Source organism: Carettochelys insculpta, chromosome 10 (assembly GCF_033958435.1).
Source record: "Carettochelys insculpta isolate YL-2023 chromosome 10, ASM3395843v1, whole genome shotgun sequence".
NCBI lineage: Eukaryota > Metazoa > Chordata > Testudines > Carettochelyidae > Carettochelys > Carettochelys insculpta.
This window is the reverse complement of record NC_134146.1, coordinates 10,165,886-11,285,928: the sequence shown is the minus strand read 5'-3', so window position 1 is coordinate 11,285,928 and position 1,120,043 is coordinate 10,165,886. Positions and strand designations below refer to the sequence as shown.

Here is a 1,120,043-nt window from a genome sequence, read left to right as displayed (position 1 = left end):
GGCACTGTTGAGGCCACATCTGGAATATTGTGTTTCACCTGCAAGCTGATGCAGTTGCCCGGGGGATGGCATTGCTGTAATGCACAACATCTGCTAGGAGCCAACAGTGAGAGTTGAGTGGTGGGTGAGGACCAATGCTTCCGTCCACCTGAAAAGGTGCAGCTGCCGGAGAGTCAAAGGTACTACCTCTACCACAGACACCCCATTCCCACCCATGTTAGCACTATCCTATCCAAGGACAGCACAGGAGCCCAGCAGTACTACCCTCTCCAAGGGCAGCCCAGGCATCCAGCAACACTACCCTTTACCATTTAGGTGGTGGTTGGTTAGGTATATTGGGCAGAATGATCCCTTATTTGAGATACTAAAAAGGCATCCTGACTTATTTTAGAAAAGGCACTAATTGTCCCATATTTAGGCCCTTATGAGCTTCCTCTGTCCCTTTCCAAGGATAGTGTGGGAGTCCAGACAAACTGTCAGCTTCACTCACACTTCTTATGTGCTGGGGAGAAACCGCCCTTGCTTTCAGCAGCTGTTCAGTAGAGCTGACAGTGCTGGTGCGGCTGTGGTTCTGTTCCAGACTTCACTCACTCACAATCGTGCGCTTGGACTCGCCACCAGTCAATCAGCAACAGCCTAATACCTTATTCAGCTGTACCCAACATTTTAAATCCCGCTCAAGCACCCCGGAGAAAGCTTAGACACAAAAGATGACTCTTTCCACCAGCCAGTTCAGCCAGTGACAAGAACAGGGAGGCGGACTGGAGGATTTTAAATGGATTCCTTACCCTTCAGATGCGTGCTGTGGCCCGATCCCCTTCCCCGTCGTCAGCCTCTCCAGCTGGAGTTCCAAGCAATCCTGTTCATGACGCCAGTTGTTGGGGAACCCTGTTCCCCGGAGTTCCCCGGAGTACAGTGTCCTCCAAAGGTCTGAGGCTGGAGCTCAAAGCAGTGAGGCAAGAGAGATCTAAAAGGAACATTATTATGCATACATGCAGGCTGCCAGCTTCCAAAGAAGTGGGAGCCCTGAGAACCAATTCCAAGCACTCTTTATACAGTTTGTTTAGACAGTTTAGTCATTAATTGTCTTCTGAAAGTCTCAGCAGAATTGCCCTGAGATGTGTCTGTAAGCACCACATGTGCTTGAGGCCAGTTTACACTACAAAGGTACATGATAACCTAGACAGAGGAGCCTACAGGATAAATCGTCTCTAGGCGACAAGGTAGCAACTTCAAAGAAGTGCAGTTGACCCCCTAGTATCCCCTTACAGAGTGAGACCTAGTTATTGTGAAAAACTCTTTTAACCCTTAAAGCAGTTTTTCCCCCACAGCTGGGACGGAGGGTGTAGGAGCAGGATGGGCTGTGGGTGTGTGGGCTGTGGCTGAGAGTGAGGTTGTAGGAGCTGGCTGGGGTTGGGTGTTTGCACTCTGGATGGAAGGGAGGGCATAAGAGCGGTGTGAGGGTGCGGGGGTGGGCTCTGGCTTCGAGGCAGTGTGTAGGAGCAGGCTGACGTAGGTGTGTGGGCTGTGGCTGGGAAGGACAGAGTAGGAGTGGGCTGGTTGTGCGAGTGTGGGCTCTGGCTGGGAGAGAGGGTGCAGGAGTGGGCTGGTCATGGGTGTGTGGGCTCTGGCTGGGAGGGAGGGCGTACGAGCGGGCTGGGGGGTGTTTGTGTGGGGTCTAGCTTGAAGGGAGGGCACAGGAGTGGGCAGGATTGGGTGTGTGGGCTCTGGCTGGGAGGGAGGGTGTCAGAGTGGGCTGGGGATGGGTGTCTGGGCTCTGGCTTGGAAGGAGGGCATAGCAATGTTGTGTGGGTGGGTGTTTGGGCTTGGGATGGAAGGGAGAGTGTAGGAGTGGGCTTGAGCTGGGTGTGTGGGCTCTGCCTGGGAGGGAGGCTGTAGGAGTGGTCTGTGGGTGTGTGTGTGGGCTCTAACTGTTAGGGAGGGTGTAGGATCAGCGTGGGCTAGGTGTGTGGGCTCTGGCTGGGAGGGAGGGTGTTGGAGTGGGCTGGGGTGGGTGTGTGGGCTCTGGCTGGGAGTGAGTGCATAGGAACGGGCTGGGTGTGTGTGTGGGCTCTGACTGGGTTGGAGGGTGTAGGTTGGGGGTTGGATGTGTGGGCTGTGGTTGGGAGGGAGGGTGTAGGAACGGGCTGAGGGTGGTTGTGTGGGCTCTGGCTGGGAGGGAAGGTTTAGTAGTAATCTGGAGGTGGGTGTGCATAGCCAGACAGAATCCCCCTGCTCTATTCCATCTTGCCCCATTAGGTGCCTCAGAGCACAAAGGACAAAAGCGAACAGCCCAGTTGTTGGTGCCTGGGAGCACAGATGTGCAAATCTCAAGCAGTCTTTGATGCCTGGGAGCACAGATGTGCTGCCTCATCATGACCCTGGACAATGGAAGAACACATATAAGAGGGCTAACAGGCCAGCCGATGACAAAAGGATCTCAAACTGCCCTTGGCTGGTACTGATAATTGATACGCCTACACATCATGCCAGGACAGGAATCTCGCGCCCATATGAAAACAATGTCCTGTCTTAATGATTTAGTTATCTCTGTCTTACAAGCGCAAATTAAGTTGCAACTCCCTTGTAAGAACTGGCGTCACAAAGGCGAACCAGTACAATTGGCATCTTTAGATTAGGAGGAGCGTACGTCACCCAAGGGGTATAAAGAAGGGTCCGGCAGCCCACTCTAACTGTGCTCCAATTACCTATATCTGCCAGTCGGGTAAGGTCATTGCCTCCCGAGGACCCAGGGACCACCCTCCTCCTACTCTTCTTCCTGAGGGATTGAGTGAACGACGCTGGCTATGCCAGAGTCGGAGGATGCAGGGGTGAGAATTATACCTGCAATGTACTTTTGTGCACATTTAATAGTAAGAGCTCTGTAAGCTAAGGTGTTTTGTCATTTAATGTGTAATTTTCATTTGTAATCTAATTGGTATGCCATAAGTATCATCCTACTCATAGTTAAGATAGAGCAATAACCTTGTAACCACTAAGATTCTTGTTTGTGCTTTTAATAAATAGTAATCATTTAAGCTTCAGCTTGACTCCTTCCAGTTACTGTAACTAGGCCGAACACAAAGAAAGAACCCTAGCCGGTTTGGCTATATTAGCATGGTCAGCTGTAAGGTGCAGTGAGTGCTGAGCTGTGTTGCCTCCACGGGACAAACTCCTGGGGCACCCATCAGCCTCCCTGGCTGCCCACTGCAAAGGGACAGATGGGCCTTGCAGTTAAAGACTCATATGTAATAAGGCTCACACACCACTCATTATCCGGCCATTGGCTAACAGTGTGTGGGCTATGGCTGGGAGGGAGGGCTCAGGAGCGGACAGGGGGTGGAGGTGTGGGCTATGGCTGGGAGGGGGGGTGCAGGAGCGGGCTGGTGGTGGGGGGGTGTGCTCTGGCTGGAAGGGAGGGTGTAGGAGAGGGCTGGGGGTGTTTGTGTGGGCTCTAACTTGAAGGGAGGGAATAGGAGTGGTTGGGGGTGGGTGTGTGGGCTCTGGCTGGGAGGGAGGGCATAGGAGAGGGCAGAGATGGGTGTGTGTGCTCTAGCTGTAAGGTGGGGTGTAGGAGTGTATGGGGGGTGGGATCTGGATTGGAGGGAGGGCATAGGAGTGTGCTGGAGGTGGGTGTGTGGGCTCTGGTTGGGGGGGGAGGGTGTAGGAGCAGGCTGGGGGTGTGGGGGTGTGGGATGTGGCTGGGAGGGCGCAGGAGCAGGCTAGTGGTGGGGGTGTGGGCAGTGGTTGGGAGGAAGGATGTAGGAGCAGGCAGGGGGTGGGAGTAGTTGGGCTCTGGCTGGGTGGGAAGGTATAGAAGTGGGCTGGGGTTGTTTGTGTGGGGTCTAGCTTGAAGGGAGGTCCTAGGAGTGGGCGGGATTGGGGGTGTGGGCTCTGGCTGGAAGGGAGGGTGTAGGAGTGGGCTGGGGGTGGGTGTGTGGGCTCTGGCTGGGAGGGAGCAGGAAGGAGTGGGTGGGGGTGGGTGTTTCTGCTTTGGCTGGGTGGGAGGGTGTAGGAGTGGAGCCAGGTAAAGTGGGAGATTGCTGTATGACTCGGGGTGAGCCACCTACGAGCTGGTCGTGTACTCTGGATTCGTGTCCTCTGAGAGCTCACTGTGTGTAAAGTACCACTAACAACCCTCCTCTCTCACACTGTTCTTTCTTCTCCATTATCAACCTTTGGGCACTGAAGGATTAGCACAGCCTGCAGTTGTGGGTCAGATCCCAGTGTATACTGAGGTCCTGGGAGTGTGGCTGGACCCTTGGGGGGCTCAGGCGAATCCAGTTGGTTTTGGTGAAATGGGTTTGAACAACCGCTCACCTGAGTAAAGGGGGTTGCTGGCTCTGGGTATTAGGAGCAGCTGGAGAATCTGTGGGTTTCTTGTTTGGCTTCTGGCTGGCCAGTGGGGCTGGCAGAGGTTCCTCTGTGGCTGCTTCTCCCAGGACTGGGTTTCTCAGCTGTGCGCAGAACTCCTGTCACATTACACAGGGGAAAGGGGCCCACTTAGGCGGGCAGGAAAACGGGCGGGGGATGATACAATGTGTCGAGTTGGGTGGGAGAGACTGTGCCCCATGGACTAGATGGTAACCCCTGTATATGGCACCATTGGCTGCAGCCAGGTCTGTGCAGGGACAGCCCCGTACAACGCACCTGGGTAGGAGCATCCCACCTCGTGCCCGGTCTCCCAGTCCTGCAGCGCTGAGTGTAGAGCGGCTCCCGCCCGCTGTAGCTGCAGCTGCAGTCAGCGACCCAGGCCCAGCGATAGCTCCGCACTCCCCTGCCGACAAGCCATTGGAGTCCTCAGGCTCCACTGGCCCGGGACACAGGACCCCACACACACCGCCCACCACGGGCACAGTGCTTTTTAAAATATTATTCTGGAAAGGTATGAAGGTAGGATTTGTTTTCAGCCTGACTTTCTGCTTATGTTTGAAAATACCTTTTATGGTCTTTTTCTAAAGTCGTCCTTCGTATTCTTTGAATGTGATTTTTGAACATAGCTCTGTTTTCAGCCTGTGCTGGAATATCCTTGTCTGTCTAGATTGTAATGTAATCCACCCTCTAGGTTTGATTATAGCTAAATTTTCCCCCAGGTTCCAGTGGTTGTTGGTTTCAAGCTACCTTTTAGTTTAACTTTTATTACTAGTTTCGAATATACCTCAGTTTTCAGCTTAGCTTCTGGTCTATGTTTGAAACTACTTAGTCAAGATTTTAGTCTGTCTGCTTTTTTCTCTTTAAATCGTAAAAGGACATGTGATTTTAAAAGCAAGCTTTCTAGTTATGTTTGACCTTCCTTCTCAATCTATCTGTCTTCAACTGTAGTCCTCTGGAAGGCTGTGTGTTCAGCTTTCTGTGTAGCTTAGTGTTCAGCCTAGCTTCCCATTTATATTTAGATATAATTCTCAGTCAAACTTTTAAAGCAAATTGCACAGTTCCTTTTTTTTTTCAGCTACTTCTGAATCTTTCATGACATTTCCCTGCTATATTTGAACCTAGATTTGGGAAGAAAACTCTTTTCTCAGCTCAGCTTCCTGCCTACGTTTGAATCTACTTCTCAGTCTAGTTGTTAATTTAATATGCTCACCAGCTCTACTTTGCAGTGGAATAGAGCTCAGTTTTCCCCTTAGTTTACAATATATCTTTTAAACCAATGCTGAGTCTAGCTTTTAATGTAGTTCTTTCCCTAGCTTTCAATGTAGCTTTGAATAAACTCTGTTCTAAATATAAGTTTTTACTCTATGTTTGAAGCTACTTATCAGGCTCTCTTTTAATGTAGACCCTTTGCAAGCTTTGCATATTGTTTTAAATCTACTTCACTTTTCAGCCTAGCTTTCTTCCCATGTTTGAAACTCCTTCTTCCTCTTGCTTTTAATGTAGTCCTCTTGGTAGCTTTGAATTTAGTTTTGAATATAGATCTCTTCTCTGTGTTGCTTCCGACCCATGTTGGACTCTCCTGCTCAGTCTAGCTTTTTAAAGTAATCTGCTCGATAGGATTGAACACAGCTCAGTTTTCAATTTAGTCTCCAGCTTCTGTTTCAGGCCTCTTTTCAGTTTAGCTTAGTTTCTAGTGTCTATTTGAAGCTATTTTTCAGTTTAGCATTTACTGTCATTCCCTTTGAATGTAGCACAGTTTTCAGCCTAGCTTTTTGCCTGTATTTTAACTTACTCCTCATTCTATCTTTTAATGAAGAATGCTGGCAAGATTTAAATGCAGCTTTGAAAGTACTTCAGTTTTCACCAGAGCTTCCTGAGGTTGAACACAGCTTCTTCTCACTTTTAATGTAGTTGTATCGTAAATTTTGAATGTGGCTTTGACTGTATCTCAGTGTTCATCTGTTGAGATTTGAATTTTTTTTCACACTCTTCTCTTGCCCTGTTGTCCTGTGGCAAGCTTTGACTCACCTTTCCGTGTAGTTCAGGTTCAGCCTAATTTCTTGGCTATATTTAAATGTAATTCTCATTCTAGGTTTTAATGTAGGCCACTGACTCACTTTGAATATAGCTCAGTTTTCACCACAGTTTCCATCGTTTGTGGACTTCTTAGTCTGGCTTCTAATTAAATATTCTTGCTGGCTTTGAATGGTGGTTTGAAAGTAGCTCTGTTTTGCAGCGTACATTTAAAGCTACTTTTCATTTGAGATTTTACTGTAGTCCTTGTTTTATCTTTGAATGTCACTAAGCTTTCAGCCTAGCTTCAGGCCCATGTTTGAAAAATCATCTTAGTCTAGGTTGTGATGTGTTTCTCTGACTAGCTTTGAATATAGCTCTGTTTTCAGCTTAGCTTCTTGCCTAGGGTTGAAACTGCTTCTTATACTAGCTTTTGCAGTAGTTCTCTGGCCAGCTTTTAATGCATCTTTCTATGTCGCTTAATGTTCAGCCTATCTTTCTGTCTATATTTTAAGCTAATTCTCATTCTAGCTTCTAATGTAATGTGCTGCCCAGCCTTTAATGTAGCTAGGCTTTCACCTTAGTTTACAGCGTATGTTTAAAGCTCCTTTTCAGTCTATCATTTAACGTAGTCCTCATGCTAAGCATTGAATGTGGTTTGGAAAGTAGCTCAGTTTTCTACCTAGGTGCCTGCCGAAATCAGAAACTATTCCTCTGTCTAGCCTTAAATTTCTGCTTCATTTGAATGTAGCTTAGTTTCTGCCTACATTCCTGCTGAAGTTTTAAATTCTCAGTCTATTTTTAAAGTACTGTTTTGAATATAGGGTTTTCAGCTTAGCTCCTGCCCACATTAGAATCTTCCTTTTAGTCCAGCTTTCATGTTGTCTTCTTGCCAGTTTTTAATGTAGATTGGAATGTAGCTCAGTTTCCACTCAGTCTTCCTGCCTATTTTTGAAACTGTTCTTAGTATAGCTTTTAATGTAGTCATCTCACTACCTTTGAGTGCATCCTAGCATGTAGTTCTGTTCTGAGCGTAGATTTCTACCTACATTTGAAGCTACTCCTCAGCCTATCTTTTAACAAAGTCCTCTGGAAAGCTTTGAATGCAGGTTTCCATGTAAAAGTTTTCAGCCTGGCTTCCGATCTATATTTTAAGCTCATTTCAAGTCTAGCTTTCCATGGCAACCACTCACTTGCTTTGCGTATAGCTAGAGTGAGAAGTAGCCTCAAAGTCATGCAGGAAGCCAGTGTGAAAATTGGACTACATTCATACTATTTTCAACGATTGCTAGAGGCCTATGTTTGATTCTAGACAGAGAAGCAGGTTCAAACATAGGCGGGAACCTATGTGGAAGATTGAGCTACATTCAAAGCTAAGAGAGAGGACTACACTAAAAGACTGAGACATAGCATAAAGTCTAAGCTACTTTGAGAGCTCGCAAGCATTCTCCTTTAAAACCCAGACTGCAAAGTATTTTCAAACATAGGCAGAAAGCTTTGGAGAAAACTGAGCTTCCATCAAAGCTACACTACAAGCTAGAGAGAACAGTACACTAAATGCTAGACAGAGATGTAGCTGCATATTTCACAGGAGTATTGCATTAAAAGCTTGACAACGTGGAAGCATGAGGCATAAGATTCAAGCTATCCTGAAAAGACAGCTACGTATAAAGGTGGCAGGAGGACTATATGAAAGTTAGAAGAAGTAGTTTCAAACATAGCTGGGTAGCGAGGCTGAAAAATGAGCTATATTCAAAGCTAAGAAGGACTACATTAAAAGACAGATTAAGAAGTAGTTTTAAACATACGCTGGAAACGAAGGTTAACATTGAGATACATTCCTAGCCATGTTCAAAGCTCACAAGCTTTCTACTTTAAATGCTAGAATAACAAGTAAAAATTTTTCTGTTCTGTCAACCTTAAAAACAATTTTTGGACCTCTGTGCTTCATGTAGTGAGTCTGTTCTGGTATGATCTGAAGAAGTGAGTCTGTTCCACGAAAGCTCATCATCTAATAAATTCTTTTCTGATTCTTTAAAGTGCTACTTGACTGCTTGTTTTTTTTTGCTACACTACATGGCGATCTCGCTATCTAAGCTACACTGAATGCTGCATACCATTGGTGGCAAGAGGACTACATTAAAAGGTAGAGTGAGAAGTAACTTCAAAGTAATGCGGAAATTTAGGCTTACATTCCAAGATTGCAAAAGAACTACATTACTAGCTTGAGGGAGCAGTAACTTCATCCTAGGCAGGAAGGTACATTCAAACGTACTGAGCACTCCACTTTTAAAAGATAGACCGAGAAGAATTTTCAACCCTAGGGACACAACTGAATTACATTCAAAGAAACTGAGAGGAGTATATTAAATGACAGACAGAAAATTAGCTTGGGTGAAAGTCCAGCTACATCCAAAGATGCATTCAAAGTTCCTGAGAAAATTGCATTCAAAGCTAGACTGAAAAGTAGACTCAAACATAGGCAGGAAGCTAGGCTCAGACGAGAGCTATATTCAAAGCTAGCAAGAGGACTACATTAAAACATAGACTAAGAAGTTTCAAACGTAGCCAGGAAGCTAGGCTGAAAACTGAGATACATTCAAAGCTGTGATAGGACTACATTAAAACAAAACTGAGAAGTAGCTTGCCAAAAACGTCATAAAGATCCTGTGAGAACTGAGCTTTTCTGAAAGTAAGCTATATTATAAGCTTACCAGAGGACTGCATAAATAAGTAGACTGAGGCAGGAAAGCTAGGCTGAATACATCTCTACATTCAAAGCGGCATTCAAATTAACGGAGATAATTAAATTAAAATTTAGAGAAAGAAGTAATTTCATATGTAGCAGGAAGCTTGGGTGAAAACTGCAGTTCATTCAAAGCTGTATTCAAGGATGGAGAGTGTTTTACTTTAAAATTTAGATTCAGAAATATTTCAAATATAGGCAGAAAGTTAAAGAGAAAAGTGAGCTGTGTTCAAAGCTACATTCCAAGCTAGAGAGCCGACAACATTAAAAGCTAGACTGAAGATTAGCTTTAAACACAGGCAGGAAGCTAGGGTGTAAATTGAGGTACAGTCAGAAATACAATGAAAACTAGCAAGTGGCTTACATTAAAAGCTAGATTGCGATGTAGCTTCATACACAGGCAGGAAGGCAGGCTGAAAACTGACCTACATTGAAAGCTTCTTTCAAAGCGAGTATGTGGAAAACATCAAATGTACACTGAGAAGTAGTATAAAACAAAGATAAGAAGGTAGGGTGAAATCTGAGTTGCATCGTAGCTCTAATCAAGAGCGAGAACTACATGAAAAGCTAGGTCAAGCAGTATTTCCAAGCAAGAATAGGCAGGCTGCAACGGTGAAAAACGGAGATACAGTCAAACCTACAGTCAATGCCAGCGAGAACACAAAATGTAAAGTTTGACTGAGACGCTCCTTCAAACATAGGCCATAAATAAGTTAGAAAAGTAAACTGCATTGTAAGTTAGTGAAAGCACTAAGTAAAAAGTCAGACTGAAAAGCAGATTCAAACACAGGGAGGAAGCGAAAGTGAAAAAAGTGACATTCAAAAATACATACAAAACTAGCAAGAGGACTGCTTTCAAACCTCAGGTGGAACTTAGCTGCATAAAAGGCAGGATGCTAAGTTGAAAACTGAACAACATTCAAACCTTGGAGCACATCAAAATTTAAACCAAGAAGTAATTTAAACCAGAGAGAGAAATGGATTGTGAAATCTGAATTGCATCATAGCTACTTCAAGCAGTATCTTCAAAAACAGGCAGGCAGCTTGAGAGAAAAAGGGAGCTACATTCAAAGCTTCACTCAAGGCTAGAGAGCAGATAAAATACAGTGAGCCTGAGAATTAACTTCAGACGTAGACAATACGCATTGGCCGTGCTTACACTAGCCAAAAACTTCGAAATGGCCATGCAAATGGCCATTTCGAAGTTAACTAATGAAGCGCTGAAATACATATTCAGCGCCTCATTAGCATGCGGGTGGCTGCGGCACTTCGAAATTGATGCGGCTGGCCGCCGCGTGGCTTGTCCAGACAGGGTTCCTTCTTGAAAGGACCCCGGCTACTTCGAAGTCCCCTTATTCCGATGAGCAGATGGGAATAAGGGGACTTCGAAGTAGCTGGGGTCCTTTTGAAAAGGAGCCCCATCGGGACGAGCCGCGTGGCGGCGAGCCGCGTCAATTTTGAAGTGCCGTGGCCGCCCACATGTTAATGAGGAGCTGAATATGTATTTCAGCGCTTCATTAGTAAACTTCAAAATGACCATTTGCATGGCAATTTCAAAGTTTTTGGCTAGTGTAAACGTAGCCATTCAAAAGGATGTGAGGTCTACATAAAAAGTTAGACTGAAAATGTAGCTTTCCACATATGCAGAAAAATGAAGTTAAAACTGAGCTACATTCAAAAGTGATGTATGGCAATCATTTTCGCACATGAATCTCCTTTTTATGCTTGGATATTCTATATATCTCCTTGTACTTGTTTTTGCCACTTGCTTCTTACTATTATGTTACCTTCAAAGAGCTAACTGCCGCTAGAGATGATGAAGTTCAGAAATATTTAGGAATATTAATATTAAATTCAGAAATGTACTTTTTCCTTTCTATAGCTATGTCTACACTGGGACGCTACATCGAAAGAACTTATTTCGATGTAGCGAAATCGAGATAAGCTATTTCGACGAACAGCGTCCACACATCCTCCAGGGCTGGTGCCGTCGATGTTCAACGTCGACGTAGGACAGCACTACCTCGAAATAGGCGCCGCAGGGGAGCGTCTACACACAAAAGTGGCCCAAATCGAAATAAGGGTGCCAGAAAAAGCTGCAGACAGGGTCACAGGGCAGACTAGCACTTCTGGGGTAACAGCAAGCTGCTCCCTTAATGGGCCCCTCCCAGACACACTCAGCCTGCACAAGCACGCACTCCCCGTGTAAGCAACATGGACCCCCAGCAGCAGCAGCCAGAGGCCCACAAACCCGCCCCTGGAGCAGTGTCCGCCCTGCTCAGTGCCATGGAGGAGGCAGCTCAGCATCTTCTATTCGATGAAGATGAGCTGTCCTAGGGAGATGAAGAAGCAGCCCCAGACCATGCTGCCCTCCCAGCCTCCCCCCGCCGGACATGCCGCCAGCTATGGAGGTACCCCACTAGCACAGACTGATGGGAGCAGCTGGTGCTTGGCGAGTGGGACAATGACCGCTGGCTCCGGAATTTCCAGATGAGCAGGCAGACATTCCTCGAGCTCTGCCAGTGGCTCACCCCGCCTTACGGCACCAGGACACTCCCATGCGACGTGCCTTCACCGTTGAGAAACGGGTTAGCATCGAGGTTTGGAAGCTGGCCACTCCAGACAGCTACCGATCCGTAGGACAGCAGTTCGGTGTGGGCAAGGCCACCGTCGGGGTTGTCGTCATGGAGGTAAGGGGACCCCAGGGGGAGGGGGGAGCCCGGGGGACAGGGTGCCTGGGGAGGGAGCCCGGGGGGGAGGGGGAGCCCGGGGAGAGGGACAGACACACCCTGCACACCCCTCACAGGTGCTCTCATGTCCTTCCCCTGCAGGTGGTCCGCGCAATCAATGCCCTGCTCCTCCACAGGCTCGTGCGGCTTGGGGACCTGGGTGCGGCCATCGCGGAGTTTGCTAGCCTGGGCTTCCCTAATTGCTTCGGAGCTCTGGATGGGATCCATATCCCCAACCGTGCCCCGGAGCATGGCAGAGGACGCTTCCTGAATAGGAAGGGCTACCATTTGTGGTCCTCCAGGCCTTGGTGGACAGCCAGGGCCGCTTCTTGGACATTAATGTTGGCTGGCCTGGCAGCACCCACGATGCCCGGGTGTTCAAAAATTCGGGCCTGTGCCACCAGCTGGAGGTGGAGACCTACATCGCCCAGTGGGAGATCCCGTTGGGGGACACCACCATGCCCCTCTGCCTCGTCGCAGACGCGGCGTACCCCTCCGGCCCTGGCTCATGAGCCCCTACACGGGCCATGTCAATGCCACCCAGGAGTGGTTCAACACCCGCTTGAACCACGCACGCCAGGTGGTCGAGCAGACTTTCGGCCGCCTCAAAGGGTGCTGGAGGTGTCTCCTCACCCGCCTGGACGCAGGGCTCCCCAACATCCCCGAGGTTGTGGGCGCGTGCTGCGCACTCCACAACCTGGTGGAGAGCAAGGGAGAGGCATTTGTCCAGGGCTGGGCTGTGGAGGCTGGCAGGGCCTATGCGCAGCCACCCACTGCCCCCAGTTGCCAGGTTGACCCTGAGGGGATCCGGGTCCGGGAGGCCCTGCGGGCCCATTTTGAGCAGGCTGCGGGGTGAACGTTGGCAGGGCCAGCTGCTGGTAAGCCACCCACCGCCCCGCCACACTCCCCACAACACTACCTGCCCCCACGCCCACACCACTGAGCACCAGAGACCACACACCCATGTGTTTCTTTTTTGTAAATAAGCCAAAACCTTGTTGAAATCAAACAATGAACTCTTGCATTAATGGGGGAACTATGTTCATGGAGGGGGACAGCTACTGAAGGGGGTTGGGAAAAGTCAACTATTTACAATTAATGGGGGGGAGAATATGTACAAAGCAGAGGGCCTGGGGGCCTCAGTCCTTGGCCTCCTTCGCCCCCACTGTCCAGTGCCTGGCATGGGGGTGCGAGACCCACGTCTGGGCCGGAGGCCCCGTCAAGGCTGGGTGGGGGCCAGGAGAACCTGCCACCCATCCCCAGGCTTAACCCCCCTCTCAGCCCCACATATGCCCCCGCATCCTCAAAGTTTACCCCCTACCTCACAAACCTGCCCCCCCCATCCCCAGACTTAATCCCTGTTAGCTCCAAACCAGCCCCCATCCCCAGGATTAACCCACCTCAGCGGATGAGCTCCTCCAGCTGTGTGGGGACGGCTCCTCGTCCTGTGTAAAGCGTGATGCTCATTTTCTGGTGCACGCGCTCACGCTCAGCCAGCACGAAGCAGTACCACTTGGTCAGTTCCATGGCACTGCTGCTGCTCCTCTGCAGCCGCCGCCTCCCTCCACCTCCCTCCTCCTCTGTTTTGTCAGGGCTGCACTGCTCCATCTGGGCAGAAACAGCCACCCCTCCCCGCCCGGCTCTCCTACAGGCTTAGCACGTCTCCCTGCTACCGCTGAAATAATGGAACTAAATTTAATTGGTTTAATGGCCGGATCCCTCCCATTGTTCTGTCGGCTGCTAAACCAGGTAAATTTAGTTCTCCTCCTTCAGCGGTGGCAGGGCAGGGAGCTGTAAGAGGAGTCAGCAGCTGCAGCATCCGGAGCCTCAAATGACTCCTTAAAGAGCTGCAGGTTGCCGCTCCCTGTACTGGGAGAAGACTGACTCCCACCAGTGTGTGCAGAAGTTGTTACATAGTGTCCCAATAAGCCCTGTTGATCTGGAATTGTTGGTAAATACAGTAATAACTGTGATTCAAATTCCTTCTTCTGTTCACTGAAGATGCAACTTTGTGGTCTGAATTGCCACTCTATTTGCAGCATCCCAAAATTCCCTTTGATTTCTGTAAGTGAGTAGTACAGCAGAGGTGTGAGGGGATATTTCCTACATCTCTCCTGAATTATTCCTGCTCTCAAGCTTTTGAAAGCTCACAAATGGATGCGAGGGGTGGAAGGGTGTGGGAGAAATGAAATAATATTTAACATCCCAATGTTAAGTTTGTTTAAGAATAACACAGAGACTTTCTGTTTTAAAAAAAAGACAAACTTTATTGCAAGTTGTACATCTTTGGATCCTTCAGGGTTATTTTAAAAGGTCAGTGTTCAGATAACTAAAAATGCTGAGTTGGGTACTTCTACTTAAAATTTAAAACATTGTTACATAATTAATGAAAACAGTTGGATGATTTCACTCCGTAACACAATGGAAATCGGTAATGAGTCACAGATGGGAACTCACTCCTATCCAGACAAAGCTTTTGCAGAAATATATGGCAATATTTAAATGTCAGATCAGTTATTTTGATCTCTTATTGACAGGTGCAAATCTGGAGGGATTCAATTGTCTTCGTGGTAGCTCCTCTAGACTCACACCGGTTTACAGAGATCAGAATCTCTGCCAATGTCTTTGCAAGAATATATTAAAAACAATGGTAATTATCATCTCATGGGTTCCATGATGCAAATTTTCTCAATAGCAATTTATTCAGATAAATCCTGATGCCACAGTGGGAGCTACACACTCCAAATACAGTCAGCTGGTCTCCACACAGGGAGAAATGTTCCCCTGAAGATCCAGATATAGGATGGCCAAGCTCTCCCTGGAATCCAGTTGGGTCATTCAAATTTAACCAAATGCAGAATTTAACCCAATGGGGTTCTTCACAAGTGGGACAAATTTCAAGGCTGTGCAGCTATTTTGCCCCCACAGGGATGTATATATGGACTGCAAAACTAGCATCCACTTTTGCAACTAAAACCAACTAAAATCCAATAGTACTCAACACCAGGTATAGGGCATAACCCATTGAAAGTTACTCTGTCATAGATATAGGCAGGAGCAGGAATCCGCATATCAAGCATTTGCGCTTCCTGTCAGGTGTTCTGGCCTTGGTAACACAGGTGCAATGCCTCGAACCTGAGGAGGGTCATACCAGTGCATGCAACAGGAGAGTGTAACCCGGCGACTTCAGCTAGGAGGCTAAGAGCCTGTAAATCTGGAAGAGGAGAAAATGATAGTAGCTCTGGAACAGGTGACCAGAGGGAAGAAAGACAACAAAGGTGTGTCCTCTGCCCAGCCCAAAGAAAAATGGTAATCCCTGTGATTGGGGGAAATCAGAAAGATTATTGCTTTCAGGAAATGTGGGGAGAAAAATCACATCAAGGAGCAGGAAGGAGTCAAAACTCTGCCTGCTTCTTTACACCAGCTTCCAGATCACAGCAGCTGGGAAGGGGGAGCTGCACTACTTCAAGAGATGGTGCATTTGGGAAGGGTGTGTGTGTGTGTGAGAAAGAGAGAGAGAGTGTGTCTATCTAACCTATGTCGGCTTGGACAGCTGATAGAACCTAAGAGAAGTGACTTGTTGTTGGCTAAGGGTTCAACAGCTTAGTCAGTTGCCAGTGACTGTGTAACAGTATTGTCCTGAATCACTAATAGGGAGACTTTCACAGGGCACAAATGGGCATCAACCTCCATTATGGTTTCACATGCCATTTGTGCCTTTTAAAAGTCTTCCAGACAGTGTCTTGGAAATAAAACAGCCTGTGTTCCTACCAGCACACAACACCGAACAAGCCATTTAAATTCATCTTAGCAATTCATTGAAAATTGTAATTTTTAAAAAGGTAGAAATTTCAAATCAACATTGAACAACTTCTCTTTGATTTGGCACAATCGCCATCACAGTTCCAGAGAATAAAGGACTTGAGGTTGTCAGGTCCCTGCTGCAAATAATAAACTTTAACTTGCTGAACTAAGGCTATTTTAGCTTGCAACTTTGAAAGTGGGTTCAAAAATCGTAGGGTCTGACATTAAGGATTCTAGAACTAAGGGATTATTTTAAGGCATTCTTTTTTTTTAAAAAATGGACCAAGTTTTCTACTGGTATCGTTCCACTGAGTTCAACAGAGCGATATGAGCAGTACAGTGCACCAGACACTTGACACTGGTTTCCGTTGCGCAGAAACAACTCAAGAAGCGTCCAACAGGATTTGAAGGTATTCAGCCCCTCAGAGGATCAGATCCACTAACCCGATTCCAAGTTCACACAATATATATTGGGTAACTGCGGTGGAAGATGTGTAATGCTCACTACTGTGGTACAAACTGGAGAAGTTACACCACACAAATGCCAAAGGCGTATTATGGAAGGACTGTCAAGGCACAGCAATGTTTAGGCCTAACAATCTTAACAGTATCCTTCTAAAAGTGCTTTTCAAAAAATCAACAGACGTGTGCACAGCAGAAGTTGGGTTGTTAACAGCGCACCTGTCTGAAGCCAGGCAAAGTCACTTTCCCATAGGTATAAATGGACTCATCCGTGCCTTGGTTAATGTGCTTCACCAAGTTTTTTTCAAACAGCAGTGGATGGTAAGCACCCATGGTGCAGGCACGGTCGCGGAACCTCTGGTAATAGTGGCAGACGTCTGTCTGTCGTTTGGAAGGGATGAATTCATAAACATTCACTTCATCACAGAGGGTCATCATAATCACAATGCCTGACAGGAGAGAGGAAGCACCAGTTAGTTAACCCGAGGTCAAAGAGCTCATGAAACCAACAATTTTCTAGCTTAAATGGGAAACGGAGTAGTTTAGATTAAATAACCCCTCTGTCTCCCAAAATGGGTTCCCTGCAGGAAGAAGTCTTCTTAAAGTTCAGACAATGTAGGCAGCGAGAAAAGGCTGGGACTGGAGAAGGCTATTTTTGAAGCCCCTGGAAGTATGCAGGACTATTGAGTTGCTCCCTCTGGCACACACAAATCAGTTCCAGCTCCAGAATTACAGATGCTGTGACTAGCAGCTGCATCCTGTCAGACATAGCAGAACATGTCCCATAAAGACTTGTGATGATACTGTGTGACAGAAATATATCATGAGTTATACCATCAGCATTTGAAAATGCTACTATTTCTTGATAGCTGGATGAACACTTGCCGAGTAATCAAGCATGCAGTGTATTTGACTTGGCCAAACTGGCCACTCTCAAGTCTAGGCGAGGATTTTGTGTTGTGATGGAGCACACAGCTACAAGAGAGGGCTTGTCTGCAGTTCAGTCTGGCTGAACAGCACACAACTCTTCAAGCTCCAAGTCATTTCTCTAGATGGAGCAGCGTTATCCTCATGTCTTACGTGAAGTGCACAAGCAATTCCAGAATGTAGTTAATAATGCTGATGATCAAACAGATTCCATGGTATGTTCTGAGCAAAACAACTAGTAGAGAGGTAACCATTAATCCAGGTTTAAAAGTTGCTTTACATAGCTAAAACAATGTAAAGTACTCTGGGCATACCAGGGAATTTGAATCAATATTTATTTTCAAGTATTTCACTGAATTATGCCAAGTTTCAGATCTGAATAGAGTTGTGACATCTGGAAGGATGACTAGGGAATCTGCTAACGTTACACAACAAATTCTCTTTGACTCTGTGAACTTGTCAAATTGTATTTCCCATTTTTAAAAGTAATTTGATCAGACTTTGCCATAAGGAATTATTTCCACTTACATGGGACATTCCAAAGGTTGCCAAAGTATACAGAACAATTTACAATTCACAACAGTGGAATATGCAGAGCTGTAGCTGTGTTGATCACAGAATATTAGAGAACTAGGTGGGGGAGGTAAACAGAGATGAATTACTGCAACTAGAGTCTCTCTGAGATGGACAGTTCCTATTGGTATTCCACAGACAGGTACACACACGTGCCATGTGCCTGAGTCCAGAAATTCTTCATAGCAGACTCCGTTGACCTGAATATGCACAGCAAAGCTCCTCATGGTCCCAAGTGAGAATGTAAGAGGAGTGTGGGTCAACACTACTCTAATTCCCACTTGTGGTCTGAGGAAAAGTTTCTGTTTAATCTGTCTGCCAAGGAATTTGGGACACCAGGGAGGTATGCAGCCCATATGGTGATCTACATCCGTTCCAAAGTCTTACTGCTTCTAGGCAGAGGGAATCAGATCTTGTCCTCCCTATTTTTTGTATAGACTACTGTAGTGATATCGTCTGACGTTATTTGTATACAGCGCGAGTGTATGAGCAGCAAGGCCTGGCACGCTAGATGGATCAACTCTCAGCCCCAGTAAGCTACTATTTAGTGACGTGGCAGTCCAAGTGAATGTCATGTTCTGTAAGGGCAAGTATCCCGAAGGCTGAAGGGAGTTTCCACCATGACTTTGTTTGGGTTGGACTCCCAAAACAAGGGAGGCGAGAACTCTAGAGGAAATAGTGACTTTGGACTTGATGTGATTTCTGTCTGGTCAGTAGGTCAAGTGCCACTAAGCTTGTATACCCCACGTGTGATGCATGCCCATTTGTGACCTTGAAGCAATGCAGTGTAGTTTGAGGCCTGCAATCGGTGTGAGATGTTAAGTTGCTCATCTTGTAAAAGCCTATTTGGAGCGCTCTGGACTTCAGGCTACACCCTTCCCCCACTTGCTGTAAGGGCAAACTCGTCCCTTTCTTCCGCCAAAAGCCTCTCGGGTTGAACATCATGTGCCAGCCCCTCTTTTCATATATGCCCAAGAACTTCCTGCTGCAGGTCGTCCCACAGCAGCACTGGCCAAACCCCCTGGTCTCTACTCTTCTTTCATCAGGCACCATGACATTTCAAATCAAGCCGGATAGGTGCCCTGAGCTGTCATGTCGAGCACACGGAGCTGGTGGACTATCTCTTGGCACCTCTTTGATCTGATCCCACTCTGTCTGCCTTCTCCAATCCAGTTCATTCATTCAGACTCTCCTCAATTTTGTTGGTCTCCTCTGTGGTCCTCTCCATCTGGTAAGGCTCCTGCAGGTCACAGTACTGAGGATCTGAGTAAAAATGGGCTGGGCTGCTGATTTACTCCAGTGTAGCCCTGGGTCCCCATCATTGCCCTGTCCATCCCCCATGTGTGTCATCTCCTACTGGTTTTCTTTCCCTTACAGCAGCCTGGTCCATCTTCCATGTACAGACCCCCCAGACAGTTCCTTCTTTGCCCCTACCTGCAACAGGAAGTTTCCCTTGAGTTCTGGGGCTTGACTCCCCCATTTCTACTTCCCTGCCTACTGGGTGATTGACTCTGCTGATAGGTTGAAACATGCATGGCATAATTCTGTTACAGTAGCAGACTTTGGATGGACAAAGTGGTACCGACAATGAATACTGTCGGAACCAGCAGATCTCTCTTTCTCCCTGCCTTACTCTCCAGCCTGGGATTCTTTTGGGGAGCCGATTTAATTAATACATTCCATGTGTGACACTGCACCTGACCTAGATCAGCTCAGGAGGAAAGGCATTTTTTCTGGACAGTGCACGGTGGGTATCTGTCCTTATGCGCATGAAAGTGCCCCTCACTCTAATGGGGAGTGCTATGTGAAGAGTCCTTGGGCTTTGACGTGAAGGGCTCTGCTCCAAGGCTTGTGCTTGAAGGGCACTTCTGGTCAACTGAGGCCAACGTACGAGGAGGGTCTCTTAGGCCCAGGGCAGAATGGGGCTTCAAAGCATCTTCCAAAAGGACCTCTTTCCGTCAGAGCTCTCAGCCCTTCCTAGTTCTGGACAAGAAGGATTTACAAATACTGCAATTCACAGCGACATGGTACAGGCACCAGTGATCCTCGATGGTGCTGGAGACAGGAGGAGATGCAGTTGTTGAATCCCTGGGCCCTAGTCTGGGGTTAATCAAGGCACGGCCTAGGGACTGGGGATGATTTCCCCTATCTGGAGAATTATGTTCAAATTAGAATACCTAGGTTATGAGATGAACTATTTATAACTCTATTTTACAGGCTGTACAGGAGCAGAGGACTTGACTCTGACCTAGGTCATGTGGGAGTAAGAAGAAACTGGAGAAGTTTTTATCTGCATTGCCCCAACTCAGTTGAGCACATGGGGAGTATTACTGCACATGTCTGGATCAGCAGACACTATGCTGAAGAAACTCTGTACTCAAGCACATGGCATACATGTGTACCCACTGCACCACTGTTGTAAACCTGATCACAGGCAGAGTGGTTATGAGGAACACTGTCCATGGGGTTGGTCAGTGGGACCATGATGGGTATGATGGTACCTGTGTGTATTCCATACAGAGGAAGAATGTCTTTCATGGGACCAGCACCAGCTGGTGAGAGAAATGGGCTTTCAAGCTATACGCAGGTCTTCTGTAGAAGTCACATGAAGAAAAATTCTGTGTAACTTCAAAAGCTTCTCTCTCTCTCTCGTTGGGAGACACGGGGAAACTGAGGCATGAGTGTCAAGAGACTGAACTATGCGTAGTCCTGCCTTCTCAACCCCTTGGTCTAACTACTAATCATGTACATTGTGTTTTCCTTCTAAAAATCAGCTGCTTTCCCCCTTACACATTAGTGCTGAACGTGAGTCAGCAATGATTTAATAGCTTGGAAGGCAGAAACCTGAGTTTGTAGGAAAAAGACACCGAGAAATCTGACCACAAGAAATATAATCAGCTAAGATAACTTTACTAAGGTCGACTTCTGCATATACCTGCATTTCCCTGAGGGAATATCTTACAGTATGAGCACCCTTTTGTAAGTAGTAGGAAGGTAACCCAAAGCAGAACAATTTGACCACTTACAAAGTAAACAAGAGGACTTCTCTACTTTCCGGGGTTTTCTTAAAAATTGCTTCTTAGCAACTGGGTCCTTTTCATTTTGCTTCTGATTAAGTAAGGCTGAGAAGAGGAGAAATCCTGCATGCAATAGAATTTCTGACTGGGAGGAAAATGAACCTCTTTTGTTAATTTTTGAGAGCTGCACAGGGTAATGAAACAAATGTGCTTTAGAACTAGTGATAAGGCTGGCTGGGTAGGAATTATTTACTATTTTTACAGCTATTCCTGAGTTCTGGTAACTTTTTTCCCTTATCAGATCTTTCTTTTTGCATTGTGCTTATCCCATAATAGGTAATGGTGACTCAATGTGAAAAATAAAACTATTTGTTGACTGTAACGGAGAATAAGTAGGTTTGTTTGCATGTTAAAATACAAAGCAACGAAAAAGAATAGCAGGGAAAGCTCTGATGGACTTCACTGTGCTTCAGATGAGACCAGATATGATTTGTTCTTCTCTCATTGGCTACAAATGCTCGTGACCGATATGATTGACATTGGTGCGCCTCATATTCTAGCCTGCATCTGTATTTAGCCTGAGTATAGCTGTTTCTGAGGTCAGCACTATACAGAAGAGTTGGAGAGTTGCTGCTGGGAAATGCTGATTTTTAACACAAGTCAGCTGCTGTTCAGAGATGGGAAATGTTTATATTTTACAGAAGCTGGACATTGCTAGAAAGCACGAAAAGATTGTTCTGAACCTGATCAACAGAAATCACTATGCTTATCAGCTCTCCAATGAACTGCAGGGCCCCATCCAAAATCAGAGTCAAGTATTTACTGGGCAGTTACATTACCAAGCATTCCAGAAGAAGGTGGATTGGGCTGAATGTCCTCCAACGAGTTCTCCTGAATTACATCCCAAAGCGCCCACTGCATTCTTGGGTTCAGAATATAAAAGGGCTGGTCAGGATGTCTCTTACGATAGGTCTTGTAGTTTTCAAAGAAACTGTAGTCTGGTCTTCTGTACCACTAAAACAGAAACAGAAACAGAACCACTAAACAGAAAGGACAGGATCTCTCATAAAACAGGTAACCTAAGTAATCCATTATTGCTCTACACTGCTGTAGAAACCACTAACTTACATTTCAGGGAGGAGGCTGCCTTTCAATATTTCACCTAGAGGCTAATTCTAAGAGCAAGGTGCTGCTGGCAGAGATATCATGCCCCAGACAGGTGGGTACATGGCACACACAATGGAACACAAAAGTCTACAATACCCACCATGTAACCTTAAAGATCCCATGAAAGACATTTTTTTAGAAGTGGAATGAGTGGCAGCGCAAATTCACAGAACACTGCAGACCGACAGCACACTGTATTCCTTTCTTGCAGTATCTATTATAATCTCAGAGAGGTAGTTGTGTTACTCTGTGTCTTCACAAAATGAAGAAACCAGTCCTGTAGTACCTTAAAGACTAACAATATTATTTATTAGGTGATGAGCTTCCATGGGAAAGACCCACGAACAATACTGCTGGTCTTTTAGGTGCTACAGGACTGTCTTCTCTTGTTATAAGACAGTCACATACTGGAGACTGATGGAGAACTCTCTTATCCCTAAGCAGACTATTACGGAGACTCATATTTCTTAAACTCTAGGACCATCTATAGGAGAGGAATCTTGGCTAGGCAATGAGCATGAGCCTAGCTCATTAAAGGCTCTTAAGCACACTACATATATCCCTTGTTTCTTTGGAGTGTAGGGCTAAGCAAAGACTTGTAAAATGCCACCTGAATGTCCAAGCAATGATGCTTCTCTAGAAAGTCAGGTGTGATTTAAGACTAAGAGAGCAGATGGAGCTGAGGACTGCAGATTACACTCCAAAGGATCAGTAACCCTCCACAGATAATACTCGTGTGTGTGTGCTAGTAACAGCACCCTGTGTTACCAAAGCTGCAAGAATGTTACAAATTCAATTTACTTTTCACTGAGGGTTGATTCCCTTTTACATTGCTCTCAGCTTTAACAATAAACTTATCAGTTTCACTAGCTAAAAACTAATTTCCAGATGACTTCACTTAGATTCTAATGCCTCAGCACAAAGCTGGGTTTCGGAACCTTGCAAGAACTCTTCATTTAATCACATCTGTATTCATTTAAAGTGAAGAACACATGGAAATCCTCAGCTTTCTGAATGTTAAAAACAATGGTAAATGAGAACCAATCTCATAGACAACAGACAGCCTCTGAGCTCACCTTCTGCATCAGGCTCTGCACATGAGATAGGCATTTGCTCACCAATCTCCTCCAGGTTAGGGGATCACTCCAGTACTTATGCAGGAGACAAATGTCCAGAAACCTAGAGCGCTGAGGTAGTGTGTATGCTTGGAGGCAGAAATACAGTCTTGAGAGAATTTTTTCCACTGACAGTGTAGGCACTGAGTTTATGCTCCTAGCATTTGGCAGAAGTTTTGTGGATGGAATTGTAGACTTAAAATAGGATTTAGAATCCAGACCTCAGTGACATGTTCCAGGTCACATGTATCAGTCTGTATGTGCAAAAACAACAAGAAGTCCTGTGGCACCTTACAGACTAACAGAATTTTTGGAGCGTGAGCTTTTGTGGGCAAAGACCCACTTCACTAGATGCATGTAGTGGAGAATCACCAACCACCTTTCCCATATCCTCCCAGCCTGGACCTGCATCACCTCAGATGCACTACATACATCTGACAAAAGTGGATCTTTGCTCCCAAAACTTATGCTCAAAAAATCTATTAGTCTATAAGGTGGCACAGGACTTCTCGTTGTTTTTGCAGGTCACATGGGAAGTCTGGGGCAGAGCAGGGAACCAATTGTTCAGATACGGATGCATGATCATGCCCCTGCCTCTCAGGGAATGGCATTTTTACCCTCAGTGCTTTTGCCAGCCAAACGGGAAGGACCACAAACTGGCAATGATCATGTCCAACTGTAACCTGAGCAAATACTTGTGTCCAGAGAAGACTCCATGGTGAAAGTATGCATCCTGCAAGTTGAGAGTGGCATACAAGTTACCCAAATCCAGGGAGGGACAGATGGAAGGCAGGGAGACCATGTGAAACTTCTTTTGTAGATAGCTATTGAGGTTGCCCAGGTCCAGGATAGGCTGTAGCCTGTCTATGGGCTAAAGAATAAAGCCCTCTGTTCTGAAATTGTGGCGAGACCTTGTCCATTGCTCCCCAGTCCCAACAGCCCTTGTACCAGCAGCTATGATGGGAGATTTGTGAGAAGGGTCCCTGAGGAGTGGGGAAGGGAAATGGGGAGAGGGACTGGTAGAAACAAATTCCAGGGTGTAGCCCTGCTCTACTGTCAGGAGGACCCACTTGTCTGAGGTGATGCAGGACCAGACTGGGAGGATGTGGGAAAGGTGGCTGGAAAACCGGGTAAACTGGATCCTAGGAGTAGTCCAGTAGCTCTCAAAAGGGGCTCTCTGTTCACTGTGGGATGAGCCTATCTGAGCAGAAGGGTGAGGAAGGTGGCTCAGATGCCTCTTGTAGCCCCTGACCTTTCTAGAAGGTGGTGCTTTTCTGCGAATGGCTCCTTTTACTAGGGGGCTGAGACAGTATGAACCACTTGCACATCAGAGCAGGGACATAGAGCCCGACAAGTCTTGAAGATTGTATGGGAGTCTTTCAGGCCAGGCAGCTTACTGTGTTCTGTTAGCTGCACTTTCCCATGGAAGAGGAGGTCCTGCAGTGACTGCTGAGCCGCTGAGGACAGGACAGAGAGGAGCCTGGACACTCACCACACTGAGATGGTGGAAGACGTTATGTGGGCCGCTGAATCAGCCATGTTTGAAGCCACCTGGAGAGCTACTCTAGCCACAGTGTTACCTTCATTCAGCATGCCATGGAACTCCTTCTGCAATGGGTCTGGGAGCAGCCCTTCAAACTGTCCACAGTCTGCCCCCATACTGTAGTCATATGGGCCAAGGACAGCCTGGGGGTTTGCCTTCAGTTTAGGTTGACAGCTTTGACAACCAGGGAGTCAGGGATAGGGTGGCTGTAAAGGTGTTCGAAACCTCTAGCTAGGATGAAGTACTTTCACTCAGCTCTCTCAGGCCAGGTCTACACTAGGAGGTAAAACTGATTTTAGATATGCAAATCCAGCTACCAGAATTGCATTGCATGAGTCAATTTATCTGGAACAGATTTTTGCCGCTATCCACACAGTGGGAAATCAACGGGAGAAACTCTCCGCCGGACTTCCCTTACTCCATACGACAGCCAGGAATACCGGTGTTAACAGTGGTGCATTGTCAGTTTGATTTAGACGTCCCCACTAGGCATGCTCATTTGAGCTCTGGAAAACTGACTGCCAGCGTGTTGACCTTCCCATAAATGTAGATGTACCCTAAGATATTGCTGCCAGGGAGGAGGGTGTCTGCCACAAGGCTGTGGTAATCTTCAGAACTCCTTCTTAAGTGGGAGCTCTTCCTTCACGGGTGCTAAGGAACAGAGAACATTAAATAGAGAGTCTGGGGGCTCCTTGAACATCTCTGCTTTCAGCGTTAGATTTGCTGCTGCCTACTGTTCCAGCTCTTGATGGGCTTTTGGATCCTCTGGCGGTAGTGGGTGTGGAAGTGCAATTGCTTTATTCAGGGATGAAGAGGACAAAATCTGCACTGGGAGTGGCTCCACTTTACCCGGGTGGCTTAGTGGTGCTATGCTCTGCAGCTTCCTGAGCTCATGACGTGGTCTTCCCCCGACAAAGGATGACTGTGATGCGGCTGCCAGCCCTTATGACGCCCCCACCAAAGACCAAATGGGCTAGGGTGGTTGTGAGAACACCTACCAAGCCAGTGGTAACAGGCTGGAGTCGGTTGGCCCTCAGGCCATGCGTGGGCCTGCAGTGTATGACACCAATAGTGCCATGTAGGACAGAAACTGGAAATCACTGTTCCAAGCCTGACACAGACGGAGACCAGGCAGCTTCTGGGGAGCAGGAGCCAGGTGGGTAATGTCTCTGGGTTAATCCAACTTCGACTCCATCTGGATACCACAAAGCCATTTAGTCCCAAAACTGAATGGTTTACAAGTGTGACAACTGCCACTAATGTGTTTTTCATGCAGACACCAAAAGCAGCTGCTGTGTGGGTAAAATAGCCACTGTGGTCAGACTGTCCAGCCTAACTTCTGGATTGTTGCTGATTGCTTTGCTGTGACTGAGAGCACACGAAGACAGAGGTGTCTCTAGTGTGTGCGGCTCGTGATCAGCGTTAAGAAGTGGAGCAGTGATGGGAACCCAACAATCTATGACCCCAGATGTGTGAACAGGGCCATGAGCTGGACTGTAAGTATCCCCAATGTCCCAGTGGCTGCCCCATTTGGGAGGACTGCCTCGAAGACTGATAGCCACAAGAGATGGAGCAGTGGCCTCAGTTCCCAGAATAATTCCACGATGGGCTTGGCAGCTTTTGACCCTGGTGGTAGGCATGTGCCTCCACAAATCTATGCCTCAAAATCAGCAACACAAGCTCTGCCCCATGATGGCAGGAACCCAGGCTCAATGTGGGCTCGTGTGGGCCAGTTTCCCTAAGTGTGAGGGAGTGGCAGCTCTGCAGGGGTGAGCGGTGGCAGGATGCTCCCCTGGACTTGGCATGGTGCCCAAAGGATGGCAGTCTAGGCGTAGGTCTCAAAGCAGGTTTCCCTTTTAGCAGGGAACTGCTGTAGCTGCAGTGGGTGGTACTGGAACAGTCAGGATATCCTGTGCATCTTTCATGGCCTCCAGTGTGGACGGTACTCAATGTAGCCAACGCCCACTCTGCTGTCCAGTGTTGCAGGAGTGGCTAGACCGCTCAGCTTGAGTCAATGCTCATGATCACAACAGAGGAGTCAAGTTGCCCCATCAGGGTTATAAGTAACAGAGAGGGAGCCGTGTTAGTCTGTAGCTTCGAGAACAACAACAAGTCTTGTGGCACCTTATAGACTAATGGATATTTTGGAGCATAAGCTTTCATGGGCAAAGACCTGCTTCATCACATGCATGAGTGGGCAGAGGGTGGTGGTGGTGGTGGTTTCAGAGGGGTATTTAAAGAGTGGGGTCCCAGTAAAAGAGAGGGCCAGAGCTGACAAGGTCTATTCAGCAAGGTGGAAATGGCCCAGTATCAACAGTACTTATCAAAAGACGAAAAAACAAGTCAGATCAGACAGGGGGATGTGAGCCTTTCTCAGAGTCTAATGGGGAGCTATTAACACTTAGAGCAGAGAAACTGACTTTGTAAGCTGCGAGCCACTTCCAGTCTCTGTTTAATCCATGGTTAATGGAATCAAATTTGCAAATAAATTGCAGATCAGAGATTTCTCTCTCCATATCATTTTTTAAATGTTTTTGTTTCAGGACTGCCACCTTTAAATCTTCCACTGAGTGTCCAGGGAGACTGAAGTGATCCCCCACAGGCTTCCGTACATTACCATTCCTGCTGTCTGATTTATGTCCATTTATTCTTTTACAGAGAGAGACTGTCCAGTTTGGCCAATGTAAATTGCAGTGGGGCATTGCTGGCACATGATGACGTATATTATATTAGTAGATGTGCAGGTAAAGGAGCCCCTGATGGTGTGGTTGATGTTAGGTCCTGTGATGATGTCACTGGTGTAGATATGTGAGCAGAGTTGGCAGCGAGGACTGTTGCAGGGGCTGGTTCCAGGCCTAGAGTCACGGGTTTGTGATCTGTAGTGGCTGGTGAGGATTTGTTTAAGGTTGGCAGGCTGTCTGTAGGTGAGGACAGGCCTGCCTCCCAAGGTGTGTGAGAGTGTTAGTCTATAAGGTGCCACAAGACTTCTTGATGTTCATCAGGGTTATGATCCTCCTCTGACCCTTCCATTTCTCTTGCTGGATGAGGGAGATCTGCCCCTCATGATTTTCTTAGCTTTCTTGGGTGAGGCTGGTGAGAGGGACCAGTGCTAGCTGGATGATAGTGCCAAGGGGGCACTCCGTACTGATGCCCTGATGCTAAGGGTTCAGGGCCAACGTCGACTCTATCGGATACCACAAAGCCATTTAGTCCTGGAATTGAATGGTTTACAAGTGTGACAACTGACACTAATGTGTTCTTCATGCAGACACCACAAGCAGCTGCTGTGTGGGTGAAATAGCCACTGTGGTCAGACTGTCCAGCCTAACTTCTGGATTCTTGAAACAGTGAAGATTATCATGCTACAGCAAGTGTGAGAATGTTATGTACAGCACTGTGCACCTTCATAAGAGCTCTGCCACTGAGAAACACACTGTGGCAATAAAAGACAGATGGCTCAGGGACTATCACACATGCCTGGAAAAGGCACAGATTTCCTAGCAGTAGGACTGTAATTTTCTCAATGAAATACATACATTTCACAACAGAAGTGGGTGACAGATCATTGTTCAGGATGGGTTGCAGACCACTGGTGATGCACTGGAGAGGCCTTAGCTGGGGGCTGTATGTGATGGTCAGTGGTGTTCTCTTGTTTTCCTTGCGAGGCCTGTCTTGTAGCAGGTGGCTTCTGGGAACCCGTCTGGCTCTATCAATCTGTTTCCTCACTTCCTTAGGTGGGTATTGTAGTTTGAAGAAAGCTTGGTAAAGATCTTATAGATGTTTGTCTCTGTCTGATGGATCAGGGCAAATACCGTTGTGCCTTAGTGCCTGGCTGTAAACAATGGATCCTGTAGTATGCCCTTGATGGAAGCTGGAGGCATGTAGATAAGCATAGTGGTCCGTGGGTTTTTGGTAGAGGGTGGTATTTATGTGACCGTCACTTATCTGCACAGTAGTGTCCAGGAAGTAAATTTCTTGTGTGGACTGGTCCAGGCTAAGGTTGATGGTGGGGTGGAAACTGTCGAAATCACGGTGGAACTCTTCAAGAGCTTCCTTCCTTTGGGTCCAGATGATGAAGATGTCATCAATGTAGTGCAGGCAGAGGAGGGTCACCTGCTACAAGACAGTCCTTGCAGGGAAAACAAGAGATTTCCTTGTTCACCGAGTCAAAAATTACAGCCCTGTGCATGAGCTGATCGCAAGCTAGGATGGCAAAAGGCACTTGTGAATACATAGATTTCTACATCCCACCCACCAAAGGAAGAAACAACTTCAGAAGGAATGTCCCTCAACATGCAGGTATGTATGGCAAGAAAGAGGACACAGCTACCATGTAAAGCTCATTTACTGTCCTGTTTTTACTTACCTCATATATTTCTGAGTGATAGGGTGCTGGATCCCAGACAATTAAGATTCCAGTATTGTACAAAGTTTCTGTAAGGAACTTCTGCTCCTCAACAGCTACAACCTTGAATGAGAAAAATAAAGATGTGTCTCTGCATCTGTGAAAGACCAGGCATCAATAAGCACTGCTATATCGATGGTGGCAGAGCTCTGGCTTTGCCTTTGGGGTTTCCTGTGCTCTTAGGTGGTTGGGGGTTGCCGCAGAGGCTCCCACAACCCTCAGTGTAGCCTCTTCCACTCTTTGGAGGAAAGTTCACAGCCTACTGAGCCACCTTCATCACAGGCCAGCCAATGGGTTTGGTGTGAAAACCCTCCTTTGTCCCCATCTTTCCTCTCAGGGAATGCCTCTGTGGTGGTGCAGAGAGGGTTGGAGGGACTGGGCCCACCCTCTGCTCCGGGTTCCACCCAGGGACACCAACAGTAGCAGTGATAGGTAGTCTTTCCTCCACTACCAGAGCTTCCCTGGGACACTTCCAGAAAAAACAGCTGCTCCCAACACCTTTCTCCAGGTACTTGACTGCGCTCATTCTCCCAGCTCTTCCACAGCACACCACCTTATTCCCTGACCTAGCACACCACCTCCCTGAAGGGGAGACTTTTAAATTAGTTACAGAAGGTTCTTAATGGCAGGAGTTGTTCTAAGTAGCTGGTCTCTTAATTGCTTCTAGTAGGTTCTTAACTGCCTCCAAGTATCTTAGGGTGTCTGCCTGACTTGTCTGGTTCTAGAACATTCCAGATTGCTCTGGAGCAGTCCCTGTCCTGGACACTCAGGGACTTGAAAATTATTCCTCCAGTGGCCAGTATATTTAACTCTACCAGACTACTGCAGCCAACTGGTCTGGTCATGCCATCAACTACTGAAGAAAAGAAGTTCAAAAAGTACTCTATTATCCTTGGGTCACGTGTGCTAAAGAATTCTGTGTCTCCCCTGAATCCAGTAAGTCAGGATATAGTGGAGCATTGAAAGAGCAATGGCTCAATATCTGAGTGTTAAATCTCCCTTTCTACCTTGACTTTAAGCAGAAAGGAGCAAATATGGGCCACAGTCACAAAAATTAATCACTCATATTAGTTGGAGGTAGAGTAACAGTGGTAACAGATACATCTAAGTCTATTTCTCCAACCCTTTGACCATCACAGATAGTGCCCAAAAGTAAAAAATATGCAGCGGGCAACAGGGGGCTTGGATCACATTTAATTGGAAAACAAAATATAACCTGCATGGGCCGAATTTTAACAATCACACTTAACAGTCATGCTAAATACGACCCGATGAAGTCACATTCAGAATAACAGTCCAAGGCTACATCTACATTAGCCAAAATCTTTGAAATGGCCACACAAATGGCCAATTCAAAGATTACTAATGAACTGCTGGAATACATATTCAGTGCCTCATTAGCATGCGGGCGGCCGTGGCACTTCGAAATCACCGTGGCTCGCTGTTGCGCGGCTCATCCAGACAGGGCTCCTTTTCTAAAGGAACCCGGGAACTCGAAATCCCCTTATCTGCTGATAGGAATAAGAGGATTTCAAAGTTCCTGGGTTCCTTTCGAAAAAGACCTGTCTGGACGAGCCACGCGGTGGCGAGCCACGGCAATTTCAAAGTGCCACAGCCGCCCGCATGCTAATGAGGCTCTGAATATGTATTTTTCAGCGGTTCATTAGTAAGCTTCGAATTGACCATTTGCATGGCCATTTCAAAGTTCTGGGCTAGTGTAGACGTAGCCTGGGACTGTTACTCTGAATGTAACTTCATCGGTTCGTTCTTAGCATGACCGTTAAGTGTGATTGTTAAAATTCGGCCCATGCAGGTTATATTTTGTTTTTCAATTAAATGTGATCTAAGCCCCCTGTTGCCCACTGCATATTTTGCCCAAGTGTCAATCTTCCCAAACAGTCACTGGTGCTAAATTACAGTCAAAGGACAGTTTTACCCTTTTCATGATCTAACACCTGCCACAGGGCAGCTGGAAGAGCTGAACTTGGGAAGCACAATTTGGAGCACTGCTTGCAGGAGAAATGGAGTTGAGTGAGATGAGCAGGTGCTTGGCCTTTCATGCAGGAGCACAATCCAAACAGATGCTGCTCGTTAACATCTGCTTAGGAAGAGCACAGTCATAAAAATATGCCAGACACAGCCTCTCAGAAATGTTAGCCAAATGGGAGCTACTTCAGAATGAGTCGACTCATCTTTTTAAATATGCTGTTTCCGCCCCATCCACCACTAGCAATCAACTGCTGTTCTGGCTCTCCTGTTACCAACACATTCCAACCACGTCTGCATGGCCATTGCAGACTCCTATTATTCTACAACTGAAATGCAATTTGCTTGTGTGTGGTCTTAATTTAAAATGAGGGAGAGACAGAGAGATAGAATTAGGGCTGTGCCCAGAGGCCGGCCATGTGTTTTGTGTGGCTTTCTCAGTTGATACCACTGAAAACATTTAGGTCATTTTTAAACACTTGGCTGCCAAATTTGAGAATGCAGCATGGCGCTCACAGTCCTTTGCAGGTCCCTCTGATAGAATCAGAGTTTCTAACTCACAGACTTGGGGGCTCCAAAAGTATTTGGCAAGGATGTGAGAGCAGGGAAAGGTAGGGAAGAGTGGTAAAGAGCAGCAGTGGGGGGTGCCAGAGTAGAGTGAAAGATGGAAGGAAAGGAGGGACAAAGATGACCAGAAGGAAAAGGGATTCTTACTCTAGATTTTATGAAACAAGCAGGTCCCTGTTAGGACCATCATGGACAGAGAACAAGCTGGGCTCAGAACAGGGTGACCATCTGTCCTGTATTGGGTGGGACGGTCCCGTATTTGGGACGCCAAAAAGGCATCCTGACATTTTTTAAAAGGGACGAATTGTCCTGTATTTAGGCCCTGGGGGACTGGGAGTTGGGGCAGGAGCACCCACGAGCACTGCTCCCCCAGGCGGGGAGCACCTGAGGCTGCTGCATCCCCAGGACTCCAGGGCTACGTCTACACGTGCAGCCAACATCGAAATAGCTTATTTCGATGTTGCGACATCGAAATAGTCTATTTCGATGAATAACGTCTACACGTCCTCCAGGGCCGGCAACGTCGATGTTCAACTTCGACGTTGCTCAGCCCAACATCGAAATAGGCGCAGCGAGGGAACGTCTACACGTCAAAGTAGCACACATCGAAATAGGGATGCCAGGCACAGCTGCAGACAGGGTCACAGGGCGGACTCAACAGCAAGCCGCTCCCTTAAAGGGCCCCTCCCAGACACAGTTGCACTAAACAACACAAGATACACAGAGCTGACAACTGGTTGCAGACCCTGTGCCTGCAGCATAGATCCCCAGCTGCCGCAGAAGCAGCCGGAAGCCCTGGGCTAAGGGCTGCTGCCCACGGTGACCATAGAGCCCCGCAGGGGCTGGAGAGAGAGCATCTCTCAACCCCCCAGCTGATGGCCGCCATGGAGGGCCCAGCAATTTCGACGTTGCGGGACGCGGATCGTCTACACGGTCCCTACTTCGACGTTCAACGTCGAAGTAGGGCGCTATTCCTATCTCCTCATGAGGTTAGCGACTTCGACGTCTCGCCGCCTAACGTCGAAGTTGGTGCCGCTACTTCGAAGTAGCGTGCACGTGTAGACGCAGCTCAGGTGGGGCAAGCACCAGCTCCCCAGGGCTTGGTGCAGCCAAGAGGAACTGCCCCTCCCCCCAAATCTCCCTGTCCCAAATACGTATGGTCGCCCTAGCTGACACGATGCAGCCTCGTAGCGATGCTCTAAGCCAACGAAAGAGTGCCCTCTCGCCAGCTTCATAGCCCCACCGCCCCGAGACGTGGTAACTATGTCAGTGGGAGAAGCTCTCCCACCAACACAGTGCTGTATACGCCAGTCCTTACGTCAATACAACTACATTGCTCAGGGGTGTGGATTATTCATATCCCTAAGCAAAGCTGTTACTCCAGACTGATCGGTAGTGTAGATCAGGGCTCAGAGATGTGAGGAGAAAGGAAGTGGCCAATAGAAGAATGTGACTCCAGCAGTCATGGACCTCCCTCTAGAATTATCCAGTAGGATGAAAGCACAGAGACATAGCACATGTGGGAAGATCGTTTCAACACTGGAACAGGAGGGCTGTTGACATCTTTCCAGCCCCCATTTTTAAGCAGGGCAGGTACCAAGAACAACTGGAAGCAACAATGTAGGCACCAAACTTCTACTGCAGTCTCACTGCCCGCTACTTCTGTGACCAAGTCCCTGCACCCTCAAAGGATCATAGAGTCCTAGGACTGGAAGGGACCTCAGAAGGTCATAGAGTCCAGCCCTTAACCTCACTCACACCTGCTCTATGTGATTAATTTGTTGACTGTCAGTCCTCAGTATATCTCATTTAATCTATGCACCTAACTGACCTCCCCACTTACTGCCTTACTGTTCAGCTCAATCAACTGATTGATTCTTTCCATTCAACCATCATTTAACTGCTACCACACATGCTGGTCTTATGCAGCTGTTTTGCTCCTAATTAACAGCCTGAGGCACTGATTATTTCCTATTTGTTCTGCTCTTATTTAGCTGATTTCATTGTTTCTGGACTGCCTTCCAAATTCACCATACAACTTGCTTGTACATTCACCATCTACATAATCTCTCTCGGATTAATTTGTTTAATTATACCCTTTGATACCACATTTGGGCTACGTCTACACGTGAAGCCTACATCGAAGTAGCCTATTTCGATGTTGCGACATCGAAATAGGCTATTTCGATGAATAGCATCTACACGTCCTCCAGGGCCGGCAATGTCGATGTTCAACTTCGACGTTGCTCAGCCCAACATCGAAATAGGTGCAGCGAGGGAACGTCTACACGCCAAAGTAGCACACATCGAAATAGGGATGCCAGGCACAGCTGCAGACAGGGTCAATGGGCGGACTAGCGCTTCCGGGGCAACAGCTAGCCGCTCCCTTAAAGGGCCCCTCCCAGACACACTCAGCCTGCACAGCACGCGGTCTGAGGAGCCATAGGCACACAGACCCCGGGCGCTGCAGTCATGGACCCCCAGCAGCAGCAGCAGCAGCAGCAGCTAGAGGTCCACCCAGCCCTCCCGGCAGGAGCAGGGCTTGCCCTGACCCATGCCATGTGGGAGGCAGCTGAGCACCTCCTTGCCCCAGGGGAGGAGATGCCCCCAGGGCAGCAGGGCTCAACCCCTACCCCTGCAGCACCCCGCTCCACCCCCCGCCTCACACGCCAGCGGCTGTGGAGCTACCCCACCAGCACCGACTGGTGGGAGCGGCTGGTGCTTGGGGAGTGGGACGACGACCACTGGCTCAGGAACTTCAGGATGACCCGGCAGACATTCCTGGAGCTGTGCCAATGGCTCACTCCCGCACTCAGGCACCAGGACACTGCCATGCGGCGTGCCCTCACAGTGCAGAAACGGGTCGGCATCGCTGTCTGGAAGCTGGCCACTCCGGACAGCTACCGATCCGTGGGACAGCAGTTTGGTGTCGGAAAGGCCACCGTCGGGGCTGTCTTCATGGAGGTAAGTAAACCCACGGGGGGAGGCCAGGGCAGGGGGGCCAGAGCAGGGCAGGGGGCCCAGGGCAGGGCAGGGCAGGGCCACGGCAGGGGGGCCAGAGCAGGGCAAAGGGGGCAGGGCAGGGGGGCCAGAGCAGGGGGGCCAGAGCAGGGCAGGGGGGCCACAGCAGGAGGGCCAGAGCAGGGCGGGGGGGCCAGGGCAGGGCAGGGGGGCCAGAGCAGGGGGGCCAGAGCAGGGCAGGGGGGCCACGGCAGGGGGGCCAGAGCCGGGCAGGGGGGCCAGAGCAGGGCAGGCCACGGCAGGGGGGCCCGGGCAGGGCAGGGCAGGGCCACGCAGACCCTGCTGACCCCTCATTGGTGCCGTCCCATGTGCTTTCTCTGCAGGTCGTGCGTGCCATCAACGCCATGCTCCTGCACAGGCTCGTGAGGCTGGGGGACCCAGATGCCACCATCGCGGCCTTTGCCACCCTGGGCTTCCCCAGCTGCTTCGGGGCTCTGGATGGGACTCACATCCCCATCCGCGCCCCGCATCACAGTGGCGGACGATACCTCAATCGCAACGGCTACCATTCTGTCGTCCTGCAGGTCTTGGTGGACAGCCGGGGACGTTTCCAGGACATTTACGTGGGCTGGCCTGGCAGCACCCACGACGCCTGGGTTTTCCGGAACTCGGGCCTGTGCCGCCGGCTGGAGGCGGGGACCTACATCCCCCAGCGGGAGATCCCTCTGGGGGACACCACCATGCCCTTCTGCATCATCACAGATGCGGCCTACCCCCTCCGGCCGTGGCTCATGCACCCCTACACGGGCCATCTCTCCGCTAGCCAGGAGCGCTTCAACGAGCGCCTGAACCGTGCGCGCCAGGTGGTGGAGCGCTCATTTGGCCGCCTCAAGGGACGCTGGAGATGTCTCCTGACCCGCCTGGATGCGGGCCCCAACAACATCCCCCAGATTGTGGGTGCCTGCTGCGCCCTGCACAACCTCGTGGAGAGCAAGGGGGAGACCTTTCTGCAGGGCTGGGCTGCGGAGGCCGACAGGGCACACGTCCAGCCACCTGCTGGCCCCAGTCGGCAGGTGGACCCTGAGGGGACCCGGGTCCGGGAAGCCCTGCGGGCCCACTTCAACGACCAGGCCGCGGGGTGAACTCTGCCCAGGCCCCCTACTGCCCGCCCCCTCCTCCCCCACACTCCTGCCCCAACGCCCACACCATGGAGCACCCCACCGCCCCCCCTCCCACTTGTCCTGGACAAATGACAGCACGCACTTGTGGCTGAACGTAAACTTTTTTTGGGTCTTTCAGAAACTTTTTTTTGGGGGATGTAAAAAGAAATATGTCAACCACAAACAGAAAACAGAGACAAACGTCCAATCAAAGCAATATGTAGAACAATAAAACAATGCAAATAAACAACAGTGTGCAATAAATAATAAAAAGGAAACCAGGGAGGATAAAGGGGAGAACTATTTACATGAGGGGGACGGGGCAAACGGGGGGGCCAAACAAACAGGGTGCAACTATATACAAAGGGGGGGGCCACGTCCCGGGCCCCTCGCCCCTATAGCCCGGCACTGGGCGTCGCTGGCCGGGAGCCCCGCCGCGCCTGCAGCCTGGTCTGCAGCTGGGTGGGAGCGGGCTGGACCGGAAGGTATCGGGGCCGGCGAGTGTCAGGTGGCTCCAGGGGTCCCTCGGCGCTCTGGCCCTCGTGGGTGGGTGGCGGGGCGACGGCAGACGGGCCGGCGACGGGCGGAGCAGCTGGTGGTGGGGCTGCAGGAGCGGGCAGGGTGGGCGATCTTTCGGCCGGCGCGGCATGGGGGGCCAGGTAGTCCACAAGCCGGTTAAATGTCTGCGTGTAGGCCCCCCATGCCTCCTGGCGCCAGGCCAGCGCCCGCTCCTGCAGGTGGAGGTGCTGCTCCGCGACCTCCAGCCGCCGACGGAGGATGGCCAGCAGCTGGGGGTCCGTCGCCGGCGGCGGTTGGTGGCGCGGGGTCCGCCGTCTAGCCCTCCGCGGGGCCGGTCGGTCCTCGGCCGAGGGGCTGCCCTGGAGCGAGGGTCCCGGAGGGCTGTCCGGGACGACTGACGCCTCACCGGCGCTCTCTTCCGGTCCTTCTGATGGTGCAGGTGCAGGACACAGGAGAGGAGGGGGGGAAGAAGAATGGAGACAGGCGTTAGTGTGGGCCCCGAGCCGTGGCCTTTGTCCCCCCAGCCCTGTGCTGCAGGTTCCCCATCCCCGTCCCCGTGAGATGCTGCTGTGATGGATGGGGTTCAGGGGTCCCCCGGCCCTGCACCCCATCCCCTGGTGGGAGCGACTCTCACTTCACCCTGCAGGGTCTGACAGCAGGAGAGGTTTCTTAGGCCACAGATGGCCACTTTCTGCCAGGAGTGACAGCACCAGCTGTCGGAAGAGACAGTCCTTCCAACCCGTCGTGGGGAGAAGACCCCAAGGGGGGCCCCTCTGGGATGCAGCTTTCCCCCTCCTCAGGCTGGCTGCCTACCAGCTCTCCCTTCCCCTAGCCTCTACCTGTGGCCCCCGCCCTCACCCCCCAATTCCAAGCCAGCTCGGCTCCTCCCTCCTGTTGGTTCAGGGCAGAGGTGTCACCTGCCAGCTGTAGCGCCAGGATCCTCCTTTGGCCCTGGGAGCTCTTCGGCTCTTGTGGCTCATATGTAGCCTGAGTCTCCCTTTTGCACTCCCCCGACTCCATCACATGCTGCTGCTGCGGGGTGTCCCACCCCCTCCTCCCGGGGGCCCCTCGAGGTTCCGCTGCCCCCTGGCCCGGGGATGGGGCATGGCACTGTCATGCCGGGGGCGGGGGAAGGGGCTGATGGCTGCAGTGCTGTGAGGGCCATGGCCCTGGTGTCCTTGGGGCCATGGCCATGTGAGCATGTGGGGGGCCCAGGACACATATCTCACCCCTGCCCCTCAAGCCCCGGGGTGTCCACCAGAGAGGGGTACCTACCTGTGGGTCCGCTCCCACGGTCCGGAGATCCCCGGGGGTCGGAGGCCCTGCTGCTGCTCCGGGATGGCAGGAGGATCTGCAGGCTGGATTCTGCAGAGGAGGAGCCCCCCCCATCCTCCTCCTCCTCCTCCTGCCGCGATGTCCCGGGGGTGGCCTCTGGGGGGGCCCCCGGGGTGCGGGGCTTGCCTCCGGGGCGGACTCCGGCTGCAGGGCCTGCTGGGGCTCGTCAGCCAAGGTGTCAAGGGTGGCCGGAGGGGAGGAGGTGTGCCGGGAGCCCAGGATGTCCCTGAGCTCCCTGTAAAAGGGGCAAGTGATGGGGGCGGCCCCAGATCGGCTGGCCGCATCCCGGGCCCGGGAGTAACCCTGCCACAGCTCCTTCACCTTACTCCTGACGTGGTCAGGAGTGCGGGCAGGGTGACCCCGGGCAGCCAGGCCGTCGGCCAGCTGAGCGAACGCATCCGCGTTCCACCTCTTGCTCCCCATTACCTGGAGCACCTCCTCCTCGCTCCAGAGCCCCAGCAGGTCCCGCAGCTCGGCCTCCGTCCAGGAGGGGCCCCGCTGCCGCTTCCCAGACTGGCTGGCCCTCTGGCTGGGCTGGCTGCCCTGGCTCCCCTTGGGGGGGGTCCCCTGGGGACGCTGGGGGGGCTGTCGGCTAGCCATCGCCGCTGGGTGGGTGGCTGAGGGTGCTGCAAGCTGCCCGCGTGTGCAGGCTGCAGCCTGCATGTTGCCTCAGCTTCCTGCAGAGGCAGGGAGGGGGAGGGGACCTTTAAGGGGCCGCTCCACGCGGCCACCAGTGAGCTGAGGGGCTGGAGAAAGCGTCTCTCAACCCCCCAGCTGATGGCCGCCATGGAGGACCCGGCAATTTCGATGTTGCGGGACGCGGATCGTCTACACGGTCCCTACTTCGACGTTGAACATCGAAGTAGGGCGCTATTCCGATCCCCTCATGAGGTTAGCGACTTCGACGTCTCGCCGCCTAACGTCGAAGTTAACTTCGAAATAGCGTGCACGTGTAGACACAGCTTTGCTGACCTAGCCCCTAAACCAGGGGTGTGCAAAGTGGGGGTAAGGCCTCCTTGGCGGGGCATGACATTTGTAAGGCGGGCACAGCATAATCAGCTGCTGGGACTCAGGCTCATCCATGTTGTTAAAAATGCTGATACATGTCACTACTTTAATGTCTGCGTATTTACATGTATATACTGATTAAGAATATTTTAGAACATAAGAACATAAGAACATAAGAATGGCCATACTGGGTCAGACCAAAGGTCCATCCAGCCCAGCATCCCATCTGCCGACGGTGGCCAATGCCAGGTGCCCCAGAGAAGGAGAACAGAAGACAATGATCAAGTGATTTATCTCCTGCCATCCATCTCCTGCCTTTGTTCTGAAGGCTAGGGCACCATACTTTATCCCTGGCTAATAGCCATTTATGGACCTAACCTGCAAAAATTTATCAAGCTCTTTTTTAAACCCTAATAGAGTCCTGGCCTTCACAGCCTCCTCGGGCAAGGAGTTCCACAGGTTGACTGTGCGCTGTGTGAAGAAAAATGTCCTTTTATTAGTTTTGAACCTACTACCCATCAATTTCATTTGGTGTCCCCTAGTTCTTGTATTATGGGAAAAGGTAAATAATTTTTCTATATTCACTTTCTCCACACCATTCATGATTTTATATACCTCTATCATATCGCCCCTCAATCGCCTCTTTTCCAAACTGAAAAGCCCCAGTCTCTCTAGCCTCTCCCCATATGGGACCCGTTCCAAGCCCTAATCATCTTAGTCACCCTTTTCTGAACCTTTTCTAATGCCAATATATCTTTTTTGAGGTGAGGAGACCACATCTGCACGCAGTACTCAAGATGTGGGCGTACCATAGTTTTATATAGGGGAAGTATGATATCTTTTGTCTTATTATCGATCCCTTTTTTAATAATTCCTAACTTCCTATTTGCCTTACTAACTGCCGCTGCACACTGCGTGGATGTCTTCAGAGAACTATCCACTATAACTCCAAGATCCCTTTCCTGATCTGTCGTAGCTAAATTTGACCCCATCATGTAGTACGTGTAATTTGGGTTATTTTTTCCAACATGCATTACCTTACACTTACCCACATTAAATTTCATTTGCCATTTTGCTGCCCAATCACTCAGTTTGCTGAGATCTTTTTGTAGTTCTTCACAATCCCTTTTGCTTTTGACTGTCCTGAACAACTTGGTGTCATCTGCAAACTTTGCCACCTCACTGCTTACCTCATTTTCTAGATCATTGATGAACAAGTTGAACAGGATCGGTCCCAGGACTGACCCCTGGGGAACACCACTAGTTACCCTCCTCCATTGTGAAAATTTACCATTTATTCCCACCCTTTGTTTTCTGTCTTTTAACCAATTCCCGATCCATGAAAGGATCTTTCCTCCTATCCCATGACCACCTAATTTACATAAAAGCCTTTGGTGTGGGACCGTGTTACATCCTTTTTTTTTCTTACACGTGTGAAAAAGTTTTCTTTTTTTCATATGACCATAACCCTAATTCCCATTATTTGGATCACATTAGACAGGCTGGGGGGACTGCTAATTGGAGGGACAAAAAGTGGAGCCCAACTTAAAAAGTTTGTTCACTCCTGCGCTAAGCATCCTCTCTCTCTCTCACACACACACAAGCTGCGTCTACTCGTGCACGCTACTTCGAAGTAGCGGCACCAACTTCAAAATAGCGCCCGTCGCGGCTACACGCGTCGGGCGCTATTTCGAAGTTAACTTCGACGTTAGGCGGCGAGACGTCGAAGTCGCTAACCTCATGAGGAGATAGGAATAGCGCCCTACTTCGACGTTGAACGTCGAAGTAGGGACCGTGTAGACGATCCGCGTCCCGCAACGTCGAAATTGCTGGGCCCTCCATGGCGGCCATCAGCTGGGGGGTTGAGAGATGCTCTCTCTCCAGCCCCTGCGGGGCTCTATGGTCACCGTGGGCAGCAGCCCTTAGCCCAGGGCTTCTGGCTGCTTCTGCGGCAGCTGGGGATCTATGCTGCAGGCACAGGGTCTGCAACCAGTTGTCAGCTCTGTGTATCTTGTGTTGTTTAGTGCAACTGTGTCTGGGAGGGGCCCTTTAAGGGAGCGGCTTGCTGTTGAGTCCGCCCTGTGACCCTGTCTGCAGCTGTGCCTGGCATCCCTATTTCGATGTGTGCTACTTTGACGTGTAGACGTTCCCTTGCTGCGCCTATTTCGATGTTGGGCTGAGCAACGTCAACGTTGAACATCGACGTTGCCAGCCCTGGAGGACGTGTAGACGTTATTCATCGAAATAGACTATTTCGATGTCGCAACATCGAAATAAGCTATTTCGATGTCGGCTGCACGTGTAGACGTAACCACAATCTTCTACCTACTTTTTTTGCTGTGTCATTGTTGTCTCTCTACTTCTACCACTTCCTTTTAACATTTATTATCCCAGAATTTGCGAGTCCCCAAGGGAGTTGTTTGGTATAATGACATCTGCATAATTATATGGGTAAGTTTCTCCATATAGAACAAGCCCAAAGTCACAGAAACAGGACAAATGCTTTTTCTGGCACCGTTTGCACATCGTAGCTCGGCTGGCATTGAATGTATGTGGTCCAGGAGATAGCTTCCAAAGTGGACAACATTGTGGAGACCCATTAACACAAATACATAAAGACATAAATTCCTTCCAGTCTGAAAACTGATCTTTCCATAACAGATGTTCAGCAAAAGACAAACTCCAATTTTTAACGTAGGTTGCATCTGCTAGTCAGGAAGCAGAGACCACTGTGACACAGCAGGAAGGAAGACAACAGAAATCATGGGAGAGGAAAATTCTGCTGAGGAAGATTTATGAGAAACAAAACTTCATGTAAAGGAAGAGGAACAAACACAGATTAGAGAATTTAGTTGCATTTCTAAGGCAATACCGGTGATTTAGCCATGAATGTTAACAGAATACATGTGCTTAAACCTTCTGAATTTCTTTGAAAAAAGTCAACCCTTATTCCGAAGCAGCAAACAGGAAGACTCATCCTCTTTGAACAGATAAAAAATGGTTACTCAGTTTTGTTTTACTCTAGCTGCTATCCCTTTGCTTAGCTGTGGAGCCCTCTGGCATGGCTCTGGTGCAACGACCCAGGCAATCTGTTTACCTCAGTTCCTTCTTGCTTTCTACTCTGACAGAGGGAAGGAGATTGGGTATGGAACGGCTATGAGCAACACATCTCAAAGAACAACAGGTACAAAGGTGAATACCCATTTTTTCTTCTTTGAGTGCTTACTCATATCTATTCTAAGTAGATGAGTCACAAACCTTCCCCAGGAGGAGGGGTTGGAATCAATACATGGTTGACTGCCATGAAGAGCTGTGAAGACTTATGTGAGTGCCCATCTAACACGCAAGCTCCGGTGAGGTTTAGGGTAGAAGATGGGAAAGAAAATGTGCTGATCAGCAATCAGCCAAAGATCACTTGCAGGAGGAAAGTCAGGTGTGGGTGGAGCTGGACCTTGTCCTTGTGAAAGATGGTGTATGGTGATTCTGACGTAAGGGTGTGGAGCTTCAACACCCATCTGGCAGAGGGGATGGCAACCAGGAAAGACACCTTCCATGAAAGGTAGAGCAGAGAACAGAAGGCAAAGGGCTCAAAGGTGAGACCCATGAGTGCCTTGAGGAACAGGTTGAGGCCCCCAAGCCAGTACAGGGTGCCAGGCCGGCAGGGAGAGTTTATCCATCCCCTTGAGGAAGTGCCCAAACATGAAGCGACCATCTTCCCCAGAGTGAAAAGGTGAAACAGTCTCCAGATGAACTCTGAGCAAAGACGTTGCTAGACCCGCCCCCCCCACCACTTCAGGTAGACCAGGTATTGAAACACAACAAAAGAAACGCTTCCACTTAGCCAGCTACATGGGCCTGGTGGAAGGCGTCTGACTATCGAGAACATGCTGGACCTGCGTGGCGTAGGCCTGCTTACCAGCGCTCAGCCATGGAGCCACCGTGCCATGAGATGAAGGGAGGAGAGCTCCATGTGGTGGAGGTGATTGTGATCCTGTGTAATGAGGTCTGGGAACAGTGGAAGTGGAATGGACAGCTGTACTGACAGCTCCAACAAGGTGGGATATCAGTGCTGGTGGTCCCCAAGCTGGGGCTATCAGGAAAACATCCACCCAGTCACTGGACAGCTTAAGAAGCACTTGTGAACCAGCAACAATGGGGGGAAAGACATACAATAGGCCCGAACTCCAAGGACCAAAAACCATCACAAGGAAATTGTTTTTTCAGATACAAACTAACACAGCTACCCCTTCAATACTTACTTGTTCAATATATTTCCCATCAATCCCCTATTTATGCAATCTCTGTCTTTGATTAAAAACAATTACTTTAGCTTTGGTGTAATTTATCAATATAAATCACACAAGCTTAATGAATTCTTCAGTCCCACTGAAGTTACAGATTATAGAATCACATTGTCTGCATATAATAAGACAGACAAAGGGTAACCCATGATTTATGGAGAAAATACCCATGCCTGTTAATGCTAAAATATCATCAGTAATATAAAAGTTTAAAAAGCTGACAGCCCCGTCAACCCTCCTTTGTTATGAGGATAAAATCAATTAATTGCTCTTGCAGGCCTAGCCCAACCTTGGCCTCCTTTTGTCTCTTTGTCAACAGCATTTAAAGTCCTTTTAAATCAACAAAAGTTGCATACAATTTCCCCCCTCCCCATTTAGATGGACAAAAATTTGTAGGTCAAATAAGAAAGAATAAAACCATAACCTGTAGCGGAGCAGCTGTTCTGAAAACCAGCTCAAACTTTGGCAAATTAATTTCCATTTTCTGCCCAACCGTGTTCCCCAAAATATATCTAGTTTGCATTTTAAGACAACAGTCAACAAGGTGACTGGGTGATAATTCCCTGGTTCTTACCTATTTATTTTTTATACAGTAGAACCCTGAGTTATGGGTAGGTTGCACTCCTGGGCAACCACGCATAAGTCAAATTTTGTTAAAGTCAAGACCGGGGGTGGGGGTTGGGGGCTGCCACCTTTGGGTCCCCGGTGCTGGCTGTGCCTGGCTCTCTGCTCCTGTGAGTAGCAGGGAGCCCAGAGCCATGCGCAGCAGTGCTGGACAATTTCCTCGTTCCTGGGAGTCCCATGGAGCTGGGAACCAGGTGGCAGTCTGGCTCCCGGCTCCCCTCTGCGTGTGGGAGCCTGGAAACTGACCCATGCTGTAACAGGACAGGACCTTTGTGCTATAGTACGCACAGAGGAGGGACCCCCCAGAAAACCTGGAAGCAGTAGGAGGCAGAAGGCCTTCATACTAAGGAAGCAGGGCATGGTTCCCAAGGGGAGATCAGAATTCCTTTTGTATGAGCCTACATCCTGGCAGTGGAGCCAATGGACTTGTTTGTTCCTTGTTGGAAGATATGGAACTGATGAGGAAGGGGGAAATTTAAAGTGTCCATGCCCAGGATAAGGGTAAGATCCTAAATATTGAGCGAGCACTCAAACTCCTTACAGATAAAGGTTGAAAGGGCAATTTAAGGTTAGAAAGAGCTGTACTGATTAACGAAATGTATCAGCTCTGGTTAAAACCCAACAGCAAGTTCATTAATCTTGGCTCGGCAGCGCCTTTGCCTCTCCCAGCTGCCCCCTCCCTCCCCATCTAAAATTACAGACTTAAACCCCCCTTTCTAGTGAAGAAGATAGATTTCTAGGGGCTAGACATTATCATCAAAGGAAATGGAAGTGGGTGACTGCCTGCCTCTGGTCGGAGGCCTAAGAGACTCTGTTCCAAGTCTGATATAAATACTGATGTGGAAACTGCTCTGCAGGAATCAAAGCTAGGTCAGTTCTCCCAGGGCAACGACCTGGATGGATTTCTGAACTCTCCTCTGAAAATACCCTGAGATTGTCAGACCTTTTAACAGTATCTGCAGAATCACATATAAACTCTTCTACAGATTTTTCATCAGACGCTGCCCCCCCACCCCAGTTATGAACAATGTATAAGGCTTGGAAAGCCTATTGGCATAATATATGCAGACATTCCTGAAATCAGAAAATCAGGTCACACTATGGGAGCCTATGGCACACAGGGCCAGAGTTTAAACACTAAAAAAATATTGTCTTTAATGCTACAAAAACAAATAATGGACTTGATCCCTGTTGTAGCCATAATCGGTATGTTGTTTCTGAAGCAGGAGTTTCTTACTAAAAGAACCGCAACTGGCTTTCCCCCATAAGTCACTTTATTCCTGCATCTCCTCCTACTATATTCGCTTCCACATGTTCCATAAGCCTGCACGTAATGGGTCTAAATATTCATTTCTGCAATGATCAAAGTCTTAGTACTCTTGCAGCTGATAACTCTAAGCATGAGCGGGAAGTGGCTTTGACTTGACAGGAAGTGTAGAGGCTCCCGCTGTTTCATGCCACCTCATTTATACATTACTTCAGTGTGAAGTATTTGGATCTCTACCCACAGATCAGACTGTGAATATTAAACAACTCTTCAACCTCTGTCTACAAAAACGTTTGTTGGGAGCATTTAAAAACTGGTGGGTACTTAAGAAAATCTGGGGTATGGAGTACCAAATGTTGGAGGATACAGGATCAACCAAGTTACAACGAACCAGTTTGGGAACAGTCAGCTCAAGGTTAAGTGATAAAATAAAGGGGTAAGAACTCTCCAAATCTTCTGCTGGCCTTTATTCTGTGACACAGGAGCCGTGTCTACACGTGCACGCTACTTCGAAGTAGCAGCACTAACTTCGAAATAGCGCCCGTCGCGGCTACACGCGTCGGGCGCTATTTCGAAGTTAACTTCGACGTTAGGCAGCGAGACGTCGAAGTCGCTAACCTCATGAGGGGATCGGAATAGTGCCCTACTTCGACGTTCAACGTCGAAGTAGGGACCGTGTAGACGATCCGCGTCCCGCAACGTCGAAATTGCTGGGTCCTCCATGGCGGCCATCAGCTGCGGGGTTGAGAGATGCTCTCTCTTCAGCCCCTGTGGGGCTCTATGGTCACCGTGGGCAGCAGCCCTTACCTCAGGGCTTCTGGCTGCTGCTGCGGCAGCTGGGGATCCATGTTGTTTAGTGCAACTGTGTCTGGGAGGGGCCCTTTAAGGGAGCGGCTTGCTGTTGAGTCCGCCCTGTGACCCTGTCTGCAGCTGTGCCTGGCACCCTTATTTCGATGTGTGCTACTTTGGCGTGTAGACGTACCCTTGCAGCGTCTATTTCGATCTGGTGCCGCGCAACGTCGAAGTTGAACATCGACGTTGCCAGCCCTGGAGGACGTGTAGACGTTATTCATCGAAATAGCCTATTTCGATGTTGCTACATCGAAATAAGCTATTTCGATGTTGGCTTCACGTGTAGACGTAGCCAGGGAGATCCAATTCGGTTGGCTCTGATTTTAATATAGGAGCTGCCAAGTAATCAAGTGGCCGAAGAATCAGGAGCTATAACCATAAACATAAACTTAATGGTGTGATCTGCTCGGATAACTTACTAATTGAGAGAGCTGACCAGGAACTGATTTGATTAAAGGATGCCCTCCAGACCTATTATGGAGCTTTTATTACGATAGCATCACAGGACACCTTTGGTCTCAGAAGTAAAGCCCATGGTCTGGAATTATTTTAGAAGGTAAATCACCAATAACACACATTAAGCACAGACCCATAAGTACAACTACTTTGTTTCATCAGTCCTATGTATTTATTAACATTATACATTTTTAAACAATTACTGTAATATACAAACAAAAAACTTATTTTCAAGTTTTTAAGCTAATTGTCATGAAACTATCTTTCTACAAAATAGTGCACTACCATGTTGTGGGCACTTCTTGACGCATGTGCAGATGATGATGTAGCAGGGCAGCAGATTTGCTTGAATTCAGTTAGCCGCTAACTGTCAGCACATTGGTTACAGTTTACTTCCACAGCAAAACTCCGCAACATCTCTGGGTAGTACTTGTGTATTTTTTATGCCTACTGTGCTATAATCTGTGGTGAGTAATAACATGAAACTATTTTACATATATGCAATGTGCATTTAAAAGTGTATAGGCCCCCATCTCCATTTTTGATAAGGGATGTGAGACCATATTTGATTTTTGATAAGGGGTGCAAGAGCATATTTTGAGAACTGCGGGAGTGCAGGCTGCAGTAAATGTTAAGGACCACTGCTCTAAAGCCATTGATGCTAGCCCTGGTCAGACAAGATACTGGATTAGGCAGATTTTGGCTTTGATCCGGTTCCTATTTCTCGACAGAAGATGACTATAATTACATAAAAGCTAATTAAAGTAAATGATTAAATATCTGGAGGATATGACTGTGTATTTTATTATAACTGGACTTGTTTAAAGGCTCTGTCTGTTCTCTCCCATTTGAAATATGCTGTGGTGGTGCCACCCAAAGTCTCCAAGAGTGTGAGGTAGAGATGGCATGTTCATGGCCAGAGAAGTGGTTTGATTCTTCCAGAAATGTCATAAGAAATGCTGCCACTCACCGCCGACCTCTATGCTGTTGGTGCTACTCGTACCTCAACCCATGCAGCGAAGGAGGGACTGCACAATAAGAGAGCTGAATAGGGCCTTTGCTCAAGAGACTTTCATTCTCTGTGGTGTAGCCCACAAGCCAGGCAGACTTACCTGGGAGTTAACAAGGCGGATTGTTGTCTTTTCCCCTACATCATCCTGGAACCCTCGGGTAGGAGCCTCATTAAATCTCAAAACTGCATCATGGGAGTCTGAAAGTAACAAAGAGGGAAAAATGATTAAAAGTTAACCTACAATGGTTATGTGTGAATGGTGAAAGGCATCTAGCTTAGGTATGTAAAACTATGGCAACTATCAATTCAGAACCTTCCTCAAGACAACTATTGGAGATACTGAGCTGAATTATCAGATGGGTTAAAAAGGTGCATACTTTTCATGATTGCCAGGTGTGCTGTTTTCCCTGTCTCCTAATTTGGTTTAAATGAGACTAATCATTTCCAGGTGTATGTATTTTTATTTTAAAAATGCAGCACGCACAGAGAGAGCCCAAGCTGCCATTCAAGAAAAATCGTCACCACAGATCTCCAAAACACAACTGGGCAATAATTCTCCTTGTGCTTTGCCACAAATAAGTGACTGGGAAATAATGAAGAGGGATGTCAGAATTACAGCAGGGCTGGGCTACATCCGCGATCTGCTATTACAAGCAAAGATGAACGAAATAATAAATAACACAACTAACAATAATTACCACCTAACTCTTCTATGGTAATTCCTCCCTTAACATCCCAGTTAGGACATAAGAACGGTCATACTGGGTCAGCCCAAAGGTCCATCTAGCCTAGCATCCTGTCTTCCAACAGTGGCCAATGCCAGATGCCCCAGAGGGACTGAACAGGCCTTCTCCTGTCATCCATTTCCAGATTTGGACAACCAGAGATGAGGGATACCATTCCTGACCATCCTGGCTCATAGCCATTGGTGGACCTAACCTCCATGAATTTCGTTCTTCTTTGAACCCTCTTCAAGTCCTTGTCTTCACCATGCTGTTTTACTGTTATGTCCCCGAACTATTGGAAAGTACATCTGTTTGAAGTTACACATTTGCTTATACCAACATTGCTTGGCTGCCTGTTGGCAGGCAGGAACTTGGAAGTAGGGTGGGCCAGCAGCCCCCTTATTAGCTCCTCTTCAGCATCACCCCCATTACCTCCTGTCTGTGGGCAGGCCCCAGAGATCTGCAACTTTACCCTCCCTCCTGTTCCTCCCATCCACAACAATCAGCTATCTGGAGACATTCAGGAAGCTGGGGGAGAGGAGGAAGGAGCCAGAATGCACTCAGGGAAGGGAGTGAAATGGGGGGGGGCATGGGACAGAGATGGGAGTTGAGCCTCCCCCACCCTTGGGAAGGTCAGCACCTGTACAGCAAGATATTCCCTGGGAAATATCCTACCTGTTACCAATATGGTTACTTTAGAAGATCCGGGAACTAATGAGCCGGTCCCCAGACAATGTTCTGATTAGAACTTGTTTAAAACTTGCAATACTTTTCATCTGGTTAAAAAAAAAATCCTTGGAACTTAACCCTCTGCTTACATCTAAAGGCACTTTAAAAAGGAAAAGTTTTTATGTTGCTACTCCCATTTTACAGATGGGTAAAATAAGGCACAAATGTGCCAAAAATCATCAGAATGCCAATGGCAGAGTGACAGGTGATTGAGCTATGCACTAGGAAACACTGTTTGCTCCCCTTGTTCTTCCTTCTCCAGAGCCAAAGGGCTTGTCTACATGTAGAAATTTTATCAATTATACTGGTATAGTTCTATCGCTACAGTTAAACTGATCCAATAATACCAGTCATTATTATTATTATAATAATACCAGTGTACCTCTTCCATGTGGACACTCATGCTCATTTCGGAGGAGTCCTCCCACCCTTCACCCTGGGCCAGTTTAGGTTAAATCCGTTCCAAAGTGGCATATATTGAACCAAAGGAACTCCAATAGGAAGCTGAGAGTTCAACTGAGGAATTATACCAGCTCCAGTGTTTTAAATTCACACCCTACTGTATACCTGTATAGTTTCCCTGTGTAGATGAGCCATAACTCACTTACTTGGGCCACAAGGACAAGACCCTGCAAGCTGCTAAGTGCCCTCAGCTCACACTGGGCCTGACTGTCCTCAGCATTGTGCAGGACTGGGCCCCAAAATCTTTCAACTAACCTTATTTGCCCATCTAGCATGAAGCCTGGGAGCCAACAGAACTGTCAGGGTGTGGTTTTGCACTCCTGGAAGGAGCGAGCTGGGGGCAGCTTGCCCTTAGAGCTGCCGAGACTGTGTTGCATACCCCCACCCCAACTCTCAGGGGCTCTATGAGATGCTGGTGCTGATTTAAAGGGCTCAGGCCACCGCTGGTGCTGCAATTGCGTCCAGTTCTGGGCCCCACCGTATCAAAAGGTTTTGGACACATTGGAGATGGTTCAGCAGAGGGCAACAAAAACTTTTAGGGGGCTGGAGCACATGACCTATGAGGAGAAGCTGGGGGATCTGGGCTTATTTAGTTTGCAGAAGAGAAGACTGAGGGGGGATTTGATAGCAGTCTTCAACTTCCTGAAGGGAGGCTCTAAAGAGGATGGAGAGAGGTTATTCTTAATGGTGACAGGTGGCAGAACAAGGGGCAACGGTCTTAAGTTATAGAGGCAGAGGTGTAGGTTGGAGAGCAGGAAAAACTATTTCATCAGGAGGGTGGTGAAGCACTGGAATGTGTTACCCAGAGCTGGTGGAATCTCCATCCCTTGAGGTTTTTACATCCCAGCTTGACATAGTCCTGGTTGGGATGATTTAGCTGGGGCAGATCCTGCTTTGGTCAGGGAGCTGGACTAGATGACCTCCTGAGGTCCCTTCCATCCCAGAATTCTATGATTCTATGAATAGCCAGGAGCTCCAGGACCTTCTGAATGGGTTGGGATGAGACTGTATCAAATGCCTTACCAAATTCTAGATATAACCCAAGGACAGCCCCTGGGTTGGTTCTTTACAAATCCGTGCTGACTGTTCCCTATCACCTTATCTTCTAATGGCTTGCAGATGGACTCTCCTTAATTATTTGTTACATTATCTTTCTGGTACCGAAGCTGAGATGATTACACTGTAACATTATTCTCTTCGCAAAATCCCGTGTACATGTGCTGCTATGCCAGAGTTAAAACTTATAAGCTTGACGTAGATTTCTACAAACTCAACTCAAAGTTGGGGTGGGGGGGGACAGCATCAAAAGGTGAGGTACCCAAAATCTGCATGTCTTTGAAAACCCGGAGAAAGAGCTCTCACGCCCGAGTCTGATACTTACCACAAGACCATCCTGGATCAGTGTTATTAAAAATAGTATTTCTCATCTGATAAGCATCTCTCCTCCTATGAGTGCCTAAAGCACTTCGGAGACTGGGCAATACTGCAGGCAAGCTGGCATCTCCGCCATGCATAGCACTCAACAGAGGAGAAGGGAAATATCGAGCTATACCAGCAACAGTTCTGAAAAAATCTCATCCAGGAAGTCCAAGGGTAACACTTTGTACTACTTTCTGTTATCTGCACCAGCCAGCCAGCACGGCTGGGGGGTGAGGGCATGATCAGCAACGCCTGTGCTTTACATTTGCGAGTAATGCCCCAAAGGCACTACTCCCAGGCATTCAGTTTAGCAGGTGCTAAAGGGGGTTGCTGGACGGGGGCCTGGTAAACTAGACCTTCAAGCACAATTATGCCATTTATATGCTGCCCATAGAGTAAGCCGTGAACAAGACAAGCCACTGTTATTTTAAATGTGTGGTTGTCATAACCATGAAATTGGAGAGTTACGGGCCCAACTATGCACTTCCACCAGCTGCTGCTTTCTTAGAGGGAGCTTTGGTACTGACAGAAGATGATTGTGTGGTACAGCAGGTGATCAGCTATAGCCAAAAGAGTGAAAGCTGTACAGTGATCCCTCTAGTTATGTGAGGGCTCTGTTCCTACGCACCCTCCTGTCACTCGAATTTCGCATAAGTCGGGGCGGCTTTTTCCCTGGCAGAAAGCACGTTCTGCAGCCGGGGAAGCAGCAGGAGCACCTGGAGCTCCTTTTGAAAGGTAAGTCCTGGGGTTGGGGGTGGGCAACTGTGGAGGGTTAAGCCTGGCAGTGGGCTGGGGACAGGGGGGTTCAGCCTGGGGAGGGTTAGGGCTGCAGGGGGTGGAGTTGAGCTGGGGCTGTGTGGAGCTGTGGGGGGTTGAGCCAGGGCCGGGGGAAGTAGGATTTTGAGTTGTGCATTTTGAGGGATTACTGCATTTGTACATGTTAAGCGCAGGAGCTGTGCCGTCAGACTAACACAGTGCCGAAGCATGGAGCACACCTACGTTTTGCCAATCAGTCTGTCCAGCTGAACGATGAAAGCGTTCAGCTCTAGGGAGCTGTCTTGCCCACATTCCCTTAAAGACAGTGAAGGGAGGCTTGTTTTGGCAATTTAACGTGTTTGTTACTCTGTGGCTGCTGACTGGGTGAAGCCTGGGCCCACACGGGGGGTACAGGATGTGTGTGTCAATGACATCATTCTTAGCAACCTGGATGGGAAAACAGTATCAAGTACTGGTTTCTGAATGGGATGTACATTTCTATCATAGCAACTGTACTGTGATCTTAAAATGGGCCAAGAAGATCCTGCACAGTTGCCTTGTCACACCACAAACAGCTACTGAGCCTGATCCTCAGGCAGCACAAATCACCAAAGCTCCATGTACATCCCCAGGACTACACTGACTGGCATGAGTGGAGGATCCAGCCCACTCTTTAACAATGCAGGCTGGGTTTGGCTTCTGGCACACAGCTGCTCAGTAGATCACTTTGGGTGTAACATGCAAATGCTTTCAGCACTTCACTGACACACACCCAGGAGCCCCATATAAACAGAACCTTTCACTAAAATAACTTTCCTTCCTACATTCTCCCATTCTCTCACTGTCCCAGTCTTCCTGGCTCTTGTCTGAAGCAAGTGAGATCATTGAACATCACCCCAGCTCTTCCCACACCCATGCAGATATAAACACGCTGCAGGCCAAAGGGAATCTCGGCTCCTTATTTTCCAGTGAAGAAGAGAAACATAAAGCTAGAAACAACGGGCCGATGGATGCAGTCCAAACTGTGCCGCCCTGAATTTACACATTCCAGTGGGGGCTCACTGCAAGGAAGGTCTGGGAGTGCTGCTTTCTGCTGTCCTGCTGGCAGAGGGCAGCGTTCGGATGTAGCCAGCAGTTAGGTTACAGCCTCTGGGTAGAGGCTGCTCAAGAGATGCATTCAATCAGTATCAGCGCTTACTGCGGCTCCCATGGCCATGCCCTGTCCCCATTCTGCCTTACGCTCCGTCTTTAGGGGACTCCGGCTCTCCAGCAGTCTTAGAGTGGAGGCCGCAGCTGCTTATTATTGCTGCAACCCTTACTTTGCAGTGGAAATTTTACCACTGGCTGCAAGTGTACGGCAGGGGGTCAGCAACCTTTCCGAGCAACCTTTCCATGGTGAAGTGCCCCATATTTGACCAGCCCACAAGCCAGTGATAGTTTTCAAAGTCACTAATAGTCCTACTTACAACAGCTTCATTAACAAATAAATGCAGATGCAGAGCTTTCCCATTTGGTGGTGGTTGGCAGCCTTAGCTGGTCTTTCGTTAATCCACAGGTGGCCTGGCTTTGAGCAAGCTCCCGGCTGCATGGGAGAGGAGAGTTCCCACCTCATGTGCTGATGAAAATTGACTCGTACCACTCTTGGCACCTGTGCCAGGGGTTGCTGACTCCTGGTGTACGGATCCTGAGCTGAATACAGCTGCGTTTTCAACACTAATTTTGAATGTGGGTCATGGAAACTGTGGGTGCCTGCTCATTATTTCTGTTCCCCAATGTACACACCTACAACGAGTAAGAATCTTAACCGAGTATTTCAAGCTGCTACAAGCATCTTTGTGAATTTGCAGATTAATTCTAAATTCAGAGAGTCCTATGAGTAACTGTGCCCCAGCGGCAGTGGTAGACTATTCTAGTCTCAGAGCCCAAACCCCAGATTCTATAGTTTTGCCCTAGCAAAGTAATACCAACCTATCTCTGGTCCCAGGTGTGAGAACTTCAGAGATCCTGCGGAGGTCACGACAGCACATCGACCCAAGTGGCCGACTACCTGGCTGAAGTTTTTCTGTGGTAGACGGTTCTGCCATTGAGAGGTATTAAATGGATTGTCTGACCAATGGATCATCGTCACTTTCACTCTATCCTGGAGCTGGCACAGTAGTTTTTCTGGACTGGGTTTGGCAGAATTCTTTTGCCCTTTGTAAGTGACATTGTACTTGTTCATGGTCAGGTAATTCTTCCTGACCTTTTGCAGTCGAGGTATGAGATTCTTTGATGAACTGTTCTCATTCCAGACATTCACTTTGCCCTGTGATTTCTTGGACTTTAGCCCTGAGTTGTCTCCTGGAGGTCTTGGAGAAATGCAGTCCTTTTCTTTATCCAGTTTGACCTGAAAAGCAGCAGTAGCGGCAGCCTGGACATTGTCATTCACAGCCTTGTTGGAAAGGACTCTGGATGTGAGTATGTCCCATCTTCCCAGTGTCCTGCCAAAGGGAAAACTTTTGCTTTGTTTTGTGACGGGAACATAGTAGCCTTTTCTTGTTTGTCTCCACACACAAATAGTCAGAAGTCCAAGCAATACCAATAGTACATACGCTGTTTTTTTCAATATATTGATGTGAACCATAGTGGATGGTGCATCAGAACGAGATGGTCAACACAGTGCTGGATGCTGGGCCTAAAAAAGAAGGCAAGAAACAACTAGTCAAAAGAGGTGGTGTGTGTGTGTGGCGGGGGGGTGGAAAGGGTAATTAGGAAATTTTTTCTACAGGCCTAATCTAAAGTCATTAACATCAATGGAAAGACTTGGTTTGGTTTAGATCTTAAACTTGAATATTAATGTAGTTACATGTTCCTTGAGTTATGTGAGTGACCTCCCGCAGCCCAGTTCCATACTTTTCTTTCTCTGATGGCAGATGGTAAAAACAGAAACTTTCATGCCAGTTTAGAGGAAAATCTCCACTTTTCTTTTTTTCCCCCTTCAATAGCTATTTAAAGTCCAGATGACCTCCCCAGTAAATTCAGGGGCAAGGCTTCCTTTCTGACCTTGGATCTTGCCTATGGTTAGAAACAAGTGCTTCAGTAACAAAGCTTGTCTAATGAGCACAGTGGAAAAATGAATTTTGTAAACATCATGTGAGTTTCAAGACAGCAGCACTGAAACCTTAGTGAGCTCAAAGGAAACATTAGCAAATTTGGAAGTGACAGACTGCACTCCCCAAACACAGCGCTACTAAACGGCTGACTGGAGCCTCAGAGTCGACATTAGGAGTGATTGTAGGTTTTATGTTAGTGTTTTGCCTTTGAAAATGTTTTGTTCTCACAGCTCTCGTGGTTTGCTATGAAGGTAAGACATAACACAGAATGTCTGAGAAAAGAGAGGACGCTTCCTGCAGCAGTGAACTCCAAGCCAGGCAGAACACCCACCTTCAGCAGGAAAGGGTGAACACGGTTAGCATCTGCATGGAAGCAGAGAGCTTGGCCTAGTTAGGGGAAGGACCTTCTGTTGCTAGAGTGTCATGATGCAGATGCAGCAGATCAAAGAACAGTAGAACTGGAAGGGACTTTGAGAGGCTGTCAAGTTCAGTCACCTGCCCTCACAGCAGGACCAAGTACCGTGTAGTCTAAACCATCCTTGATAGAGGTCTATCTAACCTGCTCTTAAATACCTCCAGTGATGGAGATTCCACAACCTCCTGAGGCAATTTATTCCAGCGTTTAACCACCCTGACAGTTAGGAAGATCTTCCTAATGTCCAACGTAAACCTCCCGTTCTGCAGTTTAAGCCCATTGCTTCTTGTCCTAGCCTCAGAGGACAAGAAGAACAATTTTCTCCCTCCTCCTTGTAACACCCTTTTAGATACTTGTAAACCACTCTCAGTCTTCTCTTTTCTAGATTAAACAAGCCCAATGTTTTCAGTCTTTCCTCATAGCTAATGTTCTCCAGGCCTTTAACCAACAGCACAATGAGACAGTGTAAAAGAAGATAGGCTGGCAGTCTAAAAGTATCCAGGTCATTTACAGCAGCACATGGTACCTGGAGGTGTGTGAGCACTGAAAGTGACCAGAACAAGGCGGCCAGCTCTGTACATGCCAAGGCCCTCAGATGTGTTGCTCAAGCTATATTTCTACTTAGCTGTAGCACTGGAGCTCTTCAGGGTAGCCACTCACTACTGCAATGGGAGGGGCTTGCCTAGCACATTAATTCAACCACCTCCCCGAGAGAAGTAGATGGAGAATGTATCTGACAGCTTATAGCTGCGCATATGGTTTAGGTCAGCTTAACTATGTTGCTCAAAGTGCATATTTTCACAACCCTGCGTGACATGAATCGGTCAAATTAAAATGCTTTGTGTTGACCTGCCCCTAAAAATACGACAACATGAAAAAGAGGGCAAAGGCTCAAGTGGTGTGATGGGGGCCAACAACAAGGCTTTGGAACTGCGGCGACGAGAAACTGGGCAGTGGCTCTCCACACACGTCTGTTTCTGACTGTATGACGGGGCATCCGGGATTCCCAGGTTTAAGGATCTTGGGTAGTAGAAAAGAATAAACCTGGTTGGAGTTCTAGGGGTGTGTCTGTGTAGATTTGTTCCTGTGTTTTTGTAGGGAGGGTCTTGAGCAGATTCCCAGATGCCCCATCATCTAATGCACTGGCACTCTGGATATGTGGAATCTCTACTTTGACCCTATGCTACCAGCGCTACCAGCTTTCTTTGAGACACCACCGACTTCCTTAGGAAACCACAATTCACTGGTGAGCTTCCTGAAAATACCATCCTGGCGACCAGGGATGTAGAGGGCCTTTACACCAATATCCCACATGAAGATGGACTTCAAGCTGTTAGGAACATTACCCCTGATGAGACCGAGGCACAAATGGTGGTGGAGCTTTGCGACTTTGTCTTCACCTACAACTATTTCACATTTGAGGACAATTTATACCCTCAGATCAGCGGTGCTGCTATGGGCACCCACATGGCCCCACAGTATGCCAACATTTTTATGGGTTACCTGGAACAACGCTTCCTCAGCTCTTGTTCCCTACCACCTTTCCTCTGCTTGTGCTACATGGATGTCATTGTCATCATCTGGACCCATGGGAAAGAGGCTCTTGAAGAGTTTCACTGTGATTTCAATAGTTTCCACCTCACCATCAACCTCAGCCTGGAGCAGTCCACACAATCCAATGTGTCAATGTGATGGGCAGATTTCTAAAACAGATCACAAGCCACCTGCAAAGAAGAACTTTATTTGGGAAATACCAAAGGGCACCAAGGAGGATTTGCTTAGGTACGTATTGGTGGCTTGCAGAGAGAATTATGATAGCCAGACGTGGCTAGCTCTGGAAGCAAAAAAAGGAAAGTACAGTAACCCCTTGATTTACGTGGAGGTTGCATCCTGTGCAACTTCTGCATAAATCAAATTTTGCATAAGTAGGGATGTGGGGAGTCCCCTGGAACTCCCCTGGCTGGGGGAGCAGGCAGCTGTCTCTACAGAGCTCTGCTGCGCCCCGGTTTCCCCTATCTGGGAGAAAGTGCACTGCAAGTGCCTGTGTGCCTCTTGGGCTCTCCCAGCAGGGGGAGCTGGGGGCTGGAGAGGGGGGCAGTTTTGATGTGCACCTAATTCGCGTTAATGCAAGTTAAGCACAAATCAAAATCGCACTTCTTGAGGATTTACTGTAAAATGCTTCTGAGGGCTCAACTGTCCATTGAAGTGAGCAGGAATTCCTTAAATGTCACCTATCTCAAAGCAAAATATCTTCTCAGTTACAGAATATCTACAGTCTCATAATAAAACTTAAAGCCACATATCAGTTTGCATGTTTCCTCTGCAGCCTGGCTAGCAAGGACATTACATTGCACTCTGGTGTTATTTTAATCCCCTGGAGAGCAGTGTGTTCTTGGTACACTGAAAATAAATACATGATTATATTTTTAGAATCCTCTAGTTAAACAGTGTCCTTGAGAGTTTTCCCTGAGCCTTAGATTCTCTGTCTGCCACTTTTTGCTGAGCAAATATCTTGCAAATATTTCTGCAAAAATAGTGTTCTTTTTGTCTTATTTTTGCAGCACAAAAACAATTCCACCAGCAAACATGAGGAATTTTATCTGCTGTCAGTCTTAGCATTGCGTTTCACAAATAGCACGATTTCCTATTTACTTCTCATCTATGGGCCTATTAGACACAGGCCTCATGGTACTGAATGCTGTGGAAACAGAAGCCCAAAACTGATTACCTCCCGTTTTCAGAGAGAATGTGGAGGAAGGAAACCACATACTAGGCACATGATGGAAGGAGACACAGTGAAAGAGATGAGGCAGACTTTACAAACTATTATGAACCAGCAAAAAAATTACACACGTTTAGCCTTACGGTGAAACGGAAGTCAATAGAGCTATACAGCTGACTTACATCCACATGTAACTGTTTGTTGGGTTAGGGCCTACATTATTGAAACTTTTGAGAGTTAGTAGTCAGATAAAACTCAAAAAACCTGAAAATGTGTAAATTTGCAAACCACATGTGTTCAGCTCACAGAATCAAACGTGTCCCCGCTTTCATTAAGGAATTTTTAATTGAGCGATTTTTATAATATGCTTCAATACGATACAAATGGTATTTGCATTTATTGACAGTCACACATTAAGAAATCTTTGTAAAAAAAACAGTCGCTTGGAAGAGTTAAACAAAATTGTGAACACAAATACTTCTCTTCAGTCAGTTTTTTTGGCTTTGATTTTAAACCTGCTATTGTTTCAAGTAACATAAAAGTAAAACAGATTGGAGGGAGAAATATCACCTTTACCTGTTTACTTTGTGTGCCTGACATCACCTTGCATGGATGCTGGAATGAGAGCTTCTTCTGCACCCCGCAGCTTAATGTAGTAATAAAAAATCGCAAATAAATTTCCATCATTAGCACCCTCACTACATGACTACACTCTGTCCCACAAAGAGTTAATCGGCAAAAGAACTGAGACAAACAGCGAGCGGGGCAGTTCCTTCAAGGTCCTATACCTGGGCATCTGTCCAGAAAACTATTTCTCACAGCTCTGTTTGCTGAACTTATTTAACTTATCTCCTATATTTATAACACAGTCACAACTCCTTTCTCTCCTCGTGTCTGTCCAGACCACAACAGCAAACTGAATCTTAGTTAAACCCATTACAGGGATCTTCCCTTCATTATTATACATGCTGGCTGGAAAGCCTTAGCTTGAATTTCCTTCTTCACATACTCAGTCTTTTTTTTTTTTTATGCACATCCTTTTTTTTACATTTCCAAATCAGCTTGCAGCTGTGTGGTTTATGCCTCCTCACACTGCCTTTCTGCAGCATACATGAGTACAACCGCTGCTGCCAAACTATCCTTTTGCCTTGGTCACTATCTCTGTGAAATCCCTGATTAGCTGTGCCGTCTTCCCCAACATTCCTTCTTCTCCTCGTCTGTGTTTGTACTCTAAAGAATCTCGTGGGTCAGCTCCCATTGACCTGCTAGATGTCATGACTTCTGCATCAAAAAATCTGAACTGACCTTTTGAATTTTTCTTGGGAGCCCTCAGACTCCTTACCTGGGATTCATTTAAGCACTTGGATATTTCCTCATACCACCAGAAAAAACTGTTCCCACTGGCCAGCTGGCATTTTACCCCTTTCGACTCTAGAGCTTCCCTAAGATACACCACCCTGTCCAGATGAAATGTTCCCATTAAAGGAAAATGCTTTGCTGGATCATCCCTGGTATACCAATTCCATTCATCCAGATACTTGCAAGTCTCAGGACCATAATGTACGTACATTTAATAAGCAGGCGTCCCCTGGGGAGGGACAGATCCCTTTCCACCCATCCCCTAAACCAGACTCAATTGTTCCTATACATTCACACATCCATCGGGGTTGTGGTTTTGAGCTGAGAGGGTTCAGAATGAGCCAGGAGACAGGGTGGAAAGAGAGCACTTCTGTTGAGTTACATTACTCGCCCGACCCCGCCACTTGCATTCAAGACATCCTAGTCATCAGGCTTCTCCTCACAGGAATCTTGGGGCAGCTGGAGCCAAGATGAGCACAGACCTGGCCAACAGCTTACGTAGCTATATAGGATAGCTTGGTCCTACATCCTCTCGCTCTACTCCCATTGGCCCATATGATGGATCATTGCACTGAGGTACGAGGTTCAGGATTTCTTCCCAGTCCCAGCCCTGGTCAGCGCCATACACACAGGGAAACTTATGAGGGAGACAGAAGGGACTCAGTGGAGGCTCAATGCCCAGGAATATTGGCGACGGCAATGCCAAACCCTTTTCCGCCTGCATGTGAGTTCAAAACTCACCCAGAACCAGAGACAAGGGCAGAAAAGAAACACACACAAACTACCACCATCACACACTCAAAATCACCTGTGGGTTTCCACAGGACATGTCCAGTCAAATGACTGGACCCAGACTCACTCACACAGGGAAATACATGCACTGATGCCGCCTAAGCCAGAACCAGAATAAATCAGAATTACCTGAAAATTCTTGGAGAGTGAGTCTGGCAAAACTGCGTCAGTAACAAGACTTCGTGGTTGTGTCAGCTGGGATGAGGGTCACCAGCAGTCGAACCGAAGCAGTGTCAGGAGTCCTAGTTGGAGAATTCAAAGGTCTCCTAATTTCAGGTGCTGAGGACCCCGATGCCAGCCGGCCTGCTGCAGAGACCCTCCCCCGTGTTGTGATCTGAGTCATGGCACCAAATTGTGGAAGAAAACATGGTCTTCGCACTGTGTTTATCTCAGATTTGCCAGAGTCACCTTTATTGAAGACAAGCAGCTGCTGAGAGGAGTCTTCAGTAACCGAAACAGACAGACTGCGCAGTCGGGAGAGGCCCCCCTCAGCAAGAGAGTTACAAGGTTTTGATAACCTTCACACAGCACAGATCTCAGTCCCAAATAAGGAGGCAGTTACCAAGTTTGGGTAGCCAGGCTGTTAAAATAAAGGAAGAGCGGTACCTTCTGCAACAACCAGATCGCTCCACTGTGTCAGAATGGAAGAGTAGATAATTCCTTATCAGTTACACAGCTACAACCAAAAGATAAAGACACGCCTACTTGGCAGTCCCCCGCCCAACAGTTACATCTTTTAGAAGCCTTCTAGCTGACTCCTAACCCCTCCCTTTGCATCAGCATTTACGTTAGCTTGATTAAAGTTTGAGGCCTACTCATTTGCTTCTGCAGTGAGAACTAAGCCACTAAGTAAGAACTAAGATGGGGGAGGAATCATGCATCCAAAAATAATCAAATTACACCTGTGCCTATTCTCCTAAAAAGTCAGAGCTCCTTTGCAGAGGTGCAAGCAACGCACTGGCAAATGCCCAGATCCACTTTAAATAAACCATGCCCATGTCACCCTTTTGGATTTGAAATTAAACTGTCTGATAAGGACAGAAGGGAACATGGGAACACATTTGCCAATGCATATGAGCTGTCACTCGGAAAGAGGAAGAGTCATGAACAGAGCTACTTGATGAGGATCCTAGTTGCAGTAGATCCTGTTAAGCCTAGTAGAGAAAACAGACCTCTATTTCAAGTTCTCAGATTTGAACCTTGAAAATGCATAAACAAGTCGCATCAGTTGCTCTGCTAGAGTTACATAGCCTTCAAAATGCTCAGTGTCGCATGAAACAAATAGCTGTTAACAGCACCTTTAGGTAGGTGTTTCTAATATTATCAAACAGACTCAAAACCAGAAGGAGGGTAGAGCAGAGAAAGGGGACCCTTCAGTTTACATGAAGAGAATGGCTTAATTTAACACAAGATGTGGGAGACTGACAGACCACAGCACACCTGCTTATCTATTTTGCTTTAACGAAAATAAATTGTTCCATTAGCTTTGCATAAGTTGAAAACCAGGTGCTAAGAGAGATATGACAAAGAGTCCCAGCTGAAAAACAATGATCAGAGGACAGAAAGGAAAGACAGCTCCGCCACTAGAAAACAACTGTCTCAAACTCTAGGGAAGATAATGATACCAGCTGAGGCCCTCCTCTCTGGTTGGGCCAACTCTTCCTTACCTCTTTTACTGTTTATATTAGCTTGGTGGTGGGTGCTTTGGAGACGAGCTTTGCATTCAGTATACCAACATCGCCAACTCAAACTTTAAAAGAACTATTTTTGATTTTTAAAGCATTCTATGAACACGGGCAAATAAGCTTTTCCACCTTAATGCCAAAAAGTGCCACCAACATCATATGTATGAAATGATCTACAGTGCAGCTGATTTCCTGTGTATGTCCTAGATCCTCAGCTCCAGTGAATCAGGACAGTTGCATTGAAGACAGACAGCACACGCCATCAGAAAAATGTATATGTCCTGCACTGTTAAGTAAGCTTAAGCTTTAATTTTAAACATTCTGATTCCAGTCAGTTTGTCTTAGTGCTTAGTGTTTCATCCAGTATCCATTCCAAGACATTGAACAAGTTCAATTAATAGCTATGGTACATGCTAACGGCATTTACTGGGAGAAAATAAAAGATTATTTGTCCAATAACACTGGCCTATTTCTCAGTAATAGACACAGATTGAGTGGATGTGTCTGGCCTGATGGACCACTTGTAGCTAAGAAACAATCAGCTGTGACTGTCTGCCAGGTTGTTCTGCAGGCTCAGGAGATATTCAGCCTTGAGGTGAATAGAGTGGCCAATGCAGAAGTCCAAGAGACACAGGCTTCCTGATACAATGTGAATGACCTTACCCCTCCCTGCTTTGAGTTCTTCGATGTTGATGTTGATATGAAGTCTGAACTCTGAACCCAGAATGCCTGGGTTCTGAGGTTCCTCAGATGTGCCCCCCAATCCCATTCCAATGTGTGTCACCAGTACCTGTCTGACAATACCGCTATCAACAACAGGTCCCACTTTGGGTGGTAGGCAGAGGCCAGCCAGGGTTATAGTGGTCTGAGGCATAACCTTTTGAGGGTTATCAAATAAGAGCAAGACACCATCTGCCCTACTAGGTGAAACATACCCTTGCAGTTGTGGCTGGGTACTGCATGTGGGAGATGATGGCCTCAGACATGGATTGAAATCTGGAGTCTGGGAAGATGGCTTTCACTTGCACTGAGTCAAGGATTGCTTGAAGGTACTATATTCTTTGTGTGGGTATTAATATGACTGGAAAGTGTCCAGAGCCAGGCATAAGTGGGCTTGGACTTGCTCCTGGGAGTTACCCCTCAGCAACCAATCATCCAGGGACAGGTATACCTGCAATCCTCTTTTGTGTAGGAAGGCTGCTACCACTGACATGACTTTGGTAAAAATATGTTGGTCTGTGGATAGTCTGAAGGGAAGAACCATGAATGGTAATAATTGTGCTGACTACGAATATCAGGAAACACTTATGCGCTGCGAGAACGATGATGTGAAAAAAGGTGTCGTCCATGTTGAGGGGGCATACCCGTCGACTGGAGCCAGAGAAGGAATGATGGCAGCCAGGGATACCACAAGGAACCTCTACCTCCTCGTGTATTGCTTAAGCTGCTGCCACAGGTCCAGGATGGGATGTCAGCCTCCCTTGGCTTTGAGAATCAGGAACTAGTGGAAGTAGAATCCCCTGCCTCTTACATCCTGAGGGACCTCTCGAACTGCTCCTATGATAAGAAGTAATTGCACCTCCTCTATAAGGAGTTGCTCATGAGAAGAGTCCCTGAAAAGCAATGGGGAGTGGGGTTGGGGGGAAGGGGAAGAGGAGAAATTAAGGGAGTACTGCACTTCCACCACGTGAAGAACCACTGGTCTAACCTGATATGGGACAATGCACAACAGAAGTGGGATAGCCAATTCAGGGAACATGGTTATAGATCTGGATCTAGGACTCGTATGCTGTCCTCAGGTACACCTTCAAAACCCCTGTTTGGGACCTGAATTGGACTTGGAGGAGCCATCACCCCAAACCTGCTCACTGGTTAGAGGGCCAGTGTCTATTGTTTCTGTTCGTATGTTGGAACTGTTCCTGCCTGGGCCTTGCAGAGTAATTTCTATGCTTCTGAGGCTGAGACCTAAATGGCTTCCTTGGTATGCCAGCATGTGGCTGTAAAGGGACTTCAACACAACCCTAGAGTACTTGAGTAAATGCAATCTGGACTCTATTTGCTTGGAAAAGAGACCATTGCCTTTGAAAGGAAAGTCTTGCACATTCTGATGAACTTTGGATGGTAAGCCAAATGCCTGGAGCCAAAAGTCTCACGACCACTCCTGAAGACGCATCCTTGCTGCTGAATCAGCAGAGTCAAGCGTGACCTGGAGCGATGTTCTCACTACAGTCTTTCCCTTGTCAACGAGAGCTGAAAATGCTTGCTTTGAATCAGCTGGGAGGAGTTCCGAAAATTTGGACATAGCATCCCATGACTTGAATGAGTATCTAGTGCGAATAGCTTATGAGGGGGCTGAGGATAGGGTTTGCCACAGAGTGCTGTTGTTAATCTGGATAGTCTTCATGATTGGTGAACCCTGGGGCTAGAATGTCCACCACTGGGTCCTCCATTTTTGCCACCTCCTCTACCAGGAAGTTCATATTGGGAGTCACGCATTAGGGTAGCAATTGATAAACCCTCTGGTCAAATGGCGAGGGACTTGCTATGGCTATGCCTACTTCAGATTCATCTGGAGACAACGACAAAGATGCTAGCAGTGGCAGGGGGTCAATGGGATTGGTCCGGGCTGGAATATAGTTTCTGAGTGGCTTGGTCTTGCTTGGCTTGTTCAGGGGCTTTAGCTGTTTCAGGATCTGTCCTCTGTGGGCCTTGAGGTCATGGCCTCTAGTAGCTGAGACATTGAGGAGCTCTGTGGGGATCCTGAGTGGTGGTGGCAGAATGCCACTGACCTTGAGTTTCTAGACATGTCACCTGGGGCCTGGAAATAGGCCCATGAAGTTCACAAGGGCCACTGACTGGGTGTGGGCCACTGGGGGGCGCCAGGGCATCAGTTGTTGGTTTCTATGCCTGCTGGTGTGGCTCCTGCTGGAATACTGTGAAGCCATGACTTAATCTGAGCCTGATGGGGAACAACAACATAGGGGTGCTGATGATGCCGGTGCTTGGGGCCTGTAGGGAGGCAAAGGTGGTACTGGGGATTGGTACTGGGATGATAATCGGTGATGGCTTATCTGGGAATATACATGGTACATTCTGTTGGTACTGAGATCTAGGGAGCACCAGGTCCTGGTGCCATGCTCCATCTGGGGTCTTAGGTCTGTCCCTCGGTTCTGGTGATGGGAAAGTGTCCTTACAGCTCCTTGGCGCCACAGACGGCAAGTACGTAGGTGAAGACCTATGTTGGTGCCATACCGGTGATAGGGGACACCTCTGCATAGCTGGTTTGCCCCCAGATTATAGTGCCCTTGAAGGCGTTAGGTGCTTCTCTCACATTGGAGATGGTCCGACCTGGGAGAACTCTATCAGGTTCCTTGCTGCCTCATAGATATCTGGAGTGGATGGGGAGTTCAGGACCTCCACAGGACTCTGATCTCCGCACGGGGCACTGTGTGCATGGCTTGATGGTGCCTGTGCTCGAGTCAATGGCTGCTGCTGCAAAGCTTTATACACCAATGGTTTCTTGCGCTGGGAAGTCTCATGAGCAGGCTGTGATTTGCATGGGGAGTGTCCTCTGTCCTCCTTATGGTCTCCTTGCAACATTGGGAAGGTGGAACATTGCCACGGTGCAGGCACACCCACTGGCACCAGAGGACTTCAGTGCCGAGAGTCCTAAGACCACAGCCCTTTCTTGGCACCGTTTCCCAAATCGAAGCCAGGGTGCTATGGATGGAGCATTCACCCAGTGCCTGGCAATCTGATGTTGCAGATCTAAGAGCAGCTTCCATCAGAAGTTGTCTTAGTTGAAACTGCTGCTCTTTCCTAAAATGGGGCCTTCAACCTCCTAGAAATCTTGCACCTTTTCAACTGGTGCTCATCTCCCAAACAGTGTAAACATACATCATGGGGATCACTGTTTGGCGTAAATCTCTTGCAGCTGGAGCAGGATTTAAACCTGTGGGCTTTCAGCATGCACACCTGGTCGGAATCAATGTGAACAAGCAATTGAAAAAGTATCCTAGTTTATACTTAAAATTTATAATGGACCAGCTATGCCACTCAGTGTTGTGAAAATTTTACACTCCTAGCATGCTGAAGTTAAGCCGTCTTAACATCTGGTGTAGCTGCTGGAAGAATTCTACTAGGGCTCAGGGAGGTGGATTATCTGGAACATGGGAAAAACCCCTTCGGTTGATGTAAATGCTCTGTCACCATACTGCCTGTGATACAAACATATCCCAGATCAGTGTTTCTGAAACTACGTTCAAGGGAACTCTGGTGTTCTGTGAACAACTTGCAGGTGTGCTGCGAACATCTGACACTTCTTTAATATCATACACTTATGGTGTATATTTTCTGTTACTCAACCCAGATACAATGTTATGTCTTCATTGCTGTAATACCTGATTAAATTAATTCATTTTGGTTTTGCTGCATACGTTGTGTGGGTTTCTTTTTCTTTTTGGTCTAATAAAATTTTCCTTGGTGTTCCACATAAAAAACGTTATTGTTTCGTGCTCCGTGATCTCAAAAAGTTTAAGAAACACTGCCCTAGATGAACTTCCAGTATGGCAGTCAGTTTTCTTAGTGAGCTTTGGTATGGGCGGACATGGTTAGTGCCAGGCAGGGACAGATCATTTGTAGAGCTGGGTGCCAGGCTGGGAGCAACTCAGAGGAGCAAACTCACATGGGACAGAACTCTGATGCCTTTGTATGCCTCAGGCATCCTAGGGTATTTAGTGGATTAATAGAGCAACTGCTGAAAGTTTTGGAGGGTTCTGAGTAAAGCATGGAGCTCCTGGCCCCACAGAAGTCATTTTGGTGGGAGTGGCAGGTACCTGAATGGCTGCAGCTCCTTATTATTTTACCTCCCAGTGCCCACATCATGAATTAATTATGGTGCATGCACTTGGCAGGGGACATGGGGAGGATGAAGCTGCTAGAGGAACTCTGGCCAACTCTGCCTGAGCTCCTCCAGAGGCCTGGGGCTGTGTTTGACAAAGTGGCAGCTCTGCCATCATTCGAAGGGCTGCAGCAAGCACTTCCCCTCCATACTGGGTCTGCAGCATCTACTGCTGTGGAGGAAAGGAGGGACCAGGAAGCGATCCCCACCTCATTCCTCCTTTCAGGAGGCTAATGTTTACGCCTATGTTCCCCAATTGTTTTTTGCTGGCAAGGCCCCTGTTCAAGGGTCCAAGGATTGAGGCAAAGCTCTTTATCCACCTGCTTTCAGGTAGGGCACGCTACAATCTACTCTTTATTTCAGACAAACTAGGCACAAGAATACTAGAAAGTGTGCTACACACAAAGTACAGCTCTCAGTTTCACATGCACTTCTTTGCGTGGAGGATTATCATGCCTACAGATTTCACATTATAACGCTAACACAGTTATAAACCTTCCCCCGGCGCTGACTGGCACAGCTTTCTACAATGCAGCTTTGTGATATGAAGAGAATGAAGCATGTGGAATATTACTACTGATGATACATGGGAAGCTATGAGCCTCAGCTTGATTCCCAGAGCCCAGCATGTGTTTGGAAAGCTGGTACTTAGGAACGACTTCAGATTAGTTGCAAGTTCAATGCAGAGTCCGTGAGCTGACAGGTATGTACCCCATGCTTTCATATTTACAACCAGTTCTCAGAGTGGCTTTGGATTTAAACTACACACTTCCACTCTTGGTCAAGAGAACCAAGGAAATGCTTTCGTTTGTGGACTGAAAAGGAAATGGTTGTGTTCTCTTTTAAAAAAACTCAGCTAAAAACTTACTTTTGCTAGCTGAATTCTAGTGCAGCTGAATATGGTGGGTTTTTTTCCCCCTCTTTTTCTCCTGGATTCAGTAAATTTCAAATTGCCAGTAAATGCAAAATCGTTCAATTATTTTACTAAATCTTTTTCAGTGCAGTAAACATTTTATTGATCATTTTGCTTAGTAATGTTTCCAACCTTTCTTATATTTAGCAGTTTCAAGCTCAGATGGAAGGAATGACTTGTTCATGTGATGCATAAACATGACGTGGAAAAAGGTCACTAATTACCACATTTCACTGTCCAGACTTCTACAAATCATTTATGTGATGCCTTTCCACATTCTCAGGGTTGATTTCAGAGTTGTTGTTTTTGGCTCATACTAATTGGAAGAAAATCTAATTCCACATGTTTCAGACAAAATAATGAAAGGGAACAATGGAAACCAATACAAAACTTGACTTGATGAACACTGCCTTGAAGCCAGACTTGGGAAATTTGCACCAGATTATGTGTTTTGATGCAAGCACTTACATGACTCCTAATGAAGGAAACAGAAACTTGAAATATAGGATGAAATCCTGGTCCTATGGGAGCTAATTGCAACATTCCCACCAATTTTAACGGACCTAGGATTTTCCTGGGGTCTAATTCAAATGTTACCAAAATAAATAGGAGAGTTGACGTCAATGGGCCCACGTACCCGAAAGACGAATATGACCACTTCCATGAAGGGGGGAAAAAAATCTCTGCCTTTTCTATGAAAAGCATGTAATCTAGCATATGTAACAGCTCGCTATTAACGGACACATTTGAAAAACGAAACACATGGGAAAAAATGAACCCATCGGAAAATGTCATTGTGAGGCAGTTTTATTATAAAAGAAGAAGGGTTGTCAAAGATACCTCCTAGTCATGAGAAGGACTTGTTGACAAGACACTGAAGCTAGTGTTAAACAATTATCAGACTAAAATATCAGCAACTGAACCATACCTAATCTGACCTATCTTATCTACACAGAAAGTCAGTCACTGCAGAGAAGAAAAAAGAAAACATAAATGACTATTACATGTTATCCTTATCAATAGGAAAAGGGAGAAAAAATAAAGTACAATAATATGAGAACTGTTGAGCTGTCTTCCAAGCACTAGGATGTTAGAACATAATCTATACCACATCTGGGGAGCAACATAACGTATGATCTAGACTGTAAGAAGGAAATAGCGACTAGAAGAGAGAAAGCAAGAGCGAGTTTGAAAGCGATGGATAAGATCTGGAAAAGCAAAGCAATTAGCTTAAGAATGCAGCTGGGCGTCTTAAAAATGTGTATTCAGCAGCTTGTTGCACAGATGTGAGACGGGTGATAACGAAAGATTCGGGCTACGTCTACACTAGCCCCAAACTTCGAAATGGCCACGCAAATGGCCATTTCGAAGTTTACTAATGAAGCACTGAAATACATATTCAGCGCTTCATTAGCATGCAGGCGGCCGCGGCACTTCAAAATTGACGCGCCTCGCTGCTGCGTGGCTCGTCCTGACGGGGCTCCTTTTCGAAAGGACCTCGCCTACTTCGAAGTCCCCTTACTCCCATCAGCTCATGGGAATAAGGGGACTTCGAAGTAGGCGGGGTCCTTTAGAAAAGGAGCCCCGTTGGGACGAGCCGCGCGGCGGCAAGCCGCGTCAATTTCGAAGCGCCGCTGCCGCCCGCATGCTAATGAAGCGCTGAATATGCATTTCAGCACTTCATTAGTAAACTTCGAAATGGCCATTTGCGTGGCCGTTTCGAAGTTTGGGGCACGTGTAGACACGGCCTAAGTGAAAAATCAAACAAAATACTGATATGCTTGGATAGTTTAGAGAGTTTGTTTGTCTATTTGATCAAGAACTTCTCCTGAATAGTAAGAGCTTCCAAAAATTGGTATGCAGCTTCCTCTTATCATAATTTTAAACAATTTAAGGAAACCAGAATGTGCCTGCAATGGGATTACTTCTCATAAAACAAAAGCAAAAAGAGATCCAGACTATGGTTGCACTACAGTGATCTGTCGACAGAAGTCACTGTCAGAAAAGATTTCCCAACAAAACTTCTGTCCACAGAGAGCAGCCAAGCACAAAAGCCAATCCGAAGAGTGCTCTGCTCTGCCAACAGAGCGTCCAAACTGCCCAGCCGCTCCCTCAACAAAATAGGCAGCAGGAAGCACAGCAGAGCTGCCCACTGTTCTGGAAACATTGTCTGTTGAGATAAGGCCCTCCCAGAGTGTCCACACAGCTTTTTTGTCAGCAGCAGTGTTACATCTCATGGCTTTGAGGTAGAACGCTGCCAGTGAAAGTGATGAGTTCTGCTGACAAAACTTCACTGGTTGCGTAGGCAAAACTCACTAGTGTAACCCTAGCCTAAACTACCAAATTAAGTACAATCCTAACAATTGACATAACTGAGTGAATGTTGAAAGAGGCTCAACCAAGATGAACCAGAAAAAATAAGATAAACCTGGAGCAGGATTGCTTCTCAATAATCCTCACAGAACAGAAAGAAAATGGAGACATTTGAAGTAGTGCTCTGTTGTGGCACAGGCAAGGTTATGCTTACAGTCTGCAAACCAGAAGAAAACGTTATTGGAAACCACACTTTGCGTAGCCCACTTTTATGAAAATGTAAACGAATGATAAGAGCGTACAGGGATGAAATAAAAAAGACTAATGATGGAATACCCATTTAAAATATTCTAGCAAAATTAAATGGAGAAATTTTAACAATCCTTTTTTAAGAAATGTGAAATAAAAATTAACTTAATAAAAATAACATTGTATTTTTAGAAAAATAGCATCATTTCAAAAAAGTGCGTATATTTTCATTTTATTTTCCAAAAAATACCAATTAATTGAGTTAAGAACCTGAGCAACGTCATCTAAATCTGCTAGTATCATATAAAGCCATAAGAGGAGCGCTAGTCAATGAACAGGTTGGATAAAAGTTTATTTTTTTAATTCACCAATAATATTTTAATTTTAAGTTATTATTTTAGCTTTCAAAATAAACCCATTTAAAATGAAATCTCAATTGAACACAAAATAAATTAAGGCTTAAATGTATCATAGTCTCTGTAAATATTTAAATAAAAATACGCTGTAGGGGTATTAAAAATGCAAGTTAAAGGCTGCTTTTCTATACAAAGGAAGAATTGGGGGACTTTTTTAATTTTGAAGTCAAGCTTTAAATATGGACAAACACAAGGGATTGATCCTGGGAATAATCACTGTACTCCTGGGGACAAGAGACTGGCAAAGTCATCACAGGTAGCAGGATCCAGCCCCTGATTTCAGGCGTTAACACTGCACATCTCATCAGAATCATCTGCTGAGACTGCCCGGCAGTTTTCATTCTCATTTTACAGCTTCCTTCTGCCTGAGCTTTGATTCGCTCAGTTCTCAAATTATGAATATTTATGACTTTATCCACCATGGAAACTAACATTCTGGATCATGTAAGTTAAAAAAAAAAACCACTGGCCTTCCCACTAATTACTGGCCTGTGCTTCTGGATGGTTCTGGGCATGTCAAACAAACGGCCTTACTCGCAGTTCTTCCTTGTGTACACAGAGGCCGTGTCTACACTAGCCAAAAACTTCGAAATGGCCATGCAAATGGCCATTTTGAAGTTTACTAATGAAGCGCTGAAATACATATTCAGTGCCTCATTAGCATGTGGACAGGTGCAGCACTTCGAAATTGACACAGCTCGTCCAGACAGGGCTCCTTTTCTAAAAGGAGCTCATAGGAAAAAGGGAACTTCAAAGTAGCCAGGGTCCTTTTGAAAAGGAGCCCCATCTGGACGAGCCGCACAGCAGCCAGCCGCGTCAATTTCGAAGTGCCGCGGCTGCCCGCATGCTAATGAGGCACTGAATATGTATTTCAGCACTTCATTAGTAAACTTTGAAATGGCCATTTGCATGGCCATTTCAAAGTTTTTGGCTAGTGTAGACATGGCCATATAGATTTACAAAGAGAAATCCATTACTTTCTCAACCGCCTTCCTCGCTGTTCCTAAACAAATAAAATATTGCTAAGCAAAATGCATGTGGGTTATAGCAGATCTTGTCAGTTCTTTTATTGCAGGGAGCTGAATAACAATGGAGAAGAAGCAAAGTGTGCAACCAGAAAGAAGGAACACTGGTGACAAAGCAAGAGGACAAAAGGGGAAGAGGGAAAACCAGTCTTTAGGCTGAAGCACTCCAGTGTCAATCTCAACATCTGGGAACAGAAGAAAACAAACATTATGGCTACAGGTCATAAAAACTATAATTGCGAGCCCTGGCAAGAAATGCCTGTAAAAAATGAACATGTGCCAAGTGTAAATAGGGATTCACTGGTTAGCAAAGTTACTTTTGCACCATTTTTATGGATTGCCTCCTATGTTTTACTATATCAGTAAATGACCACTTAAATTATTGCTACAAATTTAAATTTTTGTTAAATTGATTACTTAGAAATTTCAAAATGTTTGTATCAACAACAAGAAGTCCTGTCGCACCTTATAGATTAACAGATTTTTCTGGAGCAGAAACTTTAATGGGCAAAGACCCGCTTTGTTAGATTCATGTAGTGGAGATTCCAGAGCTAGCTCTTAAATATACAGGCTTATGGAAAGAAGGGAGTACCATCAAGAAAAAGGCCAGAGTTGATGTAGTCAATTCAGTCAGGGAGGATATGGCCTTCTTCCAGCAGCTGATGTGGAGGCGTAAACACGAAGAGAGGAGAAACTGCTTTTGTATTTTGTAAATGTTTGTATTCAAATATATAATTGATATGTAAATTTGTTGTGGGAATGAATTACATTTTTATTATTACTGCTGAACTTTTGATATGATTGCCAAGATACAAACATCCTAGGTGAAGATTTCCAGTTTAAAAGTCAAGTTTCAAAAGGTGTTTATGAAGTTTAATGTTTTATTATTTCACACAGCTCAGCATGTTGCCTATAAACTGGGTTTAGAATGAATTATATTATTTAAACTGCAGTAAGAGGAGTCTTTCATTTATAATCTCATCTTTTCTAAAAGAGTGCATTAAGTAATATTCAGTAAGAATGATTTCTTACATCAGTTTTGTTTCAGCATCTAATTAAGACAAAAGAAGTATGAACAACCATCACCTGCAATATCTACAACCTCATCCATCCGTTGGTGTAGCCAGACAAAACACACACCCCCTTTTCAGCTCTACTCCATCTTGCCTCCCTTAGGTGCTTCAGAGCACAAAAGGGTTAAAAGGAACAGCCCAGTCTTGGAATGCCCAAGAACGTAGATGTGTTTATCTCAAGCACAGTCTTTGATGCTCCAGAGCACAAAGCCAGACTGACCCTGAATGGACTGAAACCAGACAGCAAAGGCAAATGAGCTAGCAGATCACCAGGGCCTCAGGCTGCCCTTGACTAGTACCGGTGATTGACATGCCCACACATGGTCCCAGACAGAGGAATCTCCTGCCCATAAAGAAAGAATGCCCTAAATTATTTCCACCTCGCAGGTGTGAACTAAGCCCTTGAATTCCCTGTGAGAACTAACGTCACGAGACGATCCAATTCAATTGGCACCCTTAAAGATAAGGAAGAGTGTGTGTGACCCAAGACGTATAAAGAAGGGCCTGGCAAACCCCCTAACTGAGCTCCAATTACCTCTACCTGCCTGTCAGGAAGGTCTTTGCCTCCCAAGGTCCCAGGGGACACCCTTCTCGTATTACTTCTTCCCAATGAATTGAATGACAAGACGCTGGCCACGCCACATTGGGTAACACAGGGGTGAGAATAAGACCTACTATGTGCTTTGCTTTTGTGAGCATTTAATAATAGATCTATGAATTAAAGTACCTTTTGTTATGTGCTGTTTGTAATCAAATATAAGCCTTATAAAGAAACAAAGTATAAACCTTGTAACTTTGTAACCATAAGAGTTAAGTTTTCTAGTTAAAATAAACAGTAACTGTTTAAGTTGCAATCTGACTCTTCCTGTTACTGTGCAAACCCAACACAAAAATAAAGAACCCAGCTGGTTTTCAGCTGCATTAGCCTGGTCACTGGTAAGGCGTACTGAGAGCTAAGCGCTGAGTTGTGCTGCCTCCACGGAGCAGACCCTTGGGGCACCAGTCAGCCTCCCTGGCTGCCTGCTGCGAAGGGACTGTCTGTCCTAGCAGCTATAGACTCGGATGAAGTGAGGGCACACGTGGTATCTCACCAGACCTTCGGCTAACAGTTGGTACCACTGGCAGTATTGAAACTAAACATATGTCAACCAGTAAATTACCTGTATCAACCCCCATCCTCGCCCCCCACCCCCCACCCTGAAAAAAGCTTTCTTTATCCAGTAAACTCATGAATGAGGTCACAATCAGGATTAGCAAATTCCATCAAGAAGCCTCGATTAAAAATTTACTTGGTTCATTTATGCAACAATTTCTCCCTGTTGTCTTGTTCAGAATGAACATTTCATTGACATGATTCAGTCATTATGAGTACCTTGCACTCCATCTAGCAGAGAAGATATTGTTGGAAGGTTGCTGGATGTAATAATGTAAGAAGAAAACTGAACAGTGTGCAAAATACACTCATCCCTCATTTAACTAGTACTTGACTTTCGAGTACTCACTAAAATGAGGGACTTACATACGTACCTTTGTTCACTAAAACAGTGAACTTCCCCTGCTTGTATGAGCCAGCTGCGGGGTCCCAGCCAGGGCACGGGGAGATCTGCAGCCTCGCAGCTGAAGCAGAGCCAGCCGTGGGGTCCCTGGTCAGGGCATGGGGAAACCTGCAGCTCTGCCTGGCCCGCTCCCAACACACCTGGCCCGCAACTCCCTGCACACACCCCAGCCCTGCCTGTTCCCAACATCCACCCAGGTCCAGTCCTGAACCCCCAGCCCACTGCACCCCCCACAGGTACTGCACCTTTTCCAACACCTCCCCCCCACAACCAAGGTTCACTTACTTCTCAAGCTGCATGCTGCCACTCCTCCCACCAATTAGGAGCACGAGGAACCAATCAGAGACTTTTACATGTATTTTAATGGCAATTTAGTTTCCCTCTTGCAAGTTTTCCCCTACAGGCAAAAAGTTGGGAACCAATTGTGCTCGTATAGCGAGGGATGAGTGTGTATTTACAGGAAATTAGTTAATATGAGACCTGATGATAGAGCAACATATGCAATGACCAAGCCATACATACTTGTGTGACAACAAAAAAGTGCATCCCATAAAGCGGGCTTTGCCCACGAAAGCTTATGCTCCAAAATATGTTAGTCTACAAGGTGCCACAGGACTTCTTGTTGTTCTTGAGGATACAGACTAACATGACTCCCTCTCTGAAACAAAAAAATAGGTTATCTGTCTCACAGAAACAAGAGATACACCAGAACCTGCCTGTACAGCACAATACTTAAAAGAAGCAGCAGCAAAAGCCTTAAAAACTGTGAACAAAACTTCAGTGTCACATGAGCAGCTTTGTCAGAGACAATTCATCCAAGATGAGAAGAAATGTAGCAGAAAACAATGAAAGGAATCTGATGCTTGTAATACATGGGTGCATTGCTCACCTGACGTTATCTTTAGCCAACCACTAAATACATTAATGCAAGATAAGCGCAGCTCAAAATCCTGCTCCCCCGGCCCTGGCTCAACCCATCCCAGCCCCGCACGGCCCCAGTTCAATCCCCCACCAAGCCCCGCTCACCACCCATTTGTGGGTCTGCCTTAACACCTCCCCTGGCCTCCCCTCCCTACACCCAGACTCCCCACCAGCACCCTGCTTCTGCTTTCTCAACCCACCCTGACGCTTCTCTTCTCACCCAGACCCTACACCCAGTGCCTGTACCCCATCCTAACCAGACCACTCGCCCACACCCTCCCTACCTTCTTGATCCCCTAATTCTCAGCCTGCTCCTCCACCCCTCCTTCCGCCCAGACCCCACAGCTTCTCACTTTTGTGGCATGACTGATCAGTGGCCTCAGCTGACAAAGGCTCCCCACCCTGTTCTAGATTCAGAGCCAACTGAAAACGATTACACCGACACTACAGTTGAATTTTTAAAATCTGAACAACAGATGTGGATTTAACTTTTGTGTCCCTTCAACATCAGAAACTGGTCATGTCTAGACATTGGAGATCTTCAAATTGTATTAGTGTCTTGCAATTTTTGGACAAGGTCACATAAATCATAATGCCTCTAATTTCAAACACTTGCAAAGCCGACTTCACCTGCTTCCCACTGGTACAGTATAAATGGAAGTTCAAAAAAACATGCCACCCCATGAGATTGCAAAATAGAAAGAAAATCAGATTTCATAGTCATGAGGAAATGCTTCTCTTGTAAATTACAGCTTCTGGGAAGTGTAAAGTGCCATGCTAGCTACTATGAATTTAAACTTCAGTGTACTTTAAACAAAGCTGAATTTTGCTTTGGTACAAATTTGGAGTGAAAGTTAAGGTCATTTTATTTAATTCAAACCGATCTGGTCATTATTTCACTGGTCTATCCTGTTAAAGTACAACTCCAATACCACTTAGCTATTTGTATTGCTACATGAAAGAGAGAGAAGGTGGATAAGGTAATATCTTTCATTGGACCTATTTCTCTTGGTGAGAGAGAGATACAAGCTCAAGCTGTTCTCCAGGTCTGACAAAGTTATTCCAGCGTCAGTTATATACAAGATGGAACAGAATGTTGATCACGAGTAGCTGGCACATATTCTAGGAATTCAATGGCTCATTCAAGGAGAAATGGTCTGTTAACCCTCTGCAGCTGTAGGACAAGACTGGACAGCAGGGAGGGGGCATGTGCTAGTGAGCTAGTGATGGTTGTAATAAGCCACACAAGCTGTGTCTACACTACAGAGTTCTGTCGATTTTCCTGACAGAAACTCTGTCTACAGAACATGCCCACACCTAACAGGGGCTCCTCCTGTCAATGCCCTCTGTCAACAGGGTGGCCAGACTGCCCAGCCTTCTGTCAACAGAACAGCCAACAGGAAGCCCTGTAAACAGGGCAGCCTGGTGAACCAGGAGCCCTCTCTGTTAACAGAGGGGCTCCCCTGGAGTGGCTACACTATTTTTTGTCGACAGAATCTGCTGACAGAGGCGCTATGCCTTGGACAGTCAAAACTGAACTCTACCAGGAAAACCGCTGTGTTCTCTCGACAGATTCTTGACGGAAAGCATTTGTAGTGTGAATGCACCCTAGTTTTGTTGACAGAAGGCCTCTTCTGTCTACAGACCTCTGCTGTGTAGACCCAGCTACAGAGTTTCTGTTCAGTTCATCACTGATAGCGTCTGATGGAGTTATGCATTTATGCTCGCAGTTCCTCTTTAGAAAGGGATGTGCAGCTTTCTTTGGGGATGAGAACTGACGTATGCCACCTTGTGACACATACGTGCAGAACTCACAGATTTAAACAGGTGTGTGCTAGAGGGTGATTATCATTGTAGCAGTGGGGAGATGCCTGCTGGTTTTGCATCTCTTGTTCTGGCTTAATCCTATGCTGTTTTGAGTTGTCCTGCCTTGGTACACAGGGAGCTTGCTCCTGAGGATGAGCTTGGGGGTTGTCTGAAGGCTTGAGGTGAGGGCCCAGGAAAGATTTCTGACTTTGGGTTGTAGTGATTTGATGATACTTTGTATGGGTTCCGGTGCGAAGTGACCCTGACTCTGCTTGGCCCCACACACTGTGCACACCCCTCTGAGGCCAATTCACACCTATGGGGATTGCACTATAGCTGTTGGAAAGCCCATCAGCAGTCTGCCACAGACAACACAGCTCCAGCTAGATGGGAATAAGGCACAGTCAGCTCTCCATTCAGCTGACTCCATCCACCTTTGACTACTTCCTGGAGAAGTCAGAAAGCAACTGAACTCTCCCTGCGTGGGTGTGCAGTCAGGGGGTGGGGGGAGGAGGAATTTAATTCTGTATTAAAGCAGGTTCTCTCAGGGTGGTCTGCTCATGATGTCATCTACTTCCCTGGTTGAGTGTTCTAGTTTGGTGAAGGTTCTTCTCAGAAAGCATGCGGTGGTACCTGAGTGTCTGGTTGTAGCCCAGACTTCCTGCTACATTTGGGAACTTACTGGCTCTGTGAAGGTGTGGATTTTTCTGCATGGCACGCAGACCAACTCATGGAACTTTATGCAGTGACTCAGATCTGACTGTGATTCTGTCTTTCTCCACCATGGCCCCCAGCCATTTCTTTCTGGAAACCCCTTAACACTCTGCTCTCAATCCACAAAACAATGTGCAGATACAAAATTTGTATCTACGGTCACATCTGTATCTGCAAAAATGAACCACAGATATCCATGCTGGCATCTGTGGATGCGGATACTCATGGATAGACTACTAGAAAACACTGCTCTGCCTTGAAAGAAAGCAGCAAGCAATTAATTTAAAGAGTATTTTGTTCAGACAGGGATCCTGGAGTAGGAAGGAATTCCTAATGAGTCTCTCAGTCAAAGCCTCTGCTGAGGAAGCTTGGCTGTTTGCAAATACAGCCACCCACAGCTGTAACCCCATCTAGAGCTGCATTACACTGCTAAAACAAAACCAAAAACCAGTAACTCCTGCAGCTGCAGCAAGCTTGTGCAGCTCACCAGGTTCAGATCATTGCGTGAGAGAAGAGACTCCGTGAGCACGCGCGGTATATTTCAGGGCAAGGTGCAGAGCTTAAATGCATCAGAGTCCTGTAAAAACCCATGTCAGAGTTCTGCCACCGAACTATCTGAATTTACCAGCAAATTTGCACACCAGGGAAATATGTTTATTTCCTCTTATTGTCTCAAAGAATCACAGAAGATTAGACCTCAGGATTCACCTCGTCTAATCCTCTGCTCAAAGCAGCACCAACCCCAATTAAATTAGTTCAGCCATTCCAATCACTTTGAAGAGAGATACTCATCTTCAAAAATCACACTTCAGCTGGGAGCTTGTAGCACAGCAAGGTTACAGCAAGTTTAAATCTAAGTCAATGGCTGAGCAAGAAGGTTTTATTTTGTTAACAGAGCTCAACCTTCATCAGCTCCTGGACAGGTACTGGGAGTATTTAAAAGTCTGGCTTCTTTATTTTGGTGCTCAATTAGGAGCCAGGGCCATTAGCTGGCTAATCTGATGCATACAAAACAGAAGGCACCAGACTGACTAATCATGCACTCACAGTCAGGCACATGCTTAAGTATTTTGTTGAATTGGGGCCTCAGATCTTTGCAAATCTGGTCCCAATTATGACTGATGGGATTTATGAAAATCTGCCCCTACATGGGCCAGAATTATCAGTCAACATAACTACTACAGCAGGGCAGACATCAGAAGAGTTCTCTATAGTCTGTATTTTCATTTTGCTTACTGTGAGCATTTGGTGGCTCTCCTTATAATCTGTCTCACTTTGCCCCTGTGAAATCATTTAAGGTCTGATCTAAAGCCACTGAAATCAATTCCATTCAATTCAGTGGGCTACGGTTCAGTCTCTTGCCCACTTTTCTCTTCTGCTTGTGTGGGAACTTCACCCAAAAACAAGAGAGAGAGAACCTTTCGTCAAAAGACAGTTGTAAAACCACAAAAAACAACAAATCTGCAGGCCTAACACGCACAGCACCTGACTCTGCTCTGCAAACACTTATTTTTAGATTGCCTCAGTTCCAAATTGACTACGTAACTTACCATTTCCTCCTTTCATTTCCAATGGACACGTCTGTGTGACCGATCTTGCAAAACTAAAGGTAACTGAAAAAGAGAGAAATTGTCATTTCCAACTTCTGGGCTACGTCTACATTAGCCCAAAAGTAGCCCAACATGCAAACAGCCATTCTGAAGTTTACTAATGAAGCGCTGAAATACATATTCAGTGCCTCATTAGAATGCCAGCAGCCACAGCACTTTGAAATATCTGCTGTTAGGAATAAGGGGATTTTGAAGCAGCCGGGGTCCTTTCGAAAAGGACCCTCATCTGAATGAGCTGCGTGGCGGCGAGCCACGTCAATTTCGAAGTGCCGTGGCTGTTGGCATTCTATTGACGCGCTGAATATGTATTTCAGCGCTTCATTAGTAAACTTCGAAATGGCCATTTGCATGGCCATTTCAAAGTTTTGGGCTAGTGTGGACATAGCCCTGATGTATAAAGGTTTCCAGAAAGACATTTAATATGGTGATGCTGGTTGGGGTGGGGTTTGCTTGTGTTTTATATTAAATATTCAGATTTTCTCTATACTGGTTAAAACTGTTTGTGAACACATTCACTCTTTAGCAAACCAGGAAAAAACACTGACATTCTTGGTATTCCTGTGATAGAAAAACCTCTTTAAAGTAAATACGCACAACAAGGACTTTTCACATATTTTTTGTGCAAGAAACAAGACAGAACAAAACCAAATGTTCCTTTATTTGCTCCTGCTTTTCAAGTTACCTTTAAATTTCTATTATATTTTCCCCTTGGGTGCATGATGGTATAACATACTAAGACCTTAAACCTGAAAAGTTAGCTTTAAACTCTGGCAAGCTGTTCTAATGGCTTCAAACTACAGTAAACCCCCAAAATGTGTGATTTTGAGTTGTGCTTAATTTGCGTTAACTCAGGTTAAGTGCAACTCAAAGCCATTCTGCAGCTGTCTGCCTGTCCAGCTTCCCCAGCTGGGGGAAGCCAAGCAGACAAGTAGCTGCGCCGCAGGTTCCCCCCAGATGGGAGAAGCCAGGTAGGTTGCCGCAGTGGTGCTGAAGGAAGCGAGGGAGAAGCCACGTCTGACTCCCACTGGCCACCAGCGGGAGCCAAGAAACTGGCCAGAGACATGCTGGTCAGTTTCATGGTTCCTTCCCTCACTGTGGGAACCAGGAAACTGACCAGCACTGACTGAGGTACACAAAGTTAAGTTATTAAGTCATGTTCTGCAGCATTGGAACCATAATCTAGGACCCTACCGTGAGGTCTACGAAGATGAAGAGTTCTGGCTATGTGATGCGTACTGTAGGGCTGGGGCCTTTGTAACTTTACACACATTATTCAGCAGCCCCAGCAGAACCGCTCTTAAGTAACTTCACTCATTTCAGTGTTTGCAGAATCAGGGCCTAAAGTAAGGAACTCAAAGCAGGCGAAACACTGAACTCTTTGTGCATGTCCTTTGAATAACTAAGCAGCCTGATCACATAGTTTGTAAGATTAGAAATACAAGCCCACAAAGGAGGTTCTGTACAGAAGAAAGACCAGCCAGTAATCAACCACACAAAAAGCTCTCAGACTAATTTCAGCAGTGTTGTCATGTGCCTGGGTTTAGAAAGCTGCCCATTACAATCAATTCCAGGCCACCAGTGGCTGATATATTTACAAATATTTCATGGGTGGCCCATTTCCTACTTCAGAACCCGAGTTCCTGCAAATGTTGAGTATAGAGTGACTGAAATTTAAAATAATTGGCTCTTCAATATTTAATCGCTTTCAAAATTCACACGTGTAGAGGAGTCTGGTGTCCACAATAATAATGTCTGCCATGATTCCCCCGTGCAGCATAAAGATCTGTGATTGAATTAAAAACCTGGTCCATTTCCAAGGCTGGTGCTCAGCTCACTGGCTAAGGCCAGGGCGGAAGCAGGGAAGAAATGATCAAAGGCCGGAAGATTTCTGCGATTATATATCTTCCCTAAGATTCGAGGGGAGTAGCCTGGTATATTCCAAGCAGCCCCAGCGGGAAGTTCTCTTGTACCATCATTTATCTCCCCTACAGAACAATTCGACTTGCTGGGATGAGGGGTAACTGGTCCCAGAATGGTTCATTTTTCAATGAGCAGAAACTTTCAGATGCAGCCAAAGAACTGACAATTAATTACAACAGTTTTGCAATATTCTAATGGGTAAGTTGTATCAGAATAGAGATCTTACTTAATCAGTAGCTGATTGGTAGATGTTACTACAGTGACCAAGTCGAGTATAAATAGAGGTTAAAAAGAAATAACCAACACAAAGGGCTTGCACAAGGTAATCTCACTGCTGTATTCACTGTACAGGAATGCCTCAATTTACATGAGGGTTCCGTTCCCATGCAACCTTGCGTAACTACAATTTCTCATAAGTCAGGGGCAACTTTTTTTCCCCCCTGTGGAATGCAAGTTCTGTAGCCAGGGAAGCAGCAGGGGCATGTGGAGCTGCTTTTGAAAAGTAAGTCCTGGGTTGAGGGGGCAATTGGGGAGGGTTTCACCTGGCAGTGGGTTGGGGCCATGGGAGGGGGGCAGGAGGGTTCAGCCTGGGGTGGGTTAGGGCTGCTGCGGGGCAGCAACAGAGCTGAGCCAGAGCCGCACACGGGGGGGTGTTGAACTGGGGTGGAGGGGGGCATTGAGCTACAGCCACTCACAGGGGTGGTGAGATGGAGCCATGCTCGGGTGGTAAGCTGGGCTGTGAGGGGTTTGAACTGGGGCCGGAGGGGTGGGGGGTTGAACCAGGGCCATGGGCAGCGGGGTTGCACTGGAGCTGCACATGGGGATGGTGAGCCAGAGCCTCATGCTGGGGGAGGCGTGGGGGCGTGTTAGCTAGAGCCATGCACAGAGGTGGTGAGCCAGAGGTGGGCTGTGGGGGGTCTGACCTGGAGCTGGGGAATGTTGAACTGGACCCGTGTGTGAGGGGTAGTGAGCCAGAGCCAGGCATGGGAGTGTGGCGGTGAGCTGGAGCTGTGCGCGGGTGGAGTGGTGCTGGGCAGGGGTTGAACTGAGGCTGCATAGGGCCTGGGGAGGTTGAGCCAGGGCTGGGGGGAATGAGATTTTAAGTTGTGCTTAACTTGCGTTAGTGCAGCTTGAACTCGCGCATTTTGAGTGTTTACTGTAAATAGAAGTTGCAACTTGCTCTTACCAGTGAATACATTGTGGATGCCCCTGAGAGTGGGAAAGGAAGGAGGCCACGATCTTCCATCTAACAATTGTACATTTGCTAATGTAGAACTGTGTACAATTCGTAAAAATCAGTTATAAGTTTACTTGTGTAAACTCGGGGTGTGGTTGACTGTCCCATGTAGTGGTACCTAGACCACTTCACAGAGAAAGAATAAGTGTTTTCTAGAGCCTAAGCTGAGAGCCAGCTGGCCTTTAGCTCACACTGTAGAGACACCTACACGGCACTCTAGAGGCCTCACCTTTGAGTCTGCACGGGGGCAGTTACACTCACAGCAAACCTGGGTATGGTATATGGTTCCGATATGCACATTTATATTGCTAAAATAGACTATCTTCTGTATTATTCAGTATGTGGGCAACACCGTATCATCGTCACTTATTCTGTGTATTTATTTGCCTGTACTGTTCTGCATATCAAGAAAAGCTCAAATAAAGCTTATCCCTGGTGTCTACTGGCTTCTATTGAATCTAAAGCCAGGCACACTCGACAACACACACATGCTTGGGGCCTCTGGGAGATAACAGAGCATTACAAAATGGAGCTCTTGCACTTGTTTAGCCTAACAAACCTTTGCAAAATTGTTGGCAAAACCAATACAATTCCTCAAGAAATTTTGGTTTTGACAAATCAGGACTCTTCCAGCCAGGTTTTGTCACGTAGGCTGTATCTACACCAGCTAACTACTTCAATGTAGTAGGGACAATGCTGAAGTTGTGCGCATCTACACATGCTGTGCGCTACTTCGACATTAAAATCGACGTTAGGCGGCGAGATGTTGAAATCGCTATTCCTATCAGAAGATGGGACTAGCGCCCTACTTGGACGTCCAACGTAGGGCGTGTATAGACGAGCCGCATCCTGCTACTTCAAAATTGCAGGTACCTCCACGGCAGAAATCAGCTGGGAGGCTGAGAGGGGCTGGCCAGCCCCTGCAGCGCTCTATGATCGCTGTGTGCAGCGGCCCTTAAAGCTCCACAGACCCAGATATCCTGTGGCAGGAAGCTGAGAGCCCGCAGGCACCGGCAGCAACACGCGATCGCCCTTCACGCACTCAGAGAGCCCCGATGCTCATTGCCCCTATGATGGCATCCAGCCAGCCCCCTGAGCATCCCCACCCCCAGGGGACACAGGACTCCCAGGCATCCAGGCGGGGTAGTAAGAAGAGGCGGGGCCCCTCCTGGACCGACGCCGAGCTCCAAGCCCTGCTGGGCCTCTCGGGGGAGGAGGAGATGGTCCACATAAAGGGGAGCAAGCAGTGGAACGCAGATGCGTTCGCCCGGCTCGCTGGGGGCCTGGCCACCCAGGGTCACCCTGGCTACGTCTACACGTGCACCCAACTTCGAAATAGCTTATTTCGATGTTGCGACATCGAAATAGGCTATTTCGATGAATAACGTCTACACGTCCTCCAGGGCTGGCAACGTCGATGTTCAACTTCGACGTTGCTCAGCCCAACATCGAAATAGGCACAGCGAGGGAACGGCTACACGCCAAAGTAGCACACATCGAAATAAGGGAGCCAGGCACAGCTGCAGACAGGGTCACGGGGCGGACTCAACAGCAAGTCGCTCCCTTAAAGGGCCCCTCTCAGACACACTTTCATTAAACAGTGCAAGATACACAGAGCCAACAACTAGTTGCAGACCCTGTATATGCAGCACGGACCCCCAGCTGCAGCAGCAGCAGCCAGAAGCCCTGGGCTAAGGGCTGCTGCCCACGGTGACCACAGAGCCCCGCAAGGGCTGGAGAGAGAGTATCTCTCAACCCCCCAGCTGATGGCCGCCATGGAGGACCCCGCTATTTCGATGTTGCGGGACGCGGATCGTCTACACTGTCCCTACTTCGACGTTGAACGTCGAAGTAGGGCGCTATTCCCATCCGCTCATGGGGTTAGCGACTTCGACGTCTCGCCGCCTAACGTCGATTTCAACTTCGAAATAGCGCCCAACACGTGTAGACGTGACGGGCGCTATTTCGAAGTTACTGCCGCTACTTCGAAGTAGCGTGCACGTGTAGACGCAGCCCCTGTGCACAGTCCAGCCATGGCTGGAGTAAAGTGAAAGAGCTGTGGCAGGGTTATGCCCGGGCCTGGGACTCAGCCAGACACTCTGGGGCTGCCCCCCCACTGCTTGCCACTGTTATAGGGAGCTCAGGAGCATCCTGGGCCCCAGGGGACATGTCCTCCCCACCCGGCCACCCTTGACACCTCGACTGATGAGCCCCAGCAGGTCTCTGAGCTGGAGTCCAGCCCCGCACCTCAAGGGTCCCCAGAGAAGCCAGTCCCCAGGACCGCCCAGGAGGGGTCCAGAGCAGAAGGGGAGCTCCTCACACACCTGCCCTCCCGAAGCTCCAGAGGGGTGTTTGCCCACCAGGTGTCCCCCGACTGCTGAGTGGACTATCGTGTATGTACCCCACAAGGGTGCACACCCGCGGATCACAGGATGGGGGCACCCAGACATGACCAGGGCCCCCTACACTCCCAGCAGACCCTGGGCCATCATGACCCAGCCACAGCATGGCCTTGGGATGGTGGCACAGTCATCAGTGCCTGTCAGCACTCAGCCCCACGGACAGTGCCGCGGCCCGTCCTTGGGGGAGAGGGGCTGTGTAGCCAGAGAGAACCCCCCGCTTTTGCTCTACTTCATCTTGCCTTCCCTAGGTGCTTCAGAGCACAAAAGGGTTAAAAGAAATAGCCCAGCCCTGAAATGCCCCAGAGTGCAGATCCAAGGTCTTTGAAGCCCCAGAGCAAAGCTAATAAGAACAATGGGCTACTTAACAGCCCGGCCTGGGACTGCCCTTGGCTGATCACCATCAGTTGATTCACCTGCACTGCTTGGTCCCAGACAGGAGGAAAATCTCCGGCCCATTAAGAAACAAATGCCCTCAATTGTCTACCTCACAGGTGTGAACTACGCCCTTGAACTCCCTGTGAGAACCAGCATCAGACAGTTTAATTCAATTAAAACAAGGAAAAAGACTACTTGACCCCATGGGTATAAAAGAGGGGTCTGGCAGACCCCCTATTTAAGCTCCAATCATCTTTCCTGCCAGACAGGAGGGTGGGGGGTCTCCCCAGGTCCCCAGGGACGCCTGACTCCTGGAGAAAAAGGGAGAAAGGACTTCTTCCTAAGGGATTGACAGAAACTGGCCAAGCCACGCTGGTAACGCAGGGGTGAGAATAAGACCTGCTAGGTATTTTATCTTTTTCTTTTGCGCACATTTAACAAGTATAGATCTATGAATTAGAGTGTATGCTAGCTATTTGTAATCAAAGTATAAACCTTGTAACAATTGTAACCACAAGAGCTTAACTCGCTAGGTAAACAAACAAAGCAACACTGTCACCGTAAGAGATTAATTGTTAGATAAATAAACAAAATAATTAATTAAGTCATAACCTAACTCCTCCTGTTACTGTGCAAACCAAACACAAAACAAAGAACCAGCTGCTTTCAGCTGCTCTCAGCCTGGTCACTGGTGGGCTCTGCCATAGCAGTTGAAATCTCGTATTAATACAAGGGCATAAGTGGCATCTCACCTGACCATCGGCTAACAGGCTGGGGGGGAGAACAGTGGAGGAGGGCCACCCACAGGGACACTGTGCCCAAGGCTGGGTGACAGGGGATGGGGACCCAGTGCCCGCAGCGGGGAGGAAGCGAGGGCCATGGGGTGGGGCCCAGTACTAGCCACTGTCCTCTCTCTTCCCCCTATGCACAGTCACACCATTCGATAGCCACAACAGCACTGCCGTCTCCATGCTCCTGGAGAGTCTGTCAGGGCCCTCCCACTGCTGCAGCCAGCCGGGATGGGGAGCACCACTGGGACTGAGCCACCACCGCCGGAGCCCTCCGCAATCCACTGCTGAATCCCCAGGTCCTCAGGACCTTACAGCACCAGGTCGGGTGGTAGAGTGCCACCTCAGTTTCGCGGTGCGTGCTTTGGCCTCGTGCCAGGAGGCCTGGGGGTCCTTCATGGAGACCTTTCAGTGGACCACGGTCACCATGGACTGGATCATGGACCAGCTGCCCCCCCCCAACCGTGCCACATGCGATCTCTCCCACCAGCCCACCTGCTCTGGGGCAGAGGACTGTGGGGCAGCAGGCCCATCCCAGCCTGGTTGTATTTACCCACCCTCCTGACACCCACCCAGCTGCAGTGGGAACCCCAGATGAGGAGAGGGCTGGTGACCCAGACCCGGTAGGAGTCACGCCCCTCCACACCAGACGTGCCAGAGTGAGGGGCCAAGGACTAGGCCACTGTAGCCAGACATGAAGCCCCCATTTGGCCTTTTCTTCTTCTCCCCCTCCCCCGAGAGAGACAGAGAGAGAGACAGAGAGGGAGACAGGCAGCCTTTGATGCCCTGGGAACGCAGGTGTGCTGTCTCACCCAGACTCTCTACCATACACAAAAAACAGACAGTGAATGGGCTAGCTAATGGCCGCCCTTCTGGCTGATATCGGTGATTGATACACCTGATTACTGCCCCAGGAAGAATGGGGAACCTCCACCCATCACCTCCAAAGGTGCCCAATTGTCCACAATTCACAGGTGCAAATTGAGCCTTGCACCTTCCCTGGAAAACCTGGGGTTCAAACACATTCCTCCCCAGTTGGCCACTTGAGACAAGGAAAAAGCCTATGTGACCAAAGGGGGTATAAAGAGGGGTTTGGCAGCCCACCCCCTTTGAGCTCCAATCACCTACACCTGCTGGCCAGGTCTGGTATTGACTCCCGAGACTGGGAATGCCTGGTTCATATCTACTTCTTCCCAAGGGATTGAGAGAAAGATTCTGGGTCACACTGGATCTATAAGGCAGGGGTAAAAATTACACCTGTATTACACTTCTTTCCTATAGGAATTGAGGGAAAGACTCTGGTTCCACCAGGTCTAAGAGGCAGTGGTGAAAATCACACCTGCAATGTGCTTTTCTTGTGTACACACTACTTGTATTAGTTTGAGCTAGCTAGTTTGTCTAAAACTTTTCTTAAGTTAAATTGTGTTGTTTCCCCTTTAAAAACTGCGGGTACTAACTGTTTTTGGCTATAAACTGCTAAAAACCATTAGCCTCTCAATCAAGCCAAGGGAAGCCTTCATCTTATCTTTAAAATGCGTTTACCCTTTAGATCTATCAGAAAACTGCGATTGGCCACTATCTTTTACACAGAACTGTAGAAAATCATTATCTTGCCTATCAAACCACAGGGGGTCCCTACCTTAATTGGCAAGCTGCGGTCAGCAATTACCTTCTGTAAACGTTAATAACCACAAAAAAACATTATCCTGTCACTCACTCGGTGGCCATCTTGGTTTCATTCATAAATTTGGGCGGTCAGTTTAAAACCCCTTTTTACACGCGGCAGCTGCTTCTGTTGTAAAATCGCTGCCAGCGGTTTCCTATTAACTGCCGCTAAAGTTATAAATAAACATTCACAATTGTTGTACTCTAATCATTTGTCTTAGTTAAATTGTTTCTGTCTTTGTATAAATAAAAAGTAATTGTTAAAGCCTCTAATAAGTGTAATTTTCCTCCTGCTGCTGTACCCAAACTAAACGCAAACCAAAGAACCCAGCCTGCCCTGGCTGCTTAGCGTAGCTGCTGGTGCAGCATCACCCCCTTTGCCCCACCGGACCTTTAGCTGGCAACTGGGCATCGGCTCACAGCCACCCAGGCCCCACTCCCCTGTATATAGTTTCCAGCTCCCACACCTCCTGGAAATAGTTATTACCCACCTTTAGTATCGTGTTCCTGCCCCCTGTAGATAGTTCCAAAGAGAGTTGGACTTAAAGATTTATTTATAACAAAAGTTTTGATTGTTAAAACAATATATATAACACACTTCTGTTTTCACAACGCCCATGTGGTGTGTGCTCTTTAGCAGGGCAGTGTGCAGGTGGCCTGCCAGGGATGGCCAAGGCAGAGCTCACTCCACCCTCTGGTCAAACAAGGCCTGCAGGGCCTCCCTGACCCATATCCCCTCGTCGTGGGCATGGTGGATGGGGGTGGTGGCTGGCTGGGGGTAGGCTGTGTCAGCCTTGGGCGCCCACCCCTGCATGAAGGGCGCCAACCCTCCTCATCTGGGGTCCCCTACTCCTTGCTCTCCACCAGGTTGTGGAGCATGCAGCACACGCCCACCACTTGGGGAAGGTTGGGGAGGCCCATGTCCAGGTGGGCTAGAGGGCAGGGCCGGTGGCCTTTGAGGTGGCCAAACGCCCTCTCTACCACCTGGCCGTTGACCCTCTCCTGGCTGGCGTTGAGGTGGCCAGTGTACGGGCACATAAGCCAGGGCTGGAGGGGGTAGGTCGCATCGCCCATGAGGCAGGGGGGCACTGTGGGGTCCCCCACAAGGGGATCTCCCTCTGGGGGATGTAGGTCCCTGCCTCCAGCTGCCAGCACAGGCCCGAATTGCGAAAAATGCGGGTGTCATGGGTGCAGCCGGGCTAGCCCACACAGATGTCATGAAAGTGTCCCTGGCTGTCTATCATGGCCTGCAGAACCATGGAATGGTAGCCCTTCCTGTTTATATATCATCCCCCACTGTGGTCCCGGGTGCAGATGGGGGTGTGGGTCCCATCCAGGGCCTCAAAGCAGTTGGGGAACCCCATGGCTGCGAATGCTGCAATGGCCACGTCCAGGTCCACGAGCTTCACGAGCCGGTGCAGGAGCAGCATGTTCAGTGCCCCGACCACCTGTGGGGAGGAGACACAGGCACCTGTAAGGGTGTGCTGGGTACGCCAACCCCCCCGTCCCCGGGCACTCTCCCTCCCTGGGCCCCCCTTCCCTGGCCCCGCACTCCCCAGTAGATCCCTGCCTGGGCCTCCTTACCTCTATCAGCACAGCCCCAACTGTGGCCTTGCTCATGCCAAACTGGTAGCCCACCGACTGGTAGCTGTCTGGAGTGGCCAGCTTCCAGACAGCGATGGCTACCCTCTTCTCCATAGTCAGGGCTCTCCGCATCCGGGTGTTGTCATGCCTGTGGGCGGGGGTGAGCCACTGGTAGAGCTCCATGAAGGTCTGCTGGCACATGCAGAAATTCCGCAGCCAGTGGTCATCATCCCACTCCCCCACGACCAGCTGATCTCACCACTCCGAGCTAGTGGGGTAACTCCAGGTGTGGTGGAACACCCAGTGGGGGCAGGAACAGGAGGGCCCGGGAGTGAGAGGCATCCCCCTTGTGCCCTGGGGAGGCCTCCCATTGCAGGAGGTGCTCAGGGGCCTCCTGAGGTGCGCCGAGCAGGGCGTCTGCTGCCTCAGCGACAGCGTCAAGGGCCACCGGCGGCTACTGCTCCTGCTGCTGCTGGGGGTCCATGGCTGCTGGGACTTGGTCTGCGAGAGCGTGGACGTGCTCTGCAGATCTCGTGCCCGTTAGAGGAGCGGCTTGCTGTTGCCCCGGCAGGGCTAGTCCAGCCTGTGACCCCATCTGCAGGGCTTCCTGGCCCCTTGTTTTGAAAAGAGACGCTTTTGTGTGCAGATGCTTGCCGGTGGGGCGGGGGGAGGCCATTTCGATGTTACCCATCCCAATGTTGACTTTAAACACTGACAGCACCAGCTCCAAAGGATATGTACATGCTACACGTCTAAGTAGCTTATTTTGATGTCTCTGTGTTGAAATAAGCTACTTCAATGTAGCGTTCTAGTGTAGATGTAGCCATAACATTATGTAACAGAAGTTGGCTTTAACCTCCTCAGCAAGGTCCATTCAAGTTTAACCAATGCTCCAGAAAAACCTGTTATGCTCTCTTATTTGCTGCTGAGAGAGCAATGCAGAATGCATTGAGAATGCAGAATATGGAAACCAAGAGTCTTACCACAAAAACTCATTACCTAATAATAAAATTTCTAGTCTTTAAGGAGCTACATACATGGCTGCTTGTTTTTGTTGACTATCACAGCTATCCCTCTAACTACTAGCACATGTGCATTTAAAAGAAAACCTTTTCTTTCCAGCTGGGTTTATTTTATTTCTGTTTAATTTCATTTTTCTTTTCTTCTGTAACTGGTGAGCCCTGAACAACAGGCACATTTAAAGGGAAATGAAACATTGCTCAAAAAGTACTAATTATTCTTTCATTTTTTAAAACACAACTTTATTATTTTTTGCATTAACTCAAGTAAGTAACTTGGTTTTATTTTTTGTAAAAAGTCTCAGTGGTATAGCCATGGAATTTCACAAATAACAAGCAGCCCTGTGGCACCTTACAGACTAAAATGTATTATGTCATTTCACCCATGAAAGCTCTTGATCTAGCAAATGTGTTAGTCTCTAAGGTACTACAGTAAAGATGTAATTTAGACATAAGTAGGCATATGGCCTACTTGATACCATGAAGTTTAGTTTTTTGTTACTGGTATTACAATAAATTAGCCATCTGTGGATCAATGCTTTAAAACATGTGGCCCTCAAACAATATTTGATCATTACTTAACCAAATATTTTTGAACTGGTCAAATGTCCAACCCCAAGAGGGGACTTAAAGGTGGGATTTTTGTTTTTTTCATTACAGACAAGAGGATGGGAGTTGGGAATGGAAGAGGAAGGCCCTTCATACTCCAGCAACATCCTGTCAGCTCCAAGTACACCCAGTGGGGGTGAAAGGGGAGGAAATGGGAGTTAAAAAGGGGGTGGGGTAGATGTTATGATGGTCTTTCACAGTGCCTCCGGGTTCTCTGGTAAAATCACCACTCCAAAGAACTCAGACAAAGAACTAAAATACTGACGAATACAACCATTCTTCAGACAGCCAGTCACATCATGCAAGACAGATGGCCCTGAGACTGGAAAGCTACTCCAGTGCTCAAGCGCTGAAACCTTTGCTCCTCAGAAATGGCAAGGGAGGAGCTCAAATGTAATCACAAGACAGCCACACAGTGCATGATAAAGATCTGCTCATGACTCTATTCACAGATGAATTTATGACCCCCGTTGCCAGGAAAAACTCCTTCATGTGATCTGAACTGGGGGGAGGGGGGAGGGAGAAAGAGGAAGGAAGGAAGAGTGAAGAAGCACATGTAAAAGGAATCTAATGTGTATCAGCTGCATTCAGCATAAATTAGTTAACCAAGCCTAAGAGACAGACTAGTGACTGGTAGTACAAGCTGGAAAACAAAAGGAGAGGTTCGAGCAACGCTTTACTCCACATATGACATTCCACATCTGGTCCCTCTTACACACATGACCGCCCTTTACACGTGATACCAAAGCCAAGTAAGAAAGGTCTTCACCAAAAACTCTCGTATCACAAGCTCTACATTTGAAGGAACAGTCAGATCTCAGTCCGATATGCAACTGAAACAGGAAACACTCTGACTTTGAGACAAACTCTGAGAATTACAGCCACTTAAAATGGTTCTCTGAAAGAAACAGGAGGGTGGCATATTTAATTTTTAAGGTAGTTCACCAGGAGACACAATGACTAAAGCAGAAAAAGTGTATCAAAGTCACTGCAGCGCAAGAACCTAATTTCAGTGCGTTTCCCACAAACACAGTGTCAAATGCCTGCACGCATCGTGAAACACAGCCCCCGCCACCCTCTGAATGACAGAAGCTTTATTGCTCAACTGCCAGAATCTTTACCGCAGCACATCTCATCCTGAAAGAAATGATTTCATCTCCTTCTGAGGTGCACCCCGGGATGGAATGGGGCAGATATTCAGAGCTGGTAACAGGTTCTTGCACTACAGTGACTAACACACTTTTCCTGCTTTAATCAAATTCTCATCCCAAAATTAAAAATCGAAGTTAGTATTCCCTCTAATTCTTCCATCCCTGAGTAGAAAGAATTTTCTTATGTGCATTAAGGTAGAGGGGGTGAGCACAAAAATTCATGTGGTAGAAGTGAGGTCCAGGGATTCCAAGCACGGAAGGGGGCTCAGAGCTGGGGAACAGAAGCGTGGAAGCTGTGGCAGGAGGTGCCACACAGAGAGGGGCTGTGGGCCTGAGGGCTGGGACAAAGGGTTGAGGCACAAGGGATGCAGACTCTGGGGTGGCCCTGGGGATGAGGGGTTTGGAGCAGGGCTCATGTCCAGGAGTTGGCGTGCAGGAAGGGGGACAGGCTCTGGTGTGGGTATTGGGCTGCGGTCTGGGATGAGGACTTTGGGATGCAGGAGTGAGCTCGTGGCAGGGCACAAGGTGAGAGATTGGGGCTTGGGATTATCTGGGTGGGGAGCGGCCCATTTTCGCTGGCCATAGAAGCTAGGTGCTGGGCTTGTGGGGAGGGGCTCTACCCGCTCACAGCTCCATGCTGGGGCCGGCAAAGAGAGGTTCCCCTCCACAGCTGTAACTGTTCAGTGCTGGACCCACAGGGAGGGGCTCCCCAACACCCTTCCGAGCAGCTCCATGCTGCAGCTGGCAGGGAGAAGCCCCTCCCTGCTGGCCCTTGCCCGCCTCAAGCACTGGGCACAGCCCTCGCTCCACACTGCAACCCTGTGCCCATGTGTTAGGCTTAATGGGAAACTGCAGGGCCACTTAGCAGGAACAACCCTACACCTAAGCAGCAAAGCCAGCAGGTTAGATTAATTATTGCTCAAAAGAAAAGCATTAAACCATTACTAGAAAAGCTGCCCCCAGTTCGAAAAGGCCCCAGGCCAGTAACCAGCAGAGTTACTCAGGCATCTCTTTTCTGCCAGTGGAAGGCCCCACTAAAACTATTAATGTAAATGGGAAAGCAACTTGAAGGTAAACATTTGACACTCTCCCAGAATGAAAGAAAACCAGCTGCTAGTGATTAAACTAGAACCTGGACCACATAATCCCAAGGGTGTAGCTATGAAATCTGAATGATTATGGGTGCTACAAAGCAGACACGTTTCACATAGCCGGTTAATTTATTACAAAACCGAACCAAACCAAGCCTACAGGCTTCCTAAGGAAACTATTACTGTAGCAAGCCAATCAGCCTACACGCTTGTTTACAGAGGCTTATAGTGCACACTCCAGACCTTTGGTAAGAGTCCATCCACGTTAAATGGGAGGGGATCCTTCCAGTGACTCATATGCAGGGCTCACAAGCCCAATGATATGAAGAAATGTTCTAGTGAGAAACCACCAAACTGGGCTAGTACCACTGCAACAAGAAGTGGAGAGAGCCGATATCTCTGCCAGCAACTGACCCACAAACAACTGATCAAAATTAGCTGAGGGCAATGACTAAAATCCCACGTGAAGCCTGCAAGGGAAAAGTGGAAGCCATTGGGAAGGGGACCAGCATGAGTAAAGACGTTTCTCTTGAAACCCCAGTGGAAGCAGTGCCACCAGCTGCCACAGGCCTGGGGGGCAAGATGGGAGAAAGGGCCCAGCTCCCCACCCCCCGAAGGGGTAGGGGCAAGGCTGGAAAGGACAGGGCTTAAGGCAGTCAGCCCTGGCTTCCCCCCACCCAGGGAGTAGTGACACTGTTCTGTGGTATTTCAAAGGGGCCCAGAGCTCTGGCTGCTGCCACTGCTACTGTGGTGGCAGCTGGAGCTCTGGGCCCCTTTGAAATGACAGGCCCGGAGGCAACTGGCTTCTTTGTCCCCCTCTGTCCCATGCTGGGTGCAGGCTTGCCCAATGAACAAAGGTAGGAAGAATCTCACAACTTCAGGAAAATCTTCTGTGAAGCAGCCCCACCCAGTCTTTATGCTGTCCACCTGACCAGAGGGTTGCAAGGACTGGGACTAATCTTTAGACCAGTAGAGTTTAATTTCTCCTCTGTATTTCCAAGTTCTCTCCTAAGGGAGGGGTGAAGCCTGGGGTTACCCCAAAGGGGTAATCCCAAATGTGTCTTCCTGGGTTTCAAAGTGGGTTTCTACCTCCCAGGGTCAGGGAATCTGAGACCGTGGGGAGATTTTTAAGCAGAGCCCTATGGAGGCAAGGTATTTTTAAGGTCTTTTGCAGGCCCCCACGTTCTGTACTTGGAGTGTCAGAGTAGGGATCAGCCCTGACACACACTTCTGTGATGGAAGTGGGAACTTCCTCCGGGTCTCCCAAATCTCCAAGCTACTGTGCTGACTGGACTCAACGTAAATTAGAGAAAGATGAGCCTCCGAAGCACTGGACGTGCTCCAGAGCACTGGACTGAAAAGTGGCCTGTGTGTTTCTCTAGATCAAGGTTTTCTTCAGGGACAGAAAAATCAGAATCAGAGCAAGTCATGGTGTTTCTGTGCTTCCAATTCTGATCCTGGCTAGGGTCAAAGCTTAAAAACTCCCCAAAATGACTGATCTTCCTCTAATACTCACCCTGATGAATGAAGTCCACAATAAAGCATGAATTCACTTAAACTAGCTCATTTGACATTTGGCTGGAAGGGGCATATTGCTGAGGTTCATAAGTACAACTCTTTTCAGTTCATTACTTGAAGCCAAATACCAATCTACGTCTTTCAGACAACCTGATCAATAGCTGTGCTACTCATCCCACCAGTGTTCAAATGGGATGCAGGAGGGAAACAGACAAAACAAAAATCATCCTACTTTTATACAGCATGAAGTTTCGGAATTTCACCCCTGTGGTTACGCTTACCCTAGCGAGTTTTGCCAACAAACCCTGGTTTGGTCAACAAAACTGGTGGAACATCCAAACACAAAATGCGTTTCGTTGACAGTTTGCTGACAAAACTCAGCACTTTTGTTGGCACCATTCTGCCTCTCCATCATGAGGCATAGCACTGCTGTCGACAGATTTAGTGGAAGAGAAAGGTATGTGGATGCTCTGACCAGAACAATGGGCAGCCCTGTCTGCTGTACTTCTGGGTGTCTGTACTGTCGAGAGCACAGCCAGGCAGTCCAGCCACTCTATTTACAGAGTTGAGTGCTCTCCTGATTGGCTTTTGCGTGTGCCTACACTCTGTCGACAGAAGTTTTGTGAGGAAATCTCTTCTGACAGTGACTTCTGTTGGCAGATCGCTGTACTGTAACAGTAGTCTGTGAGTCAGGAAATCTCAAAGTGGCGGTATCCCCAGGAAACATCTCATCTGCAGCAGCATACTGTCTCTGAGAAGTATTTGCAGGCAGTTCTCACTCACCCATGCATCACTCTTGAGGTGTTCTGTGAACACAGTTCATTTTCCTCCACTGAGTGGCCACTCCTCATCTCTCACTACTGCTCTGCCTTTCTCACATTTCACAGCCAAAAAAGAGGAGGCTGCCGTTCACTCAAATTATCTCTGTAAATCATTTCTTTGGTTTTAGTACGATAAACTTGGCTTCCTGCTCTCCTGCTCCATCGTAGCAACTAGGGCAAAAAATAAACAAAAAAATAACAATGCTACACTCCACCCTTTCCCACCACAAGGGTGAGCAGACCAAGAGGAGAGAGAGAATATTGCATGGTGCCTACTGAAAAAAGGCCCTTCAAGGGAAAATTCTGCCAATAGCCATGAGTTATTAGGAGGTCACTTGGCCTCCTGGCTGTGGGCACATTCTGGAGAGCATTATATTATTTCTACATGTATACCTTAATTCTCAGAGTCTCAGAGGTGACTGTTTAAGGTGGCAATATTTCTTTAAGCAACTTGCCCATGATCACAAAGGAAGTCTGTACCAGAACCAGAAAGAGAATACCACATCTCCCAAGTCCCATCCTAGTCTAGTGCCTGGACCAGGAGTTTTGCCTTTCAGCTAGGAAATCTCGCACCAGATCCAACCAATGGTTTGTGGTATTCAGGCTGCTCTTCACTAATGCTTAGTAAGACACAGCAAAATGATCAGCAATGAAGAACAGGATCACTAATTTAAAAAAAAAAATCAGATGCAAAGGTTACCAAACATTTCAACCCATCCGGTGCTATTTACACCAGTTCTGAGTTTCAAGGTTTAAAGCAGAGCTCCTAAAATGAATCCAACATAAGTATGCACAATCCATCAAACACCAAGCAGATATCCTGCTGGGAAAACTAACAGCAGAAGGAGCCCAGCACAGTGCAGGCATTATGCAGGTTTCTCCAGCCAGCTCAGCTTCTTCAGTGCACCTCCCTTCTGATCTGCAGAACCCTTTGATGTCTATGTATTCCTGAATCTACTGGGGAAAAAAAACTGCAGGCAGGCAAATACAAAACACACCTCTAATTCTGCCAACTCTGTCCCTGAAGCATCCCCCTTGCACAAAGACAGCCCCACTGATTGCAGTAAAACTCCTTGCAGGCATGAGGAGTATACCCACATTTCTTAGTTACAGAATAAGGTGTAAAAAGAGTAAAACATTAAACGCATCAACTGCCCATGTGAGGAATAAAATAACACCTCTTAAAATTATATGGCACTCCACTTCCATCCTTCTCAAAGAGGGTAAGAGGATAACCGGAGAATGATCCCTTCTGTGAAACCACAGAAAGAAGCAGCCATAAAACCTTCATCCACTGCAGTGGATAACAGAAAGCACAATCACAGGAGAGCTTTCCATTCAGAATGGAAATCCGAAGAGTAAGGGGCTACCCATTCACTCCTTCTGGATGATATATTTCAGAACGCAGCAACTGAAAGTGAATCTGAAACGTGCAGTGCATTTCTCAAGAATTAATGCTTTGTATGCTGCCCAATCCCACTGCTGGGAATTACCTTTGTACTCCATTCAGGATAGATTAATATACTGGCATAGTCACAAAAGGTAAACATGTCAGTCTTTAAAGTGCCACATTCCTGCTGCCTTGTTTTATTAAAATATAGTGCCACATATTAACCTTTTATTCACTGCTGCCTGCTTTTTTTATTCTTCTGTAACGTTTCAGCTTATCATTGGGAAATAAAGTCTGCTTCACTGATTAGGTGGGAGGGAATTTACAACGTTCAGTGTTAACTTGAGTTAATACCATGAAAGGTTCCGACTAAAGATTAGATAGACATACACAGATCCAGTGCTTACTTCACACTCAGTACTTTAGCCAATGAACTATTTACACCCTCCCACCCCCCCGGCCCGATCTTCTCTGCCCCATCGAGTGGTACAGAATGTGACGGAATGAATACAGACTCAGTCACTCCCAGAAGATTACAGGAAAGACTGATGTCACCAATGCATCCACTCAGCTGTGAAATCCTTAGCTCAGATTCTGGGTTCCTGGTGAGAAAAAAAGTTGAATTATAAAAGAGAAGCGGAGTTTCCCATTGTCCGTTCTTGGCACTACATACTTGTGGGTTGGGGTAGATTTCAAAATAGCTCTGGATACTTTGGGAAAAGGGAGGACAATGGAGCAGCAACTGCTTGCCCTTGTAACCAAGTCTCTCTCATACAGCAGTGCCTTGATACCACTGGCTGGAACAGAAGGGTTGCTCTCCCCAGCCCACTCTGTGAAGTCTTTCACTACTACAGTTATGGACAGACTTTTTCTAAACCTGCTCCAAAGCCAGGAGAAATCTTGCCATTGGGTCAGCCCTGCCAGGGCGTGAAGAGCACAAAGAATAGGACTCTGGTTGGCACCTATGGAAGTGGGCAAGGCCATCTGTCCTCCTGTTCATCAGGGCAATGCCAGCTGCAATTTACCAATAAACCAGCACCTACAAATCTTCTTATACCCATGATATAGAGCAGTGGTTCTCAGCCAGGGGTCCATGAACCCTTTTAAGGGGATCACAGGGTTCCATAGCTGAAAGACACAGATTGATCCTTGGAGCCCCCACCATGGGGCTGAAGCTGGGAAGTGCAAGGCTGGCCCAAATCACTGTGTTCCCCCTTGAAGGGCTGAACTTCGTATTCTTGGAACCCTCGCAAAGTGCTGAAGCTGGGAGGCACAGGACTGAAGTGCTGATCCACAGCATCCCCAGGAGGCCAGCAGCTGGGAGGGTTGGGGCCAAATCACAGAGCCCCTGGGCAGAGATGGAAAGCCAGAGCTGGGCAATGCACAGAAGCTGCTGTTCTGGCTGGTGCAATGGCACAGGTGCCCCCTGGTGAAGTGGCTTCTCAGCAATCAGCTTCCTTTGCTCCCATGGAGGCAGCTGGTAAGAGCTGCGGAGGCAGGGAGACCTGGACCAATGGCTGGCAGACCACTCTACGAACAGGGACCCTAGGGAATCCCTCCCCCACACACCACCCCATATCCTTCTCCCTGAGCTACCCCCTTCCTGTACCCTGAGCTTCTCCCAGGCCCACTCGCAGCCCCAGCTACCCGCTCTCTGTAGCGTGAGCAGTTTTCAGTCCTCCTCAGCCCAGCTCTCCAGCTCCTGAGTTGTAAGTGTTGGTTGCACTGCTCCCCCACAACCCAGAGTGGCAGGTGGCCTGTGGAGGCGACTCAAAGGGCAGAGTGGCACTCTCTCCTGGACTCTGCTGTGCAGAGCTGGCTTGAGCCCCATTTGCTTCGCCCTCCCCCTCCAGTAGAAGTCAACAACACTTATGACCAAGGCTCCTGTCTCCACCCCATCCCTGCTAGGCCCTGGAGTTTTTAATAGCATGACGAGGGGGGGCCTCTGAGAGAAAAAGGTCAAGAACCCTTCATCCAAAGTGTATTTTCACAGATAACTGCATTCAAATCACAAGAACCATTATCTTTATGGGGGTCACAAAGAGGATCAATATTCTCTGTAACCTTTTCCATCCATGTGTGGAATAAATGTTATGCCCACCGAGGCATGTGCAAATGCGCACCACCAGGAGAGAAACAAACCCAGCAGCTGGGCAGCATTGGAATCTCTCCTGAGAGGCCACACACACGCACAGCTAACAGGGAACACTGGAAAGGATAGTTTTTAAAAGCCCTGTGGAGGTAACGTCAGCCCTATCATTCGATTTATGTTCTGTGGTTCTCACAGTAGCATACAAGCATATTTTAGTTAGTGACTATTTGGCAGCTGCAGGTTTCCAAAAAAGAAAATAAACGTTGCCAGCATGATTTTGGCAGAGCAGAACATGGAGCAAGCTATATCTGTATTTGCATATTTCCACTGTACCGAGACAAGTTCTCATTGCTAGTGAAGGAGAGGAAGAGAAGTTATGTCTCCCTGCCCACACACTGCCTCAGAAGGGGGGAGATGAGATAACATCCAGCACCGCCAGTTTCTCTTAGATAAAAAGCTCAGAAAAATTAAATAAATGTTTCAAAAGCCAGAGTGCAAGATGAGTAAACAAAGTACCATCTTGCCTGAAACCCTCACTGATTTCTGTGCAGATGTTGCTAACGAAAGACAAAAGGATGAAGGGCAGTAGAAAATTAAATGTAAAACTTGGTAAACTAGCTGATCAGTTATAAACTTAGGAGACATCCAGGCCTCAGCAGCAGCTTACCAGGTAAGTTGGGAATATTGGACATGTGTTAGAAAACCTTACGAGAGAAAATAAGCAATTTAGAAGCTACAAAGAATAGAACCACAGGTCACTGAATGACAAAGAAAATGATTCAACAAGCCCAGTTGTTTCTGTTGAGAATGGACTGCTCAGATATCACAAGGCCAAATTATATTTAATGCCTGATATCTGCAGCCTTAAATGCACACATTTGCACACCTACATGTGCAAGGACCCCAAATGCACACATATATCAAAAGTACCCATTTGCACACACAAACGTACAAGTTGTGGCTGCAACTGTTGTAAGTATACACCTGTCTCAGAGCACAAAACATCTTTTTTTTCCCCAAAAGGCTGATGTCAGAGAGTGAGAGGAAGGCTGGGTGAGGCAGGAGTTAAACAGGGCCTGTTTGCCCAATTAGCCCCACACCAGTTCACCTACAGCCAGTGTCAGGCTTAGAGACAGTATGAAAGAGGAGAAGCCAGCCCAGTTTGGGGCTGACCAGCCAAGGGGCAGGAGCTGGCTTTAGTGCATGCAGGCCCTGAGTCAGAGCTGCCATCAGGTCAGCTGTTGGACGAAGGAGCTTCCAAACCTTTCCCCCCCCAAAAAGGGGGCAGAACACCAGAAGAATGTACCGCCCCCTCCCCAGAAAAGGGGAAGCTAGACTCTTGGGGCCACACTCCAAACTAAGACCACAGCAGTTAGGGGTGGGCTGCAGACCTATACCTTAGGCCTCTAGGCTCTGGAAGTGGTCTAGCCACTAGGCACCCTGGAATCAGGGGGAACTGCTTGCAGCTGACCTTTACACAAGAGGTGGAAAGTATCCCTGTATCACAGATATGGAGCAGAGCTTTCGAATGCCACGGTGAATTCTGAGGGTGTCTGATGGCATTGTTAACAACAATAAAAACCAAGGGCGTATCTGCCGTCTGAAAACAACACACTGATATAGTCTCACAGGTCACATGGCACTTTACACAAAAAAGATATAGCACCCATGGAGAGGGTGACCATCTGTTCTGTATTGGGTGGGACAGGCCTGTATTTCAGGCCCCAAGAAGTTGCCCTGACTAACTTCAAAAAAGGGAATAACTGCCATGTATTTAGCCCCCCACTAGCAGATCTTTTCCCTCACAAGCTGTGCAGGCACAGCTGCTGGCCAGAGAACACGTACGATACACAAAAATATGGCCGTGATTATCTCCTTCACTTCTATAAGGGGAGAAAAGTCAGAGTGGACAGATCTAGCTTGGGAGGCAAAAAATGGGGAAGCACTATCTCTGTGACACTGTCCCTCCTTCTGCGGCCCCCGAATAAGCCTCTCTGACTGAGCAATTCTTGGTCAGTCCACTCCAGGTTTTCAGCTCCTCAGAGTGCTGAGGCCAGGGAACTGCCATTCTCTGCCACATGCTAGCCTCCACAGGACAAGGATACGTTCATGCCAGCACTTTGGGAGTGCTACTTCATTAAAAGTAGGTTACAGTATTTAACTCAGGTTCAGCACCTGTCTCTCTCCCAGAGCAACAGCTTTTGATGAGCCACAACTGTGTTGCCAAGGAGAAGGAGAACAACAGAGGTCAGTTCTTCCAAAACTGAAGCGGCCCTTCTCTGCGTTTTCCCACACAGCAGGGTAAGGAGTCAAAGCCCTCTAAACCCTCCTCCTTCTGAGGGGAACAGGAAGTTCGTCTCTTAAGTATTCCCTGGGCCTGTCTCTCAACTATTTCCTTGGGAGCATAGAACATGCCCCCTTCTATAAGAATTCCTGACCCCTGTTATTGAAGATCTTGGTAATAATTCCTGAGAAAAATGAACTCCTGTAGCGTTAAGTATGGACTACAACAGATGATTCCCCTCCACTAGGACCCAGTACCAGTTACAGGAATTAAGTTCCCAAGCATTTAAGGCACATCTACACATACAGCCCTCAGCACATCCAGTGGAAACGCTCTACCCCGGTGGGAGAGAGCTCTCCCACTGGTATGACAAAACCACCTCCAAGTGCAGCAGAAGCCATGCGGATGAGAACAGCTCTCTCTGAGACAGCACTGCTCACACTGGTGCTTATGTTAGCGTAACGGGTGTTACCCAAAAGGGTGGTTTATTCACAACCCTGAGCAGTGTAATTTCTGCTGAGGTAAACTGGACAGTAAAACCCCCACTTACGAGATTCTGACTTTGTGCGTTCCTTGGATTAACGTGAGTTGAAACCGTGAGTGGTAGGGAGCTGGGAACCAGGCAGCACCCTGGCTCCCCTCCACTTGCAGGAGCTGGGAAACTGACCAATGCTGCTGAGTCAGTCAGTTTCCTGGCTCCCAGGAGTGGTGGGGAGCCGGGAACCAGGCGGCAGCTTGGCTCCAGCTCCCCCGTGTTTGTGGGAGCCGGGGGGTGTCTGGCTGCAGTGGGTTGGGGCTGTGGGACTGGCAGGGGGTGTGTATCAGACTACAGGGGATCGGTGCCACGGGGAGGGAGTTACACTCACATCAGTGGGGGAAATTCACTCGTCGAGTGAACTACAGGAGATGTATGTGTCCCTCATTAAAGCAAGTACTCATAAATAAAGTACTTGTTTCAGGAGGGATGAGTGTACATTTTAGCTATTCAAACTCATTTTCTGTTATGTGCCCCTTCTGCCTTTGAGTAATGCCAATAAACTCCATGGCTAATTTTTGACACGATGACACAGTGCTGAATTATTTATACAACCAAAGCTAAGCTGCTGCTTAAATCTTATATCAACAGGCAGGAAGACTTTTCATAACATTTAACAATAAGGTCTTTTGAAATCCTCTTTTTCACCCAGAGCTCAGAAATAATCTTTCTTTCATTATCTTCAGCACTCAGGTGATTTGTCTGACACTTGTCTCTATCAGATGTTGTCTTTTTAATGTTAGCACTGATATCAGTTTACAGTAAACAGTGATGTGAGACCATAAAAACAACTCCATCTAATGAAACCACGGTTCCCTTTAGTTTACCTTTATTTCCCCAATTTGTATTCACTGTGATTTTTCTTGAAACAAACATGTGAGGAAAGGTAACTGGATTTACTTCCTTCCCCAAAAAGTGATAGAGAATGGTGAAGATTTAAAAAACCCAGAAACTGGGAAATGGCTAAATAAATAATTCTCTTACCTCTATTCTGATTTTTAAAATAAATATACATATATGTCACTAAGCTAGGGGGAGAGGTAGATACGTTGGAGGGTAGAGATAGGATCCAGAGTGACCTGGATAAATTGGAGGACTGGGCCAAAAGAAATCTGATGCGGTTCAACAAGGAGAAGTGCAGAATCCTGCACTTGGCATAGAAAAAATCCCAAGCATTGTTATAGTCTGGGGCCTGACTGGCTAAGCAGCAGTACAGCGGAAAGGGACCTAGGAGTTTGGGTGGCTGAAAGGCTGGATATGAGTAAACAGTGTGCCCTCGTAGCCAAGAAGGCTAACGGCATATTAGGGTGCACTAGGAGGAGCATTTCAAGCAGATCTAGAGAAGTGGTTATTCCCCTCTATTTGGCACTAGTGAAGCCACATCTGGAATATTCAAGAACAGCAAGAAGTCTTGTGGCATCTTACAGAATAACAGATATTTTAAAGCATAAGCTTTCGTGGGCAAAGACCCGCTTCATCAGATGCATGAGTGGGCAGGGGGGTGGTTTCAGACGGGTATTTAAAGAGTGGGGTCCCAGTAAGAGGAGGGCCAGAGCTGACAAGGTCTATTCGGCAAGGTGGAAATGGCCCAGTATCAACAGTACTTATCAAAAGAGGAAAAAACAAGTCAGATCAGACAGGGGATGTGAGTCTTTCTCAGAGTTTGATGGGGAGCTATTAGCACCCAGAGCAAAGAAACTGCCCTTGTAAGCTGCGAGCCACTTCCAGTCTCTGTTTGATCCATAGTTAAAGGAGTCAAATTTGCAAATAAATTGCAGCTCAGAGATTTCTCTCTCCACTTGATTTTTGAAATTTTTTTGTTTCAGGACTGTCACCCTTAAATCTGCCACTGAGTGTCCAGGGAGACTGAAGTGTTCGCCCACAGGCTTCCGTACATCACCGTTCCTGATGTCTGATAAATGGACATAAATCAGACATCAGAAATGGTAATGTACAAAAGCCTGTGCGAGAACACTTCAGTCTCCCTGGACACTCAGTGGCAGATTTAAGGGTGGCAGTTCTCAAACAAAAAAAATTCAAAAATCAAATGGAGAGAGAAATCTCTGAGCTGCAATTTATTTGCAAATTTGACTCCATTAACCATGGATCAAACAAACAGAGACCCGGAGTGGCTCAGAACTTACAAGGGCAGTTTCTCTGCTCTGGGTGCTATCATCTCCCCATCAGACTCTGAGAAAGGCTCACAACCCTGTCTGATCTGACTTGTTTTTTCCTCTTTTGATAAGTACTGTTGATACTGGGCCATTTCCACCTTGCTGAGTAGACCTTGTCAGCTCTGGCCCTCCCTCTTACTGGGACCCCTCTCGTTAAATACCCTTCTGAAACCACCCCCCCACTCATGCATCTGATGAAGCGGGTCTTTGCCCACGGAAGCTTATGCTCCAAAATATCTGTTAGTCTATAAGGTACCACAAGAGTTCTTGTTATTCTCAAAACTACAGACTAACACGGCTACCTCTCTGATATCTGGAATAGTGCATCCAGTTTTGGGCCCCCAGTATAAAAAGGATGTGGATGTGCTGGAACAGGTTCAGTGGAGGGCAACAAAAATGATTAAAGGGCTGGAGCACATGACTTATGAGGAGAGGCTGAGGGATTTGGGCTTGTTTAGTTTACAGAAGAGAAGACTGAGGGGTGATTTAACAGTAGCCTTCAACTTCCTGAAGAGGAGCTCTAAAGAAGATAGAAACTGTTTTCAGTGGTGACAGACAGCAGAACAAGGAACAATGGTCTGAAGTTACAGAAGGAGAGAAGTAGGCTGGATATTAGGAAAAACTACTTCACCAGGAGGGTGGTGAAGCACTGGAATGTGTTTCCTAGAGAGGTGGCAGATTCTCCATTCCTAGAGGTTTTTAAGTCCCAGCTTGACAAGGTCCTGGCTGGGATGACTTAGTTGGGGATGATCTTGCTTGAAGCAGGCAGGTGGACTAGATGACCTCCTGAGGTCCCTTCCAGCCCTAGGATTCTATAGAAAAACCTAATAATCACTGTAAATGCTGACCAAGTATCAACAGGCTACTGCAAAATGAAGATAACAATGGTGATATTGGGTCAGCCCAAAGGTCCATCTAGCCTAGCATCCTGTCTTCCGACAGCGGCCAATAATAGATAAGTAACTTTTCCTTATTCACTTTTTCTGTACCTGTCATTATTTTACAGGCCTCTGTCATATCACCCCTTAGTCTCTTTTCTAAGATGAAAAGTCCCAATTTTTTAAATCTTTGCCGCTTGTCCACTTGCTTATTGACCCTCTCAAAGAACTCTAGGGCCGTGTCTACACTAGCCAAAAACTTTGAAATGGCCATGCAAACAGCCATTTCGAAGTTTACTAATGAAGCACTGAAATACATATTCAGCGCCTCATTAGCATGCGGGAGGCCATGGCACTTGATGAAATTGACGTGGCTCACCACCGCGTGGCTTGTCCAGACGGGGCTCCTTTTCGAAAGGACCCCGCCTACTTCGAAGTCCCCTTATTCCTATGAGCAGATAGGAATAAGGGGACTTCGAAGTAGCCGGGGTCCTTTCGAAAAGGAGCCCCATCTGGATGAGCCGCAGGGCTGTAAGCCACGTCAATTTCAAAGTGCCACGGCCGCCTGCATGCTAATGAGGCGCTGAATATGTATTTCAGCGCTTCATTAGTAAATTTCGAAATGGCCATTTGCATGGCCATTTCGAAGTTTTTGGCTAACGCAGACGTAGCCTAGTAGATTAGTAAGCCATGATTCCCATTTACAGAAATCATGTTCAGGTTTCCCCCCAAGAAATTATGTTTAGCTATGTGTCTGACAAATTTTATTCTTTACTATAGCTTCAAATAATTTGCCCATTACAGATGTTACACTTACCAGTCTGTAATTGCCAGGATCATTGGCATCATATTAGCCCATTTTGAATATTGGCATCATATTTACAATCTTCCAGTCATTAGGTACAAAAGCTGATATAAGAATAAGTTACAAACCACAGTTGTAGTTCCACAAGTACACATTTAATTTTTTCAGAACTCTTGGATGAATGCCATTTGGTCCTCATGACTTATTACTATTAATTTTATCAATTTGTTCCAAAACCTCCTCTAATGATACTTCAATCTGGGATAAAATTCCTCAGATCAGTCAGCTAAAAAGAATAGCTTAGGCTTAGGAATCTCCCTAACATCCTTAGCCATAAAGAGTGAAGCAAAGAATTCATTTAATTTCTCTGCAATGATTTTATTTTCTCTGAGTACTCCCTTAGCATCTCAATCATCCAATGGCCCGACTGGTTGTTTTGCAGGCTTCCTGCTTCTGATATACTTAAAGAAACATTTTGCTATTACTTTTTGAGTTTTTTGCTAGCTATTCTTCAAACTCCTATTTGGCTTTTCAGTGAATGTTTTTACACTTAAATTGAGAGAGATTATGCTCCTTTCTATTTTCCTCATTGGGATTTAACTTCCCCTTTTTAAACCATGCCTGTTTCTCTTTCACGGCTTCTTTTACTTAGTGTTAAACCATGATGGCACTTTTATGGTACTCTTGCTATGTTTTTTTAAATTTGGGATATACATTTAAGTCGGGACTCCACTATGATGTCTTTGAAATGTTTCCATGTAGCTTGCAGGGATTTTACTTTTGGCACTGTACCTTTTAATTTCTGTTTAACTAACCTCCTCGTTGTTATGTAGTTTCCCTTTCTGAAATTAAATGTCACTGCTGAGGTGTTTTTCCCATCCCAGGGACATTAACTTTTATTACACTGTGGTCCAAGATGTCCAATTGTTACTTTTTGGAACAGATCCTGAACCCCACTTCGGACTAAATGAAGACCTGCCTCTCCCCTTAAGGGTTCCAGAATCAGCTGCTCCAAAAAGAAATAATTTAAGGTATCAAGAAATTTTCTCTCTGCATCCCATCCTGAGGTGTCATATACCCAGTCAATATGGGGATGGTTGAAATCTCCCATAATTATTGATTTTTTTTTATTATTATTATTTTGATAGCCTCTCTAACCTCCATTAGCATTTCACAGTCACCATCACTATCCTAGACAGGTGGTTGGTGATATATCCCTACTGCTGTATTCTTGTTATAGAGGACAGAATTACTCTCCATGGAGATTCTATGAAATGTTTTGGTTCACTTAAGATTTTTACTTAATTTGATTTTATATTTTCTTTCAAGTGTAGTGCCACTTATCAAACTATGCTAACAATTGAAGTATGCTAAGAATTTAATAACCAAATAATTCAAGTGAGTGGCTTCATCTGAAAATAAAACACACCCCTAGAAAGATCAACACAAAAAAGCAGTCAAGTAGCACTTTAAAGACTAACAAAATAATTTATTAGTTGATGAGCTTTTGTGGGACAGACCCCTTCTTCAGACCATAGCCATACCAGAACAGACTCAATATTTAAGGCATAGAGAACCAAAAACAGTAATCAAGGTTGACAAATCAGAAAGAAATGATCAAGGTGAGCAAAACAGAGAGTAGAGGGGCGGGGGGAGGTCAAAAATTAGATTAAGCCAAGTATGCAAACAGGCCCCTATAGTGACTCAGAAAATACCCATCCTGGTTCAAACCACATGTTAATGTGCAGAATTTGTCCCTACGAAGATGCGGACAAGAACAAAGAACTAAATACACATCCAGGAATCAAAGGCTTTTAGGCTCATCATTTGACATTTTTCATTCTACTATAGTTCTGGAGAGTGGAGAAACCCTAGATTACAATGTTGTTTATGCACTCCTTTTCTAAATGCAATGTTTAAGTATCACAGGGATAAGTCTCTCTTATAATGGTTTTGTAGCACTTTACAATCCTATTTCCAAAGTAGAATTGACATCACTGGATGAGGCCTGTGTGCAAACACGTTTTAGCAGGTTTGGGCTATTGCCACTATGGGCTGCATTCAATGTCAGGAGAAAACAGATTCAACATTCCTCCCTTCTATTGCTCCCCCCAAAATTATACAAAAAGAAAAGAAAAAAGGCAGTGTTAGATGCTGTGGTAGTGATGTGAAAGATGAAACACTACAAATGGGCACATATCAAAGGGTTGCTCGATTACAGCCTGATGTTCTGCCCCTTCCTATTCATGCTTTTAACATATAAAATTAACTGAAAATATTGTTTTCTGAAACTGAGAGAAAACCCTTCAAGCTCAGACCACCCTCTCCATCTCGTGCAAAGGAAAAGGAAAGGAAAAGGAGTTCTTCTGGTGATTTTTCCCATCAGAACAGCATCTTCTCCCTCACACTTTATTACACAGTTTAACCCAACTGTTTTTGTTTGTTTGTTTTGCTTTTTCTTCCCATTAACCATCAGGCATTAATTTTAAAGAGGGCTTAATCTATGTTCCTCACTAGAGCAGAAAGCCCACAACCACAGCAGAATTTGGCCTCAGAGATGAATACTTGCAAAAATCAGCACCATACTTAAATCCAGACCGCCATCTTCAAATTCAACAAATTTTAACATTCAGTTGGTCCTCTGAACATCAAATATTCAGTCTCTTAATTTGAAAACAAAACATCTGGATTATACTTCTGCAGTGAAGTACTCGTAAATAGTACCTTATCAGTATGACTTCTACAAACGCCAAATCTTTTATGTACAAGTGTCACAGCTGAGACCTGCCAGCAATGCATGCAATCTGGAAATTGGAAATCCCTATTCATCTGCTTTAACATGAGTAACACACAGCATATGTTTGAAAGGAAATCACTCCAGTATTAACAGCAGTATGTATTCTGCAAAAGTGTTCTGCCATGAAAATAGATACAGTGCATTTATATCCAAAAGGAGGAAATTACCTTAGTCTAACACAGTGGATTGTGAAACATTAACTCTGTAAATTGATATTTTTACATATTGAACTGATGATTAACATTTATCAACTTATCCAGCACATCAAAATTCGTAAGAGTTTTTACAACAGGAGCAGGAGTCAGCATATAAGGAGAGACCCAACTAAATTCATACCAAACCCCTTTATTTAGAACGAGTTTTGGGCAAAGTTTAAAGATTCAAAATCAAAGGCGCCTGTTTGGGAAATCCCAGCCCTCCTCCGCAAAAAATGACAAGAAATCAATTTCCTTTCCATATGCAAGCTGACCCGTCTGGCTAAACTGCTTAGCATTATCTACAGTCAGCCCTTCATTAGTTTCTAAGGGGAAACCTGCAACTAGCCAGCCAAGGACGCCTTCGTGTTGAATAGTAACAAAGAGGAAGCCGTGCTAGTCTATACACTATCAAAACAAAAAGCAGTCAAGTAGCACTTTAAAGACTAGCAAAATGGTTTATTAGCTGCGCTTTCGTGGGACAGACCCACTGCTTCACACCAGACTGCTCTGGTCTGGCTATGGTCTGAAGCAGTGGGTCTGTCCCACGAAAGCGCAGCTAATAAACCATTTTGCTAGTCTTTAAAGTGCTACTTGACTGCTTATTGTTCTGAAGGACGCCCTCAGTTTCCTTTGTTTTCCTTTGATCATCTGTAAGAAACAACCTAAGCGCGTGATCGTTTAAGGCAAGGACCGCGCGTGTCACTGAAGGCGACACAGACCAGCTGCCCGGCTCTTGGAGAAGCAGCAGCTGACTGAGGGTTTCCTCTTGGAAACGCTGCCTCGCAGCCGAGCGGCCGCACGAAGCGGCTCGTTCCGCGCAGCGACTCGGGACCACGGCGGGTTTTTCTGCCGGGCGCCGGGAGAGCAGCGCGGCCGGAGCCGAGCGGCGAGTCAGCTCCGCGCCGCGAAGAGCATCGCCGGGGCGCCCCGGGCCGCTGTGCCCAGGGACCGCCGCCCGCCCCCGCCCCTGCTACTCACGGGCGGCGGCTGCCTCGCGGGTCCCTTTGTCAGCGCCCTACGCCGCGCTCGCCAGCCGCCGGGGCCGCGCCCGCATCGGCTGCGCTCAGCTCCCCGCGGCGCGGAGACGCCCCGTGCCCGGCCGGCGCCCCGACCCTCGGCAGCGGCTGCGCCGGGCTGCGGCCCCGCCCCGCGAGCCCACGTGCGCCAGAGCGCGGGGCCGAGAGCGGCGGCAGCGCGCGGCCCCGGCGGGGGTCGGCAGGGCTCGCGGCGCGGCCAGGGGGCCGAGCCCAGGGCGCGGGAGGCGGGAGGGAGCAGGTCTCCCGCCCGCCCTCAGCGCAGGCCGCGGTCCGGCCTCTCGCCCCACGGGGCTTTTCCCTCAGGGAGCGAGACGCGCCCGCGGCTGCCCGGCGCCTGTCCGCCCCGCGGGGTTGGGAGAACGACCCGGGGGCCTCATTCAAACCGGTGACTCCCGCCGCCCGCCCTTCCCCGGGTCAGTTCCCGGAGGGACTCGGCGTGGGCTGCCCGGAGCCAGCCGCTGCCTCTCCCGCAGCCGGAGCCCCGGCCCGGCCCGCGCGCCCGTCTTTCTCGCGTGGGGCAGGCTGGGCCGCGCGGCTCTGGAAGGTGGAGCTCAGTCCCCAGGTGCTCTGGCAGTGGGAACCCGCCTTTGGGTGGAACCTCGGCGTCGGCTGCTTCTGAAGAGCCCTGCAAGATGCTCCAAGCCGGATACGCTTGTTCGGTCTTTGAGGTGCTAGCGGCCTGCTTGTTTGTGAAGCTCCAGACAACCAAGGCTCCCTCTCCGGCTGTGGCCACACACGCACCCCCCTTTGGAAGGGGGTATGCTAATGAGTCACTTTGGTATATGCTAATAAGGTGCTTTCATGCATATTCAGTGCCTCATTAGCATAATGGCAGCCACGTGCATTTCGAAATGCAGGCTGCCGGTGTAGAGGGGGGCTTTTGAAAGGACTTCCCCCGATTTTGAAAGCCCCTTCTTCCCAAAACCAAATGGGAAGAAGGGGCTTTTGAAGTCCAGGGGTCCTTTCGAAAGGCCCCCCGTCTGCACCCGCGGCGTGCATTCCGAAAGTGGCACTTTCAAAACGTGTGTGGCTGCCATTATGCGAATGAGGCACTGCATATGCATGATGGAGCCTCATTAGCATCTGCCAAAGTGGCTCATTAGCATACCCCTCTCAAAAGGGGTTGCTGGTGTAGCCATGGCCTCTGAGGGTGGGAGAATATTTTTTTAAATTAGCTCATTTGCTCCGGCTCACTATGGTCCTTCAGTCCTTCCTATTGCTATTGATACAGAAAAGGTACAGCAACCTCATTGTTTGCTTCCTGGCATCTTCCAGTGGTTGGAAGGCAGCTAATATAACACCAATATTTAAAAAGGGTGCTAAAGGAGACCCTAGCAGTTATAGGCCGGTAAGTCTAATGTCAGTACCAGGCAAATTAGTAGAAACAATAGTAAAGAATAAAATTGTCAGACACGTAGAGGAACATGATTTGTTAAGCAAAAGTCAACATGGTTTCTGTAAAGGGAAGTTGTGTCTTACTAATCTATTAGAGTTTTTGAAGGGGTTAACAAGCATGTGGACGGGGGAATCCAGTAGACATAGTATACTTAGATTTCCAGAAAGCCTTTGATGCGGTCCCTCACCAAAGGCTCTTATGTAAATTAGGTGGTCATGGGATAGGAGGAAAGATCCTTTCATGGATTGGGAACTGGTTAAAAGGCAGGAAACAAAGGGTAGGAATAAATGGTAAATTTTCACAACAGAAGGGGGTAACTAGTGGCGTTCCCCAAGGGTCAGTCCTGGGACCAATCTTGTTCAACTTATTCGTCAATGATCTAGAGAAAGGGGTAAGCAGTGAGGTGGCAAAGTTTGCAGATGACACCAAACTGTTCAGGATAGTCAAAACCAAAGCAGACTGTGAAGAACTTCAAAAAGATCTCAGCAAACTGAGTGATTGGGCAGCAAAATGGCAAATGAAATTTAATGTGGGTAAGTGTAAGGTAATGCACATTGGGAAAAATAACCCCAATTATACATCCAATATGATGGGGGCAAATTTAGCTACAACGGCTCAGGAAAGGATCTTGGAATTATAGTGGATAATTCTCTGAAAACATCCACGCAGTGAGCAGCGGCAGTCGGTAAAGCAAATAGGATGTTAGGAAAAATTAAAAAAGGGATAGAAAAGAAGACAAAGAATATCTTACTTCCCCTATATAAAACTATGGTACACCCACATCTTGAGTACTGTGTGCAGATGTGGTCTCCTCACCTGAAAAAAGATATATCGGCATTAGAGAAAGTTCACAAAAGGGGAACTAAAATGATTAGGGCTTTGGAACAGGTCCCATGTGAGCAGAGGCTAGAGAGACCGGGACTTTTCAGTCTAGAAAAGAGAAAACTGAGGGGCGATATGATAGAGGTGTATAAAATCATGAATGTTGTGGAGAAAGTGAATACAGAAAAGTTATTTACTTGTTCCCATAATATAAGAACTAGAGGACACCAAATGAAATTAATGGGTAGCAGGTTCAAAACTAATTAAAGAAAGTTTTTCTTCACACAGCGCGCAGTCAACCTGTGGAAACTCCTTACCAGAGGAGCCTGTGAAGGCCAGGACTCTAACAGAGTTTAAAAAAGAGCTCGATAAATGTTTGGAGGTTAGGTCCATAGATGGCTATTAGCAAGGGGTAAGGTATGGTGCCGAGCCTTTTAAGGCAGGAGATGGATGGCAGGAGACAAATCGCTTGATCATTGTATTCGGTTCACCTCCTCTGGGGCACCAGGCATTGGCTACTGTCGGCAGACAGGATACTGGGCTAGATGGACCTTTGGTCTGACCCAGTATGGCCGTTCTTATGACTGTACTATGAACTGTATTGTTACTGATGATGAAAGCTCTGGTCTACACTGCAGTTAGTTTGTCACTCAGTAGTTTTTATTGACACATGTTGGTCATCATTTCCAGAGTATAGAATGGTAAATAGTAAATATTACTGCCTGTATGAATATATTTTGTAAACTATCTATCCATTGGCCTCAAAAGTAAGACCAACTTGTCACAAAAGCTTGAACTCTGCCACAGAGGAGATCTTTGACACAGGACTAAAGTAATGCCTTCACTGAGATTGCTGCAATTCTTTTGAAATCTGCCTTTTGCTGGAGGGGCAGAATTTCTTTTGCTCTAAAGCACGGGTGACTTTAGCAAAGTGCTAGTAAAAAGGAACACGGAGACGTGTAGTGCTTGTCAGTGTGGTGGTGGTGATGATTATCGTGATTTGTCATGAATTTTCCTAACAGCTGCACGAGTCAAGTAGGTATACTAGGAAAAACTGTTTCACCAGGAGAGAGGGGAAGCACTGGAATGCATCACATAGGCCATGTCTACACTTGCCCCAAACTTCATGAAGCGCTGAAATACATATTCAGCACCTCATTAGCATGCGGGCAGCCTCAGCACTTCAAAATTGACACGGTTCGCCGCCGCGCAGCTCATCCCGACGGGGCTCCTTTTCGAAAGAACCCCGCCTACTTCGAAGTCCCCTTATTCCTATGAGCAGATGGGAATAAGGGGATTTCAAAGTAGGCGGGGTCCTTTCGAAAAGGAGCCCCGTCGGGATGAGCGGCGCGGCAGCGAGCAGCCTCAATTTCAAAGTGCTGCGGCTGTCCACATGCTAATGAGGCGCTGAATATGTATTTCAGCGCTTCATTAGTAAACTTCGAAATGTCCATTTGTATGGCCATTTCGAAGTTTTTGACTAGTGTAGACATAGCCATAGAGAGGTGGTGGAATCTCCATCCCTAGAGGGTTTTAAGTCCCAACTTGACAAAGATCTGACTGGAATGATTCAGTTGGGGTTGGTCCTGCTTTAGACAGGGGGCTGGAGTCAATGAGCTGCAGAGGTCCCTTCCAGCCCTAGGTTTCAATGATTCTATGATTTCAAACTTTTTTTCAAAGAAAATGTAAGTTTTAGCCTTCATGGCAATAGAGAAAACATCTAAGACAGGAGAGAAAGTGCACCCTACAGGCTGAAAAAGCATTTGGCAATTAAAAAGAACACCAAATGTACAATTTTTAAATAATCCTGTTTTAATCCCAAACTCATGATTTTTGAAGAACCTGTTTTATACATTTTGAACAGATGGAGCTGCCAATGCTGGCTGTATTTGCTGTTCTTGCATTTATTTGATCTTGATTTTCACCTGCGGTTTCAGCTGAATCCTCAGTCATCCACATCAACCGGAGACACCATCTTTAACAGTAGAGCTGTGCTTAACAATAGATGCATTCATGCCAGTGCTCCAGGAGCCTCTGACACAAAGGTCACACTCCTCCCTACCTTCTTTCTCCTACTGCACTAGAAAGTCATATGACCTGTTTCTGCTGCACTAGCCAAGATGCTCACTGTAAGGCTGTGTTTACACTAGCAAGCTGTCACACTGTAAACTTGCTCAAGCCTAGGTTCTGTGCTGATAGGAGATAATAAAGCCACAAAACGAATGGTGGTTTTATTATCATGCTATATTATTAGCAGGAGAGCCTTTCCTCCAGATGTAGTGCCGTGCACACAGGCATTTATAACATTTATATTGCTCAGGATGTATTTTTCACACTCCCGAGTGGCACAAGTTTTGCAGACACATGGGGCAGCGTAGACATGGCCTGCAGACATGAATAGTAGAACTGGAATTTAAATATGAAGAACCAGGCCATTCTCACTGCTCCAACAATAAATTTAATTATTCCCTGGCAAGTTAGGGCATTTGGGGTGTCTATTGTTGTACCAAACTTTCCCATTTCGTAGCAGCCTCTTGGATCAATCTGTTAAGCCCCTACCCCTGTCCACCCACAAGACGACTTTTTGAAAAGGAATTTGCATCTTTTCCACCAGTGAAAGAAATGACCTTATCTATTTAAATAAAAAGGAACAGAACCTATGGCCGCCTATTGCCAAAAGTGCAGTGGATGAGTTAGCTAATTGGCACTGTAAAAATGGGGTGATTGAAAGGTTGGGTTTGTGCAATTCTTCTGGCAGAAGTGATTTTGTTTCTTCCTAGCTGTAGTGTGCACCTGTTGTGAAAGGATGAAGGTCAGGGTGAGACACTTAATGGAGTATTTTTCCTGACTGTTTTGTGCTTAAATATTTGAGTTAATATATGCTTCCTTCCTGCTATGAAGAGAAATGAGATATACCCCAGAGTTAATAAATGGGCCTGCGCAGTTTCCCTGTTCTTTAATTCTAGTCTCTCCTGTGACACCACATAAACAATAGACAAGGGAAATGGGACCTCAGGTTTTGCATCCCTCTTCCCTGCCTCCAGGGAATGGCACCACTGCTGCTCCTCCAGTCCCAGGTCCTGGCATCTAGGCATCCCCCACAGCATCCTGTTGGTTCCATGCATTTTGCTGTGCCCACCCCCCAGGGTCCTGCCATCTGCATAGGCTTTGCCAGTCCCCCAGGATCCTGCCAGCCCCACAGGCTCTGCCAGCCTTTGGGGTCCTTCCACCTCTGTCCCCAGGTTCTACCGGTTCTTGGGGTCCCACTGCTTGCTGACCCTGCAGCAGGCTCCACAGCCCACCAGCCTAGGGTTCTGCAGCCAGCTTGGAGCTCTGCAGCTGCCCCAGCTGTGGCCCCAACTCTCCCAGACTGGACGCCATTAGCAGTCCAGTCCATCCAATGTGGGAGAGTTGGCAACCTGATCTGAGTCAGCTCAGCACCCCCAAAAATAGTTCTAGCGCCACTGACACTCACCAGGCTCCACCAATGGCACCAGCCTCAATAATGCAGTTTCCTGCTTCTTCCACGCTTACTCCAGGCAGTCACACTTGCCCCTACATGGAATGCAGTCCTGGTACCAGCCCACCTTTACCTTTTCAGCTTTCAAGTTCCACAAGAGTTATGAGCTTTAAAAAAGTCTTGAACTGCTCAGAGGTTTGTAAGCCAAATTGAGGCAACAAAAGATCACATGACAGGTTACAGCAATGCACTTGTAATTATTGTTCACTGTCGTGCTACATCACTGCTGTGGGCATTTTGGGAAAATAGGTACCACTATGGTATATACTTTGGCAGCACCCTTAGGTGCTTACACGTCCCCCTGCGTTCAGAGCACATCTACTTCTAACAGGAGAAATTTATGCACAGGGGTTGTGGATGGGTCACAGTAAAAGCTTTTGCAGGGTTAAGGCTCATCTCCATTACATGGTGGCTCAATACCACAGATATCAATCCACCAGCCATCGATTTATCACATCTGCTTAGACATGTGAAATCGAACTCCGAGAGCTCTCCTGTGGACTCCAGTGCTCCATTAGGATGAGAAGAGTAATCTGAGTCGATGGGATAGCAGGGCCCTCCTCCCATGACCGTACTTCATGGAAGATGCTGGGTGAGTATGTCGCCTTCAGCTATGCTATTTGCTCAACAGAAGTTGCATAGGGTAGCTCTATGTGGGAGGCAGGGTGTCGTGTAGAAAAGGATTCAGTGTGTGTGCATTTTGTTGGCAAAAGGGGAAAGAACCAATCTTTGAACTGGGATCTTGTCTTTTAATAGGTGACGTGATATCGTGCAAAACTATGTAAAAGCACAATTCATTATGTAGTTGTATTTCCTGTTAGCAATTAAAAATAAGAAATGTTGCAGATTCCAGTAGCAGTAACTGAAAGGAAGTAAGCTGTTGTTACTTTCATGCTGAATTGTTCACATCCTTCTAGGAGGACTATACTGTCTAGAGTAGACTCTGGCTGCAGTTACAGATAACGACTGGAAGAGGAAGCAGGAGGAAGCCAGCTATTTACAAAATCTGTGCCAGTGAGTTGCAGCCTACAGGAGAAGTGTAACAGTTTCCCTGGGAGCACTATGAAAAGGACCCTTAAGAAGTAGAAAGAAACAGGCTACAGAGGACAGAGTTATCTGGAGTTCAATGAAAAGAATATAACAGAGAGCCCCCAGACTTCTGGTCTTTAATGAAATGGGAGCTTTACCTTGGTGAGGACTGCAGGACTAGTCCACGTCAAACTACAATGAAAGCCAAACTCAGCCAAAGAGGTCACACTAGAGGGGATTAGATACACCATGATCTGTCTTCTCACTTCTGGGATGCATTCACCCTAGCAAGTGTCTTGTCATCTTTCAGCAATGCAACTGTGCTACCACTGGGGTGTAGTATACTGTCTGCAGGTATTTGTTTGTGCGTGTCCTCTAATCCACTGAAAGCCCAGTCTACACTTTTCACACATGCTGTCAGTAGCACTTGTGCAGCTCTGTTGTTGCTGATGAAAAAACATCTGTGACATATTCTAGAATAAACAGAACCCAGCAGTCCTATCACCTTAGGCTTTGAGAACTTTCACATCACCTCTTGCCCCTTATTACTCAGAGCAAAGGATTAGCACTGTGGTAAAGTGGGATACATGAGGATTTTATTCCCCTGGTTGGGTTGCATGTGTTTCCTACTGCCTTTTAGTAACCCAAGGTGGATACCTCAGTTTCCCGAGGCACAGCATCGCTGCATAGTGGATGGGAGTTTCAGTGTGATGACTTTTCACATGTACTCAATGGCTCTCATGCCCTTTGTAGGGTAAACAACCAGATGTCACCAATCTTCTGTGGGAAACAGGACAAAGGAGGGAGGAGGGGCCTCGCTGGTTAGAATTGGAACTGGGCTGTTAAGTAGGACAGTCTCATCTGGCTGGAGAAGGAGGAAGGAAGGCCAGTGCCCTCACTCGGGGCCCTCCTGGGCCCTTGTTCCCCAAAATGGATAGTATTGACTGCTTCTGTTTTCTGTGCTGACAAGTCAGTTCTATACTGTGTCCCTGTTGACCAATAAACTTTCTGTTCTCCCTGCTGAATAAGATTCACATCTGCCTGCAGATGGGGTGCAGGGCCTGGGGACCCCCACACTCCAGGACAAGCACAGAAGGAATGCTGCAAATCAGGATTGTGGTGTGCGCTAACGTGAGTATCGGGAATTTTGCATAACTACTGTTTTTGTTCAGCCAAAAATATTAATTCCCTGCCTTTAGACACCACACTCACCTATGTTTTTAACAGAGAGCTGGATTTTGGTCAAATTACTAGATATAGCTGATATGGGCTACGTCTACACATGAAGCCTACATCGAAGTAGCTTATTTCGATGTAGCGATATCGAAATAGGCTATTTTGATGAATAACGTCTACACATCCTCCAGGGCTGGCAACGTCGACGTTCAACGTCGACGTTGCGCAGCACCACATCGAAATAGGCGCTGTGAGGGAACGTCTACACGCCAAAGTAGCACACATCAAAATAAGGGTGCCAGGCACAGCTGCAGACAGGATCACAGGGCGGACTCAACAGCAAGCCGCTCCCTTAAAGGGCCCCTCCCAGACACAGTTGCACTAAACAACACAAGATCCACAGAGCCGACAACTGGTTGCAGACCCTGTGCATGCAGCATGGATCCCCAGCTGCAGCAGCAGCAGCCAGAAGCCCTGGGCTAAAGGCTGCTGCACACGGTGACCATAGAGCCCCGCAGGGGCTGGAGAGAGAGCGTCTCTCAACCCCTCAGCTGATGGCCTCCATGGCGGACCCCGCTATTTCGATGTTGCGGGACACGGATCGTCTACACATGCCCTACTTCGATGTTCAACTTCGAAGTAGGGCGCTATTCCCATCCCCTCATGGGGTTAGCGGCTTCGACGTCTCGCCGCCTAACGTCGATGTTAACATCGAAATAGCGCCCAACACGTGTAGCCGTGACGGGTGCTATTTCGAAGTTAGTGCCGCTACTTCGAAGTAGTGTGCACGTGTAGACACGGCTATGGTCTCTACCAGCAGGGTAAGAGCTCTGTGGTATATAACAGTGGTTCTCAACCTTTTCAGTAGCATGGCACATTTCAAGGAGACAAACAATTCCATGGCACACCCACTTTTTCTGGCTGAATCTTTTGATCATAAATGTCACATTGACTTGTTTACTATGGTTACAGTGTTACTAGAGAGGCTTGTGATTTCCCCTTACTCCAGCCTTTGCAGGGAGTGGGGAAAATGACCAGCAATGCAGCTGGGGGTTAAAGCAGCAAGGCAAGCTCAGAATCATCAATTCCCCTCCCACAGCCACTTTGCAAAGCCTCTGTGAGGGGAAATTGACCAACCCCGCACTAGCTGGGAATCAGGCAGCCTTGCTGCTTGAGCCCCCAGCTGCCCAGGGTTGGTCAGTTTCCTCTCCCCATGGCTATTTGCAGCATGTGTGGGGTGGGGTGGAGTGGGGAAACTGATGACCCCACACCAGCTGGGGACTCAAGTGGCAAGGCTGCCTGATCCTCAGCTAGTATGGGGTTGGTCAGTTTCCCTCAGAGGCTTTGCAAAGTGGCTGTGGGAGGCGAATGGACAACCCTGTGTTTGCTGGGACTCAGGCAGCCTTGCTGCTTGAGCCCCCATCTGGCATGGGGTCACCTATGTTTGCCGTGAAATTTCGTCAATTCCTACCCCTGCTCCCCTTGCTCTAAAGAGCTGGGGGGAGGGGAAATTGGTGAAATTTCCATGGCACACTTAGACAGTTCTTGTGCCACACTGGTAAATAGTTCTTAAAGCTGATCTTCCCAGTCACATGCAAGTACCTGAGCTCATAAAATAGAGGAGAGATGTGTTTCCTGTGCAATGTACTTTTAGTTCAATGAAGATTAGTGCTCATGATATAGTTTAGATGAGGCATGACCCAATATATTTCAGAGCTTAACAAAGCCTTGGCCTAGTGGATGCTTCTCCATTGTTTCCCAAACCTAAAACATTCGCATACCCTTTTCAGGGTTTTGACCTTATCAGCATACCCCTCTCCCAGTGCTTATCTCCTAATTTTTAGTAATTTATTCTCTGCCATATACCCCTTGAAATCCTTGTGTACCACCACTAGCACATGTACGACACTTTGCGAAAAACTGCCCAAGATGTTTTGCAATTTCTTTCCTCAAGCACCTGGTTCTGAGCTAGAAGGCTTGGAATAGCTTTATACTGATCTTTATTCTTGCCCCCACAACCAGAATGAGATGAGGCCTGTTTTGGTTTTTTTTCTTTATTTTAAATCAGAAAGTCAACACAATCACGAACCAGAAGTGCTTTCAAAAGCTCTCATTTTAAGGATCCAGAATGCACAATCAAACAATCCCAGGCAGTGAAAACATTCTGAAGAGCAAATACAACAGTAAACCAAGTAGGAAGCCATGTTATTCTATTCTAAAGGGCTAAATGTAGTGCTTTGCATGGTGAATAATCAGAGATGTAGCTGTGTTAGTTAGCCGTGGTAGACTAACACAGCTCCCTCTCTGTGACTATTCACCCTGCAAGGCACTGCATTTAGCTGGCTGGCATAAATTATTTTGTTAATCTTTAAAGTGGTACAGGAGTGCATTTTTGTTTTGTGAACAGTAAACCAACTTTGTTTCCCCTGAGAAAGTATGGTCAGAGCACCACATGCACCTGGGTTTTGAGCCTAAGCAAAAAAAGAGATAAGCTTTATGTACACAAGAAAATGGCATAATTGAGTTAAAACAGTGATTTCCTCCTATCTGAGAAAAGTGGAACAAAGTCGTAGAAGGTTTGCTGAACCTTGGAAAAGGTTTACCCTGGCCTATAGTTAAAGTGAAATAGTCCCAAAATAATTTCAGCAGGGGGATTCCTAGGCCCACTCTTTGAAGCTAACGAGCGCATTAACGGCAAAAGTACAACTCCAGGGTGCATCTTTTGGCCACCACAACACATTCATGAACACCTACACCAGAAGAACAGATAGGATGCATAAAGCCAAAGTCTTCTGGAGATCCAGCCTACCTCAATACAGGGACGTTATACTTTTGTCCCCACCCACCCTGCACCTATCTCAATATGGGGAAGTTGGTATACTGTCTTCCCCTCCCCCACACTCCTCCACCTTATGGTTAGAAGAGGGTTGGCCTCCACTGATTTCTCCACTGAGAAAGCCTTTTATGATTTACACTAGCAGGACAAGAGCAAGCTCAGGTGCACACTGAGGAAGTGGTGGGACCTCTCACTAGCTGACTGAAGCAAGATGGCACTGCTTACACACTAGTTTCATTCCACACGTGATAGGGCACGTTGTGTGCTTCCCAATATGTATGAGGAGAAAGGGAGAATACTTTGGGGATGGAAAAGCTTGACAACAATGATGCTTTGGGATCTGCCTACAGACAATCACCAAACATAACTCTTGCTGCACAGGATCTGTTACAGCATTGGCCAGGAAGCACATACTTATGATCACATCCTCAACTGCACAGGAGTACACTGATTAATGGATGTGCCTGGCACGCTATAGCTGGTGCCTAGAGATAAAATATGTTTATGCATGCATTAAAGAGACAAACGTTACTTTCCCTTTAAATTTTATTGAAGCTAAATATGGGAAGCCAGCTGGCCTAACATGGGTCAAAAATCATAGGCAATATATTTCCTGTATTTTCCTTTAAGTCTGTAATTTATCGGGCCAGATCATTAGCTGGTGCAAAGCAGTATAGCTCCATTGCAATCATTCAGTTGTTGCTACTTAAAGAAATCACACTGGTTGTGGCCTCACTAGGTAATGTGGCACTTCAGGATAAGCTAATGAGGCACTGTCATGAATGCAGCACCTCATTAGCATAATGGCAGCCACATGCGCTTCAAAACTGCTGGTTTTGAAACGCATCCACCCGTGTAGCCAGGGGCCTTTCGAAATGGACCCCTGATTTCGAAAATCCCTATTACTATCGGCCCCAATGTTTTAGGTATATGCCAAAATGTCCAGACATGCCAAAAGTAAACAGGGCTGTAGGAACTTTATATTTTATTTTCTTACTTTAAAATACCTGTACGAGCTAAGCTTTAGTTTAAAAATAGCCATCGGTTGAATAATATTGTGGAATAGCATATTAGAAAATGCAGAAGTATCCCAAGACAGTAGTGCTACGTCTACACTAGCAAGTTTTTCCAAAAAAGGTGGGCTCTTTCAAAAAGTCCCATGGTGCTTCTACACACAAAATGCACTCTTTCAATCTTAAATCAGAAGAATGCAGCACTTTTTCCCATGGTTCTCTTCCTCTCCCAGACGAGAAAGAACACCTTTTTCTGAAAGATTCCTTCAGGAAAGAAAAAAAAGTGTGTAGATGTCCCTGGAGCACTTTATTCTTTGAAGGGGGCATGTAAATGAGCCCGAGCAGTGACTAGCAATGAGGTACTGCGCTGCATATGCAGCACCTCATTAGCATAATTCTCACCACATGAACTTAGAAGTTGCAGACTTCAAAGCACTGGCAAGCTGTATAGCCATAGGCACTTCAAAGTACCTGCACAACTTCAAAGTGCCCTTACTTCCAAATTTTTTTTTCTTCGAAGTTTGCAACTTCAAAGTTGCCACAGTGAGAATTAGCCTAATGAGGTGTCGCATACGCATTGCAGCACCTCATTGCTATTGCGGGCTTGGGCTGATTACTATGCCCCCTTCAAAGAAGGGGGCCAGTATAGACACAGCCTAAATGAAAAGAAAAATCCTACCCTTAACATTCAGCGTTTCCAAGGAAACAGTTTAAGAAGCTCAGATTCCTGTTTTCCTAAGGTCTAATTAGAACTCAGACCTCAAGTTCTTTACATTTGTTGTAATTCTGGAACCTTCAATTTGAAAGGATTCTAAATTTAGGCAAGTAAATTCTTCTGTCTTTGTTGGAGATGTTATTATTGGCACACAGAGTAAATCCAGTAGGAAGTGGACACTGATGTTGATCTGTCAGTCTCTGACTGAAGTTCTTCCACTTTAAGTAGTTGAACAAAAAATATGAATTGGGCCAGAGACAATGGGAGTAATTATGTAAGCTAATCATAGAATCATAGAATCATAGAACACTAGGACCGGAAGGGGCCTCGAGAGGCCATCGAGTCCAGTCCCCTGCCCCGACGGCAGGACTGACCACTATCTACACCATCCCTGATAGACATCTATCTAATCTGTTCTTAAATATCTCCAGCGAGGGAGATTCCACAACCTCCCTTGGCAACTTATTCCAGTACTTGACCACCCTGACAGTTAGGAACTTTTTCCTAATGTCCAACCTAAACTTCCCTTGCTGCAGTTTAAGTCCATTGCCTCTTGTTCTCTCCTCAGAGGCCAAGAAGAACAAGTTTTCTCCCTCCTCCTTATGACACCCTTTAAGATACCTGAAAACCGCTATCATGTCCCCCCTCAATCTTCTTTTTTCCAAGCTAAACAAGCCCAATTCTTTCAGCCTTTCTTCATAAGTCATGTTCTCCAGACCTTTTATCATTCTAGTTGCTCTTCTCTGGACCTTCTCCAATTTCTCCACATCTTTCTTGAATTGGGGTGCCCAGAACTGGACACAATATTCCAGCTGAGGTCTAACCAGCGCAGAGTAGAGCGGTAGAATGATTTCTCGTGTCTTGTTCACAACACACCTGCTAATGCATCCCAGAATCATGTTTGCTTTTTTTGTAACAGCATCACACTGTTGACTCATATTTAACTTGTGATCTACTAGAACCCATAGGTCCCTTTCTGCTGTACTCCTTCCTAGACAGTCTTTTCCCATTCTGTATGTGTGAAACAGATTATTCCCTCCTAAGTGCAGCACCTTACATTTATCTTTATTAAACTTCACCCTGTTTACTTCAGACCATTTCTTTAATTTATCTAGATCATTCTGAATTATGACCCTATCCTCCAAGGTAGTTGCAACCCCTCCCAGCTTGGTATCATCTGCAAACTTAATAAGCGTACTTTCTATGCCAATATCCAAATCATTAATGAAGATATTGAACAGAACTGGTCCCAAAACAGACCCCTGCGGAACCCCACTTGTTATGCTTTTCTGGCTGGATTGAGCACCATTCACAACTACTCTCTGGGTGCGATTAGCCAGCCAGTTATGCACCCACCTTATTGCAGCGCGATTTAAGTTGGACTTGCCTAGTTTGTCGATAAGAATATTATGCGAGACCGTATCAAATGCTTTACTAAAGTCTAGGTATACCACATCCACTGCTTCTCCCTGATCTACGAGTCTCGTTATCGTGTCAAAAAAAACTATCAGGTTGGTTTGACATGATTTGTTTTTTACAAAACCATGCTGGCTGTTCCCTATCACTTTACTACCTTCCAAGTGCTTGCAGATGACTTCCTTAACTACCTGCTCCATTATCTTTCCTGGCACAGAAGTTAAGCTTACTGGCCTGTAATTTCCTGGGTTGTTCTTATTCCCCTTTTTGTAGATGGGCACTATATTTGCCCTCTTCCAGTCTTCTGGAATCTCTCCTGTCTCCCATGACTTTCCAAAAATGAGAGCTAACGGTTCAGCTACCTCTTCTATCAGCTCCTTGAGGATTCTAGGATGCATTTCATCAGGCCCTGGTGACTTGCAGACATCTAATTTTTCCAAATGGTTTTTAACTTGTTCTTTTTTTATTTCAAAAACTAACTCTACCCCTTTTCCACCAGCATTCTCTATGTCAGGCATTCCTTCAGACTTCTCTGTGAAGACCGAAACAAAGAAGTCATTAAGCATCTCTGCCATTTCCAAGTTCCCCATTACTGTTTCTCCCTTGTCACTGACCAATGGCCCTACCCTCTCCTTGGTCTTCCTCTTGTTACCAACGTATTTGTAAAAAGCCTTCTTGTTTCACTTTATGCTTGTAGCTAGTTGGAGCTCATTTTGTGCCTTAGCCTTTCTAATCTTGCTCCTGCATGCTCGTGTTGTTTGCCTATATTCGTCCTTTGTAATTTGTCCTAGTTTCCATTTCTTATACGATTCCTTTTTTATTTTGAGATCATGCAAGATCTCCTGGTTAAGCCAAGGCAGTCTTTTGCCATGTTTTCTATCTTTCCTACGCAGCGGGATAGCTTGCTTTTGGGCCCTTAATAATGTCCCTTTGAAAAACGGCCAACTCTCCTCAGCCGTTTTTCCCCTCAGTTTAGCTTCCCATGGGACCTTACCTACCAGCTGTCTGAGTTTACCAAAATCTGCCTTCCTGAAATCCATCATCTCTATTTTGCTATTTTCTCTCCTACCAGTCCTTAGAATTGTGAATTCTATGATTTCATGATCACTTTCACCCAAGCAGCCTCCCACCTTCAAATTCTCGACCAAGTCCTCCTTATTTGTCAAAATCAAATCCAGAACAGTTTCTCCCCTGGTGGCTTTTTCAACTTTTTGGAATAAAAAATTGTCTCCAATGCAGTCTAAGAACTTATTGGATAGTCTGTGCCCCGCTGTATTAGTGTCCCAGCATATATCTGGATACTTAAAGTCCCCCATCACCACCGAATCCTGGGCTCTGGATGATTTTGTTAGTTGCTTTAAAAAAGCATCACCCACCTCTTCCACCTGGTTAGGTGGCCTGTAGTAGACTCCTAACAGGATATCACCCTTGTTTTTTACCCCTCTTAAACTAACCCACAGACTCTCAACACGTCCATCTCCTATGTCCATCTCCACCTCAGTCCAAGTGTGTAAATTTTTTATATATAAGGCAACACCTCCCCCCTTTTTTCCCTGTCTATCTTTCCTAACCAGGCTGTAGCCTTCAATACCAACATTCCAATCATGTGTATTATCCCACCAAGTTTCTGTGATGCCAATGATATCATAGTTGTATTTATTTATTAGCACTTCCAGTTCTTCCTGCTTATTACCCATACTTCTTGCATTGGTATATAGGCATCTCAGATATTGATTTGAACTTGCCCCCCAGTTTTTTCCTGGCCCTCTTTTTACTCTGACATTGTTGCCCATGCTCCCTCCTACTTCCGACCCATCTTCCAAGTTTCCATGTTCTCCACTTACCTGCGGGCTTTGCTCCCCTGTCCCCAGCAAACCTAGTTTAAAGCCCTCCTCACCAGGTTAGCAAGTCTGTGTCCGAATATAGTCTTTCCCCTCCTCAAAAGGTGAATGCCATCTCTGCCTAGCAGTCCTTCCTGAAATAGCATCCCGTGGTCGAAGAAACCGAAGCCTTCCCGGCGACACCATCCACACAGCCAGGCATTCACCTCTAGGATGCACCTGTCTCTGCCCGGGCCCCTACCCACAACAGGGAGGATTGAAGAGAATACCACCTGCGCCCCAAACCCCTTCACCCGTGCCCCCAGAGCCCTGTAGTCACTCTTGACCTGCTCAAGAGTCCCCTAATGGTTAGGGGACTTACCTCAGAGATGGCTGATCCCTGTTTACATCCTTTCTCCCCCTCAGGAAGGGGGCTTGAACCAGAGATCTCCAGTATCCTAAGTTAGTATCTTACCTACTAGGATAAAGGTTAAGGGAGGACTAGCTGCCAGCCTGTTTTGTTTTGAGACCCACTTTATTTTGAGGTAGGTGGTTGACTGCCTACCTTCCTAACCACATCAGGGACTCACACCTGCATGTCCACTAATGTAATATATACCATTGTGTGCCAGCAATATACTTCTGCCACATACATTGGACAAACCAGACAGTCTCTGTGCCAAGGGAAGAATGGATAGCAGGAATTGGATCTGACAGCAGGAAATGGAATATATGTAAACCAACAGGGGAACTCTAACCTTCCTGGACATTCAATAATGGATTTAAAAGTAGCCATTCTTTTACAGAAAAAATTTACCACTAGATTGCAGAGGGAGATATCTGAATTGGAATTCATTTACAAATTTAACACACTTAGGCTATGTCTACACGTGCCCCAAACTTCGAAATGGCCATGCAAATGGCCATTTCGAAGTTTACTAATGAAGCGCTGAAATGCATATTCAGCGCTTCATTAGCATGCGGGCGGCAGCAGCGCTTCGAAATTGACGCGCCTTGCCGCCACGCGGTGCGTCCAGACGGGGCTCCTTTTCAAAAGGGCCCCGCCTATTTCGAAGTCCCCTTATTCCCATGAGCCCATAAGGGGACTTCGAAGTAGGTGGCTTCCTTTCGAAAAGGAGCCCCGTCTGGATGCGCCGCGCGGCGGCAAGGCGCGTCAATTTCGAAGCGCTGCTGCCGCCCGCATGCTAATGAAGCGCTGAATATGCATTTCAGCGCTTCATTAGTAAACTTCGAAATGGTCATTTGCATGGCCATTTCGAAGTTTGGGGCACGTGTAGACACGGCCTTAATGTGGGCCTGAACAGAGATCTTAACTATCTTATGCACTTCAAGGGCAATTTCCACAGCTTTGATGTTTGCAGGAAAGGTACTACATATCCTACTTAATTTGCTTCATTAACTGGTCCAACTTGTGACAGGTAACCCCTTTTCCTCTCCCCTGCTATATAAACCCTGGATTTTGTTTTTCCACTCCATTCATCAGAGGAAGTGGGTCTTACCCACGAAAGCTCATAACCTAATACATTTGTTAGTTTCTAAGTTGCCACAGGACTACTTGTTACTGTTCCCAAGTTCTTGAATTGCTAACTGACCTAGGCACTTCCCTGCACCCAAGATCCATCTCTGTGAGACAGGCATGACTTAGTACAGTTTTTCCTCAACCTTGTTTTTAAATAAAGTACCCCTGGACTTCTCTTGCATACCCCTTAGTGGTCCTAAAGTACATCTGAGGTTTGAAACAAATGCCATTCAACTTCTCCAGGTTACTGTACTCTTTTCAGGAGCCAGATTTGTTTTGCATGCCACCAAGGTACACCTCATTTAAAAACAACTTAGCACTGAAAACTTGCTGACTTTCTACCATTTTGTCAAATATATAAATGAATTGGAATGGAAATATTGTACTTACATTTCAGTGTTAGTCTGTATCCACAAAACAATGAGAGGTCTTGTGGCACCTTATAGACTAACAGATATTTTGGAGCATGAACTTTCATAGGCAAAAGCAGGTCTTTCCCCACAAAAGTTTATGCTCCAAAATATTTATAAGTCTATAAGGTGCCACAAGTCCTCTTGTTATTTTGGCATAAAGCGTATGTAGCAGTAGAAACAAATCACTGTCTGAATGAACTTTTAGATTGTACTGATTTACTAGCATTTTTATGTAGCCTATTGTAAAAGTAGGCAAGTATCTGGAGGAGTTGATGTACCCCCTGGAAGACCTCAGTGTACCCCTAAGGGTACACCTACCTCTGGTTGAGAAACATTAAGTACAGCTCTCTGGTCACCATCTCCCATTGACTAGCTTTGGGAACTAAATTTTAAGATTCCTGTCTCTTCCCATTCACTCTGAAAGAGCCTTTATATCTAATTTAGGATTTATGGATTGCGCTGTTGTTTCTATGATCTTGTAGGCATCTAAAAGATTAGCATCTAATGCAATACCTTTGTGGACATTTTAGCTTCCACTAAGAGCTAGAGAATGAGCAAAGTTGTGTGGCCCAATTCCAAGTCCATACGAACATTGAAAATTCAACAGGAAACGTGAATCACTGAACACTAAAACTGGAAGGGACCTTGAGAGGTCATCGAGTCCAGTCCCCTACCCTCATGGCAGGACCAAACACAATCTAGACCATCCCTGATGTCTATCTAACCTGCTCTTAAATATCTCTAGTGATGGAGATTCCACAACCTCTCTAGGCAATTTATTCCAATGTTTAAGCAATGTTTGAGTATTATTGGGCCTGTCTTCTACCCATGAGGCTTGTCTTCTACCATTCTTCCCACTATGGGCAGCAGGTGGGAGCAGAGAAGGTCTCTAACCACATCCAGCAGACTGAGCAACACTGCATTAATGAGCTTCTCTCCTGCTGCAAGATTATACCTCCTACTGTAAATGCATCTTAAAAATGCTCTTATGTCACGCTGATAAAAACATGCATCTTTTCAAAAATCCATTTTCAAGATGGATATTATAGAATTGCAGAAGGAACCTTGCCATCCTCATGCATCTGTAATAGGGGGTTCACTCCTTAAGCAACAGCTACATGTTGTGATTTACAGAATTGCTTTGCTTTTTGGGAGGAAGTATTTGTAAAAAGTTGGAACCAGGATATTAGGTTTCCACCTTCCTGTGAATGAACTAATCTGCCTCTATTACTGCCTTGGAAGTACATGCTGCTTTGACCTGTTAGATAGGGGATTTCCTTTTGATGCAGCTGATGTATGGTTGTTTTCTAATCCAACAAATGCAAAATTGAATGCAGTCAAAGTACAAACCAGAACCATTTGTATTACTCTTCTGCCCTGCCAGCTGGCCCTAATGGAAGAATTTGTCAAGTAATATTGATTAGTGTATGAAAGTAAAGTATGCTCTGAACACTGAGCACCAGGAGCATTCATTATAAAACGTTGCATTACTACAGGTAATATAGCTGCTTTTGAAACAAAGAGGTATTGGAAAAGCATACAGCTGAGGCAAAAGATAAGATAGTTTGTTAAAGGAAAAGGATTTTTGTTCTGGGATAACAGATAAACAAACACATGAAGTCAATTAAAAATTAACAAACATTTTTAGGAATTTTGAGGCCAGATTTGATACTATTATATGGACATCAGTGGAAGTTCACATGACCAACAATTGGCTCAGGATTTGGGCCTATGTAAGCATATGGGGTTATACAAGGTCTCAGCTATTATGGTTCAGTTCCACTGGGATTTCTTGTTCTCCATATGGATTGTGCCTGGGCTCTGCTGTGCCTGTCTCCAACACTCTGAACCCCCAGCTACTTTCACCATCTGGGAAATCTGCCAAATCCAGTAACCAACAAGACTACTTCTAGCAAATCTCACACTGAATCTTCTAGCAAATTGCACCAAGAGGCAATTTCATTGGGAGGAGTGCCTAAAGAACCCCAGACAAAGATTCTTTCAGGAGCAAAGAATCTAAGAGACATTCTTCAAAGACTCGAATACTGCTTTTCTCGAGTTGCAGTCACTCAGTGTGCATGGACAAGCTCTAGTACCATTATTCCTGTACCATTGCACCAGGCCCAATGCCATCTCAGCTGAGCATTCACCAAGCTCTCCAGATCCCCACCTATAAGCCTGGAGATCTTCCATTCAAATTCCTGTCTCATGAGAAGCTCCAAGTTATGAGGGAGCCAGAATCTCCTTTCCTGAGAGGTACAAGATCTTCACCATTGGAATCAACTCCATAGCCAGTCTCTCCTAAGCCTCCAATAATGAGATGACCCCCTGTATTGATGACTGGAGCTCCTATATTGAATACAGGAGAAGGTATTTTCTCTGATTCAGATGTTTCTGTCCAGGACTCTACCTCTTTCCCATACCCTCCCTCCTTTGCTGGAGATACTTCCTGAGTAGATCATCCCAAAATCAAGCAAATATCCATCATGCTGGGCAGGGACACCTCCAAGGGCTTTTCCTTATGCACCACTCAAGTGAGTTTTCTTGAGTCTGAGGACTTCTTGCAGTGAACAATATTGTAGTATTCCATAGGAGGCCCATAAGGATCAGCAGCCACTGGTACTACAACAGGAACCTCCTCCTCAAACAGAAATCCCAGAGGGCAAAGAGCTAACAGTTGCAGAGAAGACACTTCCACTCATTAATGCTCATCCCCCCCTTGATGAAGCTCTACTTATTGTCCTACACTGAGTATTTCAAGACTTCTCTGTACTTTATGAAAAGAATAGCAGCATCTTTTCAGATCCCCTTGGAGAAAGTCAAGGAAACTCAGTCCTTGGTGGAAATTCTTCATTCCACCCCCAGGGCAGAGTTGCCTTACTATTAAGGAGGCTTTATTGTCCCTAGCATGTGTGTTGGGCCAGATGCCTGCCAACCTTCTGCCCACCTGCAAGAGGGCCAACAAAAGTGTTTTGTAACAGCCAAGGAATTGGATTCCTTTTTCTCCTGTGCATCCCTCCACTTCCTATTAGTGGATGCAGTCTCTGAGAAAAGGGGCTAAAATGCCTGAACCTGCTGGGCTGAGATAATATCAACTGCTATCCAGGGCTACCATGCAACTTCTTGGAGCTATACATTTTTAGTAAAGAGATGATTTATCAAGTCACAGTTGGCTCAGTCTGCTAATCCAGGACAATTCCACACCTACATGAGACCTGCAGAACCCTCCCAGAAAGAGGTTCAGACCTTCCAAAAAAGTCCTTTCCTTGATGGTAACCTCACAGTCCACACCTTCTTCCAAATGGCCATTTTGACAGATTGGTTGAGGGTCAGGAACCGTCTCCGCTTTAGATGTCATGCAGCAGGAAACCTCTCTCCACGTGGGTGCTTGCTCCCCCATTTCTACCAGCTTGGGAGCTCATCACAGCAAACACTTGGATCCTACAGGTGATTTCAATGGCATAAGCCATCTAATTCTGTTTTATTCACCCCCTCCCAACTTGCCTCCCTATCCCTTTTCAAGGCAATTTTTTATAGAGATCTCCTAAATCAAGAAGCTCAATCTCGCCTGTTCCTGGGGGCAACCAAGCCAGCCCCTTCACCAGATTACTGGAAGGTTGTACTTCCTAGTTCCCCAGAGGAGGAGGGAATAGGGGCTGATCCTGGACTTCATATCTTTATCTTTCACAGAATTTCCATAGGGCAATAATTCCATCCTTAGTTCCTGAGGACTGGCTCATTGCCATTCATGAGGTATACTTTCCTACAGCTAAGCACCCATCCCACAGATGCTGCCTACCTTTCATCAGCAGCACAAAGCAGTACCAGCACTCTACTTTGTCTTTTCATCTTTCCTGCAGCTCACCTATATCAAGTGGGAAATAACTGTCTTCCCCTGTCTGGACAATTGGCTTCTCAAGGGTTATTTGTTCCTCCAGGGAATGTCGGCATCCAGAAAGGCATCTTTCACTCCCTGGATCTTCATATCAACCTCCAGACATCTTTGACAACACTGCTACAGCCTATGGACTTCATTGGAGCTACTCCAGACTCCTCAGCCTAGCTGTGGACAGACTTACCACAAAGGCCAGTATCACATCCATGTTACAGCAGAACCCACAATCCTCAGCTGGGGCTTGCCTTCAGCTAATAGGTCACATGTCAACCAGCACATTTGTAACACCACATGCAAGACTACGTCTTTGATGTCTTCAGCCTGCCTGCCTCAGGTCTGTTTACACCCCAAGCCAACACATTCTTTCTGAATGAGTGACCATACCTCAGAGTTCTTGAATCTCTCAACTGGTGGAAAGATCTTCACCAGGTCTATTTGGAAGCCTCCATTTTGCATCCACTGCCATCAAAGGTCATCACCATGGACCCCTCCTCTGAGGTCAAGGTGCCCGTTTCCAAGACTCCACAGGGCAAACAGATTCCAATGCATTTCTCCACATCAACATTCTGGAATGTAGGGCTGTGTGCTACAGGTACCCGTACTTCCTTCACAACATCAAGGGCTGCACAACAACAGGGCAACAAAGTACTATGTAAGTGGTCGAGAGAGAGAAAAATTCCAATCCCTTACATGCAGAATCACTAAGGTTGTAGAATTGGTATATTCTGTGCTGCAGAGACATCTTGGTGGCCTGCTTTCCAAGTCTGCAGAATATACTGGAATATTCTGTGAGCTTGATCTTTCAGAATATTTGTCTGTCATGGAGGTCTTCTGGAGGTAGACCTCTTTACAGTGCCATCCACTGCTAAGTGCCACTGTTTCCACTCAAGCCGAGAGTCTGGTTGCAACTTTGTGGGGAATGCCTGTTTATCACCAGGCTTGTACCCCCTGAACAAACTTAAACGAGCAAGAGCCAGCTATTCCACTAGCATCAACCTGGCCCAGACTAGGACAGTTCTCTGTCTTCCGCTCACAGCGGATCTCCTGACACAGGTACTATAATTCTTCACAACCTCTCACTTCTGCATTTCCAGGGCTGGCTATTCAATGGTTCTCTGATTTAGAATTGGACTGCTCTCCCAAAAATCAAATCCTTTCTCCTGAGCAGTAGAAAATCTGCCACAGGTTTATCTGCAAAAAGGGTAAATATTTCCAGACCTTGTGTACCCAAAGATCCACATCACTCAGTCCTTCCTCACAGATGTATTTGACTACCTCTTCCTGAATTTAAAGATGCAAGGGCTGTCAGTCAGCTCAGTTAGGATTCCCTGCAGAATTCATCCGCCCATGGAAGAGTTTTTTGTTTTCACTCATTGCACACTGGCTCAGACCCTTATGGTGTTGCCTACTTGTTTCCTCAAATTAAAGAATCTAGCCCATTTTGGAAACTTAAGCTGGCTCTTTGCCACTTAAGGAATCCTTCATTTGAACCTGTGGGTAGAGCTACTCATGCCTCCCTCTGTCCATCCAGACATTGTTCCCTGTAGCTACATATTTAGCCAGAAAGGTAGGAGAGCTAGAGGGTGTGTATGGCTGACCCTGTGCACACTTTGGCTGCGTCTACACGTGCACGCTACTTCGAAGTAGCGGCACTAACTTCGAAATAGCGCCCGTCACGTCTACACGTGTTGGGCGCTATTTCGAAGTTGAAATCGACGTTAGGCGGCGAGACGTCGAAGTCGCTAACCCCATGAGCGGATGGGAATAGCGCCCTACTTCGACGTTCAACATCGAAGTAGGGACGTGTAGACGATCCGCGTCCCGCAACATCGAAATAGCGGGGTCCTCCATGGCGGCCATCAGCTGGGGGGTTGAGAGATACTCTCTCTCCAGCCCTTGCGGGGCTCTGTGGTCACCGTGGGCAGCAGCCCTTAGCCCAGGGCTTCTGGCTGCTGCTGCTGCAGCTGGGGGTCCGTGCTGCATATACAGGGTCTGCAACTAGTTGTTGGCTCTGTGTATCTTGCACTGTTTAATGAAAGTGTGTCTGGGAGGGGCCCTTTAAGGGAGCGACTTGCTGTTGAGTCCGCCCCGTGACCCTGTCTGCAGCTGTGCCTGGCTCCCTTATTTCGATGTGTGCTACTTTGGCGTGTAGACGTTCCCTCGCTGTGCCTATTTCGATGTTGGGCTGAGCAACGTCGAAGTTGAACATCGACGTTGCCAGCCCTGGAGGACGTGTAGACGTTATTCGTCGGAATAGACTATTTCGATGTCGCAACATCGAAATAAGCTATTTCGAAGTTGGGTGCACGTGTAGACGTAGCCTTTATGATTTTCCATGGTAAGGTGAATTTACACCCTAATACTCCTTTCCTGCATCTGGTCTCCTTGGAATTCCATCTCAATTTGAAACTTGACTGCCAGTATTTTTTCCCAAAGAGCATTCCTCAAGGGAAGAGGCTAGCCTCCATACCCTTGAATATAAGAATGGTGCCTACCACCTCAATGGAATTATTCTAGGAGTTCTCAGACCTCACTGTGGCACCTTACAGACTAACACATTGCGGCTACGTCTACACGTGAAGCCTACATCGAAGTAGCCTATTTCGATGTGGCGACATCGAAATAGGCTATTTCAATGAATAACATCTACACGTCCTCCAGGGCTGGCAACGTCGATGTTCAGCGATGTCTGGGCCCCTCCCAGACACACTTGCACTAAACAGCACAAGAGCCACAGAGCCAACAACTGGTTGCAGACCCTGTGCATGCAGCATGGATCCCCAGCTGCTGCAGCAGCAGCCAGAAGCCCTGGGGTAAGGGCTGCTGCCCACGGTGACCATAGAGCCCCGCAGGGGCTGGAGAGAGAGCATCTCTCAACCCCCCAACTGATGGCCGCCATGGAGGACCCGGCAATTTTGACGTTGCGGGACGCGGATCGTCTACAAGGTCCCTACTTCGACGCTGAATGTCGAAGTAGGGCACTATTCCGATCCCCTCATGAGGTTAGCGACTTCGACGTCTCACCGCCTAACGTCGAAGTTAACTTTGAAATAGCGCCCGACGCGTGTAGCCGCGACGGGCGCTATTTCGAAGTTAGTGCCGCTACTTCGAAGTAGCGTGCACGTGTAGACACAGCTTGCATGTGATAAAGTGGGTCTTTACCCACAAAAGCTTATGCTCCAAAAAATCTGTTAGTCTCTAAGGTGCTACAGGACTTCTTGTTTTTGTGGATACAGACTAACACAGCTACCCTCTGATATTCAAACTTTATTGTACTGTGACCACTACATGACCTCAGGGGCGGAAATTGAAGCCTGAGCACATCTGCCTCAGGTGGCGAGGAGGGAGTGAAGGCCCGAGGTCTACTGCTCCAGAAGGGGTGAAGCCAAACCTGAGGCACAAGAGTTTCAGTCCCAAGCAGGGGCCTGTAATCTGAGCCCTGCTGCCAAAGCCTGAAACTCTGGGTGGTGGGATCAGGCTTCAGCCCTGGGCCCCAGCAAGTCTAAGCCAGGTCTGGTGACCCCATTAAAACGTGGTCTCAACCCACATTTTCAGAACCACTGAACTAGACCTTTCAGACCTTCCGCAGACTCCATTGCTTTGACTCACAGAATGAAGGACCAGCTGATCTCAACTTAAAGACACTCTGCCTGTTACAAAGCTCCTGCCGTATATCCTCCTCCAACAGCAACTGTCCATTTCACCGGGGTTAGTCCACTTCAATAGCCCTTTTTAAAAGCACGTGCATCATAGATATCTGCAGGTCCTCTCTTCACATGTTCTCCAAGGACTTTGTCAAGCTGGGACTTAAAAAACCTCTAGGGATGGAGATTCCACCACCTCTCTAGGTAACACATTCCAGTACTTCACCACTCTCCTGGTGAAACAGTTTTTCCTAATATCCAACCTACATCTCCCCCTCTGTAACATGAGACCATTGCTCCTTGTTCTGCCATCCCTCACTACTGTGAGAACTGCCTCTCTGCATCCACTTTAGAGCACCCTTTCAGGAAGTTAAAGGCTGCTACCAGATCACCCCCTCTCTTTTCTGCAAACTAAATAAGCCCAGCTCCCTCAGCCTCTCCTCATAGGTCATGTGCTTCAGTCTCCTTATCATTTTTGTTGCCTTCCACTGGACCCTTTCCAATGTGTCCACATCCATTCTGTACTGGGGTGGCCCAGAACTGGACACAATGCTCCAGATGTGGCATCACCAGTGCCAAAGAAAGGGGAATAACTACTCAAGATCTGCAGGAAATGCTCCTCCTAATGCACCCCAATATGCTGCTAGCCTTCTTGGAGGTTTTTATTTTGTTTTGTTTTTTTACTTTGTAATTATAGCATCAGGAGCCACAAAGAAATCCTTAGAGAGCTGCATGCAGTTCCAGGGCAGTGGCAAGTCCACCCCTCCCGTCATACCCTCAATTGTGAGGCTCTGTAGAATGCAGGTGTGGCCACCGATGATGAAAATCTCCAATTCAAAGTGCATGGTTGCGCACACACTCTTCTGAGGTGGCACCCATAAGGACAAAGCACGTTGAACTACAGTTGCTGTATATATATGCAACCTCTCCTTTTGTGGCTGCAACTCAAATTCCAAGGGAATAGCCCAGGGGTCTGCCACCTGGTTGCTGCAGGAATTCAGCTGGTATTATTGCTGATTCCTGATTAGAAGACTGAAAAAGGGACAATAGTTGTGAATAATGAACTATGCACTCCCAGGGTGGTGTTCCAAGATCTGAGGACATTTTACTGCACTCCCAGGAGTGGTCAGGAAGGGACTGGGGCTGCCTGGGCACACAGCTGAGTAGGAGTAAGCACATAAGGAAGCGGTTTGGCATGTGGTTTGGGCAGAAAGGATGACGAGGCATAAAAGGCAAAAGTTAGAGGAATAACTGGAAGCTAGTATGAACAGAGCCTTGTGTCACAAGGAGTACAAAATGGATTTGGAAGACAAGCTAAGCAAAGAAGCCCATGTAGGGATTCAAAGAGGGAGTAGAGATGGCTGAAGTGGCGAGACAGAGAGGTGATTTGCATGGCATTGTGCACAGACTGAAGAGTGGGTAGGCAGACAGCTGTTCAGAGGAGGTGGACAAACCTCTTCAGTGACTTCAGTGCCAGGGACTCTCACCCATACCAGATAGGACTAGGGGCATGTCACTGCTCACATTGCACTGCTGTGGTGTCTGAGCTTCCTGATGCCAATTGAGAGCTCAGTAGTGACACTGGAGCAGATCCTCTCTGTAGTCCTGGCCTCTTTTCACCTACATGAGAGTGTTGTTCTACTTATGTTCGGGGAAGGACGGGGTGGCATAGAACTAGCTCTTGTGGCATTCCCCTCCCAGCTCTGATGGATAAGATGTCAGAAGAGTGGCTGTGGCCAGACTGCTGTGCTAACTGGCATTATGGTTCAGTGAGTAGAGACAGTTCGCTCCGTGTGGTTTTGATCCTTTAGGACCTGATGCTACAGGCGACATAAGTGCTTTGATGAGAACATACCTGCTTTGCTAGATAGGGGACAAGGAACACAGTACTTTGCAGGTGCAAGCCAAAGATGTGCAGGTGAGCAAGTGTCATGAAGGAATGAAGGGAAAGGGTTAACCCTAACAGAGGGCTATCAGCAGGGACTGGTCAGGTAAGCCAATGGGAGGAAGAGAAAGTTTTTTGAAGTCAGAACAATTGCAGTCTGAGGGGTCTTTGTTTGGCTGCAGAGGAGAATAGAGGGAGACGGTTACTCCCGAGCAGCTGGAATGAATCCAGTAAATATCCAGGCTGTCTCATAATCAGCCATAGATATGTAAGTAGAATGGAAACATGTAGTTAGATGCAATCAGGTTATGGCTATTTTGAAGTTGTTGTGGACTGTTTTTTAGTGGCACTGGTTAATGACCTGATTCTTAACCCTGTATTCTGTAACTTCTAAACTGAATCATAAAATCATAGAATTCTAGGGCTAGAAGGGACCTTAGGAAGTCATCTAGTCTAGCCCCCCCAACTGAAGCAGGATTAACCCCAACTAAATCATACCAGCCAGGACTTTGTCAAGCCGGGACTTAAAAACCTCTAGGGATGGAGGTTCCACCACCTTTCAGTTCTCCACCACCCTCTTAGTGAAATAGTTTTTCTTAATATCCAGCCTACACCTACTGATATTCATATCAGTGCCTCATTAGCATTTTCAACCCACTTCATTTACATGTCCCCTCTGAAAGGTGGGGGGCATGTGCAGATGCAGCCAATCTGTATTTCTGACTCCTTCACAATCTCACTGTACTCTGAAAAAGGGTTTTTAATTAAACGCTAAAGACTAGACCTTGCAAACACTAAACAGGCCTAGGTTCTTATCCAGTCTCTCTGGGAATATGTGAAAGGACTTTTATTGACTTTACTGAGCTTTGCATGAAGCTCAGAGTGCTTGCTCCATCAAGATTGTCTGCAGGGATTCACCGGGGGGTCATTTGACTGATTTTCTAGTGAAAAGTAACAGTGACTCATTTGTGAGTTCCAAAGTGAAAAAAAAATACAATTTTCATCATTGGGGTACCTCTCCCTTAGCTGCACACCTTGTGCCTAAGGCTACTTCAGTTAGCCTCTTGTGTTTGAAAGCTCTCTAAAAAATCACCTATGGAGCTTGCAGTTGTATCTGTTGTGTTTGAAGAGGCCCTTGTTTCTGGATGAGTGTGCACAGACGTTGGTGCAGTCATCCCATCTGCATATGACTGACAAATCCATAAATGTCACAAGTGGAGTTGGGAATATCTTTTGAAAGTATGCACCTATGGGCAGGTTAAGGGACTAGACAGGGTTTCACCTTTTTAAAAAAATAGAGACAAATCGTTCTTGCCAGGTTTTGATCACTACACAGTGCAGGGGCAGAATACTGCATAGATAAATGCAAAGTCAACAGGGATTAGCAGAACTGCTGCCCTGGGGCCCCCAACTCTTAATGAGCACACTATTCTATGGTCACTGAGTTGTTCCAGACAAGTGGCATGGGATGGCTACAGTGAGGCATGTAGAGCTAAGGACCTTATTTGCTGTCTCCTCAGACAGACCAGTGCCCTAGCCCATGGTTTAGGTTTTTTAAACCTGAGGCTACTCAGAGTAAAGGAATGGTAGTGGATGGAGCTTGAGCCTTCTGACCATTTAGTGAAGATTGCACTGCCCAGTTCATTTTGTGGCACCCACCAAAACCTGCTCTCAGGGTTGCCTCCCCACTCTGACACTCTGAGGGGTTGTCTACACTAGCTCCCTATTTTGAAGTGGTAAGTAGGGTGTTGGGAGTTTATTAATGAAGTGCCATGCTGCATATGCAGCACTTGATTCAGCAAATTCCCCCCCACGGCAACTTCAAAGTGTTAAACTTCGAAGTGCTGGCTCGTGTCTAGCCATGGCTCACCTGCCAGTACTTTGAAGTGCCCGGGGTACTTTTAAGTCACTTTACTCCTGAAAAAAATTAGAAAGAGGGTTGCTTTTGAAAGCAGGGCTTCCTTTTGAAGGAACCCCGTCTACATGGCTAGTTTGCATTTTGAAAGCAGCACTGTTGATGCGGCAAGTGGCTGTTGTTATGCAAATGAGGCACTGAATATGCATATCAGTGCGTCATTAGCACTGTCGAAAACTGCTGCATGTACATGCCCCTTCTTAAAGGGAGGGGCAGTGTAGATGTGTCCCATGGCTATCTGCTATTAGAAAGCAGCACTTTTGATGCTCCGGGTGGCTGCCATTATGCACATGAGGTGCTGAATAGTCATATCAGCACCTCATTAACATTTTCAACCTGCTTCATTTACATTCCCCGTCCGAAAGGGAGGGGCATGTCCAGACATAACTATGATGTCTATCTGCCCTGCTGAGAGACTGAAAAGGCTGCTTTCAAAAATTAGCCCAAGGTGCACCGTTAGCTTCTGTGAGACTGGTAGTCTGTTGGGTTTCCTTGTAAATAATTCTGTAACACATGCTCAGTAAAGGTTAGTTGAACTCCAGAGCCAAAACCTTTGTGGGTAAAACCAGTTACACTTTAATTTAAATGCCTAATTAACAAAACCCAAGTGATGAAAAAAACAAAGAAAGAAATATTTAGGGGTACCATAAACTTTGCACCACCACTATAATTGCCATAAGCAGTCTTACGAAGCACAAGAAATGTTTACCAAAGAGGTTGTGTTCACATTTTGAAATTCCTGAAGAAATGATACTGCATTTGTTTAGAATCAAAGCTATAGCACTTTCACCAGGAAATACATATTCCTTATTCTTGATAAGAATTAGTATGGCAGTGTAAAATTTATGATGCCTCTAGCTATCCATTTCCTTGTTGTAGCATCTAGTTTTCTAAGTGATATTAGCACATCATTGCACTATAAAGAAACCAATAGTACTGTGCAACCTAATAGTGACTCCTGCAGATCCCTGACAAGATACACATGTCCACATAGCTAAGGTATGCACCCATGCCCACATATCACACTACACAGAGGGTAAAAAGTTATTCAGAACCTTGGGAAATTAAGTGTCAGGCCCAAACAAAAATATGCAAGGCTTAATTTTACAGCCAATGCCCAGCCCAGCACTGCTTCTCCACAATTAAGTTGCCAAAGAGTTCCATCCTGTGACAATAGCACTGAAATACCACAGCATATCACAGGCCAGGCTTTAATACCTTACGCATACTTCCTGAGGTTTTTATTTTGAAACCGTGTAAGAGAATTTCATAAAGCTGAAGTGAAATCTGAACCAAACAGAGTAAAATTGTTTTGACTTTTTTGGAATTTTGGATTTTGTGACGCAAACAATTTGACACATTTGCTACCAAGGATTATGTCACACAGGAATGGATGGACTGCAGCCTTCCAGGAACCTCACAGAAAACTGTTTCCTAGTGCTGGGTGAATTGATTTTTTCAGTTCAGTCCTCCTCATCACGTCCTATATGTTTTGTTACACCACATTCTGGTCCTGGCTCCTCCTTTTCTCTCTCAGGGTCTCCTTACACAGCAAAGAACAAACTGACATGTGGGAGGGTCTCAGAGCTTGGGCTACAGTCCCAACCTAGAAGTTTACACAGCAATGGAACTCCCCCACAGGCCTGAGCCCCAAGAGTCCAAGAGTTGACTGGTATGGACCAGCCACGGGTGTCTAGTTGCTGTGTAGGCGACTTCAACCACTTTGGCTCTGTGTTCCCTCTACTCTCACATCTTCAGCTAGTATTTCCAGATCTACTTCCCAACCCAGACTTCTTCTTTCCTTGGTCTCTTGTCTCCAGCTGCCAATCTGATAGCTGAAGAAAAACATTTTCACTTCAAAATTTTCATTATTTTGTCCAAGACTATTTACAAAATTTGGCTGAAATTCAAAAATAGTTTCAGTTGAGCCAAAACTGCCTTTCTCATTAAGCTATTTGTGCAAAATGTTTGCCCAGCTCTGCTGTGGAGCTACAGGACTCTCTGCTCTTTACGCACCTGACTGCAGCCTGATGTGATGCAGATTCTACTGGATGCCAACTGCAGCGAGTGGAAAGGACGGAAGGGCAAGGGAGAAGGGGACCACCTCATCTCTGAGGGGAAGGGTTCTTTCTTCACTTCCAATGTTGGAACAGGAGTAGGTTAAGCTGACAGAAAAAAAAAGGAAAGCGAGCTGCTGAGGCTCAGAGAAGGACTGAGGGCACAGGAAATGCCTCAGCCAGAAGAAGAGGAAGGAAGGAAATCTGTATTAAGAGGAACCAGACAGAGAAAGAGATGCAAGTCCAAAGCGAGCAGCTGTAGTGACAAGACCCAGATGTCAGAGGAAAAGGGAGTTCAGACAGCTTGAACTCTGAAGGGAGGACTCGGGGGGCTACAGGATATCCAACTGACCCATACTGGTAAAAGGAGAACGGCCTTCCATGAGGAGAACAAAAAAATAATAAGACAGACATACGTGGAGCTACCACTTTGATCTGCCAGCTTTAAGCCCACTCCATCCACTAGAAGATGAAGATCTTGATAAACAGCCCTCCAGAGACATTGCCACTGGCACGGGCTCAAACCCCCAAAATCAACAGCTTTGAGTCATATGGGAGAATTCTGATCTGTGGACATAAAGCCACTCGCAGGCAGAGAACTTGACTTCAGGCATGCTGAAGGACCTAAACACATCCTGGAGATGAGGTACATTACTGCAAAGCTCCCTGAAAAAATACCTGAAACAATTGGCAAATTGAAGCCATCAGCTCACCACCAAACCTCACATCCAACGAATCCCTCTAGAGACACAGTGTATATATGTATCTCATAGAGCTGGAAGGAACCTTGGGAGGTCATCAAGTCCAGTCCCCTGTACTTACATCAGGCCCTATATCACCATCCCTAACCATTTAAAAAACCAAAACCAAAACCAAAACCAACCTGCTACAGAGCCTTGAAAGGCCCCCTGAAGGCTAGAGCTCACAATCCTCAGTATAAAAGGCCATGCACACAACACTGACCTATTCCTATCCCTATTAAACCTCCCCCAGACCCTTGAAAGGGCCCTCACAAGAACTGCATTCAGGTCCCTGGGTTTACAAGGCCAATGCTCTAAGCACTGAGAGCTATTGAACATGCAAGCAGCTGGAAAACCCAGTCCCCAAAACCCTATTTAATAATTTTCTAATCAAACACTACAGATATGCAAGTGACATGAGCATTACCATCAAAGACTAGAAAAGCAGTAAAACTATCTGTAAGCACACAATGAGCAAAACAGGACGGCATCTCAGAGAGAGAAAAGTGGTAATAAATAATCCAATACTGTCTGCCATACACAGACTAAGGGAAAAGTGAGTGAACTCAGTTTATAACAGAGACATTACATTAATCTACGCAGATTTATGGACTCACTAAGATCTACAGATCCCTGCTCCAGAAGAGGGTTTCAGAGCACAAACTAAAGATGCAAGACACCAATTCCTGCTGCAAAACTGGAAAAAATTTACATCAAATAGGAATAAAACCAAGCAACGCAGAATGGCAACATCTGAACAGAATTCACCCACAAAGTAATCCAATCTGGGAGCCTGGTACAAGCAAACAGGAAAAACACTATTAAAACCCATCAACTCATTTTTACCACTGCAGCTAAGGGAAAGTCGTCAGACATGCAAAACTCAGGAACTCATATGGCTCAGACATTATACTGAATATGCAGGTGAAACCCAGAGCATATCAAGGAAGCCCAACAAAAGCTTTTTAACCTAACTGTCTGGACTGGACACTTCCCTGAGTCATTGGCAGGTTAACAAAGTAATCCAACACATGTCATTAGCCCAGTACACTGGAGGCATCGGCGTGAACAGCAACATCAAACAATTCTGTGGCTTCCTGAAGGGAAGAACACAAAATTTCATCAGCTCCAATGGAATCTGTGAAAGTCAAACTAGTTTCTGTCAGAGTTCAGGTTAAATACACCAGTATTTCCCCTTATCATCACCCAGGAGCATCCACTCTTGGTTCCTGGCTCATCAGACATCAGCTGTGGTAGGGTAGAGACCCACATCTCTCTCCCTCCTGTTCTGACTGGGGATCTGAATATTACCATGTTGTGTTTCACACACTTCTGTAAGGAATGTGGCAGCAGGAATGCAGTGCTGCTGAAGGCTGGGAGGAATGTGTCTCCCAGAGATAATTTGCATGAGAATGCAAAGGTGTGCATATGTGATACCTTGCAGGCAAACCCTGATGGGTAGCAAGCAAGCAACGAGATTTTGTCTATTGTAAACACGTTGTCAAACCACAGTTTATGCTGACACTCAGTGTGGGAGTTGTGGGATCTCACCAATGCTCTTGGTTGTTGTGGGGGACAGGGCAGTCGCCATAGCTGCATAAGACATTGATTACACAGGGCTCCCTGGTTTAGAGCATTGTAAAGGTGGAAGGTAGGGGGTCTTAGTTGAGTCAGCATGTAGAGTGTCTTGATTCTGCCTATGCCTTGCTCCTACAGTTATAAGCCTGGTTTGACTAGCCCTTCCTGCCTGTTGAGTAGTAAGAGCTGGGTACTCAGGTTTTCTTGAAAGTCCACATGGGAGATATTAAGAGCTGCAATCACAAAGTGGCAGCTGAGGCCATGCAGAGCTGAACTCACAGGTTTCTGCCTCAGGGTAATCCCCCAGCGGGCAGAGGGGGGCAGATGGCATGACAGGCAGGCAGCTGGTAGGAGTAGCAGCGAGCAGGTGGCAGTCAGTGGGATACTGCAGACAAGTGGACAGCTAGTACTGCCCTTGTGATGTATCTGTGGGCTGTGGGTCTGGGACTGCACAGTGAGAGGTACATCCTGTAACTGTGTGTGGGGGAAAGGCCAAGAGCCCCAGCCAGAGACTTGGTTCTATAGCGTATGGGGATGGCATCGTGTTAAAGGGGTTTGTCTCTCCTTTGCTTAGCTATACTGCATCTGTCGCTGTAAACTTGGGGTAGGTTATTGGTATTAAATAAGCTGTTTCTATCTTAGACTCTGTGTTTGCGAGGTGGGGGTGGGGGGTGAACTGCCTTACAGGCACCCAGCAAGTGGGATGAGATTGTCCCAGGCCACTGGGTGGGGGCTTGAGCCAGTTGGTTGTATCCTTGACAGAAAACCCCTAGGAGCTGAACCCAGGCCTTCTGGCAGGCACCTGGCATTAATAGAAAGGTTACACTTCTTAGGCTATACAGTTTGTGGTCCACATCGTGCTAGTCCCAGCAAGCCAGACTGTTTCAGCATACCAGCATTAGTTCTTTGCTTTCTCTTCATGGGCTATGATCGGAGTAAAGGTGTAAAGGTAACACCCATCTCTTTCTAAGCAAGCCTATTTATTCTTAAGGTGAAAGCATTACTAACAAAATGGGCGGTGAAGCACTGGAATGCATTGCCTGGAGAGGTGGTGGATTCTCCATCCCTTGAGGTTTTTAAGTCCTGGCTGGACAAGGTCCTGGCTGGGATGACTTAGTAGGGATTGATCCTGCTTGAAGCAGGGGGCTGGACTAGACGTCCTCCTGAGGTCCCTTCCAGCCCTATGATTCTGTGATTCTGTGAAAACACTACTAGTAGTAGTAGTGGTAGCATCCTTCAGTCTATGTAGACTATGGATCGTGCCCTTCGTAGTTCCATTTGGGATCATCATTTGCAGCGTCGACTGTGACTGTGAAGGCCCACATGAGAGTGACAGTCCTTGCTGCATCTGTTGCATGTGTAGAACAAAACACTAAAAACAATAAAACCCTACACACATTCTAAAAAGCTTATCAGACATCATCCTCGCTGCAGTCTTGGGCTCTGGTAGGTGTCACTCCTTCAAAACACATGCAGGGGTTTTCCCTGTGGTTACAAGTTCACAACTGCATCATATTCAGAACCAAAACCCATACTAGGCAGGTCAGTATGTTTCTTTATACACTTTGGGCCTTTGGTTGCCAACTTCTGGGACCAGGTAATCAGCAATTATCCTCTCCTCTGTGTGTAGCTTCAAAAGGGTGACTTCTTTGTAACAAGAAGTGGGAAATTTGTATTAACCTCGCCCTTTCCAGCAGGCATCAGAAACCAGGGGCTATGGAAAGAGCCAGAGACACCAGTCAAAATCCAGAGCCAAGCGTCAAGCTGGATGTCAGGAACCGGGTACCAGAGCCAAGAAAGGCAAAGGAAGGAACCAGAGACAGGAGCAGAGGGCCAGAGGCTAAATCACCAGGATAACAGAGAAGGTGGGGTATCAGGGAGGAACTGGTCTGAGGCCGGGGGAGGGGTCGTTTCAAGGCAGAGGCAGAAGAAATAAGGAGACACCGCTGTAGTCAGAGTGGTGGGATTGAGGCCTGAGCAGCCGGCAAGCCACTGCTCCTGGCTTGAGAGCCGATCTGCTCTCCCTCCCATTCACTCTGGCAGCCTGCTGCGGGCCAGCTCTGTGTGTTAGTAGGCCAGCAGACTAGCTCTGCAGCAGGCCCTGGCTCCTGACAGACAGCCTGCCATGCTCCCTGCATCTTTTCTCCAAGATCTTCTTCAATTTCCTTGTTTTATGACCTCTCAACTGCCTTCTTCCTTGCTGCTTCTCCTACTCACATGACCCGAGTGCCCTTTGGAGAGCTAGTTAGAGGCAGATAAGTCCTAGGTGCACTGGATCTGCCACCTCTTACAAAGGGACACTTTGCCCTCTGAATATCCCTCAGAGAACATTCCCCAGGATGAATCTCTGACTAGTAAAACTGAAGACCAGAAGATGCTGTGCTGCTGAACTTCCAGTGGAATATGGGACTCTGTGAGAAAGCTATGATGGAGCCCCACTAAGTCTGTAAGAAGAGAAGGCAGCACTGATGATATTTGAGGGGTTAGTGGCATATTCTGTGCCTTATGGACTTCATGTCTAGTTGAATCATTGCCTAGACAAGGCATCCAGCAAGACAGCATCAGGAGCTAGACTGAACTAATGGGACCCTAGGAAAATGATGTGTCAGAGGCCCCTGCTTTCATCTGGGAATGTTCATTAAGAGCACAAGTTTAATCACTGATGGCTTGCTGTAGCCAGACAGAATCCCCCTGCTCTACTCCATCTTACCCCTCTTAGGTTCCTCAGAGCACAAAGGACAGAAGGAAACAGCACAGTCTTTGATGCCTGGGAGCACAGATGTGCTGCCTCGTCACGACACTGGACAACAGAAGAACACAGATAAGAGGGCTAACAGGCCAGCCGATGACCAAAGGGCCTCAAACTGCCCTTGGCTGGTACTGATAATTGATACACCTACACATCGTCCCAGGGCAGGAATCTTGCGCCCATATGAAAAGAATGTCCTGTCTTAATCATTTAGTTATCTCTGTCTTACACGTGTAAATTAAGTCGCAACTCCCTTGTAAGAACTGGTGTTACAAAGGCAAACCAGTACAATTGGTATCTTTAGATAAGGAAGAGTGTAGGTGACCCAAGGGGTATAAAGAAGGGTCCGGCAGCCCACTCTAACTGAGCTCCAATTACCTATACCTGCTGGTCGGGTAAGGTCATTGCCTCCCGAGGACCCAGGGGATGCCCTCCTCCTACTCTTCTTCCCAAGGGATTGAGTGAACGACGCTGGCTACGCCGGAGTCAGAGGATTCAGGGGTGAGAATTATACCTGCAACGTATTTTTGTGCACATTTAATAGTAAGAGCTCTGTAAGCTAAGGCGTTTTGTCCTTTAATGTGTAATTTATAATCTAATCGGCATGCTATATGTATCATCCTACTAGTAGTTAAGAAGATAGAGCAAAAACTTGTAACCGCTAAGATTCTTATTTCTGTCTTTTAATAAATAGGAACCATTTAAGCTTCAGCCTGACTCCTTCCAGTTACTGTAACTAGGCTGAACACAAAAAAAGAACCCTAGCCAGTTTGGCTATATTAGCATGGTCAGCAGTAAGGTGCAGTGAGAGCTGAGCGCTGAGTCATGTCGCCTCCACAGGACAGACTCCTGGGGCACCCGTCAGCCACCCTGGCTGCCCACTGCGAAGGGACAGTCTGTCCTAGCAGTTAAAGACTCGAGTGGAATAAGCTCTCTGCACCAACCTTTGGGGGCATCCGTCAGCCACCCTGGCTGCCCGCTGCGAAGGGATTGCCGGTCCTAGCAGTTAAAGACTCGGATGTAATAAGGCTCACAGACTGCTCATTACCCAGCCATCGGCTAACACTCATCTATTTAGGTCACGTAGTTTCCTGAATGGACTGTAGCTGGCCTCTCATCCAAGTGCCAAGACTGAGAACTGCTGCTACCCCCCTGGAGGTGGGGAGAACAGAGTGATGGGAACTGCCAGAGGGTAGTGTCCCAAAGAGGACAGACACCACAGTCTATGGAGCCACATGAGCCAGCTGGTGAAGACAGAGTGGAGAGCAACGACAGGCAAGACACTGGCCAGAAGGTGGTTCACTTCATAAACAAAGCTAATTTCCAGAGTAACCAGCAGGAAGTGCCACAGCAGTGAGTTGGCCCCACTACAAGATCTGAATGAAATCTAAATATAAAATCATTATGTATACATCCAAACTACAGAACTGACCTCCAGGGCTGCAGGAACAGTAACAACTTAGATTAGCTTTGCTAACTTCTAAACGTTCCCCTTTGCCTGAGTTGACTCATTTGTTTTAACTGGCAACTCATACTACATTTCTCAGAGTGATCATTAGCACTGGATGAGCGGATTTTGTGCCAGGGTTGAAACACTTCCAGGCCCATCACACGAGCGCTCCTCTGATTTCTGAAACAGGAAGTTGTAGAGTGCTGTGACACTTCACAAATGGCTGTTTTTGGAAAAAAAAGCAGTCATGGGTCGGGCAAGTCACTCAATTCCGACCAAGAAAACTGACTAGTCAGTGTCAACAGAAATAATGCGGAGAAGTGAACTTCATTGACCTACCTTCCCAACCTCATGCACCTAATCTACATGCACCACCAGTAGAAACAAAACACCTCACCGTGGGGGCTCTGCTAATCAGATGTGCAGCATTTGAAAGTCTCCTGAGCAGCCACACAAGTGCACAGGTTACAGGGAACACTGGGTTAACTGAAGCACTGACCAGTACCAAGCAGGGCTGGGGTCCTCCTCTCAGCTGATATTAAAAATTTATTTAAAACACCAGAAACCCCCCTGGCTGCAGGGACATCCAAGTTTAATAAATGCTACAATTCATTTGGCAGATTCCTTTCGTGTCATCCCTGTAATTAAATTAAATTATTGGAGGATTTGATCAGCAGTGGCCATGAAGGGACTGATCCAAAGCCCAGGGGAACTACGAAATTCCTATCAACTTCAAGAAAAGAAGCTGCATGTGGATCTCAGCGTTCATGCTAAAAATATGATTTACCAGTGGTATTCTCTTTGTAACTGGAAGACTGATAATCTCACAATGGGAACCACACGCTTGAAAAGTGCTGTTACACAATCCAGATTGTAGACAATCTTTCCCTGCTGTTCCCCATTTGTTCTCGGTGCAGTCAGTGAGAAAGGGCTTAGCTAAAACCTAACTGTTCATTCTCACTGTAGCATTGCCTGTTGGTTGCTAGCTGACTAGCACTGTGAAGGCTCCAGAGATTTTACAATCGCAGCTGTCCTTTAGGGTTCTCAGAGCTGCACCTTAAGTCATGTGCATAAGTAGGTCCTGCACTGCTGGAAAATGAGGGCACAAACAGGGGCAAAAGACAGATAGTGGGAAAAATAAAGTTGCAGATAAGATCTGAGGACCCTTCATGATGCAATTCACATTAAGCAGGGCTCATGCTGCAGGCAAGTCTCCTAGGAGAGGCAGCACCCTGATACTAACTGAAGGGTAGGGTGATCACCTGCTCCTGCCTTTCGTAGGGAAGGGGCTCCAGAGTCCCTCACACACTCCCACAGGCACAACTGGGGCTCACCCCATGCCCATGCTGAGCCTCTACACAGCCTGTGATCCATTCCCTGTTGCCTATTCCCAGCTTCTGACAGAGGCTGGGGACACCATCTCTGACAATCCTGGCTAATAGCCATTGATGGACCAACCCATGAATTAACCTATCTGTTTTTTAATCCTGTTATTGTCTTGTCCTTCAAATTGTCTTCTGGCAAGGAGTTCCACAGGTTGACTATGCACTGTGTGAAGAAGTACTTCCTTTTGCTTGTTTAAACCTGCTACTTATTAATTTCATTTGGTGACCTGTAGTTCTCGTGTTCTGCGATGGAGTAAATAGCTCTTCTTTATTCACTTTCTCCTCACCTGTCATGATTTTGCAGACCTATATCATATTCCCCCTTCCTCTCTTTTCTAATAGAAAAGTTCCTGTCTTATTAATCTTTCCTCATATGGCAGCTATTCCACGCCCTTAATCAGTTCTGTTGTTCCCTTCTGAACTTTTTCCAGTGCCAAGATATCTTTTCTGAGATGAGGCAACCACATCTACATACAGTATTTAAGATGTGGGCATACCATGGATTCATATAGAGGCTATAAGATATTTTCCATCTTATTCTCTATCCCTTTCTTAATTATTCCTGATATTCTGTTAGCTTTTTTTGACTGCCACTGCACAGAGAGTAAATGTTTTCAGAGAACTATCCCCAATGACTTCAGGATCTCTCTCCTGAGTGGGTTTAAAGAATAGAAGTCAAGTTGCTCCAGTGATGTTCACTGCAAGAATTTCCAAACCAGAGCCTCAACTGCTATAAATCAGCATGAATCCATTCGCTTCAAGACAGCTATGTTGATTTACACACACTCAAATGACATATACTATTTTGTAAAGTGTTTGACACAGTACAATACATGTGATCCAGAATGACACAGTGAGGAGAGATTTCCAAGTGTTAAGGTCACATAGGCTATGTGTACACTTAGGAAAAACTTCAAAATGGCCATGCTAATGGTCAAATCGAAGAATACTAGTGAGGTGCTGAAATGAATATTCACAGCACTTCGAAAGTGCCGCATTTCACTCGTGTGCGGCTCGTCCTTTTCGAAAGGACCCTGCAAACATCAAAATGCCCTTCCTCCTGATTGGGGAAGGAATAAGGGGATTTCAGTGTTTGCAGGGTCCTGTCGAAAAGGGTCCCCATGTGAGCGAAATGCAGCACTTTCGAAGTGCCACAGCCAGCAGCATGCTGATGAGGTGCTGAATGTTCATTTCAGCACTTCACTAGTATTCTTCGACTTGGCCATTAGCATGGCCATTCTGAAGTTTTTCCTAAGTGTAGACACGGCCATAGTGATATAAGACAGGGCAGGTCTGCACTAGCCCTTAAAGTTGATCTTAGATAAGTAATGCATAGCTGGAATCAACTTACGTAAGCTTGAGTTATCAGGTCACCCTCACAGAGGGAGGTCAACAGGAGAAACTCTCCTATGAACCTCGCTTACTCCTCATGAGAATGAGAGACAGAGGTGGGAAAAGTACCCCAAAAGTTACTTGAGTGAAGTGCAGCTGCTTTCCCTGCTGGATACTTGAATATAATCTAGCTGTGACGTGTGTGCGTGCATGTGTACTTTCATTCAAGTAGTTTTCCAGAGGGACACGGGTGACTTGTATTTAATTATATCCCCCACAAAGCAGCTGTAGTTTTACTCAAGTAACTTTTGGGGTAATTTTCCCATGTCTGATGAGGAGTACCAAGGTTGAATGTTAAGCCCTGATGGTTCGATTTAGCGCGGCCCCACTAGGCATGCTAAATCAAGCTCCAGAAGATTGACCCTGACCAGGTCAATAGTAAGTATAAAAGTACCCACAGTGTGAATAAAAGTCTAATTAAAGCAGACATTCTAACTGAACTTCCTTCCTGGTTATGTTCCACTAGCACTCACAGAGTCACAACAGCAGATAAATTTGACCTTTGTCATGCAAATTAACCTGGAATGATACAATTAAATGGAATAAGACAGAGTAACACAGCTCTGATTCACTGCTCCCCCAAATGATCCCACTATTTTCAAGTTCTCAATCCTTCCTCTTACCTGTCTGAGAAGGATCTCAGCCACATGCCAAATTTATCAGTGGGACTCAGAAGACTGTGAGGCTCTGAAGACAATTTCACCTTGCATTAAAACTGAAAACAATTTGAGCTCAGAGGTCAGGTTTCCCATAAAGTCCTCTCTCTTTTGGCAGATTTGTAATTCTCCAGGCACAACCTTTTGGGCCTATAGGAATGGATAAAAAACAATCAGGGAAGCAATATCTGGGGACTTTGTAGATAAGCTTTCTACTAGCTTGTAATTTGCGACAGCCATTCTTACAGCATCCACATGGTGGCAGCAATAGACTCCTCATCTGGTCCCCACCTGGCAGAGAAGCAAGAAACAAGGAGTGCTTTCTCCAGCCAGTCTCTCGGTGATCGTATGATAGCACTGCATCCCAAAGAAAAGAGCTGAGCACACACCATCAGCCCATTGGTAGGTTACATGAGTCCAAACTGAACAAGTAAGTGCTCTTTTAAAAAGCAGGTGCTGGATGGGTTGCTTGTCACTTGGTGCAAAATTCCACCATGGAAACATAAACTCTAGCCGTAGCTAGAGCCACACAGATGAAAACTACACTAAAGAGAGGAGCCACCTTCTTCTGTGAAGACAGAGGCAGATCATGGTTTTATGGGCCCTGGCCCAGAGCAAGTAGGGGGCCCCACTCCACTTTGTCTGTCTGCAGCTTCCTGTTCCCTGCCCCATACCACTCCTTACAGAGAAATGCAATTGGGGCAGTATTGCCTGATTTTAGAAAAATAGCTTTAATTTGGACAGTAGGGGTTCTAGGCTCACCAGTCAATCTGTTCAGAAGATAATAAGGTTCTTATCCTAGAATCAGGCTGCACAGAGTTTGCAAAGAGGTGCTCTCTCTGGGACAAAAATAGCTTACAAACTGCCATTGAGGTAAATGGAATTATAATCAGTTGTGAAAATAATCAGTTACAAATGCTGTATTATTATTTTAAGGCTACATATGATATTATATACTGCAACACTTTTGATTATTATACTCCCACCCACCCTTGATAACTACGAGACAAAGGAGCAGCCTAGTCTCTGGAATGCCAAGAATGTTCAAGTCTGGATTCTTCAGTTCTTGAGTGGGAGATCCACTGCTTAGGAGAAGCTAGGGCTAAGGGTTATGGAAGCTAACTTAGCATTTTACTTAACTAATTGACGTAGTTAATAACTCACAGACTAAAAAACTAATAAGCAAAGAATGAAGAAGTTTGGAGCATAGAAAATTAAAAAAAAACAGAACACAGAAGCTTCATTGGTTTCTGATGGTGGGTCACTGCTTGTGTACAGATTGAGCACCCAGGCCTGCCTTCAATGTCCAAATTTGGCTTCCAAAATGTTGGTGTATACTTACTCCCGAGGCTGTTCCCTTTGTACATGGTGATGACAGATACATACATATTTATGACAGATCATTCTCATATTTGATATTTTTATCCATCTGGTTATTGTGGTTCCTGCTTATAGAGGGTATGACCACTGGGAAGACTCATAAGCCAACCTGCTTCAATGCAGCACCCTATATCTATTTGTGTTAAAGTTTGCAGCCATAAGTGGCTTATGCCTTGGTTCATTATCATAATCTAGCTGAAAGGTCCCAGACGTGTGTTAAGTTTGCTATCTGTCTGAAAGATCCCAGACATACATATACTAACTTTGCTATCTGGGTATAAGGTTTCAGACACATTTATGCTAACTTTTCTGTCTGGCTGAAAGGTCCCAGACATATGTTTGCTAACTTTGCCTTAGCTCAATGTGTAAGATGAGGCCCTGAAGTCCATTCTGCCAAACTACTTTTATATAAACCTATTGCAACCAAGCTAAATAAGCAAGCCCATTAGAAATTGTCATCTATAAGAAAAGATACATTGGCAAGCAAGCAGACAAGCTCTATTGGCCCTGGTGCACAGGCTTGCTCCTCCCCGTCCCACTGCCCACACCCAGTGCTTCTGCCAGAGAGTGGGCTGTCCCCTTTAACCTAGTAGGAGTGCCGAGCAAGTGGTGTAGGTCAGGCCATGGCATGCTCATTTTCCAGGGCCTCCCATCTGTCTGGGGCCTTTGGCATGAGCCCCGTCTGCTTAGTGTGCCACTCGATAAAGGCACTGAACTCTATCCTTGTTTCCTATCTTAAATATCCAGTGAGAGGAAGCCTGACTAAGAGAGTCTTCTTCTTCTTCTTCTTCTTCTTCTTAGGAGTGAATTGACATCCAGCCCCCATCACAGGCAACACTAGAGCAGGAGGTGCCCAGAGCTCCATATTGTGCACATGCTCTACATGGTTTTACTAACTAATTTCATGAATACAGTTCTCTCGGATGCTTCCTAGTGAGTTTCCATAAAGAAACAAATACCACGCTCCGGCTCTGCTTGGAAGCATTTCATAGAATAGACCAATAAAAGGAGGAATATTCTCTGTGGATAGATCGGGAAATCTCTATTCCATGGCCAGGTGGGGAGGAAGGATCCAGCGTCTCTGTTTCCTGGAGATTTTTAAAAGTCACGTGTCGCCTGAATCTGCCAGAACAGCTGCTAATGCTTCTAGCCCACTGTTCGCTTGCCCACCTCCAGTCACACACTGACCAGAGCTAACTGACTGCTTGTGTCTTTCAGAGAGCGACTAAGGCAACGAGGGAGGGACCATGTTGCTTCACAGTGACGCTGGACCCGGTGACACCTTGTAGCCAGACAAAGTCTCCCCCTTACAAGCCAGCTTGCTCGCTGCCCGCCCCCCCACTGAGGAGCACACAGGGCACGAAAAACGGCTGGTGACAGCACAGTCTTTGATGCCCCTCATTGAGGCCCAGATGTGCTAGCTCATCGTGACCCTGAGAAACAGAAAGTACAGATAGAAGGCTAACAGGCCAAACTGTCAACAAGTGAGGGGGGAACCTCAGGAAATTACCCCAGCTGGCATTGATGAATATGATGCGCACACACATACCATCCCAGAAGAGGAAGTCTCCGCCCACACAAAAAGAATGTCCTGTACTCCCAAATTGCTTATCTCCTGTCTTACAAGTGCAAATTAAGTAAGAAATGCCCTTGTAACAAACTGACACAAAAGACAGACCAGTACGATCTGGCACCTTAGATAAGAAAGAGAATACATAACCTAAAAAGGGGTATAAAAGGTGGGCCCAGCAGAACTCTAACTTTGAGTGCATTCCACCAACTACCTGCTGGTCGGGTCAGGTGATTGCCTCCTGAGGTCCGCAACTGGAGACGCCCAACCTCGTATTCGTCTTTCCGCGGAATTGAGTGACCAATCCGGCTTGGCTACGCTGGTATCGAGAGAGGCAGAGAGGGTAAGATATACCCATGCTAGGTCTCCTTTCTTTTTGTGCACAGCTAAAGAATTAGAGCTCTGTAACTAGATGTCGTTGTATCAAGATATCATTGTGTTAGATGGTAGCAGATATCTTTGTATTGGATTGTAATGTAACTTGTTAACACCTGTACTTTGCTAGCATATAAGAAGTAAACAATAGCATTTGTAACCACACGCTTATAACTGTAGCTTAATAAACTTGTAACCAGTTAAGATCTAAGCCTGACTGTATTATCTTTTGTCACTACAACACAGCCGGCACAACAAAAAGAACTTTAACCGTTTGGTTACCACAGCCTGGTCATAGGTGAGAGTGCTAGGAGCTCCCTGCTCTAACCGTTAAAAACTGTGTTGTTTAGGACCCAGGGGAATACCTCACCGTACATTACCCGGCCACCGGCTAACACACCTCTCTTGGGAAATGCACCAACGGGCTTTTAATGAGACCCTTGAATACAGGGCTACTGGGGAAGGGTGGCATTCCATTTGAGAGGGTGCCCTAAGCTGTGGAACAATACAGATTGCTGAAGTAAACATAGCTACTGTGCACAAATCCAAAAAGACATAGGTCATAGAGCTGGGGGAAGGAGACGCTTTTTGGCCCAGCCATATTGGAGTAATTCACAATGGCTACGTCTACACTAGCCCAAATCCTATCAAAATCCTGTCAGCAGATAGGAATAGGGGGATTTTGAAGTTGGTGGGGCTCTTTTGAAAAGGAGCCCTATCAGGACGAGCTGCGCGGCAGTGAAAAGCGGCAATTTCAAAGAGCCGTGGCTGGAGGCATGCTAATTAGGCACTGAATATGCATTTCAGCACCTCATTAGTAATCTTCGAAATGGCAATTTGCACAGCCATTTCGAAGATTTGGGCTAGCGTAGACATGGCTGATGTGCCTGGTACATGGGTTCATAATGCCACTGAGGAGGACAGGATCACGCAGTCAAGCCAAATGTGTGCAAGTTTCACTGCAACCTGACTCAGAAAGTCACAGTCTTGCTGGAGGTAGAGCAGCCCTCACCTCCTGTGTACCAGGCCCTCACATGCTGACTGACAAAACCAGAGTGGCTCCTCTCTTCATTGATAATTGCTGGGAAGGAGGGTGGATCTATTACCCAAGAGCACAGCTTGCTGGGAGGAAAGGGAGGCAGAGGCTCCTATGAAGAGATGGTGGGAGGTGTGATGCAGTGAGGGTTTTATTCATCTTGTTACATTGCATGTTCATCTTCTTAATGTTGCCCTATAGTAATGCTGTGATCCTGCCTCAGTTTTCCTGAGCGCTGCACCGGTACCTAGATGGTGATGGGAATTTTGTGTGCAATTCCCACAGATGGAGACAGCCTCAGCTGCTGGCACATACACAATGGCCAAAGCCCTTTGTAACCTGAGCCCAGGAAGTGATGTGACCAGGTGACACCTTTTGCCCCAGAAGCAGGACAACAGCCTGAGAAGGAGCCCGGCTGAGGGGACTGGAACCAGGCAGTGGTGAATGGGTGAGTGTCATCTGGCTTGGGGTGCAGGGAAAGAACTGGGCCCCTAGCTCTTGGGTCCCCTCTCCCAAAGATGGATTTTACTGCATGTTCTATCTTCTGTTCTATGCTGTGTCCCTTTCAACCTTCTGTTCTATCTTCTGAATGAGAGTCACATCGGACTGTGGATGGGAGGTGCAGAGCCCTCTGGCTTCTCCACACTTTGGGGATAGGAGGCTCCCCTGAAGGCAGAGAATTGTGGGAATGGATGGGTATGGGGTTTACGGACAGAAAGAGAGGTCAGGCTCTTGGTGTGGGGGTAGGGGGTAGGCAGGGGGCAGCGTGGCTGATGGGGTAACAATATGGCCAACTGGAGCTTCATGACCTTGAAATAAAATAAAATGCAGGAAAATGAGGAAAGCGCATATTACTCATGTCTTTATTAAACTAAGTAAATTCTAAACTCCCCTCTGCCTCGGTGCTTGGGAATAATCATTGCAACTTGGATTTTACTAAGGGCCGGTTCCAGATCCAGACCTGCAGGAGAGTGTGTCCATAAGCTCCAATGGGCTTTGGCTCAGGCCATGTGAGCTGCATAACTGTCAAAGCAGCAGACTCCAGGAGGAGACAAGATCCAGCAGGCCAAATGGAGCTAGCAGCTCTACTGCTTAGAACTGGGTGAGGGCTCCACAGGCAACAGCCAAGAACAGATTTAGGAGCAGATAGGGGAGCTGTAGAGTCCCTGCTGAGGAGGTCAGAGAAAAGACCAGCTCTGACTTGAAGAACTGCATCTGAGATAAGAACAAGGGAGAGAAATATGCTTTGTAACTACTTCTTTTAGTAAATTAGGCTTTGCTGGAGTGGGGCCTTTTTATCTGAGTAACTCACTTTGATCTGGTTGTTTTCACATACAATCCTGTTTTTATACTTCATAAAAACACTTGTGTATTATCAGATCCAGTGTAAATAATTGTTACGGGGGTGGGGAAACAGCTATACCTCTGATAAAGGGGGTGAGCGGTGTCTGTGCAAAGCTTTTATGCAGAGGAAGATGGATTCATTTGCAGTTTTGGCCCTATTTGGGCCTGCGTGCCTGGAACCTGACAAGCTCTGTAGCTGAGCCCTTCTAGAGCTGAGCTCTTACCAGTACCTGTGTTACTCTGCTGGAGGACTGCTACCCCAAATCTGTGCCATTGCTGGGGGAGATGGAAACCTGTGGCCCAGCAGGGCCGGGTGGGAGACAGCAGGTGGACAGACATGGAGGTACGATCAGCACATCAGGTGACAATTCATGGGAACTTCTGCGATCCAACCTGCCACACAGCTCACTTGTAGTAAAGAAGATTTGTTATTGTTATGTTGGGAGCCATGCTTCCAAGGGTAAAATTTAGTCATGCAAGTTTGATTCTACCTTGAACTTAGCATAGAAATCCTCCACCTAGCAGTAATAATAATAATTAACACAAATCCATCTGGACATTACTGAATTCTAGGAGTGGAATCCATGCTAGATCTGCTTCCCAAGTCCTTTCATGTAGCTAAATTAGAGAGCCACGCAGGGTTCCCTGCTGTCGGTATAGGGAGTAGTGCGGGAATCTGAAAAAGCCTTTATTTATACCCCAAGGAGCTCTAGAGCAGGGAGAAGCAAACTTTTTACATGAAGCCCCAGTTTTCATCCCTGCAATTAGCAGCCCCCACATCTAATGTAATCCAAACTGATGGAAATTTCGCTTGTCATAGGAAAAAACCCTCTTTTGGCATGTGTAAAAAAATAAGTCTGTAGAATGTAAAAGCTTTATGAATTGGTCTATAAATGTGAATAAACAGACACAAAAACAGTAACATATTTCAAAATTTGTAATGAGATGGATGAACCTGAAACCGAGCCGCTGATTTTGCTGTACCCCCGCCTTATGAAATTTCATGCCCCCACAAGGGTGCCCGCCCTCCAGTATGTACACCCACAGGCTAGAGTTTGCCCACTGCAGAAATACTCAGGCTGTGAACAAATGTGCCTGGCTTCATTACTTGTTACTTCTTTGAAGTCTATGTCTGACTGTCCGAATAGGCATTTGACCTCTGGAAATTGGGCATCACTGCAAACCTAGCCAAAAGGAACTTATGGGAGTCTCTGCCCCTTTGTCACCATCTTCACAATCCAGTTTATTGCAGCACAGAATAGTCACAACCTCTTGTTTGCTAGGGAGAGCCAGCACTGGCCAGGTTGTGGGTAGGGTTAGTCATCCAGGAGGCCTGACCTGAGTGGCCAGGGTTGCATGGATTCAGCAAATCCTCTTAGTAGCTTCAGCGGGTTCCTGTAGAGATTTTAAATCTGCCCCACATGACAGAAATCCCAAGGAAGTGGTGGTCTGGGTAACTGAATCCTGCGTTGTTCACTGGGACCAGACCAGCATGGAAAAGTGTAGCATAAAGTGGCTCCCTCCAGAGGCAGCAGCCCTAGAAAGTTTTGCCAGTAACAATATATCTCTGACACACAGACATTAAAAAATCATGGGCCACGTCCGCCTTTCCCTGATGTCAGTGGAATTACACTGGTGATGATTTTGGCCTCAGACTACAGATGACATAACAAATTCCTCTTTCAGAATGGTCCAATCCAAACCCTACTGAAGTCAATGGGCAGCTTTCTATCATCTCCACTGGGCTTGGGATCAGGGACTAAGAGAAACCAGTGTTAGATCCATACTGGGACCCCTAGCTCTCCTACTGCAATGGGACCACACTCCTGTTCTGCCAATGTGCTACATACAGTAAAAGCTGAAAGTGCATTGAAGGAATACTGTTGGCTCATGGGCTCCAACATTATCTCTGCACTGAAAAGTCACAGCAACCTGAGCCAGACCAGCTGCCTCTGAATAGAATCTCAAAACTTGACACCACTGTTTTAGTTCTAATTTGGTGGAGAGTTTTTTTGCTTGTCCCCAGGCAGAATGCAGAGCATTGCAAGTGCTTTTGCATCACGGAGCCAAATATAGTTTACTGAACTGTATGCCACTTCACCCAGCTGGTGAAAACAAAGGCTGGCTACGTTGAGACCTCGCAAATTAAGTGTATATGAACCATAAGTAATAGCAAATATCAAAGGCTGCAGGAGGGTCGACCTGTTGATTGTTTCTCCAGACGCAAAGCAGTCATGTTGCTTTCTGCACATCTGCAAGTTGGTGATAACATCCTGCAAGCCACTAAGAGTGTTTGGTTGTCACCATTACATTTTGCAAAGAGCAAAATCCAAATTCCACTCCTTAAAGGACACAGCAGCAATTAAATATGCTGGGCCCATTTTTCCGGTACAGGCACTGTCACAAGAGCAGTGTCTATGCTCGCCCCTTCCTTTCAAAAGGCGCATGGTAATGCACGAGGTCAGAAGATGCTAATGAGATGCTGCCAAGAACATGAACTCCTGCACCTAACCCCATCCCATCCCCAACCTCACTTGGACATGTACAAGCTGACAGACATTCCATTGCACAGGATAGGCAAGGTCACAGCTTACTCATGCATACATGGACTACACTGTGGCAGTGCACCCCAGGGATGTATCTATGCAATGGTCTTGGTGGTGATGTCGAGGTGTACCAGGCACAAGGAAGAGACTCTGCCATTGTGCAGAAGTGGACTGCAGAAGTGACCCTGGAAGATCTGAGCCTGGTTCTTTGTTCTGAGAAGTTGTATGGGGTTAGTGAGATCAGAGCCTCTTTCCAGGCTGTAGAGCACCTGCTCAGCAATGCCATGGCTGCTACTGCAAACAACACAGTTATGCATCACTGTTGATCTGGGCAGGTGAGCGGTATGGCTGTGCATGAGGACTGCAAGAGTGAGTGAAAAACCTGTATCTATGGCTCAGTAATCTGCGTGTTCTGCCAAGTGTCCAGCACCTGCTTCAGGAAAGTAAAGTCAATGCTGTGGTTTCCCAAAACTGCTGTTGTAGTTTAGCATCACTAAACTGTTACAATAAGATGTAACTCATGGGTCAATTCAGATCTGCTATAAGCAGCTGGACTGGATTGGCTTCAGGTCTGAATTTGCTCCAGATTTTATCTGTGATTAGAAAAAAGAGCAGATGCATACATAGCTGCAGTTTTTGCCTATAAGATGACATTGTTCAGTGGCATCTACAATGACATTGACCTTGATGTTGTTCAATGACAATGGTTAAGAGCCACAGAAGAAGCATTGCTGTGTTGCTCAAGCTTGTGCCCCTCTGCTTCACTGGAAAGCTACTGCCTGGAATCCTCTCCAGCTTTCCACATCCCGTTTTAAACAAAAAAATACCCATATGTACTGGATACATATTCCCTCCTGTATTCCATATGTATTCCCTCCTGCCTCTTCCCTTTTCTATGTGTGTGTATGTATGTATATGTATGGCCCCTTTCTGTCTTGAGAGACGGGGGTTAGCAGTGGCGGTGAAGATCTGTGGGCAGTGTTTGAGTCTGCAGCTTCTCCCATGGCTTATCTGTCCAATATTGGATTTGCATGGTCGATTGCAATAACCGCATATCAGTCTATTTCCGCATTCTGGAGTCTAAGAGTTTTTCCTTCTAAGATGAATTTCTTTTGCATGGCTTGCACATGTACTATCGAAGGATGATGTGCCCTGTCTTAGCAAACATTGTCAGGTATTACGATCTGATGATGTAGATTCCCAGGATTTTGGATCACTGTTGAATTTTTTTCATGGTGTTTTTGCACGTATCCTTGACTCTTAGTTTTGGTCTTCCTCTTGTTCTCAACCCACATGACAGTTCACCGAAGAGGATTTCTTTGGGAAGACGTGCCTCACCCATTCTTCTCACATGACCAAGCCATCATAGTCTTCTGCTGTTGAGGATCACTCTGAGGCTGGGTATGCCAGATCTTGAGAGGACATCTGCATTTGAAACTTTATCTTGCCGGTTGATATTCATAATTTTGAGGAGGCGGCGAAGATGGAAACTGTTCAGTTTTTCCTCCGGGTTAGAGCAGGTGATCCATGCCTTAGAACCATACAGCAGGATACTCAATACACGTGCCTGGTAGATTAGTATCTTTGTTTTCACTGTCAGCCTAGGATTGTTCCATGCTCATTTCATAAGTCTGCCAAAAACCGTAGCTGCCTTCCTGATTCTGATGTTCAGTTCTTTGTCCATGGATAGGTTGTGGTGAATGTAGATCCAAGGTAACAGAATTGTTGATCCAGACAAATCATCATCTCAGAGTGCCTCATTCCTGGTCTTGAGTTTGTCCAGTTCATTCACTTGAAAGATCACATCCTGTCCAACAGTCCCTCCATTAACATTGTGACACCAGTTGCTATGATTGCACAGAAATTCCTCTGCATGTGAAAGTGGTTTCAAGTCAGAAGCTATCCAGCAGCAGAGTGGGGGCTATCCTGTTTATTGTGTCGAGTGCAATATGTATGACTACCTACCCTGTGGGCGGGTGGCGTATGTGTGCACTCGATGCAAGGAGCTCCTGGCCCTCAGAGACCGAGTGCATGCTTTGGAGGCCATGGTGGCTGAACTGGAGGAGCTAAGGAAGGCAGAGGTGCTTGTTGATGAGACTTTCCGGGACATAGTAGGGCTGTCCCACCTCCCATCTGACAGTCCTGATGCTGTTACGGAGGATGAAAGGCTCAGGGAAGCAGAGCAGTCAATGGGAGCAGAGGGAAACCATCCCATAGTTGGGACCCTCCTTCCAGAGGGTTCTATTGTATCCTCTTGCGCCGAGGATACTTCTCTGGGGGAGGGAGCGCCAGCTGTTAGGAAGACGCAGGTTTTAGTAGTGGGGGATTCGATCATTAGAAATATAGGTAGTTGGGTTTGTGATGACCGGGAGAACCGTATGGTGACTTGCCTGCCTGGTGCGAAGGTTGTGGATCTCTCAAGGCATCTAGACAGACTTATGGGCAGTGCTGGGGAGGAGCCGGTGGTCGTGGTACATGTCGGTACCAATGACATAGGGAAAAGTAGAAGAGATGTTCTGGAGGCCAAATTTAGGTTACTAGGAAAGAGACTGAAATCCAGAACATCTATGGTGGCATTCTCTGAAATGCTTCCAGTTCCACGCACCGGGCCAGATAGACAGGCAGAACTTCAGAGTCTCAATGCGTGGATGAGACGATGGTGTAGGGAATAGGCGTTTAGATTTATTAGGAACTGGGGACACTTTTGGGGTAGGGGGAGCCTATACAGGAATGATGGGCTCCACCTAAATCAAGGTGGATCCAGACTGCTGGCATTAAACATTAAAAAGTTAGTAGAGCAGTTTTTAAACTAAGAGATGGGGGAAGCCGATTGGTGCAGGAGAGCACCTGGATCGGACGGAGACTTCTCTTACACGAGGCTCCATAGATAGGTATTCCCTAGAAGTTAGTCAGATAGGGAATGTGGGAAATAATATATAGGCAAGATCAGATGTGAAACAATCGCATATAAAAAAATCCAACGCGTCTGTGAAAGGCGGACATATAAATAGTGGTAGTTTTTTAAAGTGCTTTTACACTAATGCTAGGAGTCTGTCTAGTAAGATGGGTGAACTGGAGTACCTCATATCAAAGGAGGAAGTTGACATAATAGGCATCACAGAATCATGGTGGAATGAGGACAATCAGTGGGACACTATCATAGCGGGGTATAAATTATATCGGAAAGACAGAACAGGTCGTGCGGGTGGCGGAGTGGTACTATATGTGAAGGATAATATAGAATCAAATGAAGCAAAAATCCTAAAGGAATCAAAATGTTCCATAGAATCATTATGGATAACAATTCATTCCTCTAATATGAATATGCCATCAGGAATATATTACCGACCACCTAACCAGGACAGTTATAGTGATGCTGAAATGTTAAGGGAGATTAAAGAGGCTATCAAAATAAAAAACACAGTAATAATAGGAGATTTCAATTATCCCCATATTGATTGGGTACATGTCACCTCAGGACAGGATTCAGAGATTAAATTTCATGATGCCTTAAATGACTGCTTCTTGGAGCAGCTAGTACAGGAACCCACAAGGGGAGAGTCAATTCTCGATCTAGTCCTGACTGGAATGCAGGATCTGGTCCAAGAGGTAACTGTTACTGGACCACTTGGAAATAGTGACCACAATATAATAACTTTTAATATTCCTGTGTTGGGAAGAACACCGCAGCGGTCAAACACTCCGGCATTTAATTTCAAAAAGGGGAATTACACTAAAATGAGGAAGCTAGTTAAACAGAAACTAAAAGGAAGAGTAACTAAACTAAAATCCCTGGAAGGTGCATGGAAACTGTTTAAAGACACCATACTAGAGGCCCAACTTAAATGTATACCCCAAATAAAAAAACACAGTAAGAGACCTAACAAAGAACCACCATGGCTAAACAGCCATGTTAAAAAGGCAGTGAGAGAGAAAAGGGCAGTTTTTAAAAAGTGGAAGTCAAATCCTAGTGAGGAAAATAGAAAGGAACACAAACACTCCCAAATTAAGTGTCATAATGTAGTAAGAAAAGCCAAAAAAGAGTTTGAGGAACAGCTAGCCAAAAATTCAAAAAATGATAGTAAAATGTTTTTTAAATACATTAGAAGCAGGAAGCCCGCTAAAAAAGCAGTGGGGCCCTTGGACGATAAAGATATAAAAGGAGCGATCAAGGAAGACAGTGCCATTGCGGAGTGATTGAATGATTTCTTTGCTTCAGTCTTCACGGCTGAGGATGTTACAGAGGTTCCTAAATCTGAGCCAGCCTTTTTAGGTGACAAATCTGAGGAACTCTCCCAGATTGAAGTGACATTAGAGGAGGTTTTGGAGTTAATTGATAAGCTGAATAGTTACAAGTCTCCAGGACCAGGCAGTATTCACCCAAGGGTTCTGAAAGAACTCAAATGTGAAATTGAGGAGTTATTAACAGTGGTTTGTAACCTATCCTTTAAATCTGCTTCGGTACCCAATGACTGGAAGACAGCCAATATAACGCCAATATTTAAAAAAGGCTCTAGAGGAGACCCTGGCAATTATAGACCGATAAGTCTAACATCAGTACCAGGCAAATTAGTAGAAACAATAGTAAAGAATAAAATTGCAAGGCACGTAGAAGAGCACGAATTGTTGGGCAAAAGTCAGCATGGTTTCTGCAGAGGGAAGTCATGTCTAACTAATCTATTAGAATTCTTTGAAGGGGTTAATAAACATGCAGACAAGGGGCACCCAGTGGACATAATATACCTAGATTTCCAGAAAGCCTTTGACACGGTCCCACACCAAAGGCTTTTATGTAAATTAGGCGTTCATGGGATAGGAGGAAAGATCCTTTCCTGGATCGGGAATTGGTTAAAAGACAGAAAACAAAGGGTTGGAATAAATGGTAAATTTTCACAATGGAGGGGGGTAACTAGTGGTGTTTCCCAGGGGTCAGTCCTGGGACCGATCCTGTTCAACTTGTTCATCAATGATCTAGAAAATAAGGTAAGCAGTGAGGTGGCAAAGTTTGCAGATGACACCAAGTTGTTCAGGACAGTCAAAACCAAAAGGGATTGTGCAGAACTACAAAAAGATCTCAGCAAACTGAGTGATTGGGCAGCAAAATGGCAAATGAAATTTAATGTGGGTAAGTGTAAAGTAATGCACATTGGAAAAAATAACCCAAATTACACGTACAACATGATGGGGTCAAATTTAGCTATGACAGATCAGGAAAGGGATCTTGGAGTTATAGTGGATAGTTCTCTGAAGACATCCACGCAGTGTGCAGCAGCAGTTAGTAAAGCAAATAGGATGTTAGGAATTATTAAAAAAGGGATAGATAATAAGACAAAAGATATCATACTTCCCGTATATAAAACTATGGTACTCCCACATCTTGAGTACTGTGTGCAGATGTGGTCTCCTCACCTCAAAAAAGATATATTGGCATTAGAAAAGGTTCAGAAAAGGGAGACTAAGATGATTAGGGGTTTGGAACGGGTCCCATATGGGGAGAGGCTAGAGAGACTGGGACTTTTCAGTCTGGAAAAGAGGCGATTGAGGGGCGATATGATAGAGGTATATAAAATCATGAATGGTGTGGAGAAAGTGAATATAGAAAAATTATTTACCTTTTCCCATAATAAAAGAACTAGGGGACACCAAATGAAATTGATGGGTTGTAGGTTCAAAACTAATAAAAGGAAATTTTTCTTCACACAGTGCACAGTCAACCTGTGGAACTCCTTGCCCGAGGAGGCTGTGAAGGCCAGGACTCTATTAGGGTTTAAAAAAGAGCTTGATAAATTTTTGCAGGTTAGGTCCATAAATGGCTATTAGCCAGGGATAAAGTATGGTGCCCTAGCCTTCAGAACAAGGGCAGGAGATGGATGGCAGGAGACAAATCACTTGATCATTGTCTTCTGTTCTCCTTCTCTGGGGCACCTGGCATTGGCCACTGTCGGCAGATGGGATACTGAGCTGGATGGACCTTTGGTCTGACCCAGTATGGCCATTCTTATGTTCTTATGTTCTTCTATACTGAATACCTTCATCAGCAGCAGCCATGCAGGATTCCAGGATCAGAACCTCAGAGATAGTTGTCTAACTCCCATAGTTTTTGGATGCCTAAGGGGCTTTGTAGTGGGTCAGTATGGCCTCCTGCGGACCCAGAGGCTGGGGAAGCTATGCCAAGGCCCTGGTGGGCGGGGCCGGAGTCAGGAGACCAGAGGCCCGCCCCTCAGAGGGCGGGGCCAAGGGCTAGAAGAGCCAAAGGCGGGACTCGGGCACCATTCAGTGCTGGGCCTCCGGGCAAGGAGGACGTGCCTGCACGAGCTCCCCGGGGCCAAAGGGTGAGGGCCTGCAGCCGCCCAGCCAGGCGGGAGGAGCAGGCCCCCAGAGGCTCCACGCAACTCCGCATCCGTATGCCCCAAGGAGACTACCCGGACTTCCCGGACCTACCAGGACCTTCCCGCCGGTGGAGACCCCCTGCCGTGGAAGAGGCCCCGGGAGCAGGCTGCCTCAGAGCCCCGGCGGATCCCTATAACATTCGGACCCAGGACCGCCCTGCATCTCCTGTATTGCCACCGCCTGACTACCCTAACGACGTGGTCATGGACGATTGGCCAGGGCCCCCACAGGTGGATGACCCGGAGGAGACTGACCTAGGAGGACCCCTCGACCAGATGGACTGGGACCTGCCGCCAACAGAGGGTGAGGTAGGAAGTGGCCCGGGGAACGTCGCTCACGAACCAATGGCAGTGTGTTGTGGCCTGGATCCCCACTGCCGGGGTTGCATGTGAGCGACCCCCAGGGCCCCGGGCCAGGTCGCAGTGGAGCGGGAGGGCCTGCGACCCCCTACCCCCCTCCCTGACAGGGCCAGCCCCCGCTGAGCCTGTCTATAGTCCCTTGTGTTGCTGCCCTGCCCCACACTGAGGGTTGGGCCGGTGCGTATCCTTGTGTTGCTGCCCCGCCCCAAACTGAGGGCTGGGCTGGTGTTTTTCCTTTGTGTTGCTGCCCCGCCCCAAACTGAGGGTTGGGCCGGTGCTTATCCTTGTGTTGCTGCCCCGCCCCAAACTGAGGGCTGGGCAGGTGCTTGACTCTTGTGAACTGCTGCCCCGCCCTGGACTGAGGGCTGGGCCCAGAACTATATAACTCTTGTGAACTGCTGCCCCGCCCTGGACTGAGGGCTGGGCCCAGAACTATATAACTCGGGTGAACTGCCGCCCGCCCTAGACCAAGGGGCTGGGCGTCACGGGACGTGTTACACGTGGTGGAGAATGTGGGTATTCGATCCCCACCCCTGACGTAAGGGGTGAGGAAGTGGGCGCAGACCCACGGAGGGGAAGGTCCCTGGACAGTGAGGGCAACTGTCCGCTATCTTTTTTTGTTTTTCTCTCTCTCTCCTCTTTCCCTCTGGTGCTTGTTTTGTGGGTTCTTGTATTGCTGCTAACTCTGCTTCCCCAATGGAGGGGGACAGGTTACTGCAGTATTTGGCAGAGAGCCAGCAAAAACAGCAAGCTGCCCAACTACAGCAGCAGCAGCAATTACTCCAGCAGCTGGGAGCCCAGCAGCAGCAGCTCCTGACAGAACTGATGGCACAGAGCCAGGAGCACCAGCAACGGTGCCTGCAGCAGCTGGCAGCCCTGGTGCCGCTACCCGCCGAGCCACAGCAGGAAGCTCCAGGGGAGGGCCCAGCGTCGGCCCCACCGGTACGCCTGACGAAGATGGGCCCCGCGGATGACCCGGAGGCCTTCCTGGTCACCTTCGAGCGGGTGGCAGTGGTGGCCAGGTGGCCCCGGAGCCAGTGGGCCACATTACTGGCCCCTTATTTGACCGGGGGGGCCCAGAGAGCCTATTGGGCTTTGTCGGTGGAAGACGCCCGAGATTATGACCGGGTAAAGGCAGCCGTCCTAGACGCATTGGACGTCAGCCCGGAGACCTTTCGCCAGCACTTCCGGTCCCTGACCTACCCTCCGGGAGCCCGGCCACGGTGTGTGGCACAAGAGTTGAGGGACGCGTGCCGGCGGTGGCTGCAGCCGGAGGTGAGAACCTCCGCAGAGGTCGTGGAGCAGGTTGTGCTTGAGCAGCTCCTCTGCATCCTCCCACCTCGAGGACGGGCTTGGGTGCGGCGCCACCGCCCTGCCACCACGCAAGTTGCTGTGGGTCTTATGGAAGACTTCCTAGCGGCGGAAGAGCCAGAGGCGCCCACGGGCCTGGTACCATCGTCCTGGCCCCTGCGTCGGGGAGCTGGGAAGCCAGAGGAGCCCTGCTCCAAATCATCCGGCCAGCTGCGGGACCCACCCAAGCCATGTTGGACGACGCCCCTGAAGCAGGACCCCGGTAAACCCCAGGGGCGGATGGAGGGGGCTACTAGCACGCGACCACCAGATCCTAAGGGGCGCCAAACCCGGGGGCGGGCCCAGCCCGCGGTAGGACCCTGCTTCAGTTGCGGTCAATGGGGGCACCTCCAACGAGACTGCCCAGAGGGCATCTGTAGCTTTGGCCGAGTGTGGGCGGCTGAAAAGAGGGCACGACCCCCTCAGGCACCCACAATTACAGTCCCAGTCCTCGTGGGAAATAAAGCCGTGATTGCTTTAGTGGACTCGGGGTGCAGCCAGACTCTAATACGACAACGTGCCGGCCTGGAGGCTGACCCCGCTCTAGGGACTATCAGGCTCCAATGTATCCATGGCGATGTGCGCCCTTACCCAGCGCACGAGTGCCCCTGACGGTGGCAGGGGTGACCCATTATCTGGTCGTCGGCCTAGCCCCCCAACTAGCGTACCCTGTGGTGTTGGGTCGGGACTGGCCAGGCTTCACAGACATCTTCCGGCCGGCCATGGGACCCAACGAAGAGGCGGCCCCTGTTCTAGAAGGGGACACGCCCAGGGACCCACCCGAGGAGAGTGTGGAGCCGAGCCTGGAGTCCCCAGAGGAAAGACCTGCTGAAGGCCCAAAAGGGACCAGCCCCGACGACGGGGCAACCTTGGACTTTTGTCGCGATCAAAAAGACGACCCCACACTAAGTTGGGCCTATTCTCAGGTGGCGGCCATCGACGGTGTGGCGACAAACCCCCAGCTCATGACGCAATGGCCCCACTTTGAGCTACGCCAGGATCGCCTCTACCGGGTGAATCGGGACCCCCAGACCCAGGGCCAATGGGCACAGCTTTTGGTGCCGAAGTGCCACCGACGGGCCGTGATGAAGCTGGCCCATGACATCCCTGCTGCAGGCCATCTGGGCCAAGAGAAAACCGTGGCCCGAATACTATCCCGATTCTTCTGGCCCGGGGTCTACCAAGATGTGAAGGACTATTGTAGTTCCTGCCCCGCGTGCCAGCTTGCTGCGCCCCCGCGGGTCCCTAGGGCCCCCTTGGTTCCAATGCCAGTGGTGGGGACCCCGTTCGAGCGGGTGGCTATGGACCTAGTGGGCCCGCTCCCTAAGAGCGTAGCTGGCTATAAGTAGTTGTTAGTCCTCGTGGACTATGCCACTCGCTTCCCGGAGGCAATCCCACTGCGCAATATCACGGCCCGCACCATCGCAGGGGAATTAATGAAGATCTTTGCCCGGGTAGGATTACCACGGGAACTGCTTACGGACCGGGGAACTAACTTCACATCACGCCTGATGAAACAGGTCTGTGCCCTCCTTGGGATCAAACAGTTACACACCTCCGTGTACCACCCTCAGACAGATGGCCTGGTCGAGCGATTCAACCGCACGCTAAAAGAAATGATGCGCAAATTCCCCCCAGAAGACCTGCGACGGTGGGATCAGTTGTTGCCCCCCTTGCTTTTGGCCATCCGCGAGGTTCCCCAGTCCTCGACGCGGTTTTCGCCATTTGAACTGTTATACGGACGGCGTCCCCGGGGAGTCCTTGACCTGGTGCGAGAGGTCTGGGAACAAACCGCGTCCCCCTCAAAAGGACTGCTGCAATACGTTCTCCAGCTCCAGAAGCACCTGGAACGGGTAGGGGCTCTCGCAGAAGAAAATTTGAGAACTGCGCAGGTGTCCCAGGCTCGATCGTACAATCAGGAGGCACGGAGCCGCAGCTTCGAGCCAGGTGACCGGGTCCTGGTCCTACTGCCGTCCAGCGAATCGAAGCTGTTGGCTAGGTGGCAGGGACCCTACGAGGTTGTTCGAGCCGTAGGGCCGGTCACCTACGAAGTCCGCCAACCCGACTGCCGCAAGAAGACACAGCGGTACCACGTTAACCTTTTAAAACTATGGCGGGACCGGGAGGGCTTCATGATAAACCCCTGCCCCCCGGAACCCGAACTAGGACCCCAGGTGCCTCATGGGGAGGAACCTGTACAACCGGCCCTTGGGGCAACGCTAACGGGGGAGCAGCAGAAACAGGCCCAGTGCCTCCTCCAGGCGTTCCAAGAGAACTTCACGGCCCTCCCAGGACACACCTCCCTGGTCTGCCACGTCATCTGTACAGAGCCAGGGAAGGTGGTTCGCGATGCCACACGTCCACTACGCTTTCGAATGCGTGAGGTAGTAGAGGAGGAGGTACGGGCGATGCTGGCTCTGGGAGTCATAGAGCCATCCCAAAGCGAGTGGCGCAGCCCCGTGGTGCTCGTCCCAAAGCCCGACGGCACCCAGCGGTTCTGCATCGATTTCAGGCGGGTGAATGCAGTCTCCAAATTCGATGCGTACCCGATGCCCCGCGTCGATGAGCTGCTGGGACGTCTGGGGGCCGCCCGCTACTTTAGTACCCTGGATCTCAGCAAGGGGTACTGGCAGATCCCCCTGACACCTTCCTCACGAGAGAAGACCGCCTTCGCGACCCCATCGGGCCTGTATCAGTTCACCCGGATGCCTTTTGGTCTCCATGGTGCCCCGGCGACTTTCCAGAGGCTTATGGACCGTCTCCTTCAGCCCCACAGGGACTATGCCGCGGCCTACCTTGATGACATCGTTATATATAGTCGTCACTGGGAGGAACATCTAGACCGGGTGGCCGCGGTCCTTAGGTCTCTGAGGGCCGCGGGCCTAACAATGAACCCAAAGAAGTGCCGGATTGGTTGGCAGGAGACGACCTACCTGGGGTATACCATAGGAGGGGGCCGGGTAAAGCCCCTCGTGGGCAAGGTACAGGCCTTAGCGGCCTGCCCTCCCCCCAGTACCAAGCGACAGGTACGACAGTTCTTGGGACTGGAAGAATATTACCGGCGCTTCATCCCTGAATTCGCCTCAGTTGCAGCCCCCCTGACGCAGCTGCTAACGAAAACCCAGCCACAAAGGGTGGTGTGGACTGCGGCTGCCGACAAGGCATTCCGGGCACTAAAACAATGCCTAATACGGGAACCAGTCCTCTACAGCCCCGACTTCACCCGTCCGTTCATCCTGCAGACAGATGCCTCCGGTGTAGGCCTGGGAGCTGTCCTGTCCCAGGAAGTGGACGGAGAGGACCACCCCGTAGTTTACATCAGCCGGAAGCTCTTCCCCAGGGAACAGCGCTATGCCGTGATAGAAAAGGAGGCTTTGGCGGTGAAGTGGGCCTGCGACGCCCTGAGGTACTACCTGCTGGGTGCCCCCTTCACCCTAGTTACAGACCATGCACCCTTACAGTGGCTGGCGCGGATGAGGGATACAAATGCCCGTATTATGCGGTGGTACTTGGCACTGCAACCGTATGCCTTCGACATACGTCATCGGGCAGGTAAGGACCACATAAATGCAGACTTCCTGTCCCGCCTGGGGGAAATGGAAGAGCCCGCCCCCATGGCATGGGAGACGGACTTGAGGGGGGGGGAATGTAGTGGGTCAGTATGGCCTCCTGCGGACCCAGAGGCCGGGGAAGCTATGCCAAGGCCCTGGTGGGCGGGGCCGGAGTCAGGAGACCAGAGGCCCGCCCCTCAGAGGGCGGGGCCAAGGGCTAGAAGAACCAAAGGCGGGACTCGGGCACCATTCAGTGCTGGGCCTCCGGGCAAGGAGGACGTGCCTGCACGAGCTCCCCGGGGCCAAAGGGTGAGGGCCTGCAGCCGCCCAGCCAGGCGGGAGGAGCAGGCCCCCAGAGGCTCCACGCAACTCCGCATCCGTATGCCCCAAGGAGACTACCCGGACTTCCCGGACCTACCAGGACCTTCCCGCCGGTGGAGACCCCCTGCCGTGGAAGAGGCCCCGGGAGCAGGCTGCCTCAGAGCCCCGGCGGATCCCTATAACATTCGGACCCAGGACCGCCCTGCATCTCCTGTATTGCCACCGCCTGACTACCCTAACGACGTGGTCATGGACGATTGGCCAGGGCCCCCACAGGTGGATGACCCGGAGGAGACCGACCTAGGAGGACCCCTCGACCAGATGGACTGGGACCTGCCGCCAACAGAGGGTGAGGTAGGAAGTGGCCCGGGGAACGTCGCTCACGAACCAATGGCAGTGTGTTGCGGCCTGGATCCCCACTGCCGGGGTTGCATGTGAGCGACCCCCAGGGCCCCGGGCCGGGTCGCAGTGGAGCGGGAGGGCCTGCGACCCCCTACCCCCCTCCCTGACAGGGCCAGCCCCCGCTGAGCCTGTCTATAGTCCCTTGTGTTGCTGCCCTGCCCCAAACTGAGGGTTGGGCCGGTGCGTATCCTTGTGTTGCTGCCCCGCCCCAAACTGAGGGCTGGGCTGGTGTTTTTCCTTTGTGTTGCTGCCCCGCCCCAAACTGAGGGTTGGGCCGGTGCTTATCCTTGTGTTGCTGCCCCGCCCCAAACTGAGGGCTGGGCAGGTGCTTGACTCTTGTGAACTGCTGCCCCGCCCTGGACTGAGGGCTGGGCCCAGAACTATATAACTCTTGTGAACTGCTGCCCCGCCCTGGACTGAGGGCTGGGCCCAGAACTATATAACTCTTGTGAACTGCTGCCCCGCCCTGGACTGAGGGCTGGGCCCAGAACTATATAACTCGGGTGAACTGCCGCCCGCCCTAGACCAAGGGGCTGGGCGTCACGGGACGTGTTACAGGCTTCCACTGGAGGTTAGATGCCCAAAAACCTTTGAAGTCCTGGACTTCAGTGTGCTGCTACATCCAGTTCCAACACCAGAGCCATGTCTACACTAGCCGGCTATTTCAAAATAGACAGCCCAACTTTGAAATAGCGCCTCATCAGAAGATGGGACTAGTGCCCTATTTCAATGTCCAACGTCGAAGTAGGGCATGTGTAGATGATCCGCATCCTGCTACGTCGAAATATCAGGGTCCTCCATGGTGGCCATCAGCTGAGGGGTTGAGAGATGTACTGTCCAGCCCCTGGGCTCTATGGTTGTTGCGTGCAGCAGCCCCTTAAAGCTCCATGCCCCCTGATTTCCTGTGGCAGGGAGCTAAGAGTGTGCAGGCAGCAGCACAGACACGTGCATAGCCTGCACGCCCTCCAGACACTCTGATATCCCACCCAGCCCTCATGGCAGCCAGCCAGCTCCCTGAGCGCCCCCAGGGCAGCCCCCCAAGGGGACCAAGGGCTCCCAGCCATCCAGCTGTGGGGGAAGAGGTGGTAGGGCCCCTCCTGGTTGGATGCCAAGATCCAGGACCTGCTGGGGCTTTGGAGAGAGGAGGAAGTGCTCCAGGTAATGGGGAGCAAGCGGCGGAACACAGATGCATTCACCTGACTGGCCAAGGGCCTGGTTGCCTGGAGTCACTCTGTCCACATTCCTGACCATGTCAGGAGTAAGGTCAAGGAGCTGTGGCAGGGTTACGCTCAGGCCCGGGACATGGCCATGTCTGGGGATGCCCCCGCTGCTTGCCCCTTTTACAGGGTGCTCAGGGAGATCCTGGGCCCCTGGTACACCTCCTCCCACACCCCAGCCACCCTTAACACCTCGGCCGACAAGCCCCAGCAGGCCCTGGAGCTGGAGTCCAGCCGGGAGGCCAGCCCTGAACCCCAGGGGCACCCAGATGAGCCCACCCCTGGAACAGCAGAGGAGGAGGAGGAGGGCTCCAGTGACAGGGGGTTCCTGATTGACCTCCCCTCCTGCAGCTCCAGCAGGGCGTCCACCTTCCGGGTGTCCCCCGACCGTGGGAGCGGACCATCAGGTATGTAACCCAGGTGCACACCCCCGGGTTAAGGGGCGGGTGGACACTACCAGGGCCCTCCACTCACCCAGCTGACCCCAGCCCACCATGGTCCAGCCAGACCACGGCCCCAGGACAGCAGTGGCATGACCCTCAGAGCCTGTCAGCACCTGCCCCACCCAGGACAGCGCCACGCCCCATCCCTGGATATGGGGGGGACACCACACCCATCATCATCCTGGGGGACAGGGGATGGTGGACCCAGTAGTGGAGGGGTGGGGGGCGTGGGCCATGGGTCAGGGCCCAGACTAACGGCTGTCTTTGCTCTTCCCCGTGCTAGTCCACAGCCGCACCATCTGAGGGTCACGACAGCATGGGCACCGCATCCATCGTGTCGGACAGCCCAGCAGGGATGTCGCACCATGGCAGCCAGGCGGTGGAGCAGGGACTGGCCCCGGGATGAGCCCGCCACCACCGGAGCCAGCCGTGGGCAGCTGCTGACCCTCAGCTCCTCACCACCCTCCAGTGTCAGGTGGAGGTGTCAGAACGCCACCTGCAAGTGGAGGAGCGCCAGCCCCAGTTGCAGGAGAGAGCGTTGGCCTGGCGCCAGGAGGCTTGGGGGTCCTTCATGAGGATGTTCGAGTGCATCAGCGAGCAGATAGCACCCCCCGCCGCTCTGGCCGCTGTTCCTCCCAGCTGCCTTCCACCTGCCCTGGAGCCTGCCGAGGAGGAGGACTGCAGGGCTCAGGGGCCAAAACAGCCATACCTTCCAGTCCTCCTGGCTGCCACCCAGCCTCAACGGGGCCTCCGGACCAGACAGGGGTCGCACCCCGCCCCCACACCAGGCGCTGGACAGTAGTGGGGAAGGAGGCCAAGGACTGGGTCACCCAGGCCCCCACTTTGTACATAGTCCCCCCCATTTTGTAAATAGTTGCCTTGTCCCACCCCCCTCTTTAATAGCTGCCCCCACCACAATGTACATAGTTCCCTAGTCATGTTTAGAAAGTTCATCATTTTTGTTGTTTCAAAAATGTTCGGTTTATTTAAAACAAAGCAAATGTGTGTTGTGCACTCTCAGGGCGCATAGTGTGGGCATGGGGGCAGTGTAGTGTGTTGTGGATAGTGGGAGGGGCAGTGGGTGGCCCACCAGGCTGGCCCAGCCGGCATTCACCCTGCAGCCTGGTCAAAATGGGCCCACAGGGCATCCCGGACCTGGATCCCCTCGTGGATGGCTTGGTGGCTTGGGGCAGTGGCTGGCTGGGGGTAGGCTGTGCCAGCCTCCATAGCCCAGCCCTGTACGAATGCCTCTCCCTTGCTTTCCATCAGGTTGTGGAGTGCGCAGCATGCACCCACAACTTGGGGGATGTTGGGGTGACCCGCATCCAGGCGGGTAAGGAGGCACCTCCAGCGGCCTTTGAGGTGGGGGGTAGTCCGCTCAACCACCTGGTGTGCATGGTTCAGGCAGGTGTTGAACCACTCCTGGCTGGCGCTGAGGTGACCCATGTAGGGGCACATGAGCCAGGGCTGGAGGGGGTAGGCCACATCTACCACAAGGCAGAGGGACACGGTGGTGTCCCCCAGAGAATCTCCCTCTGGGGTGATGAAGGCCCTGCCTCCAGCTGGTGGCACAGGCCCGAGTTCCTAAAAACCTGGGGTTTGTGCGTGCTGCCAGACCAGCCAACATATATGTCCAGGAAGTGGCCCCGGCTGTCCACCATGGCCTGGAGGACCACTGAGTGGTAGCCCTTCCTGTTTAAGAAGTGTCCTCCGCTGTGCTCTGGGGCACAGATGGGGATGTGGGTCCCATCCAGAGCCCCGAAGCAGTTGGGGAACCCCATGCTAGCAGACACCGAGATGGCCACACCCAGGTCCCCGAGCCGCACGAGCCTGTGGAGCAGCAGAACATTCAGCACACGGACCACCTGTGGGGGGAGGACATGAGCACCTGTGAGGGGTGTGCAGGGTGTGCCTGGCCCTCTCCTGGGGTCCTCCCAGACTCCCCTCTTCCCCCCTGGGGTAACCCCCTCCCCCCGGGCTCTCCCCTCCCTCTGGGGTCCCCTTACCTCCATGATGACAGCCCTGATGGTGGCCTTGCCCAAACTGAACTGCTGTCCAATGGATCGGTAGCTGTCTGGAGTGGCCAGCTTCCAAACAGCGATGCCGACCCGTCTCTCGACGATGAGGGCACACTGCATGGGGGTGTCCTGGTGCTGCAGGGCAAGGGTGAGCCACTGGCAGAGCTTGAAGAAAGTCTATCGGCTCATCTAGAAATTCCGGAGCCAGCGGTCATTCTCCCACTCCTCATGCACCAGCCGCTCCCACCACTCTATGCTGGTGGGGTACTTCCACAGCCATCAGTGAGCCCGGCAGTGGGAAGCCAGGAGGGCTACGTGGTGGTCTGCGGTGGCTCCTTCATCCCCCGAGGAAGACAGCTCATCTTCCAGGAGGTGCTGGGTGGCCTCCTCCATGGCGCCGAGCAGGGCGACCACTTCCTCGGAGGTGGTCGTGTGGGCTTCTGGCTGCTGCTGCTGCTGCTGGGGGTCCATGCTGCGTGCATGGGGTCTGCAAGTGGTTGTCAGCTCTGCGGACCTGTGCTGTGCAGGCTGAGTGTGCCTGGGAGGGGCCTTTAAGGGAGCAGCTTGCTGTTGCCCCAGAAGGGCTAGTCTGCCCTGTGACCCTGTCCACAGGCTTTCCTAGCCCCCTTATTCTGATTTGGGCTACTTTTGTGTGTAGATGCTCCCTGTGGGGCCCATTTCAATTTAGTGCTTTCCTACTTTGATGTTGAACGTCGATGGCACCAGCCCTTGAGGACGTGTGGATGCTACGTGTTGAAATAGCTTTTTACCAGTCTCCTAAATAACAATTAGAGAAGTGTTGGGCTGCATTCTGATGATGACAGGAGAAAGCTTAAGACCTCTTAGTTTTGACATCTCTGAGCTTCCCACCCTTTAAAGAAGTCTACATGGAACAAAGACTTATTTGTACCTCTAAGGCTAGCAATAAGTTTTCTGAGGTATTGATATGCTAAGCTGTAATTACTCTATTGACTGATGATGGGCTCGGTTGCCCTATAACTCAGAAGACCAAAACAAAAATAGGTTATTTTTTTGTCAAATTCTCATCACAACCTGTACGTCTCCCTTCCTCCCTTTAATGTGGGTAAGTGTAAGGTAATGCATGTTGGAAAAAATAACCCAAATTACACGTACTACATGATGGGGTCAAATTTAGCTACGACAGATCAGGAAAGGGATCTTGGAGTTATAGTGGATAGTTCTCTGAAGACATCCACGCAGTGTGCAGCGGCAGTTAGTAAGGCGAATAGGATGTTAGGAATTATTAAAAAAGGGATAGATAATAAGACAAAAGATATCATACTTCCCCTATATAAAACTATGGTACGCCCACATCTTGAGTACTGCATGCAGATGTGGTCTCCTCACCTCAAAAAAGATATATTGGCATTAGAAAAGGTTCAGAAAAGGGCAACTAAGATGATTAGGGGCTTGGAACGGGTCCCATATGGGGAGAGGCTAGAGAGACTGGGACTTTTCAGTTTGGAAAAGAGGCGATTGAGGGGCGATATGATAGAGGTATATAAAATCATGAATGGTGTGGAGAAAGTGAATATAGAAAAATTATTTACCTTTTCCCATAATACAAGAACTAGGGGACACCAAATGAAATTGATGGGTAGTAGGTTCAAAACTAATAAAAGGAAATTTTTCTTCACACAGCGCACAGTCAACCTGTGGAACTCCTTGCCCGAGGAGGCTGTGAAGGCCAGGACTCTATTAGGGTTTAAAAAAGAGCTTGATAAATTTTTGCAGGTTAGGTCCATAAATGGCTATTAGCCAGGGGTAAAGTATGGTGCCCTAGCCTTCAGAACAAGGGCAGGAGATGGATGGCAGGAGATAAATCACTTGATCATTGTCTTCTGTTCTCCTTCTCTGGGGCACCTGGCATTGGCCACTGTCGGCAGATGGGATGCTGGGCTGGATGGACCTTTGGTCTGACCCAGTATGGCCATTCTTATGTTCTTATGTTCTTATGTTCATCTGTCCTTTCGTGGAGTGGCAGTGGGCATTGCAAATCATATCTTAGATGTCCCAGTGTATGTATTCTTGAAGATTTGAATGGGTTTTCTGTTAAAAAGCAAACTAAACAAATTTTACACAGCCATTTATGAAGTAATACTAGTGAAAACTACAATGTGTTTTAATAGATGTATTAGAATCTATATATGTATATGTAGAATATGTATCTGTATATTTTCTCCATAGACTACTAACAATATATCCTACTTTGCATTATGCTGCAGATATTAAAGTAGATTTTGAAAGCCAAGTCTCTGAGAGCTGGAAAATTATAAATTATTCTACCAATGAATTACTCAATATAAATTACAGTTGGCTTGAAATTTCTAAATATCAGCTGATTTTGTTCTGTAATCATAGAATCATAGAATACTAGGACTGGAAGGGACCTCGAGAAGTCATCGAGTCCTGCCTCCTGCCCTCATGGCAGGACCAAGTACTATCTAGACCATCCCTGATAATTTATCTAACCTGTTCTTAAATATCTCCAGAGATGGAGATTCCACAGCCTCCCTAGGCAATTTATTCCAGTGTTCGACCACCCTGACGGTTAGGAACTTTTTCCTAATGTCCAGCTGAAAGCTCCTTTGCTGCAGTTTAATCCCATTGCTTCTTGTTCTATCCTCAGAGGCCAAGAAGAACAAGTTTTCTCCCTCTTCCTTATGACACCCTTTTAGATACTCGAAAACTGCTATCATGTCCCCCCTCAATCTTCTAATTTCCAAACTAAACAAGCACAATTCTTTAAGAACATCAAGAAGTCCTGTGGCAGCTTATAGACTAACAGGTATCTTGGAGCATAAGCTTTCGTGGGCAAAGACCCACTTCAGATGTTAGTCTATAAGTTGCCACAGGACTTCGTGTTGTTGTCGAAGCTACAGACGAACATGGCTACCTCTCTGATGCTTGTCACAATTCTTTAAGCCTTCCTTCATAGGTCATGTTCTCTAGACCTTTGATCATTCTTGTTGCTCGTTTTTGGACTCTCTCCAATTTCTCCACATCTTTCTTGAAATATGGGGCCCAGAACTGGACACAATACTCCAATTGAGGCCTAACCAGTGCAGAGTAGAGAAGAAGAATGACTTCTTGTGTCTTGCTCACAACATACCTGTTAATGCATCACAGAATCATGTTTGCTTTTTTGGCAACAGCATCACACTCTTGACTCATATTTAGCTTCTGATCCACTATAACCTCTAGATCGCTTCTGTGCCATACTCCTTCCTAGACAGTCGCTTCCCATTCTGTATGTGTGAAACTGATTGTTCCTTCATAAGTGGAGCACTTTGCATTTGTCTTTATTAAACTTCATCCTATTTACCTCAGACCACTTCTCCAATTTGTCCAGATCATTTTGAATTATGACCCTATCCTCCAAAGCAGTTGCAACCCCTCCTAGCTTGGTATCATCTGCAAACTTAATAAGTGTACTTTCTATGCCAATATCAAAATCACTGATGAAGATACTGAAGAGAACCAGTCCCAAAACAGACCCCTGCAGAAACCTACTTGTTATACCTTTCCAGCAGGACTGAGAACCATTAATAACTATTCTCTGAGTATGGTTATCCAGCCAGTTTTCCACTCACCTTATAGTAGCCCCATTTAAGTTGTATTTGCCTACTTTATTGATAAGAATATCATACCACGTCCACCACTTGTCCCTTATCCACAAGGCTTGTTATCCTGTCAAAGAAAGCTATCAGATTGGTTTGACATGATTTGTTCTTTAATAAAGTTTATCACTTTGGGATCAGAATTTAGAAGAGTGGCCCCAAATTGAGCTGCAGACAGAAAACCTGATGAGCTGCAGACAGGAAAATGTACCAAACTTTAAATCAGCATGCCCAATAGCAAACAGAAAGAGCATCTTAACTGACAGTTCCACATGCCCCCTGGAGATAATGACTTGGTGGCACAACTGTTCTCTCCACTGTATTTCTAAAGGAACGGCAACAAACCCACCAGGACTATAAAGCTGCTGGTAAGACTCGTTTTTTGTTACAGCTCTTTTTTTATTTTTCTTTTGGACTGAATTATTCATACATATGTTCATGTTCTAAGGAAACTCCATTTATTGCTAAGGTTAGGTATTGTAAACCAAGTAACTATCTGATAACCAGAATAACACATCTCTTTTAGGCAGTCAGTGGTCTTTGCTTTCAAAAGCACCTCTTTGAGTTAGCAATCAAAAAACTAATTCTAAGTAGATCTGGAACAACAAAGAAAACAATGGTTTATTTACAGCAATGGCTACATTTAGATTTCACTCCTTTTTCTTAGAAGAATCATGGAAAGCTTGATTTTGCCCCAGTGATCTGTAAATTATATGCAGTTTGCACACCAACTTTCCACACAGAAATATAAAGATTTATGTAGCATGAGTCTGAATTGTAAGGATCTTGTTGCAGTCACTGCAAATGTACTTGCATCTTGTACAGCACTCAGCAAACTGCGTTTAGTCAAAATAAATAATAATAATACCTACATCATTGGTGTCCTCTGAAAGAAAATGTTTGACACTGATATTTTAACATGACATTATTTCTAGAGTTTATGCAACAAGGCTTTTTGATACAGCTTTAGCAAAGTGTTTGAAAATAATTATTTACCATGCAATAATGGCATTGTTCATATTAATGGGACTGACGCCAATAAATAATTGCACTTTATAAAATGTACTTTAATCTAAATTTTCTTTTGAAAGCTACTGAGAGCCACTAAAATTAGCATATCCATTCGTTATGAACACTTACCAGCTAAGCCTTTCAAACCGAACCACCAAGAACTGTTATGCACTTTGCATGGCTCTATATTATGCTGATAAATACTAGGATCAATGAGAAACCTGTAGATCGTGTGAATGAGTTAAACCTTCTTCATGACTGGTTCCAAATGTGCAACATATACGGGAAGCAGGGGACACAGGATTAGAAGGCACCTCCTGCGTATCGAATCCAGTCCGTGCTGCTGCAGGCAACTCCGTCACATAATGTCAGTCCTAAATTTATTTAACTCCACTTTCAACCTACTTAGGTTATGTGCCCCCCAGAACTCCAACTGGGGGGCAGTTACAGAATTTCTGATACTTAGAAGGGGGCTTCTAAGTTCCAGCTGACATTTATTCATGGCCACGTTATGCCCATTTATTTTTGTGCCAATGTGGTCCGTTAGCAACATATTAATGGCTGACACATGGGTGTCTTTGAAAAGTAATGTACAAGGGATTTGGGGCTAGAGTCAGTCACAGAATAGCTTTGCATTTGGTTGCCATAAATCCACACTAAGCCACTAGGACAGTGTTGCTTTTTATCTCCTAGAGGAGAAAAAAATAATATAAATGTAGCTATCAAAAATAGTTGAAAATATTATTGACTCTCCATGCTGACCACCCAGTGCATATGTAAGGCTCTCATCTGTCCATTTTGTTTTTATATACCTGGCCTTCTGTCCAATGCTAAGCTTTTATGTGACTCAATAATGATGTCATCTGCATTGTGATTTTGGTGTAATTTCAGCAAAAGAGGCCAGTTAATACAAGTCAGTGATGCTCCATTGAAGTCAAATGGCAACAGCTGAGGAACTGGATGAAGTACCATATAATTTGGCCAGTTTGTTAATATCACACAGTAACTTCAGACCCATGGGGCACGTGTGATACCAGAATATGGCCCCAATAAGATCATCAAAACACACTGCTTAAAATATTTAATTTTTAATGACCTCCCTGTATTGAATTTTATTACATTTAGCAATACAACTGCAAAATACAAATGCCACTAAAGCCCTTAGAGATAGCTTGGATAGAGTATTGAGTTGGCACACTGAGGATGCATGTGTTTAAGCATAGCTGGATCCCAAGTATTCCTGAAATGGCAATCATACCAACCCTCCTTTGCTCATCTGAGTCGTCCAGGGTACAGTGAAGAGGTGTTGACAGACCATGCCCAGATATGTACCCCACTGTTTGCCAAGTATTCTCAGAGATGCCTTCCCTCTGGAGATAATTTTTCTGGCATTCAAATGCATCAATTTCACTTGTTCCCTCCTGCTCAGAAAACCGCTTTTTCATCCTTTGTTCCAGTGGAGCAGCAGATTTCTCTGAGCAAGGGGTAAAGACATGTCTAACACATGTTTAATTGATTCCAATTCCTATAGAACTGTCTTGTCAATGAGGGTCAACTTGAAGGCTGCATCTACACAGGAGGCTTTTCCCAGCAAAACTGGGCTTCTTGTCAGGAGAAACCACAGAGTGTCTACACGCAAAATGTACTTCGTCAACAGTTTATCAACAAAACCTGGCACATCCATCAGCCGTATTATACCTTTTCCCATTCAGGTATAACAACTGTCTCAACAGTGTTCTGTCAACAAAACAGCCAGATCTACACAGACCTGGGCCACCACACTGCTGTCAGCAGCGTGATGCAAATGAGGGCTCTTGAAAATGCAAATGACTGTCATTTGCATATTTGTGCAGCTAATTTGCATAGTCCCATGAGAGCACTCTTCTGGCAGAGGCTGCTGCTGGCAGAAAACAAGCTGTGCAGACATGGTTCTGGCAGCGAAAAGCCCCTTTGTAGGCACCCCAATTCCTGTTTTTTTCCACGGATTAGGGGCTGCCAACAAAGGGGTTTTACCAACAGCACCATTTCTACACTGCTTGTTTTCAGCTGGCAGCAGCCTCTGCTGGCGGGGGCTGGAATCTTGTGGGGCTAAGCAAATTACCTGCACAAATATGCATATGAGCAGCCATTTGCATTTTTGAGAGTCCTCACTCGCATCATGTTGCCAGCAGCAGTGCGGCAGCAGGGCTCCATGTAGACATGGCGTAGACATTCTAGGAACCTTTTGTCAACAGACATGGCTTCTGGTTCACCAGGCAGCCCTGTTTGCAGAGCTTCCAGTCAGCTGTTCTGTTGCAACAGGGCTGGGCATTCTGGCTGCTCTCCCCCGACAGAGTGGATTGCTCTTTGATTCTGCTTTTATGTGTAGACACACTCTGTCAACAGATGTTTTGCCAGGAAATCCCTTCCAGCAGTGGCTTCTGTTGACTGAGTCTTCTCATGTAGATGTGGCCATGTTATCTACTACCTTACTCCTCAAACACGTGCATAGAGAGCAGTGAGATTGCTGGTGGAGTAAAATACCATTATTGTACTACTTTTGCTATTGCAAGATAGTTAGGATCTGGCTTTAAGAAATCAATGCTTTTGAGCGTGCTAATCTTGGTCCTTACAAGCTTTCAATATTTTATTACATAAAATTCAATGTTTGTTTAAATCCTGCAATTCGTACAGACACTGCATTATACATGGCTTCTTTTATTATTCCCCCTTTATCCCAAGTAAACATATTTGTGCCATAACTGAACAGGTCATTCAAAATGTGACTTTTAATTAGCTTTTATAAGAAAATCCATCAAGAAACATGGAAGCAACCTTTATTTTTGCAAGGACAAAAATTAGGCAGTTTATTGTAATGACCTTCCATGTCCTAAAATTTATCATCTGCCATGCCTCCTGTGAGCATCAGACCAAGGATTACTTTTTGTTTTATTGTACTGTATAATCCAGTGTTCCTCTGCATAGGGGACATTTGACCCTCGAGTAGCTGAATTTAGCATTTTATTCTGTAAACTGGATCTTAAATACCACCCCAATAGCTAATCTGGGCAGTTATACCCATTGTTTCTAATATAAAAACAACCAGCTTGAAAGGGCAACAATTTGGTAATACAACTCTCTTTGCGTATCATATTCCTTTTCCCCATTGGCAGATATAAATGAAAAACAAAAAAAGCATTAAAATCCGATAGGCTCACCTATAGGTGGTTGGAAAGCTGAATGTAATACTTGCTGCCAGTAGATGCCCCAACGTTAGTGTACTGTATCTGTAACAATATACTACACATTCAGCACAGCGGCATTTGAAATTTTGATCCAAGTTCTGCCAGACTACATTTTGCATTAGCTGTTCATGCAACCAAATCGGAAGTTGGATTGTGTCATCAGCTAATTGACTGGAACCTTGAAAAAGAGGCAAGCAGACAGCACATTGTGCCATAACCCTATTCAACATCCTAACGTAAGAAGAGTATGTGATGAAGTGGGATGTGTAAGGATTTTATTCCTCTGTGGTGCCTCATTTTCCCTGGGCATAGCATCCAGGCATGGTGGAGAAGGGAGTTTAGATGTGATGACCTGTCACACGTATGCAATGGTCTTTCAGGGTCTTTGTAACCTAGGCAACCAGGTGTTACCTTTCTTCCCCCTGTAAATGGCACAAAGGAGGGAGGAGGGGCCTGGCTGATTTGAATTGCAACTGGGCAGTTAAGTGGGACAGTCTCCTCTGGCTGAGAAGAAGGGACGAAGGAGGGCCAGGGCCCCAGCTTGTGGACCCCCTCTGGGCTCCATCTACCCAAAATGGGTTGTACTGATGGCTTCTGGCTTCTGTGCTGACAAGTCAGTTCTATGCTGTGTTCCTGGCAACTAACAAACCTTCTGCTCTCCCTGCTGAATGACAGTCACAGCTGATTGCAGATGGGGTGCAGGGCCCGGTGACTGCCCCCGCCGCCCACTCCATGACACAGTGTGAAGAGTGGGACCTCAGCTGCTCTGGTGTTAATCCAGAAAAACATCATTAATGGGAATGGAGTTACTGGGTGCTGGTGATTTCAATGACACTACTCTGTATTTACACCAATAGTAAGCTCAGAATCTGTTCTGCAGGGTTTGGTTTTGGATTTCACAGTAGTTTTGCAGCACAAAAATTCCTCTCTCTAATCTGAATAGGTTAAGGGGTGAGAATTAGGACTGTTTCTGATCAGTCACTGCTTTCACGCACTTGGTAAGTGGTAGAAGACAAGAGAGATTTTCTCTGCTGTTCAGGAAGTAACCAATGTTGGCAGGGCTGTTTAGGGTGGATAAAAATTGATGGTTTAAAATAAAAATTGGATTTTTTTAAATTTAAATAAGATTTTTTGATTTTCTTTTTAAAAATCATTAATAAAATATTAAATTTATCATTTGAAAATGGCAGTTACAATTAAATTTCATCACAGATGTGCTACACATACTGATAAAGTCTCATGAAAATGGGTTAGTGGCTCTAGTCTGTCCACGCTAACTACCATGGGCTTGTCTATACTGAACGGAAGATTGACATGGTTATGATATCACAAGTAAGGGAGGTCAACAAGAGTTTCTCCTGTTGACCTCCCTCTGTGAAGACACCCAGGCAAATCAGTTGCAGATAAGTCGATTCGAACTACACAATTGCTGTAGCTACAATTGCGTGTCTACAGGTGACTTACCTGCAAGCTGTAGACTTGCCCTTGCTCTGGCTTCTTCAAGTTTTAGGCTTTGTATTTTTGTTTCTTAGCAGACTAAAGAGTGACATGTGCAAAGAGAGGGACACAAGCTGGACGGCACAGATTTTGTTCTGTACTTATATGGTGGTGGAACTTGGCCAAGTATGGCAGAGTAGTTAATTAAGCCATTGTCTTAAGAGAGAGAGATAATATATAGGAAAGGAGGGAGGCAGCATAGAAAGGAACAGTGAATGCACTAGAAGGAAAAAGGGAACACATTATTCAACATACAGTTGTCTATATCCCCCCACACGTTAGCCACAGAAAAACTAATAGCTTCTGGACATAAGAATATTTTGAAGAATTTTGTTTCCTGAGTACAGAATGAAAGCATAAGCAGCACTAGAAAGAGCTGCAGTGCATAGTTGCAAGAATGAAACATCATGAAGAAAACTGCTTACTGGAAGAAAATGATGTGTGTATGGTGGAGTGGATCAACTGGTTAGTAACTTGTCATGCATCATTCTTCAAGACTCTCACTATGCCTTTTAGAGTAACTGTGATTTGACAAGTAAATTCCAAAGCTGTTGGCTGTGTTGGATGTTGCACAGAAAAAAACTAGACAGTGGTGGGGAATTTACTTCAAAGGTCTGATCCTGGGATTTCAAGGGGAGCTGAGACTGCCCATCTCTAACTTGAGAAGAGGCATTTCAAGGAATAGAATTATACCTTGTGGCTATACCTACACTAGAGGTTTTGTTGACAAAACAGGAATGTTCACACTAAAAATGCATTCTGTTGACATAATGTTGACAGAACTGTGCACTTCTGTCAACAGCCTTCTGCCTCTCCCCCACGAGGCAGAATACCTTCCTCAACAGACTTTGTCGACCAAAAAACCTTGTGGAGGTTTCAAAGGGCCCTCTGTTGACAGACAAGGCTTGTGGGTCACTGGGCAGCCCCGTCTGCTGTGCTTCCAGTTGGCAATTCTGTTGAGAGAGTGGCCGGGCCATCTAGCTGCTCTCTGTTGACAGAGTCGATCAACAGAATTATACATTTTCATGTGTGGCTGCAATCTATCAATGGAAGTTTTGTCGGAAGATATCTTCCCATAGTAACATCTGCCGACAGATCACTTTAAGTGTAGATGTAGCCTGTGAATATGTCAGTCTCAAAATGAATGGAATTTCCCCAGGGAAGGATTATGCATTCAGCTCTTTGTCCTCTATGTCTCTGTTGGCCCAACAATCATCACAACTTTATCATTCAGGTTCCTTGGACTTAAATGCTAATAGGGTCCTTGTCCATTTCAGAGTTCACAATGAAGCTGGTGCTAAACCTCCTCATTTGCTTGCTGCTGCTGGTAAAACTGTATCACGCTGAAAGAACAGATGATGAAGAACCACAGCCACCTAAAGGGCCTTGTGCAAACTGGATGGGAGGAGCTCCAGGCTACCCTGGTCACAACGGTCTCCCAGGCAGAGATGGAAAAGATGGGAAGGATGGACAAAAGGGGGAGATTGGAGAGCCAGGTCAGTGTGAGCCTGTAATATTCTAGATCATTTCAATCTGCAGGAAAGAAACCTCAGAAGGGATAGGATTCAAAATTCCTGGAGGTCAATTGAAAAGACTTCCATGGGTATTGGATCAGGTTTAAAGCTCTCTGAGCTGTTTGGACGTAAATAATGTGTCATCACATATTTAGTAAATGAGAACACAAGGCACAGAATATGTATCTAGAACAGAGGACAAATATATTCTTTGTCTGGGAAGTTATCAAATATTAGAAGCGAGTTCAGAGGAAAGAATTCCCTCCTTCCTTTCAATAAAAAAACACTGATTCTGTGTCTATGTAATTACCTCCTCCTGTTGGCATCAGAGTGCTAAATTAATTTTTAAGGATCTGGTGATTGTTTTTATTTCAGTGCAGTGTAGAGGGTTTTTCTTTTTTTGCAATACAGAGAAAGCTAGTCAAATTTACCAATATATGTTGTATTTGACATACAATATATATTGTATTTGAAGTCACTGTATATTATTGAGTGGCATAGGATGTAATACTACCAGCATTTCCATTTTAAACAACTCTTTAATGAGTCATATATAAAATGTAGCTCTCACCTGAAATTTGGTTTAGAAGATCTTTTCCCAAAAATCTGAGATAATTTTTGGGTTATCATTGATTATGTTTTCAGTTAGCTTTGCGTTTTGAGCTGAAAAATTGCTGTTTATGCCTTTGAGTATTATAGACATAAAACAAAAAATGACAATTATTTCATTTTCTGTGCATGTGTATTAACATATATAATAGCTATCACTATCTCAATATTTACTATCAAGATGTGCTTACAAAATACACTTGGAAAAATCTGAGTTATTGGAAATCTCCTGGTTGGCACCTGATGGGGCTTTCTCTAAATGCAATTTCCATAGGCAAACTCAAGCAAGTGAGTACCTAGGTACAAAAAGTACCAAGAAATATTAATAAACTAGTGAAAATAAATTTAGACTCTGTATTCTCCCTTGGGATCTGACTGGTGCTGAACCAGAGAATTTGCCGGACCACAAAAGGTCAGTATTATCTAACAGCATTACCAACACTTCCACTGCTTATTGGGCTCTTAGAAGACAATTAGGGGTATATTATAGCTGAGAACACTGAGGCTGTGGCCACACTGGGCCAAAACTTCGAAATGGCCATGCAAATGGCTATTTCGAAGATTCCTAATGAGGCGCTGAATTGAGTATTCAGCGCCTCGCTAGCATTAGGACTCTTCCAGCCACAGTGCTTTGAAAGCACTGCTTTTGAAAGCTTGCAGCTCGGTGCAGCTACACGGGGGTCCTTTTCGAAAGGACCCTGCACATTTTGAAATCCCCTTATTCCCCTCCGCTGAGAGGAATAAGGGGATTTCGAAATGTGTGGGGTCCTTTCGAAAAGGACCCCGTGTAGCCGCACCGAGCCGCGAGTGTTCGAAAGCAGCGCTTTCGAAGCGCAGTGGTCAGAACCGTCCTAATGCTAGTGAGGTGCTGAATATTCAATTCAGCGCCTCATTAGTAATCTTCGAAATGGCCATTTGCGTGGCCATTTTGAAGTTTTGGCCCAGTGTGGCCACAGGCTGAGAGTCAGGAGTGGTGTCTGTAAACAGTCTTCATGGGACCACAGGAAACTTGGTCACACCCTTAATAAGTAGTCATCCGGCTAATTAAAATCCTGCCAGTTTACGGATGTTGCCAGACGAGAGAGTTCCAGATTAGAGAGGTTCAACCTGTATTAGGCTTTTAGCATGAAAATGAACAAAAATGGCAAATAATATTCAGTGCTCATTAAATGCAAAGTAATGCACAGTGAAATATAGCCTCTGATCTATCCATACAAAATGATGGTGTCTAAATTTGCTGTTGTAACACAAGAAAGAGATCATCAGAGTTAGTTTTTTGAAAACATTTGCTTAATGTGTAAGTGCCAGTTAAAAATGTAGTAGAATGTTTGGAACCATTAGGAAAAGGATAGATAAAACAGAACATTTCGTAATGTTAATGTATAAATCCATTGTACACCCACACCTTGCATACTCTGTGCAGCTCTGGTCACCCCATCTCAGAAAAGATATATGAGAATAGGGAAAAGTACAAAGAGGGGCAACAAAAATGATAAGAAGTATGGAACAGTTTATAGACTGGGACTGTTCAGCATCCAAAAGATATGTCTGAAAGGTGTTACAATAGAGATTTACACAATCATGACTGGTGTAGAGAAAGTGAATAAGGAAATCTTATTTTAACATTCATACCTGGGGCACCCAATGAAATTAATAAGCAGCAGATTAAAACAAAAGGAAGTACTTTATATAGTGCACAGTCAACCTACTGAGCCCACAACTAGGGGATGTTGCAAAGGCCAGAAGTATAAAAGAATTAGAAAAGCTCATGAAAGATAAGGATATCAGTAGCTATTAGCCAGGACGGTGAAGGACACAACGTCATAATCTGGGGGTCCCCAAACCACTGACTAAACAGAAGCTGGGACTGGCTGATAGGGGATGGAATCACTCGATAAGAGGCCTTATTCTGTTATTTTCCCTTGGAACATCTGGCATGAGTCACCATCAGAAAACAGGATACTAGGCTAGATGGACCAAGTGGCTGAGTATGTCCATTCTTATCATCTTATTAGCTGCATCTACACCGGCAAGATTTTTCAGAAAAGCTGGGGCTCGTTCAAAAAAAACCCCGGAGTGTCTACACACAACATGAAGTCTTTTGATATTAATTGGAAGACCATGGCACTTTTTCTGGCGGTCCTCTTCTGCTCCCAGATGACAAATAGTGCTTTTTTCTGAAAGAATCTTTCAGAAAAAAACGTGTGTGGATGCCCCAGGGGCCCTTTTTAGAGACGTCCCCCATGGCACCAGATTTTTTGATCCTTGACATGTCCTGGCCCATTCTTTCGAAAGAGCGGCTGAAGTACAGCAACTCTCTATCAAAAGAGCGGATCAGTTTTTTCGATCCACTTTTTGCGGTTGGTCATGATCTTTTGAAAGAAGTTTTTCAGAAGACATCTTCCAAAAGAATGTCTTGGGAAGGACCGTTGGATTATAGTCCTCGCCATTGTGTCACAGATGTCAAAATGGTTCAGCATGGTACTCGCATGGGTGGAAACCAAGCAGGTATGAATGCATCCAATTCCCCTGCAGGTCTTCTCTTATTGTCTGATTGAAAAAAATTAGGTGCCTGCAGCAGTGACTGTGTGAAGGGTCAGGGCTAGCCTAGCTAAGAGATTTCAATCTGACATAATGCAAAAGCACCTACCTGGGACAACCTAGACATGCAAATCGGATACAACCCTATAACTCAGTAGTACTAGCTGAGGAAGGGCATTATATGGATTTCTGAATTAGCACTTTGTCCCTTTTCTAAAACTAAAGCAAACTTATGACCTGCCAACCTCAGTGGAGCAGGAGTGCTTTTGACTCAGACATTTGCTAACATTTCAATACAATAACAACAAGAAGTCCTGTGGCACCTTATAGACTAACAGATATTTTGGAGCATAAGATTTCATGGGCAAAGACCCGCTTTGAAATTTCTTTGTTTTAGGACTGCTACTTTTAAATCTGTTACTGAGTGTCCAGGGAGATTGAAGTTCTCCTGCACAGGTTTCTGTACATTACTGTTCCTGATGTCTGATTTATATCCGTTTATTCTTTTACATAGAGACTGTCCAGTTTGGCCAATGTAAATTGCAGTGGGGCATTGACAGAGCCAGATGGGTACCCAGAAGCCACCTGCTGCAAGACAGGCCTTGCAAGGAAAACAAGAGAACACCACTGACCATCACATACAGTCCCCACCTAAGGCCTCTCCAACGCACCATCATCACAGGACCTAACATTAACCATATTATCAGGGGCTCCTTTACTTGCACATGTACTAATATAACATATGCCATCATGTGCCAGGAATGCCCCACTGCAATGCCAATGATGATATCACTGGTGTAGATATGTGAGCAGAGTTGGCAGCGAGGTTTGTTGCAGGGACTGGTTCTAGGTTTAGAGTGACTGTGTTGTGATCTATAGTGGCTGGTGAGGATTTGTTTAAGGTTGGCAGGCTGTCTGTAGGCGAGGACAGGCCTGCCTCCCAAGGTCTGTGAGAGTGAAGGATCATTGTTTAGGATGGGTTGCAGATCACTGATGACACTCAGTGACAGATCTAAGGGCGACAGTCCTAAATTTCAAGAAATCAAATGGAGAGAGAAATCTCTGAGCTGCAATTTATTTGCAAATTTGACTCCATCAGCCAAGGATTAAACAGAGACTGGGAGTGGCTGGCACCTTACAAAAGCAGCTCCTTTGCCCTGGGTGTTAACATATCCACATTAGACTCTGACAATGGGCCACATCCCCCTGTCTGATCTGACTTGTTTTTGCCTCTTTTGATACATACTTGATAATGGGACATTTCCACCCTGACTGAATAGACCTTGTCAGCTCTGGCCCTCCCTTTTACTGGGACCCCACTCCTTAAATACCCCTCTGAAATCTACCCCCCGCCCCCACTCATGCATCTGATGAAGCAGGTCTTGGCCCGTGAAATATGTTTGTGAGTACTCTGTGCATACCTAATGGGACTGTCCAACAGTCATGCAGCTGTGAAAAGAAGCAAAACAAGAGGTAAAATAATGGCCAGTGTTGTCAGCCAAATTTCAGCCAAAAATGATATCCTAGACTATTTATCTCCATAGTTGGGTTTAACTCTATCACAAAGACTTGTGTTTTGAGGGTACCAGTGATCACCAAGGGTACAGCTATACTCACCAGAAGATTGATCTGGTCAGGATCTATCTTTTGGGGTTCAATTAAGCATGCCTAGTGGGGGATGTGCTAAATCAAACTATCAGGGTTCAACAGTCAGCCTGGTATTCCTCATTCTCGTGCGGAGTAAGGAAAGTTGATGGGAGAGTTTCTCCCATTGACCTCCCTTTGTGAGGACAGCCTGATAAATCCATCTGAAATAGGTCTATTCCAGCTATGCAATTATCATAGCTGAATTGCACATCTAAGATTGACTTTCAGGTTTAGGGTAGACCTGTCCCAAGTATGTGATTTACAAAAATAGAAGGCTAGGCATGTGACAAACACGGAGCAGTGCTGTTTGGAGCTGTCTGTCAAAGAAAGATGTAACTCTCCCCCCTCACCCTCTCAGGTGTTCGGTTCAACTCTAGGATTCCACAGAGTTCCAAGTTCAGAGTCCAATCCACAAGTATCCTTTATTGAGGTACAAAATTACAGCTCGAGCTGGGTGCCTCCAGAGAGGGACCCTGCCTCCCAGAAATCTCTGGCAATTATACCCTTTACAGTTTGTAACACCGCCCATACCCCTGTCCAAAGTCCAATCACCTAATTTGAGTAGGGGTCTTTACTCTACCCCATTGGATGGTTCCATTGCTAAGAGGACAGTCTGTTGCTGGGTGTTTGATCTTCTTCAGGAGGCAGTTATCTCAGCTCCTTACATTCTTCTTTTATCTCATTTTGCAAACTTCCAATTAGCACGATATCAGGCAATTTTCACCGGTTCTGCAGCTGTTGTTTTCAGCATTTCTCTCAGGACAGCTTGACCTGGGCCTAAGGCGTCAGCTACTTTAGCTACTAGTGCTAAGCTAAGAGAATAAACTCTTTAAAACATGCATATAAAATGACATATAAATGATTTTCCCATAACGCTGTCTGAGTTTGCAGCCAAAGAAAGAATAGCTTATAGCTGTAGAATGCACTTACATAAGTTTGAAAAAACATGGGCCCTCCCTTTTTCGTATAAAAATGTTGAAATTACTTAAAGAATGGCAGACTACTTTCCACCTAAACCATCCTCTTCTGTGTGCCCTGCCCTTGGCCGATCCCTTTCATCCCTCTCCTTATTTATATATGTCTCTGCCTATTTTACTACTGTACTCTCCACCCCAGGTAATGTTGATTACCCAACATTATGTCTATGTAGTATTATGTGGTCAGGTCTTGAAGCCTTGACAGTTTGTAAAATGGTGTAATTCCGCATTCTACTGGAGACTCTCTGAAGCATGCACTATTTGGAAACACACTAGCTGTAAATCGTTCCCTTTTTTGTCCTTTTTTATTATCTCTTTCTTTATGCAAATAAAAAAAAATTATAACAGCAAAAATTTCAAAGTAAATTTTATGATGGGGCTGAAAATATCCACACTAGATGCAAAGGAGCGAAGAGCTCCGAGAGACCATTGCAGCATTATCTGCTGTGATCAGAGGAGACAGCTTAATGATGCAAAGCGTTAATTTTAAAGTATCTGCTGTGCCTTGAAGTCTGGGCATAAATTCCAGCAAGAGTGAATCAGTCTTTTGCCTTTCTGAGATAAATTAAAATCCAGGCTTTTTGTATGGAAGTCTTTTGAATAAGGATTTCAAATCGCATGGCCCTGTTTGTTTTCTATCAACATTCATGAGCCTATAGAAAATCACTCAAATGGTCAGTGCCCAACATCTCCCACTGTTCTCAATGGGGAACTGTGCTCTTACCAGTGACAAGAAAACTACCATATCTGCACATATGCTGCAGAGAGTCTGATTTGTTTACTGCTGGAAATTCCTAACATGATCACTAACCAAAATTATTTTCCCTTGCAGGTGAGCCAGGCCCCAAAGGAGATATTGGAGAGGGAGGAGCTCCTGGCTCTGAAGGCCCAAGAGGATTTCCAGGAGTCCCAGGAGTGAAAGGGGAGAAGGGAGAAGGTGCATATGTTTACCGCTCTGCCTTCAGTGTGGGGCTCACAAGCAGAGCCCCCCAGCCCAACGTTCCTATCAGATTCACAAAGATTTTCTACAATGAACAGAATCACTATGATGAAACCACAGGAAAGTTCCGCTGCAGCATCCCAGGCCTGTACTATTTTGCGTATCACCTCACTGTGTATATAACAGATGTGAAAGTCACTCTGTATAAGAAGGACAAGGCAGTGCTGTTCACCTATGATCAGTTCCAGAAGAATAATGTCGACCAAGCTTCTGGGTCTGTTTTGCTTCACCTGAATGCTGGAGAAGAAATCTGGCTTCAAGTGTATGAAGAGGAAAACAATGGAGTCTATGCAGATAATGTCAATGATTCTACTTTCATGGGTTTCCTCCTTTATCCAGACTTGGATCTTTATTAAAGGGTGAGGCAGTACGTGGGGAGGAAAGGAAGGATTAGTCAAAGATTTGGTTTGTGAACACTCCAGGTTTTCCCAAGCACCATTTCCACACTGAGGTTACCAGCAAACACAGTGTTTCATAGGGCTTTAGACTGGATATTACAATCTCTAAGGGTGAAATCCTTGCCCCACTGCAATTAATGGGAGTTTTTCCACTGACTTCAGCGGGCCCATAATTTCATCCCATCTTGCCACTTCTGCCCTCTTTCCAAACTCTGAGCCTGAATATCAGTATCGTCACTAAAGAAATACCATAGGGCCTCCTGCACTGGGGTTCTGTTCCATGATGGGCTCCTGAGTGCTCTAATAATTCAAATACTTTTAAAATTCACAGTTTTGACAAAAATTATCAAAATGTTGAATACCAATTACAAAATTCTCAATTTAAAGCTGTCTATATTTTTTTTTAAAATTCAAAATTTTGGTGAAATTTTCAGTTAAAACATCAATGTTTTAATAAAATGAGGAAGCGAGTATTAATGAAAATTACATGAAATTTGATCCTGTTTTCCAACCGGATCCAATAAATACACCTTAGTGCCATTGTAATCCTTCAATTTACTCAGACCTTCTGACACCATTCGTTGTTTAGTAGTTTGCCTAGTAATGCTATGTCTAACTTAGATGGCAAGTTCTTTAGGACAGGTGCCGTGTCTTTTTATTTATCTGTAAAGCATTACATAAATTTACCAGGATACATAAATAAACATGACAACAGCTCATGGTTACAACCATCTTGAATTGTAGATTTTTCCAGAAGCTTTACTTCTATGGAAACCATACTTCTGTGGCTGTTCTAAAATCATGGCATCTCCCTGCACACAACATACTAGCTGCTTGGAGAATACAAGGCACTGACAGACAGGTGGTAAGGTATTTAATATAAGTGGTTTGACAGCATTGTGCAGCTTTACTGTCAGCTGGAGGTCAGGATTGAATGGCTAATTCACCAAGACTGTCTACATACAGCGTTATGAAATAATCCATTTCAGAATAGCTATTCTGAAATAGACTCTTTTGAAATAAGACAGCTACAAACAAGGGCTCTGGTGACACTGCATTCCACTTTTGGAAGCGGAATGCAAATGAGTGAGATAGGAAATGCAAATGAGCTGCAGATTTACATCTCTCACCCTTATTTGCATATTCTCACATGATCACACTTCCAGAAGAGCCTTTACTGGAAGCAAAAACAGCCATGTAGATGGGTTTCCTTTGAAAACAAACCCTGTTTTGGAAAGAACCCTTCTTCGTGAAACAAAATAGGAAGAAGGGTTCTTTGAAAAATGGGGCTTGATTTTGAAGGAACCCCATCTACATGGCTGCTTTTGCTTCCAGAAAAGGCTCTTCTGGAAGAAAGATCACGTGAGAATATGCAAATGAGACATGATATGTAAATCTGTGCCTCATTTGCATTTCCAATCTTGCTCATTTTTATTCTGCTTCCAAAAGTGGAATGCAGTATAGCCACAGCCAAGACTGCATTTAGAAACAGCACCCAGCTATTTCAAAATAGCATGACATGCCTGCTACGTTGAATTTATTTTGGAATACCCTGTGCATAGGGTAGATGCTCACAAAGTTATTTTGAAATACTGTTATTTTGAAATAACTTTGCTGTGTAGATGTAGCTTTAGCGTCTTTTGTGCCATCTCCTCTATAAAAAGCCTAGTATAGCTTTCCTTACTATAAGTGTACATCCAGTAGTGCTTAGAACATCTATGGGGGCGATTCTTACCTGGTGTAAATGAGCACAGCTCAATTACACAATAGGACAACCCTAGTTCACACCAACAGGGAAATGGCTCACTTATCTGCAAGGCTAGTTCTATGTTGGTATGATTAGTGATCTTAGTAAAATTCCCACCCCAAGTTTATCTTCATTGTAGTTTCTTGTTTGATTTTATATAAAAGAAAATTAGCTTCTCAGATAGATTGGAGGATAGGTAATTTGGTCGTGCTTTGATAGGTTGGTTGGTTTGCTTGGTTCCTAAACTGTCACATTACTATTAGCACATTTAAGATTACCATTAGCACTAATAATAGTTTTCATAGCAGTATTTTCTACATGCCAATGAAAATTAACTTCTTATAATTAAACACATTTGACTCTCTCACTAAAATCTCTCTGTGGCTTGTTTGTTTGTTTTACTTATCATGTTGTTGGTATTTTGGCAGATGTTGACAAGGGATATTTTTTTCCTAACATAAATAAGGAGCCCAAAAGTGAGGTGCTGAGTCATTTTAAAAAAAATGAGGAGGAAAACTGAAACATCCTTCAACTATTTAAAATAACAAAAAGAAGGTCCTCAGTCCTTTTTTCATTCACACCTGTGGCCAATACTTTCCCTAGGAATTGAAATTAGGGACAGGGTTAAATTTTCCAGGGAGGTGAGGGCCAATATGGGGCGCCAATGAAGCTGAGCAGCACGGCACAAGCATAAAACTGAAAAGGGATCACAACTTTTTTATTAGCTTTGACTCGTGTTTTAAAATGATCACACAAATAAAAGTTAGCTAGTGAAGCCTACTATGGAGCACAACATATATGTCCCTTTCTGTAATTTTGCACAACTCTGTGGATGAAAGTTTCAACTGCAGTGCATCCATTGTTGGTGACTTCTCATGTGTCTAGTACATCCAGTCCTTCTGTTAATATGCTCATTAATTCATGCCCATGATCATGCAGAAGATGACTTCTTTCAGAACCCAAAATTCTATTCAATGATGATGAAAAACATTCAACTGTAGGGCTATGTCTACACTAGAACACTATATCAAAGTGACAGAGAGAAAGCCGTGCTAGTCTATATACTATCAAAACAAAAAAGCAGTAAAGTAGCACTTTAAGGACTAACAAAATAATTTATTAGGTGATGAGCTTTCTTGGGACAGACCCACTTCTTCAGACCATAGCCAGACCAGAACAGACTCAATATTTAAGGCACAGAGAACCAAAAATAGTAATCAAGGTTGACAAATCGGGAAAAAATTATCAAGGTGAGCAAATCAGAGAGCAGAGGGGTGGGGTCAGGGGAGGGGAGAAAAGAATTAGATGAAACCAAGTATGCAAAAGAACCCCTATAGTGTCCCAGAAAGTTTGCATCCTGGTTCAAACCACATGTTAATGTGTCAAATTTGAATATGAATAAGAGTTCAGCAGTCTCTCTTTCCAAAACAGAGTGAAAATTCTTCTTCAATAAGATGCAAGCTCTTAAGTCATTAACAGAATGGCCCACTCCATTAAAATGTAGACTAACTGGTTTGTGGATCAGGAGTGTTTTGAGGTCTGTTTTGTGCCGATTAACCCTTTGTCTGAGAGAGTTTGAAGTCTGTCCAAACTGACTGAACTGCTGCTATATCCCACCCCACCTCAGTCTTCTCGTCTTCAGACTAAACAATCACAGCTCTTTCAATCTCTTCTAACAGGAGTTGTTTTCTTGATCTTAAATAGTTTTTATTCCTTTACTATGGACTTTCTGCAATGTGTTCACCTCTTTCCTGAAATGTGGCATCCAGAACTGGACACAAAACTCCAGCTGAGGCCTACTCAGTGCTAAGAAGAGCAGAAGAATTACTTTTTGTGTATGGCTTACAGCACTCATGCTAGTGCATCCCAGAATGATATTTTTTTTTGTTTGTTTTTGTTTGTCGGCACTCATCATCATCATCATCATCAATAACTGTGGGCTCAGCGCCCGTTGGTATCTGATGCCTCTCTCACTATTTCTTTCCATCTTTCCCTATCCAGTACAGAGTGGCTTAGTCTCTGTAGACTAGCTCCACACCAATCTACTACATCATCTGTCCATTCTCTGTGGGGTCTGCCTCTCCTATTCGAACCATCCATTATGCCGAATACTAGGGTCTTGATTTTTCATTTGGCGTTCATTCTGCAAATATGTCCAAATAGTTGGAGCTTCTGTTTTATAACCTTCTGCAGCAGGTTCTCTTTCGGCGTATCTTTCTATATAATTCCTCACTGGTGACTTTCTGCATCCATCCTATTCTCAGAATCTTTCTATAACAACTCCTTTCGAACGCCAATATTATTCTTTTCGAGTCTTTTATCACCCATGTCTCACATCCATACAACATGCGGCTGAATACACACGTTTTCAAGACGCCCAGCTACGTTCTTCAGCTAATTGCTTTGCTTTTTCAGATCTTAGCTATCGCCTTCAAACTCTCTCTTGCTTTTGCTATTCTAGTCGCTATTTCTTTCTTACAGTCTAGATCATATGTTATGTTGCTCCCCAGATATGTGAACTTCTCTACATTTTCTAGTTCAATACCATCGACACTGATCTTTCTTCCTATTTCCTTATCTCCAAATACCATTGTTTTTGTTTTATTGATGTTCAATCAGTCCATACTGCTTCCCATCTTTAACACCTGCACAGTTTTTGCTAGCTTCTCCTCATCTTCCTCAATGATAACTATATTATCCGCGAACCTCAAGTTGTTAATTCTTTTCCCGTGCACAGATACCCCTTCTACCTCTTCCTTGATCTTGTCCAATGCTCTCTCCAGATGTGCAATGAAGATATTTGGCAATATTGGATCTCCTCGTCTTGTACCTCTACTTGTTTTAAGCCAACTTCCCAACTCTCTGCGTGTTCTCACTGCTGCCTCTGCATTATCATTGATATCTTTCAACAACCGTATTAGTCTGCGTATCACTCCGTATGACTTCAACACCGCCCAAGTCACTTTCTGAGCTATACTGTCAAATGCCTTTTGAAAATCAACAAAGCAAGTGTATACATTTTTGTTCTTTAGTCGAGCTTTCTCCACTATCAGTCTTAGTGCCAATATCTGCTGTATGGTACTTCTATCTTTTCTGAACCCTGATTGCTCGTCTGATATATGTTCTTCTATCCGCGATCTTAATCTCTCAGTCAGTATCATCATCAGCATCTTGCCTAGATGACTCGTTAGGGCAATTATTCTGTAGTTCTTGCACTCCATTGTACTTCCTTTCTTGGGTATTGTCACTAGCACAGATCTTGTCCATTCCTTAGGTGCCTTCCCTTCTTTCCATGCTATATTACGTAGTCGGTGTATTTCCCCAATCATGCTTTCTCCACCATATTTGATCATCTTTCCCATGATCTTATCATTTCCATGGCTCTTGTTGTTCTTTAGTCGTTTCACTGCTTTTTCTATTTCCTCCTTTGAAATATCCTCCTCGCTCTAGATGCTTGGGGAGATGTTTCTTTCAGTTCTTCAATCAGTCTTTCTGAGAGACTCGGATCCAACTGTGCTTTGTATAGATCAGTGCAATATCTCGTTCATCGCTGCACAGTCTTCTCCCTGTTTGTGAGCACATCTTCGTTCTCATCTTTGATCGCCATCTGCTTTGGTTGCCATTTCCTATTAATATTCCTAATTGTCTTATACACGTCCCTGGTCTTACATTCGCTGTAATACCTCTCAATATCTTCACATTGCTCCTCTAACCATTTCTCCTTATCCTTTCTGGCTGCTTTCCTTACCTCATTGCATTTCATCCTATATTGCTGTTCTGCCATCTCAGAAACATCTCTTCTGATCTTCAAAGCCCTTTTCTCTTGAACCAACTTCAGTGTCTTCTGGGTAATCCACTTCTTATTGATCTTTTCTTCTTCTGGAACAGTCTGCTCAATTGCCTCTTCTATAGCGATGGCTATCCTTGCGACTCTCTTATCTAGGTCTTTCTCTGTGGTGATATTCTTAATCTTCTCTTTGAGCGCTGTTCTGTATCCATTCCCTGTTTCTTCCTCACATAGCCCCGCCACATCTCGTCTTTTCTTAAACTGTGTCTTATATTTTCTTTTGAGTTTTATCTTGATGTTTGCGATCACTAGACTGTGGTCTGAGTCTATATCCGCTCCTTGGAAAGTTCGGCACTGCTGTACTGATGTTATCCGTCTTCTTCTTACCAAAATCGTATCTATCATGTTCTTGGACTTCCCGTCATTTGATCGCCATGTCTACTTTCTACAGTTCTTTTGTTGGAATCTCGTGTTGCAAATCACCATCTCATGTTCTGTAGCAAACTCTAACAGTTTCTCGCCTCATTTGTTTCTTTCTCCATATCCAAACCTTCCCATGACTCTCTCCCAACCAACACATATTTCTTCAGTATCTCCTCCACCGTCTTTGTCAAGTCTTTATAAAATAGCTCAGTCTCTTCCTCCGTACTGTCAGACATGGGTGCATACACCTGAATGACTGAGATGTTGAACGGTTTTGCTTTGAATCACGCGACCATCATTCTTGCACTCACCGGTTTGTATCCTAATAATGCTCTTCCAGCTGTTTTACTAAGAAGGAATCCAACTCCTGCTTCATGCTTTGTTTCGTTTCCTGACCAAATGACTTCGCAGCCGCATATCTCTTCTGATTCTGTCCAATGCATCTCTGCCAGTCCAAGTATATCACTTTGATATCTCTCCATTTCCTTCTGAAGCAGCTCTAATTTTCCAGTTGCCCACAGTGTTCGGACGTTCCATGTTCCAATAGATAGCATATGTGTTAGGTGTAATTTTCTTTCGGTAGCCAACTTATCGACCCAACAGCACTGTTGACTCATATTTAGCTTGTGGTCCACAATGACCCCCGGATCTCTTTCTGCCATACTCTTTCCAAAGCAGTCATGTCCTATTTTATAAGTGTGCAATTGATTCATTCTTCCTAAATGGAGTGCTTTGCTTTTGTCCTTACTGGATTTCATCCTTTTTACTTCAGATCCCCTCTCCAATTTATCCTGATTATTTTGAATTTTAATCTTAACCTCTAAAACACTTGTATTCACTCCCAGCTCAGTGTTACCTGAAAACTTTACTTCATGCTAGCATTTGAATTATTTACGAAGAAACTGAACAGAACTAGACACGGGCTTATGCCCACCCACTTCCCAGTCTCCAACAGAATCACTCTCCTATGGCTGTCTGGCCTCGCCCTATCACTTCTTCTAAGGTGTGGGTTTTCATAGATGCAGCCAATGTGCCTTCTATAATCTGAACATCTAGACATGTATCTGTTGCCTATTGCTTAGAATTTACAGTGCCATACATTAGTAATTCATTATCTTCTTGTGGTAAGAAAATAAAATGAAGGTGAGACTCATCCTAGGAAAGAAAATGGTCCTGCAATAGACTGGACAATGTGCTGCAGGAGGCCAAGAGAGTATCTCTGTGAGGTGATGGCTGCTTTATGATAAACTACTGTGAAAGCTGTTAAGTTGTGTCCATGGGACATTGCTCTTGCCTCCTGCAAGACAGGATTATTCTCATCACAACCAAAGGAGATTTATCTATCCATACACTCCCTTCAGCCCAGCCCTCTATTCAGGTTTTTATATCACCCACCATTATAGTCTCTGCACACATTACCACATTTCTTCTTCTCATATGAGACAATCATACCTCATCGAACTAGAAGATACCTCAAGAAGTCATTAAGTCCAGTCCCCTGGGCTCACAGCAGGACCTATCACCATCCCTTACAGATAGGTATATTTTTTAAAATCTAACTTGCTCCAGACCCTTGAAAGGCCCCCTCAAGGACTGAGCTCAGAACCTTGGGTTTATAAGGCCAATGTGCTAACCACTGAGATAGCTTTAGTAAAACTCTGATTTGTTGTCCTAGGATTACAGAATTCTTCCTACACTTCACATGTATTTCCCCTTTATATGGCATATCCAAAAATGTTTGGCTCTGTCTCTCTGTCCTGCCGAACACAGAGACCTCTGGGTCAACCTGCTTGATGGACTTTCTGTAAGATAACCAGAACAGCTTGTGGAAAGATTTATTTCTAGATTGTTTGCCCAAAACTAATGGTGTGTTTAAATCCATTGTGACTGGCTTTCCTAAAAGGCATGCCCTAAGGGCCATGAGATTAAAAGAGGGAAATGTCAATGATGGATTTAGTGTGACCCAAGCTGATGATAGATCTGATCATGTTTAATGTAGTCAGCTTGAGAGGGCTTGTTTTCCCTCCCCTCCCATTGGCCAGGCATATTAATATAGGGAGTATGGAGAAACAAACTAATCTGTAAGCAAGAAAGGACACAGAAATGCAGTGACTGGGATATCTAATGGTAAAAGAGGTTTAAGCTAAATGTACCTACATTAGAGCATTATTTCAGATTAGTGTTTCTGAGACCACAGAACACCAAATAATACAATTTTTATGCAGAACACTTACCAAAATTTTCTTCAAAAATGAGAAACCAAAAAAAAAAAAATCAAAAAACCAAAAAAACCCCAAACCAAACCAGAAAATCTGCCAAACCCTAAACAAATGGCAACGACAAAATGAAGTAATTTAATCAGGTGTCATTGTAATGAAGAAGTAAAATTGTATCTGGTTTTAATAGTAGAAAATATACAGCATCAATGTAGTAGTAGTAGTAGTAGTAGCATCCTTCAGTCTACGTAGACTATGGATCGCATCCTTCTTAGTTCCGTTTGGCATCCTCATTTGCAGCGTCAGCTGTGACTGTGAAGACCCACACGAGAGTGACAGTCCTTGCTGCATCTGTTGCATATGTAATGGGTGTCTGGCAGGTCCTTGCTGTGCTTTCTGTGGGCTCCCTTCTCCTTTGCTAGCCGTCTGATCCTCATCTCACCCTTCTGAAGGCCCTTGTATAGTTCCTGCCTCCATCTGCTGTGATCGTCTGCCAGCTCCTCCCAGCTGTCTGGCTTGATGTCTACTTCCCTGAGGTCTCTCTTGCAAACATCTTTGTAGCATCAATGTATGCTATCAAAAAAGCATCAGACCAAAAAGACATAAAAAGCAAAGATAAATCAGCATGTTACACACACACATTGAGTGACGTCAAATAGCTGATTGACATTGTAGCCACCACACTGGTATAATGCATGCACCACAGGTTGTTGCTAGTTGCTACACTGCCGTACAGATAGGAGAACATTAGAGAGGGGAGGCTGGCACAGTGTTAGTCAACCTTGGTGAGTTGTCAGACTACTACCACTCTTGTGAGACGTAGATGTAAAATTACATTTCAGTATTTTCCATTACAGTTATTATTGTAAAATGCTTAGTTATTGTAAAAATATGAATTATTTTTCCAAGGGCTCATGGCACACCTGTGAGTTGCTGGAACATAGTTTAAGAAACACTGTGTTACATCATTTATTAAATTTTGAGGAGCTAAAACTTCTGAAAAGCATGAAAGTAAAAATGAATACAGTGCTTACAGATAACTGGACTAAGCCCTGGGAGTAAAACTGAATTTAAACAATAGTAAGCTGGTTTCCTAGAGAAAAACTAATGTCAATAAACCTTTTCAGGGTTGTCAGCATAGCAGATAGAAATGGTGACAAGCATCAGAGGGATAGTCTGTATCCTCAAAACCAAGACGTTCTGTTGCATGTCATGATGACAAAGTGGGTCTCTGCTCATGAAAGCTTCTGCTCCAAAACATCTGCTAGTCTAGAATGTGCCACAGGACTTCTCGTTGTTTTAGCAGGTAGAAATGTGCCTCTAGTGTTGTCCCATATACCAGGAATGGACAGCGTGCTCTTTGAAGAAAGGAGCTAAAAGGGTTCTGCAGCTCAGGCAGTAGACTAGGACTCGGGAGACCTGGGTCAAGTTCTTGACAGAGCTACAGGTTAGTTCTTAGCATATTTTAACGTTGTGTGCTTAAAATTTGGGAAACAAAATTCCCAACTCCCAGCTGCTCTATAGGTTCTTTGTGAATGTCAATTGCACATTCTCAGTTTGTTCCATTTGCAGTACAGAGCTTCCACTGATTCTAATGGCAATTTATACCCAAAACTACAACAGGGCACACAATGAATTAATGTTGCAGTGCAGCTCTAAGGATAGTTTTTGCCACTAATCAAAGACTTATGCAAAAGCCTGATCCTCCCCATCAGCTGCTGTTGCAGTCTTTCATCTCTAAATCGTCACCAGTCTGCAAGAATTTACATCACTACCCACTTATAAACTATAGGGAACAGGACAGATTTGGGAGTTAGGAGACACCAGTTTTAATATTTACTCAGCCACCAACTCATTGGGCAGCCTTTCTATTTCCTTATGTGTGTGAATAATTACACATACTCATGTGCACTTCATAGGAGTATTGTTTGGGTTGATCAGTTTGTTCCCTGCAGTGTTCTGAACATGTCAAGCACTGTCAGCATGCCATATATTAAATACAATCTTTACATGTCACTGTATGTTATCACTTCTTTATTTTGTATGTCACGTGTCCATACTTTGAGTTGCTGTACCAAATATGTAAAGCAGAAGACTTTATTTTGCCTCATTATAAATCGTTTGAAGAAACTCAGGGCAGGTCTGCAACAGGGGATAAAGTTGACCTGAGATACGCAACTCCAGCTACAAGAATAGTATAACTGGAGTCAAGGCACCTTAGGTTGTTTTTCCCTGCCTTCCCCACAGAGGGCGTTTGATGGGAAAAACCCACACATTTACTTCTGTTACTCTTCACAACTAAGACTGAGGAGTACCGGGGTTGATGGGAACACCCTGAACATTTGATTTAGCCTGTCCCTATACTAGGCACGCCAAACCAAGGGTCAGCAACCCATGGCACATGAGCTGATTTTCATCGACCTGTGAGGTGGGAGCTCAGCCCTGCCCCTTCTCCCTCATGCAGCTGGGAACTTACTCAAAGCCATGCTGCCTGTGGATTAACAAGAGACCAGCTAGTGCTACCAATGACCACCTAAACGGTAAAGTTCTGCATCTTAGTTTATTTTCTAATGAATCTCTTGTAAGTTGGACTATTAGGGCTTGTCTACACTAGCCCCCAACTTCAAAGGGGGGCACGCTAACCAGGGTGATGGAGACTACTAATGAAGTGCTGCGGTGTATATGTAACACCTCATTAGGCTAATTCTCCCCCATGGCAACTTCAAAGCATTAAACTTCAAAGTGTCGGCATGCGTGTAGGAGTAAAGGGACTTTGAAGTAGCATGAGCTTTCAAGTTGCTGCAGGGGAGAATTAGCCTAATGAACTGCTGAGTATTCACTGCAGCACTTCATTAGCAATCTCCCATCACCCTAATTAAGATGTCCCCATCGAAGCTGGGGACAAGTGTAGACCCAGCCTTAGTGACTTTAAAAAGTATCACTGGCACTTGGACCATACACAGAGGTGAAAAGGTCAAATTTCGACCCTCCATCCCAGAAAGGTTGCTGATCCCTGTGCTAAACTGAACCGCTGGAGATCAATTTCTGGAGTGTCGATCTTCCTGTAAGCATAGATGTGGCCTTAGTAATGACAAGAACTATCATTTGGATCAAAAGGAACATGACAAAACCACAGGCAGCCGCCACTAAGCATAGACTCCACTCCTGAGCTCTTTGGAATTTGTTGGATCTACAAAGGGAACTGACAGGCAGAATCATTTGTTTCAAAGATGTGAGGAGATTCCAGACAGAGCAATGAATTTGAGACAAAATCTCATCAATTCCCGAAAAACTTGGAAATCAAGCTGCAAAAGAGAGACAAATGCCAAAAAGTGATTTCCCTCTAGATGGCAGTGCTGCTACACTGGAACTATATGATGGACAGGAATCACCAAGACTTTGAGAAGGATCGGAGGGGTAGCTGTGTTAGTCTGGATCTGTAACAGCAACGAAGGGTCCTGTGGCACCTTATAGACTAACAGAAAAGTTTTGAGCATGAGCTTTCGTGAGCACAGACTCACTTCATCAGATGCTGGTCTTGGAAATCTGCAGGGCCAGGTATAAATAAGCCAGAGCACGAGTGGGGATAACAAGGTTAGCTCAGCCATACAATTGTAATTGCCTAAACCCCCATTTTCTGTAAGTTGCAATTCAGTCACTGAATATTTTTTAACTTTTGATCTTGGGCCTGGAGTATTAGAGACATCTGATACTCTAATTGCTACATCTAATACATCTAATTAGTGTTAGAGACATCTCAGTTTTGTAACCTAATGCAGGGCCTATCACCTGCATCCACAACTGCAGACTGCCCCATTAGATAGTGCAGGTTACCTCTGCCTATAGTTAAGGCTGACTGACACTTGAAAAAACAAATATTTTGTTGCTTGTAACTTTGCCAGACTTTAACTGTTTGGGCAGAAATCTTAATCATTTGCATAATGAAAACTGTGAATAGAAAAAATATATTTTTCTATTAAAATAGAAAAATGTGAAAAATGTAACTCCATTTAAAAGCATTCCACAAGTATTCATTGGCTTTGCCTGCAACAAAATCTACAAATTTATTCAAGTTAGAATAATACAATTATCTAATGGTTGGATCTCTCTTGTCTGGCACTCTCTCATCCAGCAACATCCGTAATCCAGCATGGTTTTAGCTAGCTGGACAACCACTTACCATGGGTGTGGTCAAGTTTCCCATGGTTCCATAAAGTTTGTTTACAGCAACAAGTCCTGGCTGTCAGTGGTCTGTGCTGTTATTTAGCTGTGATTTACCCCTAAATGTCTTCAAAGAGCCCAGTAAGCAGTGGGAATGTTGATAATGCTGCTGGACAATACCGAGCTTCCATGCTTGAGCAAATTCTCTTATTCAGCACCAGTCAACTCCTGAGGGTGCTGGATTAGAGAAGTTCAGCCTGTAGGTTTGATTTGTTCCATATTCCCATTTTCCAATAGACATACTAGATTTACACATTTTCATGACTTACTGGACAATGTTTTCAATTTGCTCTGCGATTCTTCACTATAGTCTTATTTATCCAAGGCACTCTGGCAAATAGTGTTACATGGCACTTAAAATAAAATCAGAGCAAGTAATGGTACTAAAAATATACTACATCACGGCTGTGGCCATATTTGGCCAATATTTTGAAATGGGCATGCAAGTGGCCAAATCGGAGAATATTAATGAGGCGCGGAAGTGAATATTCAATGCCTTATTAGCATGCTGCTGGCTGCGGCTCTTCGAAAGTGCCGCATTTCACTCGTGCATGGCTCATCTACACGGGGGGTCCTTTTCAAAAGGACCCTGCAAACATCGAAATCCCCTCAGCTGATAGGAATAAAGGGATTCTGATGTTTGCAGGGGCCATTTGAAAAAGATGTCTGTGTAGACAAGCTGCATGTGAGCAAAAAGTGGCACTTGCAAAGTGCCACAGCCAACAGCATGCTAATGAGGCATTGAATATTAATTTCAGTGCCTCATTAGCATTCTCCAATTTGGCCATTAGCATGGCCATTTCCAAATTTTGGCCAAGTGTGGCCACAGCCCCAATGAAAACACTTTTCCCAGAAATCTAATGCAGGTGGGAAGATGCAGTTTGAAAGATACAGAGGATGCTCTATAGGACAATTGCTGTATTAAAATGAAATTCACCCTATGAAAAGGTTTAAGTATAAGGGTACAGCTATACTATGCTGAAGATCAAACCGCTCGGGGGTCAATCTTCTGGAGTTTGATTTCACGTGCCCAGTAGAGACACACAAAACTGAACTATCTGTAGTCAGCAGTTGACCCCTGGACTCCTCAATATTGCGAGAAGTAAAGGAGGTTGATGGCAGATATTTTCCCATCAACCTCCCTCTATGAAAATAGCCAGTTAAGTCAAATGCAGATAAGTCGATTCTAGCTATGCAATTGCTGTACCTAGAATTCCACGTCTACAGTTGACTTACCTGCCTAGGGTAATTGTGCCATCAGTGCCCCATACATTAGTTTGGAGTGCAATGACCAGTAAGACCCGTAGATAGTGCAAAAAAGTTCATCATTAGAGGGCTTGATCCCATTTAAGCACCAAAAAGTGGATGTAAGTGTAACCCACCAATGTGTGCTTCAGTGTCCCAGGAAGTGGCACCTAGACCACTTCACAGAGAAGAATGAGTGTCCTGTACAGCCTAAGCTGAGAGCTAGCTGGCTCTTGGCTCAGACTGTAGAGGTGCTTGCACTCAGAGATCCCAGGTTCAAGTCTACCTGGGAATTCATGGGTGCTATGGAGCTCCTTTGGAAATCTGACTCATACAGTGCCAGGCTTGAGTTTTGGGAGAAACGGTGAAGAGGAGGTGTTCTTTTCCGAATGAATCAAGATACTTCCATCCTCACTAAATCTCTGCTGCTGGTCCCAAATTACCAGAGCTGTGTCTACACGTGCACGCTACTTCGAAGTAGCGGCACTAACTTCGAAATAGCGCCCGTCGCGGCTACACGCGTCGGGCGCTATTTCGAAGTTAACTTCGACGTTAGGCGGCGAGACGTCAAAGTCGCTAACCTCATGAGGGGATCGGAATAGTGCCCTACTTCGACGTTCAACGTCGAAGTAGGGACCGTGTAGATGATCCGCGTTCCGCAACGTCGAAATTGCTGGGTCCTCCATGGCGGCCATCAGCTGGGGGGTTGAGACATGCTCTCTCTCCAGCCCCTGCGGGGCTCTATGGTCACCGTGGGCAGCAGCCCTTAGCCCAGGGCTTCTGGCTGCTGCTGCGGCAGCTGGGGATCCATCCTGCAGGCACAGGGTCTGCAACCAGTTGTCAGCTCTGTGTATCTTGTGTTGTTTAGTGCAACTGTGTCTGGGAGGGGCCCTTTAAGGGAGCAGCTTGCTGTTGAGTCCGCCCTGTGACCCTGTCTGCAGCTGTGCCTGGCACCCTTATTTCGATGTGTGCTACTTTGGTGTGTAGACGTACCCTTGCAGCGCCTATTTCGATGTGGTGCCGTGCAACGTCAAAGTTGAACATCGACGTTGCCAGCCCTGGAGGACGTGTAGACTTTATTCATTGAAATAGCCTATTTCGATGTTGCTACATCGAAATAAGCTATTTCAATGTTGGCTTCACGTGTAGACATAGCCCAGGAGTGTTATATTTGACACTGCAGATTAGACAGGCTGGATAGTAAATATTTCAGGTTTGTACAAGAACAGGCCATTGGTACCAATAATGCTCTTCCTTTATGTTCCTTTTCACCCAGGGGCTTTGGGAACATTGTACCCAATCCATTGTTGCCCCAGGGCTAATTTGTACAGGCTTTTCTGTCACAAAGGGGCTGCAGGGCAGACATAAGACCCTCTGAGGAATAAAAAGGTCTCAGGAGCCTTTTCTACTAAAAAAGTCACTGGCGCAGGGGCCCAATAGGTAATTTCTGGCTGAGTCAGAGGTTGGCAAGTCGTGAACAGAAGGCTGGAGATGTAGGGAAGGCCTAGCAGAGAATAAGATGACAGTTGATCTGAGGCATCTCCTGCTCTAGGCCAGGGTTGAAACAGCTGTAGTATATTTCCAAAGCAGCACAGGTCCTATTTCCATGCCAAATAAGAGTCAGTGGCTGAGGCTGCCTGATGGACATCACTGATCACTGAAAAAAGAGCTGCCTTGACAAGGGCCCCACCACTCTCCGGCGGTTTCCCCACTGGAATGAAGGAGCTATTGGTGGCCCTTTCTTTCTCTGCATGACCCCCATGACCTTGCAGCTTTTCAGTGGTTGCCATTGCAGCAGCTTTACTGTTGCTCTGGCATGTTTTCTCACAAGAATTTTCTAATTGTTGCCTTGATCCCTATGCGCTGCGGGTGTTGTACTCTTAATAAACAGGAATAGCTCCCAGACGCTAAGGGTGCTCCTCATGACAGCTGCCCCGCAGCGCAACACAATGGTGACTGCTGAGCAGTCAATGGGAGGACTCGATGACCTCCTGGGGTTTCTTCCATCCCTATGATGCTATGAAGCTAAAGGGGAGATGCCACTTTTTTCCAGGCAACCCATGCATCCATGTTAAATCTGACATATCTAGCACTAGAGAAAAATGGGAGGGATTTATTTTGAATTGGCATCCATTGCGAAACAGTTGGCCACACATACATTCTGGTACTACCTGGGCAGCAAACAGTTACAGGTTCTTCCTCTCAGTACACAAACACCAGTCACAGACTAATGCTTGGTTCTGATAAGAACCGGATCAACATGTACTAGTTAACCCTGCCTGTACTGCCCCGTAGAGGAGATTAAGCCTATTTACAGCTATCAGAAAGGTAGCCATGTTAGCCTTCATCTGCAAAAACAACTAGAAGTTCTGAGGCACCTTACAGAATGACAGAGCTTTTGTAGCATTCACTTTTGCAGGCACAGACCTGCTTCATCAGATGTATATTTACAGATAGGAAAACGGAGACATTAAAAAGTCCCTAAATCACCATGCACTCGCTCTCACAGGTCCTTGGACAGATTGTGGCCTCCTGCAGGAGCCTTTGTGGTAAAAGAACAAGGAGGGCAGATGGCCCAGATCTGCAGAGGTGCCTGACTCCCACAGAAATCATTGGGAAATCACTTAAATATCTTTGATCATTTGGCCCAAAATTTCTGAGATTCAACTCAGAGTTTTCTGAATTCATCCACTTGGAGGTTGTCCCCAGCCGTGTGGAAGGAAGCAGAGGTTGGCCTCAATCTATGCCACTCCTTCAAGTCACTTCTGATCCACGGGCTTCACTGGTAGTACAGCACTAGTTTCAAGGAGGTTGTGTGCTTCCATACAGGATACAGGGCCCCATGCAGTTTTCTCCAGCTCCCAGAGAGTGCAGTTTCCATGAGGCCAGATTACTATGGCTCTTCCAGCTGCTGCAGCAGTTTTAATAAACTGGTTCATGTTACGTAGGCTCCTACACCGCCCCCTCCCTGTAGCCTGTTTTAGGAGCATAGCTGGGGGAATTGAGTGTGGCCAGGGATTCCCTGTGCTGAACAATTCATGTGTGGATCCCATGGACCAAGGTACAGCTGGCTCAGAAGGTGGCTTAAAAGAGAAGTGACCGGAAGTTTTCTAAATTGGAAAATCAGTGCTTTAAAAAGGAACACATTTTTCACAAAGGGGCTGCTTGCCAACCTGCTGGTCTAAAACCTGCTTGAAAACACTGTCCCAGTGCACCCAAGTCAGGCTCTGCCCTCCTTGTCCATAGCTGGGGCCCAGGGCTACAGCAGTGCTTTGGAAATTTTCATGATGCTGCTTGGCGAAGGCGAGAAATTATACAAACTGGAATTCTGGTATATGACAAATAGAAAGATAATTTGTGCAAACCCTCCCATGCTTCGAGAACTTCAGTCTGAATTGCACCCATTTCTACAAGGACAGCCCTCGTTTTGCACGATTGTCAAAGAATAGTGCTACTTTGTGTGTTGTGAATTGAATAAATGCACACTTAGAATGTGTGAAAAGGAAATGACCAGCTTCTTCATAGACTGAAGAAGATGGATTAATTCAGTTGATACGTTTAAGCTTAAGAGGGTTAGATTTTCATCTGTAAACATCGGTAAAACACTGATTTCACTGTACTCACATCAACTGGCGACAAATATTTGAATCAATAATAATCAAAATACACAATGAAAAACTGAGGATTCACTTTTAAGTTATGCTTGTTACAAACGGTTTAGTGACTGAATAGGAATAGCAGCTATAATCTACTGATTTAAGGATATTTATACATATGCACATGTGATGTTCCTAATTTGTGTTAACAGTTTGCAAAGCTTGTAGCTTTTTTTGAATATCAGTGTCCGTTGCCGTTCAGTCATTGGCTGGGGTCCCTCGCCCCAACCCATAATTTCACACACCTTTAAATATTTAAATCAATAAAAAATTAAAACAAATCAGAAGTAAACACTGATATTATACATCAAAATTATAAAAAAAAATTGTCAAGCCCCAACATATTGATCCAGATCAATTCTTTCTTCATTTATAGCAGAGTCTTTACTTTTCAATTCCATAAATATCAATTTTGACACAAATGAGCCAACCCCACCAACAAGAATAACCTACAAGCCATGCCAGATCTGAAAGAGATCTTGTTTATTAATCCTGAGTGCTTGTCCACAGCCCTGGAACTTTAGGTTCCCCAGCTAAGCTGGTAGTTAGTACAGAAGAGAAACTGCTGAAATGCTGTGCATTGAGTAGTACAAACTCTTTTGTAGCCTTGTAACTGTGGCTTCCACATAGCTCTTCACGGTTATTTGACAAGATCTTAATTGCCTCATTTTTAATAGAAACTGAATTGTAACATGTGAATGTGAACACTATACAAATTTATAAATATGGTGAATTTTCTCTAACACCTCATAAGTGAAGTGAGGATCCAGATTCCTGGGAAGGGGCACATGACAGGAAAAGCTGGATTTAGTGCTTTGACATTATTTGTTTTTATCTCCGCACTACACTATCCTGCTATAGAGCATTATCAATTTGGATCCAGTCTAGCCTAGACTTACGTACATGCTGAACATGTCTTGTGTGGAGCTCCACTGAAGTCAATGGGTTAATTCACAGTGCATAAAGTTTAGCAAAACCCTAAGTCTTTTGAGGAGCGGACCTATTATTTGGACATTGAGGGGACAATCCTCAAAAGTTTGAAGACACTTACCTAGAAAGGTGGTAGAATCTGCATCCCTGGAGGTTTTTAAATCCTGGCTTGACAACGTCCTAGCCGAGATGATTTAGTTGGGTTGATCCTGCTTTGGGCAGGGGCTGGACTTGATGAGGTCTCTTCCACCCCTAGGATTCTAGGAATGCTGAGTGAAATTGGTCTCTCTGAGGATCTGGGCATGAAAGCTTAACTCTCCACAGCCCTGCAGCTTGTAAAGTCAAAAGTCTGGCGCAAAATGAGTAAAATGCTATCAAATCAGATTAACCCTTTTGTTCAGAGAAATTCTATTTATACAACAGCAAATAACTTCACAAGATGCAGGACAGAGACTCAAGCTTTGGGTAATGAAATGGTTGATGCTGACACCTCTGTTGGACAGGTGTGGACTACGTAGTTACTTCATGACAACAAGAAATTGGCTGCAGACTAGTTAGATTAAAAAGAGCCTGACCATGGGCTCATTTAGAGACAATACACTCATCCCTTGTTAAACGAGTACTTTATTTACGAGTATTTGCTTAAATAAGGGACACATATATCTCCCTTAGTTAACAATGAGTGAACTCCCCCCAGCTAATACGAGCTTAACCCCCTCCCCCCAGTTCCAACCCACCGTAGTCTGACACTGTGAGCCAATGCCCAGGTGCCAGCTAAGGGTCTGGTGGGGCAAAGGGGGTGATGCCACACGAGCAGCTACGCTAAGCAGCTAGGGCAGGCTGGGTTCTTTGGTTTGTGTTTAGTTCGGGTACAGCAGCAAGAGGAAAATTACACTTAGAGAGGCTTTAACAGTTACTTTTTATTTATACAAAGATGGAAACAATGTAACTAAGACAAGTGATTAAAGTACAAGTTAGTACTCGTGGTTTTTAAAGGGGAAACAACACAATTTAAGAAAAGTTTTAGACAAACTAGCTAGCTTAAACTAATACAATTAATGTGTACACAAGAAAGGCAAGTTGCAGGTGTGATTTTAACCCCTGCCTCTTAGACCTGGTGGAACCAGAGTCTTTCCCTCAATTCCTATAGGAAAGAAGTGTAATACAGGTGTAATTCTTACCCCTGCCTCCTGGATCCAGTGTGACCCAGAATCTTTCTCTCAATCCTTCAGGAAGAAGTAGATACGAACCAGGCGTCCCCAGTCTCGGGAGTTAATTCCAGACCTGGCCAGCAGGTGTAGGTGATTGAAACTCAAAGGGGGGGGGGTGGTCTGCCAAGCCCCTTTATACCCCTTTTGTCACGTACGCTTCTTCCTGGTCTTAAGTGGCCAATTGGGAGGAATATGTTTTGAACCCCAGGTTTCCCAGGGAAGATGCAAGGCTCAATTCGCACCTGTGAATTGTGGACAATTGGGCACCTTTGGAGGTGATGGGCAGCATTCCCCGTTCTTCCTGGGGAAGTGATCAAGGCGTGTCAATTACCGAGATCAGCCAGAAGGGCGGCCATTAGCTAGTCCATTCACTGTCTGGTTTTGTGTATAGTAGAGAGGCTGGGCGAGACAGCACACCTGCGTTCCTAGGACATCAAAGGCTGCCTGTCTCCCCTGCTTGTTTCTCTCTCTGTCTCTCCCAGTGGGGGCGAGAAGAAGAAAAGGCCAAATGGGGGTTCATGTCTGGCTGCAGACACCCACCCCCCTGCTGGCCCCAAACACCCCAAACCCCCTCACCCTGACCCTCACCCCTGCAGGCCCAACCTGCTGCAGCCAGACCTCCCTGCCATCCCCAAACCACAAGACCAGACCCCGTTGCTGTCCCCACATCCCCATATTGTGCGGCAGCCTGACTGGCCCCGCGTTCCCAAACCACGGCAGCACGACTGGCCCCGCCGCACCATACTGCGGCAGCCTGACCCTCCCGCTGGCCCCAAACCATGGCAGCCAGACCCCATTGCTGGCCCCGTGGCCCCAAACCTCGGCAGCCTGAACCTTCCCATCCGTCCCCCCTTCCCCAAAGGACCCAACCTGTCACCAGATTCAAACTCTCCCTCCTGCTCTTGGCCCCAAACTGCTCCCAGCCTTTAACCGTCCCCAACCCAATGTTCACTTACCTTTCAAAAGCAGCACCACCTGCCACCACTCCGAGCACTAGGAACCAATCAGAGACTTTTACATGTATTTTAATGGTAATTTAGTGCCCTTCCTACGAGTTTTTGCCTCGGAGCAGAAAGATGGGAATCAACTGTGCTTGTATAGCGAGGGATGAGTGTATGAGGATCAAGACACTCAAATTCTTAATCAATTTTTTTAATATTATCCCAAAATGAATCCAAACAATAGGGTTGTTATAGCTCCTGATGAGAAGTTTCGCTGAAGAGTCTGAACCCCTTTTTAACCACAGACGCTGTACTCTGTTCTCGCCCTAATAGGGGAGAGAAATTTTCACTCTGAAGTCAGCTTAGAAGAGAGCCCATGAACCAGATACTGATTTTCCTTCTCCTAGCACAAATCCAGAGTAACTTTGCTGAGCCAGCTGAGCTTCTTAGGATTTCCACGGTGCTATGCCTTTCCCATTAGTCCTCTTATTGGCTTTGTATTGTTCAGGTGGCCCTGGATATTAGGGTAGGTTTTTGCCCCCATTCCCAATTTGCAGTGACTGGGTAGCATTGTGTATTAGAGATGAACAGCAGTAGGCTCACAATATCTGCAACTAGAGCAGGATTAGCTAGAAAATGGCACATACGTTTTCAAGACAGTTCATGGACATTGACAGTATTCCTTCAAGGGGGCCTTAACTAACATGTTTTTACAGACACAGTAGCATTAATTCAACACACTTTTCAGCCGCATTCTGTGCTGTTTTTATGTTTGTCTAGAAAAATTAAGGTTTTTCAGGAGGGGGAACAGGGCTGTCAGACAGAGAAACGGAGAGTCATTCATATACAGGGGCACCAATTACTTTGCAATAATCTCCTTAGCAGCTTCAGAGCTTGAACCAAGGTCATGACTTGTGCCCATCCACCTTTGTATCTGATTCTGTTTTTGCACCCTTCTGTGTGACATAAGAACAAACAGTTTGGCTGGAATTAAAAAGGCAGAGGTAACATATGTTTCCCACCTGCAGGGGTTTACACAAGCTCTTGATTTTAATCTTTGAGCATCTTCCACAGAGGAGGAGCTGGAAAGGATAGTACACCATTCACATGATTTGAATTATTGGTGTGTTGAGATGGTGGGATGCCCAGATTTTGGACAGCAGCTGTATACAAATATGATCATGCCTACACATGCCATGGTCTTTGCTGGTACAAGAAAAACAGAAAGTAACCTCAGGAACGTCCATGTGAGAAATCAGGAAAAGTTTCACAACTGAAGGTGGTGCCAACAGTTTCTTAGGTGGAGTGAGTGTTAAAATAGCTGACTCAATTCCAATACACACACACAATTAGAATCTCATTATTTGTCACCTCCTTACAACCCAGTATCTATTTACTTTTAGCATCTTCCAATCAAATTTGGGATTAGTTACATTCTGTAAACTGAAACTTGGGCAATCATCGGTACAGTTGTAACACCTACAGCTACTGAAGTCTATGAGGGTAGGCCTACACTGGACACCAAGCCTGGGCTCTCACTCAGGTTTAAGCCAAATTCCTCTTCTGTTCAAACACAAATCACATCCTGTCTGGGGTCATCAAATATTCAAGTTCTAGGACCTTGCTAAAAGGAGAAGGTCAGACCCCAGGTCCTGCTGGGCCTCCAGGTCAAGCCCTGTCATTTTGCAGCTCAAGCCACAGCACTGAGTCAAGTCTTTGAAGTGCAGGATGGACATAGTAGCATGGTTGCAAGAAGCAATTCCAGCAATTGTAAGCTCAAGTTTACAATATAGTGTTGATGCTCAAGGGCAGACTTTGTAGCACTGAATTCACAGTAGTGTGCAGGGTAGGTATACCCTGAGAGATCTGCTGTCATCTTCAGTATGGACAGGAGTTGACCTACCATCCTTAACCAGCATGTGCAGTGAAGAAGAGAATACTCATTGTTAGCAACACTGCGAGTTAAGAGAGACCACAGTCACAGTCTGCAGAACATTCCTCTCATGCAGGACAAGGCAATAGCCCAAAGGAACCTATGTTTGTGGGAGTATGACCGAACTGAGCCGGGAACAGCAGAAATGTCTCCCCCATTTTCATCATGCGAGTCATGTCTGAGGATGAGCTTTATTTCACAGGAGCTGTCTCTGCACCAGGGACAGGCAAATGCATCCCACGGGTTGGGCCCACACCACCTTCCTGGAGCCCAGAGTGGGCCCCAGACAGGCTCCCTAGCTGCCACCTCTGCACACTGCTCAAAGTGGCCAGCAGCAGGGGCCATGCGCCTCTCCAGACTTCACATGCTGTCCCTGCCCCAGCACAATCTTGCAACTCCCATGGGCTGTAAACTGGCTAATGGGAGCTGCCTGGGCCATATTTACAGTACAGGCAGCCTGCAGTGTGCAGAGACACACATGGCTTCGAGTGGCATGGGGGTGGGGGTGGGGGGGCAGCCAGGGAGCTGGCCTGTGGGTCCTGCTTGCCAGGAGCCTCCTAAAGTAAGTGCCTCCTATGATAAGTGCCTCCTGGCCAGAGCCTGCACTTGTCACCCTGCCCCCACACTCCAATCCTTTGTCCACCCTCCTCCGCCCATAGCTGCTCCCAGACCCTGCATCCCAATCCTTTGCCTCAGGTCACAATGCCCTCCTACACTACAGCCCTGCCCCAGGGCCCAAGCCCCCTCCTACACTCTTTCTCCAGATCAGTACCCTCTTCCTGGATCTTGCATCCCCTTCTGCCCCCCAGTCCGCTGTCCCAGGTTACAAGCCCTCCTTCACCCAAACTTCCTCGCACATTCCACATCCCCTCCAGCACCCCAGGCCCTTATTCTGAGCTCCCATCTGCACCCAACCTCCATCCCAGACCCCACACCTCCTCCATTAATATCATGGAAGAGTGCAGCCCTTGACCACTTACCAAATTCTTGGCATCCCCCTCCCCCCAAAAAAAATTATTGACCTCCCTGACTCTACATGTATGCTAAGGAAAGGAAAGGGAGAGAGACATAGAATACCATGCACAGAATAACATGTAAAGGGATAGAATGACAGAGTTGAATAAACTGTAGCTTTATCTTACAGTGTGGTAGCGCTTCTCAGAGGTATGAGTAAAATTTGGAAGTAAGAGGCCTTCAGGAGGCACATGTGAAAAGGAAATGAAGATCAATAGTTGCGTAGGGCCCAAAGGAGCAGCTACAAAAGCCTGATAGGAAATTCCAGTTGACACTCATAAGGCTGTAAATTCAGAATAGAGAGTATACAAGAAGAGAGGCCAAAAGGAGAATCTGAACTTACTGATGGCTTAAACAAACAACTGGAGCCAAGGAAGGCAAAGTCACCAGGCCTTCACTTTTTGAAAAGTGAAGACAGAATGCTCTGGGTGAGTGTTGCTCAAGTAAGGGCAAAATCTCACTCTGATGAAATGGTACTTTCCTAGTCAGAGTGTGGGAATGTGAACCACAATTAGCGTAAAAATCATGGTTACAGTTAGGTCATGGGTAGTTATAACAGAGCAGGCTAAAAATGATTTAATAAACAGTAAGGGCCAGAGTTAAAGGTTAGTTTTTCTGATGAGAAATTATGGGATACAGTCACACCTAAGATTCAGCTGGGTAGCATTTCTGAATATGAAAACATATATACCAGTTAGAAACCTCCATTGTACTTTTAATGTAAAGCTCAGATTCTGAACAATAGAAGGAGCAGGCCTTTCTTAACTATAACTTGCACTAAGGTACAGGCAAGACAATTTTTGCATGCTTTAGAATATTTTACACTCTTCCACATAGTTCTGAGTACATCAAGTGCTTCAAGAGAAACAAAACACCATCCTGGCACATCAGAAAAGGAGGAATTTATTTTCAAACATGAAAATAGATCTGTGTATTTTAAATCAACATTCTGATAGTCTGATCTAGGATCACAAAACCAAAGCTTCATCTTAATATTTTAATGCCGCACAAGAGAAACAAATCTTATCGAGCAGATGGTAAAGCCTGCAATTTGTCTTTGTCTAATAAAGAAAAATAATGATGAACCATGTCTTATCAGTGAATTTCAGTGAATGACAACATCTATTAAATTGCACATACATCCTGGGGAGAGATTTTTTCACACTTTATTCAACAAGCATATTAGCAAGTAAAACTCAGCAAATCTACACATAACCTCTTAATGATAACAGCGGTAGTCAATAGTTGTGTAGAGTCCAAGGGATAACAGAGCAATAACACCTTTCTTCCATCATCTTTTGCAATCTTCTACTTTCCAATGGCTCTTCAGAGATAACATACAGATCCACCCTGGGCTTTTTTTTTTTTTTGATCAAACAAAAGAGACAATCCTACAGGAGGAACCTTAACATTGTATAGCTGGAAGATTAAATTTCACTGGATGTCATCATCATCAAAAAGATCTTCATAATCTATTCAGAAAAACAACAAAGAAAATTACTAGAGTGACTATGCATATGCTATTTACATATAGTTTACAGTTTTTCATCACTCTGGACTGAAGGCACATACCTCTTCAATAAACAAAATGTATCCAAAGTATAAAATTACAGCATTTAACCACTTGTGTGTCTGTGTGTGCTGTGTTTTTTTTCCCTTGAATTGGGGCATTAGTTGATAGTATACTACTATTCAAGCTGAACTTGACACATTTACTTAAGACCTTTGCAGATTAAGGACTTTGGGTTTCAGATCATCTGCTACTCTCGTGTTTCTTTGTCTAAGAAAATACTGTACTCCCACCACAACACACTTCTGACGAACTCCCAAGCACCATTTGTGCCATTAAGTAACTTTGGGAGTGGTGGGCTTTTTTTTTTTTTTGGTTTTGTGTTTTTATCATGTGCATTGAAATCTGGGGTTTGAGGTTTGTCAAGGTTTCAGGTGCAGATGAGCCTTAACATCTTTGTTGGACACTTGTTTACATGAGAACACTGTCACTCAATATTACTCACAGTTCCTGTTTAGACCCTTGAATGATAAGATCCCCTTGCTATTCCAAAGTCTTAATTTAAATGTACTTGTGGAACTTTAGAGAGATGCCTGGTTGGCACTTATCCCTGGCTTTGCCCTATACAGACACTCCACTTTAAGACATGCACTAAAATCTGGGTCATTCTGAATAAAACCACTTTAATTTATGGGCGTGGACTAGCCAGATGTAAAAACTTAAAACCAAACCTTCAGCACTTTGAACTCCTAGACAGAAACCCTGAATAGTAACAAAGGATTTCTGAGGTTAAACAGTCTTAACAGTTTGTGACAATGACACCTCAACAATAGCAAATTTTAGTATTACTGTGGCTTCATGATAGTTCTTCGCTGGACAGCTGTCAAGCCTGTATTACTTACCATACATAGATAATATGTACTGCCCAGGCACATGTTGCATTTCCTATCCAAAATGGGCCGAATAAGAAATTATCTTATCCCCAAATTATGCAACTGGCTATTCCTGAAACTATTCTACCATGTAAACTAAGGATTGCAATACTGATGTATGAGACAATCTCTTGTAAACAATAACGTGGTTCACAATTTCAATATACCCGATTATTTGGTACTTTATCAACCAGAAAGCTCTATTAAATGGCATTTCTGATGTCTCCCAATACAAATCTTCAATCTAGTAACTGGGACTAATATACTGGCCAGGAGGTTAGGTACTCTACTTTTATGCAAAAGACAAGTAATCAAGCTCACATATCAGCGATGTAGTGAAAGTAGCTGCTTCCATGGTGTCTCAAAAGGTTATTATAGATTCAACACAATCTCTTACACCATAAACATCTACAATGATAACTGATATTGATAATGATAACCCTGATGCACTGCAAGATCCTGAAATTCCTTTTGAACCATTAAGAACTATGACATTGTGTTCAGTAACAGAAGGGTAGCTGTGTTAGTCTGTACCCACCACAACAAGGAGTCGGTGGCACATTACAGACTAACAGATCTTCTCGTGGGCAAAGACCCCTTCATCAGATGCAAAAGAAGCCCACAAAAGCTTATGCACAAAAAAAATCTGTTAGTCTATAAGGTGCCACAGGACTTTTGTTGACTCTGTTCGATATAGTTTTATTGTACTCCTAAGTGGTTCAAAAAATCAACCCGTGTACACTATTTTATGCTTTATTTATTTTATTGTATTCTCATTCTTGAAAAATGGGTATTCTTTTGCTAAGTATAACTTCGTTAATGAGAAATTTTTGATTAATCAGAACCCTCTATTAATCCAACATTCTAGATGACAAAAGCTTTTATTGCATTATTAACAAAAGTTAACTAGCAAGTCAGCCATTCAGCTATGACTGGGCAATTTTATTATGAATGGGCAAATCTGAGAAATAAGAAAATTTGTGATGGTGGAGGCAGGCAAGTAGTGTTTGCATACTTCCCAGGTTTATACTTAATATGATTTAATTATTACAAACAATACAAAGTGCAAATTGTAATATCACCAAAAGTAATTTTTCCTTTCAAAAACTGAAGTTCAAGCCATTTAAGGAACACAATAAACCAAAAGCAGGTTTATCTCGACTACGGCAGATGCTGTCAAGCTACACAGCTCACGATAATATCTAAGCGAGGTTTGTCTTGACTATTTTTGCTTCCCAAACTAAGTGATTCTGGTTGTTAATTTCTAGCACTAAATACTGCAAACCTACTATACTATTAATAACTAAAAATAGAATAACTAAAATATAAAAATTAAGTGGCACTGAAACTGAAGTATGTTGAATTGCCTTACCGTTGAAGAAATCTGCATGAACTGCCTTTTCATTAGCTGCTAAGTCCATCAATAAACCTGTACTTCCTCCTGCCTAAGAAAGAACAGTGTTTTGTCACCTACTTGCTTAAATTTAGCAGCAACCTGTAACAATATTCACTATTTAAAGCTTTATATACCTTTATATATTTTATCATTCACTCAAATGTTTATATACCCAGCAAAATGACACTTGAGGTACAATAAACTGCTCCACCTTCCCATTTCTGCTGTCATTTGTACACTCATTTGAGTGGAGTGACTGTGGCTACATCTACACTACCATACAGATTAGAATTAAGGCAGGTAGTTTGATTGTACCAAGTGACTGTCTTCACTGTAAATATCATTAGCTCGATTTAGGGAGCACTAATATTGATATAATAATTTCATCGAAACTGGCTGGGTGCATCGCCAAGTTAAAAGTTTGACTGAAAGCTGGCGTGGAAGTGCCATGCCTTTCAATCAAATTCATTAGTCTCCAGAGGCTGAGTGGTGCTGCTGCAGCTGGCTCCCTGCTGCACCTGGTTCCCGGCGCTGGTGAGCCAGGCAGAGCAGCACTGATCAGTTTCCCCGCTCCCCCAAGCTGAGGGGACCTGGGAACCAGGCAGCAAGGTGAGCACTGCCAGCGGTGGGGGTGCACCAGGGTGCCCTGGGGAAGGGCACAGAATGAGGGGCTGAGGGAACTGTGGGATAGGTTACCACAACACACTGCTACAATAATTGCTCTCTCACCACTCTAGTGTGGCAGCACTAACTTGACTTTGTGTGGAAGTGAGGATACTCAAGATCGAATTTATATAGCCCAGCAGTAAAAATCAAATTTATCTGGTAGTGTAGACTAGCCTGGCTCTCCTCCTTCTGGATAGTTCACATTTGGCTTGTTTTATCAACAATAACCTTCACTTTCTACCAACCTGTAATGTACTAAATTTCTCAGGCTACGACTACACTACTGCAATTTGTAGACACGTATCTTTAGACAAAAACTTCTCTTGACAGATTGCATCCAAATTACAAAGTGGATGGCAAGAACCCTCTGCTCTGTTGACTTCTCAGGTGCTCTCTCAACACAATGGCCAGCTGGAAGTACAACAGACAGGAGTGCCTGGTGTTCCCTGAAGCCCTGTCTGTTGATAGAAAGTCACCTGGAAGGTCCAGACCATCTCTCTTTTCTAAAATGAATAATCCCAATCTTTTTACCTTCTCCTCATTAAGAAGCCATTCCATACCCCTTACAATTTTTATTAGCTTTCTAGTTTCTCCAGCTTCATAAATGCTCAGAATATTCAAGGCATTTTGAATTGATATCAGAGTATACTGTCTTCTCTACTTCTAGCCTAATAGTTCCAACCCTTTTTTGATTTGCTCAGTGTGCAGAGGCAATGTTTTGAGAAAGTTATCCAGGATGACTCCTATACCTCTTTCTGGAGTACTAACAGGTATTTTAGATCCCCTCTCATATGTATAACTCTTTCCCACAGTTCCTTATTTTGCACCTATCAACACTACATTTTAACTGCTATTGCAGCCAACACAAAAAACAAGGGGTCCTACACATCTTGAAAAGCAACAATTGAGATTAGTGTTGCTAAGTCGGGCAGCTTTGGGAGACTCCTCTTTTCAATTCTTTGCTGCCAAATTTAGATTTCATTGTCTTGACTAACTCGTTATCAGCTGCCAACTCCCCCGCCCCCGCTGCCTGCCCCTATTTCCAGACGACTTAGGAAGGCAGAACAGGGCTGGTGCCAGACCCGCGGGGAAGGCCACAATCCAGCCGACTGCACATCAGGCGCAGGGCCCCTGCACTGACCGTGCACAGAGCGGGCGAGCGGCCCCGGGAGACGCACGGCTGGCGTGCAGGGCTCCCAGGACGGTCGCTAGCCGCGCGGCACAAGCGGACCGAAGGGGGAACTGTAGGAGTCACGAACCAGCCAATGGGGACTGAGAGGACTACCCCGCCGCCCCTCCAGGCCGCATCCCTAGCGGAGGGAGCAGGGAGCCGCGTCATCACCTCGTCCAAGTCCACGTAGGGCCCCGCGCCCTCGGGGAACATCTCGTCCACTGCCGGTTTCATCGCCTCGTCGGGCACCCCGCTCGCCAACGGTCCCGGCCTACGGCGCCTTCCACCGGGGGAACCACTTCCGGTCTGAGAGCCGGGCGGCAGCTTCCGGCGTCGGGAGCGTCCGCCGGGCTCCGCACTCGGGGCTGCTCTGCAACGGCGGAGGACCGGTGGCTCTATGGTTTGCCTTTCATGACCCGGCGCCCGCAAAGTGGCATGTCAGGGCTCTGCCGGCCCGGGCTCGGCTGTGAGCCCCGCCTCGGCACGGCCGGAGCCCTACTCAGCCCGGCCTCGTGGTCCTCGCTCCCCTGTGGAAAGTCCCGGGTGCCTCTGCAGAGGCAGGGAGCTCCCGTGCGGCGCGCTTGGCCTGGGGCTAGAGGGAGCTTTTGTCGACAAAACCGGTGGAAAGGCAAGAACATGCGTTTCAGCCCTGAGGCACCGCTATTGTGGACAGGCTCTGGGCACAATCGAGCGGGGTGGCCCCTCTGGAGTTCGCTCCACATTCCAGGGTTCTGCCCACAGGTATTTGCCGATAGAGTCTCTGTCGAGGGAGCCCGGTGGGCCTTCTGTCGACAGAGCAACCAACTGAAAGCTCTGCAAGCAGGGCAGCCTGGTGAACCAGAAGCCCTCTCTGTCCTCGTTGGTTGCCCAGAGCCGCTGCACTATTCTTCTGTTGACGGTGGCAGAGAGATAGCCGTGTTAGTCTGTATTCTATCAAAACAAAAAAGCAGTCATGTAGCACTTTAAAGACTTACAAAATAATTTATTAGGTGATGAGTTTTCCTGGGACAGACCCACTTCTTTAGACCATAGCTGGTACGGCTATGATCTGAAGAAGTGGGTCTGTCCCACGAAAGCTCATAACCTAATAAATTATTTCGTTAGTCTTTAAAGTGCAACTTGACTGCTCCTCCCACGGCACCAGGAGAGCACCCCTCCCCCCAGCCAGTGGATCCTAAGGGGGGTGGGGTTTTGTTCCACATCCAGCAGCTTTTCCTGGGAGGGAGAATCTGGGGCTGCACGCTTATTGGGTGGGAGCTGGGGCTCTGCAGGCTGGCCCTGCATTCAGCTGTCCCGCACCCCAGGCCTGCACTTCTCCAGGGAGTCTTTGTTTGGTGTAGTGGCTGCCTCATCTTCCAGCTTGTTGGGAGTAGGACCTAGTCTCCCCTGCCCTACACTAGTCGGGGGGAGGGACAGTGCTTTGAGGGCTACCCCCAATCTCCAGCCTGCTTGGTGGGGTGCTCCAAGGGCCGGCCAGGTGTTGGGAGTTATCCCCACCTCCAGTGCCCTCTGTGGTCTACCAGCTGTCTGGGGGGACCAGGATCTGGGGGCTGTCCCTCCCTCCTCCCCATGACCTGTAGGCTGTTTAAGTGGAAGCAAGGCTCTTGGGGCTGCCCACCTCCAACTGCTCCCCTGTAGACTGTCTTGGGGAGGGGGTAGACAGGCTGCAGGGACTGCTCCCCTCCAGCCACCACCCATGCAGGCTCTTGGAGGGTTCTAGGCGCCACAGGGGCTGCTCCCTATTTTCCTGACCTCTCCCTCCCTGTTCTACAGGCTGTCTGGGCAGGAGTAGGATCCAGAGGTATCTAAAAGGGAGTCATAAGGAAGAAGGAGAAAACTTGTTCTTCTTGGCCTCTGAGGATAGAGCAAGAGGCAATGGGCTTAAACTGCAGGAAGGGAGGTTTAGGTTGGACATTAGGAAAAAGATCCTAACTGTCAGGGCGGTCAAACAGTGGAATAAATTGCCAAGGGAGGTTGTGGAATCTCCATTGCTGGAGATATTTAAGAACAGGTTAGATAGATGTCTATCAGGGATGGTTTAGATAGTACTTGGTCCTGCCATTGGGGCAGGGGGCTGGACTCAATGGCCTCTCAAGGTCCCTTCCAGTCCTAGTATTCTATGATTCTATAATTCTCCTTCAGAAACCCTCAACCCTGGGCTGCAGTGACCTTGAGATCGTAGGTTTCAGGATCCAGACAAAAGGAAGAAAGGTGAGCAGTAACATACAGACCCTTGATTTCAGGAGAGCAGATTTTGACTCCCTGAGAGAACGGATGAAGAGGATCTCTTGGGAAACGAAGGTGAAGGCGAAAATAATTGAAGGCAACTGGCAGTATTTTAAAGACGTTTTACTGAAGTCACGGGAACAAACCATCCCCCTGCATAGTAAGAAATGCAAACATGGTAGGCAACCAGCTGGGCTTAACGGGGAAATCCTTAGTCAGCTTAAATTAAAAAAGGATGCTTACAAGAAATGGAAACGTGGACAGTTGACTAAGGAGGAGTATAAACATATGGCTGGATAATGCCGGGCAGTAATCAGGAAAGCGAAAGCACAATTGGAACTGCAGCTGGCAAGGGATGTGAAGAGTAACAAGAAGGGTTTCTACAGGCATGTTAACAATAAACAGGTTATCACAGAAGGCATGGGGCCTTACTGGGTGAGGGAGGTAACCTAGTGACAGATGATGCAGGAGAAGCTGAAGTACTCAATGCTTTTTTTGCCTCAGTCTTCACAGACAAAGTCAACTTCCACGTGATGGTCCTAGACGATGAAGTGTGGGAACGTGGAGGGCAGCCATCAGTAGGGAAGGAACAAGTTCTGAGCTATCTAGAAAAACTAGATATGCACAAGTCCATGGGTCTGGATTTAATGCACCCAAGGGCACTAAGGGAATTGGCAGAGGTCATTGCTGAAACTTTGGCCATTATCCTTGAAGACTCTTGGCGATCGGGAGAGATCCCAGATGACTGGAAAAAGGCAAACGTAGTGCCCATCTTTAAAAAAGGAAAGAAGGACAATCCAGGGAACTGCAGACCGGTCAGCCTTACCTCAATCCCTGGCAAAATAATGGAGGAAATCCTCAAGGAATTCATTTTGGAGCACTTGGAAGAGGGGAAGGTGATTAAAAGTAGCCAACATGGATTCACCAGGGGCAAGTGCTGCCTGACCAATCTGATTATCTTCTATGACGAGGTAACAAGCTCTGTGGACATGGGGAAGTCAGTGGATGTGATATACCTTGACTTCAGCAAGGCTTTTGATATGGTCTCCCACAACATTCTTGTCTGTAAGTAAAGGAGATATGGATTGGATCCTTGGACTGTAAGATGGATAGAAAGCTGGCTTGATGGTTGGGCCCAATGGGTAGTGGTCAATGGCTCAATATCCGGATGGTGGCCGGTTTCAAGCGGAGTGCCGCAAGGCTCGGTTCTGGGGCCAGTGTTATTCAACATCTTTTTTAATGACCTGGATGAGGGACTGGATTGTGCCCTCAGCAAGTTTGCAGATGACACAAAACTAGGGGGAGAGATAGATATGTTGGAGAGTAGAGGGAGAATCCAGAGTGACCTGGATAAATTGGAGGACTGGGCCAAAAGAAATCTGATGTGGTTCAACAAGGAAAAGTGTAGAGTCCTGCACCTGGGACGGAAGAATCCCAGGCATTGTTACAGGCTGGGGACTGACTGGCTCAGCAGCAGTACGATGGAAAGGGACCTAGGGGTTTTGGTGGATGAAAGGCTGGATATGAGTAAACAGTGTGCCTTTGTAGCCAAGAAGGCTAACGGCATACTGGGGTGCATTAGGAGGAGCATTTCGAGCAGATCTAGAGAAGTAGTTATTCCTCTTTATTCGGCGCTGATGAGGCCACATCTGGAATATTGTGTCCAGTTTTGGGCCCCCCAGTATAAAAAAGGATGTGGATGTGCTGGAGCGGGTTCAGTGGAGGGCAACAAAAATGATTAAGGGTCTGAAGCACAAGACCTATGAGGTTAGGCTGAGGGATTTGGGCTTGTTTAGTTTACAGAAGAGAAGACTTAGAGGTGATTTAATAGCAGCCTTCAACTTCCTGAAGGGACGCTCTAACGAGGAGGGTGAGAAACTGTTCTCAGTGGTGTCAGATGGCAGAACAAGGAGTAATGGTCTGAAGTTGAAGAGGGAGAGGTGTAGGTTAGATATTAGGAAAAACTGTTTCACCAGGAGAGTGGTGAAGCATTGGAATACGTTGCCTTGAGAGTTGGATTCTCCATCCCTTGAGGTTTTTAAGTCCGGGCTGGCCAACATCCTGGCTGGGATGACTTAGTGGGGATTGATCCTGCTTGAAGCAGGGGCTGGACTAGATGACCTCCTGAGGTCCCTTCCAGCCCTAGGATTCTGTGATTCTGTGACCCCATGGTCTGTGGGCTGCTGGGGTGGGCCTGTAGGTTTCAGTGGGACATCCCTTGCTGCTGCTCCCCTCCAGCTGACCTGTGGCCTGCTGGCTGCCTGGAGGGGCCAGGCTCAGGGGTCTGCCCCCTCTTCAACTGTCCTCCCCAGCAGCCTCCCCACTGCCTGCAGGCTGTCTGGATAAGGCCATGTTCCAGGGACTGCCTCCAGTGCCCCTTCTGGTAGTGTGCAGGCTGTCTGGGGGCTGCCTAATTTCCAGCAGGCCCCCTGTGGTTTGCAGGCTGTGTGGGGGCCTGTGTTCCCTCTAATTTTTTAATCCATGGGTGGAATAAATTTCATTATGTGCATGAAGGCATGTGTGGATGTGTGCCACCAATAGAAACACACGCTGCCCACTGAAGCTGGCTGTGAGCGCTCTGCTAATCAGCCGGGAGGCATCTGAGTCTCTCCTGGGTGACTGCCCAAGTGCTCAGCATACAGGGAACACTGCCCACAACTGTTAATAGTCTTATTCTGCTGAAGCAACTGAGCTTCTGCCTGTGGAAATAAACAACAGACTGCTCCCTTGGGTTAACGGGTATTCCCCCCGAGATACAATCTATCTATTTATAAAGCGCCTATCATCAGAGTACCTGAGTGTTTTAAAGTTCCAAAGTAATCTGTTTTGTCCCCACAGTGTCCCCATGAGGTATGGGAGCACCATTATCCCATTTTATAGACAAGAACAGGAGGCTAAGGCCCAGCTTCTCAAAGGCATTTTTCAGGGGGTGATTTATTCAGGGCCCCCCCTTGCTACAGGGCTGCTTATGCTAGAGGCCTGAGTGAGTACAAGAACGGCCTCTACAGGGCAGCGTGGCCTAGCACCCAGAGTTAATATGGCAAGCCCCTCTTGTAGGGTGGTGTGGCCTAGTGACCAAGGGTTATATTGCAAGCCCCCTTTTGCAGGGCAGTGTTGCCTAGTGGACAGAGTCAATATAATGAGGCCTCTCTAGAAGGGTAAACCCCAAGGCTACGTCTACACGTGAAGCCTACATCGAAGTAGCCTATTTCGATGTGGCGACATCAAAATAGGCTATTTCGATGAATAACGTCTACACGTCCTCCAGGGCTGGCAATGTCGATGTTCAACATCGACGTTGCGCAGCACCACATCGAAGTAGGCGCTGCGAGGGAACGTCTACACGCCACAGTAGCACACATCGAAATAAGGGTGCCAGGCACAGCTGCAGACAGGGTCACAGGGCGGACTCAACAGCTAGCCGCTCCCTTAAAGGGCCCCTCCCAGACACACTTGCACTAAACAGCACAAGATACACAGAGCCGACAACGAGTTGCAGACCCTGTGCATGCAGCATGAATCCCCCGCTGCAGCAGCAGCAGCAGCAGCCAGAAGCCCTGGGCTAAGGGCTGCTGCCCACGGTGACCATAGAGCCCTGCAGGGGCTGGAAAGACAGCGTCTCTCAACCCCCCAGCTGATGGCTGCCATGGAGGACCCCACAATTTCGACGTTGCGGGACGCGGATCATCTACACGGTCCCTACTTCGACGTTGAACGTCGAAGTAGGGTGCTATTCCGATCCCCTCATGAGGTTAGCGACTTCGACATCTCGCTGCCTAACGTCGAAGTTAACTTCGAAATAGCGCCCGACGCGTGTAGCCGTGACGGGCGCTATTTCGAAGTTAGTGCCGCTACTTCGAAGTAGCGTGCACGTGTAGACACAGCTCAAGGGTCCTGGCTTGGGAAGAGGGTGAGAGGCCTGGGCCCTCTCTGCTCCAAGGGCCCCAACCCAGGGCCCTAGGAGCGGTGGGATGGCCCACCACTGACTTGGTGGGTATTCCAATCGAAACATGCTAAGTTACTGGGGAGTGTTCACCTCCCTAAGCTGCTTTCTACCTGCTTTCCCACCATCCTCTGTGGCTTCAGGTCTTCACTGATTGTCTCCAGCTGGTTAGCCTCTGTGGTCTGGTCTGTGGGTAGTTTCTCTCTGGAGCTTCCCTGGTGGTGGCCAGTCCCAAAGGGCTAGCTCCACCGGCCTTTATACCAGGCCTGGAGCAGGAACATGCCCAGCAAGGTTGTTGGTGCAAGGTCTCCTCCTTGGCTAGGTGAGCCAGAGTAGCCTGCTCTGACTCAGTGATGGGTTGAGCCTATTGGGATCTAAATAGTAGTTGGGCACAAGTCCACTCACAGCTGAAAGATTACAGAGGGGAACCACTGGGCTGAGGAACCAAAATAAACAAGGGGGACAACTGAAAAGGAAACAGGGACAGGCACAGAGGTTATAGGGTTAAAACAAGGGAGCCTGTAGGGATCACTGAGCAGAGAGCCCTGGACAATGCCCACTTCTCCCCAAAGGCATTGAGGGAGCCATTGGACGCTGCCCAGGTGTGTGAACACAGAGAGGAGCAAAATTAGGCCTCACAGTCACAGTCTCCCCCCGCCTCCCCCCCACCGCCAGCCTCCCCTCCCTGGTCTCACAAATGGCCGTCTTGGCCATTCCAGGAGAAAGTTGATAAGGAGATCTGGGCATTTTGTGGAGCCATGAAGGGGTATGCTAAGTTCGGTAGATGTGGGGAGAAGTGCAGCCAGAATGTCAACAAGGGGTTCTGGAGGAGCTGGAAGAGGGCCGGTAACCTGGCGCATTCAAGATAGATAATTAGTAGAACCCAAATCCATTGATCAACAGGAGTAACATAAGGAGATGTGATCGGTCATGCTGGGTCAGACCAAAGGTCCATCCAGCCCAGCATCCTGTCTTCTGACAGTGGTCAATGCCAGATGCCCCGGAGGGAATGAACAGAGCAGATAGCTATCGAGTGATCCCTCTCCTGTCATGCATTTCCAACCTCTGACAAACACAAGCTAGGGACACCATTTCAAGACTAAGGCTAATCTCTTTTCTTCTCAATATGTTTTTGATGTTATTCTTTATGTATGAGCCAATGTCCACAGAGTACCCAAGGGGCACATTTATACATTTTAAAATATAAACAACCAAATGATCTTTGCAATAAATGAGTTCTTTAATTTTGCACAGAAGAATACATGATATTAAAAGGAAAAGCTGAGCTGCAAAGATGGAAATGGCGTTCAATATAAGGGTGCTTGAATGTTTAAAAATATTAAAGTAACTCAACAGACTGAATGGACCTTCAGGTGTGTTTACTGACAGCAGTATATGCCTTCAAACATTTCAGCAGGAGCATTAGCAAAATGAGCCAAATCATTAGTGCTCATGATAGGGAACATCATAACCCAAGTTATTTCCAAAAGGGTATTGAGCAAAGAGGGTTCTAGCCATTTCATTAATTCTGTTATAAGCTCCCAGGGTCCGGAAGTACTCAACATATGACCAAAAATCACTGGACCAAAAAGGCCAATATGGAATGGCTGCAGGGTCTTCATATGGGTCTACGAGAAAAATTGCAGAATTAGATCAAAATACAGTAAAATTCCTTTAATCTAGCCTCTGATGATTAGGAAATCTTGATGGTCCGGCATCTGGCAAAAATAGTCCCATTTACAGAGATAATCCAGCAACATTTGATGGTCTGGCATACAGTAGTCCCCTGAGAAATGTGAGAGTTGCATTCCATGCAAGCTGTGCATACCTCGAAGTTCGCGTAAATTGGGGAGCCTGGGTGGTGGGTTGGGGCCATGGTAAGGGGTCAAGGGGATTAAGCCTGGGGTCAGTTAGGGCTTTAGGGAGGTTGGGGGGTGGAGTTGTCTTGGAGCATGTGGGAGTGGTGAAGCTGGAGATGTGTGGGGGTGGTGAAGTGGGAGAAGTGCTGGGTGGTGAAAAAGCTGCAGGAGTGCGGAGGTGAAGAAGCTGGGGATGCTTGAAGGTGGTGAAGAAGTGGGGGACACACGGGGGCGAAGAAGCTGAGAAGCATGGGGGTGAAGAAGCTGCAGGAGCGTGGAGGTGAAAAGGCTGGGGACGCACAGGGGTGGTGAAGCTGCAGGAGCACAGGGTGGTGAAGTGGGAGGGGCGTGAGGTGGTGAAGAAGCTGCAGGAGCGTGGAGGTGAAAAGGCTGGGGACGCACGGGGGTGGTGAAGCTGCAGGAGCATGGGGTGGTGAAGAAATGGGAAGAAGGAGGGTGGTGATGTCCAATAGTCCAGAAAATTTGGTAATCTGGCACTGTCTGGTCCTGGACATGCCAGATAAAAGGAATTTTACTTCAATACAAAATATGTTCATTAGATCATTAGACTGGGAGCCAAGATTCCTGAGTTCTAGTCTGAGGTCTCACTGTAGAGCAGGTCACCTACCTTCAATTGAGGCTCTGATTCTTTCTAGGTCTATTGGCTCTTATGCCACCTAGTGGCTTCTGCCTGGCATAGAGTTACTGTTAACATTCTACACTGCCCCCTCTTTTGCCCCTTGTGACTGACATAGCAGGGAGGGCGGGAGTGGGAGAGGGCATGCCCAAAGCACACTGTGGTGTAGTATAATAGCCGCAGAGGACTTTGAGAAGCTGGCACAATTTAGAACAGTTGTGGGGGCTGTTCTCTTTGTGCTGTGGGCTGACTGGTGACTAGGCCTAACGGGAACCCTTTCCACGTAAACTTGAATAGCAGACAACTTTTCTATGCTTTTAATACTAGTAAGATTTATTTGGCTTCAGCTTCCTACATGGTACGGGCCACATCCTGAGATTTCTTATACACAGCGAGACCTACTCTGAGACCTGACTGGGCAAGTGGATGCACTTAGATTGTCCTTTGTATCCATAGGGCTTTGCTGGAGGAAAGGCCTAAAATATCTGTATTAGGGACCAAGGTGCCTTGTGGAAGTTTGAGGCCTCAGAATTATGTCTGTTCTCTGTAGGTAGCAGAAACAAAAGGCTAAAGAGATGGAGAGAGCCAAGTAGTAAGTCTCTAGGGGCTACAGACACTTCCCACTTCGTAGACAGCCAGGTTTTGGCTTTGTTTTAGGAGGGGATGGCTTGGGTTGCCAATTCAGTGAGCTAAGGGTCTGATGCTGCCAGATTGTGAGCAGCCTCAGGCCTTGATCCAGTAATTTACTTCACTTAGCTGACGAATTACCAACAAGTGCAAAGTTACACATATACTTCAGGGCTTTGCTGGATGAAGACCTGTGCTCCCCTAATGTTTTGACTATGTCCAAACCTCACTGAAGTCAGAGAGAATGTTTCTATTGACTTTAATGAGCTCCAGATCAGATCTTTTAGAGGGAACTAGTGGTTCTCTGGAGTCCTGGGATGAAGCCATAATTTCATAAGCAAGAATTTGCAGTGCACAGCCACATATAGTAACAGAACAAAATCAAATGAATCAGTTACTGTTTTCTGTGGAACTGAGTTCACTGCTTGCACTAGCTGACCTCCAAGTTCATGCTGCAGTCTGCTCCATGGCACCCATTCGCTGATGTGCACTGTACAATATTACCTTGGTGAGGTTTTTACATTGTAAAATACACACTACAAAGAGATATGTGTTTATTTAATTGGGAACTGGGTTTACAAATATTTTCTGTGTTCAGATAAAATATTGCACTCTCTCTATTATATCTTACATTTCTTAAGGTGCAGAAAAATTATCTACAGTTGAGTTGTGAGGTATAATTCAAGCAAGCCAATGAGACTTGTTGCATGGAATTAAAAAGAAAAAGGTTGTTTTCAACAATATTCTTTCCAAGCCATGCTCCCCTTGTCCACGCAGGTTCATGTGTTGATGATAGGTACTACTGTTTCCAGTGAAATGTTACAATATTGGAGATCAGCATATCCAAAACAGTCTGGTTTTATGGCAATAAACATCTCAATTAATGTGATGTGGTGTTTGTGCTCAGCATTTTTCTAGGAGTCACAGAAAAATTGTCTAGCATTGCTGCTCTTGGCTCTCAATAATAATTTAAGCACTTATATGGTCAACAAAAGTTCCCTGTGTTGTCCAAAAAAAAACCTAGCTAAACTCTAAACCACCAAAATTCGATCAATCAATAAGACAATGTAAATGTTGTTAGCATGACTTTTTTAAAGTACGGGCAAATATTGCATACTGTGGCCCAGATCCTCAGCTGATGTAAATCTGCATAGCTCTACAAATCTATACTGAGATTTTCCAGCTGAGGATACACCCCTATTTTCCTTTTTAATTGGCTTTCCCATAATTTGTAGATTTCACGATTTTTGTCCTGGAAGTTAGGATTTCTTGCCAATGAGTAAGCATAGAATCCTTGGGCTTGAAGGGATCTCAGGAGGTCATCGAATCCAGCCCTCTGCCTAAAGCCGGATTAACCCTCACTAAATCATCCCAGCCAGGACTTTGTCAACCTGGGACTTAAAAACCTCTAGGGATGAATATTCCACCACCTCTCTAGGTAACAAATTCCAGTGCTTCACCACTCTCCTGGTGAAATTGTTTTTCCTAATATCTAACCTACACCTCCCTCCTGTAACTTTAGACCAGAGCTCCTTGTTCTGCCACCCATCACTACTGAGAACAGCCTCTCTCCATCCTCTTTAGAGCCCTACTTCAGGAAGCTTAAGGCTGCTATCAAATTGCCACTCGCTCTACTCTTCTGCAAACTAACTAAGCCCAGACCCCCTCAGCGTCTCCTTGTAGGCCATGTGCTCCAGCCCCCTAATGATTTTTGTTGCCCTCCACTGGACCCGTTCCAGTGCATCTACATCCTTCCTATACTCGGGGGGGGGGGGGGGGGGGGCACAAAACTGGATGTAATACTCCAGATGTGTCCTCAGCAGTGTCAAAGAGAGGGAAATAATAACTTCTAGCTCTGCTAGAAATGCTCCTCCTAATGCACCCCTATATGCTGTTAGCCTTCTTGGCTATGAGGGGACACTTTTGATTCACATCCAGCCTCTCATTCACTGTAACCGTCAGGTCCTTTTCTACTGTACTACTACTTAACCAGTCAGTCCCCAGGCTGTAACAATGCTTGGGATTCATCCATTCCAAGTTCAGGACTCTGCACTTGTCCTTGTCGAACTTCATCAGATTACTTTTGGCCCAATCCTCCAATTTATCTAGGTCACTCTGGATCCTATCCCTAACCTCCAACATATTACCTGTACCCCTGACTTAGTTTCATCTGCAAATTGTTGAGGGTGCAATCCATCCCCTCAGGGTACAATCCATCTCCTCAAACAGGCATCCAGAAGTTTCTGCACGTCCAATACATGTAGAAGTCTGGTGTTTCTTAACTTATGCCAGTGTTGTGAAAACAAAGTTTGGTGATCATTTGAGGACTTGCCTGAGATATCAGTTGTTCTGTTTTTATTTTAACTTTGCTGACACTTCTTCTCTCTTTATAATATACAAAATAGTTTATTATATTTTAATCAGTGTCTAGTGGCACTTCATATATTTGTTTATTTGCCTCTTATTTCACAGTCTATTGACGACAGATGAAAACATTCTATCAGACCCTGGTCCAAAGCTAATTGAGTCAATGGGAGTCTTCCCACTGACTATAATTCACTTTGGATTGGGCCCACCAGTTACAAGTTGCTCTTCAAATTTTTAGGAATATAGAGGTGAGAAAAGTCTGAAAAGCATTACCGTCTTCATTCTGTATTGGCTGGGCATCTGTAAATAAATAAGAAAAAATTATCAGCAGATCTCAAATGGAGGTATACAGAGAGGCTCTCTGTATCCCAGAAGCTCTGCAGTGCATTGATAGGAACCTACTGACAGCTAAACTTCTGTGTTTGAAACAGCTGAATAAAGAATGCTCTGTTTTCAGTCATTCAGTGATACAATCTGAATACTGTTTGCTAATACTGAAGGCAAATATGGCTAGTGTGAAAATAACCTTTGATATCACATGTGAGTTTGACAGATCTTGATTAAAATGCTTAAGGCAGATGGAAAAAAATAAACAAGGATAAACATAAAAGTTAACTTACCTGTTAATGAATTCATCAGCATGCAGAGGAAAATTAAGCTAATAAAGATGACCCTCATGATCTGTTCAAGTTATTATTCCTGTTTCTGAAATATCTATAAAATGATATAGAGCAAATATATCAAAATATATATTTCTTCTATACAAAAACGGCTGAAATCATCCATTTTTCACTAAAGTGACAATAAGATTTTTATAACCTATCCAGGTGTCTCTAATCCTCCAATTGCTAGATTCAACAGGTACTAATCACTGTCAAAGAAAGAATACTGGGACAGAGGAACAATTGTTTTGACCCAGTGTGGCTGTTCTTACAAAATTGTTAATTGCAACAACAACAAAAAAACATTCAATATATTAAAAGAATGGTAGTGCTGAGGCTTGGTGTCATTCTCGATTTATGCTTTTTTAAAAATTAATAGACATTCACCTTCATTGAAATTAAATGTCCTGGAAATACTTTGTTTTGTAGCTACTTTAGTTTTACTTTAGAAATTATCTTTTTCCTCACCTTTGTCTTAAAGGAGTAGAAGCCTGTAGCTCTGAGTCAGCTGCAAATATCTGAATGGGCTTCTATTGCTGTAAAATATCACCAGTTTAGAGAAGGGTGGGGAATAAGGAAAGAGCGTCACTTGTTTGATACACCAAGCTGATTTTTTCAGCCTCATCTAAAAATGTGTAGCTGCCGCACGTCTATAATATATTGCATAGCCGTCCTGCGTCAGAAATGCCTAGATAAACTTTGTGAATAAAATTCCTTTATTATAAAACCAGAGATAAAAATTCGGTAGGTAATTCAGTAATTGCTGCTTGTGCTCTCTAATTTTTATGTTTATCTCTATGGGAAAATGCAGTCTCAGAATTATGTTTGGCATTTGTTGTAAATTTTGAGGTAATAATGTGGAGGAGAGGAAGGTCTGCCTATAGCTATAAAAACAGCAAGCAAATAAAATCTGTAGCACTGATTTAGTAATAAATGTAACACTATGGGAACTGCCACTTTCACAAGAATAGGTTGCTTGCTTAGCTCATGTTATTACTTGAGGCAGGTTGACTTCAGTTTTCTGAGTGGGAAACAAACAAACAAAAAAAAAGAGTAACCAACAATTTGGAAGGTGCGCTATTATTTGTGGTTCCCAAGTAACTGTCCTAATTGACTGTGTAATGTGATTCTCAGACAAGGCTCAGTGGGACCCATTAAAGTGCATTCAAATGTCTATATTTATTTCTGAAAGGGGAAAGGCTGGTTTTCCATGGGCAAATGGATACTGTGGATTCACTTCTATGCAGCCTACTGAGCAATATGCCCTAGGAAGAGATAGGTCATTCACATTGGTGATTTAATGTGTACAGCACTTTCTCTTTTTTGTATACATAAAACTCATGCTGATCTGTGGGATAAATTCTATCAACAAGGAGTCTTCTGATTAAGGGTCCCAGAGGATTCACGTGATTCTACCGCACCTGGCCAATTCAGATCATGCTGCCAAAGCTAGTCGCAGAGGCTTCTAACTTCCCCTCATGCCCGGATCAAGTTGAAATGGCAGGATGATGCTCATTGGAGTGATTTTAGAGTTACCTGCCCCTGCTCCCCATTTAACAGGGAGCTTCTATCCACTGCTCCTCTCGCTGTCTGCAGAAAAGCACACTCACCAGTTCTGGACATACTTGCTGTCACTTCCCTTATCCCTGCATATGTGGGACTGGTCCATAACCTCACTCTGAACCTGCTGGGGTAGACCAGGAGCACATTCTGGGAAAATCGGTGGGTGCAGAAGACTGCACACTTATTCTTGGGCCTAACGTGTCTGGGGGCAGTCAAAGGTGCCTGTGCTGTGCTCAGATGGGTCTTCCTTGTGGAAATCACCCTGTCTCCATATAGCTTTAAGTTATTCCTGCTAGCAGTGATTCTCTTGCCGCTGCAACAAGGTGGCTTGCCCTGTAAGTAAGGGAAGGCCTGGGCCTAGCCAAAGCAGGTCAGTGAAAGAGGCACAGCTGAGAGGATCAGGTGATTTCCCCTCTCAAAGGCAGCTGGAAGCAGCAGTGAAAAGGAATTTTCACTGCAGCATGGAGTACAAGACTCTTAAGTCACAAGCAAGACACAATGCTCAGTGCATGGCAGTCATAGGCATCCATCTGCTATGAGAAGAAGAAGAAGAAGTCAGGACTGAGATGCCAGTCATATACCTCAGAGAGTCCAGATAACAATAGAAAAGGCCCCCGGCAGGGAAGAGGAAGATGAATGTTGCTTGGACTTTAATGTGGGACTGAGTTCTATCTGGAGTATGTCGTCTATGAATAAACCCAAGTCCTAAGGAGACACACTTTGACCACTGGCAAAGTGTTTGGAGTCTGTGTAAGGGACCCTGAATAGTGAGCAAACAGGCAGTGTGCTGCAAAGTGACTCCTGGCCACCAGGGAGTGTGTGGGGGATGCCTGACCTTGTCCCACTTGTCACAAAAGGTACCTCAGCAGGCAGCATCTTTGTGGCTTTAGAGCATACCAGGCATTGCCAAAAACTGTGCATCTTGAAAAGCAACCATGAGGTAGCAGGCCTACCACAAACACCATAAATACATTAATCCTCTTTTTCAGTGGGTTCAAACCCAACAGATCCAGGCACAAAGTGATGTCTTCCTCATAGCCGCATCCTCAGGTGGCTGGGAGCTTCTGGAGTGTCTTCTATGTCTCTCACTCTCTCCCTGTTGCCAGCACAGAGCGCATGACTGGGGGAAAAGGAGTGTAGCTAAAGCATTCTGGTACTTTGTGATCCCTGATTCGCCTCATGACACCTTGAGTACAACAGTGCCCTTCCCCGTGTGTTCAGCTCTGCAGATGTGGGTCCATAAATGCAACACTTCCATAAACCCACAGATGATGATGCCACCTAGACAGTGCATTGCGCTAGCAGAAGCTGCCAGGAGCTCTGATGTATATGAATGCACCTTTGAATTCAATAAGGGTTGAAATTTGGCCTGGGTCTCCAGGGGTTAGGACGGGCTTCCTAGCAAGTAAAAGAGGAACTGGCAACGTAGACAGGGCAGTTGCTGGCAGTGCCTGAGAGAGCAAAACCCTGAAATGAGGATGAACTAGGTGCTGGCGTTGTGGGGAAGTGGCCCAGGAAAATACGCTGAACAGTTGGAAGGGAGGCAGCATAAGGCTGCCCTTAGAGATCCCTTGTTCAGTACTTGAAGTAATGGGCAGGGCCAAGTCCTTCTTCCTCTTACCCACTGAGGGAAATGGCTGGGTAAACAAGCTGCAATGTACTGACCCCCCAGAAAGAAGAAAACCAGATAGTGACATTACTGAAAGGCCAAGTCATGAGGAGGGTGTGGTGGTTCCTGGAGAACTGCTGGCAGAGACAGAGTGATGGGGTGCAAACTGTGGCTTGGGGCGGGAATAATCTTTGAGCTAATCCCCAGAGTGACCAGGAGGACATGCTAGTCCAGTGGTGAGCATTGTGCCTTGTGAAAATGCCAACATATATCTTTATTCTGGAACACAATAGTAGGGTCTAGGTTAGGTGGAATACCTAGAGAGGTGGTGGAATCTCCATCCCTAGAGGTTTTTAAATCCTGGCTTAACCATGTCCTGGCTGGGATGATTTTATTAGGATTCATCCTGGTTTGGGCAGCAGGCTGGACTCAGTGACCTCCCAAGGTCTCTTCCAGCTCTAAGATTCTGTGATTAGGTAATAAAACATTGACTGGCCTTTACTTTGGGACTGGGATGATGGCAAAGAAGGATAAAGGAATAGCTGAAGTAGCCACAGACCTTAACTGTTCCTTTCCTGACTCTCCCTTCTGAGTTCTGTCTATTTCTGAGATAGAAGACGGAGTATATGAAAATTGGTAGTACATTTTCTGTCCTGTATGTAAACACCACAGTTACTATGGAACTCCTTACCACATGATGTTTGGGTTAAGATATTGGCAAGACTGAAAAAAAAGGAATCGGGCACTTATATTGGTACAAGAATAGCCAGAGTTATGCGTTAATGCTAAAAAGATGGGGACTGGATTGGTGATAAAACCACATTTCAGGTTTTAAACTAATCTCTAACTGTTAGGGATTAGGATGAGACCTCCCTTGGTGATGGACTATCCTTCTTCTACCCACTGTGGGGTTTCTCATACCTTCTTCTGAGGCATCTAATGCCCCCACGATACCTGCTATCAATCTTCACGATCTCATCCAGCTTTTCTGTTTACTAACTGGAATAAACAAGTATTTTATCTTTTATTTATTTGCAAATATTTGTGCTTCTTTATCAAGGAGGACCATTAATACAGACAGCAAGGCACAGCTCTTCAGAATCTATGTTCCAAAATTTGCTAAAGAGTTTTTGCAGTTAAGGGTTGCTAAGGACATTCATTCTGTAGCACTAAATGGAACCTGGGCAATTATAAACAGAGGATTAAAAGGAAACATAAAACAACTGTTTTGGCTGTAGAGAAAAATGAGCAAGTGTTCTGAGTTGCTATAATGAGTGTCCCTGCTGTGCCTTCCTCAACGTAAAAATGACTTTGGAATACAGAGAGAGTTTGATTTTACTTTTTAATTCCGAAGCTGTTGAGCATGAGAGGGCTAGGCAGATTGCTTCCTTGCTTGAATAGAATAAATTGTGTTCTTAGCACTTCGTGCCAAGCCAAACTGCACATTTTTTGGAAGCTGCCCAAAACATACACAGTAGATGGTCATCATTTTTAATATGCTGCACACATTTGCTTTTGATTATCCTATCTTTGTCCAAGTTCATTTGTGACAATACTGTGGAAGCAATAGCATACTGTGCTCAGTACAAATGCCTATACAGATCAATTAGCAGCACATGTTATTAATGGTCACTGACTTGCATTTTTCAACACTACTGAGCAGTAATTGAAAATTCCATCATGCCCACAAATGCAAATTTGGTACAGCAGTGACTACTCTTCCCTGCTGATACTATAGCATTTAACAGCACAGAGTCTGCTGAAAGAGCTCACTATTTTCCCTTCTACTCCTCTGGAATAAACAAGTATTTTATTTTTAATTTATTTGCAAATATTTGTGCTTCTTTTTCAGGGAGGCCTATTAATCCAGAGAGCTCATATGATGCAAAGAGCAAGGCACAGCCCTTTAGAATCTACATTCCAAAGTTTACTAAAGAGTTTTTGCAGTAAACCAGTTTTTGTGAATTAACAGCCTTTTTATTAATTGTAGAAGGTGCATGTGCTAGAGAGTACATTCCGCTAATCTTTCCTGAGACTGTCCAACCGCTAAGTACTTTTTATACATACCTCCCTGGGAAGCAAAAGGATGCACGTCAGTCAACTCTGTCAGAGACCAGAATCAGAGGCAGAATTTTCAAATTCCCCTTGGGAATAGGACAACACTGTTTGGACAGCATACTTGTTGATGCGACTTGCTCCCTGAGGGGGAACAGTTCTGAAGCTAACAGGGAGTGGTGTCTGTCCCCACAGTGGTCCCATTTCTAATGGTCAAGCAATCAATTGGTCTGTGCGATGTAACTAACCATGTAACTAACCATGTCTCTTCCTATTACTGACGAGAAATACAAATGAACATGTGGATGTTTTTGCCTTAACAATAGCATATTTGGATGTTGTTAGAATGCAAAACAGAAAAAAATGGGTTGGTCCCCTAGGGCAATGCAATAAACTGTGCAGTTTGTTTCTGAGAGAATGTTTCTCATTTAATCAACAAAGAACTCTTCCCCCCTCACAGTCTTGTAATATAGTCTCAGAAGAGAAGCCATGTTCATTTGTAGCTTCACAAAAAACAAGCAGTCCTGTAGCACCTTAAAGACTTAATATTTTATTTATTAGATAATGAGCTTTCATGGGTAAACTCCATTTCTTCATATTTGGAGCAAAAATAAGAATCCAGGGTTCAGATAGTTGGGTGTGATGGGTGGAGGATGAAGTAGGGGGGAAGAAGGAAAGAAAAGATGGGGCGTGTCACCTTTAATTAATAGTACCCATGGAAGAAGTAAATTAAGTGGGATGGATACCATTCCTGTTAATGTCAAAGGTGGGGAAATTGTCCTTGTCCTGGTCATGCATAAGGTAACTGAGCTGTTTGTTAAGCCCCAGGTTAAAAGTGTCAAACTTGCAAATGAATTCCAATTCAGATGCGTCCTTTTGTAATGTTGTGGTAAAATCCTTTTGTAAGAGGATGGTCACTTTAAGGTCTATTATTCTATGTCCTGGGAGGTTAAAGTGTTCCCCTCCAGGTTATGTGTAGTCTAATTCATAATTTCTGATTTATATCCATTCATCTTTGTCCCAGAAACTGTTCATCTTTTCCAAAGTACATGGCAGAGGGGCATTGCTGGTACATAGCAGCATGTATCACATCAGTGGATGCGCAGGTGTATGAGCCCTGATGGTGTGCTGGCTTATTACCTAATAAATAAAATAGTTAGTTGTGTAATACATTGACTGAAAAATAAATTTGTACATGTACCAGAAAATCTAATTTAAAACTTCGGGCCCTTTTCGACAATTTGGGAAATATGCCTATTTACACTTTATAAATTCCACTTTATTATAAACTGTCTGCATCCTGTGGCTGTTTTCTACTGCATTCCCACCCTCCTCTCCTTGTGCTAAGGTATAGGGGAATGGCACCCATTTGTTAAAGAATAAAGTGGTGGGTTTTACCCATGATAGCTCATGAGCTAATAAATTTGTTAGTCTCTAAGGTGCCACAGGACTGCTTGCTGTTGTTGCATCTGAGCAGATCTTGGTAAGACAGAACAGCAAAATAAATGCATCCTAGATAAACCCAGTTTTCTTCAATTTCACTGCAAACGCCTCGGAACTGAAGGAATGGAATTTTCCCAGAGAACAAAGGACATGGAATGTTAGTGCTGGCATTGAAAAGCACAGAGACTGACTGAGAGAAGAATAAATGTGCACACACGCATTTAGGGGAAAACATTTTTGACTGGTGGACCAACTAAGGAGGGAGGTACTTGGCTGCGGAGGCTTGAAAGTGAGTCTGTGAAACAGAGGAGAAACCATGTTCAGGAAAGGTAGAAGCTGGGACTTCTTAGACACTGAGCCAAATCTCCAAAAATGCTCAAAACTGATAAAGAGACTGAAGCAGGGAATGGGGTTCAGTTGTTTGTAACTTTTTTTTGGATCTGTAATTCTCTTGTGCTTAGTAATTGTTTAAAGAACCCCTATGCAAACCCTGGGTCTGTTTGCATCCAGTATCACATGTCCCTGAAATGGTAAATTGAAAACCATAGAGCCTACAAGGTTGGAGCTCTAAGGATGGCTGTGCTGCAGAGTCTGAGGGGTGAGCTGACACTGTTTTCAGGCTTTGGCAATGGCATGGGGGGAATGTGGTCTCAGATCTTGGAAAGGAATGCTAGATGGAGAATATTCCTGGAAACAGAGAAGCGCTGCCTGGCGTTGGCTCAGACTCAGGAAAGTTTGAAGGCACACTGGCCCAATGCTGAGATCCTGACTCAGCAACCTGATTAGCATCCAGCAGGTGAGATTGACCAGGGGTGTGACAAACTTTGGCTTAAACAGACAAACCATCCTCCACAGAGATGTAATTTAGGGGAGAGAGCCAGCTTCTGTGGGCCCCAGTGCAAGGTGTGGGGAGGCCTGGCTCTATAGCTGGGAAGGGGCAGGGCCTTGGGATGAAGGTTCAGGACCAGGGTACCTAGCACTTAGCACCACCCAGACCACAGTGCACCCACCTCAGCCCTTGGTGCTGCCCAGAGTGTGGCATCATACTGCAGCAGTGGTTTAAAGGTCCCAGGGCTCCAGTTGCTCCCACTGCAGCAGTAGCAGCAGTGGCAGCTGGAAGTTGAAGTTCCAGGGCAATTGGCAATTAACCCCTTTGCTGCCTCTGCCCCAATGGTGGGCCTGGCTGTAATATGTTTTTGCAAATGAAAAACACACATCAACACTGCTCTACAGAACTGCAAGAGAAAGCCTGAATATGGGAATGCCCCCACCAGGAATACAGCCCAAATGCTACTGATGTAAAGGGCACTGTGGCAGGCTACCCTGTGTCTTGTCAGGACCCTACACCTCTCCCTTCTAGCTGGAGGCACTAGGCTGTACCCACCTCTGCCAGTCTGGGCCAGCCCTTTCCCCCTTTGCCACCATCAGAGCTTCAGTCTTGCTGGGAGAAGGGAAGCACTTTCCCATTTGTTCAGCTACTCCCTTTCCCCCCTGTCTTTTGGAAATGTTGCTTGAGCTCCATTCTCCTCCTATCTCAATCTCCTTCTGTAACTACCCACAGGCAGTCTCAAACCTGGGACCTTAGTGCAGGCCCCTCTACAGCTTGAGTTAAAAGCCAGCTAGCTGTCAGCTTAAGCTGTAGAGAACACTTATTCATGCTCTGTGACATGGTCTAGGTACCACTACATGGGACAGTTAACCACACATAGGTGTGTGGGTTACTCTTCCACCTTCTTATCTTGTCCACCTCTTCTCTCACTCCCCCACCCCTCAACTGGGATGGCTGTCAGTAAGATCAGCTGGCCCTTGATTAACTGCAGCCACTTCCTGATTGCCTCCACCTGGCAGGTTGACTAGCTCTGTCTCTTTTTCCCCTTCCCAGGCTGCAGACTTCCAGCTGCGGTCTGCTGGCCTGAACTTGTTACAGGCCCCCAAGGAAATGGAGTTGTACCTACATTTACAAGCTTTGAATTTGGCCACAAAGAACTGCATATAAACAGATATTTATTTTTCAGTAGTTTCACAACCACATTTTCCTTGTGTAAGGAATGTGCCAGCAGGAGCTCAATACTGCTGAAGGATTTGGGGAATGTGTCCTTTAGAGATCATTTGCATGAAAATGCAAAGGTGTGCATATGTAATACTTTGTAAACAAAGCCTGATGGGAGCAGGTGAAGCACTGAGATTTCGTCTATTGTAAAGAATATGTTATTGTAAAGTCATAATTTATGCTATCACCCAGTGTAAGAATTGTGGAGTCTCACCAATGCTTGAACCTGTTGAGGGCACAGGACAGCCATCACTGCTGTGTAAGATGTGGATTGCACAGGGTTACCTCCATCTAAGCATGTAAGGTAAAAGGGGAGGGGGTACTGGCCGAACCAGCTGGCTGGAAGCCTTTTTAGCTGTGTAGTTGTAAAACTGGTTTGACTAGTTCTCTCTCCCCTGCCCTGCCACAAAGGTAGATCTAAAGATGAGTCTATAGCTATTGTGTGAGAATCCACCTTGGAGGATACCGAGATGCTGTGGCTAGGCCCAGAGCTGAATGCCACGATGAGCTGAAATCACTTGTAGCTGAAGCCACAGAGAGTGGGAATCACAGGGTTTTGCCTACAGCAAAACCCACAAGACAGCAGACAGGTGGTTGGTGAGAGAAGTGGATGGCAGGTGCATCTGGAGGGCGGCTGGCAGGAGCGACTGATGGGTGGCCTGTAGGAGAAGCAGTGGGTGGCTGGCAGCAGGACCGGTGGGGCAGCTGACAGAGGCAAGTGGAACACCAGAGCAGCACAAAGGTGTTATTGCCTCAGGTTCAATGAGGGAATGTATCAGGGTGATGTGTCAGGGCCTGCATGGACTGGACAGAGTTGTAAGTGGGGCATTTGAAGTGGGGTATGGAGTAAGTTTGGGTGTGTGATTTGGCTCTTTACAGTATTGGACTGGTGAGCCTGAGAGGCAGAGGACACTGCTCAATTCATTTGAGCTGGGACAGTTACTTGAGGGTTGATTATGAATTCTAGGTGTGATATTTTCCCAAGCTTACGCCATATGACTTTTCTGCCTCTTTCACTAAAATTTTTTCTTTTCTGCACTCAGACTCTGTGCTTGCTAGTGGGGAAGCATTGCCTTTCTGAGGTGCACACAGGTGTGTGAATTTCCCAGGCTACTGGGTGGGGGCTCAAGCTAGTCTTATGTGATATGGATGAAAAGGAACCCCTAGATGTTGAACCGACCCTGGTTGCTGACACCTCCTTCCGGCAGATGGGTTACATTGCTTTGGTGTTTTTCTTTCTTTTCATGAAAACGGGGGACCTTTCCAGTTCACTTTAAATTGAGATGACCTCTTTGCTGCTGGAAAAGTGGCTACTATATTACACATTTTCAAGCCATCACAGAGAAGAATTTTTACAGCCAGAGTGGACAGATTTGCCAACTGAAGCCAGGTCTACACTAGGCATTAAAGTTGATCATAGATATGCAATTCCAGCTATGGCAACTGCGTATCTAGAATCAACTTATCTACAATTGACTTACCTGGCTATCCTCTGAGAGGGAGCTCAACGTGTGAAAAACTCCCATCAACCTCCCTTACTCCTCACGAGGTTGAGGCATACAGGGATTGGCTGCTGACCCCAGGTAGTTCAATTTCATGTGTCCCCACTACAGGTGTGAAATCACACCCCAGCCAGTTAGGGTCGATCTTTCACGTGGTGAAGACATACCCTTAATCTTAACAATAGCACAGCTAGTGCTCTGCTATATAATATGCAAGACAGGCGCCAGATTCTGATATCCTTTTTCATATTAAGTAGCTCCACTGAAGTGACTGGAGCTTCTGTTCAGTGTGATCAAGGGCATCAGATTGTGGCCAGTATGTTTCTGTGCTCCCTGTTGGCATACAACATGCAGAGAATGAAAACTATGGAAAATGCTCTAATGGGGTTATGTAGAAGGGTAGGATGGAGACTCAGACTGTGGCCCCTAACTTTATGTATGAGTGGTCAATGGAGTGTGTACACGTACAGAGCTTGGCACTTTCTACCTAATATACTTGTTGGCATTATTTTTATTTAGGTAAGTATTTAATCCTTATCGAATCTATTTGCCTCATTGAGTTCCGTAGGCTGGGTATATGTTCAATAATAAGTTTATTTTAATCTATTGAAAACATATATCCTTCAATTCCTGGATTGGGCCGATAGTTTGATGATAAATTAGTTAAACTGGCCACACTTTATCTTAGTTTCACAGGCAAGTAGCTTGCAAAGAATTAACAAATGGACACTCAGTTATTACAGATTGTTGTATAGGCCAGCAGATCAAGAGATGATGCTTACATGGCTTACTACCATCCATAACACCACTTGCTTATGTACTTATAACAAAGCTACAATACATATAATAATGCAACTACATCTTGAGAATATGAATTAATCCTTTTATGGATCTAATCTAAACTATTTATCATAGGTAATGCTCACTGTAAATCCTATTAACCTTTTGGCTAAACTATTTAATCAAACCCCAAACAATATATCATGATATGTTTTGGTCTTGCTTGCAATAGCCGCTTTCCTTGTTACATCAAGTTGAAAACCTAAGTTACACCAGCATGTATTTTAAATACTGATCAGGGTGCTCTCAGCACAACAATGGTCCAGATAGCATATGGCTGCTGAAGAATTTGTCCTACAACCATGTGAATAATGAGCTTTTAGTGCTTTCACTTTTGCTCTGGTTTTGGTTTGGTTAGCTGGATGAGGGCTTTGCAGGAAATGGAACTTTCCTAGCTGAATATGTTGCCGCCAAAATGCTATTTTTCAGCAATTGTACAGTCAATCACCTGTTCAGTCACCTCAGTCAGTCAGTTTGTCTTCATGGAAAGGGAACTAGCTCCCTCTTCTGTCTGTGTCTGGCACATACTCTTACACACTCTGCTTTCCCAGCAGTCAAGATAACGTTCTCACCACAACTAGTAGAGGCTTAAGAAAGAATCCAGAAACAAGCCAAGGACTGACCTGCAATTCAATCTCAATAAGAAGTGATGACGCTATTGGAAGTAGGCAGGGGGCCATCTTGAAATTTTTGAGGTACTTTTTCCTTTAAAACTGACACTTCTGTTTGGCCAGAGGGAGCAAAAGTCTTGATGCTCAAAGTTTTATTATGCCATAGCTCCATGAACATACCCTCATGGTCATATGGGATGCTGCAGACCAGAATTCAGAACAGTTTTTTCCTCCTGAGATACAGCGTATCTTTGTTTTTGTCTCAACTGCAAAGTTTACTCAAGTTATCTAAACTGAGTTAACTCCTCTTGAATTGACCTAGTTCAAGTGAGAACAATCACAGTGAACAATAACATTTAGTCTGCAAAGCATGATCATCTCTGCATCACTGGACTTGTCTTCACTGCTAAAAACAGGTGTGTGCATTCGTGCCCATGTGTGACCTTGGGTGACTGATGCTTGTGAGCTAGCATAAGGAAAACAGAGTGAAGACAGGCACTGTAGTTTTGCCACAAGATACATATGCTGAGAACAGCCTCAGGCAGGGGTATAGTGTGCTTATCTTGGCACATTTACCTCATGGAAAAACTACGGTGCCTTGTCTTCATGGGTTTTTAACCTCAGGATACTTCCCCTGAGGTAAAAAACCTTACGTTTTTACTAGTGAAGACAATGTCTCAGGTCATGTTGGCAGCAGACCAGCTGCCCTAACTTAAGCGTTGGCCTGTATTCCCTGTCTGGGCAGCCAGCTTGAGCTAAAAACTCAAGTGAAGGGTTTGTGTGTATGGACAGAGCTCAGGTTACGAGCGACAGTTAAGTTCTAACTTCAGTTAACTCTGAAGAGGAGACAAAGCTTTAGTCATACTGTGCCCATTACATGTGATTCACACCTGTATTCCCTGGAACTGATCGTGCACCACTGAAGTTACCAGGAGTCTTTGCCTCTGATTTTGGTTTTAGAAGACTCAAACCTGCGGGGTAGGAAGATAGAGGTGTGCAGATTTTAATGTCTTAAACAGGCTGCAGGTGAGAGAAAGAGCTCTGCAGTCCTTCTTTTGTTCAGAGTAGTGAGTACAGCACAGTCACAGAGGAGGCCCAAGAGATAGTTGGCTTTGAGATCTTCTCCTGAGCGAGGATGTCTGGCAAGAAGCTAAGAGCCATCTGGAACAGCTCATTGGAGAGAGCATGCCTAGTGAGTGAGCCATGATAAAAGGGATTTGGACTGCTGGGGAGTGTACCCTGAAGCTGGAACCACACGTGCCCCTTCCATTTGAAAGGGGCATGTTAATGAACAGGTTCGAAATACGCTAATGAGGCGCTGCAATGAATATGCAGTGCCTCATTAGCATAATGGCAGCTGCGGCAATTCGAAAGTGCAGCTTTTCGAATCGCGCACCACCTGTGGAGCTGGGACCTTCCGAAAGGACCCCTTCCCAGTTTTTGAAAACCCTTCTTCCTATCTGTGATCGGAGGAAGGGCTTTTGAAAGCTGGGGGGGGTCCTTTTGGAAGGTCCCATCTCCACGGGCGGTGCACGATTCGAAAAGCCGCACTTTCGAATTGCCTCGGCTGCCATTATGCTAATGAGGCACTACATATTCATTGCAGCGCCTCAGTAGCGTATTTTGAACCTGCTCATTAACATGCCCCTTTTGAAAGCAAGGGGCACATGTAGACCCAGCCTGAGGGTGTGTCAACGCTTGCATTCCTCTTTCAAAAGAGGTATGCAAATGAGGCAAATTGAAAATGCAAATAGGGTATAAATTTGCATATTTGGCACCTCATTTGCATATTCTAATTTTGAAAGCGCGTCTTTCGAAAGAAGAAAGCCAGTGTAGACGCTGCTCTTTTGAAAGAAATCCCCATCTTTGAAAGAATCCTTCTTCCCTTTATTTAATGGGAAGAAGGATTCTTTCGAAGATGGGTTTACTTTCGAAAGAGCAGCGTCTACACTGGCTTTCTTCTTTCGAAAGACGCGCTTTCAAAATTAGAATATGCAAATGAGGTGCCAAATATGCTCATTCGCATTTTTGATTTACCTCATTTGCATACCTCTTTTGAAAGAGGAATGCAAGTGTAGACGCTCCCTGGGGGTGCGTCTACGCTAGCACTCTATTTCTCAATTAATTTTGAAAGTGGCCCCAATTTTGAAAGAGGCTGTGGAGCATCTACATGCTCAACAGCCTCTTTTGAAATTGGTTTCGGCGAAAACGGGTCCGAATTTTGAAATCGCTCTTCCCATCCGGGATTGGGAAGATCAGCCCGTTTCGAAATAAAATTTTGAAATAGTGCCTGTGTCAACGCTTTGCAATTTCAAAATTGTGGGTCCGCCATGGCGGCGGCTCCAGGGAGTGCTGGAGATGTGCTAGCAAGCTTCGGCGGGGCTCTATGGTCCCTGGGCCAGCCCCTTAAAGCCGCGAGGCTCCGGAAACCCTGTGCAGGAAGCTGAGAGTGTGCCTAGGGCTGGAGAAGCACGAGCTCAGCCCTATACATGCTCCAGTAGCCAGATGGCCGTGCCACCCAGCCCATGAGTGGGATGGCAAGTCCCCCGCATTCTGGGGCACCCCAGGAGGCCCCCTCTTCCCCACCCAAGGGGTCACTGGAGGAGAGCCAGGGCCAGAGAAGGAGGGGCCCCTCCTGGATGGAGGCCGAGGTAAAAGACCTCCTTGGGCTCTGGACGGAGGAGGAGGTGCTGCTACTCAGCACTGGGAGGCCCTGCAACGCAGCTGCCTTTGAGCAGTTGTCCCTGGGGCTGCGGCAGTGGGGACACCCCGAGTGCACAGCTGCTCGGGTCCGCTCCAAAGTTAAGGAGCTCAGGCAGGCCTATAGCTGGGCCAAGGATGCCTGCAGCCGATTGGGGGCTGGGGACAGCCCGAGGTGCCCACACTACCAGGCACTGCAACAGCTCCTCGGCCTGAAGGACGTCCCAGAGCTGTCAGTGCTGGTGGACACAGGTGGCCCAGACCTTGACTGGGAGATAGACCCGCTGGAGCAGCTGGGACCTTCCAGCCAGACCACACCTGCAGGGGCCAGGAGCTACTCAGAGGATGGGGGCCCATTACTCACCATAGTCAGCTCCGGGACCTCCAGCCAGGTGCCCTCGAGGCTGGTGTCCCTGGACTTGTTCTCCAGAGGTCCAGGTATGTGACAGGTGGATCGGGTGGCCTGGGTGGGGGAGCCTATCCCACGGTATCCTGCCCCATCCCAGATCCAAGTACAGCGCCATCCAGCACCTGCACCCATGGACAGCACCCTAGCCTGCCCGACTGGGGAGGGATGCGGGGGCCAGGCTGCAGCCAGCAATTGCCCCACAGATGAGGTCCCGGCAGGCACAAGGGAGCCCCAAGGAGGGTCAGCAGGGGAGGCACCACCTCAGGGGATGGCCTCCTCCCCATTGCCCTGGGTGCCGCCTGCCCAGACCCGGATGGCCCAACGCGGGCGGCGCTATGACCCCCAGGAGGCAGCGGAGGCTGACACCTCAGCCATCTGGGAGCAGACTGCCGTGCTCCAGGAGTGGCTGCTCATGGAGCGGGAGGACAGGGCCTGGGGGAGGGAGGACAGGGCCTGGCGAAGGGAGGTCTGGTCCTAGGCGGTTGCCCCCAGCCGGCACCCCCACCCGCCCCTTTCCTGCCCCTGAACCTGCCGCCCCCCGCTGCCCCTGGACCCACTCCCACTGCTACCCCTGAACACATTGCCCTCATCCCACCCACCCTCAGCCCATCCGCCCGTCTTGCCCTGGCCAACTGCCTGGTCGCCAGTGCCAGCCAGGAGGGGGATCCCCTGCCCGGCCCACCCCAGCCCCCGCCCCTGCCCCGCCTCACCCAGCCCACCCTGTTCTTCAGCCCCTGAACGACCCTACCTCCCCGTCCTTCCAGCCCCCTCCTGGCCCCGACAGGGCCCCCGCATCAGGGGTGGCAGGGGCACCCGCACCCACCAGGGATCTCGCCCCCTCCACCCCTGTGGTGAAATAGACCTGCCCATGCCTGTGGCCCCAGCCATGGGGGCATGCCCCTGCCCCATCGTATATAGTTCTCCCCCTGTTCCCCCCGTATTTAGCCCCAAAAGGAAGAACCCATGCCATTGTTTAACAGACTTTTATTTACATAGGTAGTCCCCAGTTAATAAACCTTTTTGTGTACCCCAGTGTCCCCTGTGTGTGGGGGGGGGCCGTGCTGCAGGGTGGGTGTGAGCCATGTGCCAGGTGGAGATCAGCATAGCTGCTGCTTGAAGGCCTCCTGGAGGGCTTCCTGGACCCTAACCCCTTCACGCTGTGGGTGGCTGCTCATAGCCAGGGCCACTGTCCGCAGCCCGCCCAGGCATGTAGCGCTCCTGCTTGCTGTCCACCACATTGTGCAGTGCGCAACAGACCATGACCACCCCAGGGACGTTGCTCAGGCTCACGTCCAGCCACGCGTTGAGGCATCAGAAATGCCCCTTGAGGCATCTGAAGGCCCGCTCAACAGTGTTGCGGGCCTAGTTCAAGCAGGCATTAAAAACATCCTGGCTGGCGGTGTTGTGCCCATTGTAGGGGCGCATCAGCCACGGCTTTAATGGGTACGCCCCATCGGCCACTGTACAGGGTGGCATTATTGTGTCCCCCACCGGGAGCTCCTGGGCAGGGATGTAGGTGCCCTTCTCCATGCGCCACCCCAGCCAGCAGTTACGGAATCCCCGCGCATCATGGGCTCGACCGGACCAGCCGACGCAGATGTCAGTAAACCAGCCCTGGGCATCTATGAGCGCTTGGAGCACCACCGAGTAGTACCCCTTGCGGTTTATATAGCATCCTGCACTATGGTCTGGGGTGCGGATAGCAATGTACGTGCCATCGAGCGCACCAAAGCAGTTCTGGAATCCAAGAGCTGCGAATCCCGCCATGGTGTCATCCAAGTTGCCAAGGCGGACGACCCTCTGCAGGAGGAGGTGGTTGATGGCCTGGACCACCTGTAGGGAGGCAGCGACATGTGGGCCTGCACACTGGGGGGGCCCCCTGCCCCTGCAGGCCTCTCACCCGGGGGCCCCCTTTCCCCTGCCCCTGCAGGCCTCTCACCCAGGGGTCCCCTGCCCCTTCCTGGGGGGGGCGTGGGGCCCTTATCTGACTTACCGCCAGGAGGATGGATCTCACGGTGGCCTTGCCCACCCTGAATTGGTGCCCCACTGACCGATGGCTGTCCGGGGTGGCCAGCTTCCACAGGGCAATCGCCACACGCTTCTCGACTGGGAGCGCGGGCTGCATGCAGGTGTCCATGTGCTGCAGGGCGGGTGAGAGCCACTGACACAGCTCCACGAATGTGTGCCTCGTCATTCTAAAGTTGGCGAGCCCCCTTTCGTCGTCCCACTGGCCCAGGACCAGCCTCTCCCACCAGTCCCCCTGCTGGGGTGGCTCCAGAGGCGCCGTGGGGGACGGGGGATGGGGAGTGGTGGTTGCCCCTTGTCAGGGCCTGCAGGACACGTGGGTGGGAAGGTGGGCTCCAGGACATCCACCACGCCCAGGATGGCGATGACCGCCTGGGTCCCGCTGACGGTGCCAGCATCGGACTCTGGCAGCTGCTGCTGCTCCATTCTCCTTTTGGTTCTGGGTGCACAGTCCACGCAGTGCTGTGTACTGCTCTGCTGGGCTCTGCGTGTGCAGGGTGGATGTGTTTGGGACGGGCCTGTTAAGGGCGCTGCTGGCTGTGTGACCTGGAAGGGCTTGTCAGCCATGTGACCCCGTGCGTGATGTTACCTGGCTGCTGATTTCAAAATAGCCAGTTTTCCTGTGTGGATGCGCCCTTTTGAAAAATGGAGGGTGTTCTTTCGAAATAGCGGATCGGTACAGAGATCCGTTTTGTGTGTGTAGCTGCGCTATTTCGAAATCCCTTATTCGATTTTCTTTTTTGATGTTCCCCCTTTTGAAATTTCTTTGCAGTGTAGACACAGCCTGAGAGATGTTGAATGGAGGAATGGAGCACAGTAAATTTAGGAAGGGCAGAAGTCAGTTTAAGTTTGTATTTTTCTTTTGGGATTTTGCTGAGGGATTTTAGCAAGAGCTGAAGGAAAAGAAGAATTGGGCTGTGGGCAGAGAGCCTGAAAGAACAGCTGTGGTCAGGAAAAATCTAAGGAGGCAGTGTCAAGGAACTAGAAAGAGACGGCCTTGGATGCTGCTTATTGGGTCGCTGGAGTGGAACCTTGTGTTTGTGACGTTTTCAAGCCCTCCAATGGGGGGGTGGGGCATGTAGCCAGGCCTTCCTCCCACTTTGCCCCAGAGCCTGCAGTGACAGTCAGCCCCACTGGACACAGGATTCCCCTACTAGCCGTTGGGAAGGTGGCATGAAGCCTCCAGGAATAAGAGGATGAGAACATAAGAACAGCCACACTGGGTCAGACCAAAAGTCCATCTGGCCCAGGATCCTGTCTTCTGACAGTGGCCAATGCCGGATTCCCCAGAGGGGGAGAACAGAACAGGTCATCATCAAAGTGGTCCCTCTCCTGTCATCCATTTCCAGCCTCTGATAAACAAAGGCCACGGATGCCATTCCTACCCATCCCAATCAGAGGGATTGATAGACCTAATCTCCATGAATTTATCTGGCTCTCTTCTGAGCCCCGATAAAGCCCTAGTCTTCACAACACCCTTTGACAAGGCATTTCACAGGTAGACTCTGCTCTGTGTGAAGAAAAAACTTGCTTTTGTTTGTTTTAAACCTGCTGCCCATGAATTTCATTTGCTGACCCTAGTTCTTATGTTATGGGGACAAGTGAACAACTTTTCCTTATTCACTTTCTCCACACCTGTCAGGATTTTATAGCCCTCTATCATACGCCCCCCATCTCCCCTTTTCTAAGATGAAAAGTCCATGTCTTTTAAATCTCTCTGCGTGTGGCTCCTGTTCCAAACCCCTAATCATTTTTGTTGCCCTTTTCTGAACCTTTTCCAATGCCAATATGTCTTTTTTGAGATGAGGTGACCATACCATATACAGTATTCAAGATGTGAGCATACTATGGTTATATATAGTGGCAATAACATATTCTATGTCTTATTCTCTATCCCTCTCAATTATTCCTAACATCCTGTAAGCTTTTTTGACTGCTGCTGCACATTGAGTGGTTATTTTCAGAGAACTATCCACAGTGATTCCAAGATCTCTCTTGTGAGTTGTTACAGCTAAATTAGTCCCCATCATTTGTATGTTGCAGCTGGGATTATTTTTTCAAATGCATTACTTGGCATTTATCAAGATTAAAATTCGTTTGTCATTTTGTTGCCCAATCACCTAGTTTGTGAGGTCCTTTTGAAGCTCTTCAGTCTTCTTTGTTCTTTACTATCTTGAGCAGTTCAGTATCATAAGGAAGATTTAAAGCTCTGAGAAAAAGGGTGTAAGGACCTTGAGTCTGGAATTTGAGGAAGAAGAGCACGTGTTGGGTCTCTGGACTTCATTACCCAAAATAGATGGAACTGGATGTGTCTGGCTGGAGGATCAAGTTAGGAGAAGACACCACCTCAAGCAAGAGTGACGCTTTACAAGGACTGCTGGAGAGAAAAGAGCTGCTACCTCATCCATAGGAACACTAGCAGTGAGTCCCGTTATCCAAATGGAGTTAAGTTCCTGTGAGTTGACTTACCTCAAGCGAGAACAATCACAGTGAAAAATAACACACAATCTGCAGAGCATGACTGTATCAACAGCACAGAGCTTGTCAGCGGTTAAAAAAAAGACCTGCTATCCATTAGCCTTTCCCCACAGTGCACGTACCAGAGAAATATGGGCAGCCCATTGAAAATGTTTTAAAAGAGTTTCTATTAAATGTGCTCACCGCAGAAAACCTTTAATACACAAGTAATGTAAACTTTTAAAACATTTTCAATGCACTGCCCATATTTCTGTGATATGTACCCTATAGGGAAAGGCTAATGGATAGCAGGTCTTAAATGTGAGTGGGAACAGGTCCAGAGGACTAGCTCAGAGCAGATGCAATGTTAAGAAAAAGGAAACTATTTATGGAGAGGAAGGATGATCAGGTGATTAGGGTTCAAGTCTCTGTTCTAGCACAGACTTCTTGTGTGATGCTGGATGATGCATTAATTCTCCATGTGTAAAATAGGGATAATCTTTCCGTATCTCACAAGGATATTGTGATGTGTGCAACTACTACAGTAAAGAGAGTCCTATAAATATCTGCTACAGGTAAACATACACACTTACCTTGCTGTTATGAAGAAAAACACAGGACCAGGCTTTGTAATCTGAGCAAACACATACATGGCACACTGTTTTAAAGACTGGATCCTGAAGCAAACAGCCAAACTCTGAATGGTGTCCCTTTAGTCTGTATTCAGAGGTTTTCCTGGTCAGTTAAGAATATGATTGTGTATCTGTGGGCAGACAACACTTTTATACCAGAATACTTTTTCCTGTACAACTTAACTTCAGTTGAGAAGTTGGGATGAGCTATACCAACAAATGCAGTGTTTGCAGGTATAAGCTGCATCTGCACGAGGAAGGCTTGCAAGTACATCTATGCAGAACCAGAACATTTTTTCTAGCATAGGACTTGTTTTCAACAGAAGCAGGAGTAGTTTCTATTGTGTGTAATTTGCATACGAACATAGGCAAGTTCTGTGGGATGGTGGTGCCCAGGGACCCAAATATTCCTGGCCTAGGGCCGAGCTCCACCAAAGTTTGGGGTCAGAGCTCTCCCCTGGCCCCACCTAATGCCTCTGCATGCTCCTCCCAACCCCATTGAGTCCCAAGTCTGTTCTGCTACCTTCAGGTGATTTAGCACAGTCTGGAGGCCCGAGCTGCCACTCCTGGCAGTGCATCTCTGGGGCTACAGCCGCTTCTTGTTGCTAGCTCCACAAACAGTTGCTGGAATGTCCCCGGCGTGTGTATAGCCACATGCTGCCCCTGCCCAGAGCACCCCTGCAGCCAATGGGAGGCTGTGGGAATGGTGCCTGAGGAGAGCAACAGGTGGAGTCCCTTGCTCCGTATCCCCTGCCTAGATGCCCCTTGTATGCATGGCACGTCCCATCCTCACCCCCCACAACCCTTCCCACACCTCACTCCCTGCCAGAGCCTGCACCCTACCCAGCCCCCAAACTCCCTTTTAGAGTGTGCACTCCTCACCCCTTTTCACACCTCCACCACTGCCCTTGTCCCGAGACTGCACCCTGATCCCCGTCTGTACCCAGACTCTACACCCCAGCTCCCTGCCCCAGCCTGGAGACTGCACCCATCATGCAAACTCCCTCTAGAGCCTTCATCTCTCCCCCACTACCAAATTCCCTCCCCAGTGCCTTATCTCACCAGGGAGGACCTGGGGTAGCAGAAGGGTTTGAGCTCTGCGAGTTCTCAGCACCACCAAAAGTTCTGCGAACCTGCTGTTCCTGTGTGCAAAATCTACTTCCTAATTAAAATTGAATGTCAAAAATGAGTGGCGAATGGTATTCATCAACTGCTTTCACGTGCCTGGTGGGCTGGGGTCCTTGAAATGGCTGGAATGAGAAATCCTTGATGAGTAGAATCACAGGCTTAGAATTTGAGCTAAGCTTGGAATTCCCAGGTTACCTACCATGTAGGCTGCAAGGCTATCCTGCTTGCTTGCCTATAGATAGCTAGATGTATTACTTCCTTGTTGTTTTGATTATATGTTTAATACAATGAGTTACAGTAGGATTATTCTAGCAGTTTGTCTGTAACACAAGAGACTTACAGGCCACATCCTGTATGTGGAGCTAAGGTGCAGCTACCATGCATGTGCCTGGGACCTTTCACTCAGACAGGAAAGTCAATGTGCATATATTCAGGGCCTTTCACCTAGATAAATCAACTGTCAGTGGCATATGGGCTTCCAAGAATCCCCTCAAACGTAATGGGTACATCATTACTTAGAAAACCCCCACACGATTGGTTAATAAGTAGGTAGAATGGAAATAACAAATATGGTAGACAACCTCAAAAGAACAATGGTAACAAATTGATATATATGATAAGAAGTCGAGATCCATGATATTCTGACCTATAGAAAAAACAAACACTTCACCGTTAATAAGGTGAGGAAATACAAATAAGAAAAGGAAACTTCCCCTACTGAATAGGTATCAAACATATCAATGTCAGCATAACCTATTATAAATGTAATGTCCCAGACGCCATAATGATGGCCACTGGTAATGATGGGGAATGCGAAGGTGATCACTAACACCTCAGGCTGTTCTAGAAAGCATGGTGTGAGACTAGGGTATGAAAATACAGATGCACATTCCCAATCTAGCTTATGAAATTGGAGTGTTTGTGACTGTGCTAAATGTATTAGTAAATTCTATTTGTAAATATACAAGTGTTCCTATAGTGCGAATGTTACAATGGTGCACCTCAGCGTTCCCAATCATGGAATAATTAAATATTGGGCATGATCCTGGGACAAAGACCCTGTCAGCCTTAAAGGTGGTAACTCAAAATTCATAAGTAATCTAAGACCGGGCAACAACCAAGGCATGCTTTACACAACAACATTGTTTAAAAGATGTGTTTCTATCACAGGGAAAGGATGATAAGCAACATTCCTCTTGCTCACCAGCTAAGGGGTGTGGAGATGCTCTGAGGCAAGGTCATGAACATGTTTGAAGATGCATGCTCTTGAGGCTACTGCCATACATTAGTACTTGCAAACATGGATTCAGTTCCTGCCTCTGTCATAATTTTTTTTGTGTGAGCTGAGGAAAGTTCACAGGGCCCTGCAGCACATTTGCAGGGCCTCAAGTCTTATTGATTATGATGAGACTTCAGCACATCCATAATTTCTTGGCTGAATCAGTAACAGAGAGGTGGCTGTGTTAGCCTATATCTTCACAAAACAAACCAGTAGTCATGTAACACTTTTAAGACTAACAAAATAATTCATTAGGTGATGAGCTTTTGTGGGGCAGACCCACTTCTTCAGATCTGGAAGAGTGTTCTGCTGGAAATAGTGCTCACAGAGAAATGGCAGGATGATCATACAACAGAGAGATACAACCCAAATAGATTGAAATGAAAACTGACAAATCAGGTCCATAGCACAGAAGGGGGCTGAAGGAGGGAGAGAAAATTACTTACTGCATGAGATCACTTAGAATATCAAAGATGGGGAAGCTGTCTTTGTAATGCATAAGGGACTTGCTATCTCTGTCAGAGCCAGATCTCCATTTCTGAATCAGAGCCAATATCACTGGGACTTGTTCATGAGAATGATAGCAAAATGTACCCACCAAGGCAGGCTCAGAGTATGAGGAGTATTTCCCATGCTGTTCAATAACATCCATGTTTCCTGTTGTAAGCTTACATAGATAACCACCTAGTCTACGAAAGCACACAGCTATAAAGTGAGCATAGATATCAGTGTAAAGTACAAATACTACTGCAATCTCTCGTCCAAAGCCCACCAAAGATGGTGGGAATCTTTCCATTAACTTCAATGGTCTTGGAATCAGATTTTTTAGATAACTACATGCAGTGCCTTTTTGCTTTTCCATCTGCTGATCGGAATTCTAGGGAAGGCTCCTGGTGATCCTCATTGCTGAGAGACAGTCAGCTTCCCTCTCTTGTTGCTTTCTTACTTATTCTTTGGCTTAACTTAACAAGGGGAAAGAGTCTGTGAGCTACTTTGCCCTGTGATTTCCCACTGCAACTGTCTGATGCTTTTTCACTCTACACCGGGCAGCTGTAGCCAGCGAAACTTTTGTCTCCTATTTCCCTTGGCATTGAATATTTAACAAATAAGGGATTTCAAATTCTTGGACCTGAAGAATGATTTGGTGCTGACAACAGGTTGAATTCACTCCTGCATCTTCAAAGGCAGCAGTGTTGAAGGAGGTACTACCAGACCAGGTACTACAGATGGCCTCCCCTGTAGACTCTGCCAGGGAGGACAGTTTACAGTTCCTAGATACACACAGGAGATGCATTGGCCTCATTTTCTGTCCACCTAGCCCCATAATTTTCTGCCTTGGGAGCCTTCTTCCCACAATCATTCAGCGAAGCCACGTCCTTCTTCTAGTAGTGGCTGCATCACTTGTGAAATTGTGGCCATGACATCCCTTTTGAGCTGCACTGGCTCCTTCAATTCAGGCAGTAGGGGGTTGTGCTTAGGGATTCAAAGCTCTCTCATTCAAGCCCACCTGCCAATGACCCATCAAGGAGTACAGCACTACATAATCAGTTGTTCAGATGCTCCCCTACTCTGAGCAGATTTTGCACTGCTGGTGCACCACCTGAGTTCCACCAGCCCAACTTCTTCATTGGCAAGCAGCAGTCGCCTTTGGATTCGCTGGTTGGCATCCTGCACCACAACCTGTTCATCTTCCTGAGCCAACTTCTGTGATTTTCTTTGACGTCACTGTGACTGCACAAAGGATGAGAGTGTGGAACCTGACCCTGTCAGCTGTTTATACATCTGTCACAGCGGAGCAGTCAGCGTCAACCAGGAAGCAAGCACAAGAATTACATCAGAATGGGTATGTCTAGACAGCAAGTGGCTGTGCATTACAGTATCTCGTCTTCCTGGGGCTGCACCTACACTAGCCCCCTCCTCTTGGAAGGGACATGGTAATGAGGGATTTTGGCAGATGCTAATGAGGCACTGACATGAATATGCAGTGCCTCATTAGCATAATGGCAGCCATGTGCGATTTGAAAGTGCCGCTTTTGAAACGCATGCTGCCCATGTAGATGGGGGGGAGGCTTTCGAAAGGACCCCCCTGATTTTGAAAGCCCCTTCTTCCCATTTGGTTTTGGGCCCTTTTTTGAAAGAGCAGTCCTCGTGGTGCTGGATTTTCCAATCTGTGGCCCGTTCTTTTGAAAGAGCAAGGGCTGTGTGGCTGCAATCTACCAAAAGAGCGGCTTGATCCTTCAGTCCACTTTTTTGTGTGTGGACGCGCTCTTTGGAATGAAGATTTTTCGGAACAGTTCTTCCCAAAGAACTTGTTTTGAAAGATAGCTGTAGTGTAGACACAGACATAGACCTTTACCATGCTGTCTATGAGCATCATCTGCTATTAACTGCAGTGAATGCAGTAAACTAATACCTGTAGAAAACATGACTATACATTTTAGTTATGTTCTCTCTGCAAAATAGCCCATTTTGTGCGTTCTCTTGTTTTATCACACCTTCTCCAGCAGATACCACTCAACCACAAACTCCCTTTTCTCTAAGATTTGCCTTCAAAATGAAACACAAATTCTATAATTAAATAGAGATCGTATGCATTGTTCTTTTGTTGCATTGCTTAATCCTGTTTCAACTGTACTGCTATGTAAAGAATACTGCTCCCTAGCAAAAAAAAAAAAATCTCCTTTCCCTGGTACAAATTCCCCTATGGTTCTGTCACCATTACACATCTCTTGCATTTAAGGATCAGTGGACGGGGATGTCCTGCTAAAGTAGCAATCTCCAAATGTACTTATCTGTTATGGAGCTACACATCACATAGAACTGGAAGGGACCTCATCAAGTTCAGTTGCCTGATCTCTTAGCAGGAACAAGTACCATCCTTGCCAGATTTTTTTATTTATTTTTCCCAGGCTCCTAAATGACCTCCTCAAGGATTGAATTCACCACCCTGAGTTTAGCACACCAGTGTTCAAACCCCTGAGTCATCTGTTGGTGAGTACTTGAGAGATGCCTCATCACCAAACCATTCTTAGTGTTGGCTAATACAGTTTTAATCATACACTGGAAAGTAAGAAGGGGCTCCCCCATACCTTCTGCCCCTCTACACCCTGATTTGCTCACCTTGATAATTTTTTCTGATTTGTCCACCTTGATTCCTGTTTTTGGTTCTCTGTGCCTTAAATATTGAGTCTGTTCTGGTATGGCTATGGTCTGAAGAAGTGGGTCTGTCCTACAAAAGCTCACCTAATAAATTATTTTGTTAGTCTTTAAAGTGCTACTTGACTGCTTTTTGGTTGGAAAGTAAGAGAATATGAGAACCTTGCACTGCATCTACAACCAACGTGGAAAGGAACAACTTCTGAGTAAGGCCTCTCTCTTACATTCCTTTATTCATCACTGGTGAGTCCACATCTGGAGTATTGTGTCCAGGTCTGGGTCCCCCAATAAAGAGAGAATGTTGATGCATTGGAAAGGGTCCCATAGAGGGAAACAAAAATGATTAGTGGGTTGGAGCACATGACCTACCAGGAGAGGTTGAGGGATTTGGGCTTGCGTAAAAGAAGAGTGAGGGCTGATTTGATAGCTGCCTTTGGGTGGGGCTCAATAGAGGAAAGAGGGAGGCTGTTCTCAATAACAAAGGATGGCAGAACAAGGAGCAATGCTCTCAAGTTACAGAGGGAGAAGTCTAGTTTGGATATTAGGAAAAACTATTTCACTAGGAGGGTGATGAAGCAGTGGAATGCATTAACCAGACAGGTGGTGGAATCTCCATCCCTAGAAGTTTTTAAGTCCTGGCCTGACAAAGTTCCAGCTGATCTGATTTAGTTGAGGTTGATCCTGTGTTGGGAAGATGGCTACACTCGATGACCTCCTGAGGTCTCCTCCAGACTGAGGAGTCTATGATTCTGTGACGCTGGGGCAGTCCCTCCAGGAGACTTGTCTTATGCTCTTGATTAGCCACAAAATCTGTTGCTCTTAAGGTTCTTTTGTGAATAAGAATTCTTTCCCACCTGGACATTGCATGGATGTTCCTCAGAAGAGGTGCAGCTGAAGATGCTGGAATTTAAACTGCTGGAACTAATGCCGAAGATACTGTGGACCAAATTCTCTGCTGCTGTTACTTGGCACATCTCCTTGAACTTGACCAACTTCTGCCAGCAGAAAATTTTGATCTCAGGTTTTTCAAACTTTCTATTTAGATTATTAAATCCTTTTTTTGGGGTTTAATTCCAATGTGTAATTGCAAATGATAGTTTACACCTCCCTCTGAACAATGCATCAGAAAATTCCTCACCCTTATCAAAAACGTACCCATTTATCCCAGTCTATTACCTTGGCTCAGGCCTAGAGGAAAAGATCCAGGATTTCCCTTTCAGTTCTTTCGGTGTCCATCCTTTCCTCGTTTTATGTGAATTGCATATAGAGGAGATAACACAAGGCCCACAACACATTCTAAAAGCCTAAAACAGCAAAATTTCTAATCACTTTGAAACTGACATAGAAACATAAGCCTGACAAGCATAATCAACTACAGGCCCAATTGAAACACTCCAAACGTGATTTATTATTCCTATCAAGCACCTCTATCCCATGCTCACTTGTAGCCAGCAATATTTCTTAACAAAGGACTCCCTTTCTGTAACATAGCCACTATCTCTTTAATGGGAGCCTTCTCACATTAGTATTTCTCCTCTAATCCCTTCCTCTTTTGCCCTCCCCTTATCTCTTGCATACTTCCAACTGTCCCTGCAGCAATGAGAAATTTGTATGGCTGTTAGTATATGCCCAGATAAATATGTGCTAAAATGCTTTTGCCGGATTGTCATTACAGGTGGGGTGGGGGTCAGAGAGAGTCTCCCATTACTTTGAATGGATTTTGGACCTTTATTGAGGACCTTGTTCACCAATGCATTTAAGTGTGTGCTTAATTACAAGCATAGGAGCAATCTTCCTGCCTAATAAGAAAGCACTTAAAGTCATGTCTAACTTATTTTATACACTGCTATAATGGTTCTCAATCATTTCACTAGTGCAACCCCCAATAACTCCCCCAAACTGTTCGCAGACCCCCCAGTCATCTTCCCAAACTATTTGCAGACCCCCATCAAAGCCAATTTTAGCTGCTCTGTGCACTTCATTAAATGAAAATGGAAACCACAACCTGGATATTTGGACAGCAATTAATAACATTATTAGAAGATATTTAATTTTAAAATAATTGATTGTAACTTCGCAATTTATTTAAAACTTTTTTTTATGATCATTGGAGTTTTTTCACAGACCCCCCACAATACCCTTGTAGACCCCCAGGAGTCTGCAGACCTCCAAGTTGGGGACCACTGCTCACGGATAAGATCATTTCCCACTTTATGCTGGAAGTAGCCAGCACCACACTTATTTGATGCAGAGGGCTTGTGCTCTCAGCATTGCTATAGATGATGCTGTTGCCATCAGTTACCACTGGTTTACTTCCATTTGAGCAGCCATCAAAACCCAAGAAAAGAAGATAATACCACTGGTCTGCTGGGTGACCTTGGGCAAATCTTGTCATTTCCCTGTGCTCTCATCTATAAAAATGGGGATAATGGCCCTGATCACCTTTTATAAAGTGCAAAAAATATGTAAGAGGTAAGACATTATTGTTATTATTATTATTAATGACAAACATACACAGAATCATAAAGTCCTAGGGCTGGAAGGGACCTTAGGAGGTCATCGAGTCCAGACACCTGGCTAAAGCAGGATCAATCCTAAAATGGGTGCAGAGGAAGAGGTGAACTGGGAGGAGGTATCCAGACTATGCTAGTCCATGCAGACCTTGTGGGATTGGTATGCTTAGGACACAAAACTGTTGAACTACTGAGAGAAACTCCTCAGGAGTTATGCAAGGGCATGGAAAGCAAACACTTATGTGAGAAAGGGCCGTGGCAGGCTCAGCCTAAGTCCAAGAACCTTGTTGGCTTTAAATGGCAGCTCGTTTATTTAAAAATAAGTCTGTTTCCTTGTAACCACAATATGCAGGAAGTTTGTTTTTATAAGTAGAAAATAGAACCCTGCCTTAATGAAGAACACTTGCCTCGGTGAAAGATCTTGTCAGTGATAATTCTTTTGAACTCCTCAGAGCCTGAGACATCCCAAAATAACTACCATGTAAGGAACTGAATGGAAAACTTCATAAAAATCATGCAAGGAATTTACTGGAGAGGATTCTAAGAGCAGGAAATTGAAAAAAATGAAAGTACAGCAAAGAGAAATTTATCAAATGCTGCTAAGATACAGCAGGAAAAGAAGTGGATTGATTCTGATATCAATTACTTAGGAAAGACTTGGAAAATTTGCACACTGGGGAGCCATATGTTTTCTATTATTTGGCTCAGCCACTGGATGGCTGGAATGCCACCATGATTGCCTCTCTGTGCTGATGTGAGCCTATTTGGGAAGGGATGTGAAATAATTTGAATGTGTAGCAAGCATTCAAATGGAAAAAAACCCGGTAGTATGCTTCTCATTATGGCTGTGGGACAGAAAGATCAAGTTTCCTTGACAGGTTCAGGATTTGATTATGGGTCTTTATCCTAGAACCTTTGTGCGCCACAGGCTGTCACTGAGGGCAAATGGGAATTTGGGGTGCACAACAAATGCAAGGCTGAAAACTTGATCTGTAATGCAATCACAGCTCTCTCTAGATACTTACACCATTCAATCTCTGTATTATCTGAGCAGCCCATCATCATTCATGGCTGTATCTCCACAACATCCCAGGGCGGGTGGGAAGCCATATCACTCCCATTTTACAGATGGGGTTAAGTGAGTCGCCTGAGGTCACAGCTGAAGGGTGTAGCAGAACCAGGAGTTGAACTTGGCGTTCCCAAGCCAGCCAAAGTAACTCATACAAAAGTTCTGCTTTGTGTTTCAGCAGAGCTGCTACACAAATACACAGCCAGACCACTTGGAAAAGAGAGTTTTCATCCTATCTAGTCAGTTTCTTATTTTGTTCTTCACTTATTCTCTGTGCACCTCAGCATGGCACATCCCAGCTCCAGCTGGTGCTTCCGCTCGTCACAGATAGGCCTTTAGACCACCTGCCTGTGTTGGCAAATACTGTCCCCTGCCTCACAGCAGGGCATTGCTGTGGTACTTGCTGTCTGTGCTTCACGCTCAGAGGCAAGTGCTGTAGGCACTCCAGGCTCTAGGCCCCTCAGGTTCCAGCTCTCGGGGGTTCCTCGAAACATTCCCAAACTTCATATGTGACAGAGGAGTCCTTTGCCAGGGCTGCCAGAACACACTGGGTATGTCCAGACAGCAAAGTAATTTTGAAAGAACTTTGTTAGCATCTACACAATGCAACTGTTGTTTTGAAAAAAAAAATGAAATGGGGGAGGTGCTTATTTTGAAACAGGCAAACCTCATTGTACGAGGAATAGGGCCTATATCGAAACTGGTATTTCTAAATAGGGGCTATTTCAAAATACACCATATTGTGTCCAATGGCTCTCTTTTGAATTAAGCTCTATGGTGTGTGGACACTACTTTGAAATAGCTGAGTACTATTTTGAAATGCATTGTGTGTGTAGCTGCACTATTCCAAAATAAGGTATTCCAGAAAAATCTCTTCTGGAATACCTCATTTGGAAATAACACTGCTGTGTAGACATAGCCAAAATCTGTAAGCACAATGAACATTTCTAACTGAAACCTGAACCCAGCCCTTTGGGGCAGTGCAGACTAGAGACAAAATAGGTAACAACATTCCAGCGTAACCCTTCTGCATCATCCTTCTGCCTTAAAATTACAGACCTGTATCTTCCGTCTGTAGGTGCTGCTGGCCCCTCTCAGTAACATGGTGCATCTCATCCCCACTCTCAAGCCTGCCATCAGACCTTCCTTCTACAGTCATTTCACAGGATGCTGTCTCCTGCCTATTGCTCCAGCACCTTTGTCAGTTAGGTGCCCTCTGAGTTCTAACAGTAAAATCCATTCCTGCGCCAGAGAGTTATGGAGGTTCTGCTGGCTGCATCTTGCACTGAAGGTTAATCATCAAGTCCAGTAAGCAGCTAATGAGTTCTTTAATTTTGCACCTGTATTGCACCTACACTGTGGTCTTTTCTGTGCAAAGGTAAGTTACAGGTGAAGTCACTTCCTCATAAGCCTATGGATGTTTGGAGGCCCTCCTAGATAGCATGATACCCTGAATGTGTCCCATGGCCATCATGCATCACTTGCCTCCCCTCGTGGCTGCCTAGTTCTTAGTCTACAACAACTGCTCCAAGGAAAAACCCTCTCAAGGTGGCTGCAGCTGTGGAGAGGTGGTTACTGTGGACTCAAACAGTAGGAACTTTGGGATAGATTTCTCCCTGAGGTGAGAATATTGTGGGGTGGAACAGCTCCTTGGCCCTCTGCTATTCTCCACAGTGTGGTGCCTCTGCAGTGTGTAGGGGGAAGGAAGTGGAATACAGTACAGATGTTGCTCTGCTCCCTCCACTGCTTTGGTCTCTCTCTCGTTATCATTCACTGCGCAGCAGAGTGGTAGCTATAACTCATCTTCATAACCATCTCCAGTCAGGGATTTTCTTTCTCTCAAGTTGACCTGAAAGAGGTTTGAGGAAACACAAGTGCTGAATGACCCCATCAATGGCTCTGAAACGCTCAAATGTCAGTGTAAAGTTAGCAGATTTTACTGAATCAGTTTTTAAGTTCTCTCCTGTATTGATTTCAGAAGAGCAGACTTTGACTACCTAAGAGACCGGATGAGCAGGATCCCTTGGGAAACGAAGATGGAGGGGAAAAGAGTTGAAGAGAACTGGAAGTATTTTAAAGAAGTCTTACTGAAGGCACAGGTACAAACAATCCCCCTGCGTAGTGAGAAATGCAAACATGGTAGGCAACCAGCTTGGCTTAACAGGGAAATCCTTAGTCAGCTTAAATTCAGAAAGGATGCATACAAGAAATGGAAACGTGGACAGTTGACTAAGGAGGAGTATAAACATATGGCTGGATAATGCCAGGCAGTAATCAGGAAAGCGAAAGCACAATTGGAACTGCAGCTGGCAAGGGATGTGAAGAGTAACAAGAAGGGCTTCTACAGGCATGTTAACAATAAACAGGTTATCACAGAAGGCATGGGGCCTTACTGGGTGAGGGAGGTAACCTAGTGACAGAAGATGCAGGAAAAGCTGAAGTACTCAGTTTGTTTTTTGCCTCAGTCTTCACGGACAAAGTCAACTTCCCAATGACGGTCCTAGATGATGCAGTACAGGAAGGTGGAGGGCAGCCATGTGTGGGGAAGGAACAAGTTCTGAGCTATCTAGAGAAACTAGATGTGCCAAGTCCATGGGTCTGGATTTAATGCACCCCAGGGTACTGAGGGAATTGGCAGAGGTCATTGCTGAACCTTTGGCCATTATCCTTGAAGACTCTTGGAGATCGGGGGAGATACCAGATGACTGGAAGAAGGCAAACATAGTGCCCATCTTTTAAAAAAGGAAAGAAGGACAATCCAGGGAACTATAGACCCGTCAGCCTTATCTCAATCCCTGGGAAAATAATGGAGGGAATACTCAAGGAATCCATTTTGAAGCACTTGGAAGAGGGGAAAGTGATCAAAAGTAGCCAACATGGATTCACCAGGGGCAAGTCCTGCCTGACCAATCTTATTAGCTTCTATGACAAGGTAACAAGCTCTGTGGACATGAGGAAGTCAGTGGATGTGATATACCTTGACTTCAGCAAGGCTTTTGATACCGTCTCCCACAACATTCTTGTCCATAAGTTAAGGAAATATGGATTGGATCCTTGGACTATAACATGGGTAGAAAGCTGGCTTGATGGTCCGGTGAACGGGTAGTGGTCAATGGCTCAATATCTGGATGGTGGTCTGTTTCAAGCAGAGTGCCGCAAGGCTCGGTTCTGGGGCTGCTGTTATTCAACATCTTTATTAATGACCTGGATGAGGGACTGGGTTGCACCCTCAGCAAGTTTGCAGATGACACAAAACTAGGGGGAGAGGTAGATATGTTGGAGGGTAGAGAGAGAATCCAGAGGGAGCTGGATAAATTGGAGGACTGGGCCAAAAGAAATCTGATGCGGTTCGATAAGGAAAAGTGTAGAGTCCTGCACCTGGGGCGGAAGAATCCCAAACATTGTTACAGGCTGGGGACCGACTGGCTCAGCAGCAGTACAATGGAAAGGGACCTAAGGGTTATAGTGGATGAAAAGCTGGATATGAGTAAACAGTGTGCCCTTGTAGCCAAGAAAGCTAACGGCATACTGGGGTGCATTAAGAGGAGCATTTCGAGCAGATCTAGAGAAGTAGTTATTCCTCTTTATTCGGCGCTGGTGAGGCCACATCTGGAATATTGTGTCCAGTTTTGGGCCCCCCAGTATAAAAAGGATGTGGATTTGCTAGAGCAGGTTCAGCAAAGGGCAACAAAAATGATTAAGGGTCTGGAGCACAAAACCTATGAGGATAGGCTGAGGGATTTGGGCTTGTTTAGTTTACAGAACAGAAGACTTAGAGGTGATTTAATAGCAGCCTTCAACTTCCTGAAGGGGAGCTCTAAAGCGGAGGGTGAGAAACTGTTCTCAGTGGTGTCAGATGGCAGAACAAGGAGTAATGGTCAGAAGTTGAAGAGGGAAAGGTGTAGGTTAGATATTAGGGAAAACTCTTCACCAGGCAGGTGGTGAAGCATTGGAATGTGTTGCCTAGAAAGGTGGTGGATTCTCCATCCCTTGAGGTTTTTAAGTCCCGGCTGGACAAGGTCCCGGCTGGGATGACTTAGTAGGGGTTGATCCTGCTTGAAGCAGGGAGCTGGACTAGATGACCTCCTGATGTCCCTTGCAGCCCTATGATTCTGTGATTCTGTGATTTAAGGCCAGTGACATGGGGCTGATGAAAAATTGGTTTGGCTAACTTATCAGATGGCATCTGGTTCTGCAAAGGGGCCGGACCCAATAGCTCAGCACATCATACTAAAAGCAACCAGATGGAAAGTGCTTCAAACTTGGAAAATTCTTCATGGGTTCATGTAGCTCCAAATGAGCTACATGAACCCGTAGGACTGCAAGGGTAAGAAACTAGCACCCCATCATTTTTCCCCGACTAGTTTTAGAGCTAACACAACTGAGTCCAGCACTAAAGTGTATTTGGAATGGCAGAAGAACTAGAGGAATTGGGGGCTGGGAGGAAGGAGGATTTAATGGCCAAAGAATGAATTTTATGATCCTTATTTGTGTGTTGCTTACTGGGTTCCTGCAGATACCAAATATACTCTGCTGAGCGAAGAGAAAAGAAATAGAAAAAACAAAAACAAACCCATACTCTTATTTTTCAAAAGTACTGAGCACCCTCAGCCCCTGCTAATTTCAGCTGGAGAGCTGAGCACTCACTCTGGGGAAAAACAGGCTTCATATTTAAAAACCAATCTGGTTTCAGTGTTTTCAGTGTCTGAGGCCATGATACCACAAATGTATCCGCATGAGCAGAGCCCTGGGCCCATAAGGAGCCCCACTGACATCAGCAAATCGTGGATTAGGCCCTTAGAATTTTAGAACTACAGAGTGTCCAAGATGGCATGTACATTCGCCCCTGGGATTGCTGCTCCCAACTGGCTTGCTGCCTTTGCAGGCAGTGCACACAGTTAGTCTCTACCAAAGCCCCCACCCAGTGGTGCTGTCTCCTCCTGCCTCGGTTTCTCCCTCGCTATGTTTTGTCTCAGTAACTGGTCAGCTATGTGGACCAGGGATTGCCATTTACGAGGGGTGACATGCTGGCCATATTTACAGGAGTGGGAATTTTGCCAGGATTTTAATCTGTATGTTTATACAGTGCTGGACGCAATGTTCCCCTCACCTGATTAAGGCCTGCAACAAGTCCCTGGGCAGCCTCTCTTGAGGTCCTGCACTTCCTAGCAGATTCTAGTGTGCCTCAGAGACTTATGGTGGCCTCTTTGCTGCCTTGGGTCATTCCAAAGGCAAGTGTCTCCACTTACCAAACCGTTCTCATCTCAGGCAAGTCCCAAGCTGGGTGGGAAGCAAGACCCTTTTAGCAGGTCTGAATGCTCTTCTCCTCCCAGTAGGGCAGCTCTGCAGGGGAAGGGTGGGAGGAGCCCAGGCCCACCCACAACTCTAGGCTCTGGCCCAGGACCCTAAATGAGAGGCAGCCAATGGGGCTTCACCCCTGCCCCAAACAAGCTAGACCATTGCTCGCCACCACTTCCCTCTTGGCAGCTTGCTGTGGTACCTTGCTGCACCACCTTCCTCTTCTGAACCTCTGGTCTCTCATCCTTGTGCACCTCTCAAATCCTTCCTCCTTCTGCCTGGGGTGGGGGATGGGGAAAGCCTTTCACGGAGAGCCAGGAGCCTGATTAGCCCCTGTTGCAGGCTGACTGCTAATGACCCCCAACAGTATGCCGGGGCTGCAGGGCTGCATACTCTGCAAGCCTAGGTGGAGAACTAAAAAGTGTTTATCCCACTCCCAAAGTACTTGCCCTCCATCAGGCTCTTGCTGCAGTGAGCACAGGCGTGTACTTGGCATGGTTCACCCCAGCCCGGATACCTGCCGCTTCTGTGGCATGAGGGAGACCCTGGCATACATCTGCCTTGAGTGCTCCAGGTTGCAGCCCCTCTTCCAGCTCCTCCAGAACCTCTTGCTGAGGTTCTGGCTCCACTTTTCTCTGCACCTTCTGATCCATGGCCCCACAAAGTTGCGGGACCTTCTTGTCAGCCTCCTCCTGGCCATGGCCAAGGTGTCCATCTTTAAGACAAGGAAGAGGAGGCTGGCTGAAGGAGGGAGAATGCGACTGTGAGGTCTGCTTCTGTTCTGCCGCCCGCTTACGAATCCAGGCAGAGTTCCTCTGGGCAGTGTCTGCTGGCTCCCTTGACACCTTCGGGGAGCAGTGGGCATTGTCCAGGGCTCTCTGCTCAGTATCCGCCTCTGGCTCCTTTTTTAGCCCTTTGACCCCCACGCCCATTCCTGTTTTATCTTTAGTTGTCCCCCATAATCATTTGGGGACTGTGTTATTCTAAGGGGGAAATTTTAGTTGTGGGTGGGCTGTGCCCGCTCACTCCCTTGGTTATCCCAATAAGATCAGGATCTTGCTGCATGCGGTCTGCCACAGGCCGCTATGCGCTATGTTAGCTACTTTGTCTATATTTACATGAATTCATTACATAAGTGGTGTAAATTAGCTACATGCACTAACGAGGGGGCAGCTCAGTGGTTTTAAAGTTTTCAGTAACTGTGACTTGCCTCAACTATAGTGATGACAAAAGCCCCCACCATGGTAGGACATGGCTTGGAATGATAATAAAACTTCAATTCCCTCTGTGTCACAGTGGAACAGCTTCATTATTATTTCATAACTTACTCTGCTGCAATGTCAATCAGTTTAGGTAAACAAACACATGAAAATCAATCTGTCTGCCTCTCAGATTCCTATGCTGCGAAACATTTTAAAATGTAAATAGCAAAGGGTGGGAAAACCTCCCAAGGTTCTGACCTTTACTTTCAGGACCTGGGATCTGGCTAGGTCTGGTTAGAGTGGGAGAAATGAGAAGCATTTTCAAATATACATCTCTTTCTGCTACAAACTAGATCAGAAGAAAAGTAAACCTAAGCTGCAAAAGTCATAGTAGAATAAAAACTGTCTCAAAGTTTGGGAGGGATAGGGACCAAGATCTTGGGTTAGAACAAACAGTATAATATAGTAAATGTGTTTCTAGTGTCACTTGTCCCCAAATCTTAGTAGTGGTTCATACTTAAGACTTCTGCACACAAATAACTTTATGCAGGAATTTAAACTGTCTTCATCCCATCACTCTCTCTCCTTACATCATCATGAATCTCTCTCCTATTTGACCCTAAGCAAGGGGAGTGGGTGTCAGATCTTGAATAAATCAGGTTTGAATCAGTTTGAACAAGGCAGCATAAGAAGCAGCTTGTGGGAACCATCTCTGAATGCACAGACTCCAGATTTGCTGCATGTTTCCATATACCAAGGCCTCCTGCAACAATGTGCCAGGGCCATGCAACAATGACACACTCCGAATATTCCCCAGGACAATATTTGTTGTTTTCTGGGGGGCCTGATTAATGCGTGTGGATATTGCAAACATTAAACTCGGTCATAGGGCACTGTGAACAATAGCAGAATGCATTGAACAACCTCAACTGCCTCTGATAGCAGCAGATATCGAAACCTTAGCATCTTTCCAGAGGCACTTAGCACTTGGCAGGGTTGGACCCCTGGTGATTGCTAATGTGGAAGGCATTATACTTTGTCCTTTATATCAAATAATGTGCAGTATGTTTTGTGGATCTTTGCTTTTCCCACAATTCTTACTACAAAAGCGAGCAGCAAATGGCTCCCAGTGAGTAATCATGAGAGAGGGATAAATGTTTGAGTCAACCACTCTTCAGAATGATCATCTTGTCAGAAAGAGAACCCAGCATTACAGCAGGAGTCCATAAAACTGACAAGTCATCAAGTTGATTGTCCAGTCGTTAGGGTTGGGACAGCATCAAAGGCCCTCATTAGCACATTTAAAACTGGAAACAGACTTGCATTCCATATTTCTAACTTCACATAGGAGATTGATGTGTGCACAAAAACATGATATACAGATTCAGCGGATTATAACATGAAAATGATAGGTTACAAGAGGTGTTTTGTGCAAAGCGTCTCTGAATTATGAATTTGTATATTCATAGTCCATTTTCCATAAAGTATGGGGGCATCACACTCAGGTTTTGTCATGAAACCAGCCGGTAATGTAAAGAATCTTCCAGATGGTAAAGGCTATTCACTGAAGAAGCCAGATTGCATATTAATGTCTATCTATATGCCTCTCTAGTTTTCAAATCTGTCATCTATTGAACTCATACAGGATGAACTAGAGAGAAAAAAAGGGAGCTCTGTGGCAGTATAATGCTGACCAGCTGTGATCAGAGTCTGTAATTACTCGCCCATGTTCAGCAAATGGTCAGTCCCAGTCTCTCACTGAAGCAATTTTTCCTTAGTGAGGATTATTTTATGGATGACTACTTTCCAGAACAAATTTGGTTGATCGTGGATAATTGCCAGGTGTAGTCTTTGTTTTCAGTTCATATGTGCTCCAAGTTACAATGGGCTTCCAATAAGGTAAGTGGCTGAAAGTGCTTTCTCTTTTTCATACTGTTCCAAAAGTTCTCAGCTCTGTCACTTTAACTATGTTATTACATTACAGTCCATATATTCAACATATTGTACACAGGAGTTGGAGGTCTGAGGCCTGCTTCTGTTCCACGTATTGTGTTGTTCCATAAAAGTGTTACTCCTGTGGATTGATTAAGTGGGCTGCAGCACATTCTTGTTTTTCTGTGCAGGTCAGGGAGCCTCTATGCTTTTCCTGAGACCTAGAAAGGAACTACAGAACGCTCCTCTAATGGAGAATAGGGAGCAATGTGGCACAGCTATTTTGCGGGCTCCCAGAATACTACCAATGTTCTTATTTGTGAGTGAAACTGGACTAGTTTCACTGCTGTCTGGACCTCTTGCAATCAGAGAATTTTCCCAATCACGTAAAGATCAAGATCTCCAAAGGTACTTCGGTACCTGATTCCCATTGGTTTCAGTGGGAATTAGGCACCTGAATACCTCTCATGATGTGGGCCAAAGATTGTTGATGTATGAGCCTCTATGGGTTAGAAAACAATGAGCCAAAGCAGAACATTAGTCAGAAAAATGTAAAATTAGGGTATTAAAGGCATTAATTATCTCTTTAAGGTCTCAACTGCAGCTTACTGAAATAAGTGCCTGGTTTCCACGGTATGTTAGGCTACAAGTCTCGCTCCTGTGAGTAGCACTATGAGATCTTATGAAGGCCCCGAGCTTTAGACTCCTAACTCTCCCAGACCCCTTTGAAAATCTCCTCCTGACTATCCTTATTTAGAAAGGACTGTTATGTCCACGTCCGAATACTCCCTTTCATCATGACTGTCCTTCAGCTTCAAACAGCTGTGATCCCATGTGTTGCTCACTGTAGGATTGATGATCTCCGTGTGCTCCCTATTTCAGCATTAACATTGCTTTGCTTACGAGACAAGACCCATTAGATTAGTGCTGACCTATGAAAGCAGTAAGAAATAACTTTTAATAAGAATTTATTGAAAATATTAATCTGTTTTACTAGTGCAGTAAAAAGCATCTATCGTTTTATTGCACTTTGAAATCAGGTTAATTTAAAAACATGAAGCTATTAAAAGTTCTTATTAAGATATATATTTAGAAATCAGAGATGTTGTTTATTGAAGGTACTTGCAAAGGTTGGGCCCATTCCCAGGCCCAATGGATTTCGATGAGACTTTTGCCCAAGTAAAAACTGCAGGATGAAGTTCTTTCAATGGACGCTCTCGTGTTTAAAAATCACATTTAAAAACCAGACCAAACCAAACCAAACCAACAACAGATTTTTTCAGTGAAATGACTTACAAGCAGACAGGTAAGCCAACATGTAAGTCTTCACAGGACTGGGACTTTGACCTGTAAGACTGCATCTACACTGGTAAGTTCTTTCCAAAAAACAGGCCTTTTCCGAAAGAGCCCGGGGAGCTTCAAACACACAATGTGCTCTTTTGAACTGAAATTGAAAGAACACAGCACTTTTTCCAGTGTCCCTCTTCCTCTCCCAGATGAGGAAGAGAACCATTTTCCAAAAGGTTCTTTTAGAAAAAAACAGGGTCCTGGGGGCCCTTTTTACAAAAGAGCAGTCCTCATGGAGCTGGATTTTTTGATCCCTGGCCCATTCTTTTGAAAGAGCGGGGGCTGTGTGGATAGTTTCTATCGAAAGAGTGGATCAATTTTTTGATTAATTTTTTGGTGTGTGGGCGCGGTCTTTTGAAATAAGATTTTTTGGAAGAGATCTTCTGGAAGATCTTATTTCGAAAGCTTGCTGTAGCGTAGACGTAGCCTAAGGTTTCTAGAGCATGGGTTGGACCTCAGTGGGATTACTCAAGGTGTACAGTGAAGACACTGCAAAAGTTTTTGTGGGCTCTGGGACTGCATAGATAAAAGGGAGAAAACAAAGTAGTATTGTGTCCATTCATACTTGTATCAGGGAGGTAGCCATGTTAGTCTGTATCGTCGAGAACAACCAGAAGTCCTGTGGCACCTTATAGACTAACAGGTATTTTGGAGCATGAAAGCTTATGCTCCAAAATATCTGTCAGTTTATAAGGTGCCACAGGACTTCTTGTTGCAATCATACATGGGCAACTGGCACCCAGGGGTCAACCAGGAACTGTATGGTAAAAGATGAGAATTGTGCTCAAATCCTACCAGTCTCAGCTCCATTGCCTTGACCACAACAGGCAAGATAGGCTAGTGAAGCTGGAAGTAGCCAAGCACTTAAGAGACTTAGATTCATGTCCTTGCTCTGACGAAGACTTCCTGTATGGCCTTGCATTGATCATCTTTGTGCCTCAGTTCCTATCACCGAAATGGTAGCATTTATGTGCTGTGCTGGTGTGTTGTATGGGTAAATACATTACAGGCAGTGGGGCACTAAGATATGGTCAACATAGGCTACGTCTACACGTGAAGCCTACATCGAAATAGCTTATTTCGATATAGCAACATCGAAATACGATGAATAACGTCTACACGTCCTCCAGGGCTGGCAACGTCGACGTTCGACATCGACGTTGTGCAGCACCACATCGAAATAGGCACTGCGAGGGAACGTCTACACGCCACAGTAGCACACATCGAAATAGGGATGCCAGGCACAGCTGCAGACCGTGTCACAGGGCGGACTAGTGCTTCCGGGGCAACAGCTAGCTGCTCTCTTAAAGGGCCCCTCCCAGACACACTCAGCCTGCACAGCACGCAGTCTGAGGAGCCATAGGCACACAGACCCCGGGCGACGCAGGCATGGACCCCCAGCAGCAGCAGCAGCAGCAGCCAGAGGTCCACCCAGCCCTCCCGGCAGGAGCAGGGCTCGCCCTGATCCATGCCATGCGGGAGGCAGCTGAGCACCTCCTTGGTACACCGGAGGAGGAGCTGCCCCCAGGGCATCAGGGCTCAACCCCCAACCCTGCAGCACCCCGCCCCCTCCCCTGCCTCACACGCCGCCGCCTGTGGAGCTACCGCACCAGCACCGACTGATGGGAGTGGCTGGTGCTTGGGGAGTGGGACGACGACCGCTGGCTCAGGAACTTCAGGATGAGCCAGCAGACATTTATGGAGCTGTGCCAGTGGCTCACCCCCGCACTCAGGCACCAGGACACTGCCATGCGGCGTGCCCTCCCTGTGGAGAAACGGGTCGGCATCGCTGTCTGGAAGCTGGCCACTCCAGACAGCTACCGATCCGTGGGACAGCAGTTTGGTGTCGGCAAGGCCACCATCGGGGCTGTCCTCATGGAGGTAAGAGGACCCACGGGGGGAGGGCAGGGCAGGGGAAGGGGGCCCGGGCAGAGGAGGGCAGGGCAGAGGAGGGCAGAGGAGGGGAGGGCAGGGCAGGGCGGGGGAGGACAGGGCAGGGCAGAGGAGGGCAGGGCAGAGGAGGGCAGAGGACGGCAGAGGAGGGGAGGGCAGGGCAGGGCAGGGCAGGGCAGGGCAGGGCAGGGCCACGCACACCCTGCTCACCCCTCACTGGTGCTCTCCCATGTGCTTTCCCTGCAGGTTGTGCATGCCATCAACGCCATGCTCCTGCACAGGCTCGTGAGGCTGGGGAACCCAGATGCCACCATCGTGGGCTTTGCCACCCTGGGCTTCCCCAATTGCTTCGGGGCTCTGGATGGGACTCACATCCCCATCCGCGCCCTGCATCACAGTGGAGGATGCTACATCAATCGCAAGGGCTACCATTCTGTGGATCTCCAGGCCTTGGTGGGCAGCCGGGGCCGTTTCCAGGACATTTATGTAGGCTGGCCTGGCAGCACCCACAACGCCTGGGTTTTCCGGAACTCGGGCCTGTGCCGCCGGCTGGAGGCGGGGACCTACATCCCCCAGCGGGAGATCCCTGTGGGGGACACCACCATGCCCCTCTGCGTCATCGCAGATGCAGCATACCCCCTCCGGCCCTGGGTCATGCACCCGTACATGGGCCATCACTCCGCTAGCCAGGAGCGCTTCAACCAGCGCCTGAACCACGCGCGCCAGGTGGTGGAGCGCTCATTTGGCCGCCTGAAAGGATGCTGGAGATGTCTCCTGACCCGCCTGGATACGGGCCCCAACAACATCCCCCTGATTGTGGGTGCCTGCTGGGCCCTGCACAATTTGGTGGAGAGCAAGGGGGAGGCCTTTTTCCAGGGCTGGGCTGTGGAGGCCGGCAGGGCCGATGTGCAGCCACCCGCTGCCCCCAGTCTCCAGGTGGACCCCGAAGGGACCCAGGTCTGGAAGGCCCTGCGGGCCCACTTCGATGATGAGGCCGCGGGGTGAACTCTGCCAGGCCCCCCACTGCCCACCCCTTCCTCCACAACACTCCCTACCCCAACGCCCACACCGTGGAGCACCCAACCGCACCCCCCACACACACACTTTTCCTGGACAAATGACAGCACGCACTTGTGGCTGAACTTAAACTGGTTTTCCTTTGAGAACTTTGTTTTTTTGGAACTAGAATTAAAACAAGAACAAACTATATACAAGATGTGTGTAACAAAAGTAATGTGTACAAAGAAAACAATAGTAATAAAAAAGTTTGTTCACTAAAAAGAAAACCAGGGATGATAAAGGGGAGAACTATTTACATGGAGGGGGATGGGGCAAAGTGGGGCACAAAAAAAGAGAACTACAACTGTCCAGCGTCCTTTTTTAAAAATCAACTATATACAAGGGGTGGGGGGGGGCACGTCCCGGGCCCCACACCCCTAAAGTCCGGCACTGGGGTGGGCGGCCGGGAGCCCCGCCGCGGCCGCAGCCCTGTCCGGGGCTGGCTGGGGGCGGGGCGGACCGGAAGATATGCCCGGCGAGTCTCAGCTGGATCCAGGGGTCCCTCGGCGGTCCGGCCCTCGCTGGTGGATGGCGGGGCGACGGCAGACGGGACGGCGACAAGCGGAGCAGCAGGTGGTGCGGCAGGTGGAGCAGTCAGGGCGGGCGCTGCGGCGGCCGGTGCGGCATGGGGGGGCCAGGTAGTCAACAAGGCGGTTGCAAGTGTCCATGTAGGCCCCCCGTGCCTCTTGGCGCCAGGCCAGCGCCCACTCCTGCAGGTCCAGGCAGCGTTGCTCCACCCACAGGCGCTGCTCCGCCACCTCCAGCTGCCGACAGTGGATGGCCAGCAGCTAGGGGTCCGTCGCTGTCGGCTGCTGGTGGTGCGGGGTCCGCCGTCTAGCCCGCCGTGGGGCCGGTCGGTCCTCGGCCGAGGGGCTTGCCTGGAGCGGTGGCCCTGGAGGGGTCTCCGGGACCACTGATGCCTCGCCGGCGCTCTCTTCCGGTCCTTCCGATGGTGCAGGTGTGGGACACAGGAGAGGAGGGAGGGAAGAAGAATGGAGACAGGCGTTAGTGTAGGCCCCGAGCCGTGGCCTTTGTCCCCCCAGGGACCCCCTGTGCTGCAGGTTCCCCATCCCCGTCCCCAGGAAGTGCTGCTGTGATGGATGGGGTTCAGGGGGTCCCCCTGCACTGCACCCCGTCCCCTGGTGGGAGCGACTCTCACTTCACTCCGCAGGGTCTGACAGGAAAGGTTTTTTAGGCCACAGATGCCCAGTTTCTCCCAGGAGTGACAGCACCAGCTGTCAGAAGAGACAGTCCTTCCAACCCGTCGTGGGGAGAAGACCCCAAGGGGGGCCCCTCTGGGATGCAGCTTTCCCCCTCCTCAGGCTGGCTGCCTTCCTGCTTTCCCTTCCCCTAGCCTCTACCTGCGGCCCCCGCACCCCCCCAATTCAAAGCCCGCTCGGCTGCTCCCTCCTCTTTGTCCAGAGCAGAGGTGTCACCTGCCAGCTGTAGCCCCAGGATCATCCTTTGCCCCTGGGAGCTATTCGGCTCTTGTTGCTCATATCTAGCCCGAGTCTACCTTTTGCACTCCCCCCACTCCATCACATGCTGCTGCTGCTGCTGCGGGGTGTCCCACCCCCTCCTCCCGGGGGCCCCTCAAGGTTCCGCTCCCCCCTGCCCCGGGGATGGGGCATGGCACTGTCGTGTGGGGTGGGGGGGGGGCAGGGGCTGATGCACTGCTGTGAGGGCCATGGCCCTGCTGTCCTTGGGGCCATGGCCATGTGAGCATGTGGGGGGGCCCTGGACCCATATCTATTATCCCCACCCCTCAAGCCCAGGGGTGTACACCAGAGGGGGGGTACATAACTGTCGCTCCACTCCCACGGTCCGGAGATCCCCGGGGGGGCGGAGGCCCGGCTGCTGCTCCGGGATGACAGGAGGAGGATCTGCAGCCTGGATTCTGCAGAGGAGGAGCCCCCCCCACCTCCTCCTCCTCCTCCTGCCGCGATGTCCCGGGGGTGGTCTCCGGGGGGGGCTCCCGGGGTTCGGGGCTTACCTCTGGGCCGGACTCCGGCTGCAGGGCCTGCTGGGGCTCGTCGGCTGAAGTATCAAGGGTGGCCGGAGGGGAGGAGGTGTGCCGGGGGCCCAGGATGTCCCTGAGCTCCCTGTAAAAGGGGCAAGTGATGGGGGCGGCCCCAGATTGGCCGGCTGCATCCCGGGCCCAGGCATAACCCTGCCACAGCTCCTTCACCTTACTCCTGACATGGTCAAGAGTGCGGGCAGGGTGACCCCGGGCGGCCAGGCCCGCGGACAGCCGAGCGAACGCATCCGCGTTCCGCCTCTTGCTCCCCATTACCTGGAGCACCTCCTCCTCGCTCCAGAGCCCCAGCAGGTCCCTCAGCTTGGCCTCCGTCCAGGAGGGGCCCCGCTGCCGCTTCCCAGCCTGGCTGCTGGGCTGGCTGGCCTGGCTGGCCTGGCTGCTTTGGCTCCCCTGGGGGGGGCTCCCCTGGGGGCGCTGGGGGGCAGCCATGGCAGGTGCTGGCCCTGTTCTGGGTGGCTGAGGGACGTGCAGGCTGGCCGCATGTCTAGGCTGCCGCCTGCACGTTCCCCCAGCTTCCTGCACAGGAAGGGAGCGGGAGGGGACCTTTAAGGGGCTGCTCCACGTGGCCACCATTGAACTGAGGGACTGGAGAGAGCGTCTCTCAACCCCTCAGCTGATGGCCGCCATGGAGGACCCCGCAATTTTGACGTTGCGGGACGCGCAACGACTACACAGTCCATACTTCGACGTTGAACGTCGAAGTAGGGCGCTATTCCTATCTCCTGATGAGGATAGCGGCTTCGACGTCTCGCCGCCTAACGTCGAAGTTAACTTCGAAATAGCGCCCGACACGTGTAGCCGTGATGGGCGCTATTTCGATGTTCGTGCCGCTACTTCGAAGTAGTGTGCACGTGTAGACACGGCTATAGAGAGACAAAATCATGCTTACTTACATTCATTTTCTTTTTTATGATCTCTGTTGGCTTTTTGCCTAAGGCCCACTTTTCCAACCGGGCATGCAGCTAAGTACTCCGACTTTCAAGTCTTTTTGGGCCCAGTGCTAACAGGACAACTCAGTATCTTAAAACTAAGCTCTTGCCTAAGTGTTTGCAGGTTCAGAGTTGTCATTCAGCAAGAAAGGGAGGAAGAACATAGATCACAGCAAAGTCTGCCATATATAAATAGTATATTTTTAGTTTCAAACTATGAATACATAAATTCAGGAAATTTCAGTTCAGGGCAAACTTATCCCTTCGAAGGAGTTCCAACCTATAGAGGAGGCCTGAGGCCTGCTGGAGGGGCTGGAGAACAGGTTTAATGTCTTGAAAATGGTTTCCAACAGGCAGATGAACCCTCATGTCTCTGCAGATCCCTGCTAAGGTCAAGAGGTGCCCATGCACAAGGAACAATTGGCAAGCTCAGGGCTTGATTTACAGCATCTTGACATCATCTGCCTTTGATTTCAGCCAACCAGTTCTCTCCATGCTGCCTTTATCATCTCTCTTTTCTTTTTGTTTTCCTTTATAGCATGTGTTTTTGGTTTTAACCATTAAAGCAATCTGCCACTTTACCCCTTTCGGGCCAGTAGAGAAGAAAGAGGCCACCAATGCCAGACCCCTCCCTGCTGTGTCTAAACAAACAGAAGGCAGACAAATCAGATTCTTGCTGTTACCCCCTACCCCTCACTCAACGCAAGAAGAAGCTGTAATGTTGCAGCTCTCCATTGTATGCTGTTTTGTGATGCTATAAATGTAGGACTTCCATCATGCAAGTGATCCCAAACATGGCATATCTCAGTAAGTGCCAAGGGATTTTCTTGAGCCACTAGAAGCCAAACCACACAGGTGACAGAATCCAGTCATCAGAGCATCAGAACTCTGCAATGTGAAATGCTTTCTATTCTCTTTCCATTGGGTTTTCTACGTTACAGGGCAGGAGGTTAATATAATTAAGGTTACCTATCAATGTTAATCATTTTAATGGCTCTCCTCTGTTCGCTTTCTCATTATGTTTGTTGGATTGATGATACAACACACACGGCCTGTTTTTTGGATGGGTTTATTCATTTATTTATTTATGTGGCAGTCTCTGTCAAAACTGGTGGCAAACAGGAAATGGTAGACCTAATTACCGGTGCTTATCTGTGCCCTGCTACAGCTCTTTCCCTTGATGCTGTTAGTTGTCTTACCTCACAGGCATGTCACTGTGAAGGAACTGCTTATTTCCCAACCCTGCTCCATGTGTGTATTTGTATGTACCCAAGCAGAGCTGGTTCAATGTCTCACTGCTTTTACAGTCTGTACTTCATAGGCCACAGCAATCATTAGGTTGCTAGAATTGTTATATGAAACTTCAACATCCTCATCCTGTCTTTATCATGTACATATGAGATATTTTACTTTTTCATATGTTTTTCTGCTCCAAAGTGGAGGTACATTGAAGTAACTAAGTTTAATTTCAACAGAAGAACAGAAGAATGGCCATAGTGGGTCAGACCAAAGATCCTTCTAGCTTGGTATTCTGTCTTCTGACAGTGGCCAATACCATGTGCCCCAGAGCGAATGAACAGAACAGGTTATCATCAAGTGGTCCATCCCCCATTCTCAACTTCTGGCAAAGAGAGGCGAATGACACCATCCCTGCCCATCCTGCATATTAGTCATTGATAGATCTGTTCTTCATGAACTTATCTAGTTCCTTTTTAACTCTCCTACAGTCTTGGCCTTCCAACATCCTCTTGGAAAGAGTTCCACAGGGTGACTTTTCATTGACCAAACAAATACTTCCTTTTGTTTTTTTAAAGCCTGCTGCCTATTAATTGTATGTGGTGACCCTTGGTTTTATGTTTGAGGAGTAAATAACACTTGCTTATTTACTTTTGCTATACCATTTATGATCATATAGAAATCAATCATATCCCCCCCAGCAGTCTCTTTTTCAAGGTGAAAAGTCCCAGTCTTATTAATCTCACCTCATATGGCCACCACGCCATATCCCTAAACATATTTGTTGCTCTTGTTTGAACCTTTTCCAATTCTGATATATCTTTTTTGAGGTGGGCCAAGTACATATGCATGCAGCATTAAAGATACTCCTTATTATTTGTCCCTTTTTGAATGATTCCCAGGATTCTGTTAGCTTTTTTTGACTGCCAATGCACATTGAGTGTATGTTTTTGAGAATTATCCACAATAACTCAAATATCTCTCTTTTGTGTAGCAACAGCTAATTTGGACACCATAATTTTGTAATTATAGTTGGAATTGTCCAATGCACATTGCTTTACATTTATTAATATAGAATGTCATATGCCATTTTGTTGCCCAGCCATCTAATTTTATGAGATCCCTTTGTAGCTCGTCAGAGTCTGCTTTGGACTTAGGTACCATGAGTAGTTTTGTATCATGTACAAATGTTGCCACCTCACTCTTTATCCCTTTCTCCGGATCATTTGTCACTGGTTCCAAGACAGACCCTTGAAGAACCCCACTAATTTACCTTTCTCCATTCTGCAAACGCCCCATGTATTCCTATCCTATGTCTTCTAAGCTTACATTATTTTTTACTGAGTTGCCAATCCATGGGAGGACCATTCCTCTGTTCCCATGACATCTTACTTTGCTTAAGAGCCTTCTTTCTGAAAACCTAAGTACGCTGTATCCACTGGCTTACCCTTGCCCACATGCTTGTTGACCCCCTAAAGAATTCTAGCAGATTGGTGATTTCCCTTTTAAAAACAAACTAACAAACAAACAAATGAAAAAAAACACACCACCAGATTGATTCTTCCACGACAAACTTTGTACATTTGTGTCTGACAGTTCTGTTCTGATCCGTAGTTTCAATCATTTTGCCTGGTAATGAAGTTAGGTTTTCCAGCCTGTAATTGCCAGTACCACCCCTGGGACCCTTTAAAAATTGACATCACATTAGCTGTTTTCCAATCATTTAGTACAGAAGCTCATTACCATAGTTAGCAGTTCTGCAATTTTTCATTTGAGTTCCTTCAGAATTCTTGGGTAGATACCATCCAGTCCTGGTGACTTATTATTGTTTAGTTTATTAATTTGTTCCAAAACCTTCTCTACTGATACCTCAGTCAGGGTCAGTCCTTCAGGTTGCCACCTCAAAAGGTTTGGGATCTCCTCAGCCATGAAAACTGTTACAAAGAGTTCATTTAGTTTCTCCACGATGGCTTCATTATCCTTGAGTGCTACTTTAGCATCCTGATCATCCAGTGCCCTACTTGTTGTTTAATGGACTTCTGTTCTGGTGTACTTTTATTTTTTTTTGCTATTACTTTTTTGAAATTTTGGCTTTTTTTTGGGTGGGGGGATGTTCCCTAAGGTATTTTTACACTTTATTTGAGAACCAAGAGAAGAGAGAAATAAAAAGAACCAAAAGTTCTCTTCAAACCAAATGACAGTGCACTTATGAGGATTGATTAAGCACTCGTAATGATGTGAAGGGCGCTGCATGACTAACAGCACCTGAAAGAAATATTAGGGAAGTCATTGAGGTTCTCATCTCCTAAATACTTCCTTTACATCCATGAAACTTCAGCTGAGCACATTTAATATTGGTCTTAAAAAACAGAAGCGGAGGAAGAAATAACTGAACAGCAAAAGGATCTAAACCCTTTAATTTTCATTCCTTTGTTTTCCACTGTGGAATCAGTCCTCCTATTTATTACAAAATCAACAATGTCCACTCCCAGAAAGCAGCAGCTCTCCAATTTTTATGCTGTGATTCCCTGGGAAACCCTGCCCTTTAAGTCAATTGAAATGTAATGCTACAGTCTCATTTTAAATCTTCCTAGTATGACTGTAATTGTCTCCAGTCTCAATGTCCAGTGAAAGCAGCATATAACAAGGAATTTTCCCATTATCTGGGTGTCTCTCTGTTAGTGAGAACTTGAGGGTATGATTTAATTTTCAGCATTTTTAACCATAACTAAGCAGTATTTTCCTTTTTGTTTACATTGGTTTTACATGAATGAAACTTTACTTTGTTGGAATTACTCTTGATCAGGTCCCTATTATGCAAGTAGCAACAGCTAGATCAAACTATTGCTAATATTGCTGTGACCCTAAATGTTTGCTCCGTAACGTGACTTTAAAAAAAAAGTCAGCGTGCAGATTATTGTTAATTAACATATGAGCCAGAATATATCTTTAAAGAGGAGATGGGATTACTTTCACTGAAGTTGAATATAATAGTAGAACAGCCAGTTTTCTTTGCCTGCTGAGCTCTATGCTGTGTTACAAGAATTGAGCAGACAGGCTGATCAGAGAGAAAACATAACATATGTTGGAAGAAACCCAGCATGTTGGGTAAGATGTTGGAAAACCACTCCTCAGTGCAGTTAGTGGAACTGGTTGAAATTTTTCAAAAGAATTTTCTTCTTGATTTGTTTTTCCAAAACCAAAAAATTTCCCTCCAATATTCACTTTTTCATATTTTTAGATTTGTTGCTGATCTCTGCTTCAAGGAATATTTCCACCTTGCCGATTAACAGCTCACTAACCCACAGGAACTATTCTACCAATGCCACAAGAAGAAAGATTCTGTCTGGACTGCTCCTGACTGTTGAAACAACAGACTGGACTTCTACAGAGAGGCTTCTGCCAAAGTGTATAGTCTCAAATCATGGACAAGCAGCATCGTTTGTCCCATAACCTCAGCCATGCAGAACTCAATGCCATCCACAGTCTCAGAAACAACTCTGACATGATAATCAAAGAGACTGACAAAGGAGGTTCTGTAGTCATCACAAACACATCAGATTACAAATGAGAGACCGCTCCCACACTCTCCAAAACTGCATTCTACAGGCTGCTGTCCTCTAATCTTACTGAGTAGCAAAAGATACTACACCATTTGCTCAAGAAACTTCCTGAAGAAGCACAGGAACAAATGTACACAGACACATCACAGAATCACAGAATCCTAGGGCTGGAAGGGACCTCAGGAGGTCATCTAGTCCATCTTCCTGCTTCAAGCAGGATCAACCCCCACTAAGTCATCCCAGCCAGGACCTTGTCCAGCCAGGACTTAAAAACCTCGAGAGATGGAGAATCCACCAGCTTTCTAGGCAATGCATTCCAATGCTTCACCACCTTTCCGGTGAAGTAGTTTTCCCTAATATCCAACCTACACCTTTCCCTCTTCAACTTCTGACCATTACTCCTTGTTCTGTCATCTGACACCACTGAGAACAGTTTCTCACTCTCCTCTTTAGAGCTCCCATTCAGGAAACTGAAGGCTGCTATTAAATCACCCCTCAGTCTTCTCTTCTGTAAACTGAACAAACCCAGATCCCTCAGCCTATCCCCGTAGGTCTTGTGCTCTAGTCCCTTAATCATTTTTGTTGCCCTCCACTGAACCTGCTCCAGCAAATCCACATCCTTTTTATACTGGACACAATATTCAAGATGTGGCCTCACCAGTGCCGAATAGAGGGCAACAACTACTTCTCTAGACCTGCTTGAAATGTTCCTCCTAATGCCCCCTCGTATGCTGTTAACCTTCTTGGCTACAAGGGCACACTGTTTACTCATATCCAGCCTTTCATCCACCATAACCCCTAGGTCCCTTTCCATCGCACTGCTGCTGAGCCAGCTGGTCCCCAGCCTATAATAATGCTTGGGATTCTTGTGCCCCAGGTACAGGACTCTACACTTCTTGTTGAAACGCATCAGATTTTTTTGCCCCAGTCCTCCAATTTATCCAGGTCACTCTGGATTCTCTCTCTACCCTCCAATGTATCTACCTCTCCCCCTAGTTTTGTGTCATCCCTAGGACGCTGATCTGGGATGTTCAATCTGCTACCCAAGATCCATAAATTTGAGAATCCTGTATGCCCCATCATCTCAGGCATTGGCATTCTTACAGCACGATTGTCTGGCTAGGAGAATTCTCTCTGCTGGCCCTCCTCTACCAGTGCTCTTAGTTGTCTGGGATACCATTGTCGTTTACTCAGGAAGTCAATCTGTTGGTGATCTTCTATAAAACACCATCCTGGCTTCTATGGATGTAGGAGTTCTCTGCATCAACATTCCACACAAAGATGGACTAAAGCTGTCAGAAACAGTATCCCCAATGATGTCAGAAGACAATGGTGGATAAGCTTTGTGACTTTGTCCTCAGCCACAACCATTTCACATCTTGGGACAATTTATTCCTATAAGTCAGCAGCACTGCTATGGGTACCTGCATAGACCAAGAATATGCCAAAATTGTTATGTTCCTCAGCTCTCATTCCTCAAGTACTCCTCCTTTACTTGCACTACATTGATGACATCTTTATCATCTAGACTACAGGATGAAGGCCCTTGAAGAATTCCACCCAAGAGTCTACCATCAACTTCAGCCTGGACCTGTCTACACAAAAGATCCTCTTCCTGGACACTAAAGTGCAAATAAATGATGGTCACATAAACACCAGACTAAGTGGAAATCTATTGACCACTATATTTACCTATATACCTCCAACTTTCATCCAGAACACATCACACAATCCATTCTCTGCCATCAAGCTCTAAGATACAACCACATTTGCTCCAATTCCTCAGAGACAAACACTTAAAGGATCTCTATCAAGCATTCTTAAAACTATAGTACTCACCTGAGGATGAGAAGAAACAGACTGAGAGAGCCAAAGGGGAGCTCAGAAATCACTTACTACAAGATGGGCCCAACAAGAAACGTAACAGAACACCACTAACCATCACCTACAGCTCCAGCAAAAGCCTCTCCAGCACATCATCAACAATCTACAATCTATCCAGGAAGATGATCCTTCATGCTTACAGACAGCCTCCCAACCTGAAGCAAACACTCACCAACAGAACAGAAACACTAACCCAGGAACCAATCCCTGTAACAAGCCCTGTTGCCAACTCTGCATATCTACTCAAATAATACCATCACAGGACCTAACTACATCAGCCACACCATCAGGGGCTCAGTCACCTGCACATTAGGTGCCAGCAGTGCCCCTCAGCCATGTAGATTGGACAAACTGGACAGTCTTTTATCAAAAGAATAAAAAATGAACACAAATCAAATATCCAGATTTTCAGCATTCAAAACCCATCACCTACAGTCCCCACACCCCATGGCTACCCTTCTGAATCTTGGCCTTCACAACATCCACTGGCAAAGAGTTCCAAAAATTGATGTGTGAAGGCATACTTACTTTTGGTTGTTTGTTTTCAATCTGCTGCCTGGTAACTACATTCGGTAACCCCTAATTCTTGTTTTATGAGAAGGAATAATTATCTTCTTTCTCCATATCTCTCCTAGTTTTGTAGACCTCTGTCATATCTCCCCTTAGTCACCTCTTTTCGAAGCTCAAAAGTCCCAGTCCTATTAATCTCCCCTCACATGGATGTTGTTAAAGACAGTGAATCATTTTGTTGCCCTTTTCCCTAACCTTAACCTGCCATAATTCAAGTATATTTTTGAGATGTGGTAACCATATCTGCGTGCAATATTCAAGATACAGGCATTCCATGGATTTAGATACAAGCAAAACAATATCTTTTGTCTTTTTGTCTATTCCCTTCACAATAACTCCCAATATTCTGTTCAATTTTGTGACTGCCACTGCTCACTGAGTGGATGTTTTCAGAGAACTATTACTAATAACTGCAACATCTCTCTCTGATTGGTAACAGCTAATTTAGACCCTAACATTTTGCATGTATAATTAGGATTATATTTTCCACTGTGCGTTCCTTTGCATTTATTAATGTTGAATTTCATCTGCCATTTTATTGGCCAGTCACCCAATGTTGTGACTTTGTAACTCTCATGTGAAGATAGAGTACATTAATGTTTCTCAATAGTCAGGTGGGTGGAGCAGGTTAGTCAGCAGGAGAATGGGAGTTATAGGTGAATTCTTCCTTAAAATATTTCTTTTTGTTTTGTGCTTGAGGGGAGATGTTAGGTAGGAGCAAACTCAGATTTCTAATCCCCACCAGGAGTTTGGATATAGTGAAGGGATGAGATTCTAAGTCTCCTTACTCCAAGAGTGCATATACTCTTGCATTCCTCTTTTGAAAGAGGTATGCAAATAAGGTAAATCAAAAATGCAAATGAGGTATACATTTGTACATTTAGAACCTCATTTGCATATTCTAATTTCGAAAGAGCTTCTTTCGAAAGAAGAAAGCCAGTGTAGATGCTACTCTTTCGAAAGTAAACCATCTTCGAAAGAATCCTTCTTCCATTTATTTAATGGGAAGGAGGATTCTTTCGAAGATGGGGTGTACTTTCGAAAGACCAGCGTCTACGCTACGAAATTAGAATATCCAAATGAGGTGCCAATATGCAAATTTATACCTCATTTGCATTTTCAATTTACCTCATTTGCATACCTATTTTGAAAGAGGAATGCAAGTAGACGCACCATTATAATATAAACCATCCAAACTGGCATTGACTTTAAATGGAAATGATGTTCACATGGGCCTTGTCTACATTAATAGCATCTGTCGACAGAAGTTACGGTCGACAGGGAAATCTCGACAGAATCTCTGTCAGCAGATTGCGTTTTCACTCTTCTTCTGTTGACAGAGAACTGCCAGACTGCACTGCCCTCTGGCACCAGAAGGCGGAATGTCAGCTCTGCAAAGAGGGCTGGCCAGCAACCAGAAGTCCTCTCTGTCGACAGACATGTCTACACTGCACTTTTGTGGACAGTAATTTGTCCAGAGATTGACTCAAATTTTTGAGAGATAATACTGTTGAAGAAAATGCAGAGTTTTGTCAATATTTTGTCGACAGAATGCTTTAAGCGTGTAGATGCTCCCTGAGTTATGTCGACAGAAGGCCCCTTCAGTAGACAAAACTCTGTACTGTAGACCAAGCCATGAAGTTTTGGCCACAGGACAGGTGTCTGAGTGGCAGATATCTTTGAGAGAAGAGGGGAACCAGGAACCAATGAAAACAGAAACAAGAGAGAGAACTTCCATTCAAAATGAATACACTCCATACATGAGATATGTGTTTTGTCTTCAAGAGCCTTAACTGAAGGCTGAAGGCCCTTTAGTCCTGGCTGAAAAAACCCCACATGATCTCTGTCACACAGGAAGTCTGTAGCTTTGTCAGGATTTGAACCCAAAGTTCCACCCAATCCTCTTTCCTTTAGGAAAAGCACCAGTCTTTAGCTGTGCCAGTCTATGCAAACTCTAAAGAGGCAGAGTTAACAAAGAGAGACATTTGACCCAAACCCAATATTGTTAAAAGTAGAGGTTGAACCTCTCTAATCCTGGACTCTGATCTAGCAACATCCATAATCCACCATGATTATAGTTAGCTGGATGACCACTTATCATGGGTGTGGCCAAATTTCCTGTGGTCCCATAAAGTTTGTTTTCAGCCACCAGCCCTGGCTCTCAGTGTTCTGTTCTGTTGTTTAGATGTAATTTACATCTAAATGGCTATGTCTACACTAGCCCCAAACTTCGAAATGGCCATGTAAATGGCCATTTTGAAATTTACTAATGAAGTGCTGAAATACATATTCAGCGCCTCATTAACATGCGGGCGGCCGCGGCACTTCGAAATTGATGTGGCTCGCTGCCGTGCAGCTTGTCCCGACAGGGCGCCTTTTCGAAAGGACCCCACCTACTTCGAAGTCCCCTTATTCCTGTGAGCAGATGGGAATATGGGGACTTCGAAGTAGGCGGGGTCTTTCCAAAAGGAGCCCCATTGGGACGAGCCACACGGTGGCGAGCCACATCAACTTCAAAGTGCCACGGCTGCCCGCATGCTAATGAGGTGCTGAATATGTATTTCAGAGCTTCATTAGTAAACTTCGAAATGGCCATTTACATGGCCATTTCGAAGTTTGGGGCTAGTGTAGACACGGCCAATGTCTTCCAAGGGCCCACTAAGCAGTGGAAGTGTTGATAATGCTACAAGACAATATTGACCTCCCATCATCTAGCAAATTCTGTCTTCTGGAAGCAGTCAGGTCCCAAGGTTATCAGTTTAGGGAGGTTCAACCTGTACTTCATTAGGGCTCAATTCTTCTCCCACTAATAGAAAAAACCCCACAACTAACAAGATGTATATCAATGCCCCAAAACAGTGTTTTTTCAACCTGTGATCGACAGACCTCTGGGGATCTGCAGAAGGTCTGAGATTTCCAAAGAGGTCTGCAATGCCATTCAATTTTTTTGTTTAGGGCTGTGCAAATGGAAAAGGGTTGAAAAGCACTTCCCCAAAGCCTAGTCTTCTGTGTAGTATCCATTTCCTTTCAACATTTGTCTTTGTCACTATGACCTATAAACTCATGGGGGAAGGGCACCAGTTGTCTTCCTGTGCATCTCTACTGTGTTTTGCATAAGCTGCGCTCTACTGTGGTGTTATTAGGAACAGGACTGGACATGCAAGTAGAGGATAGGTGGATGAGAAAGAAAAATACTGTTCCAAACAACTCTGCAAGGGGTAGATTAAAAGACAGGATGGTAACAGATCTTTTCCATTACCATTTTTTGTGAAATAGAGGATCAAATAGGAAGAAAATAACACCTGCTTTGCTTCTGTGTTTGTACAGCTTCTGGAGTAGTGGATCCCTGGCCTAGCATTAGGGCTCTTAGATGCTAATTCAATGTAAATAAGTTATAGCCTATTCGCTTAAGAAAAACATGAACTTGATTTCCCCAGGCTTTGGCATATTGGATCAGACCTGAGGTCTGTCTATGCCAGTATTCTGTCTTTGATAGTAGCCACCACCAGATATTCAGAGGATGAATCCATGCACTAGGCAGGCTTACAATAATCCATGCAAAAAAGGGAAAGTTTCCTCTTAAGCCTATGTAGGTAGAAGTTGGCTTGTGCCTTGAAGCAGGAAGGTTTATCTCCCTTCCATAACCTTACTGATGTTCTTAATAGCTACTATTATAACTGAATATTTTTGTTATGCTTAAATGTACGAGAACCCTTTCTGAGTCCTGGCAGGCTTTTGGTCTCATTGATATCTTATGGCAGTGCGTTCCACTGGCTAACTGTAGTTTTGTCTAAAAAATATTTTTTTATTAGTTTTGAATTTGTCTCCTTTCAGTTTCACAGAAAGGCCTCTTGTTCAGCCATAAAATATTTTAAAGAAAGTCAACATAGAGTGATGATTTAGAAAATTAGAATAGTTTCTGTAACACTTTAACATGAGTAATATTTAATGTTGAATTGCAGTGAATACTATGATGGCCACATTAATTATACTTGTGGCATTCACTGAAGCAGGGCACTCTGAATTAATTGGCAATGAATGTTTGTACGGCTCATCTCAAAATGACTAATGATGATTAAAGCAGTTGTTTTACAGTGCTGCCAATGTTTTTTTTCTAAATGAGTTATTTTAAAATGAACAGAGATGTAACTATTTTTAAATGACCTGTGCTTTATAATCAGTAGTTGGTCACCCCAGGCAAAGTGGAATACAGGTTATATCGGATTCCCTACCTTGCCTTCCAAGATGTTGCCAATATGTAGTACAGCATTGTACCAACCGTTTCTTAATTTTGTATTATGGTACTGCAAGACTTCACACTGGAAAATGAAGCTGTGTGTGCACATGGGGGCCCAAGTCCCTCCCCGCTAGGATTTTGTTTAACATAATTTAGTGGGGAGTGAATCTTTGGGGCTTGGTTTAGACATCTTGATTGAGTGATTGTAAACACACATTTTGAAGATGAGACAAATAGTATTACAATATTAGTACCACTAGAGGACACCAAACATCAGTAACAACAGCAAAGCTGAGACATTGTTCTTTATTGCATAAAATATTTTTTCCTCTCATAATAACCTCTCAAATTGTGGCATCCAACCTATTCGAAGAAGTAGCCAATGCAGTGGTGACTGCCATAGCAAACTAGCTGCATTCTGAAAAGATATTTGTTGTTCAACCAACTAGCCACGTTCAACCAACAAGCCACATTCAACAGGCCAAATTGCCACGTGTTGGACACCAGGGCTCTAAAAGGAAAAGAATCAACCTTATTATTGCAACATAACTTGGCAGAGAACAAACTGTGGAATCTGCACTCAGAAGGCTTCTCTTGTCCTGATACATTATATTTGAGCGATGGATTGTGGGAACAGTATTCACATATTAAGAGGCAATAGATGCACCATAGAAGTTGAGGCTGGAATTTTCAGAAGCATGTAAGATAGTTAAGAGCTCAACTCCTTGGGAAATTCAATGGGAGTCGAGTGCCTAATTCCTGTAGGCTCCTTTGGCAATACACAGGTACTATACTAAGTGATAGCATAATATACAGGCAGCATTAAAATGACTTTTGGGCAGATGCCTATATACTGCTTACATGATGCTGTCAACTTCTGTTCATGGTACAGTTTCACCCACTTGTGAGTTGAAACAATGAGAAACAACCTGCCATGCATGAGACCAAGGAGTAGTTTTCCAAGGGCAAATGGGGGAGTTCCGTTACTTGGGCCAGTTCAAACTTGACTGGACAATGCTAGAATATTCACCTTAAAGAATGTTCCACAGTGGCAAAATGGAAGAGAATGAATTTTTTTTTGGTACCTCTTGTTTGTGTGATAATTTTGGTTTTTAAAAACATTTTACAGCCCAGAAGTGACCCTACTTTCTACAGTTTTCTCATTCAGTCTCAGGCCATACACTAGACCTGAAAGTTGATCCCAGACAGGGAATTCCAACTATGAAAATTGTATAGCTGGAATCAACTTATCTAAAATCGACTTACCTGGCTGTCCTCAGTGAAGGAGGTTGACAGGAGAAACTCTCCCATCGACTTCCCTTAATCCTCACAATAATGAGGAGCACCTGGGTTGACAGTTGAGCCCTGATAGTTCAATTTCACATGTTCCCACTAGGCACATGAAATCAAACCCTGGAAGTTTGACCATGACTGGGTCGGTCTCCCAGTACCTTTAGATAGACGCTCAGTGAGGTGCAGAACCTACAAGTGGTTCTATGCACAATGACCTCATAGTAGCCCAGCTCACATCATAGTTTGAGGGGAAGAATGATCCTGGGTACAGGTCATGGGGGACCCAAAAGATTTCCACTAGCTTGGTGAACTTTTTGCATATTCCAGTCAGGGTCTTTTTGGACAGGACAAAACGGATCTTAGAAATTTAACAATTAAGCCTTGTAATTCTGGATGGTGTTGTATTAATGGAGAGGGAGAGTGAATCCCCTTAGACCCGTATGCCATAATTAACCTTTTATTATTTCATCTTATAAAGATATATCTCATATCACCCTGATGTTTTACTTCCTAGGCATTGTGAACTGAAGGCTACTACTAAGAAAACTTACTAGGCTGCAGTGACTGACACAGAGTTTACCACACCCTCTATGTTTGTTTTTAATCCCCATCACTGAACTACTAAACAGAGCATTCGGTGCTCTGTCAGCTGCCTCCCTGGTTCAGAGGGGTTTAGTAGCTAAGCGCAGTGGGGTCTTGTGTTGCAATAATGTTTCTTTCCATTTGTATAGAGTTTAGACCTGTGAGTTTTCAAATGGTTAAATTCTCATTACTATCATTGAAAATCTCAGCAGGCCACAAGATTTGACCCACAGTTAATCGTTTATGAACTAAAATTAGCATTTACATCTTTAAAGCAGGTTCCTCTCTTCCCCAATATATGGTTGTGTCCAAGGTCCTGATCCTGTAATGGCTTCTGCACAGGAATAAAGATCTGCTTGCCCTGAATCAGGAGCAGGCTGGAAGTTCCAGCCTGAACATCCAAGTTCAAAAACTGCTCCCAGGAATATTTTGCACTTAATCAGAAGTTTTGCTCCACATATCTCCGAGCATTGTCAGCTGCCAGGTTGCTAGTCTGAAGATCTAGCTCAGTGGTTTCCAAATTTTTTGGCATCACACCCCCGCTTTTGCTTTTTGAGAAACCCTCATGACCCCCCACCATCATCCAACCCCCTTTTAATAAAAAATTCAATTAATAATTTGAAATAAACACAAAAGCATGATATAAAATGTTATTTAAAATCATAAATAAACACAAATTAATTTTCTTGGCCCCTTTTGGTTGCCCAGTGCAGCCCCAGCTTCCCAGCTACCTGAGCCCCAAGCCAGCCTCCAGAACTGCCCACCCCACCCTGCCACCCGCCCAAGACCTGCACTGCCAGAGCTGCCCAGCCGAGCCTCGCATTGCTGGGGCCAGCCACCTGCTTGCCCGCCAGCTGCCCAAGCCCCATGCTGCCGGGAGCAGCTGCCTGCCCAGCAGACACCCACCCCAGCCGCAGGCCAGCCGACCGAGCTCTCCACCCAAGCCTCAAGCTGCCAGGGCCAGCCACCCACCCACCATCCCGAGCTGCCCAAGCGCCATGCTGCTGGGGCCAGCTGCCCAAGCCCTGCTCTGCTGGGACTAGTCGCCTGAGCCCCATGTATCCTGCAAGCTGGCTGGCCACTCAAGCCCTGCAAGTCCTGCGAGCTGCCCAGCTGAGCCCTTCCTCTGCCCTCCCACAAAGCCAGGCACCCCCATCCCTGCATCTAACCCCATCCTCCTCCTTCTCCTCCCTGCCAACCCACACACACTCTCATTTGCAGAAGGCAGTCAGTGGGTCTTTGCTGGCTGTCTGCTTTCTACGGCAGCTGCGCCAGGGCACCCATGTAAAATGGGAGGTGCTGAAAGCTGGAAGCAAAGGCCAGATCTTTCTTCAGGTGCGGGGTATGATGGGGGGCTGGGTTGCCTCATGCCCCCTCTGGAAATTCTTCACCCCCCCCCGGGGGCATGCCCCCCAGTTTGGGAAACCATGATCTAGCTTCTTGCTGCCTATGGGTTGAACAAGTCAAAAAAACCTGAAGATGTTCAGTCTTTAACAAATATTTTGAAGTCTCTTTGCTGCCCTTGCTAATAGGCTCAGGTACAATGCACATTTCAGTGGCTTCATTCACTTGTGCTTCTGGGCTGGGTCTTTGCAGCCAACAGTCTCAAAGTGCTCTTCACTATGTCTCTTTGGGGCAGGCTGTTCCTGTTGTTGACCCATATTTGCTATAGTTGGGCCCAAATCAAGCCCCTCCACATGCGTCCTGCAAGATCTTAACACGCTAAGCAGCACATTAGAAATATTTCCACTGAACTCAGGAATGGAAAATAGCCTTGTCACAGGATTATACCTGAGTGTAAAATAAGCAGGTGTGTAATTGGCTGCGGCAAATCAGACTCCAAGAATCCCACAGCTGTGAGGGAAGCAGGGGTCCAGATCTGAGCTGTGCGCTTTGAGCCCATCATTTACTTTGCCAGCTGGTCAGGCAGCAGGAGCAAGTCTCCTGTTGCCATAGAATCCTAAATTCTCTCTTTCCCATCTGTCTTAGAGAAGCCATGGTTCTTTGTGGCTGTTGTATCTTTAAGTGGAGACATGACTTTTGGTCAATGTGTTAAATGTATTTGTGTCTGCTGTAATTAAAAGCCGGCATCTTCTCTGTCTTCTATAGAAATGAAACTCTGACTCAGTGCAGATGGCTGTTATCGCTGGCCACTGAAACTATCCTGTTCTCCAGTGGTAAATATCTAGCCCCTTCCCCTGTTCCTCTTAACATCTGGGCAATTGTAAGGAGGCCTCCAACCTACCTCCACACATCTGGTTCTCCATCTCTCCAGCCCCATGATCACAAAGTTCTGGGGCCAGCTTTTACATCCTGCCTCAGCTCTACAACAAAAGATCAGTACCCTGATCTTAAGTGAGAACTCTACCTCCACTCACCTTCTGACACTAAAATAAAGGGGCAGACCTGTTCCTATCCCCGCTCCCTCGTATGAGCTGGAATTTATCATGTGGCTTGATCTAACCTCAGTAGGATAGATCAAGCGACATGATAATAAGAAATAACAACATTAGTCACGGATCCACTAGTCTGCAATTTAAAAAAATATTCTTGGCTACAAGTTGCATTAAAATACTATGGAGCGGCAGCTGAAGGAATTAAACAAACCCACTGTCAATGCATTGTCTAACTGATAATATGGACTGTGCCACTGCTATATGAATTACTCACCCTCATTCGTGGATTTACCCCCACAACCTCTCTGTAAGGTAGACGAATGCAATCTCCATTATACAGATGAGGAGCTGATACAGGAGATAGAGGGTTGGTGTACTTTACTCAACATGAGTATTGTCATGGATCCTACCATATCTCTGCAGAAGCGTCTGCACTTTCCTTTTTGCCCTTAAAAGGTAAATGGCTTCTGCCATTGGTTTAAAATATCCTTTTATCAAAAAAGAGGGTTGCTCTTGCTGTTTGCTGGGGGCAGGAAAGTCAATTAAGCCATAACAAAATAAACCTGAAAGATGTTGTTTGAGCTGCCGAGTCTGCAACAAGAGCCTCTGCTGACATGCGCAGCAGAACTGCACTAACAATGTTAACAATGTGTGGCACTACAGGCACCAGCTATTGGGGAGGGCAGGGCAAGATAATGGGGTGTCAAAGTCCAGGGCTTTAGTATCAGAGGCAGATCCTAGGAGTGACACGACAGACTGCTTTGCACTTCCCTGCCCTGACAGCCATCCTGCAGCTTGCACTCAGCCTGTCTGCCTTCTCTTGGGAAGAATATTTTAAGTATGTTGCCCTTGGTATTAGTTTCATGGATAATTTTAGAAAGCATGTGTCTGGGTCTTTAATTTCCACACGATTGCTGCTGTTCCATGTGTCAGACAGCATCTGACTCCTTCCCAGCAAAACCTTCTCATCATCATTACTGACACGCAACGCTTTTGTTCCAAGGTTACTACATTTAGTTGACAGGAAAGTTACAGTCGTCTGTATTATGCCAATGATTCCGCTATGTGCTTAGTATCTGACATGACAGTTCAAGAGGATGTATTTCTTGTGATGTTCCTCACTTTCCTTGCCATTTCTACCCAAAGAGAACTAGGTTCACACCTCAGAAGATAATAGCTGTGGGTTTTGGGGGGTTTCAAAAACCGAACCCAGATTTGGATCCAAATTTTGCAAAAGGTCCTTAGATACATAATGGGCAAAACCAACACTTGAGTGCTCAATGCTACTGAACCTTCAAGCTGTTCCTAATCCACATCCAGATGGTACAGTTTGAGCCTGTCTCTAATTTTCAGTAATAATGAATCAAGCTATTTGTTTGAACTGGGGGGCTCTTCTTTGCAAACCCTTCTTGCTGCTGCCTTTCATCCTACATTAAAGTCCAAATGTTGACATCATAATCACTTCCATAGTAACAAACTGTGGTGTTGTAAACAAAGGCTAATGACTTCCCCATTAAGCTGAGCCAAAGGAGAAAACCCTTTGCTCATAATCCTCTCTGATAAGACAGGGAACAGCCAGAAGAGTGAAAGCCATTTGCTTTTAGTTACTCTTTCCCAGTGTGATGGATGTTCCAGAGGCTGCATACAAATCCCTTTTCTGCTGAATTATAGCTGGAACTACCATTGCAGCCTATGGCTAAACTTGTGTAAGCTTCCAAAACATATACAACTTTGGAAGGGGAGGATACCTCAGTGGTTATAACATTGACCTTGTTAAACCCAGGGTAGTGAGCTCAATCCTTGAGAGTGGCTGTTCAGGGTTAAAAAAAAAAAATCTGTCAGGGTGGTGATAGGTCTTGCTGTGAGTCCACGGGGGTGGACTCAATGACCTCTCAAGGTCTCTTCCAGCTCTATGAAATATGTAAATTTCCATGTTTTCAGACACTTATGTCTTTCAGACTTGACCTTTTGCGTGTGGGGGGGAGCGGTAGGCTAAATTTTCCATGACAGGTGTCTGCCTCTAGCTAAAAAAAATTAGCCAATTCCTGGCCCAAGACTGGAGAAAATACATTGTTTTTTACCATGAACAAAATAATCTTACAAACTTCCCTTGGGGGTGGGTTCTTGCACCTCACGGCATTGGAACAAGGGGCTTCCGGTTCAGCAAGGCTTGCTGTTCGACGTGCATCGTGCATCTTTCTTTCCCATGAAAAGCCACCCACATTCTGCCAGGTTATAATCCCTTGCAAATTTGTAGGCTTGTGCACACTCAATAGAGAGTTGTTTGGTAGTAGAGTTGTCTGGTTGTTCAACTTTCCAGCTGATCCCTCTGCGCAGGGCATACTGCAGGCTAGGGATAAGCAGAACTTCCCCTGGAACTGTTGCTCCTGTTTGCAGTGAGCAGGGGTGATGCCAGGCAGAGAAAATGAGAGAAAGGAGAAACTCTCACCTGTGTTCCCTCTGCTCTTGTTCAGACAGCGCAAAGGAGGAGGCGGCTGCATGACTGAAATGCAGTGGGGGAAAAGGCAAGGACCAGAGGCTGGGGAGGAAACAGAGTGAAGCAACGAGTCTGAGGGTAAATTGAGACTAAAGCCGTGTCTACATGTGCATGCTACTTCGAAGTAGCGGCACTAACTTCGAAATAGCGCCCGTCACGGCTACACGCGCCGGGCGCTATTTCGAAGTTAACTTCAACGTTAGGCGGCGAGACGTCGAAGTCGCTAACCCCATGAGGGGATAGGAATAGCGCCCTACTTCGACGTTCAACGTCGAAGTAGGGACCGTGTAGTCGTTGCACGTCCCGCAACTTCGAAATAGCGGGGTCCGCCATAGCGGCCATCAGCTGAGGGGTTGAGAGATGCTCTCTCTCCAGCCCCTGCGGGGCTCTATGGTAACTGTGGGCAGCAGCCCTTAGCCCAGGGCTTCTGGCTGCTGCTGCGGCAGCTGGGGATCCATGCTGCAGGCACAGGGTCTGCAACCAGTTGTAGGCTCTGTGTATCTTGTGTTGTTTAGTGCAACTGTGTCTGGGAGGGGCCCTTTAAGGGAGCGGCTTGCTGTTGAGTCTGCCCTGTGACCCTGTCTGCAGCTGTGCCTGGCACCCTTATTTCGATGTGTGCTACTTTGGCGTGTAGACGTTCCCTCGCTGCGCCTATTTCGATGTGGTGCTGCGCAACGTCGAAGTTGAACATTGACGTTGCCAGCCCTGGAGGACGTGTAGACGTTACTCATCGAAATAGCCTATTTCGATGTTGGCTTCACGTGTAGACGTAGCCTAAGTGTCAGGGAGGTGAGACACTTGAACTAGCACTGGACCCAGGAGGAAGGAGACTGGACTGGGGGACACAGGCAGGGCGTGCAGAACTTGAGGCAGACAGATCTGTGATTACTAGACACTCCTCCAGCTTTTGTAACACCATGCTGATTAACAAGAACAATATATAGTCCCTTTTACACTGGGACAGAAGGTGGTCAGAACAAGATAGCTAAGTTGGAACATAGTGAGGGGTTATTGAAAACCAGATTCACCATATGTGAGGTACCCTGTCTCACAGGGATATTTTCACAAAGGTTCTTGTGAAACACCTCCCTACCCTCCAGATTTCTTTTTCTATGTGTTTGTGGGTATCTTTCAGGCTTTGTGGTTCTTGAGCCTGGGTTTGTGGGAGTCCTGGGAGTCATCACTGACCATGCACAAAACTCTGCTGGGGCACAAGCTCTGCCCCATTCACTGATGGGGAGAGATGTAAGGTTCGTTTTGGGCTACAGTCAAAAGGAAGAAACCTTTTGGCAGTCTGCTAAAACTCTACTGACCTGAGTTGCACCCTGATGGGCGGGTGTTTACCTGCCTTCTAATTCTGACTGGCTGTTACGGCCTGACCCTTGACAACCCCTCATTCTGGTCCTCCAGTTTGTCTGATTCTGCTTTCCTGGTATTCCAACCTGGCACAAATCCTGGTAATGTGCTCCAGGACCTGGCCTGTGCCCAACAGAAGCCAGTAGTCCATGCTGCCCATGCCCCAGCCCTGAGAGTGCCCTAATTCAAGTCAATGCTATGGGATGATTTTAAACACAAAGACCTACACTGACACAGCAGAAGGTCAGGCAGAAAGCTGCTCACACTTCCCTTCAAGCCCCCTGTTGTGGTTCCAAGGACAACTCTTACTGCCAGCCTGCCTGACCTCCACTTGGGTGACAGAAACTGTACACGATTCCACTGCCTGTGAACCATGGCAAAGCTGCCCTTCCCTTACCTCTCTCACTTGCCAATAACTTGTGCAGCAAACTCTGAGAAATGGCAAACCTCAAAATGACCCTCCCTGAAGCTTTCAGGATTCCACTTCATCTGGTCCTCAGCTAGTCTTTATGGCTACGTCTACATGAGAAGCCTCTGTCACAGACGTCACTGTTGGAAGGGATTTTCCAGCAAAGCTTCTGTTGACAGATCACGTCTACATGTAAAAGAAGATCAAAAGATCAATCAGGTCTGTCGACAGAGCAGCCAGACTTCCTGGCCCTCTCTCGACAGGACGGCTGACCGAAAGGTCTGCCAACAGGGCTGCCTGGTGAACCAGAGGCCTTGTCTGTTGACTGGGGACCCCCAGAGTGTCTACAAAGTTTGATCAACAGAATATTGTCAAGAGATGCATTATACCTGAATGGGGAGAGGTATAACCCTGCCAGCAGATGCTCTAGGTTTTGTCAACAAAGCACATTTTGTGTGTAGACACTCAGTGGTTTTTCCCAACAAAAGATCAATTTTGCTGGGAAAAGCCTTTCCTGTAGACAGGGCCCAGGTGTATGAAAATGCCCAGAGAAAAGGGAAGAAAACAGGGCAGCTTATCTCAGTAACTGCTAACTTAATGGGTATTTCACTGCTAATTTGGGTTTCATACAAATAAAAGCCCAAAATGAAGGAGGTTTTGCAATACCAGCCACTTTTAGAAATTGGGGTTGCATACATGTGTGCAGATACACAATTAAAGCACTTCATGAAATTAAAAAATACCCTAAAATGAGAATTTTTAAGAAATGACACCAGCTGCTGCCTCCATCTTAATGACAGAAAACCAATCATTTCTATGGTTCCATCCAGTCCCTTTGGTGAAATTGTATCTAATGTGGCAATGTAATGCCATTTTCATTGTAATTGTGTCTTTCAACTGTCTGCCTCTCTTGAGAGGGCTCCATTCTTCTTCCAGAGCTATAAATCTCAATGAAGCTGTTGAGCCATAATTAGCCTTTCTATAATGTTTGGTGAAGTGGATCAGTCATATCTTCTACTTTTTTGGCTCAATGGTACAATTTATAAGTGGTCTGCTACTCTGCTCATGAGACTAGGAATCAGTAGATCTTGCAGTTTAGTTCTGTCTATAGACTGGCAGATGGACTTCAGTCAGATCACCCCCTTCATTTGTACCTGCTTATGATGTCACTTCCTGTGGTGTAAGGTGGGAGAAATTCTCTTATGAAGCAGTGGAGTACAACTGCTCTCAGGAGAGCAGAATCAGTCTGTTCCCTTTCTAGTCACTTACAGCAATGTAAAGAGGGTATGAGATGCTACCCAGTGAGAACTTTGCCTCTGTTTCGCTCAAATGTAAATGTCTCCATAAGGTGCATGGCAGGGGAGAGTCAAACCATCCATGTTTCATTTCCCATCTGTAAAGAGGGCCAAGTTAATCTTACTTGAAGTCAATGAGAGTTTTGTACATATATCTGGAGTAGGACACAGCAGTGATCATAGGCTTGAGTTTCTTCCTCAGTTTTTACATAGTTTTAACTTAGGCAAACTCATTCACTTGAATGGGTAGTCACCTCACACCAACCCTGAAACGGTTTAAATGATGTGACTAGGACCAATTAACCCTATAGCCACAACTGGAGAAGAGTCTGGCTTGACTGAAGAGGACTGATGCCTGATAAAGCCTCGTTAGGGAAGCTAAAGCCAGGAAGTCTGGAGCTGAAAGGGCTTAGAGAGGGGAAAAGGAGAGTGGTCAGGGAGAAACCTGGCAATCCTGGGACTGAGGGAAAAGATTTGCCAGGAAGGGTGGAGGAGAAAGGCTGCAGGAGGTGGAGGAGGATGCAGCCCACAGAAATAGCAGGAAGGTCAGATTTGTCTGATTGTGGGATTCCTGGGCTATAGCCTGGGCGAGTAAGTGAGCCTGTTTTCCGCTACCAACCACTGGGAAGTGGTACAGGTTGTACCTCTCAAATCCATCACTCTAATCTGAAGAAGAGAAGTGTGGCTGGGTTGGGTTCTCCAGGGAATCTCCATCTTTTAAGGCAAGGCTTGGGAAGACTTCCCACTGGGTGGGAAGATTTATTTGGGGTTGGTCCTGCTTTAAGCAGGGGATTGGTCTAGATGAACTCCTGAGTTCTCTTCTAGCCCTAATCTTCCGATTCTGTGATATACCTCGAGAGCCAGAGATGGGCTTGATCCAAACCACTCCAGATTTAATCCAGGCATTAGTCTGGATCTGAATCTTGCAGCTGTGCCCTACCTTTATAACATCCAAACAGCAACCTACATCACAGTAGCCGTGTCTACACGTGCACGCTACTTCGAAGTAGCGGCACTAACTTCGAAATAGCGCCCGTCACGGCTACACGCGCCGGGCGCTATTTCGAAGTTAACTTCGACGTTAGGCAGCGAGACGTCGAAGTCGCTAACCCCATGAGGGGATAGGAATAGCACCCTACTTCGACGTTCAACATCGAAGTAGGGACCGTGTAGTCATTGCACGTCCCGCAACTTCGAAATAGCGGGGTCCGCCACGGTGACCATCAGCTGAGGGGTTGAGAGACGCTCTCTCTCGAGCCCCTGTGGGGCTCTATGGTCACCGTGGGCAGCAGCCCTTAGGCCAGGGCTTCTGGCTGCTGCTGTGGCAGCTGGGGATCCATGCTGCAGGCACAGGGTCTGCAACCAGTTGTCAGCTCTGTGTATTTTGTGTTGTTTAGTGCAACTGTGTCTAGGAGGGGCCCTTTAAGGGAGCAGCTTGCTGTTGAGTCTGCCCTGTGACCCTGTCTGCAGCTGTGTCTGGCACCCTTATTTCGATGTGTGCTACTTTGGCATGTAGACGTTCCCTTGCAGCGCCTATTTCGATGTGGTGCCGCGCAACGTCGAAGTTGAACATCGACGTTGCCAGCCCTGGAGGACGTGTAGACGTTACTCATCGAAATAAGCTATTTCGATGTAGGCTTCACGTGTAGACGTAGCCAGTGTCCCTCAAAACATAAGTGGGTTTTGAAAGCCAGGTCTGATTCTGAAGCTTGAGACAATGTCTTGTGTCTGGAGAACACACTTGTGGGGCCTGATTCTCTTTTTACATGGGTGTGACATTTATGAAAGGGGGAGGAGAATTAAACACAGGCTACCATGCTTGCCCCTAGTCTGCCTTCTTTCCACAGAAGGACTGAAGCAGTGTAAAGGGACTCTAAAGCCATGTATTTAGCTAAGTCAGGGCTCTTCCAGAGCAGGCACTGCAGAGGCAGCCCTAAGACTGCCCTCTGAAAACTCTTCACCAGCACTGCTGTTGAAGATAGGGCCAGTGCTTTGCAGTTGCTAGGCAATGCTGTGGCCCATGGCTCAGTCTGGCAGGGCAGCTCCAGTTTAAGCCACCAAAGCAATCTGTCATGCTGAGGGCTGTTGTAGGCTGGCTGGATTTTTAAGGCAAGCGGGGCTTTGGTAGCTGCTGTCTATCAGCTCATCCTGATAGGGTGGCCTTGCCCTAAGAAATCTTAGTTGCAAAGGTCCAGGGAGGACATGGGGAAACGGGTGAGCTCAGTGAAGCAGACGGGAACAAGGATTGTTTCCAGTGAAGACAGAATGTAGAGAGCCACAGGGAGCAGGTTAGTTCTTGTTGAATGCACAGAGACAGGGCCTGTTGGGAGCAGGGATGTCCCTGGGGGAAGCCACCAGAGATCCTGTAGTGGGAAGGCAACAAGGAATCTTGTGAGGAAAAATGGCCTCCGGGGAAGCAAGCTCAGCTAAGGGAGCAAGGAAGGGACTCTGCAGTTGTTGAGGTCAGTGATGAGCAGGGCACTTCAGCACAGCCTGAGAGGGGACAGAGGAGAATTTAGTCAGGTTTTTTAGTTACAGGTTTGTGATGTGGGAAGTGGGCTGAAGTGTGCCTTGGGCTAAGGACTGGGGCACGGATGATGTAAAGAGAGGCAGGATATTGTGGGGCCAAAGAACTGGCCGTCATAGGGCAGTAGAGATGAGAACCCTGTGTACTACCAGTACCTGATCCCAGGGAGCATTAGATCAACATGTGGAACCACTTTTGTAGCCAGTACCAGGAAAACAAAAATGTGGCTTAAAGCCATCAGAGCTCTCTTTTCCCTATGCTGGGGCTTCTGTATTCCACCAGAGTGCGAGCCTGGATCCTCACCTGGGAAATCCAAAATGAGAACAAATCATGTTGGTTGCATCTACACTCGCATTCCTCTTTCAAAAGAGGCATGCAAATCAGGGAAATTGAAAATGCAAATGAGGTGCATATTTACATATCTGGCATCTCATTTACATATTCTTTCAAAAGAAATCTGTGTAACTTGTGAAGATGGAGTTTACTTTAGAAAGAGCTGCAGCTACACTGCTTTACTTCTTGGCCGTGGCTACACTTGGGAAAAACTTCGAAACGGCCATGCTAATTGCCAAATCAAAGAATACTAATGAGGTGCTGAAATGAATATTCAGTGCCTCATTAGCATGATGCTGGCCATGGCACTTTGAAAGTGCTGCGTTTCGCTCACATGCGGCTCAGCGACATGGTGGGTCCTTTTCAAAAGGACCATGCAGACTTCGAAATCCACTTACTCCTATCAACTGATGTGCCCACTGATAGGAATAAGGGGATTTCAAAATCTCCATGGTCCTTTTGAAAAGGACCCCTGTGTAGCTGAGCCATGTGTGAGTGAAACACGGCACTTGCATGCTAATGAGTGCTGAATATTCATTTTAGTGCCTGATTAGTATTCTCTGATTTGGCCATTAGCATGGCCCTTTTGAAATTTTGGCCAAGTGTGGCCACACCGAGGGTGAAATGTAGCCAGTGAAATGTCACCAGTCGAAATAGATATGGGGGAAGCAAAGAAGGGTGCAAATAGCCAGATTTTTCTTTACTTTTTATGGTTTTAGACCACATTCTGTGGCCACAAGCATTTCATTATATTAACTTTGGGCCAGCCTGGATCATGCTTCTAAAACACTGAGAAGGAAATGTTATTTTTGAAGACAAACTTCACAAGTCCAGTAGCTAAAAGAACTTCAGTGATTTATTGAGCTTTATTGGTGTACTGCCTCAAGAGAGACTTCCTGTCTCAAGGGCCTCACAATCTAAATCAGACATGCACTATTCAGTTCAGAAAGAGAACATTTAGCATTTATAGAAACAACGAGAAATCCTGTGCCACGTTATAGGCTAGCATATTGTGGAGCATAAGCTTTTGTAGGCAAAGACCCTCTTTATCAGATGCATGTGTGAACTGGAGTTCACGCTCAAATTTGATTCACTAACGCTTGGTCTCAATAGAGAGAGAAATTATCTCACCCATTACAAGGACTGTTTCCCTTCCTTTGGTATTCGTAATGATCTCAGGCAAGCCATTAACTGCTGCAACATTACCCTTCTCCCATCAGAGGTGCCATGGCAGTGAGGCAATTCAAAGCTCATCGGTTGTGGACTTGCATGTGGCTGCAGAGTCCAAGCTTTGAACGGCATGGGCATTCACAGTGGGGGCAAGGGAATTGTCCTGGCTCTGTTGGTGTGGCTGCTGCTGTTGCTTTCTTCCCCTCACGAGCATCAGAGGCATATGCGTCACTCCTCTTCAAAGTTGTCATATGTGTGTCGTACAAGAGCACACCAGCTTGTTCAGTCTTTTGCATGCTGCTCTAGCTGATCTGGTTTTAAACCAGCATGAGCAATGTTGGCCTTCACTCAGTCTTTATATCTCTTGCCAGGCCTACCTTGATTCCTTTTGCCCTGGGAGAGTTCACTGTAGAGGAGTTGCTTAGGGATTCTCGACTCCTCCATTCATATGATGTGCCCTGTCCAGTGAAGCTGGGCTTTCATAATCATGGCTTCGATGCTCGTGGTTCCTGCTCTGTCCAGGACTTCCAGGTTTGTAACTCTGTCCTGCCACTGAATGTGCAGTTTTGACCTCAGGCTGTGTGTGTGGAAGCGCTCCAGCAGTTTTATATGTTTTCTGTACAAGGTCCAGGTTTCACAGCCATACAAGAGACTGGTCAGGACTACAGCCTTGTACACTTTCAATTTAGTGGACTGTCGGATATTGTGCTGATTCAACACTCACACTTTCAGATGTCCTAGTGTCCAGCTGGCCTGGCAGATTCTGGCATTGATTTCTTTGTCAAGGGAGCCATCATTGGCTATCACACTGCCAAGGTACTTGAATTCCTCTACTGTTTTTAACTCTGTTCCTTCGATAAAGATTGAAGTGGGGAGAACAGCAGATCCTGGGGCAGGCTGAAACAGTGCCTCAGTCTTTCCTAGGCTGATGGTGAAAGGAAAGAGGCGAGTGGCATCAGCAACCTTGTTGACGACGAAATGGAGATCAGATTCCTTGTGTGCCATAAGTGCACAGACATCAGCAAAAAGGACTTCAAGGATGAGCCTCTCAAACGTCTTGGTTTCAGCATTTAGACAACAAAGGTGACCCAGCAAGTCTGTATTTTACATAGACTCCATGGTCTAGGTCCCTAACTGCGTGGCTGAGGACGCACGTGAAAAAGAGGTTGAATAACACTGGGGCCAGCATGCACCCCTGCTTCACACCATTGAATATCTCAGATGGATCTCAGGACTCACCATTTGAAGGAACAAAGCCAGCCATGTCATCGTGGAACTGTGGAACACCATGGAACATTCACAGAACTAGACTGGAGTAAGGGAATGTCAAAGTGGGGCATTTATTTCAAAGCTGCCCCCATCTTTAATGTGAATCTGTAAATTCAAAATTTGTTTGCGCAGCTGCCATTATGCTAATGATGCACTGACTTTGCACGTTAGCGCCTCATTAGCCTGCTTCAAATTGCCTCATTACCATGGCACCTCTGATGGAGAATGGTAGTGTAGCACTAGCCTTAGTATTGTTACCTCTGACCCCCATCACCCTGCTTCAGTTCCATGTATCTGATCTGTCAGTTTTTATTTCATTATTTTTTGGACTTTTTTGCTACATAACTGTCAGTCTGAGAAATAATAATAATAATAATGATAATAATAATAATAACAACAACATTTATCTGAGAAAGTGGGTCTGCCATACGAAAGCTCATCACCTAATAAATTATTTTGTTAGTCTTCAAAGTGCTACATGACTGCTGGTTTGTTTCTCTTTTTTTTTTTCCACCCAACAAAAGTGTTAGTCTATAAGGTGTCATAGGACTTCTCATTGTTTTTGTGGATACAGACTAACATGGAAACCCCCCTTGGTATTTAGCATTTATGGTACTTATGAGACAGCCAGATTGGTGCCTGTGGTGGGGTGTCCTGCCCCACCTTGCTCCCAAGGGTCCCAGAATCACCCCCAGGGCTCCACGGCCCAGTCAGGCCTCTGTGGCCCAGTCACAGTTCATGGGCTTCCCAACCCAGTCAGGCCTCAGTGGCCAAAGCTCTCCCTGCCTCAGGTTCACAGGGGGTTGGGGAGCTTGGGCCCTCCCACTCCACTAAGCTCCAGCCCAGGGCTCTGTTGGTGGTGAGTATGTGGCCCCAGCTACCAGCTCAGCAGGGATCCTCACTACAACACACTGAGCACAACAGAAACCCTCCTGGTCTCCCAGCCTGGGCTCCTTCCTACCTGCTCCTGCTGCAGATGGCTACTGTGTCAGTGGCTGCCACCCCTCTGGCTGCCACTCCCTGGGTAGCTCCTGCTGCAGCTCAGGTGATTGCCGCCGCTGCCGCCACCATTTTTGCTTGGGTGGTTGCTGTACCCGCCGCCGCCGCCGCCGCCGCCGCCGCCGCCGCCGCCACCACCATCACCTTCTCCTCCTCCTCCTCCTCGGGGGCTGTATCACCCAGGCTCCAGGGAGAGCTCCTCCCCCAACTCACTGGCCAGCCCCAACTGCCAGGCTTCCCCAGGCTTTATACCTGTGCTGCAGCCGGAGCATGCCCAGCAGGGTCTCGGGGGCGGGGCCTTTTCCACCTAATAGGCCTCGCTTCCACCCCCTTGCTCAGTGCAGGGTTGGTACACCCCGTCACAGTGCCCCTTTGTGCTAAGTGCTATCCAGGCATATATAAAATGACAATCCCTGTCCCACTGAGCCTGACATCTACAGAACAGGTGGGAGTGATTAGTTAGAAAAATAACGGGCTGGTTACTAATTGCACACAATAGGGGAGAAATTGCAATATATATTTTGAAAGGCCACCCTGAAAATGATGCAAACTTATTTGGTATTCTAAAAGTAAAGAAAAGTAGCCCAGATGCTGATCTCACAACAGTGTAGTTAAGATTTCCTCCAGGTTCAAATTCATCATCCAAGGTCAGAATTTGGCCTAATGGATTCTCATTGTTCTACATCAGTACTAATGCTATATGAATCCAGCCTTTTATTGTCAAGGATTGGGTTATTGCTTCAAGACCGCCCATTTTAATGAAGAGGATGGGCTGATCTGGCACGCAAGTCGCAGGGCAAAGGTGAATGCTATCAGCATTTGAAAAAGAATGTGTTTGCTGAGAAAAATAGCAACTTACAAGTTTAATGGTCCAATTAGTGCTGCTTTACAATGGAAAGCACTTACAAGAGCTGGCATTGGCATTATTACCAATTAAGTCTATCAAGATTAATGATATTGCACTAGATACTCAAGGAATTTAATATTAAGAGTCCAAGAAGCAACTAGCTCCTCTTTGTATATGCAAAACATGCCTCCTCTGGCATGTGACCAGGATTCATCACCAAAATTTGGTCCACTGGTTAGATCACTAGCTTCCATGCCCCAGGTTGTGTATTGAATGGGAGCATGACACGAACACTGATCCATGTTCTCCAGCAATTAGTTTAGATCAGTGGTCAGTGTCTGTGAATATTTTTTGCATTCTCAGACTCTGATTTATCAGAGTAAGAGATTTCATAACCTCAGTCAGATCACTCTGCAGGTACATACATTATTCATTTTTTTAACAATAAGCTTCTGATGCAGCAAAGGGAAAAAAGTCAGCTCAACATTTGACCATTGCTGCTGATAGAGGCCAACAAGAGTGGGTGACAAGCATCAGGTGTTCTACAATCACAAGGGGAAATCAAAACTGCTGTTGTTTAATGGAACCAGGGTTTCACCCACAGAAGCTACATTGTGAGGAAACAAAAGAGAACCCAAGGAAGAATACCAGAAAACACTTATTTTTAAGAGACTTCAGCCCCCTGTGTTTTATTTGTAGTTTGAAGTCATGTTTATATCACAGCATACAACCCTCCTCGTGATTGTTTCCAAACAACTGAACAGGATTTTCTATGCAGGCGTATAAAGAGCCATAGCCCATCAGCCCTGAGCTAGAGGCATGCCTGAAAATAAGTGATGAGGAGGTACCTGGTGTTCAGTTTTTGGATAACTTTCTTAATCTATACCTTCTTTTGCATTTTGTAGGGGTTTCATGTTTTAGAAATTTGCAAGTTACAGAGGGGGAGGTGGAGGTTGGATATTAGGAAAAACTATTTCACTAGGATGGTGTCTACGCTAGCGTCTCATCTACATGGGGTTCTTTCCTTTCCTATACCAAAAAGGAATAATGGGATTTCAACATCTGCGGGGTCCTTTTGAAAAGGACTCTGTGTAGAAGAGCTGCGCGAGATTGAAAGCAGCACTTTCGAAGTGCCACAGCCACCATTATGCTAATGAGGTGCTGCATATTCATTGCAGCACCTCATTAGCATACCCCAAAGTGTCTCATTGGCATCCCCCTTTCAAAAGCGGGGTCCTAGTGTAGATGTAGCTTAAGAGAGTGGTGAAGCACTGGAATGCGTTATCTAGACAGGTGGTGGAATCTCCATCCCTAGAGGTTTTTAAGTCCTGGCTGGGATGATTTAGTTAGAGTTGATCCTGCTTTGGGCTGGGAGCTGGTCTCGATGACCTCCTGAGGTATCTTCCAGCCCTAGGATTCTCTGACATAACTCCTGTGTAATCAATGGAGGTAGGTTGCTATGTACTAGCTGAGGCTACAGCCGAGACTGTTGACATCTACAAAAACTGATTACTTATTAGTAAATGATGCTGAAGTTTCTTCCCCAGTTTACTGTCGAACCAGACAACCTCTTTGACACATCAAAACTCCCTGGAGAAAAAGAAATTGCAATTAATTTATCTGAGAGGCATGAACTCCAGGAAGGCAGGGACTGGACTTGATGACCTCTCGAAGTCCCTTCCAGTTCTAGTGTTCTATGAAAGGGCAGCATTAACTTCTTGATGTTTCCTCCACCACACTACTCACCCTTCCTGTGCTATTTGTGGTGTCCCTTGTAATTGGAGTGGGGAAATACCACAAACCCCACTGTAAGTGTAATGACTTCCAGAGATAGATGTCAAGATTTGAATGGCACTGACTGTAAGGAAATGTAAATCCATCCAAACTGTAGCATTTTGCAAGTAGGGATTTCTGTTAAAGGACAACACTGGAACGTCTGCTGTTCCACCTGTCTGGTGCATAGCCCCCAGCTATTTAGCCTCCATAAGAATAGTACAGAAATTATCATTCATCTGATATTTAAGGAAGAGGCCAGGACTACGTCTGCTTAAAACTTCAGTGAGGCTGTTAGCTGGAGAGAGGGGGTTTGGATGAAGATGATATGCTGGACCATAAGGAAAAAGTGGTAGAAACTGGATAATGTTCAGTCTTGGCTTAGCATCATTCAGGACCACTGCTGTTCAAGGTTTCTGTCATGGAAGTGAGCCTTACTTGCATATATGTGGTTAGGGCAGGAAAAAAGATGTGGATGGTTGCAGAAAATCATGTTTTTATAAGACTCCCTTTCAAATATTTCCTTTCCAGGAGTTAAATTACTCCAGACAAGAGTTCAGAAACCTGAATATTCCTTCCAGTTACTTGACAGACATGCACTAATGGCTTCAGATGGACTCAGGGTCTGAGGGTTTCTTCAGCTCACTATGCTAAAGCAGGAAGTATGATCATTGCCATTGTTCGGAGCATAAACTCAATAAATAGTGAGCTACATTCTTCTCCTGGCTACACCCGTCTAGTCCTATTGAAACAAATGGGGGTACACTTGTGTGGCAGAGCAGAATTCACCTCACACGTCTCTTTGTACAACACATCCCAGGTAATAGTTTCGGAAACAGGAATCTAAGACACCAAATGTTGCTATGCTCATTTGCATACCCATACCCATAATGCTTCTCTAACTTATTCAGCTGTGTGATAATTATCCTGGTATTGTATTCTTGAAACAAACTAGTTACACCTAGTTGGGGCAGATTCTTCCTCAACAAATGGTCAAAACTCATATATTTTCACTGCGCTGCTTCAACTTTCCCACTACAGCACAGAGCAGTAAGTAAAATGTGCCATCCTTAATATAGCACAGCATGAAATATTTTCCGAAGTTTCATTCTCTTAAAATTCTATTTGGAATAAAAATGTTCTGCAGAATCCCCTTTTACTCCTTTTTTCCCATTGAGTGCACAGTCCTTGCTATTTACATCCAGCTGGCTTTCAGCTGCTATTAAAGGAAGAGAAAGAAACTGACAGACATTCACAATGGCTACATGTATGCTATGAGATAAATTTAAATTTAAGGCAGTTAGCTCAATTGTACCAGGTGACTGTCTTCATTGTAAATGCCATTAGCTTGATTTAGGGAGCACTAATATGGATAGCATAATATCATAGCTGGGTGAGTGTAGCATCAAGTTTGAATTTAATTGTTTGAATGAAGGCTCTTGTGGAAGTGCCATATTTTTGAATCAAATTAATTAGCCTCCAGAGGCTGACTGGAGCTGCTGTACCTGGCTTCTGGCTTCCTGCTGCTCCTGGGAGCTGGGAAACTGATGAGTACAGCAGCCCTGGTCAGTTTCTCGGCTCCTGAAAGTGGCGGGAAGCTCAGAAACTTACTGCACTGCTGCACCTGGCTCCTGGCTCCCACAAGCCAGACACAGAACCACTAGTCAGTTTCCCGGCTCCCCCAAGATGTGGGGAACTGGGAACCAAGCAGCAGGGCAAGTGTTGCCAGCAGATGGGGTGCAGCAGGGCTTGGGGGGAGGGTGCAGAATGCAGGGCTGAGCGAACTGTGGGATAGGTTCCCACATCACACTGCAGCAAGAGTCGACTTTTAGCCACTCCAGAGTGGTAGCACTAGCTCAACTTTGTGTGAATTTTGTGGGAAGTGAGGATACGCAAAATCGAATTTATAAAACCCAGATTTATAAAATCGAATGCAGTAAAATCGAATATATCTGGTAGTGTAGATGTAGTCAATGGGACTACAGACTCCTGCAGCTTGTAGCTGTGGTCTTAGATACAAACAATGACAGTGTATAATAATGAAATCTTATAAAAAGCTATTCCTGGTGTTAAGATCCTTTGTTGCTAGAGGAAATTCCATCTCTTTGAACATAAGATTGGTAATTACTTTCACTGAGTGGATTAGTGCACAGCAAACTGATATTTCCATTGTAGTTTAGATTGGGCTGAACAAACTTTTTATCCTGGTCTCCACTTTTCATCCCTGCAATTAGCAGGACCCCGCAATCTGTCTAATGTAAATCCCAAGCACCTGAAATTTCAGTTATGTTCATATGGGGGAAAAGAAAACTTTTGTTATGTGTAAGAAAATAAGTCTGTGGAATGTAAAAAGCTGTATTAATCAGTAGAGAAATGTGAATACACAGAGTTAAAACCAGTAATTTATCTCAACATTTTTAATAAGATGGATGAGCCTGAGACCCAGCAGCTGATTGTGCTGTGCCCCACCTTATGAAATTTCACATCCCTCAGGGAGCCTGCCCCGCCTTTGTGCACCCCTGCTTTACAAGGCGTACTTCCTTAAAACTCCGAGGGGCTTTTGCAATCTTGGTTAGAGGAACTACATTTACTAGTTTCAGGGCTTGTCTACACCAGCCCCCGCCTTGGAAGCTAGCATGTGAATGAGCCAGATTGGGGAATAGCAATGAGGTGCTGTGCTGCATATGAAGCACCTCATTAGCATCATTTCTGCAGCACAAACTTCAAAGTTGCTAACTTCAAACTGGTGGCAAGCAGTGTAGCCACGGCCACTGGGAAGTCCCCGTGCAACTTCGAAGTCCCCTTGCTCCCAAGATGTTTTGGAGATAAGGAAACTTCGAAGTTGCACAGGTACTTCGAAATACCTGTGGTTTCCCTGCTTGCCGCTGCGTCAAAGACAGCAATTACAAAGTTCATGCAGCAGGAATCATGCTCATGAGGTGCTGTATACACCTCATTGCTATTCCTTGATTTGGCTTGTTTACATGCCCGCTTTGAAGGAGGCGGCTAGCGTACACAAGCCCTCAGAGTGGCAGCTGTGTTAGTCTGCATTTCAGAAACAACAAGGAGTCCTGTGGCATCTTACAGACTAATAGGTTTAATTTACTGTAAACTTGTGGGGGTAAAAGTCACATTGTCAGGTGTAAAATTACTCATCATATCATCAGACCAAACACCTGGCAGTCTGGATATGCCCTCCAAATGGCACTGGTGACTAAGGATGCAGCTATAGGACTCAGGAGATGAATTTACCACTATCTCAATGCCCAGTCCACCCAGCAGAGAGTGAAATCTTAGGAATGAAAATACTGTCACAACATAGCAACATACAGTAATGACATTGAATAGGTTGCAAGTGATTCCTGGAAGCTGTAGCTAAGTTTAAATTAGCAGCAGATGAACCTGTTCTGAATCTGACGGCTTCCCCTTTATAAATAGGGCGCCACTTATCAGGTATGGCTTTGATATGGAACATTCAGTTTGAACTGCCAAATCCCGATTGGTGCCCAGAATCTGCAGCTCCCACAGACCCCAGGCATTGTGGGCAGCATCACGCACCATGGTTTCTCAAGCTGACAAACAATGGATGGGTCCTGAACAGGGCATCGTCATAACGGCCTATTTTAACATCTGGAATCTGATGCTTGCATCCTCTCTGCCGGGCTCAGTGCCAAGGAAGGTGACTAAGGGGTCAGGTAGCCAAAAAAGGGTTTAAGCTGTTCAGAAGGGGCACTTCAGGGGAGATTGACTTGGCCTAATAGAGATGTGCAAAATCAAACTTTCTAGGGTCAGCAGTTGACCCCTCTGCTTTGCAGTATCACAAGGACTAAAGGAGAATTTCTCCTGTCAACTTCCCTCTGAGTAGAAGGCCAGGTAAGAAGACTGCAGATAAGTTGGTTCAACTACAAAACTGCCTTAGCTGGAATTGTGTATCTGCAATTGACTTATCTGCCTATAGTGAAGACCAAGCCATAGACAGCCCATTCCCATGATATAATAAGAAAGCAGGGAGCCTGGTCATACAGACAGCAGGCGTGTGGAAAGAAAGCATGCCCCAGGAGTTGGGCCCTCACCAGTGTGCTCTGAATGTACCCCAGGCCTGAGGTGAAGTAAATCAGTGTCAGGAAATTCTAAAATACATGGTTTGGGCCCCATGCAGGGCATCTTAGGCCCTACTGGCAGGCAGGGAAGCTGCTGGGGGTGACTCAGATCCCCCAGGGGGCACCTAATTTCCTGGGGGCAGCTCAGGCCCCACACAGGTTGGTTTGGGCACCATACAGGGGACAGCATGTGTTGCCTGAAATCGGCTCTGCTGATCAAGTATTGGTTTAGTTGCTCACCAGAGGCATCATGGAAGATGAGATCTGTCAATCGATGGCTCAGCCCACATACACACCATTGATAGCTGGGTAGTATATCTAACTTCTGAATTAGGATTTCTGGAGCCACATCGGTGATGTGGCCTCAAGTCAGCTTCCTGGAAATTGGGCATCCAGATCTTGGAAGCTTGGAAAACTTTTGTTTACGTGTTGATAATACATCTGACGTGATAGCTGAATATTAAAAATGAGGTGAATTCCTGTAATGACTGTCACATTATGGGGTGCAATTCAAAAAAACAGGGTTCCTGCCCTAAGGTTCTGGGGGCCTTAAAAATTCCACATCTGTAGCTCACAACTCACATTGCAACAGCAAGCAGACAAACAAACAGGATAAAGTGTGTTGTCTAGCTCTTAATCAGGGCTTCAGCCCTCAGCAGCCTTCCACAACATGAAGCCCAACCCTTGTTTCCACCAGCTTCAGTTATACTTGCTATGATGACACCAGCATGCTTCCAGTCCCAGATTTTCCCATAGCCTTAAGAGCCTTCTGGACCACACAGAAGAATAATAAGGTCAGTTCATGCTTTTTAAAGAGACAATACTCAATATCTTGCCACCTTATCTGGAGTTAACAATTACTTTGATTCAGACACAGCACTGGGTAGGTTTAGACTAAAACAAAACAAGTTTATTAACAACAGGACATAGGTTAAGCAAAGCCAAGAGTCACTGGGCTGATACATCCAATCACCCTTCAGAGTGGAGGGGAGACATATCACAACCCCATGTCCAAGTTTAAAGGTGCACACATCTTGTGACTGTACATTTCAGTGTTAGCATCCTTTACTAACACTCAAACAAAAGGCCAGTGTGGCTTGTTGGCCCAAGTCACTGTAATAGTCCCCTGTGGGTGTAATCAGTGGGCTACACCACAACCCCATGGTGGGTGGTGGCCAGGGCAGGGGAACCTGGGCCCTCCCTCTCCACAGGGTCCCAACCCACAACCCTGTTGGTGTCCTGCTGCCAGTTTGGCGGGGATCAATCCACAACATGGCAAGCCTTTATCCATTTCTGAAAGCTTTTCCTCACTAATTTCTCTGGGTCACTTTCTCAAGTCTCTGAAGTCTTTGGTGTCTGATCCGGTAATTTTTGCACTGGCTGTGACATCCTGGCTATGCCTACACTAGCACACTACATCAAAGTAGCCAATTTTGAAGGAAGAACGTCGAAATAGGCTAGTTAGAAGCGTATCGTCTACACATCCTCCGGGGTTGGTGCCATTGATGTTCAACGTCAAAGTAGCCACAGGGAACATTGAAAGGAGGCATCCTGGAAGGAAACGTGGAGCATCCACACACACAAGCACTCCCAGTTGAAATAAGGGGCCAGCAAAACCCACAGACGATGTCACAGGCTGGACTAGTCCTTCTGGGGCAACAGCAAGCTGCTCCCTTAAAGGGCCCCTCCCAGACACACTCGACCTGCATAGCATGAGGTCTGCAGAGCCGACAACAAGTTGCAGACCCCGTACACACAGCATGGACCCCCAGCTGCTGCTGCAGCAGCAGCAGCAGCATCCAGAAGCCCTGGCTATGGGCTGCTGCACATGGCGACCACAGAGCCCTGCAGGGGCTGGACAGAGTGGCTACATCTACATGTGCCCCAAACTTCGAAATGGCCAGGCAAATGGCCATTTCGAAGTTTACTAATGAAGCACTGAAATGCATATTCAGCGCTTCATTAGCATGCGGGTGGCAGCGGCACTTCGAGATTGACGCAGATCGCCGCCGCGCGTCTTGTCCAGATGGGGCTCCTTTTCGAAAGGACCCCACCTACTTCAAAGTCCCCTTATTCCCATCAGCTCATGGGACGAGCTGCGTCTGGACGAAACGCGCGGCAGCAATCTGTGTCAATTTCAAAGTGCCGCTGCCTCCCGCATGCTAATGAAGCGTTGAATATGCATTTCAGCGCGTCATTAGTAAACTTCGAAACGGCCATTTGCGTGGCCATTTCGAAGTTTGGGGCACGTGTAGACACGGCCAGGGTCTCTCAACCCCTCAGTTGATGGCCGCAATGGAGGACCCCACTATTTCGATGCAGCAGGATGCAGATCATCTACACACTCCCTACATCAACATTGAATGTCAAAATAGGGTGCTATTCCCATCTTCGGACAGGGGTGGCAATTTTGATGTCTCGCCGCCTAACATCGATTTCAACGTTGAAACAGCGCACGGTGAGTGTAGACGCAATGCATGCTATCTCGATGTTGTGCCAGCTACTTCGAAGTAGCCAGCTAGTGTAGACACACCCTCTCTGTCTATATGTCAGGGTATGGTCCCCTTCAACTGTCCTCCAAACCTTGGAGTGCAAGCAGTTCACCTTCTGGAACTAGCAATGCACCACCCTTCTCCTCTAGTGGTCAACCCAGACTGAGCTCCTCTCAGGCCTTTTATACCCTGGCTCCAGATGAAGCTGTGCTGGGGCGGGGTGCTCAAAGAGATGGGCTAACTCCTGGTACACCAGCGCAAACCCGATACAGTGTCACACAAATTTAAAGAAAAACAGCACCTAAATATAGAGATAGCTACAAGCAAATAAAAGTGAAAACATGTATCAGAAGGTCCAAGATGTAATCTAGCAAGGCCTTGTCTCTTTTAAGATGTGTTTGTTTGTCTCTCAGCCAGGACCTTCTACTGGAGGTGTTGTTTTCCCTTGCCTGCTTGGATGAGTGATAAAGATGGAATGTCTCTTAGTTCCCAAAGAATTGTCTATGTTCTCAAAGTGGAAAGGGAACCTGTAGATTCAGTCACCTGTGTGTCCCTGCGGGGTGGGTGGTGGGGCAGGAGCTAGGGTAATTTTCTATCTTATACACATTAAAGTCAGAAGGGATCATCATGATCATCTAGTACGACCTTCTACAAATTGGCGGTCACAGAACCTCACCCACCCACTGCTGTAACAGATCATTGCCTTTGGATGAGTTACTGAAGTCCTCAAATCGTGATTTCAAAACTTCTCTCAAGTTCAGGCTCAGGACAATGCCTACTGGTTTGTTTGTTTCATAGCTTTGCTTAAGGCTAATATATAAAGTGAGGTGAACTTACATTCCTTTTTGTGTAAGAGAGATCCTTTTATCCCCTTTACCTAGGCTATATGGTCATATGTAAACAAGTATTGCAGTGAGTTTAATATGGAAACAATCAAAACAAAGAAGGGACAGAGTAATCTAGCATCAATTATAAACAAATGGATCCTACCCCATTTTATATTTTTAATTGGATGACCACAGATATGATAACGAGCTGAGAGGTGAAAAGGTAGCACATTTTCTAGCTTATATTTTCAGAAATGTAAGTCAGCTAAAGTAAATGGCTTTGTTTTTAAGTCCTTATCAAACTTTTTTTTTCTAATTTATGTGGTGCATGCATTGAATTACCTTTAAAGTTATTATAAAAGAGTGCTCATATGCTAAGCTGTACAAGATGGCCATGAAACATAATGGTCTTCCCATAGGGCCTTTGGTTTGAATATTTGCCTTTTTCTTTTACCTCCAAGGAGTTGAATGTAGCCAATAAGAAATTAAGCCAGATTCCCCTCAGGAAAATTCCCACCCAGAAATAGTCCAGCTGCAGTTGCTTTAGAGCTCTGGCAAGAGGCGGTGCTTTTTGGTCAGCAGTACAACATTGCCAAGAATATTTTCAATCCTTTCCTAAAAGATAGGTGGTGGTTACAAAAACCAACCAAATGAATAGATATGTGGCAGATGCAGGCTGGAGAGAATCTGCCTACATTTAAGAAAGGAAAAAAAAGATAGTACTAGTGAAAAGAGGTGGAGGGAGAATACTTTGAACTCTTAGGCTTCTCAAAGAGCTTTGTTCTCTTCATTCAGGAGATTCGTCTGCTTATTCTTTAATGGGCCTCCTCAAGCTAGATAGCCAAAGTTTTACTGCAAAATGCAGATCATTGCAAATTAGACCCAGACCTAGCAAACTGCTTAAGCATTAGCATGAAACTAAGCATGTGGCTGGTTCTGTTGCTTTTCACATGAATAAGGCCAGTGACTGCCGTGGGATTACTGTAACTGCGCTGTAAGCAGGTGATAAATGGAAACTTCATAAGCTCCTTTAGGGCAACTGCTTGGAAGGGAGATTCAACTGGACCACTGTCCTCTCTCTCTCCCCAGCCTCATTGTGCAACAGTCCCACTGTTACAGGGTGGTCCATCTCTTTGTGAGCCAGGACTCCTGGGCCCACTCAGTCCTGCTCACGGACCACATCCAGCTGGGAAAGCAGCTAATGACTCCTGAAGGAACTCTGAGCAAACAGGAGCTGCAGTGAGCATTGTGACTAGTCCTGGGGCAGAGCGCCAGACCTCTGAACTCCTGCAGCATGTCCTGCTCAGGAGAAACGCTCTGTGCTGTCTTCCCGGCTTAGTTTGATTGCGTGAGGAATGCTGCGCTGGCCGCTAGCTAGAAGCAGGGAGAGATCCTGGAAGAGTCTAAGGTCATGTCTACATTACCTGGAAGATGGACTTGCTCAAGGTTGATCTTCTGCAATTTGATTTCATGTGCCTGGTAGAAACGTGAAATTGACTTATCAGGGGTTGGCAATCAACCCCTGTACCCCTTGCTATCTCAAGGAGTAAGGGAGGTTGATGGGAGAAGTTTTCCTGTCGATCTTCCTCAGTGAGGACAGCCAGGTAAATCAGTTGCAGATAAGTTGGTTCTGGCTACACAACTGTCAGCAGAATGCACTTGGCAATCTGGACGCTCCATGGGTTTTGTCAGCAAAACAGCTGTTTTGCTGACAAAACCATTTAATTTAGACATAGTCAATAGCTTTGACATGAGCAGCATCACTAAGGTCTTTGAACTGGTCTAGATTCTGCTAGCAATGCTGTTGTTAATGAATCTCTAAACTGATTCCATAGTGGTTGCGAAACTTGAACTGAATTGGATTACTAGTGGACCAATGTGAAACAATAAATAGGTTTTCATTTTTACCCTTACTTTCATGTGTAAGGACACTGAGACCATACACCTCTTACCCATGGGTCATGGGGCAAAGGAGCACGAGCCTACAGCACAGAGAACATACAGAAGTTTGCACTGCGGAATTGGACTCCAAAGTGCTTCAAGGACTAGAAAGATAAGAGCAGAAAGAGAGGGAGGCATCACTCTGAGATCTGACAGATCTCTCAGAAGCTGTGAGGATGGAGTTCGGTCAGTGTGCTGTAGGGCCCAATTCTGCTCTTATTTACACTAGTGTAAATACAATTAAGTCAATAGATTTATGTTGCTGTGCCTGAATAGAATTTGTCTCATAGTGTGTGGTGATGAATTTCAAGTAGCCATTGGACTGTGCCATAGTCTCAAAGAATAGCTGCACTCTGGCATCTCTGTGAAGTGTTGTTGTTAGAAGCTACTGTTAAGCTGTTCAGTTACCAGTTAAGAAAACCAGCTGCTCAGCACAATACAGATATTTGCTCAAGAAGTTTCCTTTGTGTTGCCAATCAGCTACCCAGAGAGATCTGGAAATCCAGACTGGCTGATCCTAAAAATCTTTGGCCAAACCTTTCAATCTTAGTTTTCTCAAAGGTAGGCACTTAGATCCGTGTTTAGTATGGATTTCTAATCCTGCAGTGCAGATCACTAATGACATGGCCATGGTTGGAAAGCTGACTTTTACTTCCATCATCAGGAAGCGGAACCTATTATTCGGCCTCAAGGAGTCCACAGGAATGCAGACAAAAATTGTCGGACTGGGATTTTTCACCTTATCACAATGTTAGAACAATTGAAAGTCCCCCCACTCCTGAGTCCCAAGAAAAAACACTTAAGGATTTCACCCTTGTAGCAGAAGCGTCATCTTAAAATTCTATCTGACAGTTCAAGAGATGCTTTCTTTAGGTGATCAATAATTTTAAAGAAAAGATAGTATTAGAATTCTCTCATTGAAATAAACTAAGAGCAGGCTTTAAAGGTTTCTAATAGATTTTTTAAATTTAAGTAGTACATTTAACCCCTGCAAGGCTAAATCACAGTTCCTTGTAATATTGTAGCTTGCACTAAATAGAAATGAGTGTTACTTCTTCAATTGAATGTTATTTGTTCCAGAGAGTATTGCTTAACAATTTTTCTTTCTTTCTAGAGCACATGGTTATTATATTATTCCTGTAAACCTAGCTGTTTCTATGCAGGTATTCAGCATCTTAACTAGAGAAAATACTCCTTATTTCAACAATGATAAAATTCATGGAATGGTCTCCAAAGATAAGTATTTCTGGTGACATAGAATGTGTCATTTTATTTTGGCACAGATTGATGTGCCAAGATTTTCAAAAAGCTCTAGTGATTTTGAGTGATTTTAGGATTGCCCTAGTTGAGGTGCCTTTTTGGGGCCTTAATCCATCATACACAACTTTTTCTGAAAATCAGCCATCCTTTTAAAAATCTTGGCCATAAGACTTTATCCTGCTCCTATTTGAAGACAATGGCTAAACTCCCAAGAGCTTTAAGGGTGCAGGACTCAGCCAAAGGGGAAGTGATATACATGGTGCGTCTACATGAGCCGACTACTTCGAAGTAGCTGGCACACTGTCAAAATAGCACGCGCCGTGTCTACATGCGCCATGTGCTATTTTGACGTTGAAATCGACGTTAGGCGGCGAGACGTCGAAATTACTATGCCCATCCGAAGATGGAAACAGCGCCCTACTTCGAAGTGCAGCTAATAAACTATTTTGCTAGTCTTTAAAGTGCTACTTGACTGCTTTTTGTTTTGTTGAAGTAGGGCATGTGTAGATGACCCACATCCCACTACTTCAAAATAGCGGGGTCTTCCATGGCGGCCATCAGCTGAGGGGTTGAGATGCTCTGTCCAGCCCCTGCGGGGCGATATGGTCCCCGCACACAGCAGCCTTTAAAGCACCACGGACCTGGATTTCCTGTGGCAGGAAACTGAGAGCGTGCAGGCAGCAGCACACGCACGTGCTAGCCCTGCACGCTTTCCAGAGGCCCCAATCCACACAGTCACCACCCATGGCATCGAGCCAGCCCCCAGAGCGCCCCTAGGGCTCCCCTCCTGAGGGGATCCAGGCACCCCCAGCAGCTAAGCAGGGGACCAAAAAGAAGTGGGTCCCCTCCTGGTCGAAGGCCAAGCTCCGAGACCTGCTGGGGCTCTGGGGCGAGGAGGAGGTGCTCCACGTGATGGGGAGCAAGTGGCAGGACACAGAAGCATTTGCCTGACTGGCCGAGGGCCTGGCCGCCTGGGGTAACCCTGCCCACACTCCAGATCGTGTCGGGAGCAAGATGAAGGAATTGTGGCAGGGGTACGCCTGGCCCCAGGACTCGGCCAGCCAACAGCGCCTGTCAGCACCCGCACTCATGGATAGCACTGTGCCCTATCCCCGGGGGTGGGGGGCCATGCAATGGGGACACCCAACAGGGACATCACACCCATCAATGGGGACAGAGACCCAGCACCCAAGGGAGGGTGGGGGGAATGGGCTGTGGGCCACAGCACAGTACGAATAGCCTCCCCTCCCTCTCTCCCTCTCTGCAGCTGCACCATCCGATGCCCCAGGCAGCCACTCACCCTCCATCACCCCCGACAGCCTGCCAGAGGTCAGCCAGCGCCAGTGCCCGGAAACACCCCCAAGGCCAGCAGGATGGTCCCGCCACTGCCGGACCCAGGGGATGTCCCCTGTGGACCCCCAGCTCCTGACGGCCCTCTGGTGGCAGATGGAGGTGGCTGAGGAGAGACTCCAGTTTGAACAGGAGGAGTCCACCCGGTGCTGGGCGGTGTGGGAGGATTTCATGGGGGTCTTCCAGGACATAGCCAGATCGATCCCTGAGGCCAGTGCCCGGCTCCCGCCTCCTGCTGCCCCCTGTGCCGCCCTCCCTGCCGCTCCACCCAATGACCCCCCCCCGCTGTGCCACCTGCCACCCGACCTGCTGCGCTGCCTGCCAGCTCCCCAGGACCAGAGCCCAATGGGGCTGAAGACTGGCAGGTGGAGGCATCCCAGCCACACCTGCCAGTCCTCCCAGACCCCAGCTGGCTGTTTGCGGGGGGAGTTACGAGCCGCACCCACCGGGGGTCGCGCCCCTCAACCCCCACCCCAGACTGATGGGCTGATGGCCGAGCCATCCGCCGGGCCCCCATTTGTATATAGTTGTCCCCCTTGCATACTGGTTTCAGTTTTTCTTGTGCACATAAGATAGATAGCAGTTTTCCAAAAACACAGTTTTATTTTGCAAAGAACAGTAGACTTGTGCTTGTTGAGGGGATGGTGTGTGGGTGTTGGGGGTGGTGTGTGTGTGGGGGTCCTCCGGGGAAGGCCAGGGAGGTGCTCAAGGGTCTTTCTGCTCAAAATGGGCCCTCAGGGCCTCGCGGAACTGTACCCTCTCGTGGTGGGCCTGGTGACTGGGTGCAGCAGCTGGCTGGAGGAAGCCCGTGCTGGCATCGACCACCCACCCATGGATAAAGGCCTCCCCCTTGCTCTCCACAATGTTGTGGAGCTTGCAGCATGCGCCCACAACCTGGGGGATGTTCTGGAGGCCCATGTCTAGGCAGACAAGGAGGCACCACCAGTGGCCCTTCAGGCAGCCGAAGGTCCTCTCCACCACCTGGCAGGTGTGGTTCAGGCGGGCGTTGAACTGCTCCTGGCTGGTGTTGAGGTGGCTGGTGTATAGGTGCATGAGCCAGGGCTGCAGGGTGTAGGCTGCGTCCACCACGAGGCAGAGGGGCATGGTGGTGTCCCCCCAGAGGGATCGCCTTCTGGGGGATGTAGGTCCCTGCCTTCAGCCGGTGGCACAGGCCAGAGTTCTGGAAGATGTGGGCGTTGTGTGTGCAGCCAGGCCAGCCCACGTGCACATCCTGGAAGCGGCCCTGGCTGTCCACCATGGCCTGCAGGACCACGGAGTGGTAGCCCCTGCAGTTGATGTATCTTCCTCTGCTGTGGTCCGGGGCGTGGATGGGGATGTGGTTCCCATCTAGGGCCCCAAAGAAGTTTGGGAACCCCATGGCGGCGAATCCGGTGATGGCTGCGTCCAGGTCCCCGAGTCGGATGACCCTCTGGAGCAGCATGGCATTGAGTGCACGGACCACCTGTAGGGAGGGAATACAGGTGCCCATGGTGGTGTGCAGGATGCCCCAGGGCCCTCCCCCCCAGGCTCCCCTCCCAGGCACCTCCCTGGGTACCCTCCTGCCCAGCCCCTCCCTCCCCAGCACCCCTTCCTCCCCAGCCCCACACCCAGCCCTCCCGCCTCTCCCAGTGTGTGTGTGCCTAGGCCTCCTTACTTCCATGATGACAGCCCCAACTGTGGCCTTTCCCACTCCAAACTAGTGTCCCACGGAGCGGTAGCTGTCTGGAGTGGCCATCCTCCAGGCGGCTATTGCGACCCTCATCTTGACAGGGAGGGCGTGCTGCATCTGTGTGTCCTGGTGCCTCAGTGTGGGGTGAGCCACTGGCAGAGCTCCAGGAAGGTCTGCCAGCACATGTGGAAGTTCTGTGGCCACTGATTGTCATCCCACTCCCATATGACCAGCTGCTCCCACCACTCAGAGCTGTTGGGGTAGCTCCAGAGGTGGGGGAGCAGCCGGCGGGGGAGGGAAAGGGGAGCCTGGTGGTCAGGGGCATCCCCGGCTGTCCCCTGGGAGGGCTCCTCTGGCAGAAACCGCTGGGCAGCCTCCCGGGCAGCACCTAGGAGGGCGCTTGCCCCCTGGATGACTACCTGGAGGGCCTCCTGCTGCTGCTGCTGCTGCTGCTGCTGCCAGGGGTCCATACCTGCTGTGCATCAGTCTGCGAGGGTGTGGCTAGTGCTCTGCAGACCTCGTGCTGTGCAGGCTCGATGTGTCTGGGAGGGGCCCTTTTAAAGGAGCAGCTTGCTGTTGCCCCGGAAGGGCTAGTCCAGCCTGTGACCCGGTCTGTGGGCTTTCCTGGCCCCTTATTTCGAATGGGGGTCACTTGTGTGTGTGGACACTCAGTGTTTCTTTCCGGGGCGGCTCCTTTAGAGGTTCCCCATTGCTACTTCGATGTTGAATGTAGACAGCACCAGCCCTGGAGGAAGTGTAGACAATACGCGTCGAAGAAGCCTATATTGATGTTCTTACTTCGAAATAGGCTACTTCGATGTAGTGTGCTAGTGTAGACGTAGCCACAGAGAAGTACAAAAGGTGTATTTTGCTGTCGTTCCTTATTTTAGTTTAGTGTTTGCAGGACTTAGGGTCCAGAGAAACCTTAGCTAGAGTTTGTGGAAACCCAGAATGGTCCCTTTTGTTTTCAGGTGAATATTTCAGATGAAGTCAGAATACACAGAATTCTGTACTCAAGATTCAAGTTTGCATAGTCAACACATTTGTGAAGCTGGTATGACTCATTAAGATCTTGGATGATTACCCTGGGACGGCACCACAACAGAATGTTTTCTGTGCCTGTCATGCATACTTAGAGCAAAAATGTGCATGAGCAGTGAACCTGTCCTTGAATTGAACCTTTACCCTCTTCTCTATTTACAATACTGAGCATACTGTTGAGGTTCATAACTTTAAAAAAGAGAAAAAAAATGTGTGCTGAATATCTAACCAGACTGACTTGAAGTATTATTTATGTTCATGCAAAAGGTCAAGGAAGATTTTTCTCTTTTATTGTAATGTGGCAAATGGGTTAGTTTGTGGTTCTTCATCCTGAATATGGTCTGTGAATCACACAGTTGGGCCGCTAGCTCTTCCAGCAAAGCATGAGCACATCCTAAATCAGTGGTCCAACAGACTGAGCAGTGTCTGCATCCTTAAATCTGTGTGCTTTAGCTAATCTGACTGCATTGATATGGCAACAGGCACGGCTGTTTAAAAGAGGAAAGTGTTGAGTCAAGCAGATGCTTTTTTCTCTGCATGTTTTGAAACATGCCTTTTGGTGCTTAATTTTTTCAAGTTGAAAACTTCTGAGATACTTGTCATTAGTTGTGTATAACATAAATACATTTCCACAAGCTATCAAGTAATTTGATCTATTTTATATTCTTGGCAAAAATGAAGGTGATTACTGTGCTGATAAAATGTTGCAGGAGTTTATCTGAAAAGATCATCTATCTGAACCTGCCAAAAGTTGCTGACTATCTAGACATGCCAGATGATTAGCATTTATCATTAGTTTGAGACAGTTTTATATGACTAACACAAATAAAACTTGGTGAATCTGACTTTCACACGGTTGCAATGACATGCTTGGTTCTTTTATAATGGGACTTTAGAAAGAGAGATATAATTGATAGTTTTTAAAGAAACCCAGAGTGGAAAAGGAAACCTTGATTGATGTGTGAAGGCTTTTTCTTGTCACTGAATCCCAAAGCTGTTTTTTAAAGTGGAGGGCCAGATCCAGTGAAACATTTTGAACTTAAGTTTGGTTGACTTTAAGCGTGAGCGTAGTGCAACTGAGCTTAAGAGCATTGCAGAAAAAATTAGTTGAAACAATAGTAAAAAATAAAATGGTCAGGCACGTAGAAGAACATAATTTGATGGGCAAAAGTCAACATGGTTTCTGCAGAGGGAAATCATGTCTTACTAATCTGGTAGAGTTCTCTGAAGGGGTTAACAAACACGCAGACAGGAGAGAGCCAGTGGATATAATATACTTAGATTTCCAGAAAGCCTTTGACAAGATACCTCATCAAAGCCTCTTATGTAAATTAAGTTGTCATGGGATAAGAGGAAAGGTCCGTTCATGGCTTGAGAACTGGTTAAAAGACAGGAAACAAAGAGTAGGCATAAATGGTAAATTTTCCAATTGGAGAGGTGTAACTAGTGGTGTCCCCCAAGGGTCAGCCCTAGGACCAATCCTGTTCAATTTATTCATAAATGAGCTGGAGAAGGGGGTGAGCAGTGAGGTGGCAAAGTTTGAAGATGACACTAAACTGTTCAAGATAGTTAAGACAAAGGCAGACTGTGAAGAACTTCAAAAAGATCTCATCAAACTGAGTGACTGGGCAACAAAATGGCAAATGAAACTTAATGTGGATAAGTGTAAGGTAATGCACATTGGGAAAAATAACCCCGACTATACTTACAATATGATGGGGGCTAATTTAGCTATAACTCATCAGGAAAGAGATCTCGGCGTTATCGTGGATAGTCCTTGAAAACATCCACGCAGTGTGCAGAGGCAGTCAAAAAGGCAAATAGGATGTTAGGTATTATTAAAAAAGGGATAGAAAACAAGACAAGGTGTATCTTACTGCCCCTATATAAATCTATGGTATGCCCACTTCTTGAATACTGTGTACAGATGTGGTCTCCTCGCCTAAAAAAAGATATCCTGGCACTGGAAAAGGTTCAGAAAAGGGCAACTAAAATGATTAGGGGCTTGGAACAGGTCCCATATGAGAAGAGACTAAAAAGATTGGGACTTTTCACTTTAGAAAAGAGGAGACTGAGGGGGGACATGATAGAGGTATATAAAATTATGACAGGTGTGAAGAGGGTGAATAAGGAGAAGTTATTGACTTGTGCCCATAATACAAGAACTAGAGGACACCAATGACATTTATGGGTAGCAGGTTTAAAACTAATAAGAGAAAGTTCTTCTTCACTCAGCGCATAGTTAACCTGTGGATCTCCTTGCCAGAGAAGTCTGTGAAGGCTAGGACTATAACAGAATTTAAGAAAGAGCTAGATAAATTCATGGAGGTTAGGTCCATAAAAGGCTATTAGCCAAGGGTAGGAATGGTGTCCCTGGCCTCTGATTGTCAGAGACTGGAGATGGATGGCAGGAGACGAATTGCTTGATCATTGTCTTCGGTCCACCCCCTCTGGGGCGCTTGGCACTGGCCACTGTTGGCAGACAGGCTACTGGGCTGGATGGACCTTTGGTCTGACCCAGTATGGCCGTTCTTATGTTCTTATATGTTCTTATCCCATTCTTGCATGAGCCCTAACTCCTTAAAGAGAAGAATCCAGCTACACACTATTTCTTTTTAATAGGAGCTCAGTCATCTTGATGTTCATTTGAACATTTGTATGATCGATTGCTGTTCAACTCACTTGAATACAAGTAATTTTACCAGGTCTTCTGTATTCATTATAAGTTCATCCCAGACATCACTGCACTGGTTACTCTCCAACCAAGTGTGCAAGATTTTTTTTTTTTAAATCATGGGACCTGAAAATGCCTCTAGTGACAGCTGAGATTTTGATGTAACCAAATGACTCCAAGAACTGGGTCCCAGGTCATGTAGAGTGTATGCCTTACTCTTTCCCTGGTTATTGTGACTATAACCCAGCCCAGCGTCTAATGGAAAGACATTAAATAAACCACACTATTTTTCTGTTTAATTTTTAACTTAGCAAACAGTTTTTCCTTAAATGGGAATATTCAGCAGACCATAAATGCTTAATTGCCTCTAATTAGAGTTTAAACTTTTGTCTAATATTCATAGTTGCTCCAGCTCATTGGAAGTATAACAGAAGTAATGTTAATTGTATATCCTCCCAAGTTGTTCATCATTAACCTCATTCTCTTCTAATGGCACTTACTTCCAATCATTTCGGTCAAAGTCATGTAGTCATGGCTTCTTACAGCCCTTTCCCTTTTAGTAATGAGTAATGGCATGAGAACAGAACATAGGCGTACTGCAAATTCACCCAACAATAATCTTCTCCAACTATCAAACCTTTTGATCTTTTTCCTCCTGTCTTATTATATTCAACTTAGGGAGCAGGGAGAGGGCATTTGATCATTAATTAACATCGCCTGTTCACACAATTTTAGGTTAAATCCTAAAAATTACCTTGTGAAATTTACAACTCTTCCATTTGTTGGGCTTCCATTGGTCCTGCTATTTATGGCTCCTCCGTTTGTTAGGCTGCAGAACTCCTTGCCAGAGGATGTTGTGAAGACCAGGACTTTAACAGGGCTAAAAAATAACAACATAAATTCATGGAGGTTAGGTCCACCAGTGGCTCTTACTGGGATGGGCCCAAATGGTGTCCCTGTCCTCTGTTTATGAGAGACTGGAAATGGATGACAGGAGAAGCATCATTTGATGATTACCTGGTGTGTTCACTGCCTCTGGGACAACTGCCATGAGCCAATGTCAGAAGAGAGGATACTGGGCTAGATGGACCTTTGAGATGACCCAGTATGGCCATTTTTATGTTCTTATGTTTTATCTTCAGACAAATTCATTGCTGAGGACCATGGCAATATCCCACCTAACACCAGAGCTGAATCTGGGTTCTTATGTTTTTTTCTTCATTCTTACTGTTATAAATGGGGAATTATTAAAAGGGAATTTGAAATATTAAAAGGTTTATTTCAAGTACATTATTGCTAATTTGTATCCTTTTATATTTAATAGAAAAAAGTGCCAGAGTGAAAGCTTTACAGGCTGAAGTCTTTAGCCTCCCATTAAATAAAACTCCTGTGGTAAGGAATCCTGGCACACGTTTCTTTATGTTGCCTCTCAGATGTGAGCTGGAGAGACCAGTCCTGATGTCTGTTTCCATTATGTTCTTGACCTTCATACTGAGCTGCAAATGAGCATGCCAGTCAGAGCCAAATGTAATGATCCCTGCTCCTTGAATTTGATTGAGACAACCAGCTTGTTTCCTAAAGATGACTCAAACAGTCATCAGATGGCAATGAACATTATTAACTTGGGTCAAACTCAGATCAGTGACTCAGAAGCAAAGCTCAGCGCCCTATTACTAATTCCTTGAGCTTGCTAGTTGTTTCAATTTAATTAATATTTGAGTTATGATGAGACATTAATCAGAAGATGAAATAATTTTCAGTGTTCTTTTTCAATTTGGTATTAGCTCAAAGTTCTTTGGTGGTTATTGTTGGCAAAGAGGCCAGTGCTTTAACTGTTGTACTGTGCAGTTGGGTGTAAAGATCATACAGAAATACAAAGCTTCAGCAAGATGTCCACAGGTTGAACATCTGAGCAAATCCCTCCAGTCTGGGGTTGAACATCAGCAAGAATCCTTCATTCTGGTCCAGATCAAGGCATATGAAGAAAGGCATGTAATCAAACAAACAACAAAAACCTCAGACATAATTTGGATTTTCATACTACCCAAGTTTAAAAACATTGATTTTAGTGAACTTGCTCTTGATTAGCTCCAGTGTAGGAAGTTAACTGGTGCATTATCTTGACTTTCTTGATCAGCCTAAACAACCTGCTAAAAATAATACCAACAAAAAGAGAGACTGGCAGCGGGCTGGTTTGCCTCCCTTACCTGCCTATGGATGGAAATCCCACTTTGCTTAGCATTTTGATTGTTTTCTGCACTGTTTTTACTTTCCATTTAGTTCTCCATAAAGGAATTTGTTTTCAGCACAGATTGTACAACACCGTGGCATCTCGAAGATTAAGATAAATTAAATGAAACTTTTAGACACTCAGGATATAATCACCTGGTTTTCCTGTCATCTGCCATTCAATCAGATGGCTTTGTAGACATCATCAATTTTGAGTTCGAAAAGTGCTATTTGATGACTGATTCTATTCTTTCACATACATTTGTAAATCAGGATTAGCTACATTGAAGGCAATGGATTTACATAGCTATAAATCTAGTGCTAAATCAAGTCTATTATTTTATAGGTACCTCAGTTAGGTACGATCAGAGAAATTAATGAAGATTTGCTGGAGCTCTGTTTGTAGAAGATGAGCATCATGCTGGGCTTCTTGAGCCATCTGAAGCACAATAGGATGACATGGTGGAAAATAAACTCCATAAGAGTTGACTAATGGCGAAAAAAAAACGTAATGCAGCAAGTTGGTAGGAAGTAAAGAATTAATTCCATTCATCATCTTGAAAGAAAGAGAACTGAGAGAAAAGACATCCAAGTAACTTACACTTTGGCAGGGCACTATCTAATTTACTATCACGGAAAAGCCTGTTTTCTGCTGAAATGTTAACTTTGGCAACTTTTTTGTTTCCATAATGAATCAAAATCCTCGCTGCTTATCATTTGCTCTGTTAAGAATGTTTCTGGCTGCTCTTATACCACATTTTTTGTACCAGCAATAGTGGTCTGAGTATTCACATGCTAGGGAGCTTGTGCATTTTTTTCCAGAATCTTTAAGTTTATCAACAAGTTTTTATTCTTCCTAGCCTTTGTAAGTGTGCTGATGTCTTCTTTTTATTTGAACAAAGAAATTTGAAACTCAGTGATCACAACTTTTCTGTCAATCACACTAAAAGTGTGTATCTTTGTCTCCCTCTAGTGGTTAGACCTTCCATGTCAGTAAATTCACATTGTGAGGGTATTTATAACTAAAGCTGACCGCCAGAGACAATCTTCTTTACTGTCCTTGTACCTGAAACAGCCACAGGTTTCTCTCAGGCTAAGGCAAAAATGACCAATGAAACATTGTAAAAGACCTATTCCAGTAGCCTGTGTTTTGGTGAAATATAAAACTGGTCCCCGAAATGCTTGAAGATTGTCAAAAACAGCTAAAGAGATCCCCCTTGTGAAGCAGTTGAAAAGCCTAAACACTAATATCTGCATTTATTTGAAATGCGCAGGCCAAGAAGCGCTGAAAATAAAGTTGAGGATCTTTTGTTCTCAGCCTGTCCTGACAGTTACTCCAGAAAGGGGTGGTCATTGTGCTTTTTTTTCCAATGCGCAGGCTTGGGGATGATTAATGAACAAGTTAACGGTGCCTTATTCTGTACTGGCTGAGATCATCTCACCATCATAACCATGTAAGAGCCCAAAAGCACCAAGTTAACAATACCCCTGTAGATAATTTGTGTTAGACACTACAATCGTTAATGAAACTCTAAGAAAAGTTGCCATCCTGATCTTTGCTCATGTTAATGTACTGGTAGGAAAGGACTATGACACCGGAGCAAGCAGGCTCAAGAAATTTGGCATTAGGCAAAAAAAGAGGAATGAGCAGCAACTACTGGAATTTGCAGCATGGTGATCATGGACTTGCTCTTCCATCATTCAGACAGTCACTGTCTGATAGAGCCCATGATTAATAATAAGACTATTACGTCACCATTCACAATTGGTGGCAATAAACAGTCATGGATGATGAATTTACAGAACAGATGAACCTGACACTGACCATTGGCTTCTGCTGATAGCTATTCACATCCAACTTCAAAGACAATTTACTGGTCAACAGTAGTGTGAGTCAACAAAAAGTTCTAATTACAAACGAGCCACCAGACAGCATTGTGTTCTGAACTTCTTTGGGCCATTGAAACATTAAAAACCGGTTTTCCTTCCTTTGTCGTCTGATAAGGAATGACATTTTTTCAAGTAATCTCTATTGATCACTGTCAGTTCAGGGCTAGGGTCTCAACCATTCAAACATCATCTGTGGAGCAGTGAGTTGAAGCTTACTGCGGTAGCAGCTAGAAAAAGCAAGGCTACAAAAACACATTTACTGAGAGCACAAGTAATGTGTTTAAACTTTGGAATGTCATCACGTCATTGTGTAAGAACAACAGAGAGGCTACACTGGGTCAGACCAATGGTCCAGCTAGTTCACTATCCTGTCTTCCAACAGTGGCCAGTGCCAGATGCTTCAGAGAGAATGGACAAAACAGGGCAATTATCAAGTGATCCACCCCCTATCATCTGGTCCCAATAAGATAAGGAATCAGGCAGCTAGTTGACAGCAAATTCTCATCAGGTGCAATCTCTACACTTCCATTCAGTTTCACAGTGTTTGTGGAGAAAGGCTGCAGTACCTTGCCCAATTAAGAATAAGAGTGGCAGCACTAACCACTATCTTCAGGTTCGGTTGCATTACCAAGAAGATCATCTCAACCTTAATTGTCCACCTCCTGTAGTCCCTTCTTCCCCTTGAGGAGAGGCTGGAAGTTCCAGTACAGTCATCTTCCTTCAACCAAGAAGAGATCTGGGTAGCAGTTCATAACCTGGCAAGGCACCAGGGTTTCCTAACAGCACTCTAAGGAGATGTAAGAGTGATGTTGTACCATGACAGTCTGGTGGAGCTGTTTCAATTTGGCACATCACTATCACTCCCAAGGAAGAAAGGTGTTATTCTGCCTCTGTTAAACAAAAAACAAAACAAAACAAAAAAACCCAGTGAGGCCAAATTCAGTAAATACAGAGGTGATTCAATGATGCCCTTCGTGGCAGAGACTGGGATACTCTTTGTGGCATTTGGGCTATTTGTTCCATTGTTGACCAGGTCTTTACTTTGAGAAAACATTTTTGACAAGACAGTTGAATTCAGTAGGCATTGCCAGCATTTTTTCTAGACGGCTATCAGACCTTTAATTCAACACACCAAGCATATTTGTGGGATCTTATAAGACAATTCAGAAGTGCCATTAATAGACAATTAATAGTACATGAATAAGACAAAGAATGACAGTGTCATTAATAGAAGAGCTCTATAAAGGAATGGCAAGGAGTGTCTGAATCAATGGCAGATCACACAGCCTGGTTTCCCATCTCCAAGGGAGCTCAGCAAGGCAAAGTTCTGTCACCAACGCTGTTCAGTATCAGCACAGAGTGGCAGCCTTTGCGTTGATGTTTAGTGAACACCATTCTGCTACAAGATCTCAAATGTGCAGATGAAATTGTGTTGCTTGCTCAGTTTGATGAATCCTGCAATGGATGGCCAATTGGGTTGGGCAAGCAGCAGAATGCTTTAATCTGGTTATTAATACAGATAAAAAGCTAAATTCCAGGCCATGCCATCAAGCAGCCAACAGGTCCAGATTACTACAAGCTCAGTATTAACCTGTCCAAAGGGGACATTGAGCAGGTGCCAACTGTCAAATATTTGGGCAGCATCATGAACAATATAGGAGGATGCTCAAGAGATTTAGATGCTCATATAGAAGCACCTGCTGTCATGTTCTTTGTCCATCAGCATTCTTTGTGGGGTGACTGTCACATCATGCTTACTATGAAGCTGCAGATCTATAGAACCATTGTCATACCAAGTCTTTTGGACAGAAATGAAACAATAAAGCTCAGGAAGGCTGCATGGCATTGGACTGTTGTTTACAGGTCTCATCATCCTCATCAGTGGCTCAGGAGAAGATCCGCAGTGAGGCATTTGAAACTAAACCCAGCAGCTACCTCCATCAGCACTGGTTCAGTTTAGACAACGTTTTTGGTACAGGCATGTTATCAGACTGGAAGACTGGCAAATTCCAATGTGTGTACCAAGTAATGCCACTACAGGGTCAGCAATTATGGAGGCAGCTAAAGCTTCAGTGGCACAAGCCTGCCAGTGATGAATATATACTGGATATACTGTCAGATCATCTTAAAAAAATAAAACTACAGAATGAGAAGAGAGAGAGAGAGACAGAGACAGAGACAGAGAGAGAAAGTCCAACCTCTCTGGCTCTTCTCTGTGTCCTTTGGGAATCCCGTGATGATGATCTGAAAATGTTACTACATAAAGGACAGAATTTCAGAAAAGGTCAGCATCCAACAGCTCCCATGTAAGAGCTTAAATTAAAGCCCAGATTTTCTAAAGAGTTAAATTTCTGTTTAGTCACCTACTTCATGGAGTCAGATTTTCAAATGTGCTTTGTACCCATAACATTCCACTGAAGACAACAGTCTAAAGCACTTTCGAATATATGGAGGAAAATGTGGAACATTTAAGGAAAACCCTAGATATCATAAATATGTCCAGATATACCAGAGGTCTGAGTCATTGAAAAGTAGAAGTAATAATTGCAGAAATTCTGGATCTGGGTGTGGTAGATCACATCATACTAGGATTCATGTGACTTGGAGCCAACAGAATAGTACTGATGGTCCACTTATAATTTTATTATTGAAGTTTATAGAACATAGGATCTTGTGAGTCAAAAATAAGAGCAGAGGAACAAAAAGTTCAAGGACTATTACTGAGTGGAAAGGTCTGGTTTGAATTAAAAAAGCTTTTTTGAATTATTGTGTCACACCAGCCATTTGTGATATATTGACTGCTAAAGTGTAAGGCTATACTACTCATGACCGTACATGTTATGGAACAATATAACTTCATACTACCTTGCCAAGTTTTTGTTGCTCATATAAAATGGGATAGAGTTTTTGGAGGAAGGCTTTTGCAAACAATTTGTTGAGTAAATCAAAGTCATATAATTCTGGAAAGGACTCAGTATAGCAGACACCAGAGTTTTTATACAGTAACTCTAAAGAATCTTATAGCAGTGGGCTTAGTGTTTGGTAATAGCTGACACCTGGAATTTACATATAAATGTAAGTTTATATCACTTCTAAATTTGTGGCAAAGTTAAATGTTAAGTATTATATTTTTGAGGTTTCGAAATGTTTTTATTGTTGGAATGTTGACATAATTTTCTTCTTTCGATGCTGTAGGTGAAATATATGCACAGACAAACTGAAATGGATTAAAAACTGTGATGCTGGCTGTTGTTTAAATTGCGGCATCCGTTTTCTTTTCTTTTTTTGGTTTATAAAATACATGATTTCATTTCCTTTTTCTTAAGCAGTATATTAGGAATATATCTATATGAAATACAGTTCCAATTTTTCTTTAGTGTAGCTCCATTGACTGTCTTGGAACTGCACCAAGGATTAGTTTAGTTCAAAACTTTTGTGTTTTTGTTTTCTTTTCCTAAATTGGGCCACTGAGCTCCTGGAAAATTTAAACTGCTTCCAATGTTTGAGCCAACGAAACTTCTAAAACCATATGGTAATATTCAGACTGAGTCATTGTGACATGATCTCATCCTGGGTATAATTTTGTTTATATGTCAGCTAGAAATCAGAAATGTAAGATGAGGGGTTGGGGGCAGAGGTGAAGATTTAGCATATTTTCCCAGTTATACAGTTATTGACAATGGTTTGTACTGTGGAGAAACGTTGCAACTCCTTTCTTTTCCCAGCAGTGACATGGACAGATAAAACAAAACCAGAGAAGCCTGTTCAGAATATCTCAGTTATTGCTGGTAATGATCTACTTAAGACTGTGCAATCACCAACCTAAATCTTAGAGAAGACAAAGTAGCATGTTTAAGTGCATTGTTTTACTGTTGTGTTTGGTCTTTTTATGGGACATGGACTCTTTCATTTTCTGTATCAGTCACAACTTGCCACTCTGATTCCAAACAGTCACAAAATGGTACACATAATTCACAGAAACATGTTTATAACATGAGTAAACAGTGTGCCTTTGTAGCCAGGGAGGCTAACGGCATATTAGGGTGCATTAGGAGGAGCATTTCAAGCAGATCTAGACATGTGGTTGTTCCCCTCTACTTGGCGCTGGTGAGGTCACATCTGGAATATTGTGTCCAGTTTTGGGGCCCCCAGTATAAAAAGGATGTGGATGTACTGGAACAGGTTCAGCGGAGGGCAACAAAAATGATTAAGGGACTGGAGCACATGACCTATGAGGATAGGCTGAGGGATCTGGGCTTGTTTAGTTTACAGAAGAGAAGACTGAGGAGAGATTTAATAGCAGCCTTCAACTTCCTGAAGGGGACCTCTAAAGCGGATTGAGAGAAACTGTTCTTGGTGGTATCAGATGACAGAACAAGGAGCAATGGTGTGATGTTGCAGAAGTAGAGGAGTAGGTTGGATATGAGGAAAAACTACTTCACCAGGAGGGTGGTGAAGCACTGGAATGCATTTTGTCTAGGGAGGTGGTGGAGTCTCCATCCCTAGAGGTTTTTAAGTCCTGGCTTGACAAGGCCCTAGCTGGAATGACTTAGTTGGGGTTGATCCTGCTTGAAGCAGGAGGCTGGACCAGATGTCCTCCTGAGGTCCCTTCTAGCCCTATGAGTCTATGATTCTATGATTCATTCTCTTGGCTCAGTAGAGTGAAATGCCATGGACAGTAGTCTACAGCAAGATTAATAACTTCTTCCGAATGTTCTCTCCTTCTCAAGCCTGTCTTAGGTGGCTCCCACATTACTTGTAGCCAACCTAGTATTACTATGCCCCACTGGCTTGTATAGCATTACTTGTTTTCATTGCCTAGTGCTATATATTGATTCACCACAACAGTTTCTAGCTAAACTTTAGACTAGAGATACTCAGAAATTTAAACATGACCTAGACCTGGCTCCCATCCTGTTCACAGATGCCTTTTTGGAAACTCTTGCATTAGCTAAGCTTGATGCAGAAGTAAACTAGAAATACATATCACAAATCCAGCTTCTGTCTTACACAGATTCTTCTGCTTTCTGCAGATCACTGCGACTTGACAGTTTTAGCTGCTCTTCTAGGCAATTCTACAGGGGACCATCATTTATAGCTTCCAGTTGGCTCTCCCTACTGACTATTCCATTGGTTTAGCGCTGGCTTCCTTAAGCAAATGGATTTGAAGCAACTACAGTGTTCAGCAGCATCTGCAAGCCCAATTGGCTGCTAAACAGTCATTTACAGTCTGTTTGGGGAAGTGTCATTTCTCTCCCTCCTCAGAGAACTCCTCACCTATCACTGTGCCTCCCACCCAGAACGCCTGAGGAAAGGACTGGGCAGAGCTTGCATTTGACTCTCTCCAGGAGTATCTTACCTGGCAAAACACAGGGCCTTTCATGCCAGATTTTTGGAAGATTTATATCATGAAACAACAATTTCCCCACTACTAAAGGTATGTGTCTTGGTAGAAACCCAGCACTCTAAATTTTTATATGCAAACCACCTCATAGTCAGCTCACTGCTGGAATAATCCAGATCCCGCTTAACATACATGAAAACCATTTTATTGTTTCATTCATTCATAGGTAAGTGAAATGTAATGCTCATGGAGAGTGCTGGGGACTAAACCCATCTCCTCATCTACACTTCAGTGGGATTGCACCAGTGTTAAAGAGAGGAGCCTTTGGCACATGAGGGCAGATTTTTAGCATAAATCAGTGTAACTCCACTGGCTGCAAGCTGAGGAACTGTCTCAGAAGAACTCTGAAGAACACATAGACTGTGTCCAGTGGCTTTTTCAGATGAATCCCTTCTTTGTTGCTCTTTTCTTTTTGCTGTTAATTTTTATTTACATTCGTTCTTCAGCAGGAGTGAATAAAGGGAGGCCACTGGCATATCTAGCATCTGTTACCTTGGTGTCTTTTGTACTCTGTAGACCAAAACTTCAATTCATTGCTTTTTTATTGTAAAAACCTCTTTGTGTGTATTATCGTTAAGGTTTGTTTGTGCTGTCAGCAGCTAATTAAGTTTATTTCTCACAGTAAGACAGGCACCGATGTATCTCTGTTACTAAGCAGAAATCCAATCCAAGTCCCTTCTCCCAAAACTTCCACTAAAGTACTTTGGAAAACAATGTTGTTTATCAGGTGTTTCAAAAGGAGAAAGTTTTGATCCTGAGAAATGGAAGCCACTAGCAGAGGGGGCTAGCCTGAGGCTGCGTCTACCCTACAAGATAAAACTGATTTTACCAAAATCAATTTTTTAATGCTGGGTTTTATCTTTTTGATTTTGAGCATCTTCACCTTCCCACTTGCTCCCCACAAAATCGACTTACTGCTGCCACACACAAGCAGCTTAAATTGAGTGCTGCAGCAATGCTTGTGGGAACCTTTCCCACAGTTCCCTGAGCCCCATTGCATTCAACCCCACGAGTAGATGTGGGGTATATGATGCCATATTCCCACATTTCATTTCCTTCTTTCCCCTGCCATGTTAAATATGTTTAAGTAGACACGATTGTTACCCTGAGACCGATATTTCAAAGGAGGAAGTAGAAAAAGCAGTGAAATGACTAAAGAACAACAAGAGCCATGGAAATGGTAAGATCACGGGAGAGATGATCAGATATGGTGGAGACAGCATGACTCAGGAAAGACACTGACTATGTAATATAGCCTGGAAAGAAGGGAAGGCACCTAAGGAATGGACAAGATCTGTGCTAGTGGCAATACCCAAGAAAGGAAGTACATTGGAGTGTAAGAATTACAGAACGATTGCCCTAACGAGTCATCTTGGTAAGGTGCTGATGATGATACTGACTGAGAGATTAAGATTGCAGATAGAAGAACATATAGGAGATGAGCAAGCAGGGTTCAGAAATGATAGAAGTACCCTACAGCAGATATTAGCACTAAGACTGATAGCGGAGAAAGCTCGACAAAAGAACAAAAATGTATACACTTGCTTCGTTGATTTTCAAAAGGCGTTTGACAGTATAGATCAGAAAGTGACTCGGGCCATGTTGAAGTCATATGGAGTGAACAGCAGACTAATACAGTTGTTGAAAGATATCAGTGATAATGCGGAGGCTGCGGGGAGAACATGTGGGGAGTTGGGAAGTTGGTTTAAAACAAGTAGAGGTACGAGACAAGGAGATCCAATATTGCCAAGTATCTTCATTGCACATCTGGAGAGAGCGATGAACAAGATCAAGCAAGAGGTAGAAGGGATATCTGTGCACGGGAAAAGAATTAACAACTTGAGGTTCGCGGATGATATAGTTATCATTGAGGAAGATGAGGAGAAGCTAGTGAAAACAGTGCGGGAGTTTAACGAAGAAGGGAAGCAGTACTGACTGATTACGAACATCAATAAAACAAAAACAATGGTATTTGGAGATAAGGAAATAGGAAGGAAGATTAGTGTGGATGGTGTTGAACTAGAAAATATAGAGAAATTCACGTATCTGGGGAGCAGCATAGCGTATGATCTAGACTGTAAGAAGGAAATAGCAACTAGAATCATGAAAGGAAGAGCGAGTTTGAAGTCAATGGATAAGATCTGGAAAAGCAAAGCAATTAACTAAAGAAAGAAGCTGGGCGTCTTGAAAACGTGTGTATTCAGCAGCATGTTGTATGGATGTGAGACATGGGTGATAATGGAAGATTTGAAAAGAAGAATATTGGCATTTGAAAGGAGTTGTTATAGAAAGATTCTGACAACAGGACAGATGCAGAAGGTCACCAATGAGGAATTATATAGGAAGATACAGCTGAAAGAGAAGCTGCTGCAGAAGCTTATAAAATGGAAGCTACAACTATTTGGACATATTTGCACAATGAACGATGAACGAAAAATCAAGACCCTAGTATTTGGCAATGGATGGTTCGAATAGGAGAGGCAGACCCCACAGAGAATGGATAGATGATGTAGTAGATTGGTGCGGAGCTAGTCTCAGAAAGTAAGCCACTCTGCACTGGATCGGGAAAGATGGAAGGAAATGGTGAGAGAGACATCAGATACCATTGGGCGCTGAGCCCACGGTTATTGATCATGATGATGACTTGCATATCTACCATCTGTTACGTTGGTGTCTTTTGTACTCTGTAGACCAAAACTTCAATTCATTGCTTTTTTATTGTAAAAACTTAGTTGCGTTTACTATTGTTAGGGTCTGTTTGTGCTGTCACCAGCTAATCAAGTTTATTTCTCACAGTAAGACAGGCACCAATGTATCTGTTACTGAGCAGAAATCCAATCCAAGTCCCTTTTCCCAAAACTGCCACTAAAGTACTTTGGAAAACAATGCTGTTTATCAGGTGTCTCAAAAGGAGAAAGTTTTGATCCTGAGTAATGGAAGCCACTAACAGAGGGAGCTAGCCTGCGGCTGCGTCTACACTACAAGATAAAACCGATTGTATTAAAATCGATTTTTTAATGCTGGGTTTTATCCATGCGATTTTGAGCATCTTCACCTTCCCACATGCTCCCTATAAAATCAACTTACTGCTGCCACACACAAGCAGCTTAAATTGAGTGCTGCAGCGGTGTATTGAGGGAACCTTTCCCACAGTTCCCTGAGCCCCATTGCATTCTGACCCCACAAGTAGATGAGGGTATATGATGCCACCTTCCCACATTTCATTTCCTTCTTTCCCCTGCCATGTTAAATATGTTTAAGTAGACACGGTTGTTACACTGAAACTCGAATGAATCATCAGTAATGGGCCAGGGCTGCTTAAAGACAGTGCACAGCTGACGGCCACGAAAATTGTGACTGCCGACGGAGTCCCTTTCTAGGACTTGAATGAGGCCACCTGGGAAAGAAGACCCTTATGTCAAGTAGACACAATTCTTACACTGAAACTCGAATGAACCATCAGTAGTGGGCCAGGGTGGCTACAAGACAACACAGTGGCAACAGCCACAAAAATTGGGACTGCCCACAGAGGCCCTTTCAGGACATGAACCTGGATTTAGACCACCTACCAAAAAAGACCCTTATGTCCAAGTAGACACAGTTGTTGCTCTGAAACTCATATGATTTGTCAGGCTAAAAGACCTCAGACTATAGCCAGGTTTGCACATGGAAAAGCAGACCCTTAGGACACAAATATTTCCAACTGCAAGTCTTATTTCAACAAAGCTGTGTCTACACGTGCATGCTACTTCGAAGTAGCGGCACTAACTTCGAAATAGCGCCCGTCGTGGCTACACGCGTCGGGCGCTATTTCGAAGTTAACTTCGATGTTAGGCGGCGAGACGTCGAAGTCGCTAACCTCATGAGGGGATCGGAATAGCGCCCTACTTCGACGTTCAACGTTGAAGTAGGGACCATGTAGACGATCCGCGTCCCGCAACGTCGAAATTGTGGGGTCCTCCATGGCAGCCATCAGCTGGGGGGTTGAGAGATGCTGTCTCTCCAGCCCGTGCGGGGCTCTATGGTCACCGTGTGCAGCAGCCCTTAGCCCAGGGCTTCTGGCTGCTGCTGCTGTAGCGGGGGATTCATGCTGCATGCACAGGGTCTGCAACTTGTTGTCGGCTCTGTGGATCTTGTGGTGTTTAGTGCAAGTGTGTCTGGGAGGGGCCCTTTAAGGGAGTGGCTGGCTGTTGAGTCCGCCCTGTGACCCTGTCTGCAGCTGTGCCTGGCACCCTTATTTCGATGTGTGCTACTGTGGTGTGTAGACGTTCCCTCGCTGCACCTATTTCGATGTGGTGCTGCGCAACGTCGAAGTTGAACATCGACGTTGCCAGCCCTGGAGGACGTGTAGACGTTATTCATCGAAATAGCCTATTTCGATGTCGCCACATCGAAATAGGCTACTTCGATGTAGGCTTCACGTGTAGACGTAGCCCAACTGTGGTAATTGTAAAGCTAATACATTGCCTTCATTGAGACATGAATGAGACAGGGCAGCTACAAGACCCCCAGCTATAGCCAGCCCCTCAAAATCATGACTGCTGAGAGAGACATCCCCTGGGCAGCTAAAAGAGCCCCAGCTACAGCCAGCCCCCAAAAATTGTGACAGTCTGCCTGGCACCTTGTGCAGCACGTCCTTTAATTGGTTTGGGGTCAAGCCACACGATGCGGCTGGGCATGGGAATGTTCCAGTCTGTGTGCGGCCTCTGGGGGGAGGGAAGGGAGGGGATGTGGGGGTCAGGACAACAAGTAAATGGCTGAAAAGAAGTTTCTCGTCCTACCAGACAATCACGACCCCCACCCGCAGCCTAGAGGACAGGTGGTACAGGAGGGTGAGGGGGGAGGGCAGTGGCTGGCGCCAGGCAGCACAGGAAATAAGGCAGCTAGTAGGGGAATACACAGAAGCACAGACCCCACAGCTGCACTCCCAGCAAACAGAAGGAAAGAAGATTTTTCAGCCTCTCATGACCCTACAGGCACAGGCTTCCAGGTACCGAATTGTAACAGCCCTGTTGCCTAATTCCTATGCACTTGAAAGCAATGGAGATGTAAGAGGCCAGAGTGGAGAAGTGTGGTGCATTCTGGGGCACACACAGGACATCTGTGGAGGCTAATGAATTCGATTTAAAGACACGGCGCATCCTCATTACCCTTCATTTGGATTTTTAAATTCTAACTGAACGCTTCCCCCATCGTGTTACTACCATTTTGGGATTTCTATATCATGTCGATTTTAGTGGTCCATAAATCGAGCTAATGGAATTTACAGTGAGGACAGGCACTGGGAAAAATTGGGCTAACTGACTTAAAATCGATTGTATCTGGTAGTGAAGACGCAGACTAGGAAGCATCTGAGGCGAGCTAAGGCGAGTGAGACATTGGGGATCTGTGTTGTGAGCTGGTCTGGTGAGTATCCATGTGCCTGTCTGTGACCATTTTGTTGAACTGGTGCTAATTGAAAGGACTGCTTGACTGCATTTGTCAGTTTGGAAAGTGTGAATTGAAGTGTTTTGTTCCAGGTGGACTTTGAGTGATGGATTGGCTTGCAGTTAAGGCAGCAGCTGACTGGCTTGCAGTTGCAGCTTTGAGCCCAGTTACCTGCTCCAGCCTTATCAATCCAGCAGCCAGAGCAAACAGAGGGAGTTAGCCTGGGAGTTTGCTTCAGGGGGAGCCTCAGAGAGTTATCAGTTTTTTTTTCTTTTTCCTTTTTTCTCTTCTCTACTTCAGGGCACAGTAAGTACAACAGAGGAGTCTCTCTGCATAAAGACAGTGTGGATAGCGAGAGATCAGCTGCTGTGACCTGCACAGGATGTGCCACATTTATCTTCCTACCAGGGGAAATAAGTGACTTTGTCTGCACAAAGTGCAAACTGATCTCTATACTGGAAGAGAAGATTAGAGGACTAGAGGCCCAAGTATCAACCCTGTGTTACATCAGAGAAGAAGAAAACCTTTTGGACAGAAGTCAGCAGGTGATACTGCAAGCACAGCATATGGATGAACCGGAAAGGACAGTGAAGAACAAGCAAGAAAATTGGCAGCATGTGACCTCCAGGAGAAGAAAGACAATTCAGGTGCTGCCAAACCATATGGAGGTAGGTAGCCATTTTCAGGTGCTCTCCACAGATACTACAATAGAGAATTCTTTTGGAAGAGACCTCTGAGGGACGTGATTATCAGGAGATCCCATTGACCAGAAGGCATGGCGTGCATTGTCCTAGGCATGGGGGTTCCATGACCATCACTCCCAAGAGGAGGAGATGGGTAGTGATGGTCGGGGACTCCCTCCTAAGGGGGACTGAATCATCCATCTGCCTTCCTGACTGGGAAACCAGAGAAGTGTGCTGGTTGCCTTGAGCCAGAATTCAGGATGTGACAAAGTCTTCCAAGACTGATCAAGCCCTCAGACTGCTACCCAGTCCTACTTCTCCACCTGGGAACCAGTGATACTGCCAAGAATGACCTTGAGTGGGTCACTGTAGGTTATGTAGCACAGGGAAGAAAGATCGAGGCACAAGATGATCCAGGGAACTATAGGCCGGTCAGTCTTACATTAGCCCCTGAAAAAATCATGGAGGGGCTCCTCAAGGAAGTCATTTTGAGGCACTTGGAGGAGGGAAAAGTGATCAGGAATAGTCAGCATGGATTCATGAAGGGCAAGTCATGCCTGACCAATCTGATTAGTTTCGACAATGAGATAACTGGATCTGTGGATGGGGGAAAATCAATGGATGTGATTTATCTTGACTTTAGCAAAGCTTTTGATACGGTCTCCCACAATATTCTTGTCAGCAAGTTAAAGGAATGTGGATTGGATAAATGGACGGTAAGATGGATAGAAAGCTGGCTAGAAGGTCAGGCCCAGTGGGTAGTGATCAATAGCTCGATGTCGGGATGGTAGTCAGTTTCTAGTGGAGTGCCCCAAGGCTTGGTTCTGGGTCCTGTTCTGTTCAACATATTTATCAATGACCTGGATGAGGGGTTGGATTGCACCCTCAGCAAGTTTGCAGATGACACTAAGCTAGGGGGAGAGGTAGATATGCTGGAAGGTAGGGATAGGGTCTGGACTGACTTAGACAAGTTGGAAGACTGGGCTGCAAGAAATCTGATGAGATTCAATAAGGACAAGTGCAGAGTCCTGCACTTCGGCCCGAAGAATCCCAAGCATTGTTACAGGCTGGGGTCCGATTGGCTCAGTAGTAGTTCTACAGAAAAGGACCTGAGAGTTGTAGTGGACAAGAAGCTGGACATGAGTCAACAGTGTGCCATTGTAGCCAAGGAGACTAATGGCATATTTGGTTGCATCAAGAGGAGCGTTGCCAGTAGTTCCAAAGAAATGATTGTTCCTCTTTATTCGGCTTTGGTGAGGCCATATCTGGAGTACTGTGTCCAGTTCTGGGCCCCCAATTATAGGAAGGATGTGGATACACGGGAGAGGGTCCAGCAGAGGGTGACCAAAATAATTAGGGGGCTGGAGCATATGACCTATGAAGAAGGGTTGAGGGAAATGGGACTGTTTAGTCTGCAGAAGAGAAGACTGAAGGGGGACGTGATAACAGCCTTCAACTTACTGAAGGGAGGTTGCAAAGAGGCTTGAGAGAGGCTGTTCACAGTGGTCACGGATGGCAGAACACAGAACAATGGTCTCAAGTTGCGGTTGGGAAGGTCCAGGTTGAACATTAGGAAAAACTTTTTCACTAGGAGGGTGGTGAAGCATTGGAATAGTCTACCCAGATAAGTAGTGGAGTCCCCATCCCTGGAAGTGTTTAAGTCTCACCTTGACAAAGCCCTGGCGGGGCTGATCTGATGGGTTTGGTCCTGCCTAGGGCAGGGGGCTGGACTTGATGGCTTTTTTAGGTCTCTTCCAGCTCTATTGTTCTATGATTCTATGATTCTATGATGTGTTCTTGTCCATCTTCCCCATTGAAGGAAAAGGCCCAGGTGGAGATCAATGAATTTTTGAAGTAAATGTGTCATTGCACAGGTGGTGTCAAAGACAGGGCTTTGGATTCTTCGACCCTGGGACATTGTTCAGGGCAGAAGGATTAATTGGAAGAGATGGGATCCCCCTAACCAGGAGAGGGAAGAGGATCTTCATGGACAGACTTGCAAATCTAGTGAGGTGGGTGTTAAAATAGGTTCTTCAGGGGATGATGAACTAAGCTCTGAGGTAAGTGGAGAATTGATAGACAAGAAAGAAACACAAGGAGGAAATGCAACAGAGGAGGACCCCTGAATACTACCTGGCAATCAAGTAGTTGTCTTAGATGTCTGTACAGGAATGCAGGAAGCTTGGGAAACAGGACGAACTGGAAGCACTGGCATAATCAAGGAAGTATGATGTGATTGGAATAACAGGCAACACATGAGTGGAGCACTGTCATAAAAGGTTATAAACTGTTCAGGAAGGACAGGCAGGGGAGAAAAGGAGGAGGAGTTCCATGGTGTGTTAGAGAGCAGAATGATTGCTCAGAGCTCCAGTATAAAACAGGAGAAAAACCTGCTGAGAGTATTTATGTTAAGCTTAGAAGGATGATGATGTGCTGAGTGTCTGTTATAGCCCACTGGATCGGGTTGATTAGGTAGATGAGGTTTTCTTCAGCTAATTAATGATGACAGATGGCAGAACAAGGAGCAATGGTTTCAAGTTACAGGGTGGGAGGTCTAGGTTGGGTATTAGGAAAAATTATTTCACTAGGAGAGTGGTGAAGCACTGGAATGCATTGCCTAAAGGGATGGTGGATTCTCCATCCCTAGAGGTTTTAAAGTCCCAGCCTGACAAAGCTTTAACTGGGATTGATTTAATTGGGATTGATCCTGCATTGAGCAGGGGATTGGACTTGATGACCTCTAGAGGTCTCTTCCAACTCTATGATTCTATGTAATGTACATTTACAAAGGTTTTAAATGATCATGGATGCTAAAGCAAAGGGGGGAGCTGAATAGGGATATAATAAAATAAAGTTACTAGCCCTTAATGTAGTGCTTATTCACTGGACATTGCAGAAATAGTCTTGTATTTGTTGTGGGAGGGACTGTCAGACGTCCAGGGCTGCTCACTTTGAGGTCAAATGGGAGCGTTGCTAGTGACTTCAGTGGGAGCAGCATTAGCCCGGTGCTGAACCCTTTTAGAGGAAATCTCATCTTGTACTGATGAGCAATTTTGGATGTCTTCCCCCTCCCAACCTCCAGCAGCACGTGGATAAATAATGGGACAATTGCTCAGGGGGTCAGGATAGCATGACCTCCCCATGGCACTTGTGTGTATAACCTGGTTTGTACACCTATGCGTAACATAACCATGTTGTGCAATCAGATTTTCCTTTTCCTCCTTGCTCTGTTGTAATAAAGGGTGAGGAACCATGAAGCACCAAATCCAAAAAAGCTCAGAATGCTGAGGTGGCTGCAGGTTTCAGCACAAGTAATTGTTCAAAGTATGAAGTACACACCACCTGTCCAGAGTGCAGTTAAACTTTTTGTTGATATTATCTGGGCCATGTGTTAAATCCAGGAACTCCAAACAAGGAAACGTAACAGCAAATATTTAGCACCTTTCTCACTGCAGGAGTTGTGTTGGAGTGGATCCAGCAAGAAAAAGTGGTGTGGTTGGTGCAGTACTGTACTACAGTTATAATCATCTGCTTCAACAGCACCTTGGGCCTCTCAAAGGGTGCAGCCCTCACCCTCAGACTGACATCTCCTCCTGGTAGCTCTGGGATTAGCTCTAGGCCAATCTGCACACTGTCACCCATCTCTGTTTCCAGCTACAGCTTGTCTCCTAGCTTCCAGAACAACAGCATCCTCTTTGTGACTCCGCCTCCCAGGCAGGTTGCTATATGTGTCTCCCCCTTATTAGGGGTAAGTATCACAATCCGATCACTTGCCCAGTGGTGAGTGAGGGTACCCGGGCCCACCTTCTAGTCCAGATCCCAACACAAGGCGTCTTTAAATAGCAGCTTCCAGCCACATCAATTTAACTTCCATCAATTCTGCTACATTTCCCTGGGCCCCTTCCCCCAGGCCCCCTATTTTGCCCTCACCTCAAGGCACTCAGCTGCTCGGTCCCAGCAGCCAGCCAGGAGCTTCCTTCTGACTCTGCATTCCTCACCAGCAACTGCTCATACAAAGTGCTTACAGTTCTCTCAGCTCTCCAGGGATGCAGTCCTTGCTCCCTGAGCAGCCAGCTGCAATTAATCTTATGCTGCCTTGTATCTCCCTTTCATCTGAGTTTACCAGGCCTGGATGGGTTATGTCCTGCAACTCTTCTCTGATTGGCTGTGCTCTGTGCTGACTCTCTGGGCTGCTTGAAGGACTTTCCGCCATTGTTCCTTTCAGGGCAAGGTGTAGTTAACCACTTCTATGCCTGTGTGGGATAGGCACCCCTTCACAGGGCCATAGACAATCTTTGTGCATGTTGGGCAGCTACTGCACTGTGTAGACAATAGAGCTTTATAATAATATCCTGCAAAATATATACATGAATATAGCGTAATAATTAGTTAAACAATTATATCTCTGCCAGCCACCCTTCTCTGGTTAGCCAGAAGAAATGGTCTCTCAGTCCATTGGCAGAGATGTATCGGGCAGACTGTTTGTGTCTATTTGATGTTGAGGCAGAAATCAGAAGGATCCTTGCAATTCAGTATCATCACACTGTTGCTCTTAGGAATAACTAAACTATAGGTTGTGTTCTGAAGGAGATATAAGAAATAATTAAAGGTTTCTACTAACAAAAGTTTGTTTGAAAATTAGATTGCGTACCGAACAAAGGTAATTATATCCTTCTGCTATGTGAAGCCATCATGTAGTCCTGTGGGAAGGAGGAGTGAAAGAGTGAACGGACAACGAATGAGAGTGTTTAAAGAGACAAAAATGAAAGGTTGCCTCAGTGTCCAGATGGCCGAAGTGGCAGCTGACTACCTGAGAGCACCAAGGCTATGTCTCGTGTACAGGGATTTGTTGGCAGAAGTATATCTTGGAAGATATCTTGCAACAAAACTTCTGTCAACAGATGACGGCCAAACCACAAGGCTGATTAGAAGGGCAATCCATGCTATTGTCAAAGAACAGCTGGACTGCCTGGCTGCTCTATCAGCAAAACGACCACCCAGAACTACATTGAACAGGGTCACAGTTCACCAGTTCCTTCCAGGACCCCCCAAACACCTGTTTCCTGCCCCTGCTGTGGTAGTGCATAACTTCTCAAGGGACAGCTCAGTTAGAGCAGGGCTTTGCATTGTTGTGGGCATGACAGATGGTCCCAGGGAGCCATGCCATTGGAGCGGCTCCTGTACTTGCGGTGGCCCCACACAGAGATGCTGCAGCAGTTGCTGAACCTCCTGACAGCCATCCTCCTCTTCCTCTCAGAGAGTGTGCCCAAGACCACCTATGAGGACATTGCCCTGTCTTCAGGAAGCTCACACCTGCACCCCCTGCAGTGCACAGGCAGCTCTGGAGGCACTGCCCCAGTTCTGACTGGTGGACCTGGCTGGTCAAGGAGCAGTGGAGCAACCAACAATGGCTGCAGAACTTCTGAATGCAGAAGGCCACTTTTCTGGGGCTCTGTGTGTGGCTCACCCGTGCCCTCCAGAGACAGGACACCCAGTGGTGGCCCACCAGCCCTGTGGAGAAGCAGGTTGCAGTTGCCCTGTGGAAGCTTGCTACCCCCAACAGCTACTGCTCTGTGGGAAGCAGTTCAGCATGGGAAATTCCACAACTTGGGCCCTGCTCATGAGGTAATGCACTCTTGGGGTGGGGTTGGGGGAAAACCCAGTCCCTAGGGGACCATGCCATCCCACTCTTACAGGGGAGCTTCCAGAGAGCTCAGGGTGAGGGGACAGGAGCGGGTCAGGGAGAGACTCCCTCCCTCAGTCCCTGACATGTGTGGTAGGTTGCCTCCCTCCTCAGGGCGTGATGACCATCAACATGCTTCTGTGGTGGAGGGTCATCTGTCTTGGAGACTTTGACAAAGTTGTGGCCAGATTTGTTGCCCTTGGGTTCCCAAACTGTGTAGAGCCATCAATGGGACCCATATCTAAATCTGTGCCTCAGAGAATAGCATGGCCAAGGATATCACTGCAAGGGCTACTTCTCAATGATACTCCAGTCCCTGGTCAACCACCACGGACAGTTCACGGATATTTACATTGGGTTGGTAGGCCAGACATATAATGCCTGTGTATTCAGCAACTCTGGAAGTGGGCACAGTTGGCTCCTGCCATGAGATGGCAGTTGGGGATGTTCAGATGCCACACTGCATTGTGGAGAACACAGCTTACCCCCTCATTCCCTGGTTGATGAAACCCTACACTGGCCAGCTGGCCCCCCTGGCTGGGAACTGTTCAATGCCTGCCTTAACTGGGCCCCGACACAGGCTGAGTGTGCCTTTGGCTGCCTCAGGGCATGCTCCAGGTGCCTGCTCATGAACCTGGATGTGGGGAAGTACAAAATCCATCGAGATGTGGTAGCTTGTCGTGCCTTACACACCATTGTGGAGGGGAAGGAAGAAGGCTTCCTCACAGGGTGCGGGCAGCTGCCAGCCATGAGAGGTATGCTTATGAGCAGCTGGGAACAGCTACTGTCCATCAGGCCCATCAGGATGAGCTGCAGATTTGCAAGGCCCTGGGAGAGAGCTTCTCCCATGGCCCCCAGTAACCCTCCACAAGACGCTCCTGTGGGGCTCCTCCAGGCCCACAGCTCTAAGCTGTCCCCACCATGACCCCTCCCTTTTATCCCCTAACCCCTCCCAGACCACCTGCACAATAACCATGGGTGTGGGAGTGGTGAACAATTAAGTAGTTTTTACTCAACAAAAAATACTTGTGCAAAACAAAAACAGCAATTCAAAGCTATTTACAGATAAGATGTGCATAACTGTTTGTGGGGGGGGCAGGGAGAGGGCGTGGAGGCCTCATATCTTGGATTGGGGGGCTTGGGACAGGCTGTGTGGGGGCCTTAGAACATCAGGGGATGGGGGGCACAAAACTGAGGGGAGCAGGACCCTGAGCAGTATCAGCCTCAGGATCGCCTTGTGCCATGGGTTCAGAGCCCCCCATTGGGGCTGGGCTGTGGCTGGAAGCAGGAGGCAGTATGGTTGGGAAGGGCCTATGGCAGGGTCTGGGGGAGCAGGGGAGCCTGGAGGGCAGGGGAGACCTGGGGGGGTAGGGGGGCAGTCACAGCCACTGCCCATTGGAGCAGGTGGGGGTCCAGGATGCCCTGCAGGAGATCCAAGAGGGGCAGGATGGTAGGAGCAGAGTAGCAGGTGGGGTGGAGGCTGTGAGTGGCTGTTTCATCATGTGCCACCAGATGCTGGCAATGGCATCAAAGTGGGACATAAGCTGGTCCCAGGCTTGCAACAGCCACTCCACGTCAGCCCTGAGCCACTTCTCCATTGTGCTCTGCAAGGCCCACAGAGCAGCATTGTGGTCCTGCTGGAGGTCCTCATACACCCACGAACAGCTCATCTGGCTTCAGGGTTGGCCTGGAGATGATATGGGGCTGGCTTAGCCTGGTTGCATTATTGGGGTGGCTCAGCCCTGGGTCGGAGCAAGTCCAGCTGTAAGGAAGACAAGGACAGATTCTGAGTCATTCAGGCAGCACAGCCCCTGAGTCCGTGATCGCCACCATGAGCACTGACCAACACCTCCCAGACCAATGGACAGGAATGTCATGGGGCAAAGCCAAGTGTGGCCTGCACAGCAGGCCCTGATGCATGGGGGCTCCGCGGAGCCTCTAGAACTGTGCTGACCACTGCACCCCCCACCCAGCTCAATGTACTAGAGGGGTGTCCAGCCACAGTGGGGTCCTCTCATAGGTAAGCCAGGAGCAGCCTCACCCTCCCAAGACCCCTAGAAACACCTGCAGATTGCGGTGATGCTCATGGAAGCAGGTGATGCCTCGCGCCTACAGGTATGCCTGTGTGCTGGGTGCCACACTCCTCGGTGTGCCTGGGGTCAGGCCAGCGCCCTTGTGGCTAACCCACTTCCAGCTGTGGCAGATCCAGGGCCTGAGGCTCATCTGGCCTCCTGTGAGCCTAGCTGCAGGGGCCTGTCTGGCAGCAGGGGGCTGTGTGCTGGATCCAGCTGGCACACACACGTGCTGCACGTGGTTCCATGAGCTGGGAACACAGCGCGAGGTCCTGCCTGGGCTGTACGAGTGACGCTCAAAGCACGCCCCAGCTGCACCTGCCCCTCCATGGCCTGAGAGGTGTAACGCGTGGGGTACTCACTGGCGGTACCCTCGCCCAGCTCCAGGACCAGGCCTCGGATGAGGATGAGGCTGCTGGCCCCCACTTGAGGGTACTGCCACTACGGTGGGGGTGGAGGCCTTGAGTGCATGACTATGCTGTAATCGAGACATAGCCCAAGACACTATCTAAGGGGCTCTGGGTAAAAGGGAGAATGGTGCAGGACAGTTAGATGGCCCTGGAGGTAAAGGTCAACCCCCACAACTAAAGAGACACCACTAAAAGAGACGCCATGGCTTCACACCGCCTGAGAGAAGAGGCACCCACATGCTGACAATGAAAAACAACTTCCAGATGAACAAATGTGACATGAACTGATTCTGACTTAAGAGCTGACAAAGCACAACACATAGAACAGAGTCTCATCTTGTCAAGCTTAACAAAATAACATATTAGATGGTGAGTTTTCGTGGGACAGAACCACTTCATGAGACCATAGCCTTACCAGAACAGACACTGCTATGGCTATGGTCTGAAGAAGTGGGTCTGTCCCATGAAAACTCATCACCTAATAAATTATTTTGTTAGTCTTTAAAATGCTACTGGACTGCTTTTGTGTTTTGATAGTGTAGAGACTAGCACGGCTATCTCACTGTTACTTGTCAAGCTTGGAGTAGCAGTTTGAGCTGGTGGAAGCCCTGCTCCACATTTCCTCACATTAAATTGCCTGGCCAGTGACCAGATGTGAGCAACAGATTGGTAACTATATTATCGACAAGGAGGGTTGGATGTGCGTGTGTGTGTGTGTGGGTATGGGTGTGTGTGTGTGTGGGTATAGTGCTCTATATGTGTATACTAGAATAATATTAGTTAGTTAAAGCCTGTTTTGTCTGCTGGCCTGTAGGGCAGCAATGAAGGTCCTCCATTTGTGTCTGTCTTCGGCCATTTTTTCCAGTGTGTCCCAAGTTGTAGTTCATTCTCTTCATGTCTGCCTTATCAGTACACTGCCATGTTGTCTTGCACCTCCCATGTTTCCATCGTCCTTCAGGCATCCAGTGAAATGCTATCTCTACAGTGGCATCTGCCTCCCTTCTCATCATGTGCCTAACCATCTCCAGCATCTTCTCATGATAGTGGTCATGTCCTCCTGGTGGCATCACAGGAGCAGGTCGTGGTTGGAGATTGTCTTCGGCCAGAAGATGCAAAGTATCTTGAGAAGGCTAGTGTGTGAAAGGACAAGAGCTTGGCGGTCGCAATCTGTCATCTGCCAGCACCCTGAGCTGTATAGTAGTGTCAATAAATGTGGTGTTTTGCCTTATGCCATGAAAAAGATCCCATGTACTCCTTTTAGGTATTTTTAAAAGTATTCACCATTGTCTTAATTCTGCTTCCATTAAAGTCAGTGGATGTTTTACCACGAAATTCAGGAGTGGTTGGATTATGGTAGTGCAGAGCTCTGCAAAAAATTCCATGCATCAGTAGGGCTACATTGTCCTCTGTTGTACCTTGGGTAACTCTGCTAAGTCAATGGAGTTACTCCAGATGTACATCAATGAGATCACCACCTCTCCCTGGAGCTCAAGAAATAGAAGCAACTTTATATTAGGCACTTGGATTATAAAATGCAAAAGCATAGCCCAGAATGCCTTTATGCTGAGAGTTCTGCTGCACACTGTAAACTGGAAAGATTCAAATTTAGTCTGAAATTTCTATCAGAGCTCATTATCCATGAAATTAAGTTTCATTGGGGGCCCAATGAGTCTTGTAAAATAGCTTGCATTTGGATTCTTAGCTCTGGCAAATGGTGGGGTTGTATTGCCACCCTCCCTATTTTTCTGCAGTCATCCTCAGTTAAACAAAGACCAAAATCCCTTTGGCAGTTCACCACCTGCTGCCCTGACAGCTTAATGTACCATATTTACAGGAGAAAGATTTCATATTTGTGGACCACATCCCTTACCAAGAACCACACCTAAAAACAAACCCTGTTTCAATTAAAATAAAAAGATTCATTGTTCATTTTGTGCTCCATTTAGTGTACAACAAAATTTTAAATCAATCTAATTCAAAACTGCTGTTGAGAGAAAAAGATACCCACTAAAAAGATGAACCAATTCAATTTGATCTTGCTTACAACTTTCACTTTAAATCTAGGTTAGCTAATTACTTCTCAAGTAAAATAGGGTAGGCTGATATTAAAGTCGAGAAAGTCTTCATCGGTCTCTTAAGTTTGATGTAATTAGTCTCCTGATTTAGTGTAAGCTGTTTTCGAGGTACCAGCTCAGCAGATTCTTTACCAAAGACAGAACAGTGAAATTTAGATAGTTACATACAGAAGACGTTAAGTGACAGTAAGTATCAGTAAGGTTGTGCTCTCAGATCTTCAGGACCAAAACGAAAGCCTACAACCAGACAGCTAGAGTTGGGCAAATAATGAGGGGAAAAAAAAAAGAAAAGAAAAAAAAATCCCGAAACATTCAAATAGTCTGTATAAATTTTCTTTCGAGAACCACTAATTTAACTGTTTTGAAAATCTTTAAATTCACCAGTGAAGTGGACTGAGGGCCTAGGAGACTCATAATTAGATGCAGAACCTTTCATTTGTTTGTATTAAAGTAGAAACGAACTGAGATCAGGTCTTCATTGTGCTAATGTAGTAAGAGACAATTGCCTGACCCAAGAAGCTTAATGTCTAAATAGACAAAGGAGGCAATAATTGGAGGAAATTGAAATATTAGCTTTGTTCTGCTGATAAAGAACTAAGGCATGGAGAGGAATCCACACGCACAGAAGAAGAGTGTGGCAGAGCAAAGTCTTGAACCCAGGTATAGATCCATCCATGGCCTTAAACTTATAACCCCTCTGTCCCGAGATGAACATTAGTTCAAATGTGTAGTCCATTTGAGCAGTGAGTGAATGTTTGTGCTCACAGAATCATGATAGACCCATGAAAAGAGTTGAATGGTTATTGTCTGATTCCTAGTGATTTGTCATCCAGAGGACAGGGAATTTGAATCACTGCTGGATAGGTAATACTTAGTCACTGTAGACAGGTAAAGGAGGACAACATTGACAATACAGTAAATTGAATAAAATCTAATTTTCCCTTAAAAACCTAACAGATTTTTACTAAATGAATTACCAGTGACTCAACAGTTCTCTTTATCTTTAGGTATTTTTATCTCTTTTATCTCCATAGAATTTTCAGAGGAATAAGGAGTCAAATTTATTATCTATGTTACAGAAACGAATGAAGGTCTTAAATGAACTTGGGCTCCATTGTGCTGGGCATGGTACACATGCACAGTAAGAAATTCCCCGTCACACAGCTGACAAAAGCCATGGCCACGCTACCCCTCCCTTTCGGAAGGGGTATGTAAATTACTGCCACTTGAAATGCAAATGAGGTGGTGATATGAATATTCAGGGACTCATTTGCATAATGGTGGCCACCCGGCCCACCGAAAGTGCTGATTTCGAACTAAAAATAGCTGTGTAGCCGGGGTTCCTTCGAAAGGGTGCCTCGATTTCGAAAGCACCCTTCTTCTCAAAATTAGGAAAAAGGGTGCTTTCAAAATTGGGGTTTCCTTTCAAAGGAACCCCAGCTATGTGGCTAGTTTTTAGTTAGAAAGCAGCACTTTTGGTGCTCCAGATGGCCACTGTTATGCAAACAAGGTGCTGAATATTCATATCAGTGCCTCATTAGCATTTCTGATCCACAGCATTTACATATCCTTTCCAAATGGGAGGGGTAGCATAGATTGGTGTATTTTGAAATAAGCTGTATCCCACATCTTAACAGCACCTATTTCGTAATAGTTCTTTTGAAATCAGTGCTATTCCTCCTGCAATGAGGGTTACCAATTAAGAAAAAACACATCTGCTATTTCGAATATATTTCAAAATAGCAGATGTGTGGTGTGGGACACAGTAAAGTTATTTTGAAACAGCGGCTGCTATCTCGAAATAACTTGCTGTGTGGTTGTAGCTGAAAAGACAGCCAAAGGAAGTGTTAATAACTTCCCCGTTCCACATCTGGAGAAATCGGGCCCAGGGAGATGAAATGCTGGGCCAAAGGTCACATTGAGGGTATGCTGACATATGCACAAAAGAGGTACTTTATGCAATTAAGTTAATTCAGTTGAAATCCCCCCACCCTTAACACTTGTGTAAGTGCAGTCTATCTGTGAAATCTAATATGAGGAAGTGGGTCTTAGCCATATTACCTAAAAAATAAAATGGTTAGTCTTTAAGGTGCTACAGGACTGCTTGCTTTTTTTCTCTGAAATTGTTTTAGCGCATTGTGGTGTAACCTCAGGCTCCCATGTAAAGGAGAAATGCATGCTTTTTTTAATCTTTATAGGAAGGGCATGTGTGCCTAGAGCCACACACAGTAATACATGATAAATTTATTCGCTAATGGCTATTAGTTATACAAATTTTTAATCATATATACTTCACAATGAATATTATATAACAACAGTTTGGGGGTTTTATTTTCTATGGCGCTTATAGCCTTATTTCAAAGTAGTGAAATTTTACCTGACAACTTTCTCTTTTTTAAATTACTCTAATAACTGGTGGGTTATTAGGAATATGAAAACAGGGCAATTGCTAGAGTAAATATAACATTTATTAAACAACTAGAATGAAAACTTTATTGTCACAAAAAGGCCTCTAAAGGTGAATCTAAAACTGGACAAAGAGATAGCTTACGGCTGAGCCTGATATGGTTGTTGTATATGAAGAGACATAAGAAAATGCAGGAATACAAAAACTTCCTTGGCAGAGACAGACATCTAACTTAAAGGTTAATCTCACCCTCAGACCAAGGGAAATCACTTTATCGTAACAGCATTAATCACGACTTAAAAAACCTCTAAACTATGCAAAGACTGTAAACAGTGTTACGTAATGTAGAATCACTAATCACAGAAGTTATTCTGCTCTCCAGTCACCGAGATGAAAACTCAGATGTGACTGAAGAATTGGTGAAGGCCCAAGGTCCCACAATGATTTAAATCAATTTTCAAAAGTTTAAAAACTTCTATTGTTGTCTCTGTTACAACTATGATGTGTCTAATAAATAGGAATAACTTGGTAGAATAATGTCAAAATTTGAGGCCCTGTGGTCTGGGCCAAATGTCCCTCCTGGCCCACCTCTGATAAAGCCTCAAGGAGTGGGAAAAATTAGGGGAACATCTGCAGGAATCTATGATGGTTCCATCTCCCTGCTATAGATGTTCCCCACTCGAGGCCCAGATGGATTCTAGGAGAAACTTCTAAGGTGATGTCTTCCCCTTATCAGGGAGTAGCAGGACGATGGGGTAGGTTAGCTGTGTGGAGACAAAGCACCGATGGCTGCAATCCAGTCACCTCAGGAGAAGTGCTGAAGATCAGTATGGACCTCTGGGATTCACAGATTTTGGCATGCACACCTCTTGGAAGAATTAGGAGGATCATGCAAAGCTGTGCTAAGAACACTGACGAAGACCATTAAGATGTTCAGTCAGGTGATTTTAAGAGACAGTGAAGGGAACAGACCTGCCCATATGGGCTTTGAAAATGTCAGACTTCTTTAGTGGAGTTTGGAGCATGGAGTTTGTTTCACCACAAGCAGGAAGCTTGCATCCTAAATCCACCATGTCCCCTGGATCAGTTAACTTGTGTTTGGTGCTGCACTCTAGCCTGTTGCCTGTAATGGGAGGGCTCCATTAGCTGCATTAGCTCCTGAGTGGGTTCCTCAGAAGAGAGGGAAGGGGGCAAGATCACTGTCCTTCCACAGTCACTGAGCTCCAGCCTTAGTCAGGGTGTTCTGAAGGGCCCAGGGAAGGAGGTACATTCACAGAAGGAGTTGGCTACGACAAGACAGTTGGAGAGCCATGCTTGAAGGGCTCACTATGAGTTAGTATCAGAGGGGTAGCCATGTTAAGCTGTATCTGCAAAAACAGTGAGAAGTCATGTGGCACCTTATAGACTAACAGATTTTAAGCTTTCATGGGCAAAGACCCGCTTCATCTGACGAAGTGGGTCTTTGCCCACAAAGGTTATGCTCCAGAAATGTTGCTCTATAAGGTTCCACAGGACTTCTTGTTGTTACTGTGAGTTAGGATTCCAAGGGCACAATCTGACTCCAGGTTATGTCAGTAAGGTAGATGATTAGTGATTAGATTAACAAAGGTAGAATTGTTTGCAGTGTTGTTGTAGCCTTGCTGGTCCCAAGAGATGAGAGCATCAAATGGAGTAAGGCAATATCACTTATTGGATCAATGGCTGTTGGTGAAAGATACAACCTCTCAAGTTTCACAGAAGTCTTTTTCAGGGCTGGGGAAGGTTATCGGGGGGTCTGACCTAAAGATAAGTAGAGCCAGATAGTTAAGCATAAGAGGTTCACACATGATGCAGGAGACCACTTAAAATTAAGTGGACATTTAGGAGTTAATTGGCAGAAGGGTGTGTTACAAACTGTCGAAGAGGAGTATCTGTTAAATCCATCAATTTTCTTGTCTAACAGTTTGAATGTAGTAACACAGGGGGAGCCGTGCTAGTCTATATACTATCAAAACAAAGAAAGCAGTCAAGTAGTGCTTCAAAGACTAACAAAATAATTTATTAGGTGGTGAGCTTGAAGAGGGTCTGTCCCATGAAAGCTCACCACCTAATAAGTTTGAATGTAGTCTCTCAGGCTCATCCTTTAAAGGTGCTGTGCAGGTTCCCTTTGACAATGAGGACTGAAAAATCAGATCTGGGGACATTGCTTTGTGAAAGGTATTTGGCCAGGAGTTATAGGGTATTTTTGTCTTTTATCATTGTTCAAACATCTGCGTTTGCACACCTTAAAAATCATCAAACTCAACTTATAGCAACTTGTGTTTTTAAAAAAATATTGCTTGAGTACATATGGCAAATTTTAACCCAAAGTCCATATTTATAACCAAATTATATATTTAGAAAGTAAGGTTTTATAACAAAACTATTCATATATGTCCTAACCACAGCAAAGCTAGGGGCAGTTACTGTTGTGGAATGGCTTGGACAAATAATTTGTATAAATTAGTTTGTTAAATACACTTAACCTGTTTGTATGTTATGCCTTGCAAAAATATTTAGGATTCAGCTTTCTGCAACAGAAAAATGGTTCTTAGGTTTTTTGTTTGTGGTTAGTTTATTAAAAAAAGAAAAGAAAGATTAGGCAGTATAATGATTTCATGGTTTGAAATCTCTGTGCTAGAAACAACCCAATTAAATTCCTGACATCAACAGTTTTGTTAGTAAATAGTCACCATGGAAGCAGAAGAGTCTCTTGCATCTCATTACACTCAGCATAGGGTTTCAATGCAAAAGCCATTTGCCCCTCCTGTGGAAGTCTAAAAACACAGGGAAAATATGAGACATATTTTTTTCTCCCATTGAGCCAGAACATGGTACTGTAAGAATATCTGTAACTAAAGAACAGTACTTTCGTGTATGGCTTGGGTTTTCTTTACTGGTTTTAATAAGTGGGAGCATAGTACACAGGAGGAATTCAATGAGAAAAAGAAGAGACAATATATAAATATTAACAGAAGACTCCATGCATATTTGAGACCTAGTCTGATTTATGAATCTGAGTATTATATAAAAACTGAGGAACAGTGCAATCCATGCAAGTAAATCATAAGCTACACCTGTTTCAAACTGTGAAAAAAAATCCTCGATTTATTTGGTTCTGTCCTGGCAGTAAGTCAAGTTTTGGAAAGAATGGTTTAGCATGTAGACAGCAAATATGGACATAAAGGAAACAGTTTATGTCACACACATTATTCTATATGTTCACGTTTTATTTAATAGGAGATGACAAGTTAGTTCTTTATGAAAAACAAACAGAATGCTAAAAAATGGACCTTATTTTGGTACACATTCATATTACACACACACACTCCCACACTGTTGGTAAAGGAAATAGGAAGGAATCAATTAAATAAAGCACAATCTACTCATAAAAGGAGAAGCAGTCCTGTAGCCCCTAGAGTAGTGGTGTCCAAAGGAAATTTAATGGATCACCACAGCCCCCTCTTCCCCGAGCCAGGCGTTGCCCACCCCACCTGAGCTAGGCCCCGCTTCCCCCAGATTACTCACTGGAGCCTCCCTGGGCTGAAGCCGCCCCAGGCTGACGCCTGCACCACAGCTGGAAACGCCACCATGAGACCTCCCCTGGTCTGAAGCCCTCGCCACGGCAGGAGATGCCACCGTGTGAGTTGCCCCGTGCTGAAGCTGTGCCACGGTTAGAGCCTGAGGAGCCACCTGCACCATTGCTGCCACACTCCTGTCCCACCACGTGGTGGAGCACATGCACAGAGAGGACGGAGGGTGCCCCATGTGTACTGCTCCTTAGAGCCACATTTCGCCGCACTGCACTGTGAACGGGGAGTGTATTGGATGCCATGGCCTTAGGGACTAACAACTTGACTAGCTCATGAGCTTTCCTAGGTAAAACCCACTTCATCGAACTTGTCACATGAGCAAATCAATTTGTTAGTCTCTAATGTGCCACATCAAAACAGGAACTGTTTGTTGTTTTTGAAGTTGCAGACTAAGACCTCTCTGAGACTCATAAAAGGCGAGCGACCAATGTTAGGCTTTGCAATAAGGCAGGCTAATAGAGCGCATTAGGGACATAACAGACACTGGACCCATTTGTCCTTTGACTTAAATTCTGATTCTGCAAATGCTTATGAATGTTCTTAATTATTTGCAAAGTGTTAGCTAGAATGACATGGGTAGGACTAAATGTGTCTGAAGTTAAGCAGGTAAGTGCTTATAGCACTGGGGCCTTATGCTATTGATTTGAGCTAGGCATCATACATACCACTAATAAATGTCAATTAATAAAATCATCATGAATTGGTTTACAGTGGTACAAATATGAAAATGCATCTGTGTTAGCAATTGGGGGTGGGAAATTAACCTTCAGAAACTGGATCAAACAATGGTGTTGGGTCATATCATGGCATCATTTTCAACAGTGTTCTGTGTAAAATCAATGGCATGGTATGGCTCAATGTTTTTATTACATTACCCAAATTGCTCTGCCAGTTGCATAATACTAGATCACAACACAGATTGCTCAAAAACCCCAACAATTTTCAGCCAGTGCTGAAAAAAAAAGAATTATTTCAGAGAGTACTAAAACTCAACCCATTTTCGCGTAACATGGCCACCTCTCCAAATGACTTTCTTTAGCTCCATGTACAGTGGATGTTGGGTCAGTTCTTTGTATACAGTGCAGTGGCTTTCAGAGGACTTTGCTTTCAGGCTTTTTCTGTTGGGCCAGATTCTGCTATGTGTAGTCATAGCGAGTAGCCCATAGATCAGTGGAAATACACGAACAGGGTATTATTTAATGTGAACACATTTGTCACAATCTGGTCCTCATGATTTAGATACCATAGCTAGTATCCATATTCCTAAAAGTCTGCATGCAAAGAGAAAGCAAACAAACCAACAAACCCCTTTAATGTAATAATGAAAGACTCCAGGGAATAAAGCAGCCTGAGAGCAATTTTCAATTTAATCAGCGAGATTATACTGCTCTGGAGATCTCTTAACTGTGTTTTGATATGCAATAAATCAACTGCTGCAAATATGTTCATCCCTTTGTTATACAGTTTGGGGAAGGAGATATTTCATTGTTTATGTGGTTGATCTATGTCGATATATAAAACACACTATATTCCACCTGTATATATGCAAGATATTTAATTGTTGGTACAATTTTGGGGAGCTTATTTTTCTTTTTCAAGGACTCTTTTTTTTCTTTTTTCTCTCCATTGTTCATTTATGTAAAGTTGAAGTGTCAATGGAGGATTTGTGAAACCTGTGTTTAGAAAGGTTATTCTCTGGGCTGATTTATCTATGATTTATTTAGTTAGGTAGTGCTGCGGGTATCCATGAAAGGATTATGATTATATGTAATGGAGAAATTACATTCTGTATGTCAACATTAACTATTTGTGTTTTTATTTAAAAAAAAGAGAACTTTTAGAGAATTTTTTATAACTAGTTCAATCGGAAAAACTGCATTTAACACACGAATACTATTTGGTTTCTGGAACCTTAGCTAAACTAGATCAAAATTCCTTTTATCAAAAATAGGAAATGACATTTTCAGATAGAACTGGTCTTTCTAATATGTCATCATGAATTCATTACTTGCAGCTGTGCCTCCATCTAGATGAAAGATTTTCATTGAAAATAAGGCTCTGATTTATACCATATCTACCTCAACAACACAACCAAAAAAACCCAGAAAACAACAAAACACAATGACCCTGCAGATCCCATAATATCTGGAGTGGAAAATAAAGAGATGCTGAAAAAAGTGCAAGTGACGTTCCACAAGGACAGTGGTTTTCAACCTTTTTTCATTTGCGGCTCCTTTAGAAATTCAAATGGAGGCTCAGACCCTTTTGGAAATCTTAGATGTAGCATGCGGACTGCTGGGGTCCACAAACCACAGGCATAAACCACTGTTCTATGGCAACAGCAACCTTTCAGGGACCCCCTAGCCATAGTCTCAGGACCCACAGATTGGAAACCACTGCCTAGCACAAAGTCATTCACCATTTTAAAATATTTAGGTACTGTTGTACACACATTTTGGGAAGCAGATTCTGGTTGAGGTTACACCAGCAAAAAGTCACATTTACATTTTGTGGTGTTTCCCAGATAGGCAGCTGGGGGTGTTTCTTGCCTTTGTCAGTGCCTAGCTAGCAAGGTGGTGAGCACGTGTAATGGAAGGAAAAATGCTGCCTCTGGAATATGAAGCCATTCAAGAAGAAATGCAGGAGGAAGGCTCAGTTAGCTGGACAGTTTCCATCCATGTTTTCAGGAAAAGGTTTCACCACAGATGATTTCTGGGCTGATGTTTACATTATCTCTCTTACATTCTGCATCATTCCCTTCCCACCATGTGCCAAAGCTCACTGCTCCATTGCTTCTTCCTCCTGAACAATTAATCTTATGAAAACGCAAGTGCCCTATTGCTGATGTCCACATAAAAAGAACTGGTGAAATACCCATCTGACCATAGCTGTGTCTACACGTGCACGCTACTTCGAAGTAGCGGCACTAACTTCGAAATAGTGCCCGTCGCGGCTACACGCGTTGGGCGCTATTTCGAAGTTAACTTCGACGTTAGGCGGCGAGACGTCGAAGTCGCTAACCTCATGAGGGGATCGGAATAGTGCCCTACTTCGACGTTCAACGTCGAAGTAGGGACCGTGTAGACGATCCGCGTCCTGCAACGTCGAAATTGCCGGGTCCTCCATGGCGGCCATCAGCTGGGGGGTTGAGAGATGCTCTCTCTCCAGCCCCTGCGGGGCTCTATGGTCACCGTGGGCAGCAGCCCTTAGCCCAGGGCTTTTGGCTGCTGCTGCGGCAGCTGGGGATCCATGCTGCAGGCACAGGGTCTGCAACCAGTTGTCAGCTCTGTGTATCTTGTGTTGTTTAGTGCAACTGTGTCTGGGAGGGGCCCTTTAAGGGAGCGGCTTGCTGTTGAGTCCGCCCTGTGACCCTGTCTGCAGCTGTGCCTGGCACCCTTATTTTGATGTGTGCTACTTTGGCGTGTAGACGTACCCTCGCAGCGCCTATTTCAATGTGGTGCCGCGCAACGTCGAAGTTGGACATCGACGTTGCCAGCCCTGGAGGACGTGTAGACGTTATTCATCGAAATAGCCTATTTCGATGTTGGCTTCACATGTAGACGTAGCCCATGTGATTGATGCAGAATCCAAATGTCTGAGGCAAAGCAAAGAATTGGTCAAGCCGCCCTGTTTCTAATCTGGAGTATTCTGTACTGCAGCCACAATTCCATTAAGAAGTTACTTTGCTAGGACCATACTCCCGGCTCCATGCGTGCTGGTGGTGCTGTTGTAACCCACCCATCTAGGTGTGGTTAACTGTCTGATATAGTGGTACCGAGACCACTTCACAGAGAAAGAATGTGTCCTCTACAGCTGACATGGGGAGCCAGTTGGCCTTTAGCTCAAGCTGTAGAGGTGCCTACCTAAAGCTCCAGAGGTCCCAGGTTGAAGTCTGTCAGTAGACCATCACAGTATTGTTTAGTTCTTGCTAGCCTGTCCCCACAGTGGGTGCAACACTCCATCCCCACCCCCAAACCACCATGCAGGTGCCTGCTTAATGCTGGTCTATTGAGGGACAGGAGTTCCCAGAAAAACTCCTGGTAGAGGAGCCCAGCACACCCTGAAAGATGATCCCCTGCTAATGGTTATCAGCCACCTACAGGACTTGTGGCTTGAGGCTGAGAGCACAGTCTTCTAAGCACAAGGGCATTTTATGGAGGCACTTCTCTAGTGCCGCCCCCCCCCGCCTTTGGCAGTAGCTCTTAGTTAATGCTGGCTCACCAAATGCACCCCTCTCATTCCTGCAGCCCACGTTCAGAGCTCCCTGGTTGCTATGGCATAGTGTCTCTCCATTTGAGGTTTAACTGCACCCCTTAAGAGTGTGGGCAGGTCCCTTTGTGCAGCTTGTCACTGGCATAGCCATACTGCAAAAGTTCTTTTGCTTTGCACAAAGCAGCGGCGAAGGGGCAGGCCCAGAGAGAGAGAGTGAAAGCTCTGGACTCACTTAGATAAGGATTGCATTCTGCAAGTGGTTCCCAACCTTTTCACTGCTGCGGACCTCCAATCACCTCCCAAACTATCCATGGACCCCCATCAAAGCCAATTCTAGCAACTATGCACACTTCTTTAAATGAAAAAGGAAACCACAGCATGGATTCTTGGACAGCAATTCATAACACCATCGGAAGATATGTAATTTAAAAATAATAATTTATTGTTACTTAGTAATTTATTTACAACATTTTTCTATGTCATTTTAGTTCTCTTTTTTTCCCACAGACCCCCAGGGTCTGCAGACCCCCAGTTGGGAACTACTGACAGACCTATAGATTATCCAAAAAGTTGGTCTTAGGAAGCATCACCAGCAGTCTCCTGTACTCAGGAGGAAATGAAATGCAGCCGTCTGTGTGAGTAATGCTCTTTTTAGTACTCTTTCTTTCTTTCTTGTTTCAGAAAATGTACTGACCTCATTTCTTCTCTCTTCCTGAGGCAAAGACATATCCTAAGCTTGGGCAAAGAGAGAGGCAGAACATAGCAGACTGAATTGCGTATCAATAATGTTTTTCTCTCCAATCACTAGGCGTTAATAGCAGAGCTCATGTCTGTTCTCTGTGCACCTAGCAGATCACCACCCCCTTCCTGTAGATCCTAATATAAAGGGAGCACCTGAACTTTGAGGATTAAAGATTGGAGCACAAAGTCATCTGGAATACAGGTAAAATACGGCAGCTATTATTTTAGAAAAATACAGGTCTGATTTTCTCCACCCATGCCTACCTGGTCAAGGACATTCCTCACTGTGTTTATCCTGTTCTGAAGGCTGTTCCATCAGAAATCTTCAGGCTATCTGCATGTTTTTTTAGTCAGGTCCTTCATTCCCTCTTTGCACCTGTACCCTCCACCTCACCCCCGGGCCTTTTCCTTCTTTTCCTCCGCTCACTTAAACCAACTCCCACATGAGACAGTTACTCCAAAGTTAAATCTGAGTACTTTTGGGGCCCTGCCATTGCAGTATCTGGGCACTTCACAAACATTAGGAAAGTCAGCCTCACAACATCCCTGTGAGATTGGGAAGTGCTATTCTCTCCATTTTACAGACAGAGAGACTGAGCCACAGGGGCATAAAGGTCTGATCTTCAAAAAAGCACCTGTATCTGGGGGCCAGATTTTGCAAAGTGCCCAGTTCTCGCTGAGAACCTTGCAGCACCCCTATTAATATGTGTGATGCTCTGGGTTTCCCCTGTAAAGTTTATTTGGATAAGTGGAAATTACACCTGTTTATTTGGTGTAAAAACTGCCCCAGAGGTGGAGGCACTGTGCTTTGCTTAATCTGTGAACCTCCAGCAGACCCAGGCCTCCTGTTGACAGTCTGAGGGCTATCACCCAAAGGCCAGGTAAGGCACTTCTCTCCTGTTGACTCTCAAGTGGAAGTCTGTTACCTAGAAACACTTTGAAAATCTTCCCTAAAGGCTTCAGTCCCCACTCCAAGCTGTAGTTGTTTCAGACTAATTGCTGTCCGGGAAACAGCAAGTTACAACAGATGCCTGAAGCCACTGCTTGAATAATCCCCGAGTACCCTGCAACCTGATGTGATTTGGCTGGAATAGCTGCTGCACCATTCAAGCTTCTGGGGTTTGGAGTTTATTAACTTCATTTGCAGAGGGTGTTTGTAGCATTTTGTCACTTTATGTGAATGTCCAAAGATCTGGATTTTTCAGGGGTTCCTCTTTGTAGCTATGCTATGTAGCTTTCAGAAACCACTGCGTTCAAGCACCTCTGGGGATCATTATTTCTCCCCGCCCCATCAAGGTGTACATAAACCAATTAATGTACCACCTTCATACCTTTGAAGCCACATCCCCATTGTCTGCTTTACAGCTGCATTCAGACAAGCCCTTAGATACAAGTCATCCAGCAGGGACGTTGCCTGTATAAATAAACTGCACCAGCAAAGTGGTGAAGTAAATATGAACTGAGCAAACCTTTTCCAGTGTTTGTTAGATAAATGCCTGCCCCCTTTTTGTAGGGGTCATAGCCATTAAAATCTAAAATCATCATGCAACCGGTGTCCCTATGTTAGCCGGTGGCCAGGTAATGTGTGGTGAGGTACCAACTATGCCCTTGTTACCATCCGAGTCTTTAACTGCTAGAAGGAGAAGTTCCTTCGCAGCAGGCAGCCTGGGCAAGGCTGATGGATGCCCCAGGGTCCTAAACACCCGAGTCTTTTACTGCTAGGACGGAGTCCCTTCGCAGGGGGCAGCCAAGATTGACTGACGGGTGCCCCAAAGGTAGTATCAAGAGCCTTTCCACACCCAAGACTTTAACTGCTAGGACAGACTGTCCCTTCGCAGCAGGCAGCCAGGATTGACTGACGGGCCCCCCAGGAGTCTGCCCCGTGGAGGCGGCACAACTCTACGCTTGGCTCTCAGCACTCTCACCAATGGCCAGGCTGTTATAGCCAAACAGCTATAAGGTTCTTTTGATTGTGCCGGCTGTGTCACAGTAACAACGAAAAGCAACAGTCAGGTTCAATGCTTAACTGGTTACAGGTTTATTAAGCTACAATCTCAAGTGTGTGATTATAAGTGGCTATTGTCTACTTCTTATATGCTAGCAGAGTACAGGTGTTAACAGGTTACATTACAATCAAGTACAACAACATCAACTTATAGAGCTCTAATTCTTAGAATGTGTGCACTAAAGGAAGGAGACCTAAATGTTGGTGCTTCTTACCCTCCTTGCATCTCTCCATACCAGCAGAGCCAAGCCAGGATCAGTCGCTCAATTCTGCGGAAAAACCAAATACAAGGTTGGGCGTCCCCAGTTGCAGACCTCGGGAGGCAATCACCTGACCCGACCAGCAGGTAGTTGGTGAAAAATGCACTCAGAATCAGCGTGTTGCTGGGCCTATCTTTACACTCCTTGGGTCATGTATTCTCTTTCTTATGTGTAATGCCAGATCGTACTGGTCTGTCTTTGTGAAGCCAGTTCTTACAAGGGTGGTTTCTGCTTAATTTGCACTTGTAAGAGAAATAGATAAGTAATTTAGGAGTACAGGACATTCTTTTACTAGGGCGGGGATTTCTCTCCTGGGATGGTTGTGTGGGTGCATCACTTATCAGTACCAGCTGAAGGCAGTTTTCGAGGTCCCTTTGTTAACGGTTAGCCTGCTAGCCCTCTTGTCTGTGCTTTCCATTCCTCAGGGTCACAATGAGCCAGCACATCTGGGCCTCTTAGAAAGGCATCAAAGACTATTCTATTTGCTGCTATTTGGTGCCCTGTGTGCTCTGAGGCACCTCAGGGGGAGGCAAACTGGTCTGTAATGGGGGAGACATTTGTCTGGCTACACCCTAATGTGTAAGTAACATTATCAGGGAAACAGTTTATTAGCTCAGTATAGTCAGTATTTATGCTGGCATAAAAACACATATGACGCCTGGGTATAGAAGAGCTACATACGATCTTAGGCATCTTTTAGACCATGCAGATATCCAAGTATAAAATGTGACATAATGCGGATATGAAATGGATTCAGAATGTTCTCTGAAGGTCTTTGGCTCCATAAACCAGTTCATGGACTACACACAGCCCGAGGCAGCATTTCAATTTCGTACAGCTGTAGGGTAATACTTTGCATTTAATGACTAACATGTCAAATTCTGCAACTCTAGGTGAAAAATGTTGTGATGCTGGTGAGGGACACAGCAGTACTAGGTTATGTGTTATGTGTGATTGTGGTGAGGGAATATTTAATAGATTGTATTGCTGATGTGGGTTATTGGTTTATGCTTAGGGCCAGTAGTTTCTGATACAGATTATTTATTCCTCACTCAGTCTTTACATAAGTGCTGAATTCTGATAACCTTACTTAACGTGCAGCCACACTTAAGTCAGTGGGATTATTTGTGGTACAAAATGTTGTTTGGTGTCATCACATGGCTCAGAATCTGACCTTAAATTACTATGGTGGTTTGTTGTATGTTGAAGTGTGTGCGATGCAGAAATGTCTGGATTGGGCAGCTAGAATGAAGGCAGGACCTAAATGCCTACAGACCACATGGATGCTTCAGTGGGGCCAGCTGTCATTCACATGGGCCCCAGTTTGAGACAAGATATTTGTCTCTTAAGCCACATTAAAGCACATGGGGCCTGATCCAAAGTATAAGTTTTTCCATTGACTTAAACAGGAGCTCATAGTAGACACGAAAGAAAAAAAAAAGAGAGAATTCAGACTTTCAGTTCTCCAGTGCAGTGAATCGGGGGGCAAAATCCCTGGGTGCAAATTTTGGCTTTATGTCTAACTCTTCATGAGGCAATTTCATTGGTGTTACATAGGGGCTATGTCTACACTAGCACACTATGTCAAAGTAGCTTATTTTGACGTAACAACATTGAAATAGGCTACTTCGACGTGTATCGTCTACACGTCCTCCAGGGCTGGTGCTGTTGACGTTCAACATCGAAGTAGCAATGGGGAACATCGAAAGGAGCCACCCTGGAAGGAAACATGGAGCATCCACACACACAAGCGCTCACCGTCAAAATAAGGGGCCAGAAAAGCCCACGCACCAGGTCACAGGCTGGACTTGCCCTTCCGAGGAAACAGAAAGCTGCTCCTTTAAAGGGTGCCTCCCAGACACACCTGGCCTGCACAGCACAAGGTCTGCAGAGTACTATCCACACTCTCGCAGACCAAGTCACAACAGATATGGACCCCCAGCAGCTGCAGCAGCAGGAGGAGGCCCTCCACATAGTCATCCAGGGGGCAAGTGCCCTGCTAGGTGCTGCCCGAGAGGCCGCTCAGTGGTTCCTGCCAGAGGAGCCCTCCCCGGGGGGCAGACAGGGACTTCCCTGACCATGGGGCTCCCCTCTCCCTCCCTTGCCAGGTGGTCCCCCACCTCTGGAGCTACCCCACCAGCTCTGAGTGGTGGGAACAGCTGGTCACACAGGAGTGGGACGAGGACCAGTGGCTGCGGAACTTCCGCATGCACCGGCAGACCTCCCTGGAGCTCTGCCAGTGGCTCACCCTGCACTGAGGCACCAGGACACACGGATGCAGCGCGCCCTCCCGGTCAGAGGAGAGTCGCAATAGCCGTCTGGAAGCTGGCCACTCCAGACAGCTCTGCTCCGTGGGACACCAGTTTGGAGTGGGAAAGGCCATAGTTGGGGCCATTGCCAGGGAGGTAAGGAGGCCAGGGCATGCACACACTGGTGGGGCAGGGGGGCTGGGTGTGAGGCTGAGGAGGGAGGGGACGGGTGTGGGGCTGTGGAGGGAGAGGTGCTGGGGAGGGAGGGGCTGGTTGGGGGGGGTACTTGGGGAGGTGCCCAGGAAGGGAGGCTGGGGGGGAGTGCCCTGGGGCTCCCTGCACACCTTCATGGGTGCCTGTGTTCCCTCCCCACAGGTGGTCCGTGCGCTCAATGCCATGCTTCTCCAGAGGGTCGTCCAACTCGGGGACCTGGACACAGCTGTTGCTGGATTTGCTGTCATGGAGTTCCTGAACTGCTTTGGGGCCCTGGACAGGAACCACATCTGCATCTGAGCCCCAGACCACAGCAGAGGAAGATACATAAACCGCAGGGGCTACCACTCCGTGGTTCTGCAGGCCATGGTGGACAGCCGGGGCTGCTTCCAGGATGTGTATGTGGGCTGGCCTGGCTGCACACATGATGCCCTTGTTTTTAGGAACTAGGGCCTGTGCCACCGGCTGGAGGTGAGGACCTACATCCCCCAGAGGGATCTCCCTCTGGGGGACACTACCATGCTCCTCTGCCTGGTGGTGGATGTGGCCTACCCCCTCCAGCCCTGGCTCATGCAGCTGTACACCAGCCACCTCAACGCCAGCCAGGAGCAGTTCAACGCCTGCCTGAACCACACCCACCAGGTGGTGGAGAGGATCTTCGGCCACCTGAGGGGCCGCTGGTGGTGCCTCCTTGCCTGCCTGGACATCGGCCTCCAGAACATCCCCCAGGTTGTGGGCGCATGCTGCAAGCTCCACAACATTGTGGAGAGCAAGGGGGAGGCCTTCATCCAGGGGTGGGCGGTCGACGCCGGCATGGGCTTACCCCAGCCAGCCACCACACCCAGCCACCAGGCCCACCACGAGGGGGTAAGGGTCCGCAAGGCCCTGAGGGCCCATTTTGATCAGGGTGACCCCGATCACCTCCCTGGCCTTCCCTGGAGGACCCCCCCAACACCGCCCGCACACCGCCCCTGACACCCACACGCCACCCCCACAACAAGCACATGTGTCCGGTTCTTTGGAAAATAAAACTGTGATTTTTTAAAAACTGCTAACTGTCTTGTGTGCACAACAAAAACCGCAACCAATATACAAAGGAGGACAACTATATACAAGGGGGGACAACTATATACAAATGGGGACCTGGCGGATGGCTCAGCCATTGGCCCATCAGTCTGGGGTGGGTGTAGAGGGGCGCAACCCCCGTGGGTACAGCTCGCAACCCCCCCCCCCGTCTGCAGTCCCTGGCGTGGATGCCTGGGGGCTGGGAGGACTGGCAAGTGCAGCCGGGATGCCTCCACTGCCCAGTCTTCAGCCCCAGTGGCCTCTGGTCCTGGTGGGCTGGCAGGTGGCACAGTAGGTGGGGCGGCAGGTGGCAAGGCAGGTGTGGTGGCAGGTGGTGAAGCAGGTGGGGCGGCAGGTGATGCAGCGGGGGGGGGGCATCGGGTGGAACAGCAGGGAGGGCGCCACAGGGCACACCAGGGGGGCGGGAGCTGGGTGACAGCATCCTGGATCAACCCGGCTATGTCCCAGAAGACCCCCATGAAATCCTCCCATGCCACCCAGCAGTGGGTGGACTCCTCCTGGTTGAACCGTAGTCTCTCCTTGGCCACCTCCATCTGCCACTGGAGAGCTGCCAGGAGCTGGGGGTCCACAGGGGCCATCCCCAGTGTCTGGCGGTGGCGGGACCGTCCCACTGGTCTTGGGGGTGTCTCTGGGCACTGGTGGTGGCTGACCTCCGGCGGGCTGTTGGGGACGATGGAGGGTGCCTGGCTGCCTGGGGCATCGGATGGTGCATCTGCAGAGAGGGAGAGAGGGAGGGGATGGCTGTTAGTACTGTGCCCTGGCCTGTGGCCCATTCCCCCTGCCCCTCCTTGGGTGCTGGGTCTCCGTCCCCATCGGTGGGTGTAATGTCCCTGTTGGGTGTCCCCATTGCATGGTCCCCCCACCCCCAGGGTTAAGGCTGAGTGCTGTCCATGGGTGTGGGTGCTGATGGGCGCTGATGGCCGTGCCACCATCCTGGGACCATACTGTGGGTGGGCGGTTGGGGATTGGGGTCTGCTAAGGGTGTGTGAGGCTCCCGGTCATGTCTGGTGCCCCTGCCCCAGGGCCCAGGGGTGTGTGCCCTGTGGGGTACATACCTGACCATCCCTTGCCGCGGTCGGGGGAAGCCCGGTGGGCGGACACCCGGCTGGTGCTCTGGGAGGGGAGGTCTCCTCCTCGCTGCTGGACCCCTCCTCTGCCATCCCAAGGGGGGGGCTCCTCAGGTGGGCCCTGGGGTGCAGGGCTGGCCTCCGGGCTGGACTCCAGCTCCAAGGCCTGCTGGGACTCGTCGGCCATGGGGTCAAGGGTGGCCGGGGTGGGAGGAGGGGTCCTGGGGGCCCAGGATGGCCCTGAGTTCCTTGTAATAGGGGCAAGCAGTGGCAGCAACCCCAGACCAGCTGGCCAAGTCCCAGGTCCGGGCGTACCCCTGCCACAACTCCTTCACCTTGCTCCGGACATGATCCAGAGTGCAGGCAGGGTGACCCCAGGCAGCCAGGCCCTCGGCCCATTGGATGAATGCTTCTGCATTCTGCCTCTTGCTCCTCATCATGTGGAGCACCTCCTCCTCACCCCAGAGCCCCAGCAGGTCTCAGAGCTTGGCCTCTGACCAGGAGGAGCCCCGCCTCTTTTCGGCCCCCCTCTTTGGCTGCCGGGGGTGCCTGGGTCCCCTTGGGGGGAGGCCTGGGGATGCTCTGGAGGCTGGCTCGATGCCATGGATGCTGGCAGTGCAGATTGGGGCCTCCGCAGGGCATGCAGGTCAAGCGCATACATGTGCTGCTGCCTGCATGCTCTCAGCTTCCTGCCACAGGAAATCCGGGTCCATGGTGCTTTAAAGGCTGCTGCACATGGGGACCATAGAGCCCTGCAGGGGCTGGACAGAGCATCTCAACCCCTCAGCTGATGGCTGCCATGGAGGACCCCACTATTTCAAAGTAGTGGGTTGCGGATCGTCTACACACACCCTACTTCGATGTTGAACGTCAAAGTAGGGTGCTATTCCCATCTTCGGATGGGAATAGCGATTTTGACATCTCGCCGCCTAATATGCCATGTGCTATTTCGATGTTGTGCCACCTACTTTGAAGTAGCTGGCTAGTGTAGACACACCCAGGGAGAATGCCGGCATGCAGGCCCTCTGATTTTGAAGAAAAGCCAATGATTTGTGTAAGAACTGTACTGCTGCAACCACAGTGATGAGTACTTTTTAAAGTAAAAGAAACTCTATTACCTCAGGAAGTACTGCTCAGATGTGTCACTTTCTGTTCACACTAAGAAGTCTTGCAAGTCACCAGGACACACAGATGGTGCATAACCTGCTCATAGCTTCATGGCCCCACAGGTCCTGCAGGTGATAATGTAAATCTTACCTGTGTCTCCTGAGTGCTTGATTTGTCCAGTAGATGCTCTGATTTAGCTGTGTAGAAAAACTCATGTCACCAGGCAGCCTCCTCTGGCCATTATAGAGGTGCAGTCTCATTTCAACGTTCATTTACATTTGATGTAAACTTGCTGATGGGATTCTGCCCATGCATACAAGAGTCAACTGGCAACTAAACCTTGTACAGGTGGAACCTCTCTAATCTGGCACCCTTGGGACTTGACCAGCGCCAGATGAGAGAATTTGCCAGAACATAGGAGGTCAGTATTGTGTAGCAGGCATTATTGACACTTCCACTGCTTACTGGGTTCTAAGAAGACATTTGGGGTAAATTACAGCTAAATAACAGCACAGACTACCGAGAGCCAGGACTGGTGGCTGTAAATGAACTTTATGGGACTGTGGGAAACTTGGCCATGCCCATAATAAGTGGTTGTTTGGCTAACTAAAATAATGCCATGTTACAGATGTTGCTGGAAGAGAGAGCTCCAGATTAGAGATGTTCAACCTGTAGTATCATGATGTTTCCCTCAACCTGTAGTATCATGATGTTGGATCATATCCATGCTAATAAATCTACTACTACTGTGAGCAAACAGAGATCTACTTTAGCTCAGGTCATGCAATAATGGTGATGCTCAGAATACTGTCATTTACTAGGTGCATTAATTTGGAGCGGTAGAAAAGTGCTGATTTGCTAAGAATCAAAATGAGAGTTAAAGTAATATTTAGAGATCAGAAAGTTCATTTTTAGCGTGAGCAGGAATATGACATTTCAAGTGTGGTCATTCACCCTGACAATTTAGTCATCTCCTAGAAAGAGTTGTCATTATATGCTGATAATAGGGCATTGATCCAAACTATAAACCTTGCAGTACTGATGACCTTCTGCATAGCATAATAATGTAGATGAAGGACAAACTCAAACAATACAACTCAGGCAAAACCAGAATTCAGCATGCAAGAGATCAGCATTAGTAAATCCATCGCATAGTAATGTGGCTATTTGAAAATTCAGTGGCATCACTTACACTACAGCAAGCAATTAGTTTTAATTAAGTTCAAATTTTGACACATTGTTAAAAATCCACTTTTCTGAGTGTTCAGCTTGACAAATGAAAGTTAGAGCATTTTGTGCTGTCATAAAAAGCTATTATAAATAACATGAAGCTATTTGAACTTTTGTAGTGTTATGCCATCTTTTAATTATGTTTAGGGATTGGTAATTTAGATGGTGAATTTCCTTATTGCAGCAGGCACCTGGTTTAGGGGAAATATTTTCTTTTAAAAATTGGTTGGTTTTAGATACTTAGGTGGGTCAGAAACAACTTCAAACAAATAAATGCCAATGTCTTGTATTTTGCCTTTAGTATGAACAAATTATTTTACTTCTTTAGGAAGGAAATTTAAAAGGCAGTTATTTTGGTTTATAGGCTATCAGAAATTTCAGACAGATTTTTATCCTGTACATTTAAAGTTAAATCATTTGATGGTTAAACATGACAAATTCAATATGGTACAATATGTTAGTATGTGTAAAAGACCCTTCCTGAGATCAATGACCAAAACAGATACATATTTTCTTTTACTTTTCTTTAGTTCAGTTAAATATTGAATACGGAGCTCAGCTGGGACTTGGAGGCGGTTGTACTTAAAATGATAATGTACACCACCTATCATAACATTCTCAGCAATGCTGTCTTTAGAAGAGGGAAATACTGGAAGAATCACATGCCTATAAGCCTCATTCCTGTCTCCCTGGCTACGTCTACGCTAGCCGGCTACTTCGAAGTAGCTGGCACAACGTCGAAATAGCACGCGTCACGTCTACATGCACCATGTGCTATTTCGACGTTCAAATCAACGTTAAGTGGCGAGACGGTGAAATCGCTATTCTCATCAGAAGATGGGAATAGCGCCCTACTTCGACGTTGAACGTCGAAGTAGGGTGTATGTAGACGATCCGCGTCCTGCTACTTCGAAATAGTGGGGTCCGCCATGGTCGCAATCAGCTGAGGGGTTGAGACGTGCTGGCCAGCTCCTTCGGGGCTCTATGATCTCTGCGCCTAGCAGTTCTTAAAGCTGCATGGACCCGGAAGCCCCATAGCAGGAAGCTGACAGTGTGCATGTAGCAGCCGTGCAACGAGGTGTCCTTGCACAGACCAGAGGGACACCATGGCAGCCAGCCAGCCTCCCAGGTGCCCCCAGAGCTCCCCCTCTGGGCCATCTCAGGGATCCCAGGCCTCCAGCCAGCAGGGCAGGAAGCGGGGCCCCTCCTGGACTGATCCTGAGCTCCATCACCTGCTGGGGCTCTGGGGTGAGGAGGAGGTGCTGCACATCATGGGGAGCAAGCGGCAGAACTCGGAGGCGTTTGCCTGGGTGGCTGAGGGCCTGGCTGCCTGGGGTCACCCTGCCCACACTCCTGACCATGTCAGGAGTAAGGTCAAGGAGTTGCAGCAGGGTTACACCCAGGTCCAGGACTCAGCCAGCCAGTCTGGGACTACCCCCGCCACTTGCCCCTATTACCGGGAGCTCGGGGCTATCCTGGGCCCCCAGGACACCTCCTCCCCCGCAGCCACCCTTGACACCACGGCCGACAAGCCCCAGCTGGCCTTGGAGCCAGGGTCAGGTCTGGAGGCCAGCCCCCCCACCCCCAGGGCTAGAGCCAGGACCCTCCACCCCAGCCACCAAGTGGTCCAGCGAGGAGGGGGAGCTTGTGCTGGACATCCCATCCCACAGCTCCAGCCGGGTGTCCACTAGATGGGCATCTCCTGATCCTGGCAGTGCACCATCAGGTATGTACTGCAGAGACCCCGTGAGCATGGGGTGGGGGCACCACTTGACCGGGGGCCCCACACATCCACACAACACCCCAGCCTGCCATGGCCTGGGCACACCACAGCACAGGGACAGTGCCACAGCCACCAGTGCCCAGCAGCACCTCCACCCATGGACAGTGCTGTGCCCCACCCCCAGTGGGAGGGGAGAGGGGTGGACCACTGGAAGGGGCCACCCACAGGATCACTGCACGCACCAGTTGGGGATGGGGCGGGACCCAGGCTATTGGGGGGATGGGGGTGGGCCACGGGTCAAGGCTGGGTACTCACGGCCTCCGTTCCTCCTTTCCCCCTATTTCTGCAGCCGCATCATCCGTGGTCCCAGACAGCCCTCCGAGACCACCGGACCACCAATGCCTGGGGTCACCGCCTGCACCAGGACGGACCATCCCCGCCGGGGCCACCACTGCAGCACACATGACCCGGAGGTGGCTGAGGCCCTCCGGTGTCAGGCGGACCTCATGGAGCGGAGGCTCCAATTCGAGGAGCGGGAGGCTGCCTGGCGCCGGGAGGCCTGGCAGGAGTTTATGGCCACCTTCAACCGGGTGGCCAACAGCTTTGAGGAGCTGGTGGCCCGTCTGCCCCCCCCGATGTCCTCCGTGCTGCCGTCCCCACCGCCCTACCTGCTGATGTCCCACCTGCTGCCCTGCCTGCTGCCCCGCCTGATGTCCCGCCTGCTGCCCCACCCACCATCTCCTCAGGGCAGGAGCCACCTGGGGCCGAGAACCCGCCTCGGCCATACCTCCCCATCCTCCTGGCCCCCAGCCAGCCTCGCTGGGGACCCTGGCTGAGAGGGGGACTGGCCAGCCGAACACGGCAGGGCTTGCACCCTTCCACCCCCGCCCCAGAATGATGGGCCGATGTGTGGCCTTCCCACGTCTCCCCCGGAAAAAGTTGTCCCCACCCTGTATATAGTTATTTATAGTTGACCCCCCTGTATATAGTTTATTAGAGATGTCCCCACTTGTATATAGTTATTATTATTGTTATTTGAATTTGTTTTATTTGCTAAGATTATTATATGCTGAAGAAAGGCAACATTTTTGTTCCTGTAAATAATAATGATAGTTTTATTTTTCCAAAAACCTGTGTCCCATGTGCTTTTGGTGAGGGTGGGGCATGGGTGCTGGGGCGGGGTGCAGGGATGGCCAGGGGGTTGCTCCCTGGGGGGTTGCCGAATCCCCCACAAGGCAGAGGGGTATGGTGGTGGTCTCCCCCAGAGGGATCTCCCTCTGGGGGATGTAGGTCCTCGCCTGCAGTCGGCGGCATAGTCCCGAATTCTGGAAAATGTGGGCGTCATGGGTAGAGCCGGGCCAGCCCATGTAGATGTCCTGGAAGCGGCCACAGCTGTCGACCATGGCCTGCAGAACCACAGAGTGGTAGCCCTTCCTGTTGATGTAGCGCCCACCACTGTGGTCTAGGGTGCGGATGGGGATGTGGGTCCCATCAAGGGCTCCAAAGTGGTTGGGGAATCCCATGGCGGCAAATCCCTTGATGGCCATGTCCAGGTCCCCAACTTGGACAACCCTCTTCAGCAGCAGGGCATTGAATGCACGCACCACCTGTGGAGAGGGAACATGGGTGCCTGTGAGGGTTTGCAGAGTGTGACTCCCTCCCCCAGACCCCCTCCCCAGGTCCCACTCACCTGGCCCCCTCACCCAGCCGCCCCCCAGACCCCCTCCTCAGGCCCCCTTCCCCAGGGATTCATCCCCAGGCCTCCTTACCTCCATGAGGACAGCCCCGACTGTGGCCTTTCCCACTCCAAACTGCTGTCCCATGGAGAAGTAGCTATCTGGAGTGGCCAGCTTCCAGACAGCTATTGAGACCCTCTTCTCAACAGGGAGGGTGTGCTGCATCCGGGTGTCCTGGTGCCTGAGTGCAGGGGTGAGCCACTGACAGAGCTCCATGAAGGTCTGCCTGCTCATGCGGAAGTTCCGCAGCCACTGGTCATCATTCCATTCCCCCATAACCAGGTGCTCCCACCACTCGGTGCTGGAGGGGTAGCTCCAGAGTTGGCGGGGCACCCGGCAGGGGGGAAGCAGGAGGGTCTGATGGTTGGGTGCGTCTCCTGGTGCTCCTGGGGAGGACTCCCATTCCAGAAGCTGCTGGGCGGCTGCCCAGGCAGCATCTAGAAGGGCTTCTGCTCCGTGGGAGGCGGCTTGTTGGGCTTCCAGCTGCTGCTGGACGTCCGTGTCTGCGGGCTCGAGGTCTGTGAGGCTTGTATCACCAATGCAGGGCTGCTCGTGCGGTACAGGCCGAGTGTGTCTGGGAGGGGCCCTTTAAGGGAGAGGCTTGCAGCTGCCCCGGAAGGGCTAGTATGCTCTGTGACCCGGTCCATGGACTTTCCTGGCCCCTTATTTCAAAAAAGGGGGCTTGTGTGTGTGGACGCTGCGCATTTCCTTCCGGGGCGGCTCTTTTCGATGTTCCCCGGCACTACTTCAACGTTGAACGTCGACATTGCCAGCCCTGGAGGATGTGTAGATGATAATCATCAAAGTAGCCTATTTCGATGTTCTTACTTTGAAATAGGCTACTTCGACGTAGTGTCCTAGTGTAGATGTCACCCCTTAGTCTTAAAATTAGTCCCACTGAAGTAGATGAAAATAAGTATGGGCCAGATTCAGATATCTTGACTCATGTTGTATAGCCCCACACTCCACAGTGACGCTCTCAGGGCATGTCTACACTAGGAATCTATTCCAAAATAACTAAAACTGAGTTAATAACTCCCAAAATAACCTAATCAAAGTGGCATGGCCATGCGAAGTGGAAGCATCGAAATAAGGCAGAACTCTTCCAACAGAGCACATACACCAGACTTACAGCCCCCAGAAGCAGTCTGGTAGGAGAACCAGGAAGATGGATACTGCCTGTGGCTGCTGGGTCAGGCGAGCTGCAATGTGTTCTTCCAGGAGTTCCTGTCTGCGCCCATGTCTCATAAGCCACTCTGCCACTGTCTCCCTTGGTGTGACATGAAAGGAATGTAGTGGGCATGCACCTGTGCATGCTCTGGTTGCCCTTGCCAACACCACAACCTGCACTCCATGGAGCTGGAGATGCTGCATGGCACTGTCACCCTCATGGGTCACATGCAGCAACATATGGCTCAGTACTGACAAGCTGCCTGCACGTTGCTCCAGCAGGACGCACCCCGGCATGGTCTTCAGGCCCTGGTGGGCCAGGCCCTGGCACTCCTGCTTCTGAGCATGCCTCCCAGTCACTTGGACACTGTGGAATGCTGCTTCAGACAGTGTGAGATGAGCTTGGACTGGTGGGACCACATGGTCCTGCCAGGATGGGACAATAGCAGCGGCTATGCATCTCTGGATGCAGACGGCCACATTCCTGGAGCTCTGTGAGTGGCTCGCCCCTACCTTCATGTTACAGGACACCTGCATGAGACCCGCCATCCTAGTGCAACAACGTGTGGCCATCACTTTGTGAAAGCTTGCCATGCCAGACAGCTACCGCTCAGTCAGCAACAAGTTAGGTCTGAGAAATCCACAGGCAGGGTTGTGTTTCTGTAGGTGGCCAACCATCAACACCTGCTACTACAGAGGGTTGTCACTCCAGGAAATATGGATGCCATTGTGGATGGCTTCTTTGCCATGGTCTTCCCCAGCTGTGGCGGGGGCGAGGGTATAGACGACATGGACAACCCCATTCTGTCCCCTGACCATGGGGCATCAAAAGGGATCTTCACTAACATCACTGATGGATGGCCAGTGAAGGCACACAATGCCTGCAAATTCTGGAACTCCTGTGTCTTTTGTATGAGGAGTGCAGGCTCCTTTTCCCCCAGCTGCACCATCGGAGTCAGGGAGGTGGACATGCCCTTCATCATCCTGCTCCCCTGGCTCATGGAGCCCTACACAGACAGCCTGGACCTCAACAAGGAACAGTTCCACACCTGCCTGAGCATCTGCCACAGGGTGGTGGAATGTACATTTGGCAATTTGAAGGGGAGGTTCACAAGTCTGTTCACCTGCCTGGACCTCAGTGAGTGCAACATCTCCTTCGTGCTGGCAGCTTGTGGTGTAGTCCACAATGTATATGAGCACAAGGGGGTGGCATTCCTGTCAGGATGGGAGGCTGAGGCTCAACATCTGGCCAGGGAATATGAAAAGCTGGATATCAGTGCCATCTGGAGAGCATGTCAAGGGGCCGTACTCATCAGAGAAGCTTTGAAGGGAGGGTTTCATGAAAAGCCAGTGCAGAAACTCTCCCCGATGCTGCTCTACAAGGGTCCTTGCTTTCCCTGTGGGTGCTCATCATCCCCCACCCATTCCACTCCTTGCCCTCCCTTCTGCCTCTTCCCACTTCACCTCACCTTTGGAGCAAACAATAAAACCAGCATATGTGTAACAATGGGACTTTTTATCAGGGGGAAAGAAAACAGGGAAGAGAATTGTAAGAGAACCTGAAATGGGGAATGGGGAAGGAGTGCAGGGATCAGTCTGGGATCGGTGCTTCCCCCAGGATGTTAGGAGGTGTCATATGGCCCCATGTTCTAGGGTCCTGGAAGACCCTGTGGAGCGAAAGCCAGAGGAAGGGCAGGGAGGCGGCTGGTGGCCTGCTCCATGCATGCCATCAAGCATGCAATCACAAAGGTACAGCGGAGCTCGTGGCATCTTGCTGGCATGCCAGCTTGGCCCAGGTGGCTGCCCTCTGCTCCAGCTCAGTGATGCACTCGCAGTGATCCTCTTCGAGTAACTGGATGAGGGACTGTAGGCTCTGCTCATACATCAGGTCGTCCCTGGCCTGTTTCCTCCTGGGGATGATGCGGGAGGTGGGGGATGCACTGAGGTCACAGCTAGCCCAGCTGTGAAGAAAGGCTATGATGGCTGTCATCCCAGGCAACACAGTGTATAATCCACAGCCCTGACCCCCCTAGCCGACACTGCAGGCCTCAGTTCAGATGATGGAGATGTGCTTTGGGCAAGGCTGTATGTTGCCTATACAGCAAGCCCTTGCCAGAGAGGGCACAGAGGTTCCAGGGGAGCATCACAGCACCTACAGCCTGGGGACAGGAAGGCCTGGCAGGGTGCCAGCCAGGCCTGCATCCTGCAGCTGGTGGTGGGATTCAGTGTCCATCCGTGGCTGCCGGAGGTGGATGGGGAGAATAGGGGAGGTGTGTAAAAGCAGTAGCTGCCACTTGCCAGAAGGGGGACTAACAGGTTCCTCTCCTCATCCTTTTCCTGGCTAGTTCCATGCACTCTGTTTGATTGAAAGCAAATGCTGCCTGATTGCGGGCCTGATCCTGGGCCATGAGTGGCACGGCTGTGTGGTTCCAATACCCCAGATTGCTCAGTGGTGGCTTGTTGTGGGATGGTGTCCTAACACAGTGGCAGGAATGGGGCAGTCCCTTCCAGGAACCCTGTGGGAAGGACTGAGGAGTCCTTGTAAGAGAATGTCAGGGAGCTGAGGGCTCCAGACTGGCATGCCCCATGCGGATGGGTGGACGAGCTGTAAGGTGTCCCCCTGGACCATGTAGGCTGAAAGAGGAGTGTGCAGAACCTCCTGGCCCATCGCCAACCCCCACTTATGAAAAGGGAAAGTTACAGAACTCACCTGGAGTGCCCTCTCTGCATCCCTGGGCGAGGAAGTCTGGGAGACATCCTGAGAGGGAGGACCACCTCCAGGGTCAGAAGCAGCTCCTGGCTGGCAGGCACGGTCACCTGGCTGGCCTCCTCCTTGTCATTGTTCTCCACCCTGCCCTCCTGCAGTCTGACACCAGGGGTGTCCTGGCCAGACTTGACAATGGTGGGGGAGGTGACTGGCTCTCTTCCAAGGATGACACTGAGCTGCTTTAGGAGCACTAAGGAGCTATCGAACAGGAACACAAGGATCAGCATCTAGCCCAAGTGAATAAAAGGTGCAGGAAAAGGCCCCTGGTTGAATTAACACTTACTGGTATTTAGTACTAGTACCAGGGGTGATAAGGGACCTGAATAGAACAGGCCAGTTGTGCTTGTGATTGGACTCCAATTTATGTATGGGACTAGCTTCCCAGACCTGGCATGGTGGAAAGTCTCAGAGGGATAGCTGTGTTCATCTGTACCTGTATAAACAAGAAGTCCTGTGGCTCCTTAGAGACTAATGGACTTAGCTTTACCCTTGAAAGCTTATGACCTAATAAATCTGTTTGTCCCTACGGTGCTACAGGACTCTTCTTTTTTCCCCGAACCTACACATTCAATGCAGCTCCGCTCTGACTGAGACCTCATGTTTTGGCCCAGAAGGTTGTTCAGTACTTGGCATCCCTGAGAAACTTCCAGAGTACCACTTGGGATGGTGGTTTTATGATATGAGCGCTCTTCTGCTGGTGACTAGATTCAGATCCACCATTTGTTTCATACAGATCACCCATGTTCTTCAGATGATAGTGCTCTTTGGTCAATAGCAGTGAGGGGGAGTTTGGAAATGGTAAGCCAGAGACAAAGGACTGTGTGTGTGTGTGTGTGTGTGTGTGTGTGTATGCATATATTCTCCTCGACTTTCTCATCTTCTTGTCTATCTCACCTTTGCCTGTTGCAGTCCAGACAATACATTTTCATTGGCTGTCATAAACATGGTAAAGAAGATATAGACATGTCAACAGGACAACTAATAGCCATGTTTAATTGAGCTTTCCTACACCACGTGGAGTATCAAAGACCTTTGCTTGTGTCAGGACATGCTAACTTAAAAAGGCTGAGGTGTAGCCATGTTTTTCTGTAGCTTCACAAGTAATAAGCGGTCCTGTGGCACCTTGGACTCTAACAAATTATTAGGTTATGCGCTTTCATGGGTAAGGCCTACTTCTTCAGATTAAAATTGAATGCCAACCAAAGGCAATTTAAAAGCTCCAGGAAAAGTTTCATTCATCTTTTAGCCCATCTTTCTTTCTCACTATCCGCCACCCAGTCATGCCAACTGCTTGTCATAACTCAGACCAGAGAGGAAATGTTCTAGAGATTGGTAGGAGAATTTGGCACAGGAAGGGCGGGACTTTGTGTTCTCCTCTGGCAATGTGTGTGTGGCAGAGATAATAGGTGAGTGGAGGCAAAAATGGAGCCCTGTGCAGTGTCATCTTTAGCATGTGCTCTGAGCCTACTCCACTGATAGGAAATATTGCTCAGAGATTGGAGCCTGAGGCCAGGCTTTAAGTCTTAAGCTCTAGAAGACTATAACAAGCAGTCCAGGAGCCCCGGCTCCCAAGAATGGCATGGAGCTGCTCATTGTAGCAACACATATTGGGAGATGACCCAAATTGCCTGTTGGCTTTTCTCACTTTGTGATAACTTTGATTGAGCTCCTTTATTTTGGCCCGACTTTGCTGAGCGTCCCTGGTGTACCCTTTCTCCATTATGACCAATGAAATCTTCTCATAAATGTCCACATTCCTTTTGCTGATTCGCAGTCTGCTCAGTGCAGATTCTTCACCACACACAGACAAGAGATCTGGGATATCATTATGGCTCCATACTGGAGGTCTTCTGCAACCCTGAGAACTCAGATTAGAAGAACCTTGAGAATTCATGATGGCTAAATGAGATGGATGGCTCGTGAGATGTGCTCCTAGGTGTGCTATCCACATTGGTCAGAAAGAAAATGAATTCAAATTCCCAGGCTTCCTGTTACCTACTCCTGCACACCTGAGCCGTGTCTACACGTGCACGCTACTTCGAAGTAGCGGAACTAACTTCGAAATAGCACCCGTCACGGCTACACGCGCCGGGCGCTATTTCGAAGTTAACTTCGACGTTAGGCGGCGAGACATCGAAGTCGCTAACCTCATGAGGGGATAGGAATAGCGCCCTACTTCGACGTTCAAGTAGGGACCGTGTAGTCGTTGCGCGTCCGGCAACTTCGAAATAGCGGGGTCTGCCATGGCGACCATCAGCTGAGGGGTTGAGAGACGCTCTCTCTCGAGCCCCTGTGGGGCTCTATGGTCACCGTGGGCAGCAGCCCTTAGCCCAGGGCTTCTGGCTGCTGCTGCAGCAGCTGAGGATCCATGCTGCAGGCACAGGGTCTGCAACCAGTTGTCAGCTCTGTGTATTTTGTGTTGTTTAGTGCAACTGTGTCTGGGAGGGGCCCTTTAAGGGAGCGGCTTGCTGTTGAGTCCGCCCTGTGACCCTGTCTGCAGCTGTGCCTGGCACCCTTATTTCGATGTGTGCTACTTTGGCATGTAGATGTTCCCTCGCAGCGCCTATTTCGATGTGGTGCCGCACAACGTCGAAGTTGAACATGGACGTTGCCAGCCCTGGAGGACGTGTAGACGTTACTCATCGAAATAGCCTATTTCGATGTTGCTACATCGAAATAAGCTATTTCGATGCAGGCTTCACGTGTAGACGTAGCCCTGGACAGCAGCAGAAGTGAAAGTGGCGAGAATGGACACCTGTGGGGCATTGTGGGATACCTCTGAAGGCCAATAAAATTTTCTTTAAATTAACACTGTTTCCACACTAGCATTTATTCAACCTTTTAAATTTGAACTCGGAGTGACACCACATCAGAGAGGAAGGGGGAGAGAGTCGATCTCAGCTTCCCTTCAGATTGACCTACTGGTATTTGCAGTGAAAATATTCACATTGTAAAACTGAGCTACGAGCTTTAAAATCAACTTAAGCTCTAGTGTAGACATAGCATAAGAGCTGTGTCTTTTGAGCATTACTTTAAAATTTCCTAAAAAAATTGTAAGTGCAGAAACTGCTTTTCAGGCAGGCATTTGGACAGGTTGGTCTGGTAATGCACAGTAAAGGGAAAATACTCTCAGAATGATATGAGAGCAGAGTAACACTACATTTTAACCATCAAAAAGGACTGGACACATTTTTCCACATGGAATTCATACGGCACAGGAAACAATTCACGTTATGGAAGCACTTATTTCCATTACACTCGCAGAAGTATTGAAGGTAAACAAGAAGAGAAGGTAATGTAATCTGTAGCCAAAAGAGCATGGCAGGTTGTTTTATTTTGTTTTGTTTCATTTTTTGTTCTGTTAGAACTTTATCATGTTCATTTTTGACAGGACATTTTTGGCTTGTAATCAAATCACCAGAAACAACATCTGAGCAGTGCTTGCCAGCCTTGAGAGATAGTTAAGGATGGTTTTATGGATGAGTGAGTGTTTTTAATATTGAAGTCCATACTGAGAAATTTGGAAATTTATCCTGAGCTGAAACGTGGCACCTTTTGGAAATATATTACATTATCCTAAAAAACCTTGTTTATTGAGAATTACAGAAGTGAATAAAGAAAAACATACCAGGTATACTGATCATGATGAGCAGAGCATTTTGTACTTTTAGGCCAAAGGGCTTGTCTGAATGGAGACTTAGTGCACAGTAAACTGGGCTGTGAACTTACAGTGCTTCACACTAACTGGCTTCGTGGTCCTTGGACTCACTAAGTTTATGTCTGCGTGGTGGGTGCTGTCATGGGAAAGGGCGGTATCCTGAAGGAGCTACCTGCTTCTAAGAAATGTGCCTGCTGTCTTGACACTGTTTTGGAGATAAAGGGAATGCTGTTCTGGCATCCCTGTACTCCTCCTAGCAGAAGTACAGGAACACCTCAAAATGGTGCTTTATTTTGGCATATGGTGCTGTTTAGACATGCCGAAATAGCCTATTTCAAAAATGTCTTAAAATAAGCTTATTTCAAAGTTAGGCTGTCTTGTAGACGTAGGCTAAAAGTTCCACAATGAGCTAAGACATATGCATATATTTAGTCTGGGTCTAGACTTACCTTGAAGGGTGATAGCTGTTATGCAATTTTTGGCAAGCCAATTGCCTACCAAAAGTTGGCTTTTCAGTCCTCGACTTCTGTCTCTGTCTTCATGGCAGAAGGTCGATAGGAGCACTCCTCCCATCGACCTTCCTTACTACCATGCAGCTCAGAAGGAGTTCTGGGGTCAACAGTGACCCTGGAATGCGCTGTTTCATGCATATGCAAAGCAGCACCCCAGAAGATCGACCTGGAGAGGTTGATCTTTTCCGGTAAATGTAGATGTAGCCTTAATGTGCAGTTTCAGAGCCAACCTGGCTCGCTAGGCACTGAAAATTCACACCCAGCCTTGCCAGGCTTTAACTGTTTATGTAGACAAGTCAAAGACAAATTCAGCTGTTTTAATAGGAAAGTGTGCATGTGGTGTTGGCTGTGATTCGGTAAGTTACTTCTGCATGCATTTTACTCTTAGCATGTGAATAGCCTCACAGAAGACACTTGGTGTATGTCTACAGAGCAAAGTTATTTTGAAATGAGCTATTCTGCATGAGATTTTCCAGAACAGTTTATTTTGAAATAACCCTGCTACACATAAAATAGCTGATTGCTATTTCAGAACAGAATACGCAGACACAATTGAGCCTATTTTGAAATAGAGCCATCGACCGCACTCTGGCTTATTTCAAAATAGCCCCTGTTCCCTGTCCTCACTGCTCCTATTTTGAAACAGCTATTTTGAAATAGGTGCAATTCCTTGCGCAATGAGGTTTACCAATTCTGAAATAAGCCAACTGCTATTTCAAAATTGTTTGGAAATAGTGGTTGCATTGTGTAGATGCTTGCAAAGTTATTTCAAAATAGCAGCCCTATTTCAATATAAATTTGCTGTGTAGGCCTACCTCGTGTGTCTGGTGAATGGTAAGTTTCTAAAAACAGAGGGCCAGAGTCTGACCTCAATTATGCCATGTTTCACCTTATAGACTAACAGATTTTTGGAGCATAAGCTTTCGCGGGCAAAGTGGGTCTTTGCCCACAAAAGCTTATGCTCCAAAAATTCATTTAGTCTATATGGTGCCACAGGACTTCTCATTGTTTTTGCAGGTACAAACTAACACGGCTAACTCTCTGATACTTCACTCCATGTTTACAATTATCTAATTCCACAGAAATCAATAGCTAATCTGGATTTATGCAGTTGTAATTGAGATAAAATGCTAGCCAGTAGGACCAATCTTCTATTTGTTACACAAGCAAAATTCCCACAGGAAATGGAAGTTTTTCCCTTGCAAGTGATATGGGATCAGGCCCTTAAACAGGAAAATAACTTATATTTGGTAACGCAGACAACATGCAAACTCTGTTATAAAGAATTTATGAAAGGATATGTACCTTTAGAGGGCAGAGCCTTTCCTGACACTTAAGATACTAGCAGGCAGATTTATTGGCTTATGTGTTTTTAATGCCTCCAGGAATCATCTAAAGCACCAAATAGGTTTGAAATTTAATTTCAATATTTTTTTTCCTTGAAAAACTATGTAACTGTGACAGAATTTGTACGAAATATATGAATTTCCTGGGTTTGAAATTAGAGAAGTTTACACTAGTGGTTTTTAATTATTATAATAATATGAACTGTTTTCTGAGGGCTCTCTTTTTGGCAATAGCCTCTCTCTAGGATTTTGTAATATGAAACAAGTCAACCTGCCTGTGCTTAGATTTTTGTTGTTTTACATCTGGTGATGTCAATAAAAACTATTTCCTTTCTCATCTTTAGATCTATTTTCCTTGGGATATGGGGCATTTTTTTCCCCTGGAGAGGGTCTCTTTTTTTTAATATGAATTTCCCCCTTCTGGAAATCTTTCTGTAAATTGATCCTATGTAGGTCCTTGAAGGGCCCGGCTGTGGTTTTACAAACCACGGGGGCTGTCAGATGTTATTGCATGTGTCACTTTGTGAAACTTTTTTAAAAGTTCCAGTGACTCTGCAGAACAGAAAGCCCTCCCAGCTCCTTCCCCCTGTTGTCTGTTCAAGCCCCGAGCACTGAGGTTAAGCTAAAGTAGAATTCAGCTGGAACCGGATGTTGGCTGGATTTGAAGCCCTACTATCTAGATCTGTGTTTCTTAAATTATGTTCTGCAGAGGACTGGTATTCTGTGAACAACTCACAGGTGTGCCCTGAACGTTTGGAAGAAGTACACTGATGGTCTGTATTTTCTATTGTGAAAACCGCATACAACATTACTTTTTCACTGCTATGATGCCCGATTTAATTACTTCCTTTTGATTTTGCGGTATATGTTGCCTTTTGTTTGGGTTTTTTTTGTTTTGTTTTTGGTCTGACGACAACTTTTGGGGTGAGAAGGAAATTTTCATCAGTGTTCCGCATTAAGAACTAGTAGCTGGGCGTTCCGTGGTCTCCGTGAGCTGGAGAAACACCGCTCCTGAGACGGTTGCGTGCCCGTCCTCGTGCCTGAGTGCTGTGTGTTTTACACGGGCTCCCGAGCAGCTCCTACCTGAGCGAGACGGAGCCCTTCGGAGTCCGCCCAGCTGAGGCGCTGAGCGCTTGGCACCGATTTGCGGTTTCAGATCGATTATGGAAAGCGCCTCTCTCCGCTGCAGAGGGAAGACGAGGCAGGCAGCGGCTGGCTCGGGGAAGCCAGTGGCAGGTGGGAACCGCTCCCTGCTCACAGGCCCGGGCTGTAGTCACAGGACTAAGCTGCCCGGCCAGCGCGCTCCTGAATGTGGGCTGTGGAAACCCCTGCCCCGTGTCCCAGCCCGGCCTGAGCCTGGGGCCCGTCTTCCGCGGCAGTTTGGCGCCGATCGTCCCGGGCTCCTGCCCCAGGGGTGGCGTCGGAGCGGCTTTTCCTGGGTTGTCAGTGGGGCAGGTGTGTCTCTCCCGGGCGGGCGCTGCAGGGCTCCCCGCGGCGGCCAGCGCAGCTCGCCCTCTCGCTGCAGAGGGGCGGCTTGCCAGGAGACTCCCTCCAGATTTTGTTACAGTCTAATTATAGCACAAACCAATGAGCTGATCGCCGCTCCCCTCCCAGCCCCAGCCCCAGCCTAGCGAGCGGGGCTGGTCGGCAGCCGCAACAGCGCCCGGCGCCTCCCCGAAGGCAGCCAGCAGGAAGGCGAGCTCGGCTGGGGGAGGGTCCGGCCTGCGTTCAAAGTCGAGCTCCGCGGGGGGAGGGTCCGGCCGGCGTTCCGAGGCGGCAGCCCTGGGAGCGGTGCGGGGTTCTGAGGCGAGCTCCGCGGGGGGGAGGGTCCGGCCGGCGTTCCGAGGCGGCAGCGCTGGGAGCGGCGCGGGGTTCTGAGGCGAGCTCCGCTGGGGGGGAGGGTCCGGCCGGCGTTCCGAGGCGGCAGCGCTGGGGGCGGTGCGGGGTTCTGAGTCGAGCTCCGCGGGGGGAGGGTCCGGCCGGCGTTCTGAGGCGGCAGCGCTGGGAGCGGTGCGGGGTTCTGAGGCGAGCTCCGCGGGGGGGAGGGTCCGGCCGGCGTTCCGAGGCGGCAGCGCTGGGAGCGGTGCGGGGTTCTGAGTCGAGCTCCGCTGGGGGGGAGGGTCCGGCCGGCGTTCTGAGGCGGCAGCGCTGGGGGCGGCGCGGGGTTCTGAGGCGAGCTCCTCGGGGGGGAGGGTCCGGCCGGCGTTCTGAGGCGGCAGCGCTGGGAGCGGCGCGGGGTTCTGAGGCGAGCTCCGCGGGGGGGAGGGTCTGGCCGGCGTTCTGAGGCGGCAGCGCTGGGAGCGGTGCGGGGTTCTGAGGCGAGCTCCGCGGGGGGAGGGTCCGGCCGGCGTTCTGAGGCGGCAGCGCTGGGGGCGGCGCGGGGTTCTGAGGCGAGCTCCTCGGGGGGGAGGGTCCGGCCGGCGTTCTGAGGCGGCAGCGCTGGGAGCGGCGCGGGGTTCTGAGGCGAGCTCCGCGGGGGGGAGGGTCTGGCCGGCGTTCTGAGGCGGCAGCGCTGGGAGCGGTGCGGGGTTCTGAGGCGAGCTCCGCGGGGGGAGGGTCCGGCCGGCGTTCTGAGGCGGCAGCGCTGGGAGCGGTGCGGGGTTCTGAGGCGAGCTCCGCGGGGGGGAGGGACCGGCCGGCGTTCTGAGGCGGCAGCGCTGGGAGCGGTGCGGGGTTCTGAGGCGAGCTCCGCGGGGGGAGGGTCCGGCCGGCGTTCTGAGGCGGCAGCGCTGGGAGCGGTGCGGGGTTCTGAGGCGAGCTCCGCGGGGGGAGGGTCCGGCCGGCGTTCTGAGGCGGCAGCGCTGGGAGCGGTGCGGGGTTCTGAGGCGAGCTCCGCGGGGGGGAGGGACCGGCCGGCGTTCTGAGGCGGCAGCGCTGGGAGCGGTGCGGGGTTCTGAGGCGAGCTCCGCGGGGGGAGGGTCCGGCCGGCGTTCTGAGGCGGCAGCGCTGGGAGCGGTGCGGGGTTCTGAGGCGAGCTCCGCGGGGGGAGGGACCGGCCGGCGTTCTGAGGCGGCAGCGCTAGCTGTCTGAACGGACTCTGCTTAGCTGCTAACTTCGCCCCAGGCTGGGCGCTGCTTGGCGGGGGCGTGCTGTAGTGCCTGGCTCAGCTTGGCTGGGCTCGGCCCCGGGGGATGTGGAAATGGCTGGGGCCGGGCACCCTGCGGGCTTGCACCGGCGGCGGTACGGGCTCTTGTTGCTGCTGCTGGCAGCGGGACTGTGCGGCGAGGTCTCGGCGGTCAAGTCTCCCAGCTGCCACGAAGTGAGGACGGCGTTTCAGATCCGGCAAATCGGCCCCCTCAAGCTGGTTCCTGATGTGCCCACGGCAGGTTAGTAGGGCCCTGTTAACCATCCCCTCCCGCCTTGCACCGGGCTCCGTTGGGAGCTTTCCCGCTTGGACATACTAGAAAAACTAAAAAGAACTTCTCTGGCAATGTGTACAGAGGGGAGCAGCGCTCAGCGGGGAACGTACAGGTCCCAAGCCAGGGAGAAGGAGCCAGGGGCGCTGGGACCGTTCTTCTTGTGGGGCTGCTGAGAACCATTGAAGCAAAGTATAAACCCTGTAATAAGGAAACTGCTTCAAGCCGGGGATGCTGCAGCTCCGCACTCCCCTAACAGCACCTTGGCAAGAAGGGTGGGGGAGTGCAGAGGATAATGTCCACTTTAAGAACTGGTTGAACTTTCTCAGAGGGGTAGCACTTTTAGTCTGTAGTTTCATGACCAACAAGCAGTCCTGTGGCACCTTGGAGAATAAGGAATATATTAGGTTATGAGCTTTGGTGGGTAAGACCCACTTCACCAGGTGAGAAGAGTAGAATAAAAATTTAAAAAAAAAGAGCCCAGGGTTTGTATGGGGGAAGGATTAAAAATGTTTACCTGTCACTAGTAGGATGGGTGAGTGAAGCAAGTTAAGTTGAATATGACCTATTCCTTCAGATACCACATCCTGCTCCCTTCCTTCCCCTCAAATAAACCCTGGATTTTTTTTTCCTACTCTGTTTATCTGATGAAGTGGGTTTTACTGGCAGAAGCTCATGACCTAATAAATGTGTTAGTCTCCATGGTGCCACAGGCCTGCTTGGTATTTAGGGTTGAGCTGTGTTCTTAGTCACCTTTGCACAGGTCAGTGGCCAAGCTGATCTCATGGTGCCGGTCTCAGGCATTTTTGCTGTGTGGAAGACAGGGCAGAGATCACAGCCAAATGGGGGAAACAATGCCAACTAAGCCTGAAATATGCAGTTTGCCACAAACTTTCCTGAAGTTCATGACTCATTTTCACAGTGGAGATCTCCTTACCCAGCTCCTTTAGACAGTTCCCCTCAGAACCGCAACTGTGAGCATCTAATTGTTGGGGTTATGTCACTTTTAAATACAAACCAAAACCATACTGTTTTGTGCATGTTGGAGAAAGACTGAAGGCAGGGAACAAAACAGAAAAAAGTACTAGACACTCTTTAACTGTGGCAAATCTTAGTGGTCTGCTCGTTCCAGTTTGATTTTACACTACTGTGTTTACTTTCCAAGAAGTTGTTACTTCAACAGCTCTCAGAACTCAATAAATCACTGTGGGTCTCTGGATCTGAAAAGACTCCCAAAAACTCTTGGATATCTGTCAGAGAAGAGAGCATAGGAGGCTAGGAGCAGTTTAGGTTTTTAGGGCCTAATTATCTCCTGACCTAACTTCATTGGTGAATTTGATCCATACAGGTTTGTGGCTACCTTCATGCAAAGTGGAATGTTTTATAGCACCAGATTTTATCTAGATCACAGAGAGGACAAAATTTAGAATGCATAGGACACATTAAAATCAAAGAAAACTTTTGTTATGATTAAAAATTGCAGGTGGACTTTTGTTAGCATTTTTTAAATGAAGTTTTCAATAACATATGAAATCAAGGTCTAAGAATTTACTTTTTTGCCATGTTTTTAGCTTAAAAACAACTTTGGGAAACACTTAAGATGGGAACAGGTGGGAGATAAAAAGGCATCTTTTAAAAAGTAGAAGTCAAAACCTAGTGAGGAAAACAGAGAAGAGCATAAACAATGTCAAATTAAATGTAAACATGTGATAAGAAAAGTAAAAAAGAAGTTTGAAGAACAGCTAGCCAAAAACTCAAAAAGCAATAACAAAAAATGGTTTTTAAGTACATCAGAAGCAGAAAGCCTGCTAAACAACCAGTGGGGCCCTTAGACGATCAAGATACTAAAGGGGAACTCAAAGATGACAAAGTCATTGCAGAGAAACTCAATGGATTCTTTGCTTCACTCTTCGTGACTGGTGACATTAGGGAGATTCCCAAACCTAAGCCATCCTTTGTAGCTGACAAATCTGAGGAATTGTCCAAGACTGAGGTGTCATGAGGGGAGGTTTTAGAACTGATTGTCACTGGGGGCAGATGGCATTCACCCGAGTTCTGAAAGAATTCAGATGTGAATTTGGGAACTGTTAACTGTGGGTTGTAATCTATCCTTTAAAGCAGCTTCTGTACCCAATGCCTGGAAGATAGCTAACATAATATCAATATTTAAAAAGGGCTCTAGAGGCGATCCTGGCAATTACAGACTAGTAAGTCTAACATCAGTACCAGGCAAATTAGTTGAAACCATGGTCAAGAATAAAAGTGTCAGACACATAAAAGAACATAATTTGTTGGATGAAAGTCAGCATGGTTTCTGTAAAGGGAAATCATGTCTTACTAATCTATTCATGTTCTTTGAAGAGGTCTACAAATATGGATGAGGGGGATCAGGTAGTTATGGTGTACTTGGATTTTCAGAAAGCCTTTGACAGGGTCCCTCACCAAAGGCTCTTAAGTAAATCAAGTTGTGATGGGATAAGAGGGAAGATCCTTTCATGGATTGAGAATTGGTTAAAAAGCAGTAAACACAGGGTAGGAATCAATGGTAATTTTTCCTAATGGAGAGGAGTAACTAGTGGTGTTTCGCAAGGGTCAGTCCTAGGACAAATCTTATTCAAATTATTTGTAAATGATCTGGAGAAAAGAGTAATCCGAGAGGAGGCAAAGTTTGCAGACAACCCTAAACTCCTCAGGATAGTTAAGATCAAAGCAGACTGTGAAGAACTTCAGAAGGATCTCACAAAACCGATTGAGCAACAAAATGGCAAATTAAATTTAATGTGGATAAATATAAAGTAATGCACATAGGAAAAAATAATCCCAACTACACATACAGTATGATGGGGGCTAATTTAGCTACATCTCATCAGGAAAGAGGTCTTGGAGTCATCGTGGATAGTTCTCTGAAAACATCCATGCAGTGTGCCGCAGCAGTCAAAAAAGCGAACGGGATGTTAGGAATCATAAAAAAAAGGTCTAGAGAATAAGACAGAGAATATCTTATTGCACTTAAAAAACCATGGTATGCCTGTATCTTGAGTACTGCATACAGATGTGGTCTGTTCAACTCAAAATAGATACATTGACATCAGAAAACGTTCAAGAAAGGGCAACTAAATGATTAGGGGTTTGGAATGGGTCTTATATGAAGAGATTAAAGAGACTAGGACTTTTCATCTTAGAAAAGAGGAGACTAATGGGGGAATCTGATAGAGGTCTATAAATTTATGAATGTTGTGGAGAAAGTGAACAAGGAAAATTATTTATTTGTTCCCATAATATCAGAACTAGAGGGCACCAAATGAAGTTAATGGGCAACAGGTTTAAAACAAATAAAAAGAAGTTCTTCTTCACACAGTGCACTGTCAACCTGTGGAACTCCTTGCCAGAGGAGGTTGTGAAGGCCAGTACTATAGCAGGGTTTTAAAAAGAGCTAGATAAATTCATGGAGGTTAGGTCCATTAATGGCTATTAGCCAGGATAGGTAAGGAATGGTGTCCCTGGCCTCTCTTTGTCAGAGGCTGGAGATGGCTGGCAGGAGAGAGACTGCTTGATCGTTTCCTGTTCAGTCCACTCCCTCTGGGGCACCTTGGAGTGGCCACTGTTGGCGGACAGGATACTAAGCTGGATGGACCTTTGATCTGACTCAGTATTGCAGTTTTCATGTTCTTAACATTTTTCATAATCCCTTAAACAGAAAATGGATAAATAATTGAGTCAATTAAGAGCTATTATAAAGGATAAATTACCGTTTGATTTTTAACATTATTTCTCAAAACAGATGTACTGTAACTTTCTAATTCAGGGGCAGGATGAGTGAGGAAAAGGGTTCTGTTCTGAGGCAACATGGAGTTATAGAATAATAAAGAAAATCTAGCTTTTACATAACTAATGTTATAGCTGTAATATTTCTCCCATGTAAATTAATGAATGGTATGGAAAAAAATTGGTAAGATGTTTCTGTTTAGTTTTGCACACAATTTAAGAACAAAACTAACAAAATATGGTTCTTTTGTTTTACACAGTACATCATTAACTCCTGGAACTCATCCTAGGATATTGCAGAGGCAAAGAGTTTCATAGTGTTCAATGATTAAGAACTTACATGAATTATCATCTATCTAGGTATATCACATGCACGACTGTAGTATGCCTATAGCTTAAAAATATATTAGGGTTACCATATTTGACCTTTCAAAAAAGAGGACACCCCTGAGAGGGCGTGTCTGTATCAGTATCTACCCACTCATGTTGTGTCAAATGTACTCCAAAGCATCTTTCAGTCTGCGTAGACTATGGATCGTGCCCTTCGTAACTCCATTTGAGATCGTCATTTGCTGTGACTGTGGAGGCCCACATAAGAGTGACAGTCCTTGCTACGTCTGCTGCATATGTGATGAGTGTCTGGCAGGTCCTTGCTGTCCTTTCTACGGGCTCGTTTCTCCTCTGCCACCTGTCTGATCTTCATCTCGCCCTTCTGAAGGCCCTTGTGTAGTTCCTGCTTCCAGCTGCTGCAGTCGTCTGCCAGCTCTTCCCAACTATCTCGGTCGATGTCTACCTCCTTGAGGTCCCTCTTACAGATGTCTTTGTAGCACAGCTGGGGTCATCCGGGAGGTCTTTTCCAGAGGCTAGCTCGCCATACAGGATGTCTTTTGGGATCCTTCCATCATTCATCCTGTGGACGTGGCCAAGCCAGTGGAGCCACTGCTTCCTGAAGAGGGTATGCATGGTTGGAATTCCAGCTTGCTCAAGGACCGTGTTGTTGGGCACTCTGTCCTTCCATGATATCCCAAGAATGCGCCTGAGGCAGCGCAAGTGGAAGACATTCAACCTCTTTTCCTGGTGGGCGTACAAGGTCCAAGACTTGCTGCCGTAGAGGAGGGTGCTGAGGATGTAGGCTCTGTAGACTTGCGTTTTGGTGTGAGTGTACAGCTTGTTGTTGTTCCACACTCTCTTGCTAAGTGTGAACAGAGTTGTGGCTGCTTTTCCAATCCTGTTTAGCTCAGACTCCAGCAACAGGGTGTGGGTAATAGTGGACCCGAGGTAAGTAAACTCGTGGACAACCTCTAGCGTGTAATTATCAATGCTGATTGATGGAGGTTCAGCAAAGTCCTGACTAAGTACGTTTGTCTTCTCTAGGCTGATGGTAAGCCCAAAGTCCTTGCATGCTTTGGAGAACTGATCCAGCAGTTTTTGAAGCTGGCCTTCTGTGTGTGTCACTACAGCAGCAGCATCTGCAGACAGCATGTCTCTAATGAGCACTTCCTGCACCTTAGACTTAGCCTTCAGCCTTGCAAGATTAAACAGTTTCCCATCAGATCTTGTGTGCAAAAAGATGCCCTCTGTTGAGGATCCAAAGGCTGCTTCAGGAGGAGTGCAAAGAACATCCTGAACAATGTCGGAACAAGGACACATCCTTGTTTGATGCCACTCCTGATGCTGAAGGCATCAGTCATATTGCCTGGTTCCTCTCGTGTCTTCGTGGAAAGACTGGATCATCTTGAGTAGCCATGATGGACAGCCTATCTTGTGGAGCAATTTAAACAGTCCATCCCTACTGACCGAGTTGAAAGGCTTGGTCAGGTCAATGAAGGCGACATAGAATGGCTTCCTCTGCTCCCTGCATTTCTCCTGCAGCTGCCTCAGGGAGAAGATCAAGTCAATGGTAGATCTCTCGGCACGGAATCTGCACTGGGATTCAGGATACACGCTCTCAGCGAGCTTCTGGAGTCTGCTGAGGATGACACAAGCGAACAATTTACCAGTGATACTTAGGAGCCATGGTAATTGTTGCAGTCACTTCTGTCTCCTTTTGTTCTGATACAAGGTTACAATGTTGGTGTCCCACATATCCTGTGGAACCTCACCCTCTCTCCAGCACAGGCACAGCAGCTCATGTAGGGGTTCCAGGAGTGTGTCCAAGGCACACTTGATTACCTCTGGTGGTATACCATCCTGGCCTGGGGCCTTTCCTACTGCAGTGCTGTCAATAGCTTTCTTCAATTCAACCACAGTTGATTCCTGGTCCAGCTCGTCCATGACTGACAGGAGCTCGACGGTGTTGAGGGCTGTATCAACCACAGTGTTCTCGCAGGAGTACAGTTCGGAGTAGTGCTTGACCCATCACTCCATCTGTTTGGCTTTGTCAGTGATGACTTCACCAAATTTGGATTTCATAGGTGCTGTCCTGTTCTGGATGGGTCCCGTTGCTTTTTCTATGCCCTCGTGCATTCCCCTGAGATTATCAGAGTCGGCACTGGTCTGGATACTGCTGCATAGCTTAAGCTAGTAGTTGTTGGCACAGCACCTGGCTGTCTGCTGTACTATTCTTCTGGCTACTCTGAGTGCTTGCTGGGTAATCTGACTTGGTGAGCATTTATACTCCAGAAGTGCAGCGCGCTTCTTTTCGATAACTGAAATCATCTCATCGGTGTTAGCTTCGAACCAGTCATTTGTGTTTCCAGCTCTTCTTCCCAATATTGACAAGGCCGTATTGTAGATTCTGTCCCTCAGATGCTGCCATCTGGATGTCACATCAGCACCACCAGGGCTGCTGCGCAGATTCTCCTCAAGGGTCTCTCTGAACATTTCAGCTTTTTCTGAGTTTGCTGTCTTTGGGGCATCAATGCGGGGCCTTCCAGTTGGTTTAGAATGGTGCAGCTTCTTAGGTCTCAGCTTGAGCTTGGAGCAGACTAACGAATGATCTGTATTGCAGTTGGCACTATGGTAGCTGCGTGTCAGGAGGACGTTTCTGAGGTTGTCGCGTCTGGTGATGACCAAGTCTAATTGGTGCCAGTGTTTTGAGCGTGGGTGTCTCCATGACATGCTGTGCTGTGGCTTGGTTCGGAAAAATGTGTTTGATACACAGATTGTGGTACATGCAAAGTTCAAGGAGATGCTGTCCGTTGTCATTCATTTTTCCCACACCGAAGTGACCTAGGCAAGAGGGCTGTGAGTCATGATTGGCTCCACCTCTTGCATTGAAGTCACCCAAAAAGTATAATTGTTCACGAGCAGGTATGTGCACTATGGCGGCACTGAGTGAGCTCATCATAGAACTTGTCCTTTGCTTCTGGTGTGGCGTTCAGGGTTTGAGTGTAAGCGCTGATCAGGTGGACGGGACCGGTGCAGGTTTGAAGTTTGACCTGAAGGAGTCTTTCTGATCCAACCGTGACGAGTTCCACCATTTGCAGAAGGGTGTTTCTGATGGCAAAGCCAACACCATGCTCCCTGGGTTCCTCTTGGGCTTTGCCCTGCCAGAAAAAAGTGTAGTCCTTTTCCTTTAGGGATCCCAAAGCTGCAAGTCATGTCTCCTGCAAAGTGGCGATGTCAACTTGGAGCCTCTTCAGTTCCTCGTTGATGATAGCGGTCTTTCGGGTGTCGTTGATGTCTTCAGTCAAACTGGTCAACATGGTCCGTATATTCCAACAAGCAAGCTTGAAACTTTAATGATTTCCTTTTCTTAATAATTTTCTTGTTGGTTTGTCTGGTGCTCATTTCAGTCACTTGTCAGGTTTGGGAACCTTAAGCCTCATGCACCCAGTGAGGCAAGTGAACTGTGGCGAAACAGTACCCTACCGGCTGGGGGCTGCCCAGCTTAAGGCGGATGGTGACTGTCCAGTGAGATGCAATGATCTCTCCCACCGTCGGAAGAAACCCCGGGCGCTTGTTCTCTAGGCCAATGGAGCAAGAGCTTATTACCGGTATCTGTTGCCTCCCATGTTCGTTCAATGCTGTTAAGCGATGCTGGAATACCTCTCCAGGTGCAAGCCTGGGCAATTTTTGTGGAGACCCTGGGCTGCCCAGACACCAGCCCCCCCACCCCCGGCTTTACAGATATAGTCCAAAGGAAAGGATAACCTCTATGTTTGGTACCAGCTCAGCTGCAGGAGTTGCCGGGACAGTGCCAGAAGTTAACACAGAACCGCCTTAGGACTCCCCTCTGGATTTTCTGTCAAGGTTTACTCCCTTAGCCTTACTCCTTCCCAGGATAACCCACAAGGCAGTGGGGCATCTTCCTCCGCCTTCACAGGAGTTGTTGATTTTCAGCACCACACCTCCTGGTCCACCGTTGAGACTGTGCATTAGAAGGGAGAAGGAACAAGTCCCTCCATAAGATCGGTATGTGAGACAGACCAGACCCCCCTCACTGTGTTTTGCCTGTGAGGTGACGCAGTTGCCCGGGGGATGGCATCACTGTAATGCACAACAGCAGCTAGGAGCCAACAGTGAGAGTTGAGTGGTGGGTGAGGACCAGTGCTTCCGTCCACCTGAAAAGGCACAGCTGCCAGAGAGTCAAAGGTAGTACCTCTACCCCAGACACCCCATATCCCCCACTCATGTTGTGTCAAATGTACTATGCATATTATAACACCTTAATAGATACTGATACAGATACACTCCCACTCAGGGGAGTCTTCTTTTTCATATGGTAATGCTAGAAGATATAAAGAACTTGGATCAAAAAGGCATTAGGACTATCAACCCCTCATATTTTAGGTGATAAGAACACTATTGGCTGTCTCTGGTTGGGAAATGAATAACACTATAGACATGCCATTGTGTGTGTGTGTGTGTGTGTGTGTGTGTGTGTGTGTGTGTGTGTGTGTGTGTGTGTGTGTGTGTGTGTTTAAATGCTTTCTCTAAATCATTTGGGGAACTGATCCAAAACCCATTTGTGGGAGTCTTGTCACTTCATCTTAGCTGTGGTTTGGATCAGGATGTTGGTGCTGGCCACTGGACAAAACACTGGTGTTTGTAAGCCAGTGTGTGGCATCAGTGCAGGTGATCAGTTCATTCTCCTTTGTAAAGTGCTTTGAGTTCTGTGGATAAAAGTTCTGCATGAAAGTCAGATATAATTGATGACACAAAGAGAATCATCAGAACAATGTTTGAAAATGAGCTATTTGAAAGCAGTCTCTTGTGTTTATGAAATAGTGGACATGAGCAGCAGGTAGGCATTTCATAAGGGTCTGAGGGATACACATAAAAGCTGCTGAAGTGGGTGATGAGATGTAGCTGGACACATCCTAGAGGGTTTTTTTTTGTTGGTGGTACTTTTGTTGTTTTTTGCTTCCTAAAATATGTCAGAAACAAGCTTTTCTTATGCCTCATTTTGGTCAGTGTTTGGTTGTGACCTTCTGGCCTGTTCCATATAAAGACTGGCTCAGATCTGCACCATCCAAGGAGCTAACCAATAAATAAATTGTGACGTGGAGTACTTTAATTTTTGCTTCCTCTCTGGGCAAAACAACTTATTCCTCTTCCTAATTTTGGGGAGCAGCTTCTTTCCCCTTGCGTGGCCAGCAAGTATCTCTTTAGCGGATGGGAACAGTCAGGGTTCTTTGCCCAACCTGTGGTTTTACACCTCTCCCTATCAATTCCTCTGTACTTGTTTGTCATGCTGTGGCTAAGTCCCACCCTGGGAGGGCTGTGAAAGGTGAGGGGTGGGGTTGTCTTAGCCCCATGCAAGGCTGGCACTATCTCAGCTATAACTATTTCAGGGAGTTTAGAAGCTTCTGGATGGCAGTCTTTGTGGGCAGAAATCAAAAAAGCTCTTTCTGAAAGAAACATAATTGACAGATTGCCTGTTTCCATTCTCTCCAGAAGCTCCTACCATTGTAGGCACACCATGGGGGAAAGGTCACATGTTCAGAAGGAAGGGCTGGCCTGTTGCGTGCCTGCACAAAGTAACATTAGATTTCTCAGTGTCGAGGTCAAGTAACAATCTGTTGGGATGTTTCAAAGAAGAGGGAGTTTTCCTAGGGGGCTGGTTTCATGCCGAATGTGAACTTTCTCCCAAGTAAGTGACATACAGAAAAGAATAGTTACTGATGTTTTAAAGTTAATGGGCTTTTAAACCTTGGCTGACATGGAGGTTTCTCTTTAATTAAGAGTGGGAGGGAAGACATGCCCAAAGGGCAATATTGATCTTCCCTGTGCATTAAATGTTCCTAAGGCCAACAGAAGTCTGACTCCGAACCACTTAACAATATCTTTAGACTATAACACCATCTATCTGGTGTCTCCTTAATTAAGTAGCAAACAGTTTTCCAGAACGTAAGTTTTTCATTTGGTTGCCTTTATGTTTGTGGCGTTTTCTTCCCCCTAGCAGGAAACCACAAATTATTTTTACAGTGTCCATATCTTTTGTTTATTTTTTATTGTTCATATTGTGGGAGCCTCCTTGTTTTAGGCATTGTGGGACTATCGAGGATGACAAAGTTCCTGCTGCAAAGAGTCTACTATCTAACTAGACTATTCACAGTGGAGGGTAGTGTGCAGTAGGAGGGAGAGGGGAGAGAAACAGTAAGAAAATTGTGTAATTGTAGAGGCTTGCTGAGGGCCTGACCCAGCATTTATTGAAACCAGTGGAAATAATCTCTTCTGATGTTGGTGACTTTGGATCCTGCCTTGAGTGCACGGCTATAGTTCTAAATCATGACTCTGTTTAATCTGTCCAGCCATAGCTGTCAGATTTCTTGAAGGCATCAGATCAAAGGTGTGATGTGATGGACTTTGTATTTCAGTTCAGGGAAGGTTTGTCTCAGATTTGTAAGAAGCAACTGTGTCATTTTCTACTTTCGCATGTTTTCTATGAAGCATATGGGCCCTGTCTTGCCATCTTTGGGTTGTCAAATATTTGCTACCAGTAGAAGGAAGAACTCTACCTGCTCCTAGAAGTGTAGTGTCAACACTCTTCCCCACACCCCAATCATACCACCCAAACAAAACATTTCACTGTACCTATAATTTACTCACTGCAGGGAAGAGGAGAGAAGAAGTAAGACCCATGTGATAGATGTTAATCATAGAACTGGAAGGAACCCCAAGAGGTCATCAAGTTCAGTCATCTGCACTCATGGCAGGACCAAGATCCACGTGATGGGTCATGCTGCTTCACATACTGCTGGAAGGTGCTCTGATACTCCAGTGCTGAAAGTGGTGTGAACGGAACAGACTAACACTTAAAATCTGAGATGCACTGTTGCATATCAGGCTGAGCAAGAGGGTGTGAGGTGCCTGGGGGAGGTACTTTTCCTGTATGGGTGGTGCCTGTTAAAGTAATAAGAGAACTAATTTTTTATACCCTAAAGAACTTTCCAGACTGCAGGACAGATCCTCACATGGTATCAGTGGGTGTAGCTCCACCGAAGTCACTAATTGTAGTTCTTGTTCAGGACTTTGGTGGAGCCCTGCTGACCTACACCTTCTGAGGATTTGCCATATTGCCCATACACGCAGTACACACAGAAGTCACTTCCTGACTGAAATTTGATTACATGGGATTAGTGGAAGGGAGCCCGATGTTTCGAAGGAGGAAGTGGAAAAAGCAGCGAAATGACTAAACAACAAGAGCCCTGGAAATGATAAGGTCATGGGAGAGATGATCAAATATAGTGGAGAAGGTATGCTTCAGGAACGACACTGACTATGTAATATAGCATGGAAAGAAGGAAAGGAACCTAAGGAATGGACAAGATCTGTGCTAGTGACAATATCCAAGAAAGGAAGTACATTGGAGTGCAAGAACTACAGAACGATTGCCCTAATGAGTCATATAGGTAAGGTGCTGATTATGATACTGACTGGAAGACTAAGATTGCAGATAGAAGAACATACAGCAGATGAGCAAGCAGGGTTCAGAAAAGATAGAAGTACTATACCGCAGATATTGGCACTAAGACTGATAGAGGAAAAAGCTCAATGAAAGAACAAGAATGTATACACTTGATTCGTCGATTTTCAAAAGGCGTTTGACAGTATAGATCAGAAAGTGACATGGGTGGTGTTGGAGTCATACAGAGCGGATAGCAGACTGATACGGTTGTTAAAGGATATCAGTGACAATGTGGAGGCAGCAGTGAGAACATGCAGGGAGTTAGAAAGTTGGTTTAAGACAAGTAGAGGTATGAGACAAGGAGATCCAATATTGCCAAGTATCTTCATTGCACATCTGGAGAGAGCGATGAACAAGATCAAGCAAGAGGTAGAAGGGGTATCTGTGCACGGGAAAAGAATTAACAACTTGAGGTTCGCAGATAATATAGTTATCATTGAGGAAGATGAGGAGAAGCTAGTGAAAATGGTGCAGCTGTTAAACAAAGAAGGAAAGTGGTATAGACTGGTTATGAACATCAATAAAACAAAACCAGTGGTATTTGGAGATAAGGAAATAGGAAGGAAGATCAGTGTTGATGGTATGAAACTAGAAAATATAGAGAAATTCACATATCTGGGGAGCAATATAATGTATGATCTAGACTTGTAAGAAGGAAATAGTGACTAGAATAGCGAAAGCAAGAGTGAGTTTGAAGGCAATGGATAAGATCTGGAAAAGCAAAGCAATTAGCTTAAGAATGAAGCTAGCGTCTTGACAATGTATGTATTCAGCAGCATGTTATACAGATGTGAGACATGGGTGATAATGAAAGATTCGAAAAGAAGAATACTGGCATTCAAAAGGAGTTGTTAGAGAAAGATTGTGAGAATAGGATGGATGCAGAAGGTCACCAAAGAGGAATTATATCGAAAAATATGCTGGAAGAGAACCTGCTGCAGAAGGTTATAAAATGGAAGCTACAACTATTTGGGTATATTTGCAGAATGAATGACGACCCTAGTATTCGGCATAATGGATGGCTTGAATAGGAGAGGCAGACCCCACAGGGAATGGGTAGATTGGTGTGGAGCTAGTCTACAGAAACTAAGCCACTCCGCACTGAACAGGGAAAGATGGAAGGAAATAGAGGGACATCAGACACCAATGGGCACTGAGCCCACGGTTATTGATGATGATGATGTGGGTAAATATGGGATATATGAGCCAAAAATGTGTGTCCTGATTATGATAACTGTCTTTCGGATGAGGTAGTTACTCCATTAACTTGTTACTTCCCAGATTGCTGTGTTGCTGCACTTTGAGATGGAGAATCTAAATATCTTTGTTGTCCTGTTTACTCATATTTTCCTAGTACTTGTGACACACACAGGTTGCACAGAGCCTGCTTAGAGAGTAATATTTGTCTTAATTGCAACTTCTTTACTCTTCTGAACCTGATCTTACACCTTAAATTGGTAAATTAGTCTGTTACCATGGATATACTCTGAGTATCCAATAGCAAGGTTGGGCATGAGTTCACCATTTACTATATCTCTAAAGTGAAAATCAGGTCTTTTTCTGAATAGCTTTAAGAAATACATCGATTCCTACCAAGCTTGCTGCTTGGGCCTGATCTGCGCAAAGTGAAATCCTTGACAAAACTTCCATTGAGGTAAGATGAAGTGTGAGCTGAGAATATCTGTTAAACTTTTTATTATAAAATGGGTCTGCACTGCTGTATATTTCTATTATCACTGCTCAGTTCCTTAGTTCTCTCATCTTAATGAGGATTGTGGAATTCCCACAGTGAAAGGTGCAGTGCTCCTTTTCAGTGCTCTTTTAGGTGGCATTCTGCCAGTCGCTCAGCTCTGGCATGTGCCTGAAGAGAAATGCATTCATTGCATGGGCCCCAGACAGCTTTGCCACATCAGAATGAGTGACTGAAATTATATGTTCTGAATTGTAATGTATGTTCAGGTTCACGCTTAACTTTGGCACAGTGAATTCATTCAAATCTAGCATTCTGTCATCTGGAACTCTCATAAAACCGACATTTTAACCATAAGTAAATTTTAGTTATGCTTTCCCTAAGTACAATTAAGTGAAAGTGAATACAAATAAATCCAGCACTTACAGTATATGTTTACAGTGTCTATACTACTGTTGTTGGTAAATAACATACACTGCATACATTTTTGTTTGTTTGTTAATATCTAACTTGCTTTTCTTTAGTGTTATGCATTGCTAGGTATACCTCTCTATTATCCAGAATATTTGAATATCTGGCAACCTCCTGATCCCATATGGAAGTGTTTACTGGATATGATCTTTTGGGTCCAAGATCTTTGCTGATGGAGTTCCATAGAAATCAATAGCATTGCACCAGGGAAGTATCAGAGGAGTTGTTTCTGGTGCTGAAGCTTGACCCCATTAAAGCTTAGAAATAACACAGAAGTTTTAACTGAAGCTCCCAGATTGTACAGTGCTGTTTTTTCCTATTTAAAATTTCTGTGTGCTCTTGATACACATTTGCCTTCTTCCTAGACTTTTAAGGCCCGGATTCTGGTAGATCAAGTTAGATGAAGGTAGATAAAGATAAAACTCAGGTAGATAAAGATCTCACTAGACCTAAGCTTCTGTTCCCAGATCTGTGGCTGCCCTCCTGTGTGACCTTGAACAAGTTGCTCTGTGCTTCAGTTTTCCCCACTGTACAATGAGGACAGTGATACTTCTTTGGTGAAATGCTTTGAGTGTGGCAGAAGCAACCCTGCATAACTGCAGACATTCTCTCCTGAGGTCTCTCTGTTTCTCCAGCAAATTTCTTCTTTGGGCCCCTACCTCCATAGCTGCAAGAGATTAGACTAAGTCCGTATGAATCTGAAATTCTCCTCTCCTCTTGGAGGCAAGGCACCTCACTCCCCAGAAACCTTGCACTTCCTGTTGACTTCTTACAATGCCTAGCAAGGGAATGAGATGCCAGGCCCAGTGGGATAGATGCCCAAAATGTCCTGCTCTTTTTTTGAAATTGTGCTCTTTCAGTGTGAACACTCCTTGTCAAAATGCTCTGGCTGTGTGAACACCATTTTCCAGCATTGCTCATTTAGACATTAGAACATCAAAATAAGTAATGTTGAAAAAAACCCTGCAGTGTAGTTTTTATTTTTTTTTTTTGGACCTCTGTGCTATATAACTGTCAGTCTGTACTGGAAAAGCTATTGATTGGAAGACATGTATCTGTCCCATGGAAGGTCATCACCTAACAAATTATTTTGTTAGTCTTTAAAGTGCTACATGACTGCTGGCTTATTTCCTTCTCCAGAAAGAGTTGCAACAATAACTTCAAGTGCATCCTGTCCAAGACCTACATGTCCCTAGACACCAGACTCCAGTCCTTTGTTTTAGATACTTAGTAATCATTAAAACAATTGGACGCTGAATTTTGACCGGAATTCGGAAGAATTTCCTCACAGAGTTTTTAATAACTTGATAAATTTCTTCATGGGCTGAACTGATCCCCTATACCACATATCAGAGGGAGTCTCTATGGATTCTGGTGGACTTATTTATTTTGATTCTACTAAGAGTTATGTTCTAATATTATTATACTGTATCTCACATTCAGAACAAGCTGACTGAAAAATGAGGCTGCACAGCATAGTTCTTTTTAAATACTAGTGGTCTCCTACACCACAGTCCCATAGCTGAAGCTGACTCTGGGTTAACGATGATAGAACCATTGAGTGTTTTTTAATTACAGACTATACAGTAAGACTTTAGCTCTCTTTCTACAGAAAAGGCACAGCTAATAAAGAGGCATTAGCATGATCAATGGAAACAAAGCTTCTGTGGTAACAGGCATTATATAAATCAATAAAATCAAAATTAGTAAGAGCTTTTATGAGAATTGAGCATGTAAGCTGGCATTAAGCTGAGGAGCATAGAAAAGCAGAGACACATGTTAAATGTACCTGGACAATATAACAGACTTTACTTTTATCTGTAAAATATTTGTAAAACCTATAGACAAACTTCAGCATATTGCAAAGACTTTCTAATTAGATTTCCTTTTACATGAAAGCAGAAAATGATAAATGGTGCAAAGCATATGTGTGATATAATGTCACACACACACACTGTGGCCACACTAGCCCCTTCTTTTGGAGGGGCAAGCGATTATGAACGTCTATAAAACAAAAACAATGGTATTTTGAGAGAAGGAAATAGGAAGGAAGATCAATGTAGGTGGGATTGAACTAGGGAATGTAGAGAAGTTCACATATCTGGGGAGCAGCATAATGTATAATCTAGTGAGAGAGGCATCAGACAGCAACAGGTGCTGAGCCCATGATTGGTGGTGATGATGTGTAATAATAATTGATAAGGTACTCATCATTATCTGTATGGAGCACACAATCTTTTTCTATGGAAGAATGTGCTTTGATGGCTCAGAATTAATTTCCTAACAGCAGCCAACTTGGTGACACAATGAGAATTTATGTCCATACAACAATCTATATGTAGACTTGAACCTGTGACCTCTGGAGCTTATTACAGGAGCCTCTACTTTGAGCTAAAAGCCAGCTGGCTCTCTTAGGTAAGTCTGTACCAGAGATGTATTCCTTCTCTCTGCAAGTGGTCTAGGTGCCCCTACAAGGGATGGTGAACCACATTCAGGAGGTGTGTGGCTTACACCCAGTCTTTCAGTCTCATCAATCGGTTGGATTAGGTATTCCTATTTAATGTGATTGAATCATCCTAGTTTGAATACTGTGTGCTCTCTAAATGCCCCTTAATATGAATATTTAAGATGTGACACATTTCCAAGTACATTTGTAGGAACCATTGCTGGATGAAATGATTTATATGCCTCACCCAGTGTATAACAAGTTAACTTTTTCTGTGGAAGCAATATGTTGTCACCACTTCCTGCTAAGCACTTGTGGGCTTTAAATGAAAGTAGAAAAGCTTCTGCATAATATTTTATATTTGCATTTTAAAGCAATTGTGGTTCCCAACCAAGGGCTCAGTCAAGAAACTAGCTCAGAGTTTGGCAACTTGCAGCTCTGGAGATGCATGCAGCTCTTAAGGAGCCACTTGTGGCTCTGGAAGCTGCTGCTGCTGACTCCTCTTGCAGCTCCCTGCCCTGCCCCCCACTGAAATAATGGAACTAAATTGAATTGGTTTAACAGCCAGTAGGGTGGCGGGAGGGATGTATCCTTCAAACAAATTCAGTTTAGATCCATTGCTTCAGTGTGGCAGGACAGGGAGCTGCCCACGGGGAAGGGTGACTGAGTCTGCATCTGCTGGAGCCACACAGCCACATTGAGAAGGAGGAAGAGGTTGAGGCAGGCCTCCCGAGAGCTGAGCACAGCTTCCCTCGCTGTGGGGCTGGTGCCTCCTTCCAGGCAGCATGGGGACCCACACCTCCTCCTCGTTCCACAGCCCTAGCCCCTCCTCATTTCTGCTGGCAGCCACTGGAGCCTGGAGCTATGTGCCAGTGCAAGCACAGATCCTCCAGCACCTGGCTCAGCTCTCTGCCTGGCCTGGGACCTGTTGAGTCCAGCATTGGCACTGCAGGATGGGGAGTGGCTGGGAAAGTTGCAGTCACTTTCTGGCCTGAGAAGTTGGAGGGGGTGGGGGGAGACCCAGAATGCATGCAGGGGGAGAGCAGAGGGTGGGCAAATAAGATTGGGATTCAGTGAGCAGGCTGGAGCAGGGCGGCTGAGGCGGAGTAAGCCTGAGAATGAGGGTTGTGGTTTGGGGCTGAAAAAGATTAAACCGGGGATGGGGGGGCAGTTTGGGCTGAGAGGGGTTAAGCCTGGTGGCAGGGCTTGGATTTGTGGGATGGGGGTTAAAGCTTGGGGACTGGGGGCAGATTTTGGGGCTGAGGTGGGTAAAGCCTGGAGATGGGGCGTAACAACTTTCTAATTGGTACAAATCATTGTGTGTGCGCTGTTCTTAAAATAGGGGTTACAAAAAGCACAGTTTGATGTTATTTACTAAGGACTGTCTCATTCGCATACATTACAGCTCTTGAAGTAATGAGTTTGTAACTGCATTTGAAAAATATGGCTCTTCTTTTTATTTTGGTTGCAGACCCCTGAGCTAGCTAATAGCTCAGACGTACAATAGCTACATCTCCACGTGAAGCCTACATCGAACTAGCTTATTTCGATGTAGCGACATGGAAATAGGCTATTTCGATGAATAACATCTACACATCCTCCAGGGCTGGCAACGTCGACGTTCAACATCGACGTTGCGCAGCACCACATCGAAATAGGCGCAGCGAGGGAACGTCTACACGCCAAAGTAGCACACATCAAAATAAGGATGCCAGGCACAGCGGCAGACAGGGTCACAGGGCGGACTCAACAGCAAGCCGCTCCCTTAAAGGGCCCCTCCCAGACACAGTTGCACTAAACAACACAAGATCCACAGACCCGACAACTGGTTGCAGACCCTGTGCATGCAGCATGGATCCCCAGCTGCAGCAGCAGCAGCCAGAAGCCCTGGGCTAAGGGCTGCTGCACACGGTGACCAAAGAGCCCCACAGGGGCTGGAGAGAGAGCGTCTCTCAACCCCTCAGCTGATGTCCACCATGGCGGACCCCGCTATTTCGATGTTGCGGGATGCAGATCGTCAACACATGCCCTACTTCGACATTCAACTTCGAAGTAGGGCACTATTCCCATCCCCTCATGGGGTTAGCGGCTTCGACGTCTCGCCGCCTAACGTTGATGCTAACATCGACATAGCGCCCAACACCTGTAGCCGTGATGGGCGCTATTTCTAAGTTAGTGCCACTACTTCGAAGTAGTGTGCACGTGTAGACACAGCTAATATGCGAGACTCTACTGGATTACAGAAATAGAGGTTTCAGCTTTTGGGGACAAATGTACCATTAAAATAGGAAGCTTGTCAGTCTCATGCTTTATGGCCATAGAACAATAGGGTGTTCCACAGCCCTATTATTTCCTTATTCAGCATTGTAATAACACAGGGTTGGCCAAACTCACTGGCCCTCTGAGCAACATGTGACAATCTTCAGAAGTTCAAGAGCCAGAGCTCAGAGTTTCAGCCCTGCAGGAGGCACCTGATGGGGCTTCGATCTTCAGCCCCACTCCTGCTGAAGCCTCAAGACCCCAGCAGCTAGTGGGCAGATGCGCTAAGACCTCCCTCTCCACTGTGCAAAAGCCACTCCTTCACTGTAAGGCTTCTTCCCCTTCATCCCTGGGGTTGCATAGGTCGAGAATGGGGGTGTATCTTATGACCCACGCTATATCAGTAAAAGAACTGCATGTGGCTTGTGAGCCACAGTTTGGCCATCTCATAATATCACCTAAAGGCCTAATTAGTTGCAGACCCTACCATGTTGGGTGCTATGGAAACACACAAGATATCTGGTGACTAAGTCAGTGATTTTAGGGGTGGTATGGCATGATAAATTGAAGCTACATCAGGGCAGGAAGTGTCTTTGTTTCTTGTATTGCACAGCTCCAAGCACATTGTCAGTGTTTGACAAATTAGTAACACAAAATGCACATTTTTGGTTAGCACTGTCCATCACGTGTGTTAATTAAAATAAGACTGCATCTCATTTGCTCATTTTAGGAGATCCGTTTTGAAAGATAGTGCCAAATTAATTATATGTTCAGTTTATTCATGCTTGAATAATTCATGTACAGAGAGGCTTCGCATTTGAAATTTTAGAGTAGTAATTTGAAGATTACATGAAGCTCTCAAAATATTGGAAGAAGTCTAGGTCTCTCATTATTTTATGCACTCTGAATCCTTCAGGAGATGTCGTTAATACCTGTAATGTCCCCAAGAGCTATGTTCTTGCATTTTGATAACTGATTTATCTGACACACAGAGTCAGGCATTTCTGAAGTGAGTCTGTTATGCTTTAAACAAAGCACACAAGATCTTTTATAGGGGAAAAGGCAGTACACTGCATTTATTCAGAATGTAACAGTGGCATATGCTTTTCAGTCACACCCCCGCCCCCATGCACACAGTCCCGCCAAACAATGGTTACCAAACCAGAGCCTGGATCAATCTAGTAGCCAGCTAGACTGATTGCAGAGGGGGAGCAGGACCTTGTCAGTCGTGATCTGATGCTCTCCTGGAGTTGGCGTCAAGACAAACCCAAAGTCCCATGGCAAAGCACCCTGCTTTTATAATCCTTTCCTCCATTTAGGTTTGCTGTGTCAGTCTCTGACTGGTGTGTTATTTTTCTGATACCAGTCGTTTTCAAAACATCTCCGAAAGGCTCATCCTGTAATCAATTGTTCTTAGGAGTGCCTGCTCCATGCTTTAGAGTCGTCAGCCTGCCATTCCAATCACTTCTTGACCATGGGTATGCACTGATGATCTTTCTCTGATGCCGTGAAGTCTGTCTTCATCCATGCTTCGCCCCTCCTTTCTGGCTCTGGGTATAACCTTCACACCTTTATCTCAACACAGACATACCACTTTCACACTTAAACAATTCTTACAAGGACTCTCAGAGAAAAGCAAAGCAAGGCATTGTAAATCAAACAATTAAGGCTTCAGCCTTCAACATGATCCTGTAATCTTATTAACATAGACATAATACCAAAACTGTCTCTTTACTTACTAAATTCACTAAACTCTGAAACAGGAGACATATATTCAATTAAATAACTTAATCAATAAAATCAATAAATGTTACATGTGTTAATATGTTGTCTTACATTGCTACCTTGTTAAGCTTAAAATTCCAAGTTTAAAAGAGAATAAAAGAGAATAAAACTTTCAACTTTCAACTCCAACAAATCCACAGCTGCAGCAAGAAGCAGATTGTTCCAGTAAAAGTCTCCATTGACTTGCAATTGTACTTTACTGCTTGATCTACCATTTTCCAGGTGGTACAGTGTGACTTCTTTTGGATCTTTTTATATTTTCATGGGGCTTCCATTAATTTCAATGGAACTGCGTATATTCTTCTGAGGACTGAATTGGGCCCCTCTTGGTGGCATTTCTTTAATTATTTCATCTTGTACCTTTGTCATACTACTCTGTTTATCTCTTTTTTTCTCAGCCCAAAATACACAAGACAAGCCACTCTGGAGAGCTACTTTTTTTCTGACAAGTGGAGCATAGCACAGAGCCCTAGTTTTGAGGTACTATTGTTGTGTCCTAAGAAAAAAAAGACAAATTTTAGAGATCCATATGCAAAACCTCCCAGTTTCAGGTCATGGTAACTTTTCAGGGTAGTTCAGCACATCTCTAAACCTCAATGGTTAAGTGTATTCATTATGTCAACAAGGACCCTATTCATGAAAGATCTATTCTTTATTCATTATGCATGCATAATTCCCTGTAATGCTACTGAGGGTTAAGTTTGTATAGTGAGGAGGAGAATAAAGCTTATGTTTACACATTGATGTTTGCAGTTAGAACAGACATTTTGTGTACTGTGCAGTACAAGTGATTGCATTTTTAGTGCATTTGACTACATATTGGTTTATCAGGAAAAAATTGAAAGATACAGAGTTCTAGAAAGTATCTGGAGAGTCAATAAATACAAATATTACTGTAATACTGTTAATAGGAAACCCATGTGGGGAGTTGTTGGGTGTCCAGGAATTTGGGAATTCAGCCTATTTATTTAGATACTAACCCAAGGACCCAGGAGCCTTACTTTGTCATTCAGTTTGGAAAAATCCTGTCATATTTATAAGGGTACAGTATAGCAAGGTTGTCTAATTTATGTACATTGGGTATTACCATACAAAAAACTCACACACACTTAACATATTAAGAGTCCTCCCTCTTGGGGGCATATCAAAGCAGCATAAGGAATGTCAACATTGTCTGAGAGCCTTTCAGTTCCCCAAAAGAGCTGGAATGCCGAAAGGCTTACAAGTGCTCTAATCTGATGGCTGATGTGCAAAGCCAGCAGTTTGTTGTTTTGTTGCAAACCATCCACGCATGTAGTTTGTAGGGACCCTGACAAAGTCATCTCCCTTTTGAAAAGGCCCGTTTTTACATCTACATATTCACTTCCACTTAGACTTGACGAAAGTATCAAGACACTAGCATAGTCTTCCCTTTTGTTCTCTGTAAAGAAGGAGTAAAATGAGTGCTGGGCAATGCAAATGCTATGCTTGAGAAAGTTTGAGCCAGATCCTCAGTAGATGTACATCAGGGAAACTCCATCAAAGTCTTCCGTCCAGACTACTAAATAATACTTGAACCTTTGTACTCCGTGTGGAACGTAGGTCATCTACAAGTCTCCACTTCAGTCTGTCTTGGGACAGAATTTCTAGCTGGCTTCAGAAGTACCCTGGTTCTTGTCCTTCAATCTCAGTACACCTTGTCCACGTTGTCTGAGGTCCTCCTCTTTTGCATTTTCCTTGTGGGTTCCATCTGAGAGCTAGACGGACTATGCTGGATGATGGTTTTTTGAGAGTGAGGAGCTGGCTAGCCATCCTCACTTTCTTCTCTTGATTTGAACATCAAGTGATTCTTGTTCTGCTCTGTTCCAAAGCTCCTCATTTGTGACAAAGTCTTGCCATTTGATGTGAAGGACATACCTCAGGCATTTGTTTGTGAATGTCTCTAGAGCAGTTTGCCATATGCTGCTGTGTAGGAAGATGCTTTGTCCACATACTTATTCTGGGGATGCCATCACTGGACCTAACCACATTAATTATAAGATCAGGGGCTCATTCTCTTGTACCTTGACCAATATTATATATGCCATCATGTGCCAGCAGTGCCCCTCTACAATGTACATTGGGCAAACCAGACAAACACTTCACCAAAGAATGAATGGGCACAGAGCAGACATTAGGAATCTCAATACACATAAGCCTGTCAGTGAGCATTTTAATGGAGTGGGACATTCTGTTAAAGACCTGAGAATATCTGTCCTACAACAAAGAGACTTAAGAAACATTACATATGGAGTTTTGTGAACTGGGCTTCATACTCAAATTTGACACATTAACAATTGGTATGAGCAAAGACAGAAATTATCTCACGCATTACAAGGACTGTTTCCCTTCCTTTGATGTTCTTAATTATCTCAGGCAAAACACTTAACATCTCCCACCCCTCACTTCCCTTCTTCAATTCATGTATTTGATTTGTCAGTTTTTATTGCGATTTTTGGACGTCTATACTATATATCTGGGCCTGGACTGAGAAATATAGATCTGAAGAAGTGGGTCTGTTCCACAAAAGCTCATCATTTTGTTAGTCTTTAAAGTGCTCCACGACTGATGTTTTGTTTGATTAGAATACAGACTAACATGGCTACCTCTCTGTTACTGTAGAAGAAGGGTAATCTGGCAAAAAAGAACTTTAAGGCCATTGAAATCAATGGAGTGATGGTAATTTACACTAGCTGAGGATCTGGCCCTAGGAAGGTTAATATTAGAATACAATTTTCTCTTCATTCATTTAAGTTACTTTAATCACCATTGTGGCCTAATGAAAGAGAAGAGGATGGATACACTAGAAAAACTATTCACAAAGGCCACATTCAAAGATGTTTCTCTTGCCGTGATGCACCTGAGGAGTGCAGAGTGAGAACATGGAGCTGGAGTGCTGCAAGCACATGGACAGCTGAGGAACAGTGAGGCTAAGGTCTAGATCTGCAAAGGATCTGAATTTAAGTGACTTGCTCAAGATTGCACAGCTTGTGCTAGAGCAGGGAGCTGAACCCAGGTCTCCCAACTTCTAGGCTATGTGCCCCAACCCAGGGAGCAACAAAGCTCTCTGTACTGGTGAAAACAAAAGATGGGGGCTGTAGAAGTTTCTTCTGGGGAAGCCATACTGCCTCAAGGCCATGGTGTGCTGTAAAGCTATCTCCCCACCCCCCCAGAGTTCATCAAATGATCATTGGAGTATTTGTGCATTTTGAGCTAAGGGTTAGCAGTACAGGTACCTTCTCCCCACAGCACACCCTGTGCAAAATGAGCCAGAATGAATCCTAAATGGAGCAATGTCACATCAAAGTTGCACCCTCTCCCACCAGAATGATACATGGTCTCAGAGGAATATGAGTTTATATGGGCAATCTTAGAAACAGAATCCTAGGGCAGGAAGAAACATCGGAAGATCAAGTCCAGCCCCCAGCCCAAAGCAGGATCAACTCTACCTAAATCATCTCAGCCAGGACTTTGTCAAGCTGGGACTTAAAAACCTCTAGAGATGGAGATTCCACCACCTCTCCAGGTAACACATTCCAGCGCTTTACCACCCTCCTGGTGAATTAGTTTTTCCTAATAACCAACCTAGACTTCCCACACACTAACTTGTGATCATCATTCCTTGTTTTGCTATCCCTCGCTACTGACAGCAGCCTCTCTCTTTAGTGCCTTGCTTCAGGAAGTTGAAGGTTACTGTGAAATCACCCCTCATTCTTCTCTTCTGCAAACTAAATAAGTCCAGATCCCTCAGCCTCTCCTCATAGGTCATATGTATCAGCCCCCTAATCATTTTCCTTGCTCTCTGCTGAGCCCGCCTCAGTGCCTCCACATCCTTTCTATAATGGGGGGCCCAAAATAGGATGCAATAATCTCCCACAGTACGCCAATATTTTTATGGCCGATCTGGAACAACATTTCCTCAGTTCTCATCCCCTAGCGCCCCTCATCTACTTGCACCGCATTGATGACATCTTCCTCATCGTGGGGACGAGGCTTTTGAAGAGTTCCATCGTGATTTCGACAGTTTCCACCCCACTTTAGTCTGGACCAGTCCACACAAGAGATCCACTTCCTGGACACTACTGTGCAAATAAGTGATGGTCACATAAATACCACCCTATCCCAAAAACCCACAGACCACTATGCTTATCTACATACCTCCAGCTTCCATCCAGGGCATGCTACATGATCCATTGTATACAGACACTAAGTTACACTAAGTTACAACCACATTTGCTCCAATCCCTCAGACAGAGACAAACATCTATAAGACCTTTACCAAGCTTTCCTGAAATTAGAATCCCCACCTAAGGAAGTGAAGAAACAGATTGACAGAGCCAGACTTGTACCCAGAAGCCACCCAAGACAGGCCCAACAAGGAAAACAAGAGAACACCACTGGCCATCACATACAGCCGCCAGCTAAAGCCTCTCCAGCACATCATCAGTGATCTACAATACATTCTGGACAATGATCCTTTACTCTTGCAGACCTTGGAGGCAGGCCTGTCCTCATCTACAGACAGCCTGCCAACCTTAAACAAATTCTCACCAGCAAATATAGATCAGAACACAGTAGCTCTAAAACCTGGAACCAATCCCAGCAACAAACCTCGCTGCCAACTCTGCTCACATATCTACACCAGCAATATCATCACAGGGCCTAACATCAATCATACCATCAGGGGCTCTTTCAGCTGCACATCTACTAATATATGCCATCATGTACTAGCAATGCCCCACTGCAATTTACATTGGCCAAACCGGACAGTCTGTATGTAAAAGGATAAATGGACATAAATCAGACATCAGGAATGATAACATACAAAAACCTGTAGGAGAACACTTCAGTCTCCCTGGACGCTCAGTAACAGATTTAAACATAGAAGTCCTACAATAAAAAATTTTCAAAAATAAAATAGAAAGAGAAATTTCTGAGCTGCAATTCATTTGCAAATTTGACTCCACCAGCCAAGGACTGAAAAGAAACTGGGAGTGGTTGGCCCACTACAAAAGCAGTTTCTCTGCTCTCAGGCTGTGTCTACACTGTCATAAAACTTCAACATGGCCACGCAATGGACAAATCAAAGATTACTAATGAAGCGTGGAAATGCATATTCAGGGCCTCATTAGCATGCCACCAGCCATGGCTCTTCGAAATTGCCGGTTTTCGCTCCTGCACTGCTCGTCCAGACAGGGGTCCTTTTCAAAAGGACCCTGCCGACAACGAAATCCCCTTATGTAATATGGGAATAAGGGGGATTATGGAATAAGTGGATTTTGAAGTTGGTGGGGTCCCTTTGAAAAGGACCCCCATCTGGATGAGCCGCGCGGGAGCAAAAATTGGCAATTTTGAAGAGCCGTGGCTGGCAGCATGCTAATGAGGCCCTGAGTATACATTTCAGCACCTCATTAGTAATCTTTGATTTGGCCATTTGCATGGCCATTTCAAAGTTTTGTGACAGTGTAGATGTAGCCTTGATGTTCACACCTCCACATTAGCATCTGACAATGGGCCACATTGCTTCTGATGAACTGACTTGTTATGTCCTCTCTTGAAGTTCACTACTCCACATTTCCTGCCAATAATGGGCCAGCCATTTCCACCCTGACTGTGTAGACCTTGTCAACTCTGGCTATCCCCTTTACTGAGACTCTCTTTAAATCCTCCTCTGAACCCCCCACCCAATTTATCTAGGTCACTGTGGACCCTATCCCTACTTTCTTATGTATCTATCTGTCCCCCTAGTTTAGTGTCATCCACAAATTTGCTGAGGGTGCCATCCATCCTCTCATCCAGGCCATTAATAAAGATGTTAAATATTTTATTATTTAATTATACTTATTAAAGATCCTGAAGAGCTCTTTCGTAAGTCTGAAGGTGAGAGAATCAAGTGGGGAAGAACTCAGGAAGCTAAGAATTGTTGAATATTGTTACCCTCAACTAAACTACTAAAAGAGTCTTCTAGTTAATGTTCTTGGGAATGTTAAGCACTGGAGTCTTACAAGCTCTTTGACAAAACTAAGTCTAAACATGTATTTGTTGCTGTTCAGAGTAGTTCAGAGTTTAGTGAGCTAAAATATCTTCTCCTCAGTCTCTAGCTTTCTGGATTTAAGCTTTAATAAATCAAATTTTCCTTGCATGGTCTGTGTTGCCCTAGATTGGTCAGGAAACATAATAATGTGCCTTCCCCAAAAAAAGCAATGGTAGCTTGACTGTAACTATTTGTGTGTCTCAAGCTTTTGGTATATTCTTGTGTCACTGAACACTGACATACCATTCTGTGCGTCCTTCCTTTACAGAGATAACTCCTCTGAGGACAAAACAGTTAAAATGCTATTGACCTTTCCTCTTACAGGTCTGTTGATTTAGACATGACTTTGAAAGTTCAGTCTGGGGATACTGTTGCAGATGCTGATCTTAGATCAATAGCAGAGGCAGAATTAGGCCAGTTTATGTCAATTTGCCATGTTGTTATGCTCCTCTGGAGGCTGCCATCTTGTCCTCAGTTTCCAACTCAAACAAAAGTCTCTATCTTTTATGTGTGTGAAGATTCGCCCATGGAATAGAGTGTAACCCATGCATCATTCTCTGCCTGAGTACACAACAGTACAGCGTGCTTTTAATTGTCTCATACATCTCCGTGGCCTGTTAACTCTGAAGTATAAGAATAAAAATCTAAATGTCAGTGTTGTTAGCTGGTTCACAAGTGACCAAAGTAGACAAGAAAGGAGACATGATGATTCACAGCTCAGCAAAGTGTACTGTGAGTGGTGTCTTGTTCTGGTGTCTCAAGTGGGAGAAACATGGTTTCATGTAATCAGGTGTGTATATATATGTGCTCAGGGCCCTGTTGTGCTAGGTGCTGCACATAGTAGTGGACAGCCCTGGCTCTAGATTGCTGGAAATCTATACAGTCAAAGCAGCTAAAATATGGGAGATAAGAAATGTGATCCTCATTTCAGAAATCAGAAACTGAGGCAACTTGCCTGAGGGTAACTTAGTGTTTTCCACAGTTCCCTGATCTGTTGCCACTGTGTGAACACTTTGGGAATTGTCCTGAAGAACCCTTCATCTTTCCCATTCTTGAGGTGAAAATATTGGTTTTAGAACCCGTTCTCTGAAATTAAGTCATTTCAGCAGACCCCTTCTCTTCCGCAATAGACCCTGCTGTTAAATTCACCCAGTAGTGACAGGAACCTATGTTGAATACTGTGATGGCCCTATGCTGGCTTCATCTAGCCCTGACCTTTTGAAGTGGTCAAGAAGCATCTTCTGAAGTGATTTCACAGTGGACTTTCTCTTATCCAGCAAATAATTGTTCTCTTGCAACTGTCCTGGAGAAATGGCCCAACTGCATCTCGAACAACCAAGCCATTATCCACAGTCAAAGTGGGTAGAAGAAAGAAAAGAAAAAGGAAGGAACAGGGATGGGAAAAAGAAAAGACCTGTTCCTTTTCACATTCAAAGAATACTATCAGTGGAAGTGTTGTCTCATGATCATCATCTCCTGGGGGCCATGGTGTTTCTTGGCGAACATGAAATGAGTTCATATGAAAACTTTCCTTTGCTCATCAGCACTAATCAACAGCCCCCAAACCTGCAGATTTGCATGGGATCTTAGCCTGTTTTCTATGGGGGGACAAAAAGAGGTTGGCTTGTTCAGCCTAACAAAGTGAATACTGAGGGGGTGTATCATAGCTCTCTGTGACTATATCAAGGGCTAATCGCCCATAAAGGGAGAACAGATATTCAGATGAAAGGGCAACGCTGGCACAAGAGTATATTAGTAAAAAGTGGCCATTAATAAACAGGCTGGAAATTAGAAGAAGCCTTCTAAGCCTCAAAGAACCTGGAACAGAGGATCAGGGACGAGAGGAATAACCCTAGGTAGTCTGAGGACTTAACTTAATAGGGTTGTGAAAAGGATTGTGTAACAGGGTTCCCTGTGGCCACTGCTACACAGCAGGTGGTATTCCAGCATACAATAATATCCCAAAAAAGCAATGTCGTGGTGTTTTGCAGTGTCTGAAATAGCATTGCTATTTTGGGTGCACTCTTCTTGTTCTGGTACCCCTCGTTGTATGAGGGGTAATAGGACATTCAAAACAGCCCCTTATTCCAAACCTGGGAGCTATTTGGATGGCACCAAGTTTGCAAAAAGGTTTTGCAAAATAATTTACACAATTTGCTTAGTGCAAGTCATGTAAACTATTAAAAAAAATTGCCTTGTACCCATAGCCTGTGATAGCAGAGGCCTGGATTTGTCCAGAGGTAGAAAAAGTACCCAAAATGTTATTTGAGTGAAAGTGCAGCTGTTTTCACTTGTGGATACTTGAGTACAATCTAGATACGACATACGTGTGTGTGTGTGTGTGTGTGTGTGTGTGTTTGCATTTTTATTCAAGTAATAATGTGAGGGGTTTTTTTCTATCTCTGGATTAGATCCATGAAATCTCTCCCAATACTGTGATTTATGGGACTTCTCATTCACTTAAATGGGTTTCAAAGAGCTAAAATCTCCATCAGCTCTGTAAAAGTAAAATTATTGTGTCTGCTAAGTTACTAGAGAGATACTGTATCAGTTCTTAGCAGATTTTTTAACACTTATTTGCATACTATTTGCTTAGGGTCTGCACCATGAGGTTTTCTGATCTGAACAGTCTGATCCAGACCCAATGAATTCAGGACCATAGTAAGCTGAAGTTACCTCTTTCCTGTGATGTATAAATCATATAGCTCGGGGCAGAGTTCTGGGTGGAATGTAATGACTAATGAATACCAAAGTCAATGAGTCTCTCCATTGACTTGAGTACTTGTTGGGCTAGAACCTGTGCTTTTGAAACTTCAGAAGATAAGGATCCTTCCTGTCCTTTGTGAAAAATATGGCTTATACAATTGGTATAGTGTAACCCACATACCTAGGGGCATGGTTCACTGTCCCATATATTGGCACCTAGGCTACTAAAAGAGAGAGAGACTGAGTCTTCTCTACAGCCTTAGCTGAGAGTTCCAGTTTTGAGTCTGCAGCCCAGTACTGAGGGGGTTACAATAGCTTAGAGGTAACTGAGCAGGAGGTCTGTGGTAGCTGTATAGATTGAAGTCTTAGAAGAAGACAAGTCTCTTCTAAATGGTTATCAGGTCTGTTAAATTGTGATTCTACAACACTTCTGTGAGAGTTGTAACAAACTTTATGGGTTTGCTTACACCCTATTATTTTGTGTACTTTGCAAAAACACGAGCAAGATGCTCTGCTTTGTCACCTGCACTCCTCATATACCAGTACTCCACTCTACGGTGTAGATTGAAGCGTCTTGTCAAGTTGCTGAGACCACATCTGCAAGCATTTATTTACATATGGGCTACGGTTACACCAGTGAGTTTTGCCAACATAATTCTGGCTTTCTTGGCAAAACTGGTGGAACATCCACACACAAAATGCATTTTGTCAACAGCTTGGGAACACAACTCAGCACTTTTGCCAGCAGCATTCTGCCTCTCAGATATGAGGCATAAAGCTGCTGTCAACGGATTCTGTTGACAAAAAAAGTTGGGGCCGTCTCTCAACAGACAGGGCACCCAGAACAATGGGCAGCACTGTCTGCTATGTTTCCAGGTGACTATTTTGTTAAGAGAGCAGCTGGGCAGTCTGGCTGCTCTGTTGACAAAGCAGGGTGTGCTCCTGATTGGCTTTTGTGTATGGCTGAACTCTGTGGATAGAAGTTTTGTTGGGAAAACTCTTCTGAGAGTGACTTCTGTTGACAGAGCACTGTAGTGTAACTGTAGCCATTATGTAGCCATTTTGAATGGTCATTTATCTCTGATCAACTCCACTTAGACCAGGAGTTCTCAAACTGGTGGTCATGACCTGTCAGGGGGTGCAAGGTTACTACATAGGGGTGGGGTCATGAGCTGTCAGTCTCACCCCAGTCCTTGCTTTGCTTGAAGCATTTATCATTAAACGTGCTTTCTCTCTCTCTCAGTACTAAAACATCTAGTCCACAACTGGTACTCCTGGGAGTTGAGATGATATGAAAAATTCATGAATGGTGAACAAACTTATGCATCTGTGGCTGTTTGTTCACTCCTCTTGTCATTGTGGGCTTATGTAATCTTAGACACAATAGCCCCAATTCACTACTGTGTTTCTCTAGTTTTACATCAGTCATTCCATCTGATCACAATGGTTTTATGCTGGCAAGAAACTGGAATGTTTGCTATATTGGGCCATTTTTGTCTGGCTATTGTACAACCTACTGTGGCATGATGAACAAATTTTCAGAGGTAGTCACATACAGAGAAATTTCTTGAAACTGTGGATATTAGTTCAGTACAGTGTAATGGCGAATGTTGTTTGTGTAGAGAGATACCAATTAAGATAAGTGGAAATCTGTCAAAATTTTCCCAAATTTTGTAGAATTTCTTCCTCCTCCTCTTCAAAACAAACAAACAAAGCAAGCCAGCCTAATGATCCCTGGAATTTGATTAGCAACTTGGAAAAATCTGGAGTTTTAAAATATATTCCTTCACAATAAAACACTAATAAATTGATAAACTGATACATACACTGTATATATCTTTGGTGACTAGCTTCAAATAACAAATGACCAAGGTCTTCAAAAGTGACTAGTGACTGTGGTGTCTCAAAGTGAGGTTGTCAAACCTGAACCATTTAAAGGGCCTGATTTGCAGAGGATGTGACCAGGATTTTCTGGATATTATACATCCAAGGTTTTGACCAAACCTGAGGCCTCCAGAATCAGTGGAAAATCACTAACTTTGAAAATCCTACACTTGAACTTTACCTTTTTTGAGGAAAAAGGTCTTCCACCTTTCACTAAGATGTGTCCTTTTTCTCCTAAGATCATCTCCCCACAAAGCTTCCATTCTAACCCCAGAGATCTTCCAGTTGATTTAGAGTTATCTTCTGTGGTCACCTCCCTTTCAGCCCTGACTCTTCTCATAGATTCCTATGTTGAGGACCAAAGGAAGGGAAAAATCACTTTTATGACAGAACTTTAACTTATATGTAGCTTGGAAATTATTTTCTACCTTATGCCCCCTCCAATACTATCACAGTGGGTGATGCTTTTAGCAGGGAGAGCCTACTGAAATGGCAAAACACTGTTAGCATCTGAGAGATGAGATGAATGAAACAGTTCACACTCTTCTGAGCTATTCTTTTAGTCTCCCTGTTGCACTTGAACAGTGGTGTCCAATAGGAATTCAAAGGTTGCCACACTTCTGTTTGCCATCTTTCCACATTTGCATGATTCACGCCCCCCCAATAAATGCCCTCCACCTCTCCAAAACCCAGGCACTTCCAGCCCCCCCACTCAAAATAAATGCCCTCCCCTCTCCCAAATCCAAGAACCCACAGCCCTGCCCCCACTCTAACTGAATGCCCTCCCCCAGAACCAGACTGCCCCAGCTCCTCTAATCTAATTTAATGCCAGCAACTCATCAGAGTTGCCATTGGATCTGCCACTGAAGCCGCCACCACTTTCCCCACATGCTTCTCTCACCAAGTGGTAGGGTGCATGTGTGGAGCGGGCAGATGGCACTTCCCACGTGTGGCTCTCAGGAGGATCTGCATTTAAAGGCTCCAAGAGCCACATGAGACCCAAGAGTGCTATTCACCACACCGCAGTGTCCTGTTCGCAACAAGTGGCAAGTGGCGAACGTATTGGACACCGCAGCACTAGAAAGACTGAACTGTATTGAATTGCCCTTGAGTTTTCTTTGCAAATAGAGGGGTTAGATAGTTAGCACTCTGGACTTTGAATCCAGCGATCCGAGTCCAAATCTCGGTAGAACCTCAGAGGGATTAGAAATCTTTCACTTAAAAATCCCAGTTTCAACTCTGCTGTAAGTACGAATTCGTGGAAAGACACCTATGTGTGCCTCAGCTGGGAATTTTCACTGTGTGCATTCATATTGTGTGGCACTTTTCTTGGTGTGCTGTATTTCAAAGTCTTGTAATAGTTATAGGGCTCCTACAATGAAGAGGGGAAATATGCCATTAGCTTACTGTGGTCCTGAAAAGCATGGAGAGAGAGAGAGAGAGAGAGAGAGAGAGAGAGAGAGAGGCATTCATTGTGCTGCTGTAAGAAATAGCGAGTGTGCGTTTTACATATGGCAAAGAGTAGCATTTCTGTTGAAACCTAAACTTTGTCAGTTGATCTGTCACAGTTCTGGGAATTTGTCTTATAACTGCTACAGGAGTTACAGAAACAATGTCTTAATACTGTAATAAATACCGTGCTGCTTCTTCTACTCACTTTGCGTGACTCCAGCTGCAATGTTTATATAAGTGCAGGCCTACTCCTCAGCTGCAGTAAGTTACTGTAAATCCATTGTTCAGATCTAGGGTTGGTGAGTCCTTCACCATTCACAAGCTTATCATTTCTGAGTCATTCAAGTTCCTCTTCACCACAGAAATGAGGCTGGCTGGCACCACAGGCCTGGCATTAGCTTGTCTCATCTAGTCCAAAATAGGGTCCTGGAAGGGACTAAGAGATGGGAACAGGATTTTGATGAGAAGTTGAGTTAGCACCGAGTGAACTGTTTGCTGTGGGAAACCCAAGAAGTAAGGCTTGAAGGTTGGTTGAGTACAGTGGTTGACACATATACTTCGGGATTTTGGTACCCTGAAAGAGGTGCAATGGTGTGTTACCTGACTGGAGGCCAAATCCCTGGAAGAAGGGGGCTTTCAAACATCTCAAAGGGACACAAGAGTCAGAAACTCAGTTTTCTCACACATGGGAGCTTGGGAGCATGCTGACTGGTGAGTGGCTCCAATTACGGGAAAGTTCCACTGTACTTGTGTTGTTGCTGTGCTCTGGGAAGGGATGAAGCTGGTTAAATGCCGCTTCTAGGATAGTGGGAGGTGGGGCTGCAGATAGGGAGTTCTTTTCACACTCTTTCAAAAGTATGTTCCCGTTTTTTGAGGCAAGGATGTTTAGCCTTTGTCTTGGATCTTGTCTTCAAAGTGTGCATAACTCTGGCTCAACCAAGGGTTTGCCCTTAACATGTACCACATTCACACAGCTGCACACAACTTGTCAGTAGCTTTCCATGCAACATGACTACTTGAACTGTATCCTATAGAGCAGCCCTGGAGACAGCTGTTATGGTGTATTGCTGCCACCAGGTATGTCTGAGGAGAAGAAGAAGAGGACTTGTGACAATGTGCAGTCACATCAGTTGAGTGATGGGGGTCCTCCAACTTCTTCCCTTAACTCTCTGACTGGAAGCAGATTATAAGAGGCTCTTAGAGGGGCATGGGGTTGGCTTAGCTCTGTCCTCATTATCAAAGGTCTGTGGGCATAGGAAGAAGAACGTGGGAGCGTAAGGGTCATTCTCAGACTTTGGCATCACTAATAAGGAGTTTCCAAGACTGTAGCATCAGGATAATAAGGGGTACTCTGACAGCCATGCACGGATGTGGGATGGAGTGCGAATTGCGGTCAGCCAGTGAGTTTCCCCTGGAGGTTTGATTTGTAACGTTCTACACCTTTGATCCAACATGGAGAGGAAATGTGGGGACAGAAACTGAGGGCCATTGAAAGTGGGAAAGCAGAGGAACAGAAATCAGTGTTGCTGTGGCCAGGAAGCCAGCAGAAACAGGGGAAACTGAGGCATGACTTAATGTTTCCATAGCTCAGGTCCCAGACAAAAGTGGAGAAATTGAGAGGGACGAGGAGTGCCATCATGCATCCTTATTTAATATCACACCCTGGGTGGTGCCTTCCAGGTGAGTGTTTCGCAGTTGTCAGGCAGCTGTTGCCTCAGTCACGGGGAGACCCAATTTATGGTTAATGGCAAAGTGTGAGGTGGAGTGGTGTTGGGCAGTCCTTGCATCTGTGCAGTAGGGTTTCCACAAAGGGAGGAGACTCCTCTGAAAGCTGGTTTCAGTGCTTTGGATGTGGCATGAAAATGAACCGTTATCGCTATAAAAGGCTACAGCTGCCATTCCCCATTATCGGGGTAGGAGAGTTCCATCTTTGGGGTACATAATAGCATGCCAGCTTGGGTCCTGCAGAAAACCAGTTCCTCCTAGATGGAGTTGCCATGTTGTCCCACAGTTCCCTGTGGATGCAAGCATAGAGTGGCAGAGAGTGATAGCTGTTAGAAATCTTGGCATACATACCCTCGTGCATGTATTGATTGTTGTGGCCCAATACAGCACCAAGGTGGATATGGGGTTTGAGAGTACCCTGACATAGTCATAGCTACCACAGGTTAGCTTGTCCTGTGACTGCCTCACAAGTGCTTAGTGGGCCACTCAGCCATAGCCTTGCTGTATGCTGGTTCTTCAGGCAAGGAGTGGGAGGCCACTGTTTTGCTTCTTCCTTTGGGTACAAGAGCAGCATAGAAAGTTGAGTGTGGTCTGAGTTGCTGGCTGGAGAGAGCATCCTGCTTCCTTCGTGGGGGCACTTATTCATCAGTGCTTTGGGCGCATCTGCTAGGTGGAGCTGTAATAGTGCGTGATGGCTAGCCTCTGCCCATGCCTTTGAACATGTCCCTTTGTTCAGTTTAGTTTCTCTGCAAGCTCCCTTATGCAAGGGCTGGGGAGGCATTTTCCAAAGCAATGCTGTGTTAATTTAGGCTTTGTGCATATAGTTGTTTGGGGAGCAGTGTTTGAAAACTGTTTTGTTTCTCATTTGGATTTAGCCTCCTAATATAAACTGTTTTTTCCTAATTGCTGACCATTTCTCTAGCTGCGACACAGCAGACCCATGCAGCTGGGTCCCAAGAAGAACACAGCTCTGGTGACTAGTCAGTGCAGCCAAATTTGAATGCAAGGTTATTAGATAGCATCCTCCTTTGTTACTGAATCTTAGTTATTTTTTGTAGTCTTTGAGGAAGTTTGCAGAATATGAAAAGTTAGGCTTTGGATTCAGATTTTGTTTGGAAATACCATTTAAAAAGCCAGTCAAAATATAGCAGAACAGAGAGATTGCACTGAGCTGACTTTTGATAGTTCTGGAGTACTTCATACTGTAAAAGCTATAGGGCCAAGCCTCAGCTTGTAGGTCCATTTCCACTGAAATCAGTAGAGTGAAGTTAGTAAACATCAACTGAGGAGCTGGCCATTCACTTCAGAACACAGCTGTCACAGTACCCTTAGGGGTTTGAAAACATCACAGAGCACTTGTTGATGTTAATGAAAGTTGTATGTTTAAATCGAATATTTATTTACTTTCCACAGAGGATGTATTTTGATTCAGGTCCATGCAGTTTCATTCCAGCCTTATTTTAGCATTCAGGGACCTATTGATACACATCTGAGCTGTGTCTACACGTGCAAGCTACTTCGAAGTAGCGGCACTAACTTCGAAATAGCGCCCGTCGCGGCTACACGCGTCGGGCGCTATTTCGAAGTTAACTTCGACGTTAGGCAGCGAGACGTCGAAGTCACTAACCTCATGAGGGGATTGGAATAGCGCCCTACTTCGACGTTCAACATCGAAGTAGGGACCGTGTAGACGATCCGTGTCCCGCAACGTCGAAATTGTGGGGTCCTCCATGGCAGCCATCAGCTGACAGGTTGAGAGACGCGCTCTCTCCAGCCCCTGTGGGGCTGTATGGTCACCGTGTGCAGCAGCCCTTAGCCCAGGACTTCTGGCTGCTGCTGCTGCAGCTGGGGATTCATGCTGCATGCACAGGGTCTGCAACTCGTTGTCGGCTCTGTGTATCTTGTGCTGTTTAGTGCAAGTGTGTCTGGGAGGGGCCCTTTAAGGGAGCGGCTGGCTGTTGAGTCCGCCCTGTGACCCTGTCTGCAGCTGTGCCTGGCACCCTTATTTCGATGTGTGCTACTGTGGCATGTAGACGTTCCCTCGCTGCGCCTATTTCGATGTTGGGCTGTGCAACGTCGAAGTTGAACATCGACGTTGCCGGCCCTGGAGGACGTGTAGACGCTATTCATCGAAATAGGCTATTTCGATGTCGCTACTTCGAAATTATCTACTTCGATGTAGCGTGCACGTGTAGACGTAGCCCTGAAGACTAGTTCAGATGATGCCAATGGCAAACACCTCTTTGCTTTCAGTTGTCCTTTGGTGTAGTAGTTCTCAATTGATGTAAATGGCCACAGCTCCTCCAGTTTCAGTAAAGGTCTGGTTGATTCACACCAGCTGAGCATCTATCTTTATAGCTTTAGTCTGTTGGGATGTATTTTATAATAGCAGTTGAGCATTTGTGCATGTAAAATGTTTTTTAAGATGGTAGAAAAATGTCAAATGGGAGCCCCAGGCTTTATAACTTTTCAAAACATTAGTATCTGGCAATGAAATGTATCATAATTGATCTCTTCCAGAAAATTATCTATTTTTGCTTCTTAAAGTTTGAGCAAACTCCTTTGAGTTATTTTTCTTTTTTTAGCTCAATGAAAGTGAGGAAAAATGTTTTTCCACTAACAGAAAAAAGCAACACCTAGCATTTTGGATGTGTCTGCACTAGGAAGTTCTTTTGGAAAATCCATCCATTTTTTGGAAGAACATGCGGTCCATACCCAAAATGCACTTTTTCACCCCTGGTAGCTATAGGTTGGAAATCTCATATGTATTCCTGAGCCTGTCTCAGCAGAGCTAATTCACTTTGCCACTCAATCACCATGGTTTCAGTGCCTTTTCCCCATCCCAGTACCTTAGAGTTGGAGGCTGCATTTTGCATTAAGATGTAATGGGATGGCTTTATCATCCTCTTTCCAATATTACTGAAGTCTTCAGGGCAGTGCAAATCATCTCTAATTAATTTCAGTAGTAAGGAATGCAGAGTACTGTACAGAATCCTTGTAAGTTTTCTAATTGGGTGAAAGGTTCTCCCACCACAACTAACACTAAGTAAGAGAGCTGCCAATCTCACTACATGATAACAAACCTGACTTAAAAATATCACCAGGAGGCTAAGGATTGTTTTGTCGATCTTTTAGCGCTCTGTGTTCTGTATCGAGTTCTTAATTTTCAGGGTCTTTGTGCTGCAGTTTTTAAAGAATGCCCTTTGCCTCTCTGAATCAGCAGACCAAATTGTTGGCCTCCCAAAGTATTCATCCAAGGAGTTTACAGAGCAAGCAATTCCGGGAGAACAGCTTCTCTTGGGGTTTCTTACAGCTTTCTTAGGAGACATAGATCCTTCCACATAGTTGCTTTGGTTTAGGGTGACTATATTGCCCTTTCCCAAATACAGGACATGGAGCTATGTGGGGGAAGGTGTGGCTCCTCCTGACTCCACTGAGGCACAGGAATCTGGGAACCTGGTGGCACCCATGGGGGGGGCACTCCCAGCTCACCATGCGTCTAGGAGCGAGGGAGGAGGCGGCAGCTGCCACTGTACCTCCTGGATTCCTAGAGCCTTGAGGAGCTGGGAAGGATGTGGCACTCATTGGTTCTCCTCCCAGCTTTCCCAAGGCATGGGGAGCCAGGAAGTGGGGGGCAGCCAGCCCACAGGCCCCAAACTATCCTTAACTTTGCAGAGCTCCCCTACTGGCTCGCTCTTCCTGTGCCCGGAGAGCACAGGAGTATGAGCTCTCTGGCCAGCAGCTGCACCTGTCCATGGGGTGAGGGAAAAGGTCAGCCACCAGCAGGAGGAGAGGAGGGCAAATATGGGGCAATTAGCCCATTTTTAAAAATAGGTTGGGACCCCTTTCTGGTACCCAAAATACAGGGCTGTCCCACCCAATATGGGACAAATGGTCACCTTGCTTTTGTTCCACTCCTCTAGCCCTCTGCATGGGCATGCACCTACTGAAATGCCACATTTCTACTGTGTGAGATATGCCCTCAACTGGCACAAAGGGCTTTAGTTCCCAAACTCCATTCGCTGTGAATCTGTGAAGCTATTCGGGGCTCTCTGGGCAGGAGTTTAGAACCCCTTTGTGTGAAGGGGCTGTGGGCTCTGAAGGGCAGAGTCCAGAACCCTGAGGAACAATAGCTTGAACCTAATTAGGTATGGTTTTCAAAGCAGCCCAAGTCTTATGTTCACAAGTGATTGAGTGGCATAGAAACCAAAGTCCTCCTGACTTTCAGTGACTCATCTACACAAACCCTTAGTACATGACAAGCAGCGATGGAAATCTACCCCCAACTAGCATGTTGCATTTTGTCTGCAGGCAAGCTCTTACAAGTGCCCTAATTTTTAATCTACCTCACTATGGAACTTTGAATGCAAAGTAACAGAATCTACATGGGATCTTAATGCGTGGCAGCTAGTCTGGTGCAGATGTACAGCCCAGCTAGGCACTAAGAAAGTATTCGTATGGACGAGCCCTCACGCTTCTAAACAGTGCTGAGCAGGAAACACTTTATTTGTTCTGTAAGAATTGCCTGGAATTTGTAAATATTTATGACCCCAAAAGACTGCAAAAAGTCAGTCTTAAAAGTTTCACAGATTGGCAGTTGTCCCCTCCAGTATAGCAAGGATGTAGATGCATTGGAGCAGGTTCAGTGCAGGGCAGTGAAAATGATTAGGGGGCTGGAGCACAAGACCTAAGAGGAGAGGCTGAGGGATATGGGCTTGTTTAGTTTGCAGAAGAGAAGTGTGAGGGGTTATTTGATAGCAGTCTTCAACTTCCTGAAGGGGGGGCTCTAAAAAGGATGGAGATAGGCAGTTCTCAGTAGCGAGGGATGGCAGAACAAGGAACAATGGTCTCAAGTTACAGGGTGGGAGGTATAGGTTGGATATGAGGAAAAACTATTTCACTAGGAGAGTGGTGAAGCACTGTAATGCATTGACAGGAGAGGTGGTGGATTGTCCATCCCTAGAGGTTTTTAAGTCCTGGCTTGACAAAATCCTGACTGGGATAATTTGGTTAGGGTAGATATTGCTTTGGGCGGGGGGTGGGGTGTGGACTGGATGACCTACTGAGGTCTCTTCCAGCCCTAGGATTCTATGATTCTGTGGTTTTATGAAAACACTTTGGCTCCAGTCAATTAAAGTGTTTAATTTCAACTTCCAAACTTTTTGTTTGGATTTAATTTTTTTTAACAATTGGTAAAGTTTCTAAACAAATTAATTTCAAATAGAAAAGAAATTATAATGCCCTAAGGAGTTATTTCAACAGTTTCAAAACCTTCATTTGTGGCGGATGCATTCAAGAAATGGAGCAAACAAAATCATACTGCACCTCTCGACAAGGAAGGGAAGAGACTGGACCTCTTACGACACAAAATCTATGTCTATTTATATTTCACATCTGGAAGTTAAATATAGTCGCTGCCTTCATTTATAAAGCTAAAGAGTGACCAAATTAAATATAGGAGTCCAATTACAGAAACTACAAATTACCAGGAGGTGTGCCGGGAGTGGGGCAGCTTCAGACCAGCTGGAACACCCCGACCAACAATGTGCCCTGGACTTCTGAGGATGGGGACTGCTCTGGCCCAGCTGGAGTGCCCTTTCCCGCAGCATGCCCAGGACCACTGTGGATGGGGGCTGCTCTGCCCAGGTTGGCGGCATTTGCAGGCTGGGCTGCTGCAGATGGGGGGTTGCTCTGACTGCACTGGAGAGCCCACCACCCACAGCAGAAGTGCCACAGGCAGGGACACTCCAGCCAGACCAGAGCAGCACAGGTCCCCAGCGTGCCACGAGCAGAGGCACCCCACCCACTCCCCTCCATTTAATCAGTTACCGATTAAACTTAGTGTTCAACCAGTTTACCAATTAAATGGGATTTTACATCTCCAGTCTGGGTGGGAGGAAGGTGCTGGAATGGACTGAGAGTGGAGGTCTGGCTGGAAGGGAGGTGCTGGAATGGACTGGGAGTGGAGGTCTGGCTGGAAGGGAGGTGCTGGAACGGACTGGGAGTGGAGGTCTGGCTGGGAGGGAGGTGCTGGAACGGACTGGGAGTGGAGGTCTGGCTGGGAGGGAGGTGCTGGAATGGACTGGGAGTGGAGGTCTGGCTGGGAGGGAGGTGCTGGAACGGACTGGGAGTGGAGGTCTGGCTGGGAGGGAGGTGCAGAAGCAGGCTGAGGGTGGGGTGTCTGGAAGAGTGGGAGAGTGCAAGAGTGTGCTGAGGGTTGGGGATTGGGACAGGAGGGCTGTCCATGTGGGGAGTGGGAGGGTGCTTACCTGGCTCCCACTACTCCCAGGTACCACCTTCCACTGTTTCTATTGGCCAAACTTTGCCCAGTAGGAGCAGCGAAGAAACTTTCCCACGAGCAGTGTTCAGCACTAGATTCTCCCAGCCAGGGGGAGGGTTAGCAGCAGTGTGCAGTGCCAAGCTTCTTCTCCCCTGCATGCTGGATCCAGCCCACGAGGCTTGGGACTCCCCACCCAAGCGTAGATATTGTTTTAGAATGAAAAGATCTTGGTGCAGCTTTTAAAAGGCTTCTTTGTTGGCAGGGTCATTGTGCTTATTGACCGGTTATTTAAAAAAAATCGTCACTGCATGACAGTTGAATGCTTTGCACATGTGGCTTTAGCCAATCAGAATGCTGGCTTGTGGAAGTGTCAGTGGGGTGATGAAAGCAGCGAGTAATTAAGTGCTTCTGGACATGGCAGTGGAGTAAAAAGCACAATGTTTTCTTTAAAAACAACTTGAATAAAAGTCAAAGTGTCACAAAAATAAATTCGTTGAGCAAAGTACAAATATTAGAAAACCGTACTTGAGTAGTGTAATTAAGTATTTCTACTTAGTTACTTTTCCACCTCTGATCAGAACACGCTTGACAAGAACTGTTGGGACTTCCATAGCATTCCTGCACAGCACATCAACCGTAGACATATATCTGCAGAGCAGCTACAGGGGCATCTAAACACGCATTCACTATCTGCTACACCATCATACTTTGCTCAAGCACAGACACAAGTGTGAGCTTCTCACAGTCCTAGCTGCAGCTACAGACTCAGTGGCAAAGTCCTCACTGTCCTAGCTGCAGCTTCCATCCTCATGAGGGCATTGCTCTAACTGCCTCTGGAACAAAGCACCCACAGCAACAGCACTCTAGAGCATAAGTTTACTCCCCCATGCAGTAACAGAGGTTCTTCAAGATTTGTGTCCCTGAGGGTGCTCTGCTACCCATCCTTCGCCATTCTACTTCAGAGCAAGAACATAAAGTTTCATGGTAGAGAAGGAACTGAGGGGTTGGGGTATGTGAGCTCCTACACAGACACCAGTGGCACTACCAGCAAAAGTCTCAGACTGATGGTTCTGGGATGCACTGCCACCTGGCATGGAACTCTCTCAGTGAGATACATCTCAAAAACCTCATTTTCTGCACACCGTGAGTAACTTTCCCTTCTAAAACAAGGTATGTATTGAAAATAAGGCAGATGTTAGGGTTGCATCTTGCTGCCCACCACTATAGTAGCTAAGCACCTTCTAACATAACTAAGGATGAATGACTGAATGTGTATTCCCTCCCTCCACACGTGGTCCCACAAGGGCGCCCAATGTAGGTTTCTACCAGTTCCCAGCTGTTACCTCTCTTGATGAGAAGGCTGCATTTTACTCCCTTCGGAGCAGGGTCCATGTCTCCCTTGATTTACTCTGTGAAGGAGCATACGCAAATGTTCCTCTGCACTTTGCTTTCTCCCCAGAGGCTGTGGCCACTGTATTGCCCACAAGTATAAGTTAACACAAGCACATTTATTCTTAATGTGTAAGCGTATTAAAAAACATACATGCTAATAAAGATACCAGAAGTCACTCCAACTCCAGCGGATATGTGGGTGTGTGTCAGGCCTTCATAACCGACAACTAGGTTTGCCCTGGTTACAAGTTCATGAGTGTCTCAAAGTCGAAACCTGAACCTAAGCTGTGCAATTAAGTTGTTTCTTTATACAGTTTGAGCCTTTGATCTCCAGTGTCCAAGAATAGGTAGTCCACAGAAAATGTTCCAGTCCATATTGTTTAGCTGCAAAATAATGAGGTGTTGAACTGTTAGATGTGACCGTGTTGCATTCAGTTGTCCCTAGACTTTTCCTAGGAAATCCCCTTCATATGCGTATTCCCAAAAGTCCATTCTTATCTGCGACATTTTCAATATAGTCCTGTATACTCCCAGTAGTAACATGACAGCTCTTCCCTTGAGAGGCTACATGCAATCCTGACCCACAATATTACATGAACTTCACATTTAATATAACAGAGCCCAAAGGTACTTAATCTTAATTCAATACAGTCTCCCCTGGATATGCAGGAAATTGCCATATCTATCACACCTTACAACTGAAATCAATAGCAGTAGCCAAATCCTAACAGACTTGATGGAGTTGCTGGCACTTCTCTCTTCTAAGGTCAAAAGTCAGCTTGGGATATTTTTTCCCAGATTTTTATTAATTTCATATGCTGTTGTGTTGGGGGAGGTGGTAACAGGAAGGTAGAGGCAGTGTTGTGAGTGTCATTTGTAAGGTGGAAATATTTGTTTTTGAAAGAAGAATTCATAACAATTTCTGAAGATGGTCACACTCAAGATTTGCCTGATCTCTAGGCACGGGCACATATCTTCGAAACAGCCATATTTCGAAGATTACTAATGAGGCACTGAACTGAATATTCAGCTCCTCATTAGCATTAGAACGCTTCCGGCGCCATTTAGAAAGCGCCACTTTCAAAAGCACGTGGCTCGGCGCAACTGCACAGGATTCCTTTTCAAAATGACCTGCACCTTTTGAAATCCCCTTATTCCGATCAGTGATCGGGATAAGGGGATTTCGAAAGGTGCAGGGTCCTTTCGAAAAGGACCCCCGTGCAGCCGCGCGCTTTTGAAACCGGTGCTTTTGAAGTGCCACAGCTGGAAGCATCCTAATGCTAATGAGGCGCTGAATATTCATGGGTATTTCGAAGATTTGTGCCTGTGTAGACACGCCCTAGAAGTTTTATTTTTAATGTCTTTCACTATTCATTTTAGGCAGGTTTTCTTCAAGAGACTTTCTAAACTTTTTGAATTATCTTAAAAATTGCATACTCAAGAAAGGGAATGTTTCTGCTTCCTTAAAAATGTTTTATCTATCCACCACCATTTTTTTCTGTGTTTTCAGAAGCTCCTCTTTTCTCTGTTTTTTATAATAGATTCTCGTTTTTTCTCTGGAAAAATATATTTTATGAATAATCAAACATATATTATATTATATTTTATTATATTATATTATATTATACAACTGTTGTAGTTGGTGTCTGTTATAGACCAAGAGATCAGGGAGATGAGATAGATGAGGCTTTTTTCAGCTGGCTAAGTGAAGCTTCCAAATCACAGGCCCTGGTTCTCATGGGAGACTTTAATCATCCGGACATTTGTTGGGAGACCAATACATCAGCACACAGACAATCCAGGAAGTTTTTGGAGAATGCTGGGGATAACTCCTTGGTACAAGTGCTGAAGGAACCGACCAGGGGCCGTGCGCAACTTGACCTGCTGCTCACAAACAGGGAAGAACTGGCAGAAGAAATACAAGTGGGAGAGAACCTGGGCTGCAGCGACCATGACATCGTAGATTTCATGATCCAGACAAAAGGAAGAAAGGTGAGCAGTAACATACAGACCCTTGATTTCAGAAGAGCAGACTTTGACTTCCTGAGAGAACAGATGAGCAGGATCCCTTGGGAAATGAAGATGAAGGGGAAAAGAGTTGAAGAGAACTGGCAGTATTTAAAGAAGTCTTACTGAAGGCACAGGAACAAACAATCCTGCTGCGTAGTAAGAAGTGCAAACATGGTAGGCAACCAGCTTGGCTTAACAGGGAAATCCTTAGTCAGCTTAAATTCAAAAAGGATGCATACAAGAGATGGAAACGTGGACAGTTGACTAAGGAGGAGTATAAACATATGGCTGGAGAATGTCGGGCAGTAATCAGAAAAGCAAAAGCACAATTGGAACTGCATCTGGAAAAGGATGTGAAGAGTAACAAGAAGGGTTTCTACAGGCATGTGAACAATAAACAGGTTATCAGAGAAGGTGTGGGGCCATTACTGGATAAGGGAGGTAACCTAGTATCAGATGATGCAGGAAAAGCTGAAGTACTCAACTTGCACATGACAGTCCTAGACAATACAGTATGGGAAGGTGGAGGGCAGCCATCTGTGGGGAAGGAACAAGTTCTCAGCTATCTAGAAAAACTAGATGTGCACAAGTCCATGGGTCTGGATTTAATGCACCCGAGGGTACTGAGGGAATTGGCAGAGGTCATTGCTGAACCTTTGGCCATTATCCTTGACGACTCTTGGAGATCAGGGGAGATACCGGATGACTGGAAGAAGGAAAACGTAGTGCCCATCTTTAAAAAAGGAAAGAAGGACAATCCAGGGAACTATAGACCCATCAGCCTTACCTCAATCTCTGGGAAAATAATGGAGGGAATCCTCTAGAAATCCATTTTGGAGCACTTGGAAGAGGGGAAAGTGATCAAAAGTAGCCAACATGGATTCACCCAGGGCAAGTCCTGCCTCACCAATCTGATTAGCTTCTATGATGAGGTAACAATCTCTATCAACATGGGGAAGTCAGTGGATGTGATATACCTTGACTTCAGCAAGGCTTTTGATATGGACTCCCACAACATTCTTGTCCATAAATTAAGGAAATATGGATTGGATCCTTGGATAGATGGATAGAAAGCTGGCTTGATGATCAGGCCCAACGGGTAGTGGTCAATGGCTCAATATCTGGATGGTGATCTGTTTCAAGCGGAGTGCCGCAAGGCTTGGTTCTGGGGCCAGTATTATTCAACATCTTTATTAAGGACCTGGATGAGGGACTGGGTTGCACCCTCAGCAAGTTTGCGGCTGACACAAAACTAGGGGGAGAGGTAGATTCATTGGAGGGTAGAGAGAGAATCCAGAGGGACATGGATGAATTGAAGGAGTGGGCCAAAAGAAATCTGATGAGGTTCAATAAGGAGAAGTGTAGAGTCCTGCACCTGGGGTGGAAGAATCCCAAGCATTGTTACAGGCTGGGGACTGACTGGCTCAGCAGCAGTACAATGGAAAGGGACCTAGGGGTTATGGTGTATGAAAGGCTGGATATGAATAAACAGTGTGCCATTGTAGCCAAGAAGGCTAACAGTATACTAGGGTGCATTAAGAGGAGCATTTCGAGCAGATCTAGAGAAGTAGTTATTCCTCTTTATTCGGCACTGGTGAGGCCACACCTGGAATATTGTGTCCAGTTTTGGGCCTCCCAGTATAAAAAGGATGTGGATTTGCTGGAGCAGGTTCAGTGAAGGGTAACAAAAATGATTAAGGGTTTGGAGCACAAGACCTATGAGGAGAGGCTGAGGGATTTGGGCTTGTTTAGTTTGCAGAAGAGAAGACTTAGAGGTGATTTAATAGCAGCCTTCAACTTCTTGACAGGGAGCTCTAAAAAGGAGGGTGAGAAGCTGTTCTCAGTGGTGTCAGATGGCAGAACAAGGAGTAATGGTCTGAAGTTGAAGAGGGAGAGGTGTAGGTTAAATATTAGGAAAAACTATTTCACCAGGCGGGTGGTGAAGCATTGGAATGTGTTGCCTAGAGAGGTGGTGGATTCTCTATCCCTTGAGGTTTTTAAGTCCCGGCTAGACAAGGTCCTGGCTGGGATGACTTAGTGGGAGTTGATCCTGTTTGAAGCAGGGGGCTGGACTAGATGACCTCCTGAGGTCCCTTCCAGCCCTGTGATTCTGCAAACTCTTCCTTTTATTTTCTATTGCTGTGAAAAAATACAATACATATCCCTTGAATATTGAGCCTGACTGTCTATAGCAAAAATTCCATAATCAGGAATACTGAAGTTGCATAAAAAACAAGACAGACATCATCCCAAAGAACCTGCTATTTTACACAAAATTTGCTTTCTCTGCAGTTGCAAAGCAAATGTGGCTTCAGTTCCACTGAATTGTAAAGCAGGAAAGGATTGGCCTTTGATATTTAAAGTTACATTTTATTTAAATAAAATTTTCCCAAAGTATTATTTTGTTAGTAAGGGGGCTTCTCAATATAAAGCTGGGACTAAAACCAGGTAATCTTATTTATTTTACAGTAGTGCCCATAGTCCATATAGCTCCTCCTCCAGTCTAGCAGAATTTGACACGTGCATTTCACACTTTAGGGCTGATGCTTTGTGCTCCATGGTTCCCAGGGGAAATGCTGCTCCTTTAAATTTAGTGGGTTTAAGGTACTACTGGCATATGATTTTGCTCTTAATATTTTAGACTAGGTTATTTTTGTGACTGTTGTTTATGCTGTAATATCCTTATGAGGTTTTTTATAACTGCTTCATTCTGACACTCAATGTCGACCAATGGTGGAATCACTGAAAAGCTTTTAATGGTGATATTAAATAGAGTGGGAGCACATGGCACTGTGAGGTTATCCAGGTCTAGCTGATGCTGACATAAATGAGGGCCCTTAAGGTGCTAACTCAGTTTCAGTTTGCATTACTGATGGGTTTTGTCTACCTTAGGACATCCACCTAGGTTGTTAATTTGACTGTAAAAAAAGAGTTTTCTTTGACTTGTGTTTACCTAGAAAATACTTGTAAATCTTAATTTTTTCTTTTGTTTTTCAACAGAATCAGATTTGCAGATCTGTCAACACAGAGCACCAACTTGTTGCACTAAAAAGATGGAAGAAAGCTACCAGGCAGCTGTTCGGAGAGAGAGGACTCAGAACATCCAGGCCTTGAACTTTGAATTGAAATATATGATAGTTGGCCATATCACAGCTTTTCAAGGTAGGAAACACAGGAAACTTAATGACCACACAAAATAAGTATGCAAATTTTGTAGCGGTTATATAAATTTTACTGTCCAATTGCAGGCAATTGTGTGTTTATCATTTTTGCTAGACATTGGGCTTGTCTACACTACCACCTTCCTTCGAAGGAAGGATGGTAATGAGGATGTTGGGAGTTTACTAATGAAGGGCTGCCGTGCATAGGCAGCACTTCATTAAACAAATTCCCCCCTACGGCAACTCCAAAGTTGCCGCTGGGGGTGTGGGGAATTTACTGGACAGCACTTCATTAGTAAACTCCCAACACCCTAATTACCATCCTTCCTTTGAAGGAAGGTGGTAGTGTAGACATAGCCATTGAGTCATGGTTTGTGCCTCAGTTCTTTAAGGATTTGATCCAGGAAAACATCCTTATTCTGGAGAGCAACTTGGGCAAGTGTGTTATTTTAAGAAGAACATGCTTAAATTCTCTACTAACTAGTAATGGATGTAAGCAAATGCCTAAGTGTTTAACTGAGCTAGGGCCCACCTTCTACCTTTGGAAAAGACAGACTGATTTTCAAAGGCACAAATGGACATAGGCACCAAGACATCACAAAGAGCTTTGTAGCTCAAAAGTTTGTCTCTTTTAAGACACTGGTCCTGTAAAAGATATTACCTTACCAACTTTTTCTCTCTAATATCCTGGGACCAACATGGTTACTTCACTGCAAGCATTTGTACTTACGTTCTCTCCCTCAGAATTAAGGACCCATAGAGGCACAGAAAGTAGAATAAAAATGTTTTTCTTTCTCAAGGTTAAGAGTCACTGATGCAGTTCAGAGGGAGAGCTATAATTGACTAATCCCTTAAAATGTTTCACAAACTATTGAATTGCTTGAAGCCTGACTCCCTCTTGAAGAGTCACAGCACACAGTTAAATGTGAATGCATGAAGGACTAGACACATGAAAGGTTATCTTCCAAGCTCTAAGGGGAGTGATAGTTATCTTAATGATAATGGTAGAATTGGTTTTTCTCCAGCGATTGCTATATTGGGGCTAGTGTCTTCTGAACACAGTATTACTAAGGTAAATCAAATGCTTGTACAGGACTTTCTGTTGCAAAGTGCAAAGTACTCTGCCAGTAGTCCAGCAAAGCACTTAAGTCCAGGCTTAACTTTAAACATGTGCGTGGTCCCATTGATTTCTTTGGGACTGCTTCTTCTTAAAAAATCAATGTGTACTTACGTGCTTTGTATCTGACCACCCAGCAGCTTGCACAATAAAGCTTCTTAAAAGAACATAAAATATGCTGAAATAGTCATTGTCCTGTATCCTGGGCATTATCAGCAGATCTGTAGATCTCTTGCAGCCCTTGTGGGGAGAGGGAAGAGTACAGGCTGAACCTCTCCAGTTTGGGATCCTTGGGACCCATCTGGTGCCGGACAAGAGAATTTGCTCAACCACAGGAGGTCAGTATTGTCTAGCAGCATTACCAACACCTTCACTGCTCTCTGGGCTCTTATAAAACATGTAGGGGTAAATTAGAGCTAAATAATAGCACAAAACACTGATAGCCAGGACTGGTGACTGTGAACAAACTTTTTGGGACCACGGGAAACTTGGCCACACCCATGATAAGTGGTCATCCAGCTAACTAAAAATCATGCTGGTTTACAGATGTTGCTGGATGAGAAAATGCCAGATTAGAGAGGTTCAACCTGTATTTAAAAAAATAGAAACTAAAAAATGGCTTCAAACCAGTGGTTTTCAACCTGTGGTCTGTGAATGCTTGGGGGTCAATGGGTTATCTGAAAGTCTCCAAGGGGATCTACTCTACATTTAACGTGTTTAAGGGGTCTGTAAATGGAGAAAAAAAATAAAGTTGAAAAACTCTGGCTTAAAGTATGACCATAAAACATGCCAAAATTTTAAAAAGAGTCAATTTACAAACTAAAACTGGAGAGAGGTGAGAGCAGGAGGGGGACAGCATGAGAGAAATAGCACTTTGCTTTATTCCACACTTAATCTTGGAAAACTATTAAGTAATCCACATGGCTTTCACATCCAGTAGCAAGGTCCTTTTGAGCAGCACTGTGGTAAAGTAGGGAAATACTCCAGCACTGTTAATGTTGGTGAGTGATTCAAGTGATCATTCAGTACTGTTAATAGAAGAAAGGTCAGGTCAGAATAGTTTAACCTTTCAAACCGTTATGTCAAGCCAGCAGCTTTATTCCCTGATGCAGATGAAGCCTTTTAAGGAAGGCAAAAAAGTCTGTTGGCATTTCGAGTAGCTTAAATTTCCCAATGTTTCCTAGAAATGGGTAAATAGGTTGTTTATTGTAAGTTTTGAACTATCTTCTGTTTAGGTTATGTGAGGACTTTTGATGATGAAATTTTGCTTTATTAGACAGAGAGCTTCCTTTGTTCTGTGGGCTTTCCTTAGTTTTGTGCAAACATTTCTTTTCTTCATCTCGTGCTTCATCTGTTTCTAAGAGTGGTAGCATACGATGGTATGCCATAGTATACCATGCCATAGTCAAAACCATATCTACACACACTTTGTAAGTGTGTGATTCTTAAAGTTATACTATGGCTTTTTGGGGTGGGATTTTCAGAAGGGCTCAGTGTTGGCCTAACGGTGCTCTGGTTGGAGTCCGTGGGAGTTGGACTGTGGGTGAGATTACATCAGTCAGTGCTATGGACTTATAAGAGTTGGGGGCTCAAATGATCAATGCATTTTAAAGACTCTCCAATGTTGGTAATGTTTCTTATTTTGCTGTATAGAGGCTAAATCTCATTTACTTAGATGTAGTTGGGTCCTAAGAGTATTAATGGGAAGGCTTGGATATTTCATTAGAGCAGATTTCTGATGCAAGGAGGGCCATGTGGAGATGATTCAACTGAATCTTCTCTGAGGTTCATGTGAACCCCAAAAGGCCTTGTATATTTCGAACTCAGGTGACTTTTTTATTTTTAATTAAAAAACCCTCATGTATTTAAATTGTTCTGCAGTCAAAGCTGGACCAGCTCTATTTTTAAGAGCAGCCAGAGTCATGCAAAATGATTAGTGTGTAAAACTCAATTACCTGAATTACACCAGTGGACAGTCTTGTTATATAGTAACAGAGAGGGAGCCGTGCTAGTCCATATACTATCAAAACAAAAAGAAGTCAAGTAGCAGTTTAAAGACTAGGAAAATAATTTATTAGGTGAGCTTTCGTGGGACAGACCCACTTCTTCAGACCATAGCCATACCAGAACTGACTCAATATTTAAGGCACAGAGATCCAAGAACAGTAATCAAGGAGGACAAATCAGAAAAAAATGATCAAGGTGAGCAAATCAGAGAGTGGAGGGGTGGGGGGGAAGGTCAAGAATTAGATTAATCTAATTGATTAAATAATCTAATTAGATTAATCTAATTAATCTAATTCTTGATGTTCCCCTCCCACCCTTCCGCTCTCTGCTTTGCTCACCTTGATCATTTTTTTCTGATTTGTCCTCCTTGATTACTGTTTTTGGTTTTCTGTGCCTTAAATATTGAGTCTGTTCTGGTATGGCTATGGTTTGAAGAAGCGGGTCTGCTCCACAAAATCTCATCTCATAAATTATTTTGCTAGTCTTTAAAATGCTACTTGACTGCTTTTTGTTTTGACAGTTGTTATGTTTGGATTCATGTCTGGTTCAGATGTATGGACAGCTTTAACACTGTGGCAGAATGCCTTTGTTTCTTTTCAGTTTCCAAAACTATCAAACCTGTGCTAGTGCAAACACTTAATAAATCAAACTTTTGCATTCTGCAAAGTTTTAGCTTGAGATTCTGGCTCTTATGTTCCTGGTGCAATACCTAACTTCAACAGGAAAAAGGACATCTTAGCCTTGGCTACAGCTTTGGCAGGCTTCTTTATCATAATGTTGGAATGGATGGATTCAGGTATGCTGGTGTCAGATGGCCAAATAGGTCCTGAGAAGAGCCATCAATTGGATTCTATGTGATGAAAGAGACAGACAGCCTGTCTTCTGAACCAAGCCCTCTGTATCTCTGAGACAATGCAAAATCAAAAAGCCATGGGCTACTGTTACACTAGTGCATTCTGTCGACAGAAGTCACTCTCAGAAGTGCTCTTCTGGCAAAATCTCTGTCAACAGAAGTCCCCTGGGGATGTATACGCAGCTGTTTTGTGGACAGAAATCTGTCAACAAAGGAGTCATGTCTTGTAGTGGAGAGGCATAAGGTTGTCAGGGAAAGGCCTGTGTTTTGTCGACACACTGTAGACAAAAGGCACTTTGTGTATAAACATGCTGCGTGTTTTGTCAACAAAACCTCAGTTTTGATGACAGAAGGCACTAGTGTAACCATAGCGTTTGTGTGTTTGGCATGTTTATATAGCAGAATCCCTTATAAAGGTTTTGTGGGATATTATTTAACATTTTATAGCGCAGTTAAGTCTGAGAGCCACAACCACTGTACAGGCGTATTCTTAATGCCAGTCCCTGCCACAGCCCTTGGCTTACAGTCTAAAAGGGAAGACAGAGAAGGCAGCTGGGATAAGGAAGTGGGCCAAGATACAGAAAACAATGTAATAAATGGAATAGATTGTTTTACAGGTCTTACATGGTCAGATATAATGACCACAGCATGCCGAGTGTCTAGTCACTATCAGGTTGTACTTTACTATGCAGTATGGGAAAGATGAATCCGTCTCATTCCTCAACCCCGCTGTCCAGCAGCTCCTCTGTCCCCAGCTTGGGGTGACCAACTAACACTTTTTACCCTTTTGAATTGAGCAGGATCGAAAATGCAACCTTATTACTAACCAAACCTTTCATTCTTTAAGTCATTTTGGTAGCACAATATCCTTCCTTCCATGCAGTGTTCCATTCTCCAGGGTTTCTGATGACAAGTCAAGAGCTGAACTGCTGCTGCAGGTTAAAGTGTAACAGATTAATTTGCTCCCGATGATTCTACACCTTATTTAACACCTTCTCTGCCAGCCCGCCCCTCATGGTGAGAATTCAAGCAAGGCAACTTTGATTCATTGTTAAGGGATTAAAAGTGGTGCTATTGTGGAGACCGAACATTGCTGTCATCAGAGGTATCAGTAGTCAGAAAAGAAAGCTTTGTTGTGTGCAGACAGCAGAGAGAAACTTGTCCTCCCTCTTCAGTGGCTTTTTAATTAACAGGAGTTCCATAGGACGGTGCAGAAGGCTGGCTCTGATCCTGCCATCTTTGGCTGAGGCTAATTGGTGGCAATGAGAATCCCACTGCTAGTAATTCCTCCATTCAGTTGGTGATCTTTGGGGAGAGACTGCATTAGCTTGACACAGTTGGGGCTAAGGTTTACTTCACAGAAGATGGGCTCTCTGCAGTATCCCACCCTCTGCAGCTATGAAGGGTATTGATGTAGTTTAAGAGTTGGGCAGCTTAATGTGGAAGATAACAGGATGTTTATTAGGGATAACACAACAAACTAGGTCTCCATACACATATAAGCAAGAACAACTCATAGTATAAGTGGGGGTGAACCCCAGAGCCCAAACTCTTACAAATGGGATTCCCAAGAACGAGAGAAAGATGATGCTACATCCTGTAGATAATAGGATGGTGCAGGTGGGAGCCAAGATACCAGGACACGGGAACACCAGGAATCAGATTTCAGGAACCTCAGGACAGATACATTGATTTTCTTCTTTCTTTTGCCATCTGTTCTTGATCATGTGGTTCTGCACACTGATTGCCAATACAACCCTATCTGATGGTGTGAAAGGTGAGTGATGAGGTAAAGGGACTTAGTAGATGTTATTCGTATGAGATGCATAGCCGTGTTAGTCTGTATCCATCTTTGCCCATGAAAGCTTATGTTCCAGTACATTTGTTAGTCCACAAGGTGCCACAGGACGTCCTGTTTTTTTAATAGATGTTATTGTTTTCTTCTATATCTTATTGAGGCTCTAACTCTAAGCTCAGCTGGTACCTGGTGGGGGGGGGGCATGTCTCTGTGCCTTGCTGGGATGACCTGCTTGCACATCTTCCAGGAGCGGAGAGTGATACAGTCCCTTGTATGCATTTTAGTTGCTAGACAATTTTACTGCCACAGGATACTGCAGTGCCCACCTTTTTCCTTTGTTTTGGCACCAAACTTAGAAAAGGTTACCAAAGGTCGAAGGAGAAGGGGAGACAACATGGAGAAGAGGTTATTCTTCTGCCAATCCAAGAAGATGATCACATTAAAATTGACAAGTACAGGTTGCTCTTCTCTTATCTAGCATGCTCGGGACCTGGCAGGTTCTGAACAAGTCAAATTGCTGGACAAGCAGACATCCAGGTCTTCTGCCTCCAGACAGCTCTGGGCTCAGGACAGCCTCCTTCCCCTGAAACTCTGGGGACAGCCTCCTTCCCCTGAAACTCTGGGGACAGCCTCCTTCCCCCAGACCAGGCTCCAAAGGGCTGACAAGGGGCTTCAGCCAGCCCCTGCCCTCTGGCTCCCAGCCCCATTTGGGCTCCTGCACCAGCCCATTACGCTCTTGTCTGACAACATCCATGGTCCTGTTGGAACATGGATGTTGCCAGATAAGAGAGTACGAGATCTGAGAGCTGCAACCTGTGCATACATTTAACCTTTCCCTTCCAACAGCAGAACAATGTACCTTGTACCAATACCAATTTTGGGTCTTCAAATCAGCAGGTAGGAGAGTTGACAGGAAATGCTTTGTATGAGTTCAGTGGTTTCTGTCAAATGGCATGTTCCAGGAAATATATGTCCGTGGGCACTTAATGAAACATTGTTGTGTGAACACAAGGATATTGTCCCTAAAGCAATGCACTTATTCTGTGGGTCCTAGTGTCAGACTATGACTACTGCTTAACATTTGGGTCCTCCCCAGTTTTTGCACGTTCCCCTTAGGTCAAAGGAACCCTGTCAGACCCAGCAGTGAGGAAGGAGGTATTCGAGCCAGTAGGTGCAGTCTGGCCTTTTGACGAGGGTGTGGAGAGTGGGGGGAAAAAGAGGCATTCAAAGGGGCCCAAGACTCTGATTGCTGCCACTACTGTAGTAGCAGTGGTGGCTGGAGCTCTGGGACCTTTAATTCACCAACAGAGTGCCAAGCCAGAGCACTGAGCAGCAGGCTACAAGCAGTGCAAAGGGCTGGGAAAGGGATGTCCCATTCTGGGCAGTGCAGAAGGCCAGCTGTCCTCAGCCTTGTACATTCTGCCTTCAGCCCCACCCCTTCCAGGAGTGTGGAGCTGCCTTACATTGCCCAGGGGCCTGCCGAGGCTGTTGGTGCTGCTGGGTGCACTTCTTCCCATGATTCACACTGATGTCTGAAAAGACATGGAAAATGGGAGAGATTCCAGATGACTGGAAAAGGGCAAATCTATCGCCCGTCTATTAAAAAAGGGAAAAATGTGCAGTCTGGGAAATCACAGGCCAGTCTGCTTAACTTCTGTACCCAGAAAGATGTTGGCACAAATAATTAAGAAATGTGTTTGCAAACATTTAAAAGACAATTAAGAATCAGCATGGATTTGTCAAGAACAAATTGCCTAGGGAGGTGGGAAAATCTCCATTACTGGAGATTTTTAAGAGAAGTTTGGATAAACACCTGTCACAGGGATGATCTTGATAATACTTTGTCCTACCATGAGTGCAAGGGACTGGACCAGATTGCCTCTTGAGGTCCTTTCCAGTCCTATGATTTTATGGTACCTTGACATGCTGGGAAGTCACAGCTGGTGCTATTCCCTGGCCCTATGTCCCATTCAATCCTGATGTATCTGGAGGGACTCTGAGGATGGATTGGAGAGGAAGTAGCTCCCTGTTTCTATTGTATAGTTAACAATAAGAGTGCCTAGATTCCACACTGAGATTGCATGCATATTAACAGACACTCCTTATCTCCTAGAGTTTGTAATCTGAACAGACAATAAATGGGAGGGAAAATGAAGGCACAGACAGGTGGAGTGCCCTGCCTAGTAGGTCCTGGTAAAGCCAGGCACAGACCTAAACACTCCTGACTCCCAGGCCCACTCTGCCTACTAGTATCAGAGAGGTAGCCGTGTTAGTCTGTAGCTTCGAGAACAACAAGAAATCTTGTGGCACTTTATAGACTAACAGATATTTTGGAGCATAAGCTTTTGTGGGCAAAGACCTGCTTCATCAGATGCATTAGTTGGGGGCTGGTTTCAGAGGGGTATTTAGAGACTGGAGTCCCAATAAAAGAGAGGGCCAGAGCTGACAAGGTCTATTAAACAAGGTGGAAATGGCCCAGTATCAATAGTACTTATCAAAAGAGGAAAAAACAAGTTAGATCAGACAGGGAGGGGGATGTGAGTCTTTGTCAGAGTCTAATGGGGGGCTATTAACACCCAGGGCAGGAGTGGCTCGCAGCTTACAAAAACAGCTTCTCTGCCCTGGGTGTTAATAGCTCCCCATTAGATTCTGACAAAAGCTCACATCCCTCTGTCTGAGCTAACTTGTTTTTTCCTCTTTTGATAAGTACTGTTGATACTGGGCCATTTCCACCTTGCTGAATAGACTTTGTGAGCTCTGGCCCTCCCTTTTACTGGGACCCCATTCTTTACATACCCCTCTGAAACCACGCCCCCACTCATGCGTCTGATGAAGCGGGTCTTTGCCCATGAAAGCAAACAAAAAGCAGTCAAGTAGCACTTTAAAGACTAGCAAAATGGTTTATTAGGTGAGCTTTCATGGGACAGACCCACTTCTTCAGACCATAGCCAGACCAGAACAGACTCAATATTTAAGGCACAGAGAACCAAAAACAGTAAGCAAGGAGGACAAATCAGAAAAAGATAATCAAGGTGAGCAAATCACAGAGCGGATGGGTGGTGGGGAAGGTCAAGAATTAGATTGAACCAAGTATGCAGACAAGCTCCTATAGTGACTATCCAAAATATCTGTTAGTCTACAAGGTGCCACAAGACTTCTTGTTGTTCTCTCTGCCTATTAGGTCATTCTGCTTCCTACTGTATGTCCCAGGGCAGAGAGTAAAATGAGTGATAGCTCAGTAATCAATGGGGCCTGGATATTCATGTTCACAGGCATCCCTTTCAGGACGATAGCTGGCATCCTAAGAAACGAGTAGTGTAACTAGACAGCACCACCAGCCTCGTGGATGGCCTATGAAGTGAGCATTAAACATCACACTTGGCTGAGTCACAGGGATGCTGAGACACTTATCAGCTTGAAATGTGGGTGACTAGTTAGCAAAGTTGATGTGCAAAGAGATTTTCAAAACAAAAAAAAGGCTTGGCTGCAGAAATGCATTCTGCTTTATAGTTAATTACTAAATGAAATGCAGGCACGGTGGTGAATGGATGGCATCCAAAATCAATGAGCTATTTAAAAAAATCCTGCCTGTGGTTTCCATTATTTACTGCAGGATGATAAAGTATGAGCCTTGTTTCTATATATGTTTTTTTTTTTTGTAATCTCATAACACTTAGTCTTTTATCTGCACAAAATTTTACACACTCCTTTTCCTGTGCATGACCTGCTAAGCAAATGCCGGTGCTCTACTGACCTACTGAGCTGAAAGTTGGTCAGGGTGTATCATTTTGTTTTGTCCTCCCACACAAAAGGCTTTCTACAGAGGACGAGACCAGGGAAGGGCTCCACCGGAGCATTTTTCTTCTTTTTCTGTACAATGTTCAGTCCCATTCAAATGGCAAATTGATTTGTGTTCATAGCTGTGGAGGTTCCCTCTTATTTCTGAAAAATATGTCAGTTTAAAAGGAAGATTGTAATATCTTTTTTAGCCTGGGCTGCTTATGTAAGATGAGTAATCTGTGGTCTCCTGTTGGCTTTGTGCTGTGCTTGTGTTTATGGCTACATCTTCCCAGGTATAAGATACATTTGCTTCCATCAACCTCTGTTATATTACCACCGATGTCAGTTTACAATACCTAGTTCCTTACAACACTTTTAATTCATAGATCTCAAAGCATTTAACAAAGCTTAGTATCTTTTCTGTTTACTCACTCTGGGACATCTGACATTGGCCACTGTCAAAAGACAAGATACTGGGCTAGATGGATCTTTGATCTGACCCTGTGTGGCCATTCTTATGTATGTTCTTATCACTTCCCCATTTTGCAGATGGGGAAAAAGGGAAATTAAGACACAGAGCTGAATTTGCTCAAGGTGACTCCGCAGTGGAGCCAAGAATAAATTCCAAATTTCCTGAGCCCAGGCCTACACTAGAGTTTAAAGTTGATTATAGATATGCTATTCCAGCTATGGCAATTGTGTAGCTGGAATCAACCTATCTACAACTGACTTATTTGGCTGTTCTCACTGAGGGAGTTCAATTGGAGAGACCTCCCTTAGGGTGCGTCTACACTAGGAACTAACTTCAAAGTAGCCAGCAGAGCATCTATACACATTTTCCCTTATTTCAAAGTTAGTAGGGAAGCAGGGAGCCCAACTCTGAAGTCCTTACTCTGTTCTTGGGAATGGAGTAGAGTGTGTGTAGATGCTCAATTTCTAAGTTATGTTTTGTAGTGCAGACACAGCCTTACTTCTTGTGAGAATGAGGCATACAGGAGTCAACAGTCAATCTTGATCGCTCAATTTCACACATCCCTAGTAGGCGCATGAAATTGAACCCTGGAAGATTGACACTGACTGGGTGGATCTCTTGGCTAGTGTAGATGTACCCTGAGTCTCAGTCATGTCCCTCAGAGACAATGTAGAACAATGGATTAGGCACTGGCTTGGGATCCTGAATGAAGAATCATCTTTGCTGAAGCTGCTCATCCTTCCTGTTTATGACTACCTCTCATTTCTCCATTGGCTCCCACTCACTGTGTGTATCAAGAACCAGAGAATACTTATGAACTTCCCACTATTGCTTCACTAATCCTTCTTCAGTCTTAGTCTACATCTGGAATAAAGGTTCAAACTTCTTTCTGATTGGTATCCTTTTCTCTGCACTATATCAGATCTGCAGCATCCAATATTCCTTGAATTTCTAACCTTTTCATCTTCTAAGCATGTACCGCTCAAAACATTTGAACTGTGCCAGGGAGCTTGAATAAATATTAGCACCCCATTGTGAAGAAATTGATCACTGGCTTGCCCTGAAGTGTGCATCTTGTGCATACTTGACCCAAACACTTCAAACAGAATGAGGCATTTGTTTGGCTGTGTACTGCAATAGGATTATTTTGTGTGAAATAGAGCATGTTGTCAGAAGTTGTATATGACTTTCTTCGAGTTTTGAAACGCAGGCTGATACATTTTTCATAAGGAAAACACTTATGACTTCTGATGTCTAGAAGAAAAGTATAGCTTTTCTACTCGGTGGGCTTGTCTACACTACCACCCTCCTTCGAAGGGAGGATGGTGAGTAGGGTGTTGGGAGTTTACTAATGAAGTGCTGTGCTGCATACGCAGCACTTTATGAAGCAAATTCCCCCCCGCGGCAACTTCGAAGTTTTAAACTTCAAAGTACTGGCTCGCATCTAGCCGTGGCTCACCTGCTGGTACTTCAAACTGCTGGGGCAACTTGTGAGGAGTAAAGGGACTTTGAAGTTGCCCCGACACTTCAAAGTACTGGTGGGTGAGCCTTGGTTAGATGCGTGCCGGTACTTCAAATCTTAAAACTTCAAAGTTGCTGTGGGGCAGAATTGCTTAATGAAGTGCTGAGTATGCAGCGCAGCACTTCATCAGTAAACTGCCAACACCCTACTTACCAGCCTTCCTTTGAAGGAGGGTGGTAGTGTAGACACAGTCTGTGTTGCCTAGTTTGCAAAGGAAGCTGCCAGTGTGGTAATTTACTACATAAACATGAATGGAAGGAAAGTTTTTTAAACATTGCATTCAGCAGTACTGAATATAATATATATCTTCAAGCAATTGGGGGGGAAATATCTTCAAAACTATCATCCAATGCATGTATTTCTGTATATAACATGTTTAGAAGGCTTGCATATAGGCCAAACTAGAAGCATTGAACATTTTGTATGGTTTGGATGGTATTTAATCTTTATCTTTAAAAAAGTATAAAGTAACATTGCCAGTTGATGCTCAACCAGTCCAGATATGTCAATAGTCCAGAGCCTTATTCATCTTGAATTCTGAATGAGTGAACTTTGTTGGGTCATTGCTATTTTTTCTGAGAGAGCAGTGGCATTTCCAGAGCTCTTTTATCATGGCTGGAAAGATTCTTGATGAAAAAAGGAGCCTGGTTTCCAAGCCAGTGTGGTTCTCATGCAGTTAGGCCTTTCATTTTCTACATGATTCACCACAAGACTCCCTACATGTTTAGCATGTTATAAGACAAACTTTAACTGTGTCAAGAACATCACTGGCACCCTGATCTTTTGTGAATACAAAACTGGGGCTAATTTGGGAAAATCCATAAGCACAAATGTGGAGAGAATGGGAATGGGAGATTCTTAATGTTGCATGTTGTAGCTCCACTGACTTTATTGGTTCTGAATTAGGTCCAAGAAGCAGACAAATGTCTATATTAGTCCCACCTGCTTCTTTTGCTTTTCTACTTTATTTTCTCTGGGTTTCTAGCAGCTAGAAATAAGGGTCTCTTTTGAATTTGTTTTATTGACTACTTTCCAATTTTATGACTATTTTGAACTTTGTTTTTTCTGAAGTTGTTGGCATGCTAAAAAAGTTTTGAAGAATCTGCTTAATAAGTTCTATTTGATTTTAAAAAGCCAGAATCCACCAGTAAGACTTCTATTTTCTAATATGAACAATGATGCCTTTTCCTAATAGTTCATGCCTGAGTGGCACAGAATTTGTCACATCATCATCATACTCTATTACTATAAAAAATTTCCTCTTGATTCAACTGTAAACATAAAATGGTACCACAGGTAATTAAGTGGCTTACATTCCAATGTGTGAAGGAAGATTCATTTGTAGAAGTAAAACATTACAAAAACTGCATTAAATTTGAGTTAAAACAAGGAATGTTCATCAAGTCCACTTTTCCTGTGATGCCCCAAAATGTGCTTGGAAAGGAAGTATCTTGGTCCAATTGGGTAGGTGTCAAAAGACATTCTTTGAATCTACCGCAGGGTTCCTGGTGACCTTCGGCAAATGCCTTTATCTTCCTGACATCATCTGGCCAATGGGGATAATTGTACTCCAATGCTTTGAGTTTTATGAAGGAAAAACACTACTTAAGAGTTAAATGTTGTCAAGGCATGATTTGGGACTTTTAGAGATAATAGGTGAGGAAAGATGAGCAATAAGGAAAGCATGACTTTTCTCCATGTGGATGTGTGAGCAACAGCTCAAAGTCACAATAGTTAAGATAGAGTTCTTGAGCTTTTCTTCCATGCCCTGACCCTCCTTCTGTTTTGATCACCATGGACAAAACCATTTCCAAGGACAGTAACCTGTGAGACTTCATTGATGTATAGGTCCTCACATACAGATCGTCCAAATGTTTATATGCTGTCAGCATAACCTATCCAAGATATGACCTTTCCTATCTATTCACACTGCAAAAACTGTTGTCCAGGCTCTTACTTTGCACCCTGATTACTGCAGCAGACTCTTCTCTGCCAAAAATGGATGTAATCATGCCCAGCTCATACCCCTTCAGAATGGTGCCACAAAGATCATTTTCCCAGCCTGGTATTTTCACCATGTCACCCCCTCTCTCCCATTGTCTCCCACTTCTCTATGAAATACAAGTTGCTTATTTTCATTTTTGGGCCTTGGTCAGTCTATCCCCTGCCCACCTATCATCTCTCACTGTCCCTCAAAATCTGGATTCCTGGTTCTGTTTGGCCACCATGAAGATACTCTCCATTGCCCACAGGTTTAAATTTTAAAACAAACACTTTTGTGTTCTCTCCCTTGGTGTCTGTCATATGTGGGAGACACACCTCATAAACACCTGGAAAACTACTTCATCATGGGCCCTCAAATCTCCCTTAAAACTTTCGTCTACCTTGATGCCTACACAACACTTGATAACGGGTATGCTGTGGGTGGGGGTGACCAGATGTCCCAGATTTATAGGGAAGGCTCCAGTATTTGGGGCTTTGTTTTGTATAGGTGCCTATTACACTCCAGCTTCCAGCCCGATTTTTCACACTTGCTACCTGGTCACACTGTGCAGGTGTGCTGACATCAGTGCTGATCATACAAACTAAATGCGAAGTTCCCTGTATTTCCCTGTTTATATCTACCTGTTGTCTTGTACTACGTTGGATTGTAAGCTCTTTGGTGCAGGAACTGTGTTTTGTACTGAGTTTGTACAGAACCGAACACAATGAAATTCTAGTCCATGAACAGGGCGCCTAGTTGCTATGGTAATATTAATAATTAACAATCATAATATTCTTTCATGTGGCTACTGGAGAGCAGCAACTACAATTTCACCTGAGGTTAATCACCCAGTTGGCTACATCAGAAGTAGCAGAATTTATTGCAGTAATGCCTCTTTCCTGTTTGTAAATTAGGCAGTAGGTTTATTAGTCTGTCATGGTAAACCATCCTCACATACCAGTGAGTCCTTGATTTATCAATTTGTGCATTAAAGATCATTAAACAGCTGCAACTGCCATGGTTGATTTGAATTCAGTTCAGAGTTGACTATGATTCCCAAAGAATCATAGAACCTTAGAATCCTAGGGCTGTAAGGGACCTCAGGAGGTCATTGAGTCCAGCCTCCTGCTTAAAGCAGGATCAACCCCAGCTAAGTCATCCCAGCCAGGACTTTGTCAAGCCAGTATTTACGAGATGGAGGTTCCACCACCTCTCTAGGCAACACATTCCAGTGCTCCTCCACCCTCTTGGTGAATTAGTTTTGCCTAATATCCAACCTACTCCTCTCCTTCTGTAACTTCAGACCATTGCTTCTTTTTCTGCCATCTGTCACCACTCAGAACAGTTTCTTTCCATCCTCTTAAGAGCTTCCCTTTAGGAAGTTGAAGGCTTCTATTAAATCACCCCTCAGTTTTCTCTTCTGCAAACTAAACAAGCCCAAATCCCTCAGCCTCTCCTCATAGGTCATGTGCTCCAGCCCCTTAATCATTTTTGTTGCCCTCCACTGAACCTGCTCCAGCACATCCACATCCTTTCTGTACTGGGGGGGCCCAAAACTGGACACAACAGTCCAGATGCGGCCTCAGCAGTGCTAAATATAGGGGAACAATAACTTCTCTTAGATCTGCTCGAAATGCTCCTCCTAATGCACCTCAATATGCCATTAGCCTTCTTGGCTACAAAGACACACGGTTTCCTCATATCAGCCTTTCATCCACCATAATCCCTAGGTCCCTTGCCACTGTACTGCTGCTTAGCCAGTTGGTCCCCAGCATATAACAATGCTTGGGATTCTTCCATCCCAAGTGCAGGACTCTGCACTTCTCTTTGTTGAACCACATGATATTTCTTTTGGCCCAATTCTCCAATGTATCCAGGTCACTCTGGACCTTATGCCTACCATCCAGTTTATCTGTCTCTCTCCCTATCTTGGTATCATCCACAAACTTGCTGAGGTTGCAATCCAGTCCCTCATACAAGTCATTAATAAAGGTGTTGAACAACACTGGCCCCAGAACCGAGCTTTGGGGCACACCACTTGAAACCAATTGCCATCCATGTGTTGAGCCATTGACCACTACCTTTTGGGCCCGACCATCAAGCCAGCTTTCTATCCATTTTATAGTCAATGTGTCTAATCCATACTTCCTTAATTTATAGGCTAGACTATAGTGGGAGACTGTACCAAAAACTTTGCTGAAGTCAAGATATATCACATCCACAGAGCCTTATTGGTCAGGCAAGACTTGCTCTTGTTGAATCCATGTTGTCTACTTTTGATCACATTCCTCTCTTCTAAGTGCTCCAAAATGGATTCCTTGAAGATCCCCTCTATTATTTTCCCAGGGGCTGAGGTAAGGCTGATCAGTCTATCGTTCCCTGGATTGTCCTTTCCTTTTTCAAAGGTGGATGTAAAATTTACCTTTTTTCAACCATTGGGTGTCTCTCTCGATCTCCAAGAATCTTCAAAGATAATGGCCAAAGGCTTGGCAATGATGTCAGCCAATTCCTTCAGTACCCTTGGGTGTATTAAATCCAGACCCATGGATTTGGGTACATCTAGTTTTTCTAAGTAGCTCTTAACTTGCTCCTTCCCTACCGAAGGCTGCCCTCAACCTTCCCATACTGCATTGTCTAGCACGGTAGTGTGGGAGCTGGCCTTATCCATGTAGACTGAGGCAAAAAAGCCTTGAGTACTTCAGGTTTGGTTACATCATCTGTCACTAGGTTACCTCTCTCATCCCATAACGGCCCTACACATTCTCTGATAACTCTCTTATTGTTAACATGCCTGTAGAAACCCTGCTTGTTACCCTTCACATCCCTTGCCAGCTGCTGTTCCAATTGTGCTTTTGCTTTCCTGGTTACTGCCTGGCATTCTCCAGCCATATGTTTATACTCCTCCTTAGTCAACTGTCCATGTTTCCACTTCTTATACACATCCTTTTTGAGATTTAACTGACCAAGGATTTCCCTGTTAAACCAAGCTGGTTGCCTACTATATCTGCATTTCTTACTAAACAGTGGGATGGTTTGTTCCTCTGCCTTCAGTAAGACTTCTTTAAAATACTGTGTATTCTCCTGAACTCTTTTCACCTTCATCTTCATTTCCCAAGGGATCCTGCCCATCAGTTTTCTCAGGGAGTTAAAGTCTGCTGTTTTGAAATTAAGGGTCTGCAGGTTACTGCTCATCTTTCTTCCTTTTGTCAGGATCCTAAAAGGTTGAACCTGGGAACCTTTTGCTTGGGATCTGGCATGAGGTGTTTATATTTTCTCCAATCTGTTTCCCAAGCCTCTTCCTGATCATAGCCTGATAACATGAGGCTACACATGTCCCCAGAAATACTTGTGGAACTTAAGACGTAGCTGGGGGCATTGTTAAGATCTTTGTGAGTAGGAAGACATCTAGTTTCCTGGATTCATTGAGCTTTGTGGAATGTTGTGGCAGTTTGGCATATTGACAAGAAACAATGCTGGATGGGACAGGTTTCTCTGGCACTGGAGTCAACATAAGGATTCCTGTTATGCACTGCATCACTATGTTCATCTGCGTAGCCACAAGTCGTGCATGGCTGCATCACCTTCATAGTGGTGCACAGTGTTCAGCTTCTGAATATAAAAGTGCTATTGTAGACGTTCTCAACGCTGAGGGTTGATTCACCCCAGGTTGTACCTGTTAGTTTCTGGATTATGTTGGCTTTCATATATATCTTTGTAGCTACATTCTCAAGATGATCATGGAACAAGAGGGAGAGGTCAGTTTTCACTCTGAGATATGTTGTAGTGTAATGGTGTTGCACATTTTTACTGCAGAAAGCTACTTTCAGTGCATTTTTGGCACTCTTATTATCAAGAGGAAATGTGCTTATTATTGTTTTTCTATGGTTTGGTTTCATCTCCCATTTCTGGAAATATTGTTCCATATTTTGCAGGTCTTTAGTTTAATGTTTCTTCAAGATGATAGAGGTGTGATGCTTGGATTTTCATGCCTGTGTAGATCATTATAGGCCTGTATTGGTTGTTTGGAAATGCCTATAGTACTTCACCTGTGGAGCTGAGACTGTTACCAGTTTGGTCTTTAGAGATGAATGTTAGGTCTCGGGATTCCAATGTTGCCAATGGCTTGAATGGAATGTTGATTGATTTACTTCATAGATTAGTTGTAAGTCTTGTGCAGACATCTAGTCCATGAGATCTTCACCATCACTTTCATTTGTTTCATAGCCACATATAGTATTATGACTATTAAAATCACCTGCATAGATGCAGGAAATAGGAGGTAGTAGGTAGCACTGGTTTTGGCCATCTTGTGCTAGTTGCTTTATAGTCATTGATAAAGTAGATCTTCCCTACTTTGATAGATAGTGGTAAATGCAGTCTCCTGTTTGTTGATAGACTAAAATTAAAATCTGAGATGGGGTCCTTCAAGTGTATTGCCAAGCCATATTTATGTTAATAACGGCTTGTTATTAAGTTATATCCATAGGTACAATACTGTCTAGCCCATGAGTCATTGCTGACATGAGTCTCTTGGAACATGAGGATATCAATGTTGTAAGTCTTCAAAAAGTTTCAGAGATACTTTCATTTTGCTAATGAGTCCTTCAACATTAAGGTTTGCTCCCTCCAGGATTTCTCTTCTCTTCAGGGGTCTATTTGGCTGATCATGTGACCCTGAGGAGGAACTTTAAGATTTGCTGAATTGCTAATTTGATGACTGGGAAACTGCTGAGGTGATGTTTGGTCACTGCGTTGATGGCATTAATTGTGAATTCTTATTTAACAGAGCAGGCCCCAGGAAGTGTCATCTTCTACTCAATCATCATCATCATCTGTTAGTTTTAGTATTTGTCCTCTGAGTTTTGTCGGGTTTTCTGGATGTACAAGGAAAGAGCTGGTATTTTCCCCTTCGGCATTTTGTTATATTGATTATAGGATTAGGTAGAATATGTATTTTTTTACAAAATGAAAAATCGGGAGAGACAAAGTGAAGGGAAAAAGCATCTTACAGTTCAGCTGGCTTTCAGCTCAGCATTCCAAATAGCAGCCTCAGATGAAAAATTGAAGCAAAACCTAGTGGGAACAAACACTTAATTCGGGCTCTCAGTTATAAATCACTGTGCTGCGGAGCAGGTCCACTAGCATAAATCATAACCAAACGAGTTCACTAAAACTGGGAACTGGCTGCAAACAAAACATATTTCCTTTTAAATGTAAAGATCCTTGAATCAGGTCTTGTGATTAATTTCACTGAAATGAGCCAATCAGAGTGCTGGAATGCTGTAGCAGTGTTATTGGAAAAAAGTTCAGTGAGTCCTCTTATAATTTCATGAATCCTGTGTGCAAGTCTGATTTGTGTAACCACTATGAGCTTATTTTTCAACGTATGTTTTTCAAATCCCTGTAGCTGTGTGTCTAACAAATATTATAAGCCAAGCAGAATCCAGAGACTTAAATGATTGTGCTGTTATTATTTAACAGAAGCACTGTGATCATGAAAATATTTGTTTTCTGATTGGTGTTCAGAAATGCATTGCTTGGACTCCTGGTCTGATGTATTTGATTTTCATCACTCCTGTGCATATTGATAGGTTTCTTTCAAATATTCTGAATACAAATATTTAGAAAGTATACATTTAGGATCAGGAAACTTAATAGACGATTTAGTGCCCTTGCTTTTTTCAAATTATAGGTCAAAAGGTAAAATCAAATAACATTAAAAACTAATGTTGGTTTATAGGCAAAACAAATAAGATAGGATGAATTTAACCAACATAGGCATCTTATTGTTGGACTTCTTCAGTCTGTCTGTCTGACTTTGTCAGTTATCATCTGATTGTAGTACCCAGAGGCACTGAGACCTCATACTAGGGTGAGTGAAGTCTCCACTCTATAGCCTTGGCTGAGGACCTACTGGCCTTTAGTTCATGTAGTAGAACACAGGGCTTTAGTCCCTCTGATTTCAGGCTCAGTCCCTGAGGCCAGCAACCTGGGTCTGTCAGTGCAATGATTGGGGGCTCATCTGGGATGAACTGCTGGAACGTCTCAGAAGCTCTGGATGCACTTCCTCAGCCTACAGAAGCATGTAGTACTGAGAGGCACTGAGACCTCATACTAGGGTGAGTGAAGTCTCTGCTCTACTGCATGAGCTAAAGGCTGTAGCGCAGAGACTTCACTCACACTAGTATGAGATCTCAGTGCCTCTGGGTATTACATGATACCTAGATTGTAAACAATTTCATGCAGGGACTGTTTCTTCATCTCTGCTTATCGAGTGCTTAGCACAATGGAGCTTTTGCATGCCACTGCAATACAGCTAATACATGATGCAATGCGTTATTTATTTATTTGACATGTCCAGGTTTCCCTGTTTCAGCCACCTCCCATCACAATTACCATCTTGATTCATATTTCTGTGGGGAAAACAGGAAAGAGTTAACACTTGAAATGACTGAGTGCTACAGAGGCAGGAGAGTTTAGTGGGGATCTCTTGATCAGTGTCTGCCAATATTTTAAAGTAACAGGCTTTAAACTACTGTCATGCATTTCCTCAACACTGTGAAAGTGCCTCCCTCCCTCTCTTTCCCCTTGTATGAATGCACAATGGAGGATTAAGTCAATAGATAATTCATAGATGAGTCCCAAAAGAAGGGGGAAGCACAAAGATAAATGAGAAAAAAAGAAAAAGTAGAAAAACCTACCAAGAGCGAGAAAACCTACCAAGAGTGAGAAAATAAGATTGAGGAAAATGTGGGGAAATTGACTGGAACAGCTATTGCAAAATAAGATATTTTAGAACAGCTCCCTCTGTGGACATTCTACTCTGTTCTATACTGGCATATTTAATTCACTTTCAAATATGGTATATTATTCTGAAATAAAATCACTTTTACTTCAGAATAGAAAATCTACCTCTGGTCAGTTTCCCCTTTTAGACAAGCCATACGTCTTGTGGACTTCACTGGCATAGTAGCAAGTGCTTTGTTGAATTGTGGACTGGGCAAACAAACACACTGTTCGTGAATGCATTGAATTAATTATGAGTTGTTAATAATGTAGCCAAGTTTGCAATGAGCCAAGTAACACTTGTGTTCAGGTTGAAGACTTTGGATCTGGCAAGGGGCTAGTATACTCCAATTTTGATAATTGTAAAATCTCCTCCATGCCAAAGCTAGATAATTCATCCTGATAAGGGAAATTGGAGGCAAAAGTTTAACAACAGGGTTTTAGGCAGCTGCCAAAAATGGCCTACAATGTATAACTAGTAATAACTAATGATATTTTAATGATGATTCAGCATTAAATTACATACCTGCTTCTTAAATAAAGCTGGTAATTAGTTTTTTTTTCCTTTATTTTTTAATTAGGCTGCCTCAGCACTAGCTATTTTTTTTTTTTAAAAATGGGCCTTTTCTGAAAGAACCCATGAAGCATCTACACACAAAAGGTGCTCTTTCAATCTGAAATTGAAAGAATGCAGCACTTTTTCTGGTGGCCCTCTTCCTCTCCCAGATGAGGAATAGCACCTTTTTCCGGAAGATTATTTTGAAAAAAAGTACATAGATGTCCCAAGGCCCCTTTTTTCAAAAGAGCAGTCCTCAGGGTGAGAGATTTTTTTGATCCCCAGCCCGTTCTTTCAAAAGAGCGGAGGCTGTGTGGAGGCTCTCTATCAATGGAGCAGATCTTTTTTTTTGGTCTGTTTTTTTTTGTGTGAGGACACGTTCTTTCAAAAGAAGTTTTTTCTGAAGAGGTCTTCCAGAAGAACTTCTTTTGAAGGATCACTGTAGTGCAGATGTAGCCTTAGACTGCTATGAAATTGAGAATTTAACAAGCAAGACTTTTTGCTAATTTTTAGATGCACAAATGAACGTGCCCTTTGAAGAAGAATATACATTACCTTTATGTGTATACTGTTGAGCAATTCAATAAAAGTGGCGGTTACAGATAATCAACTAAAGATGAAAGACTTGGTTTGCAGGCAATTTTCACTTTACTCACATTGTCACATTTTTATACTTTTAAAAGAGAGTGAGTGAGTGAGACTGACCAGGTTAAGAGAGCAGATATCTGAAAGCAAATGTGTTCTGTAGAAAACAATAGAGGAATCTCAGCCCTATGGCCCAGTAATAACAATGCTCCATTTCAGCTTGCAGCATTTTATCACCTGCCCACTGCAAAGTGTAGAGGAATGACTTGTAAAGGAATAAAAATAGCTTTTCAGGACAAAAAGGCATTAGATTTTTTTTTTCATCACACTGACTATATTCCAGGAGGGAAATACACAGTAGTAATTTAGCTACTTCTGAAGCCTGTTGGAGAAAGAATTTATTTTGTCATTTCTTCTCTTAAGAATAGATAAGAAACAAATGAATCTTTCTCAGGATGTTTCCGTACTTTTTTGTAGGTTTTACTGACTGGAAATACTGAGAGCATGTTCTTGAAGGACAGTTTTTTATTGTTTGAAAATGCTGTTTAAAATGACCATTTTTAAAGAGGAAATGCTTATTTATTTGTTATATTGCTCAAACAACCAGGAGCCCTGGTTATGAGGCACCATTGTACTCAAATAGAATAAAAAGACAGTCCCTGCCCCTAGATGCTTTACAATCTAAGTGGCACACAAGAGATATCAGGGAAAGACAGACAAGAGTATATAAGTTAGGTGGTGATCTTGACACTTCGTATTTCCTCCAATAAATTTAAAACGTGGTTATGTTCACCCTAAAGATTCAAGTTCAGTTCAGTGTTCTGTTCTTGGGCTGAAACTGCTGAAGCTTGTGCCCTTCAAGTCAGACACAAGATGACCTGGCTGTTCCCAGGTGGTGGGGAGGTGGGGAGGGTTGAGGAGATGAATGTGCTTGGGCATGTTTCCCTTTAGAAAGGGACCAAGGCAGATCTGTGGTTCCTAGACTGATGCATTTCAAAAGTTGTATGAAGTAAAAGAAGTGGGGAAGGCTGCTCTGAAAGCAAGCAAGGAAAAATTGATTTTTCATATGCTTGATTTGTAATTATATACCTTACATGCAAAACATACATCCCAACATGCGTAGGTATTTTGCATGTAAGGCATCTGATTACAAATCAAGCATATGAAGAATCTGTTTTTCCTTGCTTCCTTTCAGAACAGCCTTACCCTTTTCCTTTACAATCGTCATTATCCCAAGTCCATTGCCAAATGAGCTTGTAAATGCCTATCAACACAGTTGCCAGCAAAAAGTTATTCTAGATCAGACTCCAAACCATTTTGCTCATTTTTACTTTGTACAAAAATATCCATACATTTATTCATGTTCAAGTTTGCACTAATGTGAGACTAATGAGGGCATCTACTTCTGTGCCTGTCTACCTGTTGGATTTCATTTCCACTGTTCTAGCTTTGCATGAGGAGTGTAAATTCTTGGAAGTATGGCTGCTTGAATGCAAACCTTTTCTTCATTTCTGTTTACTTTGGGAAATTGTATTTTTTCCGTGTATTATGACATCTTTAATTACCTTACCTAAAGCTTAAGGTGTATACTATAAAAGCAGATATTTGAGTATAACTATAAACCAAGTTGCTAAGCTATCTGAAATATGTTGTAACTGATATTTGCTTAAGGGAGCATCAGATTCTAAATTAGCAGATGCAGAATGTGGCTGTCCATGTGTTAAATTGACCATACAACTGCTTCAAGCTCTACAATGGATTCATGCTCATTTTCAGTGCACATCAGGATGCTGGTGATTATTTATCGGCTGTCTGAGATTGTCTCCTGCCCTATACACTACCAAGCCAGACAAGATTGGCTGGAATGCTTTGGCTGTCTGTCTCCAGATTTGTTGCCAGCCAGAAGGAACCGCCCACTCGTGCATCTGACGAAGCCGGTCTTTGCTCACGAAAGCATATGCTCCAAAATATCTGTTAGTCTATAAGGTTCCACAGGACTTCGTGTTATTTTTAAAGATACAGACTTACTCGGCTACCTCTCTGATACTCTGTAGTCTTGTTGATTTGGATTTTGAAATTTTGTCAGTTTCTTAATTATAGATAGATATTATTACAGACACATTGTATATTAGTGCACAGATAAAGATGGGCAGTCTTAACCTATATTTATCTTCCTCTCTCTTAAATATTTCCAGGTTGAGCTACAAGGAAGTTACATGGGGATGTAGTTTGAGGGGCGGCAGCTGGATGAGTTGCTACTTTGCTGCACACTCTGTTAGGGAGCTCTCAATGTAAACCCCACACCTGCAGGAGCTTAGTTGGGTGAAGAAGGGAAGGTGCCTTAATGCTTCCTTCTCATCCTTACCTCTTCTCCTCTACCACCCTGAGACCAAGTCTTGGGTGGAGAAGTTAGAGGGCTGGAGGAGTGCATGCAGGTAAATTGTTGCCAACTTTTGTGCTGTAAATAGGCACCCTGAATTTCACAATGAGCCAGACCAAGCCAATCCCTAAAATAACACCAATGCTCTGTGACTTGATCCACCTAAGCATGCGATCTGGGACTGTGGCAGGCCTGATGTGTGCCCCTCATCTTTGACTCCCGTTTACACCCCTTCCCAGCTGGGCACAAATTGAAAGTTTTGCATAAAGAGGAGGACTCCTTAGGTATGTCCCCTTTATTGATGAAGGGGAGATAGACACAGTGATGCCCTCCACAGTAAACAATTACTTACACTGGACTTGTTCACCAAAAAAGAGTGTTTGTTACAGTAGGATTTAAGTGGTTATAAGTGTAAACAGACATATCTAAGTTAGGTTATTAAAATGAAATGAAAAGAAAATGTGTAGCTAGTTCTAACTTCCCTAAGAAACTTGTATACAGATTCTTACCTTAGCTAGCTGTTCCTGTGTTAGGTGAAGTCTTGAAACCAGAGCTGCTGTTTTTCTCTGATTTGGGTCAACAGCCATTCTTGGCTCTTTATTTCCTGCTAGGTTGTGTCAGGAAGATTCCAAAGAAAACTGAAGACAAAGAACTGGTAGCTTTCCATTGCTTAAATAGACTTTTTCATAGGGCAGGAAACCTTTGTTCTGTGACCACCACACCCCATCACATGCAAAACAGTGGCTCAAAATGGGTTTCAGTGGCGGGTGGTATGGGCATGTGTCTTTCTGGTACCAACCACCTTCTAGACTTACAGGAAAAAGGAGGCTGTTTACACATTGTTAAGTTGCTCACCCAGTCCTTGGGGTTCCCTGGAGTAGGAATAATGGCTCTCATTAGCACATTAAAACTATGAACAAGCTACAATTTGTGGTGACAATTTGAGAACATCTTTGTAGGAGAAGGGACAAATGAGGCATGTGACTGCTTGCTGGGCAAGGAGCTGTATGGTGGGGGGAGATACACTGGGAGTGGGGTGTACTGGAGTCTGCAGGTCCATGCTCTAGAGCTCTGGATTGGAGAACTGGAGAGGTTCCCTGTGTTAGGGAGGTAGGAATTAATTGTGCTTGGAATGAGCGGTACTGCTGGCTTCTAATTCTGGAGAATGGGAAAGTCTGCAGATTGATGGAGCTGGATGAGGGTTCCCTTGCCTGTACAAAAATGTTAAGAGGGACCCATACAGGTGATTTGCCTAGGTCCTGTGCTTCCTTTGGGATGGCCCTTTTGGTATCCACCTGTAGTTCTCTGTGGTTTGCCTCTGTAGGGCTACATCTACACGTGAAACCTACATTGAAGTAGCCTATTTCGATGTGGCAACATCGAAATAGGCTATTTCGATGAATAACGTCTACACGTCCTCCAGGGCTGGCAACGTCGATGTTCAACATCGACGTTGCGCAGCACCACATCGAAATAGGCGCTGTGAGGGAACGTCTACACGCCAAAGTAGCACACATCGAAATAAGGGTGCCAGGCACAGCTGCAGACAGGGTCACAGGGCGGACTCAACAGCCAGCCGCTCCCTTAAAGGGCCCCTCCCAGACACACTTGCACTAAACAGCACAAGGTCCACAGAGCCGACAACGAGTTGCAGACCCTGTGCATGCAGCATGAATCGCCCGCTGCAGCAGCAGCAGCCAGAAGTCCTGGGCTAAAGGCTGCTGCACACGGTGACCATATAGCCCCGCACGGGCTGGAGAGACAGCATCTCTCAACCCCCCAGCTGATGGCTGCCATGGAGGACCCCACAATTTCGACGTTGCGGGACACGGATCGTCTACACGGTCCCTACTTCGACGTTGAACGTCGAAGTAGGGCGCTATTCCGATCCCCTCATGAGGTTAGCGACTTCGACGTCTCGCTGCCTAACGTCGAAGTTAACTTCGAAATAGCGCCCGACGCGTGTAGCCGCGACGGGCGCTATTTCGAAGTTAGTGCCGCTACTTCGAAGTAGCGTGTACGTGTAGACGCAGCCTAGAAGTCCACAGGGAATGGCAAACATGGTGAGTCTAACCCACCCTACTTCCTATGGCCCTCCACCATCTGCTGGAGGAGAGGGAACTTAGCCAGTCTTAAACTCATCAGCCTCTGCACTTGTGAGAGGATCAGCTGAGGCTTCCATTTGAAAGGAAAGGAGCTAAAGAGACTCATGACTGTAGTGAATAAAAACTTGCATTTCTAGCAGTCACTTCATTCAAAATCCACAGGGTTCTAGAGAAGCCCATTTTATAGTTACATCAATTTGTCAATCTCTGGTTGAAATGGAGAAAGGAGCTCAAATCGATTATGATGATCAGATAGCAGAAATCAACAAGGTTTCTTACTGAAAGGATTAGGCCTCAAACAACCATTAATTTAGTACCATTTGTACTGCTCCTTTACATTCAGTGGCTGTTGTTTCTATTTCATGTTTAACATCCCCCACCCACGCGGGCTATCTGTCTATTATTATCTGTCTACGAGAAACATTCTTACTGTAACTAATGCCAGATGGCAGAGAAGGGGTATCATGGGATACTTTAATTTCTCTCAGCATTCTTCTGTTCTCCTATTAAAACTCTGGTACTATACACAGTTTTCTGTTTACGAGTAGTGGAGGGTTAGGATAAGAATCAACACCCTCCACCCACTTTGTGGATTTCAGAGGAGGCAGGGGATGAGCAAAACAGGCTGCTTAGCAGATTCTCCCTGGCACTCTGTGCTGTACATGCAGGGACAGGTGTTGCACTGGTATTGATTGCTTAATCAAGATGTTGGAGGCTTCAAATTTTGCAGAATATGCTCCCTCTTGAGCCTGTAAATCTGTGTGGAGATTTGGTTCTGCTTCATTAGTCATACTGCCTCTGGCAGCAGAAAGCCAGCAGGATCCATGCTGTCTGTTGATTGTGGCTGCTCAATAGCAGCAGCCCAGGGACCTGCAGAGAAATAATGATGAATTATTACTCTGGCATGGCACAGTCGGAGTAATGTCTTTTGAGAGATGTATCCCCCTTTTTCCATTTGCTCCCACCTACCTGGAACCCCTGGGGAAGGGACATCCGCATGGTTGAGACCAGAAGGCAGTGGGAGCATTTCTATGACTTCACTTCTCCTGCTTATAGGGTAGAGCTACACCTGGCTCAGCCAAGGGAGGGTCAAGGCCATTCTGATAAGATACTCTATTTGTGCAACTAGGAAATACTGACAATTTCACTCTCAGTAACTCAGAGCACAATTAACAATCATCCTGCCAGTACCTATTATTTTCTTTGAAAGAGGACAGGTGTAGCTCCACCAGCTTCTGGGGTGATATGTCAATTGATACGACAGGGAAACCCAAGAGACTTCAAGATTCTGTGTCAGCAGCTCACTTATAAGCCCCAGATTTTTCAAGATATTTGGGCATGGCTGTGCTCAATATTGCAAAGCCTCACTGATTTGCAGAGGCTTCCTCACCTGCAAGAGGAGCCCAAATGCCATTCGCTTACATTCCTAAATGCCTATACTGCTTTTAAAATGAGATCCGCTCCAGCATCCACTATATGCTCCAACACTGAAGGGAGCAGCACCTAACAATTTTGCTAAATCTGTGCCATACATACTTGCTTAGCTTTAAACATGTATTTAACTGCCATTGTCTTCATTGGGAATAAGTCCCTGCTTACTTGCTTTGCTGAATGAGAGTCTCTGGGAACAGGACTGCAAGCTGTTATACACACGAGTGGTTGTTATGTACAGGTATCATCCCATCAGACTGCGTGCTAGAGTTAGGATTTTCAGGACTGGGTCCTTTAATGGTATTTCTAGGAAAAGAAATGCCTAGAACTCCCTTCTCTCACATGTACTTTTAAAACTCCAGGAAGCAAGGTACAGTTTGGATTTCTTCTTAGCTGCTGTAACACAGTGTGCCTTCTTCAGACTTCTTTTTAATGAAAAACAAACAAATTCAATACATATCTATGTAATAAAAATAAAGCAGCATAACCCTGTGGCCAAAACACAGTCTTCAGAAACAAAAGTGGAAGTAAATTTACACATACAGTGAACTCTTTCTTATCCGGTAGCCCCAGGATCGGGAGGTTGCTGGATATTCAAATATTCTGGATAATAGAGAGGTATACCTAGCAATGTATAACACTGAAGAAAAACAAGGTTATATATTAAGAAATAAACAAAAATATATGCAGAGTATTTTATTTACCAACCACAGTAGTATTGTACACTGTAAGAGTATACTGTATTTGCTGTATTTATTAATTTACTTTTACTATATTGTACTTATGAAAAGTGTAATTAAAATTTTCTTATGGTTAAAATGCCAGTTATTTCAGAGTTCTGGATGGTAGAATGCCAGATATGAAAGAGGTGACTGTACGAAGGACATCTGAGGAATGTTGCTTTTCACTTAATCCTGTAACTCTTCCCCCCAAAACTCCTCATACAAATATAGTCATCTATAAAGTAGTACTTAGAAAAGAGTATCTTGCTTAAATTAATGATGAACAAAGGGAAGTTTTGGGGGAACCACTAAATGAATTTGAAATAAGAAAGACAATAAAACAACTTCAAGAAAAAAATCCTTTAGCCCAAATGTCTTTGCTGTCAATGTCTCCCTGAGGTATACAGATCAGTTCATTATCCCTTTAAAATTTTTCTAAGGTCTCTTATGAAAGAAAAATACTTCCCTTGAGTAATTCATAAACCGAAAAAATAACTTTCTCTCTCCTCTGTTTCTGACGTGTGTGAAAGCTAATCTCAGAGATAAGTTCACATGCGACATTTAAAATATTGACTGTCAGGTTGGATAGTATACAGAATAATGAAGCAGACTGTGAAAGAGAGAAGCCTCAGAAAATCCTATTTATGCAGCAAAACCAAACGTTGAAACAATGATGATTTTAGTTACATACATAGAAGGTGCTTCGTCTTCCAAGTTATTGTCAAATTGGGCTGTGCACCGAATTACATTCAGTTGCTCAAAATACACCATTTGCTATGCCTACTATTGCTCTTAATGGAAATACTTCTTTTTCATTTCACCTAATCAGAGCAGCTGGGCAGAGATGTCCTTGGTTGATCTTACTTTGTGGTGCAGTTCTAGAAGTTTCCCCTGCTCCTTTTGGTGCAAATAATAAGAGGAGAGAGGAAAAGTCAGCCACCAGAAAAACACAAAACAGTTCCATATACTGCTGATGTAGTGTCTTCATCTGTGATAGAGACGATTACTTCAGTGCTGAGTGGGTCAATAAATGTGTCAGCTCTTGATCCGGAGGTAAAATAAATGGTAATAAATCAGAAGTGGATTGCAGGAGAAGTGCTCCGATAACCCCACTTCTTTGTTTTGGATTTCACATGGGGACTCACATAGAACGTTTAAAGTTTTTCCAACCTTAAGAAAACGTAAACATTAAGGAGCAGATCCTCAATTGTTGGACCTCCATTGAAGTCAGTGGAGCTCTGACAGTGACACCTGCTGAGGGTCTGTTCTGGCATGGCTATGGTCTGAAGAAGTGGGTCTGTCACACGAAAGCTCACCTAATAAATTGTTTTGTTAGTCTTTAAAGTGCTACTTTACAGCTTTTTTGTTCTGCTGAGGGGCTTCCTCTTAATGTAAGGTGACCATCCATGCCATTTTTCCAGGGACAGTTCCTTATTTAAGCTGTCTCCCAGGCATCCTGACTTTTTTAAGAAAATGGGCAAATTGTCCCATATTTTGCTGGGTTCCCATTCCCTGGCACCCAGTGTCTCAGGGCGGCAGCCTGTGCTGCAAGGGAGATCTACCGTGGGGCAGCTGCCCCATTCCCTGGCACCCATGCCAGGTAGCCCCTCCAAGGGGCAGCTGCCTCATTCCCTGGCATCCCACACCTCACAGAGGCAGCTTCTGTTGTGGGAAGCTCCTCTGTGGGGTGGCTACCCCATTCCTTGCCTCCCACCCCACTCCCTGCCAGGAGAGTCCCCATCCCCAGTGCCTCACCATGGGTCAGCAAACCCCATCACTGAGGAGCCCTGACATGGAACAACAGCCCCCCATCCCCAGAGGCTGGTGTCTTGTATTTGGCAATGTGGTCAACCTATCTTAATATCAAGCCACTGATTCATGGAATGAAGGCAGATACAAACAGGTGGCTTGTCAGCAGGGGGAAGAGTAGCTGTTACCAAGATGAATATTCTTCCTCACCTGTTGAAAACAGCCTTTACACAACTGAATGAAGCATTCACACAAGGCTTGCATCAAACCTTCTAAGTTGGTGGGAGTCTTTCTGTTTCTTTGCATTCCAGCTCCTAGCTGGCGCGAAACCAATAAGCAAGTATCTCCTTTAAAATGGCCTTAGAAAGCTATAGAAGGGGCTTTAGCCTGATTCCTAATAGGCCAGTATTATGGAGAAACCGTCTCCTGGCAACTTGCTGTTTGACCCATCTCTTTCCCTTCCCCCACGTATAGACAGACACTCTCTCACTACTGAGAGGATAATGACTCATCCACTCATTCACACTCCAGAGGAGAATTGCTCCCTGCTCATGCAGGGGGCCCACAAAAAAGCAAATCAAATAGAGTATGAGAATAAAATGCTGTGTGTCAATGGGTTTTTTTCACCCTTTTTGAAACTTTTGATGTTTGATGTTGAGATTAATAATAATATTTACAGGAACTATAGTTCTAGCAGGAACTAAAATCTAGCCTTATGAAGGTTTAGTTCAAAACCAAATGAGGTATTTTATTTCAGAGAAGAGCAAATACTAATGTAAAATGCTTCTTTCACAATTCCGTGCCCATGGGATTGAATCCTCAGCTGGTGCAAATTGGTGTTACTCTGTTGACTGGAGCTATACTCTTTTATTTTAGCTGAGGATTTGACCCATATTATTACAGAGTGGAAGAAGTGATGTGAAATGCTGGGAGAAACAGATTGAAACAAATTTATTAAAGCTAATGTTTCAAATAAAGTTTACAAGATACAAGGTTCAAAGTGAAGCACTGTACATCCGGGGTCAAGCTTGGGTTATGGGAAGTTACAGGTATTGGTTTACATGGTTTATGAGAGATCTGTCCCAGACCCAGGTGAGTGAGTTTTTAAAGCAGCAGAAAATAAGTAGTGTCAGGAGCACCATCCAGAGAGAGTACAGAATCACAGACCCTGGCAGTGAAGCGCATAGGCACATGGGTGGAGCATATCCCTGGGTCCTCTGGAGTCCTGTGGGTCTTCTGTAATAAAGATATTGACCGGCAGGGAAGGAAGAGGGTTATTTCCCTGACCGTGTCTGTTGTTGGTGGTCTTGCTTACTCAACCCTGTACTGATGGAGACTTATGACATGCTCTGTGTGGAGGTTTCTGGACCACCAGCTGGTTGGACACCAGCAGCTGCCTCATGAGCTGGGCGTAGCACTGACCAGCGCTGCATGGTCATAGCACTGGCTTATTGTGGGCTCCCATGTACCCAGGGCACCCACAATCAGGGAGCAGATCTGGACCTTGTTGCCCTAAGGCATCACAATGTCTGCCAATGGGGTGTACTTCTTGACTTTCTGAGCATGGGCAGATGAACCTCCACCCTGATGAACACCTTCTACTCCTCATTGGCCATGATGATGATGATGATGGGTTGTAGCAGGTTGTCCATTATGGGGATGATGACATTGAATGCAATGTTTCCCAAGGTTGGCATGAAGGTTGTGGCCTGGACAGCATTGTGGCAGAGCTGCCAGGCTCTAGAGTGACTCTGTCAGACACACAGGAGGTGGGACAGCATTTAAGTGGTGTACCTGCACTTCCTGCAGCTCTTGTCCATTTTGGCAATGATAGACAACTCCACTGAGGGAAACACAGTTGAGCTGGGCCCAATGGACAAATAGCCAGTTGGTGAAGCACATGCAACTGCCCCCTATGAAGCTGGACACAAACCTCCTCTGAAATCTGTTGACTTTGCAGAGGGGAAACACGTTCATTTCCTTGTCCTCACTCAAAACTGGTACTGAGGGAATTGGCAGAGGTCACTGCTGAAACTTTGGCCATTATCCTGGAAGACTCTTGGAGATTGGGGGAGATACCAGATGACTGGAAGAAGGCAAACGTAGTGCCCATCTTCAAAAAAGGAAAGAAGGACAATCCAGGGAACTATAGACCCATCAGCCTTACCTCAATCCCTGGGAAAATAATGGAGGGAATCCTCAAGGAATCCATTTTGAAGCACCTGGAAGAGGGGAAAGTGATCAAAAGTAGCCAACATGGATTCACCAGGGGCAAGTCCTGCCTCACCAATCTGATCAGCTTGTATGATGAGGTAACAAGCTCTGTGGACATGAGGAAGTCAGTGGATATGATATACCTTGACTTCAGCAAGGCTTTTGATACGGTCTCCCACAACATTCTTGTCCATAAGTTAAGGAAATATGGATTGGATCCTTGGACTATAAGGATGGATAGAAAGCTGGCTTGATGGTCGGGCCCAACGGGTAGTGGCCAATGGCTCAATATCTGGATGGCGGTCTGTTTCAAGCGGAGTACCTCAAGGCTTGGTTCTGGGGCCGGTGTTATTCAACATCTTTATTAATGACCTGGATGAGGGACAGGGTTGCACCCTCAGCAAGTTTGCGGATGACACAAAACTAGGGGGAGAGGTAGATACGTTGGAGGGTAGAGAGAGAATCCAGAGGGACCTGGATACATTGGAGGAGTGGGCCAAAAGAAATCTGATGCGGTTCAATAAGGAGAAGTGTAGAGTCCTGCACCTGGGGTGGAAGAATCTGAAACATTGTTACAGGTTGGGGACCGACTGGCTCAGCAGCAGTACGATGGAAAGGGACCTAGGGGTTATGGTGGATGAAAGGCCGGATATGAGTAAACAGTGTGCCCTTGTAGCCTAGAAAGCTAATGGCATACTGGGGTGCATTAGGAGGAGCATTTTGAGCAGATCTAGAGAAGTAGTTATTCCTCTTTATTCGGCACTGGTGAGGCCACATCTGGAATATTGTGTCCAGTTTTGGGGCCCCCAGTATAAAAAAGGATGTGGATGTGCTGGAGCAGGTTCAGCAATGGGCAACTAAAATGATTAAGGGTCTGGAGCACAAGACCTATGAGGATAGGCTGAGGGATTTGGGCTTGTTTAGTTTACAGAAGTGAAGACTTAGAGGTGATTTAATAGCAGCCTTGAACTTCCTGAAGGGGAGCTCTAAAGAGGAGGGTGAGAAACTGTTCTCCGTGGTGTCAGATGGCAGAACAAGGAGTAATGGTCAGAAGTTGAAGAGGGAAAGGTGTAGGTTAGATATTAGGAAAAACTTCTTCATCAGGAGGGTGGTGAAGCATTGGAATGCATTGCCTAGAGAGGTGGTGGATTCTCCATGCCGTGAGGTTTTTAAGTCCCAGCTGGACAAGGTCCTGGCTGGGATGACTTAGTAGGGGTTGATCCTGCTTGAAGCAGGGGTCTGGACTAGATGACCTCCTGAGGTCCCTTCCAGCCCTATGATTCTGTGATTCTGTGAAAACAATGGATAGTTTTTATATAATTTTTTAAATCCATCTGTGAAGAGTATCCTTACAGATATAACTGTTGTTTAAGGATGTGTTTCTGGGCGTCCTCAAGTTCTGCTCCTTGTACCGGCATTCTGTCTTTGGGAAGGTCTACACTACACCTGAAAGTTGGTCCTAGATACACAATTCCAAGATGACAAATGCGTAGCTGGAAGCGACTTACGTAAGATCAACTTATCTGGGAGAACCTCTCCTGTTTACCTCTCTTATTCCTCACAAGATTGATGAGTACAGGGGTTGACTGTCTACCCCTGATAGTTTGCTTTCACGTGTCCCTACTAGGCATGTGAAATCGAACCCTGGATGGACAACCCTGACCAGGGCGATCTCCCCATAAGGGTGGATGTACCATTTGTATTTCATCTTGGTTTATGATGATTGTGGGTTTTTGCAGACCCACTTTTTTCATGTTGTTATTTCAAAATCAATTAAACAAAAAGCCAGCTGTGGAGTATTCCCCTCCCCCAGACCCAATGCCACTGGGCTTGCTGTCACTGCAAGTGGCAAAGCAGCCAAGGAGCCTCAGGGGGAAAGAAGTAGGTTTGAATGGCAGGCAAACAATACCTTTCAGGGCTTGACATGTGGCTGGAGGAAATGTGGCAATCTGACATTCCTAGGGGATGGGGGAAAATATTTATAAATATTCATACATCCAACATGAGTTTGAGCCAAAGTATGATAATGCCAAATTCATTGGACGAGGATAGGGAGACTGCAAAACACTTCTCTTTCCTTGTTGGGAGAGGGGAAGTGGTGGGAATTTGCGGTCAATGGAAATGGAACATCTAGCCCCAAGGAAGGCCCTCTCCTCCTCAGCCACTTTTCTCCTCCTCCTCGTCCTCCCCAGGCTGATGTTGATTAACATTTACCCAGATCCTCCTCCTGGAGAGAGGTAACATTCAGTCTTACGTAATTCTGAGAGAGGTAACAGCCACAGTTGTCCATCGGGATGTCTGCTGCCACAGGAATGGTGATGAATGTGCATGCTGAAAAAATGACTTCTCCAGACTACTCCCAACCTCAAGAGGAGCCTGATACATTGTGGAATAAGGAATTATACCTAGAAGCCAACAGTCCTCTGTGTTCTGTGCCTCTGCAGTGGAGAGTCTTCCTTTTATCTCCCCTCAACTTAAGGAAATGGCAGTCTCATCTTTTGCTTTAAAAAAAAAAAAGCCTGTGGACCTTGTAAACTGACAGATATTTTGTAGCCTCAGCTTTTGTGGGCAAAGACCCACTTCATCAGATTCAATCTCCAAAATATCTGTTAGTCTATAAAGTGCCATATGTCTTCTTGCTGTTTTTGCAGATACAGACTAACACGGATACTCCTCTGATACCTGTCTTTTTCTTTGAGTCACCTCCCATTTCTGTCTTCCTGATGATTTTGCAGAGAGGACAATGTCAAGTAACACTGTCAAGATCAAAATACTGCATGAGAAACAACTATTCTTGATATGTTTATGAAAACCCAATTGAATCAGAACCATTTAATTTCAGGGCAGATCCCCAGCTGTGTGGAGGATACTGTTATGGCTCCTTGATATTGGGTTGGGCTCCTTTCAGAGCACTGACTGCATGAGTAGACCAAAGTACATAAAACAACTAACTGCAAAACCATCTTTCCTTCTATACAGCTGTGCTATTTCAGACTTTTTTTGCGGTGAGGAGACAACTTTAAGCATGATTCCAGATGCTCCTTGTAGGTTTTTGTTTATGCCAGATAACAGCAATTAGGGGACAAAAGGATGTTATTCCTATGTAAAAGAAAGAAAATTAAAGACCCGCTCAGCTCTATTAATAAGGTGTTCAGACATGTTGTGGAAAGTGACTAAAATTTTAATGTGTATTTTTACTTTTTTACTAATTCTGTTGAGAAGGAGACCCAGTCAGGACTCCTGGTCTCCCTCTCATCTCTGTAACTGTGTTTATATTAGCAAGTTCTTTTGGAAAATCAGGCCCTTTTTTGAAAGAAAATGCAGAATGTCCACACAAAAAATGTGCTTTTTTGCTCCAAAATTGAAAGAACACGGCTCTTCTCATGGAAGCCATCTTCTACTCCCAGATCTGGAAAAGTGCCTCCTTTCAAAAGCTTCTTTAGAAGAAAAAAGCATGTGTAGGTGCTCCACAAGCCCTGTGAGCAGCTACTAACCCACACTTCAGATAATGTGATTATGACCTGATGGTCTCTGGGACTACAGTAGTTACATGTGGGTGTTTCGTTGACTTCAATGATCTCTGTATGGATGAGTTTAGCTCATTTAGACCTCATCTATTTATATATACAGTTGGGATTATATTTTGCTTTGTGCATTACTTTGCATTTATCTGTACTGACTATCATCTGCCGTTATGCAGCCCATTCTCCCAGTTTTGTGAGATCCCTTGGCAACACTTTGCAGTCAGCTTCAGCCTTAACTTTTGTCATTTTAATTGCCCTGCCTCTGTCTATAAATATCAGAGAGATAGCTGAGTTGTGTCTTCAAAAACAACAAGAAGTGCTGTGGCACCTTACAGACTAACAGATAATTTGGACCATAAGCTTTTGTGGCCAAAGACCTGTTCCAAATTATCTGTTAGTTTCTAAGGTGCCACAGGATTTCTTGTTGTTTCTGTTTATAAACAAACCCTCTGCCCTAATGACTCATTTCATATTACATTCAGCTCTTTTATAGTTTAACATTCCTTCTGGGGCTAGGGTAAAGAGATCTCCTGTACAAAACTTGGGGACAGGAATGTGGGGAAGTTAGAGCCCCGCAGTGAAACCCCAGCTTCAAAGGAAATGTGGAGATGTTCCTGTACTTTTTAATCTATTAGCGGAACAGAAATTTTATAATTGTGTCAGTTGAAATATTTTACCAATCACATATGCATTCCTGCTGCCTTTACTGCTGTCTAGTCACACATTAATATGACCAATGCAACAGATGCAACTTCACCAGAGCTTGGGCTGGGTCCGGGCTGCTTGTCACTATCACTTGGTAACAGCCAAATTTTACCTTCATGTCTCTGAGGGCTTGTCTAACCTTGCCCCCAACTTTGAAGGGGGCATGCTAATCAGGGTAATGGGAGATTACTAATGAAGTGCTGTGGTGAATATTCAGCACTTCATTAGGCTAATTCTCCCTTGCGGCAACTTTGAAGTGTCAAACTTAGAAGTGCCGGCATGCATGTAGCTGCGGGCACTTCGAAGTTGCCACGGAGGAGAATTAGCCTAATGAATGCTGGATATTCACCACAGCATCTCATTAGTAAGCTCCTGTCGCCCTGACTAACATGCCCCCTTCAAAGCTGGGGGCAAGTAAAGACCCAGCCAGTACCTTGGTCTGCTTCTAGTTCCTCTGCTTTCTGTGGAAGTTCTGGGGAATAAGTAAACTTCTATTCAAAATTAAAGCCTGTAAGTTTTCCAAACATTTTTGCAGGTTAAATGGAAGAACAATTTATATTTAAGATCAGCAAAGCAGCCTATCGGCTGCCAATATGCTGCAGCAGAGTAATGCACTGAACTCTGTGTATATTTTAACAGTATGTTCTTTCTGCTGTTTGAATTCTTTGATCCTTCAGGTCAACAGTTGCAGGGCTGGTTTCCTTCTGCAGTGGAGCCTCTGGATGGTGATTTTAAACATTTAGGATGCAATCTTGACTTCATAGAAGCTATGTCTACATGGCGGGATACTGCCATTTCATGCGATAGATGCGTCACATTTATGCAACCGGCCTGTAATTTTGAAATATTTCTGGAAATAACAGGCACACAATTTCAACATCCCCATATACCACATTGCAGGAGGAGTATGGGGATGCCTTGAAATAGTGCTTTATTTCAACATGTGATACCATTTAGACAGTGCCACATGCTGAAATAGCTTATTTCAAAACCAACTCAAAATAAGCTACACAATTTGTGTAGCTCAGGTTGTGAAGCTTATTTTGAGTTTAGGCTGTTGTGTGGACAAAGCCTGAGACTTCTCATGTCCTTAAAAAAAGTGGCTGGGTTGGAGGGCGGTTTATCAACACCTTGCAGGAACTGTCCCCTTCACCTTTTTTACACATTTTAGTTTCTCTGTCAGGATATGAACTTTCATCACATGCAACTCAGGTCTCTTTACAGACAGAACTCCTGCTGGGGGGTGGGGCCAAACGGGCAGTTGCTTCAGGCCCATTCGAAGTGCTGTGGTAGCACTGCTGAACTGCTCTATGCAGCTCTGAGGGCGTGCGAGAGGCAGTGCAGTGATCTGAGCAGGGCTATGGGGTAACTACCCTAGGTCCTTCCCTTTCTGCCTTTGGCCCCACCCCTTCCAGAGCACAGCAACCATTCCTCCCACCCCCGCCCGTTTGTCCTCCTGTCAGTCCTGCTGATTGCACATTAGCCTCTGGCTTTCCTGGCTTCTTGTATGTAACAATTTGTTTGATTAGTGGTTTGGATGAAAAGTGGAATGAAACCTTTTAGATGATGTTTGGAGTGAACTGGACATGCTTTCACCTTGGCTTGTTATTTCAAATCTCTGAGTGGCTACTAACCCACGCTTCAGGTAATGTGATTATGACATAATGGTCTGTGGGATTGCATTAATGTTTGAGATAAATCTTAATAGTGTAAAGGCCTCCCTCTTGTTAATCCTATTTCTGCCTTGCCTATACCCAGCTTGCAAGCGTTAAGCATGGGTTTGTGAGAGCTCTTTTTTAACTTGATCTCATTGATATTCCACCTGCGGATATGTTACCAACCTTTGTCAGGAAATAAAGGACTTACAACATTCTCATAGGTTTCCTCGAATTTAAATACAATTAATTCATTAAATATCTGCTATATATGTCAGTCAAAGAACAGTTGTGAAAGTTGCTGTTTTTGGGAAAGGAAAAATAATTGTACCACTTGAAATATCATCCATTTATCCAGAACTGCTGCGTTGAGGGTCCCTGAACTGAAACCCAGCGTAGTGGTTAGCCCTGGGTTCCACTACTGGTCACTGGGGAATTGGTATCATAAGGGCAGGACTGGGAATGACTGCCTACAACTTCTGGAAGAAGAGTTTGGAGCCCCAGAAGGGTGAAACACAGATAGTGACCTGGCCAGAGGTCCAAGTCACAAACACGACACTGCATGTACCAGAGCAAGAGAGAGGCTGTGGAACGGAAAGCAACAGTGTGACAGCATGCAACCATTGGAAGAATCTTGAGGTAATCCACAGTGAGACTAGGGGAAGGCACTCTCTTAGGAGCACCGAGTCACACTGCCAAACCTTGGAAGGACTCCAGAATTACTATCTGTCTCTAGAGGGGCAGCCTAGTTTTACTCCAGGTGCTGGAAACTGTCAAGCAGGTGACAAACTTGGACATCAACCTTTAATATTGCTTTCAAGTTCTCATATGAAAGAAGCCATTGACAGTTCTTAACCCATTTACTAGATGCTTTATTAATAATGTATAGTATTAATTTTTAATCATAATGTCATGATAAACTGAATCAAATGCTTTGTAAAAGTCTTTTACAGCTATGCCATTTCCTTTCACATCCAAACTTGTAATCTCCCAATAAGATTTTTTTCCATGATGAACATTAATTATATTCTCAGAGGGGTAGCCATGTTAGTCTGTAGATAAAGAAACAAAGAAAGAAAGGAAGAACAAGTCCAGTTGCATCTTAAAGTCTAACAATTTTATGTATTATTAGGTAATGAGCTTTCATGGGAAAGACCCACTTCATCAGAGGTCTAATAAATACAATGCTTCTTTTGTTTTGCCTGAAATTCATGTTCAGGTTAGCCAGGTCATCTAGCATGCCATTTCTTAATATTGGTACATATTGGAAGATTAGCTGTCAACGGAATAAATAACCCCAGTGATACTGTGCTGTTGGTGTTATTACTGTTTACATAGAATTTGGTGAGTTTCCTGTGAAATCAGCTGCTCATATCAATAAAATTATGCCAGGACTTGGCTTTGTTGGATCAAAGGCTTCATCTGGGTGTATAAACTCAGATTAACTAGTTACAGTCTTGGCAGTTATATGTGAATTGAGTGAACTTGCAAAAATATTTATGGAAATATAACTGGCTAGAAATAATTAGACTATAAGGCCTCTGACCTGTTTAGCCAATGAGCACATTTTGCTTTGTTGATTGGAAATGCCTAGTGCCATTTTATTAAATATTTTTGGAGCATGTTTTGTAGTTCCTAATTCTTTTTCCTATACCTTTTTCATCCAAATCTGATCTCTGTTTTAGGTAAATTTTAAGTGGCCGTATTTGTTAGAACTTTACTGCATAGTTCTTCTGTGAGGCTACAGTTACACTAAAGCACTCTGCCAACAGAAATCACTGTCAAAAAGGATTTCTTGACAAAACTTCTGTTGACAGAGTGTGGCTACACACACAACTAATTGTGAGAGCGCTCAGCTCTGTTGACAGAGCAGCCAGACTTCCCAACCACCTTCTGGACAAAACAGGCACCCAGAAAGGGCTGCCCATTGTTCTGGATGCCCTGTCTGTCAAGAGAAGCGCCCCCCCCAAACAAAAACAAAAACAAACCATCCACGTTTTTTTTGGTGGCAGAATGCTGCCAGTGAAAGAGCTGAATTTTGTCAACAGACTGTCAACAAAACACAGTTTGTGTGTGACAAGTATCAGAGAGGTAGCCGAGTTAGTCTGTATCTTCATAAACGACAAGAAGTCCTGTGGCACCTTATAGACTAACAGATATTTTTGGAGCATAAGCTTTCGTGGGCAAAGACCCGCTTCATGGATCTGACTCATGAATCTAACAAAACAGGTCTTTGCCCACAAAAGCTTATGCTCCAAAAATATCTGTCAGTCTATAAGGTGCCACAGGACTTTGTGTTGAATTTGTGTGTGGCCATTCCACCAGTGTTGTTGACAAAACTCACTCGTGTAAACGTTGCTTGAATGTTCTGTCTTATCTTTCACTATTTAACCATAGAAAATAGTCTTTATTGATATTTGAGCCACTCTTCCACAGTGGATGGGCTTTTCCTTTATTCCTATGGTCCCTTGGCATTTTCTTTCAGTTATTTTAATGTCTAGTCACTCAGTTTGTTTACAAGCTTCTTTATGCCTTTTAAACCTGTTAATAATATTTTATGTCTGAGGCTAACAGGTTTGTTTTTAATACTTGTGCATTATCATTGCAAGATAGAGTGAACAATGAAGTATAGTTCAGAAATATGCTAATCTCAGATTCTGTGCTACCAATACTTAAAAGGGAAAAGGATAAAATGGAAAGGTTAGAAGGTGCTGGCCAAGTAGTGAATTGAGGCTAATCACAGTAGGAAATGAGCAACACTAAGGAGAAATACTGCTGGCAGATAATAGCTGTGTCTACACATGCACGCTACTTCGAAGTAGCGGCACTAACTTCGAAATAGCACCTGTCGCGGCTACACGCGTCGGGCGCTATTTCGAAGTTAACTTCGACGTTAGGCGGCGAGACGTCGAAGTCGCTAACCCCATGAGGGGATAGGAATAGCGCCCTACTTCGACGTTCAACGTCGAAGTAGGGACAGTGTAGACGATCTGCGTCCCGCAACGTCAAAATTGCCGGGTCCTCCATGGCGGCCATCAGCTGGGGGGTTGAGAGACGCTCTCTCCAGCCCCTCAGCTCCCTGGTGGCCGCGTGGAGCGGCCCCTTAAAGGTCCCCTCCCCCTCCCTGCCTCTGCAGGAAGCTGAGGCAACGTGCAGGCTGCAGCCTGCACATGCGGGCAGCTTGCAGCACCCTCAGCCACCCACCCAGCGGCGATGGATAGCTGGCAACCCCCCCCAAGGGGAGCCAGGGCAGCCAGCCCAGCCAGAGGGCCAGCCAGTCTGGGAAGCGGCAGCGGGGCCCCTCCTGGACGGAGGCCGAGCTGCGGGACCTGCTGGGGCTCTGGAGCGAGGAGGAGGTGCTCCAGGTAATGGGGAGCAAGAGGCGGAACGCGGATGCATTCGCTCGGCTGGCCGACGGCCTGGCTGCCTGGGGTCACCCTGCCCGCACTCCTGACCACGTCAGGAGTAAGGTGAAGGAGCTGTGGCAGGGTTACTCCCGGGCCCGGGTTGCGGCCAGCCGATCTGGGGCCGCCCCCGTCACTTGCCCCTTTTACAGGGAGCTCAGGGATATCCTGGGCTCCCGGCACACCTCCTCCCCTCCGGCCACCCTTGACACCTCGGCTGACGAGCCCCAGCTGGCCCTGCAGCCGGAGTCCGCCCCGGAGGCAAGCCCCGCACCCCGGGGTCCCCCCCCGGAGGCCACCCCCGGGACATCGCGGCAGGAGGAGGAGGAGGAGGAGGAGGGGGGCTCCTCCTCTGCAGAATCCAGCCTGCAGATCCTCCTTCTGCCATCCCGGAGCAGCAGCAGGGCCTCCGACCCCCGGGGATCTCCGGACCATGGGAGCGGACCCACAGGTAGGTACCCCTCTCTGGTGGACACCCCGGGGCTTGAGGGGCGGGGGTAAGAGATATGTGTCCTGGGCCCCCCACATGCTCACATGGCCATGGCCCCAAGGACACCAGGGCCATGGCCCTCACAGCACTGCAGCCATCAGCCCCTTCCCCGCCCCCCGGCATAACAGTGCCATGCCCCATCCCCAGGCCAGGGGGGAGCGGAACCTCGAGGGGCCCCCGGGAGGAGGGGGTGGGACACCCCGCAGCAGCAGCATGTGATGGAGTGGGGGGAGTGCCAAAGGGAGACTCAGGCTACATATGAGCCACAAGAGCCGAATACCTCCCAGGGCCAAAGGGGGATCCTGGCGCTACAGCTGGCAGGTGACACCTCTGCCCTGAACCAACAGGAGGGAGGAGCCGAGCTGGCTTGGAATTGGTGGGCGAGGGCGGGGGCCACACGTAGAGGCTAGGGGAAGGGAGAGCTGGTAGGCAGCCAGCCTGAGGAGGGGGAAAGCTGCATCCCAGAGGGGCCCCCCTTGGGGTCTTCTCCCCACGATGGGTTGGAAGGACTGTCTCTTCCGACAGCTGGTGCTGTCACTCCTGCCAGAAACTGGGCATCTGTGGCCTAAGAAACCTCTCCTGCTGTCAGACCCTGCGGGGTGAAGTGAGAGTCGCTCCCACCAGGGGATGGGGTGCAGGGCCGGGGGACCCCTGAACCCCATCCATCACAGCAGCATCTCCCGGGGATGGGGATGGGGAACCTGCAGCACAGGGCTGGGGGGACAAAGGCCACGGCTCGGGGCCCACACTAACGCCTGTCTCCATTCTTCTTCCCCTCCTCCTCTCCTGTGTCCTGCACCTGCACCATCACAAGGACCGGAAGAGAGCGCTGGCGAGGCGTCAGTCGTCCCGGACAGCCCTCCGGGACCCTCGCTCCAGGGCAGCCCCTCGGCCGAGGACCGACTAGCCCCGCGGAGGGCTAGACGGCGGACCCCGCACCACCAACCGCTGCTGGCGACGGACCCCCAGCTGCTGGCCATCCTCCGTCGGCAGCTGGAGGTCGCGGAGCAGCACCTCCACCTGCAGGAGCGGGCGCTGGCCTGGCACCAGGAGGCATGGGGGGCCTACATGCAGACATTTAACTGGCTTGTGGACTACCTGGTCCCCCATGCCGTGCCGGCCGAAAGATCGCCCGCCCTGCCCGCTCCTGCAGCCCCACCACCAGCTGCTCCGCCCGTCGCCGGCCCGTCCGCCGTCGCCCCGCCACCCACCCGCGAGGGCCAGAGCGCCGAGGGACCCCTGGAGCCACCTGACACTCGCCGGCCCCGATACCTTCTGGTCCAGCCCGCTCCCACCCAGCCGCAGACCAGGCTGCAGGCGCGGTGGGGCTCCCGGCCAGCGACGCCCAGTGCCGGGCTATAGGGGCGAGGGGCCCGGGACGTGGCCCCCCCCTTTGTATATAGTTGCACCCTGTTTGTTTGGCCCCCCCGTTTGCCCCATCCCCCCCATGTAAATAGTTCTCCCCTTTATCCTCCCTGGTTTCCTTTTTATTATTTATTGCACACTGTTGTTTATTTGCATTGTTTTATTGTTCTACATATTGCTTTGGTTGGACGTTTGTCCCTGTTTTCTGTTTGTGGTTGACATATTTCTTTTTACATCCCCCAAAAAACAGTTTCAGAAAGACCCAAAAAAAGTTTACGTTCAGCCACAAGTGCGTGCTGTCATTTGTCCAGGACAAGTGGGAGCGGGGGGCGCTGGGGTGCTCCATGGTGTGGGCGTTGGGGCAGGAGTGTGGAGGAGGAGGGGGCGGGCAGTAGGGGGCCTGGGCAGAGTTCACCCCGCGGCCTGGTCGTCGAAGTGGGCCCGCAGGGCCTCCCGGACCCGGGTCCCCTCGGGGTCCACCTGCCGACTGGGGGCAGCAGGTGGCTGGATGTGTGCCCTGCCGGCCTCCGCAGCCCAGCCCTGCAGAAAGGTCTCCCCCTTGCTCTCCACGAGGTTGTGCAGGGCGCAGCAGGCACCCACAATCTGGGGGATGTTGTTGGGGCCCGCATCCAGGCGGGTCAGGAGACATCTCCAGCGTCCCTTGAGGCGGCCAAATGAGCGCTCCACCACCTGGCGCGCACGGTTCAGGCGCTCGTTGAAGCGCTCCTGGCTAGCCGAGAGATGGCCCGTGTAGGGGTGCATGAGCCACAGCCGGAGGGGGTAGGCCGCATCTGCGATGACGCAGAAGGGCATGGTGGTGTCCCCCAGAGGGATCTCCCGCTGGGGGATGTAGGTCCCCGCCTCCAGCCGGTGGCACAGGCCCGAGTTCCGGAAAACCCGGGCGTCATGGGTGCTGCCAGGCCAGCCCACGTAAATGTCCTGGAAACGTCCCCGGCTGTCCACCAAGGCCTGCAGGACGACAGAATGGTAGCCCTTTCGATTGAGGTATCGTCCACCACTGTGATGCGGGGCGCGGATGGGGATGTGAGTCCCATCCAGAGCCCCGAAGCAGTTGGGGAAGCCCAGGGTGGCAAAGGCGGCGATGGTGGCATCTGGGTCCCCCAGCCTCACGAGCCTGTGCAGGAGCATGGCGTTGATGGCACGCACGACCTGCAGAGAAAGCACATGGGACGGCACCAATGAGGGGTCAGCAGGGTGTGCGTGGCCCTGCCCTGCCCTGCCCTGGCCCCCCTGCCGTGGCCTGCCCGTCTCTGGCCCCCCTGCCGTGGCCCTGCCCTGCCCGGCTCTGGCCCCCCTGCCATGGCCGTGGCCCTGCCCTGCCCTGCTCTGGCCCCCCTGCCCGGCTCTGGCCCCCCTGCCGTGGCCGTGGCCCTGCCCTGCCCGGCTCTGGCCCCCCTGCCCGGCTCTGGCCTCCCTGCCCTGGCCTCCCCCCGTGGGTTCGCTTACCTCCATGAAGACAGCCCCGACGGTGGCCTTTCTGACACCAAACTGCTGCCCCACGGATCGGTAGCTGTCCGGAGTGGCCAGCTTCCAGACAGCGATGCCGACCCGTTTCTGCACTGTGAGGGCACGCCGCATGGCAGTGTCCTGGTGCCTGAGTGCGGGGGTGAGCCACTGGCACAGCTCCAGGAATGTCTGCCGGCTCATCCTGAAGTTCCTGAGCCAGTGGTCGTCGTCCCACTCCCCAAGCACCAGCCGCTCCCACCAGTCGGTGCTGGTGGGGTAGCTCCACAGCCGCCAGCGTGTGAGGCGGGGGGTGGAGCGGGGTGCTGCAGGGGTAGGGGTTGAGCCCTGCTGCCCTGGGGGCATCTCCTCCCCTGGGGCAAGGAGGTGCTCAGCTGCCTCCCACATAGCATGGGTCAGGGCAAGCCCTGCTCCTGCCGGGAGGCCTGGGTGGACCTCTAGCTGCTGCTGCTGCTGCTGCTGCTGAGGGTCCATGACTGCGGCGCCCGGGGTCTGTGTGCCTATGGCTCCTCAGACCGCGTGCTGTGCAGGCTGAGTGTGTCTGGGAGGGGCCCTTTAAGGGAGTGGCTAGCTGTTGCCCCGGAAGCGCTAGTCCGCCCGTTGACCCTGTCTGCAGCTGTGCCTGGCATCCCTATTTCAATGTGTGCTACTTGGGCATGTAGACGTTCCCTCGCTGCGCCTATTTCGATGTTGGGCTGAGCAATGTCGAAGCTGAACATCGACGTTGCCGGCCCTGGAGGACGTGTAGACGCTATTCATCGAAATAGCCTATTCCGATGTCGCAACATCGAAATAGGCTACTTCGATGTAGGCTTCACGTGTAGACGTAGCCAATATGAATCTCACCCTGGGACCAAACATTGAACGGTGGAGCCCTGCACATCGTAGGCATTGAGTTAGGCAGGGGTTGTGTGGGGAAACAGTAAGGCTATGTATACACTTGCATTCCTCTTTTGAAAGAGAAATGCAAATGAGGGGGATTGAAAATGCAAATTAGAGTCAGATTTGCATATCTGGCCCCTCATTTGCATTTTCTTATTTTGAAATAGCTTCTTTCGAAAGAAGAAAACCAGTGAAGACACTGTTCTTTCAAAAGTAAACCACATCTTTGAAAGAATCCTTCTTCCCTTTTTTATGGGAAAAGGATTCTTTTGAAGATGGGGTTTACTTTCAAAAGAGCAGTGTCCACACTGGTTTTCTTCTTTCGAAAGAAGCTATTTCAAAATAGGAATATGCAAATGAAGTGTTGGATATGGAAATCTGCACTTCATTTGCATTTTCATTCTCCCTCACTTGCACTCATCTTTTGAGAGGAATGCAAGTGTAGACACAGCCTAAGGCTGTGACCACACTTGGCCAAACCTTCAAAATGGCCATTTCGAAGAATACTAATCAGGCGCTGAACTGAATATTCAGCGCCTCATTAGCATTCACATGCTTCCAGCCCTGGCACTTTGAAGGCGTTGCTTTTGAATGCGCGTGGTTCAGTGCTGCTACACAGGGGCCCTTTTCAAAAGGACCCCACACATTTCGAAATCCCCCTATTCCAGGGGAGTGGAATAGGGGATTTCAAAATGTGCGGGGTCCGTTCGAAAAGGACCTCCATGTAGCAGTGCCAAGCCATGTGCATTTGAAAATGTGCAAATGCTAATGAGGTGCTGAATATTCAATTCAGCACCTCATTAGTATTCTTTGTTTTGGCCATTAGCATGGCCATTTTGAATGTTTGGCCAAGTGTGGCCACAGCCTAAGTGGTCATATAATTAAAGACTGCATCAGGATGCATATGTGCAAGAGGGCCAAATTAAGTTTGCAGAGGCAATCTTTATTCTTGGATTTCATAACTTCTGATTGCTTGACTGCCCGCCTTAGTATTTTTTAATGTAGATTAATATGTAGTGGAAAGAGCTGGAGTGGGTACTGTATAGTGTATCGAATGGATGTTGCACCAGAAACAGAGCAGAGCTCAATCCAAATTACTGCACTTTGCTGCCTAAACGGAACCTGAGGACAGGATTAGTTCCTGGATGCAGTCCCATTAGCTAACTGAAGCCTTATGTAACTTTTCTATTAGTGCCTCTGTTCCTTATGTACACAGAAAACGTTATACAAAGTATTTATTTTTAATCAAAACAAAGATTAGTTATTATTTTTGTTATTGTTGTACAGTGGAGCCCCAGGCCTGGATCACCACCCACAAGCTTAAGTGGTGTTCAGACACAGAACAAAAAGATTGCACTGAACTTGCAAACCAAGTATAACAGAGTCAGTGAAATTTTTAAAACATGTTGTATAGTACAGACTGGCTCAAGAAGGTAAAACTATAGTTAGCTGTTCCAGGTAGGCAGCTATGAGAGACTACTTATGACTCAAAATTCTTTCAAGTTAGGGACCTCTATTGTTTCAGTTTAATTTTGAGACCACCTAAGCAGCGTCCAAGTTCTGTTTTTATTCCCAAGCTCTCAGCTGAGTTTTGAAAGGTGGTCAAATTTAAAATAAACAGATGTAAAATTTAAGATAAACAGATTTTCAAAAGGCTCAGACTCCTACAAAATATGAATGTGCAAAATATATACTCACTATGATTGTGGTTTTGCATCAATATTTGAATTGTGGGTACAAACTGCATATCATATTAACTACTGCTATGCATGGAAAGGAGGCCAACTTTTAATGATTTGTCCTCTACCTGGAAAAGTAGATCACTCCGTGAGCTGCAAATTAAGGAGTAAAACAGGTTCAGATTTTTTTTTCATCTTTTTTTTGTTTTGTTTTCATCATAAAGGCCGTATGTCTACACTAGCCCCAAACTTTGAAATGGCCACGCAAATGGCCATTTCGAAGTTTACTAATGAAGCGCTGAAATGCATATTCAGCACTTCATTAGCATGCGGGTGGCCACGGCGCTTCGAAATTGACGTGGCTCGCCACAGCGCGGCTCGTCCTGACGGGGCTCCTTTTCAAAAGGACCCCGCCTACTTCGAAGTCCCCTTATTCCTATCTGCTCATTTCCAAACGGAGCCCCGTTGGGACAAGCCGCGCTGCGGCAAGCCGCGTCAATTTCGAAGCGCCACGGCCGTCCGCATGCTAATGAAGCGCTGAATATGCATTTCAGCGCTTCATTAGTAAACTTCGAAATGGCCATTTGCGTGGCCATTTCGAAGTTTGGGGCTAGTGGAGACACGGCCAACATGAAACATGAAAAATGTTCTGTTGTTTTTTGGTGAAAACCTAAAACAATTAATGCCACAAACATCATATTTTTTTGCTGGAATGACTTCCCATATTCTCTGATCAGCTTTCCAGAGGAGTTTAATCTTTACACAGAGTCTATCTGACATTTCACAAAAATATTGGGAGGTTCTTGTTGCCATTGTGTGGGATTAGGATGTCTGCTTTTACAGTTCACAGATTTGATTCAAAACTGAGAAAAAAATCAGTGCACTTTGCCATGAAGCTCCATCTCTATTACTGTTCTTGAACACTGCTGTCTCTGATTAGAATTGCATTCAGTGGGCCCATTATTCTCCATGGTGAGAACAGCACTTAGTACAGTTATATCTCGTTTCAGCTGCTCCCATTGATTATGTCAGGATTTTAGATTAATAAAATTAAAGAAACCACATGGCTCAGTAGTGGCAAAATTCAAGAAGGATTCAATGATTCACTTCAGGTTCAAATAGAAATTCCTTTATTCTGCATATCAACAAGTGGCAAGCATGGCTCATTACTCAGATAAACACAGTAGCCCCTATATGCCTTGGGGTATGTCTACACAGCAAAGTTATTTCAAAATAACAGCCCTCATTTTGATATAACTTTGCTAGCGTCTACACAATGCAAATGCTATTTCAAAATAATTTTGAAATAGCATTTAGCTTATTTTGAAATAGGTCAACCTCATTCCACGAGCAATAGTACCGATTTCGAAATTAATATAACTATTTCAAAATAGAGGCTGTGTATCCAGGAAATGGAGAAGAGGGAATAGGGCCTTTTTTGCAATAAGTTATAGTAGCTGTGGCTACACTAGCCCCTGCCTTTAGAAAGGGGGATGCTAATGAGCCACTTGGCACATGCTAATGAGGCACTTTCATGAATATGCAGTGCCTTATTAGCATAATGGCAGCCACACATGTTTCAAAAGTGCTGCTTTTGAAGCACACACTGCTCATGTAGAGAAGGGCTTTTCAAAAGGACCTCCAGATTTCGAAAGCCCCTTCATCCCATTTGGTTTTGGGACTTTCAAAATCCGGGGTTCGGGTGTGTCCTTTTGAAAGGCGCCGGTCTACACAAGCAGCGTGCATTTCAAAGTGTCACTTTCGAAGTTCGCACAGCTGCCATTATGCTAATGAGGCACTGCATATTCATGGCAGTGCCTCATTAGCATCTGCTGAAGTGGCTTATTAGCATCCTCCTTTTGAAAGGTGGGGGCTAGTGAGCCCAATGGTTCTATTTTGAAATATGCTGTATTGTGCGTGTTCTATTTTGTGTGTAGCTCTTATTCTGAAACAAGCTATTTTGGAATAGCTCCTCTGGAATAGCTTACTTTGAAATAGCTTTGTTGTGCATCCTTTCAACAAGGGCAAATTATAAATGTTAAAATGTCACAAATGTTAAGTAGCTTCTTATTTTAAGAAGCAGCCTTGCAAGGGAAAGTGTTTTTGCTACATTATTCGTTAGTCCCTTCCCCCAACTGTATGCGTCTGTCTAAAGAGTATAAATTGACTATAGTCATACTGCATAACAATGAACTCTACTAAAATGTTTGCTATTAGCAAAGGAAGCTGTTGCCTTACTTGCACTAAAGACCACCCCAGGGTTACACTCATATGGATTTTATTAAATGTCACTGTTGGAGTAAAAGAAAAAGGGGAACTAGCTTTCAAGCAGACACCCACACACATTCATGCCCTCCTGCACTCATACACTTACAGAGGCAAACTCATGCAGGTGAAGCGTTGCATAGGGACAGTGGAGGAAGCAAAGATGTAGTGGGTCCAGTATGTCTGAAGCAGTCATAAATCAGAGGCAGCGAGCTGATTATGACCCTTGTCTGCTTGCTCTCTCGTCAGCTTAGTTCTAAGGAGCAGTCAGTACCACCCATCTTGGGGAGACGGGGACGGATCCAGGGCCTCCTCTTACCTCCCCAGCCAGCAGAGACGAATTACTGCAGAGTGGTCATGGCAAGAAGAACTCTCTGTGGCTTTGTACCATCTTTTTATATGATTTAGTCCATAGCTCTTATCCTGTCCCACTGTCCCAGGACACTGTTGGACCAGGAGTCATGAGCTAACAGAAGATGGGCCTTTGATCTTCTCTTCTTGGGCCTGTTTCTCTTTCTTATGATGGTCTTTTGCAGGGCTCAGCTCCTATTATTCTCTGTCCATCAAGGTGCTGCTGGCAGCAGATTGTACAAACAGACTGACTTTGGGGACTGATTCCATTACAAACACACACACGTTCACACTTCCCTCGCTCACACAAAGGAAAGCTCATTTATAGAAAGCAATTTCTTTTACAAAAGAGTAGCCAGGATTTCTTGCGGACGTATGGTATCTACAAACAATTTCTTACTAACTTATAGTACTTAATATACACCTACAGCTGCTGCAAAACAAAGCTTTCAGAAAGTTACAGGACTTACATCTGCATTGTTCTGGACTGAGCTGAGGCTTTACACAACAGAAGCCAATTTCTGACTTCATCATAATTTTAAAAATAAGTATAACTTCAATGCATTCATTTAGTCCCATTGGTGCAACTGTATCCCATGTTTTGATCCAACACAGTTCTCATAGTAGATCATTCTTTTGGCTTGCAACTCCTTGCTCTTTCCAGACCAATAAATCTCAGTGCTGCTGCTGAGTTAGGTTAGCTTCAGTATAATATTTGGCACTATGAAAAGTCAGATTGCCTACCGACAGCAGAATTGTGTAGTTTAATGCAGTTTGACAAAATACTCAGTTTATTGGTCCAATGTGAATTCTAAAGAAAAAAAGGAAAGAAGTTACTGCTTGCTGATTGTAAACATTTGTATATTAATTACCTACCTTTTCACAAACTTTCAGGTCTCAAAGAAATCTAGCATGCAAGTCAAGCAAGAAGAAACTTTGTATTCTTCTATTGAATTACAGGTTTTTGAAGACAGTAAACTGGCAGTGAAAAGTGTGTGTTTAAGGCCTGATCCATATCCCACTGAAGTCAATGGAGAAACTACCCTTGACTCAAGTAGTCTCTGGGTCAGACCCTGAGGCCTCAATCGTGCAAAGACTTTTGGGGTGTATGCCCTTAGGCACATGTGTATTTCCATTTGAATTCAAAGCAAAGAACATGTGTAAATGGATACAGGATACTGCCCTTTACTAGTTACACATGCAAATCTTTTCAATGTGTTCAATATGCGATGCTTGTAAGTCAACCATTTTTCCACCTAATCAAGCAAATTGAGCTGACATCAGTGAGGAATCTGTCAGGTCTTGGCTAGCTGTCATACCTCTGCTTTTTTCTTTTTCTTATAGTCCTAAGTTTGTTGGCAAGTTGTGTGACTCTTATGTGCGGTGCTGAGGAGATGCCCATAAGGGCTGAGTTGCGTGACTGGCTGGAACAGGTCATGGAAAAGCATCGATCCCTTACACACACCTTACGTACCGAGTGGTTGCTGAACACTGCAGTAAGCTGCCTTTGAAACAGCTCCACGTGAGAACTCTGGGCCAAATTTTCACGTCGTGTTACACGATATAGGTGAAATCAAATCTAGAGTAAGCCAAGACACGTACTTTTAAAACCAAAACAGAGAATGTGGAGGACCCAGAAAACAGGAGTACTAAGGAAGCTAGAGACTTTACAAAATAGACACAGATTTCCTTTTACAGATGTGGCATCTTGAAAAGAGAAGTGGGACATTTAATTACTCCAAAATCTCTGCTGATTTCACCCTGACCAGCACACATTTTTTATGTAGCTTTGGGTGACCAGGACAAAATGTTAGCAGAAGTTATTCCTTATTGTTGGCAACATCTACTGTCTCATAATGGCCACTGAGGCAAACTATATTCTGTTCATTTTATCCTCCTTTATTATGATTTCCATGTTATCATTTGGAATTTGTTTTATTCTTAATATGATTGCTTTGCAGACCTCCTTCTGTCATCAGTTACCTGACCCTGTTTATCTTAGATTTATCCCTCTCTTAGGCTATGTCTACACTAGCCCCAAACTTCGAAATGGCCATGCAAATGGCCATTTTGAAGTTTACTAATGAAGCGCTGAAATACGTATTCAGCGCCTCATTAGCATGCGGGCAGCCACGGCACTTCGAAATTGACGTGGCTCGCCGCCGCGTGGCTTGTCCCGATGGGGCTCCTTTTTGAAAGGACCCTGCCTACTTCAAAGTCGCCTTATTCCTATGAGCATCCGGGAATAAGGGGACTTAGAAGTAGGTGGGCTCCTTTCGAAAAGGAGCCCCGTCGGGATGAGCCGCACGGCAGCAAGCTGCATCAATTTCGAAGTGCTGCGACTGCCCGCATGCTAATGAGGCGCTGAATATGTATTTCAGCGCTTCATTAGTAAACTTCGAAATGGCCATTTGCATGGCCATTTCGAAGGTTGGGCTAGTGTAGACACGGCCTTATTGATTTAGCTGGAATTATTTATTGTCAAACTTTTAAGAAGAGTAAGGAATGGCCATTTGTCTATTGAAGCACTTATTTTTTTCTTTGTATACTTTTTCATTTATTAGGGTAGGAAATATCAAGTGATAAAGCTGGGCTTATTAGCATACTTAATGCAGCTATGTGCCTTAAAAACACTTTAAGTGTTTTCATGAGGGCTCACTTACAATGTTCCTTCTAATTTTCCCCACCCCTGAGCAGAATAAATCGTGTTATGTGCACCAATGTGGAGGTGATGTGTGACACGTCACCTTCTTATTGCTGCGCATAACAACATTTGTGTGGCTGGGGCTTGGGCCAAGGGGCCCTGAGTGTGGGAGCGGGTCAAGGCTGGGGCAGAAAGCTGGGGAGTGGAATGTGAGGGCTCTGGGGGAGGGCTGGGGTTGAGCAGCTCAGGGCTGGATCAGAGGGTTGGAAGCAGGGGTGTGAGAGATCTGCTGCAAGTGTGGGTTTGGGCTTGGGGTCGGGATAAGGAGCTCAGTCCTGGAACAGAGTTGAGGTGCCAGGGCGCTGGTTAGAGGTGCAGGCTCTGGAGTGGGGATGTGGAAGAGAGGTTTGCAGGGTAGGGGGCTACCCCAGCCCTTTCTTACCACAGCAGCTTGGGGCCAGGTGAGGGGCACCTCTCCGCAACGCCCCCACAGCTCAAGTTGGCACAGCCAGGTGAAAGGCACCTCTTTCACAGCTGAGATAGATACAGGCTCAGCTGGTTGGGGACCATGGAAGAGACACCTGTCCCCCACAGCAGCAGCTCTGGGTTGGGCATTATGACTGGGAGAGAGGTGCCCCCCTGTCTGTGTCTCAGCACTCCATCTCCAATGCTGGAGTCAGCAGGCAGAGACTGAGCTCTTTGTGCCTGCCCTGAACCCCTGCACGAGGCTTGTTAGGCAGCTGCATGGCTACCTGGCTGCACACAGTTTAGGTGGAATTCAGCTCACCACCAAGGAAGGTGAAAATCATTAGAAATAAGTACATATCTTTTTGTGAAACAGTTTCTGATAATGACAGATGGCTCTGCAGAAGTAGATGAGAAACACTGATGGGAAATGTGAATGCACCAAAGTGTGAAAGCTGATGTTGCCTTTGATAATAAAGATGGCCCCCAGACTTGCTGCTTGACATCATGCCTTAGCTGATAAGTAATTTACTTTGTAGTATCTGTAGCAGAGTGAGGAAATCCTGTCAGTGTGACTGGAGCTTTGCTCTGTTTGTTCACAGTAAATCCCAGTGCTGTAGCAACACTGAGAAATTGTTCAGTAAGCAGAGAAAACAGTAATTCAGAAACACTCCTAGCCAGAATATGAACTTGGAACAGTTTTGTCATAGTTTTCTCTCTTAGTTTATTGCCCTCTTTGGATGCATTCAGGAGTATGAGGTGTTTGGGATATGGATGAGGACTGCAATATTGAAACTGAAGGATACATTAGGACTGTTTCAGTAGAACATTTGTAAAGCAAGATAAATGTATATAACTGACTAACTTTTTGTTTAGTGGACTGACTTAGCCTTCAGATGCTTTGTCACAAAAATGATTTTTTAATTTAATGTTGCTGAGATTTAACTCTATTGAGAGAGGAGTAAATGAATTTCAGCAATTTGAACCTATAGTACCATGATAAAATGTTATATATTTGACCTCATACACATGGATAATATCTGTGTTACAATTATTAAATCAGTGGCTCTTGATACCACTTAGTAAGTAAACAATAATTCAGACACACTCTTATGTATAGTTCTATGTTGCACACTAATTACCACACTAATCTCCTTGAGACTCTACCAATCTAAAGTTACAGTGAACTAGTTTTGCCCAATGATGAATCTCTGCTGTGTCTGGTCCATTTTACTCCAATTCTCACAGAAATTATGATGTTTGCTGCTTCTAAAGACAAAGTATATGCATACATAGCCTCTTAGCTTAGCGTAAATGCTCTTGAGTCATTTTAATAGACGGCACTGAGATGGTTTTGTGTTTCTTAACCATAACACAGATATAAAAGCTGGTAAACAAGAGGAAAAAACAGGTAGGGCTACCAACAAAAACAAAACACACTTTCTGTTGACTAAGACTTTGTTCTAACAAGTTGGCTACGTCTACACTAGCACACTACGCCGAAGTAGCCTATTTCGAAGTTAGGACATTGAAATAGGCTACTTCGACATGTATTGTCTACACGTCCTCCAGGGCTGGTGCCATCGACGTTCAACGTCGAAGTAGTGACGGGGAACATCGAAAGCAGCTGCACCGGAAGGAAATGCAGAGCATCCACACACATAAGCACTCCCCGTCAAAATAAAGGGCCAGCAAAGCCCCAGGCCGCTCCCTTAAAGGGCTCATCCCAGACACACTTGCTCTGCACAGCACAAGATCCACAGAGCTGACAACTGGTTGCAGACTCTGTGCATGCAGCATGGACCCCCAGCTGCAGCAGCAGCAGCCAGAAGCCCTAGGCTAAGGGCTGCTGCACGCGGTGACCATAGAGCCCCGCAGGGGCTGGACAGAGCGTCTCAAACCCTCAGCTGATGGCCGCCATGGAGGACCCCACTATTTCGAAGTAGCAAGACACGGATCGTCTACACATGCCCTACTTCGACATTGAACATTGAAGTAGGGCGCTGTGCGATTTCGACATCTCACCGCCTAACGTTGATTTCAAAGTCGAAATAGCACATGGCGCGTGTAGATGCAACGCGTGCTATTTCGACATTGTGCTGGCTACTTCGAAGTAGCCAGCTAGTGTAGATGCACCTGTTCTGTCTTTGCCAAAAACACTGTCTCATGTACAGCAAGTTATCAACAGCTCATGCCTTTTAGGCCAAGATGCCATAACTTTCACAGGCTATCAGGGGACATAAGGAACGGCACCTGAAGTAATAGATAACTAATATATTTATGCTTACCTTATATTGCCCAAAATCCATTGTGTCTGCCTTGAGCCAGGAAGATTTCTAGGGTGCAGATGCTGTCCTCCAAGGTGCTCGCTAAGAAACTGCTTGGTAGCTCCGTGGCTTTGTTTGCCTTGTATATAAATGTACTTTCATTGTCCTCTGCCTCTAATCAAGGTGGTTAGAGAGGTGGAACCCGATTCCTATGTTTAGTGCTGGCTGGGTGTATGCATTGCCTCCTAAACACATATTAGGAACATATGTCCAGCCCACATTTATAACTTTTGGTACACAAACTGTACACACATCACATAATGTTTTCAAGATCAGTGTGTCCCCAGTTTACATAGGATACCTCAAAATACAACTTTTTCATGAATGTTATGACAACAGTGTGATTGGAGTAGGAGTGTCATGTAGGGTTACCATATTTGAACTTCCACAAAAGAAGACACCTCTGAGAGGGAGAGTATCTGTATCAGTATCTGCCAACTCATGTTGTATTAAAGTACTTATATATTTGTTTCTCTAGTGGTATGAGTTACAGTATGATGGGCCATCAGCCAGCGGGCATTGAGGAGCTCTGGGAGCTGACAATCAACCAATGGCCTCCAGGCTTGTTAGTTCTTAGGTTTGGGATTGCTGGGAGGGTCATGAAGCAAAATCATTTTGTGACTCTGGCCACATAGTCATATGGCTTGAGTCCCAAGGTGTTGACCTGTGCTTCTTTGGTAGATTATAATCCATGTTTACTGCCATCAGACATGCAGTGCAGCAGAAATTTGCAACAGGCATTGCAAGGTTTAATGCAATGCAGGTATAATAAATGAAACAATATTGCCTCGCAGAACTCAATGGAATTTTAAAGTGAAAAAATGGCCGTTTAAGAATGACGTGAAAGAACATAAGAATGGACATACTGGGTCAGACCAAAGGTCCATCCAGCCCAGTAGCCTGTCTGCCGACAGTGGCCAGTGCCAGGTGCCCCAGAAGGGGTAGACCAAAGACAACGATCAAGCGATTTGTGTCCTGCCATCCATCTCCAGCCTCTGGCAATCAGAGGCCAGGAACACCATTCCTACCCTTGACTAATAGCCTTTTATGGACCTAACCTCCATGAATTTATCTAGCTCTTTCTTAAATTCTGTTATAGTCCTAGCCTTCACAGTGTCCTCTCGCAAGGAGTTCCACATGTTAACTATGCGCTGAGTGAAGAAGAACTTTCTTTCATTAGTTTTAAACCTGCTACCCATGAATTTCATTTGGTGTCCTCTAGTTCTTGTATTATGGGCACAAGTCAATAACTTCTCCTTATTCACCCTCTTCACACCTGTCATAATTTTATATACCTCCATCATGTCCCCCCTCCGTCTCCTCTTTTCTAAACTGAAAAGACCCAATCTTTTTAGCCTCTCCTCATATGGGACCTGTTCCAAGCCCCTAATCATTTTAGTTGCCCTTTTCTGAACCTTCCCCAGTGCCAGGATATCTTTTTTTAGGTGAGGAGACCACATCTGTATACAGTACTCAGGATGTGGGCATACCATAGATTTATATAGGGGTAGTAAGATACTCCTTGTCTTATTTTCTATCCGTTTTTTAATAACACCTAACATCCTATTTGCCTTTTTGACTGCCTCTGCACACTGCATGGAAGTTTTCAAGGAACTCTCCATGCTAACTGCAAGATCTCTTTCCTGATTAGTTACAGCTAAATTAGGCCCCATCATAATGTAAGTGTAGTCGGGGTTATTTTTTCCAATGTGCATTACCTAACACTTATCTGCATTAACTTTCATTTGCCACTTTGTTGCCCAATCACTCAGGTTGATGGGATCTTTTTGAAGTTCTCCACAGTCTGCCATGTTTTGGCTGTCTTGAACAGTTTAGTGTCATCTGCAAAGAATTCAAGCTGTGTGTGTTGCAGTAATGTGCCTCTTAGACTGCTGTATGAAGGCAGGAGCAGGTATGGTTTCAGTTAAGGATTCTGATGGCTGGGTTAGTTAACTAGTGAATTGTTCATGGTTGTGCAGTGGTTCAGTGGCAGAATAAGCAATAAAGTGCAAACCTCCCAAATTTCCAATGCCTGCTCTACAAATGAGATTATGTGATCTCCCATTAGCTGTCTGGCTTTGGTTTTCTTCAAACCTGCAAAAATCAATACAAATTAATCTGATGGGGACACCAGGAAACAAGCAGACAGAGCCTCACTTTGTAGGGCTCATTAAATAGGTGGAAGTATGTCCATGTTAGTAAATGGGTCAGCGAAATCAGATGAATATTGCAAACTGAACTTGGTCAAATAAGACTCAGAATCTGTCAGACTCTCAAATATCTCTTTTGTATTAACCTCACAAAAGAGAAAAGCAAAACTCATTCAGAGCTTACTGAACTTCAGTGCATTATGATCTTTACAGTTGCAGGATAATGATGAATCATCAGCTCATTTCTGAGTTTCAGTAAATATGTTCATTTGATGTAAACTTAAACCAGTGAAATCCAAGTAACCCAGGACACACTTTCCACACGGATTATTCTACTTGTAAGGAAGCAAGCCACCTATAACATGTTAGAAAGTCAGGCAATTCAAAGTGTGTTTGAAAATACACTGCTGGTGAGTGTTCTACATTTTGGCTCATACTTGGTTTTATAAGGAGGATAAAAATAGTGCACCTTTCAGTGTCCTCTTCTTTGCTTGTTTAAAAGGGACAGATTCAACAGGCATTGATCTGAAGAGTGTTTGATTTCAGCCATGCTAACAATGGAGCATGGCAGTTACCAGTATATCCTTTCATAGCTGTATTTCAATGCTCTCCTTTGTACAATTTCAAATCGTGTGGAGCCAGCGGGGATGCTGTGCACTGTCATACGGGAGGCCAGTATGCAGGTGCAGTATTAGCTCTCTTGATGAGAATTTCGATATTTCATTACATTTCATCATGCATAAGAGGCTAACTGAGAGACTGGATTGCAGGTGGGTAGCCAGGGCCCTTCATGGTGGGGTTAGTGGCACAGGCTGCAATAATATTTCTGGAATCTTGGAAGTAATTTGTTGTGCAGTTTTATGCAGTTGTGTCTGATGCTCAGGCCAGGTAAAACAAAGTTGATGTTGGTGGGTTGGGGAAAGGAACTGGAAGATATGGTGTAACCCACACACCTACTTGGTGTGGTTTACTGTCCCACACAGTGGCATCTAGACCACTTACAGCTCAGAGCCAGCTGGCTTTTAGCTCAAATTGTAGAGTGTGGCAGGGTCTCTTGCCCTGCATTGTTCCTGAGGGCTCCTGCATTGTCCTCCTGGGCTCCACGCCCTCATCAAGCCTTGGGGGCTTGGTCAGGGTTCACAGGCCCAGCAGTCAACGTGACTTGCTTCTGCTGCCAGGTGAATGTGGCCTAATGGATAAAGTCAATACCCATCACTCCTACATCTGGGCTGTGGGGCCTAATGGCCACAGTCAATAGGAATCACCCCACCATCAGGCAGTGCAGCCTAATGGCTAAAGTCCATATACATTACCCCTACAGCTGGGCAGTGCGGCCTAAACAGCCAAACTCTGGCCTCTGCAGCCTAGTCCAAGTACCCAGGCCTTGCTCCCTGTTTGGCCCTCCCTGGATAGTCACAGTCTGTGGGCCCCATGTCCTGGCCCCAGTTTGCAGGCCTCAGTGGCTGAGGCACTATATGCTGGCCTGGGGGTCCAATCACTCTGTGCAGGCCCAAAAGCCTAGTCACGGTTCCCCCTTCTGAGGGGGGAAGCTCCAGGGATGGGGGCAGGATTGCTCAGGCCCTCCCTTTCCACTGAGCTCCAGCCCAGGGCCTTGTCGGTGGTGGGTGTGTCACCCCTAGCCTCCAGCTCAGCGGGAATCCTTACTTCAACACCCTGAGTTCCAGGGTTCCCTCCCAGTTCCGTGACCTGGGCTGCTTCCTACTCCGTCTGAGTGGGCACGTTGCTCCAGCTCTGGTTGCACCTTCTCAGAGTATTGTTGTGGCTGCTGCCTCTGCTGCTACTATTGCCCCCACTGCAGCTGAAGCTGCTGTCGCTACTGCCACTGCCCCCTGGGCAGCTGCTGCTCCTGGCCAGCCCCAACTGCCAGGCTTCCCCAGCCTTTATACCTGTGCTGCAGCCGGACCATGCTCAGCAGGGCCTTGGGGGGCGGGGCCTTTTCCACCCAAGAGGCCTGGCCCTCACCCTCCTGCTCAGTGTGGGGTTGGTACACCCCATCACATAGAGACTCATGCACTAAGCTCCAGAGGTCACAGGCTGGGGTCTCCCTGCCAGCTGTTACAATGGCAGAAATGACTTCTAGCCCTTTGATTTGAGAGTGTGTTGCTCATGTTGACAACTGACTGGATTCCATTATGGCTGGATGTCCATAATTCAAGCAGTAGCCAATGTGTTTTTTCCCCCCAATACATCTAACTGACTGGGAGCTTGCAACATTTTCTTGCTCATGGTCTATCCACCATGACTGATTACTAAGTCACCTCTAGACTTAACTACCCTAAGGCACTCTGTCTGGGGCTAGATTTCTCATCCCTTTGGTCACGGAAGCTAGAACACAACGTAGCATCCTCCTGGTTAAGCAGAGCGTATTGAGCATATTGCACCACTGATTTGTAACTTGTACTGGCTCTGTGTGGGCTGCCGAGTGAAACGTCCAAAGCTGATATTGTGCTACAAAGTCCTAAATGGCCTGGGAGTTCTCTGCTTGAGAAATCATTTCTCTCTCTCTGAGACATGCTGCTACCCGGCCCACAGCTCCTCTTTTACAAAGGTGAGCTTATGAATTTCATGCAAAAGTCCCTTTCCTTCGGATTGTACTTTGCCCCTCTTTATCCTTTAGGGCACAATTTCATTAAACTGAGCTTTCCGGAGGTGGAATTGCTGTTTGAAGGGTAGTAATTGGGTGCGGGGGGTGGGTGATATGCAATATATCTTTTGTGTTCTCTGAACTTCCTTGTGGGGATGCTATTGGTTGTATCATCATTGTTGTTGCATGTGATTTCAAATAATTGTCAGTGATACATAAAGGGTAACAAATGCACTTGAATGACACTGCTTAATGTATGAGGGAGACACAATCCTAAAGCTGCTGGTAAAAAGGATGTGGGCAAGAAATACTACCTTCTCAACTGGTACCGAGGACATATGCAGTGTCCCTCAGTAGCAGCTGACAATAATGTGATGAATGCTTGCTTATATGGGGACCAGACAGACGAATTAAATGCTTGTGTCTGATTTTATATGGCACAATACCAGGATCTCTTAAAACAGCATTTTCCTCACCTCTTATCCTCCAGGCAGTTTGCTAAAGGAGAGGCACAAAAGAAAGAGACCGTGTCTTTTGCGAAAGGGGACAGACCATGACAATGTGACTACAAGTTGTTGGTGACTGGCAATGATTGTGGTAATAGAAATTTGGAAACTGCAAATTCAGTACTGTGGAATGGGCCAATTTAACACGGCAGTAAGGCAATGGTCCCAAGACCCAAGAAAGAGAGATGAGTTTCATCAACATGGTCTGTACAATGGGTACGCAACTATCTCCTTTTCGCTGTGATCAAGCTTGTACATGCAATAGTGAATTTCTTCATCAAAATAGAGACCACTGGATTCAGTGGACTGCTCTTTAGTCATGAAGAATCCCAGGTGGTCTGAAAAATCTGGAGTCCATGTATGTAGCCAAATACGATACAGAAAAGTACAGAAAAATATTTTTAAAGTCATGTAAATCCCTAAACCTACTCATATTCTGCTCTCTCTCTCACACCCCCAAAATTGTCCTCATCCTTTCCCTGAGAATATCAGTGCCCAGTAATTCTTTTGTCCAGGTTAGGTGTAACATTGTGTTATGGATGGCCAATCATGCAGCATAAGAAAAAATACACTCTCATGCATATGCACGCTGAATAGTGTGCAAGAGATTCATAGGCTGAAAGGTATGACTATGTCTACACAGAAGCATTATTTTGGAATAAGCTATTATGAAAGAGATTTTCCGGAACTGTTTATTTCAAAATAGCAACGAAATTAGCCATCCACTATTTTGAAATTATTTTGAAATAGTGATTGCATTCTGTAGAAGCTCCCAAAGTTATTTCAGAATAGTGGCTCTTATCCTAAAATAACTTTGCTGTGTCGACACACCCTGTCTTCCACAAAGTTAGCAAATGAGAAGCTAAATTCTCAGCATGAAAGATTCATTCTGCAGCATTCACTCAGCTTTGTGTGGAGACTCACAACTTCCAGTAGCTGAAATGAAGAACTTTGTGTACATATGGGTTTGATAAAGGGACTTGATTAAATGAAGCATTCATTCCAAAGTGTCTGTTCTCTATAATGTTTTCCCAGTAAGTTTCAGACTTGGTTGAAATTTGCAGAGGTTTCCCATAACAAATAAACATTGTATTCTCTTCCAAATGTTCCCATCATAATGTTGTTTTCCATCACTGATTCTGGCACAACAACTGTTTAAACAAAATGACCAAAAACTAGGCTTGGCAGAATTTTATTTTTATCATTTTGATGGATAATAGGGATCGTGACAAAGTGAGTATTGTTCCTGGGCTTCTGCCCTCTATTCAGTCCACTGGTTCCACTTAAGAATCCAGTTGCCCTCTCTGGGGTGACAGGTAGTCTGGGGGGAACCTGTCCCTCACCCACTTGCGCTGGGTTCTGGTCCAGGGACCCTATGCAGCAGCTACTGGGGAGGGCTGACTCCCTTAACGCCGCAGCTCTCTTCCTGGGTCACTTCCCCAGCTGATTCCCCAGATACATTCTCCAGGCTGCAGCAGTATTGAGTCCTCCCTCTCCATCTGCTCTGGCTGAGTGACCTGTTCTTCCTAGCCTATGGTTGAGCCTGGGGTTACCAGAGTTAAGAAGTTTGCACACTCACTGCTGAAGTTCCTCACCCTCTCTTTGCTGTTTCTAGTGTTCCTGATATTCAACTCCGCTCCTCTCAAACCTGCTCTGTCCCACTACTCTGATCTCCTCACCTCTCACACTCCCTCCCCACCATTCCCACTGTGAAGGGTTTTTACAGGCCTCTAGTTATGCCAATCATGGCGTCAGCTGGCCTCAGTTAGGCTGAGCCATCTCCTACCCAACTGCTTGTGATTGCCCGGCTGGTGCTCTGCAGGCCCTTCTGCTTGTTTGGGCTCCCTCTGAAGGGGCCCTCTGCCCTGGCCCTGCCACAGGATCTTTATTTTTTTCATTTTAGCCATATAAATTCGGACAGTTGAAGGAAATTATGGGGAGGTCAGACTAGTACTTAACAGTAGATTCAGAGAGTCAAAAAAAATAAAGCTTTAAGTCTGTTAAATGCACGTTGTCAATATCGCTTGTCAAAATATTCCAAGTACATGTCCGCTAATAAAATTCTGATAAGTTCTCAAGCAGCATTTAAGTTCAAGTAGAATGACTGGAAATATTTTTTTTCTTTGATTTGTTTGTATATGGTGAAATCTACATTTACTGATTCAAAGTTAAACCCACCCCTATACCTCATAATGCTTTGCAAAGCAGTTTTGGTTACAAACATCTTAAACAACAGCTTATGCAAGTATACAACAAAAAAGAAAAAGAGAGAGAGAGACGAACATGCCTGTTAATTGAGTTTTTATTGAAGCAAGGATGAAGCTTCCAGAAAGACTCCCATAAATCTATTAAAATACATTTAATGGTCCATTGAAAAAAAATCTAAAAATCATAGGTAGGTCCAAAGTAAAACTCCTCTCACCATCTTTTCTTTAATCTGCTGGCTTTACTCTCATGTTGTTCCTTAGCCTCTCTTTTTAAAGAGGGGAGTATTCCTTTCAGCATTATTTATGGGCAGGCATAGAACTACCTATCATATTGTGGCTGACCTCCTTGCTCAGCCCACTGTGAGGAAACATGCTGTATGAGGATCACTTTATTTTAGTACATTGGCCTGTGTGAATCTAAATCCATAAGGGATCTGTAGATGCATCCCTGTGTTGAGTGGATGTGGCTGCATGTTTTGTTCACTCATACTTCTCTTCAGCTGTTTCTGTTTGGATATTCTCAATGGTTGCTGACCAGTAGGAACACTGTCTGAGTGACTTCCCATGTAGACAAGTTAATTGTCCAGCCTAGCAAAAGGCGTTGTATCAGTTCTGTGGGCCTCTGGTGTATTCGCTCCTATTTTCAACTGTTTTTATAAAATACAGCTTTGGCCAGATGAGCAGCATGTATCTGTCCCTGGTGAGCAGTCCAGTGAAGCGGCTCCTGTATGACCAGTGCTAGCCATGAAGCACTGCTTCAGTATTCCTATATTTGGTATCTTCTTTGACCGTGGATCACTTGATGTTACAGAAGTGTAATTCAACAAGTCCGTCCTATCAAATGCACTTCTTTTGGGAGGCTGATAATTCCTAATTCTTAAACAGTAGCACACAGACAGCCATACTTGTCAGAAGGGTGCTGGAAGAAGTTGAAGTCTTCACATACCTGGGCAGCATCATTGATAAATAGGGCATCACTGATGCTGATGTGAGAATGAGGATTGGGAAAACAAGAACAGCTTTTCTTCTCATGTAAACATCTGGAATTCTAAGCAGATCAGAACTCAGACTAAGATCAGGTTATTCAACTCCAGTGTGAAATCAGTACAACCTTAGAGAACAATAAAGAGGACTGTCAAAAAATCAGACATTTATCAATAACTGCCTCCATAAATTCTCCAGTTCCACTGGCCATACACCATCAACAACCAACCCCTGTGGCAACTGACTCTCCAACTTCCTGCAGAAGAAGAAATCAGGAAGAGAAGATGGTGATGGATTGGACATGCAGAAAACCAACCACTAACATCACAAGGCAAGCCTTAAGTTGGAACCCACCATGGAAGAGGAAAAGAGGGAGCCCAAGAAACACCTAGCATAGATACCTGAAGGCAGGCACCTAAAAAGATGGGAATTACCTGGTCAGAACTGGAAAAGATAGCTTAGGACCGGGGATACTGGTGAATGGTCATCAGTGGCCTATGCTCCAAGATGGAGAAGTAGAAGAGGCTAACTACTACTACTACTTCCCTTCGAGAAAGAGAAATACATTAGATAATAACAAATGCAAACTAAAAAGTGAGACAGAATATGTGAAAATGCTCCGGTTGCTTCAAATGTGCTCATGGATAGATTTGAAGATGTGGATATTTTCTGCTGCAATTCCCAACCTGCATGCTTCACTGCTGGCTCTTACCCCAGCAATACAACCAGTGATGGCATTGCTAATGTTGATGTTGAAGTGTCGTCACCGGGTTTATAGATCTGATACCCAATCATCTGGGTTGTGGGGTAGTTCCTACCTGCAAGTCTTTGTTTCAGACCTCAGTTGTGTAGCTGATGTTCAGATTATTTCAACAGTCATGAGGATTAGAAACTTGCTCTTAAAAGGCTTAGATTCTGGATATGGTTGTACAGGCCATGTTAATGCATCAAAGGGGCCATGTACTTGACATCATTCTTACGTGAACAGTCAGTAGATAATTAGAGTCATCACAGAGGTGCCAGCCTGGTCAATGCATAACTCATCAATTGTCTTCAAGAGGCTCAACTGCAATGTAGTGTCTGCTCTATTTCTCCTCAGGGTTACCAACCCACAGAAATTTGATCTGCAGACAAAATGGGAAAAATTTACGGACAAATTTTTTACAGACATATTTTTTATACTATATTAATATGACAAAAATGGCCAAAAGCGAAAAGTAATGATTGTCATTCACACATCACAAGAACAATATGCTATTTAGCTCATTTTCATTTAGTTAGTCGTGGTGTTAATGTGCTGACGCTAAGTTGGCGGGATAGTGTAGATGAGAACATCATGTAGATCCCGTGATTCACCTCAGCCGTTGAGCTAAATAAACAACTAAAATGTCCAATTTCTGCTGCTCTGAAGTAAAATGTTTGAAGCAGCACAGACGAAGTTTTAATTGCTATAGGATAATTGCTGTTTTTTGAAATTTTATTGCACTACGAAATTTATGGACACCTAATTTTTTTACGGCCCTTATGGACATGTCCAACTTTGGCTAATTTTTTATGGACTGCCTGTAAATTTACTGATGGTTGGCAACCCTGCTGCTCCTACGACTCTGGACTTCTTTGATGTCCATTTCCCTTTAGATGGCTCTTTTGCCTGGGAGGACACTGTCATATTTGGTTTGCAAGGAGCAGTCGGTAACACTGCAGTTGTGATTGTGCAGCTGTTAATAGAAAACTAAAGAAATCAGTGACACTTTTTATGGATATGAAAACTGTCCCAATAAAACTTCAGGACTTTAAATGGAAGCAAAACCATAGTACTTTACAAATCCAAATCTGCATATGATGATTTCAGTAGATCAGTGTTTCTTAAACTTTTTGAGACTACAGAACACCAAAAAATAATATTTTTATGCAGAATACCTATGAAAATGTTCTTAAAAAATTGTTGTTTGGAAAAAAAACTAACCAAACCAAAACCCAAACAGCAACATACACAGCAAAAACAAAATGATGGAGTTTAATCAGGTGTCACAGCAATGAAGAAGTAACATTGTACCTGGTTTTAATAACGGAAAATATAGACCACCAGTGTATTTTTTCCAAATGCTCACAGCACACCTGCAACTTGTTTACGGAACAACAGTTTTCAGCAGAATGTAGTTTAAGAAACATTGCACTAGAGCAAAGCACATGTTAAAGTTAGTAAACTGTGTACATAGAGGAAATGAACAATATAGCAAATGAGAAGATCCTCTGCAGTCCATCTGCTGTATTTTTTGTGCTACATATTCTGGTGATCCCTTGATGATGAATAATGTCGTGTTGTACAGGGAGATAAACTAATTTTTATATACTAAAATATTGAATTGAACAATTAATATGTCTCTATTTAACTTGAATATTACATCTATTAATCTTGTCCAGACAAATAATTTTTGAAAGCAACAAAAAAAAAAAAAGACCTATAAAATGTATTCTAAAAGGAAATATCAGACTATGCTGCGCTATTTTATGCCAAGCTAATGGAGCTGCTGGCAAAGAGCCAGATCACAGCTGGTATAAATCAGTATAGTTCAAAGGAAGTCAATGGAGCTCCACTGCTTCAGACCAGCTGAGTGTCTGAACCAAAGGTTCTAAATGCATTATGTACATTTTGCTTCTGGTTTAATTACAGAATGAAAGGTAAGATTATAATTCATAAATAGTTCTCCTATTTGAATAAGATATGACTGAATTAACTTTATTATTAATCTGATCAATTTCATTTAGGACAACTGATTTGTTTTTATTATTCTTTAGCGCAAAAGAAACAAATATTTTGAAAACTGAACTGTTTCCAGTACATTTTTATTTAATAGTCTCATCTTCCAAATTTCCTTTTCCATCTTGCAGTCTAAAACCAACATTTTACTGCCTGTAATACTTTGTCTGTGTATTAAGTGGTTGCTATATTGTGCCCTTTATTACTATTTCTTTGCATCTCCCTGTCTAAGCACTGAAGTGTAGAAAATCCCCAAAGAATCCAAGTTAGACATTTTAATCCTTTAAAAAATAAATGTAATATACGGCTGTCCTGATACTTGTAAGTTAAAGATTTTGAAGTAATGTATCAGAAATGCTGTTGAATCCTCTCAGTCATTTGTTACAGATTCTCTGTACCAGTGTTAGTGATGGTGAAAAATGATACGATACAGAGAAATCTTGGAGGAGGAAATTTAAAGTTTCTTGTTTTATGTGAATCATTTGGGAAGTCTGAATTGGGTCATACTTATCTGAGACTTTTGAAATCACTTGCAAATAGTTGCGTGGAGTTTCAGAAGGGAAGTTATTGAGATCACTTTGGGAAATTGAACAGCATTTCTTTGTCTTTCTCCACTATCAAATGTATATATATGTTAAGTGTGAATACTCTGGATTAACACAGTGTGAAATTTGCACAGATTACATTTTACATGCCAAGGAAATGCAAAACACAATGTTCCCACAGTAAGGGTTAACTCAGTAGTCTCTCTGGCTACATCTACACTATGAGATCGATTGTTAACCTCGTTCTTATGAATCCATTCTTATGAATCTTATGAGTTCTTATTGTGTAAGTGTCCACAAACCTCCTTGAAATTTGACACATCATTTTTCCTTGTTGAGTTCGCATGTTCCCATTGCCCTATGCAAGTTTGACAGCATGAGTAGTGCACTGTGGGTACCTATCCTACAGTGCCTTAGCCCAGGTTGCTTGTGGGTGTTTCATGTTAGAATCCCAGAATGCAAAGCCAGAATTCAGACCTCCACAAACCTGCCTGGGTTCCCTGTGCCACTTGTCCTCTGCAGACATTGGTGTAGTGGTGGGCACCTGTGCTATCAGCTCTGTCCAATCCCTCTCCCCCATGCAGTTCCATCAGCCATTCATCTGCTGTGGATGTTGGCATAGAGGAGTGCTGTGCCTTCAGACCTCCCCCAAACCCACCTGGGTTCTCTGTGCTGGACATCCTCTGCAAATGTTGGTGTAGCAGCAGGCAGCTATCAGTCCTGTCTACCCTCACCTGGTTCCATAAGCCACACATCCAGACCTTCAGTGCCTGGGCACTGCAGAATTCAAATTAAAATTCTAATTCAAAGATTCCTGGGCTTCCTGTGACCTTCCTGCACACCTGGATGAAGAAGAGTGGAGAAGGAAGCAGACACACAGAGAGGATCACCTTGTAGCTTTGTGTAATACATACAGAACACTTCTGGAGGCTAATAAATTCAAATTAAAGCCATGGAGCTTCCATACTAGCCTTTATTCAAAATTTGAAATTTGAAATTGATGCTATACCCATCCAGTAATAGCAACATTTTCTTATTAGTATTAGGGCTTACTAATTTGAGCTAGTGATATTTACAGTGAAGACTGACATTTTAATATTGAGCTAACACCTTTAAATTAGATTTTATCTCATCAGGTGCCTCTACACTAGAAACTAACTTCGAAGTCGACTTTGAAGTTAGGCACTACATTGAAGTAGCCAGCAGAGAGTCTACACACATTGTCCCTTACTTCTAAGTCCTTACTCCATTCCCAGGAATGGAGTAATGCCCTACTTCGTAGTTTAACTTTGAAGTAGGGTGTGTGTAGATGCTCAACTTCAAAGTTATTTTTGTAGTGTAGATGCAGCCTCTGTGAGTAAGCAGAGGGAGTGAGGGAGCTGTGTGCAGGAGACTGTTAAGCCTGGAGTAGGTTTGCTAAGTGAGCCAACCAGAGACACCTAGCACAGGGAGGGAACTGCAAAGAGTGGGTAATATCTGGCTCTGGGAAATCTGTGAAGGAGTCTGACCTGGGCAGGGCAGCAGAGTGGCTCACCTACTCCACCCAGAACACATAAAAGGACCCTGTGCTGCTCACTCTGAAGAGTCCTGGCCTGGGACAGACTTTTGATATTCTGAGTTAACTTTTGAGTTAATTCTGTTTGAGTAACCCCTGCCCAGGATGGTAATTGGATGAGCAGATGTGTGGACTCTGTTGGAAAGGGCTCGGAACAGGGAAAATAAGGACAGTGCACCGGCAACCAGGCTACACAGGAGTGAAGGAGGGGCAGCCAGCTTATTCAGAATCTTACATCCTGCATGTGTTGCTGCAGTAACTTTGCAACATGCCTAGAAATAAAAAACTGCATCCTTAAAGGATGGAGTGGTTAACACGCTCCACTGGCAACACCTGAGAGACGTTATGGTTCTGCATTGTAGAGTTGGTTGGTTGGAAAATTTCCATTGAGTTTTACCATTTTGATGGAAGTGGTATAGCTTTTGACAAAACTTCAATAAGAGGGGAAAAAATGAAACAAAATATAATTTGAGTTGCCTTGCAGAAATGTTTCATGTGAAATTTCATTTTGAAATTTATTCTAATTTTGTCACCTTTATTATTATTTATGCTATAACACTGCCATGCCGTGACATAGATGCCTACTACTGCAAAATGATTCCAGGTTGGCACAAGTTTATTAAATTCAGTCATTCCTCACTATTAGTACAGCAAATGCTTGTTTAATTTTTCCTATTCACAGTGTCAGGTTGTTTCATTACAACAGAAATAAGATCCATTGAACTAGAAAATAAAAGTGCTGAAATTACAAAAGGCTGTAAATGTGCAGATCTATTTATATTTTAAAAGACATTTTAAAAGATATTTCTGTGTCTGATGCAATAGCCGGGGTGGGGTTAGAGGATTTTTCTTTGTGTATTTCAGTTATACATTTACAAATTACATGTAAAAAAAACTACATGAAAAGTATGATAAAGTTACAAAATTAAGCACTTAAAAGTTAGGCAATCCCAGAATTAAATTGCCTGTGCAACCTTAATTAGACTCCTTGTGTTTATGCAGTATACTAGAGTCATTAATTACCTGACCAAAAGCTAGTTTTTCCTTGGGAACTTTGTCTCCTGCGATACACAAGACAGAACTGACTGACAAAGCACCTATTTACTATTTTGTGTTGTTGTCATTTTTCAAGATGTGGCCCCACTCACACCCTACAATGAATACAGAATTCTTTATTTCCTCTTGGATTTGACCAGCCATTCATCTCTATGATAGTGTTTCGCCAGCATTAATATGTTTGTTTGCTTCTGAGGTGAGATGGTATCATTATTCCATTTCATGCAGGAGATACAGAGACATGAGTGGTAAAAGAACATGCTAATTATGGGTGCCTAGTATATGTCTGTAATAATATTTTAGAAAACTTAGCATTGCACAGCTCTTCACAGGTTCAGAGAATAGTTTTCAGTGGTTACAGGTGCAGCTATGAGCTCATCACTATTTCAGATGAGAAGCAAGACTCTCTGTCATAAATGAATGCCTGTAGAAGGGTTAACAGGCCTCTCACTGGGGATGGTCAGGTAAGCGAATGGGAGGAAGAGAAACTTTTTTGAACTGAGAACAGTTACAGTTTGAGGGGTCTTTGTCGGCCTGGCTGATGCAGAGGGAAGACACAGGGAAATGATTGCTCTAAAGCTGTTGGAATGAATCCAGTAAATATTCTGACTATCTCAAAATCAGCAATAGATATGTAAGTAGAAGGGAAATGTGTAGTGAGACATAATCAGGTTATGGCTATTTTGAATTTGGTGTGGACTGCCTATCCTCCTTTTTGTTGCTTTGGTTAATGACTTGATTCTTTCCCCTGTAACTTTTATGCTGAATCCCAGGGAAGTAATTCTCTGTGCTCCAGCTGGTATGATTCTTATTTTTGTATTGTGAATAAATTACTTTTTCTAAGCAAGTGATTTGATCCCTGTGTCCTAAAGGAGAGTCTGTGTACGTTCAGGCCTAAGACTAAAAGTCAGCTACTAGCTTACAGTCTTTGTGTCTGAGCTCTCTCCTAAGGGAGGCTTAGAAGCTTGAGGTACTCCACACGGAGACATCCTGAGTGTGTCCTCCTGGGTTAAAGGCTTTTCCCCCCTCATTTGGGTAGTGGCGGTGATTAACCCCCATTGTCAGGGAATCTGTGATCTTGGGGAGCTTTTTAAGCAAAGCCTCTTATAGGCAACGTGTTTGTTAAGTTTTGCGGGACCTCACTGTCTGCACTTGGAATGTGCAGTGGGAAACAGCCATGACGCTGCCAGAAGACAAACACATGTTAGTGGCTACCTGTGAAAAGTTTGGTTTAAGTGACCGGCTTAGGAATTTGGTGGCAGAAGCAGAATCTTGTTCTCTGGAGCGGCATTCAATTGACAAAAGCCCAAGGTCATCCCCTCTCTTCCTTCCAGCTTCCAGAAACAAGGCAGGGGTCTTTGAGACAACAGCTCCATTCGCTACACAACTCTTGGTACGTTCTTTGGCTGCCATCCAGTGTGTTCACCAAACAAGGCAGTTCTGTAGAAAAATAGTTAGTAATTAAAGATCAAATCATTCCCAGCTCCTCCACCCATGGTGATGGGACATGGTAGGCCAAATTGGGACCATCATGCTCCTGTGGGCTGCTAACATCTGGTGGCGCAGAGGACACTTGGTGGCCTGCTGTGACCCTGCTTGCTGCTCAAAGTGGATGGCTGCTGGGGCCAGTGTGTGTGAGTCTGCACAGTGTAACCCATGGAGGTTCTGCATGCTGCCACCTCCCCCAGTATGATCTCATAGCTCCCATTGTCTGGAAACTAACCAATGAGAGCTGCCTGCGCTGTGCTTGCAGATATGCAGTGTGCAAAGTCCTGCGCCCTGTGGCGTGTGGTGCAGAAGTGCACACGGCCCCAGCAGTTGGCCGCTTTGAGTGACATGGGTGCATGGCAGGCTGGGAGCCTACCTGAGGATCCTGCTGGGCTGCTGCCTGGGAACTATCTGGCTCCTGGTCAGATCCTGCACCTGGCACTCCACCCCTGCTTAGTGTCCCAACCCCCTCCTGCAGCCAAATCCTCTGCACCTTTTCCTCCACCCTTGGCCATGTCACAACCCCCCACCTGCCAATGGTCACAATCCAAACCTTCTATGCCCTCTCCTACACCCCTGCCCTGGTCACTACTCCCTCCCAGACCTCACATTCCCCCCCTGCAATCCAATCCCCTACCCAGAGCTCCCTTGTGTACTCAACTTCCATCCCAAACCCCACACCTCCTCCGTTAACACAGAAGAGTGCAGCTCTTAACCACCTACCAAATTCTTGGATTGGCCCCCCATCAAAAATTATCACCCACTTCTGAGATAGCTGGACATGTATGCTTAAGATGAAGAGTTGCCAAGTGGAAGGGACTGATTGCATGGATCTGATTGCAGGACTCAAGGCCTGTGTTCATGGTATGGTTCAAACTCCTGCTATAATTACTAGTAAAAGAAATGGGATTAAATAATAGGACAATGAAGAAAAAGTGTATACATCTGTATCTACACGGGCAGCCTCCGTCGACAGAGGTCACTGTTGACAGAGAAATCGTGACCGTACCTCCGTCAACGGATTCCATCCACACACCAAAGTGGCTTGCCAGCATGTGGCCATGCCCCCAGCTTCCTGCACGAGACTTCTTGGAGCCCTGTTCCATTAAAGGCAGTTGGATGCAGTAACCATAGAGCCCCACCGTCTGTGGAGAGGGCGTCTCCTGGCTCTGGTTGCTGGCGACCTTTGAGGACCCACTCTGTCAACAGAACTGTCTACGGGGGCATTACACCTGAAAGGGGAGAGGTATAGCACTGCTGACAGAACAGCTGATTTCTGTAGACAAACTGTTGACAGAGAGCTCTGGCTGTGTAGAAGCTTGGGGTGCTCTGTTGACACAGTGGCTCTTCTGTCAACAGAGACTGCCTGTGTAGATGCAACCTATTTGTCTCAAACTCAAAAACGGGAAAGAGATTTTGCTAAAAGTCATATTACTAATAAGAAATTAACATCAAATTATCTTCTTTACTTTTGGATAAAGAGGAAGCACAAAACTTTTCAGTACCAAAAGCAAATGTTATACAGGTTGAACCTCTCTAGTCCAGAATTCTCTTGTTGGCAACATCCTTAATCTGGCATGATTTAAGTTGGCCAGACAATCACTTATCATGGGTGTGGCCAAGTTTCCTGTGTTCCCACACAACTTGTTTTCGGCCGCCAGTCTCGGCTTTCAGTGTTCTGTGCTGTAGTTTAGCTGTAATTTACCTCTAAATGGCTGTGTCTACACGTGCCCCAAACTTCGAAATGGCCATGCAAATGGCCATTTCGAAGTTTACTAATGAAGCGCTGAAATGCATATTCAGCGCTTCATTAGCATGCGGGCGGCAGCCGCGCTTCGAAATTGATGCTCCTTGCTGCCGCGCAGCGCGTCCAGATGGGGCTCCTTTTCGAAAGGACCCCGCCTACTTCGAAGTCCCCTTATTCCCATGAGCTCATGGGAATAAGGGGACTTCGAAGTAGGCAGCATCCTTTCGAAAAGGAGCCCCATCTGGACGCGCTGCGCGGCGGCAAGGAGCATCAATTTCGAAGCGCGGCTGCCGCCCGCATGCTAATGAAGCGCTGAATATGCATTTCAGCGCTTCATTAGTAAACTTCGAAATGGCCATTTGCATGGCCATTTTGAAGTTTGGGGCACGTGTAGACACAACCAATGTCTTCTAACAGCCCAGTCTTCAGTGGAAGTGTTGGAAATGCTGTGTGACAAAGTCAGTCTTATTCCTGGGCCTCTGGCCTCTATTCAGTCCACTGGACCCACTTAAGGTCCCAGTTGCCCTCGCTGGGACAAGGGGTGGTCTGGAGGGAATCCAGCCCCTGTCCACTCGGGCCAGGTTCCAGCCCAGGGACCCAATGTGACTGCTGGTGGGAAGGGATGACTCCCTTAGCCCTTGCCCAGCAGCTCTTCTCCCTTCCCCAGACAATTCCCCCTCGTACCTTCTCAGGCTGCAGCTCCTCACATTCTCCCTCTACAGTTCCTGTTCCTTTCTTCTGCTCCTTTCCAGCCTGCTTCCTCCCACTACTTCTGGTCCTCTCCCCACCCACGCCTCCCCCCCGCCCCCCGTTGAAGGGCTTTTGGACTCTTATTAGGCCCACCTTGGAGACAGCTGGCCCCAGTTAGCCTGAGCCATCTCCTGCCCAGCAGCCTGTGATTGCGTGGCTGGTGCTCTGCAGGCCCTTCTGGCTGTTTGGGCTCCCTCTGAGGGGGCCTCCGCCCTGGCCCTGCCACAGCCGCTAGACACTATTGACCTCCCATGGTCTGGCAAACCCTCTTGTTTGGCACTGGTCTGGTCCTGAGGGTGCCAGATTAGAGAAGTTCAACCTGTACAAAGTTCTGTGTGTCATAATAGGAACTTTTGAGCAACTATATGTATGGCCGTTGTAGCCACAGTTGTAATTCTGTTCAGAATAGTTTTTAAACTGCCCTTTTTGTGCAAATGATTTCATTCTTATAGCTGCCTCTCGTTACTTTGCAGCATTAAAACTTGTTTCCCATATTTCCCTAGAGGGCACAGGACAATTCTTCTCAAATGATTTCATGTTGATCAAAAATATACATATTGTTGCATCTGAATTTGTGGAATGTTTCTGAACTATCTGCACACCAGCAGGGTATGTGATCTAGTATTGGAGGCCAAGCATGCCCACCCTTCTTGGAGGGTGAACAAGGGCCCCTCTGGGAAGGTCAACCCCACATGTGCGCTCACTTAGGAAAGGGAGGGGGGCTGTATTTCCTCCACTATCTATCCCTGTAACTCATCTCAGGCCATAAGACCTGGGGTCATAGTCTATAGCAACACCCTCCTTCTGCAGGGTAGCCATGCCTAATGGCCAGAGTCACTAACAAGGCCCTACTTCCATAGGACAGGATCGTCCACTGGCCAGAGTCAATAACCCTGCCTACTCCACACAGGGCAGTGTATCTGAGTGGCCAGAGTCAATATTAATTCTCATTTCCATCAGGGCAACATAGCATAGCACCCACAGCCAATGTTAATGCTCCCTTCCAGCAGGACAGTCCAGCCTAGTGGCCAGAGTCAATATTAATGCTGCCATCCCACGGGGTGGCGACATTGCCTAGTGACCAGAGTCCTTATTAATACTCCCTTCACACAGGGTATTGTGGCCAAGTGACCAGAGCTGCTAACAATGGTTGTTGTTTCCTGCATGGGGCTGAAAGGCTAGAATGGGACCCAGGCCCCCTCCCTCCCTCCACTGGGTCCCAGCCCAGGGCCCGGTCAGCAGTGGAGCGCTCCACCACTAGCTCGGCAGGGAATCTCTCCGAAATACACCAAGCCCCTGGGGTGCAACTCCATGCCCTGGGCTACTTCCTAGGGTGGATCCTCCTCTGGAGCTCCAGCTGCACCCCCTTTTCCATTAGTAGTCTTCCCCAACTGAGCTGCTCCTCAGGCCTTTATATGTGGCCTCCAGCTGGAGCATGCCCAGTAGGGTTGTGGGGGGTGGGGACTCCTTGGCCATGTGAGATTGGTATGTCCTGTCACACCTAGGAAGGAGAAGAAAAATTTACAAGAGGAAAAGTAGTTGTATCTCTTCATGGGATTCCTCCTGGAAATACAAGTTCTACCTTACTAGGTAAGTCCCCAGTTACTTAAGTTTAGGCATGAACATCTCTTTAGTTACCTTTCTGAGTTTCCTGAATCAAATGTCTTTTGACTTCTTGCCCTGGAAACCCACTTGAGTCCAGCAAAAGTTAGCAAGGTGTGCCTATCTATGCTGGATGAATGATGAAAGCATACTTTAAAAATAAAAATTCTTGCACAGCACTTGTCTTTTAATTACATAAATGTAAGAGAGACCTCACGACAGCTGTTTTTCAAAATATATGGTTATTAAACTCATAGTAGGATGTGCATCTTAGAGATTATTAAGAACAAGTGGCATTTACTATAGAAAGTAATACTGTATGTCTTTTGTAAATAATAGTTATTACAAAACTTGGAAATCTGTTATTCCCAAAGTTCTCCACGTTTTACTGAAAATTCCATGGTAGACTCTGGGTGTGGTGAAAGCCAAAGAGCAAGGTTTTGTGCACATCAGTATGAGGCACAAATACAACAGGAGTGAAAGCCTTTTGGAGCACAGTCATTTGGATGATTGTCCCACTTTGCTTCCCAAGCTCAGAGAGGGCACAGTGTGGGCAGACTGTAGGGGTCACCACAGACTGGTAATGGTACAGATTATTTCAGCTGTGACATAGCTGTTTGGGCCACAAGCTGTTAGATCTGCTTATTTGGTACTCGTTGCTGGTGGCTTGAAATGCACAGAGGCAACTTGTGGTAACACTCAGGAGGTGCACCTGTAACTGCCCAAAGGAGGACTCAAACCTGGGACCTCAGTGCAGGAGTCTCTGCAGTTTGCGCTAAAGCCCAGCTGGCTCTTAGCTAAGGCTGTTTAGGGGGTTCCTTCTTTCTCCCTGTAAGTGGCCTAGGCACCACTACATGGGACAAGTATCGGAGGGGTAGCCGTGTTAACAAGGTTAGCTCAGTCAGCGAGGGTAAGCCTCAACCTTGCTGACTGAGCTAACCTTGTTATCCCCACCCTTGTTCTGGCTTATTTATAGCTGGCCCTGCAGATTTCCAAGACCAGCATCTGATGAAGTGAGTCTGTGCTCACGAAAGCTCATGCTCAAAACGTTTCTGTTTGTCTATAAGGTGCCACAGGACCCTTCGTTGCTGTTACATGGGACAGTGAACCACACCCTGTAGGTGTGTGAGTTATGCACTGCCCCCCTCTGCCCCTTCCTGTGCTCCCTCATGCCCCCTCCCTGCCCCTCTGGGTGGTCCTCCCTGCACCCCTCCCCCAAAGGCACCATGTATATATTTGTATTTGACCAAAGCAAGATCTGGCCTTGTAACCAGAGGGGGCACATGGGGTTGAGGTGGCACGTGACCACTGCTGTGCATTGCCTCTGGATATAGAGGGGACTGGAAGAATGTTCCTGGGAGAAAGCCACACTGCTAGCAGCTCAGGCCAGTCCCATGCACCAGACCTCAAGAGAGGCCACCTCCCTGTTCTAAGTCACTTCAAAAATGTTTGGTGAAGGAAAGGTAGGGCAAGTGCCACTGCAGCATGACGGGAGTGGCTTCCCCCTCAGTTCAGAACGTGCCATAGGAGTGGGAGAACAGCCTCGGTCCTGTGCCAAATCCACAGGTGTTTGCCTCGGGGGGGCTGCCAAGCACTGGGATTCCAGCAGCAGGAAAAGAGCAGCAGCCCCATGGAGCAGGCACCGCTCAGTCTGCAGCCAGGCACCCTGCTGCTTCCTCCCTCTAGTACTGCACAGATGCCCCATGAGCGCTGCCATCAGAGGAACCTGCTGCCTCCTCACTGCTAAGTGTCCCAGAGAGAGCCATCCTGAGGCCTTGCCCACCCTCGGGACCCTGTGGAATAATATCTTCAGCAACTCCTTTCCTTGGTTCCCTGTGGAACATTTGCTATGGCTAAATGGAAGGCAGGAATCGAGGGGGGTGTGAGGGGGAGGCACTTTGCCCTGGGAACACCTCTGCTCCCCTGTTTTACCTCTGCCTATAAAATGGATAGAAATCTTCTAGGCCAAGAGCATGATTTTATCCACCTAGTGATGGGATCGTAATGAGCTGAGCTGCTGAAAGGGCCTGAGGCTACAGAACTAAACACACAAGTCAATCAGGTGAAGTTATAACCTTTCCCTTTGTAGAGAAGTGGGAAGCTGATTGACACCTGCGAAAGTGCTTTCCATATAAACCTGTGACTTGATGTCCTTTTAAACTGAAGATACATTTTTCCCTATAAGGGTCCTGGAAACAAACAAACAAACTGCCCTTGCCTTAATTTCATTTAATTTTTTCCTTCTTTCAATGAGCCTTTCCCTTTTGGTGAAAGTTTTTTTTTGTTTGTTTTGCTTTTTTTTAAAATTTTGTACTATGCCATATGGAACGCAAATTACAATGTACCAAGTGCTGTTCTGTCCCTTTGATAATGTTTAGATGACATTCACCAAAATTAAAACAGGCAAACAAGGATTCTGTCATGAGATGCTGCCAAAGAAGAAGGCTGCACAGGATAAAATATTTAATGCTGTGAGGTTTTCAGTAAGTCCTAAGGGAATTGGGTGCATAAGTCCCATAGGGTACATCTACATAGCAGCCTTATTATGGAATAAGCTATTCCAGAAGAGCTATTCTGAAATAGCTTATTTTGAAATGATGCTGCTACACACAAAAGTACATTTTGAAATAGCTCTTGGCTGTTTTGAAATACAGCATCTACACACACAGTGCCTATTTCAAAACAGAGCCATTGGACACACTACGAATTATTTCAAAGTGGGCAATATTCTCTGTCTTAAAAGCACCAATTTGAAAACAGCTATTTGGAAATAAGTGCTATTCCTCGTGAAATGAGGGTTACCAATTTAAGATGGCTGTTATTTCAAATTTATTTGGGAAATAGGCGTTGTGTCATGTAGACAGTAGCAGCTATTTCAAAATAATGGCTGTTATTTCAAAATAACTGTGCTGTTTAGACCTAACCTTAGGTTCTTTTGAAGATCGTGACTTAAAAGCTTAAATGGTACCCTGCCATTTAGTTTAGATTCCCTTTAAAGATTTTTAATGCAGTGTGCACTTTAAAAGGATTACTGGTTCCCTTTATTCATCTCTTCCATTGTACTTGCAGTGTCCTTTTCAAGAAGCATTTGGTTTGCTGAATACAGCATCATTTAAAATTTTTAAATAATGACCTCTGGCACTGCATGCTTTTCAATTAGTATTGATTGAGCAAATGGATCTTTTAAAAGAGTTCTTAAAATTTCTTCCAGATTCAAAAATCAGAATAGTAAAGCTAGGTTGAAATGAAAAAAATATTGTGACTGCCACAGACATGCTTGGTAGTGTGAAATAACAATAGTCTTGGCATGAAATCATGGATGATGACTTGATCTTTATTGAGGTTAATGGAGTTACACAAAGGATGACTCTGATGTGATACGTTAAATGCAGAGAGTTGGGCACAAGTTTACATTGTAGAATTTGAATGGATACTTACTGTGGACGTTTAACAAATTCATGCATTCCCACAACCCAGCATGGACAACTGACTTTATATTTTACATAGCTTTCATGGAACCTGTTTCAGTTTCTAATTATGCAATTAATGCTTTGTGCTCGTGAACCAATTCAGCTTTCAAACTCTTCATTATTTACTGCATTCCTTGGGTGCCAATATATTAATGTTAGGCTTAAACATAAGCCATGCTGTATGGCTGTGCCCTGCTTGGTTGGCTTTTCTTTTACAAACTAATGCCATTCCCAACTTTATTTAATCATAAATTCAATTTTGTTTCATGATTAAATGCATCTGGGACCTAGGCCCAGAATATGTTCTCTCAAGCAAATGCTCATGAAGAGGTGAATAAAAAATGTGAACATGAGCAAATGAAACTCTGCTGAAAAGTCATCTAAATGTATAATATCTTTTCTCATTGTTTTCCTGGTACTTGGTCCATGACACCTATTGAGCAGAGCAGCTACAGATGGAGGGGCTTTGCATCAGTCCACTTTGTAAATTCTTTAGAATTGAAGACACCCCAGAATTTAGGAATCCCATATAATCAGATAGCAAATACCAATAGGTGAATTAAGGGCACAACCTGTACAGGGTTAAAAGCCTACATGGAGTTGCAGAATTGATGAAGGATTCATTGTTCTATGCTGTGTACTCATTATACACAGCTGTTATAGTTAACAAACCCATGCAAATATATTTTGAATTAGGTGCTGATGTTTCACAGGTGAGGCTTGGATTGATTTTTGTAAACTTATGCATTGCTTCTGTTGCAAAATAGATACAAGGTAGATACCCTAATCTTACCGTTCTCAAGATAAATATTTCACTAGTATGGGGGAGGGGGGAATGTGTTATTTTACTGAAGAACTACATATTTAGCGATAAATATTGCTGGCTTACTTGACTGTTATCCTACTTCCATAAGAGTAAGTCAACTTCTAGAAAACTTGTTCTCCGCATAGGAGAAAGTCTACACAGAAAAGTTATTTTAAAATAACTATTCTAGAGTCTACACAATGCAGCCATTCACTTATTTTGAAATCGGTAAACCTTGTTGAACGAGAAATAGCGCATATTTCGAAACAACCATTATCAAATAGGTGCTATTAAGACAGGGAATAGAGCCAATTTTGAAATAAGCCATAGTGCATCCAGTGACTCTGTTTCAAAATATGTTCTATGTGAGTATATATTTTGAAATAGCTAATGCAATTTTGAAATGCATTTTTGTGTGTAGTAGTGTTATTTTGAAATAAACTATTCCAGAATGGCTCTTCTGGAATATCTTAATGTGAAATAAGGCTACTGAGGGTAGACATACCCTAAATGAAATGATGAAAGCACCTATGCTGTTGGTGTTTGGGTTTTGTCAGAAGATCATTTACGTCTTGTTTAATTACTCCAGTGTAACCCAATAGTGATTAGAAAAGATTAATCCATTAGAGGAACCAAATAATGTCTAATCCAGCCAATGAAAGCTGATCTAATTAGCTACCTTCCTTCTGACTGGCTGTCCAGCTTCATAACAGATGGCTGATGTCTTCCTTAATCAGGCTATTTATTTATTTATTTGTTGTTGTTGTTTTAAAGATTCAGTGGCAGCTTTTAATGGGCCGCATTTTCTGTCCAAGAACAAGCGGAGAAACATACAGCTATGTCAAGTTTTCGTAACTGTAGGCTTACCATTTTTTTTATATAAGAGTGACAGATTGCATTTGATGTTTTTTCTAATTTGGGTGGGAGGGGCTGGGTGGAAATGACCCTTATTCTTTTACAGCTTCCTTAGTGTAAGAAAAATGCATACTGGAACATGTTTTTAGTTAACATTTGAATTAAAAAGTGACCACGTGTCTCAGTGTTTCATGTTACATTCCAAAACTTCCTTTTGGGTTACCTGAAAATTGCTAAATTTTCATTTATCATTCAGAATGGTTGGATTTTATAACTAAAAAAGTTTTTATTCAGTGCATGTTATTCCAAATAGAATGTGCCACAAAGAGTTCGGTTGAATGAGTATTAAGTGTAATGAACAATGTTTGGAGTGTGCAGTCAAATAAATATAGACACAATGAAAGCTGCGGTTGCGTTCAGAGTGAATGTTGTGAATTACTGCTGGTCAGAAAATGGAAATCCCCCAAAAAGAGAGAGAGCAAGAGAGCAAGCATGTGTTTTTTAAAAAATCATCCACAGGAACAGTTTCATGAAAAATGATGCGTTGGCAAATTTTTCAGCTTCACATCTGCCAAGCTGGAATGGGCTTGTTAATTTCACAAGAGAAACTAACAAGATAATTGTGGCTCCAGTGTTGGAGAGGCAAAGAGTCTAGCTGCTCCACCCAAGACAGGGACCCTGAGCCCTCTATCTCCATACCCCCTCCCTCCTCCAGCTCCAGTCTACAGGAGCAAGTGAGGCAGAAATCTGGGAAGCTCAGACTTGGAAGAGCTTGGCTCTTCCAGTTGGATCTCCTTGTGCCAGTATTGCCTGATTTTAATTGGCACGTGATCCCTGCTGGTGGAATCTGCTCTCTGGCTGAGCTAAGTAAGGACATATGTCTTGGACCAGCCAGAATGGCCCAATTTTGTGCAGTGCTGCAGCTATGGATCACCCACAGGAGAAGATTGAGGATTCCTTGTTCCAGTTCAGAACTCCCACAAAGACTTTCTGTTGCTGGGAATCCTCTACTAGTGGCTGTCCTGGCTGAAACTAATCTATTGCATTTAATGCCTATGGGAGCCAATTTCTGCTCTCGCTTATACAGATGTGCAACCACTGGCTGAAGAGGAATGAGTGTGGATTTAGTAAAGTGTAAGATTACTCAAGTATATGTTGTAGTGGTTGATGCTTATAAGGTTTTGCAAAATTCCTTTCATGACTCCCATATGGCACAAATCAAGCCAGCTGGTTTCACTAGAGACTAAGAATCTTGTGTACCCAGTGCTGCATTCATAGTGACATTAGGACGCCACATGTACATCTAAGTCCTTCTAATTTAGCTTATAAATAAACCTATGGGCCTAGATTGTGAAGTTCTGTCTCCATTGTTTCTTGGGCAGAACTTCTCACGGAAGTCAGTAGGAGTTGTTGCCCGAGTCAAGAGAGACTGCAGACCATTTTAATATGCTGCTGTTGTAGGGTGAAATAATTTTATGTGGTCTACATTCCATATGAAATTAATCAAAGAATGTTACTTTAAAGCAAAAGATTTTTATTTTCAACAGGGAGAGTCACTACAAAAACACTTTTGTATTTCCTGTAAATACTTCCTAGCAAAATTTCTCTGCTTGCTAAATAGCCCAGCTGATGACAATGGGCAAAAACATGACAAAAAATCCATCTATTATAAATGTCTAACTGAATCTATGTAATCAAATGAAGATACAATCTTCATCATGGTCATAATTGGTTTGCAATGCCCCCATAAGCCTCAGACACCATAGAGCACAGGGCAGAATAAGGAACAGTAAAGTGATGAATGGATTGTGGATTGGGGAATGTGGACATGTTCCGAATACTTAATATATGCACAGGGTTTAGGCAGAGAGAGGGTTGAGTGAGATGGAGACTTTCAGAGTTTATATTGCAACAACTAAATATCTACTTAATGCTGCAATGGTTTAAAAATCTATTGCAATTATAACTCACTTGTTAATTAAGAGAGTTCACTTATTGGCTCTGCTACTCAAGCACTTTGAAACAACTATTAATGCATCATAAGCATACTATAAAATGCCTGTGTGCATTTTTTGGATTGGCTGAATTTTTAGACAGCAGATAAATTCACTTAAAAGCTTTTTCTGTGCTTTTTTCCAAGTTTGTTAGCAGTTTTTTCCCTAGATAATGAACAGTAAGCTTTTTTTTGTACAACTTGGTTATTTTTTTTTCTTAATTTCCTAGAAACCTTAAAAAAATGATGAAATATTTCAATTTCTGAGGACAAGGCGTGTTCATGTGCACTTCCTATTTATCTTTGAAGACCCGAGGTGAAAATGTTGCCTTGAGTCGCAGCTGGGAATGATTTCAGTGATCTTCTCCTGTCTGTGCTATGCAACTATTGCACAGTGTGGTATTTATTTTGTATTTGTGCAGATGCTAGAAAAGAGTCTGTTCATATGCTCTGGTAGACTTGAAATAAAATTCCACAGAAATACAATCCCAACCTAATGAAAGCTGCAGTACTGCACCCATTCCAGGTAACTCACTGTCAACCAACCAGGCAACTTAGAAGTTCACCCTCCTATAACTATTTCCCAGCCAGACAGTTTTGCACACCCCAATCTCATTTTTACAACATACTCTGAAAATTGTCTTTTTTGGGCTATTTTGGACCAAGAGTAGGAAAGTCCCTTCCCTGCCAATAGCCTCTTCTTCTTGTATCCCAGAAGCACTCTGTTGATTTTGCCACTGGCAATACGGCACAGCGAGAGAGAAGACCCCTCATCTAGGTCTGAAGTTAGGGCCTAATGCCGTTTGGGATGTGACTGCTGCAGAAAGACCCAAAATAGAAGAGAGGTGTTCTATATTATTTTGATTGCAGTAGAGCCCAGAGGACCCAGTCAGAATTAGAACCTGATTGTGTGAGGCACCAACCACATGACAAACGCAAAGGTCTCCGTCCTAAGGAGCATACCGTCTGAGACAGATCAGGATTGAAGTACAAATAGCGAGAAGTCCAGGGTACTTTATAGAGTTACTGAATTTTTGGACCATAAGGTTTTGTGGGCATTCGTTGCATGTGACGAAGTAGGTCTTTGCCCACGAAAGCTTATGCTCCAATGGATCTGTTAGTCTATAAGGTGCCCCAGGACTTCTCGTTGTTTTTGTGGATACAAACTAAAATGGCTTCCCCTCTGATACAGGATTGAAGTGTATTGGCAGAGTTCCGTAGGCTTCTGAACAGCAGATTCCTCATCTCAGAGCACTACATCACTACATTACTGAATTTGAAAAAATCAGAGAAGGAAAAAACCACGGGAAAGGCCTTTCTGTAGCCCACATGCTAGTCCTATATTAAACACTAGACAACCAAAATGCAGCAAAAAGTAGGACGTGTCAAGTGCAAAGATCTGTGTACTATACATTTTTACAGGTAATTTATTCACCATAGCAGTTTTACCAGGGCAGCGATAAATTGCTGAAGGAACAAACAGTGATAAAACAAAGAAATTGACCATGTTGTAGTAATGCTGAAGGAGATGCCAGTTCAACAGTGGGGAGTGCTCATGGTAGCTATTATACACACACGTCCAGTGGCTAACATGTAGAATGAGAATTTAAGAGATTTTGGGATTCCTGGGTCTGCCACAGACTTGCTTAATGGCCTTTGCAACAGTACATATCTTCTCCTGAAGCACCAGTTTCCTCACCTAAGAAGCAAGGATAACAATACTTACAGTAAAACCTCAGAGTTATGAACTGAGCAGTCAACTACACACCTTGTTTGGAATGAGAAGTCTGAGGAATCAGGCATATGCAGAAGCAGACAAACCAAGCAGCATTTTATTCTGCATGGTAACGTTTCCAAAGCTGTATTAAGCCAATAAACTTTTGAAAGAACAGCTATCACATTTTGTTCAGTGTTACGAACATTTCTGAGTTACAAGTAACTTCCAGGCCTGAGGTGTTCAGGACTCAGAGATTCTGCTGTACTTTGATGGGCCTTGAGTTCATTCACAGGTAAATGTAGATGTGTGGAGTGATTGGAAAAGTGAAATGAACCTGATGAACCCAGGCTTAGCCCACCTGTAGTAGGGGTTATGGTCCTTCAGTGGCTCATTTAATCTATAGCCCCTGCCTTTGCCCACTCTCATTGTGGCCTAGCATGATGGTATCCATGAAACCAGCAGAAAGTCCTCATCTGCACCACAGGGAAGGCAGGGCTGTTTAGGCTCTTGTATGTGGAGACTTCCACTGGTCCCTTCAACCACCCCATGAAAGTCCACCTTCATGCAGCCCGCCTTGCACTGGCAGTTCTGTACCATAGCAAACAGTGCCTTAATGTGGATAATGTGCTTTCTGACAGCAGGACTATATAGTAATGTTGTCATTCCCAGAATTAGCATCTTTTTGGAATGCAGTAAATGCAGGGAATTGGTAGTTTTGAGTAGAGTTGGTGGAATTTTTTCACTGAATTTTTTTTCAATGAAAAATGGGCTTTTTTATTTTTTTAAAAAAGGAGAACTTTTAAGGAAATCTCAGGTTTTTTTATTGAAAAAAAAATTTAACTTTTTTTTTTGTATCAAACGATCTTACCAAAACTACAAAATATTGCAAATAGCTGTAGGAAATATTTCTGGTTTTGGTTTTCATTGAAGAACCAAAAACATTTGAGTGGAAAGGTTTTCTTTAAAGGATAATACATTTTTCTGAAAAAAGTGGTATATTACAATTAGCTGTAGCTGTCAGTATAATATTTTCATTTGAATACAAAGTAGTTTAAACTCTTGCAGCTCCAGATTATGGTTACCTGCTTCATTTTATCCTTTTAAAGTAAACTACGGATGATCATAATTACTATTCTCTTTTAAATTTTGTCTTCTCTTTTGCTTACCTTTGCTGTGTTCCTGCCTCTCAGATATCCAGGGGAAAATAAAAAACTGAAGCTGAAATAATAACCGACAAGCTGCATATTTTGAAATGAGAGGCTACATGACTAGGAGGGGAGAAGAATCCCAAACAGAAAGGCTGCTGTTTCTAGACTTGTCTTTCTCACCAGGGATTAATCTTTCATAGCTCACATGTTATTGTTTTATCCTTTGTTACTTTTTTTTTTTATGGAACCAGGTTAATTGCCATCCTGTCGGTTTAAAAGGAAAACAGTCTTAGTTGGCACTACATGTCAGATGACTAGTCTTAGGGGGAAAGGGCTGCAGAAAAGGAAAAGCCTAGAATCCTTTTTTATAGCTATATGGAGACGTGAATGAAGAATTAAATTCTGCTCTGGCTTCCAAAGGCAGAAATGAAGTATGCTCCCTTGAGTTCAGTGGAGTGACTCTAGCTTTGCGGTGGTGCAGAGGGCAGGAATTAACCCCACAATTCCATGTCAGAGAGCGGTGTTACAAATACAGGCTCAGACTTGCGAAGATTTAAACGCACACTTACCTTGTTGTATGTGGATGTGCCATAGGCTTTGACAGATATTATATATTCTCTATGTAATCATGTGCTTGTATGTTTGCATGACTGGGTCACAGGTATTTTTCCAAACAGTAAATGTTATTAAGTCTTCAGTTTGTAATAAATATGGGAGTTGAGAAGCCAGTATTTATGGTCAGCTCCTGACCCAAGCCCATAGCTTGAGCGGACCACTCCATGTTGAAGGACAGGAAAGAAATACATCTGGGGTAGTCAGGGCCAGGGAATTGGCAGGGAACAAGACTGGTTCTACAGTGAAAACTCTTAACTGTTGACCTTCAAGTTTTTCTCTCTCAAAGGAAGCGTACACAAATAATGAAATACAGGTTCAAACTCCCTCGTCTGGCACCTTTGGGACTTCAGTAGGCCTGGATCGGGGATTTTGCCAGACAAGGGCTACGTCTACACGTGAAGCCTACATCGAAATAGCTTATTTCGATGTAGCAACATCGAAATAGGCTATTTCGATGAATAACGTCTACATGTCCTCCAGGGCTGGCAATGTCGATGTTCAACTTCGACGTTGCGCGGCACCACATCGAAATAGGCACTGCGAGGGAATGTCTACATGCCAAAGTAGCACACATCGAAATAAGGGTGCCAGGAACAGCTGCAGACAGGGTCACAGGGCGGACTCAACAGCAAGCCGCTCCCTTAAAGGGCCCCTCCCAGACACAGTTGCACTATACAACACAAGATACACAGAGCTGACAACTGGTTGCAGACCCTGTGCCTGCAGCATGGATCCCCAGCTGCCGCAAAAGCAGCCAGAAGCCCTGGGCTAAGGGCTGCTGCCCACGGTGACCATAGAGCCCCGCAGGGGCTGGAGAGAGAGCATCTCTCAACCCCCCAGCTGATGGCCGCCATGGAGGACCTGGCAATTTCGACGTTGCGGGACACGGATCGTCTACACGGTCCCTACTTCGACGTTGAACGTCGAAGTAGGGCGCTATTCCGATCCCCTCATGAGGTTAGCGACTTCGACGTCTCGCCGCCTAACGTCGAAGTTAACTTCGAAATAGCGCCCGATGCGTGTAGCCGCGACGGGCGCTATTTTGAAGTTAGTGCCGCTACTTCGAAGTAGCGTGCACGTGTAGACACAGCTAAGGTGTGTTCAGTTCTGCCCCCCTGCTTAGCTTCCTGCCCACGGCTTCTCAACATCCTCTCCCCTCATGCAGAGTCCATGGCCACAGGCTCCTGGCCCCAGCCAGCCCTGCCCAGCAACATCTTCCCACGAGCCACAGCTACCTGCACAACCCCAATGATGAGCTGCCAGCTTACCAGCCCTGGCCATTGCTCCTGGCCTGGGCTCCCTGGCTGATGCTAGTGCCCCCTTGCAGCCAGACCAGCTGTGGCTGCCCTGCCCTGAGCTCCTGCTGCTGGCCTGGCTGGTCCCTCCTCCTCCCAGCCCCAGGACTCTCTGGTCCTGCAAGATGTTGCCAGATGAGACAATGCTGGATCAGGGAGTTTTACCCGGTACTAAGCACAAGGAAGCTAATATTATAACTGTATTTTCAGTTAGATTATTCAAAAGTATGATAGATATCAACAGTATGTAAGAATGTTCAAATTCTGCATTATACAGGCCCAGAGAAAGATATTTAATGCTCAGTGTAGCACATCTATCTAGCCATCCATCCGTCCATGGCTAGATATGGATTTCATGTGTGCTTTAAAAATCCTCTATTCCGCTACAGCTGGCTTTCGGTGTCCACTTCAGGTAAATCGAGCTCCTTTCTGCATGTGCATGTGCACTAATGATGATCTATGTGGGTGCACACTTAGGGGCATTACCTTCTCTCGGTGCATTTATTTAACTCCTATTAATGGAAGAGGAGCTGTGGCTATGACTGAGGATGTGACTGTACTCCTAAGTGGGCACTTAACTATTGACTTATCTTTATTACAGTTTCTCATCTGTGCATACCAGCTTTACTTTCCATGCCGTTGGTAGGTAGTTTCCCTGTTTTCATTAGCGTAATCACTCTCAGCCAGATACAGAAAAACTGTCCTTTTCTGTGGGTTCATGTTCACAGTACGACCTATACCCTAAAAGACAAGAAATTGTTCAAAGGGTCAAAGGTGCTAATGTTTGCGTTTTGAGAGGAGGCAAATGGCCTTCATTTATGTTGTTCAGTGACTTCAGTCTCTTGCGGCTTAGGAGGCCAACAGGAAATGGCCCATTTAAGGTCTTGTGCAGCTGCTTTAACTTAAATCAGTGGTTCTGAACCAGAAGTACATGTGCTCCTGGGGGGTACGCAGAGGTCTTGCAGGTCTTGCATCAGCTCATCTAGATACTTGACTAGTTTTACAGCAGGCTACATAAAAGCGCTAGTAAAGACTGTATAAATTTCATATGGACATTGACTTGTTTATACTACTCTGTATTCTCTATGTATCACACACTGAAATGTATGACAAAAAGTACAATTTTGATAATCCAGTTATTTATATAATAAAAATAGAGAATGCTAGCAATTTTTCAGTAACAGTTTATCTGTAATTGTTTGGCATTTTGTCTGATTTGTAAGCAAGTAGTTTTAAAATGAGCTGAAACATGGAGGTACGCAGGACAAATCAGGCTACGTCTAGATTAGAGCGATCAGTCAACAGGAGTTTTGTCAGATGATATCTTCCGGCAAAGTTTCTGTTGACAGGTCGTCTACAGACAGCAGAGTGGGTGGCTTGTTTGATCCGTTCTGTTGACAGAGAGCAGCCAGACTTCCTGTCCCCTCTCTGGACAAAACATCCACCTGGAACACCGTCAGACAGGGTCACATGGCCTGCAATCCCTTCCAGGAGCCCCTGCAATACCTGCCTTTAAAGGGCGCCCCCCGGACTCCCGCTCCCTGCCTATGCTGAAGCATGCTTATCTCCTCGAGGGACAGCACAGCTCCTAGAGCAGGGCTTCAACTCTTCCTGGGAGAGACAGCTCTTTCCAGCAAGCCGTGGTGCCAGAGCAGCCCCTGGGCATGCACTGGCCCCATCCAGATGTGCGGCAGCACCTCCTGCACCCCCTGCTGGCTGTCCTCCTCTGCCTTATGGAGGGTGAGCCTGACACCACTCTTGAGGAACTCACCATGGCTGCCAAACAGTCACACCTGCTCCCTCTCCACCTGGTGCACAGGCAGATCAGGAGGCACTGCACCAGTTCTGACTGGTGGGACCAGCTGGTCATGGGGCAGTAGGACAACCTGCAGTAGCTCCAGAACTTCTGCATGAAGAAGGACACCTTCCTGGAGCTCTGTGCCTGGCTCACTCCTGCCCTCCAGAGACAGGACACCCAGCTGCGGCCCAGCATCCCTGTGGAGAAGGGGTCGCAGTTGCCCTCTGGAAGCCTACTGCCCCCAACAACTACTGCTGCATGGGAAACCAGTTTGGAGTGGGGAATTCCTCCAACATGGCTCTCCTAATGGAGGCATGGGAGTGTGTAGTGTCCTGCCAAAGGGGGGACCCTTGGAAAGTGGTGTCGGGGATGCGAGGGGTGGGGCTGGAGTGGGTGGGGATTCCCTTTCTTGCCATCCCAACCTTGCATAGCCTGCTGCTGGGGTAGGCTGCATGGGGGGGCTCCTGGAGAGCTGGAGGGGGAGGAAGTGGCAGGGGACCTCCCCAGGTCCCAGGGACTCCCTTCCACAGTCCCAGACCTGTGTGTTTTGTCCCCTCTCTCGGCAGGGAGGGCAGGGGTGGCCTGGCCAGTGGGGACCGAGTCCACAATGATCACCAGGCTTCTGCTCTCCTCCAAGGCCGGGTCTGCCTCTAGCTCCAGTGGGGGCTGGGACTTGGAGGGCTGCTCCTCCTCCTCCTCATACTCTGGGGGCTCAGTGTCTGGCTGTGGGGTGGGGCCTTCAGTGCCATGTCAACAGAGCTTGTGGGAGATGAGGTGTCCCTCCCCCCACAGGATGTCATCAAGCTCCTTGCAGTGGGGCAGATGGTGGGTCCTGCCCCGGAGCATCATGCTGTGTCTTGAGCTTGGGTTCTTTTACCTTCACCCAGACCTACTCCATGCTGTGGGTGAGGTGGCTTCACTCTGCAAAGGCGGTGGCTATCTGGGTGTAGGCATTGCGGCCTCCCCTGCATCCTGGTCTCCTCTGTTTCTGTACCAGGCGCTCCAGAGAGGGAGCCACATGGGAGCCAGTAACATTGGCTCAGTGCCTTCTCGTATCTTCCTCCATCACAACAGCTGCCAGCACAGGAGATGTGGGGGATTTCTATTCTTTTTGTGCACCAGAGTCTTGCAAAGGGAGGGGAATAGGATAGAGAGTCTGTTCCACTGTATCAGCTGTGACTTCCTGTCCTTTACATAGAACATGTTCTGCACACAGTCAGAAGAGGTCAGACACCAGAGCTGTGACTGGTCACTCTGTACTGTGCAGTTCAACTTAGCAGAGATTTATTACACTATTTTCTTAACTAAATGGTCCTGAGTCACTGGAGAATTAAATTGTCGGAGGTGGGGTAAGTAAATGTTGGTGGTGATAAATGAATATAGAAAATATAAAACGGGAAGGGTGAAATTCTGCTTTCAGTTGCTTCAGTGAAGCTTTGCTCACTTACGTAGGTTCAGATGCGTGTTAGGACAGCAGAACAGGACCTGTTCTCATTTCATTACATTTCCCCAAACTGGCCACTGAAATTGTTGGTCTTCTGTAAATACACTGTTGTAACTGACTAAGTCTTGAGTGATGCTTGTTCTTGTGTAACATATCTGATGGCAAAGTAAAGCAGAGAAGCTATTTTAGGGAAGCACCCTAAATGAAATCGGAATTGTACAATTTGAAGCTAGTTTTGCAAACATTTTTGCAGGCAGCTGCTGTCATTAAATGACATGGGAAATGTCTGACGCTCTAAGTCCTTTCAAAATTCAGCCAACATTCAAAGATGGCAACACTGTAAATTAAATATGCATTTGCATTTGTCTTACAAAATCATCTATGTCCTACCCAGCTGGTTGCAGTGTGCTGTGGGCCAGAGCCTCAGCGGATGTAAGTGAGTATGGTTCCATTCACTGTGCTGATTTTCACCTCTGGAAAGTTTCTCCCAACAATGCAAATGTGAATTTGGCATTTTAAGTTATATTCGTGCGGGAATATCTGTACAGGCCTGCAGTGGGGGTAGAGATGCAAAGGGGGCAATTGCCCCAGGGCCCGACATTTCAGAGGGATCCAGAGGTCCAGCCACTGCTGCTGCTGAAGTAGCAATGGCAGCAGCTGGAGCTCTGGACCCCTTTGAGTGCTGTGGCAGCTCTGTATGTCTGCTCTGAATGCGGCTCTGAGGGAGCTGACTGCCCTAAGCCCCGTTCCCTTTGCCCTGCCTCCCCCAGTTACCTTGCCTCCAGGCCCCTGCTGGCTGTCAGCCCCACTGCATCTGTAAATATTATGGGCCAGACACAAAGGCTGTGGTTACACTAGCAAGTCTTCCCAACAACCAACCAATTGTCTTCTCTTGTCTGAATTTTATATTCCATTTATTCTTCAAAACAGGAGGAACTCTTGCTGTCACACTGTCCATCATGAAAGGACATAGCAGCCTTTAACCACTTAGCCTGCAGTATCTTTCCTCTTTGTTTCCTCCCAAACGATCACAGCAGGAGAAGGTCACAGCGCTGTTTTCTAACTGATACTAGAAGCAGCTAGAATGGGGATGCGGCAGGGGCATTGACAGCCACTGGGGGCCCTGAGACAAGGTGGGAGGGGGCCCAGTTCTGGGCCCTGGAAGGGGTGGGGACAAGAGCAAAAGGGGCAGGACCAAGGCAGCACTGCCACCCACAGATCACAGCACTTCAAAGGAGCCCAGAGCTCCGCCCCTGCAAGTCAGCAGGCCTGGTGGCAATCACAGTCTTCTGCACCTTTCCTGAAGTTTCAGTAGATACTGTTTGTTGTGTCTTTACACTGACCCAGTATCAGAGAGGTAGCCAAGTTAGTCCGTATCTGCAAAAACAACGAGAAGTCCTGTGGCACCTTATAGACCAACAGAAGTATTGGAGCGTGAGCTTTCGTGAGCAAAGACCTACTTTGCCAGATGCAGACACAGCATCTTATGAACTTAGTGGGGGAAGACTGAGCTTGGGTCTCCTGCTTTCTCTCTGTGCATATGCAGATGCTTAGCTGCTGCTTTGTGTAGCTCATCTGGGTCTGAGTGGCCTGCTTATGGCACTTCCAGGAAGCGATATTTTCACAGAGATTTGGTCTAAATATATAATTGTGACTTAGCAAAGAAAGCAAAGTCCCTTTGATTTGGCATGAAGGCTGCTTTGGCAGACTACAGCAGAGTGGAAGCAGATGGGGGAAAAGAAGCAGGAGGGCTAAAAGTGAATCCATATGGTTAAATGGCAAAAATCAAGAGGTTATGTGAGCCAAAGGGAGAGCCTTCAGAAACTGGACCTCCAACCCAATTGAATCCAATGGATGGGAGTGCAATCTGTGCTGCTTGAGATGGGAAAAGAATAATCGGAGGGCTAAGATGGAATTTGAAGAGCAAATAGCCAAAGCCATAAAAACAAAAAACAAGGAATTCATGCCATAGATCAGAAACAGGACAAAACCTGTGAGAAATTGGATAGGTTCCTACGGGCAGCTACTGCCCCTGAAGAGCTTCTTGCACCTTCTTCTGAGGCAGCTGGCACTGTCTGCTCCCTGCCCGAAGAGCTGGACTAGAGGGACCACTGCTCTGATGCAGAATGGCTAGGGTGACTATATTTCACTCTGCCAAATAAGGGGTGGCGGTGGTGGGGAGGTGGGGGAGAGGAGAGGGTGGTTCTGCAGCTGCGGCTGCCCCATGTCATGGGGTGCAGGAATAGGGCTGCCACCCTGCAGGATTGCTCCCTGGCTGCAGGGGCGGCTGCCCCGCAGCGGGAGGAGAGGCGGCTGCAGGGGAGGCTGTCCTGTGGTGGGGATTGGGCTACCTGCAGTGGTCTCTCCAGCTGCATGGAGGGCAGCACTGCTGAGGCACCAGGTGCCCCTTAGAATCTTGTTGGGGGGACAACACACTATCCTACCCCCCAACATACCCTGCCTTACTTCTATGGCAGAGCCCCTGGCTCCCTCTTCTGCTGCTGCCTGCACAGGATTGTCAGTACGTGCTGTCTGGCCAGCTTCTGACTGGTTTTACCTGCAGCTACAGCTGCTCTTATTTGGGGAGAGGGCAATCCAGCACGGGGTGTGTGTGTGTGAATATAAGGGACAATTCGCTTTTTTGTTAAAAAAAAAAAACATCCAGGCCTGTCCCAGTGAAAAAGGGCTGGATGAATGGCAGTTCCTGTAGTTTGCATCTGACCATTACAATCCCCACCCCCAATGCCGATACAAAGTGGTCCAATTCCCTGCCCATTCCATGACAGTTCTGCATTGTTGTGCTGAATTAAAGCTGATATTTAGGGCTCAGTGCTACCCGATTTATGCATCCCAAACTCTCATTGCTGCCTCAGGCCTTTTTTCTCCACTACTTCTGTCAATAGACTATGAACAGCAGCTTGGAGTTTGTTTTTGCTAATCCAAAGGGCGGTACCCATACAGAAACGTATCCAAATGGAGTGTAACCAGGACCGGCAAATTTAAGGATCTGTCATCATAAGGGATGCATGGTGCTCCCAGACCTGCTGACATTACCAGCATTACATAGAGAATATTAAACAAATCCACCCATCCACATTTCTTAACACTTCTAAATATTCATGCTAGCTACATTGGTCTCAATCCTTTAGGATTCCTATCAAATACTTCTCTGCAATTCTCACCACCTTTCAGAATGAAATTCCACAAGTACCAAATCTCTCCCCTGCCCTCTGAAGAGAAGAACCAGAACTAGCCCCCAAGGTCACCTTCTCCAGAATTTGGAAACCTCCCTCACCGCATAGTGTTTTCTTTTTAATGAATAGTGTCTCCAGGCTCACTGACTTACTTTCTGCTTGGTTACTGTTTGGAGAAGTCTCTCCAGCCCTGCCCCTCTAAATTTACTTTTCAGCACTAATGAATTCCCATATCAAGGCTGCTTTGCTGCTATCTTCAACTGAAGACAGGGAAGCTCCCAAGTGCTGTGTCTCGGAGCACATCTTGGAAGAGCCTGTGCTGAGGGGGAAATCCAGCCCTCCACAGCACTTCTACTGTCCTGGCATCAGCACTTGCTCAGTTCTCTTGTTGGAGGGAAGGCAGGAGCTGGTAGTGTGCATGGATGTGCCTGGAGCAGAGCTCAGCTGGGCAAGGCTTCCATGTTATGGCAGAGCAGTGGGAGGTATGGGATGGGGACACAGTCAGAGAAAGGGTTAAATTAAGTACTCTCTTTTCAGCTTGGGTAAACACCATGCATCCACCCCTCCCCAACAGTAGCTTTGTCACCTTGGCTGGTTCAAAGAGAAGCCTTCTTCTCCTACCATACATCGGCTGTGCCTACATTACAAAAAGAACTTCGAAGTTGAGAGTCTACACATACCCTGCTTTGAAGTAGGGCACTACTCTATTCCTGGAAATGGAGTAAGGACTTTGATGTTGGGCTCCCTGCTTCAAAGGGAAAATGTGTGTAGACTCTCTGCTGGCTACTTTGATGTAGTGCCTAACTTCAAAGTTAACTTCAAAGCTAATTCCTAATGTAGACACACCCGTCTAGAGCTTAATGACCCATCTGACATCCTGGACTAGCCCCCACTTGTAATCACCCACAGGCAGGCTCAAACTTGGGATCTTTGTGCATGAGCAGCTACATTTTGAGCTACAAGTTATCTGGCTCTCAAAACTGCAGTAGTTCCTGCATTAAGCTCCAGAGCTCCCAGGTTTGAGTCTGCCTGTGGGCATTTACAAGTGAGAGCTCCTCTGGGAGTTCAACTGGGTCTCTGAAGCTTGGAATGCACTTCCTCAGCTATGGAAAATATGTAACCCACAACCTAGGTATGGTTCACTATCCAACATAGTGGCACTTAGAGAATGAACAAGTCTTCTCTCTAGCAAAGCAATAGCTGGATTATAACTCAAATTGAAGTGACTCCTGCACTCGGCTCTAGAAGGTCTAGGTTCAAGTCCCCCTGTGGGCAGTTCCATAGGCACAGGAAGCAAGAGGCTCCCAGTACACTGGGTTGGAAAACAGATATGCTTTTGAACATTGGCATTGTAATCAGCCCATCTGAGGAGAAAATGCTTGACTTCGGAAAAGTATATGACAGCTTTTTATAAACTGTCAATGTTCAAACAGCAGAGTGGTTTACTCAGAAGGTGTGAGTGGGGTCTCACATAGCAAGTTCCCACCAACTTGAAAAGCCGAAGGATATTTAGAGACTAGGGCCAAAATACATGTTGCAGCTAAAAAATGGGCTGGAAAAGCTCACAAAGAGAGATTGATATAAAAAAGATCCAGCAAAGAGAGATTGATATAAAAAAGAGAAGAGGTCTTTCTTAAGGGATTTTTAAGTAGTTATCTAGTATTCAAATCATTCAGTAAAAAAGGTAAGGCCCTCAATCATCAAGCCATCCAGACTCAGCAAAGCACATATGGTTTGTTTCTCTTGGTTCTACAGTACACACGTTTATTTATTTTTTCTGCCAGTGGAGCTGAAGGGTTGATTTCATTACAGATTATGTGACTAACATTTCACACCAGTGGATCTTGTAAAGGAACAGCTGTCTGTGGGGCTGTGGAGAGTGAAATTCAAGCCATGTGAGATTTTCATTGAAATGAATAGGAAAATCCAGAAGAAGGGGCAAACTATGAAGGTGACCATAAAAGATTCTGTACACTGGGGCTTCTTATGAAACCAAAGTAATGTGGTTTCTGGCAGAGTATTGTATGATTTATGTCTTCTTCCTTTCTCCACAAAAGAACAATGAAAATTAAAAAAAAATAAACAAAAAACAACCCTAACCCTTACCTCTTATTCTTGCTGTTTGGAATTTTATTATCGGCTAAAATGTAATATCTAAATCACATGTGAAGTATGTGGACAGGTCTCTGGGGGTTGCAGGAAAGGGGTGTCATAGGAACAGCTGACTCCCGCCCTTCCCTCTTCCTACACACACAATACCCATTTTCACCTAGGCATAAAGAGGTAACACAGGGAGAGTCCCCTCTCTTCCCAGTCCTGGGAGAACAAACCTGCCCTATTTAGCATGTATCAGAAATGACTGTCACAGTTTCTTGATGAATATACATAATAAAGCTACTTATGTGAAGACACATTGTTGACGCAGTGGTATCTCAAGAGAACTCAAAAATGCATCTCAGAGAAGAGGGCCTCCAGTTCCCCTATCTGTTGTCCTTCAGATAGAAACCTTGATAATTAAATAGGTTTGCCTTTCAGCATGTCCAGAAGGTCAACAAACTTGAACTTTGTTGGACTAATGGGAGAATTCCAATGTTAAGGGCTCTCCACTGATACTGCCTTGCTGCTAGGCTCCAGATGTACAGCTTTAATGACTACCAACATGAACAGACTGGCTTAGACCTAAACCTTGTGGGTTTGTTTTTGGCAGGGGTAAGTCAAACAAGAATTAACCAAAAGTCAGTGTTATATATCAAAACATTGACAAAGCTGTTCATAACACTCCTCTCCCACTGCTTTTTTAAAAGTCATCCACCACAGTGGTAGGCTACTGAACCGTGGCATCAACAAGTGCAGATTGTTGATTAAGTAGAGGACAAATGCACAAGCATATGCCTTAAGTCGGAAACTTCATGCCCTTAGGCAAACGTCTGTCACCTTGGGGAGCCCTGCTGGCTTCACCAGCATGGTAGCTTGTGGCAGTAGTGTGCAGACTGGTGTTGTGATGATTTCATTACTTTAAAATGTTGTGGGTTACTGTGTTTCTGAGACAAAACCTATAATTGTTTTTAACTGTTGTTGTTGTTGCTCTTGTCCTGGACTATACTCCAATAGTTCCCCTTACCACAGAAAAGAGTGATCCCAATTGCGTGCACACACGTGCTGTTCTGTAAAGGGGAAATAGGTTATTGATTTATTAGCATTAATGGCCTGTATATTCTCTCTATGGAATAACTGTAGCTGATTTCCCCAAAACATCTGGCTATATTTAAAATCACCAACACCTGTGCCTCTGCCAGTACAGATCCATATGCTGAACATGTACCAGTCGTGTCATGCAAAGGGAAGTGGGAAGATGAATTAAGAAGGAAGTCTTTACCATAAGAAAGAAGTGTAACATGTTTTTCTATGTGGTTACTTTAAATGTTGTTCAACTTTTAATCTCTCCTCTGAGTTTAGTTAAGTTCTCTCTGGGCTTATGAACACGTCAAGCTTTTAAAAAAGTAAAACCACCTATGCCTTCCCATACTCATGGTGGACCCGATCCAACACCCATTTAAGTCAATAGGAGTCTGTTCACTGACTTCTGTTACCACTGGATCAAGTCTTTATGTCTGAGTGAAAAGAAAATTAAAGAATACCCACTGTTTCTTAAGGGAGAAAACCCCACTGGTGCTGGAAATACCTTTTAACTTTCTTCTGGCTGTGTGATAGCAAACAAGGCCTGGAAAAAGCGGGTGGGTGAATTTAGTGAACCATACAGAGAGTCCACTTCACATTAACCATTTCAGGACCAGGAGACATGGCTTAGAGGTGTTTGTGGTCCAGGCTTCTGAAGAAATTCAGAGCACGGTGATTGTGAAAACTGCCATTCAGTGTCTAGCTACCATGGTGAGTGAAGATCCTTTTTCCTCATGCAATGGAGAGCTAGGATCTTGGCAAGTGAGCACAGGACCTTCAGCTTCCAAGCCAGGTGGCAGTTCTGAGTTAGAAACTCTCCATTGTGGAGCACATAAGGTTGCATTATTGCTGTTCCCTACATTAACTGCTGTTTTCTTCAGCTTGAAGTTGTTGATAAATGTGCGCTTATTCTGTGTTTTGAAATTCTCGGGCTTTTTTATCTTTCATCTCCATCATGGCTCCACTATTCAAATGCGACTCAAAATATTTGGCATAGTTCTACTTAGGGGAATAAATAATAGTGCAAAAGGAACAGTTTTGAACCACTCTTTAACTTGGTTAAAATTTAGTACTGCCTGTAGTGGTTATTATTTTTCTCTTAGAGTTTAGGAACAGGTCAATGACCTAATCAATTCAGCTGGAAATTATGAAATAGTTCATGACGTTGTGGAACGCATATATTAGTTTTCCTACCATAAGTTGAACTGTCTAATCAGAGGGTCAATAAAAGTCTTTCTAGAGACTCATGCCTGGTTTCTACTCTTTAATGAAAAAGTGCCCAGAAATATTAAAGTCTTATATCTGAGCAGATCATATTCTTGTTTGCCTTGATGGGTTTTAAAAGAAAAAAATATTTTAACCACTATAACCTTGTAAAATATTTGCTATTCCTTTTTAATAGCTTACAAAATAAAAAATAATACAAATAAAATACTCACTTTCTACTTCAGCCCAAAATATTTGGCACTTTTAAAGCATTTCCCTGCCAGAAAAAATACAAATACGTCATGCCGTAATACATCTGAGCAATTATATAAAGATTATTCAATACAGTGCTGGAGTACCAAATCAAATACTAAAGGATTCCAATGGTACAGTTTTGACCCACTACTTCTCCTTCTCCAACATAATGTTCACCCTTAGATACAGATTGAACCTCTCTCATCTGGCACCCTCACGACCTGATCAATGCTGAATGAAAGAATTTACCAGACCACAGGAGGTCAATATTGTCTAGTATATTTCTAAAACTTCCACTGCTTACTGGGTTCTTAGCAGACATTTAGTGGTAAATAACAGCGCAAACCACTGAGAGCCAGGACTGGTGGCTGTAAACAAACTTTATGGGACTGCGCGAAACTTAGCCACACCCATGATAAGTCATTGTCCAGCTAACTAACATCATGCCAGATTACAGATGTTGGGGGGAATGAGAGAATTCTGTATTAGAGAGTTTCAACCTGTATTGAAATTCATCATCAAGCAACCTTGGATGTAATGGCACAAGAGCTTATTCCAAGTCCAAAACACCTATATCTTCAACAAGAGTAGTGAGAGCAGACTTAGTTCTTCTACAGTTTGATCTAACCCAGTTAAATTAATTCCAATATTGAAAGAAGGACTTAATCTTTCTAACTCATTTTTAAAAACTATATCCCATCCCACCTAAAAGCTCAGGAAGTCCCTGATTTTGAAAGAGAATTAAATGCTGGTTTAATCCCATTGGGTAACGTTATCTTGGGATGATTTCTATTTTTCTTTGTAAAACTATTTCATAAATGGTTGCATTTTTTAACAGAAAGCATATATCAAATGAAATCAATATAGACTTCCTTCACTTCCCCATGCAAATGTGCGTCTCTGGATATAGTTTTAATCTGAGAGCATAAAACAGTAGATACCAGGCTCAAATTTAAATCATGTGAATTATGTTTGGAAGCATCCTGGTTGATGAAACAATATGCATGGCTGCCCAGTTCACAAGGCTGTCTCTTCATGTAGCTCGTTTTCCCATTACAACATTACAATTCCTTCCCTGCTGCCATAGTAGAACTATTTGTTTGCTTTTTCTATTGGTGGAAGCACACTACTGTCACTAAAGGTTACGCCATTTGTGGACTCCAGCCTCTTCACCGCTCATATGAACTAATTGTACTCTAAACTACTCATTTTAAAAGGAACTTTAAAAATTCTGTAGCCAGTTGTTCAAAGACATAAAACTGGAGAGAAGCTTTTAGATAAACTTTTCCATTCTGTCTTTTCTTTAGAAATGATGATGAAGACATAGCAAAGAATGTTGGCAGATGAAGTTTGGCACTAAAGCATATGCAGCTTTCCATAGACTGTGACTTTGATTAATATTTCTACAGCCAATAGTGACTTCATTGTTTATGGTTGTTTTGTTAATGGTCAAGCAAGAGGGCTCCTAAGATTGGCAATGGCATATTATGGTGGCTAGATGCACCAGGGCAGAAAGAATTTCAAACTATGGACTGCAGAATTTGCCATTCAATTTTGCATGGGAATGGCTAAGTCAGCACTAAGGAAGCTACATATCTATACCTAATCTGTTGTTGTAACGTGAGTGCCTCCTATGCCTGTGTCAAGCCAATTCTTGCTCTGTCTCCTGCCAACCTAGAAGGCGATGGATCTATCTTTGGCTGTGTGACATGGCTTCTGTGATTGGTATGTGCTGGTGTCAAATAAGGAAAAAAAAACCCAAACAATCCAGCACTAAGGGCTTGTCTACAGTTGCCCCCAACTTTGAAGGGGGCATGTTAATCAGGGTGATGGGAGATTGCTAATGAAGTGCTGCCGTGAATATGCAGCACTTCAGTAGGCTAATTCTCCGCTGTGGCAACTTCAAAGTGTCAAACTTGGAAGTGTCACCATGCATGTAACTGCGGGCATTTTGAAGTCCTTTTCTCCCCAAAATTTTGAGGAGTAAAGGCACTTCAAAGTAGCGAGGGTACTTCGAAGTGCCCGTGGCTACACGCATGCTGGCATTTCGAAATTTGACACTTTGAAGTTGCCACAGGGGAGAATTAGCCTAATGAAGTGCTGCATATTCACCACAGCCCTTTATTAGTAATCTCCCATTACCCTGAGTAACATGCCCCCTTCGAAGTTGGGAGCAAGTGTAGACCCAGCCTAATTATTTCAAATGTTTTTCAGTTTTACCAAAAATTGAACCATGCATTCCTCCCAACCCCACACCATTTTTTTGTTTCCCTATTAAACTAAATTTAAGGAAAACCCTGGGGACAGGCTGACTCCGAAAGACATTTGTGAATCCCAATAACTAAATGCACATGGTGATTTATATGGTTAAAATAAGTCTTTGGCTGTTTAATGGAATTCAGCCTCCAACTCCTGTTGAAAATCAATCCCTTTACAATACTGCTTGAAACGTATTTCAGGTGGAGATCCTGGGCTTCCTACATTGGCTCAAAACATCCGTAAAGCTGGTGGCTCTGCCCCTGCCCCAGGAGTCACGCCATACTGGGGCATCATCAAGACTGAATCTACACTAGCAAGTTCTGGTGGAAGTTTTTTTGAAGAAGGGGTTCTTTCAAGAGATCCCGTGGAGCATCTACAGATGAAAAGTGTTCTTTTGAAAGTAAATCAAAAGAAGGTGGCATTCATTTCAGAAGTGCCCTTCCACTCCCATCTCAGGAAAAGCACCTTCTTTTGAAAGCTTCTTTCAAAAGAAAATGTGTGTAGATGCTCCACAGGCCTTTGTTATTGAAGGAGCAGTCCTCATGGCACCTGATTTTTCAATCCCTAGCCTGTTCTTTTGAAAAAGAAGGGTCTGTGTGGACACTCTCTTTCAAAGGAGCAGATCGCTCTTTTGATCCACCTTTTTGCATGTGGGGCACCCTTTCGAAAGATGTTCTTTCAGAAGATATCTTCCAGAAAGGCATCTTTGGAAAGATCTGTGCAGCGTAGACATAGCCTAAGTATCATAGAGCCACAGTAGAAGTTTTCCAACTCACCGTTGCTGGTGCAAGGGACATTCATAAAGGGAACAAGACCAGACTGTCTCTGTGCTTTGGCTATTCTGGGTTGCCAGAACCATTATGGAACTTAGGCTGCTCGTTTTCAGTCACAGCAGCCTTGGGGTAGTCTAGCTGCAGGATACGGGGAGCAGAGAAGTACCTATATCTACCTATATCTACCTACCTACCTACCTCTCTAGTTTAAGTCATTGTGCAAATTTCCAACCCTTGGTGTTGTATGGAACACTGATTGGCCAGACCAGTAAATCTAAGTGTCAATGTCTATTGAAAGGAGCAACCAGATTCTTCTGTGCTCTTATGGGCCATGTCTACACGTGCCCCAAACTTCGAAATGGCCATGCAAATGGCCATTTCGAAGTTTACTAATGAAGCGCTGAAATGCATATTCAGCGCTTCATTAGCATGTGGGCGGCAGCGGCGCTTCGAAATTGACGCGCCTTGCCGCCGCGCGGCGCGTCCAGACGGGGCTCCTTTTCAAAAGGGCCCCGCCTACTTCGAAGTCCCCTTATTCCCATGAGCTCATGGGAATAAGGGGACTTCGAAGAAGGTGGCGTCCTTTCGAAATGGAGCCCCGTCTGGACGCGCTGCATGGCGGCAAGGCACGTCAATTTCGAAGCGCCGCTGCCGCCCGCATGCTAATGAAGCGCTGAATATGCATTTCAGCGCTTCATTAGTAAACTTCAAAATGGCTATTTGCATGGCCATTTCGAAGTTTGGGGCACGTGTAGACGTAGCCATGAAGAGCTATATTGGCCATTTTATCAGGGTATTTACCTGATGTTGGAGATAAAGATGGAAGCATAGAGGCAGCTGAAGATGTTACTTTTAATCAGCTCCTTTTTTGTTTTTAAAAACTAAAAAAGAGGAGCCGGTACTCAGCTGGCTCCCTGCCCTCCGGCCTCCCCCACCCATACCAGCCAATCCCTTGGCTGGGGCTGCTGAGGTGCCAGTGCTCAGTACCAGCAAATATCAGCACAAAAAAGCACTGCCTATAATATAAATTCAATAGCAGATTCCTAATTTATTTATGGGCAGCTATCACCCTTTCTTTGTCTGTGGCTGCCATTACAGTTTGGGAGTCACTCTCTTGGCAAAACTTCAGAGTATTTCTCCTTCATTTAATCCCTTTTGCTAGCTGATGCCAATATATTTTGGCTTTAGCTTTGTTCCTTTAGAAGCACCTAGAGGCTCTTGATATGGCAACAGACTCTTTGGCATGAGCAAGTTGGTACCAAATATCAGGTTCATGGTAATTTAGCATCATACTACAATAAGATAAGGCAGGGATAGGCAACATTAATGTCCTAGGTGGCCTCAAAATCCACTGAAACTTGTTGGCTGTCTGGAGTGAGTGATGTGGCGGTGGGTGAGGTCTTGTACATGGGATGTGTGACATGGGGGGATGGATCAGACCTTGTCCTCATCCTAGCCTAACTTGGGCTGTGTAGAACCTAATAAAATCATCTGGAGCCAGAGGCAGACACTAATTGTCCTTCCCTGAGATAGGTAATAATTTATTTTTAAATACCTGAATCTGCAGAGATTTTACTAAGAATAAAGTCATATATGTTCCTAAATTTGGCCTGATTCTGATCTCCTTTCTGTCACTTTCATATTGTGTACCTACTGACTTCATTAAAATGACTGGTGATTTACCCAGGTGTGTGAAAAGAATCTGATCATCAGCATCTGTCCACTTGTGGATAAATAGCTCGATTGTAAATGAAAAGATGAAAAACAGGGTAAGCAGCCTGTTTTCCTGCACTCTCGAGGTGTGTCCATACTGCTTCTGTCTGTGCCCAAACCCTTTTTCTGTGCCGCACCACAAAGAAAAGGCTAGAGTGGCCAATTTTGAGGGGTGCTAGAAAGTTTGGGACTCAGATCTACATAATGGAGTGTAGACATTAGAGGCCCAGGTAGCAACCAAGGGCTTGACAGTTCCTCACATGGGTTTGCAAATGAGTGTAGACACTGAGGCTATGATCTGTTGACAGACGTTATTATCGATAGAGATCACTGGTGTTAAATTGGTGTAACAGCACGGTGAATTGAACCATATGGAAAGGGTTATCATACACCAGGACGTCCATTTGCAAACTTGTGACTTTTGAAAGGAGACTTGTAACAATGCATTGTCCAGGGGAAGTGCTAACATCTTTTTAACAGAAAATAATTGGCTTTTTCAGACTATTACAAGAATCACATCTTCAGCTGCCATAAATTCCACAGTTCCAGTGGTTTCAATACAGCTATTCCAGTTTACACTAGGTGAAAATCTAGCCATTGGGCTTACAGCCCCCAGTTGGTGGGATTAGAAAATTCAGAGCAATAACTAAACTTGCTTTAAATAGATAAAAATGATATGATTTCTTCTCCCCCTCCTATTTCCTTGTAGTCCCATTTTTCACCACCTAATTAAGGTCATTTATGATCCATTTCCCAGCAGCTGAAGTGGTCAGCATGTAGCGCCCTTTAGCAGCTGTCCACAAAGTAACACCCACACTGTCCTGTGCTGACTGATTTAGGTCCGTGGGGGCTGGACAGTAGGGCTGTAAAACAGCAACTTAGATATTCAGGGTTGGGCTGAAGCCCAGTACCTGGGACCCCCACCCTGCACAGGATCATCACAGCCTAAGCCCGTGACCCAAGTCAGCTGACTGAGGCCTTCCACAGGTGCTTAATTCAGTATGTGCCATAGTGGGTCACTACAGAGCAACATAAGAGTCTTTTTCTTGTCTGTGGGTCAGAGTGTCTGCAGCACCTGTCTGAGGGCTTTTGGGAACACACTCACAACTTGAATTTCCTGCCGGGTGGGCGTTTTGCAGTGGGCAAGATTGCTGATATAACCCTGTTCTTTACATATGTTAATTGTTTGTGCTGTCAGCATCTTCAAGAGCAACTACATCCATATGGTATGCATGGCCTGCTAGCGGAAAACTCATAACATATGTGAAGGTTTAACATGTATAAAGATTTTTCACCCTTCACTCGAGAGAAAATGAGGCTAAACTTGAAATTAAAATTCCATTTCTTTTAGATTTATTGCTGTTAGCAGAAGTTCTGGAAATCTCAAGTGAGAGCCTGATCTCTTGAGATTTCCAAAGGATAGCTATCCATGTATATTTGGATGACATCCCTGTAAACCTGAGTAGATTGACTTGCATCAAAGAGATTTAAATCATTATTTAAATTGCCAAGTGAAAGGCATCAATTTAAGTAATTGATTTTAATCAACTTTCCATTTGCACTTCAGTTATTTTCTACAGAAGGCACACTCTTATTGGTTGATAGAACCATTAAATCATTGATTTACAGCTAAATAGAGCCTTTACACTAAATGTAGGATATCTTTTTGCTATCCAAGAGGGTACACTGTAGCTATATATATTTAAGCAATTATGCAGTGTAATATTTTCGGATTCTTCTTATGCATTTTATTATATTAGGAAAAGATGAATGATTTATTACTTACTTACTAGATGTTCAACTTTTTGCTTATGAGTTGTGTCAAGCTTCTGTGCAAAGGTAATTGGAATTTACTTAGATGCATAACACCTTATCAAATTTATTTTTAATGAAACAAAGCAAGCCCTTAATACACCCTATTCAAAAAGCTTGATCATAAAAGTTATGTTTGTCCCCGATTTCTTTCTTTCTATAGAAAAGCAACCTTCAACTCAAAATTTGTGATAGAGTCATGGATTCAGCATATTGATTATTTATTGGAATATTTCAAGAAGTGACAATAACTTTAGGCTTTATCATATTTTATGTTAAATTCAGATTTCATTTTAAAGAGGTTTATTTTTAAAAATAAATACACATTATAAATAGCAAAATAAAACATCTGATAAAAAATTCTCAAGATTTTAAGAGAAAAAGAAAAACAAAAAAGTAGCTTTATTTCTACCCATCTGTGAACCAAACTGACCACCCAAAGTTTGAGAGGTTAACTCTCTTTTTATTCTTATCAGTAATTCTCTTTGGCAGATAATGCCAGACGGCTGTAGCTATAACTTCTCTACCTGTGAATTTGTCTGTGCCAAATTGAGAAAAAATATTTGACTTGTAATCTTGGTGCTGAAGGATGGCTGGGATTGTTCTCATTCTTATAAACATTGTAAGAATCATACAGAAAACTTAAAGAACCTGAAAGCATTCAAAAGCTCCTATTGTACACGTTGGGGTATCTGTCTGCTTGCATCTTTGCAGTCAGTGCAGACTCAAAATCTAAAAAGCCAAATACATTCAAGTCAACAGAAAGATTGTGCCCTTGAGATACTATATTAGAACTTAACAAACAATAGTCCTATTGAAATACGTGGAGAGGCGGAAGAATTTCGGCTTCTTTAGTCTACAGAAGAGAAGGGTAAGGGGAGATTTGATAGCAGCCTTCAACTATCTAAAAGTGGGCTCCAAAGAGGAGGGAGAAAGGGTGTTCTGACTGGTGACAGATGATAGAATGAGGAACAATGGTCTAAAGTTGCAGTGGAGGAAATCTAGGTTGGATATTAGGAAAAACTATTTCACTAGAGCTATGTCCACACTAGAGGGTTTTGTCAACAAAAGTCCCGGAGCATGCACACTAAAAATACATACTAACGAGAGAACTCAGCACTTTACTGACAGCCTTCTGCCTCTCCCCCATGAGGCAGAATGCCTTTTTCAACAGAATCTGTCAACAAAAAAGTTGTGTGGATGTTTGGGAGCTGGAGTGCTTTGTTGACAGACAGGGCTGCTGGGTCACTGGGCAGCCCTGTCTGCTGTGCTTCCAGTTGGCAATTACGTCAAGAGAGAGGCCAGGCAGTCTGACTGCTCTCTGTTGACAAGAGCAGATTGACAAAGTGATCTGCTTTTGTGTGTGGCTGTGATCTGTTGATAGAAGTTTTGTCAGAAGATAGCTTCTGACAATAACTTCTCTTGACAATTCACTGTAGGAGAGTGGTGAAGGACTGTAATGGGATACCTAAAGAGGTGGTAGAATCTCAATCTGTGGAGGTTTTTATGTCCCGAGTTGACAAAGCCCTGGCTGGGATGATGTAGTTGAAATTGGTCCTGCTTTCAGTGGGGGGTTGGACTTGATGACCTCCTGAGGTCTCTTCCAACCCTATGCTTCTATGAGTCTAATTAGTCACATTTGCTTCCTAATGTGACCCTGCATGGACATTTTATATTTATAAGTATTTCTGTGTTTTACTTTAGCTTCCAGTGGCTACTAAATGTCCTTACTGGCATTAATACCATGCACTGGGTGTTAAAAAGGTTTTTTTTTAAAAAAAAATAGCTTTGCTTGAATGCACCTTGTGCTCAGTTATTCCGTGATATAATGAATTGTTAGTATTGTGGAGAACAGTGACACTGAAGCATTTATACATCAATTTAAAAATAACTTGAGGAATCACAACAGTGGTCATTTCCTGTCCTGAGTAAATCACCCTAGAGCCATCCATTTCAGTGGTGCAACCCTGGTTATACCAAATGAGGATCAGTCCCAATTTGTGTGATATATTTTGCTGGATTTTGTGCTATTAGAAGCCCAATGAACCCCTTCTGCAGCAAACTGACAGAAAAGAGGACCTGTGCTAGGGGACCTGTGTTTGGTGGCAGCGCTGCAATGACGGATGAGTTGGTGCATTTTTCCTGACTCTGCCTTGGCTGCCATGTGTAGACTACAGGAATGGCAAGCAAGCACTCTATGCAGAAACAACAAGCTCCACAGTTCCTTTTATACTTGAAGATGGAATAGAAATTCTGAGAACCTGATGTCCTCATTCTGATCCTGCAGAGGAATAAAGCAGTAGTAACTGCACTAAAAATGAATGAGGTTACACCAGCATACATCTACTTTGAGATGTCAGGTCTCAGGCCTACTCTTACTACATTCAATATGTGGGATCCACTCCAGTGCAGAGAACCACATAAAATCTGTAGGGAGCTGGAGCTCCCTGACCCAGAAGGGGAAGAACCCTTCCCTGCACCTTGGTAAATGGAACTTAGCCCCACTCCCTTACCTGACCAGAAGGTAATGAGTGGGGCTACCAGTATAAAACCCCCAGCCCCAAGCTCAGTAGGGCTCCAGCCACCAGAGAAGCCAGACACTAATCCTGAGCTCCCAGGCTGGGAGGAGGATCCCTTGCAGCGGAAGGCTGAGGATTGGCCTGGACCCCCAGGCCCCCTGCCGGAATACCTGGAGGAGGAACTGTGGCATAGGCCCTGCACCTCGCTGGATGCAGAGAAGCCTGACCAGCACCAGGTATGAGGAGATGGGGAGATACAGAAGTGGCTCAGGGATAGCAAGGGTGAGTGTGTTGCGGTGTGGATCCCTGCTGACCCTGGCAGCAGACCGCTGCTACTAACAGGGCTCTGGGCTGAGGCACAGTGGAGTGGGTGGGCCTGTGCACCCACCTGCCACCTCTGACCTGTAGGTGGCAGTCTCTTCCCCCACAACCCCCACTGGTCCAGGTATATGCCTGGGCTGCCTAGCGCTCTCTGCTTGTGAGGGCTGGGGCTTATGGACTTTATATTGATTGTTTATTTGCAGCTCTGCCCTGCACCAGGTCCAGGGTTCACTTTATATTGATTGTTAATGTTTGTTACCTGCCCTGCCTTATGCCAGGTCTTACTTTATTGGCTGTTTGATGCCCTCCCACCCCACCTTGCCCTAGGACCAGGGCCTATTGACTTTATATGGTCTCCACTTGCTTGTTGCCCTGCCCTGCACCAGGGCTTAGGTAATATTCTGGAATTCACAGTGACTGCTCTTTTGTTGCCCTTGCCCAGCCCCAGGGCTCAGGCCTTTTGACTCTGGGATTAGACTAATGGTGTTGCATGCAGGGGGACTGGTGTGGGCCCGCTGAGGCCTGCACGCTGGATTGAGCTCCAGGACTGGGCTGTGCAGGGATCAGGAGTGGCCACTCCCTCAGGTAAGTAGGCTACAGGTCCTTTGTATGCCTTAACTAGTGAATTTCGTTGGACCAGAAGGAATGGATTGCTTTAGAGCATAGTGCTTATTGCTGAAGAATAAGCACAGTGAGATGCACAGTGAAGGTTGGTATGCAGAGTAGTAGCAGCCACGTCAATCCCAGGATACTACAAAGACAAGATGGGGGAGGATAATGCATAGCTTGCAAGCTTGTCTGTCTCGCCAACAGAAGTTTGTCCCATGAAAGAGATTACCTCCTCCATCTTGTCTCTGTCAGTGAAAGTTTGTTCTTTTTATGCCATGCATCAAGCATGATTTCTTATTTTGTATTAGCACTGGGAACCCTAGTGTACAAAATAATAAGCTGCTTGAAAGTATGCTTTCCACACCCTCAAGTGCACAAGCACAGACAGGCTAGAATCTGTAACACCTTGGCTGATCTCCAGAAGCTAATTTTAAAGCACCAGCTAATTTTAAAGTTCAGTTGTGATGTTTCCACAGGTGAGCTGTCTTTGGTCCGCTATGTTGAGCCATGAGAGACACCAGTTTCATTCTCATGTACACTCTGAACATGATAAACAACTTGAGCAAAATTCTTGCTGTGGAAGATTATTGCTTGGCTTTCATTAGTTACCAGTGAGTTTGTATAGGTTTAAAATTGAAAAGGTGGCTGAAAACATCCCGAGTTTTACATTTCATGTGGGCTCACATTGAAGTGGGCAGGTAATGAAGCTCAAAATACAGTAAAGCTAAGTGCATTCCATATTCTAGAATGAGAGAGAGGCCCAAGCTACAAAATTTGAGTTAAAGTTTGAATGCCTCTCAACTTCAGAGGCATTCCATTTCAGGGTTTTGCTGTTTCAGGCTCATCTCTTTTCATAAAAAAAAGGATTCGTAAAATTGTGTTGAAATAGACATAGCTGCTATTGGGCTGGATCCAAAGCTTGTGTGTGTCAGTCCTTCCATTGACGTAAATGAGCTTTGGATCAGGCTTAGAATGATCTTTTGAAAATTTATAAATGTCTCCATGGCTCTCTGTATTAGAATTCACAAATGAGCACCCGCTGTTTCAGATGAAGGGAAAGCTTTGTAGCATTTTATAAATGTCATACAACATACTCCACAAAGTACACTAAAAAGTATATAATTATCAACTTTTCAAACAAGATGGTCAACTTGCTTCCTTTCTGCAATCCAAGTGGAAACTGTCCATTGTTACAGAACGCATTCAACAGCATGAGGCCCCATTATTCTTAATTAGAGGGCTAAGCCTATTCAGCCAATCTACTGCTTTCATATTGTTTTATAACAATGGGAAAAAGCATGCAGATTTCCTTCCCTCAAGATTATTGAGTGCCTAGAAGCGACAGGGGTTTTTTTTGTGATCACATTAAATGACATCTGATTCACTTACAGCCCTTCACTGCAAATCTAAAATGTCCAAAATATTATTTTTGGACAGTTTCTAGGAGGTGCTATTTACAGTGATGCCCTGACCTTCTTCCCGTCACACTAGGAAATAAGTGGAATTGCCAAGCATTTATCATTTATTACATTTCAGTTTTTGTGCTTTGAATGCAGAATTTTCACAACAAAAAGGTTAAAAATAAAGTGTATTGTCATCCAGGCTACATCTACACGAGCACACTACGTCGAAGTAGCCTATTTCGAAGTAAGGACATCGAAATAGGCTACTTCAATGCGTATCGTCTACGTGTCCTCCAGGGCTGTTGCCATTGACATTCAGTGTCAAGGTAGCAACGGAGAATGTCGAAAGGAGCTGCCCCGGAAGGAAATGCGGAGTGTCCACACACAAGTGCTCTCTGTCGAAATAAGGGGCCAGCAAATCCCCAAGCCACTCACTTAAAGGGCCTCTCCCAGACACACTCAGCCTGCACAGTACAAGATCCACAGAGCTGACAACTGGTTGCAGACCCTGTGCACGCAGCATGGACCCCCAGCTGCAGCAGCAGCAGCAGCAGCAGCAGCAGCAGCAGCCAGAAGCCCTGGGCTAAGGGTTGCTGCACATGGTGACCATAGAGCACCGCAGGGGCTGGACAGAGCGTCTCTCAACCCCTCAGCTGATGGCTGCAATGGAGGACCCCGCTATTTCGAAGTAGTGGGACGCGGATCGTCTACACACGCCCAACTTTGATATTGAACGTCAAAGTAGGGCATTATTCCCATCTTTGGATGGGAATAGCGATTTCGACGTCTTGCCGCCTAACATCGATTTCAACATCGAAATAGCATACGGCGTGTGTAGATGCGACACGTTCTATTTCAACGTTGTGCTGGCTACTTCGAAGTAGCCAGCTAGTGTAGATGCACCCCCAATAACATTGTAATGTCCCAAGAAAGTTGCTGAAAGCTCTTCTACTAGTTAAGACCTTTGAGGTGGGCATTTCCATTTGCTGTCCATAGAGCCTCCATTCACCATGTTATTTCAGTGTTAAGTAAGCTCTTTTTCAGAAAAAGGATACTGTGGCATTAGTGATCTAAAGATTAGAAGCAGATTGATAGTCACAGGACAGGGTCAACATATTCTTCTTGTAACCTTGACCATAATCTTATCCTTAAAGTAGAGATGGAGGGTGAGATTTGAGGAAATATGTGCTCAAATTCCATTGACTTTTAATGGGATTTGGAGCCTTTTGCCTTTGAAAAATCTCCTCTCTCTTATCGCTGTAAGTTTTAATGGAACTTTAACCTCTTGTGCTACAAAAACAACTTGAGTGCTAGAGATTTTTAAATTACATTGTTGTGGTCTGATAGAATAGTGGTTGTGGCCTGGTTCCTGCCGTGTCTTAGGGCTGGTGTACATGAGGCAGGTAAATCGAGTGTGGAGATTCAATTCTACCTATGGTAATTGTGTAGGTAGAATTGACTTATGTGGATGTCTTCATCCCCTATCAACTTCCCTTACTCCTCTCAATATTGAGGTGTACAGGGGCCGACTGCTGATCCCAAATATGCAAAACTGAGGTGTGTCTACCAGGTGCACAAAATCAAACTCCTGGAAGATTGACTCTGACCAGGCTGATCGTCTAAATGTACTTAGACACATGCTTAAATTTAAGACCATGTCCAGGCCCTTACATGTTTAGTGAAGCACTTCGCTAAGATATTGCTGGGTTAGTACTTGTAATGTGGCTATGCTGAACATTTGGTTTCAGTCTCTTGTTCCTCATGCTGGAGAAAACAATGATATGGGGTAGAGGTGGGTGGGCAGGAAAGGTACACTTTCTGTCAACTAATTTCTTAAGAAGGCCTTTGACTAACTCTTCAGCATATCTCATTCAGTCCTGTTTGGACCATGGTTACAAAACAAATTTAAAGGTGAGATATGTAAACAGTATGGGTGCATCTACACTAGCAAGTACATTCGAAATTCAGATTGGAAGACTGAGTTCCTTTGAAAGAACCCACGGAGCAGCTACACTGACATGGCACTCTTTCAAAATTGACTTTGAAAGAACTTCCCAACTGTTTCGAAGTCAGTCCTCCGCACGTAGGATGGGAAAAACACCCTCTTTGGAAAGATTATTTTGAAAGAGAGCAAGTGTAGATGTTCAGCGGCCCACTCTTTCAAAAGAGCGAGTCCTCCATGGCCACGATCAGCTGGCAGGCAGCGGCGCCACTCACAGGACAAGCGGAGCTCTATGGCTGAGAGCGTGCAGGCAGCCGAGAGCCCATGCTGCCGCCCAGACCATTCCCAGCTGCAACAACCCGGGGGAAGCCGCAACACCTCCAGCACCCTGGCCAACGGCCGGGACTCTTGCCCACCCCAGGGACCATCCAGAGACCGGGGGGAGTCATCCCAGGAGGGGTGCCAGCCCCCTCCTGAGCAGAGGCCAAGCTGCAGGACCTCCTCGCCCTGTAGGAAGATGGGGAGGTCCTGCAGCAGACAGGGGACTGGCACTGGAATGCCACGGCATTCGAGCGCCTGGCCAAGGGCTTCACCGGCTGGGGTCATCCCACCCAGACCAGGTGAGGGCCAAGGTCAAGGAGCTTCAGCAGGCCTACTGCCGGGCTCGTGATATGGCCAGGCAGTCAGGGGCAGTGCCCACCAGCTGTCCCTACTTTAAAGAACTTGACTGCCTCCTTGGGCCCAAGCAGGCGGGACCCCCAGCCGTGTGCCTGGAGACTGCCGGCCGACCCGCCAACTGAACTGGAGCTGGAGGAGACAGGCACTGAAGGGGAGGACCGCACTGGACCACCGGCCACCCACAGGCACCCCCCACAGATCCAGGCCAGTAGTGATGACGAGGGCTCAAGTGAGGAGGCCCTAGTCATCGACGTCCTCTCCGGCCCATCCAGCCTGGCCCCCTCCAACTGTGCCTCGCCTGAGTTCCTGGAGGGACCCACAGGTATGTACCATGCACACTGGTCCAGGGGAAGGGGCACACAGTCCCACGCGGGGCGGCTGCATCCCACTCATAGGGACATCAGCCAGACGGCCCCGCCACCCCAGCCACAGAGGGCTCATATGTGGCACTCAGCACCATGTGGGCTGGACAGCACCATGGGCTGCCAGGCCTCAGAGGGACAAAGGGTGGCAGAGGGGAGCCAGCACTCCCACAAGCCAGAGGGGGAACCCTGGATGCGGTCCCTGCAGGGCCCCCAGGATGGGGTGGGAAGGACGGGGGGGTTCAAGGGGTCTCTCACTGGGACTAATGGCCCATTCCTCTCTCCTTTTGTCTCCACAGCTCCTGCAGCCAGCCGCTGGACCAGCCCTGCAATGAGCCCAGGGAGCCCAACTACCAAGGGCAAGGGAGAGAGGCCCAGGACTCGGATGGGGCCAGCGTGGGACCGTTGCTGGTCCCTCCGCCAGCGCCACCAGGCTGGGGAGGAGGAGACAGGGGACACAGCCCACACGGCCGCCCTCAGGGAGCTAACAGGCATTTTGCGGGAGTGGCTTGCCATGGGGACCGGGTGGTGTCCAACTTGGACACCCTCACCTAGGCTGCGGTCAGCCACCTGGCCCCTGCAGCTGCTTCATCGTGGGTCACTCCTGCACCCATGCCCCCCGGCACCTCCCCCACCGTCCCCCACGACCCCATCGGCCATGCATCCCCTCCCCTCCATCCCAGAGGTTCCCCCTGCCCCCACCCCCCTGCCTCCCCTACAATGCCCCCCCCCGAGGGGGCTGACCTGGAGGCCCTGCTCCCTCCCCACCTCCCCCTGGCCAGCCTCATCCACCTGGCCCACACCCTGCTGGCCAGGGCTGGCTAGATAGAGGCCGAGCCCCCGCCCTGCTCCCCCCATGCCAAGCCCGGCACAGGCAATGGGGACTGCGCCCCTACCTCCCTGTGCCACTGGCCCTGGCGGGGCCCCCAGACATGGGGAGGAAGGTGTGGCGCGGTTGACAGGGCTCCTGGCCATCGAGCCCCATGGAGGGGTAAGGCCTCCCCACCCCAGCTCCCTGTTCACCCTCCCCCCACACATGTATACAGTTCTCCTTGTTCACCCTCCTCCCACATGTATATAATTCTCCCCGTTCACCCTTCCCCCACATGTATGTAGTTCCCCCTAGAAAATGAGGGGCACAGTTTTTTCAAAGTAAATAGTTTATATTTATGGTTTACCCTGTGTCCCCTGTGCATGTGTGCTGGTGGGTGTGCATGTGTGTGCGGGTGGCGGGGGAGTGTGTAGGGTGGGGGGTGGTACTGTGGCCCCCATTCAAAGGCCTGGCGCAGATCATCCCTTACACACACTCCATCCTGCTGGGCCTGGTGGCAGGGGGCTGTTCATACCCGTGCCCCACCTTGGTGGCCCACTCCTTCATGTAGGGCTCAAGTTTCACCTCCACCAGGTTATGGAGGGTGCAGCACACCCCAACCACTGACAGCATGTTGGGAAGGCCCACCTGCAGCCTGGTATAGAGGCATCTAAAATGCCCCTTGAGGCAGCCGAACACCCACTCCACAGTGTTCCTGGCAGGGTTCAGCTTGCTCATTAAAAAGGTCCTGCCTTGGCTGGGTGTGCCCGGTGTATGGCCGCATCAGCCAGGCCTGCAGGGGGTAGGCTGCGTTTGCCACAATGCAGGGCAGCTTCATTGTGTCCCCAATGGGGAGCTCCCACCGGGGGATGAAGGTCCCCTCAGCCATATGACATCCCAGCCCCGAGTTCTGGAAGACCCTCGCGTCGTGTGCGCGGCTGGACCAGCCCACATAGATGTCCTGGAACCAGCCATTGGCATTGACCAGGGCCTGCAGGACCACCAAGTGGTAGCCCTTGCATACCAGGGCCTGGATAGCGATCTGGGTGCCATCCAGTGCCCCAAAGCATTTGGGGAAGCCCAACTCCTGGAATCCCCAGATGGCGTCCTCCAGGTCCCTGACGTGAACCAGCTGCCTCAGGAGCACCTTGTTGATCACCCAGATAACCTGCAGGGCATTGAGGGGCATGGTTGTGGGCATGCGGTGGGGTGTGGCTTGCCTGCCCATGTCTGTCCCCATCCCGGCCCCTGTCCCCAGGGTGCCTGCCCTTCTCCTGACAGTGCCTGTCGCCAGGCTGCCCCCCGCATGCAGTCTAGGTGTGAGATGGGCACACCTCACCTTGATGAAGACAGCCTCAATGGTGGCTTTGCCCACCCCAAATTGGTGGCCGATGGATCGGTAACTGTCCGGGGTGGCCAGCTTCCACAGGGCGATGGCCACCCTTTTGTGCAGGGGGAGCACCGGCCTCAGGTGTGTGTCCCAGTGCTGGAGGACTGGGGCAAGCCAGTGGCACAGCTCCAGGAATGTCCCTTTGGTCATCCTGAAGTTCTGTAGCCACGGTCGTCATGCCAGTCCTCCATTACCAGCCAGTCCCACCAGTTGCTGCTTGTGGGAAGCTCCACAGGCGGCAGATGACCCGCGGAACTGGCTGGGGACGTTGCACCCTGAGGAGGGTGTCCAGGAGGGCGGCTACTGTGCTGGCCACCTGGAGCCACTGCAGCACAGCGGCCAGGATCGCAGCCAGGATGCTGGCCACAGCTGCGATGGAGGGGGGGTGCTGCTCGTGGTCCATGGGGGGCTGGATGCCACCTCTGATGGCTCTCTCTCTCTCACTCACTCTTGCTCTGCCTGGGGACAGGGTTGCTGGCCCTTGGCTTGTGCAGGCTGAGACTGGGGGGAGGGGGAGCCTTTAAGGGGACGGTGGGCAGCGACTCCAGAAGGGCTCATCTGCCATGCGACCCTGCCTGTGGCACTTCCTGCCCCTGCTCTTTTGAAAGAGCTCCCTAGTATGTGTGGACGCTCTCTTTCGAAAGCTGGAGGCTTTTCGAAAGAACAGACCGAACCTTTGGTCCCCGCTGGTGTGTGTGGATGCTCCGTTTCAAAAGACCATCTTTCGATGTTCTCTTTCAAAAGATGTTCTTTTGAAACAGAACTGTAGCGTAGACACAGCCTATGAGAACATATATATGAAATCCTTTCCCCCAATATTTCTGATGTAAGAATAAATATTAATAGAAAAAGGGGCCTTATAGATTTCTTCTTTTGTTCTGTTATTAATAGGTTTGTTTTAAATGATTTCAGTCAAATGTTTAGAGTGCCCTCAAATAAAACAAAACAAACAAACATTTAATGGGTTGTCTTGGCGAAAAATAAATATTTTATTAGCACAGTGCTGTGTAGGTGACACTATTAGAGTTAATATTGTGTCAGTAGTTCCATTTTAAACCCTGTTTATGTAATTTGGTTACATAACTGTAAAAATTTGCTTCAGGCTGAAACTCAGCAAACCACCTCTCTACCAGAGCATGACCTTTTTAGTTTTAAACTAAATTCTGTCAGGATTCTGAAGTTCTAGGATTAAAAAATAAAACACTGGCATATTTGCTATAATACCTTAAAAAGCACTTCTGATGCAGTTCTTCCAAAATGTCAGCTGAAAAAGAAGCTGGGGTTTAAAAAACAGTGGCTAAAATGCTCACTTACACGTTGCATCTGATGAAGCGGGTCTTTGCCCGTGAAAGCTTATGCTCCAAAGTATCTGTTAGTCTCTAAAGTGCCACAGGACTTCTTGTTGTTTTTGCAGACACGGCTACCCCTCTGATACTTGTCACTTACACAGTGTACTGTGGAACATCTTGAGTTATCAGCCTAGTTAAATAGTGCCCTTTGGTGCTTGGATTTAAATGCTCATGATGGCAAGGGAATAGTAGAATGGATGGAGAAAACATGGAAAGATACCTCACAAGCTTTCATGTCGGTGTGCCAATGGAAGTGAATCCTGACTGTACAGCGCAGCCACTCCTCTGCCAGGCCACCCCATCAGAGAAAATGCAGTTTGTTCCAAATGTCGCCAGACTAAATGGCACTGGTGATGATAAATAGTTACTAAAATTAGTCCCATGAACATGGTTAGGTCACAACCTCCCCTGGTGTAAAGCAACGTAGGGAAAAGATCAACAGTAAACAGTTATAACTGGCTGTGAATTTGTCATCTTGTTTTGTGATATGAAGCGCTCGTCTCCAGAAGCCCCTCCCCATCCTCCTCCCAAGCATCAGTGAAAAGGCCAGTCAGGCAGAGATTAATAGCGAGAAAGGGTTCGTCAGATTGGTAACTGCACCTCTGCTGATCCACTGTTCATCGGCTGGAGTGCTCTCTACAAACCATTTGTGCTTCAATTTCATTCTTTGGCCCTCCCCACAAGCTGCTGCTCTGCAAGAAGCAGCACTTTACTTGAGCGGTGTCCAGTAAGAATTCGAAAATCACCACACTTGCAGTTGTCGTCTTTCCATATTCGCCACATTATATTATACAAAACTGTATTAAATAATATTAGAAAAATAAATGCATTCTGGCCTTCGAATTCGCATGGAACACAGATGACAAAATATTCACAGACACAAGTACGGCAACATGACTCATTGCAGCAAAGAAAGACTAACTATGGAAAGGCTTTGGGCCCATGTAGCTTATAACAGTCCTTCCTCTCCTGGGCATGGCTGGGAGTGGTCCGGACCCAGCAGTCCCCTGTGAGTATTGCACAGACAGCAGCACTGCCCCCATGCATTAGAGGGCATGACACCCAGCTCACATCCTTGCCAAGCTCCACAGGGCTCCCTTTCAGCCCGGGTGGCATCGGTGCCCAGAGGGGAGCATCTGCAAATGCACGTGGGTATGTCTGTTTTGTAGCTACTAACAACAACTGATTGTGTTGCAACTCGTTGTTCTCAATAGCAGCACACTCATGAGTTGCGACACCTGCTGCGTTGTGCCTGTGCTAATTGTCTCAATGTGATGAATTGGAAGAATTATTTCTCGTGAGCCAGGCATGCCTGCATTTGCCACAAAACAGTGTCCTATTTGCCAAATGTGGCACGTAGCAACCGTATGGGACATCATGGCTGTAGTTACTGCATTCTGAAATGGAAACGTCAGTATTATTGCATAGTCCATTACCTTTCAAGTGCTCTTTTTGAGCTACTGTCCAGACTTCCTTGATGTTATTTACATGCCAAGTTTTATCTAAGCTTCCTTCTAGTATGTCCTCATTTTCCACATCAAAAGTCCAAAACATACAAGCATATGGTATACAGTAGGGTTGCAACATTCCCAAGGATTCGGTGTTCAGAATCCTCATGAATGTTGATTTTCATGAATAGTGGGGTGGGCTCAGAGCCCCAGGGAAGCAGCGGCTGCTGGCACTCCCCTCTGGAGCCCCAGGGAAGCAATGGCAGCTGTTGGTGCTCCCAGCCCCGGGGAAGCAGAGGTAGCCACTGGTGTTCCTGGCCCCAGAGCCCCGGGCAGCGGCAGATGGTGGCAGTCCTGTCTGGGGCCCTGGGGAAGTGATGCAGGTGCTCCCTGCCCCATAGCTTCTCGCGAATAGTTGAATTTGTGAACATTAAGTTGGTGACTGTGGGGACCTTACTGTATAAACCTTAATAATCTTTAGTGGGAAGTTAATAGCTTGTTCTTCTGTATCTTCAATGCAATATATCCTTAGCTCTCCACAGGGGTAGCTGGTAGATTACATGAGATGGGAAGCAAATTAAACACTAGCAATGGTTATGGTATCAAGAAGTGTTTGTCACAAGACATAGAATTTTTAAATTAATTGACAAGTCACTTCCAAGTGGCAATATTTAAGAAGTACAGATGTGCTCTAAGATCAGAAGCTCAACTGACTGAAATATTTGGTTATTAAGTGAGTCTTACAGTTCACTGGGTTTTTTAAACTTAATGTTATAAAGCTCCATTGATGATTCTGAAAATTCTATAGACTCCTGAATGACAAGATGGAGAGCACAGTATAGGTTGAACCTCCGTAGTCTGGCACCCATAGGACAGAGCGGTCCTGAACCAGGGTATTGGTGGACCTGAAGAAATCAGTTCCTGGCTCCTCTGTTGCTGCTGGCTGCAGGGTTCTTCTCTAGTGGCAGCGGATGGCTGGCATTGAAAAGCATCCTTCTAGAAGCTTTGAGAAGCCCGGTGAGGAAGTGCTGAGTATAGGGGCTGACTATTCCACAGGATAGTTCCAGCATGGGATCACCCATGGTGATGCCAGACCACAGATGATGAAAGACCACAGAAGTGCCAACTATAGAGTTTCAACCTGAATCTTTGTTCTAGCAATTCATGTTAGCAATCAAGAATATTCACTCTTATTAAATGCAAATATTATAGAATTGCTTGTACCGTATGATGAAGCAACTAGAGTAGAACTGGTTTCTTAAAAATTGCAGTGCATTTCACCATAGAGCAATCCTGTCAGCTCTCCTTATCGTCCTATTACAGCAAGGGCATGGGCTGCATCGGAAGCTGTTTTGCTGGTTCAGGAATTTGATGCCTGATTTCTTGGTTTATTTGTACTTGTTACTAGAGTGCCAGACTGTAGGCTTTGGAAATGTACCAAATGGACCTGCTGATACACAATGGACACTACTAAAGCTGTTGCGGATTTACTCTGCCCAGTATTGCCCATGGGAGTGAACCAAAACCTGTTGATATCAATGGGAACATTTCTATAACTTCAGTTGGCTGCAGATCAGGCAAACAGTCAGAATCTGATTGGGGCAATCTGCCAGAGTCATTTAATTTTATAATCAAAGTGTCCCCATGAATCAAGAAGTTATAAATCACTTTTCTGTCAACCTCTAATGATGTCTGTGTTTTGCAGAGGCCTTTGAGTCGTTGCTTCGCTTTGCAGAGAATCACACAACCTCCCTGTTTGAGAGTGCTTACAGAGCCATGGCGAAAGAAGCAGCAGAGCCTGTCAAAGAACTTTTTACAGACCTCTCTCTGTACATTTTGGGTGCTGAGACTACAGTGGAAAATGCAGTTTTACGGTTCTTCGACAGTCTCTTTCCTTTGGTGTACAGTCGACTAATAAACCCTGGAATCATAGATTTATCAGAGGAATACACTGAGTGTCTACGGCTAACAAGACAAGACATAAATCCTTTTGGACATTATTCTAAAGAAGTGGTTACAGAGCTGTCAAAATCTCTTTGGGCCAGTAGGACGCTAAACCAGGCCCTCAATATGGGAATAGAGGTGATAAACACAACTGAACATGCTACTCTTACAAAGGAATGTAGCAAAGCTCTAGTGAAGATGCAGTACTGTCCACATTGCCAAGGTCTGACACTAATCAGGCCTTGTGTGGGATATTGTCTAAATGTCATGCGGGGATGTTTGGCCAGTGTATCGGAGCTGGATGCTCAATGGAGGGAATATATCTCCACACTAGAATATCTGACTAATGAAATGACTGGGTCACATGATCTGGAGCTTGCGCTTCTAGGAATCAGGAATTTAATCAATGAAGCAATCCTTCATGCACAACTGAACGGGCCACAACTCTCTGCCACAGTAAGTGCTTAATTGTTTTGAAGTTCACTTTTCAGCTTTCTTTATCTGAATAAACATCTGATCATTGATGTTGGTTTTGGCATCAATTAACAGACAACAGGACCTTTGTCAATAGCGCATGCAGATATCATAGATTATTGTTATGGAATTTGGTAGTAAATGAGTTAAAATGACCAAAAAACTGTAAACCTTCTGTGGAATTTGCTAAATACAAAATTCAGAGTATTTTAGCTATCTGGCCCTTGTGTGATGGATTTCAATTGCATGTTTTCATCCTAGCCTTGTTTTCAGAAGTCTCCCTGCAACTGAGGACTTTTTAGTAAAAGGCACAGGGAAATTCTGTAAGAATCAATGTGAGGTATCTGTGAAGGCAAACAAGTGAGTGCAAAGGTCTCTGTTTGCTAAGAATTCCTGAAAGTACTTTCTTTAGGGCTAAATATCACAGTAGCAATAGGAAAACAAACTAAAGGAAAGGGAGAGGGGGCAGTAACATGATGCAAATATGATGATGATGATGAAGAGAGAATGGGCAGAGAATGGAAGAGTGCTGGGATTACTAAAAGTGCTATTTAATGCACAGCATTTACCTGAGCAAAGGCTAAACATATGCTGATAGATCCATTTTGTATGTGTGATAGCATTAGGGAGGCAGACATAGGATGTTAGAATCACACAGTAAATAATGGCAACACAACTGAGAAGCCCTGAGTTAAATTGTTGAACTGCACCAGAAATTATTGAGAAGACTAGTGATTCAGCTGCCTACACTTCTCTGAAACCCAACACCAACATCAGTAAGGAATTATGGCAACTGTGCTCAAAAAATGGTTGAGAATAAAGCAGCAAAATTAAAACAGATCCCATTTCCTTAGAAGAAAAGGAAGCCATACTGCAAACAAAAAAGCAGTCAAGTATCACTTTAAAGACTAACAAAATAATTTAAGTGAGCTTTTGTGGGACAGACCCACTTCTTCAGATCATAGCCATACCAGAACAGACTCAATATTTAAGGCACAGAGAACCAAAAACAGTAATCAAGGTTGACAAATCAGAAAAAAATTATCAAGGTGAGCAAATCAGAGAGCAGAGGGGCGGGGGTGGGGGGACAAGAATTAGATGAAGCCAAGTATGCAAAAGAGCCCCTATAATGTCCCAGAAAATTTGCATCCTGGTTCAAACCATGTGTTAATGTGTTGAATTTGAATATGAAAGAGAGTTCAGCAGTTTCTCTTACCAAAGCAGAGTGAAAATTCTTCTTCAATGAGACGCAAACTCTTAAGTCATAAACAGAATGGCCCACTCCATTAAAATGTAGACTAACTGGTTTGTGGATCAGGAATGTTTTGATGTCTGTAAATATTGAGTCTGTTCTGGTATGGCTACGGTCTGAAGAACTGGGTCTGTCCCACGAAAGCTCACTTAATAAATTATATTGTTAGTCTTTAAAGTGCTACTTGACTGCTTTTTTGTTTTGATAGTATATAGACTAGCACGGCTCCCTCTCAGTTACTATTCAACATACTGCGAACGAGTGAGAAGGGAATGAGTTGCACAGCTTTAGAAGGTTAATTCCTATGCTGAACTTTGGTTACCATATTATTTAAGGGGGAAATATTTGACAGACTAAAGAAAGGGGAGTCATGAAGAACGCAGTTTCAAACCAGGAAGACTTGTGTCAGATGGGCATGCCTGCACTGCAACCCTGTGTGTTTCTAGTTTACTGTAATAGTGAAGATATCAAATTCAGACACATTCTCAGTTTGAAACAGATAAGGCAAGATAGTGAGAGCACAAATGAAAATGTAAGAATATACTGGCTACGTGTACACTAGCCAAAAACTTTGAAATGGCCATGGAAATGGCCATTTCGAAGTTTACTAACGAAGCACTGAAATACATATTCAGCGCCTCATTAGCATGAGGGCGGCCGCAGCACTTCGAAATTGACGTGGCTTGCCGCCACGCAGCTCATCCAGATGGGGCTCCTTTTTGAAAGGACCCCGCCTACTTCAAAGTCCCCTTATTCCCATCTGCTCATAGGAATAAGGGGACTTCGAAATTGATGCGGCTCGCCGCCGCGGGGCTTGTCCCGACAGGGCTCCTTTTCGAAAGGACCCCGCCTACTTCGAAGTCCCCTTATTCCTATGAGCAGATGGGAATAAGGGGACTTTGAAGTAGGCGGGGTCCTTTCGAAAAGGAGCCCCATCGGGACAGGCCCCGCAGCGGCGAGCCGCATCAATTTCGAAGTGCGGCAGCTGCCCGCATGCTAATGAGGCACTGAATATGTATTTCAGCGCTTCATTAGTAAACTTCAAAATGGCCATTTGCATGGCCATTTCAAAGTTTTTGGCTAGTGTAAACACGGCCACTGTGTGATTAAAACATTTGTTGAATTCATACGTAGTGGCATTGTTATGGTCCATGTTGTCTCAGACTCAAGAATGTTTGTTCTTCAGTCATACTAGAATTTGTGGTGACATTTACTGCTCTATTGGGCAGTCAAGAATAAGCTTCGAAAATTAGAACAAGGTTGTCTAGTTTTTGTGAAACTAGAACAATTCATGGCGGTGTTCTTCTAGGGATCTTATGAAGTGTGCATGATTCCTGGAATTTCCATTGGGTAGGTGCATGGTACTGGCATATATCATTTTAAGTCTAAAAACAACAACAAAACAATCCAACCATACACCAGATACTTGAAGAACAATTATCTGTGCTAGAGAGTAATTCTCCTCCTCCATGCAATGATACATTAGAGATAGATATGATTATCAAGGTACTCTGTATGTCTGTGCGTTGTATAAGAGTCACATCTGGCCATTAGAATACAGTACATAGGCCAAATTTTCCCCTAAACCAGCTCCATGCATCACCACTTACTTCCAAGGGGGTAAACGAGAGCAAACTTAGTCTTTCTAACTGATGCAGAAGAATGACCTGGCACATATTGCATATGTTGTAAGAACTCTTGTATTCTAGCTTGCATTTTTATGTTAATACTGCATTGCACAATAGTCAGCATGCTGTGATTTTTACATTTAATATAGGGAAAGGGAAATACACAATGCAGGTGTGTCTAGCATCAGACAGTCTAGCATCTTATCTTGCACCTTGAAGTCAATGAGAATTTTGTCTTTGATTTCAGCGCAAGCACAGCAGGGCCTTCAAATGCCTTTCAGGCTGGGAAAGTTTGTTGAATCCTAATTTGAGACTCTCATGGGCATCAGACATGATTCCCTTTCATTAAATTTAAACAATTTCCTTCAATTTTCCAGATGACCTCAACTAGATAACTGCATGGAATTCTTCATTCTTTGTTCCAAAGATCTTTTCATTTGCTTTCACTGAAAGAATACACGGCAATTGTATTAGTACTGTATTTCTGTGTTATTTCACGGGCTGATCTTTAGGCAAATGAAAGATATATGGTGTTTTGAAGCTGGAAAGTGTAACACCATTCATGTTATCCTCCATCCTTCACTCATTTTAGTTGTCAGATTTCGGTAAGGTGATATTTCTATGACAGAGCACACTGACATTCTGGCACATTTAGTAAGCATGTAGTCTGATAATGGTTTCAAACTTTTGTGATTCATTACAGGGGGGTAACCATTATTTAGAAGTTTAAGCCCAATTATGCTCTATTTCCTCTAGGCAGTCTGACTTCGCTGAAGAAAAGGATGAAAATTCTGGCACTGATTTAGAGCTTCCAGTTGTGCAAGGGCTGATTAAAATCCTGGGGCCTGATCCTTCAATACCTGCCTTCCCCTTTACGCTATTCTGACTAAATTTGTATCTCTTTTATTGGAAAATTTTGAAACATGCTTTAAAGTAGATACATGAACTTCCCACTCCTTTTTATGCCACAGTGCAGTGATCATTTTATGTCTATGCACTTCATTTTCAGCTTCAGGAACCTAGGAGCTGAGTGTCGTTTATGACAGCAATATCTACAACAAACACTGTATTTCATTCAATCATAAATATCCTAAACATGGAAGATCAAATCTAGTAACCAGGCACTACTGGTCACTTTCATTTATCTCAAGACAGTCTTAATTTAATGCACCTCTACTTTTAGGAAATTTTTATTATTTTTGAAATAGCCACATGGAACTTACATGTTAAAAATTAAAGTCTCGTATTTGCAGATTGGCTCTTCGACAATGAATAAAGGGCAGCTTACTTTTTTAACCATATGTGAAGAAACGGTTAAAGTGAACCAAAGTGCCTGCTGCTTTTTTTTTTACTCAAGAAGTATGTTCCATGTTTGTAAGGAAAATAAATTGTTTGCATGAATGATATGCAGCTTCTTTGGGCCTGGTCTATAGTGATCTATTCCATTAGAGCCAAAAGACTTCTCTAATTCACCTGGCTGGCATGTGTGCAAGGTCACCCAAAAGCTATTAGTTCTGTCTTTCTCCTTGGGTTCCTACAAAGATGCGGTGCCATTTGTGCAATGAACCTGGCATACGCCCAGCTACTTAAATTAACGTGGGTCTGTGATGAGCTGCAGCATCAGCAATCAGAATCATTATTTTCTGTTTTGTCTGCTAGAATCTAATTCTGTGTCATATTGAAAGTACCACTGACTGACTCCTGGGGCCAGGGAGGGAGACTTAGCTTGTACACTCTTGGTATCACTTTGAGTGAGGCTTTCCTCATCTATCTCCCCTTCCCTTTTGTTTCTGTGTTCCAAAGCTGGACTTTTTTTATACATAAAATCAACCTTAGCTGTGTGGCTCAGTCTGTGTGAGGATGCATCAGTGAATTTGTATTTGTTGCAAGGTGGAAGAAAGACCCCTAAACACAATGGTAGCAGGCATGGAATACATACTATGCACTTGCACCTGGGAGGGAGAACTATCCACAATTTGCATATCTGTGGCTAAGTCAAATTCTCACATTTGCTGTCAATAAAGGGTCATAGTCCCTAAAAGATGATGATTTAAAGAAATAATGACATTCAGCAAAGCATTTAAATGTGCTTTTAGCCTGTTACTATTCAGCAAAGCACTTACCTGCACACTCACATTTAAGTATGTGCATAGCTCTGTCTACGCCAGTGAAATTTAAGCACACATTTATGCATTGCTGAATGGATGCTGCAGTGACTGCCATATGTCAGTTAGGTAGTCTAGCAAGTGCTGCTTTGATTTTGTGTGAATGATTCTTGGAATGAAAGCAAATTAAGGGAGTGTTGCAGCTGTTTGGGGGTGGGGGAGGAGCTGATAGAGGCTTGCCACTGGAATCCATCTTCGCATTTTGGTGAACAGTTACTTGTACAACTAACTGGATATGGACATTTTCACTCCTGCAAATAATGCCACCAGAACAACTCAGGAGTAAGTGCTCACCAAGGTGAGAGTCTGCAACTGGGGTCATTGAGTCCAGCCCCCTGCTTCAAGCAGGATCAACCCCAACTAAGTCATCCCAGCCAGGATTTGTCAAGCCAGGACATAAAAACCTCTAGGGATGGAGATTCAATCACCTTTCTAGGCAACTCATTCCAGTGCTTCACTGCCCTCCTGGTGAAGTACTTTTACCTGTTCTCCAACCTACTGCTCTCCTTCTGTAACTTCATACCATTCCCCTTATTCTGCCATCTGTCACCACTGAGAACAGTTTCTCTCCATCCTCTTTAGAGCTCCCCTTCAGGAAGTTGAAGGATGCTATTAAGTCACCCCTCAGTCTTCTCTTCTGCAAACTAAACAAGCCCAAATCTCTCAGCCTATCCTCACAGTCTTGTGCTCCAGCCCCTTAATCATTTTTGTTGCCCTCCGCTGAACGTGCTCTAGCACCTCCACATCTTTTTTATACTGGTGGGATTGGGATTGGCGTGTGGGGGGAGCAAAACTGGACACAATATTCCAGACATGGCCTCCCAGTGCCAAATAGAGGGGAGCAACAACTTCTATAGATCTGCTTGAAATGCTGCTCCTAATGCACCCTAATATGGCATTAGCCTTCTTGGCTACAAGGGTACACTGTTTACTTGTATCTAGCCTTTCCACTACCATAATCCTTAGGCCCTTTTCCACTGTACTGCTGCTTACCCAGTCAGTCCCCAGTCGATAACAAGTGCAGGACTCTACACTTCTGCTTGTTGAACCACATCAGATTTCTTTTGGCCCAATCCTCCAATTTATCCAGGTCACTCTGGATCATATCTCTACTCTCCAATGAATCCGCCTTTCTCCCTAGCTTAGTGTCATCCACAAATTTTCTGAGGGTACAATCCAGTCCCTCATCCAGGTCATTAATAAAGAGGTTGAACAACACTAGCCCCAGAACTGAGCCTTGGGGCACTCTGCTTGAAACCAAACGCTGTCCAGATACTGAGCCAGTGACCAGTACCCATTGGGCCTGATCGTCACGCCAGGTTTCGATCCATCTTACAGTCTGTGTATCCAATCCATATTTCTGTAACTTACCGGCAAGAATGTTGTGGGAGACTGTATAATTAGCATAACGGCAGCCACGTGCAATTTGAAAATGCTGCTTTCTGAATGCACACCACCCATGGAGATGGGGGGCCTTTTGAAAGGACCCCGCGGACTTACAAAGACCCTTCTTCCCATTTGGTTTTAGGAAGAAATAGCTTTTGAAGTCTGGGGGGTGTCCTTTCAAAAGGTCCCTGTCTACATGGGCAGCGTGCGTTCCAAAAGCGGCACTTTTGAATCACGCGTGGCCGTCACTATGCTAATCAAGCACTGCATATTCATGTCAGTGCCTCATTAGCATCTTCCAAAATCCCTCATTACCATGCCCCTTCTGAAAGGAGGGGGGTAGTGTAGACATAGCCAAAATGCATATCGAAATAATGCACAGGTATTTTGAAATCGTATCCACACACAATAGAGCCTACTTTGGATTAGAGACCCTGGAAGCACTATTGCTGATTTTGAAATACCTGCTATTTCCTGTCTACACAGCTCCATTCCAAACTATCTATTTAAGAATAGGTGCTATTCCTCAGAGAATGAAGTTTACAGAATTCAAAATAAGCTGTCCGCTATTTTGAAATTGTTTAAAATAGCAGATTTTCTGTGTAGATAATCGCAAAGTTATTTTCGAATAGCAGCCATTATTCTGAAATAACTTTGCTGTGTAGATAGAACCTAATAATTTTAATGTTCTCCTCTTTGAGGGGGAAAATTCAAATTTGTATTTCTATTTAGTCTGGTCACTTTTCTTCCTGCTACTGCTCATCCCTCTCATTTGTATCTGTGTCTGAAAAAGGGTGGTTCAGTGGTTAGAGTGCTACCCAGGCACATAGCAGAGTTGGGTGCAATTCCCAGTTCTTCCATTAAGTTTTTGTGCATGGCCGTTTCTGTGCATGGCCGTTTCTATACAGGCCACTTTCTTCGAAAGTGGCATGGTAATATATGGCCTGAAATATGCTAATGAGGTGCCAATGCAAATTCCCCACACCTCATTAGCATATGGTCACATGATTTGGAGTCCAGAAGACCATTCTTTTGGACTCCAAAACGCCGTTTAGAAGCCCGGCCCCCGGGGCGTCTTCCAGAAGGAAGTCCTTCTTCTGGAGGCCCCTTCTTCCCAAAAATTTTCAGGAAGAAGGGGCCTCCGGAAGAAGGACTTCCTTCTGGAAGCTCCCCCAGGGCCGTGCTTCTACACAGCATTTTGGAGTTCAGAAGAATGGTCTTCTGGACTCCAAATCATGTGACGTTATGTGAATGAGGTGCGGAGAATTTACATCTGCACCTCATTAGCATACTTTGAGCCGTGTATTACCGTGCCACTTTCGAAGAAAGTGGCCTGTGTAGAAACGGCCCATGAGATTTGGGCAAGTTAGTTTAGCTATGCTGTGAGGTAGATTGAGCGGGTCAGGGTTGCTTTCTTCCGGGCTATAATGTCATGTGCCTAGTGGGCACATGCAAAATAGAGCTATCAGGGGTTGACAGTTGACCCTTGTACTCCTCAGTATCATGAGGAATAAGGGAGATCAACAGGAGAGTTTCCCTGGTCAGCCTCCCGCAGTGAGGACAGCCAGGTAAGTCAATTACACATAAGTTGATTCAAGCTACACGATTACTGTAGCTGGAACTGCATATCTATAATTGACATTTAGGCCTAGTGTAGACCTGGCCATAGTGTAAGGATTGTTGAGGTTCTACAGCCATGGAGCCCATAGGCTAACACATTTTTGCCCATATAAACATTGCATACTCAACCACACAGACCCTTGTCTGTTGACTTTTGCTCTCCTGTAGAACACTGGAGAAGAAGGAGTTGGGTTGGGTCTTAGGACCCATCATTCAAGAGCCTCCTGGGACCTGGATGGGACCTACCATATGCTGTCTCATACAAAGGCATTTTAGAGCTGGGATGAACTTAGGCTATACAGGTTAGATACGGTATTTATAGAGGGAGAACTTGCCCATACGGAGGCTTTAACTGGAGTTCTGGAAGGTGGTCTTACACATTTCTCTGTCTTTTCTCAAAGTTAATAGAATCTATGTAGAATACAAACAAACACAGATATAACAATGGTCTGTGTCTGTTAATGTATTGCCTCAGAAGGAATTAACTCTCAGAAGGAGCCAGACTGCCTCCTGCAGGTAAAGAGCAGTGCATGCTATGGTAATGGTTGGTCCAGGGATGGTCAGGATACTGTGGAGCTAAGGTCCTTGCACCCTTTCAAAGGACTCAGTGCAATCTGGCCATTTCAGTATGTCTGGGCAATCCAATGGAGAGTCCAGTTAACATAGAGGAGTTGAAAATAAAGAAGTTTTGACAGCCTTTAGAAGTGTAAAATTTGTACAGGACAAAATTCAGTCCTGTAGTCTCTATATAGGCACAACTCTAGCTGATCTCAGTCAAAACACTTGCTGATTTCAACAGATACATTGCCTAAGCAAGGGCTGACAGCTTGGGCCTGTGTGAATGCTGATAAGAAATGTGGTGTGGCATTCATGGCTCAGGCTGCTGAGATGTGGTGGCTATTTTTGCTCATAATCCAATAAGGTGGGCAATGGAGGCTGGTGGGCTGGCAAGTACTCTGTCCCATTGATCTTGAAGTATTGAGCTGCTGGTTCTGAACGTTTTTTTAGAATCCTTGGACTCCTGTGCCAGCAGCTGGCTCTTATGGCTGAGTGCCCAGTTTGCAGTTTTTTCTAAATGCAGCCATTAAGCACATCTGAGATTATGTCTACACTACAGGGATTTTTTGAAAGAAGTTCTTTTGAAAGATCACATCCACACACAAAAGAGGATCAAAAGATCAATTCAGTCTTTTGGTAGAGAGCGTCCACGCAGTCCCCTGCTCTTTTGAAAGAACAGGCCAGGGATTGAAAAGTCTGGTGCCACAAAGACTGCTCTTTTGCCAAAAGAGGCCATGGAGCATGTACACATGCTTTTTTTGTGAAAGAAGCTTTCGAAAGGAGGTGCTGTTCCTCATCCGGGAGTGGAAGAGGGCTTCTGGAAGAAGAGCTGTGTTCTTTCAATTTTTTTTTTTTGGCTCCAAAGAGCGCATTTTGCATGTGGACACTCCGCATGTTCTGTCAAAAAAAAGGGCTGGATTTTCTGAAGGTACTTGCTAGTGTAGATGCAGCCTGAGTAAAACAGCCAAGCACGTTAAAATAGGCTGGTCAGTGCATCAGTTGCAATTGCTGGGTTGCACTTAAGTACCTAAGCAAGCAGCACTGACTGTTGTGCTTGGTGCTTTGAGTCATCTGACCACGTGAAAAGATGAGCTCTCATTTAAAATGCCTCTCTCCATAGCATCTCTTGTTTCTTCTCAGCACTGCCCAGCTCCTTGGCACAAAGAAACAAGTGAGTTAGGAGCCCAATATCTAATCAGTGCCCTTGAGAAGCCTGCCGGTGAGGTCTTCTAGTTTGCTCCCGGTGCTGAGTGTTTCTCCACACTATCTACAAATGCTGAGTGCTGGTGTCATGGGAATCCTCTGATCGTTAGGGGCACCTCATCCTGGGTACTCTGGAGATGAGCTCCTTCCAGGAGCTCTGCTCCTGTTACAGGCCTCCCCTGCCCATGCTTTTTGAATATTGGCTTATGAATATGCTTATGCATAAATCAGACACTTTAGACAAATACCTCATGTGACATATCAGTTTTAAAGTTATTATCTGCTGAATGTGCATACCCTATTTTTGTGTGTGTATCATTCTTGTATGAGAAGCTAGAAATAGGACGTGCGGCTCTGTTTAGACTTCTAAATGTGCTAAAGAGAGCCATTTCTGATGCTTCAAAAATGCAATGGTTCAGTGATCAAGTCAACAATCAGTGCATAGCTTTGTTTGTCCTGTAAGCCCAAACTGTGGCTGGTCCTAGGAGGACATGTGGCCAGGCCACCTAATGCTGAAACCCATTTTGGATCTTGTACTTTCTCACTCAAGGGCTGTGTCTACACTAGCCCAAATCTTCAAAATGGCCATGCAAATCCCCTTATTCCTCTCAGCAGACATCTCTATCAGCAGATAGGAATGAGGGGATTTGGAAGTTGGCCGGGTCCTTTAGAAAATGAGCCCTGTCTGGAAGAGCCATGCAGCAGCGAGCTGCAGCAATTTTGAAGAGCAGCAGCCACCGGCATGCTAATGAGGCACTGAATATGTATGTGCCTCATTAGTAATCTTCAAAATGGCCATTTGCAAGGCCATTGCGAAGATTTGGGCTAGTGTAAGACATAGCCAAGGTGAGAAGTTTCAGCACAAAAAAATCCTTTCTTGGGCAAAAGGGTTATAGTGGGGAACCAAACAGCAGAGGCAGTCTCCAGATACTGGTAGGCACCCCCTCCCCTTACTTACCATCTAAGAAGCCTACTGGAAACATCTAAGATTGAATGGGGGTAGGGGTGGGGAGAAGGATCAGGCCCAAGCTAGGATGCTGCTTAGCTTCTGAGAGAGATGTTTGGATCAACTGTTTAGAGTCAGGTCTTACATGTAACACATTTCTTAGTATATTAGAATTAGCTGGCGTCTTTGTTTATTTTCACTTTGTAACGCATTTTGATAAGTCAGCTTTCACTCGCAACCATTTAAATCGTTCATTTTTTCTCTATAAAAACACTTTTTGTTATCAAGCCCAGTGTAAATAATTGTTACCTGGGGGAGGGGAGAGCAACTACTGGTCATAGCTCTGTTATTGAGGTGACCTCCTAGTTCAGCAGGACAGGGTGGTAGAAACCCCAGAGGGCAGGAAGGTGGCATCAGTGGCTTGCCCAGCACACTGGGGGACAACTTGGATTTCTGTGCCCCCACTGTCACACCCCATTGTCCTCACTCACTCTGTAGTCCCTCTCACTCTATGTACAGTTCTCCCCTTTCAGGGCATCAAAATCCTCACGACAAAATTTCCCAGGAAGTCCACTCTCCTCTGCCTGGTCTTTGCCACTTCCCCAGTGGCTAGCATGGTTTCAGCTCAGGGACCCTGTGATCACTTGCCAACATGTGTACTATTTTATGTGTCATTGCTTTCTTCTGAGCCCTTCCCACCTCCCTGGCTTTCCCCTTTCTGTGTCTGCCAGCCCAAACTCCCTCCTTGCTGGGACTTACTGTAGACTATGCACCATAGTCTCAAACACAGCTCCCTTTGCCTAGGGGTTCAGTGCAGGCTACTTCCCATCAGCCCTCAGCTGCTCACAGCTACTAAGCTTTACATGGACCCCTTCTGTTCCTGTCCAGCCAAGGTTCCTTTCTTCTTCTCCTCCAGATGCATCCTGTGCAATTCCTGGGCCTATTTGGCCACCTTAACGTCATCAGATCTTGTGCAGAGTAGTCACAGCTGGGTATTAGTGCTATGGCTCTTCACTTCTTACAACAGCATTCAGTAGTAAGGAGGACCAAGCCCTTTGTAAGGAGCACCAGTTTTTGCTCATAGAATATCAGTGTCAAACAGAAATTATGTACATTTATTACATCTAGTATATTAATTTCAGCAGGCCTGTGCATAGGTTCAGGAGCCCACTCAATGGTTGCCTTTGTAGGATGAGTCTTAAAAATCCAAGATGCGAAAGTGTTGATGTGTGCAGCTACATTAAGTTTATTTCTAAAAAAAAGAATGTGGGAAAGGCACGTATTCCTATTTGTGCTTCATGTCGTAGTATACGTACAATTGTGTATTTTCTTCTTATCGCTACTTTGATATGAAAATGGACTATAGGAGAGAGATTGGATGAGAGTCTGAGGTGCAAGCAAGAGCTATTACTCCACTGATGTCAGTGTAGCTCTGTTGATTTACATCATCGGAGGATCTGCTGCATTTTTATTTTGTGTTATGCTAAAGAAAAACAGCTGACAGAAATTTTGATACAGTGTGATCACAATATTGCAAACCAGTCAGAGGTCAAGTATTATGGTAAGGCAGAGGAATTGGTGACCTGAGTTAGTTAATTACATGGAGAAAAACAGGCACAATTAGAGGGATTGAGAGTGGTTAAGCTGGGAGAAAAGAGCTAACCTTGCTCGGGGAAAGGAAGACAATAGCAACAGGGTGGTAGTTAGCAAATGAGGGAATTTTCCAGCATGTAAGTGAAAATTCAAATCTGCTAGGGAAAGCTCCAGTGAAAACGGAGTAGTTGATAGGGTGGTATAGGGACTGATTTGCTGTCTGTGGGAGTCTTTTGATTGACTTCACTGAAGGTTTGGTTGGGTGCATAGTGAACAGAAGAGAGAAACGAGAATTGGGCTGGATTTTTGCAGTTGAACAGGTGGGTTTCAGATGGGAATGGGTTGACTTTAGCAGAGATGGAAGGGAAGAGGACAAGATGTTGTAGTGAGACGAGGATGGATGAATCGTTCCAGTGGTGACAAGTATCAGAGAGGTAGCCGTGTTAGTTTGTGTCTTCAAGAACAAGAAGTCCTGTGGCACCTTATAGACTAACAGATATTTTGGAGCATAAGCTTTCGTGGGCAAAGACCTGCTTCATCAGATGCAGTTCCAGTGGTGTTTCTTTGCTTTCTTTAAAAGAAAATTAAAAATTTTCTTCCATTTCTCCATGCAAGGGTGGGACGTGAAAATTCTCTTAGGCACCGAGCTTCTAAATTCTTTCTTGAAGGGTGTCTGCCATGTGAAGTTTACCAAACCCAGATCCTGTGTAGTTGTTTTGTTTTTGTTTTTTTTTAAGAATATATATGAAGTATCATTCATGGACAATTTCTCTCTCCCTTTCTATTTTTAGTACATGTGACTTTTGTCCAAAAACGATCACTTTTCACATACAGCCTGGTATATCAGGCATTCTCCCTAACAAGACCTTTTTTATCCTCCCTCTAATATTTTGGGAAGTAATTAATATGATCTTAAATGTCTTGCTCACTCACACAAGTTCTATCTGGTTTCTCCGGAATAATTGAAATCCCTTTTGCCCTCAGGAAAATGTATAGCAGCTTTTTGGGGGGGCGGGGGGTGAACGTACAGCAGGACGCAAAGATTTATTTTTATTTAGACTCTTTTTGTTGTCAGCCTCATGCATCACTAATGTCCCATGCCAGTCCCTTAATGGTATCATTGACTCAGTGCCAATGTATTTCTGCTCCCCATGTTTTAGAACCTCAGCTTTCCTTGGTGCCAGTGCTACACTAAATCCAATTTCAAAATTCAAACATTAATGATGATGTCATATGAACATCCATGTAAATGCTATTTAAAATCCTTACGGATAAATTTTTAGAAGAAAGTGGAGATTAATGCACCTTGGGCTGACATTCCTTCTCATCTTCAGGATGAATGTCACTTATTACTACCCAGAAAGGAAGGTGCCTAAAAAATCTACCACCTCTGCTAGTTCTCCTCCCACAAATTGTATCTTGCTGTAGATACTCAGGTATGCTATTTCCTCAAATGTACCTATCCATCATTTCCAAGCTATTCAAGGCTTTGATCTCACACTCCCTATTGCACAATCCGCTGACTGTGCCACCACATCTATGAATTGATGTCTCCCCTCCACCTCCCTCCCCGATGGGTGGGTCTGCAGGCAGGGAATCCACAAAAATAATTTGCTGTGTAGTTCTTTGAGGTCTCTGTTTCTGAGCAACAACTTGAGAGTCCAAGAAATGGGACTGATGATGAGCTATAACTGCGGGTGCTATGAGCTGTGAGAAACCAGAAGTTTCTCCCCATAACTTCTGTCTATTAGAATTATATACCAGTAAGTTACTTAAATGACAGCTGCCAGCTTGGCTGATGTTACAAGGCTGTCCAGAACTGGAAGCATGAGCTGTTACATCATAAAGGGTCTAGATAAACGAGTCTTTCACAGCCTGAAATTATCTGATCAGGTTGGGCGGGAGTGGATGGGGGAACATGTGAGATACTCACACAGTGAAGGCTCTTTTGTGTGAGTATCACATGAACGCTCCAGAATGGAGTGAGTCTGCTTTTAATAGCATCAGGGATGCTATTCACCCTGGATGTAAACCAGTCTTCTCAAACCACTGAAGCTTTTGGTTTGTTTTTGTGTTGCATACTTGTTAAGACATTATTCTCCTGTTACATTCAAATTGTTGAGTGAGATTTTTTCAAAACCCCCAAGGGAATTGGGTGTGTCACTTATTGAAAAGTTTTGGTAGTGGTCACCTAACTGCTCTAGGCCCTTTTGAAAACATCACTTGTAGTTATTTTCTTGTTTTACAAGAATTTAGCAGCTAGACTACTATAACAGAAACTTTTCTGGAAATAGTCATCTGAATGGTTTAGTAAATTTGCAGCATTTATTTCCCCTGTTTCACATTCCAGAAACATTAGTTGAATCAGCCATTACAGACGCAAAAGCATGCAGAAAGTGAATTTCAGCTGGGCACGTGCCAGTTCTCACAAAAATTCAGAGTGGGCATTTTTTAAATCAGTGGGAGAGATCTCACCAGAATTGTTTGGATGCTCATCCAATCTGGAAATACTTGTGATTTTATTTGGTTTACCTGACCAGTCAAAATTAAGCAGCATGCCTGAGTTATGCATACTATTGCCACAAAAATGGCATCTGCTCTATTCTTGATGTCTTTTCTTTTTTTCTGTATTTTGCATAGTGGCGATGTCATAAAAGTCACATTCACTGAAAATATGAGATACTCTGTATTACAGACTTCAGAAGGGTATTCATGTTAGTCTCTCTCAGAAAAACCAGCAAGGAATCCAGTAGCACTTTAAAGATAAATTTATTTGGGCATAACCTTTCGTGGCTTGGAATCCACTTTGTGAGCTCTATATTAGAGGATCAATTGCCACTAAAAATGGATTTTTTGTATGGAGCTGACTTTTTTATTTTATTTTAAGACAGCTGTAGTTTATTAAAAATAATGGGTATCTGTAGCTGCAGGAGTTTGGAACTTCGGGCATTGCTGTTTGTTGTGATTAATTATTGGTTTTATAAATTAACAAGGCCTCAGACAATGAAGGTAGAGTGTTGCTGGGTTGGGGTCCAGTCCCTGGTGAAAAATGCAGTTCCAGCATATTGGCAGCTAGGCTGCTTGTTATTCATTGTAAGGCATCTAGCTATGGGAGTGTTAGATGTTTGACAGCATTGAATAGATTCCAGTCAGCCATACAAACTACCTCCACTGAAGTGGAAAGGACCATAAAATTGTTTTAGGAACAGTTAATTCTCTTGGGTCTTTTAGAGCTTTTTTAACTATTTTGTTGCCTGTAGAAGATTTGCCAATTCAAATAGTAAACATTCTTAAGTTGTTTGTATGGGCTTTTCAGTGATTTCACGTCTGATTTATCTTTTTTTGCAGGAGCAAAACTTATATTTAAGAGTACCCCCCTTTTATTTTTTATTATTTTTGTATTCCTGATCCTCTGTGTAGCATTAAAAACTAACAGATATATTCTTAGTGGGGCAATTTTTAAAGTTTTCAATCTCATCATCAAGAAAGGGCTCAAGCAATGTGTATAAGCTGTTTTTTTCAGAAGCTTCTCATTTCCTGTCTCTCTGCTTCTGCCCTGGCCACTGAAAGCCCAATTAGCCAGATACCCCAAAGACTTTTAAAAGCAGCCTTGGGGAAAGAATTTTTCCTATCACATGCCTGGCTAGAGGGATAGATGAGTGCTGGAGTTGTCCTGACGTACCTGAGAGTCTAGAATCATATACACTCTAGATCTGAGGCTGCTCCTTCCTGGACTCATTACTACCCATCATAGACAGAAAAAAGCAGAGGACCACAAAATGTATAATACCTGAGATCATAAGAAGGAGCGCCAGGGAGAGACAGGGTGAAACAGCTTTGTAACTATAGGAGCAAGAGAAACTAAGGGTGGTAGCAGGGACCCTGGAGAGGACAAGCACATGGTAAAAGCAAGAGAATCCAGCTCTCCTGGATGCTCTCACAGGGCTGCAGAATGAGAATGGTCCACAGTCCAGTTAGCCACCCATAGCCATTACTGACATAAAATGGTATAATCCACTGAAATATTAGCAGGGTTCTGGGTAAAGGAAGAAAAAGGTCAAAGGACAATGATGAATGTATGGATGCAGGATTTCTATCTGCTGGGATTAGGTGGACAGGTGATCTTGGGACCAAGAGCAGCATGAGGTCATTCTTCTCCCACTTGTCCCAGCTAACATTGTCACCTGTACCAAATACTTTTCCTCCATGTAACAACTTTTTAAAATTATTCCATATAATTGGTTACAAATTGTTTTTTTTTCCTTTCACTATCAAGTAATTATATCAGCCCAAGAAATAACTGTCTTTACTAGCTACTGACGTGAAGACAAAAATACTAGCAGTGCCAGTAAGACCTCAGCCATCTGGTGGCATCACCCCATCCTCTGTGTGATGCTGCAACTAAGCTGAACTGGGACAAAGAGAACAGAGAGCTTGTATGAGAGACAGCCCAAAGGGCAGAACTAGGGAACTCTGAGGACGCTGATGGCTCATGTTATGCTATAGCAGGGTTTCCCAAGATAATTTTGCCATGGAACATTTTTGCACTTGGAATATATTGATGGAACAGCAGTATGCTGGCCAGGCACAGGGGGTGGGGGCTGCCCCTCTGGAAAAATTGCCACACATAATGCTCAACAATTGATTTGAAAATTATGTTTTTTAGATGTCTTATTTTACAAAGAACATAAAATAACAAGAGAATCATCTGAATGAACAACTAATGTCCTTCTGATATAGGATTTCTAACCATCTTTGTAATTAAGCATGAAAATTATGGACAAACCCAAAACAAAACATCAACATAACAGCCAAAAGAAGGATGGTTAGTGTTGTTCTTTCGTACAAAAATAGAAAGGATAACATTGTTCAAAAAAGGATTGTCCTTCCTTAAAGCTTAAACATTTTTCATGAATAAGAAACACAAAAGTTAGGTATGGAATTGTTTTAAAAAAATTCTTATTTTTACATAACTGCTAGAAAATAAAAATATTTGTAAGGTTTTTAATGGGAAGAGTGTTTTTTGCATCTCTGTTTCAGCACGAGTCCCTTAACAACAGCTATACTATTATGAATGTTTATAAACAGTGATAGACCTGCAATCTAAATATTATTCAAATACCTTAGGATTTTGATACACGCAATTGCTTATTTAATATTTTGGAAGGCAAAATATCACTAGCATCAGCGTTTTTCCCCCAGAACACCTGTTCACATTAGCTGCGTCTACATGTGCACGCTACTTCGAAGTAGCGGCACCAACTTCGAAATAGCGCCCGTCGCATCTACACGCGTTGGGCGCTATTTCGAAGTTAACTTCGACGTTAGGCGGCGAGACGTCGAAGTCGCTAACCTCATGAGGAGATAGGAATAGCGCCCTACTTCGATGTTCAACGTCGAAGTAGGGACCGTGTAGACGATCCGCATCCCGCAACGTCGAAATTGCTGGGTCCTCCATGGCGGCCATCAGCTGGGGGGTTGAGAGATGCTCTCTCTCCAGCCCCTGCGGGGCTCTATGGTCACCGTGGGCAGCAGCCCTTAGCCCAGGGCTTCTGGCTGCTTCTGCGGCAGCTGGGGATCTATGCTGCAGGCACAGGGTCTGCAACCAGTTGTCAGCTCTGTGTATCTTGTGTTGTTTAGTGCAACTGTGTCTGGGAGGGGCCCTTTAAGGGAGCGGCTTGCTGTTGAGTCCGCCCTGTGACCCTGTCTGCAGCTGTGCCTGGCATCCCTATTTCGATGTGTGCTACTTTGACGTGTAGACGTTCCCTCGCTGCGCCTATTTCGATGTTGGGCTGAGCAACGTCGAAGTTGAACATCGACGTTGCCGGCCCTGGAGGACGTGTAGACGTTATTCATCGAAATAGACTATTGCTATTTTGAAAGACATTTTGGCCGTGTCTACACTAGCCAAAAACTTTGAAATGGTCATGCAAATGGCCATTTCAAAGTTTACTAATGAAGCACTGAAATACATATTCAGCACTTCATTAGCATGTGGGCGGCTGTGGCACTTCGAAATTGACGTGGCTCGCCGCCGCACGGCTCATCCAGACGGGGCTCCTTTTCGAAAGGACCCCACCTACTTCAAATTTCCCTTTTTCCCATCCGCTCAGAGGAATAAGGGGACTTCGAAATAGGTGGGGTCCTTTCGAAAAGCAGCCCCGTCGGGATGAGCCGCGCGGCAGCAAGTTGCGTCAATTTCGAAGTGCCACGGTCGCCCGCATGCTAATGAAATGCTGAATATGTATTTCAGTGCTTCATTAGTAAACTTCAAAATGGCCATTTGCATGGCCATTTCGAAGTTTTTGGCTAGTGTAGACGTAGCCTTTACGGCCGTGTCTACACTAGCCCAAAATTTGAAATGGCCATGCAAATCTGCTTTTAGGAATAAGGGGATTTCGAAGTTGCCGGGGTTCTTTCAAAAAGGAGCCCCCTCTGGATGAGCCACGAGGCAGTGAGCCGCGGCAATTTCGAAGAGCCGTGGCCGCCAGCATGCTAATGAGGCACTGAATATGTATTTCAGCCCTTCATTAGTAAACTTTGAAATGGCCGTTTGCATGGCCATTTTGAAGTTTTGGGCTAGTGTAGACGTAGCCTACATGTCTTCAGCAAGATGGCTGACTAAACTCTTCACCTCAGGACCTGTGATTCCAACAGCTATTTTGTCTTCTCAGGTGAAGAAGGTGCAATGTACAAGGGGGCAAAGTGACCTCTTCATGCCTCCCTCTTATATTTTCAGTCTTATTGAAAAACAAGTTTAGCTCAGAGCCTCAGTACTTGGTCTATGTGAAAGGGTGTTGCTTATCACCTTTTTTCACCTATTTGAGTTACCTTTCTTTCCCCTCCTGTTTTATGACACTGTTTATGCTTAAATGCAAATTAAGGCAATTTTTTATTTGTTTAGAGCACACCTGTTTGCAGAACTACTCCCTGGGCAAGGCTGCTGGGATTCAGAACCTGTGTTAACATAGTAAAGAGGAGTTTTATAACCTTACATACTAAGTTTCCAGACACATGTTAAAAGGACAATACAGACCAGAAAATTAAGTTTGCAAATGGTACTTTACAAGCCATACCTTAAACAAAGATTATTTCATTAGGGTGTGAATACATGGGTGTATTCTTTTGCACAATCCCACCAGCACATCCCAGCCTTGTTGCAGAGAAATGCCATAAGGGTTATTCAAATATCATCTCCTAGCAACTCCCCGAGATCTCACTTCAAAGCACAGCTACTCTTTTTTTGTAAAGACTCAGTGAGACTGCATCAGCAGGATTTGTAGTGTGAGCAAATGAAGCTGGGTTTGATCCTTAAGGTACAGCTACAGATTTTTGCTGTTTAGGCCTTCATTGTCAGCTACAGATTCCAAGAATACTCAGATTGTGTCTATTCCGATCTTTGGTTTGGCTGTTTGGTCAGGGACTCTTCCCTGACGTATGATCAGATCTTTAAGATGGGGCTGTTGTGTGATCCTGAGTAAGAATGTGGCATCAAGCAAAAGTGTAGTTTGTTGATTTCATCTGTGCAGATTTCTATGCAGACTTACCAGTATCTCATCACAGGTCTTGTGGAACTGGGCAGGTTAGCACATACAGACTGGAGGTTGGTGAATAATTCAAGCAGCCACTCATAACACAAGGGGCCAAATTCAACTGTCAAAAATCTGAAGATGGTACCTGAAGCCCCAGACCGTTCAGTGGGCACAAAGACAAGTGCTAATATAGCTGTACAAAGGACTGAAAAGGATCCTTATAGTATTTGTTTCAGGGTGACATATGGAGCATTTCTTCCTTTCCAAGTGCTTATGAAAGGCTGGTATGTCAGGATATGGTTGAATACTCCTGATTACTGTATGTGATAAGTGGTTGGAATGGCAGTAAAATTCATCCATGGATCAAGCTGGGACAATTGTTAAGACAGTTCGGCTAGAAAGAGTTAACACTGTCTTGGTTTCATTAAGAATTAATTCCTGCATTGGAGACTTAGTGGTTCAAGTATCCATTTCTTGGCTGAGATTCCCTCTATTCCTATGGAAATTGTTTCCAGCAATGTCAAAATACCAGCATCACTGGCCTGCACATAGTTCTTAGACTGTATTCTAGGCATGTCACCTGTGTAATAATAGAACAAAAGGAAAGGCACTGTTGAGACGTTTTAGGTGACTATCTCCCAACTTCCAGGATGAAGCCTAGATTACTGATTGTTTCCTCAGGGCTACGTCTACACGTGCACGCTACATCGAAATAGCTTATTTCGATGTAGCGACATCGAAATAGTCTATTTCGATGAATAATGTCTACACGTCCTCCAGGGCTGGCAACGTCGACGTTCAACTTCGACGTTGGGCAGCACCACATCGAAATAGGTGCTGCAAGGGAACGTCTACACGCCAAAGTAGCACACGTCGAAATAAGGGTGCCAGGAACAGCTGCAGACAGGGTCACAAGGCGGACTCAACAGCAAGCCGCTCCCTTAAAGGGCCCCTCCCAGACACAGTTGCACTAAACAACACAAGATCCACAGACCCGACAACGGGTTGCAGACCCTGTGCATGCAGCATGGATCCCCAGCTGCCGCAGCAGCAGCCAAAAGCCCCAGGCTAAGGGCTGCTGCACACGATGACCATAGAGCCCCGCAGGGGCTGGAGAGAGAGCGTCTCTCAACCCCTCAGCTGATGCCCGCCATGGCAGACCCCACTATTTCGATGTTGCGGGATGCAGATCGTCTACACGTGCCCTACTTTGACGTTCAACTTCGAAGTAGGGCGCTATTCCCTTCCCCTCATGGGGTTAGCGACTTCGACGTCTCACCACCTAACGTCGATTTCAACTTCGAAATAGCGCCCAACACGTGTAGCCATGACGGGCGCTATTTCGAAGTTGGCACCGCTACTTCAAAGTAGCGTGCACGTGTAGACGCGGCCCAGATGACTCAAACTACTGACATTCCGCCCAATGTGCTATGCAGTGCTATAGGTTGACATGAGGTCAGTAAAAACTGCACTGACTTTTCTTTTCTGACTCCGAAGTATTTTCTGTGTCTTGAGTCGTTACCTATTCTTTGGTTCATCATCCCCTCCAGAATCCACCTTGAATGTGAGTCGGCCAAGCACCGACTACCTCATTAATCTGCATCAGGATTCATCTCTCCACTGGCTTACGGGTGATGAGCAGCTGGGAGAATTTGTCAGTAGTTTTTTGGGTTCTGCACTTCTGGGCAGATTTTACTGGGTGCCTCGGACTCATGGCGGCCCTTCTACTGCCTTGGGTCTTTCTAGAGGCAAGGGTCTCTGCTTACTGAACCATTCTTATCATAGGCAAGTCACTTGGGGAGAGAGGCAAGACCCCCTCAGAAAGTTTGGAAGCCCCTGTCCTTCCTTTAGGACAGCTCTGCCAGGGGAAGGGTTGGGGGAGCCCAGGTCCACCTACTACTCTGGTGTCTGGCCCAGGGACCCTAGATGGGTGGCAGCTGATGGGGCTTTTCCCTGCCCCAAACACAACAGCCTTTCCCTGGGCCACTTCTCTCACCACTTCCCTCTAGCACCTTCTCCCTGTACCTGAGTGAGCCACTTCTCTCTTCTCAAACTTCAGTTCTCCAACCTCTCTTCCTGGTCCTCTCCTCATTTCCTTCCTCTCCTGCCTGGAGGAAATCCTTTTTATAATGAGCTGGGAGGCATTAACTAGCAGCAGGTGTCTGATTAGCCTTTTTGCTGTAGGCTGCTTCTTAATGAGCCCCAGCTGCCTGCTATGGCTGCTGGGCCACACTCTGAGCCTAGGTGGGGAACAAAAAACCATTGACCCAGCTCCCAGTATACTTGCCTTCCACCAAGCTCCTGAAGCATGCGACCTGTGGTCTGCCACAGGATATAGAAGAGAGGTTTTAGTGAGCAGAATAGAGGTGGTGGTGGAAGCTATAATATAAGCTGATTAGCTCATATAAAATGTAGATAGGAAAGATAGGTGGAAAATTCTGATGGGACATTAACATGAGAAGATACTGAAGGACTAAATGGATAGAGAACGGATGCATGAGAGCAGAGTGATGAAAGCCCAAGGAAAGAGAGGAAAATGGAGTGATGGAGGGGGCAGACTGAGGAGGCTAAGAACACACAAATGCTCCTTGAACACACTAGGATGAGATATCTGATAACCTTGAAGAGACCAGACTGCATGTAATGAAGAAGGAAAACTGGATGGCAGATGTACAGGAGCGAGTGAGGTAGAAAGTCAGGGCTGTGAAAACGGACTGCATGTTTAAGAAGCCAAGGGATGAGGGAAGGCCCAAAGGAGGGAGTTACAGTCAGTGGTGATAGAGGGAGAGTTGCTGTTTTTAAGGACAGCCATAATGTATATGAAGGAAAGGAAGTGACAGAGCAAATGTGTTTGTTACGTCAGCTAAATTGCACCCTTTTGTTATGGCTGACGTCACCCGGTGATACCATTCCACACAATCTCCCAAGTCACTTTTCTCAGCTTGCCAGAGATTAGATGTTTAAGAAAATATCTCTGGTTGTTGTCAGTTATGAAATAGTCCTTTGTTTGAGAGAATTTGTCTGTTTTAATCTCACTATCCAGAGTCAATTTATGGGCAGTGTGGTTCTTGGTAATCAGGCATTGGCGTGTGTGTTTGGTACGGGTGGAGATTTCTAAATGAGGGGACTGGCCATTTGCTGTCTGTGGTGTATTCTGTCCAGGACAAGAGCTTCTTTTCCATGTCACTGACCTGCAGTGAACCAGGATTTTGCTACTGTACAGAAATAGGGTGACATTGGTGTTATCAGTGGGACACTAGTGCAGAAAGAGAGGGGGAAATGTATGTATTTCTAAGAGTGCTACTCTCAATTCTCTAGTTCTCTCACCACCAAGCTAGTTGGTTGGAGCTTACTGATGTCTATCACAAGGTCCGTTTTTTTCCCCATGAAAAAGTGTAAATTGTGTGTGTTTATATTCAGATGACTACAGCATAGGGTTTGCGGTTCGGATTTTGTGCATCCTAATTGCAGCCTGGTGTCCTCTTTGCAGCCAGTTTATCCCAGCATCAGACAGATTCACTGAGGAGTGAAAATTGGCTCTGCCACCAGTGCCACTTCATTTTCTGTGAATTTTTTGTCTATAATAAAGCCACTGAAGGGACTTACTTTTCTCAGTTTCTGTTCAACTTAATTTCTTGCCAGGATAAGGAAATGATGGGTTATGTATTAAAACTCCTCTTCTAGGAAGCTGCTGTGAAAAGAACATTTTGTATTAGCACTTAGAGTATTCTGAAAAAGCCTGGGAAATTCTCCCCCTATGGTACTAACTTCTTGACTGTGTTGCATATCTGTTTCACCCATTCCTTTCCCTCCTACTTCTCGAGTTCTCCTTGGTTTACATTATGTCATTTGTTTACTTAATAGATCACAACTCAGTACGTGGTACCAGTGGTCTCATGTTTGTGTGTCTTTGTTCTCTTCCCGGTCTTACTTGGGATTGTACAAATAAATCACAGAGTAGAGTTGTTTGTCTTATTGCTGTTGTTGAAATGCCTCGGTGCTCACAGTGTACAGTCACAGAATCTGGAGGTGCAGATCTCGTACTCCTCCTCTTTGCCAGTGCTGATTTATAATTTATTGTCCTTTACTGAAGTTGTACTTTTATATTTTCAACTCGTTTCAATTGAGGCCAATTCCCATGGGGAGACTGTTACAGAACTAAAAGATCTTTGTCTCAGGACTCAGACATCTGCATTAGCTATTTTTTTCACCCTTGTAGCTTTACTACCTCACAGAATTTCATTTATTTTTCTGACTTCCGTTCCCTTCTCCCATTTGTTGACTATGGCATGATCCTTTGTCACGTGACCTTCATGATTTCTCTAATTTTTTGACTCCTGACTTTTTACTTTTCTACCTTGAGAGTGTTTCCAAATCTGATTCCTTTCCATCCTGTCTGATTTGGTGGCTGAATACACCCCTGTAGTCACACCCTACAAACTAGTGTAATAAACTTTGTACAAGATCTGCTTTGTGAGGTATTATCTGAAAACTAGTATCTCATAGATCAATAATATCATGGTAAAATGTATGTAGCAATATTATATATAAAGTTATAAATCTCTGAGGTATGATGTTGGTAGCATGTGTTCAAACCCACACAGCCCTGACTAGGCAGGAACTCTTATATAATCTACGTAAAACAAGGAAATGTGTATTCACCTTATTTTACATATATGTATTAAGCAGGGTCCTTGAAAGAGCCAGAGAGAGACAAGGCAGCTCTGCATTTCTGCATACACAGGGGAGGAAGAAAAAGCATGGGGGCACCCTCACACTCCAGGCTGGACTTTATAAGTGAGGGAAAAAATGCCCTCAACTTGCGTATCTCTATTTCTCTTTCTCTCTTGCTCTTTTAACCAAAGAAGACACTGGACCCAGCCTTTTTTCTTTTACATACTTGTAAGAAACATGAACATTTGGTCAGCTATGTTTCTGGAAACGTGTATTAATATTTTTACCTTGAACCATGTCTAGCTTAAATCTTAGCTACAAAGAAGTATTTTCTTTAGTTCTCCTGTAACCATTTCTGACTTTAATATCTTGTACTCACTCAATACCATCTCCTTGTAGATAAACGTGTTTTTATTCTTTAATTAAAACTATTCAAATGTTTGTTTAACCCAAACTGTTCACTACTTTATCTGGAGTTGCCCAAACAGTTGAATATTTACCTCTTTCAGTGGGAATGGCCCTAGAACTGTCTCTCTGTATAACCTAAACTGCCCGGGCGGGGACTGGACAGTACAGAACACACTCTTGGGGGAAATTCAAGACTGGGTATGAGCGTTACTCACAGTTTGCTGTGGTCTGAGTTGCTGGACCAGGACCGCAGCTATGTGCAATCAGGGTGTGACCTACTTGCTGTCTGTGAGTATCCCATGGTGGGAGGTACAGCAACAAAGTATTGCTAGTCACTCCAGGTTGCAGGGCAGGGGTGACGTATGCTGCTTCCACCCCAGAATATGATAGTGCCACCTCACTTCCTCCTACTCCATCCAAAGTCTTGCTACAAAAATATTTTTACTTTTCTCCTGCTTGTATTTTCCTCTCATCTCTTTGCATCTTTTTTATTTGTGAAGCAAATTCATTCTCTCTTACATTATTTAAGGCTGTACCACATTTTTATCTATCTGAGGCTTCAGCCTCAGTTGAATTTAGAGTACTTATCACGTAGGAGGATCCAGCCATGACTGCTGTGTGTTGCCGGACTAGGCATGACAGCGTTAACTTCATGATGATTCATATCTGATGTTCCTCTGCAGGTAACTTGTTCATGTTATTTAAATTTGAAAATACATAATCAGTGAATCCATGAACTGGCACAAACTACATTTGGAAGGGCAGCATTCTTTTCTTGTAAGAAATCCAATACCTTTTAGAAGCCTCCTAGGCGTGAGCCTCCTTCATCATGGCATACCGATTTACATATATATTGTTCAGTGCTGTTCTATGGAACAACTAAACTGTATTTGGAGCCATTAACTCCAGTGGATTTGTATTACAAAAAACTTCAATGTTAGTTGCAGAAGGTTAGCATAAGTCTCTTATTGTGTTCATGCAGAAATCTTTACTTTTTTAAGTATGAAAATCCTTGGCAGCAACAGAAACCAATCAAGGAATGAATATATGCAATGGGGTAGATCCTCAGATGGTGTAAATTATTGCAGCTTCAGTGACTTCAATACAGCTGTGCTGAATTACATCACATGACATCTGTCTGGATAATTTTAATTTCAGCCTCTGATGCACAATCCCTGCCTTGTGACTCTTACAAAATAGAAAATACCTGGATAAAATGAGGAATCTAATTGGAGTCTGCTTTAGCATTGTGCAGTGGGCCTGTGAAACATTCAGCATAAGTAGTCTGAGCACAGATCTACACCAGACAATAAAGTCAATTGTAGATAAGTCAGTTCTAGCTACACAATTGCCATAGCTAGAATTGTGTATCTGCAGTTGAGTTACCTGGCCGACCTCACAGAAGGAGGTTGATGGGAAAAACTCTCCCATTTACCTCCCTTACACGTCGCCATATTGAGGAGTACAGGGGTTGACTGACCCCAGATCGTAGGTATGCCTGAAATCAAACTAGGCATGCAAAATCAAACCCTGGGAGATTGATCCTGGTTGGGTTGATCTTCCACATAGTGAGACATATCCTAACTAAGTAACAATGTTTTTCTATCCATCTCCCCTTTTTAATACATTTCTGCATCTTCCAGTTCTTCTACAGTCACAAGAATCACAAAATCTTAACACCTGAAATGGTAAATGCCCTAAGTTGTACTTGATTTTATATATACAATGTTCTGAAGATTGCTAGATGCTTCTAATCCTCCTCTCTTGACATTTCCAATCTGGTAGGCTTGGAAAAGGTTGCGAGATTTAAATAAACTATCTTCAGTTCCTAAATGCAAAACTTCTCTCCATAGTAGTCTGTTTACTGACCACTTCGTATTAATGGTTCAGTTTTAATGCAAGTTCAGAACAAGACTCATGGGCTACATCTATAATCACCAAAAACTTTGAAATGGCCACGCTAATGGCCAGATCGAAGAATACTAATGAGGCACTGAAATGCATATTCAGTGCCTCATTAGCATGCTGCCAGGTGTAGCACTTCAAAATCCCCTTATTCCTATGAGCCCAAAGGAAGTAAAAAAGTAAAAGGATGTAAAATGCATTTCAGCGCCTTATTAGTATTCTTTGATCTGGCCATTAGCAAGGGATGGCAGTGGAAGAGAGGGAAGTATTTCCAATTTTTTTTGTAAGCAGGATCTGAAGGAATGCTTCTTTCACAGCTAGATGGAAGGGGTAGAGACCCTGGTTGTGTCTATATAAATACAATTTTCTCCTGCTTTCCTCGAGACTTGCTAGATATTTAAAGGTGGAGTGGTATTTTGCTCTTTGTAATCAACTTAATTTGTGACCCAACATCAACTATATTTATGTTAAATGCAGGGATAGCTGAAATATGGTTATCAATGTTTGTAATTTTTGTGGGAATACAGGAAAAAGACAGGACTATATGAAAGCTGTTTCAAAAAGGGTCCACAGTTAGCAGAAAGAACTTCTCAGAGCTCTGAGAGTAAGAGGAATGGGGGAATGTTAGGCTGGTCAGAAGGCTGTGGACGCTCTCCAGGGGTACTGTTTGGACCATTGAAAGAAGAGAGCTTCATAAATGTTTTGTTTTTTTGTTGTAGCTGCATTTGTACAATATGTAATAGAGCCTAAAGACATGCAGTAGTCGCTTAGGTCAATTTAGGTTAATCCACTGATCTATGTCACCTCCTTGTATTCTAAGCACCCATTAACAAAGAGGCTGTAAGAGTGTGAGAAGAAGGCCAGGCAGGGCAGGGGTTAAACAGATCCCGTTGGCCCAATCAGTGCCACCCCAGTTCACCTGCAGCCAGTGTCAGGCCTGGAGGAGTATAAAGGGAGGGGAGCCAGTCCAGTTTGGGGCAGACCAGCCAAGAGGTAGGAGCTGGCTCTGAGGCAGAAGGGCCCAAGCCAGAACTGCCACCCAGGTGGCTGCTGGAGGGCACGGCCTCGGGACCCTCCCCCAGCCACAAAGTGGGGGAATCTCCTCCCAGGGAACCCCTCTCCTGCTGGAGGGGGAACTAGGTTCTTGGAGCAGGAGGTATCTGAGCCATTAGCTATCATCTAAGTCATGGAAGTCAGAAGAGATTCTGGGAGACTGGAATAAGTCAAATATACATTGTCCATGTTTTGAGAGGGAAATAAGAAAAGCCCAGGAAATTATAGATCAGTTAGCTTAATTTCTGTGCCAGGATTAATAAAAGGAGCAACTAATTAAGGAATTCATTTGCAGACATTTGGATGATAATAAGGTGATAGGCACACACCAGCATGAGTTTGTAAAGAAAAAATCATGTCAAACCAAACTCAGAGCTTTCTTGGATAGAATAGTAAGTTTTGTGGATGAGGGGGAAGTGGTAAATGCGGTATACCTAGATTTGGTAAAGCATTTGATAAGGTCTCATGTGACCTTATCAATAAACTATGGAAATGCAGTTCTCTTCACCCCAAGAATCACCACCTGCCCTAGTGGGGCAGTTTTAGATCCCTTTTGCCTCATATGTGGCTCTCTGTTTCCCTAGTTAAAATCTAGTCAATAACTATTATGTTGGTTTGTTCATGAGGAATAATAATGTGGTATCAAAGAGTTCCCTCTGCAAGAGGAGAATGGGCAAATTGACAGGCTAGCCCTTTCATCAGCTGTTAGACAGACATTCATGCATTTTCATAGGCTCCATTTACACTATAGCAATCTGTTGACAGAAGTTACTGTTGGAAGGTATCTTGCGACAACCTCTCTGTTGATAGACTGCGGCCACAAATGAAAGTGGATCGCTCTGTTGATCTGGTCTGTTGACAAAGAGCTTCCAGACTGTCCAGCCACTCTCTTGACAGAATGGCCAGCTAGAAGCACAGCAGACAGGGCTGCCTGGTGACCCAGAAACCCTGTCCATTTGACAGAGGGCTTCCCTTGGAGCATCCACGTGGCTCGGAACGCTGTTGACAAAAGTGCCGAGTTCTGCTGACAGTTTGTTGACAAAACACATTTTTAGTGTGGACACTCCACAAGTTTTGTCGACAAAACTAACCAGGGTTTTGTTGACAAAACTCTCCAGTGTAGATGTAGCTCTAGTGAATTGGGCTGTGTGGATGCTTTGGGGCTTGGCTGATGAAAAAGCTGATTTTTTTTTCCCCTTTGCCAGATTCCCCAGCATCACTCTGTCAATACACCACTTTACCTGTTGCTGGTTTTTGATGAAATAACACTCACATGAAATCTTTTTGGAAAAGCAAAGTTTTAAGAGAAAGTTATGCAAAGATTAAAAATGTTTAGTTTTGATCTATTTCAATGTGTTTAGTTTTGGTAGACAGGCAAAGTTTGATGTGGTTTCTTTACACTTAGATGTCTAGTGTGGTGTTTGTGTTCTATTGAGAGATCAAGTCGTGTTGTTTGCTGTATGTTGTAATTCCATGTGTATTTTATGGCTTTGTATTTATATAAATTGAAGAGAGAACAAAACTGAATTCTTTTGTCATATACTCGTAAATAGTCATCCCCCAAGAAATATTGTTTTTCTAAGAGTAAAGCTAGTAGCTTGATCTTTAATATTTCTTTGTTCCTCTTCATATATTCTGTGCTATTATGAATACACTTTAATATGTTAATTTATTATAAATTGATTTAGTTATGGTATCTAGGCTATGTCTACACTAGGGGAAAACTTCCAAATGGCCATGCTAATGGCCAAATTGGAGAATACTAATGAGGTGCTGAAATAAATATTCAGTGCCTCATTAGCATGCTGCTGGCCACAGTACTTCAAAAGCGCCGTGTTTCACTTGCCTGCAGCTTGTCTGCATGGCAGTCCTTTTCGGAAGGACCCTGCAAACGTCAAGATCCCCTTATTCCTACCAGCTGATCGGAATGTATGTAATATATATATGTAATGAAATGAGGCTACATTTTTCTGCCTTACATGTTGAGTCCTGACCCCCCCCTTTCATAAAATAATGAATCTTAATTGGAAATAAACCAATGTGGAAGTGAATTATCTAAAAGACACTAAGCCTTCCAATTTATGAAGGTACATTTTCCTAGAGTATGTCCCAGTGGCCAAAAGTTGCAAAGAAAATATTTGGAACAAAAAAGCTAGCTCTCATTCGATAGACATGTTTAGCATTGCAACTACAGTTACCTCCCACACTGCATAGCAATGAGATGCGAACTTGGTGAGAAAGTTCAAATGGCTGAAGATTATCCTTTCATAAATAAACTTTTTTAATAGGTGGCTGCTGAAAATTGTACAATTATACCTCTGAGGAGATGTGCTTTTTCCACTTAAACGTTTTGATTTGAGAGAATTTACAAGTTAACAACTTTTAAAATAAAATATACATTTTGTCAGGATAATGCCTTCTAATGTAAATTACTTAGAGAAATAATGGCCTTTGGGAAAGGAAAAGGACATTACTGTGAGTTGCATAGCAAAATATCAGCTTTTCTTTTTTTATTGTTCCTGTTGATGTCTGCCTCCCATTTTCCGTCAATCTTGAATTCTCTACAGCTGCTAAGCTACAATAGAGAATCCCTTTTTCATCCTTTATCCTCCCTACATCTTTTGCAGATAAACTTGCAAGCTCCATTCCTATGTCAAAAAAAAAGTATTGTTGTGTAGTTCAGCTTGACAACAACTTTCTCAATTGGAATGTCCACTTATAATTACATTAACTCATAAAGATGATTTGTCTGCTAATCCAATGTAAATGTATACTCTTTCCATTTGTTTTCTGCTGTTCTGAATAAATGAAAAGCACATGTAGTTTTTCAGGAATGTCAGCATATCAGTTTTTTCAACAGGATACAAAAATAAAAACACCCACACAAACATGATTACGATTTGTAATTCTCTCCCCTTGTCTTAATATGAACACAAAAGCCAAAGTAAAAATTTTTCTAGATGTGTCTTCCGGGAGCACAGTTACAGTGCCAGAGTGATACACTGGAAATGGATGTCGTATTAATGTGCATTGTAGCCACTTAAAACAGGGTCCAATTGCTCTCCAAGTGATGTCAGTGGCAAAAGTGTCATTCAGTTCAATGGCTTATATACACTACTGCTTACATCAACGTGATTTACATTGCTCAGGGTGTGAAAAAGCCATCCTTTTGGAGTGGTGGAAGTCACATTGACTTTAAGTGGTGATAATACCGTGTTATGTTGACAGGAGACACTCTCCCACTGACATAGGTTCTGCCTCTCAAAAAGGTTTTGCAATTACATTGTCAGAAGAGCACTCTCTTGTCAATCGTGGAGCAGGCATGGGGTCTTGGGCAAACCTCTGCCCCATGCTGCAGTCCCTGGCCCTCCCCTCCCCTGCTCTGCTCCCATCCTGACCACACACACCCTGACCAACCAAGCGGGGGAGTACTTAGGGCAGGGTGCGGTGTTGGCAAGAGAAGTAGCTGCAACTGGGGGCGGGGGGAGTATCCGCCCGCACTCACAGCACATCATGTGTAGCAGCCTGCTCTGCTCCACCGTACTCTCCCGGCCTGCAGAGTCCTGCTTCTCCATGGATGGCTGGAAGCAGAGGGCACATCCTACTTCTGCAGAGAAGTAGGGCTCAGGGGCAAGGAGGATGTGGCATGGTGGGGTGGAGTGGAACAGGCTGCCACTGGTGTCACCTATGTAGTGAGTACAGGGCGGGGCTGCAGGGAAGTAACCCCCCTGCTGCTGCCATTGCCTGCTGCCATGCCTTGCACCAGGTAATCCTTTCCCATCTCATCCATAGGACAACTGGGAAACCACTCTGGAGTCCCCAAACTTGCAGTGCCAGGGAGGCCACCCCACCCCATGCTCTGGACAGGATGGCTCCTTTCATCACACTGCTCTTGAGCTCTTGGAAGGGAACACACTTCCTAGTACATTGCTGTACTGAAAGTAACTTGCATTCTTCCTATTGGTGTATTATGGGTGTTCATGAGAGTATTGGAGGTCAAAAATGCCTGTATTTGTACACCAATCATTTTGTGTTTATATTCATGGCTTTTTCGTGTCCTTATTTATGAAACAGTGGCTTTGGAAATACGGCACTAACTCTCTGCTGGTGAGTAGAAATGGTAGAGAGGTTTCCACAAATGGAAAAATAACCTCTTTTCAACCATGAATTTTTATTATGAAAAACTGGACTTTTAATCTTTCTTTTGTGAAAGCTTTTTTGCCTTAAAGTATTGAAAAAGTTATCAATATATTTTTCAAATTGTTATATTTACTGAGAACTGTCACTTTGGTTTTTCTTATAAGATCTACAGCCCCCTGAAAGTCCCCAGTCTAGACTCCTGGAAGCCTGACATTATATTTTGAAATAAGTTAGTAAGTAAATCCTGGCAAAGAAAATTATGTAGAGTTTCCATAAACCTTTTTGAGTAAAAAATATTGAAAATCTGGGAAAGTCCCTCTGAACATACCATTAACCAAACCAAATTGCTCCGGAGTCAAGAGTGCTTCCCACATGTCTGCAAAGAGTAAAGCAACATTCAGTCAAGTACTACTGTTATCTCTGTGGGGATCAGGGAAATTTGATTACATTATGATTATCTTGGGTGTAATGCCTAAGTTTCTTTTTAATAACTCACTTTGCAAGTGAAATGGATGCAAGTCATGGAGGGCAGAGATGGAAAAGTCTGAATTTTGTGCAACATAATGAAGAAATAACTATATTATTAAACTGTGGTGAGGAAGACCAGGAAATCTTTGAGAGGAGTGTATGTAGATCCTACCTTGGCCCTTCATTCTTATGGCTAGTGAATTCTCTCCTCTCCAGGGTTTCTTCCAAAAATCAAATGTCAGGGAATAACACTGGTCCTGTAGCATTTATCAATGTGCAGCTGCTGCCAAAAAAGCAAACAACGTTAACAATAATTAAAAAAGGGAATAGAGAGAGAATATATTTTTGCCTGTCTGTAGATCCAGGGTACATCCATATTATAAATACTGTGTACAGATGTGGTTGCCTCACCTCAAAAAAGGTTCAGATTGGGGCAACAGAAATGACTAAGAGTTTGGAATGGTGCCGTATAAAGAAAGATTAAGAAGACTGGGACTTCTTGGCTTAGAAAAGAGGAGACTAAGGTGGGATATGATAGAAGTCTATAAAATCATGACTGGTGTGGAAAAAGGGACTAAGCATACAACACTTGGTAGGCCTGAGGATGTTATGGAGACCAGGGCTTTAACAGGGTTCAGAAAAGAAGATGGTCCATCAATGGCTATTAGCCAGGAGAACTAGGAATGGTGTCCCTGGCCTCTGTTTGTCAGAGGCTGGAAATGGATGACAGGAGGGGGATCGCTTGATGATTACCTGTTCTGTTCACTCCCTCTGGGGCATCTGGCATTGGCCACTGTCGGAAGACAGGATGCTGGGCTAGATGGACCTTTGGTTTGACCCAGTATGGCCATTTTTATATTCTAATGTTCTTATCCTTTTTCATCTTTGTAATTTGTTCAGCCCATATTTAAAAAGGGGCATCTTAAATTATATTTTTGTGTTGTTTCATTTTTAATTCAGCTTTGAATGGGTGCCTCATGTGATGACTATATCATTTCCTTTCATCCAGAATAGCTATTAAGTGGTTATAAATGAAAATTCTGTTGGCTCTAGCATAAAAAAACATTTTTGCATTCTCCACCTGAAAACTGATTTATCATTTTCCAGTATTAGCCAGCATCTTGACCTTTTATGTTTTCAGTCATCTGAGGTTTGCAAATAACTGCATGCTACTTCATTGCTCCTTAATCACAAATCTCTGTTTTTCCCTTGCAAAATGTTGCAGTGATGTCTCAGACATGCAGATGCTCAAATGAGGCTAAATCAGAAGAAGGAAGTGTGTGATTTCATGGGAATAATCTTTACAAACGTTGAAAAGAACAAATACCAAACCAAATACCAATACCTGCAAATGAATGAAAGAGAGCTTTTGTTCATTTGCAGGACAGTGTGTTATATTTGAAAATAATTTTATTACAGCAGTGTTTGTACATTATAAAGATAGCAGACCATATCCTTCACTGGTGAAAATCTCTATGATTCCAGAGACTTCACTAAAACTAACCCAATTTGCACCTCTTGAGGTTCTGGCTTGATAAATCATTACAAGTTACATTTTGCTGCTGCTTCAGCTGAGGTCACTCTGCATATGTGCCTAAAGGGAGCTTCCTTAATGTAGGATGAAGGATGATTTGCAGAAAAAGAGAATCATAGAATACTAGAACTGAAAGGGATGCTGAGAAGTCATGAAATCCAGCCACCTAGCCACATGGCAGGACCAAGCACCATCTAGCTCATCCCTAACAGACGTCTGTCCAACCTGTTCTTAAATATCTCCAGTGATGGAGATTCCACAGCAATCCTGGGCAATTTATTCCAGTGTTTAATCACTCAGCTAGTTAGGAAGTTTTTCTTAGTGTCCAACCTAACTGTCCCATACTACACTTTAAGCCCATTGCTTCTTGTGTTATTATCAGAAGCTAAGGAAAATATTTTTCTCCGTCCTCCTGTTAACACCTTTGTAGGTTCTCGAAAGCTGTTATCATGTCCCCTCTCAGTCTTCTGTTTTCCAAACTAATCAAACCCAGTTCTTTCAGTCTTCCTTTATAGGTCATATTTTCTAGATCTTTAAATATTTGTGTTGCTCTTTTCTGGACCTTCTCCAGTTTTTCTATGTGTATCCTGAAATGCAGTGCCCAGAATTGGACACAATAGTCCAGTTGAGGCCAAATCATTACAGAGTACAGCAGAAGAATTACTTTTTCATGTCTTATTTACAACGATCCTCTCTGTGGATGCATAACAGAATGTTTGGTTTTTTGCAACAGTATCACACTGTTGAATCATATTTACCTTATGATTCACTATGACCCCTAGATCCCTTTCTGCAGTACTCCTTCCTAGACAGTCACTTCCTACTTTTGTATGTGTGCAATTGATTGTTCCTTCATAAGTGTAATACTTTGTATTTGTCCTTATTGACTTTCATTCTATTTACCTGAGACCATTTCTCCAGTTTGTCCAAGTCACTATCCTCCTAAGAACTTGCAATCCCCTTCCAGCCTGGATAATGTATATGCTTATTATCTATGCCATTATCTAAATCACTGATGAAGATACTGAAACTAAGCAGTCCCAAAATTGATCCCTGTGGAACCTCACTTGTTTTGCCCTTCCAACATGATTGTGAGCCATTAATAATCTCTGTCTGAGAAAGGTGCATGACTGGCTGGATAACCAGTCTTATAGTAGCCCCATCTATGTTGCATTTCCATAGTTTATTGACAAGCTCATGTGAGACCTTATCAAATGCTTTACTAAATCTAGGTATACCACATCTACCACTTCCCCCTTATCCACTTATTATTCTATCCAAGAAAGCTCTGAGTTTGGTTTGACATGATTTTTTCTTTACAAACCCATGCTGGCATGTGCCTATCACCTTATTATCATCCAGATGTCTGCAGATGAATTCCTTAATTGTTTGTTCCTCTATATTAATCCTGGCACAGAAGTTAAGCTAACTGATCTATAATTTCCTGGGCTTTTCTTATTTCCCTCTCAAAACATGGACAATATATATTTGACTTATTCCAGTCTCCCAGAATCTCTTCTGACTTCCATGACTTAGATGATAGCTAATGGCTCAGATACCTCCTGCCCCAAGAACCTAGTTCCCCCTCCAGCAGGAGAGAGGTTCCCTGGGAGGAGCTTCCCCCACTTTGTGCCTGGGGAGTGTTCTGAGGCTGTGCCCTCCAGCGACCTACCTCTTGGCTGGTCTGCCCCAAACTGGACTGGCTCCCCTCCCTTTATACTCCTCCAGGCCTGATACTGGCTGCAGGTGAACTGGGGTGGCACTGATTGGGCCAACGGGATCTGTTTAACCCCTGCCCTTCCTGGCCTTCCTCTCACACTCTTACAGCCTCTTTGTTAATGGGTGCTTAGAATACGAGGAGGTGATATAGATCAGTGGATTAGCCTAAGTTGACCTAAGCGACTACTGCATGACTTTAAGCTCTATTACATATTGTACAAATGCAGCTACAACAAAAAAACAAAACATTTATGAAGCAGTATAAACCTTGATGTTAGTGGGATTGTCAATGTGATGGAATAGTTTTGTTTGACAAATGTCTGTAAAATTAAGTTGGCTTCGCTGAGTGCCAATATGAGCTACTGTCAATTGCTTTATACTGAAATTGAATTTACTGAATGTCAGTGGAGTTTTAGACTAAGCTAAAACAAAATAGCCAAAAGCAGCACATACACAGATGGAATTTTTCATGCATATTTTCCAACAGCTGTTTTTATTTTATGTTTAATTTAAAATATAGTCAACGTAATTCTATGTTCAGTTTCATCGAAGCCTGCCAAAAATCCTCAGATTTTGTTTCACAAAGATCATTATCAGGTTCTGAGCAATTGTATGCTTATTTTTCATATTTTACATTTCTGGTGTTTCATATACTACCCAGGGGCATGGCCCTCCTCAAAGAATAAAATGGGCTGGCATGCTTTTCATTTACCCTTTTTTAATTATTAGACATAGGGCTTGTGTATGCTAACCCCCTCCTTCGAAGGGGGCATGCTAATCAGCCCAATCAGAGGAGGCTAGTGAGGTGCTGAGCTGTACATTCAGCACCTCATTAGCATAATTCCTGCCACGCGAACTTTGAAGTTGCTAACTTTGAAGTGGTGGCAAGCAGTGTAGTTCCCTTACTCCCCAAACTCCCAATTACTCCCTTACTTCTGACCTCTGTTCCATGGGTGCATTGGCATCAGTGGAAATGCAGGGTTTGCCCCAGTGTCTAGAAGGAATTAACAAACTCGTACAGATAAATAAAATTTGAATGCGAGGCACTGAATATGGGAAACAGCATTTAATTTTTTTATTATTTCTTTCTAGAATATGACTTGATTTTAAAGCTAAATTACTTATGTTTAGTACTGTTTTGCAGTATAGTAGACCCCTGCTTTGTGCGGACTCTACTTATGTGTTTTTATATTAGTACAAATTGAGTCCGGGGAACCCTACTTTCTTGTACCCTGCCTTGCCACTTACCCCCACAATGCTGGCTCAGGGTCTCCTTAGGAGGTGGCTCCTGCCTTGAGGGTGCCTGGCACTACAACACTGGGGGTGGAGAGGGGCAGGCATGGCTGGAACTGCCCAGGGCCAAGCCACACCATGGCTGGAGTAGCCCAGGGCTCCAGTGCCATGGTTGGAGCTGCCACCTCCCGAGCAGCCCTGGGGCCAAGCCATGCCCCAGCTGGGGAGTGGCAGGGGTGCCATGGCTGCTCCGCCTGGCCTTCAGCTAGAGTAGGAGGCACCCCAGCCTCCCCAATGTACATGAAATTTGATTTGTGCAGAGGTTGCCCAGGATGCAACCTCCCTGTAATTGATGGTTTACCGTACAGTGAAATTGAAAATGGAATTGAATCTATGATACTGCCATTATAAATGTCTGCATCCCACAAATATGTTTTGTTTACATTCTGATGACCCTGTGCTAACATCACAGAGCTACTGAATTCTTCTTTCAGTAATTTGCCCATCTGCCATACCTTATGTAGTACCCAGAGGTACTGAGACCTCTTGGGTGAGTGAAGTCCCTGTTCTACAACCTCAGTTGAGAGCCAGCTGGCCTTTAGCTCATGTGGTAAAGTGCAGGGCTTTAGACCCTATGCTTGTGGGTTCTATCCCTGGTGCTGGCAATCTGGGTCTGTCAGCATTACACTTAGATTTCCTAGTGTTACTGCAAATGAACCAGATTCAACAGGAGCTTCTCCCTGGGTTATGTATATCCCACATCAGAATGGGCCAAAAAGGAAGGGGGCAGGGATAGCTCAGCGGTTTGAGCATTGGCCTGCTAAAGTCAGGGTTATGAGCTCAATCCTTGAGGAAGCCATTGAGATACCTGGGGTAAATATCTTAAAAAATGATGGTGCTTGGTACTGTAAAGAGGGCAGGGGACTGCGCTTGATGACCTCATAAGGCCTCTTCCAGCTCTGAGGTATGATGCATATCTCCATTCCATGGGAAGTTTCTTAGAGAGAGAACCACTCTCTGAGTGAAATCCTGCCCTGGATGATGTCCTGTGACCCTGAGTCTGATTGCTGCACAGGACACTTGAGCTGTTGAGATAATAGCTTAATTAGGAAACTGCTGTCCCCTGGGGGAGAGTTTTAAGGGAGTCATCATTGACATTTTTGCACTGCTCTGGTTGGCTGATAGGAAAAGAAAGTAACTGATCATGTGTCCCTAAAAGGAAGGAGAAGTCCACACAGTGGCCATATTGGTGATTAGAAGGACAACACTTGTACTTTACCATGGCCATGTATGCATTGCCTTTGCACAGTCTGAGATGCAGAAATGGATGCAGCTGGGAACTAGCAGGGAAAGGGATGGGGCTTAGGGTTGCTGGGTGTGAGGAATCACCTTACATGCACTTTGCTCCTTTGGGCAGCTTTGCAAGGTGGTGCTTCAGAGCTGTATTGTTATTTAATTGTTGCATCCATTTTAGAATTTCTGGCTCTGTGTCCATACAACTCAGAAGTGAGGGATACATGATTCTGAATCCAGCTTTATTGTCATATCTTGCAAGATTCCTGGGCACTCTGCCCCAACCTGGAAAAGTACATCACATGCTAATTTTCCAGTATGTCATGATGATGCACTTTGCTAAAATAGGGCCAGCATGTCCAGCACCTTGCCGGATGAAGGCCTTGACTGTCTGTCACAAATCAGGTCAGGCCACCCTCCAGAAAGCTCTCTGGGAATCCAATCCTCTCGGTTCCTGGATCCCCAGAGTACCTGTTCAGAGTCCAGCCACTGCACCTGGGCATGCTCTTGGGCTGTAGACCTATCAGTACCCAATTCTGAGAGCTGGAACCTGCTGTCCAGCTGCCTACCCCTGGGCACAGCTCTGACTCTGTTGAGTCCCCTCTATGTCAGCATATGCTGTCCCCTGGAATACCACCTCAAAGCTGTGAATCTTCTGGTTACAGCTGCCAAAGACACACAATTGTGAAGCTTTCAACACACAGACTTGCATAAGCCTAACACATTATTTGTGGTTTCTACTTAATCACATTAAGCATGAGACAAAACAATAAATCCTGCACACATTTCCTGTCTGTTTACTCACCCCACCATGGCATGCAATGGGCTGGGACCAGAGTCCTTTGGGAGCACTTGCAGCCACCTATCCAGGAAGTCAGGCAGGGACCCCTCCTTCCTCATGCTGGATGTTATGTGCTGGGTGGCTTCTCCCTCAGGGAGTGTCCATTCCAGCTTGTGTGACATTGCTAACTCCTACCCAGTGTTGTTTCTCCTACTGGGGATCTTATTTAGGCTCCTTCTGATCATCAGGCTGCTGCCTTTTTTCAGCCTTTTGGTAGCAGCCTTCAACTTCCTGAAAGGGGGTTATAAAGAGGATGCAGAGAGGCTGTTTTGAGTAGTGACTGAGGGCAGAACAAGGAGCAATGGTCTCAAGTTACAGAGCGGAAGGTGTAGGTTGGACATTAGGAAAAACTGTTTCACCAGGAAGGTGTTGAAGCACCGGTACCTGTTACCGAGAGAGGTGGTGGAATCTCCATCCCAAGAGGTTTAAGTCCCGTCTTGACAGAGTCCTGGCTGGGATGATTTAGTTGGGGTTGATCCTGCTTTGGGTGTGGGGGCTGGACTCAATGACTTCCTGAGGTCCCTTCCAGCCCTCAGATTCTATGATTCTATGAACTTCCATGCTCCCCTCCCCTCACATCTTCCACCCTCTTTAGTCTTTCCAGGCAGGTAAGAGACCTGGATTTCCAAGGAAGTGGTGCCTCATTTCTGTGTATTGTTGTGACCAACGTAACATTGTTGAAAGTTGACTACTTCCCCATTGCTCTTAATCTGAGGTGGGTGTGCTTTTCAGGTGCAAGACACAGTGGATGTGGACCCAGACATTCCGTGTACAGGTGTTTTCACTGTAACACTTCATAATCTCCTAATGTCAACCAGAATCAGGAGGTCTATCCCCACTGCCTGCCAAATCACCATGCAGACATCAGTGTGTACACTCAACTGTTGTGGTGATTGGTGCTGCATAACAATCCCAGCAGATGTTTGGCATCAGGGCCTCAAGCAGAACTGATGCGTGCAGCTCTCCTGGAGCAGGACACCTGATGTGTGGGAAGTGCTTGCAGACCAGATTTTTGGCACCACAGCAGCTGTTCCAAAGTGTTCACCCATGACTGCAATAGCTTCTACACTTGCTTGTTCCTAGCGTTGTTCCCAGCCCTACTCCTGCTCTGATCCCTGCTTTGCTCACATCAGGTTTACCCAATGTTTGTGTCCAGTTCTTCACTTCAGCTCTGGCACCTGGCCTCTAAGTCTGCCTCTTACCCTGGGCTCCTATTCCTGTCTGCTGATGTCCAATCTAACCACTAGCCCAGACTACTGCTCTAACCACTAGGCACCATTGTCCACACCCAGAGGGTCAAAATGCTGTATTGTTGGTAGCATGTGCCAGCAATAAATTGATCTGTCAGTGGATTCTATCATGTGGTGGCATATGCAGGAGTGAAGTAGAGCTGATGATTTGGCCAGTGTTGAAAGATCAGATGCTCACAAAGGAATGACAACAGACGTCAGTCGAGGATCTTTAATATTGATCAAGTAAAGTGTTAGCTGAAATAAAATAAAATAAATAAATTGAAATAAATGTTCAAAAGATTCTCAGACCCTTTGGATCAAGGCCTTAAAAAGACTTTGTAAGAATTACAAAAGTTATTCTCAAACTTCATCTGGTCAGTGTAAGACAAGATGACAACATTAACATCAGAGGGTCAAGAAGAATGAAATGATTTCTGTTTTGAATAAAATGTCGTATTTGTTCTTAGTGACAAACAGGAAATGTCATCTATGTGTTGAGTTTCACATGAAGCAAAACAAGCCGAAGATAGGACTCTCAAAGCTAGAAATACAAACCACAGAGTGGAATGGTAGTGTGTACTTATTCATCTTAAAGGGCTGCTACCAGAGTCACAAAACAAAAGGAAACTCCCTCCTGTGGTTCTTGGCTAGGGGGAGCACCAGTTTGTCAACGCAAGGAGGAAATCACAAGCTAGAGATCAAGGTTTCAGGGTAAGCTGGGGAACAATAAATTCCTTTTTGCTTCCCTGTGTTTTACATTAGCGTAGACCTACACTTTGAGGGCTGGGGCTCTCTCGGCATCCATACTGAAAGGGCCAGCAGCTTATTTAGCATAGCCTGGATCCTGTGAGTGTGTTTCCACTGCTGGTGAGAGAGAAGTTAAATCCTTCTCTTATGGGGTTGTTGCTGGAGGAAGTTTACAGATATCTGTATTTCATAAAGAATTCCATGTGTATGTTTAACAGAGTGCAAAGCATAAAATGGTTCTTGGAGAAGCTATGCTGAAGTAGATCACTTGTAAATCTGTGAAGTACTTCCAATTCTTATTACAAAGAGAGGAAGACAAATGTGTGTATTCAGATAACTGTTATTACAGCCCTAAGCAGCAAGCCATGCCCATTGCTGTGCCATGCTGATAAGTGGCTAGGGTCATTCATTGGGCGCATTACACCTTGATAGGTCAGAGCTGACCGCAGGTTCGTGTTTGAATGGAGATCTTTTCACTCATAAGAAATGAGTGGGCCCCTTTTGTTGTGAAATTTGCAGCTTGATTCTGGATGCAAACGAATGTTGAATAGTTTGGCTACACAACTGTGTCCTTAGACAGATCTAAAAAGAGGGGATACGATTTGTCTGAGAACAGGTCTAGCTTTACGTTTTATTTCTGTCCCACATGACCTTTCTCAAATCATTTAGCTGCCCTATCTCTCTGTTCCCTATGGCTACCTCTACAGTGGAGAGTTTTGTCCACAAAATTCACAGAGCATCCACGCTAAAAATGTGTGCTGTCACAGTAAATCGACACAACACGGCACTTTTGTGAACAGCATTCTGCCACTTCCCCCATGAGGCAGGACTCCTTTCTCGACAGAATCTGTAGACAAAAAAAGCTGTGTGGATGCTCTGGAGTGGGGGGGAGTGCCCTCTGTCACAAGGCAGCCCTGTCTACTGTGCTTCCTGGTGGTCATTCTGTTGAAAGGGCTCATCCAGTCCAGCCACTCTGACAGTGGATTGCTTTTTCAATATGCTTGGCAGTCTGGCTGCAATCTGACAGAAGCTTTGTCTCAAGATATATTGTGACAGTAACTTTTGTCGACGAATCACTGTAGTGTAGACATAGCCTATATGTGAAATAGGGATGATATAAATACATACCTGTCTGATATGGGTGTAGGAGGTTATTATAATGTTGTAAAACACAGTAAGATCTTTTCAAGGAAGGCCAGAGGGCTGCAAAATAGTGATATTACTAGATGCTACTGAAGATTGTTGCAACAAAAGGTGAGCAGTGAAATTCTTCCACCTCCACTATAATAGACAAAACAGGACATTAATGCCTGGAAGAAGAGGATAGTTTGGACTGAGAACATTTACTGAGCATTTCCTGGACACTCTCTTTTTAAATGAGTTACTTTAACTTTCCAGTAACCAAGAATTTTTGCTGTGGGAATTTTCTTGTTTTGTTATGTGCATATTTTCTTGTTTTGTTAAGTGCATATGATTCTGTGATTCTGTGATAGGCCAGAAGGGGGCAATAATTTTTGATGGGGTGTAGCACTCCAAGAATTTGGGAAGTGGTCAAGGGCTACAGTCTTCCCTGATACTAAAGGAGGAGGTGTGGGGTCTGGGATAAAGGTTACGTGCAGAAGGGAGCTTGGGGTAAGGGACTGGGCTGCAGGAGGAGGTGTGGGGTCTGGGAGGAAGTTTGTGTGAAGCAGGCAGTGGTGGCCTGGGGCAAAGGTCTGAGATGTGGGAGGATGTTCAAAGGTTTGTGCTATGGCCAAGGGCAGGGTGCATGGTCTGGGAAAGGGTATTGGTGCAAGAGGAGGAGCAGAGGTTTTGGGTCATGTAAAGTGGTGGCCAGAGGGTTGGGGAAAGGGAGGGTCTGGAGTGCCGGAGGCTCTGGCTGAGAGATTTACTCAGACAGCTCCAGCTCAGCATTCCTGCAGGACCCTGAAACAGGCTTTCTACCTGCTGCAGACTCAGGTAGCTCAAAACTCCACACACTGAGGGGTGGGGAAAGCTTTGCAACGTGCCCCGCCCCCTCAGAAGAAATCTCAGTGCCTATTGTCTGGAAACCATAAACCAGCTGATGGGAGCTGAGATATTTTGCAAGGGGGTGGAAACAGTGTGTGAAACCTCCCTGCCTTCCTTGGCATCCAGAGCAGTGGCTGGCTGTTCTGTGCCTGAGGTGGCCCACCCCGATATAGACACTATATAAATAAATTAAACAATAGAATTTGGGGTTGTCAATTATTTACCAGGGAGCAATAAATATTTACTAGCTGCAGTGATTGAAAATGTAGTGAAGCAAAAGTTCTGTTGATTGAGTTGCTTTCATAGCCTCAGAGCTCTATCTAGCACCTGAGTACTTCACCAACCCTAATCAATTATAGGTAGGAAAATACTTATCCCCCTTCTACAGATGGGAAATTGAGGCACAGAAGGCTTGATCCTATACCACTGACTTCAGTAGGAGCTGGTTCAGGCTCTCAGAGGTTAAGTGGTTTGTTTTAAGGTCACACAGGAAGTGTAAATAAGACCTTGTACTGAGTTCCAATCTATACCCACAAGCGCATCTTTCCTTGCAAGTCAACAGTCCCCTCTACACAGTACTTTTCCAAGACATATCTCATTTTCCACAGCTTGCTGGGGGCATAGCTAGCTCTCCTGTAGGCTCAACACCTTTATTTTGCCACATTGCAAATTATGATTGTTTTGTAATGTATTTACTACATACATGGTTGCTGATGTATCATCAATGTCTTATAAAGTGTTGACAAAAATTTAACGTGTTCCTAGAGCAAGTGGCTCAGAACTCATTGGTCTGCAATGAAATGCTCTAATCATTATTGAAATTGATATACCAGTTTTGGTCGTTGGGAGAGCTACAACTAGTTCTTTGGAATGAATGAGAAGCACATGTAACTTTAAGATACTTTCACTATTGACTTGGTGCCTAATTTCAACAAGGCTCTTCACGTGCTTAGGTTATACAAGTGTTCTGCGGGATTGGAGTCTAACTGAATTTTTCTGAGAGACGATTTTCTCCCAAAGATATACATGTGTGTTTTTAAGTCCAGCGTCAATTTTTCTATAAGGTCTAACTCAGAAATGACTTGTCTGATTTGCATCACATTTTCCATGACAATTTTTTCCTGGGTTTTTGACTAAGCCTGAGAATTTTCAGGTTGAAAGGAAGCACCTCCCTCCCCCAACCCCCATGCACAACTTTACTAGAAGTGGCCCAGACAAGCACATGAATGAACTTAAGAAATGTCACAGTGTGCTACCAGTCAAGAAGTGGTTTATAGACTGAGGAATAACGACAGGACTTCTTGGCTAGATATAATGGTGTGAAGCGGACCCTTTTGTTGTTTTTGTTTGAACAAAGAATGGGTCAGAGATAGAGCCTGGAATGGAATAGACCTGACAGTCACCATGATGGCGCCAGAATCATGGCTCCATAGTAAACATTTTTCTTCCTTGTTTCCTACTCTGTTGATTTCATACTGTTTCTTTCTTCTATCCACAAAGTTTTCCATACCAATGACAGTACTCAGTGCTCTTCCAGCACAATCAGCATTCTGCAGGAAGCAGAGAATTTAACAAAACACCTCTCTTGGACCATTTTCCCCCCGACCCTGAGTTTCTAAGATTAAAGTAGGAAAAATATGCAAAATTCCTTTTGCTTAATATATTACCAGGGTGAACTTTTGCATGATAAAAATCTTAAGGTACACTATTGCCAATTAAATGTTTGACCTATAGTTCAGATTTTAACAGTAATATTATGTGGTTTTGTTCATCTGTCTGCCAAGAGTATTAGCCATTAAAGAGAATATCAAGCAAGATAAGAAGGTAGATTATCAGTAATCCAGAAACAACAGCAGAAGATGAGAAGGGAGGACTTGGGGTGGATCTTGCCAAAATTGCCCTGTTCTGTAACTATCCCCAGTTGGTGACAGGTTACAGGACCAGATGGACCATTTATCTGACCCATGATTGCCGCTCTTATGTTTTTACCAAAGTACTTAACAGATAGTGGCATCCTCTATCCACATATAAAATTAGTGGATACTACTTAGTAATGGAAGTTACCTTTGGAATCGCCAGAAGCCTGACCCATTGACATCAAGGAAATTTTTTCCATTGACTTTCCTGGAGTTTAGCTCTAACTTCCCAAAGACGTCAGGCTTTACTTTCTGTGCCATAGTCCTCTTCGAGTGAAGTCAGTGACACAAGGGGACTAGGATCAGGCTGGCTGTGATGGCAGTAAAAGAGTGCTTCTTTTCTCCATGATTGAGAAGCAGTATGTTTGTTTAGGAGAAGTGTAAGGAATCTTAGAATTAGTGTCACAAAAACAGTTCTGTAGCACCTTAAAGACTAGCAAATTTATGTATGAAGTAATGAGCTTTTGTGGGTAAGACCCACTTCTTCAGATTTGGAGCAGAGAATAAAAATCCAGGATGTAAATTGCCAGGGACAGGGGGAATGGGGAATCACCTGTAATTAATCTGACCAGTGGAAGAAGTAAATTAAGTAGGATGGATGCCATTAGAATTAGCTGCAGAATATATTGTAGCTTGTTACCATTTTTTAAATAATTTGTAAATACATTAACCACTGCCTATGATTCAGCTGCTGCTCTGCTTCTTTATACTAGTGTTGTTACTATACCCCGATTGAACCCTTGAGGAAGTTCTCTTAATAGGGTTACCCTATTTTGAGGTCAGACAAAGCAAGCGGAAACTTGCAATGTTATCTGCCATCGATAAGTAGTAATTGAAAATACTATGATTTCAGAGAGGAAACCTAACAAATGTCCTTGTGCTATGGAGCTTTCCTCAAAAGAGGAAGGTCACCCTGAACCGTCTTTTGTGGGACCTGCAAATTGCTTGCTATTGATGTATGTATTTAGGAAGTGCAAAAAGTTCTAAGATTCTTTCAGTTAATTTGTTGTGTGAACAATCATGGCCTCTTTACCTCCTGCACAATTGTTGTACTGCTCTATATACTATACCCTGAAATGTAAATATATTGATATTCCGATTGATTCAGGCAAACATTCGTACTAGTATGCAGCTCAGTTGGGTTGGTTTCCAGCAGGGAATGACAGTCTAGATGTTTTGCTCCTTGTTTTTCTTGAGGAATATCCCCTCCCCATTTATTTTCCTGAGAGTTGCTCCTTATCTAAAATGCTTCCATAGTGAAGATTTCTGTGGGTTTTTTCCCCATTGTTGGCTCTGTGAAGGGCAGCTGAGCACTTACACTGTGTCTTACCTTCCCATATCCTCTGGAAACCAGATCATTGCCTTAATAGATTAATGCAATCTCATGTGAAGCTAGACCAAGCACACAATGTCATGTGGTGAACCAACCCTACCCTGCTTCCTCTTCCAGTGTGGTAGCTAAAAGGTCCTTTATTTGATCCCATCAGCCTGCCCATCTATAGTTCCTGTTGCAAATATGGCAATCACAGAAGGATTGTGGGCACTCACAGTAGCACTGTTCTTCTAGTCTTCCTGTGGCTGAAGGGGAAAAGGGTTATGTCAAACCAAAAAAAGTTCAAAACAAAAAGCAGTCAAGTAGCACTTTAAAGACTAGCAAAATAATTTATTAGGTGAGTTTCGTGGGACAGACCCACTTCTTCAGACCATAGCCATAACAGACTCAATATTTAAGGCATAGAGAACCAAAAACAGTAATCAAGGAGGACAAATCAGAAAAAAATGATCAAGGTGAGCAAATCAGAGAGTGGAGGGGTGGGGGGAGGAAGGTCAAGAATTAGATTAAGCCAAGTATGCAGACGAGCCCCTATAGTGACTAAGAAAATTCCCATCCTGGTGATGGGAATTCTTGACTTTCCCTCCCCCCACTCCTCCACTCTCCTTTGATTACTGTTTTTGGTTCTCTGTGTTTTAAATATTGAGTCTGTTCTGGTATGGCTATGGTCTGAAGAAGTGGGTCTCTCCCACGAAAGCTCACCTAATAAATTATTTTGCGAGTCTTTAAAGTGCTGCTTGACTGCTTTTTGTTTTGATAGTATATAGACTAGCACGGCTCCCTCTCTGTTACTATTCAAAAAAAGTTCAGTTTGCTTTTTTCCAAGTAACACATTCAGCTTCTTGGGACTCTCGAGATAGAAGCATGCTTTGATCTGATGTCTGTGGAGAAAGTTGCAACACCCTTTTAACAGGTATTGGCTTCCAATATGTCATTTGATCTCTCTGGGGGTGCAGAGGTAAGTTCTTTCCTAGTGAGACTCCCTCTTCTCAGACATTAGCATCCATCTCCTCTGACCATTAGTCATGACTAGCATCTCTTCTGTTGATCCCGAGGGAGATTTTCTTCTGCCAGGAATCTCGATAATCTGGGGCCCATCTACTTAAGAGATGATCTGGCCACACTTAGCTCAAGTAAGTTAATTTATAGAGTGGATCATATTAGAATAATGTAATTCTCATCACAGTAGATATAATGTCGGTGCATCTGTGTCATTGCCTCCATATAGAGGTTAGAAAGTATCAAAGAACATGTTTACTGCATTGTCTGATACACTGGCCTTAAATATAGGGTCACAGCCTCCACTGAGATAAATTGACATTAATGTTTCACCTGGATTTATGCTGATTGATATCAGGTATAGACTCAGCCAACAATGGACATTTTGAATATGATGCTGTATGATTCAGCACAGACTTATGAGACGGTGGTACTAGGCACAGTTAGGAAAGTAGAATTACTGTGTAAACCTCTGCCTTGTGTATCTTCATTAGGGATGCACAATTTGATTTTATTCTCTAGAGATATCTGTGTAATCTTGAGAAACACAAATAATCATTTCAAATAAAACCAGACCCTTGGAGATTATATAAACCATCCTGAGAAGCATTTCAAGTTAGCTATAGTTTTACAAAACCAAAAAGGACAGGGTGATGGTGTTGTTACAATGACAATAATGTGATGAATGAGCAGTAGTGCTCATTATAAGCTCTACTAGATGCAGCATGTGTAGAGAGGCCAAAATTCAGCTATACCAATTTCAAAGCTTGAAGGTGGTAGCAAGTTGTAAAAGCAGACCACAGTTAACACATGAATATGCAGACAGTGAAAGTAGTGCAAGTCAAGGAGTGAGCTAGCAAGTCCCGATCCATGTGCTATTGCTTCTTGCCTTCAGTTAGGTGTGTTGCACAGCATTGAGCACATTGCTGGTGCTCGATGAATAATTCTCATGAAAATGTTCTGGATGCCAGACCTCTAATCAGTTTAAGGCATCTTTGGAGTAATTAGTGCAACATCAATCTTGCCAGTGACATGAAATTTCTTGTCTACCCTCATAACCAAATACAAATCAGCATAGACTATGATGTCTCCCACATTGCATGTGTCTGTTTCACACACAGAATTAAGCAAGTATTAAAATATTGAATTCTAAATCACCGTTCGTTCAAATCCAGCTCAGGCTCACAAAAAACTATTATAAACTGGTAACTGTTTGTGCGTAAAGCTGGTGGCTGCAGTGCCCTTATCCATTTAGAAGAAATCACAACTGCATTTGTCACTAATTAGCACCCTTGTTGGTGGTCCCAGACAGGCCAAGAAATGAATGCCAATGAGGACTCAACCATAAATGTTGTACTTTCAAATAAGCATTGCTGAGACCGCATACGGAAACTTTTACTGGTGCTGTCCAAGCTGCCAGTGTTGCATAGGTAAATACAGGAATTTAAATTTCCAGGTCTCATTGAAAAAAGCTACCAAAAACTAGCCTCGGGGAGGGGGAAGGACAAGTGTATTTTAATAACATCAAATATCTTACAGGTAAATAAACTGCTCAGAATCTCAGTGGTGGGCTCTGGCTCAAATCAGTAAGGTATTGGGTATCAAGGCTCTAACACTAGCATACTTGCAGGAAACCATCCTTACTGTAATTAACCTCTGTCTGTAACAAGGAACATAAATTTAGGACCAAATTTTGTCTGAATTATTTTGAGCTGTGCTTTTCTCTTCAAGTGGTTTTAAGTTTGGCATGCCAGGAGAAACAAGGAATTTTTTTTTAAAAATTCAGAATGAAAATGAATAATAAAATTATGATTCACTGTTACTTTTTTGGTTTAATGCTACTAATTTCAAAAGTGCTAAAAGGAAATCGAACAAAATTGAAATCTTTTATTCTTATGTTAACTTAAGAGTGTTATTTAATTTTTGGAGAGCTTTCAAAGTGATTCATTTGGACTGATTCCTGATAGAATCACCTTTCTTTACTTGATTATTTTAATTATAAAATTAGTTTTGTCCTTTCCAGTGTGTCTATATCTAAGGACAGAGGTCACCATACACAATGACTGACTGTCAGAAATGATCAGTATGTGCTTCTACGTGTATTAAAAGTGGAAAATCTATCTTTGTCCTCTTCTGCTACCAGTATATTGTTTTATTTTTGCAATAGGTAACTATTTATCAGTCAGTTAGTAGTATTGAATAAGAATTTTTTTAATCATTAAACAAATGCTGAAAAGCTAATCAATGAAATTTGTGTATTCAGATAGCTTGTAGATTGTTTGATACACAGTTCTGGAAGAGCAAACGAGGAAAAATAAATGACTTTCAGATTACATGTAGTGCCATTAAACTATTTTTGTTTAGATGAATGTGACTTTTACCAGCCCGTATTTTTGCTGTTGAAAAGGCAGAATAATATACAGCTGTTTTCTTAAATGTCTCTATGAAAAGATATCAGTGATTTATATGACATTTTCAAAAGATATGCTACTGTCTAAGGCCTAATTATCCGTATTCATTGAAGAACATGAGTTTCTCTTTCAATATGTGTTTAAATCCAAAATCAATATGACTTTATTGCATTCAAACATATACTTAACTGCTTTGCTTAGTAAAAATACACAGAAGCACATTGTTAAGGCTAATTCTGGTCTCAGTCCTCTCCCAGATCACTGTGGGGTTAATTTTGCATTCTCTATTTGAGCAAAATACCTGGGAAAGATACTGGAAATTCTGTTCAAATAGCAACAGCCAAATCTGACTTTGTGCATGAAAAGGCAGGAGGTCATGGAGTGTGTGTCTGTTCTGCCACTGAAAAATCCTTCAAAAGAACACAATATAGATTCAGATAAGCCCCAAAACCCTGAACATGACATACATATTTTTAATGAGCAACTCCATAGCTGATTTGCAAATTATACTTTGCTGCCATACTTTGCAACATGCTCACCTTTTCTAATGAATAGTCTAGCTTTACAGGTTCACCTTTCTGTTCAAAAAGGAAGATAGATTAAACCTTTTTGATAGACTGATGGAGTTAATACATGACAGTTTCACCAGCGATCTCCAGAAACATAACTTGATCTCAGAGTGCATCAGGTTAAATGTGTGTGTGTGTGAGATACGAGAAAGTTCACTAAAGCTTTCACTTTTCATAACAGTTATTACAATTATTCACTGAGAAGTTTTAAATTCTAGAAATCTGTCTCTTTGTAGTTAATGGCACTTGCATTTCTTGTGCAAGATTTCATAGTCGTGAAAACTGCAACACTTGTACCCACAGTTAGTTGTATATCTGTGAAAATTTCAGCTCAGCTTTTAGTCAAGCATTATTTTTTATTTGCAAGATGGATTACTTAGAGCTGGTTACATGTTATTGGTTCAGATTCCCTGACTGACTGGGTCTGCCTCTTGCAATCAGGAGCATTGTCAGAGAGGTTATTTTGGCTCTTCTTTTGCTACTGGAGAGTTGGTAGTTCAGAAAATGCTCAGTTATTTCCTGATAAACCACATTTGCCAGTCTGTTACTGGATCCTATAAGGCAACTGCAAAGTAACTTCCTTCTTCATTTCTCTTCTCTTGGATCTAGACCCTCTGTCATAGGGTTGAGATCTAACTAGCCACTGCTTTCATTTAATCTTTCCACAACCTTAAAGGAATGATTGCCTGAACTTACTGTCCCATTTTAACCCAGCAAATATCTTGGTGCTTTATTAATTTTTTGATAATATCCCAGTATTTTGAGATTCCAAATAATACAAATATATTATTATGTCTTTTTATATAAGGGATGTAATCTTCTGACAGGAAGACAAGGAGCTTGGATTGTAAGCCTGGGGCATCTCTCTGACCCTAGTGGCAGCTGAATGCAAGAGGCCAAGGGGATTACTGGCATTGACTAGTGAGTTTCAGCTGGCCTGACCACGTCAGTGTGTCCCAATACATGAATGTCATTTACTGTATCAGAAATGCATCATTTAAAGATACAAACAATACACTGATCATGAATATTATTACATTGAGTGTGTGGGATACAAAAGGAAAGGAAGTACAGAACTAAAATGCGTTTATCATACGTCTGGGTATTGAGTAAGCAGGTTTCTCTCAGACAAATGAAAGCCAGTGCCTCCCGCCACATCATCAGAGTTGATTAGCAATCATGTGTCAAGTGGCAATCAATTTACACTGGAGAGGACAGAAACAGATCAGTTTGTATTCAGCAAGCCACAGGGGAGATGAAACCATCATACAACTACCTACCCTGCCTGACTACATATCTTTCTTCACAGCTTGAGTGAACTTTATTTAGCAGAGTAACCCTCAAAAGAGTCTATTCTAAAGGTACACTGGTTTATAGAAGAGAACTACAAAGAACCACCAGTTCCCTTTGACCTAGAAAGACGAGAGGAACCAGCATCTTGTGGTTCAGTGATAGATCCCAACTGAGAGACCCTTCGCCATGATGGGCAACATGTGCTTGGTGAGAGAAACCATTTGAAAGGCTTGCATCTTTTTAGATTTAATTTTTGGACTTCTAGATCCATGTTTTTCATTTTTATTTGCTTGCGGCCGTCTCTATCTTTGTTTCTTTTAACCTAAGGGACACCAAGTAAATCTTCTTAATAAACATATTGTATTTTAATTTAAACAAACTCAGTGCTGTGTTTGAAAAATTATTGTTCACTCCAGTTAATGTGGCAAGCTGCTGAGTGTTGATTCTTTAAAGGTGGAAGAATCCTCTGAATGACCTAGGAAAAGGCTGGTAATTGCAGAGGTCACAGTTTTAGGGAAATTTGGGACAAGGGATTAGGGTTGCCAGGCATCCAGTTTTTGAGAGAAAAGAGGCCCTGGCAGTTCTGCTCAGCACCACTAACTGGCCCAATGGGAGCTGCAGGGACAGTGTCTTCAGGTCAGAGCAGCCCATGGAATCCCCTTGCCTCCCACCTAGGAACTGGATGTGCTGGCTGCTTCCAGGGCACAGTGTAGAGTCATGATAGGTAGGGAGCTGGCCTTGGCCCTGCTGAGTCACTGACCAAGAGCCACTTAAGTTAAGCCTGCACTGCAAACCTGATGTCCAACGCCCGTCCCCAGCCTTGACAGCCCCCTTTTGAATCCTGAGCCCCTCATATCTGGCCCCACCCCAAATAGTGCACAACCAGCCAGTCCTCATCCCTTGTGCACTCCAACCCCTTGCCCTCGGAGTTCTTTTCCCCTTCAGCACCCTAACCCGTCTCAGCCTGTGGTCCCCTTGCACACTCTGAATCTGTTAGTTTCATCCCCAGCCTGGAATCCCTTCCCACACTACAGACCCGTCATATCTGCCCCCACCCCAGAGCCTACACCCCATGCCAGAGACCACATTCCCCTCACCTGCCTCCGGCTGGAGCCGCCTTCTGCTCCCTGAACCTCTCACCCTAGCCCCACACTGGAGCCCTCATTCCCATCTGTACCCCAAACCCTATGCCTCAACCTGCAGCCTCCTTGCACACTGTGAATTTATCTTGGTTTCAACCCCCATCTAGAGTTCCCTCTTGCATCCCAAGCCCCGCATCCCTGGCCCCAGCTTAGAGACAATACAGCGGCTGGAGCCCTTGTCCTCCCTGCACCTCCCACCTGCCCTAGCCAGGGAGCCTCTGAGCCCACCCCAGATCCCTCATCCTCATACCAACCCTGTCAAGGTGGGGATGGGGAAGAGTGAGCCACCCAGGGAGGAGGGAAATGTAGTGAACAGGGCTCAGGGCCTCGTGGAAAGGGTGGGGCTCAGATGTTTGGTTTTCTGCAATTAGAAAGTTGGCAACCTTACAAGGAGTGTGTTGGACTCTTTGGTGGGTACCAAAGTAACAAGCATGCTGCTGAAATCAGAGTGCTGCATCAGAGACACTTTACACATAGTCATTGTGTGCATACTTGTTGGCATTTCCCGGCTGTAGGCCACAGCAGCCAAGCAGTGAAGACAGTCAGGGTTATAGAGCAGATGGTGACATGAGCCCTCACTGGTGTTGACTTGCATTGGTTGAGAATTTGAAAGGCAGTTTGAGTGAAAATGACCCTGAAATGATGACTTATTATTCTAAGGAAAGGTAGGTGAAAGAACAGCCATAAAACAGACGAACAAAAAAAAAAGATGGGAGATTTTAAGCTGACTTGGGGTTTAGTTGGTAAGATCCCATGGAAAGCAAACCTAAGAAGAAAAACAATTGAGGACAATTGGCAATTTCTCAAAGAGACCTTATTAACGCCTCAAGAGCACACATTAAAAAGGAGTCTTACAAACAGTAGAAATGAGGTCAAATTACGAAGGATGAATATAAACAAATAACACAACTATGTAGTGGCAAAATTAGGAAAGCCAAGGCACAGAATGCTCTCAAACTAGCTAGAATAACAAGAAAATATTCTACATCTGTGATAGAACCAAGAGGAAGATCAGGCACAGGATAGGCCCATTACTCAATAGCTGTGTCTACATGTGCACGCTACTTCGAAGTAGCGGCACTAACTTCGAAATAGCGCCCGTCACGGCTACACGTGTTGGGTGCTATTTCGATGTTAACATCGACGTTAGGTGGCGAGACGTTGAAGCCGCTAACCCCATGAGGGGATGGGAATAGCACCCTACTTCGAAGTTGAACGTTGAAGTAGGGCACGTGTTGACGATCTGCGTCCCGCAACATCGAAATAATGGGGTCCGCCATGGTGGCCATCAGCTGAGGGGTTGAGAGACGCTCTCTCTCCAGCCCCAGCGGGGCTCTATGGTCACCGTGTGCAGCAGCCCTTAGCCCAGGGCTTCTGGCTGCTGCTGCTGCAGCTGGGGATCCATGCTGCATGCACAGGGTCTGCAACCAGTTGTCGGCTCTGTGGATCTTGTGTTGTTTAGTGCAACTGTGTCTGGGAGGGGCCCTTTAAGGGAGCCGCTTGCTGTTGAGTCCGCCCTGTGACCCTGTCTGCAGCTGTTCCTGGCACCCTTATTTCGATGTGTGCTACTTTGGCGTGTAGACGTTCCCTCACAGCGCCTATTTTGATGTGGTGCTGCACAACGTCGATGTTGAATGTGTCTCCACATCGAAATAGGCTACTTTGAAGTAGGCTTCACGTGTAGACGTAGCTAATGAGGGCAGAGGGTGGGGGTACAATAATAGAAAAACTGAAAATGGCAGAGGTGTTTAATGACTTCTTTCTGTTTTCACCAAGAAGGCTGGGGGTGATAGGACACCTAACATAGTGAATGACAGTGAAAATAATGTAGCATCAGAAGCTAAAATAGGGAAAGAACAAATTAAGAAGTACGTATACAAGTTTGATGTCTTCAAGTCACCAGCAACTGATGTCATACATCCTAGATTACTCAGGGAGGAGCTAGAGGTGATATCTGAGCTATTAGCTATTATCTTTGAAAAGTCATGGAATACAGGAGAGATTCCATAGGAATAGAAAGTGGCAATTTAAATGTCCACCTTTAAAAAGGGAAATGATGACAATATGGGGATTTATAGATCAGTCAGATTAACATCAGTGCTAGGGAAGATTATTTCATAATAATAATCATTTTGCAAACACCTAGAAGATAATATAAGTAACTCTCTGAATAATAAAATCATAGAATCCTGGGGCTAGAAGGGACCTCAAGAGGTCATCTAGTCCAGCCACCTGCCCAAAGCAGAATCAACCCCAACTAAATCATCCCAGCTAGGACTTTGTCAAACCGGGATTTAAAAACCTCTAGGGATGGAGATTCCACCACCTCTCTAGGTAATGCATTCCAGTGCTTCACCACTCACCTGGTGAAAGAGTTTTTCCTAATATCCAACATACACCTCCCCCTCTGTAACTTGAGACCATTGCTTCTTGTTCTGTCATCAGTCACTTCTGAGCACTGCCTCTCTCCATCCTCTTTAGAGCCCCCCTTCAGGAAGTTGAAGGCTGCTATCACATCACCCCTCACTCTTCTCTTCTGCAAACTAAATAAGCCCAAATCCCTCTGCCTCTTTTCGTAGGTCATGTGCTCCAGCCCCCTAATCATTTTCTTTGTCCCCCTGCTGAACCTGCTCCAATGCATCCACATCCTTTCTGTACAGGGGGGGAGGGGCAGAACTGGACACAGTCTGTATTTGTAAAGAACAGATCATGTCAAACCAGCCCAACAGCTTTCTTTGGCAAGATAATATTATTTGTGGATGAAGTTGAAGCAGCAGATGGGCTGTACCTAGAATTTAGTAAGGCATTTGATATAGTCTTTTATGACCTTCTCATTATCTAAGATTCACAGTCATTCTAGAAGGGAGGGTTGAGTGGGAATTCCACAGGGATCAGTTCTGGGACCAGTTTTGTTCAACATCTTCATCAGTGATTTAGGTAAAGGCATATAGAGTATAAAGTATAAACCCCTACCAAGCTGGGAGGGGTTATAAATGCTTTGATGGATAGAATTATACTTCAAAATGACCTGGATAAACTGGAGAGATGCTCAGAGGTAAACAGAATGAAATTCAATAAGGACAAATGCAAAGTACTCCACTTAGGAAGGCACAATCAATTACACACATACAAAATGGGAAATGACTACCAAGGAATGAGTACTGCGGAGAGGGACACAGTGGACCAAAAACTAAATATGAATTAATAGAGTGACACAGTTGGGGGAAAATAATTCTGTTATGTATTAACACGAGTGTTGTAAGCCAGGCACTAGAAATATTTCTCTTCTAACCCACACTGATAAGGCCTCAATTCGAGTTTTTTTGTCCAGTTCTGGGCACATTTCAAGAAACATGGAGAAATTGGAAAAGTTCAGAGAACAACAACAAAAATTGTTAAAAGTCTAGAAAACATGTCTTATGAGGGGAAAATGAATGAACCAGGTTTGTTTAGTCAGGAAGAGAGAAGGCTGAGGGGACATGATAACAGCTTTCAAGTACCTAAAAGGCTATTACAAGGAAGAGGGGAAAAAAATTATTCTCCTTAACAACTGATGAGAGGGCAGGAAGCCAGGAACTAAGTTGTAGCATGGGAAGATTAGGTTGGATATTAGCGAAATTTTCCTGTCAATTTGGTTAAGTGCTGGAATAAATTGCCTAGGGAAGTTGTGGAATCCCCATCACTGGAGATATTTAAGAGCTGGTCAGATAAACATTTGTTGGGGATGATCTAGATGGTGTTTGGTAGTGTTGTGAGTCCAGGGAATTGGACATGATAACATATCAAGGTTTCTTCCAGGTTTATGATTCTTTGATTCTCTGAAAAGTTTTCAGTAGATCTCCCTTTCCTAACATTAATGTGAGGACTAAGGAGCAAACAGGGAGCAAGAACTTGAGGCAAAGTACTGATGGATGAGCTATCAGTCAGTGTGTGAGCAGCCAGTTTTCACATCTGTAACCATCCCAACCTCTTCTGTAAAATTCTTTGAGATTTATTTACGACAAGCATTACCTAAGAGGCAGGTCTTATTGTTGCACAAAAATACATTTCCTTTTATTATTTTTCAATGTTCCCTTTCCCTTTCCATGCATAACTTCTTGCTCATGTGAAGGTTCTGTAAAGCACTGGTTCATCTGCTCATCTTCTCTGTAAACTAAATATCCACACTGTCCTAGTCATCTTCCTCACAAACTGAATAGCTGTAATATTGCTAATCTCTCATTATTTGGAAGTCTCTATTGTATCTCTTATATCTCTGATCGCTCATTTTTTCCTATGTCCTTTTTCGTCAATAGCCAATATTTTTAAAGGTGACTTGGCCTGAGTTTGTTGCTTCTCCAATTTAGATGCCCTAAAAGGCCCTGATTTTCTAAGAGTTCTGAGCAAGGCCTCCGTGAAACTCAAGCTGCTTTGAGGTGTTGCAAATTTAGCACAAAATATAGAGACTTCCAGATAACTCAAAAGTCCAGTTCAGGTTTGCAAACCTTGAGTATTGGAATCTGAATCAATCACAATATTCACGTGAGGGCACACTTATAATTGTTATAAACCAGCAAGAAGTCCTGTGGTGCCTTATAGACTAACAGAGATTTTGGAACATAAGCTTTTGTGGGAAAAGACCTGCTTTGTCAGTCACAGAACAGGTCCTTAGGCACTAGAGAGGATATGGGGGTATTTGTGCCAAAATGTGACTCTCCGCTGCTGTAAGGTGGTCTGGGTGGCTCAATATCCATTGCTACCTTTTCCATCCCGCATCTCCTGGCTGTAAGCTTGAGTCTGTGCTGTGCTGCTAACAGCAAGTCAGGCACCAGTTTAATACTGTCTAAAACCCCCATAAATCTTAAAGTCTTTATGAATTGTTAGCATGTGGAGGTGGAACAATTGCTGTTTCAGAAACAAGTGTAAGATTCTGGGTCAGGCATCATTAAAGTAGCAGATAGAACTGAATCAGAGGGGTAGTCATCCTAGTTTATATATGCAAAAACAACAAGAAGTCCTGTGGTACCACAGAATCACACAGAATCACAGGATCATAGGGCTGGAAGGGACCTCAGGAGGTCATCTAGTCCAGACCCCTGCTTCAAATAGGATCAACCCCCACAAAGTCATCCCAGCCAGGACCTTGTCCAGCCGGGACTTAAAAACCTCAAGGGATGAAGAATCCACCACCTCTCTAGGCAACGCATTCCAATGCTTCACCACCCACCTGGTGAAGAAGTTTTTCCTAATATCTAACCTACACCTTTCGCTCTTCAACTTCAGACCATTACTCCTTGTTCTGCCATCTGACACCACTGAGAACAATTTCTCACCCTCCTCTTTAGAGCTTCCCTTCAGGAAGTTGAAGGCTGCTATTAAATCACCTCTAAGTCTTCTCTTCTGTAAACTAAACAAGCCCAAATCCCTCAGCGTATCCTTGTAGGTCTTGTGCTCCAGCTCCTTAATCATTTTTGTTGCCCTCCACTGAACCTGCTTCAGTAAAATCCACATCCTTTTTATACTGGGGGGCCCAAAACTGGACACAATATTCCAGATGTGGCCTCACTAGTGCCGAATGAAAAGGAATAACTACTTCCCTAGATCTGCTCGAAATGCTCCTCCTAATGCACCCCAGTATGCCGTTAGCTTTCTTGGCTACAAGGGCACACTGTTTACTCATATCCAGCCTTTCATCCACCATAACCCCTAGGTCCCTTTCCATCGTACTGCTGCTGAGCCAGTCGGTTCCCAGCCTGTAACAATGTTTGGGATTCTTCCACCCCAGGTGCAGGACTCTACACTTCTCCTTATTGAACCGCATCAGATTTCTTTTGGCCCACTCCTCCAATTTATCCAGGTCCCTCTGGATTCTCTGTCTACCCTCCAACATATCTATCTCTCCCCCTAGTTTTGTGTCATCCGCAAACTTGCTCAGGGTGCAACCCCGTCCCTCATCCAGGTCATTAATAAAGATGTTGAATAACACCGGCCCCAGAACCAAGCCTTGCGGCACTCCACTTGAAACAGACTGCCATCCAGATATTGAGCCATTGACCACTACCCATTGGGCCCGACCATCAAGCCAGCTTTCTATGCATCTAATAGTCCAAGGATCCAATCCATATTTCCTTAACTTATGGACAAAAATGTTGTGGGAGACCATATCAAAAGCCTTGCTGAAGTAAAGGTATATCACATCCACTGACTTCCTCATGTCCACAGAGCTTGTTACCTCGTCATAGAAGCTGATCAGATGGGTGAGGCAGGACTTGCCCCTGGTGAATCCATGTTGGCTACTTTTGATCACTTTCCCCTCTTCCAGGTGCTTCAAAGTGGATTCATTGAGGATTCCCTCCATTATTTTCCCAGGGACTGAGGTAAGGCTGATGGGTCTATAGTTCCCTGTATTGTCCTTCTTTCCTTTTTTAGAGATGGGCACTATATTTGCCTTCTTCCAGTCATCCGGTATCTCCCCCGATTTCCAAGAGTCTTCAAGGATAATGGCCAAAGGTTCAGCAATGACCTCTGCCAATTCCCTCAGTACCCTGGGGTGCATTAAATCCAGACCCATGGACTTGTGCACATCTAGTTTTTCTAGATAGCTCAGAACTTGTTCCTTCCCCACAGATGGCTGCCCTCCACCTTCCCGTACTGCATCATCTAGGACCATCATTGGGAAGTTGACTTTGTCTGTGAAGACTGAGGCAAAAAAAGCATTGAGTACTTCAGCTTTCCCTGCATCATCTGTCACTAGGTTACCTCCCTCATCCAGTAATGGCCCCACACCTTCTCTGATAACCAATTTATTGTTCACATGCCTGTAGAAACCCTTCTTGTTACTCTTCACATCCCTTGCCAGCTGCAGTTCCAATTGTGCTTTCTCTTTCCTGATTACTGCCCAGCATTCTCCAGCCGTATGTTTATACTCCTCCTTAGTCAGCTGTCCTCGATTCCATTTCTTGTATGCATCCTTTTTGAATTTAAGCTGACTAAGGATTTCCCTGTTAAGCCAAGCTGGTTGCCTACCATGTTTGCATTTCTTACTATGCAGCGGGATTGTTTGTTCCTATGCCTTCAGTAAGACTTCTTTAAAATACTTCCAGTTCTCTTCAACTCTTTTCCCCTTCATCTTCATTTCCCAAGGGATCCTGCTCATCTGGGCTACGTCTACACGTGCACCCAACTTCGAAATAGCTTATTTCGATGTTGCGACATCGAAATAGGCTATTTCGATGAATAACGTCTACACGTCCTCCAGGGCTGGCAACGTCGATGTTCAACTTCGACGTTGCTCAGCCCAACATCGAAATAGGCACAGCGAGGGAACGTCTACACGCCAAAGTAGCACACATCGAAATAAGGGAGCCAGGCACAGCTGCAGACAGGGTCACGGGGCGGACTCAACAGCAAGTCGCTCCCTTAAAGGGCCCCTCCCAGACACACTTTCATTAAACAGTGCAAGATACACAGAGCCAACAACTAGTTGCAGACCCTGTATATGCAGCACGGACCCCCAGCTGCAGCAGCAGCAGCCAGAAGCCCTGGGCTAAGGGCTGCTGCCCACGGTGACCACAGAGCCCCGCAAGGGCTGGAGAGAGAGTATCTCTCAACCCCCCAGCTGATGGCCGCCATGGAGGACCCCGCTATTTCGATGTTGCGGGACGCGGATCGTCTACACGTCCCTACTTCGATGTTGAACGTCGAAGTAGGGCGCTATTCCCATCCCCTCATGGGGTTAGCGACTTCGACGTCTCGCCGCCTAACGTCGATTTCAACTTCGAAATAGCGCCCGACGCGTGTAGACGTGACGGGCGCTATTTCGAAGTTAGTGCCGCTACTTCGAAGTAGCGTGCACGTGTAGACGCAGCTCTGGTCTCTTAGGGAGTCAAAGTCTGCTCTTCTGAAATCAAGGGTCTGTATGTTACTGCTCACCCTTGTTCCTTTCGTCTGGATCCTGAAATCTACGATCTCTTGGTCACTGCAGCCCAGGTTCCCCCCAGTTCTATTTCCTCTACTAGTTCTTCCCTGTTTGTGAGCGACAGGTCAAGTTGTGCACGGCCCCTGCTCGGTTCCTTCAGCACTTGTACCAAGAAGTTATCCCCAATAGATTCCAAAAACTTCCTAGATTGTCTGTGTGCTGCTGTATTGGTCTCCCAACAAATGTCTGGATGATTAAAGTCTCCCATGAGAACCAGGGCCTGTGATTTGGAAGCTTCACTAAGCTGCCTGAAGAAAGCCTTATCTATCTCCTCTCCCCGATCTGGCGGCCTATAACAGACACCAACTACAACATCACCTCTGTTACTTCCACCTCTAAACTTAACCCAAGGACACTCAACTGGATTTTCTTCTTCCTCATACTGGAGCTCTGAGCAATCATACCGCTCCCTCACATAGAGCGCAACTCCTCCTCCTTTTTTCCCCTGTCTGTCCTTCCTAAACAATTTATAAGCATCCATGACCATGCTCCAGTTATGCAAATCATCCCACCAAGTCTCCATTATTCTAGCCACCTCATACTTGTGTGACTGTGCCAGGGCCTCTAATTCTTCCTGTTTGTTCCCAAGGCTTCTGGCATTAGTGTACAAGCATCTTAGAGAAGGGGCCTCTTCACCCAGGAAACCCACTTGATTGTTCCCTCCTCCTTCCCCACTTACCTCTGGGCTTGTGTCACCTTCCCCCGACAAACCTAGTTTAAAGCCCTCCTCACTAGGTTTGCAAGCCTGCCCGCAAAGATGCTCTTTCCTCTTTTAGTGAAGTGGATCCCATCTCTTAGTGTAACCCTTCTGTTAACACCAGATGCCTGCCAGAAGGGCCGGGTTCAACTCTTGTGGGGTTTTCCTATCAAGGATACAACCAACTGGCTCGAGCCCCCACCCAGTGGCCTGGGACAATTTCACCCCCGTGCTGGGTGCCTGTAAGGCGGTTCTCCCCCCACCTCGCAAGCACAGAGTCTGAGATAGAAATGGCTTGTTTAATGACCGTAACCTACCCCAAGGTTACAGTGACAGATGCAGTATATCTCAGCACAGAAGAGACAAAACCCCTTTTACCCAGATACCATCCCCATATGCAGTAGAACCCAGTCTCTTGCTGGGGCTCTTGGCCCTTTTCCACACACACACACACAGTTACAGGGTGTACCCTCTGCGGTTCAGTCCCAAACTCAAAGCCCACAGGTACATCACCAGGGCAATGTTAGCTGTCCACTTGTCTGTAGCCTCCCCTTGCTGTCACCAGCTGCTGCTCCTACCAGCCACCCGCTGGTCCTGCTGCTGTCGGCCAGTCCTAACCCCACTGCTTGGGACTGCCCTAAGGCAGAACCCAGTGATTTCAACTCTGGGTGGCCTCAGCTGCCACTCTGTGATTTCAGCTCTATGGTACCTCTAGTGTGGGGTTTCCCAAACACCCTGAGTATCCAACTCTATCTTTTAACAGGTGGGGAGGATTAGTCAAGCCAGGCTTATAGCTATAGGACCAAGGCATAGGCAGGGCCAAAGCACTCAGCAAGCTGGCTCAACCAGTACCCCTCTCCTGTCTCCCTCACAATGCTTTAAACCAAGGAGCCCTGTGTAATCAATGTCTTACACAGCTAAGGCGACTGCCCTGTCCCCCACAACAACCCAGAGCATTGGTGAGATCTCACAACTCCCGCATTAAGTGTCAGCTTAAATTGTGATTTTACAACTACATGTTTACAATAGACCAAATCTCATAGTTTACTTGCTACCCATTAGGCTTTGCCTGAAAAGGTATCAAACATGCACACCTTTTGCATTCTCATGCAGATGACCTCTGGGAGACTCATTCCTCCCAGCCTTCAGCAGCACTGCATTCCTTCTGCCCCATTCCCAACAGAAACAAAGACGAGGGCAGGCTCACTTGCTCTCCTGCCTCTGGAAGCAGCTCCCTGTCCCCTCCTCCTTCCATCTTCTGGGGTGGGGGAACTGCTGCTGCCCCCCACTTGAGCAGCCCACCTCTTCATCCAGCAGCTGCTGCATCCTCACCCCCCAGGAAAGGTAAGGGGCTTCTTAAAGCGGCAGTTGGGCCCCCTCCACAGGCCTCCTCCTGTGGAGTGGCCTGGGAGGGGTGAGTTTGGGCAGAGCCCTTCTTTTCCATCGGGGCTCCAGAAGGGTGGCTGCATAGCCAGGGGTGGGGTGTTAGGGTGTGCCCCTGCCCCACCCCTGCAGCCACCCCCCCTTACTGCCCCCCCACCCACACCCAGCCGCCGCTGGGGGCCCCTGCTCCACCTAGGCCCCCTTCTAACCAGCTGCCCCTTCCTTCTCCCCCTGGTTTCTTGAAGGCTCTGCAGCAGCTGCTGTGGGCGCCCCCCCCTCAGGCGCATGTGGGCACCCCCATCCCCCCCATTTCCCCCAGGTTGGCTGTGCCCATGCCCCCCCCCTTTTTATTTTCACTTCACCTAAGCGCCTGAGGCCCCCCCACACACACACGCATAAACTTTAATCCCTCACATCCCAGTGCAGAAAAGGAGCCATCTTACCACCTTGTGCTGGGAGTAGTGGCCATCTTAGATTTCACCTCCCCCTGACCTCACTGCCCTTGCTCTGCCCTTCCCCCATCTGACTGGGTCCTCAGCCCGGCCGGTGGGGGAGGGGCAGCCACGCCTCCACCCTCCCTTCCCCTCCACTCTCCTCCCCTCCCCCGCTCTCTCTTAAAGGCCCCCACGCCCTACAAACTTCCCCCATCTTACAAACCCACCACCATTACCCGCACACCTGCCGGAGGGTCATCCAGTGACCCCCTCCTCCCCTCGTCTTCCACTGTCACCCCTCCCACCCCCGAAACGGCGGCCCACTCATCCAGGGCCGCCCAAGACTCTGCCACCATGTCGGCTGAGGGTGCGGGTGCAGGCTCCGGGGCTCCCACCACCTCCGCCACGGCGTCCTCCAGCAACCTGGCCCCGAACCCACCCCCTCAAAAGGGCAGGAAGGGCCAGGGGAAAAGAAAGGGCAAGAGCCCCGCCCGGAGGGGTAAACCCCCCGTGGCGGGGACTCTCCCCCCGGCTGCAAAAGCATTCGCCTCAGCCTCCCCTTCTTCCCTTCCCCCTGCTCCCTCCACCACCCCTGGGGGCCCCGACATCTCGGCCCCCAGGTTGTATGCCCAGGCGGCGGCCGCCGCCCCGCACCCTGCTCCTTCCGCCTCTGCCAGACTACCATCCCTGACGGTCGCGACCCCTTCCCTGCGCTCACCAGGAGGCACGGGGTCCGCTGCCTCCTGGTGGCTGCCTCGCCCCACGTGGAAACCTACGTGCGGGCGCTGGCACGAGTGGTGGGGTCCGCGGCTGTGGTGGCGGCCTCCCGGATGTTCGGGAAGATCGTCTTCTTCCTGGCTTCGGAGGCCGCCGCCCAGGAGGCGGTGGAGAGGGGCCTGGCGGTTGGGGGCGTGCACGTGCCCCTGGAGCCGCTGGAAGACCTGGGCGTGCGGGTGGTGTTCTCGTCCGTCCCGCCCTTCCTTCCCAACGCCGCCCTTCTGCCTTTCCTCACCGCCCTGGGCCGGCCTTTGACGGTCCTGAGTCCCCTCCCCCTAGGCTGCAAAGACGCTGCCCTCCGGCACGTGCTCTCATTCCGCCGGCAGGCCCGAGTCCAACTGCCGCCGGCGGCAGCACAGGGCGGGGTGGCCCAGGAGGGGACTATACTGGTGCCCTATCAAGGGGCCCAGTACCGGGTCTTCTACACCCTGGGGGAGGCCCGGTGCTTTGGGTGCCGGGCGGCGGGGCATGTCCGGAGGGATTGCCCCCTGGCCTGGCACGAAGAAGAGGAGCCCGGGACCTCCTCCGACCCGGGGGGCATCAGCCACGAGACCGGCGGCGCCCCGACCACGACAGGCCCTGGGACCACCCCTCCTCTTTTAGGCCCGGACGGATCCATCACTGCTCGGGCGTCGGAGGGCGCCCGGCAGCATGGTGCCAGGAGAGAAGAAGCGGGCGCCGGCGCCCGAGCGGGCACAAAAGCCGGGCCCATGGAGGAGAGGGAGGCAGGGCCGGCGGCAGGACCAAAAGAGGGCCCACCCCAGGGCGGGTCGCCCCTCTCCCTTGCCGCCCCACCCCCCGCCTCCCTCCCTCCCTCCTTGTCAGCCCTATCCCCTGGCCCCTCCTCCTCTACTGCCCAGCCCGCCTCCTTGGAGGGCTGGGTATTGGTGGGGGGGAAAAGGAAAAAAGGGGGTGCGCGCGTCCGGCACCCCACCCCGCCGGAGGACGGGGTGGAGGTGCCACGCAAGGCACCCAAGAGATCCGCCAGCCCCGTTCCACCTGCCGAACCTCCGGCTACCAACCATCTGCTGGGGGCGATGGAGGTTGCCGCCGCGGCGGCAGAGGAGACTAACACCCCCTTGGCCCCGGAGCCAGAGCCAAAAGAGGCCGAGACGACCCTTCCTGCGCCCGCGCCCTCCTCCGACCCTCCTCCGGCCGCTACCCAGGCAGCTGTAACAGAGCGCCCGGAGGAGGTGAGTCCCAGCCTTGCCCGCCTCTCGCAGGAGGTCGAGGCCCTGGGCCTCACCCCGGTGGCCCTGGATATGGAGGGCCTGCTATTGGAGGCCTGTGGGCCGCCCATGGACTCTCCACTGCCCCTCCCACCCTCCCCCTCTCCTCCTACCAGCGATACCCTGACTGCCACCTCCCTCTGCCCTGAGCTGTCCCAAGGGGCAACCCCTCCCTCAACTAGGGACGACCCCCCGGCGGAGGTCGTCCAGCCCCCGGATGCCCCAGGGGAATCAGGACTCCCCTTGCACCCTTCCTTCATCCCTGGAACCAAAAACCCCGACAACCTCCCCGCCGACCTGCCGGCGCCTCCCGCTGAGAGTGCCGGCACGTCATCCTCCACCCTGCCATTGCCTGAGGAAGCCCCGCTTCTGGAGACCCCCTTGGCCCGTATTTCCGCCCTTGCTCCCACCTTGGCCTCACTGCTTGCCACCCCTGCCATACCCCTTCCCGGCCAATGCCCCGCTCCAGAACCCGAAATCCACCCCCTTCCAAACCCTCCCCTTCCTCCCCTCCCCCGACTCCCTCCTTTCCTTCCCCCCCATGACCCCTCCCTTCCCCCACCGATCTCTACCTCCCCTGCCCCCATCCCTCCTCCTATTTTCTACCCCTGCCCACTCATACCTGCCCCCGAGGTCGTAACTCCTCAGGAGGCCCCTCTTGCACTGCCCTCTCCCAGCACTTCCGGGGCTGCTCTCCCTCCGCCGCCCCCATCCCTCCCAAACTCAGGCCCCAGTCCCTACCCCAACCTCTTCTCTGGCCGAGGGGCCCAAAAGAACGCGAGGCCGAAGGGTTCTCAAGACCCCGAGGCCTCGGCACCCCACGCGCTGGCGGGTGAGATGCACCAGTTCTTGGAGGACGTTCGTGGCTCCAAGAACAAGGTTACTCTCGCCCTCCAGCGCTGGGGAGACCTCCATTCTGCTTTGGAGTCCGTGAGGGCCCTTCTGAGGGAGGGCAAGGGGACCGGGAAGAGGGATGCCGCGGTCTACCAACGGGCCCGTGGCTTCCGTGATGCCCTCGTCACCTTTGGTGTGGCTCACGGCTTGCTGCGTGGCCCCACGGGAACCACCGGCGCTCCCTCTGGCGAGGATCCTCCCCAGCCCTCCAAATGGCGCCGTTCATCTTTGCCACACTAAACGTCAGGGGCTACGGGTCGGGTCTCCGCAGGTGACGAGTGCTCTCCTTCCTCCGAGAGGGCGGGTACTCGGTCACCTTTCTACAGGAGACCCACACTACTCCGGCCGCCGAAGCCAAGTGGCGGCTGGAGTGGGGAGACAGGGTCCACTTTAGTCATCTCTCGGCCCAGCGGGCCGGGGTAGCGACCCTGTTCTCCCCAGACCTGCAGCCCAAGGTGCTGGGGAGCGTCGAGGTCATGCCGGGCCGCCTGCTGTATCTCCGGGTGCGGGTGGAGGGGCTGCCTCTTCACCTTGTCAACATCTACGCCCCGACACTCGGCCCGGAGAGAACCCCCTTCTTCCGGCAGGCGGCGGCCTTCCTCGACACCATCGATCCTCGCGAGTGCCTGGTCCTCGGCGGGGATTTCAACTGCACCCTCGAGGAGCGGGACCGCACGGGGACCGAGAAGTGCCAGGCCGCTGCAGACGTCCTCAGGGAGCTCATTAACCGTCGCTCCCTGGTGGACGTCTGGCGCAGCCACCACCTGGACGAGGACGCCGGTTTCACCTACGTCCGGGTGGTGGGCCATAAATCTGCACACTCCTGGTTGGACCGCATTTACATCTCGCAGCACCATCTCTCCCAGGCCCACGCCTCCAGCGTACGGCCGGCCCCCTTCTCGGACCACCACCTGGTGGCCGTGAAGGCTTCCCTCTCGCCGGGGAAGCGGGGGTCGGCCTACTGGCATTTTAACAACAGCCTGCTGGAGGACGTGGGCTTCGTGGCATCCTTCCGGGAGTTCTGGCTGGCCTGGCGCGAGCAGCGGCACGCCTTTCCCTCGGCACGGCGGTGGTGGGACCTGGGAAAGGTGCGCGCGCGGCTCTTCTGCCGCGACTATACTCGGGGGGCCAGCCGGCGGCGGGATGCGTTGATAGGGCAGCTGGAACGGGAGGTCCTTGAGCTGGAGAGGCATCTAGCCACCAGCCCCGGAGATCCATCACTCTGCGGCACGTACCAGGAGAAGCGGGACGAGCTCAGGACCCTCGACGCCCATCGGGCACAGGGGGCCTTGGTGAGGTCGCGAATCCAACTCCTCTGGGAGATGGACCGCGGCTCCCGCTTCTTCTACGCCCTGGAGAAAAAGAGGGGCGCCCAAAAACATATCCTCTGCCTTCTGGCGGAGGATGGCACCCCTCTTACGGATCCGGTGGAGATGCGCGAGAGGTCTCGCGCCTTCTACGCCGCCCTTTTCTCCCCGGATCCGACCGACGCCAACGCCTGCAGGGCGCTCTGGGACCAACTCCCGTCGGTCAGCACGGGTGACCGGGACCGGCTAGAGCTTCCTCTCACTCTGGCCGAGCTCTCGGAAGCCCTCCGTCTCATGCCCACCAATAAATCCCCGGGCATGGACGGGCTGACCGTGGAGTTTTACTGCGTGTTTTGGGATGTCCTCGGCCCAGACCTGCTCGGCGTCTGGGCCGAGGCCCTGCAAAGCGGGGTGCTCCCCCCTCATGCAGGCGTGCAGTCCTCAGCCTGCTACCCAAGAAGGGGGACCCCCGCAACCTCAAGAACTGGCGTCCCATCTCGCTCCTCAGCACGGACTACAAGATCATTGCCAAAGCCATCTCCCATCGCTTGGGGTCCGTGCTGCAGGACGTGGTCCACCCCGACCAGACCTACACCGTCCCGGGCCGCACCATCCTGCATAATTTGTCCCTGGTCCGGGATCTCTTAGAGCTCGGGTGTAGGGACGGCCTGTCGTTCGCCCTCCTGTCCCTGGACCAGGAGAAGGCGTTCGACAGGGTGGACCACGGGTATCTCCTGGGCACCCTGCAGGCCTTCGGCTTCGGACCCCACTTCGTCGGGTTTCTCCGGGTGCTGTACGCTGCCTCGGAGTGCATGGTCAAGCTCAACTGGACCCTGACCGCTCCGGTCAGCTTCGGACGGGGAGTACGACAAGGCTGCCTGCTCTCAGGACAGCTGTACGCCCTGGCCATCGAGCCCTTCCTCTGACTCCTTCGGCGAAGGTTGAGGGGGTTGGCGCTTCCAGAGGCAGGGCTGCGGCTAGTCCTGTCGGCGTACGCCGACGACGTGCTCCTCGTGGTCCAGGACCCGGGAGACCTGGCGCGTCTGGAGGCTTGCCAAGCTGTCTACTCGGCAGCCTCCTCCGCCCGGGTCAACTGGGTCAAGAGCTCTGGCCTGGTGGTCGGGACCGGATGGCAGACGAGCCGCCTCCCACCCGCACTTCAGGCCATCCGGTGGAGTGCGGGTCCGCTGCTCTATCTAGGCGTCTTTCTATCCGCCACGCATCCCTCTCCGCCGGAAAACTGGCAGGGCCTAGAGAGCAGGGTCGCTGAGCGGTTGCGGAGGTGGACAGGGCTACTCCAGTGTCTCTCCCTCCGAGGGAGAGCACTGGTGCTCAACCAACTCGTCCTGTCCATGCTCTGGCACCGCCTCAGCACCCTGGTCCCACCCCCCGGGTTCCTGGACCAGCTCCAGAGGTTAATCCTGGAATTCTTCTGCCCAGGACTGCACTGGGTCCCTGCAGGGGTACTCCATCTTCCCCCGGAGGATGGGGGACAGGGCCTGACCTGCACGCGTACTCAGGTCCATGTCTTCCGCCTCTGGGCCCTGCAGAGGCTTCTCAACACCAACAGTGCAGATAGTCCGGCGTGGAGCACGGTGGCGCACGCTTTCCTCCGCCGTTACCAAGGGCTCCGATACGACCGGCAGCTCCTCTGTTTATCCTGCAGAGACCGTCCGCGAGGCCTCTCGGAGCTGCCGGCCTTCTACCAGGACGTCCTCCGCACTTGGCGGCTGCTCGCAGCCTCCAGGTCCTTAGGGGCCACCATGGGAGAAGACCTCCTCGCGGAGCCCCTGTTACATAACCCCCACCTTCGTGTGCAGGCGGCGGAGTCTCGCACAGTGCGCCGGAGGCTGGTCCTAGGTGGAATCACCAGGGTCGGAGACCTCCTGGACTACGAGCGGGGGGACTGGATGGAAGCCCCGGCGCTCTCCCGGCGCATGGGGCTCTCTGACCTACGCTCCCCCCGTCTCGTACTCCGGGAGGTGAAGACTGCCCTGCCCTCCACCGCTCACAGTTACCTCGGCCGGGTCCTGCGAGAGGGTGCACCCCGCCCCCCTCCCACTCCTAGCCCTCCGGACCTCTCCGTCGGCCCCCGGCTTCGCCATCCTGCCCGCCCCCATCCCCCCCATCACCTCAGCCGGCTGCACACTTTCCAGCCGGTCCCCTTCCGAACCGCGCCTCGACACCTTCTGTACGCGCTCGTGCTTCACACGCTCCACTTCCCCACCCTCGTGTCCCGCCCCGATCACAAATGGCGGGACCTCTTGCCGTCACCGGAGGGTGGGGAGCCCCGGTGGGCCGGCCTCTACTCCACCTTGGTTCCGCAGCCCGCTGGGGACATCAGCTGGAGAATCCTCCACGGAGCGGTGAGCACGGGCGTGTACCTGGCGCGGTTCACCCCCATCCCGGACACCTGTACCTTTTGCGGCACGAGGGAGAACCTGGCGCACATCTACATCGAGTGCGTCAGGCTGCAGCCCCTCTTCCAGCTCCTCCAGAACCTCCTCTTGAGGTTCTGGCTGCACTTCTCCCCACACCTTCTCATCCTCTCACACCCTATCCGTGGCCCCACAAAGTCACGGGACCTCCTTGTTAGCCTCCTCCTGGCCACGGCCAAAATGGCCAGTTACAAAACCAGGGAGAGGAGGCTGGCACGGGGGGCGACCTGCAACTGTGGGGCCTACTTCCGTTCCTCCCTCCGCTCACAAATCCGAGCAGAGTTTCTCTGGGCGGCGTCCACCAACTCCCTGGACGCCTTTGAGGAACGGTGGGCGCTGTCCGGGGTCCTCTGCTCGGTGTCCCCCTCCGGCTCCCTTCTTTTAAACCTTTGACCCTCACTCCCGCTCCTGGTTTTTCTTTCGTTGTCCCCCGTATTTACTTGGGACCGGGCTGTTTTTAATGGGTCCCCTCTCATCGTGAGAGGGGCCTTGTAGCCGTGGGCAGGCTATGCCTGCCCACTCCCCCGGCATCCAATATGTACATCAGCAATCCCTGTTCACAAAACAGAATCCCATGGTCAAAGAAATCAAATCCTTCCCTGCTACACCACCTACGCAACCACGCGTCTACCTCTGTGATTTGACGATCCCTCTGCAGACCCCTTCCTTCTACAGGGAGGATAGATGAGAAGACCACCTGTTCTCTGTATTCCTTGATCTTTCTCCCGAGGGTTACGTAGTCTGCCGTGATCTCATCAAAGTTGTTCTTGGCTGTATCATTGGTTCCTACATGAAGTAGGAGGAAGGAGTAATAGTCTACCAGTTGAAGAATTTTTGGCAGCGACTCTGTAATATCCAGAATTCTAGCTCCGGGCAAGCAGCAAACTTGCCAGGATTCTAGGTCCGGGCGGCAGATGGATGCCTCCGTCCCTCTTAGGAGGGAGTCCCCGACCACCACCACTCGTCTTTTTCTCTTAGGGGTGGTGGTCATAGAACTCCCATCCCTAGAACTGTGCATCCCATGCCTTCTAAACTGTGGGGACTCTTTCAGATACAATCCCTGGGAGGTATCAGCCCCAATTATCTCTGCTGTATCACCTGTGGAGAGAGGCTCAAAGCGGTTACTTAACTCCACTGGAATTGGAGTGCCTGGAACTGGTTTTCTCCTCCCGGAGGAAACATGCTTCCAGTTCTCCTCCTTGTTTTGGGTAGCCTGCTGTTCCTGCAGTATCATCTGTTGCCTTCTATCCAGAAAGTCTTCACCCTCTCTGATGGACCTGAGGTTTGATATTTGCGCCTCAAGTCCTTTAACCTTCTCTTCTAAAATGGCTACCAGCTTACACTTGGTACAGAGAAAATCCTCCTTTCTATCGTTCGGGAGAAAGACAAACATGGCACATGACATGCAGGTCACAACAACAGACCTCTCAACAGCCATATCACTCTCCATTTTTTCCTTTTTCAGAGATCCCTTATTTGTTTCTAGTGCCGCCTTGAAGGGCACAAGAGAAACACCATATAAGAAAGGTGAAAACAGGTATGGGGCTCGTCCCAAAGGCAAACTCCCAGGTAAACTCCCTGTTAGCTGCTCCTGTTTGCTGCTCACAGGGTTTGTTGGGGCTGCCTTCTTACAGAGCTGCTAGCTGGTTAGGCCCGGCTGAGAGCCTTTGCCTCCAATCTAATCAGCCCTTGAAGGCCCACCTGGAAGGAAGCTCTCCCAATTCACACAAACTGCCAAACATGCTTTCCAACTGCCCCTCTCTGCAAAACAGATGCTCAGGCACACAGGCAGCTACCACATAGACTCAGAAGTTTATCAGATAATAAGCTTTTGTGGGCAAAGAAATTCCAGAAGCAGGTATACACATTCAGGCACATGAAAAGAAGTGGGTACCAATCAAGAGAAAGGCCAGAGTTAACAAGGCTAATTCAGTCAGGGAGGATGTGGTCTGCTGCCAGCAGCTGATATGGAGGTGTGAACACCAAGAGAGGAGAAACTGCCTTTGTAGTTGGACAGCCATTCCCAGTCTTTGTTCAATCCTAAATTGATGGTGTCAAATTACAAATGATTGTAGCTCTGTGGTTTCTCTTTGCAGTCTGTTTTTGAAGTTTTGTTGTTGCAGGATGGCTACCGAGTGTCCAGGGAGAACGAAGTGTCCTCTGACAGGTTTTATGTTACTATTCCTGTTATCTGATTTGTGTCCATTTATTCTTTTACATAGAGACTGTCCAGTTTGGCCAATGTAGATGGGAGAGGGGCAGTCGAAATAAAAATATAGTGATAAAAATGTAGTGATTCGATGTGCTCAAGACAAGCACAGCAAGGCTTAAATTAAAGAAAAACAGTTGAATAAACTTAAACCAGTCAAGTCAGGTAGGGCAGACCTCCAGGGAGCAACTCTACTCTTACTTTACCAATGTGACTATATCAGTCAAAACTGTGCCCTGATTTACACTTGAGCAACCCCCTAGAAGTAACTGGGATTATGAAATTTATCAGGGCAGGTGCTGAACTAGATTTTGCTGGGGTTTTGTGGCCACAGCCAAAGGCAGAAAGCTTTTTGAAGGAACACAAGAACTTTAATAGTAACCCCAGTCTTAACAACGTGAAAATCTTATACTAGAAAATTTCAAAGCTTCCCTCTGTGGAATCAGAGAACATTGTTTCCTAAAATGGTGAGAATGTCTCCTGATTTAGGGAAATAAGATTCTCTCCAAGTCTAGAAGGGCATGACATTTTCTCCGTGTTTGATTATATTAGGTGTATTAAACATGGCCAACATTTTTAAGGTTACTCAAGCTGTGAGAGTTCAAAGGATTTCAAATGAAATTTTTTCAATTTATTTTGTAAAGCCTTTGCAATAATTATAAGTAATCACTCTTACAAAGGAGAAATGGCAGGGGTCAAGTCATACTTTATGTACATAAATGTATGCTTCTGTGCTGAGGAAAAGCTACCAAAAAAAAAAAAAGAATAAAACAGACCAAAACTTAGTGAAAATTTATCAGAGAAACTAGGATTTAAGAGACCTTGGCATTTAAAGCAAAAAAACCCAAGAAAAATATGTGGCATCATAAAAGATTATTGCTATTGAGGTGGCAACACATTTTCAGGAATATCATCTTCTCAGTGTAGTTCTCCACCTTTAGAGACTAGAGTTCAGTTTTTATTTTCATTATTATTGTTGAGACAATAAGAAGTGTTCAGTACTATCACAGGTGACAAGGAGACATAACTTTTCATCTATCAATAACAGAAGTTTGGCAGGCTTCGTACTGGGACCTGGACAGTCAAATAAGCAAATGTGAAGAACTAGATTAATAATCTGTGTGACCTATGAGGTTATTTTAGAAATATCTGAGAACTGAAAAATTAGTTGTAGAAATCTCATACTTGCTTTCTTCTCCAGCCTTACTGATGAATGAATGTTGACAATGCTTGTAATCTTATCACTTCCCAGATATTGGCTGTTTTTGTTAAAGATTCCGCTCCTAGAAGCAGGTGGTTGTAGGTTTTTTTAGCATACAAGCTCTTTAACCCCCACCAGGCTTAAAGGAGAAAAGCATTCAGTTTTCCCAGTAACTCTGCTCATTAGTTTAAAACTACACTCAGACTTGATCTGTCAGGACTGGTCTTGAAAGGCAGTGGTTCCTAGCTCTTCCGATCCAGAGCAGTTACGCAGGTGTTTGCTGTGGTTTGTACTGGGACATTGAAATTTTGCAAGGTGCGGAGGAAAGGATGCAGGAAACATTTTGACAGAGTGTGACTCAGCTGCTTTTTATGGCCATCTGCCCACTCTGCTATCAGTTTAAATTGGATTTTGTTTTATGTTTCCAATTATGTGGTTTTAATATTTAGCACTCTGAAAGCTTTCCAAGCGATTCAAATAAAATACTGCATTCACAGACCTCTGTCCTGAGCCTATTTATAATATGCCCCACACATGGTCAGACCAAAGGATATACCCTTAGGGAGCCAGGTGTATGGCTTCCCCTCCCATTGCCTTGTGACATGTTGGAGTTAAGCCAATGCAGTTAAATTAAATAACCATAAGATAAACTCACTGCAGTACATTGTGCTGGAACTGGCAGTAACTTGTATCCCTAGCACTGTTGTTCAGCATCTTGAATATGGCCTCACATTGGTTCATTTTCCATATCTATAATTCTCAATGAAAGTGTCCCTTCATATTACTTATCAGTAACTCTCCTGGAGCAAGCAAGCAGAGGTGGGGTTGTCTTTACCACACCTGCGCTGAGGGGAGAGAGACCTAGCTCACTGGTGTGGAGATATGAAAAGGGGAATATTGGAAGTCCTCCATTTTCAGGACTGCTCAGCAAGGGGCAGAGAGAAAGACATGGCTCAGTAGTGTTTGTCTATGTGCAGGTGAATGAACAGTGCAGCAGGAATCGATAGAATCACATGGCATGGGAAAGAAGACAGAGGCAGAGGCGCACAGTGCCTGCTGAATGCTGTTCTGGATGATAGGGTTTTTGTGTTTTCATTCATTATTTTTGAAGTTTTTAACATAGAAATAATATAAATATTGAAAGTTGCTTTTTGCCATCTAAAGAGGTACTTTGTCCTTGTATTAATAATTTTCTGTATTGTATAATATTGTATAATTAAAGCTGCGTCTACACGTGCACGCTACTTCGAAGTAGCGGCACCAACTTCGAAATAGCGCCCGTCGCGTCTACACGCGTCGGGCGCTATTTCGAAGTTAACGTCGACGTTAGGCGGCGAGACGTCGAAGTCGCTAACCTCATGAGGAGATAGGAATAGCGCCCTACTTCGACGTTCAACGTCGAAGTAGGGACCGTGTAGACGATCCGCGTCCCGCAACGTCGAAATTGCTGGGTCCTCCATGGCGGCCATCAGCTGGGGGGTTGAGAGATGCTCTCCCTCCAGCCCCTGCGGGGTTCTATGGTCACCGTGGGCAGCAGCCCTTAGCCCAGGGCTTCTGGCTGCTTCTGCGGCAGCTGGGGATCTATGCTGCAGGCACAGGGTCTGCAACCAGTTGTCAGCTCTGTGTATCTTGTGTTGTTTAGTGCAACTGTGTCTGGGAGGGGCCCTTTAAGGGAGCGGCTTGCTGTTGAGTCCGCCCTGTGACCCTGTCTGCAGCTGTGCCTGGCATCCCTATTTCGATGTGTGCTACTTTGACGTGTAGACATTCCCTCGCTGCGCCTATTTCGATGTTGGGCTGAGCAACGTCGAAGTTGAACATCGACGTTGCTGGCCCTGGAGGACGTGTAGACGTTATTCATCGAAATAGACTATTTCGATGTCGTCACATCGAAATAAGCTATTTCGATGTTGGCTGCACGTGTAGACGTAGCCAAAGTGTGTTAGTGTGTCAACATGTAGGGCCAGGACCTGGTCCTCAGTACACAAGGAGTTAACACAGGGCTAGGCAAAACACGGCACATGATTCCCTGGCCTTCTCCCCTGACCACACCAGTCAGTAAAGTGGCTTCAGGGCCCTGTTTGTCTTTCAACAGTTGCAAGCCCAATGGGGAGGAGGGGAAGGAGACTTCACATGCTGCCCCTGCTCCCAGCACAGTCCCATTGGCTGATTTGTGTTTGAAGTACAGACAGCATGTGAAGCACCCCTCTTCCCCCCAGGCTTGTAGCTATTCACAGATGCACGTGGCCCCCCTATGGCCAGCACGACGGGGAGCCTGCCTGAGAAACCTGCTGGGCTGCTGGCTGGGAGTTGCCCACGTAAAAGGCCGACTCTGGCACCCCAGCCCCTCGCCCAATCCTCTTCCCCCATCCTGTACCCCTACCCCACATAACCCAAACCCTCTGCCCTTCCTCCTGCACCCACATCCCACATAACCAAAAGCTTCTGCTCTCACACCCCTTCCCAGATTCTGCACCCCTACCTCCAGTTACAAATCCCTCCTGCCTTAGTCACAGCCCAAACCCTGTACCTTCTCCTGGGCTCCTGTCCCAGGTCAGATCCTCCTCCTGCACCAAAACTCCCTCCCAGACCCCCTCCTGCACATCAGTCCCTAACCCCAAGCTCCCTTCTGCATCCAACCTCCACCCCAGATCTCCTGCATTAATATCACAGAAGACTGGCAGCCACTGACCACAGTCCAAATTCTTGGCATGGCCCAGATCCAAAATTATTGCCCACCTCTGAGTTAACATCAGCTTTGTTTTCCCCTTCCCAGGAATATTTTCCCCAGGGTGCCTGCTGGGAAAAAAGCAGTGGTGAATGTGTATACATAATGGTGGCTGTGGCAATTCGAAAGTGCCGCTTTCAAATCGTGTGGCGCCCATGTAGATGGGGACCTTTGAAAGGAACCCCAGTCTTTGAATGACCCTTATTCCTAAAGCCAAATAAGGGGCTTTCAAAAGGCCCCTGTCTACACGGGCTGCGCATGATTCGAAAGGGGCATTTTCAAATTGTCGCGGCTGTCATTATGGTAATGAGGTGCTGTATATTCATGGTAGCGCCTCATTAGCATCTTCCGACCTTGCTCATTACCATGCCCCTTTCGAAGGAAGGGGCTAGTGTAGACATAGCTCTGGGGAATAGCCTCTATTTTGAAATAAACCATAGTGCATCCAATGCCTGTATTTTGAAATAGGCTCTATAGCTACGTCTACACGTGAAGCCTACATCGAAGCAGCTTATTTCGATGTAGCGACATCGAAATAGGCTATTTCGATGAATAACGTCTACACGTCCTCCAGGGCTGGCAACGGCGACGTTCAACATCGACGTTACGCAGCACCACATCGAAATAGGTGCTGCAAGGGAACGTCTACACGCCAAAGTAGCACACATCGAAATAAGGGTGCCAGGCACAGCTGCAGACAGGGTCACAGGGCGGACTCAACAGCAAGCCACTCCCTTAAAGTGCCCCTCCCAGACACAGTTGCACTAAACAACACAAGATCCACAGAGCCAACAACTGATTGCAGACCCTGTGCATGCAGCATGGATCCCCAGCTGCAGCAGCAGCAGCCAGAAGCCCTGGGCTAAGGGCTGCTGCACACAGTGACCATAGAGCCCCGCAGGGGCTGGAGAGAGAGCATCTCTCAACCCCTCAGCTGATGGCCACCATGGCGGACCCTGCTATTTCAATGTTGCGGGACGCGGATCGTCTACATGTGCCCTACTTCGACGTTCAACTTCGAAGTAGGGTGCTATTCCCATCCCCTCATGGGGTTAGCGGCTTCGACATCTCACCGCCTAATGTCGATGTTAACATCGACATAGCGCCCAACACGTGTAGCCGTGACGGGCGCTATTTCGAAGTTAGTGCCGCTACTTCGAAGTAATGTGCACGTGTAGACACGGCTTATGTGTGTAGATGCTGCATTTCAAAATAGATAAATGCTATTTTGAAATGCATTTTGTGTGTAGCTGGTACGTCTACACTTGCATTCCTCTTTTGAAAGAGGGATGCAAATGAGGGAAATTAAAAATGCAAATGATCCACTGATTTACATATTTTGCACTTCATTTTCTTTCAAAAGAAAAAACAGCGATATAAACACGGTTCTTTCAAAAATAAACCCCATCTTTGAAAGATCTCTTCTTCCTAATTTGTTTCAGAGATTTGTAGAGATTACTTTGTACTCCACATGATCCGAAAGGGACACATTTGCTTTTGTATTTGCTGTTCATAATTCATATTTTACTTCAAAAAGCACAATTATATTTGTGGTTTTATTTCCTTCTTCGTTACAGGTTGACAAAGTGTGTGGACAGCCCCAGGAAAGGGAAGCGAAACCTTCACCAGATAATATAGTGCAAGCAAAGGGCATGTCTGAAACACAGGCGCTCACGATGGCTCACTCTGCTAATCTAAACACGAAAAGGAGGTAATCTAGTGTGAATCATATCTCTATGTACATTGAAATATACCTTATTCCTCATACTTTTTCTGATTTGTCCGCCTTGATTCCTATTTTTGGTTCTCTGTGCCTTAAATATTGAGTCTGTTCTGGTATGGCTATGGTCTGCAGAAGTGGGTCTATCCCACGAAAGCTCACCTAATACATTATTTTGTTAGTCTTTAAAGTGCTACTTCACTGCTTTTTTGTTTTGTCGACAAAAAAGCTGTGTAGACACTCTGGGCAACCCTTTTATCAACAGATCGATCCACTTTTATGTGTAGAGGTGATCTGTTGACAGAAGTTTTGTTGTAACATCTCTTCTGACAGTAACTTTTGTAGACAGATGATTCTAGTGTAGGCATAGACTTAGAGACTAACACACTTATTAGGTCATGAACTTTTGTGGATAAATTCCCTTCTTCGGATGAAGAATTGAGAGGCAAAACAGAATTCTGGAATATGGTGGTCCTACAAAGTCATGGGACCAGGCACATGATGCTGTAAGCATTTTGGATGCAGTACTCGTCCACTCAAAGTGAGGGCATTTTGAAGAGAACACAAAGGATTCCTGCCTTGGAAAAATATATATATATGAAAAGTCATGAAACCAAACATAACAGACTGCTGCCAGATGCCACGAGACCTGGGTTACCACCTCTGATGACTGCTGGAAACACCTACGACTGGACAGTGGGAAAGATTGTTCCCAAGCTAGGAAGATACCTATCTTGTGTTCAAAGGTGATTAGAACTACTGTTAGGGTAAGCAATTCCATGTAATAAGTTCTTAGAGTATGTTTTGCTTTATAAGTTACTTTGATCTGTCTGCTATTACTTGCAATCATTTAAATCCTATTTGTATATCTAATAAAAACATGTTTTTATTAATAAATGCAGTGTAAATAATTACCTGGGGGACACCCAATTTACATATCTCTCTTTCATTGATAAAAGGGGACGAACAATTAATGAGCTCCCTCTGTATGAACTTTATGCATACTGAGATGGATTTATCTTGGGTTTTGCTCCTACTGGGGCTGTGCATCTGGTGCTGGGTCAAGTCCCTTTGAGCCTTCCTGAAAGTGAGTCAATCTCAGTGTCTGTGTTGCTCTGCTGTGAGCTGTGATCCCAAATCTATACCATTGCTTGGGGTCTGGCTCCGCAGGACAGTGTGGTGGCATGCCCCAGTGGGCAGGTAGGTGGGATCCATGGTATAATCAGAGCATCAGGTGACAGTCTCTAAAGGATCTCTGTGACTGTACCTGTCACACACAGTTCTCTTGTATCTAACCTATTGGGGAGGGGGATTTTTTAATCCTTTTTTGTCCCTCCCTGGCCTACGTATTCCTGCCTGCAAGATGCCTCACCTTCAATCTCCTTCTCACCCTACCCTCCTGATTCTTGTACCCTTAGGGTTTGGATGGGGAAAGAGAATGTGCCAAGAAGGAGACTTGTTTCTATTGGTATGGTTGTTCCGTATATGGCTTTGAGGCTGATTCCACCCAGGGTATATATAGGTGAATTTCCATGACCATTTACGATGGAAAAGTAGCTGGCTAAATTTTGGTTTGCCACATCAATATAAATCTGGAATAACCACTGAAATAAGTGGAAATGCCTCTGTGTTTACATGGCTGTGACTGAGAGTAGAACTTGGCTTTATTCCACCTGGGTGCCTGCACAGATGAGTTCAAGCTGTAGGATTTGCAGCCACATCTGTTTTGATTCTTGTACAAACCTACATGTATTAAATGTGTTGTCTTAAAAAAAAGTTGTGAGTACCATGCATTTTCCTATCATGTTCTTCTGCAGTGTGCAACTGAAATGCAACAGCTTGTGCTTATGTTTGGGGCTAGTTGATTTTCATTATACAAGCTGAATGAGATGCAACAAACCAAGCAGCATGGTTGATAAAATGTAAATTTGGTTTTAAAATTCACTGGCAATACAGGTCACCTGAAATATGGTTAGCGGAATTTATTTTTTTAAATGTGTGGGCCCAGTTTTGTCCCCACTTATCTCTATCTGATGATCCTCACTCAGAACTACAGCCTGTGAGACAGGCCCTGAGCTGGTGACAATGAATAACTCCAGTGCAGTCACACCAATTTATGCAGATGAGGATGTGGCCTTGAGACTTTTAATTAATCAGAGAGTAACCCACTGATACTTATTACTATAGTTACCAAAGAAACTGTAATAAAACAAATGTGCCACTAATTATAAAATTGCCAAAAGCTGGACTATGCATCATAACATCAGCTGAGCTGAGCACATCCATACATCTCATTTATTAATATGACATGTGATGGAAATGTAGTGAAAGAGGGGGTGTGATGAGCCACCATCATACTAGAAACTCATGTGAGCTGGCATTCGTAAGTACATGGGAGGCCTATGGATAAACAGATTGCATAAAGTTTGGGCTTTGCTTTTGGAAACAACTGGGCTACATCTACACTTGCATTTCTGAAAGAGGAATGCAAATGAATGAAATAAAAAATGCAAATGATGCACTGATTTACATATCACCTGCTTCATTTGCATAATATTTTTGGAATAGATTCTTTTGAAAGAAAAAAAGCAGTGTAGATGGGGCTCTTTCAAAAATAAACCCCATCTTCGAAAGAACTGTTCTTCCTATTTTGTTTCAGGAAGAAGGGTTCTTTCAATAATGGGTTTTATTTTTGAAAGAGTCCCATCTACACTGCTTTTTTTCTTTTGACCACATCTCTTCTGAAAAGACATTATGCAAATGAATCACAAGATATGTAAATCAGTGCCTCATTTGCATTTTTGATTTCCTTCATTTGTATTTCTCTTTTGAAAGAGGAATGCCAGTGTAGACATAGCCCAGGAGAGCTATAAATATGGTGAAATGTACAGTGATGGATTTAGTATTCTTCAGTGCTCATTTATTCACATATGCACATATTCACAAAGCAGTTTTAGCTGATACAAAAATTTATAGCTGATGCATGAAATTGCAGTAAATTATGTTAAAATGAATTTGCACAGGTTTAACTGTTACGGAGAATTTAGATTATGGGATTAAGTTGTAGTGCAATGACTTCTGGGAATTTAAATTAGCTAGATTTTCAGCTGTGTATCTAGGTCTGCAGTGTCCAGTACACTCCCCCTTCACCACATGTGGCGAACGGGGCAATGCAGCATGATGAAGTGCAGATGAGGAGAGCCACACATGTGGGGTGTCCCTCCAGTCACTCAACACATGAGCCCCACCTACTTTTTAGGAAGAAGTGTTCTTTTGAAGATGGGGTTTACTTCTGAAAGAGCCGCGTCTACACTGCTTTTTCTCTTTCGAAAGAAGCATATGCAAATCAGGTGCTATATATATAAATCTGTACCTCATTTGCATTTTCAGTTTCCCTTATTTGCGTGCCTCTTTTGAAGGAGGAGTGCAAGTGAAGACACAGCCCCAGTGAGTCTCAGTGGTCTCTCTGGCCATACCATGAGTAAACAAATAGCTGACTTAGTGAACTCCCCCTGCCCCCACTTGGTTCCCCAGGGACAACTCTTGGTAAGCCTACCTGTTCTTGCTTTCCATCCTAATTCTGGTAGGGCCTGGTTGGCAGCAGAGCTGTCTCCGGTCAATGTCCCTTCCATGGAATGTCCACGTCGCAAGTGCTGTATGTGCCCTGCTGTTTTATGATCTCCGAAAAGGTCCCCTTGTGCACCAGTGAAAGCCTTTGTGATGTTGTTCAGTGAATCTGCATTCCTGTCCTCAGCCCTGGACTTTTCCCACCCCTTTGCCCATAAACCCCCCTTTTGTTTTTTCATGCCCTGTCTTCTTTGGTTTGTTCATCAGGCAAGTGACACTATCTGCTTTGTGCTCTCACTAGCTTGTCCTTTCTCATGCTCCACAGAACTAGAAGCAGAACAGCAAGTTAGCTAGCTCATCTGTCAGGACAAGTCACTTATTGGTTGTTCTGCAAACTTGCTCATGTTGAGAGAAGAGCATCAGTAGAGATTCTGCACTTTTATGGTTTTCTTAATTCAAACACAGGCTGTACCATGGTTATTCCCTCTCTCTGCCCCAGCCCAGGCCCCATTCGTACCCTCTACTGGGACCAATTCACTATAGGTTGTAACGAGCACACATCCATTATTCTGTTTCTTTTCATGTTAATCTCAATCTAACATAAGCCTTGGGGTGCAGCTACAGACACACCCTCTTTCTCTTCCTTGGCATTTGCATATAACCAGAAAAAGCAAACAATTCCATCACATCAGAATATGTACAACTCTGTCTAAACATGACCTTTTAATAAAGGCCATGCCATATGCTCTCAGTCAAGATGAAAAGAGCAAGTTTCAAGAGAGATTTTGCAATAGAGTTTGTACTGAAAGTGTTTCTGATGCCTGGAAGCTCGTGGAGACAACTATATGGTACTCAAGAGCTTTGGAAAGAGTAGTAAAAAAAGCTGACTGTAGACTATTATATGTTGCTGCCACACATTTAGAGGAAATGATCTGCCTCAACTACCTAGAAGTCTACTCCCACCACTGATTCTCTCAATAAATAAAGAGATGCTTGTAAGATTGTTCAAATAGTTCCAGAATGTGTGCTCAGCTATTTTGGCTGGGACGCTGCAACAACATCCAACAGGCAGGTGACGATATATAGTCATATAAGAACAGTAGAAAGCCCATTGTGCAGCTAAAGAGCAAGACAGCTCCACTGAAAGATCTCAATGTCAATGTCATAGCAGATAAAGGGAAGTAAGTGGAAAAGTGGATTGAGAAAAATGGAATGGAATACACAAGGGAGTCTGTAGTACACCAATATGTGTCAGCTGAATTGCCTGGGTTTGAAGTTATGACTCTGCAGGTTGTCAAACCTACCCTAGAAGAACTTCAGCCAAAGCATCAAAAAGACTTCCCACTTCAAAACTTCAGGATCTGAGTTTATCTGCTGAAATCTACAAGTGTGCAAATAAAGACTCACTGCAAAGATTGCTCAAAGTATTGCTATCCTATTGGAAGGATGAAACTGTTCTGCAACATCTTAAGGTTGCCCATTCAAGGCTACAATAATAATAATAATAGAGGAAACAGAAGTGATCGTAATAACCACAGGGGTATGTTCCTTTTTAATATCACAGGGAAACATTTAAGCTGTATTCTTTTATCTAAAATTAAAATTTTAACTGAGAGAATCTAACCAGAGAACAAGTGTGGTTTTTGATAGGACAGGTCAAAATAGACCTGGTGTTCTCTTACACAATGGCATAAAGACAACTGTAGTAAAAAAAATATTAAGTGTGACTCTTTAGCATCAGTAATGGAGTGAAGCAGGGTAGCGCACTGGATTCTACAGTTTTTAAATATTTAATTCTTTTTCCTCCTTCTGTATGCATTCATGCCATTCAAGAGGGTGTCTATCTTAGTACTAGAAATGATGGAAGTTTATTTAACTTAGCAAGGTATGATGTTTTGAAGGTGAAGAAGATCATAAGGTACCTGTTTGCAGTTTTGAAGTCCTGCAACATCTTATTACTAAGTTCTTGGATTCACTTAAAATCTTTGGGTTAGCAATAGGCTTGAAGCTTATCATGCAATAAGGCTCTTCAGAAGCAGACGTCACCTTAGCTGGTATTCATCAGGATGGTCCTGGCCAATTTTGCCACCTGGGCATTACTATTAGCAGCAATGTAGCCACCTGCTGTGCTCACACACAGAACCAGCAAGGCACCCAAGAATGTTTATCTTTTGCAAGACAGAGCACGGAACAATAACAAATTGTCCCCTAGAGTGAAAATCCATGTTTACCACACACGTTTTATTCATTCTTTTGTACATGGCTCAGAATCATGGACTCCAGATGCTGAATATACCACAAGACTAAAGAGATGCTTGCATAACATTCTTTGAATAAGATAGCAAGGTAGAATGACAAATGTGAAACCGTTAAACATGCTGGCGTGTCATTCATGGGAACATTGATTAGTTGGAAAATACTCAGGAGGTTTGGACATGTCATGCGAATGTTGATAGCTGCATCCCAGAGCGTGCGCTGTACTCTGAAGCTTGCAAATGGACCAGAAAGAGAGGAAGACCTCGGCATGGATTTTGGTTTGCTTGCAAAGATCATTTAATATCCTTTGGAATCTCTGTGTCTGATTAGGAGAGGAATACAGCATGTTGCTCTGGCTGTCAGAGTCAGCTTGTGGCAGCTGTTGTTGCAAGGTGGACTGGATCTAGCTTTGTGATAACCAGGGAGAGAGGAGGGAAGGATCTGCTGCTTGGATTCAGCCCATTGCTTGTCAGTGTGCGTGACCTACTTGTGGACAGGACTGTCATTCACACATCAGTCTTGGCAGCAATCAAGAGAACTCCTCATCGTGTACATTATGCCCTGTAAAGAGTGACAGTTCCGTTGCTCCACTAAGGGATGCCCGTAAGATAGAGATGCTACTCAGAACACTAATTCTGAGTGCCAGCTCCCTAACCCTGATCTGACTAACTACTCAAGAACATGCTTAAGTTCATCCCTGTTCAGCACAGGACTTCTGGAGGTACCCAGCAGTAAGTATATGCTTTAATCCCTTTGAGTGCAATGGGATTTAAAGATGGGTTTCAGGTTAAGCCTTTGGCTCAATCCTGTGTTGAAGATGGATAGACTGCTGGATTAAATACTTAATCACATTCTCGGCTCTGGGACAACTCATCTGCTTTAAAATTGAGCTCATGTTTATGTGCTCTCCTGGTATAACATGTTTGTATTTTGCTAGATTTGTTATCTCATGATTCTCTTCTTTTTTTCCATTTACATTCAGTTCCTGCACCATAGTTTTTTAATTCTGCTAAGTCTGTCTCCATTGGTACAGTGCATGATGACTGATACGTGTACAATGTTGCATGATCTTAGTCAATTTCTACTCTGAATGTATTTGTGATGCTATCACATGAAGAAGATGCATAGATTTTTATTAGCTTTTTTATTTGCACAACACTTTTTAGTGATTAACTGACACTGGCAACATTGCTGTTGCACTCTTTTTTTTTTTTTTGTAGAGGTTACTATAATGTACAGCAGGATGTCAGGAAAAGTTACACTATGTGATGAGATAGGAATGCACAGGGCATATATCTCTATCAGTAAATTGGGAGTTTAATGCTGATTTCAGCACAAAACACTTTCTGAGTTTGGATCAGAGAGAAGGGCAAAGATATTTTAATATCTGTGCTGTATTTAATATATTTCACTCCACTAAACACAGGCTGGACACAGATCTAGAACAAAAATGATTAAGGGGCTGGAGCACATGACCTATGAGGATATGCTGAGGGATTTGGACTTGTTTAGTTTAGAGAAGAGAGGACTTAGGGGTTATTTAATAGAAGCCTTCAACTTCCTGAAGGGATGCTCTAAAGAGGAGGGCGAGAAACTGTTCTCAGTGGTGTCAGATGGCAACACAAGGAGTAATGGTCTGAAATTAAAGAGGGAGAGGTGTAGGTTGGAGAGTAGGAAAAACTACTTCACCAGGAGGGTGGTGAAGCATGGTAATGCATTGCCTAGAGAGGTGGTGGATTTGCCATCCCTCGAGGTTTCTAAGTCCCAGCTTGACAAGGTTCTGGCTGGGATGACTTAGTGGGAGTTGATCCTGCTTGAAGCAGGGGTCTGGACTAGATGACCTCCTGAGGTCCCTTCCAGCCCTATGATTCTATGATCTACCTACAAATAAAATATATACTCTGCTTAGCAAAGAAATAAAACATGACATTTGGTCTTTGTTTAAAGAAGGCTACAATTGAACCCTTACTATCTTACGTTTTCATCTTTATTTTAGGACCCAGAGGTCTTCTATTATTAAAATAACTAAGTTTGAGTTTCTCAAGAAATGTTTGAAATCAATTTCATCTATTTTGTCTGAATTAAATGTTTACATTGGATTCAACTGCGTGTGTGATAAATTCATGTATGAAAGAGGAAGTACAAAACACATTTTTAGTACCAACTTCAAACAAAATGGCCATGGAGAAGACTAATCCATTTTGGACCAGTGTTGGCAGTCTGACCCATGCACATAGTCCCCTTTGGCCACTGTTTTCCCCAATCACAGGGGCTGCTTTCTGATTAGCTGGCCCACTGGGAGCATCATCCCTGGACAGTCCAGACCCGCTAGTGGCACAATATGGGACTAGCAAAGCAGCACTTCCATATCACCTTCCCTTCACCTGATCAACAGGCATGGTGGGTGGAGAAGGAGATGGTGAGGACATCTCCGTGTGTTGACAATCCATGGGAGTTATAATAGCTTCTTGGTGATGTTAGCAGCTTTAGTAATTTAGAACAGCCTTCCTTTGCCATCTGATCTCCCAGGTCTCTGACTTCTGCTTTGTGCTGCTCAGTGCTTTTGAAAATTTAGTCAATTTTGTTCACTCTAGCTTTACTGGCTATATAAGGTGCACAAGGGTCTGTGTTTTCCTTTAAGTGTGTGTGTGGCTCGCAACAAAGCTAGTGCATCATGAATGAATAGTGAGGGGAGGTTAGACATCTAGAGCCTAATCTCACTCTGGCTATTCCTGATTTACTGTAGTGTAAGGGCAGGGCTACCCTAGGCAGGTAACAGGTATCAGAGGAGTAGCCATTTTAGCCTATGTCTGCAAAAACAAAGAGAAATCTTGTAGCACCTTATAGACTAACAGATTTATTGGAGCATAAGCTTTTGTGGGCAAAGAGCTATTTCACCAGAGGCAGGTAAGTTTATCGTAGATATGCAATTCTAGCAATGGCAATTGCATAGCTAGAATTGACTTATCTGCTGTTGATTTACCTGGCCATCTTCACAGAGGGAGATCAATGGGGAAACTCTCTTGTCAACTTCCCTGACTCCTCACAATATTGAGGAGTGTAGTGGTCAACTCTCAACCCCAGATAGTTTGATTTCACATGTCTTCATAAGGCACTCAAAATTGAACTCTGGAAGATTGACCTTGACTGGGTCGGTCTTCCCCATAGTCTTGACATACCCTTCAGAGCATAACCAAGATACCCACCATATGTGAATACTTTAAGCCAAATGTTTTTATACATTTCATAATGACAGTGCCACAAAACACATATGTATGTATGGACAGGGCTTTAACCCACACTGGTAAAGGAGAAATCAACTTGTGGGTCTCTCTTTCTAAAGAGGTCCCTTTGAGCAATTTCCTCAGGCATGACCCTGTGAGCTGGCTTTTCTGCTTGTCTTCTTGTATCAATCAGTGTGATCAGTTCTTGAGTCCCAGAACTGAACAGTCCAAAACACCTGTACTTGTATAGCCTTGCAAAAGTTCAGCAAATTGCTCATTACCCTGAAAAACAAAGACCTTCCACTTATACTCCCATTGGTGTGACGCTCATTCAAAGACATTTTTTTTCCTCTTGTATGCTCATATACATAATATTTGACCTGTATTTAAACTCATTCATTCCGTATATGGGTATGGTAGATTTCAAGTCCATAGCATTTTTTTAACATGTTGTTCTGTTTGCTACTTTTGCAGTTGTAATTTTTGTTTGACTCTAGCTAAGGACAAAGTTCTTTAACTCAGACCCTGCAGTGTTTTTGAGTAATGTGATGACATATTTTTAATTGTGCCTATGCTTTGGGAAATTTCACCATCATTTTTCTCATTTGTTTTCTGATAAAATCCTATGCATGTGCTTGACCTTTTCTTTCAAATAATTTTTACTTTTTTCTTTGTTTCTCATTTCTTTCCCTTGTTTGCCTGAATTCCTGCTTTCCCCTCATCCCCAATCTCTTCTGACTGATGCTTACTCTCCCCGGCATATTCCAGTTCTCTGCCACTGAAAGCGTCAAAGAATGACAAATCCAGAAGTTTGAAAAAAATCTCTCGGTAAGAATGAAATCAAGGTGACATATGTTGTTGTCTCTTTGTGTAGCTCATTCAAATTATAAGGCTCTTGATTCCATTACCAACTAGGAAAGGCAGACATTTCAATACAGCTACTTTAGAAATCAATAATGGTTTAGTACCATGTGAAACATTTGGAAGCTATATTTTTCCTGTTAAAATTAAAATAGTTTCACATAATAAGCAATGAAAATAGTAGATATCAGCATCTATCTCTGAACACAAAACATTTGTGAAAATATTTATTTTAAAACTTTTTATTTATCTATGCACAACATAGCTCAATTCTTTCAAGGATTCTAAAGGAATTTACAACTTTGTTAAACTGAGTAAGATGAGCAGCAGACAATTATAAGAGTGCACTTTTGAGAGACAGTGTTGTTTAGTAGACTGGCCAGTCTTAGAATGAGGCATCTATGCAACCTCATACAATGGATAGCCCTTATGGTGATCCCATGAGAGTGGGTAGTGGTGTATCTAATGGTAGGTCTACACAGCATGGTTACTTCAAAATAACAGCTGTTATTTCAAAATAACTACACAGTGCAACCACTATTTTGAAATAATTTTGAAATAGTGGTTGCCATATATCAAAATTGGTAAACCTCATTTTGCAAGGGATAGCACCTATTTTGAAATAACTATTTTAAAATAGGGGCTGTTCAGACAAGCTATGTTTACATGTGCAAAAACCTAAAAGTGGCCCTTTTTCGAAAGAGCAGGAGGAGCATCCACATGTGTAAACCCGTCTTTCAAAGAAAATCTAAAGAACGGGGTGCACACTTCGAAATCCGAGCCCTGATCCCATATCAGGAAGATCGCCCCCTTTCGAAATATTGAATCGAAAGAGTACACTTGTAGATGCTCCACAGTCCGCTCTTTTGGAATACGGGTCTGCCATGGCGCCGATCAGCTGGAGTGCAGCAGCGGGGCTACATGGTCCCTGCGTTTAGCTGCCGTAAAGCTGCACACACGCAGGAAACCCGTGGCACAAAGCTGAGAGCATGCTAGGAGCACCCTGAGCACGTACTCCAGCTCCATGCTCCAGTGCCTGCATGGCCAGCAGCCAGCCCCGCGTGAGCCCCACTGCCCTCCCCTCCAAGTCCCCCCAGGGTTCCCAGGGGAGAAAAAAAAAGGGCCCCCTCCTGGACGGAGCGAGAGCTGCGTGACCTCGGTCTCTGGCAGGACGAGGAGGTCCTGTGCAACATGGGGGTCAAGTGGTGCAATGCTGCCGCCTTCAGCTGCCTGGTGCAGGGCCTCCACACCATGGGCCACCCGGAGCATACTGCAGAGCAAGTACACTCCAAAGTCAAGGAGCTGCGCCAGGGCTATGCGCAGGGCAGGGACCAGGCCGCACGCTCTGGGGCGGCTCCAGTAACATGCCCCTTCTACAGAGAGCTCTGGAGCATCCTGGGGCCCCAGGAGAGCTCACCACCCCCGGCGTTCCTGGACACCTGTGGGGAGGAGCTGCAGCCAAAGGAGGAGCAGGAGCAGTCTGGACCGGGGACCCAGGAGGGCGAGGGGACCATGGACTGGTCAAGCGAGAAGGGGGAACTGACCATCGTGATTCCCTCTCACTCCTCCAGCCGTGTGACCGAGGGCCGGACATCCCCGGACATTGCCAAGAGACCCTCCGGTATGTCCAGGGAGGGGCACACACCTACTCCACAGGGTGAGGGCAACGCAACAGCTAGGAGCCTGCACACGGGACCTCCCAGTTTGCACACAAGCCAACCCCCACATGGGATGCAACACCCCACAGTGGTGCATCAGCAACACCCAGCATCTGCCCTCAGTGGACAGCGCCATAAGCCACACAGGGGTGGCGGCCAGTCGGTGCCAGACAGCTCTCGGGGCCCGCACGCCGCGGGCTGGGAAGGGCCACTTGCAGGTGAGACCCCTGGATGCACACCCAGGCTAGGAGGCCTGGTCCATGGGGGGCGGGTCGGTGCTCCCTGGGGTGTCAGTGTCCCTTGGGAGGGCAGGGGCCCCATGGGGTGGGCTCGGGCAGGTAGGCCACAGCCGGGTCCCTGCTGTCCGGGGCACACTAGTGACATGGTCTCCTCCTCTCCACACAGCCACACCATCCATGGGCCGGGAGAGCCCTGCACTGTCCCTCATCCCCGAGAGCCAGCCCACAGCCATTGGAGGTGTCCGGATGCCATCCCAGGCAGCGCGCCATTGGGGCCTTGGCCGGAGGGACCCCCACCAGGCCAAGGAGGACCCAGCCAGCCAGCGACAGGCCGAGGTGGCCGAGGAGCACCTCCAGCTCACCCGGGCCTACATGGAGTGGCAGAGGGCAGCCTGGGATAGACTGCTCACCACCCTGGAGGGCATTGGCTACGCCGTCCAGGACCATACAGCGACTGTGGCCCACCTCCTGGCCCCCCCCAGCGACTCCCCCTGTTGGTCCTGCCCCCTCCACCCCCACTAGCCCACCCCTTCTGCCCCAATAAGCCCGTCCCCTCCGCCCCCACTGAGCCCGTCCCCTCTGCCCTCATCAGGCCCACTCACCGGCAATATTTGCCAGTGATAACACACCGTCCCCTTCCTGCTGGGGACCTCATACCCAGGAGGGCAGGGGCTCTAGGGGCCGACAGGGCCCGCAGCCCACCACCCCTGCCCCGGAATAAGCACCTCGCCCCCCTCCATGTTAGGTTCCCCCCTCCAAGTTAAGTTCCCCCCTCCAACAAGTTAGGTTCCCCCCTCCAAGTTAAGTTCCCCCCTCCAACAAGTTAGGTTCCCCTCTGTACATAGCTACCAACACCCAGTTATATAAATATTTCTTTATTATTCACCACTCTGTGCTGTGCTCCTCGGGGGATGGTGGGTAGTGGACGTGCAGGTGCAGTGCTGGTGGGGGTGGCGGGGATGGTGGGTGATGGATGTGTGTGGGATGTGGGCGTGCTTGTGGGTCAGAGGTGGCTGTCGGCAAAGGCCTGCCTGAGGGCCTCCCAGATGTGGTGGTCATCCCGGTGGGCCTGGTGGATGGGGGCGGCGCCCAGCTGCTCATAGACAGTGCCAGCTGGAGGGCCCCCACGGGGGACAAAGGTATCCCCCTTTCCCTCCACAATGTTGTGGAGGATGCAACAGGTGCCCACCACCTGGGGCACATTGATGACCCTGACCTCCAGTCGCATGAGGAGGCACCTCCACTGCCCCTTAAGGCGCCCAAAGGCCCGCTTCACCATGTTGCGGGCGTGGTTGAGGCTGCAGGGGATACACTGCATCTGCCACCATGCAGAGTGGCATGGTGGTGTCCTCTGCCACGGGGATCTCCCGTTGGGGGACGAAGGTGCTGGCCACCATGCAGCGGCAGAGGCTGGAGTTCTGGAAGACCTGGGCATTGTGGGTGCAGCCGGCCCAGCCCACGTAGAGATCAGTGAAACAGCGCCTCGCGTCCACCAGGGCCTGCAGCACCACCGAATGGTAACCCTTCCGGTTGATGTACTGGCCAGTGCTGTGTCGCGGGCTGCGGATGGGGATGTGTGTGCCATCCAAAGCGCTGGTGCAGTTCAGGAAGCCCAGGTCCTGGAAGTCGGTGATAGTGTTGTCCAGATCCCCCAGGCGGATGGCCCTCTGGAGCAGCATCACGTTGATGGCCCTGACGACCTGCAGAGGAGGAAGTGGGACACGTGCTGTACTGCAGGTGTGGCGGCCGTCGCCCCCCGCCTAGAGCCAATTCTGCCCCCCTCCCGTCTGGCCCCTGGCCCATGCAGCCCCCGCCCCCCTCCCATCCGGCCCCTTGCAGCGGAGGGTTCCCCTTGCCCCAGCCCCCTCACCCACCTGGCCCCACCTTACCTCCATGAGTACAGCCCCAATGGTGGCCTTGCCCACCCCAAACTGCTGTCCCACGGAGTGATAGGAGTCTGGGGTGGCCAGCTTCCATATGGCAATTGCAACCCGTTTCTCCAGGGTGAGGGCTGGCTGCATGCAGGTGTCATGGTGCTGGAGTGCGGGGGTGAGCCAGTGGCAGATCTCCTCGAAGGTCTGCCTCGACATGTGGAAGTTCCGCAGCCACCTTTCCTCACCCCACTCCCCTAGCACCATGCGCTTCCACCAGCCACTGCTGCTGGGGTAGTTCCAGAGGTGTTGTGGCACCCAGGGGGGCACCCCACGTCCCCGGGGGGACTGCCCAGCCACCCAATGAGCTCGGGTGCAGCTGCAGTAATGGTGCACAGCACTGCCAGCAGGGTGTCAATGATGAGGGCATCCTCCTGCAGGAGCTGTTGCTGGGCCTCCATGGCGGGCATGAGTGGGCTCTGCTGGGCTGGGACAGGCTGGGCAGCACTCGGCTTGTGTGGAGGGGAAGGCAGAGGGAGGGGACCTTTAAAGAAGGTGGCTGGCTGCGGCCCTGGAAGGGGTTGTCGGCCATAGGACCCTGTCCGTGGCATTTCCTGCCTCCCTTCTTTCAAAAGAGGGCTTGGAGATATGTGGATACTCTCTTTCGAAAGACTTCAGTGGCACTTTGAAAGAGCGGATTGAAGTGCCGATCTGAAAAATGGCAGTGGGTGCTCTACTTCAACGGCCGCTATTTTGACCACCAAACTTCGATATTTCCCCTTTCGAAACGGCGCTCACGTGTAGACACAGCTACAAGGAATAGTGCCTATTTTAAAATAGGCCATGGTGCATCTAATGGCTCTATATCAAAATAGGCTCTGGGGCTCAGTGTGCATACTCCAGTATATTCCAATGATTCTGGAATAGCTTATTTTGAAATAAGGTTGCTATGTAGACATACCCAGTGGCACGCTAATAAACAGCCCGAAATATGCTAATGAGGTTCAGATGCAAATACCCAGCACCTCATTAGCATAAGGTCACGTGATTTGGAGTCCGCAAGACATTCTTCCAGACTCCTAAGCAATGTGTAGCAGTGTGGCCCCAGGGGGGTCTTCCTGAAGGAAGTCCTTCTTTCAGAGGCCCCTTCTTCCCAAAAATTTATGGGAAGAAGGGGCCTCCGGAAGGAGGACTTCCTTCTGGAAGACCCCCCCAGCGGCTGCACTTCTATACGTTGTTTTGGAGTCTGGAAGAATGTCTTCCGGACTCCAAATCACGTGACCTTATGCTAATGAGGTGCTGGGTATTTGCATCTGCACCTCATTAGCATATTCCGGGCTGTTTATTAGTGAAAGTGGCATGTGTAGAAACAGCCATAGGTTCTCTACTCAAAATTAATTACTGCATCCAGCAGACAGTCCATTTGGGAAGTGGAAGAAAGGGAAAGGTGGTGATGCTCATTACATGCTTATGAACTCATAGTTCTACTAGAATAACATGAATGGTGTCAGTTCACACCTCCCTTAGGACCAAGTGGTGGCCCTTGTATTAAACAGTTTCATCCACACTCAGATTTAATCATGTATTAATTCCCATGTAGCAGCTAACACTTGGTGCAAAATCTCTTTTTTACCTAGTGAAAACAAGGTCCAGGAAGGGTGGAAGAAGAGGAATCCACTCCCCCAGACCCTTTAGCAAGAGTGGGTGTTTAGTGGCTCTGCTGTGTTTGCTATAATGTGAGCTTTGCTAAAGTGCCCCATTTATCTCCAACATGGTAACATATATCCTGACAACTCCCCTTCAATGCACCCCACCATATCACCAAACCTTTTCTCAATGAAATGTCTCCCTGTATGGCCTGCCTCCTGGAAGCCATGGAACCACAATGGTTCCATTCTCTTTCTGTAGTGCTTCCATGGGAGAGGAGAAGTTACAACAATTGACCGTTAGAGCTTTAGTTTCAGTCTTTGTGCATGGCTTTGCTTTGTGTCCAGACGCGTGTCTTTATAGCACTGAGGCTTAGGCATCAGGAGTACCAGTTAGGAGAACCTAAAGTTACAGAAATAATCCCTGTAATCTCACTTACTGGTGTTCTAAATACAGAGATGTACTCTGCTGCCTGAGGTAAAGTTGTTGTCACTGTATATTTTATATAGTCACCTCAGTAAAACAGATACAATGGCTTATTAGGACATCAGCTGATGCCCCAGGAAGGAATGTTTCCCTCCATGCAACATCAGATGTCATGCTTTTTGCACAGTCTAGAGTTGTGATTTTCCCTCCAAAACACAAAGCACAGGCCATTACTATGGGCAGGGCCCCAGACTTGATGAGAGGGCACATCCTGTAAGACCAACCTGGTAAGGATGGCAATAAGAGGGTGGTCCTAACACCCTCACAACCCTAGGAGACTTGTTTAGCTACACTCAAATTCTATGCTCAACTCATCTAATGGGGAATTGTGTAGTTGGTTAAAAGTAGCCTTCTCCATCCAGTAACAGTACCAAATGACAATATTACTTCCCCCAATTTGGGGTGGAGGTAAAATATTGACAAAAAGTATGACAAAAATATCTATTTAACAGTAAAACCTCCAAATGATCTGATACAAAAGCTTTAAACGAAGAATTTCTCAGTCACTGTGTGATGTATTACTGCTGATTGTAAACAGTATCTTTAAAGCCCAAATTAACCTATTGCTCCTGTAGTAAATAGGGGAGGAGGAGATATCAACAGGGATATACTTTAAGCAAGAGCAAATTAACTTCGCTAGATTTTATTTCTTTTTTGTAAGGGATTCAGACTTTTAATCTTACAGAATCATGAATGAAATATTTAACTTACCCCAGGAATTCACTGTTCCACTATTAATTTCTTCTCCTAATTTGTAGGGAGTTCATCAACTACATGAAGCGATCCCGAACCTTTTATGCCTCGATAGCAGAAAGGCTATGTGATGGGGACCTGGTGATGCGAGACAGCTCAACTTGCTGGAATGGAGAGGATGTTGTGGAAAGGTAATTGTGAGAGTCAAATTTTGTACTGAAGACAAGCATATCTGGGAAAAAACTAGGATTTCCAGATCTTGCTGTGCTTTAAAAAGTGTTGTGTTAGAGATGATGCATTGTTGTGAAATGTCATATTACATTATACACTATAAAAATGTAATCACTTTCATGGTCCTTGAATAGCTGATCATTTTACTGACACATTGTCTTGGAAATGTATCCTTTGAAGTGTCACATAATCACTAAGAAAAACAGTTTGAATTACTATATAGTGAACTGAAGCACTCTTCAAAGAAGACTGAGTAACACTGATTTTTGGGGCCCACTTTTTACAAATGGGAGCCCTACAGTGACTTGCAGACTCAGTCACAGGTCATCTGTGCTGGGAGCATAAGGGTCAGGCTTTTAACAGTACAGTGGGACATTCCATGTCCAGAAATACCAGATCATACTTTCTTGATCTTTTTTAATCTGTACACCAGTAAAGTTTTCCAATGAGGTTAAGTTAGTTGCTTTGATTTTAAAAGTTAGAAGAAAGAGCAGCTGTGAAATGTAGGTCATTCTTAGTTTGCAGACTCCTTTATTCTGTAAGAAAAATATAGGGAAAAGAACATGTACCACAATTGTTGATTAGACTCCTAAGTCATGTCTACACCCAGGACTGGCGGGAGTTAGCTGTTCTGGACTCACAGGACTTGGCCTGCAGGGCTGTAAAATTGAAGTGTAAACATTCAGGCTTAGCATGCAGCCTGAGTTCTCAGACCCTTTGAGCTCATAGGGTTCCAGGGTGCCAATATGTCTACATGGCAATTTTATAGGTCACAGCCCACGGGTTAGTCTGCTGACAAAGGCCAGCTACGGGTGTTTCACTGAAATGTAAACATTCACCTCGGCTGTTTCTACACATGCCACTTTTGGAGAAAGTGACATGCTAATAAATGGCCCAAAATATGCTAATGAGGCATGGATGCAAATTTCCTGTGCCTTAGTAGCATGAGGTAACATGATTTGGAGTCTGGAAGATGCTCTTCTGGACTCCAAAACAATGTGTAGAAGTGCGGCTGCTGGGGGAGGTCTCCTGGAAGGAAGTCCTCCTTCCGGAGTCCCCTTCTTCCCAAATATTTTCAGGAAGCAGGAGCCTCTGGAAGGAAGACTTCCTTCCGTAAGATCCCCGGGGGCCGCGATTCTACGTGTTGTTTTGGAGTCTGGAAGAACATCTTCTGGACTCCAAATCATGTGACCTTATGCTAATGAGGTGTGGGGAATTTGCATCCACATCTCATTAGCATATTTTGGGACGTTTATTAGCATGCCACTTTCAGAGAAAGTGGCAAGTATAGAAACGGCCCTAGAGTTTAATGAAATTGGAAGGGCAGGAATGGAATGGGAAGAAAGGAAATTGCTGTTGGATGCTCTTTTCTACACTACAGCAATCTTTCAAAAGAAGTTCTTCCAGGAGATCTCTTCCAAAAAACTTCTTTTGAAAGAGCATGTCCACATGCAAAATGCAGATTGAAAGATCAATACAGTTTTTCTATACAGCATGTCCATCCAACCCCTACTCTTTTGAAAGGACAGGTCAGGGATTGAAAAATCCAGCGCCACAGGGACTGCTTTTTCGAAAAAAGAGTCTGAGGAGCATCTACACATGCTTTTTTTCTAAAGAAGCTTTCAAAAGAAGGTGCATTTCCTGATCTGGGAGCACAAGAGGGCTTCTGGAAGACAAGCTGCATTCTTTCGATTTGGATCGAAAGAGCACATTTTGAGTGTAGACACTCCTCGTGTTCTTTCAGAAAATGGCCAGATATTCTGAAATAATTTGCAGTGTAGATGGAGTCACTCTGGCTTATTTTGAAATATGCTCTATTCCCTGTCTACACAGCACCTACTTTGAAGTAGCTGTTTCAAAATAGGTGCTATTCCTCGTGGAATATTTTGAAATAAGCCAACTGCTATTTTGAAATTCTTTCAAAATAGCAGCTTTGCTGTGTAGAGGCTCCAATGTTATTTTGAAAGAAGGTCTGTAAACATTCCCCCAGAGAGCTATGCCACATGAAAATATATTTACTTTGTTAACTGACAAGCTGATGAGGTAGGAAAAAGGTTATTTTAGACTCTCCCATCTTGCCTCAGGCCAGGGAAATCACTGTCATTTTTGGTGCTCTGCATGTGATGGTTTTACAGTACAAGATAACATCTATCCTATGGATAGAAGAGGGTGCCAGGGTCTAGCTATGTCCAATACTGTTGTTGACAAAATGTGTTTCAGGCAATTATCTCAAGTGAGTCCAAATTTTCCATCTGAATGTTTTTTTCTGTTAGAAATCACCAATCCATTGAAATCAAATATTTCAGTGAGAATGTTCAGATTTTTACAAAATTATATTTTTGGGTGATGTTATTTCAGAGTACAAATTATAGTGTTAAGTTGTTTCAAAACATCCCATAGAATCATAAGGTTGGAAGAGACCTCAGAAGGTCATAGAGTCCAATCCCACCACTGAAAGGAGGACTAATCCTAGCTACATTATCCCAGCCAGGGCTTTGCCAAGGCAGAGCTGAAAGACTCTAGGGAAGGAGATTCTACCACTTCCCTAGGTAACCCATTCCAGAGCTTCACCACTCTCCTAGTGAAAAATAACATCATATTATTTAAAACTTTTTAATCAAAATAATATGATTCAGTTGATCTGAATCAATGGGGGAACATTGGATATTCATTTCACTAGAATTTCAAAATGATATATTTTGGTCCCATATAGTTATGCAAAAGCAACAGGAAGAAACCCCAGATTTGGACTTCACCATGTTTCCTCTGAAACAGAAATTCCATTTCCTCAACAGTTCTATTTATAACACTGCATAAATAGTTCCAATGCAATTGTGTGAAAGGTTATGCTGTCTGAAGGTAACTTGGAAATTTGATATTTAAGAAGCTACTTGTATGAAAGATGATTTGCATGCAAATTAATCTTGTAGTTGTCAGCAATAATGTAATATTCTAAATAGTAATTAATAGTGATATAAAAAGTGCCAGGCCCTTCACTGTGTCACACTAGTAGAGTCATAAAAATATACGGCTGAAAGAACTTAAGAAATCATCTGGTCTATATATCTGTGATTTTGGTCTGTGCTTCTATTCCAGGAGCATGCTGCAGGGTGTTTGTCAAAATTGTTCAAACAAAATAAGTTTATGCTCAAAAAGTGAGGTCTCAGAGAAAAAAAAATACAGGAAAACTTTGTGTTCAATTTGATTTTTTTCAATTTTTCAGTGGAGGACTTCCAGAATAAATGATAATTTTTGTTTGATCTCAAATCTGAATTTTTCCTTTAGTTTTTGGTAACCTTCCCACATGTTCCAAATACTGGAAGCTAAGGACATTTTGAAACATAATATAGTGGTAAAGTTACAATGATTCCCTTCTCCACTGGCCAATCTGTAAGTTTTGAAAAGTGGAAGGGGGAGAAAGGGAGAGGAAAAAGAGGAAAAATGGAGTTAAAAGGAGGACAAGAAAACCTCTGAAATACTGAAAATATTTCTTTTTCAAACAACAATGTACAAGGGAAATGTGGATTCATATCTAAAATATTCAGCTGAAAATGGGAAAAAAACAAAAATAAAAAGAAATGAAAGTTGTTCATTTAAAATTTTGCACAGAAAAAAAACCCCATGTATTTTGACCAGCTGTGTGCAATGACTGTTCCCCTGTAAAGTAGGTGAATGTATCTCAGGTAATGTGTGCAGCTGACAATGCTACATGTAATAGCTGATTGGGAATGGATGTGCCCTTTTGATAGCAAATATAGCATCTTTAAGAACCTGGAATAGTAGCCAGTTTTTGTGTTCTCAGTAGTAATGGATGGTAGAACAAGGAGCAATGGTCTCAAGTTGCAGTGGGAGATGTCTAGGTTGGGTATTAGGAAAAACTGTTTCACCAGGAGAGTGGTGAAGTACTGGAATGCGTTAGCTAGAGAGGTGGTGGAATCTCTATCCCTAGGGGTTTTTAAGTCCCGGCTTGAGAAAGTTCTGGCTCAGATGATTTAGTTGGAGTTGGTCCTTCTTTGGGCAGGGGGCTGGACTCGATGACCCCCTGAGGTATCTTCCAGCCCTAGGATTCTGTGATTCTATGCCCTCTTCAGCCATGAGTAAAACTATTCCCCTGCTGCTTTCCTGAAGATATATTTCTCTATGCTCTTTCTTCCTTCCCAGTGTACCAGAACTGCAAGGGTAATATTTCTTTGATAATAAATAGCACTGAACCCAAAACAGAGACTTACCACTGTAGTGAAAAATAGAACTCCAGTGTTAATAGCGTGGGATCTCTTGTGAGCCTTAACATGAGGTTACGTAGCCTTTGAAACTGGCAGTGATCCCAGTTTTTATTTCCTTGTCCCTTCTTGAATTTCATAAGGATATCTGGAAACTAAGCAATATTTATTTATGGCATGCTAATTGACAATCAGGCTCTTCAGGAAAAACAAATATGATGTTTACATTATTTTTCTAATACATAAATGCAACACAAAACATCATGAGACAGTATTCAGAAATGGGTTTGTATGCCAGTCCACAGATAAAACTGATTCTTATGTTTTGCCAAATGATCTGGTGTGCAACATTCAGACTGTAAAATGTCTCATTCAATGGTAGCTTTCTAGGTCCTGGTGGAGACTCGAAATGACCATACTATGATGTAACACAATGACAGTATAAGAACATTGGAATTGTGTTGTTATATTTTTTGTGAATTTCTATGAGGGAAAAACGTTAGAGCTGGAATGTTTTCTGCAGATTTGTGATTCGGCAATGGCAGGCTGTTCAGCTGGACAGCAAAAGACAATGACTTCCAAGGTGATGTAGTAGGCCTTCATAGATAGGACCCTACCAAGTTCACCTTCACCTGGCCAATTTCACTGTCGTAGGATTTGAAAACTGGTAAATTTCATGTTTTCAGCTGTTCAAACCTGAAATTTCTTGGTGGTGTAACTGTGGGTTGCTGACACAAAAGGAGCTGGGGTGGTGGTGTCACAAACACATTGTAGTGGGGTCATGGGATTGCCACCCTTACTTCAGTGCTGCCTTCAGAGCTGGACCAAAAACTAATGTAATTGGTATCACAGAAATTAGGCCACTTTTATTTAAGTGCCTAAATATAGCTTTAAATCCCTAACTTGAGCACCCACATTTGAAAGTTTTGTCTTTCAAATGCTCTAATGAGTGGATGGGAGGCGTACAGCAATCCCTGTTCGGGACATGGTATGTAAATAGTGTGTTATGTCCTGGTAGAACTCCAGCAGCAGAGTGCCCTCTCCTGCCAGACTTGTGCTATGCTTCCTTCTTGTCTCAAAGGTCCTCTCTGTAGCCACTAACTACTCCCCAGGAACCCTCCATCCCAGTACTCCTGCCATTTGACTAAGTTCTGTTTGTAAACCCTTAATAAGATCCCAGCATCTATTAGCATGGCTGTGGATAGGAACCCAACCGAGGGACTGCTTCTGTGGCTACTTTTGAAGCTACATTTTTCAGTTACAAAAGCTTATTTGAACATAATTACACTTCAGATTGGTCTAGGTAGTGGAAACGAAGGCTTTCAAGTTCAGCAGGAAATTGTTCCTCAGCAGGAGAAAATCCATAGTCATGGCTATGAGGTAGAGATGTTTTGAATGGCTTTTACTGGTCAAAGTGACGTGGTTTGTCTCTGTCAGACCCACTTTGAAACCATTGACCAAATAGGGTAGTTATAACTGTTGTATAAGGTAAAAATTCAAAAATGATTGGGGACAAAGTGCAGAAATGATCTGAAGTAAACAGGATGAAATTCAATAAGAAGAAATGCAAATAACTCCACTTAAAAGGAACAATCAGGTGCACTCATAGAAAATGGCAGTGACTGTTGAGGAAGGAATATCACAAAAATGGATTGTGGGTCACAGTGGACCACAAGCAAAATATTAGTCAACACTGTGAAAAGCAAATGTCATTCTGGGATGTATTCAGGCCCACTTGTGGGAGTGGGGCAAAAGGGGCAGATGCCCTAAGGCCTGATGTTTTCAAAGGGGCCCAGAGCTCCATCTGCTGTTACTTTAGTAGCGGCCAGATCTCTGGGTTGCTTCAAAATGCTGTGGCAGCACTGGTCTGGCTGTGTGCGATTGTGAAGGAGTGTGTGTGGTGGAAGGTCTAGGACCCACCCCTTCCACTCACTGGGCCCACCTTCCACTTTTTCCAGGCCCATGGCAGCTGTCGGTGCTGCTGGATGTATTAGCAGAAATGTTATAAACAAGACTCCACAAATTCTTCTGCTCTACTTTGTGCTGATTAAGCCTCTACTGGAGTGTTGTGTCCAGTTATGGGTGCCACATTTCAGAAAAGATGTGGACAATTTTTTGAAAGTCCAGAGAAGAGCAACAAAGTATGATTAAAGGTCTAGGAAACATACGCTATGTGGAAAGATTTTAAAAATGGATTTTAATCTGAAAAAAGAGAAGATTAAGGGGGAGATGAAATAATTTTCAAGTACATAAAAAGGTTGTTACAAGGAGGAAGGAGAAAAATTGTTCTCCTTAATCCCAGAGGAGAGAGTAAGAAGCAGTGGCCTGAAATTGCAGCAAGGACAGTTTAGGCTGAACATTGGGAAATACTTCCTAACCCAGTGTCAGAGAGGTAGCCAATTTAGTCTGTATCTTCAAAAACAACAAGAAGTCCCATGGCACCTTAAAGACTAACAGATAATTTGGAGCATAAGCATAAGACGAAGCGGGTCTTTCCCCACAAAAGCTTATGCTCCAAATTATCTGTTAGTCTATAAGGTGTCACAGGACTTCTTGTTGTTTCCTGACTCAGAGAGTTTAAGCAGTGGAATATATTGCCAAGGGAGGTTATGGAATCTCCATGATTGGAGATTTTAAGAATAGGTTAGACAAGCACTTGTCGGGGATAGATAAGACTCATTCCTGCTGTGAGTGCATAGGACTAGATGACCTCTCGTGATCCCCTCCTGACCTATGATTCTCAGATTTATTGCTACATGCATGCAATGTGTATGGTACATATCTGAAGAGTGTACACTTGTAAGGGGTGTAGAGAGGAGGATGAGTTTTTTGACCGCCTCAGAAATTTTTCAGAATCCTCAATGAGCTGCCTGATTCCTCTGCATAAAATATGTTGAGTGCAAAGCTAATTAGCAGACAATTGTAAATACAGAGGTTGCAGAATATTTACTAGTGAATACAAAGGTGCATAGTTAAGGGTTATATATAGACAGTCTACAAAACTCTCAAGCAGTCTAAGACCTTTCATTCCACTGTAACATTTCAGTAGTGCTAAGATCAGTGTGTTAGTGTGCTGGAGAAGTGAATCTCGAGAGCAAATGTGAGCAGCTGAAGTGGTCATCATGGTTCATTGAACGTACATTGTAAATGATTAATCTAAGGAAGTGAAGAAAAGACAGACTACACCACGAAGAACTGAATGTAAGGTAGATATTTCTCATTCTCCACAGTCATATAAATATTTCCAAAGGCAATGAAATGCTGCCCTAAAATCTGGATGATCATTCAGCATTTCGGTGCTCCTTTCTAGCCAGCCCATCCAAAAATGTTTCCAAACTTAACTGGTGGTTCAACGCCTCATGTCTTGGGCCTGCAGTCTGGCTGCCGTTTAAATCAACAGAATTTTCCCACAGGAACAAGTGCATGACACTGATTGTTAAAAAATAGCAGTTTTAATTTAGAACCAAAAATGAAAGTGTTCATAGTCTTACTCTAATTATGGTTAACCCTCAATTTAATGGACTGATGTGGGGAAAGGGTGTCCATTAATGCTGAAAGTCTGTTAAATCTGAACCTGCAGGACTGGAGGTATCTTGCAAGGTGCACAAGGGAGAGGCTCTGTCTGAGACCTGGGAGGAATGCAGCAGGATCCGGAGAGAGAGCTCAGCAGGGGGCTCTTTGCACTGTTTACAGAGCAGTGGCTCTGAGCTCGCCTGGAGTGGATGTGCCTCTGCCCAGGGCTCCTGTTGAGAGGACTCCTGCCACTCTGGGCACCCACCCTGCTGTAGTGGCCCCAGCTGCTGCAGTGTCCCTGGCAGTCCTGGCAGCCCCAGCCATGGCGGCAGCTCCTCCAGCCCCAGCTGGGTACTTGCTGGCATTTATTCGGAGATGAGGGAGCTGACAGACTGTGTCCATTATTTCTGAAATCCATTAAATCAGGGTCCATTAAATCAAGGGTTTGCTGTATACTTAAATCAGAAATTACTAGTAAAAATCCTCATTTTAAAACATTAACATTTGACTCACATGTAATTTTTGTTTTTATCTTCCCAGAAAGAGCAAAACTTGCAGTAAAACACTTCCCTGGTCACATTTTAGCAAGTCTCAAAAGACACAACTAAGACTTACAAGCCTGACTCTGTCATATGGTTTAGACGTCTGCTTATGTGAAACTGTTATATTTTGAACATTACAAATCAGCACATGCAGTCATAACATTGTGTTATGTTATGTTACACACACAGAGTTTTCAGTAAGTAGAATAGTGTAAGTTTGTAGTTGATTTTCAAGAGATCTTGAATAAAAAGCCATTGGAAAAGTAAATGGAGTTATAAATTATATACAGTCTCAAACACTGAGCATGCACTCCTTATTTTAAATGAAGAGGCAATTTATGGATTTACTAAAGATTTTCTTCATCAAGAACAGTCCTGCGATTGTTTCAACTAAGGCAGATTTTTCTTCTCTTGTAACCCTTGAAGCTCTCCAACAGTGTCTGCCTGCAGTTTGTGTTAGTGGTTCCAACTGTAAAATCTGCTTGAACCCTTGTACTCTGAGTGGAGCATAGGTCTTCTACAAGTCTCCTCCACTTCACTCTGTCTTGGGACAAAACTTCTAAATGACTCCAGGAACACCTCAGTCGTTGTCCTTCAGTCTCAGTAGATCTTCTCCACATTGTCCAAGGTCTCCCTCTTTAGCATTTTCCTTGCAGGTTCCATTTGAGAAGTTTGATAGACTATGCTGGATGACGGTTTTCTGAGTATGTGGCCTAACCATACCTTCTTTCTTCTCTTGAAGAAATCCAAACTGCAAGACCAGGGAATATTAAATGGAGGAAATCTGCTATTTAGCTTTTTGAACCTTTCTGATGACGTCAGATCTTGTTCAAATTAGGGAGGAATGAAACCAAAAACATCACAACAACTTGATTCTATTTGCCTTTTTTGTTTTCCTGAAAATTGCCTTGAAAAAACAAGCTTATTCAAGATATTCCAGGGTGTGCAGATTTCACTGAGGTCAGAAATACACAGAGAATTAAAAGCCTTTTGATATTTTCATGTGTTCCCTTTAGTTCCAGGGAAGACAGAGAAGTGCAGAGGGGTTTTGGTTTTAATTATAAATTACTGAGTTTCATTATGTGGTTTGATTTTGGAAAAAAGTTTACGTCAGTTCTCTCCTAATTTGGACCAGTTTGCCCACATGATGGCGTGTGAGAACTCCAGACTGGCAGTGGTCGGATAAAGAAAAGCTAGAGACGCATTTTGTGAAGGCACCTGGTGTGGAGGGAGACAGTAATTAAAGGTTAGGTCCAGTTGAGGAGAACCCAACTGGATGGCTCATGCAAAAATATATACAGATTCCATAAGGGAGAACTGAGAGCAGAGAGGGCTTGCAATATAAGCTTGTACTGGTTCCAGGGGATGGCCCAGAGGCCAACAGACATTCTGTAAAAGCTTCAAGCAACAGTTTGAGGAAAGGGTCACAAAGACAAACCTGTAGGAAGAGGCGCAGGAGAGCACAGCTTCATGGCAGATGCTGCCTACAAGCAAAAGAAACAGCTCTGGGAAGAAGAAGCAAACCCTAGGTGCTTATCACACAGGCCACAAGGGCTGGGACACAAGGAAAACACAGGACTGGGTTCCCCTTAAAACCCCATAGAGATGGGAGGTGAAAGCCTATCAAATATGGGGACAAAGACTATAAAGCCCAGAACAGGACTCAGGTTCTGGTGCATGGTTACTAAAACATCCTGTTTTGTCTGGAGTTTTCCTATGCTTGAGGGGATGAGGCTCTCAGCCTCCAGTCCAGAAGACTGTTGTAAGAAGGCACAGAATAGATGCCAGCAGGGGTGACAGACACAGAAAGGCTGCTACACTAGGTCTAGTGAGGAGGGGCCAAACTTGCCAGTGAGTGAAACTTTTACAGTCCATCTCTAATTCAAAGGGATATTGTCAGTTTGATGTGTAGTCCACTATAAAGAGTGTTTAAAACGCTATTTTCTAGGTACTGTGTCACAGAATCATAGAATGCTATCAGTGGAAAGGACCTCAAGAGGTCATCAAGTCCAGTCCTTGCACTCACAGCAGGACCAAGCACCATCTGGATGTTCACTAACATGTTTATCTAACCTGCTCTTAAATATCTCCAGTGGTGGAGATTCCACATCCTTTCTAGGTAATTTATTTCAAGTGCTTACCTGCCCTGACAATTAGGAAGTTTCTCCTAATGTCCAACCTAAACCTTCCTTGCTTCAGTTTAAGCCCATTGCTTCTTGTCCTACTGTCAGAAGATAAGGAGAATAATTTGTATCCCTCCTCCTTGTAACACCCTTTTAGGTACTTGAAAGCTGCTATCATATGCCCCCTCAGTCTTCTCTTTTCCAAGCTAAACAAACCGAATTCTTTCAAATGCCCCTCAAAGGTCATGTTCTCTAGAACTTTAATAATTTTTTTGCTCTTCTCTGGACCTTTTCCAATTTCTCTACATCTTTCCTGATATGTGGTGCCCAGAACTGTACACGGTACTCCAGTTGAGGCCTCATCAGTGCAGAGTAAAGTGGAACGATTACTTCTCGTATCTTGTGTCCGCCTGCCCTGCAGAATCCGTGCCAGTTTTTGTGGATTTACTAATCATATTTTACTAATTTTTAAAAGATTCTCTCCCTTGTTGCTGTGTGAAAAACCCACACCTACAAGAGAAAATGTGAGAGATTATATGCAAAGGGTGGTCAAATACACAGAGGACCAAATGAAAAAATTGATAAAATTTGGGTATTCTCTCCTCCCTTCCACAGTAATCGCTTTCTGTTCTAGGGATCTTAGCTGTTACTTTAACAATAGCAGGTAAAATGCTTTCAGGCTCATGTTTTTTGAGTTGATAAAATTTCCAATTAAATCCAACATGAGCCACTAGCTGCATTAATATTTTTATCATGAGATAAGTTCATGTATACACTACAGAGCTAAACAACATGACTTGAGTATAGATAACCTTTGTAAAAATTTTTATAGCTAGTAATTGCTGTTGTTGATTTTCCATCTATTTCTCCAGGCTCCTTTCTTTTGCCAGGCTCCACACAAGTTTCAACTTGAAGTGTCTGTTTAAATACCTAAGTCAGGAGTTTAACTTTTGGCTCGACTCAGAAAACTATTGAAAAATGGCAGGTGGGGAGGGGATCCACATTTTTTGCATCTCAGTGATTTCACTGTGAAACTGCCTGAGTTCATAGTTTTTATTGCGTTTTTGAATAACCAAACCCTTCCACACTCACCCTGGAATCTATAAGTTACATTCTCACTGCCAAGTCATTGGTGATAAATACGAAGAGGCAATATACCACCATATTGGCTTCTCTCACCTGCATCTCCCCCTCCCTTATCACATACTAGCTACGTCTACACGTGAATGCTACATCGAAGTAGCTTATTTCGATGTAGCGACATCGAAATAGGCTATTTCGATGAATAACGTCTACACGTCCTCCAGGGCTGGCAATGTCGACATTCAACGTCGACGTTGCGCAGCACCACATCGAAATAGGCGCAGCAAGGGAACGTCTACATGCCAAAGTAGCACACATCGAAATAAGGGTGCCAGGAACAGCTGCAGACAGGGTCACAGGGCGGACTAGCGCTGCCGGGGCAACAGCTAGCCGCTCCCTTAAAGGGCCCCTCCCAGACACACACAGCCTGCACAGCACGCGGTCTGCAGAGCCATAGGCACACACACCTCGAGCGACGCAGTCATGGACCCCCAGCAGCAGCAGCAGCGGCAGCAGCCAGAGGTCCACACAGCTGCCCCTGCAGGAGCAGTGCTCGCCCTGATCCGTGCCATGCAGGAGGCAGCTGAGCACCTCCTTGCCACAGAGGAGGAGCTGCCCACAGGGGAGGAGGACTCAACCCCCAACCCTGCAGCACCCCGCCGACCCCCCCTGCCGCACACACCGCCGGCTGTGGAGCTACCCCACCAGCACTGACTGGTGCGAGCAGCTGGTGCTCGGAGAGTAGGACGACGACCACTGGCTCCAGAACTTTCGCATGAGCCGGCAGACATTTCTGGAGCTATGCCAGTGGCTCACCCCCGCACTGAGGCACCAGGACACTGCCATGCAGCGTGCCCTCAGCGCCATGAAACGGGTCGTCATCGCTGTCTGGAAGCTGGCCACTCCAAACAGCTACCTATCCGTGGGCCAGCAGTTTGGCGTTGGCAAGGCCACCGTTGGGGCTGTCCTCATGGAGGTAAGAGGACCAACGGGGGGAGGGAGGGGAGGCAGCCCTGGCAGGGGAGCGGAGAGGAGGGGAGGGGAGGGGGGCCCTGGCAGGGGAGGGCCACACACAGTGCCCTGCACACCCCTCATTGGTGCTCTCCCATGTGCTTCCCCTGCAGGTCGTCCACACCATCAACGCCCTGCTCCTCCACAGGCTCGTGAGGCTTGGGGACCCGGATGCCGCCATCACGGGCTTTGCCACCCTGGGCTTCCCCAATTGCTTCGGGGCTCTGGATGGGACTCACATCCGCATCCACGCCCCGGAACACAGTGGAGGATGCTACATAAACCGGAAGGGCTACCACTCAGTGGTCCTCCAGGCCTTGGTGGACAGCTGGGGCCGTTTCCTGGACATTTATGTGGGCTGGCCTGGCAGCACCCACGACGCCCAGGTATTCCGGAACTCGGGCCTGTGCCGCCGGCTGGAGGCGGGGACCTACATCACCTAGCAGGAGATCCCTGTGGGGGACACCACCATGCCCCTCTGCGTCATCACAGATGTGGCATACCCCCTCCGGCCCTGGCTCATGCACCCATACACGGGTCATCTGTCTGCCAGCCAGGAGCGCTTCAACCAGCGCCTGAACCACACGCACCAGGTGGTGGAGCGCACATTTGGCCGCCTCAAAGGGTGCTGGAGGTGTCTCCTCACCCGCCTTGTTGCGGGCCCCACCAACATCCCCCAGATTGTGGGTGTGTGCAGCGCCCTACACAACCTGGTGGAGAGCAAGGGGGGGGCTTTCTTTCACGGCTGGGCTGTGGAGGCCGGCAGCGCCGATGTGCAGCCACCCGCTGCCCCCAGTCACCAGGTGGACCCCGAAGGGACCCGGGTCCGGGAGGCCCTGCAGGCCCAGTTCGATGAGGCCACGGGGTGAACGCTGGCAGGCCCCCCACTACACCCCCCCCCATCCTCCACAACACTCCCTGCCCCTATGCCCACACCACAGACCACCCAAGAGCACCCCTCCCCACTTTTCATGTAAAAATAAAAGCAGACAGTTGTTTGTCAACTCAAACATCTTTACTAGAACTATTATTATTATTATTATTATTATTATTATTATTATGAACAACAGAAACTAACTATGTACAGGGGAAATCTAACTGATAAATATATATACATTATAAAAATAGGGATAACATGAAAGGGGAAGACAAGGAAGGGGAGAACTATTTACATGGGGGGGTAAGGATCAGCACAGTAACGGGTCAAATATACAAACTATTTACAACAAAATAACAATAAACTGGGGGGAATATATACAAAAGGGGGGGCCACGTCCTGGGCCCCACGTCCCTACAGTCCAGCGCTGGGGGTGGGCAGCTAGGATCCCCGCCTTGGCCGCAGCCCTGGCCGGGGCTGGCTGGGGGCTGGGCAGACCGGGAGATACGGCCGGCAAGTGTCAGCTGGCCCGAGGTCCCCCTCGGCGGAATGGCCCTCGGTGGCGGGTGGCGGTGCGACGGCGGACGGCACAGTGGGTGGAGCAGCGGGTGGAGCAGCAGGTGGAGCAGGCCGGGCGGGCGCTGCGGCGGCCGGCGCGGCCTGGGGGGCCAGGGAGTCCGCGATGCGGTTGAGGGTCTGCATGTAGGCTCCCCATGCCTCCTGGCGCCAGGCCAGCGCCCGCTCCTGCAGCTGGAGGCGGCGTTCCTCCACCCGCAGCTGCTGCTTGGCGACCTCCAGCTGCCGACGGTGGAGGGCCAGCAGCTGGGGGTCCATCGCCGTCAGCTGCTGGTGCTGGGTCCGCCATCTTCCCCACCGTGGGGCCGGTCAGTCCTCTGCCGAGGGGCTGGCCTGGAGTGATGGCCCCGGAGGGCTTTCCGGGACCACTGACGCCTTGCCGGTGCTCTCCGGTCCTTCCGATGGTGCAGCTGCAGAACACAGGAGGGGCGGGGAGAAGAGTGGAGACAGCCGTTAGCGTGGGCCCCGAGCCGTGGCCCTTGTCCCCCCACCCCTCTGCGGCAGGTTCCCCATCCCCGTCCCTAGGAGATGCTGCTGTGATGGGGTTCAGGGGTCCCCCTGCACTGCACCCCATCCGCTGGTAGAAGTGACTCTCACTCACTCAGCAGGTACAACAGGAGGTTGATTAAGCAACAGATGCCCAGTTGCTCACAGAAGCGACAGTACAGCAGTCAGAGACGGTCCTTCCAACCCGTCCTGGGGAGAAGACCCCAAGGGGTGCCCCTCTGGGGTGTAGCTTTCCCCCTCCTCAGGCTGGCTTCCCCTAGCCTCTAACTGCCGCCCCCGATTCAAACCCAGCTCGGCTCCTCCCTCCTCTTTGTTCAGGGCAGAGGTGTTACCTGCCAGTTGTAGCCCCAGGATCATCCTTAGCCACTGGGAGCTATTCAGCTTGCTTCTTATATCTAGCCTGAGTCTCGCATTTGCACTCCCCCCACTCCATCACATGCCACTGTTGCTGCTGCTGCTGCTGCTGCTGCTGCTGGGTGTCCCACCCCCTCCCCCCGGGGGACCCTAGAGGTTCCACTCCCCCCAGCCCCGGGGATGGGGCATGGCACTGTCGTGCTGGGGGGCAGGGGCAGGGGCTGATGCACTCTTCTGAGGGACATGCCACTGCTGTCCTTGGGGCCATGGCCATCTGGGCATGTGAAGGGCCCTGGTCATATCTCTTACCCCCGCCCCTCAACCCCGGGGGTGTGCACCAGGGGAGGTACATACCTGATGGTCCACTCCCATGGTCGGGGGACACCCGGGGGGCGGACACCCGGCTGGAGCTCCAGGACAGCAGCATTATCTGGAGTCCGGTGTCGCTGGAGGAGGAGTCCCTCTCCTACTCCTCCTCCTCCAGTGCCCCGGGGGTGGGCTCCTGGGGGGGCCCCCGGGGTGCGGGGCTTGCCTCCGGGGCAGACTCCGCCTCCGGGGCCTGCTGGGGCTCCTCGGCCGAGGTATCAAAAGTGGCTGGAGGGGAGGAGGTGTGCCGGGGGCCCAGGATTTCCCTGAGCTCCCTGTAAAAGGGGCAAGTGACGGGGGCGGCCCCAGATCGGCCGGCCACATCCCGGGCCTGGGCGTAACCGTGCCACAGCTCCTTCACTTTACTCCAGACATGATCCGGAGTGCGGGAAGTGTGACCCCGGGCAGCCAGGCCCTCAGCCAGCCGAGCGAACGCATCCGCGTTCCGCCTCTTGCTCCCCATTACCTGGAGCACCTCCTCCTCGCTCCAGAGCCCCAGCATGTCCTGAAGCTTGGCCTCCGTCCAGGAGCAGCCCCGCTGCCGCTTCCCCGCCTGGCTGCTGGGCTGTGAGCCCTGGCTACCCTTGGGGGGGGTCCCTTGGGGGCGCTGGGGGGGCTGGCGGGCAGCCATCACGGCGGGTGGTGGGGGTGTGGCTGTGGAGGAGCGTGCAGGCTAGCCGTGTGTTACTGCTGCTGCCTGCACGCTCTCTCAGCTTCCTGAACAGGAAGGCAGGGGGCGGGGAGCTTTAAGGGGCCGCTCCACGCGGCCACCATTGAGCTCAGGGGCTGGAGAGAGCATCTCTCAACCCCTCAGCTGATGGCCACCATGGAGGACCCCGCAATTTCAATGTTGCGGGACGAACAATGACTACACGTTCCCTACTTCGACGTTGAACGTCGAAGTAGGGTGCTATTCCCATCCCCTCATGGGGTTAGCGACTTCGACATCTCGCCGCCTAACGTCAATGTTAACTTCAAAATAGCACCCAACACGTGTAGCCGTGACGGGCGCTATTTCGAAGTTGGCGCCGCTACGTCGAAGTAGCATGCATGTGTAGACGTGGGTACTCTCTCCTCACAATTTCATATCTCTGGTCATTATGACTATGTTGAGGAGCCCTTGGGATGCTTATGAGTCCATCTGTCAGTGAATCACTACATAGATCATTAAAACTGCTGTGGGGAACAGGGTGTGATGCTCGAGACAGAACTGACAACTCAGAGTGACTTTCTTTTCAAAGGTTGTATTTGTAAAAAGGGTGTGCTTATTGCTTTCTTAGTACTTCCCTTGTCCTTTCAGCAGTGTTTTTCTAATGAACTAGCAAGCAGTCACCTTCTTAAAGAAAAGGGAGCTAAAACTATCTTATTCCTCTGGAGCATCCACATACTTAAAATGCATTAATCCTGCTCTATTCCTCCTGTGCCATCAAAGCTATCAATTTCTGGAGATTAATCTTTTGTGGGAGTTGAAAAGCACTTTATTCATAAGAAACAACACATTTTATAATGTTAGTTCATTTTCAAGTGCAGACGCCGCAGGCACAGTCACCAGAAGGTATTTCCCCTGTTGGTATCTATCAGGTCAGCTGTAGAGCTCCCTGGAGTCGGTAGCTTCATGGCTCTGTATTTTGGCCTCTGCCTACTGTCCACCCTTTCAGTTGTTTCTTACCACCAGTGATGCTCACTGGAGTGCTTGTTTTTTCACTTGGTGAGATAGCCCCAGCTGCTTCCCATTGTATACATAGTTCATTCTAGTGATATTTGTTCAAAGTTAGTTTGTTCTTATGTAGATAGTAAGTTTTCTTTGGGTGTTCCTCCCACTTCTGTTCTCTTTCTCTGTTTTACTTTGTTTTTGTTTTTGTTTTTGTTTTTGTTTTTCATCAGGGCATGCAGCAGCCCCAATGGTTCAAGCACTGTGACTCCTGTGGCAATCTTATGCCCAAAGGGGTCCTGCTTGCTGCTTGCTTCAAGAGGTTAGATGAGGGACACTTATCCCATAAATGTTTGAAATGCCTGCTTATGGAGTCGGCATTCAGACCCTCAGTGCAGGAGCCAGTGCTGGCCTTTAGTGCACAGTGCACCAGCTTCACTGGGGGACTTGTCAGCACCACGAGGCCAGCTCCTTGGTGCAACACCTTTAATAATTCCTGGTGCTGCACAAGAAAAGGAAGTCAGGCAAAGGCTGCTCACCAGCCGAGAAGGCCAGCAGCCATTCCAGCATGGTGCATCCCGTTTGAGACCACACATGGGGAGTGTAGGAGTCCTGGCACTGTTGACTCCAGCCCTGAGGGTGGGACCATTGAGTCAGGCTCAGAAGTCTCTCCTGTTCATGGAGAGCTGGTGGAAGAAGTGGATCTTCCCTCTGTGCCGGACACTTCTGAAGAGGCGTGGGACCTGATTGCTACTATGGTGTACTCACCAGCCACCCATTCACAAGCTTCGAGCCACACTGCAATCTTAAACTCAGCACTCAGCACTGCCTGTGGTGCAGTACATGGCACTGACATCACCATCCCTCCTAACTGCAGCTCTGTCCTTGGCGCAGCCATCTTCGGTTGCACCAATGTTGCCAGCACCAATCTCTGGCACCACTGGGAGCTGCCTCACCTTGGTCATGCTCCAAATATACTTCAGCATCTGAGGCAGAGTCATCAGTATCATGTAGTGCCTGGTACTGGTACCATTCCTGATCCTAGCACCACTTGCAGCACCAAAAGTGGGAAAGGCTTCAGCACTGCAGATGTCCTGGCCCACACGAGGGCAGAATCTAGTTCAGTGGCCCTCCTCGACTTTTTGATCTGGACCAACAAATGAGAGGTCATTGAGTCCTGTTCCCTGCCATCTCACCAGGACCAAGCACCATTTACATTATCCCTGATAAGTGTCTATCTAACTTGCTCGTAAAAATCTCCGGTGATGGAGATTACACAACCTCCCTAGGTAATTTATTCCAGTGTTTAACCACCCTGACAGTCAGGAAGTTTTTCCTAATGTTTAACCTAAACCTCCCTTGCTGCAGTTCAAGCCCATCCTCAGAGGCCACTGTCATGTCACCTCTAAGTCTTCTCTTTTCTAAACTAAACAAGCCCAGTTTCTTCACACTGACTAATCAGCGTGAAGAAACTGGGCTTGTTTTCTAAGTCTTCTCTTTTCTAAACTAAACAAGCCCGGTTTTTTCAGTCTTCCCTCATAGCTCATGTTCTCCTGACCTTTAATCATTCTTGTTGTTCTTCTCTGGACCTTCTCCAATTTCTCCACATCTTTCTTGAAATGCGGTGCCCTGAACTGGACACAGTACTCCAGTCAAGGCCTAATCAGTTCAGAGTAGAGCAAAAGAATTACCTCTTGTGTCCTGCTCACAATACTCCTGTTAAGGCATCCCAGTATCTTGTTTGCTTTTTTCAACAGCATCATACTGTTGACTCATATTTAGCTTGTGGTCCACTATGACCCCTAAATCCTTCTCCATAGTGCTGCTTCCTAGACAGTTGCTTCCCATTCTATATGTATGAAGCTGATTGTTTCATCCTAAGTGGAGTACTTTGCATTTGTCCTTACTAAACTTCATCCTGTTTACCTCAGATCATTTCTCCATCTTGTCCAGATAATTTTGAATTCTGACCCTATCCTCCAAAGCAGTTGCAACCCCTCCCAGCTTGGTATCATCTGCAAAGTTAATAAGTGCACTCTCTCTGCCAATATCTAAATTGTTGATGAAGATATTGAATAGAACTGGTCCAAAAACAGATCCTCACAGAACCCCACTTGTTATGCCCTTCCAGCGTGACTGCAAACCACTAATAACCACTCCCTGAGAATGGTTATCTACCCAGTTCTGTACCCATTTTATAGTGGCCCCATCTAAGTTGTATTTGCTTAGTTTATTGATAAGAAGATTATGTGAGACAGTGTCAAATGCCTTACTAAAGTCTAGGTATACCACATCCACTGTTTCTCCCTTATCCACAAGACTTACTATCCTGTCGAAAAAAAACCCTATCAGATTGTCCTTTACAAATCCATGCTGGCTGTTACCTGTCACTTTATTTTCTTCCAGATGAATTCCTTAATTATTTGCTCCATTATCTTTCCTGGCAGAGAAGCTAAACTAACTGGTCTGTAGTTTCCTGGGTTGTTCTTTTTTTTCCTTTTTATAGATGAGCACTATATATGCCTTTTTCCAGTCTTGTAGAATCCCTCCCAACTTCCAGGACTTTTGAAACATGATAAAGGCTAAGATACCTCAGCTTATTAAGTATTCTAGAATGCATTTCATCAGGCCCTGGTGACTTGCAGACATCTAATTTTTCTAAATAATGTTGAACTTGTTCTTTTTTTATCCTCTAACCCTATCCCCTTCTCACTAGCATACATTATGTTAAGCATTCATACATCGGCTTTCTTGGAGAAGACCAAAACAAAGAAGTCATTAAATATCTCTGCCATTTCCAAGTTTCCTGTTATAGTTTCTCCCTCCTCACTGAGAAGTGGGCCTACCCTGTCCTTGGTCTTCCTCTTGCTTCTCATATAGAATGACTTCTTGTTACCCTTTACGTCTCTAGCTAGTTTTGTGCTTTGGCCCCTCTAATCTTGCCCCTGCATACATGAGTTATTTGCTTATATTCATCTTTTGTAATTTCCCCTAATTTCCACTTTTTATCTGACTCCTTTTTGATTTTGAGATCATGCAAGGTCTCCTGGCTAAGCTTTTACCATACTTCCTATCTTTCCTATGCAGTGGTATAGCTTGCTTTTGGTCCCTTAATAACGTCCCTCTGAAAAATTTCCAACTCTCCTCAGTTGTTGTTTTTTCTCTTAATTTTGCTTCCCCGGGACCTTACCTACAAGCTCTCTGAGTTTACCAAAATTTCCTTTCCTGAAATCCATTGTCTCTATTTTGCTGTTCTCTCTTTCACTATTTCTTAGAATCATGAACTTTATGATTTCATGATCACCTTCTCCCAAGCTAATTTCCATTTTCAAATTCTCAACAAATTCCTCCCTACTTGTTAAATTCAAATGTAGAACTACTTCCCACCCCCCAATAGCTTTCTCCACCTTCTGAAATAAAAAATTTTCATCCATGCATCTATGTCGAAAGGGGTCGAGAGATACTCCTTTGTCCCACAGCTGGTGGACTTTCATGTAAACTAGAACATTTTCCTACTAGTTTACTCCCCACACCCCTGGACCAACTCTGTGCACTGGATCCTTCCTTCACTAGATGTCAGACTTGCCCTCACTTTACATACTGAAGGCACAAATCCATTTCAGAAGTCACCACAGCTCTTCACTGTGGAAGCTGAAGAAGTGAAAGAGCAATCCCCATCTTGTCTCAGTGCCTCTCATCGTGGATCCCATCCTGCATCAGGACCTGGCCAAAGCCCCAGCCCCGGCACAGCCTGCACTCTTGCGGAGTGAGCTGTCAATTTCCTTGGCATTCCTCGCACAACCCCCCATTCGGGACATTTGCAGGGTAGTGACATAGTCCACCGTTCTCACCTTTGCAGCATACTACACCATCACCCAGCAAACCAGGGACAATGCAGTGTTGGGTAGAACAGTTCTCCAGGTGGCAGCACATTGATCTCTGACCCCTCCTCCATGTAAACTGCTTGAAAGTCACCTTTTGGGATGCACATGAGCAATCACATGAAAAAGAAGAACTCATTGCCTACCTTTTGTAACTCTTGTTCTTTGAGATGGGTGTTCGTGTTCATTCCAAATCCCACCCACCTCCCGCCATCAAAATTCTGGTAAAGAAGGAGCTGAAAGGGCAGGAGGGTAGCAGAGCCCCCCATCTCGTGAACAGATCAATACAGGGCGCCTCACAGCTGACCCCAAGAGTACCACTAGGGGAAAAACCTTCAGGTGGTTGTGCCTGCACACCTATTGGAAGGGACAAGAGCAATGCACCTCAAAGAACATAAGTTACAAAAGGCAGGTAACTGGTTTTTTTTTCCATCTATAGCCACAAAAGCCTGTGGCCTGTGTTGGAAATGAATACTGAGAGCTACATTTATCTCACGTGATTGATGCAGAGCTGTGTAATGTACACACTTCATCTTAAATAGCCAGAATTGGCAGCAGTTCTAGTGTCACTCAGTTTAACCACATTCTCAGTGCTGTTCGGACACACACATAACAGTTTTTCCATTTCCATTTGATCAGACTCTTTGGGTTTAAGAGACAAACCCTCAATTTGTGTAAACTAGTGCAGTTCCATTGGCTTCAATGGACCTAAGCCAGTTTACACTAACTGAGGTTCTGGTTCTGGAACGGCTAATCATAGTTTGTGCTACTCTGCTTGCCTTTATCCAGTCTGGTGCAGTGCAAGGCAGGGACCTGGCCAGGGACTGACTGCATCACAGTTTGTTCTGAGGTCCACTCCTGGACTGGTGGAACTGTGTGCTGCCCCTGAGTCACCATCTTGTCTTTTGTGTGTACGAGTGTACACTCTACAATGTCCCACTTGGGTTACCCTGAATATTTAATACAGTGGACGTGAATATGACAACTGCTGACTAATTAAAGCTGATTAAATCCAGCTCTGCATTCCCTCCAGGCAGGCCAAATTCAGACTGGGTGCTGATGAGAGCAATCTCTATGTACAGTCTGAGTGCCAGTGATATTTTTTTTAAATCACAAATCCACAGTTTCATTAATAAAGAAATGAAGAGCAGAGCTTTCCCATGTAGGTGGTGGTTGGCAGCATTATCTGGTTGTTGTTCATCCACAGGTGGCCTGGCTTTGAGAAGCTCTCAGCTGCATGGGGGACGAGAGGCAGGGCTGATATCCTGCCTCATGTGCCTGTGTGCCACTCTTGGCACCTATGCTGGGGGTTGCTGACCCTGATCTAGATACTGCAGTGGCCCTGACAATTCTCGTATGCTTCCACTGACAAGCTGCACTCCACACAGCATCAGACACCTTCGTCCAAAACAACCTACCTTGCCAAGAGCAAATTGTCACATTCTCTCATCAGACATTGCAAGTGTTGCAGACTAAGAACATAATTAAAATCATATCAAGTAAACATTTAAAAGACTGTCAGGGAAGAATTATATTAACAGCGCATCCCCTCCTCTGCACAACTTTGGGTATTAGCAGCGTGCCCGTGACTGTGAAGGATCTTAAAATTCCAGTTCCTTCCTTCAGCTCCTGAGTGCAGGAGGAATCCTCCCGTCCCCTCAGACAGCACCAGGGGTGGGGGCACGGGGGTTCCTGTTCATGTAAAAAAACTAGGATTCTGAAGGGTGGGAGGCAAAGCCCCTCCAAGTGCTGCAGACCCTGCATGGAGTGGAGATGCGGGGGAAGAGAAGTCCCATGTGCATGTTCCTGGTGGTAGTTGTGTGCACACCTGTGCATCTGGGCTTCCAAGTTCCGATCCAGACTAGTTCTTTCCAATTGCTTCCTCTCTGCCAGCTCTGAAGCACTCCATGGGACGGCAGGGCCAGAAAGAAGCTCATTGGGTTAAGGGCAAGGAGTGGCTCAAGGGGTAAGGGAGGGGTAGTGGGTGAGTGGAGGGGGATATTGAGGGCCAGAAAGCAAGCATGGAGGGGTGAGGGAAGCCCAAAGAGGCTGAAGGGAGAGGGGAGGTCCTGGGGCCATGGGAAGCCATGGGGAGACACAGGGGTGAAGGACATGGGGCACAACAAGAGGAAACAGGGAGGCACAAGGGAGCAGGATGCACTCCCAGGAGGTACAGTGGCCTCCACAATGCACCCCAGGGGAGCCAGTCTATAGATCAGGGACCTGGGGGAGGTTAGTGATTTGTTTGTTTTCAGCCTCATTTTGAAACGGCATTAACTGGCGTTTTGGCATGTTTTGAAAGTGGCGGTAGCTTATTTACAGTGTGAAAGCTGGTGAGCCTGCGTTCCTGGCCTTTTGCCTTGTCCTTCTACATAAAGCCAAGGGGCACTCTGATCCCAGATTGCCCTGGTACATCATGTCTGCAGAGAAAAGCTGCAGTAGCTTAACATGAATTGGTTCTAAAACTGATGTAAATAAACCTGTGCAAACTACTGTGCGCACACTATTATTCCAGTTGGAGTCGCTTTGTTTTTTAGTTTAGTTTCAACCTGTTCCCTGCCAGCTTAAGTCATATTGAAAAACCACACTCAGAAACCAGCAGAGGAGCATCCACCCAATGCTTTGCACCACTTCCGTGAAGCAGGTTTGAATTTGGGTGAACTTTCTGACACAGACCAGCACCTAGAGTGTGAAGAAAACAGCAATGTAGAGATTTGGGAGGTGGTTTAAAAATGGATAGAAACATGTCATGTTGCATCATGCAGGGAGGAAACTCCCAAGCTGCAGTGGGGGTACTAGGCCAGTGTGCCCTGGGACACTGTACCAGTAAGAAGCTGGCAGTTGGGGTGGGGCTCTGGAAGCTGGGCAGCGGCTCCCCAGGTAGTATGGGTGCTGGGGCTGGGGCTCCAGAAGCAGAGCTCTCACTGCTGCAGGCGATTTGAAAGCAGCTGCGGCTACTTATTCTCCAGTCCAGTGACACTGTAGTGTGAGACTGCCAGCTTCACTCCATAGGCAGGGGCTGGGAGGCTAGCCCTAGTGCTGCAGGTCCGGGAATGTTGCTTTCTGCTAGGTTCCCACCAGCAGTGTGGGGCTCCTAGCCTGTCCTGGCTCAGGCATGTCCAGGAAGTGTGCGGCCCTTGGAGGGAGGGAGTGGCAGGGGTCTCTTCATGATGGATTGCCTGAAGGCACCCCATCCCCCAGTTCCCATTTGGCCAGGACAGGGTCGCTGACCATGACTGGAAATTCCCCCCTCCCCAACCCCATGCCCTGAGCATCCCTCTGCACCACATGCCCCAATCCTTTGCCGTGAGCTTCTCCATTGTGGGGCATCATTTGCTCCATTACAAGAGCACTTAAAAAAAAAAAAGCCCAATGGGAATGGAACTGTCTTCATAACAGAAAATGAGATGCACTGCTCTAATTCCCTTTATTTTGTATGGTCTGGAAACAAAATGCTCCCCTGCAGTTCTCAGTTTTTCCTTCTTGGGACGCGGGGGGTTGCGATATGATAGTACGTGTAAGAAATTTGTTACTTTCCCCCCCTGAAGTTGTGGTACCGTTGTGATACCGTATGTACTCATGGAGACTGAGGTAAGGGAAGACTGATTTGGGTGTCCGGACAGGGAGGTGCACTAGTGATGGAAAGGCAAGGATGGGTTTGAGGTGTTCTTCAGTAGTGCATGTTGAAATGCCACATACTGGAAGCCAGCGCATCTAACACAAGAGGTCAAATTTTGATGTCAGTTATGCTCTGGGGGAGGTGGGTGGGGGTGTGTGTAAATCCACAGTAACTCCAGTGAAATTACCCTGGATTTATGCTAGTTCCACTTAGGGTACATCTACATTTACTGGGAGATCGTCCAGGTCCCAAAGTCCTATTTTGTGTGTCTAGTAGGAATGCGCAAAATTGAATTGTCAGGGCTCAACAGTTTACCCCCTACTCCTCATTATCATGAGGCATAAAGGAGGCCAAAGGGAGAGTTTCTTCCATCAGTCTCCCTTAGTGAGGTTGGCCAGGCAAGTCAATCTTAGATAAGTTGATTCCAGCTATGCAACTGTTGTAGCTGGAATTGCATATCTAGGATTCACTTTCAGGTCTAGTGTAGACCTGCCATTAGATCAGAAATCCAGCTTTGCGCATCTCGGGCCAAACTGACCACAAAAAGGGACACGATGGTGAGGGTTGAAATTAAGGCTGTCTTGAAAGTCCCTCTTTGGGGCATTTGGCAAATTATTCAAAAATGGAATGATTTGTGGTGACCTTTAAGCTTTTGAGGATTGTGCTGCCAGCACGCTAACAAGTTATAGTTTATTTAATAGCTGTCAGACGCACTGGAAAGAGCAGAAGCTCACATTATATTACATTTTTACAAGGCAAGAGAATTCATTGATACCAGAAAAGGACAGTTACATTTTACTCCCTGAGCTTTATGCACAGTATGGGACTAGTACTGTTCCTTACTTTGGATTAATAAGCTCCTGTAACTTTCGTTAAAATACATGTAGTATAAATGGTGCCTTTCAATAGTGCTGTTTTAATTTTCATCTACTTTTAAAAGGACATTTACAAAGCCAGCACTCAGCTAAAATACCACATTTCCAAATAACTATTGCACTAGGAAGTAGATAAGTGGACAGTGTGATATGTTTGTCTGTACTTTTCTTTTCTGGTACAACATGATGTGCCATGTCCAAGTGTAACCAGGATTTAATAAAAAAAGATACAGTCCAAAAAGGTCTAAAATAACAAAAAAAGAAACTATCCCTCCCCGTTTCACTTATATAAACATATAAACTGTATCTACATGAGCCCCTTCCTAACACCAGATAGGGAGAAGGGGCTTTCGAAGACTGGGGGGTCCTTTCAGAAGGTCCCCGTCTCCATGGGCGGTACGCAATTCGAAAGCCGTGCTTTCGAATTGCCATGGCCGCCATTATGCTAATGAGTCACTGCATGTTCATGGCAGCACCTCATTAGCATCTTTTGAACTCACTCATTAACATGCCCCTTCCGAAAGTGAAAATAATCACTTAGCAGGGGATATTTACATATAGCCCTTACAGTAAATAAAGTTTTTCTTATGAAAAGAGAGCTTAATGGCTTCAGCTAAGAAAACACACTCAACATACAAGTTTAAAAATCTGTGTACTGACTCCAAAGCTGTCATCCCCTCCACAAGCACATCTACACTACAGCAATCTGGCTACAGAAGTGGCTGTCAGAAGAGATTTTCCAGCAAAATTTCTGTCGGTGGATCACATCCACACATAGATGTGGATAGCTCAGGAAGTCTGCTCTGTTGACAGAGAGGCTGTGTCTACACTTGCATTACTCTTTCGAAAGAGGCGTACAAACGAGGGAAATTGAAAATGCAAATGAGTAGCAGATTTACATCTCTGGCACCTTATTTGCATATACTTTTGAAAGAGCTTCTGTTGAAAGAAGAAAAAGTGTAGACACAGCTCTTTCTAAAGTAAACCCCATCTTCAAAAGAATCCTTCGTCCCCTTTTTTATGGCTTTTGAAAGAATATGCAAATAAGGTACTGGGTATGTAAATCTGCACCTCATTTGCATTTTTGATTTCCCTCATTTGTGTGCCTCTTTTGAAACAGGAATGCAAGTGTAGATGCAGCCAGAGTGGCCAGACTACCCAGTCACTCTCTCAACAGAACAGCTAACTGGGAGTTCAGCAAACAGGGCTGCCCAATGACCCAGAAGCCATGTCTGTTGACAGAGAGATGGAGCATCTACTCGGCTTTTTTGTTGACAGAAACTGTCGACAAAGGCATTATTCCTCATCATGGAGAGGCAGAATGCTGTTGGCTGAAGTGCCAAGTTTTTGTCAACAGACTGTTGACAAAAGGCATTTTGTGTGTAGATGCTCCATGGGTTTTGTCAATAAAACTCTCTAGTGTAGATGTAGCCACAGAGACAAACACAACAGACAAATATACACTTTAGTATTTAGGTACTTATGCTGAAAAAAGTGTTTGAAATCTCCCAGAGAATTATACTAACCCTTACACAAACATGGAGGGTGAAATGTCTTTCCTGTCTTGTGAGCTTTGTGTCCAGGTACGGTTCAGTGATATTTACATATAGAAGTAAAGAAATTGATTAGGACACAGCAAGTAACACATCCAGTACATCAAAAGGATGCAATTTTTTCCCTGACTCCTCTCCCCTGATCCAGACAACAACACAGTATCGAAAAAACACAACCATTCCACGTTACGATAAAGATACAGCAGCACCTTTTAGTGGAGGCGCTGCCTGCATTGGTCACTTCAGCTCCTCACGTTAACTGTGGTTTGATTGCTCTGGTGCCTGTAGTTAGAAGTTTTTAAGATGAATGAATCCGTGTGTGTAAAGATAGGAGGTGCTGTATGGTTTTGAACTGGGCTGTCATTTTCAGCTGTATTTTGCTACCAGAATTTAGGAAGCTTAAATTAAACCCTTGATAATCAGAAGCCATTGAGTTTTGTGCAGCTCTAACAAGCAGCCACAGCAACGCCTTTTGGCTGTATCAGGAGTGCAAATATATTATTTCAAGCTGGTCTCTTAAGACTATATATGAAGGAAAGGGTGGGGAATTTTGTCAGGAGGAATTAATACAGAAAGATGTTTCAGACATTGGCAAGCAAACTCCAGAAAAATATGCCCTGAGAGCAGTCCTGGTTTCTTTTAAGTTCTGCTTTTGAAGTTTTGATCTACATTGAAGACCAGATGTTCCAAAGTGTGCAGCACCCATAATTGGGGCCAGATTTTCAGACGAGCTCAACCCATTGGGTGCTGAGCTCTTTTGAAAACCCTTCGTACAGGCGTTGCAGTGGGAACAAGTCAGCGCCACGTGCTTTTGCAAATCGAGTCATGAGCAATGTTAAAAACCTTATTGGTAAGAATGCATTTCCCAGTCATGCTCCGCATTCATCTCACATTTCATTGAAAAATCTGTTTCTTCATCTTTATCATTGTTTCATTTAATTTGCTTATGAGCTATTTAACATATATGTAATTCCAAGAGTGCCACAGAGGTTCACTGTGGAAGTGGAAAAGACATTGTTAGCTAGCACCAAGCACAGCCACCCTGTCCTTCTGGCCCTAGAGCTGGCACTTCTAGCATGGTAAACTCATGCCAGTGCAAGGAGGACAAAGCCAGCACAGAGGTTCCTATGTCACTGTTGCTCAGCTTCTATGGGAATAGGGAAGTGGGCAGATGAGACATGACAGATCACGTGCCTGTCAGTGTTTCAGCTCTCCTGCTGAAAGGGATGACAGCCATTTTTTTTCTCTTGAGCTGTCAGCAGACTGCATCATTCAAAGTAGCCCAAGCCTGTGCTATGTCACAGCAAGGATGCAGTCAGCTCTACACACAACTGCCTTAGGATCAGGTTACTGCAGAGTAGGTGGATGGAAGCTTCACCCCAGGCCTGCACCCTGTGTTGCGTATGGTTTGATTCTCTTAAGGAACTTTATCTTTTAACTGAAATCTTTAGCAAAAATGGATTTCTAGGAATTGCATGAAAGTAATCAGGAGATTCCAGATATAACTGACTTCACATCCACGTAGAGACAGCATCAGACATGCAACAAATAAAGAACTTTTACTATTCTGTTCAAATTTCTTAGTTTAAGAAATCGGATTCCGTTTGAAGAACATTATTCTTCCTGGAAATGTGCTTCATCCAGACATCTGTAACTACAGACTCCCTATAACTACTTCCTAGCCAACATCTGTTCCTGATCAAAAGAGTGTACAAGTTCACAGTGTGTGCTCCTGGCCACGGGCATGTATAAGATTATTTGAGACGTAGTTTCTTCTTCTCACAATGACAACTTCTTTCATTACCTGAATGCCTGCATGGTCATTGAAACAGAGATCCAGAAATCTATTGGGATAACTTTGTCATTTACTGCCTGCGGGGACTCGAGACCATAGAAATGAATGCAAAGGCTTGATGTTCTAGCACAAGGGAGAAGTGAGCCACTGAGCTAGTCCACCTACAGAGTGTACAGGATTTAGTTCTTGGCTGGGAACAAGATGTGCAGCAAACTCAAACCTAGCAGAGGGCACTGTCACATGTTCAAAAAGAATGAAGCAAGGTCAGCAAAGGTAAAACTGGACTATTTTTACAGTTTTGGACTAGTTGAGTCTTTTCTTTATTTGGTAATGAACTAGGGAGAGAAATCTGAGGGGCTGCAAGGGTGGAAAATATAGATGGAATTATTTTCTGCAAAAGGGATTTTTAGTTCCTTAACTAGAAACTCTTGCTAATGCCCAAGAGAGGGGAGCTAGCAGAAAGGAGTGAAATGCCTAGTTCCCCTTTGTCAGATGTAAGGTGGCACCAGTAGGAGAGGGACATGGTTTCCATGATGTCGTTCAGAACATGTGTAAACAGAACACCAGAAGTCTGATCTGGCAAATACGTAAGCATATCAGTAACCATACCCAACTGAATAGTGCCTCTGAGGTGGATGAGCAGAATTACTTGTGCAAGATTGGCAGACAGGAAGTTGCAAGGGAGTAGTAGGTTGTTGCGTTCGGGATTGAGAGAGAAGGAAGGTGTATGTACTTCTTGTCATGGTGTTGGATCACTTGAGGGAATGGCTTGGACAGGCCACCTTCTGCAGATAGTTGGGCATTCTCCTCCCGTGGCTGAATAATCTCACCAAGGTTTTTTGTTCCTCATCACCATTAGGATTTAAAAATGCAGTGTAGTTTACACTGCACAATGCAATAGAAAACGATAAAATCCATCCTTGCGTATTATTTGGGGAGCTGCATACAGAGAGTTGAGATGATATCGGCTGTGAGGGACTGCTCCATTCACTGCCTACAGAGCAATCTAGCGGCTGAGAGCAGGGCCGTTCTTTTGTTGAAATGTGTATCATTCAGGTAGAGCTGTAGAAAGCTTTTATCCTTCTTTCTGAACATTACAGTTATGAGGTGCCTACACAGTATATGCTGATGATACAAACCAGTAATAATACTGTGTGGTGTTTCTCCTGACTCAGAATCATGCTTCAAGAGGCAAAGGCCTTCTTAAGATTTTTTTTTAAGTATATCAACACTTGCCATAATTTTAAATCAATGTGTGAGGATTCACTAAGCCAGAGGATGGGATTTAAAAACAGTGTGGGGAAAAGTAACCCTGTATGGGCAAATCCAAACCCACTAAGCTAATGGAATGGCTCCCATTGTTTTCACTTCAGTGCATGTCAGGTGCAGAAAGTATGACTGAATAAACCTTGCTGTACAATCCTGTATGTATCTGCAGTGCAAGAATGTAAGGTAGATGCAGTTGTCACAGGGGCTAATTTTGATATGTCCATATAATACGTTTGCTTCTGGAAACTGCAGGGTCAGCTTTACTGAAGGACAGTGAAGAGCAATGACTAGCAAATTTCTTTTCTTTTATGTAACATTTTCCATACACATTCTTTGTTCAGAAGAAATAATGAACAACGCTTGTTTTGTCAGAAAAATGAAACTTTCCAATTACAATAATGCAGTAATAATATAGTAATGTTCCAGTCATTGAAATGCCTCTAAGAAAAACAACTTAGGCATGGCTAAAGTCAACATTTTACATTTCAGTGGAAAATATTCAAGCTAAGATTTATTTTCTTGCTCTTAACCCAACATAATGACTTTCTACCCATTCCCAACAGAAAGGTCAAAGTCACATTTCCATTAGAAAGGTACATGGAAAAGGAGAGTATTACTTGATTTCTGAGACTGTCTAGCATATTTGCTTTCTTAATCAATGGCTCTTCCATCCAGGAGATTTTATTTTCATTTGTTTGCAAGAGCTATGTGCTTATGGTGGCATCGACAAGAAAAGGCAAATTTTACTTTCATCCACAGCTGTGGAGCTGGAAACTCATAAAATCCACAGCATAGTGTTAAGTTAAACAAGCATATTAAAATCACATGTAATATTCTTCCTAATTCTCATACCTAAAATTACCGGGGCAGATTCACCAGCCTGTTTCAGTTTGCCAATTAAAATGGGCTTACTGCTGCTCTGCATCATGTGCAAGACCCAAAGCAGCTGGAACATGTAGATTAATTAGTCAGATGTTTGGTCATGAAGTTGAAATGGCAAGAGCATCTCCAGAAACTTTAGAATCGTTTTTCTGTTGGTTTCATATTATGTGAAGAATAATGAATTACAGTCCTGATTAAATAAATATGACAAATTAGAAAGAGCCTTACCTCTTCAGAAGATGGCTGGAGAGCACACTTGGTGATGCAATCTGTGTTTCCAGGCATGCTACCTTGGGGTGAAACTCCGTCAGATTCTCAAGAGAGAGACATTCCGAACTGATGACCCAGGATGATGTTAGTTGAAACCGCCTACATCGGGAATAGACTATCCAGTTTTATGTGCTCATCTGCCAGGAACAAATATCAGAAGAGTGAATGTTGTATGTAGGATGAGAAGTACATGTAAAGTAACTTTTGGACATGTTTCTATTCATGGGAAGCCACATCTTTGCTTTTTTTTGGATGATTATGGTGACCTTTACATTTTCAGCTTTGCATCTAGATATGACCTAAAGCAATTTAGCTGAATTTCTTGTAAAAGGAGAACTTAGTATGTACTTGCCCATAATATTACACTTGGGTTTGCTACAGTTGGGAGAAGTTATTTGGAAGGAAGGGAGAACAGGGATGTTTCTTAAAATTTTGCTGTAGCGTCAATGGTGATGCTAGTGGCAGTTTGGAGATGAGGTTTTAAGCCAGTGATTAAAATAACCACCAAGTAAGTGAAGGAAGCTAGTCCTGGGACATGTTTTTAAGACAAAAGCAGCAAGTAGATAATCACCCCACATGCCCATTTTGACCAGTTTCTAAAAGAAATAAAATAGTAGGAAAATACAAATCTATTGGAAGTATTATTTATGGTAGAGTTCATTTTTGGAAAGGACCTTAGACAGCAAAGAATGCCTGTGCCAGGTTAAAACTGTTCCCTACAGAATGTTCTCAAGGGCTCTGGCCAGTGTAATTTTACATGACTCAAATGGCAGTGTTGACGTTTTTGTTTGTGTAGGAACAAGCTTTTGTCTGTGTGTGTGTTTTGTTGCTCTTTCAGTGCATGTAAACTGTAGGTGGCCTGTGAAATATTTAAGCGAGTGTCTCAAACAAAGAAACAAAAAAGTTTGCTGTGAGTAAAGTGTTAACCACAAATGAACTCCGCAAGAGGAAGGTTGCTGTTTTACAGTTTCTCTGTGTAGTAGATGAAAGGAGAATGGATTCCTGCAACTCCTGTGTGTCGGAACTGAGAGTAGCTCAATGCCACCTTGCAACACCTCTCCATAGGTTGATCGGCTGATGCTCAAAGTGGGATGTATCCCTGCAGTAATATACTAAGATCATTTATAAAATCATTAGGAGCAAATTCTGCCTTCAGAGACACAAGTTCAGCTCTGACTGAGGTCAATATCACAGGCATATGTGCAGCTGGGGGCTGAAGGCAGCCCTGCATTCAGGTTTTCTGGCCAGCATGTCTGCTGCACCTGGTTGGGAATTTCAGAGGGCAATTGGGGAACATTAAATCAGCCTTAAAAGAAGGGCAGAAGAGTTGTGGAGATGTGGTTTGTGCCTGCAAGACCTATCCAATTGCTGGCATTCTCTTGCAATTAGGAATCAAGCATCTTTTCCTGCTCCAGAGAAGTTCAAGGTTATCTGGACCCTGCAGCAATTTTATATTGGTCCCAGAGGTATGCTGAAGCAGAAGAGGCCGCTTTTGGTAGTGTTTCATAACATAAAAATAAAACTTAAATTTAGGATTAGGGACTTTTGACATTGAGCATCATCAATCCATAAGCACAAGCCTCCTGAAACAAAGAGGATTGGAAAAAATACCAACCTAAATAGAGCAGAGTATCCTCTTAGTTGAAAAATTGTTGTGTTAATGCAAATCTTTAAAGTCATAGTCTTTTAAGCTTAAATGTAAGCTCTGATCAGTATTATGTGGGTACCGCTAAGCTATAGCTGCTTCTTGGAATAATTTATGTTTCAAGGACCTCACTTCCCTTTGGGAAATCACAATATTTCAACTTGTTTCAACTCCAACCCACTCTGAAGCCCTTCTGTTTGAGGCTGTATTCCACAGAGTTGGGTTAGCCAGAGAGTTATTTTTGCATGAAGGGTCCCTCATGCGGTAGATCCCAAAGTGAGGTAGGTCTGGCTTGGCACAAATGATTGGACATGTGTGGGGCCTCTCTTCCTGGGAGATGCATTTAAGAGGTAAATGGATCATAATACAGGAAGAAGAATCTCAGCAATAAAATAAGGGGAAACACCTATGAAGCCATGTCCAGTGGATGAGCTAACGATGGGTAGCATAAGCCTGGAACATAAAATGAGGTAAGGTGTAACAGGCTTGTCTCCTGTAGCACTTCAGTGAAAACGTTCATATGCTGATGGGAGAGCTTCTCTACCACATCTTGGAGTGTTGGATTCACTATAACAGAGTACAGTTCCTACCAAGTGACCAAGCCGACCCTAAAATATGTAATGCAATGTATAACGTACACAAAGGAGACATTTTCTGTGTGACTTTGTGTGTGTGGTGTGCCCTACAACTGCCTTCTGTGCTGAACTATGATAAATTAAACAAAGTTTTGCTGTATGCCAAATAAAGGAGCCCGAGTGACAAGACTGGATTTGGAGTGAGTTCTTGGGAAACCAAACAGAAGAGGTTTCGGAAGAACTCAAGGTAGTGGTGATGAATAATCATGGAATGTGGGGGTTCACCAGGCCCTGCACCCTAGACGCAGTCAGATGTGACTCTCATTTGGCAGAGAGAACAGAGGGTTTGATTAGTCAACAGTAATACAGAGTAGAACAGACTTGTCAGCACAGAAGGCAGAAGCTATTAATACAATCCATTTTGAGCAGAGGGGGCCCAGAGGGGGTCCCTGAGCCAGGCTCTGGGCTTCCTTCCTTCCTCTCCAGCCAGATGAGACTGCCCCACCCAACTGCCAAGTTCCAATTCAAACCAACCAGGCCCCTCCTTCTGCCTTTGTTCTGTTTCCCAGGGAAGAAAGATGTTACCTCATTGCCTAGGTTACAAAGAGCCTGCAGGACCTTTTGCCTGTGTGTGAGAAATCTTCACACCATAATTCCCATTACCACTATGCACTGATGCTGTGCCTAGAAAAATTGAGGCACCCACGTCAGGTTACTACAGGACAGTAGGAGACACATGCAACCTAATCAAGAAATAAAACCCTCACACACCCCACTTTGTCACATGAATGAAGAATTGTAGAGGGAGAAGTAATCATAAGTCATCTAGATCTAACCTATCAAGATGCAGGAAACCTGTTATATCTAACCCATTCGAGACAGATGGCTATGCAGGATCTGAATACCTCCAGAGCAGGAGCGTCCACGACGTCCCGAGGCTGTCTGTTCCTACTGTCTTAGTGTTAGGAAGCTTTTCCTGAGGTTTAATCTAAATCTTCTATGCTGTAGTTTGAAACCATCGCCTCTTGCCCTGTCATCTGTGGCAAAAGAGAGATTTTCTCCATATTTTTTATGGCAGCCTTTGAAGTATTTAAAGACTGCTATCATGTCCCGCATTAATATCCTCTCTTCCTAACTAAACATGCCCAATCTCTTCAGTCTTGGCTCATCTGGCTTGCATTCCATCCCTTTGATCCTCTTCACAACTGGATCCTTTCCAGTTTCTCCATATCCTTTCTATGGTTTGGTGACCAAAACTGAACCCAATGCTCCAGATGAGGCCTAACGAGCACCAGCAATTGAAACAAGCTTATCACCTCCCCATTACTTGCATGGTATATCTCTGTAAATGCAACCTAAAATTACATTTGCTTTTTTTTATTTTGCAACAGCATCACACTGCTGACTTATGATGAGATTTGATCTAACATAACTCATAGATCCATCTCAGTCTTCCTGCTTCAAAGTCAGTTATCCTCCATTTTGTATGTATGCATTTAGCTTTTCTTTAAGGCTGCATCTACACAAGAAGCATCTGTCGACAGAAGTGACTGTTGGAAGGGATTTCACAGGAAAGTTTCTGTCTACAGATTGCATCGACACATAAAAGCCAATGGAAAGAGCAATCTGCTCTGTCGATAGAGCAGTCAGACTGCCCGGCCCTCTCTCTACCAAACAGCTGACGGGAAGCTCTGCAAACAGGGCTGCCCAGTGAACCAGAAGCCCCATCTGTTGACAGAAGGGCCCCGGAGTGTTGACAGGGCTGTTTTCTTGACAGAAGTCTGTCAAGAGAGATGTTATACCTGAATGGGGAGAGGTATAATGTTACCAGCGGATGTGCCGGGTATTGTCGGCAAACTGCTGACAAAGCACATTTTACATGTAGATGCTCCACAGATTTTTCCAGCAAAAGCCCAGATTTGCCAGAAAAATCCCTTTGAGTAGACATAGCCTTTGTGTAGAACCTCATATTTGTCTTTGATGAATTTAATTTTGTTTAATATAGCCCAGTTCTCCAATTTATTCAGATTTCTCTGAATTTTAGCTGTATCTTCGAAAGTGCTAGCAGAGCCTCTCAGCTTCATGTCACCTGCAGATTTGATCAATAGGTTCTCTATTCCCATATCCAGATCATTAACAAGATGTTAAACGGAATCAGACCTAGAGCAGATCCCCACTTGACACTTCCTTGCAATCTGACTTCATTCCATTAATAAGTTTCAGAGAGGTAGCCATGTTAGTCTGTAGCTTCAAGAACAACAAGAAGTCTTGTGGAACCTTATAGACAAACAGATATTTTGGAGCAAAAGCTTTTGTAGGCAAAGACCTGCTTCATCAGATGCATGAGTGGGGGGGGGTGGTTTCAGAGGGGTATTTAAAGAATGGGGTCCCAGAAAAAGAGAGGGCCAGAGCTAACAAGGTCTATTCAGTAAGGTGGAAATGGCCCGTTATCAAGAGTAGGTACAAAAAAGATAAAAACAAGTCAGATCAGACGGGGGGATATGAGCCATTGTCAGAGTCTAATGGGGAGATCTTAACACCCAGGGCAGAGAAGCTGCCTTTGTAAGTTGCAAGCCACACCCAGTCTCTGTTTAATCCTTGGTTAATGGAGTCAAATTTGCAAATAAATTGCAGCTCAGAGATTTCTCGCTCCATTTGATTTCTGAAATGTTTTTGTTTCAGGATTGTTGCCCTTAAATCTGTTACTGAGTGTCCAGGGATATTGAACTGTTCCCCCACAGGCTTCTGTACATTATCATTCCTGATGTCTGATTTATGTCCATTTATTCTTTTATGTAGAGACTGTTCAGTTTGGCCATTGTAAATTGCAGTGGGGCATTGCTGGCACATGATGGCATATATTATATTAGTAGATGTGCAGGTAAAGGAGCCCCTGATGGTATGGTTGATGTTAGGTCCTGTGATGATGTCACTGATGTAGATTTGTGAGCAGAGTTGGCAGCGAGGACTGTTGCAGGGGCTGGTTCCAGGCCTAGAGCCACTGGTTTGTGATTTGTAGTGGCTGGTGAGGATTTGTTTAAGGTTGGCAGGCTGTCTGTAGGTGAGGACAGGCCTGCCTCCCAAGGTCTGTGAGAGTGAAAGGTCATTGTTCAGGTTGGGCTGCAGATCACTGATGATGCACTGGAGAGGCTTTAGGTGGGGTCTGTATGTGATCGTCAGTGGTGTTGTCTACAGCCCTCACCCAAGGCCTCTCCAACGCATCAAGTTTACAAAGGCAGCTTCTCTGCCCTGGGTGTTAAGATCTCCCCATTAGACTCTGACAATGGCTCATATCCCCCTGTCTGATCTGACTTGTTTTTAACTCTTTTGCTACCTAATATTGATAATGGGCTATTTCCACCTTACTGAATAGACTTTGTCAGCTCTGGCCCTCCCTTTTTCTGGGACCCATTCTCTAAATACTGCTCTGAAACCACCACCCCCTCCACTCATGCATCTAATGAAGCGGGTCTTTGCCCATGAAAGCTTATGCTCCAAAATATCTGTTAGTCTATAAGGTGCTACAAGACTTCTTGTCGTTCCATTAATGGTTACTTTGTTAGCGGTTGTTTAATGCATTGTACATCCAGCTAATGGTAATTTTGCTGTCTTGGCATTTTTTTCAGTTTACCTTACACAATGTAAAGTCCTGAGTGTGAAGGTTGCCATCTAGCATTAAGGGAAATGGTATTCCAAGGGTCTATGGGTTTAGGTAGGAGGAATTTAGTATCACATTGGACAGATGGGTTAAAAACTAAAAGGGTGGGTGCTATGGACTCCATACAGGAAATATTAAGTGGAGTCTGGGATCAAGTGAAAAAGGAACTCTACAAAGTAGCATTAAATTAAATAAATAAAATCATCCCCCACCCAAATCAAAAGCAAAGAGGGCTTGGCAGAGCACAGCAAAAGTCTGTTAAATGCCACTGAAGTTTTCAAACAGTTAGACTAAGAGTCAGCCGTGGAAAAATGTCATCTAATGGAGCGTTTTTATCCTAAGGCAGGGTTAGGCAGTATTGTTTCCAGGGGAGCTACTCCAAGTTGTCAGAGGCAGCACCTTTCTATTCTATTAATGGGGAGTGGAGGTTCTGGGATAGAGTTTGGGTGCAGGAGGGAGGGCCAGGCAAGGATTGAGGTACAGAAGGAGGAGATCTGGTGCAGGGGGTGCAGGGTTTAGTAGGGATTTTGGGTCCAGGAGGGGCAATGGGCTGGGACGCAGAAGACAGTGCCAGGTACAAGCTTTAGCCCTGGCCAGGAGGTGCTTACCATAGGTAGTTCCTGGCTGGCATCATAGCAGGCCACTTTGGCACACGGGCTGCCTGCCTGCCATGAGGCTGCACGCCACTTAAAGGTGCTGGCCACTGTGCTGTTGGGCCAGATGCGTCTCTGTGTGCCTCTTGGGGTGTGAAGCAGCAGGTCGCCGTGTGCCATTTATGGCTCTTCTAGGAGAGGCATGTGTGGGGCCATGGCCAGCAGGCAGACTAGATTGAAGCAGCAGTTTCACAAGAATTTTTTCTAGTGGCTAAAAGTTTGTTTAAAAAAAAACATAACAGGAAAATTAGAGCTGGAAAGGAGAAAACAAGTTAAATTGAAAAAAAGATTCTTCAAAGACCAAGGAGAACAAAATATCTGTTACCTATTTGCATAAATCAAAAGTGAAAAACCAGCCATCCTTTCAGGCCTTTACTTTGTGAGTGCAGCTTTGCAGGCAGTGTACTAAACTGAAAATAAATGCAAAAGGTACAAAAAATAAGTTACAACTGCCAAAATAGTTGGCTAAAACATGTTACTCATAAAATAAACTCAGGATTTGAGATCTAGAATACAGTATTTAGTGTATTATGAAAAAATGAAAACCTGAAGACAAAGGGTTGTTCAGTTAAAAGGAGCTTTTGCACACCTTAACACTGCTCAGAAACCTCTAAGAATTCAAAAGTAGAAAATAAATGTTAAAAAATTAAAATATTAACAAGATTATTAAAGTATCTTAAGAAAAAAGAATGCTTAGTTTAATAATAAAATCCAGTTATAGCACTACAGCTCTGCTGTCATACCAACTAAAATGGTTAGAAATCAGACAATTCAAAAAGAAGTTAGCTGATAACAACTACCACGCCAATACTCTTCCCAAGTAAACCTTCGCAGATTTTTTTAAATAGACCTGTCACAAAAAATGTGATTGTAAGTAATAAATTGTCCTAGTTGCTGCAAATTCAAAAACCATCTAACTTGACTATAAATAATTGAATTGACAGGACCTTGTACATAAAATTTCTATATAGCTTAACTACTTCTGAATAGACGAGCAAAATATAATTTAAATGCACACAATTAATGCTATGTAATTCTAAGTTTAAAAAGTGAAAATTGCCTATAAAAATATCAGAGAGGTAGCCCTGTTAGTTTGTAGCTTCGAGAACAACAAGAAGTTTTGTGGCACCTTACAGACTAACAGATATTTTGGAGCATAAGCTTTCGTGGGCAAAGACCCACTTCATCAGATGCGTGAATGGGGGGGAGTGGTTTCAAAGGGGTATTTAAAGAGTGGGGTCCCAGTAAGAGGAGGGCCAGAGCTGACAAGGTCTATTCAGCAAGGTGGAAATGGCTCAGTATCAACAGTACTTATCAAAAGAGGTAAAAACAAGTCAGATCAGACAGGGGGATGTGATGGTCAGTGGTGAGAATGAAAGATCATTGTTCAGGATCGGTTGCAGATCACTGACGATGCACTGGAGAGGCCTTAGGTGGAGGCTGTATGTGATGGTCAGTGGTGTTCTCTTGTTTTCCTTGCGAGGCCTGTCTTGTAGCAGGTGGCTTCTGGGAACCCGTCTGGCTCTATCAATCTGTTTCCTCACTTCCTTAGGTGGGTATTGTAGTTTGAGGAAAGCTTGGTAAAGATCTTATAGATGTTTGTCTCTGTCTGATGGATCAGGGCAAATACTGTTGTGCCTTAGTGCGTGGCTGTAAACAATGGATCATGTAGTATGCCCTGGATGGAAGCTGGAGGTTTGTAGATAAGCGTAGCATTCTGTGAGTTTTTGATATAGGGTGGTATTTATGTGACTGTCACTTATCTGCACAGTAGTGTCCAGGAAGTGAATTTGTTATGTGGACTGGTCCAGGCTAAGGTTGATGGTGGGGTGGAAACTGTTGAAATCATGGTGGAACTCTTCAAGAGCCTCCTTCCCATGTGTCCAGATGATGAAGATGTCATCAATGTAGAGCAGGTAGAGGAGGGGTGCTAGGGGACGAGAACTGAGAAAGCGGGTCTTTGCCCACAAAAGCTTATGCTCCAAAATATCTGTTAGTCTATAAGGTACCACAAGACTTCTTGTTGTCCTATAAAAAATGTTACCAGAACAACAAGAAAAAAAAAGAAACACATTTCAAAAGTTTATAGCCATTTAAAAAATAAAGTTCAAAGGCTCAGCTTGCAGAGTTAAGACAGAATGTTAGAAATATTGCTGGTCTCTTGTAATAAATCAATAAATATAAGGACTGAGGCCTAGCCACCAAAATCCATTCAAAAGTGCTATCCAAATCCTGTTTTCTTTGAACATGTTATGACTACTTTGAATGGTATGGTAGCCATTCAAAAACACACACACGAAAAAATCTTACCATTAAAATCCTGTACAAAAGTTCTGTTTAACTATGGTGCGAAATACATCTTACTAAAACAAATTAGATAGTGAAGCTTTATAAATAAAACAATAAAAATATCCTAGACTAAAAATATGTCAAAATAATTTAGGATTAAAATATATTAACTTTATATAAAATGATCATTTTACATAGGGTCAATGTTACTAAATTTTACCAATCAACAGTTACCTAAAAAAATGTGCTGATTAAATTTAGCAAAATATGGTTAAAATGTGTCTTAAAAAACCTTTCTAAACAATGTTTTAAAATGTACAAGCTGCTGAGATGGGAGCCAGCTACACCAAAAGAAACTTAATACCATTGGCAGAAAACCTCAACCTGTGTTCTGTTTCACATCCAAATTTCTTGTGATGATAAATGGGAAGATTTTTATATTTTTGCCAGTTTTTATAATGTATCTAAAATAAAAGCAAAGTTAAAATTTCAGGCTGATGTGTTAAAGGCAGTGTAGTAGTAGTAGTAGTAGTAGGCATCCTTCAGTCTGCATAGACTATGGATCGTGCCCTTTATAGTTTCAATTGAGGACTTCATTTACAGCGTCTACTGTGACTATGAAGACCCACACAAGAGTGACAGTCCTTGCTGCATCTCTTGCAGATGTGGTGGGTGTCTGGCAAGTCCTTCGTGTGCTTTCTGTGCGCTCGCTTCTCCTCTGCTAGCTGTCAGATCCTCATCTCACCCTTCTGAAGGCCCTTGTGTAACCCCTGCCTCCATCTGGTGCGGTCATCTGCTAGTTCTTCCCGGTTGTCCAGCTTGATGTCTACCTCTCTGAGGTCTCTCTTGCAGACATCTTTGTAGTGCAACTGGGGGTGTCCGGGAGGTCCTTTGCCAGAGACTAGCTCGCCATACAGGATGTCTTTTGGAATCCTTCCATCATTCATCCTGTGGATGTGGCCAAGCCAGTGGAGCCGACGCTGCCTGAGGAGGGTGTGCATGGTTGGGATTCCAGCTTGCTCGAGGATGGTGGTGTTGGCCACTCTGTCCTTCGATGATATTCCAAGGATGCACCTGAGGCAGCGCAAGTGGAAGACATTCAGCCTCTTTTCCTGGTGAGCATACAGGGTACAAGTCTCGCTGCCATAAAGGAGGGTGCTGAGGATGCAGGCCCTGTAGACTTGCATTTTGGTGTGAGTGTACAGCTTGTTGTTATTCCACACTCTCTTGCTGAGTCTGGACAGAGTTGTGGCTGCTTTTCTGATCATCCAAATGGCAACATCTGAGGGATGCAGTTTACAACATGGCCTTGTCGGTGTTTGGAAGAAGAGCTAGAAACACGAATGACTGGTTCAAAGCTAACTCCGATGAGATGATTCCAGTCATTGAAAAGAAGTGCACTGCACTCCTGGAGTACAAACGCTCACCGAGCGAGAGGACCCAGCAAGCACTTAGGGCGGCCAGAAGAACAGTACAGCAGACAGCCAGGCGCTGTGCCAACAACCACTGGCTCCAGCTATGCAGCAGCATCCAAACCTGTGCTGACTATGGTAATCTCAGAGGAATGTACGAGGGTATGAAGAAGGCATTAGGACCCACCCAGAACAAGATGGCACCTCTGAAATCCAAATCTGGTGAAGTCATCGCTGACAAAGCCAAACAGATGGAGAGCTGGGTTGAGCACTACTCCGAGCTGTGCTCATGTGAGAACGTTGTGGTTGACACAGCCCTTGATGCCGTCGAGCTCCTACCAGTAATGGACGAACTGGATCAGGAACCGACTGTGGATGAATTGAAGAGAGCCATCGACAGCATTGCAGCAGGAAAGGTCCCTGGCCAGGATGGTATACCACCAGAGGTAATCAAGTGTGCCGTGGACACACTCCTGGAACCCCTACATGAGCTACTGTGCCTGTGCTGGAGAGAGGGAGAGGTTCCACAGGATATGTGCAACGCTAACATTGTAACGTTGTGTAAGAACAAAGGAGACAGAAGTGACTGCAACAACTACCGTGGAATCTCCCTCCTAAGCGTCACTGGTAAACTGTTCGCTCGCATCATCCTTGGCAGACTCCAGAAGATTGCTGAGAGGGTGTACCCCGAATCGCCGTGTGGATTCCGCGCAGAGAGGTCTACTGTTGACGTGGTCTTCTCTCTAAGGCAGCTGCAGGAGAAGTGCAGGGAGCAGAGGAAGCCAGTCTACATAGCCTTCATCGACCTGACCAAGGCCTTTGACTTGGTCAGCAGGGATGGTCTGTTCAAACTGCTCCACAAGATAGGCTGTCCTCCACAGTTACTCAAGATGATCCAGGCGTTCCACGAAGACATGAGAGGAACCATCCAAAGGCAGTGTAGGTGTGTGATATGGGATTACATGCTGGTGAGCTAAATGGGAGGACGCATGCCTTGGTTTATACTTCGAGCCTAGTATTAATGGAGGTTTAGATGATTACAACACCTGCAGTCATGGGTGGTGCTCCATGGTACATTTTTTAAAGGGAGAAAAATATTATGCCAGTGAATTCAATGCTAATATAAAAGGAAAAACAAAAGTAGTGGGATGTAGGCCTGACTTGACGTGAGTAATTGAACATGAGACGGGCCTTCCTTCTTGGAGCACTGATGGATAGAAATAAATGGAGAATGGCTCTACTAGGTAAGAAGGACCACGTCACAAACCATTTACAACAACAATGGAGAAGATAAAGATTGGAGCATAAAATGAAAGAAAGAGCAAGCTGTGCATGGAGAGTGCCCAGAATAGGGATTGATCTCTACAAAGTGACTAAGCCAACTTTAACATGTGTAATGCCATGCGTAATAAATGCAATGTAGTGTGTAAATATAAATAAAGAGGTTTGTTGTGTAACTTTGTATGTACAAAACATTCTGGATTGAGGACGAGAAATAAAAATGCAGCAGCCCATCCGGGTTATTCCCCCCCAGTGCTATATTTACCTGCACCTCTGCAGGACAGAGCAATCACAGCTCTCATTGGCTGCAAATCACCATTTATGGCCAATGGGAGCATCAAGGAGTGTCATGGACTGGGATACTCCTTCCTACCATGCCCATTGACTACAAACAGTGATCTGTGGCCAATGAGAGCTTCGATTGCCAGAGGAGGCACATGTAAATATAGTGGTGGGGGTCCACCACTGCTCCCCTCTGTGTGGAGGGCCAAGAAGAGACCTTAAGGAGTCTTGTATGGATAGGGGTTGCCTCTGTTCAGACCAGACCAGCCCTAGACCAAATGCCTCTCCGACTAGGAATGTCTTTGGTGCCCCCTATTTCTGAATTGGTTAAAGTTTATGAATACCATATGTCACCCTGAGTGTCATGCCCACCAGTCCCAGCACTATAGGAGTTTGCTTGGGTCTAGAGGAAAAGTGTTTTCAGAAGTCTTAGTCTGCAAGGTAAACTGGATCATATTTGCAATAGATCCCACAGGGCATAGCTAACCCTGGCAGACTGGATCCACCCAGAGGCTGGTACTTGCCAACCATGGCACTAGATTCATCCCCCTTGGCTTGAGAGTATAGTGAGTTGAGCATATCTTAGTGGTATACCAAACTATGCTGGACTTTGAATACTTAGGGAACTAAGTGGAAGAAATCTCTAAGGAACCGCAAAAGGTCCTAAGGGTCCACTGTGGTTTATGCATGTGTTTGACCTGGGGCCAGAACAATGCTCTAGCAATCTCACTCAATTTGATTCTCAATACTTACTCTATCTAGAGCACTTTAGCTCATTCGGGTTGGGCTAGTCCCATAATGGAGCAGTAGTATTGGAAATAAAAGTACTCTGAACCACGTAATCAAAGTCTGGGATCCATTGCTTTACAAATGCCTGTGGCATCTCTAACAGCACTGTATGACAACACTTGGCAAAGGGTGTCTTTGAATTGTTAGCACTGTATCTAGCATTTATAAGCTGTCTTCATGGTAATGTCTCTTTAAAAATGTGTCTACTATACTAATTCAAACTAGATGTGGAATTGCTATAACTGTGATCTTAACCATTAAAAAGGTCTTTGTTCCTAACTTGGTACAGCTATACTTCTAAGAAGACAGGCTTATATATTTCCATTTGGAAAAGGAATGTTTGAGCAATTTTTCAGATTCGATAAGGCTGTTGCAAGTAAGAATTCAAGTTTAATTATAAAATAGGTTGGGCAATATTCATGCTTTAATCCCTTCATTTTTAATTCTGGGGACTTCATTAAATAGCATAGTTTCTTGAGTTCCCTTGTTATTTTTTCCTCAGTGCTAAGTCAAGTTCATAAAGCCTTTCAAATGGCATTCAAAATAATATGCAGTGTGCTTCCAAAATGCAAAGTGAGGTGCTGTACAGCGAATGAATGAACTCAAAATCTCCAAGATTTGGAAGCTAGCATTAGCCACTGAGCAAAATTTAAAAGAAAGCTGCTCTTTGATTAAATATTTTGTAACTTTAAGAAACGTGATTATCAATAGCCTTTTGGTGTTTGTTTGGCTCATTTGGTGTTGCTTCGTGATAGGAGCAGGACAAACACTGAGCAAACCACAGTCCCTGGCCTAAAATGCAATAGCTATTTCAAAATGTATCGTCTGCATACATAGTACCTACTTCAAAATAGGTGCTATTCCTCATAGAATGATGGTTAGCCATTTCCATATAACCACTATTTTGAAATTATTTCAAAATAGTGGTTGCATCATGGAGACATGAGGACAGTTATTTCAAAATAGAAGCTATTATTTCAAATCCATAACTATTCTGTGTAACCATACCCTAGGAGAGTGGTAGAGCTTTGGAATGGGTTACTTACAGAGGTGGTAGAATCTCCTTCTCTAGAGGACTTTAAGTCCTGTTTTGTCAAAGCCCTGGCTGGGATGATTTAGTTGGGATTGGTCCTGCTTTCAGAATGGGGTTGAACTCAGTAACTCCTGTACTCTCTTGCAACCCTGTGATTCTATGACTGATCCTAATCAGTTTAGCCCGGCAGCATGGGCTGAATAGAAGTAATTAGATGATAGACTGTTAGGGCCTATCTACAGTGCAGATTTTTGTACTGGTCTAGCTAAATCAGTGCAACTACCCTGCTCCAGTGTCCCTGTAAATACATATTGCACTAGCATGAAGTCAAGGTTGCACAAGTGCAGTTTTCCCCACTTACTTTCCACTTTACACCACTGAGTTACACCTGCACAGTGGGGGTTGGGATGGTTTTAGCTATGCTATTAGACATTCCTGGAAGAAAAGAACAACCACAGCAAGTAACTGATTGGTATTGTTTTTCGCATAAACCACCTAGCAGCTTTCAGATACTAACTGTTAGCTATTACCAAGTTGTAATAGATTTGAACTGGTGATTTAATTACTTTATGTGGGTAGTTTCCTTTCATAACTGGTGATGGATTAACACTGGGCAATTGTCTCAGAATTGACCTTCTGGAGTTTAATAAGAGTTGAATTAAATTAAATAGAATTTAAACTGAAAAGGAATATAAAGTAATAGTTTTTTTTTTAAATATAAAAACTTTGTTTCTTTATCCAACACATTTCTTGGAAAATCAGGTGAATTCCAAGTACATTAAATTAGTCAGTTTCTTATGGCGACCGCACATTGAGATCTGGCAAAGGATGCTAAGCTTTGTGCCTCGCAAGGGCTGCTGATTGCAAACATACTTAGAACATCAAAAGTATTCCTTTCTAGTAGGAAGAATTGCTCCAGTCATAGCCCCACAGACTGACACAAACTGTTTACAAAGCCTATATGTCCTTTCTGTACAAGGACTTGAATTTAATAGGTGTGCTGCCAGCTTAAAAAAAAAAAAAAAATTAAATAAAAAAAAACCCAGTTTCTCTATTACAGAAATGCAGACATTTTTGTGTATATATGGCTGCTACAGATTTACAAAGGAGTCTACAATATCTAAATCGATATTTTAAATTTATTGTTTTTCTTGTGTTTACACACTTTTCACAATGCTACTGTAAATACTGTATGGCATTTTGTTAAATTACAAGAATAACTAGCAATCAACTATGCATCATATATGGATTTTCTACTATTTTTTTCCTTTAGATATTTGTATTTGTGACAACAATGAAAGAAAAAGGATTTGGGAGGGGGAGAGGGGGCATAGTTCTAGGAATAAGCAGTTCTACATTTGAGGAGAATACCCACAGGGGAAAAAGGTTTCAGTAGTTCAGGTGCTTTCATACTGACTGGCCATAACACAAAGCAGGAGTGTGAGATTTCATTGTTTGATTGTGGCAATGGGTGATTTTAGCAGCTCCTAGAAAAGTGTCCCTCTGTAGGCAAGTGTGTGTACAATCGGGTAGTGACATTCATGAGGGTTCAATGTTGAGAACCCTTGCAAATGCTGAACTTCACGAGTATCTGGCCACACCGCACAGGTGGCTAGGGCACCTCATGGTGGCTCCAGAAGCGCTGCATGGGCTGCTACGGTGTTTCGTGCCACGCTGCAACAACAGTACCACGGCATGGGCGGCTATAGCGCCTCACGCCACGTGTGCCAATAGCAGTGCCATGCAGGTGGCTACAGTGCAGGGGATGACAAGTTACTCACGAATAACTGAATTTGCAAATGTTAAATTCACGAGTGCCGCGACTTTGCTGTATATGTGCGTAAGAGACTGTGTACGAGGGAAGTGTATTTCAGAATGTGTACACTAGGGCTGGGGAACCTTCTTCAGGTTAGGGGAACCTCACCCATGTACTAATACATTGTGGGCCACACATTGGAGAAGAAAAAAACCCCAAGCCCTCCCTGTTGTGGTCCCTGACTATAAGGGGACCAGGGTTTGGGATTTGGGACTGGAGGCTGGAAACAAACTGTATGGGACCACGGGTAACTTGGCCACACCCATGATAAGTGGTCATCCAGCTCACTAAAATCATGCTGGATTATGGATGCTGCCAGACAAGGGAGTGCCAGATTAGAGAGTTTCAACCTGTAGTTTATTACAAAGAGTTTAAAGGCGCAAGTTGGGGATGCAGCTTTGTACCATCTAGTGAAACATGCAGGGCTACTGATGTGGGAAGTGGGGCAGCTGCCCAGGGATCCAGCGATTTAAAAGGGCCCAGAACTCCCACCTGTGGCCATTGCTACTTCAGCAGCAGCAACAGCTGGAGTCTCAGGCCCCTTAAATTACCACCAGAGCCCCCAGCAGTGCAGACTCGCCACTTGGCTGGGGAAGACTAGTCCCTAGCTCTGCTCGTTCTGCCTGAGGCTGCAATCCTTCCAGTAGGGCCTGGAGCTGGGCTCTCCGCTGTTCATTGTAATGGAGTATCTTCTTTTCTTTTCCTCCTCCCCATGTACCCCTCACTTTTTGGTCATCACCACTCTCCAGCATCCTCCATGTCTCTGACACTTGCAAAGTAAGTTGAAGGTTGATTCCTCCCTCACCAGGTATTTATAGAATTTAGTTTCTTCTCCCTGTGTACAATTTCTAAACTTATCTCCATTGTCATTCCTAATACTCTGCCTCTTGTGGTGGTTACATCTCCCTTGGTTATTGTCATCTTGACATCAGCACAGAGGTACTAGTTCACAGCAGCAGATAATCTACCCCTTGTAATATATTGGCTTAGTAGCTGTTTATCTGACCCCCACTCCCCACACACACCTCTAAGTATTCAAATATTTGTAGTTCACTATAAACTCTCAAAGCCTTTTTTTCCCCCATTTCAATAATCCAAACACTTCAAGTTAAAACAGTTCTGAAATGCGCCAAAGATCCCAAATGTCTCTTTTAGTGTTTCTGGCCCACCTTAGACATTAAAAATGGCGAAAGTTTTTCTGTGGAGGCCCTTTCCAATTACCTCATAAAATCTCTGCTTTGTGGCATTTGGAGCTACCTGCTGAATGTTTCCAGCTCAATTGCCTCTGTTCTTGAACCTTACAGGGAAGCTACAAAAGGTGGTCTGCTAATTGGCTTTTAATTTATTGTCTCTGGATGCCACCAAACCATAGAATCATAGAATATTAGGATTGAAGCAGACCTCAGAGGGGCATCTAGTCAGCTCCATGCTCAATGCAGGACAACCATGACTTTGACAAACTTCGCCTTCAAACCCTCTAAGAATGGAGTTTCCACCATCTCCCGAGACAACCCATTCCAATGCTTCATCATTTTCTTAGTGAAAAAAAACTTCCTAATATCCAACCTAATATCCCCAACTGCGACTTGAGACCATTAGTCCTTGTTTTGTCATCTGTCACCACTGAGAATAGCCTGACTCCATCATCTTTGGAATCCCCCTTCAGGTAGTTGAAGGCTGCTGTCTAATCCCCCCACCTCCCACTCTTCTCTTCTGCAGGCTAAATAAGCCCATTCCCTCAGCTAGATAATCATTTTTGTTGCTTTCTGCTGGACTATTTCCAATTCTTCCACATCCTTTCTGCAAAGGAGGGGGTCAGAATTGGATGCAATACTCCAGACGTGGACTCACCAGTGCCGAACTGAGGGGAACAATCACTTCCCTTGATCTTCTGGCAATGCTTCTGAAAATGCAGCCCAATATGTAATTAGTCTTTTTTGTCAGCAAGGACACACAACTGAGACATATCCAGCTTCTCGATCACTGTAATACCCAGGTCCTTTTCTGCACAAGTACTGCCTACCTACTTCTGACTTAGGGGAGGGGGACTGCTCTTTAAAGGGCAGCAACTTCTTGCTGGCTCCTGTGGCTTGAACATCTGATGCAAACAGGGCCCTAGGTTCCAGCAATCAGTCTCTCTGTTCCACACTGATAGCTTTGCAGTGATTGAGACATTAGGGTTTTAAAACAGCTGCAGGAGCCTGAATTTTCTCCTGCTGATCTCTCACATTAGGATGGGATTGGGGCTGCCTTCTTGGGAAGAATGAACCCATGTCATCTTGATGGCTATGCAGCAATCACAGAGTGGATGGAAAATGTTGCTTCTCAAAGACTTTCACAGATACCCAAAAAATTGTGATTGTGATACTCTTGGAAAACACCTTTCCTATATGTGTGCATAACAAGAGTCTGCTGGCATAGTCAGTCTTTAATATTTCTTTTAATGGCTAATGTTAATTCCATCCCCATCGTGTTCTGTTGTGTACATTATGCACTTAGCTAACATTTTTGGGTCTCATTATGGACACCTGCTTCTGATGAAGTGGGTCTTTGCCCACGAAAGCTTATGCTCATACACTTCTGTTAGTCTATAAGGTGCCACAGGACCCCTCGTTGCTTTTGCAGTTCCAGACTAACACGGCTACCCCTCTGATACTATGGACACTGTCTTACAAATGAACTGTTGCCTTGCCTTGTTTTTGCTTTGCTATATTTTACCTGCATTGAGCTCTGTAAGACTTATGTAAAACTGGCTTTTTCACTGTTCCATCTTTCCATGCTACCAGATTTATTGTGTATAAAATTATGAACTCGACAAGGAATTTTTATCTACAAATTATTCTTTTCTAACTCAAAGAACCCAGAAGCTTATTCTGTAGTTTATCAAAACAAAATGTTAATTGATGCGTGTTTCCTTATGGTCAGTTGTGCAGTTGCTGTAATAACACTCAGCCAGACATAGATTTAAGAGGGAGCTGGTCACATTTTGTGTCTGGGGTACAAACACTTAGATCTGAAGCTGACATGGGCTGGTCAGGATTTCCCAGATGTAACACCCTCTGCCTCAGGATAGACCATACAGACATCCACGAGCCCTCTTTACAGTGTTGTTCATAAACCAGTGTTACCCAGTAAGAGTTCAGCATATATTATGTGATATTTTTAATATATGCTGCACTGTGATCTGTCCAGAGACATGGCAAACACAGCCCATGGCAACGTACAGTCCAAAGAGAAACAACTACAGAAAGACAAACTTTGTCTACCAATGAGGCTTTCACAGGCTCTGTGACAGAGACGAGAGGGAGGGAGTTGCTGGAGTGTGACAAGGGCTGGGGGTGTGTGGGTGAGGTGGGACTCAATGAAGTAACACAGCAAAGCGGCGTCTACACGTGCACGCTACTTCGAAGTAGCGGCACCAACTTCGAAATAGCGCCCGTCGCGTCTACACGCGTCGGGCGCTATTTCGAAGTTAACTTCGACGTTAGGCGGCGAGACGTCGAAGTCGCTAACCTCATGAGGAGATAGGAATAGCGCCCTACTTCGACGTTGAACGTCGAAGTAGGGACCGTGTAGACGATCCACGTCCCGCAACGTCGAAATTGCTGGGTCCTCCATGGCGGCCATCAGCTGGGGGGTTGAGAGATGCTCTCTCTCCAGCCCCTGCGGGGCTCTATGGTCACCGTGGGCAGCAGCCCTTAGCCCAGGGCTTCTGGCTGCTTCTGCAGCAGCTGGGGATCTATGCTGTAGGCACAGGGTCTGCAACCAGTTGTCAGCTCTGTGGATCTTGTGTTGTTTAGTGCAACTGTGTCTGGGAGGGGCCCTTTAAGGGAGCGGCTGGCTGTTGAGTCCGCCCTGTGACCCTGTCTGCAGCTGTGCCTGGCATCCCTATTTCGATGTGTGCTACTTTGACGTGTAGACGTTCCCTTGCTGCGCCTATTTCGATGTTGGGCTGAGCAACGTCGAAGTTGAACATCGACGTTGCCGGCCCTGGAGGATGTGTAGACGTTATTCATCGAAATAGACTATTTCGATTTCGCAACATCGAAATAAGCTATTTCGATGTTGTCTGCACGTGTAGACGTAGCCCAAGTGGTCAGTGCAGAGGAGAGGGAAATAAAACTGTGCAGATCTCAGTGCACTTATTTGACCTCCTATTCATTTTTTCCAGGCATCTGTAAAAGCATCCACAACTACCTAGTTAACTGTGTTAACCATTGCGATTAATGTTATTTTCAACAGGGAGATTTGATTTTCATTTTTGTGTGTTCATTTTCCAGAGTTTTGATTTTCATGTTTAAGATGACAGCTTCATAGCCGTCTTCACAAGAACTTCTGCCTGTGACTCTGCTAAAGTGTATTCTCTGTTTTTACAACTTCAGCAACTCCATCAAGTTAATTGGCTTCACAGTCATTGATTTTTACTTGTTCGAAAGACAGTGAAGCTGAACATTGATGTAGGTTCTTATACTGCACAAACTCTATAGCTGCTGCTGTCTAGTGTTTCGTACCCCAGCAAGGGCCCCTAACTCTCATCCTTGGCTGGTCACCCTGTACTGCTCAAAAAGAAACTATTGAAAAGGACACATTTCCTTTTTTCCTCCCTCATCCAGCATACATTTACTTCCTATGGGAACTACTGACTGTAGATCTTGAATAGCTGGTTAAAATGATCAGTGGTTTCCTTCATTGAAATGAAAACCTAGCTATAGGTTGAAGCGTATTATTGTTAGCTTTACTATGGTAATAACTCACAGAAATGTTTAAGAGGTTGTTACACCAATTCCATTTCCTTTAAACCACAACCTTGTGTAAATTGATGGTTACCATGTCTTCACATTGCTCAACATTCGTTCCCCTGGAAAAAAAAAGAAAAAAGAAAAACTTGTCTTGTTTTTTTTTCACCATGAAAGAAGTATTGCTGTGTAAATTGAAATCTACTCAGACAAAGGAATTTGAATTTAAAAGGGATTTCAATAAAAGCATTAAAAACCAGGAAGGAAGAAAACATGTCAATTTGTAGAAACTAACTCTAAAGCCACTGAGAATTCCTCACAATAGCACAGATGTCTTTACAGTGATGGGAATTCCCTACCTGCCAGGTAATCCCACTGTTTGAAAGAGCTTCTGACTAAGGTATGATGTTTGAAGGGAAATTCATGGTAAGGGGCATAACGTGATGGAAAAGACGACAGCGTATGAAATGTCTTCTGCCATGGTGAACAGCCAGGCTCCCTTCCCAGCCGTATTAGAAATACTATATTAAATACAGTACATTTTCATTGAATGCACATTTGGATGCACAAGAATGGTAAAGTCCTGATTTTTGTGGGCAAATATATGTGGGCATTGTTTTAAAGCCACTTGAACTGTGTCTGGAAACGAGGTAGTTAAAGTCTGAATGACAGCAGATGTACTTGTATGTACCTCTAGCTGTGTAAGTCCCAGGGTACTCAGGAGACAAGGTGGGTTGGGTAAAATCATTTGTTTGACCAACTCAGTTGTTGAGAGAGACAAGCTTGTAGTATTTCTACTGGTGTCCTTATTCACCATCACTGCATTAATAAGAGATACTTTCTCATGCCTCACTACACACCTCCCCCCACCCCGTCAAATGTGCAAGGAAGCCCTATTGAAAAGCAGGCCTCTATCTACTGAGTCATTCATTCATTTACTGCCTATTTCTTTAACATAGGGAGCTAATTCAGTTTAATTATTTGATTAAATTGTAATGTGTATAGGTTCTGGTTTTATCTGTGCTAATTTTCCAAGGGATAAAAGTCCATTTAATTGTTTTAAAGGAGCATAGGTAGGTAGGTACACAAGTTTGTTTATGTGTAGATGGGTAGGTCAACTAGTGGCAGGTAACCTCCCATTTTTTCCCATCTTCCTTCGCTCCTCCCCACCCTTACTGCTATAGAAACCCTGGATTCTAAGGCTACAGTTACACTAGCAAGTTTCACTGACAAAACCCCAGTTTTGTCAATAAAATTTGTGGAATGTGCACACACAAAATGTGTTTTGTCAACAGTTTTTTGACACAACTCATCACTTTTGCTGGCAGAATGCTGCTGTCAACAGATTCTGTCAACAAAAAGGCTATGTGGACACTGTAGGGGGCTTTCTCTTGACAGACAGGGCATCCAGAGCAATGGGCAGCTCTGTCTGCTGTGCTCCTGGATGCGTGTTTTGTTGAGGAAGCAGCTGGGCAATATGGCCACTCAGTTCACAGAGTGGACCACTCTTCCAATTAGCTGTTGTGTGTGGCTGCACTCAGTCGACAGAAGCTTTGTTGGGAAATCTCTTCCAGCACTTACTTCTGTTGGCAGAGTACTGGAGCATAACCATAGCTTTTGTGTCTTCTCCAATAATCTGAGGAAGTGGGTCTTACCCACGAAAGCTCACAACCTCAGAAATTGGTTAGACTTTAAGGTCCTACAGGACTGCTTGTTATTTAGGTAGGTCAATTGAAGCATGTAGATTCAGGGTAGAAATTTGTTAAATATCAGTTGGTTTACATCCACAGTAGAACTTGTATTTGCAGCAATGTCATTCACAAGCACAGATACAATTATTGCTGTACTATTATAAGTAGCTCTAGGCTTGGTGTATAGTTAACGTAGCACAGCCATACATGAGCAGGGTGGTTTATGTATGGACTCATGTTCCTTTGTATAAGTTGGAAAAGCAGGATATAGTAGCAGATCGCTACACGTTCACAGGAGTGTTCCTAACTGCTGAAATTGTTTATTAGGAGTGTTCCAATTCAGACCTGAGCATGTTTGGTTTATTTTTCACATATTATCAGTGTCTTATTGTCCACATTTAATGCCTCAAACAGGCCCACTGACGGGGGGTGCAAAGGGAGCAGTTAAACAGGGACCCAGCATTTCAAAGGGGCTGACTGCCCTAGACCCCACCCCTTCCACCCTTTGCCCTGCCCCTTCTGGAAGTGTAGAACTGGGCCTACTTCTCACTTTGCCATGGGGCCAATAGTGGCTGCCAGCCCTGCTGCTCCAAAAGCACTATTTGAAATGAAGTAATACAATTTCCAGCTCCAAAAGAGGAGAAATAGCTTTTGAAAACTAGCTCTTACATTGTTTCAGCCCCATAAATTGTACATAAAAGACAGAACCCCATAAAAAATAAAAACACGCATATGGACACACATTGCGATATTTACAGCTGCTTGAGCAGGGGCTGTTCAAGTTTTCATAGCCCAGTCCTGTGGAGGACAACTAGAATGTCTTTATGATCTTTGTGAAAACATAGGGTGCAAATGTGCTGTCTTTGCTCTTTACTACCCACGTCTCAGAGCAATAGCAGAACAGGGATTGTGCATATATGTGGTAAATGTAAAGAAAATAATTTACAGTACAAGCCATGTTATCCAGAACTTGAATAACCAGCACATTCTATTAACTGGCACTTGGGACAGCTGTTCCGGAGCCAGTGGCCCTGCCAGCACCAGCTGCCTTGGTGCCCCTCCTGACCCCCAGGGGGGCTAGCTGAGTAGGGCTGGCTCCCACAGGTTGGAGCTGGCTACCATGGAGCCCCCTTTCCAGCCTGGTCTAGTTGAGCCCCCTGCTGCAGCCAACAGTTGCACTGTTGGGGTTGGCAGCAGAAGGCCCTCACTGCCCCCCGCCCTGCGAGTCCTGGGTAGTGGTGTGTCCCCTCTCGACGGTCAGCTGAGGGGGACCAATGCCGCTGCTTGACTAACTGGCAAATTTGATTATACTGCAATCCCTGTTCCCCAGGGATGCCGGATAATGAAGCTTTTACTGTGCTGTGTTTGTACCCTCTCACTTTACATCAGAAAGGAATAAATGTATTTCTTAGTTCAGCACATGCTTGAATGGTGTTCAAAACTGAAATGCTCTCCCAGGCCAGGGCCTCTATCAGTGTGAACAGAGCCTGGGAAAGAAATTCTCTCACACTTGTCTCTGAAGCTCGTCAGCTCTTATCCAATTATGAAGACTGTGCTGTTCTCCCAGAGGGCTTCCAAAGGGGAGTGTTTGCCAATATTTCAAATCTCCATTCAGGATACAATCTGGATGACTAAAAGGAGCCAAGGTCTAAGTGAAGGCCATCCTACTGGAATGCTGACAGACCTGGGTTGCTGTTCCTAGGGATAGAACCTGTGAGCATAGGGTCTAAAGCACTGAGACCTCATCTGAGGTGAGTGAAGTCTCTGCTCTACAGCTGCAACTGAGAACCAGGTGGCCTTTAGCTTATGGGGTAGAGTGTAGGGCTTTAGACCCTATACTTGCAGGTTCTGTCCCTGCTGTGGGCAAGCTGGGTCTGTCAGTGTTACACTACATTCATCTTCATGCTCTTAAATCAGTCTGGAAAAATTCTTCTGACCTGGCAGGAGTTTTTTGTTTTTGTTTTGAACAGTGAGTAAAATATTAGGATTTTTTTTATTTATTAAACATTGCAAATGGGATGGTAAACTTTAGTCACTGTTTGGCTCAAGTAAAAGCTGGAGTAGCTTTTGAGTTTTGTTGACAAAACTTATGGAGCATCCACATTCCCAAGGTGTTCTGTTGACGGTAAATCAACTGAACACAGCACTTCTGTCGACAGCATTCTGCTGCTCCCCATGAGGTGGAACACCTCTGTTGACAGAGTTTGTCGACAGAAAGCCAATCTGGACATTCTGGGGAGCCCTCTGTTGACAGACAGGGTTTCTGAGACACTGGCCAGCCCAGTCTGCAGTGCTTCCCATTGGCCACTTTGTCAAGAGAGCAGCCAGGCAGTCTGGCAGCTCTTTGTCCACAGAGTGGATTGCTTCTTCAATCTGCTTGGCAGTCTGGCTGCGATATGTTGACAGAAGTTTTGTCGGAAGATGTCTTCTGACAGAAACTTTTGTCAACAGATTGCTCTAGTGTAGATATAGCCCAAGTCTGTTTGCTAAATCTTTCAGCTTCTTCAGTTCTTTTTAATGCAAGTTATAACAATTCTTTTTCTGTCCCATTGGGACCCAGTTATTAGCAGTTTTTTTGGTTTACTTTGTTGGCTGAGAATTTGTGTCCTGGAACAAAAAGAATTTAACAACAGATTAGAGCGAGAGATTTGTGAATTAGAGTACATATTCAAATTTGACATATTAACATGATATGAACAGAGACATCAATTACCTCACGCATTATAAGGACTGCTTCCCTTCCTTTGGTGCTCATAATTATCTCAGACAGGACAGTTAACATCCCCCCACCCCCTTCCTTCAATCCTATTTGATATGTCAGTTTTTACTGCAATTTTTTTTTTTTTTTGGTCCTCTGCACTTATGTCTGTCTGTATTGGAAGTGAAATTGATCTGATGAAGTGGGTCTATTCCATGAAAGCTCATCACCGAATAAATCATTTTGTTAGTCTTTAAAGTGCTACATGTCTGCAGCTTTGTTTTATTGGCTCTAACTGGTATAGTGTAGATTTAGATTTCCTCTCCAGTCTTGTATTTATGTAAACACATGTGCTTCTGCCTGAAGTGGTCACAATAGTACGTATGCTGGGGACAACCAACAAATTCTTTCATTAAAGTTCTGGCCTCCTCTCAAATAATGAAGTGTGTAAATGCAGATTCTACACTGTACTTTCAACTTGCTTGCTCCATTCCAACATTAAAATCACCATATCTGTGTTTGATTGCAATGTCTGCCTCATATGGCTTGTAAATTCTTTGAAGCAGGGACTGTATTATTATGAAGCCATAGAATAAGTTGTGCAGAAATATAAATAATAATTGTTGATCTTAGCCAGAACGTTATCTGTGTTACTTTTATTTTGCTGTTTAAGACGAAATATTGAATTACTTTTTCAAAGTATGTGACTGTAATACTCTAGAGAGTATGGTGACAGTATTAAAAGCTATAGAATGTTATCAACTGTAGCTTATTTATACAGTGGAAAATTAGGCAAACAAACACAGCTGAGTGTAAAATTGATTAATTTGAAGCAATAGACTTTATTGATCTTATGGACTTTGAAAGGAGGCATACATATTCCTTTCTTTATTTTCCCCAGGGAGGACTGTAAAATATAGTTCTCAGTGTTTCCAAGGCTGACTTCTCTTAAAATTTAATAGAGGAAACAGTGATGCTATAAAAGAATTCCCTGCCTTAGTCGGTCATTAAATCTAAATTTTATACATCTGGAGAGTACTATTCAGTTTTTTGTCATCCACAAAATTCACACATCATCTTGTTGGGAAAGCAAATAAGGGGTAATATATTTTGTCAATCGTAATTTTCTTTTATTGCTTGTATTGTATAGAAGGAAAAGAATTTGTATGAATATGACAAATGCAAAAGTAATAGATGATTCAGTCTACATTAGCTGCATTCATTGGTGGAATCTGTTCTGGGAAAGATCAGATTTCCCAAGGGAAAAGCCGTTCCCTTTCTGTCTCACATTCCTGTAGAAGTTATGGTTATCTGTGTGCAAATCTTTTCACATGTCCAACCCAACAGGTGCATGTCACAGTGGAGGCATTTATAACATGGTTTCCATTAAGTGAACATCATCTGTTTGTGTTTTATGTTGCCTGATGTTTATTTTAATGCAGTGAAGCTGAATAAGGAGACCAGTATGAGTAAACCTGGCAGTAAACCACAGGTCTGTGATTGCTGTTAATCATTAAAAAAAAAAAGGAGGCGGATTGTTTCATCCAGCTAATTCCATATAGTTAATTTAACATATTTGAGCCAGATCCTCAGCTAGTGCAAATTAGCTACAATGAAGTGAAGCCAGTTTGAACTAGCTGAAAATCTGGGTCAATGTGTGTAAAATATCACAACATTGAAGTGATATGCTTGTATTTTAGGGGTAAATTAGGCATTAGTGGGTAATGAACATAGTTTGCAAGGGGCTTTCATCTTTGTGTCTCTATGCAGACACAACTTGGTCCATGGGCTCTTGGAGACAGCAGTGACTGAAACCTCATGTGGGACAGTTCGTGGCTCTGCATGTGGTCCCTGTTAGTCCTAGAGCCCTCAGACAGAGAATCTCCTGGAGCTGGAATTAGCAGATAGCTCAGGGGTCGGCAAAAATCTCACCTAGAGGCTGAGTCCTGCCTGCCAAGCATTTCTCTATGGTCCACCATGAGACAGCCAGCAGCATGTGTTCAGCTGCCCCTGCCCCCGCCTGGTCCATCTGCAGCCAAGCTGCTCCTAGGATTCTCCTGCAAGCTGTGCTAAGGGGAAGTGGGTGGTGGGGAGAGGGTAGTGCTGAAATCAGGGTGTCACTGCCCCTGTTACCTACTTCTGCAGAGCAGGTATGGATAGGGGAGAGAGAGACACACTGTGCAACTGCTCCAATCAGAAGCATGGATGATAAGTGACTCAGACGTCCAGAGCAGGGGCTGGGGGAGACAACAGAGCAGGACCCATTTCCCTTAAAGAGACAAAAGGTGGCTTCTCTCAGAAACTTACCCAGCAGCAGCCAGCACACACACTCTGTGTGTCACTGTCACACATACACAGTCCATGCCACACACATGGTCACTTGACACATACACGCTGCAGCACACTCTCAATCTGTGTCATAAAGTCTGCCTCACACAGTGTTTCTCTTTCACACTCACACACTCTTTGTCTTTCCCTGTAGCCCCCAGCCCCAACCTTTCTGCCTTCTAGGGGGCCCAGTGCCAGCTTTCAACCAGTACCAAAATCTGTGGAAATCATTGCCCACTCCTCAGATAGCTGCTCCTGACCCAGTTCTTGCATGGGCAGTGGCACAGAGACTGCCAGAATCTATCAATGTAGTTTGAAAATGGGTTTAAAATTAATGTGGTTTCTTGAGGCAAGAGAAAAAACAAAACAAAAATTAATGAGTGCTTGGGTCCACTGGGCTCTGTCAATCAGCAGGGGTGGGGTTAAAATAAAGGAGTCTCCAGTTGATAAGAACAGCTATACTGGGCCAGATCAAACATCCATCTAGCTCAGAATCCTCTCTTCTACCAGTGGCCAATGCCAGATGCCTCAGAGGGTGTGAGCAGAACAGGTGGTCATTGAACGATCCCCCTCCTGTCATCCAGTGCAGTTTACAAGGCATCTGTGAAGTTAGCCTAATGCTTCTGCCTGTCAAGACTACGAGGCTAGGAAGACCTGGTTTCTATTTCTTGCTGTGCCGCAAACCTACTGTCTGACCCTGGAAAAATGGATCCTCTCTGGGTCTCTTCCCCTCCCAACCTTTCACTAGTTAAATTGGAAGCTGTTCCAGGTAAGGCCTGGTGTGTGTGCACGTATGTATGTGTGCCTGTGTAGTGCCTAGCAAAACTAAGGCTTGGAGCTTCTTGGCACTGGTGTAATTCGAGTACTATTGCTGTGAGCGCTTCTCCTGATAGGGTAACATGGTCACAAAGTTTAGCTATTTTTTCAATCCTAACTGCTACTCCTGTGATGAAGAGTAATTTCAAAGTTATCAAAGACATCATCCCAACCCCTCCTCAGAAGGTTTCAACATAAATCGCTCACGATGCCTCAAGGTAAAAGCCATTGCTATGGCAGTATGGTATCCTTGTACTTGCAGAAGTGATATTTCAAAGAAAAAAATTACACAGCTGAGAAGTACTTAATTTTGTATGAAAGTTGTTGAATTTCAAAGTAATAAAAATAGGAGCTTTAAGACTTCACGATGGCATTTAATATCTCATGTTTTTCCTGTGAAATAAGGCATATGAGCGAGCTTGAGGGTGGAATTTAATTAAATATCATTAGTATCATTCTTTCATTCCAATATGTGATTGTCTGGAAGAAAAGAAATGTGTGCTGCTCTGTGACACTTCACCCCATAGCTGAAAACACCCTCTGTGTCAACGGATGAGAAAAACATAATTATGTTGGTGGAATTGTTGTGAAACAAAATAAGCTTCTCAAAGGCTGCGCTGTTCTAAGTTCCAGCAGGGATTCTGCTGAGTGATTTTAGGAACCCTGCTGGTCCTTTGCTCCTCTACAAATGCTGGCAGTAAGAAGGGAGCCAGCATGGCATAATTAAAAGACTTCTCAGGGTCCTTTAGCAAAAGCTACGAATACTAGAGTTACTGTAACACGGGAACGGTGCGGAAAGATGTTTGCCATTCTGTTGTATTTCAGCTGTGTCAATTTGTAAAAGATTAACTTTATTTCACACAGAGAGGCCCCATGAACGTGTCTTTTTTTTTTTTTTTTCAATTTATAGGAACACCTGTGAGGGAGGCATAATTTATAATGAAATCCATAATGAAACGTAAGAGTGAATGCCTGGGAACAGTTGGCAGGAAATGTTTGAACTAATATCATATATGTTGTGTTAAGAGTTATTCTCTCTCTCTCTCTCTCTTTCCCTACCCCATCGTTACCAACAGTATACTTTCTCCTTTATGAAGTCCTTACCCACTTGAGGTAAGGTGATATTGAAATGACAGAGTAAACCCACTTCATCTCTTAAAGGAGTCTCTTACTCCATAGATAAGGCTAAAAGCAGTACATTAATGCAATGCTGGTTCCTCCAGGACCAGAAAGGTCACATTACAAGGGCATGAACTACTACTGTCATACTACCAACTCAACCAAAACAGGTGAAACAGATGAGAGCATTTCTGTGAAAGAGAAGGTGTATTATTTGTTCTCATGTCAATCAAATCCCTATTTATATAAAAAGTAGAACAATTATTTCTACTAATTAGATGGTCTAGGTGGTACTAGCTCCTACTGTAAGGGCAGGGGACTGGACTCGATGACCTCTCAAGGTTCCTTCCAGTTCTAGTGTTCTGTGATTCCATGAGTATATGAATTATAGTGAAAGACTGTAGCAAAATGCTTACAAAGCCAAGAAATGTCAAATTAAGGTAAATCTGACAGTGGAGTCTATTACAGGTAGAGTACTGATTAAATGTTATCACAGAGGTATTATTCAATGTAAGAAATTATTTTAATTAAATGTGCCTATTTCTGAGCCTATGAAATTTCTGCAAAATGCAAAATATTTTGCACTTTCCATTTTTTAAAAATATGCTGCAGGCAATATAACAGAAATTCTTTCGGCGTGATATGGCTGCTAATAATGTGCTAAGTTCAACAAGAAAAATAACTGAACTTCAACAGCAGTGGCAAGATGAGATCTGCCAGGGAAAATACTGACAGTTTATTTGCTGCTAATGAGAAATCCCTTGGGATAGCCTCACCAAAATAGTACAGTGAAGTTTAGAAATAGTAGCTCTGCAAACTTTACATCTAATTATCAACTCAACATTACAATGGTTATTTAATATGCGGCAGAGCTGGATATTCCAGCAAAACAAACCTGGTGCTGCCTGTCAAATTCCCCCAGAAGGAAAGAAAAAGGTTAGCCTAAGCTCTTTCCAAGCAAACACCAGTGTATTTGGTTCTTTCTTTCCTATGGGCTCGACTCAGTGGAACTTCTGACAACCTCTCCATCTCATTTGTACTTTCATGGAGTTGGACCTTGCCATTGGAAAAGGAGTTGTGCTACTATGGCAATAGGACCATTAGTTAGTCCTTGTCACGGGTTAACATCTCTGTTTTCATTCTCAGTTCAATACATTTTTTATTTTGAGCAACATGTACTACTTGTTTTTGTGCTCGAGCTCTGAATAAGAAATCCCATCACTGTCGGAGCCCATCTCCTTCCTTCTGAACAACAGACCCAACTTCTGCTCCTGCTTGTAAATGCCAAGTAGTGCCACTGGCTTCAGCTGTATTGACTGACCTCAGTGATGTGGATGTGACTTTGCATCACCCTGAGCTGAATTCTGGTCTGTGGGGGATATTAATAATTGATTTGTTAACAGCCTTTTTATTCTTCTTTCTTCAGTGGACAGTTGGGTCTAATGTATCCTTGATCATGTCTGTGGTGAATGATGTACTGGGTACAGCTATCATGGTGCTTGTCCTGGGCTGCTGGTGAAAAGTAGTGCATCCTGCTGTTCTCATTTGAACAGACGCTCAATTTAAAACTCAGAACCTGTGTAGTTTTCAGTGGTTAAATGACACATTTATGTATCATGAGAGGTCGGATTTGCTATGTGAAAGGCAAACATTTTTCTTGATCTCAGAATGTGGACAGGTGCTAACAGACATGCAGACTTATTTTACCATTCATTCTTCTCCTTTATTAGCATCCTCTTGCAACTTTTGAGAGACAACAATTAGCTAGCACCCAAGAAAGTTCCGTGAACTTCTCATCTGAAAAGTTTGGAAGTTGGCCATTTGGCTCATACTGTAATTAACCATTCTTCGATTATGGTGAATTTTCCAGGCCCTACTGTTATTTAACACTCTTCAGGTCAGCTTCTCCACATCACACTTAAGCTTTAAAAGCCTTATCCATGGGTCAGTGGACCTTCTCTTCTACTTATTCATTAGCTATCATGGATAAGTGTTCCAGACATGAGAAGCCATTCTATATGTAACCAGTGATAGTGCAGTGTATCCCTCTGGCTCTCACGGTTCCCCTCACACACAGCTCCTATGGCAATTCAATCTAATGGTGTTCACCAAACGGCACATCTATGGTCTGATTGTGTTCAGTTGAGTAGGTGTGAACTCAAAGTAATTGGTTCAAGTCAGTGGAGTTATTCTGAATTTACATTCTCGTAATTGCCAAATTTCCAGTTTCTACAACCTTCCAGTGAATCACTAAAAGATCTTATTAAAAGGTTGCAAAAGTAGGTTTTAGTTGTAGACAGTTGGACCATTTTTATTGTGCTTTCCAAAAATACAAGCTTACAGGCTGATCTCCCATGGGCAAAATTTTACTCTGAAAGGTAATATTTGAGAAAATCCTAAGCAACTGAAGAGCTCCTTTAAAATGGAAGCACTTTGGCAACTCCATCACCCTCTGCATTCACTGAGTTACAACATACTGACCAACATACAGAAAGACTAGTTTCTTAGGAGCCAATAAACATATTTGATATTCATAAATCTTCAACAGAGCAGTTCTACTAAAAGAAGTTTTACAAGAGCCATGGATTTTGGGGTGTCTAAGTTTTAGAGGTGTTCAACTTGTCCACACAATCAACTTGCCAGAAGTCCAGGGGGCCACCTCTGTTTGTTACAACATAAGCACCATGACAGTTGGATGTGAGCAAAATAGGAAGATGTCAGTTGAACTCTCCTGTATGATACAAGACTGGAGAAGCCTTTGCTTCCCCCACCCCCACCCCCGCTTTTCTTTTAATTCATTGTTGCCTGCTTCTTATTATCATTCATAAAAGGGAGAGTTTACACCGAAGCACTGTACTGAGGAATGTAAGAATGGAGGACACGCAATATGGTTTTATTTCTTAAGAGCTTGTTTTCCATCTTTTTCTGTCAGCATCCATTGTTGAATCTCTTCTGAATGGGTAAGGAAGTGATGTCCTTAAATCTTTTCTGTCTCCCAACACCTGGTATTTCCACCTGAAGGCTGGATTATTGCTAATGTTCTATATACCACATCTCTGGTGCTCATTCATACGTACGGGAACCTCTTGTTGTCATATGTTGTATGCTTATGGAAACCAAACTTCAGATGCTTTGTCCACACTTATCCAGTTAGAGAATAGAAATTTATCATGTGACCTATCTGACCAATCATAAGTAACTTATGCAAAATGATGCCAAAGACTCAGAGATGTATTGGTCTGTTAATTCATGAAATTTTTAAAAAATTGTAGACTAGTACATTAACATAGCAAATAAATTTGAGAAAGCTATGATCAGCCAGTAGGGAGTCCACAGAATATAAGAGGCTCAATTTATCAAATTATTAGTTGTTAATTGTCTCATCCATGAAAGAACTTATTACACTATACTTTCATCACAGTCAGTAGCATTTGATTGTGTTCATGCACTATGACACTGTGAAAATGTTGTGCAAACCACAGAGGAATTTTTAATTCTGAATCAAAAACTATTTTAATTTAAAAAATTAAGGTTCATGAAAAGACTTCTATGATTATTATATAATAGAGTAAGAGTGGTCCAGTGATTATGGCTCTGTCCTAGGACTTAAGAAACCTGGGTCCTCTTTCCTGCTCTGTTATAGATCCCATGTGTGTTCTTGGGCATGTGTTAGCCGGTGGCCGGGTAATGTGCGGTGAGGTACTCCCCTGGGTCCTAAGCAACCCAGTTTTTTTACTGTTAGAGCAGGCAGCTTCTAGCACTTTCACCCACAGCCAGGCTGTGGTAACCAAACGGTTAAAGTTCTTTTGTTGTGCCGGCTGCGTTGCAGTGAAAAAAGGGTTAACAACCGGGTCAGGCTCAGAGCTTAACTAGTTACAAGTTTATTAAGCTACAGTTATAAGCGTGCGGTTACAAAAGGCTATTGTTTACTTCTTATATGCTAGCAAAGTACAGGTGTTAACAAGTTACGTTACAATCCAATACAAAGATATCTGTTACCATCTAACACAATGATATCTTGACACTAGTTACAGAGCTCTAATTCTTTAGCTGTGCACAAAAAAGTCAGAGACCTAGCATGGGTGTATCTTACCCTCTCTGCGTCTCTCGATACCAGCGTAGCCAAGCCGGATCGGTCACTCAATTCCGCGGAAAGACGAATACGAGGTTGGGCGTCCCCAGTAGTGGACCTCGGGAGGCAATCACCTGACCCGACCAGCAGGTAGTTGGTGGAATGCACTCAAAGTTAGAGTTCTGCTGGACCCATCTTTTATACCCCTTTTGGGTTATGTATTCTCTTTCTTATCTATGGTGCCAGATCATACTGGTCTGTCTTTGTGACGCCAGTTTGTTACAAGGGCATTTCTTACTTAGTTTGCACTTGTAAGACAAGAGATAAGCAATTTAGGAGTACAGGACATTCTTTTTGTACGGGCGGGGCACTTCCCCTTCTGGGGTGATTGTGTGTGTGTGTGCATCATATCGATCAATGCCAGCTGGGGTGGCATTTCTTGAGGGTCCCCCCCCTCATGTTGACAGTCTGGCCTGTTAGCCTTCTAGCTGTACTTTCTGCTTCTCAGGGTCACGATAAGCTAGCATATCTGGGCCTCAATGAGGGCATCAAAGACTGTGCTGTCAGCAGCCATTTCCGTGCCCTGTGTGCTCCTCAGTGGGCGGGGGGGCGGGGGCAGTGAGCAAGCTGGCTTGTAAGGGGGAGACTTTGTCTGGCTACAGCATGTCACTTAGCCCACTTGTCCCTCAATTCCCCATCTGTAAAACTGATGATAGCACTGCAGTACCCCATCTTGGTTTTGGAAGGATAAATACAGTAAAGATTGGGAAGCACTTTGGGATGTATTCATGAAAAGTGCTATGTAGGAGCAAGGCAATTTTATTTATTAGGTTTTATTATTGTTATGTTTTCCATACACAAAGAAAAAACTTAATCTTCAGGAACAACCTTGTAGCCCTTAGGATAAAGCACAAATGGTCTTTGATAACATGTTGAATCAGATCTAGCTTACACAATGGCAACTGCAGCTGTCAATTGGAAACTATAGAAATGTGAAAGCGCTGTGCACGCAAAACAGTTTTCAGATGCAGCACATCTAGACATTACTTTAAAGTCAGCGTCTGCCTTTTGCTACTTGAAATCAAACATTTAACTCTACCCAAGCTGTAAAAACCTCACCTGAACATCTGTTATGATGTTATCTACCTCAGGCCAAGTCTTCACCAGACCCGAAAGTCGATCCTAGATACACAATCCCAGCTATGACAATTGCATAGCTGGAATTGATGTCTTTAAGATAGACTTACCTGGCCATCCTCACAGAGGCTGATCAACATTGACCTCCCTTCCTCCTCACAAGATTGAGGAGTACCGGGGTCAACTGTTGAGCACTGTTGGTTCAATTTAGCATGTCTCCACTGGGTGCACTAAATCAAACCTCAGAACTTTCTCCCCTCTTGATATTCACATCTCCACATTAGCTACTGATAATGGGCCACATCCTCCTGAAAGAACAGACCTTGTCAACTCTGGCCCTCTCCTTGACTGAGACTCCCTCTTTAAACCCTCCTCTGAGTCCCACCCCCTCTCCCCCAACTCATGCATCTGATGAAGCGGGTCTATGCCCATGAAAGCTTATGCTCTAAAATATCTGTTAGTCTGTAAGGTGCCCCAGGACTTCTTTTTGTTTTCAAAATTATCCAGGGACCCAAGTATCCCAGACCCTCATCTGCTGCAGGACAGACGTGTGTGTATATTTTACCTGAAGGTATCTTCTGTCTCTTGTTTTAGATACCTGAATCTGACGTATTTTGATGGTTAGCGCTGTGGCTTTGTGTTGTGGTAGGTGAAGACTGGACCTTATTCAGATTGTTTATTGTGAACTCTCTAAATTGGCAAGCGCTTGGCAATCATTTAATAAAATACAAGTAACTAGAATTCAAGATGTCGTGTCCTTTCGACTTCATTTTTCAGTTTTCCTCACAGATTGACTGTATTATAAAGGTAAGAAATTAAAAATCATAGAACTGTTTTTAAAAAAGAAGGATACAATACAAGGAAATGACAAATAAAATGGTTCCAGCATACAGACTACTGCCTCGTGCAAGTTTTAATGCTTTCTCAAGGTTTCCAGAAAAAAATGGTTACAACTATAATTAAAGAGCACATCTGCTAGGTGAATGTTCTCTGCTGGTTCATTGGAGGGTTGCTTTAGACAGATTTCATTGTGTTTGAAAATGGTAATACTAAGAGATTACATGTTTATATCCAAAGTTCTCATATTTGTAACAGATTTTATGTAAGGTAGACTGTTTTGGCCTATAGGGACCATTCACTTGTTGAGTTAATGCTCACCCTTTCATAGAACTTCTATAAAATAGTTGAATTTGTTAATCAGACCTGGGAATTGCTTTTTCAAGACTGAGGTGTTTTATAAACTTAAATACTTGGCTAGAAATCCAGTGGATTTTGCTGTCACGCCAAATGGTGTTTTACATCAGAATGGGACCTCATTCTAACTGGTAGTAATGAATGCCCCACACAGAGAGGGAGTTGGCCAAACACAGTACTGGTAGCTCTCTGCACCATTGAATCAGATTCTGACTGCTTTGAAGGAAAGAACAGTTGAAGTAGAAAAAGTCATTCTTAGCTTTCAGCCAGAATAGTTGGGCTACGTCTACACGTGAAGCCTACATCGAAGTAGCTTATTTCGATGTAGCAACATCGAAATAGGCTATTTCGATGAATAACTTCTACACGTCCTCCAGGGCTGGCAATGTCGATGTTCAACTTAGACGTTGCGCAGCACCACATCAAAATAGGCGCTGCGAGGGAACGTCTACACACCAAAGTAGCACACATCGAAATAAGGGTGCCAGGAACAGCTGCAGACAGGGTCACAGGGCAGACTCAACAGCAAGCTGCTCCCTTAAAGGGCCCCTCCCAGCCACAGTTGCACTAAACAACACAAGATCCACAGAGCCGACAACTGGTTGCAGACCCTGTGCCTGCAGCATGGATCCCCAGCTGCAGCAGCAGCAGCCAGAAGCCCTGGGCTAAGGGCTGCTGCCCACGGTGACCATAGAGCCCCGCAGGGGCTGGAGAGAGAGCGTCTCTCAACCCCTCAGCTGATGGCCGCCATGGCGGACCCCGCTATTTCGAAGTTGCGGGATGCGCAATGACTACACGGTCCCTACTCCGACGTTGAACTTCGAAGTAGGGCGCTATCCCCAACTCCTGATGAGGATAGCAACTTCGACATCTCGCCGCCTAACGTCAAAGTTAACTTTGAAATAGCGCCCGACGCGTGTAGCCGTGACGGGCACTATTTCGAAGTTAGTGCCGCTACTTCGAAGTAGCGTGCACGTGTAGATACGGCTTTGGTGAGCTACTAGAGAGACATAAAACGTACAAGTATTTTGATATATACTTGCAAAGTGAGACTGAAGGATTCAGTTGTTAACATCATTGGAGGCATCTCCAGTCCCAAGAGAGTTAGACTCCCACCTCCAATTGATATTCATTGGGGTTTGAACATCTAACTCCCTGAGGCTTCCTTGAAAATACCATCCATAGGGGCTTGCCTGGCAATCCCAGGCAATGCAACTCAGCAAAAAGAGCTCTCTTTTGCTATGCTCAGCTGCTTCTGAACACTGGATGGAAGCTCTGCTTCTCCTTTGGCACTCTTCAGCTTCATGGTATAAGAGCTGCACAAAAGCTTTGTAGTGAAGCTCTGAACCCCTCTGTTTTCAAGAGGTGGCCAACCTTCGTGAAGCCCCACCTCATTGGCAGTCTCGCTGCACTGTTAGGGCATTACCACCAGAAGGCCCCTCAGCCATCATGCTGTCGCCCCGTGCTTTGTAAGTGACTGTAGAATTTTGCCTCCAGGTACAAGTGCAAGAACAAAATGCAAATGATTTAACCACAGAGTGAGGGAAAGGGCCAGAATTGTATGGTTTGCACTGAGTGAAATGCAAAATGACTGTTGGTTATTCTGGCTTGTAGAATAACAAAAACCAAATGTGTGACAAGCCTTTTCCTTCCCTGGCATGCATGCCAATTGAGGGAAAACTCTAAAATCTTTTCTGCTTTCTGTTGCATTCAAACCCTTCCTGAGTACGCTGAATATTACGGTGAATCCATTTGTAGGGTTTGATGGTCTGTATTTTTGTCATTTTTGGCAAGTGGAGGATAATGCACTTTGGAACAATCTTTCAGACAATCTGTTCTGTCTGTAGTCTTTTTCAACAGAACCACAAATGTACTTCAAGAAACATTGGTCTGAATCTGAAAGTATAATGCCTCCATTTAGGCAGGAAAAAATTTAAAAAGTTCTGTGTGGAGAGCAGCAGGACATGTTTTAACCGAACAAAACAAGGCTAAAGACCAGTGAAATCTCCCATACAGGTTAGTTATAGGCTCATTCTTGGATTTATATGTAAGTATGACTGCTTGATTGAAAACAGGGAAATTGTCAGTTATGGAACAGATTAGTAATCCACTGTGACAAAAATCAGTCTTATTCCTGGGCCTCTGGCCTTTATTCAGTCCACTGGTCCCACTTAAGGGCCCAGTTGCCCTTGCTGGGGTGAGGGGTGGTCTGGGCAGACCCAGGCCCCACCCACTCATGCCAGCTTCTGGCCCAGGGACCCTACGTGGTTACTAGTGGGAAGAGCTGACTCCCTTAGCCCTTGACACAGCAGCTCTTCTCCCTGGGCCACTTCTACAGACGATTCCCCCTGGTACCTTCTCCAGGCTGCAGCAGTAGTGAGTTCCCCAACCTCTTGATCCGCTGAAGCTCCTCACTCTCCCTCTGTGGTTTCTGGTGTTCCTGATCCTCTCCTCTGCTCCTCTCAAACCTGCTCTCTCCCACTACTCTGGTCTCCTCACTTCTCTCCACTCACCTCTCACACTCTCTCTCCAACCTTCCCACTGTGAAGGGATTTTAAAGCCCTCTTATTATGGAGTCAGCTGGCCCCAGTTAGGCTGAACTATCTTCCTCCCAACTACCTGTGATTATCCTGCTGGTGCTCCACAGGCCCTTCTGCTTGTTTGAGCTCCCTCTGAGGGGGGCCCTCTGCCCTGGTCCTGCCATACCACCCAAAGCAGTATTCTATCACTCACAGTGATAAGGAAAAGTATCAGAGAGGCAACTGTGTCAGTCTGTAGCTTTGAGAACAACAAGAAGTCCTGTGGCACCTAAGAGATATTTTGGAGCATAAGCTTCCGTGGGCAAAGACCTGCTTCATCAGATGCATGAGTCGGGGGGAGGTGTTTCAGAGGGGTATTTAAAGAGTGGGGTCCCAGTAAAAGGGAGAGCCAGAGCTGACAAGGTCTATTCAGTCAAGGTGGAAATGGCCCAGTATCAGTAGTATGCCCTCCCTTTTACTGGGACCCCACTCTTTAAATACTCCTCTGAAACACCCCCGCCCCCCATGCATCTGATGCAGTAGGTCTTTGCCCATGAAAGATTATGCTCCAAAATATCTGTTATTCTGTAAGGTGTCACAGGACTTCTTGTTGTTCTCAAGTGATAAGGAAAGATGCTGGTAGCAACCATGGTGGAGACCCTCCAGCTCCAGGGTATTGTGGCTAACATTCTGAGGTGTAGGTCATTAAATCCAGTTTGCAGTGCTCTTGAAGAGACCTTCAGTTTAACCATATAAAGTTTGGCAGTTAACTTTCTAATAACTGGTCCCAGGGCTAGAGGAGTCTTCTGTTGTTTGTGAGATAAACAAAGGGCATTTGATTTTAAATTACCCAAACCAGACTTGTAAAATGGTTGTACAACTGCAGAACACAGTCTAGGGCTGCACTTCCAGGGGCAGCATCCATGGTTGTTTCCATTAAAAAGCATCTTAAAAGTGGATTGATATGAAAGTCTTGCATGCTCACTCCAAGGCTGGAAAGCTGCAGCATGTGTGTATTTGTGTAAGTGCAGTAAAGAAACTGTGTTAAACCAGTGGAAAGAGAGTATCTCTAAGATCCAGTCTGTGGTTGTCACAATTTAAATGTCCGAAAAGTGAAAGGGTACGTAGATCCTCTACTTCCTTCACCCTTCCCCTGCGCTTGTCCCCCTTAGCCTCCGATACCACAATGGTGATGGCCATAAGTCAGGAAACGTCTATGCTCTGATGAGAGGTCTGACCAGATTATCATAATGGTTACTCTGCCCTTATAATCTATGGAATTTAACAAAAGCAGGCTACTGGCATTGCTTTAAGAACCAAGAAGGAGTGTGTGCCTGAATGGATGTGCTGCGGGTAGCAAAATCCACATCAATCCAAAGGTATAATACAGTCATTGCTGCTTATGATCTTCCAAGCACACCTGGAAGCATCATGTCTGTTGTTGCTGTCTAGCACATGTTCTGAACCTGCTAGGGTAGCTCTGGTTCTGAAAATCATGACGGAGCACTTAACATATGTTTGATGTTCTGGGAGTTCGTTTCCAGGGAGATTTTCAGTTTCAGGCTTTTCTAAGAACTAGAAAGACAGAATTCACATTGGGAGCTTTGCTCTAAGCAAAATATAGCAACTTGAGGAACTACAGTCGTCTTTCACAGTGTCCCTTGCTATGTATTAAAGCCAGGCTACAGCCATTGCATAGCTAGGGCTGCTGCTGGCTTCCCATTTTCAGCGACTGTACTTTGATAACTCCCTCCTCCCACCCAACCCCTCAGCTTCCCAGAAAATAACGAATTCCCCACAAAGTTCAAATACCACATCTTATCCCAGAACAAGGCTACGTCAACACGTGAAGCCAACATCGAAATAGCTTATTTCGATGTAGCAACATCGAAATAGGCTATTTCGATACACGTCCTCCAGGGCTGGCAACGTCGATGTTCAACTTCGACGTTGCGCGGCACCACATCGAAATAGGCGCTGCAAGGGAACGTCTACACGCCAAAGTAGCACACATCGAAATAAGGGTGCCAGGAACAGCTGCAGACAGGGTCACAGGGCGGACTCAACAGCAAGCCGCTCCCTTAAAGGGCCCCTTCCAGACACGGTTGCACTAAACAACACAAGATACACAGAGCTGACAACTGGTTGCAGACCCTCTGCCTGCAGCACGGATCCCCAGCTGCCGCAGCAGCAGCCAGAAGCCCTGGGCTAGGGGCTGCTGCCCACGGTGACCATAGAGCCCCGCAGGGGCTGGAGAGAGAGCATCTCTCAACCCCCCAGCTGATGGCCGCCATGGAGGACCCGGCAATTTCGACGTTGCGGGATGCGGATCATCTACACGGTCCCAATTTCGACGTTGAACGTCGAAGTAGGACGCTATTCCGATCCCCTCATGAGGTTAGCGACTTCGACATCTCGCCGCCTAACGTCGAAGTTAACTTCGAAATAGCGCCCGACTCGTGTAGCCGCGACGGGCGCTATGTCGAAGTTAGTGCCGCTACTTCGAAGTAGCGTGCACGTGTAGACACAGCTCAAGTGAAATTAATGGGTAGCAGGTTCAAAACTAATAAAAGAAAGTTGTTATTCACACAGTACACAGTCAACCTGTGGAACTCCTTACCAGAGGATGCTGTGAAGGCCAGGACTCTAACAGAGTTTAAAAAAGAGCTCAATAAATATTAGGAGGTTAGGTCCATAGATGGCTATTAGCAAGGGGCAAGGTATGGTGCCTAGCCTTTTGTCGAAGGTGGGAGATGGATGGCAGGAGACAAATTGTTTGATCATTGTCTTTGGTTCACCTCCTCTGGGGCACCAGGCATTGGCTACTGTCGGCAGACAGGATACTGGGCTAGATGGACCTTTGGTCTGACCCAGTATGGCCGTTCTTATGTTCTTATGTTCATCTGATGGCAGTGTCTTGCAGAGGGAAGACACGGAGAGCAGTTGTAGGGACAGACAATGCCTGGAACAGAGTGGGGTGTGAAGCCAGGTGATGGCAAGGGCTTGAGGCAAAGGGGGGTTGAGTGGGAGATGGTACTGCAGGTAGAAGAGGCAGGGCAGGGAGCCAGCTGCCTCCAGGAGAAGTTTCACCACTGTCCATGCATTTGCTTCCAGTTTTCTGAAGCTGCTGTAAGTGCCTCCCCTGACCCAAGCTTTCTGTCAAAGGTTTTAGCACCCTATGGTCTGTTTTATCGTAAAATCCTAGGGCTGGAAGGGACCTCAGGAGGTCAGCTAGTCTAACCCCCTGCTTCAAGCAAGACCAACCCCAAGTACATCATCCCAGCGAGGACCTTGTCAAGCTCTAGGGATGGAGATTCCACCACCTCTCTAGGTAACACATTCCAGTGCTTCACCATCCTCGTGGTGAAGTAGTTTTTCCTCATATCCGACCTACTCCTCTCCTTCTGTAACTTCAGACCATTGCTCCTTGTTCTGTCACTTGTCACCACTGAGAAGAGTTTCTCACCATCCTCTTTAGAGCACCCCTTCAGGAAATTGAAGGCTGCTATTAAATCACCCCTCAGTCTTATGTGTCTGGAAACTAAATAAGCCCATATCCCTCAGCCTCTCCTCATAGGTTATGTGCTCAAGCCCCTTCATCATTTTTGTTGCCCTCTGCTGAACCTGCTCCAGCACATCCACATTCTTTTTATAGTGGGAGGCCCAAAACTGGACACAGTATTCTAGATGTGGCCTCACCAGTGCTGACTAGAGGGAAAGAACTACTTCTCTCAATCTACTTGAAATGCTCCTCCTAATGCCCCCTAATATGCTGTTAGCCTTCTTGTCTACAAGGGCACACTGTTTGCTCATATCCAGCCTTTTATTCACCATAACCCTTAGATCCTTTTCCGCTGTACTGCTGCTTAGCCAGTCGGTCTCCAGCCTATAACAATGCTAGGGATTCTTCCATTCTAAGTGCAGGACTCTACACTTCTCCTTGTTGAACCGCATCAGGTTTCTTTTGGCCCGATCCTCCAGTTTATTCCGGTCACTCTGGGTCCTATCTCTACCCTCCAGCATATCTACCTCTCCCCCTAGCTTTGTGTCATCCCCAAACTTGCTGAGGGTACAATCCAGTCCCTCATCCAGGTTGTTAATAAAGATGTTGAACAACACTGGCCCCAGAACTGAGCCTTGTGGCACTCCACTTGAAACCAACTGCCATCAAGATATTGATCCACTGACCACTACCCAATGGGCGTGACTGTCAAGCCATCTTTCTATCCATCTTAAAGGTGTCTAGCTAGTTTTTTTAGCCTGCCCCGTTTTGCTAGACAGGGAACATTAGTTCTAGATGTGGGAATCTTTCCCAGACATGGAAATGTTGTTCCTTGCTATTGTTTTAACAATAGCTCGACTCCTCCCAGCAACATGGAAGAACACGTGGCCCTTACCCTACTCTGTTGGAGCCTGCTGCTCTCTGAAGCACACTGTTCAGTTTATCAGCAAGAAATCCCATCTAGCAGTTAGTTGAGCCAGTTAGTAGTGTAACCCTTCTATTAATGCCTTGTGCCTGCCAGAAGGGCCGGGTTCAACTCCTGGGGGATTTCCTGTCAAGGATACAACCAACCGGCTTGAGCCCCCACCCAGTGGCCTGGGACAATTTCACCCCACTTGCTGTGTGCCTGTAAGGCAGTTCTCTGCCTCTCGCAAGCACAGAGTCTAAGATAGAAACAGCTTATTTAATTACCATAATCTACCCCAAGGTTACAGTGACAGATGCAGTATAGCTAAGCAAAGAAGAGACAAACCCCTTTACCAAGATACCATCCCTGTATGCAGTAGAACCAAGTCTCTTGTTAGGGCTCTTGGCCCTTTACTCCACACACAGTTACAGGGTGTACCTCTTGCGGTGCAGTCCCAAACCCAGAGCCCACAGATACATCACCAGGGCAGTACTAGCTGTCCATTTGTCTGCAGCATCCCCTTGCTGCCACCTGCCGCCCGCTGCTCCTCCTACCGGCCACCCGCCATATCCCGCTGGTCGCCATCATCGCTCCTACCGGCTGCCCATTGTCATCCGCTGCTGCTCCTACCAGCCACCCACCAGTCACCATCATCACTCCCTTACCAGTCACACTACTGGGGATTGCCCTGAGGCAGAAGCCTGTGATTTCAGTTCTGCATGGCCTCAGCTGCCACTCTGTGATTTCAGCTCTTAATATCTTCAGTGGGGTTTCATGTAGTAGGCATCCTTCGATCCCGAGGGATCATGGGTTTGCACCCCAGTTGGACTGATTCAAGCAGCGTCTTCTGTGGCTGTGCAGTCCAGTCCAGGAGTGGCAGTCCGTTCCTCACTGTGAGCAGCAGTAGGCAGATGTCGCTCTGGTATCACGGGCATGGATCTTCCTGAGGGCTCTCCTGTCTTCCGCTTCCTTCACCAAGGTAGTTTCATACATAACAAGAGCTTCCTTCACTCCCTGTTTCCAGGCATGCCTGTCTGAGGCGAGCGAATGCCAGGTGTTCACACTGATAGAGAGAGCACTGAGGTCACGCTTGCACGTGTCCTTGTAGCGCAATTTAGGTCTCTCTTTTGGCCTCTTTCCAGACACCAGTTCGCCAAAGAGGAGGTCCTTCCGTATTCGGCCATCCGTCATTCATGAGACATGACCCAGCCAGCACATACGCCTCTGTTTGAGAAGGGTGAACATGGAGGCAGTGCCTGCCCTCTCAAGCACTGTGCTACTGGGGACCTTGTCCTGCCATGAGATACTGAGTATGCACCCAAGGCAGCGCATGTGGAATGTGTTGAGCCGCTGCTCTTGTTTTGAGCGCAAAGTCCATGTTTCACTGGCGTACAGCAGTGTGCTCAAAACACAGGCTGTGTAGACCTGCACCTTGGTATGTACAGTGAGCTTACTGTCAGCCCATACTCTCTTTCTCAGCCTGGAGAACGTTGTGGCAGCTTTTCCAATGCACTTGTTGATCTCGCTATCAAGTGACAAGTTGTCCAAGATCGTCGAGCCTAGGTACACAAACTCATGGACGACTTCCAGTTTGTAGTCTAGCACACTGATAAATGGCTCATTACGCACGTTTTGGCCCATCACCTAGGTCTTCTTTAAGCTGATTCTGAGGCCAAATTCCATACATGCATCCGCAAAGCGAGTTATGAGTGACTGCAGTTCCTGCTGAGCATGAGCAGCAATAGCTGCATCATCAGCAAAAAGGAACTCCCTTTGACACTTTGTAAGCACCCTGGTCTTCACTCTGAGCTTTGACAGTTTGAAGAGGTTGCTGTCTGTTCTTGTGCAGAGAGAGATACCCTCTGTAGCAATTCTGAAGGCATATTTGAGTAAAACTGCAAAAAAGATGCAGAAGAGCATTAAAGTCAGTACACACCCCAGCTTCATTCCACTGAGAATCTCAAAGAGCTTGGATGAGGAAAACAGATGGGGTTTCATGAACACCCTAGTATTCAGCTCTACCTTTTAACAGGTGGGGAGAGCTAGTCAAACCAGGCTTATAGCTATATAGGCAAGGCATAGACAGAGCCAAGGCACTCAACAAGCTAGCTTAAGTAACATCCTTTCCCTCCTCCTTTACACTGCTTTAAACCAGGGAGCCCCGTGTAATCAACGTCTTATGCAGCTATGGCGACTGCCCTATCTCCCACAACAGCCCAGAGCATTGTTGAGATCTCACAACTCCCACACTGAATGTCAGCTGAAATTGTGATTTTACAACGTGTTTACAATAGACCAAATCTCATGGCTTACTTGCTACCCATTAGGCTTTGCCTGAAAGGTATCACACATGCACACCTTTGCATTCTCATGCAAATGATCTCTGGGAGGTACATTCCTTCCAGCCTCAGTATCACACATGCCCCCCTTTGCATTCTCATGCAGGTGACCTCTGGGAGACACATTCCTCCCAGCCTTCAGCAGCACTGCATTCCTGCTGCCACATTCCTTACAGTAGTTTTTGTAGGGTCATTTTATTTTAAGTTTATTAAAGAGTCATTTGTTGGTGTCCTCCACAAGCAACTTATGGCCCAACCAGCACACAGCTGCAGCCCACATGATGCCCTCTGGGCTATAGACAGGGTTGCTGACAGGAAGACAAGGGGGAGCAAAGGGGTAAACTGCTCTAAGATCTGGTGATTTGAAAGGGCCCTGGACTCCTGGCTGCTGCTGCTGCTACTGCAGCATCAGCCAGAGCCTGGGGTCCTTTAAATCACTGCAGGAGCAGCAAGATGGGGGGCTGTAAAGGCAGGCTGGGTGGATGGCAGGATGGAGATGGTGTGGCAAGGTCTGGGTGGTCCATGCTGCCCCACCCTATCCAGGAGCACAGAGCCATGGCCTTCCATCCCTACCTGACCCAAGTGGCTGGCAATTCTGTCAGCCCCCACTATCCATACAGATAGTATATATTTGAATGTGGCCTACTTACCACAGAGAGAGCCACCTATGCAGCACACAGTGTTAAATGGGTTGAGGACCACTGGTTCCAGTGTGGATAAGTCTGCCAGCAAATCTTGCTCTCTGGAGGGCTCCAGCTACTGCGAGGGTGCAGGAGAAAAAACATTCTGCACACTTGAATTCAAGGGACTAAGTCTGTTTCTTTGACTATATCCTTTTTTCATGTAAAATATAATAGGCAGGTGATGTACACCACATTCTACTTTACCAACAAGCAAGGTAGATAAATATGCGGCATATATAAATGACATACAGGAATTTTGGACAGTTTTCACACTTTTTAGCAATTTATATTCATTGTTTGCAGTTCTCTCTTTCCATATGAGATGCTTCAGACATCTACCACCACCATTGATGGAATGCTGGAGCCTGCTCATTACCATGTGTGTCTTTGAATGGTCATGGATTAAATGTAACCACCTGCTCATCTCAGGAAAAATATCCATGTCCCTGACTCTTCAACTGTGCCTTGAAATGATGATTACCCTCTTGTCATTTATGTAAGGTCTTCTCCCCTGCCTTTTCTCTGAAGTAAAACCAAAGCTGCAGGCTTGAAAACATTCCTCTGGGGTTTGTAAATCTTACTGTACTAAATTCATTGTGTCTTCCAAAGCAGCCTCTCATTGCAAAGCCCATAGACCCCATCTGAAGCTTGGTCACCAAGTTAATGCTGAATCAGAAATTCCATATTACTGTTATGGTAAGAAATTCAGCCATCCCATTCATTGAGCTGTTTTATATGCTTTGTTGAGACTGGTGAAGAGAGCAGTTCAAAACGTTTACAGTTACGACATGCCATAGGTTTCTACAACCAATGCACAGCTTCTCATGCTGCATCCATTTTCTGTCTCAGGCTGTCAAAGAACCCTGACAATTTGCTTGGCAATGGCATTGGATGAATAGATACTTGTGTGTCTCTACAGCAGTCATGGTGCTTTATTACTTCTCCTCCTTTACATTATGGTCACAACTTGCTGCAAATAATTTTGGATTTTGGGAAGGCATGAGTTTCATGTCAAGTTGCAGGGACAAAGTGCTCTGACCAGGATTGGAGTTACACGATTAGCTCTGTGTAGTCCAGAGATTACCTCTGGGAAACCTAAAACAAAGAATTTGTGTTTCGGGTTATCCTATCACAGCAATCATTCATGTGAACAATTTTTATTAGTCTTTTGAGTGCTACTGGACTGCTTTTTTGTTTTGATAGTATGTAGACTAGCATGGCCTTCTCTCTGTTACTAATATTATATTAGATTTCTCTTCCAGCTACTCTCAGAAAACCTCAGTGTTCAAGGTTTTATGAATTAGCAGGGCTGGCAGGACAATTGAAACATGGAGCTATACATATCTCATAGAGCTGAAAGGGACTTGAGAAGTCATCGAGCCCAGCCCCCTACACTTACAGCAGGACCTGCCACCATCCCTAACAGATGTTTTTTAAAATCTAACCTGGCCCAGACCCTCCAACGCCCCCACTCAATAACTGAACAAACAACCCAAGGTTTACCAAGCCAATGCTCTAACCACTGGGCTATTCCACCCCTCTTTTTACACAGTCCAGTGCAGTGTTTCTCAACTGGTGAGTCACAAAAGACAATCCCCTCAATAAATTAGTATTAAAAGATGTTAACTGTAACTAGGACCAGCAGGCCAGGAAAGGGATAATATGCTCTGCATGATGTATATAATTGATTTCATAATTGTGCATTGCCTGTGTATCCAGTATAAGGGTCCAATTCTGCTCCCATTTATAAAGGAGAATAAGGCCCATAAAGCCAGACATTCCACAAGTGTAAATCAGCATCGTTTCTTGAAAGTCATTTGAGCTACACCAATATTCAGCAACTGAGGGATCTGGTTCATAATCTCGGTATTTTCTTTCTTCTTACTGTTTAGTAAGAAATGATAACTTAATATGTTGAGCTGAAGCGCTCAACCTGGATTTTCTTTTATACATATAAGAAACATACAATCATAGAACACTGGAACTAGAAGGGACTTCCAGAGGTCACCAAGTCCAGGCCCCTGCCCAAACAGCAGGATCACACACCCTCTAAATGATGCCTGACAGATGTTTGTATAACCTGAGATTAAATAGTTCTAATGATAGAGCTTCTACAGCCACCTTCAGCAATTTTTTCCAGTGATTAACCACCCTGACAACCCAAACCTCCCTTGCTGCATTTCAAGTTCATTGCTTCTTGTCCTATCCTCAGAGGCCAAGGAGAATATTTTTCTCAGTCCTCCTTGTAACATGATTTAGGTACTTGAAATCTGTTATCATGTACCCTCTCAGCCTTCTCTTTTTCAAACTAAACAAACCCAGTCCTTTCAGTCTTCCCTCATAGGTCATGTTTTCTCGACTTTTAATCATTTTTTTCACTCTTCTGTGGACCATCTCCAATTTCTCCACATCTTTCCTGAAATGTGGTGCCCAGACCTGGACATGATACTCCAAATGATATCTAATCAGTGCAGAATGCAACAGAAGAATTACTTCTCATGTCTGTCTTACAACACTCATCTCTGTCAGTGCATCCCAGGATGATGTTTGCTTGTTTTGAAACAATGTCACACTGTTTACTCATGTTCAGCATGTGGTTCACTATGATCCCTAGCTCCCTTTCTGTAGTACTCCTTCCTAGACAGATACTTCTCATTTTGTATTTGTGCAATTGATTGTTCTTTCCTAAGTGGAATACTTTGCATTTGCCCTTATTGAATTGCACCCTATTTATTTCAGACCATTTCTCAAAGTTGTCCAGATCACTTTGAATTATAACCCTGTCCTGCATCCCCTCCCAGCTTGGTATCATCTGCAAACTTAAGCTTATTTTCTATGCCATTATCTAAATTGTTGATGAAAATATTGAACAGAAGTGGTCCCAAAATCAATCCGCATGGAAACTCACTTGTTATGCCCTTCCAGCACAATTGTGAACCTTTGATAACTACTCTCTGAGAACGATTATCCAAGCAGTTATGTATCCACCTTATAGTAGCCCTATCTAGGTTTTATATCCCTGGTTTGTTAAGAGGATCATGCAAGACTGCATCAAGTTCTTTGCAAAAGTCTAGGTATACCACATGTTCCCCATTACCCACAAGGCTTGTTACCCTATCAAGAAGGCTATCAGGTTGATTCAACATGACTTCTTCCTTACAAATACATGTTACTTTTATTTATCACTTGAATATCTTTAAAATATTTGCAGATGGATTCTTTAATTATTTGCTGGCACAGGCTAATCTGTAGTTTGCTGGGTTGTCCTTCTTTTACTTTTTTATAGAAGGGGGCTGTATTTGCCCTTTCCCAGTCTTCTGAAATCTCCCATCTTCCATGACTTTTCAAAGATGACATCTAATGGCACAGGTTCCCCCTCAAATCAACTCCTTGAGTATTCTAGGATGCATTTCATCAGGTCTTGGTGACCCTTCTGTGTTCATGATTTTATTGAACTGGGAAAATTATAGGAAAATGCTGCTCCTTTTCTATGGCTGTAAATGTGCCCAGCAGCAGCAAAACTTATTTTACAGTAACCGTTTAGAACACTATGTCTGAAATCAGATCACAAGAAGAAGGTTGATTAAATATAACGGGCTGGATTCAACAATACTTTCTCACAGTGAAAAACACCTTCATTCACACGCAGTCCCAGTGACTACAGTAGAATTACCTGAGTGAAGAATAGCATGAGGACTTAGCAAAATAAATAGCCGTGGTATCATAGAAAAAGATTTTGGAGTCTTTCAAGGATTGAAAACATCCATTCAGGCTATGTCTGTGTGACAGTCCTATTTCAAAATAAGATATTTTAAAATGAATATAAATATATAAATATCAATTATATACATCATGCAGAGCATATTATATATATATATATTATATATATATATATATAATATATTATATTTATATATTTATATTTATATAAATATAAATATAAATATATAAATATAAAATGAAGTATAACTAGTGGGGTTCCGCAGGGGTCTGTTTTAGGACCGGTTCTGTTCTGTTCAATATCTTCATTAACGATTTAGATATTGACATAGGAAGTACACTTATTAAGTTTGCAGATGATACCAAGCTGGGAGGGGTTGCAACTTCTTTGGAGGATAGGGTCATAATTCAAAAGGATCTAGATAAACTGGAGAAAAGGGCTGAGGTAAACAGGATGAAGTTTAATAAGGACAAATGCAAAGTGCTCCACTTAGGAAGGAATAATCAGTGTCACACATACAGAATGGGAAAGGACTGCCTAGGAATGAGTACAGCAGAAAGGGATCTAGGGGCTATAGTGGACCACAAGCTAAATATGAGTCAACAGTGTGATGCTGTTGCAAAAAAAGCAAACATGATTCTAGGATGCATTAACAGGTGTGTTGTGACCAAAACACGAGAAGTCATTCTCCCGCTCTACTCTGCGCTGGTTAGGCCTCAGCTGGAGTATTGTGTTCAGATCTGGGCACCACAGTTCAGGAAGGATGTGGAGAAATTGGAGAGGGTCCAGAGGAGAGCAACGAGAATGATCAAAGGTCTAGAGAACATGACCTATGAGGAAAGGCTGAAAGAATTGGGCTTGTTTAGTTTGGAAAAGAGAAGATTGAGGGGGTACATGATAGCAGTTTTCAGGTATCTAAAAGGGTGTCATAAGGCAGAGGCAGGGAACTTGTTCTTCCTTGCCTCTGAGGATAGAACAAGAGGCAATGGACTTAAATTGCAGCAGGGGAGGTTCAGGTTGGACATTAGGAAAAAGTTCCTAACTGTCAGGGCGATCAAACACTGGAACGAATTGCCAAGGGAAGTGGTAGAATCTCCATCACTGGAGATATTTAAGAAGAGGTTAGATAGATGGGTTTCAGGGATGGTCTAGAAAGTGCTTGGTCCTGCCACGAGGGCAGGAGGCTGGACTCGGTGGCCTCTCAAGGTCCCTTCCAGTCCTAGCCCATTATGAGCTATTTTGAAGTAGGAATTATTCCTTAGGAAATGAGGTTTACCGGAATCAAAATAACACACCTGTTGTCTTGAATTTATTTCAAAGTAGTATGTGCATTATTTAAACAATTCCAAAGTTATTTCAAAATAGTGGCTGTTATTTCGAGATAGTTTGGCCATGTAGACATAACTCAGTGTTCTGTGGTGCTCAAAAAGCTAACCATATTAGGAACCATTAAAAAGGATAAATAATCATAAACAAAACATCCTATTGCTAGTTTATAAAGCTATGGTAAGGCCATATTTTGAATACCCCATGCAGTTCTCTCAACAAAGGTATATTAGAAAAAAAAAAGGAGGGGATGGGGGAACAGAGAAGGACAAGAGAAATGACTATGGGTATGGAACAGCTTCCTCATCAGGTGAGATTAAAAGGACTGGGACTGTTCATCATAGAAAAGAGATGCCCGAGGGGATATGATTTTTCATCAGTTTTTGTCGTAGAATTATAGAGTCCTAGGGCTGGAAGGGACCTCAGGAGGTCATCAAGTCCAGCCCCCTGCCCAAAGCAGGATAAACCCCAACTAAATCATCCCAGCCAGGACTTTGTCAAGGTGGGACTTAAAAACCTTTTGGGATGGAGATTCCATCACCTCTCTAGGTAAAGCATTCCAGTGCTTCACCACCCTTATGGTGAAATAGTTTTTCCTAATATCCAACCCACATCTCCCATTCTGTAACTTGAGACCATTGCTCTTTGTTTTGTTAACCCTCCTACTGAGATCAGCCTCTCTCCATCCTCGTTAGCTCCCCCTGCCCCCATTTTCAGGAAGCTGAAGGCTGCTATCAAATTGCCCCTCACTCTTCTCTTCTGCAGATTGAATAAGCCTAAATCACTCAGCCTCACCTTGTAGGTTATGTGCTTCAGCCCCCTAATCATTTTGGTTGCCCTCTCCTGGACTCTCTCCAATGTATCCACATCCTTTCTATAGTGGAGGCCCAGAACTGGACACAATAATCCAGATGTGGCCTCACCAGAGCTGAGTAGAGTGAAATAATAACTTCTCTAGATCTGCTGGATATGTTCCTCCTAATACATACCAATGTGCCATTAGCCTTCTTGGCGACAAGGGCACACTGTTGAGTCATATCTGGCCTTTCATCCACTGTAATCCACAGGTCCTTTTCTGATGCACTGCTACTTAGCCAGTCAGTTCCCAGCCTGTAAAAATGCTTGGGATTCTTCCATCCCAAGTGCAGGACTCTGCACTTGTCCTGGTTGAACCTCATCAGATTTCTTCTGGTCCAATCCTCCAATGTATCTATGTCACTCTGGACCCCATCCCTACCCTCCAACATATCTGCCTCCCCCCTGGCTTAGTGTCATCCACAAATTTTCTGAGTGTGCAATCCACCCCCTCGTTCTATGTCCCCATCATAGGAATAAAGATACAATATATTTCTGGATAGACCAAATCTGAAAGTATAATGTTCACTTTTTTAAGGACTATAAATATTATAATACAGCTGCCTTGTAGAATAAGTAGAAGTGAAATAAATGGTGCCTCAAAATTGCTTGTGTCTTTGATCATATTAAAATATCTACCGGGCAGAGGAGCAAGGGAACACAAACACTTTCGACTTTGACTTAAAAAGCAACAGTTCTGTCCCCAACTGTGTGGATCCGTGGGAATTCACAAAAAATCAATACCATGTGAGCCTGTGCTTCTACACCAACCCTCAGTCCCCTTAACTGTGCTGCAGAATGATGGTATCAAGCCAGCAGCCTATGCCGCTAGGGATGCTTGAGCTGGCACTGTCCACAAAAGCACCCCATTCAAGGCTTGCCAGAAGCAGAGGGAGAATGTCACTAAAGGACTAAAGCAGGAAGCTGTACTTCCTATTGGGTGCATTCTCCCGGGCCAAAAGGAGGAGCATATGATGCACTTCAGCAACCCCTCCCAGCCTGTGGCCCTCTCCAGCTGTGCTTTCTGCACATGGACATGAGCACTTCATGGAAGGCCTTTCTGGGGGTGCTGGCAGGGTACTGTTGAGAGGGTGGCTGATCCAGCTCCCCTTCTGTGAGTGATTGATAAACCTATGGGCCCCTCTGTGCATGGGTCAGAGGAGCGTCCACGTGTGGTTTACATTAGTGAAAAGAGCTGGCATGGAAGAGTAATGGAGAGATACTGCCAGAGTATAAACTGAAGGCAGGGCAAGACCTAATGGGCTTAAGCTGCAGCAAGGGAGATTTAGGTTTGATACTGGGGAAAATAATTCTTACTGTAAGGAAAATTAAGTACTGGAATAGGCCAAAAGAGGTTGTGAAGTTCCTGTCATTGAAGGTTTTTAAGAATAGGCTCTATGAATGCGTGTCAGGTGTGATGTAAGTATACTTGGTCTTGCCTCAGCACAGGGCGCTGGACTAAGTGACCTCACACAGTCTCTTTTCCAGCCCTATGGTTTGTTGCTCCCTCCAAAGACCTGAGAGACCAGGGCTTCGTTTATGAAGTCTAGGAAATATTATTTATATGGAAATATTATTCATATGGTTTAGAGAGTAACAGAACACAAAAGTAACCAATTGTTCTTGCAAAACCAGCCTCAATTGTTATGGTTACATGCACTTATTTTTGTGGGCTTGTTTGCTTTGTGTTGTTTTATGATGATATCTGAACACTGCTCTTTTGTCAAATTCAACAGGTAACAGTCATTAATAATCTGCCATTGATCAGTTGCATAAAGTACTAACACATGTCACTGTTCCTCGACCTGACCTGCATCTTCAGCCTGAACATTTTGCTTAAAATGAAGGCTCCAGAGGGAAATGTGGGCTCTCCACAACCCCTTGAAAACGGATATGAGAACATTTCCCAAAACTCCTCTTAATGAGTTGTAAAAGGGTTTTATATTTACCAAATCCCAGCAATCTGCCCACAGACTGAACAATGTAACCAACTGCCTTCTATCCAGAGCTTTGATGTTTGCACTGAATGTAGGAAGTGAGTTCTTCAGAGGGAATTCTGCTCACTTGGGCAAACCCTTCTACTGCTCCTTCTCCTATCCAAATCCAACTATCAGGGCTTTTAATGCAGAGGGGCTCTGTAGGGTTGGAAAAGGGAGAATTTGTTTCCCTTGGTCACTGAGCAGGAGTGGATATGCCGTATGGTTGCTGCTTTAACCCTGAGGCTATACATTTATCTGACTTGAACTGGTTATTTAATAGTCTCCAAAGTAAAATACTGAAAACAAATGATTTTTGGCAAAGCAATGATGCTGAGGAAGCCTGCAGCTCGCATGGCGATGATCAGTCTAGGGGGAAAAAGTCCCACGGTTAAGCTGAAAAATGTTCATTTTATAAGGATTTATAAAAGGATTTACACAAAAAGGATTTTTTAAACACAGTTGTGCCAAGGACGTTTGCAGTCATTCACCTGTTTTTGGCTTGAAGTCATAATGCGAGACTGCCTCTGATATGCTAAACTTCTAATCCTAATGGTTCGTTGGTACCCAGCAACACCTTCCTTCTCACGCCTTCTGCCCAGCAATCTGTTTGAAATGGTTATGACAAGCTGTCACTGTGGGGATAATGGCAACAAAAAGGAGCATGTACAAGCTGGAAGCCAGGACAGGCCATGCAGGAGTACTGACTTGAATGTGTGTCTTGGCATGTGTAAAGATGGGGAAGAAGTAGTAGAAAGCTGCATTCCTGTGGCAAAGTCTTTCCTTTGAGGCGCAGAATGAAACTGAAAGCATTTTTGTCTCCTCTTCCCCATTTTCGCTATTTTTCTTATTCAAATGAAAGAGACCCTGGTCTGGGCAGCAGTCCATGCTGACCCTGAGGGTATGTCTTCACTACCCGAAAGGTCTACCTGGTCAGGATCAATGTTCTGGGGTTTGATTTTGCACGCCTAGTAGGGGTGTGTGAAATTGAATTATTAGGGGTCAGCAGTCAACCCCTGTGCTCCTCAATCTCACAAGGAGTACAGAAGGCTAACAGGAGAGTTTCTCCCATTGTCCTCTCTCAGTAAGGACAGCCAGATAAGTTGATTGTAGATTCTAAGTATGCAGTTGTCGTAGCTGGAACTGCTCACCTAAGAGCAACTTTAAGCTCTAGTGTAGACCTGGTCTAAGAGCAGGTCAACCTATGCCAGCACCCCCTGTATTTTTGGAGCCTTTAAATATTCTGGGTAATCTTTGCAGTATCTGACATTACTCACACCAGTCATTTTAAATCAGGAATGCCTAGGACTATACTACAGGCAAGCAAAAGGATGGTCATGTGGTTAAGGTAGCTGGCCGGGTTTCAAGAGATCGGGATTTAGTTCCCAGTTCTGCTGCAAACTCAGTGCAGACAATTCACTGAATCTCTCTGCCTCAGTTCCCATCTGTGAAATGGGAAGAATAATCCCTCCCGGCTCTGCTGCACTTTAATTGGCTGTTGGCTGCCCAATTTGCATAGAGTCTTTTGAAAAATCCCACCCCCCCATCTATAATCCACTGACATGAGCTGTGTCACACCAATGTAAAAACGTAATATCTCAAAAACTCCTTCATTAAGGAGAGGTCGGGGAGAGAAATAGAAATGCAGGTACAGCAGAGAGAACAGAACAAAAGAACCCAAAGGGGAAGAGTCAGAATAACACTGGGCAGAGCAGAAAGATAAATAAAATCACAGGAGGTGATGGGCTTGGTTACAGTTGAGGTGGAAGCTACAGGAAGGACAAGACTAGCTAGATGAGTGTATAGATGTTTTTAGCCAGTGGGTGTGCCTCCCTGGCCCCTCCTCCACCAGGAAGATGGCAAGGCAAGGAGTCAGAAGGACAAAACTGCGTGAAGGTTGTGCCTGAGGGCAGAGCCACCATCGGAGCACTGGAGTCTACAAAAGGTTAATCTGGTCCTGGGGATGCTTAGAACCCTCCGTTTTTGGTTGGTGGGTATTTAAGCCCCAGAGCACCCATAGATGGAAACGTTAGCCAGGGCTCATCTTCTCTCTATCTCTTGCTTTGTTTGAAAAGCCTCTCGGCCCGAGGAATTGCACTCCACTCCCCACCCTAGGAATTGCACTCCACTCTCCACCCTAGCAATTGCAGTTCTGAGACCTAAAGAGCCTCAGTTTGGTGCTGCCAGCCCCGAGCAATGTATTTTTTCCCCAGCAAAGGAATATATTTCTGTGATAACACTACCATACTCTCCGAGCCATCACACAGCACACATTAGCCAGTAGACTTGCTCTGGCAGTTCACACTTCTTTAGAATAGCCCTAAATGACTGTTCATCATTTAAGGGACTTTTTCTCAACACTAACAGATGGCCTCTTCCTAATTTAGTAGAAGGCTGAATTAGCAGCTCTGAGCCTTGCTGTGCTTCTTTCCCCTACTCGTTCTCTGAGTCTTGCCATCAGTTAATTTTTCTCTTGTGCATGTCAGTAAGCTCAACTGCTCATGCGTTCTGTCTGTGTGAACTCTGCCAACTTAATTCAACAAATGCTTTCCACCACTCACTCCTGCACCTTCACTTTGGAAACAAGCCACAGGGTGACCCACTTAAGATAGCAGAGTACCTCATGTCTCCTGGGGACACTGTTCTTGCCAGCCAGTCATCTGTGCTTGAGCAAGAGAGTGTGAAATATTTGCCTTTGGATCACTGATCTTGCTGGTCTTTGACTGTGAATTTTTTATTTTATTTTTATTTTTTATTTTTCCTCAAGGAAAAAATGCAGTGTTAAAGTTCAGAGAATTAGAGCTAGTTCTAAAGTCTCAGGACCGAGTTTGTATCTCTCTATTCCCACTGTGCTATTTCAGAGCAAAGATCTGTGGAGGGCATGGTTCTCTGGTGTAATACAGTAATTTCTGCTAGTTAAATGTTGGGTGAAAGGTGCTGCTAAATGAGGTACAGACCAGTGGAGAATTGGGCTCATACCTATCAAAACAAAAAGCTGTCAAGTAGCACTTTAAAAACTAGCAAAAGAGTTTATTAGGTGAGCTTTCATGGGACAGACCCACTTCTTCAGACCATAGCCAGACCAGAACAGACTCAATATTTAAGACACAGAGAACAAAAAACAGTAAGCAAGGAGGACAAATCAGAAAAAGATAATCAAGGTGAGCAAATCAGAGAGTGGAGGGTGGCGGGGGGCGGGGAAGGTCAAGAATTAGATTGAGCCAAGGCTCATACCTGTGTAAGGAATGCAGCAGCAGGAACGCAATGCTGTTGAAAGCTGGGAGGAATGTGTCTCCCAGAGATCATTTGCATGAGAATGCAAAGGGGTGCTTGTGTGATGCCTTTCAGGCAAAGTCTCATAGGTAGCAAGTAAGCCATGAGATTTTGTCTGTTGTAAACACATTGTTGTAAAATCACAATTTATGCTGACACTCAGTGTGGGAGTTGTGGGATCTCACCAATGCTCTGAGTTGTTGTGGGAGACAGGGCAGTTGCCACAGCTGCATAAGACATTGATTACACAGGGCTCCCTGGTTTAAAGCATTGTAAAAGAGAAGAGGAGGGGTACTAGTTGAGCCTGCTTGCTGAGTGCCTTGGCTATTTAGTTGTAAGTCTGGCTTGACTGGCCCCCAGTTGAAAGATAGTGCTGGATGCAAAGGTTTTCATGAAACTGTACATTGGAGGTATGAAGAGCTGAAATCATGGAGTGGCTACTGAGGCCATGCAGAGCTGAAATCACAGTGTTTTGCCTCAGTGTGATTCCCCCAGCAGAAGCTGGTGGGTGGCTGGTAGTGGCAGAGAGCACAACAGGCAGACCCGCTGGTGGGAGGAGTGGCCAGCAGGTGGCAGTCAGTGGGATGCTGCAGAGAAGTGGACAGCTAGTACTGCCCTGGGCTGTGTCTACACTAGCTCCAAACTTTGAAATGGCCATGCAAATGGCCATTTCAAAGTTTACTAATGAAGTACTGAAATGCATATTCAGCACCTCATTTGCATGCGGGGCAGCCGCGGCACTTCGAAATTGACGCGGATTGCCGCCGCGCGTCTTGTCCAGACAGGGCTCCTTTTCGAAAGGACCCTGCCTACTTCGAAGTCCCCTTACTCCCATCTGCTCATGGGAATAAGGGGACTTCGAAGTAGGCGGGGTCCTTTCGAAAAGGAGCCCTGTTGGGATGAGCCGCGCGGCAGCAAGCCGCATCAATTTCGAAGTGCCGTGGCCGCCCGCATGCTAATGAAGTGCTGAATATGCATTTCAGCACTTCATTAGTAAACTTCAAAATGGCCATTTGCATGGCCATTTCGAAGTTTGGGGCACGTGTAGACACAGCCCAGGTGTCATCATCCACCACTCCTCTTACCAGCATCTGCTGGGGGAACCACCCTGAGGCAGAACCCTGTGAAGTCAGCTCTGCATGGCCTTAACAGCCAGTTCATGACTTCAGCTCTTCATAGTGCCACTGTGGAGTTTTATGAAAACCCTAGTGCCCAGCACTATTTTTTAACAAGCAGGAAGGGCTAGTCAAACCAAGTTCCTTACTATGTAGCCAAGGCACAAGCAGAGCCAATGCACTTAGCAAGCTGGCTCAATTAGTACCCTTTTCTTTCTTCTTTACAATGCTTTAAACCAAGGAGCCCTGTGTAATCAATGTCTTATGCAGCTCTGGCGACTGCCCTGTCCCCCACAACAACCCAGAACATTGGTGAGATCCCACAACTCCCACACTGAGTGTCAGCATAAATTGTGATTTTAGAACATGTTTACAATAGACAAAATCTCATGGCTTACTTGCTATCTATTAGACTTTGCCTGAAAGGTATCACACATGCATCCCTTTGCATTCTCATGCAAATGATCTCTGGGAGACACATTTTTCCCAGCCTTCAGCAGCATTGCATTCCTGCTGCCGGTAGAACTGAGCCGTCATCTTTTATCTAATACCTCCTAAAATTCAGTGTCACAAGTTCAAGTAATTCGCAGTTACTGAATGTAAGAAGAAATGCAGGTTCTTCTTTTTGTCACATCAGGGGTTGAGACAGATTTTCTCCCAGGTTGGCCCCTTTGCCTTCTCGCAGAGCCAGAACCAGGTCTTTCAGAGAAGTTCCATTGAAGCTAATTTACTGCAGCTCAGGACCTGCCCTAATAACTTTCCCTGCCATACCAAGAAGCCTTGTCTCTTCATGAACACCTAGGCTGTGTCTACATAATAGCCTTATTTCGAAATATGCTATTCCAGAAAAACTATTCTGAAAGGCCATGGCCACACTAGCTCCTCCTTTTGGAAGGGCTGTGGTAATGTGGCAATTTAGAATATGCTAATGAGACACTTTCATGAATATGCAGCACCTCCTTAGCATAACAATGGCCATGTGCCCTTCAAAACTGCTGGTTTCGACTCATGCACTGCCCATGTATCTGGGGACCTTCTGAAATGACTCCCCTGATTTTGAAAGCCCCTTATTCCCAAAACCAAATGGGAAAAAGGAGCTTTTGAAATCAGGGGTCTGTTTTGAAAGGCCCCTCGGCTACATGGCCGGCATGCGAGTGGAAATTGGCAGGTTTGAAATGTGCAGAGCTGCCATTATGCTAATGAGGTACTGCATATTCATAGCAGTGCCTCAATAGCGTATTCCAAATCGCCACATGGGATTCCACATAGCGTATTCCAAATCACCACAAGCCCTTCCAAAAGGACTGGCTTGTGTGGCCACGGCCAAATAGTTATTTCAAAATAGGGTTGATAGATGCTTCCCCAGGCCCTTTTTTTCAAAAGAGCTGTCCTCATGGGGCCTGATTTTTCAGTGCTTGGCCCATTCTTTCAAACAAATGGGGGCTGTGTGGATGCCCTCTATGAAAAGAGGTTCTTTTGAAAGAGCTCTTCCAGAAAGATCTCTGTAGTGTAGATGTAGCCACAGGGAATTGCACTCATTTCGGAATACCTATTTCAAAATAGTTGCTGTTCTTCCTGTAGTGAGGTTTACCAATGTTGAAATAATGCACCCACTATCTGGAATTTATTTCAAAATAGTGTGTGTGTACCATAGACAACAAAGTTGTTTCAAAATAACTGTGGCCTATCGTGTTCCTGAGCTCCTACGCTGCCACTGATCTCCCTCCTCATCCTTCCAAGTGAGGAGGAGCAAAAGCCCTTGTCTTCAAATTCTCCTCCCTCTTCTGCTGCTCCTTACTACTGCCTCTGCTCACGTCAACTAAGGTATACGAAAAATAGGAGGAGGGAGGGACATTGTGGCAAGGGAGTTGCAGGGGTTAGTTTGCAAGTTGGGGGTTCCCCCCCTCTTATTCTGTAGCTGTTTTACTTTTTCCGTCTCTGTTGTCCACGTCTCCTCTCTCTTTCTCCTGGACATACAACCTAGTAACAATTGATGATATGATATCATATTGGAAGGTATATTAATAATTCTAATATGGATTACGTTACAGGGTACTGCCATCTTATTCCAGTGCCCCTCTCCTGGGAAAAAATTCTGTTCCTGTTTTCTTCATAAACTGAATGTTAGTTAATGCCCCAACTGATGAAGCAAGGAAGGAACTTTTCCAAAAATGACATAGGATTGATCCATCTGCTCTTAGAGTAAGTTGCAATATGCCTAATACTTCTTTGGATCATTGCTTCTCCTGCATATTCATACAGTACGCTGCTTTGATGAGAGGAGAGCAAGTTACCTCCCTTTGAGCACCTACCTTCATCTTTTTATTTTTGATCCAAAAGCATCTCAACATCTGGACACTCTTCTGCATTTCTTATAGTACCACTTAGTTCACTTCCACATTCATTTATAAAGTGAAGCCAACTTTGTCTTTAATATTACTTACGAGGCCCTGGAGTTGCAACAAAAAAAGTCCAGGTGTTCTGGAGAGCTTTGGAACTGAAAGGGACTGAACCTACTGTGAAATTAAATCAGATGTTTGCACTTTACACCATTTTTTTCGTTTGTTGAAAACATCAAAGTGTTGAATCAAATATTCAAGAGGGAGGGACTTCCGATACTGTCTCACGTTACTCAATGCACCAAACAAGCACACTTCAAAGTTCAAGCAGAAGAAGCCAGGTGTGGGAAGTGTCCAGAAAGTGATCTAGCTTTTGCCTCCATTAAATGTTCCCACAGGAAAGATTATGCTTCTCTATGAAAAGTTGTCTGTTTGCCATTTTGAGTGCCTGTGCCTAGCTATGATCCAACTGTGTAGAAGTGTAGGAAAGAGAGTGAAGATCTGATTTGTACATACATGCCGCCTGGATCACAGCTCCTGGGTCCAGGAAATCCAGGGGCTGCTCTGGAAATCTTCGCCTCCCCCTCAGGGGCTAAGGAGCAGGGACCAGCAGAGCCAGGGCTACATGCTTGCTTTTACTAATCAGAGGGGCTTGTGAGACATAAGCCATGTCTACACGTGCACCAAACTTCGAAATGGCCATGCAAATGGCCATTTCGAAGTTTACTAATGAAGCACTGAAATGCATATTCAGCGCTTCATTAGCATGCGGGCAGCAGCCGCGCTTCGAAATTGACGCTCCTTGCCACCGCGCGGCGCATCCAGACGGGGCTCCTTTTCTAAAGGACACCGCCTACTTCGAAGTCCCCTTATTCCCATGAGCTCTGTGGTCACCGTGTGCAGCAGCCCTTAGCCCAGGGCTTCTGGCTGCAGCTGCTGCAGCTGGGGATCCATGCTGCATGCACAGGGTCTGCAACCAGTTGTTGGCTCTGTGGATCTTGTGTTGTTTAGTGCAACTGTGTCTGGGAGGGGCCCTTTAAGGGAGCGACTTGCTGTTGAGTCCGCCCTGTGACCCTGTCTGCAGCTGTGCCTGGCACCCTTATTTCGATGTGTGCTACTTTGGCGTGTAGATGTTCCCTCCCAGCGCCTATTTCGATGTGGTGCTGCCCAACGTCGAAGTTGAACGTCGACGTTGCCAGCCCTGGAGGACGTGTAGACATTATTCATCGAAATAGACTATTTCGATGTCGCTACATCGAAATAAGCTATTTCGATGTAGCGTGCACGTGTAGACGTAGCCACTGAGTCCTACCCTATTGTGCAAGTTCTTGCAAAGTAACCTGCTCTTTTCTAAATCAAAGAACCTCCTGGTAGTGTTGTAACAAAAGCATCTTGACAATTCATAGACTGAAGCAAAGAGAAGATGTTTCAATCAATACTAAGAATCAGCTGCCCATCAAAATTTTAAAAGTAATAGAATATTATAGCTAAAATACAATGTCAGATTATGGCATATCAGAAGTCTCTCTTGCACCACTACTGCAAATCATTTCAGGTTAGACAAAAATGGCATTTTCTTTGAAAAAGCAGTTAGATGAAGAATTTCCAACCAGAATTATTGTCCATGACAATAGGTGACATATATTGATACTAATAAATCTTACCCTTGAACTCATTTATAACTGCAGCTCTTATGACAATAGACACTTGGGTTAGCTTGTATCTGCGTAGAAGACATTCTTTATTAATGCAGCTCTCGTGATGGGAAAGGTCCTTCCATCTGCATGTGCTTTCTCTGAAAATACTCGAGAAGCAGGACAGCAGGCATTCCGAACTTTCTGTTCACTTACAAGGTATTTCTGCCCACCAACAGGCCCATACATCATTATTAAATCATTAACAAAACAACCACTTAAAATTCAAGGGAAAGGAGCTCAGAGAAGAAGACAAAGCATCAGCCAACAATTTTAAAAATTGAAAAACAAAGTCATAGGCTGTGATTTTCAATGCTCCATAAAGTATAAGGATGTTTGGTTGTTGCAAAATTAGCAGAGATTGAGTGAGCAGTTTTCATAGGTGGCTTTGCAAATCCTATCTAGGGAATATTTGAAGAGGAAAGGTGGACCCAGAGGAGCAAGGTCCACAGTATAGAGGCCACCGCAGAAGAAAAGTACAGCAAACCCTTGATTTAAGGGACTAATGCGGTGAAGGGGTGTCCGTTAATGCTAAAGTCTGTTATATCCAAATAGTTACACTGTATGACGATGCACTGACCTTCCAAGTCCATCACTCACTCCTGTCCTCTGCCCCACACTTCTCTTGCCACCCCTCCAGCTCCATTCTTCCCCTCACACCTGAATTTCCCTCTCCCAATTACCAGGAGAGAAGCTGAAGGCTGGCCTGGCTCCTTCCACCTTCTGCAGCTCTCTGCGCTGCGATGCCTCCAGCCCCACCTCCAAGGTGCCCCCATGAAGGTAGAGCGTGGCTGCCCCCAGCCTGCCAGTGGGCAGCAGCCTCTCACGCCATGGCTGCTGCTCAACGCCATTGAAGGCAGCGGCAGCTGGACGCCAACATGCTACATGCACATGGGGCTGAGGGAGGACAACTCCTGAACCCTGCCTCAGTCCCCTCCCCCACCCAGCTCCTCTGCTGCTGGTGGCCCCAGCCCCTGCGGTGGCCCCTAGAGCCCCAGCAGCAGCTCTGGTGAGTCTCCGGCATTTATTTAGGTGGCGGTATGGTGGCTGACAGGCAATGCCTGTTATTTCCAATGTCCATTATATCATGGTCTGTTAAATCGAGGGTTTACTGTACACACAAGGCTATCAACTTTATTAAATTTAATTGAAAGAATGGACTAGAATTTTATCACTTAGCCAGCTGCTTGCATGGAGAGATGGCTTTAAATCGTGTGGCATTGCCAACTGAATATCTAGTCAGTAACTTTTAATAGGATGTTCCCGTTGAAACAAGTATAGCATTCCTGTCAAAAATTAATAAATTCTGTACAGTCCTGCGTTCACAAAGCATGGTTCTCTGACCCCAGCAGGGTCTGGTGCAGAGAACGTTGCTATGTTTTGCTGTCCGTAAGGAAACAGGACAGCTGGTGTTTTGACTGAATTCAGCCCACACGAGCATAGTGCAGGACTCTTGGTGCTCTGATGATTGCCTGGCTTGGGTGTAGTTTCCTTAATAATTCAAGACACACACATAGGGAACCAACATTTGCTCTCCTTCCCACCATTGGAACTGCAGTGATTTCCACTGGGGCAGTTATAAACATGAGCAGAATTTAGCCCAGAATATCAGATGGAAATGCTGCTATTTTTTTCATTTGCCAGAAACAAGCTCTACACGGGATTATATTTACACACCCATGGCAGTGCAAAGGAAAGTACAAACAGAATAAATGGTGACCCCCCACCCCAAAGAGTCATCCTACTTCAGTGTATGTCAGTTGTCTGATATTTGACATTTGAGCAGTCAGCCCTGCAGCCATAGAATCATGGAATCCTAGGGCTGGAAGGGACCTCAGGAGGTCATCAGACCTAGTCCTTCATCAGGTAGAACTCCTGTTGCCTTGAGTGGGAGTTTTTTCTGAATAATGATCACAGAACCTGGCCTTAAGGCAATATGATTGGGAAACAATCTGAAAGAAAATTTGTAATCTCTGTTTTTAAAATGCCTATAAGTTACAAAGGGATCTTCTTTTTTCCTGTGTCTAAAGTTAGTGCCTGAGGGGCCAAATCTATGCACCCTGCACAGGCTTAGCTTGGCCTTGAGTTATTACCCTCTGACTCTACAATGCCACCAATCACAATTCTAGCTTGCAAGGCAAGTGCCTGGTTGGCTGTCTCCCACTTTCTGTAATGAGAGACTTCCTTTGATTCATCAGGGATCTCCCACATATTTTTTTTGTTTTGTTTTGTTTTTTCAGCCTCGTTCCTTCTGACTGCCTTTTGACCATAGCTGAGCAAGCTCCTTTACAACATGTGAAACAATTTTCTATGTATAATCAAAATTCATTTATTTCTTTGTGCTTTTTGTTTCCTTTGTGTATCGAGTCCTAGTCCTAAGGAAACATCTTTTTTTTCCCAGAAGGGATCTTTCCCTTTTTAGCACAAAGGGTTTTTTTTTTAATTAGATTTAAGACTTCCCAGGTCACATCAGAATAAGACAAGTGTGTTGTTTCTGATTCCCAGGGTGCCTTAGTGAAAACATTTTTCTTTTCCGAGTACTTGAAGGCTTCTTCTGCTAAACTTGTAGGTCTTAAAGAAAACACAAGTTGCCATGAGAAAATTCTTCCACGGAAACAAAAGTATATTATTGAATGCTATCATGTGCAACTATTTTAATTGATGTTTTTTCCACTTCTTTTACTGGTAGATAGATAGATGTGTTCTGAAAAGAGAAGGAAGAGCATAAGTAGGCATCACAATTAGTTTAATTGTGCTAAAGTTTAAGCAAGATTTCCCAGTACCTGGGGCTCTATTAGTAAAAGAAAAGACTGCAGATAATGCTCCACATGCAGAAGTTTTCTAGCAATATCAGGTTTGCTGACATACTCTTTGTGGATGGGTAAATATATTAAGTGAAATCCCAAGAGTCTCCTTCAGCCTTTTCTCAAACAAACTCCCTGAGGGCCTGTTCTTGTACACAATGGGGTCCATTGTGACAATGTTCCCCAAGGCTCAATGGAAGGATCTTTTGAGTTCTAGGGCTGTTAGGATCATGGTGAGATAATGAGAGGAGCCCCCATTGGCCCCATGGAAATTTCTCCAGAAAATTAACACATTCAGATTTCTTATTAAACTTCTGCCTTCTCCTCCCTGCATGCAGTGGGTTTCCCCTTTAGGAAGAGTCCTGGGACTGGAGCCCCAGTACAGAGGCCAGCAAATGTGGAGAGAAGGTTCCCACTGGAGGCACAGCTATGAGGCACAGCACTTGTCCCCATATATCTCCTGGTGCCCAGATCCTTCCCTACCAAAATTACTGGTGAGGTTAGATCCATAGTACAGAGCCAGGATTTGGTCATTACTCCTAAAGAAATTGAATGCAATGGGCTATCTTACTAGAACGCTTGTACTTTGTGGTTTCTTGGGTACCATATAAATTTATGTGCACAGTTGAATTGGTATTGTTACTAAGGAAAACAACTTAATAGCTCTTCTACCTCATTTTCAAAACTGCCATCAAACCACCAATTCTGTGCCTGTGCTAAGTGTAATTCCAGGGAAGTCTATGTAAACAATCAGAAAGTATATATTTAAGATGACATTTCTGGGCTGCACAGCCAATGATAAATGCATTATTTAATTTATTTGCTGGGAACATATGTTTTTGTCTTCTAAAACCACATTTTTGTACTAACCATATCTGGTCTAAGCAAAGTTTATTCCCTTTATGTGGCTAAGGCAATTTTGCCCTGGACCAAAGATTTTCAGAAGTTTGTTCATTTTTGAGCAAAAAATACTTGAAATACTTTTGTTGCTATTTATGCGGGAATGGCTTAAGTTTAGGAAACTTTGAGAAATCTTAGAGATTGTAAACCCAGGCTTGGGTTATAATGTGAGACCAACTCTTTCTCTGGCAGCTTCCTTTGTTTCCAGATCCAGACTGAAATCAAATTTGTTCTCATTAGAAAATTGCTGAAACCATTCCTTAAAGACTGAATCACTTTTAAATGGGAGGTCATTTTTACCACAAGACTAGATCTGTGGTGTTCCTGTAGAGACCTCTATTCTCATGATCTCAAATGTTTTCACTCATTTTATTTCTCATATTCCAGAAGAATGATTAGTGTTCAGTAAGGCTATGGTTACACTAGCAAGTTTTGCCAACAAAACCCCAGTTTTGTCGACAAAACTGGTGGAAAATCCACACACAAAATGTGTTTTGTCGACAAAGCTCAGCACTTTTCACCAGCAGAGTTCTGCATCTCAGTCATGAAGCATAATGCTGCTATCAACAGATTCTGTCGACAAAAAAGCTGTGTGAATGCTCTGGGGAGGCCTTCTCTCGACAGACAGGGCATCCAGAAAAATGGGCAGCTTTGTCTGCTGTGCTTCCAAGTGCCTGTTTTGCCAAGAGAGCACCAGGGCAGTCTGGCTGCTCTGTCAGCAGAGTGAAGTGCTCTTCCAATTGGTTTTTGTGTGTCGCCACACTCTGTTGACAGAAGTTTTGTCAGGAAATCTCTTCTGATAGTGACTTCTGTTGACAGATCGTTGTAGAGTAACCATAACCTATGTGTAGGGTAATCTCAGATAGCAGGCAAGTATTAATACACCTTCCCTAGAGGGAGTTGTCTTGAATAACAACATGGTTTGCTATCCCTCGGATGTCCTATGTGAAGAGATTAGAGCGTAGGATTGCTGCTGCCCTGTAATTATAATAAGTATAGTAATATAGCATTATCAGGCATTCAAACTGCATAAACCAGCTAGAGTATCTCTTTATAAATAATGTTAATATTTTGAAATAGTGCCATCTTCTGTCTGTTAGGGGGCAAAATATTCACACTTGTTCTTGAAGAGAGCCATTAGTGGAGATCTCTGGTGTGAAAAAAGACAATTTTTGCAAATCAACTTGGAAATTCACTTTCAAGTCCTTGTCTACAGGAACTTTGAATTTGAGGAATCGGAGCTATGGGTTTCTAGCCACGGGTCCACATCACAGAATATTTTTCCATTTCATTTTCCAGCTTTTCTCCAAGGTAATTTGGTTTTGACAGTTACCCTGAGTTTTCACCTGTTTAATTTGCAAGGTATCGTTTACTGTCCAATGCTCTAAAGACAGGAATAATTTATGTATATAATCTTTTAAACATGCCCTAGGCAGAAGTGTTAGCAGTAATACCTCCTTGCCAATTATCCTAGTTTAGCTACTTTAATTACTTCAAAATACAGTCATCCACTGATTTATATCCTACAATTCTCCTCAACACGTTTCCAGTTATTAACTCTTTTCATGGTCCAGACTGATTGGCTTTTTACAGGTGGGCAAACAAGTAAGGGCAGAAGATTCAGTGTCAAACCCCTTTCCCATTCTTCTGCAATCATGTGCAAATATTTCATTCAGCTGGTTAGCTCCCTTAAGAGGGTCTGTTGCCATGTGGATGTTAGCTGCCCCAAAAAGAGGGAAAAGAAGGTGGATCCATATCTTTTTTCCCCCCTCTGCAGTGAGCAGTTGGAACATGTTGCACCCACAGCTGGGATTGGAAGTGTTTGCAGTTCCCATGCAAGGGTAAGCTTTGGAGTAGAGTGCGCCCTGTTGCCTTTAATACAGGGTCAGGCCTGCAAAGGGAGCAGCTGCCCCAGGGCCCGCCAGCAGGGCTGACAGCCACCGCAAGCCCAGGGTCAAGGTGGGAGGAATTACTCTGCTCCCCACCCCTAGAAGGCGTGGGGTCAAGGGCAGAAGAGGCAGGACTTAGGGCAGTCAGCCCTGCCCCTGCATCACGCTCCCTCAGAGCTGTGCATGGAGCAGCAGCACAACATTCTGCTGTGTTTCCAAGGGGCTCCAGGTTCCTTTGGAATGCTGGGCCCAGGGGCAGCTGTCCCCTTTGCTCCCCATGTTGGTGGGCCTGAAGCTCACAGCTGCTACTGTTGTGGCAGTGGCTAGAGCTCCAGACCCTTTAAATTGCTGCTGGAGCATTGTGTGGTGCACTCCAAGAAGCACTGAAGACTGGGGGTGCGCAACACGGTCTGGGCAACTCTGAGTGCAGCCTGGTCCCAACCCCACCCCTTTCACTTCAGGATCCACCTCTTCCAGGGGTGCAGAGCATGACCACCCTCTCACCTTCTCCAGTGCCCCAGTGAGGCTGTTGGCCCCACTGTAGAGGATAAAGCCCACTGGCACAACAGAGCGCTTAATTTTTATTTGATATTTAGCGATTTTCTTGGACTACAAGCCTATTGTTAAGGAAAAGGAAAAGATTGCTCCATTCCAGGTCTATAGCAACAGTCTGAGGTTCATTCATTTGCTTGGGGTAGTGACTCTTCATACAGTAAATAATCAGAGCTGTCTGAAACTGTTTAAACTTAATGAAATAACTAAACAGCAGAAGCTCTTTTCTTTTTTTAAACAAAGCTGCTCTATAAATAAAGCACGTTCATGCTCATTGTGTGAAAGTTCATATTCTGATCAAGGATCATTTGGGAGGAATTGCTTTTTCTTTCTCCACAGAGATCAAAGTGCCTCATTATCCCAGTTCACAAAAAAAGTACCTGAGACACATAGACATTAAGTAAGGCTGCATCTACACCAAGAGAGAAATCCAAATTTATTAATATTGATTTTGTAATTCTGGAATTTATAAGTTCAAATTTGACCATTCTCACCTCCTGACATGCTCCTCACAAAGTCGACTTATTGGCAAACGTTGACTATTGCATGAGCTCATTGTGGGAACCTATCCCACAGTTCCCTCGTCCCTGTAGCATTGTGGGTAAGCTTGCTGGTCTTTGAGATCATCTTCCCACATTGCATTTTCCTCATTCCCCACCCACGGTAAGCAAATGTCCACTTTTCCCACTGGAAGGAAGGAAAAGTAGAGCATCCACAGAGATGGCAAAAAAGTTTACAGAAATGTCTTTCTTCTGTAGCTAAATTCTCAACTGGCCATCCACTGAGCGTCCCACCTCCTGTGATTGCACCCAATCCCTGGAAATAATACAGAAGCCCAGCTGTATTCTTAAAGTTAGAAGAAAGAGGATAGAAAAGTCTCAGAAAAATTTTTTGACTTTCTGCTTCACTACACAGATATTGCCAGCACGGGTGATGGAAATATCAAACCTGCAGGTGTCTGCAATGGACAGCAAACTCCCTAAAAGATTTTTGGCAGGGTGAGGGTGTGGGGGGGTGCTCTGGTCTGTGGATGCAAAGCTGCTCAGAATGTTGAAGTAGCTGAAGTAGTCTCCCCGACTATCTCAGCCACCAGGGCATATCTCCCCCTCCCCGTGGCTGCAAGCCTGAGTAGTCCCATGCTAGTGACAAGGGGGTTCAGTGGGGGGGCCAGTTGAAGTGGTTCCCCCAACTATCTTAGCTGCCAGGGAAGACTTCCCCCCCCAGTGGCAGCAAACGCCCGAGTATCTGAGCTGCTGGGAAAGACTTCCCACCAGAGTCTGCAAGCCCCAGTGGTTCTATGTTAGGAGCATGGAGAGGTTCAGTGGAGGGCCAGTTGAAGTGGTCCTCCCAACTATCTTATCTGCTGGGGGAGACTTTCCCGCAGCAGTTGCGAGTCCCTGAATATCTTTCCAGCCCTTGGAGCCCTAAGTGCACGCAAGCTAGGACATGGTGCTGCCTGGCAGCATGGTCAGCACCGAACGGCAGGCAAGTCCTTTGATTGGGTCGGGGCTATGCACGTGATGTGGCTGAGCGCAGGAAAAACTCCAACTGCGTGGCACCTGTGGGGGACAGCGGGGGGTTCGCACCACAAATGTAAACCACTGAGAAGAAGTGTCTCGGCATGTTACGTAAGCACAACCCCCACAACAGCCTTGTTGGCACATGGTGCAGTGGGGCAGCGGCTGGCGCCAGGCAGTAAATTAAAAAATAAAATGTATCGAGACGGAACTACAAACTCCCTGCAGGGGCTGTTTGTAACAGGTAAATGTGCTCACTGCACTAACAGCAAAGAAAGAAAGTCGGTTCTCAGGCTGTCCTACAAACATGAGCCCACTGCCACAGGCTTGCTGCTCCCGCTTTGAAATTCACAATCTTCCAGTTATTTTATTCCCATGCACCTGGAGAGCAATGGCCAGAGTGGAGCAGTGAGGAGCATTGTGGGTTACAGACAGCACATCTCTGGAGGCTAATACTTTTGATTTTAAGATGTGGTGCTTCCACACTTGCCTATAATTGAACTCCTGAATTCGAGCTTGACACTGTACCTATCAGGTAACTGCAATACTGTAATCTTAATATTAATGCACCCTAATGGTACTTAAAGTGAAGACAGTCATGTGGTAATATCGAGCTAAGTGCCTTAAATTCAAATTTATCTCATAGTGTAGATACAGACTAACATGCCCAAAGCCATATAGGAAGTCCTTGGAAGTGGTGACAATGAAACAGATGTTCTTGCACTTTATGCACTCTGTATAAAGTATGAATTAATTAAAATATTTATTCATCACAGTAATAATATGGCTGCTCAAAATAAGCTTAATATGTTGGTGTCTTATTTTGTTGTATTTTAATAAAATATGGAGGCATTCCTGAGTGGAATTCAAGTTAAATTCCTAACTATTTAAATACAGAAATTTTTGTTCTGATTTTGAAAGTGTGCAACATTTTACTGTTAAGGGTACACAAGAAGTTGAGCTCAGTGGTTTGAGCACTGGCCTGCTAAACCCAGAATTGTGAGCTCAATCCTTGAGGGGGCCATTTAGGGATCTGGGGCAAATAGATTGAAAAAAAAAAAAAAGGGATGTGGTTGGTCCTGCCAAGAAGGGCAGGGGACTGGACTCGGTGACCTCCCGAGGTCCCTTCCAGTTCTATGAAATATGTGTATCACTTGAACACGAATGTTTACTGTGCATCAGACTGCTGCATGTTAATAATCTTGCTGTCATCAACGCATAATAATATAGTCACTGAATTAATAAAATATGGATGATCAAGTTAAATTCCGATGATGTTAGGCATCTTATCAAACAGGTTTAATATTTTCTTAGAGAGAGATTGAGTAATGACATTTGGATGCAGTAAATGTGCTGACTCTCTAAAAAGTGCAGGTCCCTACATGGATAATTAACAGCTAAAGAAAAAGACACACAGTAGGAAAATAATAATCTTTACTCTTCTATGACAAAGATTAATTCATAGTTGTACACATGCTATGCAACATTAAATTGTAGTAAATTCCAGCTTGAGCTCAGGGCTGGCAAGTGATGGAGGCAGATACAAAATGAGTCCAAGTCAAAATGAGTTTGGTCTCTTTTAGAATCCAGTGGCTGAAGTTTGTGACAGTCACAGGTCAAGAAAGCAGATACTTGGTACTAGAGAGAAACCCAGAAATGTAGATTCATGAGCTGGCTCAAACACAAAAAGCAGAAAAGCTTATTTTAGCCAAAAGGCTCATTTCTGCTCTGGCTTGTATGTATGTAACTTCTGAGTATGCAGAGCTGGATTTACACCAGGGGAACTAAGAGCAAAATCATTTCCATCATCTCTCCACATCCCAGAATCAGACTAGTCCCTGAATTCTCCCAAATCCTCACCCCCATGAAAAGAGAATGAAGCTGCTTCTACACTTACCCACTCCCGTCAGAGGGGGCATGGTAATAACGCGGTTCAAAGCAACCTAATGGGGCATTAACGTGCATATTCAGCATCTCCTTAGCATAATGGCAGTCGCAGGAATTTCAAAGTGCAGACTTCAAATTGCAAACTGACAGTGTAGAGGGGGGCAACTTCAAGATAAGTGTCCCACTTCGACATTCCCTAACTCCCACAGAACTAGATTGGAGTATGGGAATGTCTAAGTGGGGCACTTATTTCAAATCTGCCCCCATCTACACTGTCATTCTGCAATTCGAAGTCTGCACTTTGAAATCTGCATGGCTGCCATTATGCTAATGAAGTGCTGAATATGCACATTAGCACCTCATTAGCCTGCTTCAAATTGCCTGACTATCATGGCACCTCCAAAAGAAGGGAGCAAGTGTAGAAGCAGCCTGAGTGAATTATAAACACATTCCCTCTTCGTATTTCATTTTTACCCTGCCATTCACAATAGAGGAGATAACCACTGTGAAACACAGGCACATAGAGAAAGCAGTACTCGTAGGTTTTTATTTGGTTTTGTATGGCTCATATATGTACATATCTATTCAGGCATGAAATAAAGTGTCTTGCTGAAATGGGGTCTGTAGAAATTATGGCATGGCAAAAATGTGTTGATAATGTGGTGGTTAATCTGACTGCCTTCCAAGCAATTGGTCTGGGTTCAATTCTCAGCCGATGCAAGCTCCACTTTCAACAAGCTAGCGGGAAAGGTAGATACACTGGAGGATAGGGGTGGGGTCCAGAGTGACTTACACAAATTGGAGTATTGGGTCAAAAGAAATCTGATGTGGTTCAGTAATAACAAGTGCAGAGTCCTGCGCTGGGGATGGAAGAATCGCAAGCATTGTTACGGGCTGGGCACTGACTGGATAAGTAGCAGTACAGCAGAAAAGACCTGAGGATTACAGTGAATGAGAGGCTGGATATGAGTCAACAGTGCGCCCTTGTATCCAAGAAGGCTAATTGCATATTGGGGTGCATTAGGATGAGCATTTCCAGCAGATCTTGAGAAATTATTATTCCCCTTTATTCAGCACTGGTGAGGCCACATCTGGAGTATTAAGTTCAGTTCTTGGCCCCCCCAGTATAGACAGGATGTGGTTATCTTGGAGAGGGTCCAGCAAAGGGCAACCAAAATGGTTAGGGGACTGGAGCACATGACCTCCAAGAACAGGCTGAGTGATTTGGGTTTATTTAGTTTGCAGAAGAGAAGACTGAGGGGTGATTTAATAGCAGCCTTCAACTTCCTGAAGGGGCACTCTAAGGAGGACAGAGAGAGGCTGTTCTCAGTAGTGACAGATGGCAGAATAAGGAGCAATGGTCTCAAGCTACAGTGGGAGAGGTCAAGGTTGGACATTAGGAAAAACTATTTCACCAGGAGGGTGGTGAAGCACTGGAATGTGTTACCTAGAGAAGTGGTGGGATCTCCACCGCTAGAGGTTTTTAAGTCCCAGCTTCACAAAATCTTGGCTGGGATGATTTAGTGTTGGTCCCCTTTGGGCAGGGTGCTGGACTCCATGACTCCCTGAGGTCTCTTCCAGCCCCAGGATTCTATGATTCTATGATATATGTTTGAATGAATAGTTTGAATGGGGCTGGCTATATTGTGCACATGGGTGAGTTCTGAATTAGTTATAACTCCTTAAAAACAAGGCTTGCAAGTAGTTCTTAGTATTTCATTGAGGTTGTGTATACAGCACTGTACATTTAAAGTGTGTCTTGTTGCATTTGCAAAAACACATTCTTTGAGTGAAGAGCTCCCAGTTTCAAATTGATCGTACAAGGCAACACAAAAGGCAAAAGAAATTGGGTAAGGCAGGGGAGAAGGGTGATTACTGAGGGGCTGAGGTAGAACAAGATGGTTAAAGCTGAGGTAAAGTCTGCAAAGAAAAGTAGAATGGTAGAGCTCTTACAGCACTTCACAGAGCAAATGTAGTCACCATCAAAGTGGATGCATCAGGACCACAATCAGATATTCATTTGTTTCCATAAAATCTGAGTGAAGCCCTCAGGGTCTGACCCAGGGATCTCTCACTTGCTGACAGGGTCCTCCATCAGATGTTTCTCATTTCAGCTGGGCAGGTCCTTCAAAATGCAGTTAGAAAAGAACAAATCTGTGAGGAGTGTCCGCCAGTCCTGCTCTGAGCCCAGGCTCATCAGAGTGGCAGATTCCTTCTGATTATAATTGAGGAGAGGCAGGAAACAGGCATGGACCCCTGGCTCTACCCAGCTCCCTCATCCCTGTGAGGGTTGAATGTGTTCTAAATTGGGTTGGTGAATGGGTTCAATATCTCAGAAATAACAAATTTCCAGAAAGAAAAGCTCTCTGTCATTCACACATAGTGGAAATGTGAGATGCTATGTGCATGGTCCTCAGCTGAGCATCCTTTCATTTGTTAACCCACTGTTCACTGCTGCCCTGTTACATCAGGTTTGCTTACACAGAGTGAACAGAAAAGAGAACACATGGTTTTTCAGTACTGAAGGAAAACAAAAAGATAATAAAAATAAAAAAAATTCCCGAGAAAGAAATCTGTCTGAAACCCCCTCCTCCTTTTTTAATAAAACTCTGCCCTTGGGACAGAGGAAGGCTGCTTCTTCTTTTGATAGATTGCCTTTTAGGGATTGTCCATCAGTGAGATTGCATTATTGAGCCAACATACGAGCTGCTAGCAGGACTCTACTTTATCACTGCCAGCAATTATCAACTGATACCACGAAGAGCAACAGTACAGGGAAGCTCAGAAAGTGGCAAGAGATAGACTAGAACAATATGGGAGAAGCTCTAAAGAAGATGGATAAATTATGGCAAGAATATTTTATTTCAGGTTTGAGTTTTTCAAATACCAGTTTCCTGCTAGACTTCTGTTCTTTTCAGCTGCTGGTCCTGTACTTCTGTCACTTCATCCTAAAACCATGTATGGTATTTCTAGCGTAGACTGGCAGGACATAGTACCGACTATGTACTGCACACTCTCCATTCATTCATTCCTTACTAAAGCGTGTGCCATTGAGACTGTGTTCAAACTTCTCTCTCCATTTTCCATTTATTTTTGTTGTAGATGCTGGCTTCCCTTAGACACAATGTAGGATTAGCTACCCAAGAATAAGCATCCTACACACATGCAGTTTGAACTGATCAGTAATTGCTTTCTGAGACAATGAGCACCTAATACATTCAGACATGCATTAGCTGCCACAGATTTCATGTAGAATTGGTGGTATTTTCCATTTTAAAAAAAGGTGAAAGTATCTTGGAACAGTAAAAACTGATGTTTTTGTAATACCCACTGAATTATTGCAGGTTTAAAAAAATGGTCACAATATCAAATACAAAATATAAAATATGTCACCATAAGAGTGAGCTACCAGACTTAAATTTAACAAGTATATTGTCTGGCCCGCATTGTGGGATTTAGCAATGCAACTTTCATTATTCTTCTTTTGAAGAATCTACTACTAGAGCCATGTGTGCACTGAGCTGAGAGTATACATCATGCTTTTAAAAGTAATTCCCCACAATCAAGCTTTGGGAGATGTAATCTTTTACTTAACAAGAGTGAAGAAATTGATTTTCCAGCTGCTTTATTTGTGTGGTAAATTGAGCTGGTTAATCCATGTGGTTAGCAAAATTAAGAGAGATGACAATAAATCACCTCTGCTTTACTACAACAAACACTTTTTCTGCTGCACATATTTAAAACAAAGTTTTTCCAATTTAATTCTCAGGCAGGTCATTCAGAGGCCATATGTTGATCAAGTTTTGGAATTTTCTACTCAAAATGCTGGACCAGGCACCTTTTCAAATATTTCCATAAATCAAAATAGACTTTCAAAAATGTTGCCATATATTAAACATATCAGCACAAAGGTTCATCTTGTTTAACAGAATAATTAGAGCTGATCCAAAAATGGTGGGAGATATCTCACAATCCCACACGTAAATCACAGCAGTTTTTATTCTGCCAATTTCAAAAAAGAACATTTTTTGATTTATATGGCATTTTGGGAAAAACAATTGAAAGATGTTAGTTTTTTGTTTTCTCCCTTTCCTCCCCGTTTCCCATTTTTGTTCCCTTTTGCCCTCTTTCCTTTTCCATTTTGCCATTTTTTGTTTCCCAGTTTTTTGTCTAGCTCAATGCAGGCTCAATATATTGATTCTTGCTCAATACATTCCAAGTTACAAAAAACAAAAACAAGCTTAAAACCTATATTAACAAAGACAACACTAGAACAATGTGATATCTTCCTCTCTGTATTTACGCTAATACAGGTTGAACATCTCAGCCGTGTCTACACTTGCCCTGCACTTCCGGAAGGTCAGTGGATCAGAATATACTAATGAGGTGCTGATTAAAATATCTCGTGCCTTATTAACATATCTCCATGAGATCTCACTTCCGGAAGATCCCCTGCCGTGTAGACAGAGGACCTTCAGAATGACACAGGGAGCCTTCCAGAAGACCCTTCTTATCCACTCTTTACTATGCCCCTTCTGGAAAGGCGGGGTGGGGTCGAGTGTAGACTTGACTGGTGCCAAACGAGAGAATTTGCCTAACCACAAAAGGCAGTATTTTGAAATAGGTGTGTTTCAAAATACCTATGTGCTATTTTGAAATACATTTTGGTGTGTGCAGCAGCCCTATTTTGAAATAGCTCTTCCAGAATAGCTTATTTTGAAATAAGGCTGCTGTGTAAATGTAGCCTTGCTGGGCTCTCAGAAGACACATGGGTAGATTACAGCTGAATAGCAGCACAGAACACTGAGAGCCAGGATGGGTGAACAAACTTTATGGGACCACAGGAAACTTGACCAAACCCATGAAAAGTGGGCTCCTAGCTGACTAAAATCATGCCAGCGTATGGATGTTGCTAGATGAGAGTATGCCAGACTAGAGAGATTCAACCTGTATATAGATAATATCACAGTCCTGTGAATAAAGTTTAGGTTCACTTTGGCATTGGTGAACTTGTACTCCCCCAACCATTCCCCTTGTTCAAGGTTCAGCTTCAGCATTGGTAGCAACAACAGAAATGCTAGTAGAGTCAAAACACCAGGCTCCTCATTTCTTGTTGATTTTGCCCTTCTGCTCCGAGGCCTCTTTCTCTTTGGTAACTGAATCAGGGCAGCACTACACAGAACCAGCCGCTTCTGTACTACTGTTGTACTGAACAGAACCAGCTGCTTCTGCCCCAGGAAGAAGTCTAGAAAACAGCCTGTGTACACATAAACAAGAATAGTAACAGAGAGTAAGCCGTGCTAGTCTATACACTATCAAAACAAAAAGCAGTCAAGTAGCACTTTAAAGACTAGCAAAATAGTTTATTAGGTGAGCTTTCGTGGGACAGACCCACTTCTTCAGACCATAGCCAGACCAGAACAGACTCAATATTTAAGACACGGAGAACCAAAAACAGTGAGCAAGGAGGACAAATCAGAAAAAGATAATCAAGGTGAGCAAATCAGAGAGTGGAGGGGTGGGAGGGGAAGGTCAAGAATTAGATTGAGTCAAGTATGCAGACGAGCCCCCACAGTGACTCAGAAAGTTCCCATCACGATTTAAACCATGTGTTAGTGTGCCGAATTTGAATATAAAATTTTATATTCAAATTCAGCACACTAACACATGGTTTAAATCGTGATGGGAACTTTCTGAGTCACTGTGGGGGCTCTTCTGCATACTTGGCTCAATCTAATTCTTGACCTTCCCCCCCACCCCTCCACTCTCTGATTTGCTCACCTTGATTATCTTTTTCTGATTTGTCCTCCTTGCTCACTGTTTTTGGTTCTCCGTGTCTTAAATATTGAGTCTGTTCTGGTCTGGCTATGGTCTGAAGAAGTGGGTCTGTCCCACGAAAGCTCACCTAATAAACTATTTTGCTAGTCTTTAAAGTGCTACTTGACTGCTTTTTGTTTTGATAAACAAGAATGTTGGCTTCAGTATTCTCTTTACCAACTGACTACCTCCCTGACTGTCAGAACTTCTCTTTTCTTCCCCTTTACTGCTACTGTTTCACCAGGAGGTCTAGCTCTCCGGAAACAGAACATGAGATCTGGGTTCTGGTTGGCTAAGGGAGAAGGGAAAGGGTATTCTTGGAACAAGAGAACTGGTGTTAGAAGGAACAGAAGGGGTCTTTTGGGCAGAAAAAGATGGGATTAGAAGAGGAGAAGTATTGGTTCATAAAAGAGGTAGGTAAGTTCATGTGGGAAAGGCCCAACAATGGCTATTAACCAGGATGGGCAGGTCTCTGTTTGCCAGAAGCTGGGAAGCACAGACGGGGATGGATCACTTGATAATGTTCTGTTCTCTTCACTTGATAATGATCACTTGATAATGACCTGTTCATTCCCTCTGGGCCACCTGGCCTTGGGCACAGTCCAGAAGAGAGAATACTGAGCTACATGGACGTTTGGTCTGATCCAGTATGGCCATTTTTATATTTTTACAGTTTGTGTTCCTATCAGAAACACAGATGAATTGTCTCTGACTTAACTAGATCTAGCTTTCCTTTCTATCTGGAAGTCATTTTTTCTGCAGTCATTAAACTACTTCTATTCTGTCTGACTCTACACCAGAAAAACCAATTTGTACAATAACATGTGAAAGGTGACTGAGAAGTGACTATCCAAAATCTGATCTTAATCAGCAGTTCATCTTCTCTGTGTATTTATTCATATCTTCTGACTTTGCTGAGAACAATTATTGCTTTTTACTCCTGTTAGCCTTGTGGATCCAGAACAGAAGTCAGTGAGCTGGAGTCTGTTTTTTCATGCGTATCAACAAAATTGGTTTCCGAAGCTCCTAATCAATTACATCTGTGTGAACCTACTGAGGAGAGCAGGGGTGGTACAGCACCCAGGCTAATTTAGGTTCCAAAACCTTTATTACTAGTGAGTATTGTGAGAAGAAATGAATTCAACTCTGTATACTGATACCAATCACATTTTCAGGGCTTGCCAGTTCAAGTATCACCTTTTTACATGCTGGTAGAATATGTTTACTACAGAAATCATGATCAAAACAGTAAACATGAAACCTTAACAAGCCTTTTTAGAGAGTCATTTGTCAGAGTTGAATTTAACTTTAAGGTACAGGTACCTCTCTAGTCCAGCACCCTCAGGAGCTGACCAGTGCCAGATGAAAGAATTTGCTGGACCACCAGAGGTCAATATTGTCTAGAACATTACCAACACTTCCACTGCTTAATGGGCTATTGGAAGACATTTAGTGATGTAACAGGAGTGTTCGCTCCCTGATCCACAAGGGGAAGAACCCTTCCCTGCACCTTGGTGGACAGAACTTAGCCCCGTTCCCTTACCTGACTGGAACACCAGCCCAGAGCTCAGTAGGGGCCCAGCCACCAGGGAAGCCAGACACCAATCCTGAGCACCCAGGCTGGGAGGAGGATCTCTTGCTCTAGGAGGCTGAGGAGTAGCCTGGCCCACTGGGCCCTGTGCCGGAAGACCTGGAGGAGGAACTATGCACCAGGGCAGAGGCCCCAGACTTGGAGGAGCCTAACCAGCAGTTGATCAGGTATGAGGAGTGGGGAGACATGGAAGTGGCCATGGGATAGCAGGGTTGTGTGTTGCAGTGTGGATCCCCACTGATCCTGGCGGCAGACCCCTGCCATGGACAGGGCCCTGGACTAGGGTGCAGTGGAGTGGGTGGGTGTGTGCCCACCCTCTGCCACCCCTAACTCGTGGGTGGCAGTTTCTCCCCTCCCACTGGTCTAGGTGTATGCCTGGGTTACCTAGCGCCCCTCTATTTATGAGGACCAAGGCCTACTTTATATTGACTGTTACTGTTTGCTGCCCTGCCTTGCACTAGGGCCTGGGTGTATAGTCTGGACTATGTAGTGATTGTCTGTTTGTTGCCCCTGCCCTGCAACAGGGCTTGGGCCTTGTGACTCCAGGCTTGGACTAGCTGTGTTGCCTGCCCAGGAGCTGAACGTGGGCCCACTGAGGCCCGCACACAGGACTAAGCCAGGTTGTGAAGGGGGCAGGAATAGCCGCTCCCCGAGGCAAGTAGCCTACAGGGGTAAATTAGAGCTAAATAACAGCACGGAACACCAAGAGCCAGGACTGTTGGCTGTAAACAAACTTCATGGAACCATGGGAAACTTGGCCACACCCATGATAAGTGGTCATCCATGTAACTAAAATCATGTCGCATTATGGATGTTGCAGGATGAGAGAATGCTGGATTAGACAGGTGCAACCTGTACTAAGTAATGTTATCACAGCTTAATGATATGTTTCTACCATATTTTATTATAACTACAATTTAGAAAAAAATTAAAGGGACTTATTTAATTAATCGATCTTTCATAATACTTGCACATTCAATATATGTGATGCATGCCCAGTTGTTACACTGTATCATATACTGCACCTTACAACACTTATGCATATAACTGGTACATTCTGGAGCAGTACAAACTTTTGGTCCTATCATGCTCTCATTGAAGTAAAATTTCTCATTAGCCTCCGTAGGAGCAGTTTTAAGCACAAAATATCTTATGCCCAGGTGCAGCAGTGATTACAAGACATTTTGTGGGATTTGGTTGTGAAATTTTGGGATTGCATTTGTTTGATTACAAAAAGTTCATTTTAGTAGGGTTTTATTTGCCTATGAGTAAATTTCAGTAGATTTTCTCCATGGGAATTTTTCCTTCCTTTCTTTAACGGCAATATATATATTTTTTTTCAGAAATGTTTGTTTCTCTGTTAGATAGAAAGCTGCCATTTCTGCAAGGCTAAACCATCCACTTTAACAGACCACTGTCTTCTAGTCACAGTACTGACCAATTCCTCTTGGAAAAACTGACATGTGTTCTAGTGTAAAGTCTACAGGGCCAAGCACACAGATGTGCCTGATATTTTGGTATAGGAGAGGAAAGCCTAAAAGATGGAAGAGAATTGTTGAAATGAAACATTTTTCTTAGAAATGGCTGAACTTAGTGACCAGAAAATTTGAACTACAGTTATTGCTGTGTGTTAAGCATGCAATATACATTCTGATTTTCAGAGCTAATTAGCAAGCTGGGAGGAGTTATGAGCATTTTAGAGGGTGGTATTATAATTCAGAATGATCTGGACAAACTGGAGAAATGATCTGATGTAAATAGGATGGATGTCAACAAGGACAAATAAAGCACACTCCTCAGGGAGGAGCAATCTCAGAAATGGAAAAGATCAGAGGGAACATTGGTCAATGGTGTGACACTGTTGCAAAATAAACAATCATCATTCTAGATTAATGTTAGTTTTGTAAGCAAGAAATGAGAAGTAATTGTTCTATTCTGCTCTGCTCGACTCTGCTCTGCATTGATTAGGCCTCAACTGGAGTACTGTGTCCAGCTCTGGGAGCCAAATTCCAGGAAAACTGTAGACAAATTGGAGAGGTTCTGAGAAGAGTAACAAACGTGATCAAAGGTCTAGAAAACATGATCTAGGAGGGAAAATTGAAAGAATTGGATTTGTTCAGTCCAGAAAAGAGAAGACTGAGAGGAGACATGATAAAAATCTTTCAGGTATAGTAGACTCCCAAGGTACACAAGGGTTGTACTCCTGCACACCCTCGCATAACTCAAAATTTGCACAAGTCAGTCGGGAGCCGGGAAACTGACCAGTGCTAGCCAGTTTCCCATCTCCCCTCCAACTTGCACAAAATTTGAGTTACATGAGGGTGAGCAGGAGCACAGCTCTCATGTAACTTGGGTGTCTACTGTACTTGAAAGCTTTTTATCATGCCCCCTCTCAGTCTTCTCTTCTCAGCTGGGGGAGCCAGGTGAGCAGACAGCCATGGTGGAGCAGCTTCTCCCCAGCTTCCCCCACCTGGGGGAACCGGGGGCTGGAGCAGGGAGCTGGGGAGGGAATTTCAATTTGCGCTTAACTGATGTTAACACCAGTTAAGTGCAAGTTGAAATCATGCATATCAGGGGTTTACTGTACCTAAAATGTTGTTACAAAGAGAAGTATGAAATTATTGTGCTTAACCTCTAATCATAAGATAAGAAGCAATGGGCTCAAATTGCAGTAAGGGAGGATTAAATAGGACATCAGGGCTACGTCTACACGTGAAGCCAACATCGAAATAGCTTATTTCGAGGTAGCAACATCGAAATAGGCTATTTCAATGAATAACGTCTACACGTCCTCCAGGGCTGGCAACGTCAACGTTCAATTTCGACGTTGCGCGGCACCACATCGAAATAGGCGCTGCGAGGGTACGTCTACATGCCAAAGTAGCACACATCGAAATAAGGGTGCCAGGCACAGCTGTAGACAGGGTCACAGGGCGGACTCAACAGCAAGCCGCTCCCTTAAAGGGCCCCTCCCACACACAATTGCACTAAACAACACAAGATCCACAGAGCCGACAACTGGTTGCAGACCCTGTGCCTGCAGCATGGATCCTCAGCTGCCGCAGCAGCAGCCAGAAGCCCTGGGCTAAGGGCTGCTGCCCACGGTGACCATAGAGCCCCGCAGGGGCTGGAGAGAGAGCATCTCTCAACCCCCCAGCTGATGGCCGCCATGGAGGACCCAGCAATTTCGACGTTGCAGGACGCAGATCGTCTACACGGTCCCTACTTCGACGTTGAACGTCGAAGTAGGGCGCTATTCCGATCCCCTCATGAGGTTAGCGACTTCGAAGTCTCGCTGCCTAATGTCGAAGTTAACTTCGAAATAGCGCCCGAGGCGTGTAGCCGCGACGGGCGCTATTTCGAAGTTAGTGCCGCTACTTCGAAGTAGCGTGCACGTGTAGACACAGCTCAGAATAAACTTCCTGTCATGGCAGTTGGACACTGCTATAAATTACCCAGGAAAGTTATGGAATCCCCACCACTGGAGATTTTTAAGAGCAGGTTGCACAAACCCCTCTCTGATATTCTTCACGTGGCGTTTGGTTCTGCCAAGACGGCAGGGGACTGAACTAGATGATCTCTTAAGGTTCTTTCCTGTTCTCTGATTTTCTCTTAGGGACTGCAGCAGCATATTATTTTACATTTTCATCTTCGTCATAGAAAACAATTAAACAAAAAACCTGCCACAAATTATGTACTTATCAATGTAATTCAATCCTAGAAGCTGAAATCTTGATCCTACAACTCTGTGTGGAATGTGCAGTATGAATCCCAGGGCTGATCTGTTCTAATGCCGTGCGATAATCAGGAAAGTGAAAGCACAATTGGAACTGCAGCTGGCAAGAGATATGAAGGGTAACAAGCAGGGTTTCTACAGGCATGTTAACAATGAAAGGTTTATCAGGGAAGGTGTGGGGCTGTTACAGGATGAGAGAGGTAACCTAGTGACAGATGATGTAAGAAAGGCTGAAGTACTCTGCTTTTTTTGCTTCTGTCTTCACCAACAAGGACAGCTCCCATGCTATGGTGCTGGACAATGCCTTATGGGAAGGTAGAGGCCAACCCTTGGTGGGAAAAGAATGAGTTGAGAGCTTCTTAGAAAAACTAGATGTACACACATCCAGGGGTCTGGATTTAATGCACCCAGGAGTACTGAGGGAATTGGCAGACATCTTTGCTGAGCTTTTGGCCATTATCTTTGAAGACTCTTGGAGGTCGGGAAAGCTCCCAGATGACTGGAAAAAAGGCAAATGTTGTGCCCATATTTAAAAAAGGAAAGAAGGACAATCCAGGGAACTATAGACCAGTCAGTCTTACCTCAGTCCCTGTGAAAATAATGGAGGGGATCCTCCAGGAATCCATTTTATCAAACGTAGGCAACATGGATTCACCAAGGGCAAATCATGCCTGACCAATCTGCCTAGCTTCTATGATGAGGTAACAGGCTCTGTGGGCCTGGGGAAGTCAGTGGATGTGATATGCCTTGACATTAGCAAAGCTTTTGATACAGTTTCCCGCAACATTCTTGCCCATGAGTTAAGGAAGTATGGATTGGATACATGGACTAAAGATGGATAGAAAGCTGGCTTGATGGTTGGGCCCAATGGGTAGTGGTCAATGGCTCAATGTCTGGATGACAGGCAGTTTCAAGTGGAGTGCCCCAAGGCTCAGTTCTGGGGCCGGTGTTGTTCAACATCTTTATTAATGACCTGGATTGAATCCTCAGCAACTTTGTGGATGAGATCAAGCTAGGGGGGAGGGGTAGATACAGTGGAGGTTAGAGATAGGATCCAGAATGACCTGGATAAATTGGAGGGTTGGGCCAAAAGAAATCTGATGCAGTTCAACAAGAAGTGTAGAGTTCTTCACTTGGGACAGAAAAATCTAGATCATTGTTATAGGCTGGGGACTGACTGGCTAAGCAGCTATAAAGTGGAAAGGGACCTAGGGATTATGGTGGATGAAAGGCTGGATATGAGTAAAGAGTGCATCCTTGTAGCCAAGAAGGCTAATGGCATATTGGGGTGCATTAAGAGGAGCATTTTGAGCAGATCTAGAGAGATTGTTATTCCCCTATGTTCAGCACTGATGAGGCCACATCTGGAATATTGTGTCCAGTTTTGGGCCCCCCAGTATAAAAAGGATGCGGATTTGCTGGAGCAGGTTCAGCGGAGGGCAACGAAAATGATTAAGGGGCTGGAGCTTGTGACCAATGAGAAGAGGCTGAGGGATTTGGGATTATTTAGTTTTCAGAAGACAAGACTGAGGGGTTATTTAATAGTAGCCTTCAACTTCCTGAAGGGGAGCTCTAAAAAGGATGAAGAGAAACCATTCTCAGTGGTGACAGATGGCAGAACAAGGAGCAATGGCCTGAAGTTGCAGAAGGAGAGGAGTAGGTAGGGTGTTAGGAAAAACTACTTCACCAGGAGGGTGGTGATGCACTGGAATGGGTTACCTAGAGAGGTGGTGGAATCTCCATCCTTAAAGGTTTTTAAGTCCCAGCTTGACAAAGTCCTGGCTGGGATGATTTAGTTGGGGTTGATACTGCTTGCAGCGGGGGGCTGGACTCAATGCCCTCCTGAGGTCCATTCCAGCCCTATGATTCTATGATTCTAATGTAAGTATGTGTAAAAGATTCACAGGGAGCCAGTAACATTGATTGGAAGTTATACTTCACACATTTAAATTACCTTAATCTCAAGAACAAGGTGGGGAAACAGGACAAGTATGGGCATGTCTAAAAAGACAGAGGTTTGCTTCACTCTTCAGCATGTTAGTGACAGCGTTGCCAGCTCTTGCAGCTTTGTTGACAGTCTTGCAAGATTGGTGTTTTTGTGTAGCCCCAGATTCTGGATTACATCAAGAGCTCAGCTTTTGTTTATTAAAATAGTGAGTTTCTAGCCCTCATAAGAAAAAAGCTTGCAAACATAACTCCAGAAGTCTCACAAACTAGAAGGCAAAGAAAAAGAGCACAAAGTATGACTTATAACTAATCTCATGACTTTAAACCAATCCCACGTGGTATTTTGTTTTGGGAAGAGCTGCTATTTAATGATCTTTGAACATGTGGGGTTAGCAATACTTCGAGTCAGTTACACACTCCCTTTTTTAATCTGATTTCTGCATGGCATAATTTTGGGCCACCCAGAGAGGGTCTTATTCCTGCAGTTTGGTCCCTCTGTGTTTCCTATTTGGTTAATCAATTTTACTTTTGTACTGACACACACAATGCTCCACAGCTGGGCTGGAGTGAAACAGCTACAGAAATAGCTACTTGACTGCTTTTTGTTTTGATAGCTACAGAAATGAATGCTTAGTCAAGAAAACCCAGTAAGCTTACTGGCAATGAGGAGATATGACACAAGGGGGAGCTCTAAGCTCAAAAAGTTTCTAAATACTCATTCATCTGATGAAGTAGGTCTTTGCCCACAAAATGTTATGCTCCAAAATATCTCTTAGTCTATAAGGTGCCACAGGACTTCTCGTTTTTTCAGATACAGATGAACATGCCTAGACCTCTGAAATATGCACTGCAGCATTTTACAAAGAATGTCTTATTTGCCAAACTCCATTTTGTTAATTGCCTAATGCATTAGATCTCAAGGTAAATGGAGATTTTCCTAGCATTTGATACTTGAAATACTATCAGTATCCTTAACCTATAGTAACTATAAGGCTACGCTGTTCTTTCAACATGAATGGCATTAAAATAGGCTTTTCAATGATGAGTTCTGTAGTTATGTATACATTATTCATATGCACATAAAACAGTTGTGACATTAAAACAGAGTTACTTGCCACGTTGCAATATCCATGTTACAATACCCTTTGAGAATCAGCAGAACACCCTCAGGAGCTTTGTAATGCATGTGAGTTGATAAAATGCTGCCTCTGTGGCAGTAGTTCTGAATTGTACCACTAACTGTTAATGGGAACTTGACAGCAATTGTGTTTTAACAATGGATGTGCCATTATCCTCGGTTATGTTAAAATTTAAGTGTGGTTCCTTCAGGATCCTGTTTGTGAGTGGCAAGTCCTATGAGCATGCCCTATGGTAAGAAACAACTGCATGTTCTTTTAAATTACCAAAGAAAATTCTGAAACTCATTTTCTACAGCAAGTCAGAATTTAATAGAAATATCAAGATCTATACTGGTCTTCATGTGTTAAAATAACTCCCATACTTACAGTACTTCAGATAACAGCATATTGGGGTGCATTAGGAGAAGCATTTCCAGCAGATCTAGAGAAGTTGTTATTCTCCTCTACTCAGCACTGGTGAGGCAACATCTGGAATATTGCGTCCAGTTCTGGGCCCCGCTCCAGTATAGAAAGGATGTGGACATATTGGAGTGGGTTCAGCAGAGGGCAACATAAATGCTGGAACGCATGACCTATGAGGAGAGGCTGAGAGATCTGGGCTATTTAGTTTTCAGAAGAGACGAGTTGAGGGGCAATTTGATAGCAGCCTTCAACTTCCTGAAAGGGGGCTCTAACAAGGATGGAGAGATACTGATCTCAGTGGTGACAGATGGCAGAACAAGGAGCAATGGTCTGACGTTAGAGGAAGAGGTGTAAATTGGATATTAGAAAAACCTATTTCACCAGGAGGGTGGTGAAGCATTGGCATGTGCTACTGAAAGACGTGGTGGAATCTCTGTCTCTTGAGGTTTTTAAGTCCCGGCTTGACATAGTCCTGGCTGAGATGATTTAGTTGGGGTTGATCCTGCTTTAGGCAGGGGCTGGACTAAGTTCCCTTCCAGGCCTAGGATTCTATGATTCTATACGATGTTGATGGGTGTGTTGAAGAACCTAACAGAATTCAAATTTATGTCCATTCAGTTTTCAAAAAGATGCTGATGCTCAGCCAAAACTTGCTAGAGGCGCTTCTGCCTTTTATTTCAAGTGTTTGCCAAATTTTCTGGCTGATTTGTGATGCTCAGAAACAGGAATAAACAAGCTTTTCTTTGTACTAAAAATAAAATATAGTACACACTTAAGGTATAAAATGTTGAAGTCCCCACTAAATAATGGCTGTGTGAAATTGCACCCCGTATTCTTTATGAAAATAAGCTTATAAATATGAATATGCCAAACTGCAAAATGCTTTATGCAAAATACGCCTTGTAACATCACTAGAAAGCTTGTAATGTGCTGAATGTGTACATTCTATTTGTGGGCATGTCCCATTCCTGTATTTGAAGTTAGAAATATGAAGTATAAACCCTAATCTAGATGCTCTAAGTGAGAGCCATTACTAGTACTCAAGGAGTTTAATGGCCCAGTACTTGTGACAATAACTCCACCATGAAGCCTCTAGGGTTCCATGCCAGTCCCAAGCCTGGATAAAGGAGGGGGATTGGTCAGATGAGTGATGATGTGCTGACCGTGAAACAACAATACGAATGAATTCTGATGCCAATACAACTAAATGATAAAAGATGCTGGCTTGAACATCGCCTGGATAAACAAGGTCTGCACCGCCAATCGAGCAATCAGGGTTGGGTCGATAAGTTGGCTACCAAAACAAAATTACAACACATGCTATCAATTGGAACATGGAACAGCTGAACACTGTGGGCGACTGAAAAATTAGAGCTGCTTCAAAAGGAGAGAGATACCAATGCGATACACTTGGACTGGTGGAGATGTGTTGGATGGCATAAGGAGAGACATGTGGTTGTGAAGTCATTTGGTCAGGGACTGAAACAAAGCATGAGGCAGGAGTCAGATTCCTTCTTAGCAAAAGAGTTAGAGGAGCATTATTAGGATACATACTGGTGAGTGCAAGAATGATGGTAGATGCGTAGCAAAATCGTTCAACATCTCAGTCATTCAGGTGTATGCACCTACGTCAAACGGTACAGAGGAGGAGATTGAGCTATTCTATAAGGACTTGACAAAGATGCTGGAGGAGATACTGAAGAGAGATGTGTTAATCATCAAAGGAGATTGGAATGTGAAGGTTGGAAGAGATAACGAAGTTTGGAAGAGAATCATGGGAAGGTTTGGAGATGGAGAAAGAAATGAATGAGGTAAGAAACTACCAGAGTTTGCTACAGAGCATGAGATAGTGATCTGCAACATGGGATTCCAACAAAAGGACTGTGGGAAGTGGACATGGTGATAAAATGACAGAAAGTCTAAGAGCATGATAGATATGATTTTGATCAGAAGAAGATAGGTAACATCAGTACAGCAGTGCCAAACATTCCAAGGAGCAGATATAGACTCGGACCACAGTTTAGTGATTGCAAACATCAAGATAAAACTCAAGAGAAAATATACGACACAGTTTAAGAAAAGAGACATGATCAGGCTAGATGAAGAAGAAATAGGAAATGTGTACAGAGCAGCTCTTGAAGAGAAGATTAGGAGAGAGACCACAGAGAGGCCACAGAGAGATCTAGATAAGACAGTCGAAGGGATAGCCACAGCAAAAAAGAGGCAATTGAGTGACTGTTCCAGAAGAAGAGAAGGTCAATAAGAAGTGGATTACACAGGAGACACTGAAGGTGGTCCAAGAGAAGAGAGCGCTGAAGATCAGAAGGGATGTTTCTGAGAGAGTGGAACATCAATATAGGGTGAAATGCAATAAGGTAAGGAAAGCAGCCAGAAAGGATAAGGTGAAATGGTTAGAGGAGCAGTGTAAAGATATAGGCTATGTCTACATGTGCCCCGAACTTCAAAATGGCCACGCAAATGGCCATTTCGAAGTTTACTAATGAAGCACTGAAATGCATATTCAGCACTTCATTAGCATGCGGGCGGCCGCAGCACTTCAAAATTGATGCGCCTTGCCACCGCGAGTCTCGTCCAGACGGGGCTCCTTTTCGAAAGGACCCCGCCTACTTCGAAGTCCACTTATTCCCATGAGTGGGTGGGAATAAGGGGACTTCAAAGTAGGCGGGGTCCTTTCAAAAAGGAGCCCCATCTGGACGAGACGCGCGGCGGCAAGGCATGTCAATTTTGAAGTGCCGCGGCCGCACGCATGCTAATGAAGTGCTGAATATGCATTTCAGCGCTTCTTTAGTAAACTTCGAAATGGCCATTTGCGTGGGCATTTCGAAGTTTGGGGCACGTGTAGACATGGCTATAGAGTGGTGTTACAGTAAATGTAAGACCAGAGAGGTGTATAAGATGACTGGGAATATTAATAGGAAGTGACAGCTGAAGCAGATGGTGATCAAAGACGAGAACTAAGAGGTGCTCATGAACAAGGAGAAGATTTGTGCAATATCTTGTCCATCACTGCACGATCTATACAAAGCACAGTTGGACCCACGTCTCAGAGAAACTGATCGAAGAGCTGAAAGAGATGTCTCAACTGAGCAATGAGAGCGAGACCAATATTTCAAAGGAGGAAGTAGAAAAAACAGTGAAAGGACTAAAGAACAACAAGAGCCCTGGAAATGGTAAGATCGTGGGAGAGATGATTAAATATGATGGAGAAAATACGATTCAGGAAATACGCAGAATGGCTGTGGCCACACTTGGCCAAAACTTCAAAAAAGATTACTAATGAAGCAATGAATTGAATATTCAGTGCCTCATTAGCATTAGGACACTTCCGGCCGTGGCACTTTGAAAGTGTGCAGCTCGGTGCGGCTACACAGGGGTCCTTTTCGAAAGGACCCCACTCCTTTCGAAATCCCCTTATACACCTGCGCTAAGAGGAATAAGGAGATTTCGAAAGGAGTGGGGTCCTTTTCAAAAGGACCCCCTGTAGCCGCGCTGAGCCGCACGCTTTCGAAAGCGGTGCTTTCGAAATGCTGCAGCTGGAAACGTCCTAATGCTAATGAGGCACTGAATATTCAATTCAGTGCTTCATTAGTAATCTTCAAAATGGCCATTTGCATGGCCATTTCCAAGTTTTGGCCAAGTGTGGCCACAGCCGATATGTCATATAGCATGGAAAGAAGGAAAGTCATCTAAGGAATGGACAAGATCTGTGCTGATGACAACATGCAAGAAAGGAAGTACATTTAAATGCAAGAACTACAGAACAATTGCCCTAACGAGTCATCTAGGCAAGGTGCTGACGTTAGTGACTGAGAGACTAAGATCACAGATAAGAGAACATGTAGCAGATGAGCAAGTGGGGTTCAGGAAAGATAGAAGTACCATACAGAAGATATTGGCACTAAGATTGATAGCAGGGAAAGCATGACGAAAGACCAAGAATATCTACACTTTTGTCAATTTTCAGAAGGCATTTGGCAGTATAGATCAGAAGGTGACTTGGGTGGTGTGGAAGTCATATGGAGTGGATAGCAAACTGATATAGTTGTTGAAGGATATCAATGACAATGCAGAGGCACTGGTGAGAATATTCGGGGAGTTGGGAATTTTGTTTAGAATGGATAGAGGTATGAGACAAGGAGATCTGATATCACCGAGTATCTTCATCACACATCTAGAGAGTGATGGACAAGATCAAGGAAGAGACAGAAGGAATATCCTTGCATGAGAAAAGAATTAACAACTTGTGGTTCATAGATGATTCAGGAAGATGAGGAGAAGCTAGTGAAAATGGTGCAGGTGCTAAATAAGGAACAGAAGGTATACGGACTGATTATGAACATTGATAAAACAAAAACAATGGTATTTGGAGATAAGTAAATAGGAAGGAAGATCAGTGTAGAAGGGATTGAACTAGAGAATGTAGAGAAGTTCACGTATATGGGGAGCAGCATAACGTATGATCTAGACTGTAAGAAGGAAACAGCGACTAGAATAGCGAAAGCAAGAGTGAGTTTGAAGGTGATAAGATCTGGAAAAGCAAAACGATTAGCTTAGGAATGAAGCTGAGCATCTTGAAAATGTTTGTATTCGGCAGCATGTTGTATGGATGTGAGACATGGCAGATAACAAAAGATTTGAAAAGAAGAATATTGGCGTTCAAGAGGAGTTGTTATAGAAAGATCCTGAGAATAGGAAGGATGTAGAAGGTCACCAATGAGTAATTATATATGAAGATACAGCCGAAAGAGAACCTACTGCAGAAGGTTATATAACAGAAGTGACAGCTATTCGGGCATATTCGCAGAATTAATAATGAATGAAAAATCAAGACCTTGGTATTTGGCAAAATGGATGGTTCGAATAGGAGAGGCAGACCCCACAGAGAATGGGAAGATGATGTAGTAGATTTGTGCAGAGCTAGTCTACAGAAACTAAGCCACTCCACACTGGACAGGGAAAGATGGAAGGAAATAGTGAGAGAGGCATCAGACACTGGTGGGCACTGAGCCCATGGTTGATGATGATGATGATGACTTTGATTGTGACAGTGATCTGTGAATAGTCTTGTTTTTCCTGTAAGTCTGGACTGCTATGAGTTGGTCCTCCTAAAATATATGGCCAGGTCACCTGATGCTAGATCCCATTTGGATGCTGTGGTTTTCAATTGAAAGTGTGAAAAGTTTAAAGTGAACACAAAGGGCTAGTGCCTTTGGCTACTAGAATATAAAGGTGGGACCCAAACAATAGTGGGTAGCAGCAAGACTCCAGGACAACCCTGTTTACCATCTAAAATGCTGCAATGACCAGGAACAGAACATAAAGAAGGATGAGGCCCAAGTTGGAAGACTACCAACCTTGTGAGCAAAGATGATTAGAACTACTGGTAGGGTAAGAAATTGCTTGTCAGAACTTCCTTTGAGTATTAGGCTTGATAGGTATTGATTAGGTATTTATAAATCATGGGGGGAGGGGTAACAGCTTATGAGATTGTACCATATAAAAACTTTTTGTAGAGTAAGATGAATTTATCTGGGTTTTTGGTCCAGTTGAGGCTATGTACTTGGTTGCTGTGTCAAGTCCCATTCTCTGAGCCTTCCTAGAGCTGAGCTGATCTCAGCATTGCTCTGCAGTGGGCTGTAACCTCAATTCTGTGCTCTTGCTGGAAGAGAAGGGAAGGGTCTGGCTAAGCAGGACAGGATGGTGGGGTGCCCTCAGAGGGCAGGTAGGCAGGCTTAGTGGTATTTCCACACATCAAGTGACAGTTCAAGGTGATCTTTGTGATTGTACCTATCAGACTATGTCGAACTTTTAGATAGACATACTGTGCCTTTGCTTTGAGTCTGCACATGGTTCCAGTAACTTCTGGGGTAAAATCTTGGCCCCAGTGAAATCAATGGAATGATTGGGTTCTAATTTGGGGAAGTAATTCTCTCTCCATTTTTCAAAGTAAGAGTTTGCTTTTCCTTCATGGAGTGAAAGAATGGTGGGGGAGGAAGGATTGTGCAAAAAAAAAACCTCATTATGAGAAACCTGAAATGATGATAAAGCACTTGAAGTAAAGGCATAAAGATACAAGCTAACAATCTCACACTGGAGGCTGCGCCTTTTGCACTTCTTTTAGGTATGTCTTCACTATGTGGACCATCAACCTAGTCAGAGTCAATCTTCCGGGTTTCAATTTTGCGCACCTGGTAAGTTGATTGCAGATAAATCAATACTGGCTGTACAATTCTGCCATAGCTAGAATTGCATATCTGCAATTGACTTTAAGTGTCTGGTGTAGATCTGGCTTGTATTTGTTTTGCTTTCCCATAAAGCACCCAGCATTTGCTTATTTCAGATGTGGGAATCCAGGGTCACTGCTCTGATGAGCTATGGCCATGTAGAAACTGGAAATGAGGCCAGCAGAGCTGTAGGAGCACAGCACTAAAAATTGCAAGAGCAAATTAGGCAGCTGAAACACCACCCATACGAGGAATTGCTTCCCCCTGTGTCCTAGGGACACCACTATGTCACTGCCTTTCCAGCTCTCTGTTCATTTGGGGTCTGATTTAGCCAATTTTAAGACAGCTGTAGGAAAAGCAATAAACTCGCCTCCTGTTTGTAAAATAAAAATTGGGAGCAGTTATGTCACACTTGGACCTAATGATCAGTAAACAATGAGTGAGCCAGTTGAAGGCTTTTCATTTCCGCTCCTGTCAGTGTACAGCTGGGAGATTAATTGCTCCTCTTACTGAACATATAGTGCTCTTAGTCCTAAGGTCCTCTGTGGGAGCAATGGAAAGAAAACAAGCACAGATATTCATGGAGTTGGAGGAGGGGTTATTGCCATCCCAAAGTAACAACATGCAGACATTTGTATTTGCCCTGCGTACGACAGTCTTGACCAAGCAGCCATAACAGGATGTTTTTGTACTAATGTACTAATGTCCAAATGAGTTGGCTCTTGCATTTCCCCAGGTAGGCAGCGTTAAGAACAGATAAGAGATACTGGATATGTCTTTACACAGCTCTATGGGCCTTAACACTGACACAAGCAGTGCTGGGAGGCTATGGCTGCTAGTCCAACTACGTCCTAATAGCAAATGCAAAAGGAGTCATACTGGTGCAGCTGAGGGTGGACACTTTAATACAAAGCAAAGTTTTTTTCCAGAGAGGAGGTTGAACTACACAACGGCTAATATCTCCTTGCAGTAATGCCCCTGCCCTGTCTATGAGCTGCTGCTGCGGCTGCCTCACCAAAGGGACAGCAGTGATCTTTGCATGCTGGGTAAGGATGCTTTTCAATCAGCAGTTTAGGAACAAAGTCAGATTTCTAGGATGAGATTCTCACCTCTTCTCTGTCCTCTGTATGTTGGGTAATGGGACTGGAGCAGCATAAAGGAGTGAAAAAAGCACCAAATCATCTGGAGAAGCAGCCCCCCCCCCCCCCAGGAAATTACAGAACACTAGAACTGGAAGATGACTCTAGAGGTCATCAAGTTCAGTCCGCTGCCCTCATGGCAGGACCAAGCACCATCTAGATCATCCCTGTTAGACATTTATCCAACCTGTTCTCCAATGATCAAGTCATCTCTCTGTTAAGCTAAATATACTGAGCTTTAGCCTCACTGCACAGCAGGCATGCCAGACTGCAACGCATTCTTGCTCTACTCCATTGTTGTCTGCACCCCGTTCAGTGTGAGCATCCCAATCTCAAGTCCTGCAACCTCCGATGAAGCATGGAAAAGGCACCAGGCCATCAGATACTTCAGGCATCGAGGCAGGATGCACTGACACCTCCCAAATTTGTGAGCTTCACCCAGTAGCATTAATGCCCTCCTCATCAGCTTGGGTGGGTGTGCACAGACAGTATCTGCAGCAATACTGTTGTCATGACTGGCTGACCTCCTGTCTGTGCGTGGGGCTAACTGGCCCTGCTCTGGCGACCCACCACTCTCGCCAGACATGTAACGCACAGACATGAGCAGGGCAGCCTCCCAGGCAGACATGCCTGCAATTTGACTCTAATGATTCATCTCCCAGAAGGAATGTGAATGTAGACATTATTAGGAAAGAAAAGGGAGGGGGTCCATTCATCTGCTGCTATCATCTTGATGTCAACAAAATAGGCCAATCTCTTGAGAGACACCATTGCTGGCCATCCAGCAAGGGCCCTGTATTTAGGGGTGTGCCAGAGGTTGGAAGTGTAGCACACTGAGCTATGGATATGCTGCTGCCCCACGACAGATGGAGACAGGCTGACATACACTTGGAAATACTCCAGAGTTCTCCACGTTGTGCCATGAGCATCCCAGAAGCAGCAGGTGGTGCCTATCAGAGGCACAGCACAAAACCTCATCTGCTTGGCTCCTGACTGATCATGGACCATGAGACAGAAGTCAGCACTTTATTCTAAAGTCTGATCATTTCTGATCACTATGTCTTCATCAATAGCATTTACTGCATTAGTGTGCGAATGGATGTTATGTAATTCTGACCGTTTGCTAACCAAATTGCCAGTCTTGCAAACAATTGTACATATGCAACATTATACACGAGTAGTCCAATTGGTTTATGTTGTCCCAAGCATAGCTGTTTGCAGAATTGCGGCCTCAGCCATCCACTAGCATCTGTGTGGACCTCAGGGAAACGATAAGGCTTGATGCAGGTGAAAATATCTGGGTTCGTGATTCTGTCTGAAGATTTAAAGTCTAAAGACACCCAATAAATGGCTGCATGCAGTTAAGGAAATGCCACTGGCTTTAATTCTTGATGAAAATATGAAACTTCAGGTGCAGTTACAGTGTTGGTGCAAGTATCAGAGGGGTAGCTGTGACAGTCTGTATCCACTAAAACAGGGAGTAGTCCTGTGGCGTCTTATAGACTAACAGATATTTTGGAGCATAATCTGACAAAGTGGGTCTTTGCCCATGAAATTCTTATGCCCAAAAATCTGTTTGTCTGTCATGTGCCACAGCATTTCTCGCTGTTTTAGTTCTGGTACTCGTGTGGACTTGTCTCTCTCACTTTCCTGCCAAAAGAGCCCAAACCTCGAGCCACAAAGCTTTGCTCATCTAGTCTGCTGAAGTTTTGTCCTGGGTAATCATCCAGTAATTTCTTCTATTTTTGTACCTTTCCTTTTGATGTGGTGGGCATTGTATTGCTCCTTTCCAAATGAAAACTAATCAAAAATTGTTCTTTTTTTTTTTTTTTTGTTTTCCCCACAAGCAGTTCCCTCTGCTTCGCTATGTGCCTGAAGGATAGTTGTCATGAAGTTTTCCAGCTATGTTTGGAGGGAGTGTTTTTAGAGACCATTAGTGGTCATCAGTGTCTATATGGGGGCTATTAATTTTTTATAGTAATTGCTTGCATGCCAGGGCAATGTTGAAGTCAGGAACTTCCAATGTGTATAAAGCTATAGGGTGGCAATGTGCTGACCTTTAAATTGATGATGCAAGCTTAGGCGTGCGGGTTGGGTTTTTGGTGTGTGTGTGTGTGAGAGATACACTTGAAACTCCTTAATTCAGCAACCTTGGGAAATAGGCTAGAATGGATTATGGAATTTTCCAGACCATGGGTGTTTGCCATAATGAAGATTAAACAAAGTCTGTTACTAAAGATTTTGTATGTATAAACCAGTGGCATCCAAAAGATATTTAACTGATCGCCAGGTGCCACCCCATCCCCCTCCCCGAGCCAGGCACTCCCCCTGATTACTCACTGGAGCCACCACAGGCTGAAGTCCTTGCCATGTCTGAAGACATCACCGCGTGATTCGTCCCAGGCTAAAGCTGCGCCTGGAGCCCACAGGGGCTGGAGGAGCTGCCTCCATGGCTGCCACCACATGCTTGTCCCACCATGTGGTGGGGAGTGTGCATGGAGTGGCTGGAGGGGCACCCCATATGTGCAGCTCCTCAGAGATGCATTTTGCCACACTTCGCTGCCCGTTCACCCAGGATGAACTGGGGCAGGGGCAGGCCAGAGCCATTTTTGAAACTCTTTTTTCCAGCCCTGGCACAGCAGCAACAGCGGCAGACAGGAGATAGTCCAATAATAGTACCACTTATTTTCATTTTAACAAGCCCTAAGCAGAGCCTAAAATGGGGTCATATTCTACTGCTAAAAACTTCATGAAATAGGAAGTAACTTCTTTGGCTTGACTGAAATGAATTCAAGTCAGTGTAACTGAGAGCAGGAATTAGCCCAATATACAAGGTATACATTTCATACCTTTCCCCCTGCCCTGTAAGTGAAAGAATTATTGAGAACTGTCATCAGAGATGATAAATGTCATGCTGGTGCTTCCCTGCCCATCCTCTTATTTTTGCATAGCTGCTCAGGTCGTGGGACAGCTGTGCAGAGAGGTTTGTTTTTAATCTTCCCATGAATCAGGAGAAAACATCTTCCGACATCATTTCTTGACCACATTTCCAGAGAAGGTCCCAAACAGCTAAAATGTTTTATGAATGGTAGCAACCCTATTAGACACTTGAATTTCAGCTGTATGACAGAAGATAATACAATTGTCTATGCGTATTGGCAGCCCATTTTGAAGCCCTCCACTGTCAGTGTGGGCAGGAAAATTATGATTCATTTTTTTCAGCCACTATCATTCAGATACAAATAGTCATTTAAGATACAGGGGTCACTCTTAAATACTGGCCAATTTGCTTAGATAATAATGTTGCCAGAGTGTTTAGCATATTCCCTACAATAAATATACAGAAGCATAGACAGTAAGTAAGGACTGATCCACAGCCTACATAAGTCAGTGGAAAGATTATGATTCACTTCAGTGGGCTTTGGCTCAGACCCCTAGGCTATGTTTATGTTGTGTCCTTAACTCAAAATAGGATATGCAATTTGTGCTATGCAATTTGCTTACCCTATTTCAAGTCAGTTTTAAAATAGGCTCTTTCGGCATTTAGTGCTGTCTACATAGCACCAGATTTTGAAGTACTGTGCTACTTTGAGGCATGCCTTACCCCTCCTGCAATGAGGGGCAAAGGGATGCCAAAATATCATGCCCAGTATTTCAAAAAATATTTTGAAATACCCGGCACGTTTCTGAGATGCAGAGTTATGATTTTGAGATACCCTGGTATCCTGAAATAGCTCTGCAGTATAAACATAGCCTTAGTGAATTAACCTTATTTATCTAAGGCGGTGATAGTAGATTGGGGAAGAAGCCTGAGGAGAGGACAAAGGTAACATCAGTCATTTAAGTGCAAGGAGCAAGTCCACTCTTAGTTGCCCAGGTTTTCTACCTAGGGGTGATTGTAGACCCACATCTCTATTAAATCAGTCAGATTAGAGCAGTGACCTGTCAGCTTTTTACCAGCTGAGGTTGACCAGAAAAGTGTAACCTTTTCTCTTGACCATTTTTGTCCAAGCCTGTATCACCTGGGGCGTGTCTACAGGGTACAATCTGTACACAGGATAACCTACCTTGAAGCCTACTAGTGTAAATAACAATAGCAGTGTAAACAGCATGATGCAGGCCTCCAAGGTTATGTCTACACAGTGGGTGCTATTTTGGGGCACAGTGGTATCCCAACATAGCTGCCCATGTTTAAGAAACAGTTTTCAAGATAAAGGGCACACTATTCTAGCGTCCTTGCAGGAGGAGTACAGGAATGCCTTGAAATAGTGCTTTAATTGTCATGTGACACCGTTTAGAACAGTGCCACATGGTGAAATAGCTTATTTTGAACATTCAGAGAGGTAGCCATATTAGTCTGTACCCCAACAAAACAAAGCATCAGAAATGTAGCAGTTTAAAGACTAATAAAATGATTTATTTCATGATGAGCTTTTGTGGGACAGACCCACTTCATCTGATCAATTTCATTTCCAATGCAGACTGACATTTATAAGTACAGAGGGCCAAAAAAACAAATTACAATAAAAACTGACAAATCAAATAGGACTGAAGGAGGGGAAGAAGGGGAGTGGGGATGTTAATTGTCCTGTCTGTGACAATTACGAGCATCAAAGGAAGGGAAGCAGTCCTTGTAATGCGTGAGGTAATTGATGTCTCTGTTCATACCATGTGTTAATGTGTCGAATTTCAATAAGAACTCCAACTCACACATCTCACTCTAATCTGTTTTTAAATTCCTTATGCTCTAGAACACAAATTCTCAGGTGTTTAACAGAATGGTCCACTCCATTGAAGTGCTCACTGACCAGCTTATGTGTATTGAGTTTCTTGATGTCTGCTCTGTGTCCATTTATTCTTTGGCAAAGGTTTTGCCAATCTGTCCAATGTATATAGGGGCAGGGTATTGTTGGTACATAATGGCATATGTAATGTTGTTGTTGGACGTGCACGAGAATGTGCTTTTGATCTTGTAACTATCATGGTTAGATTCAGTGATGGTATCCCCAGAATAAATATGTGGACAAAGTTTGCAGCAGGGTTTGTTTCAAGGAGAAGCTTCAGGATTAGTATTACTGTGGTGTAGCCTGTGATTGCTGGTGAGAATCTTCTCAGGTTAGGAGGTTGCCTATAGGAAAGGATAGGCCTGTCACCTAGAGCCTTCTGGAGTAGAGCATCCTGATCCAGAATAGCTTGTAGGTTTTTAATGATGCATTGCAGGGGTTTGAGCTGGGGGCTCTAAGTGATGACAAGTGGTGTTCTGTCATTGATCTTCTTGGGCCTATCCTGAAGTGGCTGGTTTCTGGGTATTCGTCTGGCCTGGTCAGTTTGTTTTTTCACTTCTCCCGGTGAGTAATTCAGTTTTATAAATGCTTGGTAGAGGTCTTGTAGTTTTTCAGTCTCTGTCAGTAGGATCAGAGTAGATGTGGTTGTATCTAAGGGCTCGACTGTAAACAAAGGATCGTGTGGTGTGAGCTGGATGGAAGCTGGAGGCATGTAGCTAAGTGTAGCTGTCAGTGGGTTTCCGGTGGAGAGTGGTGTGTTGACGTGGCCACCAATGATTTATACTGTGGTATCCAGCAAATGTATTTCTCATGTGGAATAGTCAAAGCTGTGATGATGGTAGGATGCCGGTTGTTAAAATCTCTGTGGAATTCTTCCAGAGTCTCTTTACTGTGGGTCCAAATGATAAAGATGTCATTGATGTAGCATAAATAAAGGAGGGGTAATGGGATGAGAGCTGAGGAATTATTGCTCTAAGTTGGCCGTAAAAATGTTAGCATACGGTGAGGCCATGTGTGTGCCCATAGCAGTGCCACTAGTCCGGAGGTATAAATTGTCCCCAAATTGGAAATAATTGTGTGTGAGAACAAAATTACATAGGTCAGCGGCCAGATTTGCTGCGGTGTCAGGATGGTATACCTAATAGCTTGTAGTCCATCTTCAAAAGGAATATTAGTGTAGAGAGCCTCTACATCCATGGTGGCGAGGGTGGGATTATCAGGAAGGTTTTCAATGTTTTGTAATTTCCTCAGGAAGTCAGTGGTATCTTGGAGACAGCTAGGAATGCTGGTGGTGTAGGGCTTGAGGAGGGAATCTGCATAGCTGGACAGTCAGGTAGCAAGGGTGCCAACACCTGAAATGAAAGGGCATCCTGGATTTCCAGATTTGTAGAATTTAGGAAGTAAATAGTATAATCCAGGTTGAGGCTCAGATGGTGTGTCTGAATGAATTTGGTCTAGAATAGAGGTGTGAAGTTCTTTAAGTAGATGGTATACTTTCTTTTGAAATTTTAAAGTGGGATCTGAGAAAAGAGGTCTGTAAAATGTGATGTTGGATAGCTGTCTAGCTGCCTTGTTTTCACAGTCTGACTTATTCATGATGATAGCTCCCCCTTTCTCAGACAGATTGATTATAATGTCCGAGTTATCTTTGAGACTCTGAACAGCATGGCATTCAGCACAGTTGAGATTGTATTTCAGTTGGTGCTTGGGTATAATTTCAGTCTGTGCACGGTTGCAGAAGCATTGTATATAGAAATCTAGACTGTCACTAAGCACGTTGGGGGAGTCCACATAAAATTCTTCTTCTTTTGGTGTTGGTAGGGAGGATCTAGTGAGTCAGACTGATGCTCATTGGTGTGTTAGAAGTATTCTGTTAGACGGAGATGACGAAAGAAGGCCTTGACATCACCACAAAATTGTATTAGCTTTGTGGAAGTGGTGGGGCAAAAAGAGAGACCCCAGGATAAGAGACTCTTCAGCTGGCTTAAGTTTGTAGCTCGAAAGGTTAACGTATTATCCAGTGTGGTGTAGTTATAATTGTCGTACCCTGAGGTATGAAGTAATTTAGATAGTTTATTGTACTTTCTTTTTTGTAGGGAGTGGAAGTGTAGATTATAGATTTCTTGTCTAATGTAGGAAAAGTCCCATTCTGTGGGGTCTTGAATGGAAGCTTGATTATTGATGAGAGTTTCAAGTTCAGAAACACTTATTTTGAGTCAATTTCAAAATAGGCTCCATGATACATAAGCTAAATAAACAGGGCTATTTTGAGGTCAGTATTTCATTCCTGCTAGCCCTTGTCATGAGAGGGATAGCAGGAAGTTCAAAATAGGCACTTATTTCAAACTTCTAGTGCCGAATGTGAAATAAGTTACCTCAAAATAACTTACACGATACGTGCAATGCAAATCATGAAACTTATTTTGAGATACAGCTACAGAGTAGCGCTAGCCTCAGAGTACATCCGCACTGAACTTAAACCTGGGGCTGGCCAATGCCAGCTGCCTCAGGATTGTGCTAAGGGGCTCTAGGCCCCACGCTGCTGACAAGTCCTGGTGCCCAGACTCCAGCCCAAGTCAAAAGTCAACACTGCAATTAAACAACCCCAAAGGTGTGAATAAGCTGGCACAGATGAGCCACAGCTGTGATGTACACATAACCTGAGAGCTCCAGGTCTCTGGAGCTTGCTTCCCTCAAGATGGTCCAAAATAGCCCATGTTACATGACATTCCAGGCATGCTGCAAAAAAGCTATTTGTCTGACAGGGTTTTGTGCAAAGGAGTCTTTTTGTCTGCTGGCCAAGCTGAGTTATGTATTTGTTACATAGTGTTGTATGTTTGTGACAATGAGACGACATCTACACTTCAGTGATCTGGCAACAGAAGTTACTGTTGGAAGAAATCTTCTAACAAAACTTCTGTCAACAGCTCATGGCCACATGTGAAAGCGGATTGCTCTGTCAGTCTGCCCTGTCGACAGAGCTGCTGGACTGCCCAGCCACTCTCTGGACAAAACAGCCAGCCAGAAGCACAGCAGACAGGGCTGCCCAGTAACACGGAAGTCCATTCAGTCAACAGACCACCCCTCGGAGCAGCCACAAGGCTTTTTTGTTGACAGATTCTGTTGAGAACATCGTTCTGCCTCAAGGGGGAGAGGCAGAAGGCCATCGATAGAAGTGCCGAGTTCTGGCAACAGAATGAATTTTTAGTGTGGACTGGCTGCGAGTTTTGTCAACAAAACTCTAGTGTAGACATAGCTTGAGTGAATCTCAGGGCCTTTACCACTCTTGGATAGCTGTTGTGTTTAATATTTAAGTCTAAATAGATATTAAGTAAATCAGGCAAAACTGGCCATTTGGTGGATGAACAATGTAGGCTTCAAGAAAATAATTTCACTGTTTCACACAAGGCTGTTTATGACACTGAGGCGTATGACCTGTAGCATAAGAATCATAATGTTAATTCATAACATTAGCAGACAGTCAGTAAAGAAGGCATCATAGCTTCCTGTCACTGCTGTTAATGGAATTGTTGGTGCTGGCCATGTCTTTCTCTCTCAGAATGTGGTGCAGCATTAGTAGCGATCTTACCCTAAAGCCAAAAAAGTGACGGGTTCAAATACTGAATCACATCCAAGCATATGTCTCCAGCTGCTCGAATACAGCTGTCAGTGATACTGTCCTTTCAACAACATTTCTTTGTCTCTCAGTAGTTCATTGAGATTTTTAAAATTAGCTTAGTTTCCTGAAAGAAACAATAGTGCTCTGTCTGTCAAAAGTTTCAAACTTCCCCAGAGATCTGCACTGCTACCCTAGCAAGGCAGCTCACGGACGATGCCCACTCATTTACTAGGCTTCTTGCTGTGACTGCCAATAGACATATCATTTATGGATAGGGTCTAAATCTTCAAAAGTGACTTGGGATTTTGTCTACTACAATGGGGAGTCTACCCAACACACGACCTGAATAAGTTGAAAGAGTCAATTAAGTCAGTGGCAGCTTGCGCCTGGAGGACAGTCTGGCCTCAATTTGCAGTGGGGAAGATCTAGGTTAGATAGTCATCATCGTCAACAACCGTGGGCTCAGCGCCCGTTGGTGTCAGATGCCTCCCTCACTATTTCCTTCCATCTTTCCCTATCCAGTGTGGAGTGGCTTAGTTTCTGTAGACTAGCTGTGCACCAAGCTACTGTATCATCTACCCATGCTCTGTGGGGTCTGCCTCTCCCATTCAAACCATCCATTATGCCAAATACCAGGGCCTTGATTTTTTTTTATTCATTCTTCATTCTGCAGATATGCCCGAATAGCTGGAAATTCTGTTGTATAACCTTCTGCAGTAGGTTCCCTTTAGGTTGGATATTAGGAAAAAGTATTTCCCTGAAAAGGGTAATGAAGCACTAGAACGGGTTAGTTAGGGAGACAGTAGAATCCTAGAGGTTTTAAAGTCCCATCCTGATAAAGACCTGACTTGGACAATTTAGTTGGGATTATTCCTGCTGTGAGCAGAGGTGGGACTAGATGATCTCCTTAGGTCTCATCCAGCCCTACCCCTCTATGTTTCTATGTATCAGTGCTGCTAAGCTGTAAGTGATGATGACGCCCAGGTGGGCCAGGGCAGGCTGTCCAGACAGAAAACCAGGAAGTAGTGAGGAAGAAAGGGGAGCAGGAAGCACGGCTGCAGTCTTTTTCTGGAGATGAGGGGACTGAGTGAAAGGTAAGGAAAAGAGGAAAGTGATCAGGAACAGTCAACATGGATTCTCCAAGGGGAAGGCATGTGCCTGATCAACCTAACTGCTCTCTATGATGAGAACTGCCTCTGTGGGTTTGGGGAAGGTGTGAACCTGATATACCTTGACTTCAGCAAAGCTTTTGATATGGCCTCCTACCATGTTCTTTCCAGCAAGATAAAGAAGGTTGGATACATAACTCTAAGGTAGATGGAAAGCTGGCTAGATTGTCAGGGTCAGAGTTAAGTGATCGATGGCTCAAGGTTTGACTGGCAGTTAGAATCAAGCGTAGTCCCCCCAAGGGCCAGCCTGAGAGTCTGGTCTTGTTCAATATCTTTATTAATGACCTGGAGGAGGGGATGTACTGCATCTTCAGCATGCTCACAGATGACACTAAACTGGGTGGGAGAGGTTGATATGCTAAAGGATAGGGAGATGGTCCAGAGTGATGCAGGCAAATTAGAGGATTAGGCCAAAAGAAATCTGATGAGGTTCAGCAAGGACAAGTGCAAAGTCCTGCACTTGGGCCAGAAGAATCTCAAGCCCTGTTACAGGCTAGGGATCAACTGGCTAAGCCACAGTTCTGTAGAAAAGAACCTGGGGGTTACAGTGGATGAGAAGCTGTATATGAGCCAGTAGTATACCCTGGTAGCCAAAAAGGCTAAGGCATATTGAAGTGGATTAGAAGGAGCATTGCCAGCAGAACTAGGGAAGTAATTATTCACCTTTATTCAGTATTGGTGAAGTAACACCTGGAGTTTGGCATCGAATTTTTGTCTGGGAGTACAGCCTGTGGCAGGAACCTAAGAGAGTTTGAAATAGCCACAGGGAATGGAGGATGTGTCAATGGTAAACCAGAGGTGGGCCGGAGGACAGAGAAAGAAAGGCAGGAAAGAATCCAGGGAAACTGGGGTAGGGTCTGGGATTTCTTATACTATATTTGCTGGATGTATGGTTCCTGGACTAGAACTCAGAGTAGAGTGCAGGCCTGGCTTTCCCTGCCAGCTACTGTGGAAGTGGCGTAATCTGGGCAGGGGAATGGCAGAGTGCCAGAGATCATTTTACCACTTAGATCTTTGATACACTAGACCTAGCTGCAGGGCCAAACTATGAAATGGGAACACCATCAGTTACAAAGGAAGCAATCAAGTATAGTGGTAACAGGGCAAGATGGGGCAAGCAATCAAAGGAAAAGGCAGCAAATTGGTTAAGAGCTGGTCCCCAGGTTTGCCACAAGGAGGTATTTCCATGGTATGTAGCAAACCCCATTACAGGTGCCTACCTTGAGATACCTTAAAGTGTCTTGATCTTTAGAAAGCATGTCTTCAAGATGGCTCAATTTGGGCACTCAAAAATGGGACTCATCAAACCCCTAATCTATTTTGAAAAGTTTAATCCAAGACATCCGTGAAATGAATAAAACCTTTGCCATCGAATGCTGAATAAAAATTGACCACTGTCAGTATCCTATCTTTGATATAGAGAAATTTAAACTGACGACTTCAAAGGCAATGATCGCCTATTCGCCACTTCCTTGAGCAACCCAGTCATACTCATTCAAGATGGCAATTAAAGATCCCAGGGCACTTTTGGAAGGCATTACAGTAGAGGGATAGCTACACAACATGCATGGTTTCTTCTTTGTATTGAGAACAGATTCCAATATCTTTGGCTGTTTGTGGGCAATTGCTTTGGGAATAGTGGTTGTTCTAGCAGCCTGTGCAGTCACTGCACCACAAGACGTCAACACATTGCTTAACAATGCTCTTCAGGATCGCTCAATGATGAATGATGCTATAGAAAACCAAAGTTGGTTCAAATCCTATTGTAAATGTTGAAATGTCACAAGTTTTCTATTTTTGTTTTAAAGTCTCCACGTCATTCATTCTCTTCTCTAATATTCCATTTTCCTTCTTCCTTGACATTAATCATACTTTTTTTTTTTTTGCGGGGGGAGGAGTGAATAACAAATGCTGTTTTGTAGCTGACAACTGTGGCACAACAAACTGCCTGTATTCTTCCATTCCTTCTGTCCTGTGTTTGGAAAGATTTCAGATCACTGGGTTCTTTTATTATCTTGTTCATTAAACGTGTGACTTACTATCAGTTTCAGAGTGCTGAAATTATTGCTGGGTTTTGCAGTAAAGCAGATTCACTCATCCACTTGGTTTCTCTTCATTCTGATGTTTACAGGCATTTCTTGCAGCTGAATGCGGCCGCATACATGGTCCTGGGTCACATAGTCTCCAGTGTGCATTTTAGTGTCAAGAATTCTCTGAATCTCAAGTACAGCTTGAAACAATCCTCTCCCTCCAGGCAGCAGCTGTGATCTATGATCTATTGCCCCCTAGGGCACAGAGTAGCTTAAACTGCCAGTTCCTTTCTGAGATATGTGGCTATCTTCAATCAGTGAAATACTGTGGACTGCACCTTAAAATTAAACATCTCACAATGAGATATTACTTGATAGTTTCAGGCAAAATTATAGGTAAAAGCCGCTGCTTGCATTGGAGAGAGGCAGTCAGGACTGAACTCATAAACACATCCCCATGGATTGGCATATCAATGCAGTGAAGCTCTCATGTTTCATTTTTTGTCCCAGTCAGCTCAGCTCCCTATCTGAAGAACATGCTCTGTTTGGGCAACCTATCACTACTATTTATTACTACATAAATTAATTTATTTTTTAAGACCCAGTAATTCACAGTCTGCCAAGACAGACAAAATATTTGAACTTGCAAATATGGCTGAGAGAATCCACAGCTTTACACAGAATAATTATGAATATTTTACATAAAAAATGTCATTATATTCTCAAATTATTCACTCAGTGCTCTACAAAGTATGAATAATTATGCCAAAAGTCTCTGGATATCTTAATCTGAAAATTGTCATAAAATCTGTCAAACAAAATATTTGACCAGCTCTAATTCATGAGCTATTTGACCTTAAAACCAATGTCTCTGATCCCTGGGTCTAGACAGTAAGCTGCTGTTTTTGTACTTATTATAGGGCTTAAAACTGCAAATCAAGTCCATGAGACAGTAAAATTTTTGATCCCAGTACAAATCCCTTAAAGATGTTTAGATGCATTCACAAGTTACTTTTGAGAAGAAAATGAGGTCTGAGATTTCCAAAGTGATATAAAGCAGTGGTTCTCAAGCACAGGTGTGTGTATCATTGGGGGTATACAGAGGTCTAAGGGGTACATAAACTCATCTAGATATTTGCCTAGTTTGATAACAGGCTACATAAACTGCACTAGTGAAGTCAATACACACTAAACTTCCATATTTATAAAGACTTGTTTATACTGCTCTGTGCATGGCACACTGAAATGTGTGTACCATATGTGTATTAGAGTTGATCTATTTTTATAATTGTGTAGTAAAAATGAGAAAGGAAGTAAGTTTTCAGTAACAGAGGTCTGATACTTTTGTATTTTTATGTATGATTTTGTAAGCAAATAGTTTTTAAGTGAGGTTTAACTTGCCAACAAATCAGACTCCTGAAAGGGATACGGTAGTCTGGAAAGAGCTACTGGCCTAAAAGATGTCCGCTATAAATTCAGCTGGCCACTGAATCCAGCTTTGAAAGGCCCAACATAGATGGTGTGCATCAACTTCTGAGGTTTACAAATACTCAACCAGATCTTCTGGCGAAGTAAAATGGGACTGAAGTCTGTAGAACTGTACTGCTTTACACCAGATGCACTCAATATGTGCATTCAATATATTCCTTGGAAAAACCTATACTATAATATCAAGTGTATTGGATGTTAATGTAGTGTTAAAAACAAATGGAGAAATTTGGGCAAAATAGGGCAACAAAAATGATTAAGGGGCTGGAGCACAAGACCTATGAGGATAGGCTTTGGGATTTGGGCTTGTTTAGTTTACAGAAGAAAAGACTTAGAGGTGATTTAATAGCAGCCTTCAACTTCCTGAAGGGGAACTCTAAAGGGGAGGGTGAGAAACTGTTCTCAGTGGTGTCAGATGGCAGAACAAGGAGTAATGGTCTGAACTGAAGAGGGAGAGGTGTAGGTTAGATATTAGGAAAAATTACTTCACTAGGAGGGTGGTGAAGGACTGGAATGAGTTATCTAGAGAGTTGGTGGATTCTCCATCCTTTGAGGTTTTTAAGTCCCAACTGGACAGGGTGCTTGCTGAGATGACTTAGTGGGGATTGATCCTGCTTGCAGCAGGGGGCTGGACTAGATGACCTCCTGAGGTCCCTTCCAGCCCTATGATGCTGTGATTCTGTGAAATTCGGTGTATGGAACAGTGCATGTAAATTTTGGTGGTGTTTCCATGTCACTCTCTAATCCCTACTCTGAATATATGCAGAAGCTGATGTCCTTATTCAGACTGAGTTCATTCAGGCTGGGCATTTGAGTTCAGAGTTTCTTTTTGATTGTGAGAAGAGCATAGACCATTAGCTGCCATAGATCAGAGCACTGGGGTGCTTAATGGTGTATAGTGGCCCTGCTCAGAGTGAGAGCATCTTGAGGGAAAGAGATGGAAATGGTCTCACAGCTGGACACTGATCAATAATGCATAAGGCTGCTGCCTATCAGTTTTGATCAGATGTTTGAAACCAAAGTCTTACTGTATCCTGTAGGGAACAGGGAAGGGAAGGGAATAGTGTGATAATGTTACTTCCATTTACTAGTCTCATGTGGCTAAATATCATTAATACTGTAGCTAATGCAGCTCCTGCAGATGTTTGTTTGGAATCTTTCAGTTTTAAGGTTTGTTCTCTAAAGTGTTCAGCAACCACAAAGAGGCAGTGGAAATTAAGGGATTGTTTTAGACATTGCACAGGCAGGACCTCTCTTCTCAGTTTTTCGTCAGTAGTTTGGGAGGATCTTTTCATTTGAAAGGGGACAAAATTCATATAAAATAATACAGTATTTCAAAATAACGTACATAGTTTTGAGTTTGAAAAGAATGCTTTAAGCCAAATTATTACATAAGGAAAGAAATGTATATTTATATTCAAAATATTATGCGTGCCAACAGTTTGCTTTTGACCCATTTAAAGATTAGGACAGTTGTATGAATTGAAATATAAATGGTATTCCTGGAAAGCTGTTAAGATGTTTTTTTAAATAAACTCTTTGTACTTTTCTTGGTAGATCAGGACAATATGGCTATGTCTACACGTGCCCCAAACTTCGAAATGGCCATGCAAATGGCCATTTCGAAGTTTACTAATGAAGCGCTGAAATGCATATTCAGCGCTTCATTAGCATGCGGGCGGCAGTGGCGCTTCGAAATTGACGAGCCTTGCCGCCGCGCGACGCGTCCAGACGGGGCTCCTTTTCGAAAGGGCCCCGCCTACTTCGAAGTCCCCTTATTCCCATGAGCTCATGGGAATAAGGGGACTTCGAAGAAGGTGGCGTCCTTTCGAAAAGGAGCCCCGTCTGGACGCGCCGCGCGGCGGCAAGGATCGTCAATGTCGAAGCGCCGCTGCCGCCCGCATGCTAATGAAGCGCTGAATATGCATTTCAGCGCTTCATTAGTAAACTTCGAAATGGCCATTTGCATGGCCATTTCGAAGTTTGGGGCACGTGTAGACACAGCCTATAGTTGCTATTAAACTCAGTTTTCAAACATTAGTTATTCTTCCCCTATTTGCTGCTCATTGCATGAGAGAATGGTTGGTTCAGAATTGCTGCATATAGATGTTTTCATATAAATCTCCTGGTCTTTTAAACCTGTAGTTTGTTGATACAGATATTTCAGCATCTAATGAGAATGAAGTACCACAAGAAACAAGGTGTACATTTTTGAAGATTTGAATAATTAACTGGTAAACCAATTTGCCAGGTATCAGTGGCTTCTCTTTCATTGACAGTTTATAAATCAAGATAATTTGTTTTCTAAAAGATCTGATCTAAGAAGTATTTTGGGTAAGTTCTCAGGCCTCTGTTATAAAAGAGGTTGGACAAGATTATTACCAGGATCACTTCTGGCCTTGGAGTCTATGAATCACTAGGGCTATGTCTAGATTCAAGGGTTTTGTCATCAAAATCTGCGGAGCATCCAGATTGCCAAGCACATTCCCTCGTCAGTAAGTCAGCAGAACGCAGCGCTTTTGTCAACAGCTGTACCCCGCTCACTACAACCAAGAACACTGCTGTCGACAGAGACCTGTTGACACATCTCCGGTCTGGACATTCCAGCAGGCCTTCTGTTGACAGAAAAGGCCTCTAGGATGCTGCGCAGGTACCCCTGTGGACACCCTATTTACAGCAAGCAGCGCTCTGTGGTTCCTGCCTCCAGCCATTCTTAATGCCCCAGGAAGCACAGGAAGTTCTGTGGCAGGAAGCTGAGAGCGTGCAAACAGCAGAGCAACATGGTGGTCTGTCCAACACCCTCAGAGCCATGCCATCCCTCCAGCTGCAATGGCAGAGGCCTCCTGAGAACCACCCCTTGGGCCCCTAAGGGACCAGCCTGAAGGGTGCAAGGAGCCTCCCCGGGGCAGCAAGAGGCAAACTGCTGCTGAAGTGGGGCTGAGGTCCAGGCCCTTCTGGACTTGTCGGGGGGCCAGGAGGAAGAGACCCTCTAGGACCCCAAGGCCAAGTGGCAGAATACCCTGATGTACATCAGGATGACCACTGCCCTGGCTGAATGGGGCCTCCTCCCTCCCTGTGCACCATGGAGCAGGTCCAGGCAAAAGTCAAGGAGCTGAGACAGGGCTATGTCTGGGACTGGGACACCCACCAGAGCCAGATGCCAAGGCCAGCAGCTTCATCCTGGTGCTGGACTGGGTCCCCAGCAGCAGGGCCACATCCTGAGCTGGGCAAGGGTTCCTCCAGTGAGTATCCCATACGTTACACAACCCAGCCCCAGGAGGCAGATGCGGAAAGGGTGTGCTGCATGCATTGCTCAGCTGGTCCAGGCGGGTCCTTGAGCTGTGGTCCCACCACGTGGAACCACATGCAGCGGTGGTGTGCCCTGCCCAGACCCAGCCGACAGCCCCCAGGCACATGTCTCTGGAGGATGGGGACGAGCCAGGCATAGAGCTCCAGGAAGGTGGCCTTCCACATTTGGAAGTTCTGGAGCCACTGCTGGTCATCCCACTGCCCCATGACCAGCTGATCCTACCAGTCGGAACTGATGCAGTGCCTCCCTCCCTGTGCACTGGGGATGGGGGAGGGTTCCAGGTGTGATTGTCCTGCAGCCATGGCAAGGTCCTCGCAGGTAGTCTCAGACTCACCCTCTTTGATGAAGAGGAGGATGGCCATCAGGAGGTTCAAAAGCTGCTGCAGCACCTCAGGGTGGGGCCACCACAAGCCTGGGGCAATTCTGGCAGCATAGCTCCCTGGAACCAGCGGTGTCACCCACAGCCCTTCTCTAGCTGTGCTGTCCTTCAAGGAGGGAGGCATGCCTGCAGCAGAGGCAGGAAACAGATGTCTGGGGAAACCCTTTAAGGACATGTCTTTCCATGGGTCCTAGAAGGAACTGGTGACCTGCAAATCTGTCTGTCTGAGGTTCCAGCTCTCTGTTTTGCCAGTAGAGCAGCCGGGCAGTCCAGCCACTCTGTGGACAAAAAGGGTAACTCTTTTGATCCACCTCGCGGCCTGGCCACAATCTGTTGACAGAAGTTTTGTCACTAGATCTCTTCTGACCAAATTTCTGACAACAAATCCCTGTTGTCCAGACACAGCCTAACAGTAACAATTCTGTACTACTTTTTTTTCAGTTAAATTACAGATTATGAGATTGTCAGCCAATTTCCGACTATTGTTAATGTACATTCTCAATTATTCAAGCTCTGTCAGCACAAAAATGTGTTATATAGTGCAAAGTAGTAGATTAATCAAATTACCTTACAATAAATGTATTTTGTTTATTCCTAAGCATGTTAGACATTCTACAGAGCCAGCAGGTTAATTCTGTTATTACAGGGCAGGAGTTCCAGTCAAATGGATGTTTAGCTGCCTCCTGGAACAATCCTGATCTCCAGCTGTGGCGGCCTGTACATAATTCTCCCTTCTCAGTGGTTCTGTGACTCACTGTGGGTTGTGCGTGTGCCAGCTCTCTGTTATATATGACAGCATGAATGGAGAAGCTAGAATGAAGTAAACAATGCTCTTGCTGGGCATCCTTCAGTCTGTATAGACTATGGATCACGCCCTTTATAGTTTCAATTGAGGACTTCATTTACAGCGTCTACTGTGACTGTGAAGACCCACACGAGAGTGACAGTCCTTGCTGCATCTCTTGCAGATGTGGTTGGTGTCTGGCAAGTCCTTAGTGTGCTCTCTGTGCGCTCGCTTCTCCTCTGCTAGCTGTCAGATCCTCACCTCGCCCTTCTGAAGGCCCTTGGGTAACCCCTGCCTCCATCTGCTGCGGTTGTCTGCTAGTTCTTCCCAGTTGTCCAGCTCGATGTCTACCTCTCTGCGGTCTCTCTTGCAGACATCTTTGTAGCGCAACTGGGAGTGTCCAGGAGGTCTTTTGCCAGAGACTAGCTCGCCATACAGGATGTCTTTTGGAATCCTTCCATCATTCATCCTGTGGACGTGGCCAAGCCAGCGGAGCTGACGCTGCCTGAGGAGGGTGTGCATGGTTGGGATTCCAGCTTGCTCGAGGACAGCGGTGTTGGTCACTCTGTCCTTCCATGATATTCCAAGAATGCGCCTGAGACAGTGCAAGTGGAAGACGTTCAGCCTCTTTTCCTGGCGGGCATACAGGGTCCAAGTCTCACTGCCATAAAGGAGGGTGCTGAGGATGCAGGCTCTGTAGACTTGCATTTTGGTGTGAGTGTACAGCATGTTGTTATTCCACACTCTCTTGCTGAGTCTGGACAGAGTTGTGGCCGCTTTTCCAATCCTCCTGTTTAGCTCAGTGTCCAACGACAGGGTGTCAGTGATGGTGGACCTGAGGTAAACGAACTCGTGAACGACCTCTAACATATAGTTGTCAATGCTGATTGATGGGGATTCAGCAACATCCTGACCGAGTATGTTTGTCGTCTTTAGGCTGATGGTAAGCCCGAAGTCCTTGCACGCTTTGGAGAACTGATCCAGCAGTTTTTGAAGCTGGTCTTCTGTGTGAGACACTACAGCAGCATCGTCTGCGAACAGCATGTCTCTGATGAGGACTTCCCACACCTTAGACTTAGCTTTCAGCCTTGCAAGGTTAAACAGTTTCCCATCAGATCTTGTGTGCAGCAAGATGCCCTCTGTTGAAGATCCAAAGGCGTGCTTCAGGAGGAGTGCGAAGAAGATCTCGAACAATGTCGGAGCAAGCACACATCCTTGTTTGACGCCGCTCCTGATTCTGAATGTTGTATAAGAGCAAAGGAGACAGAAGCGACTGCAACAACTACCGTGGAATCTCCCTCCTAAGCGTCACTGGTAAACTGTTCGTTCACATCATCCTTGGCAGACTCCAGAAGATTGCTGAGAGGGTGTACCCCGAATCGCAGTGCGGATTCCAGGCAGAGAGGTCTACCGTTGACATGGTCTTCTCTCTAAGGAAGCTGCAGGAGAAGTGCAGGGAGCAGAGGAAGCCACTCTACATAGCCTTCATCGACCTGACCAAGGCCTTTGACTTGGTCAGGAGGGATGGTCTTTTCAAACTGGTTCTTGCTGGGAGGCTGCAACATAACACTTAGAGTCAGAAGAATTGTGCACAAGACCCCACACGAGAAACAGCAAGCTGCTCCTTCAAACGGAGGCACATTTCAACCTACAGTTCTTTAGGCTGGTGCTCTGCACTCTGAATCTGATCACATGCTTCCCTAGTTAATTTCCTTATCTGCAAGCATGTCCCGGAAGCCCCTTACAAGTTCAAGTGATCATTTATCATGTTAACATAATTTTCAGTACCTCACATTCTTCCTCCACCTGAAGCAACAGAGGCACCCTATCTCCTCTCATTTGCTGCTGGAACCCACCTCCCTACAGCCAATGTGTGTCTCTCTGGACTCTGTGCTGTGGTAGTTGTGTCCGTCGCAGGATATTAGGGAAACAAGGTGGGCAAAATAATATCTGTCACTGGGCTGATTTTGGTGGGTGAAAGGCATGTTTCTACAGCTCTTCTTCAGAGAACCTGAAGAACTCTGTGTAAACGTAGAAGCTTCTCTCTCTCTCCAATAAAAGGTGACTCAATACAAGACATTACCTACCCCATCTTGTCTCTGTGAGCTCTGTTTGTGATGGGAAGAGGTGGAGACAAAGGAATGCACATGGAGAATTGTAGAGCCATTTGATGGAGGCTACCAATTGATCATAACTAACTTCCTTCTGTACTGCAATTGGGTGGTCCCAAAGAACCACATCAAATGCCATCTCTGTATCTGATACCAGGACACAGTCTGCTATTGGCTGTGTATTTGGACTTCTTTTTGCTCACGGGCCTCATTCTTGTCATCTTTCCTTTCTAAGAGAGGCTAGTCACTGATATTATCCTCAAAGACTGACCCTGCCATTTGCTTGAACGCAAATGTTACACTGCAGTGGGATGTTTTTTAATGTCAGTTTTAATTGATGTTTAACTTTGTCCTGTCTTAATTAAAACCAAATGAGATGAATGAACATACTAGTGAAAGTTAAATTATAATTTGAAACTCTGTTAGTCACTGAGAAGAGATAATTTATGCTGGTGTTTTCAAAGGGTGCCTGACTAATTGAAAGCTAACAGAAGTTGAATACCTAATTTTCCTAACCCTCATTGAAGGCCTGGCCTTCATTGTCCACACTTAGCCTTATCAAGGGAAGTTTGCTGATGCACTGGAAGAACATCATAGTTATTATAGATAATGTAGCTATGGCTAAAGAGAAAATTGTACAGGCCCTGTCTCTTTGGCTATGTCTACGCTACAGTGATCCTTCGAAAGAAATTCTAGAAGATCTCTCTTCCAAAAACACTTATTTAGAAAAAGCACGTCCACACACAAAAAAGCACATATATTTTTTTTCTATCTGCTCTTTTAATAGAGAGCATCCTCACAGCCCCTGCTCTTTCAAAAGAACAGATCAAGGACTGAAAAATTCAGTACCATGAAGACTGTTCTTTTGAAAATAGAGCCTCCAGGGTGTCTACACATTTTTTTTTCCCAAAAGAATCTCATCTGCGGCTGGAAGAGGGCTGCCAGAAAAAGGGCTGCATTCTTCCAATTAAATATCAAAAATGCATTGTGTGTGTAGATACTCTGTGGGATTTTCAAAAGAGCCCAAGGTTTTTCAAGAAAAATCGCTAGTGTAGATGTAGCATTTGAGCTCCAATCCAGAAAAATGCAACTTCCTTCTGCTTGAGTTGGCAAAGGTGTATATTTGGCATGATAACAACAACAAGTCAGACTAACGTGGCTACCTTTCTGATATTTGGCATGATAGTTTACAGTTTCCAAGTAGATATGGATGCATAGGGGAAACCTCATTAGTCCAATGGCTTAAATTGGCTCTGAATACCTCTTTGTACAATTTTGCTGCAGAGGAGGAGCTGGAAAATCAGAGTAGAGTGTACAGGATTTCCAGGAGCATGGGACTGCAATTCATTCCTTGTATCTGGGGGAAAAACAGGTGGAAAGAACAATATCTTGGTGCTGAAACCAAAGTACAGCAATAACTGAATGGGAAGTTGATCTGTGTCAGTGTTGTCCAGGGAGGTAGGATAAGGATTCTGACAGAGGCAGGCATTTATTGTATGAGAACAGCTGATGTTTTTCAGATCCAAAGTTTTAAGGTGAGATTGCACAGAGGTGGGTCCCTGATGGAATGTACTTCGATTTAATGGACCCTGATAGAATGTACTTTGGAAATAATGGATGCTGTCTGCCAGCCCCCGCTAATTCCACCCCCAAAATAAATGCCAGAGACTCACTAGAACCACCACCGGGGTTGGAGGAGCTGCCAGAGCATCTGTGGCCACCAGCGCCAGAAGGGCTGGAGGGGGCTGCAGCAGGGTGCAGGAGCTCTCCTCACACAGCCCCGTGTGCATGGAACATGTCTGCACCCGGCTGCCGCTGCCTGCAATGGCGCTGAGCAGCAGCCTTGGTGTTGAAGGCTGCTACCCATTGGCCGGCAGAGGGTGGCCATGCTCTACTTTTGCGTGGGCAACTTGGAGCTGGGGGCTGGAGAAGCCACAGCACAGAGAGCTGCAGGAGGTGGAAGCCAGGCTGGCATTTGGCTCCTCCCCTGATAATTGGGAGAAAGAGATGGATGTGTGAGGTGGAGAATGGGACAGGAAGTGGGAGGGGACAGAGGACAGGAGTGAGTGATGGTCTGGGAAGGTCAGTGCATTATCATACTGTATAACCATTTGGCGATAACAGGCTTTCAACATTAATGGACACCCCTTCGCCCCATCAGTCCATTAAATCAAGGGTTTACTTTATGGTAGGAGCAGTTCAGATAGACACAAAGTCATGATAAAGATATGGCCCGACTGAGAGAAGACCACTGATGTGTGAGATTTTGCTGCTTGAAGGCATTCTTCCAGTATTTCTGTGGCTGGAGCCCAGCAATTTCATCTTCACAGTTGCTGAAAAGCCTAAAAAGCCTCTTTTCCCTGAATGCAACATATGCCCTGCCAGCTGAGAAATTGTTACCAACTCTTCTGATTTTACTGCAACTCTTGAGGCATTTGGGATCCAGTGATTATGTGAGAATCTTAAATCTGAATTTAAAGCAACTTTCCAGCCCTTACAGAGTTGTACAGAAAAGCTTGAAACATAAACATCCAGGCAATGGTTACACTACAGCGCTCTGAGTCCATTCTGTTGACAGAATGCAGCCACACAAAAAGCCAATTGGAAGAGCTCTCTGCTCTGTCAACAGAGCAGGTGGACTGCCCCGCTGCTCTCTTGACAAAACAGGCACTCGGAAGCACAGCAGACAGGGCTGCCCATTGTTCTGGACGACCTGTCTGTCAAGAGAAGGCCCCCCCAGAGCATCCACACAGCTTTATTGTGGACACAATCTGTTGGCGCTAACGTTATGCCTCATGGCTGAGAAGCAGAATGCTGCCAGCAAAAGTGCTGAGTTTTATCCGCAAACTGCTTTTTGTGTGTGGACATTCCACCAGTTTTGTTGGCAAAACTCACTAGTGTAACCATAGCTGAAAGGTTCAAACACTAAGATAAAAATAAGAAACCAGAAATGTTGGGATTTTTTAATCTCTTGAACTTTTTCATATTTGATATTGAGCTGATGATAATGCAAGAAAAGTCATTTTATGTAGGTTTGGGGTGATAAAAGAATTGCTTGCTCTAATTTCAATATTTACAAATATACTTACTTTGTAATATTTTATTGACCCTAACACATTAATTTCAAATTGTGTATGTTCATTATTCTAATGAAGCTGGCTTGTAAAATGTTACCCTCTCATTTTCAAGGTGAATATTTTCTTTCTGGTTGACATTTTGTTCTTTTTAATTTTTCCAGTTACACCAGTAGGATTGTTTCCAATGGACTGAAGGCACAAATTAACAACCCAGAATTGAAAGTCAAAGGAATAGACCCTCTCATCAGTCATTTAATTGACAAACTTCATCATTTTAATCAGGTAAGTCTTCCTAATTTAAAGCTTTTCCATGTTGGGTCTCATAAGGAATCTGAAGGTAAAAATACTGAGGTATATTGTATGCTATTCTAAAGAATAGAACTGAGAGAATAACACGTTACTTTTCTCCTGTTATCTGCAACATAAGAAGGTGATCAGCAACGCTCTTTGTCAAGAACTAATCTTATCAAACCAAACTGACTGCTTTTTTGACCAGGAAACAAGCCTTGTGGATGAGGGTGTTGGAGGTGAAGAGCCATAGATATAGTAAATCTAGATGTATTACACCTTTTGATACAGACCCACATGACTTTCTCATTAACAAGTAGAAAAATACAGCCTACATGGAGCTACTGTTAGGTGTTAAATAACAGGTTGGATAACTTTCCAGACAGAAGCTATCAATGATTCACAGTCATGCTGGAAGGGCATAACAAGCTGGATTCAGCATGTACCGTAGGGTCTCAACATTCATGAGGGTTCTCTGTTGCCAACCCTTGAATGTTGAATTTTACAAATACTGGGGGCTTGAAGCCCTGGGGAAGCAGCAGCTGCCGAGGCTCTTGCCCAGGGTCCCGGTGGAAGCATTGGCTGCTAGCGCTCCTGCCTGGGGCTCCAGGAGAAGCACTGGCTGCTGGCGCTCCCTGCCCGGAGCCCTGGGGGAAGCAACAGCTGCTGGTGCTCCTCCTCGGGGAAGTGGTGGTTGCCATCGCTCCCTGTCCAGCTCGCTGTGGAAACAGTCACTTGCAGCCGCTTGTGAATACCTAGGTTTGTGAATGTTGAGACCCTGCTGTATTGGCCTCAACTAGAGGACCATGTCCAGTTTTGGGTGCCACATTTCAGAAAAGTGGTGGACAAATGGAGTCCAGAGCAGAGCAATAAATATGATTAAGGTCTAGAAGACATGACCTATGAAGGCAGATTGAAAGAACTGGGTTTGTTTTCATCTAGAACAAAGATTAGCGAGGATATGGTAACAGCTTTCAAATACCTAAAAGGGTGTTTCAAGGAGGAGGGTGAAAAATATTTCTCCTTAACCTCTGATGATAGGACAAGAAGAAATGGGTTTAAATTGCATCATGGAAGGTTTAGGTTGGACATTAGGAAGACCTTCCTATCTCTCATGGCTTGGTCCTGCCATGTTCCTTCTTGAGGTTCCTTCTAGTTCTGTGATTCTATGAACAGAGCTGGATAATGGCAAATTGGGCTTGCAACTCTGCAATCCACATTCCCTGGAGTGGCAAGGGCTGGAGATGCCTCTTTATCCACGTCCTGCTTCATTACACTGGGACTCCTGACAAGTGTGAGGCTGCCTCTGTGATATCCCTATGCTGGTGGAGTTTTCCTGGAGTTGTTTGCTGCCAGAGTGGATCCACAAATCTGTGGTGCCTGATTTCCCTAGAGTACCATAGTCAGAATACAGAGTTTGACTACATCAACTGACCTCATATGAAATTTTCAAAATGTTTCCTTGTGTGAGTGTGATTTCTGACCTTCCCTAATCTGCTGTGTTTTGAGGGCTGAATCCATCATGATTCCATTGTACAATTGCTTCCACATAACTCTTTGGAAGTTGCAGAAATACCATCAGTCCAAATTAGCCAGCGCTAACAGATTAAACAGCAATCAATTTTCATTTAAAACAGGCATGTTTTCTTGTCCAGTTGAAAGAATGCATACAGCTTGCATGTTAAGAGCAAACATGAACTCATCCCTAACTCTTTCAGTGGAAGAGGGGAGCATAACATGAGTTTGAAAATAGGCAGTGTGTATGTAACCCACATACCTAGGGGTATGATGCGCTGTCACATGTAGTGGCACTTTGGACACTTACAGAGAGAAAGAATAAGCTTCCTCTACAGCCTGAGGTGACAGCCAGAGCTGACTCTTAGCTCAAATTATAAAGGTGCCTGCATTAAGCTCCAAAGGTCCCAGGGTTGAGTCCACCCATGGTCAATTACATGTAAGCAACGGTTAGTGGACCTAACATCTGCACTGGAATTTATGGAGGAGAAAGTCACCTGTACCAGATAATGAGCTAGGGGGCAATATTTTCTTCGTGGGTGTGGGAGGCAACAAGGAACCGAGTAGCTACAACTCTGGGTCAGAAGTTGGTCCTGGAGACACACACGTTTGCACTGCTCCTGATGCAGGGCTTATGGCAAATTCACAATCTAGCCCGTAATTAAGACTGCTGTTAAATTGCAGCTGTTTCTAATATTTTTCTAAGCTTAAGATTTAAGGATTGTTTGTATCATGCTGTTTGATTTAACTTGCCATTGGGAAAGACAACTACCAATATCAAGCAGTATTAAAACAGCTGTGAAATAAGTATTATTGAGCCATATTGAGTAAAGTGGTGATTCATTATTTATCAGCTTTTGCATATTAGCAAATAGTATTAATTTACTTATAAATAGTAATTATAATTGAGCTGTGTAATAATCTCTTATAAACTCTGACAATCAAATATAATTAGAAATAGATTGTTTGAATGTTAGGATATAACCACAGTGCTGGTACAACAGCTCTGACTCCAGCAGCCTGTCAGCAAGCTGCCACTCTGCAGCTTCCAGCAGCATGGTGATTTACTGTGTCCCTCCTGGATTTCTCCCTCCATTTCCCTCATCACAAAACCCCCTCCCCCAAAAAAACTCAGAAAAAAACAGGTGCTCTGCAGTGTTCAGCCCTTTCCTGGACAATCCAGATCAGTGTTTCCTGTAATCCGTGCACTTGGAAATCCATCCAGGAGAAATTATAATGCCATCCAGATGATGAGCAGAGCGCCTGCAACTGGCAACATGTGTTTCTGCTGGTTGTGCACATCTCTATATGCCTCAATGCACATAACAAAATTTATTCCACACATGGATGCTAAAAATGGAGGGACCTTTGCTCCAGACATATGTTGGGTCTATTGCCCCTTTAAGGAGATCAATATACACTAGTAGGATTGGAAGGAAACATGAAAGGTCATTTAATCCAGTCCCCTGCACTCATGCCAGGAGTAAGTATTAGGTACACTGTACCTCAGAGGTGTTGTCTACCTGTTCTTAAAAGTCTCCACTGATGGAGATTCCACAACTTCCCTAATCAATTTACTCCAATGCTGAATTACTCTGACAAGCAGTTTTTCTTTGCGGTCAACTGAAATCTTCCTGGCTGCAATGTAAGCCCGTCGCTTCTTGTCGTATTGTGAGAGGTTAAGGAAAATATTTTTCTCCTTGTAACAACCTTTTATGTACTTGAAAATCATTATCCTGTCCCCTCCATCTTTTCTTCTCCAGATTAAACCAACCCATTTTTTCACTCTTCCCTCAGAGGTTGATTTCTAAACCTTAAATCATTTTGTTGCTCTTCTCAGGACTTTCTCCAATTTGTCCACCTCTTTCCTGAAAAGTGGCACCCAGAACTGGACACAATATTCCAGCTGACACCTAATCAGTGCAGAGTAAAGCAGAAGTATTACTTTTTGGGTGACTGTATCTTCCTGTCTCAAATGCAGGACAGGGAGATATGTGGCAAAGGGGAGGGGCAGCTCCACCAAGCCCTGGGGAGCTGGGGCGGAGGCAGTAGCTGTTGGCTCCCTCCAAGCCCCAGGAAAGTGGCAGCCGCCTCCCCCCAAGTCCCAGGGAAGCTGCACCCCGTGCCTGCCTCCACACTGAGCCCCAGGGAAGTGGCAGGGATGCGACAGCCGTCTAGGCTCCCGCATTTCATCGAGGCTTGGAGAGCTGCTGGCAGAAAAGGACGTAAAATGAAAGAATCATAGAACACTAGAACTGGAAGGGAACTCAAGAGGTCATCCAGTCCAGTTCCCTGCCCTCTTGGCAGGACCAAACACCATCTTGACCATCCTCAATAGTCGCCTGTCTAACCTGCTCTTAAATATCTCCAGTGATGGAGATTCCACAACCTCTCTAGGTAACTTATTCCAGTGTTTAACCACTCTGACAGTTAGGAAGTTTTCCCTAATGTCTGATCTAAACCTCCCTGGCTGCAGTTTAAGCCCATTGCTCCTTGCCCTATCCTCAGAGGCCAAGGAGAACAAATTTTCTCCCTCCTCCTTGTAACCCTCTTTGAGGTACTTGAAAACTGATGTCATGTCCCCTCTAAGTCTTCTCTTTTCTAAACTAAACAAGCCCAGTTCTTTCGGTCTTCCCTCATAGCTCATGTTCTCCAGACCTTTAATCATTCTTGTTGCTCTTCTCTAGACCTTCTCCAACTTCTCCACATCTTTCTTGAAATGTGGTGCCCAGAATTGACTCAGTACTCCAATTGATGCCTAATGAGTGCTGAGTAGAGCAGAAGAATAACTTCTCATGTCTTGCTCACAACACTCCTGTTAATACATCCCAGAATCATGTTTGCTTTTTTTGGCAACAGCATCACACAGTTGACTCATATTTAGCTTGTTGTCCACTGTGACCTCTAAGTCCCTTTCTAGACAGTCGCTTCCCATTGTATACGTATGAAGCTGATTCTTTTATTCTTCCTAAGTGGAGTACTTTGCATTTGTCCTTATTAAACTTCATCCTGTTTACCTCAGACCATTTCTCCAGTTTGTCCAGATCATTCTGAATTACAACTCTATCCTTCAAAGCAGTTGCAACCTCTCCCAGCCTGGTATCATCTGCAAACTTAATAAGCATCCTCTCTATGCCAGTATCTGAATTGTCGATGACGATGTTGAATAGAACTGGTCCCAAAACAGACCCCTCCTGAACCTCACTGGTTATGCCCTTCCCCCGGGACTGCGAACCATTAATATCTACTCTCTGAGAATGGTTATCCAGCCAGTTATGCACCCACCTCATAGTGGCCCCATCTAAGTTGAATTTGCTTAGTTTATTGACAAGAACATCGTGCGAGACTGTGTCAAATACCTTACTAAAATCTAGGTATACCACATCCACTGCTTCTCCCTTATTCAGGAGACTTGTTGTCCTGTCAAAAAAAGCTATCGGATTGGTCTGGCATGATCTGTTCTTTACAAACCTATGCTGGCTGTTACCTATCACCTCATTTTCTTCCAGATGTTTGCAGATGAATTTCTTAATTATTTGCTCCTTTATCTTTTCCTGCACAGAAATTAAACTGACTGGTCTGGTCTGTAGTTTCCCGGGTTGGTTTTTTTTCCCCCTTTTATAGATGGGCACCATGTTTGCCCTTTTCCAGGCTTCTGGAATCTCTCCCAACTTCCAGGACTTTTCAAAGATGATAGCTAAAGGCTAAAGGTCAGCCGGGGGGCGGAGGGCAGTGAGGGAGGGCACAAACATGGGACAGTTAGTCCTTTTTAAAAACATTTGGGACACCTTTTTGACATCCCAAATATGGGACCATCCTGCCTAATATGGGGCAGATGATCACCCTAATTACTTCTCATGTCTAACTTACAACACTCCAGCTGATACATCCCACAATGTTATTTGTTCACATACATTTGGCTTGTGATTCACTATGACTCCCAGATTCCTTCCCACAGTTCTCCTTCCTAGACTGTCATTTCCCCTTTTGTATGTATGCAGTTGGGTGTCCCTTCCTAAGTGAAGTACTTTAATGAATTTCATCTCATTTGCCTCAGACAATTGTTCCAGGTCATGCAGATCCTTTCGATTGTTTGAATCCACCAAAGCATTTGCAACACCTCCTTTGCTTGGTATTGACTGCTGACTTCATAAGCGTTCTGTCTGCACCATTATCTAAATCACTGATTAAAATATTGAAGAGAACTGGTCCCAGGACTGATTCCAGCAAGATCCCCTTTGATAAGTCCTTCCAGCTTGACAGTGAACCCCTAATAACTACTCTCCAGCCAGTTGTGCACCCACCTTACAGTAGCTCCATGTAGACTGCATTTCCCTAGTTCATTTGTGAGAAAGTTACACAAGACTGTATCACCTCTTGCAAAATTTAGGATGTACTAAATTGGTTTGACAGATTTCTTGTCAAGTCCACACTGTCATTTATTGCCTTTCTGTGTTCCAGATGTTTATAAATTGATTGTTTAACTTTATTGTGCTATTATCCTTCCAGATACTAAAATTAAGCTAACTATGAGTAGTTACCCAGGTTGTCTTTATTTCCTTTTTTTTTATAGATTAGCACAATATTTGCCCTTTTTGCAGTTCTTTGGAATCTCTCCCAATTCATGATGTGACATCTCCAATTGCCAATACCCATACTGGTGAAGACTGAAACAAAAAAAATTAGAATTTTCTAACTAGTTTAATCTTGCTTTGTAACATGGCCTTTTTAATTGTACTTTCTTGCTTAGGTCAGGGTGGTCTCTTGTCATTCCTTCTGTCTTTCTAGCCCAGTGGGGTACTGTGTTCTTGTGACATTAGTAATGTTTATTCAAACTGCCAACCTTCTTGAAGTGCTTTCCCCTTAGAAGTGATTCCCATGAGATCTTATCTGCTAACTCCCTGAGGGTTTTTTTTAAAGTCTTCCTTCTTGAAATCCATTGTCTTTGTAGTGCTGTTTCCTCCCTACCATTCCTTGGAATTATGGTATCTACCATTTCATTATCGTTTTCACCTAAACTGCCTTCCACTTTCAAATTCCCAAGCAGGTCTTCTGGTGTTTTTTTTTTCCAAAACAAATTCTAGAATATCCTCTTCACCTTCAGAAATATGGTGTCATAAATGGAGTTTCTCAAATAATTCACAACTTTGGATTTGTTGTAATTAAAGAACAAAATAAATTTACCTCCAGAATTAGATTTTGAATTAATACAAGTAGCGAGGCATTAAAGTAAAAAATGGTTATGAAAGAAATAACGATGAAGTATTTTTTTAAACTTATCAACCTAGACTTGCTTCAAGGTGAAGTTCTTACCACCTATTCCCAGTGGCAATGCTACACACAAAAGCAGATTGACAGAGCAATCCACTCTGACAGAGCAGCCAGACTGCCCTGCCCTTTGTCGACAGAATGGCTGACTGGACGCTTTGCAAACAGGGATGCCTGGTGAACCAGAAGCCCTCTCTGTTGACAGAAGAGTCTACACCGCACTTCTGTTGACAGAACTCTGTCAACAGAGCCTTATTCCTCAAATTTTTGAGGGATAACACTGTAGAAACAAATGCAGAGTGCTGTTGAGACTCTGACAGAACACTTTATGTGTATAGACACTCCCTCCCCTTCTTTCGACAAAACTCTCTAGTGTAGACATGGCCTAAATGTTTTTTTCCCTGTCTTCTCCCTTGTCTGAGAGCCCTGTTTACAACTTCCATGTGCAACTGAGGTAAACATGCATTCCTTTGCTTTTGGGACTGCTTTAGCAGGTCTGACTAATTGGTGCTGTGTGTGGGTCTGAACACATCTCACCAGCATCATTCAGGGGTGACTTTTACTTCAAACACAACATTTTCCCAGTGATATTACAGACCAATATGTTGTTCATTTTCAAATGATACTTCACAAGGCGTATTTTATACAAAGACTCTTGCAATGGCTTATGACAGCAATGGGGAACCTATGGCTCAAGGGCTGGATCTGTCCTCTGAGGATCAGGGCTCCGTCCCTCCCCAGCGAGGTGAGCCAAAACTGGCACTCCAGCCCCACAGCAAGTCTCCAAGCTTTGGCACACCCCACAAGGGAATGGCAACGCAGAGAAGCATTCACCTGCAGGCTCCACTCCATCATTCTCATTGGGCAGGAATCACAGCCAATGGGGAATGGTGGGGGAGGGCACTGCCTGCAATCACAAAGTGGTGCACATCCACCTGTTCCCCCCAGGAGCTGCACCAGGTGAGTGCCCCAATCCCTTGCCCCATCGTGCATCTTTTGTGTAACTCCTTTTGGGAGGTGAGTTTATCTTCAAAGCTAAAGAGGAGGCCCATGTTAATCTCCTCTTGTTTCCTAACTCCTTCATGATTGGCATCAGTTTCAGCTTGTAAAACTGGTCTTTTTGGCATTGCTCATCTGATTCTTCGCAAAAAAGCTGTGGTCTACAGCTTTATCACTTGTAATGTGCATAAATGTTGAAATTCTGCCCCCACTGGTGTGAAGGGGTGTTTGTCTATTGTCCGAAGCTGGAGCCAGGATTTCACCCTTAATCTTTTTGAAAACCGGTAAGACAGGCTGCCTAATGCTTCTCAGAGTCAAAATTGACTAAATTTTGCACTGTTAGTACTGTGGGACCCATTTGTATCATTGACATATAATATGTTAAACTCCAGTCATACCAGCAGCCTCACATTTCAACGGATTGAGTTACAATTGCAGAATCCTTCTTACTTTTGATAATGCACAAACACATCAGAGCACATGAAATCCTAAGCTGATTTTGAAGAGCTAGAAGTGAGAAACAACATGTTTTCCACTCTTCTGTAAACAAAACTGATGTGATCTGGGATTCACAGAGAGATGATAAACATGAAATCCCACACTACCTCTTTTTAGAGACATTTCTGAGCACATATCATGTTTTAGTATTTTTAATGTATCTTTTTTCATTATAACACATTTTACAAATTCAAACATGACAGATTTTGAGACTGGGCTTAGAAATCCTCAAGAATCAATTACATTGGAAAGTCAATGAGAAAGTTAGGCAACTGACATAGCATTCACTATAAGCATCTCTACAATTATACGATCTCCAGTTTAACTTTCCACTTTGTGTCACACTTGTCTTGTGTAATAAAACATAACCTCAGTTCTGACATTTCTGAGACTACAATGATTGTAAACCTTGCCTGGAAGAGATGGGAATATTCAGAAGTCTAGCCCGAATTCAGCAAAGCAATGAGACTTAGATGTATGGGTTAACTGGTTAACTAAGAAATGCAGACATCTAAAATTCCTTGCAAGGCTGCAAATGAGTTCATTTTAGCAAAGATTGAAGTAATGGCACTGAAAGATTTGTTCGAAGTAATGTGAGCCAGCAGTAGTTGACTCTTCAAGATGGATTAAATCCAGTTAAGAAGTACAGGACAATTCAGTAAATCAGTTTACCGAATGCTTAACTGCAATATAGAGACTGTCTGCAATATTTTCAGGCTCCTATAAAACTGACCACCTCAGAATATGTGTTTTGAGACTTTCTATTACATATAAGTGTAGAATTGCAAGGCAGGCTGAAGCTTATAGAATTTATTCCCATAGAAACTAAGGGTGACATAACATACCCCACCAGTTTCAGATCCAAATATAAAATATAGAGGAAATTATTTATAGATACTGTATTAATGCAAATCTCCCTGGTAGTTTCATAAATACTAGCAGGCAATCTACTTTGCCAGGGTGAACTAAAAGCAACCTTAATGAAATTTAACACCTGTTATTTAAAGTTCTTATAATGTCAGGAAGCTTGAGAGAGATTGTGACTTTTTTTTGCTCTTTCTTTGCTCATTTCCATAAGCCCCACAGGGGGTTAGGAAGGCTGATCTCTCACTCCAGATAAGCCAGTGGATGGATTTCCAAACCACCTACTCAGTTTTATGTCAAGGCTTCCCTCTCCTTTTCCTTTCCTCCTTCTTTTTGTTTTTACAGGGTGTATCTTAATGATGTCCATAGACAATTTCCCTCCCTTCCCCCCATGCTGGAAGTCACAGAGCTCTTAATTTATGGGATAGAAACTAAGTGCCACTTGCCCTAATATAATTTGTGGCTCTTTTCATAACTCACTCAAACTGCAGAAATTCATCTCTACTCTTAAGAAAGCCCAGCCCCTTAAAGACAAAGACAAAGGTTAATTTCTGATTTCCAGGGCTTGCATGTAATTTTCAGTTGCTTAAGAAATATACATCTACAAATACAACCTGATCCCTCTAGTACAAACTACAAAATACTAATTGTATTATGTCTCTCATAGAAAAGATGCCACCATAGGCTTGACCCTAATATGAAAAGAGTTTAACTGTAATTTGGAACTGTTTGGTTTCTTTGTGAAACCAGGCACATTTCTGTCACATTCCATTCTCAGTTCACCTCATTTTCATTGCTTTTGACTTGTCTAATGCATTGTTACGTTACACTGTCAATCAAAGCAGAGACAAAGTGCCTTCCATTTTGTTGTTGGACATCTTTGGCTACGTCTACTCTACAGGCATCCTTCGAAAGAAATTCTTCCAGAAGGTCTCTTCTGAAAAAAACGTCTTTGGAAAGAGTGCATCCACACATAAAGTGGATTGAAAAAATTGATCCACTCTTTAGAGAGCATCCACACAGCCCCTGCTCTTTCGAAAGAACAAGCTGGGGATTGAAAAATCTGGTGCCACGGGGACTGCTCTTTTGAAAAAAGGGCCCTGGGAGCATCTGCACACTTCTTGTTATGAAATAATCTTTCAGAAAAAGGTACACTTCCTAATCTGGGAGAGGAAGAGGGAAGCCAGAAAAAGTGCTGCGTTCTTTTGATTTAATATCCAGCATTGCATTTTGTGTGTAGGTGCTCCGTAGGATTTTTTGAAAGAGCCCCAGCTTTTTCAAAAAAAACTCACTAGTGTAGATGTAGCCTTTCTCTGAGCAGTGCACTGTATGACAGTGGTGCCCTGCAGTGGCAGACTGTGTGCTAAGTGGTGGAATGTCAGTGGAAAATACAGTCCTTATATGAGCAGTAATCCCTGTAGATTTCAAATGAGACTGCAGTAGACCCTTGACTTATGCATAGGTTGCATTACTGGGCAACCACGCGTAAGTCAAATTTTGTGCAATTCAAGACTGGTGGGAGAGGGGCCTTGCTGCCTTCTGTCCACTGGCCCTGACTGCCCTGGCTCCCTGTTCCCATGAGCGGCAGAGAGCCAGGAACCAGGTGACAGCCTGGCTCCTGCAAGTGGAGAGTCACTCACATTTTTGACTTGCATTATTGCAAGAAATACATAAGTTGAAATTGTGTAAGTCGGGGGTCTACTGTACTCACTGGTTAGCTACTGGTTTTACTTGGGGGCCCATATCTAATTCCAGTGCATCACTTGGAAGAGAAAATAAAATCTTAGGAAACGTACTGCATACGTTAGGTTAGGACCACATAGGGACCTGTCCACTCAGTGTCGTCCTGTTCCTCTCTCCAGGAGTTTTAAGTGACTGCTGCCCTGGGAAGAGGACAATTTGGAGCCTCTGTTTTTCACAATTTATGAATTATACTTAGACTCCCCGGGTTTAAAACTAGAGTTGAACAATTTATTAAACCTGATTTTTTTAATCCAGACTTTCTTCAGACAAATAATGAAGAAAGAATGGAGACAAACAAAACCATTATCAACAACAGTTCTGTATGAAACACAGATTCAAAATAGTTTCTACGTGATGATCTTTGGTACAGAATGAATTTCAACCAATGTCAATAGTTATGTTTGAAATTTGAGCTTTTCACCAGATGTTCCATATGGCATTTCATTATTGAGGCATCTGAGAGGGTGACATTTGGAGGTTTCTTCGAATCTTTTAATGTATTAAATTTTAAAATAGTAAATCAACTTGCTAGTGAATACATTCAGTTATTTCCACCTTTTAAAAACTTTCCCAGATCTCATCTGAGGTAGGGCATGCTTTTTCACACACTCAGTACCCTTCCAATAACAGATTAAATTGATTCAGTTTAGATGCAGCTTTTAATGGCCAGAAACAGATTCCAGTGTAGACATTTGGTAAGTAACAGAGAGCATTTCAGGTACAGCCATATATCCAGTTCCATCTCAGACTTCAAGTCATGACGAAAGGGGATTTAATATCACTTCCATAGCCCGTGCTTTACTTTGTTGCTCCTAGTGTCTCTCAAACAAGTTTCTCGTGATGTGACATGTGTTTGGGTTTGAACTGGAAGACAAACAATGAACTGATTGGCTAATATAATGAAATGTGATTTGTGCTTCAGTGTAATAAAATTTATTTGATGTGGTATTTGAAACAGCCAAATGTAATCAGATCAAGTGGATTTGGATTTAAGGTAGAATGTTTATGAACCATACAAAATGCTATTTTACTGTATCATAAGGAATACCTCAACTATTGGTCAGAATATTTCTTTAACAGATTTCCTCTCTTCAGTTTTGCAAATCACTTCCAAGTGCTTAGTACTGTAGATTGAAAAATACCATATATGACATTTACCTTTTGCCTAATCATTTGATATATTACCGAGTAATCCAAGTGAAAGACAACAAACAGCTATTCAGGTTTGAGGTACTCAAGCACAGCTAATATATTAAGTTTATCTTGGAAAATTTAATAATTATGGTTTGCAAAAAGAGATCGTAATTTAGCACTGCAATGCTGTCACAATTTAAAATACAAACTAAGTTGGAAAGCCCAGAACTGGAGTTATAATACATCAAAATTTTGAATGACTAACTCAAGTCATCAAAGAAGTTGCTTATTTTTGTACAACCTATAACTTTTCATTGTATGCTCTATTTACGTACCTAAAGGCACTTCAAATGCTGTGGTAAGAGCAATGATGTTGGTGCATTCATTTTTTTATTTGTACGAAAGATCACACTTTGCACAAGAATAAGAACCTCTCTGATCCCAAACACTCTTGCCCGGCAACATCCATAGTCTGGTGTGATTTTAGTTAGCCAGATGTCTGCTGATTACAGGCATGGCCAAGTTTTATGTGGTTCCAAAAAGTTTTTCCAGCCACCAGTCCTGGCTCTCAGTGATCTGTGCTGTTATTTAGCCGTGATTTACCCCTAAATGTCTTCTCAGAGCCCAGTCAGCAGTGGAAGTGCTGGTAATGTGCTAGACAATGTTGCTGTGGTCGTGGCTGAGAGGGAGGTTCACAGTGACTGCAGTGATTCTGCAATGCAGAGCAAATGTGGCGAGGTTTAAGTTCTCTCCATTTCCACTTCCCAGCACAGCACAGTGCTCACTAAAGGGCCCAAGGGACAGTCAGCTAAGGAATATGGCATTCAACGAGCTCATTAGCATGAATTCTCTGCTACCCCATGTGTAGAAGCTCTATAGTATCAATGTGTGCTGGCTCTCTGGTTGCAGTTTGTCCTCTAAGTGGGGTGTTTCTCAAGCTGTTTGGCCAGCGCCTACTGTTCTGGGTATAGCTTAAAGAACAAAATTATATTAAAATTGTCTTGAGAATGTGCTTTTAATAACTGTAGTTCCCACTTTATCTAGAGTTGAGTGTCCTTCTGAAGACTGTCTGCTGAACCTCTGTGCGGTGGGGAGAAAGTCGAGGGGGGGAGAGGGGGTGTCTAATTACCCTCATCACCATTTCCACCTAATGCTTTTGTAGACATCAGGTTCGAAGTCTGTGAATCTGTCAGAGATAACCATCTGCCTGCCCCAGTGATTTCAACTGATTATTCTGCTGTGCTTGTCATACTGGCACTCGTTTGCCCATCTGTCATGATGAACTGACATTTTGGTGGTCATCTATAAAATGAAAATATCCTGATCTTCTTCATTACCAATGGCATCAGATACCTCTGTGACGCATTTACTTCTGGCAGCAGCATTTTCATCATGGGTTTTCAGGGACCAATGGACTCTCTGAATTGAAATTCAAGTAAAACTTAGTTTTGGATTCCACTTATGGATGAGGCCTTTCCCATTGATTTTCCATGTTCAGAACAGCAATATCCTTCACTTCAAATTTGGAATGGAGTGTTCTCTCTGGCATCAAAGAGCTCACACTGAGGTTTTCACTGGATTCATGCCCACATGACACTCTTAAAGGCAAACTGGACATCAGCTTTTGGGATGGGGTGGCATTCAGGGGTAGAGATTAATGTCTTTCCCCATGACCATTACCTGCCAGACTGCAGATGGGGGCCATGTCCTGCATCTTGCTCTGAGACAGCAGCAAGATTGTCAGTCTGAGCTTTGGATTGAATCATAATTGGCCTAGTGGTATTTTATTGAGTACTGATGCTTGCCGTTTGTCGACAGGCAGGGAGTCTGAGTATGGGGTATTTGTGTTGCTCTACATTTCTAGGTTGAGGGTTTTAAATTCACCTTTCCCTGGGATTTGTGCTTGGTTCAGAATCCAGGGAGGCAGAGGTGAAAGGGCTCTGTGTCCTTGAGGTTTATTTGTTTCATGTCTCTTAGAAGATTTTAGACATCTAAGGGTTGTTATGTGCGGGAGGGGTGGGTGGGGCTAAATAAAAAAAAGGCCTAGAGAAACCATTATTCTTTGTTGGCTTGCTTGTTTTCCTGTTTATTCCACAGATTATACTGTTTAAATGTGGTTTTATATAATGTCCTTCAAGTATTCCCCTCTCCAAAAGCAGATATCTTGGAGGCAGAGGGCCATTTAAACAAGGGCCATCTTGTCATTCCTCTTTATTGAAGATCTCCTTCATAGGGTTCACACCCACCTCTCCTCAGAAGTTTTGGTCCGATATTTTTTTGTGTGCATTGCTTTCAGAATTCAAGGTCAGTGGGGAGAGGGGAAAGGGAAAGTTCTTTGTACCTTTGGAGAATACCTGGAGAATCTCTGGATTTTGAAAAATAACAGCTGGGGGCTTTAGCAGGAGTTCTTGCTTGCTGTTCATTTGGGAACTGACTGAGAAAGTTCTAAAAGGAGCCGAGTTAGAGGCGTGCTACAGGTTGGGGAATGACTGTCTAGGCAGCAGTTTTACAAGAATAGGACCTGGAGATTACAGTGGATGAGAAGCTGCATAGGAGACAACGGTGTGCCCTTGTAGCCAAGAAGGTTAATGACCTATTGGGCTGCACTAGTCACATCATTGCCAGAAGACCAAGGGAAATTATTATTCCCCTCTGTTTGACATTGGTGAGGCCACATGTGAAGTACTGTGTTGTAGTTTTGGGGCCCCTGCTACAGAAAGGATGTGCACAAATTGCAGGGAGTCTGAGCAGAGCATTGAACTAGATGACCTCCTGACGGCTCTTCCAACCTTAATCTATGATTTGGATTGAAAAATGGGAAAGTGACATTTGTTCATTTGGTGGTCCCTCTTGGGACAAAAACAAAACAAAAACCCCACAAAAACCAAACACTAAAGCTGTGTCTACATGTGAGTGCCCTTTCGAAAGGGCAAAAATAGAAGTTTGGCGGTGAAAATAGCGGCTGTCAAAACGGAGCACCTGCCACCATTTTTTGGATCAGCACTTCGATCCGCTCTTCCGAAGTGCTGTCGAGGTCTTTTGAAAGAGAGCATCCACACGGCTCCAAGCCCTCTTTCGAAAGAAGGGAAGCAGGAAATACCGCGGACGGAGTCCCATGGAAACGCTGCGGACGGGGTCCCATGGCCAACGAGCCCTTCCGGGGCCACAGCCAGCCACCTCCTTTAAAGGGCCCTTGCCTCCGCGCGAGCCAAGTGCTGCACAGCCTTTCTCAGCCCAGCAGAGCCCACTCATACCCACCGTGGAGGCCCAGCAACAGTTCCTGCAGGAGGACACCCTCATCATGGACACCCTGCTGGCAGTGCTGTGCACTATTACTGCAGCTGCACCCGGTCTCATTGGGTGGCTGGGCGGTCCCCCCAGGGCCGCGGGGCTCTCCCCCACAGGGCGCTGCCAGACGCCCCCCCCGCCGGGTGCCGCGACACCTCTGGACCCACCCCAGCAGCACCAACTGGTGGGAGCACATGGTGCTAGGGGAGTGAGGTGAGGAAAGGTGGCTGCAGAACTTCCACATGTCGAGGCAGACCTTTGACGAGATCTGCCACTGGCTCGCCCCCCCACTCTGGCACCAGGACACCTGCATGCGGCCAGCTATCACACTGGAGAAACAGGTCATCATTGCCATCTGGAAGCTGGCCACCCCGGACTCCTACCACTCTGTGGGACAGCAGTTTGGGGTGGGCAAGACCACCGTCAGAGCTGTACTTATGGAGGTATGGTGGGGCTGGGTGGGTGCGGGGTCTGGGGCAAGGGGAACCCTCCGCTGCAAGGGGCCGGATGGGGCAGAGGCTGGATGGGTGGGGGGCAGGGGGCTGGATGGGGCGGGGGCTACATGGGAGGGGGGCAGAACAGGCCCAAGGAGTGGGGAGACACCCACACTAGAGCACATGCCCCCCCCGCAGGTCGTCAGGGCCATCAGTGTGCTGCTGCTCCATAGGGTCATCCGCCTGGGGGGATCTGGACAACACCATTGCCAGCTTCCAGGACCTGGGCTTTCCGAACTGCATTGGCGCTTTGGATGGCGCACACATCCCCATCTGCATCCCGCCACACAGCGCCAGCCAGTACGTCAACCGAAAGGGCTACCATTCAGTGGTGCTGCAGTCCCTGGTGGATGCAAGGGGATGGTTCACCAAACTCTATATGGGCTGGCCCAGCCACTCCCATGGTGCTCGGGTCTTCCGGAACTCCGGACTCTGCCAGCACATGGGGGCCGGCACCTTCGCCCCCAGTGGGAGATCCCAGTGGTAGAGGATGTCACCATGCCCTGCTGCAGCCGTGGCTCATGAGGCCATAAATGGGACACCTCGACCCCACCTGGGAGGCATTCAATGAGCGCCTCAGCCATGCCTGCAATGTGGTGGAGCAGACCTTAGGGCGCCTAAAGGGGTGGTGGAGGTGTCTCCTCATGCGTCTGGAGATTGGGGTCCTCAACGTGCCCCAGGTAGTGGGTGCCTGTTGCGTCCTCCACAACATCATGGAGGGAAAGGGGGATGCCTACATCCCTGGAGGGGGCCCTCCGGCCAGCGCCATCTGTGTGCAGCCGGGTGCCAATCCCCATATGCCAGGCCCCACCAGGACAGCCACCGCATCTGGGAGGCCCTCAGGAAGGCCTTTGCCAACAGCCACCTCTGACCCATATGCACACGCACATCCGCCACCCACCGCTTCTGCCACCCCCACCCTCACCAGCACCACACACGCACATCCGCCACCCACCATCCCCCTGAGGAGCACAGCACAGAGTGGTGAACAATAAAGAAACATTTATCTAACTATTTATGTTGGTAACTATGTACGGGGGTAAGCTAACTTGGAGGGGGGCGAGGCGCTCATTCTGGGGCAGGGGCGGTGTGCTGAGAGCCCTGTTGGCCCTTGGAGCCCCTGCTTCCCCGGGTGCGGGGTCTCCGGCAGTGAGGAGAGGGTGTGGGTAGCACCGGCAGGTATTGCCGGCGAGTGCGCCTGGTGGGGCGGAGAGTGCGGGCTCAGTAGGGGTGGGCTTGGTGGGGGCAGGGGGCCAGGACCAGCAGGGGTAGCTGCCGGGGGGGTCAGGAGGTGGGCAGCAGTGGACGTACAGTCCTGGGCAGAGTGGCCAGTGCCCTCCAAGTTGGACAGCAGCCCATCTGAGGCTGCCCTCCTCCACTCCATGTTGGCCTGTGTGAGCCACAGGTGTTGCTTGGCCACCTCTGCCTGGTGCTGGCTGGCTGGATCAATCCTCCTTGGCCTGGCACAGGGCCCTCCAGCCATGGCCCCAATGGCGCAGTGCCTGGGGTGGTGTGTGGGCACCTCTGAGGGCTGCGGGTGGGTTCTCAGGGACGAGGGACAGCGCAAGGCTCTCCTGGCCCATGGATGGTGCGGCTGTGTGGAGAGGAGGAGAGCATGTCAGTAATGTGCCCTGGATGGAGGGGACCGGGCTGTGGCCCACCTGCCCGAGCCCACCCCTGGGGACCCCCACCCTCCCACAGGACACTGACCCCCCCAGGGGCACCTGCCCGCCCCCACGGGCTGGGCCTCCCAGCCTGGGGGTGCATCCAGGGGTGTCTCCTGCAGGTGGCCCTTCCCCAGGCCCTGTCCAGCACTGACTGGCCACCACCCCTGTGTGGCTTATGGTGCTGTCCACTGAGGGCGGGTGCTGGGCATCGCTGGTGCACCACCGCGGGGTGCCGTATCCCATGTGGGGGGTGGCCTGTGTGCGGCCCGGGACCACTGGTCCTGTGTGCGGGCAACTAGCTGTTGTGTTGCCCCCACCCTGTGGAGCAGATGTGTGCCCCTCCCTGGACGTACCAGAGGGTCCCTCAGCGAAGTGAGGGGATGTCCAGCTCCCGGTTGCCCAGCTCGAGGAGCGGGAGGGGATGACAATGGTGAGGTCCCCCTCCTCACTTGACCACTCGGTGCTGCCCTCGCACTCCCGGGACCCCGGTCCAGGCTGCTCCTCCTACTCCTCCTCTTCTGGCTGCAGTTCCTCGCCAGAGGTGTCCAGGAACGCCGGGGGTGGTGAGCTCTCCTGGGGCCCCAGGATGCCCCAGAGCTCCCAGAAAAAGGGGCATGTTGCTGGAGCTGCCCTGGAGCGGCTGGCCTGGTCCCTGCCCTGGGCATAGCCCTGCCGCAGCTCTTTTACCTTGGAGTGTACCTGCTCTGCAGTATGCTCCAGGTGGCCCCTGCTCTGGAGGCCCTGCGCCAGGCAGCCGAAGGCGGCGGCATGGCACTGCTTGACCCCCATGTGGTGCAGGATCTTCTCGTCCTTCCAGAGGCTGAGGAGGTCCCACAGCTCCCGCTCCATCCCTTTTTTTTTCTCCCCCTGGGAGCCTTCTGGGGGCTTGGAGGGGGAGCTGTGGGGCTCGTGGGGGGGCTGGCTACTGGCCATGCTGTGTTGCTGGAGCATGGGGCTGGAGCACATGCACAGGCTGCTCCTAGCACACTCTCAGCTTCCTGTCACGGGTTTCCTGTGTGTGTGTGGCTTTAAGGCAGCCAAACGCAGGGACCATAGAGCCCCGCTGCTGCCAGCTGGAGCAGCCCCATGCTCCAGCTGACCGGCGCCATGGCGGACCCTTATTTCGAAAAAGCGGACTGTGGAGTGTCTACATGTGTACTCTTTTGATTTAGTATTTCGAAAGGGAGCAATCTTCCTGACACGGGATTGGGGTTCGGATTTTGAAGTCTGCACCCTGTTCTTTCGATTTTCTTTCAAAAGACGGGTTTCCATGTGTGGACGCTCCTCCCGCTCTTTCGAAAAAGGGCCACTTCTTTTGAATTTTTGTGCACATGTAGACACAGCTTAAGAGTTTACAGTGGTTCTTACATATTTTATTGTAGGTACAAGAAATTCAGGAGTTGAAACCCTATTTAATAATACCTTCAGAGATGCAAAATTTACAGATGATTTTCCCATCTCTCCTTCATAAGATTTTGTAATTAATTTCAGTAAATGGATTCTTTGTATATATTGTCAAACGAAGGACATTTACTGGCCCTGTGTTTTCTCATTACTATCCTAGCAGCGCTCTGTCTTCTTTTCCCATCTAGATATCAGATTGGAATGATTTAGGCATTTCTAATTATTGGCCGCGTGCTATGGGAGCTACCAGGTGTTTAGCCTCTTTCCTGGAAGTGCTCCCTCTCAAGGCCACGTGCCTTGGAGAATGGTGTCTGATCGCAAGTTGTCCATTACACAATTAGTATCAGTGTCCACACTTACCTGCCAGTAGTTACACAAGTTAACCAATGGATAACTAAACTTCGACATGTTTATCTTAAATGACTTAGGATGTATCTGGATTTAATATGTGCTGTGAGGATACTGCTGTAATCCACATTAATTAAGGTTGCTGTGCTGTAAGGGATGGAGTAGAGCAAAACTGGTAAGTGTATGGGTGAGACTGGAAGGGGTGGACCTAGGGATCAGAACCAATATAGCAAGTTCTCCCTTTCTGGGGCCTGCAGAGCTGGGGGAGGCACAATATGGCTAAGAGGTAGCCCAGCCAGCAGAAACAGCCATTTTGTGTTGCATGTCTCCAGCGTAAAGTTAAGGCCATCGTGTTACTGAAAAGGAGAGATGGTGGTATTCCATGAGTGCCATTCCCTTCCCTTACCCCTGAGTGGAAAGCAGAATTTAAGGCAAGGTCATGCACAGTACACAGCAGCTAGTCTGGGATCTAAGCTTAGTGCAGTGTTGATACCTAGTTGCCAAAAGTTAGTGTCGTTTCTGACAGGCCTGGCTGTGCAAAGAACTGCAAATACCCTATGCTTCCAGGCAGGATGTGTTCAGGAGTGACATTTATACTGGATGTCACCATCAAGTTTCAATGTGAATTTCATCTTGGATGTTCACTTTATCACCAAACATTTCATTAAATCATAAACAACTAAGTTGTATAACTGAGGGGTAAGTCGTGAAGCTGACAGCTGTCAGTCACACATTTGAACTGAGTAACTCCAAATTAAGGTCAAACATGAGGGAGCTTTGCTTAAAACAAACCTATACCCTGCAACTCTGGTGGCTGTCTCTGGAACGGGTCAATTGTGTGACCATGACTAACTATGCCTACTTGTTACTATAGCTAGCTACTTCAGTATGATCTACAAAGCAGCCACAGAGTAACTGAAAGCTCCTAATAAACCAGAGCCAAAGCTTTTAGAAGGGGGGAAAGAAGTGTCTTGTTAAAGCATGCTGTTGAAAATATTGTGTAGCTAAATAGGGCAAAGCATTGAGATGAACTTCTGCTTCAAGAGTTGATTATTTTGCCTTCTGAATCTCAGGGTAGATTCATACTACAATGAACCACAACAAATTTTAGAGCAGCCTGGGGGCTGCTCTGTCTTCTGCCATCTGGCTGTTGTCACCAAAAGTCCATGTACCAGCTATGCATAGCTGGACTGCACAGTGCTTCAGTTATATCCTTGCCCTGAAATGCCTCTTACGGCACTCCCAAGTAGGGAAGTGGTATACAGACTAGCTACTCTGACTCTCTGCCAACTGAGAGTTCTCCCATGCAGAACAAATTCTCAGGCAGGCAGATCTAGCAGCTTTCCGGGCCCTGGAGGAGAATGTAAAGAGGAAGGCGGCTCACAGATTTGAAAGGGAGCACACAGATCTCTGGTCCCAACTTTTGTCTGTTTATACCTGCTCTGCCAGAGGAAGCAGACAACGCCATGAGACTTGAGTTGCAGGCATGGTGATTGTATTCTAAGCAAACCTCAAAATCCAAACAGACACTTTCGGCAGTTGCCTTTCCAGTAATTTTTTGCAACTGGAAACACAGACTCATTTCACAAGTTTGCTGGCAGGTAGCTGACTGATAGTCCTCTAAAATATTGGTCGTCTGAGTGATCCTGCATGAGCGTCTGCCTCTGTGCTGAGCTCTGCTGTGTTCAACAGGCATCTCTCTACAGATGCAGCCACATGCAGGACTGGTCCTGTGAAAGCAAATGTCAGTTATCCCACTCAGAATGACAGGTAACTAATGAAATCCCTCTATGCTGCATCGTACATTTGTGCTACCCTGACTGCACAAGCCAAAAGTGCAATATGTTTCCCAAATCAAATATATAGGGACTGAACAAACCATTGTTATTCAGGAACACAGTTCCTACATGTGCACGTTCACCCCACCCCATCCCAGCCCTGGTTATTTTTAGTGACATTATGGACAGGTCATGGGCAAGTATTTTTCTAAACTGTTCTTAATCCAGTAGCAGGGATTCATGGTTCACCCCCTTATCCAAGTCAAATAAAAATATCAAATAGTTACAGGCCAATTACTGATCTCTGCAGGACCCCCCCATATACATCCTACAGTTTGAGAGAAAACCATTGGTAACCACTATCTGAGTAGAATCTTTCAACTGATTATGCTCTACTCCTTATAGAAATGTTACTAGTTTGCCTTTAAGAATGTCATGTGGGAGTGAGTCCAAGCCTTACAAAACCAATACAATGTATTTCGCATTTACTGTCTGCCCCAGTCATTAGGCCAGTAATCCTGTCAAAGGAAATTAGTTTGGCTAGATGTGATTTGTACTTGACAATTCCATGTTGGCTATTATTTATAATTCTTTCATTCTCCAGGAGCTTACTAATTTGCTGCTTAATCATTTGTCCCCCATACAGGTATCTCTGCATTTCTTGAAATTAGGTTGGCTTGGTTCCTCTTCCTTCTCTTTTTTATTGATAGTTACTAGGTTTGACCTTTTCCAATCTTCAGGGATCCCATCCATCCTCCCCCATGAGTTCTCCACTTTTACTTGTAATTCTAGTACAAGCAAAAAAATTAAAGGGCATACAACACCATGGTATAATAAAAAAAAGAAAGACAGGTTACGAAAGTGATTACTTTTTGCAAGTTGAATAGTAGCAGAGAGAAAGCCGGCTAGTCTATATACTATCTAAACAAAAAAACAGTCCAGTAGCACTTCAAAGTGCTAACAAAATAATTTATTTATTATTATATATAATAATTTATTATTTTGTTACTCTTTAGCTGTGTCTACACGTGCACGCTACTTCGAAGTAGCGGCACCAACTTCGAAATAGCGCCCGTCGCGGCTACACGTGTCGGGCGCTATTTCGAAGTTAACTTCGACGTTAGGCTGCGAGACGTCGAAGTCGCTAACCTCATGAGGGGATCGGAATAGCGCCCTACTTCGACGTTGAACGTCGAAGTAGGGACCGTGTAGACGATCCGCGTCCCGCAACGTCGAAATTGCTGGGTCCTCCATGGCGGCCATCAGCTGGGGGGTTGAGAGATGCTCTCTCTCCAGCCCCTGCGGGGCGCTATGGTCACCGTGGGCAGCAGCCCTTAGCCCAGGGCTTCTGGCTGCTTCTGCGGCAGCTGGGGATCTATGCTGCAGGCACAGGGTCTGCAACCAGTTGTCAGCTCTGTGGATCTTGTGTTGTTTAGTGCAACTGTGTCTGGGAGGGGCCCTTTAAGGGAGCGGCTTGCTGTTGAGTCCGCCCTGTGACCCTGTCTGCAGCTGTGCCTGGCACCCTTATTTCGATGTGTGCTACTTTGGCGTGTAGACGTACCCTCGCAGCACCTATTTCGATGTGGTGCCGCGCAACGTCAAAGTTGAACATCGACGTTGCCAGCCCTGGAGGACGTGTAGACGTTATTCATCGAAATAGCCTGAGAGCGGGCAGCCTTGTTGTACTCCCCGTCCGAAGCTGACCGGAGCGGTCAGGGTCCAGTTGAGCTTGACCATGCACTCCGAGGCAGCATACAGCACCCGGAGAAACCCGACGAAGCGGGGTCCGAAGCCGAAGGCCTGCAGGGTGCCCAGGAGATACCCGTGGTCCACCCTGTCGAACGCCTTCTCCTGGTCCAGGGACAGGAGGGCGAACGACAGGCCGTCCCTACACCCAAGCTCTAAGAGATCCCGGACCAGGGACAAATTCTGCAAGATGGTGCGGCCCGGGACGGTGTAGGTCTGGTTGGGGTGGACCACGTCCTGCAGCACGGACCCCAAGCGACGGGAGATGGCTTTGGCAATGATCTTGTAGTCCGTGCTGAGGAACGAGATGGGATGCCAGTTCTTGAGGTCGCGGGGGTCCCCCTTCTTGGGTAGCAGGCTGAGGACTGCACACCTGCACGAGAGGGGGAGCACCCCGCTTTGCAGGGCCTCGGCCCAGACGCCGAGCAGGTCTGGGCCGAGGACGTCCCAAAACACGCGGTAAAACTGCACGGTCAGCCCGTCCATGCCCGGGGATTTATTGGTGGGCATGAGACGGAGGGCTTCCGAGAGCTCGGCCAGAGTGAGAGGAAGCTCCAGCCGGTCCCGGTCACCCGTGCTGACCGACAGGAGTTGGTCCCAGAGCGCCCTGCGGGCGTCGGCATCAGTCGGATCCGGGGAGAAAAGGGCGGCGTAGAAGGCACGAGCCCTCTCACGCATCTCCACCGGATCCGTAAGAGGGGTGCCATCCTCCGCCAGAAGGCAGAGGATATGTTTTTGGGTGCCCCTCTTTTTCTCCAGGGCGTAGAAGAAGCGGGAGCCGCGGTCCATCTCCTGGAGGAGTTGGATTCGCGACCTCACCAAGGCCCTCTGTGCCCGATGGGCGTCGAGGGTTCTGAGCTCGTCCTGCTTCTCCTGGTATGTGCCGCAGAGGGATGGATCTCCGGGGCTGGTGGCTAGATGCCTCTCCAGCTCAAGGACCTCCCGTTCCAGCTGCCCTATCAACGCATCCTGCCGCCGGCTGGCCCCCCGAGTATAGTCGCGGCAGAAGAGCCGCGCGTGCACCTTTCCCAGGTCCCACCACCGCTGTGCCGAGGGAAAGGCGTGCCGCTGCTCGCGCCAGGCCAGCCAGAACTCCCGGAAGGACGCCACGAAGCCCACGTCCTCCAGTAGGCTGTTGTTAAAATGCCAGTAGGCCGACCCCCGCTTCCCCGGCAAGAGGGAAGCCTTCACGGCCACCAGATGGTGGTCCGAGAAGGGGGCCGGCCGTACGCTGGAGGCATGGGCCTGGGAGAGATGGTGCCGCGAGATGTAAATGCGGTCCAACCGGGAGTGTGCAGATTTATGGCCCACCACCCGGACGTAGGTGAAACCGGCGTCCTCGTCCAGGTGGTGGCTGCGCCAGACGTCCACCAGGGAGCAACAGTTAATGAGCTCCCTGAGGACGTCTGCAGCGGCCTGGCACTTCTCGGTCCCCGTGCGGTCCCGCTCCTCGAGGGTGCAGTTGAAATCCCCGCCGAGGACCAGGCACTCGCGAGGATCGATGGTGTCGAGGAAGGCCGCCGCCTGCCGGAAGAAGGGGGTTCTCTCCGGGCCGAGTGTCGGGGCGTAGATGTTGACAAGGTGAAGAGGCAGCCCCTCCACCCGCACCCGGAGATACAGCAGGCAGCCCAGCATGACCTCGACGCTCCCCAGCACCTCGGGCTGCAGGTCTGGGGAGAACAGGGTCGCTACCCCGGCCCGCTGGGCTGAGAGATGACTAAAGTGGACCCCGTCTCCCCACTCCAGCCGCCACTTGGCTTCGGTGGCCGGAGTAGTGTGGGTCTCCTGTAGAAAGGTGACCGAGTACCCGCCCTCTCGGAGGAAGGAGAGCACTCGGCACCTGCGGAGACCCGACCCGCAGCCCCTGACGTTTAGTGTGGCAAGGATGAACGGCGCCATTTGGAGGGCTGGGGAGGATCCTCGCCAGAGGGAGTGCCGGCGGTTCCCGTGGGGCCACGCAGCAAGCCGTGAGCCACGCCAAAGGTGACAAGGGCGTCACGGAAGCCACGGCCCCGTTGGTAGACCGCGGCGTCCCTCTTCCCAGTCCCCTTGCCCTCCCTCAGAAGGGCCCTCGCGGACTCCAGGGCAGAGTGAAAGTCTCCCCAGCGCTGGAGGGCGAGAGTAACCTTGTTCTTGGAGCCGCGAACGTCCTCCAAGAACTGGCGCATCTCGCCCGCCAGCGCGTGGGGTGCCGAGGTCTCGGGGTCTTGAGAACCTGTCGGCCTCACGTTCTTTTGGGCCCCCCGGCCAGAGAAGAGGTTGGGGTAGGGACTGGGGCCTGAGTTTGGGAGGGATGAGGGCGGCGGGGGGAGAGCAGCCCCGGAAGTGCTGGGAGAGGGCAGTGCAAGAGGGGCCTCCTGAGGGGTTACGACCTCGGGGGCAGGTATGAGTGGGCAGGGGTAAAAAGGAGGGGGAGGGAGGGGTCATGGGGGGGAGGGAAAGAGGTCATGGGGGGGAGGGAAAGGAGGGAGTGCGGGGGGAGGAGGAAGGGGAGGGTTTAGGGTGGGGGGGATTGCGGGTTCTGGAGCGGGGCATTGGCCGGGAAGGGGTATGGCGGGGGTGGCAAGCAGTGAGGCCAAGGTGGGAGGAAGGGCGGAAACACGGGCCGAGGAGGTCTTCAGGAGTGGGGCTTCCTCAGGCAATGGCAGGGTAGAGGTTGAGGTGCCGGCACTCTCAGCGGGAGGCGCCGGCAGGTCGGGGGAGAGGGTATCGGGGTTTTCAGTTGCGGGGACGAAGGGGGGGGGCAAGGGGAGCCCTAATTCCCCTGGGGCGTCCGGGGGCTGGCCGACCTCCGCCGGGGGGTTGTCTCTAGTTGAGGGAGGGGTTGCCCCTTGGGACAGCTCAGGGCACAAGGAGGTGGCAACTGAGGGATCGCTGGTGGGAGGGGTGGGGGAAAGTGGGAGGGGTGAGGGAGAGTCTATAGGCGGCCCACAGGCCTCTAATAGCAGGCCTTCCATGTCCAGGGCCACCGGGGTGAGGCCCAGGGCCTCGACCTCCTGCGAGAGGAGGGCGAGGCCGGGAGCCACCTCCTCCGGGCGCTCCATTACAGCCACCTGGGTAGCAGCCGGAGGGGTGTCGGAGGAGGGCGCGGGCACAGGGAGGGCCGTCTCGGCCTCTTTTGGCTCTGGCTCCGGGGCCAAGGGGGCATTAATCTCCTCGGCCGCCGCGGCGGCAACCTCCGTCGCCCCTGGCAGGTGGTTGGTAGCCGGGGGTTCGGCAGGTGGAGTGGGGCTGGCGGATCTCTTGGGCGCCTTGCGCGGCACCTCCACCCCGTCCTCCGGCGGGGTGGGGTGCCAGACGCGCGCACCCCCTTTTTTCCTTTTCCCCCCCACCAATACCCAGCCCTCCGAGGAGGCGGGCTGGGCAGTAGAGGAGGAGGGGCCAGGGGATAGGGCCGACAAGGAGGGAGGGAGGGAGGAGGGGCGTGGGGTGGCGAGGAAGAGGGGCGACCCGCCCTGGGGTGGGCCCTCTTTTGGTCCTGCCACCGGCTCTGCCTCCCTCTCCTCCACGGGCCCGGCTTTTGTGCCCGCTCGGGCGCCAGCGCCCGCTTCTTCTCTCCCGGCACCATGCTGCCGGGCGCCCTCCGACGCCCGAGCGGCGATGGATCCGTCCGGGCCTAAAAGAGGAGGGGCAGTCCCAGGGCCTGTCGCGGTTGGGGCGCCGCCGGTCTCGTGGGTGACGCCCCCCGGGTCGGAGGAGGTCCCGGGCTCTTCTTCTTCGTGCCGGGCCAGGGGGCAATCCCTCCGGACATGCCCCACCGCCCGCCACCCAAAGCACCGGGCCTCCCCCAGGGTGTAGAAGACCCGGTACTGGGCCCCTTGATAGGGCACCAGTATAGTCCCCTCCTGGGCCACCCCGCCCTGTTCTTCCGCCGGCGGCAGTTGGACTCGGGCCTGCCGGCGGAATGAGAGCACGTGCCGGAGGGCGGGGTCTTTGCAGCCTAGGGGGAGGGGACTCAGGACCGTCAAAGGCCGGCCCAGGGCGGTGAGGAAAGGCAGAAGGGCGGCGTTGGGAAGGAAGGGCGGGACGGACGAGAACACCACCCGCACGCCCAGGTCTTCCAGCGGCTCCAGGGGCACGTGCACGCCCCCAACCGCCAGGCCCCTCTCCACCGCCTCCTGGGCGGCGGCCTCCGAAGCCAGGAAGAAGACGATCTTCCCGAACATCCGGGAGGCCGCCACCACGGCCGCGGACCCCACCACCCGTGCCAACGCCCGCACGTAGGTTTCCACGTGGGGCGAGGCAGCCACCAGGAGGCAGCGGACTCCGTGCCTCCTGGTGAGCGCGGGGAAGGGGCCGCGACTGTCGGGGTTGGTAGTCCTGGCGGAGGCAGAAGGAGCAGGGTGCGGGGCGGCGGCCGCCGCCTGGGCATACAACCTGGGGGCCGAGATGTCGGTGCCCCCAGGGGTGGTGGAGGGAGCAGGGGGAGGGGGAGAAGGGGAGGCTGCGGCGAATGCTTTTGCAGCCGGGGGGAGAGTCCCCGCCGTGGGGGGTTTAGCCTTCTGGGCAGGGCTCTTGCCCTTCCTTTTCCCCTGGCCCTTCCTGCCCTTTTGGGGGGGTGGGTTCGGGGCCAGGTTGCTGGAGGACACCGCGGCGGAGGTGGTGGGAGCCCCGGAGCCTGTGCCCGCGCCCTCAGCCGACATGGCGGCAGAGTCTTGGGCGGCCCTGGATGAGTGGGCCGCCGTTTCAGGGGTGGGAGGGGTGACAGTGGAAGAGGAGGGGAGGAGGGGGTCACTGGATGACCCTCCGGTGGGTGTGGGGGTCATGGTGGTGGGTTTGTAAGATGGGGGAAGTTTGTTGGGCGTGGGGCCTTTAAGAGAGAGCAGGGGAGGGGAGGAGAGTGGAGTGGAAGGAAGGGTGGAGGCGTGGCTGCCCCTCCCCCACTGGCCAGGCTGAGGACCCAGTCAGGTGGGGGAAGGGCAGAGCAAGGGCAGTGAGGTCAGGGGAAGGTGAGACCTAAGATGGCCACTGCTCCCAGCACAAGATGGTAAGATGGCTCCTTTTCTGCACTGGGATGTGAGGGAGTAAAGTTTATGCGTGTGTGGTGTGGGGCTCAGGCGCTTAAGTGAAGTGAAAAATAAAGGGGGGTGGGAGGGGGCGTGGGCACAGCCAACCTGGTGGAAATGGGGGGGTGGGGGTGCCCACGTGCACCTGAGGGTGGGTGGGGTGGGGGGGGGGCCCACAGCAGCTGCTGCAGAGCCCTCAGGAAACCAGGGGGAGAAGGAAGGGGCAGCTGGTTAGAAGGGGGCCTAGGTGGAGGAGGGGCCCCCAGCGGCGGCTGGGTGTGGGTGGGGCGGGCAGTAAGGGAGGGGGTGGCTGCAGGGGTGGGTCAGGGGCACACCCTAACACCCAACCCCTGGCTATGCAGCCACCCCTCTGGAGCCCCAGTGGAAAGGAAGGGCTCTGCCCAAACTCACCCCTCCCAGGCCACTCCACAGGAAGAGGCCTGTGGAGGGGGCCCAACCGCCGCTTTCAGAAGCCCCTTACCTTTCCTGGGGGGTGAGGATGCAGCAGCTGCTGGATGAGGAGGTGGGCTGCTCAAGTGGGGGGCAGCAGCAGTTCCCCTGTCTTTGGTAGTGTGGGGAATGGGGAGCAGGAGAACGCAGTGCTGCTGAAGGCTGGGAGGAATGAGTCTCCCAGAGGTCATCTGCATGAGAATGCAAAAGGTGTGCATGTTTGATACCTTTTCAGGCAAAGCCTAATGGGTAGCAAGTAAGCCATGAGATTTCGTCTATTGTAAACATGTAGTTGTAAAATCACAATTTAAGCTGACACTTAATGCAGGAGTTGTGAGATCTCACCAATGCTCTGGGTTGTTGTGGGGGACAGGGCAGTCGCCTTAGCTGTGTAAGACATTGATTACACAGGGCTCCCTGGTTTAAAGCATTGTGAGGGAGAAAAGGAGGGGTACTGGTTGAGCCAGCTTGCTGAGTGCCTTGGCCCTGCCTATTTCTTGGCCTTCTAGCTGTAAGCCTGGCTTGACTAATCCTCCCCACCTGTTGAAAGGTAGAGCTGGATACTAGGGTGTTTGTGAAACCCCACACTAAAGATACCAAGAGCTGAAATCACAGCATGGCAGCTGAAGCCCCACAGAGCTGAAATCACTGGGTTCTGCCTTAGGGCAGTCCCAAGCAGTGGGGTTAGGACTGGTGGACAACAGCAAGACCAGCGGGTGGCTGGTAGGAGCGGCGGTGGATGATGGCGGCTGGCAGATGGCTGGTGACAACAAGGGGAGGCTACAGACAAGTGGACAGCTAGTATTGCCCTGGTGATGTATCTGTGGGCTTTGAGTTTGGGACTGCACCGCAGAGGGTACACCCTGTAACTGTGTGTGTGTGTGGAAAAGGGCCAAGAGCCCCAGCAAGAGACTGGGTTCTACTGCATATGGGGATGGTATCTGGGTAAAAGGGGTTTTGTCTCTTCTGTGCTGAGATATACTGCATCTGTCGCTGTAACCTTGGGGTAGGTTACGGTCATTAAACAAGCCATTTGTATCTCAGACTGTGTGCTTGCGGGGCGGGGGGGAGAAGTGCCTTACAGGCACCCAGCACGGGGGTGAAATTGTCCCAGGCCACTGGGTGGGGGCTCGAGCCAGTTGGTTGTATCCTTGATAGGAAAACCCCACAAGAGTTGAACCCGGCCCTTCTGGCAGGCATCTGGCACTAACAGAAGGGTTACATAAGTGGGGGCTCGTCCGGGATCTCTTTTGCTGGGTAGTACCCCTCGCAAGCACACATATATATATATAACATTGTAAGAAGCAGTTGTTGTTGCGGGATAAGTTAGAATTCATACTATGGCTGGCCGTATGCTAGAAAAGTAGTGTGAGGAGTTGGGTATTGACCCTAGAAATTGTCTATTAGTTTTAGGGATACCTGAGGGTATGGAAGATGGCTCGATTGAGGCCCTTCTAACAAAAGCCATTGATTCTCTAATGAGGTGTCGCATACGGGGGCGTAGACCTCAAGTAGACGACAAAGCATTTGTGGTGCTATGTGAATTGCCAGTAGCTGTGGACTCTTTGCAGATCCCAAGTGAGATAAAGATTCCCACTGGCACTTTGAAAGTTGTGATCGCCAAGGCCTTTGCAACAGGCCCCGCTTCACATGCTGTATTTGAGGAGAAGATGACAGCCTTTTTGGCACAGGAAGGAAAGACTATGGCTGATGTGTCAAGTCTACTGAGTGCTGAACCATCGGCCCCTGGCCCTTCTATGGATGTATGGGCCAAAGCTTTGGGACAAGCATTGGAGAACGTCCTGCAACCGCATCATGAATCTAGTTCATACCGTAAGTTACGCTTATTTTCGGGTGGTGCGGTCCCAATACCCGGGGAAGAAACGTTTGAACCCTGGTTAGAACATACCACTGAAATGCTCCGAGAGTGGGCAGTACCTGAAGCTGAGAAGAGAAGGCGACTGATAGAGAGTCTCCAGGGTCCCGCGCTGGATGTCATTTGCACGTTGAAGCTGGGTAATCCGGAGGCTAGTGCAAATGACTGCTTAGAAGCTCTCAATCATGCCTTTGGGAGGACTGAAGATTCGGAGGAAGTTTATTGCAAATTCTTGAGCACCAGACAACAGAGAGGCGAAAAGTTATCAACCTATGTTCAGAGGTTGGAGAAACTACTGCAGAGAGTTGTCTTGCATGGAGCCATCACAGCGGAGCAAATGGATCGAACTCGAGTGTCCCAAATTGTGAGGGGAGCGCAATACCAGCACCCAATCCTATTCCACCTTCGGTTAAGGGAACAACTGGCGGCTCCACCCAGCTATTCGCGATTGATTAAAGAGATCCAAGAAGAGGAAGAAAGGCAGGCCACCAGTGAGAGCGGGGGCACTCAACCATCCAAACATGGCAGCACGGCCCCCTCGCAACTCCCCAATACATTGATGGTGAACGGTGGAGAGGAGCTTGCCCAAAGAGTGCAAGACCTGATGGTGCAGGTGGACGAACTGAGGGGTGCTGTAGGTTCAGCCCAGGCACCAGGGAGTGGTGAACAGCTAGCAGCAGCGGTCCATAAGACTGGGCTCAGGACAGCTACTTCTGCAGGCCGGCCAAGTATAGGATCCTTCTGCTGCTACAAATGTGGTCAGGAAGGACACGCTGCAGCAAGATGTCAAAATAAGGAAAATCCAACACTGGTGTACCAAAAGCTGAGGGCCACCTGGGAAAAGTCAGGAAACGGCTACAGGGTCTGGGAAAGGAGCCGCCCACACCCTCGGGAAGCGAGGGCTCCCCTAGAAGAGGCAGACCCACGGCTTTCCCACAAGGACTAATAGGACCTAGAGCAGAAGTCAATGTGAAAATAGAAGGGGTGGAATGTACAGCCGTCCTTGATACAGGGTCTCAAGTGACGATCATATTCCAGTCATTCTATCAACAAAGGCTTGGGCACCTGCCTATCCAGCCATTGACAGGTCTCGGCCTGTGTGGACTCAGCCTGAATGAATACCCCTATGCGGGGTATATCATCGTGCACCTAGAGTTCCCAGAAGATGTGGCGGGGGTAAGAGAGGAGGTGGACACAGTTGCCTTAATATGCCCTGACCCCAAGGGGATCTCTGATCTGTTGGTGCTCATAGGGACCAACTCCAGTCTCTTTTAAGTACTGGCAGAATATTGCAGACGACGGGCCGGGGACCAATACCTGAGCACCCTGATGATTCATGCACTTTGTGCTGAAGCCTACAAAAAATTTGAGGATTCTAAACAGGAGTTGCCTGAACTACCAATGGGTACCCTGAGGTATGCGGGCACAACTCCCATAGTAGTGCCTGCAAGGACAGAGCAAGAGGTGCTCACTAGGAGTACCTGGCTAAAGAGCAGCGGAGGGACTCTAGCTATGGTAGAGCAACCAGCTGATGGAGGCCTTCCTGAAGGAGTGCTGGTTCCCACTGGAGTTATAGCCTTACCCGCTGAAGCCCAGGAAGAGGTGACTATACTAATCGCTAATGAGACGAGTCGTGATATTGTTGTAAAGCGAGGGCAAAAGATAGCAGACCTTTTTGAGCCCGATGCAGTGGTGAAGCCCCAGTGTGGTACTCCGGCCCCAACGATAGATCCAGAAAACTTCGACTTTGGAGATTCACCACTGTCTGAGGAATGGAAGACGCGGTTAAGGGAAAAGCTTTGCAAGAGAACAAAGGTATTCTCACTGCATGAGTGGGATGTGGGATGTGCAAAAGGGGTTGAACATAACATCAGGCTGCATGATTCTCAACCCTTCCGGGAGAGATCTAGGAAGATCGCCCTTTCTGAGATGGAAGATGTGCAACAGCATCTTCAAGAGCTGCAAGAGAATGGCATCATTACAGAGTCCCGCAGCCCATATGCTTCACCCATTGTTGTGGTCCGTAAAAAGAATGGAAAAATCCGGATGTGTATTGATTACCGCACCCTAAACAGCCGTACGGTGACTGACCAGTACACTATGCCTCGGATCCAAGATGCCTTAGACTGCCTGCTAGGAAGCCAGTGGTTCTGAGTTTTAGACCTTCGAAGTGGATACTATCAGATTCCTTTGGGGGCAGAAGATAAAGAGAAGACAGCCTTCATCTGCCCATTAGGGTTCTACCAGTTGGAACGAATGCCGCAAGGGATTTCCGGGGCACCAGCCACATTTCAGCGTCTTATGGAGAAAGTTGTAGGAGATATGAACCTACTGCAAGTCTTGGTTTACTTGGATGACCTGATCGTATTCGGAAGAACATTGGAGGAGCATGAAGAAAGACTTCTTAAGGTCCTCGACCGGTTGGAGGCCTATGGGTTGAAACTTTCTATTGACAAATGCCAGTTTTGTAGAACATCGGTGAAGTATGTGGGTCACATTGTGTCCCAGGAAGGTGTGAGTACTGATCCAGACAAAATAGAGGCACTGGTCACATGGCCACGTCCCAACAATTACCGAGAGCTTAAAACCTTTCTTGGATTTAGTGGATATTACCGTAGATTTGTGGAACATTATGCGTCCATTATCAAGCCTTTGAATGATCTCACTCGTGGATACCTGCTCAACAAGAGCAAGGCTAAGACCAGGGGAAAGGGGGGGCCCTCAAGACTGCCAGGGCAGAAGTGCCGTGGCCCTCTAGAGCCTTTTGGATCACAATGGGATGAGAGGTGTGAGAAAGCTTTCCGAGAGATCATTAACTGCCTAACTCATGCTCCAGTCCTTGTGTTTGCTGACCCAAACAAACCCTTTATCTTCCATACGGATGCCAGTTTGGAAGGGTTAGGGGCGGTGTTATACCAAGACGTGGACGGCAAACATAGGCCTGTGGCCTTCGCTAGGCGAGGATTGTCTGATGGTGAGACCTGTTACCCGATCCACAAGCTGGAGTTCTTGGCCTTGAAGTGGGCCATCACTGAGAAGTTTCGTGACTACCTATATGGTGCTAAGTTCCAAGTATGGACAGACAACAATCCATTGACATATGTATTGACAAGTGCTAAGCTGGATGCCACTGGGCAGAGATGGGTGGCTGCCTTGGCCAGCTACAAGTTCAGCCTACAGTACCGATCGGGCAGAAGCAACATTGACGCCGATGCATTGTCACGACGCCCACAGCCACCAGAGATTGCTGAGATTCCTCTAGATGGAGTAAGAGCCATTTGCAATGGAAGTTATCACAAGCCCCAGGCCCCTGAGAGTTGCATTACTGAAACTCTAGGTTTACCACCCGAGAGTGTGCCGTCGGCCTCTGTGAACTATATTGCGTTGGATCAATCACCATTGCCTAGGCTCAATGCAGCGGACTGGCAAAAAGCCCAGTTGCAAGATGCCGACATACGTGACACCCTACTCGCAAAAAGAGAGGGGCAAGACCCTCGAACCATTGTTTCCTCCACTCCGGGAAGTAAAATACTACTAAGGGAGTGGAACAAACTGAGACTGATACAAGGCGTGCTGCACCAGGTCACCGTAGATCCATTGCAAAATCAACAAACACAACTGGTACTACCGACCGAGTACAGGGTTCTGGCCATGAGGGCTCTGCATGATGATTTCGGACATTTGGGTATGGAAAGAACACTTGAGCTTCTCCGTAATAGGTTCTACTGGCCCCGGATGGCTGAGGATGTATGCAGGAAATGTGAGACGTGTGCTCGATGTGTTCAACGCAAATCTCTGCCCACTAGAGCAGCCTATCTGCAGAGCATCACGACCAGGAAACCCTTGGAACTGGTATGCATTGACTTCTTGTCTCTGGAGCTGGATAGGAAGAATATTGGAAACATCTTGCTGGAAACTGATCACTTTACCCGATACGCTCAGGCCTACCCCACACGGGACCAGAGAGCCACCACTGTGGCACGGGTATTGTGGGAAAAGTACTTCGCAGTGTTTGGACTCCCAACTCGGATACACTCTGACCAAGGGCGAGACTTTGAAAGTCAACTCTTAAAGGAGGTGCTAAGAGTGGCAGGAATAAAGAAGTCCAGGACAACCCCTTACCACCCGCAAGGGGACCCTCAGCCAGAACGGTTTAACCGAACCTTACTGGATATGCTGGGGACATTGCGCCCGGAGCAGAAAGCGGCCTGGAGTCAACATGTTGCTTTTTTGGTGCATGCCTACAATGCCACAAAGAATGATGCTACGGGAACCACCCCGTATTTGCTAATGTTTGGACGAGAGCCCAGACTACTAATAGACTTATGTTTCGGGGTGTCAGGGGATGGGGAAGGCTATGAGACACATTTGCAGTATGTTTCCCGACTAAAGGAAAAGCTGCAGGATGCCTACCGTTTGGCTATGGCAGCTGCCCGCAGGAACACAGATCGTAACAAACACCGGTATGATGCAAGAGTGCGCCCTCAGGAGCTCCAACCTGGGGACCGAGTTCTCCTGCAGAATCTAGGAGTTGCTGGTAAACACAAGATTGCCGATAGATGGAAGGCAACACATTACCTGGTAGTGGAAAGACTTAAGGACCTACCTGTTTACAAGATTAAACCTGAGAGCGGATCAGGGCCAATGAAGACCGTGCATAGGAAACTCCTACTGCCTGTGGGAGAGTTGGCTGGTGCATCTGCAGAGATGGACTATGACATACGACCAGGTGCAAGGTCACATCCATTACCCAACACAGGTAGTGGGTGCAGTGGAGATGATCTTCCCTTATACAGCACCTTCGAGAGTGATTCTGAAGAGGATGAGATTCCCATGGAACACCCTAGAGTGGGAACCAGATCCCAGAGTCTATTGCAGGAACCTGGGGAAAGGCCAACACCTTTGGCACTGAATCCCAGAGCAGAAGTGTTTAGGCCCCGGCCTGGGGACTCTCCTTCCACAACAAGACTAGTCTGGGATGATGAACCTACCCCAACTGCTGACAGTTTGGAGGAGAACCAGGCATGTGCAGATACACCCCCATTAGCTGACGGAGACGTTTTTGTCCAGGATATCCCAGTCTGTGAGCGAGAGATACAAGGACCAACGCGGATGGAGGGGGAGTCCCCGGGTGGATGGCCCTTGCCCCTGCTGCCAAAGGAGGACCCTGCCCCTGTTATCCCCATCCTCAATAGGCGAGATAGACTACGTCTACACGTGCCCCAAACTTCGAAATGGCCATGCAAATGGCCATTTCGAAGTTTACTAATGAAGCACTGAAATGCATATTCAGCGCTTTATTAACATGCGGGCGGCAGCGGCGCTTCGAAATTGACGCGCCTTGCTGCTGCGCGGCGCATCCAGACGGGGCTCCTTTTCGAAATGACGCCACCTACTTCCAAGTCATGGGAGCTCATGGGAATAAGGGGAGTTCGAAGTAGGCAGGGCCCTTTCGAAAAGGAGCCCCATCTGGACGCGCCCCGCGGCGGCAAGGCACGTCAATTTCAAAGCGCCGCTGCCGCCCGCATGCTAATGAAGCGCTGAATATGCATTTCAGCACTTCATTAGTAAACTTTGAAATGGCCATTTGCATGGCCATTTCGAAGTTTGGGGCACGTGTAGACACGGCCATAGAGCCATAAAGCCCATAAACAGACTAACTTATGAGGCACCTGGAGTAGTTGGGGAGGATGTAATACATCTGGCACACAGACTTGTAGAAGCCATAGTGAGCTTTCTCAGGCCATTAGAGGGGAATTCATGTGGATGTTATAATCGAAACAGTGTTTTGCCGGGATGTCAAATTCTCAGCTGGGGGGAGGATGTCGGGAATGTGGCAGAAGGAATGCAGTGCTGCTGAAGGCTGGGAGGAATGAGTCTCCCAGAGGTCATCTGCATGAGAATGCAAAAGGTGTGCATGTGTGATACCTTTTCAGGCAAAGCCTAATGGGTAGCAAGTAAGCCATGAGATTTCGTCTATTGTAAACATGTAGTTGTAAAATCACAATTTAAGCTGACACTTAATGCAGGAGTTGTGAGATCTCACCAATGCTCTGGGTTGTTGTGGAGGACAGGGCAGTCGCCTTAGCTGTGTAAGACGTTGTTTACACAGGGCTCCCTGGTTTAAAGCATTGTGAGAGAGAAGGGAGGGGTACTGGTTGAGCCAGTTTGCTGAGTGCCTTGGCCCTGCCTATTCCTTGACCTTATAGTTGTAAGCCTGGCTTGACTAACCCTCCCCACCTGTTGAAAGATAGAGCTGGATCCTAGGGTGTTTGTGAAACCCCAAACTAGAAATACCAAGAGCTGAAATCACAGTGTAGCAGCTGAGGCCACACAGAGCTGAAATCACTGGGTTCTGCCTTAGGGCGGTCCCAAGCAGTGGGGTTAGGACCGGTGGACAACAGCAGGACCAGCGGGTGGCTGGTAAGAGCGGTGGCGGATGATGGTGACTGGTGTGCGGCCAGTAGGGGCGGCGGTGGATGATGGCAGATGGCTGGTGACAGCAAGGGGAGGCTACAGACAAGTGGACAGCTAGTATTGCCCTGGTGATGTATCTGTGGGCTTTGAGTTTGGGACTGCACTGCAGAGGGTACACCCTGTAACTGTGTGTGTGTGTGGAAAAGGGCCAAGAGCCCCAGCAAGAGACTGGGTTCTACTGCATATGGGGATGGTATCTGGGTAAAAGGGGTTTTGTCTCTTCTGTGCTGAGATATACTGCATCTGTCGCTGTAACCTTGGGGTAGGTTACGGTCATTAAACAAGCCATTTCTATCTCACACTCTGTGCTTGCGAGTGGGGGGGAGAACTGCCTTACAGGCACCCAGCACGGAGGTGAAATTGTCCCAGGCCACTGGGTGGGGGCTCGAGCCAGTTGGTTGTATCCTTGATAGGAAAACCCCACAAGAGTTGAACCCGGCCCTTCTGGCAGGCATCTGGCACTAACAGAAGGGTTACAATATATTTGATGTAAATAATATCCATTTATATAACTCTAGCACCCTCAGTTAAAGATGGGCAAATTTTTGAATGCATATTTAGGTAAACCAAAATAGCTTGCAAATATGTATCAAATATGCTGAATTGTTATCTTGGCCAGGGAAAATATTTTTTAAAAGAGTCAAAAAATCTTTTTTGGCATTTTTAAAGTAATCTGTTTCAGTATTTTTCTTCAGAATGACATTTCGTTTCAAAATGTACTTCAGTTTCATTTTTTAAAAGTTTAAAAAACCTTGGCAGTTAAACATGTTTCTGATCAAATCATACATACACCTGACATGAAATGTATTAATATTTTTGGTTTGCTGAAAAAATGAAAATGAAGAAAAAGTTGTCAGATTAACTGAAACTATTTCTCCTAAAACATCGTCTTTTGGGTTGTGTGGTAAACTGAAAAGCATTTTATTCATACAATTCTATTAGGACTCTGTTTTTGAAGTTGCCTTTCAAGCTGACATGCAGATATGGTTTGTGCAATGGTGAACCCTAATATCATTGAGTGTTTTTCATTTACATCCATGTGTGATTGGGTGCTTCAGAGATTAAGTTTCAGTTGATTACACCCACCTTCTAGAGCTGGAAAGGACCTTGGGAGGCCATGTAGTCTAGTCCCTTGCCCTCTTGGTAAGGCCAAGCACCATCCCTGGTATCTATTTGCCCCAGGCCCTAAATGTCCTCTTGCAGCATTGAACTCACAACCTTAGATTTAAGGTAGGCTAATACTCAAACCACTGAGCTATCCCTCTATCTTAGGAAGCTACCTCAGGCAGTCATCTAGTGTCCAGCCAGGGTCAAACACTATCCTTGATACTTATTTGCTCTGATCCTTAAATGGCTGCCATGAGGCTTGCGCTCACAACCCAGGGTTTAGCAGGCCAATCCTCTTACCACTGAGCTATCCCTGCATATCAATGTAGTTCAAGAGAGGTTTCCCATGTTTCAAGTTCCCGAAAAGCTGACACTGCAAGAAGGTGGTGAGGAGGACCTAGGGGCACATGAAGTGCTGGAAGTGTGTGTACACAGGGTGGTACTTGGGGGCTACATAAGCTGGGATGGATATTGAAGGGGTTATTTAGGGGAAACTCGAGAGGCATGTGTACTGAAAGAGGTACGCAGGGAGTGCTAGGGTGTGTGTGAATTGGAGGGGACGCCTGGTGATGCTGGAGAGGAATGTGTACTGCAAGAGATATTTGTGGGGGTGCTGGAGCTGTCTGTGTCCTGGGAAGGCGTGTCTGCAGATGCTTGAGGGGTATGTGTGAGTACTGGGAGAGGGTCTGTGGGAGTGCTGGAGGGGTATGTTTCACTACTGGGAGAGGGTTTCTCGGGGTGCTGGGGGGGTATGTGTGACTGTTTTGGAATAGGCACTACTCCTTGTAGAATGAGATTTACCGAACTCAAAATAAGCCAACCACTATTTCAAAATCATTTCAAAAGAGCAGTTTTGCTGTCTAGATGCTCGCAAAGTTATTTCAGAATAGCGGCCGTTATTCCAAAATAACTTTGCTGTGTAGACACACTGGCTGCATCAACACTGCCCCTCCCTTTTGAAAGGGGCATGCAAATATTGTTAAACAAAATGCAAATGAGGTGATGATTAGCATATTCATTGCCTTATTTGCATAATGTCAGCCACTCACTGTTCCAGAAGTGCTGTTTTCAAACGCCAAAATAGCCGTGTGGCTGGGGTTCCTTTGAAAGGAAGCCCCCTTTTTGAAAGCACACTTCTTCCTAATTTTTTTCAGTACTTTCAAAAAGAGGGGCTTCCTTTCAAAGGAACCCCAGACTCACGGCTATTTTGGCGTTTGAAAACAGCACTTGCAGAATGGCGAGTGGCTGCTGTTATGAAAATGAGGCACTGAATATGCAAATCAGGACCTCATTTGCATTTTTCTATCAGCTGTGTTTGCATGTCCCTTTTGAAAGGGAGAAGCACTATAGATGTAGCCACTCTGAGAGACACCTTTTTCCTTTCTGTTCAGTCCTTGGTTGATAGTGTCAAATTTGCAAATGAATTGCAGCTCTGAAGTTTCTCTTTGGAGCCTGTTTTGGAAGTGTTGTTGTTGTTGTAGGATGGCTACTTTTAAATCTTTTACTGATGCTGCATCTATACTATGCGGTAAATTCAAATTTCAAGGTTTTAGCACAATATTAAAACTTGATTGTCTTCATATGTATCCCTGTTAACTCCATTTCTTGAGACATAATGCCAATTACAAAATATCAATACTACAGGACAGATATAGCATCTGTCTTGAATTTAAAATTTCGAATCAAGGCTAGTGTGGAAGCACCATGTGCTTCATTCAAATGTGTTAGCCTCCAGAAGGGTCCCATATGTATCCCACAAAGCTACACGGTGACCTCCAAGTATGGCTACTTTGTTGTACACTGCTGTCAGGTGTGCAGGAAAACGTCAAAGTAAGCCTGCAAAGTTTGGGTTGAATTTGAATGAAAATTTGAATTGGAATTTAGCAACCCAGCCCTGCAAATAAAAAGGGCATCCATTATCAAAAAATCCCTTTGCCCATTGCGTTGCACTGGATCGGTAGCCATCACACTGCATCAGTGGCAATTATCAGTAGCCCTATACTGCAGTCATGAGCACTCAGGGTAGTGATCTGACTAGCACTTCTCAGGCTCACAAGAGAGGCCCAGGTTGGACCCATCAGGAGATTCTGGATCTCATTGCCATTTGGGGAGACCGATCGGTGGTGAAAAGATTTCGGGTGGCCAAGAGAAACGCGGATGGCAGCCCGAGGCCAGTCCCAGGACTCTATGCTGTGCCGGGTGAAGGTGAAAGAACTGCGGGAAGCCAACCAGCAGTCAGGGGCACCTCCATGTACCAGCCACTATCATCAACAGCTCCACATTCTTATGGGGAGCGACCGCACCACAGAGCACGATCTGAATTATGATACTTGTGGGGGGGCCTGGTATGGATTCTGGGTTGAACACGGAAGAGCAGAGTAGCCCGGAGGAAGAGGGCAACAGAGAGGAGGAAGAGAGCAATGAGCAGCGGACAGAGGAAGTTGTTGCGGGCAGCCCTGAGCTCTTCACCATAGACCTGGAACCATTCCCCTCCATGGCGGGTCTCTCCACGCCGGTCAGCCCTATGCTGGTCCCCAAGCCCACTGGAGTAAGTGGTTCGGGTGAGTCTTTATTCTGCATGCTAGAAGCAGGTTGGGGGTGGGTATAGCTATAGGGTTTTGCATAGGTATAGGTTTACTAGCAGAACAGCGTGCTAATGCTTCTTGGGATTGAGCGCTTCTCCTTTCTGGAGATCTCCTCACAAGCCTCATCCAGGCATGCTTGTATTGTTTTCACAAGATTTTTGGGCAGACCTGACTTGTTGCGGCTACCATGGTAGCACACTTTGCCGCACCAGGCAACCAGCTAGCCATCTGGTGTAATGGCACCACACAGCATTTTAGCAAATTTTCCAGGCTTTTGGTCACACAGCAGGAGTAGCTGTCCTTTCTCCATATTTGTTACTTTTAGGAGGATGATGTCTTCTTTGCCAACCTGTGGAATTACAGGAATTCGCATCTTTTATTTATTCTTTTTAACATTCTTCCTGCCCCTTTACATTGGCCTGAAGCAGCCGGCGGGCACTCAGTTCCCCACCCCACAATGCAGTTTGCAGGCTCTGGGCAGTTCTCCCCGACATGCCCCTTTTCAACTAGCATTTTTTTTCATTTTTCATGTCACGCCTCCCACACCCCCCCATGCCACACTGCTGCCAGGCTCTGCTGGGCGTCTCGCTCCCAATCCCCCTTCTCCCAGTGTTTCTTTGGATTTTGCAGGACTCCCAGGTGCCACATGGCTGCCAGGCTGTGCTGGGCATTTCCCTTCCCATGTCTCTTACCAAGCATCATCTGTTTTCAGTTCTGAGGAATCTCCCTGCACCACTTGGGGGATTCCTCTGCTGTGCTTTTCCTCTCCCATGTCCCTTTACATCCACCTTGTCTTTGGATATTTTTTCTTGTGCATCAAAGCCCCACATGCAGCCATCCATTTGTCACTGCTACAGGACACCCAGCCAGGACACCTGGCAGCTGCCCCTGCTTTGCAGACCTTCCCATTCCCACCAAAAGAAGATAATTGCTTATAACTTACCATGTCTACAAAGCAATGTGGTGGAGAAGTGATGGCAAGTGCAGTATTGTGAAAGGCACGCTTACTGTCCCATCCTTAACCCAGGTGCCTGTCAAAAGGATACGTCCAGTGATACTACACAGAAAGACACGTTCATTTCACTTCAAAGCACTTTATGTCAATTGTATATTAATTTTGACCTTCATTTTCCAGACCCAGTGCCCGGTGTTGCAGAAAAAACCAGGAGATGCCAAAAAGGAAAACAAGATATGATCATGCAGCGCATGCAAGGCACTCATGCAGAGTGTAAGAACTTGACAAAGGACACTGCTCAGTGGTGTCACAGTACATCTGAGTGGCGTCAGAGTCAAGTAAAATTCAATGACAGAATGCTTGACCTGCAGCAGCAGCAATTGTCCAAAATGAAAGAGACCTCAGCAAAGCATACTGAGGTCACTGCAAAGCTCATAATGGCTGTTATTCAGCAGACGGCGATCCTGCACTCCCTGCTTGAGCTGCAGAGGGACTCCCAAACCAGCAGGGCATTAGCTGATACCCACTGGCTGGAGTCCTCTGAGGAGAGGGTGTCTACCCCCCACCCATTGTTGTGGTCCACACAACAAGTCCCCTGAGGGGAGGTCACCCACCCCCCATCATCAGGGTCCCCACACGTGGGGAGGGAGGACAAGGCTACCCTGCTGCTCCAGCCCCAAGGGCCATTGCAAAGGGCTAGTCAAGCACCCTTGAGAAGGCTTCTTTGTCTGACCACTTAAACATCTCCTAACACCAAAATAAAATTGTTCCTTTGAGCTCAGTGTGAATTCTTATCTTGCAGGGGTGGGAGGGAGCAAACAAACCAAAATGGGTCGACTGGGGGAGAGGGAGTGCTGCTGAAGGCACAGCTGGGCTGTGAAACTCCCTGGTCTGCAGCAGATGCACAGCTGAGGGAGCTGGGCAGGGTGGGAGGAGCAGTGAAACTCCCTTGTCTCACCAAAAAAGAGCATTCATTCATTACAGCACAGTTGATTTATTGGCATTATGGCAGAGACATACTTAAGTACCATGTGCATTACAGATCAGTCATAAAGCTGTTTTTAAAAGCATCCTATATTGCTGGAGCTTGAGAGTAGGTACTGGTGGATGGCAGTGTAGCCCACCACAAGTAAGCCCTGCCTATTGCCTCCGTTTCAGAATGCCATATAGATGGGAAATTCTCCCACCTTGATTCAAATATGTTGTGCAAAATAGTGCATGCTGTAATAATGATGGGGATGTTAGCTTCAGAAGTGTTCAAATGGGTCAAACATCTGAACCTTACTTTCAAACGTCGAAGGCACATTCCACCACCATTCTGCACCTGCTCAGTCTGTAATTAAAGTTTTCCTTGCTGGGGTCCAGGGTTCATGCGTAGGGTTTCGTCAGGCAGGGAAGCAGAGGGCAAGCAGGGTGGCCTCATATAACAATGGGCACCTTCACATAGCCAATCTTGATTTTTCAGATCAGGGAAAAAAGTCCCATCCAGGAGCTTTCGGTACAGTCCCGAATTTTGGAATATGAGCACATCGTGAACCCTCCCTGACCAGCCAACATTGATGTTGGTAAAATGACCTTTTGTGATCTACCAACCCCTGCATAACCATGGAGGAGAACCCCTTTTGGTTAATATACTCTGACACCAGGTATGCGTGCCATCTTTTGCCCCACACAGTTAGGAAAGCCCTGGGCAGCAAAGCCATCCACTATGGCCTGTACATCTCCTGGGGTCACAGTCTTCCTGAGGCAATGATGACAGATTGTGTGGGCCACCTCCATCACCACGGACCCCAGTGTAGATTTGCCCACCCCAAACTGACTTGCCACTGACTGGTAACAGTTGGGGGTTGCAAACTTCCACAGTGTAGTTGCTACTCACTTCTATATCATTAAAGCCTGCCTCATTTTGGTGTTGCTGCACTTCAGGGAGGGCGCCAGTGCATCACAACGTTCCATAAAGATGGACTTGTGCATGGAAAAGTTCTGCACCCACTGCTGAACCTCCTAGGAATCCAAAACGATGTGAACCTACCAGTGTGTGTTGGTGTCTCGAGTCCAAAAACGCTGCTCCGCCGTCATCAATGCATTCGTGGCAGCTACCAGCTCTTCATTCTTGGCCCACAATTGCTATTCCAAAACACCATCCTTGTTCACAGCAGCAGCAGCAGCAGCACCAGTAGGATAGACAAGCACCATCGAGCTTTGTAATTGAAGGACAAATTGCGTGACAGCCACTGTGGTTGCCAAAATGATCCACGCTAGGAGTTGGAGCGTTCGTGGATCCATTCTTACGCTGGAATGCTGTGGCAGGAAATGGCACGATCTCCAGTTAGTTCTTTTTTTCACGCAGTTACTGATCCAGTGAATTATAGGATAGTGACTGGAATTCTGGGATTCCAGCATGAAACGCCCACAAGCAACCGGGTCTAAGGCACGGTGGGATAGCTACCCACAATACAGTTGTCATGCTGTTGAAATTGCATGGGGCAACGGAGACGCAGAGATTCGACGTGGAGAAAAGGCAGGTCGAATTTAAAGAAGCTTTGTGGACACTTTATTCGAATTCGTGGTATCGAGATTAGGTATTTGATTTTTATTATATATTGAATTTATCTCATAGTGTAGATTCAGTCTGAGTGCCAGGGAGAGTGAAGTGTTCTCCTACAGGTTTTTGTAAATTACCATTCCTGATGTCTGATTTGTGCCCATTTATTCTTTTACATAGACGCTGTCCAATCTGGCCAATGTATATTGCAGTGGGGCGTTGCTGATGCATGATGCCATATATTACATTTGTGGATGTGCAGGTGAAAGAGCCCCCGATGGTGTGATTGATGTGATTAGATCCTATGATGCTATCACTGGTATAGATGTGTGAGCAGAGTTGGCACTGAGATCTATTGCAGGGATTGGTTCCAGGTTTAAAGTTACTGTGGTGTGGTCTTCAGTTTCTGGTGAGAATTTGTTTAAGGTTGGCAGTCTGTCTGTAGGTGAGAACTGGTCTGCCTCCCAAGGTTTGTGAGAGTGAAGGATCATTTTCCAGGATAGGTTGTAAATCACTGATGATGGGCTGGATTTCTACAGAATGTCAAGTAATGTTCTGATTTCTAAACTTGTGTGGTAATTAATTGATTTAATTAGGACGCCTACAGGAGAACAGTACCATTCAGCATGGGCGGGATCTGGTCCTAAATGATTTGAGGGTATTTCAGTGTTATTAAACTTTCTAACTACAGAAACATGAAATGATATATTGTTGGAGCCATTTAGAAATAGTTCATTTTTCTTTATAAGAGCTGGGTATTAGTACTGTGTTATTAATTATGTTTACAATAAGTTGCGTAGTGACACTCGGCATTCCCTGAAATTACATGGTGTCAGTCTTCTGACAGTTTTTTAATGATATAAATCACACTTTTTATAGAGCAAATAAACTGAGAGCCCAATTTATAAACTAGCAAAAGTCTTTATCCCACATTTGACAATTAGATACCTATATATGTGCCAGAATTTTGATATGATCAACCAGAAATCCTGGTGAGGCAGCAATGACTGCAGAATTGGCTACTGAATTAAGCAGAATTTCAATGTGTAATTAAAATCTGTGTATTGTACTTTCAGCCATAGGCAGTTTGCCTCTTATTTCAGTGGGACCAGGATTTCACAAATAATGGCTTTTCTTACCTCCCCCCCCCGCCCCCAAAAAATCTTTTGACTCTTGGCCTCAAATACTGATAGGACATAGTTGAAAACTAGACAGATTGGCTCATTGTCACCTATACCGGACATCTGTTTCAATCAAAAAACTTCCTCCCAATTTAACACAATTGCTGGTGTCATCTAAAGAGATAATCAGGCTGGAAATGCATTGAAGAACAGTCTGGGAAGTTTGCACAATCCCTACCCCATGATATGTTTAGATCTAGAAAGTGCTCATTACATCTTGAGGTTCAGGAGTTGAAAATTTGAAAAAAAAGATAATTTAGCTGATCAGAATAGGCTTCCGTGGCTTTCTCACAGTTCTACATTAGAATTAGGAAACATTCACTTCGGAGATTGAATTAGCACAATATATCAAAAATCTCCCCTCTTTTTTTTTCCCCCTTCTTTCTTTCTCCATTAAGATCCTGAGCTGAATTGTCAAGGCTTTTTTCCCCTTCAAGGGCTGCATGTATTTAAAAAAAAATACTGAACACCAATTAATTTGTCTAATTTACATGAAAAAGTGCAGAAGATGTCTTTTTCCTATAATTAACTATATTTTGCAATTCATTAAAATTCTGCAGCCCTTCACATAATAGATCCTTATTCACTGCATGGGTGTTAAGAGCTTAATTCCAAAAGGGGCAGAGGGAGAAGGCAGTAAGGAAATGAAGGAGGGCAAGATTAGCATTTTACACATTCGTTATGCATATTCATGAGGGAAAGTGAAGCACTGCCAATTCATGTTGGTTTTCAGGTTATTTCAGGGTAACTCACAACAGGGTTATGTGGATCATTGCTGTTTTAACTGAGCAGGAACCAAGGTCCTGAACAGACCAAAAACACAGAGAAAAGGTGAAGTTCCATACCAAGCCACTTTTCCCCACTGCTGAAGCTATAGTTCTGTATACCAGTGGTGCAACACTTATAGAGATGCCATCAGCCAGATGAAACCTACAAAGCAATTCTTTCAGAATGCAATATACGTGCAAAGACCAACTATTTTCTGGGCATGCATTCTGTCAGATTAGCAGGGGCTTTAACATCTGCTCATTTTAAAAAATATATCACAAGCAAAATTTAAGTAGTCTCAATTCCCATTTCCCCCCTATTTTCTAGGGAAAGTGATCCTGATTTATTTAAGAATCTGCATCCTGTGCAAGTGGAAACACCTATTGGTTCTACCTCTAAAGTTTGTTTGTTTCCAGAAAAGATACAGAAACCACCAGATAAGTCACATGACCTGTTTGACTCATAAAGTATACAAACTGCTGGGAAAATATGTCACCACATTTAAAAGAAGATGCATATACTAAAATGTGAACAATATTAAAGACACATATAATTTATTTTAATCATAGGATTAATAACTGCTTGCTTTAACTATATAACCATTTCTCTGAAGTCAATAGACTATTTAATATCTCAAACAGAAGTTTTGTGTCTTTTTCCTTGTGATGGCCATATCTTAGACTTCTTTCATGAGCCACGTATGTTAGAATTTTCTGCTGTCAGAATCTGAACCAGTTTTTATTTGTACCAAATATGCAAAATTCAAAAAAAATTAATCACCTAATCATTTGTTTTAATATTTACAACAAAAAATATTCATTTTTGGTGTGGGGTGGGAATGAGAGAGAATGAGGGAAAGGTGAAAATAGTCATGTGTTTCCATTATTTTCTTATTTTAAATGGCAAATTGTTTTTTAAGCCAGCTTTGGTGTAACAACAGTCTTGAGTTTGAAAAAATTAGTCATACCATTTGTGTCAGCTATTCTGTTCTTCCAGTTTGGAAAGCAAGATGATATCCAGTAATACGGACACCAGTTTGGAAGGGTGGGAGACAGGGAGGGAGGGATGGATATTTGTTTTGGTTCCAGAACCAGATTTTCTACATTCCAATATAAATGTAAAAATGTGGAAAAAGTCCAAAATCAAACGGTTCTGTTGATTTTCAAAACATAAAACTTGGATGAGAGAATCATAAGGTTGGAAGAGACCTCAGGAGAGCATCAGGTCGAACCCCCGATCAAAGTTCATACTTGGATCTTAAAAGGAATCACATATTACACATCCACTCTACAACATCTGCAGGTATGATCACACATAGAAGTGAATGCTCCTTTGTCATAAACACAAACTCTTAAAAGGTGTAAATAAAACATTCTCCTGAGGCACCTTTTTGTGTTCCGAAGGGTCAACATATAACTAGAGATGTGCTTGAGCTACAGGTTCTCCTGTAGTAATGAAAGTCCCCTAAGTTTGGGGTTGTATGGAGCCTGGGTTTTGGTTCAGAGTCATTTCTAATGTAAAACAAGAGATCATAAACACAGTAATCAGCAACAAAAAGCTTAATCTTGGGTCTCACTTAGCGCAACAGAAAGGAACTAGAAAGCATCCCAGCTGGATTTTGCCTGGGGCGAGTGAGTCCGGATAGTGCAGAACTAGCAGCAAGCTGCCAAGCCACCCCTTTCTTGGCAAACAATAGTGTGTGGTTGCTGCGACCATTCTCACTGGGAGGAGGCATGCTCAGAGTAATGCTTCACTGTGGTTCTCCCCAGCTAGCTGACAACATTGGGAGCATTAGCCAACCAGGTATAATTTAGGGGAACTTTGAGGCTGCTCTAAATCACGCAGTTTGCCCCCAAACTGGGAACCTGTGAATATTTGCAATTTCTCCCATGTGTGGTGCAACCCAGCAGACACTTCAGAGCTGCTGAGGACAGAGCCCAGCATCAGCCACTCTTACAGTTTCTTTTGTCCCATTGTTCCTTGTGCCTTCTTAGAACCTCAACATTAACTTTGACTTTTCTGTGTATTTCATGCATTTTTCTCCACCTCTGTTTCTTATGGAGCACCATCCATCAAGCCTGTGTATTGCCTTCTTTCTTTTCATAAAAAGGCAAAGATACAATTACCAGTGATAGTACAGTCCTGGACCTCGGGATTCCTTCTTCAACTTGTGCTAACTCTGCTGGACAGACAGTAAATTTCTTATATGAATCACTAAAGTGACAGATGTCAAATGTACGTATGTTTATGCCATCAGCTACAAGAACAAAATCACAGGCACCTAATCTTGGAAGCTGAGTGTGCTGCTTTAGGCTCTGATCCTGTACCCATTTCCACCCGTAAGTAATCTGTGTACACAAATAATCCGTCTTGTTCCCTGAGACTAGTACTTTGCCCTGGGAATTTTTTACAGGTAGAGCTGCAATTCTCTTAGTAATGTGATCAAAAATTGATTTTTACTTAAATCAGTACAACCAGACCTGTCTTATATCAAGTTAGCTCAAGTCAGTGGGGAACTGATTTAAGATAAATCCAAAAAAGATATTTTTAAGCCAAAATATAAAGCATCTGTGCAGGGTTAGGGACTGGGTTAACAAAATTGGGTTTCAAATAGATTTAAGTTAAACCAGCATAACTTGTATGAGTAGACAAGACCTGAATGTCTGTGGGCAGTGGCTTTATGTTGCAACATGCACATTATTTAATTTGTTCCCCAAATAGGTCTCTGCTGCAAAGTTGTGGGCCAAAAAAAGAGAACCTTCTGAAAACATGGCAGTCAGTGTTCTCAAGGTATTCACTGCAAGAGAAGCAATTTATTCCTGGAAAGTTACTACATCTCTCATAATTTTGCTGTTTGCTTTACGGTCCATTATCGGATAAAATATAAATAAGTAAATAAATAAATAAATAACATTTTATTGTAGGCCAAGAGAATGACTTAGGAAAGTGTTAACTACTGAAAAGACCGATCACAATCTTTAAAAAAGGTAGCTACCTTTCTGCACTAGTTGGAGATGATGAATGACACAGTAGGGAGTCCTGCATAAATTAATTACAATAATGAGATAACATAACAAAGGGATTCACTAAGACGTCTAGTCAAACAGTGGTCTCAACCTAGCCAGTAACTCAGAGGAAGGGTGCTCCAGGGTTCAGAACACAAATCTGGGACTTGGCAGACCTGGCTTCAGCTCTCTGCATTGCTGCAGACTTCCTGTGTGAAACTGGGCACGTCCATTGTGGTAGCAGAGGCCATACAAGCATCTAAGAGAGCTAGAATTGTGACTTCAGGTTGTGGAATCTCTATCATTGGAGACAAGTACCAGAAGTGTCATAGTGTTAGTCTGTATCCGCAAAAACAACGAGAATTCCTGTAGCACCTTGTAGACTAACAGCTCTATTGGAGCATAAGCTTTCACGGGCAAAGATGCACTTGGTCATTGGGGATATTTAAGAGCAGGTTGGACGTGCTCCTGTCAGTGATGGTGTAGATGGTGCTTTGGCCTGCCATGAGTGCGGGGGACTGGACTTGATAACCTTTCTAATTTCCTTCTCATTCTATGATTCTAAAAAAGAGGACACATTGGTATTTGTGGGAAGAGTCTGATAGGACTCGGTGTCAATTATCTGCTTGTCAGTGAAAACATGAGCTGTTCACTTTGATTCCAAATTGCAGCATGTAGAAACAAGATAAAAAGAAATAAAATGGTAACCTGTACTGTTACACAAAGCAAACTGTGGGGAAATCAATGTTCTCTCAGCTATCACTAACAGATCATGTGGCCTACCCGGGTTCATTTCCCACAGCATGGGGAAGCAGATTTATTTGGTGCTTGATAGTCAGCTCCATCATGAAATATTAAACAGATATTGACTTGCATTGAAGAGAACATTAGGACTTATTGACCCAAGAATTAAATACTGACTGAGACAAAAGCAAGTTCAATATTTCTGACATGGGGCAGTGTTCTGACCACTGAAACATTAATTTAGTGCATTTATTGTGGACTACATTCTGAATAGCTTCAGAATGAAATATCTGAAGAGCTCTCCAATACAACCGACAATTTTAAAGGATTTATAAAATTCAGACAGACACACATACATGTAGAGTTCCATTGTTCTGGGAGTGCTGTTGTCCGTCCTGCCTACAAGTAGTTTCCAGCTTGGATCAATGCTTTCAGCACCCCCATTGTACTAATTGTTCCAGCCCCCAGGGAGAAGGGCAAGATGATATTGACAATCTTGGGGAAAAAAATACATTGTTCCGTAACCATAATAGAAAAACAGCAAAATAGTGGATTCCATAATATAAAGATCTCCCTATAAAGTATTGTTGCTGCACAATGCCCCAACTCAGGGCTGTGCAACCACTTACGTATGTTTTGACTTCTGCTGGGCTACTCCCATGCTTAAAACAAAGCAGCTGTGTACTGTTCTGGACCAGAGCTAAAATATACAATTGTACAGTTGTAATATGCAGTCTTTGTTACAGGAAACCCAGTTTTATTTTTATGCATATTTATGGCACCATAATAAATAAATAACAATGGAACCATCTTTGTTCTATTGGAAAATAATGTTACAATGACCATTGTAGCTGTGGACTGCGAAATTTCTGTTTAGCGCATGGAAGAAACCAGTTCAGAGAAGCTATATTGTTTGATCAGATAGAGGTAATTCATCCTTTCTGCTGCTTATCTGGTGTATACTCCGTTGATTGGAAGATTTTACACTCAGCAAAATCACTGCAAATGTAATTAAAATTGATTATACTGTAAAAGTAACCTAATGACATGTATGCATACCATTACTATTGGACAGCAGCATAAAAGGCCCAAAAGACCAAGTTGAAAAGAAAACCTGTGTGTTAGAAAGGAAAACCTCATTGGATATCCCTGTGAATAGGTTTCATCCTACAGGAGCCATAGTATATGGACAAGTCTCATGTTAATTCTAAATAGATGCAACAGTATTAAGGCTTATAGCTGTTCTCATCAATCAAAAATTACACCATTATTTCTCAGCACAACAAAATCTTAAATCCTGTTGTATCCTGCATGCCAAACTTTCCCTGCTATAAATCACCCTTCCCTGTTCATACCACCCAGGCTGCTGAGCCCATGAATGTAGATCTCCAGCTAGTACATTATTTTCTACCATACTAGAATATAAGTGAAGACCCACTCAGTGAACATGACCCTGAAGGGTGCGTACAGGAAGTTTTTATTGGACCCTGATAAAGTATTCTGCACTCAGAATTCTTTTCATGCACTTTGATTTAAAATTTCCTACCACTTTGTGTTACAGCTCACTTCATAAGTCAGCAGGGTGGTCCCACAAACACAGAAAAATGAGATTTGGGAGACAAACTGAAAAGCAACAAAATCTCACACTTGAGTTTAACAATCATCTGTATTCCAATGAAGTCAGTGGGGAAAAAGATGTGCATGATTAAGGTTGAGCCACTCAGCAACTGGGAAAGGCAAGTCTTTAAATATTTAATGCTTACAGCTGTACTGCAGCTGGCAAAGTATCTAGTTGTAAAATACAGTTAATATTTAGAGTCACTCAGCAACTTGTTAAGTAACTTCACGTTAGAGCCCTGAAAACCTTGAAATACCTTATCTGGTGAGCATGCCTGGAAAAAGAATCCTGCAGGCTCACAAACCTATGTCAGTTTAAAAGAAAGCTCAAGGCTTTTGTACTCCCTAATGGAAGAATCCTATAGAATAAAATAGGGATGAAATTTACAGGGTGCTCTGCTATTGAACTGTATAGGAATTGTTCTAAACAAACTGAATAACTCAGGAGAGAATTATAACCTTGCTGTGGAATTTCACAGTCTGGTTTAAGAATTCTGCAGAGAGGTTATCATTCTGTTTGAAATTGTTTAGGACTGTTGCATGAGGCGTACAGGTTTCACCTCCCAATACTGGGATTCTCTGATCTGGCAAAATCTGTTGTCTGGCAGAACTATGGATGTTGTGGGACCAGAGAACCTTGGTCCACGAGGTCATTTGGAGGAAGGCTGATAACTGGGAGCCCTGCCGGATGGGAGCACAAAGATGGGGGGCAGCAGCTCTGTGCAGGGGAGCCCAATGGGGCCTGTGTCGGCAGGGATGGCACACATGGGGCCAGGGGAACATCTGGCAGTCTGGCTGGCATTAGAGCCAGTGCCCAGAGGGTGAGGGTTGAGGCTGCATCCTGCAGCCTGGCCAGGGCTGGAGTGGGTGCCCCCAAAGCTGGAGCTGTGGCTGGCTGGTGGTGGGGCCAATGTGAGCCCAGCAGGGACCAGGGGCAATGCCAGAGGTGAGGGTGCCCCTGGGGCTGGAGGGAGGGGACCAGAAGCAAACACAGAGCAGGCATCAGGCTCGGGGTTCAAAGACAGGGGACGTCCCTTCATCTGGCAAATTCCCTTGTTTGGGACCAGTCAGGTCCCAAGGACACTGGCCAAGGGAGCTGCACCTTTTACTGCAGAAGATATTATAAATTTAAGAGGAAAAGCATCTGGATTGTAAATATGTAGGCTGGATTGTGGGCTGGTGAAATCAGTGCAGCTATATCGATAGCAGCTAAGGTTCTGGGCCCCAGTCTTCTCTTTATTTTAATCTACTATTTCATCTCTGAAAGACTGAAGCCACATGGTTTCATGAGATGTTTTGACCTCTTGTTGGCAGCCAGCATGTTATTTTATGCTGTCTTTGCACAAGTGACAGTCATTAACAATCACCACTCCCATTATTGACCCTAACAGCTAGTGATGTTGGCGCAAAAAAGGCATCTTGGCTATATGAAATTATTTGAGGTTGACGTTATTAAACAAAACAGCCATTCAAATATGGGGTGTCTCCTCAGCAATATCCAAATGGAAAAAATCAGAGCTGGGGGCCAATTCAGCTTTCATGTGAGAGCATGGCATGCAATGAATGGCCATTTAGAATTGCAGTGTTTCTCAAACATTTTGTATCGGTGACCCCATTCAAACAGCAAGGCTCTGAAAGCAACGCCCCCTGGAAAGCAAAAACATTTATGATAACTCCCACACATTCAAATGCAAAATTGACAACCCTTTTGTTTAAAATTAATTTAGCTATTCACACCACTTTTAAATTAAGACTAAACCACATTTTTTCAAATTATTATTATAAACAGAAATGTTTTTTCAACTTGCTCTGGGTGGGGTTGTGAAAAAGCTCTTGTCAATGTCACTTTTCCCAGCTTATCTAGGCTATATCTACACTGCATTTCACTTTCAGAAGTGGAAAGGAAATGAGTGAGATCAAAAATGCAAATAAAGTGCAGATTTACAAATCTCAACCTCAGTTGCATGTTATTATGCAATCACACTTCCAGAAGCAAATACAGCTGCGTAAAGGGGGGTTCCTTTGAAAACAAAACCCATTTTTGAAAGAACCCCATCTACATGACTGTGTATGCATCTGGAACAGCCTCTTCTGGAAGCACAATTATGCAGGAATATGCAAATGAGGCACACTATATGTAAATTGTGCTGCATTTGCTTTTTTGATCTCGCTCATTTGCTTTCCGCTTCTGAAAGCAGAATTCAATGTAGACGTAACCCTAGTGCTTCATTGCCATCCTTACTTCTGCACTGCTGCTGACTGCAGCACAGCCTTCAGAGTTTGGCAGCTGGAAAGTCACCCTCACTACTGCCTAATGGTTGACCTTTGAGTTTAGAGGGGTGGCTGTGGCAGGTGCTACGGTACATTTTTGTGTGGGCACAGCACACTCAAGACCTCCCTTAGCACCACACCTGCCTGTATGTCTGACTGTTAAATTATAAATTATCTTTTCCCCCAATCTCTGTGCTCTGATTTGTCTGCACTATTCAGGTACTGAACAATCAAGCCCTCTAAAGTACTCTCAGCCCCCATGTCAGTCTTAGAGAACATGGCACCTTGGGCAAACTTCTGTTTTGGTGCACTCTCTTTGGAGGCAGAGTGGTGCCGGATGGGCTCATGCTGCCAGTCCCACCATGCGTGGAGCCCTGCCATATGTTCACGACTCCCACATAGTAACCTCGCAAACTCCTCAGTTGATCTTAGACCAAAGCAAAACCTGTTCCCCAGCAATTTTCAAACTGTCAAAACTATTTGCAACATATTGTTTGCCGGGAGTGAAATTCTATCTTTTTCCTCATTCTCTCATTTATTAAACTGCTTCTTCAGCCTTTAAATAAATGACAGTTTAGGGAAATAAAAAACAAAAACTAAAGATGATCCTGAAAAATAAAACGAGCCTCATCTCCACAATGTCTTGAAAGCATGGGCTTTTTTTTTTGGTCCCTGACAGGAGCTAGATGCTAAGTTTAAGGACAAATTATTTCGACCAACGAGTGCTTCAGACACAGCTGCAAACACCCAGATAAGTACCATATCTTCAAAGGAAGTAACCATCATGAAGTGAATGATGAGACTCACTCTGTCATAAACTTGCAAGACCACTTAACGTTATCATTAAGGCATTTCCTGCACTACTCTTTTTTTTTTTAATGGGAGACCCCAAAGAACAGTCCATTCCACTTCCTCTCAGCTCACAGCTACATGTTCCTGGAGGAGTTATTAGCATATATAAGAACCCGCTTTCACTGGTGCTCTCAGGGTATGCTCAGAGCACCCCAGGTCATACATGGGGTTATTTACATGTACTGAGTGTAAAGAACTGTATAGACTAGACCCTAGGCTTATCTCATATGTTCAAACATGTTCCTGGCTTCCCCGTGTCCTTTTTCTGCCTCTTCCTCCACTCCCAATTTCAGATATTGCCTACCAAGATCAGTTTAATGCAGTGGTACAAGTTTGTTTGATTGTTTGGTGGGGGAGGGGATATAGGAAGGTTTCCCATGACGATTGTTCATGGAATAAGTAGTCACATGTCCATAGACTTCATAGAATCATAGAACTGGAGGGAAACTAGAGAGATGGTGAAGTGCAGTCTCTTGTACTCATGGCACCACCTAGTCCATCCCTGACAGGTGTTTGTCTAAACCACTCTTAAAAATCTCCAGTGATGGAGCTTATACCACCTCCCTAGAATCGTGGGTTTGAAGAGACCTCAGGAGGTCAACAAGTCCAACCCTCTGCTCAAAGTTCCTCTCTGGATATTCTTCAATTTGTCCACATCTTTCCTGACACGTGGAGCACAGCACTGGACACAGTACTCCAGCTGTGGCCAACTCGGTGAAGAATAGAGTAGAAGAATTACTTTTCCTGTCTTACAACACACCTATTATATATCCCAGAATGATTGTTTTTTTCTGCAACAGTGTTACACTGTTGACATAGTAACAGAGAGGTAGCCATGTTAGTCTATATTCTAACAAAACAAACCAGCAATCACGTAGCACATTAAAGACTAATAAAATAATTTATTAGGTGATGATCTGTCATGGGACAGACCCACTTCTTCAGATCTGTAGCATTTCCAGTACAGAATGACAGTTATATAGCACAGAGGTTAAAAAAAAATGAAATAAAAACTGACAAATCAGATTCATGGAACTGAAGGGGGATGAGGGGTAGAGTTACTAAGTGTCTTGCCTGAGATCATTATGAATGCAAAAGGAAGAGAAACAGTCTTTGTAATATGTGAGATAATTTCTATCTCTGTTGAGACCAAGTGTTAATATATCGAATTTGAGCATGAACTCCAGTTCATACATCTCCCTTTGTAATCTGCTATCAATATTGTTATCAATACCACTCTCTACTGGAAACCCACAGACTGCACTTACCTACATGCCTCCAGCTTCCATCCAGCACACACCACATAATCCATCATTTATAGTCAAGGCCTTAGATACAATTGCACCTTCTCCAATCCTACTGACAGAGATCAAAAACTTCAAGATCTCTGCCAAACATTCATAAAACTTAACTACCCACAAGGAGAAGTAAAATAAATAAATTAATTAATTAACAGGGCCAGATGAATACCCAGAAACCAGCAACTTCAAGATAAACCCAAGGTCAATAACAGAACACTACTTGTCTTTACCTATAGCGCCCAACTCAAACATCTGCAGCACATCATCAAAAACCTACAACCTATACTAGAATATGATGCTACACTCCAGAAGACCCTATGTGAGAGCCTTGTTCTCTTATGGACAACCTCCTAACCTAATGAAAATTCTCACTAGCACCCACAAGCCATGCCACAGAAATACTAATGCTGGAATTTTTCCTTGCAACAAACACCACTGCCAACTTTGTCCACATATTTATTCTGGAGATACCATCATTGGACCTAACCATGTTAATTACACGATCAGGAGCTCATTCTCCTGTACCTCAATCAGTGTTATATATGCCATCATGTGCCAGCAATGCCCCTCTACTATGTAGATTGGACAAATGGGCAAACACTTTGTCAAAGATTTGAAGAAGTGGATCTGTCCCACAGAAGCTAATCACCTAATACGCCTTCTTAGGTAGTAATTTCCCATAGTTGTATGTCTGAAACTGATTACTGCTTCCTAAGCAGTGTACTTTACATTTGTCTTTGTTGAATCTCATCCTATTTACCCTGGATAATTTTTGCAATTTGTCCAGATAATTTTACCAAAGTAGTTGCAACCCCTCCCAGTTTTGTATCATCTGCAAACTTTATAAGTGTAGTCTCTATCCCATTATCTAAATCATTAATGACATTGTTGAAGAGAATTAATCCCAAAACTAATGACTGTGGAACTCCACTCATTATGCCCTTCTGGAATGACTGTGAGCCATTCATAAATACACGCTAAGAATTATTATCCAACCAGTTATGAACCCACCTTATAGTAACTCCATCTAGGTTTTATTTCCCTAGTTTATTAAGGAGGAGGTTATGTTAGAGTGTATCCAAAGTCTAGGCATAGCACCTCTACTGCTTCCCCCTTATCCACAAGACTTGTTATCCAATCAAAGAAAGCTATCAGGTTGGTTTGATATGATTTGTTCTTAACACATTTATGCCAACTCTTATTTATTACCTTATTCTCTTCCAGATGTTTACAAATGGATTGCTAAATTATTTGCTCCATTATCTAACTTCTTTAAGCAAATTTTAACTTGTTCTTTTCCTGTTTTAACTTCTGAACTGACTTCATTTTCACTGGCATTCACTATGTTCAGCTTCCAGTCACCACCAAATAGAAACAAAGAAGTCATTAAGCGCTTCTGACATTTCCACTTTTTCTATTATTGTTTTTCCCTCTTCATTAAGTAATAGGCCTACCTTGTCCTTGGTCTTCCTCTTGCTTCTAAAATACTTGTAGAATATTTTTTGTTACCCTCTATGTCTCTAACTATTTTGAGCTCATTTTGTGTCTTGGTCTTTCTAATTTTCTCTGATATATGATTGTTATTTGTTTGGATTAATCCTTTGTAATTTAACCTAATTTCCACTTTTTGTGGGACACCTCTTTGATTTTTAGGACATTCAAGATCTCCAGGTTACAACATGAAGGTCACTTACATACTTCCTATCTTTTCTGCTCAGTGAAATAGTTTGTTCTTGAGCCCTTAATAATGTTTCTTTGAAAAACTGCCAACTGTATCAATTGCTTTTCTTCTTAGACTCACTTCCCATGGGATCTTATCTACCAGCTCCTAGTTTGCTGAAATCTGTCTTTTTGAAATCCATTGCCTTTATTTTGCTAACCTCCCTCCTACTATTTCTTGGAGTCATGAGCTTTTATCGTTTCATGGTCACTTTCACCCAAGCTGCCTTCCATTTTCAAATTCTCAACCAGTTTTTTTCATATTTGTTAAAATCAAATTTAGAAGACCCTCCTTCTCCCACCTGCCATAGCTTCCTTCACCTTCTGAAATAAAACTTTGTCTCCAACACATTCAAAGAACTTGATGGATAATCTATGCACTGCTTTGCTGTTTTCCCAACAGATGTGTGGATAGTTGAAGTCTCCCATCACCACCAAGTCCTGTGTTTGGATGTTTTTGTTAGTTCAAAAAAAGCCTCATCCACCTCTTCTTTCTGGTTAGGTGGTTGGTAATCAATCTTGTTTTTTACACCGCTTTATCCTTACTCAGTGGATAATAACAAGTCTGTGTCCTATTTCCATCTCAACTCCAATCCAAGTGTACACATTTTTCATCCACAAGGTAATACCTCCTTCCTTTTCTCCCTTCCTGTCCTTTATGTGCAAGCTGCACTCTTCTATATTGATATTTCAGTCATGCATATTATCTTACCAAGACTTTATGATGTCAACTATGTCCTAGTTGTGTTAATTTACTAGTTTTCAAGTTCTTTCTGCTTATTTCCCATACTTTTCACATGTGTATACAGACAACTAAGATACTGATTTCATTTCAGACTACAGTTCTGTCTTGTTTCTCATTTATGCCTGCTATTGCAACCCATGCCCATCCCCATTTGATCCATCTCCCAGATCTCCATGTTACTCACGAGCTTTGGTCACCTGCCCCCTTTGTACCTAGTTTAAAGCCCTCCTCACTAGGCTAGCCAACCTCTGTCCAAATACACTCCCTTCTTCAATAGGTAGATCCCATTCCTGCTTAAGTGTCATTTCAGAGAAGAACATTTAAAATCACAGCATTTTACTCTTAAATGGTTGCGTTATCTAGATGTGTTTATTCTTTCAAGGTTGAGCAAGTTATCAAAAAACTCATTCCGCCACTCGTAGAATCATAGACTCAGAGAATCATAGGGCTGGAAGGGATCTCAGGAGGTCATCTCCCCTGACCCAAGCTTTCTGTCAAAGGTTTTAGCACCCTGTGGTCTGTTTTATCGTGGAATCCTAGGGCTGGAAGGGACCTCAGGAGGTCAGCTAGTCTAGCCCCCTGCTTCAAGCAGGATCAACCCCCACTAAGCCATCCCAGCCAGGACCTTGTCCAGCCGGGACTTAAAAACCTTGAGGGATGGAGAATCCACCACCTCTCCAGGCAACACATTCCAATGCTTTACCACCCTCCTGGTGAAGTAGTTTTTCATAATATCCAACCTACACCTCTCCCTCTTCAACTTCAGACCATTACTCCTTGTTCTGTTATCTGACACCACTGAGAACAGTTTCTCAACCTCCTCTTTAGACCTCCCCTTCAGAAAGTTGAAGACTGCTATGATGTCACCCCTAAGTCTTCTCTTCTGTAAACTAAACAAACCCAAATCTCTCAGCCTATCCTCGTAGGTCTTGTGCTCCAGCCCCTTAATCATTTTTGTTACCCTCCGCTGAACCTGCTCCAGCAAATCCACATCCTTTTTATACTGGAGGGCCCAAAACTGGACACGATATTCCAGATGTGGCCCCACCAGTGCCGAATAGAAGGGAACAACTACTTCTCTAGGGCCGTGTCTACACGTGCACGCTACTTCGAAGTAGTGGCGCCAACTCCGAAATAGCGCCCGTCACGGCTACACGTGTTGGGCGATATTTCGAAGTTGAAATCAATATTAGGCGGCGAGACGTCGAAGTTGCTAACCCCACGAGGGGATGGGAATAGCGCCCTACTTCGAAGTTGAATGTCGAAGTAGGGCACGTGTAGCCGATCCGCGTCCTGCAACATCGAAATAGCGGGGTCCGCCATGGCGGGCATCAGCTGAGGGGTTGAGAGACGCTCTCTCTCCAGCCCCTGCGGGGCTCTATGGTCACCGTGTACAGCAGCCCTTAGCCTAGGGCTGCTGGCTGCTGCTGCGGCAGCTGGGGATCCATGCTGCAGGCACAGGGTCTGCAACCAGTTGTTGGCTCTGTGGATCTTGTGTTGTTTAGTGCAACTGTGTCTGGGAGGGGCCCTTTAAGGGAGCGGCTTGCTGTTGAGTCCGCCCTGTGACCCTGTCTGCAGCTGTTCTTGGCACCCTTATTTCGATGTGTGCTACTTTGGCGTGTAGACGTTCCCTCGCAGCGCCTATTTCGATGTGGTGCTGCCCAACGTCGAAGCTGAACGTCGACGTTGCCAGCCCTGGAGGACGTGTAGACGTTATTCATCGAAATAGCTTATTTCGATGTCGCTACATCGAAATAAGCTATTTCAATGTAGCGTGCATGTGTAGACGTAGCCTAGATCTGCTCAAAATGCTCCTCCTAATGCACCCTAGTATGCCATTAGCTTTCTTGGCTACAAGGGCACACTGTTTACTCATATCCAGCTTTTCATCCACCATAACCCCTAGGTCCCTTTCCATCGTACTGCTGCTGAGCCAGTCAGTCCCTAGTCTATAACAGTGCTTGGGATTCTTCCAGCCCAGGTGCAGGACTCTACACTTCTCCTTGTTGAACTGCATCAGATTTCTTTTGGCCCAGTCATCCAATTTATCCAGGTCACTCTGGATTCTCTCTCTACCCTCCAAAGTATCTACCTCTCCCCCTAATTTTGTGTCATCCACAAACTTGCTGAGGGTGCACTCCAGTCCCTCATCCAGGTCATTAATAAAGACGTTGAATAACACCGGTCCCAGAACCAAGCCTTGCAGCACTCCGCTTGAAACTGACCACCATCCAGATATTGAGCCATTGACCACTACCTGTTGGGCCCGACCATCAAGACAGCTTTCTATCCATTTTATAGTCCAAGGATCCAATCCATATTTCCTTAATTTATGGACAAGAATGTTGTGGGAGACCATATCAAAAGCCTTGCTGAAGTCAAGGTATATCACATCCACTGACTTCCCCATGTCCACAGAGCCTGTTACCTCATCATAGAAGCTAATCAGATTCGTCACCAGGACTTGCCCCTGGTGAATCCATGTTGGCTACTTTTGATCACTTTTCCCTCTTCCAAAAGTGCTCCAAAATGGATTCTTTGAGGCTTCCCTCCATTATTTTCCCAGGGATTGAGGTAAGGCTGACCGGTCTATAGTTCCCTGGATTGTCCTTCTTTCCTTTTTTAAAGATAGGCACTACGTTTGCCTTCTTCCATACCTCCCCTGATCTCCAAGAGTCTTCAAGGGTAATGGCCAAAGGTTCAGCGATGACCTCTGCCAATTCCCTTAGTACCCTCAGGTGCATTAAATCCAGACCCATGGACTTGTGCACATCTAGTTTTCTTAGATAGCTCAGAACTTGTTCCTTCCCCACAGATGGCTGCCCTCCACCTTCCCATATCACATTATCTAGGACCATCATGTGGAAGTTGACTTTGTCCTTGAAGACTGAGGCATATAAGACGCATACCATATTACACATCCTAAGACACATACCATATTACCTTGTCCTCTGAAGTTCACACAGGGAGGATGTGATATTTCAAATGTAAATCAGAAGTTAACTGGTGGTTTTCCTTGGAAGCTGATGTCGTGTTGAGTAAAGTTCCACCCTGTAAGATTATGTATGATGTGACTTTTTCCATCCTCTGGTTCAGATGATGTCTCCTGTGTCTTTTACAATTCCAGACACTTATGACCCCCTGATCCAGAGTTGGTTTTGTGTTGTTCATTCCAGGCAAGATCTAGAGCTCTACAAAGGTCACTTTGCATTACTGGAAAGTGATCTTACAGGTGCCATACAGGAGCTTCTGAGGTATTTCCTCAGGAGTAATGCCTTCTTCATCCAAGGATTTGAAGGGCTTGTCTCTTACTACTTTTTTGGGCTACCTCACTTCCATCTTTAGGCAAAGGGAAGAAGGGAATGTTTTCCCCTGTCATTAAGCACTCCCCGGTTTTTCTCATTATTTAAATACTGTCTGCCTTTGCAACATCCAAATTTCCTATAATTCAAAGACTGCCTACCCCTGCTTGTCTGGGGTGTGGGGACATTCTGGGGAAGGAAAGGGTGTGATCCAGGGACTAGAGATTGTGGGGGCAGACCACAAGGCTGAAGCCTGAATAGTTCATATATCCATAGAGAGCCAGTGCAGACAGAGTAATCTAGAGCAGTACCCTGGCTCTGGGAAAGGAGAAGGGAGATGAGAGCACAGAGGATCAGTGTGGTAAATTCATTTGGATGCTTTGTCATATCATCTGAGAGAGGGCAAGTCGTCCTCGTGGGCCTGCCAGAGCCATTCTGTGTGGCAGTGCAAAAGATAGCAAAAGTAAATGGTTGTCACAGTTAGAGTTTGAGACTGTCAGAAGCTGATGACAGGAGTGGAGGCTTGTGGAGTTCTGCAGTAAATTAGTTCCTGTCAGAACAATGTGAAATATTAACCTTAAATCCTGTATCAAAAATGCAAAGATTAGTGCTGTAATGAGGGACCAACTGCTTGTAAATGTAATTCACTGAAGATGCCTCTTTTATAGTACAGTCTCTCAAGAGTGGTTCTTTCCTAACTGTCCTTCTCGGTTACCTTATTACATCTTTCTTACCAATTTACGATCTATAAGTAGAGAACACATTTTAAAATGAAATGTTGAATTTTTCAGAATTGTCTCTGAAGGCCGACTAACATTTTGCTTCAATGGATATTGTCAGCAAAATGCCAGGGCTCAGCTATGTAAAGTTAAAATGAATACTGTTACATGTATGCTTCTCTGGAAGATTATGGGTGTAAATTATAGAGTAATGGAGTCTTTGTTTTTAATAGAGAACCTACTAACCCACTCTCTAATTGTGACATGCTACACACAGCTGTTAATTCATGAGGATTCTGTAGAACTTCTGGCTAGGTATGACCCAGTTGATTCATAAAAATTTGTAAGAGTATCTTTGGTTACTAAGAATTCTTCAAATCATTACCCTGAGACTTGTGGAATCATAGAATTATAGGGTTAGAAGAGCCCTTAGAAGGTCATCAAGTCCAGACCCCTACTAAAAACAGAATTAATCCCAACTAAATCATCCCAGTTAGGATGATTTGTCAAGATGAGACTTAAAAACCTCCAGGGATGGAGATTCCAACACCTCTCTAGGAATGCATTCTAGTGTTTCACCACCCGCCTGGTGAAAGAGTTTTTCCTAATGTCCAACTTAGACCTTTCCCCCTGCAAACTGAGACCATTGTTTCTCATCCTCTCATCTGTCACCACTGAAAACAGCTTCTCACCATCATCTTTGTAATCCCCCTTCAGGTAGCTGAAGGCTGCTATCAAATTCCTCCTCACTCTTCTGTTTTGTAGACTAAATAAGCCTAAATCCCTCAGCCTCTCCTTGTAAGTCATGTGCTCCATGTGATATTCACTCTCCAATGTGTCCATATCCTTTTCGTAATGAGGGATCCAGAACTGGACAGAGTATTCCAGATGTGGCCTCCCCAGTGTCAAATAAAAGGGAATAGTCAGTTCCCTAGCTCTGGTGGCAATAATCTTATTAATGCAACACTGGGGCTACGCCTACACGTGCACGCTACATCAAAATAGCTTATTTTGATGTAGCGACATCAAAATAGTCTATTTCGATGAATAACATCTACACGTCCTCCAGGGCTGGCAATGTCGATGTTCAACTTTGATGTTGGGCAGCACCACATCGAAATAGGCGCTGCGAGGGAACATCTACACGCCAAAGTAGCACACATCGAAATAAGGGTGCCAGGAACAGCTGCAGACAGGGTCACACGGTGGATTCAACAGCAAGCCGCTCCCTTAAAGGGCCCCTCCCAGACACAGTTGCACTAAACAACACAAGATCCACAGAGCCGACAACTGGTTGCAGACCCTGTGCATGCAGCATGGATCCCCAGCGGCAGCAGCAGCCAGAAGCCCTGGGCTAAGGGCTGCTGCACACGGTGACCATAGAGCCCCGCAGGGGCTGGAGAAAGAGCATCTCTCAACCCCTCAGCTGATGGCCGCCATGGCGGACCCCGCTATTTCGATGTTGCGGGACGCGGATCGTCTACACGTGCCCTACTTCGACGTTCAACTTCAAAGTAGGGCGCTATTCCCATCCCCTCAGCCGTGTCTACACGTGCACGCTACTTCGAAGTAGCGGCGCCAACTTCGAAATAGCACCCGTCACGGCTACACGTGTTGGGCGTTATTTCGAAGTTGAAATCGACGTTAGGCGGCAAGACGTCGAAGTCGCTAACCCCATGATGGTTCCCATTAAGTTTGCTAAATCTGTATCTTTCAGAATATCCAATATAACTTGTGCACTTTTCATATTAACATATTTTATGCTCCATCCCAGCTCTGTAAATATAAAGCTAAAATATTTAAAATATTTAACAGATGTGGAACAGTAGAGAGACCTCTACTGCATTCAGTATGGGATCACTCCAAATTAAATACTGATCTGATGTTTTTAAATATTAAACACAGATCTGGAGGGAGAGCATTATCCCTGATCCTGTGTTGGACAGCCTAGTAATTCTATCAGCAATGAGAAGATAAGGAACACTTCACTAAAATCGTTGCATAGGGTCATTGCAGTGAATGCCATGGCAGTGGTATACAATTTATCTTTGGAGTACCCAATTCTCAATGATATTAGATCAGAAGCATGCTCCAAATATCCAAAAATACCAGGGCAAATAACTAGCATTCCTCCATTTTTGTAAATTGTTTATATGAGAGAATAAAAGGGCAGGTGACTTCCAGCTAACATACCAATTAAACTGCAGGGGTGGAGGATTTTCAGAGCACCGAACCTAAGCAACCACCTATGACTGAGTTCCAGCAAGTTAAAGGGATTTGTATGAGATCGGCCTGAGTAACAGATACCACCATCAGCCCCAAGGGATAGTGTAACTGCTCACAGGCAGACTCATACCTGTGACCTCAGTGCAGATGCCTCCACAGCTTGAACAAAAGGGCAGTTGGCCCTCAGCTTAGGCTGTAGAGTACAATAGCAAAGCAGGATGAAAAGCAGGCAGTGATGTCAGGGTAGGGCGTTCTAGGAGAGGAGTAATTGGACCTAATCATGATATGGAAGTCAGTGGTCAGCAGAACGGAAAAGCATCTGGTTGGTAGGAGTGAGAGAGAAGGATGAGAGAGAGGAGAAGGGAGATTTCATAAAGGCTACATAAGCATTCTAATTATGAGGCAGCTAAATTTCACCTACTACTACTTTCGAACAGTGACTACAAAATAATTACTTGCTGACCTGCTCTGGATTTGCCACTTCATATTAATTGTCCCTACTGAGGAAAATAATAGATTTTTATTATTATCAAGTATGGTTTTCACAATGGAGTTGTGTACTCCAAAGGTTTTCACATCCATAGGGCAGGATAATGGGAAATTTTTGGCAATGGGTTTTTTAAAAAATATAATAGCTACATTTAGGAAAAAAAATGAAAGCCGGTAGACCATTATTACTGAATATCCTCCTGTATCTATAACATTTAGAGAAATGTTAGAAAAAGGCCACTAATACAAAACCTCTATTTTGGAACTAAATAATCTAGCTGTATTCAGAGGGAGCTAAAAATAACCCACACGTGGATTTATACATATATACCCAGCACAGTTTACTTGGCTAGCCATCATAAACTGGCAGTATCCTTTGAAAGTATTATAGTGTAATTACTAAAAGACAAATTCCCAAGTGCCAGTTAAGGTAAGGAAAAGAGTTAAACAAAACAATGTAACATCATATCGGTGATCGCATCTAAGAGTCATTGTCTCATTCGCTTTTCTTCTTCCGTTAGTATTCACACTCCTTCCTTTCATTTCCCATTCTTAAGCATTTACACATGAGCAGCCCTGCCATTTGACACAAGACAAAACATTTCTGCATAACAAGACTAGAAAATCTCATCAGGAAAACACGTTTCGTGCTGAACACCTTTGCAAATAGATCTAAGAGGCACAACAGATTGTGGCAATTAAAAGAGTCTCTCAAGCACTTCAAAACACAGATACCTCAGCTGTGTTTCAAATTAATTTAAGACTCCTAGAAGATAAATTTGAGAAAATTCTTTATTATGACTCCATATGATCATCTCTCGTGGCAAAAAAAAAAAAACTCCTGAAGCAAATAAGAATTATGGTGAAGCTATATTTGAATATTCATGATAATATTCTCAGCGTGTATAGTCATGATTTAACCTTTCTAGAGTAAAATCTGTCAATTTAGAAGTAAGAGGAGGCTCAACTGCAGATTTTTAAGCATCGGTCCCTTACAAAAATTGTGTGATTAGTTAATTGCTGCATTTACACGATGGCCGTGTCTACCCTAGCATGTTCTTTTGGAAAATCTTTTCGAAAGAACATGTGGAGTGTCTACACACAAAATGCACTATTTTGATCCAAAATCGAAAGAACGTGGCTCTTCTTCCAGAAGCCCTTTTCCACTTCCAAATCAGGAAGAGCACCTTCTTTCAAAAGCTTCTTTCAAAAAAAAGCATGCGTCGATGCTCCCAGGCCCTTTTTTCAAAAGAGTAGTCCTCATGGTGCCGGACTTTTCAAGCCGTGGCCCATTCTTTTGAAAGAGCACGGGCTGTGCCGATGCTTCTCTGTCGACAGAGCAGATTGGGGGTTTTTTTTGTTTTTTTTTAATCTGCTGGTTTTGTGTGGATGTGTTCTTTTGAAAGAAGTTTTTTGGAAGAGATCTTCCAGAAGAATTTCTTTCGAGATATTACTGTAGTGTAGGTGTAGCCTCTAATATAGAAATGGTTAAAGGAGATTTAAAAAGAAAACCATCCATCATCCGTACTGTATTGAAAGAACAAGAAAGGAAGGAAGATTAATAAAACAATCATGTGTATCGCAGTCAGTCTAAGGGACTGACCCAGAACAGGGCCCCACTGTACAATCACTGGCTGTGTTTATACTGCAATCACACGTGGCAGTGTGGGCTGTACCAGAACCTTTGACAGGCATTTTCGTTCCTCGACCACACTGGTATCTGTGCAGCTTTATTTTCACTGCTATTTTTAGACACACTCACTAGATTAAACCTAACATGCACATGCAACTCACAAGTCCAATGGTGGTGAAGACATCCCAAAAGAAGGGTAGCTAGTTCCTACCTCAGAGAGCTTACAATCTATATAGACTTTACCATATAAAGGATAGGGGAAAGAGATATAACACATGAGTGGTGAAGTCAAAGTAATGATGCTGAAACTCATGTTAGTGCCACAATTTTTTTTAAAAGATTCTCTGGACTGTGCTTTGGACAGACAGTCCATGTTTCAGCTTTGGCTGGGAGTAAACTTGCAATATTCCTATTACTTTAAGAAACCTATGCATGCTGCCCCAATCAGTATGACATCTAGATTTCCCTATTACTTAGAAGACTTTATCATGAAAACAAAAAAGCAGTCCAGTAGCACTTTAAAGACTAACAAAATAATTTATTAAGTGACAAGTTTTCGTGGGACAGACCCACTCCTTCATATCATAGCCATACCAGAACAGACTCAATATTTAAGGCACAGAGAACCAAAAATAGTAATCAAGGTTGACAAGTCAGAAAAATTATCATCAAGGTAAGCAAAGCAGAGAGCAGAGGGCAGAAGGGAAGGAAGTCAAGAATTAGATAAACTATGTAAAAGAGCCCCCATAATGAGCTAGAAAATTGTCATCCTGGTTCAAACCATGTGTTAATTTGATTCTAATTTGAATATAAGAGAGAGTTCAGCAGCCTCTCTTTCCAAATGGCTGTGAAAACTCCTTTTCAGTAAAACAGAGACTTTCAGGTCATTAACAGAGTGGCCCACTCCATTAAAGTGCTGGCTGACAGGTTTGTGAATCAGGAGTGCAACACATTTCCACTTCCTACAAAAAAGACAAGACAATAAATTTTCTAAATTACTTCATACCTCAGGATACTACAACAGCCACAGCTCAACTAACAATATTGTTAACCTTTCCAGCTACCAACTCAGCCCAGCAGAAGAGTCTCTCTAATATGGGGTCTTTCTTTCTGCCCCTCTACCTCCACAAACTTAGTACAATTCTGTGGTGACCTTGAAGCCTTCTTTTGCCGCCTCCATCGAAAGGAATTCTTCCAGCACACCTATGAACAACAGTCTGACTCTCTTGACCCACCCCCGCCACCCACACCAAAAGACAAAGAACTCTATGTGTTCTCCCCCGACGGTCACAGTGAAAGTCTGGATTTCTACATACAATGCTTCAGCAAGTGTGCTCAGACTCACATGATATGCAAACAAAACCAAATGAGATGCAATCTCAACTATGCTGAACACTATGCTGTCCAGAGTCTCAAAAATAACCCAAACATTATAATCAAACCAGCTGACAAAGGTGGTGCTGTTGTCATCATGAATAGGTCAGACTATAAAGAGGAGGCAGCCAGACAACTCTCCAACACCAAATTTTACAGACCTCTCTCCACTGATCCCACTTTGCAATTCCAAAAGAAATTACAGCAGCTACTTGAGGAACTCCCTGCTGCTACTTGGAACCTTATTGACTCAGACGCACATCTGAGCCCCAACCTGGATTATTCTATTTACTTCTCAAAATCCACAAACCTGGAAATCCCAGATGCCCTATCATTTCAGATATTGGCACCTTTATCACCAGACTATCCAGTTATGTGGACTCCCTCCTAAAAACCTGTGCCAGCAACTCTCCCAGCTATCTCCGAGATACCACTGACTTCCTGAGGAAATTACAAAACATCGTAAATGTTCCTGACAACACCATCCTTGCCACCATGGATGTAGAGGCTCTGTACACTAATCACTAAATCACTTGATCATTGTCTTCTGTTCTCCTTCTCTGGGGCACCTGGCATTGGCCACCGTCGGCAGATGGGATGCTGGGCTGGATGGACCTTTGGTCTGACCCAGTATGGCCATTCTTATGTTCTTATGTTCTTATATTCCACACAAAGACGGATCACAAGTGATCAGGAATATCATCCCTGATGTCACCACAGCCAGTCTGGTGTCTGACTCTGTAACTTTGTTCTCACGCACAATTATTCTGATTTGGGGACAATTTATACCTCCAGATTACTGGAACTGCTATGGGCACTCACATGGCCCCACAATATGCTAATATATTCATGGCTGACCTGGAACAACAATTCCTCAGCTCTCGTCCCCTATTATCCCTCCTTTACTTACGATACATCGATGACATCTTTATGATTTGGACCCATGGTATAGAGACTCTAGAAGAATTCCACAGAGACGTTAACAATCTGCACCCCACCATCAACTTATGCCTCAACTACTCCACACGAGAGATACACTTCCTGGACGCTACAGTACAAAACAAAGATGACCTGATTAGTACCACACTCTACCGGAAACTCACTGATCACTATACTTATCTACACACTTCTAACTTCCATCCTGCACACACAACTAGATCCATTGTTTAGAGTCAAGCCCTTAGGTACAATCGCATTTGCTGTTTTGTACTGACAGAGACCAAAAACTACAAGATCTCTACCAAATATTCATTAACCTGAATTACCCACCAGGAGAAATAAAAAGAACAAATCAACAGGGCCAGATGAATACCCAGAGACCAGCTACTCCAAGATACGCCCAAAAAAGCCAAGAACAAAACACCACTGCTCATCACCTACAACCACCAACTCAAATCACTGCAAAGCATTATTAAAGACCTACAACCTGTCCTTAACCAGCATGCCACACTCCAGAAGGCCCTAGGTGACAGGCCTGTTCTCTCCTACAGACAACCTCCCAACCTTATGAGTATTCTCACCAACAGCCACAGTCTATACCACAGGAATACCAATCCTGGAACTTTTCCTTGCAACAAGGCCTGTTGCCAACTTTGTCCACATATCTATTCTGGAGATACCATCACTGGACCTAACCAGACTATTCAGAGAATCATGGGCACATTCTCATGTTCCTCAGCTAACATCATATATGCCATCATGTGCCAACAATGCCTGCATGCTTTCTATATTGGACAGACTTCAAACACTCTTAGACAAAGAATTAATGGGCATAAAACAGACATAAAAACACTCCTGATTCACAAACCTGTCAGCCAGCACTTTAATGGAGTGGGCCGTTCTGTTAATGACCTGAAAGTCTCTGTTTTACTGAAAAGGAATTTTCACAGATGTTTGGAAAGAGAGGCTACTGAACTCTCTTTTATATTCAAATTTGAGACATTAACACATGGTTTGAACTGGGATGGCAATTTTCTAGCTCACTATAGAGGCTCTTTTACATACTTTGCTTCATCTAATTCTTGACTTCCCCCTGCCCCAACTTCTGCCCCTCTGCTCTCTGATTTGCTTACCTTGATAATAATTTTTCTGATTTGTCAACTTTGATTACTATTTTTGGTTCTCTGTGCCTTAAATATTGAGTCTGTTCTGGTATGACTATGGTCTGAAGAAGAGGGTCTGTCCTACGAAAGCTAATAAATTATTTTGTTAGTCTTTAAAGTGCTACTGGACTGCTTTTTTGTTTTCATAGTATATAGACTAGCATGGCTATCTCTCTGTTACTATCCAAGACTTTATCATGTGTTTTTATTAGGCCAGGGATAATTTATTCTAATAATGCTGTCAAGGCTCTTCTCCACTCTGATACTTGAAGTACAGCAGGTGGGGGCTCGCAAGAGACCTTAAAAATACCTTGCCTTTATAGGCTTCTGCTTAAAAGCTTCTCAAGGTCACACATTCCCTGACCCTGGGAGGAAGCTGCTACCACCCATGTGAGAAAACCTCTGTTTAAAACCCAGGAAGGCACACTTACAATGTCTCCCTATGGGGTAACCCCAAGCTCTTAACCCTCCCTTAGCAGAGAGCTTGGCAGAAAAAGAGGAAGAAATTAAGCTGCAGTCTGGTAGCTGACCTTTCAGTCTGAGGCATGGATATACAAAGACCCTTCTTTAGGACACAAGAATAAAATCATTGCCTTTAAAAATGTTAATTTATTAACAAAACTTATGTAATAGAGTATACTTGGTTGCTAGGTCTTAGATAGAGAACAACTAAAAAAAAAGTTGGGCTAAACACAAAGAATTATTTCCCTGGGATTCAATTGAAAAGTTACTGTGTGCTGGCGGGCATATCAGCCAGCCTAAGAGGTCCTGTGCTAAATCCAAAATAAACAATAACCTGTTCATGTCTGACTAAATGTTTCCTTTCTAACTACATGTCTGTATGCCCAAATGTCCTTGTGGCCTGGATAGTCACTGAATTTCTTAAGCCCATTTAGGCTTAGGAATTTCTGTGTTTCTCTCATCCAGCCACACAAAAGAAAGACCCTTCAGCAGGTAACTATTTCAATTAGAAAATTCCTCCCTCTCTTCCCATTGGCTTACCTGGCTGCTTGCCCATAGACAACCCACTCTCTCTGGGTTTAACCCTTTACAGACATTCACGTTTCTGAAATCTCCCAGAGGAATGCCCAATTAATCTGGGAGAGAGGGGACATCATAGGGAAATCCCACAGTATCCTCTGAGTTGAACAGATTGGTAGTCACAGGTAGTACTGAATACTGACCATCCTCAAGGGAATGGCAAAACTTCATTAACCATGGCAGGGTCAGAATTTCACTCTGGTGTATAACATGTAAGTCACTGCCACAACAACCAAATAATCAGAACAAGTTAGCAATAGCCTTTCACCCAACAGGACCACTAGCGGGTTAAAAAGGAAGTTAAATGTTACCATTCTTGATCCTTGCTGCTGCCTCAAATTGCCCATGGTGGATGTGATGCTTCTGTAGCGACTTCTTTTGTACCAGTAGTCACAGAAATGTCTCTTCAATTACCAGAATTGTGTTGAAACTTTCATTGCAAGAGAGAGGCTATGCTACCCTGAAGATGGCTTAGTTAGAAGTTAACTTAGTCATAAGTTATAACTTAGTTATAAGTTAACTTAGTCATAAGTTAATATATAATGAATGTCAGGTGATAATAACTGAAGTCAGGGTTATTGCTGTTGGCCATATTATGCTACAGGTGGAGTCCTCAGGAAAACTACAAACAGATGTAGTAATCATGCCAATGGTTCTAAAGAGATATTACAATCTTCCATTCCTAGACTAGTCAGAGCATGTTTGGCTGCACTGAGAATGGAGTCTCATTCAGAACTCTGCAGGCTAAGAACTGAAGGTATGAAAGAAGAAAGAAGTACCTTACAAATTTAAACCTCGCTTTTATTTTTATCATCATCTCCCTAAGCCATTTCTTCCTTGTTTCCTTGAGGAAAATGACCAAGGATAAACCAAAGAGGCCTCATGTGGTGACAGGTCATTAATAATGCTAGTAAGTCAACTGCACTGGTGCAAAAGTTTCTTTTTACCTTGAATTATCCTTTGTTGTAACTTTCAGTAAACCATGTAAAACATTACATGCACATTTGAAGTGTTACTCATTTAAAAATAACCCCCCATATGAGTGTGTGAATGAGATGGGCCAAATCATGTAGTTCTTAATTTCAATGGAAACTTTGCCAGAGTCAGAGGTGCTTATTTTCTTGGTTTGTTTGGGTTTTTTCTTCCATAAGAACATAAAAACAGCCATACTAGGTCAAACCAAAGGTCCATCCAGCCCAGTAGCCTGTCTGCTGACAGTGGCCAGTGCCGGGTACCCCAGAGGAGGTAGACCAAAGACAATGATCAAGCGATTTGCCTCCTGTCAACCGTCAACAGCCTCTGACAATCAGAGGCCAGGAACACCATTCCTACCCTTGGCTAATAGCCTTTTATGGACCTAACCTCCATGAATTTATCGAGCTCTTTCTTAAATTCTGTTATAGTCCTAGGCTTCACAGTCTCCCCTGGCAAGGAGTTCCACAGGTTAACTATGCGCTGAGTGAAGAACTTTCTTTCATTAGTTTTAAACCTGCTACCCATGAATTTCATTTGGTGTCCTCTAGTTCTTGTATTATGGGCACAAGTAAATAACTTCTTATTCATCCTCTCCACACCTGTCATAATTTTATATACCTCTACCATGTCACCCCTCAGTCTCCTCTTTTCTAAACTGAAAAGTCCCAATCATTTTAGCCTCTCCTTACATGGGACTTGTTCCAAGCCTCTAATCATCTTAGTTGCCCTTTTCTGAACCTTTTCCAGTGCCAGGATATCTTTTTTTAGGTGAGGAAACCACATCTGTACATGGTATTCAAGATGTGGGCATAGCATAGATTTATAAAGGGGCAGTAAGATACTCCTTATCTTATTTTCTATCCCTTTTTTAATAATACCTATCATCCTATTTGCCTTTTTGACTGCCTCTGCCCACTGAATAGCCCAGGTATGTCTAAGGAGCTGAGGAATACACCTCTGAGCTGTTGCAGAGACATGCAGATGAGCCCAACAGATCCTGGATTTGTAAATAAGTGTTTAGGTTCTTTCAGAACTCTTGGATGAATGCCATCCGGTCCCGGGGAACTTGTTAACATTAAGTTTATCTATTTGTTCCAATACCTCATCTAATGACACTTCAATCCGGGACAGTTCCTCAGTTTCATTTCCCACAAAAAACAGTTCAGGTTTGGGAATCTCCCCAACATCTTCAGCTGTGAAGACTGAAGCAAAGAAATCATTTAGTCTCTCTGCAATGGCTTTATCATCCTTGATTGCGCCTTTTGTATTTGTATCATCTAGGGGACCCACTGGTTTTCTTAGCAGGCTTCCTGCTTCTAATGTATTTAAAAAACATTTTGTTGTTACTTTTTGAGCTTTTGGCTAGCTGTTCCTCAAAATCTCTTTTGGCTTTCCTTATTACAGTTTTACACTTAATTTGGTAGTGTTTATGTTCCTTTCTATTTACCTCACTAGGATTTGCCTTCCACTTTTTGAAAGATACCTTTTTATCCCTCACTGCTTGTTTTACATGGGTGTTAACCCATGGTGGCTCTTTTTTCAGTTTCTTAGTATGTTTTTTAATTTGGGATATATATTTAAGATGAGCCTCTGTTATAGTGTCTTTGAGAAGCTTCCATGCAGCTTGCAGGGTTTTTGTTCCAGTCACTCTGGCTTTTAATTTCTGTTTAACTAAGCTCTTCATTTTTGTATAATTCCCCTTTTTGAAATTAAACGCTGGAGTGTTTGACTGATGCCTTCCCACCACAGAAATATTAAATGTTATTACATTATGATCACTATTCCCAAGCGGTCCTGCAATAGTGACCTTGTGGACCAGATCCTGTGCTCTACTCAGTGCTAAATCGAGAATTGCCTCTCCCCTTGTGGGTTCCTGTACCAGCTGCTCCAAGAAGCAGCCATTAACAGCATCGAGAAATCTTATTTCTGCATCTTGTCCTGATGTGCCATGTACCCAGTCAAAATGGAGATAATTGAAATCTCCCATTACTATTAAGTGTTTTATTTTGGTAGCCTCTCTAATCTCCCTTAATTTTTCAACATCACTATCACTGTTCTGATCAGGCGTTCAATAATATATCCCTACTGCTATATTCTTAGTAGAGCTTGGAATTACTATCCAGAGTGATTCCAGGGAACATTTTGATTCATTTAAAATTCTTATTTCATGTGATTCTATGCTATCTTTCACATACAAAGAGACACTGTGCCACCCACATGGCCCATTCTATCCTTCCGATATATTTCATATCCTGGTATGATTGTGTCCCATACATTGTCTTCATTCCACCAGGTTTCCATGATGCCTATTACGTCAATATCCTCCTTTAATACATGGTACTCTGGTTCACCCATCTTATTAATCAGACTTATAGCATTTGCGTAGAAGCATTTTAAAGATTTGCCTCTGCTTGTTTGTCTTCCCATCACAGATATATTATATTCTTTTGTATGTGATTGTTTGTCTGACCTAGCCCATTGTTTGATATCTCCCCTCGTCTCTTTTTTACTAAAGCCTAGAGCATTTTTATTGATGGATTCTCCACTAAGAGGAGTTTCTATCCAATCCACGTGCTCCTCTGCACCAATTGGCTTTTCACCATCTCTTTGTTTAAAAACTGTTCTATGACCTTTTTAATGTTTGGTGCCAGCAGTCTGGAACCACTTTGATTTAGGTGGAGCCCTTCAGGCTCCCCCTCTCCCAAAAGTGTCCCCAGTTCCTAATAAATCTAAAGCCCTTCTGCCTACACCATCGTCTCATCCACGCATTGAGACTCTGAAGTTCTGCTTCCCTACCTGCCCCTGCATGGGGAACAGGAAGCATTTCTGAGAATGCCACCTTGGAGGTCCTGGATTTCAGTCTCTTTCCTAGCAAACCAAACCAAAACAAAATCTTGTTCATTTGTAACTTTACATTTGTACCTTCACATTTGTAACAGCAGGGAGAGAGAACAAAGACATTTGTACAAAACCATAGCAATTCCTCCTAATACTCCACCCCCTGTCACCACAGAACACCTGAGATCAGAACCATGCCCATTCTAGCCAGAGAGTATGTTCTCCCTGCATAATATATCCACTCAAGGAAACCCCAGTGCACCTCAGGTGACACTTCTTGCTTACAACAGTATGATATCAAGTAGCCAGGGAAATGACAAACTGTGACCTATGAAGCACTCACTAATAGACCATGGAGAGCTGGCTGGTCTGTGGATGCTTGCTGCACTTCTTTGTTTCCAAGTGTTTGCCCCTGCTACTCAATAAAAAGGTGCAGCTAGACATGTATAGAGGCAGCTGCGAACCAGGAGGAGAAAAGAGCTGATCTTCCATGATTAGAGGCCTTTATGACAGCACCGCATGAAATTCCATGGTCTGTGTTGTGTAGGTCAGACTAGATGATCATAATTGTGTCTTATCACCTTAAAAATGATTAACCTATAAAAGAGTAAGCAGAGTCACACTAAGGCCTGGCCCACAAGTGGTACTGAAATTGCCAAACACTAACAGAAGAGGAACATTCACAAGTAATAGCTAACAGTCCAGGGGGGCACGGAAGGAGAAGACCAGGTGGTTCTGAAATGTCCAGAGACAGCAAACCAGGGAACTATGTTCACGGAAGCAAATAGACTGGCGCAACAGAAGTATGTCACGAAAGACCAGGATGGGAAAAACAGAGGCAAGGAGATAAGTAAGAGCAAAAGTAGCTCTCAGAAAAGGAAAAAGTGAATAACAATAGAATATTTTATATCTAAATTGAGTAGTTCTCAGTGATAGTAACAGATCATTTTTTTCTGGGAGCACTTCTGATCTTTGTTATTTGCCCATTCCAAGCTACCCTTCATTACCCTAACAGAAGGTGTCTCAAATGGAAATCTCTCTCCCACCATTAATAGAATTGACCTTTCCTCTTTCCCCAGCATTGCTTGCAACTTGGTTAAAGTCTGCAAGAGTGGAACCTAACTTGGACCCATCAACAGAAGGGAGACAGAGAGGAGAGTGTATTTGTTTTAAATTTTGTGATGACGGGTAAAAATACAAAAATGAAGAAAATGTCAGAAGTCTCAATAATCATGCTTCAGTGAACCCATCAATTTATTTAATGGGAACTTTAACTGTAGAATGAATGATCTGAAATAAAATATATATCAGTTGGGAAAATAGCAGAACAAACGAACATTGCAAATCTATACGATGGCTGCTTGAATGAGTTCCCTGTGGTAAAGTATTGGTAGTGCAGGCAGTGCGTTATACTGGAAACTTCAGTCCTCTTCTCTAGTACAATAGCTTAATTAAGCAGCCTGAATGAGATGCAAAGATGGTAATTGTTGTTTTTTAAAACATTTTTAATATATTGCAATTTTAGCCGATTTCCTTTTAATGCAGGATAACTGTATACCATATGGAGCAACTACACACAAAATGCATTTTGTCAACAGAAACTGTTGACAAAAAAGCCATGTAGACTTTCTCAGGTTCCTTTCTTCAATGGAGTGGATCAAAAGATTGACCTGTTTTTATGTGTAGACGTGATCTTTTGACAGAAGTTTTGTCAGAACTTCTCTTCCAACAGTAACTTCTGTAGACAGGTGCTTCTAGTGTGGACATATGAGATAGAATGTAGCTGTCATTTTTCTCAAGCACATCGTCTGACATCTGGCCAGGTAATCTACTTAGAGGTTTTCTAAAGAGATAATAGAACAGGATGACAGTCTATGTGCTACAAGGACTAAAGCATCAGAACTTATTCCACATACTGTTCTTGTTTTTAGGGGAAAATCCAAGTTTTTCTTGAGAAAGGCAGAGGTGCAATATGTACGCTTGCTCTCTATAATGATCTCTTATGAAAGTGTGTGGTTCTCTTCCCTAAACCCCCACACACCTGTTTTATTTTAATGACACTGATTTGTCAAAGAAGATGTTCACCATGGCTACGTCTACACGTGCACGCTACATCGAAACAGCTTATTTCGATGTAGCGACATCGAAATAGGCTATTTCGATGAATAATGTCTACATGTCCTCCAGGGCCGGCAACGTCGATGTTCAACTTTGACGTTGCGCAGCCCAACATCGAAATAGGCGCAGCGAGGGAACGTCTACACGCCAAAGTAGCACACATCAAAATAGGGATGCCAGGCACAGGTGCAGACAGGGTCACAGGGCGGACTAGCGCTTCCGGGGCAACAGCTAGCCGCTCCCTTAAAGGGCCCCTCCCAGACACACTCAACCTGCACAGCACGCGGTCTGAGGAGCCATAGGCACACAGACCCCGGGCGCCGCAGTCATGGACCCCCAGCAGCAGCAGCAGCAGCAGCAGCAGCAGCCAGAGGTCCACCCAGCCCTCCTGGCAGGAGCAGGGCTTGCCCTGCTCCATGCCATGCGGGAGGCAGCTGAGCACCTCCTTGCTACACTGGAGGAGGAGCTGCCCCCAGGGCAGCAGGGCTCAACCCCTAACCCTGCAGCACCCCGCCCCCCCCCCCCGCCTCACACGCCGGCGGCTGTGGAGCTACCCCACCAGCACCAACTGGTGGGAGCAGCTGGTGCTTGGGGAGTGGAACGACCGCTGGCTCAGGAACTTCAGGATGAGCCGGCAGACATTTATGGAGCTGTGCCAGTGGCTCACCCCCGCAATCAGGCACCAGGACACGGCCATGCGGCGTGCCCTCACAGTGCAGAAACGGGTCGGCATCGCTGTCTGGAAGCTGGCCACTCCCGACAGCTACCGATCCGTGGGACAGCAGTTTGGTGTCGGCAAGGCCACCGTCGGGGCTGTCCTCATGGAGGTAAGAGAACCCACGGGGGGAGGGCACGGCAGGGGAGGGGGGCCCGGGCAGAGGAGGGCAGGGCAGGGCAGGGCCACGCACACCCTGCTCACCCCTCATTGGTGCTGTCCCATGTGCTTTCTCTGCAGGTTGTGCGTGCCATCAACGCCATGCTCCTGCACAGGCTCATGAGGCTGGGGGACCCAGATGCCACCATCGCCGCCTTTGCCACCCTGGGCTTCCCCAACTGCTTCGGGGCTCTGGATGGGACTCACATCCCCATCCGTGCCCCGCATCCCAGTGGAGGACGATACCTGAATCGCAAGGGCTACCATTCTGTCGTCCTCCAGGCCTTGGTGGACAGCCGGGGCCGTTTCCAGGACATTTGTGTGGGCTGGCCTGGCAGCACCCACGACGCCCAGGTTTTCCGGAACTCGGGCCTGTGCCGCCGGCTGGAGGCGAGGACCTACATCCCCCAGCGGGAGATCCCTCTGGGGGACACCACCATGCCCTTCTGCATCATCGCAGATGCGGCATACCCCCTCCGCCCGTGGCTCATGCACCCGTACACGGGCCATCTCTCCGCTAGCCAGGAGTGCTTCAACGAGTGCCTGAACCACGCGCGCCAGGTGGTGGAGCGCTCATTTGGCCGCCTGAAGGGACACTGGAGATGTCTCCTGACCCGCCTGGATGCGGGCCCCAACAACATCCCCCAGATTGTGGGTGCCTGCTACGCCCTGCACAATTTGGTGGAGAGCAAGGGGGAGACCTTTTTCCAGGGCTGGGCTGCGGAGGCTGGCAGGGCAGACGTCCAGCCACCTGCTGCCCCCAGTCGGCAGGTGGACCCCGAAGGGACCCAGGTCCGGGAGGCCCTGCGGGCCCACTTCGATGATGAGGCCGCGGGGTGAACTCTGCCCAGGCCCCCCACTGCCCGCCCCTTCCTCCACCACACTCCTGCCCCAATGCCCACACCATGGAGCTCCCCACCGCACCCTCCTCCCACTTTTCCTGGACAAATGACAGCACGCACTTGTGGCTGAACTTAAACTTCTTTTTCTTTCAGAACTTTTTTTTTAACTGTAAATATATGAAACAAGAACAAACTATATACAAACATGTGGAAACAAACTAATATGTACAAATAAAACAATACTAAGAAACAAGTGTCCTCATTAATAAAAAGAAAACCAGGGAGGATAAAGGGGAGAACTATTTACATGGGGGGGACGGGGCAAACAGGGGGCACCAAATAAGAACTTTAAACTATATACGGGGGGGGGCCACGTCCCGGGCCCCTCGCCCCTATAGTCCGGCACTGGGCGTGGCCGGCCGGGAGCCCCGCCGCGGTCACAACCCTGTCCGGGGCTGGCTGGGGGCGGGCCGGACCAGAAGATATGATGCCCGGTGAGTCTCAGGTGGCTCCAGGGGTCCCTCGGCGCTCCGGCCCTCGGCGGTGGGTGGCGGGGCGACAGCGGACGGGACAGCGACGGGCGGAGCAGCTGGTGGTGTGGCTGGTGGAGCAGGCACGGCGGGCGCTGCGGCGGCCGGCGCGGCATGGGGGGCCAGGTAGTCCACCAGGCGGTTAAAAGTCTCCATGTAGGCCCCCCATGCCTCTTGGCGCCAGGCCAGCACCCGCTCCTGCAGCTGCAGGTGCTGGTCCGCGACCTCCAGCTGCCGTCGGTGGATGGCCAGCAGCTGGGGGTCCATCGCTGTCGGCTGGTGGTGGTGCGGGGTCCGCCGTCTAGCCCGCTGTGGGGCCGGTCGGTCCTCGGCCGAGGGGCTGGCCTGGAGCGATCGTCCCGGAGGGCTCTCCGGGACCACTGAGGCCTCGCTGGCGCTCTCTTCCGGTGCTTCTGATGGTGCAGGTGCGGGACACAGGAGAGGAGCGGGGGAAGATGTATGGAGACAGGCGTTAGTGTGGGCCCCGAGCCGTGGCCTTTGTCCCCCCAGCCCTGTGCTGCAGGTTCCCCATCCCCGTCCCCGGGAGATGCTGCTGTGATGGATGGGGTTCAGGGGTCCCCGTGCCCTGCACCCCGTCCCCTGGTGGGAGCGACTCTCACTTCACCCCGCAGGGTCTGACAGCAGGAGAGGTTTCTTAGGCCACAGATGCCCAGTTTCTCCCAGGAGTGACAGCACCAGCTGTCGGAAGAGACAGTCCTTCCAACCCGTCGTGGGGAGAAGACCCCAATGGGGGCCCCTCTGGGATGCAGCTTTCCCCCTCCTCAGGCTGGCTGCCTTCCAGCTCTCCCTTCCCCTAGCCTCTACCTGTGGCCCCCGCCCTCGCCCCCCAATTCCAAGCCAGCTCGGCTCCTCCCTCCTCTTTGTGCAGGGCAGAGGTGTCAACTTCCAGCTGTAGCCCCAGGATCATCCTTTGCCCCTGGGAGCTATTCGGCTCTTGTTGCTCATATGTAGCCTGAGTCTCCCTTTTGCACTCCCCCCACTCCATCACATGCTGTTGCTGCTGCTGCTGCTGCTGCTGCGGGGTGTCCCACCCCCTCCTCCCGGGGGCCCCTCGAGGTTCCGCTCCCCCCTGGCCCGGGGACGGGGCATGGCACTGTCGTGCGGGGTGGGGGGGGGCAGGGGCTGATGCACTGTTGTGAGGGCCATGGCCCTGCTGTCCTTGGGGCCATGGCCATGTGAGCATGTGGGGGGCCCTGGACACATATCTATTACCCCCCGCCCCTCAAGCCCAGGGGTGTACACCAGAGGGGGGTACCTACCTGTCGGTCCGCTCCCACAGTCTGGAGATCCCTGGGGGGCAGAGGCCCAGCTGCTCCTCCGGGATGGCAGGAGGAGGATCTGCAGTCCAGATTCTGCAGAGGAGGACCCCCCCTCCTCCTCCTCCTGCCACGATGTCCCGGGGGTGGGCTCCGGGGGGGGCCCCCGGGGTGCGGGGCTTACCTCCGGGGCGGACTCCGGCTGCAGGGCCTGCTGGGGCTCGTCGGCCAAGGTATCAAGGGTGGCCGGAGGGGAGGAGGTGTGCCGGGGGCCCAGGATGTCCCTGAGCTCCCTGTAAAAGGGGCAAGTGACGGGGGCGGCCCCAGATCGGCTGGCCGCATCCCGGGCCCGGGAGTAACCCTGCCGCAGCTCCTTCACCTTACTCCTGACGTGATCAGGAGTGCGGGCAGGGTGACCCCGGGCAGCCAGGCCGTCGGCCAGCCGAGCGAACGCATCCGCGTTCCACCTCTTGCTCCCCATTACCTGGAGCACCTCCGCCTCGCTCCAGAGCCCCAGCAGGTCCCGCAGCTTGGCCTCCGTCCAGGAGGGACCCTGCTGCCGCTTGCCAGCCTGGCTGCCCGCCTGGCTGGGCTGGCTGCCCTGGCTCCCCTTGAGGGGGGGTCCCCTGGGGGAGCTGGGGGGGCTGCCGGGCGGGCTGCCAGGCAGCCATCGCAGCTGGATGGGTGGCTGTGCTGGCTGAGGGACGTGCAGGCTGGCCGCGTGTCTGGGCTGCCACCTGCACGTTCCCTCAGCTTCCTGCACAGGAAGGGAGGGGGAGGGGACCTTTAAGGGGCCGCTCCATGCGGCCACCATTGAGCTGAGGGGCTGGAGAGAGCGTCTCTCAACCCCTCAGCTGATGGCCGCCATGGAGGACCCGGCAATTTCGACGTTGCGGGACGCGCAATGACTACACGGTCCCTACTTCGACATTGAACGTCGAAGTAGGGCGCTATTCCTATCCCCTCATGGGGTTAGCGACTTCGACGTCTCGCCACCTAACGTCGAAGTTAACTTCGAAATAGCGCCCGATGCGTGTAGCCGTGACGGGCGCTATTTCGAAGTTAGTGCCGCTACTTCGAAGTAGCGTGCACGTGTAGACACGGCTCATGTGTCCTGGAAAGTTAGAATGCGGGGGTGCAGCGCAGAGGAAATGTGTGTTTTTATGGAGCAAACCCATAGCAAACTAGATTTCTCTGGTGTACCAAATCCTCTGTGATTTAACACAGTATATATTCTGGGTAAAGATATTTAGTTGGTGACGGTTTTAGTAGTTCCATTGAAGTCAAGGAGGATTGGGCCATCTGATCTGATGCAGTAGTGTGGTGGGTTGAAAGGGACCTCAAGAATTCATTTCAGCAGGGGATTGGACTCAATGACCACCAGAGATCTCTTCCAACACTGCGATTCTATGATTCTGCACTAAGGCAGAACCAAGTAAACCTAGGTCATCCCTGACACCTGTTTGTCCAACATGTTCTTAAAAAAACCTGTAATAATGGGGAGTCCACAGACTCCGTAAGAAGCATATTCCAGAGTTTAACAACCCTTATAAGTAGGTAGTTTTATGTAATATTTATCTTATATCTCCCTTGCTGCAGATTAAGCCCATTACTTTTTTCCCTACCTTCAGTGGAGTCAGAGAATAAGAGATCACTATTCTTTTTATAGCAGACCTTACTGTATTTGAAGATGTATCAGGTCCACTTTCTGTCTTTTCTCGAGACTAAACAGCTGTGTCTACACTGGAGAGTTTTGCTGACACAACTGACGGAGCATCTACACACAAAATGCATTTTGTCAATAGAAACTGTCACAAACAAGCTTTCTAGATTCTCCATGAGGCCCTTTTGTTGACAGAGTGGATCAAATAAATCAATCGATGTAGATGCAATCTGTTGATGGAAGTTTTGTCAGAACATCTCTTCTGACAGTAACCTATGTAGACAGATGCTTCTAGTGTAGATGTAGCCAACATGAGTAGCTTTTTTAACCTTTCCTCATAGGCCAGGCTTTCTAAAACACCTGTCATTTTTGCTGCTCTCCTATGGATTCTCTTCAATTTTTCTACATCCTCCCAAAAGTATGGCACCCAGCATTGAACATGTTACTCCAGCTGAGGCCTCTTGGGTGCTGAGAACAGCTGAACATCTCACACAGAACAGCAGTTCTCAGCCAGGTGTCCAGGGCTCCCTGGGGGCAGTGAACAGGTTTCAGGGTGTCCAACAAGTGGGACCAGTGCTCGATTCTCTGGGCAAAGCGCAGAAAGATGAAAAGCCCAACTGCAAAAGCTGAAGCCTGGGACCCTTTGCCTCACCACCAGGGGTTGAAACAGAAGCATGAGCAACTTAGCATCATGGTGCATCAAATTCAAACCCTGAGCATAGTGAATGTAACCTGTAATGAGAGATTTGAATTGCTCACTAGTCTTCCCACTGAAACATCAAACTTTTCCTACTGGGATCAAAATGATCTTTACTAGCAGAGAGCTTGAAAACAGCACATGAGATAGAATTAACATGCAGTGGTGCATGGTATGAAAATTTCCTTCAGCAAATAATAAAGGTAATTTCTGTCTGTGAACAAAGCAACACTAAAGGATTGTCTCAGTTCCTTCAGCCAATTTAGAGAGGTCACTATTTACTTACTTAACCCATAAAAACATGTATCTAATCAAAAGGGGGCCAATCAAGGATTGATGGAGTACGACCAGCCTACCGATTGCAGGGATTTCTTATTTCTCGCTTCCTAAGCCTGATCAAATACAGCATCCTTAGTCTGTTATTAGAACTCTAAGATATAACGAGATGCTTCTTATGTTTAAACAGGAGTGCCATATCCCAGATTAAAAGTGAACAATAATTAGTAAATGCTGAGTCACATTCGGCTCTCCTGTGAACCTCACTCATTGCAGTATGATTACAGAGCTGCAACTGTGGACAAAATTTGGCCCTGCCCAAGAAGTAACTAAGGTGCCTTAAGAATAATGTTCCAGCAGATTAATCTAATCTGAGTGATTATGGCTTGTTATTTTTAAGGTCAAAACAACTGCAGAATAACAAAAAATCTAGCAAAATATGAAACAGGTGTTGAAGAAAATTGAAACTGTAAAATAAACATAAAAAACATTTCAGCCAGGAAGAAGGAATTGGCAGGATGGCACATAATAAATACACCACACCTGTCCCTGTTCAGAAGGCCTCAGTTTGCAACTTCATCATAAAAGTTACTTGCACGTAAGAGCTAACACCCACCAGCAGTACAATCCTGCCGATTTCTCTCAATCAATGCAGAACAAAGTGTCTCTGTGTCCCCAGTCATCGAACACAGTATGCTGAGCAGGCATCCCAACTTGCACACAGGAATAAGAGCTACCTCAGCTATCAAGTCCAAGCAGGCCTTCTCTCACACTCACAAACACACACAGACACATGAATTGGAGATGCTAGTTTTTGTTGCAAGGGGCCACAACGCCCATGGATTATTTTTAAGGCCCTCACTCAGACTGAACAATTCCCTGAAATCTTTAGTCCTGTGATGCACTTACATGTTCCACAGCAATCCCATCCACCTGTAGCCTGGATCTTGGTGCACTGTCACAGGGACCTCTGCTCAACATGAGACAAAGCCTCCTCTTAGCCAATCTAGGGATTAACTCTTTCAGTTGGGTGCCCTCCTTGCAGTTCCTTGTCGCATCCTCTGACTCTCTTGCTCCTCACTGTCATGGTTTAGCCCTCCAGCCAAGTCACAAGAGTCTTTACCTTCCAGAGTAATATCAACAACATCCTCGCCTTGCCAGGCAGCCTTTAAGTCCACTGCACTACCTAGGTTACCACCTCACTGACTAGAATACATAGTCCCAGACAGGCTCCAAGTTCCCTGCCTAGATTGTGCCATTCATTCAGGGCCTTCCATACCCATACACAGAATGTGCATTGAAAATTTGGGGCACTGCTGGGCCTTAATGTCCACCCAACTGCCTCTGCCTATCCCTGTTCTGTGGCTCTGCTTTCTTCTGAGAGGATTTAGTTAACTTAAAAGTGAAGAAGCCTGCCAGAGCTATTAGCAGAACACTGAACCTGTGAAGAGCCATTCAGGTGGTAATGAGGCCCTTTAACAGGCAATTCTCAACCCCAGGAGATACTGTCAGTTTCTGAATCAACTGTAACAAAACAAACAGCAGTCATGTCGCACTTTAAAGTCTAACAAAATAATTGATTAGGTGATGAGCATTTGTGGCTCAAACTTACTTCTTCACATCTAGAGTAGTCCTGAAAATGAACTGGCATGATGAATATATAAGAGAGAGAGAAAGAAAAATGAAGTCAGCTGGTGTGGGTGGGGCGAAGGGTAGTGAGGAAATTACTTACTGCAAGTGTTTATTAAGTTAAGTGACTTGCCTGAGATCACTACAAGTATCAAAGATGGGGAAGCTGTCTTTGTAATGAGTAAGGGAATTACCCAAAGGCCCAAAGTGTCAACTTTGAGAATAAATTCCAGTTAAGATGTCTCCCTTGGTAATATGGTGTTAAAGGCTCTGGTGAATCTGCATCCTCAGAGCCAAGCTTTTAGCCCACCCAACTAGCATCTTCTCACCAGCATCCTTGTCAGAATCAAGAGACCAGGTTTGCTGTCATCAAAATGTGTGTCTGTGAGGTGACTCAAGGCCACTGAGTGGCAAAGCCACAGCTTATAGAAAATACTGCCCCATCTCCTTACAAGTAGTGACAATGATATTTTATGTTATTATTAAAATTATTTACAAAAAGCAAGATGCCAAAAAAGTCTTAATTTCACGTGACAAGTTTTTTAGCCAGAGGTTTTGTTGACATATGACATTGCACCTCAGTTAAAAAGAAAAATTAAGTTTTGGAGAAAGCTGCATTGAATGGTGGTGCATAGATGAAATTCACCCTGTGTGGAGGACCAGTGTAAGGCATGCATACACTTAAGTCTCTGGAATTTAAGTACTCCATAGTTCTTGTGCTGTCTCTCAGCATAGGTTGAATTTCACCTTACAGGTATAACAGATACATAGCTAAAACTTAGAAAAAAAAAAAAAAAAAAACACCTCAGGGCCTTATTTCTTCTTTTTAGACATGGCTGTTAAAATTACCGACCATAGCAACCAAAACCATGTTTCCTGCTCATAGTGATTGTTTAGAGTAAAGTACAGTAATAGAAAATAAAATGCTCACTTTAGTTAAGCGTTACTGAATCACAGCTGATAGTTTGTAGTAACGGGAATCATGGCTATTGTAGAGCTTTTATTTATAACTTAAAAGATTCTGAGACTTCACATTCCTATTTCTCTTTCATAGTGTAATCTATACATTTGAGTAAGTCTGTTATAAGGGTATTCCAAGACTTTTCACTCATTAAACTAATCATGCTGTAAGCACTCTGCAAAATCATAACATAAATATATCTATTTTTAATAACTAATTCCCAGGGGACAAATTATATTGATAACCTCAAAAAAAAAAAAAGAGCACTCCTGAACTGTATGATAAGGTAAAACTCCTAAAGCCAATTTAAATTCCTGCTGAAATAAGCCTGTTACATCTGGTAGGAAAAGAAATAATTTTTATTTAATCTGTTTACTCTGGGAATGTAGGTCTTCCTTTGACTATACACATTCTGGAAGACTTTGGGAAGTGAAATACGCAAAAAAGCAAAAACAGATGAAGGACACACAGGGTAAATGGAAATAAATAAATAAATTAAAGTTACTGTAATGGTAAGTGTGTTCTCTTGCAAGCAACACACTAGAAAGTCCATTTGACTAAACCCAGAAGCGTAAAAAGGCTAATCCCAGGTCAGAAAGACATGATATTCAAAAGCCTCAAGGACAAAGCACTGAATAGATTAAAAAGTGAAGTTAAAGTTGTAACAAAACAGTGAGGAAGCACTTATATGTAGAGAATGAAAAAGAGGTTACAAGAGAGATTTGAGAAAAATGATTAGGAGCTAAATTTATTTGAAGGAATCAAATCAGAATAGCCTTTAAGACAGCAGAAGAGTAATTCAATGACTCATAATAAAGTTAAACAAGAATCACATCAAAAAAGACCAACAGCTAACTCCATTATTTGTTGTGAGAATGGGGAGAGAAATGCAAGAAAGGAAAGAAGTTTCGCAGGAAATGAATAAGTACTGCTGAAGTGACCCAGAATCAGAGCAGAAGAGGTCACCAGGAGAGGAATACACTTAACATTGACAAAATTCTTAGAGCAGATTGAACCCTTTCGACAAATCTTATAAGGGAGAAAGCAAACAGATGGAAAGAAATACACTCTAGAAACAGATCCAAGACACCAGCAAGTGATAAACAATTTCAGGCCTGTAACCTTCACTTAAGTACCAAGGAAAATAGTGATTTCACAAATCAAGACAAAAATCTCAGTCTACTGTCAACTAATGAATGTATTTATAACATGGCTGAGGCTGAGGTTTCCTTTTTTGCAGATCTATTTATGTCCCTGCAATATCCAGTCCAGGTGTAAATCTGAGGCTACATCTACACTAGAATTTTGTCAAAACTCACAGAATGTCTACACACAAAATATGTTTTGTCGATAGTATGTCAGCACAACTAAGTACTTGCACTGACAGCATTCTGCCTCTCTGTGATGAGGAGTAATGCCTAGGTTGACAGTTTCTCTCAACGAAAAGCCATGTAGACACTCTGGGGTGCCCTCTGACAGACAGGGCTTCCGGTTCACCGGGCAGCCCCGTTTGCTGAGCTTCCGGTTGGACTCTCTATCACAAGAGTGGCCGGGCAGTCTGGATGCTGTCTGTTGCCAGAACAGATTGCTCTTTCAATCTGCTTTTTTGTGTGGCCATGATCTGTTGACAGAAGTTTTGCCAGAAGATTTCTGAGAGTGACTTCTGTCGACAGATTGTTGTAGTGTAAACATAGCCTGAGTGTATTACAGGTTGTACTTACAATTAGTTAAAGATATGGAATTGCCACTATAATTCAACTGAATGTGCTGTTGGAAGCCCTTTTGAAAATATATCCTTACTTACTAAGTACACTTCACTAGCAGGGATTTCCAGAAGGACAAGCACTTGACATAAAATTCTTTAGATTGGTTTAAGGCAGTAACTAAAACATCAGTTGGTGGGAGCCATAATTATGAATTATGTGAATCTCAGTAAAGTGTGGTCCCATACAATGTTAGTAAATGAGTGTCAGTGGAGATATGTTTGCATATATGAAGAACTGGCTTGGTTATTGAAGACACAGTTCAACTTGTTAGTGGAGTGCTTCAGGGTGAATATAAGTGGATAATGCAGCCACAAAGATCAGCACTGGAACCAATTTTGTTCATATTTATCATCCTCAGTGGCATAGAAGAATGAAAATTGGATGAAATGTGCTGATGAAACAAAACTAGTGGAGAAAAAAACTTAAGTAGACAGGAAAAGGAAACAAAATGCAGAATTATTTGCACAAACACTGGCGGAGAGGTGACTTGCAAAAGCTCACCATAAACAAATGGTTAGACTAGGGTACAACTCAAGATCTGCCCACAATGGTCAAAACCCTAAGTAGAGGGAGTGGGGAGAAGAAATGCATGAAATTCTGAAACCATTGAAAGTGAAGTACGTGTAACAATTGAATAGATTTGTTCAATATTGTATAGGTGAGGCCAGACTTTGTCATGCTAGGGTTATTGTAAGGAATTGGATAATACAGCAGAAGTAAACCAGAATGCGACCGACAGGTCTCCATTGTTCAAAAAGGGTAGACATTTTTATTCTTTTGATAAAAATGAACAAACGAGGTCCCCTTATTGAGTCATACCCCTCCCTGGAAGGACTGGCCCAGAGATGTACAATGTGGCTTATGAAGTTAGTGTGAAATACAAGCATGAGAGAGCAGACTGAAGAAAATGCCTCACTGACAAGAGATTGAAGGTTAAAGAATAAGAAGAGTTGTGCTTCTTTATGCCAAGAGAAAGGAAGAAATTGATTGCATGGAGTAAATGTTACGCACACATCTTGTAGAGCTGGAAGGGACCCCCAGAGGTCATCTAGTCCAGTCTCCTGGTAGGGCCAAGCACCGCCCCTGACATCTATTTGCCCCCATCCCTAAATAGCTGCTTCAAGGATTGAACTCACAACCCTGGACTTTTTAGCAGGCTAATGCTCAAATCACTGAGCCATCCCTCTCCCAAGAAACAAAAGCAAACAGTTTTAAAAAGGAGATTATGTGTACATATGGAGGAAAATTGACTATAAAATGTCAACTCAAAGAAAAGAACGCACTTAGAATAAATACATGCTGCTGTTAGGTCCTAAAGTTTCTGATGTTCCTATTGTTTGTGAATTGACAGAGCAACTAGTCAGCCACCAAGCACCAGTAACATCCAGCCCTTTGTTTTTAGCAATAATTTTGTCAGTTCTTATGAAGATATACAGGCAATGGGCTAAGACGCAGCATATTGTTTAATTCTGCTGTAGTTATTTCTGACTTCATAAGCATTTAGAAAGGACTTTTTAATGAAACACTGAGCAGGCTGAGAAAAAAATACTTTTATTGTAGCCAGAAAGATTGAGTCATTTGTGACTTATTTTCCATAGTAGACTTCTTTACCTTGTTTGTGGAAATTTTTTCTCTGAAGACAATATGTATTTCATCAGAGCAGTTCTGAAAGAAAATTGTTTCTCAGTCTCTAGAAAGGATCATGTTTTGCCTTCAATTACTAACTGATGCATCTCTTACGTCTGTGTTGATACATATGAAAATAGTGCAAGTGAGAGATGTCTTGACTCATGCTTTGTAGCTGACTAATCGGTGGACCACTATCACGTTTATTCAGTTCATGGCAATAGCCATCTTTTCAAACTATGGAAATATTAATACTGAAGTAAGTCATAGAGGAAACTAACAAACCACTTGGGAAACAATTAAAACGTAAGAGTTATCTCTGAATATTCCTTTAGGTGACTTTGCTAATGATAGCCTCATAGGTTTTTCATTGCCACATTTAGTAATCTGACACATTTAAAAGTATGATGCAAAATATAATTTTAAAAATGCTGGTTTTGAACAAATGAGCCCTTGTTTTGTTTTGCTGATTCTCCCCTCAGATACAATTGCTAGCACTTTTACAAAATAGTGTTTCAAGGAGCTTTACAGCTATTAATTAATCAATCCGAGGGATGTTCACAAAATTGGTGCTCAGCTGGAAATGCCTTCATTGTACAAAAACTGTTTGAGAATGAATTTATATTCTACCTTGTCTAATGATCAAAGATCAGGATAATGAATTACAGTGTTATCCACAATGGAAGATTTCAGCCCTATGTGCCACATAGCATTTGCAATACTCTTAATGAACTCATTTCCTGAAAACAAATTACTCCAGATATTTGTAGGAATAAATTATATGCATGCACCTTGTCATCAATGTGTTTAATTCAGAGCTGTCTGGTTGTGTGTGATTTTACACCCATTTCAACTAAATCAAATACAAAGCAATCTATTTGGGAATATTGTGTAGGGTCTCTTTAGAGGATTATGGACTTTATCCAAAACCTACTACCATCAGTAAACTGAGTCCCATTAACTTCAAGGGTGTTTTGGATTAGGCCCTATTCATATCGCCTTCTAATGAGTAAAAGATGAACTATTGGTAATTCACAGCCATCTGCCAGTGATCAGTTTGTCAATTCTCATAAACCAATCAGGATTGGCTCTAATAGTTATGGGTTTGGTATTTTAACTAAGTCAGTACCAAACCAGTGGCCCAGCATCGCATTAGAAATCATTATGCTTTTGGCAATTCTTCTTTCGGACAAAATAAAAAATAAAACTCTTAAGCTACGTCTATACTAGAAACATCTGTCTACAGAAGTTACTGTCAGAAGAGATGTTATGACAAAACTTCTGTGTTCAAATCATGTCTACTCATAAAATGGATCGATCTTTTGATCCGGTCTGTTGAGAAAAGTGTACCCCAGAGCGTCTACACAGCTTTTTTGTTGACAGTTTCTGTTATCAAAATGCATTTTGTGTATAGGCTCCTCGGGTTTTGTCAACAAAACTCCAGTATCTCTAGTGTAGACATAGCCTTATAGTCCCCACTTTTGTTAAAATTCTCGTGACATTAACTTCATGGGTAGAGCATGGGTAGCTCCAATGCCCTGACATAAATCAAAAGGGGTATTGCATTTTTTTCATTTTTTCTACCAACAATCCAGTTCTGCTGATTCAGTTGGTTAAGGTACTGATTCATAGACTAGAACCATAGGCTATGTCTACACTAGCCAAAAACTTCGAAATGGCCATGCAAATGGCCATTTCAAAGTTTACTAATGAAGCGCTGAAATACATATTCAGCGCTTCATTAGCATGCGGGCGGCCGCGGCATTTCGAAATTGACGCCGCTCGTCCAGACAGGGCTCCTTTTCTAAAGGACCCCGCCTACTTTGAAGTTCCCTTATTCCCATCTGCTCATAGGCATAAGGGGACTTCAAAGTAGCCAGGGTCCTTTTGAAAAGGAGCCCTGTCTAGACGAGCTGCGCAGCGGCGAGCCACGTCAATTTCGAAGTGCCGCGGCCGCCCGCATGCTAATGAAGCGCTGAATATGTATTTCAGCACTTCATTAGTAAACTTCGAAATGGCCATTTGCGTGGCCATTTCGAAGTTTTTGGCTAGTGTAAACATAGCTGTAGAATAATAGGGCTGGAACAGAACTAAGGAAGTCATTGATTCCAGCTTCCTGCCTAAAGCAGTATCAGCCCTAACTAAATCATCACAGTCAGGACTTTGTCAAGCTGAAAGTTAAAAACCTCAAGTGATGGAGTTTCCACCACCTTTCTAGGTAACACATTCCAGTGCTTCAGCACACTCCGGGTGACACAGTTGTTCCTAATATCCAACCTACACCTCCTGCTCTGTAACTTTTGACCATTGCTCCTTATTTTTCCATCTGTCACTATTGAGGACAGCCTCTTTCCATCCTCTTTGGAGACCTGCCTTCAGGAGGCTGCAGGCTGCTATCAAATCACCTCTCACTCTTCTTTTCTGCAAACTAAATAAGCCCAAATCCCTCAGCTTCTCCTGATAGGTCACATGTTCCAGCTCCCTAATCATTTTGGTTGCCCTCCTTCGAACCCGCTCAATTTATCCACATCCTTTCTATACTGGGGAAGGAGAGGTGGGAGAACTGGATGCAATGGTCGAGATGTGGCCTCATGACAGCTGAAGAGAAGTGAATAATAACTTCCCTAAATCTTCTGGAAATGCTTCTCCTAATGCACCCCAATATGCCATATGCTTTCTTGCCTACAGGGGCACACTGTTGACTCATATACAGCTTCTCATCCACTGTAATCCCCAGGTCTTTTTCTGCTGCACTGCTACTTAGCCAATCAGTCCCCAGCCTGTAACAATGCTTGGGATTCTTTCATCCCAAGCACAGGACTCTGCACTTGTCCTTGTTGAACCTTGTGCCATTTCTTTTGGCCCAATCCTCCAATTTATCTCGGTCACTCTGGACTTTATCCCTACCCTCCATCGTCTCTATCTGTCCTCCTAGCTTAATGTCATCTGCAGATTTCCTGAGGGTGCAATCCATTCTCTCATCCAGGTCATTAATAACTATGTTGATTTCAAGTGGAGTGCCCACAAGGATCAGTTCCTGATAAAATGGAGAACTGGCCTGAAATCAAGAAGAGAAATATAGTATTTCACATTTATCCTTACTGAATTCTAGGAAATTAAAAAATAATTGCTCAACTACAACATGGAGAATAACTGGCTAGGCAGTTGTAGTGCAGAAAAGAGTGGATCATGAATTGAATGTGAGCCAACAATATGATACAATTGCACAAAAGGCTAATGTCACTGCAGGGTGTATTAACAGAGCATAATTGTTCCCCTCCACTTGACACTGGTGAGGTAATTGTTCTGCTGTATTTGATACTGGTGAACCCTCAACTGGGGTATTGTGTCCAGCTTTGTGTGCCTCTCTTTAAGAAAGATGTGGACAAATGGGAGAGAATCAGAGGAGAGCAAAACAAATGACAGATATTTCTGACCTATGCAGAAATATTAAAACAATGGGCATGTGCAGTCTTGAGAAACAAGGCTGATGGGGGACCTGGAGACAGGCTTCAAATATGTTATGGGCTGTTAAAGAGAAGTTGACGATCACTTGCTCTCTGTGCTGCTACAGATAGGACAAATAGTAATGGGTTTAGTCTGCAGAAAAGAGATTTAGGTTCAATATTACAAAAAAAATGAACAATGAGGGTAGTTAAGCTCTGGAATGGACTTCTAAGGGAGTCTGCAGCATCACCATCAGTGGAGATACTCAAGAACAGGTTAGAAATTGGCAGGAATTACCTTGGTTTACTTGGTCCCATCTCAGTGCGGGGGTCCCTTCCAGCTTTGCATTTCTATTATTTGTAAGATTTTCCAATGTATGGAATGTGCAACTGAGAGGTAGGGGCAAGGGTCATGAAATATATAAACGGTATAACAAGGTGCTTCTCTTTGGGCACCTACATTATTCCCAGTGCCTAGTTTCAAGCCTTTGGCCTAGAGCAGAGCCAAGTGATCAAAGGTCACTTCACTTGGCAGCAGCCCAGGGGTGGGGCTTACTATAAAAGGGAACTTTTTCAGCCAAAGGAGGAGACTGGACTGGTCCTTCTACCCCTGCAGTATCTCCCAGATGGTGTAGCAAGGCTCATCTGGGAAAGGCAGTAGGAAAGGAGGCTTTGGGGAGGTACTGTAGAGAGTAGTGTGTGAGGAAGAGAGCTGGTAGATGTGCCTATTCATAGTCATTGAGCTGATTTCCTGAAGGGCAGGCAGGACTTAGCACTCAGTGGTCTAAAAATGCTGCAATGCACCTATGTTTGGAAAAAGAGCTCATTTCTCTGCCCTTTTTGAAGACAGCTGAGTGCACATCACTCCATTAGTCACTTTTGAGTCATGAGTGCTGAACGAAATCAACTTGAAAAAGAGTTATTACCTTAACAGGCCGTAAACATTTCTGCCTTGACTGGCAAGCAATCATTAAAAGCCTTTATTAAATTCTGCATCTATTGTGTTCACCACTTAGCCAGTTCTTTTCATTCAGAAGGATTATAACGAAGAATGAATGAGTCTCCTCCAAGATGGTCAGACCACAATAAATCTATGAAGTAACTGAATAATCCTTTCCTCCGTGTACACAGATTTATATTTTACCTTTGCTAAAAATGTTTGCTGTGTTACTTTCCCATGACAGCAGGCTTTCAGTCTGTGAATAATGATGTTTAACCTCAGGGAGCTTGTTAAAAAAAACAAAAAAAAATCCACCAACAATTGGACAGTGTGCAGTGCCTTCCCCAACTAAAATCTATATTCCTGTATCTCACAAACTCATCTTCCCAGTGTGTTGAGGTGACGTGTGTTTTCAGGGAAAAAAAACATTCTGAACAGACAGTTTCAGGTACAATATAAATGAGACCAGTTCTTTCCAGTAGAGGATAGCTCCTGCTGTTTACTAGAAGAGGCCCTTAGCCACAGTGATCTGTGCGTTTGTCATCTGCAGACTGGATCATTATGAAAGCTCACTGCAGCAGAGGGGGAAGTGAAACCAACTACAGGGCTTCTAGCAGTGGTGCTTGCCTTTTCTGCCATTTAGGTCTCTATGAGTGGATCAAACCTGACCTTCAGTTTCTCTGCCGGCTCCCCCTTTATTTCCACTGCCTGATCTTCAAAATCAATGAATACATCGCATCTGTGCCAGCTATATTAGAAAGCACATTTCCATCTTCAAACTGCCACAACCAAGGCTCAGAACGGTATGTAAGAGCTAAGGACAGGGAATTCTCAGTTGAGGGGATTTAGCTAATTTCCGACAGGAGATTAGAGAAATCAAGAGTGTCCAAGTACAGGAAGCACTGCAAAAATTCCTTATTGTGAGCGTTTTTCCAGCATAACCAGAATGATATTCACAGCATCAGGCATGACCTTCTTCCTCTCTTAGGCTACATCTACACGTGCACCCTACATCGAAATAGCTTATTTCGATGTAGTGACATCGAAATAGTCTATTTTGATGAATAACGTCTACACGTCCTCCAGGGCTGGCAACGTCGACGTTCAACTTCGACGTTGGGCAGCACCACATCGAAATAGGCGCTGCGAGGGAACGTCTACACGCCAAAGTAGCACACATCGAAATAAGGGTGCCAGGAACAGCTGCAGACAGGGTCACAGGGCGGACTCAACAGCAAGCCGCTCCCTTAAAGGGCCCCTCCCAGACACAGTTGCACTAAACAACACAAGATCCACAGAGCCAACAACTGGTTGCAGACCCTGTGCATGCAGCATGGATCCCCAGCTGTGGCAGCAGCAGCCAGAAGCCCTGGGCTAAGGGCTGCTGCACACGATAACCATAGAGCCCCGCAGGGGCTGGAGAGAGAGCGTCTCTCAACCCCTCAGCTGATGGCCGCCATGGCGGACCCCGCTATTTCGATGTTGCGGGACGCAGATCGTCTACATGTGCCCTACTTCGACATTCAACTTCGAAGTAGGGTGCTATTCCCATCCCCTCATGGGGTTAGCGACTTCGACGTCTCGCCACCTAACGTCAATTTCAACTTCGAAATAGTGCCCAACACGTGTAGCCATGACGGGCGCTATTTCGAAGTTGGCGCCGCTACTTCGAAGTAGCGTGCATGTGTAGACGCGGCCTTAATGTCCCACAGAAAAGTCCCGTCCCCAGCTAGAGCTTTCTATACCCTTAACAAAAAACAGCTGGCCACTTAGGCTGCTTTTGAAAACAAGTTTTAATGGTAGTGTAGAACTTTGTGCTAGCACATTTGTGTTTCTTACCTTGTAAACTATGACAGCTCATCATTAACCATTACACACACAAAATGGGGATGGCATATAAAGCTCAAAATTACATCACATAAACAAATATAGAACTGTAGCTCATATTACCTAATAGCTGGAGTTCAGAGTGACTCCAGAAGTAGCATGTTCTTATTGTAACTTGATCCTAAGAAATTTGTTTCACGCTAATGTTGTGCTGATTCAAGTTAAAGCAAAATGCGCAGTGTGAAGTTCACAGAGGCTTTGAATGTAGTTTTGTCAACTGTTCAGTGCCCTAAGATCCTATGTATGTACTGAACACCCTCATTACTTCTCTGATGATTCCATCCCCAGGAAGGTTTACTGTTCACTTCATATGAGAACAATCCAAAACACTGCACTAACCATATGGTGAAATAACAACTTTATGAACAGCAGGATCAGACCCACAGTGTTAGGGAACTGGAGCTCCTCAGCCCTTGTAGGATCAGGCTCTTTGTCACTTTCACCTTGAATGGTGGGATTACACTTAACTTCATCGTGACTTGCTTCCTTGTCTTTTAGCTGGATACTGAGAAGATAAAACTACAGTTGGAAAACTGGGCCACCAGGGAGAGTGGCAGTGGAGGTGGGAGAAGTGAAGCAGCGGAATCCAGCGGAGACTGTGATGACGAGGATGGATGTCAAGGATCAGGGGATAGAATTCACACAACAGGTAAACACAAAAATGTTGTATGAGTATTCATTCGTTCACATTTTAAAGCAGGTTTCATCTGAATTTTGTTCTGGAGCTTTTCTATGAAGATCCATAACGGAAAACATGATGCTTGTGGGAAGTGAATGTAAGCTTAGATCTCAAGTATTTGCTGAAAGTGGATTTCAAAATTTCATATTGGATTGTCATAGCTGAAATTTGCATTGTGTCGATGACTGACAATCAAGTTTTTATGGTTTTTGTTTTGTTTTGTTTTTTGAAGAAGCACTCGGTAACTAACTCAAACAACATAACATTCAAAGTTGAAACACCAGACATTTGCACCTGCAGCAGGTTGAAAAGCATGTCAGCATAACCTTTTTGTCTGTGGAAACAGACTATTTAGAAGAAATGTATTGATTTTCACAAAAGAGTATTTCACACTTTGAGAAAGTGTTGACAGGCAGGCAAAACAGACTCCAAGATTGTAAGTAGTCCAGCATTTTGAGCCCTCACCTGATCTTTACAACATCCTCTGGCAAGGAGTTCCACAGGCCGTGACTGTGCGCTTTGTGAAGAAATGTTGGTTTTAAACCTGCAACCCATAAATTTCATTTGGTGACCCCTAGTTTCTATGTTATGGGAACAAGTGAACAACTTTTCCTTATTTACTTTTTCCACACCTGTCGTGATTTTATAGAGCTGTATCATATCCCCTTTAGCCTCTTCTTTTCTAAGGTGAAAAAGCCCACTGTTTTTAATCTCTCTTCATATGGCACCAGTTCCAAACCCTTAATCATTTTTGTTTTCTTTTTCTGAACACCTTCTAGAGCCAATATGTCTTTTTTGAGATGAGATGACCACATCTGTATGCAGTATTCAAGAAGTGGGGGTACCGTGGATTTGTATAGAGGCAATGAGATAGTCTCTGTCTTATTCTCTATCCTCTTTTTAATAATTCCTAACATTCTGTTTGTTTTTGAGTGGATGTTTTCAAAGAACTAGCCACAATGACCCCAAGATGTCTCTCTTGAGTAATTATAACTAAATTAGTCCCCATTGTTTTGTGTGTATAGTTGGGTTATTTTTTCCATTGTGCATTACTTTACTTTTATCACTGTTAACATTCATTTGCTATTCTGTTGCCAAATCACTTAGCTTTGTGAGATTTTCCCAAAGCTCTTCACAGTCTGCTTTGTTTTTAATTACCTTGAGCAGTTTTGTATCATTAGCAAATTTTGCCACCTCATTGTTTGGCCCCTTTCTCCAGAGCCTTTATAAATAGGTTGAGTAGGATTTGTCCCAGTAAAGACTCTCAGGAAACACCACTGGTTAGCATGCTTCATTCTGAAAACTTACAATTTATTCCTACCCTTTGTTTCCTGTCTTTTAACTAGTTATCACTCCATGAGAGGATCTTTCCTCTTATCCCATGATAACCCTTTGCTGAGGGACCTTGTCAAAGGCTTTCTGGAAATCTAAATATACTTTATCTACTGGATCCCCCTTATCCACATTCTTATTAATCCCTTAAAAAAACTCTAATGGAATAGTAAGACATGATTTTCTTTTACTGAAACCAGGTTGACTTTTGCTTAACAAATTATGTTCATCTATGTGTCTAACAATTTTATTCTTTACTATCGTTTCAAATAATTTGTCCAACACTGATGTTAGACTTACTGGTCTGTAATTGCCTGGATCGTCTCTATGGCCATTTTTAAGTTTTGTCATCATATTAGCTATCTTCCAGTCATTAGGTACAGAAGCTGATTTAAAGGATAAGTTATAAAACACAGTTAATAATTCTGCAATTTCACATTTGAGTTCTTTTGGAACTCCTGGTCCCAGTGACTTGGTCCTGTTAAGGTTATCAATTTGTTCCAAAACTTCCCCTAATAACATTGCAGTCTGGGACAATTCCTCAGGTTTGTCACCTAAAAAGAAAGGTTCAGGTTTGGGAAGCAAAGAATTCATTTAATTTCTCTGCAATGGCCTCATCATCACTGAGTGCTCCCTCAGCATCTCACTCATCCAGTGGCCCCACTAATTGTTTAGCAGGCTTCCGGTGTATGGATGGGGAGTAACAGCCAACGGTACTTGCCTTTCTCTGTGTTTAGGGTCTGGCAATGCAGGTAGCCCATGCAGAACACTGGGGGGACATAAAGAGACCTTCTTACTGCTCCATACAGGAATACGAGCAAGCTCACAACTGAGCCATACGGGAGCATAGAAATTGTAATCAGGGTATTCATCAGCTTATTGAAATAAGACTATGGCATAGTCTACCCTGTTCAATACCTGCACTTGGAGCCTTTGGGTCAGATTGTGGAAATAACTCACCGCAAACCTCGGAATGCTGCTCCCAAACAGAACAAGCCAGGAGTTCATCTTTCTGCCTCCCAAAGAGCCTTTCAATAAGCCAAAAGTATATGTAATAGAGCAGACAATGAACAAATGCTGTGTTATCTGAATGGTTGGCAGGCTTTACACGGTGAATAGAGAGTTTGTCAAGTTTTTCACCCAGCCATCTGTTCACACAATCCATTTTGCCACACTTTTATTGGTACAATGCTAACCATTTTCTTTCCCAAATCTTTCTGAAGTACTTTTGATACTTGGAAGTCTCTCTTCTTGGATAAGCCTTCTCCTGGTATTGCATCCTGCCCTTTGCCACGCTTCTTTTCATTGTCTGAAAGATACCTGGCATTTTATTTCCTTACATCATTTAGTCTGGATTATTATTTTGTCATGGTTCCAATCCTTACTTTCAATGTGACTGTTCAGATGGAGTCACCTTCCCCCACTCCACTACTGCTTCAAGTATTATAACCAGGTGGTTTATCTGGTTACACATTTCCTCTTGAGGGCATGTGAGTAGGTACTTTCCCCTGGAGAACATACTTTTCTTTTAAATGCAGTGAAAAGAACTTGAATTTTATTCCGTGATAATTTCTGCCTGATTTTTATGCGCTTACAACAGCTGCTGAAAGTTAATGTTGGTTGGATAGGCACCTTCTGGGGATGATCTAGATGTTGCTTGGTCCTGCCATCAGGTCAAGGGACTGAACTTGATGGTCTCTCAAGAGCCCCTCCAGCTCTAGGATTCTAGAAATCTATATATTTTTCTCATTGTTCATGAATTCTCTTATTATCGGATTTTCTTTTGCATATCAGGATCCTTTTGTCCTTTATTATGTCCTTATCCTACTCATTTCTCTGTCTCTTCTAAATATCAGTGTACTATCCAAATTGTCATCTTAATCATACTTCATGCCCATTCGCCATGTTATATGAGTATTTATCTTAATATGTAATTCTACAGCTGCTGATTTGTGTAATTATTATTATCATCTCCGAATATTGATGCAATATCTGCTGGCAGCCAGCCCACACATCAAGTTCTCATCGCCACATGTCTCAGTTCCATTTCTGATTATCCCAGATGGTGTCAATTTTTCATTTTCTCAGCTATTGTGTTCTCCTGTCCTTTGTATCCTCTACATCACACAGCACCCTGCTGTTCTTTATACATTTATATATCCTTTATTACACAAGTTTTTCCTACAATTACTAATTCCTTTATTTTTATACCATTGTAAATGGTATAAAGGATAATTGGTATAAAGGTAAGTGGCTAAGTGGCTCGTACTGTTCACAAAATGAATAACAACAATTTAAACCTCTAATATTTATTCTGAGGAAGATTCATTGATCTCAAGGTTTTATTTTTGTCATCTTTGTTGGTGAGAAGGATTACCTGTTTCTAACTACAGCATAAGCAGGACCTACCAGTTGGCATTTAACACTATGAGTTAAAAACCTTGTCTCAAGGTCAAACACTACTGAGTCTGTATTCTAGGCCTGGTCTACACTAAGCAGGTAAGTCAATTGTAGATACGCAATTATCACTATGGCAATTGCATATCTATAATTGACTTATCCACAATCAGCTTACCTGGCCATCTTCAGAGAGGGAGGTAGATGGGAGAATATCTCCCGTCCACCTCCCTTCTTGTGAGAGTGAGGAGTACAGACGTTGACTACCAATGTTGATAGTTTGATCTCTCATGTCTCTACCAGGCACACAAAATTAAACTCCAAAAGCTCAACCCTGACTGCGTTGATCTTCCACATAGTCTAGATATATCCCTACTTAGGAGAAACTTAGGAGAAGTGGGAAGAACAAGAAGGGGAAAAGGAAAAATGCATTAAAATTGGTGTGAGCAAATGGAGCCAGTACTGAGGGAAATAAAAAAATATAGAAGCCCAGATCCTGGGCTTTTGATTTACACTGTTATAACTTCCTTATCTCAGGCATATTCATCAGGATCTGTGCACAGAGCAAGTCAGAGAAAAGGAATGGAAAGGAGAAATGAAAAATTCTAATGAAAACTCATTAGCACATACAAGAGTTTCCCTTCCCTATTTGTGACATTTATGTGAAAGTCTGATAATTTACAGGAAAGATAATATGCAACATTCGTAAGACAGCCTGATTAATACTGAAAAGCATTAGCATTGGAGGGGATCATTTTAACTCCTTTCCCATTCTTATCACTCAGAACTAGGGATCTGGAGACACTGGGAAATGAATTGGTATCTCAATCACTTGCTTTGGATTAGACTAGTATAACTGAGACAAGAGTTTGCCCCATAATAATCATTTTGATATCTGGACAAATAACAGAGATGTGAATAGTTGCCAGGCCAAATAATTGTTTTACTGAGTGATTTAGATCCTCCTCTCTAATAATATTCCATGTTATACTTGGCCATGTGACCATGCCCTATCACAGGAGTGTTCTCCTAAAGTTAATAGTAACTATAGGTAGAATGAGCTGAGCCAATGACTAAAGTTACTGATGTTAACTAACTTTAGTGTCATCTTTTATTCAAAGAGGCACAAAGGTCATTTATGAAGTTTAATTTTACATCTCACCATCAAAAGCAACAAGGGGTTCTGTGGCACCTTATAGACTAACAGAAATGTATGAGCATAAGCTTTCGTGGGCAAAGACCCACTTCGTCAGATGCATCTGATGAAGTGGGTCTTTCCCCACGAAAGCTTATGCTCATACATTTCTCTTAGTCTACAAGGTGCCATAGGTCCCCTCATTGCTTTTGCAGATCCAGACTAACACTACTACCCCTCTGATACTTGACACCATCTCATCATATGACTGTAAATTGCATCAAATTTGTTCTGACTTTCACTGGGTTAGGAATAGCTAGGAGGTAAGAACATTTCAGTTACTTATGGTGTAAGCATTCAAGTGCACTACAGAGCAAGAGTGAAGTAAGCACAGCAAAGACCAAGCTCAGGCCATTTGGACTATGTCTGTCTGGAACAGACCTATGCACACAAAGGCAATATGGTAGCTCATTTGGCAGACTTTCTGTCTGAAAATAAAGACTATTAATCTGAGTCCTTTGAAGACACTGTGTTGAAGACTTTATATTTCAATACATTTTACTAACTTTAGCTTGTCAGCAATATTTGATTTGATTATTTTACAAAGGAATGATAGCTTACGTACATACACGTCAGAGGTTTGTTTTGTAAGGAGCCCTATATGGAAAACTCCCCAGACTAATTTTCTGCTCAGCTTCTTGTCAGACACTTGTAACAATGCTCTTTCACATATACTCGTTTATAAAAGGAAAATCATCTTAACATTGAGCTATAAAGCTATTGGTAGAAATAATGGAGCCAGACTGAGAAGGTGCACCCACTGAGAAGTGGCTGGCTGCCTGATGGTATGTGGTAGCTATGGGAGTGTGGAAGACAAATTCTGTGTAAAACTAAACATCAGCTGCCCTAATGTTTGCTGCAAGTCTATGGATGAAGGTCAGCAGAGAGTTTGACCATAGACAGGGCTGCCCATTGTCCCAGAAGCCCTATCTGTTGACAGAGGTCTGCCCCCTGGAGCATCCACACTGGCTTTCTGTTGAAAGATTCCATTGGGAAAGGCATTCTGCCTTCTGGGGAAAAGGCAGAATGCTGTTGATGGAAGTGCCATGTTCTGTTGATTTACTGTTGAGAGAATGCATTTGTAATGTGGATGCTCTGCGAGTTTTGTCAACAAAGTTTACAAAGTTTCAACATTTAGAAGCTGGTCTACATTACAGATACATAAATGATGGCTTCCCATTTTTGTGTGTTCCAAGAACACAACACATCTTCTTTAGCCACATAGTGTTTTTACTAGCAAATACTATCAAGGTAGCATTTCGGCACAGCTATTAAGTTTAGTTCTATTTTTAAAAGAATAAATATAAAGTTAGCACCTAGCAAGAGGTCAGAGCAATAAATGCAATTCTGGTGAAAGAATTTTTGGTTCCAAACAAGTGCATGGCAGGATTTCTGGCAGCACTCAGATCAGAAGATGTTTTGTGAAATAAATCCCAGATGTCAGCAGTGATAAAGCAACTCTTGAAGTATCAGTGTTAAAGAGAGGTGATCTAGAAAGCACCCTGCAGTAATAACTTCTCTTTTCCCTTTTTTCAATTTAGTTGTAAAAATCATTAAACAGTCTTTAAAAACAACAAGAAATCTTGTTGCACCGTATAAACTATAAGATACTTTGGAGCATAAGCTTTTGTGGGCAAAGGCTCGCTTAGAAGGAAGATTTAGCCCATTTTCCTTTGAATTGTTGTCCGCCACTGACAGTTCATTGAAAAAGGTAAGCAAGGTTAGATCTGCATGGAGACTGAAAAAAAAAGTAGGTAGATTGAAGTGAATAGATTAAGGAAAGAAATGCTGCATTGTGCTTGTCCTTAAGTTATCTATTTTTTCCATAGAGAACTTAAAAATGTATCACCTTTCAAAGTCATTTCTTCTTATCCCAAATTAAAGAGATATGAGTTAGCCATTGTAATGTAGAGATTGCCAAGCAATAATCATCACTTGGCATTTATGGACCACAATTAACTCTAGTGACTCAGATATGCTGGTGACTATTCAATAGTGAAGTCTCACAAGTCTGATCCAGAACAACATGGAAGGGAAAAGCCTGCTGATGTGAAATCTTTTGAAATGGGATTGCAAAGGAACGGACTTTAAATATGTGCACTGCTGCTGTGCGCTGCTGCAGTACAAACTTTACGGTGCTGTAGGATATAACCAGTGGAGAGAATTAGCTTTATTTACCTGAGCATCACTAACAACAAGCAATCCTGTAGCACCTTAGAAAATAACAATTGTATTAGGTCATGAGCTTTTGTGGGTAAGATCCGCATCTTCAGATGACTGGAAGAGAAAAAAATAGAATCCGGGATTTATATAGCAGGGAGGGACAGGGAAGGAAAGGGGGAAGAACGTTACCTCTTACTAGAAGGAGCAGTTGGTGAAACAAATGAAGTAGGCTGTGCCCCATTCCTGCAAATATCAAAGGTGGGGAAATTGCCCCTGTGATTCATATGATAGTTGAGACCTCTGTTAAAGCCCAGGGAAATGTGTCAAATGTGCAAATGAATTCCAATTCAGGTGTCTCCCTCTTTAATCTAGTGGTACAATCCTCTTGTACAAGAATGACTATGTTAAAATCCATTGTTGAATGTCCAGAGATGTTAAAGAGTTCCCCTGTTGCTTTTATGTGTATTCCAATTCCTGATGTCAGATTTATGTCCCTTCATCCTTTGGCACAGACACAGTCCAGTTTGTCCACTGTACATGGCCAAGGGACATCATGCTGGCACATGATGGCATATATCCCATTAGTGGATGGGCAGGTGTATGAGCTCCTGACAGCGTGGCTGATGTGGTTAGGTCCTGTGGTGGTGTGACTTGTATAGATTCGTGGACAGAGCTGACAATGGGAATATTATGAGAATGTTGTGGGATCTGTCTCTTTCACAGTTACTACAATAGCAACATGAGTGTCACACAATAAATTCATCAGAGCTAGTCGAGAAAGGCAGTTTGGGTCCTCTGAAAAGTTTTAATGTCAACAAACGTATCATTTTCACAAAAAATCAGTAAAAAATGAAGTCAGAAAAATTGGACGTTTTCAGTTTGAATTCCATTTTTTGACTAAAACCTTAGACAAAACTAGAAACTTTCAATATTTGTCCAAAAGACACTTTTTGTCAGGAAAAATTTCCAACTATTTCCATGGTATTTCCATATACAAATTATTCTCTAATTATTAATTAATTATGCTTGAGTATAGGAAGTAGGTTTGTAGAATCTTGTTCTTACCCTTGAGGATTGAAACAGGCTTGGAAGGTAGTTTAAGAGCTAAATTCTTGTCCCGCTGACATCAAGGAGAGGTATTGCTTTTGACTTCAGTGGGATGATTATTGGGCTTGACAAATTAAAGGTCAGATTCTGCCTCCTTTTGCTCATTCAGAACCTCAGGACCTCATTAAAATAGTTGTGTTGATTGCAAGAAAGCCACTTGCAGCATAAGGTATGATTCAACGTACATAACAATGATGGAATATCACTGCATTATAACAAAACGTTAGAAATGATGTTGTTTGTTCCATTTTAAAGAATAGTAAAGACACGATACTGTTTTTATCATGTGATTATTTATAAATCTATTGAGTTGGTGGCAGAGTTTCAAGATTTGCTGCCAGTGGTGGAACATGTATGAGATATTGTCTCATCCCATGAAAAGCTATAAAACCCCATTATGACAATACAGTTTTAGATCATCTGAGCTGGAACATTTTTATCACTCATCATAAAAAGCACTTGCATAATACATATGGAGACTGAAAATTTCTTCTTATATTCATACACCATTTTCAGTATTTCTCTTGGAAGTGCCCAAGGATACAGCAGTCTGTCTTTCTTTCATCTCTTCAGTTTTCCTAAAATACCAGGACTAAATTTCTGGGAGCTCCGGGCTTGAAAAATGATCTTCTAGTCTCTTGTCAGTACATGTCTGATAAATGTGAAGCCCCCAGCCCAGACTTAGGAAAGGAGCATGTTGTTTTAGATTCTTTTTCCTTTCTTCAGAAATTGATATCAGTTCCCTGAAAAAATTGCCTCACCACAGATAAGACATATTTTCAAGAAATGTATTGTCCTCTAAACGTACCTACTGCATACCTACAGTGAATCATAGTGCAGATAAAGAACCCATGTCCACACATACAGATGCAGGTTGGGTGGATTCTCTCAAATATTGTCCTAAATATAGCTCTGTTACCTTGAGTTGGAGGCTTTGGAATCTGGCAGCTGAGTATAGTGAGAACATATCCTGTTACTATAAGAATGGGATTCGCAGCCTCTGGTATGCATGTCAGAGTCCTTTGGGAGTGGGGTATCATGTCCTGTGACAACAGGGTTCTGGAGCAGAAGCATCATGGTTATCACTGGCATGTATTCTCTTCGTATTCTCTTTGGCTATGTCTAGACTAGAGAGTTTCATCGACAAAACCAGCATTTTGTCGACAAAACCCACAGAGCATCCACATTCCCAAGGTGTTCCGTCAACAGTAACTTGACAGAATGCAGCACTTTTGTCAACAGCGCTCTGCCTCTCCCCCATGGGGCAGAACGCCTCTGTCGCCAGAGATCTGTCGACAGAAAGCCAATGTGGACATTCCAGGGGGCCTTCGGTTGACAGACAGAGCTTCTGGGACACTGGGCAGCCCTGTCTGCTGTGCTTACAGCTGACCATTTTATTGAGAGAGTGTCCAGCCAGTCCAGCCACTCCCGGTCAACAGACTGGATCACTCTTTCGATCTGCTTTGCAGCCTGGCCACAATCTGTTGACAGAAGTTTTGTCGGAAGATATCTTCTGACAGTAACTTCTGGCGACAGGTTGCTCTAGTGTAGACATAGCCTTTGGGAAATGGCAGCTTGCACTATGTAAAGATTACAGCTAGAGGAGCCTGCACAAGAACATACAGTATAGAATGACCATATTTGCCTAGGCTGAGCATGGAACGCCTGGTAAAATTACTCATATTCAAGCAAGTTAAGCAGCAGTCAAATGTTCAAGTTATCATTAAGTTGTCAGAGCCCCAGTTAAAAAGAAATACTTCATAGTTGGATTCTTTTCATTTACCTTTATCTTTCAGGCTCTCTAGGTCACAGATGGGGAGGTGACACACACACCCATTCCCTTCTTTCTCACCAACACTCCCTGCCAAGTGCTTTCCACCATCTGCGCCTGGTAGGGACCCTGAACGGACTCACTTCTCCTCATATTCTGTCTTCCTAAGGCAACGGGGTGGGGGGCGATCTTCCCCGCACTGATTTCTGTCAGGATTCACATGGGAGTATAGCCAGTAGCAGCCACCCATTACTGTGTGGGAAAGAAGTGGCTTCCAGCCACTTGGGGGTGTGAGGAAAGGGAATGGATGACTTGGCCATGTTTTTGCAGATCTCATCCCTCACCTGCCCCTCCCAACCCTCCTGCTATGGCTAGAAGCAGCTTGTCCGTTCTTGCCCACACAGTGTGAAAAGGCAGCTAATGCATTCAGGCTGCAGCTGGCCACCAGCCTAACCTAGCCACCACCTGTCCCCTCAGCCACAGCATGGGAAGGAAGGGGTTAAGCCCTAGGGCCGCATTGTGCACAAGGGCCCAGGGAACTTAACTACAGGGGCTCAAGCAAACCCAGACTGAGAGGTGGCTCAGCAGAGGATGGTGCCTAGGGGATGGAGAAGCCCCATGCTCCCTGGTGGAAGGACCCAAGGTGGGGGGATGGGGCAGCTGAAGAGGGTGCTAAGCCCCTGCCTGGGGTCAGGGTGGGAGCTTACTGGAAATTGCTTTTCCCTAATGGTATGTCAAGGGGAGTGTCCTGGCCCTGTATGCTGAACTTCACCCAGCCACCAGCCTTGCACCCACCTCCCATTGTTGACCACTGTGCCCACCCCCACTGCTGGTGGGTGAGCAGTTGGCAGGCTGGGATCCAGCCATCAGTGGGACTTGCTGATACTGAAGCGGGGAGGTTGAAAACACTGGACATTTTGCCTGTTTTTAAGAAAAAGTTGAAACACCTGCAGGAGGCCTTAAAATCTGGGACAATCCTGTTAAAAAATGGGCATCTGGACACCCTAGTACAGATACAGGAATGGCTTCAATGGAGGAGTGAGAGAAACTGGTGGGATGGGAGGGAAAGACACAGAGGGCTACATCTACACTAGGGGAAAACTTCAAAATGTCCATGCTAATGAGCAAATCAGAGAATAATACTGAGGTGCTGAACTGAATATTCAGTGCCTCATTAGCATGCTGCCAGCCACGGCACGTCGAAAGTGCCTCGTTTCGCTTGCATGCGGCTTGGCAATGCGGGGGCCCTTTTCGAAAGGACCCTGGAAATGTCAAAATCCCCTTATTCCTATGAGCTGATAGGAATAAGGGGATTTTGGCATTCGCATGGCCTTTTCAAAAAGGGCCCCATGTGGATGAGCCGCATGTGAGCAAAACATGGCATTTTCGAAGTGCTGCAGCTGGCAGCATGCTAATAGGGCTCTGAATAGTCATTTCAGCACCTCATTCGTATTCTCTGATTTGCCCATTAGCATGGCCATTTCGAAGTTTTCTCCTTGTGTAGACGTAGCCAGGGAGGGGAAATATGGAAAAAGTGTGAGGAGTAAGAGCAAAAAGTAGAGCAGAAGAGGAGGAAAAAATACAGACACCTATAAACGTAAATAAAAGCAAGGAACAAAAAACTCTGACAGCAGAAAAAGAGGGGAAGTACCAGGGAAAGAAAAGCAAAAGGGAAATCAAAGTGACGATAGCCTGTAAACAAATGAGACTTGGCAAGCTCACCTATGGCATGGGCACAGCTGAAAAGGGCTGGTACAAATACAGTTTGAATGGGCAGGTCTCCTATAAAATGTTGGTAGACTAGTACAGGAGACTGGGGGCCAAATCAGTCAAAGGCCACACAAGTGAGAAGCAAGTATATCTTGTGGGCCCCTCAAGGCTCTGGGATGGGGCCAAAAATGAGTGGTTCAGTGTGGGTGGGGGCACCCAGGAGGTGGGCTTGGCATGTGGGGTCTGGGCAGGAGGGAGGCTGCGAGAGTGGGCTGCGGGTGATTGGTCTAGGAGTGGAGTGGGGTAGGTGTCTGACCAGTAGGAAGGTGCAGGAGACAAGTAGGGCTGGGTGATATGGGTGGGAGGAAAGGCGCAGGAGGATTTGGGTTGCTGGGTGTGAAAGGTGAAGGTCAGGGTGGGGTTCAGGGTCTGGGAGGGAGGAGGCAGGAGCAGGGTGGAGGTGGGGATTTGAGGAGGGAGGAACAGTTCATAAAGGGGAAGGGGTGGGAGTAGGAATCTGGCAAGGAGGGAGCGCAGGAGCAGTCAAGTGGCATGGGGTCTGAATGGCAGCAATGCAGCTTACCTGCATACATGTGGCTCTGTGCCCTCTCCCCACCACTCCCAGGCTCCGCCCTCTGCTGCTGTGATCGACTGGAATTCCATCCAATCAAGGCAGCAGAGTGAAGCCTCTGGGATTTGCTGCCATGGCTGCAGCCACTCCCATTCCCCTTTCCTTGGCTGCAGGGAATGGCAGTGAGCCGCAGCAGCACTGTGCGAAGCCACTTCCTGTCCTCCCACCCCTGCCAGAGCCTGTGGGCTGGATCTGGCCCCAGCTCGCCTGATTCAGCCTGCAAGGCTCAGGCTTCCCCACCACCCTGCCTGCCACAGGCTAGGGGAGAGGCAGGGGGAAGGGAGCCTTGAACCTCAGAGTCCGGATCCCCTGCTTTAGGATGAAGGGAAAGATGTTTGCAGGAGCAGCACACGTACAGACACATCCCAGGCTCATCCAAGCCATTTGGCAATAAGTGAGTGTGAATAGATGCTGTTTAGAGGTACCCTAGTGCGTATGCAGCTCTACCCAACTGATTATGACAGTGCACGCTGGTCGTATTGCTTTGCTCTCACACACCTGTTCCCAGTTCTTGTTGTATATTAAGAAAGAGCAGGGTTTAATCAAAAAGCCTCCTTAGTCCAGCTTCATGACCTTGTGACATCTCAAAGAGGCCCTTGAGAGAATGTCAGTAAATTAAGAAGATGAGTGACAGTGGTGATGAATAGGAGAGATGCTACCCTTTTCTGTGAATTTCAGCCATTCAGTTAACTAATTCCCTGCAAGGGTCTGCAGGAGAGCTTGAGAAGCAGGAAGTGTCGGCAGGAAGCCAGGAGAACTCATGAAAACAGAGCGTGGGTTCTTGAATTGGAAGCGGGACCTTCCTGCTGCAGTGTTTGTGTGACCAGCAGAGTAGGAGAGACATGACTTGAGCCAGGAAACAAGGAATGGAGTTTCCAGTGACATTCATGCCTTAGGAAGAACTAAGACTTGGAACAACAGATACCTGCATAGCACAGGGAATGTTAACCAGACGTGATTGTTATTTTCTTTATTTTGGAGTTTGTTGGCTGATTTGTCTAATCTGTGTCACAACAAAAATTGGAAGTACTTGGTACTCAAGAGGATTTTAAACTAATTTTATAAATTTTACATAAAGCAAACATTTTGAAAAATATATGAAAATGTATTTCCAACGAGAAAGAAGTCTGTGTGGCAAAAAAACCAAACAAACAGAAAACAAAACAAAACAAACAAAAAATATGCAGCCAACAGTAAATGTTTATTTACAGAGGGAGAGAGAGAAGCCATCAATCTCCTGAATGTCAAAAAAAATGTTTTGTCAGAGATACACAAATTATAAATGAGTAGAATAACAATTTTCTCCAAAGGATTATAGATGGAAACATTACATTGGCTTGAGAGCAGTTGCAACTTTAGTGAAATGCAACTTTTGATAAAAGAATAGGAGGAAAAAATGAATTGAACTAACACAAGTGTACTCAATATGCATGAAATTTCTACTTAGATTGTAAAATGCAGAACAGATAGATAATAACCATTTGCTGGAATTGTAATTACTGTGTCACCATTTGTAAAGCATTTATGTAAAGTACTGCACTAGTGACTAGCCATGTGCGAACTCTCTGCATCTTGTTAAAAATCAAATCATCAATTTTAAATTCTTCACACAGTGCCAGTAATGAAGACTACCTTAACTCATTACTGCATCTCTTATTTGTGCTTACTCTACTTAGGTAGATTTGCATTATATGTACAAAACTTAGCTTTTGTAGTTTCCTTAAAAATGACCTGCAGATTATTTTTAATTAGAATTTTGCTTATTTTTGTTTTTGACTTAAAAGAAGCCTGAAGGTTGGAGTGTGTATTAGTTTGCTTGTGTATTCTTTGTGCTTAGAAGTATCAGTAATGTAAAGTCCATGCTTGTCTGGATATCTTTGTAGATGTTTATTGAACACTCAAAGAAGGGACAAAATGATGCATTTTAACACGGAAGTCCTTTATCCAAAATGTTCATTAGTTATTGAAGTTAGGCAGGTGTTAACAAAAATAGAAATCCTTTCCTCTCCCAATGAGCTTTCAGTCTCTCTGCTTTTTAATGCTTGCTGTACCTGTGGCACAGGAGGAGGTCCTGAAAGAATTGCTAAGGTACAGGGCTTTGGTCTGCAAACCGTCACAAAGTGAGTGGTCCCATTGATTTACAGCAGAGGTGTCCAATACATTCACCACTCCCCACATGTAGCGAATAGGACACTGCATTATGGTGCATATGGGGGTGGCCAACCCATAGCTCTTGAGCTCTTGGAATCTTTAAAGGTGGCTCCTCCTGATGGCTGCACACAGGCATGCCATCTACCTGCTTCGCATGTGCGCTCTACTGCTTGGTGGGAGAAGTGCACGGTGGCTCTGGCATCAGCTCTGGTGAGTCACCAGCATTGAATTAGAAAAGGGGCTGGTGGTGCCTGGCTCGGGGGGAGGGCATTCAGTTAGTGCAGGGGTAGGGGGAAGAGAGATTTTGGCAAATATGGAAAAATGACAACCACAAGTGTGGTGATCTTTGAATTCCTATTGGCCGCTGTTGATTTACAGAATCAAGCCATTCGTTTGGTTGGAAAGGTTTGCACAGATGTAAAAAAGTGTTTTCTCTTGGCATTGTATACAATACACAGTATGAATAGATGTGTAACGTACGCTACGTCTACACTAGCACACCCCTTTTAAAAGGGGGATGCTAATGAGATACTTTGGGATATGCTAATGAGGAGGTGCAATGAATATTACCAAACAGGAATAAGGGGATTTTGAAGTCTGCAGGGTCCTTTTGAAAGAGGGCCCCATGTAGATGAGCCGAGCGCAATCAAAAGTGGCACTTTTGAAGTGCCGTGGTCGCCGTTATGCTAATGATGCCTCATTAACATATCCCAAAGTGTCTTATTAGCCTCCCCCTTTTGAAAGGGGGTGCTAGTGTAGACACAGCCGTAGAGTATGTTAATATTAAAGTTGCGCAATGTAAGATCTTTATTCTTGCTGGGTTTTAAGATACTATAAACTCAAGGAGATTTGTACTGAAGAGAAATTAGACAAAAAATGTCAGCGTTAGTAACTTGAAATGTCTGTCATCTGCATGACTGCAAAGTTCTTGAGTAATATAAGGCAAGTGCAAGTAACCATTGCTGAACCAGCCTATACCTTTTATTTTTCATTTACATTGATTATTGCTTCAATAGCCTGTGATAATGCATGCCCACTACACAGCGCAAAGAAAAAACTCATTTCCATAACTCACAAATAAGGTATTATTATTTAAGTATGATGTTAATGTAATAACTTTTGATACAGAAACAAATATTCAAATTACAAGACAACAAGATGATACGCTGCAACAAAATTTTGGGAGGCATTTTTGCTTATATTTATCATTTTGTGATATAAATAAACTGATCTAAATGAATGTATCACATCAAAAGAGACAGTAAGATTTCTTCCTCCAAAATCTTAATGATGCCGGAACCAAACAAACCTCACATATGGATAGAAACACAGATAGTTTTCAGATAAATGCTAATGGATTTCTTTATTACTTTCAAGTCTAAATGTGGCTTGTGAAGTTACTCTGAACAGACTCCTCCTAAAAAAAAGTATCTGATTTCAGGCAGTGCTTGGGGGACCTGGAGTTGGGAAGTTTTATTTTCTCTTTAGGAAGAATTGAATGTAGGATCTGGTTATTATTTTTCTTTTTCTTTATTGTATTGAGATCAACTAAACTTGGAGTATTTTCCTTATGGCTCTGAAAGCTTCATAGGTGCTCTTTGTATAGCTTAAGTCAGCACTATCAATTAACTCATGGAGATTGCCTGTTGTTTTTTCATGGACATTGTAGGTGCTAAGACTACCTTAGGATTTGGCCTCAGGCACAGTTCTGATCCAGTGCCAGAATGGTCCCCTCCACAGACATAGGTTTAGAGGGCCAACATCAGTCATATGCATAGCCCCCAATGTATGATCCCTTCCCAAAATTTACACCCCTGGGCCTGGGGCACAGCCTCTCTGTGACTTTTGGAGGGCACTGGAATGGAAAACTTCTCTGAGAGCTGCTCTTCTTCCTGCCAGAATGCACTTTTATACTGCATAATGTCAATAAAAACGGAGGACGTGTCCTCAGCTGGTATATAGCCACATAGCTCCAGAAAGTTCACTAATGCCAAGTTATAGCAGCAAACTACCTGCTCTTTAGTACTGACTATATCTGTTTCTTCTGCACATATATTACAATCACCTCATAAAATCGTGGACTTGATACCATAACTTGACAATAAAAATATTTATAGTAGCTAACTAAGAAACTCTCTTTTCTTTAAATGCTGTATTAAGTTGAAAAATAAATATTAACTTCAATTTTAAAACAAGTATTTGTAAAGGCAAACTGGGCAGTAGTTGCCCATGAACAGAAAATAGTCTCCTGTCAAAGGTTTTATGTGTTTTATATGATTCAAATGATAACAAACTTATTAATTATCAATTAATACTGCTAGAGGGTATCTCCTTGTATCATAGCCATTTTGAGATTAATAAATTGCATTGCATCCTCTGATTGACATGTGAAACCTTCAGGCTTCAAATACAATTCTATTTCAAACACAAGAGACAGTTTGAAGATGGCTACATTTCTTTCAGTGCTGAGAATGTATATGGTATATTATCTACATGAAAATCTAACATTAAAATAATTTTGTTGCCATCAAAATTCAGCTTTCAATGTGATTTCTCAGACTACATGAATAAATGCAGTTAAAGACTTGCTGCTCTCCCCACTGCTTTAGTCTGTTCATCTCTCAGAATTAAGATGATTATCTTTAGATAAGTCTCAGATTCTGTTTATTATAAACTTTTTTATAATGATTCTTTGTCACATTTTGTAGTAAACCCATCACCTGCACAGCAGACCCATGTTATGTTTTGTTGCTACTTGATGCTCCCCTGCATTATGGTTTTATCGGATGGTAAGAGTGAAGTAGCATTAAGCCCTGTTTCTTTCACCTAAGGGCTTGTCTTCACTTTCTCGAAGATTGAACCAATCAGAGTTGATTTCTGGAGTTTGATTTCACTGATTGAAATTGATTTCTCTGAGGTCAGCAGTCAACCTCTATCCCAGGGAGTAAGGGAGGTCAACAGGAGTAAGGGAGGTCAACAGGAGAAATGCTCCTGTCAACCTCCCTCAGTGAGGACAGACCTTAAAGCGGATTTCTGATATGTCGATTCTAGCTACGCAATTGCTGTAGCTAGAACTGCATTTCAGAAAATGACTTGCAGATCTAGTATAGACCTATCCTTAGAGACTTCTGAGGAAAATGGTGGTGATGAAGGGCACACAGCTGGTAAATCAATTTGTGGAATATATCCTTTCTACTCAGCACCTATCATATATTCTAGCCCAGTATTAGCACTAGCATTGCACTCAATGGGGAAGAGCACACCAGTAAGCCTGTTGGAAGGACTCTGTTTTGGCTGAGAATTGTAAAGCCAAAATCTTGATCATTCTTGCTCATTGAAGATCATGTGTCATTTTTTCACAAGAATAGATATGTTAATCTCAGTGTCCTGGCCAGGCACGCCAAAGGGGGTGGGCAGGAAAGGGGCAGTTATTCCAGCACTTGTTGCTTCAAAGAGGCTTGGAGCTCCAGACACCACCATTACTACTTCAGCAGCACCAGCAATGCAAGCTCCAGGCCCCTTTGACAGCTGCACCTCTTTGTGAGGCTCAGAAGGAATGGGGAAGGAGCTCTACGATCTGAGCAGCACAAAAGTCTGTCTGCTCTTCGCCCCACCCTCTCCGCCCTTGCCCCACCACTTATGTCCTTAGCCCCACCCCTTCCACCCTTGGCCCCAGCCCTTCCAAGGGCATGGAGGTGGCCCACCCTTTCCCCTTGCCCTGGGGCCCACAGTAGCTCTTGGCCCCATTGATCCTGGCCATATTTCAGAAGCTGTGAGTCTCACATGGTTTTTGATGCTGGTGTGTGCAGTGAGCAAGCAAACTATTGCCAGTCAGGGCACAAACTGAGGCAGGGGAGAAGGGAATGACTGGCATGTTCCCATTCATCCTCAGAACTATGAAGAGATATTGTTGCCTCCGTGTCCCCCTCTCCCACACATACACGCACCCACACACACACACACACACACCCTTATCCTGGCCTTCCTCAACATGCAAATTCTGCCCTTTCCCTCCCTGATATTTCCAAAGTTCCTTTCAGCTTCCTCCTTTCTACTCCCCTCCTATTCAAATGAGCTCTGCAGGATCCTGACTCTGTGCGCCCGTTCTGCCTGGTAAACGCAAGGTGGGAGTCTGCCCCTTGGATTTGCTACCGACATTCCATTGTTTTTACACTTTCTTGTCAATATGTATGTGATTGTCAGGGGATGGACACACCCTTCCCCCTCAGAGGAAGAGTGTTAGGTCTCTGATGCCCCTCAAAGGGAGCTCCACCCCACACGCTTACTGTTTCCAGTACGGTCCAGCAGCCACAGACAGTATAACCAGTACCTGCACTCAGGGCAGTGATGCCTAGTGGCCAGGGTCAATAATCTCACTCTCTGCCTTCAGGCAGGCCTGCTGACAGGGAGGCAAAGGAGGCAGTTGCCCCCAAGGTCCAGCATTTCCAAGGAGCCCAGAGTGGGCGCTGTCAAAGGCATCTGACTTACGTAGCAGACTGAGTTTGATACAGGTTTGATCCCTCTCAAATAAATAATACTGTCATTTTACCATCACCATGGTAACATAAAATAAGAAAAAGGGCAGTACATTTATGTGGGGAGAAGGTGAGGAGCCAGTCTTGCAGTGGATGAGAACAGCTCAGTGAGATGATGGGGTTAATTCATGTGGTTAAATGTTTATAGAATTATAGGCATATTTGCACATGAATGGGGGATGGCCTTCAGAAGCTCAGCTCCGGGAGAATGCTTAAGCATGTGCTTACTTACAAGAAAGCGACTCGTTCTTATAGTTCACTATGTGCTAAAGTGCGTTTACTGGATCCAGAGAGGTCTTTCCCAACCTTCAGACAAGCTCTCTTTGTTTCACTGAAAACATCCCAAGTTTGATTTCTACAGCTCCCACCTTCCTCCAGTCCCTAGCATGACACCAGGCCTTCTTGAATATATTGTCCACCAGAGACATGATTCTTCACTCACTGTCACTTGAGAAACTCAGAGATAAAGACAAAGGAGAGAGAGAGAAGTTATTTTATTCAAGACTCACTCAGAATCATACAACCTTTGTCAGTGCCAATCTGTTATGTGCAGCTGTTATGGTCCACATAGACCAGAAATCAAATGATCCTTGTAAGCAATCATTTCTTCTGGCTTCTCTACTGTGGTGACCAGCTGCCAGCTTCTTAGCTTGTAACCCCACAACTCTGGCTCTTTTCTATCTTCTGTTCAAAAATTTCCATTCCAAGAAAATAAAACCCATCCCCCACTTTTGCATAACTTGGTGCCCCATTTGGCCATCTCCTCTCAACTCTTGCCAGCCATTTCCTCTAGCTGATTCATCTGACCTTTGCCTTCCTAAGTTCATGCCATGTCCTGTGGCTTCTGTAACTTGAAAATAAAAAGCTATGCCTGTTTTAGCACAAGAAAGCTTCCATTTTTTAAAATTAAAAATAACAGAAGTTCTTAAGCACTCCTTGACGATGAATTTCTAGAGGCACATCCTTCCAAAGAGGAGGGAGGTAGGCTGTTCTCAGTGATGGCAGATGACAGAATACAAAGCAATTGTCTCAAGCTGCAGTGTGAGAGGTCTAAATTGGATATTTGAAAGAAACTGTTTCACTAGGAGGATGGTGAAGCACAGGGATGGGTTACCTAAGGATGTGGTGGAATCTCCATCCTTAAAGTTTTTTTTTAAAAACCAGGCTTGATGTAGTCCTGGCTGGAACAATTTAGTTGGGGCTGGTCCTGTTTTGAGCAGGGGGTTGGACTTCCAGTCTTTCTCTTCTGTGATTCTATCTGAGGCAGTCTCTTATCTCTTTTCTTTCCTCTTCTATGAAAGCATCCAACAGTGACCAATAGGGAAATTGGAAAAAATAAGCCTGTGTAGACAAATGTCAGAAAAAAGCAGCGTTGACAAATATGCCAGTCTCCTTAGCAAATGGAATAAAAAGTCATAAGTATAACTGCAGACCAGGTGGGTTTAAGTGCTGTGTCATATTTATTATACTGTCATATTTCAGACTATTATTAATATTGAGAAAGCCATCATAAAAGCCATTTCAGTACACAGTAACCAAGGTAAAATACTTAAATGTGGCTATGAAAGTCAAAAATTGATTTTTCATCAAAATCGATTCTCAGTGGAATTACTGCACTGTGAAAATGGAATACATTTCAGCATGTTAAATGTGTATTATCTGGGTAATGTGCTAATATCATACTTAGAATGCATTTTCTTCAAGCAGAGGATGTAAGCCCTAGGGCATGCAGGTATCAGATTGCTGCCTACAAGAAATAGCCTTTGTGTAGCCTTCCAAATAATGTGATAAAACAGATTCACTTCACTCCATTCAGTGTGTCTGCTTATCCCAACACTGAAGTAGCAGTAGGCATCTTTGTCTCAAGATGATATAGACCCCTGAGAGCTAAGAAGTTGCTCAGTTGTTTTTTAATGGCCTCTGTAGCTGCAGCTGACGAGACCTGATCAGGAGAGACAATCTCTGTTGCATCTGCCACATTTAAAGCTGGTATGTTGACCCTTTGAGCTCAGTCTTATGTGAGCTCTTTTCTTCTCTGCCCTGCTGAACAGCTTGGTCTCATGGAGACCTTGTGTTAAGCTCCTGTTTCCAAAGGCTGTGCTCTTGAGTATGATCTTGACAGTAGTCCACACCTGGGTCCATTTCTTAGGGTCTTACTTGTATACATCCTTGAAAGCATTTCTGAGCATCCTTTGCATCTTTTTCCAGATGCCAATTCACCACAGAGGATTTCATTTGGGATGCCTACATCATTTATCCAGCATGTTTCCCAAAGCCAGCTGAGACATCCCCATTTGATGAGGGTTTACATGCTGAGTATTCTGCCCCTCTTAAGCACCTCTGTGTTTGTGACTGTCCTTCCAGGAAATTCCTAAGATTTGACAAAGGGAATGTAAATGAAAACTGCAGAGCCTCTTATCCTGATGAGAGTATAAGGTCCTATACAAAAGTGACCTGATAACATATGCACAACACACACTGATCTTTGTGTATTCTGTCAGTTTGTTGTTTGGGCATACCCTCTTGCTCAGTTTAGACATTATTGTGGCAGCTTTTCTGATGCAGACCTTGAGTTCTGTTTCAAGTGAGAAGTTGACCATGATAGTGGACAACAGGTGTGTGAACTCATTCACCATTTCAAGTTTATAGTTGTAGGTCTTGGTGGAAGGTGTGTCCTCAACTCCTAAGGCTTATGGTAAACCCAAAGTCTTGGGCACCTTTGGAAAAATAACTGTTCATAATGTTCTGGAAGTAGGTTTCTATGTAGGTTGTCACTGCTGCATCATCAGCAAACAGGAGGCGTTGCATAAGAGCCTCCAGAGTTTTCGTTGTAGAGTTGAGTCCTGCAACACTGAGCAGCTTTCCATCAGAACAACTGTGCAAGAAGAGTCTCTCAGCTGAGGAACCAAAAACTTGTTTCAGTCACAAGGAGAAGAAAACCCCAGCCAATCTTTTTTAGTAGTGCAGTAGCTTGCTGCTCCTGACTGAGCCAAAAGCCTTTGTGACATTGATGAAGGCTATGTAAGGGCCATTTTTTCTCTTTTTTTTCCTGCATTTTACCTGGACAATGAATATTTCAACTTCTTTGCATCTAATTCAGCACAGCAGATGTCTAGCACTGGTGAACATGGGGCAAGTTTGAGGAGATTCCTAGACCTGGCACAATAACTCACCATCTTTTTTGCTATTTGTTTCTCCTCATCTAAGTTGGTCCCTTTTCTAAAATAAGTAGGGACTCCTTTATGGCATCCCAGATACGGGACTGTCATCTAAGTTGAGCAGGGAAGAGATGGATGCTATGGAAACAAAAGAGTGGTATGGTTGTAAGAGGCCAAGGCCCCATTGTGTTAGGCACAGTATAAAAGGTACCTGGTAGTTGTGGACATTACTTCTGTCTCTGTCCTGTAATTCATATTGGCTACGTCTACACGTGAAGCCAACATCGAAATAGCTTATTTCGATGTAGCAACATCGAAATAGGCTATTTTGATGAATAACGTCTACACGTCCTCCAGGGCTGGCAACGTCGATGTTCAACTTCGACGTTGCGCGGCACCACATCGAAATAGGTGCTGCGAGGGAACGTCTACACGCCAAAGTAGCACACATCGAAATAAGGGTGCCAGGCACAGCTGCAGACAGGGTCACAAGGCGGACTCAACAGCAAGCCGCTCCCTTAAAGGGCCCCTCCCAGACACAGTTGCACTAAACAACACAAGATACACAGAGCCGACAACTGGTTGCAGACCCTGTGCATGCAGCATGGATCCCCAGCTGCAGCAGCAGCAGCCAGAAGCCCTGGGCTAAGGGCTGCTGCCCACGGTGACCATAGAGCCCCGCAGGGGCTGGAGAGAGAGCGTCTCTCAACCCCTCAGCTGATGGCCGCCATGGCGGACCCTGCTATTTCGAAGTTGCGGGACGCGCAATGACTACACGGTCCCTACTTCGATGTTGAACGTCGAAGTAGGGCGCTATTCCCATCCCCTCATGGGGTTAGCGACTTCGACGTCTCGCCACCTAACGTCGAAGTTAACTTCGAAATAGCGCCCGGCGCGTGTAGCCATGACGGGCGCTATTTCGAAGTTAGTGCCGCTACTTTGAAGTAGCGTGCACATGTAGACACGGCTATAGACTGTTAGTGTTGTCTTGAATAAGCCCTTGTTGGCTAAATATAAATAGCTATTTAAGCTTTTGTGCTAATTGGGCTTGAGAAATAGTAGCCACACTCAAGGTCTGGGGAAAAACTCTACACTGCTTAAATCAACCTGAAGAGAGCATCCTCCCATACTGGAAATTGCCTCGTTATCCCTCTATCAATCTGGCAGGGGCTGGCATTCGAGCTGCTCTCAGCAGCATTCCTGGCATACAAAAAGTGACTCAGACCAGAGAAATACTTAGCAATCTGATCTGTCTCCAGTGACCTGACCTTTTGAGAAACCCATTTAAACAAATCTGATTCTTAGAGCTTTATACTCTCCTCAGTCTACAGCAGAAATCCCTCTGGTACCTACCACAATTTGCCATTAGCGTAAATTCAAGTAGGATCAGGTTAATAGTTTGAATTCTTTTGGTTTGCTATTCAGTTAGCATGGACATAAGTATAGATGGCCATTGATGGGAGTCACTCTCTTCTAATGTTCTCTGTAGACAGGGCATATTACTTTGGGCCTTTCCTGTGCATGCCGCCGACTAAAACATTTCTGTCCCATTACCCAGTCATCTGTATGTACTGGAGTTATAGCAGCATAAAGCTGGTTTAACAAGAGTGAAGTGTCCAGCTTCATGAGCGTAAATAGGGGTTGACATCACAATTCCACTGAAGTCAGTGGTAAATATTCCCAGAGAATTCAACAGGGCCAACATGTCAATTATGATGGCTTGAGGGCCATTGTGGGAAGGATGATTATAGCACTGGTCTGGGACATGGGAACTCAGGGGTCGGTTGCTTGATTTGCCACAGACTTTCATGTGTGACCTTGGGAAAGTCAGATAATCTTTCTGGTTTCATTTACCTGAGTCTGGGTTTAAATCCATTCAGGTATACAGTGCTCAAATAATGTGCTTATGAGTGAGGAGTATTCATTGCTTCTTTAGCGCTTTTAAGGCTTTGTCTGCATTGGCAGTTGGGTGACAAAGCTGTAGTCTTTCACAAGTGCTTAACCCTCCCCACTCCCCAAGTGCTAGTGTAGACAGTGCTTTCCCCAAGGGAGTGCTCTTCTACCCCAAAGCAAACACTGTGGCTACATCTGCATTAGAGAGTTTTGTTGACAAAACTGGCATTCTGTCAACAAAACCCATGGAGCATCTACCCACAAAATGCATTTTGTCAATAGTCTGTCGACAAAACTCAGCACTTCTGCCAACAACCTTCTGCCTCTTCATGATGAGCCAGAACGTCTTTGTCAACAGATTCTGTCAACAACAGAAAAAAAACAGTGTAGACGCTCTGGAGGGCCCTCTGTCGCTAGACAGGGCTTCCGGGACCCCAGCAGTCCTGTTTTCTGAGCTTCTGGTAGGCCATTCTGTTGACAGAGCAGCCAATCAGTCTCACCACTTTGTCAACAGAGCGGATTGACAGAGTAATCTGCTTTCATGGGTTGATGCAACCTGTCAACAGACGTTTTGTTGGAAGATACCTTCTGACAGCAACTTCGATCAACAGATGCTTCTAGTGTAGACATAGCCTGTTTGTAGGGGGTGGAAGTTGTTTGTCTGCACTTTTGCATGACACAGCCATGCTGCTGAAACCTGTATAGTGTAGACATACTGTAACATGGTGAGAATTCCAACCCCAGCTTGAACAAAATTCACTTACAAAGTTAGAAGTTGTCCTAGAACTCTGCTCCTTGCTGTCCAGTGGCCAATAAAAAACAATTCCCCAGGGAGCCAGGGGCTTAAGGAGAAATAGGTAGAATGAGTGTGAAATTCCAGCAATTCCCTCTTAAAACTCTGACTCCCTTTCCACACCAAGTAGAAGGCTTATGGAATCATGGAACTGGAAAATTTCATTGTGGTCCAGGTCTTTCACGATCCCCAATCCTCTCAATGGACCAAAAAGGAGATTTCTCCCCACTCTCCCTGCCTCCAAAAAAAAAGGGCTTGTATTTGTTTTCATATTTGAGTCTTGTTTGAGAACACTTTGTATTTCACAAAGCAACTAAATGAGGGGAATGCAGTCAGAGATGGGAATTTGCTAAATTTGCCAGTGGTGCATTTTACACTCCACCCCTTACTGCTGTCAATTACCTAGCTATTATTATTGAACTACCTTTACCATGCTCAAAGCATAATAGCCTTAAAAGCAAAACATTTTGGTTTTCTTAAAAAGGCTGTTTCAACATAACGATGACAGGCGTGGAATTTCAGTGCATTTGCAAAACAAAAATTGCAGTACTGTATGAAAGAGAAAACTAAAACAGAAATATTTTTGCTTTTGTAGACAAGGGAAGATTTTCTTTTATAAAGGCACACAATCTGACCTAGCCCTGTAATGTAATCCTGCACTTTGAGATGCACCTTCTTTTCGAGATGTGCTGAATGAAAAAAAACACCAACATAATTTAAATAGCTCTTCAGCAGAGAACATGAGCAGACAAGAAAACTGTTTTCTCAACTCTGGAAAATATTGAGATATCAAAAAGGTTTCCTGAATTCAGATAGAAAGTCAAAATTTCAAAAGTCTGCCAAATTCAGTTTGGGTCAGTCAAAATAGTTTTTTTTTTTCAGCCTTTTTTGTTTTCCTTTTGTTTTTACTATTATAAGTCCTATTTTCAAAAACAAATATGCTGAACTGGAAAACAGGGTTTTGTTTTTTTTTGCTGAGAAAATAAAAAGCAAAATGTCAGCTAAAATATCAAATGATTCTTTCATTTTTGACATATCTTTCTGAGGAAAGAAATTCAGGTTGAACCTCTCTAGTCCAGCACTCTTTGTTCTGGCAACATCCATGGTCCAGCACGATTTTAGTTTGCTGGATCTCCACTTATCATGGGTGTGGCCAAGTTTCTGGTCATCCCATGAAATCTGTTTACAGCCACCAGTCCTGGCTCTCAGTGTTCTGTGCAGTTCTTTAGCACTAATTTATCCTTGAATGTCTTCTAAGAGTCCAATAAGCAGTGGAAGTGTTGGCAATGTTCTAGGCAATATTGGCCTCCTGTGGTACAGCAAATTCTCTTGGTTAGGTTCCGAGGGTGCGGGGCTGGAGAGGTTCAACCTGTGCATTGCTCAAGACTTCCCAGCTAGGTCTAGTACTTCACCATCTTTGTTTCTGTTTTATTTATTTTTATGTTGTCACTGGTGTTAGTGACCTACCAAACAGTGTAGGTCACCTCGAGCTACAATGCTTTGTGTCCTTGTACATGTCAGTGGCATCTTCTAACACCAGAGGGTATGGTACAGTACAGCCATCTGTCAATAGAAGTCGCTGTTGGAAGAGTGCAGCCACACACAAAAAACAATTGGAAAAGCACTCTGCTCTGTAAATACAGTGGCCAGACTGCCTGGCAGCTCTCTCGACAAAGCAAGCACCAAGAAGCACAGCAGACAGGTCTGACCATTGTTCTGGATATAAGGTGACCATCTGTCCCATTTTTGGTGGGATAGTCCTGTATTTGGGATGCCAAAAAGGAGTCCCTACTTATTTTAGAAAAGGGACCAATTGCCCCTTAGTTTCCACCAGCAGCTGGGAGCCGACAAGTTAATCTACTTTCCCCTTCCCTGGGGCTTGAGGAAGCAAGCAGAGCAAGGGCAGCTGCCCTGTCCCTGCCACTGAGTCTTGGGGAAGGCGGCGGGGAAGCACTGCAGTTGCCTGGTCCATGCCGCTTCCTCAGGGCTCCTGGGAGCACTGGGGGGCTGCCACAGCCCAGGGCTTGGGGAGCGGGGGCAGCTGCCGCCTGCTTCCCAGATCCCTGGGGCTTGGTGGAGCCAGGAGGAGCCCCCTCCCCCAATATCTCGCTGTCCTGTATTTAGAGCAAGGAGATATGATCACCCTAGGTGAATGCCCTGTCTGTTGAGAGAAGGCCCCCCAGAGCACCCACACAGCTTTATTGTTGACAGAATCTGTTGATAGCAGTGTTGTGCCTCATGGCTGAGGTAGAATGCTGCCAGCAAAAGTGCTGAGTTTTGCTGGCAAACAGTCAACAAAACGCAATTTTTGTGTGGATGTCCCACCAGTTTCGTCAACAAAACTGGGGTTCTGTCGGCAAAACTCGCTTGTGTAACTGTAGCCAAAATGAATTTCAGGAGAGAGATGTGCCTCAATTTAGGCAGAGTGTCCCATCAATCTCCTAGTTCTCCTGTTATAAACCGAACCGTCTGCTGTAGTGTGCTGTATTTATGTAGCAGTGCCGGCAGCAGACAATGACAGCTTCTCGTTGGCTCCAAGGACCAGCAGTCACCTGCCAGATTTTACCCATTATATCTGAAAAAGTCTTTGATTCATACGTGCCTCAGAACCACGCTGCAGTGAAGAGCCCAGGCAGCATGTCTGATAAAATGTGTATGAAACGTTTGCAGCAATGGTGCTTCCAACAATTTGATATGCTCTGGGATCTGAACATTGATAAAAATGGCCTCTCAAATTACCTTACAAACCAATATGGCTGAGATATATGTCCCTGCCTTGCTGTTAAAAATTGTTTAGCAAACACAATGCTCACAGTTTGTAGAGAATGCAGCACTCATGAATAACCTACAGCTGTACATTTATTGATATATACAGCGTGCTTCCTTGTGTGCGTTCAGACTTCACACCTAGACATTATGTCATTTATTTGCAATTCAGAATAACACCATATTGCATCTCTTGTCTGTCTATCTGAGTGTAGGTCTACACAGCATTGTTATTTCGAAATACCTATCCTAGTGTCTACACAATGCAACCACTATTTCAAAATAAATTCGAAATAGCAGGTGTCTTATTTCGAAAACGGAAAACCTCATTTCAGCCGCGTCTGCACTAGCCCTTTCCTTTCGAAAGGGGCATGGTAACGAGAGAGGTCAGAAGATACGAAAGAGGTGCTCCCATGAATATGCAGCACCTCATTAGCATAGCGGCAGCTGCAGCAATTCTAAAATGCCGCTTTTGAATCGCGTGTTGCCCATGTAGACGGGGGCCTTTCAAAGGGACCCCCCCCAATCTTTAAAAGCCCCTAATTCCTAAAACCAAATAGAAATAAGAGGCTTTCGAAGATTGGGGGGTCCTTTCGAAAGGCCCCCATCTACACAGGCGGTGCGCAATTCAAAAGCGGCATTTTTGAATCACCGCAGCCTCCATTAGCATCTTCTGACCTCACTCATTACCATGCCCCTTTCAAAAGGAAGGGCTAGTGTAGACGTAGCCTTTGTGAGGAATAGTGCCTATATCAAAATAGCTATTTCGAAATAGATATCGTTAAGACAGAGGCCGTGGCCACACTAGGAAGTAATTTCAAAAGCACTTTTGAAAGGAGGGCTGATTTCGAAACGAGCAGCAGAGCAACTACACACAAACTGCTCATTTCCAAATCAACTTTGATTGAAAAAGAGAGTTATTTCTCAACCATCACCTTGTGGGGTACGGCAATGCTATTTATCCTGATGTTACAGAGAGGAAGCGGCCAACTTACCAAGGCTCACACAAGAAGCATGTGACAGTAGAGGGAATTGAACCCAGGTGCCCAGTCACACACAAACCACAGGATCCTCCAGCAGCTATGGTACACCTGGAAGTCCCACTGTGCTGTACAGGCACTTAGGTGCTGATTTAAGCTCATTCCACAGCCCAGTTAAAGTTAACAGCACTGTTTACATGTGTAGCCACAGTATTTAACTTAACCTCTGTGGCTACACTTGTTCAAATAAATGTGTAATCCTTTTGAAAATGTACTAAGGCCAGGCCTACACTAGACCAAAAAGTCGATTGTAGGTACGCAATTCCAGCTACATCAATTGGGTAGCTGGAATCAAGTTATCTATGATTGACTTACCTGGCTGTCCTCACAGGGTGAAGTCTACGTGAGAAACTCTCCTGTCGACCTCCCTCACTCCTCACAAGACTAAGGAGTGCAGGTCTCGATTGCTGACTCCTGACAGTTCAATTTCGTGTGTCCCCCACTAGGCACTCAAAATCGTACCCCAGAAGATTGACCCTGACCAGCTCCAACTTCCACATAGTGAAATCTGACCCTAAGTTTCTCTATCTGTTTTAAATTCATAGCTTGTAATATAAACAGGTGCTTTATTATTCCTAGATGAATGTATCCATGTATTTATATCATGGCTTTACCTTGTCTGTATTATCGCCAACCCCCTCTGTTCTATTTATTTTGGTAACTGCTGCTGGACACTGAGTATGTGCCTTAATCGAGCTCGTCAGGTGTTTACTATTTGTATTACACTTGGATCGTAGAGGCCCCAGCTTTCTTGTCTTCATACTGTTGAGAGACTGCCTTCCTGGGAGAGCGTCCAGTCTAAACAGCCACAGGAGAGGATGGCCACCAGGGGCAGAGAGAGGGATCACCCAGCAGATCAGCACCAGTACCAGTTATAGAACACAGGTCACCTGACTTTCAGTACACTGTGCCCTGTCCATTAGACCATGATGCCTCCCCTAAGTACCTAGCTATGTTTTGGTGGAGGCAGGGAGATTAAAATTCCCAGAGGACAAGGGGATAACAGCAAGCCAGGGCGTGCCAGCTCCTCAGTTTCATCCAGCACCACTTCAGTGTCTCTCAGTGGGTCGTTAGGGTTCCATTGGAAGGGGAGAAGGTGGACTTAAGATGTTAATGTTCTGGTTCAGTCTCAGAGAACTCTGACTGCAGATAGGTAACCTCCATGTATGCTTGTATGCAGCACAAATACATAAACTACTTTGCCCTTGGCAGTGTTGTCCAGTTCTTTATTTGTTAAACTCTTTGCAAGTTCCTAACACAATCCTCCTTTGTTTTAACTGAGTGGAGTAAGCAGTTCCACCTACCTTAATATTTAGCCCGCCCCCAATAAAATAAATTACTGAGACATGGGGCTCTGTCTGAGCCAGTTGGATTGTGTTTGGCACTCTGCAGCTGTAATAGATCTATTTTAAAAGTGCATTTACATTGTACTTTGAATAAACATGCATCGGTTTGAATTAGCCAAAATAAATGTGATACTACTTACACATTTCATGATAGGCTTTTCAGCTGACATAAATTGGCATGGCTCCCCTGGGATCAATGACCGATTGTGAATCTTGCCTACATAGTGTAGTTGAAAGGTTATACCGCACGGTGTAAATATTGATTTAGGTGTACTTACAGTAGATGTCAGATTACAGAGCACTACTGTTTCTGGAGAACAGCCAATGCGTGGAGCACTCTGTGTTCAGTGAATCTTATTTTACTCTTTATGTACCCGTTTTCGGGATAGGGGATTGATTTTGATGTGCATTTAGTCAGTGGGCGTGTAACTGTTATGTAAAACTGCTGACAAACCAGTCAGTTTCCTCTGTAAAGTACTTCTGTCTCAGGTTCTTCAACCCACTGCTCCCCAGAGACAAAAGAGCCCAAACATAACTGTTTCATTCACTTAGAGCAGGGGATCAGCAGTTAGACTGAAGGGTATGAAAAATGTGGCTATTAAGGATCTTTGAAAGACCAAAATAAACAAATCACTCTTCCCCTAAGATGCTCCATGTCCCATCATTTTCCCCCTACCAGTCACTGGCCATGTCTGCACCAGAGCAATCTTTAAAAATAAGTTCTTCCAGAAGATCTCTTCCAAAAAAGCTTCTTTCAAAAGAGCATGTCCACACACAAAAAAGCAGATCGATCCACTCTTTTGATAAATTGCAGCCACTCAGCTCTCGCTCTTTCAAATGAACGGAACAGGGATTGAAAAATCCGGCGCCACGAGGACTGCTCTTTTGAAAAAAAGGGCCCCTGGAACATCTACACACACATTTTTCTGAAAGAATCTTTCAGAAAAAGGCACTCTTGCTCATCTGGGAGAGGAAGAGGGCTACTGGAAAAAGTGCCACCTTATTCCAATTTCAGATCAAAAGAGCACATTACATGTGTGGACGCTCCACTTGTTCTTTCAAAAAAGGGCCCACTTTTCCAAAAGAACTTTCTCATGTAGACATGGCCACTGTGTTTATATTTGTTCCTCTTAATGTTGTTTCAATGGGGTAAATGTGGGCTTAGTTGTGGCATTAACATGGGCCCTGTTGTGATACACCGCATAGCTGCTCAGCCCTAGGAGGTAAGTATGAAGTCAATTATAACTGCTCCCAAGCATGAACTCTGCTCCAGCCTGCCGTGCAGCGCAGTATCTGCCCCCCAGAACACTGGAAGAAATGGAGGGCTTCCACAGAGGCTGTTCTCCCCTCCAGGCAGGTACCCACGATGGTTGGCATGGGGAGGAAAAGAGACCGTTTTGCTGCCCTAGTTGGCTATAAAGAATGAGCCAAATATTTTATTTGCAAATAAAGGTTTCCCTGGCACATTTTTTACAGTGTGTGAGGGGGCATGTCCTGCTTTGTGGAGTCACTCACAAGTGTGAGTCTGAATGTCAGAGCAGAGGGTCTTGAAGCCAGCCACAAACCCCAACTGGTTGTGAGTTTTATACTTAAATTTCCCCAGCCAAGTAACAAGCATAAATGACTGAAACACTATAGCAGCCTAACCATGGAGTTACAGGCAGTCTTCTTGGACACTGTGCTCTATCTTGCCACTACAGTTACCCCCTTTCAAAAAAAAACAAGGCAAACCCACAGCAATGCCAACCACAAAGCTGCTTCACAATCCGCTCCTAAAACAGCCACTTCTAATACCTTGATAGATAACACATACAGATAAGATTGCTAACTTTGCAAATCTCTTCACATTCCTCTGACTCAAACCCTCCCTCCCACACACTCAGGGTTCACTGGTGTGTTGGTGGGCACAGAGCTGCAGAATTTTAGGTGGTTTTGATCTTGTATCTCTTAAAATGATGAAGTGAAAAAATTCAACAACTTTAGCTGGGCACCAAATATTTAACATCAGCTATCTCATTGTATTGTGGTGATAATGCACATCTTTAGACCTGTGTAGAATCATAGAACCCTAGGGCCGGAAGGGACCTCAGGAGGTCATCAAGTCCAGCCCCCTGCCTAAACCAGGGTCAACCCCAACTAAATCATCCCAGCCATGACTATGTCAAGCAGGGACTTAAAAACCTCTAGGGATGGAGATTCCACCACCTCTGTAGGTAACACATTCCAGTACTTCACCACCTTCCCGGTGAAATAGTTTTTCCTAATATCCAACCTACACTGCCTGCTCCGTAACTTGACACCATTGCTCCTTGTTCTGCCATCCCTCACTACTGAGAACAGCCTCTCTGCATCCTCTTTAGAGCCCCCCTCCCCTCTTCAGGGAGTTGAAGGCTGCTATCACATTGCCCCTCACCCAAATCCCTCAGCCTTTCCTTACAGTCAGCCCCCTAATCATTTTCATTGCTCCCCACTGGAGCTGCTCCAATGTATCCACATCCTTTCTGTACTGGGGGAGCCCAGACCTGGACACAATACTCCAGTCGTGTCCTGACCAGAGCCAAATATGGGGTGAATAATAACTTCTCTAGATTTGTTGCACATGCTCCTCCTAATGCACCCCAATATGCTATTAGCCTTCTTGGCTACATGGGCACACTGTTGACTCATATCCAGTTTCTCATCCACTGTAATCCCTGAGAACTTTTCTGCTGCACTGCTACTTAGCCTGTCAGTCCCCAGCCTGTAACAATGCTTGGGATTCTTCCCTCCCAACTGCAAGACTCTGCACTTGTCCTTATTGAACCTCATCAGATTTCTTTTGGCCCAAACCTCCAATTTATCTAGGTCACTCTGGTCCCTATCCCTTCCCTCCAACATATCTACCTGTCCCCCTAGATTAGAGTTATTTGTGAACCTGGTGAGGGTTCAATCAATTCCCTCATCCTGGTCATTAATAAAGATGTTGAACAATACTGGTCCCAGAACTGATTAATTTCTCTTTCTTTTAACTGGCAAATCCATTTTAAAAGTCTACTGCTGTCAAATACTGGCCAGGCAGGAACCTATTTGCCACCCAGGCAAACTCACCTTTGTGATAGTTCATTTCACCAAAAATTACAATATTTAGGTTCTTCTTTGAGTGGTCCCTGTGGGTGCTTCACATTAGGTGTTGGGCTTGCCCGGTGCCCCAGATCGGACATTTCCAAGCTGTATCTCGTCAGGTCTTACATGCACCAACGCGTGCCAGTCCTTTGTGTGCTTTTGGTCATGTGCGCGATCCGGTCCATGACAGTTCCTCTCAACCACCAGCAACTGCAGATGGAATTCACTTCAGCTTCATTACCTAAGACAGATAAATATGTTATGAGTACCATTATTAGTTTTTCTCATTAAATTTGTTCTCTTACAAACTGTTTTAAAGTTTTTCTTATATATAGTTCAAAAAAAAAAAAGGTGGGGTGGGTAGGGAGAAGAGAGAGAAGGGGCAGCTGCCTCTGTGGCCTCCTTATCTCTACAGACTGTTGAACTTTATCTGTTTTTAGTAGTTGTTAAGTACCTTGTTAAAGTTACAAGTCGTTAAGTACTTCTGAGAAGGAGATGTCTGCGCCCGGGTTTAAGAAATGCGACTTGTGCCGCGAAGCTATGCCTGCCTCCAACAGCCATAGCAAGTGTATTCGCTATCTGGGAGAGACCCATGTCCCGCAGAAATGTCCTCACTGCTCTAAGCTGACAGCCAGAGTGAGAAAGGAGAGGGAAATGAGACTGAAAATGATTTTATTTGACAAGGCTCTTCAGCCTGAGCCACTGAGACATCCCAAGGGGAAGGGCCCTCACTGACCTCCTCGGTGCATAAGAAAAAGAAAATATCCCCTACTCAATCCTTGCTGGTGCTACCTGCAAGCAGGCCGAGTGAGGCACAGGGCCAGGAAGTGCTTGCTGTCAAGGGCAGCACAAAGGCCGCCGAACATAAGATGGTGCCAGGGGCTCAGACTGGCAAAGAGCCGGCACCGAGGACCCTGCAGGCACCTAAGTGGCAGGCACCAGAGGCCATGGCACCAAGACTCCCAGCACCAAGAGCACTGGAACAAGGCACGCCAGCATGGGGTCTGACGGTGCCGGAGGCAGAGGCACCGGGCGTGGCACCAACAGCACCGACACCTGTACCAAGATCCCAGGCACCTGATGCATTGGTACTGACTAAGCACCCACACGAGCCGGACAAGGCAATGTCTAAGACCCGGCACCAAAGCCCATCGCTGACCTTCTCATCATGCCACTCTTGCCCTGTTCTCCTCCTGAGGTGTGCATCCCAGAGCGGCCGTTAACACCACCATCCCCCTTCCTAAGGCCTCCATCTCCACTTTTACGACCACCTTCTCCCTGGCTCAGGCACCCCTCACTGGTTGCCTCACAGGAGCAGCATAAACATCTCTATAGAGCATCTCCTCCAATGTCCACATCATCCAGGAGATCACACTCTTTCCAGCACTATAGATACAGACATCACTCACGTTCTAGATCTTCATCACCAGGTCCATGCCCTTGCTATTACAGTCACTCGTATCATCAAGAACGTCATCGGCACTGGGGCTCAAGGTCAAGGGATAGATCCCCACTGCTTCGTCGTACAGATATTTCTCACATCTTTCCTTAAAAAGGGCACGTCTCTCCACCAGGAATGGGTCCAGAGTCAGCCACAGACCTCCCCCTGGAATCTTTAAGGGAATGCACACAGGAAGTGTCTGAGGAACAAGTGGCGGAATATCAGACCAATGCCTCCTCATCCTCCCCAGACAAAGTGGTCGTTCCAGGAGATATATCTCCCCCAGATAATCTTAAGCAATTTCAAGAGCTCTTCAAAAGGGTAGCACAGTCCCAAGACATACAGATCATGGAGGTTGAGGAAAAGCAACATAAGCTCCTCAAAAACCTAAGACGTCCTACATCATCAAAAATTGCCATCCTGCTAGATGAGGCCATCATAGAGGCTTCCACAAATATCTGGCAAACCCCAGCCTCTCTATTCCACCTACCAACAAGCAGGCAGACAAAAAGTACTTTGTCCCATCCAGGGGGATGGAGTTCTTTTTCAACTGCCCCCAACCGAACTCCCTCTTGGTGGAGTCCTCTCAGCACAGATCAAAAACACCACAATAAGAATCCATGGGGTCTGACAAGGACGCAAAGAAACTGGACTTATTTGGAAGGAAGGTATATTCTTCCTCCACCCTACTGTTGCACATGGCCAACTATGCCGCACATTTCTCTAACCATAATTTTAACAACTATACAAGACTTACCTCACTGATGGACTTTCTCCTGGATGATGAGAAACCAGTCTTGAAGGCGATAGTCCAGGAAGTCTACGCAGCCTCGTGTACAGGTGTCCAAATTGCCTTAGACATGGTGGACACAGCAGCACACTCTACAGCCACCACAGTGGTGATGTGGAGAGAGTTGTGGCTCCCAACATCTGGCATCCCCAAGGATCTACAAACTAAAATCGTAGACCTTCCATTCAACAGGGAAAAGCTGTTTGCCAACTCCACAGACTCGGTCCTCCACTCCACCAAGGACTTGAGAACTACGTTCAGAACACTGGGAATATACACCCCCTCCTTACAGGAGGAAAAGATTCTACCCACACCAAAGATATTACATCTACCAATCCCAGTGCCCACAATACCAGCGAGGCTACGATCCAGGGTGCCACCACCACCAACAACAACAGCAAAGGCCGCCTAGGCGGCATTCCCAGCAAGGCCATACATCAGCGACACAGACTCCAAGGCAGAAAGTTTGACTGCTATGTCGAGGACTGCGACACCACAAGCATCCTTCAGTGCCACCCACAACATATGTTCCACCACCACCTCAGACCTTTCTACCATCAATGGGAAAGTATCACTGCAGACAAATGGGTACTGAAAATTGTTGCCATGGGGTACACCATCCCATTCCACTCCATGCCTCCACCAAAGCCCCCTACCTCATATCCATAAGGGTGGTGGAAAGAGTCTCAGATATGTTTCAAGGGAGGGGTTTTTACTCCCGATATTTTCTCACAGAGAAAAAAACAGGATGTTGGAGACCAGACCTGGACCTATGGGCTCTCAATCGTCATCTACGCAAACAGCATTTCAAGATGACCGCAATCACTTCCATAGTCATGGCACTGGGCAATGGGGACTGGTTCGCAGCCCTTGACTTACAAGATGTGTATTTTCATGCAACGATCCACCCAGCACGCAGGCGCTTTCTCCGCTTCACCATGGGCATGGGGCACTTCCAGTACAGAGTCCTCCCCTTTGGCCTTTCTTCAGTGCCCAGGGTCTTTACGAAGACACTCTCTGTAGTGTCAGCTTACCTGCATTGACAGGATGTATTCATCTTTCCATATCTAGACGATTGCCTACTGAAGGGTGCCTCACGGGCAGATGTTCTGCACATGATAGACATTACCGCAAAGACTTTCTGCTCGCTGGGCCTAGTCATCAACTTCCAAAAATCAATGATGGAGCCCACCCAAGACACAGAATTCAAAGGAACACACCTAGACTCCGTTACAGCAAGGGTGTATCTGCCCACTGCATGTTTTCATGCCATACGGTCCTTGGTGCAGGTGCTGATGTACAGCCCCGCAATACAAGTCCTAACCTGCTTGCAGCTACTGGGACACATGGCCACCACCACGTTCATGGTGCAGAATGCCAGACTACATATGCAATGCCTTCAGCACTGGTTGGCAACTGTGTACAGGCCAACGATACATACCACTCACAAAAAGGTATTGCCCCCAGTGGATGTGCGAAAGTCTCTGGCATGGTGGACAGACCCCAAGAATTTGCTATTGGGGGTGCCCTTCCACCAACTGCAAATCGTGGTTTTTCTCATGACAGATGCCTCCCACATAGGTTGGGGGGCGCACATGGGAAGCAAATCAACACAAGGGCGATGGTGCCTCACAGAGATGGCAATGCACATAAATGTACTGGAGCTACGGGTGGTGTTCAATGCATGCAGACACGTCCGCCAATACCTCCAGAACAAGATAGTTGGGGTCAATACTGACAACATTTCCACAATGTATTATATCAATCATCAGGGTGGAGCCAGATCCCGCGCCTTATGCACAGAGGCAGTCCAACTGTGGAATTGGTGCATTGCAAACAACATAATTTTAAAAGCCTCTTACTCAGTCTCCACAATGCAATGGTGGATCAGCTGAGCAGGTATTTTGCTCTCACGCACGAATGGGAGATCCAATCTGATCTGCTCCATGGTGTATTCGACATATGGAGGTTCCCTCAGATTGACTTGCTTGCCACCTACACCAACAAGAAATGTCCTCAATACTGCCCAGAGCGGGCATTGGGTGGGACTCACTGGGGGACACCTTCCTGCTCTCATGGAGGGGCCCCTTGCTGTATGCATTCCCTCCCACGCTACTTATCCACAAGTTCCTGGAAAAGGCAAGGAAGGAGAAGGCACACTTCATAGTTATAACCCCAGTGTGGGACTGACAGCACTGGTTTCCTATGCTGCTATACATATCATGCTGCCCAACACTCCCCCTCCCAATCGTACCGGACCTCCTCACGCAAAGCCAAGGGACCATGAGACACCCTCAGCCTCGAATGCTTCGCCTCAAAGCATGGCTAATCCTTGGCTCAGTGCGCTAGAGAGAGCATGCTCAGAAGGAGTAAAAGAGGTCTTGGAATGCAATCAACAAGCCTCTACCAAGAAAGCTTATGCGTACAAGTGGAAACGCTTTATATCCTGTTGTCTGTCCAAATAATTAACCCCTCTGGAGGCCTCAGTTCCCACAATTTTGGAATATTTACTGGACCTAAAACAGGGCGGACTCGCTTTATCATCACTAAAAGTCCACCTTGCAGCTATATTGGCATTCCGCCATATGGTGGATGGGTCAACCGTATTCGCCCACCCCCATTACTGCATGGTTTCTGAAGGGCCTTGCGAACTTATACCCCCTGCGGAAACTGTTATCGCCTTTATGGAACTTAGATCTGGTCCTTGACACACTGTCTATACTACCCTTTGAACCACTGGCCACCATCTCCTTCCATCTACTTACCATGAAAACGACCTTTCTTCTTGCAATTACATTTCTTCTTGCGATTACATCGGCTTACAGGATGAGCGAGCTGGTGGTGATAATGGCAACGCTGCCCTGTACAACTTTTTTGAAGGAAGCGGTGATTCTGCACCTGCACCCAGTGTTCTTTCCAAAGATCTCCTCAGAGTTCCACATTAGTGAGCCAATAGTTTTACCATCCTTCTACCCAAGACTGCACGCCTTGAGTAGGGAAGTACAGCTGCATTCACTCGATGTGAGAAGGGCACTAGCCTTTTACATAGAGAGAACTAAACCTTTCTGAAAGACGGACAGGCTCCTGGTGTCTTTTGCACCCAGATCGAAAGGAGAAGGGCTATCATCACAAAGAATTTCAAATAACATTGTATCCTGCATAAAAATGTGCTATGAGCTCCATAAGACCCCTTCGCTTGTTCTGTCCAGGGCTCGCTCCATTAGAGCAATGGCGGCCTCAACAGCCTTCTTTAAAGGAGTCGCACTAAAGGACATCTGCAGAGCGGCAACATGGTTATCCTATGACACCTTCGCCAGAAACTATGCGATTCACTGGGTGTTGGAAGAGGATACACATCTATCGACAGCAGTCCTTTCAAGGGCAAGGTGCACATAAATCCGGTACCCACCTCCATTTTTCTGGGGTCACTGCTGGGTAGTCATCTAATGTGGAGCACCCACAGGGACCACTCGAAGAAGAAAGAGAAGTTACTCACATGTGTAGTAAAGATGGTTCTTTGAGATGTGTCCCCGGGGGTGCTCCACTAGCCACCTGTTCCTCCCAGCTTTGGAGTTCTGTTTTATATTTTTTAGGAGCACCCAGGGCAGTTGGTCAAGGAACTGGCATGGACCAGATCGCGCACATGACCGGAAACACGTGAAGGACTGGTGCACATTGACGCATGAGCGACCCCACAAGATACAGATTGGAAATCTCTGATCTGTGGCGCCTAATGTGGAGCACCCATGGGGACACATCTCGAAGAACCATTGTTACTACAAGGGAGTAACTTCTCTTTACTTCCAGTCCCAAAGGAAGAGTCACTAACCCCAGGTCAATTACACCTTAGAATTCATACAAACTAAAAGTTAATTAACTAAGAAAAAGAAGAGAGTGATTTCCAAGATTAGAGCAGGCAGACATGCACACAGGTCAGTGAGACTTAGGTTCAAACATGTAACAGTTAGTTTATTGCAGTAGTTTCTTTCAGCATCCTCTAAAACTAAGCGAAGCAGTTTGGGATCCTTTGCTTATGCTTGGAAATATTACCCTCTCCATATTCCAAGCAGCTTAGTGATATGGTAATCAGGAAGATTTTTATTGGTGTTCATTGATGTTATGGAGTTCAAACTGTTGAGTTATCCCCAGTTCATGGGTGTGTGGGAGAAGAGGTAGGAAACACAAATTAAAAAGTCTTTTGCCCTTTGATATTTCTCAATGGCTCATTTGGTTTCAGTGGGCCTTCCTGTGTACAGGACCAGTAATTTACATTAATCAATTCTTCCCTGTTAGTTAGTTACACTGATACGGTGGTTTATGATATACACACTCAGTATAACTTTTGAAATACAGGCTTCTGGTATACAGTCGTTGCATTGATTATCAACGGTTGGGCATTGAGTTAACTTTAGCAGCTCCACATGTTTTGTTTTATCTTTGGTACTTTCTATGACACATGCACACACTTTTTTGGGTTCTGTTGCAGTTTGTGGGGGATTTTGCAGTGTAAGAAATTGAACTTCTGTATTTGGGACACTATAGACAAGGACTGAACATGCAACCAGTCAAGACCTTATCTCCGACTCAGCCAATAAATCAGAGTATTTTCTCCAGGCATCTGCGTGTTCAGTTTGGCTTTCAATCACTGAGAAGGAGTGCAGAGTTCTAACATTTGTATGTTCAATATTCAGTGTAAATATCAAGTTACAGAGGCAGAACTCTACTGACTCAGGAAAGAAAAATACACACAGACAGCTTGAGAGAGAGCTTGGAGGTAAGAAACAGAACAACTTGGAGAAGTTAACACAACTGCTTAGTTAATTTCTGATTGATGTACAAAACTATATATAGGTACAGAGGTACATCTACACTACAGTCCCCTTTAGAAAGGGGAATGCAAATAAAAATGCAAATGAAATGCTGATTTACATATATCATGCTTCCTTCGCATAATCTCATGCAATCTCGCTTCCGAAACAGACTGCTTTTGAAACAAAACCAGAAGTTCAGACAGGGTTCTTTCAGAAAAAAGCCCATTTTCACGAGCACCCCAATTCCTATTTTTATTCTGGAAGAAGGTTTCTTTTGAAAATAGATTTTTGTTTGAAAGAACCCCATCTACACTACCGTTTTTGTTTTGAAAGCAGTCTCTTTCAGAAGTGAGATCATGTGAGATTATGAAAATGAAGCACAGGATTTCTAAATACACACTTCATTTGCATTTTCGATTTGCCTATTTGTATTCCCCTTTTCAAAGGGTGCTCTAAAGTAGACGCAGCCACGGTGTCATTTAAGCAGTGTCTACACAGCAGCATTATTTCAGAATAAACTGTTCCAGAAGAGATTTCCCAGAATAGTTTATTTTGAAAGAGCAGTTTTGCTGGGTAGACACTCGCTAAGTTGTTTTGGAATAGCATCCATTATTCCGAAATAACTTTGCTATGTAGACACACACGTAAAAGCAGATGTTTACCACCAGAAGTCGTTTAAGTGGACATAATATTTCCCTTTCCACATATGGAAGAAATTGCAAATACCTCACTAACATTAAATTCCACAGGGAGACGAATATGCATTTATGCATTGAGAGGAACTTCTGTTAGATCTCCAAAGCCTCACTCATCTTTAGTATTCTGTTCTCCCTAACTCTGCAGGTCACCCATTGACATCAAACAGAATCAGTCACATGGAATAATCTCTTTTCTCTGTAGAGTATATCTAGTTAAGAGCTGTTGGGCAGGTCTGAGGGAAGAATATTGTCCTCTGTAATTTAAGCACTAGTAACTGGAATGTAATGAATAATTATGTACAGAAACTAGGTATTTATTCTAAATACAGTACAGTATGTTCTCCCCTATTTTTATTCTTCATGGTTGAGGTTTCCAAAGTGTGGTCCATGGTCCACAGAGCACTTATTCATGGCCATAGAGAGCTGGCTAGAGAAGTGGTACCGGTTCCAAGTCTCCAGATGCTGAACTACATTTCAAGAAGCCAAAAAACAAAAAAAAAGCAATAGATAATTCAATATTCTTTGACACACTGAAGTTGACAGAGGGATGTAATACAACAGTTAGTGGCAAGGGAAAGAATTTAAAAAAATTGTCTCTTGAAGCCGTAGTCCATCTTATTGTGAGAACCAATGTGTGCGTTATGCTTACATTAGTAAATTACTCTTCAGCTGCAGCATCCAATACCATGCCTGCAATGTGGTTTGGAGAGAGTTCTGTCATACTCAGTGGTGCCTTAACTTACTGCTAAGCCCAAATTCAACCCTGTCATATGCAGTAAACTCTTCATATCCAGCAACCCTGGGACTGGGAGGTTGCCGGATATTCAAATATTCTGGATCATAGAGAGGTATACCGAGTAGTGCATAACACTAAAGAAAAACAATATTAGATATTCAGAAACAAAGAAAAATGTAAGCAGAGTACTTTATTTACCAACAATAGTGGTATCGTACACAGTAAACTTAAAGGCTACGGTTACAGTAGCAAGTTTTGCTGACAAAACTGTTGGAACATCCACACGCAAAATGCATTTTGTTGACAGTTTGTGAAAAAAAACAAATCACTTTCACTGGCAGCGTTCTGCCTCTCAGCCATGAGGGATAACACTGCTGTTGACAGATTCTGTCAACAAAAAAGCCATGTGGGTACTTCTGGGGGGGCTTTCTCTGAACAGACAGGTAATCCAAAACAGTGGGCAGCCCTGTCTGCTGTGCTTCCAGGTGCTTGTTTTGTCGAGAAAGCGGCTGGGCAGCCCAGCTGCTCTGTCGACAGAATTGAGCGCTCTCTTGATTGGCTTTTGTGTGTGGCTGCACTACGTCGACAGACGTTTTCTTGTGAAGTTTCTTCTGGCAGTGACTTCTGTAGTGTGACTGTAGCCATACTGTATTTGCTGTATTTGTATTTACTTTCAATATCCTGGACTTATGGAAAACGTAACTAAAATTTACTTATGGTTAAAATGCTCGTTATTTGGTAGTTTTGGATAACCAAATGTCAGATGTGAAGGAGTTTACAGTATCGTTGTTTAAAGAATAGGTCCGTGGTGGTTTTTAACTTGGTGTAACTTCTATTGATTGCTGTGGGATGCACCATTCTGAGTATAGAATTGTGCCCTTTGAAATTATAGCAGCAAGAAAATCAGGGGCTTTTAAGTGGAAGTTGAAATCAAGGTCCATGGAGCCAGAAAATACAGTCCTGAAAGCCGAAGGAGTGGTTCAGATGCAGTCTGAGATACAGGAAAGGGAGAACAATCGGGGACAGAGGGAGTTATGTTCTAAAAGCATCTGAGTGACTGGGAAGCAAATACAATTCCCATTGGCTTGATTTGTTGACAAGAGGAGATGGTAGAAATGTACCATGTAATACAACTGTAACTGCCCACAGGTGGGCTCAAACCTGGACCTCTAGAGCTTAGTGCTGGAGCACCCAAAGCTTGAGCTAAAAGGCAGCTGGCTCTCAGCTAAGGCTGTAGACTCCTTCTTTCTCTGTGTAAGTGGTCTAGGTGCCACTACACGGGTCAGTTAACCACACACCAAGGTGTGTTGGTTACAGAACCATAGGTCAGGTTCCCAACCAAATAGTGCTATTACCGTAAGTCATGCGTAAGTGGAGGGCATGGGGAAAGGAACTGCAGCAAGGAAACATGCATCATTTTGAAGCCGACAAGGAGACAGCTTTGGAAGTAGACTACAATGTGCTTTGACCACCAACCCTCCGTAGAAGCATGATTCATTTGGCATTGCTAAGATATTGTGAATGCTGGCAAAGGCCATTCCGGAAATGGGCTACTTTTACGTGGTCTACAGTATGAGTTTCCTTATTTGGCATTTTGTACTGAACAAGTTTGGGTTTTGTCTAAGGAAACGTTTAGCCTTATTAATTTAGTTCTATTGGTTGAAATTATACATTATGATTTAGCTCAGTCCTAGTTGTGGCTTAAGGCTTTAAGTTACATCTCATCTTTCAGTCCATGAAGTGCTTCTCAAATGCACAATAGGCATGACTGGGAAAGCATTTGTAATCAGATGCCCATGATCACTCAGGCTACATTAAGACTGTGTCATTGTTTTGAAATTATTTACGCAATTAGTGCAATGAAAATTGCGTAAATTATTTCACAATATCTTATTTTGAACTTGGTGCCATCCTAACGGCACCAGAGTTCAGAATAAGAGGCTATTTTGAAAGTTCCATTACCCTTCTCACAACAAGGGGTAGCAGAACTGGAATAGCATGTCCAAAATAGCAACACTATTTCAGGCTCCACAAATAGCTTCAGTGTTACTATTTTGGGATGTCTTTGTATCTGAAATAACACTCGCAGTCTAGAGGTAGCCTCCTAGTCAGGCTGCAATGTATGACCACCACATGGATGCCTTTTCATGGATCTTACATCAATGAAGGATGATTGTGCTGTGCAACTTTGTCAGTTTGCCAAAGGGTTGGATTTTTGTAAGTACGTAAGCAGGGCCAGAATAAAGTTTCGGCAGCACTGAGGCATGTCCTTAGAGCCCCAGCTCCTGAGGTGGCCACACATCCCAATACTAGGGGTTTGTGTTCTGTATCCAACTACAACATCCCTCCAACCCAGCACCACTCTGAAAGAAGTCCTGAATTTTCTCACCCCTACCTCTACTAGCTTAGAGGGTGAAGTGATGACTTCAAAATCTCAGCTGTCATGGTTATTCCTTACGCTTGTGTTTGTGATGTTGACCTTGGAAATGTGAATTAAGGAATCTAGTGATGCTTGACAGAGTGTGCAGACCCCTGAAGCAGTAACTAAGGGGTATGAATGGTATGAATCATTCCCATTCATCTCAGTGGGTTATTAACTCTCAGACCCATTTTTCTGACAGGGGCTGCAGAGCACGCCACAGGTGAGTTCCTGGCACCATGGCAGTCAACAGCAGAACTTCACTTGACCTTTGTGTGCGTGTGTGTGTGTGTGGGGAACCTCTGCTTCCATTACTCCATTATGGCTCTACCGAGGTGGTGCTATAATGCCCACTCCTCCTATTCACGGGCCTACCCTTCATTGAATGGGGCAAAATCTTCACTCGTATAGGCAGACTCCAGCTTATCTGAAAACTGTGATGGTGGGAGGATGTAGGTAGACCTTTGTCTGCTCAAAAGGGAGGAGTACTGGCTTCCACAAGCTGAGTGGCTGAGTCTTCTGTGGATGGCCTCCACCACTTCCATTTCAATTACTGGGTGGTGGAGAGGCAGAGGGAGATGGGACACCTTGGGAGTATACTTAAAGTGGTAAAATCCCCCTAGTGTGGATGCAGTTGTGTCAGGATAAAGGTGTTTTTGTTAGAATAGCTTATTCCAGCACAATATGGGGCTTAAGATAAACCAGTCTAAGGCTATGTCTACTCAGCAGCGCTATTCCAAAATAAGATATTTTGAAATAGCTATTTTGAGCTATCCTATTTCAAAATAACACAAAATGCATTTCGAAATAGCATTTCCAGGCCCATAGCACTAGTTCAAAATAGTGCCATTGGAGCTCATTATGGCTTACTTCAAAATAGCGCTATCCTGTGTCTTAACAGTGCCTGTTTTGAAATAGTGAATTCGAAATAGACATTATTCCTCATGGAATGAAGTTTACCAGAAGTATTTCTAAATAGCAGGTGCATTGTTTGGATGCTGCCAAAGTTATTTCTGCTGCTGTTATTTTCAGATAACTTTGCCATATAGACACAGCCTAAGGCACTTTATTCCATATAACTGCACCTATGCTAGAAGCTACACAAGTAAAGATAGTTTGATATACAAAAAAAAAAAAGAAAAATCACCCTCCAGCAGACAAAGTTATACTGGTATAAAAACAGCTGAGACCAGACCTAAGAAACTCCCAGAGCCAATAGACACACTCTTCCCTTCCCAATGCAATATGTGCACTGTGGAGCAGGCAGGGAGGAGGAATCCCCATTCTGTCACAATTACTGCATTTTACAGTAATTTTAAAGCTCAGATTACTTACATGTGGAGGTAAAATAGCTCTAAGTGCATTTTTATTGCCTGACTCTGCAGTTGCCATTTACAGGTTAACAGCCCTAATGCTTTTACATAATAAGAAGGGGAGGATATGCCCCACACGCTGTTAGAAAAATGATATATGCCCTGCTATTTGGTCACAAGTGAAGCACTAAAAGCCCCTGTTCTGTTTTGTACCTGATGTTTTGTTTTGAAGTAGGTTGGTTGTTTTTAAGGAGCAGCCTGATGGACTAGTTAGCATTACAAGGCTTCCAATGTGTAAAAAGTTGTTATGATGAAGAAAATCAAGCTTGTTCCAAGTGGCTATATTTCCAGTAGGTTGACAGGTGGGAATGGTGCAATACAATGTCCAGCATCATGATTTTTACACTATTAATGAGTGGAGTATTATTTTTGTCCCTTTTCTTCTGGACAGAAAATACCCAGCTGTTTTAAGATTTAAGTGTGTATTGAAGCCCTACACCTGACTGGGGTGAGCAGAAGGTGTTCTCTAGGGGTTACTCTAAAAGAGGGCAGGGTGAGATTTTTCAGGTTGTTGAACACATAGAAAACAAAGCTATACAGGTGAAATTCATCTTCATGTGAAGAAACAGCATCCTCTGAAAATAAGCTTTTACACAGGCCTTTTTACTTGTCGATCTCAATGTGCTTTATAAAGAAGCTCCTCTATCTCTTCTTTGAACTTTCCATCTATATTTTTAAATTGTGAGCATTGCTTCATAGCTAGCAGTGACAGAAAAATCAGGGGGAGGTGGGGCTTCCATGGGGTGATGCATCAAAAGTTGTAATAGTTCTGCCAAGCCCTGAGGTATTTCGTCCCAAGACTTTAATTAAACCTGAATATCTGAAAGTGTTTCAGTGGTGTGCCTCATGGCTGCTGTGCCTTGGGAGGCCCCAGATTCCCAACACTGCCCTCTGGTAGACGTGAGAGTATTTAGAAGAGTAAGGACTCATCTGACATCTCTCCACATTCAGACCTTGCTGAGATTATCAGGGTTTGTTCCAGCAGCATCAGAGAACAGAATGATTTCTGTCAAATAGTAACTTTTGATTTTCAAATCATTAAGGAAAATGTAGTTACCTGTTATAAGGGCACCACAAACTCTAGCCCACCAGATGCTGGAATTCATGTTCCTTGATATTATATTGTTGTGACACCGAGTAGCCCCAGTCAGACATGAGGCTTCATTGCACTAGGTACTCACTAATACACACGAAGATACAGACTCCAATTCTCCATTACATCTGAGCCTAATTTACAGAGAGTGGTGAACTAAGGCAGCCAACATGTACAGCTCCATGCACTTCACTCACCCAGCCTCCTTTAGCTTACCCCAATAACAACTGGGGGTATTAGAGTTCATCTTCACCATGCCCTCAGCCCCCTGCAAAGGCATCCACCTCTCTCTGCTCTGACCCATTGGAAAAACCATGAAAGCTTCTGAAGAGGCTTTGTACACACATACACTTGAGTTCACCCCTCTCTTTTATATTTAATTCTTTATTCATCAAATGAGGCTGCTTAGCGACTATGCCAAGACCAAAACGATTTGCTCTCAGCTGTAGGTTCATTCTCAGTCTATAAAAGATCAGATTTGAGAAAATCCAGGGCCAGATATTCTAGTCACTTACATCCTTTGCAACCCTAATGGAGTTAGAAAGATTAATCCGTTCCTGATGTCGCTCCATTGATTTCAATGGAGCCAATGAGATTGTACTAGATGTAAGTCAGGAAATAATTTGACTCCTGGTGTTTAATGTTTAGTACCCATCACCATTTCCTAGTATATTCAGACAGAGAGAGAAAACACACGTTCTCAAGCTAAAACTACCATTATGTGTTCAATTACTTTTGACCAAAGAAAGGAAAACGCTTCTAAAAATGTTCATTTTTTCACAGACCAGCTTCATATTATTCACAACACCGAAGACAAACAAATACCTACATTTTGGGAAAGTCACAGGTCCTCAGAACAAGTGATATGTTCTCTTCCTATGGAGAGGAGATTGTTGTTGCAAATGAGGTATCAAGGTTACCTGTAAGAAACTACTTCAGTGGAATCACAAGTGGTTGGAAAGGATCTTATTTCACCTCTACCCTCTTAAGTCTGTGACAACCCAACATGCCACGCAGAGACGACTCTAGAAACTCTCCCAAATTCAATTCCCCCTCAGCCCTAGGATGTCCCACCAACATGCCTCCACTTTCAGTATGGATAGCAGACATTTATGAGCAAATTCTTTATTGTTTTCAGACAAGAAACTGATCTGAATCCAATTGTTACATTTCTCAAATGGTGACCCACTGTAAGTGAATACACATTTGCATTTTACAGAGAGGATATGTGATGGGCTAAATTAAGACATCATATTCATGCCCTAAGTGAACACAGATAGGAATTCACAAGGGACAAAGTCCACAAAGTGTATATTTTATTTATGCACTACCTGTGCGCTGCAGAGCAGAACAGACTGGAATTCTATTCTCTGTCCTTTGCTTTTCAGTCTTATTGCAGCTATTACTGTGCAATGAGGAGGTTTAGCAATAACAGGCTGGGCCAAATTCATGCTGAGTGTAAGAAGGTGCAATTTACCTTAAATAAATAATGCTTGTTTATCCATGGTTTGAACTTCATTTGTTTTCCACTACATTTCTTCAGTAACCATTTTGTTGTGTTGTGTTTTGTTTTTTCTGAAAGAAAATTTTGCAGGACTTATCCTTTCCAAAAGTCTATTTTTTTCTGGCTCTCCTGCTTTCCATTCACTAGTCAATATTTTTAAAAGCCCTTCCTTCCCTCTTTGCCTCTGTGTGTACTATGACAACAATGAAATTCAACAACTGTTGAAAGCAGACCGATATGATTTTAGCCTGCATAGAAGGCATGATAATGGGGTTGATCGAAATGCATAATAACAATAATATTTCATAGCTATTGTAAATTCAGTTTTCATGGAGCAGATGGGACTTCTAGAACTGATTTCCGTGCTTTCTCCTTAAGCAGCAAGTCTTTCAGGTTCCCTTCAGTCCTTCCCAACCCGACCCTTGGTAAGTGATGTCTGAAGATTCCGCTGCCATCAAAAGGCAATTCCACAGCCCTGTATTCTCTGCTCCTCCTTGTCTCCCCTCATGCTCCTAGAGATTAAAAACTCAGATTCCCATCCATGACCTGCAGCAATCATTTCAAATATGCATCTCATCTTTGTCTGAATCAGATAACTACTTCCTTTGCATGACACTTCTTGCCACAGTTTACATCTTCACAGATGGTAGAAGGAAATATCCTATAAAACAGCCCTCTGCTTATCACTCAGGTTGTGGACTGTTGCTTCTGTATGGTGCATAATCATGAAAGTCCTAGTCTGGCATAATATGTACTTCAGTGAGGAAGCTCTAAGTTAAAGGGAAAAATAAGCAGGAATTTAACATTGGCTTATGAGCAGCAGCATTTAAAACCAGGAGGGGTACACACCTAATTTATATGCATATATTAGAATCCTAGGGCTGGAAGAGACCACAGGAGGTCATTGAGTCCAGCCCCCTGCCCAAGCAGGACAAACCCCATCAAAATCATCCCAGCCAGTGCTTTGTCAAGCCAGCACTTAAAAACCTCCAGGGATGGAGATTCCACCATGTCTCTAGGTAAGGCATTCCAGTGCTTCACCTTTGTCCTAGTGAAATAGTTTTTCCTACTCTCCATACTATATCTCCTCCACTGTAAACTGAGACCATTGTTCCTTTTTCTGCCATCCATCACTACTGAGAACAACCTCTCTCCATCCTCTTTGGAACCTCTCTTCAAGTAGTTAAAGGCTGTGATCAAATCCCCCACCCCTCGATTTTTTCTTTTGCAGACTAAACAAGTCCAAATTTCTGAGCCTCTTCTTGTAGTTCAAGTGCTCCAGCCCCCAATCATTCTGGTTGCTCTCCACTGGACCTGCTCCAATGTGTCCACACCCTTTCTGTATTGGATGGTCCAGAAATGGACACAATACTCCAGATACCCCCTCACCAGTGTTGAATAAAGGGGAATAATAACTTCTCTAGATCTGCTGGAAATGATCTTCCTAATGCAACCTAATATGCCATTAGCCTTCTTGGCTACCAGGGAACACTGTTGACTCATATCCAGCCTCACGTCCACTATAATCTGCAGGTCCTTTTCTGCCAAATGGCTATGCAGCCAGTACTTCCCCAGCTTGTAACAGGGCTTGGGATTCTTCCATCCCAAGTGGGGGATTCTTCCATCCCAAAAGTGCAGGACTCTGCATTTGTCCTTGTTGAAACTGAGCAGATTTCTTTTCTCCCAATCCTCCAATTTGTCTAGGTCACTATGGATTTTATCCCTACCCTCCAGTCTACCAAAATCTCCGCCTAGCTTGATGTCATCTGCAAACTTGCTGAGGGTGTAATCCATTCTCTCATCTGCGTCATTAATAAATACTTTGAACAAAACTGGCCCTAGAACCAATCCTTGGTACACTCTGCTTGATAGAAGTCACCATCCAGACATTGAGCCATTGATCACTGCCAATGGCCAGCTTTATATCCACCTTACTCTGCGTTTATCCTATCCATACTTCTTTAACTGCTTGGCAAGAATAATCTGGGTGATGGTACCAAAGGCATTGCTAAAGTCAAGGTATATCATATCTACAGTTTTCCTCATGTCGACAGAGCCAGTTGCCTTGTCATGGAGAGCAATCAAGTTGGTCAGGCATGACTTGCCCTTTCTGAATCCATGTTGACTATTCTTGATCATTTCCTCTCTTCCATGTGCTTCAAAATGGATTCCTTGACCATCCCTTTCATTATTTTTCCAGGAATAGAGGTGAGGCTGACTAGTCTGTAATTCCCTGGATTGCCTTTTCCTCTTTTAAAGATTGGCACTATATTTGACTTTTTACAATCATCTGGGACCTCACCAATCTCCACAATTTTTCAAAGATAATGGCCAAAGGCTCCGCAATGACATCTACTAGCTCCCTCAGCACCCTAGGTGCATTAAATCTGGCCCTATGGATTCATGTATCTCCAGTGTTTCTAAATAGTTCTTAACCTCTTCTTTCTCCACTGAGGGCTGCCCACCTTCTACCCATTCTGTGTTGCTTAGTGCAATAGTATAGGAGTTGACCTTGTCTTTGAAGAGAGAGGCAAAAAAAGCCTTGATTACTGCAGCCTTCCCTCATCATCTGTCACCAGGTTACCTCCCTTATCCAGTAAGGGTCCCACACCCTTCCTGATTACCATCTTTTTGTTAACATGCCTGCAGAAACCCTTGCTAATTGCTATTCCAGGTGCATTTTGGCCTTTCTGATTACACCCCTGCATTCTTGAGCAATATATTTGGACTCCTCCCTAGTCATCTGTTTTCTTGTAAGCTTTCATTTTGTGTTTAAGCTCACCAAGAACCTCACTGCCAAGCTAAGCCAGTCACCTAACGCATTTGCTTTTCTTACTGGACGTCAAGATGGTTTGTTCCTGTGTCTCCAGTAAGGCTTCTTTAAACTACTGCCAGCTCTTCTGGACTCCTTTCACCCTAGTGATAATGTCCCAAGGGACCCTGCCCATCAGTTCTCTGAGGGAGTCAAAGTCTGCTTTTTTGAAGTCCAGGGTGTGTATTTGGCTGATCTCTTTTCTTCCTTTTCTCAGGATCCTGAAATCTACCATCTCATGATCACTGCAGCCCAGGTTGCCACTCACTTCTACTTCCCCCACCAATTCCTCCCTGTCTGTGAGCAGCAGGTCAAGCTGCACACGGCCCTGGTTCAGTTCGTTCAGCAGTTGTACCCGGAAGTTACCTCCAACATTCCTCAAAAACTTCCTGGATTGTCTGTGTGCTGTTGCTTTGGTCTCCCAACAGATGTCCAGATGATTATAGTTCCCCATGAGAACCAGCGCCTGTGATCTGGAAGCTTCTCTTAGGAGTCTGAAGAAAGCCTCATCTACCTCACTCACCTGATCTGGACTAATAAATACAAAATGAACTCTCTCCCCTGTAATCCCAAAGTTGTCTATATAAATGTAAATCCTCGGGTTGTTATAACACCCTGGGGGAAAATAAAACTGTAATGTTGAAAGTGGGATAAACCTTTCTCTGTAGCACATGCTACATATGCTATTTTAGACAACAAGCTTTTTGTTTTCCATTCTCAGTTAAGTATTAAAAAATGCTGAATTCCTTCACCTCGGGATTACCTAGAACTTTAGTTAATTCCCTGTTCTGTTGTAATAAATATTCGGGGTGCAATACCTCAGAAATGTGCACTTAGACTTGCAAGTGTTTTAAAAAATCCATAAAAGGCACAGTGATGGAGAGGCAATGCTTACTCTACCATATGCTATAAAAATGTAATCACAGGACTGATTACAAAGTGGTGTTTGTAATGTACAAAGATGTTCTTTTCAGTCTGCCTTTGAATGGAAATTGTTGGGATTATGTCTAGTGCTTCAGCAATGCCACAGACGTTATGTCCTCAGCCTAAAGCACCATCTCCCACTTCCAGAGGCTCTAATCCATTCAAGATTCTTGGTTCGCAGAGCAGAATAAAAACCATGCATAAATACAAAGTGACCTTGGCACTCATTTCATCTGAGCTATTGAAGATGAAAGCAAATATTTTCACATCCTGTGACCAAAACACATGCTACAAATTGAACTGAATATTTCCTGTTCTATTACTATGGGTTTATAATGACGTAAGAGTCTGCCCATGCAAAGCTCATTGCAAGACCAAGGTCTTAATTTAGACCTCTGAGAATTTAGCATTTCACAGAATCATATAATCCTATTGCTGGAAGAGACCTCAGTAGGTCGAGTCCAGCCCCCTGCAGAAAGCGGAACCAATCCCAACTAAATCATCCCAGCCAGGATTTCGTCAAACTGAGACTTAAAATCCTCTAGAGATGGAAATTCCTCCATCTCTTGAGGTAACACATTCCAGTGTTTCACCACCCTCCTGGTGAAATAATTTTTTTGAATATCCAAACTAGACCTCCCCACACTGTGACTTGAGACTATTACTCCTTGTTCTGCCAACAGTCATTACTGAACACAGCCTCTCTTGATCCTCTTCAGAGCCCCACTTCAGGAAGCTGAAGGCTGCTATCAAATCACCCCTCACTCTTCCCTTCTGCAAACTAAATAAGTCTAAATCCTTCAGCTTCTTCTATAGGTCATGGGCTCCAGCCCCTAATCATTTTGGTTGCCCTCTGCTGTACCCTCTCCAATGCGTCCACGTACTTTCTATGTTTCGCTGAGGTCATTAGCAAGTTTAAAAGATTCAGATGCTCATTTTTCAGTTGTTTCACACCCTTGTAACTGTTGCTTTCAGGTAGCAGGAAAGGGTACTCATGGTACTTGGCTGCAGGTTTGAGCAGCAAAATTTAAAAAAAGAAGCAAAATGCTTCTCATGGTCTTCTGAGGCTGCAGCTCACCTGAAGATCTGGCCTACAGTCACTGATTGTTCTCTTACATCATGCACTGTCTAAATTAGATGAACTCCATTTCAACCAAAGGAATTATACACATGTAAAACCGCTTCTTGAAGAAAACGGCACATATGCATAGGCACGCAGAGACCCACACAAAAGGGTTACACTAGCAAGGATTGCCATCCAAACCCTGTTTTTGTCAGCAAAACTGGTGGTATGTCCACACACAAACTACAGTTTGTTAACAGTTTGTCGCTTGCACCATTCTGCCTGTCAGCTATGAGGCATAATGCTGCAGTCAACAGATTCTTTCTACAATGAAGCTGTGTGGATGCTCAGGGGGGCTTCTCTCAACAGGCAGGGCATGCAGAACACTGGGCAGCCCCGTCCGCTGTACTTCTGGGTGCCTGTTTTTTTGAGGGAGCAGCCAGGCAGTCCGGCTGCTCTGTCGACAGAACAGAGTGCTCTTCCAATTGGCTTTTGTGTATGGCCACACTCTGTGGACAGAAGCTTTGTCAGAAGATCTCTTCTAACAGTGAGTTCTGTTGAGAAAGTGCTGTAGTGTAACTGTAGCCACAGTGTTTGAATGCAGCAGCTTCAACAAGCAAAACAATCAATCCCTTCACGGGGTCTTCAGAAGTTGGGAGAGGGGACAGGTTTTGGTGGCTGCCATGTAGGCAGTGCTCTTCACATCCTTGCAGCTAGTTTTCTTGTTGTTTGGAAACTGGAGCATTTGCAGAACTTGATGTTGCACTTGAAAACTATCTCCAGAAAACTTTCAATTCTGCAAGCCCTATTTCACATTGAAAGCTCTGTGTGCATTCAGGCAACTTTCATATACGCATTCAACTGCAGGCTTGTGATTACTCTAAAATAAAGGATTCTGAGTAAATTCTTTCCTCTTTGAAGTAGCTCACTATTTCAGAGCCCTCTGGGGAAAATGAACATATAATTTTCATGCTTTCTTAAACCACATGAGGGCTAAGCACGATAATGATTCATTTATTTTGCAACAAGTTGACTAACTAGCAATTAAAGTTTTATAACATTTTTCTTTTATGGAGGAACAAAGTTAAATTTAACCCTGTTACATTAGTTTATATTTAGTGGGACAAATTCCTCCTTGGGATAGGCAGATATAATGCTGTTGAAGTAGTGTTGAACCTGCTTGCGCCAGGGTGAGTTTAGCCCAGTTTAACTCAAATATTGGATTTACATACTTGTTGGACAGTTGGAATGATTAGGAGCAGCTGGCTCCATAACAGACAATCCATTCAGACTAATAGGAAATTAACATTTGGAGAAAATTAATTTCAAAGTATTTTGCCAATATGTATTTAAATGATTACGGTAGTGATAGCTGCGTCTGACCTGGAGCAGAATCTGAGGAGAAATATGACAATAAGCACTTGGTCAGGCTAGGAGGAGGCTAGCTGAATATAAACCAGGGTGGGTAATAATTTTTGATGGGGGCCACATCAAGAATTAGGTAAGTGGTCAAGGGTCACACTCTTCTATGATAGCGAGAAGTCCTGTGGCACCTGATAGACTAACAGATTTTTTGCTGACAAAAGTTTATAATCCAAAAAATCTGTAAGTCTATAAGATGCCACAGGACTCCTTATTGTTTTTGTGGATACAGACTAACCCAGCTACCCCTCCAATACTTTTCTGTGACATTAATGCAGGAGGTGCAGGATCTGGGATGGAGGCTGGATGCAGATGGGAGCTCAGGATAAGGGATTGGGGTGCAGGAAGGGGTGTGAGGTCTGGAAGGGAGTTAGAGTGAACAAGGAGAAGGTGCATGCCATAAGCCACGCCTGGCCAGCAGCCCAGCAGGTCCTTCAGGCAGGCTCCCTGCCTGCCACTTCCCCACACGCCGTGGGGACATTATGTGTCTCTGCACTTCATGCACCTTGGGGAGAGGACTTTGCATGCACCCTTCAAATCCAACCCCCCATCATCTCCTGGGCTGCCAAAGTCCCACGGCCCAGTAGTACCCTTGACCAGGCTCCCTGCGTGCTGTGCCCCCATATGCTGCTCAAAGCAACCGACTGCTGGGACCGTGTGTGCTGCATCATGCATCCATGGGTAGGGGTCTCTGCACGCTGCTCCAGCCTCCAGCACAAGCCTTGCAGCGCCCATTGGCTGGAAACTTCATACCCTTCAGATATCATTGACTGCCCTCTGTTTGTAACTCCTTCATGTTTACTAAATACATCTGCATATATGTGTGACTCGCCTTGCAGAGCTGCACAAAGCAAAGGAGAGCAGGCAAGATGTCTTTTCTCTCCCTTTCTGCAGCACTGATTTACAAACCCAGGATCTGTTGGGCTGATGTGCATGTCTCTGCAGCAGCTCAGAGGCATATTCCTCAGCTCCTTAGACATACCTGGGCTCATGCAGTGTGCAGAGGCTGTCAAAAACACAAATAGGATGTTAGGTATTATTAAAAAAGGGACAGAAAATAAGATAAGGAGTATCTTACTGCCCTTATATAAATCTATGGTACACCCTCATCTTCAGTACTGTGTACAGATGTGGTCTCCTCACCTAAAAAAAGATATCCTGGCACTGGAAAAGGTTCAGAAGAGGGCAACTAAAATGATTACGGGCTTGGAACAGGTCCCATATGAGGAGAGGTTAAAAAGATTGGGATTTTTCAGTTTAGAAAAGAAGAGACTGAGGGGGGACATGATAGAGATATATAAAATTATGACAGGTGTGGAGTGGGTGAATAAGGAGAAGTTATTTACTTGTGCCCATAATACAAGAACTAGAGGACACCAAATGAAATTAATGGGTAGCAGGTTTAAAACTAATGAAAGAAAGTTCTTCTTCACTCAGCGCATAGTTCACCTGTGGAACTCCTTGCCAGAGGACACTGTGAAGCCTAGGACGATATCAGAATTGAAGAAGGAACTAGATAAATTCATGGAGGTTAGGTCCATAAAAGGCTATTAGCCAAGGGTGGGAACGGTGTCCCTGGCCTCTATTGGTCAGAGGCTGGAGATGGATGGCAGGAGACAAACCACTTGATCATTGTCTTTGGTCCACCCCCTCTGGGGCACCAGGCACTGGCCACTGTCTGCAGACAGGATGCTGGGCTGGATGGACCTTTGGTCTAACCCAGTATGTCCGTTCTTATGTTCTTATGTTCATGCTGCTCAACCTAGTGGCTAGCAATAGCAGTGTCCATGGCACCAGGGGCAGTGGCCCTGGCTAGCTGCCAGAGAGGGTGGGACTGTCCTCAGCTAACTCAAACCACCCTTTGTGCTGCTGCAGGCACCCTGCTATTTGTGGGCACTAGTGCATGTTTACCTGAGCTGAGAATTGTACCCTCTCCCTCCAGTTCTTGCCTGGAAACCCCCTAGAAGGGTTGGGGTCCATGAGGATATTTCAGGGGTTCCATGAATAAAATACAAGATAAATAAATTGCCAAGTTACAATCACTTGTGGATTACTTTATTAATTACTGCCCAAAAATCTATGTTGTGGTTTCCTTTTTCATGTAATGAAGTGTTCATAGCAGCTAGAATTGGCTTTGATGGGGGTCCGTGTACCATTTGGGGGGTGATTGGAGGGTCTGTGAATGCTTTGAGGGGGCGATTGGGGGTCCGTACTAGTGAAAAGGTTGAGAACCACTGCCCTAGAACAAAGTCCATATACAACGTTTTTATTTTTTCCCTGTGATTGTGTGCCTGCATATGTCTGATTCCATCCCCATGAGCCCAAGCCTACCCTGCAGCAGAAGAGCAAATGTCATGCCAGCATGATGTTCAGCACACAATGCGGCCTTTGAAAAAAGTGCACCTTTAATCAGTGAATTTCTTTGGTGCCATCATTATTATCATTATTTTGTCTCCATTCCATATGAAGTATTAACTTGGCAATGCAACATATGCAGTAGTTTAACATCACCTGTATAAAGGAATACAACTGGTTAATATTTTCAGTTCTGTTTAGGCAATAAACCACCAACAGTTTAATTATGTAATGCCACTCCTTATGTACCCACTACAATTTCTCACTCATATTTTCTTTTATATGCATTCTGTTTCCTAGAAGAGGCTATGAAATCCAACCTTAGTTCAACTTCTACTGCCTCATGAGAGGGAAAGTTTCTGGGTCAAGGAATTACTGGGATAATAATGAGTATTAATATTTTGCTTTTCCATAATGTCTAGCACAGCACTTTATGAAGACTCGTAGGAAATTTTCTACCTATAATCTCCCTTTAAAAAATAAGTCTATTAGCACATCTCTAAAGCAAGTCTGAGCTCTTAGATCAATTTTATAGATGTGCAAGTTGATTTTTTTAAAATTACAACACAGATCAGTAAGTGACCCAGGAATTGAACCTAGACCTATTAATCCCCAATCTGATTTGTAAACTGCTAGGACAAAGGTCTGTTAAGTCTGGCTGTTGTATGGGAAGTGCAAAGTGGTTAAATGTGAGCATATTTTGATCATGTCCTGGAAGCTGAAGCATTTATAAACCTAAAATCAGAAGAAAAGTGGTTGAGATACACTAGTAGGGAACCTGGCTTCTGTTTCTGCTGTGCCCTGGACAAGCCCCTTAACTTCAGTCTGCACCAATTTCCATTGCCACGCACCCCTCATTCAGCAAAATAGGATTATAATTCCTGTCTCTCCCATGTGTTTTTAAAGATGCTCAGATAGTCCCACAATGCGCACCATAAAAAGAAATATAAATAAAGAAAGGCCAGTTAAGAAAACACAGTGCCCAACCATCAGCTCCAGCAATCTGCTCATGAGGTCTCAAGTACAAAAAGGGGGCAAATCTGACTTTTGCTTAGCAAAACGGGGGAAGTATGTTCTCACAGAAATTTGTACATTGCATTCTTATTGCCAGTGTAAGTCCTGATTCAAAGCCCACTGAAGACTGATTTTGATTGGCTCGGAGTCAGGTCCCCTATGCATTTGAATAAGCCACTTGGGAAGGCATCAGCACTAATTTACGCTTGAAACTTGTTCTGCTCCTGTATTATTTCTGTAAGAGGGAAAAACAAGAGAAACAGGAAACTGAAGCACGGTATGGTACGCCACCCTAGTCTCACTGAGTTAAAAAAACATTTTAAAGAGTTGTCTCATATTTCGTATGTCTCCTGCTACCTGTGCTCGAGCCATCTATCAAAGCAGAAATAGCTCCATTCCACTGAGGTCTGGAGCCATGAGTGGATAATCTTTTTAGTCAGGGTGTGTCCACTACACTGCAGCCTGGAGACTGGGTAGATAGACTCAGCTCAAGCTCAGAGGGTCTGGAAGCCACCCAGGCCTCAATAGCCATGCTGCAATTGTAGTGGATGAACTTGAGCCGCCTGCCTATCCAGGGAATCACTTTTCCAAGCTGCCATGTGGACCTGCCCCAGAGCACTAGACAGTCGTTGTCTTCCACTTTCTCCTAGTAATTTCCAGACCAAGCGTAACCTGCCGCACACACCTGGGACCTCTGGAGATTAGTGCAGGAGCCTCCACAGTTTAAGCTCAAAGTTGCTGCTTCTCAGCTAAGGCCATAGAGGAGACTCGTTCTTTCACTCTGTAAGCGATCTAAGTGCTTCTATGTGGCTCAGTGAACCACAACCAGTAGGTGTGTGAGTTACATACTTCCCCCCCTGAGGAAGCACATCCAGAGCTTCAGAGAAACAACTGAAATTGAGGTAAAAGCCAGCTGGCTCTCAGCTAAGTCTGTAAAGGAGACTCATTCTTCCTCGCTGTAAGAGCTTCAGGTGCCGCTACATGGGACAGTCAAGCACACAAGCGTGGGTTATGAAAAGAGGTGTTTTCTGAGAATGCTGTGTGTGCTGAAGATTTTGGTGGAACTCTAAGGACACTGATGAGGCTAATGTAAATCCATGCAAAAACTATTAGGTTATCAATACCATTTCTGAGTCTACAGCGTGTACAGCCTTCTTTTTCAGTGCTACTGAGAAGACTTTGCATATGTTACACTTTTCAGCCATTGTCTCAAAGCACTTCCACAGAGCTGGGTGAGCATTTTCAACTGCATTTTAAAGACAAGGGAACTGAGGCACAGGTAAAGTAGACAACTTGCCAGAGAAAGACCTGAAAGTCAGCTTCAGATTCTAGGAGGAAAGCCAACTCTTTTTCCCCATGTTCAATCCCCTACAACAATTGCAGCACAGAAAAAGCATTCCACTTGATTTATTTAAATAATTCATTTGCTTTAATTATAAACTACACCACTCATGCTTTGCACTGATCCTTCACCAGCACACACACACACTCTTTATGTTTAATCCTTAACTATTCACCTGCAGTGGTTTCCTCCACACATACCTCCTCCGTAGATTTTAACCAACTCCCTACTGTCTGTAGAGCACTAGGGGTATGGAGTGGTTGTACTGGTAGGACTTTTCCCAGTTACCATAGATTGGCCAGTAGATTTACTACCATCTGATCCTGGGTTCAGCATCCTTCTGGGATGGCCAGGCAGCCCAGGGCTTCCTTTCTGCAGCAGTAGAACTCTTACCACAAACCCTGTTACCAGCTCCTGGAGCATTCTGGAAACAAAGTGGCCCAGAGTATATAAAATTCCCTGATATTCTACCCCAGCTTATGGAGGCCAGGAGCAGCCTTGCTGAATCAGGGCCTTAAGGAAAAAGTTACACCAATATAATAAATGAAAAAAATAATTTCAGCACATTTGAGAAGATAATGATCCCAGGAATGTCTCTCAAGATGGTTGTTTGGGCTTTTTCCCATGTGAGCTGTTTATATCTCTGAGTGGATTTGAAAGCACTATTTATTTTTCTAGGTTAGTAGGTAAGATCCCATGCAAATTGCAATAAGAAAATGTATACATTCTGCATCCAGGAACTGAGTGCTTTTTTCATGTCTATATTTAGCTTACTCACAAACCAGGGCAGCTCTTAAATGCCAGTGTCTTTCTCTGTAGACCACCACTGCTGCCAGTAAGGAGTCCAAAGCAACAACTTTCATTTACCTCCATACTTCTCAAGCCATAGGATTTCTAGAGACATTTTAAAGGCAAATTCACAGAATGTTGGCGCTACTTAAGATAGTCCCATTGCTTAATTACAATATACAACTTTTTCTGCCAGACCTAACATGAACAATTGAACCAAATCCAGACTATAATTTAAATCAAAATATTGCTAGCATCATTTAAATTTAAATTAGAAATAAATCTAGATGGAAACTCCGAACCGTATGTTCCAATGCTAATTTTCAAAATAATGAACATGTTTCATCATGTTCTGCATGTTACATAACCTTAATCCCCAAAGGCATAGTGCATTGTGTTAGCACTGCTCTGCTAATTCTGACAAGGGGACCTCTTCTGTCATTTTGAGAGATAATGGTCCCTTTTCCAATGCAGATTTCACTGTGAATGTAATCTTCTTGGTATGTATACATAATCAAACAGGCCTTCTCTCGTAGTTATGGTGACCTGTGCCGTTAAGAGAGAGAGAGAGAGAGACTTGAGATCTGCCTTCAAGACTAGATCTACGAAATAATAAGGCATAGGGGAAAGAAGCTAGAATGTAGTTTGTATACCAATATTAACCATACAGAGGGACACTGGAGACAGAACATAAGGCTGCAACACAGTCATCCCCGCCCCCGCCTCACTGGACTGCAGAATGAATTATTGTTGAAACAATGCACAAATGATCTTGACTTAGCAATTTGTCTCTCTGGGTGCATTTCTCTTTATGGCAGCAGGCACCCTTTCCAGTCCTCCTTTGCTTGCCAAGAACATCTGCGAGGCTTCTATCTGTCTGAGAAGGCTTTTCCAGGTTCACACTCACCCTGCATATGGTCGATGCCTGTAGCCAGCATCCCAGCTGCTGTTAGACTGGAGTTGATTCCAAGCATCCTGTGGTGTCTGGCAAATGCAGCTCTCATATCGTCACCCTAATGCCCTGCAATTAACCTCTGAGTCCCATTTGTGCTTGATCAGGTAGACTTGAGCCACAAGATTTAATCTCAGATATTGCTGTTCTGCAGCAAATGGCCTGTGACACTGTTTTCCCAAGAATGCTCTAACATTCTGGCAAACAGATCACATAGCTCATCTGTTGACCCTTCTGGCAAGTCAAGTTTACTCTCACTAGGAGGTTAAGTTCTCAAAGAAAGCAGTATGAAGTGCAGGTTTTGGGTCCTGCGGCCTGTTCTTGTGAGGGAAGTGTGAAGAAGGTAATACAGTGGATGTGTCTTTGTGTATGTAGTATGCCTGAGAAATGGAAATCATACACCATCATCACTGTCTCATGGTCAGTAAGGTTCCATTAGGCTTTCCTTTCCAACCATCTGCTGTTGACAGTCACTCCAGTCCTGTAGTGGTGTGCCCCTTCTGCAACTCAGCCCTCCAGCCAGGCTGTGAATGGTGCCCACCCCGTTGGAGTTATATAAAGAGTTCAATAAAGGGTAGACTTACTGTCAGGCAAGGAGTTCTAGGCCTCATGAGGCAATGGTCCTAGAATTATGGTCTCCCCATAGGCTATTCTTCCTGATCCATATTCTGCATATCAGGCATAGTTTTCCACCATCTAGAGACTGGTAGAAGAACACAGGTTACTGTCCCAGGACCTATGGCAGCAAGTTTCTATACCACAAATGTGCTGTGAAGCTGTTCCTATGGATTGGTTCCTCCCAACTTTGTTACACAAAGGGGCAAAGCAAAAACATAAATAAAGCCCAGACTTTGCAAGTGTCCAAGAAAATCTCTCTCTCTCTCTCCCTCCCTCTAAAGGACATGTCGGCCGGGGCTCCAGACAGCTAGAACTCCCAAAGCACTCCCCCCACCCCATGGAGGTGAGTGTGGTAGGTTTATTCACCTTCACTGTCTGTCTGCTCCTCAGTTGCTCCCTTCTGCATTTTAAAATCCACCTCTAGCTTATGCAAGTTCTGCGGATGCAGCAGGATGGGGCTAATTGGGCTCAAAGTGTCTCTTTAACCTCTTCCACTCCAGTGGATGCACCACATGGCAGCTATAACTTAGTGTAACCACTAATTGTTTCTGGAAGTCACAGGCTGGGTCTACACTTGCCCCCAGCTTCAAAGTAGTAAAGGGACTTCGAAGTAGTGTGAGCGCTTCGAAGTGCCCGTGGCTACACGCATACCGGCCCTTCAAAGTTTGATGCTTCGAAGTTGCCACAGGGGCGAACTAGCCTAATGAAGGGCTGCATGTTCACCACAGTCCTTCGTTAGTAATCTCCCCTCACCCTGATTAACATGCCCCCTTCGAAGTTGGGGGTGTGTGTGGACAAGCCCAGAGATCAGTTATTTTTGCTTTCCTTTTCCCCCATACACCCACATGTACCTGCCACAACAGTGTGTCTAGCAGTGGTGCCAGTTTGGGTGAACTTTACATCAGGCAGTTTCCTTCACAGATAATTTTTGACTGTGGTTATTGATGCTGGAGATTTGGCTCCCATTGAAGCCTACATTTGTAAGAGTGGAGAAGTCATTTTAGTCTGTTTCTAAGTCACTTCATGCTGCCGGGGAGACTTAGATCTTTCCTAAGCTTTACTTTGGCAAACAGGAGTATTGTTTCCTGTAGTTGTACATGACCTAGCGCTTATCTGTGTGCAGAAATTGCAAAGGTTGTGCTGGATTACTCTCCTACAGAAATCACTTTTATTCCAGAATCATGTGTCCCCAGGGGATGTTCTCTGCCATAGCTATGGCTGAGTAGCTTATTTTGCTATAGATATGCTGGTCAACTTCCCCAGGTAGGAAAGTCCTCAGGTGGGAGTGTGTCAACCTGTCTTAAGCCTCGGTCTGTGTTTTAGGATAGCAGGTAATGCACCTGCATTCAGGCAACAGCCACAAGCACTCTGCTATTTTTTACATTGCCAGCTCATTACGTGTGGGTTCCCATATGTCCGTCCATCTACTAATTGTCTTGCCATCTTCGGCTACTACTGTGATCAACCTCAGAGGGTGGAATATATTTTCAGCCTCATAAGTCAGAAGGGTTGCTGTCCATGTGCTGTCTGGATGTTGTCAGAGACAGAGGTTGTATAAATGGTTGTTGTGCTCTGTTGTGTCATTCTCCAGCTTGATTAAAAAGTGCAATGCTGGTTTATTTAGGATCAGTCTTTGTCAGGTGCTGGACAGATTAAACTGTCAGTAGTGCTGGGTTCCTGTTTTAAAGAGGAGGTTGGGCAGGGCTAACTGAAGACTCAGTTTTGAGGGTTCACTGCCTCAGTTATAACTTTGGTTATAAGAAAGGGGTGGAAGGAAATTGATCCTTGGGACTGGTCTTGGAGAAAAGAGAAGTTTAGGGTTATCAGACCAATCATTAAGAGCTCCTGATCACTTGGAACTACACAGGAGGATCAGATTTCTCCTCAGAAAAATGCCATGGCAGTGGGATTGATATTTACACAGAGCACTAGAGGTTTGTTGGCTTTGGAAGTGCAAAAATGAGTGCTTAAAAAAAAGCAAAGCTGTATCCAGCTTTGCCACAGGAAGGTACCAGGATGCTTTCCCCTGTATATCCTGCACAGCTCTGAGACACAGTTGCAGACTATCTGCCTCCCAGAGTGTTGGATTGTTGCATGTCTGCAGCCTTCACAAGGAGGGTGGGAGGTTGGGACAGCTGCTGGGAAGCTCAGTCAGAATCTCTCTCTGAGCTGGTTCCACATCACCCCCAAATTCTGGACTGGACCTTAAAGGCACAACCATCCCTTCAGTCAGTGCTAGGAGAGAAGGAGGTGACGTGTCCTGGGATGCAAACAGGACCAAGAATCCTGCAAAGTCAAACCACTGAACTGCGAAAAAGCCCTAGTAAGTCACCCGTGTAAAACAAACAAAGCAACTATCCAAGCCAATGGGTAGGTGAGGCCCTAGCAGCCCTCTCTAATAGAAAACCAGAACAGCGCAGCCTGCATAATGCTCTAACAAAACACCACACCTGTCAGATTAACCTCACAGGAAGCTGTTCAAGTAGCCATATTGGCACTGCTAACCTTGTATCACTGTCGATGCAACAGTGAGCCAGTTTTATTTTGCAAAGCTCTGGATGGAAGTGAGAGTCCCACCTCCAAAACAAAAACCTTATTTTAGGGGGGAAATGTATGCAGAGATGTTAACCCTAAATACATGGAGAAAATTTTCACCAGATAAGATAAGGCTCCCAAACAGTAGACTAAAAGTAGTACTGCAATCTATTACTTAAATTTGTCATTTAAAACGTGTCCAAATCAAAAGCACATTAGTTTTCCTTGGGTTAAGCAGCAGTGTTATTAAAAATGATAAAAGGGTGCAACACATGTAAGACAGAACACTCAGCAAATCACAAAACCCCAGAAATTTCAAATATAAAGTTTCCCCCATGTGAAGGATAGCTAAGGATCCAAAAGAGATCAAGCAAGATTGCATGGACTTTGGTAAAAAGCTGTATGCCTCATGTGCTCTCTGGAACCCATGGGTGATTAGAGAGTTCTTGTAAAAGATCAGATTGCTGCACTTGGGTCATACAGAGAGTATATAAATAGCTCAGTCCCAGAAGAATCTGATCTTGTTCTAAAACACTGGTAAAGGCAGATCTGCAGACTATGGGTATTGGTATGAATTATGTTTTCAGGATCGGGAACCAGACCCTCTTTAATCATACCTGGAAACAAGATCCCTGCTGCAAATGGTTAATTCAGAAAGCTACTAGAAGACTTGGAGACTGGGATTGTTAGGCTGATGTCCTGAATTAGAGCAGACTGCAGGTATGTGTCCAGAAATTAGTTAACCTTGGCCACATGGGCTTTGTGCAGTGACACCTATTCATGGACAACACAAGAAAAATTCAAAACACGGCCATAATTCATCAGGTAACCCTTCAAGCCTCCAAGGGCTGCTTTTGCTTTCAGTTCAGGAAATGTGTGGGCTGTGATTGAAGGTGTTCTGCATACTGGAGAGCAGAGGTGAATCAAAATTGTTTCATCAGATAGAAGTATCCTAACATGTCTGTGTTTTTCAGTGGTTCTTCCTATGCAACTTTTCAGCTCAGGAAGGAGATGTGGTAGAGCTGCGGGACCGGCACTGCCTGCTTATCCTCTTCTGTTTTCCTTAGATATTACTGCACTGGGAGAGTCAACAGCATAGAGAAAGTCCAGGGATCTTCTGGAGATATACCTGTCTCAGAACTGGAAGGGACCTCCAGAGATCATCAAGTCCAGTTGCCTGCACTCACAGCAGGACCTATCACTATCCCTAGCAGACTTATTTTTTTATCTCTTTTGCCCCAGATACCTAAATGCCCCCCTTGAGGGCTGAACACACAGCCCTGGGTTTAGCAGGCCAATACTCAAACGACCATGCTATCCCCCGCAACCAATCACTCCCTGTGTATAACATATACAGACCAAACCAATGTTTGTTAAAGGAAGGATGTGGATACACTGGAGAGGGTCCAGTGGAGGGTGACCAAAATAATTAGGCAGCTGGAGCATATGACTTATGAAGAAAGGTTGAGGGAATTGGGACTGTTTAGTCTGCAGAAGAGAAGACTGAGGGGGGACTTGATAACAGCCTTCAACGTACTGAAGTGAGGTTGCAAAGAGGCTGGAGAAAGGCTGTTCACAGTGGTCACGGATGGCAGAACACAGAACAATGGTCTCAAGTTGTGGTTGGGAAGTTCCAGGTTGAACATGAGGAAAAACTTTTTCACTAGGAGGGTGGTGAAGAACTGGAATGGTCTACCCATGTAACTCTCACCTTTTGATATGCAATATATATATAAAGTGGGCTTTACCTACAATAGCTTAGGCCCAAATAAATCTGTTGGTCTTTAAGGTGCCACAGGACTCCTCATTGTTTTTGTAGGTACAGACTAACAGGGGCATCCCTCCAAGACTTGTATTTTAGGTGAATGGGAGGGAGGGAGGGAGAGAGAGAGAGAGAAGGAAGGCAGAAAGGCAGGCAGGCAGGAAGGAAGACAGGCCAGATAATACCGAGAAGTAGCTGTGTTAGTCTGTATCTTCACAAAACAAAAAAGCAGCCCTGTAGCACTTTAAAGACTATCAAAATAATTTATTAGGTGATGAGCTTTCATGGGACAGACCACATCTGATAATTCTGGTTATATGGATGATAAGATAATACAGTTTGGCTGTGTCTACACTAGCATTCCTCTTTCGAAAGAGGCATGCAAATAAAGGAAATTACAAGATGGGAAAACCCTTCCCACTCAGCCCTAAATACATAGTATAATGGTATGAAAGGTATAACTGTGTATTGGATAAATAATTAAATATTTCGTGTGAGGAGTATGTTACAAACTGTTTAAACACACTGTGCAAATTGAAAAACAGTCTGTTTCCAGAGACTAATTTTGAATTCTTTTCAATTTTGTTAATAAAATAAGAACAGGCACCTGTCTGTGTTTTTTAGATTTTAAATAAAATTGTGATAATGCACCCCAGTGGCCATGTCTACATTTGCCCCCTTCTTTGAAGGAGGCATGGTGATCAGGCTGATGGGAGACTACTGATGAAATGCTGCAATGCATATACAGCACTTCAGAAGGTTAATTCTCCCCCATGGCAACTTCAAAGTGTCTAACTTCCAAGTGCCTGCACACCCTGTAGCCTGTACATGCCCTGAAGGTACAAGTCATGCTGGAACTTCGAAGTTTGACACTTCAAAGTTGCTGCGGGGGGAGAATTAGCCTAATGCAGTGCTGTATATACATTGCAGCACTTCATTGGTAATCTCCCATCAGCCTGATTGCCATGCCCTGCTCCTTTGCAGGAGGCAAGTGTAGATGTAGCCAGTCTTTTTGTATTCTATCTAACTTCAGTATTATCATACAGTTTATAATTATTTTACGTAAGACAATTAGAGAAACATTCATTTTTTTTAAAATCATCACCAAATCTTGTTTTCTAATCATGCTGTTATGTGCACCTTTAATTTATGGGTGCTAAAATAATTTCATTACCTTGCAGACGAGATTAGAATTGTAAAAATGAAATAAAATGTCCTCTAGGTAAATGATCCACTACTATCGATATTGAAACACAATTCTGAGCAGAAATGGACTTGGCAACAAATAAATTAAATTAAATGATAGAGGAAGAGTTTTAATATGGTGAGCCTTATTAGGCTGCAGTCTAGAGCTTTTCCTGGCAACATTTTGTGGGAGAAGGTTGATATGTAGGAGGTCAGATGTGATTTCTGCTGGGCTGCTGACAGTAATCCATGTCAAATAGTGTCATTTGCTCTCTGTGATATCCTGCCTGATACAGTCTAGTTTATCTATCTCTATTTACTTGGCTTTCCGTACAATCTGCAGTCTTAGTTTGATCTGGTTTTGCAAGCAGTTGTCCAGTAGTAACTTCTTTATCCTTTAGCATCATTCACATTTTAAGATGCAGAAAGGCCCATGCTGGGAAAACCAGGCCTCTCATTTTGGGTGTCTGTGGAAGTTGACAGATTGACAGCTTTAGGGACAGATCCAAAATCCACTGAAGAGAGTGGAAGGACTACAGTAGATCCTTTATCCCCAGAAACGTTCCCTGGGGCTCTGGGGCAGGGCTGGTGGCTGTCACTTCCCTGAGGCTCTGGGGCAGGGCCGGTGGCTGCCGCATCCCCAGGGCTTTGGAGGAGGGTCAGCAGCTGCCACCTCCTTCCCGGCTCCGGAGGGCTTGACAGAGAAGGGAGGAGCTGTCCCTCCCCCTATATCTCCCTGTCCCTTCTTTGCGACAGGGAGATATGGTCGCCCTACTTATTAGTCTTGGGGCTGGGATGGGTAAACGGGTGCTAGGGGCCAATGTGGTGATGGAAATTTTGCAGTGTGGATGCTTGTTCCCCAGAAACTGCATTTAGATGAGCACACCAAGCCATTTTACCCAGGGTACTGCATGCCCACCAGGTAGTAACAGCCCTCACACACTAGTATGCTGAGCCAAAATCAAGCAGACGAAGGCGATTCCCAAACTTACCACAGATCCCTGAGTCATCAACTTGCCTCAAAGTTCTCTCCTGTTGCTGTATGAAACAACATGACCAGGAAAACAGAGGCTTATTTTCCAGGCCCAGTGCTGCTGACCCTTGAAAATTTGTCAAGATAGTCAAAAGTCACCAATGATTTGTGGTCCCTGACATTTATGTCAAAAACATCACCTATTGTCATGGGCATTGGTTGTGTGAATGGGTGAGAACAGGGTACAGGGGAGACAGGTTTTGCCAGAATTAATCTTAGCAGTGTTCTCAGGAGTCACAAGAGGTTTTCAGATTTGGAGACAGCACAGCAGAGGAAGGTTTGTGTTTGTGCAACATGGTGTCATCACTGCTCTGCTTCACTTTTAGTGGAGAATTTCTCTAGGCTGACAAATTGCATGGATTCGCTTTATCTGCTCCTAATAGGCCAAAGCACACAGCCCTAAAAGTCAAGACAAATGTTGCAAACACCAAGAGCCATCTGTTAGGAGATACGCTAATTATCACTGGTTTTCAAGAGGTATTGTGACTCAAGTATTGAACGTATCAGGTATCTCAAATACACGGGATGTTAAAATATATCACTCCAGGGCTGTGTCTACACTAGCCCCAAACTTCGAAATGGCCATGCAAATACATATTCAGCGCCTCATTAGCATGCAGGCGGCCACGGCACTTTGAAATTGACGTGGCTTGCGGTTGCGTGGCTCATCCTGATGGGGCTCCTTTTCGAAAGGACCCCGCCTCCTTCGAAGTCCCCTTATTCCCATCTGCTCATAGGAATAAGGGGACTTCGAAGTAGGCGGGGTCCTTTCGAAAAGGAGCCCTGTCTGGACGAGCCGCACGGCGGCGAACCGCGTCAATTTTCATGGTCATTTGCATGGCCATTTCGAAGTTTGGGGCTAGTGTAGACACGGCCCAGGTCTCATATGCCAATATGCAACAGTGGCTGCTGCTGCTGCTGCTGCTATAATTTTGGAAATATTTTATTATTTCTATTTAGTAAATTGGTCACTGTCCGTCTTACTGTTTAATAGGTGAATTAGTGCATCAGCCATCTGGAGACATCAAGGCACAAGCACAGTAAATATGATATAAATACTCTGAGGACTGCAATTGAAAATATCTCACGTTAGTGATTCATTACCACCCACTTTCTAGAAATATAAAATTCAATCCTGACTCTTTAGACGCCGGGGGGTAAAATGGGGAATTCCATCATGAAAAATGCTTTTGAGAGAAAAAAGTAAAAGGGATCTGAACTTAGGAGTGGATGATGGCAGGGAAGACAATGGATAAACTTGTGTTTCTCCGAGTGCTGTAGAACACCATAATGCTACAATAATGAGCACTGTGGAAATATGCATTGAAGAGATAAGGAAATATGCATAGCAAGAAATTCTAAATGGGGAACATGCTGTGGTAACACATAAAAATGTTCTGATTCTAGCCAAAAAAAAATTCCATATTGAAACACCAGTAGGTGGGCATTGCAAAGTATCTAAGTCCAGTTTTAATAGTCCATGTCTACGTATGCCCCTCCCTTTCAGAAGGGGAATTTAAATGACACGGATTGGAACTGGTTAATAAGGTGCTAATATAAATATTCAGCACCTCATTAGCATAATGGCAGCCAATCACACTTCAAAAGTGTTGCTTTTGAAATGCAAACTGGCCACATAGATGCAGGTGCTTGGAAATAAACCCCAGACTTCGAAATTTCCTTATTGGCAATTCACATAGTCACCACCCTAGTGATTTAAGCAATGCCTCATTGTGCTCACTATGCTGGTATTCAGAAACTGCTAGCTCCTCTTTCAGGGTTTACCCCACTTGTTCTTGTTACCTCCATGAGACAGCAGTGGTGAGGACCAACACCTGCTTGCACTCAGCAGCAGTAATATGCTGCTGGTCTTCTCCCCAGTTCTGTTGCTGACACATCAGTAGCTCAGACTGGCCCACGGCCTTTCCAGGACTTGAGGGTACAGGAGGCAGTGGATATAGAAGAGGTATAAAGCAACTCCCAAAAGTTGGGATGAGGAACTATCTTTCTTTCCCTGCACGGCTGGGACACAAAGCTCTGAGGCAGTCCCACAGCCATGGCCTCCCCAGGAAAGAGTCACCAGGGAAGATACCAATTTTGATTTTTTGTACTCCTCCATATTTCTCTTCTCTGTGTTATAAACCAAAACTACCAACAATGCTGATCACTATGTTTCTACATGACCCCTAGCAAGTACAAAACTTCAGACTGGGTATGGAACTGTCACACCAGTATTTTGGAGAATATCTAAGCAAAAAGAATTTGACAAAACTGAATGAAAAATGTTGCACTTTTGCACAATTCAAGGATAATATCTCACTCTTCCCTTAATACACAGCAGCAGGGACTGTTGGAAGGTGATCAGAGAAGAAAACAAATGCCTAAAATGTTACTAATAAAAAGATTGATTATGCTACTTTTTGCCTCTGCAGTAGCAGCTTCCCTTCTTCCCAAGCTTCATTTAAATTGGCATTCTGAAATAAAATTGATATTACAGAAGTCTGGCAGCAAAGTGTCCTGTCTACTCTAGGGACATTTTCTAAACTATTTCCTGCCATTTCTGCCTTCAGTGATATTGATGTTAGCTGCACTGGTAACCCCAGTGAGGACAGGACACTGATAATTTGGAGCAGGTGAAAATGGTATTAAAAAAGATGAGCAGCTTGCAAAAATTAGGACTCATGACTTTATTAAGATTGAGGGATCTAAACCAGGGGGAGTAATATGTAAACAGAATTTATCTTATTGAGAGGTTAAACCGTACTGAGATATCTACAGAATACTGTAGGCAAGAAAATGTAGATCTGCATAATGTCCTTTAAAAAATTCAGCATGAAGGCTTTGAGCTTAAGTCAATGAAACAGTTGTAACTATTAACGCTGTGGTTAGACACTTGGGCTACATCTACACTACAGAGATCTTTTGAAAGAACTTGCTACCATAGACGCAGCCTTGGTGTGTTTCCTACAAAATCATTTGCTAAATGAACGGCCAAAGGTTTTGAAGATAGCCATCAGACAAAATGAAGCCCTCAGTACAATCAAAGTTTCTCAGTCTTGTCTAGAGGTCAGAATTATTAACGTCCTGTGTTAACCATTTCCAAAGTGAAACTTTTGCTCATATTAAAGCTGAAACACAGAAAATGTATAGTTTGTAAAAAGCTGAAGCATTTCCATGAGTGCTAATCCACTTTTCTCATTGTTAATGCTTGCTTTGTGTGCCTGGCATGTGAAGTGAGGGGTGTGGATTTTTCCCACCTATTGAAGTCACAGTATAGGTACATCTGTTCTTTCATCAAGATGTGACTAGCACAGAGACAAGCATCATTTTGCCTGAGTTTTGCCAAACACGCTTACTATATCACAGCAGGAAGTCAAGCAATTTACCAGGCCTTTATCCACTCATGAAGTAACCATCATTCAGTTTTCAGGCAGAGGTCAAGGGGCTTACAAAGCTTATTCTTGTACTATAATGAAAGGCTCAAAACATCTATCTTGTTATTACAAGCAAGGTTTCTTTTTTTTTTTTTTTGAAGTGCTGATATATAAACCCAGCCATTGTGTTGAGTCACTACATCATAGACTTTAAGGCCAGAGAAGACCATCATAATCTTCTAATCTGATTCTCCTGCACGCTTCAAGTCACACAACCTATCCACCCACACCTGTAATAAATCCATAACCACTGGCTGAGTTACAAAAGTCCTCAAATTATGACTTAAAGATGTCAAGTTCTAGAGAATCCATCATTTACTCAGCTTCAGACTTGCAATTTACTTATGCCCCACACTGCAGAGGAAGGTGAAAACCCTCCACAGTCTCTGCCAATTTGATGTGGTGGAAAATTCCCTCCAGAGCTCAGATACGCTGGTCAGTTGGACCTTGAGCATGTGTGCAAACCCACCAGGCAGACACCTGGGAAAGAGTTTTCAGCAATTACTCAGACTCACCCCGTCTAGTGTCCTATCACCAGCCATTGGCTATATTTGCTGCTGGCAGTTGCAGATAAGCTACATGCCATTTCATGCAGTGTCACCAATACCATCCCTGCACACAGGCCCACCAATGGTGAGGCAAAGGAGACAGGTAACCCTGGGCCTGGCATTTCTCAGCAACAGTGGCCAGAGCTCCAGGCACCTTTGAAATGCTACGTTAGTACTGTTCCAGCCGTGTGCGGCTGTGAGGGAGTGGAGGTGGGTCCTCAGAGCTGTGGTCTGGGGAGTTCTGAGAGCTGACTGGCCTGGGCCCTGTCCCTTCTACACTTGGCCCTTCCTCTTCCAGGGTATGGAGCCAGGTCCTCCTCCCACCTTGCCCTGTGGCCTGTTGGAGCTGTTGGTAGCGCTGCCTCCACAGACATACCAAGCTCAGTGGTGAAATCAGTTAGGTTTTTGCCCCCACTGCTTCCTTAGGGAGGCTGTTCTAGAACTTCACTCCTCTGGTGTTAGAAGCTTTTGTCCGACTTCAAGCCTAAAGTTGTTGATGGCCAATTTCTACCCATTTGTTCTTATGTCCGCATTGATGCTTAACATGAATAACTCTTCTTCCTCCCTGGCATTAGTCCTTCTGATGCTTTTAGAAAGGGAAACCATACCACCCCCAGTCTTCATGTGGTTAGGCTTAAGAAACCAAGTTCTGTGGGTCTCTTCTCATAAGGTAGGTTTTACACTCCTCTGATCATTGTAGGAGTCCCTCCCAGCATCTGTCCCAATTTGAATTCATCTCTCTTAAAAGTGGCATGCCAGCAATTTCACTTGCTATTCCAGGTGAGGGCTCACCTGTGCCTTGTACATGTCTCAGTCACTACTGGAAATAGCTCTCCTGGAGCATCCTAGAACCTTTCCCTGCCCACATCTAACCATCAGGAGAGAGAAGTTGGTCCCATCTTCCTGAAAATTGGTTGTGAGCCCCAGGCTGAGAATCCAAGGCTTAAATGGCCTTTTGTTCATCTTCAAATGGGCTTCTCCGTGTTTCGAGTAAGGAGATATATGTCAGTGGTTTCACATATATCCCATTAGGAAGTAGAGAAGCTTATCCCAAAGAACTCTTGCTATTTGTAAGTAACCTTTGTCTACTATTTTTAGCCCAACTCCAGAAAAGTATTTCAAAGAAGCGGAACGAGATACCATTCTTTTCTTGCAAACTAGTTTTGCAGTCTTATATTGCAGCAGCAACACCAAAATTAGTTGTACTAATCTGGAAGCTAAAAGTACTTTAAGTAATATATTTCCCCAAAAGTGCTTCAGATGATCATTGCCAAAGAAGTGCTTAAGGGTCTTATCATCATTGATTCGTTTCCAGATGCCCTGCTTCCAATGAACCTTTTGATGTGTAAACTGTACAATTATGCAAAACTCAGTGGAGAAAAAACTATCCCCCTTTCATTTAACTTTTCTTCAAAAAAAATGTAAGCATGTACCCCGGAGGCAAAATTACTGAATATCATATGGAAGTGTTAGTTTAAGTGACATAATTTATAGCAGTAAACAATCCAGTTATTAATATGATGCTCATACTAAAATTACACTCTTCCCTCATTAAATGAGTACTTTACTCACGAGTACTCACTTAAAGAAGGAACACAAATACCTACCTTAGTTCTCTAGATGAGTGAACTCCTCCCCGCTAATATGAGCCTAACCCCACCCTCTGTGGCTCCAACCCACCAGAGTTTGACACACACCCCTGCCGGCCCTGCACACTCCAACCCGCTGCATCCTGACCCCTCCCACCGGTCCCGGACACCCCAAACTGCTGCAGCCTGACTCCCTGCTGGCCCCAAACTCCAGCAGCCTGAACCACCCCACAGCCCAGCAGCCTGACCTCCCCCCACTGGCCCCATGGCCCCAAACCATGGCAGCCTGACCCCCCTGCTGGCCCTGCAGCCCCAGACTGCTGCATCCTGAACCCCTGGCAACCCCACAGCCTGATCCCCCCACCAGCCCCGCAGCCCCAAACTGCCGCAGCCTTAACCCCCCTCACCCGCCCCACAGACCTAATCTGCAGCAGCCTGAGCCCCCACCACCCAAACACTTACCACCACCATGGACCCAACCCACCACCAGATTTTAACCCTCCCGCCCGCTCATGGCCCCAAACTGCCACCAGCCGTTAACCATCCCCAACCCCCCGCCACCTCAGGTTCACTTACCCTTCACAAGCAGCACCACCTGCTGCCACTCCTTCCCTGAGTTAGGAGCACTAGGAACCAATCAGAGACTTTTACATGTATTTTAATGGTAATTTAGTGTCCCTCTTACGAGTTTTCACCTAGGAGTAGAAAGTTGGGAACCAAGTGTGCTTATATAGCGAGGGATGAGTGTATAAGTGTTTTGCTTCCAAAAATATCTATTTAATTTAGATCCTTAAAAATTCAAGCATGTATACTTTCTCTTTTTTTCCCCTTCTCCACTCTGCTTACCCCAGCCCATAGTTGTCAGCCTTTCCTTGGTCCTTTGGTGACTAATTTTTTTCTGAGCGGTTCACACTGGCTGCAGCTTTGTCTGTTTTCTACTCATCCACGAGGGCTAGGAGAGACATCTCACGTGGTGATTAAGTGACATTTACCACATTACGTATAATCTGTGTTAGCTTTTTGAGCTAGTATCACTAGAGATAAGAAGTCCCCATTGTACTAAGTATCTTTCCCACAATATGCTACTTAGAAACATTGAATCAGGTTTTGTTTAAGATAGCTGCTTTAAAATGCCACAGTTCGTTTTCATTGCAGGTTGTGTAAAAAGTCTTTATCAGTTCTGGTCCATGGCACTGCCGATTTGTGTGATGGGTACTGCAGGAATAACGTTATTACTGGCAGTTCACACATCTCAAAGGAAACAGTGTGGGCTGTGCTTCCAGGAGACCTATAACGGTGCTTCCCACACCCTGCAGGCACTAATCAATACCTCCTTCTCTACTCTTGGGAGAGGATACTGCACAGCACATTGACAGCTTCTCTTACAGCAGGTGCTCGTTAAGGAGATATACAAGCCTTCCCTAATCAGATTTCTATTTACATTGCACATTGTGGTCTAATTAATTCTTCCTATTTAGCATTTTCCATGAGGGAAAATCACCCATAAATTTACGCAGGAGAAAACAGGTATCAGCTAAACTCAGCTTATACCACAAGTCATGTTTCTGATGTATTATTCACTAAGGCTGCATCTACACTGAGCTGTAGTGGCCGAAGCTTGATGTAAATGAACAGTTTTGAAAATGAAAGTGGCCGATCATTTGCCTATTTGTGTGGCTTATTTGTATATTCACACCAGATCGCCCTGCTGGCAGGGGCTGCTGCTGGCAGAAAGCAGTGTAGACGTGGTTCTGCCAGCAAAAAACCACTTTTGTCAGCAGCCCCTTTATGCCTGGAAAAAACCAATTAAACCAGTTGTAGTCCAGCTAACTCCACTGAAACCAAACAAAGCAGCTTGTGACCTTCTACAGTGATATACCATCCAATTAGAGAGTAAAACTAATAACAGAAGGTCTGAGTCTCCATCAGGCACTCCATAGCAAGGGGCAGGGCAAGTTCAGCAAAGCTGGTATTGGTACACACCAATAACCACCATCAGCACTGGTTCGAGTTTGGCAGCTTTCTCATTATGGGCATATTAGGATGGAAGACCAGTTAATTCTGAATTCAATCGATTCTCCTTGTCAAGTAGTGCCATTAAACAGCTGTTACTCATCTGGGCACCAAAACTTCAGTGATGTGATAAGTTCATCTAAGAGGGACATGAACTGAATATCCATCTTAAGGTCCTCACTACCAATTGACTGGGAAGCACTTGGTGTGCAAGAAGGCAATGGGATTCACCATGATAAGGATGAAGAAGGAATAAAAAATTGTGCATGGGGGAGAAAAAACATTTTCAGCTAAAATATTAATGAGAACAGGGACTTGCGGAGGCAAGCAAGAAGGCTCTTCCATGTGGTTAAGATCCTCTTGTCACAATGTGTAATATAGCTCAATGTAAGTGCCCATGACTTGAAGTCTAAAAACAAGCTAAATTACGAATTTTGTTGGGCGTTGACATAATCCCTGAAGTTCAGAGATGCCTAGAGGAGGTTGGGGTGCATGACATTGCAATCAAGAGCTATGACAATACTGTATGCTTAGAGTCACAGTACAAACCATTTTTCTGCAGCCCAGTATCTCCCCCAGTTCTGGAGGTCTGGATTGTACCCCTCATCTTAGCTTCTCACAGAGGTGGATCCAAGCCTTGGTACCACAAGCTCTGGCCCCACTCCTTAGCTCCCACTGGCCGTCAGACTCTTGGCATGTGAACAGTGATTCATTTCAGCAAATTATGGGCTGTTGGTGGGGGCCATTGTGAGCCGTGTTCACCCTTTCTAACCATTACAGAATCTCAGTGCTGCCTCCTTCCAGGCATGGCAGAGCAGCCTAAAAAAGGGCAAAGAAAATCTAAATGCAGTGCCATCTGTGAGAGAGCCTTCCAATGGTCACCAAACAGTGAATGGCACCCAGCTTTCTGTCTCTGACTGTTAGTTATCAGGGCTGTGAGTGAGATAGGCATTCCAAGTTCCCTACCATGATCCCATGCAGCAGGAGTCTCTAAACTGTGCAAGGAGAGGCTCTAAAGACAAGAAGGACCACACCCAGCCCTTTCACGGGCTAAGTCCCAAGAAGTCCCCAGAGAACTTGCAGAGCCTCAATCCGACCCCCTCCCCCAGTTTTAAAGTGGGTCCTGAGTGCCCTGGGAAAAGAAGCAGGGCCCATAATCAATCCAACTTATTCCCAATTCAGCTAGACAATCTCTGGCATCCTATTGCCTTCTCCCCTACTTGGGGGAATCGTATGCTGCAGATGAGCACTCATAGAGAAGTCTCTTGGGAGGGCATCCAGTCCTGAGGAAGACTAGCTGCATAAGGTCTTACCAAAGCAGCAACTAAAGATGTTAAAATAGTTAAATGATCAACTCTTTTAACTCAGGGTTTGCCACCTGGCCCATTGACAGTCCCACCGTGACCAGGAGGTTCCACTGCCTAGTTCATCAGCTCCTTCAAAGCCTAGGCTGCTAGGGTATGGCACAGCTGGCCACCGCAGGAGTTCATTGACAAGGGACAGTTAGCCAGTTAACTGGTTAACTGGTAAGCAGATTGATAAGTCTCATGCTTACTGGCATGATAATGGTTAACTGGTTAACATCTCTCATGATAACAGAACTCCTATGCTCTCAAAGTGTGCATAAGACAGAAATCAGAGAAAGCAAAAAAGGGAAAGAAAAAGCACAAAAGATCTAGGAGGAATGGATCATCTTCCTCCTCCCCCTCCTCCACTCATGGCTATGCACACAGCCATATAGGACTAGTCAAAACTCAACAATGATTTTTTCTTTATGAAAAAATTGAGGCTTTGTGCAACAAGGTTAAATCCACTATTCAAACTCAACCTGAATAGACCCCTGAGAATAAACTCAATTAAATATTCTCCCTCCATATTCTCCGCTGAGGCTGCAGTTCTACATTCCTTGAAGTCGGCACACTTAATGCCATCAGGAGGGAGTACAAATTAGTCTTCAGGTAGAAGTAATTTTTTGGCTATCCTGCTCAGAGAGGCACCAGATAAAGAGCAACAGGATCTCCAAAGGAACATCATGCACTCAGGTTTGGGAGGGAAGTCCAGAGGGACCTGCCCCTCACAAAGCCTCTTCCTGACACAGGTGTCTGGGCCTTCATCCAGAGTTAGAGGGCAGAATGAAAGGGTCCCATTGACCACAGACAAGTGGGTCAGGATGAAGGTGAGTCAGGAGTCACCCTCAAGTGATAGACTTTGCCGCGTCCATTCTCCATGGTGTCCCCTCTGTACAATGACCCTATGAAGTGTGATCTGATCCAACATGAGAGCTCTCATCTTTTACATCCAGGGGTGATAGAGAGCATGTCCTCAGAACACAGCCATCTTCTCCATTGTTCAGAAATTGAAGGTGAATCTGAGCCATTCTCTAACACAAAACATTTAACAAACAGATGAAGTGAACAAAGTTTTGCATGGGGTTGTTAGGTCAGAACCCAGTGGAGAGGGAGAGCCTGAGTTCTGTTACCTGGCCACCACCCCCCACAGCCTGCCATATATTGACTCTGGCCATTTGGACATGCTACCCCGACCATAGGTTATCATCCTGATCACTTTGTCCATTAGGCAATACTACCATGACCAAATGGGATCGCTCTGTTGACTCTGGTCATTGGACCATGCTATACCAAATGAGAGGGGCTGTTACAGGGATGCAGTAACCAATGTGGACACTGATCCACATAGTCCTGAGATGCAGAACATCCTTCAGACTGATTCAAAGGCCTGTGATACATTTCTTCCTCACCCCAACATGTAACAGGATGTATCAGCCCCTTGACAGGGCCATTCTATGATTATGAAACATCTGAGCCAAAACTCTGCAGATTATTATCTGGTTCAGCTACCTGAGAAAAGCTGGTGGTTCACTACCTACACATTTCTAGTATTAATCTAAGTTAGGTTTGAAGTGGTAAATCAGAAACAATCCTATGTAAAAACAAGAAAACAGTGAAAATAATTCTCCACACTTGCAAAACCATTGGACGTGTGTGTGTGTGTGTGTGTGTGTGTGTGTGCATGTGTGCATGCGCGCGTGCGCAGGCATGTATTTGATTTCCATACTACAAACAACTTTTAATTTCATCTCAATGTTTTTCTTTGCTTGTTTTGGAGAAAACAGCCAGATGCTTCTGCAGGGTTAGAATATACCATTTTGTACTCAGAAAAGAAATCTGTCTCCCTGTGAAATAGTTGCTTTCATCTTTGAGGCAGATTTGTGATTAGCAGCTTCCAGAATATACCACATTGGCTACGTCTACACGTGAAGCCTACATCGAAATAGGTTATTTCGATGTAGCAACATCGAATAACATCTACACGTCCTCCAGGGCTGGCAACGTCAATGTTCAACTTCGACGTTGCGCGGCACCACATCGAAATAGGCGCTGCGAGGGAATGTCTACATGCCAAGGTAGCACACATCGAAATAAGGGTGCCAGGCACAGCTGCAGACAGGGTCACAGGGCGGACTCAACAGCAAGCCTCTCCCTTAAAGGGCCCCTCCCAGACACAGTTGCACTAAACAACACAAAATACACAGAGCTGACAACTGGTTGCAGACCCTGTGCCTGCAGCATGGATCCCCAGCTGCAGCAGCAGCAGCCAGAAGCCCTGGGCTAAGGGCTGCTGCCCACGGTGACCATAGAGCCCCGCAGGGGCTCGAGAGAGAGCGTCTCTCAACCCCTCAGCTGATGGTCGCCATGGCGGACCCCGCTATTTCGAAGTTGCGGGACGCGCAACGACTACACGGTCCCTACTTCGACGTTGAACGTCGAAGTAGGGCGCTATTCCTATCCCCTCATGGGGTTAGCGACTTCGACGTCTCGCCGCCTAACGTCGAAGTTAACTTCGAAATAGCGCCCGGCGCGTGTAGCCGTGACGGGCACTATTTCGAAGTTAGTGCCGCTACTTCGAAGTAGCATGCACGTGTAGACACGGCTATTCACAGCCAAGGCTGTGTCCGGGGATGAGATGTGATCCTAAATCAGTGGTTGGCAGACAGGCCCTATCAAAGGGGGTCCAGGAAAGCCATTTGGCCCAGGCCTCAGGAGACAAAGGGGGCCTCAAATTTTGGCATTTTTCTATCAAGTCATTTCCATTTATTACATACCTTGCAATTATATCAGAGACAACAAAAGAAGATACACACACACACACCCCTGCAAAAATGGGTTTAAATCATTGTAAGACCTTGGGCCATCACCAATTTTTCGGTCACATCCAAGTTTTCATCTGCGTGACTGGGTTACAATCACTGTGATTAGTGATTCTAAGTTGTGAAACACTGTTTACAGTTTTTGCATTGTTTAGAGGTTTTGAAAGTCGTGATTAACTCTGTTACCATAAAATGATTTTGCTCGGTCTGAGGGTGAGTTTAACCTTTAAATTAGACGTCTCTCTCTGCATAGGAGATTTTTGTATTACCATTTTTTCTTGTGTGTCCTCATGTGCAATAACCATATCAGGTTCAGCTGTAAACTACCTCTTCACCTACTTTTAGATTCACCTTTGAAGGCTTTTTTTATAGTAATACACTTTTAATTCTAGTTATTTAATAAACTTTATATCTAATCTGGCAATAGCCCCATGTTCATATTCATAATAACCCACCTGTTATTAGAGGAATTTAAGAACAGGAACATGTTACCAGATGAAATTTCAAAACTTGGAAATAGGATTGTAAGGGCCATAGTGAATAACATCCCACAATTACTATTATGTAATACTCGTTTTGAAGTCTATACAATTAACATTTTGTATAACCAATAGTGCATTGAGTGAATTAATTTACTGTGTGTTACCATGTTTTAAAAGAACCTCTTTATAAAAATGAAGTAAAGGTTTGAAAGTGGTGCTAGCAAGAGAGAGAGAAAGCAATGGAGGGAAGCAGCGGGTAAGAGACACCTCAGTCAACAGACAGTGACTATTAAGACAGTGACACTTCCAGTTCTGATGATGAAAACTTGGTACCCACAAATGGCATTACCATGCCATTGCCTCAAAATGAGGAGGTCAATAATCAAGACACAGAAATGCCAACGATAGCAACAGATGCAGAATCCACACTCAATTTTGGGATGTGCAGGCAGACCATGAGGACCTAGTAGATGCTATGCAGCCTTCCACAGGACACAAAGTAACAACAATAGCATCAGAACCTGATATTGGACTTCTTGATATGAACAATGTTGATCAAATGCAGTCATTTCTCAAAGTTAGTTGATTTTAGATTCCAAGGAATGTACCAAAAGATGCTCAAAATCATGCTTTTCCCACTTGTCTACTGACAAAAACTCTTTCAGATGGAGAGGTCTACACAAGAGATTGGCTCTGCTGGGGCTTGGAAAAGCAGCTCTGTACTGTGTACTCATTTTTAACAGTAATACAGTTTCAACATCCCTGGTCCAGTACCCTTGGGATCTGAGTGTTCCTGCACCAGGGATTTTGCTGGACCAGGGAAGGTCAATTCTGCCCCATTGCTGGCTTCAGCTTCTGCTTCTGGGATCCCCTCCCTACTGTTGCCCACAGCTCCCTGAATCCCCTGCCCTCTTCCCCCACAGACTCCCTGGCCACTGGCTCCCAGCCTCAGCAACCTCTTTCCAGCCACGGCTTCCTGGAGCCACAACTTCCTGCCCGGCTGAGCTGCTACAAGTTGTTTCTCCCAGGACTTAGGCTCTCCATCAAGCCCTGACCCTGGCTTCCCCAGGCTGTGGCTTTCTGCTCCACTGCTCCTAGCCCATGGCAGGGTTCTCTCAATGTAGCTTCCAGGCTTGGGCTATCTGGCTGCTGCAGGAACCCCTTTGTGGCCAGACCAGCTGTGGCTGCCCTACCCTAGGCTTCTGCCACTGGTCTAGCTGGCTCCTCCTTCTCCCAGCACCAGGACTCTCTGGTCCTGGAAGATCTGTGGTCCTGCCAGACCACAGTTGCCAGATGAGAGAATACCAGATTTGGGAGTTTCAGCCTGTATTTCAAACACATCAGCACTGTCTGATCCATCCAGTAGTAGCATCAGTAGAGGCTGAAGGAAGTTGAAAGATCACATACCTGCACTGAACCTTCAAAATCATGTACATATGATATGGAAATCAGCTAGTAGAGCAGCACTAGCTGACAGTTCAATTGAAAACTTACTCTGAAGTGAAATAAACACAGAAACTAATAACTGGTAAAAATGCCTTGAGCACATATTGAATGTCGTTCTTTTTCTTTCTGAATGCGGATTGGATTTGTTTGATTCCAGCTAACATATCAGTGATCAAATAAATGGAAACTTTCTTGGTATACATGAGCTTCATAAGAAGTATTACTCACTTTTGTGAGGCCATGTGAAGTGTGTTCATGAAACATGAGAGCAGAAAATGCATGCAAGTCCATTACCTCTCTACCAGAATACAAAATGAGTTTATTGAGCGGTGTGCGAAATTAGTGGAAGCAACAATTTTTGGATATGACACATGAAGTACTTTTTGACTATTATTCATGCAGTTCCAGACTATTCCATAAAGAACAGACAGCCTTTGTTGTTCGATACATTAAAATTTCAGGAAGTTCAAAGGTTTCAATTAAAGAGTGATTCATTTTTTTCGATAATTTCATTTTAAAAACTGGAAAAAAAGCTTATGTATTAGAAATTCTGAAAGGCTTCAAATTAAATTTTCAAGTCTGCATTGACCAAGCCTAATACAATGGATCCAACATGGCTGGGATGTACAACGGAGTACCAGCAGTCCTAGAGCAAAATCCAAACTCTATTTTCTCCAGTTGTGGTAACCACACACCAAATCTTGTTGGCATCGATTGTGCAGAATCATGCAAAGAGGCAATCACATACTCTGGAACAATCCAGTAATTGTACAACCTCTTCATTAGCGGTCCTTGCAAGTGGGAAATTCTGAAACAGCATCAACCTGTTTCCCTTTGCGGCATGTCAACAACGAGATGGTCAGAAGAAATTGATGGCATTAAACTAGTTGCACAGCATTTGTACTCTGTGCAAAAGGTTTTCAGTGAGCTCAAATCTCTTAGTCTCACAGCATAGGCTTTCACTGAGCTTACATCAATTCAGAAACATACATTCACATTTGAATGTCATCCATGTGGGTGGAGGTGCTAAATATGATCCATGAAACTAATCTTGAAATTGAAGTACACAGTGCTACATTAGATGTTGAGAGGGATAACACTGTATGATTTCTTAAAGATATTTGAGAGATTTGTGATCAATGGGACGCAGTCCTTTGTGAGTCCAAATCAGTAGCACAGGGCATTCACATTTCCTCTGAGTTTTCCACCAGTCACAGCCTCACATCTCAACCTGATGCAGAAAGGCACTATCTGTTCAATGTTTTGTTTTGTTATTGATTCCATCAAATCTGGTTTTACACATTGATTTGAGTCACTGTGACAAAGCTGTGCCCTTTTTGGATTCCTTTGGGAGTTCAGGGAACAAAGTGATGAAGATCTACAGTCAGCCACTGAACAGTTTCATCAGAGGCACAACAATGAAATTTCGAGAGATCTCTGTGATGAGATCATCTTCCTGAAATATATGCATTGCACCAACTTTAGACTGGACTGCAAGCCAAAAGAACTGCTTCAAGAAATGTTTGATCTTGCCTTTTCGACTGTATTTCCTAATATCACATTTGCATTATGTATTTTTCTCAGTCTTTCTATGTCAATGGCTTCAGGTAAATGCACATTCAACATGTTAAAAAACCAAGAAGAGAACTATCATAGTTCTACAAATGGACAAGAGTATTTGATTGGACTTAATGGTGCTTAACATTAACAGTGATGTTGCATGTTGTATAAATGAGTTTGCACACAACAAAGCCAGAAAAGCATTCCTAAAATGAACGGTTTTGCTTGCAGTGGGAACTCACAATTAAAGTTGCATTTTTAATATACGTGCTATTAGTATAATGACTCAATTGTTAATAAATAAATGTCTCAAGTGTTCATTTTCATATACTCTTTTAGTTTTAGTATGACCCTGTGGATGAGAAGTTAGGTACATCGGGGGCCTAGGATTGGGGCCTCTAAGGTCAAAGTGGCATGGGCTTTTGTCAGTCTCTGAGAGAGCTAGTTGCATCCTGTGGTTTGTGGAGCCCTGGATGTTCAAAGGCTTTGTCTAAGATTTCCAAAGAGGTCTGCGCCTCCATTAAAAGCTTTAAGAGATCTGCAAATGGAAATGTTTTGTCTTCTGACCTAGCAGTTACTGTCATCATTTCATACTTCGTTTCTAACGTATTAAAATGTTTACTACTCTTTAATTCCTTACTGAATATTAACATATAGTTTTCAGCATTATCTATCCTTTTTCATTTTCTTGCTTAGTTTTTCTCCTGGCAATTCAGCTGCTTCCCTTTGTCATGTGGTGTTATAATCTGTGGCAAATCCAGTTATTTTAATAATCTGTTTTTACTATTTCTCCAAGCAAACTGCACTGCAGCAATGTGTCATTTGAAACCAAATATTAAGATGCTTCTATAGCAATGATTAATTTAAATTTTATAGATTATAAAAATTAAAATGTACAGTAAATCAGCCAGCAATTATTATACCCATGGATGTTGGTAATCATTAACTGTTTCAGTTTGTTTTATTTGTACTGCATTTAACATCATTTCTCTAAGTCATGATTTAGGGTCTTGATCCTAAGTCAATGGATCAATCCCTATGAGTTGTATAATAGACCAGAATATATAAAAACTGATATTTTAAATGAACTTCTATTAAATTAAATTTGAAATGTATTATATATGTCAGGGATCAGCAACCCTGGGCACACATGCCACTTCTGGCACATGAGCTGATCTGGAGTGGCATGTGGTGGGAGTTCAGCCCTGCTCCTCTTCTTCCCATTCAGCAGGGGAAGGGGTAGGAGCACAGGGTTAGGAAAGGAGACCCTGACATGAAGTACCAGCATGACATGGGGACAGGATTTCTTACAAGCCAGGAAGTGCAAATTCCACAGAACTGAACCAGTCTTCAGGACTGCTGATTCCATCAAAAGTTTTGATGGAAACTCAGCAGGCAGGCTGGCTCACTGGATTGCCTGATTTCCTGCAAGCCAGTGAGTGAGTTGCCCAGTTTCTCAGGCTCCCTAGCTCCTTGATTGTCTATCTGGTGGGCCCTGCTCTCCCTGCCTAATCAGCTGCTGAGCTGCCAGGCATCCCAAGTGACTTGCTCTTGCAGGCAGATGGTTGGGCTGTGTAGCTGCCCAGATAGCTTGCTTCCTGTCTGTCTTCCTTCCCAAAATTTAAAAAAAAAATCTGTTTCATGGAAAATTTCACCTTTCTGACTCTTTGTTCCAATGCAGAAAATACCAGCTTTCAGACTTGTGAAATTTTACATGGAATGGAAACTCCATTTTGTGTATAGCTCTATCAGCGTGTGAGACCCTTCAATAATGAGTCCCCATTTTGTGATCTATCAGTTATCCAGGTTGTGATCCATTTAATTTGTGACAAGGTGATTTTATATTGTTCCATTCTCTCTATCAGAATGTCATGCCGTAGCAAGTTAACACTTTACAGAAGTCTATTACATCAACATTATTACGTTTATGGACTGCATTTATAATCTCAAAATATATCAAGTTGGTTTGATGAGATGTATGTTCCATAAACCAGAGTTGACTGGCATCAATTTTATCACCATCTCTTAATTCTTTATTAACCAAGCCCTATATCAGATATTGCTTTGGACTTGTCTATACTTAACATCCGATCAACCTGTTAGAGGTTGATCTTCCAGGGTTTGATTTAGTGGGTTTAGTATGGACCTGCTAAATCAAACACTGAGGGTGCCTCCGTAGACCCTGGTACTCCTTGCAGAACCAATAAAACAAAACAAGATTCCCATGTTCAGCAACTCTCAATGGAAGTGAATAAAAACAATCCAAGTAGTACATGAATAATGGGGCTGTCCTTGTCAAACTGCACACTGGGTACTAGACATACAGCAACCACAAGAAGTAAGGGAAGTAGACAGGAGAGTTTCTCCCATTGACCTCCTGCTGCAGAGAAGTGGAGAAATTCAACCTAAAATATGTTGATTTGTTAGCTGGAGTTGCATGTCTTAGATATCTGACACTTTCTCCCCTAGTGTCAGCCTGGCCTTTAGTGTGCCCGGGATATCCATCAGGCTGACAGGCCTATAATTACTCTAGCCATCCCATTTATTCTTTTAAATATTATCACATTAGCTGTGTTCCAAACCTCTGGAACATCGCCATTTTTTCATAACTTATTGAAGATTAGCATTAATGATCAAGAAAGCTTCTTGGCCAGCTCTTTTAAAGCTCTGAGATGAAAATTATCTTAAGCTACTGATAAAGCTATGTCCACCTTTAGTAGTTTACATTTAACACCTGCAAGTTACTTTTGGAACATCATTATGAGTACATCATCTGGCTTTTTTTCAAATACAAATCAGAAATATTTATGTAACACTTATGCCTTTCTTGTATTACTACTGACATTTGTCTGGTTTCCATCTAGTGATGGACATCTAGACGCACATGCACACGAACACTTGGTGAGAATGTGACAAGAGAATACTGAGTTTCAGTTTTCTTAGATCACAAGTGTGACATTTTTCTCTCTGAAAATATTCAGCTATTTTCCACTCTGCAATTCACTTTTGACACAAACCTCATATTCCTCTTAGTCCAGATGAGACTAGAAAAAGATGCTAAATATTTCCTTAAGCCTGATTATCTTTTTATATCTCCCTCTTGCCCCAAATTTCTCCTTTTCCCAGTCTCTGCTCTGTTTGAAACAAAGTCACAAAGTCCCATTTTCTGTTTAAGAGTTTTTTCTTTCATCCTGGAATGAGATACAATACGATGTTACTGGTCCCATATCTAGAATACAATGACAAGTTACTGAGTATATTCAAAAACATACCATAGAACACATTTGTTCATAGAAATGATTCATCAACCATCTTCAGCTATGGTCATGACCTGAGCACAGATAATTTGCGTACATTAAAAAGGACTAAATTTCCTAAACACAGCAGTTGCTTAGAATTGTTTTCCCCATTTCGAAGTAGGTCAACAAGACAGATTTGTCTTGTAAAAACATTGCAGTTCTTTTCTTGCATGCTTCTCTCTCTCTGTCTCCATTTTCTAAGGACTCATTTTATATCCTCTTTATATTAGTCTCAAGATGCTCAAAAGAGGCCAGGCAAGTGTAAATTATGGCCACATTAATAATTATTCTGAATTACATTGCCACAGATATCACAGATGTTCCATCTGGTTTGCTTAAAAAACCATTCCCTGGCTTCTTTACTATGTTGGAAAAAAAGGGAAGGGAATTAGATTTGTTTAGGATTTTCATCAGGAAGTGGGTGCTGAGGGAGTTTGGTGTTTGGATATTTAGGTTAAGAGGTAATTATACTGGTTACAGAAGCTGTATCCTGAAGCACATTGAACTTATTTCTAATACAAACAGGGTCAGCCTTAAAGGATTTACGGGACTGCTATTATCATTTCAGGACCAAAATGTTATTTAAACTGTAATAGATATTGATTTCTGTATTAGTGTTCTTGCTCCTTGTATTGTATTGCTGCTGCCATCTGCTCAAACAGAAATGGCATTTCATTTTATTGACTAACAATGACTTGAATACTGTATTCCTGCACTCTCTGGACCTTCAGAATTATTATAAGCTTTCAGGAGACAGGAAGGTTTAAAACAACTTGGGTCTTGTGAACTGTGTTCTTAAAGTAATATATGTCAACTATTAGACATGTCAAATGATTTGGAAAAATGTATGGTCTCTTGCCTATGAAGCTGTGAGGTTACCCACAGAAGATAAAGTTTTATTAATTATGCTGCAGACACCCCAAGCTTTTTGAGAGGACACTCGTTGGTTTTAAAAAAAAAAAAGTACCGAAAGTATTCTGCACTAGTGGTTAAAGCCATATGGGCGAGATTTTCAGAAGCATTCAGCACTGGTGTAATCCTGTCCCCACTGAAGTCAGTGGGGCTACAGCTACAACAACTAGGAAGCCTGAAATAACAGCTGTTGTCTACAATTTCAAAATAATTTCAAAATAGCAGGTGCATTATTCTGAAATTGAGAACAACAAGAAGTCTTGTGGCACCTTATAGACTAAGAGATATTTTGGAGCATAAACTTTCGTGGACAAAGACTCATTTCATCAGATGCATGAGTGGGGGGGTGGTTTCAGAGGGGTATTAAAAGAGTGGTGTCCCAGTAAGAGGGAGGGCCAGAGCTGACAAGGGGTATTTAGAGTGGGGTCTTACTGGGACCCCACTCTTTAAATACCCCTCTGAAACCACCCCCCAACTCATGCATCTGATGAAGTGGGTCTTTGTCCACGAAAGCTTATGCTCCAAAATATCTGTTAGTCTATAAGGTGCCACAAGACTTCTTGTTGTTCTCGAAGCTACAGACTAACACGGTTACCTCTCTGATATTCTGAAATTGGTGACCATTGGAGGCTGTGTCTACACTAGCATTTTGGTTTTGAAAGAGGCATGCAAATGAGGAATTGGAAATGCAAATGGGGGCAGATTTACATATCTGATACCTCATTTGCATATTATCCTTTCAAAAGGGCTTCTTTAGAAAGGGAAAAAAACAGTGTAGAAAGTAAACGTTGTTTTTGGAAGAGACTTCTTCCTAAATTGTTTAAGAATAAGATTTTTTTTTTCAAAACTGGGGTTTACTTTTGAAAGGACTGTGTCTACACTGCTTCTTTTCCTTTCAAAAGAAACTCTTTTGAAAGGATAATATGCAAATGAAGTGTCAGATATGTAAATCTGCACCTCATTTGCATTTTCAATGTCCTTATTTGCATGCCTCTTTTGAAAGCACAATGCTAGTATAGACACAGCCAAAGTGAGAGAAATAACACCTATTTTGAAATTGCTATTTCAAAATAGGCACTATTGAGTGGGCATGGACTAGCGCTATTTCAACATAAGCCATAATGGGATCCAATGGCACTTATTTTGAAATACTGCCGTGGACCTGGAACTGCTATTTTGAAATAGCTGAGTTCATTGTAGCTGTGTCTACACTTGCATTCCTCTTTTGAAAGAGGCATGCTAATGAAGGAAATGGAAAATGCAAATGTGTCACTGATTTACATATCTGGCACCTCATTTGCATATCCTTCTTTTGAAAGAAAAAAAACAGTGTAGATGGGGCTGTTTCAAAAGTAAACCCCATCTTGGAAAGAAGCCTTCTTCCTATTTTGTTTCAGGAAGAAGGGTTCTTTTGAAGATGTGGTTTACTTTTGAAAGAGCCATGTCTACACTGCTTTTCTTCTTTCAAAAGAAGCTTTTGAAATGAAGAATATGCGAATGAGGCACCAGGTATGTAAATCTGCATTTCATTTGCATTTTTGATTTCACTCATTTGCATGCCTCTTTCGAAAAAGCAATGCAAGGGTAGACACAGCCCTTGGGGCGGGGGACGCGTCGTGTTGTTTCAAAATGAGATATTCTAAACAGATGTCAGGATGCAACCTTAGTTGTAATGGCAACCCAGGGTACTTATACACCAGCCATTAATTTAGTATCGCTGCACCTCATAACCCTTCTGTGTTTTTATGCTCAAGGCTCCCCTCTGAAGTAGGGCAACACTGGTGTGTCCGTTAAACAGATGGGGAACCAAGTCACATACAGACTGAGGGTGTCTTCACTACCCAGCAGATCAACCTCTTGTGGGGACACATGAAATTGAAGTATCAGAGGTCGGCAGTCGACCCCTGTACTTCTCAATGTTATGAGGAGTAAGGGAGGTTGACAGGAGAATTTCTTCTGTCATCCTCCCTCAGGGAGGCCGATCAGATAACTTGATTATATATAAGTCAATTCCAGCTACACAAATGTCATAGCTGGAGTTGTGTTTCTACAGTGGACTTTAAGGTCTACTGTAGCTCTGGCCAAGATGGTTTGCCATCCAGTAGAGTAAGGAATTTAACTCAGGCTGCCTAAGCCCTGGGCTAGCAAGAAAACCACACTGGATCATAGCTGCTGACTTCTGCTCTAGCTGAGAGGCACTTATAACCCCTCCACCCACTGCTCTGCCCCAGGTGTTGCCACACTCCACTCCTCCCCCCCCCATCCACTCCTCCTCCTCTGATGCATCAAGAGGAGTGTTGCCAGTAGATCCAGAAAAGTGATTATTCCTCTTTATTCAGCTTTGGTGACGCTGCATCTGGAGTACTGTGTCCAGTTCTGGGCCCCCAATTATAGGAAGGATGTAGATACACTGGAGAGGGTCCAGCAGAGGGCAACCAAAATAATTAGGGGGTGGAGCATATGACCTATGAAGAAAGGTTGAGGAAATTGGGACTGTTTAGTCTGCAGAAGAGAAGACTGAGGGGGGACTTGATAACAGCCTTCAACTTACTGAAGGGAGGTTGCAAAGAGGCTGGAGAGAGGCTGTTCACAGTGGTCACGGGTGGCAGAACATGGAACAATGGTCTCAAGTTGCGGTTGGGAGGGTCCAGGTTGAACGTTAGGAAAAACTTTTTCACTAGGAGGGTGGTGAAGCATTGGAATGGTCTACCCAGGGAAGTAGTGGAGTCTCCATCCCTGGAGGTGTTTAAGTCTCGCCTCGACAAAGCCCTGGCTGGGCTGATCTGATGGGTTTGGTCCTGCTTAGGGCAGGGGGCTGGATTTGATGACTTTTTTAGGTCTCTTCCAGCTCTATTGTTCTATGATTCTGTGATGCTTGTTCCATCCTCGCACCATGCCCACTCCACTCCTATCCCCAACTACCACCTCCACCCCACCTTTTGGCACTTCCCCCAGGTACCATATTCTCACACCTCCCCATCCCTCCTAGAGTCTCTGAACACCATGAAACAGCTGGTTCATGGAGCTGGGGGGAAGAAGTAGATCGGCAGGTGGGAAGGTCCACAGGGTAAGGGGGACAGAGAGGAGGGAGTTTGGCTCCTGCTGGGTGCAGAGCAGCATCAGAGCAGCCTTGGAGTCAGTGTGTATGCACTGGAACACCCCTCCTCCCTGGGGAAAATAATCACGTGTGCTGTGAAAGAAACCAAATAGGAAAAAAGGCTGCATTGCTGCTGAACTATGTGTTTGTTCTTTCACAGAGGCATCTGCCATAGAATAAATGTTTAGAAGGTGCATCAACTCGCTCATAATAAAACCATTATTCTGTAGTCACAGTTCTGAATTACAGCTAGATAGATTTCCATTTTGTTTTCACTGCAGAGCTATATTTGATAAATGTGGAACTGTACCTATTTCAAGTAGATCATTTTTAAAATGTGTTTTGCGTGAGGTCCTTTGGAAAAAAAAAGAAGAACATATAATCAACAGTTATCGGATTTAGAAGGTGAACTAAAAGCATCCAAGTACATTAGTACACTCTTTAGGAATCTGCTTAATAGTTATTTTCAAAGAAAATCATTAAATGTTTATTTGTGTGCATATTTAGATGTGTTTGCTATGTCAATATAGCAGAGAGAACATTTTAAAGCTCAGGCTATTTATTTTTAATATCTTCTGTGTTATTTTAAAGAACGGCTTAAATACATCCATATTAAGCTTTTATTAGAACATCAAGGCAGAATCCCATTACAGAACTTGGATTTCTAGGGCTATTTGTACAAATGCATAAAGATTCAATTTATCTGTAATATAATTTCCTTCTGTTTTAGGTTGGAAGAATGATATTCTTTATTGTTACATGGACTAAGGCTACGTCCATACTACAGTGATCTTTTGCAAGGTGGTTTTTTGGAAGATCTCTTGCGAAAAAACTTCTTTCAGAAAAGCACATCCACATAAAAAAAAGTGGACCAAAAATCAATCTGTTTTTTCAATAGAGTGTCCACAAATCCCCACTCTTTTGAAAGAATGGGCCAGGTATCGAAAAAATCCAGTGCCATGAGGACTGCTCTTTGAAAAAAAATGTGCCCCCCCCAGGGTGTCTACACACATTTTTTTTTCTGAAAGAATCTTTTGCAAAAAGGCGCTCTTCTGCATCTGGGAGAGGAAGAGAGCCGCCAGAAAAAGTGCTCTGCTCAGTTCGAAAGAACACATTTTGGCTGTTTCTACACATGCCACTTTCTCTGAAAGTGGCATGTGTAGAAACAGCCTTTGTGTGTAGATACTCCACAGGCTCTTTCAGAAAAGGGCCGTTTTTTTCAAAAGAACTTGCTAGTATAGATGCAGCCCAAGAGCATTGTGGCTACGTCTACACGAGCCCCAAACTTCAAAATGGCCACGCAAATGGCCATTTCGAAGTTTACTAATGAAGCGCTGAAATGCATATTCAGTGCTTCATTAGCATGCGGGCAGCAGCGGCACTTCGAAATTGATGCGGCTTGCCGCCGCACGTCTCGTCCAGACGGGGCTCCTTTTCGAAAGGACCCCGCCTACTTTGAAGTCCCCTTATTCCTATTGGGGCTCGTGTAGACTTAGCCTGTCAGTCATACACCTACTGCCTGTGTGAGCTTTTGCAGCATAACACACATTTTGTCACACACTGTGGAAAAAAATAGTCTTGGGGGGGTAGCACTTTAGAGGCTCACAATTTTATTTATTCGGTTGAGCTTTCGTAGATAAGAAAAATGTTGGCGATTGTGTGAAATGTTTAGGCTAAACTAAGTTTTTTGTGGTAAGTATTGCAGGGAGTTTTAGGCTGATGCTTTCAAACTTGGATGCCTAAAGTAGAGCACCTAAATCTGTATTTATGGTCAGGGTTTTAAAGGTGTTGAGATACCAAATGGGATTTTGAACTGTCTCTAGGCATCTAAAATGCATGTTCAGTCCCACTAGGTGCGTAGCTTCATCTGTCGGCACCGAGGGCATATCTACATAGTGTAGAACAAGTCAGCTTGATTCTTAGAGTTGATTAGCACTAACAGGAGGCCTCTGACAGGACACCAGCTCAAGGGCTATGCAGGGCTTCAGCCCTCAGAACAGGGCTGACATGAGACTTAACGCATGCACACAGCTTCTCCTGACTTCTGCTCTGGGCTGAGTTTCGTTCCCTGCACAGATGGTCGGCACATCTGAAAACCAGTCTATCATGTCTCTGAGCTAGCCCTTTGCCTAGTTCTGCACATCCCAGTGGGTAAGGCTAGAGCACTCATTCTCAAACTGCCATCCATGGACCACTAGTGGTCTGTGGCCACCTTACAGGTGGGCTGTGAGGGTCAGGGCTCACTTCCCTCTCCCCTCAGGGAGCCTGCACTGGTGCTCCAGCCCCATGGATCCCCCTTCCACCAGGAGGTTCTTGCACCAGCTTCCTGCTGTGGGCAGGGGAGCAGCCCTGAGCCCCATGGGCTAGATTCAGCATACGATGGTGGGGGTGGAAATGTGGCTCCATGTGCTACTGCTCCCTCGCCCCTCTGCTGGGGGATGCAGTGCTGGAAACCACTCATGGGAGGGATTCCTTGCTGCTCCCACTGGCCAGATTTCAGCTAATGGGAGCAGCAGAGGGTGGTACCTGGGGAGAGGTGGGAGTGCAGAGACAGGGAAGCACCCCCCACTCCTCTCATGACCAGCCCCTGCACCTCCATCCATCTTCCATTCTCCCTCTTCCCTCCCTGTTCTCCCTGCCATCTGCTTCCCCAGCCCCAATCAGCTCCTGCACAACCCTCCCACCCAACTCTCCCAGCCCTGGTCAGCTCCTGCCATACACTAGCCATACACCCTGCCCCCAGCCAGACACTGCACCCGGCCTTGCTCCTGCACCCTCCCACCCTTCCAGACACCACACCCTCAGCCTACTCCCACACCCTCCCTCCTGGCCAGCCCTCCACTCCCAGCCCTCTCCAGCACCCTGCTTCCCACCATAACCTTTACCCTCACCCCTATCCCACTACCAGGCAGTCCCCTCCCAGCACACTGAACCCCTCATTTTGGCCTCACCCCAGAGCTTGGGGGTGAGGGGGAGCTCCCAAAATTGACTAAGCCTGGGACCAAAAAAAAGTTAATCTTGCCTGTGGGTAGCCCCAAAGCTTGGTCCTCCCTCATCCTCTCCCCTGCTAGCCCCCACTGTGGGCCTGGAGTCCCAGGGGAGTGAGGTACCTCAGATGGGGGCTATATTGGGGTATTTTGTTTGTTTTGGGGGGTTGCCTCTCACTTGTGGGGCCCCTGACCCAACAACGTTTCACTACCCCAGCCATAAATAAAGACAATGTTGAAACCCTTTTTATGTACATAAATTAATATTTTATTTTATTTGAAACAAAGTTTGGTGAATCGACCTGATAAAATTAAAGTGCTTAATCAGTTTTGTTATTTTGGTTTTGACTAATAATATTTCTGCTCTTACCAGTTATACATGCCCCTTTATGTCATAGCTCCAGGAGCCTGATATTAATCATTTCCTTTTGAAGTTAGTTAGAGCTAAACAAAGACATTTGGTCATCGTGGTGGCTGACTGGAGGTTCATGAGATGGTTTGCACTGAGCAGAGTGGGCCACAGCCCATGAAGTTTGAGAACCTTTGGGCTAGGGCTGCACTAGGAGACGGGTGAGGAGGTGCAGCTGAGCTGTAACAAGTTTCTGACAGGTTTGTGCTTGGCACAGCTCAGGCGTGCCTTTGCTGCTGCTCCCTGTGCTATGGTGGTTATTTTGCCATTGTACTTACATGAGCTCAATCAGTTCAGCACTGAGAAATCACATCCCTTGTTACAGAGTAAACCGATCCTAAGACGCCTTTGGTTTCCTGTTGCTGATGAGATTAAAAGGCTGAAGTGTTGCTAACATGCTGATGATAGCTGCACCTCCTTCTCCTGGAAGTGGTCAGGAGAAGCTGCGTCCATGTGTTAAGTCTCACTGGCTGATCATCCTGTTACTCCTCCCTCATTTGTGTTTTGGTTCTCCTCTTCACTCTGCAGTGCTGCCTATCTGTGCTTTCCCATGGTTCTCCTTGTCTACTACCTCTTCCTTTCCCACAGCATCCAGCTCTCTCCTCAGCCTCAGAGTCCTGTGTAGTACATGCATATGTAACCCACACACCTCCTGGGTGTGGGTCACTGTCCCATGTAGCGGCATCTAGACAACCTACACAGAGAAAGAGTGAGTCTCCTCTCCAGCCTTAGCTGAGCACCAGCTGGCTTTTAGCTCAAGCTACAGAGACTTCTGCAGCAGGGTCCCAGGTTCAAGTCCATCTGTGGGTGGTTACGCATACACTCACAACTCTTCCTGCTTTCAGAATGCTTTCCCCCTATGGCCTTTCCCCTTGGGAGTCACACCTTTCCCAGGCTACTCCACCTCCACACCTCCTGACTGCTGGTATAGACTAGCCTAGCCACCTTCTCCAACTGACCTTCACCCCACCTTGACTATTCCTGGCCGAGTAAAACAAAGTTAGTCAATGTCATATGCTCTGATAAACAAACTAGCAGACTGTGTGAACTGTGAGCTATGGTCCTACAGTAATATGACCTCTGAGCAGTAAACTCAGATACTCCATATCTGTTTAAAAGTTTGTATATAAAAACTGTGCAGAGGGACTTCATTAGAGCTAAGCGCACGAGAGCTTGGCTTTGTGCTTGTATATGACAGAGGTTGTAATTTTGGAGCATGCCCCTGGGGTTAAGAAGAAGGAAATAGAAGTTGGAGGCAATGTTTATTTAAATTTCTGATGAATTATACGAAGTCTGTATGTTTATCACAGTGCTGTCATTTCAGCAAGACAACATGATGGGAAAAACACGTTTGGTGAAGAATTCGCCATCAAGAAGAATGCAATTAATCTTTAGCAAGCCATTCCATCTAGTATTTTACCACAGTGAGATGTACGCAAGACAGCCTTTTCCAAAATACCAAGGCAAGGACAGTGCTATGAATCTGAGATAACTTTCGCTTATCTGAAGGCTTACACTGTAATGGAAAATTAGTTCACTGTGTATATTGTAGCTCAATGCAGAGTAATACATTTAGACTGAAGATAAATTATAGAGAAATTGTGGTGGGTATTTTCAGCAGATTCTTTTAAACAGAGGCTACATTTCTGTGTTATCATGGGTCACACAAATAAGCAATAAGAGTTCTTCTATCTTCTAGGCCAAATAAATTCTTCATCATTGCTGGCATGGGCTTCAAAACTATTTCCTAAAACTGCCTGGTCAGTCAGCATCTGCTTATTCTGTCAGTTTTCTGAGTGAGCTATGAACGCCTGCTGTCTGGGCCACTAGAGACCAACAAAAATGAAACATGCAGCTGGTGTTTCCTGGGTTTGCCATATTTCACACAGAAGGTGCCTGATCCTGACAAGTGCTGAGTTCCTGCAACTCAAGCTGGCTACACTGAGAATTACACGTTTATTCATTTCTCAGGTGCAGATACAAAGTAAGTCACTCAAACCACGAGGAAAAATATCAGATCTCCATCAGTGGATGTTTTTAAAAACGGGTTAGATGAACACCTGTCTGGAATGGGTTAGGTGTATGTGGTCCTTTCTCAGTACAGAAGAATGAACTAGGTGACATCTCAAGGTCCCTTCCAACCCAGCATTTCTATGATTCTATAAGGCAAAGGGCCTCTGAAAGGCAACGTTCTCGTTTACCTGGTACTGGATGATTCCATCTTGCAAATGATAAAGGGCTGGGTCCAAAGCCACATCATGCCAGCAGGAAAGGAAGGATCAGGAATTTGTGTGAAAAATACCTGGTTCAACAAACCATAGTCAGGTTTCCATGATCTTCCAGCATCTGTGGCCTTGAGTCAGCTTCAACATATCAACTGTGTAGCAACTATGTAGGAGACGCTAAGGCTTCCAGGATCCATCAGTCCAGGGCAGTCCCACCATGCAAACTGCCCTTGGGCTGGGCGTACAGAGATTCTCCTTCCATTAGTGTCCGTGCGGGTAGTACACTGTAGTTATATGTGCATCCCTTAACTTTTGATCTGAGATCTTTGGTAGCAGTGTCTATCTGGCCTATGCATATGCGCCCCCTCTAATGATCTGTCTTGAGGCTAATTAGTGCAGCATGGGTGAACCACCTTCAGTTCCTTCCCAGCTGCCCTGGCTGGAGGCAGAACGATCAGCGATCTGTTCTTTAGACAGGATCTCTTAGCTGGGTTTTAGCATTTTTGTTCTTTAAGATTCTTTTGGGTTTTTTTTCTGGCCCCGTTATTTAAAAAAATGTTCTTTAGCCCCCTCCCCGCTGACTGTGAATTGCTCCCAGTAAGAGGCATGACGGGTTCTCCCACGTTTAGGTGGTGCCTCCTCTGTAGGGAGGCCATTCAAGTAACAGACAGGTGTTCCACTGTGTCCGTTGCCTCGGCAAGGGCCACACCCCACAGCTGTACACACTTGTGCCTTCTCTCAGAAGCTGAAGGCCAGATTCTGAAAAAAACAAAACCGGAATTGAGAGTGAGGGTGGGAGCTCTTCAGCCTGTAATTGACCCTGTGGCCCAAGTCTCCAAGGTAATATCCGGTTGGTGAATTGAGGAAGAAATCTTGGGATTCCCCACGTAAAACATCTAAGTGGAGAGTTTCAAGTCCTCACAGTGATCCTCAAACCATCCAGAGAAGCCCCCTGCTATATTCGGTCTCCTCAGTGCTGTTGGTATGAAGGTGTCTTAGCACAGTACTCATAGATTGCAGGGGCCCTCTGCAACAGACTCCTCTGGTAATCCTAAGGAAACTATTGGCACAGACCCCAGAGCAGTGTTACCACCCGTTAGGGACAGGAACATCAACCACACTGCTTCCAGGCAGTCGGCACTGGTATGGATGCCCCTGGTACCAACGACTGTGAGGCAACCAAGATCAGACCACTTGATGTATAGCCAAGGTCTCTTCAGAACTGTCAACTCAACACCTGCAAGCATTGCAACAATTACCATGGTGCCACAAGAGTTTAGATTCTTTAAAAAATTCTGTAAAGATCTCATGATATCTGAGGCCCCAGACCTCCTTTACTCCATAACTGTACATCTCAAAACTCACCAGGCTCACCACTGGCACCAGTCTGTGCACCTCCAGTTTCCACACTGGCTCCACCACTTTCCAGGGGGAGATTCCGACAGTGATCAGGAAAAGTTTCTCTTTTGCCATTCCCACTGCACTCGCTGTTTTAAGGGTCTGGCCCTGCTATGCTGCAGGCTGTCTTGCTAGTAATCTGGCATGGGCATAAATCCTGATGTCACTCAGTGTTTCCTCATCATTAACAAAACCATAATAAACTTTTCTGTGAATTTATTATTTTATCAGATTTAATCAAACTTCAAATGCCTATGAAAAGTGTGTTGCCAAAGGCTACCCACAGATGAGTAATTGGGTAGCAATTGTTCTCTTTCAAATATGGACCAATTCACCAAACCATCCCTCTTTAACAAAACACTTATGCATGTCTCATTGACGTAGATTGGATTTACATATGGGGATGATGCAGGCTTGTTTGGTGTACTGTATGTTTTAAATTAATCACTCTTTCTTCAGACAACCTTGGAGGAGGAAAGGTATGCAAAATATAAGTATTTGGCAGATTTTGCTTTAGTTTATTGTAGGGTTGACTACATGTTTATTTATTTATTTATTTTCATTACAGTACTGTAAGTGTGACAGATTCATTTTAGAACTCTTCTCTATTGCCTGAGCTCATTTATGCATGTTTATCACCTCTTTGAGGTTTGTAAAAAGTAATTATTCCATAGATAAGACTCTTAAGCTAGTGGTTCTACTTGTTGGTAGTAAACAGACTGCAGCAACAATTTCCTGCATAACGTGAGGTTAGATAGGTGAAGAAAAGCTCTGAGGTACCACAGAATTCCCATGTTCCCTTGAAGTTTCTTAAGTTGCTAGAAACTGTAATTTTTTTATCTCACAAGTTAGATAAAAAGCTGAAAGACCACAGCATAAATTTCCTCACTCCTTAAAGTACTATAGCCATGGCATTAGCCTTGAATAAGGAAGATAAGGGAGTCAGTCATTCTCCCTCTTTCACCAGCTCATGAATCAAGATAACAAACCCTTTGACTGATAACATAAAAAAGCTTGTGCAGTGCAGGTGTTTCAATGAGAGACTTGTCTCATCACTAGTATTCAAACAGCAGTTTCACTATCTTTTCCTGTTTATTCTGAAGGAGGGAAGGTAACATTTCTCAGATGAATTTATAATTTCTCTTTTTCCTGGCTGTGGGATCTAGCTATTTGTGTACTTCTAGGCCTCACAGTCATAAATAGATGAGAGTAGAACCTCTGTGTAAGAGGGAAGTACTGGTCCCATTTTACAGGTAGAAAACTGAGGCTTGGGATAGATTAAACATGCCAAGTTACACAGAAAGCCTGTAGCTGAACTGGGAGTTAAATCCAGGTCCGTTAAGTCCGAGACCAGTGCCCTGTGCATGAGAACATTCTTCCTACCCTGCCTGGAAATTCCTGGGCATGGTGAAACCTGTGTACTTCCACCAAATGGAAGAGGTGAGGAGCAGAAAGCTCACAAAGGAGATCGCCATGCCCCTTTCAGAGACCTCCAAGGTTGGCCTCTGGTGAAGAGGTTCCTATGGTGATGGGACTGCATGTAAGGCACTGACACAACCAGTTATCTGGATGTTCTGACCTAACATTCTGTTCTGAAGAGACCTTGGCTATATACCAAGTGTTCTGGCCTAATTTGACACAGAGTGGGCCCTAGTTACTACTGCAGGCCTAGTTCTCTCATAGGACCCTCAGAGGGATTACCCAGATGCCCAGTACCTTGAACATGTATTTGGGGAAGGATTCCAACCCCTCTGCTATCTTCAAGGTTTCTCTGCATATAATCATGTAGTCAAGCTGTATAAGAAGGGCTTAGGAATTGGCCTTGAATTTCCAGTGATGTTTCTTCAACTGCAGCCACACAGTATTATCTATAATGCCTCAAATTGCATCGTAACAAGAACCTGTGAGTGCACCCATAAAAGAATCAGCAAAACAGCCTGTCACAGTCTGATGAGCTTATAACAAAAAATGTGTAATAATCTATCTTTTCAATGTGATTTTTAGATAAGCTTAATTTTTCTTATGAGAAGCCAGGCACAAATGATCTTTGCAACCCATGTCTTAAATGGTAGACTGTCACTCTGTCAAACAATTTTATATTACAGTGACGTATACATTTGAAATTTGTTCCTTTGCATCACTATTACTGTAAAGGCCATTTTAGAAATACACTGAGTCTTTTGTGGTGGCCTGCATCCTGGTGACTTGAATCCCCCTTTGATGTGCACACAGTTAAATTCTGGCACCTTTAACACACTGAGTGTTGCCTAGCTCCATGAATCAGGATGCAGGTTTGTGACAGTGATGAAAATGTTACAGATACCTTAACTCTTCGTCTGTCTGAGAAAGAGAGAGAGCACCCTGACACCACAACCCTAATCCCAGCCCCAGGAGGAGGCAAAGTTGTGGAAGAGACTGGAGAGCAAGCCCACCTTGCTCTCATCCCACAGCGAAGATTCCTGTCCCGCAGAGCTGGGCCTCTCTCCCTGCGCCATGTGTTGGCATGAGGTCGGGGGACACTCAGTTTTGGTCTGACAAAGCCCTTCATGGCAAAGCAGTAGCCAGGCCAAACCTGAGTGGTGTGACACTGAAGGCAGAAAAGTATGCAGGCCTTTGGTTCAAAAGCAACATTGTGCATTTTGTCACAGCAATTTTTCAAATAAAAAATAAAAAAATAAAAAAGAAAGAAAAGGCGCAAGTTTGGGGCGAGGGCGGATGGTGTGTAAAGTCGTGAGTAAGGCCACCCACCATCTTGCCCTAAAACTGTGTCTTCTACTAAATTTACCTTGCGCTGTGATTTTTTGATAAATATCCCATGACAAATCCACAGCCCTACACATAAATAGCAATACTGTCTTTAATGGGGCTATTTCTGGAGTAAACTACTATTTAACATGAGTGAACAGTTGAAATTCTGTCTCTTAGAAATCTGTAAAGTCCTTTTTTTAAATATGTACTTACTTAACCTACTTAAACCCTTGTACTCCATGTGGCACATAGGTCATCTACAACTCTCCTCCATTGCTCTCTGTCTTGGGACAAAACTTCTGGTTGACTCCAGGAGTACCCCAGTTGTTGTCTTTCAATCTCAGTAGATCTGCTCCATGTTGTCTGTGGTCTTCCTCGTTTGCGTTTTCCTTGTGGGTTCTATTTGAGGGCTTGATGGACTGAGCTGGATGATGGTTTTCTGGGAGGGTGACCTAGCCATCCCCACTTTCTTTTCTTGATTTGAACATCAAACAGTTATTGTCCAGCTCGGTTCCAAAGCTCCTCATTTGTGAACAACTCTTGCCATTTCATGCGAAGGAGGTTCCTCAGGAATCTGTTTATAAATGTCTGTAGCTTGTGATCTGAAGACTTTTTAGTGTGTCAGGTCCCGCATGAATACAAGAGCCCACTCTTCATATTTGTGCTGAAGACCCTCAGTTTTGTTTTCACAGATATTATTTGTGGTGTCCATTTTGCATTATTTCTCTTTTAGCATATTTGCTGTTAAATCAATGGTAAACACCAACAAGCTATTTAGTGGAAAGGTCATCACTATGATTTGCTATAGAGGTGGCACGTAGCCATCTAGCTAAAACAAGGAGTTGAGTACGACCTTTTTTGTTTTCAAAGCCTCACACCCCTTAACCAGAAAAATATCTTATAATGGATACTTAAAAAGAGATGGAATTTTATAAGCGCCTATGGTAATTGAGCATCCAATGTCTGCAGAACGTGAATGAGAGTTGGGCATCTAATTCACCTAGGTGTGTTCTAAAATTTCACACAATTAATTTGGAATAGCTTTGCATTATTTTACTGATCATGTATATCTCAGACAGAGATGCTAAGGTAACAAAACAGCCCTGTTTCCCTGTGCCATGTAGCCTGAGTTAGAATCAGCACAGAACATGCTTCCCGGTTTCAATAACAAATCCATCTGGAGTACGTGCTATGTGTGATCTTTAGCTTTTTGAAGCTCTTTTCTCCAGCTTTAGTCTGAAATACTTCAAACTATGTGGCAAGGCCAGACTACTAACTCTGAATCTGGAGATGGGAGAGGTCTGGTTTTAGAGGAAGGCAGTCTGTTAATGGGAGGCTGTGTTTTCATTGTGGAGGGTGAGTTTTGCTGGGTGTTCCTGGTAGCATCACAGCTCTGATAGGGCTTTGCCATGAGCCTTGTGAGAAGAAGAAGTGTGCTGTTGTGTTTTCTTAACCTTAGGAGCACAGACCAAGGGTGCTGTTCTCATGGCTGTTGTAGCAAGGTGGCAAAGTGAAGGTCAAAGTGTGGATGCTCTGCTTCCTCCACTGATCCTCTGTCGTGCGTCTTCCTCCTTCGTCCTGCCCTAATCTTCCACTCCATCCCAAAAAGGGATACAGAGGCTGAGCAGGAATCTACATTTGATGACGGAGTCTTCCTTATGTGGCAGCAGCAGCTTGTTGAGGGACCTCTCAATACATGGCTCCTCAAACACTGCTTGGGGAGGATCTATGACCATTTTTCTGTTGAAAATTAAGTCTTCTTTAACTCCTCTTACATGCCTGAAAGTTAATGTTGCAGGTATCCCATGAGCCATAAATTCAAAGATCTTTAGCAACAATTTCTTCTGCCATTCTGGAAAGGAATGCGTTCAAAGGGGCTGCTACCCACATTTTCCCTGTCCTCCTCTCCACCCACCAACCAGGGAGTCAGAGTGCACTTCTTTGAACAACATCAGATCAAATCATAATAGGAATAGATAATGAATGGGTGGGCTCAGCTGCAGCTGCTGCCCTGTTATCTGTTTCATTTTTTCTATTGATGTTTATGTGGCGTTGATGTTAAAACCATTTCCTGTTTATGGCTCAACCATGCACTTTTTAGCTAAGCAGCAATTAGTAATGTGTATCCCCTGTTCTGCTTCTGCAACATAAATCATGTCCCTTTCATCTTGGGGCATGGTGACAGGGCGTGTAGAATGCCAGCGGGAATCATGCTGTATCAAACAAAAAGGTGCATTTGAACTGCCACGGAGGAAACAATTGGTGTCAGGTCAAAATGCTGATGAGTTTATTTCTAATGAATGCTACTCATCCAACCAGGCTTGTGCTAGTGGAAATGGCAGATCCAGGACAGAATATAATCCCTGCTATGAAATGGTAATTATTACAGCAAATACCTGCCCACACTCATTTTGAGTAACTGTAGGATAAAGAATAGGAACTATTCCAGTGTGGGATGTGCTGTCCGATGTATTTGCAAATTCAGTCCTTGGAAGTCTATTTACTTGCAAGTGCAGATTAAAATGAGAGATGATATTCTATTTTCTGACACAAAAAATTGTTACGGTTAAGCTGGGCTAGCTAACAAGAACATCACATTTAATCAACTTACCCGGTTGAAGCAGATAAGGTAGCAGTGGCATTTCTAAATATTTGCATTCCCTTGGGAGGGGTGTGGTTTGGTTCATCGGTGTTTTTGATAGATCAAATCCAAACACAGGTCTGGAGATTCCTACAAAACAGTGGAACTCTCTCATTTTTGCCCGAGGACCAGTGTTGGGGCACAATAACAGCTATAGTCAGTGGTCCCCTTCCCTCTGCCCAGCTTCTCTCCACTCTGGTGTTTCAAATCATTTGCAAGGAGAGGTAGAGGGAGGAAAGCCCATGTCAGATGGTTTGGAGGATTATTCTACACACACACAGTACCTATTGCACTTCAAGGACAGAAAATATTCCTTTGAAAACTAGTAGGATGAAGTTATATTGCAATTGTGAATCCAGTCAGGGATGTGGTCACCATTGATCTAGGCATTTGGTACGTGGGTAATGAAAAGACGGTCCCTGCCCCAAAGCACTTACAACCAAAAGCCAATAGCTTGACTAGAGAAAAGATATTGTCCAGTGAATTGGACACTAGACTAAGAGCAGAGACCTGGGTGCTGTTCCCAGCTGTGCTGTGGACCTGCTGTGGCACCTGAAACAAATCACTTTGCCTTAGTTTTTCAAGTAAACTATGTATCTATTGTCTATTAGGGTGTTAGATCAGTGTGACTGTAATACAACTAAGAGTAAGTAAATAGCATCTTGATAAATCAGAACTATCCAGTGATGTAGAAGCCCCATCAGAGACAGGGAAATCTTTTCCCACCTTGAGCTTTTTGCTGGGTTCAAACTCTGTGTTCTCCATTAGTCCTAAACTTGAGTTTGCCTCTTTGTCCCAATGGAAAAGAAGAGGATTCTTTCCCCCTCCTGCCCACTGGAACGACATAAGGGAGAAGTTTCTGGACAAGTTCACTTCTGCTGCTGGGCCTCTCTGTGGTGGTTGGATAGGAAAAAATGTTGACCTGCACAAGTATCCAGTACCTTGCCCGCATCTGGTCGGAGACAACCCAGCTCACCCCACAGAAACACAGGGGTTGTGTTGCTGTGACAGGGCAGGTCGTTAACCCTGGCTAACCCTGGAGCATAGCCTGGAGGAATGGCAAGAGGCACTCCCCACTGTTCTACAAGCAATCGTTTGTAGACAGTGGGGTCTACTGAAATCAGTGGCAAAACTCTCACTGACTTCAGTGGAGGTCGGATTTTCACCCATTCTCCAGGACTTCCAACCAGTGTAGCAGCCTGGAGTGCCATATGGTCAGCATCCTTGAGCTTGTGGCCAGTGTTTAGCTTTTCCCTCCCCGCATGTCCCTGGGAGTCAAACTCTGGCAGGGGTGCTAGTCTTCAGCACCCTGGGGAATAGTATTTCACTAGGGCTATGTCTACACTAACGGATTTTGTCGACAAAAGCAGCATTTTATTGACAATACCTGCAGAGCATCTACACACAAAATGCACTTCGTCGACAGTCTGTCAACAAAACTCAGCACTTTCACTGACAACATTCTGCCTCTCTGTGATGAGGAATAACACCTTTGTCAACAGTTTCTGTTGACAGAAGAGCCATGTACATGCTCTGGGGAGCCCTCTGTCGACAGACAGGGCTTCCAGGTCACCAAGCAACCCTATCTGCTGTGCTTATGGTCAGCCATTCCGTCAAGAGAGGGCTGAACAGTCTGGCTACTTTCTGTCGACAGAGCGGATCACTTTTTCAATCCACTTTTACGTGTGGGCATGATCTGTCAAGAGAAGTTTTGTCAGATCTCTTCTGCAAATAACTTCTGTTGACAGATCACTGTAATGTAGACATACCCTAGGAGGGAGGTGAAGCACTGGAATGGGTGAGCTAGAGAGATAGTGGAATCTCCATCCCTAGAGGTTTTTAAGTCCCAGCTTGACAAAGCCCTGGCTGGGATGATTTAGTTAAGGTTTGTCCTGCGTTGGGCAGGGGCCTGGACTCAATGAACTCCTGAGGTCACTTCCAGCCTTAGGATTCGAGGATTCTATGAAACTACTACTGAGCCTGTGCTCTTCACAGATATGCTCCTCACACACACCACCCTCATCTCCCAGCCCACACAGAGGTCAGCCGTCATCTGGCCCTACATCTTCCCCATAAACATTGCAGTGACAGATTTATAGGGAAGGATATTAATAATTGTGGCACCTGATAATAGTAAGAAGCCCAGTTACCAAAGATGCCCAGCCAAAAGAGATGCAATACCACACCACTTCACCCATTTGATTTACGTTAGAACAAGTCCATAATGACTGTCAATGATTATTTTTACAAGAGATGTATAAACAGGTAAACCTGAAATTACTGCTCTGCATGCCTGGGCTCGTTCTTAATACTATATTGATGTGTGTACAAATGAATCCCCTTCACTTCCTCTAGCCAATTAGAGCCGTAAAATGCCTGTAGCAATGACACTCCTTCCTGTCGTATTTGTGTATGGAGGAGCTGACTCCTTTCACTTATAGCAAACCTAGTAATTGATGAGGCACCCCAACCCTAAATCTTAACTCTCTTTTCTTTTTTAAAACAGATGGCACTTATTTTTTCAACATAAATCAAGACCATTCCACAAGTTCCCTCTTGTTTTAAATGTAAGACAGTCACAAAAGCATTAAATAGAAACATTCCAGTGAGACCCACCTCACAATTATACCTGCTTGCTCAATACATGTCACACCAATATGTGCCTGTGCCTGTACAAACATACAGTGAATTTGTTATCATGAATCCATGCCAGTTTTTCACTGGAATTGTGTCATCAGGTGCAGCAGGTAGGCATCAGACCATGTCCTTCCTGTTGGTGAACTGCGGCACATCCAGAAATGCTCTTAGAGAGCAGGAGAAGTGAGTGCTGTGAAGGTGAAGGAGAAGCCAAGAGGAGGGAAAACAAAGCAGACTCCTCCTAAAAATATTGCAGATGGACGGCCGTTTTCTTTCTATTGGCCTTGAAGCTAGAGGAAGATTCCTGCCTTTGTCCTTTCCTGGAAAATCTTCCATGATGTCATTGGCAAGGAAGATGAATCAGTTCCAGATGAACAGTAAGAAGAAGATGCAAGGCTAATAGTTGATGGCTAGACTGAGTCTGAGCCCTGCGTGGGGACACGCAGAGCCTTTTCTTCCTCCACTCATTGTATGGAGACTATACAAATTGCAGCCCCTATTCATTCCTAGAGTCCAAACCTATCTGCCAGAGCTGAGGAGCAGGTGATGTCAGCCTCACCTCAGTCCCTGGAAGAATCATGGAGGGGATCCTCAAGGAATCCATTTTGATGTACTTTGAAGAGAGGAAAGTGATGGGGAATAGCTAACATGGGTTCACCAAAGGAAAATCATGCCTGGCTAACCTGATTGCCTTCTAAGATGAAGTAACTGGATCTGTGGAGATGGGAAAGGCATTGGATAGGATACACCTGGACTTTAGCAAAATTTTTCATACGGTCTCTCACAGTATTCTTGATAGCAAGTTAAATGAGTAAGGATTGGATAAATTGACTGTAAGGTGGATAGAAAGCAAGTTAGATCATCATGCTTAATGGGTTGTGATCAATGGATTTATATCTGGTTGGCGGTCAGTAAGAAGCAGAATCCCCAAGGTCAATCCTGTGGCTGGTTTCGTTCAACATCTTCATTAATAACCTGAACAAGGGGATGGATTGCACCCTCAGCAAGTTCATGGATGACACTAAGCTAGGAGGAGATCTAGATATGCTGGAGGATGGGGGTAAGATCCAGAGTGACATAGACAGGATCAGGACCATAATTATAGACCTAATTCTATATTCATTGCTAACATGCCCTTCATAAGAACACATTCACTGGTTCTGAATGGCTTTTTGCTGACATCAGGCTGACTCCATTTACATCAATGGAATTACTCTGTGTTTATGCTGATTGGAAAGGAAGAGGTTCACTCTGTATATCAATGCAGTTCAGCAACAAAAATGAATACTAAAAAATACAAGGAAAGGAGAAAGAGTGCAAAGATAACAGTATTAATGGATATGTTCCAAGTGGTTTAAAATGTGAACTGATTCACACACTTTGCCAAGTATGTAGTTATCTTTCCATGATAACTTGTTATGTATCAATGATGATATTATAAAAATAGAGCAGTTCTAAACTGATGGGCAAAATGCAAGTTAGCTCCTCTGCCAGCCTTTGAAAATGAGCTTTGCTGCATATGTCTCACATTAATCTAAGAGGTAAGCTATCATTGGGTAACTTCATTTCTTAGCAGGGAGGCGGTATTTGTTGCCTAGCAACATTTAATAGATGTTGGAAATTTCCTAATGAACTGATAGCTGTCTGGAACAGGACTGTCAAACGGTGCTCTAGGCAGCAATGTTATTTTATTACAAAAGAAAACTGTAATTTTCTTCCCATCCAATTTAGTTTAACAAGTATCCAATTTAAAAAAAGTATAAAAGACCATCCTGCATCTTACAATGGTGTCAAGTTTTGTTGCAGAGCGCTGCAACAGAAAAGACGAATGCAAAACAAGGAGGGCCTGCAATCACTGCTGGCAATGATATAACAGAGCATGGGATTCCACTGATATCTGACGGTGGAACAATGTTTCAGCAGTCAGCAATCCCTCAGACATGATCCCTTGCCAGTGTCCATATGATCAGCTGATAGCATTAGCTTTTATGGACTCTCTAGGACTTGGGATCATAGGCATGAAACATCAAATAAAATAAGATCAGACTGTACCCCAAAACTCATGTCAACCAAATGTGAAACTGTCATGGGGTTGCATAGTGCTCTGTTGTTTGATACACTTGTTTCTATGGCTTTGCATTTGCCAAGGTGTGTCAAGGCGGTAAGATGAAATCTCATGGGAAAAGCTGCAAGAGCTATTATTCTGGCCAAATCAAAAAACAGTAATTCCCATGAGAGTGATTTGTTACAAAATTTCTCAATGAGTTTTGAGTCCAAAGATGTTCACAACAGGTTGAGATAATAGTGATTTGAAGTACCCCAGAGGTCAAACCTGCCAACTTTATTGATATAAATAATCCCCTGGGCTTCACATCAGCAAGATCAAGACACAGATCACCAGACCTGCTGGGATGTGCCTACCTCTAGTTCATGTTCTGTCCCCAAGGTGTTGCTCTGGAGGAGAGCAATTAAACGGTCTCTGACTCAGTTGCTGTGCAGGTGGAAGCCAATTCCACAATGACAATTCCTTTTTAGAGTGGCAGCCAGCACCAGGCAGAAGATGTATAGACCACTTAATTCACTCAAGTCTTGTTATGCTAAAAACTTGACCTAGTCCAAATAGAATCAGTAGGACTGGGGCAACAAGCTGGAGCTGCGCCTTAAGTATAATGGTTCTTTGCAACATTTATTTACATCACTGCATTACCTCTGAATAAGGCTAAGATTTAGTCATGGCAATTTTTAGTAAAAGTCATGGCCAGGGCATAGGCAATAAAAATTTGTGGCCCCATGACGTGTCCAAGACTTGTACTGTAGGCCCCTGATTAAGTCTTGGGCATTCTGGGGGGCTCTGGGGCATCCACTGATGCTGGATGGGGGCTCCAGGCATCCATTGGTGTTTGATGGCAGCTCTGGAGTGCCCACTGAGGCAGGGGTGGCTGTGTAGTATGTGGTGGCCTAGGATTGCCACTGTTGCTGGGGAAGGGCCAGTGTGCCCAAGCAACTCAGACAGCCCTAAGGGCAGATGTACCAGCAGGCCACAGAAGTCCCAGAAAGTCCTAGAATCTGTTACTTGTGTGACCCACCTCTCCCCATGCAAAACTCACATCCTGCCTATGAGTATCTAACACTTTGTTTGGGGATGTTTTAGTAAGAGGGATGCCAAGGGTGTACAAAATCATAATGGCTGTTTCTTAGTCTGCTATTTTACATCCTGCTCTCTTCAAGGCAAATCCTGCTAAAATGAGAAAGGTGGTTTTGTTAGCAAATGTCACAAAAGCCGCACTAACAATTAAGGTTATTTTCTATAGGCCATTTCAGGGGCTTGTAACATATTATTCTACCCTAGCTCGTAAAGACAAGAAAATAGCATTTTGTCCTGACTTAATGTTCTGTATAACTGACTTGATAGAGATTAGACAGGGTGCTCCTGGAGATGGAAGTTAGTGTTAGATACAAGAATGAGGATGGTGGGGCGGGGGGAGAATCACATGAGCCCTTAGGTACCTTATTACTGGGCTTTTGAGGGTGGATTCTTTTGAAGCATGTGTGTGTGTGTGTGTGTGTGTGTGTGTGTGTGTATCTATGATGAAGAAATGTTTTGGCAGAGCGGAGGCAGCAGGAAAAGGCTCCAGCAATTCCTCAAGCGCTGGAGACTTGTCCTGCTTCCTCTCCATTACTGGAGCCTTTCCCCACTGCTGTAACATCTGAGCCGGATGGGGAAAGGCCATGGCACCAAGACACTACACTGCTGAAAGTAACAATAAAGGTGGGAAAGGCTCAGCATGACAATGACCATATACAGCAGGAACCTTGGCTCTTGAGCTGCGTGAAGCTATTTTGGCTATTAAATGTGGCTCCTGCTCAGAACCACGTTCCGGGACTTGCTGTCCACTGCTCTGCACGCATACCCCACCGCTTGCAGGGAGAAGCACGTGGCAGCAGCAGTAATGGAGGTGGTGGCTCCACTGAGCCTCTGGCATCAAGTTTGATTGGGCAGCTGGGAGGTGCCTGGCTCATGGGGTGGTGCACTGGGTTAGAGCAGGGGACTGCGAGTGCCTGGCTCTGTGAACAGGTGGGGAATTGGATTAGAGCAGGAGCTGAAGTACCTAGTTCTGGGAGGCGGGGGCATTGAGCCATGTAATATTTATTTATTTTTATCTATCAATCTAGATAGATCGATAGATAGATCATGGCTCTATGTACTCTATCCACATAGCTCTTTTTACTCTATCCACATGGCTCTTAGCCCATGACTGGTTGGCCACCCCGATCTACAGCCGTGTCTATACCCTCAGCATTCCATCATTTAGGGTACTCCCCTCACCAGAGCCATGCCTCACCCTCTGTACTACTGTTTATATCTGTGCCAGCTAGACACGTGGTATCTGTACTCTGCATGCCTGTGACCCGAACGTACTAGAACTACTCATCCAAGAGTAAAGATGTCTTTTGCAATGTTCTCTGAAAGTGGCCGGGGTGGGTGGACCATGAACTGGAGTGCCAGAGGTGAAGCACCACCACTAACAATGTACTAAGGATCTGAAGAGAAAGTCCTAGAGGTCTGTCAGTTTAAGTCACTGGTTTGCTCCTTAAATGAGGAGACTAAAGAGGAGTGATGAGCTGCTAGCTACACAAGGCTCTGATATTATACATTGGTGTGATTGGTATGATCGTGATCTTAGCCAGACCAGAATACCTGCATCACATGACTAAGCAGGAGTCCATGCCTAATTCGATGTGATCTGAAGTTGAAGTACAAGGCTACAACTCAAAGACGTGAGCCATGGTCTTCATCTGATGACAGGCTTCTGTGTCACCACTGCCAAATCACTTTAACTTCTCGCTGCCCCAAATCACTTTAACTTCTCTCTGTTCCTCCTGTGAAAAATGAGGAAAATATCTCACAGTGCCATTGCCAGAGTCAGCATTTGAAATCCTGGCCTGGAATCCGCTTTAGGAGGGCAGTGTGTTCTTCCAGTGAACATTTTGGTAATTAGCAAACTAAAGGTGACAAGAACAGTGTCTTTTCCATCTAAGTCGCCTGACCCAACTGTGCATCTCCTCCATGCAATAGGTATTTGTCAGTGGGGCTTCTCCTGATTCAGAACATGGGTAACCCAATCTTGCCCGAAGCATTGGAAAGGAAAGAGAGGGGATTTATGAATAAAGGCACTTTCCTTGTAAAAAAGGTAAAAAGAAAATAGAAGTCCCTTGACTACCTTAATACTACAGAAGAGATTGGACTGGCAAACAACAGCAGATAGTACAGAAGCTGGCGTCCATAGTGAAGGTGAATTTAGAGGGTTCCGTCCAGAGGAGGATTTAGATTACTTAGCTCAGGGGTGTCCAATGCATTCACTGCTCACCGCATGTGGTGAATAGGAGACTGCATTGTGGTGAATATGGGGGTGGCCAACCCATGGCTCTTGAGTCACATGCAGCTCTTGCAGCCTTTAAATGTGGCTCCTCCTGTCAGCCACACGCAGGGAGTGCTGCCACCTGCTCCATGCATGTGCCTCACTGGAGAAGCGTGTGGCAGCAGTCCCAATGGCAGCTCCAGCAGCAGCCCCCCTGACAGCAGCTGTGGTGAGTCACTGGCATTGAATTAGAACAGGGCAGGAGAGGGTTGGGAGGGCCTGGCGCTGGGGGAGGGGAAGGGCATTTATTTAGGGGGTGGTGGGAGTGCCAGGCTCTGGGGGAGGATGGCTCTGCAGTAGGGGGAGGACATTTATTTAGAGCAGGGGGAGGGGCCTGGGAGTACCTGGATCTCTAAAGTTATTATATAATGTCATGTGGCAAATATGGAAAGATGACAACTACAAGGGCAGTGATCTTAGAATTCCTATTGGACACCACTGACTTATCTGATAAATCAGAAACTGCATTCAAAGAGGCTTTGGGAATTGAGCCGAAGTACAATTGTTTCAGCTGCTAAAGAAATGTTTGAAGTAGGCAGGCTTAGCAAGAGGGCCGTTGTGGAGAGTGGGCTACTACTCTGGTTTTGGGTTTTGATTTGGTTTGGTTTGGTTTTTTGCTCATTTGCATTTTTATTTCTATAATGTTTTTCAAGCAGAACTTGTACACATTATATGGAAAACAAGAAGTCCTGTAGCACCTTAAAAACTAACCAATTTATTAGGCAATGAGCTTTCGTGGGTAAGACCCATTTCCTCAGATTTTACATGGGAGCATTAACAGTAGCAGTTGCAACAGCTGTAAAAGGAGATCTGTGATTTTAACCATACTGGCTAAAATACTAGGATATAATAAGGCATCAACTGAAAGCAGTTCAGACCTACTAATCATAGAATCATAGAATTCTAGGGCTGGAAGGGACCTCAGGAGGTCATTGATTCCAGCCCCCTGCCCAAAGCAGGATCAACCCCAAATAAGTCACCGCAGCCAGGACTTTGTCAGGCCAGGACTTAAAAACCTCTGGGGATGGAGATTCCACCACCTCTCTAGGCAACACTTTCCAGTGGTTCACCACCCTCCTGGTGAATTAGAGTAAGGTCTCAGAGTACATGAACTCAGAATAGGCGACCACACTCTTACATATCTGACCCTGACCCTACCCCCTCAGCCTGGTTTAAACCACATGCAAGCAGCTCTGGTTCAAGCCACACCTGCCGCCCCACACGGCTCCAGAGCAATCCCCCTGCCAGCTCACAAGCTGCCCACCTGCCTACCCCCACCCCACGAGGCTCTGGTGCAACCCTCCCTGCCGGCTCACCACCCAGGCACGGCTCTGGTTCCAGCTCAACACCCCGCCCTCCTGCAACCCAGCTCACCACACGCACTCAACTCCACCCCTCATCCCCCTGCAGCCCTAACCCACCCCAGGCTTATCCCCTCTCCGCCTGCCTCCCACATCCCCAATCCACCTCCAGGCTTAACCCTCCCCAGCTACCAGCCCCAGCCCAGGACTTACCTTCTGCTGCTTCCGCAGCTGCAGAACACATGTTCTGCTGGAGAAAAAGCCAGACACCAACTTGCGCAAAATCCGGGTTTACATGAGGGTGTGTGGAATGGAACCCTTGTGTACTCTGAGACCCTACTGTAGTTTTTCCTAATATCCAACCTAGTCCTCCTGCTGTGTAACTTGAGCCCATTGCTTCTCGTTCTGTCATAATAGAGAACAGCTTCTCCCCAGCCTCTTTGGAGCCCCTCCATCAGGAAGTTGAAAGCTGCTGTCAAATCGCCCCTCACTCTTCTCTTCTGCAAACTAAATCAGCCCAAATCCCTCAGCATCTCCTCATAAGTCATATGCTCCAGGCCCCTAATCATTTTGGTTGCCCTCCGCTGGACCTGCTCCAATGTGTCCACATGCTTTCTATGCTGGGGGGCCCAGAACTGAACGCAGTACTCCAGATGTGGCCTCACCAGTGCCAAACAGAGGGGTATAATAACTTCTCTAGCTCTAATGCTGATACATTAACTGGTTCAGAGTTTGGTTGTCTACAAGTGCTTGTGCTGTGTCACTTTTCTCCTAATACTTCTTTCAGCTGAAGTTGCACAGCAGTGACGATAGATTTGTAGAATCATGCAGCACTGTGGGTGTGGTTTTCCCCATGTACCTTGCACACGAGGAAACCATTTAAAGGTGAAAGAGAAAGAACATTCTTTGGTCCTTCTTCACCACCACCTGGAACCTTGAATAGTCATTTTACACTTTCACGTAATAATAACAGAGAGATAGCTGTGCTAGTTTATATACGATCAAAACCAAAAAGCAGTCAAGTAGCACTTTAACAAAATAATTGATTAGGTGATGAGCTTTCATGGGACAGACCCACTTCTTCAGACCATAGCCATACCAGAACAGACTCAATATTTAAGGCACAGAGAACCAAAAATAGCAATCAAGGTGGACAATAAAAAAAAATTATCAAGGTGAGCAAATCAGAGAGTAGAGGGGCAGAAGGGGGTGGGGGGGTCAAGAATTAGATTAAGCCAAGTATGCAAACGAGCTCCTGGGTAATTTTCTGGGTCATTATAGGGGCTCATTTGGATTCTTGGATTAATCTAATTCTTGACTCCCCACCCTCCTTCTGCCCCTTTACTCTCTGATTTGCTCACCTTGGTAATATTTTTTTTCTGATTTGTCCACCTTGATTACTACTTTTGTTTCTCTGTGCCTTAAATATTGAGTCTGTTCTGGTATGGCTATGGTCTGAAGAAGTGGGTCTGTCCCATGAAAGCTCATCACCTAATACATTTTTTGTGAGTCTTAAAAGTGCTACTGGACTGCTTTTTTGTTTTGACATAATAAGTTCTACCAAGTCACTATTCTGTACACACTGACGTTGGTCAGCAATGTGTTGCATCTTTGGCACATGTGCAAAATGACAGCAAGGCTTATGCAAGTGGAGAATCGGGCTTGATTCAGAACATTTTTATTTTCAAGCACCTAGCCTCTTTTTTAAAAAGAGGAGAACTGCAAGCACAAGTATGACCCCATACCGCCGTAGGATACAGGTAGGATTGGCAACCAAAGGAAAGAGAATAGTGGAGGCAGTGGCTGGTCCACCTACACCAAGTTATTAGTCACGTTTAGCGGTTGGCTGGTTCTGCTGAATTCTAAGATGCTTCTTGATGTTCACTAACTACTGTGGCTGGGGTGAGGGTTCTAATTTTCACTTGAGAATTATTGTTTAAGGCATAAGTTTTGACACGATTAGTGATTTTATATCTTCTCCACGTTGGATTGCTAGAAAAGCTACACTTGAGGCAACCCTGAAATATTATTCAGAAATCAGTTAGTGCAGAAGACATCTGCGTGCATAATTCTGTTGTGCATTTTCTAGAGATGTTCTGAATAGCATAACAACATTGCTCTCATGTTTGAAAATATCGGTCTTAAATTTGAAACAGCATATTGTTAATTATTTCTACTTTTGATCAGTGAAGAAACAAAACTGAATGAACCTAAAATTATAAACACCCAGACATATTCTTCTGTGTCTATCACAGTAATATCCACTGGCCCTGGTCAAATCAGGTGTGCATATAACTTTCAGGGCATTTGCTTTTTTGTTTGTTTTTTTGCTTTTTGCCAAACCGAGCACATGACCCCAAATTGAAACATTATGGCTGGGTCTACACGTGCCCCTTCCTTTCGAAAGGTGTATGTTAATAAGCCTGTTTGAAAGATGCTAATGAGGTGTTGCAATTAATATGCAGAACCTCATTAGCATAATGGCAGCCACTGTGATTTGAAAGTGAGGCTTTTCGAATCGCGCGCCGCCTTTGGAGACGGGACCTTCCAAAAGGTCCCCCCCTAGTTTTCAAAAGCCCTTCTTCCTATCTGGTGATCAGAAGAAGGGCTTTTGAAAAGGGGGGGGGTCCTTACAGAAGGCCCCATCTCCACAGGAGGCGCGCGATTTGAAAAGTTGCACTTTCGAATCACTGTGGTCGCCATTATGCTAATGAGGCACTGTATATTCATTGCAGCATCTCATTAGCATCTTTTGAACAGGCTCATTAACCTGGTCCTTTCAAAAGGAAGGGGCACATGTAGACACAGGGCATGTAATCTCCCACCTCTGCTAAATCATTCCTTTTATGACTGTGATGATTCAAATTTGGCTCTCAGTCATACTAATCCAAAATCATTCCAATGAATTTATGCCATCAGCACACCTGATCAGAATTTGGCCTGGTGCTTAATTTGGCTTGGCCCATTTCTGACTCAACTGAGGGTGCTTATTTATCACAGGCATTCTCCTTTGGAATAAATCTAGACCCAAAGAGAGTCCTTTAGCCACACTTTGGTGATCAGTTAGAGGGTTAAAAGAGGAAGGCTTCTGCGTAATGAAGTACAGGTTGAACCTCTCTAATCTAGAACTCTCTAATACAGCAACCTATGTAATCCAGCATGATTTTAGTTAGCCGTATGACCACTTATCAAGGGTGTGGCCAAGTTTCCCGCGGTCCCATAAAGTTTGTTTCCAGCCTCCAGTCCTGGCTCTCAGTGTTCTGTGCAGTTATTTACCTGTAATTTATCCCTAAATGTCTTCCACAAGCCCAGTCACCAGTGAAAGTGTTGGTAATGTGCTAGACAATATTGACCTCCCATTATCTGGCAAATTCTCTCATCCGGCACCAGTCAGGTCCCAAGGGTGCTGGATAAGAGAGGTTCAACCTGTCAAAGGAAATAGGATATCTTGAAAAAAATAGTAAAGAGAAAATGAGCTGACTTCAGAGGAACAGAAACAATTGTCTATAGGCTTGAAATGCTGATGACTAATAGTCCTGGTGCATTTGATAAATGTGTTGCTATGTACCCAATGTTCGGGAAGCCACACGACAACAGTAGAGACTCCAAATGTTAGACATGTCATGTGATTGTGCGGCTTAGCACACCCACCCATAATCCCACTTGTCCCATGCTGAGGAATGCTGGAGCTGGGCTGTTAAATCTCACTCTTTAAAGTTTCATTCAAGACAACTGAGGTTTTTAAAGGAACTCTTGTCCCAAAACAATTATGGCAGGTCACGATGAGGTTCTAAATCTGCCGCTAGTGTCCAGCTTTTCACCATACGTTCTCTTGCGTCACCAAAAATGTTCTCTTTACTAGCTGAGCTGGTGCTGGAATTGGCACCTGAAAATTAAGAAGATCGTGGCCAGGGCCCAATACACAATGGCTGCATCCACACTGAGCTGTAGTGCCAGCAGCTTGGTTCAAAGGAAGGCTCTCGAAAATGCAAATACCACTCATTTGCATATTCATGTAGCTTATTTGCATATGTGTGTGGGCTCTCCCTTCCAGCAAGGCTGCTGCTGGCAGAAAACAAGCAGTGTAGACGTGGTTCTGGCAGCAAAAAATCCCTCTGTCGGCAGCCCCTTATGCCTGAAAAAAAAATCAGGGATAAGGAGCTCCCAGCAAAGGGGTTTTTTACTGGCAGAACTGTGTCCACACTGCTTGTTTTCTGTCATGAATATGCAAATGAGCTACATAACTATGCAAATGAGCAGCATTTGCAATGTCTTGAGCTCTCATTTCCCTCATGCTGCCAGCAGCCAGACTGAATCTAGATGCAGCCAATGTCTGCATTTAGCTAGCTCTTCTGCTGTGTATATTCCACCTACAAGTTGTTCACATTCAGTTTTAGAGATTATTACAAATTCAGCCGCACAGACCAATCAGTTTTTTTCATTTGCCTTTTCAGACTGTAAATACGTGGGCTGTGATCAGCTAGTCGGTGCTTCCTGTTTTCAAGATTTAGAATAGAATTTAGAAGTTTCAGATGTCCAGTATTCTACTTAGAAACCCTACAAAAATGTGGATGAAACTGAAACCCTTTCCACCACTCATCTGTAATGCCTGACTCTTCCATTGGAATTACTTAGTACTTAATGCAGGGTGTGCAGCATGGGTGTGGCTATATGGGGTTCCTGTCAGGTGACTGTTGCTTTGCCTCTGTATCCTGGACATGGGTGAGTCATTTTGTCTCTCTCTCCCATCTCTGTGCTGCTCATCAAAGGATATTAGTTGTTAGAGCCCCCAGAAGGAGAGTGTTTGCTTGTTGTATCACTGGTATCACTCCTGGTATCACTCCTGGTAATTCTGGTATCACTCCTCTTGCAGCTGTGGAGGTCCCCAGTTCAATTCCGAGTGTGTCAGTCAACATGACTGCTCACACATACATTAGAGAATTATTTTTCCTGTGGAGAAAAATCGCCAGACCCTCCCCTGTGTCTTCATTCTTCTTCTTCTTGGTGGTTCATTGTATCCAATGATGACATCTTGGGCTTACACAGCTCATGGGTTGTGAACTTGCACGTGGCTGAGGAGTCCAAGCCTTGAACTGCATGGGCGTTCACAGCAGGGGCAAGGGAATTATCCTGGCTCTGTTGGTGTAGCTGCTGCTTTTGCTTTTCTCCTCTCACAAGCATCAATCAGGCATACGCATCACTGCTCTTTGAAGCTGTCATACATGAGTTGCACGAGAGCACGCCAACCTGTTCAATCTTCCACATGTTGCTCTAGCTGCCTTGACTTTAATCCAGCATGATCAATGTAGGCCTTCACACAGTCTTTATACTTCTTGCCAGGCCTACCTTGATTCCTTTTGCCCTGGGAGAGTTCACCATACAGGAGCTGCTTAGGGATTCTTGACTCCATCATTCATATGACATGCCCTGTCCAGCAAATCTGGGCTTTCAGAATCATGTCTTCAATGCTTGTGGTTCCTGCTCTGTCAAGGACTTCCAGGTTCCTGACTCTGTCCTGCCATCGAATGTGCAGTATTGACCTCAGGCTGCTTGTGTGGCAGCGCTCCAGCAGTTTCACATGTTTTCTGTACAAGGTCCAGTTTTCGCATCCATGCAGGAGACTGGTCAGGACTACAGCCTTGTACACTTTCAGCTTAGTTGACTGTCAGATATTGTGCTGATTCAACACTCATGCTCTCAGATGTCCTACTGCCTGGTTGACTGGCAGATCCTGGTACTGATTTCTTTGTCAAAGGAGCATCATTGGCTATCACACATCCAAGGTACTTGTGGTCATCCACTGTTTTGAACTCTGTTCCTTCAATAAAGATTGAAGTGGGGAGAGCAGCAGATCCTGGAGCAGGCTGAAACAGCACCTCGGTCTTTCCTAGGCGATGGTCAAACCAAAGGGGTGAGTGGCTTCAGCAACCTTGTTAATGATAACCTGGAGATCAGATTCTTTGTGTGCCATAAATGCAGTCATCAACAAAAAGGGCTTCATGGATGAGCCTCTCAGGAGTCTTGGTTTTAGCATTCTAACAACTAAGGTCGAAAAATGACCCATTAAGCCTGTACTTTATGTAGACTCCATGGTCCATGTCCCTGACTGCATGGCTGAGGATGCACATGAAAAATAAGTTGAATAGAACTGGGGCCAGCATGCAACCTTGCTTATGTCATTGGAAATCTCAAATGGATCTGAGGACTCGCCATTTGAAAGAACAAAGCCAGTCAAGTCATCGTGGAACAGGCATATGAGGTTGATGAATCTTCTCGGGCAGCTGAATTTTGACAGGATTAATCCACAGGGCTTCTCTGTTGATGGTGTCAAATGCATTGGTCAGGTGTATAAAGATGACATATAGATCCAAGTTCTGTTCTATGCACTTTTTCTGGACCTGATGAACAGCAAAGATCATGTCAATGGTGCTGCCAGCCTGGGCGGAAACCACACTGTGCCTCTAGTAAGTTTTCGTCTGAGATGCTGGTGGTAAGATGGTTGAGGATGACTTGAGCCAAGATCTTCCCAGCAGCAGAGAGAAGGGAGATGCCCCAGTAATTTCCACAGTCAGCTTTGTTGCCCTTGTTCTTGAAGAGCAAGGTGATTGTGGCATCCCTAAAATCTTTGGGCATGTCGTCTTCTTCTCAGATGCTGATCAAAATGCTGTGAAAGGCTTCAAGTGACAGTAGTTCCACTGCCTTGAAAATTTCAGCAGAGATGCCATCCATCCCAGGGGCTTTGCAGAGCTGGTCTGGCTGATTGCCTTTTTGACCTCATTCATTGTAGGGGGCAGGTCAAGACTGTCTGTCATGGATTTCTGAGGGATCTGGTCTAGGGCCACAGGGCTGACAATGGAGGGCCTGTTGAGAAGGTTGCTGAAGTGCTCTCTCCACGTATTGTTGATGCTGCTCTTCTCCCTCAGGAGGGTCGTGCCTTCTGCAGACAGGAGAGGTGTAGTACTTGGCTTTGAAGGTCCACATACAGCTTTGATAGCACTGAAGAACATCTTGGAGTCAGCACAGTGCTGGAGTTCATCAGCTTTTCTCTCCCACCACTCATCTCGCATTTTGCGAAGTGCAGTCTGTGCCTGACTCCAAAGGTGCTTGAAATGGTCAAGTTTGGAGATTGAGGACTGGTCATTTTGGCATACCAGAAAAGCGTTCTGTTTTTCCTCTAAGATCTCCATGATGGTCTCGTCATTTTCATCAAACTAGTCTTTCGTTTTTAGTCCAAGTGTCATCCTGGCTGAGTCGATCACCGGGGTTTTAAACTGGCAAAATTCATAATTTTCACTTTAATTTCAAGCAAACCATTCACAGATGTACACACCATTATTATCAACCATGCACTGAAGCTTCCATAAATCTGCAGCTATTTTAATAATGATTTTAAATTACAGAATTACAGAATAATTATGTAAAGCAGCTGGGCTGTTCATTTAGCTGAATCAGTCTGCATGGAAAGTGAATAATAATTCATGTGCAGTACGGTAAAGACAACAAACTCTCACAAACCCAAATTTTATAGACTCAGTAATATCTGATCACTAAATCTTCAAAATTTACAGGGCTGTTAACACTCTAATAGAGGATAGCTTGCTATGTCAGGAAGCATAAATGTCTTCTACTCTGACACATCACATATCAAATATCACAAGATGTGCAATAAAACTGAAAGAGATGTCTCAAAGGGCCTATTTCTCTTCCTTCCAGGATACGCACAAGAATGTAGGAAGACCATTTCACCCTTATATCCCCACGCCAGAATCCTGTTCCTCAGAGAGTTCAAGAGGGGAGAGTATTGTAGTAGAAATTGTAAATCCATGTAAATACATTCTCCACCCTAATATATATAATATATATACAGAAAAAGAAAGACTGTGGGGCTCAGTGAAACTGGTACAGAAATCAGACCAATGGTCTGCAAATGTCTTGAGGGTTCCATGATTTTTTGGGAAAGTGGCTCATTGCTAATTCACACACCCCAGCAATTAACAAGAACAACAGTGGTTAGAACATTGGCAGTGTGTCCTGCACATTTCTGTCTCTCTCAGCACTAATTCTATCCACTTTGTAATGCATCTATCTTTACTAACTTTTGCCTTAGATCTCCAATAGCTTCTGAAATTAAGTCTCTCTCTCTCTCTCTCTCTCTCTCTCTCTCTCTGGTAGCTTGGTATGCAGCTCCTTCAATGTAGGCTGGCTCCAATCACATGCTAGCTCTGTCTAAGTGTTCTTTGAGGTTATAAAATGGAATGATGCTCTTGCTAACACCACATTGATTCAATTGCTTCAAGAAGAAGAGCTCTATAGGGATATAAAGGTTAATTTCATCCATCTCAATTTAAATTGAAGTAGGATATAATGAAGTTCAACAACCACTGGTTTTACTTCTCCTAAAAGGCCAATTCTCCTGTATTCTTTACCAAAGTAGATTCTTTGGAATCTTTTCTAGCAAACTACTGTAGCATTAGGACAACATCTTCGACAGAGGTCAGTGCCCAGCAGTTCCCACTGAGAACAATGAAAGAACAACAGCCAGTTTCACTGAACGTCCAACTGAGAGCAAACTCAGCCAAGCTATTTTAAAAATCTGGTTGTTAAATAAGAAGGAAGTGCCAGTTATAAATTGGGTACCCCTATTTTTGTGTTTCTTAGATTCATTACATTAAGAAAATTGATATGTCGCTTTTTAGGAATCATCAGCTGATACCTATGTCTGGTGAACCACTGTACAATGTATTTTTAATATCAAGGGCAGTTTTCTTTGGTGCAATTAGCAATTATTTTTAACTGAGCTATGAACATAACACTTTCACAGCTTCTATAGATGTGTAATACAAAGGTCATAAAGACTCAAGCTACATCGACACTTGCATTCCTCTTTCGAAAGAGGAATGCAAAGGAGGGAAACTGAAATGCAAATGAGGCACTGATTTACATATCTTGCACTTAATTTGCATCATCTATTTTCAGAAGAGATTTTTTCAAAGGACAGAAGGGAAACCATGCAGACGGGGCTCTTTTGAAAATAAATCCCATCTTCGAAAGAACCCTTCTTCCTATTTTGTTTCAGGAAGAAGGGTTCTTTCGAAGATGGGGTTTATTTTCAAAAGAGCCCCTCTGCGGTATCTCTGCCGAAAAGGTCATGAAAATGGAATGGCAGATATGTAAATCAGTGCCTCATTTGCATTTTCAATTTCCCTCATTTTCATTCCTCTTTCAAAAGAGGAATGCAAGTGTAGACGTAGCCTCACTGTTTCATTAAGATTATTATTTCTCAATTACAAAAACAACATTCATGTCACAGAATCTTGCTGTATGGGGATTTCCAAAGCTAATTTTTTTGGTCTTCAAGGCTAATCCTTCACATCTTGAGGTCTGCCTATGATAGATAGTTTTTGTATGTCTTTGTCACTCTCAGATAGCACTGGTGATATATGCTGGTGTTAATAACGTCCCTGACTCTTTTCTGCCTTGAGAACACCTTTTTTTTTGGCCCTGATTCTTTTTCACATTAATTTTACATGGGGTGCATCTCCACTAGCTGACTACTTCGAAGTAGCTGGCACAATGTCAAAATAGTACGCATCGCGTCCACACATGCCGTATGCTATTTCGATGTTGAAATCGACGTTAGGCGGCGAGACGTCAGAATGGCTATTCCTGTCCGAAGATGGGAATAGCACCCTACTTCGACATTGAACATCAAAGTAGGGTGTGTATAGACGATCCGTGTCCCACTACGTTGAAATAGCGGGGCCTTCCATGGTGGCAATCAGCTGAGGGGTTGAGAGACACTCTGTCCAGCCCCTGTGGGGCTCTATGGTCGCTGCATGCAGCAGCCCTTAGCCCAGGGCTTCTGGCTGTTGCTGCGGCTGCTGGTGCTGCTGCAGCTGGGGGTCCAAGCTGCGTCCACAGGGTCTGTAACTGGTTGTCGGCTCTGTGGATCTTGTGCTGTGCAGGCCGTGTGTGTCTGGGAGGGGCCCTTTAAGGGAGCAGCTTGGGGCTTTGCTGGCCCCTTATTTCGATGGGGAGCGCTTGTGTGTGTGGATGCTCCGCATTTCCTTCCCGGGCAGCTCTTTTTGATGTTCTCCATCGCTACTTCGACGTTGAGCATTGATGGCACCAGCCCCGGAGGACATGTAGATGATACGCGTTGAAGTAGCCTATTTTGATGTTCTTACATCGAAATAGGCTACTCCAACGTAGTGTGCTAGTGTAGACGTAGCCATGGTGAATAAAAGCCAGTTACATTCCACTTGTGGAAATTAAAATTTATTTTGCCAAAAATAGCACATCTAGTCCTGGGAAAGCGGTAGGCCAGGTTTGACTTAGCTAGGGTAGATGCCCCATTCACAATCCACTAAACTTTCTGGTATCACCCCAATAATCTGAAGAACTGTACACAGGGCCTGTCTTTCCCATCTCCAAGGAACTGGGCCCATGTGAGCAGTTCCCAGCGATGGCAGGGTGGCCTAGCGGCTAGGCCCCTTTGCCAGGGCCTAGGGGCCCGAGGTGTGGGTCTTCAGCCCCCCCAGAGGCTGAAGGATAAGTTTGGGGCATGGCTCTAAGAATCTAGTTTCCCCTCTGGTGGGAGAGGGGTTCACTGGGGGGGGGGCTCCCCCTTTGTACCTGGGAGAGGGTCCTGAGGCTCTGCTCTGTGATGGCCAACCATGTGGCAGCACTGGCTCGGGCCGTGCTTGCCTCAGAGCCAGCTCCTGCCTCTTGGCTGGTCAGCTCTGAACTGAGCTGGCTTCCCTCCTTTTATGTTCCTCCAGGTCTGACCCTGGCTGCAGGTCAGGCAACAGGGCAAACAGGCTTGGTTTAGCCCCTGCCCTGCCTGGCCTTCCTCTCACTCTCACAACCCAATTTTTAAAATATCATATTACTGCACAGAAATGTTGTCTCGGAACCTTCCCATCCCAACATACATTTCAAAATTTCTAGAAATATGGAGTTTTAATATCTAAAAATTGCAATATCCTCATCCCTAACTCAGTGACTTAAAGGTGCTCACCTGAAATCAAGTATCAATGATATGTGTCTTCAGTAGATCATGACATCATTGACTTTTACAGCATAAATCTATTATGTCGAGACTAAATGTGCATGTTGAGAAGAGTTTGTTAAGCATTGACATCCCGAGCCTGTAAAGTGTGGTCCCTAAGTACAGGTGTACATGACAGATATTAGTTGTGTCTAAATACCAGGTGAGCAGTCTGCATTTTTAAAAGTCTGTAAATAGATATTTAAATAAGTGTTCTGAAATCTATTGATTCATATTTACATAATAGACTACAGCAGTACCAAAGGATCCATGGGAGCACATAGTGTCAGCACCCATGAAGTTTGAGCAGATTTCCATCCCTTATTTAAGATTGTATGAAAAAGAAAACTGGCAATAGCAGATAATTTCAGAGATGAGGCTGAACTTATGTCAAAGCCTCTCTGTGCAGACCAAATCACGCACTAATAGAGTACTGTATTTAGTCATTGAATTGGCCACTTTGCATGGGTACTTGTCATTTCTGCATACATAAACAAGTCTTGCTGGTCTCCCATACTTACAGGAGCCTACCACGATCAGCTAGTAGGAGGGAAAAACAGCTTCTTCAAGTTCCCTGACCAAGAGACTCCAGCTGCTTTCTTCTCACCTCGGTTGGGACTTCTGCTTTTCTCTTTCCCTCCAGCTTCTTCCTATTTAAAAACAAAAGCTATGTCTACAGTACCCCAGGAGATCAACCTGCTCAAGGTCAATCTCCCGAGATTTGATTCTGCACGTCTGTAGGGCCATGCAGAGTTAACCTATCATGGGTTGGCAGTTGATCCCTGTGCTCCTCCCATCTCATAAGGAGTAAGGGAGGTCGAGGGAAAAAACACTCCCACCAACTTCTTCAGTAAGGGTGGCTGGGTAAGTTGATTGCAGATAGGTCAATTCTAGCTACACTATTGCCCTAGCTAGAATTGCATATCTGCAGTTGACTTACCTTCTCTAGTGTACACATAGCCAAAAACACTTTGCACTACTGCTCTCAGCCCTGGGCATCAGCCATGGGGTGAGGGGTACTGTGGGTAAGGTGAGGCTGTGGGGAAGCGCACAATTTTTATATTGCAAATACCACTTGCTCAAATACATGAACACAACGAGAGGACTTCTGAAAGTCTGACCCACTGGGGTCCTCGGTTTTGATTCTTGAGGCGATGTTTGTTCATCACTGACAGCCCTCAGCTATCCACTAAAGGGGCAGTAGGGTGGGACAGCTGAACAGCAGGATGGGGAATCTCAGCCAGCTGCTGGCTAACCCAGAGTGAAGTTCAGTAGTGTTCTTGCCATGAAAAAGGAGGTCTTGGAAAAGATCAGAACCCATGGATCTAATATCACATGTGCCATGATACCTCCACGCAAGAATGGCCAGATTCAACCCCTTGATACACCTGGGTGACTGTATCTGAAGACAGAGGTACAAACTCCCAGAAGTAGAGTTGGGCCGCTAGAACACAATACCTGCTTTGAATTTAAATCCCTGTCTTCTGCACTTCATTTCGTAAGGCAACTTGTTAGAAAAGTAAACTTTTCATCCTCAGTAGTTTATCTCCTTTACATTCATTTGCATATTCATCCTGTCAACTAAGAAAAGGCTTCATCATTTCCTCAGTAAGCTATTAATACAATAACATTTCTAACCTGTTTGGTATTTCTGCATGAAAAACATTCTTGCCACAGACATTGAGTAGAGTGGTGGCTCTAACCAACCTTTCTATCAATAACTGTCAGCTGTGATAGAACTGAGGTTCTGGTTGCTGGATAAGCTTAGCACTGTGAAATAGAGTGTGTGCATTCTGAATATTGTCAAACCAGAGTGCGAGAAAAGCGCAATGTAAACTTTCCAAAACAGAGGAGAATCTAGTTTTATTTTGTCTTCTGATTAGTGCTTCTGTTAATGGCTATGTCTACACTAGCATACTACATTGAAGTAGCCTATTTCAAAGTAAGTACATCAAAATAGGCTACTTCGAAGCGTGTGATCTACACGTCCTTCAGGGCTGGTGCCGTCGACGTTTAACGTTGAAGTAGCGACAGGGAACATCGAAAGGAGCCGCCCCGGAAGGAAACACAGCGCGTCCACACACACAAGCACTCCCCATTGAAATAAGGGGCCAGGAAAGCCCGCGGACCAGGTCACAGGCTGGACTAGCCCTTCCAGGTCAACAGCAAGCTACTCCTTTAAAGGGCCCCTCCCAGACACACCTGGCCTGCACAGCACGAGGTCTGCAGGTCACTCTCCACACTCTTGCAAACCAAGTCACAGCAAATATGGACCCCCAGCAGCAGCAGCAGCAGCAGCAGGAAGAGGAGGCCCTCCAGATAGTCATCCAGGGGGCAAGAGCCCTACAAGGTGCTGCCCGGGAGGCCGCCCAGTGGTTTCTGCCAGAGGAGCCCTCCCTGGAGGCAGCCAGGGATGCCCCTGACCACCGGTCTCCCTTCTTCGTCCCCCGCTGGCTGCTCCCCCACCTCTGGAGCTACTCCAGCACCTCCGAGTGGTGGGAGCAGCTGGTCATGCGGGAGTGGGACAACAACATGTGGCTGCAGAACTTCCGCATGCACCAGCAGACCTTCCTGGAGCTCTGCCAGTGGCTCACCCCCGCGCTGAGGCACCAGGACACCTGGATGCAGCGCGCCCTCCCCATCGAGAGGAGGGTCGCAATAGCTGTCTGGAAGCTGGCCACTCCAGACAGCTACCGCTCTGTGGGACACTAGTTTGGTGTGGGAAAGGCCACAGTTGGGACCGTCGTCATGGAGGTAAGGAGGCCTGGGCACGCACCCACTGGGGGGCGGGGGTGCCGGGTGTGGGGCTGGGGAGGGAGGGGCGCCGGGGAGAGAGGGGCTGAGCGGGGGGGTGGTACCTGGGGAGGTGCCCAGGAGGGGGGCCTGGGGGAGGGCCCTGGGGGGAGGGCCCTGGGGCACCCTGCACACCCTCATGGGAGCCTGTGTTCCCTCCCCACAGGTGGTCCATGCACTCAGTGCCATGCTGCTCCAGAGGGTCATCCAACTCGGGGACCTAGATGCAGCCGTTGCCGGATTCGCCGCCATGGGGTTCCCAAACTGCTTCAGGGCCCTGGACACATCCCCATCCACACCCCAGACCACAGCGGAGGAAGATACATAAACCACAGGGGCTACCACTCCGTGGTCCTGCAGGCCATGGTGGACAGTCGGGGCCGCTTCCAGGACATGTACATGCGCTGGCCCGGCTGCACACACGATGCCTGTGTTTTTAGGAACTCGGGCCTGTGCCGCCAGTTGGAGGCAGGGACCTACATCCCCCAGAAGGATCTCCCTCCGGGGGACACCACCGTGCCCTCTGCCTCATGGCAGATGCAGCCTACCCACTCCAGCCTTGGCTCATGTGCCTGTACACTGGCCACCTCAACGCCAGCCAGAAGCGGTTCAATGCCTGCCTGAACCACGCCCGCCAGGTGGTGGAGAGGACCTTTGGCTGTTTGAAGGGCCGCTGGCGGTGCCTCCTTGCCTGACTGGACGTCAGCCTCCAGAACATCCCCCAGGTTGTGGGTGCACGCTGCACACTCCACAACATTGTTGAGAGCAAGGGGGAGGCTTTCATCCGGGGAAGGACAGTTGACACCGGCACAGGCTTCCCCCAGCTGGCCACCGCACCCAGCCACCAGGCCCACTGTGAGGGGGTACAGGTCCGTGACGTCCTGTGGGCCCACTTTGATCAGGGAGACCACTGAGCACCTCCCTGGCCTTCCCCAGAGGACCACCCTCACACGCAGCCCGCACTGCCCGCACACCACCCCCAACACTCACACGCCACCCCCCCCAACAAGCACACTCCTCCAGTTATTTGGAAAATAAAACCTTTTTTTTTCTGAAAACTGCTAACTTTGTTTTGTGCACAACAGACACTGCGACCAATATACAAAAAGGGGGACAACTAAATACACGGGGGACAACTATATACATGGGGGCCTGGCGGATGGCTCAGCTGTTGGCCCATCAGTCTGGGGTGGGGGCAAAGGGGCGCGACCCCCGGCGGGTATGGCTTGCGACCCTCCCCTGTGTCCGCGGTCCCCAGCATGGCCAGCTGGGGGCTGGGAGGACTGGCAAGTACAGCCAGGATGCCTCCACTGGCCAGGCTTCAGCCCCAGTGGGCTCTGGTCCTGGGGAGCTTGCAGGCGGCACAGCAGGTGGGGCAGCAGGTGGCGAGGCAGGTGGGGTGGCAGGTGAGGCAGCAGGCAGTGAGGTGGGGTGGCAGGCAGCGCAGCAAGGGGAGCATTGGGTGGAGCGGCGGGGAGGGCGGCCCGGGGTGGCAGTGGGGGGCAGAAGTCGGGCGACAACCTCCCGGATCAACCCAGCTATGTCCTGGAAGACCCCCATGAAGTCCTCCCATGCCACCCACCACCAGGTGGACTCCTCCCTATCAAAGCAGAGTCTCTCCTCCGCCACCTCCGTCTGCAGCCAGAGAGCTGCCAGGAGCTGGGCCTCCACAGGGGCCATCCCCAGGGTCCAGCAGTTGCTGGACCATCCCACTGGCCATGGGGGTGTCTTCGGGCGCTTGCAGTGGCTGACCTCCAGCAGGCTGTCGGGGATGACAGAGGGTGCCTGGCTGCCAGGGGCGTTGGATGGTGCAGCTGCAGAGAGGGAGAGACAGAGGGGGCGGCTGTTAGTACCGTGCCCTGGCCCATGGCCCATTCCCCCCACCCCTCCTTGGGTGCTGGGTCTCTGTCCCCTTCGGTGGATGTGATGTCCCTGTTGGCTGTCCCCATAGCATTGTCCCCCCACCCCTGGGGTAAGGGCACAGTGCTGTCCATGGGTGCGGGTTCTGACTGGCGCTGATGGCCGTGCCACCATCCTGGGACCATGCTGTGGCTGGGCAGTCATGGAATGGGGTCTGCTGGGGGTGGGTGAGGCTTCCAGTCATGTCTGGTGCCCCCGCCCTGTGGCTCATGGGTGTGTGCCCTGTGGGGTACGTACCTGACCATCCATTGCTGCGGTCGGGGGAAGCCCAGCGGGCAGACGCCAGGCTGGTGCTCCAGGAGGGGAGGTCGATGAGGAGCTCCCGCTCCTCACTGCTGGATCCCTCCTCTGCTGTCCCGAGGGGGTGCTCCTCGGGTGGGCCTCGGGGGGCAGGGCTGGCCTCCAGGCTGGACTCCAGCTCCAAGGCCTGCTGGGGCTCATTAGCTGTGGTGTCAAGGGTGGCCGGGGGCGGGAAGGAGGTGTCCCAGGGGCCCAGGATGGCCCTGAGCTCCCTGTAATAGAGGCAAGCGGCGAGGGCGGCCCCAGCCTGACTGGCCGAGTCCTGGGCCCAGGCGTACCCCTGCTTCAACTCCTTCACCTTGCTCTGGATGTGATCTGGAGTGCGGGCAGGGTGACCCCGGGCAGCCAGGCCCTCAGCCAGGCGGGCGAACGCTTCTGCATTCTGCCGCTTGCTCCCCATCACGTGGAGCACCTCCTCCTCACCCCAGAGCCCCAGCAGATCTCAGAGCTCGGCTTCTGACCAGGAGGGGCCCCGCCTCTTTTTGGCCCCCCGCTTGACTGCTGGGGGTGCCTAGGTCCCCTCAGAAGGGGAGCTCTGGGGGTGCTCGGGGGGGCTGGCTTGATGCCATGGGTGGACAGTGGATGGGTCAGGGCCTGTAGAGGGTGTGCAGGGCTAGCACATGCGTGTGCTGCTGCCTGCACGCTCTCAGCTTCCTGCCACAGGAAATCTGGGTCCACGGTGCTTTAAAGGCTGCTGCGCATGGGGACCACAGAGCCCCGCAGAGGCTGGACAGAGTGTCTCAACCCCTCAGCTGATGGCCGCCATGGAGGACCCCACTATTTCGAAGTAGCAGGATGCGGATCGTCTGCACAAACCTACTTCGACGTTGAACGTCGAATTAGGGCGCTATTCCTGTCTTCAGATGGGAATAGTGATTTCGACATCTCGCCACCTAACATCGATTTCAACATCGAAATAGCACACCGCATATGTAGATGCGATGGGTGCTATTTCGACGTTGTGCCAGCTACTTCGAAGCAGCTGGCTAGTGTGGACGCACCCAATATGTCTAAAATGTTTAGTTCAGAATTATACCTTACTACAGTTTTTTTTTTAATTTCATTCCCCATTGAAGGCAAACAGTATCAAAATTGAATGATAAATTATTCCTATGAATCTGTCTTTGGGCCTGGACTTTCCTTTGACATTATGGCTAACCTCACCTCACTGTCATCTAATATATTTGGTTCAATAAAAAAGCTCTGTGAATGTCTGCGTAAATGTGGCTTTGGTGTTTATTCTGTAGCTGAACATAAATGATGACTATCATATCAGGATTTTGTTTAAATTGTTTTATAATATGATGATTTATTTGCAATGAACTCCCCAAAGCATTTCATTTCCTCCTTATTGTGATCACTAGTATGGAGGATGCCTGGGTTTGGTAAACTGTAAAACATGCTGCAAGAATCAAAGCTTCCTGAATGTTTGGCTGGGGTGATGAGAGCTACTGACGTAGGTTTAACACTCTAGGGGAATGTCTACACTAAAGAGTTATTCCAGAGTAATTATTCCAAAATAAGCTAGTCCAAAATAACATGTCCACCCTACAGGAAAACCCCAAAATAAGCAAAACTTCTTCCAAAATAGCATGTCCACACACAAAAGAGCATATTTTGGATTAGAGCCCCTGGAAGCACAAAAAAGATAGGCACTTGCAATCAGTGATTTAGGTCAACACACCAGTATTATTTCGGAATAAACTATTCCAGAATAGTTTATTTTGAAATGACCCTTATTCCTTGTCTACGCCTCCCATATTCTAAAATACCTGTTTCAAAATAGTGGCTATCCCTTGTAGGATGATGTTTACAGAATTTGAAATGAGCTGTCTGCTATTTTGCAACTATTTTGCAATTACTTTAAATAGCGGTTTTGCTGTGTAGATTCTTGCAAAGTTATTTCAGAATAGTGGCCATTATTCCAAAATAGCTTTGCTGTGCAGACTTACTGTAGCTGTGAGAGAATCTGGTTTACAGGCTTAGGCCTATGTCCTGCATACATTTACATGTACTTTAAGCAGGTGAGTACCGTAGACCCCTGAATTACATGAGGGTTGTGCTCCTGCTGTTCATTTTCCTGGTTCCCAAACTGGAACACAGGTGTGGTTTCTCACTGGCTTCCCCCAGTTGGGGGAGCTGGGGGAGCAGAGAGCTGGGGAGGGGATTTCAACTTGCGATTAACTTAAGGCAAGTTAAGCACAAGTCAAAATTGCGCATATCGGGGGTTTACTGTAGTGGCATTTACTTCAGTGACACCACTGAAGGACTTTAAGATAAGGTCAGGGGGACCAGATCCTTGCTGGAAGCTGGACTTCCTTACTGTTGGTGCAGTAACATAAATGCACACTGTGTTTAGTAAGATGGACGTTCATCTGCACAAGAATTTGCCAAACTTAATGGCATTTATAATTGCAGCTTTGTAAATAGTATTAATTGATTTAAAACAAGTTAAAACAATTCTTCTTGTGTAAACTTTCCAGTGAAGTAGGTGCAGTTTCCCTTTAAGCAAATTGTTGTTCTCAACCCAGTTGTTTTTTTTTTTTTCAGTCTGAAGAAAATGAGGAGTATGTGGGGGAGCGGAATGAGATGACTTGAAGTGGGTTTTTGTTCCCCCATCCAAAATAAGTTTATAGTTTCCCTGTATTCAATTTAATTAAGTCTTTGGTTTGACCTTTGCATTAAGCAATAAAAGTTAACGGGGAATAATGGGGGTAGAAGGAGAACACAAACAAAGCACGCCCCACGTCAGCCAAGGTGAAAGTTGTTTCTTTAACCAAAATGAATGAGCTCATCAGGACGACTGCAACAACCAAGGCATTTTCAATTATTACTAATATTTTTCTTCTTTGAGCCTGTTTATATTTTTCTTAATTACAGCTTTTAGCTGTGGCATGACATTTAGCAGACGCTTGCAATGCTTGGTACTGTGACCGTGTCTACCCCCTAGCCTGGCAGGAGTACCTCACCTTTGAAGTTGGGAGCATGCATTTGTCTTCAGCCATAAAGGCAAGTCCAGCATTCCTTGCATCCCCCAAACTCCAATTAACTTTAATGGGAAGCTTGAGCAAGCAAAGCATGGAGGGTTGGAGTCTCTCTTAGGCTTTTGTAGGTCACCACTGAGGTATGTACAGAATTTCAAGGCATAACTAATTAGTGGTACCACACAGTGCGTCTGGCAGAGTTTTTAAGGACTTTTTTCATTGCAAGAGTTACAATAAAAGATAAGCAGATATATCAGGGGCCTCATGTATTATGGATCCTTCTGTAGCATGTACCAGAATAGACCGTCAGCTATACTTCATCCACTTGGGGTATCAGGCAAGCTAATTAAGCCAAAAAGTGAAACTGTGATGAACGGGAGTCTGTGAACTATTATAAAAACAGATGTTTCAAAGACACATGTGGCATGTTCTGAACTCATGCTTTCAGCTTGTCTGCATTTGAATAAATCCTATATTAATATGCACAGTGTTAGGAAACCTTTTGTGGTAGATGACTGCCAGACCCTGGAACTACCTCTGCTGCAGCCAGGTTGGATGTTTTTGGCTATTTCTGCCTGAAGAGAGGAATGTCTGGGCATTTTTATCATCGTGGAGGTGGAGGCAGTTATCTCTGCGAGTTTACTTTTCCTCCCTTGGAACTAATAGAATTGTAGTGTGCCTCATGAAAAAAAATCACACCTGGCTTGCTGTAAGCTGCAAAGCAAAAGCAAAATAAATATAGGGACAGACTTTCTTACTACTGTACAGCAAAGTCCATCAGGTAGTGAATATGTTGCCTGTACATATAAGTTTACATAGAGTACTGCTTGCTGGGAGAGGTGCAAAGAGGCTGCCATTACAGATTAATTGTGACTTCTGTGTGCTGGACATCTCAAACAATCCTTGTTATCCCACATTCTCTCCTCTATCTCCTACATTTTATTTTTATTACACAAACATCGAGAAGTCCCTGCCAACTTTGATGCCCTCAGATGCTAGGCACAGTCCTCACCCTGAAAAGTTTATTTTCAAAATGCGCAGTGTGAGGGTAAAGGAAGAAATATTACCTCCCACATATCCTGGGTTAAGTGAGAGGCGCAGGGTCACACAGTAAGTCTGTTGAAGAATAAGGACTTGAACTTATGTATTCTGAAAGCCAGTCCAGTTTTGTACTTACAAGGCCACTCCATCTCCCACTGAGCTTTTCTAGAACCTGACTCTCATCTGAGCTATCCAGTGGAACAGATTTATTAATTCCTAGGTTAGAAGGCCATTGTGATCATTTCGTTTGGCCTCCACTGTAACATGCAACATACAACTTCCTCCCAAAATATTCCTATCACAGATCTTTTTGAAAAAACATCCAATCTTAAAATAGTCAGTGACAGAGAGCCTGCCATGATCTTTTTAAAATTGCTCCACTGGTAAATAACTTTCTATTAAAAATTGACACCTTATTTCCAGTCTGAATTTTCTTCGCTTCAGCATTCAGCTAAGAGATTGTGTTATAACTCTCGCTGCTCAATTAAAAAGCCTCTTATCAAATATCTTTTCCCCGTATAGATTCATATAGACTGTGATCAAGTCATTCGTTAAGTTTTTCTTTGTTAAGCTAAATAGATTAAGCTCCTTGACTCTATCACTCTGAGGCATGTTCTCTAATCCTTTAATTATTCTCCTTCTCCTCCAAACCCTCTCCGATTTATCAACATCCTCTTGACTTGTGAATATCAGGTCCTGTATTCCAGCAGCAATTACACCAGTGCCAAGCACAGAAATCAGTTAATACTCACAACCTAGTCCCCGCAAGGAATTTTTTTCTCCCTGACCTTAACCCAAGAAATAACTAAATAAGTAAACTGAGGGCAGTGGGTTGTAAGTAATGCCGTTCTGGGTACTCAACGACTTCACATATCAAGCTTTCCAGACCAGAAAGGGAAGTATCCTCAGAAACTTGTTCTGAAGTTTTTATTCGTCCTTTATTTGTCTTCTTGTATTCATTGAATGTGGATTCCATAGGGTTTTTATAACTCCTCGTTCACTATTGCCTTAAGCCCCCAATACTACAAAGAGCTTTGGGTGGGAACAGCCCAGGTATACATTTCTCAAACTGCTATGAATTATTTGATAAACTAAGACCATTTCATAAATTCATGGGCCAAAAGGGTATTACTATTTACCCAAATAAAGGATTGTTTTGGTGCCAAAACCTTAGGCACTACTCTTACCTCTGACTGCTCCAATAAATGTCCCATTAGTGACCTCATTTTTTTCTGCAGAAAGAATGACACTCAAAAACCCAACATTTTCAGAATTGCATTATGCATTTTCCAATCTTGATGGGCAGTTTTTTTGACAGTCTGAGAGTTCTCAGATGCCCTACGTCAAGGGATAATCTTTCATTTCTTCCCCTTGTCTGCCACAGCTACATTTGAAAACAATTAGTATTGGTCACAATGTCAGGATAATACACCATATGGAGAGTATTGGAGCTGCTGAATAATTAGGCAATTTATGGAAATTACATTGTTTGGAGATTTCAGCGCTCATTCCTTGGGACATATAAAAGTAATTTTAGCCTGTGCTATGGAAGGTGATAAAAGCTAATAATAATACTGCAGCTCCTACTGTAATTTAAGAGCTGTTCCAGCAGGTTGCACCTTGTTTTAATTTTCTCTCAATGCTATCAACCAATGCAAAGCCTAAGATCGAAATAAAAACTCACCAAGTGACGGAGCACCAACGGTAAGCAGAACAGCAGGTACTGTGCCTTCCCTGGAGAGAGATGTTATGACTCTCATTCCAACCACAGTAACTCAATCAAAACCGCTGCCCCGATATGCTCACTGACACCTTTTGTCTTTTCACAGTATAGCACTGGCAGAAAACCCTGCAGGGAACCTGACAGTTTTGTGCAAGTCCAGGGAGCAAGGGTGTATTAAACCCAGGCCACAGATTTTAGCACAGGGGTGTTTCCCAGAAGCTCACACTCATGCCCGATACCACATTTCTACAAATAGTATTTAGGACCTGGCTCAAGCTATCTATTTTTTTTGTCCAAGCCTAGAAGTTTAATGGTACTGGCTGGTCCCTCCAATGTTGCCGACATGCTCCGAGCAATTAATTAAGCCTGTATAATTATGAGTAGACTGACAGATCATTTTGGTTTTACCCTAAACAAACTCTGGTTCTGTTCAGGGCAAACCCCATAGGGGTTGTACATTCACCTAGCGTAATGGTCCATGGCCTCGTATGTGCACACACTGCACAGCTGATTGCATGAACCATGGCTGAGTTCCCATCCACAAACATCACTACAGGCTGAACCTCTCTCGTCTGGTACCCTCAGGATCTCTCCAAACCAGAGAATTTCCCAGACTATAGGATGTCGATATTTTCTTGCACATTACCAACACTTCCACTGCTTACTGGGCTCTTAGAAGACTTTAGCTGCGTCTACACGTGCACGCTACTTCGAAGTAGCGGCACCAACTTCAAAATAGTGCCCGTCACGTCTACACGTGTCGGGCGCTATTTCAAAGTTAACTTTGACGTTAGGCGGCGAGACGTCGAAGTCGCTAACCTCATGAGCTGCGTCTACACGTGCACACTACTTCGAAGTAGCGGCACCAACTTCGAAATAGCGCCCGTCACGTCTACACGCGTCGGGCGCTATTTCGAAGTTAACTTCGACGTTAGGCGGCGAGACGTCGAAGTCACTAACCTCATGAGGAGATAGGAATAGCGCCCTACTTCGACGTCCAACGTCGAAGTAGGGACAGTGTAGACGATCCGCGTCCCGCAACGTCAAAATTGACGGGTCCTCCATGGCGGCCATCAGCTGGGGGGTTGAGAGACGCTCTCTCCAGCCCCGCAGCTCACTGGTGGCCGCGTGGAGCGGCCCCTTAACGGTCCCCTCCCCCGCCCTGACTGCAGGAGGCTGAGGCAACGTGCAGGCTCCTGCCTGCACACGCGGCGGCGAGCCTGCACAGCCCTCAGCCCCTGACAGCAGCCATGGCTGCCCAGCAGCCCCCCCAGCGCCCCCAGGGGACCCCCCCCCAAGAGGAGCCACGGCAGCCAGGGCAGCCAGAGGACCACGCAGTCTGGGAAGCGGCAGCGGGGCCCCTCTTGGACGGAGGCCGAGATGCGGGACCTGCTGGGGCTCTGGAGCAAGGAGGAGGTGCTCCAGGTAATGGGGAGCAAGAGGCGGAACGCGGATGCGTTCACTCGGCTGGCCGATGGCCTGGCTGCCCGGGGTCACCCTGCCCGCACTCCAGACCATGTCCGGAGTAAGGTCAAGGAGCTGCGGCAGGGTTATGCCCGGGCCCGGGATGCGGCCAGCCGATCTGGGGCCGCCCCCGTCACTTGCCCCTTTTACAGGGAGCTCAGGGACATCCTGGGCTCCCGGCACACCTCCTCCCCTCCGGCCACCCTTGACACCTCGGCTGACGAGCCCGAGCAGGCCCTGCAGCCGGGCTCCGCCCCGGAGGTAAGCCCCGCACCCCGGGGGCCCCCCCCGGAGGCCATCCCCGGGACATCGCGGCAGGAGGAGGAGGAGGAGGAGGATGGGGGCTCCTCCTCCACCGATTCCAGCCTGCAGATCCTCCTCCTGCCATCCCGGAGCAGCAGCAGGGCCTCCGACCCCCGGGGATCTCCGGACCGTGGGAGCGGACCCACAGGTAGGTACCCCTCTCTGGTGGACACCCCGGGGCTTGAGGGGCGGGGGGAACAGAGATGTGTCCAGGGCCCCCCACACGCTCACATGGCCATGGCCCCAAGGACACCAGGGCCATGGCCCTCACAGCACTGCAGCCATCAGCCCCTGACCCCCGCCACCCTGCATGACAGTGCCATGCCCCATCCCCGGGCCAGGGGGGAGCGGAACCTCGAGGGGCCCCCGGGCGGAGGGGGTCGGACACCCCGCAGCAGCAGCATGCGATGGAGTGGGGGGAGTGCCAAAGGGAGACTCAGGCTACATATGAGCCACCCGAGCCGAGGAGCTCCCAGGGCCAAAGGAGGATCCTGGCGCTACAGCTGGCAGGTGACACCTCTGCCCTGAACAAACAGGAGGGAGGAGCCGAGCTGGCTTGGAATTGGGGGGCGAGGGCGGGGGCCACAGGTAGAGGCTAGGGGAAGGGAGAGCTGGTAGGCAGCCAACCAGAGGAGGGGGAAAGCTGCATCCCAGAGGGGCCCCCCTTGGGGTCTTCTCCCCACGACGGGTTGGAAGGACTGTCTCTTCCGACAGCTGGTGCTGTCACTCCTGCCAGAAACTGGGCATCTGTGGCCTAAGAAACCTCTCCTGCTCTCAGACCCTGCGGGGTGAAGTGAGAGTCGCTCCCACCAGGGGACGGGGTGCAGGGCAGGGGGACCCCTGAACCCCATCCATCACAGCAGCATCTCCCGGGGACGGGGATGGGGAACCTGCAGCACAGGGCGGGGGGGACAAAGGCCACGGCTCGGGGCCCACACTAACGCCTGTCTCCATTCTTCTTTCCCCCCTCCTCTCCTGTGTCCTGCACCTGCACCTGCACCATCCGAAGGACCGGAAGAGAGCGCCGGCGAGGCATCGGTCGTCCCGGAGACCCCTCCGGGACCCTCGCTCCAGGGCAGCCCCTCGGCCGAGGAACCACCGGCCCCGCGGAGGGCCAGACGGCGGACCCCACGCCTGCTACCGGCGGCGGCCACAGACCCCCAGCTGCTGGCCATCCACCGCCGGCAGCTGGAGGTGTCGGAGCAGCACCTCCGGCTGCAGGAGCAGGCGCTGGCCTGGCGCAGAGAGGCATGGGGGGCCTTTCTGGATACCATCAATCGGCTGATTGATTCCCTGGCCCCCCGTGCCGCGCCGGCCGCGCCACCGCCCACCATGCCCGCTCCTGCAGCCCCACCCCCGGCTGCTCCAGCCGTCGCCGGGCCGTCCGCCGTCGCCCCACCACCTCCCCGCGAGGGCCACCGCGCCGAGGGACCCCTGGAGCCACCCGCGACTCGCCGGCGCCGCTACCTTCCGGTGGAGCCCGCTCCCACCCAGCCGCGCACCAGACTGCAGACCCGGCGGAGCTCCCGGCCGGGCACGCCCACTGCTGGGCTGTAGGGGCGAGGGGCCCGGGACGTGGCCCCCCCCCCTTGTTGGACAGACTTTGGGGACTGGGTGGGTGTTTCCCCTGTTTGCCCCATCCCCCCCTGTACATAGTTCTCCCCATTCTCCTCCCTGCTTTTTGTTTTTCTTTTGATGGCGCACAGTGCTTTCATTTTTATTGTTGTACATAGTTTTATTTGTGCCCATCTTGGTTTTGTTGAATGTTTGTCCCTCCTTTTTGGTTTCTGTCTCACATATATATATTTTTTTATTTAAAAAAAAAAAAAAAATCGTGAGGACAAAAAAACATTTACGTTCACCCACAAGTTCATGCTGTCATTTCTCCTGGACAAGTGGTGGGGGGGCGGTGGGGTGCTCCATGGTGGTGTGGGCGTTGGGGCAGGAGTGTGGGGGAGGAAGGGGCGGGCAGTAGGGGGCCTGGGCACAGTTCACCCCGCGGCCTGGTCGTCGAAGTGGGCCCACAGGGCCTCCCGGACCCGGGTCCCCTCTGGGTCCACCTGCCGACTGGGGGCAGCAGGTGGCTGCACGTGTGCCCTGCCGGCCTCGGCGGCCCAGCCCTGAAGAAAGCTCTCCCCCTTGCTCTCCACGAGGTTGTGCAGGGCGCAGCAGGCACCCACAATCTGGGGGATGTTGTTGGGGCTGGCATCCAGGCGGGTGAGGAGACATCGCCATCGTCCCTTGAGGCGGCCAAATAAGCGCTCCACCACCTGGCGCGCACGGTTCAGGCGCTGGTTGAAGCGCTCCTGGCTGGCGGAGAGGTGGCCCATGTAGGGGCGCATGAGCCACGGCCGGAGGGGGTAGGCTGCATCCACGATGATGCAGAAGGGCATGGTGGTGTCCCCCAGAGGGATCTCCTGCTGGGGGATGTAGGTCCCCGCCTTCAGCCGGCGGCACAGGCCCGAGTTGCGGAACACCCGGGCATCGTGGGTGCTGCCAGGCCAGCCCACGTAAATGTCCTGGAACCGTCCCCGGCTGTCCACCAAGGCCTGCAGGACGACTGAATGGTAGCCCTTCCGATTGACGTATCGGCCTCCACTGTGGTCCGGGGCGCGGATGGGGATGTGAGTCCCATCCAGAGCCCCGAAGCAGTTGGGGAAGCCCAGGGTGGCAAAGGCGGCGACAGTGGCACGTGGGTCCCCCAGCCTCACGAGCCTCTGCAGGAGCATGGAGTTGATGGCACGCACGACCTGCAGAGAAAGCACATGGGACAGCCCCAATGAGGGGTGAGCAGGGTGTGCATGGCCCTGCCCTGCTCTGCCCTGGCCCCCCTGGCCTGCTCTGCCCTGGCCCCCCTGGCCTGCTCTGCCCTGCCCTGCCCTGCCCTGGCTCCCCTACCCTCCCCTGCCCTGCCCTGGCCCCCCTGCCCTGCTCTGCCCTGCCCTGGCCCCCCTACCCTCCCCTGCCCTGCCCTGGCCCCCCTGGCCTGCCCTGCCCTGGCTCCCCTGCCCTGCCCTGCCCTGCTCTGCCCTGCTCTGCCCTGCCCTGCCCTGGCCCCCCTGCCCTGCTCTGCCCTGACCTGGCCCCCCTGCCCTGGCCCCCCTGCCCTGCTCTGCCCTGCCCTGGCCCCCCTGCCCTGGCCCCCCTGGCCTGCTCTGCCCTGCCCAGCCCTGCCCTGGCTCCCCTGCCCTGCCCAGCCCTGCCCTGCCCTGGCTCCCCTACCCTGCCCTGCCCTGCCCTGCCCTGGCCCCCCTGCTCTGCCCTGGCCCCCCTGGCCTGCCCTGGCCTCCCCCTGTGGGTTCTCTTACCTCCATGAAGACAGCCCCGACGGTGGCCTTTCCGACGCCAAACTGCTGCCCCACAGATCGGTAGCTGTCCGGAGTGGCCAGCTTCCAGACAGCGATGCCGACCCATTTCTCCACAGGGAGGGCACGCCGCATGGCAGTGTCCCGGTGCCTGAGTGCGGGGCTGAGCCACTGGCGCAGCTCCAGGAATGTCTGTCGGGTCATCCTGAAGTGGCGGACCCAGTGGTCGTCGTCCCACTCCCCAAGCACCAGCCGCTCCCACCAGTCAGTGCTGGTGGGGTAGCTCCACAGCCGCCGGCGTGTGAGGCGGGGGGTGGAGCGGGGTGCTGCAAGGTTAGGGGCTGAGCTCTGCTGCCTTGGGGGCATGTCCTCCCCTGGGGCAAGAAGGTGCTCAGCTGCCCCGAACATGACAAGAGCCAGGGCAAGCCCTGCTCCTGCCGGGAGGGCTGGTGGACCTCTAGCTGCTGCTGCTGCTGCTGCTGCTGCTGCTGCTGGGGGTCCATGACTGCAGCGCTCGGGGTCTGTGTGCCTATATGGCTCGTCAGACCGCGTGCTGTGCAGGCTGAGTGTATGTGGGAGGGACCCTTTAAGGGAGCGGCTAGCTGTTGCCCCGGAAGCGCTAGTCCGCCCGTTGACCCTGTCTGCAGCTGTGCCTGGCATCCCTATTTCGATGTGTGCTACTTTGACGTGTAGACGTTCCCTCGCTGCGCCTATTTCGATGTCAGGCTGCGCAACGTCGAAGTTGAACATCGACGTTGCCGGCCCTGGAGGACGTGTAGACGTTATTCATCGAAATAGCCTATTTCGATGTCGCAACATCGAAATAAGCTACTTCGATGTAGGGTGCACGTGTAGACGTAGCTTTTAGGGGTAAATGACAGCTAAATAACAGCAGAGAACACTGACAGCCAGGACTGGGGGCTGGAAACAAACTTTATGGGACCACAGGAAACTTGGCCGCAGCCATGATAAGTGGTTGTCGGGTAACTAAATTCATGCTGGTTTATGGATGTTGCCAAATGAGAGAGCGCCAGATTAGTTTACTTCATACATCAAACTAGAAACCGGTCCAGTATTCCAATGGCCAGTCAGTAACATTCTGTTCCCAGTGCAGCCACCAGATTGTGTAACTAAGAAGAGATGGACATGAAAGTGTCTAGGGCAGCTCTCATGTTCAGCTGAAGCTTATCCAAGTTCCTCATACTTAGGGAAGATCGTCCTTCTGACCTTGTACCTCTGTTGCCCCCTCTTCATGGACCACAGCACCATCAGCCATCAAACAGAGTGCAGCAGTATCTCCTTTGCCTTACTGGAAGCATTGTTTTGTCAAAAGTTCAGGAAGGCTCAGCAAATACACATCAATGTGGGTGGAGGAAGGCACCACAGCACACTAAATTTTTTGTAATATCAGAGAAAGGTCTGAACTCAATTCAGACTAAGACAAGGGCAAGGATTCGTAGGAGTCCTCATTTTAATTCAATTTATTTTCCCATCCCTGGGAAAGGCTGATTGAAAAAAAAAAACCAATACACACACTTAAGCAGGACTTCCTGATTGTGTTCAGTAGAGGGTAGTTGTATTTAAAGATCATCCAATTCCTTACTGATGTATATAGTTGACCCTGTTGCGGGTAGGACCAGGGCAACACACTGCAGAAAAATTACATGAAAGTGAAGGGAACACAGCAGAAGGCCTGTTCTGTTCAACATCTCCTAGCTTGCTGGTGAGGCTCTCCAAACGAATGCATTGATCGGTATGAGTATTTGAGATGCTCCTTTCCATTCTGGTACAGCAATCTGTGGTTTGCTCTTTGAGGGAAAGATATCACTAAATGCTCTGAACATCACGGTCAACTAATTTTCAGTACGTGTGTCATTTGTGTTGTCAAGAGGCATCTTTAACAGCAGCTAACAAGGATGCGAGATCAGTTGAACAGGAGTTCAGATCTTGTGGTCTAGACAAGCAAAATGGGGGGATCTAAGCTGATCTTGAGGCATCTTTATTGATCAGGGACAGGTCTGATCCTCAGCACAAGTCAGAGCAGTCTCCTGCAATTGACATTCAACTGCTCTGGCTTCAAACACCTGTTCCAGCAGCTGGGGGTCACTGGGATGTACAGATGTGCCAGCCAAACCTTTTACACAGGGGATCGAGTTGAGGGGTAGGCACGTGAGCAACAATTATAGCTGTACACTACCACAGAGAGTCAACCTAAGGTACACAGTGTCAGCTACATGGATAGTATAACTGAAGATGACATACTTTTTGTTGAGTTACCAGGGGGCTATGCTGCGGTGCATCAATAGGAGAAACTCTGCCATTGACTTACCTTACTCTTCTCATCTCAAGTACAGGGGTCAACTGCAGAGTGATCTATGGTTGATTTGGTGGGTCTTCACTAGACCTGGTAAATCAATTGTGGCAGATCAATCTCAGAGCATCAGTTCTTGCTTTAGCATAGATGAAGCCCATCACAGCTGTGTATGATTGTTCTATCAGAATAAATTCTAAATCATATTTTCTGCACTTCAAAAAATTTAACCACCCCATTTAATTTAAATGTACTATCATTACTTACTGTGGGCAACAGCTAAAGCCTACAATCAAGGTTTAGGCTCTGTTGTCAGAATGGTCAGTTTCTAAAAGAAAATGGGACAATAGACTGACTTGCAAGACCTACCTCCAGTAAATTCACAGAAACAACTAGCAAGAAAACATGCAATGGTATCATCTGGTGACATCCTGTAATGTTACGTCCCCTGCTTACTTAAAGAAAACAAAATATTACCCAGTTCACTGTTGATCAGTACTAAGAAAGACGACTTTATTCTCTGCCCAATATTTCATAACTCAATGTTTAATATGACAAATCAATATTTCAGTCCTCACACAGTTTTACAACATAGACAGCATGATAAATATAATGATTGTCCCCACCCTCAGAGTTTGCCTGAGGATCTGGCAGAAAATTACTAGGTTTGCTCATCAGCATGGTTAGAAAATTGGCTTCTGATCTAGAGCTTTGCAGTTAACCAGAATGACTGGGCTGCAACGTGCGCACAGGTCTAAGGCAGGGTCTGCAAACGAAATCACGAGAAGAGCCACTTTTTTCAGATTCCATTACAAAAATCAATCCTTCAGGAGCCGCGATGCATACAAGTAGAAGACAGTCCTCAAAAATTGACATCAAACCATGCTTTTTATTACCCCCATTTTAATAACAGCACAGGTGCATGCACAATTATTTGTGCGAGTTAGAACGTTGTTACCCCCATTTCCAGGCTTTACTTGCCACAGCCACCAAATCCACCCCCAATCCCCAGGCTTTGCCCCCCGCATGCCACAAACCCACCCCACCCCCAGGCTTAGCCCCTCTGAGCCTCAACCTCCCCACCCAACTCCCAGGCTTAACTCCTCTGAGCCCTCCCCCGCCCCATTCCTCAGGCTTAACTCACCTCAGCACGGCCACGCCCTCCGCCAGCTGCTTTCTGCCATCGCCGCTGCCTCCTCCTCCTCCTCCTCCTCCTCATTGGGCTGCAAGGCAGTGTGAATCTGGCAGGGGCAGTCTCCACTACCCCACCCACCAGCTCTCTGCCAGCTGACGTCTGCTGGCTTGGGGCAGCTCCCTGCCCAGCTGGCTTTCACTCCTGGGCTCCTTGCTGCCGCCCCTGACTGCTCAGTGGCTCCGGAGCTGCTACCGCTTAGACAGAATTTATTTTTAAATAAACTTTAAGCAACAATTAATTAAACTTTAAAGTTTAAGCGGCATCCGCCTCCAGAGCCATGAGAGGAGTCAGCAGTGGCAGCTCTTGAAGCCACAAGTAGCTCCTTACAGAGCCACGTGCAGCTCCGGTGCTGCAGGTTGCCAAGCCCTGCTCTGTAGTTACATCTGACCATTCCTCCACTATTCAGCTCTCTCTTGCTGAGTGCAATTAGGTTTTGACTGTGCCAGGTGATCGCTGATCATCTAGACTCTGTGCGCACACCATGCTGTTTCCTGGAAAAGAGGTAAGGCTTGAACGTTCCTGCTTTAGAGTCTGAACTCACAAACTTGTTTCAGCTGCAAGGGTGGTTTTTTTGTTTTTTTCCAGCTGTCGATGCCTAATGACTTAGTTTAACTGCGAATTAAGAAACACCAAATCAAATGTAAACCATAAGTCTATAGTAGTTGTGCTGTAACCTCTTAGTATATTTCCGGTGTCCAGCATGAAACAGCACAGGTCTCCTTTAAAGTGCTCAGCTTTTTGCAAACAGGTGTCTCACAGTCTGTTCTCTTTTTCCATGGTCATTGAGTTGCACATGGTGCAGGTTCGTTGTTATGTGAAGGAAAATTTACCTATGTGCCAATGGTTGGAATTCTTGTGCACAAATCATGAACTTTTTTTTTGGGCCTCCCTAAGGGCTGTCTTCATGGAAGAGGTCATTTGAGACCCAGTAACATGCAAAACCCCCTTAATTTGAGTGTGTGTGTGAGGGGGGGGTAATAAGTTGAAGCTTGTGTGAGCACCACTGCTTGGCTCCTGACAGGAGCTCTCTGCAGTGGGGAGACAGGCTGAAGCCCTTTGAGTACTACTTGTCCTCCAATGCCTTCCCACAATTCCCCTCATGTCCAGAAAGAACAGGCTAGTTCTCCCATGGTGCACCAGGAAAGAAATCCAAGAGCAGCTCAACTTACTTCAGTGCAAAGAATCAGGAGGTGGGCCTCCACAAGCATTAGTGCCTCTCACGAGTGAGTGCGGCATCAGTGTGAACACAGCAGCTCAAGTGTTACTGCTCTGACTCTAAGAGCCCAGTAAGCAGTGGAAGTGTTGGTAACGCTCTAGACAGTATTGATCCCCCATTAATGCCCTCTATTCATCACTGGGGTGTCTGGAGTATCAGCATCTGGAGTACTGCATCCAGTTCTCGGACCCCAGTATAGAAAAGATGTGTATGCATTGGAGAGGGTCCAGCAAAGAGCAATGAAAATGATTAGGGGGCTGCAGCACATGACCTACAAAGAGTGGCTGAGGGATCTGGGCTTATTTCGTTTGCAGAAGAGAAAAGTGAGGGGCGATTTGATAGCAACCTTCAACTTCCTGAAGCAGAGCTCTAAAGAGGATGGAGAGAGTCTGTTCTCAGTAGTGACTGATGGCAGAGCAAGGAGCAATGGTCTAAAGTTTCAAAGCAGGAAGTGTAGGCTGGATATTAGGAAAAACTCTTTCACCAGGAGGGTGTTGAAGCACTGGAATGTGATACCTAGAGAGGTGGTGGAATCTCCATCTCTAAAGGTTTTTAAGTCCCGGCTTGAGAAAGTCCTGAGTGGGATGATTTAGTTGGGGGTTGATCCTGCTTTGGGCAGGGGCCTGGACTCGGTGACCTCCTGAAGTCCTTTCCAGTCTTAGGATTCTATGATTCTGTGATCTAGCAAATTCTCTTGTGTGGCATCGATTAGAGAGGTTCAACCTGAAATATGGATTGAACTTTTTTATTTTATTCTGATTCCTTTGGCCTTGTATTATCAATACAGTCAATTGTATTATCAATATTATCAATAAGCCCCAAGCAGACTGTGAAGAGCTACAAAAGGATCTTAATAAATTGGGTGATTGGGCAGCAAAATGGCAGATGAAATTCAATGTCGATAAATGCAAAGTAATGCACTTTGGAAAATATAATCCCAACTAAACATATAAAATGATGGGGTCTGACTTAGCTGTTACCACTCAAGAAAGAGATCTTGAGTCATTGTGGATAGTTCTCTAAAGACATCCACTCAGTGTGCAGCAGCAGTCAAAAAAGCTAACAAAATGTTGAGAATCATTAAGCAAAGAATAAATCATAACAGAAAATGTCATATTACCTTTATATAAATCCATGGTACATCCACATCTGGAATTCTGTATGCAAATGTGGTCACCTCAGCTCAGAAGAGATATATTGGAATTGGAAAAGGTTCAGAAAGGGCAAAAACATGATTAGGGTTATGGAGCGTCTGCCATATGAGGAGAGATTAATAAAACTGGGACTTTTAGCTTGGAAAAAAGACGATTAAGGGGGGATATGATAGAGGTATATAAAATCATGACTGGTGTGGAGAAAATAGATAAGGAATTGTTATTTACTTCTTCTCACAACACAGGAACTAGGGGGTCACCAAATGAAATTAATAGGCAGCAGGTTGAAAACAAACAATAGGAAATATTTTTTCACACAACACACAGTTAACCTGTGTAACTCCTTGCTGGAAAATGTTGTGAAGGCCAAGACTATAGGAAAGTTCAAAAAACAACTAGATAAATTCATGGAGAATAGGTCCATCAATGGCTGTTAGCCAGGATGGGCATGGACAGTGTCCCTAGCCTCTGTTTGCAGGAGGCTGGAAATGGGCGACAGGGTGCTGATCACTTGATGATTACCTGTTCTGTTCATTCCCTGTGGGGCACCTAGAAATGCCCACTGTCAGAAGACAGGATATTGGGCTTGACGGGCCTATGGTCTGACCCAGTATGGCTGTTCTTGTATGCATATGAAAAATAGGAATAAATACGCTTGCATAACTTAAATTTTTATCTTGTGGAAGGAGGGTAGCTGAGCTGGCTGAATGCTGGGAAAATGTTCTCAAAGTATTTTCACAAGATCAGAACTGGGATTTGATCTGACCATGCTCAGGAACTTTTTTCCACCTTTTCACCAACTCTTGAAGAATCGGTTGGTTTTGTACAAATGTTTGGGGAGGAACACTTCTTAGTGCCCAACGTCTTGCCAAGCCCACAAAAAAGTGTGTATAACTAAACATGCATGTCCTAGAATTCTATATTCACATCCTCCATACTATTGTAGTGCTGCTGTTAATGTTTCTTCTTTGTTCACGATCACATCACAATGTTAATGATCCTCTCTGAAGAACACCACCGAGAGCTGGAAGAATTGAAATTCTGCCATTTATGTGAAGCTTTTTAAAGCTTTAAAATTTTGCCTTTCAACATCAGTTCAGCATTATTTGGAGCACCAGTCATGGACTAGGATCATACTGTATTAGGTGGTGCACAAACACAGAACATAATGATGGCCCTGCCCCAAAAAGGTTACAAGCTACCTTTCACAATCTTGCACTTTACAGCTAGTTGCTGTACTAAGTGCAGTGATGTTACTAGAAATGTATAATTAAATGAAATACAAAACGGTAAACCCTCGATTTAACCGACTAACAGGAGGGGAGGGGTGTCTGTTAAACCCACAAATCAAAGGATTTTCTGAGACCCTCCCCTGCCAGGCTCCCTCTGCACCCCTTCCTCACCACAACTGGAAGAACTGCTGGAGCCCACTGCCGCTGCTGGGGTCCCAGCCGTGGTGGGGACTCTGCCACTGCTGGGGACCCTGCCATGGTTGACGGTCCCACCATGGCAGCAAGGGTCTCACCGTGGCTGGGGACTTTCCTGGGCACAGCATCAAGAAGAGCCACCACTGCTGCCTGGAAGAGCTACTGCTCCAGTGGAGGGGTGCGTACGCAAGTGCCGTCTGCCGGTGTATGCGCCCCACCCCTGGTGGGAGGAGCATGCATGGCAGATCTAGCAGAGAATACAGTGGCTCCTCCAGGTCTTATCAGCTCCACCATGGTAAGTCCATTGGCGGGAGGCAGGTATTTAGCGTTTTATGGGCCCCGAGGGGTCTGTTGTTCCCAAAGTCCACTAAATCGGGATCCGTAAAATCACGGGTTTACTATAGACAAAATATAATATAACATCAAGGTCCAGTGTTGCCAATTCCCTTAATTTTAACGAAAGTCTTGTGGTATTTGGCTGTGGAGAAAAGCTCAAAACATGAACCCTAAAATCTATCCCCCCAAAAATGTGAAAAGTTTCCAAAGTTTATTTTTAGAAGAAATATTGTGGCTTTTTGGGACCTGATGTTAAATACTTAGGAATGAAGTTTGTATTCTAAAGATGAGTCCCTGTTTGAAAAAGAATTGAAACCATGCTACCAAGTTTTTAAAGCTGTGTATCACTGCCTTGCACAGCTAAACCCCAAATTAGAACTGGTTGTGAAGAGCATCAGAGAATACCCTTAGCTGTAAAGGCAGAAAGAGAGGAGTAAAATGTTATTCCTTGCCCTGGAAATGTTAGAGGCAGAATTTTCTAATGTATTATTTAGCACTTGTTATGTAGTGCATTAAGCAGTCATTGCTGAGACAAAGGCTTTCAAAAACCAACAGCCTCTCTGATAGCATTAAATCTTACCTGAGATTTTTTGTTAAGTCAATAGAAAAAAAAATAAGTGAATTAATACCGTTTAGCCTGCCTGATTTATAAAGGCCAATTAAGTTGCAATACTGGGCATGGCCCAGTGGAAGAGGGGAATAAATCTACCCGAGTGAGTGAGGTCTTAATTTAATCATCTGGCCCAAGAGAGCTGAAGTCAGCAGCACTGGACTGATATAAACCACAGTAGCAAAATAGTATCTGGACCACAGTTGAAAAGGAGAATGACAGTGATGGACGGGGGACGCTAAGCGCTGTAAGAACACACCTATTTCAGCGATTTATTCTTCAGTTATCTTAATGAGCCTCTGAAGAGTGGCAGTTTTTCCAAGTGGTCTCAGAATGCCCGTTTATTCGAAATGTTTACCACATGTTTTTTCCCCTCCTTCTGCAAACTTTACCACAAATTTACTGTTAAAGAGAAACTGTAACTATACACTCCCTACTGGAATTGTGAGGGCAGCTACAGGGGTTATTTTGTTTCCCCTCCATACCTGTCAACACTCTTCCCTTCATTCAATCTTGTTTCAGTTCTAGAAATCATTAGTTCCTCCCAGATTAATGTTGATATTGTGAGACAGATGAAGGAATGCGCTGCAGTTGCTTTACAATTTACATTGGTGAAAGAACAATGTGTGTTCTTCCAATGCAATAGCTCATTTTTATTATGAAGTGAGTTTATTGATGGTCATTCAAAGCTACTGACCTGCCGACAATGATCTCAGATTGCATTTACATTTCTGGAACCCTTTTCAAGAATTAATTCAGAGATGTTATCTTAAAATGGGGCAGTTGCTTTTATCTGTAGTACAAACCTCTGCCTTTGCTATCTGTGCAAATACACATTGCATTCATTTTTCCACAAAATACAGACATGAGTGAGGGCTGCTAATTGATGAACCAGTTTGATTTTTGTTAGATATGTGGCTGTTTTAAAATGACCTGCACTTAGCATGGGATGAAATGGTAAATTTTCTAATAGTCCTAGTTTAAAAAACCCTCAAGGACAGTAGGATTTCAGCACTACACACTATTAGATGTCATTATTTACTTGGACTTTCCAAAACTACCATCACTGTTTTAAAAGTCCACGTTTTGTTAATGTGCACTGGTTACAGATTAAGACTGGCACACCATCTGATACTAATCCAAGAGCACCTGTCTCCACATGGAAATACCAGGAAGCAAACATGCTCCAAAACATGTTGGAGTAATCCTAAGGGAAACAGATAGACGTGCAAGTGGCATAGTAGAGCTAATAAGAATAAATACATATTAAAAAAAAACTTGTTCTAAGGCCAGATCTGCAGAAAAAAAACAGATCCACAGACTCTCTTACTAGGTCACTTCTGGAATGAAAAGGAATTGACAGATTTGGGTCCTAACAGGGAATTTTTTGTAGGGAAAAATAACTTCTGTAAATCGATACTATTTCATCCTTTAACAAACAAACAGATTTATGGCCAAGAAAGGTAATTACACTAAATGGGAACTGACTCTGTTAAACAAGATACTTGCTTCATGATGGGGTTATATGTAGATTTATCTGACCGGTTTGAGGAGGAAAGGTATGTTCATGTTTACAGTTGGACTCATTTTCCTCATTGAGCCAGACAGTGCAACTATAATGGGAAGCAAAAAGACGTAAGACATCCCTTTTAGTTCCCCATTCAGTGCATAGATGTTTCAGGAAAAAAAGCAGTCTGTGTGATTTTGGCTACATCCCCACCCACTTCGCATTGGCAGAAAGGGTTGGAGAATAGACTCATAGAACAGTAGAACTGGAAGGGACCTCAAGAGCCCATCAGATCCGGTCCCAAGCCCTCACAGCAGGATCAAGCACCATCTAGACCATCCCCCATAGATGTCTATTTAACCTGCTGTTAAGTATCTCCAGCGATGGAGATTCCATAAACTCCCTAGGCAATTTATTCCAGTGTGTAACCACCCTGACAGTTGCAAAGTTTTTCCTAATTTCCAACCTAAACCTCCCTTGCTGCAATTTAAGCCCATTGCCCCTTGTCCTATCCTTATAGGCCAAGGAGAACAATTTCTCTCCCTCCTCCTTTCAGTACTTGAAAACAGCTGTCATGTCCCCTCTAATTCTCTTTTCTAAACTAAACAAGCCCAGTTCTTTCAGTCTTCCCTATAACTGATGTTCTCTAGACCTTTGATCATTTTTGTTGCTCTTCTCTGGACCTTCTCCAGTTTCTCCACATCTTTCTTGAAATGTGGTGCCCAGAACTGGACATAATACTCCAACTAAGGCTTAACCAGTGCTGAGTAGAGCAGAAGAATGACTTCCCATATCTTGCTCTCAATATTCCTGTTAATGAAGCCTGGAATCATGTTTGCTTTTTTTGCAACAGCATCACATAGTTGACTCATACTTAGCTTGTGGTCCCCTATGACCCCTAGGTCCCTTTCTGTAGAACTCCTTCCTATTCTGTATGTGTGAAGTTGATTGTTCCTTTTTAAGTGGGGTGCTTTGCATTTGTTTTTATTAAACTTCATCCTATTTACCTCAGATCATTTCTCCAGTTTGTCCAGATCATTTTGAATTATAACTCTATCCTCCAAAGCAGTTGCAACCCTTCCCAGCTTGGTATCATCTGCAAACTGAATAAGCATACTCTCTATGCAAATAACTAAACAGGTGATGAAGATATTGAATAGAACCACTCCCAGAACAGAACCCCTGTGGAACCCCACTTGTTATGCCCTTACAGCATGACTGTGAACTATCAATAACTACACTCTGAGAATGGTTATCCAGCCAGTTATGCACCCACCTTATGGTAGCCCCATCTAAGTTGTATTTGCCTAGTTTGTTGATCAGAAGATAATCAAAATGCCTTTCTAAGGTGTAGGTATACCACATCCACCACTTCTCCCTTACCCACATGACTTGTTATCCTGTCAAAGAAAGCTATCAGATTGGTCTGGCATGATCTGTTCTTTACAAATTCATTCTGGCTGTTACCTGTCACCTTATTTTCTTCCAGATGTTTGCAGATGAATTCCTTAATTACATGCTCCATTGTCTTTCCCAGCAGAGGAGTTAAGCTGAGTGGTTTGTAGCTTCCTTGGTTGTTCTTATCTCCCTTTTTATAGATAGGCTTATATTCCCCTTTTCCAGTCTTCTGGAATCTCTCCCAACCTCCAGAACTTTCAAAGATGATAGATAAAGGCTCAGATAACTCTTCTATCAGCTCCTTGGATGCATTTCATCAGGCCCTGGTGACTTGCAGATATTTAACTTTTCTAAGTAAGTTTTCACTTGTTCTTTTCATATTTTATCTTCTAAGCCTACCCCCTTCCCACTAGTTTTCATCATGTTAAGCATTTCTTCTTCAGACTTCTTTGTGAAGACCAAAACAAAGAAGTCATTAAACATCTCTGCCATTTCCAAGTTTCCTGATATTGTTTCTCCGTCCTCACTGAGCAGTGGGCCTATCCTGTTCTTGGTCTTCCTCTTGCTTCTAATATATTTATAGAATGTCTTCTTGTTACCCTTTATGTCTCTAGCTAGGTTGAGCTCATTTTGTGCCTTTGATTTTCTAAACTTGCCCCTGCATTCATGTATTGTATGCTTATTTTCATCCTTTATAATTGGTTATAGTTTCCATTTTTATATGAATCCTTATTGATTTTGAGATCATGCAACGTCTCCTGGCTAAGCCAAGGTGGTCTTTTACCATATGTTCTATCTTTCCTATACAGTGGTAATAGCTGTCCTTTGGGCTCTTCATAATGTTCCACTGAAAAACAGCCAACTTTTTCCAGTTACTTTTCCTCTTAGTCTTGCTTCCCATGGGACCTTACCTACCGGCTTTCTGAGTCTACCAAAATCTGCCTTCCTGAAATTCATTATCTCTGTTTTGCTGTTCTCCCTTCCACCATGCCTTAGAATCATGAACTCTTGTGATTTCATGGACACCTTCTCCCAAGCTGCCTTCCAGTTTCCAGTTCTAAGTCATTTCCTCCCCATTTGTGAAAATCAAATCTAGAACAGCTTCTCCCTCAGTAACTTTTTCCACTTTCTGAAATAAAATTTTGTCTTCAGTGCAGTCCAAGAACTCACTGGACATTCTGTGCCTCACTGTGTTAGTTTCCCGACATATGTCTGGATGGCTGAAGTCCCCCATCATCGCCAAATCCTGCACTTTGGATGATTTTATTAGTTGTTTAGAAAAAGCCTTATCCACCTCTTCTACCTGGGTAGGTGGTCAGTAGTAAACACCTAGCATGACATCACCCTCAATTTTTACACCTTTTAACCTGCTTCCACCTCAATCCAGGTGTATCCATTTTTAATATATAAGGCAGCACCTCCTCCCTGTTTACACTGCCTATCCTTCCTGAGCAAGCTGTACCCTTCCATTGCAAAATTACAGTTGTGTATTATCCCACCAAGTCTCTGTCATACCAGTTATGTCAGAGTCAAGTTCTTCCTGCTTATTACCCATACTCCTTGCATTTGTATATGGGCATCTAAGATACTGATTTGCTTTTGCCCCCCAGTTCTCCCTAGTCCTGCTTTTTTCTCTGCTCTCATAGAGCATGTTCCCTCCCATTTACAACCATCTCCCTGGTCTCCAGGTTTTTCACTTACCTGTGGGCTTTGGTCACCCTGTCCCCGCCAAACCTAGTTTAAAGGTCTTCTCAGTAGGTTAGCCAGTCTGGATCCGAATACAGTCTTCCCATTCCTTGACAGGAGAACCCCATCCCTGCTTATCAGTCCTCCTTGGAATAGCATCCCACGGTCAAAGCAGCCCTGGTGACACCATCCTTGCAGCCAGACATTCACCTTCAGAATGCACCTGTCTCTTTCTGGGCCACTACCTTTACAGGAAGAATTGAGGAGAACACGACCTGCGCTCCCAGCTCCTTCAACTGTACTCCCAGAGTCCTGTAGTCATGTTTGATCTGCTCAAGGTTACACCCTGCAGTATCATTTGTGCCAGCATGGATGAGTAGCAGAGGGTAGTAGTCAGAAGGCCAGATAATCCTCAACCACATCTCTTTAATGTCTCAAATACAGGCACCTGGCAGGCTGCATACCTCCTGAGAGGACATGTCCAGACAACAGATGGGTGCCTCCACCCGCTTTAGAAGAAAGTCTCTGGCCACCACTACCCTGTTATTCCTTCTCATAGTGGTGGCAGCAGACCTCTCAGTCTTGAGGGCACAAGGCTTTTCTTCTTCTTCTGCTGTAGTGGGTGGTTCCTCATCTCCCTGTGTTAGAGTCAGCCTCACTCTTGGGCTCTGGACTCTTCACCCTGCTCAGCATCCTACAGGCAGCTTAGGTCCTATAGGCTTGAACTGCAGCCTGCCCCAATGTCCCTGTGCTGAGGGGGCTGGGAGAAGGCCCCTTCCCCCACTGATTGCCTGGGGAGAGGGAAGCTTCAAACTTCGCTGTAGGGGCTCTTCACCTCCCCTTGCAGTTTCTGACACTTCTGAAGCTCTTTCTCTGCTCTCTGACTCACTCTCACCTCCTCTGTTCTCACCACTCCAACCGCCTCATCCACATCCACCCCCACCCCCCCACACACACACACCTTGGTTCCCAGCAGGGGAGGCCTTTTAAGCAGTCCTAGGGTGGCTCAAGTGAGCTCAGCTGGTTCTAATTAATTTGTAGCAGCCCCTCGTTGGCTGCTTCCCCCAATCAGCTGTTCCTCACTGCCCTGAGGTTACCCTCTGTTCCTTTGCCAGGTGTGGCCGCCCTCTCGCTGAGCTGGCTTTCCTGTCGCACTGCTGTATCCAGAGCTGCATAATGGTTTCCTGGTACCACTCTGGGGGGTTGGGAGCAGGAGTGTAGCACTGCCTGCTGCCAGCAGTGACCAGCTGCCAGTGTCCCTCCTCAGCTGTCTGCTCCTCCACTGTTGATGTGTCAATAGTCTTTTCTAGTGGGACAGCTTTCCTAACCGAGCTGCCTCCACATGAACACTGTCCAGGAGTTGCTCATGAATTTGGATACTCCTGTGCCTAGCCATGTCCTCCTGTAGCTTTCCCAGCTGCTTCCTGAGACATTCCACCAGCAGACACCCTTCACATTGGATGGTCCCCCCAGCCTGCATTTCAGTAAGTGGGAACTGCAAGTCACAGTCCCTGCCAAACACACCAGAATCTGGGTAGAGGCATCCGTGGTCAGGCAGGCTGTCTGACTACAGGCACAGGTGGAGGAGACAGGAGCAGGGCAGGCAGAGGTGTTGTGGGTCGCCCCGAGCGTAGTAGAACTCTCTGTGACAAACTCCCTGGTCTGCAGCACCCTGTCTTCTTCTCTCCCTAGTCACTCTGCCTCTGGCTTTTAAGCCTGTTTCACCTAGGTCAGGCCTACCCCCTTGTTAGCCACACAGGAGAAGCCTGATCCTGAGGCTGACCAAGGACAATAGTCAGAACCTTGCCTTCACCTAGTGCCATGCTGGTCAGCACAGCTGTGTCAGCACATTGAAGGGCACATGTTGGGTGAAGGGATGGTGCTGGTTACATTCCCAGGCCCCAGAAAGCAAGGGAGGTAGACTATGAGCCAGTCTGTTCCTGCATCAGTCCTTCAGCACACTGCCCCACAAACTCACACTTGAGCCCTCACATTATCATTAGGAACAGGTTACCTAGAGAGGGGGTGGAATCTCCATCCCTGGAGGTTTTTAAGTCCCAGTTTGACAAAGCCCTGGCTGGAGTGATTTGGTTGGGATTGGTCCTGCTTTAAGCTGGGGGTTGGACTTGATGCCCTCCTGAGATCTCTTCCAACCCCAGGATTGTATGATTTAGAGCATGACTGAATTTATGTAATACTGACTCCTGATTAATTCAGCAGCACAGGAGAATAGCCTCCATTGACCTACAGCGAGACACCGTTACAGTTAAACACTGGGAAGCTGGAGGAGGACACTAGAATGAAACAGCCTCCCACAAGATGGACATTAGATACACATTAGAGCTGGTTGAGAATTTTCGAACTTCTTTTGTCGTTGTAAAATGCTAATTCAACAACATTGAAGCATTTTGTGGAAACAGTCTTATTTTCAGTGCACGTCCACTGAAACATAACTGTGTTGGAAACATGCCTCAGATCTTGCCAGCGTGCCCAGGTTCTCTGGGCTTTCAGGCTCTTTGCTGTGCAAAGAGGAGGCCAATAGTCCTGGAGCAAGGGCTCTTGGGGCCCTCAGGCTTTCAGCTCTGCAGCAGGGGACCCCCCGCGCCCCCCCGGCAACTTCCCAGTCTGCACCTGAGTGTTGAGCAGATCTGTTATATGTACTCTTAGTCTTATTCTCCACACACTCAGATAAGGACATCTGTGATACAAATTACAGTGCTTCCTGCAGAAGGTATTCCAGGAATAGACATGGTGCTGAGACTCTCCTTAAGATGGGCAACTGATATCTCTTTCTTTTTTCTTTTTTTTCCCTTTGTCAGATGTACTCATGAAAAAGAAGGCCTACTCAGAAGATAGGAGTAAACCAAAGCCAACTGTGAAAAAGATTGACACCACTGCCACCACAACCACAACCAAGTCATCTCCTAAACACAATGTAGTGGAAAATGTGGGCAATCTGGCCTCATGTTCCTCACTTTTCATTGTAGCAGCTCTAGCGATTTTGTGGCACTGTCTGTCATAGCTGCATTGTATTGCAACAAAGGTCCAAGAATTTCTGTCCAAGGTCACTTATACCTACAGCCTTACCCAACGGAAAACAAAGCTGAAATGGCTTTCTAATATTGTACGGTGTGTTAGAATTAATATTTTTTAAAAAGGCTGAGACTGGCTGGTGGTGACAGCATTTAACTCTGTGTCTGAAGAGGATCCATAATAACATGTTATCCACTCAAAATATAAAGGCACCAATAACAGGGATCTGGATAGTTTAAGTTATTGAGGGTAGAAATAACACTAAAATTGTAAATTGCTCTGTTGGCATTTTTCTCACTGGGTAACCTCACTGGTTGTCTCTGTTTGTTAGATTCTTGCAGTAAGTGCAGAAGAATGATCATTCTTCAGGGTAGGCTAATGCATATGTTATTTCTTTAGTGAACAGCTGTGTCTAGGGGTGAACCAGGTTAAGTTCTCTCCATCAATTTTATAGAGTTCCTAACAGCATGGTTGACCCTTTTGTTTTTGCTCTTATGGACACAATATGAAAAGAATATGGTATGTCTATAATGTATCAGTATAGTTGCCATTACCATTTAATTTCCATTTTTTTAGAAACACAGTTTTATTGAGGCATATAGACAATGAGTTTGCCTGCCGCACAAAACTTCATTACCATACTCTAAAAGCTTATTGGATGACTGTCCGACTAAGGAAAACATAAGTAAGCGCTATAATGTTTTAATCAGCTGAATGCAGTTCTATATTGAAAAGCTAATTTAGTCCAAACACATTTTATCATTTTCTTGTTTTGTAGGTGTCACATGTATAATGTTTGGATTCCTCTTCTCCAGAATGTGGTTTCCCTGAACTGTAGATGCCTATACTACAATAGGTTTCATAAACTGTGTATAATTTAATGATGTTTAATATTTTAAACTGTGCTATCACCGTAGAAGTAAATTTAAAACAATCTAAAATCTGTATCAACATTCTCAGATTATTCCACGCTTTGATCTTCTATACATTACAGTGTCAAAAATCTTCATTTTATTGTGTTCTGAGTTACACCAAGGAAACACCGACGTGTTTTAATGCTATGATGGAAAGGTACTATGATATAATTAGGTTGATAATGACTATGTGTATTTGCTGACACCTGTAGTTATAGTGCCACTGATAATATATACACATGGTACGGGTATGAGTACAGTGATAATGATAAATATATGAACCCTTGGAATTATCACATTTGCTTAATTTCATACATATATCTACCATTTAATGGCCATTTCCGTGCTGAAAACTATTATAATAATTACGATGTGCCCTTTCATAAGATTCAATGTAAAGACATTTGCCTTTAATTCTTTTTTGAGAGGAAGGGGAATAAAATAGCTCTTTCACCACTGAGATTTAGACACACATTGGCACTGATTTAAAGGATGAACTGTATGTCATATCAGTCAAGTTCTGGGTGTGAGAATATAAAGTAGGAGGGCTGGGTCTCATTGTACTGGTGTGCGTTCATGTGGTGGTAGTGAAAATTACTGATTAGCTTTATATTTGCAAAGGGGGGGGTTTGACAGTTTTTGTGTTTGGTCTTTAAAAATGTGTAAGCGTATAACTATATAAGCAAAACTATACACCTGTAGTTGCAGGGTGGATTATACAGAAACTGAAAGCACGCCAGACAAGCAGAGTAATATTCCTGTTCTTTTAATGCTGGGAAAAAAAGGGTCTGGCACCACCAAAACAAAACGGTATAAGATGTTCCTAGAGCAATGCCATGAAACATGGAGTATTAAGAATTTTGACATTTCAGTGTGTTAACAAGTTAATACCATTAAGTAGTGAGTTCACCTTGTATTAATGAGACTGAATCTTGCAAACTTAGTATGAACGTTGCTGTCATGCAGTTTTTCAGCGTTCACTGATACAGTAAGGCTACATCTAGGCCAGAGGGGCCATTTTGCCGACAAAACACACAGAAGGTCGAGGCTCCCAAGGACGTTCTGTTGATAGCAAGTCAACAGAACGCATTACTTTTGTCGAAAGCTATACCCTACTTACCACGAGGAAGAACACCTCTGCCGACAGAGATCTGTCGACACAAGGCCAGTCTGGACATTCCAGGGGGCCCTTCTGTCAACAGGAAGTGCTTCTGGGACACTGCGTGTCCCTATCTGCTGTGCTTCCGATTGGCTGTTTTGCCAACAGAGCAGCCAGGCAGTCTGGCTGCTCTCTGTCAACAGAGTGGATCTGCGCTGGGGGCTGACTGTGATCTGTCGACAGATGTTTTGTCAGAAGACATCGTACAACAAAAGTTTCTGCTGGCAAATCCCTCTAATCTAGACATAGCCTAAGTGAACAACACCAGCATAAGCTGGTATACAGTAAAAAGGCCATTTATCCCAACTTTTACTGCCCTCGCCTCTTTTTAAGAAAAGTATGCACTCAAATGGGATGTTATGCAGGGTGTTCCTTTTGTACCTTGAAGTGACTTCATAATTCTTTATAGTTTCACAGTGCCAGATGGGATGCCTGCCGTTAGACAGCTGTGTCTGTGATCAGGCACCTAACTATGAGTAATTGGTGTCCACGTGCTGATTTAGAAACCTCGACTACTTTTACACTTGCCTTCCTCTTTCAAAAGACGAATGCAAATGAGGGAAATCAGAAATGCAAATGAGCCACTGATTTACATATATTGTGCTTCATTTGCATAGTCTCTTTTCAGAAGAGAGTCTTTCAAAAGAAAGAAAGCCTTGCAGACAGGGCTCATTCAAAAATAAACCCTGTCTTCGAAAGAACCCCTCATCCTGAAACAAAAGAGGAAGAATGGTTCTTTCAAAGATGGGGTTTTTTTCAAAAAAGCCCCATCTACATGGCTTTGTTTCTTTCAAAAGGATCTCTTCCGAAAAGGGAATATGCAAATGAAGCACAATGTATGTAAATCAGTGCCTCATTTGCATTTTTGATTTCCCTTATTTGCATTCCTCTTTCGAAAGAGGAATGCAAGTGTAGACATAGCTCTAGACCATGTCTACCCTTAGTAAAAACTTCAAAATGGCCATGCTACTAGCCAAATTGAAGAATACTAATGAGGCACTGAAACGCATATTCAGCACCTCATTAACATTCGCTCCCGTGTGGCTTGTCTATACCAGGGTCCTTTTCAAAAGGACCCCACCAACATCGAAATCCCCTTACTCCTATGAGCTCATAGAAATAAGGGGATTTTGATGTGGTGGGGTCCTTTTGAAAAGCACCCCTGTGTAAACAAGCCACAAGGGAGCGAATGCAGCACTTTCGAAGTGCCGCAGCTGCCGCCATGCTAATGAGGCGCTGAATATGTGTTTCAGCACCTCATTAGTATTCCTTGATTTGGGCATTAGCATGGCCATTTTGAAGCTTTTACTAAGTGTAGACATAGCCCTAGAGAAAGATTCTCAGCTTGGGTAAATCAGCAAAGCTCCGTTGAAGTCACTCAAAGGTTTGCAGCCAGAATTTTCACAGGTGGGAAACCTAAAATCAATATTTAGGTGAATATATCAGCATCTGAATTTCTCAGTCCTGGAGAGAGATGCCAAACTATGGATCTGGGACTTTTTGATTTGAAATGGATCCTCCCAGATTGCAGATGTGCAACTTCTAGTTTGAGAGAGTTTGAACATCCACAACATACCAGGTCTGGTTTTCAAGCTGTGCTGGAAAAGTCATTGGGACACAGTATGAGAGCTGACCACAGCTGTCCATATAGTCTAGTATCCTAAAACCAAGAGTGGTACGTACCAATACTTCAGAGAAAGGGGCAAGAATGCCTCCACTAGGCCTTAATAGAATACCCTGCTCAAAGAGAAATTTTCTTCCTAATCCCCATTAGCTAGAGTTTGGTTTACCCCTGGCTCATGAAGGCATGCATAATCTTGCTAAACTGATTTAAGACTGAAACATTAAACTCTTTGGTTTGGTAGCTATGTTTCCATGGGCTACGTCTACACGTGCCCCAAACATGGCCATTTCGAAGTTTACTAATGAAGCGCGGAAATGCATATTCAGCACTTCATTAGTATGCGGGCTGCCGCGGCGCTTCGAAATTGACGCCCCTTGCCGCCGCGCGGCGCTTCCAGACGGGGCTCCTTTTCAAAAGGACCCCGCCTACTTCAAAGTCCCCTTATTCCCATGAGCTCATGGGAATAAGGGGACTTCGAAGTAGATGGCATCCTTTCGAAAAGGAGCCCCGTCTGGATGCGCCGCGCGGCGGCAAGGCACGTCAAATTTGAAGCGCCGCGGCAGCCCGCATGCTAATGAAGCACTGAATATGCATTTCAGCGCTTCATTAGTAAACTTCGAAATGGCCATTTGCATGGCCATTTCGAAGTTTGGGGCACGTGTAGACACAGCCCATATGTGTCTATTTTTAGTATTTTGCAATAGTCAGTCTTTGTAAATGCAAAACTGGCACTCAGAGGACGGGTGCATTTGTGAGTTAAAATGAGTGCAGCGAGGGTTTTGCTTGGTTTGTGAGAGTTTTCCTTTCCCTATAATAATGTGCACATTTTCACATACAGAGAAAAATTGTCCTATGTGGTGCAGCCACTGTGCACTGCCCCGCTAACCTATGCTGGGCCAAGGAGGATTACCCTACTGTTAGGGTTATATTAGTTATGTCAGTGAAGCTCATGCAGGATAAGGGCAATGCTCCTGACAGCAATGACCAAGCAGACAGGGTAGTCCCTCATCGTCCCTCTAGGCAAGAGAAAAGTGGGTGATGGTGTTGGAGGCTTGCGTGCGGCTAAGATGCCCTGCTGCCTTGCTGATACCCAGGTGCGTTTCCAATCTCCCTGGGGCTATTGCAGGCCTGCTGAAGCGAGCAGCATTCTGAACGTACAGGGTGAGCAGCCCTGCAAACACTTGCAGCAGGATTTGCAAATTGCTATGGTGCATCGTAAGGCAACTTCGTGCTCATATGCCACTACTTGTACTCTGCACAGAATCTGGCCCATCCTTTCTAGCCTACATATGGTCACAGTGAGACCTCTTTTCACATACACAAGCTATTGTGTCATGGCATAAATAAATTTAGAACTTTTGTCCCAGAATTAAACCTTTGAATAATAGTACCTGTCCAACCTCTGTAAGGTCAGCACAGCAATAACTACCCATGGCCAGCTTTGTTTCAGAATACCTGTATACGAGGATCTGGCGGTGGGTATGGTTTCCAGCTCTCTCCAGAAGCTGCCTCCAGTCTGTTATGATCACATGTACATTTTCCCTGTGTGTCATCACTACATGCAACCAATTTTATCCATATATTCTGCTGTGATTCTCCAAGCAGGAATGGATTTCCCTGTCATTTCCCTCCTGCTTCCTTATAAAGCCTTATTTTAATTGGTAGGAGCATTATGATGAACAGAGGCCAAGGACACCATCCTTTATCCAGCCTGGCTAATAGCCATTAATGGACCTAATTTCCATGAATTTATGTAGCTCTTTTTTAAACCTTATTATAGTCCTAGCCTTCACAGCCTCCTCTGGCAAGGAGTTCCACATTTTGTGCCTGTGTGAAGAAGTTCTTATCTTATGGGACACCAAGGCTGCGTCTACACGTGCACGCTACTTCGAAGTAGCGGCAGTAACTTCGAAATAGCGCCCGTCACGTCTACACGTGTTGGGCGCTATTTCGAAGTTGAAATCGACGTTAGGCGGCGAGACGTCGAAGTCGCTAACCCCATGAGGGGATGGGAATAGCGCCCTACTTCGACGTTCAACATCGAAGTAGGGACGTGTAGACGATCCGCGTCCCGCAACATCGAAATAGCGGGGTCCTCCATGGCGGCCATCAGCTGGGGGGTTGAGAGATACTCTCTCTCCAGCCCTTGCGGGGCTCTGTGGTCACCGTGGGCAGCAGCCCTTAGCCCAGGGCTTCTGGCTGCTGCTGCTGCAGCTGGGGGTCCGTGCTGCATATACAGGGTCTGCAACTAGTTGTTGGCTCTGTGTATCTTGCACTGTTTAATGAAAGTGTGTCTGGGAGGGACCCTTTAAGGGAGCGACTTGCTGTTGAGTCCGCCCCGTGACCCTGTCTGCAGCTGTGCCTGGCTCCCTTATTTCGATGTGTGCTACTTTGGCGTGTAGACGTTCCCTCGCTGTGCCTATTTCGATGTTGGGCTGAGCAACGTCGAAGTTGAACATCGACGTTGCCAGCCCTGGAGGACGTGTAGACGTTATTCATCGAAATAGCCTATTTCGATGTCGCAACATCGAAATAAGCTATTTCGAAGTTGGGTGCACGTGTAGACGTAGCCCAAATGAAATTAATGGGCAGCAGGTTTAAAATAAATAAAAGGACATTCTTCGTCACACAGCGCACAGTGAAACTGTGGAACTCCATGCCAGATGGGGCTATGAAGGGGTCACCCCACCCCTTGTACTCACCACAAAGACAGGAGCCAGAGTAACCCAGCAGCCTGCTTCCCTCTGCCCTGCCTCAATGCCCTCTCCCATCTAGCTTCACTGACTGGGCCAGATTGCTCCAGCTCCTGCTGCCGACCCTCTCTCCCACCCTGCGCCAAGCCCCTCTCCTAGATAAGTCCCCAGGCCACCCTGGGACCCATCCATAAGAAGGTTGAGGTGGCCACTGTGGGGCCCCCAAAGCACAGGCCCAGGGGTGGTCACCTCAAATTCTCCTATGGATGGGACATCTCTGCTGAGAGCAGTGCCAAGTCCTTACGGTGGCATAGCATTACCCATGCTGTGCTTTATTAACCTATTACAACAGCATTTATTGGAAAGCAGTATGATAGTCATTTATATATGGGCATACTTGCTAATTGAGTCCTACTGGCGCATCCCTACGATACAGCAAATGCTTCAATGGGTTGCAGAGATCAACTGCTCATGTTCTCAAACCTGTGCAAAATGCATTAGTACTGTCTTAGTGCTGTAGTACAGTTTGCACTTTATCACTGCAGTTAATCTTTAGCAACTTGCCCAAGGCTTTGTAAGTATACTATTAGCACCAAATTTAACACCATCTTTAAAAAATCACTTGTAGCACAATATAAGCAATTAATGTTTATTCATTTTGTGTATAAAAGTGGGATATATAATTGATCTCTAATGGGCTTTCAGTGCACCTAATTAGTACCTGGCTGAATTATCCTACAAGCTATGGCTATTTGATTTGACCAATAATGTATTGCTTGTTGTGTAAATTCCTTTGCAAATATACACTTGTAAAATTACTTTTCAGCTAAGTGGAAAACAGTGTTTTCATATATCTTCTGGGTTTACATGGTAGGCTTTTCGGCTGCAATACCAAGAATAGGTACTGACATTTTTCATGCACTTTAAAAATGGAATTAGTCAGATACCTCTATTCCAGAATGCATTGCAATGTGTCAGATGTATTGCCTGCTTTATTCTGTAATGAAAAAGCAGTCAATGAGACATCAAGAACATATCTCCTAATCGAATTCTGTATCCGCATATGCATATGTTAGGAAGTTCTGCTAATCAGAGACGATATCAAAAATTTAACAATACTGGAATATCAAGGATATGATGTTAAATTTGTGGAAATTGAATTAGACTGATTAAGTGATGTAAGTCGATTTTTAGCTAGATATATTTTCTATTTAAATATGTAGTAGATTAAACAAGATCGTGTGGTCTTTCAAGAAAGGAGAATTGAGACAAAGTTTCCAGCAAAAATGCCTCCCTCAGACATTTACTTATTTCGTAAGTGTCATGGAGCAGAGAGGTTCTGAGGCTTTTCAGTGCATTTGTAAAGCCAACTCTTAGCAAGGGAACAGATCCCCTCCCCTGGCTTCAGAGGACCTGTGACAGATTACGTGCAATAGATCTGGACAAAGAACAGGAAATCGTTCCCACAGAGTTGAATCTTATTTCAGGCACAATTCTGATCTAACTTACACAGTATTGTGGAAATCGAGAACAATGCCATTGACTGCAAGTCTGTTGGAGGGTTTTACACTGCCATCCATACCTAGAGAATTTGAGCATCTTCCCCACAAAATCAGTAATAATAGCCACAGGGAGATACATAGGAAAATTAATCTGAATTGCCTATCAGTGTGAATTTAAGATGGATTTGGTTTACTTCATTAAACCCCGACACCGAATTAAGGCCACTTTTATTTCTGATCAATTGTATCCACATGGGGGTTTAATGCACTTTAATTAATCCATATAAGGTTCACACCTTTAGTTAATTCAGATTAATTTTCCTGAGTGTGCCCTTGTGGACAAACCCATGGGCTATGCCTACACTACAGCAATCTGTCCACAGGAGTTAATATCAGAAGAGCTCTTCTGACAAAACTTCTGTCGATGGATCTCATCCGCACACAAAAGCGGATTGAAAAAGCAATCTGCTGTGTCAGCAGGGAGTGGCCAGACTCCCCGGCCCTCTCTCAACAGAACAGCCAACCAGAAGCTCGTGTTTGCACAGGGCTACCTGGTGAACTGGAAGCGCTGTCTGTCAACAGAGGGTCCCCCAATTAGAGCATCTGCAACAGCTTTTTTGTGGACAGAAATTGTCGACAAAAGCGTTACTCCCTCATCGTGGAGACGCAGAATGCTCTCAACAAAAGTGCTGGGTTTTGTCGACAAAACTTGCTACTGTAACCGTAGCCTTAGACAAGTTTAATATACATTACCCAGGAAAAGAGTAACATGACTTCTCATGTGCTTCTGTAACTGGAAGAGAAAAACATTAGTTTGACTGGAGCTTTTGTAATGTTATGTTAGCAAAGAAAAATGGAAGGAATGTGTTCCTAAATCACTTTCCAAATGTTTAACTGGAAAAGACTGTTGTGGCAGCAATACAATATAAAACATGTATTGTATCTCATTTATTGTATGGGACAGTACTAGAATAAAAAATAGAATACAGTATACTAAACCTCCTATATACAAACATGTATTGTATTTACCGTACTGTAATGTACCAAAACTAATAAAGTATGAATGTTTCCAATACGTCAGGAGTAAACATTACAATAAAATTTCCTGCTTTGTCATTTAGGCCTTTAAAATTTAGTTTTATGGTCTCCTGGTCTTCTTTAGTTCACCTTCCTATAAGGAAAGTAATAGATCATTTATATTTTTATCTTACATTAATTGTACTGTGAGCTCCAAAGTAGATTGCTTTGGCCCTCAGGTATATTCAAGCCTAATCACAGAATCACAGAATCGCAGAGCTGGAAGGGACCGCAGGAGGTCATCTAGTCCAGCCCCCTGCTTCAAGCAGGATCAACCCCCACTAAGTCATCCCAGCCAGGACCTTGTCCAGCCGGGACTTAAACACCTCAAGGGATGGGGAATCCACCACTTCTCTAGGCAACGCATTTCAGCCAAGCACTTGTTTTATTTTCACAATTTTTGTTTATCTTTGATTGAATAAACTCGTCAACTTCCTTCAGCTTATTTTCAGTACTGAACCTGTTGCTGAATCATTTTTAAAGCAGTCCAGAATCATTGGCTGAACATTAATCAGCAAGGACACTTTGAAAACCTGTAATCAATGGTGTGATTTGTGAAGGACAGTGAATGGTAATAAAAATAAATACGCCACAACAGGGAATTGTGTCCTCTAGTTGAATTGTTTGTAACTTTTTCCCAGATATCTTTCATTGCCCTTTATTGTAAGTTATGGAACTGAAAAAATCGAAAATAAAAAGATTTTAACCTTTTTATATTGTGCTGTGAATGATGGACTCAGAACTTTAGAATTGCTGAGGAAACCCGTTTGCCACACCCAGAGTATGTCTACACTGCAAGCAGGATGCATGACTGTATCCTCGGTAGGCATATGTTGATCTAGTTTGCCTACAAGTGCTGTTCTGACTGCAGTGTACACATCTCCACGTGTTAAGAAATTACCCTTTCCTTTAGGCATGTCTACACTAGAGAGTTTTGGAGCCAACACTAGTGTTTTGTCAGCAAAACTCACGTAGCATCTACACACAAAGGCTGCGGTTACATTCACAAGTTTTGCTGGTGAAATCCCTGCTTTGTCAACAGACCTCATGGAGTGTGCACACACAAAATGGGATTTGTCAGCAGTATCTGGACAAAATGCAGCAATTTGATGGCAGCATTCGGACTCACAGCTTTGAGGCATAATGCTGCTGTCAGCAGATTCTGTCAACAAAAAAGCTCTGTGGATGCCCTGGGGTGGGGGGCCTTCTCTCGACAGAACAGGTGACTGGAAGCTCTGCAAACAGGGCAGCCCGGTGACCTAGAAGCCCTCTCTGTCGACAGAGGGCCCTGGAGCGACGATATGGCTGTTTTGTCGACAGAACCCTGGCAAGAGAGGTGTCATACCTGACCGGGGAGTGGTATCACGCTGCTTGTGGATGTGCTACGTTTTGTTGACAAAGCACATTTTGCATGTAGATGCTCCGTGTTTGTTCCCAGCAAAAGCCCAGTTTTGCCAGGAAAAGCCTGTCATGTAGACATAGCCCAAACCTGCTCAATCGATTTCTTTCTTGTAGTATCACCCTGCTCCCTGTTGGCAACGTATGGCAGAACAGCCCACTGAGCCACAACACACTTGTGAGCCGAATGGGCCTGAGACTGAGTGACTCTTCTCTAGGGTTACCATGTTTGAACTTTGACAAACGGGGCCGCCCCTGAGAGGGAGTGTTGCTGTGTCAGTATCTACCACATCACCTTGTATTAATGGGCTATATCTTACTCGTTACTGAGTGACCGCCAGGAAAGATACCATACTATACTGTGCCATACTATTGGTATCTACCCACTGTGGGCGGGTAGATACCAATACAGATACACTCCCCCTTTTGTTTCAGAGTTCAAATATGATAAACCTAATTCTCTGTCTACCAGGCCAAGTCTTTTCCTTTATACTCTTTCTCGGGTGCTTTGAGTGGCACCTTTTCAAGCACACTTTACCTCCCTGCGTATTTGGTTAAAAACCGCTGCCCATTCCAGGTCGTGTGCTATCGAGAAAATAGCTCACAGGCCGCACAGCAGAGCTTCTGCTAAGCAGAAGGGTTTTGATCAATGTTCCCAGACAATAGCAGCTTCTCCTCTGCGCAGGAAAGATGATTGTGAGCTCTCGGAAGCACTGGGTCAGAATCTGAAAGCTTTTGCATCCATCCTCTAGTTAAATGGAGGTCTAAATCGGTGAGGCAGCCCAGTCTGAAGGCCAGACTAACTTCACTTCGAAGGACTTTCTTTTCTGATTAAATTTAAAATATGTTTTCTTTTACATTTCCAGATAGGAAAATTATTTCAAAAGCCCAGTTCCCTCCTGACTCATGATTCAGGCCTCCCCAAAAGATACATGACCTGCAAGAGTGATCATTCAAGCCCCATCAAATTCACAGCCGTGTAAAAACGGGCCACAGACTGTGAAAGCTGGTCTTTGGTGTGCTTTTACCCCATGCTACACAGCTTTCATGGGGGGGGGGAACGACAAGTTTGTCTGCGGGGGGGGCTGACCCAAATGGCAGATGCAGCGGTCAGGAGGTTATTTTAGGCAGGGGTCGGAGTATTACCTCCGTGAGTGGGGGAGAATGACAGCTGTCAGCGAGGTGCCCAGCCCTGACGGCAGCGTTCTGACAAGAGCAGCACAGAAGTAAGGGGGCCCACACCTGACCATGCTTATTTCTGCACTGCTGGTGGCAGCAGCTCCACCTTCTGCAACTGCAGCTCGCTAGCTGCCCAGCGCTGACGGCAGTGCTGACCTCAGGGCAGCTTCTTGCAACTCTCCCCCACAATGCCCTTCTGATCTGCCCCCCCCCCCCCCACCCGCCAAATCTCCTCATGACACTGATGATTTTTAAAAGCCCACAACCTTGAAGTTTGTGCAGGAAACCCCCCTTCAAAGATGCCCCTTTAGCCTCAGTCTGAAAATCCCACTGTGACACGGCCTAGCTCTGGGGAAGGGCCTTACCAAAAATTAGACCAAGTAACAAAGGCACAGTTTGGCTTCTTTACTAAGCAAAGTGTCTCCTTCAAACTGTGCTTGCCGGCATTACAACTTGAAGGCCTATCACTTTGGAAAGCATGTTCATCACATCCTACTGCCTCAGAGACCAACAATTACCTTCTGCCCTCCCCAAGGACTAAACCAATAGACTTCTGCTTCCATGAATTGATTTGTATTATTAGCTTTCCAGTAAGATTCAACATTAGCGATAGAGGACACAAATGGGAAGGTTTACAATGCCAGCGGCAACAATTACCACATAAAGCCACAAATTACCACTGTCACATCTTGCAGCCCCATGATGAAGCAATGCCAGTTCTACAAAAGGATTCATTTTTCCCTGAGACAGGAAGCAATCACCCCAGAGAAGCGTATCCCATCCACTGCCAGTAGCAAAGGCTTCTCCCACATGTCTTAGTTGGGCCCAGCTCAGATCCTGGAGGAGAAAGTGTTCACACATGAGATCAGACACAACGCCCCCGACAGGGTTACCGCTCAGCAGTCCCAATGAGCTTCCCCAGGTTTGCTCCACTGTGTAATTGACTGGGGTTCATCCAGCTGGCTGGAGCTGGGGTTCAGGACCTTGGTTTTCTACACTGGTTAGCAAGCCTTGCTGGTAGTGTTGCCCCAGTGGCTGTGTCCTGCCCTGAGGCTTGGGGAACACAGCACGGTGGTGGTGCTGTCGACACCTTTTATGGAGAGTATGGGCATAAGGACAAGACTATCCCAGACAGCTGCCAGGCCCAAGTGCTGCTCTGGCACACGTAGTCTACGGGATTATGAGGCAGAGAGAAGATGCTGCCACGGGACCTGCACTTCCCACAATGCTATTCAGGCCCAGACCCAGGCTGAGCTCCCCCCCACAACCCCTCAGAAGCAGCTGGGCACTGGCTCCTTAGAGATCTTTTGGGCACAGAGGGCTTCTTCAGACAATCCAGCACTTGAGGGAGATTTGGCATAGCAGGAGGCCGTGTAATTGGCCAGAAAAATCAACTGAAATGTGTCTAACACTCTCTCGTGGCATTAACTGATGATCAAATTTGCAGCATTAAATAAATGAGCTATGACAACGGCAGAGAGCAAGAGCACTTACAGGAGACAGTGCTGACTGGGAAACAATCACTAACATGGGCAAACATTGGAGCTCGTCTGGGATTCTACGCTCAGGGTGTGAACCATGGGACACAACGCTTAAGGGTTCCTCAACCCCCATAATTCCTAGTCCTGCTACAGTACCTTGCGGAAGTGAGCTTCACAGGCTAACTGTGCACTGGTTCTGGAGGTAGAGCAGGGAAAAATCATCTCATCACTTTTAAGTTTGCTCCCACTCAGTTTCACCAACCAGCCCCTTCCTTTTGCACTAAGCAAGAGGGAAGCAGGTGCTGCTGACTAACTTTTTGCACTGCAGACATTACATTTTTAATACTTGAAAAAAGTCAGGGTGGTTTCCTGTATTCAGTCTCTCCTAGCACACAAGTGTCTTTCCAAGCCCTCTGATTCAATTTTTTTTTTTCACCAGAGTCTGGACACTTTTTTCCAGAAGAGGCAAACAAATGCCTGAGGTACATCCTTCACATCAGATGACAAGGCTTGGGCTGCATCTACACTATGAGATAAAAATTGATTTTATTACAATCACTTTCTTAACGCTGGGTTTCATCCATTCGATTTTGAGCATCTTCGCCTTCCCACATGCTCCCCGCAAAATCGACTTACTGCTGCCAGGCACACACGGAGCTTAAATCGAGTGCTGCAGCAGTGTATTGTGGGAGCCTTTCCCACAGTTCCCTGCGCCCCATTGCATTCTGGCCCCACAAATAGCTGTGGGTATATGACGCCATCTTCCCACATTTCATTCCCCTCTTTCCCCTGGCTCGTTAAGTGTGTTTAAGTAGACACAGGTGCTTCACTGAAACGTGAATGAACCATTCACATGCTGAATAGTGACAGAGAAGTGGGTCTGGGTATTGATTTAGGCCTCCTTGGAAAGAGGCCTCTAAGTAGACCTGGGTGCGACACTGAAACTCAAATGAATCATTAGTAATGGCTTGGGACAGCTGAACGACAGGAGACTTTTGCCAGCCATGAAAATCGTGACCACCCACAGATCCACTTTCAGGAATTAAATCTGGTTTTAGGTCTCCTGTGAAGGAAGATCCTTATGTTTAAGTAGACACGGTTGCTACACTGAAACTTGAATGACTCATTGAACCAGTTATGGCTCGGGGCGGCTAAAAGACCCCAGACTACAGCCAGGTTTGGACTTGGAATAAAAAAAACCCCTTAGGACAAGAATATTCCCCACTGCAAGCCTTACTCTGAGAACTGTGGTAATTGCACAGCCCTCTGTATGACTCAGGGCAGCTAAAAGACTCCCGGCTATAGCCAGACCCCAAAAATTGTGACCCTCACTGCCTGGCACCTTGCGCTGCACGTCCTTTTATTGGTTCGGGGTCAAGTCACATGATACAGCTGGGTGCAGGAATGTTCTAGGTTTTGTGGCACCTCCGGGGCGGGAGGAAGGGAGGGGATGTCGGGTCAGGACAACATGTAAATGGCTGAGAAGAAGTTTATCATCCTACCAGACAAGCACGACCCCCACCCACAGCCTAGCTGACACATGGTACGGAGGGCCAGCAGCTGGCACCAAGCAGCACAATAATAAAAGGCAGCTAGTAGGGGTATACACAGAAACACAGACCCCACAGCTGTGCTCCTAGCAAAGAAAAAGAAAGAAGATTTTCCAGCTTCTCATGACCCTACAGCCAGGGGCTTCCAGGTGCCAAATTGTAATGGTCTTCCTGTTGCCTAATTCCTCCACACCTGAGAGCATTGGAGATGCAAGAGGCCAGAGCGGAGAACTATGGGGCATTGTGGGACACATACAGGACATCTGTGGAGGCCAATGAATTCGATTTAAAGACATGGTGCATCCTCACCACCTTCATTTGGAATTTTAAATTCAAACTGAATGCTTCACCCACCAGGTTACCACAGTTTTAGGATTTTGATGTTATGTCAGTTTTAGTGGTCCATAAATCAAGCTAATGGAATTTACAGTGAAGACAGGCACTTGGAAAAATCGGGCTAACTGACTTAAAATTGATTTTATCTCATAGTGTAGACACAGCTTTGGTCTCAAATTAGATGCTGTGGAACAGAGCAGGACAAGAACAAATTGACTTTCAGATCAAGAGAATAAAGTAGAGATGGCTCGGCCACACTCCCGGAAAACCATCATCCAGCATAGCCCATTAAGCTCTCACTTGGAACCCACAAGGAAAACGCAAAAGAGGAAGACCTCAGACAACGTGGAGAAGATCTACTGAAACTGGAGGACAACTGGGGTGCTCCTGAAGTCAGCTAGAACTTTTGTCCCAAGACAGAGTGAAGTAAAGTGGAGGAGACTTGTAGATGACCTGTGCTCCACTTACCACTATTGATACAGAACTGGAATGATTACTGCCATAAGCACCAATTTCTGCTTTAGTAGGGGGGTGCTTGACCCTCTCTCTGCCCCAGGCCCTGCCCCCTGCCTACCTCTTTCTGCTCCCACCCCACCTCCTCCCCCAAGCCTCCACCCTGCCTCTTTCCACCACTGGTTCCCAGCATGACATGGCCTCACTCCTTTCACTCCCTTCACAGAGCCTCTGATCAGCACCAAACAGCTATTCCATGTTAGCAGAAGACACCAGGAGGAAGGGGAGTTGTGCAGCAGGGCCATCGGCAAGCAGGAGGTTTGGGGATGGGGGGCCGGGTCATGGCTGCCAGTAGGTGCTGAGCACCTGTTAATTGTCCCCCATGAATGCTCCATCCCTAGGGCCAGACGACTGGCCAAAGCTGGCTGATCTCTGGAGACCTAGTGAGAACAAAACTACACACCTGAACTGCCAACAGACTTCTATCTCCTGTGTTTGGTCAGCCATATGTGCCAACCAGTATAAACTGGCTGTGTCGGTGGATGGGTGGGGGGTTGTTGTTGGGTTTTTTGCAGCCACTCTCATCATCATCATCATCATCATCAACAACCACCACCTTGGGCTCAGCGCCCATTGCTGTCCGATACCTCCTGCTCTATTTCTTTCCCTCTTTCCCTGTCCACTCCAGATTGGGCTTAGTTTCTGTAGACTGGCTCTGCACTAATCTACCATATCATCAACTCACTCTCTGTAGGGTCTGCCTCTCCTATTTGAACTGCCCATACCAAAGTCTTGACTTTTCACTCATCATTCATTCTGCATATATGCCCAAATAGCTGTGACTTGTGTTGTATAACCTTCTGCAGTAGGTTCTCTTTCAGCTGTATCTTCCTATAGAATTCCTTGCTGGTGACCTTCTGCATCCATCCTATTTTCAAGGTCTTTCTATTACAACTCCTCTCGAGACAAGGAGATCCGATATCGCCGAGTATCTTTATCACACCCCTGGAAAGAGCGATGGACAAGATCAGGGGAGAGGTAGAAGGGATATCTTTTCAGCCATATTAGGGAAGAATTTAACAAGAGTGAACTAAGACCTAAAGGGAAGAGAGCAAGGGCTGGTGGCCGGAAACAAATACTGGGATGGATGAGAAGATTTGCCCTTGTCGTGGACACTTTGGCAGCATAAGGAGTACGTGTGCAGCTTGGTTTCACTTGGAAGTCTCTATCAACCGGAGACTCCTGAAGTCAAACTGGGAGATCAGCCAGTAACAGCCCAGCTGTATAGCAGAGCTAAGGCTGACTCGTTGCACCACTCCCAGAAGTAGCTATCGTGTCCCTCCCTAAAGCCCTGACCTCACCCTGGACAAGAACGCCACAGCTACCTTTATTTGGGAGCTGCAGTCAACAGGACTTCTGGGACTGGTGCCCACAGGCAGGGGTTGCACATGGAGTCGCGTAAGCCCCTCTGCCTATCAGCTATAGAGCTGTGTCATCCCCTTCCAGGAGCAGCGCAGGGCCAGCACAGGCGGAGAACCTGCTTTTACCCCACTGCAACGCCAGCAAAGACTGAGCCGCCCAAAGTCAGCGCAGCCTGACCAGAGCGCTGCACCCAACCCCTTTGTCCCAACCTCTTCTTGAGTACACGCCCCATCCCCACCCAAACCCTCTGCCATGACTTCCTGTTGCACCTTACCCCCTCTGCTCCCACCCTGAACCTCTCCCTGCACCCTACCCTCCATGCTAGGTTCAGCCCAGAGCCCCTTCCACTCCCCACCCCCATCCCAGTCCAGTGAAAGTTCACAAGGGTGGGGAAGAGTGCGTGATAGAGGTGTGGGGGTGGGTTGGGGCACAGTGTGGGACAGGACAAAACATCAGTAGGTGTTTCACATCCCAGGGCTTCAGGTATGAGTAATGAGCAATGAGATTAATGCCCATTGTAGCTCAATTAGCTCATCTGCAATTGATACAGATAATGAATATGCTACACATGGAACTACAGGTGATTTCAGCTCCCTCAGGACCAGACCAATGCCAGAAAAGAGAATTTGCTGGACCACTGGAGATCAGTATTGTCTAGCAGCATGACCAACACTTCCACTGCTTACTGGGCTCTTAGAGAAAAAAATAAAACAGCAGAAATGTAGCACTTTAAAGATTAACAACATGATTTATTCAGTGATGAGCTTTGGTGGGACAGACCCACTTCATCAGATCAGTCAATCAATCAGCAGCAGCAGCTCTTAGAAGACATTTGGGGTAAATTACAGAACACCGTGTGGCTGGTGAGGACTGATGGCTGGAGACAAACTTTATGGGACTACAGGAAACTGGGCCACACTTACGGTAAGTGACTGTCTGGCTAACTACAATCATGCCGATTACAAATGTTGCTGGATGAGAGAGGCTTAACATGTAATATTCCTCAGCACAAACATGAAGTGATCCAGCCTTTTACTGACAGGTTCATATTAATCTTAAGAAGAATAAAAAGGTCATCGTAATAGCTAACTTCTTCTGTCAACACTGTATCATGAAATCCCAGATTCTAAAACTGTTAAAAATGCAGACTACAACTAAACTGAAAATACAAACATGGTGCTGGGAGCATGGGTGTGACGTTTTTAATCCTGCATTGGTTGCTTGGTGCAAGCACTACCCAAGCAAGAAACTACTACTTTGTAATCCCTACATTATTTTCAGTCCCTGGCTCTGTTAAAATAAAGAGAACTGAATTGCATCAAGTTGAACATCTGCTTCAAGCAGATCTGTCCATTGTAAAGGGAAATAGAATAAGAGTGAAAAGAAAGCAGACGGCTGAATTTCAAAATGATATCCTCAAAGCACTTTGTATGGCTATCTCACAGGTTCAGAGGGTATTATGAAGCATCAGACATCTGGTTGCATTTATATGAGCTCATCAGCTTGTACGTGAAATGTTCTCCCCATTTACCTCCGGTCCTCAAGCCACTGAAAGGATGACATGGTTTTATTTGCTTGTTTGTTTATTTTATTACATGTTTATTGCATTGCAAGTGCACCCACTGATTCTTAACTACCCCAATCAGCTTAATGTAACATTAAATCACCAACATTTCCCACTAGATAGCTTGTTTGACTCTATCCCACTACTTTGCAGCTCATCATTGAATTGCTTGTAATATCCTAACGTGACTTTTTTTCAAAGCGGTATTATGGGAATAGATTGTCGTTCACCTCCAGCTGCTATGGAATTACTGGGTTTCTACTATCATGTTTTGGTTTGATGTTAACTACGTTTCAGTTTGATCTATGGACAATCATTCTATCTTCCATGAAGGCTGAATGCCAAATTGACATTACCCCTGTGGGCACAAGTACAGAGCCTGAAATTTCAGGGCAATGGAGGCACCTACAGCTTATCACACATTGCCCAGCAAGCTTCAGAGTCAGTTTTTATCAGCCACCATGGCACATTTTATCTACAATGATGTGTCATCCTGCTCTAGTTTGAAGCCCTTTCTTTCACCAGAATTAACAACCGCAGAAATATGGGGAAACGGTCTGGCATTTCTTTTATCAAGAGGCCAGGCTGTTCTCCTCTAGAACTGTGTCATTAAACTATGCTACTATGCTTCTTTATGCAAAGCTTTTCACTCTGTTTACCAAGATTTTGCCTGATTTATTTTATTCACATCACACATCTCTCAGCTATCAGATACACATTGGCAGCTCAAGAGACTTTTGCTCTTTTAACGCGTACTCCTAGAAGTCACATACTGCAACATATATTTTATATCTGATTTCTTCTTTCTTCAACTCTCCAGCCATGGGTTTGCGTCCCAAGGTCTCCCCCAAGCCCTTTTCAAGTTCCCTCTTAAAAATGTTCCCCACACAGAATCTTTTGTTGCAAATCATTGTACTGACAGTATCTCCATTCAGCCATTGGTCTCATTCAGCTTATTTGCATGACCTTATTTGCAGAGCTGCGTGCCAGATATGTAGGTTCCTATCAGTGATTTCAATACTGCTAAATATCTGGCCCTATGCTTAGCGGGTAGCAACTCCATCTTCCTTTCGGCAGTGTTGCCGACCTCCTGAGACCAAACAAATGAGACTGACCTGCTGCAAAAGATCAGAACTCCTGCGTTTTAACACCACATATCCTGGGTGCTTAAAAGCATCAAACCACATTTTTTAATCCCTTGCCTGTTCAACTCCTTTGTCAGTGAGCATCAGAGGGTCAGGTTCAAGTGAATCTTACATGCACACCTCTTGCACTTAGCCTCTGCCATTAGGACAGGGGTTGGCCACCAAAACAGCAAGAAGAGCCATGTTTTTCGAATGTGGTTAAAAAAAAAGAATCAATAACTCAAGAGCTGCAATGCACTTGGATACTAGACAGCCACTGTCAATCTGTACTTTTTGTAACCCCTATTTTAAGATGAGCACACATACATATCCCACAATGCACTGCACATATTAAAGGGGGAGTAACTAGCGTTTCGAGATCACATATCACTTGCTATTGAGACATGAGCTGTTCGTTGTTGGGCTTTTAGGCGCTGACTGGAATGTCGATAATAATCAGGAGGATTTTTTACTTTGCATTTATAGCACTGGGATCCATAAAGAAGTCTTTAAAGAGCCACATGTGGCTCCAGAGCTGCAGTTTGCAGACTCCTGCATTAGGAAATAGCTGGCAGCTTCCTTATTGCTGTCTTGACTCCCCCACCACCACCTTATTATCCCTAGGATTATCCCTTCCCTCCCACACAGACCTGTGTGCCTCACGCTCCCTGCTCTTCACTACCTGCCAGGGCCTTGCAGCAGCATCTCCCTGCACCTTTCTATCCACATGGGGTTCTCTTCTTCCTTGGACCTGGGTCTGCCACTTCCCTCCTACAGCATTTCCGGGCTCTCAGAGCTGGCTGTGGTGATATAATTGTAACCCTTCTGTTAACACCAGATGCCTGCCAGAAGGGCCGGGTTCAACTCTTGTGGGGTTTTCCTATCAAGGATACAACCAACCGGCTCGAGCCCCCACCCAGTGGCCTGGGACAATTTCACCCCCGTGCTGGGTGCCTGTAAGGTGGTTCCCCCCCCCCCACTCGCAAGCACAGAGTCTGAGATAGAAATGGCTTGTTTAATGACCGTAACCTACCCCAAGGTTACAGTGACAGATGCAGTATATCTCAGCACAGAAGAGACAAAACCCCTTTTACCCAGATACCATCCCCATATGCAGTAGAACCCAGTCTCTTGCTGGGGCTCTTGGCCCTTTTCCACACACACACACAGTTACAGGGTGTACCCTCTGCGGTGCAGTCCCAAACTCAAAGCCCACAGATACATCACCAGGGCAATGTTAGCTGTCCACTTGTCTGTAGCCTCCCCTTGCTGTCACCAGCCATCTGCCAGTCGCCATCATCCACCAGTGCTCCTACCAGCCACCCGCTGGTTCTGCTGTTGTCCGCCAGTCCTAACCCCACTGCTTGGGACTGCCCTAAGGCAGAACCCAGTGATTTCAGCTCTGTGTGGCCTCAGCTGCCACTCTGTGATTTCAGCTCTTGGTATCTCTAGTGTGGGGTTTCACAAACACCCTAGTATCCAGCTCGATCTTTCAACAGGTGGGGAGGGTTAGTCAGGCCAGGCTTATAGCTATATGGCCAAGGCATAGGCAGGGCCATGGCACTCAGCAAGTTGGCTCAACCAGCACCCCTCCCCTTCTCCCTCACAGTGCTTTAAACCAGGGAGCCCTGTGTAAACAACGTCTTACACAGCTAAGGCGACTGCCCTGTCCCCCACAACAACCCAGAGCATTGGTGAGATCTCACAACTCCCGCATTAAGTGTCAGCTTAAATTGTGATTTTACAACTACATGTTTACAATAGACGAAATCTCATGGCTTACTTGCTACCCATTAGGCTTTGCCTGAAAAGGTATCACACATGCACACCTTTTGCATTCTCATGCAGATGACCTCTGGGAGACTCATTCCTCCCAGCCTTCAGCAGCACTGCGTTCCTTCTGCCCCATTCCCTACATAATATATTCACTGTAGGCCTCAGACATGAAGACCAAACTACGGCAGAGCTAGCAACAGGCAAATTGGACTGATCCTGGTTTTTTGCCGGCAGAGGTTGGCATATGAAACTTAACCACTGCAGAGGCATAAATGAGCAGTTCTGCTGCAGAGAGACATCAAGCGCTGTTACAATGCAAGGCTTCTGGCTGCCCTGCAGCACAGGTTAATTTAAACCACCTTGGAGATACTGGCAGAAGATGGGATGCCTTTGGGGTTTGTAAATCTTCTAATTCTTGCAGAGCGTGTTCCCATCATACACCCCGTGGAGAATGGAATGGTGCAACTGCCAATTCATCCCCCCTACCCATGTGGAGCAACGAAGGGTCCTGTGGCACTTTATAGACTAACAGAAAAGTTTAGAGCATGACCTTTCGTGAGTTAACTCACTTCTTCAGATGCTGGTCCTGGAAATCTGCAAGGCCAGGTATAAATAGGCCAGAGCAAGGCTGGGGATAACGAGGTTAGCTCAGGCAGGCAGGCTGAGTTGTATTGTCATCAGTAGATCTGGAGGTGTGAACTCCAAGAGAGGGGAAGCTGCTTTTGTATTTAGCCAGCCATTCACAGTCTTTGTTTAATCCTGAGCTGAGGGTATTGAATTTGCAGATGAATTGTAGCTCAGCAATTTCTCTTTGGAGTCTGGTCTTGAAATTTCTTTGCTGCAGGATAGCTACTTTTAAATCTGCTACTGTGTGTCCTGGGAGATTGAAGTGCTCTCCTAAGGGTTTTTGTATATTGCCATTTCTGATGTCTGATTTGTGTGCATATATTCTTTTACGTAGGGACTGTCCAGTTTGTCCGATGTATATGGCAGAGGGGCATTGCTGGCACATGATGGCATAAATTACATTGGTAGATGTGCAGCTGAATGAACCCACGATGGTATGGCTGATCCGGTTAGGTCCTGTAATGATGTTGCTGGTGTGTATATGTGGGCAGAGCTGGCAACGAGGTTTGTTGCATGGATGGGTCCCTGAGATAGAGTGACTGTGGTGCGGTGTATAGTTGCTTGTTAGGATTTGTTTTAGGTTGGCAGGTTGTCTGTGAGCAATGATAGGTCTGCCTCCCAAGGCCTGTGAAAGAGCGGGGTCATTGTCCAGGATGGGTTGTAGATCCCTGATGATGCGCTGTAGAGGTTTTAGCTGAGGACTGTAGGTGATGGCTAGTGGTGTTCTGTTGGTTTCTCTCTTGGGCTTGTCCTGTAGTAGGAGGCTTCCTACCCATGTGGTGATAGTATTATCTGCCAAGTGGTTTATTAGTAAATGGAAAATAATCAGCTCTGAAGTAAGAACTGTGATTCACATGACTCCTATGACTGCTTTCATTGCCACACACCTACCCCACGCTCATGTGTTTTCCAACTCTTCATATAGAGCAACTATAATCTTGTTGCAATGTGATAAAGCACCAGTTGTTTTCCATTCCTTTAAGGGCAACTTTTCCTCCACCTAACTCCCTGCGAAACTCTCTCCTTAGCTTAGCACAAGGAGGATGAGGGTTGTGTAGAGCTGGGAGTGGACAGGATGTGGCTCTCTAGCTGAGCTACTGCATCCTTGACATTCTGCTGGAGCATTACAGCCCTTCTGTGGAAGGACCATGTGGGATATCCCAGCCCTACTCCATGCATCCTGCATGCTGAGGTACCAAGAATGCTAATGGAACAGATCTTGCAACCCAGTGCTGAGCTCAGCTGGAAAAGGGGATTCATTTCAGTAGCTGGCTGAAGCACATGCACACAGTACACCCTGCAGTCTAGGGTACAGGAATCAGCTCATCTTCTTAAAAGGGAGATTTTTGTTTGCTCATTTGTTTTCATTGCAAACCCTTCACATTGGGTGAAACTGCTTGGCTGTTAGGCGTTACAGAGTGACTGGAAAAAAGGATTAAAACCACAGAATTGCTTTCCTGGGACTCAGTTTATGAAGTTACAGTGTAGAGGGTAGTTAAATGTGCTCAGCACAGGGTAATCCAACAGATCCAAAAGACACACAATGAGGTGGTAGCCTGTGTGGACATGGGAAAGTCAATGGATGTGATATACCTGGACTTTAGCAAAGTTTTGATACAGTCTGCCACAATATTCTTGCTCAAAAGTTATGGAAGTATGGGTTGGATGCATGGACTGTAAGACTGGCTTGACCGAAGGGCCCAAAGGGTAGTGGTCAATGGCTCAGTGTCTGGTGGGCAGTTGGTTTCAAGTGGCATGCCCCAAGATCAGTTCTAGGGCCAGTACTGTTCAACATAGTTATTAATGACCTGGATGAGGGGATGGATTGCACCCTCAGCAAATTTGCAGATGCCACTAAGCTAGGGGGTCAGGTAGATACATTGGAGGGTAGGGGCAGGGTCCAGAATGACCGAGACAAATTGGAGGATTGGGCTAAAAGAAATTTGATGAGGTTCAAGAAGGACAAGTGCAGAGTCCTGCACTTGGGAATGGGAGAATCCCAAGCACTGTCACAGACTGGGGATGGACTGGCTAAATAGAAGTGCAGCAGAAAAGGGTTTGGGGATTACAGGATGAGAGGCTAGATATGTCTCAACAGTGTGCCCCTGTAGCCAAGAAGGCTAATGGCATATTGGGATGCATTGGGAGAAGCATTTCCAGCAGATCTAGAGAACTTATTATTCTCCTCTACTGGGCTCTAGTGAGGCTTCACCTGGAATATTGTGTCCAGTTCTATCCCCGCCTCCCCCCCACCCCGTGTAGAATGGATGTGGACGCATTGGACAGGGTTCAGTGGAGGGCAATAAAAATGATTAGGTGTCTGGAGCATGTGACCAATAAGGAGAGGCTGAGAGATTTGGGCTTATTTAGTTTGCAGAAAAGAAGACTGAGGGGCAATTTGATAGCAGTCTTCAGCTTTCAGAAAGGGGTTTCTAAAGGGGATGGAGAGAGACTGTTCTCACTGATCTGAAGCTACGGAGGGAGAGGTGTAGGCTGGACATTAGGAAAAACTTCTTCACCAGGAGGGTGGTGAAGCACTGGAATGAGTTACCAAAAGAGGTGGTGGAATCTCCATCCCTAGAGGTTTTTAAGTCCTGGCTTGACAAAGTCCTAGCTGGGATGATTTAGTCAGGGTTGATCCTGCTTTGGGCAGGGGGCTGGACTAGATGACCTCCTGAGGTCCCTTCCAGCCCTAGAATTCTATGATTCCATGGAAGCAAATAACCTGATCGTGTCTGACTAACCATTCCTGTTCTACTCACAAATCTGTAGTTTCAGGACTTAGTCCTTCCCTAGGCCTGGATGTTGCTGGATTCTCCATGCCTGACCCCTTACAAATCTTTCCAGGGGCTCTGATTTGGCCACAGAGAAACAGGAAGGGCCGCTGCTTCCATTTCAAAAGCCCATACTCAGTTTTCATTAGCTCACCTGGCCTCCTGCCACCTTACTTCCTGCTTCCCTAAGCATTCCTGGGGATGCTCTAGAACTGTCCATGGCTCTAACCCACACAGGCAAGGCAGTTAGGGTTGGGGTAAAGAGCTAACTACTGAGAACACACTTAGGTAACTGAAAGGCTGGAACATCCAGACAATGCTGTAACCTTCCTCCACCCCACCGCACTCATCACACCAAGCTCTTGGGTCTGGGGTCCTCTAGTTTTCCACTGAAAACTTCAAAAGGCTGGTTTTGCCTAATACAGATCAGGGCGAGCTTCAAAATCTTGAAACCATTCCTGGGATGGGATTTCCCACCCAGCGCAGCGGTGGGACAATTCCATCAGTGGAAGTGTTGTGTAGACAAGATCCTGGCTTGACTTCTGTGCCATCTGCCTCTGCTCAGACGGGTTATAGCCAGGGATTAAAAATTCCAGCAGCTATCTTTACTGTAACAGCCAGGTCTCAAAAATATAATGCGGATGAGGCCTTAGTGGAGCTATATCACTCATCTCAACTTATTACAGCTCCAGGGCCAAAACCATGCAGCTTCCATTACTCCATAGATCACAGCTGATTATTCAGAATCTGCCGTCAGTGATACTATAAGAGTACAGGCTTTCTCTGAAATGCTGGTAGCATCCACTGTTCTCCTGACCTGTAGCTATTGCTGCTCCATAACCCTTTCTTTAATGCTTACCGGCATGATTGCCAATTCCATCTGAAATGGTTTCTCAAAATGTAACTGTTACTAAACCAGCAGTTCTGCCTCATCAAAATTACAAAGCTTGGTCACACCATTCATTAGGTTGAAGAGGCAGTTGTTGAATGACAGGTCACGATTCAGGAAGATGTCACTCCTGCCCATTATGTATTGATGTACAAAACTGAAAGAGGCCACAGTTCACTGTCAATGCTCAGTAATTCAGCTACTGCACTTCATTTGCCAGCAAAGGTGTCATCTGCTAGTTAATCATTAGGTCATTAACCTTAACAACATCTTCTCGGTATGCAATTCGAGCAGATAACAGTCTGCGCAAAATATGTTAATGCTTTTCTAACTTTAAATGAATGCATCTGTACCCCCTGGCACTTCAAAATTTAGAGAGAAGACGTGCTCTATTGAGGAGAGTGTAAAAGTCAGGATGAACGTGTAAGTGAGTTAGCGATTTCGAGGCACAAGCTCCACTAGCTTAAGAGCAGGTGAGATAGACATCTATCAGGGTTGGTCTAGATGGTGTTTGGTCCTGCCGTGAAGGGAGGGGACTGGACTCGATGACCTCTCAAGGTCCCTTCCAGTTCTAGTGGTCTATGATTCTATGATAATTTAATCATAAATATCTTGAGGGAAAACGAACACAAGTAAACTGCAATCATATGTGACACACACAAGTGTAACTCCTCTGGCAGGTGGAGCCAGCAGCAGCTAGGGCTGAGTTCAGTTTCTATGGGATCCTGTCTATTCATCCAATACAGAATCAGCTCAAGCCCCCACCCAGTAACCTGGGACATTCACACACCTCCCCTGGGCACCTCTGAGAGGCCATACCTCCCCTGGGCACCTCTGATAGGCCATACCTCCCCAGACCACCTCTGAGAGGCCATACCTCCCCTGGGCACCTCTGAGAGGCCATACCTCCCCTGGGCACCTCTGATAGGCCATACCTCCCCAGACCACCTCTGAGAGGCCATACCTCCCCTGGGCACCTCTGATAGGCCATACCTCCCCAGTTGCAAGCGCAGGGTTTGAGGGTAGAAAGGGAACTTTTAATGAAAAGGAGGGAGGTAGCTTGGCATTTGTTTGGGAAAACACCACAAACAAGGTTCATAAACTATGAATAAAAGTTTCATTCCAGGTAGGTTGGGCAGTTTCCCTTTTCTTCTCAGGGTCTTAAGTCCAGCAAATGTCCACTTCACATGTCCAGCCCTTCTCTGCACCCCACTCACAGTTGCTGCCCATTGTCAGCGCAGACGGAGCGTTCAGCAATGCATTCGCAGAGTTCACCTCTCATCCTCAGAGGGGGCTGTGCGGGGAAGTGGGGTGAAGAAGCACCTTACTTACTCAGCTGTCACTCACTGTCCACCTGCTCACAACTGTCTGCTGCCGCCCTGGTGGCCTCTTGGCTCAGCTGTCTGCCACCACCCTGCTGGCTGGCAGCCACTATCTGCTGCCATCCATTCCCCGGCTGTGACTTCTGCCCATTAGTCTCAAGTGATTTCAGCTCCCAGTGATTTCAACTGCTAGCAAGTGAGAGAGAAGAAACACAGCTCTCACACATTAACATAGAAGGCTTTTAATGATGCTTATTTAGTTCTATTCTTTCAGCTAGGGCAAGCGGGGGAGGCAGTTCAAACCAGTCCAGGCAGAGTAGGACTGATAGCCTCCTGTCTAGGCTAACCTTTCTTCACCCCTCTTCTCCACTGAGCTGTGGAAATCAAGCCCCTGCTTAGCAAGCTTTTTGGCTGTTAGCCCTTTCCTGTGAACAATTTAGCACAGTTCTGCTTTTCTGTATTCCCACAAAAATTACAGACACCAGTACCCTATTTCAGCTATCCCTGCACTTAATACAAGCATAGCTGGTGCTGGGTCACAAATTAAGTTGCTTACAATAAGGGAAATACCACTCCATCTCCGGACCTTCCAGCAGAGCTAAGGGTACGTCTAGACTATGAGGAAGATCAACCCAGTGAGGGTCCACCTTCTGGAGTAAGATTTCATGCCCTGGGTAGAGACACAACGAATTAAACTGTCTGAGGTCAGCAGTTGACCCCTGTACTCTTCAATCTCATGAGGAGTACAGGACGTTGACAGGAAAGTTTCTCCTATTGCAAATAAGTCAATTCTATCTACACAGTTGTCATAGCTAGAGTTGTGTTTCTGCAGTTGACTTACATGCCTAGTGTAGACCAGGCCTAAGCAGAGCAGGAACAAACTGTATTTACCTAGAGACACTCCGGGTCTCTCCCTGCTTCCAGCTAGCTGTGAGGACAGCATTCCTTCAGATTCTGCTTCCTCGAGCTTGTATTCACAGAGCAGTCTGGATGTGCTGCTCCCATTCACACTCCCATTCACTGACACAGTGAGGAGAACATTGAGCAGATGCACAGAACATGTTGCATGCAAACAAGATGTGCTACACTTCTTTTAAGAGCTGTTGTGGCACAGGAGGATATTGCATACAATTAAACACATTAGCACATACAATTACACTCATCACTTTTGTAAGGCTCACGCCCGTTAACTGTGCAAAGGTAGCTGTTTGAACTGGCATAGGACGGCCCTACTTCTGCAGGTGAATGTCTCAGACCCTTTATGGGTCTGTTTTTATAGGTTTGGGTTGGTCAGCACAACACAGTGATGGTTGTGAGAGATCGAATAAGGTGACCAGATGTCCCATTTTTTAAAGAGCTAGTCACATATAAAAGCCTTCCTGTCCGTGTCCTTACTTTTTCTTTAAAAGAGTAAGGTGCCCCATATTTTCCGTCTGCTCCTGTGATGGGGTGTAGAAACCCCACATTAGTCGTGGGCGGGGGGCAGGCTTGCTGGATGTAAAAGGCCCCTCCCACACTGCCCTGCTGGGCATGCTCCAACTGCACCCAGGTATAAAAGCCAGGAAGGCCAGTCAGTTGGGATGGCCAGCAGAGGGGAAGGAGCTCCTGCGAGAACCTGGGCTCAGCAGCTGGCCAAGCTGCCTGAAAAGGCGCAGCAGCCAGAGCTGGAACAGCACGCCTCATCTGAGACGGGGTAGGAAGTAGCCCAGGGCAGGGCACCAGGACGGGTCCCGCTAGCTCAGCTTGTTGCAGTGGGAATCCCCGCTAAGCTGGTGGTCGGGGAGATTCACCCACTAGTAAGAGGGTCCTTGGCTGGACCTTGGTGGAGAGGGAGGGCCTGGGCTCCCCTACCCCCAACTCTGTGACTCCCAGGAAGGGGAAGCGCTGACCTGCGAGTGCTGACTGGGCTGCTGGGCCTGACTGAGGGGCTACAGACGAGGCCACTGGGGCCTGAGGGCACTGTGAAAGCCCTCAGAAGAGGTGAGGGGCTGGAGGTCTCACCACAACTCCCCATCAGTACTGGTAGGTCCTGCTGCTGGCCAGAGCCCTGCTCAGCAGCTGCCTGCCCACCAGCAGTGATTTCGGGGGGAGCGGGAGGTTCCAGCGGGTGAATGTGGAAGGCTGGTGGTGGGATGATGGCTGCTAGTCCATAAGCACAGGCCCACTATGTGCTGGCTCTCAGACCCTGTCCCCAGCTCCCATCACTGGCTGCCTGCTACAGGGTGAGGTGACTGGTAAGCGTGGGCAGGGCCAGGTAGCAACTGATAATGTGTTCCCTCTGCTGCCCAGCCATCAGCCCATTGCGTGCTCCCCCTTTTGCTACTCTCCCCCTTCGCACACAGCTCTGCAGCTCCTCCTCTCTCTCTCACACACACACACACACACACACACACGATGGGGCTCCTCCAGCTCTCAGCACAGTGTGGAGAACACTCAGCCCATCAATAGCCTAGTTCCTTCCTCTGCCTCACTGGACTGGACCAGAGCGCCAGGAAAGTCCAGACCTCCTGGTCTCAGGCACTGGCCAGGAGCAGCCAAGCCATGTGAGCAGGGCCAGGCTAACTCTTCCAGGGCCCGGGATATTAGATTTTGTGGGACCCTGTGGGCCCAGGGGGATCAGGGGTTCAGAGTGCGGGAGGAGTCGATGTGTTGTGGCACAGGCAATGAGTGCTCCGACTGGGGAATGCAACATTTGGGATGTAGAAGGGGGGCTCAAAGCTGGGGCCAAGGGGTTTTGAGGGTGGAGGGGGGGCTCAGGGCTGGGGTAGGGGGTTGAGGTGGGGGCCACTTTCTTAAATAGGAGTAATTTTACCAGGTGTCCCATGTTCAGCACAGCCCGATCATCTTTGGCTCTCTATTGAAATAGACTTATCTGCCGAGGCTACGTCTCCGGGGGAGGGAGCACCAGCTGTTAGGAAGAATCAGGTTTTAGTAGTGGGGGATTCGATCATTAGAAATATAGATAGTTGGATTTGTGATGACCGGGAGAACCGTATGGTGACTTGCCTGCCTGGTGCGAAGGTTGCAGATCTCTCGAGGCATCTAGACAGACTTATGGGCAGTGCTGGGGAGGAGCCGGTGGTTGTGGTACATGTTGGTACCAATGACATAGGGAAGGGTAGAAGAGATGTTCTGGAGGCCAAATTTAGGTTACTAGGAAAGAGACTGAAATCCAGAACATCTATGGTGGCATTCTCTGAAATGCTTCCAGTTCCACGCGCAGGGCCAGATAGACAGGCAGAACTTCAGAGTCTCAATGCGTGGATGAGACGATGGTGTAGGGAAGAGGGGTTTAGATTTATTAGGAACTGGGGACACTTTTGGGGTAGGGGGAGCCTATACAGGAATGATGGGCTCCACCTAAATCAAGGTGGATCCAGACTGCTGGCATTAAACATTAAAAAGGTCGTAGAGCAGTTTTTAAACTAAGAGGTGGGGGAAAGCCGATTGGTGCGGGGGAGCACCTGGATCGGACGGAGACTTCTCTTAAACGAGGCTCCATAGATAGGGATTCCCTAGAAATTAGTCGGATAGGGAACGTGGGAAATAATGTATGGGCAAGATCAGATGTGAAACAATCGCATATAAAAAAATCCAACGCGTCTGTGAAAGGCGGACATATAAATAGTGGTAGTTTTTTAACGTGCTTTTACACAAATGCTAGGACTCTGTCTAATAAGATGGGTGAACTGGAGTACCTCATATCAAAGGAGGAAGTTGACATAATAGGCATCTCAGAATCATGGTGGAATGAGGACAATCAGTGGGACACTATCATACCGGGATATAAATTATATCGGAAAGACAGAACAGGTCGTGCGGGTGGCGGAGTGGTACTATATGTGAAGGATAATATAGAATCAAATGAAGCAAAAATCCTAAAGGAATCAAAATGTTCCATAGAATCATTATGGATAACAATTCATTCCTCTAATATGAATATGGCATTAGGAATATATTACCGACCACCTAACCAGGACAGTGATAGTGATGCTGAAATGTTAAGGGAGATTAGAGAGGCTATCAAAATAAAAAACACAGTAATAATTATCCCCATATTGATTGGGTGCATGTCACCTCAGGACGGGATTCAGAGATTAAATTTCTTGATGCCTTAAATGACTGCTTCTTGGAGCAGCTAGTACAGGAACCCACAAGGGGAGAGTCAATTCTCGATCTAGTCTTGACTGGAACGCAGGATCTGGTCCAAGAGGTAACTGTTACTGGACCGCTTGGAAATAGTGACCACAATATAATAACTTTTAATATTCCTGTGTTGGGAAGAACACCGCAGCGGTCAAACGCTCTGGCATTTAATTTCAAAAAGGGGAATTACACTAAAATGAGGAAGCTAGTTAAACAGAAACTAAAAGGTAGAGTAATTAAACTAAAATCCCTGGAAGCTGCATGGAAACTGTTTAAAGACACCATACTAGAGGCCCAACTTAAATGTATACCCCAAATAAAAAAACACAGTAAGAGACCTAACAAAGAACCACCATGGCTAAACAGCCATGTTAAAAAGGCAGTGAGAGAGAAAAGGGCAGCTTTTAAAAAGTGGAAGTCAAATCCTAGTGAGGAAAATAGAAAAGAACATAAACACTCCAAAATTAAGTGTCATAGGCTGCGTCTACACGTGCACGCTACTTCGAAGTAGCGGCACCAACTTCGAAATAGCGCCCGTCACGTCTACACGCGTCGGGCGCTATTTCGAAGTTAACTTCAACGTTAGGCGGCGAGACGTCGAAGCCGCTAACCTCATGAGGAGATAGGAATAGCGCCCTACTTCGACGTTCAACGTCAAAGTAGGGACAGTGTAGACGATCCGCGTCCCGCAACGTCGAAATTGCCGGGTCCTCCATGGCGGCCATCAGCTGGGGGGTTGAGAGACGCTCTCTCCAGCCCCTCAGCTCACTGGTGACCGCATGGAGTGGCCCCTTAAAGGTCCCCTCCCCCGCCCTGACTGCAGGAGGCTGAGGCAACGTGCAGGCTCCTGCCTGCACACGCGGCGAGCCTGCACAGCCCTCAGCCCCTGACACCGGCCATGGCTGCCCAGCAGCCCCCCCAGCGCCCCCAGAGGACCCCCCCCCAAGGGGAGCCAGGGCAGCCAGCCAAGCCAGAGGACCAGCCAGTCTGGGAAGTGGCAGCGGGGCCCCTCCTGGACGGAGGCCGAGCTGCGGGACCTGCTGGGGCTCTGGAGCGAGGAGGAGGTGCTCCAGGTAATGGGGAGCAAGAGGCGGAACGCAGATGCGTTCGCTCGGCTGGCCGACGGCCTGGCTGCCCGGGGTCACCCTGCCCGCACTCCTGACCATGTGCGCAGTAAGGTCAAGGAGCTGCGGCAGGGTTATGCCCGGGCCCGGGATGCGGCCAGCCAATCTGGGGCCGCCCCCGTCACTTGCCCCTTTTACAGGGAGCTCAGGGATATCCTGGGCTCCCGGCACACCTCCTCCCCTCCGGCCACCCTTGACACCTCGGCTGACAAGCCCCAGCAGGCCCTGCAGCCGGAGTCCGACCCGGAGGCAAGCCCCGCACCCCGGGGGCCCCCCCCGGAGGCCATCCCCGGAACATCGCGGCAGGAGGAGGAGGAGGGGGGCTCCTCCTCCGCAGAATCCAGCCTGCAGATCCTCCTCCTGCCATCCCGGAGCAGCAGCAGGGCCTCCGACCCCCGGGGATCTCCGGACCATGGGAGCGGACCCACAGGTAGGTACCCCTCTCTGGTGGACACCCCGGGGCTGGAGGGGCGGGGGTAACAGAGATGTGTCCAGGGCCCCCCACACGCTCACATGGCCATGGCCCCAAGGACACCAGGGCCATGGCCCTCACAGCACTGCAGCCATCAGCCCCTGCCCCCCACCACCCTGCATGACAGTGCCATGCCCCATCCCCGGGCCAGGGGGGAGCGGAACCTCGAGGGGCCCCCGGGCAGAGGGGGTGGGACACCCCACAGCAGCAGCATGTGATGGAGTGGGGGGAGTGCCAAAGGGAGACTCAGGCTACATATGAGCCACCCGAACCGAGGAGCTCCCAGGGCCAAAGGAGGATCCTGGCGCTACAGCTGGCAGGTGACACCTCTGCCCTGAGCAAACAGGAGGGAGGAGCCGAGCTGGCTTGGACTTGGGGGGCGAGGGCGGGGGCCACAGGTAGAGGCTAGGGGAAGGGAGAGCTGGTAGGCAGCCAGCCTGAGGAGGGGGAAAGCTGCATCCCAGAGGGGCCCCCCCTTGGGGTCTTCTCCCCACGACGGGTTGGAAGGACTGTCTCTTCCGACAGCTGGTGCTGTCACTCCTGGCAGAAACTGGGCATCTGTGGCCTAAGAAACCTCTCCTGCTCTCAGACCCTGCGGGGTGAAGTGAGAGTCGCTCCCACCAGGGGACAGGGTGCAGGGCAGGGGGACCCCTGAACCCCATCCATCACAGCAGCATCTCCCGGGGACGGGGATGGGGAACCTGCAGCACAGGGCGGAGGGGCCAAAGGCCACGGCTCGGGGCCCACACTAAAGCCTGTCTCCATTCTTCTTTCCCCCCTCCTCTCCCGTGTCCTGCACCTGCACCTGCACCATCCGAAGGACCGGAAGAGAGCGCCGGCGAGGCCTCGGTTGTCCCGGAGAGCCCTCCAGGACCCTCGCTCCAGGGCAGCCCCTCGGCCGAGGAACGACCGGCCCCACGGAGGGCCAGACGGCGGACCCCGCGCCTGCTACCGGCGGCGGCCACAGACCCCCAGCTGCTGGCTATCCTCCGCCGGCAGCCGGAGGTGTCGGAGCAGCACCTCCGGCTGCAGGAGCAGGCGCTGGCCTGGCGCAGGGAGGCATGGGGGGCCTATATGCAGACCATCAACCGGCTGGTTGACTACCTGGCCCCCCATGCCGCGCCGGCCGAGCCACCGCCCGCCATGCCCACTCCTGCAGCCCCACCACCAGCTGCTCCAGCCGTCGCCAGGCCGTCCGCTGTCGCCCCACCACCTCCCCGCGAGGGCCACCATGCCGAGGGACCCCTGGAGCCACCCGAGACTCGCCGGCGCTGTTACCTTCCAGTCCAGCCCGCTCCCACCCAGCCGCGGACCAGACTGCAGGCCCGGCGGAGCTCCCGGCCGGGCACGCCCACTGCTGGGCTGTAGGGGCGAGGGGCCCGGGACGTGGCCCCCCCCCTTGTTGGACAGACTTTGGGGACTGGTTTATTTTGGGTTCCCCTGTTTGCCCCGTCCCCCCTCTGTAAATAGTTCGCCCCATTCTTCTCCCTGCTTTTCTTTTTTGTTGATGGTGCACACTTTTATTTGCTTTGTGGTTGTATTGTTTTATTTTTGCCCATCTTGATTTGGTTGAACGTTTGTCCCTCCTTTTTGGTTTCTGTGTCAGATATTTATTTATGTACAAAAAAAAAATATTCGTTAAGACAAAAAAGACGTTTACGTTCACCCACAAGTTCGTCCTGTCATTTCTCCTGGACAAGTGGGGGGGTGGGCGGTGGGGTGCTCCATGGTGTGGGCATTGGGGCAGGAGTGTGGGGGAGGAAGGGGCGGGCAGTAGGGGGGCCTGGGCAGAGTTCACCCCGCGGCCTGTTGCTCGAAGTGGGCACGCAGGGCCTCCCGGACCCGGGTCCCCTCTGGGTCCACCTGCCGACTGGGGGCAGCAGGTGGCTGCACGTGTGCCCTGCCGGCCTCTGAGGCCCAGCCCTGAAGAAAGCTCTCCCCCTTGCTCTCCACGAGGTTGTGCAGGGCGCAGCAGGCACCCAAAAGCTGGGGGATGTTGTTGGGGCTGGCATCCAGGCGGGTCAGGAGACATCGCCAGCGTCCCTTGAGGCGGCCAAATGAGCGCTCCACCACCTGGCGCGCACGGTTCAGGCGCTCGTTGAAGCGCTCCTGGCTGGCGGAGAGGTGGCCCGTGTAGGGGCGCATGAGCCACGGCCAGAGGGGGTAGGCCGCATCCGCGATGATGCAGAAGGGCATGGTGGTGTCCCCCAGAGGGATCTCCCGCTGGGGGATGTAGGTCCCCGCCTCCAGCCGGCGGCACAGGCCCGAGTTCCGGAAAACCCGGGCATCGTGGGTGCTGCCAGGCCAGCCCACATAAATGTCCTGGAACCGTCCCCGGCTGTCCACCAAGGCCTGCAGGACGACTGAATGGTAGCCCTTCCGATTGAGGTATCGGCCTCCACTGTGGTCCGGGGCGCGGATAGGGATGTGAGTCCCATCCAGAGCCCCGAAGCAGCTGGGGAAGCCCAGGGTGGCAAAGGCGGCGACAGTGGCATGTGGGTCCCCCAGCCTCACGAGCCTGTGCAGGAGCATGGCGTTGGTGGCACGCACGACCTGCAGAGAAAGCACATGGGACAGCCCCAATGAGGGGTGAGCAGGGTGTGCGTGGCCCTGCCCTGCCCTGGCCTGCCCTGCCCCCCCTGCCCTGCCCTGCCCTACCCTGGCCTGGCCTGCCCTGGCCTGCCCTGGCCCCCCTGCTTTGCCCTACTTTGCCCTGCCCTGGCCTACCCTGGCCTGCCCTGGCCCCCCTGCCCTGCCCTGCCCTGCCCTGCCCTGCCCTGCTCTGGCCCCCCTGCCCTGCCCTGCCCTACCCTGCCCTGCCCTGCCCTGCCCTGGCCCCCCTGCCCTGCTCTGGCCCCCCTGCCCTGCCCTGGCCTCCCCCTGTGGGTTCTCTTACCTCCATTAAGACAGCCCTGACGGTGGCCTTTCCGACACCAAACTGCTGTCCCACGGATCGGTAGCTGTCTGGAGTGGCCAGCTTCCAGACAGCGATGCCGACCTGTTTCTCCACAGGGAGGGCACGCCGCATGGCAGTGTCCTGGTGCCTGAGTGCGGGGGTGAGCCACTGGCACATCTCCAGGAATGTCTGGCGGGTCATCCTGAAGTTCCTGAGCCAGTGGTCGTCGTCCCACTCCCCAAGCACCAGCCGCTCCCACCAGTCGGTGCTGGTGGGGTAGCTCCACAGCCGCCGGCATGTGAGGCGGGGGCGGGGTGGGGTGCTGCAGGGGTAGGGGCTGAGCCCTGCTGCCCTGGGGGCATGTCCTCCCCTGGGGCAAGAAGGTGCTCAGCTGCCCCCAACATGGCATGAGCCAGGGCAAGCCCTGCTCCTGCCGGGAGGGCTGGGTGGACCTCTAGCTGCTGCTGCTGCTGCTGCTGGGGGTCCATGACTGCGGCGCTCGGGGTCTGTGTGCCTATATGGCTCCTCAGACTGCGTGCTGTGCAGGCTGAGTGTATGTGAGAGGGGCCCTTTAAGGGAGCGGCTAGCTGTTGCCCCGGAAGCGCTAGTCCGCCCGTTGACCCTGTCTGCAGCTGTGCCTGGCATCCCTATTTCGATGTGTGCTACTTGGGCGTGTAGACGTTCCCTCGCTGCGCCTATTTCGATGTTGGGCTGAGCAACGTCGAAGTTGAACATCGACGTTGCCGGCCCTGGAGGACGTGTAGACGTTATTCATCGAAATAGGCTATTTCGATGTCGCTACTTCGAAATAAGCTATTTCGATGTTGGCTGCACGTGTAGACGTAGCCCTAATGTAATAAGAAAAGCCAAAAAAGATTTTGAGGAACAGCTAGCCAAAAATGCAAAAAACAATAGTAAAATGTTTTTTAAATACATTAGAAGCAGGAAGCCCGCTAAAAAAGCAGTGGGGCCCTTGGACGATAAAGATATAAAAGGAGCGATCAAGGAAGACAGTGCCATTGCAGAGCGATTAAATGATTTCTTTGCTTCAGTCTTCACGGCTGAGGATGTTACAGAGGTTCCTAAATCTGAGCCAGCCTTTTTAGGTGACAAATCTGAGGAACTCACTCAGATTGAAGTGACATTAGAGGAGGTTTTGGAGTTAATTGATAAGCTGAATAGTAACAAGTCTCCAGGACCAGACGGTATTCACCCAAGGGTTCTGAAAGAACTCAAATGTGAAATTGCGGAGTTATTAACAGTGGTTTGTAACCTATCCTTTAAATCCACTTTGGTACCAAATGACTGGAAGACGGCCAATATAACGCCAATATTTAAAAAAGGCTCTAGAGGAGACCCTGGCAATTATAGACCGATAAGTCTAACATCAGTACCAGGCAAATTAGTAGAAACACTAGTAAAGAATAAAATTGCAAGGCACGTAGAAGAGCACGAATTGTTGAGCAAAAGTCAGCATGGTTTCTGCAGAGGGAAGTCGTGTCTAACTAATCTATTAGAATTCTTTGAAAGGGTTAATAAATATGCGGACAAGGGGCACCCAGTGAACATAATATACCTAGATTTCCAGAAAGCCTTTGACACGGTCCCACACCAAAGGCTTTTATGTAAATTAGGTGGTCATGGGATAGGAGGAAAGATCCTTTCATGGATCGGGAATTGGTTAAAAGACAGAAAACAAAGGGTTGGAATAAATGGTAAATTTTCACAATGGAGGAGGGTAACTAGTGGTGTTCCCCAGGGGTCAGTCCTGGGACCGATCCTGTTCAACTTGTTCATCAATGATCTAGAAAATGAGGTAAGCAGTGAGGTGGCAAAGTTGGCAGATGACACCAAGTTGTTCAGGACAGTCAAAACCAAAACAGATTGTGAAGAACTACAAAAAGATCTCAGCAAACTGAGTGATTGGGCAGCAAAATGGCAAATGAAATTTAATGTGGGTAAGTGTCAGGTAATGCATGTTGGAAAAAATAACCCAAATTACACGTACTACATGATGGGGTCAAATTTAGCTACGACAGATCAGGAAAGGGATCTTGGAGTTATAGTGGATAGTTCTCTGAAGACATCCACGCAGTGTGCAGCAGCAGTTAGTAAAGCAAATAGGATGTTAGGAATTATTAAAAAAGGGATCGATAATAAGACAAAAGATATCATACTTCCCCTATATAAAACTATGGTACGCCCACATCTTGAGTACTGCGTGCAGATGTGGTCTCCTCACCTCAAAAAATATATATTGGCATTAGAAAAGGTTCAGAAAAGGGCAACTAAGATGATTAGGGGCTTGGAACGGGTCCCATATGGGGAGAGGCTAGAGAGACTGGGACTTTTCAGTTTGGAAAAGAGGCGATTGAGGGGCGATATGATAGAGGTATATAAAATCATGAATGGTGTGGAGAAAGTGAATATAGAAAAATTATTTACCTTTTCCCATAATACAAGAACTAGGGGACACCAAATGAAATTGATGGGTAGTAGGTTCAAAACTAATAAAAGGAAATTTTTCTTCACACAGCGCACAGTCAACCTGTGGAACTCCTTGCCCAAGGAGGCTGTGAAGGCCAGGACTCTATTAGGGTTTAAAAAAGAGCTTGATAAATTTTTGCAGGTTAGGTCCATAAATGGCTATTAGCCAGGGATAAAGTATGGTGCCCTAGCCTTCAGAACAAGGGCAGGAGATGGATGGCAGGAGATAAATCACTTGATCATTGTCTTCTGTTCTCCTTCTCTGGGGCACCTGGCATTGGCCACCATCTGCAGATGGGATGCTGGGCTGGATGGACCTTTGGTCTGACCCAGTATGGCCATTCTTATGTTCTTATGTTCTAAGAGATGATCCGTTCCTCTGGACTCTGTACTCGAGTTCTTTTATGACTTACTGTCTCTGTCCGTTCTAGCCTGAGCTTTTAGTCTGAAGCTTAATATGATGAAGGTTGGAGGGGGATTTTCTTTTCATTGGTTCTTCCTGGTTGCTGGACTTCCTTCCTATTGGCTAATTTCTTGTTATCATTCAAGTCAATGCTGATTTTGCCAAAATCTTCACCAGAACAAAGATCTGGCCCTGCATCTTATTCTGAGACACATTTGGCTCCATTGAGGAGACCAGATTAGAAGTGTGTATTTGATTGGCTTGTTTCTGGGTCCACTCCCATCCTCCCACCTGCCCTGTTCTCTCAAATGCTTGAAACTTTTAAACTACATCACATGAGCATTTTGCAGCAGCCGTACATCTGAATCATATCTTGGTCTCACCCAGATGTCTCACTCTCTAACACCTCTCCTGCAAGAGTAGAATTCTGACAGACCAAACTGCAGCACAATCTAAATTTTTTCATTGCATCCTCTCTAAGCAATCCTCCTTTGGCTTCCAGGTGCTATAGACTGATGTGGACGTGAGGCCTCTGCCTACGGATGTTCTGTATAGGGCACCGTGCAATATCTCACCTATTATGTCACTGAAGAGTTAGCAAGACCAGGTGTCCAGATTTTAAAGGGCCAGTCCTGCATATGACTGTTGCTTAATAACCAGCAAATTGTCCCATATTTTCTGTCTGCCCCACATGAGTATAGGGGTGTCCTGCTGCTGACCAGGTCCCTGCATCTGCCCCCCAACCATGAGCCATGAGCTGGGGTACAATGATTGCCAGTGGGTATGGATGTGCAAGGATGGTGCTGTGGGGAGACATGTACCATGGAGAGCCAGCTGTTCCCCTTGCCAGTTCATCAGCTCAGCCCCCCGCTGGGTACCAGCTCTTGGCCGGCAGGACCCAGCTCCCCCCGACCCCATCTTGTGTCTGGCCAGCCTGGGCTCTGTGGTGCTTGGTGAGTGTAGATGGGCGCCAGGAGGTGGTTGGTTACACTCACCTCTGCTGCCCAGCCATTGGCCCTTCAGGTGCTCCCCCCTTGCTGTCCTCTTCCTGCTTTGCCCCTTACCCATCCCCAGCACTGCTGCTTCTCTACATCACCTCCAACAGGGTGCAGCCCCTTCCAGCGCTCTGCAGAGACCCAGCCCCTGGTAGGACCACTCAGCTCACCGGCCACCTGGCTGGCAGGCTCCTTCTTTCCCCGCTGTACAGCCCTACACAGTGCTGGCATGGGGAAGCCTCTCCACCCCTCAGCTAAACGCTGGAGCCCTAGTAGGGGGGAGCAATTTCCTGCCTCTTCATATCCTGAACCTGCAAATTCCACAGCAGCTTCTGGGGCAGGGACTTAGCACCCTCCTCACCCTACTACCCCCAGGAAGTGTGGGGCTGCTCCATCCGTAGGCTCTCTCCCTCGCTGAGCCACCTTTCTGTCCAGTTCCACTGCTGCTTTTTGACACTGTGGAGGCAGGAAGGGACAAGCTGCTTCCAGTGTTGTGGGGAAGGAGAGAGAATAGATGAGCTCTGCAAAGACAGGGGCCAGGTCATCCCTTTTCCCCTCCTCCTCGCCTGCACTTGAAAGTAACTCCTTTCCCTTCCCTCCTGCACAGTGCCAGTAGGTTGCTCCTGCCTTGGGAAGATGTGGTGCTAGGTTCCAGGAGAGGCTAGTCTACCCCTGGGGCCCAGCCTGGCATGGAGAATCATAGAATAATAGGGCTGGAAGGGACCTCAGGAGGTCATTGAGTCCAGCTTCCTGCCTAAAGTAGGATCAACCCTAATTAACTCACCCCAGCCAGGACTTTGTCAAGCTGGGACTTAAAAACCTCTAGGGATGGAGATTTCACCACCTCTCTAGTAACACATTCCAGTGCTTCACCACCCTCCCAGTGAAACAGCATCTCCTGATAGCCAACCTACACCTCCTGTTCTGTAACTTCAGACCACTGCTCCTTGTTCTGCTATCCCTCACAACAACCTCTCTCCATCCTCTTTAGAGCCCACCCTCTCATCAGGAAGCTGAAGGCTGCTGTCAGATCACCCTCCCTCTTCTCTTCCTCGAACTAAATAAGCCTACGTCTCTCAGCCTGTCCTTGAAGGTCATGTGCTCCCAGCCCCTAACCATTTTGGTTGGCCTTTGCTGGACCCTTTCCAAGGCATCCACATCCAAAACTGACTGCAATGATCCAGGTCTGGCCTCACGAATGCCGAATACATGGAGTAACCATCCATCCCATATTTGGCAGGATGATCCCATATTTGGGATGCCAAAAGGGAGTCCCTACTTACTTTCTAAAAGGGATTAATTGTCCCTTATCTGGGCCCTTCCCCGCCCCAACATTTTCTGCCAGCAGCTGCTGGCCAGAGAGCAGGTGGGTTACTTCCTGGAGCCTCAGGGAAGCGGCAGGAGAGTGGGAGGCTGCCACATCCCTGCCACTTCTCCAGGGCTTGGGGAGGGCTGGTGGCTGCCACCTCCTTCCCAGCTCCCTGGAGCGTGGTGGAGCTTGGCGGAGCCGCCCCTCCCCCCATATATCTCTGTCCCGTATTTGGGACACAGCGATATGGTCACCCTATGACTAGAGGAGACTAATAACTTCTCTAGGTCTGCTGGAATTTCTTCTCCTAATGCAGCCTAATATGCCATTAGCCTTCTTGGCTACAAGAGCACACTGGTGACTCATATCAGCCTCTTATCCACTGTAATCCCTAGGTCCTTTTCTGCTGCACTGCTACTTAGCCAGTTGATCTCAGCCTGTAACAATGCTTGGGATTCTTCCGTCCCAAGTACAATCCATTACCTCATCCAGGTTGTTAATAAATATGTTGAACAATACCAGCCCCAGAACCGATCCTTAGGGCATGCCTCTTGAAACCAACTGCCAAACAGACACAGAACCATTGATCACTACCTGTTGGACCCAACCATCTGGCCACTTCATTCTATTTATCCAACCTATAATGCTTTAATTTACGGGCAAGAATATTGTGAGAGACTGTATCAAAAGCATTGGTAAAGTCAAGGTATATCACTTTCATTGACTTCCTCTTTTCCACAGAGCCAGTTACCTCCTCATAGAAGCTAATCAGCTTGATCAGGCATGACTTGCCCTTGGTGAATCCATGTTGACTACTCTTGATCACTCTTCTCTCTTCCAAGTGCTCCAAAATAGATTCCTTGACGAGTCTCTCCACGGTTTTTCTGGGGACTGAGATGAGCCTGAGTCTATAGTTCCCTGGATTGTCCTTCTTTCCTTTTTTTAAAGATGGACACAACATCTGCCTTTTTCCAGTCATCCAAGACATCTGTTGATCTCCACAAGTTTTCAAAGATGGAGGGCGAAGAGCATTATTCTCTGGACACTGAGCACTGGGGCAGCTCCCCAGAAAAGAGATGCTGCCCAGCTAATTACCAGAGCACCCACAGTGCCAACAGCTGGCAGCATGAGTTTATATTGGTGGTGCACATCCACATATGCCTTGGTGCACATAACAACATTTATTCTGCTCATGGCTGTAAAAGAAAGAGGGAACCCTGATGGAGATCTCTGGCAGGGAGGTTTGGATCAATCAGTCACATCACCCTGATGGGAGAACAGTGTATGGGCATATGTGTGAGAGTTCTCTCTCTCTCTCAGTGTGGGAGGGGATGTAGGGGGGGGGTGTCACCCCCTCCCTGAATGAACCCTGATGCCTTAAAGATAAGAAGGTAAAAAGTATCTAGTTATGCAGTATTTCTTGAGAGGGGCTCAGTCAACTTGAAATTTTGTACTGCATATTTGCCATTGAACTCACTTGCATAGAAGTAATTTTACCAGGTGTCATGTATTCAGCATAGGAAATACCTTCACCCTAGGAACAGTTGGTTTCCTACATCCCTGGAAGATCCTTGATTTCAGGGCGCCTTGTATGTTGAACACTGTTCATTTCGACTGCAGTACTGATGTTGAATTTGTTCTTTCCTTATGCCATGCAAATTCCTTTGAGTAATGCAGAATCCCTGGAAAATAAAGCATATTTGTGGTGGGGGAAGAGGAGTTTGCATGGTGTTCATCACAAAAACATAGTATTTCACAGACATTTAAAACAATAAGCGTGTCTCCATCGTGTGCTATGAAGATCAATATTATCAATGTCCTAGCTGTGTTCGAAGGGCTCATTGAGATTTTTGAAATGTTGTCCCCTAGCTTTGAGTACCACTTGGCAAATATGCCCTATATGGGGGAGGTGGGACGATAACTACTCAGTGCATGCAACATTAATTGCTTCTGGTAAGTGAAGTTTAAAACTATAGCCTTGTCTGCTTTACCTTTGAGTGACACTTCTACACTTCAAAGTATGAGTTGATGACCTCCTTTGCAAATTCTTCTAATCTACATAATCCAGCACAAGAAAAAGATGAGTGCCCCTAAAACCATTACCAAAAAGCAAGCAATTCCATAACACCTTAAAGACATACAATATTATTTATTAGATAAGGAGCTTTTGTGAGAAAGAAACTGAGGTTTTCTGTCAGTTCTGCTCCAGAATCTGAAGAAGTAGGTCTTTGCCACAAAAACTCATCACCTAAGAAATAATATCATCAGAGTTCAAGGTGCTACCGATCTGCTTGCTTTGCTTTGCAAAGCTACAGATTAACATGGCTACCTCTGAGTCTAAAACCATCCGTCACTGATTCCTTTGGTCTCAAGAAAGGGAGGAACAGGTGCCTAAAATACACAGCTTCCTCCATATGAAGTCTGTCCAGTGTTTGTGGTTATAAAAAATTGCCCATTAAGCCCAAGATATTCAAAGGCAACTAGTTATCTTCATCCCCTCTGTTTTGGCGACCCAGTTTTCTGAAAGCGCTGAGCACCTGCTCCCTGCAAGACAGACTGTGTTAAGGCCTCACAAGTTGCACACCAAGAACTATAGCTGCTAAATCACTTTGAAAATCTTGTCTCCAGGGGAAACAACTAGAAGTATAGGTAGGTAGAGTAATGAACTATAGCAACACAAAGAGAAGATACCTAAACCATGTCCTGTAGTCTGAACCAGTGGTTCAGGGGTACAGCAATTTCTCTAGACGTTTGCCTACTTTTACAACATGCTATATGAAAAGCTCTAGTGAAGTCACTGCAAACTAAAATTTCACAGCCAATGGCTTGTTTATGTGGCTCTATATACTGTACACTGAAATGTAAGCACAATATTTATATTCCGATCAATGTATTTTATAGTATGGTAAAGATGAGAAAGTCAGCAATTTTTCAATGTAAGTGTGCTGTGACACTCTCGTATTTTAGGTCAGATTTTTGCAAGCAAGTAATTTTTATGGGTGGGGATACTTGTGGGGGGGGTGTTGCAGAACAAATCCTGAAAGGCGTCTGGGTGAACAGCTACAGCTAAAATTTTTTTTCACATTTGCTGATTGCATTGGGCTCTGGTGTCCTATCATCTTTGTGTTAGGATCTGCTAGCTAACTGCTTGCCACAGCTTTCTCTTTACTCTGTATCCAGAAGATTGCCTGCCAATGAGCACATTATAAAAGGTTGGCCTAATAAGTAGGTACTTTATATTTCTTCACCCTGACTTTTCATGTGTAACTCTCTCTGTTTCTTGCTTCTTATGTCTCTGTTTTGCCTAATTTCTTATTTCCTTAATATTTCTTTCCATCTTTCGTTTCCAGCATGACTGGCATTACAATAGTAATTGATATATGTTTAACTATACATTATAGGCAATGTGTACAGTGTTGTCACTTAAACTGAGAATTGAACTACTGGCAGTATTTGCCTAAAGCTCAAAAGGAAAAAATGCAGCTAACGCTTTTGGGTCTAAACTCTAATTTTCATTTGCTTGTTTATTTTTGAAAGAATGATTGAGTCCTGTTTTGCACAGGGTATATTTTAATAGCTGAAACTTTTAAATAAATTGTACTATTTTCACTAAAAATATGTGGGTATTATAACAATATTTGATGCTGCTCGGGCTTCTGTTCTGTTGCTCAGGGGAGTTTTCATAACTAAACCACATAACCCAAAATTATCCAGACCAAAATGTCATGTCCTGCCTCGGAAATACTTCTGGCAGTTAAGTATTTGGTTCTATATACTTCATAAGAGTGGGAACCTACCCATCTGGTGTTTTATTGTTTCAACCAGTCATTCTCTTTCCCCTTATTTCCTTTTGGCTGTCTGGCTGTGCTGTCACTTTGTTATGCGTGCTAACATACTATGTGATCTGCTCCCTTTTTTAAGTCAATGACAAAACACTTTCTGACTTCAGTGAGACCAACATTAGAAACAACTAAGTCTTCCCTCATGCAAATACTTAGTATCTTTAAATCAGCGCACTCTGAGTCACCTTACAACATAAACTTCAGCACGTATAGGTTAGTAGGACCAAGGCTTACCGTGTTTTTATGTCCAGCAAGTCAATTCACGCCTCTTAAGGAGGGGACACATCTGCCATAGAGTGTTGCTTTGTAAATCTATTGTTTTTTTTTGTTTGGTTTTTTTTTAAATATATACTGTAATTGTGTTCTTGGTTCAAAGTGACCTACTAATATGTAGGCTGGAATGTCTATGGTATATGACATGATAAACCAATGACATTCTGATTTTAACATTTCTTTCTCTACTGGCAACAGCTAAATTTACTGAACTATTTTAAGAAGGCAGATTTTATGTGGGTGCCTTGTATTTTATGAGCAGTGTATGTTTTCTGAGAAACTAGATAGTGGCTGGCTAGACGCAGTGGAGGTGTGGAACTGAGATCAGAAACAGAAAAGAGCAAAGAGGTGAATCCAAAAAGAAAGAGCTGAAAAAGGAGGAACATATCAATTTCCTTTCTATAAACTGCCCACAAGAGTCTGAGGTGGGAGGGGGTATATTGCAGGAGTTTTCAATCAGCATGTTGCCGCACACTGGTGTGCCAAGAGCACTGTCCAAGTATGCCATGAAATTTCATCAATTTCCCCTCACTGCTGTTCTTTGCAGAGCCACCATGGGGGTGGGGGGGCGGGAATTGATGACCTCCACACCAGCAGGCTGCCTGAGTCTGAGCTGGGGTGGGATTGGTCAGTTTCTCCCCCCACCCTCCCAGAGCCACCATTAGGAGAAAAGCTGATCCCACAGGCCCGTTTGCTCTGTAATGAACATCACTGGAAAGAAACATTAAACAGAGCTAGTGACCATGACCGCTAGGGCCTTGGTATACAAATGGTGGCTTTTATTTCTTGGAAGAAGCAAAGACGGGTGTGTGAGCAACTCAGATCACTTCAGTCTATGCACATTAGGTGAAAAGCATGCCATTTGTATGCAGGGACCAACCCAGCTCCCAGGGCAGTCAATGGGAATCCATTACTTTCAGAGTCAGGCTGTGTTGGGGGCTGTACATAGGCTTGGGACGAGGGGTGAAGGGGTACAGGACAATGGCAGATGGCAGCTTGATTTCTTGAGAGGTTGAGCCAGCACATAATGGAAATCCACATTTTGTCCGCAGAGCCAGTTCACACCATGCTGCCCACTCTGCTAAGGACAGGCTGAAATACTAGTGGGATGTCTACAGCTGGTGCTGCAGAGCCTCATGGTGAGGAATGCGAGCTGGTTTCTGTCAGTGTTCACTGTGTTGAGAATTTAGAGCCACTCCTGGGGTGGAGGGAAGTCAGGATCACCTGCCCCTATGCACTGTCTGGGTCACACAGTACATCCCTCCCACTTTCTGATGACCAGGAAGCTGCCAAGCACTGTTTTGGCTCTCTCTACAGGCTCACACCCTAGATCAGAAGGGACCATGTGCCTTATGGTAGAACGCCCCATCCCCCCCATATGCTGTTTGTAGGATGGGGTGGGGGAGAACACCCCTTATTAAGCTCATGCTAGAGCCATGACTCAAATGGCTTAGCAGTATTCCATGTGGAAAATCCCAGCCCTCTCCAGTTCTTCCTGCTTTACATGAAGTCCCCAGTGATCAGTTTCACCTCCTTTGTTCGTCAGGAAATTGAGCAAAATGCCGAAAGAGCCACATCCTTACTCAGTGCAGCCACTGATACACTCAACTTTAATCTCCAATCCAAACCTAGGCAAACAGGGAAAACCTCACAGCTCTGGACAAGCGGTGAGATTTTCAAACGCTCTCTGCCTTGGCCAACTCTGGTCCCATCAAAGCAGATGGGAGATCTACAGCTGAGTTGGACAAATGCTATGTATACCTGAAACTCTGGCCCCAAAGGCCTGATCCTGGCTGCTCCACTGTGGATGCACAACATTGGTAGAGGGTGAATATAATTATCCTGAAGGAAGGAAAAAGCATCAGGGAAAGATGGTTCATTCTGATGCTACCGTTAGGTCGCTGGGGTGATATGCCCCAGTACAAGGGGCATGGTCCCTGCTCCCAACATGTGAACAAGCACTGCTTGAGCCTGTCATACCAGTGTGCTGTACCCCCAGTGCAGAGGAGACAGCGTCCCTTGTGTGGCAATAATGCCTTCACGTGCCCTTGCTTGGGCTGTGTATCTTCATTGCTCACTCTGTTTTGTCACAGGCATAATAGTAGCCAAAGCTGCTCTCTTGAGCTTTCCCTTATTTTCTGTCAAAAGGCATTACCAGTCACCGACCATATTGCATCCTAAAAGCAGCCAAGCATTGTCCATCAGTCTCTCTGCAAAGCCACAGTTGGGTTTCATTAATGGGTACGTTGGAATTTCATAATGAAATGGCAGCCTAAAACAGAAATAAGTCACTTCAAAGTTCAGCCTTGCTGTAGTCAACCACAAAGCTGTTTCATGTTAACGACTTCCATCTTCGTGCCGTTATGACTACAGCTGACAAGCTGGTTGGCAAACTATTGGAAACAGCTCTTCCAAAGCAAGGACTGAGTCATTCGTGAGCAAGATTAGTCCATAGATAATGGATTTGTCAAGAGATTCTATTAAAATGTTCCATAATGGAAGAGTGTAATGAGGCCACTATGTACAGTGAAGCCTGGGCATGTAAAGCCTGGGCATGTAAAGGTGTTTGTGTGGTCTATAAGGTGCCATAGGGCTTCTCGTTTTTACTTCTACATCAGCATTTCTAAAACTATGTTCCGTGGAACACTTGTGTTCGGGGAACACCTTGCAGGTCTGCTGTGCGTGTTTGGAAAATAATTCAAATTATATATTTTCTGCTATTAAAACCAGCTACAATGTTACTACTTCATTGCTGTGATATCTAATTAAATTACTTCCTTTTGCTGTTGCTGTATATGTTGCTGTTTATTTGTCTTTGGTGGGGCAGGTTTGTTTTGGACTGACAACAATTTTTTGGAATAAAATGCAGGTATTCTGCATAACAAATATTATTGTTTTGTGTTGTGTGGTCTCAGAATTTAAGCAACACTATTCTACAGTGCTGGCAGAATGCTAAAACAAGTTTTGCAATGTTTTCCAAATATCCACAACCTGTCTAGTTTGGAATATGTAGCTTCTGGGGGAACATTGCTCTATGTATTCCTGGCAGCTAAAATCATATTTCTGAGAGAATGAATTAAGAGGATCTAAAGAAATTCCATGCTGTAAGATTCTGAGCTCCATATTAATGTGGGCTCTTGCTTAGTTCCTTGAAATGTGGATGGTGACTGGCTGAGTTAAACCTTCATTATTTCAAGCTCTTTGGATCCGAATGTGCTTGATTTATGGGCCTAGTCACAGCCTCCTATATGGGCTCCAAGCAAAGCCATCAAACATGAGCACAACTAGCACTTTCTACAGAGCAGGACAGACTAGCTATGCAAAGAGCAAATTAGATGGAATGAGATAGAACTGAAGGTGGGGAATGGGCTTCTATTAACAGAAAATATTTTGTCTAGACTGTGCTCCCTGCTGCATGTGTACAAGTAAATTCCTATTTTAAAGAATTCAGGGAAGTGCTGTATTTAGTGGTGGTCTGGTTCCCAGAGTCGCTGAGCACTTATTACTCCAGAGCAAGGGTATATCTAGACTATGTGGAAGATCGACCCAGTCGGGGTAGTTCTTCTGGAGGTCAGTTTTATGCTCTTTGTAGAGACGCATAAAATCGAATTGTCTAGGGTTGGCAGTCGACCCCTGTACTCCTCCATATCGTAAGGAGGTCGATGAGAGATTTGTCTCCTGTTGCCCTCCCTGTGTGAAAACAGCCGGGTAAGTGGATTGCAGATAAGCCAATTCTAGCTATGCAATTGCCAGAGCTAGAATTGTGTATCTACAATCGACTTACCTGCCCTCAGTTAGAGGGGGCTGTGGCTGCTTTCTGTGACTGGACACCTTCCTGCCATGGGAGCTCAAGAGGATGCCTGCTGTTCAGGTAGATAGCAGGTTACATTTCACAATTTAAGTATCTGGGCAGGGTACTTCTAAAAGGCACCCGCATACAGTGAAGGTACCTAGAAACATGAACCGTAAGCCTGACCCTTGGCCCCATTTCATCATCTGTGTGCCACATGAACAGCTGGCTGGGGTCCCCCTCATATAGGAAGAATGGCAGGTGGCACAAAGCTGATACAAGCAACTCTGCACCATCTCCTGGCCTCTCTGATAGGGGCAGTGTAATCAGAGGGGTGTGTACATGGAATGCCTTGTGGTGTAGTGAGCTTGGCTAGTGCAATAGCCCTAGGAAGCACTTAGCAATTGATGTAAAGAGCAGCCCTGAGGTTGCTCTATATTGTGCTGAGATCCGTTCCCGATTTCTGCCCAAGACAGAGGAAGCACAAAGGTGAATTCACCCTCCTCAGGTCCTGTAGCTGAGCACTGCCTGGCCATACCCCAGCTCCTGTTCCTAGGGGTCTAGCAAGAAATCAGTAGCCTGTCTGAGTGCAAGGTCACAGCTATATGAACAATTAACATTTGTTTCATTTCCTCTTTTTTGTGCTCATGTATCTGGTAGTCCCTGGCAGGGGATGAAATCCAGATGCCATGAGTCACTTTGAGGATGTTGCCTTAGGTGCTGCTGCTGTATTTCTTGCTACCTCAATCAGTCCTTTCCCCTGCTCCACTGCACCGTACTTAGGGATGCATGGGTAAAACAAATGGTGAGCAACACTGCCAAGTCACTCCTAAAAACCTGTAAAAGTTCATTATCCCCTCCAGACAGTTTTGCTGACCATCTGCTGCCACCAGAACGTACAATGCCAAGTAAGTCAGCAATCTGACAAGGCTGTTTCAAACACTCATCCAAAGACAAGAAATGCTGAGTTAGGCAAAGGTGCTGGGGAGGAGGTGGACAGCTGGAGACCAGTAGGAGCAGTCCATGGAAAGCAAAGGGCTGCACAGCAGGGGGCTGTGGCTAGCAAGGACAAAGACACTCACCTGGAGCAATGCTGGATCTCAACTCCAACCCTGCTCTTGAATACGTGAAAGCTGTTAGAAAATGTAAAAGAGCAGAACAGGAATATCCTGACATGAAATGCCCATGGCTAGTTCAAGGGAAAAGCATTCTCCATTACATGCAAACATGCACCAAATCAGCTGGGAATCGGAACACAGAAGAAATGAGAGTTTGTCTGAAATGATGTTAAAAGGAATCAATAATTTATGCATCACATTTATACATGGATAAGTGTGTTCCTTCTGAACTCCTCCGGAAAGGTGGTTATGGAGTAAAATGTGTCAAAAGGGCAGCGTTAAATGGATGAGCTTACATACAGTAGAGAGGGTCAAGTTCACATTATTAGAGTTCTTTGGGAAACCTTCATGAAATCCATCTCTGCCCTTTACTGTCTAGTTCTGAATTCCAAGAAGTACATGGTACTGTGTGTTAAAACGGCGGTGTTAAACATTTTCTTCTGCGCACCAAGGACAGTGCAGATATGTACCATCGATAGAAACACATGCTGTGGGAAACTCTGGGTGCTTTGCTAATCAGCCGGATGGCACCTGATCTCTCCTGGGTGGCTGCCCATCTGCTTGGGTTACAGGGAACTCTGTTATCAGGTGTCTTTTACTAGCAAAGCGCAGAATGCTCTGAGCTCAGCTTCTCCCATCTGCAGGTCGCCTAGAATTTTGTATGCCAAGAGATTTGACTCTTTCAGAGGTTCCACAGAGAGAACCTGAACTGTACGTTTTAAAAAGATAATACAATTAATGGACTCAAAAACCTTCACACTGAGCTGAAGAAGTGGGTCTGCCCCATGAAAGCTCATCACCTAATAAATTATTTTGTTAGTCTTTAAGGTGCTACAAGACTGCTTGTTTACATTGCTTTGACTAGCTCCATTGAAGACAGTGGAGCAACACCTGTTTACACACGAATGAGTGATCTGTCCTGTCCTTCCAAGAACCTGAAGTTCTACCTGTGCTGTTCTTCGGTTGTAGCCAAAAAATATTTGATTAAAAACCACTCAAATGAAGCTCAGTTGCAGAAATTTCATAGTGGTAAGTATCAGAGGGGTAGCTGTGTTAGTCTGTATCTACAAAAACAATTAAAGTCCTGAGACACCTTAGACTAATAGATTTATTGGAGCATAAGCCTTCATGGGCAAGACCTATTTCATCAGATGCAAATTCCAGAGGCAGGTATAAATATACAGGCACACGAAAAGGTGGTACCAATCCAAAGGAAGGCCAGAATTAACAAGCTCAATTCAGTCAGGGAGGATGTGGCTCACTGATGGCAGCTGATGTGAAGGTGTGGATACCAAGAGAGGAGATGCTGCTTTTGTAGTTGGCCAGCCATTCCTAGTCTTTGTTCAAACCTAAATTAATGGTGTCAGATTTGCCAATGAATTGTAGCTCTGCGGTTTCTCTTTGGAATCTGTTTTTGAAGGTTTTTTTGTTGTTGTTGTAGGACGGCTACTTTTAAATCTGCTACCTAGTGTTCAAGGAGATTGAAGTGTTCTCCTACAGGTTTTTGTAGGTTATTCATGATATCTGATTTGTCCATTTGTCCATTTATTCTTTTATGTCGAGACTGTCCAGTTTGGCCAATGAAATTTCATAAAATCCTTGGGCTAGAGGAGCCCTCAGGAGGTCATTGTGTCCATCCCTGTGCCTAAATTTACTCTTGAGGACTATTTGCGCATTCCTGGATCAGGGAATGCACATTTTGACGGTTTCAAAATTATTTTAAAACAAATATTATGAGCTTTCTGGGCCATCCTGTATTAGGTGAGTCCTTACAGCTGTTGCAGTAGAGGTGGGCCAAGGTTATAGACTTAGGCTGTGTCTACACGAGGAACTAACTTTGAAGTTAGGCACTACTTTGAAGTAGCCAGCAGAGAGTCTACACACAGTTTCCCTTACTTAAAGTTTAACTTCGAAGTAGGGTGTGTGTAGACACTCAACTTCAAAGTTGCTTACTTTGAAGTAAGCAATTTCAAAGTTATTTTTGTAGTGTAGACACAGCCTTAGAGACATCAAATACATTTGCGAAGCTTGGGAAAGAGATCAATACTGTAGAAGTGTTGGGAAGAATCAATGGCTTCACTTCAATGTTTTATTGCCTCTTGTTAGTCAATAGTATCACTGACCTGTGTGTTTTAATGACTAAATACTGGGGGATATCAATCAATGACTTTTAGTTTTTGGAAATGCAGAGTAAAGGGACGTTTAAGTGTAAACTGCAGACTGACTGAAGGTATTAGTCCATGGAATCCTTTCAGCCATTGCATTAGTGAGTGATCATGGACAGCTGGCTTCTCTGCACAATGGTAATGGTACTGACCAACTTAGCAAAGTGCACTGAGCATTATGGGTGAAAGCACCCTGTGGACTAGAGTTCATTAACAGAGGGACCCTGCTTTGCTGTGACCTTTTCTGAAAAGCAAAACTGCTTCCTATCTTTGCTGTAAAGTCACTGTTGCTGCTGCTCTTGTCGTCTTTGATGGCTTATAGGAGACTAATCTCTGTGCATTTCACTACCTCTGGTGAGACCGACCTCTTTGGGTCCAGAGCGGCAGAGATGTGACAGTAGCTATACTGCTTTCTACGTTGCTTGTGTTAATAATGGAGGAAAACTTGCCAACTGACTTGGGCCAGGGCTATTTCATTATCCTTACCACATTCCCATATTTTTTCACACTGAGCAGCGTATTGCCAGTAATAACAGCAGCAAGGTTGCTATAGGTGACCCTACTGAAGCTAAATAGGTTTCTTCACACAATTCATCATAAATGGGATATCTAAGAATTCAGACCCCAAGTTACCGTATGTTTTGGTGGATTCTGTCACTAGGGCTGGCAAGTCCCTGTGTGCCTCCCCCCACATGTTCGGCACATAAGGGACATGTAAAGGAAGGTGGGCTAAGCAGCTATGTCACAGTAAGGTGATCTTCCAGGGATCCTGATTGGGTGGCTTGATAGCCATTAATTGGACACAGCTGGCAAAGGTCTGTGTAAGGACCCAGGACAAAGACCCAACAAGGAGATTGGTAGCGGTCTCACTCTGGAAGAGGAACCATGGGCAAGTGTAAGAGAGGGTGTGCCCAGTGGTAGGCCTTGGGAAAGGACAAGGCCTTAGTAGGGTGACATTTTTACCGTCTTATCTTTAAGGTTTGCATGGGAAGAGATGAGACACACTCCTGTAAACTTCTCTCCCACAAGAATGGGGTTGTAGAGGGTTATCAGTCTGACCTAACCAGTGCTCTCCACCCTCCATGCCTGGCTGGGTCCCTGGGCTGGACCCACCTCTCCTGGTATCTGGCACTGTGTCTTCTCCAGGCAATGTGTGCAGGCACACAGGGTCACAGGCCTCCCCTTCCCTGATTTCTGTGACGTTCATACCAGAAGGTGGGAGCAGCAGCCTTTTGGCACTGCAGGAGGGAAGGACGGGAACAGCTTCCAGCCACAGGGGGTGGGGATGGGAAAAGAATGACGTGGCCCATATCTTCAGAGATCAGTTCTTTCCTCCTGCTCCCCTGTGGCTAGAAGCAGCCTGTCTCTTCCTCCCCATAGAAAGGCAGCTAATGCTACCTGGCTGCTGACAGCCACTGACATAACCCAGTCACCTCCTGTCCCCTGGCTACCATATGGGCAGGAAAGGGTGATGCCCTAATGATACCTTGTGTACTGTGGCCCAGGAAACCTAACAGCAGTGACTTCAGTGAATGTGGCCAGAGAGGCAGCTCAGCAGGAGATGGTGAGAAAGCTGTTTTCTCTGCTTCTCGTTTTACAGGGCTGCCCCCTGCAAGCTAACAGGCTAGCCCCATATCCTGGCCCCCCTACCCTCCCGATGTGGCTATACCCTGCCCCGCACACCAGGTGGCTAGCCCCACCACATCAGTGTGGACCCTGCCTGCAGAAAGCACCATGTCCTGTCCTGCGAGGGGCTTCACTGGTAGAGAGGACATACCCTGACTGGGACGGCAGCAGAATGTGACTGGGGAACATGTGGAATGGTCTCCCTTCCCAAATCGTGTGGCTTGGGGGAGTATTTTCTATGATGAAATGGAGCTTGTGGTCTCTCTCTCTATCCCTTCCCTTTCACACACAGGCAGTCGGCCTCTTCACCAGATGAGGCAAGGGAATCCCTTCATTTTTTCCCACAAATTTTCTATCTTCTAATGCTTCTTAACTTTTCATTCTGCTCTGGAGCCGCACTACTTCTGACAGGGTAATGGCTCCTTCCAACAGCCTTCTCTCTAATTAGTCTTGGATCTACAATGAGTCCAGAGCTACTACTTCCAATGTTCTCTTATGGTGGAGATATCAGTGCAATGGCCTCCCGAGAGCATTCTTCACTTCTGTGGTGACAACTCTCAAATGTCTCTCTCCCCTTCAAACCTGGCTCCTTCAGCCAGATACAAGGCACAAGTGGTAGTGTATCTTCTTTCTTTGTTAATCATATGAAGACTTTCACTAGTCATGTGGATTCCTGTTTGGTGTATTTTCACCAGAGAAAGATGTTAACCAAGGCCCTCTGTCTTTCCTTCTTCATTAGAGTTACATTAACCACTAGACACCACTGCTCTCTGGGATGCCGTACTTTTCCTTCTTTCCTTGCAAATAATATGAAGTCTTTCACTAGTTGCATGGATTCCTGTCTGGTATATTTTCACAAGGGAAGAGACGCTAACCACAAGAAACCAATGCCCTCTATCTTTCCTTCTCCTTCTTTTATAGTCATGATAACCACTAGACACCATTTTCCTCTGGGACTCCATAGTTTTTCTTCTTTTGTTGTGAATAATGAGGTCTTTCAGTGGTCAGATAGGCCCACTTGGTACCATTCCCATTTGCTGTATTTTCACCAGGAGTAGAGACTTCAAAAAAATGGATGTTCTTCACCTCTTTGTGTTGATGACTCACAAACTTCTCTCTCATTCAAACCTGGCTCCTTCACCCTCTCTTCAGTTGTATTAAATGTCAATTTAAAGTCTTTTGAAAAAACTCTTTTCTAAAAGCTGCCTCTATCATAAAGCAGACAGCTCAAATAACTTCTCTCATTGGAGAAAGAGACTTCTGACGTACAGCTGTCTTCAGTGGTGGGGAGAAAGAGGGCAAAGCAGTCTGGGAAGATGACCTCACACACCCACCATCACTACCATGCCATTTTTCCCATAACACACTGGCTAAAAACCCAGCATGCAACTGGGCTGAAGGAGCTGTGAGAGAGATGCCCAAAATGCAACTGTTGCAACAGTCGAACGTTGACGTGCGGACACACCGTCGACTTTGTGAACAGGTGTGTGCATTCAACTTTGACTTTATGAAATCCAGTAGTTCAAAAGTTGACTTGCATAAATTCAACTTCATTTCATAGTGTAGCTGTAGCCTTTGGCAGGTTCAGGGCTTGGGTCCTCCTTGCCAGTCCCCTGGGCCCAGAGGGTCTTGAGCTTTCCCTGGTGCCAGCCCAGCCAGAGGCAGTCAGGGGAGAAAGGGGTCTGCCAGCCAGGCTGTCGAGGAGCTGAATGATCCAGGGGCTGGTTCTCTGCACAGCGCTGGCAGCAGGATGGCTATGGGGATATGCAGGAGCAGTGAGGCTGAGGAGGCGAAGGGGCACAGCGAGGAGGGGACAGTGAGAGGAAGCATGCAAAGGACTGATGGTTGGGCAGAAGATGTGACATAACCAGCCACTGCAGGGGCTGCACTGATGGATGATAAGGTGGCAGAGCCTGGCTCCACACATTGCAGCTGTGCCTGGCCATGAGCTTTGCACACTGGCCTGCATCAGCCACTGGAACCCCGCCACTCACCACTGGTGGATGGGCAGCTTCTGAGCAAGGATCCAGCTGGCAGTAGGATCCCTCAGTACTGATGGGCAGGGAGAGACAAAATGCAGGACAATTTGCCCAGTCTTAAGAAAAAGTGGGGACACCTGCAGGAGGGCTTAAATATGGGGCTGCCCCTTTAAAAATGGGACATCTGGTCACCTTTGCACTTCAGGAAAGTAGTCCTGGGCAGAGGAAGTCGATGTTCCGGAACAGGACGCTGGGGAGAACCTAGAGGGACAAGCTGCTTAAGTTTCAGCAGGCGGGAGGTTGGTTTGTTTTGCCGGGGCGGGGGCGGGGTGTTGCACGCAGTGGGGTGAGGCTGACAGGAGACAGGTGGGAATGCCGCAGAGGAATCCAGAGTGGGTGAGACAGGCTATGCTGATCATTCAAGATGTGGAGCACGTGGATACCCTGGAAGGGGTGAAACTATAATGTGAGCTGGCTGGAGGCCTATGCCCCAAGAAGCAGCAGACCTCTGTATGGCCAGTGTGATGGCTGATGGGCCAGGCAAAGAGGCTGCTGTGGCGTGCCTTGCCAGCACAGGCCACACTGGCTGAGGAGTTGCTCATCTGCAGACAAGAGATATGAGAGGATGTAACTAATCAATGCTACTGGAAAACTGTCCACTGCATAGTCATTAACAATCCAACTTGTGCATACAACACTGTTCTTTCATGTTGCATCTTTAGTGTTTCCCGGTGTGTGTTGCAATTAACTTTTTCCTGTTTCACATTTGGGACAGTTCTCCTCAGACTCGTCAACCAAGAGGTTACTAGCTCATTACAGATTAACTGTCTTTCATGGGTGGGTGGGGAATGTCTGTAGGGGTATGGCTATGCAGTAATCTCTCTCTCTCTCTCACACACACCCCTCCCATCCTAACCATAAGGTTCAGTGGCCAGATCAATTGATTCAGGCTTACGAGACTCATGCTGCAGGACTAAAAATGGCAGAGTACATGTGTGAGCCTCCTCTATGAAATGCAACAAGTAGGAGGATCTTGGAACCTTTGCCCTACAGCATGAGCCCTCTGAGCTCCAGTCAGGTGACCAGGGTCTGGTATGGATTTGGCAGCATAGATGTGCCAAAATGGAGCCATATAATAGATAGTCCCAGGACAGACAGGGTGCACAGAAGTGTGAATGTGGGTCTGAGAGCTGCAAGCTGCACCCGGTGGGTGGATACTGAACAATTTTCTCAGGGCCGCTGGGGGAAGCCCATATTGCATTAGGGAGCAAGCCTCCTAGCTCTGCTCCAGCAATCAGCACTGGTGGGGCTCCGGGTAGTGCTCTAAAAGTGGCTGTGTAGATTTTGCAACTCAGGGTGGATTTGGGGCTCTTAAACTTTGGGGGATGTCAGGTGGTCTTCAGTGCCGGCCCTTCACCATCACCACACCAGGCATGGCTATTGCAGAGTGCAGCTCAGGCCCTACAAAGCACAATTCTGTGGACCCAGAGCGGGACTCTAGTTCCTGGATGCAGTCTTGGTGGTCGCTCTAGCTGTAAGGAGTATAGACTGCTGGGTAGTCTGTTGCAGGGAAAGTTGGTAACCAAGTCCCTTGTGGCACGAGTTGCAGCTGGAAAATGTTGGATGTTTGTCAAGCGAAATCTTTAAGTACAGACATGACCTCGAGAAACCTGATTGTTAAAGAAATTCAATGAACAGCAAATTCTATTGTCAGGCCCCAACATTAAATACAAAAGAGGTAAGACAAAGACAACCAGCCATTGGTTTTTAAGATGAGAAACATGAAATAGGCTGTATATTAAAAGCTCTTGTTTCAGAAATAATGCCTGTGCTGTAGTTAAACAATCTGCACCTGGAAAAATTTCATTGTTGTGCTCAATTCTTCTGAGAGTTCTCAGAGTACAGAAAAATGTCAAAGCTTTTGTTTCATACCATTTTTCTCTGTTCCATACTGTGAATGACTTAAAGCCCACACAACCCCTCCAGGTTTAGAAAAAATGATAAATTATAAGAAGCCTCTCAGTGGTGGGCAGGATGGTTTGAAACTGTACCATAAAACTCTGGTGCTTTGAGCACAGCATATAATTGTGAACAAATTGAAGAAGGCAGGAAACCTATGGACACAAAACTAAGCAGAAAAAATGTGCAAAATGATTGATGGTCTCTAAGTGGAGAGCAAGGAAAGAGCCATGCACACCAACCATGGTGGAATTTTTGTGGGTTTTAATGACTTAGACAAGCGTGATGCATGTTTCCCTAGCATCTTTTGCGAAGAGAAGCCATTTTCCTATCTGCAGATGAGTAAGCAATTGGAGACAGGTGTGCCCTCTTCAATAAAAGAATTATTTTGCCTTGCTTTCACTTTCCCCGTCCCCGCCACACGTAGGTAGAGTTTCTGAAAACAGGCTAGGAGATGATCTTTGCAGCAGCGTTTTGGCTGAATATGATCGAGGCGAGATTTCCTCTAGCCTTGTCATGTACAAGGACGTTATAGTAACAGATGTGAGATGATGAAAGCCTGGTTGGGAATTTTAGCCATGCGCATAGATAGGGGGAAAGTCCTCTCTTGGAGATGTGAGGCAGAAAGGAAAGGTGAGATTTGGACACTACCTGGAAGTCGCAAGGACCTAGTGAGTGGTCTCAGGCAAAGCTGACAGCTGGGTTATGAGTGTGGGTGACAAACAGAATGGCAGCAGTAGTTCTCAACACATTTACCACCGTGGGACACATGCAGCTGTGTGTGAGGCTGGCTGAATCCACACAGTACCTACTCTACCTGTAGAGCACAGTCCAATCCCACACATCCTCAAGCTGCAGCAAGCTGGAGATCTCCAATCTTCCGGGATATTCCCTGCCACTGGGCCCCAGATCCCCAACATGTCGTAGTCATGTGGTGGCTGTAGTACAAGTGCTGAAGGACCTGACCAGAGATCGTGCACAGCTCAACCTGCTGCTAACAAATGGGGAGGAACTAATAGGGAATGTAGAGGTGGGTGACAACCTGGGAAGCAGTGATCATGAGATGGTAGACTTCAGGATCCTGACCAAAGGAAGGAAGGAGAGCAGTAAATTACATACCTTGGACTTCAGAAAAGCAGACTTTGACTCCTTCAGGAACCTGATGTGCAGAATCCCCTGGGATGCTACCATGAAGAAGTCCAGGAAAACTGGCAGTATTTTAAGGAAGCCCTATTGAAGGTGCAGAAAGAAACCGTCCTGATGTGCAGCAAGAGAAGTAAATGTGGTAGGAGACCAGACTGGCTTACTGGGGAAATCCTTGGAAAACTTAGGCAAAACAGGGAGCTTACAAAAAGTGGAAACTTGGACAGATGTCTAGGGAGGGATATAAATGTATAGCTTGAGAATGTAGGGCAGTTATCAGGAAGGCAAAAGTGCAACTGGAATTGCAACTTGCGAGGAATGTGAAGGATAACAAGAAAAGTTTCTACAGGCATGTTAGCAAGAAGAAGGTGATCAAAGAGGGTGTGAGGCCCCTACTGGATGAGGGAGGTAACCCAGTGACACATGATTTAGGGAAAGCGGAAGTGCTTCATGCTTTTTTTGCCTCTGTCTTCATGGACAAGGACAGCTCCCAGACTAATGCCATAAGTGATGTACTGTGGGATGAAGGTGGACAGCCTTTGGTGGGGAAAGAACAGGTTATGAGCTATCTATAAAAGCTAAACGTACATAAATCTATGGGCCCAGACCTAATTCATCTTAAGGTTCTGAGGGAGTTGGCATATGTCATTGACGAGCCCTTGACCGTTATCTTTGAAAAGTCGTGGAGATCGGGAGAGATCCCGGATGATTGGAAAAAGGCAAATGTAGTGCCCATCTTTAAAAAAGTGAAGAAGGATGATCCAGGGAACTACAGGCCGGTCAGTCTTACATCAGTCCCTGGAAAAATTATGGAGGGGCTCCTCAAGGAAGTAATTTTGAGACACTTGGAGGAGGGGAAAGTGATCAGGAATAGTCAGCATGGATTCATGAAGGGCAAGTCATGCCTGACCAGTCTGATTAGTTTCTATGATGAGATAACTGGCTCTGTGGATAGGGGAAAATCAATGAATGTGATTTATCCTGACTTTAGCAAAACTTTTGATACGGTCTCCCACAATACTCTTCTCAGCAAGTTAAAGGCATGGGGATTGGATAAATGGATGGTAAGATGGATAGAAAGCTGGCTAGAAGGTCAGGCCCAGTGGGTAGTGATCAATGGCTCAATGTCAGGATGGCAGTCGGTTTCTAGTGGAGTGCCCCAAGGTTCACTTCTGGGTCCTGTTCTGTTCAACATATTTATCAATGACCTGGATGAGGGGTTGGATTGCACCCTTGCAGATGCCACTAAGCTAGGAGAAGAGGTAGATTCGCTGGCAGGCAGGGACAGGGTCCCGAGTGACTTAGACAAATTGGAAGACTGGGCTGCAAGAAATCTGATGAGGTTCAATAAGGACAAGTACAGAGCACTCACATGGGCCAGAAGAATCCCAAGCATTGTTACAGGCTGGGGTCCAACTGGCTCAGTAGTAGATCATCAGAAAAGGACCTGGGAGTTGTAGTGGATGAGAAGCTGGACATGAGTTGACAGCGAGCCGTTGTAGCCAAGAAGGCTAATGGCATATTAGGTTGCATCAAGAGGAGCATTGCCAGCAGATCCAGAGAAGTGATTATTCCTCTTTATTCGGCTTTGGTGAGGCCGCATCTAGAGTTCTGGGCCCCCAATTATAGGAAGGATGTGGATACACAGGAGAGGGTCCAGTGGAGGGTGACCAAAATAATTAGGGGGCTGGAGCATATGACCTATGAAGAAAGGTTGAGGGAATTGGGACTGTTTAGTCTGCAGAAGAGAAGACTGAGCGGGGACTTGATAACAGCCTTCAACTTACTGAAGGGAGGTTGCAAAGAGGCTGGAGAGAGACTGTTCACAGTAGTCATGGGTGGCAGAACACAGAACAATGGTCTTAAGTTGCGGTTGGGAAAGTCCAGGTTGAACGTTAGGAAAAACTTTTCACTAGGAGGGTGGTGAAGCATTGGAATGATCTACCCAGAGAAGTAGCGGAGTCTCCATCCCTGGAGGTGTTTAAGTCTTGCCTTGACAAAGCCCTGGCTGGGCTGATCTGACGGGTTTGTTCCTGCCTAGGGCAGGGGGCTGGACTTGTTGGCTTTTTTAGGTCTCTTCCAGCTCTATTGTTCTATGATTCTGTGATTCTAGCAGCATCCCCATTTTAAAAGAAATTACACACAGCCTTCTACCAAAGGGAATAACACCTTTCCAACCTTCCAAGCCCAGCAGTGATGGACTAGTGATGACAGAGATGGGATTAGTGAATCTGGCTGTCCCTAGCCACAGATCTACATGTAGTTAAATGGTCGTCATTCATCTGGATTGGGATGAGGTGCAATTAAGTAGCTTCTATTGTGACTGAGCAATCCAAAAGACTATGTCTACACGGCAGCTGTATTAAGAAATAGCTTATTTTGAACTGACTTCTATTCCCTGTATACATAGCCCCTATTTTAAAATAGCTGTTTCAAAATAGGCACTACTCCTTGTAAGGGCTGGGTCTACACTAGCAAGTTCTTTTGGAAGAATTTTCAAAGGAAGGGGGTCTCTTTCAAAAGATCCTGCGGAGCATCTACACACAAAAACTTTCTTTTGAAAGTAAATCAAAAGAATTTGGCACTCCTTTTGAAAGTGCTGTTCCGCTCCTATTTCAGGAAGAATGCCTTTTTCTAAAGGAAAAGTGTGTAGAAGCTCCAGGGGCCTTTCTTCAAAACAGCAGTCCTTATGACACCTGATTTTTTTTTCTATCCCTGGCCTCTTCTTTGGAAAGAGCATGGGCTGTGTGGATGCTCTCTTTCAAAAGAAGTTCTTTTGGAAGAGGTCTTCTGGAAAGGTTTCTTTCAAAAGATCTCTGTAGTGTAGACTTAGCCATAATGAGGTTTACCAAATTCAAAATATGACATCTGCTATTTCAAAATAGTTGTTGCGTTGTGCAGATGCTCACAGTTATCTCAGAATAGCGGCTGTTATTATGAAACAATTTTGCTATGTAGACCTACCCTCAGTGAGCTGAGAGTGAGTATCAGGTGACCTCAATCTAGCAAGGGAAGTGATTTTTAGAGAAAGAGAAGAAGAAGGACTTTGGGTTTGACTGTGAAAGAAGAGGAGGTGATAGGAGGCCATGTCATAGTTGGTCAGTTTTCTTTGGGGAAAAAATTCAGTAAGATCCTGTGAGGTAAGCTGGGAGCAGGAGAGTTTGAAGAATGGGTCAGGTGACTAGGATGGAGGACATGTGCATCCACTTAAATTGGAGATGAATAATTCTGTAGATTAAAAAAAATGGCAGAAGTGGAGAAAGTTGTAGTGGAGGAAGTCTGCCTGGTCTTGGGATTGTCACCAGAGATGCTCTGTAGCCTGAGACCAGGAGCTCAGGAAGTTGACATGGGGGTTGAACCAGGACAGACCTTGCAAGGGGGAGGGGAAGTCAGAGCAAAGAGGAATGAAACATGGGCAGGGTACAGAGGGTGAGAGCAAATTATTAGTCAGCGCTGATGGGCTGTGGGGGTGGGCTGATAGGTGTTGCTTAAAGAAGCTAAGTGATGGTGACAAAGAATTTAGCAACAGGGAGATCAGAGGGGGTGGTGCTGGCAAAGTCTTATTTTGGAGCAAGCTATACGCAAAATATGAAGTGTTTATATTAATGTTTCAAAGCCACTTGATTAGAACTCCTGGAATTCCGTTCCATAACAGAATTTAACTTATGTGCTATATGCCCTATGTTTCCATATGTCTCTTCATCCAACCTGTTAGGAGGGTTCAAGTTTCTACTGCCGTCTTTGTATGTGTTGGGTGCTCCTACTTGGAACACGTTAACGTTCTTTCATTTTGTCCTTTCAAGTTCCCTCTCTCCCTGATAATATTGATGTACTGTGAATGCCTCCTTCACCGCTGGACCATCTCTCTTCTTCCCATTTAGACTTATATGTCTGCATTAATTTAGTTTTAAAAATTAACCTACAATGTCAGGTCAGTGTGCTTAGACTAGACTGCTGCTCCCCTTTCCGGGAGGCTGAGGATTTCTTCAGTGGCCTGTGAACTACCTACTGTGGGACCCCCTGTCCTATAACAGGAACCTTGTCAGGAGGAATGGTCTGGCCAAAGATGATGGTGGCAGTGGATATCTGAGACTGGGTTCCAAGACACCCCAGATCTTGACAAAAAGATGTGGAGAATAAGAGTGCCAGTTGCTCTATGGCTGCTCTTTTTGTATGTTTCTTGGAGTTCTTCACACTCTAAACTCTCACCACAGAGTTCTTCAGGGCTTGTGTCCTACCTCCCTTCTACCTGTTATGTAACCTTGTCAACCTACACGTGTTCAAACAACAACTCTCTGCTGATAGGCTTTTCCACTTCTGGCCCAGCTCTCACAATTTCATTTGGCATCGTCTCACGCCTTGGGTGGCTCACCCTCACTGAAAGTGATAGCTGCCTTCTTGGCTCACTCCAAAAGTAGAACAGGGGCCCTGCAGTGCTAAAAGCACGGATCTCTACAGCTTGAGCTAGGTCTGTGGTCCAGGCAGAGAGCCAGGACACACAGCACACTAACCAGAGGGTTATACAAGGTTGAGGTAGCCTAGAAAACTAAGCTCTTCCCCCTCCCCAAAACCTCTCCACTTTCCATTCCTGTTGGTAGTGCCACCTTGCTTCCCATCTCCCCGGTCTAGATCTTCAGGCTTGCTCATTTGCTGTCTATTGTACATGTTTCCAGGAAAAGCGCAGCTGATACTCCAAGTGGGGGAAAATAAAGAATATTACAAAGGAAAAAAATAAAATGCAATTAAATAATTTTATTAGTAACTATAAATATTTTAATGTTTGGGGGTGGTGTTGTGGTTGGCTATAAAAATTGGGTCACTTTCCAGCGCTGGAGTTTGCAATATCATATCAGCTAGAAGAAGGTATCTTTTGTTGAAATCCATTGTTGAACGGGCTTTTGATGATGAACTGCAATAATACCAATGAGTGTCATATGTTGAGGGAAAACTGAATCAGATGTACATCTTGAAATGTGCAATGACAAAACTTCACCATCTCCCAGTGTGTCTGATGAAATGAAAGGCTGGATTATCTAGTGGTCTAAGCAAGCACCTCAGAGAGAGGAAATCTTGGCTACGTCTACACGTGAAGCCTACATCGAAGTAGCCTATTTCGATGTGGCGACATCGAAATAGGCTATTTCGATGAATAGCGTCTACACGTCCTCCAGGGCCGGCAACGTCGATGTTCAACTTCGACGTTGCGCAGCCCAACATCGAAATAGGCGCAGCGAGGGAACGTCTACACGCCCAAGTAGCACACATCGAAATAGGGATGCCAGGCACAGCTGCAGACAGGGTCACCGGGCGGACTAGCGCTTCCGGGGCAACAGCTAGCCGCTCCCTTAAAGGGCCCCTCCCAGACACACTCAGCCTGCACAGCACGTGGTCTGAGGAGCCATAGGCACACAGACCCCGGGCGCCGCAGTCATGGACCCGCAGCAGCAGCAGCAGCAGCAGCAGCAGCAGCAGCAGCAGCTAGAGGTCCACCCAGCCCTCCCGGCAGGAGCAGAGCTTGCCCTGCTCCGTGCCATGCGGGAGGCAGCTGAGCACCTCCTTGCCCCAGAGGAGGAGATGCCTCCAGGGCAGCAGGGCTCAACCCCTACCCCTGCAGCACCCCGCCCCCCGCCCCCCCGCCTCACACGCCGGCGGCTGTGGAGCTACCCCACCAGCACCGAATGGTGGGAGCGGCTGGTGCTTGGGGAGTGGGACGACGACCGCTGGCTCAGGAACTTCAGGATGAGCCTGCAGACATTTCTGGAGCTGTGCCAGTGGCTCACCCCCGCACTCAGGCACCAGGACACCGCCATGGGGCGTGCCCTCACAGTGAAGAAACGGGTCGGCATCGCTGTCTGGAAGCTGGCCACTCCAAACAGCTACCGATCCGTGGGCCAGCAGTTTAGTGTCGGCAAGGCCACCATCGGGGCTGCCTTCATGGAGGTAAGCGAACCAACGGGGGGAGGGCAGGGCAGGGGGGCCAGGGCAGGGCAGGGCAGCCAGGGCAGGGGGGCCAGGGCAGGGCAGGGCAGGGCAGGGCCACGCACACCCTGCTCACCCCTCATTGGTGCTGTCCCACGTGCTTTCTCTGCAGGTTGTGCGTGCCATCAACGCCATGCTCCTGCAAAGGCTCGTGAGGCTGGGGGACCCAGATGCCACCATCGCGGCCTTTGCCACCCTGGGCTTCCCCAACTGCTTCGGGGCTGTGGATGGGACTCACATCCCCATCCGCGTCCCGCATAACAGTGAAGGACGATACCTGAATCGAAAGGGCTACCATTCTGTCATCCTGCAGGCCTTGGTGGACAGCCGGGGACGTTTCCAGGACATTTATGTGGGCTGGCCTGGCAGCACCCACGACGCCCGGGTTTTCCGGAACTCGGGCCTGTGCCGCTGGCTGGAGGCGGGGACCTACATCCCCCAGCGGGAGATCCCTCTGGGGGACACCACCATGCCCTTCTGCATCATCGCAGATGCGGCCTACCCCCTCCGGCCGTGGCTCATGCACCCCTACACGGGCCATCTCTCCGCTAGCCAGAAGCGCTTCAACGAGCGCCTGAACCACGCGCGCCAGGTGGTGGAGCGCTCATTTGGCCGCCTGAAGGGACGCTGGAGATGTCTCCTGACCCGCCTGGATGCAGGCCCCAACAACATCCCCCAGATTGTGGGTGCCTGCTACACCCTGCACAATTTGGTGGAGAGCAAGGGGGAGACCTTTTTCCAGGGCTGGGCTGCGGAGGCCGGCAGGGCACATGTCCAGCCACCTGCTGCCCCCAGTCAGCAGGTGGACCCCGAGGGGACCCGGGTCCGGGAGGCCCTGTAGGCCCACTTTGATGAACAGGCCACGGGGTGAACTCTGCCCAGGCCCCCTACTGCCCGCCCCTTCCTCCCCCGCACTCCTGCCCCAACGCCTACACCATGGAGCACCCCACCGCACCCCCCTCCCACTTATCCTGGACAAATGACAGCACGCACTTGTGGCTGAACGTAAACTTTTTTTTTTCTTTCCGAACCCTTTTTTTTTAACTGTAAATAAATATTTGAACCACAAACCAAAAACTATGTACAAATGTTGAACAAAAGCAATATGTACAAAAATAAAACAATACAAAGAAACAACTGTCCGCAACAATAAAAAGAAAACCAGGGAGGATAAAGGGGAGAACTATTTACATGGGGGGGACGGGGCAAACTGGGGGCCGAAAACAACAGGGTCCAACTATATACAAGGGGGGGGGCCACATCCCAGGCCCCTCGCCCCTATAGCCCGGCACCGGGCGTTGGTGGCCGGGAGCCCCGCCGCGGTCGCAGCCTGGTCCGTGGCTGGGTGGGAGCGGGCTGGACTGGAAGGTACGGTGGCCGGCGAGTGTCAGGTGGCTCCAGGGGTCCCTCGGCGCTCCGGCCCTCGCCGGTGGGTGGCGGGGCGACGGCAGACGGGACGGCGACGGGCGGAGCAGCTGGTGGTGGGGCTGCAGGAGCAGGCAGGGCGGGAGATGTTGTGGCCGGCACGGCATGGGGGGCCAGGTAGTCCACCAAGCGATTAAATGTCTCTGTGTAGGCCCCCCATGCCTCCTGGCGCCAGGCCAGCGCCCTCTCCTGCAGCTGGAGGTGCTGCTCCGCGACCTCCAGCTGCCGACGGTGGATGGCCAGCAGCTGGGGGTCCGTCGCCGTCGGCGGTTGGTGGCGCGGGGTCCGCCTTCTAGCCCGCCGTGGGGCTGGTCGGTCCTCGGCCGAGGGGCTGCCCTGGAGCGATGGTCCCGGAGGGCTCTCCGGGACGACTGACGCCTCGCCGGCGCTCTCTTCCGGTCCTTCTGATGGTGCAGGTGCAGGACACAGGGGAGGAGGGGGGGAAGAAGAATGGAGACAGGTGTTAGTGTGGGCCCCGAGCCGTGGCCTTTGTCCCCCCAGCCCTGTGCTGCAGGTTCCCCATCCCCGTCCCCGGGAGATGCTGCTGTGATGGATGGGGTTCAGGGGTCCCCCTGCCCTGCACCCCATCCCCTGGTGGGAGCGACTCTCACTTCACCCCGCAGGGTCTGAGAGCAGGAGAGGTTTCTTAGGCCACAGATGCCCAGTTTCTGCCAGGAGTGACAGCACCAGCTGTCGGAAGAGACAGTCCTTCCAACCCGTCGTGGGGAGAAGACCCCAAGGGGTGCCCCTCGGGGATGCAGCTTTCCCCCTCCTCAGGCTGGCTGCCTTCCAGCTCTCCCTTCCCCTAGCCTCTACCTGTGTCCCCCGCCCTCGCCCCCCAAATTCCAAGCCAGCTCGGCTCCTCCCTCCTGTTTGTTCAGGGCAGAGGTGTCACCTGCCAGCTGTAGCCCCAGGATCCTCCTTTGGCCCTGGGAGCTATTCGGCTCTTGTTGCTCATATGTAGCCTGAGTCTCCCTTTGGCACTCCCCCCACTCCATCACATGCTGCTGCTGCTGCGGGGTGTCCCACCCCCTCCTCCCGGGGGCCCCTCGAGGTTCCGCTCCCCCCTGGCCCGGGGATGGGGCATGGCACTGTCGTGCGGGGTGGCGGGGGCGGGGGCAGGGGCTGATGGCTGCAGTGCTGTGAGGGCCATGGCCCTGGTGTCCTTGGGGCCATGGCCATGTGAGCATGTGGGGGGCCCTGCACACATATCTCTTACCCCCGCCCCTCAAGCCCAGGGGTGTCCACCAGAGGGGGGTACCTACCTGTCGGTCCGCTCCCACGGTCCGGAGATCCCTGGGGGGCGGAGGCCCTGCTGCTGCTCCGGGATGGCAGGAGGAGGATCTGCAGCCCGGATTCTGCGGAGGAGGAGACCCCCTCCTCCTCCTCCTCCTCCTGCCGCGATGTCCCGGGGGTGGCCTCTGGGGGGGGGCACCCGGGGTGCGGGGCTTGCCTCCGGGGCGGACTCCGTCTGCAGGGCCTGCTGCGGCTCGTCGGCCGAGGTGTCAAGGGTAGCCGGAGGGGAGGAGGTGTGCCGGGAGCCCAGGATGTCCCTGAGCTCCCTGTAAAAGGGGCAAGTGACGGGGGCGGCCCCAGATCGGCTGGCCGCATCCCAGGCCCGGGCGTAACCCTGCCGCAGCTCCTTGACCTTACTCCTGACGTGGTCAGGAGTGCGGGCAGGGTGACCCCGGGCAGCCAGGCCGTCGGCCAGCCGAGCGAACGCATCCGCGTTCCGCCTCTTGCTCCCCATTACCTGGAGCACCTCCTCCTCGCTCCAGAGCCCCAGCAGGTCCCGCAGCTCGGCCTCCGTCCAGTAGGGGCCCCGCTGCCGCTTCCCAGCCTGGCTGCCCTGGCTCCCCTTGGGGGGGGTCCCCTGGGGGCGCTGGGGGGGCTGCCGGCCAGCCATCGCAGCTGTGTGGGGCTGAGGGTGGTGCAGGCTGGCCGCGTGTGCAGGCTGCAGCCTGCACGTTCCCTCAGCTTCCTGCAGAGGAAGGGAGGGGGAGGGGACCTTTAAGAGGCCGCTCCACGCGGCCACCAGTGAGCTGAGGGGCTGGAGAGAGCGTCTCTCAACCCCCCAGCTGATGGCCGCCATGGAGGACCCGGCAATTTCGACGTTGCGGGACGCGGATCGCGGGTTGCGGGACGCGGATCGTCTACACGGTCCCTACTTCGACGTTGAACGCTATTCCGATCCCCTCAGCTGTGTCTACACGTGCACGCTACTTCGAAGTAGTAGCTACTTCGGCTACACGCGGCTACACGCGTCGGGCGCTATTTCGAAGTTAACTTCGACGTTAGGCGGCGAGACGTCGAAGTTGCTAACCTCATGAGGGGATCGGAATAGCGCCCTACTTCGACGTTCAACGTGTAGACGATCCGCGTCCCGCAACGTCGAAATTGCCGGGGGATGGGGTGCAGGGCAGGGGGACCCCTGAACCCCATCCATCACAGCAGCATCTCCCGGGGACGGGGATGGGGAACCTGCAGCACAGGGCTGGGGGGACAAAGGCCACGGCTCGGGGCCCACACTAACGCCTGTCTCCATTCTTCTTCCCCGCCTCCTCTCCTGTGTCCTGCACCTGCACCATCAGAAGGACCGGAAGAGAGCACCGGCGAGGCGTCAGTCGTCCCGGAGAGCCCTCCGGGACCATCGCTCCAGGGCAGCCCCTCGGCCGAGGACCGACCAGCCCCACGGTGGGACAGTTGTTTCTTTGTATTGTTTTATTTTTGTACATATTGCTCTGCCCTGCCCTAGCCCCCCTGCCCTGCCCTGCCCTGCCCTGCCCTGCCCTGCCCTGCCCTCCCCCCGTGGGTTCGCTTACCTCCATGAAGACAGCCCCGACGGTGGCCTTGCCGACACCAAACTGCTGGCCCACGGATCGGTAGCTGTTTGGAGTGGCCAGCTTCCAGACAGCGATGCCGACCCGTTTCTGCACTGTGAGGGCACGCCGCATGGCGGTGTCCTGGTGCCTGAGTGCGGGGGTGAGCCACTGGCACAGCTCCAGAAATGTCTGCCGGGTCATCCTGAAGTTCCTGAGCCAGCGGTCGTCGTCCCACTCCCCAAGCACCAGCCGCTCCCACCATTCGGTGCTGGTGGGGTAGCTCCACAGCCGCCGGCGTGTGAGGCGGGGGGGCGGGGGGCGGGGTGCTGCAGGGGTAGGGGTTGAGCCCTGCTGCCCTGGAGGCATCTCCTCCTCTGGGGCAAGGAGGTGCTCAGCTGCCTCCTGCATGGCACGGAGCAGGGCAAGCCCTGCTCCTGCCAGGAGGGCCGGGTGGACCTCTAGCTGCTGCTGCTGCTGCTGCTGGGGGTCCATGACTGCAGCGCCCGGGGTCTGTGTGCCTATGGCTCCTCAGACCGCGTGCTGTGCAGGCTGAGTGTGTCTGGGAGGGGCCCTTTAAGGGAGCGGCTAGCTGTTGCCCTGGAAGCGCTAGTCCGCCCGGTGACCCTGTCTGCAGCTGTGCCTGGCATCCCTATTTCGATGTGTGCTACTTGGGCGTGTAGACGTTCCCTCGCTGCACCTATTTCGATGTTGGGCTGCGCAACGTCGAAGTTGAACATCGACGTTGCCGGCCCTGGAGGACGTGTAGACGCTATTCATCAAAATAGCCTGTTTCGATGTCGCCACATTGAAATAGGCTACTTCGATGTAGGCTTCACGTGTAGACGTAGCCCTCATGAGGTTAGCGACTTCGACGTCTCGCCGCCTAACGTCGAAGTTAACTTCGAAATAGCGCCCGACGCGTGTAGCCACGACGGGCGCTATTTCGAAGTTACTGCCGCTACTTCGAAGTAGCGTGCACGTGTAGACACAGCTCTTGAGTGCCAGTGTCAGTTTTGCTACTACTAATGGTGGCACTGTGGAAATGACAGTTAAATGAGGACCAGGATTTCAGTCAGCTGTGGAGTTTGTTTAAATGCCTTCGACAGCAACGGGGGTAGGATTTCAAACTTGAGTTGCAGCAGGGCAGGTACAGAAGCATGAAGGAATGGGAATAAGACAATAGCCCTCTCGCCCACACACAATGCCCGATTATGAGCTCAGCAAGCAAAAGATCTTCCAAAGCTGAATCAAAGCTTGTAGCAGCAGAAGCTATAAGAGTAAGGCGCTGTTTTGGGAGGGTGAGGAGGCTGCCGGTGTACATACTGGAATGCTGCTTGCTCCCCTTCCCATTTCCCTGCCTATCAGGGAGCGAGGAGACAGTGTGCATGAATTACTCCTCTGTGCCCTTCCCTTCACCAGCTGTGAGTGGATGCAAGCTGTGTACTTCCCCTTGCTCCCTGAGAAGGGAGGAGCAAGCAGAGTCAGGGTATGCATGGCTGTAGCCTCCCGCTCTCCCAGAATGGCACCTAACCTCCAGTGCCTTCCCCCTTCCTTTGGCATCTCATTTCACTCATCCTCGCCTCAAAAATGTCTCCACGTTTTGCACATGGTGCCTCTGTTTGAGGCCTCATCTTGAAACACCTTAAAGGGCCCTGATATTGAGAGAGGGCAGAGTGCCCAGCCTCAGCATCGCAGGTGCCTGCCAGGTTTCAAGTTGAGCACCCGAAAATGAAATACTCAAAATCACAAGTCACGCTGGGGGAGGAGGGAGTCTCTGCGCCTCAGTTTCCCCATCTGTAAAATGCTTATGGGGAAAGGAATGTTTAGTTAAGATTTTTGGAGAGCTAAGTGGTAAATGTTACTGACCTGTTTCCCTGTCCATAATCAGAGGTTACATCTACACTATAGTGATCTGTCGACAGATATTGCTGTTGGAAGAGATTTTCCAGCAAAACTTCTGTCAACAGATCTTGTACACAAGAAGATCGAAAGAGCAATTCACTCTGTCAGCAAAGCGGCCAGACAGCTCGGTCACTTTCCCGACAGAACAGACAGCTGGAAGGTAAGTAAACTGGGCTGCCAGAGAACTGGAAGCACTGTCTATTGACAGAGAGCACCCCCTCCGCCACCCCCGACCCCGGAGCATCCACACAGCTTGTTTTGTTGACAGAAACCATTGACAAAGGCATTATTCTTCATCACAGTGAGGCAAAACGTATCGGAAGTGTCAAATTTTGTCATCAGACTTTCGATAAAATGCCTTTTGTGTGTAGACACTCCAAGATTTGTCAACAACACCTCAGTTTTGTTGACAAAACTCTCTGGAGTAGATGTAGCCTAAATGTTTTCTCCTCAGACTATAGAAACTTAAGTATTTTCTGTTACTGGACAAATCACCTTTTTTAATACTGTTTTGCTCAAGTAAGCAACTATTGTTATTACTTTAGCGTTTCCAGTCAACACCTTCCAATCTGCAATAGTATGGCTGATAATGAAAATGTTAAGTGACTTAGTGATTACATTAGCAGGTTGAATTTTCCTAGCTATATAATTTATTTCTCTTTTATCCCTTAGAACTACATTCACAGCAATCTGATTCTTTACAAATTTACCAAGCGTTTAAATGTATGTACCTGATACAGTGCTAACAAAAACCCACTTGAAAATAATTGTAAGTTCCCTGCGCGTGTTTAGCAAATCTGTGCAAAATACTTCTGTCAAACCACAAATCCACTCAAACGGAGCTTTATATAAGATGTTTAAAGTACTCACAAACCTCATCCTATGCTCACAGAAACTGGGAGATTAATGGCTGAAGCTGGCTTTCTATCTGTGCAAGTAAAAGGCTATCCTCCAGCACAACTACCCTTCCTTGTTCCTCTCAGAATTTCCCAGGGTCTCCCAAAAGGGGCGTGGGGGACTGAATGGAAGTATAGGGAAAGGAGTGGCTAGATAAAGGGTGGAAACAGGCTTCTAAGGAGGGAGGGTGAAGTGGGAGTTATTAGCTGTGTTTACACGTGCACGCTACTTCGAAGTAGCGGCACTAACTTCGACATAGCGCCCGTCGCGGCTACACGCGTCGGGCGCTATTTCGAAGTTAACTTCGACGTTAGGCGGCGAGACGTCGAAGTCGCTAACCTCATGAGGGGATCGGAATAGCGCCCTACTTCGACGTTCAACGTCGAAGTAGGGACCGTGTAGACGATCCGCGTCCTGCAACGTCGAAATTGCCGGGTCCTCCATGGTGGCCATCAGCTGGGGGGTTGAGAGATGCTCTCTCTCCAGCCCCTGCGGGGCTCTATGGTCACCGTGGGCAGCAGCCCTTAGCCCAGGGTTTCTGGCTGCTGCTGCCGCAGCTGGGGATCCATGCTGCATGCACAGGGTCTGCAACCAGTTGTCGGCTCTGTGTATCTTGTGTTGTTTAGTGCAACTGTGTCTGGGAGGGGCCCTTTAAGGGAGCGGCTTGCTAATGAGTCCGCCCTGTGATCCTGTCTGCAGCTGTGCCTGGCACCCTGATTTCGATGTGTGCTACTTTGGCGTGTAGACGTACCCTCGCAGCGCCTATTTCGATGTGGTGCCGCGCAACGTCGAAGTTGAACATCAACGTTGCCAGCCCTGGAGGATGTGTAGACGTTATTCATCGAAATAGCCTATTTCGATGTTGGCTTCACGTGTAGACGTAGCCATTG

General features: G+C 45.7%; 5 protein-coding genes across 14 annotated transcripts; 2 read left to right on the top strand and 3 right to left on the bottom strand.

The window, feature by feature from the left end:
• Positions 1-14,102: 14,102 nt before the first annotated feature.
• On the bottom strand, positions 14,103-109,050 carry ST6GAL1 (ST6 beta-galactoside alpha-2,6-sialyltransferase 1). Of its 6 annotated transcripts, XM_075004748.1 has the most exons (6): positions 108,886-109,042; positions 52,983-53,688; positions 47,024-47,121; positions 28,837-28,938; positions 21,485-21,659; positions 14,103-16,577 (listed from the first exon to the last, which is right to left on the bottom strand). In XM_075004748.1, exons 2-6 carry the CDS (start codon positions 53,635-53,637, stop codon positions 16,336-16,338), a joined length of 1,272 nt encoding a protein of 423 aa, XP_074860849.1. In that variant the 5' UTR covers positions 53,638-53,688; positions 108,886-109,042; the 3' UTR covers positions 14,103-16,335. The 6 variants fall into 6 exon arrangements, with proteins under 6 accessions (XP_074860849.1, XP_074860850.1, XP_074860847.1 ...); XM_075004749.1 differs by lacking the exon at positions 28,837-28,938; XM_075004746.1 differs by lacking the exons at positions 14,103-16,577; positions 21,485-21,659; positions 28,837-28,938 and adding exons at positions 35,709-36,495; positions 78,516-78,578 and having other exon boundaries at positions 108,886-109,050.
• Positions 109,051-178,165: 69,115 nt separating this feature from the next.
• Positions 178,166-202,536, top strand: ADIPOQ (adiponectin, C1Q and collagen domain containing). The gene is made up of 3 exons (XM_075003886.1): positions 178,166-178,297; positions 184,939-185,157; positions 191,782-202,536. The coding sequence occupies exons 2-3, from the start codon at positions 184,947-184,949 to the stop codon at positions 192,303-192,305; spliced, it is 735 nt and encodes a 244-aa protein (XP_074859987.1). The 5' UTR covers positions 178,166-178,297; positions 184,939-184,946; the 3' UTR covers positions 192,306-202,536.
• A 14,018-nt stretch (positions 202,537-216,554) lies between these two features.
• COPS9 (COP9 signalosome subunit 9) lies at positions 216,555-221,649 on the bottom strand. Its single transcript, XM_075004164.1, has 3 exons — positions 221,518-221,649; positions 219,486-219,558; positions 216,555-217,143 (listed from the first exon to the last, which is right to left on the bottom strand). The coding sequence occupies exons 1-3, from the start codon at positions 221,578-221,580 to the stop codon at positions 217,106-217,108; spliced, it is 174 nt and encodes a 57-aa protein (XP_074860265.1). The 5' UTR covers positions 221,581-221,649; the 3' UTR covers positions 216,555-217,105.
• A 7,309-nt stretch (positions 221,650-228,958) lies between these two features.
• On the bottom strand, positions 228,959-233,683 carry OTOS (otospiralin). Its single transcript, XM_075004613.1, has 3 exons — positions 233,626-233,683; positions 233,279-233,305; positions 228,959-229,143 (listed from the first exon to the last, which is right to left on the bottom strand). Exons 1-3 carry the CDS (start codon positions 233,681-233,683, stop codon positions 228,959-228,961), a joined length of 270 nt encoding a protein of 89 aa, XP_074860714.1.
• Positions 233,684-387,829: 154,146 nt separating this feature from the next.
• Positions 387,830-1,050,178, top strand: LOC142018592 (glypican-5-like). 5 transcript variants are annotated; one of them, XM_075004528.1, is made up of 9 exons: positions 387,836-388,295; positions 435,098-435,259; positions 554,583-555,277; positions 632,927-633,060; positions 642,885-642,944; positions 649,637-649,762; positions 796,720-796,840; positions 892,526-892,676; positions 1,047,324-1,050,178. In XM_075004528.1, the coding sequence occupies exons 1-9, from the start codon at positions 388,109-388,111 to the stop codon at positions 1,047,524-1,047,526; spliced, it is 1,839 nt and encodes a 612-aa protein (XP_074860629.1). In that variant the 5' UTR covers positions 387,836-388,108; the 3' UTR covers positions 1,047,527-1,050,178. The 5 variants fall into 5 exon arrangements, with proteins under 5 accessions (XP_074860632.1, XP_074860633.1, XP_074860630.1 ...); XM_075004531.1 differs by lacking the exons at positions 892,526-892,676; positions 1,047,324-1,050,178 and adding an exon at positions 802,419-802,700 and having other exon boundaries at positions 387,830-388,295; XM_075004532.1 differs by lacking the exons at positions 892,526-892,676; positions 1,047,324-1,050,178 and adding an exon at positions 838,229-838,700 and having other exon boundaries at positions 387,833-388,295.
• Positions 1,050,179-1,120,043: the final 69,865 nt, after the last annotated feature.

Excerpts from the sequence above, each read along its gene's own strand:
- ST6GAL1 (XM_075004746.1), bottom strand. The coding sequence starts at position 53,637 with ATGGTTCACATCAATATATTGAAAAAAACAGCGTATGTACTATTGGTA. Across the intron at positions 47,122-52,982 it reads ACACCTGGGACCAGAGATAG|ACTCCCATGATGCAGTTTTG; the intron begins GTTGGTATTACT and ends TGTTACTTTCAG. Across the intron at positions 36,496-47,023 it reads TCCGCCTTGTTAACTCCCAG|AAGGACCGGAAGAGAGCGCC; the intron begins GTAAGTCTGCCT and ends CTGCACCATCAG.
- OTOS (XM_075004613.1), bottom strand. The coding sequence starts at position 233,683 with ATGAGGGTCATCTTTATTAGCTTAATTTTCCTCTGCATGCTGATGAAT. Across the intron at positions 233,306-233,625 it reads GCTGATGAATTCATTAACAG|ATGCCCAGCCAATACAGAAT; the intron begins GTAAGTTAACTT and ends ATTTATTTACAG. Across the intron at positions 229,144-233,278 it reads GCCAATACAGAATGAAGACG|ACCCATATGAAGACCCTGCA; the intron begins GTAATGCTTTTC and ends TTTTTCTCGTAG.
- LOC142018592 (XM_075004528.1), top strand. The coding sequence starts at position 388,109 with ATGGCTGGGGCCGGGCACCCTGCGGGCTTGCACCGGCGGCGGTACGGG. Across the intron at positions 555,278-632,926 it reads GGCCACAACTCTCTGCCACA|GTTGACAAAGTGTGTGGACA; the intron begins GTAAGTGCTTAA and ends TCTTCGTTACAG. Across the intron at positions 633,061-642,884 it reads AATCTAAACACGAAAAGGAG|TTCTCTGCCACTGAAAGCGT; the intron begins GTAATCTAGTGT and ends GGCATATTCCAG.
- ADIPOQ (XM_075003886.1), top strand. The coding sequence starts at position 184,947 with ATGAAGCTGGTGCTAAACCTCCTCATTTGCTTGCTGCTGCTGGTAAAA. Across the intron at positions 185,158-191,781 it reads GGGGGAGATTGGAGAGCCAG|GTGAGCCAGGCCCCAAAGGA; the intron begins GTCAGTGTGAGC and ends TTTCCCTTGCAG.
- COPS9 (XM_075004164.1), bottom strand. The coding sequence starts at position 221,580 with ATGAAACCGGCAGTGGACGAGATGTTCCCCGAGGGCGCGGGGCCCTAC. Across the intron at positions 219,559-221,517 it reads CCTACGTGGACTTGGACGAG|GCAGGAGGAAGTACAGGTTT; the intron begins GTGATGACGCGG and ends GTTCTTTCTTAG. Across the intron at positions 217,144-219,485 it reads TCATGCAGATTTCTTCAACG|ATTATGAAGATCTTTTTGAT; the intron begins GTAAGGCAATTC and ends TTTTCTGAATAG.